The sequence below is a fragment of the Balaenoptera physalus genome (assembly GCF_965194825.1).
Source record: "Balaenoptera physalus genome assembly, chromosome: 4".
Lineage (NCBI taxonomy): Eukaryota > Metazoa > Chordata > Mammalia > Artiodactyla > Balaenopteridae > Balaenoptera > Balaenoptera physalus.
The window spans coordinates 98,116,732-99,114,571 of NC_138891.1; the positions used below are offsets into that span (position 1 = coordinate 98,116,732).

Below are 997,840 nucleotides of genomic sequence, written 5' to 3' on the forward strand. Positions count from 1 at the left end.
TCCAGCTTCCTGTGTTTTGTTAGGAGGCTCTAGCAGAGGTAGACCAGCAGGCACTCCAGGCTGTCCGCTGAGGTCGAACAGTGACGCCCACGCATGATTCCAGTACTTCCACGTCTTTAAGAAGCCCATACTTTGACAGCTACAGTTGGTGAGTGGGCATTACTGGCACATGAATTTTGAAAAGCACTGAAGCCAGCATTACGACCCATCTGTTATGGGCTGAACTGTGTTCCCCTAAAAATTCATATGGTGAAGTAGTACCTAGAATATGACCTTATTTGGAGACAGGGTCATTACAGGAGGTAATCAAGTCAAAGTGAGGTCACTAGAGTTGTCCCTAACCCAATATGACTGATGTCCTTATACAAAGAGGAAATTTGGACACAGACATGCATGGAGAGAAGAGGATGTGAAGAGACATGGGGAGAAGACAGCCGTCTACAACCCAAGGAAAGAGGATGCGAACAGATCCTTCCCTCCCAGGCCTCAGAAGGAACCAACGCTGCCAAATGCCTTGATTTTGGCCTTCTAATCTCCAGAACCGCTTAATAAGAGATTTCTGTTGTTTAAGCCACTCAGCTGTAGTACTTTGTTACAGCAGCTGTAGCAAACCAATCCACCATCTGAGTCACTGTCAGCTGGTGTCTCTGCAGCTGCAGCTCTGACCCTGTCCTGCCCAGAGACCCATGTTCTTCTTCCCTACCCCTTCTCCACTGTCAACTGAAAGAATGAATGAATGCATGCATATCCACCTCCTCAGTTAGAGTTCTGTTCCTGGTAGATTCAGATAGGTTTTACAAAAAAGGACACATTTAAGCTGAATTTTTTCAACCCCCAAACAACTATGTATTTTTCCCTATTCTCTACAACACTCGCTTCATCAAAGCAAAGCTTGCGGGGGACACACACATAGGCTCTAAACTTTACCTCACCCAGGGGTTTCAGAAAAACATACCGGAGTGTCCCAAAATGGAAGAACTTAGAGGCAATGCTGCCAAAACACAAAATAAATGAAGGTGAATCCATTATCTCATTTACTGTGAATAGATTAAAAAATCCCTGTTTCTGATATGTCTACATGTACATGCACAGAAAATGTCTGGAAGCGTACATAAAAAAATTCCTCTTGGGGCTTCCCCGGTGGCGCAGTGGTTGAGACTCTGCCTGCCAATGCAGGGGACACGGGTTCGAGCCCTGGTCTGGGAAGATCCCACATGCCACAGAGCAACTAGGCCCGTGAGCCACAATTACTGAGCCTGCGCGTCTGGAGCCTGTGCTCCGCAAGAAGAGAGGCCGCTATAGTGAGAGGCCCGCGCACCGCGATGAAGAGTGGCCCCCACTTGCCGCAGCTAGAGGGAGCCCTCGCACAGAAACAAAGACCCAACACAGCCATAAATAAATAAATAAATAAAATTTTTTTAAAAAAACAAAAAAAACAAAAACAAATAAAGTTATAAAAAAAAATTCCTCTTGGGAATCTGAGGGATATGATGAGAAATGTATTTTTCATTTTACACCCCTTTTATGATTTGAAGTTTTCACCTAATGAATTTATTATTTTTTCAATTATTACAATAATAAATAGATCTACTATTTCTTCAGTAATAAAGGGAATAATTTTCAATAAATAGCAAACGTAAGAAAAAGAATACCAAGCACTATGCTATGCACTTTACATATCTGTATCTCATTTATAAATATGTACAATAACTCCATGGAACAGATACTGTTACCCACTGCATGAATGAAGAAATGAGATTTGGGTGGTATTATTCTCAACAGGAGCTCTGTGGTTAAAGAAATCTGGGTGACACTAGGTGACATAAAGGTAACAGCTTTCTTCAATTCTAGGATTTCTCAGAGCCTTTCGTATGTTCGTATACCTTGTGAATTATCAAGTTGCCAGCATTATTTGACCACAGAATCCTCTTCTCGAGAAGAATCTCTCAGAAATAGCATTCTTAGGAATATGCTTTGGAAACACTGTCTTGCATGAACATCTGCAGAATGGTCGTAATTGAACTGTATGACTGTAGGCACTGATCGTGGGCTCATGTCTGCCATGTGGTAATAGTATTCATCTCGTTTAGGGTTCCAGATATTTTGAAGGGGTTGTACACTGGTGACTGAAAACTGACCTTGGTGGTGCTCAGACATTTTTTCTTCCACACCTGAGAGAAGTGCTGGAATTCTGGGACGTTACAATGGCCATAGATTTTTAGTGCTTTCATATCTTCATCTATAGGCCAACTATCCAGCTAGGAACTCTAGAAATTCATAAAACAGAAGAAATCCCTAGGCACAGAAATTTAGATGTTGACATTTATATAACAGCATGAATTTCAGTTGGTTATAGACAAATATACAAAGTCATCAATTTATATACACACACATATTAAGATGACAAAGGAGGAAAGGAAAAGAACTAAACAGGGAATAATTCATTTATTCATTCATTCTACTCATGCAGACATCCCACTACATGCTGGGGATAAAATAGTGAACAAGAGAGGCAAGGTCCCTGCTCTCACATAGCTTACACTCAGGGAGGCCTGGATTTGTACTGACTTTGTCTCATTTGCTCTGTGACCCAGGACAAGCTACCTAAGCTTTTGAATCTCTGTTTCTTCATATTTTAAACAACCTATTTGAGGCCTTTTGTTCCTGAAAATTTCAGTCCTAAAGTCATAGTTGAGGAAGCCCAGAGCAGAATCAGAATCCAGCGGGGTAAGGAGGGGATCCACAATGGGGGAGGGCAAAAGGCGGGGGAGAGCCTGGCATGAGATATCAGACCCCAAGCAGGGTGAATAAGGCATCCATGTGACGGGGAGAGGCAGCCTGGCATGAGGTTTCAGAAGCTAGGGGTGAGGAAGGTGTCCAGGTGAGAGATAGCCCCATGTGGGAAATCTAAGCTAGAGCAGAGAGAGGAGGGCAGTCCTTCAGAGACCGAGACGGGTCAGGAAGACACCTTCATGGGTGGGCTGACTGGTTGGTGTGGGAAGTCAGAGCCATAGTTAGTGAGAAGGGAATCCACATGGGGTAGCAGCCTGGAATAGGGAGTCATACCCCAGGCAGGAAGAGAAGGGTGTCCACACGTGGGTGGAGGTGGGGGTGAAGGGCCAAGATTGGTTACGTACTGGATGATCAAACGCTAAACATTTAAGAATAATCAGAGCCAAGTTCCTTACTCTAAAAGGGAGTTACAACTGTGGAAAGGGAGAAAACTTGACTTCCTTAAGAATTTCAAAACAAGTAATCAGAAATGTGGAGAAAGAAACAAAGTTACATGCAATTAATTCTGAAAGAAGCAATATCCTGCAGGGAAAGTGGCTGTCAGAAAAATGCATAAACACAGTCCTGAACTTCTTATCCAAAAGAGGAAAACTTTTGACTACAACAAAGACAAGTGTTTCAAAGAAGGTGTATGATATTACTTTTTATTTCTAATACTTGAACTAAATAATTTCCATTGTGTCTTAAAAAAAACTATAGCATTGAATTGGAATTGGATGTATATATCAATACGAACTCATGGGTTTTAAATATATTTTTAATAGTATATATTTCAATATATATTCCATAAATATATTTTATATATAAATAATATAGAAGTAAACATAGGTGCAAAGTGTGTTAATACACAAAAACCTAGAGCGCACAACAGCTGGCTGGGAGGGAGACCGGGAAAAAGTCTGCAGCTGCCGAAGAGGCAAGGGACTTTTTCTTGCCTCTTTGTTTCGCGGCGCGCAAGGAGAGGGGATTCAGAGTGCCGCCTAAACGAACTCCAGAGAAAGGCGTGAGCCGCGGCGATCAGCACGGACCCCAGAGACGGGCGTGAGACGCTGGGGCTGCTGCTGCCGCCTCCAAAAAGCCTGTGTGTGAGCACAGGTCACTCTCCACATCGCCCCTCCCGGGAGCCTGTGCAGCCCGCCACTGCCAGGGTCCCGTGATCCGGGGACAAGTTCCCTGGGAGAACGCACTGCCCGCCTCAGGCTGGTGCAACGTCACGCCGGCCTCGGCCGCCGCAGGCTCACCCCGCCTCCTCTGTACACCTCCCTCCCCGCGGCCTGAGGGAGCCAGAGCCCCCGAAGCAGCTGCTCCTTTAACCCCGTCCTGTCTGTGCGGGGAATAGACGCCCTCAGGCGACCTACATGCAGAGGCGGGTCCAAATCCAAAGCTGAACCCCAGGAGCTGTGCGAACAGGGAAGATAAGGGGAAATCTCTCCCAGCAACCTTAGAAGCAGCGGATTAAAACTCCACAAACAACTTGATGTGCCTGCATCTGGTGAATACCTGAATAGACAACGAATCATCCCAAATTCAGGAGGTGGACTTTGGGAGCAGGATATATTAATTTTTCCCCTTTTCCTTTATTTGTGAGTGTATATGTATATGCTTCTGGGTGCGATTTTGTCTGTATAGCTTTGCTTTACAATAGCTTTATTTTACTTCACTATATTATAGCCTCTTTCTTTCTTTCTTTCTTTCTTTCTATTTTTTCTCCCTTCTACTCTGAGCCGTGTGGACGAAAGGCTCTTGGTGCTCCAGCCAGGCATCAGGGCCGTGCCTCTGAGGTGGGAGAGCCAACTTCAGGACACTGGTCCACAAGAGACCTCCCAGCTTCACGTAATACCAAACGGCAAAAATCTCTCAGAGATCTCCATCTCAACATCAAGACCCAGCTTCACTTAACGACCAACAAGCTACAGTGCTGGACACCCTATGCCAAACAACTAGCAAGACAGGAACACAGCCCCATCCATTAGCAGAGAGGCTGCCTAAAATCATAATAAGGCCACAGACACCCCAAAATACACCACCAGACGTGGACGTGCCCACCAGAAAGACAAGAGCCAACCTCATCCACCAGAGCTCAGGCACTAGTTCCCTCCACCAGGAAGCCTACACAACCCACTGAACCAACCTTAGCCACTGGGGACAGATACCAAAAACAACAGGAACTACGAACCTGCAGCCTGTGAAAAGGAGACCCCAAACACAGTAAGATAAGCAAAATGAGACGACAGAAAAACACACAGCAGATGAAGGAGCAGGGTCAGAACATACCAGACTTAACAAATGAAGAGGAAATAGGTAGTCTACCTGAAAAAGAATTCAGAATAATGATAGTAAGGATGATCCAAAATCTTGGAAATAGAATAGACAAAATGCAAGAAACATTTAACAAGGACGTAGAAGAACTAAAGAGGAACCAAGCAATGATGAAAACCACAATAAATGAAATTAAAAATACTCTAGATGGGATCAATAGCAGAATAACTGAGGCAGAAGAAAGGATAAGTGACCTGGAAGATAAAATGGTGGAAATAACTACTGCAGAGCAGGATAAAGAAAAAAGAATGAAAAGAACTGAGGACAGTCTCAGAGACCTCTGGGACAACATTAAACGCGCCAACATTCGAATTATAGGGGTCCCAGAAGAAGAAGAGAAAAAGAAAGGGACTGAGAAGATATTTGAAGAGATTATAGTTGAAAACTTGCCTAATATGGGAAAGGAAATAGTTAATCAAGTCCTGGAAGCACAGAGAGTCCCATACAGGATAAACCCAAGGAGAAACACACCAAGACACATATTAATCAAACTGTCAAAAATTAAATATAAGGAAAACATATTAAAGGCAGCAAGGGAAAAAAAACAAATAACACACAAGGGAATCCCCATAAGGTTAACATCTGATCTTTCAGCAGAAACTCTGCAAGCCAGAAGGGAGTGGCAGGATATACTTAAAGTGATGAAGGAGAAAAACCTGCAACCAAGATTACACTACCCAGCAAGGATCTCATTCAGATTCGATGGAGAAATTAAAACCTTTACAGACAAGCAAAAGCTGAGAGAGTTCAGCACCACCAAACCAGCTTTACAACAAATGCTAAAGGAACTTCTCTAGGCAAGAAACACAAGAGAAGGAAAACACCTACAATAACAAACCCAAAACATTTAAGAAAATGGGAATAGGAACATACATATCGATAATTACCTTGAATGTAAATGGATTAAATGCTCCCACCAAAAGACACAGGCTGGCTGAATGGATACAAAAACAAGACCCATATATATGCTGTCTACAAGAGACCCACTTCAGACCTAGAGACACATATAGACTGAAAGTGAGGGGATGGAAAAAGATATTCCATGCAAATGGAAATCAAAATCAAAAGAAAGCTGGAGTAGCAATTCTCATATCAGACAAAATAGACTTTAAAATAAAGACTATTACAAGAGATAAAGAAGGACACTATATAATGATCAAGGGATCGATACAAGAGGAAGGTATAACAATTGTAAATATTTATGCACCCAACATAGGAGCACCTCAATACATAAGGCAAATACTAACAGCCATAAAAGGGGACATCGACAGCAACACAATCATAGTAGGGGACTTTAACACCCCACTCTCACCAATGGACAGATCATCCAAAATGAAAATAAATAAGGAAACACAAGCTTTAAATGATACATTAAACAAGATAGACTTAATTGATATTTATAGGACATTCCATCCAAAAACAACAGAATACACATTTTTCTCAAGTGCTCATGGAACATTCTCCAGGATAGATCATATCTTGGGTCACAAATCAAGCCTTGGTAAATTTAAGAAAATTGAAATAGTATCAAGTATCTTTTCCGACCACAACGCTATGAGACTAGATATCAATTACAGGAAAAGACCTGTAAAAAATACAAACACATGGAGGCTACACAATACATTACTTAATAACGAAGTGATCACTGAAGAAATCAAAGGGGAAATCAAAAAATACCTAGAAACAAATGACAATGGAGATACGACGACCCAAAACCTATGGGACGCAGCAAAAGCAGTGCTAAGAGGGAAGTTTATAGCAATACAAGCCTACCTCAAGAAACAGGAAACATCTCGAATAAACAACCTAACCTTGCACCTAAAGCAATTAGAGAAAGAAGAACAAAAAAACCCCAAAGCCAGCAGAAGGAAAGAAATTATAAAGATCAGGTCAGAAATAAATGAAAAAGAAATGAAGGAAACAATAGCAAAAATCAATGAAACTAAAAGCTGGTTCTTTGAGAAGATAAACAAAATTGATAAACCATTAGCCAGACTCATCAAGAGAAAAAGGGAGAAGACTCAGATCAATAGAATTAGAAATGAAAAAGGAGAAGTAACCACTGACACTGCAGAAATACAAAAGATCATGAGAGATTACTACAAGCAACTCTATGCCAATAAAATGGACAACCTGGAAGAAATGGACAGATTCTTAGAAAGGCACAAACTGCCGAGACTGAACCAGGAAGAAATAGAAAATATGAACAGACCAATCACAAGCACTGAAATTGAAACTGTGATTAAAAACCTTCCAACAAACAAAAGCCCAGGACCAGATGGCTTCACAGGTGAATTCTATCAAACATTTAGAGAAGAGCTAACACCTATCCTTCTCAAACTCTTCCAAAATATTGCAGAGGAAGGAACACTCCCAAACTCATTCTACGAGGCCACCATCACCCTGATACCAAAACCAGACAAAGATGTCACAAAGAAAGAAAACTACAGGCCAATATCACTGATGAACATAGATGCAAAAATCCTCAACAAAATACTAGCAAACAGAATCCAACAGCACATTAAAAGGATCATACACCATGATCAAGTGGGGTTTATCCCAGGAATGCAAGGATTCTTCAATATACGCAAATCAATCAATGTGATACATCATATTAACAAACTGAAGGAGAAAAACCATATGATCATCTCAATAGATGCAGAGAAAGCTTTCGACAAAATTCAACACCCATTTATGATAAAAGCCCTGCAGAAAGTAGGCATAGAGGGAACTTTCCTCAACATAATAAAGGCCATATATGACAAACCCACAGCCAACATTGTCCTCAATGGTGAAAAACTGAAACCATTTCCACTAAGATCAGGAACAAGACAAGGTTGCCCACTCTCACCACTATTATTCAACATAGTTTTGGAAGTGTTAGCCACAGCAATCAGAGAAGACAAAGAAATAAAAGGAATCCAAATCGGAAAAGAAGAAGTAAAGCTGTCACTATTTGCAGATGACATGATACTATACATAGAGAATCCTAAAGATGCTACCAGAAAACTCCTAGAGCTAATCAATGAATTTGGTAAAGTAGCAGGATACAAAATTAATGCACAGAAATCTCTTGCATTTCTATACACTAATGACGAAAAATCTGAAAGTGAAATTAAGAAAACACTCCCATTTACCATTGCAACAAAAAGAATAAAATATCTAGGAATAAACCTACCTAAGGAGACAAAAGACCTGTATGCAGAAAATTATAAGACACTGATGAAAGAAATTAAAGATGATACAAATAGATGGAGAGATATACCATGTTCCTGGATTGGAAGAATCAACATTGTGAAAATGACTCTACTACCCAAAGCAATCTACAGATTCAATGCAATCCCTATCAAACTACCACTGGCATTTTTCACAGAACTAGAACAAAAAATTTCACAATTTGTATGGAAACACAAAAGACCCCGAATAGCCAAAGCAATCTTGAGAACGAAAAATGGAGCTGGGGGAATCAGGCTCCCTGACTTCAGACTATATTACAAAGCTTCAGTAATCAAGACAGTTTGGTACTGGCACAAAAACAGAAATATAGATCAATGGAACAGGATAGAAAGCCCAGAGATAAACCCACACACATATGGGCACCTTATTTTTGATAAAGGAGGCAAGCATATACAGTGGAGAAAAGACAGCCTCTTCAATAAGTGGTGCTGGGAAAATTGGACAGGTACATGTAAAAGTATGAAAATAGAACACTCCCTGACACCATGCACAAAAATAAACTCAAAATGGATTAAAGACCTAAGTGTAAGGGCAGACACTATCAAACTCTTAGAGGAAAACATAGGCAGAACACTCTATGACATACATCACAGCAAGATTCTTTTTGACCCAGCTCCCAGAGAAATGGAAATAAGAACACAAATAAACAAATGGGACCTAATGAAACTTAAAAGCTTTTGCACAGCAAAGGAAACCATAAACAAGACCAAAAGACAACCATCAGAATGGGAGAAAATATTTGCAAATGAAGCAACTGACAAAGGATTAATCTCCAAGATTTACAAGCAGCTCATGCAGCTCAATAACAAAAAAACGAACAACCCAATCCAAAAATGGGCCGAAGACCTAAATAGACATTTCTCCAAAGAAGATATACAGATGGCCTACAGACACATGAAAGAATGCTCAACATCATTAATCATTAGAGAAATGCAAATCAAAACTACAATGAGATATCATCTCACACCGGTCAGAATGGCCATCATCAAAAAATCTAGAAACAATAAATGCTGGAGAGGGTGTGGAGGAAAGGGAACACTCTTGCACTGTTGGTGGGAATGTAAATTGATACAGCCACTATGGAGAACAGTATGGAGGTTCCTTAAAAAACTACAAATAGAACTACCATACGACCCAGCAATCCCACTACTGGGCATATACCCTGAGAAAACCATAGGTCAAAAAGAGTCATGTACCAAAATGTTCATTGCAGCTCTATTTACAATAGCCAGGACATGGAAGCAATCTAAATGTCCATCGACAGATGAATGGATAAAGAAGATGTGGCACATATATACAATGGAATATTACTCAGCCATAAAAAGAAATGAAATGGAGGTATTTGTAATGAGGTGGATGGAGTTAGAGTCTGTCATACAGAGTGAAGTAAGTCAGAAAGAGAAAAACAAATACAGTATGCTAACACATATATACGGAATCTAAGGGGAAAAAAAAAAAAAAAAAAAAAAAGGCCATGAAGAACCTAGTGGCAAGACGGGAATAAAGACACAGACCTACTAGAGAATGGACTTGAGGATATGGGGAGGGGGTGGGGTGAGATGTGACAGGGTAAGAGAGTGTCATGGACATATATACACTACCAAATGTAAAATAGATAACTAGTGGGAAGCAGCCGCATAGCACAGGGAGATCAGCTCGGTGCTTTGTGACCATCTAGAGGGATGGGATGGGGAGGGTGGGAGGGAGGGAGATGCAAGAGGGAAGAGAAATGGGAACATATTGTATATGTATAACTGATTCACTTTGTTATAAAGCAGAAGCTAACACACCATTGTAAGGCAATTATACTTCAATAAAGATGTTAAAAAAAAAAAAAAAAACCTATATGTTGCATATTTATGAAACAAATAACACATTTACATACATATATTATCTAGCTCCAGCCACTCATAGGGCCTGGAAGCATTTATACCATACCCCATTAGCAATAAGCACACCTAAAGCTCAGATTCTGATGTAAAAACAATTTTCCACTAAAAGGAATATGGCTTCTTGGGAAAATGGCTAATTCCAAGACTGGGGCAGGGAAACTCCAAGATAAGCCTAGAATATCCAATACCAGAAAGCAAAAAAGTATTTAAGGAATGATGGGTACATATTAAATGGACACAGACTCCAGCATGAAGTGACTCCCATTACCAAATGGGGGACAATTTGAGCATCAAAATAAATGATGATTATAAAATATTATAATCCATTAAATAAAACAGGAAACCTACTGAATCTGAAACTCTGTGGGTGGGGCCCCACAATCTGTGTTTTAATTAGTCTCCCAATGTGATGCCCACAGACATTTGGTAACCACCCTTTAGCGTAATTCTCCCAAAGGGAGTGAATCATTTGCAGTTAATTCGCAAATGGCAAGAGATTAAATGGCTTTTTCATGTAATAGGACATTCCTTTGTCAATGCTTATGGGAAATCTCATGGCTTTAAAGATTGCCAGATATTCAAATAAGTACACTAAAATTCATAAGGAGCCTGTATTTTTGTCACATATGAAACTACCATTCTGTTTTATCTTATTCATTTATTTAAACAGATTTTAATGAGTTTATACCCAGAAGGGTCAAGAAGTTCTGAAATCCTTTTTATTTCCCTACCATCTGGACTGTGACCCCCATCGGAGAGTTAAGTACACAGGCACCTGCTTACCTTACTTCCCATGGCATTGATGACCAAGTCCAGCCTCAACTCCCCCACCTGTTACACCTTAGAGATGAGCCTCTGAGTTTCTCCATTGGAAAACCTCCCAGTGGCATTAGCTACCCCTTAATTAGTGAAGAGTCTGAGCTACTGCTAACAGAGAAACCCTTGAACTCACCTGTTTGTATATCTACACAACCCTACCATCCTCTGTTTCTACCTGGCGGTCAATGGAGGACAGGAAGAAAGGTATCCAAAAAAGTTTTTCTGGGCCAAGAGGAAGTTACCAAGTCACTCACCTTTCTTCCTTGTGCCGTCTGGTTTTCCTCTGTTCTGTATGCCATTGTTCTTCAGGTGCCTCCTACACTGCCCAGAGCAAGATGTTCCAGATGGAATATCAAGGGCTGATGGATACATAGAAGGGAGTAACTGCTTAACACTAGTAGAAGTTTGTTGCCTACGAAATTCAGGTATATGTGGAAGATGCTGAACTCTGATTAATGTAACCCTGAGCTAATCTCTCCATGCCCCAGAAGATGAAAGAAAAGGAACCCTCAGATTCTTTCTTAGCTTTAAATTTACTTCTGCATCTGGCTCCAGAGAACCTCAATTTCTCTCTTCATCTATTCTGACTTGTTCCTTTTAAATTTCTTTTCCTGTTTTCTCCTCTTTTTCACCCCCCATATCTGAGCTAATGGGCACAGGTATGTGGTCAAGATTGAAAGAAGAGAGAAATGGTCCATTGTGGGTTAGGTTAAGAAGCATAGTGTGGGAAATAGTTTGATTTTATTCTTTCCCTTCTAGAAACCCTGATTCAGGTGAAAGGCAAATCCAGAATTTATAGCAACTAGACAAGAGCTTCAGCCAAGAAATACTAGTCCCATGTAACACTAGTCCTTCTGAAAATAGTAATATGAAATCTTAAGCTTAGCTGAGGCAAGATGAGTTGATATTTTCAATGTCTTGCATCAAAAAGCACTATGATTTATACCTTAACAAGAAAATATTCTAGATCCTAAATCTCTCCATTTAGTATAATTATTTTACAGAAATCATTGGCACAGACATCAGTTATCTATTTTTGTATAATAGGCCACTCCAAAACTTAGTGATTTAAAACACAACCACCATTTATTTGCTCATAACCAGGTAATTTGGGCAGGACTCAGCAGCGACGGCTTTGCTCCACATGAGCATTTAGCCAAGTCATCTGGAAGTTTGACAGGAGCTTTAAGGATCCAAGATGGCCTTTCTCACATGTCTGGGATCTCAGCTAAGGTGAGCAGAAAGGCCAAGTTGACTGGACCTCTCTCTACCTCATGGTCTTTTCTTCTCAATGGCCTCTTCCTCCTTGAAGATTTCCCAACAGAATAGCCTTGCCTCCTTCACATTCAGGCTGGGTTCTAAGACGGCAATGGTGTAAGCTGAAAGGCCTCTTAAAGTGTAAGACCATAATCTGCCACATTATGCCCTTAGCACATTCCACTGGTCAAAGAAAATCATAAGGCCTGTCCAGATTCAATGTTGGAGGGAGCTACAAAAAGGCACGAATTCAAGGAGGCAGAATTCACTGGGGGCTATGAAGTTTAATGTTATGTGTCAGCTAAGCTAGACCCTGGCACCCTGTTATTGGTCAAACATTATTCTAGATGTTTCTGTGAAGGTATTTTTGAGATGAGATTAATGTTTTCATCTGTAGACTTTGAGTAAAGCGGATTACCCTCATCCAACCAGTTGAAGGCCTTAGTATAAAAACACTGACCTCCACTAAGAGGGAATTCTGCCAGCAGACTGCCTTTGGACTCAAACTGCAGCATCAACTCTTTCCAGCCTGCCTTCCCAGCCAGCCTTCTGAAAAGCTTCGGAGCACACCCTGCAGATTTTGGGCTTGACAACCTCCACAATGAGTCAGTTCTTTAAAATATATAAATTACATATATATATATGGGATAAATTAGGAGTTTGGGATTAAAATGTACGCATTACTACATATAAAATAGATAACCAACAAGGACCTACTGTATAGCACAGGGAACTGTACTCAATATCTTGTAATAACCTATAATGGAAGAGAATGTAAAGAAATAATATATGTATGTATAACTGAATCACTTTGCTGTATACCTGAAACTAACACAACATTGTAAATCAACTCTCTCTCTCTCTCTCTCTCTCTCTCTCTCTCTCTCTCTCTCTATATATATATATATATATATATATATATATATATATCTTATTGGTTTTGTTTCTGGAGAACCTTGGCTAATACGGGGGGCATCTTGTAATAAACACCATACGTTTTCCAGATAAGGACCGTCATCCCCAGAAAGCTTAACAATATTATATGATACTCAAGGAGTTTGTTATCTAGTTAGAGAGCAAGCATATAAAAAGTTAGAGCACACCAAAAGTAACAATGCAGAAGTTTCTAGTTCATAAATGATTTACTGTATAAGTGTAAACTCTACCTTCCTGAGGAATGTTGGACAAAAAAACAGTTAAGGAAACCTGCCAACCTGAGCGGGGCCATAAAACCTCTGAAGTGGAAAGAGCATAAATGTATAACCAAACCAAGTTGTCAGCAGTTTCTCAATAAGGACAACACATTTTATGGTTGGTAATAAAACTTAGGAGAGATAATATCTTCGTCACTGGCATTGCCATAAAACTTTCAGCATGCCATTTTACAGGTCAAATACATGCCTTATTTTGAAGTCTAAAACATTAAACTTAAAGTTATTGTTAGAGTAATGAATGTATTAGTTTTCTATGGCTGCTGTAACAAAGTACCAATAAACTGAGTGGCTTAACTGAGAAATGTATTGTCTCACAGTTCTGGAAGCTTAGAAGTCCAAGATCAAGTTAATGGTGGGGTCATGCTCGCTCCCTCTGAAGGTGCTGGAGAAGAATCTGTTCTAACCCTCTCTCCTAGCTTCTGGTGGTTTGCTGGCATCTCTGGCATTTCTTGACTTGTAGACATATCACCCTGGTCTGTGCCTTCCTATTCACATGGCATTCTCTCTATGTGTGTATCTTTGTCCAAATTTCCTCTTTTTATTAAGGACGCAAGCCCTACTGGATCGGGGCCCACCCTACTCCAGTATGACCTCATCTTAACTAATTATGTCTACAACAACCCTATTTCCAAATAAGGTCACATTCTGAGGTATTGGAGGTTAGGACTACAACATATGAACTTGGGGAGACACAATTCAACCCATCATAATGGGTTAGAGTACTAATAAATTAAAATCTAAGATATTTTTAAATAACCCAAACTCTTCCTCTAACAATGCTTGTGGTCTGACTTTGGGTTAAGGAAGCTTCTTTTGAGATGTGAACCTGGTACTTCGGCTTATGAATTGTGTTTCCATGCTTTGCCACTAGAGGGTAGCATCATTACTATTGTTTTTTCTCCTGTTAAGCCTATTACACAGTAACTTCAGTACTCCGCCATTCACCCATAATGTGGGCATATCAGATACGAAGTAAATGTAGACACATTTCTCAGGGGGGTGGGGAGTGGCGAAGGTATCAGCTGGGAAGAATAGAGTGTCCTGGTCATCTCTGTCCTGGCGATTCCCCTCCTGGATTTTTACTATGGGCCAAATGTTTGTGTACCTCCAAAATTCATGTGTTGAAACTCTAATCTCCAGCGTGATGGTATATTTGGAGGTGAGGTCTTTGGGAGGCAATTAGGTCATCAGGGTGGAGCCTTCATGATGGGATTAACGCCTTTATAAAAAAGAGACTGGAGAGAGATAATCTGTTTCTCCCACCAGGACGTGGGCCTTTACCAGACACCAGATCTGCTGGCACCATGATCTTGGACTTCCCAGACTCCAGAATTGTGAGAAATAAACATTTGTCGTTTAAGCTACCCAGCTTATGGTGTTCTATTATGGCAGCCCAAACTGACTAAGACAATTTCTGACCGGAATCAAATCACCAGAGATATTCAAACAGAAGCCAAAGTCTTTTCCTCTGAATGGGACATTTGTGTGGAAAGCAGGGCTGGGGGACCGCGCAGTCATGTGGCCTCTGAAGTGGAAAGAGCCATCTCTCTCCCTCACCCACCCCCCGCTCCAGGGTCAGGAGATTTATTGATCTATCCCATCTTGGGCTTCACCACTAATTGACAGCAGGATCTTAGACAAGTCACAAACTCTGGTCTCAGAGTCTTCACCCACAGACAACCTTTGTGGACCTATTTTCTCTAAATGATATCTTCCTTTGAATTTTCTCTCCTTTCCACTCCTCTAGCTCACCTTTCAATGCTACAAGTTGAGAAGGATTCCTTAGGCATTACAATAGAGACAAAAAAAGTGTGGTTGCCTTTAGGAGATTATAGTATAGTAAGAAGGAAGCATTTATGTGCAGAGATAATTAGAGGACTGAATAGCATATGATCCGCTCTCTGGGCTCCATACTGTAGGAATTTCTAAACAGGAAAGTGTGGTATGAAGCAGTAGAAAAGAAAAGCTTTGAACTGGGCCTTAAAGAATCTCCAGAAGTTAGGCTGCGAGGAGGAGGAGGGAAGAGAGTGTGGTTAATACAACTTAGGCATGGGAATTAAAATAAACAAGTTTTAGGGAACAGGGAGCAAGTCAGCATGATTGGTACAGGGGTCGTGTTGGACACAATATGAGAGTATAACTCTATATTGAAATACACTCAAAGTGATTTTATTTTATTCAGGTGCTGTGCTAGTCAATTTAGAATTGATCTGAGAGGCCAAGGGAAACTGAGTCAGTTTCTGAGCAGATGAGAGAGTTCTTCCAACCTCAATTGCTAAGCCCCTTGATTACTTGGCTGGGCTTCTTTCTGCATTTTAGAGCCTGTATGTATTTTGGCTTCAGACACCAGTTATCAAGTGGGGGATTATATTGGGCTCCACCACCAGCTTCTTAGTAAAGATCTTTAACCCTCCCTTTAGGACACTTGAAAACAGGCAGAACAGCTCAAGATCATGAGAGGAAGCAGGTAAGAGGCACTTTCTTGCCTCCATTCTAACCTTTTGCATTAATCGTATCAATTCCTCCCAAAACTCACACAAGCACTAAACACAGCTGTGTTGTCCCTGCTTTAAAGAGTTAAAGGCTCAGAAATACTGACAGCCCAGCTCAGAGCGGTTGAATTATCTTTAAAAGAGAGTGACCTAGAATTCGTTAGGCTATCGTCTTAACATCTGTAAAGAGTGAGCAATCTCACCAGATAGGAAATATATGGGAAAAAATGGGCAGTATTACATCAAGTTCAGAAATTTTTACTCTTAGAAGGAAATATAGTTAATATCTTAAGAGCTAAAGAATAATGAAATCCCATCAAATGACATGACAGCCTGGGTGGGGATTGCAGGTTTTCATGAGTAGGCAGAAAAGACAGGCAATTTTAAGTATGACTCCAGCTGGGGAAGGCACCTTCCCTGTGCTGTGCAACACTGGGAGACCCGTGTGGAGGGTTTGATGTAGTGACTATAAGTAACTGCATTCAGCACATGCCATTAGGGTCACTGTCAAGAATCCTGTCCCATTCAATATCTGGGTCCAATATCTCAACAAGCAGACTAGGTGTTCCCTGACATTGTCTGTCATAAACAAATCATTTCCTTAACAATAAGCCTATTTTAACATGGAAAGACTCGAGCTAAGTGCAGAAATGTTTAAGAGCATCAAAATCATAATGTTGATACTTGTGCCTTGAGGAATTATGCATGTGTAGCATTTTAGGTATTTATAATTTTACAAATATTATAATTTCATCTATGCAGATTAGTCTTGTAAGTTCAATTTATAAGTGTGCAATTGACTAACAAATTTATGCTTCTGAGTTTCAGTTGAAATCTCACTAAGTTTATACAGTATTGGAATATTTAAGAAAACTTAAGTTTCACCACATTTATAAGTTTAATAAATTAGATTTGTAATAATAACACCCTGAGAAGATTTATTGGTTAATTGAAGTACTTCAGAATATAAAAAAATATTTAATTCATAAATACAGTGAAGAAGTTTAAAGGGAAATCTAATTAAGTTTAAAACTGTGCCCCAAACATTAAAGTCTCCTTAAAATTGAGTGTTAAAATTTGCTAGACTTAAAAATAGAATAATAATATTCATCAAATGAACTTAAAGGTATAAGAATGGCTTATATTTTTTCATTTTTACCAGTTTGGTCCAGAAACCCAATCACTCTATGCACTGCACATCTCTTGAAGCACCTCTCCAAGCTTAAAGCAAAAATCTCCCTTCACTGCCATTTATTTAGGGGAAATTCTTTTCTATTATTTCATGCATGTCCTCTATTCTCTCAATCTTCCCATCTGGAATTCACATTAGAAAGAATATAGAATTTCTGGATCTATTCTCCATGTATACAGACTTTTCTTTCATGCTTTTTAATCTATTGACTCCATGTATTGGGGAGAACTTGTCACTTCTCAGCTGTTATTTTCACTGTTCCTGTAGCCCCGGTGACTCCTAAACCACATTATTAATCCACATCCAACATACAATCAATACAACCTTGATTAATGAGCCCTAAAGTGACAAGATGATGAGGAGGACACCAAGACGGTCATAACCTGATCTTCCACTTCAACAATGAGCTGGTAGTGCCATCAGAGGCTGCAGTTTCCCAAGCAAAGGCAGTTAGAGATCACAGAAATCACTGAAGAGCTATTATCACATCAACAGCCATGTTGATATTGCGTTGAGTCTCTTTAAAGAGTCTCTTTACCTTGGTTATGGCAAATCAAGCATGGGATACCCATGAAGGGGTTTGGCAAAAGCTCAGGAATTGAGACCCCAGGTTTTTGGAAGAGTTGAGATAAAATACAAGCAAAAGTAAGGGAGGGCACCCTTCCTCCATCCCTCCCTTGGTGAAGTCTTCCATAAAATTATAATAATGGTGCTCAATTTATTGCTCATTTCAGGGACTAGAGGCAGATAGCCCCAAACTATGGACTTAGACCTGAACCAGAAACTCCTCCTCTGAGAACTCACTGTGTTGCATCTCACTTGTGTTCTCTCTGTGCAGAGACTGCAGGAATGGACATTTCTGCTCTCTCATAAAGACTGTAGTATATTTACACTTACAGTTTTCAAAATTCCAGTCTTAATCTGGTTCATGCTAATTATTCCTAGAGTTCCTGCTCAGGCCTAGATATCAGCAATGCCATTTTCATGTAACCTGCAGTTGACAGCTCACTCTTCTGAAATACAAACTTGCCAAAATCATAGAAACTTGCTGGGCTAAGGAAAAAAACCCTAAAATACAGGACACACATGGGGCAGAATGCCATGATCACCTGGGGACCACGGCATGTGGGTATTTCATATGCCAGAAATGTATTAAGGTCTATTGCATTGTTCAAGATAAACATGTAGGCACCCATATCTGCTCTTTGCAACCCTTACATTAAAAAAAAGAAATGTATCCAGTTCATTGGCCTAAAGAATCCACTCACCTCCCTCTTCAGTGTCATGTGATAAGACCAGACTGGGGCAGCTTTCTGGATTTGTCAGTGCTTCTGGAAAGCCAGGGAGCTTCAGGTTTTAATTGCCCATGTGACACCTCCAGCTACCCACTACACTGCCTCTTTTCCTTCATATTCAAGTCAACCGTCACAGACTCCTGCAGTACTCCTTTTCTTTTCTGTCACAGCAGAGACTGGCCTTTCTGACTAATATGGTACTAAATTAACTTCGATTTTGTCTCAGAGACTCTAGATTCATAAAATGTGACAGCCGGAAATTGATTCATGCAATTCAATTCCCTAACATCAGAGAGAAGGACATGGTAAATGTTAAAACCCTAGAGGCTGGTGAATAGTAAAGCCAGAATGAGAAAAGATTTCCCGACTCTCCATTGGAGGCTACTTAGTCCACTGATGAGGGAAGGGCTCTGACTTTTTACCTAGGTATTCCATTAAAGGATTTTCCTTGTTTTAACTCTTCAATTATTTCAGCAGAGCGGATGGCATGGTGGCCATACTATGCTGTGTGATGATTTTTTTACTCTTTGGATAACATCATGACTCTCCTTTCCCAAATTTTCATGGCTTTACCAACCATGTGCCCTTCTGTAACCGTGGATCAGCCTTTTTATCTTCTCTGAGAGAGCGCATCATAGGATGACTTCCAGCTTGCTTTTCCCAGGGGAGAACGCAGGTGCTACAGAAAGAGATTTCTCACAGAAAGGAATTTCAGTGTCACACAGCTTCTTCTTCATGACATAAAGGTGGGGTGCAGTTGAATAACAAACACAAAAATCTGAGGTATTTGAACGAAGGTCCATGCATTCATTTATTTCTCATTGCAGCAACAAGATAAACAAGTGAAATTCCATCTATAATGAGTTACAAATGGTAGTTAAGCCCAGGAACCCTGAGCATATATATCTATAAGGCAAATAAAACAATATTTTTCAGTGTGGGCATCACACTTTAGATGACCTGGGGAGAGCCACTCCAAGCCCCAAATACCATGACACCAAGAATCATTCTCAACCAGTTGTTCTCCAAACAAAAGGTGAAAAGGCAAAACTGTGATTAAAAATAATAAAAAAAAAAAAGAGAAATTTCAACTAGAAAGACTGGATGCCCAAAGTCACATCTCTTCTTCTGATTCTTGTTCTCGTTCAGCATTTTTCAGGAGTCCAACTTCTGAGGGGCAGAACCTCTTAAATCGAGATTTAACCAACCTGAGGAGAATGAAAGTCATCTCGTATTATGCTGTTTAAAATTAAAACCCAAAACTATATGTATCTATAATACAGCAAACTCGAAATTATCTGTGCAGATGGAAAAGGCACCCCCAAAAAGAAAATCACTTTTATTTGGCTTTGGAGCTGCCTGCAAATATTTTGTAGATTAAAGCAGCATATAAGCAAACAGATACAATAAAGCTCTTAAATGTGTAATATGAATGTTTGCATCATATTCAAAATTTATAACTTTAATAATTTCTAAAACAAACAAGAGAATCTCTGGGCTGTAGTAAGCCCAGATGAAACCGAGCTCAGCTGTGTGGTCCAAAAAGCAGCCCTCTCCTATGAAGGAAGTGCATGAAGGCATCTCCTGCCCCATGTTGGGCCCCACGTCAAGTCTGGGCTGTACTGCAGCCTCTATTCAAGTCTTCGGAGGGGTGCTTTTGTGCTGGCCACAGGCTGCTCAACTGCATGTGATGGTCCATGATGAATTAAGAAGTTGAAAGAAGTGACCTCCATTCTTGTAACTGTTTTCATAGATTAAGAGAATCTGTAGGTCAGAAGGAATTACAATTTTTGACATGGGAAGATGTGAAGCTTCTTAGTGGCAGGAACTCAGCAGGCTCTCCATTTTCTCTGATGTAATAAGAACTAGGCAAAGCTTTTCCTGTGCATGATATTTGTGAAGACATTGTGCTGTGACCATGTCAATAAAACATAGTTAACTTCCAGAAATACACAGGGATATGCAAACAAACTGATAAACCAAATGATCAAAATCATTCCCGTTTTATGAAAAACATCACCAGCCTATCTGTATCTTTATACTTGTTTTCTGCCTTTCTTCTTCCAGTGAAGGTCTGGCCCGCCCCTCTCAATATACAGTGCTTTTACTTGTGCTCTGGATCCCACTAGAGTATGAACTTCCTAAGAGCAGAGACTTCATCTTATTTACTGCCCTAACTCTGCCAGAGTCTAGAACAACGTCTGGTACACAATAGTGGCTCATGACACATTTGATGATTCAGGGGGCTGTGGAGCAACCTGCCAGGAGTTCATATCACTCACCTCCTCCAGGTAATTCTTCAGTCACTTCCAACTCAGCATTAATTCCTCCAACACACAGCAACTGAGCAGTATCAGTAACAACTATTGACTCGTCAAGAGTCAGGAAAAAGTACTCAAAATCATTTGCCTCGATAATTAGTTGACCATTGATATTGCTCCCAATGTCCTCAACTCTTCAAGACACTGTTCTCACGAAAGGCTAATAGTTTTAAGTAAGTTGATGACAGGGACAGTGTGTCATTTTAAAAAAATATTTATTTATTTATTTGTTTATTTATTTATTTATTTATTTGGCTGCACTGGGTCTCAGTTGCGGCACGTGGGGTCTTCATTGCAGCATGCGGGATCTTTAGTTGCAGCATGTGGGATCTTTAGTTGCAGCATGCGGGATCTTTAGTTGCAGCATGTGGGATCTTTAGTTGCAGCATGCAGGATCTAGTTCCCTGACCTGAGATCCAGCCTGGGCCCCCTGAATTGGGAGCATGGAGTCTTAGCCACTGGACAAACAGAGAAGTCCCGGTGTGTCGTTTTTTAAAGCCACACAGTTATCTCCACATTGCACAACCTGAATACGTGCTAACTGAAAGGGATTAATTAGTTAATTCATTCATTAGATTCATTCCTGATGACTCTTGTGGAAAATAAAGCAAAGAACTGGCTACTGATTACAAATTAACTGTTAACACAGACCCTAGTGACTCCTCCTGTTCCCCACTCCTCCTCTCTATCTGCTGTTGTTACAAACCACCAAGCTAAGGCAAATTCAGGCTCTATCTGCACCCTGAAGCCCTTGGTATTGGCACATGAAGAAATGGCTACTGGGGACAGATTGAGGGATGGAGTAATAAAGAGGAAGTGCAAATAACTGCTAGTTCCTGGAATGATGCAAGTCCAGAGAACTAAAGTCAGGGTGTGTCTGGGCTTTTGCTCCCATATGTTCTCTTCAGTTAATACAAGAGCAGAGCTGAGACTCTGGGTATACTTCCAGAGTCAATCTGGAAATCAAACATCCAGAAGGCAAACTACCATATGCCTGGAATTTGGTCATTTCTATTTTGTTCTTCAAAATGGCTCACAAGAATCATTTGCTTGGAAAACCAACCTGAAAATGGGTAATATTTCTCTGTCCATTCAGAGGGGCTTTTGAAATAGTTCTGTACCACAGTGGTGTTTAAATATGAAATACAGTAAAACACATAATAAGATTTCCCAACAGATAGGTCTCTCCTATGAGCTGTCATGATGAGAACTGCAGACATGGGACCAGGTGAAACAATCTTTAAACCGTTATTCTGGAAAGCTGGGAAGTACAGCTTCATTTTTCAGAGATTTTGGGGGCAGTAGTTCCATAACCCAGTTTTGGTTCCTTAGTGATCTTTGTGCTTTGTCAAATAAATTCAGATAGAATGTCCTCAAAACCCATCACCTATGACTGAATTACAGTCCACTACGATCCACTTGAATTATCCTGCATATGACCTCACTGAAAGTCAGTATTCAATCTTCGTGATATTCGTGATATTTAAGCTACTGCTTAAGTTTATATCAAAATATATCAGAACACAAGTTCTTGTTTTTATATTTCAAAAGCAATATGAGAGCAAAACTTAAAAGCATATAAAACATGATTTCCAAACAATTGAACCCTATTTCTGGGTATTTCTGAAACAGATCTGTTAAAACAGCAAATAAGTGTCTTGAGTACCTACTATATGTTTGACAGTATGCCAAGAGCTGTGAGAAATATGAAAAAGGTCTTTTCCTCCAGGTGACACAATCAAGTTAGCAGGTAAGACCAACATGAGCTAATAATAAATATCACAAGATAGATCACAATTGTTAAAATGTGTGGTAGAGACTAAAGTACCGTAAACACTCATGAAGGGAGATAAGCAAAGGCTAGAACAATCACAGAAGTTTTCATAGACGAGATGAGCATTTAATTTGGATATGCCAGGTAGAGGCAACTACATGGTCAAAAAGTTAAAGGTTCTGGGGAAGGAGAGGCAGTTGAAAAAGTAAACATGGAGTTTCTGGTTTCTAGAAAACTATAGGTGGATAAGAGATTCATTAGGGGGTCTGAAGGTTTTTGAAACAGGAAGAGACAATAGTCTTCTTTTGGCTCTGGAAGGGAGCTGACATGGGGTAGAGAGTCTCCTTGAATGCCGGCATTATTCTTAGAAGCTGCCCAGGCCCTAAGGAGATGAGGCCCAGAAGTCAGCCTAAAACAGCAGAGGAAGAAGCCAAGTTCAACTCAATGGCAGAGCGAGCCTTAACTACCAGCCCATGCACATGCTTTGAGGGAAATGAATAGGACTAATAGAAATCAATCAATGAGAAAGTAGAATTTCCCAGCACTCATAGCACTTAGACCTCTAGAAGGAGGTAACTACCTCCTTTGGGTCAGTGGGCTGACCCAAAGCCTACCAGAGACATTCTGGAGCTAGGCAAGGAAATGGTTTCCTTATGCAGAGACACAGCACCAAAGCTCCTATAGCAGTGAAGCTCAAAGAAGCACAGAGCAGGAGAGGTAACCTGGGCAAATGTCTACAGAGAGGACTAGAAAGCTAGCTGGGGCAGAAGCTGAGACCCCACTGGGCCTAGAACCAGCTACTGTAATTTAGGGATCTAGAGCACCTGCTAGATGTGTACTATCCAATATGGTAGTCACTATGCATATATGGAAATTTAAATTAATTAAAATTAGTGTGGCACTAGGCCCATGTCAAGCGCTCAATAACCACACATAGCTCATGGCTACATAATGAAGGCTGCATATATACAACATTTCAATCAGTGCTAAAGTCTGAAGGATTGGAGTCTGCATGATTAGTAGTTGGGATCAGCCAGGCCAACTGTGGTTTGGCATTAGCTATCATGCTAATGGAAATAATAAGGAACCATGTTCACTCCTTTCTACTCCTACTCATCCTTCAAGCTGCAGCTGAATTCTCAATTGTGAGGAGGTCTCCTCTGGGCTCCAATAGTGCTTTGTTCTTACACTATTTCCATTTATTGTACTGTATTTAAATTGTCTCTCTCTCTCCCCATAGGGTCTACACCTTATACATTTTTTGATACAGAAGAAGGAGGAGAACAAGAACGAGAAGAATAATAAAAAGAACAAGGGTGGGTGGGGGAGGTGGTTCAAGAGAGCAGCCTAGGAAGGTCCTGAATTCACCTCCTCCCATGGACACAGCAAATCTACAGGTACATAAGGAACAATTCCCTATAAAAAAAAAAAAGACCTGAAAACTAGCCAAACAGCTCCTCCACAACAAAGGACAAGAGGTCCACACTGAGATGGGTAAAAGAGGCAGAGACACAGTCTCACCGAAAACCCCACCCCTGGTGTGGAGACCCACAATCGGAAGGGATCTCAAAGATACAGAGCTTTTCCCTGAGGAGCAAGAATTTGTGCCCTACATCAGGGACCCCAACCCTTGGGACTTGCACTGGTGAGATGAGCCCCCAAAACATCTGACTTTGAAAACCAACAGGGCTGACGTCCAGAAAAACCAAAGGGCTGTAAGGAATGGAGATTCCACTCTTAAAGGACTTGCATGCAGACTCACCCACCTGGCAATCCAGCACAAAAGCCACAGTTTGAAAAGTGTCTAGACCATATGTGAATGTGATACATTTGTTAATTTTAAAGCATCTGCCAGCAAGGGAGAAATCTGTTAGGACTCTCTTCAGGAATGGAAGCACTGGCAGGTACCATTTTTGCTTTCTGCCCCATCTATTTTGTTAGCACCAGCACTAGCAGCCACCATTTTTGCACTCTCTTTCTAACCTGCTAGCACCAGTGTTAGAAATTAAAGGAGAAATTTAAAAATACCTGGAGAGAAGTGAAAATGGAAATACAACATACCAAAATCTATGCAATGCAGCAAAAGCAGTTCTAAGATGGAAGCTTATGGCAATACAGACCTACCTCAAGAAATAAGAAAAATCTCAAATAAACAACCTAACTTTTACACCTAAGGGAACTAAAAAAAGGAGAACAAACAAAGCCCAAAGTTACTATAAGGAAGGAAATAATAAAGAACAGAGCAGAAATAAATGAAATAGAGACTAAAAGACAAATAGAAAAGATCGATGAAACAAGGAGCTGGTTCTTTGAAAAGATAAACAAAATTGACAAAACTTTAGCTAGACTCACTAAGAGAAACAGAGAGAAGGCTCAAATAAATAAAATCAGAAATAAAAGAGGAGAAATTACAAGTATACCAACAGAGACTACTATGAACTATTATACACCAACAAATTGAATAACCTGGAAGTAATGGATAAATTCCTAGAAATATACAATCTTCCAAGACTGAATCATCAAGAAATAGAAAATCTGAATAGACTAATTACTAGTGAGGAGATTAAAACAGAATCAAAAAACTCCCAAAAAAGAAAAGTCCAGGACCAGATGGCTTCACTGGTAAATTGTACCAAATATTCAAAAAAGATTTAATACCTATCCTTCTCAAACTCTTCCAAAAAACTGAAGAGGAGGGAATGCTCCCAAACTCACTTCACAAGGCCAACATTACCCTGATACCAAAATCACACAAAGACATCACACACAAAAAAGAAAATTACAGGCCAATATCACTGATGAACATAGGTACAAAAATCTTCAACAAAATATTAGCAAACTGAACTCAAGAATACATTAAAAGGATCATACACCCAGATCAAGTGGGATTTATTCCAGGAATGAAAGGATGGTTCAACAACCACAAATCAATCAATGTGATATGTCACATTAACAAAAAGAAGGATTAAAATCATATGATTATCTCAATAGATGCATAAAAAGCATTTGACAAAATTCAACATCATTTATGATAAAAACTCTCAACAAGTGGATATAAAGAGAATGTACCTTAACATAATAATGGTCATATATTACATGCTTACAGGTAACATCATACTCAGTGATGAAATCATGAAAATTTTTTCCTTAAAATCAGGACCAAAACAATTATGTTCACTTTTGCCACTTTTAGTCAAAACAGTATTATAAGTCCTAGCCAGAGCATTTAGGCAAGAAAAAAAAAAAGGCATCCAAATTGAAAAGGAAGAAGTAAAACTGTCACTATTTGCAGATGACATGATACTATGTATAGAAAACCCTAAAGACTCCAACAAAAAACTGTTAGAACTAATAAATAAATTTAGTAAAGTTGCAGGGTACAAAATCAATATGCAAACATGTTGCACTTTTATACACTAATAATGAACTATCAGAAAGAGAAAGTAAGAAAAAAAATCCCATTTACAATTGCATCAAAAAGAATAAAATACTTATGAACAATTTTAACCAAGGAGATGAAAGACCTATACACTGAAAACTGTAAGACATTGATGAAAGTAACTGAAGAAGACACAAATAAATGGAAATATATTCCATGCTTATGAATTGGAAGAATTAATATTGTTAAAATGTCCATATTACCCAAAACAATCTGCAGATTCAATGCAATCCCTACCAAATTCCAAAAGCATTTCTCACAGAAATAGAACAAACAATCCTAAAATTTGTATGGAATCACAAAAGATCCTGAATAGCCAAAGCACTCGTGAAAAAGAAGAACAAAGCTGGAGGCATCATACGCTCTGATTTCAGACTATACTACAGAGCTGTAAAATAAAAGCAGTATGATACTGGCATAAAAACAGACCCATAGATCAATGGCACAGAATAAAGAGCCCAAAAATAACACACATATATGGTCAATTAATTTATGATAAAGGAAGCAAGAACACAAAATGGGGAAAGGCCAGTCTCTTCAAAAATGGTGCTGGGAAAACTGGACATCCACACACAAAAGAATGAAACTGGACCACTATCTTACACCATACACAAAAATTAACTCAAAATGGATTAAAGTCTTGACTGTAAGATTTAAAATAAAATAAAATAAGAATAAAAATTAAAATCTGAGAAGAAAACATGGGTGGTAAGCTCCTTGACATCACTCTTGGTGATATTTTGGGGATCTGACTCCAAAGGCAGTAGAAGCAAAACTAAACAAATAGGATTACACCAAACTAGAAAGCTTCTGCACAGTGAAGGAAAACATCAACAAAATAAAAAGGAAACTTACTGAATGGGAGAAGATATTCCTAAATCATATCTGATAAAAGGTTAATATCCAAAATATATAAAGAACTCAGACAACCCAATAACCACAACAACAAAAAATTTCCAATTTAAAAATAGGCAGAGAATTTGAATAGACATTTTTCCAAAGAAGACATACAGATAACTAAAAGGCACATGAAACGATGTTCAATATCACTAATCATTAGGGAAGTTCAAATCAAAACACCAGTGAGATATCACCTCACACCTGCAGAATGGCTATTATAAAAAGGACAAAAAATAACAAGTGTTGGCCAGGATATGAAGAAAAGAGAACCCTCATGCACTGTTGGTGGAAATGTAAATTGGTACAGCCACTGTGGAAAACAGCATGGAGCTTCCTCAAAAAATTAAAAATACAACTACCATATAAGCCAGCAATTCCACTTCTGGGTATTTATCTGAAGAAAATGAAAACACTAATTCAAAAAGATAAAGGCACCCCTAGGTTCACTGCAGCATATTTATAATAACCAGGATATGGAAACAACTTAAAGGTCTATCAATGGATGAATGGATAAAGGAGATGTTTTATATATATGTTTTTATATATATGTATACATATAATATAAATATTTTATATTTATATGTACATAATGGAATACTACTCAGCCATAAAAAAGAATGAAATGGACATTGAGGGTATTACATTAAGTGAAATAAGGCAGATAGAGAAAGACAAATACCATATGATTTCACTTACCTGTGAGATCTAACAAACAAATGAACAAACAAAACAAAACACATAGATACAGGGAACAGATTGATGGTTGCAAGAGTTGGGGGAGGTGGGCAAAAATGGGTGAAGGGGATCAAGAGGTACAAACCTCCATTTATAAAATAAATAAGTCTTATAGTTTTTGGAGTACAGGTCTTTTGTCTCTTTAGGTATGGTTATTCCTAGGTATTTTATTCTTTTTGATGTGATGGTAAATGGGGTTGTTTCTTGAATTTCTCTTTCTGATGTTTCATTGTTAGTGTATAGAAATGCAACAGATTTCTGTGTATTAATTTTGTAACCTGCAACTTCACCAAATTTGTTGATGAGCTCTAGTAGTTTTCTGGTAGCATCTTTAGGATTTTCTATGTATAGTATCATGTCATCTGCAAACAGTGACAGTTTAACTTCTTTTCCCATTTGGATTCCTTTTATTTCTTTTTCTTCTCTGATTGCTGTATCTAGGATTTCCAAAGCTATGTTGAATAAAAGTGACAAGAGTGAACATCCTTGTCTTGTTCCTGATCTTAGAGGAAATGTTTTTAGCTTTTCACCATTGAGTATGATGTTAGCTGTAGGTTTGTCACATATGGCCTTTATTATGTTGAGGTATGTTCCCTCTATGCCCACTTTCTGGAGAGTTTTTATCATAAATGGGTGTTGAATTTTGTCAAAAGCTTTTTCTGCAAATACTGAGATGATCATATCACCTCACACCAGTCAGAGTGGCTATCATCAAAAAATCCACAAACAATAAATGCTGGAGAGGGTGTGGAGAGAAGGGAACCCTCCTACACTGCTGGTGGGAATGTAAATTGGTGCAGCCACTATGGAGAACAGTATGGAGGTTCCTTAAAAAACTAAAAATAGAGCTACCATATGATCCTGCAATCCCACTCCTGGGCATATACCCAGAGAAAAACATGGTTTGAAAGAATACATGCACCCCAATGTTCATTGCAGCACTGTTTACAATAGCCAAGACATGGAAGCAACCTAAATGTCCATCGATAAAAGAATGGATAAAGAAGATGTGGTACATATATACAATGGAATATTACTCAGCCATTAAAAAGAATGAAATAATGCCATTTGCAGCAACATGGATGGACCTACAGATTGTCATACTGAGTGAAGTAAGTCAGACAGAGAAAGAGAAATATCATATGACTGCTTCTATGCAGAATCTAAAAAATGATACAAACGAACTTATATACAAAGTAGAAGCAGACTCACAGACTTAGAGAATGAACTTATGGTTACCAGGGGGGAAGGGTAGGAGGGAGGGATATTTAGGGAGTTTGGGATTGACACGTACACACTGCTATATTTAAAATGGATAACCAACAAGGACCTACTCTATAGCACAGGGAACTCTGCTCAATATTCTGTAACAAACTAAATGCAAAAAGAATTTGAAAGAGAATAGATACAGGTATATGTATAACTGAATCACTTTGTTGTACACCTGAAACTAATACAACATTGTCAATCAACTGTACTCCAATATAAAATTAAAAGTTTTTTTTAAAAATGAAAAAAATAAATAAAATTAAAAAGTCATGGGGATATTATATACAGCATGGTGACTATAATCAATAATATTGTATTGCAGATTTGAAAGTTGCTAAGAAAGTAAATCTTGAAAGTTCTCATCACAGAAAAAAATTTTTGTAACTTTGTATGGTAACAGATGGTATAACTAGACTTATTGTGGTGGTCATTTTGCAATGTATACAAAAGTTGAATCATTATGTTGTACACCTAAAACTAGTATAATGTATGTCAATTGCACTTCAATTTAAAAAGCAATCTATCACAGGAAACTGAAAACAAAAACACACAAGAAGAATCTTCCTTGAGCTCCTATTATGTTGTAGGCAGTTTAAATACATGATCTCATTTAGGTACTATTATTATCTCTATTTTGTAAATGACAAAACTGACATTTAATGTGGTTAAATCGTTTACCCAAAGTCATACAGCTGACAAGCAGCAGAGCTAGGAACATGGATTCTTAGCAATCTGTTATATTGCTCCTCACCCATCATGAAACATTGTATCAAAGTCCTTGTAAAAACATGTATAGTTCAACTGAATCTTACTGTTAGAAATATTACAGGAAATGTCAAATTAACCAGATACTCAAATTTAATGGGAGACATACATGTTGGTCAAAAATGACACCAAGCTTGGGAAGTGCTATAACTGAGGTAAACATGGGCAAATGGAGGGCTCACTGCAGGTGTGGGGAGGACCATTTGGATAAGAAAACAGCATATGCAAAGATATGGAGGCATAGAAGAGTGTGCTGAAGGGTAATGCATAGGTCAGGAGCACAGCAGAGACACTTTTTAGCTATTCCAACTTTAAACCAGCATTTATTCTTTTTTTTTTTTAGTTTTCTCATTCATTCCATTTTTTATTTTCTTTTTTTTTTAACATCTTTATTCGAGTATAATTGCTTTACAATGTTGTGTTAGTTTCTGCTGCATAACAAAGTGAATCAGCTATACGTATACAGATATCCCCATATCCCCTCCCTCTTGCATCTTCCTCCCACCCTCCCTACCCCTAGGGGTGCCTCTAGGTGGTCACAAAGCACTGAGCTGATCTCCCTGTGCTATGCCGCTGCTTCCCACTAGCTATCTGTTAGTTTGGTAACACTATACATTTGGTAGTATATATATGTCAATGTTACTCTCTCACTTTGTCCCAGCTTACCCTTCCCCCTCTCCATGTCCTCAAGTCCATTCTCTATGTCTGCGTCTTTATTCCTGTCCTGCCTCTAAAACCAGCATTTATTCTTTTTATTGGAAATGTTTGTGTTTGCAGATAATTTTCTGCTATATTACTCTGTTTTGTGGAATACTAAGGAATGAAATACCTCTTTGAACTTAAAGTTCAGTAATATCGAGTCTTGATGATCATATACCAAAAAATAGAACTTGCATGAACAAAAATCAGTAACTTACCAGGTGACAAAGGCATAAATTGCTCCAATGATGATAATGGCTATTGCATAATGCCAACAAAAGCATATAGTGAGAAACATAACGTTGTCATGATCCACTAAATCCCATGCAGGACCTCCACTGGGGGGATAAAGGACAAACCCAATCTGTAATTTAAAACAAAGAACACACATTAAAAAATACCAGCCATATTCCCAAAGATGATACATTTCAAAATGTTTCATTTCAAGATTCATGGTAACAGATAACTCCCATTACCTGAGATGCTATAGATAAGATATCTGCTGCCTGTTTTAGTAATATAGACAGTATCTACTAGATAATATTTTTGGAAAAAATGTTAAGGATATTTACAGATCAATTTTCAAAATATGAATAGTAATCATCTCTGGGGATTGGTGGACTTTCAGATGATGTGTTAGGTTTCTAAGCTGTGCAGTTTCACTCAGTTATTTCAAAATCAGAGTTAAAAAAAAAAGGTTTTAAAATAAAGCCCATGGGTAACATTATATTCAATGATAAAGACTGAAAGCTTGTCTCCTAAGATCAGGAACGAGACAAGGGTGTCTTATTTTACAAATTCTATTCAACATTGTACTAGAAATTCTAGCCAGAGCAATTAGTGAAGAAAAACAGACAAAGAGCATCCAGATTGCAAAGGAAGAAGTAAAACTATATTCACAAATGACATAATCTTATATATACAGAAAATTCTGAAGAATCCACAAAAAAACTATTAGAGCTAATAAATTAATTTAGCACACTTGCAGGATACAAAAGCAACACACAAAACATGCAATGAACAATCAAAAAAAATTAAGTTAGGAAAACAATTCCACTTACAATAGCATTGAAAAGAATGAAATACTTAGGAATAAATTTAGTCAAGGAGGTTCAAGACTTGTACCTTGCAAACTACAAAACACTGTTGAAAGTGATCAAAGAAGATCTAAATAAATGGAAGTATATCTCATGATCATGAACTGGAGCATTTAATATTGTTAAGATGGCAATAAAAAAACAGAACACGAATCTGATCAAACCTCTAGATCTAACAAGATCGGGCATGTTGAAAAGTGTTAAATGTGATAGTTAATTTCACATGTCAACTTGACTGGGTCATAGGACGTACAGATACTTGGTTAAACATGATTTGGGGGTGTTTTTGTGAGGGTACTTCCAGATGAGATTAGCACTTGAATCAGTAAAAATCTAAGTAAAGCAGATCCTCCTCCACAGTGCGGGTGGGCATCATACAATCCATTGAGGGCTGAAGAGAGCAAAAAGTAGAGGGAGGGAGAATTGGCTCTGCCCCACCGCTGAGCTGGAACTTTGGTCTTCTCCTGCCTCAAACTAGAACTTGTACCATCAGCTCTCCGCTTTCAGGACTGGACCTACAGCACCAGCTTTCCTTGGTCTGCAGCCTGCAGGTGGCAGATCATGGGACTTCTCAGCCTCCACAGTTATGGGAACCAATTCCTTAAAATAAATCTCTCTCTCTCTTTCCTCTCTCTAAATATAGATATATTATAGATATAGATACAATTATATATTATATATAAAATATATATGTATATATTTGGTTCTGTTTCTCTGGAGAACCCTGACCAAAACACTGGATGATAAATTGATAAATACCACTACTTTTGTATATATTTAAGATTTACCATAATAAAAGTTTTTTAAAAATCCTTTTTCATAGGCACATTAAAAAAATAAAGAGAGAGAGAGATGGCAATAACACCCAAAGCAATCTACAGATTCAGTATGATCCCTATCAAAATCCCAGGAGTTTTTTTGCAGAAATAGAAAGCTGATCCTAAAATTTATATGGAATTACAAGGGACCCAGAATAGCCAAAACAACCTTGAAAAAGAAAAGCAAAGTTGTAACACTTACACTTACTGATTTCAAAACTTACTACAAAAACTACAGTAATCAAAACACTGTGGTACTAACATGATGGTAGACATACAGATCAATGAAATAGAATTGAGAGTCCAGAAATAAGCCCATATACCTGTAGTAAATTGGTTTTTGAAAAGAGTGGCAAGGCCATTCAATGGGGAAACTAAAGTCTCTTCAACAAATGATGCTGGGAAAACTGGATATCCACATGCAAAAAAAAAAAAAAAAGAATTTGGACCCTTACATTACACCACATACAAAAATTAACACAAAATGGATCAAAAACCTAAATATGAGAACTAAAATCCTAACTCTTAGAAGAAAACTAAGGAAAAACCTTCATGACCTGGGATTTAGTGCTGATTTCTTATACATGACACCAAAAACACATCAAAATTAAAAGCTTTTGTGGGGGCTTCCCTGGTGGCGCAGTGGTTGAGAATCTGCCTGCCAATGCAGGGGACACGGGTTCGAGCCCTGGTCTGGGAAGATCCCACATGCCGCGGAGCAACTAGGCCCGTGAGCCACAACTACTGAGCCTGCGCGTCTGGAGCCTGTGCTCTGCAACAAGAGAGGCCGCGATAGTGAGAGGCCCGCGCATCGCGATGAAGAGTGGCCCCCGCTCGCCGCAACTAGAGAAAGCCCTCGCACAGAAACGAAGACCCAACACAGCCAAAAATAAATAATAAACAAATAATAAAAATAAATTAAAAAAAAAAAAAGAATCCGCCTGCCAATGCAGGGGACACGGGTTCGAGCCCTAGTCCCAGAAGATCCCACATGCCACGAAGCAACTAAGCCCGTGTGCCATAACTACTGAGCCTGTGCTCTAGAGCCTGCATGCCACAACTACTGAGCCCATGTGCCACAACTACTGAAGCCCTTGCACCTAGAGCCCGTGCTCCACAACAAGAGAAGCCACTGCAATGAGAAGCCCACGCACCACAATGAAGAGTAGCCCCTGCTCACCGCAACAAGAGAAAGCCCATGCGCAGCAAAGAAGACCCGACACAGCCAAAAATAAATAAATAAATAAAAACAAAGCCCAGCTATTAAAAAAAAAAGCTTTTGTGCATCAAAGGACACTATCAAGAAAATGAAAAGACAATCACAGCATAGGAGAAAATCCTTGCAAATCATATATCTGGTAAGGAATTGATATCAAGAATATATAAAGAACTCCTAAATCTCAACAAAAAGCCAAAAAAATGTTAATGGGCAAAAGAATAGAAGACTCATTTCCCAAAAGAAGGTGTACAAATGGTCGATAAGCTCAAGAAAAAATTATGAACATTGTTAGTTATTAGAGAAATGGAAATCAAAACCACTGTGAGATACCACTTCACACCTCCTAGGATGGTAATAATAATAATAAGTAACGAGTGTTGGTAAGGATATGGAGAAATTGGAATCGTTATACATTGCTGGTGAGAATGTAAAATGGTACAGCTATGTGGAAAACAATTTGACAGTGTCTCAAAAAGTTAAATATAGAATTATCACATGACTTGGCAATTTCATTCTAGGTACTATACACACCCAAAATAATTGAAAACAGGTAATCAAACAAAAACTTCTACACAAATGTTCATAGCAGCATTATTCACAAGAGCCAAAAGTTAAAAACAATCGAAATGTCCATCAGCTGTTGATGAATAAGCACAATGTGGTATTTCCATACAACCGAATATTATTCAGCCATAAAAAATGACATATTAATATATAATACAACATGGATGAACCTTGAAAACATTATGTTAGAGAAAGAAACTAGACACAAAAGGTAACATATTGCATGATTCTGTTTACATGAAATATCCAGAACAGGTAAATCCATAGCGACAGAAAGCAGAGTGGTAACCAGGGACTGGGAGGAGAGGAAAAGGAAATGACTGGTTAATGGATCCATGGTTTCCTTTTGGGGTGATGAAAATGTTTTAGAACTAAATAGAGGTGATAGTTGCACAACACTGTGAATGTACTAAACGCTGCTGAATTATACACTTCAAAATGCATAAAATGTTGCCAGAGAGGAGAGAGGTGGGGAGGATGAGAGAAATCGGTGAGGGAGATTAAGAGGTACAAACTTCCAGTCACAAAATAAATGAGTCACAGGTATGAAATGTACAGTGTTGGGAATAGTCAATAATTATGTAATATCTTTGTATGGTGACAGATGGCAACTAGAGTACTGTGGTGACCATTTTGAAATGTATAGAAAATCAAATCACTATGTTGTGCATGAGGAACTAACAACTAAAAATTTTATTTTTATTTTTCAATTATACTTCAAAACCAACCAAACAAACAAACTCTTAGAAAAAGAGATCAGATTTGTGGTTACCAGAAGTGGAAGGTGGGAGGAAGAGGAATTGGATAAAGGCACTCAAAAGGTACAAACTTGCAGTTATACAATAAATAAGTAATATAATATACAATATGATCAATAGAATTAATACTGCTGTATGTTGTATATGAAAGTTAGAGTAAATTCTAAGATTTCTTATCACAGGAAAAAGAATTTTTTTCTTTGTCTTTAATTTTGTTTCTACATGAGATGATGGATGCTCACTAACCTTATTTTGGTCATCATTTCATTAGGTAAGTGAAATCATTACGCTGTACACTGTAAATTTATACAGGGCTGTACATCAATTATTCCTTAATAAAACTGGAGGGGGGGAGGAGAGAAGATGGCGGAAGAGTAAGACGCGGAGATCACCTTCCTTCCCACAGATACAGTAGAAATACATCTACACGTGGAACTGCTCCTACAGAACACCCACTGAACGCTGGCAGAAAACGTCCGACCTCCAAAAAGGCAAGAAACTCCCCCCGTACTTGGGTAGGGCAAAAGAAAAAAGAAATAACAGAGACAAAAGAATAGGGGCGGCACCTGCACCAGTGGGAGGGAGCTGTGAAGGAGGAAAGATTTCCACGCACTACGAAGCCCCTTCGCGGGCAGAGACTGCGGGTGGCAGAGGGGGGACGCTTTGGAGCCACGGAGGACAGCGCAGCCACAGGGGTGCGGAGGGCAAAGCGGAGAGGTTCCCGCACGGAGGAGCGGTGCCGACCAGCACTCACCAGCCCGAGAGGCTTGTCTGCTCCCCCGCCAGGGCGGGCGGGGCTGGGAGCTGAGGCTCGGGCTTCGGTCGGATCGCAGGGAGAGGACTGGGGCTGGCGGCGTGAACACAGCCTGAAGGGGTTAGCGCACCACAGCTGGCTGGGAGGGAGACCGGGAAAAAGTCTGCAGCTGCCGAAGAGGCAAGAGACTTTTTCTTGCCTCTTTGTTTCGCGGCGCGCAAGGAGAGGGGATTCAGAGCGCCGCCTAAACAAACTCCAGAGACGGGCGCGAGCCGCGGCCGTCAGCGCGGACCCCAGAGACGGGCGTGAGACGCTGGAGCTGCTGCTGCCGCCTCCAAAAAGCCTGTGTGTGAGCACAGGTCACTCTCCACACCGCCCCTCCCAGGAGCCTGTGCAGCCCGCCACTGCCAGGGTCCCGTGATCCGGGGACAACTTCCCCGGGAGAACGCACTGCGCGCCTCAGGCTGGTGCAACGTCACGCCGGCCTCTGCCGCCGCAGGCTCGCCCCGCCCCCTCTGTACCCCTCCCTCCCCGTGGCCTGGGTGAGCCAGAGCCCCCGAAGCAGCTGCTCCTTTAACCCCGTCCTGTCTGGGCGGGGAATAGATGCCCTCAGGCGACCTACACGCAGAGGCGGGTCCAAATCCAAAGCTGAACCCCAGGAGCTGTGCAAACAGGGAAGAGAAGGGGAAATCTCTCCCAGCAGCCTCAGAAGCAGCGGATTAAAACTCCACAAAAAACTTGATGTGCCTGCATCTGTTGAATACCTGAATAGACAACGAATCATCCCAAATTCAGGAGGTGGACTTTGGGAGCAGGATACATTAATTTTTCCCCTTTTCCTGTTTTTTGTGAGTGTATATGTATATGCTTCTGGGTGAGATTTTGTCTGTATAGCTTTGCTTTATAATAGCTTTATTTTACTTCACTATATTATAGCCTCTTTCTTTCTTTCTTTCTATTTTTTCTCCCTTTTACTCTGAGCTGTGTGGACGAAAGGCTCTTGGTGCTCCAGCCAGGCATCAGGGCCGTGCCTCTGAGGTGGGAGAGCCAACTTCAGGACACTGGTCCACAAGAGACCTCCCAACTCCACGTAATACCAAACGGCAAAAATCTCTCAGAGATCTCCATCTCAACATCAAGACCCAGCTTCACTCAATGACCAGCAAGCTACAGTGCTGGACACCCTATGCCAAACAACTAGCAAGACAGGAACACAGCCCCATCCATTAGCAGAGAGGCTGCCTAAAATCATAATAAGGCCACAGACACCCCAAAATACACCACCAGACGTGGACGTGCCCACCAGAAAGACAAGATCCAGCCTCATCCACCAGAGCTCAGGCACTAGTTCCCTCCACCAGGAAGCCTACACAACCCACTGAACCAACCTTAGCCACTGGGGACAGATACCAAAAACAACGGGAACTACAAACCTGCAGCCTGTGAAAAGGAGACTCCAAACACAGTAAGATAAGCAAAATGAGACGACAGAAAAACACACAGCAGATGAAGGAGCAGGGTCAAAACACACTAGACTTAACAAATGAAGAGGAAATAGGTAGTCTACCTGAAAAAGAATTCAGAATAATGATAGTAAGGATGATCCAAAATCTTGGAAATAGAATAGACAAAATGCAAGAAACATTTAACAAGGACGTAGAAGAACTAAAGAGGAACCAAGCAATGATGAAAAACTCAATAAATGAAATTAAAAATACTCTAGATGGGATCAATAGCAGAATAACTGAGGCAGAAGAAAGGATAAGTGACCTGGAAGATAAAATGGTGGAAATAACTACTACAGAGCAGGATAAGAAAAAAGAATGAAAAGAACTGTGGACAGTCTCAGAGACCTCTGGGACAACATTAAACGCACCAACATTCGAATTATAGGGGTCCCAGAAGAAGAAGAGAAAAAGAAAGGGACTGAGAAAATATCTGAAGAGATTATAGTTGAAAGCTTCCCTAATATGGGAAAGGAAATAGTTAATCAAGTCCTGGAAGCACAGAGAGTCCCATACAGGATAAACCCAAGGAGAAACACGCCAAGACACATATTAATCAAACCGTCAAAAATTAAATATAAGGAAAACATATTAAAGGCAGCAAGGGAAAAACAACAAATAACACACAAGGGAATCCCCATAAGGTTAACATCTGATCTTTCAGCAGAAACTCTGCAAGCCAGAAGGGAGTGGCAGGATATACTTAAAGTGATGAAGGAGAAAAACCTACAACCAAGATTACTCTACCCAGCAAGGATCTCATTCAGATTCGATGGAGAAGTTAAAACCTTTACAGACAAGCAAAAGCTGAGAGAGTTCAGCACCACCAAACCAGCTTTACAACAAATGCTAAAGGAACTTCTCTAGGCAAGAAACACAAGAGAAGGAAAACACCTACAATAACAAACCCAAAACATTTAAGAAAATGGGAATAGGAACATACATATCGATAATTACCTTGAATGTAAATGGATTAAATGCTCCCACCAAAAGACACAGGCTGGCTGAATGGATACAAAAACAAGACCCATATATATGCTGTCTACAAGAGACCCACTTCAGACCTAGAGACACATACAGACTGAAAGTGAGGGGATGGAAAAAGATATTCCATGCAAATGGAAATCAAAAGAAAGCTGGAGTAGCAATTCTCATATCAGACAAAATAGACTTTAAAATAAAGACTATTACAAGAGATAAAGAAGGACACTATATAATGATCAAGGGATCGATCCAAGAGGAAGGTATAACAATTGTAAATATTTATGCACCCAACATAGGAGCACCTCAATACATAAGGCAAATACTAACAGCCATAAAAGGGGAAATCGACAGCAACACAATCATAGTAGGGGACTTTAACACCCCACTTTCACCAATGGACAGATCATCCAAAATGAAAATAAATAAGGAAACACAAGCTTTAAATGATACATTAAACAAGATGGACTTAATTGATATTTATAGGACATTCCACCCAAAAACAACAGAATACACATTTTTCTCAAGTGCTCATGGAACATTCTCCAAGATAGATCATATCTTGGGTCACAAATCAAGCCTTGGTAAATTTAAGAAAATTGAAATCGTATCAAGTATCTTTTCCGACCACAACACTATGAGACTAGATATCAATTACAGGAAAAGATCTGTAAAAAATACAAACACATGGAGGCTACACAATACATTACTTAATAACGAAGTGATTACTGAAGAAATCAAAAAATACCTAGAAACAAATGACAATGGAGATACGATGACCCAAAACCTATGGGACTCAGCAAAAGCAGTGCTAAGAGGGAAGTTTATAGCAATACAAGCCTACCTCAAGAAACAGGAAACATCTCGAATAAACAACCTAACCTTGCACCTAAAGCAATTAGAGAAAGAAGAACAAAAAAACCCCCAAAGCCAGCAAAAGGAAAGAAATTATAAAGATCAGGTCAGAAATAAATGAAAAAGAAATGAAGGAAACAATAGCAAAAATCAATGAAACTAAAAGCTGGTTCTTTGAGAAGATAAACAAAATTGATAAACCATTAGCCAGACTCATCAAGAGAAAAAGGGAGAAGACTCAGATCAATAGAATTAGAAATGAAAAAGGAGAAGTAACCACTGACACTGCAGAAATACAAAAGATCATGAGAGATTACTACAAGCAACTCTATGCCAATAAAATGGACAACCTGGAAGAAATGGACAAATTCTTAGAAATGCACAACCTGCCGAGACTGAACCAGGAAGAAATAGAAAATATGAACAGACCAATCACAAGCACTGAAATTGCAACTGTGATTAAAAACCTTCCAACAAACAAAAGCCCAGGACCAGATGGCTTCACAGGCAAATTCTATCAAACATTTAGAGAAGAGCTAACACCTATCCTTCTCAAACTCTTCCAAAATATTGCAGAGGGAGGAACACTCCCAAACTCATTCTACGAGGCCACCATCACCCTGATACCAAAACCAGACAAAGATGTCACAAAGAAAGAAAACTACAGGCCAATATCACTGATGAACATAGATGCAAAAATCCTCAACAAAATACTAGCAAACAGAATCCAACAGCACATTAAAAGGATCATACACCATGATCAAGTGGGGTTTATCCCAGGAATGCAAGGATTCTTCAATATACGCAAATCAATCAATGTGATACACCATATTAACAAATTGAAGGAGAAAAACCATATGATCATCTCAATAGATGCAGAGAAAGCTTTCGACAAAATTCAACACCCATTTATGGTAAAAGCCCTGCAGAAAGTAGGCATAGAGGGAACTTTCCTCAACATAATAAAGGCCATATATGACAAACCCACAGCCAACATTGTCCTCAATGGTGAAAAACTGAACCCATTTCCACTAAGATCAGGAACAAGACAAGGTTGCCCACTCTCACCACTATTATTCAACATAGTTTTGGAAGTGTTAGCCACAGCAATCAGAGAAGACAAAGAAATAAAAGGAATCCAAATCGGAAAAGAAGAAGTAAAGCTGTCACTATTTGCAGATGACATGATACTATACATAGAGAATCCTAAAGATGCTACCAGAAAACTCCTAGAGCTAATCAATGAATTTGGTAAAGTAGCAGGATACAAAATTAATGCACAGAAATCTCTTGCATTTCTATACACTAATGACAAAAAATTTGAAAGTGAAATTAAGAAAACACTCCCGTTTACCATTGCAACAAAAAGAATAAAATATCTAGGAATAAACCTACCTAAGGAGACAAAAGACCTGTATGCAGAAAATTATAAGACACTGATGAAAGAAATTAAAGATGATACAATTAGATGGAGAGATATACCATGTTCCTGGATTGGAAGAATCAACATTGTGAAAATGACTCTACTACCCAAAGCAATCTACAGATTCAATGCAATCCCTATCAAACTACCACTGCCATTTTTCACAGAACTAGAACAAAAAATTTCACAATTTGTATGGAAACACAAAAGACCCCGAATAGCCAAAGCAATCTTGAGAATGAAAAATGGAGCTGGGGGAATCAGGCTCCCTGACTTCAGACTATATTACAAAGCTACAGTAATCAAGACAGTTTGGTACTGGCACAAAAACAGAAATATAGATCAATGGAACAGGATAGAAAGCCCAGAGATAAACCCACACACATATGGTCACCTTATCTTTGATAAAGGAGGCAAGCATATACAGTGGAGAAAAGACAGCCTCTTCAATAAGTGGTGCTGGGAAAATTGGACAGATATATGTAAAAGTATGAAATTAGAACACTCCCTGACACCATGCACAAAAATAAACTCAAAATGGATTAAAGACCTAAGTGTAAGGCCAGACACTATCAAACTCTTAGAGGAAAACATAGGCAGAACACTCTATGACATACATCACAGCAAGATTCTTTTTGACCCAGCTCCCAGAGAAATGGAAATAAGAACACAAATAAACAAATGGGACCTAATGAAACTTAAAAGCTTTTGCACAGCAAAGGAAACCATAAACAAGACCAAAAGACAACCCTCAGAATGGGAGAAAATATTTGCAAATGAAGCAACTGACAAAGGATTAATCTCCAAGATCTACAAGCAGCTCATGCAGCTCAGTAACAAAAAAACGAACAACCCAATCCAAAAATGGGCAGAAGACCTAAATAGACATTTCTCCAAAGAAGATATACAGATGGCCAACAGACACATGAAAGAATGCTCAACATCATTAATCATTAGAGAAATGCAAATCAAAACTACAATGAGATATCATCTCACACCGATCAGAATGGCCATCATCAAAAAATCTAGAAACAATAAATGCTGGAGAGGGTGTGGAGGAAAGGGAACCCTCTTGCACTGTTGGTGGGAATGTAAATTGATACAGCCACTATGGAGAACGGTATGGAGGTTCCTTAAAAAACTACAAATAGAACTACCATACGACCCAGAAATCCCACTACTGGGCATATACCCTGAGAAAACCATAGTTCAAAAAGAGTCATGTACCAAAATGTTCATGGCAGCTCTATTTACAATAGCCAGGACATGGAAGCAACCTAAATGTCCATCAACAGATGAATGGATAAAGAAGATGTGGCACATATATACAATGGAATATTACTCAGCCATAAAAGGAAATGAAATGGAGGTATTTGTAATGAGGTGGATGGAGTTAGAGTCTGTCATACAGAGTGAAGTAAGTCAGAAAGAGAAAAACAAATACAGTATGCTAACACATATATACGGAATCTAAGGGGAAAAAAAAAGGCCATGAAGAACCTAGTGGCAAGACGGGAATAAAGACACAGACCTACTAGAGAATGGACTTGAGGATATGGGGAGGGGGTGGGGTGAGATGTGACAGGATAAGAGAGTGTCATGGACATATATACACTACCAAATGTAAAATAGATAGCTAGTGGGAAGCAGCCACATAGCACAGGGAGATCAGCTCGGTGCTTTGTGACCACCTAGAGGGGTGGGATGGGGAGGGTGGGAGGGAGGGAGATGCAAGAGGGAAGAGATATGGGAACATATTGTATGTGTATAACTGATTCACTTTGTTATAAAGCAGAAGCTAACACACCATTGTAAGGCAATTATACTTCAATAAAGGTGTTAAAAAAATAAAATAAAATAAAATAAAACTGGAAACGGGAGGGAGGGAGGGAGGAAGTAAGGCAGGAAGGAAGGTTGATTCTATGTTATATGAATTTTACTCCAATAAAAAATTAAGATACATAGATGATAGGTAGCTAGATAGATAGAGGAACAGATGTCAGGTTTCAAGATCTAAATGAAATACAAATCCAAGATAATTACATGGATAATTGTACAAATGTCTATCATATATTAGCTAACTGTCAGTTACAGTGCTTAGGAGGTTTCCTTACTATGGCCCTTCAATAATGTGGTCTTTTTTTTTTTTTTTTTTACGCTGCGTTGGGTCTTCATTGCTGCGTGCAGGCTTTCTCTAGTTGCGGTGAGCGGGGGTTACTCTTCGTTGTGGTGTGCCGGCTTCTCATTGTGGTGGCTTTTCTCGCTGTGGAGCATGGGCTCTAGGTGCACAGGCTTCAGTAGTTGTGCCTCGCCGGCTCTAGAGCACAGACTCAGTAGTTGTGGCGCACGGGCTTAGTTGCTCTGCGGCATGTGGGATCTTCCCGGACCAGGGCTCGAACCCATGTGCCCTGCATTGGCAGGCGGATTCTTAACCACTGTGCCACCGGGGAAGTCCCCAATAATGTGCTATTATCCCAAGTTAATGTATTGTTATCCTCTTTAACCAGACGAGAAAATTGGGTGGTTTAGTGATTTGCTCCTGATCATACATCTAATAAATGAAATCTTACAGGGGGAGAAAAAAAGCATTTACTTTATAATATTGAGTGAAACCATTTCTGTTTGAAATTTCAAGTAATGTGAATAAATCGGGGAAAGCTAAGATTTGTGCCTTAATCACTTGTTCCTGTCTCCCATTTTAAAGGATTCCCTTTAGTTGGAAGGAGAACTGCCATTTGTACCACTTGGTAGAGGTACTGCCATGTGTCAGGCACTTTAACCACACTCATGCACATAAACTTCACAGTAATTCTCATTCTCACAACAACCCCAGGAAGAAGGTATCATTATCCCCATATTACGGAGGGTAAAACTGGAACTCAGAGACTTCAGTAACTTCCCCAACATTGCAAAATGGCCAAATGACTAAGACAGGGTTCCGAACCAGGGGCGTCTGGCTCCCAAACTCTGTGTGTTCTTCCTTCTACCCCACACTCTCTTTCATCATTTAGCCTTTCTCAGTGGAGCAGTATGAAGGACAGTGGCCTGGACAACAGGGTCCATGTGAGTCATCTCAGCAGTTCTGATACGGTTTGAACAATCAGTACTGAGATGGTCCCATGAAGACACGGTACTGTCTTACCCTTAAAACACAGATTATAGACTGGCAGACCCTGGGCCACATCTGCATCACAGACATGCTTTGCCTGGCCTGCACACTTTTTAAAATAATTTGAATTAGTTTTCAACATTTAAAAAATTAGGGAACTTCACACAAAAGTCTGCAGTCTCAGCCTATTTCTAAAAATAGAAATATTTCTATTTTTTTTCCAAAGCATGAGCCACGAAATGTGCTCTCCATCGATTCATCATTCAGGTTGGTAGTTGCCTGACCAAGTGGAGCAATCCAGAGGTCTTTATTTTTACTCTGGTGCTATGCATTTTATTTATTAACCAATGTCACATTCATAAATTTTTCCAAAATATCATGAGTTGAAATTAGCAAGGTACTCTGTAATAACTCCTTCCTGCCCTTCTCTACATCCCAGGAGACAGAATCCCTTTGTTGTCTCTATTTTAGAGATAAGAAAACTAAGTAACGCAGGAGCCTGCCCTTGCATCTCCAAACAGTTACAAAAGTATTTGCGTCATTGCCGCTGTGCCTCACCCACCAAAGGCTGGGGATTCAGAATTAGGACATGGTAATGTTCTAAAGGGATGAGGAGTTAACACCACTGGCAAAAGATAGATCAGTCATCAGATTAGAGATCTGAACCTACAGTATCCAGAAACTCCAGGAGGAAAATGCCACCCAGCTAGTTTGCCTGCTGTTTGGACATATCCGTGTTTTGCAATACCCCTTTATATACTGTTAGGAAAGCTCACTGTGGAGACCACAGTGACCAGAGCCCAGGTCTCTGAAGGCCCTGGAAGAAAGTGAGACTTGCTGGCTCCTCTGTGCTCACTGTTTGGAAATGACAAGAAGGAAACTCAAGTCATGTAGTCAATTCTCAGTTCAAGGGGCCCAGCCATTTTAGCTAGGGTGTCAGGACCATGAGAATCTGCCTCTCATGTCCCCCTCTCTCATCAATTCAGGGAGGATGACAGAGAAATTCTGGGTCAAGAAATGGCCTTTTAGGGAGGTTGAGTTTAATGCACAATGGACTAGCTCTCCAGTTCCCACCTATCAGTGTCACCTATGTTCCTTCCATGCCATCCACACCACCCATCTACCCCTGCTTGGGGAGTGATTTGCTCCAGCTCCCAGAGGGAAGACTTAGCAGTTGTTGTGGGTTAAACGGTGCCCTCTAAAAGGGCATGCTGAAAGCCTAACCCCTGATACCTGTGAATGTGACCTCATTTGGAAATAAGTTATTTGTAGATGTCATCCAGATGAGATGAGGTCATATTGGATCAGAACTGGCCCTGAATCTAATGATTGGTGTCCTTATAAGAAGTCCATATGAAGACACAGGTGCACAGAAACACACAGGTGTGACTATGGAGGCAGAGATTGGAGTCATGCTGCCAAGTCAAGGATTGCTGGCAACTGACTAGGAGGGCAGCATGGGACAAATTCTCCCTTTGGGCCCCCAAGAAAGAATCAACCTGCTGACACCTTGATTCTTAGTTCCATCTCCCAGAACAGTGAAGCATAAATTTCCATTGTTTTAAGTCTTCCTGCTTGTGGGAATTTGTGACTGCAGCCCTAGGACACTAATACAGGAAGGAGCTAAGGCTGAAATAAGCAGAAGAGTATCAACTGTCCTAAAGCTCAAGCCTGGACACACTGGTGACTCTCATCCATCTTTCAAACCCCAACTCAAGTTTTCCTTCTTCTGGAAGCTTCCTCAACCCTCTTCCTATGGAATTAACAATATCTCCTCAAGGCATGAGGTATTTTCAGGTTGGAATATTTCATTCGAGCAACAGTCTCATGAGACATCATTTCTATTTTTTATTTGAGGAATCTTAAGCACACAGAATAGCTAGTCTATGGTCATGTGATTAATATGGTAGATCCAGAATTCAGACCCAGGTCTGCCTGACCTGGAGGCTCACAGACTTCTCCCTCCATGCCATAGTCACAACTCTTTTTTGGAGCTTCCAAAATGAAATCTCTCAGTCATCATCAATTTTACCGAAGTATTTACTGTTTTACACCAGGAAAAGAGAAACTTTGAGTACCCTTTACTGCTAATCTCACTGGGATCCTCAGAGCCTAATATATTGAAAGCTAAATATTTGACTGAAGGCCACTGTGAAGCCTGTGAACAGAGTTAACAGATGTGATTATACTGAAAGCCATAGAAACGTTTGGAAAGTCACTTCAGGCTAAACCCAAGTAAATTAGGAAAGCTGAAAATTAAGGCCAGATAATGCCACAACCCATTAAATCTTCCTTTAAATGTAAAAGTCAGTCACTATTCTTTCATCTGCTGTCCTAATTTCCTTCCTAATATAAAATTCCAAGAAAAAAAGGTCTGAAAAAGAATTTTTTTCTTGCTATATCTTGTATGTCACTCCTGAACATCTGTTTTTGACTAGTTTAAGCTTCATTAGTATCACATTTAAAATGTAAATAATTATCTTCTCTAATAGGCATCCAGCCAGGGCCCATTACCTATAGGTTAGTTGGACTTTCCTAGTGTTTTATTTCTTATTTTCCAGTCACTTATTTCAACACTATAAGCCTAAGCAAGTGTTTGATCTACCATATCAGACCTCAGACCACTGCTGCTTAGCTGGGTCTTTTTGTCATTTTCAAATGAATTTTTATCATTCTTAAAGGTAAGACAAGGCTGTGTTTCAGTTTGGGCTTAGAGATCTGGGGATCATGGGAGTTGCTGGTGCAATTAGTGGAGCTGGGAGGTACAGCTGAAGCAATTGTCCAAAGGCTTGAGCAGCAAAGGCAACAGGTGTGTCTTCCTCATTTCCTGATTCTCTCTGCGCCATGGCTCTGACAACGAAGGGTGGCAATTTGGGAATGACAAAGCGCAAAAGTGAGCTTTAGAAATACTGTCCCACGCACAGACTCAGAAAACACGATTCATGGAAGAAATGGACCCAAGGGATTTTTTTTTTCTTTTTTAAATTGCATCATGGTTAGGTTTTTGAGAAAATATATTTGGCTGTAATGTGGTTTAGGAAAGAAACCATTTTTATAGGTTGGGAGGGTTGGGAGGGGAATTCCCTCCAGGTTTGTCTATTACCTAATTATTTATAGATGAGTTATTTTAAAAATGGCCACTGTGAGCATTTGCCTCATTCAGTTCACCTCTCCATACTTATGGTTCCAAGAATCTAGGTGTACCTTTTCTCTAAACTGTCTATATATTGTTAAAGCACTAGTATTGTGCTTAATATTAACCATGTATGGAGAAGTAGTGAGAGAAAAAAATATGGTGAAAAGGAAATCACAATGTAATAGTATTAGCGTGAGATAGAGTTTTGGGCACAAACATTCATAGAAACAAAACATGGAAGCATAATAAATTCACCTAAGTCCCTGATACATTTTTGTTTCAGAGTAATCTAACAGGGAGGGTGTGGGGGAGGAGATGTACTATGGCTAAAGCTTCATTTCCTGCCAGTGTGTGTGTTTGCATTGGTATGAAATGTTCATTTTCCTTTAAGTCCCAAATGTTACTTAGTCTGGCTGCCAGGTAAAGAAAGATACTAGTCTAGACATAATGATGGCTGGAAATTTTTTAAATAATCTGATTTATGCCCCAAGACTTTAATCTCATATCTCTTCCTTAGAAAAGCTCCTGGGGAAATGTGAAAAGATTATTTCTCTGCCAAAAGGGACAAAATTAAGCCAACCTATTCTCAGTTGTGACAGCCCACAGCTTCCTCCCTCAGATATTTAATTAATAATTAATTATTAATGGAACTCAAATTAGTTTCATTAATTCTGCTCTTAACTTTATTGTTCCTTTCTTCAACTCTCTTTGGGTTTCCCCTTTTTTCTTTTTATAAATTTATTTATTAGTTATTCTTGGCTGCATTGGGTCTTTGTTGTTGCACATGGCTTTCTCTAGTTGCGGCACACGGGCTTCTCATTGCAGTGGCTTCTCTTGTTGCGGAACTCGGGCTCTAGGTGCGTGGGCTTCAGTAGTTGTGGCTCGTGGGCTCTAGAGCGCAGGCTCAGTAGTTGTGGCACACGGGCTTAGTTGCTCCACGGCATGTGGGATCCTCCCAGATCAGGGCTCGAATCCGTGTCCCCTGCATTGGCAGGCAGTTTCTTAACCACTGCACCACCGGGGAAGCCCTCCCCTTTTTTTCTTACTTTCTAACTTCTTTATTTGAATATTTAGCTCTTTAAGAAACTTGATTTAGTAAATATATGTAGAATCTTCAACACAGCAAAGACAGAATATACTTTCTTTTCAAATACATGGAACATTTACTACCACTGACATAGGGCTATGTCCCAAAGGAAGTCCCAACACATTTCAAAGAGAACACATACAAAGCAATTGAATTGAAAATAAATAATAAAAAGAAAAAGAATATTTTTGGAAACTAAAAAGTGCACTCCTAAATAACTCATAAATTAAAAAGGAATGCACATAGAAAATGCAACATTCAAAATTGCCCAAGAGTGAAAGCTACCACACACCAAATCTCATGGGAGGTAGCTACAGTAGTGTATAGAAGAAATTCTAAAGCCTTAGGTGTATTTATTTAAGAACAAGAAAAACTGAAAATAAGTGAACATTCAACTCAAAAAACTAGAAGGGGAGAAGCAGAATACAGCCTCATGACATTAAAGAAAAAATTGAAAATAAGGAGAAATTGACAAATCCATAACTATAAGATAAAATTTTAACAGACCTCTATCATAAAGTGAAAGATCAAATGGATGGAAAGCAATTAGGAGTAGAGAATATGTAAACATATAACTAAAAAGAGCTCCAAGAACCTGGTTTTATCCCCACATCAAGAGAAACCCTTCAATTTCCTTTTAGTTCCCCTGGAGCCAAAGAACCAACTGCCATGTCTACCCTAGACCTGGAGCCCACAGGCCTGCAGCCCAGCTCTACTCTGGCTATGCATTTCTATTCTGTGTCTGGCCCACAGGCGGCTTGCCCTATATTTGTGTTGTTTAATTGCAACTACTTATTTTTTACTCTCTTACTTTCATTTACTTTTCTCTTCTTTTGATTTCTTTTTTATTTTATAGGTATTTTTGATAGTTTATGTGTCATTGTTATACATTTGAAGCAGAGGAGATACACTGAAGCATAAACTCACTGTGTCATCTTGACCGGAAGTTATCACTTTTAAATTTTTTTAAATTTATTTTTAGTTTTGAATCGGCAATACATGTACATAGCAAAACATTCCAATCAAGAGATATAGAATGCATAATCATGTTTTACATGCCATTCTATTTCGCTTCCCAGCAGATGATAAATAATCTCACAGAACAACTTCTGTGTACCAGCTGGTTAAATTCACCGATTATCAATTTTATCACATGATAAGGTATTTGTTATTTTTTCTATATCATTTTTCCTTCAAAATAAGCCCTGGGCTTCCCTGGTGGCGCAGTGGTTGAGAATCTGCCTGCCAATGCAGGGGACACGGGTTCGAGCCCTGGTCTGGGAAGATCCCACATGCCGCAGAGCAACTAGGCCCGTGTGCCACAACTACTGAGCCTGCGCGTCTGGAGCCTGTGCTCCGCAACAAGAGAGGCCGCGACAGTGAGAGGCCCGCTCACCGCGATGAAGAGTGGCCCCCGCTCGCCGCAACTAGAGAGAGCCCTCGCACAGAAACGAAGAACCAACACAGCCATAAATAAATAAATAAATAAATAAATAAAATTTTTTTAAAAATAAAAATAAGCCCTGAATCTAGTCCCCTCTTTACTAGCCTCTGCTCCAACAGCCTTTCTAGTCCCCCATAAGCTTAAATATCACATGTTTCCTAGCCATGATGTTTTGAACATGATGTTTCTCTTCCTCTTGCCCACCAGTGCTTTCTTACCACTCCTCGCTGAAATGCAAATCCTTGGAATAACCTCCTCATCCCAAATCCCTGCACTTTAGTGACTAAAAATCTCTAAGAAATCTTCCCTGATTAAACCACATTCACCTTTCATCCCAGACTTTCTTTACATCTATATATGTATGTTGTATTATGATTTATCAGTCTCTATAAAGTATATGTTCACTGATTGGAATACATGTTTTCAACACTCCATTAGGGAGTCAACAGTAAAATGGAAAGTGCCTGGGATTTGGAGGCAGACAGACCCACATTTAGGTGCTAGCTCCATTACTGTGTGATCCTGGGAAAGTAACTTGGTCTCTCTGAGTCTTCTTTGTCAGTAAATTGCGGATGATAATACCTAACGCCCAAGTCATCATGAGGACAAAATGAAACAATGTGTGTGTAAAAGTCCCGTACAGTGGCCGGCACATAGTTGTTTCTCAATACATAATAATTTCCTCCCTTTCCTGCCTTCCATATGTTTCTTGAGCTTATTACCCATTAGGCTTTAAGCTGCTTTAGCATCAGGAACTGCTTCCAACTAAAAGCACTGGCTCAGAGTTCCTACAAAATGGATACTCAGGTGTGTGATGAAAATGTACACACCCAACCTCCTTCCCTGCTGCTCTATCACTGCTCCCACCAGGGCCGCCAGGCCACTCAAAGAAACATCACCTCTCAGAGGTCCACATTCTCACTACCAGCAGCACATCAGAAGGAAGTCTCTGGGTTCTAGAGCAAAGCACCCACCAATCAAAGAGAGAAGGTTATCAGTGGAGACACCAGGTACATTAATGGGAGGCCCAACTCACCTGCCAGAACCAGCTTCCCTGAAGTAGGAAAAAGCTTATCCGCAGAAGCTCCACAGTTATATTGGTCAGTATGAAGAGCTCCAAGAAGGCAATCAGGCCTGTCAAAAAGATGACCAAGACCAGAAGCTTGTGCACAAAGATGTCCAGCATTTCCCGACCATGAGTGTGATTGTAGAAGACAAAACCTGATACAGGGAGAAAAAATAGTTTGTCTTTTTCAATGAAACTACCTACTGTTTCTCTCTCCTTCTCTCCCTCTCCCTCTCTCTCTCTCTCTCTCTCTCGACACACAACTTTACAAACACACACATTTCTTTGTCCGAAATATCAGGTGCCCACTGCTTCCCACAATAATGGAAACCTCTACCATTTTTGGAGTCACCACTACCTCTTTAGGATGGAATCTTTGAAACCTCCTTTTCCCTTCCCCAACCTTTATTCTCTCCTCCAATATGTCATGACATTTTCAACCAACTATATTTCAAAGCACCTTTTATGCAAAAGGATGAATAATAAGCATGATGAGGGCAGGGCAGCAGGAGTTAGGGTGAAGAGGCAGAGGAATGAGACAAAGCCTCGCCTTAAGGAATTCAGTCCACTGGAGACAGCAGATATACACACAAATCATAAAAGCGCACTTTGATGGGTATGACAAGATTCTCTGGAAGCTCCCAAGAAGTAGTAGCTAGCTACATTTTTTAATCCCATGGACAGATTCCGGCTTCAGCTTCATTCTTTTCATTTGGATGAGGAGGAAAGAATGTTCATTCAAAATATGGTAACATCCTGAGATAATGAGAATCATGCTGTTAGTTGTTGGTGCCCAACTTTTATCTAGCTCTTGTTTTCAAAGAGCGTTTGGCAAAAGCTCTTACCTTTAGACGTGGGAGGCAAGGTGGACGTTAGGAAATGACTGCCTCCTGATAACTGGGGGCTTTTTTAGTTCTATGATCAATCTATCCCTTACATATGAAATAAATGAAAACAAGTCATTAAATACTTATTTTCAGTGTTTCCTTATACAGTAACAGGGAGGCCAACTGAACAAAAAAATGTTAGGACCTCATTTTTCTGTGACTGAATTTTTTGGACCCTGCTTATCATGTAATGGTGGAGTTTTACTATATCAATATTAAAAAGGCTAGTTTGTAGGTATGGAAGCTACTCTGTTGTGAGTGGTCTCCTCGTTTGAGGATATTTATGCTTCACTACTCTGAGCTCAGTGTCACATGTTAAAGATGGAAATAATGATAATCTCCAGGATGAACCAGAGATAAATAACCATGGTAGGTGGTTCTTTAAGACAGATGTGAAATGTGAATAAAACACATTGAATGACTGTGTTTGTCCAGCTGTACTAAATGAGTCAGTAGGGAAGGAAAAACTTGGGCATCCTGTCTAGGACATCTCAATAGCTCACCATGGCCCAAACAGATGGCCCTGTGGATCAAGGCTGCACCAGGATCCTAAAGGAGTATTATTGTAAAGGGCTAGACAAATGTCCAATAATAGTGAAAGGTATATGAAAATACTCATACTTACCCTCCACAAATAAGGCATTTGCTAACATTAACTTGGTAAAGGAGGCAGGAAGTGACCTGATGGTGGAACATAAGATGTTTGTCACACCCAGCAGCCCAAAGAAGAAGTACATGGTAAAATGATGCCAGCCCAGGAGTTGGACCCACTGGCCCTCTTTGTAGTCATATAAGGTCAGGTGCGGTCCTCCAGGAATAAACTGTTCTCCAAGCATGCCTACAGAGGGACATATCACACTTTAAGCAATCTTTCCATAACTTTATTGAGAAAACAGGAAGATGCAAAAGGATCAGCCTACTGCTTAGTCCAATATAGTGTCCTTTTATGACATTGATTCATCTTTCTGGGCTATTCCCTAACAGCTGAGCACTGGTTCTTTAGGCTGGTTTTAGAGCTTCAAATACTGGTTTGGATAATCACTTTTAGTCAAAGATAGCCAATTCAGTCAAACAGCTATTTCAGATCTTCAAAGCTTATGATCTTAGTTCCACTGAGTTCCCTGATCAGTTCCACTGACGGTCTTAGTTCCTATTTTAATTTAATGACAAGATAAATCCTGAGTAATTTTGGATTTAGATTTGTGAGATTAGTTCTATGGCATCTGATTACTTCCTTCTTACACACTATGTCTTTGGGTAGGGAGTTGTGCTTGGTTCAGGATTAAAATGCTAGAGTTCAGCTTCTCCCCAATTAAGGATAACCGAGAAAGCACAGACAGATACAGCATATAGTCTAGTCAGTTACACAAACATTTAAGCTTTCTTGAAGATGCTGCTTTATTTATAAATCTATAGAATTTGGCAAGGAAATTCCTCTCTTTGTAAATGGTTGCTCTGTAATTGGATGGCCATGGCGAAGACCTATCACCATGAACAAAGCATGAAGAAATCCAAAGGAAAATTAGGAAGTTTTTCCTTTCATAACGGAAAGGCTGAAGTGGAACTTTAAAAACACACAACATTTTTACAGAATCATAGAGCCAATGGAAAGGCCTTACAATCATCTGGCCCAACCTCCCTCTCTAATTTAGTAATCATACAAAAAGGATGAGCGCAGGAGATAAGGTTTTCTTCAGCCTGACCATCTGGACAGCCTATCAGCAATGATTTATTATTGAAGCCTTCCCATAATCATTTGATTATTTTGGTGTCATTTTGAAAAATGGTTTCCGATAGAGTTTACTCTTTCAGGCATCAGAATAATTGATATAAAATTATTTTAAAGGCTCCAACTAATTCTACAAAGGACATTCACCTTGAATGGGCAGGCAAGTTAATTGCTATGACTAACTCATTAAGGAATAGCCCTTTGTATAAACATGAAGTATCACCTTCTAGTAAATTATATCAGATAGAAATTACAATTAGAATATGTATTTGGGTATTTTTGAATAAAAATTTTATTCTAGCAATTTCTTGTTTTGGTATTGAATCTTCTCTTTTCATGTGAAAATACCCCAAAAAGCAAACAGAACACAGAAAAGCGTCACTCACCAGTTAAAGCCATTCCAGCTATTATGATTCCCTCCAAAATTTCTACTCGATGGAATAATACTTTGGAATCAAGGTAGGAAGTCTGCTTGTGCTTTTTGAAGGCATATTTCAGAATGCACTTTGTTGTCCACCAAATCCCCAAGATAAAGAAGAAGGTTCCAGGGAGAGCATGGCCTTTGAAATTCCCCATGACTACCAAAATAAGAACATATAGAAGATGAAGACATTTCATTTCCAGAATTTGGCCAAAGCATCGCTTATTCCTGTAAAGTACACTATCTTCTGATGATGATGGATACACCTCTGAGTCAGAGGATCCAGTATTACTGTCGACAGTGGTAGATCCATTACAATATCAACAATACGAAAAAGAGGAAAAATCTACATTTGTTGAACACTTACCTTGTTCCAGGCACTGTGTCAAGTGTTTTACATGTGATCTCTAATCTAATTTTCACAACATACCCATGAATGAGGGGTTAAGTCACATTTTCAACTGGGATACAGGTTTAGAGAAGTGAAATGACTTACCTAAATCTCACAACTATTTTTGAAACGTTTCATTGTTTTTAACAGGGAGCTCAAAAGATCTATTAAAAATGATAGTGTGTACTCAACCAACACTTACACTTTAAGCATATTTGAAAGGAAGTAACAGGAAAGTTTTACTTTTATGTTTAAGACTTGAAATGATATGAGATTGCCTACAAAAAATTTTAAGTAGGTAATTTCAAAGTATCAAGCATCAAGTGTGTGGAAGAGACCATTAGTGCTCGTCAAGTATCTGTGTACTCTTCCACGCACTTTTCCCAGCCTCTTCTCCATTTGAATCAGAACCACGTTTCTAGTTCTGGCCAATGGACTGTGGCATTTGTCAATTCCAGGCTGAGTCAGTTAAGAGACTATATGACTCCTTTAACTCTCTTTTCCCATGCTTTGGCAACCTTGGCATGGCATATCTGCAACACAGAAGACAGTCAACCAGCCTGCATCAGATTTTTGCAAGAAGCAACCCTTTATTGTGTTAAGTCATTAAAATGTTGAGGCTTAACAGCTTAACCCATTAAAATGTTGAGGTTTAACAGCTTAACCCAGCCTATCCAGAGGGATACCAAGCCAAATCAATTTGTAAATTCTGTTTACACTATTGCTACATGATCAAGCAATAAAAAACAGAAATATCCTCCTTCTTTTTTGGTGAGTGCTATAGAAAACCAGTCTTGAATTATATGAGTTTTGAATTATGTGAGCAGCCCTTTCTTCAAACATATTGCACCATCTCCAGAATAATGAAAAGAGAGTTCAGAATCATCCCTGTGGATCTGACAGTAGGCCAGATGCAGGAGAACTCATGAAAGGGGATTTCAGGGTTCCCCCTGGCCCAGAAGAGTTCTTTATCTCCTTGGGTGGGTACTGGACCTCTCAGTTCGGGGCAGATCCCTCTGAGTTACTTCCACATCCCTCTGACACAACTGTGAAGTTTCAAGGGGGAACTATGAAGCTGACTCAAACACTAAAAGTCTCTTAAATCTCCAGCTGAGACCCCAGATGGACGTTTCAGCACACCCCTGAATCATCCATACCATCCAAGAGACTCTGACTCAATGTATCACACAGTGCTAAGAGCAGCTTCTTATCCTAACTCTGACTCTGTTAGAGGTATGCTTTGGACTATGTCCCTTAAGCTCTCTGAGCCTTGGTTCTTAACTAATAAAGAAGGAGGTGGCCTAGATGACACCTGGAGTTCCGTCCTACTCTAACAGATTCTGTGATTCATTATCCTAACCACCATCTTTATCATAGTGTTACTGAGTCCTCTTATTTGTCTTGGCTTAGACAACCATGTGAAATTGAAAAATGCTTCTACATGGGATTGAAAAGTACATCTCGACTGTAAATTTTTTGAACTTTTCTGGAAAAGAATTTGATATGTTCTAAGGAAACTTAAAAACTTTACATTCCTTGGTACAGGAAATCCACTTCCAGGACTTTATCCTAAAGATCTAACCAGAAATACAGGCACCAAATTAGAAACAATATATATGTCTAAAATTAGGAGATAGGGGATATATTTAGTAAAAAAAAAAAAAAAAAAATAGGATTTTTTAAAAACTGAGGAGAGGGGACTTTGGATTCAGGTTGACTAGATCTGAATCCCAACTTTACCATTTACCAGCTACATGACTTTGGGAAAGTTATTTAACCTCTCATGCCTTAGTTTCCTCTTCTGTAAAATGAGACAAATTTAAAATTAAAATGAGTTATTCCAAAGCAAATAACCCACAGTATTATTAAACAAGCTCATGCTATCTGCAACCAATCTCAAACTATGAAAGTAAAACAAGAGTAAAACCAGATGAGCAATTCTACTTGGATACCAATTGCAGAAAAGCAAGAAGCACCTATACAATTCACTTAGCAATCATTTGTGTACTGCCTATAACATTTCTCCTGCTGTTGTCTTAGAGTGTTACTAGAATCTTCAGGGGTTATTTAACTCCTTGACTGCAATTAAAGAATAAGTTCCTTGAAAGCAGGGACCATAAATCTATTCTTCTATTCCCCACTGCACCTGTATAGTGCCTTATACACTGTGAAGTTCTAACTTAACAAGAGCAACTAAGCCCTTCTTATAATACAAGATCACATATTTATACAACACCTCCATTGAACTAATCATCTTATCTACCCATCCATTACCAGAAAATAATTTTTCCTCCAGTTACCACCATTCACCCACTTGCCCAAACCCAAAATGTGAAAGTCATCCTAAAGTCCACCTATGTCCCTGAAAACTAATTAGTTATTGAGGCTTACTGCCTCTGCTTCCTTACGTCAACCCTCTCCTGCCCCAAACTTGGCTGACTTCCCCTAGCCTCTTCAGTTTTATCTGCTTAGGGAAATCCTCCCTGATGGCCCAGACAGGAGAGGACTGCTCTTCTACCTTCTCAAAGCACCCAGTTCTTACTTTAATGAATTCTTTGTGTGATTAGTTACTGGAAGTCCGCCTTCTCCATTAGCCTGTGAAATTTCACTATATTGTGAAAGCCTGTGAAGCAGGTAATTGAGGTTTCTCAGAAGTTAGGAGCCTGGTCCTTTTTTTTAAGGCTTCTGGTATATGAAAAAAAGGAAGAAAATTCCAAAACAGAGTTACCAAAACTGTGGTTGCTTTTAAATGTTTACTTTTACCTAATAAATACTTTGAACACACACGTGAAACATATTACCTATCTTGGAGATAACATGAAAATTTCTGAATTGTGCAGCTCTAGGCCAAATCCACCTCTATGACCAGCTAACAGGTTCCTGCTGCCCCAAAGGCCGAATGGACCAATATATCTCAGCACAGCCCATTGGGATGTGATAGGGAAGCAATGGGGAATAGTTTTGAAAGATTTTGAGATGAGCAGAGTGGGATAAGAAACGACTCCTTGTTCTTATATCAGTTATAGAACTTCTGTATCTTTAGCCTTTGAATCTGAAACACTCTGATGCTTCCAATCTTTCTCTGTTTAAAAGACCCAAACAAAATGAAGTCAAAGCAGCTTGTTATATTTGCCTGGCAAAGGGACCAAGCAGACCCAGTTGCTTCTGGCAACAAAATGGCGTTCACTTGATTTCACTTCCACTGTGGAGAGAAAAAAATCACTCAAATCCTCAAACATCACTTCACTCAACTTCTAGAACACCACTATCTGTATATCTGTCTTTTGTTACCTGTTTTTCTATTGCCTACAGGTACAACTCACTGCTCATAAAAACATAGTAGTCCAGAGTTTAATTAGATCTCAAATTAGATCCAAAAAGCAGACACATTGCCCTTGGAAGGAGAACACAGGGCTTTCCTCTTCCACAAAGCAGAACATACCTGCCGGACAGCTAGCAGAAACCCCAGGGAAAATCACCAGGATAGCAAACCGAAAGGTCCTTCCTCAACATCCTCCCTACTTAATCGCACCATTTGTAATCTCGTGGGGAAAGAGGTTCAGGCAGGCCTAAAATGATCGGCTTCAAGATTCAATCACTGGCTTCCAGCTGCCATTCATCCTAAAAATGTTTACTCCTCCCCATCTAAAAACACCCTCTGCTCCTAATAATACCAACAATCACCCTCTGGGCTAAGACAAGAAGCAACTCCTAAAACCCTCATTGGCTCCTTTTTTCTGACCACCCCCGGACATACACATACACTCACTTACCACCGGAAAGGGAAATATTTTTAAACTCTAGCACTTGGGGATAATATTGGGCAAATCTCAAGATCTAAATCAGGTGTTAGGTGTTAATTCCCATTAACCAAAGCCACTTAAACCAAAAACCAGACCTGTGTACAGAAAGAGGAGAGAACTCAGAATAGCCCAGAGAAAGAAATCCTACAACTTACTTGTTGGAATCTCAACCAAATATCTAACTTCAATATAAAATAAATACCATGGAGAAAAACTTAAACTAAAAATTCATCTTAAGCCAGCACCAAAATAAAGTATTCCTAAATCTTAATTAGTGATTCATAGTTCAAGACATTTGTATATTCCAATACACTAAACCAATTTGAGCTATTTCTTGAGCTCACTTTACCATTCGCCTTAATTCTCAAAGCAAAGTGTATACAAGCATATATAGCTTTAAATTTTTTTTGATTCTCCATCATTCCATACCAGTTCTTTCTCTCCCAAATTTCAACTGTTTTGAAAGACTTTTCTTAGTTAAATTATCCTTACCTTCACACTTTCCTCAGTGTCAAGTCCAATGCAGTTCACTTCTCCCAGAAGAGAATCTACAATCGTTCCAGAAGGAAAAGCAGATACCAACTGGTCTAAATCTAAAACTGCCCACTCTTCCTCCTTGGAGACTTAACCTATGTGCTCATATCTTTCCAGTTTGAACTTGAGCAAATAAGTCTTCAGAATGTCACAATGCCTGCATAAATGTGAATCTAAGGACCACACCCTTTTGAACATCCTAACTTCCAGTCCAAACATTGTGCCGTAGAGTATTTCCCGAGACTCACGTTGACACCTCACCCACATGACCACAGTCATGTCCCACCTGCTGTGAAAACCAAAGCCAATGGAGCATGTCTGATCTTTGCTATCTCTCTTCCAGGCCATCAAGATGGATAGACGACAAAGGGAATGGTTATGGCAGCAGTAACATAATAAAGCATCATTGATAAGACAAACCATTTTGTAACATACAGTGCCTCAAGCAAGGTGCTAAGGTTGGAGTCACTGCTAAGGTGCTAAGGTTGGAGTCATTGCCAAAATCAAAGTTATAGGAATAGGAAAAGATGATGGAAAAAAATGCTTTAGGTCAACAGTGAAGCTCACTTGCCCTCAAGGAATACACAATCTGATAGAGAGAAAAGTGAATAAATAAGTTAGAAAAAATTATTCTAAACCAACGTGAGGCTTGCACAAAGTGAAATGTGAGCAAGAAAGAAACAACAGTCTGACTCTAACCTGGAGAGCAAGCAGCTGTTACCCTATCTGCATTCAAGTCTTATTTCCTCCTTCAATGTAAACTCTTGGTGAACAAGGGCCATATCCCCTATAATACTTCACACCTAGTAAGCACTCAATAAATAGCTAATGAATGATGAGCTCCTGCCTGGGACCCCACCTCCCTGAAACCCTAGCCTGGGTGGCAACCAGGATCAGAAATAGCTGGAGAGGCTAATTAAATGCAGATTCCTGGGCTCACTTCATATCTACTGAACCAATCAGCAGGGGGAGGCTCAGTATTTATTTTTATTATTTACTATTTTATTCTTGGCTGCGTTGGGTCTTCGTTGCTGCGCGCGGGCTTTCTCTAGTTGCGGCGAGCGGGGGCTACTCTTCGTTGAGGTGCGCGGGCTTCTCATTGCAGTGGCTTCTCTTGTTGTGGAGCATGGGCTCCAGGCGCATGGGTTTCAGTAGTTGTGGCTCGCGGGCTCCAGAGCGCAGGCTCAGTAGTGTGGCGCACGGGCCTAGATGCTCCGCGGCATGTGGGATCTTCCCAGACCAGGGCTCGAACCCGTGTCCCCTGCATTGGCAGGCAGATTTGTAATCACTGCGCCACCAGGGAAGCCCCAGAAGTCTGCATTTTTAACAAGCACTCACCAGTTGATTTTTATGTATTCTTGAGTTTTGAGAACCAAAGGCTTAGAGTATGTGGAGACAAGCAAAGGGGCACTAAGACGCTCAGATTTAAATGTGGCCTCCTCATGGATAAGGGCAGAGACTAGAAAAGGTTTCTGAATAGTCCCATCAAATAGTCTTCATCAAGTACATTTGAGGAGGTTAAACACTACAGGGAAAGGGCTCCTCCTTCTGTGACTGTCTATCACTGAGCTGTTAGCGCATGTAAAGGAGGTGAAGCTTTCCATGTAGCCAGAGTATTTATTTACTACTACTGTAGTCAAAGTCAGAATGCACAGGGCTGCCAATAAAGAAGAAAGCTGGCCTGAGTAGTCTGCAATGACTTCATCTGACAAAGGTCTAGTCATCTGTGAAAAATTAAAACTTTTATATGCAATTGGCAAAGAAGCACAGGAAAAGATGTTCAATATCATTATTGATTTGGGAAATGCTAATTAAAATAACAAATACCAATACGTATCCACTAGAACGGCCAAAGTTTAAAAGACAATACCACATGTTGGCAAGAATGTGGACAACTGGGCGTCATACACTGCAGGTGGGAACACAAAATGGTACACAAAATGGTTCATTTTTTTTTTTTTGTACCATTTTTGTTTGTCACTTTTTAACTTTTTATAAAGTTACACATACACTTACTATTCAGCTTAGCAATTCCACTTCTAGGTATTTACCCAAGAGAAATTAAAATTATGTCCACACAAAGATTTTTACATGGATGCTTATAGTAGCTTTATTTATAATAACCAAAACCTGGAAACAACCCAAATGCTCACCAACCAGTGAATATGTGAACAAACTGATACATCTCTAAATAAAAAGGAACAAACTACTGAAACTACTGGATAAATCTCAAAACCATTGTGCTAAGTGAAAGAAACCAGACACAAAAGAGTACAATTCCATTTATATGAAATTCTAGAAAAGACAAAACTGTCATGATAGAAAGCAGTTCAGTGGTTCCCTGGGGGGGAAGGGGAAGGGGATTGACTGCAAGGAGCATGAGGGAACTTTTCAAGATAAAAAGAACATATAGAAATATTCTTCATATTGAATGTGAAGATAATTACACAAGTGTATATATTTGTCAAAAACATTATCAAATTACACACAAAATTTAGGGATAAACTTTATTGCATGTAAATTATACTTCAATGGAGCTAATTGAAAAGGGAGAATGAACACTTCTGCCCTTCCTTCTCTCCTGGCAACCTGGAACATGATTTTGATGGCTGGAGCCTTAGCAGCTAATAATTAATTAATTAATTAATATAGTCTTCGTTTTATTTATTTATTTATTTTTTGGCCATGCCACATGGCATGTGGGATCTTAGTTCCCCGACCAGAAACTGAACCCACGTCCCCTGCATTGGAAGCACAGAGTCTTAACCACCGGACCACCAGGTTAGCAGCTATTTAAATTATAAGGCCCATATTGAAGAGAAGGAACAGTGAACCTGAAAGAAGCTTATTCCTGACAACTTTGTGGATCCACTCCATTCCTGAATACTCTATTTTCATGGGTATTTTATGTAGTATGGAAATGAAATTCTATCATGTGTAAAAACAAAAAATATTTAAATCTATTTTGTTATAGCAACAAAAAAAACTTAAAAATCATATGTGTCAAAATAATAGCTAACATTTATTGATTGCTTTCTGTTTACCAGTCTCCATTCAAGTAAGTGCTTTGCATTTTAACTCATTTAATACCCCTTAAACCCTTCCACAGTATAAGAATCTAATTTTTATTTAAAGATGTCCAGCAAAGGGGACTCCTCCAGCTCCTTCAATACCTCATTCTGGTGACATTCAAATCTCACTCTCCGTTAGCCCTGCCTCATAGCCAACCTGAATCTCTTGGATGTCCCAGGGAAGATCCAGAACATTCATCAGTCTTGACAAACTGCTTCCACAAAAACGTGACTTCCAAACTCGGTATTCTGCTACCCACTCCCTGCCTAGAAGAGAAAGCTATGTCACTCTGCTTCAGGGCAGAGGTGCAGGCACCCTGCAGCCTAGACTCACTTACTAAGCAATGTACAGCCAAAATGCAGTAACCACACCTGAATCAATAGTGTTGACATGTTCATTTGCATCACACCTTCTAAAGAAGGAGTTGCTGTTATCAAGAGCTCTATCCATAATGATATCTGGATGCCTATCTACAGAGAACACTCTGTAGCCCAGTTCTATCCTTTGGGGACATGAGGTCAAATCAGAATCATTTTAGCCAGATCCCCATGTAATTCATATGCACATTAAAAACTAGAAACACTAGTCTAGGGCAAAATTTCTCTACAGCGGCACTATTAACATTTCACGCCCATAATTCTTTGTTGTGTGAGGCTGGACTGTGCTTTCCAAAATGTTTAGCAACATCCCTGGCCTCTACATACTAGATTCTGGCAGCACTCTTCCGCCAGTTGTGACAGTCAAAGATATCTACATACATTGATAAATATCCCCTGAGGGGCTAAATCAGAGCCCCTTCCCAAATAAGAAGTACTGGTTTACAAGACCCTTGGTCAAAACCCCTTAACTTAAAAAGATTTTTTTTCTTTTCTCTTGGGAAAAAGAGAAATGTAACAAGTTTAGCTGTTAACTACTGTATCAAAACAAGTCCAAACAGATTATGTGCACCTACTCAAAATGGATTAAAGACCTAAATGCAAGGCCAGACACTATAAAACTCTTAGAGGAAAACAGAGGCAGAACACTCTAGGATATAAATCACAGCAAGATCCTTTCTGACCCACCTCCTAGAGAAATGGAAATAAAAACAAAAATAAACAAATGGGACCTAATGAAACTTAAAAGCTTTTGCACGGCAAAGGAAACCATAAACAAGACAAAAAGACAACCCTCAGAATGGGAGAAAATATTTGCAAACAAAGCAACTGACAAAGGATTAATCTCCAAAATATACAAGCAGCTCATGCAGCTCAATATCAAAAAAACAAACAACCCAATCCAGAAATGGGCAGAAGACCTAAATAGACACTTCTCCAAAGAAGATATACAGATTGCCAACAAACACATGAAAGGATGCTCAACATCACTAATGATTAGAGAAATGCAAATCAAAACTACAATGAGGTATCACCTCACACAGGTCAGAATGGCCATCATCAAAAAATCTACAAACAACGAATGCTGGAGAGGGTGTGGAGAAAAGGGAACCCTCTTGCACTGTTAGTGGGAATGTAAATTGATACAGCCACTCTGGAGAACAGTATGGAGGTTCCTTAAAAAACTAAAAGTAGAACTACCCTATGACCCAACAGTCCCACTACTGGGCATATACCCTGAGAAAACCATAATTCAAAAAGAGTCATGTACCAAAATGTTCATTGCAGCTCTATTTACAATAGCCAGGACATGGAAGCAACCTAAGTGTCCATCAACAGATGAATGGATAAAGAAGATGTGGTGCATATATACAATGGAATATTACTCAGCCAAAAAAAGAAACGAAACTGAGTTATTTGTAGTGAGGTGGATGGACCTAGAGTCTTTCATACAGAGTGAAGTAAGTCAGAAAGAGAAAAACAAATACCGTATGCTAACACATATATATGGAATCTAAAAAAAAAAAAAAAAAAAAGTGTTCACGAAGAACCTAGGGGCAGGACGGGAATAAAGACACAGACCTACTAGAGAATGGACTTCAGGACACGGGGAGGGGGAAGGGTCAGCTGGGACAAAGTGAGAGAGTGGCATGGACATATATACACTGCCAAATATAAAACCGATAGCTAGTGGGAAGCAGCAGCATAGCACAGGGAGATCAGCTCGGTGCTTTGTGATCACCTAGAGGAGTGGGATAGGGAGGGTGGGAGTGAGGGAGACGCAAGAGGGAAGAGATATGGGGATATATGTATATGTATAGTTGATTCACTTTGTTATAAAGCAGAAACAAACACACCATTGTAAAGCAATTATACTCCAATAAAGATGTTAAAAAATATATATTTTCTGTGCTTCATGTTGTCTTTATCAGATGTTTGATTACTGAAGAAAAACTGAGTCTTAATATTAAGAGAGCTAAGGTTTTTTTACAACATGTAACTTTCTGTATTTGCCTTTGAAATCTTTTTATTGTCACTGTGGTTAAATGGGTAACTATTATTTCACAATGACCTCTGATCCTATTAAATCAAGTGTTCTAAACCTCTTGACATTTTTTACAAACTTCTCAAAACCAAACTCTAAATGAAGTCTTTTTGATTTGGACCTAACTTTGGGATTTTCCAGAGGCCCCCTGTAAAATCTGGAAGGATTTGTTCTCTCAAAAGAGAAGGGTTAAACTAATTAGGCTTATTTGATATGTTAAATTACATGGAAATAAGAAGTGATACTAAACCTTCTTTAGATTATATTGTATAAAATATTATACAATATATACCTATAATATATTGTATGGGTGTATGTTACTATTATAAGTAGTCCAGAAATCATATAAAATCTGACATTCCTAGTATGTTATCAGTCGTAATTCCAGCTATCATCTTAAAATGTTGTATGTCTCATAAATAACCAAATTTCCTTATCAATTAAATTATAATGAATTCTTATCAGAACTTTAACCATGGCCATGTTTAAGTCTCCTGGCATTCACAGAAAGTTAGTGTATTATTCTGATGCTTTCCTGAAAGCTTTAACAAGCAGCTATGATCCAAAATTGCTGTGTCTTTAAAGAGATTTATGGAAAAGACCTTGACAAGTACTCTAGAATACAGGTTTCTGATAACTCTAAGATCATACCATTGAACTAAGTAAGAATTTCTAGAATTGTTATGGAGAAACTGATTGATTCATAAAACTGCTAACCCAACGTCAAGCAGAACAAGAATTAATTACATAGGACTGACTGAACTGATGAGGATGATTATAATTTTCTATTACTTTTTTCTTTGAAACATTGCCAGTTCATTAATGTTTTGTTTTTCCAGATTTAAGAAAAACTTTTTCTCTTTTCTATCAAGCTATTTATAACTTAACAGCAACTTGGTAAATTATATCTTTGTAAACAGAATTTTCTCCCTACCTGATCCCTCAAGAATTCAGAAGTTCTTATTGAGTATTCTTATTTTCATGGCAATATAGTTATTTGCATAGACTCAGTGAGAATCTGTTTTCCTTAGAACAGAACACAGTGGGAAATATTGGTTATATTACCAAGACTTTGACTGGACTGTTACATTTGAGAATGATGTTCATAGACTCAGACATAACCAGACAGTTTTAAGAAACTAAGGTTGACTTTATGGAGCCAATAAAACCTCCCTTCAGAAAACTACCTGGTAAATCTTGTTTATAGGGTTCCCAGCCTAACCAATGAGTATGGAAAGTCATTTCCTAGCAGATCCAGAACCTCATGATATTTTAGACCTCAGGAAGAGAGGAATTTACCTAAATCTATAGGCATTGCAAGTGAGTCCTTGGCTTGGCTTCCAGAATAATCTCATATTCTTTATCAAAAATTCTAGCAAAACAGACTGAAAAAAGCTTACATGATCAATCTCTACTCTTGCTGCATTTATGTAAATAATCAGACCAAGTTTAATGAAATTAGACTTATTTGGCAAACCAATTAGTCTTATTATGACTATCTTTGGTAAAAATGGGGGTGATTGTAGAGAGAAAAATGGTGTTTCAACGGAAAACTATAACACCCCTTTGTGGACATTAGATTCTAGCCCTGTTCACTGTCACTGAGGTTTTGTTATTTACCTGTGAACTGGAGTGGATCCCAAATTCTTTTAGTTTCCTCCAATATCTGGCCAGAACTCTCCAAACTAACACCTCCAAGTTTTCTCCCACCCTTCTGACTTGTAATCACTAAGAAATAAAACTGCCCTTTTCCCAAAACCATATAAGCTGAAGCTGGACAACTTGATATAAACAGAAATATCACAACAGCTCATGTATGGACAACGTTCATGCCTATTGCTGTGTGGGCCACTCAGAAAGTTTACTGGAACACACCTGATGACATCCCCAGAGACATTCAAACTGCAAAAGATGCTTTGAGCCCAATATCTAGAAAACTGCTCAGCTGACTGCCATCTGGACTCAACAAGCAGTTTTATAGTCTACTCCAACCATTAGACTTCATTTTTCTTTTGTTTTTAGAGAAATGCCTCTTACTAAATCCCTGGTTGCTTGGACCACATAGTGGCTTAACTTAGGTGGAAACTCACCCACAACAACACCTTCTGAAATGAGACACAATTGTTGAACTGAACTGACCTATTCCCAAATTAAGAAACTGATTCAATAAAATAGGAAACAATGTACTTAAATTCATCCTTTTCTGCTTGTTCCTATCTATGTTTTCCTCCCCCTTTGCTGATCTCTTATCTCACAACTTCTAACCAAACTCAGCTGCTAATATGTGACACTTTCTAAAAATAAAATTTCAAATTGGGAACTAAAGGAAACCAGAATACGTCACCCCAAAATATGCCTCTTTGACATAAAAATAATTTTGAGCTGAAGGCAATTAAGAAGCAGCAAATGGAGGAGAAGCTCTCTGCCCTCCTCATTACTTCCTAGAGGCAGGATATACATTCTTCTTTCACTGGAGACATATTCTTATCAGCCCAGAGGTGGCAAGAGGAATCTGTCAAACAAATCTTTGTCATTAGTTCTCAGATGTTTATCTTCCCACAGTTTGCCGCCCTTGGAAACCTAAACTGCTTTCCTTTGTCCTATCATTTCTCTACAAATTTATTGTTCTTTGTTGACGATGCTCTATAAGCCAGAATTCTAAGCTGCTGCTTTGAGTTATTTTTCATTGAGGTTTCTCCCACATGATGGGTGTTGCATGTGCTTAAAAAAAAAAAAGACTGTTAGTTTTTCCTCCTGTTAATCTGTCTTTTTGTTTAAAAATCCCAGCTGAAAACCTAAAATGGGTAGAAGTCTAGTTTTGCCTTCCCTACACATGTAGGGCAACACATTCTCAGTTTCCGGAGATTAGAACCTGGACATCTTTGGCGGGGGTGGCGTTATTCAGCCTGCCATACCGCCTTAGGAATGCCAGTCAGAAGGAGGGCCTCTAACAGTCATAAAAATAAAAACTTTAAAAATCAGCAACAGACGGTGGGGGGAGAAGGGAACAGGAGCAGATGGAGCCTCTTTAGACTCTCAGGTTCCGTCACTGAGGGAGACTCAATGGCTTGGTGTTGTTTACTTCTCAATCCTGGCTGCACCAGAGAACCCCTGAAGAGCTCATAAAAGAGCTCACTCCTTGGGGCTTCCCTGGTGGCGCAGTGGTTGAGAATCTGCCTCCAATGCAGGGGACACGGGTTCGAGCCCTGGTCTGGGAGGATCCCACGTGCTGCGGAGCAACTGGGCCCGTGAGCCACAACTACTGAGCCTGCGCGTCTGGAGCCTGTGCTCCGCGGCGGGAGAGGCAGCGACGGTGAGAGGCCCGCGCGCCGCGATGAAGAGTGGCCCCCACTCGCCGCAACTGGAGGAGGCCCTTGCACAGAAGCGAAGACCCAACACAGCCAAAAATAAATAAAATAAATTAAAAAAAAAAAAAAAGAGCTCACTCCTTAACAAGACAAATTACACTAGAGGTGGGATTAACTAATAGCCCTAGGAAAGCCAGAATGGGATAAAGCACTGTTTCTCAAACTGTCTGTAAGGTACAGACATTTTAAAAGGAAAAAAATTCTTTTAGAGCCAGTATGTTGGCAAATTGCTTTTATTATGAACTTTCTTAAATAGTAAAAATATGTACTTGGACAACTACAAAAATAAAACCAATTTACAAATTAAATAGAAGCAAAAACTACAAAACCAACACAAATCAAATAAATTAATGTAAATCAAATAGACAATTATATCTTTTAAAATAAGTGGCCTTTCACACGTAACTCTGAAACTGACAGCTACAGCACATACGCTTTTTGGTCCAGAAGATGTATATTACCGTGTCCCCCACCCCAAACTGACTCAGCTCTCTATTCAAACTAAAATCCACCGGAACGTTGTCTAGCATATTAAGCCCGTCTTCCTTATTCATCAGCCCTTGATAATTAAATCAGTGCTACATGCCCCTATCATGATCTTAAGTATTGTACAAAAATGTAAGCTTCAGCACTGAGATGTTTGGCTGAATTCTGATACAAGATGCTCACCCAGGTGATGTAGAATAGGCTTATAATATTTCTCAGTAATTGCTGAGATGAAAATGCAGTTAGATGATTATAATAGAAAGCTTGCAGACCTCCTTCCCCACCCCTCAAGAACATGTCAGCAGACACCTAGAAGTTTATTAACTCCACCTGGGGAAACACTGGGAAAAATAATTAGGAAGAACTGTACCCAAATAGTTCATGAGGGGAAATTCCTCTTTATATAAATATTTTAGCTAATAAATACAGAAGAAATGATAGAATTTAGAATTTTACAAGCCCTGATGAACTAATAAATGCAGGCAATGATGAACAAAGACGACTGATAACAAAGAAAGACAACGCGACAAGATGCACCTGAAGTATTCTTGCAAAAAAAGTGAACCTAGGTGTGATCCAACCTCTCTACGTAATTCTTAATTTACAGCAAACGTAGGGGCAGAGGAGCATGTTAAATGACATCATAGGGACGCAACCAGTAAAACCAAATAATGCAAAATCCTACAGGACAAACTGGCTTCTTCAACAAATAAACTGTAAGAAAAACAAACAAAGAGAGAACTTGTGTATTAACAAAGACTCTTGAGTCCTATCTATAATTGCAATGTATGAGCTTTATTTAGATCCTAATTCACACAAAAATAGTTCAAGACTTTTAATTTTATAGGGGTGAATCATATTGTATTTAAGGCTTTTTTCTTAATCTTTATTTTTAAAAGATATATACTAAAATATTATGGACCAAATAATATGATGACTTGGATTAGTTTCCAAATTGTGATGGTCAATTTTGTGTGTCAAATTGGCTAAGCTCATGCTACTCAGTTTTTGGTCAAACACCAGTCTAGATGTTGCTGTGAAGGTATTTTTTAGATGTGATCAACATTTAAATTAGTCGACATGGAGAAAAGCAGATTACCCTCCACAGGGCAGTGGGGGGAGCATGGGGCAGGGAGGTGGTGTGCTCAGTCAGTTGAGGGCCTCAAGAGAAAAGACTGAGTTTCTCCAAGGAAGAAGTAATTCTGCTTCCAGATTTTCTTCCCAATAGAAACTGCAACACCATCTCTTCCCTCAGTCTTTAGCTTGCTGGCTTGCCCTACAGATTTCAGACTTGCCAGCCCCCATAATCTCAAGAATCAACTCCTTAAACTAAATCAATCTCTCTCTCTTTCTCCATATATTCATACACACACACACACACACACACACACACACACACACACACATCCTTTCAGTTCTTTTTCTCTGGAGAATTCTAATACCAAAATTATCTGGGAGAGAGGAGAAATGAGTAAGGAAACAGATAAAACAAAATTGGCCATGAGTTAGTAACTGTTGAAACTGGCTAATAGGTATATTATACTATTTTGTGTCTTGATATTTTCTACTTAAAAATTGGGAAAGATAAAAAGAAATGAAAGAGACCTGTTTTTGATTTTGTTTTTTTTGTCACAGGTCTTGATGACAGCACAGCATATGGAAAATCAAGGCTATCCTGAGAAATCTGAGGCTGTGACCAATAAGGGAGAAGTTAAAGCTCAAAGGAGCTGGCCTTGGAGGTGACTCTTCCCTTGACCTTGAACTTCCAGTCTGATCTAGACTGAACCCTTTCTGGTCCCACTGCACCTGCACATCCCTTTACCACAGCACTTTTCTTATACTTTTACTCTCAATCTCTTCTCACTAGCCAGGAGCTCCATACTCATCCAAGCACCAAGACTGCACTCAGAAATGTTTGATTAATGAATTAAAGCAATGCCCAACTTTTAAGCCAACTCACGTGCTACTGCCTTCTAGTCCTTGGTTTCTTCTGTCAATTGTTAGAGCCTACCACTAACTTCTCTGTTTTTTTATTTTTTCCTACCCTCTGATTCCAAATATTTACCTCCTACCAACCAAACATCTGAGGTCTCACTTTATGGGTGGGGCAGACACTGGCATTCACCATCATAGAACTTTGTAAAATTAACCTTCAAAAGCCCATTTCTGGGCAGAAAACAAAATCCCATCCAACAAGTGGCCTGATTTGCAGAGCTTTCTTTCCAACCTCCTAGAAAGGAAAACCTCTCTGACCCTTAGGGTCTGTTGTGAAAGTCATTCTTTCCACAGGTCTGCCCTTAGATGACAGGATTTCAATGTGAATAACCATCAAATGAACTGTTTCTTTGCCTTTATCATAGTATTCTGCATGTTTTTGGAATAAATTCACTGATTTTACAATTGGAGTGAAGAAAAACCGTAGGCTATCCCATTTTATAAATTAAATTAATGAAAAGAAAAATGGTCCAATGCCAGTTTTTCTTTTCCATCTACTTTATAGAGGAAAAGAAAAATGGTGTGAGGGAAAAATGAGACCGAAATAGGCATCTAAACTCCAGCCTCCTGTAAATTCAAGTTCAGACAAGAAAAAGCAGAGTTTTGTAGCTCGCTATGCTCCATGGGAAATGCTGTGACTCTTGTACAGGAAAATGGGGGGGTCTGAGTGGCTGAAGTCGCCTGCCCTCCTGCCTCCTCCCCTGTCCCCTGATCTTACACTTAAAGCCATTATTTCAGGGGAAAAAAAAATCTCCATCTTTGCTTCTGCCCCCCCACCCCAAAAGGTCAGGTATGCAAGTTCATGACAAAATCTCAAGGTAAATGAGAATGAACAAAGGGAATAAAGAGGAATGAGCAACTGCTGCCTGGGCTGCCAGTGTCTGAGTTGGGTTGCGTGTCTCTGTAGTACAGTAAGCCTCCCTGAGAAAACCATACACGAGCCTTCCTTTGACAGAAATCTGAAAGGTCCCCAGAAAACATGTCAATAACCAGTGTTGACAGCTTTGCAAGACTGTCACCCAGGTTTTCATTTCCTGCCCTTCAGCACTTAGGTAGGCCTACTTGCCACAGTTATCAACAACAATAAAGTATAGGATACCAGTGAAATTTGAATTCCAGATGAACAATTTTTTTAGCCTAAGTATGTCCCATATATTGCATCCTTATTTGGAATTCAAATTTCACTGGGTATCCTGTGTTTTATCTGGCAACACATGAAGGTACTTCCATGGGGTAAAGAATATTGCAGCAGCTCAGTGTGGAGATTTCTCAAGGAATACCCATGAAGCTAATGAAGAAATGGTGAAGCACCACATGAAAATAAGAGGAAAAAACCCAAGATGAAATTTCTGGGTTTTTTGTCTCCCCAAGAATGAAATCCATTAGCATGCTTCTCTAAGTAAGAGATCCCAAGTTGACTCGGTTGTGACTTCTGATTATTTCCAGAACTCTATTTAAACATCCTATGCTTTTCCGAATTACACCCTTTCTATTTCTTAATCAAAAATGCCCTGTGTCTCATTTATACAATGAGAAATTTGGTCTAAAATGTTGGTGGTCCCATCAAGTAAGCTGAGGATCCCTGGGCCAAGGTTCCATTATAAGAGGCCACCTGAATTGGTATGGCTATGTCTTTTTTTCTCAATCAACAGACTGTAAAAGTATAGCCACAATCAAATTGTGGGATGCAGTTGGGAGGAATGCTAGAAATCCATGATGTTAAAAATGGATCAGTCTCATATGATAAGTTTGGAACCATTGGTCGAGGAGGATTTCCAGTGTTTCTCCCAACCACTTCATGATTCCCAGCATTCTGACATCAGAGCCACTGAATCACTGTTTCTTCACTGGTTCTTCTGTAAATTGGTTCTGAGCAAGTAGAATAAGAGAGGAAAGTCTTGGAACCCAAAGTAAAAACTGTCGTAAAAGCGGTCATATGTGATGGGCACTATATTATTCTTGTTGTTCCTTTCAACAGATTTGGCAAATATAGATTAAGGACCTAATATACAAGATATTTTCTGAATTTCTGATGGTGTTTTGTTTCTTTTCCTGTAGTCAAATACTACAGTAATTTAGATGGGGTAATTTATAGACATTTTGATCTCCATAAAGGCATTGTTGAAAACTTACTTTTTTATTAGCTTTCATGTATTCTCACTTTACAAATATTTATGGTGCACTAATTCTGGAATAGATATTATATTCCTTTCTTGTTGACAACCTGCTACCCACTACATACTACATCTTCCAAAGAGATAAATGAAAAGGAAGGTGAAGTCTCTGTTCAGTGATTCCTTGTGTGGATAATACCCCCAAAGGCATATATATATATATATATATATATATGCTTTTTGACTAACTCCTCTGGACCTACTTGGACACACTGGGGGGCCTCAGGGGTCCCACACTGGATGGTCTCTTGAGGTCCATCCATCTTCTTGACATCACTATTCACTGTCCCCATCCAGTGTTTCCAGCCCACATCACAGCTGCACAGAAGTCGGACCACAGCCCATCACCAGGTGAAAAGAGGCTGTTAACCGGCACTAGGGACACAGGATGAAAGGAGACATCACTGTTAATCAGCACATCCATGGCTTCAAATGGGGTACAAATTACTATTAGGTTCCTGGTACTAATAGGAGGAAAGTAAGGCTTAGAAAAGATTAATAGCTTATTGAAAGAGTTCTCACAGCAAGTTAAATGGCAGAGCTGGGATTTGAACCTGGTCTGGCTGACTCTGGAACCCATGCTCTTACTAATATGCTCCTGCCCTTCCACAGAGACAATGAAACTCAAGTGTGTGAAGGACAAAGAGGACTCCAGCATGCCTGGCCCAGAGGGCGAGGTGGGGCAGGAGTGGAATTATGGAAGATGGCCAGAGGTGAGGCGTCAAAATTTACTCAAGACCATCTGAAGAGGCTGCCCTTCCTGCTGTGGGCCCTGCTTCTCTGGGAACTGTCGTTACCCGGGGAAGGAAAGGTAAAGGGTGAAAAGTGAGAGAGAGGTGCCGCAGCTCTGGGCACGCTGCTCCTCTGCCAGTATCAGGAAGCTAGTAAAAGCTTTGAAGCAAGGAAGTTGCATAGTAAATAGTATTTCAGGAAGATTAATTTGGCACCAATGCACAGAAGATATTAAAGGTATTAAAGCAAGAGGTCGGAGGCAAGGAAACTGGTTAAGAGGTTATTGCAGACACTCATTTCTGAGATGAGTCTGAGTCAGGACAGGGCAGTGGGAACAAAGAAAAAGAGCCGAATGTGAGTGTTCCCCACCAAGAAGGAAGAACTGACCAGCCCTACGGACTTGCATAGCCAAGACTGTGGTCCACGATGGTCTGAGGCTGGCAGAGAGAGGAGGAAAGACATTACCAGAGCTGGTAGTTGTCCCAGCCCTGTACACTGAGGTACCTGCCTCTTCTGTCTCCTTTCCAGACCACAAGCTCAAAGGAGTCACGGAGTCACCCTGTGTCTGGCAGCCCGGCAGTTTTTCCCCATTGCCGACCACATGCTGGGGGGTTGGTAGACTCAGTAAATACTGACTGGCAGTCTGTTTCCTCTGGCTGGAATGCCGTGTTCCCACCTTTGCCTGGAAATGCCATGTAGGAAGGCTTCCCTGGAGGCCCAGCACAAACATCTCTCCCTCAGAGAGGCCTCCGTGACCAATATAAATTAGGTCCTTCAGTTTTCCTTGCATAGAAACTTTTCTTCACCGTATTTATTACAATGTGAAATTTTTTATTTGTTGTTTTTCCATTTAGTTTTTATTTCCTTTTATTGTTTTTGTTGTCGGTGGCAGTTTTCTACTTTCCCCCACTAGACTATAAGTACTGCAAAGTCAGTTTTTCTTTTCACCATTGAGTCCCCAAAAGCCCACACAGTGCTGTCCCATAGAAATAAAATGTAAGCCACATATGTAATTTTAAATTTCCTGTAGTCACATTTTTAAAAGTAAGAAGAAACTGGTGAAATTAATTTTAATAACATATTTATGTAACCACATATATCCAAAATGTTATCATTTAAACATATGATCTATAGAAAAAATTATTAATGAGATAGCTTACATTCCCTTTTTTGTACTAAAAGTCTTCAACTTCTGTATTTCACACTCACAGCACATCTCAGTTGGGACCAGCCACATGCCAAGTGTTCTGTAACCCCGTGTGACTAGTGGCTGCTGTAATGGACAATATAGATCCTTGCAGGATGCTTGACATGTACTCCTTACTTACTAAAAAGTCAATTCATGAAAAAGGAAGGGTGGGAAGGGCAGAAAGATGGAGAAAAGGGAGAGAGGAAAAGAAAGGGAAGAGAAACGAACCTTTGTCGGGTATTTACTACGTTAAGTTCTTTCATGTATCAATAAATTACGTAATTTAATTCTCATATCAACCCTGGTGAGGTAGGTATTATGAGAACAGTCTTTATAAATGAGGACATTGGTTTGGAGATGTCTTATAACTGTCCCAACATCATCTTCTCTTTTGAGTGAAAGAAGCAAGATTCAGAACCAATCTCCCTTACCCAACTGTGCTGCCTCACGCACAGAAGCCATACCTAACAAGTCTAGTCAGGCCACACTGTTGTCTAACCTCTCTCTCCTCCAAGTGAGACATCCCAGGGTTCCTATAAGACATTATTTTGAATCTCACAGACACTCTCATTTCAAAAGTATAGTCTGACCATTGCAGGCTAACGTGAGAGTGTCCACTTCCTCCTCCGGATGTATTTTAGAGGGATTCTTATCCCATTGTTGCCTTCCATTAAACCCTATGACCAAGCAAAATGGTGGCATTTAAAGTTCCCCAGATATGCCAAGCTCTCTAACATGCCTCCTTAACTCTGTACAGTTTTTCTGCTGCCTGGAACCCTTTATTCCTTCAACCAATAACACACATCCTGCATGACTCAATTCAAGAAAAAAGGAGGAAGAAAGAGATAGAAAAAAACTCAACTCAGCCGTCATCTCACCTCGGCCAAGGAATCTCCCTGACCCACTTTCCAAGTGTGAGGGTCCCCTTTTCTGTGTTCCCAAGGCACTCCCAGGGAGTTTTTCGTGTATACCATCATTACACATCTAGGGTCTCCCTCACTGGACTGTGAGCTTCTGGAAAGCAAGAATTATGTCTCTTATCTTTACATCCTCATTGCCCAGCATTTGTTGAATGGCTTGTTAAATAAGTAAATAAATGAACGGATGGCTTGATGAGCATGCTTATAGCCCTGTTTGAGCATAAGAAGAAATACCTGGTACCACGTAGTCCAAAGAACTAAAAGAGAACTAGTGTGCTCTTGCAATATCCGCATCCCATCAGACCAGTTGTCAGGATATGGGTCACGGTGACAGGAGCAGACAGCATCAGCAGAGCACCCTGGGATGCCTTCAACCACTTCATAAGAAGCAATGTTCTAAGCTGTGCAGAAGATGTAGCAAAGCTGGGACTAGCCTCCATGTTAGCTCCCAGGGGGGCAGGAATACGTGGAAATTGTGAAATACTTAAGAATGTAGTATAGGAAGAAGCATGCTAAACATCAGAATGTGGCCACAGAGCCAAGGAGCCCAGGCTCGCTGACCTGGAAGGGACAGGGGACGGGCAGCGTTGGTATCCATCTACCTCCCAGAAGGGCAGATGGTGGCAAACTTTACTGAGCAAAGGGCAGGACCACAGGAACTTAGTTCTCCCTAACTCACAACACCCTGGGCAAGAATGTTCACCCTCTGAGGATACCTTGAAAGATGTTTAGAGATGTTGACTGCACTGAGACTGTGGTCTATACTAGGTCTTGGGCCAGAGCCTCTAACCTTTGGTGCAACATGCTGGTGTGCCCCTGGTGGGTACAGCTGTGCCAGAGGAAAATATAAATGCACTCAGGCCCAGGAGCAGCCAGGTGAGTGTAAGAGGGGCCAAAGCCTATGGAAGCCAGACCTCCTCTGGCCTGTTGCCTAGGAATGAGCACTTTCACCTACATGGTGTCATGGTCTAGGTGTACTGCGGCATGATAAATGTTGAGAAGCATTGAGTTAGACTATGTGAGATGAATGAGCAACACCGGAGACTTAAGATGTTTAAAAACTATTTCATTTTGACAGGACCAAGTGGGTAGAGGGTTGAAGACACGACAGTAGCTAGGACAAGAATTGCAAGCTCTCAAACGTACAGACCAAGATCATCCTATTTGTGTGAGTGTTCCTGTGAGTTCAGATGGAAGACGAACACTAGGGTGTAGTACCATTAAAAATAACTAAATAACAATAACCAGTAAGAGTAAGGCCCAGGTTCTCAGCAAAGGCACACTCCTGAAAAACAAACAAATCAAGGCAAGTGACACTTTATCCCCCAAATAGCCCATATTTCCTGATCCTGAGAGGCAGGTCAGGGGCCAGAGTCAGCCCTACAACCACTGCCTAGCACCCACCCCCTCCCCTCTTAGCACGGTATGGCCCAGGGAGAAATTAGTTCTTAGGAATCAAAAATCTCATGGAATTTCTCATGCATACCATCATTATAGCATCATGGGCAAGCTGGAAAGTGAGGGGGAAGAGGGCATGATTGTCAGGGAGCTGGGCGCAATATCTCCATGCCCAACGTGTACTCACCTGCCACTGTTTGCCTTTTTTTTTTGGCTGCACCGCGCAGCCTGCAGGATCTCAGTTCCCCCACCAGGGGTTGAACCCGGGCCACAGCACTGAAAGCCCGGAATCCTAACCACTAGGCCACCAGGGAACTCCCGGCCTTTGTCTTTTCAAGGATAGATCTGAACACAAGGTTGAACATTGCTGGGCAGGTATATAACCAGAGAACCACAATGCTACCTGAGAGAGGACTAGAGGTGTTAGGAAAGCATGGCTTCTATTGAACTCCTACTCAACCAGAAACAATAAACAATCAACAACAAACACCTCTCCCCACATTACTAAGCTGGTCAGAAATACTCTTCATAGTCATGGTAAATGGGCTTAGGAGTATCCTGGAGCCAGAGTACAGGAGCAAGGCAGGAGCTAAATGTGGCAAGGAGGTTCTGGTCACTCTGAACAGGTGCTAGACCAGTCCTGCCTATCAGAGTGGCTCTGGCTGGCAGCACCTTGCTGTGGCCTGAGTGGGCAGGAGAAGGCCAGACCCAGCTGGCACAAAGTGATATGGAGTCAATAGCCCCAAGGGTCTGTGTGTACGTGCTGAAGTCAGCGTGGCATTCTAACAGCTCTAGCCAAGAAGTAGCTAACTCCGAAAACATAAATAAATAAATAAAATAGTGTGCCATTGAGAAGAAGAAGAAGCAGCAGCTAACATCTGAGATCCAAATAAATCATGCCAGGGTGGGGCTGATATCAAAAAGAGGAAACTAAAGCTAATCCCCCCACACCCAACCTCAGCCAGAGATGCAGATGTCACCTGTACTCCATCTGCCTAATATTGCCAGTAGAGAACTAAGCACATGCCAGAGAAATTTAAGCTCTTCTGAATCCCAAGTTAAAAGACATCCAAGCCCTTCACAGAGTTCCACTCTCTAAACTTTGCCCCCAGCTTCTAAAGGTGTTCTTCAACATTTGGAAATGACTAGAAAACAAATATCTTCCATCCTGAAAGCTAATAAAATGTTCACCCACTCATCATCCACCATGGGCCAAAGAAGAATCAGGAAATCTCCTTGATGTGAATCCCACCCTGATACTGCAAAAGTTGCTTCACATCCCAGCTTGGCAGTGCCACCATGAAGACCTTAATTTTTTTACTTCCACTTATCCCTCCACCTCTTAGAACAAGACAGGAAAAGTGAGAGATTTTTCTTAGTGATGATGTACTCTGCTCCCACTCTCTTAGAGACAGGGAATGATGAAGGCAGAAGCTGCAGTTATCCAGAAGGATGAAGCCAGGTTGGCAGCCTGTGTCTGCTTGCTTCTCCAATGGATGCAGGGAAAAAACTAGAACCAGAGGCCCCACAACAGCTCACATCAAGCTGCACAGAGTTGGAGGTTCCTTTGGAGTGTGTGTGCCACGGGGACGGAGTTGGGGGAGGAATACAGGTGGTTATGTAAAAAGGCATTACAGGTAAAACCACAAAAGGGAGAGAAAGAGAGAAAGACCAAAATAAGAACAGAGAACAAGGGCAATGAATGGAAAACAGTAACAAATACGGTGGATATTAATCCGACTATATCAATAATCACTTTAAATGTCAATGATCAAAATGCATCAATTAAAAGATAAAATTGTCAGAGTAGACCAGAAATTTTAAAAAGATGCAACTATGTGTTGTCTACAAGAAACTCGCTTTAAATATAAAGGTACATACAGAGTAAAAGTAAAAGGATGGAGAAAGTCATATTATGTTAACACTAATCAGAAGAGACCAGGAGAGTTTGATCCCTGGTCTGGGGGCTAAGATCCCACAAGCCACGTGGTGTGGCCAAAAAAAAGAGAGAGAGAGAGAGAGAGAAGGAGTAGTTATATTAATTTTAGACATAGCAGACTTCAGAGAAAGGAAAATTATCAGGAATAAGGAGGGGCATTGCATAATGATAAAGGGGTCAATTCTCCAAGAAGACATAAAAATGTTTAATGAATTTGCGCCTAGCAACAGAGCATCAAAATACACAAGCAAAAACTGATAGAACTGCAAAAAGAAATAGATGAATCCATTTGGAGACTTTAACACCCTCTACCAGAAATGGACAGATTCAGCAGGCAAAAAATCAGTAAGGACACAGTTGAACTCAACAGCACCATCAACCAACTGAATATAATTGACATCAATAAACTACTTCCTCCAACAACATTCTTCTCAAACTCAAATGAAACAGTAACCAAGATAGATCACATTCTGGGCCATAAAACACACCTTAACAAATTTAAAAGAATAGAAATCATGCAATATATCCTCTCGGACTACAATGAAATTTAACTAGAAATCAGTAAGATAAAGATAACTGGAAAACACCCAAATACATGAAGATTAAACAACATTCTTCTAAATAACACAAGGGACAAAGAAAAAAACTCATAAGAATTTTTTAATATTAAATTAAAATGAAATGAAAGTGAAAATACAACTTATGAAAATTTGTGAGATGCAGCAAAAGTAGTGCTTAGTGGGAAATTTCAAACATTAAACGCTTATATTTAAAAAGAAGAAAGATCTAAAATGAATAACCCAAGCTTCCACCTTAGGAAACTAGAAAAAAAAAAGAGCAAATTAAATCCAAAGTAAGCAGAAGAAAAGAAATAATAAGAATTAGGACAGAAATTAATAAAATTGAAAACAGAAAACCAATACAGAAAATCAATACAGAAAACCAATACAGAAAATCAACCAAAAACCTGTTCTTTGAAAAGATCAATAAAATTGATAAGCCTCTAGCCAAGCTAACTAAGGAGAAAAGAGAGAAGACACAAATTACTAATATCAGATATGAAAGAGGGGACATCATTACAGATCCCATGAACATTAAAAGGATAATAAAGGAACACTATGAACAACTCTATACCCACAGATTCTAGGATAACCTAGATGAAATGGACCAATTCCTTGAAAGACGCAATCTACCAAACTCACATAAGAAGATATAGACAATCTGAATAGCCCTAAATCTATTAAAGAAATTGAATAGAAAATTAGTCACCTTTCAAAACAGAAAGCACCAGGCCCACATGGGTTCACTGATGAATTCTATGAACTATATAAGGAAGAAATCATACCAATTCTCTATAATCTCTGCCAGGATATAGAAGCAAAGGGAGTACTCCTAACTTATTTTATGAGGCCAGCAGTATCCTAACATCAAAATGTGACAAAGACATTGCAGGGAAACAAAAATTACAGACCAATATATCTTATAAACATAGATGCAAAACTCCTCAGCAAAATATTAGCAAATCAAATCCAACAATGTATAAAAAATAATTATACATCACAAGCAAGTGGGATTTATCCCAGGTGTGAAAAGCTGTTTCAATATTTGAAAATCAATTAATGTGATCCATCACAAGAATAGGCTAAAGAAGAAAATTCACATGATCATATCAATAGATACAGAAATAGCATTTGACAAAATCCAACACTGATTCATGTTAAAAAACAAAAAAATCTCTCAGCAAATTAGGAATAGAGGTGACTTCCTCAACTAGACAAAGACTATTTACCAAAATCTATAGCTAACATCATACTTGATGATGAGAAACTAGAAGCTCTCTTGCTAAGATCAGGAAAAGGCAAAGGTACTCCCTCTACTTTTCAACACTACTGGAAATCTTAACTAATACAGTAAGATAAGAAAGGGAAATAAAAGAATATACATTGCAAAGGAAGAAACAAAACTGTCTTTGTTCACAGATGATATGATCATCTGTGTAGAAAATCCAAAAAGAATCAACAAAAACTGGAAGTAATAAGCATTTATAGCAAGATTTTAAGATACAAAGTTAATATGCAAAAGTAAATGGAACTACATTAAACTAAAAAACTTCTGGGGCTTTCCTGGTGGCGCAGTGGTTAAGAATCCGCCTGCCAATGCAGAGGACATGGGTTCAAGCCCTGGTCGAGGAAGATCCCACATGCCATGGAGCAACTAAGCCCGTGCATCACAACTACTGAGCCTGCGTGCTGCAACTACTGAAGCCTGCGTGCCTAGAGCCTGTGCTCCACAACAAGAGAAGCCACTGTGATGAGAAGCCCATGCACCGCAACGAAGAGTAGCCCCACTCTCCGCAACTAGAGAAAGCCCGCATGCAGCAACGAAGACCCAACACAGCCAAATAAATAAATAAATAAATAAATAAATAAAATAAAGAAATGGAAAAAAAAATTTAAAAAAACACTAAAAAACTTCTGTACAGCAAATGAAAACATCAACAGAATAAAAAGGCAACCTATGGAATGGGAGAAAATATATGCAAATCATATATCTGAAAAGGAGTTAACATCAAAAATATATAAAGAACTAAAAAAAAAAAAAAAATATACATATATATATAAAGAACTTATACAATTCAATAACAAAAAAATAGCAATCCAATTTAAAAATGGGCAGAGGAACTGAAATAGGCATTTCTCCAAAGAAAACATACAAATGGACAACAGGTACATGAAAAGGTACTCAACATCATTAGTCACTAGAAAATGCAAATCAAAACTGTAATGAGATAACACCTTACACCTGTTAGAATGGCTATTATCAAAAAGACAAGAAATAAGAAGCATTAGCAAGGATGTGAAGTACAGGAATTCTTGTGCACTGTTCTTGGGAATATAAATTGGTACAGCTACTATGGAAAACAGTATGGAGGTTCCTCAAAAATTTAGAAATAAAACTACCATATGATACAGCAATTCCACTTCTGGGTATTTATCCAAAGGAAACAAAATCACTATCTCAAAAAAATATATGCACTCCCACATTCACTGCAGTATTATTTACCGTAGCCAAGATGTGGAAACATCCTAAGTGTCAACTGACAGATGAATGGATAAAGAAAATGTGATACACACACACACACACACACACACACACACACACACAATGGAATATTATTCAACCATAAAAAAGAAGGAAATCCTGCCATTTGCGACAATATGGATGGACCATGAGGGCACTATACTAAGTGACATAAGTCAGAGAGAGAAAGACAAATACTGTATGATTTCAATTACATGTGCAATCTAAAAAACCCCACATTCATAGATACAGAGAACAGATTGGTGGTTGCCACAGGCTGGTGGGAGAGGAGGAATAAAATAAGTAAAGGTGGTCAAAAGGTACAAATTTCCAGTTATAAGATAAATAAAACCTGGAGATGTAATATTCTGCATGGTGACTATAGTTAATAATACTATAGCATGTATTTGAAAGTTGCTAAGAGAGTGGATCTTAAAAGTTCTCATTACACACACACACACAAATTGTAACAGAGTGTGATGATTCATGTTAACGAACCTTATTGTGGTAATCATTTCTCAATATATACATATATCGATATATATACATAATCATTATCTTGTACAACTTAAACTAATACAATGTTATATGTCAATTTTATCTCAATAAAAAAGAAAGGAAAACAAAACAAACACCAAATTTAAACGTGGGTGGGCAAAAGACCTGAACAGACACCTCACCAAAGAAGATATACAGATGGCAAATAAGCATATGAAAAGAAGCTCAATATCATGTCGTTAGGGAATTGTAAGTTAAAACAACAGTGAGGTACCACTACACACCTATTAGAATGGTTAATCTCTGGAACACTGACAATACCAAATGCTGGTGACAATGTGGAGCAACAGGAACTCCTATTCATTGCTGATGGGAAAGCACTATGGTACAGATACTTTGGAAGACCATCTGACAGCTTCTTTAAAAATGAATCATACTCTTGAGACCTCCCTGGTTGTCCAGTGGTTAAGACTCCATGCTCCCAATGCAGGGGACACGGGTTTGATCCCTAGTCAGGGAACTAAGATCCCGCATGCCACACAGCACAGTCAAAAAAAAAAAAATCCACAAAAATGAATTATACTTTCACCATATGATCCAGCAATCATGCTCCTTGGTATTTACCCAAAGGAGTTGAAAACATGTTCACACAAAAGCCTGCACATGAATGTTTAGAATAGCTTTACTCATAATTGTCAAAACTTGGAAACAACCAAGATGTCCTTCAGTAGATGAATGGATAATTAAGTGTAACACATCCATACAATGGAATATTATTCAGTGATAAAAAGAAATGAGCTATCAGGCCACAAAAAGACATGGAAGAAACTTAAATCCATATTACTAAGTGAAAGAAGTCAATCTGAAGAGGATACTTACTATATGATTCCAATTATGTGATATTCTAGAAAAGATAAAACCATGGAGACAGTACCAGGATCAGCAGTTGCCAGGGGTTAAAAAGGTGGAAAGGTTGAACAGGCAGAGCACCAAGGATTTTTAGGGCAGTGAAACTATTACATATGATACTATAATGGTAGATACACGTCATTATACATTTGCCAAAACCCATAGAATGTACACCACCAAGAGTGAACTGCAACGTAAACTAGGAACCCTGAGCAATAATAATGTGTCAGTGTAGGTTTGTCAAACTGCACCTCTCTGCAGCGGGAAGGCTGTGCATGTATGGAGGGCGGGGGTGTATGGGAACTCACTGGACTTTCCGCTCAATTTTGCTGTGAACCTAAAATTCCTCAAAAAAAAAAAAAAAATCTATCTTTAAAAAAGGCACTGCTGGTAGGTGCCCAATGTATAAGGTCACATAAACAGCAGAGCAGACAGTATCACTTCCCAGAACCCAGCAGGGGCAGCAAAGAGGGGGCCCCACCAATTTGTCCTGTGTCTGGCATCTACTGGCATCCTAACACAGTCCTAAAGGAAAACCCCAAAATCATATTCTGTGCTCCCAAAGCATTCTTGTTTTCATAAGCCAAAAATGGTGAAGCCTCAGCAAATCAACAGGGGGGAAGTGGAGGAGTCAACAGACACTCCTGTTTACTGGGAATTGTGTCCAGTACCCTGCAGGGGAGCTCTCCTGGTACCTCAACAAAAGCCAACTATGTCCAAGCCAGCTGAGTCCTCCTCTGGCCCTGGGCCGGAAAAGGAGCCTCCCTGAAACACCTGCCAAATTCCACAGTCACTTCTGAAATGTAGGCCTACAGGAATCTTCATAGCCACAGCTGAGAAGCTTTCTCATGTATACCGATTTTCTTTCCTCCTTTCACCATCATGTTGCTCACTCTGTTGTTCTCCTCTGAAATCCCTCTAGTTTATCCCAGATTCAAGAGTTCTATTTGCCTTTCTCTGAGCCTGTAACAAGACAGGTGCAAAAACACAGTTACTCCTGGGGCCTCACCAAGAGGCAATGAGAACAAGCTCCAACGTACCCCCCACCATCATGCCCCGGATGCACTTCCTAGAAGGGCCTGTGTAAGGCAGTGTGCACAGCTGTGCCTGGGGGCACCCCCTCTCTCAGGACCAGGCAGGTGGCCACATTTCTACCATCAGACGTGAAGGGAAGTAATAACAAGCCCTGTACCCCAACAGAGGCGGGAGACAAACCTATTTGGGGGAAGAATGCCATCTTGCTTGCTTTCCGGCCCATTCCAAAAGAATTCAAGGTCGCTTACGAAGATTAATAGAGGTGACAAAATAAATAAATAAAGATGAATGAGAAAAATGGGAAGTTGAGGGGTTTGGTTCTTCTGGATTGGGAGTGAGGAAGATTGGCAGCAATTTAATAGTCTCTAACTTCACCTTTCCCCACTTCAATCTGTCCCTTCTTTACTGGTCCTACCTGATTCTAGCTCTTTTGTCAAGGTCACAAAAGACCCCCAATAGCTTATTCTGCCCTCAACTTACTTGAGCCACTAGCAGAAATTCACAGAGGTATCAGTGCCTCTCTGCTGGAAAATATTCTTCCCTTGTTTTTCCTCTTCACTGGTCCCTCCTTCTTTTCTGCTTTCCCCTAATCTCACAGCTCCATAAAATTAGAATGTCCTAGGGCTCAGTTTTTAGAACTCTTTTCTTTTCTATATACCCTTAGTACTGGGGGATCACATTCTGCTTCATGGCGTTAAATATTATGTCACGTGTCCACCACTCCAAGATTTTTATCTTTAGCCCAGCCTTCCCACCTTCACTCTAGACTCCTATATCCAACTTCCCACTCAGCATCTTCACTCAGATGTCTAACATACACCTCAAATCCAAACCCTTCCAAAACAGATCTCTTAACATCCCTGAACATCTGCTCTAGTTTTCCCCACTCAATGACCACTTCATCTTTCTGGTTACTCACCCCCCAAAATGTAGAGTCTTCCTTGATTCCACTCTTTCTCTCACTTCTCACAACTAATCCCTTTGAAAATCCTGTTGGCTTTACCTCCAAAATATGCCCAGGACCTGTCCACTCCTCACCCCCTCCTCTGTGACCACTCTGGTACAGGTCTGGGTTATTACAGTGGTCTAACTGGACTCTGCTTCCACCTTTGCCCTTTCAGATGGTTCTCAACATAGGAGCCAGTGTTATTCTATTGAAATGTAGGTTGGGCCCAAGCCTTCACAAGAGCCTTCGTAGCCCTATGTGATTTAGCCCCTGTCATTCCTCCGGCCTCCTCTCATCATCTTCTCCTAATCCTCTCCTCCACCAGCCACACTGGCCTCCCTGCTTCTCCTTGTACACCAGGCTTACCTCCACCTTCCAGCCTTTGCACTTGCTGCTTCTCCTGTTTGAAATGCTCTTCCCCCTTATCTCCTCTAAGCCTTTGCTCAAAAACTTTCTCAATGAGGCCTTCCCTGATCACCCTATTGAAAACCCCGAAGTGCCTCAACACCCCATCCCCTTTTCTTGCTTTACTTTCGCATAATAATTCGCCATCTAAAATACTAAAGACTTTACTGACTTATTCTGTTGATTGCATCGCCCCTCACTAGAATAAAAGCTCCATGAATGCAGGATTTTTTTGTTTTTATTTACTGTTTAATCTCTGGCTCTTAGAACTGTGCTTGGCATATAGTGGTTTGGTACCTAAGTGTTAGATAGATAAATGAATGAATGGATGGAAGGATGAATGGCTAGATGGATGGATAGATGGATGGATGGATGGATGGAAAGAGTGGATACCAGGACCTATGCTTTAGCTGCCAGATTCCTATAGATCCCAAAAGGGGAAAATGTCACAAATCAAGTAAAGTAGAATTCAGCATTTAAGACACATTCCTTCACACATCTACTCTGCCTATCTAACTACAATGCTAGATCCTAACATAAAATGAAATGAAATGTCCATAGAATCATTAGAATTAGGCTAGTCTTAGCTTTGTCTCAATCAGCCACAACCTACAATAAGCAGGCTGTGGAAACACTATGACTACGGGAGTTGAGAACAGCAGGCCATGACTCCAATGCTAGGGAAGGAGGGTTAGAGGAAGAGTTGATAAACTAAAGGTAACTAACTATTACTGAGTTTCTACCGGGAGACAGATACTGCACTAGGCTCTTTGCTAACATTATTTCATTAAATCCTTACCACTCTGGGAAGCTGGTATTATTAACCCCATTTTACAAACAAGGAAACCAAAGTTCAGAAAGACTAAGTTATTTGCACAATATCACACATACACAGTAGAATCAAACTAGGTCAATATGAATGAAAAGATCTTGCTCTTTCACACTAAAGGTTACTCTAGAAATGGTGAACTAACCTTTGACTGTTTCAAACCAATTCTCCTTTCCTAGTCACCCATCATCTTTGATCTGAGTAGATGGAGCACCTTAGATTTGAGGCAGAAGGTTTAAGAAATAAGAAGCTAAAACGAAGCCTTCACGTCTTAGTTAATGCTGAAAATTTGCCAACAGAATAAAAAAATCAATAGGCTGTAATCTGACACTTTTCAGTCAGTTTTACACACATACACACATCCATGTGCACACCAAAAGCAACTAGTAGGAAAACACAATATTAAAATTTACCACACTTTTACCTTTATCAGCATTCCCCATGGCTCATGAGTATCAGAGACGTGCTGCTCAGTAGCGGATAATACTGGCAGATGCTGCTTTAATGCTCAAGAAAGATAAGCATCTTTCACCAGCATCAGCCTTGCAACAGCCCCAGAGAAATTCCTTTTCTTCCTCCCACTCACATGTTTCTCTCTGGGCATTGTGTACATTGCCAGTGGCCTCCACCTCCACCCAACTTACAGAAACTTGGCCCATAACACCCTGTAATTAATGTCATCAGACATGTAAGGCTGTCAGCCCACTAAGTATGCTCTCTGCTCAGCAGAAGACACTGTCTTTTGCAATCATGGAGGCACTCCCCAGGCACTGTCTGCAGGTGTTTCTCCAGTACCTGAGAAGGAGTCACATCCTTTTATTCCCATTTCACTGAGTCTACCTCCTGACTAATCATTTCTATGAAACTGTTCAACCATCTAGCTTAGGTGGCCAGGGTAGAAGCACAGTAAAAGTCGAAGGCTTCCTTGGGGATTAGGTTCACCCATGACTCTGCTTCTCTCTCCTGGGTCAACCTACCAAGACAACCCACTCACACCCATTCCCACCCAAGGGGATTAGATAAATGCTGCAGTGTGTACCCCTTACCTGTGCTTAGCTGCACCTATGAAGATTAAGAAAACTCAGGAATGAATATTTACAACCATTGCTCCTGGGTTCAGTATTTGGGCCCACCAGCCAATAAGAATGTTTCTTAGTTCTTACTTAAAAAAATAAGACATACTGGACTGTATGTAAAAAGCACCCATGAGGGGGCTTCCCTGGTGGCACGGTGGTTGAGAATCTGCCTGCCAATGCAGGGGACACGGGTTCGAGCCCTGGTCTGGGAGGATCCCGCATGCCGCGGAGCAACTAGGCCCGTGAGCCACAACTACTGAGCCTGCGCGTCTGGAGCCTGTGCTCCACAACAAGAGAGGCCGCGATAGTGAGAGGCCCGCGCACCGCAATGAAGAGTTCCCCCACTTGCCGCAACTAGAGAAAGCCCTCGCACAGAAACGGGGACCCAACACAGCCAAAAATAAATTAATTAATTAATTAATAGAATGTTTAAAAAAAAAAAGTCAATAGATGTTTAAAAAAAAAAAGCACCCATGAAATTGAGGTTGTGCTATTTAAATACCATAAAACAAAGTAAACCAAGGAGATATAGAAAATGCTTCTTTTCAAAGGACAAGAGTACCACATGTTGCAAAGACCTGAATCATTCTTTTAACTAGAGGTTCTAAATCAGCGTGGAAATGGTTCTAGAAGGTGAAAAGAGACCTCTGATAACCTCCTCTTAAAGGAGGTTAAATATGCAATCAATTAAGATCAAAGAATGGGCAGCAGTTTCATTAGGTGCTCGTCTGGATACATAAACTTGGAGGAAGGTGATGAAACAGGTCCTTGATTTTATTTTCTCACTCGTGTTACACTTGAGTGACCCTGGAGCATAGAGGCAGAACCAGCTGCACGATTTGTACGGCCAAGAGCAAAATGAAAATGTGGAGTCCATTGTTTACAAATTGCTGGGACTTCCACAACAGTGACAGTAGAGCATTAACCCAAGAATGAGGCCCTCCCATCTAAAACTGGGCCCTGGAGATTGGTTCAAGATGGCAGAGCAGAAGGACGTGCGCTCACTCCCTCTTGTGAGGGCACCGGAATCACAACTAACTGCTGAACAATCATCAGTAGGAAGACACTGGAACTCACCAAAAAAGATACCCCACATCCAAAGACAAAGGGGAAGCCACAATGAGACGGTAGGAGGGGCACAATCACAATAAAATCAAATCCCATAACTGCTGGGTGGGTGACTCACAAACTGGAGAACACTTATACCACAGAAGTCCACCTACGGGAGTGAAGGTTCTGAGCCCCACATCAGGCTTCCCAACTTGGGGGTCTGGCAACAGGAGGAGGAATTCCTAGAGAATCAGATTTTGAAGGCTAGTGGGATTTGATTGCAGGACTTCAACAGGACTGGGGGAAACAGAGACTCCACTCTTGGAGGGCACACACAAAGTACTGTGCACATCAGGACCCAGGGGGAGGATCACTGACCCCATAGGAGTCTGAACCAGACCTACCTGCCAGTGTTGGAGGGTCTCCTGCAGAGGTGGGGGATGGCTGTGGCTCACTGTGGGGACAAGGACACTGGCAGCATAAGTTCTCCTTGGCATGGGCTCTCAGACAGTCCGCCATTAGCCCCACCAAAGAGCCAGCTAGGCTCCAGTGTTGGGTGGCCTCAGGCCAAACAACAAACAGGGACGGAACCCAGCCCCACCTATAAGCAGACAAGCGGATTAAAGTTTTGCTGAGCTCTGCTCCCAGAGCAACATCGAGCTCTACCCACCACCAGTCACTCCCATCAGGAAACTTGCACAAACCTCTTAGATAGCACCATCTACCAGAGGGCAGACAGCAGAAGCAAGAAGAACTACAATCCTGCAGCCTGTGGAACAAAAACCAAATTCAGAGAAAGATAGACAAGATGAAAAGGCAGAGGGCTATGTACCAGATGAAGGAACAAGACAAAACTCCAGAAAGACAACTAAATGAAGTGGTGATAGGCAACCGTCCAGAAAAAGAATTCAGAATAATGATAGTGAAGATGATCCAGAACCTCGGAAAAAGAATGGAGGCAAAGATCAAAAAGAGGCAAGAAATGTTTAACAAAGACCTAGGAGAATTAAGTAACAAACACCTAGAAGAATTAAAGGGCAAACAAACAGAAATGAACAATACAATAGCTGAAACGAAAAATACACTACAAGAAATCAGTAGCAGAATGACTGACACAGAAGAACGGATAAGTGACCTGGAAGACAGAAAGGTGGAATTCACTGCCATGGAACAGAATAAAGAAAAAAGAATGAAAAGAAATGAAGACAGCCTAAGAGACCTCTGGGGCAACATTAAACACAACAACAACATTTGCATTATAAGGGTCTCAGAAGGTGAAGAGAGAGAGAAAGGACCAGAGAAAATATTTGAAGAGATTACAGTCGAAAACTTCACTAACGTGGGAAAGGAAATAGCCACCCAAGTCCAGGAAGCACAGAGAGTCCCAGGCAGGATAAACCCAAGGAGAAACACACCGAGACACATAGTAATCAAATTGACACAAATTAAAGACAAAGAAAAATTACTGAAAGCAACAAGGGAAAAATGACAAATAACATACAAGGGAACTCCCATAAGGTTAACAGCTGATTTCTCAGCAGAAACTCTACAAGACAGAAGGGAGTGACAGGACATATTTAAAGTGATGAAAGGGAAACACCTACAACTAAGATTCCTCTACCCAGCAAAGATCTCATTCAGATTCAACAGAGAAATCAAAAGCTTTACAGACAAGCAAAAGCTAAGAGAACACAGCAACACTAAACCAGCTCTACAACAAATGCCAAAGGAACTTCTCTAAGTGGGAAACACAAGAGAAGAAAAGGACCTACAAAAACAAACCCAAAACAATTAAGAAAATGTTAATAGGAACATACATATCGATAATTACCTTAAACGTGAATGGATTAAATGCTCCAACCAAAAGACACAGGCTCGCTGAATGGATACAAAAACAGGACCCATATATAAGCTGTCTACAAGAGACCCACTTCAGACCTAGGGACACTACAGACTGAGAGTGAGGGGACTGAAAAAGATATTCCATGCAAATGGAAATCAAAAGAAAGCTGGAGTAGCAATACTCGTATCAGATAAAATAGACTTTAAATTAAAGAATGTTACAAGAGACAGGAAGGACACTACATAATGATCAAGGGATCAATCCAAGAAGAAGATATAACAATTATAAATATATATGCACCCAAATAGGAGCACCTCAATACATAAGGCAACTGCTAACAGCTATAAAAGAGGAAATCAACACTAACACAAAAATAGTGGTGGACTTTAACACCACACTTACACCAATGGACAGATCATCCAAACAGAAAATTAATAAGGAAACACAAGCTTTAAATAACACAATAGACCAGATAGATTTAATTGATATTTATAGGACATTCCATCCAAAAACAGCACATTACACTTTCTTCTCAAGTGTACACAGAACATTCTCCAGGGTACATCACATCTTGGGTCACAAATCAAGCCTCAGTAAGTTTAAGATAACTGAAATCATATCAAGCATCTTTTCTGACCACACGCTATGAGATTAGAAATCAATTACAGGGAAAAAACGTAAAATACACAAACACATGGAGGCTAAACAATACTTTACTAAATAACCAAGAGATCACTAAAGAAATCAAATAGGAAATGAAAAAATTCCTAGAGACAAATTACAACGAAAACACGACAATCCAAAACCTATGGGATGCAGCAAAAGCAGTTCTAAGAGGGAAGTTTATAGCAATACAAGCCTACCTCAAGAAACAAGAAAAATCTCTATTAAACAATCTAACCTTACACCTAAAGGAAATAGAGAAAGAAGAACAAACAAAACCAAAAGTTAATAGAAGGAAACAAATCATAAAGATCAGAGCAGAAATAAATGAAATAGAAACAAAGAAAACAATAGCAAAGATCAATAAAACTAAAAGCTGGTTCTTTGAGAAGATAACCAAAATTGATAAACCATTAGCCAGGCTCATCAAGAAAAAGAGGGAGACGGCTCAAATCAATAAAATTAGAATTGAAAAAAGAAGTTACAACAGACACCGCTGAAATACAAAGCATCCTAAGAGACTACTACAAGCAACTTTATGCCAATAAAATGGACAACCTGGAAGAAATGGACAAATTCTTAAAAAGGTATAACCTTCCAAGAGTGAACCAGGAAGAAATAGAAAATATGAACAGACCAAGTAATGAAATTGAAACTGTGATTAAAAATCTTCCAACAAACAAAAGTCCAGGACCAGATGGCTTCACAAGCGAATTCTATCAAACATTTAGAGAAGAGCTAATACCTACCATTCTCAAACTCTTCCAAAAAATTACAGAGGGAGGAACACTCCCAAACTCATTCTATGAGGTCACCGTCACCCTGATACCAAAACCAGACAAAGATACTACAAAAAAAGAAAATTACAGACCAATATCACTCATGAATATAGATGCAAAAATCCTCAACAGTATACTAGCAAACAGAATCCAACAACACATTGAAAGGATCATATACCATGATCCAGTTGGGTTTGTCCCAGGGATGCATGGATTCTTCAATATACACAAATCAATCAATGTGATACACCATATTAACAAATTTAAGAATAAAAACCATATGATCATCTCAATAGATGCAGAAAAAGCTTTTGACAAAATTCAACACCTATTTATTATAAAAACTCTCCAGAAAGTGAGCATAGAGGGAACCAACCTCAACATAATAAAGGCCATATATGACAAACCCACAGCAAACATCATTCTCAATGGTGAGAAACTGAAAACATTTCCTCTAAGATCAGGAACAAGACAAGGATGTCCACGCTCACCACTATTATTCAACATAGTTTTGGAAGTCCTAGCCACAGCAATCAGAGAAGAAAAAGAAATAAAAGGAATACAAATGGGAAAAGAAGAAGTAAAGCTGTCACTGTTTGCAGATGACATGATACTATACTTAGAGAATCCTAAAGATGCCACCAGAAAACTACAGGAGCTAATCAATGAATTTGGTAAAGTAGCAGGATACAAAATTAATGCACAGAACTCTCTTGCATTACTATACACTAATGATGAAAAATCTGAAACAGAAATTAAGGAAACACTCCCATTTACCATTGCAACAAAATGAATAAAATACCTAGGGAGACAAAAGACATGTATGCAGAAAACTATAAGACACTGATGAAAGAAATTAAAGATGATACCAGGAGATGGAGAGATATACCATGTTCTTGGATTGGAAGAATCAATATTGTGAAAATGACTATACTACCCAAAGCAATCTACAGATTCAATGCAATCCCTATCAAATTAACAATGGCATTTTTTACGGAGCTAGAACAAATCATCTTAAAATTTGTATGGAGACACAAAAGACCCGGAATAGCCAAAGCAGTCTTGAGGGAAAAAAAAGGAGCTGGAGGAATCAGACTCCCTGACTTCAGACTATACTACAAAGCTATAGTAATCAAGACAATATAGTACTGGCACAAAAACAGAAACATAGATCAATGGAACAAGATAGAAAGCCCAGAGATAAACTTATGCACCTATGGTCGACTAATCTATGACAAAGGAGGCAAAGATATACAATGGAGAAAAGACAGTCTCTTCAATAAGTGGTGCTGGGAAAACTGGACAGCTACATGTAAAAGAATGAAATTAGAATACTCCCTAACACCATACACAAAAATAAACTCAAAATGGATTTGAGACCTAAATGTAAGACCAGACACTATAAAACTCTTAGAGGAAAACATAGGAAGAACACTCTTTGACATAAATCAGAGCAAGATCTTTTTTGATCCACCTCTTAGAGTAATGGAAATAAAAACAAAAATAAACAAATGGGACCTAATGAAACTTCAAAGCTTTTGCACAGCGAAGGAAACCATAAACAAGACGAAAAGACAACCCTCAGAATGGGAGAAAATATTTGCAAACGAATCAACGGACAAAGGATTAATCTCCAAAATATATAAACAGCTCATTCAGCTCAATATTAAAGAAACAAACACCCCAATCCAAAAATGGGCAGAAGACCTAAATAGACATTTCTCCAAAGAAGACATACAGATGGCCAAGAAGCACATGAAAAGCTGCTCAACGTCACTAATTATTAGAGAAATGCAAATCAAAACTACAATGAGGTATCACCTCACACCAGTTAGAATGGGCATCATCAGAAAATCTACAAACAACAAATGCTGGAGAGGGTGTGGAGAAAAGGGAACCCTCTTGCACTGTTGGTGGGAATGTAAATTGATACAGCCACTGTGGAGAACAATATGGAGGTTCCTTAAAAAACTAAAAATAGAATTACCATATGATCCAGCAATCCCACTACTGGACATATACCCAGAGAAAACCATAATTCAAAACGACACATGCACCCCAATGTTCATTGCAGCACTATTTACAATAGCCAGGTCATGGAAGCAACCTAAATGTCCATTGACAGATGAATGGATAAAGAAGATATGGTACATATATACAATGGAATATTACTCAGCCATAAAAAGGAACAAAATTGAGTCATTTGTTGAGACGTGGATGGATCTAGAGACTGTCATACAGAGTGAAGTAAGTCAGAAAGAGAAAAATAAATATTGTATATTAACGCATGTATGTGGAACCTAGAAAAATGGCACAGATGAACCGGTTTGCAAGGCACAAGTTGAGACACAGATGTAGAGAACAAACGTATGGACACCAAGGGGGGAAGTAGGGGGCGGGGGGTTGGGGTGGTGGTCGGATGAATTGGGAGATTGGGATTGACATATATACACTAATATGTATAAAATGGATAACGAATTAGAACCTGCTGCATAAAAAAATAAATTAAATAAAATTCAAAAAATAAAACCGGGCCCTGTGCAATTATACAAGGCACAACCATGAAGCTGGCCCTGAGATAAAGAATTTCTCTTCTGGTTGTTGAGAGACCTGGAGGGAAGCTACAGTGGAATTAGATGCTCTTGGGCATCATTCATCCTGGGCAGAATGCCCTGGAAAGCTCTATGACTCTATGAAGGGTCACTTTATGCTAGTATCACTTGGAGAGAAGAGTAATTCCTGCCATCTGATAAAATCCTGAACTGGACTCCCACAAAAGTGTCTGTTCCCCTGGGAGATTCAAAAGATTTCTGCCCCTGAGACTAAACAGACATTTCTCCAAAGAAGACATTCAGATGGCCAATAGGCACACGAAAAGATGCTCAACATCACTAATTATTAGAGAAATGCAAATCAAAACTACAATGAAGTACCACCTCATACTGGTCAGAATGGCTATCATTAAAAAGTCTACAAATAACTAATGCTGGAGAGGATATGAAGAAAAGGGAACCCTCCTACATTGTTGATGGGAATGTAAATTGGTGCAGCCACTATGGAGAATGGTATGAAGCTTCCATAAAAAGCTAAAAACAGAGTTACCACATGATCCTGCAATCCCATCCTGAGCATATATCTGGAAAAACCTATAGTTCAACAGGATACATGTACCCCAATGTTCATAGCAGCACTATTTACAATAGCTAAGTCACGGAAGCAGCCTAAATGTCCATCAGCAGATGAATGGATAAAGAAGATGTGGTATATATACACAATGGAATACTACTCAGCCATAAAAAAGAATGAAATAATGCCATTTGCAGCAACACGGGTGGACCTAGAAATTATCATACTAAAAGAAATGTCAGAAAAAGAAAGATAAGTACCATATGATATTACTTATATGTGGAATCTAAAATATGACACAAACAAACTTATTTACAAAACAGAAACAGACTCACAGACATAGAAAACAAACTTATGGTTACCAAAGGGGAAAGGGAGAGGAGGGATAAATTAGGAATTAGGGATTAGCAGATACAAACTACAAGCTACTATATATAAAATAGATAAACAGCAAGGTCCTACTGTATAGGTATATAGATAGAGATAGAGATAGAGATATACCTGTATAGGTGTATATATATATATATATATATATATATATATATATATATATATATATATATATATATATATATATATATATATATACACACATATATAACTGAATCACTTTGCTGTACACCAGAAACTAACACAACATTGTAAATCAACTTCAATTTAAAAAAAAAAAAAGCTTTCTGCCCCTGTAATTGTTATTTCCTTATTTAAGATTGACTGGGCCCCAATTAACCTAACCAACTGGATTGATCTGGAAAAATTGATCTTGCACGGGTGGACCCAGTAAGAAATCTGAGTGCTTGGTGGCAGAAGATTTTCTGTAATTTTGGTTAAAGAAGAGATCTCTCTACCCTAACAGGTTGGAAGAGAATTCTTTGGTCATCAGCTTGGAAATGGTTGGATTTTATAAGAACTAGTTACAAAAAATATGACTCAACCATATGACTGAGGGCAGTAAATTAGTCTTCAAGCAGATTTCCAACAAAGGTTTTTAGAAGATTGGCTCAGTTGCTTCTTTTTTCTCTTTCTGCTTCTTAACTGGCCTTCCCTCTTCATGTTGTTCAGGCCCTCAGTGGAATAATCATCAGGTCCTCCCCTTTCCATCTACCACCACCACCACCCCCAATCAAAATCCACTCGTCCTGTGAACCAAATGGTCCCTGTAATAAATTAATTTTAGAAATGTGGTTAATGATGAGATGGACTAGAGGTGGAAGTGAGCCCAAAGGAAGGCCAGTGGAGAAGCTCATTTAAACCAGAGTCTTTCTGCCAAGGCTGCCACTGCTTTCTGCAATCACTAGTCTAATGGTCCTTTCTACAAGAGTAAGATGCTCAATGATGTAAGCTAACTTGCTTATCATTTCTCCAATGACTTAGAACACCAGGAAAAAATAATCATTCACCTTTATTCTTGCTTTTTTATTCAACATAGACTCAGAATTGTCCCTGATGGATTGCTTCTCAAATCATACCCACAGGAAAAAGACAAAAGGATGGACTTTGGTTGGGAGATGGTGAAGGAGAAGATACTTCTCAATATCATTTGTTAACTAAAACATGGAAAAGTAAAGTGATGATGTGCCAAACAATGAAGGAGAGATGATACTCCTGCAGCTTTTCATGAAATTTTACTTTTTCAGGCCTAAGTTCCCTCATTAACAATACTCCATCCCCAAGTCTGGCCATGTGCTTCATGATTCAGCACCATCAGTGACTGATACTGCACCGAACGGAAAATCCGGAGGCTTCACTGTGCTCAGTGTAAGAGTCAACACTGTTTTCCATAAAACGTAGGACCACTGTACTGTCTGAGTATAGGAGCAGGTGTGTTTTCATGACAGCCCAAACCTTTTGTTTTCACAAGAACTGGTTTCATGACAGTGTCAGGATACTTCAAAATCCAAACATCCCCTCCGTTGACCTTTCTCCATTTCTAACTTTTTAAAAACTCCTTTCAAGACAGGAAAAAAAATGGGTTGTCTTCATTTCAAAACATAATCTTGAAGAAGGACCTCTAGAGTGGCATGTAAATTAGATTTCCAATCTAAAAACTAAGATCCACAGAAAAGAGGAGGGAAAATATCCCACCATAACCTCTTCTGAATCCTGTTGAATTTCTGGGAAAATGAGGTTCAGGAGAAAGTTGCCGACAGAAGGGCCATCGTGGGTTTGGGGGGAAGAGGAATGAGAGTAGAGGGCAGAGACAAAAGTGGGGAGAGGGAAGCGGGACTGAGACTGAGGCAAAGTCAAAGGCTCCTGCCCCCTTCAAGGGTTTCCCATTGTCAAGCTGATTCTCTTCTCATGCAAAAATAAACTTCCATCTGAGAACCAATCAGAATGTAATTGCTTTTCAGGGCTCAGTTGTTTCATCCACTCATTCCACCCTCTCTTACTCATTAGCACACAAGCAGAAATAATTAAAAATAATGCCAAAACAAAACCAGCACCGCCTACCACAATTAACAATCGTTAAATTATATCTAACTTTTCTGTGTACTTCTCTCCAGAAACCATAATCTTTGTCCTTGATTGCATCTTCCTGGTAGGCTGAAGGCCCCAGATACGTGCAGGAATACAGAATGTGGTCCTAAGCTCATCAGGTAAAGACAGAAAGCCTCAACCATACTCTCCTTTTTTTTTTTTTTTAAGATTTATTTACTTTATTTTTTTTTGGCTGCATCAGGTCTTAGTTGCGGCACATGGGATCTTCATTGAGGCATGCAGGATCTTTCGTTGTGGCGCGTGGGCTTCTCTCTAGTTGTGGTAGTGGGTTTTCTCTTCTCTAGCTGTGGTGCACAGGCTCCAGGGTGGGTGGGCTCTGTAGTTGTGGCACTCGGGTTCCAGAGCTCGTGGGCTCTGTAATTTGCAGTACGTGGGCTCAGCAGTTGTGGGGCGCAGGCTTAGCTGCCCCGCGGCATGTGGGATCTTAGTTCCCTGACCAGGGATCGAACCCGCATTCCCTGCATTGTAAGGCGGATTCTTTACCACTGGACCACCAGGGAAGTCCCATCACCCATGCTCTCTTAATCTCTTTCATACCTATCTCTCTCACTGGAAAACACCAGAGAGGAAAGAAGCTCCTCCAATCAATGTTGATTTGAAGGAAATGGAAGTGACAAACTTATTCCATCTACCATCTAGCACTGCTGCTGCTGTTGTTATTATCATTATTGAATACTGCAAGTGAATCGTTTCTGCCACAAGAACCATCATAGTGACCATGAGAATACTGACCAGTATGCATCCCTGCACCCCAGCGGCAGTAACCCAAGCCATAGTACAGTCGACATTAGGAATAAAAGTAAAGTTATTGAAGACCTCTGATCAAAAGCCTCTTTTCTAGGTGAAAACGTGACTTTAAGACCCCCCCTGCTTTAGGCTTCCTTGGTGGCGCAGTGGTTGAGAATCTGCCTGCCAATGTAGGGGACACGGGTTCGAGCCCTCCTCTGGGAAGATCCCACGTGCCGCGGAGCAACTAGGCCCATGAGCCACAACTACTGAGCCTGCGCACCTGGAGCCTGTGCTCCGCAACAAGAGAGGCCGCGACAGTGAGAGGCCCGCGCACCGCGATGAAGAGTGGCCCCCTCTCGCTGCAACTAGAGAAAGCCCTCGCACAGAAACGAAGACCCAACACAGCCAAAAATTAATTAATTAATTAATTAATTAAAAAAAAAGAAAAGACCCCTACTTTAAAAGACAAACTGACTTGGGACTTCCCTGGCGGTCCAGTGGTTGGGACTTCGCCTTCCAATGCAGGGGGCGTGGGTTCAATCCTTGGTCGGGGAGCTAAGGTCCCACAGGCCTTGTGGCCAAAAAACCAAAACAAAAAACAGAAGCAATATGGTGACAAATTCAATAAAGACTTTAAAAATGGTCCACGTCAAAAAAAAATCTAAAAAAAAAAAAAAAAGACAAACTGACTTCCAATTTTTTCAGACTGACCCTTTAGTCCCAATCCTTCAAAGAAAGTAACATTTCCATCAAATGATAGTAATGGTATCTTGTTGTCATCTTCAAGTAGGAGCTTTCCTACAAATTGATCTGAGATACAACATTTTAAGAAACATATACTTTTCCAGCATCCAAGAGATTTATAAGTTGTATGAAGAAAAGCCATATATCAGCACCAGAAGAATAGGAGAGGATTGCAAGGTGCTTAGCACCAGCCTAACTGAAGAAAACTTGTTTTTTCAAGCAGCAAAGCATCTAAGAAGAGATATCCAGAAGATACGGGGTCAGACTGAACTTCAGGGCAGTGATGAATCAGGGAAACACACCTGGTGACTAAATTTAAAACTATCTAATTCTCAGAGGAGAATAGACAGCCCAGGCTCAAAGCTTGGAGCTCAGTTATGGGCCCCCAGAGCATTAAGCTCATGCATGACCCCAGAGTAACCTCTCTGACCCAACCTCAAACTGCTGGTGGTGAAGTAGAGGTCTGAATCTTCAGCCTTGGTCACAGTCCTAACATGACACTGGTGACTTCAATCCCTGTACACTCCTCTTGAATTTCAAAGGCTTCTGGTTCTAGACCCTGGCTTAACCCACCCCTGAGACCGGTCAGCAGATCTTGGCCTCCCTGGTTTGGCCCTTACTGCTCTCTAATGCATTTGATTCCGAGTCATCCATTGGCCTCAGAGAATTAGCCCCACCTCACCCTCCATTCATTGCCCCCTACTCCCAGCTCCAACCCTTGGAATGGATACATGATGCACTTGGCTGAGTTTACCTTACCATAATCCAATGCGGAAGCTGGAGTTATCAAACACAGGAAAAGTATTTCAAAAAACAATCATAGACATCAAAGAGGAACTGCTATCTCAGAAGCCAAGGTAAATATCAACACAGACCATGGTTTGGCAGACTCCGGTTTGTTATGTACAAAATGTTACTCTGAAGGCCTCAACTATTTGACTTTTTAATGGTACAAAAATGTGTACGGAAATACACCTCTAGGACAGTCAAGGACAGTGTATTTCCATTTTAAACACAACTGCTTTACTATTTTATGGTGCCAAACATTGTGAATTTTGCCTTGTTGGGTGCTAGATATTTTTTAGTATCTGTAAGTATCCTTGAGCTCTGCTCTGGGATGAGTAAGTGACAGTTTGATCCTTTTAGGTACTGCTTTTTTATGATTTGTTAGGCACGTCTGGAGCAGTGCTCAGTGTAGGGTTAATTATTCCCCATTACTGAGGCCAGACCTTCCTGAATGTTCTGCCCAATACTTTGTGAACTATGAGTTTTCCAGTCTGGTTGGAGGGAATAAGCAATATTCCCGGACTTCTGTGACTGCAGGGCACTGCTCTCCACCCCCTCCCTGTCCCCTGCCCCATCTTTGCACCCCTTCCCCCTTCCCTCCAGCCTCCTGTAGTTGCCTCACTTGCTCTGATGAATCCTTGAGGGGCCTTTCTGCAGATCTCCAGTGCCCTCTCTCTGTGCAGCTCTCTTGGTTCTAGAGCTCTGTCCTGAGAACTCTAGCCACCTTGGTTTCCCTGGGCTCTTAGCACCACCTCCTCAACTCAAGGAGTACGAGTTCCACCTGCGGCTCAGCCTGGAGCCTCTCTCTGGCAGCCAGCTGGAGCAATCCGAGCACTCACCTCTTTTTTTTTTTTTTTTTTTAACATCTTTATTGGAGTATAATTGCTTTACAATGATGTGTTAGTTTCTGCTTTATAACAAAGTGAATCAGCTCTACATATACATATATCCCCATATCTCTTCCCTCTTGCGTCTCCCTCCCTCCCACCCTCCTTTATCCCACCCCTCTAGGTGGTCACAAAGCACTGAGCTGATCTCCCTGTGCTATGCAGCTGCTTCCCACTAGCTATCGGTTCATTCTCGAGCACTCACCTCTTTTGTTTGTGATTTCCTGTGGATCATTGCCTTCCCACTGCCAGATGGCCAGCGTTTCAAAAACCGTTTATTGTTTCATATATTTTATCTGATATTATTTCAGCTTATTTCAGGCAAAAGAATAAATCTGGCCCTATCACTCTATCTTGGGAAAAAACAGAACTTCTTTAAAATTCAGTCAACTTAGCACTCAATGCCAGTATTACACAGAAAAGATACTATCAATACTTTAACGTGTATTTTTCAAAATAAGGTCCTTGAGCCGCCTACCTGAGACTCTCCCGAGATGCTTGATAAAATGAACATGCCTACTTCACATCCCCAGATCTACTGAATATAAATTTCTTGCCACTAAAATTTGACAGTTGTTTTCATTACCATGACAATTCATTAACAAAAGCCAATAAAATTCCTCTTCTGAAAGTTGGGAGATCATTAGAATTGGCAATGGGTTAAAAAGGCAAGAAGAATATTGGGAGTTCAGCTTGAAATGATGTTCACACCAGCTTTTATAGCTTTCAGCTACAAAAGCATGCTCGGTATAAACCATGACTCTCCACGGCTACATGAGCAATTTTGGAGCTGCTTCCTTCTCATTCATTGCAACCGTAGTGCTCCATTTGGAGACTGGAAAGCAATGGTGAGATGGGGAGAGAATCTTGACTGCCTCCACACAGAGGGCCTCTGGATGGCAAATGTTCAGGGCCAAAGTCAAACCAACCAGGAAACTGTTTTGCCAGGATGCGTGCTTCCCCTCAGCTCACTGAATAAAGTCACGCTCCCCACCAATGAATTTTCATCAACAGTAACAACAATCACACTATCAGTCTTTTATTCTCCAATCTCAAGAGCAATTGGAATGACCCCTGTACCATCCTGACTCATATCAGTCCCATTTTCTGGGGAAGGAAACAAACAGCCTAACATGCTTGTATAAGGTGTGAACAGAATATGGATATCATGAGGCTGAGTCTATCAGGGGAGCAGTAGGTTATATTACTCGAGCAGAGTTCCTCACAAATCTTCTCTAGGACTTGGTTTTGGCCATCTCACTCATTTTGAAGCTAGTGGCGAAGTTCTCGCTCCTGGAGGAAGTGAGGCAAGCACCAGTGCAAGCTTGAGCTTGTAGACGAAAGAACAAAACAAAGTGTATCTCACATCTCAAATCATTATGTGTTCTCTACCTGAACCTACTTTTTTATCCAAAGACTGACTACATTTCATTAGCATTGGGGGAAGAGTGGGCAAGGCGGAGATAGAGACGGGAGAATGTAGGCAGAGCCGGATTACCTTTCAGCCCATGGTAAATATCTGGACTTTATGTTAAATGCAGTGGGAAGCCATTGGAGGGTTTAAGAGGGGAATGATGGGACCTTATGTGTATTTTTAAAGAATCATCCTGGTTGCTTTGTGGCACATCCTGGTTGCTTTACAGGGGGCAAGAGTGAAAGCAAGGAGAACCCTAGGACAATGCTAGTGACGCCATAGTCTGTGGACCAACGCTAGTAAGCAAACTGTTTACCATCTGCAACAAGATCAGCACAGAAACTGACAGTAAACGTTTAGAAACTTTAAAACATTTTAGAGTAATATGACATTGCTGCAACATCCAAATAGGAGTTTTTATATTTTTACAAAAATGTCAACTTCACTGGCCGAGGGAAAAAAATAAAACCAAAACCAAACTGATCCTTTACCATAGATAGTTTAATACACTGTGGCAGTAATTCAGGCCAGGGGTGATGGATGCTAGAACTAGGGCGTATCAGGCACAGAGGATACAAAGTGTTCACCCTCCCAGGATTACAAAGGATGGTAAGAGGAATCTGGCAGATCAGGACAAGGAACTTGGTGCACACAGCAAGACCTCTACCTCTGCTGACCAGCACTAGACTCGACTACTCACCAACCCTCTGAAAAGTTGCCATCAACAGCAGTTGCTTCACTCCTGAGTGTATTACACATGGCATAAATGTTAAGCATTCAGACACTGGAATGAGGTTATCCTATGTTTAAGTCCTGATTTCATCACTGTGTGATCTTGGAAGAGTTACTTAACCTCTCTGGGCCTCAGTTACCTCATCTATAAAATGGGAATAATAAGAGCCTCTACCCCATAAGGTGTCCATGAAGATAAAATGAGAAGAACCCCGAGAAGAGGTTGACACCTCATAAATGGTCACTCAGCCATTAGTTGTTTGTGTATTTTTCTGGGAAGAAAGAGCTTTAAAGCATGATGACGGTTACATAATCTCTATCCTCCGTGGAGCACATTAAAGTTCACAAAACCCTATCACATACAGTACTTCATGACTCCTCTCTTAGAAGTAGGGAGAGACAGGTCTGATTTTCTGATGAGGAAAATGAGGCTTAGTGTCCGTACGGAGGTTCCCAACTTGCCCCAGGAGGATGAGGTATTGATTCATCCCTCTTCTCCCCACAGTGGAAACAACCTGTCCGAAAAGTCACACAAGCAGCAAGAAAAAAAACAAGATCACCGTGCTCTTCCACAGTCTGTCTTCATGCCCTTAGTGCATACAAATCGAAGGCAGAGCAGGAGGAGGAAAAGCAACACCAGAGATGGAGAAGCTGGGTTCAGTTCTCCTTCCTGCCAGCTTGAAGGTAAGGAGCATCTAGGTCTCTGACCCCAATTCCCCCATTCTTCCTCAACACAACCTTCTCTCTCCCCCTTATTACTCTCTCTTCCCCGGACCTTTAGCCCCAAGGTTCAGCTGTGACATGATTTTGGTGTATTTTTCATGATTTTTTCTTCTTCACTAACATTTTTAACGTTATTAAATTTTCATTATCTATTAAACATACAGTGTCCCTAAAACTGTCCTATGTGCTCCTTACTACCATACCTCTCTCTATTTTGGCTTTTCTTCTCTTCCTTTAAGAGTTTTTGACAATCGTTAGTCTGAATTATTCCTGGCTTACAGAGAGAGGAAGCAAGAATCAAATAATTGGAGAAAAACTCTCTGAGCTAAAGAAAGACTTGGGTCTTCAAATGGAAAGGACACATCAAGAGAAAACAGGATGTTAAAAAAATTTTTTTTTTAAGATCCATACCTAGACGTATCAAAGTGAAATCCAGAACTTTATACTTTTTTAAAGTGTAAGGATAGTAATTTAATATAGGGCTACTTGGATATGAAGGATGCCATTTGAATTTTATGAGAGTAGTTATTAATCCCAATATTTTGATATTTTAATCTATAGTTTTGTCTGTAGAAGAATATTTTAGGAACTAATATATCTTTTTCTGAAGAAATACTTACCCAAAGTTCAAAAATCCCTTATATTTCACTTTGGTTTCTTTTTCTTCTATTAAATTTATGACAAATGAAATATAATACTATTTACTGAAAATGTATTTGGTGGTAGACTCTGGGCCAGAGATAAACACAGTGTCTCTACACAAGAAACTGGGTCTATTTGGCCACCTAGTTGTTGACTCAAGTCAGAAAACAGACTAAGTAGGATTTCAGGTCATTACGAGGGAATTCAAATGCCTCCTAAACACCTAAGTTCCTACCAGGAAATAACACAGCCATGAGGGAATTTTGGCTCTGAAAAAAGTGAAGTTAATGGGAGCTCTACATAATTTGGTGAGAAAGAGTTCACCTTTCAGCTTAAAGAAGTGAGTTTTCTTGGGAATAAGGCCACAAGGAACAGTGCAAACAGTCTGATTTGACAAGCTTAGCCCAATGTCGCTCTTACTTTAAGTGGCTTGCTCTTCTATAGAAAAAGAACATTCTTCCATTTGAGCTTCACCTACTGTTCTCCATGACAAAATATGCCACAAAAATCTATACATCTCAACTGACAGGTTGAGATTTGTATATTATACATGTATATGCTTATGTATGTGTGGAGCTAAAAAAACAAACAAACAAACAAAGGCAGAACAATGAATATAATATGGTCTCATTTATATTTTAAAATTATATTTATGTTTAGATCTATACCTGTGAGTGGATTCTTGGAGAAGGTCTAGAAGGATACAGGCCAAACTACTAACAAAGGTACCTCGGGAACAGTAGCGGGATGGGAAGAAAGCAGGTAAGAAAAGGGGAAAACATTACTTTTGACTCTATACACTGTTTCAATTTTTTCAGCTCATATAGATTACTTTTTTAATTCTAAAGCCAAAAAAAATTAGAAGGGTTAGGAAAAAAGAAAGAAAGAAAGAAAGAAAGAGAGAGAGAGAGAGAGAGAAAGAAAGAAAGAAAGAAAAAGGAAGGAAGTAAGGAAGATAGAAAGAGAGAGAGAAAGAGAGGGAGGGAGGAAGGAAGAAAGGGAGAAAGGTGGAAAGAGAGGAAGGAAAGCTATCAGCAATCAATGCCCTTTAACCACAGGAAAAATCTTTCTTTCTTGGAGAGAGTAAAAGTTATAAGGAGTAGAAATTTTGAGTAATTCTATGAGGAAAAAATTAGCACTTTAGACATAATTTTAAAAATAAGTCAAGAATGAATCAATATTTTAATACTATGTCTATATGTATTCTAATGGTGTTTATATAGAGAAGAACATTATAATGATTAATAGGTGAATTGCTTAGATATCCACATGCAAAAGAATAAAGTCAGACCCTTACCTCCATCATATACAAAAATTAATTCAAAATGTATCAAAGACCCAAACATCAGAACTAAAACTATAAATCTCTTAGAAGAAGACATAGAAGAAAATCTTCATGACATTTGATTTGTCAGTGATTCTTGGATATGGCACCAAAAGCACAGGCAACAAAAGACAAAATATATTAATTGGACTACATCAAAGGACAATACCAACAGAGTGAAAAGGCATCCCAGGGAATGGGAGAAAATATCTGCAAATCATATACCCAATAAATAGATAACATCAAGAATATATAAAGAACACCTACAACTCAATAACAAAACAAAACCTGACTTAAAAATGAGCAAAGAACTTAAATAGACGTTTCTCCAAAGAAGATATAAAAATGGTCAATAAGCACATGAAAGGGTGTTCAACAGCACTAATCAGAAACGCAAATCAAAAACACAATAAGATATCACTTCATATCCATGAGGATGGCTGTAATTAAAAAACAAAAACAAACAAACAAAAAAACCCAGAACAACAAGTGTTAGCAAGGATGTACAGATATCGGAATCCTTGTGCATTGCTAATAAGAATATAAAATGGTGCAGGCAGGGCTTCCCTGGTGGCGCAGTGGTTAAGAATCCGCCTGCCAATGCAGGGGACACGGGTTTGAGCACTGGTCCAGGAAGATCCCACGTGCCGTGGAGCAACTAAGCGGTGCGCCACAACTACTGAGCCTGCGCTATAGAGCCTGCGAGCCACAACTACTGAAGCCCGCATACCTAGAGCCCGTGCTCCGCAACAAGAGAAGCCACGACAATGAGAAGCCCACACATCGCAACGAAGAGTAGCCCCCACTAGCTGCAACTAGAGAAAGCCCACGCGCAGCAACAAAGACCCAACACAGCCAAAAATAAATAAATAAATAAATAAAATTTATTTTAAAAAATAAAATAAAATGGTGAAGCTGCTGTGGAAAACAGTATGGCAGGTCCTCAAAAAATTAAAAATTGAATTACTTTATGATCCAGAAGTAATTCCACTTCTGGGTTTATACCCAAAAGAATTTAAAGCAGGAACCCCAATAGATATTTCTACACCAATGTTCATAGCAGCATTATTCACAACAGGCGAAAGATGTCATATTAGTCAGGGTTCTCCAGAGAAATATAACCAATAGGATATAGATATATAGGTAAATATATATGAAGAAAGAGAGAGAGAGATTTATTTCAGGAATTGGCTCACATGACTGTGGAGGCTGGTAAATCCAAAATTGTCAGGATAAGCTAACAAACTGGTAACCCAGGGAAGAGTTGATGCTGCAGTTCAAGTCCTAAGGCAGTCTACTGGCAGAATTCCCTCTTCAAGGGAGATCAGTCTTGTTCTATGAAGGACTTCAAATGACTGGATGAGACCCACCTACATTATGGAAGCTAATCTGCTTTACTCAAGGTCTACTAATCTAAATGTTAATTTCATCTAAAAATACCTTTACAAAAATATCTAGACTAATGTTTGACCAAATATCTGGATACTGTGGCCTAGACAAATTGACACGAAACGTTAACTTCACAGACGGAAAAAACCCAAATGCCCATCAACATTTTGTTTGGGATAAACAAAATGTGGTATATACATACAATGGAAAATTATTCAGCCTTAAAAAGCAATTAAATTATGACACTTACTACAATATGGATGAACCTTGGAGACATTATGCTAAGTGAAATAAGCCAGTCATAAAAGGACAAATACTGTATAATTCCACTTATAAGAGGTAACTAGAGTAATCAAATTCATAAACACAGAATACAGAATGGTTGTTGCCAGAGGCTGGGGGGAGGGGAGAGGAAGGTAACAGAGAGTTATTGTTTAATGAATACAGAATTTCAGTTTGATGAAAAAGTTCTGGAGGGACTTCCCTGGTGGCACAGTGGTTAAGAATCCGCCTGCCAATGCAGGGGACATGGGTTCGAGCCCTGATCCGGGAAGATCCCACAGGCCGTGGAGCAACTAAGCCCATGCGCCACAGCTACTGAGCCTGCGCTCTAGAGCCCACGAGCCACAACTACTGAAGCCTGCGCTCCTAGAGCCCGAGCTCCGCAACAAGAGAAGCCACGGCAATGAGAAGCCCGCGCACCACAGCGAAGAGTAGCCCCCTTTCGCAGCAGCTAGAGAAAGCCCACGCACAGCAACGAAGACCCAAGGCAGCCAAACTAATTAATAAATTAATTAATTTTTAAAAAGTTCTGGTTGCACCATAATGTGAATGTACTTGATGTCACGGAACTATACACTTAAAAATGGTTATAATGCCAAATTTTATGTTTATTTTACCACAGTAAAAAAAATGAATTGCTTACATGTATAGGCTTTACTATGACGCAGACACCATGTTAAATGCCTTATATTGATTTTCTCATTTAATGCCTTTGATATTCCCATTTTATAAATAATAAAGCCTCCTAGAGAAAGTGACTTGCTCAAGGTACACTAGTAAGAAGCAGATCTAGGGTTGAAACCCTCCGTCTGACTCCAAAATCCAAGTGCTCAGTCAGTGTGCTATACTGAAAAGAGTGACTACATTAAGGTAGTGAGATAAAAAGCAAATTAAACTGTTTTTTAAGTAATATTTTAAAGTTGATTAAACATATTAAAATTTTTAAGAATGAATTCCCACAAAAATATCGAATCCAGACTGGGTATGACTAATAATAAGACACCTAAAATAGTCCTACGTTGACCTTCACCATGAGACATTCTTATCCCAAAACCACAGCATCTCCAGAAATAAGACAAAAAACCAGGCTGCCCAAGAAATAGGAATAGAAAGTGTACCTGGCGTCTGCCCCATTCTTCCATAAGCCTTGGAACATTTCATAGTTTCTCTATTTTTTTTAAATAAAACTACTGTGGTTCCATTTATATTTTTAAATTATATTTATGTTTAGATCTACACCTGTGAGTAGACTCTTGGAGAAGGACTGGAAGGATACAGACCAAAGTATTAGCAAAGGTTACCTCTGGAGAAAGTAGTAAAATGGAAAGAAAGCAGGTAAATAAAGGCGAAACCATTACTTTTGACACTTATACACTCTGTTCCAGTTTTTCAAAGGATACAGTCATTCAACTGACATTACTGAGTGTCTACCATAAGTCCAGGGTCTATGGTGGTTCTTTTCAATCAAGATGAAAAGACAGAATGATTATCTGTAATGAGCTCCATCTAATAAACAAGTAACACATCTCCTGTCTGCATGTGCAACGCATCCCATAGACAAGACTCATGTTGGTATTCTGGTCCCTGCAGGGAATTTTTACCAACCCCACTCCTCCAAATGGTCCCTCCCCCTCCAGTGATCCTCCTTCCATGGACCTCTTGACTACCACTGCCACAAACAAGAAGAGCAGCCCTGCTGTATTACACCCAAGGCAGCATAGACTAGTGGTGAAGGCTTGGGCTCTGGAGTTACACTGTCTGGGTCTGCATCTGTCATTTGTACAGTGTGACCTTGGGCAAGTTTCTTAATCCACCCGTGCCTCTGTCACCTCAACTAATAGGTACCAACCCTCACAGGATTACTGAGAGGCTTACATGAGTTAAGGCAGGTAAAGCACTCAGAACAATGTCTGTCATATATTAAGTGTTCAGAAAATGTTAGTCATAGAGGGATCAAATAGCCTTCTAGAAGCAACAGACTGTCCCAGGGAAAAGAATAAAAGATCATCCAACGGAAGAGGGATCGTAGAGATCATTTTACAGATGATGGCACAGAGAGGGCCATAATGGCTCAATGTCTTGCCCAAGGACACGCAGGTGGTCCACGGCAACATCAGGGCCAGACTCGGGCTCTCTCTGACGCAGCACAGTGCCCTCGAGGAAGAGAAAGCAGAGCTCTCCAAACTGACTTGTCACTTAGGTGCATATTACAGGTCTCATCTACTTTAATACTTGTGCATCCTAAAGTTATAAGTATTAGCACATGAATGCTCAATTCTTTGAACAGAATGAAAAAGGGTTTTTTGGCACACACTGTGTGTGTGTAGGGGTTGGGGAGGGGTGCAGGTGCAACAATCACATCCATGTCAAAGACTTTAGGGCATGACCTGTTTCTGAACTGTAGCCTGGGTAATAGTCCAGGATGCCAGACCACTTCAGCAGAGCCCCAAGACAGCCACCACAGAGTGAGTCCAAAAAGTGGAGCTGAGACTCACTGGTCAGTCCTGCAAGGCCCTGAGGTGGGGGTCACTGAAGCAGTGGAGCAGATCAGGAGGGGTATGCTGGGCAAGGGGGAGAAACTGAGAGATGGATCATTCCAGAAACACCTCCAACTATGTAACTGCTGCAAGTTCAGCTTGTGACCCCCTACCAATCTTACCTCCCAAGCCTCTCCTTCCCCACAGAGAAGCTCTCCATGACTCCCTCTCTTACCTCTCCCACTTTTCCAACCTTTCCACCTACTAAGCTCTCACAGATTACCCCGCATCAAAACCCAACGTCCCCCAGGAGAAATTCACACTTTCCAGCCTCAGTGCTTTTCTGCCCACGCTTTCCCTTCCTCCTGGAGTGCCTGCCACCTTCTCTTCTATGATCCCTTTCCCCTCAATCAAAGCCATTTGGCAAAATCCTTTTCCAGAAATGCCAACCCTTCCCTGAAACCATCCTACAAGAAGAAGTCCTCTTTCCCAGAACCCTCTAGGTCTTTCTAAGGCACTTGATAAATTCTACCTCACTCCCCTCTCCAGACTCTCTCTCCTTTACAGCCGTATACGATGCCCCACTAACAAGGGGTCTGCACTCAGTAAACACTAGTTGCTAGTGTAGAAGTCAAAATGGTGGCTGGGAAAACAGGTGCAGCAGAGGAAGCTGAAAAGGACAGCAATGAAGAGTGTGCACAACAGCAAAGATTAACTCTGTGCCAGAACCAAGGGTTTAACACGTGTTAACTCACCTAGTTTTCAAGACAATCCCATGAGATAGGTGCTATTATCGCCACGTACAAAGGAGGGAACTGAGGTATGATGGGCTGAGTAACTTGCCCAAGGTCAAACGGCAGGGTTTTGAATTGAACCAGGCCAGCTGGCTCTTTATATTGATTCTCTGCAACACTGTTCCTTCTAACCCTACATCCCTGAAAACCACTTCAAATCTTCCACTCACAGTGTGCAATGCCTTTCTGAATCAAAAACACACTTTGCAACTTGCAATTATGGCACCTACTGCTTTCTAAGTCAAAAATTAAAGATCGATTCTGGCCACAACTGCCACAACTGTAAATAACATACGATAAAGTCTCAAATCTAAAACATTGCTTAAACAGAGACAATTATAGATGTTTGGGATGGAATGAGCCTCTGGCCATTCACCTAACTCAATATTTGCCATCATTTCCATTTTAAAGTCCTGAAATATATACCAGAATTATGTGCAAGCACAAACATCTAACAGCACTCTGAATAATACTCTGATAGAATTATGGGAGTAATAATATAATTATAAGCTTATTGATGCACACAGTGATCTATCACGTTTAGTGTGTTTTTTAAAAATCATCAAGGAATTTGGGCCTACCACAATGGATAGAAGAATATAGAAAAGACATTGAGCTACATTCACATGTAAGTGAAACAGTAATTACCTATATAATTCAGGATTTAAATAATTTAATATTAAATATCCCATTAAAGGAAGCAAAAGTTTTGTTAATTCTGAATAAGCCAGATAACTTTTCAATCTTCTGACGAAACAGTGAGGGACTTCCGTGGTGGTGCAGTGGTTAAGACCCCGTGCTCCCAATGCAGGGGGCCCGGGTTCAATCCCTGCTCAGGGAACTAGATCCCACATGCATGCCATAACTAAAAGTTCGCATGCTGCAACTAAGAGTTTGCATGCCGCAACTAAGGAGCCAGCCTCCTGAAACGAAGACCCAGCGCAACCAAATAAATAAATAAATACTTTTTAAAAAACAGGGCGGGGGGATGGATAAAAATTCCGGCTTTACAAATGTATACTCTGTTCTCACAGAAAGAAAATAGAAAAATAAATGTATCAATAGATTCAACTTTGAAGTTAGGAGAGGCTTTTTACAGGATAACAGTTAAATTTCTGTTCCCAGGAAATTTTTAAATAGCATACAGATGACCCCAAAATTAAATTAAATTAAATTAAATTAAATTAAAATGTTAGCAAAGCAGAAGAAAAGGAAACGAGGTTCTGTGCAGTTTGTGGCAGCAAGCGATATTTTTCTCTCCCTGATGAAGAGAAGGCTTAGTGAGAACAGCAAAAAGACGCAGGGTAGAGATCACAGCAGGAGAAATAAGATATCCAGCACGTATTCAAAACTTACCCAACTCGGTCTTACTCAACACTATTTTTCCCACTTTGCCAGTTTTAAATCAGACAGCGGCTGGGCTTTTGCTGTTGCTGTTTCTGTCCTTTTGATCCCAGAGCCCCATGAAAATTAAACTGTGTGTTGGATGGGATCTGGCCCCGTCTCGCATTAGGGCGAAAAAAGTTTTAAACTTGGATTCCTGGTTGCTTCTTTGGGAAAGTGAATAAATAAGTGGTTGAAAGTAGAGGACGTGGGGGACGTGCTCAGCTGACGTCGGGCCCGCGAAGGGGCCGCACAGTTCCTCAGCGCAGCTGTCCAGATGTGCCTCATCTGGTTCCCCGGCGGGGCACGAGCCTCGGCGGCCACGGCTAGCGAAGCTCCATCTCATTGGTCTCCGGGGCTCCTCGCTTGCCGCCTATTGGCCGGCCGGCCCGCCACTCCCTCGGTCCTCAGGCCCGCCCCCCGCCCGCCGGGCCAGCTCGCTCCATCCTCAAGAGGAACCTGGAAGTGCAGCCCGGGCGCTGATGTGGCACTCGGCAGCCGCTGCGGGCGTGGGAGGGGCCCGGCCGGAGAGAGGTCCTCCGCACCCAGGGCTTGCCCCTGTCCTGGCCCCTGTTATACCGATCCTTTCCGACAGTTAGGCTGGTTTGTTTAAACAGGATGATTTCAATCTGTTCATGGGATGAAATTAATGCGCGCCCCGCGCTGGCTTAAATCCCCAGCATTTCCGAGTTAAAGGGACTGGGGCTCAGGGATGCCCACGCCCCCAAAGGGCCTTCAGGCCATGTCTCAGAACTTCAGTCTCCCCTCTTTATCCAGGGAGCGAATAATGAAATTCAAGAGCATGTTTCATGGGGACAGTATTCTTTTGTTGGAAGAAAAATCTTAATGAACCCTTCACCGAAGTCCTCATTAACTAGAAAAGTCGTTCTTTCTGCAGAGAAGCCCAGGGCTGATTACAGGAGTGACTTGGAAGACTTGGTTTGTTTGGAATTTTTGTTGGGTGGTGGCTGTAGGAAAACGAGAAATGTTGCTTTGTTCTGTGAGAATGTAGACCAAACGATGCTTTGATCCCGGGGAAACCTTTGAAAGATTGATTAGGTGGGAGAGTGTCTGCAAATCAATCACCATTATAATTTGAGGGTGTTGACAGAAATGTGAGCTCATTGAAACATTAAGACGGCAAGAGCTACCTTCATTGAGCCACACACCATGAACTGGGCCAGCCCCTATACTTACAACCACCTTATGAAGTACATTAAAATTATCTCCACTTTCAGATGAGGCTACCAAGACACAGAGCAGCCTATCCCAGCATGACACTGAGGTTTCCAATATTTGTTCACAACATGGGTACATAAATGTACCTGCCCTTTGCCAGGAATAGGTGAGTCAGAGTTTATTGTGAGTGCCTCTACCTTCTGATGTCCAAAGCTTTCACTTCATAGATAATGTCCCCTTGGTCGGTCTATTTGTTATCTATTGCTATGTAACAGATTACCACAAATGTAGTAGCTTGAAACACCACACATTTACTACTGCAGTTTCTAAGTGTCAGAAGTCCAGGCATGGCTTAACTGGATACTCTGCTCAGGGTCTCACAAGGCTGCACTCACAGTGTCTGTCAGGATGCATCCTCATCTGGAGGCTGGAAGGGGGAAGAATCTACTTCCAAGCTCCCTCAGGTTGTTGGCAGGATTCATTTCTTTGCAGCTGTAGGTCTGTGTCTCCAGTTTCTTTCTAGATGTCAGCTAGCAGCTGCCCTTGCCTCCTAGATTCTAGTCTCAGTCTCCTGCAGTTCCTGAAAACCAGGATGTGGAGGTCGTGGGGGTCTGCCTTACAGTCTGTCTGCCTGCCACAATGGGCTAGTCAGACACCTCACTCTCTATAGCCCTGAATGCCATGTCATCTCACCTCCACAATCCCTCCAAAAATTCAGAGCCCCACTCACCAAGTAAAAAGATACGTGAGTGGATTCACAACACTCAATCCCTCTGGCAGTCAAGGAAACCCACGAAGGAAGTTTGGCCCTTGAAATTAATCATGAGTTTGGCTTTCTGGAACATCCGTCATCTGATAATGGTACATTTTTAACCCAAAAGTTACTCAACAATGGGCTGATAGTCAAGGTACATGACCAACCTTCTACACTCTTTACCATTGACAAGTATCTGATATTGTTGACCATTGGAACTGCTTCCTCAAAAATCTACTAAAAAAAGATTCCTGGAGACTTCTGTTTTCAAGAATATGGAGTAGATATAATTTCCCCTGTTTCTCCTGCTAGTATAATACCACCAAAAATCCTGACTTTACATATAAACAAACATAAGAAGACTCTGAAAGGTTGAAAGAAGAGGCAGATTGGCTAGGAATCTAGGGACCCAAGGAATGCCATGATGGTGAGTTCCCTGGATTTTCTCTTTGTCTCATTGATCCAGACTTGGAGCCCAGCAAAAGCCTGTTGTCTTTTGTTGTTAGCCAAAAAACCAGGAAGCAGGAGCCTAGAAAGACAAAATAAGTTTAGACAATAATGGCTATGCTCCAGCCAAACACCCCAGAAGAAACTGTGGCTTCCCCCACATCCACATCAGCAAAGGCCAGATGGGGTCCTAGACTTCCACCCTTGCTATAATAAGGTGAAAACAAAGGGCTAGTTCTTTGAAAAGATCAATATAATAGACAAACTGCTAGCATGACTGGCAAAGAAAGTAAAGAGAGAAGACACCAATTACCAGTGTCAGGAACAAAACAAGGGATCTCATTATAGACCTTGCAGGCATCAAAAAGAAAGTAAGGGAATACTCCAAACAACTCTACACACATAAATTTGACTTAAATGAAAGGGACAAGTTCCTTGAAAACCACAAATTACCACAACTCACCCAATAGGAAATAAATAATTTGAATAGCCCTGTAACTATTAAGGAAATTGAATTCAAATTCAAATACTCCCAAAAAAGAAATCTCCAGGCCCAGATGGTTTCACTGGAGAGCTCTACCAAACATTTAAGGAAGAATTAACACCAATTCTACATAATCTCTTCCAGAAAATAGGACAGAACACTTTCCAATTGACTTTGTGAAGACAGTATTGCTGTGATGCAAAACCAGAGAAACACAGAATAAAAAAGAAAACTACAAACCAATATCCCTCATGAATATAGGTGCAAAAATATCAGCAAATAGAATTCAGCAATATATAAAAATCATTATACACCATGAGCAAGTGGGGTTTTTTCCCCAGAGATGCAGTCCTTGTTTAATATTTAAAAATCAATCAATATAATCCATGACATTAACAAACTAAAGAAAAAACACAAACATATCAATCAACATAGAATAAGCACACTCAACAATATTCAGCATCATAAAAATGCTTGGAAAAAGAAAAAAGAAAAGAGAACTTCCACAAGAGCAGGTACAAAAAACCCACAGCTAGCATTATACTTAATGTGAAAAACTAGATGCCTTTTGTACATACTTTGTGATTCTATTTATATAACATCCTTGAAATGACAAAATTATGGAAATGGAAAACAGATTAGTGATTGCCAGGGGTTAAGGAGATGGTGGGGTGGAAGGGAAATGAGTGTGACTATAAAAGGGCAAAACAGAGGATCCTTGTGGTGTTGGAAGAGTTCTGTAGTTTGACTGTATCCATGGGATAAAGTTGGGATATTGTACTATAATATATTTGCAAATAATAATGCAAAATGTTACCATTGGGGGAAACTGGTTAAAGAGTACAGGTCTCTCTGTATTATTTCTTACAGCTGTATATGCATCTATAACTATCTCAAAATAAAAATTTTAATTAAAAATGCAGACTCCCCTGAGCAGTCCCAACAGCTGTCAACAACCCTGATCTTTCCAAGGACACTATGTGCATCCCCAGGATTGTACTTCTTGAACAGGAAGCCAGGCATTAACTTGCCTCTGTCTCCAAAACACAGTGACTTGCATCTTAAGAATGCTCATAAGAGACGTACAAGTGTTTAACCAAACACCACCAAGCTGATCGTGTTACTTGTAGACCATGTACATCTCTCAAAAACAAGACTACCTATCCTACTTCGAGAAGCTTCCCCTAGGTATATATGACTCATTACTAACATTTTTCCCTAAAATAGAAGTTATCCAATTAGAAAAGATGGTGCAAATTTTACCCCTTACTTTAGAAGAAGTGATCAGTGACTCCACCTTGATCCTCAAAGGCATTCAAGTCAGCTTTAAATCAGTGGTCAGGAATAAAGATGGCCAATAGGCACATGAAAAGATGCTCATCATCGCTAATTATCAGAGAAATGCAAATCTAAACCACAATGAGGTACCACCTCACACCAGTAAGAATGGCCATCACTAAAAAGTCTACAGATAATAAATGCTGGAGAGGGTGTGGAAAAAGGGAACTCTCTCACACTGTTGGTGGGAATGTAAATTGGTGCATTCAGCCACTATGGAAAACAGGGAAATTCACTGGTAGTTAGTGGTTAGGACTTGGTGCTTTCACTGCTAGGGCCTGGGTTCAATCCCTGGTCAGGGAACCAGGATCCCACAAGCTGCATGGCATGGCCAAAAAAATTAAAAAAGTAAAAAAACAAAAACAAACAAACAAAAAAGAAACCAGTATGGAGATTCCTCAAAAAACTAAAGATAGAGTTGCCAAATGATCCAGCAACCCCACTCCTGGTTATAATTATAATTAAATTAAATATAATTATAATTGTAATTATAATTATATAATATAATAATTAAATTATTATATTATATAAGTATATATTATATTATATAAGTATATATAAATATAATTATAATTATATACTTACATGATATGATAATTATATAATATAATTATAATTAAACTATAATCTGAAAAGATACATGCACTCCTATGTTCAGAGCAGCACTATTTACAATACCCAAGACATGGAACCAATCTACATGTCCATTGACAGATGAATGGATAAAGAAGATGTGGTACATATATACAATGGAATATTACTCAGCCATTAAAAAGAATGAAATAATGCCATTTGCAGCTACATGAATGGACCAAGAGATTACATTACTAAGCGAAGTAAGTCCGGAAGAGAAAGACAAATACATATGATGTCACTTATATGTGGAATCTAAAATACAACACAAATAAACATAGCTACAAAACAGAAATAGACTCACAGACATAGAAAACAGACTTGTGGTTACTGGGGGTGGGGTTGGAGAGGGAAGGATCGGGAGTTTGGGATTAGCAGATGCAAGCTGTTATATACAGGATGGGTAAACAACAAGGTCCTACCGTACAACACAGGGAATTACATTTAATATCCTATGGAAATGGAATGGAAAAGAATATGAAAAAGAATATATATGTATAACTGAGTTACTTTGCTGTACAGCAAAAATTAACACAACATTGTAAATCAACTGTGCTTCAATAAAATTTTTAAAAACTGGAGAAATATGAATAAGAAAAAAAAAAATCAGTGGTCAGGATTGTTAGGGATGAAAGACTATCTCCTTACAGGCCAAGGCAAAGCCTGTACTATCACACATACATCCTGCTGAATCTAGAGTGATGCCTTGGGCCAAGTGGAAGGGTCAACATGGAAACTTAAAGAGAAAGCCACTTGATTTTCTAAGGTAGACCCTGATGGTTTATGGGGGTTGTTCGGCTGATTGGATCCAGGATGCTGTGTGGGGAGGATGGGGAATTTGAGGTCAGTACTGCAGGTTGGCTCATCCTGCTGCATAGAGTCCTGTCGATGTTAGCCTTAGTTAGATGCTGAGAAAAATTCAATGGATTTGGTCCCAGCCCCTATTGGTCAGATTAATTCGATTGGTTGATGGAGTGCACATTCAAGGGAAAATATGCTCCAAGTGAAGGTGGCATTGAAACAAGGAACAGATACTATTGGGAGGCAATTCTCCATGGATGTCTCAGGTTTCTGCAAGTTTTATGAGCAGAAGCGCTGACAGCCATTGTCCCAGACTACCTGAATGTTTATAGAGTAAACAACCTTGGAAAATATATATAATGTCACCTTCTAGAGCAGATGGCATTCTGTTCAATAATAAAGATAATGTCTTCTTCCAGGGCAGAGATGGGAAAAGTTTTCTTAAAACTCATGACAAAATATTGGGATTTTCTAAGCTCAGGAACCCACCGTATGTTCAGACATCAACTGGCTGTCATTCTGTAGAATTTGGGGTTCTGGGAACCAGCTCAAATGCTAATACCCTGGCTGCTGTTATTATTATGAGTAATAAACTGTCCTTTGTCTCTGACCCAGGAGTCCTATGTCCTTTGTCATCATCCATGACACTGCGGCAGACTAACTTGTTAGCTTACATGTGGGGTTACATCTCAGAACCTTCACAGTTCTTGACAGGAGCACCATGGTCTATGAGCCATCACCGCAGGTCCCTGTCAGTCAAGATTGCTACTCTGACCTTATTTCCCATTACAGTCATTAAATCCACCTTGCTTCTGAAGTTAGTGTCCCACCTGCACTCTCATATTCTGAAATCTTATCATTGCTTTTAGGGAGCCCAGCATTAAGACAGTATCTCTTACCATCAACCCTAGCCTACAGTGTATGGTCACCACTTCTCAAAGACACCAAGCGCCCCGTCCCCTTACTAGTGCATTTCTTATTACCTCAATGAACAGAGTATCCTCTGGGCCCTCCTGGGTAACATGATCAAGGGACGTGTTCTCTGGTCTTATATAATAAATCCACTTTAATATTCTTAAGTTCCGGAGCCCTCTGATCCCTTCCGCAGTGCTCCGCCAAGGCAGTTCTGGCATTTCCACCTCTTTTATTGTAAATCTTTATCATGCCCAGACTTTGAGGAGTCATCCCAGCAGGCTACTAAGGTAGACTCCATGTATCCTTGCCAGGTCACTCAATTCTAGGTCACGGGAGAGTACTGTCATGTCAACAAACTTTCCCTATCTGGTGTTATACATCACCCCATGTACTCCAAAGTTCACACATATTCTCCTGCTTCCTACTGGTTACTATTAGCCGGGTCCTGCAATTCTTTGGGGAAGCAAGGTATTTCATCTTGGTGACAGAAATGTATTTCTCTCCTAGGCTATTGGTATACAGGCAGTGAGGTATAGTGGTGCAAATCTTGAGAAGGTTGAACATCGCTCTGTGAATCAGCCCCCACAGGGAGTCTTTCATGGTTATCAGGCAAAGAGAGACTACTTTACTCAACAAAGAAAAGGCAACTGTTTCTGCCAACCCCAAGGGTTTAGGGAAATCTGGGAGCTCAAGATTCTCTGACATATCTACCCAAATACCTCCATTAGGTCTCAGAGTCCTACTTCTTGGTCAGGGCTCTGACTTTAGCATAGGAGAAACGTCAAGTCTACTTAGTTAGTCACCTCTGCAGCTCTGCTATTTTCAATCAAATGTTGGGCTTGATTCTCCTGATCCCTGCAACTGATGAAGGTCTCTATAAACACTGCCACTGAGGACCTCTGGTTTTCATAGCTTGGATTGAATTTATAGTTGGTTGAACTGAGCCTGTCATTCTCTTCAAGGTTTTTGAGGAGATTAAAAAAGCTCATCAGCTCTATAGTTCCTATCATCTCTTCTCCTAATACTGTTCAAGTGCTGGTCCTATTGTACAATCCAGTGTTTCCTCTTCCACTTATACCTCATCCCAGTGCATGAAAGAGGAGAATCTACGTATCATGATGTGGGAGATTATCCCTGCCCTTTTTCCACAGCAATGGAATCCTTGTTGTCATCTCAGCAGTAAGTGATCTGATTCTAGAAGTTCATCCTAACTATTGGTTTTCCACTAATGTTTCCAGTAACATGTCTTAGTTTGTGTCCCTCTCCACCACACCAAAAAAAAAAAAAAATTAGAGCCTGGGTAAGAACTCAAATTCGGGTAGTTCACTCAGTGGACAGTGTGTGTGTCTGTGCGTGTGTGTGTGTGTGTGTGTAAAATATCACCATTATACGTGGCAATGTTTTATATTATCATATATGGTAATATTTAATCAATGTTAATTTCCTAATGTTGATGGTTATACTATGGTTATGTAGAGAAATGTCCTAATTTTTATATACACACTCAATTACCCAGGGATAATAGGGCATCACGTCTGCAACTTACCCTCAAATGGATCAAAAAAAAGAAAATTACCAAAATGTAAATTACCTATAGATTGAAAGAAATTTATGCATGTATGCACTTATGCATATATATACACATACATATCTATTTATATACATTTAAAACCTCCAGTTTCAACACAGCAGGGCTTATTCAATGCCCCCTCCTCCACCTTTCTATATTTATACCTCTTTTCTCATCAGTGAGAAATGACTCCCATTAACCTTAATATATTTACTGTTGAGTCAGTTCCCCTGAATGTAACCTCTCTTCCAGCTGCACCCAGCTGAATTCTTAACTCAAAGACGTGCTTACCAGTACACACACACACACACACACACACATCCCTACACATACCTATACATGCACACAAACCAACTACAATAGCCCCGAGAAACGGAAGAAGGAAGGAGACGGAGGAAGAAGAATGAAAAGAAGGAAAGAGAAGGGAGAGAAAAGGAGGAATAAAGCCTAGCTAGTGGCTTTTTTTGCTAAATTATTTACCCATTATGGAAGGAGGGAAAGAAGGAAGGGAGAAAGTGGGGGGAGGAAGGAGGGAGGGAAGGAAGGAAGGAAGGAAAGAAGGAAGGAATATGAGAGTGTATTATATACGTTCCTGAAGGATTTAAGGCATCTTCCAATAATAAATACATACACACACACAAAAAAATGCCCAGAAAAGAAAGATTGAAAAAAACATTGCCAAAATATTGATCACACTTACGTCTAGGTAGTCGGGTTTGGGGTGATCTTTATCTGCTTCTCGTCTGTCTTTCAATTTTTCAACAATGTGTTGTATATTACACTTAAAAATAATTGTTTTAAGATAAAATAGGGGACTTCCCTGGTGGTGCACTGGTTAAGAATCCACCTGCCAATGCAGGGGACATGGGTTCAGCCCCTGGTCCGGGAAGATCCCACATGCCGCGGAGAAACTAAGCCCGTGCACCCCAACTACTGAAGCCCACGCACCTAGAGCCCGTTCTCCGCAACAGGTGAAGCCACCGCAGTGAGAAGCACGCACACCGCCACGAAGAGTAGCCCCCGCTCACCGCAACTAGAGAAAGCCTGCGCACAGCCAAAACTAAATAAATTTATAAAATAAAATAGTAGAATAGGTCAATGGAACAGAATAGAAATTAGAGAAAATGATTCACACGTATGTTTAATTGATGTTTGGCAAAGATGTAAGAAATTCAATGGAAAAAAGATAGAGTTTTCAACAAACCGTTGAAACAATTGAGGATTTATGTGCCAAAAAATGTTTTAATTCACCTCTTCATACTTCACAACATGTACAAATGTTAACTCAAAGTTGACCATAAATCTAAATGTAAAACCTAACATTATAAAATGTCTAGAATACACAGGAGAAAATCTTTTGTGACCTTGGGTTAGGTAAAAATTTCTTAAATACTCCAAAATCACAATCTATAAAATAAAAATTAATTTTAAAGTTGGACTTTTTGTAATTAAGAACTTCTGCTCTTTGAAAAACACTATTAACAGAATGAAAAGACAATCTACTGGGGAAAGAATACTTGCAAATCACATATATGATAAGGATTTTATCTGGAATATATAAGGAAATCTTACATATAAAATTTTTTATAACTACCTAGCTTTTTTTTTTAATTTTTTAATTTTTATTTTTCGGCTGTACCCCGCGGCATGCAGGATCTTAGTTCCCCGACCAGGGGTAGAACCTGCGCCCCCTGCAGTGGAAGCGTAGAGTATTAACCACTAGACCACCAGGAAATCCCCCCTAGCTTTTTTAAATGGGCAAAATACTTGAACAGAATTTATCAAAAAATGATATACTGATGGCATAAGCACCTGAAAAAGTGTTCAATATCATTAGTCATTTGGGAAATGGAAAATTTAAAACACAATGAGATACAACCACATACCTATTAGAATAGCTAAAATTAGAAAGATTGGCTGCACCATGTATTGTAAGGACGTGGAGCAACTAGAATTCTCATAAAATGCTGGTGGCTATGTAAAATAGTACAACCACTTTGGAAAAGAGTTTGACAGTTTCTTTAAAAGTTAAACATACACTTACCTGCGGGCCAGCCATTCCATCCATGAAAAAAAGAAAGACAAATATCATATGATATCATTTATATGTGGAATCTAAAAAAATGATACAAACTAACTTATTTACCGAACAGAAATAGACTTACAGACATAGAAAACTTATGGTTACCAAAAAGGAAAGGGTCAGGGAGATAAATTGGGAATTTGGGATTAACAGATACACACTACTATATATAAAATAGATAAACAAGAACCTACTGTATAGCACAGGGAACTATATTCAATATCTTGTAATAACTTATAATGGAAAAGAATCTGAAAAATTATATATATATATATATATATATATATATATATGTATAACTGAATCACTTTGCTATACACCTGAAACATTGTAAATCAACTATACTTCAATTAAAAATTTTTTTTAAAGCTTGGAAAAGACCCCCCCCCAAAAAGAAAGCATATATCCACATAAAGATTAATAATGTACATAGAAACTTTATTTGTAATAGCCAAAACCTGGTAACAACACAAATGTCCATCAAGATAAATGATTAAACAGATTGTGGTACCTCCATATAATGAAATACTGCTCAGCAATAATCAATACAGATGAATCCAAAATAATTGCACAGAGTGCAAGAAGTCAGACAAAAAAAATCATTCTGTATGATTCCATTAATATAAATGCTTAGAAAATGTGAATTAATCTATATAGTGACAGAAAGTAGAACAGAGGTTGTCTGGGACAGGGTGGGAAGGTTATGGGAAGGAGAAAGAAGGGGTTCTTACAAAGGGGCATGAGTGTATACATGTGTCAAAATTTATCTAACTGGTAAATTTTATGTTATGAATATTTAACTATAATAAAAAAGAAAAATTTATCAAACTGTACACTTTAAATATGGGCAGTTTATTAAACACCAATTATACCTTAATAAAGCTGTTTTACAATGGTGTTTTTAATAAAATAATGCTGTAAGAAAACCATCATGCAAAAATATTTTATCTCACAGTTATTATTTCTTAAGGATAGGTTCCTGTAAGTAAATTTACTGGGTCAAACAATAATAATAGTTTCATTGTTCTTGTGACACAAATGATTTCAAGAAAAATTGAACAATTTTTTACTTTTAATATGGTATCTCACCCTCCCCAAGCTCTGAGAATTAACTTTTTTAAACATTTTGCAAGTTTGAGTTTTAAATGACCTCTTATTTTCATTTACATTTGTATTACTATGGATACCATAATTTAAACAGAAAATTTACAACCTAGAGAGGTTCAAGTGAAGGCATTTAGGGTGAGGCGGCTGTGGAGCTCAGGTTCTGTGAGGAATAATGGATGACACAGAAAGTTCTCCTGAGGAACCCCACGGGATGGACCATGGGGCAGAGAAAGTCATGAGCGTTCTCCTCTAGGAACTGTAGTGACATCCTTCAGGAGAGGGACTAGACCTATGCTGCAGGGGACTAGAGTGAAAGAAAAAGACCAAGTTCCATGTGGAAGATTGCATCTCAGTATGAGAAAGGACCTTTTTTGCAGGGGAGGGGTGGCAGGCTAACAACATCAATCACGAGAGCTTTAACACAATGAAATCGGCTGCCTTCCCAGCCCTGGCAGTCATCTAGAAAAGACTGGCTTAAGAAGATGTGGTATGTACATATACAATGGAATATTAGTCATAAAAAAATGAAATATTGTCATTTGCAGCAATGTGGATGGACCTAGAGAATATTATGCTTAGTGAAATGTCAGACAGAGAAAGATAAATACTATATGATATCACTTATATGTGGAATCAAAAAATAATACAAATGAAAATATATACAAAACAGAAACAGACTCATAGACACAGAAAGCAAACTTATGGTTACCAAGGCGGGGTGGTGTGGAGGGACAAATTAGGGGTATGGGATTAACAGATACAAACTACTACACATCAAATAGATAAGCAACAAGGATTTACTGTATAGCACATGGACCTATATTCAATATCTTGTAATAACATGTAATGGAAAAGAATCTGAAAAAAATTCTGAACACTATGCTGTATAACTGAAATGAACACAATATTATATATCAACTATACATGAAAGAAAGAAAGAAAGGAGGGAGGGAGGGAGAGAGGAAGGAAGGAGGGAAGGAAGAAAAAGGAAAGGAAGGAGGGGGGAAGAAGGAGGGAAGGAAGGAAGGAGGGAAGGGAGGGGCAGGAGGAGGGAGGGAAGCAAGCCTGGAAGGCACCTGGCAGACCCATTGCAGAGGGAGTTCTTACATCAATTAGGAATTTGGATGAGACAGTCTTAAATCAGATGACCTTTCCCCGCCCCCAGTTTTATTGAGATATAAATGACATACATCATTGTTTGAGTTTCAGGTGTACAGCATAAAGTTTGACTTGCGTATATTGTGAAATGATTACCACAATAAGTTTCATTAACATCCATCATCTCATATAGATACAATAAAAAGAAACGGAAAAAAAAAAAAAGGAACAGAAGTTCTCCTTGTAATGAGAGCTCTTAGGATTTACTCTCTTAACAGCTATCATGTATAGCATACAGCAGTGGTTCCTATAGCCATCATGTTGTACATTACATCCCTAGAACTTATTTATCAGACGATCTTTAAAAGTCCTCATATTTTGTTTTTCTCATTCCCCCTCCTTAACATTTTTTTCCTCTTGTTCCTACACTTCCTTGGAAATGGTGACACCATTATAATACTATGTTTGCAAATCGAGGGGTGAGGGAAAAAAGCCACTTGTTTATAAGAACATAATGAACAACCTTTAAACATGCATTAGCTAGTCACAGGTGATAGACGTATGTCAGAGATAAGAAAGGAGAGTCCTGGGAAAGTACTTGGTTGGCTCCTTGTTCAGGTTAAAATGGCTCCTGGCCAGTACATTATTATTACCCCTTAATGAACAGCTAACCAGTGCCCATCCCAAATGGAAAATCTAAACAAAGAGACACAGTAGTCACTATGAAGATTTCATTTGTTTGCATTTATCCCTCCACCAAAACACTTGAAGGCGATTTACGCAATAGCAATGAAAACATCTGCTGTGAAGAAAGATGTATAGGACACAGAATACTGAGGAGGGAGGAGAAGAGAGGGAAGGAGGTAAGAAGAGTTTGAAATAATACCTTTGTCATTAAAGTTTGAAAACCAGCCACATGGGGTGTTTGATGCCATGCTGAAAGGTTTTGATTTAATTCTATAAATAATGAGGAGCTTGCCAAGGTCTTCAAGCTAGAGAGTGACACAATATTATTTTTTAATTAGTTATCTCTGAGGAAGTGATGAGTAGATTTTTGTTTACTATTTATCTTCCTCACTGGAATGTGAGCTCCTGGAAAACAGAGGCTTTTATCTCTTTTGCTCACTTTTGTATCCCTAGCACAGGACAGGAAGTCAAAAAATCTTTGTTGGATGAACAAGCAGATCCTGGCAATTAGTGAACAAGGTAGAGACTCAGAGATCATGAGCCAAGGCAAGAGGGGCTATGCTCTGGGGTGTAAGTCACTCAAGAGTTGCTAGGCACACATGCATGCACAAGTTGGGGAAAAGAAGCCAGCTTAAATTGAGGAGTTTCACAGTTCATTATTGTTTTCTGTTTGCTTGCTTTTTTTTTTTTTAATGGAGGTATAATTGACCTATAACATTACATACATTTCAGGGGACTTCCCTGGTGGCCCAGTGGATAAGACTCCATACTCCCAATGCAGGGAGCCAGGGTTCCAGCCCAGGTCAGGGAACTAGATCCCACATGCATGCTGCAACTAAGAGTTCGCATGCCACAACTAAGGATCAAGCCTGCCGCAACGAAGACCCAGCACAACCAAATAAATAAATAAATAAATATTTTTAAAAAAACACAGTATATTCTTTTCAGGTGTACAATATAATGATTCCATATTTGTATATATTGCGAAATGATGACTACAGTGTCTACAATATCCACTACCACACATAGTTCCAAAATTCTTTTCTTGTGATGAGAACTTTTAAGATCTACTCTCTTGGCAACTTTCAAATATGCAATATAGTATTGTTAACTATAGTCACCATGCTGTACATTACATCCCCAGGACTTATTTATTTTAAAACTGGAAGTTTGTACCTTTTGACCCCCTTCACCCATTTTGCACACAGCCTATCTACACCCCCTCCCCACCTCAGGCAACCACCAATCTGTTCTCTGTTCTTTTGTTTTTGTTTTCTGTTTTCTCTCTTTTTTTTTTTGAAGTATAATTGACATATAACATTATATTAGTTTTAGGTGTACAACATAATGATCTGATATTTGTATTTATTGTGAAATGATCACCACAACAAGTCTAGTTAACATCCGTCACCACACATGGTTACCAAATTTGTTTTTCTTGTGATGAGAACTTTTAAGATCTATTCTCTTAGCAACTTTCAAACATGCAGTACAGTAGTGTTAACTATAGTCACCATACTGTACATTGCATCCCCAAGACTTACTTTCTTTTATAACTGGGAGTTTGTACCTTTCGACTATCTTCACCCATTTCTCACCCCCCATCCTCGCCATCCCTCCACCCCCCACCTCTGCCAATCACCAGTTTGTTCTCTGTTATCAATGAGCCTGTTTTTTGTTTTGTTTTTTAAGATTCCACATATAAGTGACATCATACAGTGTTTGTCTTTCTCTGTTTGACTTATTTCACTTAGCATAATGCCCTCCATGTCCATCCAAGTTGTCGTGAATGGCAAGATTTCATTCTTTTTATGGCTGAATAATATTCCATTTGTATATATATATATATTATATATACACATACATACATATATATGTACCACATCTTCTTTATCCATTCACTCATCAATGGAGACTTAGATTGTTTCCACGTCTTGGCTGTTGTAAATAATGCTGCAATGAACATGGGAGTGCAGATATGTTTTTGAGCTACTGTTTTGTTTCCTTCACATCAATACTCAGAAGTGGAATTGCTGGATTATATGGTAGTTCTATTTTTAATTTTTTGAGGAACCTCCATACCCTTGTCCATAGCAGCTGCACCAATTTACGTTCCCATCAACAGTACACTAGGGTTCCCATTCACCGTTGTTTTTTTCCTCACATCTCCATACATGCAGATGGGGCAGAACTGTTCTCAGTCAACTACTATCATAACTGGCTCCAAAGTTGTAGCAGGAATTCAGCCAAAACAGAATTAGATAATCCAAGGTTACAGTAGGATGTTAAAAACTCCAAAGACAGAGATAATTAGAATTTATAATCCCTCCCTTTGCCAGTTTAAAATTTCCCATTGTGCGAATGTAAATCATCTGCACAAGTATTTTATGCCTCTTTCTCTTTTCATGCCCCATGAAGATGACCAGTTTGTCATCCTCCCTCATGTGTACCTTTAAATACATTAATACGTCATAAAAATTACTCAACATTTAATTAGTTTAAACCCACCTCCAAGAGTTTTGATAGGAAATGCTGCAGTTCTCCTTTCTGTCTGAAAGTAATGGTAGTGATTTTGTCATTGACCCAACAGGGAGACTTCTCTGTGTCCAGCATTATCATCCAAACGTCGGCTCAAGTCTGCCCCCTAGAGTAATCAGTGTGCCTTGACAATAGTGCTCAACTGTATTAATTTCATATTTCTGACATTGGTCTTTTCCAGAGGACAGTCACTTTCTATTTTATATGCGTCTGCGTTATTTGAAAGTATGTCAGATACTGTTTTTTTGGGTTTTTTTAAAATGTAGATTTTATTTATTTATTTATTTTTGGCTGCGTTGGGTCTTCGTTGCTGCACGCGGGCTTTCTCTAGTTGTGGCGAGCGGGGTCTACTCTTCATTGCGGTGCGTGGGCTTCTCATTCCGTTGGCTTTTCTTGTCGCAGAGCACGGGCTCTAGGCGCGCGGGCTTCCATAGTTGTGGCTCCTGGGCTCTAGAGCACAGGCTCAGTAGTTGTGGTGCACGGGCTTAGTTGCTCCACAGCATGTGGCATCTTCCTGGACCAGGGCTCCAACCTGCATCCCCTGCCTTGGCAGGCGGATTCTTAACCACTGCGCCACCAGGGAAGTCCGATACTGTTGTTTTTATAAGTAAAAAATGTTTCCATTGGGGGGGACACTATCTACAACACAATTTTTTATTTCAAGAGAGTATCATATGACAGTGTCTTGCCTAAAATAGGCAGGATTAATTCAAGTTCTAGAGCCCTGGTTGTTCAGAGTCACATTCTCAGACTATATCTATTACGTCACTACTATGTGATAGGCAAGGGTTCTGGGAATGCAAAGATGATTAAGATATGGTTCCTACTACTAAGAGTTCACAGTCTAGATGGGAAGATAGACGTAAGTAAATCATTACATGATAAAACCGACATGAGTCATACTATAGTAGAGAAGAGAATATGAATGAACAGAGATATTTTTATTTGGAGAGAATAGGAAGGAAGGAAGGAAGGAAGGAAGGAAGGAAGGGAGGGAGGAAAGAAAGAATCAGGTTAATAAACTTTAAAATGTTGTAACTAGTATTAGGCCAGTTAACCCAAAATAATACCATGGATTAATTAAATTCCAATTCTTTTTAAGCTTCCTAGAATTTAAAAAATAAAATTCAAGTAATATAAAAAGAGGCTTGAGAGTTCGAGTATAGATCATTGCTACCCAATAGAAATATGAGACATAGAGGTAATTTTAAATTTTCTAATAGTAGCGACATTAAAATAGGGAAAACACAGGAGAAATTAATTTTAATAATATATTTTATTTAACCAAACATATCCAAAATATTATCATTTTTGTTGGAATCAAGGCAAGATATAAAGGGCCTGATGTGGGATGCTGGCAATGAGAATGGAATTTGGTAGGTCCAAGTGATAGTTAGAGGCAAAATAAGCAGAAGTTGATAATTATTTGCATGGAGAACAAGAAGAGTATGTGATGGTTTCAAACCCAACCAGGTTCTTGGTTGACAACTGGTAAATGATGCTAACCATTCACTGAGGCAGGGAACACAGATCGGGGGCAGGCAGGGCAAGAAATAATTATTTACTTTAAAAAAATGGGTTTGCGGGAATTCCCTGGCAGTCCAGCGGTTAGGACTTAGCACTTACACTGCCGAGGGCCCAGGTTCAATCCCTGGTAGGGAAACTAAGAGCTCACAAGCCACGCGGTGTGGTCAAAAAAAAAAAAAAAAAGTGGTACCTATCGGTATATTATGAGGGAAGTTTTTGTTTTTGTTTTTTTTAATTTTTTAAATTCATTTATTTATTTATTTTTGGCTGTGTTGGGTCTTCGTTGCTTTGCGCGGGCTTTCTCTTGTTGCGGCGAGCGGGGGCTACTCCTCGCTGCGGTGCGCGGGCTTCTCATCGCAGTTGCTTCTCCTGTTGCGGAGCACGGGCTCTAGGCGCAGGCCTCAGTAGTTGTGGCTCGCGGGCTCCAGAGCTCAAGCTCAGTAGTTGTGGCACACGGGCCTAGTTGCTCCGCAGCATGTGGGATCTTCCCGGGCCAGGGCTCGAACCCGTGTCCCCTGCATTGGTAGGGAGATTCTTAACCACTGAGCCACCAGGGAAGCCCCTATGAGGGAAGTTTCAAAGATGGAAGAGACTTGAGAATGTTTTAAGCAAGGAACCATTAAAATTATGCACTTAACTATTTTAAAAGATGTAAATGATATAGTGTTAACTGAAATGAACTCATGTTTGGAAAAAAGTTTGTGTGTGTGTGTGTGTGTGTGTGTTTGTGTATACACATAGATAATATTCTGGAAGGACAGACAACAAAGTATTAACCATGTTTATCTCTGAGTAGGTACAATAAGAGTTTTTAATTTTCATTCTTTTTCTTGAGCTGTATTTTTATTATGATGACTATCATTTTGTGATATTTAAAAAAGGCAATAAGCTGTCAACTTCATATTCAGAGAGTCCCCCCCTCTTCCATTTACTATGGTCCTGAAAGCGTGCTGAAAACAGACTTTCCTCCAATTTGATAGAATATAGTATAAAAGTCTTAATCCTGATTTTCCCAGGTACTGCTATGCTTGAAGGGGAAGAAACTTCACAGATATCCTGGCTGGAGTGGAAGGTGGCTACTGTCTCAGCCAGCCAGCCAATGGGCCCTGGGAACTCCAGGCATCTCTCCTTTCCATGGGTGGGCCACCTCTCCCCAGACCTTTCTTTTGGGGCCACAGCAGATGAGTAGACCATCCCCAAATCTGAAAGTTGGTTAGCAAGACTGAAAAGTACCCAAAGCAAGGGTGGGGAAACCACACATAGTATAACACAGATCTCAAAGGCAGGTCGGTCCCATCCTCTCCCTTGGCGGTGGCAAATAACCGGCAACCACACCATGTAATAGCTGAAGTCATCTTTTACCTGTGTGAAAAATCACCATTAAAAAGCTGCATGAGGGCTTCCCTGGTGGCGCAGTGGTTGAGAGTCTGCCTGCTAATGCAGGGGACACGGGTTCGAGCCCTGGTCTGGGAAGATCCCACATGCCGCGGAGCAACTAGGCCCGTGAGGCACAACTACTGAGCCTGCGTGTCTGGAGCCTGTGCCCCGCAACTGGAGGGGCCGCGATAGTGAAAGGCCCGCGCACCGCGATGAAGAGCGGTCCCCGCACCGTGATGAAGAGTGGCCCCCGCTTGCCGCAACTAGAGAAAGCCCTCGCACAGAAACGAAGACCCAACACAGCCATAAATAAATAAATAAATGAAAAAAAAAAAAAAAAGCTGCATGAAAGTGTCAATTCAAAATGGTGAAGGTACAAGTTGTATGAATTGAAAGAATGCACATTAATGATCATCACTATTTTACTTTTCTTTCACTGTTTTCCTCTTCCCTTTTTCCTCTCCTTTTCCTTCTTTTTATTGTCTATGCCAAAGTTAGTTTGTTCTTACATAAGCAGTAAGTTGCGGTATTAGTAATGAGTAGTAGTTTTGGGAGATCTTCTTCTTCACAAGATAGAGATTCTAGCTGCCCTTGGGCATTTGATGATCCAAGACAGAGACAAAGAATAAATAGGGAGAATTCTACTATCTTTTCTTCTAGGGAAAAAAACAGAATATGGCCTCAATATGTCAATTAACCTGATTGTGGTGATGGTTTTACAAAATACGTCAAATACTCATACACATATCAATCATCATGCTGTGCAATGTAAATATATACAATTTTATTTGTCAATTATACTTCAACAGAGCTGGGGGGAAAAAAAGAAGTGCCTGCTTCAGCAGCACATACACTAAAACTGGAACTTCTCTGGATACAGAAAGAATTAGCACAGCTCCTGTGCAAAGATGACACTCAAATTTGTGAGGTGGTCCATATGTTTTAAATAAATCATGCTAGGAGACGGTATGGAGAAAAGGGAACGCTCTTGCACTGTTGGTGGGAATGCAAATTGATACAGCCACTATGGAGAACAGTATGGAGGTTCCTTAAAAAACTAAAAGTAGAACTACCATATGACCCAACAGTCCCACTACTGGGCATATACCCTGAGAAAACCATAATTCAAAAAGAGTCATGTCCCACAATGTTCATTGCAGCTCTATTTACAATAGCCAGGACATGGAAGCAACCTAAGTGTCCATCAACAGATGAATGGATAAAGAAGTTGTGGCACATATATACAATGGAATATCACTCAGCCATAAAAAGAAACGAAATTGAGTTATTTGTAGTGAGGTGGATGGACCTAGAGACTGTCATACAGAGTGAAGTAAGTCAGAAAGAGAAAAACAAATACCGTATGCTAACACATATATATGGAATCTAAGAAAAAAAAAAAATGGTCATGAAGAACCTAGGGTCAAGATGGGAATAAAGACACAGACCTACTAGAGAATGGACTTCAGGACACAGGGAGGGGGAAGGGTAAGCTGGGACAAAGTGAGAGAGTGGCATGGACATATATACACTATCAAACGTAAAATAGATAGCTAGTGGGAAGCAGCCGCATAGCACAGGGAGATCAGCTCGGTGGTTTGTGACCACCTAGAGGGGTGGGATAGGGAGGGTGGGAGGGAGGGAGACGCAAGAGGGAAGAGATATGGGAACATATGTATATGTATAACTGATTCACTTTGTTATAAAGCAGAAACTAACACACCCTTGTAAAGCAATTATACTCCAATAAAGATGTTAAAAAATAAATAAATAAATAAATAAATAAATAAATAAATAAAGCGATGTAATGTACAGCATGGTGACTATAGTTGACAATATTGTATATTTGAAAGTTGCTAAGAGAGTAGATCTTAAAAGTTCTCATCACAAGAAAAAAATGTGTAACTATGTATGGTGATGGACGTTAACTAGATTTACTGTGGCAATCATTTCACAATACATACAAATACTGAATCATTACGTTGGACACCTGAAACTAATATAATGTTACATGTCAGTTACACCTCAATAAAAAATAAATAGTCTCATAAAGTTAAAACCCAGAGCATAAAGCTGATCTCAGAGATTCAGTCTCCACCCACGTAATCAAAATTGTAACCCACTCCCAAGTCCTGCTTTTCTCATTCACATCTGCCCGTTCACAAGCAAATCACACACCTACTAAGTCAGGACCCACTGCAAAAGGGAAATGAAGGTCCTGCCTCAAGTTAGGAACAAGAGTCAGCATGAACTGGGCTCCGGCCCTAACTCTGCCACCTCCCCAGTGAGTGACTGAACTTTCCTAAACTCCAGTTTCCTCAGCCAGCAAGTGAGAAGAAGACTAGGTCCCACCTCAGAGTGGTGAGGACTATTAGGTAACGCATTCAAACTCTCAGCACAGTACTTGGCACCTTAACCATCAGCTCTCATTAAATGATGGCCTTTAGACATACTTATATAATTACTCCTAATAAGGAAGTAAACATTGAGTCACACCAATGACTTTTATTTAAGATTATTTGCGAGGTTGATGTGGAAGAAGGGTTGGTGAAGATGTGTGGGTAGCTCTTCAAATATCTCTCTTTACATTTTCAAGAATTACTTTATTCTATTAAAATACCTTTTATCCTTTTTATTCCCATAAAAGGGCAACAGAGCAGATCACACTCTGAAAAGCAGCTGGAGTATGATGCAAGCTGTCTCAGGGAGCAGCTGAATCAACCACCCACTTGAGTCACTCAGCATCTGCAGACTCTTTACAGCTACCACTCCTGGGCCTGGTGAATTGGGGCTCAAAAAACACAGTAGCATCAGTAGTCATGGTGTGGAAACAAAGTACTATTTGGGCCCCTTTTCAGACAGGGCGGGCAGGTATGCTTCTCCACGCTCTTCCTTCCTAGAGCTCCTTCTTTCCTCCACTTTCTTGCAAGACCTCATTTCCAGTGCCCGGCATTCTCTCTCATTTCTCTCCTTTCTGATCTCAGGTCCCTGAAAAAGAAGGGTCAGAAAAGGGTAGATGTGCTGACAGCTGACAACATTCCACATTTTTCCAAATTATCAGAAGTGAAGAAAACCCTAATCATTTAGCAGACTTTCACATCTTAGTTTCTAGTAATAAATTAGCATAATAAGCCTAAGGGTGTTGCTAAAGGTTTAGTCATAAATAAAGGAATAGGGGGCCTTGGGCATCAGCAGGTGGTCTATGGAGGAAACTCAACCTGCACACTACTCTGCCTCTAATGTACAGAGGGATGTGATTCCATGGCACAGTAAAATTAATAGTCTTCTGGTGCTTTTTGAAAAGGAATGTGGCAAGAGAATCATACACGGAATGATTCTAACCTCCTTATGTTCACTCCCTTAAATTACATTAATAGTAGGGTTTGCACTAAGTTTTCAGGTGAAGACTGGGTAAAGAAGAAAGTGTCAAGGAATGACATTCAACCACACAACATTCCCCAACAGGTTGCGCAGGGGTCTACATTCAGTGACTGAATGAACACACACTGTTGTTCTAGGATGGGGAGATTCGGCACTAACTAGAGAGACCCTACTTCCTAGATTCTACACCTAGAGAGAGGGAGACAATCAATCAATAAGCCTAAAAGGAAACAAGAAAATGAAAGGTAGTGATAAGTGCAATGATACCTATAAATAGGGTGATATGATAGGGAACGGGGATGCGGGGTGCTTCTTTGGTTTCCATGGTGAAAGTGACTTTCAAAGGAATTACTGACAAAAGAATGGTGTTGATAAATGTGGTGGTATCTATTTACACTTCAATTTTTTAAATAAACAAATAAGACCATTACTCCTCCCCTCCTCCATTCCAGTGAACTGGAGACACTGGAGAACCCCTGAGTGTCTATGAGGTGAACATATGCAGTGGTGAGTAACAGTCAGATGGGCAAGGTCATGACTCGGCCCTCCAGGGTGAGTTATGGCGATGTCTGGTTACTGTGGTGGTGTTAGCTACTGTACATTGTTAAACTGTTTTCATACCTAGATTATTTCATTTCTGTCTATAATGGTCCGTTAGTCAAAATCAGAAAGCAAAACAAATGATGAAGCTGAGATGCAAGTTAAGAGGAGCTTAAAAGTTGTACTAGCTCTGTAATTGTGCCTCCAGATTATTTTCATTAGCTCCAGTGCTTGTATTAAATCCATCAGTCTGATCATAATTCATATTTAGCAGCCATGAATGTCTCTAATCCTTATAAAAACAGTATGAAAAAGAAAATATAGTGATGATTATTTGCAGTTTGGCTTTTCCCTTATTGAGACCCAAGACTATCCAAAAATTGCTCATAAATAATGACGTGAAATATTTTTTCTTATCTCATCACTTAGAAACAAAATGTGAAAAATTATCAAAATAAGCCAGTTGAGTTTTTCAATGTCAAAATGAAAAAATTTAATGTTGTTTGTCATGAGCAGGTCACAAAAGCAGTTTCTGGCTCTTCTTGATGCTAAAGGATGTAAAATTTAAATCTATGTATTAGTATACATTTGGCCCCCAAATAAAAGGCAATATATATTATTTTTTAAATTGCTGAAAAATCACACTTTTTAATGTAGTTAGCTTTAGAAAAGTGTATCAATTGTTAAATAGAAAAAAGTTTTAAAGTATGCAATGTTCCAAATTTTTTATTTTGCATTAAGATAAACTTTATAATATACTCTTTAAAGACTGATATAAAATAAAATACTTAATTTAAAATTATTTATCATGTATATTTATCATATAATATGAAAAAATTTTTAATGATTTTGTAAATTCCTAGCAGGTTTCTACCTATTATACAGTTGTCCCTTGGTATCCGCAAAGGGATTGGTTCCAGGACCGCCGACAGGTACCAAAATCCAAGGATGCTCAAGTTCATGGGTGCAGAACCCAAAGACACAAAGGGCCGACTGTACATAACTATGAAAAGAGTTCTTGGGTCAAAAAAGTTGAAAATGCTGCCTTGGTTATCTTGGTACTCAAAAGGAAGAACTTGAGAAATGAATGAAACAAACATTTTTATATTTTAAGGATAATGTAATGAACACCTCTTTAAATAAGAAAACTGATTTCACATTTACACCCTTATGTAAATATGTGATATGAATGTTTTTCTGAAGCCATCAGAATCAACAAAGAATTGTTCAGATTAAAATTTTTTTCAAAATATATTTATACCCTCCCTTGTTCCAGAAAGAATTTAAAGCAGGTCAGTCCCCTAATTAATATAATTAATGATTTCAACACGTAGTTTTGAAGCAGGAATTTTTTCACGCCTGTTTTATTCCTGCCAAAAGTTCATAATGTGAATCTAATCATGAAGAAATATCAGATGAACTCAAACTGAGCTTCATTCTAAAAAATAACTGACCTGTACTCTTCAGATGCCAGTCCCATGAAAAAGACCGAGGCATTGCTCCAGAAATAAAATACCTTAAAGGGACATAAAAATCGGTTGCAATGCATGATCTGGAATCTTGTTCTAAAAAATATTATTGGAACAACTGACAAAATATGAATAAGGTCAATAGATTGGATATAAAAGTTTTGTATTGGTGTTAATTTCCTGAGTTTAATTATTGTACTGTATTTATGTCCTTGTGCCCTTGTTTGGGGGTGGAAAGGAGAGAGAGGGTATAGGAAAATGTGATAATATATTCACGTTTAGAGGAAGTCTAGATGAAGGGTGTAGTTTTGTACTATTCTTGCAACCTTGCTCTAAGTCTGAAACCATATCTTAAAAAAACAGTACAAAGAAAAGACAAAATAGAAACTCTTAATAAGGTTTAGATAGAGTAAGTGACAGCTGTTCACTACTCTTCCTTCCTTATTCCTTTTACGATCCAGTAGAGAGAGCAGCTTACTGAAGGGGAATCGTAGATACACAAGGTCACTGCGACAAAAGTGAGGTGCCACCTGTGAGGCAAAGATGCACAGGGACAATCCCAACAGCCATCACTGCTAGGCAGAAAGCACCGCACTCAGGTGGACAGTTAGGTAGGAAGCGCCTGAGTGTCTTCCCCTGGCCATTCACAAGGCACAGCTCAAGACCCAGGTGGCAATACGCCTAGGTTTACTTATTTGCTCTGCCTACGACATGGCAGAAACATATCATTATTCTTGTTTTGCGAAATAAAACCAAAACCAAAGACCCACACACACACAAAAAAAAGTATTTTGCTCAAGGCCACTCAGTGAGCACGTTGCAGAGTTGAAAAACTACCCCCCAATTAATTGGGTCTCTAGTTTATTACTTTATGTATCAAGTTTGGCATCATCAGTGGCGTTTCAATTCTTTCCCCCGTTTTGTGCCTTTGTCTCCCTTGGGCTTCACTTAGACTCTGACGAGGCCACTGTGAATGCCTGGACTGCTCCTCTGCTCCTGGATACTCACACCACTGTGTCCAGAGAGTTTCTTCTGTATACTTTTTAAAAGTACAGGGGAACACAACACCATCACAAACTATTTACTACCAGATTAAATATGAGAGAACAAGAGCAGTAGGGTCAGTTTTTTCTACTTCAGATAGTGAAAGGAGAATGAATCACAATTATTTATAACAAGGGTGATGAAAACAGAGGACCTTGGTAACAAAAACATTCCACATGTGCTCCTTTAGGAATCCTTCCTACACCACATGTCTTCACTAATAATAATTTTAAAATTTTATGTACACCTGGGCTATCTAAAACTGAGTGCCATTTTTCAAAGATCTCAACACCAAGCTGTAAATGAAGAAGTTAGATTTGTTCTCCTCAAACTAGGGGAAGATGAATCCTTTGGGTTTCCTTTTCTAAAATGGTTTAAATATTCAATAACTCTGTTACGTACCGAAGAGACAGAGCGTTTGGTTCTAAAGCAGAGTTGCTGTTCAAAGGACTCTGAAAATGCCTGAATTTTGGAATGGGATCTTATTTTTGATTCCAGTGGCTCCTTGAATGACCCATCCCCTGAGCATTTTCTGTAATCCCGCATGTGAGTATGGCATTGAAATCCCTGGTCCTCATAAGAATGCCTTCTAGGATGGCTGTCAGACGACATCACGCTGGGAAGCACAGGAAACTGGGAATACAGAATTTAAAAATTTACAATATAAAGAGACTGCACAATATTAGCACAGAGACAGAATGTCCATAAATTACTAACCAAACAAATCTCACGTTGAACTGAAATTTTATCTTCTTGATCAGTAGGAGCTTTCTCCTGCAATGAGGCAGTGGGGTCAACTGGTCAAAACATTAAGTAGAACATCCCAAGATTAGCTATGTTGCTCCTCTATCATTAGGGTGGTATAATAAAGTGTTCCAGCCTTAAATTCACATGTAAAGATAAATTTCAAAATGATCAAAATAAATTTTTAATGAAGCCATAAACATTTAAGAAATAATACAAAGGCAAATATTTGTGTGATTTCTGTATGGAGAAGGAATTTCTAAGCAAAAGAGCAATGGAAGAAGTCATAGGGAAAAAATTAATTTAACTATATAAAAATAAAGCTAATGTGCATAAAAAACAACATATAATATGGTAGACAAGAAAAACTTAAAATATTTGCTGCATGTTTAATAAATATTCTGAAAATAAGGATATTTCACATAATACACACAAACATAGAGGTCATGTACTACAATGACATCAGTGTTAAAATCACAATTGGAAAATGATGAAAAAAAAGATAGTTCAGATAAACCAAACTTCTTGAAAGAATTGTGACACTTGCTCTGTTAATTTGTCTCACTCCCCAACCCACTCCACTCCAGCTTTTTCACTCACACTTTTTCTTTTTTTTTTTTTGTTTTTGTTTTTGTTTTTTAAAAGGTATATTTAGTTCCTGTGCAAACTTTGCTGTAGCAGAGAATGCTGCAATGATACACATTTTGGATATGTATGAATGTATCTGTAAAAGTGAAACAGGTAGATTAATAAAGAATAAGTGCATTTTAAATTATGATATGTATTGTCAAATTATTCTCCAAAGAGGTGATACAAATTAATATTCCAAACCATGAGTGTGCCTGTTTCCCCAAACACTTTCCAACAAACAGGAAGAGTGAGATAGTGTTATTGTTTTAATATGTATTTTTCTTATAATGAATGATGCTGTATAAACTTCATATGATAGAAATTGATGGAGACTTTAGGATTTCTTGGCATCTCATGTGTTACAGAGGATTAGACCCATTTCACAAGTGTGTGGGCAAAGGGGCCCATACTCTGGGCTCCAAGACACCTGGGTTTGGAGTTTGAGATGAGGTCCCGTTGATGGAGCACCTACTATGTGCAGACACACTTGCCCCTCACAGCAAGCAGAAACTTGCTCTTCCACAGTGCTATTATTTATCTGAGAAAAGCTGATTAAATGGCTTTTCTAAAGCTACATGGCTGATAAAGGGAAGAGCTAGGATTGCAATCCAAGTCAGTTGTAACCACACTCTGTGCTCTTTCTGCGTCCTGGCATTACTAACTGCTAACTTGGAGCAACAAGGCCAGCAGATCTGAAATCAGAAAACCCAGGTATGTCAATCTGCTACTCACTAGCTGTGCGACCTTGGGTAAATGATAACCTCTTTAGGGGCGAGGGAGGTCCTCAGGTTTCTCAAAGAATTTGTCAAAAAGCTGGAGTTGTTACCTTCAAGTCCTTCCAGGCCTCAGTCTGTAGTACCTTGTAATATAGCAAAAAATAGCTGTTAGCAGTTGCCTTATGTATTGAGGTGCTCCTATGTTGGGTGCATATATATTTATAATTGTTATATCTTCTTCTTGGATTGATCCCTTGATCATTATGTAGTGTCCTTCCTTGTCTCTTGTAACATTCTTTATTTTAAAGTCTATTTTATCTGATATGAGTATAGCTACTCTGGCTTTCTTTTGATTTCCATTTGCATGGAATATCTTTTTCCGTCCCCTCTCTTTCAGTCTGTATGTGTCCCTAGGTCTGAAGTGGGTCTCCTGTAGACAGCATATATATGGGTCTTGCTTTTGTATCCATTCAGCAAGCCTGTGTCTTTTGGTTGGAGCATTTAATCCATTCACGTTTAAGGTAATTATCGATATGTATGTTCCTATGACCATTTTCTTAATTGTTTTCGGTTTGTTTTTGTAGATCCTTTTCTTCTCTTGTGTTTCCCACTTAGAGAAGTTCCTTTAGCATTTGTTGTAGAGCTGGTTTGGTGGTGCTGAATTCTCTTAGCTTTTGATTGTCTGTAAAGCTTTTGATTTCTCCATCAAATCTGAATGAGATCCTTGCCGGTAGAGTAATCTTGGTTGTAAGTTCTTCCCTTTCATCACTTTAAGTATATCATGCCACTCCCTTCTGGCTTGTGGAGTTTCTGCTGAGAAATCAGCTGTTAACCTTATGGGAGTTCCCTTGTATGTTATTTGTCATTTTTCCCTTGCTGCTTTCAATAATTTTTCTTTGTCTTTAATTTTTGCCAGTTTGATTACCATGTGTCTTGGTGTGTTTCTCCTTGGGTTTATCCTGTATGGGACTCTCTGCGCTTCCTGGACTTGGGTGGCTATTTCCTTTCCCATGTTAGGGAAGTTTTCGACTATAATCTCTTCAAATATTTTCTCTGGTCCTTTCTCTCTCTCTTCTCCTTCTGGGACCCCTATAATGCGAATGTTGTTGCATTTAATGTTGTCCCAGAGGTCTCTTAGTCTGTCTTCATTTCTTTTCATTCTTTTTTCTTTATTCTATTCCGCAACAGTGAATTCCACCATTCTGCCTTCCAGGTCACTTATCCGTTCTTCTGTCTCAGTTATTCTGCTATTGATTCCTTCTAGTGTAGTTTTCATTTCAGTTATTGTATTGTTCATCTCTGTTTGTTTGTTCTTTCATTCTTCTAGGTCTTTGTTAAACATTTCTTGCATCTTCTCGATATTTGCCTCCATTCTTTTTCTGAGGTCCTGGATCATCTTCACTATCATTATTCTGAATTCTTTTTCTGGAAGGTTGCCTATCTCCACTTCATTTAGTTGTTTTCCTGGGGTTTATCTTGTTCCTTCATCTGGTACATAGCTCTCTGCCTTTTCATGTTGTCTATCTTTCTGTGAATGTGGTTTTTGTTCCACAGGCTGCAGGATTGTAGTTCTTCTTGCTTGCGCTGTCTGCCCCCTGGTGGATGAGGCTATCTCACACTTTTTCATCTAACACTAATGTTAGTCAGGATATTGGTCTTCATGTTGCCAAATTCTGGGCACTTAATGGTCTTTAGTCGCTCTGTAGCATTCAACCCAGTTGCCTTTTGAACCCTTCTGGAAACAGTCTTTCCCTTGCCTTCTACCACTGCACCCTCTTGGTTTCCCTTTGATCTTTCTGCCACTGTGTTTTAGACATTTTTGCTCACTTCTCCCTTCTAACTACTCATAACTGTTGGAGTCCCCCGACACTCTAAACTAGTCTTCCTTCCCTTCCTTTGCTTTCTTACTTTACACTGTCTCCCTCAATGTCTCACCCCCAGGCTTCAATTTCCATCTATAACCTACTTTCTGATTTATTTGTTAGCCCAGACCTCTCTTCTGAGCTTCTGCCCACTGAACTTCTCCTCTTGGTATCCCATAGGCACCCCACCTGACTTGTCCAAATTTGAACTCATCATCTCTCCTTCCCAAGCCTGCTTCTCAAGTGTCCCAGAACTCAGAAACCGGCACCACCATTTGCCCGGTTACTCGGACCAGTAACTCAGAAGCCCCCCTCCACATCCAATTGCCAAGTCAGCAGATTCCACCTCTTAAATGTCTCTCAAAACCATCTACTTTTTTCCGGCACCACTGTTACTACCCTAATCCAAGTCATCATTACCTTTCACCCAGATTCCAGCAGCAGCCTCGTAGTAGTGGATATCCTGCATTCACCCTTACTCACTTTATTTCACTTTTCCCATAGCAGCCAGCATAGTTAAAACAACGTCAAACTCATACCTGATCACATTTCATTTTACGCCTCATCTTGCACCACCCTCACCTCTTCAGTGACATAGCCTCACTGGTCTTCTGTCAGTTCCTCCAGCTCACCTGCTCCTGCCCAGCACAGGCACTTTCACAAGTGGTCCTCTCTGGCTGTGACCCCGCCCACAACCCCATCGCTTCACCTCATCCCTGGCTAATCACCCTTCAGTCACCGTGGAAACTGCATTTCCCCAGAAAGCTTTTCCTACCACCCCAATTGGTTCAGGCCCCTGAACCACCATTAGACGCTCTCCTGAGATCTCACACTTCTTCATGACACTTATCACAACTGTCATCAATAATTTGGTTAATTTTGTTACACATCTCTCTTCTCTACTAGACTGTATGCTCCTTCATGTCAGGGGCTACATTTCATTCTCTGCTAGAATCTCAGTATGCAGCACTTTGCCTTCATCATAGCATGAGTTCATTAAATATATATTGAATGAATAAATGTATAAAGAATGAAAGAAAAAGAAATACCAAACATAAAAATTGTTTATGCTTATTAGTAGTCAAAAATTATGGTAAATGATATCACATACAATTTTGCCTTTCAGGTTAGCAAAAAAAATTTTTTAATAATACTAACACTAGTAAGAGTGCTGGGGGATAGGCACTGTCATTCCTTGCTGGTAGGACTATAAATGGACACAGCTTTCCTAGAAAGCTGTTGGCACTATGAGTGAGTCAAAAGGCTTAAAATAATTTCCCTCCTTGGGTCCATCCATCACACGTTATTATGGGCTGATTTGTGTCGTACCTCCCCCCGACTCCCGCCCCGCCAAATTCATATGTTGAAGCCCTACGTGAGTAGCTCAGAATGTGACTGTATTTGGGATAGGGTCTTTAAAGATTAAGTTAAAATGAGGCCATTAGGGTGGCCCTAATCCAATCTGACTAATGTTCTTACAAGAAGAGGAAATTTAGAGACACTAGGGATATACTCACGCAGAGGAAAGACCATGTGAGGACACAGCGAGAAGGTGCCATCTATCAATACAAGCCAAGGAGAGAGGACTCAGAAGAAACCAAACCTGCTGACACCTTGAACTTGGACTTCCAGCCTCCAGAGCTATGAGGAAAAAAATGGCTGTTGTTTAAGCCACCCAGTCTGTAGTATTTTGTTATGGCAGCCTGAGCAAACTAATACACATATATAGAAACTTACTCTCAAACAATAATCAGAAATATGGTTAAAGATTTATAAAGTTGGGGCTTCCCTGGTGGCGCAGTGGTTAAGAATCCGCCTGCCAATGCAGGGGACACAGGTTCGAGCCTTGGTCCGGGAGGATTCCCACATGCCGCAGAGCAACTAAGTCCGTGCACCACAACTACTGAGCCTGTGCTCTGGAGCCCGCATGCCACAACTACTGAAGCCCGCGCGCCTAGAGCCCATGCTCTGCAACAAGAGAAGCCACCGCAATGAGAAGCCCGCACACCACAACAAAGAGTAGCCCCCACTCGCTGCAACTAGAGAAAGCCCACGCACAGCAACGAAGACCCAATGCAGCCAAAAATAAATAAAATAAATTTTAAAAAAAAGATTTATAAAGTTGCTAAGATACATGAGGTAAGTCTGTATAAATTAGTCCACTTACTGTAGGTCAGACATGGTACTTGGTGCTATGGATAAACTGGGGAGCAAAACAGAGTGTCCCCTTTTTAGAACTTATGTCTGCAATGGAGATAAATAAATGGGCATATGCCTACATCCTTGGCCAAATGCTATTAAGGGAATGTTCAAGGTGCAACAACAGGGTATAGCAGAGTAAAACCACATATATTTGGGTGGGTGTTGAGGTCACTGGGAGGATCAGGGGAGACTTCTGTGAATGTGTGACAAGCTACAATCTGAAGGATGAGCGGGGTTAATTAGGAAACAGAGAACGCTTGTCCGCCTGAGGATGAGACCATACGTGCAGAAGCCCTGCCACGGAAGGAGCTTGCTGGCATAGAAGGAAGAGAAGTCTGGTAGGGCCGGGGAGCGCCTGAGAGGAGGGGGGAGGGCTGGGATGGGTAAGCTGTGGGGACATCATAAGATGGGCAATCTTAAAACATACCCAACTGTGATCAAAGCCTTTGTCTGCGATCTGGGGTTGTTTTCTTCCTACTCCGTTTTAGTATTTTTCATGTTTTCTACAGTGATCATGTATTATATTATCAGGAAAAAAATAATGCTTGAACATTTGAGACTGGGACACAGAAGGACAAATATTACGTAAGGTATCTGAAATGGTCGAGCTGATAGAAGCAAGGAATAGAATGGTGGTTGCCAAGGGCTGGGAGGAGGGGGATATGGGGAGTTGCTAATCAATGGGTATAAAATTTCAGTTATGCAAAATAAGTTCTAGAGATCTGCTGCACAACATTGTGCCTAAAGATGACAATACTGCATTGTACACTTAAAGATCTGCCAAAGACGGTAGAGCTCATGTTACATGTTCTCACCACACTAAGATTTGAAAAATAAAACTTAAAAATGTGAGACTGGGAGTGAAATGCAGATGTTTGTACAAATGTCCTCTTCCATTGAGAGACCTGAAAAAAATGCAAGGGTTTCCATCACAATATAAATAAACACTTAATATCTCCTTATAGCAGATGAAATTTCCAGTTAGTCTCTTTTGGTGTGGGACCTTGTGAGAAACAAGCTTAAAAGAGCTCTCTAATTGGTTACAGGGAGAAAGCTCCCACTTTTAAAAATGTTTACTTACTAAGCAAGCTCTACTTTTGGAATTTTATATCCCCTTCTAATGTAATTTCCCTCACAAAGACTTGAATCAACGCCCTAAATAGCTGACTTTTTCAAGGTCTGGACTTGTCACCTCCATGGTCATGGACCAACCTTATGGATCTATCGCCCATGCTGTGAAGCAGGCTCTAGCACGTGGAATGGGATCCCCACGCTCCGAGCTCAACACCTGGACTCCCCAGCTCCCAGGCTACATAGCCTGCAGCAGGCATGGATTTTCTGAGCAATAACTACCCAGTGCCCTGACTCTCACTGGAAAACAGTGCTCTGAAAAACAATGCTGTTTCCTACTGTGGTCCCAGAAAAGCATTTCTGTCAAAAAAAAAAATCCTATGCACTCTCTAACCCCAAGCCATAGGTCCTCACTTTAAAAAAAAAAAAAAGTTATGTAACATCTTCACTTCAAGAGCTTAACTACTTGATGTTTTTTATTCTGGGTTTAATTGCAATCACCCTTCAATTGTACACCTCCTGCCCTCTGAGTAAATGCAAGCACCTGAGCCACCCATCAACAGCAAGATGAGAAACAAGAGGGAGAAAGATCCAGGTGTTGAGACAGTAAGACCCATGTTGAATCTTAGCGCACCGTGTGTGTCAGGGACTCTGGGGACCATGCGCTTATCTCTAACCTCAGAACAAATCCTACAGGGGAGTCATTCTTCCCCTTTTACAGATGAAGCAAATGAATCTTAGTTTGGCTAAGTGACTTGCCTATGACATGTGACTAGTGACTTTACGGGAGAGGTAAAGTGCCATGCCTAAGCATAAGACATATCTTCCTTGGCTGAATAATCCCAAACTTCTGTCTTCAACAGCAGCAACAACTTCATTCTATTTCTATGTGAAACTTCCTGTAAACGTGACTTCTAGTAATGTACCAGTTGTAACAGAATTCGATTACGAAAGTAATAATAATTTGTAGGTCTTTAGGAATTAGTCTAAAAGAATTTTATGTGATGAATATTTTATAATGTAGACTAATTGCCTATCAACAGAGCCAAGAGGGTTATAAATTAGTCAACTAGCTATATATGGTAACAGCATCAGGAAAAAAAAAGATTCAAGTGTTCAACTGGTGAAACGGTAGGTCAGTACCATCCACTGGGCATCCTTTAGGGAAACTAAAAGACATTTTAAACTCTGACACATAAGAAGGAGGAGGAGGAGGACAGAGAGGCGAAGGTGCGGGGGAGGAGAGGAGGAGGAGGAGAAGAAGTACTTATTAGGTACCAGGCACTGTCCTAAGCACGCTGTATACATTACTCACTGGATCTTAACAACACCCATATGACGTATGTACTATTATCATCAATTCCATTTACATAGAGGGAATCTCAGACAGAGAGAGGTTAGGTAACTTGCTCAGAGTTATGCTGCCAGTAGTAGGCGCTGGGAGGCTACCTCCAGAGCCCTCACTCTTACCCATTCCACTCTGCTGCCTTCCCAGCAACTCCTCTATCTCAGCATCTAGTAGAAGAGAGGAAACAAGTCCATGGAAGTTTATGATAAAAGCTCCTCTGTAGAAACATCCCTGATGCCTGAAATTCTATTCGTAGTTTCATTTCTTTGGATTAAGGCATTGTCTCCTCTTAAAATTAAATACAAATTTAATCTGAAAAACAAGGAACCACTGTTAGTCATGAAACTTTAGGGCATCCCCTCTCTCTTCGGGTTCGAGAAATCCTCTAAGGGGGCCATGCCCCACCCCATCCCTGTAGTGAGCAACTACAGGAGAACCACCGCTGCAGTGAGATACTACAAGGACGAGAGTGTGTAGCTACCCTTGGGCCAATCAGGGATAAAAATTAAAATTAGATATATCTTCTGCAGCTTTAAATTGAGAATATGACGACAGAATATAAAATTGGTTAAAGGTGATTATTTTTAAAAATTTTTTTAACATCTTTATTGGAGTATAATTGCTTTACAGTGTTGTGTTAGTTTCTGCTCTATAACAAAATGAATCAGCTATATCCATACATATATCCCCATATCCCCTCCCTCTTGCATCTCTTTTATATTTTAAAAAAAATCCCTTGTGTGCAGATAGGTAGAGGTTTATTTTGTACCCCTCAAATGATATGATGTAGACCAGCACATGTGCTTATGTGAGCATCAAAGAAGCACTGAGAAAGTCCATGTAGAGTTAGCAAAGCCCCAGGTCAGGGAACTCAGTTCCTCCTTGAAGAGATCTTTCATTCAGCATAATCCTCCCTTCCACCAGGCCCTAACTGTATAGAACAGTGTTAAGAAAACCATGTTAAGCTGAAGGAGAAGATGACTAAAAAGTCGAATAGACTATTTAAAATTCACTTTCAATGAGTAGAATAAATAAAGGGATATGGAGATTGTTCTATTTCAAGTCTGTATTCATGTGACGATGCAGGGAGAAGGTAGATTAGTTCTGCCTTCATATGAGAGAGTAATAAGAGAGACTTCATATTACTTACCTTATTTTTTTTCACCAAGCACCTCAGGAGAGTAAAGTTAGATTTTTTAATTTGCTTTAAATCAGCAGTCACAGATTATAATGAGTCTTGTCAAAAAGTAGTGTTCTCTGAGAAGGACCAAGTTTTACCCCTTGTCTACCTCATTCTTCCTGCCAAATTTGTGTCTTACTCTAGATTAGAAGTGCCACAAGAACAAACACCATATGTCTTCTTTTTCCCTGTAATCCTATTGTGCCTTGCACAACACCTGGCACACAGTAGGTGTTCTATAAATATGTTTAATGATTTAATGTTCCATCACTATGGTTTTGCAAGAATCATGAGGCTGAAGAGCCATATTAGAAACCACATTCAAATAGGAAAGAAGAGGAAAATTCTTCTCTTCCTTTGCATGCAATACTGATGGATGTAGGTTACTAATAGGTTGCAAGAGGGAAGAGCCTTAGAGTGGAGCAGTGGGGAGAGAAGGAAAAAGATAAGGCTAAAAGTAAGCTCTTTTTTTTTTTAAGGTCTTTTATTGAGCTCAAAGCAAAACAGAAAACTTCAAAACCTAATTTTTCTCATATCTCTAAAGTAAGAAAACTTTGAGCGCATCTTAGAGTTAGGAAAAGTTAAGTATCCAACTACAGATTCACTTCACAAATACATGGCATTGTGTGAACAGAGATGAGAATCAGACCCCCCATTTTCTAGGTCTCTGCCCACATCACCCAAGGTTCCCTGATCTGTGATCTGTGATTTGTGTTTTCTCAACTCAGTCAGGTTGTCATGTTTATCCCATGCTTTGTCTCCTTAGATAAACACATGCTTTCTGCATGTTAGTCTGATAATTATGGAATTCATTGTCAACTCAGAGAATCTAAACAGGTTAATTCAGGCAAATGTCCAAAACCAGTACGAGCAGGAAAAGATATATGGACCCCATTGAGAAATGTTATACAAAACAAATTTTGCTATTCCCCAAGAGTTTAAGGCAAACAATATTACAACCTATAAGTGCATTCTTGAAATAGGGTAGATTTTCCCAGTTTTTAAAGTCTAACAGATACTAAAATTCAAATGAGAGTGTGATAAGCAGGTGTTTACTTTACAACAGAATCATGGAAAGCTAGAGCTAGAAGGGTTCTTGGAGATCAACCAATGCAACCTCTCTCCTTTTTTACTTAAAGAACCTGAAGTTCAATGAGGTGTTGAAATGCGCCCTTTGTCCCTGATTACGCATTTGGTAAGAGATCTATTTTCAAATATTTGTGTCTCAAAGAGGTCTTATTCCTCAAACTTGCTGATCATTGGGAGTAAAAGATTGCCTTACAAGTTTTAATATACTTCACATGCATTATGCTTCTGGGAACTCTGGAGCTAAAAATAAAATAACATTACCCCAAAACTTATTTGGTTCTGGAGTTAGCAGTAGCAGGGGGTTGGGGAAATATTCTCTGGTAGCTGGAATTCTAAGTGACATGTGTACCCGCTGCTGAGTCTACACCTGGTCAGGCCCACCCACTCCCCTCTTGGGAGCTTTCCTGCTCCCCTGACACCGGGTGCTCTGCCTAGCCATGGAAAAATAGTGCTGAGGGTGGTAGAATGTTGGCTTTGTCTCCCATCAGGAAACCAAATGAGAACCAGCAGAAAGAGTGTATCAAATTTATCAGAGGTAGTGATTTATTATGTGGAATCCCCAATTCCTTAGATGTCACCAAATAGTGGAGCTATTTTCAGTATTTCAAAAAGACTATTGGAAATCAAACAGTGATCCACAACAATGCTACACAGACTATAACATCAGGTTTCTTTCCTTTGGCTTGAATTATATTACCACCCAATAGGATTATGCCAGGCTTATCAGGAGCTCTGAATAGCGGTTAAATATATCTTAGGTTGCTAAAAACGAAGGAATCATTACTTAATAGATGGAAATCAGGTCCCTTGGAGGACAAGACAAAATGATAAAAGGGATTTTTGTGAGTATAAAAAAAGGTTTGGAAGTACTCATTTTCAACCAAAGAAAACTTTATACCAAAGGACTCTCAAAAAGATCTAAGAGAAATCCCCTTCCCCTAGTCTAGCTCTCACCCGGTTCCGTCATAATAACTCACTGGACAGGGCAGGGAGGTTTTCCTGTAACTTGAGTCTTGTGATCCACGGCGGTCCCGGAGTCCTCTCTCATCCTCCTCTATCCAGCTGTGACCCCAGAAGCTGCTCATCCATTTGGCAAAAGACACATCATCATCATCATCATCTTTGTGCTCCATGTAAAGGTGATTCAAAATATCGAAGGCCTGCTCCTAAATCTGGCAGAGAGAAATATTACCCAACAGGGCTGACTTGATGAAACCCAGGATCTCCCTCAAAAGGCAAAACGAAACTGATGTTCTCAAATGGCCTCTGATAATGGAATCCTTAAAGGAGAAAGATTTACTAAACAACCACTTCACCATCAGGCAGCCTCTGGTAATGTCTATTTATAAATTGTGCAGCCCACATTCCCCTCCCCTCCCCCTGTCTTTTTAAATTGAGATGCTTTTTAATCCTTCCATTGCTGGGGCTTGTGCCTGGCAGCCTAAGGGTGGGAAGCAGAGTCCACTGCCTGGTTTCCCCTGTGTTTTGTTGCTGATGGCATGTGATGGCATCTCCAGCTGTTAATGGTGTTGGAGCATGACCTTCATAATATGCCTGTCAGCTCCAGGCCAGCTCTGAAACGGGGCCACTTACAAGGGACAGACTCAGCCTGCAAGATAGCCAGCTATGGTGTGTCATATCTAGAGCCAGATATTCTCCTAATGAATAAATTTGATATTGTTATAAAATCTAGCTCCTGGGGCAAAAGAAACAGGAGGGATTTTTTGGGGGGGGATATATTATTTTTATATGTACAAAGGTAAATAATGTACATGTACAATGTACAAATCTTAAGTGTATAGTTTGATGAAGTTTTACATACGTATACCCTTCTAATGACCACAACTATGCAGGTGAAGACACAGACTCTTTCCAGTACCCCAGCAGTCTCCTTCTTTCCCCCTTCCAATCTAACCTCCCTCCAAAAGGTTAAGACTTCTGACCTCTGTCACTGTAGATTAATTTTGCCTGTTTTTGAACTTTCTTTCAATGGAATTATATAGTATGTATTATTTTGTGTCACTTAACATTATGTTAGTGAGATTTATCCATGCTTTTATAATAACAGTAGTTCATGCTGTATAGTATCGCATAGTATGATTATCTAACCTTTAAAAATTCAGTCTAATATTGATGGTCATTTCGGGCTATCATTTGGGTTGTTTACAGTTGGGACTATTATAAATAAAGATCCTATGAGCATTAGAGTCCCTGTCTTTCAGTGTTTTGTGTTTTTTTTCCAAGGTAAGGAGACTATTACATTTATTGAGCTCCTTACTTTGCACCAGGTATGGAGTCAAGTATTTTACGTATGCTACTTTCATTATTAACAACCCTGTGTCTGGGATATTTTCATCACATTTTATAGATGAGGAAGTTGAGATTCAAATAGATCATCACTTCCCGAAGGTGAAATTACTACTAAGCAGCACAGCCACATTTGAAGCAAGGAGTATAACAAAGTCCGGGTTCTCTCCACCATTCTGCCAGTATTCCAAGAAACTTTTGATAAATCTCGCTTTTTTTTTTTTTGAGTGGTTCAAACAAAATGAATTTTATTTATCTTCCATGAAACAATTCAGGTATAAACGGCTAGTCCACAAAACCATCCAGGACCCAGACTCCTTATATCTTTTCATTTGGCATCCCCTGAAGTGTTGTCTGGACAGATGGTCAAAACTGAGTCACCGGCAATTGAGCGTTCCAGCCAGCAAGAATGGGGAAAGACAGAAAGTAGAGGGCAAGCAACTTCCTTTTAAAGGAGCAACACTCAGTTTTGCTCACATCAATTTTGCTCACATTCTACTGGCAAAAAAAATCATTCACACAGCTGCAACCGGTTATAAAGAAGCTGGAAAATGTAGTGTTTACCTGGAAAGCTATGTGCCTAGCTACAATGCAGAGATTCTCTTACTAAAAGGAAAAAGAGAATGGATACAGGGGATAATTACAGCCTCTGCCAGAGGCAGTGTACCCTGAAGTGTGTTAAGGAAACACTAGTTCCATGAATTGTCAACGGACTTACCAAAAAACAAGTTCTTTATAGCTGGACTTATCAGAGCCTTTAATACACTAATGGTTAAACTCTGTGAGGGAGGAATAGCTTTGCTACATTACCTAGATTTATTTGACCATGGGATCCATTTTTCAAAGGTCAACTCTTAGACCTAATATGTGGTGGAATACCTTTTGGGAAACACTACTCTGGAATACTGCTCTCTCTTTTTTTTAATAGATTTTTATTGGAGTATAATTGCTTCACAACACTGTGTTAGTTTCTGTTGTACAACAAAGTGAATCAGGCATATGCATACACATGTCCCCATATCCCCTCCCTCTTGAGCCTCCCTCTCACCCTCCCTATCCCACCTCTAGGTCATCGTAAAGCACCGAGCTGATCTCCCTGTGCTATGCTGCTGCTTCCCACTAGCTAACTATTTAAAACTTGGTAGTGTATATATGTCGATGCTACTCTCACTTTGCCCCAGCTTCCCCCTGACCACCGTGTCCTCAAGTCCACTCTCTATGCCTGTGTCTTTATTCCTGTCCTGCAACTAGGTTCAGGGTTGAACCTAGTTCAACCTTTTTTTTTTTTTTTAGATTCCATATATATGTGTAGCATACGGCATTTGTTTTTCTCTTTCTGACTTACTTCACTCTGAATGATAGACTCTAGGTCCATCCACCTCATTACAGAGAACTCAATTTCGTTTCTTTTTATTGCTGAGTACTTTCCATTGTATATATGTGCCACATCTTCTTTATCCATTCATCTGTCGATGGACATTTAGGTTGGTTCCATGTCCTGGCTATTGTAAATAGTGCTGCAATGAACATTGTGGTGCATGTCTCTTTTTGAATTATGGTTTTCTCTCAGGGTATATGCCAAGTAGTGGGATTGCTGGGTCATATGGTAGTTCTATTTTTAGTCTTTTAAGGAACCTCCATACTGTTCTCCATAGTGGCTGTATCAATTTACATTCCCACCAAAAGTGCAGGAGGGTTCCCTTTTCACCACACCCTTTCCAGCATTTATTGCTTCTAGATTTTTTGATAATGGCCATTCTGACCAGTGTGAGGTGATACCTCATTGTAGTTTTGATTTGCGTTTCTCTAATAATTAGTGATGTTGAGCATCTTTTCATGTGCCTCTTGGCCATCTGGATGTCTTCTTGGTGAAATGTCTATTTAGGTCTTCTGCCCATTTTTTATTTTAATTGTTTTTTTGATATTGAGCTCCATTAGCTGTTTGTATATTTTGGAGATTAATCCTTTGTCCCTTGTTTCATTTGCAAATATTTTCTCCCATTCTGAGGGTTGTCTTTTTGTCTTGTTTATGTTTTCCTTTGCTGTGCAAAAGCTTTTAAGTTTAATTGGGTCCCATTTGTTTATTTTTGTTTTTATTTCCATTACTCTAGGAGGTGGGTCAAAAAAGATCTTGCTGTGGTTTATGTCAAAGAGTGTTCTTCCTATGTTTTCCTCTAAGGGTTTTATAGTGTCTGGTCTTATATTTAGGTCTTTAATCCATTTGGAGTTTATTTTTGTGTATGGTGTTAGGTAGTGTTCTAATTTCATTCTTTTACAGGTAGCTATCTAGTTAAATCTTGCATTTTTAAATAGAGGCATTCTTGGACATTTTCCATATAAAAATTCTCCCTTGAGCTGTAAAAATTGGCTTAACTGTAAGCAATGTACCTAGAGCACTATTCTACAATTTATGTTACTAAGGGAAAGTAACCAAAGCACGAAATGGCTTGCAACATTTTTATTTCTTGCTTTAAATAACAGGGTGCATGCTTGTTACTTTGTAATATTTTACTAAAGACTGGAAGAAGCCTGGCTTCTCAATGACCCAGATGAGAAAAGAAAATACATAATTCTATGTCATCCTTGTTGGTTGTCTCTGTTATTAAAGAAAGAAATCAGATAATTTTTCTTGGGGCAACAGGACCAGGTCTGTCCACAAAAGTTGACTATGGATGGACCTCTTCTTTTCTATTCCTCCTAAGACAGAAGTGTGTTTTCTTCCAATTTCTGAAACAAAAATAAATCTGTGGGCAGGGGATGGAGAAACCAGAGCAGATAATATCTAATTATTACTTCAAAGTATTTCGGGGAAAAGGAAATAGGACTTTATCTTAAAACCTCTTTGAGTAATATCTGTTTCTTGGACTTCTGTGCCCTCCCCTTAATGCCTTATACACAGAAACAATTTAGATAATGGAAAATGTGCAGAAAAAAAGGTATATATATATATATATATATATATATATATATATATATATATATATATATATGGAGAATTTATTACGAGGGATTGGCTCATACAGTTATGGAGACTGGGAAGCCCCACAGTCTGCCATCTGCTAGCTGGAGACCCAAGACAGCAAGTGGTGTAATTCAGTCTGAGTCCTAAGGCCTCCAGGGAAAGCAGTGATGTATTGATAAGTCCCAGTCCAAGAGCAGAAAAAGATGAGATGAGATGGCCCAGCTCAAGCAGTGAGGGAAGAAAAAAGGGTGAATTTCTCCTTCTTTTGCCTTCTGTTCTATTCCAGCCCTCAACTGATTGTATCATGACCACCCACATTGGCCTATTTACTTTACTGAGCCCACTGATTCAAATGTTAATCTTATCTAGAAACATCCTCACAGATACACCCAGAAATGTTTAATCTGGGCACCACATAGCTAGTCAAATAGACATTTAAACTAACCACACAGGCACTAATCCCATTCCTGACAGCTCCAGCCTCATGACCTATTTACCTTCCAAAGGTCCCATCTCCAAATACCACCACATTGGGGATTAGGCTTTAACATATGAACTTTGGAGGCCCACAGACATTCAGTTCACAGTAGGGTACCTACATGACCAGTACCCAGACAAAACCCTGAGCACTAAGTCTTTAATGAACATGTAGACAACATTTCACACGTGTTGCCACAACTCATTGCTGGTGGAATTAAGCACATCCTATGGGATTTACCTGGAAAAAGGAATTTTGGAAATTTATTCCTGGTATCCTTCAGACTTCACCCAATATGCCTTTCCCTTTTTGATTTTGCTTTGTATCCTTTCAGTGTAATAAACCTTATCCACAAATACAACTGTATGATGAGTCCTGTGGATTCTTCTAGCAAATCTCCAAACTGGGGGTGGCAGTTGGTATCAGAAATGGGATTCACTAAAACAAGCCCAACTCACTGAAATATGGCTAAAGCAGTATTTAGAAAAAGGATGAAGGGGACATAATGATAAACTTTCAATGCCAAGTGGTTACCTAGTCATCTGTGGTATGAAATGGCAGCAGAGATGATGTCTGCTATGAAAGGTGAAGATTACCTATGAAATTTTAAAATGATACATCCAACTCCAGAAGGATTGGCTCCTTGAATGTGCTGGCTGCTTTTGGCAATGGTAGCTGAAGTGAGGAGATTAAAAATTGCAAATGCAGCCTGGATGATGCCTTAGGGTTTTGTTCTCTCCTCCAGGTGGGAGGGGAAAAGATTATCAGTGCCAAGGCAAGCTTTAGATAAATCAGAAATAAAGGAGAAGGGAAAAACAACATTTTATCCACTGGTACGGTAGCCCCTTGCATTCCAGCTGGGACCTCTAAGCAGCTGTAATGTCAATCCTGAAAGCATTGAGTTTACTGCTAGGGGATTGTGTAAACTTGCAATGAAAAAGAGAGAGAGAGAGAGAAAGAGAGAGAGACTTTCAAAAAAATGGCTTTTTATTTTGTGGCTATTGCTTCTGGATGTATGATAAAAATAAATGTAAAATACGATATGCTTGTAATTTCATACATGTTAGAGGAATTATTGCAGTCAGGGAAAGCTGCCCAATAAAAGGTGTTAGTAGAACATAAATTCCTTGCTTTTTGCTGCTGGTGGATGGGTTAAAATTTAAACTCTTTGGGTATCGAAATCTCACAAGTGATTATTTTTGCTAAGATTTTTGCCTGTTGGAGTCTACGGGAAAAGGTAGACAACATAAAAGGAGAGAAAATCTCCACAGGAAAATCAACTTTTGCATTTTAAAAGGCAGGTTTTAGTTTGCTAATAAGTTCTTATAAAATCTGATGTCTACTAGAGTCTGTCATACAGAGTGAAGTAAGTCAGAAAGAGAAAAACAAATACCGTATGCTAACGCATATATATGGAATCAAAAAAAACGGTACTGATGAACCTAGTGGCAGGGCAGGAATAAAGATGCAGATGTAGAGAATGGACTTGAGGACACAGTGGGGGAAGGGGAAGCTGGGACAAAGTGAGAGAGTAGCACTGACATATATACTCTACCAGATGTAAAATGGATGGCTAGTGGGAAGCTGCTGCATAGCACAGGGAGATCACCTTGATGCTTTGTTATGACCTAGAGGGGTGGGATAAGGAGGGTAGGAGGGAGGCTCAAGAGGGAGGGGATGGGGATATATGTATGCATATAGCTGATTCACTCTGTTGTACAGCAGAAACTAATACAACAATGTAAAGCAATCATACTCCAATAAAGATATTTTTAAAAAATCAAATGTCTAACCCTTAGAGGCTGATGATTTTCCAGCCTAATGTGCGTGTTTTTGAGTGGGTCAATTTGGACTTTAAGTTTGACAAGATAAAAGGGGCTTATGGGCTTCCCTGGTGGCGCAGTGGTTAGGAATCCGCCTGCCAATGCAGGGGACACGGGTTCGAGCCCTGGTCTGGGAAGATCCCACATGCCGCGGAGCAACTAGGCCCGTGAGCCACAACTACTGAGCCTGCGCGTCTGGAGCCTGTGCTCCGCAACAAGAGAGGCCGCGATAGTGAGAGGCCCGCGCACCGCGATGAAGAGTGGCCCCCGCTTGCCACAACTAGAGAAAGCCCTCGCACAGAAACGAAGACCCAACACAGCCAAAAATAAATAAATAAATAAAATAAAAATAAAGGAATTCCTTTAAAAAAAAAAAAAGGGGGGGGCTTAGAAGGACTTGAAACCTCACTGTCTGGCCCAGTAGTCTCTTGGCTTTGCTGCTACTAAAGAAGAAAAGTCCTTTTTGGAATCCTGAATTCAGAAATCCTGTTTGCCTGGACCTAACAGTAGGATGAAACCTCATGATTGCGCTGGTCCATAAGGATTGTGACGGACCTCTAAAAGCAGACATAGGCTCAATGAACAGAACTCAGACTCTGGGACTATTGCAGATTTAAGGCCCTCCCCCCTTATGGGGCCATAAACTATAAAAAACATTATGGATGCTGACTGGACCACACAGGTCTCTTGCAGATGCCCATGGGAGAGTGCTTGTTCTCTGATGGGACCATATGAAACCAAGCTTCCAGTGGCTCTATCTGTATAATGCAGAAACTAATTGCATCTGAGATGATTAATCACAAGAAACCTAACTTGTGATTCTTGTCGAAAGCTCCAAGTTGGGAGAGAGCACATCACGGGGAGTGGGACCTCTGCACCCACTCGTAACAGATAGGGTTCTCATCCCCTTCCCAGGCATGTCTCACTGCTGCTGACTTGTGTCTGGATTTTAAGATTACTTGAAATTTACAATGGACTGATAACCTGATTCTACTTCACTCACATTTCTTCTTAGTTAGGAATTTTGATTATTAAACATAGCTGTCCCCAGACAGAGACTGGTCTTTTCTGGGCTATTTACTGAATAAATGATCAGGATGACAGGCGTCAGAGTTATGTAAACACATTCTGAAAACTCTTGAAAATTCAGGATTTTGTCCTACCAGTTCCTGAACATGATGTGTCTTTCTGGCTAAGTTTATTAAAATTGTTTTTCTATGTAAATTTTTCTATGACTCTGTTTGGATTTGTTAAATTAATACTTATTAAGTGGAGTGCAGGGTAGCAGATGGTGAGCTGCAGTTCAACAGTAGATCACAAGAGGAATTAAAATAGAGAAGTTTATTACTCACAGGTCCTGGAGGAAGTACCTGGCATGCCTTGAGGGACCACATGGGGAGGTCTGGGCAGAGTGCAGACAGAGAGAAGCAGGACCTGGGGAACATGTTTTTATTAGAGTCTATGGGTAGAGTGCTTTGTGGTTCCTGGGCTAAGGCCTGATTGGTCAATTCAAACCAAAAGAGCCAGGGTTCTGATAAATCCCACAAAGGTCTTACTGGTCTTATCTAAGGAGCATATAAGGGGAAGGCACTGGGAAGCAGGGGAGATTGTTGATCACAAGGGCTGTTGGGGAAGTCATATCAGGAACTTACATTTCCTTGTGACTCTGTGAGCTGCCATCTAGGGCATGGGTTTGCCTGAGGGGACTAGTGTCAGTTTAAGGTCACTGCTGGCTGCTTGGCCAAACAAAACAGATGCTGAGGCAGCAACAGCATGGAGGAGCTTAGCTAAATTCTCAACACTCTCTTTATACCAAACACTTCCTGCTGAAAGGTCTAGATGAGAATAAAAAATGATTGGGAAAAAAAAATGTAAAGTTAAGATTACTGTATGAGACACACTGATTTTGTAATAACACAGAAAAAACAAAAAGCCAGCACCTGGGAGATGCAGGGAAAGGTGGGCATTAATGATTTCTGTTTTTCATGACTGCTGTTTTTCAGAACTGATCCTGGGGGAATTCCCTGGCAGTCCAGTGTTTAGGACTCGGCGCTTTCATTTCCGGGGTCCCAGTTTCAATCCCTGGTCTGGAAGCTAAGATCCCGCAAGTTGCGCAGTACGGCCAAAAAAAAAAAAAAAAAAAGAACCACTCCTGAATGCCAATGTTGCCTTCCCAAGACGCTGTAAGGTCTTGAATTCAAACTGACTGCTGAGCCTATGAGCACACATGACAACACTGACTGTGACACAACAGGGAATGTCCCCAGCTCCGCAATTTCCATGAAGAACACCTGTAGATGTTGTCCCCACTCATGAGGCAAATGAACTGATGTCAAAGACAAGCAAAACTGATTGAAACTGACTGCCTTCTGGAAATCCTTCTAAAACTAGGGACTCAACTGAATTATTTGGACTGGACAGAGAGCCCCAAGGCAGAAGGATCCACAGTGGGAAGCCACACTGGAAGCCTCGTTAACCTGTATTGCCTGACTAATGTGTGTCCTCGTTGGGGTGACTTAACAGTTGCACACTTTTTGTTTCCAAGGGTACTCTCTGTGTGTACCTTGACTATCATGGACCGCCTCTGTCCTGGAAGGCACGCAGGTCAGCGTCAACTTACCAGTCAGAATTGTGTTGTGCTTGAATCGATGGCTCAGGCCAGGTTAAGAAAAGGTTAATACAAAAACTTAAGGAGAAAGCCACCTAGCTTTCTAAGAATGACCTTTATTTTTAATGGGATTTGTTTAAATTGGCTAAATCCAGGACCCCTAGAGGGCATAACAAAATTCAATATTACAGGATACTTTCACCTTGCTGCATGGGGTCCTACTGAAAATAATTTTGCTCTAAAAATGCCTTGGCCAAGAAGATGGACTCCACAGAAAAGAGGTAACACAGAAGCCTGAGACTGCCTATCCTTAGAAAGGCCTCCTTGTAAGGTTGGCCCTTAACTGGTATCTGGGAACTTGGCTGGTAACCAGTCCCCTGTAGTGATATAAAACTTTCCCTAACTGGAACCCTCCTACACTGTTGGTGGGAATGTAAATTGGTACAGCCACTATGGAAAACAGTATGGAAGTTCCTCAAAAAACTAAAAATAGAGTTGCCATATGATCCAGCAATCCCACTTCTGGGCATATATCCAGACAAAACTATAATTCAAAACGATACATGCACCCTTATGTTCACAGCAGCACTATTTACAACAGCCAAGACACGGAAACGACCTAAATGTCCATCGACAGTTGAATGGTTAAAGAAGATGTGGTTTATATATACAATGGAATATTACTCAGCCATAAAAAAGAACAAAATTATGCCATTTGCAGCTACACAGATGGATCTAGAGATTATCACACTAAGTGAAGTAAGTCAGAAAGAGAAAGACAAATACCATATGATATCACTTATGTGTGGAATCTAAAATATGACACAAATGAACCTATCTATAAAACAAAAACAGACTCACAGATATAGAGAACAGACTTGTGGTTGCCAAGGGGGAGAGGGGGCAGGGGAGAGTTGGACTGGGAGTTTGGGAGTAGCAGATGCAAACTATTACATATATATAGAACAGATAAACAACAAGGTCCTATTGTAAGCACAGGAAACTATAATCAATACCCTGTAATAAACCATAATGGAAAAAATGTATATATATATATATATATATATATATATAAATATGTATATATAACTGAGTCACTTTGCTGTATGTACAGTAGTAAATAACCCAACATTGTAATTCAACTATACTTCAATAAATGTATATATATAAAAAACTGAATCACTTTGCTGTATACCAGAAACTAACACAACATTGAATATTAACTGTACTTCAATAAAAAAAGAAAGATAAAAAAACTCCCTAACTGATAAGAGTGGCCTATACTGCTTGTACAACCAAGGTGATTTATGCTAAACAACTGCTTTCCTTCTGAAAGTCTGGAGTTTTGGTACCTGCCAGGCAGAGCATGCCTACATGACCAGCATCAAATAAAAGCTTAGGGTTCTGAGGCTCCAGTGAGCTTCCCTGGTAAACACTTGGCACGTGTTGTCACAAAACAACAATTGCTGGAGGAATTAAGCACGTCATGTGTGACTCCACTAGGAAAGGACTCTTGGAAGCTTGAGACAGGTTCCCTCTGGACTTCACCTAAGGGCTTTTTCAGTTTGCTGATTTTGCTTTGTATCTTTTCACTGTTATAAATCTTAGCTATGAGTACATGTTGAGCCCTGTGAGTTCTTTTAGTGAGCCACCAAACCTGGGGGTGGTCTCTGGGACCCCAATGCAGGAAGGAAAGGGAACTCTTCAAACCTTGGGCCAAAAATTTTCCCAAAGTAACAAGATATAAACTTACCACCAAAAGAAAAAGAATTTGGTCTACATTATGTAAAATTAGTCCACCTCCATTTGTTTCCCTAGTTAAGCCCATCTCTTTTAAAGTGTGAGAGAAAGATGGCTCTCCGCTTTGCCTGTCCTAAAGTTCTTATAACAAACCTAGCACGGCAAAGGAGCAGCAGCAGGTGTCAAGTCTTGGCAGCTGGGGAAGAACTGCTCTTCCGTCCTGTCTGGGAAGCCAGGGCGTGAGAGGAGGCCATGCCACACCCTGGGAGCCCAGCCGCCAGCTTTCCCTGGCAGGGGCTTGGACACCTGCCTTGAGGAGATGCTGCCAGGGGCATGGGACCAAAGGGAGCTGCCCTTTTGACCCTGCTCTAAGGCTCTGCCTTGCCAAGCCCAGTGTTTATGCAAAGTGTCGAGCGGCTAAGATAGCTACAGTTTTCTAGAGTTTGATTGTCCATTTTCTTATGGTACTTAATAGGAAAGGAATTACCTTCTCTTAGAGGGTGGGAAACTTGTGGTGTGTGTTCTCATAAGGTGATCAGACATCAAGGGTGCCCAGGTAATCAGTGACAATGATCCTTGGCCTGTGTAAAAATGAAGTGGCTTTGCAGGGCCCTCTTTTACATTTGCTGCTTCAGAAGACTGCAATAATGCATACACGATTTTGCCTTTATTTCACTCCCTTTCATTCATTTCCTTTTATTTCACTCTCTTTATTTATTTCATTCTCCACAGCCCCTATATGTTATAGTAATGTATTTTTTAGTTCATATTTTTTCTTAACAGTTAAAGGGAAGAATTATTCCTCACACTGCTTTCAAGCTTGCCCAAGCCAGTCTCACTCTGGGAAAGAAATGCTATGTACAGAACTATGCTGCTACATCTCTTTTTTTCCCTTTCTTTCTCTTTTTTTTTTGTAGTCAAAATACGTCAGTGGTTTTTAGACAGTTTTCACTTGCCAGAAAGCAGTGCTTGAAACCGTGTGCTATGTTCTATTTAACGTCTTGACTGTCAGAATGTTCTTTTGCAGGCAACATATCCTAATGTAATCATCCATCTCCATAATTGTTGTCCAGTTACACTGTGAAGTTTGCAAGCCTTCTGAGGTGATTATCAAGACACAGATTGCTTGTTGCTTAACCAAGTGTCCTAAAGCATGTACGTGAAGGTACATAATTATTATTTTTTATTCTAAAAAGCTATGTAGCTTATATTATGAAAACTATTTTAAAAATATACCACTGTTGATGTAAAAAATATGTGAGGGAAATAAGGTATGTTTTTCGAGGTTTGCCTACTGGAATATTTGTTGTATAAATATCCAGTTACTTTGGCATTAAGCATCACTGAGTTCTGCAGGATTCTGGCCAATGGTAGGCTTCATCAGAGTCAAAGTTTTTAGATACTGTAATAGGTTTTTATAAAACAATACCTCATCTCTTTCACAAGAGACCGTTAAACACAGCATTGATTCTCATCTGCCAGAGATGGACTCTGTGCAACTCTGACTCCAGGAGTGTTATTAATTGTATGACCTCTCAAGGTCTTTTTGATCCCTAAGCACCTATTATTCTATAACAGATTGAACACAGTTTGTTAAAATTTACCACTATGTAAAAAACTTTATCAGTTCAGCTCATCAGTGTGTTATACTTCAGAAAAGGCTTCCTCCCAGTTATTAATTTCACAGTGCAATTTCAGAGTCTAAGGGTAGTGCCTCAGTACTTTTTTTCAAATTTGAGTTGCAATTTTTTCCTGTATTCCCCCATTCAATCTGGGCTGCCACAGACAGACGGAAAGTGTGAGGGCACTTTTTTCTTGCATCTGTAGTGGAAACCTTAGCAAACAGGAACTGCTCCAGGCCCGTCAAATAGATGCATCTCAGCACTTTCTTTTAACTTGAGTCCATAAGCCTCCCCATGAGAAGTGCTCCAGAGAAGAACTGGGCTGGGGGAATTAGACTCTTGTGAGTCTCACTTCTAATAGGGGCAAAATTTTGCGACGTACAATAAAGGAGTGGATCACCAAACATTTAAAGGGAATTGTGACAAAATACTTATGACATTTAGAAAAATAAATTGGAAAAATTAAATTTTGAGTCAATAAACAATGGGAAATCTTCAGAGTACTAAAAAGAAAAACTTTAATGAAGCATATATATATAAAACAGTGGGAGTTACACAAATGGGTAGCGACTAGATCAAAATGCTATTGAACTACAGGTATTCCGGGAAGATAATAATGAAGATGGCATGGCTTTTCAATCTCTCTGAATCCCCACATAAAAACCAATAGCGCAACTGTAAATGAAAACACCCATGGGGCTTCCCTGGTGGCGCAGTGGTTGAGAATATGCCTGCCAATGCCCGGGACACGGGTTTGACCCCTGGTCGGGGAAGATCCCACATGCCACGGAGCAACTAGGCCTGTAAGCCACAACTACTGAGCCTGCGCGTCTGGAGCCTGTGCTCCGCCACAAGAGAGGCCGCGATAGTGAGAGGCCCGCGCACCGTGATGAAGAGTGGTCCCCGCTCACCACAACTAGAGAAAGCCCTGGCGCAGAAACGAAGACCCAATACAGCCAAAAATAAATAAATAAAAAACAAAACAAAACAAAACAAAAACCACCCATGGACAACTCTGCAACAAATATTGGCAACAAGATGTCCTCCACCCCCAAGTGGAAACTGTGAGGTCACACAACCAACAGCTAAGACCTGATATAGTTGTCCATGCTGAAGGAAGAATGAAGCAAAAGGGCATCCGTCAGACCTAAGAACAAGAGGATCACAAAATAGCCAATAGTTTAGAAAGCACAAGGGACCAATTTGAGAATCGTGTTATCCTTTTATCCACAATGTTGCTGAACTATTTTTTTAGACCTAGATTATAGATTTTCTTGGATTTTCTATGGAGACATACTGTCAATAAATGTTAAAAAGTTACTTGTTTCCACTATCCTTTAATTTCCCTTTTTGTCTTATTCACACTTCAGTAACATGCAATAAACCTGAAAAGCTTGACTGGTTCTTGACTTCAAAAAGAAAACTACTAATATTTCACTTTTAGATATGATGTTTATTTTATCAAGGTTCTATAATGAAAATGTTTTTCTAATTGCATCACAAGTAAATATGGCAAAATACAACTTTGGTTAAATCTTGGTAGAAGATCATGGTAGATTAAAAATAATTGCAACTTTTTGCTACTTCTTCCATTGAGAGTTGGAGTCTAATTCACTCCCCCATGAATCTGTCCTGTTCTTACTAACATGTTTGACCCACAGAACATGGTAGAAGTGAAGTTTTGGAAAGCTTTGCAGCTTCTGCCTGGGACTCTTAGGACACTCTAGCAGGGAACCCTGAGCTGTCACATAAGTCTGACTACCCTGACTGCTATGCTGGAAAGGCCACAAGAAGGTGCTCCACTTGATAGTCTCAAATGATTCCAGTCTCCAAGCTATCTTCACCAAGGTGTCAGACACTGAATGAAGCCATCTTGAACCCACCAGACCAGCCATCCACCAGGAGAGTAAACTCTGCTGACACCAGCAGAAGAGAAGAGTCAATCAAGCCTTGCCCAAATTCCTCAGCAACAAAATTGTGAGATGTAATAAAATAGTTGTTTTAAACCACTACCACTTGGGACAGTTTGTCAAGCAGCAATAGATAACTGGAAAATAGGTATAGAAACCACTTCTTACGGTTTTATATTTTTTCAAAATTTAACAAAATTGAGTCTCCTCCTCATTACTGGAGTTGAGGCAATTTTCCACTGGTTAGGAAAAACAACAAAAGGTAATAGGGAAGCATAGCATAGAGGATCTCAGGTTCAGTGCTAGACCAATGCAAAGATCAGGTCTGCATGACCAGGGTCACTTAATGATGGGCCAGCATCTTCATGCAAATCAGAAAAAGGAATACCTTTCTCCTGGCAGGCACTGCCTAACACTAGACTGTGATGAACGAAGTACAGGCTGAATCTCAGCCCCCACTTCTCCCAGCATCCTTGTGCAGGGCACAATTAGTATAACCTATATGCAATATCTTTATAAATTAAAGTGCAAAGCAATGTTTCTACATTTGCAAATGACATAGATTCTTGTGGGTGGCAATGAACTAAGCTGATGAGGATGGAAAGATCTTATGAATCTGTGTGAGTGGGCAGAAAGGTGGCAAGTGAGTGCATAAAGTATACATATGAGCTAACAGTCACAGCTAAGGAGAGGGATCTAGGGTTATTGTAGATTGTTCCCTGAAGATAATACAGAGGCTTCTTCTGACAGCAAAAAGAGCAACTACTTGATTGAATCATTAACGTGCCATTCCCCCTGAGAAGCAAAGCAGTACCACCCACTCAACTGATGCTCTGATGGAAGCTGAATAAGGCAGAAACCATTATGAGAAAGACTGGAGAAAAACTAACAGCATGAGGGCTCAGAAGAAACAAGTACTTCTATATATGAGTGGAATATGAAGGACAAACCAAGCAGGTCCTGGTGAAAGCAGCTGCAGTGGTGGAGATGGTAGCAGTGACTACCGCACGCTTAGGACTGGGAACAAGTAGCTATGATGATGGTGGTGATGCAAGCAGACTATTTCTGGTGATGGCAGCAGTAGCAGCAACTGAGTTGATTTCCCAGCTGATACCAGTGATATTGGACGGCAGTGGTGGCACCAGACCATTAATGCTGGCAACAGGAATGGAGATAAAGCAGTAGTCAGGAAACTGTCAAATACTTCATCAACTCTTTATTCAGCATTGACCACATTTCTGGTATCATGTTGGGTAGATAAATAAATGTTAACAAATACCCATTATATGCCCAGCCCCGTAATAGATGTGAGAGTACAAAGATGACTAGAACATGGTCCCTACCCTTCAGACGCTCAAAATTGAGTATGGGGAGCACACATGAGAACAAATAATTATGGCAATGTGGTAACTGTGAAAAAGAAATATAAACTTCTGTATAGTCCAATGAAAAGAGAGAAAATATACCCTTGTTTTGACATACAGCATTAGAGCAGGCACTGTGTTAGGCACTGTAGAAGACACAAGATAAATCAGACATAGATCCTGACCTGGGATGCTTATAGTCCAGTCGATGAGGTAGAACAAATGTAATTCTATAAAACAAGAGGAGAAGTGATATGTTTTAGAAAGTTCCAGAAAAAGTATTTTAGGTTTTTAAAGGAAAGCCTGCATATAGTAGACACTCAATATTGTTTTAAGGTGCATTCTACCTATTCAATCTTGAATGCCACTTTTTCCTTCTTTGATACCCTTTAATACAGTTTACTTTAAAAAATTTTTATTGAGTGCCTACTATATTGAGTGCCTGCTATACACTGAATATTTTTGATGAGGTCATGAGGGTAGGATCCTGGTCCACTGGGATTAGTGCCCTTATAAGAGGAGACCCTAAAGAGCTTGCAGCTCTCTCTCCCCTCTGGTGAGGGAAAAAAAAGAAAGAAAACCACCTGAGGACACAGTGAGAAGGCAGCCATCTGCAAGCCAGGAATAGAGCCCTCACCAGAAAGCTAACTGTCCAGAACCTTGATCTTGGACTTCCCACCTTACAGAACTGTAAGAAATAAATTTCTGTTAGTTAAGCCAACCAGTCTATGGTATTTGATTATAGTAGTCCTAGTAGACTAACACAAGTTTTGGTACAGGGAATGAGGCCCCCAGCCCCCCCAAATTGATGTCCTTCTCACCACAAATTCATGTACAACACAATTCAGTCAAGTTTTTTGACGCTCTATTACGAGGATTTCATTCCTCCAATTTCCAATAACCTCTCCCTCATTTCCATCTGAGTTGTCACTGGAATGGCCTTTATCATCCATATTTCTACCAACATTCTGTTCATGACTATTCATGTATTTCTGTAAGATGGAAGCTTTGTCTCCTGCTTGCCTCTTTTCTTTCTGAGCCCTCACCAGAATCATCTTTAATGTCCTTATACCTATCAACAGTTTCTTCACAGCAATCTCGGCTTTTTCTAGCGTGGGCTTCAAAACTCTTCCAGCCTCTACCCATCACACAATTCCAAAGCCACTTTCACATTTTTTGGTATTTGTTACAGCAGTACTCTATTCCTAGTACCAAAATGTATTGGTATTACTTAGGGTTCTCCAGAAAAACAGAACCAGAAATTTATATAGAAATGTATAAAAGGAACAGACTCATGCAATTATAGAGGCTGAGAAGTCCCAAGATCTGCAGTCTACAACCAGAGACCCAAGAGACCTGATGGTGTAAATACCAGTGTGAAAGCTGGCAAGCGCAAGACCCAAAAAGAGCCAATGCTTCAGTTCAGGTCCAAAGGCAGGAAAAGATCAATGTCCCAGCTCAAAGTAGTCAGACAGTTGAAGTTCCCTCTTACACAAGGAAGGGTCAATCTTTTTGTTCTATTCAGGCCTTCAACTGATTATGGCCACTCACTTTAGGGAAGGCAATCTGCTTCACTCAGTAGAATTGATTCAAATGTTAATCTTATCAGAAAAACATACAGGGGCTTCCCTGGTGGCGCAGTGGTCGAGAATCTGCCTGCCAATGCAGGGGACACGGGTTCGAGCCCTGGTCTGGGAAGATCCCACATGCCGCGGAGCAACTAGGCCCGTGAGCCACAACTACTGAGCCTGCGCGTCTGGAGCCTGTGCTCCGCAACAAGAGAGGCCGCGATAGTGAGAGGCCCGCGCACCGCGATGAAGAGTGGCCCCCGCTCGCCGCAACTAGAGAAAGCCCTCGCACAGAAACGAAGACCCAACACAGCCATAAATAAATAAATAAATAAATAAATAAATAAATAAAATTTAAAAAAAAAAAAAAAAACATACAAACAAAAAAACAAAACAAAAACAACAACCAACCCTCACAGACACACCCAGAATAATATTTGACCAAATACCTGGGTTCCTCGTGGCCAAGTTGACACATAAAATCAACCATTATACTGACTATCTTCTGGGCTCTGGGAGTACAAAGTGAACAAAGTTTCTATCCTCATGCAGCTTATGCCCTATTGCAGGGTCACATAAATAAATAATTTCAAACAATGCTAACTGCTAAGAATGTGGACCAAGGAAAAAGACAAAGTGTAAGAAAGGATGTGGGGGGTGGGCAGGGACGTTTATAGGAAGTAGAGTAAGTCTAAAAGTCTTTGAGCTCAAAAATGAAATTGGAGGGACTCTGGTGGCACAGTGGATAAGACTCTGTGCTCCCAATGCCAGGGGCCTGGGTTTGATCCCTGGTCCGCAGACTAGATCCCACATGCATGCCTCAACTAAGAGTTCGCATGCTACAACTAAGGAGCTGGTGAGCCACAACTAAGGAGCCCGCCTGCCGCAACTAAGACCTGGCGCAACCAAATAAAGAAAGAAAGAAAAAAGGAATGAAATTGGAGTTATGCTTTGGGAAGAATAATCTAGTATCAAGGTGCAAAGTGACACACAGAAGAGAGGCACTACAGGTGGGGAAGCTAATACAGCATTCAGGAAAGATGAAGGAAATGGAAAAAAGAGAGAAAAGGGAAGAAACTATTGAGCACCTACTATGTGTCAGACACGCTTTTAAGTGTTTTCACATATTTGAACTGGGAAGTGGCAGGGGGCATGAAAAGGAAGAAAAATATTAAAAAGATATTACAAAGAATCATCAAGACTTCACAGCTGATTTTGTGTTTATGTATGTGTACACTGGTACATTTACTTGTACTTGGGTAGATACAGTTGGAAAAAAGAAAGGTTCAAAAAGGTCTAAGGTTTCAAGTATGGGTAAGCAGCAAGGTAATACTGGTATCATGAGAAAAAAGGATTATACAAAGGAAGAGAATGAGGAGGGAGGACAATGTGTTATATTTTTTTAAAATGAGGCATCCAGGCAAAACTGCTCAATAAACAGTAGGAAATTACAGGGCTACAGGTGAAAAGATAAGTCATACCAGGAGATGTGAAGATAGAGATTATCTTCAGAGATATGGTACCTGAAACAATGAGATGTACTTTGGTTACAAATGAAGAGAATGAAGAGAAAGAAGAGGATATATTTTTATGGATTCTCATACTTGAGGAAGATCTAGAGGTGCGCTGTCCAGTATGGTAGCCATTAGCCACATGAAGGGACTTAAATCAATCTAAATTAAAATGAAAAATTTAGTTAGTAGTACTAGCTATATTTCAAGTGGCTACCATATTGAATATCAGAGTTATAAAACATTTCCAACATCACAGAAAGTTCTATTGGACAGTATGTACCTAGAGATTCATCAGAGTAGCAGAAAGAGGAGAATTTAGTCTCCTGAAAGCCATTCAAGTACAGAATGACCCATGGTATTAAGTGCTCCAATAAAAGCATATGAAAGCTAAAAACAAACAATAACTTGTGACTCTTAAAGCAGTTTCAGACTAGTAAAAAAGTTAGAAACTAGATTATAAGATATTTTGGATGAAATTGGTGATAAATAGGTAGAGGTAACAAGTATAAACAATTCTTTCAAGTAACTTTTCAGTGAAGAAAAACAGAAAGAATGTAAACCTAAGGAAGAACTGAAAGAGAATCAAGCTGTGTATGTATGTGCCTAAGATAAGCATGTTTGTGGGCTCATTGGAAGGCTTGGCTACCAATCAACCAACCAGCTATCCACTAACTCTATCAATCAAAAAAGGCTTTGATGTAGCGATGACAATTGAGGGGATAGAATCATACAATTTTAAAGCTATGAGAAGCTTTAGGAATCATCTAATCTACTGGTCACATTATATAGAAAGCAGGTGCCCAGTCACACCCACAGCTTAGTAGTATTAAAAGCTAGAATAAGAACTCAGGTGTTCTGCATCCTAGGCCATTAGATGTTCAGCCTCATTCAAATGCCTCCTAAGACACAGACCAGAGAAGTGAAGAAAGCTTCTTCTATTGAGTTCCATTAATCTAGCAAGAAAATATCTATGTTCACATATATAAAACTTCAATTTAAAAAAAAAAAGAGACAATTTTTTAACTTCTCTCCTTTAAAATTTAGAAAAACAGAACTAAGCATTGAGTGCCTACTATTTTGTAACAAACATTACACTAAAAAGACCTTAAATATCACCTAATTAAATCTTTAATATAACCTGTTTTCAGTAATTCACAGCTTAGAAATTTATGCATCAGGTCAGTGAGGTCACAGAGGTAGTGACACTTTTACTCAGTTCTATACTATAATCAATTAGGAAATGGTGGAGAAAATGGGAGAAAAAAGATGAATAGGCTAGGGAATGGAAATTAGATGTTTAACACAGTATAAAAGTAACAAGGACAAATTCATATGCATGCCAATCTTAAAAATAAAACCAAAGAAAACCAACCCTTTAGATAAATAATTGCTAATTAAACAAAATGTTTCAAGGAACTCTAACATTGCCTTTGGAGGGAACTGGGTGGCTGGGAACAGGGTTTTAAGGAGACTTTTCACAGTAACTTTTGAATTTTAACAATAACAATCTATTACCTCTTCCAATAAATAAAGTTTCTTTTAAAAACTTTGTATGTTTCAGTTCCTACCGGTAGTTTGTAATTACTAGCATTCTACAATCCCCTGAGGCTGCAGAAAAATTGAAATTTCAAGAAAGAAAAATCCTAACTCTGTTCTGAAAAGGCAAGGGAAAAATTACATTAAGAACAGAAGACTTGCCTTTGGGTGTTGGGAATCAGGAAGGGAGAGGTCATTGCCTGCAACAATCACTATTTGATCAAACCAATTCTATTGCTATTATTTTTAGCTCATCTTTTGAGCCTGTTGCTAAGGAACCCTACAGCCCGAAAGCAATTTACTCACAGGAACCCACATGAAGCAAGAGAAAAGCAATGATGCTGAAGCTTTCTAATTAGGCCATTAAGTCTATTTTAGTGCCGTTTAATAAATTATCTCCTCTCGATTTTTATGCATCGCTATAGTGATGTTGAAAATCCTCTGTTGTACCCAAAAGCAAAATCATCATAAATTTTTAATATGAGGGTCTGCAAATCAGTATATCTGAAATGGGGAGCCATAGTTCTGGATTCTGATTTTCTATTAATACTTGTCTTTTATTCTTGATAATACTAAACAATTTCTTGTTTAGTATTTTCTATCAAGAATTCTAAACAATTTCTTGCAAGGGAAATTTTTGTATTTTAAGAGGTCTGGTGCAGAACATGAGGAAAGGATTTGACAAAGCTATTAGATACATAAAAGCTATGAATTGAAATTTCTATTTGGGATGTGGCAAGAGGGCTGAGACATCTAGTGCAAAACGGCATGACAGTGGGTGGAACAGAGCACTGGCGAGGCCGCGTATATTCCAGGGAGCGAGGTGTCAAGCGAATCCGGTATGACACAAATACGTACAGGAAATGTGGGAACTCTAGGTCTTCGCATTTCTACCCACTCAGTTCGAGAACCTCATAACAACACACAGACGTCATCGCTTTCGTAATTGGTGTAGACGGTGAGTCGCAGGGACGCCGTTCAAGCCGTTTCAACTGGAGCCAACCTGTATTTGCCCGTTTCCACCGAGCCTGATTTGTGCCACCTGCTGTTGCCCCCAATAACCTCAAATTCGTCCAAACTAAAATCTGGCCATGGTAGAGCTAAGAAGATCGGTGATACAGCGCGCTATCTTCAGCTTTTGGCTCTTTCCTCCCATATTTTTAAACGTCCTTCCAACCCGTTGGTTTCCGAGGACACAGGGACAGACAACGGAGCTAAACACCGCCGGGCTCTAAGTAGCGTCAACGTGGCAGTAACGAGAAAACAAGGGGTCCAAATACCACCAATAAATGAGGCAGCTCGGCCTATGCCCCGCCCACCACTCCTGCCAGCCAATAATCTTCACAACTCTTCTGCTACTCCCGCCCATTCTTAGCGCAGTTTCAGAGCTTCTTCCCTTCTTGCTCTGCTCCCCCGAGCACCAAAAACCCGCTGTATGTGCGCCCCTCTTCCATTTCGCTATACCAGAGAGCCCTCTGCCCTTCTTTATTGAAGGCGTAGGGAACGGCATCGGCTACCACCCGAGGCCCAAGATCCCAGAAGCTAGTCTCACAAACAGCAGCGGAACGAAAGAAAACAAAAAGGGCTGCCTGGGACTTTCACCGCACGCCCAGTTTACCTTGACCCGGAAGTGATTCACCACTCCTCCTCCCTTCCCACTCCTCCCTCCCTGGTTGAGAAGGGAAGAGGACGGCCAGGTCTGGCCCGGCATGCCTTGGGCTTCCGGTGACCTCTGGCCTTTTTCTGTCGTCCGCTTTTGCTGCCCAGCGTGCTTGTTCGCTCACTGCTTTCCGTCCTTGCCTCCCTCCCGTTTTTCTTCGCACGCTGCCTGGTGACTGTGGCGCCCGTGAACAGCAAGGAGGAGGTGGCGGAGGACAGTCGTCATGGCCGCCTCTAAGCCTGTGGAGGCGGCGGTGGTCGCAGCCACTGTTCCCGGCTCCGGGAGTGGGGTGGGCGGCGGCAGTGCGACTGCGGGCCCGGGCACCGGGGGCCTGCCGCGATGGCAGCTGGCGCTGGCGGTCGGGGCGCCCCTGCTGCTGGGCGCGGGTGCCATGTACCTGTGGAGCCGGCAGCGGCGGCGCCGGGACACCGGGGGCCGAGGCGACGCCAGCGGCCTGAAGCGCAACAGTGAACGGAAGACCCCGGAGGGCAGGGCCAGTCCGGCCCCGGGCAGCGGACACCCCGAGGGCCCCGGTACTCACCTGGAAATGGTGAGAAGCAGCTCCGAGCCCTGGAGGTAGAACCCGGCGTGTGCAGCCTTTCCTTGACGGGTTGTGCCCGTCAGGGGGCTTCCCATCAGACGGAAGCTGCCAATAGGCAGCGTATGGGTTTAGGGAAACTCAGTTCTGGCTGCCTCTATAGGGAATGGAGTAGCCCGAGGGCACAGGTTAGCAACATTCGTTGAGAGCTTCCTTTTGGTTTCTGAAAAATACTTGCTTTTCTTCTCAGTGACACAGCATTTACCCTTAGCGTTGTGGGTACGGGGACATTTGCAAATGTGATGATTGTATTTAACTAACTAATGAAGGAGGCCAAATTCCCTTACCTATTGGTACGTTGTGATATGAATTGCCTTGGTCATGTCTAAGGCCTAGGATTTAATTAGTAATAATCTTTTAATAACAAGCGAATCCCCTTTTTTGAAGTATTTTAGGGTTGGGGATAGGTAAATACAGTGACTGTTGGTTGACAAGAGTAAAATGGTGTTCAGTGGCATTTATTTCATCTATGGGCATGAGTTCTTAAACTTTTGGGGTAGAAGCATCTTAAATTCATTTTTAAATTTTACCTGGAAATTTACATGACCAAGCCTGACATACGGTTAAGCCAGGCGTCGGAGTGTCTGATGAATTAACTGCTTTGTATGGCTTTATTGAACTATTAAATCCTTCTGGTATCTGACAGCTGTGGGGGGAATTGGCCTGGCTGCATTTAACAATACTGGGGTGAGATAACGTGAGGTGGAGGATTGTATCAGTCTGAGATTGTACAATGGCGGTTACGGAGTAAATCAGAGTTCACAGTAACCTATGGTCAAAAAATTCCCAATTATATACATTTGCAAGTTATTTCCACATTATACTATTCAGACTGAAGACATGTTTTTACTAAGTAGTCAAATTAATTTTAAAGGAAGTTCTGATGTGGAAGCAAACTACCTTAGTTTAGTGCATCCTATATATCTGGCGTTGTGCTAGGCCCTGAGAGAGCCAAATAGTCTTTCTAATAGAGTAAGATACTGCTTTAAAAAAAAAATACAAAAAAGATGCAGTACAAGTATGCTGGAAGCACCCAAGGACTGTGAGAACCAGGAGAAGTGTGCTTTATATTGGGCTGTCCAGCATGGTTACCTTGAGAAAGTCATTTTATCTCTTCGACGTTAGTGTCATCCCTGTAGAATAAGAGAATTAAAATATTGGATCTCTTATATTTCTTCCAGCCCTAAAAATTGGTGATTCTGAGTGCTGTTAATGAGAGTGGTAATCAAGGTGATTCTTTGAATTTGTCATCATTTGTCTTGTTTTCATATTTCTGAAATTCTCTGGTCATTTCCTATTTCATTAGCTTATTTTTTTTTTTTAAAGAAGAGAAAGGTAATTTTAAATTTATTTATTTATTTATTTATTTTTGGCTGTGTTGGGTCTTTGCTTCTGTGCGAGGGCTTTCTCTACTTGTGGCAAGCGGGGGCCACTCTTCATCGCTGTGCATGGGCCTCTCACTGTCACGGCCTCTCTTGTTGCGGAGCACAGGCTCCAGACGCGCAGGCTCAGTAGTTGTGGCTCACGGGCCCAGTTGCTCCGCGGCATGTGGGATCTTCCCAGACCAGGGCTCGAACCCGTGTCCCCCGCATTGGCAGGCGGATTCTCAACCACTGCACCACCAGGGAAGCCCTTCATTAGCTTATTTTAATCACAGAAGAATAGTAGGTGAATGAAAAATACATAAAAGTTCTCTGTTTTATAATAATCACCAAAAGTAAAGATAACTTCTATAAAAGAAACAAGGCTTTGATATTTCATTGCAGTTTCAAATACTACCCCACCTCACCTCTTTGGTATTTGATAGAATTCAGCAAACTTCAGATTTTAGATTTTCTTAAATCCCATTTTCAGCTTTTCAGCATTGTCTAGGTCAACACTGTGATAATTTTTAAATTTCATGGTGTATTGTAGTTTTATCAGAACATTTTTTTTTAAATTTATTTATTTATGGTTGTGTTGGGTCTTCGTTTCTGTGCGAGGGCTTTCTCTAGTTGCGGCAAGCGGGGGCCACTCTTCATCGCGGTGCGCGGCCCTTCTCACTATCGCGGCCTCTCTTGTTGCGGAGCACAGGCTCCAGACGCGCAGGCTCAGTAATTATGGCTCATGGGCCCAGTTGCTCCGCGGCACGTGGGATCTTCCCAGACCAGGGTTCGAACCCGTGTCCCCTACATTGGCAGGCAGACTCTCAACCACTGCGCCACCAGGGAAGCCCAGAACATTTTTTTTAATTCACCTGACTGCCGCTAAAAATTAGACTTTAACATTGACTTCTTTGTATAACTTGAACTGCTTTAAAATGATTCCTTTTGCCCCAAAATAAAACTGAGCAGAACACTTGCATATACTGTTCTTGTGGAATTTGTGGGGTGGTACCTGTAGTCTTGCTTTGAGTTACTAGATGATACTTGAGTAAAGCAACAGTAAGAATGTCTTTGCCGTTTTTTTAATGGAAATTTGTATTTTAGCTGATGGTGACCAAAAAATACTGAAAGACTGTTTTTTGTCTTTTTTATAGTCTAGCCCTCAGAGTTATTATTAGACTACCTAAATATAACTGACCACAAATTGTAATTTATTATTATCTGTGGTTGGAGAAATTGCTTTATATTTGAATAGCACCTTTAAATTGTCAACCTCAGTGGGTTTTGTAAACAAGAAAGCATTTGTTTGAACTGATGGAAAAACTGGCAGAATCCTGATGCTCTGACTGTTCTTTCTCCACCTGAGCAATAGCTGTAATTCTTAAGGCAATGAAGGAATGGACAAATATTGTCAGTTCAGGGTTCAATATCAGTGAATAAAGTGGAAAATCAGTGGTTATTGTCTGTTGGCTTATGTTTGCCTTAATGTAAAAATGAACTAATAAAATAACTGGGCTTCTGTCTGTTGGTTTTGAGATACTCACGTGCAAGCAGGCTATATCAAATTTTTTTTTTTTTTCTGGGATAGCATATACTTGTAAAGCAAAAGCAAAAATTCATATTTTTGTTTAATTAATGGGGATTTTAGGATTTCACCAGAGAAAGGCGTCTAATCACAGTTGATAGTGTGTGAGATAGAGGTAAAGTATTAAATCATATTCCACTTTGGGCCATTATAAAATCTACCATGATGTGCCATTTTGCTTCAGTAATTTATTTTGAAAACTTGAGAATTACAGATTTTACAAAGTTGGTAAGGTTCTTTGCCAATCATCTAATCCACAGGACTTCTCAGCTTTGGGCCAGAGTTATCACAGGGGAGCATCATGCCCATATATTCACCAAGCATGGTATCTGGTTGCACAAATGTCTTAGGTATTTCTTTTTTCAAGTAACCTGTGATTTTTTTATTCTAATACATTTATTTATTTTTGGCTGCATTGGGTCTTAGTTGCTGCGCGTGGGCTCTCTCCAGTTGCGGCGAGCGGGGGCTACTCTTCGTTGCGGTGCGCGGGCTTCTCACTGCGCTGGCTTCTCTTGTTACGGAGCACAGGTTCTAGGCACCTGGGCTTCAGTAGTTGTGGCACACGGGCTCAGCTGTGGCTCATGGGCTCTAGAGTGCAAGCTCAGTAGTTGTGGCACACGGGCTTAGTTGCTCCACGACATGTGGGATCTTCCCGGACCAGGGCTCGAACCCATGTCCCCTGCATTGACAGGCAGATTCTTAACCACTGCGCCACCAGGGAAGTCCCTGTGATTTTTTTTTCTAATGTGCATGTATTTATTATTGACTTTATAGTAGTGTTTTATCCAATTGTTTTTAATTTGATGATTTTAAAAAGCAGTTATTCTAGTGTTCAAGTTTTTTCAATGTTACGCAGGAGTTAACCCAACAGGAAATGTTTAGGAGCCACTAATCTAAGTCAGTCCTTTAGAATAGGAAGGGAGAGATGTACCTAAACATTTTAATAAAGGGGTCAAAAACTGAGTAACCTGCTATTATCAGTCATGGTTGAAATGAAATAATTCTTCCCCCTCAATGATCTGTTTCTAATCTTTTTTTTTTTTTTTTTAAATCAGGGTCACTAGTGACATTCTTATATAATTAAGTCTAGAGAACACCTTTCAGTCTTTATCTTACTTGATGCTTTGCAATATTTCACATTGTCTTCTCAATTTCATAATTTTTCCTTTGGCTTCTGAGACACTATGTTCTCCTGATTTTCTTTGCTTTTCTTAAAACTTCCTGATACCTCTCTTTGCTGATTCCTCTCAGTCTCCTTTCCAGGCTCTTTTCTCTGCCTCTTTTGGTGACCTTCATGGTTCTGTCATAGGCATTCTTATATTCCATACCTTCACTGGATGCTTGCTTGCCCTCCAGAAGCTTCACTTAACACATATACTGATGGCCCCCTAATTTCTTGTTTATAGCCCAGACCTCTCAAAAGGCCCAGATTTAAAGGAAATCTTCACCTCATTACCTTACAAGTGTTTCACACCAGACTCCTGTTTCTCCTGAGACTATTCCTTATCATTTAATGCGTGTCATCTAACTAGTTTCCCAAGCCAGAAACTTGGATATCATCCCTAACTTTCTATTCTTTCCATGTTCTCCACATCCAATCTAGAAACATGTCCAGAAAATTCTACTTCTTAAATATCTGACTACTCCTCCATTCCCACTGCTATTTCTTGACTGAATAACTGATATTCTCATTAGTGTCTTCCTCCAGTCCATTTTGTCAGTACTAGAGTAAATCTTAACAGTCCCATGCTTAGAACTGTTAAGTGGTCTGTTCATGGCTCACCAAGATAAAGTTCAAATTCATCATGATTTAAGACCCTCTGTGATCTTGATCCTGCTTACGTGCTGTCTTCATCTCTTGCCACTTCTTGTTTCTTGCCTTTGGATGTTCTGTAACAATGCCCAGTACCCCTACCTTCTCATCCTTCAAGTCACAACATGTAGGTCATTTCACCTTTTCTGAAACTCTTCTACCTAAGCATACCGTTATGTGATTACATAACACTGAATTTTTCTCTTCCACAGCACTTACCATGTGGTACTAGAGTCATTTATTCATGTCTTTCCTACTAAACTCTTGACTCTGTGAAGGCTGGGACTGGCTCTATCTTTCTCACCATTTTTCAGAACTTGGCACAGAGCAGGTGTTGAGTGAATGAACTGATGAAGCTTCATTATTTGACATTTTAAAAAAATTCCCACAAACTGAATATTTTTTCAAAATTTCCAGCTTTTCATTTGTATTCTACCAGTTTATCCTAGAAATTGGTTTACCAGTCGTAAACCTCATTTAGGCATTCCTTTTATAAATCACATGATTTTGTATGAACTACAACCATAATCCTGCAGAAGCAGCATTCTTTTTTTTTTTTTTATAAATTTATTTATTGTATTTATTTTTGGCTGCGTTGGCTCTTTGTTGTGGTGCGGTGGCTTCTCGTTGCGGAGCACGGGCTCTAGGCACACAAGCTTCAGTAGTTGTGGCGCACGGGCTCAGTAGTTGTGGCTCTCGGGCTCTAGAGCGCAGGCTCAACAGTTGTGGTGCACGGGCTTAGTTGCTCTGCGGCATGTGGGATCTTCCCGGACCAGGGCTTGAACCCGTGTCCCCTGCATTGGCAGGCGGATTCTAAACCACTGCGCCACCTGGGAAGCCCTGGAAGCAGCATTCTTACAAGTAGGTTCTTCTTAGGTAAAGAGTTCTCTGTGTTACAATTTAGTAGGTGGGGTTGTTGTAGATTTTTAAATTTCAGGATGTAATAGGGAAAGGACTTTCTTATTATCTTAGGTATGTTTTATCCTAGATTTGATTCTTATAAAAGTAACAATTGATTAATTAAGTACTGAAAGATTGTTTCTCATGAGGTAAGTGTTCCAGAGTTGATTGCTACTTCTATAAAGTTGGGGTCCAAATTTTAAAATATGCCTTTGGAATTTGATAAGTTTAAGGGAATAAAACCATTTAAGAGAAACATTATGGAACCACCTCATGTATATTTTAACTGGATGTAAATGTGTAATTATGGTGATAAGTAATATAGTAGTTCCCTCTTACCCACAGTTTCAGCTTTCTGTAGTTTCAGTTACCCACAGTAAACTGTGGTCTGAAAATATTAAATGGAAAATTCCAGAAATAAACAATTCATAAATTTTAAATTGTGCGCCATTCTGAGTAGCATTATGAAAACTCACACAGTCCCACTCCATCCTACCCTGGATGTGAATCATTCCTTTGTCCAGCATATCCTGCCCGTTAGTCACTTTGTAGCTATCAGATTGACTCTTGCACTAGTAACCCTTATTTTACTTAATAGCCCAAAGCACAAGAGTAGTGATGCTGGCAATTCAGATATGCTAGAGAGAAACCATTAAACTGCTTCTTTTCAGTGAAAAGGTGAATGTGCTCGACTTAAAGGGAAAAGAAAAATAATCGTATGGTGAGGTTGCTAAGATCTATGGTAAGAATAGATCTGTTTCTGAACTGTGAAGAAAGAAAGAGAAATCTGTGCTAGTTTTGCTGTCACATTCAAACTGTAAAAGTTACAGCCACAGTGTGTGTTTAGTTAAGATGGAAAAGGCATTAAATTTGTACAATAAGATATTTTGAGAAAGAGACCACATTCACATAATTTTATTACAGTATATTGTTATAATTGTTCGATTTTATTGTTACTGTTACGGATCTCTTATAGTGCCTAATGTATAAATTAAACTTTATCCTTGATACTTATATATAGGAAAAAATGTATATATAGGTTTCAGTACTATTCACAATTTCAGGCATTCACTGGGGGTCTTCGAATGTATCCCCTATAGATAAAGGGGAGATTACTGTACCTATTTTATTTGCTTACACATGGATTAATGTACCTGATTCTAGCTCATTTCCTTTTAGTGACTATATGTGTGTGATCATCAGAATAATATTTTATAAATACTTACTAAGAATTTACAGTGATTCCTTATTACCAAATTCATGTCATTGAAAGCCGTCTGTAACATAGTCATGTTACCATTGCAGGAATTGTTTTAGAGCTCCCTTTCTGGTCTCCTGAATTTCTTCTGTGTCTGTGTGCTGAATAACCCTTTTGGCGTTGTTTTTCCTCCTTGGAGTATTTTCCTGACTGTCCTTTGTTAGTCATTTTGGTTCCAGAGCAGATTGTTCTAAGTAACCTTCACTGAAGTAACCTTGACTGATGATTCAAACCCTGATTGTTTTCTTACTTTGTATTCTAATAAATTTCCGGGGATTGTATCAATACTTTGTTGCTTTGTGTTTAAATGTAACTTGTTTTCCATAGTAGATTTATTTACCTCTGCAGGAGGTGGGGGGCAGGTTCCTAGGTTTTGTCTCTTTGACAGGTTTCAGCAGTGTTTGTTGTAGAGAGAGAAGACATAGTATTTACTATGTTTCTCGTTGTTTCCTTTTAGATTTATTACTTGAGTTATTTGTTCCTAATCCTTATGGTTTACCCACGTAGTTTGTATGTAAGTGTGTGTATATATGCAGTTGCTACTCTTTGAACTAAAAATTTTCTAGTTATTAGCTATACAAGTTTCTAATCACCTAATGTACATTTTCTTAATGTGAATTGGGGTTTCAGTGTTTGATCAGCGGTAGTTCTTTTGAGAGGCTGCAGTTCACTTGTTTCTTGCACTGTCTCTGGAGTTCCTTCAGGATAAAGACTATCCTGTTGATCGTTGTACAGTGGAGTCACATCAAATGTGCTTTTAACTACGATGAAATCCATTACACTTACTTGGCAAAAAGCAAAAGACCTAATTATGCTGATGATTCTCTTTGTCCTTTTGCTCTGGGGTCAGTAGTGAGCAAGAGATACCTGAACTCTTTCCTTTGTTTCAGTTCCAGAGTGTGAGTGTGGATGTGATTCTGATGATACTCATTCTTCATAAAGTGTGGGTGACAATCCGTGCAGTACAGAAGTAAAGTTTAGGCAATGTGGAGTCAGATTGCTTGTTTGACTCTTACCTTGGGCAAGCTTCTTGATCTCTCTGGGCTTCAGTTGCTTTATGTGTAAGATGGGGATAATAATAGCACCTACCTTGCATTTCCTGTGTGTTACTCTTCTGAAGAATTTTCAAAAGTAATTTTGACAATTGATTTTTGCTTCATGCATTAATGTCAGGATTCTGTACAAGTTTCAGCTCCACATATTTTTTTGAATTCACTTAGCAGAATCACATGGAGTCATGGAGTTGACTCTGCTGGACAGTTATTCATTATGAAGAGATGAAACTTATTCAAATCCTGGATGGAAAAAAAGCTAAGTTATCTAATAGGTTGTTTTAAATAATACTTTGATTGTGTGGCATACTAGGCAGAAGTGAATGTCTTTCTTTTCTTTTTTATAATTTGTATTCTTACCAGTATTCACAAAGTTTAAATTTATGCCTGTGGAAATTGAATACATAGTACCTAATCTTTTCAAACTGTTTTCTTTTAGGAAGAGATTAGTACTTTTTTTTTTTTTTAAAGAATGTTTTGCTTATTTCTTTTAAATTTTATTTATTTATTTATTTATGGCTGTGTTGGGTCTTCGTTTCTGTGCGAGGGCTTTCTCCAGTTGTGGCAAGTGGGGGCCACTCTTCATCGCGGTGCGCGGGCCTCTCACCATCGCAGCCTCTCTCGTTGCGGAGCACAGGCTCCAGACGCGCAGGCTCAGTAATTGTGGCTCACGGGCCCAGCTGCTCCTCGGCATGTGGGATCTTCCAGGACCAGGGCTCAAACCCGTGTCCCCTGCATTGGCAAGCGGATTCTTAACCACTGCACCACCAGGGAAGCCCCGAGATTAGTACTTTTTGAATCCACCAAAGTTACATGTGGGAAGCGGGAGTGGCAGGAGTGGAGTAGCGGGAGTTTGGAGGCTTGTGTATAGGCAATAGCAGTGGGAAGTTACTGGAAGGTTTTAAGCAGGGAATGATATGGTCCAGCTTACTTAAGAAGAGCTTTCAGATCAATCAGAAACTAATTTGTTGTAAGAAAAGTAAGAGAAAGATGCATTTTCACAGAATTTTGCTGTAAAATATTATGGAATGTTCGGAACCTTAAAAAGGTTACCAAAACCAAGAGTGATTTCCAGTAACATAATGTCTTGATAGTCTTTTAAATCTCCTTAGTAGCTTTTAGATATGAAAATAGACCACATGAAAAGATAATAGCATTTCAGGGTGTTCCCATTACATTCTAGAGCTGTATGTCTTCATTTCTCATTTATAAAATATGCTTTCAAAACTGTCTTTGGGCTTATTTTCCAACTTCAACCTTTAATTCCAAAAGTTCTTATTATAACTTGAGAAGGTAGACTGAGTGGGGGAGAAAGTGACTGAAAAGCAGTGCAAAGGATTCCTGATTTGGAATTAAAATCCCTTATATTATAAAGAATTGGTAGTTGTATATTTTCTAATTTAAACTTTTTTCTCCAGTGCATTTATTTTGATTTCTACCTGGTATTGGCCTCAAAGCTTGTGAAAAAAATGTCTAATTCCTGACACAGCAGAATGCTGGTGTTGATTGATAAGCGGGCATTGTGCTAAGTAGCTTTTTGTCCTAAATTTTACCGGTGGGCCAAAATAATTAGCTTTTCTGTACTGTCCCTGTTATAATGCCATTCTTTCTCTGCATTTTTGTTAATGAAGGGAAGCAGTTGGACAGAAAGTAATGTGGTGGTGGGGGGGGGGTGCAATGAGCAGAAGGTGATAGGGAGGTTAACTGAGATATTGTTCTCCCCAAACATGGTTTGGTAGCGCTCTGGAGTGACAGTGGGAGAAAATTTGCAGTTTGGTGATTTGCCTATGTAATTTGATCCTTTTTCACTCAGTGTCATAGCATCTTTTTTTTTTTTCCAGTACAGTAAGGAAAGGAAATTAAGCAGGTTCTGATTTAGGCCTTAGGTGATAAGGAATTTATAATAATTTTTAAAAATTTATTTTATTTATTTATTTTTGGCTGTGTTGGGTCTTCGTTGCTGCACGCGGGCTTTCTCTAGTTGCGGCGAGCAGGGTCTATTCTTCGTTGCAGTGCATGGGCTTCTCATTGCAGTGTGTTACAGAGCATGGGCTCTAGGTGCGTGAGCTCAGTAGTTGTGGCTCGCGGGCTCAGTAGTTGTGGCTCACGGGCTCTAGAGCACAGGCTCAGTAGTTGTGGCCCATGGGCTTAGTTGCTCCGTGGCATGTGGGATCTTCCCAGACCAGGGCTCAAACCCGTGTCTCCTGCATTGGCAGGTGGATTCTTAACCACTGCGCCACCAGGGAAGCCCCTAGGAATTTATAATACTTTTTAAAGGGAATCTATTGTTAAACTTGACTGAATGGAGGGAAATGGGTAATTGAAAAATTCTCTTGGTTGGTTTTAGGTTGATTTAGACCTTGCTGAATAAAAATTGGAAGTATCCATCTTTCTAAGGAGAGGAAGCCTTGTATACCTATCCAGTTTTCTCTCTATTCTTTTAACTTGTCTGCCTTCACCATAACTGCTTTTCCTTGAATTCTGTGTGACATCCTGTAGCCTTAAACTTCCAGTAGACAGGAAAGAGTGCATTGCCTGTTTGTGTTAATGAAACAAGGTCATTACTCTGTCCAAAGAACGTTCTTTTTATTTAATCTGCAAATCTTTAGTAAAAATACTAAATAGAATTTCAATATGTTTGTAGCCGAACATACTTCTCACAGGCATTTGACACATTATTTTCTCTATCAACAGTCCCTAGTGTTGTTAGAATGTGTATTAGCTATGTTCTCAATGACTTAGAAACATTATAAACTTTTTACAAGAAATTGAAATAATGTTTTTCTTGCTTTTGTATTTAACAAAAGTAATTGTTTCACTATTTTGAAGTTTTATTAGGAACACAAAGGTTTGTGGTAATGATGTTTTCTTGGCAGATTGTATCTTTTATCAATAAAACTGCCCACAGAAGTGCTCCATCTGAGGCATGTGATGGTATTTTGTCTCATACTGCCTTTTTGTCTGACACTGCCTTCTCTTTTGCAAGTATTTGCATTCTGTAACTTTTTTTTTTTTTTTAATTTTTTTAAAACTTCGGGTTTATTTATTTATTTATTTTTATGGCTGTGTTGGGTCTTCGTTTCTGTGTGAGGGCTTTCTCTAGTTGCGGCAAGTGGGGGCCATTCTTCATCGCGGTGCGTGGGCCTCTCATTATCGTGGCCTCTCTTGTTGCGGAGCACAGGCTCCAGACGCGCAGGCTCAGTAGTTGTGGCTCATGGGCCCAGTTGCTCCGCGGCATATGGGATCTTCCCAGACCAGGGCTCGAACCCGTATCCTCTGCATTGGCAGGCAGATTCTCAACCACTGCGCCACCAGGGAAGGCCCTGTAACGTTTTTACATTGTTTTTTACATTCTGTAACTTTTACATTGTTTTTTTGACCTGTCATTTTGTTTTAGGTCATGCCTTATAGGTAGCATGTGGTTATTTTTTATTTTAAATAGTTTATTTGGGCTTCCCTGGTGGCTCAATGGTTGAGAATCCGCCTGCCAATGTAGGGGACGTGGGTTCGAGCCCTGGTCCAGGAAGATCCCATATGCCGTGGAGCAACTAAGCCCGCGAGCCACAACTACTGAGCCCGCGTGCCTAGAGCCCATGCTCTGCAACAAGAGAAGCCACTGCAGTGAGAGGCCCACTCACTGCAGCGAAGAGTAGCCCCCACTCGCCGCAACCAGAGAAAAGCCTGTGCGCAGCAACAAAGACCCAATGCAGCCAAAAATAATAAATAAATAGATAGATAGTTTATTTATAATAGGGAGATTTAACCTGTTCACATTTATTGTTATTATTGACATGTTTAATGATTCCTGCCATATGTACTCCACTTTTTTGTTTCTTCCTTTACCCTCTTCTTCCTGCTTTTTGTTTTATTGATCATCTCCCCTGCTTTGGGGTTTATTTTTAGTGGTAAGGAAGTTGTACACCCTCTTCTTCCTGCTTTTTGTTTTATTGATCATCTCCCCTGCTTTGGGGTTTATTTTTAGTGGTAAGGAAGTTGTACACCTCTGCTTCTGTTCTTGTGTTCAACCTTAAATGCTAATTTAGCTAGGCATAAGATTTTAAGTTCAAGATAATCTTTCTTCAGGACTTTAAAGTTGTTGCTTCATTGTTTTTAAATACCTAATGTTGGTGACAGTATGACCCCAGTTTGGTTCTTTTTTTCTTTGTAGGTAATCTGGTTTTTTTCTACCTAAAAACTTTAAGGATTTTTACTGTGAAATTTCACCATGATATGTCTAAAAATGTGTGTCATTTTTTTTCAACTCCAGGAATTTTTCTAATATTTTCTTAAAACACTCCTTTCTATGCCTTTCCTTCTAAAATTCAGATAGATAGATGTTGGAACTTTGGTATTTATACTCAATATCATCTAACTTTTCCTCCAGACTTCTCACCTCCCTGTCCTCTGTTCTTGTTGCATTCTGGCAGATTTCCTTGGCTCTGCCTTCTACTCGTTAATTTGCTCCTCTGTTATGTCCATTCTAATATACAATCCATCCATTGAGTTTATTGTAATAATCCTTTTTAATTTTCAAGATGTCTAATTGGTGCTCTTTAGAAGCAGCCTTTTTAAAAATGACTGTGGTAACCTCTTATTCCTCTGATGTTAAATTTTCTGTTTGCTTTGTTTATCCCGCTTTCTCAAATATTAGTTTTTTATTTGAATCAGGTGCCTCTCTTTTATGGTATTAATTTTCCTTTATGTTAGCAATTCTTGACAGTATGGTCTCTTGGAAGATAGGCAAGGTATGCTTGTCACTTGTCTCTTGGGTGGAGGGGATCCTCACTCCTTCTGAATGATACAACCCTACTCCAGTCTGACTTCTGTCTCTTAGTGGAGTGGGAGGACTGATGAGGTTGCTTCAAGTGCAGTTTTCCAGCAACTAGAATCCACAACTACATAAGAGAGCCCTAGTTGTCTTCTAGTATGAATGTTTGGTGCTGAGGATTTTTACCGTCAAAGTTTTTGGAAGGTGATTAGGCTATTTACAAGTGGAAGATTTCATATTTATCTGTTACTCTGTTTGTGTTCTAGTTGGCTCCTTTCATCCTCCCACATATTATTTTAAAATGAGCATGTTTCTTCTTGACAGTAGCAAACTTAAACTAGCTGTTTTATATTCTGAACTTAAAGTTTCCTACACATCCTTCTTTGCACACTATAAAAAAAAAACAAAAAACAAGAAAAACAAAAAATTATAGCTACATTCAGACTAAAGGAGAAGGGAAACAAAAGGTAAATGGAGGGGGACAGGTAGCAAAGAAGAATGAAGCAAGAGGAAGGGAGAAAAGAGCAGATACAGAAGTTTGCTATCCCATTGTCTCTTTGTGACTGAGATGCCCTGGGCCCCAAGCAACATAGCCTTCCCTGTAAGTTAGTTGTGGGGGTAGCTGCTTCTGCTTTTGCTTTGTCAATGCTTACCTGTTGGAGATATACGGGTTCTTTCGTAATCACGTATTTGTTAAAGTTGAATGATGTTGACAAACAAAGTTTGGGGTGAAGATGTGCCATGAAGCTCTTGGACCTAGTAGCTGGAACCTAGATAACTGGATTTGTCTACAAAGATGCTTCCCAAACGTTGACTGAAGCTTTTGCAACCGTCCTCAGTGGGTATTAACTACCAACTCATGAAGTATGTGAGATGGCTCCTCTAGGAAGCAGATTCTGAGACAAATATAGGAGTCCCCCAAATGTATTTGATTAGCAAACAGTAGATTTAGGATAACAATTGTAATGAAGATGGCAAAGTGTTTCTAGTATCTCTTCTACGCTGTTGACAAACAGCCTAATAGAAAAACAGCAATACGTGTGAGTAAGTGGTTTGCAGAATGAAAAAGTCCAGTGGCCAATAAAGAAACATGAACAGATTTTCAAATTCACTGATAGTGAGGAAAATGTGAATTACAATAATATGTAAACTAGAATTATGTTACACTGGGGTTTTTCAACCTAGGCACTGTTGACATTTTGGATCAAGGTGGTGGTGTGCGGGTTTTGTCCTGTGCATTGTAGAATGTTAGCAGCATTCCTGGTTTCTACCTACTAGATACCAGTCGCACCTCCTCCTGACCCTAGCTGTGATAATCAGAATGTCTCCAGACATTGTGAAAGGTACCCTAGAGGGAAAATCATCCCTGATTGAGAACCACTGTTTTATACTCATTAGACTGGCAAAAATTAAACACAGCTATCATATCTCTTGCTGACAGGAATGGCAGAAAAGTGGTACTTTCAAGCACTACAGCCTTTTCTTGGGAGAAGTCAGTGTTTTTCAAGTTAAAAATATATAAACCTTTTGGCTAAGCAATCCTGTTACTAAGACGCTATCCCATGACGATATTTATATGAGTGACTTGCATTGTGAACAGCCATTCTGCCCTCCCATTTTTTCTTCAGTGTGTCATTTAATCACTGTGATCCGAATCTATTACTGAGTATTGATAAGTTTTTCATAATTGTTTCCTCATATTTCAGAACTCTCTTGATAGAGCCCAAGCAGCCAAGAACAAAGGCAACAAATATTTTAAAGCAGGAAAATATGAACAAGCTATTCAGTGCTATACCGAGGCTATCAGTTTGTGCCCTACAGAGAAGAATGTTGACCTTTCCACGTTTTATCAAAACAGAGCTGCTGCCTTTGAGCAGTTGGTATGTATCCTAGGTTGGTTTTTCTGTTTGTTTTGTTTCTCTTTATTTGCATAATGTTTCAGTTAATGCCACTCAAATAAATCTAATAAACATTTTGAAGTTGTTTTGAAATTACAGGATTTTTGTTTGGTTTTTATATCCTTTAATTACATAGCTTTCTAAGAACAAATTTTAGTTTTGCTCATCACATACACAATCCAAAGTTGTATATATCAGATTTTATGAAATTAGATAATATAGAAAGTTAAAGTTTCTGGTGACCCCATCCTCCTCAACAGTTTGAGTTTATTTCTTCAGCTTTTGTCCCCATATATGTAATAGTAGCATATGTGGGGGAGGGGGGAGACCAAAAGATGAATTCCTATTACATTGTTTGCAACATATTTTTTCAGTTGCCACTGTATCTTGTACAGCTTCTCATAGCACACACAGATCTATTTCATTCTTTTTAAAGGCTATAAGTAGCTGTTACATGTTTGTATAGTGGAAAACATCTCCCTGTTGATGAACATTTGAATCGCTTCCTATTTTCCCTATTGCATTCAGTGTTGCAGTAAATATTTTTGTAAGTATTTTTTTGCATACTTTCAGGAGAATAAAATTCTAGAAATGGAAACATAAAGAGATAGTATCAATACCTATTCTAATAATAATATATGAACATGTTTGTTTTCCAGTATCTCACTGACTGTGTATTATCAGTCTTAATAATATTTGCCACTCTGGTAGGAGAAAATTTCTCATTGTTTTAATTTGCAATTTTTGAGATGTTGGTGAAGTGGACAATCTTTTTCTATGTTTTTTGGGCATTTATATTCTCTGCATTTTTTGTTCAACCAAATTTTATTGACTGTTTCATATATGAAAGTTTACTATAGTAGGAGCTGGGTCTATAAAAGCAAACAATTATGCATAGAACTCAAGGATCGCAAAACAACTATTAAATGACATTTTGATAAATGCTTTGATTCTATAATAGACGAATGAGTGGGGTTGGTGTAACACTCCATGAGTGTTACAAATGGAGGAACAGTGTATGTAATTGCTCTGAGGCAGGCGAGAGTTTGCCATGATTAAAGAAGTATGTATAAAGGATCCTGGGGTATAGAGAGATGAAACTGGAAAGGTAGCAGAGGCCAGATCAGGCAAAGCCTTGCAATGGTAAGAAGGTTGGATTTGATTCTGAGTGTATGGGAAATATTTAAGGGTTTTAAATAGGGCAGGAACATCATCTAAAATTGTTCTCACTGTTCTGTCAAGAATATATTGGAGGGAGGCAAGAGTGGAGGCAGGGAGACTAAGGAAGGATGTTGTTGTAGTTGCCTAGGTGAGACCTGAAGGAAAGCTGAAGACCAACAGAATTTGCTGTTGTATTGGATGTGAAGCGTGAAGAGAAGCAGGAGTTTTAATAATAGTGGAGTGAAGAAGGAGTGAGTCAGCTGACAGTCGAATTGAGAAATGTCTCTATTTTAGGAGCGTGGTTTGGGTTAAAGAGATAAAGTTTGGAGTCATCTAATTTTAGATGTTATATACTACCAGGACAATAGATGTGATCACCTAAGAGAGAGAAGGGATGAGTCCTTGAGCATTCCAGCATGTAGAAATCAGATAGAGGGCAAGAAGTCAGCTACAGAAATTGGGAAGGAGCAGCCGGTGAGGTAAATGGAAATCAAGTAGAGTGGCAACTCCTTGGAGGTTTGGCAATAAACAGGAGCTAAGAAATGGGATAATAACTGCAGGGAATTATGGAATCAAAGGAGTGTTTTTAAAAGATGGAAAATACTGAAGCAAGTGTTTTTATGCTAATAGGAATGATTCAGTAGAGAAGCAGGTTGATGCAGAGGCAGGATAGCTAACAGTGAAGTCCTTGACGTGGGGAGAATGGATCCATACCCCAAGTGGAAGGCTGGCCTTTGGTGAAGGGGGTGCTTCCTCAGGTTTAACAGGAGGGGAGGACGAGATGATGTGATCACATAGATGCAGGTAGGTTGTAGATTCGGTGGTAGAAAGATGGCTTAAGTATGTCTTTTACCTATTTTTAAAAATTAGGTTGCTAATCTTTATTACAGTTATTTATATGAGCTGTTATAATGTATTGTGGATATTAACTCTTTGTATGAATTGGGAATATTTTTTCTGTGTGGGATTCTTAACACTTGGCCTCCTGAGTTTAGAAAACTGATTTCTGTCAAACAGTGCTTCCTTTAGTGTGACTTTTTTTTAATACTTTCATTACAGCAAAAATGGAAGGAGGTGGCACAAGATTGTACAAAGGCTGTTGAACTTAATCCCAAATATGTGAAAGCTCTCTTTAGGCGTGCAAAAGCCCACGAGAAGCTAGACAATAAGAAGGAATGTTTAGAAGGTGAGGGTATTTTTGTGTTTATGTATGAAAATTACTAAAAGCTTCGTAGTCATTGGTAAATTTATATGAAACTCTGCCTATGAGTAGAGAAATCAATTGTGTTTAAAAGTTTTACTCTTCCCCAATTGAGACTTTGTTTTCTAGTTTAAATTGAGATTGCAGATACTTGAGTACTGTCTCGGTTCCCGACTATGGAATTAAATGATTTAGAGTTTATATACCACACATTTTAAACTTGGCAATTAATGAGCATCAGTGTAATTTCATGAATAAGAAATCAGAAGAGAGGTTTTAGTGAGCGATAGTGTTTCTAAGATTCTACGTATTTTTCAGTTAATATCCTATATAAATATGAAGTAATTTTGAGAGGAATCATTAAAGAAAACATTTGTTTTTTGCCCTTGCAATTTTCAAACATTATCTTATACTCAATTAGAAATTATGTAATTGATACAAAGCATCAAGTGAATTTGCCTATTCTCAGTAAATATTATAAATATTCTTTGGCCTGTAATTGGCCATATCTGCTGCCAAAACTTCAATTAGGGTTTCCGCCACTGGCCTATAAAGTACATTCTTCTGGGTGATGTAGAGCTAAACCAAAATGCAATTTCTGCAGTCAAAAAGTACTTTCCACTACATACTTAAATCTGCTTTAAAAGCATCAATAATCATAAATTTAGCCATATTTTTTTAAAAATAACATTATTATTTAAAAGGGAAAAGCTGTTTTATTTATTTATTTATTTAAAATCTGGATTACCAATTGAGAGTGGTTTAGAGAACATTTTAGAAAAACTTGAGGTTTTGTGGTATCATGTACTTTGGTGGTGGGTGGAAGGAGTGTTGCTTTGGAAAAGAGACTTCTGAGTTTTGAACCAGACTTTGAAGTTATTAAGCGATAATTGTAGAGAGGAGTTTAAATGGATTTTAGATGGAGAAATGGGATGGGGAAAAGACATTGACATTGGCACTAGCCAGATTATCAGGGGAACATACAGCAGATTGACTTGTTTGGAGGAGCAAGGATTTGGAATTGTGAGAAATTGAATTCAAAAAGAGAGAGACAGCCATTGTTCACTACTTCGAATGAAAAGTTGAGAGGTTAAGGAAACATTGATCTTTTAAACTTCAAACCACTGTGTGTTGAGCTGTAGCATAGCCAGGTTAAAATAGTATTTTGAAGCAGATTTAATTGAGAGCTGTGTGGCAAGATGGCTTTGGAGACGAGGAGTAACCCTGAGGCCTATAAAAAGACCAGACATGAGAGAGCCACATTATGTTGATTTGGCGTATACTTAACCGGCCAGAAAAGAATATTCCTGGATTACTTGTTTTATTTGCTATGTACAATGTTAGAGTGATGAGAAACATCACAAATGGTGTGGTATAGTCCCTTTCATTTCACAGGTGAGGAAAGTGAATTCTGGAGAAGTAGAGTGACTTTCTGAGCTTTGAGTTTGGTCATGAAGTATATAAAACTAAAGTGTTAATCAGTTTATTGGAAATGATAGGCACATAAAGCTATGCATTTAGTTTGGCTTTCTGTGGTAACATTGAGCCCATTTGATGCTGCTAATCATCTTTGCGATAATTTCATACTTACTCTCGTTTTTTGCATCATTTCTAGATGTCACTGCTGTGTGTATATTAGAAGGGTTCCAAAATCAGCAAAGCATGCTGTTAGCTGATAAAGTTCTTAAACTTCTTGGAAAAGAGAAAGCCAAAGAAAAATACAAGGTAAATTAATCTGAATTGGTTAATAGAGGAAGTATACATTGTGAAGGGTCATTTCTAACTTATACTGCTTAAACTTGGGCATGATGGTTACAATTGAAATTAGATCTGGATTATATTTATTTTTCCTGTAATCTTGGGCTTTTGTGGCTTACCTTTTTAAAATAAGAATGTAAACTATGTCCAATATTGCACCTGGAGGATATTGAAAGAATTCATGTATATTAGAAGTTGTCAAACAATGGCCTACAGGCCAAATCCAGCCTGCCACCTGTTTTTATAAATAATGTGCCAATAATGTTTTATTGGAACTCAGCCACTCACACATTGTTTTAGATGCTTTTAAGCTACAACAGCAGAGTTGAGTGGTTGTGACAGAGACTGTATGGCACATAAAGCCTAAAATATTTACTATCTGGCCTTTTACAGAAAAAAATTGCCAACTCCCATTCTTTAAAGTTTTTGAAGCTATGCTGTATAAATTGGCATTGGTTTTACACAGTTAGTAGATGGTTTAATTCAAGAAACATTTATTGAACAGAGGTCCATAATGGGCATTTTAGAAGGGTAGGTACAAAGACCTGGTCCTTGCCCTTACAAAGTCCTTAATGAGAGAGACCATAATAAGTATACAAGGCATGATATTGGTAAAGTGTCATGGAGGGATATAAGTAGAGGGCTGTGGGAGTACCACAGGTATCACTAAACATCGGTAGAGGTGTTCTGCTAAATTTCATAATATCGAGGTAGTTGTTTCTTTCTTCTTTAATAATAACTTGATTTTCTGTTAAGTTGATTTTAATAATCTCTCTGTATTTTTAACTTTACATCTCTGAATATTAGCTGAGTTAAACAGAGTTAAAACAGGTTTCTTCACTGCAGGACTTTCATGTGCTAATATGTGTTGTGAATCTCCAAATACAGCTATACTGGTTCTCAGTCTCTTTAAACTCTGGAACTTATTTCCTTCCCTTCAGCATCTGGTAGAACATGCTGTTTTGAGGAACTAGAACTGGTGCTCCTCAAAATGTTTTGCAAAATACCATGTTAGAGTCTCACAAATTGAACTTTGAAGGAACCTCGTTTCCTTGAGTATAATGCTATTGTTGAGTAATTATACTGGTTGGACTGCAGAGTAGTAAGAAAATATGATAATCTACATTTATATAGGTTCCAAATTAGTTTCCACATATATTTTCTAACCTGTTCGTATTCCACTTTGTAAATTCCACTTTGCAAAATACTTTTCATTTTATTATTTTTATTTTTATAATAACCCTATAAGATAAATAAGGATAGTATTTTTATTGCTATTTTAGAGATGAGAAAACTGAGAATGACATGTGTAAGATCACATAGCTAATAAGTAGCAGAGCTAGAATTTATATCTTGTTCCTTTGATACTTAAGGCCATTACTTATAAAATATTGTTCTCATTTTAAATTTGTAACTCTGTGAAAGACAGGGAAGTGGTAGCTTCATTTCTAAGCTGAAATAGGAAACTACAAGACATTAATGATTTATTCAGCTTCAGTAAGGGCTATTTAAATTTCTATTTAAGCTTTTTCCCTGAAGTGGTAGATGATTGCCACTTATATATTCCAACACAGGGTCTTCGGTGAAATACTTAAGTTAGGTGTATTTATCACTTGGTGGGTGACCATTTGATTTAAAATGGTAATTAAGACACACTGAATCTCTCCCCAGAGAGAGCACCAAAAAAAGAGTGTTTTTCCTTAGATTTTTCTATTCAGTTTTCTTATTTACCCCACTCTCATCTATCCTAGATTAGATCATATACTTACAAAGCCAGATTCATTTTTTTTCCCCTCCTTCAAATACAAAGACATTAAATCTACCAAAATAATAGAAATGATATTTGTTATACATACAATTTAGAATACCATATTTTCACTCTAAAATCTTTGGGTTGAATTTTGCAAAGGATCCAAAATATGTTATGAGAGCCCTTTGGTGACATTAGTCCCTTTTCCTTCTTCCTTTAAAACTTTATCATCTTAAGTATAATAAGGAGAAACAAAATACTTCTATGATTATGAATCAGGTTGCCATGGGAAAAAGTAATAATTAAAAGAGGAAATGAGATTTCATTCTGACTTTCAGTGGCACTTACTACAATGGAGATCTTCAGATGCAGAATAAGTAGGGGGCAAATGAAAGCCCATGGTAGATGGACTTAACATTTTAGCACCTGTGTAAGACATGGTCCTGAGTAGTAAATTGAGATGTTAATCTTCTAGGACAGGAAGATAATTTTAACTCAGAAGGAGATAATTTTAACTCAGCAGTTATTTACCACCTTTGTTCCAGATTTCACCTTCTTTTAGTGAGTGGTTCTAAGAGTTCTTGACTTTTTACATCTTTGGAGAAGGGAAAGGCTCTCATTTAAAACCTACTTTGAACAGCTGGGACTGGCAGCATTACCATTTCCACTGTCTATTGCGCTACGGTTTGGAGCCTGATATTCTTCAGTTATCTGAAAATGAGATGCCAGTTTTTATGACAGTGGTTCTCAGTGTTCTACAAAGGCATCTGCTTCTTTGGTTAGTGTTTTCTATTTTGATGTGTATAAATATGATTAAATTTCAGAATCGTGAACCTCTGATGCCATCTCCACAGTTTATCAAATCTTACTTCAGTTCTTTCACGGATGATATAATTTCTCAGCCAATGCTTAAAGGGGAGAAGTCTGATGAAGATAAAGACAAGGAAGGGGAGGCTTTAGAAGTAAAAGAAAAGTAAGTGTCTTGAGTATAGTATCTGCTTAATGTTCTGTTTTGTTTTGTTTTTTTGGCGGGGGCATGGTTGTGGGGTTTTTTGCTGCCATAGAGCCAAAGTGGAACTCTGAGTCATCTCCAAAAAATCTGTTTATAAATAGATATAAATATAATAAAATTATAATATATAATAATAATATAATAATAAAAATACTTCTCTTCTCACACATGTCTATTATGCCCTAAGAGTTACCTCTCTGGTGACTCAAGGTTTTACTGCCAGGAGTCTGCCCTGCATTTAAGGTCCTACATGATATTCTCAAGAGATCTCCTAGTGGAGATGAAGTGGTTGATTATATTTGAACAGGGGCACTAACTTAAAAAATGATTGTGTAGCTCAATATCCAGATGTTTTATTGCAAGGAAGTTTATAATATATAATTTAATTTTTAGGAGTGCCCAAAAGAGTGACTTTCTTCAAGGTTTTTTCTGCATGCCTAGGAAAATGCCATTTTTTGGGTTTGTGTTTGCTCCTGTAGACAGCTGAAACCAAAGTACAAGATACTGTGTTTACAACTGGAGGTCAAGTGATATAATGTAGTATATAAGCTATCTAGCCTGCTTATCCATTTATATTTATCAATACTTTTATCTTGCTGTGAGGCTAGCTCTCCTCTCTAAGAGAAGGTACAACATTATTACCAACATGACATTTTCTAATGAGTTTGGAAGAAAAGGGAATACTGTTCCCAAAGCAAAGCATAATTTTTCATCTATAGCATATTGGAAGGTTTAAAGGAAAAAGATTGCTTTTAATTTGTATCTCCCAATTTTTCTACCATTATTGGCCACCTTTTAAGGGAGGATACTATGCATAATTGTGCCAAGATGTTCAAGTTTGAGTTAGTTGGTGAGCAATCTCTTTGAGAAAATTGTAGATGGGAAGTAAATGTTTAAGGTGATGCCAATAATTGCCTCTTCTGATTAGGAAATAGTCCTTATCCCAGAAAAACTACAATGAAGTTAATACCATTATTCTGAAAACTATATTGAGAGGTGGCAGGACATAGCTATGTCTCACCAGAACACTAATTGGAATTGGTCCTAAGTTTTTGAATTCTATTTTACTCTGAGCCTTAGCTTCATCATTTTTTGAATGGGGAAGTAATAGGTACCTTTGAGGCTTATTATGAGGTTTAGAGGTCATGTTTGTAAGTATCTAGCACTTAGGTTCTCAATAAATAGGAACTGTTATTACTTCCAATCTGATTTAATAATTATTTTGTCTTACCCTGGTGACCTGAGGAATAAAACTAGAGTGCAGGGAATATTAGAATGTAATTATAGGAAAGGTTAGCACAGAGTTTGTAAGACTTTGACTGACATAACTTTTAAGTCACTTGCCAGTTTTCTCTATTTAGAATATGTAGCAAATGAAACAAGAAAATGTAATTTACAGTGCCCCTTAAAGGACATATAGTGTAAATTCCTTTTCAGTTCAAAAAATTCCTTCTACAAGCCTTTTCAATAAAAGCCACCATCTTAGAAGAATGATGATATTGTGGTCACTGCTTTTTAAAAAGTAGGGAAAGGGTGTTTTCTTTAAGTCCTATTTGATGGAAGAGTCTGCTTCTTTGATATTTCCACCTATTCATTCTAGGTCTGTTTTTTTAGGTGAAACAGCACAACTTCTGGGTGAGAGCCTTTTATCAATAGATATTTCCCTGCCTCCAGTTCTTGCTCCCTTACAGTCCATTTTCCACAACACAGCCGGAGTGATCTTTACAAAGTACAACTCAGGTCACACCTCTTCCCTTGGGTTCTGTGACCCTAAACTCACTTGATAATTTCTATTTCTCTGTTCTTTCTGTTAGTCATAAAATAACTGTTGAGTGCCATCAATGTGCCACAGATAAGAAGGTGAATAAGACAGGGTCCTTTCCTGTGTTGCAGATCAGTCTGTCATTAGCTCATCTTTTCGTGTGTCTAAATGTTGAAGCCTGGGCAATAACCCTAGGTTTCTGCCATTTTCTCTGTTGTTTCCTTTTTTAAAACTCTCTCCAAGGCAGCAAGGAAATCCCAGTCTGCCTCAAAAATCCTAATCTGTTACACACACTGCCCCGCATACCACCACCCACACTCCAGTCTCACATTGACTGGCTAACTTGTTAAGGGGAAGAGGACAATTGTTTAACTCAGGTATACTAAATGTGGCAAGTTTTAGCATTTGATGTTTTTTTAGTAATTTTTTATGCTCATTTTATTAGTAATAGTAATTTCTTATGCTCATTTTGTTTTCAGCTCTGGATACTTAAAGGCCAAACAGTATATGGAAGAAGAAAACTATGATAAAATCATAAGTGAATGCTCAAAAGAAATAGATGCCCAAGGCAAATACATGGCAGAAGCATTATTACTACGAGCTACTTTCTACTTGCTTATTGGCAATGCCAACGCGGCCAAACCAGATTTAGATAAGGTCATCAGCTTGAAAGAAGCTAATGTGAAGGTACATTTAAAACTCTGTGTGTGTGCATGTGAAAAAATTAATAATAAATAAAAATAAGACTTTTAGGTATGTTTTGCCAAAGTTTTGGCATTTCAATTGCCATTCTCCAAAAGATTATTTTTTGCTTTGGAAGGGACTATGCCAAATGATGATTGAGTTGGTGCAGTGAAACTGAATCATAAATATCAGTGATAGATATCTTTAACTAGGAAAGGATTTTTTTTTTTTCCCCTATAATATCTGGTAGCTTCAGCTTCCCCGTATAGCTTCTGCCTACTGCATTGGACTATATTTGGGTAGGGGTAAAGGTGATGTAGCAGTGCTATAGGTAGTATTGTAAATAACGTGCAATATGTAGTACAAGGCTATAAAATGCATTTAATAAAAAATAAACATTTAATATATTCTTTTTTTTTTTTTAACATCTTTACTGGAGTATAATTGCTTTACACTGGTGTGCTAGCTTCTGCTGTATAACAAAGTGAATCAGCTATACATATACATATATCCCCATATGTCCTCCCATTTGCGTCTCCCTCCAACCCTCCCTATCCCATCCGTCTAGGTGGTCACAAAGCACCAAGCTGATCTCCCTGTGCTATGTGGCTGCTTCCCACTAGCTATCTATTTTACATTTGGTAGTGTATACATGTCCATGCCACTCTCTCACTTCGTCCCAGCTTACCATTCCACCTCCCCACATCCTCAACTCCATTCTCTACGTCTGGTCTTTATTCCTGTCCTGCCCTTAGGTTCTTTAGAACCTTTTTTTTTTTTGAGATTCCATATATATGTGTTAGCATATGGTATTTGTTTTTCTCCTTATGACTTACTTTACTCTGTATGACAGACTCTAGGTCCATCCACCTCACTACAAATAACTCAATTTTGTTTCTTTTTATGGCTGAGTAATATTTCAGTGTATATATGTGCCACATCTTCTTTATCCATTCATCTGTCAATGAACACTTAGGTTGCTTCCATGTCCTGGCTATTGTAAATAGAGTTGCAATGAACATTGTGGTACATGACTCTTTTTGAATTATGGGTTTCTCAGGGTATATGCCCAGTAGTGGGATGGCTGGGTCATATGGTACTTCTATTATTTTTAGTTTTTTAAGGAACCTCCATATTGTTCTCCATAGAGGCTGTATCAATTTACATTCCCACCAACAGTGCAAGAGAGTTCCCTTTTCTCCACACCCTCTCCAGCATTTACTGTTTGTAGATTTTTCAATGATGGCCATTCTGACTAATGTGAGGTGATACCTCACTGTAGTTTTGATTTGCATTTCTCTAATGATTAGTGATGTTGACCATCCTTTCATGTGTTTGTTAGCAATCTGTATATCTTCTTTGGAGGAATGTCTATTTAGCTCTTCTGCCCATTTTTGGATTGGGTTGTTTGTTTTATTGATATTGAGCTGCAGGAGCTGCTTTTTTTTTTTTTTTTTTGGATTTTTTTTTTTTTAATTCAGACAGAAAGTCACAAAAATTATACTCATCCTCATCAGTTCACTCAGTCCCATGTAATTAATTTTTTTTTTCATCTTGATCTTTTGTTAGCACTTTTACGAGTTCATCAGTTTTTCATTAGAGTTCTGAAAATTCAGTTCTGCTTATTCATTCAGTTCAGCAGTACAGTCAGTTACCAGAAACCTGTACTTGTCAGAGTCTTTTCCATGAATTTCTTAAAGATGAAACCCTTTTATAGGAACATATTTGCAAAAGCATCAGAGTACACACAGAACTGTCTGTAAATGACAAAAGACTTAAAAGTGACCACAGTTAAAAATTTGGTGAAAGTTCATAATAATGCAGTTGACAAGAAAATTAGTTATTTCTGAGATATACATTTTAAGGTAATAACTAGGATTATGACTTATAACATTATACCAGAACATATAAGATTTTTAGAAATTTCATGTAATGTCTGAAACATTTATATTAACATATTTCCATACAAACAGGAGCTGCTTTTATATTTTGGAGATTAATCCTTTGTCAGTTGCTTCATTTGTAAATATTTTCTCCCATTCTGAGGGTTGTCTTTTCCTCTTGTTTATGTTTTCCTTTGCTGTGCAAAAGCTTTTAAGTTTATTAGGTCCCATTTGTTTATTTTTGTTTTTATTTCCATTTCTCTAGGAGGTGGGTCAAAAAGGATCTTGCTGTGATTTATGTTATAGAGTGTTCTGCCTATGTTTTCCTCTAAGAGTTTTATAGCATCTGGCCTTACACTTAAGTCTTTAATACATTGAGATCATTTTTGTGTATGTTGTTAGGGTGTATTCTAATTTCATTCTTTTCACGTAGCTGTCCAGGTTTCCCAGCACCACTTATTGAAGAGGCTATCGTTTCTCCATGGTATATTCTTGCCTCCTTTATCAAACGTAAGGTGACCAAATGTGTGTCGGTATACCTCTGGGCTTTCTATCCTATTCCATTGATCTATAGTTCTCTTTTCGTGCCAGGACCATACTGTCTTGATTACTGTAGCTTTGTAGTATAGTCTGAAGTCAGGGAGCCTGTTTCTTCCAGCTCCGTTTTTCTTTCTCAAGATTGCTTTGGTTATTCGGGATCTTTTGTGTTTCCATACAAATTGTGAAATTTTTTCTTCTAGTTATATGAAAAATGCCATTGGTAGTTTGATATCGATTGCATTGAATCTGTAGATTGAGTTGGGTAGTATAGTCATTTTCACAGTGCTGATTCTTCCAATCCAAGAACATGGTATATCTCTCCATATGTTTGTATCATCTTTAATTTCTTTCAGCAGTGTCTTATAGATTCCTGCATACAGGTCTTTTGTCTCCCTAGGTAGGTTTATTCCTAGGAACTATATTCTTTTTGTTGCGATGGTAAATGGGAGTGTTTCCTTAATTTCTCTTTCAGATTTTTCATCATTAGTGTATAGGAATGCAAGAGATTTCTGTGTGTTAATTTTGTATCCTGTTTACCAAATTTGTTGATTAGCTCTAGTATTTTTCTGGTAGCATCATTAGGATTCTCTATGTATAGTATTATGTCATCTGCAAACAGTGACAGTTTTACTTCTTTTCCAATTTGGATTCCTTTTCTTTCTTTTTCTTCTCTGATTGCTGTGGCTAAAACTTCCAAAAGTGTTGAATAACAGTGGTGAGAGTGGGCATCCTTGGCTTGTTCCTGATCTTAGTGGAAATGGTTTCAGTTTTTCAGCATTGAGAATGATGTTGGCTGTGGGTTTGTCATATATGGCCTTTATTATGTTGAGGTAAGTTCCTTCTATGCCTACTTTCTGGAGAGTTTTTATCATAAATGGGTGTTGAATTTTGTTGAGAGGTTTTTCTGCATCTATTATCATATGGTTTTCATCCTTCAATTTGTTAATATGGTGTATCACAATGATTGATTTGTGTATATTGAAGAATGCTTGCATCCCTGGGATAAACCCCACTTGATCACGGTGTATGACCCTTTTAATGTGCTGTTGGATTCTGTTTGCTAGTATTTTGTTGAGGATTTTTGCATCTATGTTCACCAGTGATATTGGCCTGTAGTTTTCTTTTTCTGTGACATCTTTGTCTGGTTTTGGTGTCAGGGTGATGGTGGCCTAGTAGAATGAGTTTGGGAGCACTCCTCCCTCTGCTATATTTTGGAAGAGTTTGAGAAGGATAAGTGTTAACTCTTCTCTAAATGTTTGATAGAATTCGCCTGTGAAGCCATCTGGTCCTGGGCTTTTGTTTGTTGGAAGATTTTTAATCACAGTTTCAGTTTCAGTGCTTGTGACTGGTCTGTTTATATTTTCTGTTTCTTCCTGGTTCAGTCTCGGAAGGTTGTGCTTTTCTAAGAATTTGTCCATTTCTTCCAGGTTGTCCATTTTATTTGCATATAGTTGCTTGTAGTAATCTCTCATGATCCTTCGTATTTCTGCAGTGTCAGTTGTTACTTCTTTTTCATTTCTAATTCTGTTGATTTGAGTCTTCTCCCTTTTTTTCTTGATGAGTCTGGCTAATGGTTTACCTTTTTTTAAAAATTTTCTCAAAGAACCAGCTTTTAGTTTTATTGATCTTTGCTATTGTTTCCTTCATTTCTTTTTCATTTATTTCTGATCTGATCTTTATGATTTCTTTCCTTCTGCTAACTTTGGGGTTTTTTTCTTCTTCTTTCTCTAATTGCTTTAGGTGTAAGGTTAGGTTGTTTATTTGAGAGTTTTCTTGTTTCTTGAGGTAAGATTGTACTGCTATAAACTTCCCTCTTAGAACTGCTTTTGCTGCATCCCATAGGTTTTGAGTCGTCGTGTTTTCATTGTCATTTTTTTCTAGGTATTTTTTTATTTCCTTTTATTTTATTTCCTCTTTTATTTCCTCTTCCTTTTATTTCCTCTTTTATTCCTCTTAATAAAAAAATATAATTTTTTTATTTCTTCAGTGATCTCTTGGTTATTTAGTAGTGGATTGTTTAGATTCCATGTGTCTGTATTTTTTACAGATTTTTTCCTGCAACTGATATCTAGTCTCATAGCGTTGTGGTCGGAAAAGATATTTGATACGATTTCAGTTTTCTTATATTTACTAAGGCTTGATTTGTGACCCAAGATATGATCTATCCTGGAGAATGTTCCATGAGCACTTCAGAAAGTGTACTCTGTTGTTTTTGGATGGAATGTCCTATAAATATCAATTAAGCCCATCTTGTTTAATGTGTCATTTAAAGCTTGTGTTTCCTTACTTTCATTTTGGATGATGTGTCCATTGGTGAAAGTGGGGTGTTAAAGTCCCCTACTATTATTGTGTTACTGTCAATTTCCCCTTTTATGGCTGTTAGCATTTGCCTTATGTATTGAGGTGCTCCTATGTTGAGTGCATAAATATTTACAATTGTTATATCTTTTTCTTGGAATGATCCCTTGATCATTATGTAGTGTCCTTCTTTGTCTCTTGTAATAGTCTTTATTTTAAAGTCTATTTTGTCTGATATGAGAATTGCTACTCCAGCTTTCTTTTGATTTCCATATGCATGGAACATCTTTTTCCAACCCCTCACTTTCAGTCTGTATGTGTCCCTAGGTCTGAAGGGGGTCTCTTGTAGACAGCATATATACAAGTCTTGTTTTCATATCCATTCGGCCAGTCTATGTCTTTTGGTTGGAGCATTTAATCCATTTACATTTAAGGTAATTATTGATATGTATGTTCCTATTACCATTTTCTTAATTGCTTTGGGTTTGTTATTGTAGGTCTTTTCCTTCTCTTGTGTTTCCTGCCTAGATAAGTTCCTTTAGCATTTGCTGTAGAGCTGGTTTGGTGGTGCTGAATTCTCTAACCTTCAGCTTGTCTGTAAAAATTTTAATTTCTCCGTCAAATCTGAATGAGATCCTTGCTGGGTAATCTTGGTTATAGGTTTTTCTCCTTCATCACTTTATATATGTCCTGCCACTCCCTTCTGGCTTGCAGAGTTTCTGCTGAAAGATCAGCTGTTAACTTTACAGGGATTCCCTTGTGTGTTATTTGTTGCTTTTCCCTTGCTGCTTTTAATATTTTTTCTTTGTATTTAATTTTTGATAGTTTGATTAATATGTGTCTTGGCATGTTTCTCCTTGGATTTATCCTGTATGGGACTCTCTGCACTTCCTGGACTTGATTATTTCCTTTCCCATATTAGGGAAGTTTTCAACTATAATCTCTTCAAATATTTTCTCAGTCCCTTTCTTTTTCTCTTCTTCTTCTGGGACCCCTATTACTTCAAATGTTGGTGCATTTTATGTTATCCCAGAGGTCTCTGAGACTGTCCTCAATTCTTTTCGTTCTTTTTCCTTTATTCTGCTCTGTGGTAGTTATTTCCACTATTTTATCTTCCAGGTCACTTATCCTTTCTTCTGCCTTCTGCTATTGATTCTTTTTAGAGAATTTTTAGTTTCATTTATTGTGTTGTTCATCATTGTTTGTTTGCTCTTTAGTTCTTCTAGGTCCCTGTTAAACGTTTCTTGTATTTTCTCCATTCTATTTCCAAGATTTTGGATCATCTTTACTATCATTACTCTGACTTCTTTTTCAGGTAGACTGCCTATTTCCTGTTCATTTGTTTGGTCTGGTGGGTTTTTACCTTGCTCCTTCATCTGCTACATATTTCTCTGTCTTCTCATTTTGCTTAACTTACTGTGTTTGGGGTCTCCGTTTTGCAGGCTGCAAGTTCATAGTTCCTGCTGTTTTTGGTGTCTGCCCCCAGTGGGTAAGGCTGGCTCAGTGGGGTGTGTAGGCTTCCTGGTGGAGGAGACTAGTGCCTGTTTTCTGGTGGATGAGGCTGGATCTTGTCTTTCTGGTGGGCAGAGCTGCGTCCAGTGGTGTGTTTTGGGGTGTCTGTGAACTTAGTGTGATTTGGGGCAGCCTCTCTGCTAATAGGTGGGGTTGTGTTCCTGTCTTGCTAGTTGTTTGGCATGGGGTGTTGAGCACTGTAGCTTGCTGGTCGTTTAGTGGAGCTGGGTCTTAGCATTGAGATGGAAATCTCTGAAGAGTTCTTGCCAATTGATATCACATGGGGCCAGGAGGTCTTTGGTGGAGCACTGTCCTAAAGTCAGCTCTCCCACCTCAGAGGCTCAGGCCTGACACCCGTCTGGAGCTCCAAGACCCTGTCAGCCACACAGCTTTGGTGTTGGAGCTCATCAGCTCGTCCAGATGCATCTTTCCATTCCACCAAGGAAAAGTGTTTACATTTAATATATTCTGAAAGATTTTATTTACATGAGGAAAAAACAAGATCTAAAAATATAATATAGAAATATACTGAGGGCTTCCCTGGTGGCGCAGTGGTTGGGAATCTGCCTGCTAATGCAGGGGACACGAGTTCGAGCCCTGGTCTGGGAAGATCCCACATGCCGCAGAGCAGCTGGGCCCCTGAGCCACAATTACTGAGCCTGCGCGTCTGGAGCCTGTGCTCCGCAACAAGAGAGGCCGCGATAGTGAGAGGCCCGCGCACCGTGATGAAGAGTGGCCCCCGCTTGCCACAACTAGAGAAAGCCCTCGCACAGAAACGAAGACCCAACACAGCCATAAATAAATAAATAAATAAATTTAAAAAAAAAAAAAAAAAAAAAAAAGAAATATACTGAAATATACCAAAAGTTTTTGCAGTTGTGTGGTTGGAACAGCTTTTCATTTTCTGAGTGTTCTTGTGTGTATGTAGTTATTTTTATAATTTAAGATTTGGTGGGGGGGTCTGTCGAATTATATGAGCCTTCTACTCAGTGTAACAGGAACAGCAGTTAGCTGCCAAAGTACTGTACTCCTTCTTAGATGGTTAACATCTCTTTTTCCTCATTGAATTAAGTGAACTCTGGCTTTATTCACCTCCAAATGATTCATTCATGTATTTTATGGAAAATGAGAGTTGTTTTCAAGGCCTAAGTATTTGTTAGCAAATTATCTTAACTTCTTGTAAACAAAAGTAATTTAAGTTAAGTATTTGTTAAAAGTCCTTTCAAAATAGATTTTCAAGTTGAAAATACCCTAGTAATAATTATCTTTAATTTTATTTCCTGCTGATTTTCCTGATGATTACAAATATGTTCTGTGTTTTTGTTATTGTTGTGAGGGCATTCTTATTTGTTTCATTGAGGAAGACATTTGTATGTATTGTTGCCTTGAAAAAAATTTTAGAGAAGAATCCTATTTCTTATTTCATGATCGTGATTTTTTGTTTTAATGGCAAGTAATGATGCCTGTCATATGCCATGTACAAAAATGAGCTCAAAACGGATCAGAGACCTGAATGTTAAGAGCCAAAACTATAAAACTCTTAGAAGAAAACATAGGAGGAAATCTTCTGGATTAAGCTGTGGTTCCTTAGGCATGACACCAAAAGCACAAGTGACCAAAAAAGGGAAAACACATTCTATAGGATGGGAGAAAATATTCACAAGTCATATGTCTGATAAGGGGCTTGTATCCAGAATATATTAAAGAAGTTTTCTTACAACTCAACAATAAAAAGATAGCCTAATTTAAAAACAGGAAAGGATCTGAATAAACATTTTCCCAAAGAATATGTACAAAAGGCCAATAAGAACAAGAAAAGCTGCTTAGCATCATTAGCCCTTAGGGAAATGCAAATCAAAATCACAGCGAGGAATCACTTTATACCCACTAGGATGGCTATAATCAGAAATTTGGACAATTAAAAGTATTGGTATAGATATGGAGAAGTTGGAACTCTCATACATTGCTGGTAGGAATGTAAAATGGTAAAATCCCTTTGGAAATTAGTTGGGGTTGGGAAGTTCCTCAAAATGTTAAACATAGAGTTACCATGTGACCCAGTAGTTCCTCTCCTAGTTATATATACCCACGAGAATTGAATTCATATATCAACACAAAAACTTGTACATGAATGTTCATAGCAGCATTATTCATAAGAGCCAAAAAGTGGAAGCAACTCAAATGTCCATCAGCTGGGGAATAGATAAATAAAATGTGATATAGCTATACAGTGGAATACTATTCAACCATTAAAAAAGAATGAGCTGGGATGAAGTGAGAGAGTAGCACTGACATATATACACCACCAAATGTAAAATGGATGGCTAGTGGGAAGCTGCACAGGGAGATCAGCTCGGTGCTTTGTGATGACCTAGAGGGGTGGGGTGGGGAGGATGGGAGGGAGGCTCAAGAGGGAGGGGATATGGGGATATATGTATACATATAGCTGATTCACTTTGTTCTACAGCAGAAACTTAACCATTGTAAAGCAATTATACTCCAATAAAGATATTTTTAAAAAAAAAGGATGAAGTGCTGATATATGTTACAACATAGACAAACCTTGAAAACATGCTACGTGAAAGAAGCCAGTCACAAAAAGACTGCATTATGTACGATTCCAGTTTGTATGAAATGTCCGGAATATACAAATCCATAGAAATAGAAAAAAAGACTGATGGTTTCCAGGGACTGAGAATTAGGGAGGAAATAGGGAGTGCCTGCTAATGTGTATGAGATTTCCTTTGGGAGTGGTGAAAACGTTCTAGAATTAGTGGTGACAGTTGCACAACTCAATATACTAAAAATGACTGGCTTATATACTTCTAAAGGGTGAGCTTTATGCTATGTGAATTACATCTCAATAAAGCTGTTATTTAAAAAAACTAAATTAGAATAAAAAGTAGTAATGATGAATCTTTCCTCGTTTGGGGTATATAGCTTCGAGCAAATGCTCTCATCAAAAGAGGCAGCATGTATATGCAACAGCAGCAGCCTTTGCTGTCTACTCAGGATTTTAACGTGGCTGCCGACATCGATCCTCAGAATGCAGATGTTTATCACCACCGAGGACAGGTAAATTAATTTTCTTAAAGAGTTCTGATCTTTGAATTGAGGAATTTGATACCATTTTGAGAATGTCTTTAAAGTTTTCTTACATCACTTGTGATAGCTGTGAACAAAGTATCAGAGTGGTTTACAGCTTGGGTTGGCATTTATTTAGTCCCATCTTGAACATTTGTCCTGATATTTACTTGTAAAAAAAAAAAAAAAAGGAAGAGGAAAGCTATAAATGTTGGCTTTTGCCAGTTCAGGTTTGTTTTTCAGATGTTTCTGCTTCATAGGTTTTCAATGAGTAAAACATTAAAAACATGTAGTGACAAATTAAAAAAAGAAAATGTAGTGAGCATTTTGAGTTAATACTAGAATCAACAGAATGATTTTTGTGGGCTTTTTGCTGTAAGGAAATATTAGCCTGAACTGTCCAGACAGTATCAAAAAAATCTCTTCTGAATGGAGTTTTATAACATGCATATTTGTTTTTTAGTAAAAATACATAGTGAAGAAAACAGTTCCCAATTTCAGCCTCATCTGGAGAAAACGCGGCTTTATAAATCTGCTTGTGCGATGTGGCTTCTTGGAATACATTAGAGTAGAAAGTATGGGCTAATCTATATAATAACAGAAAAGTCAGGTTCTTTCTAATGGAGAATTTTATCTAATATTTCTGTCTGAAGGGTCTTAAGTGTTGAGATAACCTTAAAATTCTTGGTATTTTGATCCTTACTGGCAGTGTCCTTTAAGATTAATTTGAAATGTAATTATCTAACGTCTGATCTACTTTGACGTTTGAAAGTACAGAGATACTTCATTTTCTAGAAGAAAAATCACTTAAGAGTGATCAAAAATGGTAGGTTTATAGGGCTTTTTAAAAAAATTGGACACTGGTTTTAAGTTTTAGAATCTTTCCTTTAAAATTATAAGATTTTCTAGTTCACTATTTCTAGAAAGTAATTCTATATTGAATAATTTCATGCGTAGCATTATGCTGAGCTGTACTAAGAGGCACGGTACATATTTAACTGGTGTAGTTGTTACTTTGAACTGCGTTTATCTATGTACTTTTTTTCTTTAGCTGAAAATACTGCTTGATCAAGTTGAAGAAGCAGTAGCAGATTTTGATGAATGTATTAGATTAAGACCTGAGTCTGCTCTGGCACAAGCTCAGAAATGTTTTGCATTGGTAGGTTCGACTTTCTTTTGTATTTTCCTGAACATCAGTATTTCCCATTGATAACAAAAATGAGTATCTCATTGTCTACGAAATCATCTACCGACAGGGAGAAAAACATGTCAGTTTAGGAAAATAGAAGTGTGTATTACTTGAGGTTCTGCTCCAGTATTTCCCTGGATGCTTTATTTGGTTCATCTTGATAGATGTTTGTCCCTGATTTTATGCCCCCTATACAGCACTTTTCTCTCTAATTCTCTACCATAAACCAGTATGAAGAACAAAAGCATTTAGAGGAAATACTCTGCAATCATGACACCATATAACTCATCTCTCATTTTGCCTTTGTAGAGCTATTAATATTCAGAAACAAAGTTGAAAATCAGGTAAAATAAGGCCATTTCTAATGAAATGAGATACTTCAGTTAACCCCATACCCTGAGTCCTAAAAGGATTTTCCTTTTAAAGAAAGAAATTGGGTCACAAACACATTTATGTTACAGATTAAAAATGTTATCAGATGAAGGAGCTTTATAATACTTTTATTATAAAGTAATAATAAATTTAAAATATTAAATAAATAATAAATAAAGTGATAATAAATTATATTGAATTTAAAATTCCCCTACTTATATGCAAAGTTAACCTGTTACAAGTTAGTTTGTCTTCTTCTAGAATACTGAACATCTTGAAATTGTTTAGTGGCAATGAAGTCCTAATTGTACATAGCCTTTGGATCCCTTCTCTGGAAATATTTATGTAATTTTGTGTGACTTTTATAATATGTTAACATTTCCTGAGTTTTTGAGTTCTTGATTTGACAGACCTGTTTTGATTTTTTTACACAGTATCGCCAAGCATATACAGGAAACAATTCTTCACAAATCCAAGCAGCTATGAAAGGTTTTGAAGACGTCATAAAGAAATTTCCAAGGTGTGCTGAAGGCTATGCATTATATGCCCAGGTAAATGTCATTTTTCATATTTTTTCTCTTGCCAGTTCTTTTTTAAAGAACTACATTCACATCTTGATTGCTAGCGTGGAAATCAGATAATAATGCTTCTCTTGTTGCAGCTTTTGTGGAAGCAGATGGCTTTGTTCCTACTTTGTTTCTCCTGGTCCCCAGGATGGTCCTGGATCACCTTAAGAGGGCTTCCTATGTTATACAATTTGAAAAACGTGGCACTAAACTTGTAACACATGGGGAAGCTTAAATAGAGCATTTCCCTCATGTTTTCATTTGGATTGGATTTGCAAAATTTAATTACCTTAGGAAAATCCACTGTATGCAATTGGTGAGAGAAATGTCCTTGGAAAGGGTTTTCTTTCTATTTGATCACTGTTCTTTTAAATGGTTAGATAGTCTGTAACAGCTCATTGTAATCTCTGGTTTGTTTAAAATTCTTGAAGCTTTCCTTGGTTTAGGATTAAAGCTATGGAAAGTAGGATTTAAATTTGGATTATTTCCACTTTTTTTTTTTTTTTGGCTGCGTTGGGTCTTCGTTGCTGCGCGTGGGCTTTCTCTAGTTGCGGCGAGCAGGGGCTACTCTTCGTTGCGGTGCACGGGCTTCTCATTGCAGTGGCTTCTCTTGTTGAGGAGCACGGGCTCTAAGCCTTCAGGAGTTGTGGTGTGTGGGCTCAGTAGTTGTGGCGCACGGGCTTTGTTGCTCCGTGGCATGTGGGATCTTGCCAGACTAGGGCTCGAACCTGTGTCTCCTGCATTGGCAGGCAGATTCTTAACCACTGCGCCACCAGGGAAGCCCCACTTTTTAAATTATAGTTTGAAGTCTTTGAAAACTTATTTATTAATTTTAAATCATCCATTTAAATGAAAATGATTAACTTCTTATAGCCACAGTTACGAGTTTTTCCTCTAATTAAATGATCTCTGAATGACTGTTTCTTTCTTAGTCTTAAAGTTGAAAGCTGCTTTTGGTATCTCAAAAACCAGCCATCTCAAAACTGTATATTTTCTCTTATTCTTCTTATTCCAAAGAAATGTTGTCCCTCTCCCTCCTTATCCCCCCAAACATCACAGAAATAGGAAGCATTTAAAAATGACCGTCTGTATTAGACTCCTAACTCCAGAGATTCTTAGGGTTGATTGTGTTGTTTTTAATTTCCTTCATGTTATCTTTAGTCCAGTTATAAGGAAAGTTCCACAGGATAAAACTTTCATTTTGAGGGTTTATTGAGAGGGACTATAGAAGATTGATTGATTGTGTTGGATCTATTATGTAAAAGTCCTATACCATCACTACATTATTAGGGGTTGAAATTCTGCAGTATGAAGTACAACCCAGGAATTCTTTTTTTGTTTGTTTGTTTTTAATATATTCTTTTCCATTATAGTTTATCACAGGATATTGAGTATAGTTCCCTGTGCTATACAGTAGGACCTTGTTCTTTATCCATTCTAAATGTAATAGTTTGCATCTACCAACCCCAAACTCCCGTCCGTTCCTCTCTCTCTCCCGCTCCTGCTTGGCAACCACAAGTCTGTTCTCTATGTCTCTGAGTCTGTTTCCTTTTTGTAGACAGGTTCATTTGTGCCATATTTTAGGTTCCACATATAAGTGATATCATGTGGTATTTGTCTTTCTCTTTCTGACTTACTTCACTTAGTATGATATTCTCTAGTTGCATCCATGTTGCTGCAAATGGCATTACTTTATTCTTTTTATGGCTGAGTAGTATTCCATTATATATATGTACCACATCTTCTTTATCCATTAATCTGTTGATGGACACTTAGGTTGTTTCCATGTTTCAGCAATTGTGAACAGTGCTGTTATGAACATAGGGGTACATGTATCTTTTTTTTTTTTTAACATCTTTACTGCAGTATAATTGCTTTACAATGTTGTGTTAGTTTCTCCTGTATAACAAAGTGAATCAGCTATATGCATATGTATATCTCCATATCCCCTCCCTCTTGTGTCTCCCTCCCACCCTCCTTATCCCACCCCTCTAGGTGCTCACAAAGCACCAAGCTGATCTCCCTGGGCTACGCAGCTCCTTCCCACTAGCTATCTATTTTACATTTGGTAGTGTATATATGTCAGTGCTACTCTCTCACTTCGTCCCAGCTTACCCTTCCCCCTCCCCATGTCCTGAAGTCCATTCTCTACATCTGCGTCTTTATTCCTGTCCTGCCCCTAGGTTCATTAGAACCGTTTTTTTTTTAGATTCCATATATATGTGTTAGCATATGGTATTTGTTTTCCTGACTTACTTCACTCTGTATGACAGACTCAAGGTCCATCCACCTCACTACAAATAACTCAGTTTCGTTTCTTTTTATGGCTGAGTAATATTCCATTGTATATATGTGCCACAACTTCTTATCCATTCATCTGTTGATGGACATTTAGGTTGCTTCCATGTCCTGGCTATTGTAAATAGTGCTGCAGTGAACACTGTGGTACATAACTCTTTTTGAATTATGGTTTTCTAAGGGTATATGCTCAGTAGTGAGATTGCTAAGTCATATGGTAGTGCTGTTTTTAGCTTTTTAAGGAACCTCCATACTGTTCTATAGTGGCTGTATCAATTTACATTCCCACCAACAGTGCAAGAGGGTTCCCTTTTCTCCACACCCTCTCCAGAATTTATTGTTTGTAGGTTTTTGGATGATGGCCATTCTGACCAGTGTGAGGTGACACCTCATTGTAGTTTTGATTTGCATTTCTCTAATGACTAGTGATGTTGAGCATCTTTTCATGTGTTTGTTGGCAATCTGTATATCTTCTTTGGAGAAATGTCTATTTACGTACTTTGCCCATTTTTGGATTGGGTTGTTTGTTTTTTTGATATTGAGCTGCATGAGCTGCTTGTAAATTTTGGAGATTAATCCTTTGTCAGTTGCTTCGTTTGCAAATATTTTATCCCATTCTGAGGGTTGTCTTTTTGTCTTGTTTGTGCTTTCCTTTGCTGTGCAAAAGCTTTTAAGTTTCATTAGGTCCCATTTGCTTATTTTTGTTTTTACTTCCATTTCTCTAGGAGGTGGGTCAAAAAGGATCTTGCTGTGATATATGTCATAGAGTCTTCTGCCTATATTTTCCTCTAAGAGTTTTATAGTGTCTGGCCTTACATTTAGGACTTTAATCCATTTTGAGTTTATTTTTGTGTATGGTGTTAGGAAGTGTTCTAATTTCATTCTTTTACATGTAGCTGTCCAGTTTTCCCAGCACCACTTATTGAAGAGGCTGTCTTTTCTCCACTGTATACTCTTGCCTCCTTTACCAAAGATAAGGTGACCATATGTGCGTGGGTTTATCTCTGGGCTTTCTATCCTGTTCCATTGATCTATATCTCTGTTTTTGTCCCAGTACCATACTGTCTTGATTACTGTAGCTTTGTAGTATAGTGTGAAGTCCAGGAGCCTGATTCCTCCAGCTCTGTTTTTCTTTCTCACTCTTGCTTTGGCTATTCGGGGTCTTTCGTGTTTCCATACAAATTGTAAAATTTTTTGTTCTAGTTCTCTGAAAAATGCCATGGGTAGTTTGATATGGATTGCACTGAATCTTTAGATTGCTTTTGGGTAGTATAGTCATTTTGACAATGTTGATTCTTCCAATCCAAGAACATAGTATATCTCTCCATCTGTTTGTATTGTCTTTAATTTCTTTCATCAGTGTCTTATAGTTTTTTGCCTCCAGGTCTTTTTTTCTCCTTAGGTAGGTTTATTCCTGGGTATTTTATTCTTTTTGTTGCAGTGGTAAATGGGAGTGTTTCCTTAATTTCCCTTTCAGATTTTTCATCCTTAGTGTATAGAAATGCAAGAGATTTCTGTGCACTAACTTTGTATCCTGCTACTCTACCATATTGATTGATTAGCTCTAGTAGTTTTCTGGTAGCATCTTTAGGATTCTCTGTATAGTATCATGTCACCTGCAAACAGTGACAGTTTTACTCCTTCTTTTCTGATTTGGATTCCTTTTATTTCTTTTTCTTCTCTGATTGCTGTGGCTAAAACTTCCAAAACTATGTTGAATAATAGTGGTGAGAGTGGACAACCTTGTCTGGTTCCTGATCTTAGAGGAAATGCTTTCAGTTTTTCACCATTGAGATGATATTGGCTGTGGGTTTGTCATATATGGCCTTTATTATGTTGAGGTTGGTTCCCTCTATGCCTACTTTCTGGAGGGTTTTTATCATAAATGGGTGTTGAATTTTCTCAAAAGCTTTTTCTGCATCTGTTGAGATGATCATATGGTTTTAATCCTTCAGTTTGTTAATATGGTGTATCACATTGATTGATTTGCATATATTGAAGAATCCTTGCATTCCTGGGATAAATCCCACTCGAGCATGGTGTATGATCCTTTTAATGTGCTGTTGGATTCTGTTTGCTAGTATTTTGTTGAGAATTTTTGCACCTATGTTCATCAGAGATATTGATCTGTAGTTTTCTTTTTTTTGTGACATCTTTGTCTGGTTTTGGTATCAGGGTAATGGTGGCCTCGTAGAATGAGTTTGGGAGTGTTCCTCCCTCTGCTATATTTTGGAAGAGTTTGAGAAGGATAGGTGTTAGCTCTTCTCTAAATGTTTGATAGCATTCTCCTGTGAAGCCATCTGGTCCTGGGCTTTTGTTTGTTGGAAGATTTTTAATCACAGTTTCAATTTCAGTGCTTGTGATTGGTCTGTTTATATTTTCTATTTCTTCCTGGTTCAGTCTTGGAAGGTTGTGCTTTTCTAAGAATCTGTCCATTTCTTCCAGGTTGTCCATTTTATTGGCATAGAGTTGCTTGTAGTAATCTCTCATGATCCTTTGTATTTCTGCAGTGTCAGTTGTTACTTCTCCTTTTTCATTTCTAATTCTGTTGATTTGAGTCTTCTTCCTTTTTTTCTTGATGAGTCTGGCTAATGGTTTATCAATTTTGTTTATCTTCTCAAAGAACCAGCTTTTAGATTTATTGATCTTTGCTATCTTTTCCTTCATTTCTTTTTCATTTATTTCTGATCTGATCTTTATGATTTCTTTCCTTCTGCTAACTTAGGGGGTTTTTTTGTTCTTCTTTCTCTAATTGCTTTAGGTGTAGGGTTAGGTTGTTTATTTGAGATGTTTCTTGTTTCTCGAGGTAGGCTTGTATTGCTATAAACTTCCCTCTTAGAACTGCTTTTGCTGCATCCTGTAGGTTTTGGGTTGTCGTGTTTTCATTGTCATTTGTTTCTAGTTATTTTTTGATTTCCTCTTTGATTTTGTCAGTGATCTCTTGGTTATTTAGTAACATATTGTTTAACCTCCATGTGTTTGTATTTTTTACAGTTTTTTTCCTGTAATTGATATCTAGTCTTATAGCTTTGTGGTCAGAAAAGATACTTGGTACGAATTCAATTTTCTTAAATTTACCAAGGCTTCATTTGTGACCCAAGATATGATCTATCCTGGAGGATGTTCCATGAGCACTTCAGAAGAAAGTGTATTCTGTTGTTTTTGGATGGAATGTCCTATAAATATCAATTAGGTCCATCTTGTTGAATGTGTCATTTAAAGCTTGTGTTCCCTTATTTATTTGCATTTTGGATGATCTGTCCATTGGTGAAAGTGGGGTGTTAAAGTCCCCTACTGTGATTGTGTTACTTTTGATTTCCCCTTTTATGGCTGTTAGCATTTGCCTTATGTATTGAGGTGCTCCTATGTTGGGTGCATAAATCTTTACAATTGTTATATCTTCTTCTTGGATTGATCCCTTGATCATTATGTAGTCTCCTTCTTTGTCTCTTGCAATAGTCTTTATTTTAAAGTCTGTTCTGTCTGATATAAGAATTGCTACTCCAGCTTTCTTTTGATTTCCATTTGCATGGAATATCTTTTTCCATCCCCTCACTTTCAGTCTGTATGTGTCCCTAGGTCTGAAGTGGGTCTCTTGTAGACAGCATATATATGGGACTTGTTTTTGTATCCATTCAGCCAGCCTACGTCTTTTTGTTGGAGCATTTAATCCATTCACGTTTAAGGTAATTATTGATATGTATGTTCCTATTACCATTTTCTTAATTGTTTTGGGTTTGTTATTGTAGGTCTTTTCCTTCTGTTGTGTTTCCTGCCTAGAGAAGTTCCTTTAGCATTTGTTGTAGAGCTGGTTTGGTGGTGCTGAATTCTCTTAACTTTTGCTTATCTGTAAAGGTTTTAATTTCTCCATCGAATCTGAATGAGATCCTTGCTGGGTAGAGTAATCTTGGTTGTAGGTTCTTCCCTTTCATCACTTTAAATATGTCCTGCCACTCCCTTCTGGCTTGCAGAGTTTCTGCTGAAAAATCAGCTGTTAACCTGATGGGGGGGATTCCCTTGTATGTTATTTGTTGCTTTTTCCTTGTTGCTTCTAATATTTTTTCTTTGTATTTAATTTTTGATAGTTTGATTGATATGTGTCTTGGCATGTTTCTCTTTGGGTTTATCCTTTATGGTACTTACTGTCTGTGCTTCCTGGACTTGATTGTCTATTTCCTTTCCCATGTTAGGGAAGTTTTCGACTATAATCTCTTTAAATATTTTCTCAGACCCTTTCTTTTTCCCTTCTTCTTCTGGGACCCCTGTAATTCGAATGTTGGTGCATTTAATGTTGTCCCAGAGGTCTCTAAGACTGTCCTCAATTCTTTTCGTTCTTTTTTCTTTATTCTGCTCCTTGACAGTTATTTCCAGCATTTTATCTTCCAGGTCACTTATCCGTTCTTCTGCCTCAGTTATTCTGTTATTGATTCCTTCTAGAGTATTTTTAATTTCAGTAATTGTGTTGTTCATCACTGTTTGTTTGCCCTTTAGTTCTTCTAGATCCTTGTTAAATGTTTCTTGTATTTTCTCCATTCTGTTTCCAAGATTTTGGATCATCTTTACTATCATTACTCTGAATTCTTTTTCAGGTAGGTTGCCTATTTCGTCTTCATCTATTTGGTCTTGTAGGTTTTTACCTTGCTCCTTTGTTTGTAATGTATTTTTTTGTCATTTCATTTTTTTTTTGATGGGTGGTGCTGTATTTGTGTCTTACTGGTTGTTTGGCCTGAGACGTCCAGCACTGGTGTTTGCAGGCAGTTGGATAGAGCTGGGTCTTGGTGCTGAGATGAGGACCTCTGGGAGGCCTCACTCCGAATGATATTCCCTGGGGTCTGAGGTTCTCTGTTAGTCCAGCGGTTTGGACTCGGAGTTCCCACCACAGGAGCTCGTTGCCCGACCTCCGGCCTGGGAACCAAGATTCCGCAAGCTTTGTGGTGCGGTAAGAAAAAAAACAGACAGAAAGAAAAAAACGTGCAGTACAGTATCAAAGAAAATAAAATTAGAAAGATAAAAAATATATTAGGAAAAATAACAGTATAATTGAACCAACTGCAACAATGTAAAATAAAACCACACCAGAAAAAAGAAAACAAAAAGGGGAGGGGGGAACAAGCCAAAAGGAGAGATCACTAACAAAGTATAAAGAATAAAATAAAATTAGAAAAATAAAAGATTTATTAGGAAACATAATAATATAAAACAATCAACAACAGTGAATCAACAAGGTAAAACAGAACCCCAATCTAAAAGAAGAAAAAAGAAAAATTGAAAAAAAAAAAGCCTTGGCTGTTGGGGCAGAGCTTAGGTGTGGTGGGACTTAGGCAGGGGCGGGGTTGAGGGTGGGGCAGGACCTAGGCAGGTTGGGGGGTTGTCATTTGAGCATGGGGCGGGGCCTCTGCTTAGGACCTGAGTGATCAAGGAAGGGGAGAGGCAGTATGTCCAAAGGAGGGCCTCCGGAGTGTGGAGTTCCAGAGTTTGGAGGTAGGGCCCTGAGTGAGGGTGTGTGGGTGGGCTTTAGGCCCAGCGTATTGGAGGGGGTCTCGGAGTGTAGAGGTAGGGCCGTGGGTGGGGTGTCGGGGCGGGGCTTGGGTTGTGCAGGGCAGGAGGGAGGCTCCGAGGGCAGAGTATTAGGCCTGGGAGCCCAACAAGCTCCCCGGTGCCTAAATGGACAGGAAAAGCACTGGCCGTGTTCCCTTCTGTTCCTTCGCACCCCTTTCCCAGGGTCTCCCCCGTCGCTGCTGGACTCCTAACCATGGGTAGGTCCTGCTGAGTGTAGGAACTCCTCCCCTCCCCCAGCTACCCCTCAGAGGTGCCAGTTCCATAGGTCTGGCCTTTCCTTTTTTTTTTTTCTTTTTATAAATTTATTTATTTATTTTTGGGTGTGTTGGGTCTTCATTTCTGTGCGAGGGCTTTCTCTAGTTGTGGCGAGTGGGGGCCCCTCTTCATCGCGGTGTGTGGGCCTCTCACTGTTGCGGCCTCTCTTGTTGTGGAGCACGGGCTCCAGACGCGCAGGCTCAGCAGTTGTGGCTCACGGGCCTAGTTGCTCTGTGGCATGTGGGATCTTCCCATACCAGGGCTCGAACCCGTGTCCCCTGCATTGGCCACTGCGCCACCAGGGAAGCCCCCGGCGTTTACTTTTGCTCCCCCTTCCCTGCCTCCCATTCCCTCAGGACCCGCTGGAGGGGGCCTAGGTGGGCAGAGGATCAGGCCCATATCTCAGTAGGTTTCTGGGGGCCCAAGGGGGCAGGGGAAACCTGGCCACACTCCCTTTTTATCCTCTGCCCTCCCATTGGTTCCCCAATTTCCCCTTCGGGTGTGGGATCCCTTCCCCTCCCCCAGCCGCGCCTCAGGGGCACCAGTCCTGTCCCACCTCCACTTCTCCTCCCCCTTCACTCCCCCCATGCCCCACATCCTACCTGGTCGCTGGGGGTTCCTCCCGTCCCCTTAGGTGTCCATGGTCCCCCACTGGTGCCTGGTAGGTACCCTAGTTGTGAGGAGATGCAAATTCTGCATCCTCCTAGTATGCAATCTTGACTCCACCCCCACATGTATCTTTTTGAATTATAGTTTTGTCCAGGTACATTTCCAGGAGTGGCATTGCTGGATTATATGGTAATTCTATTTTTAGTTTTCTGAGAACCTCCATACTGTTTTCTGTAGTGGCTGTACCAATTTACATTCCCACCAGCAGTGTAGGAGGGTTCCCTTTTCTCCACACCCTCTGCAGCATTAGTTATTTGTAGACCTTTTAATGATGGCCATTCTGACTGGTGTGAGGTGGTACCTTGTTGTAGGTTTGATTTTCATTTCTTTAATAATTAGTGATGTTGAGCGTATTTTCGTGTGCCTGCTGGCCATCTGTATGTCTTCTTTGGAGAAATGTCTATTAAGGTCTTCTGCCCATTTTTCAGTTGGGTTGTTTGTTTTTTTTGTTGTTGAGTTGTATGAGCTGTTTGTATATTTTGGAGATTAAGCCCTTGTCTGTCTCATCATTTACAAATATTTTCTCCCATTCTATAGGTTGTCTTTTCTTTTTGGTTATGGTTTCCTTTGCTGTGCAAAAGCTTGTAAGTTTGATTCAGTCCCATTTGTTTAGTTTTGTTTTTATTTCTATTGCCTTGGGAGACTGATCTAAGAAAACATTGGTATAATTTATGTCGGAGAATGTTTTGCCTACGCTCTCCTCTAGGAGTTTTATGGTGTCATGTCTTATGTTTTAAGTCTTTAAGGCATTTTGACTATTTTTGTGCATGGTATGAGGGTGTGTTCTAACTTCATTGACTTACATGCAGCTCTCCAACTTTCCCAGCACGACTTGCTGAAGAGACTCTTTTCCCATTTTATGTTCTTGCCTCCTTTGTCGAAGATTAATTGACCATAGGTGTGTGGGTTTACTTCTGCAACCCAGGAATTCATTAACCTCAGTTTGAAATCTTATCTGCTCAGTCTTTGTTCTTATAATTCCTAGATAGAAAAAAAAAATGATACATTGGTTGCTGACTACATGCTCTGTTAATTGTGAAAGCATGTACTATATAAAATTCTATAGAATATATAGAAGTTAAAATAGGACAAACACACATTATAATTGTATGATGTTTGTATTGAATAGGTACACTTGGATTTAGGGCTTATATTTAATTAGGAACAAGCCAGAAGGTGACAGGACCATCTTCATCACTGAAATGAAATTCAGAAGGGCTTTTTTGGTGCAGATTTCTATAAGCAGCTAAAAGAGCAAAGGCCACTGACTAGCTTTTAAAGAAACCAAATACTAGGAACAACTCTTTTGCAGAGGTTTCATGATTGTACATTTCTCTCTCATTATGTTACCTTCAAAACAGGTTTTGGCCTACTTGAGCATCATCTTTTTTTTTTTTAATAAATTTATTTACTTATTTTATTTTTGTCTGTGTTGGGTCTGTTGCTGCGCGGGCTTTCTCTAGTTGCGGTGAGCGGGAGCTACTCTTCATTGTGGTGTGAGGGTTTCTCATTGCGGTGGCTTCTCTTGTTGCAGAGCACCAGCTCTAGGCACATGGGCTTCAGTAGTTGTGGCACACGGGCTTAGTTAGTTGCTCCACGGCATGTGGGATCTTCCTGGACCAGGGCTCGAACCTGTGTCCCCTGCATTGGCAGGCAATTCTCAACCCCTGTGCCACCAGGGAAGCCCTACTTGAGCATCATCTTATCAGCACTAGCATTATTACAAGTCTGTTTGCACCAAAGTTTCTATCTTTTGGTCCCTCTTCTGATGTTTGCTTCACTATATATAGCAAATTTTATTTATACATAGAGAGAGTTATATATAGTTATATATAGTTACATAGTATGACTTTTTTCTTTGAACCCTGAAGCTTGAGCTTAAATGCCAGCTAACTCTCAGAGTTACAGTTTGATCAGCATGATCTGGTATCCACATAACCAAGCCTTCCATTTCTGCCATGGGATTTGCCTTCAAACAGTTGATTGTAGCTGCTTTCTTTCTTTGACCAATCATTTTTAAGGAATGACTCTGATAACAGTTAACATACCTATCTGAACTTACCCTTCCAAATGAGTATTGTTTTTAAAGTAATTCCCTTAGGATATATTATGATAAATTATGAATAAGTGACATGAATGTACCTGTGAGAATCTGATATTAGAACTTGCACCAGGAGTGGGATTTTCTGTATTCTAGAGTTTATTAGATCTTCTCCTTTGCAAATTACTAACAAACTTAATAAAGAGAGAGAACAGTTAAGATTTCATATTCATAATGCTGCTATGTAAAAACCCCAATAATTAAGATGTAACATTTTAAATGAGTTTAATCCCCAAAACAATAATTTGGTAATGAATGGTTACATGAAGTAAATTTTAATAATTAATAAGCAGTATACTTTTAATTGCTTAGGGTGACAGTTTAACTAAATTTAACTGAAGTATCTCTTCGCATAGGCATTAACAGATCAACAACAGTTTGGTAAAGCTGATGAAATGTATGATAAATGTATTAATTTGGAACCAGATAATGCCACAACATACGTTCATAAAGGGTATGTATTTTTGTGGGTCTGTTTGTTCCAGTAAGAAACTAAATTTCTTGCATAGTAGTAAGATGGATTTCTTTTGGTCGCTGAGAAAGGGGACTGTGGTAGAGAGTGTCAGTGTTAACTGAAAAATTTCTTAATGCTGTGGATGCTTCACTGTTACTTTTTCTTTTACTTATGTTTCATTATTATACAATAATTAGTAAATATGCTATTTTCACCCTAGCTTAAGGATTTCATTTCTGAACATCCTGTCAGGTGTTACTTGTATCAAAATAGGAAACACGCAAAATAAGTTTTTCCTGTCCTAGTATACTTGAATTGTCACTTTAAAACTTCAGTTAAATTTATACAGAGTAAAACATTAAGCTGTGCAATGTAAGTTAATAATAGAGCCTAGACCGTTGGACTGGACACTCTTTTCATACTACGGAATTTAGACTACAAAACCACTGTAAATTAAGGGAAAAAAACCAATTTGATGCTGATTCTATACTGTTTTAGATTTTGTTTTTCCTTGTAAATTAAATTATAAATTCATTGAGAGCCGAATTGATACTGGGCCATGGTCACATCTGACTGCTGTTTTGCATTTGCAGTTTACTTCAACTTCAGTGGAAGCAAGATCTGGATAGAGGTTTGGAGCTTATCAGCAAGGCTATTGAAATTGACAATAAATGTGATTTTGCATATGAAACCATGGGAACTATTGAAGTACAAAGGTAACTTCTAGAGTCTGTCCTTAGGAAAGTTAGGGCATCTCCATATTTATCTTTTCATTCTTCTCATTATAGACAGGTTATTGTCACTAATCATTAAATTTTTAAGTCTTAATGTGTTGTGCCTTTTGAGGCAATATTCCCTTGAAACTATACAACTTTGATTTGCCTTGTTTAATTATTCTTCCAGTTTAAAAGTCACACTTAAAAGTTGTTTAAGTCAGGCATATACATTAGAAAGGGAAACTTGATCTTTCTCCAATACCTGTTGTGTGTTTTTTCCTCCTTTCTCCTGTATTATTTCTGTTGGAGGGAAAAGAACATCTGCGGTGTACTTAGGCAGTGCAGTGCAGCATAAGGATTGGCGGCCACGTTGCCCGAAGACTTAGATCCTGCTACAGCCAAGTGGCTAGGCAAGTTGCACCATCACCTCTGAGCCCCTGAGTTTTCTTTAAAATCAGGGAGTTGGATAAGAATTTTTGCAATTCTGACTTTCTTGTAACTTCTTGTTTTCTGTAAATGTTTATCCCGAGTTGCACTTGAGATCCACCATTAATAGGTGATAACTGTTTATGCCATAGAATTTAGTGTAGTATACCATCTGGATACTGGCATTGCCATCCATTTGAGTAGCTACTCTAGGCCAGGTACTGAACTTTAGGTGCTTTCCAAATATTATTTCAATTGATTTTTACCCCAGTCTTTATGAAAGTTGAGGTTATATGATCCTCCATTTAATTGAAGAGTGTAGAAACTGATGCCCAGACTGGTTAAATTAACAAGGTTACATGGTGAGCAGGTAGTAGAAAGAGGACATGAGCCCATATTTCACTGATGCCAAAAGTAACAGATCTTGCTACCATCGCTTGTCAGGAACTAGTAGGAGTTGTCTTAATGACCTGTCATGCAGTCACTTCTGGGGTCCTCTGTCTTTCTGCGCCAGAGTAGGCAGAATATATGTAGGCTGATGAAAATTTTTGTGATCCTTTTGATCCATCTGTACTGACAGTTGCATATAAATATTATTTCTTAATTGCCAGTTTGTTAATGTGTATAAAATATTATCATACTAGAATATGATGGGGTAATAGTTCTTAATCTTTTGAGCAAAGCTGTGGATTTTTCCTAAAATAATGGACATACAAAAACTCTTCGCATATAAGTTGTTCATAGAGCCTGGGTTAAGGACCCCTGCCTGATTTATGGGGTTTGATGAATTTTGTGTGTTAATTGTACTTTAAGAAATCCATTCTGAATCCTGCTTTACAAATAGATGTGAATGTGAATGAATGAAATTGCTGATTATCCTAGGATTTAGCAAATCTGCTGTCTACCTAATATCTGAACATGAACTCTCAAAGTTATTTTCTTTTTAATTAAGTCTATTATGTACCGTATCAATATATGTAGTAGGAGATTGAGTACAGTCACCCCAGAGGTACATTGTACTTCTTAGATTCTAACTGGCATATATATAGAGGGGACTTAATACAGTATTTATTGTAAGATTACATGCATGTATGCATATATACATAGCCAGTACTAGTTACTTTAAAATAGCTCTTGGTTCTTGGCAAGTATATAAAGCCTAATCACAATTAGACTGTAAGAGGTAAATTATATATTTTTTGACCAAGCATATTCATCCATTTATTCAAAAAATGGATACTAGCTACCAAGTATTGTACTAGGTTCTGGGAATTGAAAGGTGTCCCATAAGGATCTGGTAAGACTGGTAACAAATATCAATATATATTCATCTGACTGTGCACAGAGTGACAACAGAATCACGGGAACAGTGGGGAGGGAGCAGCCAATTCCTCTAGCGAGGGAAGGGGAGAGTATTTTTCATGAGGACATTGTATTTGAACTGGGCCTTAAAAAGGTGAGGATTTGGCTAGAATCAGGCAGAGAAGCAATAAATCATCTGAGCATTATGAGCATGAGTGAACTCAGGGAGACCTGTGTGTATGGAGTAGTGTTGGGTAGGGATATGCTGGTAGGGCTCACACAGATCTGTGAAGGTAAGGCCCCTGAATACCTGTAATGTTCTCTGAGGCTATGTCACTGCTTTCTAAAGGAGCCTCATGATGGAGTAGAAACAAGCAGAATTTAGGAACCAGATATGATTATGATTTTAAATAAGTCATTTAATCTCTCTAGTCTCACTGTTCTTATCTGTAAACAAAGACCACAAGTAGCATAATATAAGCATATAAGCATTTGTAATAGTAGCTAACATTCATTGAGTATTTTCTATGTGCTAGGCATTATTTTGTTATAAAGAAGCATTTTATTAGAGTCATAGTTGAAACTTAAAGGTCAGGCTCCATGTAGCTTCACTTATAAACTTCAATGCATTCTGTGAAGTGCTTGTTAAATCTGAAACATTTAAAGTTTTTGTTGTTTTAGAGGAAACATGGAGAAAGCCATTGACATGTTCAACAAAGCTATTAACCTGGCCAAATCAGAAATGGAGATGGCTCATCTATACTCACTCTGTGATGCTGCCCATGCCCAGACAGAAGTTGCAAAGAAATACGGATTAAAACCACCGACATTATAAAATACGGGGGAAGGAAAATGACCCTCTTTTAGGAGTTTTACCCCCTCTTCAACTGAACCCTAAAGACACTGTTGTGAACTACGTTGAATGGTGGAGCTTAGTATTTCCGTTTGTGCTGTTGTCATTCGTTACATGTTTCATGTTTAGGTGTTGTGGGAGTGCCTGTTGAAGAAAGTTTGCAGTGTTGCAGCTTTTATTCCCTGTGCAACAAAGCTTAGAAACCTGTTAAAGGGATATTAAAATAAAGTTGCAAAGAGTACAAATGATAATTGGCCATGCAAATAAAAATTTTGATTTGTTGATTTGACTTTTTTTTTTGAGGGGGGTGGGAGGGTGTGTTCTGGATGATTTTGTCTTTGTGTGCGCGTGCGTGTGTGTGTGTGTATAATATATGAGTATTATACAGTTTTACAGCATGTTGGTTTTTAAATTAACATAGTAAGTGCTGTAAAATAAGATTCTTTTAGATTTGATTAATCCCTTTTAGTTAATTTTTTTTTTGAAGGAAACAGCTTAAGTGGGGATTTCGTTTTTACGACAGCAAAATTGAGACCCTTTTAACCACTGTCAGCATGCACAATGCCTCTGATTCTGCAGAACGTTAGATGCAGTGGCGACACTTAAACCTTTGACCCCCTTCAACTATAATGGATAATGTACATCGTTCTTAAAGTCTACAGCAGCTGGTTTTCATACAGTAAGTTATGCAGAAGCAAGATATTCTAATTGATGTATGTGCTAGAAGACTGAGAATTAATGGGAGAGCAGACCAGGCAAGAGGTAAGATGAAATGAAAATGTATTTATAATTGCCCATGGCTATTTTCTACAATAGGTATTACTATTTAACAGTGTACTTTTTAAAGAAAATGCAGGTTGGTTGTGTATGTAAAGACAAAGTAAGTGTGATAAGTAGTTAATTAGCTTAAAATTTCTAGTGAAGAAAATGTGGCCTAACAGTTCAAAAAGGATGAAAGTCTCAGATCCAGAACATAGTATTTCCTGAAGTGACAAGTTTAATGCTTCTTAACTATGGCTACATGTACTTAAGGGATTTTGAGCCAGTATCTTCAAAGATGCTGAGGACGCGTGGAGTGCATTTTAGTTTTGAACTAACCTTGGTCTCTAAGGCCTGGCTGACTGACCGTGTCCACACTACACTAAGGTTACTGACAGCAGATTTTTGTTTTGTTTTGTTCATTTTACCTTTACCTCACCCTCTTACTTAGAAATCACTTTGTGTTTTTTCCAATTGTTACTTTATAGATCATCCTTTTGCTAATATGCTGGATTTTTCTGGTGGGGTGGAGAGGTGTTCTTAAAGAGTCCCTTGTTTTGAGATATTCAGGGTGGGGAGAGGTTTACTTAAGTCTGAGTATAATAAAAAGAGCAAGCCTTCAGTTGTACTTTTCTGGAAATGGTATCTAATTAGAGTTTACATTGTTGGGGGTAAATGAGCATTTTACCCCTCTTTAAAAGGGTGCTTTATCCTATTGAAACCAAAAGGTTTTGTCAAAATGCTGTCTTTTTAGAAGCTACTAGAAATGACTCCCTTCCAAAGTCAGAGTCTGGAAAATATTGAAGGGGCAATAATTGGTGGGGGGCAGTTAACATAATTTAAGATGGTTTGGATAATGGAATGTTTGAGAGCTCTGCATTTTAGTTTTTAAATTATGCACCTACTATAATAAGCCCTGAATACAGAAATGTTCTGCATCTCTGAATAACCTCTGACTTTAAAAAGTTTTTATTTGCATGGCTGTATTTACATTAACACTGATATTTTCTTCTCTCTTCTCGCTTCCTACCCCTTGGGGTTCAGTAGAAAACACACAAAGGAAACTGAAGCATGTACCATTCAATACTAACATTCCAAATCCTCATGGACTATATTGCCTGTTCTGAAAAATATTTGAAACTGCACTGAAAGCTGCGTCTGTCTGTGTCTTTTCTATTGTAAATGACCTCACATGTAAATTCACCAAATAAATATTACATTCAAGCTTTTCAATCTATTCTTGAAATAGATAGGTAGCTTATTCATTTACCATAGTATTGGGTAAATTCATAATCATTCTTTGTGGGCTCAAACTAACTTTGAAAAAAGGGACATACTGGACACATTAGTATCTGAAGCACAATAAGTTTTGGGTATTAAAGATGGAGTTTCCCCATCCTTCCTCCTGGTGAAGCGAAGCTCTAAGAACTGCTAGTAGAGCCACTTACTTTATTCCTACGTATACCTTACCCATACTTGCGCAACAGCCTGGAAGGTTACCAATCAGACCTGAGGCCTGTGACTAAGTTTATACTCAAACTGGTTTCACCAGTGAGTTTAGATCAGTTTTCAACCACTTGGAGCCTTTAAGAGAGGATACCTGAAAATATCTACCACCCTTGAGTATTTGTGGTATGAATAGGGAACAGATCTCAAAGCAATAGTAAGCAGCTTTGGCTTTAAGACACAATTCAGATCGAACTTTCTGCCCTGTGGAGACTCAAATGGTAGTTTAAATAGTCCTTTTTCCCAGGAGAGCTCAACTAATTGTCATCTTCTTAAGGCTGTTTGTTTATAAACAGGAAGACTATATAATTTACATCTAAGGGACAAAGTTGGCAATGAAAAAGTGGTCAGAGAGGTAGTAAGACCAAGGTCACGTTGATGGTCTTGCATTTCAAGAGGCCAAATGGACAGGTCTGCAAATAGATCATTAGTAGTCTTTGCCAGAGAAGTGTAACTAGAATGGTGAGGGGGAGAATCTGTCTAAAAGGGTCTGTAAAGTAACTGAAAAACAAGAATTAACTGGTGAGTAAAAGAGACTCCTTTAAGAAACTGGGTGAAAAAAAAAGTTTTTTACAGGATGGCATGGTTTTTGTTTTGAGAGAGAAACTTTCAGAATGATCCTACAGACACAATAGTAGTTAGAATAGTTGCACACAAAGGAATACATTTGTAGGGTTTAAAATATTTCAAGAAATGCTAGGATCACAAACTGCACCTTGCCCACCATGCTCCATTCTTCCAGATTCTTATTCATTTGGTGAATTATGAACCAGCTACCAAGTAATCATTGAACAAGAGGTAATGTCCCTGTATGTATGTGTTTTTAGTAATTTGTAGATCAGGGGCTTAATTTTTTACTTCCTGATTTTAACAAGACCATTTTTTTTTCCTGAAGTGAAGTCTCTTCAACAGCTATTTTTTTTTACTTACCCTCCAATCTTCACTCAAGAAGAAATAGACCTGAATGAAGATAATAATTTGACAAGAAACTCTGACACAAAGGTGTTCATAAGGCATAAAGGAGAAAAGCCCATATTAAGCCTGCCATCCTGGCAGTATGTTTGGTGAGTGCAAACATCACAGAACACGTCTTTTCCCTTTCCATCCCCTGGCTTTATCAAACCCATTCACCACCAAAACCTATACAGCAGTGCTTAAGGAGCAGCATAAAAGACTTAAAACTAGTGCCAGTGGAGCAGAACATTTGCCCAGAAACCTAAACTTTTAAGAAACAGTAGCTGATAATGTTCTAAATTTGATGAGAACGTAAACCCAAGGACACAAGAATCTCATAGAACCCCAAGCATAAGACACATGAAGAAAACTACACTAAAGCACATCCTGTAATCAAATTCTGTAAAATCAGTGATGAGAAAATCTTAAGAGCAGAAAGAGAAAAGACATTACAAGAGGAACAACAGGTACAAATGACAGTACACTTCACCTCTGAGAAAGTAAGCCAGAAGACAGTAGAGCAAAATATTTTAATTATTCAAAGGAAAAAAAAAGGTGAACCTAGAATTCTATAATCAATAAAAATATTTTTTTTAAATGAAAGCAAAATACTTTTTTTCAGACATACAAAAGCTGAAAGAATTAAGCACCAGCAGATCTACACTACCAGAAATGTTAAAGGATGTCCCTCAAGCAGAAGGAAAATGAATCTACTCTAATGAAGAGTACTAGAGATGATAATGTGTTGGTAAACATAAAAGACACTTACCTACTTTTAAAATCTCTTTAGAAGATTACTGGCTGTTTAAAACAAAAACAGCAGTGTGTTGTGGGGTTTATATATATATGTTGAAGTACAAAATATGACAATAAAAAAGGAGTGAAATGAAGTATACTGCTATAAGATCCTTACATATCAAGTGTTATACTACTTGAAGGTAGACTGACATGTTAAGGATGCATACTACAAACCCTAATGGAACAATTAAAATAACACCACAAAGAATTATCATTTATAATCCAACAGAGGAGACAAAGTGAATCAAAGAATGATATTCAGTTAATCCAAGAAGAAGGAGAAGACAAGGAAAAAGGGAACAAAGAACAAATAAGATAAATACAAAATTTTAAAATGGTAGATTAAATGCAACCATATCAATCACATTAAATATAAATGGTCAAAAAAAACCCAATTAAGAAGCAGAGATTATCAAACTGGATTAAAAAAAATGTATGATCCACCTGTATGGTGCCTAAAAGAAACCCACTTTAAATATGAAGACACAAGTAAGTTAAAAGAATTGATGGAAAAAGATATATCGTGATTGATAACACTTATCAAAAGAAAGTTGGACTGGCATTATTACTATCAGACAAAGTCCCTGTAGAGCAAAAATAATAGAGAGATAAAGTGTTATTTCATAATGAAAAAAGGGCCAAGTCATCAAGATGACGTAACAGGCCTAAATATGCACTAATAAGAGAGCTTCAACATACCCGAAGCAAAAAATGAGAGAACTGTAATGAGAAACAGACAAATCCACAATTATACTCAGATATCAACACCCCTCTGATAATAACTGATAGAAAAATTAGAAAATGACTACAGATATAGAAGACTTAAAACACTATCACCCAATATGACTTAATTGACATTTACAGAACACTCCATCCATAATAACAGCAGAATACACATTCTTTTCAACTGCACATAGAACATTTACTAAGAGCATATTCTGGGCCATAAAACAAATCTCAAACAAATTTAAAAGTATTCAAATTATACAAGGTATGTTATCTGGCCACAATGGAATCAAATTATAAATCAACAGATTTGGAAAATCCCCAAATATTTTGAAATTAACATAAATAATAACCCTTGGATAAAGACAACGTTAAAAGGAAAATAAGACAATATTTTAAACTAAATGAAAATACATCAAAGATTGGGGATGCAATTAAAGCAATACTTAGAGGGAAATTTATAGCATTAAACAACTTTATTAGAAAGGAGGAAAGGTCTTCAATGACCCTAAGCACCCAGGTTAAGAAACTAGAAAAATAAGAGCAAATGAAACCCAAAGTAAACAGAAGAAAGAAAATAAGAGCAGAAATAAGCAAAATCAAATCCGAAAAACAGATAAAAGTCAATGGGACCAAAAGCTGGTTCTACTGAAAGATCAACAAAATTGATAAATGGCCAGAATAATCAAAATTAAGAGACGAGATACAAATTACCACATAATTCTCAGTCCATTGAAGAGAAGGAAATACATCCTAAGTCATTCTGAGGCCAGCAGACCCTGATTCCTAAACTAGACACAGGTATTACAAGGAAAGAAAATTCTTAAAATGTAAGCAAATCAAACCCAGCAATTTATTTTTTTAAATAAAGCAGAGGGTTTTTTGGGTTTTTTTTTTTTTAATTTATTTATTTTTGGCTGCGTTGGGTCTTCATTGCTGCTCTAGTTGCAGTGAGTGGGGGCCACTCCTCGTTGCAGTGCACAGGCTTCTCATTCAGGTGGCTTCCCCTGTTGCGGAGCATGGGCTCTAGGCGCATGGGCTTCAGTAGTTGTGGCACGCGGGCTTCAGAGTGCAGGCTCAGTAGCTGTGGCGCATGGGACCAGTTGCTCCGTGGCATGTGGGATCTTCCCAGATCAGGGCTCGAACCTGTGTCCCCTGCATCGGCAGGTGGATTCTTAACCACTGTGCTACCAGGGAAGCCCCAGCAATATATTTTAAAAGAAACAATATATTATGGTCAAGTAAAATTTATCCCAGGAATATAAGGTTGGTTTATCATTCCAAAGTCAATATAATTCACAATATATAAACATAGACTAAAGAAGAAAAAGGATAAGCTTGTCTCAATAAGGCAGAAAAGACATCTGAAAAAAAATCCAACATCCTTTGCAGATAAAAACTCTCAGCACACTAGGAATAGAAGGGAATTTCCTCAACCTCACAGAAGGCATCTTTGAAAGACTAAGTGCTTTCTTGTAAGATCAGGACCAACACAAATATGTTCACTCACTAGTCTATTCAGAACTGTACTAGAGGTTCTAGCCAATGCCATAGGCCAGAATAAATAAATAAATAAAAGAACCAGATTGGAAGGAAGAAGCTTATTTATTTTGTAAACTGTATTTGCAGACATGATCATCTATGTGAAAAATCATATGGAATACACACATATAAAAAGCTGCTAGAGTGAGTTTAGCAAGGTTTCAGGATAAAAGACCATATACAGAAATAAATATTTTATACACTAGCAATGAAAAACTAGAAATGTTTCCAAAGCAATACTGCAGCATCAAAACACCTGTAGTCTTCAGGGATAAAATGGACAAAAGATTTGCATTACTTTTATACTGGAACTAACAAATGCTGCTGAGAGAAATTAAGGAAGGCCTAAATAACTGAGGAGATATCTCATGTTCCTGAGTCAGTGATTCAGTATTGGTAAGACTTCAGCTTTACACCAAACTGTTCTATAGATTCAATGCAATCCCAGTGAAAACCCTGACATGCTTTTTTTCTGGGGAAATTTACAACCTGATTATGAAGTTTGTATGGAAATACAAAGGACTTAGTTTAAACCATTTTGAAAAATAAGTTGGAGGACTAATACTATCTGACTTAAAGACTTACTATAAATTTACAGGGCTTCCCTGGTGGCACAGTGGTTGGGAGTCCCCCTGCCAGTGCAGGGGACACGGGTTTCGGCCCTGGTCCAGGAAGATCCCACATACCATGGAGCAACTGGGCCCGTGAGCCACAACTACTGGGGCCCGTGCGCCTGGAGCTGGTGCTCTGCAGCGGGAGGGGCCGCCGCAGTGAGAAGCCCACGCACCGCAACTAGAGAAAGGCCCACCCGCAGCAGCGAAGACCCAGCACAGCCCAAAATAAATTAAAAAAATAAATTTAAAATAAAGAGGCAAACCATTTAAAGAAAAAGAAAAAAGTTACAGTAATCAACATAGTAAGTTACTGGTGTAAAGATAGATAAGTAGATCAATGAAAAAGAAGAGACAAGTCCAGAAACAGATGAAGATATATATGGCCAATTCATTTTAATAAAGATGCCAAGGCAATTCAGTGGAACAACTGGATAGCTATAAGCAAAAAAAAAAAAGCTTGACTCTTACCTCACACCATATACAAACAATTACCAATTCAAAATGGGTCATACCCTGAATAGCGAAAGCAATCTTGAGAAAGAAAAATGGAGCTGGAGGACTCAGGCTCCCTGACCTCAGGCTATCCTACAAAGCTACAGTAATCAAAACAGTGTATTACTGGCACAGAAACAGAAATACACAGATCAATGGAACAGGAGAGAAAGCCCAGAAATAAACCCATGCACCTATGGTCAATTAATCCATGACAAAGGAGGCAAGAATATACAATGGAGAAAAGACAGTCTTCAATAAGCGGTGCTGGGAAAACTGGACAGCCACATGTAAAAGGATGAAATTAGAACATTCTCCAACACCACGAACAAAAATAAACTCAAAATGGATTAAAGACCTAAATGTAAGACCAGATACTATAAAACTCTTATTAGAGGAAAATGTAGGCAGAACACTCTTTGACATAAATCACAGCAATATTTTTTTTGACTCTACCTCCTAGAGTAATGAAAATAAAAACAAAAATAAACAAATGGGACCTAATTAAACTTAAAACCTTTTGCACAGCAAAGGAAACCATAAACAAAATGAAAAGACAACTCACAGAATGGGAGAAAATATTTGCAAACAATGCAACCAACAAGGGATTAATCTCCAAAGTATATAAAGACCTCATATAACTCAATATCAAAAAACATACAAACAAAAACCAAACAACTCAATTAAAAAATGAGAAGACCTGAATAGACATTTTTCCAAAGAAGACATACAGATGGCCAAAAAGCACATGAAAAGATGCTCAACACTGCTAATTATTAGAGAAATGCAAATCAAACTACAATGAGTTGTCACCTCACATGGGTCAGAATGGCCACCATCAAAAAGTTTGTGAGAGAGTAGCACTGACATATATACACTACCAAATGTAACACAGATAGCTAGTGGGAAGCAGCTGTATAGCACAGGGAGATCAGCTCAGTGCTTTGTGACCACCTAGGAGGGTGGGATAGGGAGGGTGGGAGGGAGACACAAGAGGGAGGGGATATGCGGATACATGTATACATATAGCTGATTCACTTTGTTATACAGCAGAAACTAACACAACATTGTAAATCAATTATACTCCAATAAAGATGTTAAAAAAGATTAATAAAATAATATAGTTTAAAAAAAGTTTACAAATAGTAAATGCTGGAGAGGGTGTGGAGAAAAGGGAACCCTCTTGCACTGTTGGTGGGAATGTAAATTGGTACAGCCACTATGAGAACAGTATGGAGGTTCCTTAAAAAACTAAAAATAGAGCTACCATATGATCGAGCAATCGCAATCCTTAGGCATATATCTAGAAGAAACCATACTCTGAGAAGATACATGTACCCCAATGTTCACTGCAGCACTACTTACAACAGCCAAGAACATGGAAGCAACCTAAACGTCTACGGACAGATGAATGGATAAAGATGTAGTAAATATATACAATGCAATATTAGCCATAAAAAAGAATGAAGTAATGGCATTTGCAGCAACGTGGATGGACCTAGAAATTATCATACTAAGTGAAGTCAGCCAAAGACAAATATCATATGATATCACTTATATGTGGAATCTAAAAAATATGATACAAATGAACTTACTTACAAAACAGAAACAGACTCACAGACTTAGAAAACAAACTTACGGTTACCAAAGGGGAAAGGTGCGGGGGGAGGGATAAATTAGGAAGTTGGGATTAACATATACACACTGCCATATATAAAAGACAATCAACAAGGACCTACTATTTAGCACAAGGAACTCTACTCAATACTCTGTAATAATCTATGTGGGAAAAGAATCTGAAAAAGAATAGATATATGTATATGTATAACTGAATCACTTTGCTGTACACCTGAAACTAACACAACATTGTAAATCAACTATACTCCAATATAAAATAAAAACTAAGAAATAAATAAAATAAAATGGGTCATAGACCTAAATTCATGACAAACTATAAAAAACAAAGCAATTAACTGGCCTTCATGAAAATTTAAAACTTTTACTTTTTAAACAATACTTTTAAGAAAATGAAGACTTTTTTTCCTCAAACTTAGAGAATATATTTGTAAAAATTAAAACCTAACAAAGAACTTTTATCTAGAGTATATAAAGACCGCTTACTAATCAATAAGAGGATAAATAACCCCATAAAAATAGGGGAAAAAGATACGAACAGACACTTCACCAAAGAGGATATACAGACAGCAAAAGAGCACATGAAAAGATGCTTCAGCATCCTTAGTCATTAGGAAAATATAAATTAAAGCTATAATGAAATAACATTACATGCATATTAAAATCGTTAAAATTTAAACAGCTCATCATACCAAGTGCTGATGAGGATGGGGAGCACCTAGGACTCTGACAGACTGCTAAGTAAAATGGCACTGGCAGTGAGATACACGTAAGACCCCACCATTCCACTCCTAGACATTACTCAAGAGAAATGAACAACTTGTACAAAATGTAGCTAGCAGTTTTATTTGTAATAGCCCAAAACTGGAAACAATTCTAATGTCTATCGACAGGTGAATGGATAAATTACAGTACATCCATACAATAAAAAAGGAATGAATTACTGAAGCACACACATGGATGAATCTCCAAGTAATCATGGTGAGTGAAAGAAGACACAAAAAACTATAGTATGATTCCACTTTTGGGTAATTTTGGAAAATTCAAACTAATCTATAGTGACAAAGCTGATGAGTGATTGACTGAGGATGTGAGCAGTAGCCAGAGAGATTATAAAATAGCACAAAGAAGCTTTTAGGGGTGGTGGGTATATTCATTATCTTGATTGAAGTGGTTTCATGTATATACATGTCAAATTTTGCCAAATTGTACACTTATTTTTAAAAAGTCATTTGCCTTTTTCACTGTAGAACACTTTGGCATATACAGTGCTGGTTAAACCGCACATGATAATGCCATCATTCTTATAGATAATGGGATGCATGTTTGTGTATTCTTTTGTTTTAAAATTTTATTTTCCAGTATGGCAAATATCTATATATATGTAAACAGTGGTGTGCTAGAGTAGAATTGCACCAGCTCACAAGAGCCAATCGAACACATCTATTCCCAGCTTTGTGTTTAGAGGTGTTACACTGATAGCTTCAATTTGGCAGTAAGTACACCATGGAAACTGGCAAATGCTACTGCAAAATCGACTTTTTCTCAGACTGCTTGCTGGTCATCAAACATTTACCAACCCACCAATAGCTATAACATACATAAAGCTCAATGGAATTCTTAATTTTTAATTACGTAAAAGGATTCAGAAAACCACTAGGCTAAAAACTTACCTTTATCAAGCTAAAAGTGTTCCTAGGGAGAACAGCAAAAAGAAAAAGAGACACTCACCCCTATCAAGAAAATCTTTTGCAGAGACTCACACTTTAGTTGCCTTGACCAAATTATGCTACTGCCATTCTCCCAGGGGGGCTCATTATTGAAACAATGTTTCCCCTAAAACTAAGGGGATCTTAAATAGTTTGCTCCTTCCTGAATTTGAAGAGCCCAAAGGCTGCTAGGAAAGGTGCTGCCATCTCTAGCAAACACCAAGGATCCATCACCTTGCTTTCCATAGCTACTCACAGACCAAAAATGTAACTTTAAGGTACTGCTCAAAGAACAAGTTTTCTACATGATGGATTCCAGCTCCAACAATCAGATAAGAGGTTCATGACACAGATATATTCGTATCTGGTGAATCAACCATCAGGGATACCAAGATCTGATACTTTTACTAACTGCTTTGAGATAACTTGAACATGGAAGACTTACAGCCATCCCCTTGCCTTCTGCTCGTCTCCACCAGCCTGAGTCCTTTTTGACTATTTAATACGGTGTGGAGAATACCAGCATCAGTTGGTGCTCCACCATCTCAACAGAGCTTCCTATCCAGGAAGGGAAAAGGCTGAAGTTAAAAAAAAAAAAACAAAAAGAATCTCCATTAAAGAATTCAGAAGGGAGTTGATTATGTTGTAGAAACATATCTTCCTGTTTCATGACACGTTGGAAACATAAACATTAGGGCTTTTTCGCCTCCACTGCATAGAGGTCTGATCGCTTCTGGCTAAAAATGGGGATTTGCTGGCGTATTTCAGCCAACTTCTTCAGATCTGCAAAAACAGAAAAGTGCAGTATTAGTAAGATGTAATTCCTTACCGACCGACGGGAATTTCTTCCCCAAACACTATAAAAACAACCAGAGCCTCAGCAAGTAATTTGCTCACAGGCCTCGTCTGGAGGCACAGACAGCCTGGCACTGCCCCTGTAGTCATTTCAAACCAAACCAAGAAAACTCAGGCTGAGATACAGCCCCGGGGCTTGGCCAGAGAACCAAGGATAAATGAGGAGGGTGGGGCATAAAGGAGCCCCTCCAGGTGACAGGGTTTCACAGCTATGGAATCTGGCCTCAGAGAATGGGGACACCAGAGACCTAAACTGTGCCAGAGCTAACCTTACCTATGTCTGAATACACGATCATTTCTTCAGTGCCAGCTTTGACGAGGACCTCCCCCCTGAAAAAGATTCAGGGGAAGAATGAGTGGATTCTCTGATGTTTGCTGACATTCAAGGTCTCTGTTTTTCCTCCCCATCTCACAGGCCAAAGGGGAAGGAATCTGAGATTTAAAACAAGAAGGTAGGGGCATAAATTCCTGTTCTACCATTGAAGTAGCTGTGTGGCCTTGTGGCAAGTCATCTGGAATCTCCATTTCCTAATCTATAAAGTGGAAATATGAGCTCTGTGAGGACTTGGTGAGAAAATTATGGAGTATATTTTGTAACCTGCAAACTGCTAGGGAATGGTAATTATTCTAAGATGTGATGGAAGAAATTTTCACATAATGAGGTATGGGGAAGTCATTCTGGCGTATACATCATTTAACTTAAACTTTATGCTAACTAGAACAGCCTGTCTTGTGGCCTATCACACATACATTGTACATCTGCTTTAACCATTAAAGAAAAGGGTCCAGAAGTAAAGAATGTTCGTTCTGAAGATGGAAATAAATGCCTCCCTTCCTGAGACATCAATGCTAATACTCTTTCTATGTAAGGCTCCCTTCCCAAGCACCAAGGCCATACCACTTGCTGTATACATGCTGATCTTTTTTTTTTTTTTTTGAAATCTTGAAGGAATGTACACCTGTTGTGTTTGACATTCCTTGTTCTGACAAGATATAAAACTGTGCAGCAAACCATGCTTCTTCAGAACAGTTCCTCAGAGCTATCTGAGAGGCTGTCTCAAAGGCTACAGCCCTCAGTTTGGCTTGAATAAAACTCTTTTCTATTCCTATTATAGATTATTTATTATTTCTGTCGACAGATGTAAACATCTGGGAATAGAGACACCTATAACCAACAGGAAGCTCCATCTGTCCCCTCGTGAGTACATTCAAGACCCCTTTACCAGGGTAGTCTCGCTCTGTTTCTTCACACCTCCCAAGGCTGCTACCCAACCATGCGGATGGTGAGGCTGGCCCTGGGCAGGGCCCAGATCTGCCTGGATCTCTGGTCTCATGCCTGTGATCCCTGGATCCCTATGTTAATGGCTTTCAGGTTTCGAGGGAAAGGTTTCAACCTATGGGGCCTGGGTAGAAGTGGTAGAACCATGGCCTGGCAGGAACCCCATACTGGAAACAGCAACACTCCATAAATCTGAGGAAAAGCTGATTTGGAAAACTCTTTCCAGTGCTGAGGCTCTTGGCCCAAAACAGAGCTTCAAAAACATATCTGTGAAATGAAATTTCTCCAAAGCACAAAACAAAGTAATCTGATACAACAAACAAACTGACATAATAATTGGTTCCATCTACCAGATGGCCACAAATTTTTGGCACAATGAGCTACAAACACCATCATTAATGCCATTTAACTGAATCCTTTTCTAGTCTCTTCTGTTTCTTCCCCATTTGCCCTGGCATTCAAAGATCTCCATGTTAACCCCAGGCACCTATTCCAACGCTGATATAAGCCAGAGGGCTCCCAAACCGAATGGGGGGAATTCTGAAAAGGAAGAAATAAAGGTAAATCTTATACAACTACTTTGTGTCAGAGCAGCCAGCTTGATCAGTAACAGAGTTCGTTAGGAGAACCAGCTGGGGAGCAGAGCTGCCCAAAAGGTCAGGAAGCTGATCACTAACATCTGCAGAGGAATTTGAGTCAAGTTTAAGAAAATTCTGAAGCCAACTCAATCCTTCCAATCTTTCAATGCCTCCCAAATCCTAGTGTGCAAGAGGCTCACTGGGACTCTCTCGCTGGTCACATCTTCCAAGGCCTTCCCCACCACACACTTTAATCTGTGGGTCCTGTAAAGTCAGCAGAGAGAAACTTTAGGAACCCCACAGTGACATTTAAGCCTTTGCAGCCTTGTTACTGGTATATTTATCCTGAAATTGTAGAAAAACATATCTGTGTGTGTGTGCTTGTGTGTCTGTAATCATACAGACATATGAGAAGTAGTATGGAATAAATCTCAGTTCTGAATTCAAAAGTCTTGGATCCAAACACCAGTTCTAGCCACTTTATCCTGTAAACTTCAAGTCTACCATCTATAAACTGGGCTAAATAAAGATAAGTCCCTGAGAGTTCACGTTGAGATAATGTGTGTGAAACTACTATGTAAACTATACAAATGCCAGTAAGATATGTCTATTAACATAGGACTGTATATGTATCTGGGCAGACTTCCATGCTGGTTTCACTAAGTAATAAAATGCTTTTCCCTCTCACAGAGGACAAGTTCACAGCTCCCCTTAATTCATCCCATCCTCCACTCTCCTCTCATCATTATGCAGGGAGCAAAATCCTCAACCTGCAACTCATTCCTGCCCTAGGACCAGTAACCTAGACTAAATTTTAACCAAAAGCCAAGAGTTTGGGAGCCTCTTTTACTAAAACCACCCACCCGTGACTGCTGCCTTGTTTCCAAGTTTGGTTGACATTAAAAGTCACTTAGAAACTCAGAAGAGGGCTGAGGCCAAGCACTCAGTCAGGAGAGCAGGACCGTTTCTCTCTCACATGGTTTTCAAGTGGAAGCTTCTCTCACTGAGAGACCTGGAGACCTGGCAGGCATGTGGGGAGATGGGGGTGGAGGGAGGGGCAGGACCAGTCAGGAATCAGACAGCCCACTTGCCCAAGTGCCATCTCCCGAGCTCCTAGTGAGCCTGTCCCCGCATAGCCAACTCACCAAGGACTCACAACGGTGCTGTGTCCCCAGGCAACATAGGAGGCTTTGTCATCCCGGGCGGGAGATGCCGTGGCCACGTACACCTGATTATCAACAGCGCTGTAGTTAATGGACAGAAAAGAGGTAAATTATACAGTGATTATATAGATCTGTGACTTTTTATCCTAAGTGTACAGATCCTTCTTTCAAAAACTAGGACAGGACAGGCTGGCTCAGATGTGGAAGCCACAGAACCCTCTCTTCAAAAAAGATCTTATTGCATAAGCCAGTTCTCAACTAGAGCAATTTTGCCCACCAGGGGACATGTGCCAGTGTCTGGAGACATTTTTGACCGTCACGACTAAGGGACTGCTATTGGCATCTAGTGGGTAGAGGCCAGGGGTGCTGCTAAACACCCTGCAATGCACAGGGCAGCCCCTACACCAAGGAGTCATCCAGCCCACGATGTCAGTACTGCCGAAGCCGAGAAACCCCGGCCTGAGCCAACCTGTAACATGTAAAGAGCAGAGCTTCTCTGGTTAATGCAGTCAAGGTGGCCAAAGAGAGCGGACTGGCCTTGCTCTGGGACAACACACCTTGCAGGGCTGCAGGGCACTTCCATGCCAATGTGGCAGCCCCATCGTCTCAAATTAGGCAAGAATTTCGGGTGGCAGCCGGATGCACCAAAGCCACCTGACCCAGAGCCCTCTGGGCTCAATCAACAGATTCATGCCAGACCATCCTAGTCTCTCCCAAGCTTCTCTCGCTTTCAGCAAGGCAGCGCTTATTAATCCTCATGGGTATCAGGTACCCCTACCCCGCCTTCCGTCATGCAACCAGCCAGACACTTCTACATCCCCTTCCAATAAACATTACCACCATCTCCAGACATGAGCATAGCGGCTGCCCCTGGGCGGAGAGAAGGGAGTACTGACTGGCAAGGAGCAAAAGGGAGCATTGCAAGGCGCTAGAAATGTTCGAGACGTTGATCTTGGTCATAGGTGAATACATACGTAAAAACTCACTAACCTGTAAACTTAAAACTAGTACACTTTTCTGTAAGTATAGAACACCTCACTTTAAAAATCTTTTAATGAAAAAAACTGTCATCTCTGACCAGCATTTCTTGTTTTGCAGAGCACTTTACACAGTCACACTCCTGTTCCCTTCCATGTTACACACACCTCTGCCATCTGCCCTTCACCACTCCTCAGCCTCAGGGGACTAGGGAAACAGCAACTGTGACACGCACAACATAGCTGTGCAATGCTCAGGACTTAGAGGTTAGAAGAACGAGAACTTATGACGAGTTTCTTGGCACAGTGCCAAGACTAGCAGGCCACCACGGAGGATGGAGTAGGATAAACACCCAATCTGAGCAGCACAGGGTCCGCGGGGTGCAGACCACAAGTCTCTCCCTAGGGCTGTCAGGCTAAAATAACCCCTGCCTTTTCCTTGGCTTCGGACACATACATTCCATGGGTCTCCAATTCTCTGTAAAAGTTGCTGGCAACTGTATCAGAGACACCAATCCATGCCTGAACACAGAAAAATGAAATTGCTGCCCACCTGATGCAGTGAATGCTCTTGGAAATTCAAAAATCACAGTCCCCAGAATCCATGAGACTGGTGCTGTGGCTTCTGAGGAGACGGTGCCCTACACTAGAAGCCCTCCTTTGGGACTGGAAGATGAAAAGAGTCACCTTTTTGAACTGCATTTGGATGCCGGGGCATTCTGAGTCAGAGGCAGCATTCCATACGGGGAAGGTTGGTGCTTCCACCAAACTGGAAATGTTTCCACAAAGAAACACTGAGACGCCTGAAGGTATGCTTAAGATGCTTTCTTACCGGCCTCGCTGAAGCAACTCCCAGTGGGCTGGTCCGGTGGTCAAATTAAAAGCTGCAGGATATACCAACAGCTGGCAGCCTTGGGGAGAGAAAGGCCAAAGAAGAGCAGATGCAGGTAGACACCCAACCACACTAGCCCCTCCCTCTATTCCTTACCCAGCAGGGACCAAACTCAAACTTCCCCAGGCATAAAAAGATTCAGCCAAGTCAGACAGGGTCAGCAGCATTAAGTATGGCTCTAAATTCCTCTAGACACACAGACACAAAACACATACACGCAAGAAAAGTGGTATCGACAACCAAAACCACAACATGTGACTTTGCTTTAAAAAAGTGGAGAACCTGTCATTCGAATTCCTCTCAGCATCATGTGGTCAGCTCCCATGGCCAAGGACCATGTTTTGTGATGCTTGTCAAATGGAAACGAGGGGCAGAGTAGGGGCTCTACTGCTTACTGCTAAGACTCAGCTGAGACTGCCAACCCAGAGCCCTTGTGCCTCCACCTTCTGCTGAGCAGGGAGTCAAACTGTTTGCACCCACTTCGCTTTCACCGACAGATAAACTGGAATCAGAGTATCTTTGGCAGTCTAGTAGGGATGCTAATATTTGCTGAGTACCATATGAGGAATTCTGTAAGTCCTCTCTCCTTAATCTTCACACTGTTCCTGTGGAGATGCACATTTCTCCAGAGATAAAGTAATTTACCCAAAGTATTGTGCCCATTAAGGGGAAGAGTTGGAACCAGAACCCAAATCTTCTGATCTGACTTGGTGCTTCTCCAGGATGGTAGGACGCTCCTCTGGACCAAAATGTCACTGACTACATTTCAACTACCCAACATCTAGGACTAGTAAGTGGTGAAAGCCATGTGCACGTAGACCATTTCTACTGGGCCCCGAGTGACTCTTTCCAAACACAGTAGCAAGAAGGGCTCAAAGGGTAGAGCAGAGGTTTAGTTTAGGAGTATGGTTCCTCCCTCAGCTATGTGGCATGTTAAATTACAACCCCCAAAAAACCATACTGTCCATATGCAGGAGAAGTCTGAGAATTCATATGCAGGTAGAGAAATTAAGACCTCTCCTCCAGGTTTTCTGACCAAGGGTTCCCTCTACCCACAAAGACCAGCCCAAATTAAACCTCCAAGCATTTACACAACATAACTGTAGTGCTGCCTTACCTCTCTGTGCATAGATTTGTGCCAGCTCTGCAAAGCGGATGTCGTAGCAGATGCCCAGGCCCACTCTGCAGTAAGCTGTTTCCCAAACAGAAAATGTACAAACAAAAAGTTAAGCTCCTGCCTCATGGTGCAGCAGGGGAAAGCCTCCAAGATCTAATGATCACAAAACACTGACGGGAATACATTCACGCAGGGCCCATGGATGGAGAAAATATATAAGCTTATTCCTGCCTGGACTTCACCTCATGAAAACATCACTTACAACAGCAAAGCAGAGATGAGAAATTCGTTCTAACTGAATACTTCTTATCTAAGTGGGAGGTGTTCAATCGTGGCCTAATGGGTACAGGCTGGAAGCTATCATACTAATAAAAGGCTGTGACCAAATGGAAGAACAATATCATGTCAAACCCTTCGTTCTCCATTCAGCACCCCCTTTCTAGATCTCTGACCATTCTCTGCCCTTCTCACTTCTGGCCTTTCAGTCAGGTTTTGTAAAGAGGTTGGGAAGGGAGAGAAGTGAAAAACAGGACTACCTGATCCTCTTCTACAGGGACTGCTAAAAGAGGTGAACTTATCTGGTACGTACGAGTATCAAACGTGGAGAAACTATCACCAGGACTCAATGTTTTAGATTCTTGAAATGTGATTTTCCCAGGAACATCAATGTCAAACAGATGGAGCTGCATCACAAATAATGGATTCGGTTACCTCTTTTCTGCAGGGTTCATGGCAATAATAACAAACATCTTTCCATGGCCAGCAATGGGGGTGTTCTAAGATCAACTGTACAAACAGCACCCCCAATCTGCCCACAACCCACCCCACAAGCTGACTGACATCATATCAAAATAATTTCTAACACAGGGAACTGGAAAAATGATGCTGTAGGTTTTATGACCCTTGTTTCCTTAGTGGTGTGCAAATCAACATCTAGATTTCTTATGGAAAGCAATTAATGTGCAGCTTTTTTAACTCAATGTAAATGCTAAGTGAAGACTTCTCAGAATCAGAATCGAACTGATACATTGGCAGAAGAGGTGGAGAGTGGGTGAGCAATCAAAAACAGGTAAAATTTTGCAAACCCAATGCAGCAATATATTAAAAAGAAACACATCACTTCCAAATTGGATTTATTCAAGGAAAGCAAATGTGATTTAACACTAAAAAATCAATCAATGTGATTTACCACATGAACAAAATAAAGGGGAAAAGTCATGATCATCCTAAGAGGTGCATAATGAGCATTTGGTAAACTTCTCCATCCATTCTTATTTAAAAAACAGAACAGGTTCCCTTCTAGGAAGGGAACCTCCTTAATCTGATAAAGAGTATCTGCAAAAAAAAATCTAAGGAAACATCATATTTAATGGTGAAACATTAAAACCCTTCTCCTATTGAGATCAGGAACAAGGTAAGTACACCTGCTATTCAACACTGTACCAGAGGTCCTAACCAAAGCAACAAGGCAAAGGAAAGGAATAAAAAGGATAAAGATTAGAAGGAAAAAATTAAAAGCCATTATTCTCAGATGATATAATTGTATACCTAAGAAATGTCAAAGGAAATATACAGATGAATTATTAGAATGAATGAGTTTAAGCAAGGGTACTACATACAAGGTCAATATTTTAAAAATTAGTTCTACTTCTGTACACTAGCAAGAAACAGAAAATGAAAGGGCATCAAGAAATACCAATTAGGAATAAATCTAGTAAATGATATACAAGACTATACCCAAAAAACTATTAAAAAAATTTGAGAGAAATTAAAGAAAGACTAAGTAAATGGAGAGAGAGATATATATCATATTCATGGACTGGAAAACTCAATTCTGAAAACAAGCACTTTAAAGAGTTGGGTTAATAGCTCAATGCTGGGACTTCCCTGGTGGCTCAGTGGTTAAGAAGCCACCTGCCAATGCAGGGGACACGGGTTTGAGCCCTGGTCCAGGAAGATCCCAGGTGCTGCAGAGCAACTAAGCCCATGGGCCACAACTACTGAGCCCGCATGCCACAACTAATGAAACCCACACACCTAGAGCCCGTGCTCCGCAACAAGAGGAGCCACCGCAATGAGAAGCCTGCGCACCGCAACAAAGAGTAGGCCCCGCGCTCCACAACTAGAGAAAGACTGCACAGCAACTAAGACCCAACACGGCCAAAAAATTAATTAATTAATTAATTAAAAAGAAATACTTAACTTAAAAAAACAAAAACATAGCTCAATGCTGGGCCCTCTTCCACTAATGGCAGAGTGGCTCCTATCAGACCAGCTTTCTCACAGATAACTATGAACTCTGGACAAAATAAAAAACAACTACTTAAAAGCACTTGAGAATAATCAAAATCAGGCAGAAAGCGAAGAGAAGTCAACACTTGGAAGAAGGGACTAGTGTTGTGTGAGTTTCCCATTTGTTTACAGCTTTTAGTTGGAAGCAAGGCCCCAGCTGTTGCTAGGACTGGTGGTGACAACTACCCACAATCACACCAGCTGAGGAAGCAGAGAACAGAGTTCCATGGCAGGTGGAAAGTGAGGGGGAAATACTGAAAAGGAGAAAGCCAAAGAACAGCCCTAAATTTTACATATAAAATCTGTCCAAATCTCTGACTAGACTAACTAATGAACTAAAGATGTGTGGGGCAGACTCCAAGCAGCCCAGCTAAAGCTAAACAACTTTACAGTAGAACAGAGCAGCTGAAGTTGCTACCCACTTCACAAAGGAAAAAGAGTTTGGTGTTTGAGTATGCCCAAATTAACTACTTGCTAAAATAAAAAATTCAACACTTTTCAGGGGAATGTAATAGAAGTTAGAATCTCAACAACATACAATCCAATATACAATCCAAATTACTAGATACACAAAGATATGACCCAAAGTCTTAAAGAAAAAGCAGCAATGGAGCAGACCCCAGTAAGACCCAGATGTGATAATTATCAAAGACTTTAAAGCAGCCATTGAAACTATGCTCAAGAGAGTAAAGAAAAACAAGCTCTTAATGCATAAACGAACAGGAAATACAGTAGGGAATAAAAACTATGAAAAAGAATGAAATGAAAATTTTAGAACTGAAAAATTCAACATCTGAAATTTTAAAAAATTTCACTGGATTGATTTACAGGAGAGTGGAGATTAAAGAAGAAAGACTCAGTGAATCTGAAGAGGGTCAATGGAAAATGCCCAATCTGAAGAAGACAGAGATAAAGCGTTGAAAAACAAAAATAAAAAACAGAGCCTTGGTGACCTGGTTTGGTGAACAGTATCAAAACTGGAGTCCCATTAAGAGGAGAATGGGGGCTTCCCTGGTGGTGCAGTGGTTGAGAATCTGCCTGCTAATGCAGGGGAACACGGGTTCGAGCCCTGGTCTAGGAAGATCCCACATGCCACGGAGCAACGAAGCCTGTGCACCACGACTACTGAGCCTGTGCATCTGGAGCCTGTGCTCCACAGCAAAAGAAGCCGCGACAGTGAGAGGTCCGCGCACCGTGATGAAGAGTGGCCCCCGCTTGCCACAACTAGAGAAAGCCCTCGCACAGAAACGAAGACCCAACACAGCCAAAAATAAATTAATTAATTAATTAATTAAAAAAAAAAAAAAAAAAGAAGACAATGGGACAGAAAAATATTTAACAAAATAATGCCCCCAAGTTTCCCAAATACAGTGAAAGACTTAAATTTTACAGATTCAAGAAACACAAAGCAGGACAAATACAAAGAAAACCATATCTAGGAATATAGGAGTCAAAATAGTGAGAACTAAAGATTATGAAAAGACCTTGAAGGCAGGTAGAGAAAAACATGAATTGCATGCAGAAGAACAATACAAATTACCACTAACTTCATATCGGGGGTAAAAAAAGAGGCTAGAAGATAACTGAATAATAACATCTCTCAAACTTCTGAGGAAAAAAAGAAAACTGTCAACCCAGAATTCTATTCCACCAAAAATCTTTTTTTAAGAATAAAGGCGGGGACTTCCCTGGTGGCGCAGTGGTTGGGAATCCACCTGCCAAAGCAGGGGACATGGGTTCGAGCTCTGGTCCGGGAAGATCCCACATGCCGCAGAGCAACTAAGCCCGTGCGCCACAACTACTGAGCCTGCACTCTGGAGCCCGTGAGCCACAACTACTGAGCCCGTGTGCCACAACTACTGAGGCCACGTGCCACAACTACTGAAGCCCGCGTGCCTAGAGCCCATGCTCCACAAGGGAGGCCACTGCAATGAGAGGCCTGCGCACCACAGTGAGGAGCAGCCCCCGCTCACTGCAACTGGAGAAAGCCTGCGCGCAGCAACGAAGACCCAACACAGCCAAAAATAAATAAATAAAAGTTTAAAAAAAAAAAAAAAAGAAAAAAGGCAGGACTTCCCTGGTGGTCCAGTTGTTAAGAATCCACCTTCCAATGCAGGGGACGCGGGGTTGACCCCTGGTCGGGGAAATAAAATCCCACATGCCGTGGGGCAACTAAGCCCCGTGCACTCTAGAGCCTGCACGCCACAACTAGAGAGAAGCCCGCGCGCCACAACAAAAGATGCCGCAGTGAAGATCCCATGTGCCGCAACTACGACCCGACGCAGCCAAATAAATAAATATTTTAAAAAAAAAGAATAAAAGCAAAGTAAAGGTATATTCATAAATAAAACCTAAGATAATTCATAGCTAGCAGATCCTCACTACAAAAATGCTAAAGGAGGTCTTTTTGTTTGAAGATACACATACCAGACAGAACTAAGATCTTCAGGAAGAAAGTAAAAATACCAGAAATGGTAAGTATTTGGGTAAACACCAAATATTTCTCTCTTAATTTCTTTAAAATACACATGACTACTTAAATTAAAAATTAGTGTTTTGTGGGATTCATAATGTATATAAATGCAATATGTATGAAAACCATACCATAAAGAAAGGACCTATATGACTGCAAGGTTCTTAAATTTCACATGAAGGAATATATTATTAACTAAGTAGACTGTGACAATATAAGTGTGTATATTGTCACAGGGCAACAACTTAGGGAAAAAAAGGAAACTACTATTCAACCCAAAAGAATGCAGGAAAGAGGAACAAAGGGAAAAAATAATTAAATGTCTATATGCTTAAAATCCAACCATATCAATAACTACATTAAATATAAATAGAGTAATCACTCCAGTTAAAAGGCAAAGATTGTCAGAATGAAAAAAAAGCAAGACCCAACAACATGCTGTCTGCAAGAGAAGCATTTTAAATATAAAGAGACATATAGACCGAAAATAAAAGATTAGAAAAAGATGTACCATACAAGCAGTAAGTATAAGAAGGCTGGAGTGGCTACAGTAATATCAGAGCTAAATTTCAAGACAAAGAGTACTACAAGGAAAAAAAAAGAGACATATAATGATAAAAGAATCAACTTACCAAGAAGACTTAACAATCCTAAATGTATATGCATGCACTTCTACTGCAAAGATGTCAGCTCTCCCCAGAGTGATCACTATATGTTCAATACCATCCTAATCAAAATTCCTGTAGGTTTTTCCTTGGCTGAAATTGATAGGCTGAGTCTACAATTTATATCAAAATGCCAACAGCCAAGAATAGACACCTGTGCCAACTAATCAAATGCCTGATGTGTGTACCATATGATGAGAGTTACTGGGAACTTCAAAGGGAATTCTCAAGAGGCATTGAGACTTGCCACATTCTCTACCTACCTTTCTGTGCTTTACCAGTAAAGTTCCATCAGGCCCAAACACGGCACAGGTATTATATAATTTCCCAGCATCCTCTTCAGGAATGGAACCTTTCATTGAGAGGATAAACACACAGACACAGAAAATACTCTGAATAAACCATTCTTTTGTGATAACAGGACAAAGGCTTGATAAAGTTTACTGTCTTCTTGGGTCCAACAATAACCTTTACTATCTTCTACGGGTTATTTAATCATGCTTTTTTCTTCTTGAATATGATTTTTCAGAGACCAACTTCAGAGTGTAGGTGAAATATAATTAGGTTAGATGCCAAAGAAAAGTTTCAAAATTAACCAAACTGTTTCTGAATTCGGCTTTGATCTTGAGCAACACTTAATCTGAAGCATTGGTGCAACACGGGGAATTCACTGTTGCTCAACTTAAATTCACCAGGTCTTGCAACATAACTGTATCCAAAAAGGTCTTGAGGTGGGACTGTAAGCCAGTCTTACCATCACTGAATATGCTTCCTGCAGTTCTATCTCTTCTTGCTTTGCCTTTTCTCCACCTCTTATTCATTTCTAATTCTTACTATATGATAATACAGAAATAATTTTGTTTGCTATATTAAACAGAGTTTTATTGTATTTTTATTTAAACAAATAGAACACTTTATTTAAACAAAACCACATAAATAAAGCTACTTTTTTAAAATTGAAGTACAGTTGATTTACAATATTATACTAGTTTCAGGTGTACAACATTGTGATTCAATGTATTTTTTTAGATTTTACTCCATTTAAAGTTATTACAAAATAATGGCTCTATTTATCTGTGCTGCACAATATATCCTTGTTGCTTATTTATTTTATACATAGTAGTTTGTATCTCATAATCCTCCATCCTTATATTCCCGCTCCCCCCCTTCCCTCTCCCCACTGGTAACCACTAGTTTGTTCTCTCTGTGAGTCTATTTCCATTTTGTTATATACATTCCTTTGTTTTCTTTTTTTAGATTCCACATGTAATGATAGCATTCAGTATTTGTCTTTCTCTGTCTGACTTACTTCACTAAGCCTAATACTCTAAGCTAGCTTTGATGTATGCAGCCTCTTTATGGGGAAAAAAAAAAAATCTTAACACTGTATTAATGAAAGACATTCAGATATGGTTTCTCTTTCCACCTTTCCACCTGCCCCTGTACTTCCAACTCCTTCTCCAGAGAAAATCATCATCAGTTTGGTGTGTGTCCTTCTACAGTATTTACTATGTCTTACATACATAAATACATATAAAAACATACAACCTTCTTTTGTGTGGGGCATTAATCTGTATGGAAGTACCTGCTCATTTCATATTAAACTTGCTCTTTTTCCACTGAACAGTGTGTCTCGAAGATCCTTCCGCATTCCTAAATACAGATCTACCTCATTCTTTTTGATAGCTAATTTGTATTCCATGGTTTAAATGTAACAACAAATGTTACTCAGATGTTTTTAATGTTTAGGCCATTATACCTTGAGCGTAGGAAGTTACCTCCAATGACATATATGCCGCACTCCTTTGCTACTTCAGAAAGCTTGTGTGTGGAGTCACCAGGAATTTTCTCTGCATATTCAGGAAAATATTTCGTGCCATATGGAGAATTAAAGCATTCCTAGAATAATGTTGGAAGAGAAAAAGGGGAAAAAAAACACCAAAACACCCAACTCACTTTAAAGTTCTACTGTAAAAAGACATAGCTCTCAAAGGGGTAAAACACAGCCGAAAAGAAAAACATGGACACCTCAGGGCTAAAGAGCCTGTGGCCACAGACAGGACTCGGCCCCTGGCCCAGGTGGGGCTGGAGGAGACAAGTCAGCGTGCTCTCCCAGATCCTGGTCACCTTGGCAAAAGGCCGCACTTGCCTCTCCCTGAGTCCGCAGGAGAACTACGCCTTCCCAGCCTTGGGCACCCAGGCCCCACTACCACTGGGCTTACTCACAGGACTCTGGGTGTTAGGATGAATCCATAGTCTCAATACTATATTATTTACTATGTAAAGTAATAAAGCCTGTGTTTTTTAAAAATACAGAAGCTTTGAAAGCCACAGAGGTTAAGGTGTTTCCTCATGTATAAAATGATCTATTTCTAAGCTCCCTTCCAGCACTATCATTCCGATCCTGCAAAATCTCTCACTCCCCTGAATATGTCTCAACAGCTCTATGATAAAAGAAAAGCAAAACCACTAGATTTCGACTCTAGTTCATTCATTTCGCATTTACTGAGATTGCCTGTGCACCAGGCACTGTGCTAGGAAACTCAAGGCCGAGGATCACCAACTTGTACAAAACATGTGTTAGGTAGAGGGGAATTCAAGTGCTTTCACTCCTGGCCTTTAGACTCTTAACCCTAGCAACTTAAACCAACAAGAGACCATTATCAGGTGCAAGTACAGGTGAGTCCCATGGTGCAAAATTAAGATCTCGAGCTCCCTTGTTGAAGATTCCTACTCACTGGCCACACTTGTAATGGCCTGGAGCCTAAAATAAAAAACAAGTTAGCCCTGAAAATTCTCCAGGGTTTGCTAACGGCTGCCTCCTCCCCAGAGTGGGGTAGGGGGTGTTCGGGAATAGTTCTCCCACTGACCCCAGCAGGCCTCTGCGAGTAGATGCATGTCCTGACATGTGCAGGACCTTCTCTGGGGCTGACCCTGTACTTGCTGACAAACAAATGTGGCGCAATCTTCAGCTGATTCTGTTCTAAAAGAGATGACGTAGGAGACAGATGCAGAGTCCTACTGGCTTACCACACTTCGGAAGATACCACAGACTTCCTAAATGTCTCTAACAATTTTCAGTTTTCAACAACTTTCAACAATATTTTTAAATGTTGGAAGCTTAGTGCTAAAATCAATGTCCTGGTCCTGTAAAGACTTAAGTACACAAGGAAAGAAGGTAAATATCCGAGGCACTGAGTATTTTAGCGTTAGGTAAGCCCCTCAGCCTACTAGGCTTCTGAACCGAGTAAGTGACCTAAAGTTAAAAACCTGTAAGCATGCTGGCACATCCTATCACAAAGACTCTGGCTAGGGTCATCTTCCAGACAAACATGGAACAATCCTGGGGCCCCAAAGGACCTTGCTGGACCCCAGGACACGGAAGGACAACCAGAGCTAGCGGACGTTATTCTGCTGGGACAACAGTTCCCAGAAAGGGGTGGTTGCCTCCATACTTACTGGCAGAGAAACTATCTTGGCTCCCTGCTTTGCCGCCTCCCAGATAAGGCCACAGGCTCGAGTGAGGTTATCTGATTTGACGGGAGAAACGTGAAGCTGGATGAGGGCCAAGCGGAAAGCTGAGGATGAAGATAAAAGAAAACAGCTGTCAGAAGATCTGACTGCTGAATCACATAGAGCAGCATTTCTCAGTGGAAGGTAATTTTGCCCCCCAAGGCATCTGGCAATGTCTGGAGACATTGTTGATGGTCACAACTAATGCGGTACTACTGGCATCTAGTGGGCAGAGGTCAGGGACACTGCCAAACATGCCATAATGCATAGGACAGTCCCTGACAACAAAGAATTATCCAGTCCTAAATGTCAATAACGCTGAGGTTGAGCAACTTTGAGACACAGCCACATCCGTGGGCAAAGCCCATTCCAGGCACAAGAATCTGAAGTGAAGCAGGCAGGGCCAGCTTCTGCCTTACAAGTGAGAACGTGGCTTGAAGAAAGAAGACTGGGTCTGAGTACGCAACTATCCCTTATTATGTGACCTCGGGCCTCCAGTCTATCCCCAGTCCAGATGCTGAGCACCTCCCAGCATAGCAGGTGAAACCCCTTTGGAAGTCTCTGCTCCACCGTGAGTTGGGGCAGCAGGCCCGTGGGAAGCGGACATGCCCGTCTCGACGTCCCCGTCACCAGCTGGGACACACTGCACTGGTCCAGCTGCAGGTAGAGGGGGAGCCTGGCAACCAGTGGGCTGCACATGTGCCTAGTCACAGGGCAGGGCCCCTGGGCAGGTGTGCACTCACCCCATGAACATTCCCGCGCCCAAAGGAGCACAACATTAAGTAGCAAATGAAAAATACCATGAGAGGTTGAGAGAAACACTGTGGAAGGAAAACCGAACAGCGTTTTTTCCCGCTATCTGAACAAGGGGCTCCACATTTTCATTGGAGACTGAGTCCCACAAATTATGTGGCCAGCTCTGCCAACCAGACCTGCTGTCAGCCTTGGGGCTAGCAGGTCAGCGGCTCCTCCAGGCTTACTCCTTCCTTGAGGTAGTAGCCGCACCCTCCATTTGCTTTTCCTATACAGTTCTCTTTCAGCTCTTACAGTAATCACCTTTTACTGGTTAATAGTCCTCTATATGAATTCTTTTCCTGTTCAAGTGACTGGCGTGGTTTCCGAGTCCTGCCTGGACCCTGATGGACAGTTTTTTTGCTTATGGTCTGACGAAAGGCTACACTAAAGGTTCCAAGCCATGTCGTAACCCACAAAGCTTTGCAAAACTTAAGGAATTATCAGTAATGGCCTGGCCTCGCTTCCCTACCCCGCCTCTGCTGTGGAGTCTGAAATCCCACGATTAGTGACTTCTCTCTCTGGGTCTCTCCTGTAACTGTAAAAACATCCCCAGAGAGGCAACATCGACAAACCCTAGCCTTTGATGAAGGCCTGTTTGGCTCAGGGTTAACCCTAAAAGTAGGAAAACTCAGATGTTCCATTCCTTGGTTTCTCCTAAATATACTGAGAGGAACTAAATTTAACCTGGAATGCAGTCTGTCGAATAGTTTCAAAGACTGGATGAAAACCAAACAGGAAACAAAAGCTGGGATAACTACTTTGGGGCAAACAGCCTGAGCTGTCACTAAAACATCACAGACCAACTAAAGGTCTCCACTGTAACTTAGAAGGTGGGTTTGTCTCTGCTTCTGAAGGAGGGTAAGATGAAGTCCACCATGGTTCTGTTGATGGCTTCCTTTCTCGCCCATCACACCCAGAAAGGCAGCTGTCCTGCACCAGGCTTGGGACTGCCCGACATGCTGCAAAGCACCCGCTCCACAGGGGGGCTGAAGCAGGACAGTTCCACCACTGGGGAGTTCCTTGAGGCTGAGGATGAGATACTAGTCACTTCATCTCCTCAGCAGTAAAATGAAAATACTTTTCATTTTCAGGTCCCTGGCTATACTAATATACATTGTAATCTAAAAATTAAGGACTTACCAAGGGGAACAAAGGATAAAATATCTTAAGTGAAGGGACCAGCATGGAAACAGCAGAAGGAACATGGCAAGTCCTTTACACAAGGAAGCATCTGTGAGGTATCATTAACAGTATTTTGTAGATGAGGAAACAAGAGGCTTGCAGAGGGAAAGCTGCATGAAGGCAGTCAACAAAGTGAGTGGCACAGCCAGAAGCCAAAATCTGGACTGTAGACAGAATGAGTACCTTGTTTTTTTTTGGGTGGGTGGGGCTGAGGTCATGTAACTTGAAAACATTCCTCAAGGGAGTCAGATCAACACCACCCTCAACCCCACCAAGAACCACAGCTCTCAAGTCGATCAGCCTCTTCTGAAAGATACAGTCACACTCAGAGGGAGCTGTGTAAAAGGCCTTTTTTTGTTTGTTTGTTTGACTGCGTTGGGTTTTCTTTGCTGCACGCAGGTTTTCTCTAGTTGCAGCGAGCGGGGTCTTCTCTGATTGCGGAGCACAGGCTCTAGGCGAGGGGGCTTCAGTAGTTGTAGTGCACGGGCTTAGTTGCTCTGTGGCATGTGGGATCTTCCTGGACCAGGGATCGAATCTGTGTCCCCTGCATTGGCAGGCGTTTTCTTAACCACTGCGCCACCTGGAAGGTCCCTAAAAGGACTTCTATACCCTGATCCTGAGGGTTCATTCAGCCACCAACTTGCACTGCGCTCCAGGAGGTTGAAATGCAAAACAGAGAGCACTTCCACAAACCTTACCATCTTGAGGGAGCCTCACTAGCCCTTGGTAGGAACAGTTTATGTCCATTTTAAAGGACAGGAAACTGAGGTCCAGAGCGATCAAATGACTTGTTGACATGGGCTGAGCCAAGGCTGTAATAATCCCGGTCTCCAGACTTTGAGCCTAGAGCACTCCACTGCCTCATGTAAAAGAATCAGGCAAAGACCTGGGAACAAACACAGCTAGAAACTCATCCCTGGGGCTGATCCAGAATGGGGATGTGTAAGGAACATGTAATACCTAACCTGAAAGCTCAAAGTCCAGGTGCAGAAAAAACTTGCCCTGGTTTTTTGTTTGTTTGTTTGTTTGTTTTTTGTCAAGAGAAGAGGGCATTCTGCAGTGGGTGTGAGGGGGGCGCACTGTGGAGCAAATTAATCAGTCCTCTTACCACAAAAGCGCGAATCAAAGAAAACAGGTGCTCCATTTTCACCTGACAGGGCTCAAACTACAAATAATCAGGGTTGGTGCCTTTGCAAAACTCACGTTCAAAACTCAATCTAAAACCTAGCAACAGTCTCCAAGAATCCCACGGGACAAACTCTCACATTTGAAGAAGTATAATAATTACTTAAAGTGCACAGTCTTCGGGTCGCGGAGCGGGGGCAGCGGTGAGAAACAGGAAAGACCACAGGGAGGGTGCGGAAGTGGCATTTTAAATGAGCACCTGCCCACGCCCCTTCCCGCGCAGGTGAATCTGGAGTAGGTGGGCCCGGAACGCACCTGGAATCTCTGTCCGTTTCACACAAGCCCAGTGGGACGCAAGGCGCGGGCCCTTCCGGCACGCAGGCCCGACGCTCCCGCGGCCCCGCCAGCCCTCCCGGAAGCCCGGAAGCCCCGACGTGCGCCGCGCTGTGCTCCGCGGCCTCCCCCTCCCCGCCCCGCCCGCTCCCGCCGGCCTCGACGCTTGGGCCCCGAGCCCCGCGGCCACCGGAGCAAGGAAGGCCATGGGCGCGGCGGGGACACGAGGCGGAGGCGAGGGGCTGAGCCGGCGAGACCGCCCGCCGGCGCCGGACCCGAAGCCTCCCTCCGGCCCAAGCTCGGGCCGCGGCGCTGCTTACCTGCCATGGCTCTGCCGGGAACCACCACCGGCACCGGAGCCTGAGCGGAGGTTTGTGGGCCACCGCGCCGGCGCCGCGAGGGGCGGGGCCGCAGCGTCCGAGGATCCGCCCCCGCCCCGCCCCGCCTCCGGGCCCGCTGGCTCCGCGGAGAGGGTGTTTTCTTTCCAGCGCGCCTCAAACACCTATTAATCGCCCGCTGTTTATGTAACATCCTTGTAGTCAGATCCTCGGAAGGCAAGGGACGACCAAAATCCGGGTGGCGCGCTAGTCAGTGTTTAACAACTGGCCTCTTCGATTCTCAGAGAAAGAACTGAGCCTCTTGCTAGTTGCATCACCTCTGTGGCCAGGGGAAATACCAGAGGCTGATTGCCTTGGGCTATTTGAACAAGTGGCCGTGACGAGGATAGAATTATCTAGGTTGATTTAGGCACTCAAGACGACAGTAGGATTGGACTACAAGGCTGCTACGTGATTGGGGAGGGGAAAAGAGAAACTGGGTTCAGACAGAATATCCTCAACAATTCAGTCCTCTAATATGCTGAAATCTGCCAATAATGTTTCAGGATATTTGCATTTATTACTCAGGATTGCTTTTTGATTTTTGTGTTTTGTGTGTTTGTGCTTTTGTCAGGCTTGGGGATCAAAGATCATAAAACGAATAAAGTTTGCTATTCTTTTTAATGCTCTGGAATAAACTATATTGAAATGTACCTTAGTTTTTAAAAGGATACTATAGGGCTTCCCTGGTGGCGCAGTGGTTGAGAGTCTGCCTGCCGGTGCAGGGGACGCGGGTTCGAGCCCTGGTCTGGGAAGATCCCGCGTGCCGCGGAGCGGCTGGTCCCGTGAGCCACAGTTGCTGAGACTGCGCGTCTGGAGCCTGTGCTCCGCAACAAGAGAGGCCGCGATGGTGAGAGGCCCGCGCACCGCGATGAGGAGTGGCCCCCACTTGCCACGACTGGAGAAAGCCCTCGCACAGAGACTAAGACCCAACACAGCTATAAATAAATAAATAAATAAATAAATGAAACAAACAAACCCAAAGTTTAAAAAAAAAAAAGTAAGCTGAAATATTTTTTTAAAAAAAGGATACTATAAAAACATTCTGGGGACAATTAGGGACATTTAAATATGAACTGGATATTTGATGCTTTAATGAATTTTGTGTGATAACTGTGATTATGCCAGGCATTGTCTTCACTGAGGAGATGCATGCTGAAGTATTTAGGGGTGAAGTGTCAGAATGTCTGACTTGAAAATATGTGCTTATATAGAGATAAACCAAATATGGCAAAATGTTAATTATTAAATCTAGGAGGAGGATATATATCTGTTCATGGTACTATTTTAAGACTTTTTAAAAGTTTAAATTTTAACACTTTCATAATAAACTCAAGGGGAAATGCATAGCAATTATGGGGTTTTTGATTAACAGACTATCTGGACCTGGCTTTGCAGCAGGAAGATCTTCAGTAACCTTTTAAATTCTGCTATACTTATAGCCTTTTGAGGTTCCTTAGCCTCTTACAATCTGTAAAAAAAAAAAAAAAAAAAAGTCACCCTTCATTTAGACTTGGAAGTTTATTGGCATAAAGTTGTATCCAACAATGGTTCCAAACACGGCTGGACGTGCTATTGGAACATCCAGGTAGAGATGCCCAGTAGGCAGTTGGACATAAGCCTCAAGCTCAGATGCCCAGCCTGGAGACTGATTTAGGAGTCATCAGAAGTTTAGACCAAGATGGAGCTCTGAATGTGAATGACAACACTCAAGTGGACTGTGAAAGGCACAGGCAGAAGAGGGGCCTGTGAAGCCTGGGAAAGAGCCATCCAAGAGGCAGGAGAACCAGGAAAAGACCATCAAGCGCAAGAGCCGGTGGGTGCTGTGTTCCTTACATCCCATGCAGGGAAACTGCCAACCTGGATTCTAGAGAAGAGGAAAGTAAAAAAAATGAAAACTGTTTTTGAGCTTTCCCTTAGAACGTTCTGGGCATAATAGAAAAGCTAGATGCTGGGTTCCAGTTTTGGCTCTGCCACTTATTTTATGTTAATACCTAGGGCAAATCACCTCACTCTCAGGACCTTGTCATCATGTGTAATACAAAAGGATTTAGAGGCAGAAGGAGAGAGGCGGGTGAGCTGAGTTTGTGCAGCCCTTCCACCACTCCACTCCCTGCCCCTTCAACCGCAGCAGCTCTGCCTGCGTGTTTCCATATTCCCTTTCATCAGATATTTGAAAAGCAGCCAAAGAGTAAAATCACTACACTAGACGGATCTCTAAAACCTAGCTAAAATTCTGCTGTTGCCAACCATGTCTCACGGCTTTAATGACCATGTCCAGGCTGGTACTGATCAGATTTCCATTTTTACTCCAGAGGAGCTATTCCAGCATCTCCAGCCATCTCTATTTACATGTCTTGATACCAGTTCAAACGCAACTGTCTGAAACTAAATTTATCCCAAGAGCTTCTCCTCCCCGCTTTCCTCTTTCACTCACAGGCACCACCCTTTATACTGTTTTCCAGTTCTCTCTGCTCCCCATCCCCTCCTCCTAAAAATCTAAGTCCCTTCTGTGTCTTTCATGTCTTTTACCCCCAACCTCTGGCTAGCGACAGGGCGCTTCTTACTCTCCTGAAGCACCCCTTGATTGCTGCCCCTTTTTCTGTCCCCACGACCACCATCCACAGCAAGGTCTTCCTCATTTTGGGAAGACTACTACAGGCAACTCATACTGGTCTCCTTTCCACCAGCATCTTACCCTCCAGTCAGCCCTTCGTAGTATTAGGGAAATTAGTCTGGGGGAACATGAGTTCAATTTTGGGGGTGAGGTAGGTATACAAATGACTAAGAGAGATGAAGGACTGAAAATCAGGAGGAGGAATTGGAATCATCTGCACCAGAAAAAGAGCAGAAACTTTAAGAGTGGATGAGATCCTAGAAGAATGTTTGATACTACAAAAAACAAAAGACTCAAACTTGGGAATTATCATATTGGGTTTAGAGCTTTGCACAGGGTGAGAGTCGAAGGAGAGGGGTGGTGTGTGTGTGTAAACGTATGTATAACTGCTTCTAAATTTCTGATGCAATTGTCTACAAATCAGAAGACTAGAGTTCAAAACTTTGCTTCATCACCAGAAGGCCATGTAACTTTGGGCAAGTTATTAGCAGCACAGGGATAGCAACTTAAAATACCTACATGGGCTAGAAAGGTACCTATGGAGTGAAGCTGGTGACTTGAAGAGAGAAAAGTGAGCAGTGACCTGATAGACGACCCTGCTCTGGCCTACTGTTTCCAGACCCCAGCAAAGAAGTCAGGCATAGCCTATCAGTCATGAGCATGAACTCTGGAATTGGATGGTCTGGTTTTAAATCCTGGCTCTAACACTTATTTGCTATATATCTTAGAAATAGTTATCCTCTTTGTGCCTTTATTTCTTCATCCATAATATGGGGATAATATCACACACAGCCTAAGACTGTTGTGAGGATCACACTATGACCAACTGGGATTTACCCCAGGAATAGGAGGTTGGTTTAACATATGAAAACCAATTAATGGAATAAACCTTTAATAAAGAAGAAAAGCCACATGACTATCTCCACAGATGCAAACGACTTCTGACAAAAATCCAACACTGTTCATGATAAAAAATACTGTCAGAGGCAATGTTTGTGTACCCCTACAATTCATATGATGAAACCCTAATCACTAGTGTGATTTGGAGACAGGGCCTTGGGGAGGTAATTAAGGTTAGATGAAATCATGAGGATGGGGCCCTCATCATGGGATTAGCGTTCTTGTAGGAAGAAGAAAGAGCAAGAGAGCTCTCATTGAGAGCATAGAGGAAAAGACATACAAAGACACAGTGAGAAGGTGCCCATCTCCAAGTCACGAAGTCAGCTCTCTAGAACCTAACCATGCTGGTACCCTGATCTCGGACTTCAGCTTCCAGAACTGTGAGAAAATAAATTTGTTGTTCAGGCCACCCAGTCTATGGTATTTTGTTATGGCAGCCTGAGCTGACTAATACAAACACTCAATAGACTAGGAAACAGAATTTCCTCAGCCTGATAAAGGCCATCTATGGGAGATTCACACTTAATGGTGAAATTCTAGATGCTTTCCTTCTAAGATCAGGACAAGACAAGAATGTCCGCTTTTATCACTTCTATTCAACATTGCACTGGAAGCTTTAGCGAGGGCCATTATGTAAAAAAGGAAATAAAAGGCAGCCAGATTGGAAAGAAAAAAGTAAAACTATCTCTGTTCATAGATGATAGAAATGGAGAAAATCCTAATGAATCCACAAAATACTGTTAGAACTAATACAATATTCAGCAAAATTGGAAAATACAAGATCCATTAATAAAAATCAATTATATTTCTCCACATTAGCAATGAACAATCTGAAAATGAAATTAAGAAAACAATTCCATTTACAACAGCATCAAAAGGAATAAAATACTTAGGAATGTATTTAATAAAAGAAGTTTAAGACTTGTACACTGAAAAACTATAAAACATCATTGAAAGAAATTAAAGAAGACCTAAATAAATGGAAAGACATCCTATGTTCATAGATTAGAAGGCAGTATTGTTAAGATGCCAATAATCCCCAAATTGATTTACAGATTCAATACAGTACCTATCAAAATCCCAGCTACTTTTTTTTTTCAGAAACTGATAAGCTAATCTAAAAATTCATATGGAAGTGCAAAGGGCTAAGAATAATGAGAAACTAAGAAATAGTCTTGAAAAAGATCAAAGTTGGAGGACGCACACTTCCCAATTTCAAAAGTTACTACAAAGCTATAGTAATCAAGACAATGTGTTCCTGGCCTAAGAATATATTTACAGACCAATGGAATAGGAATGAGAGTACAGAAATAGAACCTCACAGTTATGGTCCACTGGTTTTCAACAAGGGTCCCAGACTGTTCAATGTGAAAAAAAAATAATTTTTTCAACAGCTAATGCTGGGACAACAGGATATCCACATGCAAAAGAAAAAGTTGGACCCCTACCTCATATTCATATACAAAAATTACTCAGAATGGATCAGTGACCTAATTAAAAGAATTAAAACTATAAAGCTTATAGAAGAAAACATAGGAGTAAATCTTCATTACCTCTGATTAGACAACTGATTACTTAGATATGACACCCAAAGCACCAAGTGACAAAAAGAAAAACAAAGAAACTGGACGTCACCAAAACTAAAAACTTTTATGGTTCAAAGGACACCATCAAGAATATGAAAAGAGAACCCAGAGAACGGGAGAAAATGTATCTGACAAGAGATGTGTACCCAGAATATGTAAAGAACACTTACAACTCAACAATAAAAACAAATAACCCAATTTAAAAATAGGCAAGGAATCCAAATCAACAGTTCTCCCAAGAAGTTATACAAATAGCCAATAAGCACAGGAAACTCAACCACCATTAGTCATTAGGGAAATGTAAATGAAAACCACGAGATACCACTTCACGTCCTAGGATGGCTATAACAAAAAAGACAGGAAGGCAAAAAAAGCAAGGAAGGAGAGAAACTGGAGCACTCATACACTGCCAGATGGAATGTAAAATGGTCAAGCTCCTCTGGGAAATAGTTTGGAAGTTCCTCAAAAGTTAAATGTAGAATTTAACATATGACAGAGTAACTCATAGATACCTAAGATAATTGAAAACATGTCAACACAAAAACTTGTATGTGAATATTCAAAGCAGTATTATTCTTAATAGCCAAAAAGGAGAAGCAATTCAAATGTCCATCAATTAATAAATGAATATAAAAAGTGTGATATATCCATACAATGGAATATTATTCAGCCATAAAAAGAAATGAAATTCCGACAGATGCTACAACATGGATGAAGCTTGAAAACATCAGGCTAGGTGAAAGAAGCCAGACACAAAAGCCACTTATTGTATGATTTCTTTTATCATAAAATGTCCAGAATAGGCAAATCCATAGAGACAGAAAGTAAATTAGCGGTTACTAAAGGCAGGAGGGAGTGGGGAAGAGGGGAGTGACTGCTAATGTGTGTGGGGTTTCTTTTTGGGGTGATGAAACGTCCTGGAATTTAACAGTGGTGATGGTTGCGCAACTCTGAATATACTAAAAACCACTGAATTGTAGACTTTTTAAAAAGGTAAACTTTATAGTATGTGGATTATATTTCAATGAAGTTTTTTAAGTTCAAGATGTTAATGGTAAAGTTGAGATATTACTTTCATCACACATTCAACCTATGGAGTTGGGTCTCCCCCAAGTCAAACTGCCAAATTTTAAGTAGAACAGAACTGTCAACCTATGGCAGTTAGTTTAGTATGTTAGAGTATCATGCTAAGGAGTTTTAATGGTCCTGTATGAAACATACCAGTGGCAAAATGGTTGAGTATATAACAGTAAAAATTTATCATCTCTACTAGAAAACATGTTTTATTAATGGTGGACAAGTGACATAAAATATTACATAGGGGATTAATTTTACACCTTAATAAGCAATAATAATTCCCAGGGATTGGGGAGAGATGAGGGGTACTTTTTCTTTTCACTCAATTTCTTCGAGCCTTGTTTTTCTCATCTTGAAAATACAGAAAATACCAACCTCATAATGCTGCAACCCCTGCAATCCTTAAGGGTCCACGAGAGGTAGATATCCCAGAGTGAATTCTAGTTCTCTGGTTATCGGGACAGTGAAGGGAGGATAAGCTACATAAGTATCTAATACAATCAACGAAATGTCTTTTCATTTGATATTCATGACTAATAACTGGGCTATTTCAGATGAGGAAACTGAAGTTCAGATGAGTAGTTCAAGGGAGGAATTTACTACATGTAGAAAGTAATGTAATTAGTTTTAAACTACCTCTTTCCTCCTCCCCATCTAGAAGAACAGAAATAGGAATCTAATACTTTAAAACCTAAAATCTGAACATTTAAATTCCACTGAAAGGATAGCCCTCAATTTCCTAATTTTGTTGTATCCATAGAGATTTACAAATGGGGGGAAAGGGAGAAAGAGAGAGGGAGAGACACACTGTCCTTAAGAACAAAGTTTTGAGCAAACTGTACTGATTTATTTACAATTGTAATTTATAAAGAGTAACACAAATATCTTTACACTAATATTATGAAAGAAGTCCCATGGCTGAAATGGGCAACAAATGAGACTTTAAGACATTTCTAAAAGGGGCACCAAAAGAAGGGAAAAAATGCAATACAACAGTTGTGGGGAGAGTTATAAATATCAAGTATTGCACCAGGTGCAATTTCATGCAAATGTCTTCAACCACTCAAACTTCATTATTTAGATATTAGAATAAAATATCTTGAACTATGTTGCCTTTTTTTCACTTGATTTCCATTAAGTAAATTAAAATAACTGGCTGTAAACAGAATACATCTAAATATTTCTCCTGTCAACCCCTTAGAGACAATCCATTACATTTTAGGACACAGCAGGTTGTGAGGATTTGCTACTTCCCAAACAGATTTTATAAGCAGTCATTCCATGGCCCCAAACGTGTTCCTGGATTTCTTTCACCAAATGTGTCTAATATGAACCTCAATGAATTAAACTGAGAAAGCTGCAAAATAAACCAGACCACTTTTCAGTTTTGTCATATTAAGAGACTAAAAATCATTTCAAACCACTGGAACTTTAGTAAGAGAACAAAAACCAAAGAAGAGAAAGAAATTTCAGAAAGTGATGATAAAAACTAGTTTAGACAGCTCTCTGATTATCTGGCTTTTCTTTAGGTGGATAATAGTGTGGTCACAGATATTATCTCACTGAGGATAAATCCATGTGTACTCAACACCTGTTTCGAAACATTCTAAACCAAATATTCCTCTTGTAATAAAGACCAATGACATTTTTAAAGATACAAGTCAGTCCCCCAAGTGTTAATTTTAATCTTAACATGCCTACCTACTTATTATAATGCTTTTAACTGCTCCTTAGAGACAATTAGGATGAAGTTTAGTATCTGAAGCACTAAGTGTTCAAACTATTAGCTAATGGTGCAAAGATGACCTAGAAACTGATGTTTCAACATTTCACTAGCTGGTCTGCATTTGAGTTGGCTGGAATCTTCATCCGTTGCATTAAAAAAGATTTCACTCTTTTTAAGAACAGAAACAGCAAGCTAATTATTAATCTATGTAATACTTTTTAGTTTCTGATACTGCTCAGTGGATAAACCTAAATGTAGCAATTAAAGGGGTCTCTTCAACGAATTCTATCTCTAATTTTCAGTGAAGACACTGCAAATATATATGTGTATGGTTGTTTTTAAATCTAAACTGATGCATGTTCCCTTAAAGCAGCTCTTCAAAACAGAACTGCATTCTGCACCCTTAGTTCTAAGGGCACAGGGTCAGTTACTTCAAAGTCATTTAATAACTGACCTTTATAAGAAATCATTTTATAAAACCAAAAATGCAAAAGAAAATTTTAAAAAAATTTAACTTTCCAGAGATTGATTATAATAATTTACACCTTCTTAGACTTGCTATTCAAGCACCCCCATAAGCAAATGAAAGTCTCCGGTTAGTATTCAGTCAGGAAAATATGTCCATATTTCTCTTGGTTGCCTTAATTTCTTTTGAAATAATTTTCTTTTATATTAACTTTCCAAAGCATCCAAAACTTTCATGATCTGTTGTTTTATGGCTTTGGTAGCATCTCCTGCATTTGGAATCAAATACCTATGAGGGAAAAATATATGTATTAATATAGAGCCTTCTGTTCAGGACTCAACTTAGATATCACTTCCAATTGGGAAGTAACCTACAAATCAAGCACAGATGCCCTCCTATGTACTCCCCATCACTTATTTCAACATATACTCAAAAGAGTTATTTTGAAAGAAAGAAAATCTAAATGCAAAAGCAAGGTGATTTTTCATATTGCACAGAGCAAGGTGGAATGAACTGGAGATCATGAGACAGGAGGGCTATATTTGGTTCTAACACAAGTGTGAAGATCTGGAAGTCATTCAACCCCTCTGGGCTTCACATTTTTACCTGTAAGATTAAAGATGGTTTAGCTTCGATAGCAGTGTGGTCTATGGCCCTTGTGCTGGTCCATGAACTGTTTGTCACTGGTCCACAATGAGATAAGGAAGAACTTGTACCAGACTTGTACAGGACTTGTAAATTAACTACATCATCCAGCACACTGCTTACTTCGTTGATACGTTTTTAAAACAAGAATTTTTTGATGAAGGAAAATAAAAGCTCCTTATTTAATTGCAAACCAGCATTTAGTGTAGCACTGGTGTAGATTATTCCTAAAGACCCTTCTGTCAAAAAGTTTGTGAAATTAGCTACTGCACTTAATGAAATCATGTGCTAATGGCTAAACCATATATTACTACAAATTTGTAAGAAAAAAGATAGCGAGAATACTAATAAAAATGGTTCAAGTATCCTGTTCCACCACCCATTCCCCAAAATAGAGAAACAAACCGTGTTTAATAATGAACTAATTCAGTAATTCAGATAACATCATCCTAAGAAAATCTTACCTTTCAATTGCCAAGATTTCTATTCCTGAAGTGCTGCTGTTTCCATACTTGAAGGTAATTAGCTCAGGATGTTTTTTTTTGGATGTTATTTTAACCACAGAATTTAGTGCTTGTCGAGACTGTATATAAGCCAATCCTTTCCGTGAAAGAATCTCCCTTAAACAGTACATATGTGTTGCAGTAACCAACAGATGACTTGAGAGGGACAAAAGCATTAAAAAAACAAAAAGAATTTAAAGAAATGTCATTTAAAACAGCTATTACTTCAACAGCTCCAATTATATAAAATGTTCAACTCCAGATGAAATTACTTTTGAGTTAAAAAGTGAAGGCAAAGGATCGTCTATAAACAAATAAGCTACCTAGTAACAGCTTTTAATTTTCCTTTAGTTGTATGCAAAATTAATGTTTTATTAACAGATAATCCTGTAACTGTTTAAGAGCAAAAATTATATTTAATATAATAAAAACTATAATACAATTAGAAATCATTAAAATAATAAATTTTTAGAATCTGCTCTATATGGTATTTGGAATATACTACCTTTCAGACTTTTAACAGTAAACTATCCTCATTCAACATACCATAACATATACTTTATGTCAAAGACCACTAAGCAATACCTGGGCTGCCTTACATATTTAATAATATTCTGTAACTGGATCCTAAAGGCAAAATAGGGATAGAATTATTAATACACACACCCTGCTTTGTGTCTCAGCTCACTTTTAGTATAGTGATAATACTCGCACACTTTTATGAAATACAACAGGACAAACATCAGATAGATATCCAGACTGTGGGACATTCTGCAGAACAGTTGGCCTAGACTCAAAAAGGATTCATTCATCATGAAGAAAAGGGGGACGTGTGGTGAGGGAAGCAGTATTGTTCTACACTGGGTGAGACTAAAGAGGGATAACAGGCAAATGCAACGTGTGAAACAGGACTGGATCCTGGACCAGGAAGAAAAAAACAAAGACTATAAAAGATACTTTAGAGACACTGAAAAATTTGAGTGTGTTCTGTATGTTGAATGATGTTCATTAATTTTAAAGCTTTTAAAGATGTGATAGTGCTACTGGAGCTGTGGAGGAGACTGTTGATATTCTTTGGAGATTTACGCTGAAGCATTTGGGGTAAAGTGTCATTTCTGTAAGCTTCTTCTGAATGGTCTGACAAAAAGAAAGTGTATGTGTATGTGTGTATGTATACACAAACATAAAAAGAGAGGTGGGGTAGTGTGAAAAAAAGTTAAAAGCTGGTGAGTCTGAGAGAGGCTTATAAAGCTATTCAATGTACTATTTCTTCAACTTTTCTGTTTAAATTTTTCAAAATAAAAAAATTACATAAGAAATATTTTTTAAAAATCAAGACATATAATACAAGTTGACAGAGGGAAATTATATCTCATTGTGTGTTTTTTTTTTTTTTTTTGCTGCACTGCACGGCATGCGGAATCTTAGTTCCCTGACCAGGGATTGAACCCGTGCCCCCTGCAGTGGGAGCTCAGAGTCTTAACCACTGGACCGCCAGGGAAATCCCCAGGAAATTATATCTTATTGTACTTGGATACATAAAATTTCTTCTGCAGCTACCTTTTATATCATTACTTCCCTAAATTCAATTTTACTTCTGAAGAAGGTATTTTAAAAAGTACCTAGGAAATATGTGTCCACTTTCTTTCACTTCTTTACAAGGAAAATGATGCTTGACATCTGGCTTGTTTATCCAAGTCTGAATGTTTACAACCTCTTTTCTGTCATCATCTGACATTGAAGAACTGTCAATTTCATCTATAAAGAATTATAAGATGTTAAAAGTGGGTATCAGCAACTTAAAAAATGATACATTTTTTAATAGCCTGAAAAAAATTTCAGTAGTATTTTAAACACACAGGTTGGAAAAAAAAAATCAATTCTAACCCAGCTACTATATTTCCTTATGCCACTGGTACTACTATAAAAGCATTATTATGAAACATCACTCTATATGGTAAGAAAATCAAGTGAAAATATTGAGAATATACTTTTAAAATATTAAACTATGAGGAATTTCAACTTTTTTGATTTATATAACATAACTCTAATCTATGACTAGTCTGTAGAGAGATGGCAGAATTGTCCAATAATAATATTAGCATCTATCTTGAGGGCAAAGATGGCAGAGTTCTTTTTCTCTTGCTGGTTTTTTTTTTTTTTTTAAGTATAGTAGATTTACAAAATTATATTAGTTTCAGGTGTACAACATAGTGATTCAATATTTTTATAGATCGCACTCCATCTGCAGAGTTGCTAGTTTCTGATTTTAAGGAAAATAACAACAACAACAAAATCCATGCTGGGATAGATAAGTAAAAATCTATTTAGTGGGATTTTTTGTGAGAGAAATAGAAGACATTCTAGTTATTTTGTTTTTCTAATTTAACAAAGGGGAATTACACTCCCTAGAGTTAATAACTGTAGATATTCTTCTCTTTGCTTTTTAAGAAATCAAAATATAAAAAGACATAATAAAAAAATGAAATCTCACATATCTATTCACTTCTAGCTTAAATAAAAAAGTGAAGCGCTCATGGATTTCTGCCCAGTCACATCCCCCTTTCTTCCCCAGTAAGAAACAGTGACTATGTGAATTTGGTATCTCATCTTTACTTTTAACCCAACATGAATATTCTTAAATAATATACAGTAGTGTTTTGCATTTTAAGTAAAATTTATATAAACAGTACACTGTTCAATTGTATTCTTCTGCAACTGTTACCCTACTCCCAACATTGTAAAATTTATCCATGTTGACACACATAGCTCTAGTTTTCTTATTTTTCATTACTGTGCAATTTTCCAGAGTGTAAATATATATGTGTATATATACATGTATGATATGTGAAATATACCATCATTTATTCATCCATTTCCCTCTTTCCTTTGTTAATGGAATAACAAATATTTAGAGAGAGATAGAGACTGACAGGTAACAGGAAAATGGCAAAAGAGGGGAGGAAAAAGGAGAAAAGGAATAGCACTCAGAAGTGCATGAAACAGAAGATAAAGAATAGCTAGAGAAGGTGTTGGGGAAAAATCTATATAGAAATAAAATACAATATACTGATTATTTTACTACAATATAAAATAAAAGAAGAAGTGTATTTTTAGATTTTATATACAGGAATATAAAAATTTTGTGTAGGAGAAAATAAAAACTGTGTATTTGCTTCAAAAAAAAGAAATAACATATAGAAAATTACATTTACCTCAATGCAGTTTTCAGGAAGTTGACTCTGTAATATCCATTAAAATGTCAAATGTGAGTCCCTCTAATCTGGCAATCTTACTGTTAAGAATTTACCCTCTGGATATACTCTTGCAAAAACTCTTGCCAAAGTTTACCTAGATATATGCATAAAGATAGCCATTGCTATTTGAAACAGAAATAAAACTGGAAAACTACCAGTGTCAATTGGGAGAAGAATGATTTAATTATGGTACGTTTGTATAATAGGAAGAGAATTGTGAAGGTATACAGGCTGAGGTGGAAAATGTGAAACATATATTCCTAAGTGGAAAAAGCAAGATGAGATTTGGGAGTATTTTTTTCTTATTTGTACTTTTACATACAACATATACTTTACATACCATACATATTTTTATATATTTTTTCTAACTCAATACACATTAATATTAATTATGATTACTTAAGCAGGGTAATCTGGGCAGTGGGATTATGAACCAAAGTAATAAATTATTTTTTGAAATATAAAGAAAGACAATCACAGAGGATGACAAACTTCCCTGGCATAATATCCCCATCTTGTGGCCCTTTAGGCTACTGCCTCCAGTTTCAAAAGGCTCTTTTCAGATGTCTCAATTTTGGAATTTCCCAAACTTCAGCCCCACAGCCCTCAATCTCCTACCTGGGTGGATCAGGGGGATTTAAATCCAATCCCATGGATTTAAATACTATTTATATATTGATAATTCCCAGATTATCACCAGCTTAGACTTCTCTCCTCAGCTAAAGACTCCTATAATCAACCGCCTACTCAGCATTTCTATGGCATAATTTAAGATGTCTAAAAACCAAACTCTTAATAGAAAAACCACAGACTCTCCAATCTCCTCTACAGAATCTCATTGTGTCTTTTTTTTTTTTTTAAAGCAGTGTTCAGCTACTCCCAGAATGATCTCTATAATCACTACTGGTGCCTGAAGAAAGCAGTCTATAAATAAGTGTATTGCTATACCTGTGTCATATTCTTCTTCATCCCCAATGCTGAAAACAGGCTTTACACCACGGTAAGGCTTGCCCACTCTGTCACTGCTGCTCACATGCCTATATTCAAAGAAGTTTAGGAGGGAAATCATCACTTAAGTTACCAAAGATTTTCACCAAGTATCGTTTGAATATTAAAACAAAATACAAATGTTCTGTGTGCCCACCATGTACCACCCAGTTCCAGGAGAGCTATGTTAAGGAAATTGAAACAAGATAAGGAAATTGTTAGCAAAAGTGGCATAAGGTCTTGGTATGCGGAATGTTTTCAAATCTGTAAAAATTAAATTTTAAACAATTTTAATGTTCATTTAAAACCAATGCATTGTGAAGTTCCTTAACCTCTCTGTGCTTCTGTGTCCTTATCTGTAAAATGGTGGTAACAATATCTACCCTTCCTGGTTACTGTGAAAATTAAATCAGTTAGGACTTCCCTGGTGCCACAGTGGTTAAGAATCTGCCTGCCAATGCAGGGGACACGGGTTCGAGCCCTGGTCTGGGAAGATCCCACATGCCGCAGAGCAGCTAAGCCCGTGCGCCACAACTACTGAGCCTGCGCTCTAGAGCCCGCGAGCCACAACTACTGAAGCCCGCGAGCCTAGAGCCCACACTCCGCAACAAGAGAAGCCACCGCAATGAGAAGCCCACGCACCGCAATGAAGAGTAGCCCCCGCTCAACGCAACTAGAGAAAGCCCACGTACAGCGACAAAAACCCAACACAGTCAAAAATAAATTAACAAAAAAATTAAATCAGTTAATATTTGGTAAAGCTCTTAGAACAATGCCTGGCATACAGCAAGTGCTACATAAATGTTTGTTAGACAAAATAGTTTACGAAACCAAATATTCAAATTCCAGTAGGAGTGCCTAATTCTCATATGGGTACAAATGTCTTAAGGTTTTTCCTCCCATTTTTTTTTTCATTACTGTTACTTTTGTTTTAATAGAAACGAAGATGCTACTTCTTTTACATAAATAAACCATGAAAATGAATTTGCCTTTCACTTTCAAGTGGCAGAAACATAAACGTAAACTCAAACTTAGTAAGTTCTGCAGGAAGTATGACCTCTTTTTTAATATAAAAATCAATACCTCATTACTTTTCAGGTAACCTCAAATAAACCAAGAAGTAAACTTAAAATATTTTGACAAAATACCACGTTTCTGGAGAAAGAGTATTGTATTATTTGTAGAATAAGGTTCAGCTAAGATAATCTATGATGAAGGAAAACTGTGGCTTTTTTTTTCCTTGTCATATATCGAGAGTTCAATGTGGAAAAAAATCAAGTCATGTGTCTTTACTTAGTCTTAGAATTCAATTTTTCCAGAAGACAGAGATCAAATCTGTATTTTAAATAATTTCTTAATACATATCATCAATAAAAATCAAGACCTAATTTTGTTAAAATACGCTTAAATCTTTATTTCTCCCAAAACAACATTCCTCAACAGAAAACCAATGAGAGTTGAGTGTATAACAGAATTATAAGTTAGATTAATCAATACACTGCTTACATTTTAAGTTATAAAATCATTTGATTTTTATGTTAAAGCACATCTAATGTAAAATTATCCAATAAATTATCAAACTATGCTCATTAAAGAAAATGAAAGAAATAATTCAAATACCTATGAAACTCAGATTCAGCTTTCTTACAAAAGGCAAAGATAATACAGCTTTGTGTAACAATACTTTAGTGCCATCTAGATTATAAAATTGTATGAGATTAAGTTATTGGTTTTCTCCTGATGTTGAAGTATAAACTGCTATAACATAGAAAGTAACAAAGAAAATGTTTACAGTACATGCTTGAACCAGAATATAAGTAACATCCAAAAAAAAAAGCTGGACTCTTTTTAAAAAGCAGTATATCTATGCTTTTTTAGCAGAAACAAAATCTACAAGAGTTTGACTAGATTTTAACCTGATTTACTGACCTCAAAAACCAACCCAATTTATTCTAACTTTTCACTAAACTCTATTTTCAAAATGGATATATCTGCCTGTGGACTAGAGAAGATAATCTGAATGTTTAAAAAATTATTTGCAATAAAACTTGGGAGTTAAAATTAGACTAATTCAATGGTCCTGTAACAAGAGAAAACAGAAAGATGATTCACAAATAGATTATAATTTTAAAAGAAGCAATCTCCTTTAAAATTATAAAATTATAATAGAAGCTCTGTAATTGGCATTGACATTCACAGTAAATAAAAACTCTTATCCGTAAGTTGAAAGTAAACGATTGTTAAAAATGCTACTTCTAATTCACTGAAAATATTGAAATGACCTGCTAAAAAAGTCAACTCCATTATTCCAAAGCTTAACTTACATTCAAAGTATGATTAGAATTTCTTTTTAAATGTTCATAGGGATTGCTATAATTGATATTCAAATTCAAACTGCAGAAAAATCATGAGTATAAAAACGGTAAAGCCATACAGTATAATGTTCTTTTGTTTATCCTAATTGAAGATCCAGTAGATTTCTAAACTTTAAACCTATGGAATCTAATGACAAGTACCCCATTTTATTGGGGTCAGAGAAGAGATGGATTACATTTTAACATGTCCACCATGGCCTAATTTCTTTCAAGGAAAAGCAAGGTAGAACCCTAGAACTATAGTTCGTTGAAACCAATTTATATAATGTTAACTCACCAACTTAAATACATACATCGTATTAAGAAAAACCTAGCAATATTATAAAACTACATAGTGTACATGAAATAACAAAAAATTTGAACAACAAACTGTGCCTTTTTTCAGATGCTATAATTTTCCCTACTGTTAGAGCACAAGACAGAAGTAAATGATCTCCAAAGCTAATACCCTCTTAACTCTGAGACTACATATTTTCTTTGTTTCACCTTCCTCTGTCTCAGAATAAAAACTGCAGATTTTATAAAGTTGTTGGGTTTGAATGTACTTGATTTTCATCTGAGGAATGGGAGATATAAAGAAGGCAAGGAAAAAAATTAAAATGATCGAGCAAAAAACCAAAAGGAAAACATATCAGCATCACACACTCCTAAAAGCAGAATGAGAAAAGTTTAGCACTTGAAACAGCTGCATGAAATTTTAGCCAAGACAACATGAGGCTTATAGACAGCATGAGGCATGCTAAAGGAAAAGGATGGTCCAGTAAAGCTGCTCTACTCATTGGCTTACCGCTCGGTACATGTTCTGTCTGGCCAAGGAAGATTGAAAGACATTCTATAGCAAATTGAGGCAGAGGACAGAACAATATGATTATTAAAAATGCAAAAGCTTTAAAACAAAAATATAGTATAATCAGTTTTTCTAACCCAGAGGGTATATTAAAAAAGAATGTTTTGATCATCCCAAGTACAAAGAAAAATGAAGAAAAGCCAGTTTCAAGTGATTCTTTAACGAAGAGAATAAATAGTCTTTTCAACTCGGAATTAACACTAGTTCATTTTAAAATAAAATTTTAAGTGTTCATGCTACAAAATGTACCAATAATAGTACCCTAATTGAGAATGCACTAACTAAAAGTAATTTTAAAAATAAGGCTTTTGAAAGCAGACATAATTTTAATGAGCAAAAAAAACCTTTCAGCCTTGATAAAACACTTTAACATTATCAGGTGTCCATTGTAGACAAGGTACAATTTTTTGGATTAGTGAAAATAATCTACATCTTTGCTATTTACTAAATGGGAAAAAAATATACCTCTGTATGCATATGTACTTTATTTAATAAAGTGAAAAATAGTAAATGCCTTATATTCAGTTCTTAAAATCAAATACTTCAACTTTCCTAGGATGCTGCAAGTAAGACATGAGAGTGAAATTAAATACTATAACACATTTCCAAGATCAGGCTTGCTTAGAAACAAATTTCACGCTGGGATTATTAGGTTAGCTTTGAACTGTAAGAACAAGAAAGATCAATGAGACCAACATGTGGAGGGAAAAAAAACATACTGTGCCCTCACAGTTCCAGTAAGAAACAATATAACAGACATTCTTAAACTTATCATTTGTTAGCTGGATATTTCATTTGTAATTGGGAAAATAGAGGTCACACATGCTGTGAACAAAATTCTATGAAGATCTGAATTCTTAAACTTTACAAAAACGGATTTCTGCTTTATTTAGTATGACCAAATTTTCTAGGTTTTAAATTCCTGAAGCGGAGAAAGAGATTCCTGCTATGAGATTACTGCACTTAGCAGATGATTCCCAACCATGTGACATGTGGGAAGCAGCTGCTATATGAAGTGTCATATACATAATAGCATTGGAATATTTTTTTTCTAATGGCGTGAAGGGGCAGAATTATTACTTGCCTCCTATTCTGAGCAGTGGGAGAAGAGAGAGTAATCTCTATAGTAAAATTTTATAGCAATAAAGAACATCTCTGTGATGATGACGAAAACTGGAATCATCTAATAAAAAAATGTAATTTACGATCCTTTTCTAGAACACATTCTACTCAACTAACATTTACTGTTAAGATACTTTTCTATAGTTTTAATTACTCATCACAAATTCATACTGTATAAGCAACTCACCGGTCCACAGGGGTTGATGTATTCTCAATAAAACTGATAACTTTTTCCCTGACATTAACGGATTTTGTCTTCAAAGCAACAGTCATTTTATTTACTAGTGATTTCATTCCTCTATCATTTGAGCCATTAGAAGATTCACCCTGAAAAAAAAAAAAAAACCAACTTACTGATGGATTAACTGCTCTCCAAATGATTAGCAAGATACACTACTGCTAAAGGTTATCTAGATGCTATGCCCTGAACTGGGTGCATCCCCCGACCATACATTCGTGTGTTAAAGTTCTAATCCCCATGATACCTCACAAAGTGACTGAATGTGGAGATAGGGCCTTTAAAGAGTAAACTAAGGTTAAATGAGGTGGGCCCTAGCCAATATGACTGATTTCTTACAGGACGAAGGGGATACATCAGGGATTCACATGCACAGCAAAAAGGCCATGTGCCAACATCACAGGAAGGTGGTACTCTGCAAGCCAAAGACAGAGGCCTTAGGAGAAATTAAACCTGCTAGCCCTTTGATCCCAGACCTCTAGCCTCCGGAACTATGAGAAAATACATTAAGCCACCTAGTTGGTTGTATTTTGTTATGGCAGCCCCAGCAGGCTGATATACCGGGTGAAACCATTTTAGGAATGGAAGGTAGAAATGAAAAATGAGGATATGTATTACACACATAAATGTGTGGAGGCTGAAATTACCTTATTTATTCAATAAGAAATAAAGTTATTGACCTTTTCTTAACTCAGCTTACTCTATAAAGATAAGCAAAATTATAATCAGAATATCATTCATATAGCTAAATTTTTAAACATTTATTCCTTGTAAATTTTTGCTGTTTAAAACATTATTACTTAGGCCTTTAATTTCTCAAGAAAAGTCACTCTTATGTACCTCGTGTAATAGATGTGAGTATAATTCTTGAGTTGTATATAATTGCTCCTTTATACCCTACAGGGGAAGCTGGTAGTAGATGTCAAAAGTTTTTAAATGTGCCTGTCTTCTGCTTATTAGTTCTTCTTCAGAATTTATGGGGAGGAAATAATCAGAAAATGCCCTAGGATTTAGGAACTATTTGATGGAAAACTATACTGATACTAAAAAAAAAAGCATTTAAAAATACTAGAAAATGCTCATAGGTTCAATGAGAAAGCAGAAAATAAAACTGTATGTACACTCTGATCACTACTTTTAAAATAAAATACTAAAAAAAATATGTATTATAAAAGATTCAAACTATGAATAGTTATTATCCATGGTTGGGTTATAAATAATTTTGATTTCTTTATATTTTTCATATTTATATATGATGCTACAATGAACATGTATTATTTTTATTTTTAAGAGAAGTCATTAACTAAATAACACAAAAATCATGTCCCCATTTCCATATCCAAATTCAAAACCAAATTAAACTGACTGTGGAAATTCTTTGGTACTTCTGAATGTAACACATCTTTAAGACAGTTATCTTTAATAGCCTCAATCATTGTTTTTCAAATCTGAAGATAAAAAGTTCAATACAAAGACTATCCAAAGCTGTGGACAGGAATATAAATTAGAGTAATGTTTTTTGAAGGGCAATTTGACAATAATGCAGAATTCTAAGGATTTTGACATGTAATCTTCTGATCATGTTATTTCACTTCTAGGACGAAATAATGTCATATGCAAATATATTACTACAAAACTTAATTGTAGTAGTGTATATAATAGAAGAAGACTAGAAACAATGTAAATATTCAACAATAAGGGGACTAACTGAACACATTATAATACATACATACTATTTAGATATTCAAAATGAAAACAGCAAATATTTATTAAATAAGTGGTGAGCTCCTAGATACCTATATCAAGCTGAAAACCTAATTCTCAGAGAAGACTTATCTGTTGATAATTTGACAATAATTTGCTTTGACTTACATGGCTGAAGATAAGCCTCAATTAATCATCTAATGAGTTACAATTTTATAATAACTACTGTAAGATATATAAGTGACAGGTACTACACTTTACATTCACTTGCACATTTAATCTTCATGTCATTATTGTGAAGAAAGCTGTGTTACTATCATCATCCCTATTTGCACAGACGGAGAAACCAGAGTGGAAAACATCTTGCTAGAGATCATGAAGAAAGTAAACTGTGAAGACAAAACCTGAATACCCAGGTGAGTCAGACTGGTAAGCCCAAGCTTGTAACCATCACCCTGTACTGGAGTTTTCCCTCTATTTCTGATTTAAAGAATGACCTTTAGGTAGATGAGGACCATTACTTGTTAAGAAAATGATCTAATGACACCTAGTTCAAATGACATGAAATACTGAAAACACAAAAGACTTATTGCCCAAATATTTCCAAAGTAGAACAGAACGGATTTACCCACTATTGCAAAACGCTGCAGTAATGTACATCTCAATAACTAAAAATCAAATATAATGGGATTGGCAACTGGTTCCTGTCTTCCTCTGCCTGGCCCATTCTCAAATATGGGTGGACTGAAGTTTTAATCATGTAGGTATGTGGTGGGGAGGAGAGCTACAGAGACAGTATGCTGGAGATGCAAACACGAGCCTCAGTATTCTCCTGGCCCAAACTAATTGGGAGATTCCTAGAACCAGCTCACTTTAGAGTCCTAGCTAGTCACGGGACTCAGAATTATCTCCACTGACATTTAAGCTGGAGTAGAAAATTTTCACTAGGTGATACCAAGCTGCAGCTGGAGAGGGAGAAATCTGAGTTCAGCAGGTAGACCACCAGAACTCCTGGCTAGTTTAGCTGTGCAGGCCTGCTCCCACCATTTCATTAACCTCACAATAATATGATTCCTCACTGCATGTGTTTGAAATATTTTTACTCCATTTGTTATGGTACCTGTTTAGTTGTTAATCACCTGGGCATTTATCCAAATCTGGTGACATATTCTACATATACACTTACATCAACAGAAGAATTGATACTGCTCCTTGAGCCTGAGGTACTAGCAATCCAATGGCCATATCCATTTTCTGGTCCATCCACATTAATGTCTGCTAGGTGCTGCTGCAGTGCTTAAAGATAAACAGGAAGAAGAAAAAAAAAAATCCTGACATATCAAACCCTCTGGAAAGATTCAATACCAGAGAAGTACAATAAACATGTCATAGCTGAATGAAAAGGATCCAAGGGCATAATCACAGGTATTTCTTTCAGCGCCTCTGTAAAGGAATAAGAGACCCCAGGCTACAGAAAGCCTTCCTTTTCTTCTTCCTTCCAAAGCCCTCTCTCTATACATATATAACTTTTCTTAATTGACCCTAAGGGTAACAGTAACTATATATATAGGCTTGATGTTTTCCTCTTTGGAAGGCAATCCTTCAAGTATTAATAAATAATCTTAGCAATGGTTTTATGACATAAAAGATTAATAGAAAACCTATGGTGGCTTTTGTTTACCATAAGGAGACATCAGTTAATCCTTCCCATAATAAAGAAGCAGTCTTAGGCATTAACTGCCATGGAAAGAGAGATTATTCTTGGAAAAGAAATAATTCATAGTTTAGAAAAAAGTTCCTAAAACCTAGGATATCTGTGCTATAAAAGAATACTTTTCAGACTCTCAAAAGTGTCTTGTATCACGACAAGTTTTGTATCATGTTGTCAGAACTTCCAATAAATAACACTGGGCCTTAGGCCAATACTTGCTTAACACTAGTACTTATTTAAATAAGCCCTTTTGTAGATCACTTTGGGTATGAGCCTCAAGGGTAGTTAGTTATCAGGCCATGATATACAGGAGAAATAATTCTTGCTAATATCAACAAAGACCAAGAAGAAATAGACCCTAACCTATCAAAACGTCTAAGTCATAACATAAGAAAATCATATTAAGTCAGCACTTAATCCTTATAAGACTCTTATGATTCAAACTCAGGATTTCTATTGCCTCCAACAAATATTAATTTGATTTTATCATTAATTTTCCTAGTAATTATAGTTCAATATTTTTATATCTCTTTTCCTAATGAAAGGCTCCTTATCTTTTAATTGAAATATATTTGACATATAACACTGTGTAAGTTTAAGGTATACAAAATGTTGATTTGATACATTTATATACTGTAATATGACTTCCACTGTAGCAACAGTTGCACCTCTATCATGTCACACAATTACCATTTCTTTTTTGTGGTGGGAATAATTAAGATCTAGTCTCTGCAAGTTTGGTGATTATAATACAATATTGTTTTCTATATTCACTATACTGTGCATTAGTATACTGTGCCTTAGTACTCCAGGACTTATTTATCTACTAGTTGTAAGTTTGTACCCTTAAATAACATAATTTGTAAAAAATAAAAAAAAAAGAAAAGAAAAAAAGATAGTCTTTTTTTAACCTTATTACCCTGACCTACTCCTTTATGTATTCTCAAATATTTGCTGGTAGGGATTCTGTCATTTTACTATCCTGAATTACCAGATATTATCTGCAGACTTGAAAATATCAACTTATTTGTTTTATTCTATTCAGTCAACATTTTTTCAGCAGCTAATACTCTCATGTAGTTCAAAAATAAAATGAAAACAGAGCAAACAAAAAAGCAAATAGCACAAAGAGTATACAGTGAAAATTATTCCTCCTACTCTTGTTTCCCAGTCCTATCTATCCTTCCTTCTCCATAGAAACAAATCATGTGGGGCAGTTTTTCACCCATCTTTACAAAAACATTTTCTACAAATACAAGCTAATTAATACACATCCACTTTAATAGTCTTCCACTATATATTCACTCATTGCAATTGTCTATTGTGTTTGTCTTTATCTATATGTCCTGCTGGCCTTGCCTTTTCTGAAAATAGTGAATGACTGAAGAGAAAGTGTACCCATTAACTAATTTGGTCATTCTAAATCAGCTCCAGTGATAGTATAATTTCCTCTGAAAAGTAGGGACAAAGGGATTAATAAATTAAAACCTTACCCATAAATCCTCCACTGGCAATGCTCACATATTCTTTGTTTTTCTGAAATGGAAAATAAAATTTAAAATTATTCCCAAATGCAATTTAATTAAAACTTCTGGGGGCTTCCCTGGTGGCTCAGTGGTTAAGAATCCGCCTGCCAGTGCAGGGGGCATGGGTTCCAGCCCTGGTCTGGGAAGATCCCACATGCCACGGAGCAACGAAGTCCGTGAGCCACAACTACTGAGCCTGCACTCTAGAGACTGTGCTCTGCAACAAGAGGAGCCACCGCAATGAGAAGCCCGCGAACCGCAACGAAGAGTAGCCCCCACTCGCCGCAACTAGAGAAAACCTGCGTGCAGCAATGAAGACCCAACGCAGTCAAAAATAAATTAATCAAATGAATAGATTTTTAAAAAATTCTATAAAACTTCTGATAGTTCTATAAGCATTGACAAATGTAATATAAGGTTATATACTAAATTTCTGGATTTTTTCTTTGACATTTTGGACTTCGGCACAGAGAAGTACATATATTTATCTTGTGTACTGTAAGGTCTGGTGCTTGAGTGGGAAGAAGGGGACAACTTCATGGCTACTAACGAGACTGTGATTTTACTTGTATTATAGTCCCAACAGTGCAATACAGAGTCAAACCAAAATCAGTTACACTGTATTTTCGGATGTTACTAGAATGGTTTTTAAAAGCTTGCAAAAATATTTTGGGTCTTTTATAAAAAGGAAATACAAAAGCAAATACTACAGCTAATTATGAAGAAATGACAGAATGTTGACATTTTACAAACTACTAACAATTAATGAATCTAAGCAATGATAAACAAACAAGGACACAAAAAAGAAAGATATCTGGGCAGTATTTACCTCCTGAGGAAGTACACACTACCCAAGACTTCCTATCCCTCCCACCCCCAAAAGTAATCTAACAAGTCCCTAGGTCTAATTACCAGTTTACAGGAAATACCAGGGATAGAACCTGATAAACAACACAGTGTGAATGCAATCAGCAAAATCCAGATTGTGGGAAAATATAAGACAAAGTAACCAGTTTTTCCAAACAAATATATACAAGGAAAAAAATTAGGAAAGGGAACCTATAAATTAAAAGAGACTTAAAAGATACCAACCAGAGTGCAATGTCTTGTTTTAGATCCTGAGAAAACCATGGAAACTTGAACACTCGTTACTTTTTTTTATAATAAAGTGTAATAGTGATAATGTGGTTATGTCTTTACAAAGAATTTATAGAGTTCAATTCGCCCTACTTGTGGATTTGTTTGAAATTTTCCACGATAAAAACTGGGGGGGCAAATTTCTAAAACCACATTAAGAACTCGAATTATTAAAAGAAGTCCACAATATTCCAAATTCTTGCCATCTGACACCCATCATAATATACACCCTATACCAGGCCATTTTTAGAATAGGTCAATTAAATTTATAAGTAAAATGAGTTTGAGAACCTATTTTTGTTATTCTGTATAAACTTCTAAAATCTTTCCCCCAGTAAAGCATAACTTTATCTTACAATCCCTCTCCCAAATACCTTGCTCCTTCTCTGATTTTTGTCTTTCAAGGATTGTCCTTTAGACCAGCGGTCCCCAGTCTTTCTTGGGACCAGTTTTGTGGAAGACAATTTTTCCACGGATGGGGGGTGGGGTGGGGGATGATTTCAGAATGACTCAAGCACATTATATTCATTGTGCACTTTATTTCTATTATTATTACATTGTAATATATAATGAAATAATTATATAACTCACCATAATGCAGAATCAGTGGGAGCCCTGAGCTTGTTTTCCTGCAACTAGATGGACCCATCTGGGGATGGTGGGACCGCCTCAGCTGCACCTCAGATCACCAGGCATTAGATTTTCATAAGGAGCACGCAACCTAGATCCCTCGCATGCGCAGTTCACAGTAGGGTTTGTGCTCCTATGAGAATCTAATGCTGCCGCTGATCTGACAGGAGGCGGAGCTCAGGCGGTAATGGGAGCGATGGGGAGCGGCTGTAAATACAGATGAAGCTTCACTGGCCCGCCCGCTGCTCACCTCCTGCTCTGCGGCCCAGTTCCTAACAGGCCACCGACTGGTATCCGTCCATTGCCCGGGAGTTGGGGACCCCTGCTTTAGACTAATTTTCTCAAACCAGATTCCCAGTAAAGTGGATGTAAATTGAGTGGCTTGTGTAACAGCATGCCTATCGTCTTCCTGATTCCATAGTTCAGGGCCACACAAAATGAGGACTTTAATGTATAAACTACCAAAGAATACCTAATAAACAACCATTTTTATAAAGAAAGAGCCATCACTGAGTGAGGCTTTGTAGAAAAGGTAGAGGGGACAGGTTGCATAAAATCGCTGATACAAATTAGTTGTGCTGAAGACAACATTTAAACACAAAAAGGAAAGGTGGCTAAGTGTCATGAATACATATACATGTACATTTATTCAATTTCAAAGTGAAGATATTAAAATGAATTATACAGCAACTGTAAAAAGTTCTGAGGCATGAATAGGCATACAGAACAATGCAAAAGAATAATCCAGAAATAGACCCTGATTCATTGAGGAATTCAGTATATTAAAAAGGTAGTATTTCAAATTGACAGCACAACTGGTTAGCTATTTGGGGAAAAAATTTTTTTTGATTCCTACCTCACTTCTTACACAAAAATAATTCCAGATGGGCCAAGATTTAAACATAAAAATATAACACATAAGCATGCAAGAAAAATTTGGGGGAGAAGACCTTTGTTGTCAAGACACAAAACCAATAATGTGTTAAAAAAAAAAAAATACAGATAAATTTGACAAGGTAGACAACAGCACAAAATTACCTAGGAGAATTTCTTGAAGATGATAGCAGTAACCAACGAAAACTGAAATAATCTGTTGGCATACCTGTAAAAAGTGTGCCAGGACCATGTTCATATACATGTCTTCTTCCTCTCTGCCACTGCCCATGAAACAGAGGTGCTCCCCACCAGCGATGGAGCCAGACTCAATGGACTGCTTCTGTGCTTCCAGCAGGGATTTTACTGACTGTGCAAACTCAGACGGATTCTGGAGCATCTAGACAATTAAAAATTTTTTTAATGTGGCAAGCCTGTGTTTCTTATACATTTGCAAACAAAATGTTTTCCCAGGGCGGGAAAACAAAACCAATATTTAAATTGCCACCATGAAAAAATAAAGCCTTTTTTTGTTTGTTTTGGTCACGCCACGCAGTTTGTGGGATCTTACTCCCCCCGCCAGGGATCAAACCCAGGCCCTCAGCAATGGAAGCGCAGAGTCTTAACCACTGGACTACCAGGGAATTCCCCAAACAAAGGTTCTTATAAATAAAATCCCTGAGATGAAAGAAATGTGTATAAATGTACCTATAATACATCAGAAAACAAAAGTTGAAAATTCACAGAAAGATTAAGTTATGCAAAGAAAACACTTTACTAGACAAAAAAAATTGTTTTTGTTGTTTGTTTTCTAAGCTTCAGTGTCTTTAGGTATCATGACAAGAAAAGTTTAACAATGAGCGGAAGGGTCCATGACAAAAACAATATATCGAAACAAGCTATATTTTTGTTTGCACTTACATGGCAAACCATGAATTTCTTAGAGGACAGTCAGAAATAGTAGAAGCCATTTATCCATCAGCACTACTCTAGATACTAGAGACACGAGGATGAAAAAATTAATTTCCTACCCTCAAGAAAACAAGCATGCCAATAAATACAAAAATTTGTTCAAAAAACTGTTCATAAAAAGCACAGTGAAAATCCAATAGAAAAATGGACAAACCACAGAAAAGCAATTTGCATTGATAAAAAAAATACAAATTAACAGCACACTTGAAAAAAGATGCACAACATCACTAGTAATGACCACAGGAATGACCATCATTCTTGTAAAATAAAAAATTGGTAATGTCCAATAATGCTGATGGTATGAAACAATCATTCTCACTTAGAGTTGTAAAGTATCAGTTGATTCAGCCTTTCTAAAGAGCAATACGGCAGATTCTAGTAATATTGTATATGCCCACAACTCTCAACCCAACAATTTTACTTTTAGGGGTCTATTTTACAGAAATATTTGCACAAGTCCACAAAATATATATAAGGATGTTAACTATAGCATTGTTTTATTACAAGAAAACTGAAAACATTGTAAATGTACCTCAATCAGGCAATAAATTATGGTATATCTGTACCATGGACCACTATACAGCCATTAAAAACAATGTACTAAAATGAAAAGATCTCCAAAAAACTGTTAAGTGAAAATGCGAGTGAACTGTTAAGTGAAAAATCAAGTGGAAAAAAAAAAGTGAATAAGAAATATGTAAATACATATTAAAGGTCTGGATGATTAAACAAACTGAGAGTAACTGTCAACTCTGGAGACATTCTTTGAGTTTTTTAAGAATAATCAAGTTATTAATGATGAATAAATTTTAAAAATAAGCATAAAAGAAGGACCATTTAGGTCTTCCTAGATGAATCAAGGAAGAGAAAGGCACAGAGTTCACTTTTAGGATGCAAACAAGCTAGGATTGCCTTCTTCACCTATAGCACCCCAAGCTCTCTGGGTTGTTCTACCTCCATTTTCCATGAGTTTCCTCTTGACACCACCTAGACCTTTCAACATGCCCTTTCAGCTTCAGCGTCAACTTTTTCAGACAAGTTGGGAAGAAGGGCAGATAGAATGGTCAGCAAAAGAAGTTATTCCTCTTTCTGCCTTCTCCATCCCTGAGGCTCTAATAACCCCAGAAAGGCTTAAATGATGTCAGTCCCAGTCCTACCAAATGCTCTAAGCATCTCTGACAATATTTAATTATCTACTTCATCTAGTCCTTCAATTCAAGTGACCCTAGGACAGCAATGTGAACAACTGAGCCCCTATACACCAGACACCACCCTTATTAAATATTACTTTATTATATGCATGAGTACTCATGATGGAAAAAAAGGCTTATAGACTAATTACCCAATCATAAGAAGAGCTAATATTCACAGAGCACTTACTAAGTGCAAGACACTATGCTGAGTGCTACATCAGGTAGCTCGCAGTAAGAAGTACAGAATTTACTGACATAACAATGGTGAGCAACAGTAAGCCATGGTTAACAGTGCTTTCATCCACCCTTTATGATGCCAAAAGGGTGTCCTAGGTGAAAAGGAAACCTGAGGCAACACTTTTATAAGGGCAGAGACTCCCTCCTTAAGCAGAAAGAAAAACATCCCCAATCTGGTACATGTATATTTATTTATGGGCTAAAGAAAAGAAATCCATTTCTTCTCTTACTTCTTAAAAATTTTTAATCAGCATTTATACTAACCAGATCTGAATCTAAGTGGAAAGCAGTTGATAAATGCCCAGCATTATACTGTTCTGCAGGACGGCAATCCACCACGAAGAACCGGACTCCTTCCTAAAAGGGAAACATTTGACAAAATAAAATTTGCCATGAGGGTCACATTTTACACAATATAATATTAACAATTAACCAAAGAAGGGGAAACAGATAGATTAGAAATGGATCTCACATAGGAGGACCCATACAGACTCAAGAAAATAACCTCAAGATCTTAAATAGTTTTATTCATTTTAAATAGTTAAAAAACTCTGTATATACTGTTCTTGACTAGAAAGTCTTAAAATATGTAGCAGAAGAATGTTAGTTTGAGCTATAAAACTAATTATACTGGAATTTAATAATTTAATGTATATCATGTTAAACACTTTTAAAAACACTATATAGTTATAAACACAGATGTAGATACAATTCCTGTTTCTGAAAATAAACACAGATGTAGATACAATTCCTGTTTCTGAAAATAAGCCCACACACTTATCAACAATGCAATTCACATAAGGATTAAATAAATGTCTTTTGGGGGTGAGAGGAGGTTCTCCAGTGCCAGTCTGAACTGAAGAAGTCCACATGGGTCTCTTTAAACTAGATTACATGTTTTGATTTGTTTTTAAGTAATAGTTCTAATAAGAAAAATATGTGAAATGCTTGTTTTAAAAAGATCTACTGTAAAAGGCCTGTCTTTCTACGTCCGTTCCTCTTCTCTCCATCTTCGAAATACATCCCACCTTCCAAACACACACACACGGTTAACTGTTGCACTATTAGTAAAAAGATTTTCATGAAGACAGCAATAGACAGAAAATCATGGTATACTCAGTTCTCCTTTGTAACATGCCTTTTGGCATTAAACCATGTAATTCAATTAGCTGTATAAGTACCCAGAATTTAACTGTTAAATGCTAAATCCACCCTTTTAAGTACTTTATATAACATTCAGTTGCTTTGCTAAAATATGAAAAAAGATTTGGCAACTTACAAAAATTGGTGTCAAAAATAATTAGTTGTTGACAAGTAAAATACCACGCAAGCTGGCAGTTTAAAAATGAGCATATGGACAGAAGATCTAACACATTAATCATTCAAAAAAAGCAAAATGACTACATTGTTATAGTAAATTAATTTTGTGAGAATCAACAAACAGGGAGGAAATGTTGATTCCTTGCATTTAAAGGGGACAGTCTTCTGATAAACAGTGGGGTTTTTTTTACTTACCCCTTGAAGCTGATTTGCTTGAAGGATCTCTGACACGGAGACAGCCAGACAAAGTGCCTGACTCAAATCTGCATCGTCACCCTTAATTCCCAACAAAGTACTACCAAAGAGATGGTGACTATCCTGTGTGAAGAGGAATGTGTGAAGCATCATGCAGAAAAAATAAAATCAAACTTTCTTCCTAAAACTATTCTCAGTAGACCAAGACAAAAGGTAAAATAATTGCATAACATCTTTGAGTCATGGGATTTAACATATCCTCTCATATCTTACAGGCTAAGAGCTACAAAAAGTCTACATACAAAGTCCCCATTAGATTTCACACAAAATGAAAGACTAAGAAAAAATAACACATTCTACACAGCTATTTTCTACACTATCACCTATATTTAAATAGTAAATTTTTAAATGGTTACTCGCAACTTTTTATATTTTAATAAAATAAAAACAAAAACATGGCATAAATTGTGTAATATGCTGCTAAAACCTGCTCTAATTAGCAACTGCTAGTGCAGATTATTTATGTCTGAAGAATAAAAGCTATTCTCTTAAAAGACTGGAAAGAAAAGGATAAGACTTCTTTTTCATCCAGTATCATAACCACTACCCCACCATCTAACTTAGTCAACACTGTTGGGAAATGAGGTGATCTACATAAGGCAATTATTAAAATAGCTGAAACTAGTCCCTAGAAATAGATCTCTTTTGTAATTAATTAGTTTTGAGGGAAATGTTCTTACAAGGTTTCCCTTATCTGCCTCCTGAACACACTATATTGAACATAATTTAATCTCATCTTAATGTTTCAGTGACACGATAACTTCCAACTAGCAATTATGATGGTAGAATGCCTTAAAAAAAAAAAAAAAAAGACAATAATGCTCTCATGAGCACCTGAGGTCACAAATTGTTTATAAATGGTACTCCTGTGCCTCCCCGTTACTAGCTTTTGCTTCTTAGAGTTTTACTTTCTAGGAGCTCACAGCACTTGGGCTTCTAATCTGGTGTCCTTTCTCTTGAAAGCACTTGTCTGATCTGAGAAAGGTTCTAGGTCTCTATGGAGCTAAGTGACCCTTTTTTGTTTAAAAGACAGCTCAGCAACATTAAAGTTGTGCAAAGCTAAACTCCAGATAAAGAAGGCATAATTATATATCCTCCATCAGATTTTTGTAATATTTACATTTCTTAAAGTCAAGGAAGCATTAATTTAAGAAATACCTTATAGTCAATAGTCTCATGATCAGAAATAATAATCAGAGTACAGGTGAAATGGTTCCTAGCATATTTGTATAGTATCTTTTTTAATGTCTGTTCCTCCATTAGGGAGAGTATTTACAGTGAAAAAAATCACACAAAACTGTAACACATAAAAAGAAAAGGACAACCTAGAGTACTTTAACTGAAGTGGATACAACATGAACACAAAACAATGCACAAAATGTGAAATACTGAAGTAGGTGATTTCTTGTCTGATACCTTCCTAAATGAAGCTGGTGTTTTACTGCAATAATACTGAGCCAGAGAGAAAAGGTCTTCTATATCTTCTAGATTCAAACTGGATGGAGTATTTTCCAAGAACTCTGAAATACGATTACAAATATATTATAATATTAAAAAGTTTTTTTGTTTGTGAAAAATACAGTAATGAACATTATTTACATATCAAAGTTGGTTTATCTTCAACATTTTAACTACATAAATGGAATCTCAACAGTGATGCACTGAAAACTGCTTGAGAAGTGGATTTTCCCCAAAGGAACTGAAACTGTTAATACAGTTCTGCTCTTAGTGAATGATGGTGTCTGGCAATCAAATCAAATTCATTAGCCTCGATTGGAATAGTGTGATTTATTCAATGAACACATAATAAATGTCAGGGCCCCTGGAAATAAAAAATGACCAAGAAATGGTTCCTGACTTAAGGAACTTTGCCTGGTTTGAGAAATGTGACGGTAAATCATTATAACATAGTGAGATAAACACTGTAACACAGACAGTACAAAGTGCCAGGCACTATAGAGAGGAAGTAACTAAATCTGTGTGGGAGCTAGAGTGGGGGAGAATCCGAACGAAGAACCAAGACTTCAACAATGGATATACTTGTAAGAGCTGAGTATTCAAAGGCAAACTAAGGAAGAAGGAAGGGAAGAGGAGAGTGAGAGGAGGGCAGTTTATCTGAACAATGAAACCAAAGAAAGAGTATATGGCAAAGAATTGAAAGAGTGAAAAATACATAGAAGGAATGAATGAGGGTGGCAAATCAGGGGCAAGAGTCTTTAAGGTCTGTACCTGGAGAGTGTGTAAGAGTTGAATGGAACCTCAGAGCTCTTCTAGAGTAATCTTCTAAATTTATAGATGAGGAAACTGAGTTTCAGAAAACTGACTTGAAATGCTTTCTCCACATTAAATAATACTTACGGCTAACTTCTTCTTTGCTGTCAGACTCCTGTGCTAAAATGACTTCTCTGTAAAAAGAGAATCAAATGAATTTGAGTTAAATATTAACAGAGCACCCTGAGAACAGAGAGGAAAAAATCTAGCCAACTTGATACTTACTTTGCATTAACAAGGATTATTAACATTAAGAAATAAATAAAAAATGGATCTGCTTGTTGTAGATATCCATCCCATATTGCCTGAGTGACTTCAATGGAACAGTAACAGGAAAAAAGACTTCCAAGCTGTAATCAGGAAATGAAATGAGAGATATAAACCACTGGCAACGACTTGTTCTTTTAAAAGTATTCAGGCAAATGCGTAACATTATATGAAACTGTCTGTACCTGATATTTAACTTGTACCTTAACTTTACTGTATGTAATCCAAAGGCAGAACATGTGGATTCAAGGCACAATGAAGCCACTTACTAGCTGTATGACTTAGGGTATGTCACTTAACCTCTAGAGCTTCCATTTCTACTTCTGTTCTTTAAAAAAAAAAAAAAAAAGGAATACTACTACCCATCCTCTACCACTGTTGTGGTAAAGAGGAAGACAACTAACCTAGGATATATACAGTAACTAGCACATATCTGCCACAGCATAATAACTAGCATAATTACCCACGAGCTCTGTAAGGGTAACTATTATAGTACTTAACTTGCAAGGTAACTGTGAGGATCAAGCATGGTAATTTGAGTTAAGAGCATCAAATGAAATTGTAAGGACAATTTAAAGGCAAATTGTTCCCCAATCTTAGTTGTACATCATTTGAAACAGATGAGACAACATTCATGTCCCTCAAAACGTTTCAGGAGCTCTATGGTTTTCTACTTCAAATAAAAGAATTGTTAATGTGTAAGCTCCTCTAGAGCCCAACTGTGTTTTAAATTGCATAACTTCAGTGATATTTTTAGATTATTCCATTTTTATTAGATATAGAAACAATTCCGTCTAGAAGTTAAATTTCATACATTCTTTTTTTTTTTGAAGATGAAACCCTTTTATAGGAACATATCTGCAAAATCATCAGAGCACACCCAGAACTGTCTGTAAATGACAAAAGACTTAAAAATGACCACGGTTAAAGATTTGATGAAAGTTCATAATAATGCAGTTGACAAGAAAATTAGTTATTTCTGAGATACACATTTTAAAGTAATAACTAGGATTGTTACTTATAACATTACACCAGAACATATAAGATTTTTAGAAATTTCATGTAATGTCTGAAACATTTATATTAACATATTTCCATACATATTTCCATACACATACAAATATAAGATTTTTAGAAATTTCATGTAATGTCTGAAACATTTATATTAACATATTTCCATACAAATAACCCAATGAAAGTTTAGTATTAGTTGTTTTGTTTGTTTTTTTATACTGCAGGTTCTTATTAGGCATCAATTTTATACACATCAGTGTATACATGTCAATCCCAATCGCCCAATTCAGCACACCACCATCCCCACCCCACCGCAGTTTTCCCCCCTTGGTGTCCATATGTCCATTCTCTACATCTGTGTCTCAACTTCTGCCCTGCAAACTGGCTCATCTGTACCATTTTTCTAGGTTCCACATACATGCATTAATATACGATATTTGTTTTTCTCTTTCTGACTTACTTCACTCTGTATGACAGTCTCTAGATCCATCCACGTCTCAACAAATGACTCAATTTCATTCCTTTTTATGGCTGAGTAATATTCCATTGTATATATGTACCACATCTTCTTTATCCATTCGTCTGTTGATGGGCATTTAGGTTGCTTCCATGACCTGGCTATTGTAAATAGTGCTGCAATGAACATTCGGGTGCATGTGTCCTTTTGAATTATGGTTTTCTCTGGGTATATGCCCAGTAGTGGGATTGCTGGGTCATATGGTAATTCTATTTTTAGTTTTTTAAGGAACCTCCATATTGTTCTCCATAGTGGCTGTATCAATTTACATTCCCACCAACAGTGCAAGAGGGTTCCCTTTTCTCCAAACCCTCTCCAGCATTTGTTGTTTGTAGATTTTCTGATGATGCCCATTCTAACAGGAGTGAGGTGATACCTCATTGTAGTTTTGATTTGCATTTCTCTAATAATTAGTGATGTTGAGCATCTTTTCATGTGCTTCGTGGCCGTCTGTGTGTCTTCTTTGGAGAAATGTCTATTTAGGTCTTCTGCCCATTTTTGGATTGGGGTGTTTGTTTCTTTGATATTGAGCTGAATGAGCTGTTTATATATTTTGGAGATTAATCCTTTGTCCGTTGATTCATTTGCAAATATTTTCTCCCATTCTGAGGGTTGTCTTTTCGTCTTGTTTATGGTTTCCTTTGCTGTGCAAAAGCTTTGAAGTTTCATTAGGTCCCACTTGTTTATTCTTGTTTTTATTTCCATTACTCTAGGAGGTGGATCAAAAAAGATCTTGCTGTGATTTATGTCAAAGAGTGTTCTTCCTATGTTTTCCTCTAAGAGTTTTATAGTGTCCCATCTTATATTTAGGTCTGTAATCCATTTTGAGTTTATTTTTGTGTATGGTGTTAGGGAGTGTTCTAATTTCATTCTTTTACATGTAGCTGTCCAGTTTTCCCAGCACCACTTATTGAAGAGACTGTCTTTTCTCCATTGTATATCTTTGCCTCCTTTGTCATAGATTAGTTGACCATAGGTGCATGGGTTAATCTCTGGGCTTTCTATCTTGTTCCATTGATCTATGTTTCTGTTTTTGTGCCAGTACCATATTGTCTTGATTACTGTAGCTTTGTAGTATAGTCTGAAGTCAGGGAGTCTGATTCCTCCAGCTCCATTTTTTTGCCTCAAGACTGCTTTGGCTATTCGGGGTCTTTTGTGTCTCCATACAAATTTTAAGATGATTTGTTCTAGCTCTGTAAAAAATGCCATTGGTAATTTGATAGGGATTGCATTGAATCTGTAGATTGCTTTGGGTAGTATACTCATTTTCACAATGTTGATTCTTCCAATCCAAGAACATGGTATATCTCTCCATCTGTTGGTATCATCTTTAATTTCTTTCATCAGTGTCTTATAGTTTTCTGCATACAGGTCTTTTGTCTCCCTAGGTAGGTTTATTCCTAGGTATTTTATTCTTTTTGTTGCAATGGTAAATGGGAGTGTTTCCTTAATTTCTCTTTCAGATTTTTCATCATTAGTGTATAGGAATGCAAGAGATTTCTGTGCATTAATTTTGTATCCTGCAACTTTACCATATTCATTAATTCGCTCTAGCAGTTTTCTGGTGGCAGTTTTAGGATTCTCTATGTATAGTATCATGTCATCCGCAAACAGTGACAGTTTTACTTCTTCTTTTCCAATTTGTATTCCTTTTATTTCTTTTTCTTCTCTGATTGCCGTGGCTAGGACTTCCAGAACTATGTTGAATAATAGTGGTGAGAGTGGACATCCTTGTCTCGTTCCTGATCTTAGAGGAAATGCTTTCAGTTTTTCACCATTGAGAATGATGTTTGCTGTGGGTTTGTCATATATGGCCTTTATTATGTTGAGGTAGGTTCCCTCTATGCCCACTTTCTGGAGAGTTTTTATCAGAAATGGGTGTTGAATTTTGTCAAAAGCTTTTTCTGCATCTATTGAGATGATCATATGGTTTTTATTCTTCAATTTGTTAATATGGTGTATCACATTGATTGATTTGCATATATTGAAGAATCCTTGCATCCCTGGGATAAATCCCACTTGATCGTGGTGTATGATCCTTTTAATGTGTTGTTGGATTCTGTTTGCTAGTATTTTGTTGAGGATTTTTGCATCTATATTCATCAGTGATATTGGTCTGTAATTTTCTTTTTTTGTAGTGTCTTTGTCTGGTTTTGGTATCAGGGTGATGGTGGCCTCATAGAATGAGTTTGGGAGTGTTCCTTCCTCTGCAATTTTTTGGAAGAGTTTGAGAAGGATGGGTGTTAGCTCTTCTCTAAATGTTTGATAGAATTCACCTGTGAAGCCATCTGGTCCTGGACTTTTGTTTGTTGGAAGATTTTTAATCACAGTTTCAATTTCATTACTTGTGATTGGTCTGTTCATATTTTCTGTTTCTTCCTGGTTCAGTCTTGGAAGGTTATACCTTTCTAAGAATTTGTCCATTTCTTCCAGGTTGTCCATTTTATTGGCATAAAGTTGCTTGTAGTAGTCTCTTAGGATGCTTTGTATTTCTGCGGTGTCTGTTGTAACTTCTCCTTTTTCATTTCTGATTTTATTGATTTGAGTCCTCTCCCTCTTTTTCTTGATGAGTCTGGCTAATGGCTTATCAATTTTGTTTATCTTCTCAAAGAACCAACTTTTAGTTTTATTGATCTTTACTATTGTTTTCTTTGTTTCTATTTCATTTATTTCTGCTCTGATCTTTATGATTTCTTTCCTTCTGCTAACTTTGGGTTTTGTTTGTTCTTCTTTCTCTAGTTTCTTTAGGTGTAAGGTTAGATTGTTTACTTGAGATTTTTCTTGTTTCTTTAGGTAGGCTTGTATAGCTATAAACTTCCCTCTTAGAACTGCTTTTGCTGCATCCCATAGGTTTTGGGTCGTCGTGTTTTCATTGTCATTTGTCTCTAGGTATTTTTTTATTTCCTTTGATTTCTTCAGTGATCTCTTGGTTATTTAGTAACGTATTGTTTAGCCTCCATGTGTTTGTCTTTTTTACGTTTTTTTCCCTGTAATTCATTTCTAATCTCATAGCGTTGTGGTCAGAAAAGATGCTTGATATGATTTCAATTTTCTTAAATTTACTGAGGCTTGATTTGTGACCCAAGATGTGATCTATCCTGGAGAATGTTCCGTGCGCACTTGAGAAGAACGTGTAATCTGCTGTTTTTGGATGGAATGTCCTATATATATCAATTAAATCTATCTGGTCTATTGTGTCATTTAAAGCTTCTGTTTCCTTATTTATTTTCATTTTGGATGATCTGTCCATTGGTGTAAGTGAGGTGTTAAAGTCCCCCACTATTATTGTGTTACTACCGATTTCCTCTTTTATAGCTGTTAGCAGTTGCCTTATGTATTAAGGTGCTCCTATGTTGGGTGCATATATATTTATAATTGTTATATCTTCTTCTTGGATTGATCCCTGGATCATTATGTAGTGTCCTTCCTTGTCTCTTGTAACATTCTTTATTTTAAAGTCTATTTTATCTGATATGAGTATAGCTACTCCAGCTTTCTTTTGATTTCCATTTGCATGGAACATCTTTTTCCATCCCCTCACTTTCAGTCTGTATGTGTCCCTAGGTCTAAAGTGGGTCTCTTGTAGACAGCATATATATGGGTCTTGTTTTTGTATCCATTCAGCCAGTCTATGTCTTTTGGTTGGGGCATTTAATCCATTCACGTTTAAGGTAATTATCGATATGTATGTTCCTATGACCATTTTCTTAATTGTTTTCGGTTTGTTTTTGTAGGTCCTTTTCTTCTCTTGTGTTTCCCACTTAGAGAAGTTCCTTTAGCATTTGTTGTAGAGCGGGTTTGGTGGTGCTGAATTCTCTTCGCTTTTGCTTGTCTGTAAAGCTTTTGATTTCTCCATCAAATCTAAATGAGATCCTTGCCGGGTAGAGTAATCTTGGTTGTAGGTTCTTCCCTTTCATCACTTTAAGTATATCATGCCACTCCCTTCTGGCTTGCAGAGTTTCTGCTGAGAAATCAGCTGTTAACCTTATGGGAGTTCCCTTGTATGTTGTTTGTCGTTTTTCCCTTGCTGCTTTCAATAATTTTTCTTTGTCTTTAATTTTTGCCACTTTGATTACTATGTGTCTCGGCGTGTTTCTCCTTGGGTTTATTCTGTATGGGACTCTCTGCGCTTCCTGGACTTGGGTGGCTATTTCCTTTCCCATGTTAGGGAAGTTTTCGACTATAATCTCTTCAAATATTTTCTCTGGTCCTTTCTCTCTCTCTTCTCCTTCTGGGACCCCTATAATGCGAATGTTGTTGCGTTTAATGTTGTCCCAGAGGTCTCTTGGGCTGTCTTCATTTCTTTTCATTCTTTTTTCTTTAGTCTGTTCCACAGCAGTGAATTCCACCATTCTGTCTTCCAGGTCACTTATCCGTTCTTCTGCCTCAGTTATTCTGCTATTGATTCCTTCTAGTGTAGTTTTCATTTCAGTTATTGTATTGGTCATCTCTGTTTGTTTGTTCTTTAATTCTTTTAGGTCTTTGTTAATCATTTCTTGCATCTTCTCAATCTTTGCCTCCATTCTTATTCCGAGGTCCTGGATCATCTTCATTATCATTATTCTGAATTCTTTTTCTGGAAGGTTGCCTATCTCCACTTCATTTAGTTGTTTTTCTGGGGTTTTTTTCTTGGTCCTTCATCTGGTACATAGCCCTCTGCCTTTTCATCTTCTCTATCTTTCTGTAACTGTCTCAAACATTCTTAATGGCTAAAGGGAGCTAACGAGAACACATACATTTAGTGAATACTTTGTGCCAAGTACTAAATTACTGCCACATATCTTTTACTAAATATCTCTTATTCTAAATATTCTCACAACAGTCCTTCAAAACAGACATTTTCCTCCCCATATTATAGGTAAGAAAACAGACGTCTATTAAATAACCTTCCTAACATCACAGAGCTAGTAAATGGTGATGTTTGGGCTAGAAAAAGCCTGACACTCCAAAGCTGATGTAACTGCTACTACAGTTGACCACAAAGCTTTTAAAGTACATAATGTTTCTAATGTTTTCTGTAACTGTTTAAAAATTACTATTACAAATACAGAAGATGCAAATACAAACAGAATAGCAAGATATGGTCATCGTTAAATTCAGTTAGCTAAACTAAAGCTACCACTGCATCATTCACAGTTATGAGTTCTCAAAGTTTAGGAATTCGTTTTGTTTCATCTCATGATTAAAAAAAAAAAAAAGACTCCATTCCATAGACATGATACTAGTAGCAAGAATGAACTACTTGGGGCATTGACAAAGTGAAACTGGTAGTTTCAGTAATCAGTTAAAATCTGCTAGCAGCACTGAGTACTACTTCAGAGTTCTGGTCACAGAAATGGCATTTCCCAGGCATGATGTGACGAGAGAGATCTCTATTAACGTATCAGAATGCTTAAAGAAAGTTTCTTACTTCAACACAAATAAGTAGATTTAATAGCAACATATGAATCTCAGAGAAACTACAATTTTATTATTTTTACTCAAAGTGAGAAGACTGCAGCCGAGAGGGAATGAAAGAATAGGCTGCTGCAGTATGAGATTTAGTATGCCAGGGCTGACACCAGTTGCGATTCTCTAGTCACAATTTCCTGATTACTCATCTCATCGCCTTCTGAGATAGGTACTATTATTAGTTCCATTTTACAGATGAAGAAATCGAAGCTCAGAGGCTAAGTGTATTAAATCACACGGTTAATAAGTGGCAGAAATGGAATCCTTCCTGAAGAAAAGCTAGGTAAGACATGATCAAGGAATACATTACAATTTTTGAATATACGTATATTCTTCTAGAACCCAATCACTGTTTTAGAAAGATCTTCAAGTAACCCTAGAAGAGCAGTTCTCAAAGTATGGTCTGAGGAGCCTTGGAAGTCCCCAAGAGTATTTACAGGGGATTTGTGATGTCAAAGCTATTTTCATAATAACACTTAGATTTTGCCTTTTTCACATTCATTCTCTCACAAATGAACAACAGAATTTTCCAAAGGCTACACGAAATATGGTATCATCACAGATTCAATAGAGAAGTAGATATGAGAATGTACCTGCCTGTGCTCTAACCAAATATTGAGATTTGCAAAAATATTAAAAAATGTCACTATTCTAAATTTCTTTTTGGAAAATAGTTAATTTTCATTTAAAAATAGGTTATTTATGTTAACATGTATTGGATTTATCACTACTTCTAAATGAAATAATAAATGGTTAAAACTTCTTAATTTCTAACCAACATAATCCACATAAATCGTGGCTCCTCAATAAATGTTGAGTGTAAGAGGTCCTGAGACCAAAAGGTTTGAGAACCACTAACCTAGAATAATAAAACTTCCCATTCAAGAATACAAATACAGGGCTTCCCTGGTGGTGCAGTGGTTAAGAATCCACCTGCCAATGCAGGGGACACGGGTTTGAGCCAGGTTTGAGTCCAGGAAGATCCCACATGCTGCAGAGCAACTAAGCCCGTGCGCCACAACTACTGAAGCCCGTGCGCCTAGAGCCAGTTCTCTACAATAAGAGAAGCCACCGAAATGAGAAGCCCGCACACCGCAAGGAAGAGTAGCCCCTGCTCACCGCAACTAGAGAAAGCTCGCGCGCAGCAATTAAGACCCAATGCAGCCAAAAATAAATAAAATTTAAAAAAATAAAAATACAAATATAGAATGACAGAGTACTGAGATGTACTTTTTAAAAAATTTTTTTAATTTTTTTTTTTTTTTTTTGGCTGTGTTGGGTCTTTATTGCTGCGCGCGGACTTTTCCTAGTTGCAGCGAGCGGGGGCTGCTCTTTGTTGCGGTGTGCAGGTTTCTCATTGCGGTGGTTTCTTTTGTCGTGGAGCATGGGCTCTAGGGCACGCGGGCTTCAGTAGTTGCGGTGTGTGGGATCAGTAGTTGTGCCTCGCGGCCTGTAGGGCGCAGGCTCAGTAGTTGTGGCGCACGGGCTTAGTCGCTCCGCGGCATGTGGGATCTTCCCAGCCCAGGGCTCGAACCCGTGTCCCCTGCGCTGGCAGGTGGATTCTTAACCACTGCGCCACCAGGAAAGTCCCTGAGATGTACTTTATATTCTTTTATATTAATCATTTGATAATCTTATTTTCCTTGTCATTGGATATCGTTTCTTATACATACTATCAACAATTTAATCACACAGTTTTAAAGTGAACTGATACATATCATATATTTATATATATTACATATATATATTATACATAAGTAAACGTATCACATATATTTACATATATTTGTAAAACAACAAAAGGCTAAACTTCATATTAAATAATTTAAACTAATGTAAGTGAAGAGCAAAAAAAATCATTTTTGAAGTGCCAATAATTTTACTCCTTTGGTTTAAATAGTAATAGTCTATAATTTAGTACTTTTCTTTCTCTTCCTTGGGGGGAAAAAAAAAAACCTAACTATAGTTTTATAGAAAGCTATTTTTCATTAAGTGTTCCTACTTTCACTTTATTACCCAGTTGAGTGCATAGGAGTCTGGAGTAATTTTCTTTGTATCAAGAACAGAACAAAGCTCTGGCTCATGGTACTGGATGAGTAATCGGAAAAGATGAAATGGTCTCCCCTTCAGGGAACAATCCCTAAAAAACAAAAGAAGCAAAGTTTCTTGCATTAATAGGTCAGAAATGATCATGTCAGTAACCGATCCTCCTGCAATACCCACCTCCCCTCCCTACCCCAGAACATCTGAACACCACAGCACTGACAACAGCAAGCTTGCCTGATACAACCGGGCAGACCTCTCTTGCTAATACCTAATATACCTGACCTGAAAGAAAGTCTGTAGAAACATCAGGTCTACAGCCAACTCTAGGCAGAGTCTTTCCAGGTGAACCCAGGCAGCACTCAGGAGAAAGGACTACAAGGACCAATGAAAACAGTGGGACCACTTAGGTTATTTTGATAAGTTTTGGATCCCAAAAGGATATCTGGAGAGTCCTGAGGAAGTCCAGCTCCCTTCTTCCCTGCCAAATAAGAAGAAACTCCTAGAAAGGCTTCAGGTTAGCTCCACAGTTAATGTACTCAATTAGGAATCCTTCAGCAAAGGTACAAGTCTGAAATGGCCACAGATGAACATTCCAAAATAGTGGACCCAGAGCCTTAGAAGCTGTTGAAGTGGCCTGGGTATCAGGTGTTCAGAGTGAATCCTGGGAGGTGCCAAACACTGATCTTATTGAGTAACTGTACTACTTCTTACCTTGTTCCCCTATGTCTCATAAATCATTAAAAATTTAAACAGCTCAAAGCACAGGCCATCATAATAAAAGTCAGTATTTATTGAGGAAATACCATGTGCCAGACACTATAATAGACACTTTACAAAGTTACCTCATTTTATCTTTACAGGCAACTCTATGAAAGATACTATTATCATCTTCACTTTACAGATGAGAAAAATGAGGCTTAGCTGCGGTCAAGCAGCCCACCCAAGGTCATGTAGCTAAGAAGTGATGGAGCTAAGACTTGTACACAGAAACTGGGCATTAAACCATTATGCATACTACCCTTCCACATATGTAATTTAATATTTCAACAAGTGGTAATCTGGTAGATGTACAGTCTAAAAAAAGCAAACTATAAAAAAACTGAAGGACTTCCCTGGCAGTCTAGTGGTTGAAACTCCACGCTTCCACTGCAGGGGGCGGGGGTTTGATCCCTGGCCGGGGAACTAGGATCCCGCATGCTGCAGGGCATGGCCAAAGGAAAAAAAAAAAACACTGAAACAAGGTAAAAGGCTTCATGTAAAAAAGTTAATGAAATGAATGTCAGTTTTAACATAAAAGCACTGATAAAGAATGTTTCAAAATGCTATTCCAATGGGAATAATGAAAAATAATTTCTACAAAACTAAGCTCTAAGGTCAATGCCAGGATTTGGTATGACCCTCTATCTACCATTTTCTAATACTGCAGATAACAGGGAAGTTTTGTAGAAAAAGCCCTAAATTGGTAATTCAGATGCCCAAAGACAGAAGTAGATTCATATTGGCAAGATTACCTCCTCCTTAGTCTGAATACTTTCCCCACTCTACGTATGCAAGGCAATAGACTGCTAAAACAAAACACATAAACACAGGTCGTAAGCAGAGTAGGGACACACACTCTAAGGACAATTGCCTCGTTTGCCTCAGAAAAAGTGGAACATCTCAGACAGTCAGCCATTGCAACAGCATCTATTCATTTAATAGCTGTGTATTACAAAGTTACTCTCCACTGCAAAGCACTGTGCTTGATAGAGTTCTACCCATGTTATATCTGAATCTGTAATAAGAAGATATATTATAGTGGAGCTGTTCTAGCAACATTTTGTGGGGCTGGGCCCTATGCAGGGGTATTAACACTGACCCTGGCTGGAGTATTGTGTTACATGTGGAACTCATGGAAACAGTAACCGGAGGAACCTGACCAGACGGTATGTTACACAGCTCAATGTAAACCCCAATCCCTCTACTAGTAACTACCACCGCCAACATTCTATAGAGATAAAGCTGGAACATCATGTCCCTTGCTATTACTAGCTCTGTTACACTGAGAGGTGGTAAAATATAAGCAGTTGAGAGACTTAGTATAACAGAATGACTCCCAAATATGAATTCCAGTCTCAGCTTTACCATGACCTTTAGCCCTGTATTCTGGCATCTCTGGGTCTGTTTTCCTAACACGAAGCACTATCGCTTCCAGGTAGCACAGAGGTTCTCCACTCTGGAGTACACTAGAATCACCTGGGAGTTAAAACAAAAACAAAAACAAATACAAAAAAAACCCTACATGGCTCTACATGGTCTATTTATATTTGAAACTTCAAGGACCAGTATGTTTTAAAAGTTCTTTGGCTGAACAGACATTTCTCCAAAGAAGATATACAAATTGTCACTTAGCACATGAAAAAATGCAGAAAATCATTAGCTGTCAGGGAAATGCAAATCAAAACCATAATGAGATACCACTTCACACTCAGTCTGGCTATAATTAAAAAAAAAAAAATGTTGACAAGGATGCATAGAAACTGGGATCTTCATTCATTGCTGGTGGGAATATTAAATGTTGCAGTTATTGTAGAAAAGTCTGGCAATTCCTCAAAAGGTTAAACACAGATTTACCATATGATTCAACATTTCCACTCCTAGGTATATACCCAAAAGAAATGAAATACATGTCCACGTAAAAATTTGTACACAAATGTTCACAAATGCATTATTCATAATAGCTAAAAAGTGAAAACAATCCAAATGTCCAGCAACTGTTGCATGAGTAAATAAAATGTGGTATTTTATTTATATTGTGCATACAATGAGATATTACTTGGCAATGAAAAGAAATAAGTAATGATATATGCCATAATATGGATGAATCCTTAAAAGACTATACTAAGTAAAAGAAGGTAGTCACAAAAGACCACATATTATATGATTCCATTTATATAAAATCTCCAGAATAGGCAAATCCATAGAGAAAGATTAGTGGTTGCCTAGGGCTGAGAGTGTTGGGGGAAAATGGAAAGTTGACTGCTAATGAGTATTGGGGTCTCTTTTGGGGGTGACAGAAACATTCTAAAAATGATTGTGGCTATGGCTGCACAACTCTGTGAGCATACTAAAAACCACTGAATTGTACATACTAAAAGGATGAATTTTGTAATATGTGAATGATACTTTAAGCTATAAAAGAAAAAGAAAAAAAAAGTTCTTCAGTTGATTCTAATAAGCAACGAGGGTGGAGAACCTTATTAGTTAAAGCACAGGTGTCCAATCAAACTTAGGTTCAAATCCTGACTCAGTCATACAGCATAAGTGTAATCCTGAATAAATCATTTAATGTCTTTCTTTGCCTCAGTTCCTACAGCTGTAAATCAGAGATACATACCTTACAGTGGTCACTGTTTAAATGAGAAAATACACAAAGGACCTACACCTAACACAGTGTGTTATCGCACAGAAAAGCAGAAAACAATGGTAGCCATTTAACTATCAAGCTCCAGAATAGCTGCACACTGCAATCAACCGAGAAGCTCTAAACCTCAACAAACATCAGCGCACCAATGTCCTCCTCAGAGATGTGAGTTAATTATTCAGGTATGTAAACGGGCATCAGAATTTTTAAGAACTCCCCCCAATGATTCCAATGTGCATCAAAGGTTCACTGTGCAGCCAAACCACTGGTCTAGATTATGTCAAAAGTTCCTTTTGGCTCTAAAATCCTGACTACCTGATCCACAGCACTGAGAACTATAAGAACTCTTTCTGGCCTCGTAAGTGCCACATCTGCTACTACCCACCCCCCTCCCCCTGCCCCCCACAACGACCTACACATCTGTCTAGACTCAACTTAAGTGTCACGTTCCCAGAGGAGACCTCCCTGACCTCCAGGACAAGTTAGGTCACCCCCATTATACATTCCCATAGCACTCTATATTTCACCTTCCTGACACTCAGCACACTTCTAATTACTTGTTCAACGCCTGTATTTCTAGGACTATATTCCAAGCTGTAACCCCAGCACCTCATTTAAAGTAGCAGCACTCCAAAAATTTTACTTTTTACTTAGAAACTATAATGTTACTTTTTTATAAGTAAAGAAATCAAAAAAGTATGAAGAGTTATACAGCATATATAAACCCTAGAAGCATAAATTACTTTTTTTAAAAATTGGAGTATAATTGCTTTACAATGTTGTGTTAGCGTCTGCTGTATGACGAAGTGAATCAGCTATATGTATACATATACCCCCTCCCTCTTGGACCTCTCTCCCTCCCACCCCCACTCCACCCACCTAGGTCATCACAGAGCACCGAGTTGAGCTCCCTGCGCTATACAGCAGGTTCCCTCTAGCTATCTATTTTACACGTTAATGTGTATATGTCAATCTAAAAGCACTGAGCTGAGCTCCCTGTGCTATATAGCAGGTGACCACTAGCTACCTATTTTACACGTGTTAGTGTATATATGTCAATCTAAATCTCCCAATTCATCCCACTCCCCCTTACCCCCCATTCTCTACATCTGTGTCTCTATTCCTGCCCTGCAAATAGGTTCATCTGTACCATTTTTCTAGATTCCACATATATGTGTTAATATATGATATTTGTTTTTCTCTTTCTGACTTACTTCACTCTGTATGACAGACTCTAGGTCCATCCACATCTCTACAAATGACCCAATTTCATTCCTTTTTATGGCTGAGTAATATTCCATTGCATAAATTCTTAACTAAAGAATCCTCTAAAAAATGTTTATAACCACAAAAATAAAGTCAAATAACAATTATGATTCAAACAACCTTAAAAATTATTTGAACCTTTTACTTTACCATAAAAATAAATCTAACAACTTTAGTTCAAAACAAACTAGACCTTTATTCATTTTTAAAAGTGTAATAACTAAATCATATTTTACCTGGGAATGTACTTATTCATGATAGCATAAAAGCAGTTGTATAAATCGCTGCGTGGCAGTTGAAGACGCACCAACGGTTTGAGTAGATGTATCCAGCTAAGGGACGTGCTATATTTAATGTTACGTGATTTACAATAAAAGGTAATTACAGATTCAATATCCAAAAGTAATTCTGCTGCCTTCTCTTCGGGCACTGAAGAAAGCTGGTCTAGAAAGTAAGTGTCAAAATAAAGTTACCAAGGGCCTGTTAGATGCTCAGTTATTGGACAAAATACTGGGTTACAAACATACAGTACTATCTTACTGTATTTAGAGCATGTCAAGGGCAAAATAGAACTGCATAAAAGCACATTTTTCCTTATACTTATTTATATTCACTAGCTATTCAGTATTTACTAACTTAATAATACTTGACCTATATATATGTTATATATATATATATATATATATATCTCATATATATGTCTATATAACATATAGATATATACAAGAATGGACAATCTGAAGCAGAAAAGGTAAGCATAACCCACATTCCTGGAAAGCAAAAAGTGTTTTCCAAATAACGGATTATCATCTACCCCATAATGGGCAGCTGCCACTATAGCTTTGTCAAGGGGAGGGAAAGTGATTCATTCTCCACCACCAAATTCCCTTTCCTTTGCCCACATCAGCAATAATGTTTCTGTTGAGGTTAGCACATAAAAGCCTATTTAGTCAATAATTTAACTAAAATATGACAGAGAGAGAAACAAAAAGACCAATGGACTACAGATGAATTAAAAAAGAAAAATATAAACCAAATTAATTGAATCTTCAAAAGACCTTGTGGGGTGATTGGAAACCTATTCACCCATGATTGACAATACTTTTTCTATAGCAGATCATGACTTACGACTTACAGATAAACTTTCGGAACACAGCCCCCTTAAATCTGAGGACTGTATACAATCATACCGATCTTCAATTATACAAAAAACAATTTTAAAACTGCCACAAAACTGTAAAGGTACTTGAAGAATTAAACATAATTATGTTAATGTTTAATCAAACATAATGCAAAAGAAACACTAAAAATCAGACTCTCTTAAAATATTAGACATTATTTCATAAGAATTTCAAAAGAGAAGTTCTAAAGCTATTTATTAGCCCTCTACAAATTCAACATATCCCAAATTATAACAAGTTAATTCTACTACAGAGCGACTCCTCCATCCAAAAATCATTATTTGAAAATTTTTTCACTGTTTGAAAACAATTATTAAACTTACCAATAAACTCCAGACAATCTTTGTGAATAGTGTTCTGTTCTGGCAGGTCTAAAATACCATCCCATGATGCCAAACTATCTCCTTTTCCTGCAACATTTAGAGCAATCTGGAAGAAAGATAAAAAAAGCAAATAGCTTCATATGTTATTTCTCATTCTTGGAAAATATGCTGTAATAATGGAGGCCTGAACTTAGGAATAATGCACACTTCAAAGATTACAAAGTAATGTATCTATATCAAATTTTACTACTTCATGTTAATCCAGTGAATAAAATGAATTACACAAAATATTTACATAATTATATATGTAAATTTATTTCAAGCAAACATCATTAATGCTATAGACTGAATGTTTGTGTCCCCTCACCCAAATTCATTTATGTTGAAACCTAACCCCGATGTTTTGGTATGTACAGGCAGGGCCTTTGAGAGGTGATTAGGACATGAGGGTGGAGCACTCATGAATGGGATTAGCCCCCTTATAAAAGAAACCCCAGTTAGCGCCCTTGTCCCTTCAGCCACGTGAGGACACACTAAGGAATTACTATTCTTTTCAATTTAGTAGTGTTATGGTTATTTTAAAAGTCTTTTATCTTTTAGACTTTCATACTAAAATATTTTAGTGTGCTACCAAGGATCTGCTTTAAAATAATCCAGTGGGCGGGGTGGGGCAGAAAGGATAGAATACTAATCAAATAAGACTGGCCAAACGTTGGTAACAGTTAAAGTTAAGTGATGGGTAAATGGGGGTTCACTAACAAGTCTCTCTACTTTTGTATGTGTTTTAAATTTCTATGACAAAACATTCAGAATGCTATATACAGTTGTAATTCCATTTCTGTTACATATATATGTGTAGAATGGAAAAAATAAGATGTGTCACCAAGGCATTATTATGTGTTTTACCTATAAGTGGTAGATAACAGATGGTTTTTTATCTTATCCTTTGCTTACACGTTTTAACAAAGGGAACTACTTCTTTTTTCATCATAAAAAAATCTTAATTTAAAATTTAAAAATGATAATACACATGTACTAGAGAACAGCTGAAGCGGAAAATAAAGCAAAGGAAAATCTCCTGTAATTCTAACACCCCAGAGACCTGTTTCTTCTCCCTCCCTTTTTTTTTTAAAACATAGCTGAGATCATTCCATATCTGCAATTATATATCCTATTTTACTCATTGGTTGCATTTTCCCATTTCACTGAACAGTCTTCATAAACATCATTTCTAATGGCTACAAAAGAAAGCACTGCCTTTCAAAATCTGAATTATTAAATATACCAAACACTACAGAAACACACATTTTAGCAAGCTGCTCTGTTTGATAAATTTTCTAAGTGTGGCATGTGCTTCTGCAACTAAGACAACTGAAAATAAAAATTCTAAAATATTATTCTTAAGTCATTACATTTTATTTGTTTCAGTTTCTAGTTACCTTCCAAACTTTAGCCCTCAGATCAGCAGGCAGTGGTCTCCCTTGAATTATATTTCTCAAAGTTTCAAGATCACAACCTCCTGCTTCCAAAGCTTCTTCAAGATCTTTTTCCCTGAAAAACAAGTCCCATTTATTAAGATAAATTTTATTTCTTGTTTTTCCTTCCTCAGTACTCATTTATAAGTATGACCTATTAAAGGTTATGTCTAAGAAAGAAAGGTTCTTGGCAGCCAAAATGTAATGCCAAGGCATACACCACATTCTGTTTTCTTGAAAGGAAATCTCAGGTTTCATACAGTCAACTTACTCTTATTTTACACTTAGTTCTAGCAAGCTTAGTTATCTGTTTTCTAAGATTAAAGAAATTTAAAAACAGGAAACAGGGCAAACAGTATTGAGAAGTCATAGTAATAGTAATATTCATAGTAGTGATAATGACTAATAACTTTCTATAGCACTAACTTTGTGCCAAGCACCGTTCAAACATTTCACATGCCTTTAAATTCTTGCAATTACCCTATGAAATAGGTTATATCACTGGCCCTAGCTTACAGACGTAAAAACTGAGGCAAAGGGGGGTTGTATAGCTTATAGTCACACAACTAGTAAGCAGTAGAACTAGGATTCAAATTTTAACAGTCTGGTTTCAGAATTTATGCTCTAACATTATGCCAGATAGTGGCAAGAAGGAGAAACCATAAAATTGGGCCAAGAATTCAAGGTATGGGAATACTAGTACAAAACTGTACAGATCTCATGCCTAGAAAAATACCTGTCTTACAGTGAAGATTCAATAACTGTTAGAGGAACGAAAAAAACTCTAATGGCATCACTGTATTTATTATATATTAAAGCAAAATAATACCACATCCTCAAGTAAATTATCAAGTAAATCATCAAGCAGTTATGTTTAGTCTACTATGTTTAAGGAGAAAACTAAGTATGAAATAAATTTTATTTTCATTTGTATATGGTTAAAATAATACTTAAAAAAAAAACTTTCACAAAGGTATGAATTGTTTTTTAGCCAGGAAATAACTACTTAAAATAGCTAATTCCCTCAGAATTCTCAAAAGCTAAGGTTCCAGTCATTGTTTACAATTTTAGTATACAATACATAAGAAATCTGTACAAATAAAAATCCCTAACTTAGCCAATTTCTAAAATTCTTTGGAGCAGGCTAAAAGGCAGAGCGTCCCACTAGGATCAGAAAACCAGGATTTTGTCATTTTTGTGGTTTTTGAGGAAAATAAATTACTCCCATTACATTCTCTCAATAAGATAATGTAAATCCCTTCCTCTACTCATAGGATTCCAAGAATATTAGTTTAACTGTATAAATTTCCCAGAGTGTTGCCCCCTTAAGGGAAAGGAATTAAACGAAAATGTAATCACTTGGGTTCATATTCAACAGAAAAGCAGTGATCAAATTTGAGAGATTTCTTAACAAAGCTACTACAAACTCATATGTTTAAGAATCTAACTAGTAACCACACAAGAAACATTTCGTTCTTTTGCTATATGGTCACCAAAGTGTTGGACCAGAAAGTGAAAGAAACGTCATGTCTGCTGTTGAGACAGTTAATTAAGCTTTATAGTTGATAAAGACTGGGGTTTATCTATTCTATTTGGCCAAAATGTACACGACAGCCTGTTAGAATTCGAAGGATTGTTTGTAATCATTACACAAAGAAAATATAATGGAATCTTTCTTAATAAATACCATACTTTTAAATGAGTAAATGTGTAAATGAACTGAAAACACCATTTAATGAGATAAAATTCTTTTTACCAAATTAATGAAGAACTAGAATTTTTCCATTTTTCTTTTTTTTTAATATTTATTTATCTATTTGGCTGCGTCATATCTTACTTACGGCACGTGGGATCTTCGTTGCAGCATGCGGGATCTTTCAGTTGCTGCATGCAGAATCTTTAGTTGTGACAGGCGGGATCTTTAGTTGTGGCATGTGGGTTTTAGTTCCCTGACCAGGGATTGAACCCGGGCCCCCTGCATTGGAAGCACGGAGTCTTAGCCACTGGACCACCATGGAAGTCCCTAGAATTTTTGCATTTTTCAGTGTAAAATCCTTGGTTTCTTTTTGAACTTTGCCAAATCCCTTACTATTCCAGACAACAAAGTCAGTACTTTGGGGCAAAATGTCCAATCCTCAGTGTACTTGATAATAATGGTAACAATGTACAAGCACATCTCTGTTGATACAGCTGCTACTGGATTATTTGATGCTGCCCCCAGGGAACCACAAATGTGGTTTCCAGGAACACAACCAAGAGACCAGAAAATGCTCCACCTTAAGTAGTCAAAGGCACTTCTCACAAACTAAACAATTAAAAGTAATGTTATCTTCTGAACAAGGTGTTCAAAGGTTTAGTTATCAGACCTTCAACATTACAAATGTGCATGTAAAAGTAGTAAAAGAGCTGAAAACAGTGAAGCTAATTCATAAAAGAGTCAATTTCCTATCAAGAGATAGGAACTCTATGGCATTTAGCTCTCAGACAGAACTTTCCTTCCCGGAAAGCAAATTTCTTTTTACTTTTGAACAAGCAATACCTAACATCCAAAAGAAAAACGCATGTCTGGTGGAGTATGACTGGGCGGGTTGTGATTTTTTAAGTCTTCTTTGATTATGGTGGCTTCTTACTATCCTTACAAGATAAAGTTAATAGAAATGTACTGGATATTCAGACAGGTCTTAAAAATAGAAAGTACAGGCCTTGTCCATTTATCCTAGTAAATATGAAAAATAAGTAATTGTCTTCTTTGCTCAAAGATTTAAGGCAAAACAAATCCAAAGTTTTAGGGTTGGAAAGAAGCAGAAAGGCATCTCTTCCTGACTCTGTACCTTGAAACTATAACATTTGTTTGCATAACAGTATAGGGCTTCCCTGGTGGTGCAGTGGTTAAGAATCCACCTGCCAATGCAGGGGACACGGGTTAGATCCCTGGCCTGGGAGAATCCCACATGCCAAAGAGCAGCTGGGCAGGCCGGCGCACTGCAGCTGCTGAGCCTGTGCTCTAGAGCTCATGCTCTGCAACAAGAGAAGCCACGACAATGAGAAGCCCGCTCACCGCAACGAGGAGTAGCTCCCGCTTGCCTCAACTAGAGAAAGCCCATGCACAGCAACGAAGACACAACACAGCCAAAAATAAAAACTAATTAATTAATTAATTAATTTAAAAAATAGTATAGGTTTCTGTCAATGATCTATCAATGACATATTTTCAAAACTTAAATAACACTTAACAGAATTTCCCCATACCTGATGTTCTGTGGCAAAATCACCTAAGCACTGTAACCCGATCTGCTAATCACAGCAAGGCAAACAATGTGACTAAATTTATATGAAATTATTTTAATGATTATATTTAAGTTAGCAACTGAATTAGATTTTTCTTCCTCAACCAAATGGTGAGTAATTTCTAGCACACTGAAGCATTTGCACAACCCAAGTTAAGGGGGTGAAGGGACATGAATTTTCAAACACTACCAAATTAAGCATTCATTTCTAAATGCTTCTAGGATTAATAAATTCAATTTGAAATTTTGTAATTATTTTCCAAATAAGCTGTACATTGAATCATATTTAAAGTTTTAATTTTTAAAAGCAACTAGATTATACTATACGTTGTGTTCCTAAAACTTAAAAAGTTACAGAAAATCTGCCGCTGGGAAAAACTAACTATATATTACGCTTTTTTCTAAATTCTGTTTTCTTCCTAATCATGTTCTAAACACTTCTCTTCCCTATAATTTCAAAATGTTTGCAAAGTTTAATTGTACACACTCCAAACAGGAGATGAAAACAAGACAGTCCATTGCCTAAAATTTTTTTACATATCTTTCTGCACTTAAAATCCATATTCATTATCAGCCATTCTGAACTCCCCTATACCCACCTCTCAGAGCCTGGCAACCACTGATTTACTCTCTGTCTCTATACGTCTACCTATTCTGGACATTTTATATATAGAACCATATATACATGGTCTTTATGTCTGGTTTCTCTCACTTAGCATAACGTTTTCAATGTTGTAGCATGTAGCACACGCTATTTATTGCCAAAAAATATTTCACTGAATGTACTATATTTTATCCATTCATCATTTAATGGACATTTGATTTGTTTCAACTTTGTGGCTATTGTGACTTTTTTGTTTTTAATTTTATTTTTTTAAATTTATGTTTGGCTCTGTTGGGTCTTCATTGCTGTGTGTGGGCTTTCTCTAGTTGTGGTAAGCGGGGGCTACTCTTTGTTGCAGTGCGCAACAGGCTTCTCATTGCAGGGGCTTCTTTTGTTGCCGAGCATGGGCCCTAGAGCACACGGCCTTCAGTAGCTGCGGCACACAGGCTTAGTTGCTCCACGGCATGTGGGATCTTCCAGGACCAGAGATCGAACCCGTGTCCCCTGCATTAGCATTGGCAGGCGGATTCTTAACCAGTGCACCACCAGGGAAGTCCATGACTGTCTCATAATTTTGCACATTAATATCAATAATTCAATTGGTTAAGTGTATGATGCATACATAATACTTATTAATTATTCATTCTTCCCAAGAAAGTCTGGAAGAATTTAAAAATCAAGTCTATTAAAACTTCACACCCATTAGAATGGCTATTATTTTTAAAAAGAATGAAAAAAACCCCAGAAAATAAATGATGGTGAGGATGTGGAGAAACTGCAACTCCATGCACTGCTGGTGGGAATGTAAAACGGTGTAGCCACTTTGGAAAACAGTATGGCTATTCCTCAAAAAAATTTAAAAGTAGAACTACCATATGCTCCAACAATTCCACTTCTGGATATATACCCAAGAGGAGTGAAAGCAGAAACTTAAACAGATATCTGTACACTCATGTTCATAACAGCATTATTCATAATAGCCAAAGGTGGATGCAACTTATATACCCTTTGATGGATGAACAGATAAATAAAATAGGGTGTGTGTGTATACATATACATGTATATATGCATGTATACATATACACACACACACACACACACACACACACACACACACACACACAAAATGGAATATTATACAGCCTTAGAAAAGGATATTCTGCCACGTGCTACAACATGGATGAATCTTGAGGACATTATGCGAAATGAAATAAGCCAGTCACAAAATGACAAATGATGTACAATTCCACTTATATGAGCACCTAGAATAGTCAAATTCATAGAGACAGAAAGCAGAATGGCGGCTGCCGGGGACTGGAGGCAGTGGGGGAATGAGGAGTTTGTGCTTGATGGGTACAGAGTTTCAGTTTTACAAGATGAGAAGTGCTCTGGAGATCAGTTGCACAACAATGGGAATATAGTTAACATTACTGAACTGTATACTTAAACGGTTAAGATGAGAAGTTTTATGTATCTATTCTACCATAATTTTAAAAATTCAACTATATTCAATATATCATAAAAGTTCATCATGGGACTTCCCTGGTGGTCCAGTGGTAAAGAATCCGCCTTGCAACGCAGGGGACACAGGTTCAGTCCCTGGTCAGGGAACTAAGATCTCACATGACACAGGGCAGCTAACCCCGCGCACCACAACTACAGAGCCCAAGCACCCTGGAGCTTGCACGCCACAACTAGAGAGAGAAAACCTGCACGCCACAACTAGAGAGAAGCCTGCGCACCACAACAAAGAGCCCACACGCCGCAACTAAGACCCAATGCATCCAAAAATAAAATAAATAAATCTTTTTAAAAAGTTCATGAATCCAGGCTTTAGAGTCAGATCGGAGATCCAGTATTGGCCCAACTCAATAGCCATGTAATCTTAAGCAAGTAACATATATAGAAACAGTGCCTATCTTAGATCAGTTAACACTTAAACAAATTTCTGAACACAAAGCATTCTGTGCAATACTTGGCACATAATAATTCTTCAATAAATAGAAGCCACGAATACTATTACTGTTGTTATTATTACTGAACAATAGCTGACTTTTAAAAACTGACTTTTTGGGACTTCCCTGGTGGTGCAGTGGTTAAGAATCCGCCTGCCATTGCAGGATACACAGGTTCAATCCCTGGTCCAGGAAGGTCCCACATGCCGCGGAGCAACTAAGCCCATGCACCACAACTGCTGAGCCTGCACTGTAGAGCCCGCGTGTCACAGCTACTGAGCCCGCGTGCCTAGAGCCTGTGCTCCACAACAAGAGAAGCCACTGCAATGAGAAGCCCGTACACCGCAACTAGAGAAAGCCTGTGTGCAGCAACAAAGACCCAATGCAGCCAAAAACTTTAAAAAAATAATAAAAATTTTTTAAAAAAGGTAGAACCAGCATTAGAAAACAAATAATTCATTTAAAAACATTGAAAAATAAAAATTGACTTTTTTTTATCGTAACAAAATCAAAGGGGATTTCCAATGTATTTTGACCTCCAGGAAGAAATGGGACAGGACTGGAACTCGGAGCCCCCAGAAAAGGCAATAGGAATATTCTGATCAGAAGGTGTGCAAAGCCAGAAACAGGCAGAAAAGGAAGTAAAGAACCAAATGGGAAGAGTGAGAAAGGATCTCAAATTAGCACAGACAAGAGGCAGGCACGGTGCAGGTCTTAGATCTGAAAGCAAGAACAACACTATAAAACTTTTAGAAAGAAAAACACAGGAGAAAATCTTTGTAACCTTAGTTACAAAGGAGTTCTTAGATGTGTACCAAAAGGATGATCCACAGAAGGAAAAACTGAAGAATTAGATTTCATTAAAATTAGAAACTTCTCTTGAAAAGAAAAACAAGGAAAGGACATGCCACAGATTGAGGGAAAAAAATGTAAAATTTCTGATAAAGGACTGTGTCCAAAAAACACACCAAATGCTTACAACTTAATGAAACGGAGCAGGACCTTATGGTCCTCGCCCCCATGTCCTCAGCCAGCCTTTTGTGTGTGGAAAACCTTCAGCCAAAGAATAAGTTTAATCAGAGAAGTGAGAAAATGCAGAAACAAAGGAAAACAGTCCAACAAACTAAATAATAATAGTTTAGTCATTAAGCATAGTCAAGGACCTTTAGTTCTTCCTTAAGGGCTACAGATAATATTCTGAGCCATATCCTGTGAGCTGTCTTATAGATACTAAAACCCCCACCAGGTGGGAGAAGTTAACTACTTGACAACCAGATTGCAGCCATGACATAAGCTGCCACAATTCTGAGAGCTGGCCTCAAAGAAATGGGAACAAACCAACCCTGGAACTGAAGATTAACTGTACTTAAAACAATCAAGATGACGCTGATCAGACCACCACACGTCCAATTTCAAGGTGACTGTCAGAGCTGCCTATGCTGTTTCTGCATGTAGTCCCCTCTTTTCACCTATAAAAGCTCTTGCCCACTGACTGTCAGTGGGTGGGAGTTGGCCTATGGGCAGGAGTCCACCCCCCACCCCCCTTCTGCTGGCCCCCAAAATAAAACAAACCTTCCGTTCCGCCATGCCTCTTTATTGGCTTCAGAGCAGGGGGCAGCCACACTCCCACTTTCAGTAACATTAATAGTAAGACAAAGCCTGATTAACAAAAAATGGGCAAGTAATTTGAACAGACACTTCACAAAAAAGACATATGAATGGCAAATAAGTACACGAAAAGAAGCTCAACATCATTAGTCATTAGGAAAGTAAAATAAAAATCAAACCCATAATGAGACAGTGCTACATTCCCACCAGAAAAACTAAAAGACTAACAGTAACAAATGTTATTTATTGTAGGGCAAAACTGCAACTCTCATACATAGTTGGTAGGCATGAAAAATGGAACTGAACTTGGTATCCAGTTCGGCAGTTTCTTATAAAGTTAAACATAATTTTTTCCATTCAACGCAGCCATTCAACTTCTAGACATTTACCTAAGAAAAACAAAAGCATATATTCACACAAAGACTTATATATGAATATTCATAGCAACTTTGTTTACAACAGCCCCCAAATGGAAAAATACATATGTCCATCACACTGATCATTGGAAAAACAAACTGTAGCATAAAGTGGAATACTACGCAGAATCTCAAAGGCAAAAACTATATGTAACAACATGGATGAATCTCAAAAGCATTATGTTTTTAGTGAAAAAAGCTAGAACAAAAGACTAGTATATACTGAATGGTTCCATTTAACTGAAATTTTACAAAAGGCTGAACTATAGGGATAGAAACAGATTAGTGGTTTCCAAGGCCGGGGGTAGGAAAAGGGGACTGACTACGAAGCAGTACAGGGAACTTTCTGGGGTGATGGAAGTGCAGTGCTGGCTACATGATTGTACACGCTGGGTAAAACTCATCAAACTGCACCCTTAAAATTGGTGCATTTTCTTGTATTTAAATTATATTATAAAAAAAGATAACTAAAAATATGTAAGGCACCTTAAGATTCTTACAAATATATTTCATCATTATAAAGTTAATGGTGTTACTATTAATAAAGAACTTGGGATAGCATATTACTATGGGATTTCTTTATATGGAATTTCAAAATAATTTAGGGATCACATAGTCAAATAATTTTTTTTTCCGCCCCCTCCCCCAAATAATTTATTTTTAAGTTTAAGTTAAACCAAGTAAATAAATGCATTAAAATATTGCCTCTCTTTAATATGTAAAAATGCTTCTGAGGATAAATTTTCTGCTTTCTTTACTATCTTGGTGAGATTTTTGTTCAGTCATTTTCATAGGAACGGCACGCCTTGTGACCAGTATTTATGAGTGAAGGAGTAAGGCTTGGAGGGAAGTATGTGGCTCTAAAATGGCTTTTTCTAATTCTGAACAGCTAACTGGTCTATATGGCACTTATATTTTCTGTTGTGGCCTTTTTCAGTAAAACAGTCAAACAAAAATTCAATACACTATCTTGATATTACTTTATTTTAATGATATTATCCCATTTTTAAAAGTCATTTTAGAGAATTTGGCTAATGTATAAAAAAATTTAAAAACCAACACAAGTCGGTGGGGGAGGGATAAATTGGGAGATTGGGATTAACATATACACACTACTATATATAAAATAGATAACTAAAACGGACCTACTGTATAGCACAGGGAACTCCACTCAATACTCTGTAATGGCCTATATGGGAAAAGAATCTAAAAATGAGTGGATATATGCATGTGCATAACTGATTCAGTTTGCTGTACACCTGAAACTAACAAAACATTGTAAATCAACCATACTCCAATTAAAAGTAAAAAAAAAAAACAAACAAAAAAACAAGAAACCACAATTTTATTACCATAAGATAAACACTGCTAACATTCCATAAATAACTTTTCAGTTCTTCATATATATGTGTGTAAGTGTATGTGTGTGTGTGTACAGAAACATATATGCACATAAAAACTGTATTATATTGAATATATGTATATTTTTAATAAGCGTATTTTTAAAAATATTTATTTATTTATCTATTATGGCTGCGCCAGGTCTTAGTTGTGGCACGCAGGATCTTTAGTTGCAGCATGCGGACTTCTTAGTTGCAGCATGTGTGAGGGATCTAGTTCCCCGACCAGGGATCGAACCTGAGCCCCCTGCATTGGGAGTTTGGAGTCTTACCCGCTGGACTACCAGGTAAGTCCCTATATTGAATATATAATTTTATGCTCTGCAGGATTCACTTATTTATATTTTTCAAAAATATCATACACATTTCTCTGAGTCATTCAATACTCTTAAAAAATAAGATTTTTAATGGCTGAGTAATTGATTTGGCTGTCCCCCTACTGCTTGGTATTTATGTACTTTCTAAATTTTCCTTGCATTAATCTTTTCCCACTTATCCTTAGCACAAATTCCCTCAAGAATTATTCAATAATCAATATTCTTTAATGTTAAAAGTTAGGTAATGCAGGCATCAAATATTATTTAGAATTATGACAGTATCCATTTGAACAAAAAACAAAATCGTGAAAGGTGGGTGCTTCAGAGAAATGAAATAGGAAGGAAACTTTCACTTCTCACATAGCATCAGTCAGTACAGCTTGAGTATACTTACAATACATATTATATTCGTATGCACTGCTTGAATAATTTAAATAACATTTATGGATTCCTTTTTAACATATATACCTTTCACCAAGCAATAATTAATAATGAGTAAAGTGAGTCAGCTACAGGCATGTTCAAAGCAGTGCTTATTTTAACTATGAAAAACTACAAACAATGTAAATTGTCCTAAAATGAGGAATTGATTTAAATCAGCAGATGGAATACTAAGCAACAGTTTAAAATGCTAAAAAACAATTAATAACATGGAAAATGTTTATGATATTAAGGACATGTATTAAGTTTTTAAGAAAAAAAGAGTTTTAAAGTTAACATCCAGGGAGGAACCAAGATGGCGGAGTAGAAGGTATAATGTTATATCATAATTCTAGTTATTACTTTAAAATGTATATCTCAGAAATAACTAAAAAAATAAAATAAAATAAACATCCAAGCATACATGTTTAAAAGAAAAAGTACATTATCCCCACTCCCCAGCCAGTCTTTCCCATACACATGGGGAAGGATATAAAAAAAGTTTATTTCTAGTGGTTTACTTACAGGGGAATTTTAATTTGTTTTGTTTTGTTTTGTTTTGTTTTAGGGGGATTATTATCTGAATCCTCAAAAATGAACAAATATTTGCAAGGAGAAAAAAGATGATAATTCTCACCTCAAACATACATGTCCTTGCTTAAAGTATTAAGTATCTACTACTTAAGAAAGACTATTTCACATAATCAGTAAGAAGAAAACAATCAGTAAGAAGAAAACAATGTGGCATGTGTAACATACATATATTAATTTATTTTAGCTCTCTCATTCTGAATACTGAAAGTGTAAAAAAAAATAAACAAGTGCAACCCATACTGACAACAAACTTTTCTAAAAGTTTAAATATATGATAAATTTGGAAGGAAGTTAAAAGATGTAAAAATATTTGTTTCTATTTTTGAGCATGGAAGAAAATTAATTTTGGAGAAGGGATGTCCTCCTCATGCTTCCTGTGTAAGGAGTTAAAAGTAGAGGGTGGAAGGGTGGCATAGATTTGCTATAAGAACTTTCATGTGGCTTCACTTTATGTCCTCAGTATTAATTCCATGGCCTAAGACTTCAAGAACATTCTTAACACCCTGAACTTCACTCCTTTGTCTTCCTGCCACATTCAGAAAGCTGCAAACTCCTAACACTGGGATAACCTAACCAGTTCTGCCTTCTTTGTTCCTATACTCTGCTCACTGAGGACTTCATGGGAAAAGAAATTAAGACAACTTCATGATGCTATCATAGATTCACCACCATCTATTTCTTCTAGGCATCAATACTACCTGAAAATCTTCCCCTATTTACTACTTTCTTCAGACTCCCTACCCAGCCACTTTACCTCAAGTGACATTACTTCTGACTCCAAAGAGAAAATATAGGACAGCAGGCTTCTCTTCCCTTTGATCTCAGCCACTCTCCAAAACCAAACATAAGTAACTTATTATCCCAGACATCATTTCCTTCTTCCCTATATGCACAGATGTCTAGGCATTCTTTCTCTAGTCCAAGACTGATAACTTCACCTGGGTCTTAACTCCCTCACCCCTCCCTCCCCCCACCCCCTCCGCCCCACCCCAACTCCTCTGGAGCCATGTGCCACCAATTATCCCCCTCTCTCCTATCTTCCACTTCTCTTTCTCCACTGGCTCTTTCCTCTGAGCCATATACTCAAGTATTGCTATTAGAAACAACATCAATAATGAAAACCACAAAAACTCCTCCAAACTTTCCTTTCACGTAGGTAACCAAACTCTTGGTTGTTCCTTTCCCAGCAAAGCTTTCTGAAAGTATTCTTGATAACATATGTCACCACTTCTCCCTCATCTTCCACTCAACTCCTCCTCTTACGCACCCAATCATTCCTCCTCCTTCTCTGACACCCACAACTCCAGAGGGACCACTCTCCCTATGCTCCTTCCTAATAATCAAATCTTTACCTTAATTTGACCTTTCCAAGGCACCTGACGACTCTCCTTTCTCCAAAAAAAAGATACACAGGGACTTCCCTGGTGGTGTAGTGGTTAAGAATCCGCCTGCCAATGCGGGGGACACGGGTTCAATCCCTGGTCCGGGAAGATCCCACATGCCGCAGAGCAACTAAGCCCGTGCACCAAAACTACTAAGCCTGCGCTATGGAGCCCACAAGCCACAACTACTGAGCCCGACTGCCACAACTACTGAAGCCCTTGCACCTAGAGCCCGCGCTCCACAACAAGAGAAGACACTGCAATGAGAAGCCCGGGCACCATAATGAAGAGTAGCCCCTGCTCGCTGCAACTAGAGAAAGCCCACACGCAGCAACAAAAACCCAACGCAGCCTAAGTGAATGAATGAATGAATAAATAAGAAAAACTACTCATGTTTCTTTAAAAAAAAAAAAAGATACTCAAATAGCCAATAAGTACATAAAAAGACACACATCATCATTAGCCATTAGGGAAACTCAAATAAAACCACAATGAGAAAAAAGAAAACCCACAAGGAGATGCCACTTCACACTCACAAGAATGGCTAATACCAAAAAGTCATAATAGAAACTGGAACCTTCATACATTGCTGGTAGGAATGTAAAATGGTTCAGCTATTTTTGAAATTGGTTTGACAGATCCTCAAAATGTTAAAGTTGCAATATGACACAGCAATTCTACTCCTAGGTATACATACACAGGAGAAAATACAATACATACACCACACAAAAACTTGTACATAAACCACAATGAGATACTATACAACACATCCATTAGGATGGCTAGTATCAAAAAGAAGAGGGGGGTGGAGGGGGCAAAAATATGGAGAAATTAGAATTCTTGTGCATTGCTAGCTAGTGGAAATGAAAAACGGTACAGTCAACTGTGGAAAAGTTTGGCAGTTCTTTAAAAAGTTAAACACAGAATTACCATATTACCTAGCAATTCCACTTCAGGGTATATACCCAAAAGAACTGAAAGCAAGGATTCAAACAGGTATTTGTACATTCATGTTCACAGCAGTATTATTCACAACAGCCAAAAAAGTGGAAACAACCCAAATATTCATTGATGTATGAATGGATAAACAAAATGTGGTACATATATATATATACAATGGAAGGTTAGCCTTAAAAAGGAAGGAAATTCTGACACATGCTACAACATGAATGAACTCTGAAGACAAATGTTAAGTGGGAAAAAAAAGTCACAAACGGGCAAACAGTGTATGATTCCACTTATATGAGGTACCTAAAATAGGCAAATTCATAGAGACAAAAAGTAGAATAGAGGTAACCAGAGGCTGGAGGTAGGGGGCAATGGGGAGCTATTGTTTATTAGGTAGAGAGTTTCTGTTTGGGACGATGAAAAATTCTGGACAGTGGTGATGGTTGCACAACACTGTGAATGTATTTAATGTCACTTAATTGTACATGTTAAAATGGCAAATTTTATGTTACGTATGTCTTATCACATTAAAAAATCAACAACAAAAATTTTCTAAAGAATATTTATAACAGTAGTATATTATTCATAACGGCCAAAAAAGAGGAAACAATCCAAATGTCCATCATCTGATGAATAAATAAAATGTGTTTTCATACACTGGAATACTAAGCAATAGAAAGGAATGAAGTGTTGATAACATGCAACACATGTGTGAACCTTGAAAATTATGCTCAGTGAAAGAAACCAGACACAAAGGCCACATATTATATGATTTCATTCACATGAAATGTCCAAAATATGCAAATGTATAGAAAGTAGATCATCAGGACCTGGGGTGACAGGGGAATAAGACGGATGCTAATGGGTATGGGGTTTCTTTGGGGGTAATGAAAACACTCTAAACTTAGATCATGGTGACGACTGCTTAACTCTGGGAATATACTAAAACCGGTGAACTGTACAATTTAAATGGATGTATTTTCATGATTCATAAATTACATCTCAATAAAAATGTTATGAAAAAGTAACTTCATTAGAAAAAGTTTAGAGACTCTTTAATTTAGGGCTTTAAGAGGAAGCTTTTGTGTCAACCCTCATTTACTATTTCAATGAAGGGAGTGTATCACTATGAAGGGTCCAAGCCACACCTTAGCGTTCTTAAGGGGATAACAGCTTGCCTTGCCTCTTTAACTTCTCAAATTGATACTACTTGTTAACTACCAGTGTGGGAAAGGAACAGACTCCTAAACAGTTGCCATGGCAGCTCAATAGCAAAAGCATCAAGAATTAAGAATATAAAGGCTTAGAAACAATGTGTTACAGCGAAAATAATATAAAATTTAAAATCAGAAAACATGACATCAGATTCTATACACTTTTAACAGCTGTGTGACCTAAGATACAAACTCAGTTTCTTCACCTGTAAAACAGGGATAGTATCAGATACCATCCAATCAAAAGAGGTGGAGAGTACTTATACAGCACATGAATTATCTTCTGTTCTACTAGACTATCACTCCCACTCCTCTTTCATTCCATCTTAATGACTACACTTTGCCTGAATTTGTCCTTTCCAACTTTCTTTTTCAAGGCGGTCTCCATACAAGACTCCACAGGCATTGAAGATTCACTGTTTCCCCAAAAAGAAGTGTGTCAGACAGTGAGTTGCTGTTCACATGAACCACTGCTGGGTACACGTGACACAAATCCTGAGGCACAAATGAGACAATAGCAAAGTGTGGAAAAAACTAAAATTAGAAGACAAGCGAAAACACGAGTGTAGGAATACTAAGTAACTCTTCATTTAGTCAAGATTAAATCTTTAAAGACAAAGTAAGCACTCAATAAGTTTTTTTAAATAGAAAGCATACATATGAAATAATGAAGTAGCCCTAGAATTAAGCAATTAGCAATCATTCCCAGCAACTTATTAGATGGCCTGTATGACTTCCCATAGCCTATTCAACTTCAGAATAGACTCTTGTCACCCAAAAGCATACTGAGATAAATTGCTAAAACACTTAAGACAGAATGTTTTCTGGGTTGGAAACAAATCGTTTTAATTCATCAAGCTTCTCAGTCTACCAAGTAAGCTAAGTCAACTTCACTAGTTTTCAAAATTCTTTAAAATCCAATCCTTTTCTGTAATTATTTTAAAAAATCAAAGATTATAGTAGTTCAAAAAGACCACTTAGGACCTAGAATATACATAATCACCTAAGCTTAAATGCAGAGTACAGAGAAACTAGAGAAAATCCAAATTACCAATTTTTAAAAAAATTAATTTTGTGTCTTAAAGTGGTCAGGATCTAAGATGCATTATTATGTGATTAAAAGAAAAATACAAAAGCCGCATTACAGGGGAAATCAATAAAAGCCCAACACCTGCTGTGTAAACATCTTAAATGTGTTATTTCTACTGCAAAGGATATTGTTCAAACCTCTGACTGCTAGCAGTAGTATAGTCATCCCTCTGTATCGGTTGGAGATTGATTCCAGGACCCGCTGCAGATACCAAAAACCCAAAGATGCTCAAATCCCTTATATAAAATGGCATAGTACAGCTGGCCCTCTGTATTCCCCAGTTCCAAAACTACAGGTTCTACACTCCTGTATATGGAACTCAAGGATACAGAGGGGCTACTGTATTAAACAGAGCCAAGAGGTAAAATGGACTCAGAACTCTTCACTGAAAGTATTCTTAGCATTCAAATATATAAAGAACAATATAGCCTATGATTATTCTCCTTTCCCCCAATATTTCCACATTTGCTTATTCAAAAGGTCCTACGTGTGACCTCCCTTTCAAAAAGTCATCTCTCTCTTTCCCTTTATGGTTCAACTCCCTGCAAACTGTAGTCTCCACACGCCTCCACGTCATCTCTCCTCATTCACTCAAACCCTCCATTGCTCTAATAAAACTGCTCCAAGGAGTCATTAGTCATCTTTCCTGGTCCTCATCTTCTTCACATACTCTGCAAAGTTAGATTCTCTCATTAAAACACTCTGCCTTCAGTTTGCAGTACTTCTCCTGTAACTCTCTCTAACCCATGCTCTGAATTCTTTCCTCCCTAACAAAAGTATTCTTTTTTCAAATCTTCAATAAATATGTATTGAAGCACCTACTACAAGCTAGCCACTGTGTTGAGGCACTGAAGATCTAGCTGTTAACAAAGCCGGTGCTCTCATGTAGCTTACAGTCTAGCTGGCTCCTCCAAGGTTTTAGCCCAGGTCCTATTATCCCCCAAGGTTTTAGCCCAGGTCCTATTATCTAATCCCACTGAACAGAGATGGGAGCGGCTCTTTTTGAGCTGTAGTTCATTCCAATTTGTTTAGAATGTAAACCGCTGATGAGCACAGATTAAACAATGACAGGCCAGCTTGCTCATGTATACACATTATACCCAGGCACAAGCTTCTGATCAATTATTTAAAACTCAAAAATAGCCAGCTAACTAGTCGTGAGCACCAGCAAATTGTGTAACAGTGACAAGTTGCACATGTTGAGCTGTGGTTTCATGACTTAATTTGTGTCATCAGACTTCTGGTTATTTCTTAACGCCCAGGTCATGAGACATCAGCACCAAAGCTTTGTCTGAACTTATTTTGCTACTATTGTTAGCACACTTGTTACAAATTACTACCAAACCAAAACTCCTTACTTTGTTCCTGAATATTTTGTGTGACATTTGCTCGAAATGGAAATAGCAGAACTTTGTTACAGATTCACTTGTAGACATGGATGGAGTTGACCATAATATGTATTATGCAACTTATTTTAAAATACCAATCTCAAATTATCAAAGCATTCTAACAGCAAATAGTATGATGGCACATTTGGAAATGACCATGACACCTTACAGTCCATGAGAGCACAATCTGTTAATTGTGAAATCTTGAAGTTATCTGGATTCTTGTCAGTCAGACACACTTACAGTATTTTAACAAACTGTATATTTGAATGCCAAGGGGAAAAACACCATACACCAGCTTGAAAAAACAAATAGTGAAACTGTGTATCAGATAGTTTCAGATCAGATCCACAAAAGCAGCTTTGGGAGATTCCCCTATCAAATACTGTAATCCTCTGCAGAATTTGTGTTTAACTAGGATCTTGGCCAAGTAAAGAAGGTGCTAAATCTAGTCCTCTTGGCTTGAAGGGACAAACAAACATGATAGCTACAATATTTCAGCACTCTGCAATAGGCAAAGGAGACAGTGATCACAGATGCTGCTCTGTAAACTACTAAAATTAACTACAGTACAAATGGACCAGATGCTTTAAATTTTCATAAACTTATTTTTGATCCATAATCCACGTAGATCAAATTGCACCAATGGTATACCTTCCTCCGCTAAGAAAAAACTCAGGAATTTTTGTGTAAGCACTAAAAAAAAAAGCTGCTTATAACTTTACCATATGTGTAATGTTGCAATGCATTCGCTGTAAGACTTGGCTTACAAAATGGAAGAATATCTCTCTACTAATGAGTAGCTAACTTTAGAGAGTGTTCTAAATCCTTTTCCTCTTCCATGCTTCCTCAAAATAAAAAGTCCCCAACACACTGTTCTTTTCTACACATATAAGGTGACTTCCTAGCACTTTTAAGGCACAAAGAAATGCATCAGGGTCTTTCCCCCCACCGCCCAACCAAAGCACTAGTTTATCTGGAAACTGAAAATAGTGTACACCTTTTGCCTCAAAGAAAGAATGGGATGAAAACAGCACAAGTCAACACAAAACAGCAAATTACCTGTTTCTATTACAAATTTCCACTTTACTCAAAATGTAATGAGAAAAGAAATACCCCCAATATTCCTTTTCTTGAAACCATCATTTTGGAAGATAAAGGAACAATTATTGCAAATGAGGTGACAATACTTTGCAACATTCGGGCAATTCTTTCCAAAGGTACTCTACCAATGGAGATCACAGTTTGGCAAAGAAATACATAACGGATTTATTTTTTAAACCTCAATTCCAACATTAGTGATAACTCATTCAATAAAATAGGGTCTCATTTATTTTCATGTCAGTGGTTAAATCTAAATGGAATCTACAAAATAAGCTCAAGAATGTTTGGTATTCAACTGCACACCCATGAGATGAATACATCCTTCTGTGTGTCACTTTTATACTTCAAAACAGAGACCAGAAGCTCTTTACAGAGGGACAATAACCACAAGGAAGCTACTTTAAAAGCAAGTTTCTTATTCCTCCAACGTCACTGAATAAAAACAGTGAAAAAATTACTGAGGTGAGTTATTAAAACTGTGTAACTGTTTACATGTTCTAATTAAATACCACTACTGTGCTCTCACAAACTAAATAAGTAAATCAAAAATTATAATTTTACTTCCATAAATGATACGTATACATATAATTGTGTTACTTATATATTTACATATATTTAATATATCTTATTACATAAATACACTTAAATATATAACATATTATATATATAATCTAGATAATATTTGTAACCATATCTTTTTAAAAATTTTTATTTATTTATTTATTTATTTATTTTTGGCTGGGTTGGATCTTCGTTGCTGCGCGCGGGCTTTCTCTAGTTGTGGCGAGCAGGGGCCACTCTTCGTTGCAGTGCATGGGCTTCTCCTTGCAGTGTCTTCTCTTGTTGCAGAGCACAGACTCTAGGGCATGCAGGCTCTAGAGTGCAGGCTCAGCAGTTGTGGTGCACGGGCTTAACTGCTCTGCGGCATGTGGGATCATCCCGGACCAGGGCTCGAACCCGTGTCCCCTGCATTGGCAGGCGGATTCTTAACCACTGTGCCACCAGGGAAGTCCCTGTAAGCATAATATCTTAAGATAAAAAACTAATCTATTTAAGTGATTTTTGGCAAGAGATATGAGGACACATTATGAAAACCATAGAGATATAAAGTTATAGTATATAATGCTCCGTATCATATCCCACCATATCAATCATGAATTGTCCCTTCCTGTGGATGCAAGAACAATAATGTGTTTCACAGCTTATGCATATCCTTAGAGCCTTGTAAAGTGCCACAGAAAATACACACCATATGTTCAACAAAGCACAACTTTGCATACTGTATGTTTCAAAACACATGGTTGACTGAGTATAGGATTAGCATATTTTTAACTGGGTTCTCTCTAGCTGTCTGTTAAAGTATTTGTGAGCTATACACTGTACACGCAATCAACTTTAGAAAGAGCACAGGGCTTAAAGAGCCATGAGTTGAAGTCCCAGATTTTCCGCTCACTGGGTCTATTGTCTAACCTCCCTATGCCTGTTCTCTCATCTCTAACAAGGGAAGGACAATAATTCATAATTTCCCTTCTTCATAGAATTGTTCTAAGAGCCAAAGTGAGATAGAATACAAAGGATAAAGCCCTACGTAAACATAGTATTTTCTTATATCTTCTTAGTGAAATTATTAAATACCACCATAGCAACTAGTTCTATGTAACAACTGCTTTAACGTAAGGAAAGCACACGCTACAGCATTCCCACCCAACTACAAAATGCTATGTCAGCTTAAGGATAAGAAAAAACTCCTTTAACCTTGGAGAAGGAGGAAGATGTGAAACAAATTATTTAATTAGTCATCATTTTCTCAACTTAGGTCAAAAGGTAAGACAGACCCTTAAAAACAAATATACATTAAATTTCAGGAAATAGGTTTGTTTTTTTCTTAATTGGCTCTTACTGCTCTTGCATTTCCACAAACAACAATTTGCTCTTATGAACCTAACATATGGGACTGATTTGTTTTCCATGTGTAATTCTCAATATCTAAATAAGTCACTTCAAGCACTGTCCCTTTTCAAGCTGTATAATCCTATTCTACTCTGCTAAAGCATGTAATTTCCAACAACACAAGTACTTAAGTATCTTCAGAAGATATCTTCATGTATCTATTCCTAGGGCTAAAATGATGAAAAACTGAAGTGCCCAAGAATGTCAGAACAATGCACAGTTCTGGTTTAAATGTTTCAAATTTTTTCTACAACACTACATAGCAGCTTGAATATAACCAGTATTTAGTTAATGTTTGCTGAATGAATTAGGAATGCTTTGCCTCTATTTTGCTTTTTGATACATGGGGCGGGGCGGGGGGGGCACTGTCTTTGGTTTATACCAAGTAGAATCCACATTTCACCATAAGCAGCAGAAAAGATTTGCCAAGCATACTTTATCAATTCTGTTCAGAAGACACCTACTCATGAGTTGGCCATGTATCGCAGTACACTTAACTAGTGCTCCAGAATTACCTGAATTGCCTCACTATACTCAGATAGGGAATGCACCTGTATTCTCAGCAGTGAGTACAAATAAATAGAAATAAATTAATTGAATACATTTCTTTAGCGTGCAAAAACCAATTACTAACTCTTACCTGTGGATATTAAAACATCCACAGGAACAAAATCCTAAAAGTGAATTACTATTTAGGAATTACCTCTAAAAACAGTAAAATCTGATTTATAATAATAACATTAATGTAAATACTATAAACAAAGTAAGTCTTCCTAATTTCTAATTTTTGTCTACCCTCTACTTACAGTTTACAAAATCAAACAGTTGTCACTTAAAAACTCCTAATTCCAGCCAGTAAGGATCATTTTCTCTTCATTTTTTGTAAGGTAATATCTAGTCTTCCTAGAACTACAAGCTACCAAGATTCTTCTTAAGCAACGGGTTACATTGTCTTTCATATTAAATGTATTTCTTTACTGATTTTATCATGTCTGAAATTGCAATCACCTGCTCCCTAAGTGACACTTTAAATCTCTATTTCAATGCTTATGAAATGGAAAGCACTGAGAGTACTACTCACAAAGTGCACAAAACTTTGAAAGAGACCCCATTATTCTCAAAACAATTCCTATTCACATTTCAAATTACAACAATAGAAGCTTCTTTATGGAACTGATATTTCTACAATTTTAATAGAAGTTTAGCAGCAATTTAAGAAAAGTTGTACAAAAAATTTTAACTAAGCAAACTCAGAATACCAACAGTTGTTGTACAACCAATGTGTACACCAAAAAAAATTTTTTTTAATCATGACTTTAGATCTTAAGGAGTTATTTCAGAAAGAAAGCCTCAGAAAATGAAAGCCTCAATTTCAAAGCTGGTTTCTTCAATACCAAGAAGAATAATGACCAATCTTTAGACTGTAATAATTTAACATTTCTTTTATTTTCAAACCTGTAGCTTATACTAAGTTTTTAATTAAACTTAAATCATTTCAAACTGTAAACATTTTTACAAGGATTTCTCCTTGCCCTCTGAGCTTACATGGCTGCAATTTCAGAAAGTTTGAGAGCTGAGGCAGTTTCTGATAACCCTGGTTTTCCATAAAAAATGAGCATTACACCAGCAGACAATTACACAGCTCACAAAAACAATGGAGTCAGAAAATTTATATCAATTGACAGCTTGGTATATTACTGCACATGATTTTACAAAAGTCTGTATTCATTCATGCACACATTCAGACAATAAACATTTACTGAGCCACCTGCTATCAGCACTGCCCATGAGAAGTTCACTAGCTAAAGAGCAATGATAAATCATGTAGTCAGATAAATTATAGTATAATTAGGTAATATATATACTATAATGTATTACGTGATACACTATAACATACAGAGAGATAAATTCCTCTGACCAACTCATTCGGAGATATACATCATCTAGAACCTTGATAACTAGAGTATGGTCCATGAACCAGAAATGCCATCACCCAGTAGCTGGTCAGTCAGAAATATGGAATCTCGGGTCCCAAGCAAACCTACTGAATCAGAATCTGCATTTTAACACGCTCTCCAGGTAACCCCAATGCACATTTAAGTTTTGAGAAACGCTGATCTAGAACATAATTGAAAAACAGTAAATAAGTAAAAGTGACATCTTGTACTTTTAAGCTCTCCGGGCCCCATCCTGAGCCTTTTTACAAATGAAGAGATAATTTAACAAGTTCAGCTACTTACCTTCACAGATCAGGAACAAACTGGGAGATACCACTGACAACAAAGAAAGAAAACAGGAAAAACTAATAAAAAGCAATCTCAAAAAGGGATGGCTATAGGGGACCATTTAAGCAGCAACAATCTACCCTTTCTGCCTAAACAGGCCCGAAAGGTGTCAGTGTGTTACAGAAGTATAACAGTTATTGATGTTCTTAAATGTGTCTCCTCTAACTAGACCACAAATTCCTTGAGGACAAGGACCTAGTTTTATTCTTATACACTTACGTTTGTAAACTGAACGACCCTAAATCATTAAGATGAGTTTGGTTTAGGCAATGAGATGTATAGTACATTTCAGAAAAATTTCTATCTAAAAAAATTACAATAAAAATGTCACAGCATTTTTTTTTAAAAAAAGAATAAAGTCTCTCCATTCTGTAACAACCCAATCAACAAGCACTCTAAGAACAGAGGCTTTACTGAACTTGTGGCTCCAAATCCGACTCTTTTCTGACTCTATTCAAACTCACTTCTAGGGGACCAGTGCGTGGAGGGAGTAGAGAGAAAGATTAGAAGAGAATGGAGGGAGAATAAAAATCAGAGAACACTCAGGGTTCCTCCACTCGTGAAAATAAAAAGAGAAAAATGGGAAGCCTCACCAAAGATACAGAAACGCCAGAAGAGAACAAATACTACCTCTAGCAACCGTTGACTCCATGGTCCTTGCCCCTGTGAACCAGACACCTGCTCACAATCCCCCTAACCTAAGAACTTAAAGACACCTTATCTCTAGAAACACTTCCCCTTGTGGCCTTCAATCAGCTATTACAGCCAGTTCATAATACAACAAATTCACTCCTCCAAAACAGCAAATTTCATGATGTCCTAGTCATTACTCTCCAAACAAATCATTAGTTTTCTTGCCTATGTCCTTGCTCATGCTATTACTTCATACAGAGACCTTTCTGCTCTGTTAATCTGACCCTGCATGTTAGCCACCAGCCATGTGTGACTATTTAACATTTGAAATGTGGCTAAACCAGACAGAGATGTATGGTAAACGTAAAATACACATCGAATTTTAAGACTTGGTACAGAAAAGATGTAACAGTATTGTTTTTTTAACAATGATTACATGTTGAAATAATATTTTGAATATATTCAATTAAATAAAATAATTAAAATTAAATAATTAAAATTAATTTCACCTGTTTCTTTTTAACGTGGCTACTAGAAAACTTAAATTACATATGTGGTACACATTACACTTCTATTGGACAGTGCTGGTCTAGACCCTACTCATTCTTTAAGGCCTAATTCAAACACCTCCAGCCCCGTAAAGCTTTCCCCAATGACTCCAAGTGGACATGGTTTCTGTCTCCCTGAACTTTCATATCACTTTTATTCACACTCCCAAAGAACCAGAGCAATTTTACCTTCTGAGTGTTCCTATTACAGCTCCCCAACTCCAAGATACGCAAATCGAGAAAAGAAACTACATCTAGGTCACATAAATTTTCATCCTACACCTTGGAGAGTGCATGTACTAAGGTGATGCTTGATGTCTGCTAATTGAGAGTTGAACTTCTCAATTACTATATTATCTATCCCTTTCACCGATTTCCATTTCTTTCTGAGGAATTAAACTCCATGTCTACAAGTGTCCTGGATTGTAATTAGACAAATAGAGTGCCAGTGAGCTGTACATGTATGATGAACAAGCAGATGTAAAACTATCTAATACCGGTGGTCAATACACTTACATCAATTGTAAACATTCGACAAGCCTCTAAAGGTTCCACTTTTTTTTTTTTATGATGCTGTCCCTAAAAGTGTATTGTGAAGATCAACTAATTCAGAAATAGGAGACTTTCCCAGAGATTAACGACACTGGGTGACTAAAGTCTACCAAAAATTGTCCGAGATCCTCCCACAACCCTGAGTATAAATCACGTAAGCATACAAAGACTTGAGTAAAGCAAGACCAGTGTCTTATATCGCACCCAAAGCTCTGAAATCGAGCTGTGAGGAAAGTGGTAGGAAGGGAAAAGACGACTTGTGTGCAAGACACGAAGGGTGTTAACTATTGGAACGCGAAACGACAAATAAAACCTAGCACAAAAAATGTCTGAATTATGTGGAAGGGATCCTCCCTGGGTGTATCTCTCAACCTCTGAACCCTCAGGCAAAGGTCGCGGTGGTCATTTCAAGTGGTCTTTTCTTCAAATGGTATTCCAGTGCCTGAGATCTGCATCCGCGAATCTTCCTTCCTCACCAGCCTATTCTGACTCCCCGGGCCAGGAATTCCGGCCAAACCCAACCCTGAAGCCACCCTTCTCCAGCACAGTTTGGAAACCGGCGGATGAACGGGGAGGGCCGAACTGAGACCCAGCAGCTGGACGACACCACTCTCCCTTCGAGTCCGGGCTTAGCCCCTTGGGCAGGACTGGGCTGGCAGAGGAGAGCCAGTAGGCAGAGGGGGCGGGGCAGGGCGCCGGACTTCGAGGACTGGGCTTCCCGTTCCATGCCGGCGCCTGCAGGTGCCGCGGGGACCCGCAGGGTGGTGACAAGGCAGAATAGAAAGGCAGTGCAAAGCAGCCCGGGGCTTTCACTCACCAGCCGTCGCCGCCCGGCGTTGGCAGTGGCAGGACCTCTTCGCCTTCCGCCATTGCTGTTGACGTCCACGTCACTTTGCCGAAAAGTGGACCCGGCGCCGAGACCGACTCAGACCCAACGTCGTAAAAGGTCCTCGGAAGTCTGGGACTGAGCTTCTGGAGAAGGAAAGGAGGAGGGAAGAGGCGACGACGCGAGGAACGCAACGTCACGACGTCCCGAGGGCGAAAGGTAACTTGGAGGAGGAAACGTGGAGAGCCGCTGCCCCTCCAAAGACTACATGTCCCAGGATGCCGCGGGGCCCGGGCCAGGCGCAGTGGGCGGGGCTTGGCGAGGGCGTGCGTCCCAGTAGGAGGCCCTTGAGAGCGTCGCTTCTTGGCGTCCAGTTAGCGTCTGCTTTGCGTCTTGGCGTCCTGCTTAAAGTCATATTTGATTGTCTTAAATAGTGGAGAGGCGAGGGGAGGTGGGAGTTCCACAGGGAAGGCGGAGATAGGAGCATAGCCACATTTGGGCCATTTCCTAGTGCAACAGCTGTGTTTGAGAAAAGAGTGGGATGTAAGGAAAACGCACGCTCACCCGTGTTTGTGGGGCGCGGTCAGAAGTACAAATGGAGGCCACGTACTTTGTTTGAATACTTTAAAAGTTTTTTTTTTTTTTTTTAAAGCTAAACAGTAAAGGAAATATGTTCTAGCCTCCCACCTTTATAAACATATCTTTCTAACAACATAGAAGGTCAAGTCCAAATTTAGAATTCTAGAACTCTGGACTTCCAAGCAAGGAGAGCTGCCACGTTCCTTCTCTTCCCACCCTACTTCCCCTTCACTCCACGTGGGTGGACTCCTCGGCCTCCACATCCAAGCTCGGTGTCTACCATCACCAGCAAAGCACCGGCTTTTTGTTTCCCCTTGACCATCCCTGGGCGTAGGGCTGAGCACAGGTGCAGGAAGATGGACCTAGGGAGATGCTTTTGTAAGCCCTGGACCTAATGCTGATGAAGTAGAGCCACATGTAACAATATGGATAAATATGGAAAATATGATGTTAAATGAACAAACATTGCGGAAGGGTAGGTAAAGTATGGTGTGATTTATATTTGGCTTTAAAAATAGGCAGCACATGGGCTTCCCTGGTGGCGCAGTAGTTAAGAATCCGCCTGCCAACGCAGGGGACACGGGTTCGAGCCCTGGCCCGGGAAGATCCCACATGCTGCGGAGCAACTAAGCCCGTGCGCCACACAACTACTGAGCCTGCTCTCTAGAGCCTGCGAGCCACAACTACTGAAGCCCGCACGCCTAGAGCCCATGCTCTGCAACAAGAGAAGCCACCGCAGTGAGAGGCCCGCGCACCGCAACGAAGAGTAGTCCCTGCTCTCCGCAACTAGAGAAAACCCGCGCACAGCAATGAAGAAACAATGCAGCCAAAAATAAATAAATTTTAAAAAATAATAATAATCCTAAAAATAGGCAGCACAATATACATTTTTATAGTATGTATGTGCTTTTAAAAAATGCACAAGATGATATATAGAAAAATTGGAATGGCAGTTCTCAAAGATAAACAAAACCAGACATTAGTTAAGTAGTGAAAACAGATGTTATTCAGAAACTACAGACAGTAGGGGAATGGGCTGAGCTCCATTCTGATTTGTGCAGAGGTGATTAGGGGTTTTAAAGGGAGAAAGAGGGAGCAGGGAGAGCGGGACTCAGAGTCAGACAAGTGAAAAATTACAAAGCATTGGTCAGTGTAATTGTGATTAGACCAGCTGTGTCTGCTAGCTGGCAATTTTCGAGGTTAGGATTCTTCCCTCCCACACAGCCTGAGAGACAGAGACCCTGCCCTTCTTGATGATTACATTTCAAAGGAATGGCTCTCAGGTCCTTGAGAAGGACACGTCTAAGTTGTAAGAGATACATATTCACAGATGTAAGCCCTTTGTAGTAAATGCTCCAAGAGATGTCAGTAACCTATCATCAGGTGTTGGCTAGATCAAACAGTAAACTCTCCTGGCAGCCATTGCACTTTCTCAATCAGGCATTTTAATGGGGTACATTGGAGGCCAGGGTCATCCTAGGGACACAGCCTTAAGTTGCTAAAAACCATGCTAGAGTTTGATCAAGTCTCTTAGTGCAAGGGTTTGGACAGCTGTTAGGTGCCAGGAGTTCTGCAATTCTCACAGTTACATTTGTGGGAGGAGAGGAAATGGCTTCAATTATATTTTTAATATTTTGTTTCTAAAGAGCTGAGAAATGGCTACATAGGTGTTCAGTATTCTTTATAGAGTCTATACTTTGGTATCTAAAATATTTCATAATTTTTAAAACTATTTGATTAAATAAGCACAAAGCATAGTACAGCTCTTGCATTTACAACCAAAACATGTTCATTCTCTTCCCAAAGGGGAGATAATACAGAGCCACATTATTGCACCTACTTCTAAGCCAAGGATCTCTGCATGATGTTCAGTCCTTCTATGGGGAAAATTTCTTTTAATATGGAGTGAGAGTTTAGATGACAGCTATCAAAAAGAATAAAAGACATGAATCTAGGTCAGATTACCATCCTGATATTCAGGACCTCTGCTGGGTCTCTTCAATTGCCGTCAGTGGATTTTCAGAAGTTTTCTAAAATGTTTTGTAAAACTGTTAATTCAGTGACATGACAAGCAGTTGTTCATTGATTAAGGTGATCATAACCCTCAATTGTAATTCATTCTCAGTGTAATTAAAACAGTGACTGCTTAATACTCCATGTGGTAAAAGTATTATTCCATTTAAAATATATCAAGTGTTTGCTTGTGTTTGATATCCAGGCTCCTGAGTTAGCGTAGACTCCGTGGTTGATGAGTTTTCTGATAAGTCCTTCCTCTTCATCTGGATCCAGTTTGTCCACATTTTCCCCAACATGCCTCACTTCCTGAGGTGACAAGGATATCACTATGCCCAAAGAACATTTTATAGCTGGCTACAAGTTTCTATGGGTGTAACTTTCTGAGTATTTTTGTGCTTTAAAAAAAAATCTCAAAGTCCTGCCTTTTACCTGGATTGTTACGAGCTTTAAAAAATATAAGCATGGGATTACAAGTAGAATTTGTTAAATTCTAGTAGTAAATCTCTGCTTAAAAAAAACAAAAAATTTTCAAGAGCTAGAGAAGATTTTATTATGAAATTATCTCCCTGTATTTTCTTTCTTTACTCTTTTCTCCTAATTATGAGAAGATTCCATCAATGACACTAGAAGCTCTCCCTGCTTTTATATATCTTTATATCTTTCTGGAACAGAGGAAGTTGGAATTTCTTTTTTCATAGACCTGGTGATGATAATAGTGGTGACCATCTGGATCTGTACACAATGCAGCCATTCCAAGATGTGTCTTCAAGAAAGGCACATCCTATCACCCACATAGGGTGTGTTATCTGCCTGCACTTCTGCAGCTATTTGTACTCCCATGCCCAAATAGAAAAGTATGGTATTATTCTATATTATCCTTGGATAAAATCAAATTGCATTTTTATAAAGGGAAAATTAAAGTTTCTTGGTTTTGAATGAAACTGTAAAAAAAAAGAATATTTTTCATCTATTATTTGGTGTTGTGTGCCATATAACTATGTAATTATGTAGTTCATATTGTATTATATGTACTTAAGTCATATTATGACACAGTCTATTCTCAATAAATATTTGTTAAATGAACTGAAGATTTTTTTTGAAGTATTTAGGAATAGATGAAGTCATTCACCTATATAGAAACAGCTGGTTGGGATTGGGGGCAAGTGTTAAGCAAACAGTGATAAAAAGAGCTGGAAGCTATAATATTTCTCCCTTATCCTTCTAGTAGTTGTCTTTGCTAATTGAAGTTGACTCTTAATAGGTTATATAGATGGACCCAAAGTAAACATTTGGACAGGGATTGACCCATTCTTGGGTTTGGGATAGTTATGCTTTAACGTGGGAGCCTGTTTCACTCTTTCCTCATTCCAGATTTGTTCCCAAATGTTCCAGACAAAAGGCTTTTATTAGGGTTGAGTCACTACTGGTTAGAAACAGAGATCGTAAACAATATGTTAGCTGGAACTAGCCTTCATTTTAAAAACTTAACTTCTTGCTTTTTGTGGGTTCACACACTCACAATATGTAAACAGTATCTTTAGACAATGGCTGTGCTATTCTTTACGTATAATCTGTCTCCATTCACCTCATACACTTATACTCACCCTTCCTTTTAGGCATATGTCTTTCCAAATAAAAGAGTTAGCAAGTAACCATCTAAGGTAATTGGATGAAATTGCATGATATATGCTTTTGATGATATGTGTAAAAAATACAGGTATGTATTACAATTTCTATGAATATGTTATTTACAGACTGGTTTCTCTAATACCCATGCTAAATTGTACAGCTTATCCCACTCCTGGGCATATACCTGGACAAAACTATAATTTGACAAGATACATGCACCCCTATGTTCATAGCAACACTATTCGCAATAGCTAAAACATGGAAACAACCTAAATGTCCATCAATAGGTGAATGGATAAAGAAGATGTGGTACATATATACAATGGAATACTACTCAGCCATAAAAAAGAATGAAATAATGCCATTTGCAGCAACATGGATGCAACTAGAGATTATCATACTGAAGTACGTCAGAAAGAGAAAGACAAATACATATGATATCACTTGTATGTGGGATCTAAAATATGGCACAAATGAACCTATCTACAAAACAGAGAGACTCACAGACATAGAGATCAGACTTGTGGTTGCCAAGGGGGAGGAGAGGAGGGAGAGAGATGGACTGGGAGACTCACAGACATAGAGATCAGACTTGTGGTTGCCAAGGGGGAGGAGAGGAGGGAGAGAGATGGACAAACTGGATCCAGATGTAGATGCAAACCATTACATTTAGAATGGATAAAGAACACGGTCCTACTGTACAGCACAGGGAACTATATCCAATCTCCTGGGATAAACCATAATGGAAAAGAGTATAAAAAAAAATGTCTATATGTGTATAACTCAGTCACTGCTGTACAGCAGAGATTGACACAACATTGTTAAGTCAACTACACTTCAGTTAAAAAAAAGGAAAAAAAAAGAAATTGTACAGCTTATCACTGTCATTTCTACATTCCAAATTCACATAAGAAGAATTAAAAAATTAAGTAAAAAGAATTCTTAGGATATAATGAATATGAAAATGACCACAGAAACAAAAGCATTTAAAACATTTAGATGAAGAATTTCTTCTCTATAATTTTGCTCACACTTTTTTCTAGACAATATCAACTACTACTGTGTTGTTAATTTCCATCTGTAACCTAACTCCTAAATCTGTATTTCCAACCCTGGCCTTTTATAGTTTGCATCTATGACTCTAGCCATCTGCTGGGAGCTTGCACTTGGATGACCCACAAACACTCCAAACTCAGTATTTCTAGAACCAAACTCATTATGTCTACCTGCTCCCCAGTCCATTCCATTTCTATAGAGGTAAATGGTTTTATTATATATCTAGTCATCTAAGCCAGAAACTTGGGAATTATTCTAGCTTTCTTTCCTTCTGATTTCCCATGGGTCATCATGGACCTATGCATATTTTCCTCCCTAGGCATTTTTCAAGTCAGGTCGTTCTTCACCACCCCTGCAGTTTTTCTCTTGCTTTTGCTCCTCATTTTGTTTTGCATGAAGGGATTCCTTAATTAGTCTCCAACCTCCTTCCACTCTCTTCCCCAAAGAGTCAACACAGGCTCTACACTAGGGGTTCAAACTGGCAGCCCTCAGGCTAGATTTACTTAGCAACTTTTATTCTCTTGTCATTTTTAATCACTTGAATATCTTTATACACTTTTCAGTTTGTCTCCTCCACCACTCCCCACCACTTTAGACCAGCCCCCAATTTACACATTTTTTATTTGCTTGATCCTCAGAGGTATTTGAATTTGTGCCTCTTGTTGCATATTTCTAAAATGGAAGTTTACCTAAAATCCTTCAATTGCCCATTATCCCCTATAAAGAATGTCTAAATTCTTTATCATGGATACAATACTCTCAGAATCTTGAGTACTTTCCCATCTTCCCTTTTAACATATGCTTCAGCCATTCTACATTTTTTAAGTCAGTTGCTTGATTTTTAAAAAATATTTATTTGGCTGTGCCGGGTCTTAGTTGCGGCACACGGGATCCTTAGTTGTGGCATGCGAAATCTTTCTTCTTTTAGCTGCGGCATGCGGGATTAGTTCCCTCACCAGGGATCGAACCCAGGCCCCCATGCATTGGGAGTGTGGAGTCTTAACTGCTGGGCCACCAGGGAAGTCCCTCAGCCATTCTCTATTTACAGGCCCCAGATATGCCCTGCTGCTCCATGACTTTATGTCTTTGTTAAAACCTGCTTCCTCTGCTTTGTTACATTCTAACTTCCTTCAACTGGTTACGCTTAGCCATATGGCTTGAGCAACATTTTCTTTGTAACCCTCTCTCTCAAGCAGAATTATTCATTCCTGCCTTTTGCTATCACTTCCCCTTAAATATTCCTCAAAATTGTATGCTTATATATTTGTTTTCTCTGCTAGACCTGATATCCTTGGGACCAGCTTAATATGTCTTCACATTTCTAGTGCCTAGCATAGTACTTGATACATAGCTGTAATCTGCTGTATGAGTAAATGGACGAATGGACTTTGTGCATGTGCGTGTGTGTGTGTGTGTGTGTGTGTGTGTGTGCGTGTGTACCATTATTACTGCAAACACTTATAGACCATTTACCATGTCCTAGGCATTGTTCTAAGCACTTCTGTTAACTCATTTAATCCTCCCAACAACCCTATGAATTAGTAATGAATAAATATGAAATCTGAAATCAAGTTAGATCAAATAGGCAAGTAGTTTCTATCATGATTTAAGAAGCATTTCTTTAGAAGTAGAAATGATTGTCATGTTTGTATTAAATTTAAAAAATAAGTTAATGAAGATACACAAAAGAAGAAGAAGAGAGACGGGGCTTCCCTGGTGGCGCAGTGGTTGAGAATCTGCCTGCCAATGCAGGGGACGCAGGTTCGAACCCTGGCCTGGGAAGATCCCACATGCCGTGGAGCAACTGGGCCCATGAGCCACAACTACTGAGCCTGCGCTCCGCAACAAGAGAGGCCACGATAGTGAGAGGCCCGCGCACCGCGATGAAGAGTGGCCCCCTCTTGCCGCAACTAGAGAAAGCCCTCGCACAGAAACGAAGACCCAACACAGCCAAAAATAAGTAAATAAATAAATAATTAATTAAAAAAAAAAAAAAGAAGACGAAGAAGAGGGAGGACATTACTTCAGGTAGGTGCAATTGCTCAATTGAGTGTGTCTGCTTCTGCTTAATGAAATCCTTCCTGGGAGAGGCAAAATCTTGTGTCATCCTTTCTAACCTGAAGCAAAATAATTTCTTCCTGCCATAAAAACATTATTATTTTTTAAATCTTTGATTTGTATAAAGCATTTGGTGATAATCTGTGAGCAGAGACAAAGCTTATATTCACAGATAATGATACTGCTTCAATTTCATCTAGCCACAGTTTTTACAATGTCCTATGAGGCTCTACATAATCTGCAACCCCAGTGTTCCCTCCATCTGGAAATCTCTTTGCCCAGATATATTTAGGCTCAGTGGGTAGATAGTGTTCAGGTAGGCAGAGATAAGGAAAAGAACTTCAGGGAGGGACTGACAAGATCAAATGCAGAAAAGCACCAGGCATGTTGGAGGTTCAGAGAGTAGGCCAGTGATGGGAGAGACAGTTCAGCCAGGGTCTGGCAGGGAATGGAGAGCAACTGAAGGTTCTCAAATGTTAGAGGACTCTATGGCCCGAGGACAGTTTTACAAAGATGAATGGGGGATTGAGTTCAGTTGGATTGAAGGTAGAAGAGATCAGAGACAGGGAGGTCAGCCAGGGGCAAGATCCTAAACTGGAATATTAGCCACAGAGCTAGAAAAAAGTAATAAAAATGAGAAAGATTGTGGGAAGAGAAAGATTATGAGAGACTGAGTTCCTGATCAGATATGAGACAAAAGAAGGGGGTGTGTGGTCCTGATGATAGTGGCCACAGCAGGAGCAGAACCCTCAGGGGGGGATCTGTTGCAGATAGAGGTTTGATGGAAATGGGATATATTAGGCAGTTGGAAATAGGGCCGTGGCCCAGAAAATGGACTAGGTCTAAGGATACAAATCCTGTAAAATTCGGATTCTTGTTCTTTCTGTAGGATGAGAGGTAACCAATCAGGAGACAGAGACTGGCAATGGGCACTCTCATATGCCACTATGGGAAGTGAATTTGTGCAAATGTTTTTGGATTAGAATTTGGAAATACTCATCAACATCTGAAGTATACGTACCTTTAGAAATATTCTCTGTAGAATTTATCTTACAGAGATATTTGCACAGTTGAGCAAGAGTATATACAAGGATGCTCATTGATGTACTGTTTGGCTTGTAATGGCAAAAAAAATTGGAGTCAACTTAATTGTCCATCATTGGATGGTACCTCTATATGATGAAATACTATGTTGCTGTTAAATATAACAGAATGAGGTAAAGCTATATATAATGACACAGAAAGGTGTCTACCATGTATTAAGCATAAAAACAAGTTGTAGATGTGTTAATTAACTAGATGGGAGGAATCTTTTCACAATGACTAAGTATATCAAATCATCACCATGTACACTTTCTTTCATGTACACTTTAAATATCTTTCCATTTTGTCAATTATACCTCAATAAAGCTGAAAATTTTTCAATTAAAAAAACCTCTTAAAATTCCGCTCCCACCCCATGACCACTAACAGAAGAGTTCAGTTGGTGCATGTTCTGGTTCTACCTAGCCTTGAAAAGCTGGGTCCAACAGCAAGTCACTTCTCCATCCCCCAGGAATTGTGTTAACCATTTTATTTATTTTTAAATAAAACAAAAGGGTGGGGAGAAAAGCAAGTTGCAAAATGGTGTGTCTAATATAATTCCACTTTTCAAAAAAAAGTGAGATATATATTTGGACATGCACACAGAAAGGTCTAAAAGAATATGTGGAATTGTTAACTGTGATAGTTTAGGTTGGGCACGACTTGAGGGGACATTGACCTTCTACAGCTATAAATTGTTAGACTTTTTTCCACTGAGCATGTATTATTTGTAATAAGAATAAAAGTTTGGAATTTTATAAAAAAAACACTTTCAGACTTTCTTAAGGAGGTCATTCAGTCACTGGTACTAAAGGTGAGATAAAAGTAGGTCAAAGCAAGGCAGGAAAACGTGCGGTGGACTGAGTATGTGAAAGCGGTACATGGTGTGTATGTATTGATATATGAAAATGAGCGGACGGGCCCTGCCTGGTTTGGCACCTCCTGAACATTCTAGCCCCCTTTCATAGCACCTTCCCCTCCCCCTTACACCGGCCTCCTGTCTGTTCCTTGAATAAGCCTTCCAACACATGGCCTCTGCGCATGCTGTCTCTGCCCTGAAAAAATCCCCACCCCAAACACACAGCCTGCGACATATACACACCTTGCTCTTACTTCACATCTCAGCTCTGTTGTCACTTCCTCAGAAAAGTGAGAGGGCAGCCTTTCAGAATACAGCAGGCCCCTTTGTTACATGTGTTTCTAAATACGCTACACGTGATTTGAATGGGAAAACAAATTTAAAACGGGAAGGTAGAAAGACGGCAGAGAGTGACTAATGCTTTAATGGTATTCATGTTTTGAAACCTTTCTTCTTGATCTATATTGTCTAGTCTACCTGCTTTACCTACTTTTAAGTTTACTTGTGGTTCTTCTTAGATGTTTCCTATGCAGGGCGGTTAAGAGAATCCTGAAATCATTAATAGACTGTGAATTCCTGCAGTATCATTGTAAAAGTTCCCTTTGGACAAATTCCTTTCTACACTCGTTTATTGAGCACTAAGTTCTGTTCGAGACCCTGGGTGGAATAACCTTATCTACTGCCCACCTTTCCTACTTTTTCCTCTTCTACTCTCTTATTCAGTGCAAGCTCAGCCCATCACTGTGATTTTCAATCTCATGAGCATTGGAATAACCTGAGGAGCTTTAAAAAAAAATGTGGGAATTCACCCTCAGGGATTCTGACTCTGCTGGTCTAAGGTCAGACCCAAGCACAGGGGTGTTCTGAAAGTTCCTTGGGTGACGCTAACATGCGGGCAGCATTAAGTACCACTGGCTGAGATTCATCTTGAAACAGAAACTACTTGGAGAACTGGAGAACACCTGACTTATGGAAATCAAAGCCTGGGTGGTTCCAATGGCATTAATCTCTTAGATGAGGTCAGACTTGCTTTGTTCACAAAGGTAGAGGCTGAAGGCAGAAAGCATAAAAGGTGACAGCTGAAGCATCACCCTGAATTAAGGCTGATGACTTTGGACCAGAGCACTTGCTTGTAGGAAATAGTTTGATCACTTGTACAGCTGGATGAGGGGCAGGCGTTCATGGAGGAGAAGAGCAGATTAAATGCCTGTGGGGACCCATACTAGCTTTCAGATTCTGTTCTCTGTTACTCATGTGTCTCAAAGACTTTCAGAACAAGCAAGCATTATTTTAGGAGTTTAATGCATGGGGCACCTGAGGCCCTGGAAGTTTTATGCCTCATTCTTCAGCACAGTCCATCTCCCAGGACTCCTGACTCCCAAACACCAGAGGTTATCACCAGGTGTCCTGTCTGAAGCAGGACATCTGATTCCTAGTCTTGGCTGAGCCACTAATCACCACAGATGTGGCCTGCTTAAGTCACCTCTGCTCTCAGGGCCTCGGTTCCTTCAGATAAGTTGAACTATATGGTCTATCCAAACCCCCTTCAGCAGTAGAAAGTGACACTAGGTGGCACTCATGTAACTCCAGTGGGGAACGGTTGGAACATGTTGGCTGCCAGGCTCCTTCTGTCCCTTAAAAGACCCAAGGACATGATAAATGCAACTTGAGAAATAATGCAGTTTTAGGAAGACTGCTTGGGCCTCCTTTCACCAAGAAGAGTTTTTGAATCTGTGGATGCCTGTTGTGTTTTACCAGCTACTTTTACAATGTATTTTTGATTTCATATTCCTCTCCTTTTTATCATCTCAAATTTTAAAATATTGTAGAGAAAGCTATTTCCTATGGCTTAGCTACGTTTGTAATCTTGTCCAGACACACAGGCTTGTGTGACATGAGAGCGTGTGGTATTACCTTAGCAAGTGCCAGGTTCTCCCAATCACAAGCCACTACACGAGCAACTTCTAGGAGAGAGACCCACTGTCCCAGTACTGAACCTCAAGCAAATGGGATTCTTCCCTGCGATGAGTCGCCCCCGAACAGGGTGACCCAGACGTGGCTTTTGTTCAGTCTTTCTCCCCACAGCTGGTTTATCCTGATGTTTCCAAGAGGTTCCTTCCGGTCTAGGTTCATTTCAAGAATGCAGTCTGGATCAACCTGGCTTCAGAACTTGACTTTCATGATCAGGATATTATCTCAAAGGTGATACTTTCTTCATCGGCAAAAATCACCCAAGACACCTTTCAGATGCTTCTCCCTCAATCAAGGACCACAGTAGTAGTACCCAAGGATTTAGCAACGAAAATAAAAGATAGAGGAACTAAGTTTGGCATCTAAATCTGTGAGATCTGAGAAGAGATTTAAGAAGTTTCATGTTGTTAATTCATGTTGGGAGTAATAGGTGGATCGCAGTGACTTCATCACCTGTCAATATAAGGGACCCTGGACTTGCGTGAACTTCCTGGGTGGAAGTATAGTCATGACTTCCAGACCTAGGGGTGGTGTTAGAGTCAGGGTAAGGGATTGAAGGTACATATGTGTATGCACTGGTAGACTACAAAGACCTGAAGCCAAAATACTAACAGCAGTGGCGTTATGGGTGACATTTATTGTCATCTGTATACTTTTCTGTATTTCTCAAATTTTATTTAATGATCATGAATTTGTTTTTGTGTTTTATTATTTCAAAATTCAAAATTCAAAAGAAGGAAAGAGAAAAGAATGATCAGCAGGTTTCAACAAAGAAACAGTTGTTTGTAAATTACCTTGTTTATGACTTGAAAAAAAGCTAGTATGATTTCAAAAGGGGATTGTACTATTTCCCTTGGATGTGGAAATTACTTGACTCTGGTCTGATCCACTGATGGTGAAGTAACACCTGAAAGACTCACATTAACATTACAATTGTCCTCAACATACACAAAAGGAACCTTTAAAATGAATACAAATAATTTTTTATAATTTATAATTCTCCTCTTGTTGAATCAAAACGTACTACTTTAAGTGTGAGATTGCTTTTTCGACTATGATGTTTTACTTTTCAACCTCATGTTAATTCTACAAAGCTTGGCAGATACCCAGTTGTGACTTCCTTTAGGACTTTTTGTTGCCACTCATTATTCTTCTTAACAATGCCCAAGGTAAAGAGCACCAAGCTTGGAAAAGGTTTGGAGAAAGTTTCTAATCCAGCTTTGGTACAACCTAGCAGTGTAAACATGGTCAGGTTACTTAAGTGTCCTGGGTTTCAGTTTTTCCATTTGTAAAGCAAAGCATGGCTGTTCTTACTATCTCTTCCACCTCAGTTATTATAAGGATAAAATAAGATAATGTATGTGACAGGACTCAAAATTCTATAGGTGGGTTCTTTTGGAAACTGATGGTGAGATAAAGTATGGAGTAAAAAAGGTTTTCTGAGGGAGTGACACCTGTAAAAGAAAAGGGGAGTAAGCAGGATTGAGCAGGTCAGAGGGCGATGCTTTCTCTGCCAGCCCAACAGGGAGCACAGAGCTATGATGGCCAGTTCCAGAAGTCCATGTTGGATGGGAATGGCCAGTTCAATAAGTCCATGTTGGATGGGAATGGCCAGTTCCTTATACCACTGCCTTGCTCAGTCATTGGCTGGGGGGCCACTCCATAAACAGAGTGACCTCAGCTCCAACACAGAGCAGGTCTTGAAGGAGCTAATAGCTGGAGGCTGTCAGCTAACCACACTTCTTGAAGCTGAATAGCAAGTCCTTTCTGGAAAGGAGGACATGAGTGGTATATCTTATGTCTGCCACACTGGCCCCTAATATGACTCTACTTGGGGCCACCACTTGAGATGGGTGTACACTATATCTCAAGATTATGAGTTCCCTTTCTCTGACCACAAACTTCTGTCCTTTGATATTGTCCACTCCCTCTCTGAGCACTGAGCAATGCTCTCCCCACCCTCCATGACCCCTATTCTTCTCTCCTTCCCTATCTTGACAGTCACCTCCTTCTGATTTCCCTGGCCTCTCTAGCAAGGTTCACTAGCTTGGACTCAAGCGTCTGGGATTTTATGTTGCCTTCTCTTGCTCCTCTCGACCCTTTGATTGTTTCTCATGCTTGTCAGACTGATTTCTGAGTCACCCCATGGTCTTCTTTCCTCTGAAACTTGAGTGATGAACCTTACTGGAAAAATTCATGTGGGGACTTCCCTGGCGGTCCAGTGGTTAGGACTCCTCGCTTCCACTCCCGGGGCCCCAGGTTCCATCCCTGGTTGGGGAACTAAGATCCCGCAAGCTGCACAGTGTGGCCAAAAAAAAAAAAATTCATTCAGTACCATCTACTGAATGGTAAACTACACTTCAATGACAGCCAATTTCATCAGCACATTTACTGCAGCAATCCTTTTACCCAGTTCTTATTGTCTCCCTGTTCCACTTACATTGTGTCTGACTTGTAAGAGATGATTGACATTTATCCAATTCTGCCTTATGCAGAAGGTATCTATGTACTTGATATATACTCCCTTCCACGCTTCTCCCTCCAGCTTTATTTTTTATTTTTTTAAATAAATTTATTTATTTTATTTATTTTTGTCTGTGTTGGGTCTTCGTTGCTGCACGTGGGCTTTCTCTAGTTGCAGTGAGCGGGGGCTACTCTTCATTGCGGTGTGCGGGCTTCTCATTGCGGTGGCTTCTCTCGTTGCAAAGCACAGGCTCTAGGCACGTGGGCTTCAGTAGTTGTGGCACTCAGGCTCAGTAGTTGTGGCTCACAGGCTCAGTAGTTGTGGCTCACAGGCTCTAGAGTGCAGGCTCAGTAGTTGTGATGCACAGGCTTAGTTGCTCCGCGGCATGAGGGGTCTTCCCGGACCAGGGATTGAACCTGTGTCCCCTGCATTGGCAGGCGGATTCTCAACCACTGCGCCACCAGGGAAGCCCCTCCCTCCAACTTTTATATGGTAACTCTCTAGGTTACCATAGGAGCTAGGACTTGCACTATCCTGACTCTTGTTCAATACCCAGAACAGTGCCATAAGCTTACCTGGCACTGAAAAAAATTGTTGAGTGAATGAAGAACAACTAAATTTGTTTTGTTATATGCCTATTACAGGCTAGAGACAATTTCAAGTACATTATATGTCATCTCAATCCTCATAGGACTCCCATTTTGTAGGTTTTAATCTTCCTATTTTATAGATTTATTTGTTGCCTGTCTCTTACCACTAAATATAAGTTCCTTGAGGGCAAATATCATGTCTGATTTGTTTCTGTAGCTTTGTAGCTCCACTTCCCAGGTGATGCCTGACACATAGATGATACTCAATGAAAGTTAGATGAAGGATCAGATAAGTGAGGGAACCACAAATGAAGGGTCAAGTTAAGACTGTGTCCAACACCAAAGCCTGTGAACTTTGTACCATGTCATGTGGCTCTGTCTGTATTGCGTTGTTAACTGCCCAAGGTTTCACAACAATTTAATGACCAAATTTGAATTAGAAGAAAATGATCCTCCATGCCATACTTCAATCAAAATGGTGACAGAAATTATAGTTGTCACTTGCTTTATTTACTTGTAAAGAATGTACCTAGGGCTTCCCTGGTGGCGCAGTGGTTGAGAATCTGCCTGCCAATGCAGGGGACACGGGTTCGAGCCCTGGTCTGGGAAGATCCCACATGCCGCGGAGCAACTGGGCCCGTGAGCCACAACTACTGAGCCTGCGCGACTGGAGCCTGTGCTCCACAACAAGAGAGGCCGCGATAGTGAGAGGCCCGCACACCGCAATGAAGAGTGGTCCCCGCTCGCCACAACTAGAGAAAGCCCTCGCACAGAAAAGACGACCCAACACAGCCATAAATAATAAATAAATAAATAAATAAAAATGTAAAATAATACATACACTTCATAAAAAAAAAAAAAAAAGAATGTACCTAATATCATAGGAAGGATAATTGGCCAGTTCATGAATTTTCAGTTTCTGCTTCGAACATCTGACTGTAATCATTTCTTTACCTTGTTCTGACGTCATCCATGACTCAGTATATGTTTGGGTATTATTTGGGACCCATCTGAATTCATAAGCCTTCTATTTCTTACCATGAGAATAAGATTAGCCAATATTTGCATATGCTAACACAAGTGACAAAATTATAAAGAATGAGTTAAACAAAATGTCACTTAGCAGAAAGTGATAATTAAGCTCTTAATTAATCTTTCTTTCTGCCAGAATTTGGCTTTTAGTCAACTGATACCATCTGATAATAGTGTACATAATGTGGCAAGCACCAGAAAGAAGCTTCTAGACAGCTCATGGATACTAAAAGTATGCAAATCTTTGAACCTATAGTTGGAAATTGAACAGCAATAGAGGTGGGATTCTAGAATTTCCATTCCCACCACTACTTATAATGGAACCAAACAACTGTGAATGCATTGCAGAGATTACTGAGGCCTTCATTCATAAAGCATTTTATGAACATTTTAATGTAAATGCCAACTATTTTTAAATCTTATGATTCCATGATGAAAATATTTTCCTAAACAATTTGGACCATTCCATATAGTTCTAACGGTTTCCCTATTAAGTACTTTTCAAAAATAGCCACAACGTATCTTTTTGAAATAGACGGGTATTAACCAAATGGAAGTGTGCATTGAAAGTTTCTGCTAAAGCAATGAAACCAAAATAGTCTATAAAATGAGGGATTTGAACTAAATGATCTCTAAGTTTGCTTTCAGTCATGGGGAAAAAAAAAATCTATGGCTGTAACCCTGAAAAAGTTTAGTCAATGCTAAAACCTGAATACAATTCAATGCCCTGTTATTCATGCCTTACATGATAAATTCTTGCCCATTAGTTTAACTCAAATCTGAAGGGAAATTAGCAATTCTATGTGAATTCATCCATTTGTTTTTATTAACTCATCATTCTATCTACATGTTTAATAAAATGTTCATAACGTAACAAGAGCTTCTAATTAAAGGAAGAGGCATTTCAGAAATTTTTTTTCCTTATTTTTCTGCAAAGGTGATGACAGAGTTTCAACACCCAGCTTTATGTTCCACGGTTATAATTTTGTGCCATATTTACATATAAAAAAGAGCTGCTATTGCAGCACCTCTCCCGATCATAATATCTTACATTCATACCACACTTTACAGTTTAACAAATTTATTTTTTTTATTTTTTATTTATTTATTTTTTTGGCCACACTGCACGGCCTGCAGAATCTCAGTTCCCTGACCAGGGATTGAACCCGGGCCTCTGTAGTGAAAGCCCGGAATCCTAACCACTAGACCACCAGGGAACTCCCCAAATTTATTTTTTCAGTTTTAAAATTTCCTATCACATTCACCTCATTGGCTCCTCTAAACCTTCTCATCACGCCTTAAGCACCTAGTCTCCTTGACCCCTCATTCTCCACCTTTGATCCCCTCAGTGGCCCTGAGGAGAGAGCTTGGCAGATATTCTCAGTCAGCAATGAGCAAACCAAAGCTCAGGGAAATTAAGAAGCTAGCTGGTGGGTGATGATGCCTCAGATTACAATTTATATTGCATCCGTAAAGTTAATTTGAATAAAATTTTGAAAGAAAAGGAATCAATCATTTGGGTAATTCAAAATGGCTGAAACCATTTTAGGAAAGTTGATAACTGATAGATCCATTTCAAGACAATTTGCCCACCCACAAGGATCTACAGTGACTTCTAAACAGAACTTAATGTCTCCTGATGTGTATTCTTCCTGCTACAATGTAGACAGATCACTCAGATGGGTTTGAATTTAAACACTGCTGACTCCCTAAATCTGTGACACATTGGATGGATTTATTGCCTGGCATATAACTGAACAAATATTTGTTGAATTAATAAATGGCTTAAGAATTTTAATTGGTGCTCATTTTTTATTAGCTGTTTCTTTGACACAATTCTTTTGGAAAACAATAAAGCAACATATAGCAAGAACCATAGGAATGTCTGTGTGATACTCTTTGATTCAGAAGTTCTACTCCAAAGAATTTTTCATAAAGAAAAAATCTGGTAGGAGTAACAACCTTGACGGTATTCTCAAGGTTATCAATCATAGGCAAAATACCAAAACAGTCTCAAAGCCCAGGATACAGTATCTACGAAGGGTATGATTTCTGGCTGCTAAGCATGTTTCTTCCCTATCACTTCCTTAAACATAAGGGTAGGCACATGACCTGAAGTGACCAATTAAATTGTCCCATCTCCATGGCCCACAGTGATTGGTTTAGGGATGAGCCAATAAAAATCCTTTCCTAGGAATTTTCCTTTAGAATTAGTTAGGAAGACATCCTCTTGCTTCTATGGTCAAGGACTGGAAACATAGAGCTCTATGTTGCCAGCCACAGGGAGAAAGCCTGGCTGCAGCAAAATCAAGTAAGGCCAATACACAAACAGACACAAGAGGTGAAGAGAGACAGAGACTCAGCTGGCACATGCCTGAAAACATAATTTGAGCCCTGTATCCTAACATCTCTTCCACTCATGTCTATTCCAGTTACACAGGCCGTTAAGTCTCTATTTTCATTAAGCTAGTTTAAGTTGGGTTTCTGTCACTTACAATTAAGAGCCCTGATTACTACATCCACACAAAGGAATGCTATGTAGCCTTTAAAACAGCAATTTTGCAGAAACATGGGAAAATGTTTACAACAAAATGTTAAGTGGTAGTAACAAAAGACAAAATAGTAGGTGTGTATGTATGAGTACACAAGGAAAAAGGTGTTAACAGTGCTTACTCCTGAGTGAGAGTGAAAAGGAATAGAACTTTTCCCTTTCCTTTATCTACTACCTGAAAATATTTCAGTGTGCGTGTATAATATTGCTCTTGTCATTTAAAAAGAAAAAAAGTGAGTCAGCTCTACCCACCACCAGAGCCTCCCATCAAGCCTCTTAGATAGCCTCAACCACCAGAGGGCAGACAACAGAAGCAAGAAAAACTACAATCCTGCAGCCTGTGGACCAAAAACCACAGTTACAGAAAGATAGAGAAGATGAAAAGGCAGAGGGCTATGTACCAGATGAAGGAACAAGAAAAAACCCCAGAAAAACAACTAAATGAAGTGGAGATAGGCAACCTTCCAGAAAAAGAATTCAGAATAATGATAGTGAAGATGATCCAGGACCTCGGAATAAGAATGGAGGCAAAGATTGAGAAGATGCAAGAAATGATTAACAAAGACCTAGAAGAATTAAAGAACAAACAAACAGAGATGACCAATACAATAAGTGAAATGAAAACTACACTAGAAGGAATCAATAGCAGAATAACTGAGGCAGAAGAACGGATAAGTGACCTGGAAGACAGAATGGTGGAATTCACTGCTGCGGAACAGACTAAAGAAAAAAGAATGAAAAGAAATGAAGACAGCCTAAGAGACCTCTGGGACAACATTAAACGCAATAACATTCGCATTATAGGGGTCCCAGAAGGAGAAGAGAGAGAGAAAGGACCAGAGAAAATATTTGAAGAGATTATAGTCGAAAACTTCCCTAACATGGGAAAGGAAATAGCCACCCAAGTCCAGGAAGCGCAGAGAGTCCCATACAGAATAAACCCAAGGAGAAACACGCCGAGACACATAGTAATCAAAGTGGCAAAAATTAAAGACAAAGAAAAATCATTGAAAGCAGCAAGGGAAAAACGACAAATAACATACAAGGGAACTCCCATAAGGTTAACAGCTGATTTCTCAGCAGAAACTCTGCAAGCCAGAAGGGAGTGGCATGATATACTTAAAGTGATGAAAGGGAAGAACCTACAACCAAGATTACTCTACCCGGCAAGGATCTCATTTAGATTTGATGGAGAAATCAAAAGCTTTACAGACAAGCAAAAGCTAAGAGAATTCAGCACCACCAAACCAGCTCTACAACAAATGCTAAAGGAACTTCTCTAAGTGTGAAACACAAGAGAAGAAAAGGACCTACAAAAACAAACCCAAAACAATTAAGAAAATGGTCATAGGAACATACATATCGATAATTACCTTAAACGTGAATGGATTAAATGCCCCAACCAAAAGACACAGACTGGCTGAATGGATACAAAAACAAGACCCATATATATGCTGTCTACAAGAGACCCACTTTAGACCTAGGGACACATACAGACTGAAAGTGAGGGGATGGAAAAAGATATTCCATGCAAATGGAAATCAAAAGAAAGCTGGAGTAGCTATACTCATATCAGATAAAATAGACTTTAAAATAAAGAATGTTACAAGAGACAAGGAAGGACACTACATAATGATCCAGGGATCAATCCAAGAAGAAGATATAACAATTATAAATATATATGCACCCAACATAGGAGCACCTCAATACATAAGGCAACTGCTAACAGCTATAAAAGAGGAAATCGACAGTAACACAATAATAGTGGGGGACTTTAACACTTCACTTACACCAATGGACAGATCATCCAAAATGAAAATAAATAAGGAAACGGAAGCTTTAAATGACACAATAGACCAGATAGATTTAATTGATATATATAGGACATTCCATCCAAAAACAGCAGATTACACGTTCTTCTCAAGTGCGCACGGAACATTCTCCAGGATAGATCACATCTTGGGTCACAAATCAAGCCTCAGTAAATTTAAGAAAATTGAAATCATACCAAGCATCTTTTCTGACCACAACGCTATGAGATTAGAAATGAATTACAGGGAAAAAAACGTAAAAAAGACAAACACATGGAGGCTAAACAATACGTTACTAAATAACCAAGAGATCACTGTAGAAATCAAAGAGGAAATAAAAAAATACCTAGAGACAAATGACAATAAAAACACGACGACCCAAAACCTATGGGATGCAGCAAAAGCGGTTCTAAGAGGGAAGTTTATAGCTATACAAGCCTACCTAAAGAAACAAGAAAAATCTCAAGTAAACAATCTAACCTTACACCTAAAGAAACTAGAGAAAGAAGAACAAACAAAACCCAAAGTTAGCAGAAGGAAAGAAATCATAAAGATCAGAGCAGAAATAAATGAAATAGAAACAAAGAAAACAATAGCAAAGATCAATAAAACTAAAAGTTGGTTCTTTGAGAAGATAAACAAAATTGATAAGCCATTAGCCAGACTCATCAAGAAAAAGAGGGCGAGGACTCAAATCAATAAAATCAGAAATGAAAAAGGAGAAGTTACAACAGACACCGCAGAAATACAAAACATCCTAAGAGACTACTATAAGCAACTTTATGCCAATAAAATGGACAACCTGGAAGAAATGGACAAATTCTTAGAAAGGTATAACCTTCCAAGACTGAATCAGGAAGAAACAGAAAATATGAACAGACCAATCACAAGTAATGAAATTGAAACTGTGATTAAAAATCTTCCAACAAACAAAAGTCCAGGACCAGATGGCTTCACAGGTGAATTCTATCAAACATTTAGAGAAGAGCTAACACCCATCCTTCTCAAACTCTTCCAAAAAATTGCAGAGGAAGGAACACTCCCAAACGCATTCTAGGAGGCCACCATCACCCTGATACCAAAACCAGACAAAGACACTACAAAAAAAGAAAATTACAGACCAATATCACTGCTGAATATAGATGCAAAAATCCTCAACAAAATACTAGCAAACAGAATCCAACAACACATTAAAAGGATCATACACCACGATCAAGTGGGATTTATCCCAGGGATGCAAGGATTCTTCAATATATGCAAATCAATCAATGTGATACACCATAGTAACAAATTGAAGAATAAAAACCATATGATCATCTCAATAGATGCAGAAAAAGCTTTTGACAAAATTCAACACCCATTCCTGATAAAAACTCTCCAGAAAGTGGGCATAGAGGGAACCTACCTCAACATAATAAAGGCCATATATGACAAACGCACAGCAAACATCATTCTCAATGGTGAAAAACTGAAAGCATTTCCTCTAAGATCAGGAACGAGACAAGGATGTCCACTCTCACCACTATTATTCAACATAGTTCTGGAAGTCCTAGCCACGGCAATCAGAGAAGAAAAAGAAATAAAAGGGATACAAATTGGCAAAGAGGAAGTAAAACTGTCACTGTTTGCGGATGACATGATACTATACATAGAGAATCCTAAAACTGCCACCAGAAAACTGCTAGAGCTAATTAATGATTATGGTAAAGTTGCAGGATACAAAATTAATGCACAGAAATCTCTTGCATTCCTATACACTAATGATGAAAAATCTGAAAGAGAAATTATGGAAACACTCCCATTTACCATTGCAACAAAAAGAATAAAATACCTAGGAATAAACCTACCTAGGGAGACAAAAGACCTGTATGCAGAAAACTATAAGACACTGATGAAAGAAATTAAAGATGATACCAACAGATGGAGAGATATACCATGTTCTTGGATTGGAAGAATCAACATTGTGAAAATGAGTATACTACCCAAAGCAATCTACAGATTCAATGCAATCCCTATCAAGTTACCAATGGCATTTTTTACAGAGCTAGAACAAATCATCTTAAAATTTGTATGGAGACACAAAAGACCCCGAATAGCCAAAGCAGTCTTGAGGCAAAAAAATGGAGCTGGAGGAATCAGACTCCCTGACTTCAGACTATACTACAAAGCTACAGTAATCAAGACAATATGGTACTGGCACAAAAACAGAAACATAGATCAATGGAACAAGATAGAAAGCCCAGAGATTAACCCATGCACCTATGGTCAACTAATCTATGACAAAGGAGGCAAAGATATACAATGGAGAAAAGACAGTCTCTTCAATAAGTGGTGCTGGGAAAACTGGACAGCTACATGTAAAAGAATGAAATTAGAACACTCCCTAACACCATACACAAAAATAAACTCAAAATGGATTACAGACCTAAATATAAGATGGGACACTATAAAACTCTTAGAGGAAAACATAGGAAGAACACTCTTTGACATAAATCACAGCAAGATCTTTTTTGATCCACCTCCTAGAGTAATGGAAATAAAAACAAAAATAAACAAGTGGGACCTAATGAAACTTCAAAGCTTTTGCACAGCAAAGGAAACCATAAACAAGTCGAAAAGACAACCCTCAGAATGGGAGAAAATATTTGCAAACGAATCAACGGACAAAGGATTAATCTCCAAAATATATAAACAGCTCATTCAGCTCAATATCAAAGAAACAAACACCCCAATCCAAAAATGGGCAGAAGACCTAAATAGACATTTCTCCAAAGAAGACGGCCACGAAGCACATGAAAAGATGCTCAACATCACTAATTATTAGAGAAATGCAAATCAAAACTACAATGAGGTATCACCTCACTCCTGTTAGAATGGGCATCATCAGAAAATCTACAAACAACAAATGCTGGAGAGGGTGTGGAGAAAAGGGAACCCTCTTGCACTGTTGGTGGGAATGTAAATTGATACAGCCACTATGGAGAACAATATGGAGGTTCCTTAAAAAACTAAAAATAGAATTACCTTTACTCCATTCTTTCTACCTGCATATTGGGACGTATAACATGTTGGTATATAATTAGTAACATATGATTCTAAAGCACTACTTCCTACAAAGAGGGAAAAACACACAATTAAGACAAGGCACAACATTTCTTCACCTTCAATACAATAAAGCACTATTTTAGCCCTGATCCACAATGTGAAAAGTAACTTAAGTACTTTAAAAAGGTCATTTATCTTCTCTTTACCTCATTTTTTTTCAGTTATAAAAGAGACATAATAATAGTTTCCTTGACAACTTCCTAGGTTTTGTGTATCTATTGAGATTAAAAACAAATATTATTAGAGGATACCAAAGAGAAAAGTACACACTTTAGAATTGTATAGCTTGATAAAATTTTACCAACTGAGCATGCTCATGTAATAAACATGCCAAGACAAGAAACTGAATGTCACCATACCCCAGAAATATCACTCACACCCCTTCAAGTCAAAAGAGTGTTCACTACCCTGATCTCTAATACTATAGATTTTGCTTGTGCTTGAACTTTATATAAAAGGACCCACATGGTATGTATTCTTTTACGCCTGACTTGTTTCACTCAGCACTATGTTTACGAGGTTCACCCATACTGTGCACAGTTTATGGATAACTCCTTTCCCTTGCTGTATAGTACTGTTTTATAAAAGTACCATGATTTATTTATACATTTCTCTGTTGATGGGCATTTGGATAGTGTTTGCTTCTGGATTTATGAATGGGAGAACAAGTATGTTCATTTCTGTTGGGTATATACCTAGAATTGGGATTTCTTGGTCATAGCTTGTATGTATATTGGGCTTTAGTAGACACTGCTAAACAATTGTTCAAAATAGTTGATGCAGTTAACACTCCCACAGGTAATGTATGAGACATCTGCTTGCTACACATCTTTGCCAACGCTTAGGATTTTCTCTGTTGAGATTTTAATATACATGAAATAATTTCATAAACCATAAATCTCCTTCAAATGCAAGACGTTTCCTAATTTTATTTTACTAGCTTGTCTTGTTCCAGAGTAATTTAAGGTGAGTTGAAGGTAAGACTGTGTATGCCATTTCACTACTCACAGCTTCTCTTCAGACGGTTACTGCCCTCTGGGGCAGCCTTAATTAAGCTATGCCTTTGTTAATCCAAGTAAAAGCAAGCTCATAAAAAACTAAAACTAGAACTACCATACGACCCAGCAATCCCACTAGTGGGCATATACCCTGAGTGAGAAAACCATAATTCAAGAAGAGTCATGTACCAAAATGTTCATTGCAGCTCTATTTACAATAGCCAGGACATGGAAGCAACCTAAGTGTCCATCAACAGATGAATGGATAAAGAAGATGTGGCACATATATACAATGGAATATTACTCAGCCATAAAAAGAAACGAAATTGAGTTATTTGTAGTGAGGTGGATGGACCAAGAGTCTGTCATACAGAGTGAAGTAAGTCAGAAAGAGAAAAATAAATATCGTATGCTAACACATATATATGGAATCTAAAAAAAAAAAAAATGGTCATGAAGAACCTAGGGGCAAGATGGGAATAAAGACACAGACCTACTAGAGAATGGACTTGAGGACATGGGGAGGGGGAAGGGTAAGCTGGGACAAAGTGAGAGAGTGGCATGGACATATATACACTACCAAACGTAAAACAGAGAGCTAGTGGGAAGCAGCAGCATAGCACAGGGAGATCAGCTCGGTGCTTTGTGACCACCTAGAGGGGTGCGATAGGGAGGGTGGGAGGGAGGGAGATGCAAGAGGGAAGAGATATAGGGACATATGTATTTATATAACGGATTCACTTTGTTATAAAGCAGAAACTAACACACCATTGTAAAGCAATTATACTCCAATAAAGATGTTAAAAAAACAAAAAGCAAGCCCAATAACCAAACTGAATTAAATTTTCCTAATTTTGCTAGAGTGTCTCTCAGAAATGCTAATTACGCCCTTCAGTTCTACAGGCAAGAGACTAATTCCTTCCAATTTGTAAAAACAAGGAGGAGCTCAACTCTATATCACAGGCTAGGAAAATTTAGTACACAGCAAATATACTCATTTAAAATGTAAATCTAATTTCCTATGCAAAGTTAGTAACCCAAACACTAGGACAGAATTCATCCCATTTCTTTAATGTCCGCTACCTGACTTCACTACATCTGACTTTATGGGCTCTTTTAAGTAGTTCTACCAAAGTTTCTTTTTGAGAATAAGAGCGATGTTGGATAGAGGAGAGGAAGGGAAAAGCCTGTACTTAAAAATGGCTATGGTTACCAGCAGACCAAGCTCAGTTGTGGGTTTATTCTGTGATCTGACAAAAATGCTCAAGCTCTGGGAAATCTAATGACCAACTGTCATCTTCCTCCTCACTCTTTTCAGTTGTTGACCCTAACCTTCCTTACTGCCGGTCTTCCCCTCCACTTGCTTTAAATAGATGGTTTTGCTCAGTTACTCTCGTTTATACAACGTGACTTCCAGTGGAGAGTGTGACTCTATCCTGAGCTGCTGTTTTAATTAGTTAATTAACAAAATATATACTTACGGACTAAATTCCATGTGCTTGACACTGAGAACCCAGAGGCAAATAAGAGCCTTTAAACAGTTCACAGCCTAGTGAAGGAGACAGATTGGTACACATCTGGCTACAAGTACTAAAATAGCAATAATAAACAAAGCAAATGTAAACATAAAAGGACCTTATTTTGTTACACAAGTGGATGTGGGACAAATGAGAAAGATATTTTATGATCCCTCCTACTGCACTTTCATTTACTTTGTTACCTCAGTCTCAGGTTACAATTACAGTAATTTATTCAAATAGAAAGAAAACCACAATCTGGCAAATATATGCATGTAACATCAATGATGGAAAATGCTCATCTTTCATATGCTTGTTTCTTTGTTTTGGTTTGGGGTTTTGTGTGTGTTTGTGTGTTTCCTTTTTTTTCTTTATAACAATCTTTTTTAAAAATAAATTTATTTATTTATTTATTTGTCTGTGTTGCGTCTTCGTTGCTGCGCACGGGCTTTCTCTAGTTGTGTCGAGTGGGGGCTACTCTTTGTTGCGGTGCGTGGGCTTCTCATTCTGGTGGCTTCTCTTGCTGTGGAGCATGGGCTCTAGGCACGCAGGCTTCAGTAGTTGTGGCATGTGGGCTCAGTAGTTGGGGCTCATGGGCTCTAGAGCGCAGGCTCAGTAGTTGTGGTGCACAGGCTCAGTAGTTGTGGCTTGTGGACTCTAGAGCACAGGCTCAGTAGTCGTGGCGCACAGGCTTTGTTGCTCCGCAATATGTGGGATCATCCCAGACCATGGCTCGAACCCATGGCTCGAACCCTGAATTGGTGGGCAGGTTCTTAACCACTGTGCCACCAGGGAAGTCCCAGTGTGTGTTTCTTTTTTGGTGTGCTTTCACAGTTCTTCCTGCAAACCACTTATTACTCCTTGACTCGAAGCTCATGAGCTATATTTCATTGGTCATTTCTGATTGATGCAGGCTCAGAAGCTTCTCCAAACAACTCGCTCATTGGCCTCAACTTTTATGTATCCATCCCACACTTTCTATCTCCATCCCCCGTGTTCACAGGCTTATTACATATATAAGAATTTAGTGGACAAAAATAAAATAAAATAGAAGACCAACAGATTGGTATAGTGTAGACTGATACAGTGTACACTAACAGGTCACACACCTTAAAGTGCATAGGAATCACTGGAGTGTTCTAAATGCAGATTTCCAGATCCCACTCCAAGAAACTTTTTTTTAAGATTTATTTATTTATTTATTTATTTTTGGCTGCATTGGGTCTTTGTTGCTGCGTGCGGGCTCTCTCTAGTTGCGGCGAGCAGGGGCTACTCTTCGTTGTGGTGTGTGGGCTTCTCATTGCGGTGGCTTCTCTTGTTGCAGAGCATGGGCTCTAGGTGCACAGGCTTCAGTAGTTGTGGCACGTGTAAGAAACTTTGATTCAATAGTTTTGGCCCAGGAGTCTGCATTTAATAATCAACCCAGTTGATTCTTATGAAGGGGTTCTCAAACCTCATTTTGAGAAACCCCACTTTGGTTTCCTTTTAACAAACACACAAATTCTCCACATGATTGAGAAGATGCAGATCTCTGCCTGGCCCTTTTTTTATGCATATAGGCATTACCAGCCCTCTAGTCAGCAGGGTTTTTTGGTTTTTGTTTTTGAATTAATACAATTTATTTTTTTAGAGAAGTTTCAGATTTACAGAAAAATTGAATAAAAAGTACATAGAATTCCCATAGGTCCCCTAAAAATCTTGTGTGCTCCACCTATTCATCCTTCCTTCCCTTCTCCAGACCCTTGGCAACCACTGATCTTTTCACTGTCAGCATTTGGTTTTGTCGATGCCTGGATTTTAGCCATTCTAAGAGGTACGTAGTGCCATCTCATTGTTGTTTTAATTTGCAGTTCCCTAATGACATACGATGTTGAGCATCCTTTCATATGCTTATTTGCCATCTGTATATGTAACTGCTAATACCATCTGACTCCCAGTCTGTTTAAATATCTCCACTGGGCTGATGTCTTTTAATTCTTTCTAATCCCAGGGTGTTGTCAGCTTCATGCTGTCCGTCCCCGATAGACATCTTGTTCCTTACATCCTCTTTATTCCTACACTTCATTGAAACTGAGGGCCCTGGATTTTTCAAACAATATACCAGTTCCTCTAGAGGCTTTGACTTGGGTTGCTGACAGAGAAATCTTTATTGTCTTTTTTTTTTTTCCCCTTTTAAAAGTTGAGATTTAGTTCATTTAATACAAAGGGTAAGAAGCTACAATAAGAATTCAATATTGGTAAGTAAATCATATAGGTCAGGGAGAAGCTTATGGATCACATATTCTCATGTCAGGCAACCATCTTCCAGATTACAGGAAAAAAATAGAGATCATAATAAGATGCATTGGGGATAACTGTCATATGTTTGTACACTCTTGCAATGCATTTTTCCTATACTAAATTTTTCAAAGAAATAAATATAAAGCTGCCACTCACATTTGTTCAACAATAATTAGTCATCAGTCATTTTGAATAGATGATAACATTGATTATTCAATAGGCAGTACGGAGAGATGCCTGCAAGAAATATGTCTCGTACAGGCTGTGAAATCTGGGTTGCTTCATAAGAGAAGATGGATGTAACTGGGAATTAAGATTTTATTTATCTTGTTTCTTGAGGTAGGCTTGTATTGCTATAAACTTCCCTCTTAGAACTGCTTTTGCTGCATCCCATAGGTTTTGGATCATCGTGTTTTCATTATCATTTGTCTCTAGGTATTTTCTGATTTTCTCTTTGATTTCTTCAGTGATGTCTTGGTTATTTAGTAACGTATTGTTTAGCCTCCATGTGTTTGTGGTTTTAATGGTTTTTTCCCTGTAATTGATTTCTAACCTCATAGCGTTATGGTCAGAAAAGATGCTTGATATGATTTCAATTTTCTTAAATTTACTGAGGCTTGATTTGTGACCCAAGATGTGATCTATCCTGGAGAATGTTCCATGTGCACTTGAGAAGAACGTGTAATCTGCTGTTTTTGGATGGAATGTCCTATAAATATCAATTAAATCTATCTGGTTTATTGTGTCATTTAAAGCTTGTGTTTCCTTATTAATTTTCAGTTTGGATGATCTGTCCATTGGTGTAAGTGAGGTGTTAAAGTCCCCCACTATTATTGTGTTACTGTCGATTTCCTCTTTTATAGCTGTTAGCAGCTGCCTTATGTATTGAGGTGATCCTATGTTGGGGGCATATATATATATAATTGTTATATCTTCTTCTTGGATTGATCCCTTGATCATTATGTAGTGTCCTTCTTTGTCTTTTGTAACATTCTTTAAAGTCTATTTTATCTGATATGAGCATTGCTACTCCAGCCTTCTTTTGATTTCCATTTGCATGGAATATCTTTTTCCATCCCCTCACTTTCAGTCTGTATGTGTCCCTAGGTCTGAAGTGGGTCTCTTGTAGACAGCATATATATGGGTCTTGTTTTTGTATCCATTCAGCAAGCCTGTGTCTTTTGCTTGGAGCATTTAATCCATTCACGTTTAAGGTAATTATCAATATGTATGTTCCTATGACCATTTTCTTAATTGTTTTTTGTTTGTTTTTGTAGATCCTTTTCTTCTCTTGTGTTTCCCACTTAGAGAAGTTCCTTTAGCATTTGTTGTAGAGCTGGTTTGGTGGTGCTGAATTCTCTTAGCTTTTGATTGTTTGTAAAGCTTTTGATTTCTCCGTTGAATCTGAATGAGATCTTTGCCGGGTAGAGTAATCTTGGTTGTAGGTTCTTCCCTTTCATCACTTTAAATATATCATGCCACTCCCTTCTGGCTTGTAGAGTTTCTGCTGAGAAATCAGCTGTTAACCTTATGGGAGTTCCCTTGTATGTTATTTGTCATTTTTCCCTTGCTGCTTTCAGTAATTTTTCTTTGTCTTTAATTTTTGCCACTTTGATTACTATGTGTCTCGGTGTGTTTCTCCTTGGGTTTATCCTGCCTGGGACTCTCTGTGCTTCCTGGACTTGGGTGGCTATTTCCTTTCCCATGTTAGGGAAGTTTTCAACTATAATCTCTTCAAATATTTTCTCCAGTCCTTTCTCTCTCTCTTCTCCTTCTGGGACCCCTATAATGCGAATGTTATTGTGTTTAATGTTGTCCCAGAGGTCTCTTAGGCTGTCTTCATTTCTTTTCATTCTTTTTTCTTTATTCTGTTCCGCAGCAGTGAATTCCACCATTCTGTCTTCCAGGTCACTTATCTGTTCTTCTGCCTCAGTTATTCTGCTATTGTGTCCTTCTAGTGTATTTTTCATTTCAGTTATTGTATTGTTCATCTCTGTTTGTTTGTTCTTTAATTCTTCTAGGTGTTTGCTCTTTAATTCTTTTAGGTCTTTGTTAAACATTTCTTGCATCTTCTCGATCTTTGCCTCCATTCTTTTTCCTATGTCCTGTATCATCTTTACTATCATTATTCTGAATTATTTTTCTGGAAGGTTGCCTATCTCCACTTCATTTAGTTGTTTTTCTGGGGTTTTATTTTGTTCCTTCATCTGCTACATAGCCCTCTGCCTTTTCATCTTGTCTTTCTGTGAATGTGGTTTTTTGTTCCACGGGCTGCAGGATTGTAGTTCTTCTTGCTTCTGCTCTTTATTAAGTCTTTAAAAATGATATTATTCAAGTGACACACAAGGGAAATGAGTGATGAGAAGAGGAGGTACTATTACAAAAGTGGTCCCAGGACATTAGATTTATCACAAAATCCTTTCCATGAGTCAGTTCATCTTTTCCATTTTAGTTTCAGGGAGGATATTTGACCCCTTGGAATTAGGAGTCTTCTTCTACTTTCACCAAATTACTAAAACCAATGAATATTCAAGTGAAACCTTATCCAAATTTGGGGCTTGCCTGACCGCAGAGGACCCTCTGCCTGAGTTATTGCTCCTGAAACTCACACAGCTATCTCTGGAGAGCACAGAATGGAGGCTAAGTTTCTTGGATGAGATGCAGTAAGTTTTCCAAGGATGTGGTTGATCCAAGAATATACACAGCTAATTTATAAAAAAGCAGCTACCTTGAGGATAACACATGAAGGATTCCAGAGGTCAAGAAATTAACCTCAGTCCATATGGGGAAATCTCACTGGTGTGAACTGAAAAAGCTTACATGAAGCTATAGGCTATCTAAAACCCCTGACAATGGTATTTTATGTTTCAGACAGAAAGAGGTCAAAGATGAAGATCTTGAAATACAGACTCTCTCTCTGCATTAGCAGGGAGACTGATGGTATCTGAGCTGGCTGGAAGGAGGCTGGGGAGTCGGAAATGCCTTCCTTATGCCGGTGCTAGTCCTGATCCTAGGATTTAAATGTTATTTTCAGTTTAAAAGAGTCCAATAGGTCTATATATTTTAATATATTTTTATAGAAGAGGAGAATTTTTCCACCGTCTTAGAGTCTCTCTAGAAGCCAACAAACCATGTTAAAAGAGGCCCAGATTATCTGTCTTCCTTCATCTTAATGCCTCTGCAACATCGTGCATTACCTCATAGGCTTGGTATGTGACAGATTCTATTTTGAGTCTTCCGATGATTCCTTCATTTAGTCTTTCTTGAGAAGCAGAGTTCAGAAAAATCTGTGCAACTGGAGGTCGTCCCCCAGTCCCCTGGTTCTTGCAGTCCTAGTTTCAAAGAGGTCAGTGTCTTCTTAAGGGCCATGTGGAGGCTCCAGTGTGATCCCAGGAAAATGCATTCCTTGTGCTAAGAAGTTATCTACAGAGCATCTTAGACGGAGTTCTGTTCGGTGCTGTAGTGACATAAGATGTCTGTGCCTGAAGAACTTTTTGAGTTGTTAAATAATGGGACTGTTTTAGTGAACCTAATAAACCCTAGTTAATAAAACTCTCCATTGATGTGGACAGTATTCATTTCCAATAAAACTAGCAAGACAGGAACCTCACACAACAAGCCATGCTGTCCTAACTTGTTGGAAGATACTGCAGCTGAAAGATACAGCCATTTTCACTCCATCTTCCTTACTGATATTTGGCTTGATCAAATGCTTAACACCTGTGCAAAAGCCACTCAAAAAAACTTTTTGGTATCTGTCATTCTAAATTCCAAGCATGGCACACTGACCCAGAGATTTTTGTTTTGGTGGTAAAATACACATAACATAAAACTGACCCTTTTAACCATTTTTCAGTGTATAGTTCAGAGCCATTAAGTACATTCATATTGTTGTGCAACCATCACCACCATCCATCTCCAGAACTACTTCATCTTCCCAAAATGAAACTCTGTACTAATTAAACAATAACTTCCCACTCCCCCCTACCCCCAGCCCCTGGCAACCACCATTCTACTTTCTGCCTCTATGAATTTGACACAGGTATATCATATAAGTGGAAACATACAATATTTGTCTTTTTGTGTCTGGCTTATTTCACTTAGCATAATGTCCTCTAGGTTCATCCATGTTGTAGCGTTTGTTAGAATTTTATTGCTTTTAAAGGCTCAAATATATACTGCTGTGTGTATATACATATAAATATATATATACACACACACATACATATACACACACAGTGGACCCTTGAACAACATGGGTTTGAACTGTGCAGGTCCACCCATATGCAGATTTTTTTCACTAAATATGTACTGCAATATTACATAATCCATGGTTGATTGTTCCTTGGATCCTGAACTGTGGATATGAGGGCAGGTGAAAAGTTATATGCAGGTTTTTGACCGTGCAGAGGGTCAGCGCCCATAACTCCTGAGACGTACAAGGATCAACTGTATGTACATATCTGTCTGTATATATGTATATATACATATATATATACACACACACCAATACCACATTTTGTTTATTCATTCATCTGTCAATGGACACTTGAGTTGCTGCCACCTTTCGGCTATTGTGAATAATGCTACTATGAACATGGGCATACAAATATCTGTTAAGAGTTCCTGCTTCTCTGGGTATATACCCAGAAGTGGAATAGCTGGATCGTATTGTAATTCTATTTTTTTTTTTTTTTTTGGAAAAATCACCATACCATGTTTTACAGCGGCTGCACCATTTTACATTCCTACCAGCAATGGGTTCCACTTTCTTCACATCCTTGTCCACGCTTGTAACTTTCTGGGTTTGTTTTTTTTTTTTTTTTTAATTTTTATTTATTTATTTATTTTTAATTTATGGCTATGTTGGGTCTTCGTTTCTGTGCGAGGGCTTTCACTAGTTGTGGCAAGTGGGGGTCACTCTTCATCGCTGTGCGCGGGCCTCTCACTATCGCGGCCTCTCTTGTTGCGGAGCACAGGCTCCAGACACGCAGGCTCAGTAATTGTGGCTCACGGGCCCAGCCGCTCCGCGGCATGTGGGATCCTCCCAGACCAGGGCTCGAACCCGTGTTCCCTGCATTAGCAGGCAGATTCTCAACCACTGCACCACCAGGGAAGCCCCCTGGGTTTGTTTTTTGTTTGTTTTGTTTTTTTGATAATAGCTATCTTAATGGGTGTGAAGTGATATCTCATTGTGGTTTTGACATGAATTTCCTAATGATTAGATACTGAGCGTCTTTTCATGTGCTTAGTAGCCACTTGTATACCTTTGGAGATGTGAAGTCTTTTGCCCATTTAAAATTGGACTTTTTGTTGTTGTTGTTGAGTTGTAGTTTAAAAATATATATTCTGGATATCAATCCCTTATAAGACATACAATTGGTGAATATTTTCTCCTATTCTGGAGGTTTCCTTTTCACTCTGTTGATAGTGCCTTTTGATGCACAAAAGTTCTTAATTTTGATGAAGTCCAATTTAACTATTTTTCTTTTCTTGACTGTGCTTTTGGTGTCAGAAAATCATTGCCAAATCCAACGTCCTAAAGCTTTCTTTTTTAAAGCTTTTTTACTATGTTTTCTTATAAGTTTTAGCTCTAACATTTACATCTTTGATCATTTTTTAATATTTATTTATTTATTTTAAAATATTTATTTATTTAATTAATTTATTTATTTGGCTGAGCCGGCTCTTAGTTGCAGCATGCAGGCTCTTAGCTCTGGCATGTGGGATCTAGTTCCCTGACCAGGGATCGAACCTGGGCCCCCTGCATTGGGAGCGTGGAGTCTTATCCACTGGACCACCAGGGAAGTCCCAAATCTTTGGTTGTTTTGAGTTAATTTTTGTACATAGTGTAAGGTAAGGGTCTAACTTAATTTTTTTTGCATTTGCATTTTTTTGCATTTGGAGATCCAGTTTTCCCAAACCATTTCTTAAAAAGACTGCCTTTTCCCCATTGAACGATTTTGGCACCCTTACTGAAAATCATTTGACCTTATATGTGAGGGTTCACTTCTGGGTTCTCTATTGTATTGCACTGGTGTATATATCTGTCTTTATGGCAGTACTGTGCTGTTTTAATTGTCAAAGAATTTTAGTAAGTTTTGAGATCAGGAATGTTAGACCTCCAACATTGTTCTTTATTTTCAAGATTGTTTTGACTATTTGGGGTTACTTGATAAAATTCCATAATAATTTTAGGATGAATTTTCTATTTCCGAAAAAAAGTGTTGAGATTTTGATGAAGATTGCATTGAATCTGTAGACCATGTTGGGTAGTATTGACATCTTAACAATATTAAACCTTCTAATCCGTGAACATGGGATGTGTTTCCATTTATTGATGTGTTTAATTTCTTTTAGGAATGTTTTGTAGTTTTCAAGTGTAATTAACCTCCTTGGTTAAGTTTATTGCCAAGTATTTCATTCTTTTTGATGCTACTGTAAATTGAATTGTTTTCTTAATCTCCTTTGGACTGTTCATTGTTAGGGTACAGAAGCACAACTGATTTAAAAAACACACACACACAACAGATTTTTGTGTGTTGATTTTGTATCCTGCAACTTTGCTGAATTTTCTTATTGGTTCTAACAGGGTGTGTGTGTGTGTGTGTGTGTGTGTGTGTGTGTGTGTGTGTGTGTGTGTGTGTGATCTTTAGGGTTTCCTACATATAGGATCTTGTTACTTGCAAGCAGAGATAATTGTACTTCTTCCTTTCCAATTTGGATGCCTTTTATTTCTTTTGTCTTGCCTAATTGCTCTGAATAGAGCTTCTAGTACCACATTGAATAGAAGTGATGAAAGTGAGCATTCTTACCTTATTCCTGGTCTTAGAGGAAAAGCTTTCAGTCTTTCACCATTGTATATGTTGGCTGTGGGTTTTTCATATATGGCCTTTATTATGTTGAAGTAACTTTTTTCTAATCCTAGCTTGTTGAGTTTTTTTATTATGAAAGGTGTTGAATTTTATCAAATGCTTGTTTCTATATCAATTGAGATCATGGACCCTGAGATTTTGTAATGAGAGAAATGGCTTTTATTCTTAGCCCCTAGCCCCTGCACACAAATTGGGGGAGGCCTCAGCAATTGAGAACTTACAGTTTTATTTCATGAAACTCTGTTCTCTTCCATACCTCTTAGTGAAGCCAACCACTGTTGTCAATTACAGCAATCAGATCTAGGTATTTCCTTTTCTTGACCTAGCTACTGCTTTTTTTTTTAAACGCAGCTATAGCTAACTATAGCATCCCCTCTTTCTTGCTAATAATTAGACGAAACAGTAAATCAATTTGGACTTACTGATGAATGACTGGCTAGAAACAATATTTAATGGGATGAATTTAATTTTTAAATGGTCACATAGTAAAATGAACTTTTTTGGGCATGTATAGTTCTAGGAATAAATGCATGTACAGATTCATGTAACTACCACCACAATCAGGATACAGCTCAGTTCCATTACCCTAAAAAGACTCCTGCATTCTATCCTTTTATTATCCTCCCCCTACCTTGAATTCCTGGCAACTAATAATCACTATTTTGTCTTTTTGAGAATGTCATACAGTGTATAACATATATCTGTGAGGGGAAGCTTAAGTGTGACTGATGGCTTTGCTAGCAGTCATTCTGAATAACAGAACTATTCTAAACCATGAACCTGGTATCATCACCATCACGGTAGGAGAGAATAATCATAGATTCATATGTTGTATCAGCCTCAGAACTTCTATCAGTCTGCTAGGAAGAGTGTTAGCCCAATTATAAGACTAATGGTTGAAGACTGGTGCCAATCTTTTAGCAACTGGATCATAAGACATAAGAAGTAACAGAATGTAAGGTTAACCTATTCTATAGGTTACCTGCGGTACATGGCCATTTCATGGACTATTACATGTTATCATCCACACATGAAGGACAGTGAGGAGGAAATGTATTAAGCTGAAAACTACAGAACTGCACAAGAGATGATTTCCAACAGCTTATAAAGCAACTATGCTTTGGGACTTCCCTGGTGGCACAGTGGTTAAGAATCTGCCTGCCAATGCAGGGGACATGGGTTCGAGCCCTGGTCCGGGAAGATCCCACATGCTGCGGAGCAACTAAGCCCGTGCGCCACAACTACTGAGCCTGTGCTCTAGAACCAACGAGCCACAACTACTAAAGCCCATGCGCCTAGAGCCAGTGCTCCGCAACAAGAAAAGACACTGCAATGAGAAGCCCGTGCACTGCAACGAAGAGTAACCCCTGCTCGCCGCAACTAGAGAAAGCCCACGCGCAGCAATGAAGACCCAACACAGCCAAAATTAACAAATTAATTAATTAATTTTTTAGAAAGGTGAATTATTTTGTTTAAAAAAAAAAAAAGCAACTATGCTTTGTTTCCAATGCAGTGATCAGCGATATAATTTTCTGGTCAGGTGAAACACATCTAGTGCAGTAAAATGAAAATAGTCATATTTCATCTATTAGGATGATTTTGGCTTCAAGTAACAGAATATCCAGCTGAAAGTAGATATCTCACATAAAAAATATCTCACATAAAAAAGTCTCTAGAGGTAGGTAGTTCCAGAACTGAATCAGTGGTCTCAACAATATCATGAAGAATCCAGCTCTTTCCAAAAACCACACGCTCATCTCAATAGACGCAAAAACGCATTTGACAAAATTCAGCACCCATTCATGATAAAATCTCTCACCAAAGTGGGTATAAAGGGAACAAATCTCTACATAATAAAAGCCATTTATGCCTAACCCACAGACAACATAATACTCAATGGTGAAAAACTGAAAGCCTTCCCACTAAATTCAGGAATGAGACAAGGACGCCCACTCCCACCACTTCCATTCAACATAGTATTAGAAGTCCTAGCCACAGCAATTATACATGAAAAAGAAATAAAAGGTATCCAAATTGGAAGGGAAGAGGTAAAACTGTCAGTATTTGCAGGTGACATGATACTCTATATAGAGAATCCTAAAGTCTCCACAAAGAAACTATTAGAACTAATAAATGAAGGTAGCAGGATACAAGATTAATATACAGAAATCTGTTACATTTCTTTACACTTACAATGAAATATCAAAAAAAGAAAGTAAAGAAAACACTTCCATTTAAAACTGTCAGGGAGTTCCCTGGTGGCCTAGTGGTTAGGATTCTGGGCTTTCACTACCATGGCCCCTTTTTTAATCCCTGGTTGGGGAACTGAGATCCTGCAAGTCGCATGGTGCAGCCAAAACCAAACCAAAACAAAACAAAAAACCAAAGAAACAAAAAGCACTGTGTCAAAAAAAATACCTTGGAATAAACTTAACCAAGGAGGTGAAAGACCTATACGCTGAAAACTATAAAACGTTGATAAAGGAAACTGAAAATGATTCAAGAAATGGAAAGATAGCTCATGCTCTTGGACTGGAAGAATTAATATTGTTAAAATAGCCATACTACCCAAAGAAATCTACAGAATTAATGCAATCCCTATCAAAATACCTATGACATTTTTCAAAGAACTAGAACAGATAATCCTAAAATTTATATGGAACCACAAAAGCCAAAGCAATCCTGAGGAAAAAGAACAAAGCTGGAGGCATAAACCTTCCAGACTTCAGACAATACTACAAAGCTATAGTAATCAAAACAGCACGGTATTGGCACAAAAACAGACATATAGATCAATGGAACAGAATAGAGAGCCCAGAAATAAACCCACACAACTATGGCCATTAATCTACAACAAAGGAGGTAAGAATACACAGTGGAGAAAAGACAGCAGTTTCTTCAACAAGTGGTGTTGGGAAATCTGGACAGTTACATTTAAATCAATGAAATTAGAACACTCCCTCACACCATATACAAAAATAAACTCAAAATGGTTTAAAGGCCTAAATATAAGGCATGACACCATAAAACTCCTAGAAGAGAACATAGGCAAAACATTCTTGGACATAAAATCATAGCAATATTTTCTTAGATCAGTCTCCCAAGGCAAAAGAAATAAAAGCAAAAATAAACAAATGGAAATCTAATCAAACTTAAAAGTTTTTGCACAGCAAAGGAAAACACCAACAAAAACCAAAAAGACAACCTACAGAATGGGAGAAAATATTTGCAAATGATGCAACTAACAAGGAGTTAATATCCAAAATGTACAAAGAACTCATACAGCTCAAAAAAAACCCCAAAAACAAAACAAAACAAACAATCCAATAAAAATTGGGCAGAAGAACCAAACAGATATTTCTTCAAAGAAAACATACAGATGGCCAACAGGCACACGAAAAGATGCTCAACATTGCTAATTATTAGAGAAATGCAAATCAAAACTATAATGAGGTATCACCTCACACCAGTCAGAATGGCTATTATCAACAAGTCTACAAATAATAAATGCTGGAGAGGGTATGGAGAAAAGGGAACCCTTCTACACTTTTGGTGGGAATGTAAATTGGTGCAGCCACTATGGAAAACAGTATGGAGGTTCCTTAAAAAACTAAAAACAGAGCTACCATACGATCCAGCAATCCCACTCCTGGACATATATTCAGAAAAGACAAAAACCCTGATTAGAAAAGATACATGCACCCCAATGTTCATCCAGCACTATTTACAATAGCCAAGACTTGGAAACAACCCAAGTGCCCATCAACAGATGACTGACTTAAGAAGATGTGGTATATATACAATGGAATATTAGTCAGCCATTAAAAAGAACGAAATATTGCCATTTGCAGCAACATGAATAGACTTAGAGAATACTACACTAAGCAAAGTAAGTCAGACAAAGACAAATATTATATGATATCACTTATACGTGGAATCTAAAAAACAATACAAATGAATCTATAAACAAAACAGAAACAGACTTACAGACTTAGAAGATTTACAGACATAGAAGATAACATATGGTTATCAAAGGGGGAGATAAATTAGGCGTGTGAGATTAACACATACAGACTACTATACATAAAATAGATAAGCAACAAGGATTTACTGTAAAGCACAGGGAACTATATTCAATGTCTTGTAATAACCTATAATGGAAAATAATCAAAAAACAACAACAACCACAAAATATATATATATATAACAATCACTTTTCTGTACACCTGAAACTAGCACAATATTGTAAATCAACTATACTTCAATTAAAAATAATTAAACAAAAAGAATCCAGCTCTTTCCATCCTCCATTCCACCATCCTCCATATGAAAACTTTTAGCCCTCAGATTTTTTGCCTCTTGGTTGCAAGATGGCTGCTACAGCTCCAGACACCATGTCTTCATACAATTGCATTCATATGTAGGAAGCAGGGGGCAGGCAGATGACAAGAGAGCTCTTCTTTTCCCAATTCTGCCAATAGACTTTCTCTTATTAACCATAGTCAGAACCGGGTCCTTTGGCCGCTCCTACCCAAAGGCAAAGTATGTATCTAGCATTTTAACATTTATCATGTGAAGTGGGCTTTGACAGGAGAGAAGAAGCGTAAAGGAAGTGACTCCTGGTAGGGTAACAGACCTGCCTCACCCCATTGTTGTGAAAGATTAAACACAGTAATGTGGGTAGGGCATGTCTAACTGGGCTGGGCACATCCTCATTTCTTTGTTCCATTTCTCTCTTTCTCTCCTTCAGGTTTCCTTCCTTATTTTTCAGCCTTAGAAGAAAGATGGAAATCCAAAAGATTTGCTTACCTTCCCTATACAAAGGCATTGCTTGTCTCTTCCACCCCAACTTACTTTTCGGATTTCTGCAGCTCTAGTTTCCACAAACCATTTTGGAATCTCCCTGACCTCTCAAGAAAGTTCCTGACCTCAAACTGAGGAATATATTTTTATGGCCAATTCATAGATGTTGATTATAAGAAACAGAGAAATCTTTATAAACAAAAAAGAAAAAAATCAACATTGTCAGTTATTTCTGCCATGTTAGCCTGCACTAAAAATCATCTGTTTCAGTGGAGTGCAGCGCTTTCCGTACAGAAAAGGGGCGAAAGGCACCCCGACGCCTGTCTGCACTGACTGCTGGCTCTGTGGGCGCCACAAGATGTTTCTTGCCATCAGAGCAATGACTTCAGTTTTTCCATTCCAACTGCGGTGAAAATGAATAAGAAAACTGGATCCTGCCTCTGGAAGCAGGATACAGGCTCCACACTAATCAAAAAAGGAAGATTCAGTATAAGACAATATTTCACTCCCCAGACTTTGTCAGAAGTGGCTCTGAGTCATCTCACTGACCGCCACAGGATTAGAATGGGGATATTGTACAAGCCCAACCCTTTGCAGGAAAGGTTTTTTTTTTCTTCCGTCTAAATGAGCTTCTCTTGCTACTGAGTCACTGCAATCCAAATCTCATAATTCTACATCCTCTCTTCTAATTGTTTACCAGATAGCTAGCTATTTTAAGGGGGCTGGCAGGGGGAGTGGAGACAAAAAGTGGCTCAGCCTAGAATTCATTTATTTAAGAAGTGTCAAAGAATACTGACACTGTAAACAGGTAAAAGGAGAAGGAAGGTTTTTGAAACCTGGTCAGTAGTGATAAAGACTTCAAAGGCCTGCGCTTATTTGCCAAACTAAGGCTGATTTAGCAACGGACTCATGAACCAGTCCTGAGGGGAGGGACCCTGGGCTGAGCGCCTGAGTGACTCCTGGCATCGAGAAAGGGGAATGGGCTTCCCTGTGTTGCACCCAGTGGAGAAGCCAGGAGAAATCTGCTCTGCAGTTCTATCACTTAGGAATATCCCGAACAAAAAAATGTTGACAACTGCAGGCTGTGGCGCTGTGGGATTCTGCTGGACGTCCTGTGAAGGAAAACCACCAGCAGCTGTCTGAAGCTGTTTTTCCTATATTAACATTTGGTTAATAAAGCCTCCACTATGAAACAAACCAGATGAAAAACCAGGCTTCATGAGGAAGGCCTAGGGCAGGCTGGGAAGGATTAGGGTTTTATCAACTTCAGAACACCTCTGCGTGCTCAGCAAGGGCTTGGGTGCTCTGGGATCTTACTCGGAGGTGGGGAGATGGTGCTGTCCTGAGGGAGCATACTCTCTCTTCCATCCTGGAGGCCAGACTGACATTTAAAGAAGCCAAGTGAAACCATGTAAGGCGAGTGTGGGATCCATGCTAAGCTGTGCAAGTGGGATTGGAAGGACACAAAGACCTGTGTGAGATGAGTCCCTTGAGGGCAGGACCTCAGCTGGCTCATTTTGGTATCCTTGGCATCGTGAATTTGTCACATAAGGTAGGGGTTTAATTAGTTAAATTTCAAATAAAGGTTAACTCTACTTTTATTTACCCATAATTTCATCCTACCCAATTTTTTACCTGCTGCCTCTGCGCATGTACTTAGAATATACACCTGAATAAAAGCACCTAAAAACCCCAATAGTGGAACTTCCCTGGTGGTCCAGTGGTTAAGAATCCACCTTCCAATGCAGGGGATGTGGGTTCGATCCCTGGTGGGGGAACAAAGATCCCACATGCTGCAGGGCAATTAAGCCCGCGTGCCAGAACTACTGAGCCTGTGCACCGCAACTAGAGAGAAGCCCCCACGCCGCAAAGAAAGATCCTGCGTGCTGCAACTAAGACCCGACACAGCCAAAAATAAATAAATAAATATTTTTTAAAAACCCCGATATTTTCCAGTCACACTCACACACACTCACACAAATGCCTGAACACACTCACACCTACTCACACACTCACAAGCTCTTATTTATTCACATTTTTGTTCTTTGTCTCTCTTGATCTCATGCTCACTTTTTCTTGCACCAGAACCGTTGCCAGGATTTGGAGAAAGAAAGGCTAGTTTCACCAACCTATTCACAAAAGCACAAGGATGAAGAGTTAGAAAAGTGGAGGAAGAAGACAGGAGCAAGATGATGGGAGAAGGAAGAAAAAGAACAGGAGAGAAAGAAAGCCAGAAAAGTTCCCCATCGTGGGTGGGGAGTTAATTGTGAATGATGAGGCTCTTTCCCTAACAAGGATTAGAAGGATGGTGCCCATCTTTTATAGCAAGGTAAGAAGGAGTCTTACAAAGATAAACTGCTTTGGGCTTGATGACTTGTGGAGAAGCAGAAAAAAGGAAAGACACCTCCATTCTGTCATAAATTCCAGTCACTTAACTTTTCTTAAGTAGTTTATTTTCTGGTGTGAATAGACTTGTTTTGTATAGGAGCTTTCCACGGAACCAACTCTAGTGCAAAGTGAAATGAGGAGTACTTTTTTGGAAAAGTCTTGACTACTTGGTGAATGCAGATGCCTTCTGTGATGGTTAATTTTATGGGTGAACTTGACTGGGCCATAGTGCCCAGATATTTGGTCAAACATTATTCTGGATGTTTCTGTAAGGCTGTTTTTGAATCAGATTTAAATCAGTAGACTGCGTAAAACAGACTGCCCTCCATATGTGAGTGGGTCTCATGCAATGAATGGAAAGCCTGAATAGTACAAAATGCTAACTTCCCCTGAACAAGAGGGAATTCTCCAGCTGACAGCCTTCGGGCTCCATCTGCAACATCAATTCTTTCAGGTGTTCCAGCAGACTGTCTTTTGGCCAAATTTTTTTTTTTATTGGAGTATAGGTGATTTACAGTGTTGTGTTAGCTTCAGGTGTACAGCAAAGTAAATTGGTTATACGTATGCATATATCCACTCTTTTTTTTAAGATTCTTTTTCCATATAGGTCATTACAGAGTATTGAGTAGCATTTCCTGTGCTATATAGTAGGTCCTTATTAGTTATTTATTTTATATATAGCACTGTGTATATGTTAATCACAATCTCCCAATTTATCCCTCCCTCCCCTTCCCCCCTGGTAACCATAAGTTTGTTTTCTACATCTGTGACTCTGTTTCTGTTTTGTAAATAAGTTCATTTGTACCCTTTTTTTTTTTAGATTCCACATATAAGCCATATCATAGGATATTTGCAACACAGTATTACTATTATATATTTTTAAAATAAATTTATTTATTTGTGTTGCGGTGCATGGGCTTCTCATTGCAGTGGTTTCTCTTGTCGTGGAGCACGGGTTCTAGGAGCGCAGACTTCAGTAGTTGTGGCTCGCGGGCTCTAGAGTGCAGGCTCAGTAGTTAGTGGCACACGGGCTTAGTTGCTCCGCGGCATGTGGGATCTTCCCAGACCAGGGCTTGAACCCGTGTCCCCTGCATTGGCAGGAGGATTCTTACCCACTGCGCCACCAGGGAAGTCTCTGCCTTTTGGCTTAAACTGCAACTCCTTCCTGAGCATCCAGTCTGCTAGCCTCCCCCGTCAGATTTTGCACTTGCCAAGCCTCCACAATCATGTGAGCCAATTACTGAAAATAAATCTCTTTACACACACTCACGCACACACACACACACACACACACACACCTCCTATTGCAATGTTCTGTTTCTCCGAGAGCCTTGACTAATACGGCATTTTATAAGCTGACAAACAGGATTGAAATGTAACAAATGTATTCTTGCCTTTTTCCAATCAGCACCATAACTGAGTGTGGACTGAAGGGGCAAGAGCCCAGCATCTGAAGTCACAGGGTTTGGTTCCTGTGTGAGCTCTGTTCCTTCCTACCTCTCTGCCCTAAGCTCAAGAAACCACAATTGTTCAGATGACTAGAGCATTGCCAAGTACATTAGTTTTTTATTGCTACTGTAACAAATTACCATACTCAGTGCTAAAAACAACATAAATTAATTTTCTTACTGTTCTAGAGGTCAGAATTCTCAAATCAAGGTGTCAGCAGGGCTTCTAGAGGCTTCAGGGGAGGATCTGTCTCTTGCTTTTTTCAGCCTATAGAGGAGGCTGCTTGCATTCTTTGGACCACGGCCTTCTTTGTATCATCGCAACCTCTTGCTTCCACTGCCACACCTCCACCTATTCTTCTGATCTCCTGCCTCTCTTTTATAAGGACCCTTAGGATTACATTGGGCCCACACAGATAATCCATATCAGTATCCTTAATTTAATCACAGCTGCAAAGTCTCTTTTGGCATACAAGGTAACATTCACAGGTTCCAGGGATTAGGATGTGGGTATCTTTGGGTGGAGGTGGGCTGGGGCGTTATTCAGCCTACCACACCTGGTCACCTGAGGTCAGTGGTTCGTACTTGAAACCATTTTGGTTTTTTTGGAAAAGTACTTGACCATTTGGTGAATGCAGAAAGTTGCAACAGAGAAATGCTTTCTTGCCTGCTAAAGAGACAACTATGTATTGGTACTATGTTTCTCTTTAACAATCAAAATTCTGCTGTTAGAGTCATCACAGAGTAAAGCTTTCCCCACCTCAAAAAATAAAATAATATAAACATGTTTTTTAAAGTATAATATTCTGGTTATGTAGTTATACAGATCTATGGAGTCACTTGCCCTGGCAGCTTTACCAAGTACAGTTGATCCTTGAACAACACGGGTTTGAACTGCGTCTACTTATACATGGATTTTCTTCAATAAATACTTACTACAGTACTACATGATCCACAGTTGGTTGAATCCGTGGATGTAGAACCACAGATACTAAGGGCCAACTGTAAAGTTATAGGTGGATTCTCGACTGCATGGGGGTCAGCGCCGCTAACCACTGTGCTGTTCAAGGGTCAACTGTATGCCATTCAGTCTCCTGCAAAGTGACCTTCAGCAGGAATTAAAACTTTTTAAGATGGACCCTAAGAAGCTTCCTCGACACGTATAATTCAAGTATCACAAATCCATGTCATCACCTGCATTCTAGAGTACATCATCCCAATGTAAGTTTTAGAATTGTGTTGTGCCCTCAAATGCTGAGTACAGTTTTCAAGAGAATCAGTTACTTTCAGTACTTCCCTCTTGGCTACATGGGTAACTTTAGGGAAATTCCTGGACTTTCTTTTTGGTGTATTGATGTATTGTGGGTGCTCACGGCACTGCCATAACCTTTGCTTGGCTTATTCTTAGTAGAGAAAACTTCATTTTGACTCATATATAATTGAATAAATCAATTTTCAAAAATCATCCTGATTGCTCAATTCAGTGCTCAAAAATCATTGGTGAGTCTGTAATTTCAACCAGCCAATGAGGACTCACGGTCTGAGCCTGATTGATGGTTAAAAGGATTCACCTAATCTTGGGGCCCCAGGTTTACTTACTCTTGTCTGGTGATGCCACCCTCCTAGGCATTCACCTACTTTCAGGCACAAGGGCTTCAAATAAATTCCCGAGACTTGGTTTAGAGCTCAAGGATGATTTATCTTCCCCATTCCAAGGACATTTTACTATACCTAATTATGCCTTCTCCTCCTCCTCCTCCTCTTCTTCTTTTTTTCTTCACTCTGAAACTCTCATTATTTATCTATCTGGGATTGAACTTGGTCAGTCAATCCAGTTCCCCTTGATGAAATATCCCAGTCATTTTGAGATCTTTGGCTGTATTACTTCACCGTCCATTTCTGTGTTTTCCGCTCTTCTTTTTTTTTTTTTTTTTTTAAATTTTTATTTATTTATTTATGGCTGTGTTGGGTCTTCGTTTCTGTGCAAGGGCTTTCTCTAGTTGAGGCAAGTGGGGGCCACTCTTCATCGCGGTGCGCGGGCCTCTCACTATCGTGGCCTCTCTTGTTGCGGAGCACAGGCTCCAGACGCGCAGGCTCAGTAATTGTGGCTCATGGGCCCAGCTGCTCCGCGGCATGTGGGATCTTCCCAGACCAGGGCTCGAACCCGTGTCCCCTGCATTAGCAGGCAGATTCTCAACCACTGCGCCACCAGGGAAGCCCTTCCGCTCTTCTTTTTAAAGTCTGACTTTACTGCTGGAGGAAGAACATTTTCCTTTCTTTCAGCCTCAAGTGAACTGCCAACATGGAAAAGAAGGCTAACCAGGTCACAGCTCCTGTCACCACGTAGGCGAGACCTAAGAAAAGGCTACTGCCTCCACTCCATGTCAGGGTGGAAAGAACAACTGCTTTTTCTCCTCGGAACCTGTTTACAGGAAAGTCTAAGAAAAGAAAACCTGTTAAGGATCTGTCTTAGCACTTCTCAGCTCTACCACTACATATCCTAAGTACATTAGGTTGAACTATATATACATATATATATATATATATATACACACACACACACACACACACACTTATTTATTTATTTATTTTGGCTGTGCTTTTCATCACATGGGATCTTAGTTCCCTGACCAGGGATCGAACGTGCAGTGAGAGCATGGAGGTCTAACCACTGGACTGCCAGGGAAGTCCTGAACCATATAATACTGCTAGTTTTGTTGGTAAAAAATGGTTGACTATTCAATTTCATATAGTCTAATCTTTACCAAGCAGTATGTTGTATTTTGCTGGAATGAAATTAAGTAAAAACAAGTCTTCCCTCTATATAGTTGTAATCTATGAAAGAAATTCTGACACAGATAGATCTGAAAGACTTACAGACAACTCACTAGTGAACAAATATAGTTAATTTCTAAACCCAAGGAAATGAAAAGACTACAGATAGGTTTTGCAGCAAACCTAAATTTGCATTTAAGGATCAGGATACCCAGGGTAGGCTAAAGTCCTTCATAGGCTAAGGTCTGAATTCCTACCTCATGGAAAATTCTTCAAGAGGAGTGAAGAGCAAAAAAAGTAGTGAGATAGATGGCAAAACGTTTTTGGTGGGAAAACTAAAGGTGGTGCATTCATTTGGGTTTTGAAATGGCCAGCATCCCTCACTGCTGGGGAGAAAGTGTTTGAAGTGGCTCTGCTATCGTTAGCATTTGAATGATGTCATTTTGATCATGCATGTGGCCTGAGGTTTTTAAACATCTGGTGCCTTTTGTAAACCAAACTAATAAACAAATAAAGGCTTCTCATAGCAACTGCATTTCCCAGCAAAGCTCTTAAAAGGCCTCAAATCACTTGGCAACATACTATTTAAAGGCACAAACTTGTTAGGAAAGCTAGTTCTCTTTCTTTTCCAACAGAATTCCTCACTGTCACCAGGTCCTTGGGCGCCATCTCAACTCGGCTGCCTGACTGTTCCTTTAAGAGGGTCTTTTCCTCACACAGCGGGTCTTTTCTCCCTTAGAAGTGGTAGCATTTTCTGCAGCTCAGGCTTAGTTCTCCTTGCATATTAGCCAGGCTGTGAGGCTGGATGGGTAATACTCACACTAGGGTTCAACACAGGTGGTGTAAGCACAGGACTCAAGCTCTGGACTGAGGTTTTTTGCTAAAGATTTAGATTTGAGAGTTATCAGCATTAAAATATGACTGTGAATGAAGATGCCCAAGGAAGGCATGTTGCAAGCAGAGAAATAGTGTCTCCTTTGTTCGGAGCATGGACTCTGTCTTCTCCTCAACCCTAAACTCACTGTAATGCATTATGAGGGCAGCAGTACACGATGGGCTTTTGTCCTGTGTCTTGATTGCTACCATAACTGCTTTACTTGTAAGGGCAATCACAGAAAAAGTTGATGGGAACAGAAGGTCCAACTTGAGAGACTATTGCCAAGCAACTTTCAAATTTTCTAGGAGGGAGAGAGAGGGGTTGAAATCCTATTCAGAAGGTAATATTCTATGGCTTACTCTTTGATCTGTACATACAATGCCGTACAAGACAGAGCAATTTCTGGTTTTCCTTTTCATAGACTAGAATTAGGGACCATGCTAAAGTAATGGCTGAAGGCAAACCATACTCCTGGTCAGTAAACAAAAGGAGGCAGTAATTTGAGAGGTAGAGATGGTGTCACATCAGTGGGGGTATCTCTGCCCAAGGAACGTCCCCACTCCCCTGTCAGAGTGGAGACATTTGCGCTTTGCTCCAGGACAGAAAAGAAGAAAAGATGGAGCGTTGAACTGAAACACACGTTGTTATTCACTGACCCAAGATCTCTCAGTCAAGCTCCCTGAGAGGTAAAGAAACAAAGGAGGTAGACAGTTTGGTGTTCAGATCCTCTAGCCTGCTGGGGGTCCCATGAAAAACTCCCAGCCGGTAGCCCTGAGATGCTACGGGGTTGCTGATGCCTAATCAGGCTGATGTCTCAAAGCTGTGCACAAGTCCTGGAAAGACCTGCCTCCGAGAGAATTCTGCCTCGGGGAGAATCAGAAAGGGACTTGAAAACTAAGTCTGAGGACCAGAGTTAGTATAAATTGTGTTTAGATATATAATTTTTAAAAGATAGTGTTTGGTGTCATTTTGAAGTTAAGTCCTTTTTGTTCTTAAGTCAAGAGTTACATTTATATTTTTAAATTAAGTGAAAACATTTCAGAATCTCATATTAAAGTATGTCTCCTGATGTGGACCGTATGTCCATAACCAAAGCACTGGCTCCTGCTAGCTGGCTTCGTACCTAATAGAGGAAGAACACAGCATCCTCACTGCAGAGCTTGTAGCATGGCTCATGTGGGTTGGATGAACGGAACCTGCCCTTGAATCCAGGGCTCCCTTGGTCTATGCTACTTTTGCCTAAAATAAAAGGTTCTACAATCTCTCTGTTTTCATTGTTTTTAGTCCATATTCCAAATTTACTTCTTAGTAAAACTCTCTCTCTTTATTTCCAGGGTCCTCCATGTCATCCCATCCTATATGGCAGGCTTCTCCTCATTGTTTTAGATCTCTAGGCCCAGTGTTACATCAGTGTTACATCTTTCTTCAGGGACAGAAATAGCGCTTCCCTCCGTATCCATACCTACTTAACTGATACTGCTATTGACTGTTGTTCCTTTAAAAAACCAACAACACACATTTAATTATATATAAAGTGGAGGCAAACTATATGGTGATGGAGTGACAGTACTGCCTATAAGATAAATATGTATTGGGCTTCCCTGGTGGCACAGTGGTTGAGAGTCTGCCTGCCAATGCAGGGGACACGGGTTCGAGCCCTGGTCTGGGAAGATCCCACATGCCGCGGAGCAACTGGGCCCGTGAGCCACAACTACTGAGCCTGCGCGTCTGGAGCCTGTGCTCTGCAACAAGAGAGGCCGCAATAGTGAGAGGCCCGTGCACCGCGATGAAGAGTGGCCCCCACTTGCCGCAACTAGAGAGAGCCCTCGCACAGAAATGAAGACTCAACACAGCCATAAATAAATAAATAAGTAAATAAAATTTAAAAAAATAATAATCTTTAAAAAAAAGATAAATATGTATTTCTTTTACACATATATAGATTCGATTGGTGAATAGAAAGGTATAGAATGAAATAGTTCAACAACTAGTATCCAGATGGACACTGATTTTCCTTCATCCCCAGAAAGAAAACTGGAATAAAAGGATACTGTAGGTTATGTTGAAACTATAACTACCAGCAGGCAAGCCTTCAGTAAAATGCTCTATTCGATGGAGTCGGCGGTACAGTTTTTTGAAAGTGGGAAATGCGGCTGTCCTCATCCACACAATGAAGTCGTCATTGATGAAGCCATTGTTTCCTGGATCCTCTTCATCTAGTTCATAGACAGGCTTAGGCCAGTTCGGAGGCTTTGTGGTTCCTGTGGAAAGTTAACAATGGATGTGGCTGAGTAAAATCATTTACCACCTTTAGTTTTTCTTAAAATGTAGAAATTGAAACAACTTCTGTATTCTTGAGGAAAGAGGAATCGAAATTACAAAATTTTTTTAAAAAGTATGTGTGTGTAAGCTACCTGAGTATACAACCATTAAAAATAATGGTTATGCCGCATAGCGCAGGGAGATCAGCTCTGTGCTTTGTGACCGCCTTGGGGGGGTGGGATGGGGAGGGTGGGAGGGAGGGAGATGCAGGAGGGAGGAGATGTGGGAACATATGTATATGTATGACTGATTCACTTTGTTATAGAACAGAAACTAACACACCATTGTAAAGCAATTATACTCCAATAAAGATGTTTAAAAAAAATAAAATAAAATAATGGTTATGCGCTACCCTGGTGGCGCAGTGGTTAAGAATCCGCCTGCCAATGCAGGGGACACGGGTTCAAGCCCTGGTCCGGGAAGATCCCACATGCTGCAGAGCAACTAAGCCCGTGCATCACAACTACTGAGCCTGCGCTCTAGAGCCGTGAGCCACAACTACTGAGCCTGCGTGCTGCAACTACTGAAGCCCGCACACCTAGAGCCCGTGCTCCACAAGAGAAGCCACTGCAACGAGAAGCCCACGCACCACAATGAAGAGTAGACCCTGCTCGCCACAGCTAGAGAAAGCCCATGTGCAGCAACGAAGACCCAAAGCAGCCAAAAATAAATAAATTAATAATAATAATAATAATAATGGTTATAAGGACTCTAAGGAAATGTGGGGGGAAATGCTGATGATACTGTCATAGGGTTAAAAAAAGCAGAATATCATATGTATATTATGTATTCAAATATATAAAATATATAATAAAGCATTGAAAAAATAGGTACAGCAGAATGATAATAGTGGTGGTATTCAGTGATAGCATCATAGGGAATGTCTATTTTCTATAACATCATTAGTAATGTAAAGAAAGCAAATTAAAACAAGATACCATTTCACCTAAAACTGGGTTTATATTTAAAGAAAAAAAGAATGACAACCATTGATGAGGCACTGGAAATGGGAACTCTTGTACAGAGCAGATAGATGTGTGGATTAACCACATTTTTGGCAATCTAGGAACATGCAGCAAAAGATTGAGGACTTCCCTGGTGGTCCAGTGGGTAAGACTCCGCCCTGCCAATGCAGGGGGCCTGGGTTCGATCCCTGGTCAGGGAACTAGATCTCTCATGCACGCCACAACTAAGAGTTCACATGCCACAACTAAGGAGTCCGCATGCTGCAATGAAGAGCCCGCATGCCACAATGAAGATCCTGCGTGCCACAACTAAGATCCGGCACAGCCAAAATAAATAAATAAATAAATATTAAAAGAAAAAAAGATTGAATATATTTTGCATCCATTTTGGCCCATAAATTCTCCTTCTAGGACTATATTCTAAGGAAATGATTATGGAAGTGCATGAAGATCGTGTTGCATGGATATTCCCTGCAGACCTGTACCTAAAAGCTCAAAGTTGGAAGCAAGGAAGAAGAACTTGTAGAAGGGAGAAGGTGGAGAACAGAGGTGTTGCAAACCTGTTCTAAAGCCAGGAAGCCTGGTAGGTCTGGGTGCTGTGCTGTAGGAATGCTGGGAACACCAGGTAAAGTCTGTTGAGTTTACTCTCATCCTCATACTTCCGACTTTACCGCCCTGGGCATGCCTGTCTCTCCCACTCAACAGCAGACTCTTGAGTTCAGTGTCTTCCTCATCGTTTTTTCACTGGCATTTAGTCCAGTGCCTGGCACATGGTAGGTGTTCAATCAATGCTTGATAAAGGGATGAGCGATTCCAGTGAAAGCTGACAGAAGCTGATAATAAACAGCATTTTGAATTTTAAAATAGTCAACAAGAGGAAGTTGTCCAGTGAACTTTTTACTTCCATAAAACTGGTTCTACTATTTGTAGGAAACCATTCTTTCTCACCTCTGACCACTGACTATTTTCTCCTAAAAGAAACCCAGTCTTATTTTCTAAGCATGGGCTGTAGTGCTTATAAAAGCATGTGCTAAGTTTGGTTGGATTAATCTGAAGTATGTTGGTATACTTATACTTCCTCTGGAAATAATCCTTTGCTGGAGAAACTTTCTCTCCAAAAACTGTGGCGATGTTGGCCCTTCCCAAGGATTCGATCGCTATTGCTAGAAGAATATTGATCGAAATCAAAATTGCCTTTGGTACCTGCATGTGGACCTTACCCTCTCTCTACTTCAGCCAGAGCTCGTGCCTCAAGTCAATGTGTCCTATAGGCCAGTGATATCCAAGTCACCCAGGGAGTGAAAAATGCAGGTTCAAGCATGCCTTTCCGTATCAACCCCTAATCCTACCCCATCTCATGTCTCCAGAGAGTATGAGAAGCACGGTGTAAGAAGCATCAACTTCTCTCATTTTCCAGGTTCAGCTGGGTCCTTGGTATTCATCCATTCACTCAACAATAAGTATTTCTTGATTGCTCACTTATATCAAGCACCAGGGATATAGCATGAGATCTAATCCCTTTCCTCAAGGAGTTCACATACTAACGTGGGGATGACAAGTATTCAAATAGATAATTAAAATAAAACATGGTAACTCTTACAATAGAAGTAAGAAAGAGTAGGAGTAGGAGATAAGAGAAAGCCAAGAATGCTTTGTGTTATATGCTTGTGGTTATGGTAAGACAAAACAATAGCATATTGCCAAGTTCCTTTCAAAAACTGGGAATTTAATTACAGATACAGTGACCATACATGCCAGTTTGCCTAAGACAGTCCCAGTTTATGTCTGTTGTCCATTATCTCATCTGATTTAGCACTTATCCCAAGCAAATAATGTACATATAATTTCATCCTTTCAGCCATGGCCTTAGCTAGTAGTGAGAGATACCCATGTACAGTGAACAGAGTGCTTACTTTAATTAATGAAAGGTAACCAGTGGCCCTTCATAGCAAAACATAACATATCCCTGTGACTCCTGCCACAGTTTGACAGTACAGCCCGTTAGGCCACAGACTCTGTTTTGGCCTGTGAGACATGTGGAGCTGCCAGGCTGCAAGTCAGTGGGGTTGGTGGGAAATGTGGGATATTACAGATTATGTTATAGGCACAAGACGTAGTGTGAAAAACAGATGCTGAGCAGTGTTGCTGAGAGTAGTTTGAACTCTCTTGCAACAGTGTTATTTATTATATGGTGTAAAAATATAACTACCTTATTGTTTGGTTTTTTATTTGCTAGTAAATCCTTTTGGCTGTGAAGAGCTAAAACAAGGAACATACATGTTTAATGAAAAATTAAGCACAGTTTTTTTAAGAAAGTTGATGAATGTGATACTTGCAGTGTTGGTTGACATATACCCCCCACCATGGGAACTGTCATGAGTCAATGACCATGGGAAAAATCAAAAGACATAAATCGCTGAAGAACATCAGAATCTACTTCAAAAGTTTGCACTTATTTCTAAAAGCAATTACACTCCAATAAAGATGTGGGAAAAAAAAAGAGTGTATTCAAAGACAGTGCTTTACCTCAAGGAGCTACAGAAAGTCCACTTCTATACCATTATGTGAGCATGACTTTTCATTTATATCAAATGAGTTTCCTTCTAGTTTCACTTTTTTACTAATTTTTTTTTTTTATAATCAAAGGAAAACTTTAATGTTTTGGCTCTATGAGCACAAAAAGAACCTTGTAAACAGTTAAATGAAAGCAGTTTTAAATCAATGTCTTCAGATGTATTCATCCATCTGAATACATTGGTTTGATTTTTTTTTTATTTGATTCTTCATGGAATCAAGGCAAAGCTCTTCAATATTCAATATTGGAAGATAAAATTGACATGATTATAAATATTACTATAAATTCAGTTAAAAAATTCAACAATCAAGTGCAAATATTTTGGATTTATAGTGATAACATAAATGCAAATTTGGTGGAGCACAACATCAGAGTAAAGATAATTTTCTTAGTAAATTGAGAAATTTATGGAGAAATGGGCTTAAAATTCATTGTGAAACATATATAATTAACAACTGTATCCAAACAAGCTACAATATTTTGTTAATCAAAAAAACAGCTGTAGTTGTGCAAATTTAAATATTTTCATATATTCACAGAGGAAATGAACTGCAAAATTTTTACAATGACAAAGATGTTAAAGAAATGCTTCAGCATGAGAATACATGTGGTCTGTCCTTGCTACACATCATCAATCAAAATTTTAGAAATGTTTGAGCCTTCAAAGAACTGTTTTCTATATCAAATGATATGTCCTACAATGATCCTGAACTTTTTCTTGGTAAATAAGCCCTCTAAGTTTTTGTGGAATTTTATTCAAAATAGTTGTAAAGTTTTAGACAAAGTATTCTACACATGGAATGCCACAAACCTTAGTTTTTGAGGATATAGTTAATTGTAATTATTGAAAATCAAGTTTGCAAACAAGAAGATATTGAAATTTACCCCTATAAAAGCAAGGGAACAATTGAACATATTATATAATGAGAGTTCAAAACGTGTACAAGATTTAATTTTTAAATTCTATAATTGTGTTTTGAAATATCTCAATTTATGTGAAAACTATTTTGATGGAGCTCCTATTTTAATTGGATAAAATTTTCTTCTCGATGAGAATTAAATGATATCCAGGGAATCTAAGATTTCATAGCATCTAAGTTTAGTAAAATATTCAAAAAAATCATAGATAGAAAAATTGTGAAGTCAAAAAAAGACCTTGCCTATAAAAATATTTGGGCTCCAGGCGTGTGGGCCTCAGCAGTTGCAGCACACGGGCTCAGTAGTTGTGGCTTGCGGGCTCTAGAGCGCAGGCTCAGTAGTTGTGGCGCATGGGCCTAGCCGCTCCGAGGCGAGTGGGATCCTCCCAGACCAGGGATAGAACCTGTGTCCCTTGCACTGGCAGGTGGATTCTTAACCACTGCACCACCAGGGAAGTCCTAGATATTTTCTCAGTTAAAAAAAAGTTATGGTCAAAAGAGAAGAATCAATTAAAGGTGCAACAATCTGAAACTGATTAACCACAAAATGCACTTCAAAAAAAGAGTGCAGACAATTTTGTGAAAAAATTTAAAATATTTTAACAAAATATTTTTAAAAATACAAAAACCCAAATTTTTCATTAGAAAAATCCAGGCACATGAAATGAAGACAGATATGGCCAAGAAACTGATTAAAGTGTGTGACTCTGTATCCAGAATAATTATTCTGTTTATATTATCTTTTAGCATTTACATAATACTTAAAGTATTTTTTAAGTTGGTTTAATGTACACAGATATATTTTAATCTTTGAAATAATTGCATTTTTAAAATAGTTTGTAATAGAATTCTTTTATATGCCCATCAATATGGTAATGCTAATTTATTGATCAATAAATAAAACTTTCAAATTAATATATAACTTTAGTTATTCTAGGGACCCCTTTCACTCTCAAAAGTACACCAGTTTGAACAGTAAATTAAAGATCACATAATTATAGATGAAGGAACAAGTTTCTTAAAACATTGCCTTTTCCTAATGGTAAACTAGAAGGAACTGGGGTACCAATCATTTCATGTTTCTGACAGGTATGTGATGGAGGTGCCCACAGGTAGGAAATATTATAACCAAAAGGTGGTCAGCAAAGAAGTAAACAAGGCGGAATCATAAACATGCCCCCACACATCAAAACCGAAGTTTCTATAAAGAGAGGAGAATATTGAGCTAATGTATGGATCTTACCTGCAAATGCGCTAGAAAGATTTTGGAAACTTGGATTCTGAAACTTGACATACTTGTCTGTCCACCATGTAATTCCACTCCTTATCATTGGTACTTTGATATGGATAGATGAATTAAGGTTGTAAGAAAGAATAATGGTGTCTGTAGGGAAATTAAAAACTGTGTTAGATTCAAGTAAGCATTTTGCCACACTTGGAAGTGCACAACCAGACACAGCTGAAAAAGCAGGGTTTGAGTAGACTCTCCACATGCCTACATGGCATAGATGCTGGAATCAGAAGACTATTCTTTTTCTTGCTAAGGCCCCAATTATTGAAAAATACTCTTAGACTCCATTTGACTCATGTTTCCTAACTACAAATCTCTGGTAAGGGAGAACTTATTTGCAAATGAAATATCATAAATCAGTGGATAATGTATACAAACAGTACTTTAAAAACTGCCACTCATCCTACACCCAGCGGGACCCACCCACGGTTAGGGGTCCAGCAGCGATGGGGGAGACCCTGGGGGAGACAGTGGGGGAGGAGCGCAAAGGAACGGAAAGGAATGTGGCCAGCACTTTCCCTGTCCACTTAGGCACCCGGGAGCCTACTGGGCTCCTGGGCCTAATCCTCTGCTCTTGGAGCCTCCCTCCTGCAGCGCAGAGCCAAAGCCTCACCTCTACACCCCCACCCAGGGCCCTACCTCCGAACTCCGGAACGCCACACTCCAGAGACCCTCCTTTCCATGTGCTGCAGCTGCCCCTTCCCGCAGGTCCTAAGCAGAGGCCCTGCCCCACGCTTGAACGTCACCCCCCCTCCCGCCTAGGTTCCGCCCCACCCTAAACTCCGCCCCTGCCTAAGTTCCACCCCGCCTAAGCTCCGCCCCCATAGCCAAGGCTTTTTTTTTTCTTTTCTTTTCTTTTTTCCTCTTTCAGATTGGGGTTCTGTTTTACCTTGGTGATTCACTGTTGTTGATCCTTTTATATTTTTATTTTTCCTAATAAATGTTTTACTTTTCTAATTTTATTTTATTCTTTATAATTTGTTAGTGATCTCTCCTTTTGGCTTGTCCCCCCCCCCCTTTTTTTTCTTTTTTCTGGTGTGGTTTTATTTTACCTTGTTGCAATTGTTTCAATTATAGTTTTATTTTTCCTAATATATTTTTTATCTTTCTAATTTTATTTTGTTTTCTATTCTTTGATATTGTACTGCTCTTTTTTTTCTTTCTTTCTTCCTTTTTTTTTTTTTTTTTTTTAACTGCACCACGAAGCTTGCGGGATCTTGGTTCCCAGGCCAGAGGTTGGACAACGAGCTCCTGTGGTGGGAGCTCCGAGTCCAAACTGCTGGACTAACAGAGAACCTCAGACCCCAGGGAATATCAATCGGAGTGAGACCTCCCAGAGGTCCTCATCTCAGCACCAAGACCCAGCTCTATCCAACTGCCTGCAGACTCCAGTGCTGGATGTCTCAGGCCAAACAACCAGTAAGACAGGAATACAGCACCACCCATCAAAAAAAAAAAAAAAAAAAAAAGAAAAGACAAAAAAATACGTTACAGACAAAGGAGCAAGGTAAAAACCTACAAGACCAAATAAATGAAGATGAAATAGGCAACCTACTTGAAAAAGAATTCAGAGCAATGATAGTAAGATGATCCAAAATCTTGGAAACAGAATGGAGAAAATACAAGAAACATTTAACAAGGATCTAGAGGAACTAAAGAGCAAACAAAGAGTGATGAACAACACAATTACTGAAATTAAAAATACTCTAGAAGGAATCAATAACAGAATAACTGAGGCAGAAGAACAGATAAGTGAGCTGGAAGATAAAATGGTGGAAAAGACTGCCAGGGAGCAGAATAAAGAAAAAAGAATGAAAAGAATTGAGGACAGTCTCAGAGACTTCTGAGACAACATTAAATGCACCAACATTCAAATTATAGGGGTCCCAGAAGAAGAGAAAAAGAAAGGGTCTGAAAAAATATTTGAAGAGATTATAGTCGAAAACCTCCCTAACCTGGGAAGGGAAATAGTCAGTCAAGTCCAGGAAGCACAGAGAGTACCATAAAGGATAACCCCAAAGAGAAACACACTGAGACACATACTAATCAAACTATCAAAAATTAAATACAGTGCTTCCCTGGTGGCGCAGTGGTTGGGAATCTGCCTGCTAATGCAGGGGACACGGGTTTGTGCCCTGGTCTGGGAAGATCCCGCATGCCGTGGAGCAACTAGGCCCGTGAGCCAAAACTGCTGAGCCTGCACGTTTGGAGCCTGTGCTCCACAACAAGAGAGGCCACGACAGTGAGAGGCCCGCGCACCGCGATGAAGAGTGGCCCCCGCTTGCCGCAACTAGAGAAGGCCCTAGCACAGAAACGAAGACCCAACATAGCAATCAATCAATCAATCAATCAATAAATAAATCTTTAAAAAAAATTAAATACAAAGAAAAAATATTAAAAGCAACAAGGGAAAAGCAACAGATAACATACAAGGGAATCCCCATAAGGTTAACAGCTGATCTTTCAGCAGAAACTCTGCAAGCCAGAAGGGAGTGGCAGGACATATTTAAAGTGATGAAAGGAAAAAACCTAAAACCAAGATTACTCTACCCAGCAAGGATCTCATTCAGAGTCGATGGAGAAATTAAAACCTTTACAGATAAGCAAAAGTTAAGAGAATTCAGCACCACAAAACCAGCTTTACAACAAATGCTAAAGGAACTTATCTAGGCAGGAAACACAAGAGAAGGAAAAGGGCTACAAGTACAAACCCAAAACAATTAATAAATGGTAATGGGAACATACATATTGATAATTACCTTAAATGTAAATGGATTAAATGCTCCAGCCAAAAAGACATAGATTGGCTGAATCGATACAAAAACAAGACCTGTACATATGCTGTTGACAAGAGACCCACTTCAGACCTAGCGACACATACAGACTGAAAGTGAGGGGATGGAAAAAGATATTCTATGCAAATGGAAATCAAAAGAAAGCTGGAGTAGCAATTCTCATATCAGACAAAATAGACTTTAAAATAAAGACTATTACAAGAGACAAAGAAGGACACTACATACTGATCAAGGGATCAATCCAAGAATATATAACAGTTGTAAATATTTATGCACCCAACATAGGAACACCTCAATACATAAGGCAAATGCTAATAGCCATAAACGGGAAATTGACAGTAACACAATAATAGTGGGGGACTTTAACACCCCACTTTCACCAATGGACAGATCATCCAAAATGAAAATATATAAGGAAACACAAGCTTTAAATGACACATTCAACAAGATGGATTTAATTGATATTTATAGGACATTCCATCCAAAAACAACAGAATACACTGTCTTCTCAAGTGCTCATGGAACATTCTCCAGGACAGACCACATCTTGGGTCACAAATGAAGCCTTGGTAAATTTAAGAAAACTGAAATTGTGTCAAGTATCTTTTCTGACCACAATGTTATGAGACTATATATCAATTACAGGAAAAAATCTGTGAAAAATACAAACACATGGAGGCTGAACAATCCACTACTAAATAACCAAGAGATCACTGAAGAAATCAAAGAGGAAATCAAAAAATACCTAGAAACAAATGGCAATGAAAACACTACGACCCAAAACCTATGGGATGCAGCAAAAGCAGTTCTAAGAGGGAAGTTTAGAGCAATACAAGCCTACCTCAAGAAACAAGAAACATCTCAAATAAACAACCTAACCTTACACCTAAAGCAATTAGAGAAAGAAGAACAAAAAAAAAACACACAACCCCAATGTTAGCATAAGGAAAGAAATCATAAAGATCAGATCAGAAATAAATGAAAAAGAAATGAAGGAAACAATAGCAAAGATCAATAAAACTAAAAGTTGGTTCTTTGAGAAGATAAACAAAATTGATAAACCATTAGCCAGACTCATCAAGAAAAAAAGGGAGAAGACTCACATCAACAGAATTAGAAATGAAAAAGGGGAAGTAACAAGTGACACTGCAGAAATACAAAGGATCATGAGAGATTACTACAAGCAACTGTATGCCAATTAAAATGGATAACCTGGAAGAAATGGACAAATTCTTTGAAAAGCACAACCTTCTTGGACTGAGCCAGGAAGAAATAGAAAATATAAACAGACCAATCACAAGCATTGAAATTGAAACTGTGATTAAAAATCTTCCAACAAACAAAAGCCCAGGACCAGATGGTTTCACAGGCGAATTCTATCAAACATTTAGAGAAGAGCTAACACCTATCCTTCTCAAACTCTTCCAAAATATAGCAGAGGGAGGAACACACCTAAACTCATTCTACGTGGCCACCATCACCCTGATACCAAAACCAGACAAAGATGTCACAAAAAAAGAAAACTACAGGCCAATATCTCTGATGAACATAGATGCAAAAATCCTCAAAAAAATACTAGGAAACAGAATCCAACAGCACATTGAAAGGATCATACACCATGATCAAGTGGGGTTTATCCCAGGAATGCAAGGATTCTTCAGTATACACAAATCAATCAATGTGATACACCATATTAACAAATTGAAGAAGGAAAACCATATGATCATCTCAATAGATGCAGGAAAAGCTTCTGACAAAATTCAACACCGATTTATGATAAAAACTCTCCAGAAAGTGGGCATAGAGGGAACCTACCTTAACATAATAAAGGCCATATATGACAAACCCACAGCCAACATCATTCTCAATGGTGAAAAACTGAAACCATTTCCACTAAGATCAGGAACAAGACAAGGTTGCCCACTCTCACCACTATTATTCAACATAGTTTTGGAAGTGTTAGCCACAGCAATCAGAGAAGAAAAAGAAATAAAAGGAATCCAAATCAGAAAAGAAGGAGTAAAACTGTCACTGTTTGCAGGTGACATGATACTATACATAGAGAATCCTAAAGAAGCTACCAGAAAACTACTAGAGCTAATCAATGAATTTGGTAGAGTAGCAGGATACAAAATTAGGGCACAGAAATCTCTTGCATTCCTATACACTAAGGATGGAAAATCTGTAAGGGAAATTAAGGAAACACTCCCATTTACCATTGCAACAAAACGAATAAAATACCTAGGAATAAACCTACCTAAGGAGACAAAAGACCTGTATGCAGAAAACTCTAAGACACTGATGAAAGAAATTAAAGATGATACAAATAGATGGAGAGATATACCATGTTCTTGGATTGGAAGAATCAACATTGTGAAAATGACTCTACTACCCAAAGCAATCTACAGATTCAATGCAATCCCTATCAAACTACCCATGGCATTTTCCACAGAACTAGAACAAAAAATTTCAAAATTTGTATGGAAACATAAAGGACCCCTAATAGCCAAAGCAATCTTGAGAAAGAAAAATGGACCTGGAGGAATCAGGCTCTCAGACTTCATTCTATACTACAAAGCTATAGTAATCAAGACAGTATGGTACTGGCACAAAAACAGAACTATAGATCAATGGAACAGGATAGAAAGCCCAGAGATAAACCCATGCACATAGGGTCACCTTATCTTTGATAAAGTAGGCAAGAATATACAATGGAGAAAAGACAGCCTCTTCAATAAGTGGTGCTGGGAAAACTGGACAGCTACATGTAAAAGAATGAAATTAGAACACTCCCTAACACCATACACAAAAATAAAGTCAAAATGGATTAAAGACCTAAATGTAAGGACAGGCACTATAAAACTCTTAGAGGAAAATATAGGCAGAAGACTCTATGACATAAATCACAGCAAGATCCTTTTTGACCCACCTCCTAGAGGAATGGAAATAAAAACAAACAAATGCAACCTATGAAACTTAAAAGCTTTTGAACAGCAAAGGAAACCATAAACAAGACCAAAAGACAACCCTCAGAATGGGAGAAAGTATTTGCAAACAAAGCAACTGACAAAGGATTAATCTCCAAAATATACAAGCAGCTCATGCAGCTTAATATCAAAAAAACCAAACAACCCAATCCAAAAATGGGCAGAAGACCTAAACAGACATTTCTCCAAAGAAGATATACAGATTGCCAACAAACACATGAAAGGATGCTTAACATCACTAATCATTAGAGAAATGCAAATCAAAACTACAATGAGGTATCACCTCACAACGGTCAGAATGGCCATCATCAAAAAATCTACAAACAATAAATGCTGGAGAGGGTGTGGAGAAAAGGGACCCTCTTGCACTGTTGGTGGGAATGTAAATCAGTACAGCCACTATGGAGAACAGTATGGAGGTTCCTTAAAAAACTAAAAATAGAAGTACCATATGACCCAGCACTCCCACTACTGGGCATATACCGTGAGAAAACCATAATTCAAAAAGAGTCACGTACCACAATGTTCATTGCAGCACTATTTACAATAGCCAGGACGTAGAAGCAACCTAAGTGTCCATTGAGATGAATGGATAAAGAAGATGTGCAACATATATACAATGGAATATTACTCAGCCATAAATAGAAATGAAATTGAGTTATTTGTAGTGAGTTGGATGGACCTAGAGTCTCATACAGAGTGAAGTAAGTCAGAAAGAGAAAAACAAATACCGTATGCTAACACATATATATGGAATCTAAAAAAAAAAAAAAAAAAAAAAATGGTCACGAAGAACCTAGGGGCAAGAAGGGAATAAAGACGCAGACCTACTAGAGAATGGACTTGAGGATACAGGGAGGGGGAAGGGTAAGCTGGGACAAAGTGAGAGAGTAGCATTGACATATATATACTACCAAATGTAAAATAGATAGCTAGTGGGAAGCAGCTGCGTGGCACAGGAGTTCAGCTCGGTGCTTTGCGACCACCTAGAGGGGTGGGATAGGGAGGTTGGGAGGGAGATGTAAGACGGAGGGGATGCATATAGCTGATTCACTTTGTTTTACAGCAGAAACTAACACAACACTGTAAAGCAATTATACTCCAGTAAAGATGTTAAAAAAAAAATAAACTGCCACTCAGCTGCAGGAGTAATCTTCTGGATATTTAGATTGTCACACACTCATGAAAGGGAAGATGATGGAGATAGGAAAAGACACCTACCATTGAACATGCTATTGGCAATAGCACCACAAGGAGCGATGGGGATCCCATTGTGGGAGGTTTTGAATGGAGCACAGTTTCTAACATCCTGGATGAGAAATGATACAGGAATAAGTGTTTTTTTGGTAAAATCTCTTAAAATGCTGGAAGTGAAAATACTGGCAGTGTAAATCAACCCATGATGATCCACTGGCACACATTGAGATTATGGGCTGCTACCTGCTGTTCCCAGGCTGCTGGCTCACCTAGACTAGAAAATTTTTGTGTTTTGGAGGTATGTATGTGTGTACGTGCACGTGTGTGTAGTTTCTTTCCTCATTAACAGTACATAGCATACCAAATATGTCTGCAGGAAGAAATTTTACTTTGCTTGCTGTGCTAAATACCACACTAAGCCCACAGTGGAATATATTTTTAAAAGGTTTTTCTTATTGGAGTGTAACTTATATTCTAAAAAGTATATAAATTGTGAGTCTACAGTTGGATGACTTATCACAGGGAAATCCACCCACCTAACTACAAGAATACATTTTAAAAAGAGCGGCTGCTAAAAACCATTTGGTTAACCCTGTTATATAATGCCAGTATAGAAAAGGTTTCCTTCTAGCTTTTCTTGCCAGCATGCTGAATATCATTTACCAAGAGTTAAGTTTTGTAATCTTAGGTCTGAAAGAATATTCATTAAACCAAAGGCTTTTATTCAATCAAGTAGAGCCCAGTTTCATTAAACTAGGCTGATTGAAGCCCCCAGTTATAAAAAAGGACAATGGTGGATATAGAGTGAGCTAGGCTGAGACCAGTCACTCAAGGTTACTATCAAAATGGTTGGTGCATCCATCAACTAAAATGGGCAACTTTAAAGATAACTACAGAAATTAAGTATGAGAAAATAATATTGAAATTTAATTGATGTGTCAGTCATTCAAAGAAGCAAAAAACTGTACTGTTTGAAGCAGCTCCATTATGCCATCAGCTTTATTAAGAGAAACATAAATCCTGAATTGTGGTTGAAAGGTACTTGAAGATTTGCCCTTCTGACACATTCATTATTACCAAGACTTGGGCAGTCCAATATGTATCTGGTTTTAATATAAAATGCTGTCAAATAAAAAAATGGTCGGTGCATGAAAGGATAAACATCTAATTGGACAAGATTCACATTCCTGCTCTGAAGAGGGCAAGTGCTCCTTCTCAATAGCAGTTATCCTGAATACTCAGCCCCTTCAGGTCACGCAAGAATGAAATGAGCATTTCTGTCTTGTAAATACTTAGCTTTTGAGTTTATTTTCCATACTGTCTTTTAGACTGAAAGATCCATCTGGCTTAAAAAAAAAAAAAAAGAGTATTATACCAAGTTAAATAAAGCCTTACCTTTACATCTGTACCCACCAGTTGGCTATTACTTCTGGATAGAATATATCGATAGAGGTTCTGATAGAAGCCATACAATTTGTAGTACATATAAACATTACCCTGTAGAGGAGAACAGCAAGATGTAAGAAGAGAGAAAAATAAACTGAAATATTAATAAACATGGACAAGAGTTTTAAAATATAAGAAGTAGTACCAGAAAATATTGATGTGAACTGAAAGTTTCTTTATAGCAGATAGAAACCCAAGAAATTATTTTTAAAAATCAGTATTGGAAAATCCTGGTCTATACAAAATTATTAAAATGACTACATAACTTATTTTTAATGTTTTTGTAAGGGCTACCACATTCTTGCCTTGAAAAAATTTTATAACTAGGCTTTGTATTCTCAATATATAAAATTTGATTTTACAAATATTTCCCAGCAATACTAGGAAAGATGCTTTGCCTAGGGGTTGTGGTAAGCATCAAATTCACATGGTCTCAAAGCAAATCCATGAAACATAATTTAAAGTTGGAGCCACTGAGCATGTTTAGGCGCATGTTCACGATCGCCCATGTGAAAGACATAAGCCCAGCTCCTTGGTGTCCAGCTCCGGTGTTGTCTTTTTATCACTAGGATCTAGCACAGTACTGTGGCATATTATACTTGGTTAAGAAATGGTGAACCATTTGTTATGGACAAAAAGATGGAATAGTTCACTGATCTAGAAGAAAGGTGGTTTTCACCTTAGCAATAAGCAGCCTTGTGGCCATGAGAGATGGGCCTTTTCATGGATTTTGCCGAATGAGGCTGCCCATTCACAGGCTACCATTGTGCTTCTACATTCATGGTGAAATACCAAGGCCCTAGAACTTCTCCTTTTTTTTTTTTTTTTTAAATTTTTATTTATTTATTTATTTTTGGCTGCATTGGGTCTTCATTACTGCACAAGGGCTTTTCTCTAGTTGCGGCGAGCGGGCGCTGCTCTTCGTTGCGGTGCGCAGCCTTCTCATTGCGGTGGCTTGTCTTGTTGCAGAGCATAGGCTCTAGGAGTCTGGGCTTCAGTAGTTGTGGCATGTGGGCTCTAGAGCGCAGGCTCAGTAGTTGTGGCGCACGGGCTTAGCTGCTCCGCGGCTTGTGAGATCTTCCCAGACCATGGCTCAAACCCGTGTCCCCTGCGTTGGCAGGTGGATTCTTAACCACTGCGCCACCAGGGAAGCCCCCTAGAACTTCTCCAAGTGGGCTTGATACAGATTTTACTAACAGCACATACGATGCAAATGTAAATGTCGAAGGTAGCTATTTATAATTAATATTCTACCTACCTCCAAAATAATGAAGGTATGCATCTAAAAATATGAAGGCCTAAATTTTATTAAGTGCCTCCCATATGTCAGGTGCTATGTTCAGTGCTAGAAATACAAAAGTATTCCTTTACAGTTCCCTGAGTCAACTGATTCTTTTATGCTATGCAAATTTGGTCTCACCCTAAGGACCTTTAAGAGGATGAGTATGGAAGATGGGAGCTGGTACCCAGGTTAGGCTGAAAATAAAGGTCATGGTAGGTGTGACCAGTTACAGAAAACAACAAAGGCTGAAGAGCTTAGTCCCTGGTAAGAGAAAAGCCTCTGGAACACTGAGAAAGGGAGATGCTGGGCCCTAAGAGGCGGGCTACAACATCGTAAACGGAGAGCGTGGATGTGAAGGTGAACAAGCCAGGCATAGCAGGAATGACAGATTATATTTCCTCACCAAAGGAGGGAACCTCTACTGATGACCCATAACTACAGAAAATATGAAATCCATGGAATGGAACTTACCATACATTTTCCTGGAAGCTAAAAAGAGCATTCTACTAACCCAAAGTTATATACTCATATAAACATGACAAAATAAATAGAGAACACTCACATGCTGGAGACAGAAGTGTTTTAATAAACTTTTTTCAATAATTCTTTGTCCAAGATCTTACAAGGCCTCCAAGACCATCATCTTTTTGATTAGTCCTGGAGGCACAATGCACTTTATAGTGTTTCTTTTCTTCCGTGGTACTTGGTGCAGGATTCCTAGTTTAAGGCAGAGAGCCGTGCGTGGATTTGTCATCTAGCGTGTGTAATGTGTGTGAACTTGTGGGCAGAAGGCTCTGTGCTTGCCCTGAGTAGTTTGGTTAGATTTTTATGAGAAAGCCTTTGCCTCAAAGGAATGGTTAGCAGCTGGTAACACTTATTTGCCTTTAGGATTTCAAAGAACACAGACAGATGGGAACTTGAAGCCCTTTAAGGTTTTATCTTTTGGATTTTTTTTCTTCAAAATTTTAAGCACCCTGTGCCCCCCAAGAAGGAACCAATCCTGCTGACACCTTGATTTCAGACTTCTGATTTCTAGAATTGTGAGAAAATAAATATTCAATGTTTAAAGAAAAAAAAAAAGCAACACTAACTTTTACTTTGTGGGGGCAGCATGGTGAGTTGTGGAAGGCAAGAAAGTACACAATTGTAGAGAACTAGAATTTTGACCTTTAACAAAAGAGCAGAGATATAAATCTTCCCTCCCGGGACTTTATATAGATATCACTTACAACTCAAGTACAACTCAGTAATTTTCTCATAATTTACATCAGACTTACTCACAAAAATGATTAGAGATACAGATGTATTCAGATTATTACTGATGCCAACATGCTTTCATCTGGGATCAAGGGGGAAATAGGAAAGGGACACATAAAACCAAAGCTTCCTAGAGCATAAAGCAATATAATTTATCACTTTATCTTTTTTTCCATTCATTTAAAATTTCAGCAAACATTTTCTAAGCATCTACCACGTAAAATATACTGTGCTATGCCCCTGTGAAGGAAGCAAAGATTCTTATGTTCATTCAATAAACATTAATTGGGCAACTACAGGGTGTCAGGCATAGTTATAGGTGCTTGGGATACAATAGTGAGAGACAGACAATAAACAATACATATAATAAACTGTTAATTTATATAGTAAGTTGGAAGGTGATAAGTACCATGGAAAAAATGGAAATTACAGTAAGGTAATAAGAATCAGGAGTGCAGGGCTGGGGTGAGCAGACAGGATGAAGTATGAAATAGGATGGCTAGTGTAGGCCTGATTAGGTGATGGCTGAGCCAAACAGGACCTGAAGGCAGCAGGGGAGTTAGCCGAGTGGATGTCAGGTACAGAGAAGAAGAGAATGCCTGACTTGTTTGAGGAATGAGGAGGCCGGTGTGGTCAGAGAGGGGGTGGGGAAGAGAATGGAGAGAGGAGGTTAGGAGGAAGTAAGAAGCCAGATCACATAGGCCTTGTAAGGACTTAGGCTTTTTCACTGAGTAGAGAGAGAAGCCATTGCAGGGATTTTTGAGCAAAGGAATAACATGATATGACTTATACTTTAAAACGTTCACTCTGGCTGCTCTATTGAGACATGGATACAACAGGGAGACCTGATAGGAGGCTACTGAAGAAATCCAGGTGAGATGTGAGGGTGGCATGGAGCTGGGTAGTAGCAGCAGAGGTGGGCAGAGGTGAGCAGACTCTGGATATATTTTGAAGGTAGAACCAATAGGATGGATTGGATGCAAGGTGTGAAAGAACGAAAGGAGTCAAGAATGATCCCTGGGCTTTTAGCCTGAGCACCAGAAGGACAGAGTTCTTTTCAACTGAGATTGTCTGTGGGTGGAATAGGGTTTTTTCGGGGATGGGCGTAGACTACGTAAGGGGAAGAAGTGGATATTAGTTCAGTTTTAGAAACATTGAGCTGAGATAGAAAACAGAGCATTGGTAATCGATAGCATTTAAACCTAGGAGGTAGATGCTGTTTCCAAGGAGGTGAGTGCATACGGAGAGGAGATGAAGACTGAAGGCCATGACTAAAGCCCTGCAGATCTCCACCTAAAGAGTTTGGGGAAAATAGGAGGAACAGCAAAGGAACCAAAGAAGGGCAGTCAGGGGACTTCCCAGGTGGCGTAGTGCTTAAGAATCCGCCTGCCAGTGCAGGGGACATGGGTTCGAGCCCTGGTCCGGGAAGATCCCACATGCCACGGAGCAACTAAGCCCATGTACCACAACTACTGAGCCTGTGCTCTAGAGCCCACGAGCCACAACTACTGAGCCCACGTGCCACAACTACTGAAGCACGCACGCCTAGAGCCCGTGCTCCGCAACAAGAGAAGCCCCCACTCGCCACAGCTAGAGAAAGCCCGTGAGCAACAACGAAGACCCAACGCAGCCAAAAATAAATTAATTAATTAAAAAAAAAAAAAAGAAGGGCAGCCAGAGAGCAAGGAGGAAAACCAAGAGAGTAAGGTCTCCTGGAAGCCAAGAGAAGAAAGCATGTCAAGGACGAGGGAGTGATTGCCTGTGTCCAGTGGGTGACAAAGCACTGAGGATGGAGCACTGGATTTATCCACAAGGAAGTCATTGGTAACCCCGCAATGTCACTGAGTGTTAGGGCCATGGGTGGGTCTTTGTGAATGAGAAGAGAGGAACTGGAAATACCCAAGAGAGATGACTCCTCTGAGGAGATTCCCTGCTAATGGGAGGAAAGAAATAGGCAGATAGCGGGCAGGGAAATTTGGGAGAATAGAAGAGTGTTTTGTTTTTGTTTTCTAAAAGATAGGTCAAATAATATGTTTGTGTGCTGATGGGAATGATCCAGTAGAGAGAAAATTTGATGATATAGAGAGGTGACAACTGCTGAGTTAAGCCCTTATAGAGGCAAGAAAGGCTGGCATCTATCACACAAGAGGAGAGGTGAGCCTTCAGATGGGAGCATGGGTGGTTCACCTGTGGTAACAGGGGGGAAGGTTGAGTATGTAGTGCAGATACGTCTGGATATGTAGTTGTGTGGTGTGGCATGTAAAGCATGGTCCCTTTCCTCAGGGAGGTTCCTGTGAATAGAGGAAATGAGTCTACAGGATATTATATGGGCGATTGTAAGTCCATAAGAAGAGCTGAAACAGCCTTCTCAGGATACAAATGTGGGCAAATTCTTGCTGGAGACATGAGTGGAAAGGAGGCTCAAGGAAGTGTTTGGATATTAGTGGCTTAAAACAAGTGAGATCTTACAGGTGGGAGTGAGAGGGGAGACTTTCTAGGCAAAAGAACAGCAGGAACATAAAGAGTTGCATCATGGAAAAGCAAGTTGGTCAGTTTGGCAGGAGTACAAGGTCTCCTGCAAGGATAAAGATGAAAAAAGGTGGCTGGGCCTCAGGTATTGAAAAGTAATCTGAAAGAGGGCACATTTTGGGGGATAGGGTGTGGTCTACTGATTTGGCAAATAACAACTGGCTAAAAGTAGGAGAAGCCAAAGGCTAGATGTGCAGTTAAGGTTGCTGTGATACTAGATCAGGAGGGACTGAACTGGGGTGACGCCAAGAAAATGGAGTGAGAAAGTGGTTGGGAGAGACAGGGATTGCAGAACAGTAGTCACACATCAGAGGTCTGGATGAGAAAGGAGTGGGCGGGGTAAAGTCAAGGAGGACAATTTTGAGTCTTGGTGATGGGATCTTTCCCAGAAAGGGAAGTAAGGAGGGTTTTTCAGGAGATGACGATGAGTCTGGTACAGGGAGGAAGCAGGGCCTTGAGGATGGGATGTTCAGTGACAAACTCAAGAGAAGGCCTGCCTGCACATGAAACATCCCATGCAGAGTCATCTATGCAGGGGAAGAAGGGGAGACGGGTCAGGTTAGGGAGGAGGTGCTACGGGAGGAGAGGTGCAGAGTCCAGAGGACAGGACAGGACCTTTGAAAAGTTTCAGGAAATACATTTTCTTTTTTTATTAATTTATTTATTTGGCTGCATTGTGACTTTGTTGCTGCACGGGCTTTCTCTAGTTGCAGCGAGCAGGGGCTACTCTTTGTTGTGGTGCGTGGGCTTCTCATTGCGGTGGCTTCTCTTGTTGCGGAGCACGGGCTCTAGGCTCGTGGGCTTCAGTAGTTGTGGCTCATGGTTCTACAGCACAGGCTCAGTAGTTGTGGCACACGGGCTTAGTTGCTCCGCGGCATGTGGGATCTTCCCGGACCAGGGCTCGAACCCGTGTCCCCTGCATTGGCAGGCGGATTCTTAACCACTGCGCCACCAGGGAAGTCCCGAAATACATTTTCATTTCATTAAGTCTTTGCTACCTAGTAAGACTGTGGTGGCCCTGAAAAGGTGCCTCTTGATCTCCTACTGCAGGGAGCGTAATCGAGGGGTGGACGCGGCTGCTGTGCTCTGAGGTCATCCTATGTTTGCACCAAGGCCATGCTTCCCATTGCTGCTCCCAGACAACGGCTCAGCAATAGGGATACTGAGGCAAGGACTCTCTGTTGGGCTTGCTGAAACTTTCTTAAGAATACTCTGCAGTCTAAGACCTGTCTTCCCTCCTCCCTCCTCTCCTCCCCATCTCTCTACCCTCCTCTCCCTCTGTCCCTCCTTCCTTCCTACTCTGCTTCCCTCTCCTTCCCAGGGGTCAGAGCTGTGTTGAGGTCTGACAGCTCTCCCAGCCTCCTCCAGCTTCCTCCATATTTTCCCTCGCAGGCAGTTCCCCCAGTAAATCTCTGGCATGTCTAATCCTGTCTTGGCATCTGCTTCTCAGAGGACCTGGACTAACATGAGACTTTAATCAGCCCAAAAGCAGGGATGTCTCTTAATATTTCTGTGGCATTTCTCACAGTGCCTGACAGCCAGGCCAAGAGTCGCCTTAGGGATTAGGCAACTGCACGTGTAGAATGACTAGGAGGGGAGGACGCAAGGAGAGTCCCAGGTGTGTGACCTTTGACACTAACTCACTGTGTGACCTTGGCCAAGTCACTTAACCTCTCAACCCATTAATCTTCTCACTGTAAAATGAGTGGTTAGATTCAGTGATTTCTATGGTCCCCTCCTGTGTTGACATTTGGCATAGAACCTGTTTGATTGATGTTAAGAATTGTTACAAAGTTGGGTGGGTAAAGAATCCAGAAATTTAGACACAAGGAGAAGAATGAAATTCCAAAGAAAAAAAAGGGGGTGGGGGGGGAGAGTCGCACATGAACTCAATACTTTATAAGATCTCTGCCCCCCCATTCCCACCCTGCGTTATTTCTTGTATTTTCAGTTTTGGAAAGCATTTGGTGGAGATCATGAATTTACTGCCACATGTTAAATAGGAGTAGAGCAGCGTATAGCCAATTGAAGGCTCTTGAATCTCACTTACCTTCATTGTCTCTGGAAGGAAAAAGGGAATAGAGCAGTTGCATTCTTTGTCAAAATTAGCAGCATTTTCCCGCAGTTTTGCACAATTTGCACATTTTTCTGTGTAATTAATCTGTCAGGCAGGGAAAATAATAATTATTAATTAAAAAGGGATGTGAGTACATATCTTAAAATTAAAGTCCTGAGTCCATCAAAGTCTCCAAGCTTTCTAGGTCAAGGGCGCGCTATCTGGGACATGAACCAAGGGCAGCTCTGCGGATGTGTGGGACGAGTGGGTCTCCTTACAGCCTTTCATTTGGGGACCCAGCTGCATTTTGCCACTTACCTGGAGTTCAGGGTTTCTACTACATATTTATGTAACCTGCTGTGATGAAGCCTTATGCCTCCATCATAAAAAGTTACCATTAGGAAAATATTAGTCAGTGACTCATGAGAACTGGGCCTGCAGCCTGAGTCTAATCAGCGTTATGGGAAAGTCACTTCACTGTTTTTCCATTTTATTGTATGGAAAATATTTATACTAGTGAATTATTCTACATGGTATCTAGAGGAAGTTATTAAAAATGACCAAACATAGAAAAAAGAAGTGTTTCCAAAATGTAGAGTTATCGATGTATGTGAAGCAATTGTTTTTAAAATGTTGTGATATTGTTTTTTAAAAGTTAAATTCTATGCAAAATGGTATAAGTGGACTCTTTAAAAAAGGATAGTGTGTCCCGAATGGGCAAATCCTGTGAGCTCTGGCTCAAGGACTCAGTTATGTGAAGATGGAACTGGAAGGAGAGTGGGGAAGGGGGGCTCAGAGAGAGGCCACGAGGCTGTGCGTTTCCCTTCCGCTCCAGGAAACGCTCATCCCAGGCTCCCAGGGCTGGCTGTGAGGTGCTGCTGGTCGCTTCTGCTTTTTCCTCACTGTGTTGAGCAGTCATTAGAAACGTCTGGGAATGGGAAAGGAACAGGGAAGCAAGGGACTGGCTATCTCTTCGGTAAACTGCCAATGAGATTTTAGATTCTTTGGGAGAGAAGAGTAACAAGAAAGAAAGAAGGAATTTTGAATGCTTGCAAAGCCACTGGGTGTTTGGAAGTCAAAGAGGTAAAGTGTGAATACTAAATTAAAGATTAGCCAAAAGGCTACTTAATTGTACTTAGATGCTTATATTTACTTAAATCATTCTTTAAGTATGCAGCAAGACTTGAACTATTATTTTTAAAAATACTGATGCCTTTCCTGTTAGTGACACTGCATTCTAATTTTTTAAAAGCATTAAAGAACAGGGCTGTATCTAACTGAGACCTATCAACAGCACACTGAACTGTGACTGAGGCAACGGGTGCTAGTTCAGCCAGTCTCTGATCCTGAGTCAAATACTTAACTTCCAGGGCCTACATTTTGTTCATCAGCATCATTTTGGCTAGCAATTAATTGATTTGTGAGGTCATTTTAGTCGTATACACACTACTCCATGGCTTCTTGAGAGAGCTCTATCAACGCCGAATTAGAAAATAATGTCTTTCATGATCAAGTAATTTTTGAGTAGATGATATCCAAGGTGCTTTCTAGCTCTCAACGTTTTACGAGGGAAAGATGTCTTTGATCTACTGTCTACTTTTGCTGCTCAAACCTATAGCTCTAAAATGACAGCAAAGATCATAGTCTGGTCCTCACAGAATTTTGGAAAGGCAGGAATTATCATTCTTGCTTAAAGTAAACTGCAAAAAGGGCACTCTCTCGTTGTGCCCCAGGGCTAAGTGAGAAGAGGAAAGCCAGCTCAGAGCTCTTCTACTAGGTGTGTGTTGACCATACTGGCCTGGGATACACACTTCATCTAACCACCCATTACAACAAAACACTTCCATGTGCAAAAGAGGATCACCCTCTGTGGGTGGTTTCTGATTTTCCTGTATAAAAGCAAAGTGTTACAAACAGTCCTATCTGAAGTGGCTTAAAAGAAAAGCCAATTGGAAAATCCCCTTAACATCATGATAAAATCATTCTGTTGAAAGTTGTTTGCAGAGTGGCCTTGGCCAACCGTGGAGTGAGGTTCTCCTCACATCGCTAAGGTGACACCATTCAGCAACTGCTGTCTCTTAATGGAGGCTGCACTTCATAGAGGGTGGGGATGGGTGCCCAGAAGGGAGGAAGCTGGAAGGACATGGGAAGGGGAGGGGAAGAACCAGAAAGGGGTTGGTGAAGGAGAAAATAGAACAGTAAACAGGATGAACTTTATGGAAATGAATATCAACCTTGTAAGCCAATTACTTTGCTATCGCCTTCAACAAGGCAAGTTTACTTCCCTCCTGCCATTTTGCCTTTGTCACTTGGTGGCGCCTGGTGGTTTACATTACCACACTGGAGGACTCAAGAGGACTTAGGGGCACCTGCCAGGAGCTGGGGGGTGGGGTACAGAAAATTTCCATGGAAAGGCAAGAGAGCAGTATGTGTTGGTAGGAGGAGTGGGACCTGAAATGCAATTTTCTTCTTTGAAGTCCTCGCTATTTGCCATAATCCGTTCTTTCAGTAAGTGTGTGCCTATTATGCACTGGCGACGTGCAAGGAAGGGGTTGTGGATATGGCAAACAAGCCAGCCGTGGCTGAGCTCTCCGTTCTTCGCACACACTACCTTACTTACTCTACCACTAGCTCATTGAGGATGGAGACTCTACCACTAGCTCATTGAGGATGGAGTTCAACTCTTACAAACCTTACTCATCTACACACCCAGAAGAACTCTGAGCACCTTCAGACACTCATGAACGTTAAATCCGGGTTGACAGACTTGGCCTTCATGGTAATTTTGCCACTAGCCTATGTGGGGAGAGGGAATAGATGAGCTTTCCATGGCTGCCTTCAGAGTGGAGGTCATACGGTCTGGGATGTCGTATAACCTGCTCAAAGCTGATTTGCATGAAACATTTACTTAATTTATTAGACCAAATGCAGGCATGGCCTCAGACCAGATCTGAGCTCCCCCTTCCCAGACCAGCTACTGGGCTTCTCATCCTCCAACAGCTTGTTGTCAAATCGGCAAAAGGCTTGTAACTGAGGGGTTCACTGCTCAACTTCCGCTTTTCTCACTCTGAGTAGAACTTGGTTTATTTTGCTAAGTATCCTTTAGAGGCCAGAAAGATTTGTGTTCTTGCTTTTCCTGGATTAAAGCAATGATCTCAGACGGAATTTATTTGCAAAGGGAAAGACACAATGCTTGAAAGTGGGGCAAAATTGAAGACCTATATCTTTGGCTCTTCGCTCTTTTTATCAATATGATTCACGGGTCCCTGAGAGTCATTTGGTCTTGCCTCTCCTCCCGCCTCCACCAGTCACTTGCTCGGTACTCTGCCAGCATAAAAAGCTCCTGACTTTGCCAGGCCCCTGTAAACAAATGTGGCTGAACTGATCAGTGTGAGAGTGATTGTCCTCCAGAGGGAGAAGGGATGAATAAAGCCACCACATAGAGGCTCTTTCACCATCTGCACCTGCCAGCTGAAAAAGGGATGCTCCAGTCTCATCTACTTCCCTGTCGAGGGGCTGGGTTCTCAAACTGACCACTCTTTACAGTCCCAAAGCTGAAAATTCTTAGAAATTGCAGCAAAAAAGTCAGATGGGACACACCTCTACTTCCTTGATGGTCTTTGCAGACAACAGAAGGATGACGCCCACTCCAAGGCAGAACACGCCTGTGGCAAAAAAGCCGGAGAGGATTTTGTTGGCTGAGAGCTGTAGCCGGTAGGCGGGCAACTGCTGCTGCTTCACGGCACTGTTGTCTGGCAATCTGGACTGGCAGTCCTGGGATATCCTCTTCATGGTGGTTCTGCGGGTGACCCAGATATACTTCTGAGACATTTATAACATTACTGCTCAGCGTAATACCACATAATGGTAATACTGAGAATTACGTGACTCTTCCTTTGCACTCGCGAAGTCTCTGTTCCTGGAATTATTTCTTAACCAGACCCGATATTCAGCAGCAGCACAGCTCCCTTCGATCAGCCATTGTTGGGTATATTTTACTTAGGCTCAAAAAGCTTGTTGTGCTAACTGCCATGCCTAGGAGGAACAGTCCCCAGCAGGTCTGTATAAACCAACATCTGGCAACACTGGGAAGCAGTTACAACGGGCTATTTCTGGGACGTGGTGGCTAATTCGAGGCAACCCTTCCTGAAAGGGGGAAAATGGATTTATCCTTGAGAACTTGCCCAAATCCTTCAAGATTAATACAAATAATAGAAGTGAGTGCTGTCAGCTTTTCCCAAATGTGGCTGTCCCTTAACGTGAATATAAACTAAGTTGGGAAAATGCTCTCAGATTACAGCTAACTTTGCTCTTTGTGATAATGAGGAAGGGAGAAGCAAACAGGGATTGCAGAACACAGGAGACTAATCTCAGTAGTTTCCAATTTTTTCATCCATAAGAAAGGCTCTGGCAGAAAGTGTAGATGAAAAACATCTCCTAACCTTTCCTCAAGCACGCGCTTTGAAGTAGCCCAAATGATGCAAGAGAAAGGGAGAGCAAAATAGATAATCATTTAAATGTTCAATATTGCAATATGGTATTATTGGGTTTTTTTTTCACTTATTCGAAATCCACTAACATCATTTTCATTACGCTATTAATAATTACTTCCTCTTCAAGATGCATTTAAGATGTAGAATTAGGATTTAAAAAAAATTAGGTAGCATGTGAGCTTCTAATTTTCCTTTTTTTATTAGCATTCGGCAGAGAAGCCATGTTGGACTATTTTTGTATTAAAGAAGACAATGACTTTGGCAAATCTACCTAGTTTAAAAGAATACAAAACAAATGCAATTACTTACACTGGGAGGTTTCCAATTCAGAGTCAAAGCTTTCCCTTGCAAAACTGGAAAAAAAGCAGAACACCAATGGGGACTTTTCAGCGAGCCATTTGAATCTGGCTTGGAGGTGGTGACGAGTATGGCTGTTGGTATCAGACAGATCTGTGTGAGAAGACGGCAGTGAACACTCCTAGTTCACATCTACTATTTGTTTTACTAAATAAACATGGTCAAGAACTTGAGTTTAAAAGGCAGTAACAGGCTGTGAGATTAGATTATGTGTGCAGAGTTGGCCTACAAAATATCAGGTATGTTTGCAATCTAGGTACTTGTTCCAACATTCGGTGTGATTATAGTACATATGTAACACCTACCAGAAGGGTCATGACAGTAACAAATCAAGAACAGTATTTCTTAGGCTTTTTATAAAACAACAAAACCAACCTAACCAAAATCCCAAACTAAAAGATGCTTCACAGGAGTATATTAGGGTTTTCCAGAGAAACAGAACCAATAGATCTAAATGTATATATAGATCTATCATAAAGAATTGGCTCACGTGATTACAGAGGAGGCTGGTAAGTCCAAAATCTGCAGAGCTGATGTTCCTCCAGTTTGAGTTTGAAGGCCAAAAGCTGCCACAGAACCAGGAAGAGCCGATGTCACAGTTTGAAGGTCATCAGGTAGGAAGAGCCGATGTTTCAGTTGGAAGGCGGAATTCTCTCTTACTTGGGGGAGGGTCAGCCCCCAAAGGGCTAAGTTTAGCTATAGCTTGAATGAATTCTCATGCTGTGGTGGCTTTCTTTCTTTTTCCTTTAACTTGCTGAGCTTGAGCCAGAGTCCTGCAGGATGGAACGTGTTCCCCTATCCTTTGAATCCCCCTGTGTGTGGCTTCTAGCCCACAGAGGTGCACAAACAGCAAGTCGCTGGTGTGTGGAAGCATGTGATTTGCCGGAGTGTGATGTGCTACGCTGCTGAACTCCTTTAACATTTCACAATATCTGAATGTGGAACTTCATATACCAGTAATGGCATCTGTTTGCTTTATTATCTCATTTGTTATATATGCCAGACTCCCCAGATAGATAGCCATGGTGTCCTGAAGTGAATATAGGAGATCTGGGTTTGACTTCTGCTTCTGCTACTTAAAGTAGTGTGTGTCCTTTCTGAGATTCAGTTTAATCATCTATAAAATATAAATAATAAGACGTTTCCTCCAGAACTATTTTAATGATTAACTGTGACAGACTATATATATTCTTCTTAGGAAACTAAGGAGAATGACAACTATATGCAATGTGGGATCCTTCACTGGATCCTGGAATAGAAAAAGGACATCAGTGGAAAAACTGGGATAATCCAAATAAAGTCTGTAGTTTAGTTAACTGTATTGTACCCATGTTGATTTCTCAGTTTTGATAACTGTACTATAGTTATACAAGACCTTAACATTGGGGGATGCTAGGGGAAGGGAATATGGAAATCCTTTATACTATTTTTGCAACTTTTCTGTAAGTGTGAAATTATCTCAAAACAAAGAATTAAATAAATGAATAAGAGTTGTAGTTACATTGTTGTCTTTTATTTGTTTACAAAGTGCCGCATATCCTTGCAGCTCCTGCCACCAGTAGTACCACCGCCACCCTTCACACTGGGACTAGGCGTCACAGTTTCAAATCTGTTCCACACATACCATCTCATGAAATCCTCAGCAATCCTGCAAGATAGTATTCCCATTTCACAGCTGATGAAACAGGCTCAGAGAGGGAAGGCGCTTGCCTGAGGCTGCCCAGATGCTCTTTCCCTCTCTTGCACAGTCACATCAGAAGCCAGTTGGTGAAAGAAAAACTCAGTCTGCTTAACAAAAATCACACACAAGCCAGTGATACTTTATTATACAAGGGAGTTGGCAAAGGACAGATTCATTTTTGTAAAAGAATCCCCACCTAAGATTCCCAGTGGTCCATCTGGTGATACAATCAACTTAATAAAACAATAGCTGATATTTACCAACTGCTTGCAATGGGCCAGAGCCATGCAAATCCCACCACGAAAACAGGAATTTTCATTAGGACCCAGACTTAGAAAAGGCCCAGCTTCAAAGATTCTGACTTGCATAGGCTGAGGACTCCCATTTCCAGAATTTCAAAAACCTCCTTTCTTATCTAAGTGAGAGAAAAGAAAAAAAAAGGTTAAGATCAAGAAAAGATGGTCTTGGTGAATAAATTCAACCATCTGGAGTCCCTGGTATTTATGCAGCTGTTATGGCCAGAATCAGGAAGAGCAAAACCTGCATTTTATTCAGAGTTGAAATATTTACGTAAGTAAAGGAAGCGGTACTATATAAGACATCAATTTCATTAAGATGTCCTTTTGTTTGTACAACATTCAACATAAAATCTCATAGAAAAATCTTTTTCAAGATATCCAAAGTGTGCGTATAGACTATACACAATACTTTAATGCAGGATAACTGTTAATAATGACATAATCACAATAAAAATAAGTATGGGTTAAAACGGTTTTTTTGAATACTATTTCTCCCTCATTATTATAATTAGAAAACCAGTGATGGTTTACTCAAGTTTAACATTATAACTGAAATAATCAAATATGACCTCACGTGCCTGACATCAAGTTGGTTAAACTAGTTTTAAAAAACCAGTCAGGGGACTTCCCTGGTGGCGCAGTGGTTAAGAATCCGCCTGCCAATGCAGGGGACATGGGTTCAAGCCCTGGTCCGGGAAGATCCCACATGCTGCGGAGCAACTGGGCCCATGTGCCACAACTATTGAGCCTGCACTCTAAAGCCCGCAAGCCACAACTACTGAGCACTTGTGCCACAACTACTGAAGCCCGTGTGCCTATAGCCCATGCTCCACAACAAGAGAAGCCACCGCAATAAGAAGCCCACGCATCGCGACAAAGAGTAGCCCCCGCTCGCCGCAACTAGAGAAAGCCCGCGGGCAGCAACAAAGACCCAATGCAGCCAAAAATAAATAAACTTATTAAAAAAAAAAAAAAAAAACCAGTCAGTTCAGGAGACTGTGTATATGTGTGTGTGTGTGTATGTGTGTGTGCTGGGAACTGAGAAAATGGTTTTTAGCTTAACTCGCCAATCAATTATAATCAGGTTTGGTCATTCTGAGGATATAGTTTTATATAGTAAATTAATTCATTCAACATGTTTGGAGGAATGATTGCAAGCTTCTTTGATAGGTACCGCCGTGATTTATTTCTGGTTGGTGACTGGCAGCCGTGTTTATTACTGCACAACCCTATTCTCTCCAATAGCTACTTCTAAGCATCAGGCTAGATTGAAAGATTAGTCACATGATAACATGGTGGGTGGCAAATCAATTTTTCTTTCTTTTTTTAAAATTTCAATTATTTTTTAAAATCTATTTTTGGCTGCGTTGGGTCTTTGTTGCTGCATGTGGGCTTTCTCCAGTTGCAGTGAGCGGGGGCTACTCTTCGTTGTGGTGTGCAGCCTTCTCATTGCAGTGGCTTCTCTTGTTGTGGAGAACGGGCTCTAGGCGCGCAGGTTTCCATAGTTGCAGCATGCGGGCTCAGTAGTTGCAGCACGCGGGCCCTAGAGCGCACAGCCTTCAGTAGTTGTGGTGCACGGGCTTGAGAGCGCAGGCTCAGTAGCTGTGGCGCACGGGCTTAGTTGCTCCGCGGCATGTGGGATCTTCCCGGACCAGGGCTCAAACCCGTGTCCCCTGAACTGGCAGGCAGATTCTCAACCACTGTGCCACCAGGGAAGTCCCTCAATTTTTCACATTATGATGATAATGGATTACTTTCATAAATATATAATGAGCTAATGCTGTTGCTATTCAGTATTCAGTCGGTTTTAATCCACTGAGACATCAAAAAAATTTCCCCACTCCCCAAAACCAAAATAGCCCTCTAATTTAAGTAAGTGGGTTTTTGGGTATGTGGAGATGCAGGTAATGAGGCAAGTTTGTGCTCCCCCACCTCCAAGTGCATTTATAAGGATGAAAAGGCAAAGATGATTGTGTCTCTAAAACAAGGCACAGGGAAATATGCCAAGTCCTCTAGATCTTCCTGTTTCTCAAAGATGCAGTATAGATGTGGTCCCCAGTGGGCCAGAGGACACTGGTCATTTAATGAAGAAAAAAAGCTGATTCCTATAAAACACATGGAAAGGATACAGTTATATGTAAGGGGTGAGATGGCCTGTATAATTGTAGTTACTTCAGAGTTAAAAGAAATCATTTCAAAGGCCAGAATGTGCTGGTTCCCCATGTCAAAGACTTTATTGCTGTGTTTGAACTCAAGTTCAGATTGAAAAAAAAAAAAAAAAAAGATTAAAGGCATTGCTGGATTGCTAGTTACACGGTACCTCGGGAATGTCCATCATCCTTCTCAACTTCTGATCTCTCCAATTCCAGTCAAAAACCAGAAACTTTAAGGGGTTCAAATTAAGGCCACCTGAAAGAGACAGGGAGAGAGTTGCTACATTAAAGAACTTATGACATAAGCTTATTAAAATGATTTTTTATTCCTCTGGTTGCTTTTTTGCCTCATTTGCTCTTTTCTCCCCCAGCAACTAATCTCTGCACATTAAGTGCTGTCCCTGTCTGATGGAAAACAAATGCAGCACTCAGAGACTTACTCTCCTTACAATCTTATCACTGATTCTCAGGGAAGCAGGGAAGCTGCTCTTGCTAAGCTCGTGAAATGCTCAAGTTCTGGCAAAGAATCAGTCCCAAGCCTCCATTTCATGAAGCCCCAGAGGGTAAAGTGTCATTCCCGACAGGGATTTGATAAGACATATCCTGCAATTTGGGACAGTGACCCTTCAGAGGAGTTGAGTCCAACCGAGTCTGCATGACTCTGAAGAGGTGAGTCGGCAGAAGGATGAGGACAGGGTTGGGAGGTTAATTTCAGGCAAAAAAGAAAGTTAAGATGAATGGGCTCTATTCAAAGCCTGCTATCCTTTGAGGAGACTGGTAAACCACTTAAGGACTCATTCCTGCTGTCTTCCTGTCTATCTAGAGACAATTATGGAGTGTGGGGCTGGAGGGGACCTCAGGGATTGTCTGTTCCTCAGGGGTCTCAGAGTTGGGCAGTTAGTTTTTCCCACTCCACACGTTCTGCCCACTGCCCCAAGCTATCACACCTGGAAACATAATGAAGCCTTCCTTTATCCTGCAGCACTTCCCCTCAATACTGGTTACTTCAATAATTTCCCCTCTGCCCTAAAGACTTTTTCATGCTTCTTATAACTACGATGCCTCTTATTTAAAACTCTCTCTGTAAATTAAAAATGATGGAAATTAAGAAAGACAATGGGTTGACAGTGTTCCCTTAAAAATAATTGACTGCTGATGGGACAGCAAACAGGTACAGCCTCTCTGGAAGGCAACTGGACATTATATAATAGGAGCTTTAAAATGCTTACTGTTTGATAAAATAATTCTCCTTCTCTGGCATAGCCCAATAAAACACCAGAAACTTAAGCATAGTTACTTATAAAGATGATCACTGTGTATTACTTATAATAGCAAAACAAATTAGAAACAACCCAAATATCCTACCATAATAGAATTGCTAAACACCAATATAACTTGGGGTCAATATCCAAAATATATAAAGAACTCGTACAACTCAAGGGAAAAAAACCAAATGATTTGATTTAAAAATGGGTGGAGGAACTGAATATACAGTTTTTCCAAAGGAGACATCCAAATGGCCAATAAGTACATGAAAAGGAGCTCAACATCACTAATCATCAGGGAAACACAAATCAAAACCACAACGAGCTATCACCTCATACCTGTTAGAATGACTGTTACCAAAAAGACAGGAGATAACAAGTACAGGCAAGGATGTGGCGAAAAAGGAACTTGTGTACTGCTGGTGGGATTGTAAATTTGTGCAGTCATTATGGAAAACAGTATAGAGGTTTCTCTAAAAATTAAAAATACAACTACCCTATGACCCAGCAACTCCACTTCTGGGTATATATCCAAAGGAAATGAAATCACTGTCTTGAAAAGATATCTGCACCTCCCATGTTCACTGCTACACTAATTCCAAAAGCCAAGATTTAGAAACAACCTAAGTGTCCATTGACAAATGAATGGATAAAGAATATGTCACACACACACACACACACACACACACACAGAGCAGTATTATTCAGCCATAAAAAAGAAGAAAATTCTGCCACTTGTGACAACATGGAGGGACCTTGACAGCATTATACTAAGTGAAATAAGTCAGATAAAGACAAATACTGTATGATCTTCCATATATGTGGAATCTAAAAAAAACCAAAAAACAAAAATGAACTCATAGGTACAGAGAATAGATTGGTGCTGGGTGCCAGAGGTAAGAGGTGGGAGAAATAGATGAAGGTGGTCAAAAGGTAAAAACTTTCAGTTATAAGATAAGTGCTGGGGATGTAAAGTACAGCATGGTGAGTATAGTTAACAATACTGTACTGTATATGTGAAAGCTGCTAAGACAGTAGATCCTAAAAGTTCTCATGACAAGAAAAAAAATTGTAACGATATGAAGTGACTGATGTTAACTAAACGTACTGTAGTAATCATTTTACACATCACATATACCAAATCATGTTGTACACCTTGGCCAATACAATGTTATATGTCAATTATATCTCAACAAAACTGGAAAAAAACTCAATAGAATATTATGCAGCCATTAAAAATGAAAGATTAAAACTATTTCTTGACAAGCAAAGTTCTCATGAGATATATTAAGTAGAGAAGACAGGTTATAAAGTTATGATATGCAGTATGATCTCCATTTATAAAAATATATAGATAAATGCATAGAAAAAAGACTGAAAGGAAATATATTTAATATTAACTAACAAGACATTACCTCTAAAGTGACTTATTTTCTTTTCTGTACCTTTTTGCATTTTACAAAGGCTCTTATAATTAGAAAATTCCTTTCCTTATTAAATAAAACAATACAATTCTGTCTGTAAGTGTACTGATCCCAATGTTATGGAATATCTTTTGATGTTTGGAAACTCTCCTTAATATATCATATATATAAACATCTTAAGTCATAAACAGCTACATAAAATGAGTTACGTGCCATTTGTCTTGCTTTGTTAGACTTTCAGTTTTTGGAGTGCTGGAATTGTTCTCTTTAAACACTTTGTATGTAGCCTAACATCTGTAGTCAATGAATATTAAGCCATTCATCCAATCAGAATCAGAAGAGTTATTTTCATTAGTATTATAAATAAATCAACAGCTCCTTAAATGATTTTTCCACTCCTTAGATGAAATAAGCTTTCATGGTGAGTTTTCACAACTCTGTAGACATATAATTTCAACAATCTGGACAACTTCGTTTTCTCACTCTCTCTCTCTTTTAAATATTAAATATGGAGAAGAGTGGCCCTGTTGCCTGGGGGACCTGGCAACACATACAAAACATGTGGAATCCAGGAAGGGGAGAGGTGAGTCTTTGGCTCAGAGCTGTGGGAGAGGGAGGGCGCATCCCTGGCCTCTCCAGCTGCCCAGCCGATCTCTCCCACCTCCGCGTCTCACAGATCGACTATGAGCACCTCTCATCTGCTCCTTCGCTTTCAACACCCTCCTAGGGCCACAGAACAAAAATCCAGCCAATCACCGTGCAAGGGCCTGCCTCCAAAATCGGACTTTCTTTCCAACTGAAGCACAGGCTACCACAGCCCACGAAGTCTCCAACCAAGAAAAGTGGTCTCTTTAATAAAAGTAATAACTAGTATTTGTTGAGTTCTTAAGGTGTAACACTCACTGTGTTTAGCTTTTTATTGGCATAACAATCCTTTGAGGTAGGTGCTATTACTATCTCTGTCTTTCAGATAAAGAAACAGTTTTAGAAAGGTTAAGAAACTTGCCAAGTCACAGAGCTGGTAAGCTGCTGGACCTGGGATTTGCAACCATAGATTTGAGTCTGCAATAGGGGCTCTTAACCTCAACACGTATTGACTACTTATTGTCTCCTTTGGATATACCCCATGTATCTGCCTGCCTGCTTTTGATTCAGCTGTTGTCCCATTCCTGAATGCTCTTCTCACATCTCCATACTTCGAAGATCCTATTTTAATCCTACCCATACTTCAAAGATCAGTTAAAGATCCTTTCCTCTGTAAAGCCTTCCCTGCAGATTCAGCCACCATAACAACCTCTTCCTCATTTCAACTCCTATAGGACTTAGAAGTGCTTGTTTGGACCTTGGCATTTACTGCCTCATGTTGTCAGTCTCATCCTATGCACATTTATCTCTTCAACTGGATCAGGAGCTCCTTGAGGGGGAAAGGCCCTGGAACCGGGAAGGCCTAGAATGAGAGATCTTGGGAGGGGCTACGTGACCCGCCAAGCTTCAGTTTTCTCTCATAAGAAATAAGAATGCTAGCCTGCAAGGATGCTATGAGTACTTCTACTCAGCACAGCACTGAGTACAAGTAGGAACTCAAAAAATATTTGTTTCCCTTCCTTGCCTGGGGCCACCAAGTTTGCTACTTCCTTGTAATTGCACAGACCTCTGCATGTAGTGGGTTCACTTACCCAAGGTTTTCATCTGGAGAGAAACACTAGTATTTTTAGCTCTTGTTTGCTTCCTTGCAAATGACCATCTCTATACTGAGATACTATATTGATGAACACATTACTATTAGATATGTAAAAATCCAGGAGTAGCTCCAGGCAGTTATAAAATAAAGTTGTTAAACAAGTAATTTGGAAATGAGTATTTAAAAGAAATCTTTAATCTGTCTGGCAGGTAGAACATGTACTAAGATCATCAGCAGGTCAGCAGGTTTTTAGGCTACTGGCTTTGAGAAAATCAACAAACTATAAAAACCCACCTGTGGATGCTGTCTGGAATACTTTCTGGGTAAAGCACTAAAAGAGAAACACATTCGCGAGAACTGTTCTAGAATGCTTGTATTTCATCCATAGAAACTGCATTTTTGTTTCAACATATCTTCTAAACCAGCCCTCAATTGGAATGGGAGTCTTGGGGAGCCAAGACTCAATTAAGTGAGAGGGAAATATTCAACACATTCAGCTATACAAATTCCAGAGGCTGCAAATTGGTGGAATAGATTGTGGACCCACTAACCTGCTTAAAGCAACTGGAATTTGAATGTATTTAGATGGGCATCAGTACCACAGATTGCCACAGTCCTTATCATTCCCTATTGTACTACACCTGCTGGCTGGCTTTAGAGACTAAAGGCTAAGTTTCGAACTCCTGAATTAACACAGAGGTCTGGTTTCACTACATCACACATGTGGTTTCCCAATCTCACAAACACTCAGCTCTGAGTAGGAGTGTCACTACGTCTTTTCATACCTTGTTTAATGAGTTCTTTAATCCTCCCTGGAGTTCCCACACCCAGGTGTACCACACGCTTCTCCAGCAATTTTACCTGTTCTTGGACCTATTCCAAAATGGAAGAGAACAAAGAAAAGAAGAGTCATTGGAAAGTTCAATCATAGTCAAATTTAGAGCATTTAATCTAAAAGCTAAGAAAGTAAAAAAGCAAATGGGGCTACTCTTGTTTAGGGTCAATTTCCAGGGCAAAGAAGGTTAACATCAAGACAGAAGAGCATCTTCCTGGAAAACTGGTTAAGTCTCTAAAGAGTCCAGGGCTCAAACCTCAGCTTCTGTACGGAAACCTCAGAGCACAGAGGAGTAGTGACTACTGTGGGAGCAGAGGCGGGGAACGCAAAGAAAATCGGAACGGTCGTTCAGTATGTTATAAAAGGAAGGCACCGAAGAACACGCTTGCTAAGGAGATAAGGAAAAGAGGCTGAAGTGAAACAACTGAGGTCTGGAAGTGGTCCTTAAGGATCACTTCCACCCCCCACTAGGAACCACAGGCCCTTGCTTACCTTTATGTGTTTTGCGAATAATTTCATGACTTTGCTGTCTCCTTTGAATGCGGTCATTGACCTGATGAAAAGCAATAGATTTACGCAGAAGAAAAATCACTCATTCAGGGCCATGTGGACCACTTATTACATCTTAAGTATTACATCATATTTATTCAAAATAATATGCACATTTATGTGTGTCTATATGTACATATGTATGTGGATAGATATGCACACACAATATTCTGATTTTCAGGTTAGTCCATCTCTGGAATGAAAGCGGGGTGGCCTTTAATCAGGCATGCATCTGGGTTGGCTTCTAAGTCTCAGGCACACGGTTAACTTTACTTAGGTTTCCTTGATTATTGAAACATGTGGATTTGCCCTTCACTTGTGTTAAAATGAAAACCACAGTCCCAAAATGGTGTCACTCATGCTAAAGGCCCATGATACCGAAACCCAGATTTAATACTTCATCTAATTGCAGTTTCAACTTTTCTGAGAAACGTAATCTTAATCAACCAGTCTGGAATCTCTGGCCAAGAACCAGTAAGGTAATCTGTCCTGTGGGCTCTTTCCATACCAGAGAGGAAGATAAAACCCTTGCCATTTCTGCACCCCCCACCTAAAAAGTAGTCTTTCTTTTCTTTTGTTAATGGCTCCATTGCTCCACCCTTTTTCCTTTTTTTCTGGCTGCGCTGTGCAGCAAGTGGGATCTTAGTTCCCGACCAGGGATCGAACCCGTGCCCCCTGCATTGGGAGCGCAGAGTCTTAACCACTGGACTGCCAGGGAAGTCCCTCCACCCTTTTTCCTATTAAAAACTTTCATTTTGCACAACCCCTCGAAGTGCCCTTTTAGTTGCTGGCTGGGTGCTGCCTGATTCACGAATCGTTGAGTTAAGCCAATGTGATCTTCAAATTTACTTGGTTGAATTTTGTTTTTTAACACCTGTAATACAAAAGTTCTGTATTTTAGGTCCCTGGCAGAGAATTTATCTTCAAACTCTGCAGTACAGTTCTCATAAAAAATTTGTTCGTGAGAAATATCTTAGCAGTGATGTCAGCCCGTGCTCTACAGAGCCCAAGGGCACGTACGAAGGTCTGTGTGTGGATGCCCTGAGGGGACAGGGGTAAGCTAGCAGGGAGGAGCAGGAGGGCTTATGTCCTTCATTCAGAGCAGCCCCCCTACTTTTATGGACTTTGCAGAGTGAGCTGATCTGTAAAAATTTATATGTGGAAATGCTTTGGGTATAAATGGATATAAATTGGGTATAAAAGAACAATCTTCTAGTTGATGTTTGGGAATAGAATATGGGAATACTGCTCGGAATATTACTTTCCTTTATATATCATTAATATACTTGAGAAATATTACTGACCAGTAGGAATAAATGAATTTACAAAATAGTGACTCATGCTACACATGTTCTGTTGCACTTGAGTCTGTACTTACACATGACCTTTCTCCATGGCGAGGTTAACTAAGAAGACAATTTAGGGGACATATTTAACATAACTCATGGTTCTCAAGAGAACAGATATTCTTACAAAAGTTAGCATTATTCAGTATTAGCCTTTATGAATAAGGTTTGTTATGCCTGCTCAGAAATCACCTTCTGCAAATCACCTAACCTTGAAATGGATCATAATATTACTGAAGACATAAAGAAACACTGAGAATTGGCAAATGAAGTATGACAACTTAGTGCTTCTATGCCCATCAGAAAGGCATTTATGTATGGTAAAAACTCAAATCAATGTGACAACTTGTTTTTAAGAGGCCACCTCCAGGCCAACTTCTTTGCCATTAGTGTTTGAATCTGAAATGAGTTCTGTGGTGGTAGTCTTTAAAACACTGAAATGTCAATGTGAACTCTTATGATTTCAGAACCAGCAAGTATGGCTGTCCAGAAGCAGTTGGAGTCTTGAAGATCAATTATGTTTGGAGCAGAAATAGTTAAAAGAAACACTTTCCTTTTACTGAAAGGGTGTGTGATACAATTTAACGTGTGTGCCTAGCAGAAAGGATCTGAAGGACTATTAACAAAGCTTAAAAAACTACTTTTCTAAATTCATGGTCAGATTAGCTCATTTAGAAAAACAGATGCTAAATAACTACCGAGAGTCTACTTTGCACATTAATCTATTTGATCAAGTTCCTTTTTCTTTAGGACTTGGATTTTCCTGTTTTGTCTCCAGTCAAAGCCTAGTGCAGAGCTTGGCCCTGGGAGAGGGTGAGTCCCAGGAAATCCCATTTTACTCTGACGTCTCTTCTCTGAAAGCTGAATGTTACTACAGATCCAGTGGAAGCCTTTTTGTTTATTCTACAAAAGCTACAGTAAATGAAAAGGTATGTGAAGGTACTTAGTAAAGCACCGACTGTCTTTTTTTTTTTTTTAATTTTAATTTTATTTATTTATTTATTTATGGCTGTGTTGGGTCTTCGTTTCTGTGCTAGGGCTCTCTCCAGTTGTGGCAAGTGGGGGCCACTCTTCATCGCGGTGCGCGGGCCTCTCACTATCGCGGCCTCTCTTGTAGCGGAGCACAGGCTCCAGACGCGCAGGCTCAGTAATTGTGGCTCACGGGCCCAGCTGCTCCGCGGCATGTGGGATCTTCTGGGACCAGGGCTCGAACCCGTGTCCCCTGCATTGGCAGGCGGATTCTTAACCACTGCGCCACCAGGGAAGCCCCCGACTGTCTTTAAAACATAGTTTTTACATATAAATTTTTGGTCCACTTGGCATTTATCTCAGTATAAGGAGTGAGATATGGAACCCAGCTTAATTTTTTTAGATGGCTACCCAGTTGTTCCAATACCAAGTAATAAATAATCCATTTTTCCATACTGATTTTTCACTTTTGCCATATCCTGTACTTTCATATGCATATGGGTCTATTTCTGAACTTTCAGTTCTGTTCCACTGTTCTGATCTGTCTGTCACACGTGTGCCAGTTCCATACTCTTTTAATTATTGAGACTTTGTAATATGTTTTCTTTAAAAAAACAATCTGATAGATACTTGAGAAACATGTGCCATTATAGGCATTATAGGCATAGTATCCTCACTAGCATTCTTTTTTAGAATTTCGCCAGCTATTTTTTCTTCTGTATTTTCTCATATGAACATAGAACTAGTTTATCTAGTTTAAAAAACAATTCTATAGGAGTTTCATTGGGAATCTGTGAAATTTGTAGATTATTCTAGGTAAAACAGACATCTTTACATTGAATCTTCCTATTCAACAATATGGTACTCCTTTCTGTTTAAGATCTTCTGCATCCCTTATGTAATATTTTCTTCATCTAAATTTTGGCTAGTTTTTTCCTTGGTGTTCTATTTTTTCTTGTTACTATTTTAAATTAGATCTTTTCTTTCATTTATTTCTCCAACTGGTTATTGCTTTTATGATCTCCCTGCTTTACCCTTGCGTGTTCTCCACACAGCAGCCAAAGTGATCCTTTAGAATGATTATTCAGATCATGTGACTACTCTGCTCAAAATCCTCCAATGGCACCCCATGTCAGGGCCTTTTGTACCTACTGTCCCCTCTGCCTGGAACACTTTTCTTCCAGATATCTGCTTGGCGTTCTCATTCACTTTGTTCAAGTCTCTGCTCATAGGTCAATCTCCTAAGAGGCTTTCTGTGACTACCCTTTTAAAAGTAGCCCCCATCTTTTTCTATCCATTTGCCATGCTTTATTTTTTTCCTACATAACTTATCACTACTTGACATTATAATGCATATTTATTTGTTTATTGTCTGCCTCCCTTACTGGAAAGTAGGTTCCATGAGAGAGGGGACTCTGTATATTTTGTTCTCCAGCATATAGAACTGCTGTTCTCCAGCATATAGAACTTGTCAGCTCGGCACATATCAGTTACTCAGAAAACAGCTACGAAATGGAACAGGTGAAGCTTCCAACCTAATGAGCTCCAGGGCTCGGATGGCAGAGCCACAGATAATCAGCATCAGGACCGATTTGTTCTCACTGTGGTTTTTCCGAAGTTTCACCCACTTAGGGCAGACTGAAAAAAGACCATGAGAAAAATATTACCCTAAATATAGCAAAATAAGGCCTCCAAAGTTGAATATCCCCCAATTACTTCTTTGTTATTGCTTAAGTAAAATAAAATATGAGCACTGTTTAGATTCTATTCTCTGGTTATTCTAGATATTAAACTAAAATGAAATATCATTAACTTACACCACAAAACATATAATATGCCAAGTAGCTAAATGTGACCAGCTTTAGGACTAAGTTTGTACAAAAAAAAAAAGAAAAGGAAAATTTAAAATGTTTGTAATAATACATTTTCTATATTTTAATTTATGTTTGATGCTTAAAGGCAGTGTTGACTAAACGGGAAAAGAACTGATTTAAAAATGCTACATTTTAGGGACCTCCCTGGTGGTACAGTGGTTAAGAATCCACCTGCCAATGCAGGGGACACAGGTTCGAGCCCTGGTCCGGGAAGATCCCACATGCCGCGGAGCAACTAAGCCCATGCGCCACAACTACTGAGCCTGCTCTATAGAGCCCGCGAGCCACAACTACTGAGCTCACGTGCCACAACTATGGAAGCCCACGTGTCTAGAGCCCGTGCTCCGCAACAAAGAGAAGCCATCACAATGAGAAGCCTGCGCACCGCAACGAAGAGTAGCCCCCGCTCGCTGCAGCTAGAGAAAGCCTGAGTGCAGCAACAAAGACCCAACGCAGCCAAAAATAAATACATATATAAATAAATAATGCTGCATTTTAAAGGGACACTCAGCATAAGATATAAAATGGAAATGATATTAAAATAGCAAACGTTTATTAAACACTGACACTGTGCTAAGCACTTTACATAACTTTTTTAGTTCTCATAATCCATTGAGATTGATTCCATTATTACCTACATTTACATTTGCTGAATTTGAGGCTAAGAAAGGTTTATGAACTCAAGCTGAGTGTCATCAGAATTGGTTAGAATTTTAAAAAAGAATGTTAAATCGCCATGTCTAAACTACTTCATTGTTGGTCACAATAAATGACTACCTAGCATGTATAATCTAGTTATTACTGCCTAAATTCAATCAAAAAGATCAAATTAGATTGTCTGTGCAATAGCCATGGTCTGAATTCTGAACATGGGAACAGAATTTCAGAACCTCAGAGATGGGTTCAAGATCACATAGTCCAACTTCCTTGTCTTTCAGATAACAAAATAGAGTCCTGGAGGAGTCCTCAGTGACTTGTGCCAAGTCAAATAGCAAATTGATGGGGTACCTGCAACTAGAACACTGAGAATTCTCTGGATTCCAGGAGCAATACTTCTAATGTGTTGTAAAACAAAGACAAGACCAAAACCCAAATCCCCAATACCAGAGAAAAACAAGAATAAATTTAAATAAATAAAAATTAATATCAAGATGGACCTAAAAAACCTTCATTTAAAATCCATTTAAGATGGAAACTTGATTTTAAATGAAGTTTTAAAAGTTTTTATTTTAAAGAGATAGGCCTAATGTTTTAATGGAAATAATGAAACTTGATGAATAATTTTTAAAAAAATGAGTTTACTTACTTTCTTTTAGATATGATGAAAGACTGTGAGTCAAATCATTGGCCTTGAGGAAGCAGAAGTCTAGAAATATGAGAAACATGCTTTGTAGAGGATTTTGCAAACACACACATACTCAAAATAGATTACATGTGAATAGTGTATTCTTGAACAGGTTGTACAACATTAATGAATTGGGGACTCATATATTTTAAAGTTGTCTAGCACTTAAAACAACAGCAGCAGCAACAATAAGTAAACTTTTAACTGTCCATCATTTCTTAGAGTAGTGAAATAGAAGCTTGTATCATTCAATGGACTAATGAAGCATCTTTATTTTCAAATCCACGGAATAGGCAATATACAAAGGCAAAGCTGAAATAGCTAACAAATCTATGTGGAGATGCTCAAACTCGTCATCATAGAAATGCAAATTAATACAAAATGAGATAACACTTTGCACACACTTTAGAATGGCAACTGTTAGAAAGATGTATAATACCAAGTGTTGCTGAGAATGTAGGATGATGGAAACTCTTTGTGAACTGTAGGTGGAGGTGTAAAGTGGTATCGCTATCCTGGATGGTAGTAAAATTAAGGTGTATATACCCTATGACCCCAGGATTACATTCCTGAGTAAATAATGGAAAGAAATTCTTGTGTAGTCTGTAAAGAGACATACTGAAGTATATTCATACTAGCATTATTTGTAATACTGGGGAACTAGAAGCAACCTAAAGGTCCATATAGGAGAAAATGGATGAGCAATATGTGGTCGATGAAATCAGTGGAATACTATGTAGCATTTTAGAAGCAATGAAGTAGATGTACTTAAAGCTATACAGGTATCTTGAAAAAGTGTTAAGTGAGGAAAGAAACAGAATGAGAGGTTCAGCACAACATCATTTAAATAAATTGTAAAATGTATCCACACGCAACAATATGATATATTTTACAAGAACGGATACATATTTAAAAATGTATAGTAACACATCATGCCTATGGAGAAAGGAATTTGGAGTGTGGATGGGGAAAAGCGGGAATAATGCATCAAAACACAACATTAACATAACACAGCACAACAACACCATGAAAGAATGGAACGGCTACAATAAAACATAGGAGCCTTGCTCAACCAACAATGATCATGGTCTAGCAATTATGTAGTATTATTAACTCTGTACCTAAGATGTATAAAAAAGCAACATCATGTTTAGCATCCTAATTCATTATAGCAGAAAAAGTCTGTCTATAAACATAGCAGAGTGTTAGGGAGTAAACTATTACTAAATTAAATGAAACTTACGCTGTGCCCCAGCATATATAACTCACAATATGTGAGTAACTAACTTCAAAGATGTTGCCCCCTATACCGTTGTAGAGCCTTTGATGGTCTTTAAAACTGTAATCTCCCAAGTCTGGATATGACCAGACTCACCTGGAGAATTTTGCAAAAAATACAGATTCCTGGAATGGACTCCCCCTTGCTCAGTGAGTCAGAATTCCTTGGGGCTGGGCCTGGGAATTTGCTTTTTAAGTTCCTGGGTGATTCAGCTGCGGCTAGCTTACAGGCATTTAGCACTGATCTAAACCACACTGCAGCTCTCAGGAGGACAGCTGACTTAGCTCTAAGTGATTCCTGCCTCAAAACTCTAATTAAGTTCCCATGTGTATGACATTAACAATGTACATGCACAGTATTAATTGAAAAGACATGTTGCTGCCCTACAGACACAAACAACTTCAAACCACAACCAAGTTAGACACTCAGCAAACTAAATAGGAACAATATTTTATTACTTATATCCATCTTGTATTTATGCCCCTTCCTGAGACTGTTCCAGATAGCCCATGGCGTGTCCCGCCTCTCAAATACCAGAGACCTCCTCTGTGTCCTTGGTCCTGACAGTGTAGTGATGGGCGTTTTCTCTAAAACCTTCCTATGATGCCTTTGTTCACTGTGGCTCAGAATGGCCTAATTTCTTAACTGAAAATGAAAACCTGTTCCTTTTGGCTATAGCAGTATTTTTAACATATTTTAAACATTTTCCCCTCAGCCAACCATGACCACACATTCTTGCCCAACTATATTACTGCACTCTAATGATGATATAATATAATGTAAACTCACTATGGAACTCAAATGACTCCTTAAAGGTTTTTTCTTCTGACTTTTGACTCTCTACAATTCTAGCAAATTACAATGTTCCATGAGGTTACAGAGTAGCGGTGGCCCCATTATCTTACAAGTCCTTCTTCAGGTGAAGGTAAACTCTAACAAAGAACTAGAAGGGAAAATTGACCACTGAGTCAGAGTAAAATCAAACTTCAGTTAAACATTGAAGAGGCTTTGTTATAATAGCTGGTTCCTGAGGATAGAAGAGCCAGGACCTAGCTCTCCTCCTGAGGAACTGCTGTGCTGAGAAGAGTGGTCTCTAACTGCTGCTGGGCTTTCTGATCTCAGTAAGTAGAAAACTCCAGAACGCGCTCATGTGGAAATGAGTTCCTTCAATTCCCTAAAGAGTATTCCTTTTGGAAAAGGAACAGACAGGGGTACTGATGTCTCCAACCCAATGTGCATTTAAAAAACACACACATCATTTTATAAAAGAATTATAAAAATTCAGGGTACGGGCTGTTTTTCAGCTTCTCAAGCCTCTAGAAAGCATAAAGTTGTAATGCAAAAAGGAAATCAAGCTACCCTTGACTTTTTCCAAAAGCAGTGTTAGAGATCTCTAGTAGTCTATATATAGAGAGCTCATCTGAAGCAGTGGTGCCCAAACCTTCTGCGGTTTGATTTTACGACATCTTTTCTTCAATCTCTGTGCAAAAGAGTTACAGGTTATATCATTATTTTGAAATTAATTAAAATCGGTTTTTAAAATAATTTTCCAGTATCTTTTAACTTAATTATAAATACTCTAAGGCAGTAGATCTCAGATGATAGTAGGCTTAAGAATCACACAGGGTGAGGTGTCAGCCTTGCTAAAAATGCAGAATTTTGTCCCTATCTTTAGATGGTTTACTTGAAAAAAGTCTTGACTGGGACCCAAAATACTACCCTAAAAGCAAAACCATGACTAGATATCCATGATAAGGGCAACAACAAAACTAAGATGCTATTAAAGCTAAAGTTCTTATCTATAAAGGATGAGTAAATTAATTATCTATCTATACTTTTGAATGTGTGCTTTATTGTTTTCTTATTTAACTTCTATCCTCATTAAAGATTCTTATTCATTGAAGAACCTGTCCAAAAAAATGCACACCCAATACCTTTTGAATAAAAATTACAAATCTTTCTATTAGGTTGAACAAATACCAGTTAGCATCTGAATGAAGAAATCATCCAACAGTTAAAACTATTAGGTTGAGGAAAGGAGTACTAGCACGTGGAAATATATTAATTAAAAGGAATAACAACAAGGAAGCCTGGCTGTACCTGGTAGGGTTAGTTCTTCTAATTCAATCACTGAGCGATTGCTGCTATAATAGTCCTTCATCAGCTTCTGTAGGTCTTCAGGTGTCCCTGGTTTTGGCTCTGATTTTGCAAGAACATCAGTGATTTTCTTCTGATGAGAAAGAAGTAAAAATTGGAAGACAGATTTTAGGATGGCTTTTGGCTTAGGATAGGTTGATTCCTCTGGCATTTAAACTGTAAGTAGGTTCTGGTGATAGCCAAGTGTGAATGGGAGTTCTAATAAACACACTCGAGAAAACTTAAAAGATACTTCTTGGACATAACTACTGCTTTGAAAAATGAATGGATGATCTAAAAGACTCCTTGTAACTCTTGGTCTCTGCTAGGAGAACCAAAAATTTTGCAGGAGTCTATAATAGGGTACTATTTTCTGTTAAAAGTCAATAAATCTTGTTGCTTGTGGAAACTTCCTTTTTTAAGCCTCAGAAAATGTGTATTCCTGGGAGAGTAGAATTTTGAGAATTTCTTGTGTAACCTGGTTCTTAAGGCACTATTTCAGTTTGGATTTCTGGGGTTAAAGTAAGAGTTGCAGGACTAATCTCAGCAAAGGAGGACACTAAATAGGGGCACTTGAGACCCTCAATTCTCAAGCCTTGGGAGAGACATCTTGAATTGGCCCTATGGAAAGCAGAACAGGAAATACTTTACAACATCTATTTTGATTTGACTTATTTGTGTAGCATGTACTGAATGCCTGCAATGTACTAGGAATGCACAATTGTTCATTTAACTTTCATCATAAACTTCCCTTCTTATTTCTTCCTAGTATTTCACCAAAAATCCAGAAAGAGCCCTTCCTTGCCTCCTACCCCTGCTTTCCCCCCCTCCTTCCATACTATCTTCCTTTTTATACCACTGCCAAGAACAGGCAAAGTTCTGTCAAATGAATTAACTTTAAAAGAACACGTCATCCGTGGGCACATTTTAGCATGACCTCAGCCAAGGCTAAACTAGCTAGCTGGAGTTCTGACCTTGAACCCCAAGAACTTAACACTCCTGAAGGCCATTAGTGTACAAACTATCAAAGAGAAGTTACAGTCGTTTCTTTAAGGACTTGCCAAAACTCAGCCAATTTGGCATTTCCCATCGTCCTATTTGGCCATGTGCAGGCAAGGAAAACATATGCACACACACTCTCAGTTTTCTAAAAGCTTGCTGTTAAGTAATTGGTCTGAGTCCATCTTCTTTCCTCTAATCCCAATCGCATTTCCTCTGCTAACTACAGCAGTAGACCCTTCTTGGCAGGGAGAGAATTACACTGCTGTTTTCACAACTGTGGAGGAAGGTCAAAGCTAACCACACTTTCGGGCTTCCCTGGTGGTGCAGTGGTTAAGAATCCACCTGCCAATGCAGGGGACACAGGTTCGAACCCTGGTCCGCGAAGATCCCACAGGCCGCGGAGCAACTAAGCCAGTGAGCCACAACTACTGAGCCTGCGCTCTAGAGCCCACGTGCCACAAATACTAAAGCCCACATGCCTAGAGCCCGTGCTTGAAAGCCCGCGCACAGCAACGAACACCCAACGCAGCCAAAAATAAATAAATAAATAAAATAAATTTATTAAAAAAAAAGCTAACCACACTTTCTTCAAGGCTGAGCCATAAGAAAGTTTGTATAGGAGCAACAGAGTTTTCCATATGTTCATAGGCAAGTCTTAAAATGCAAGGGGAGCCTTTTGCTTTAAATTATGGTTCGAAATTAGAGTCAGAAATGCCTTATACTTACACTACTTTCATCTGCTTATTACTTTCTTTTTATTAATACTTTAAGACATAAGGTTTTTAAAAAATTAAATGGGTAAGAAAAGAAGGTTGGTGAATTTCTTTTCTTGGACAGTCAGAGGGGCCAGAGGGCAGGATAGCTCTGGGCCCCTTATAGAATTAAAAACCCCTGTCCGACTTCTAACCACAGTGAAAACACAGGGTGGGTAACAAAGATGTTTGGTAATCCACAAGACTGAAATAGGAAATAGAAGAATTTATTTTTAGCTGCAACAGAAACACTTATTACTAGTGACCTTAGGAAAGTCACCAAACCTCAATGAATTTTACAATTTTTGCGTATCTAAAGTGGGGATTACAATAATTGCCTCATCAAAGTACACTATAAAACAATGTGATAGAAACCATGTGGGGCCGTACCATTGTAAAAAATTATTAATATTACCTTTTTCCTCTTCCTGGTCTTGGTGGCATCTTCATTTGTTTCCTTTGGTTGTATCAAGAAACATTCTTTAGGCTATAAAGAAATGTAAATGAGAAAACTTTCATCTTAGCATGATGAGGTGTCAACTAATGGTATGAATCCCAAAGTATCAATATCTACTGTCATGCATGTATTCTTCACAGTATCTTGGTAATATGGACAAAGAAATGTTGGAAAATCCACTGGAGGCTATTATGCAGGGGCCGAGCTGAGAGAATTTGTAAAAGTGAGAAAGTGCAGATGACTCAAGACTGGAAAATCTTTGAACAAAGGTCAAAATGTGTGAATAAGTGTATATATGTGTTTGAGGTGGTGGTACAGGGTATTAAAGATGGAAGACAGTGGCTAGGTTTGGAAAATACAGGCAGAAAGAGATGTGATTAAAATTAAGATGTAGTAAAGAAGCCTTTGACTAGAATGACTGGTGTTTCCAGGAACTAGCAATGTGTGAGTCTGTATTTCCAAGTCACTGATTTATCATTTTGTTATCCATTCCTTTCCTCTTCTCAAGAGGCACGGAAAATATGAAGTAGGATACATTTACTTATATTTTTATAAAACCAGCTGCACCAAAGGTCTTATCTATAGTGACTACAAAATGAATGTTTCTGCTTATGGTCTGACAAAAGCCTCAACACCATGGCATCCTGAGTAATTGATTTTGCCTGTTGCCTTGACCCCTGGAGTACCCTATATAGTTTAGTGCTATTTTTACCCTAAGGGTTTGTTTTGGGTTTTTTTAGTGTAGAAAAACAGGAAATTTGGACTAAGACCTTGATTTATAAAATAGAATGCTTCAGATTCCATATTTACTAATCATAAGCAGTTATATAAAATGTTTCCTGTATTAGATCTTTTATGCAACATTTTCAAACAAGTTGCCAAGTAAGACATAAAATATAAGTGAAAACTTATTCTGAGTTTTTTCTTGATTAAGTTTCCATTCCAACTAGAGAGTACTCAGTTTAAGCTGGTAAACTACTAACTAAAGCAATCTTGTCTCTACTGGCTCTGTTTAAAATGATTACAGATGAAGCTTTCTATTAAAGTTTCCAGATAGCCTGCAGATTAAGAATGCCTATGGCCTGAATCCAGAGAGATATAATGCTATGTAATTTCTTCAAGGCATGGGGCCAGGACCAGCAGTTTCTAGACTCTGTTTCAGTTACAGAGAAGTAGATTCAAAAGGCTCAGGATTAAAGTAATATGGGAATCTTGAAATTTCAGCTGCTTCTCAGTTAAAAGAAAAAACCTGCAAAGTACAATTGCGTCATAGCTAAAGAAAATAGATATTAGGACCTCTCTTATTTAGAAGTTAAGCTGTCTTGTGGATGCAGATACACGCTAATTTGATGCCAATTAGAAACGGGGCCAAGGCCACTAATATGTCACAGAAGCTGCCAGACAGTCATAAGAGTCCAATTACAGATCAAGCCAACATCAGCTCATGCTGCTATGGCAAAGGCCTGGATACAATTAGTATCTCCCTAGATCTCTCAAGGCATACTTCAGTGTCTTGTCCCCATTATGAAGGTTTTGGGGAAGCAGATGTAGAACCTGTTTCATTTTCTTATTTAGCAAATGGGGGTGCTCTCTAAGAGTATGTTCAATGCGCAGGGTTTGTATTTATGCCAGGTTTACAAAGCCAGTTAAACATGACACAAATTAAATGTGGAAATGAGCTCAGTTATAAGGATATGGACTCTCCAATTCTGGAAGAAAAAATAAAAACACAATTCTGAATCATGCAAAGGAAAAAAGAAACATGCCTGACAACTGCTTTTGTCAAGATCCTGTAACAGGTTTACATGCTAGGTTCAAATTCTTACATCATCTTAAAGGAAATGCAGTATGATATTTGTTTTCTGGGAGCAGCCACTTTAGCTGGTTGCAGTAGGGTGCTAATGAAGAAGCAAGTTTATGGGGTCAATTTCCATAGAAGTGAGACTACTTTATGAAGAAATACAAAGCCCATAGTATTGAAAATTCCTAAACTTTGCCAGCTGCCTTACAAATGCTGATGTTTACCCTCAGAGACACTAGGTAAGATGAGGAAGACTCAGGGTAGGCCAACTAACCATTTCTAGAAACTGATTCCAACAGTATCTGACTTTGGCAGTTAATAAGTAATGTCATTTCTTTATGCAGTGATTTTTAAATATGTACCCTGAGTATGAAGTTAAAGATTTAGAAGAATCACACTTGCCCAAAAATATACCAAAAAAAACTTATTAAGCTTTCAGTGAAGCAATTAATTGGGGAATGTTTTCAATTCCTTAAAGTGTCAATAATTATATCCTTTAAGAATGAGTCCCCTAACACCATACACAAAAATAAACTCAAAATGGATTCGAGACCTAAATGTAAGACCGCACACTATAAAACTCTTAGAGGAAAACATAGGAAGAACACTCTTTGACATAAATCACAACAAGATCTTTTTTGATCCACCTCCTAGAGAAATGGAAATAAAAACAAAAATAAACAAATGGGACCTAATGAAACTTCAAAGCTTTTGCACAGCAAAGGAAACCATAAACAAGACGAAAAGGCAACCCTCAGAATGGGAGAAAATATTTGCAAACGAATCAACGGACAAAGGATTAATCTCCAAAATATATAAACAGCTCATTCAGCTCAATATTAAAGAAACAAACAACCCAATTCAAAAATGGGCAGAAGACGTAAATAGACATTTCTCCAAAGAAGACATACAGATGGCCAAGAAGCACATGAAAAGCTGCTCAACATCACTAATTATTAGAGAAATGCAAATCAAAACTACAATGAGGTATCACCTCACACCAGTTAGAATGGGCATCATCAGAAAATCTACAAACAACAAATGCTGGAGAGGGTGTGGAGAAAAGGGAACCCTCTTGCACTGTTGGTGGGAATGTAAATTGATACAGCCACTATGGGGAACAATATGGAGGTTCCTTAAAAAACTAAAAATAGAATTACCATATGATCCAGCAATCCCACTACTGGGCATATACCCAGAGAAAACCGTAATTCAAAAAGACACATGCACCCCAATGTTCACTGCAGCACTATTTACAATAGCCAGGTCATGGAAGCAACCTAAATGCCCATCGACAGACGAATGGATAAAGAAGATGTGGTACATATATACAATGGAATATTACTCAGCCATAAAAAGGAACGAAATTGAATCATTTGTTGAGACATGGATGGACCTAGAGACTGTCATACAGAGTGAAGTAAGTCAGAAAGAGAAAAACAAATATCATATATTAATGCATGTATGTGGAACCTAGAAAAATGGTACAGATAAACTGGTTTGCAGGGCAGAAGTTGAGACACAGATGTAGAGAACAAACGTATGGACACCAAGGGGGGAAAACCACAGTGGGGTGGGGATGGTGGGGTGCTGAATTGGGCGACTGGGATTGACATGTATACACTGATGTGTATAAAATTGATGACTGATTAAAAAAAAATGAGTCTTCTGGTTTTAACCATGGCAAATCATTTTCAAAATGCTACTAAAATGAAAATAAAGGAGGGACTTCCCTGGTGGTGCAGTGGTTAAGACTCCACGCTCCCAATGCAGGGGGCCCGGGTTCGATCCCTGGTTGGGGAACTAGATCTCACATGCATGCTGCAACTAACAGTTCGCATGTCTCTACTAAGGAGCCCACGAGCCGCAAATAAGGAGTCCACCTGCTGCAACTGAGACCCGGCACAAACAAATAAATAAATAAATATTTTTTTTAAAAACCCAAAAAAATTGAAAATAAAGGAAACTGAAAAAGATATGTCTATAAGGACCAAGAAACCAGGAGAAAGGACAACAGTAGTGGAGAGATTTCAACAACTTTTTGGAAAATGAAAAGGGTTGAAACTGGATGGAAGCTATTTAGCATAGGGAGAGAGACATCTAGCACCTGGGTTTCTAGAGAGGCAGATGCTAACAATAAGTGTTCTGTTTCACCTGTTGGACTCTGAAAAGGTTCAGCAGTGGGTGGCACAAGGTACTACAGAGGGGAAAGGGTTTGAAAGAAAGAGACTGGTTGAAACTTTACGTTTAAAATGATTAGCTTCCCTCCTACACCCACCTGGCTATATCTTCTGCCCAGGCAGCCAAGCAACTATCCCATTACTGCTTCCTCTCATCTTGTTCTTCCTAACAGAAGACTGGAGATTTATGCTCTGGAGAGAATAAGAAGACCAAGAAGTCTAGCATAAGGGAGGCAGGGTAGAGGTTGAGGCTCATTTCCTTTTCCTGTCCCTGTTTCAGGATATTTCAAGAGAGGCTTATATAGTGTAGGCAGAACACTACTGAATTCTTCTCTGGAAAAATAAAATGGCCTAAGAGAAATGCCACAAGAGAGTGACATTTGGGGGTTCCATAGTAAATGTCCAGCTTTGTTATCATATCACCCTACCAAGAGGTCCACTAATTAACAAGCCCCACTTATGCACAAAAGTTTTCCATTAACTTTTTAGTGTGTCTGTCTTTAATATGAATAGACAGCTAAGGTTCATGAGACATCTAAGGAAAGTCTCCAACATCATAGCAAATAAACAAAAAAAAGAAAAAAGAACCCTGAGGAAACAGAGACTGTACTTCAGAACAATTACAATTAATATTCTCAGAGAGATGAGGGAAGAATTTTCAGCCATGAAACAAGATGCTATAAAACAAGGATGCTATAAAAAAGGGGAAAAAAGTCAAAAAACATTTAAACTTTAAAACAAATAAGAAAGTTGGGGGACTTCCTTGGTGGCACAGTGGTTAAGAATCTGCCTGCCAATGCAGAGGACATGGGTTCGATCCCTGGTCAGGGAAAATCCCACATGCTGCAGAGCAACTAAGCCCATGAGCCACAACTACTGAGCCTGCACACTGCAACTACTGAAGCCTGAGCACTCTAGGGCCCACGTGCCGCAACTACTGAGCCCACGTGCTGCAACTACTGAAGCCCGCATGCCTAGATCCTGTGCTCCGCAACAAGAGAAGCCACTGCAATGAGAAGCCTGTGCACTGCAACGAAGAGTAGCCCCCACTTGCCACAACTAGAGAAAGCCTGTGCGCACCAACGAAGACCCAATGCAGTAAAAAATAAAAAAAATTAAAATTAAAATTAAAGAAAGTTGGAATAAAAATGTAGGAGGAAGTCTTGAAGATAAAGTAGAAAAAAATCTCCCAGAAAGATGAAAAAATGATAAGAAAAAAATGGTAAGAAAATTAGAGAATCAGCCCAAGAGAATCAATATGCCAATAAAAGGTATTATAGAAAGTAAGAGTCACATAAAATGGTGGGAAAGAAGTAATAAAAAAAAATAATGTATGAAAACCTTTCCAGAACTGAAGGAAAATTTCTAGAACATGAAACTCCAAATTGAAGCCCATTAAGTATACAACACAATGGATAAGAAAAATAACCACGCTAAGGAAAATCACTGTGAAATTGCAGAACATCCTGGATAAACAAAAGATTCTAAAAACTTATGAAAAGAAAAACAGTAACATACAAAATACAAAAGGTCAAAGAAAAGAATGGTGGCAGACCTTGCAACAGCAGTAATCAATGCTTGAACTCAGTAGAACAAAGCCTTCAAAATTATGGGGAAAATTTATTTGCAAATTAGATATTTAAACCCAGCAAAATTATCAATCAACCTAAGAGGAATATTTTCAGATTTCAGTAAACATTCTCAGATATTTAAGATCTCAAAAAATTTACTTCCTACCCACAGATACTCAAGGCTCTATTCCAGCACAATCAAGGGCTAAATCAAGAAAGAGGATGACATAGGATTCAGTAAGTAGGGAGACCAATCTGGGAGACTACTGAAGGGGCAGTAAAGAGAAGTCTCAGTTGTTCAGCAGGCCTAGAGAATAACCAATTCAGAGTGGAATAAAAGTGTGGAGATCTGTAGGAAAGAACAATAACTGATCTATTTGAGCATATGGAAAATATTGTCCATGGGCATGTGGAAGAGATGTTGGAACATACAGGAGCAATTAACAGTAGGAACATAGCAAGCTAGGCAAGTGAAGAAATGAGGTGATTATTAATACGATAAAAATAAAGAGTTGTATAAGAAAGGAGGGATGATTATAGCTTCTCTTTTTCTCAGCACTGAACAGTGTTTCCATGGTCATAATAATGAAAGAGTGACAACTGTTTTAACCAAAATGTAACATTGTATTGGCAGAGGAAGTAGCAGTTGGAGAGGAAATAGGGCATAGGTGAGAGGACTATGTCCTCCTATGCTACCTCGGGAAGATAATGTCAGAAAGTGGTAAGTCAAGAAACTGCAGTATAAAATATAAGGTAGCAACTAAGAAAAACAGCTAAAGACTGATGGTGGTTGCCCCTGAGGAAAGACCTAGATAAGAGTAGGGAAGGGGACTGCTGCTTTTCCACTAAAAACTTTTAATAGTGTTTGATTATTACTTTGGTAAAAATAAAAAAATGTAAATTGTCATTTTATAACAAAAACAAGCATGTTCATTGTAAAAATAAAAACAACTTAGAACTGCCTTTTGGGTTTGGCCAAAAGTTATTCAATACACACTCACCGAAATGTCTAAAATTAAAAGACAGATTAACTCCAAAAGTTGACAAAAATACAAAGCAAGCAAAACTCTCATACACTGATATTGGGAGTGGAAAAAAGGCATAATCATTTTTGAAAAAAGTCTAGCAGTTTTTATAAAACTAAACATGATTCAGCAATTCTATTCCTATGTGTTTACTCAAGAGAAATAAAAATATATGCTAACAAAAAGGCTTGTATATGATTGTTGATTGTAGATTTATTCAGAATAGACCCTAACAGGAAATAGCCACAGGTATCCATCAACAGAAGAATGGATAAATAAACTATGATATATTCATCTAGTTGAATATCACTTAGTGTTACGGATTGAATTGTGTTCCCCATAATTCATATGCTGAAGCCCTAACCCCCAGTGTGACTATATTTGGAGATAGGGCCTTTGAAGAGGTAATTAAGGTTAAATGAGGTCATAAGGATGGGGTCCTGATCCAATAGGACTGGTGTCCTTATATGAGGAGGAAGAGACACTAGGAATGTGCACGCACAGAGAAAGACCATATGAGGACACAGTGAGAAGGCAACCATCTACAAACCAAGGAGAAAAGCATCAGGAGAAACTAAACCTGACAACACCCTGATTTTAGACTTCCAGCCTCCAGAACCGTGAGAAATAAATTGCTGATGTTTATACCACCCAGTCTGTGCTACTTTGTTATGGCAGCCCTAGCAGACTAATATACTCAGCAAAACCAAACAAAAAACAAAAAAACAAAGAAAAACAAAAAGAACCACTGTCATCAACATGGATGAATCTAAATAATATTGTGCTGAATAAAAGAAGCCTCGAACAAAAGAGCATACCCTGTATGATTTCATTTACATGAAATCCTAGAAAAAGCAAAACAAATTTTAGGGGAAAAAACATCAGAAAAATGGTTGCCTCAGGGGCAAGGAGTTTGGAATGGTGATTAACAGGGAGGTGGCATGAAAGGATTCTGGGGTGATGGTAATGTTCTGTATCCTGTAGGGGTTTGTGTTACAGAGATATATGAATTTGTCAAAACTCACTGAATGGTACGTTTGACATTTGTGTATTTTATTGTATGTTAACTTTACCTTACAAGGAAAAAAAAAAGAACTTTAAAGTAAATATTGAGCTTTAAAAATAATATGCATGCTGAAGCATCTGAGGGGAGTGTACTGATTTTGCAAATTACTTTGAAATGTGTCAAAAATAAGGTGATTGCTAGATGGATAGTGCCTGAACACACTGTTCAAAAATTTTGGACACAGTCACAGTTACATAAGAAATCCTTAAAGGGAATTCCCTGGCGGTCCAGTGGTTAGGACTCCATGCTTTCACTGCTGAGGGTCCGGGTTTGATACCTGGTCGGGGAACTAGGATCCCACAAGCCCCGCAGTGCAGCCAAATTAAAAAGAAAAAACAAAAGTCTTTAAAGAAATTAAAGGTGTGCCTCGCAGATTCTCTCAAATATGAGTCTAGGAAGCTTAAGGGGTCTTATCTTGTAATTGTCTCAGCTGAAGCCCAAGGTACAGAAGGATTTATTTGGAAAACACTGTGGGTGTGACTTCTGCCTAATAGAGTAAATCCCCAGAAGAATCATAGGAGACCCACACAATTCTTTTTTTTAAAAATTTATTTATTTAATTACTAATTTATTATTTTTGGCTGCGTTGGGTCTTCATGGCTGCATGCAGGTTTTCTCTAGTTGCGGTGAGCGGGGGCTACTCTTTGTTGCAGTGCGCAGGCTTCTCATTGCAGTGGCTTCTCTTGTTGCACAGCATGGGCTCTAGGCACGCGGGCTTCAGTAGTTGTGGCATGCGGGCTCAGCAGTGGTGGCTCACGGGCACTAGAGCGCAGGCTCAGTAGTTGTGGCGCATGGGCTTAGCTGCTCCGCGGCATGTGGGATCATCATGGACCAGGGCTTGAACCTGTGTTCTCGGCATTGGCAGGAGGATTCTTAACCACTGCGCCACAAGGGAAGCCCCCACACAACTCTTAAAGGAGTTATATATTCAGAAGCTGAGAGGGTCAGAGAGGAACCCTCAGAATTCTATCATCAAGAAGCAAGCTGAAAGAGCTGCTTAGCTGCAAACACATGTTACCTTTCATTTAAAAAAAAAGGGAGGATGACTCAGAGGACAGAACAAGAACCCAAACAGCAGTGCCAAGAACCATAAGACCCTGGGCCTTAAGACTTAATCAAGAAACTCCTAACACTTTCTGAATGTTGTGGACCAATGACTCTTTGTTACTCCTATTTGAATACAAATGCCTATAGAGGTTATCCAATGCTTGCCTCACTGCTTGGTGTTGGGTACTTAGGGGTGAGATAACTTGTCTCTTTAGTTTCATAGGTTGAGAAGAAATACACTCAAAGAGCTATACTTAAAGGTCTAAACCCGAGGAACCTCAACTGCACCTGGACATGATCTAGACAATGAAATTCTGGACACCGAGCTCATGCTGTAACGTCATGAGATTTTTGCAAGCCTTGGGAGGGGCAACTATATTCTGCATATGGGAGGGATGTAAATCACTGGGGGCCAGAGGGCAGACTGTGGGAGCCAGATTACAGGATAGCACCAGTGATCACTATCTCCTGGTATTCATCCCCTCCTCTTGAATGTGTACCAGATATACTGATCTGCTTCTAACAGAATACGGCAGAAGTGATGTGATATCAGTTCTGAGATTAGGTTGTAAAAAGACTGTCGTTTCTCTCTTAGAGGTAAACATAAGAAGAACACTCTTTGACATAAATCACAGCAAGATCCTTTTTGACCCACCTCCTAGAGAAATGGAAATAAAAACAAAAATAAACAAAGGGGACCTAATGAAACTTAAAAGCTTTTGAACAGCAAAGGAAACCATAAACAAGATGAAAAGACAACCCTCAGAATGGGAGAAAATATTTGCAAACAAAGCAACTGACAAAGGATTAATCTCCAAAATATACAAACAGCTCATGCAGCTCAATATCAAAAAAACAAACAACCCAATCCAAAAATGGGCAGAAGATCTAAATAGACATTTCTCCAAAGAAGATATACAGATTGCCACATGAAAGGATGCTCAACATCACTAATCATTAGAGAAATGCAAATCAAAACTACAGTGAGGTATCACCTCACACCAGTCAGAATGGCCATCATCAAAAAATCTACAAACAATAAATGCTGGAGAGGGGGTGGAGAAAAGGGAACTCTCTTGCACTCTTGGTGGGAATGTAAATTGATACAGCCACTATGGAGAACAGTATGGAGGCTCCTTAAAAAACTAAAAATAGAAGTACCATATGACCCAGCAATCCCACTACTGGGCATATACCTTGAGAAAACCGTAATTCAAAGAGTCATGTACCACAGTGTTCACTGCAGCACTATTTACAATAGCCAGGACATGGAAGCAACCTAAGTGTCCATCGACAGATGAATGGATAAAGAAGAAGTGGCACATATATACAATGGAATATTACTCAGCCAAAAAAAGAAATGAAATTAAACTATTTGTAGTGGGGTGGATAGACCTAGAGTCTGTCATACAGAGTGAAGTAAGTCAGAAAGAGAAAGACAAATACCATATGCTAACACATATATATGGAATCTAAAAGAAAAAAAAAGAAAGCGTTCTGATGAACCTAGCGGCAGGACAGGAATAAAGACGCAGACGTAGAGAATGGACTTGAGGACACGGGGAGGGGGAAGGGTAAGCTGGGACGAAGTGAGGGAGTAGCACTGACATATATACACTACCAAATGTAAAATAGATAGCTAGTGGAAAGCAGCCACATCACACGGGGAGATCAGCTTGGTGCTTTGTGACCACCTAGAGGGGTGGGATAGGGAAGGTGGGAAGGAGATGCAAGAGAGAGGGGATATGGGGATATATGTATACATATAGCTGATTTACTTTGTTATACAGCAGAAACTAACACACCATTGTAAAGCAATTATACTCTAATAAAGATGTTTAAAAAAAAAAAAAAAGACTGTGGTTTCGGTCTTGAGTGCTCTTGATAGTTCCCTCTTGGGTCACTCACATGGCCTGAAGGAAGCCATGGGCAATGTTGTGAGGCATCCCTGTGGAGAGGCTCACGTGATGAGGGACTGAGGCCTGCCAACAGCCACCTGAATGAGCTTCAAGAAGGGTTCCTCATGGTGGAGCCCCTAACGTCCAGCTTACAACTTGACTGACAACTGATGAGAGATGTAGAGCCAGAGAGACTGAACTTAGCCATGTCTGTGAGGTAACAGAAAATGAGATAAGGAATCTTTTCTGTTTTAAGCTACTAACTTTGGGGGTAATTTGTTATACAATAATAGATTAATACAAAGAGAAACAGAATTGAGACACCAGCGTGGAAAGGAGGAAGGTAAATCAGAAAGTAGACAGGACACAGTCCTCTTTTCTCTTAATCAAGAATAATCTTGAAGATAAAGAGTAGGAGAGATATGAAATGATCAATGTGAAAATAAAGAATTAGTAAGAAAATACAGTAGTGAGAGAGGTAAGTAAGGAGGGAAAGGGATAAGTACTCTTGCTGAAGATTCTTTTATGATCCAAGGAGATAAACAAAAGGCTAGCTTAAGAAAAAAAGAAGTCTAGTGTTGTCTCTGAGGGGGAGAGGATGGGTCATGGAACCATTAAAAGGCTACTGACATCATGGAGGCATCAATGAAAATTCACGAAATCCCTCATAAGGGATTATATTCTGGGAACCATAATTACAAAGTCACTAGGGCTGGCTCTGAAATGAGTGATGTTGAGGAGGGAAGAGGGTGATGCAATCTCTAGGAGTAGGGGAATTCATCATTTATTTTGGAAGCAGTATTTGGAAAAAAAAAAAAACTACTGGCAAATCTTTATACTCACATTATTAAGGAGGCCAAGGATGATTGTTTAGATGTGAAATGGTTGCTAGAGATGATGTAGTTGCAAGGGTAGAAAACTTGTATAAAGTTATAAACCTGCTGCTTGAAATACTGGACAGATGGGAGGTGTGGACTCAGTAATAAAAATGTGAGGCCCAGCTATGGCAAAGGAGGGAACACCATCTAACTGGACAGATACTCTCACCTGGTGATATGCAGATTACAGCTAGCAGCATAATGCCAGGCAGTTCCTATGCAAGCATTAAGAAACAAAACAAACAAGCAAACAAAAAGCCCCTTCGAGAACAGCAAACAACTAAGCAAATTTGAAAAAAATTCAAAACTTAAATATAGTAAACAGTAATTTCTTTTCTTTTTTTTTTTTAATCCAAGAAAAAAATATGATTACTATTAAAAAACAAATACTTGGTCACATGTGCCAAATGAATCATGTGCCTATGGCTGTGCTAGGTACCACAGTGAACACAAAAGAAACCCTGGCCCCTGAGGTGCTTATGGGCTAGTTGGAAATGCAACCTCTATGTGCATGAACAACTAGAGAAGGACTCAAGAAAGGACAGTCCACCTGACAAAAAGGCCATCCTTGGGGTGGTGAGATGAGTTCCAGAGGGAGAAGAGCAGCGGGAGACAGGATGAGGAGGCCACAGAAGAGCCCAAGGGACTGTGTGGTATTAGGGCTGGAGGAGAAGAGACTCCCAGGTCTAATGTCAAGGTGGGGGACCCTTCAAGGAGGGGATGAAGGAGGGACAATGGTCACGGGGCTCCAAAAGTCGTCTGCGGGCAGCACTGTCAGGGAGCCGATGGCTCACAGCTGGGACACAAAGGGTTGAGATGGAAAGAGGGGTAAGAAAGCTGGGATACCAGTCTAGTCATCCATTCTTCCTTTTCACAAATGAGTGCCAGTTCGGGGAAGGTTCTGTGTCAGATGCAGTGGAGATGCACAGATGTGTACAGCATGGGAGGGAGACCAGGGAGGTAGATGGATAACACTCAAATAAGGCAGAGGGGCACAAGGAGATTCCTGTGTGAATTCTCTGGCCAGGGCAATGAGGATAGGCTTGTAGAGAGTGATAAGGGCACTGTGTCTACCTAGGACTTTGATTCTTCTTTTTATTTATTTATTTATTTTTAACATCTTTATTGAAGTATAATTGCTTTACAATGGTGTGTTAGTTTCTGCTTTATAACAAAGTGAATCAGTTATACATATACATATGTTCCCATATCTCTTCCCTCTTGTATCTCCCTCCCCCCCACCCTCCCTATCCCACCCCTCTAGGTGGTCACAAAGCACCAAGCTGATCTCCCTGTGCTATGCGGCTGCTTCCCACTAGCTATCTATTTTACATTTGGTAGTGTATATATGTCCATGACACTCTCTCACCCTGTCACATCTCACCCTTCTCCCTCCCCATATCCTCAAGTCCATTCTTTAGTAGGTCTGTGTCTTTATTCCCATCTTGCCACTAGGTTCTTCATGACCTTTTTTTTCCCCCTTAGATTCCATATATATGTGTTAGCATACGGTATTTGTTTTTCTCTTTCTGACTTACTTCACTCTGTATGGCAGACTCTAACTCCATCCACCTCATTACAAATACCTCCATTTCATTTCTTTTTATGGCTGAGTAATATTCCATTGTATATATGTGCCACATCTTCTTTATCCATTCATCCGATGATGGACACTTAGGTTGCTTCCATGTCCTGGCTATTGTAAATAGAGCTGCAATGAACATTTTGGTACATGACTCTTTTTGAATTATGGTTTTCTCAGGGTATATGCCCAGTAGTGGGATTGCTGGGTCGTATGGTAGTTCTATTTTTAGTTTTTTAAGGAACCTCCATACTGTTCTCCATAGTGGCTGTATCAATTTACATTCCCACCAACAGTGCGAGAGTGTTCCCTTTTCTCCACACCCTCTCCAGCATTTATTGTTTCTAGATTTTTTGATGATGGCCATTCTGACCGGTGTGAGATGATACCTCATTGTAGTTTTGATTTGCATTTCTCTAATGATTAAGGATGTTGAGCATTCTTTCATGTTGGCCATCTGTATATCTTCTTTGGAGAAATGTCTATTTAGGTCTTCTGCCCATTTTTGGATTGGGTTGTTTGTTTATTTGTTATTGAGCTGCATGAGCTGCTTGTAAATCTTGGAGATTAATCCTTTGTCAGTTGCTTCATTTGCAAATATTTTCTCCCATTCTGAGGGTTGTCTTTTGGTCTTGTTTATGGTTTCTTTTGCTGTGCAAAAGCTTTTAAGTTTCATTAGGTCCCACTTGTTTACTTGTGTTTTTATTTCCATTTCTCTAGGGGCTGGGTTAAAGAGATTCCTGTGTGAATTCTCTGGCCAGGGCAATGAGGATAGGCTTGTAGAGAGTTATAAGGGCACTGTGTCTACCTAGGACTTTGATTCTTCTTTTTTTTTTTTTAATTTGTATTCATTTATTTATTTATTGGCCACTAGGCATGCAGGATCTTAGTTCCTGAACCAGGGGTTGAACCAGTGTCCCCTGCAGTGGAAGCGTGGAGCCCTAACCACTGGACCGCCAGGGAATTCCCAGGACTTTGTTTCCTTAAAGCAATTTGTTAGTGAAAGAAATTAGAGCAAGATGAAGGTGGTTAAAATAAGCAGTAAAATATCTGGTGATTTTTTTTTTTCCTTGGCAGAAAATAGCAATGGCATGCGACCAAGAAATTACTTGATGGCATGGTAAATCCAATTTTCCCAAGTTGAATGAGGAAGGACAGGTGGAAAGGGAAATGGAAGCAGTGTCATCCTCAGGGTGTGGCTTAAAGGCAGTCAAGTGGGTCACCACTCCCGGTACCCATCTCTCTGAGCTTCAGGTTCTTTGTAAAATGGGGTCCCCCCTACTTCACAGGGCAGCTGTGACGACTGTGAGGCATGGTACCTTACACAGTGCCTGTGGTGAGTGTTCAATAAATCCTCTTATTGTTGAAACCAGGGCTGCTGAAAGATAGGTGAATGCTCATGGAAATTAAGAATGCATTTAACTTTCTCTTCCTCGATCTTTTTCCTTTCTTCCTGTGGTTCCCTGCCATTTATCTAACTTGATGGTTGTGGGAAAAGAAGACTCAAGTTGGAAGGAGGTAAAAAATAGGTGGAAATTCAGCAAAGCGAACGCTCTGCCAATAAAAACACAGTAAAGATGCAGCCTTGGGTGAGTTTATTAATGCAAATTTATTCTTTCACCAACGAGCCCAGAAAAAGTGAGGGACAATCAAAAATAAAATCAAGGGAGAAAGTAATAAAAAAGAAAGCCAATGGGCTACAAAGAATACTTGGAGCAAGTGCAGTAGCGCACCTCGCTGCTATGGCGGCGGTGCCATCTAGTCGGCCGCTGGTGGTGGCGGCCACTTCCCCTCAGGAAGTCCGGTCTCCACCTCCCGCTCCCACCCCGCTTGCTCGGCGATGGCAGCGGTTGTACCTGCCTCTCCGCCTCCTCCACCTCGGCCTGTCCACTGGCGGGCGGCGTTGGCGCGGAGGGGGCCCCTGCCTCAGAGAAGATACCACGCTGAATGAGCAAAGACTGAACTTTTTACAGATACCTTTTGTAAAAGGCTTATAAGGAGTAGTGCCATAATTTGAATCACAATGGATTTCACTTTATGAGGTGAATGGGAGTGGAGTATTGGACAAAAATAGATTTTTTAATCTCTGCATCATGGTTTTTAGCTCCTCAGTTGTTGCACAGTCTCACTATTTGGGGAAAGTTCATGCTAAAAAACTGAAGCAATCAATGGGTGAATATGATCAAATTTCTCCACCAAGTTCTCAACCTGTTAAGGAGAACCCCTTGTCAACCTAATGAAGCATTCAAAGACATGTGACTCTTTTCAAGATGAACTTGAAGATTACATCAAAGTGCAGAAAGCCAGAGGCTTAGAGCCAAAGACTTGTTTCAGAAAGATGAGAGAGGATTATTTGGAAACCTGTGGGTGCAAAGAAGAGGTTGGAGGTCTGGGCAAGATGGCAGAAGAGTAAGATGCGGAGATCACCTTCCTTCCCACAGATACAGTAGAAATACATCTACACGTGGAACTGCTCCTACAGAACACCCACTGAACGCTGGCAGAAGACGTCAGACCTCCCAAAAGGCAAGAAAATCCCCACGTACTTGGGTAGGGCAAAAGAAAAAAGAAATAACAGAGACAAAAGAATAGGGATGGGACCTGCACCAGTGGGAGGGAGCTGTGAAGGAGGAAAGGTTTCCACACACTAGGAAGCCCCTTCGCGGGCAGAGACTGCGGGTGGCAGGGGGGGAAGCTTCGGAGCCACAGAGGAGAGCGCAGCCACAGGGGTGCGGAGGGCAAAGCGGAGAGACTCCCGCACAGAGGATCGGTGCCGAGTAGCACTCACCAGCCCGAGAGTCTTGTCTGCTCACCCGCCAGGGCGGGCGGGGGCTGGGAGCTGAGGCTCGGGCTTCGGTCGTGTCGCAGGGAGAAGACTGGGGCTGGCGGCGTGAACACAGCCTGAAGGGGGCTAGTGCGCCACGGCTAGCCGGGAGGGAGTCCGGGAAAAAGTCTGCAGCTGCCGAAGAGGCAAGAGACTTTTTCTTGCCTCTTTGTTTCGCGGCGCGCAAGGAGAGGGGATTCAGAGCACCGCCTAAACGACCTCCAGAGATGGGCGCGAGCCGCGGCTATCAGCGCGGACCCCAGAGACGGGCAAGAGACGCTAAGGCTGCTGCTGCCGCCACCAAGAAGCCTGTGTGCGAGCACAGGTCACTCTCCACACCGCCCCTCCCGGGAGCCGGTGCAGCCCGCCACTGCCAGGCTCCTGTGATCTGGGGACAACTTCCCCGGGAGAACGCACGGCACGCCTCAGGCAGGTGCAACGACACGCCGGCCTCTGCCGCCGCAGGTTCGCCCCACATCCATACCCCTCCCTCCCCGCCTGAGTGAGCCAGAGCCCCCGAAGCAGCTGCTCCTTTAACCCCGTTCTGTCTGGGCGGGGAACAGATGCCCTCAGGTGACCTACATGCAGAGGCGGGTCCAAATCCAAAGCTGAACCCTGGGAGCTGTACGAACAAAGAAGAGAAAGGGAAGTCTCTCCCAGCAGCCTCAGAAGCAGCGGATTAAAGCTCCACAAACAACTTGATGTGCCTGCATCTGTTGAATACCTGAATAGACAACGAATCATCCCAAATTCAGGAGGTGGACTTTGGGAGCAGGATATATTAATTTTTCCCCTTTTCCTTTTTTTGTGAGTGTATATGTATATGCTTCTGGGTGAGATTTTGTCTGTATAGCTTTGCTTTCACCATTAGTCCTAGGGTTAGGTCCGTCCGTTTTTGTTTTTTTTTACTTTTACTTAAAAAAATTTTTTTCCTAATAAATGTTTTCTTAATAATTTTTTCCTTATTTTCTATTTTTAGAAATTAAAAAAAATTTTTAATAAGTTTTTCCATATTTTTTATTTAAAAAAATTTTTTTCTTAATAAATTTTTTCTTAATTTTTTTCTTATTTTTTATTATAAAAAATTAATAAATCTATTTTTAAAAATTAAAAAAATTTTTTTTCTTAATAAATTTATTCTTAATAATTTTTTTCTTATTTTTTATTATAATAGCTTTATTTTATTTTATTTTATCCTCTTTCTTTCTTTCTTTCTATCTTTTTCTCCCTTTTATTCTGAGCCGTGTGGATGAAAGGCTCTTGGTGCTCCAGCCAGGCATCAGGGCTGTGCCTCTGAGGTGGAAGAGCCAACTTCAGGACACTGGTCCACAAGAGACCTCCCAGCCCCATGTAATACCAAACGGCGAAAATCTCTCAGAGATATCCATCTCAACATCAAGACCCAGCTTCACTCAACGACCAGCAAGCTACAGTGCTGGACACCCTATGCCAAACAACTAGCAAGACAGGAACACAGCCCCATCCATTAGCAGAGAGGCTGCCTAAAATCATAATAAGGCCACAAACACCCCAAAACACACCACCAGGTGTGGACGTGCCCACCAGAAAGACAAGATCCAACCTCATCCACCAGAACACAGGCACTAGTCCCCTCCACCAGGAAGCCTACACAACCCACTGAACCAACCTTAGCCACTGGCGACAGATACCAAAAACAACGGGAACTACGAACCTGCAGCCTGTGAAAAGGAGACCCCAAACATAGTAAAATAAGCAAAATGAGAAGACAAAAAAACACACAGCAGGTGAAGGAGCAGGGTCAAAACACACCAGACCTAACAAATGAAGAGGAAATAGGCAGTCTACCTGAAAAAGAATTCAGAATAATGATAGTAAAGATGATCCAACATCTTGGAAATAGAATAGACAAAATGCAAGAAACATTTAACAAGGACGTAGAAGAACTAAAGAGGAACCAAGCAACGATGAAAAACACAATAAATGAAATTAAAAATACTCTAGATGGGATCAATAGCAGAATAACTGAGGCAGAAGAACGGATAAGTGACCTGGAAGATAAAATAGTGGAAATAACTACTGCAGAGCAGAATAAAGAAAAAAGAATGAAAAGAATTGAGGACAGTCTCAGAGACCTCTGGGACAACATTAAACGCACCAACATTCGAATTATAGGGGTCCCAGAAGAAGAAGAGAAAAAGAAAGGGACTGAGAAAATATTTGAAGAGATTATAGTTGAAAACTTCCCTAATATGGGAAAGGAAATAGTTAATCAAGTCCTGGAAGCACAGAGAGTCCCATACAGGATAAATCCAAGGAGAAACACGCCAAGACACATATTAATCAAACTATCAAAAATTAAATATAAAGAAAACATATTAAAAGCAGCAAGGGAAAAACAACAAATAACACACAAGGGAAACCCCATAAGGTTAACAGCTGATCTTTCAGGAGAAACTCTGCAAGCCAGAAGGGAGTGGCAGGATATACTTAAAGTGATGAAGGAGAAAAACCTACAACCAAGGTTACTCTATCCAGCAAGGATCTCATTCAGATTTGATGGAGAAATTAAAACCTTTACAGACAAGCAAAAGCTGAGAGAGTTCAGCACCACCAAACCAGCTTTACAACAAATGCTAAAGGAACTTCTCTAGGCAAGAAACACAAGAGAAGGAAAACACCTACAATAACAAACCCAAAATATTTAAGAAAATGGGAATAGGAACATACATATTGATAATTACCTTAAATGTAAATGGATTAAATGCTCCCACCAAAAGACACAGACTGGCTGAATGGATACAAAAACAAGACCCATATATATGCTGTCTACAAGAGACCCACTTCAGACCTAGAGACACATACAGACTGAAAGTGAGGGGATGGAAAAAGATATTCCATGCAAATGGAAATCAAAAGAAAGCTGGAGTAGCAATTCTCATATCAGACAAAATAGACTTTAAAATAAAGACTATTACAAGAGACAAAGAAGGACACTATATAATGATCAAGGGATCGATCCAAGAGGAAGGTATAACAATTGTAAATATTTATGCACCCAACATAGGAGCACCTCAATACATAAGGCAAATACTAACAGCCAGAAAAGGGGAAATCGACAGTAACACAATCATAGTAGGGGACTTTAACACCCCACTTTCACCAATGGACAGATCATCCAAAATGAAAATAAATAAGGAAACACAAGCTTTAAATGATACATTAAACAAGATGGACTTAATTGATATTTATAGGACATTCCACCCCAAAACAACAGAATACACATTTTTCTCAAGTGCTCATGGAACATTCTCCAGGATAGATCATATCTTGGGTCACAAATCAAACCTTGGTAAATTTAAGAAAATTGAAATCGTATCAAGTATCTTTTCCGACCACAACGCCATGAGACTAGATATCAATTACAGGAAAAGATCTGTAAAAAATACAAACACATGGAGGCTACACAATACACTACTTAATAACGAAGTGATCACTGAAGAAATCAAAGGGGAAATCAAAAAATACCTAGAAACAAATGACAATGGAGACACGACGACCCAAAACCTATGGGATGCAGCAAAAGCAGTTCTAAGAGGGAAGTTTATAGCAATACAAGCCTACATCAAGAAACAGGAAACATCTCGAATAAACAACCTAACCTTACACCTAAAGCAATTAGAGAAAGAAGAACAAAGAAACCCCAAAGCTAGCAGAAGGAAAGAAATCATAAAGATCAGATCAGAAATAAATGAAAAAGAAATGAAGGAAACAATAGCAAAAATCAATGAAACTAAAAGCTGGTTCTTCGAGAAGATAAACAAAATTGATAAACCATTAGCCAGACTCATCAAGAGAAAAAGGGAGAAGACGCAAATCAATAGAATTAGAAATGAAAAAGGAGAAGTAACCACTGACACTGCAGAAATACAAACGATCATGAGAGATTACTACAAGCAACTCTATGCCAATAAAACTGACAACCTGGAGGAAATGGACAAATTCTTAGAAATGCACAACCTGCCGAGACTGAACCAGGAAGAAATAGAAAATATGAACAGAGCAATCACAAGCACTGAAATTGAAACTGTGATTAAAAATCTTCCAACAAACAAAAGCCCAGGACCAGATGGCTTCACAGGCGAATTCTATCAAACATTTAGAGAAGAGCTAACACCTATCCTTCTCAAACTCTTCCAAAATATTGCAGAAGGAGGAACACTCCCCAACTCATTCTACGAGGCCACCATCACCCTGATACCAAAACCAGACAAAGATGTCACAAAGAAAGAAAACTACAGGCCAATATCACTGATGAACATAGATGCAAAAATCCTCAACAAAATACTAGCAAACAGAATCCAACAGCACATTAAAAGGATTATACACCATGATCAAGTGGGGTTTATTCCAGGAATGCAAGGATTCTTCAGTATACGCAAATCAATCAACGTGATACATCATATTAACAAATTGAAGGAGAAAAACCATATGATCATCTCAATAGAGGCAGAGAAAGCTTTCGACAAAATTCAACATCCATTTATGATAGAAACTCTCCAGAAAGTGGGCATAGAGGGAACTTTCCTCAACATAATAAAGGCCATATATGACAAACCCACAGCCAACATTGTCCTCAATGGTGAAAAACTGAAACCATTTCCACTAAGATCAGGAACAAGACAAGGTTGCCTACTCTCACCACTATTATTCAACATAGTTTTGGAAGTGTTAGCCACAGCAATCAGAGAAGAAAAAGAAATAAAAGGAATCCAAATCAGAAAAGAAGAAGTAAAGCTGTCACTGTTTGCAGATGACATGATACTATACATAGAGAATTCTAAAGATGCTACCAGAAAACTACTAGAGCTAATCAGTGAATTTGGTAAAGTAGCAGGATACAAAATTAATGCACAGAAATCTCTTGCATTCCTATATACTAATGATAAAAAATCTGAAAGTGAAATTAAGAAAACACTCCCATTTACCACTGCAACAAAAAGAATAAAATATCTAGGAATAAACCTACCTAAGGAGACAAAAGACCTGTATGCAGAAAATTATAGGACACTGATGAAAGAAATTAAAGATGATACAAATAGATGGAGAGATATACCATGTTCTTGGATTGGAAGAATCAACATTGTGAAAATGACTCCACTACCCAAAGCAATCTACAGATTCAATGCAATCCCTATAAAACTACCACTGGCATTTTTCACAGAACTAGAACAAAAAACTTCACAATTTGTATGGAGACACAAAAGACCCCGAATAGCCAAAGCAATCTTGAGAATGAAAAATGGAGCTGGAGGAATCAGGCTCCCTGACTTCAGACTATATTATAAAGCTACAGTAATCAAGACAATTTGGTACTGGCACAGAAACGGAAATATAGATCAATGGAACAGGATAGAAAGCCCGGAGATAAACCCACACACATATGGTCACCTTATCTTTGATAAAGGAGGCAAGCATATACAGTGGAGAAAAGACAGCCTCTTCAATAAGTGGTGCTGGGAAAATTGGACAGGTACATGTAAAAGTATGAAATTAGAACACTCCGTGACACCATACACAAAAATAAACTCAAAATGGATTAAAGACCTAAGTGTAAGGCCATACACTATCAAACTCTTAGAGGAAAACATAGGCAAAACACTCTATGACATAAATCACAGCAAGATCCTTTTTGACCCAGCCCCTAGAGAAATGGAAATAAAAACACAAATAAACAAATGGGACCTAATGAAACTTAAAAGCTTTTGCACAGCAAAGGAAACCATAAACAAGACCAAAAGACAACCCTCAGAATGGGAGAAAATATTTGCAAATGAAGCAACTGACAAAGCATTAATCTCCAAGATTTACAAGCAGCTCGTGCAGCTCAATAACAAAAAAACAAACAACCCAATCCAAAAATGGGCAGAAGACCTAAATAGACATTTCTCCAAAGAAGATATACAGATGGCCAACAGACACATGAAAGAATGCTCAACATCATTAATCATTAGAGAAATGCAAATCAAAACTACAATGAGGTATCATCTCACACCGGTCAGAATGGCCATCATCAAAAAATCTAGAAACAATAAATGCTGGAGAGGGTGTGGAGAAAAGGGAACACTCTCGCACTGTTGGTGGGAATGTAAATTGATACAGCCACTATGGAGAACAGTATGGAGGTTCCTTAAAAAACTAAAAATAGAACTACCATACGACCCAGCAATCCCACTACTGGGCATATACCCTAAGAAAACCATAATTCAAAAAGAGTCATGTACCAAAATGTTCATTGCAGCTCTATTTACAATAGCCAGGACATGGAAGCAACCTAAGTGTCCATCATCGGATGAATGGATAAAGAAGATGTGGCACATATATACAATGGAATATTACTCAGCCATAAAAAGAAATGAAATGGAGGTATTTGTAATGAGGTGGATGGAGTTAGAGTCTGCCATACAGAGTGAAGTAAGTCAGAAAGAGAAAAACAAATACCGTATGCTAACACATATATATGGAATCTAAGGAAAAAAAAAAAAAAGGTCATGAAGAACCTAGTGGCAAGATGGGAATAAAGACACAGACCTACTAGAGAATGGACTTGAGGATATGGGGAGGGGGAAGGGTGTGATGTGACAGGGTGAGAGAGTGTCATGGACATATATACACTACCAAATGTAAAATAGATAGCTAGTGGGAAGCAGCCGCATAGCACAGGGAGATCAGCTTGGTGCTTTGTGACCACCTAGAGGGGTGGGATAGGGAGGGTGGGAGGGAGGGAGATGCAAGAGGGAAGAGATATGGGAACATATGTATATGTATAACTGATTCACTTTGTTATAAAGCAGAAACTAACACACCATTGTAAAGCAATTATACTTCAATAAAGATGTTTAAAAAAAAAAAAAAAGAAGAGGTTGATTCTAGACCCAGGTGTAGAATGTTTGATCAAAGTCTCCTTTGTGAAACCGTCCAGATCTACCAAAAACCATGCAGTATTTCGCAAACAGTGGAAAAGCGGTTACCTCAGTGGCTAGCAGCTCATGACAGCAGGCTGAGACGGGACTCCCTGAGCGGCTGTCAATTCACCAGGGACTGTTTCCCAGGAAAACCAGTAGCTCTGAACTTTAGTCAGCAAGAGTATAACTGTAGCTCATACAGTGTAGAATCTGGAGTTTACAGGCACCTCTCCTCAGAAAACAGTACCGGTGACCATCAAGCTAGTTATAAACAGATACATCAGAAGAGAAAAAGGCACCGAGAGGAAGGCCGGGAAAAATGAGAGGAGGAGCGGCCCAAGCATAAGAGGAAGAAAGCTTGTGAGGAAATAGATTTAGACACATACAGGTGCATCCAAAGAAACAAAACAGAGGTGGAAACAGTCAGTACAGAAAAGCTTAAGAACCGAAAGGAGAAAAAAAGCCGAGATGTAGTCTCTAAGAAAGAGGAACATAAGCGTAGTAAAGAGAAAAAGGAACAAGGCAAAGAAAGGAAGAAGAGGAGATGCTTTGGGACCAGTCTATCCTTGGATTTTGAAGCTCTTGCATTGGTTCTCCTGAGGTTAAACTGAAAAAATAGTTGAGGAGCTTGGTTTTATGATGTTCCTATCACTCTTTTCATGTGAACAGGTACAAAGGCTAAGTGAACAGAAAACATTTAGTGTGCTTGTTCTCCAGCATGGAAATTACTTTTCCTCTTTTCTAAAATCATTACTACATTTTTCTTATACATAATGTAATTTCCCTTAACGAGAGTGGCTCTGCTTTAATTCATCAAATTGTTATGATGGTGGAAGTATTTTTCCCTTGGGATGTCATTTATTTTAAATTGGAGGATTAATAGGCTTTACAGTATCTATTTCTTGACTGGGTTTTAGTTTGGGGTGGGTGTTTTTATATTCATTAGTTTTCTCTGTGAAGCAGTTTAGATTGATTTTTTTTCCTTTGTTAGATCTAACTTGCAGTATATTTTCTATATTGGAAAGTGGAAAATGACATACATTATAATATGCTTAAGTTACATACAGTTTTAAACGTTTCAAGGAGTCTTGATACAAAATCAGTTTATATTCTGGAAATGTTTATAATATAATAAAGTTCTAATTTCTACAAAAAAAAAGAATATTTGGAAACAAGTTCTGCAAGTAGGCACTGATTAGAGGCAAAGGTCAAAGAAGGCATGACTATGGTATGGTCAGTGGAGTTAAGTGAGGTAAAATCAAACCCCATCTTGGTGAAATAAATTGAAAAGCCACAGATGTTAACCTGTAGGTCTTAGAAAGAATGGTTCAAACTACAATTGATACACGGCCTTGGAGTTAAATATTTGGTGACTGTAGAGAAAACCAAGACTGATTAAACATTAAATATGTATATCTTTCTGCATTCCCCACCTCACAAAGAAAAAATAATGAATAAAATAAAAGACTTGAAGTATATTTTACTATAATAATTATCACTTCAGTGCTTACTCTTTGCCAACCACAGTTCAAAGAGCTTAACAAGTGTTAATCATTTAATCCTCACCATAACCCTGTGAAGAAAATACACGTATTATCACCACTTTACCAATATGGAGACTGAGGCACAGAGAGTTTAACTTGCCCAAGGAGTCACAGCTTGTAGGTAACCAAAATGCTAAACTGCTTCCCACAATTATCCTGAGCCTGGTCACAAACTTTGGGTCACAAAACTCTAGTGGAATGTGTTTAGGGCCACCTACAATAAGAATACGGCCACATATAGTTACTATGAAGAAGATGGTAACTTTGGACTGACAGACAGTCCTTTAAAAAATCACACATGGTTACCAATTAGGTCTCAGGGACAATAATGTAAGAAACGCGCAAATGGATGTGAGTGGCCAGCAAGAAGATTAAAAAGGCAATAAATGGTCCTAAGTCCAGGGAGCAAAGTTTATCAAATGGCCACTTGTGGTAATACGAAGGTAGCAAATCCTCAGTAAGAATTCACACAACAGACATGATGCTAGATAGACATGAGGCCCTGGGAGCCTGCTCACAGCATGTCTTGGTACTGTAACAATGCATTGGTGTGGGGGCAATCTTGCAAACCTATGCTATTTGTCTTCTCCTAGGAACTATACCCAAAAGAATAAAACTGGGTCTTTGGTAAAAATGTAATACAAGAATCTAAGATATCATTATTGTAAAATACATTTATATTGTAAAAAAAATATTAGGGGGAAAAATAGACCTTGCTGGTTTGTAATTAATGAAGCATGGCTCTTTCAAAGGCAGAGAAGGTAAAAGTTTCCCTCAAATCCCACCAATAAGTGGTATTGGAGCACACAGAATGCTGTAGAGGGGTAGAAGAGGCTGATTTCAGAGCCAACAGCTGTGACTCTCCCACAGTGACTGTCACCTGTTCGGTTTTCTTTGACAGGGCAGGAACTGGAGCTGTCTCCTGCTGCGTCATTGCTGTGTCTCCTCCTCCTTCACCATCTGATGCTTCTAGGAAACATAAAGTTTAAAAATGAGAAAAGCACCTCTCTCTTTCTTTCTCCCATTGCTAGTGTAATCTTGGTACCACCTTTTTAGAAGGTTCTATCCCTTGACTCATTAATTTCACCTCTAAGAAGCTGAATTTAAGAAAATCATCCAAAATGAAGACAGAGATTTAAGAACCAAGGTGGCAGTGTTATTTATAAAACTGCAAAAATGAAGATTATTCAGACGTCTAAATTTGAGAATGTTTAATTATGGAACACTCACGCTGATTTTACAGATATTAAACTCCCCATTTTCAGATAAGAAAGTTGCTGCTTAGAGGGATGAAGTAATTTGCCCCAGGTCATAATACACCTGGGAACCCTACTTGAGTCCAGAGTCTTCCCCACAAGTGATACTGCCTTGTGCACTGAGAACCAGCCAGCTCTTGACGCCTGTGTGCTGGCTCCAGGGGTAATGTTAAGAGAGTGTGACGGAAGGATTATAGATCATGAGAAATTCTTATTTTGAATTTATAAAATCTTTCAACACTGGAAAAAGTAAATTCTTACTCTAAGAACCAGGAAAAATAAAAGCTTTAATAATTTTTCTGTTAAAAAGCTCTTTAAAAGAAGCATGGCAACCATAAGTTTCTTACTTCCCATAATGCCATACTGTCTTCCAGATTTTAGTGGTTGTTCTCTTTGAACACATTTTTGAATCTTTGAAAGGCTTTACTCACTCCCTTTGAGTTTTTCCGTATATCTCAAAGCCCAAAATGTGAATTTGTGAGTAATATTGGTCAGAATTCATATTTGGGTACAAATTAACTAGTTTGGTAGTCCTGAGCTTTTAAATGTTTACATACTATGATGGTTAATTTTATGTGTCAACTTGATTGGCCCACAGGGTGCCCAGATATTTGGTCAAACATTATTCTGGATGTTTCTGTGTAGGTGTTTTTGGTTGAGATTAACATTTGAATGGTTAGACTGAATAAAGCAGATTTCCCTCCCTAATGTGGGTGGCACTCATGCAATCAGATATGGCTGGAATAGAACTAAAAGCATGAAAGAAGAAGTAACAACTGACACTGCAGAAATACAAAGGATCATGAGAGATTACTACAAGCAGCTACATGCCAATAAAATGGACAACCTGGAAGAAATGGACAAATTCTTAGAAAAGCACAGCATTCCAAGACTGAACCAGGAAGAAACAGAAACATGAACAGACCAATCACAAGCACTGAAATTGAAACTGTGATTAAAAATCTTCCAACAAACAAAAGCCCAGGGCCAGATGGCTTCACAGGCAAATTCTATGAAACATTTAGAGAAGAGCTAACACCTATCCTTCTCAAATTCTTCCAAAATATAGCAGAGGGAGGAACACTCCCAAACTCATTCTATGAGGCCACCATCACCCTGATACCAAAACAAGACAAAGATGTCACAAAAAAAGAAAACTACAGGCCAATATCACTAATGAACATAGACGCAAAAATCCTCAACAAAATACTAGCAATTCGAATCCAACAATACATTAAAAGGTTCATACACCATGATCAAGTGGGATTTATCCCAGGGATGCAAGGATTTTTCAATATCTGCAAATCAATCAGTGTGATTCACCACATCAAAAAATTGAAGGATAAAAACCATATGATCATCTCAATAGATGCAGAAAAAGCTTTTGACAAAATTCAACACCCGTTTATGATAGAAACTCTCCAGAAAGTGGGCATAGAGGGAACCTACCTCAACATAATAAAGGCCATATATGACAAACCCACAGCAAACATCATTCTCAATGGTGAAAAACTGAAAGCATTTCCTCTAAGATCAGGAATAAGACAAGGATGCCCACTCTCACCACTATTATTCAACATAGTTTTGGAAGTTTTAACCACAGCAAGCAGAGAAGAAAAAGAAATAAAAGGAATCCAAATCAGAAAAGAAGAAGTAAAATTGTCACTGTTTGCAGATGACATGATAGTATACATAGAGAATCCTAAAGAAGCTACCAGAAAACTACTAGAGCTAATCAATGAATTTGGTAGAGTAGCAGGATACAAAATTAATGCACAGAAATCCCTTGCATTCGTATACACTAACAACGAAAGATCAGAAAGAGAAATTAAGGAAACACTCCCATTTACTATTGTAACAAAAGAATAAAATACTTAGGGATAAACCTACCTAAGAGGCAAAAAACCTGTATGCGGAAAACTATAAGACACTGATTAAAGAAATCAAGGACGATACAAACAGATGGAAAGATATACCATGTTCTTGGATTGAAATAATCAACATCGTGAAAATGACTGTACTACCCAAAGCAATCTACAGAATCAATGCAATCCCTGTCAAATTACCAATGGCATTTTTCACAGAACTAGAACAAAAAATTTTACAATTTGTATGGAAACACAACAGACCACAAATAGCCAAAGCAATCTTGAGAAAGGAAAATGGAGTTGGAGGAATCAGGCTCCCAGACTTCAGACCATACTACAAAGCTACAGTAATCAAGACAGTATGGTACTGGCACAAAAAGAGAAATATAGATCAATGGAACAGGATAGAAAGCCCGGAGATAAACCCACGCACATATGGTCACCTTATCTTTGACAAAGGAGGCAAGAATATACAATGGAGAAAACAGTCTCTTCAATAAGTGGTGCTGGGAAAACTGGACAGCTACATGTAAAAGAATGAAATTAGAACACTCCCTAACACCATACACAAAAATAAAGTCAAAATGGGTCAAAGACCTAACTGTAAGGCCAGATACTATAAAACTCTTAGAGGAAAACATAGGCAGAACACTCTATGACATAAATCACAGCAAGATCCTTTTTGACCCACCTCCTAGAGTAATGGAAATAAAATCAAAAATAAACAAATGGGACCTAATGAAACTTAAAAGCTTTTGAACAGCAAAGGAAACCATAAATAAGATGAAAAGACAACCCTCAGAATGGGAGAAAGTATTTGTAAACAAAGCAACTGACAAAGGATTAATCTCCAAAATATACAAGCAGCTCATACAGCTTAATATAAAAAAAAAAAAACAAACAACCCAATCCAAAAATGGGCAGAAGACCTAAACAGACATTTCTCCAAAGAAGATATACAGATTGCCGTTCTTTAGCGCCATCTGCTCGCCGCGCCGCCTTCTGCTCCTCCTGCCACCGCCCTGAGTCACTGCCTGCGCAGCTCCGGCCGCCTGGCTCCCCGTGCGAGCCACTGATATTTGGCGCTCATACAACATGGCAGACATCGACAACAGAGAACAGTCTGAACTTGATCAAGATTTGGATGATGTTGAAGAAGTAGAAGAAGAAGAAACTGGTGAAGAAACAAAAATCAAAGCATGTCAGCTGACTGTTCAGATGATGCAAAATCCTCAGATTCTTGCAGCCCTTCAAGAAAGACTTGATGGTCTGGTAGAAACACCAACAGGATACATTGAAAGCTTGCCTAGGGTAGTTAAAAGACACGTGAATGCTCTCAAAAACCTTCAAGTTAAATGTGCACAGATAGAAGCCAAGTTCTATGAGGAAGTTCATGATCTTGAAAGAGAGTATGCTGTTCTCTATCAACCTCTATTTGATAAGCGATTTGAGATCATTAATGCCATTTATGAACCTACAGAAGAAGAATGTGAATGGAAACCAGATGAGGAAGATGAAATTTCGGAGGAGCTAAAAGAAAAGGCTAAGATTGAAGATGAGAAAAAGGATGAAGAAAAAGAAGACCCCAAAGGAATTCCTGAATTTTGGTTGACCGTTTTTAAGAATGTTGACTTGCTCAGTGATATGGTTCAGGAACATGATGAACCTATTCTGAAGCACTTGAAAGATATTAAAGTGAAATTCTCAGATGCTGGTCAGCCTATGAGTTTTGTCTTAGAATTTCACTTTGAACCCAATGAATATTTCACAAATGAAGTGTTGACAAAGACATATAGGATGAGGTCAGAACCAGATGATTCTGATCCTTTTTCTTTTGATGGACCAGAAATTATGGGTTGTACAGGGTGCCAGATAGATTGGAAAAAAGGGAAGAATGTCACTTTGAAAACCATTAAGAAGAAGCAGAAACACAAGGGACGTGGGACAGTTCGTACTGTGACCAAAACAGTTTCTAATGACTCTTTAATTTTTTTGCCCCTCCTGAAGTTCCTGAGAGTGGAGATCTGGATGATGCTGCTGAAGCTATCCTTGCTGCGGACTTTGAAATTGGTCACTTTTTACGTGAGCGCATAATCCCAAGATCACTGTTATACTTTACTGGAGAAGCTATTGAAGATGATGATGATGATTATGATGAAGAAGGTGAAGAAGCGGATGAGGTAATGTTTACCAAATGAGCAAATAATTCTGTTTAACACATTGAGAAGCAAATTGAGTGACTTATGTATTCCTTTGCTATAAATCATTACTCTGTGATATGGGATAAAAATGTTTTTGGGAAAAAATATGGTTTTAGAATTCTACAGCCAAACAATGTATGTATGAGGTTTCAATAAATAAATTGCAAAACTCAAAAAAAAAAAAGATATACAGATTGCCAACAAACACATGAAAAGATGCTCAACATCACTAATCATTAGAGAAATGCAAATCAAAACTACAATGAGGTATCACCTCACACCAGTCAGAATGGCCATCACCAAAAAATCTACAAACAATAAATGCTGGAGAGGGTGTGGACAAAAGGGAACCCTCCTGCACTGTTGGTGGGAATCTAAATTGATACAGCCACTATGGAGAACAGCATAGAGGCTCGTTAAAAAACTAAAAATAGAACTACCATATGACCCAGCAATCCCACTGCTGGGCATATACCCTGAGAAAACCATAATTCAAAAAGAGTCATGTACCCCAATGTTCATTGCAGCACTATTTACAATAGCCAGGAGATGGAAGCAACCTAAGTGTCCATCGACAGATGAATGGATAAAGAAGATGTGGCACATATATACCATGGAATATTACTCAGCCACAGAAAGGAACGAAATTGAGTTATTTCTAATGAGGTGGATGGACCTAGAGTCTGTCATACAGAGTGAAGTCAGAAAGAGAAAAACAAACACCGGATGCCAACACACATATATGGAGCCTAAAAAACGGTACTGATGAACCTAGTGGCAGGGCAGGAATAAAGACACAGACGTAGAGAATGGACTTGAGGACACAGGGGGGGAATGGGAAGCTGGGATGAAGTGAGAGAGTGGCATGGACATATATACACTACCAAATGTAAAATAGATAGCTAGTAGGAAGCAGCCGCATAGCACAGGGAGATCAGCTCGATACTTTGTGATGACCTAGAGGGCTGGGAAAGGGAGGGTGGGAGGGAGGCTCACGAGGGAGGGGATATGGGGATATATGTGTACATATAGCTGATTCACTTTGTTCTACAGCAGAAACTAACACAACATTGTAAAGCAATTATACTCCCATAAAGATATTAAAAAAAGAAAAGAAAAGAAGTAAAAGCATGACCTCCCCTGATTAAGATAATTTTTTCTGCCTTTGTACTTGAACTGAAACATTGGCTCTTCCTGGATCTGGAGCCTGCCAGCCTTCAAGCTGGAACTACACCACCAGCTCTCCTGGTTCTCAAGCCTTCTGACTAGGATAGGAACTAGACAACTGGCTCTTCTGGGTCTCCAGCTTGTCAGTCTATCCTGCAAATCTTGGGACTTGACAGTCTCCATAATTGCATGAGCCAATTCCTTTATATATACACACATAGATACACAGAGAGAGAGAGACAGAGAGAGAGAGAGAGAGAGAGACAGAGAGAGAGAGAGAGCGATAAATATAGATAGATATATAGATATCTACTCTGTTGCTTCTGTTTTTCTGGAGAATCCTGATTAATACCCCTACTTTTAACTGCGTAGCATGAAAAAAAGGACTCTACCCAATGAAGTAGTAGCAGGTAGAAGATTAACAGGGCTTTTTACTTATTTTTTATTTTTAAAATTTATTTATTTATTTATTTATTTTTGGCTGCGTTGGGTCTTCGTTGCTGCACATGGGCTTTCTCCAGTTGTGGCGAGCAGGCACTACTCTTCCTTGCGGTGTGCGGGCTTCTCGCTGCGGTGGCTTCTCTTGTTGCAGAGCATGGGCTCTAGGTATGCGGGCTTCAGTAGTTGTGGCTCACGGGCTCTAGAGCGTGGGCTCAGCAGTTGTGGTGCACAGGCTTAGTTGCTCCGCAGCATGTGGGATCTTCCCAGACCAGGGCTCGAACCTGTGTTCCCTGCATTGGCAGGCGGATTCTCAACCACTGCGCCACCAGCGAAGTCCCTAACAGGGATTTTTAAATGAAGGACTAAGTTGGCATTAAAAGTATTTATAGAGCTGCTTCTGGGAAGAGAGTAGTAGTAGTCATATTTTCCCTTATTCCTCCTGCTAAGTACAGCAAAAAATCCTGACCATTATATATAAAACAAACATAGGAGATCTCTGAAAGGTGGAGAGAAGAAGTCAGACATGCTAGGGACTTTGGGGCCCAAGGAACAACACAGCGGTGAGCTCCCTGGGTTTTCTTTTTGCCTTATTATCTCAGACTTGGAGCTAAAGAAGCTAGTAACTTGGAAATGCCAGTGACAGCAAACAAAAAAGCCCCAACAAATGTCTGCTCTGTTTAACAAAATGACCAGGAAAACGACAGCCTAGCAAGACTGAAAACCTTTAGATAATAACCACTTGACTTCAGCCAAACACAACAGAAAAACTGTTTTCTTTGCTGCCTACACCAGCAAAGGCTGAGTGGGGAACCTAGACTTCCACCTTTGTCAGGCTGTAATGAGGCACCCCAACTCCTCCTCCACCTTCCATCAGGGTGGTGTCAGAGGTGATCAAGTAGGGACTGAACGCCTGAAGAGATTTTCATCCCTGAAGGGTGGTAACAGACCCCTGTTCTCTACCACCACCACCAGTGCATTATCAATGGAGAATACACTGTGAGCCTGGACTTCCACCTCCTCCTGGTAGTAATGAAGGGCACCTTTCCTTCCCCACTAGGGTCGGAGGAACCCTAGTAGAGAATCAGGACTTTACATACTGCCCAGTGGTAATGAGGCCAACACCCACACTAGTGCTTTAGCAAGCACTGAAAGAGCTATGCAAAGAGATGCACTCAAAAATACTACAATAAATCAAAACAGAATTCTAAAAATGTTCAAGTAACCCACAGGAAGGCAGGAAAGATAAACAAGAACTAGCAAATAAACAGAAAAGACAAAATAAAATGGCATATTTGAATCCCAACATATCAACAATTACATTAATGTAAATGATCTAAACATACCAATTTAAAGACAGAGATTGGGACTTCCCTGGTGGCACAGTGGTTAAGAATCTGCCTGCCAATGCAGGGGACACGAGTTCGATCCCTGGTCTGGGAAGATCCCACATGCCGTGGAGCAACTAAGCCCGTGCGCCACAACTACTGAAACTGCGCTCTAGAGCCCGTGAGCCACAACTACTGAGCCCACGTGCCACAACTACTGAAGCCTGTGCGCCTAAAGCCCGTGCTCCGCAACAAGAGAAGCCACCACAATGAGAAGCCTGCGTATTGTGATGAAGAGTAGTCCCTGCTCGCCGCAACTAGAGAAAGCCCGTATGCAGCAACGAAGACCCAACGCAGCTAAACATAAATAAATAAACACATTTATAAAAAAAAAGACAGAGATTGACAAAGTGGATTAAAAAAATGAACTAACTATATGCTGTTTACAAGAAACTTAACCTCAAATATGATGATACAGCTAAAAGCAAAATGATGGCTGAAATATAACATGTAAATATTGATAAAAAAGTAGGAGTTATATTAATATATTATACTCTATTAATTATATTAATATAAGATTAATTATATTGTATTATATTATATTATATTTGATATTAATATCAGATAAAGGTTGAATAAATTAGTTGTTTCTTTAGTCTGTGTGTGATGTTATTTGGTTCCAAAAAAGAAAACTGCTTTTCTGAAGTAAGGATGCTAGTACTGTGATTTCCATTAAGACAGTAGTAAAAGAACAGTATGGGGACCCAACCTAACCAGCTTGGCTCCAGCATCTAGATTTCTCTAGAACTGCTGGCATTTGAGGAAGTTAAGCTAGGCCTGTGCCATTCAGTCCCAGTGGCTGATTCAGCCCGTGGAGTGGAGTCACCAAGATGGTGCCACCTTATTTTCAACTCCTTGAGGGTCTACTTTAAAAAAAAAAAAAAAAAGGATACCACCAGATGGGATTGGTTGAATTCTTCCAGGAGTGGAGTCAAGTACACTGTTCTTTTTCAACCCCAGGCAAAGAGAGCAAAAAGCTAAAATTAAAAGTTGCACATATCTTTCTCTTTCCTTCAATCCCTGACTTTGTTCTCTTTATGAAAAGTATCAGAAATCCAATTTCTCAGCAATTTCCTTAAGCTTCTAAGTATTTACTTGCATGAACTCCTTCTAGGCCCTAGGGAGAATACTGGCAATGGATCATACAGTTAATTTTTCTTAAAAAAATCTGCAAAAGAAAGACATATGGTGATTAATATAAATACAATAGACCACTGTCTATTTCTACCCAGAATTCACCTCTGTCCCTATCCCCTAGTGAGTAGTGTTGGAGCTGGAGTGAGCATTTTGGGGATCCAGTTAGAGGGAGCTGGTTGGACAGACATTGAGCTTGAGTTTAATGAGATATTATAAGGTTCATAATCATAAAGTCTATAGTTAAATTATTGCTAGCTCTCCTACTGTAGGAATACTTCCAGGAATATTCCTACCACCCGATGCCAACTCACCAGACATCTGACATAAAGTGTACAGGGCTAGAGGTTGTGGAGTGTGACACAAACACACCTGAAGCCTCCTTCCTTAGAACTATGTGGGAAGTGGAGGAGAAAGCAGGTTTGGGATGAATGAAACCAGAAATTAGTCAGTGGAAAATTCTTCCAATCATCAAAAATGTAAAACTGTAAGCAGAAAATTAGATTCACATTTTGTCTATTCAAAATGGAAAGCCTCTCCTATAGGAATACAGTAGATGCTGTACTTTACAGTTAAGAAAAAAAATTTTTTTTTCTTATCTGATAGGGATGAGTAAAATAAAACTTTTCAGAATTCCTGTGTTTATAACAGTACTGTTGTGATTCCTTATTTAAAATAATTTCTTTCATACCTAATTTTGTATCAGTAATTTTGTATTCTTTTTCTAAGAGAGGGTCCCCCAAATTACATAAGATTTAGGCCTCACAAAAACCTAGATCTGCCCTGGCTATAGACCTGCTTAACTCTCCCATAGTTCTCACAGTTTCTCAACAGAATAAACTACTGAAACTCATAACCTGGTAACTTTCAAAAGCACGATGCTAAGCAAAAGAAGCCAGAATCAAGAGGCTGTATAATGTGTGATTCCACTTATTTAACACCCTGGAGAAGGCAAAACTATAGGGATAAAAAAACAGATCAGTAGTTACTGGGGACTGGAGATGGGAAACTTCTGGGGATTGTTGGAAATGTTCTGTAACTTTATTGTGGTGGTGGTTACACAACTGTATGCTTTAGTAAAACTTCATAGAACCATACTCAAAAAGGGGTTAATTTTACTATGTAAATTATTTACTATATAAATTATTCCTCAGTAAGCCTGACTTTAAAAAAAACTGATAGAAGCTAACTTTCATCAAACAATTTGTAACACTTGCCCAATGTCACACAACTAATAGGCAGAGCTGGGATTTGAATCACAAATATTTTAATGTTGGAGTCCACCATCTTAACCTCCACACTACCCTTGCATGAGAAGATGCTGCTTATAGCTAAATGATGTTTCCTTCTATTCTGTTTGCTAAGAGGTTTGTTTATTGTTTTATTTTAAAATCACTAATAGGTGTTAAAATTTAATGCAATGCCTTTTGTTTTTGCATTTACTGAGATGATTATATGGGTTTCTCCTATAATCTGTTAATGTGGCCAACTGTGAAAATAGGTTGTCTAATGTTAAACCATTCTTGCTATTCCTAGGATAAATCCCAATTAATTGGTCATGACGTATTTCTTTTTTAATAATGTTGGTTTTTATTTTGGTTACCATTTTATTTAGATATTTATCTACATAATTTTCCTTTCTAGTATCCTCCTTGTCTGGTTTAGGTATTGAGGTTATATTAGCTTCATAAAAGAGTTGGGAAATGTCTCCTCATTTTCTATCCTCTGAAATAGTTGTATACGTATAGTTAAGATGATCTGTTTCTTGATATTTGGTAAAATCTGTTAGTAAAAGAAGCAGAGCGTAGTATTCTTTTTGTGGGTATGTTTTAACAAATGCTTCAATTTCTAACAGTTATATGATTATTCGGGTTTTTCTATTTTTAACTCAATTTTGGTAAGTATTATTTTTCTAGGTAATTGGCTGTTTTATTTAAATTTTTCAAATTTATTGGAGAGGTGTGATCATTATATGTAGCTATGTCTTCTTTTTCTTTTCTCCCATTTTATATTTGTACCTTTTTTTTTCTTGTTCTGTCTTGGAGAGGTCTTTCCTTAAAAAAACAACAACATCTAGGTTCTGTATTATAGATGCTTTCTATTGCTTCTTTGATTTCTAGTACACTAATTAACATTCTTTACTTTCTTTAGGTATACTCTATTGAGTTCTTAATTTTTGTAGTTGGATATTTAGCCCATTAAGTTTTTCTCTTTCTGATGTAAGCATTAAGGATATATATTTTCTTAACACTTTATAACAACTGAATACCATACATTTTAATATTATAGCAGTTTCATTATCATTTAATTCTAAATATTTTTAAAGACTCTATAATGACTTTTCTTTGACTGATGAGTTATTTAGAAGTGTACTGTTAAATTCTCAAATTCTCAGATTTTTTAAAGTTACCTTTTCTTATATTGTGGTTAGAAAAATGGCATGCAAATCAATTCTTTGATATTTGTTAAGACTTGCTTTATTTTCTAGCACAGGGATCAGCACACTTTTTAGGTTTTTAGGGCCACACAGTAAATAAGTGTAGCGTTTGCAGAGCAATAAGGTCTCTGTCAGTAATTACTGGATTCTGCTGTTGTGCAAAAGCAACCTTAGACAATATGTAAATGATTGGGTGTGGCTGCATTCTGATAAACTTTATCTACAGAAACACATCCTGGCTGGATTTGGTCCATGGGTCATAGTTTGCCAGCTCCTGACCTAGTACATAACTATTTATTGATTGACTGATTTTTATTGAAAATAGTTGACATAGAATATCATGTTAGTTTCAGGTGTACTACCTAGTAATTTGACATTTGGATACATTAGGAAATCATCACCACAGTTAGTCTAGTAACCATCTGTCCCCATACATAATCAATTTAAAAAAAAAAATTTTTTTTTTTGGACTAGAATATGCAGTATCTAATTGTTAGGTGCATAGTTCTATACATGATTACAGATAAACTTAATTATGTTTTTCAAATCTGCTATATGTTTATGAATTTTTATGTTTTATCTATCAATAATTGACATATATATTAACATCTTCCACTCTTAATTTGAATTTCTCCATGTTTTCCAGTAATTCTGTCAGTTTTTGTTTACACATCCCATAGGTATGTTAGGTGCATGCAAGTTTGGAACTGTTACAACTTCCTATTGGTGGATTGTTCCTTTTATCATTATGTGGTGACACAGTTTTAAAAATCCATCTTGTAGAGAACAAACGTATGGACACCAAGGGGGGAAAGTGGTGGGGGGAGGGGTGGTGGTGGGATGAATTGGGAGATTGGGATTGACATGTATACACTAATATGTATAAAATAGATAACTAATAAGAACCTGCTGTATAAAAAAATAAATAAAATAAAATTCAAAAATTAAAAAAAAATATCCATCTTGTTGGGACTTCCCTGGTGGTGCAGTGGTTGGGAATCCGTCTGCCAATGCAGGGGACACGGGTTCAATCCCTAGTCCGGGAAGATCCCACATGACGCGGAGCAACTAAGCCCGTGCGCCACAACTACTGAGCCTGCCCTCTAGAGCCCGCGAGCCACAACTACTGAAGCTTGTGCGCCTAGAGCCCTTGCTCCTCAACAAGAGAAGCCACCACAATGAACAGCCTGCGCACCGAAAGGAAGAGTAGCCCCCGCTCGCCGCAACTAGAGAAAGCCCACGCGCAGCAATGAAGACCCAACGCAGCCAAAAATAAATAAATAAAATAAATCTATAAAAAAAATTCATCTTGTTTAATTTAGTTCAATTTCACTTATTTGGGGAGGGGTATTCTATATTTCTAGAGGCGCTCAGCTGTTCTCTGGGAAATCTAACTATACACACTGAAAGCTAATGTTGGAGACACAGCTGTACTTCAACAGTCTAAAGTGTTTTGCTAAAATTACTCATCCCTAGAAACCAGAATGTTTTATTTGGCCAGGAGAAGCAGGGCTGGGAACTACTCTTCAAGAACCATGTTCCCAGCTCATTAAGGGACTCCTACCAGCATCACTGAGAAAGAACACAATTCCCACATCCACAGAACAGGACCCTGTGAAAAGTGAACTCAGTGAAGGCCCTAAGGCCATGCCAGCAAAACAACACAGGGCAGGGGGAGGGGAGAGCAGAGGAAGGGAGAGGAGGGGAGAAACAGTGAGAAGTATAGCCAGTAAAAGAAAAGGGCTCTCAATTCTGGCTCCACTTGTACTAACAGTGCGCATGCAGTGAAGGAAGCTCCATCCTTTACTGCTTCTGCACACTTTTCAAAATAATTACTACAGGTATGCCATGACCAAAAAATAAGGGCTTACAATCAATTAGACCACGCCAGAAAAGAATCATACATCTGTAAGTGTACCTCTCATTTATTCTTACTGTTCATAATGCCTGCTCTCCCTTTACCTTTGTCATCTCTCCTTTTCTATCAAAATCTTAGTCCCATCCTCCAAAATTCAGCACAAATTTCCCCCCCTGTAAAGATCTTCCAAAAGCAGAAACAAGACTATCTTAGGGCTATAATCTAGCAAATAGTTGCGACTTTCACTGAGAAAAGAAAATGCTGAGAAAAGGGGAACAGGATCTAGTGTACAAATGAAGAATTATGTGATCGGCAGCAGGAGGAACAGTAAACCCAAGGCCATGTCTATTGTGCCCAATCCAGGGCACCTGGTTGTATTGAGGGGGCTGCTCGGAGAAGCCTTGGCAGGCTCAACCTTTAGTCTCCTAGCCTTTTCTGGCCACACAGTCCCTGCTCTGGGTACAGGGACACTGGACCACTCAAAGTCTTCTGTAGCCTTGCGGTGGGTCATCAGGCTTTACATTAGCATGGCATATGCCTCTCTGATTTTGTTTCATTTTTCCTAGGTACCATCTTTTCCTTTTTGCTTTTTCACTCTCATAGGCAGCAAGAAACTGGGCATGATCTACCTTTTCCATCTCTCAGGCTCCTAAACATGTCCTCTCCCTCTCTCTCCAAAAGATTTGACAAAACAAATGTTTCTCAATGTAAGTCCCCTGTGAGTTAGTTCTTGCCATCAGAAGTCTTCCTGTCATTCTGAACTGGAATGGGGAATGGAGATGGGGTGGGGGTGGGGAACCCTTTTCCCATTGAGTTTTGCTGTTTCTAGTGGCAACTGCTACAGCCTGGTCTACATTCCAGTAATGCTCCTATTTTCATAGCTGAAGATGACCCTAGCAACAGATCCAGACTTTGTTTATAAAATATGTTTCCAGTTCCCACAGGAAACTTTAAAGTTAGAAAATTTGGAATAAGATGGCACAACTCTGAACTGTTGTCACTTTATGGGTCCTAAAACTCTGAAAGAAAGTAAAGCACTACGACCAATAACACTGTCTCAAAAATACATGAGTAAAGAAAAATGTTTCACCTTCTATCTGTGGGGATCTTAAATGCTACACAATTTGTTGCCAGTAACATGTCAGCAGTTGTAATGTATAGAAATATCTAATCACTGTGTTGTATACCAGGAACTAACATAGTGTTGTAGGTTAATTATACTTCAAAAGCAAACAAACTCATAGAAAAAGAGATCAGATTTGTGGTGACCTGAAGCAGGGCGTGGGTGGAGAGAGAATTGGATGAAGGTCCTCAAAAGGTACAAACCTCCAGTTATAATAAGCAAGTATTAGGGATGCAATGTACAGCACGAGTAATATAATGAACACTGCTGTATGTCATCTAGGAAAGTTGTTAAGTGAGTAAATCCTAAGAGCTCTCATCACACGGAAAAAATATTTTCTCCCTTTTTCTTTTAGTTTATATCTATATGAGATAATGGATGCTCACTAAACTTAATTGTGTTAATCATTTCATGATATATGTAAGTCAAATCAGTATGCTGTACACCTTAAACTTACACAGAGCTGTAATGGGGGTCCTCATTTCCTCCCCTCTGCCTAGAAGAGGTGTGGACGTGACCCATCTTTAGCCAAGAGGACCTGAGCTGTGTTCTGATAGCAGAAAAGGTTTACTATCTTCATGGACACTGTTGGTCTCACGTGATACTTGTGACAGATTTTTCCAGTCTCCAGGTCACCACCCTGGATAACTACTTGCCTCATGTTGCTCTGGTCTGCACGATAATAAAGACCTTATTACTAAAAAAAATTAGATCTCAATAAAACTGGAAGAAAGAAAAAACACAAATAGAGTAGCTAAATAGCAAAACAAACAAAAACATACACAGGACAGGCCCCTGAGGAACCACCACATTGGGTTAAAGCACCCAAAGCCACAGGAGTCTGACCTCTTCTGTGAACGCTCACACTTAAGCCTGGCTGCGGTGGCAGTAAAAAAAAGGACTTTTAATGCCAAAACTGAGGGTGCCAGAGGACCTGTCTTATCTTTAAGGTACAAAAATGTAGTGGAGATCATGCAAATATCAGAGGACAGCTCTGCAGGCAGAATAGTTGCCTGCCGGCTATCTGTCCTGAATAAGGCATTTTTTCCTTTTATCCTATTTTATTTTTAGCTTAAGGCAAAAAAAAAAAAAAGGTAACTCAGCTTGGGCAACAGGACCTCAACTTTAGTCTTGAGTGTTAAGAGCTTCACCCTTCTTCCTTTCTAGTTTATTTTAAATGTTGGAACATTTACATATTTCGGGGCAGTTTTCAAACCATGAGTAATTTCAATTTAACCTTTTCTGGTCAATCTTTGTAGTTGGAGTTAGGTGAATAGAGCCATGGACACTGGCAGTGGCATTTTGGGTCTTATTAGAATTGTTATGTTTATTGGATGAGCGTACTTGTTACATTTGGAAGCACTGCTATATAAATTCTCCATTCCTGGAACAGAAACTAATAATAATGTTAATAACTCTTACATAGTCCTTATTTTGAGTAAGGCAGTGTTCTAAATGCTCTACACATATTAACTCATTTAATTCGCATGTCAGTCTTATGAGATGGGTACTGTTACTACAAGCTCTGTTTTACAGAGGTGGACATGGAAGCACTTGCCCAAGGTTAATGAGAAAGTGCATCAGGATTTGGATCTAGGCGATTTTGATTCAGTTTGCTCTTAACCATTATGCAATACTGCCCCTCTAACTTAGAAAACTAGGTGGCTCTCAGGTGGTACTAATCATTAAGCTAGGTACTGGAATCCAAAGGGCTTGATATGTAAAGCCCAGTTTAACAATAATGTATGTTCTTACATTTGAATAACACTCATCTAACTGGGGCGGAAGCTGCTGCATGTGGTGAATAGCTCCCCTCCTCCAAAACAAACAAACAAGCAAACAAACATATCCAATTAGTCCAGATATCTGTTAGGAACTCTCCCCCACCACCCCTGTATCCATCCTATATTTTAGCTGGGGAGAAAATATATCCTGGTTTGCCTAGGCTAGTCCTGGTTTATGCTTGTCATTCCCACATCCCATCTGATTTAGTATCTGTCTTATTGCAGGGATCCTTTAATACATTAATATGCATTACTACTGTCCAAGTGTGAGAATGGAAATGAGATCACCCTCAGGTTTATCTGACCCCTGAACTCTGCTCTTTGCAGCACAACTGTTAACAGCTCCCAGAACAGCACTCTGTGCACACCTTTTGGGAAGTGCCAGTATAGAGGAGTGACAAAGGAAGTCCTAGAAGTCTTAGATTCCAGTTCCAACTTTTGTGATCTTGGGCAGATCATTTACTTTATGCCACAGTCTTCCCATTTGTGGAATGATGAAGTCAGACTTCTATGATTTATGATTTTTCTGGTTCAGGCCAATTTCTATTAAGAATGCTGTATACCCTGGACAAGTCAAAATTTCCAGAGTGAGGTGAAATGTTGAAGTACAGAGGTATAGGGTAACATTTAAAAAAATATAGGTGAACATGGCCCGTTATATGAGTATGTGAGTTACGTCATGTCCCCTGAACAGAAATTTCATAAGGAAAAGGCCTAGGAGGCTGCAGTTAGACCTGCTCCCCACTCACTCTTGTTATAAAGTGTGAGCCCAAGGAAGAGAAATGTTACAATGGAAAAGCACACTGTTTCTGTTGTGACTGCCCTATAGCCTTCACAGAGACTTCAACTACCTATTATATTACTTAATGTATGCCTTTAATGTGCATCCTGTGAATTGTTAAAGGTGGGTGTAATGTTCACATGCCCTGCTTCAGAATGCTTAACTTTCTTGCCCAGCTTGTCAATGGAAAACCCAGACCTTAACTGCCTTTTTGTGTAGCTTAGGAAAAGGTACTTTATTGCTTTATCCTTAAAGTTTCCTGCTGTTAAACTAGGCTTAAGGATATTAACCAATCAACTAATTACCAGCTACATAGGAAATATACAGAGAGGGGTTTGTGTTTGGAATGATCTTCAAGAACTGTAACTCTGAGGTCTTACATGATAGAGTGGGATAAAGCTGAGATCTAACAGTCTAAAGGGGTAAATAAATAAGAGACTGAAACAAAAATTTGGCACGACCATAAAAAGATGGTCCCACTATAATAAGAGATATATTCTTATAATTTTGATACAGTTACTTCTACCTTTTGTTCTGTCTCTCTGTGTATATGAGTATATGTATGTGTATATACGCATACATATCTGGAATTACATACAATATACAAATACTTTATCTTTTAATATTATATTATGAGTATTTTCCCATGTCAGTAGTCTTGAAAAACATTTTTAATGGCTATGTGACAAACTGGTGTTTGCCTACACTATATTTAATTTGTTCTTCTACCATTACTTAGATTACTTCTAAAAGTTGCCTTTGTATATTTATTGTCATAGACAGCTTTATAAATTTCATGCATTTCTGATTAGAACAGAATTCTAGAAGAGAAATTACGTTGTAAGAAGGTATGTGTGTTTTTTAAGGGTTTTAACAACTTCTAAACTGTTTTTCAGATGGTTTGGGGTCAATTTTAAAGTCATCAACATGTATAAAAACAACTGTTTCATCACACTACAGAAAATACTGAATTTTTAAACATTGCTAAGAGGTAAAAATGATACTGCATTTTAATTTGCATTCATTTGATATGACCAAGAGTAAATATTTTAGTTTTTATTAGCTTGTGTATTTCTTATATGAATAGAATGTCTTAACCTTTGTTTATTTGTCAAGAAGGGTTTTAATGTTTTCTTACCAATTTGTATAAATCTTTTAATGTTAAGGTTAATTTAAGAAGTTGTTTTATCTTTTAATTTTTAAAATTATTTTTGACCTAGAGATGTTTTAAATTGTAATGAGATCAAATATATCACTTTTTCATTGCAATTATGCTTTGCAAAGTTCACCCTACTCTTAAGTAGATACTTTTATCTAGTTCAAAAATTTTTTTCACCTTTTTTTTCAAAAACATTTAACTTAAATCCTATAGAGTAGATTTTGTTGTACGGTATAAAGTAAAGCTCTAACTTTATTATCTTTTCAAATATTTAATCAGTTGTCCTAACATCTTGCTGAAGGATTCTTTTCTCCCACATTATCTTATTATAGCACTTTCATTTAATCAAAACACAAATCATACATATGCTCGGGTCTGGTTCCATTGATCTGCCTGTGAGTCTTCTACGGGTACCATACCATCATTTATTTTAAAAAACATACTGAACTTCCTTTTTTATTTTCTAAATGGCTATCACATTGGGGTGCAGGGAGTAACAAAAGAAGGAATGCCAGATTCAGGCCAACATCTCTGAGAGAGGTAGAAAGGGCCAGGGATGGATGGAGGTCAGTAAGGATGCAGGGATAGAAGTTAAGCTGTTTCTCTCCAGAATCTCACATCACACCTTTGTCACTTAATAACTGTTTGGCTTTGGGTAAGTTAATTCACCTTTCTGTGCCATGATTTCCTTATATGTAAAATGAGGTTGTTAAGAGGTTAAGTGAGTTAGTGTAAAACTCTTAGAACAATGCACAGCTCATGGCAAACATTATTATCAGTTAGTTATTTGAAGCTATCTTCCACTTCCATCATGTCTCTGAAATTACTCTTCTAAGGACATCAATGATTCCTTAATTGTCAATTGGGACAGAGATTAAAATTACAGGCTCTCTAGAATCAGGCTGCCTGGATTAGAATAATACCTCTGCCATTTAATGCTGTGTGACCTTGGCAAAGTTACTTGGTCTTTCTGTGCCTTAATTTCTTCATCTATAAAATGGGAATATTAATAGTGCCAGCCTTATAGGGGTATTACATGGAGTCTTGACATAATAAATGTAAATTGCTTAGCACACTGTCTACCACATAAGTAAATTCTCAGGAAATGTTCATTATAACCATCATCTTACCTGACTGCCTTGGGGCACTTGACACTGATGACCCTCAACTTTTTGATACGCTCTCCTCCTTTGTGTTCTGGCATACTATGGTTCTCAACCCATCACTTCATGCACTCTCTTCTTCTACCTATCCTGTAAAATGCTGGCATTCTCCGAGGTGTCCTCCACTTACCCTTTTCTTTGGTGACCATACACTTTCCTAGTGTTCCTTCTTTTAAGCCAGGAGTTGGCAAAATTTTTATTAGAGGACCAGATAAATAATACTTTAGGCTTGTGCACCCTACAATCTCTGTCACAACTACACATTGAATCATGAAAGCATTCACTGAAAATATGTAAATGAGCGGGCATGGTTATGTTACAACAAAACTTTGTACACAAAAATAGGCAGTCAGAAAATGCACCATAGTTTTCCAGCTCTTCCTCTAGGTAGTTGTTACAGCTCAGGTATCCCTGGATTAGACTACTCATCACACTGCATCTGTCCTCCCTTCTGGACTGTGGGCTACCTGACAGCCTGGTGTCCTTCCACCCTTGCATGTTCTGCATGTAGCATAGAATCTTGCAGATATATTAAATCAACATTTGCAGAAACACTGAATGAGTTGAGCATATAATATCAATCTTAACAGTTAAAAACTTTGTTGTGCTGTAAGGAAGAAGGCATTTCTTCCATATGACCCCTTCAGTAGCTCCCAAAACAAACTATAGAGAAGACCTCATGGCCTGTATAAAACACTGAAATGCCTAGTAGAATTAATCTTTCTTTCCCAAATGTGAAAAGGAAATTCAGGTCCAGGAAATTCACAATTTCAAGGACCAAGTAATATTGCAGACATCAAAATAGAGCTGTCCAGCATGATCTATAAAACAGGACGCATTTTATAGGAATTGAGAAACAGCTGTTTCCCCATTTCTGTTTTAAAAAGGGGAATAGGCTACAGGGCTCAGAGGTATATGCTAAGCATATGGAAAAAATTTATTTGCTTAAAGAAATGTGACATGGAGCTGGCAAAGGCTCAGTTTGTAAGAGATAATGTCCTGGTGGGTGAAATTAATAGGCTAAGAAGGATATATACAGAGTCATTTCAGCATTGTGATTAATGAAAAAGGAAACCCCAATAAACACTGAAGGGAAAGAAAGAAAAGTAAAGTTGAAGCTGGAAAGAACTGAATATGCTCTAGGGAAGACACTAGCTTCAAGAACCAAATATCACTTGCAATAATAATGACTTTAGTAAAATAAATTTTAGATAAAGATGACACTAGTTTAGGGGAAAAGATGGAAACCAAAACTTGAGTCACAAGTAACAGTGTGAATATTGAGTTTCTCTAAAAACAGTTAGAGAATACTTATAGACCTAAGAATACCTGGAAAATATATTAAAGACTCTAGGGAAGAATCTTAGACTTCTGGAATATCTTTAGAATAGGTAATAGACAAAGAAGCATGTTTTAACTTTTTCCTTTTAATTTCCATGTTTAAACTTAACCAGTAATAATATTTTTAGTATAATTAAACATTTGCTGAACTCCTTTTATGGGAGATTACTCATTTTGTGTGACTCAACGTATTCTCTCAAGTGGCAATTACCAGGCAGCACTCTTTAGAATTTTGTAAAATTATAAAATCATTATTGCTGTGAAAAAAGGACCTAAGATTTTCTTAAAAAGAAACTCAGTCAATGTTGATTTTCTTCAGTTTTCTATATTCTCCTGCCTCTTAAGAATTATGAGAGGATTCATTATGTGGCTACATGGACATTAATTCATTCATCCTTCAAATATTTAATGAGCACCTACTATGTACCAGGTACTGTGGCAAGCACAGAGGAGGCAAGATGAATAAGATACGATCCTTACTCTGAAAAGCTGACAATATAGTGAGAACAACAGACATGTGTATAAGCAATTAAAATGCAATGTGATGCTATAGTGATAGAGAACAGACATAAAGTGGTCAGGGACTTGGGGTGGGGGGAGGGTGGGACTATAAAGGGCACACTAGGGAATTTTCTAAGGTGACAGGACTGTTTGCATATTGATTGTGGTAGTGGTCATACACATCTGTAAGTGTGTTAAAATTCATAGACCTGTATGTCAAAAGAAAAAAAAGGATAATTTTACTGTACAACAATTTAAAAAATAAAATGAAAAACAATGTGATGATGCCCAACAACAGGAGAACAGATAAATAAACTCTGGTATATTCATATGACAGAACACCACTGAGCAATGAAAGGAATGGACCGCTGATAAATGCAACAATATGGATGAGTCTCAGAAGCACGACGGAAAGCTGAGTGAAAGCAGCAGGATACAACGAAACACAGCCTGTATGATTCCATTCATATGAAATCTAGAGTAGGCAACATTAACATAGGACGACAGAAATCAGATCAGTGGTGGCTTCTGTATGGGAGGGTGAGGGTGGGGTAGGGATTGACTGGGAAGGGAACTCAGGGAACTTTCAGGTGTGATTGAAATGCTCTAGGTCAAAACTGATCGAACTTAAGATTTGAGTACCTCAATACATGTAAATTATATACTTCAATAAATAATATGCATTTAAGCTATCTTGGCTTGTCTTTCACAACACAGAATTTCTAATTGTGTTTAAAGTTGTAAAAAAAACATTAACCTCTCTACCATATGCTACCATTTTCTTTTTAAGTTAAATTAGAATTTCTTTTGATTTCTTAATGAAATAGACATAATATCCAATAATAAATCTCATGACAAACATAATTAAAATGCAAGTGCAGAGTATGCAGCAGTAGGGGGACAAGGAGGTCAGAGCTCTGCATTCTGTTGGGGTGAGGGTCTGTTACCAGGGAAGGCATTCAGAAAGAAGTGAATCTCATTGGGATGCTGAAGAAAGAGTAGGCGTTCAATGCAAAGACCAGGAAAGGAATGGGTTTCCAGAACAACATGTGCAAAGTCATGGATGTGAGAGGGCTGGGGCATGTCCTTCTGGGTGAGGTGCACACAGGGGAAATGAAGCTGTAAAGAAGGGCTGGGCCCAGACTGTAAAGATCACCCCCTTCCCTCCCCCACCCTCCAGTGCACCAGTGCTAAGGACTTTATGTGGACAGTTGAATTTAATCACAACCATCTCCATTTTTCAGAACTGGGGCTTGCAAGGTGCAGGGCCTCACCCAGGTCCCTTGCCCATTAAGCATTCCCACACAGATAGCTCAGGCTTTCACTCTCATCCTCAACAGTGTGCTGCCTCCTATTTGCCATGCTGAGGAGTCTGGCCTTGATTATGATGCTGACGGGACCTAATGGAAGCTTTTGCCTGTCCAGAATCTGCTTTAAAGAGATAACTGGGCTCTGACAAGAATGGATCAGTTGAATTGTGGTTCTCAGTCTTTTTTTCTTGCCTCAATTCCCTTGAGAACAATTTTTAATATCATTTGTAATGATGGCTAAGCAGTGATCATCAAAGGCTGTCTCCATGCCCGCCCCATCCCCATTCTACAATTACTCCCCTTGCCAAGAGGTTCTAATTTTGGGATTGGGTCAGCAACTAGGTGATCGTTCTATAAGTATCTAACTGGGAGATGGTATACCCTTGGGATCCCCAAATCTAAATGTGAACATGTATGGAGTGGAGGGGCTGGTACTGGGGAATTTTGTACAGCTGCCTGAGATCCTGAGGTAAGTGGATTTGCTGATCAGCTAGTTTCCAGGTCTTGGTGATGATCCAGATTTCCTGGCCCCTGGACCACCTGAGGTATGGAACTCTGTCAGGCCTGGAGGTTTTACAGACATCCTTGAAAAGAGGACATTGCCTCTGCGGTGCTCTAAGGATTATGGTTCTCTGCTAGAGGGGACCACAAGAAGGCTCTCAGAAGAACCCAGGCCCTGATCTCAGGACAGACACTTCCTAGGAAGTTCCATCTGTTGAACAGAGATGAAGATTGAGCAAAGGGCTTGGCACTGGCATTGGAGAGTTGCCTTAATTGATAATGGATTTAAAATAATCACAACAAAGCGGCGCAGAGCTCTGTAACCTATCAAGTGTATTCACATTCATTATCTAAAAATGATTTTGAGCCCCCCTAAAATGCTGGAGGCCAGATGAGGAAACTGAGGCTTAGGGAGGTTAAATTGTTGACACTTGCATAGTTTGCCCTCCTGCCTGTTTTTTTTCCTTATTTCTCTCGCTCCCTTTCTGCCCAACTTCATTCCTTCAGTTTTAAAAAATATCCAGCTGTTAGAGTTAACTATGGGCCATCTTATTCTAGAAAGGATTTAAGGCAGCTTACAAGGTGACACACACACAAAAAAGATAGTATAAATTAAAAGTGGGAGTGAATATGAAAGAAAAATAAGAATTAGAACTGAAATCAATCCAAGGGTTACACTAAAGATGTTATAATGACCTATATATTTGCTATTGATGGGGCACAAATTGGACTCCAAGTTTCTAGTTGCCAATGTGAAAAAAGGAAACCTTATCACTATTCAGAGTGGCCACTGGCTAAAAACAATAATAGCAACAACAACAAAACAATCAATTCCTCAGGAGAAGAATGATTTTGGGTTCTTAATAATTACAACACAAGTCAAAATGCACAGCAACTTCCTTTGATAACTTAACGGCTTTGAACTAGGCCTAAAAGGTAATTCTGGTTTTTACACAAGAGAAACTACCATGTCATGTTTTAAAGAACATGAAAAGTAGACCATCTCTCTGAACTCCTGTAGCAAATTCCATTTACAGAAACCAAAGCGGATGAGACCCAGTGAACTCATTAGTTGTTGAAACAGTTTCAGGACCAAGGGAGACAGGCACGGTAACTATTTCCGCATTTGCTACAGGGGAGACAAAAACCCACCTACCATGCTACAGGAATAAATAGGTCTTCATGGAGATATTTCATCTTATTTTGTAAATTGTTTTAACTTCATGATTAGGAGTTGGTGGCAAATATTACACAACCTTTTTACATCTTATGTTTCTAATGATGACTATTCCGGAGTGCCACTTTCTATGTTGTACATCTTGCTGCCTTCAGGCCCCAGGGCCAGGGTTTATTTATGTTGGCTATTTTATACTTTCTTCACTCAACCCTCCAGTTTCCCTTACTTTTATGCCAAGGAATGAGCACAGAGTTTTTCCTTTTTATAATTTATATATGCAGAAAATACATCCAAGTCAGGAATGCCCCTTTCATCCACAGGAAGAATCTGGGGCTACCTGACTCATCGACACGACAAGCCCAGAAACAGAAAAAGCAATCTGGCTGAAAGGCAAAAATGAGTGGAAACTTCTAAGCCGGCCTACAGCTAAGGTGCTATGTCATATGAAATTAATTCTCTGAGGTCAACAATTAGAATCGGGTTACAGCCCATACATAATTCTGCCTGCTAACTACGTGATCCAATATTTATTTCATTGAGCGAGATGCCCAGCCATGACTTCCAAGTGTGGGCTTGGGGGCAGAGGGAAGGGAGTAGCCAGCCAGAGAAATAGCCACCCCTTTCTTTTACAAGCAGACACGTATCCCAGGTCCCCAACTGAGACAATTTCCCTCCCATTCTGAGTGAGAGGTCAGATGTGTCATGCTCCCCCCTTTCCAGCAAAATGAGGCATTTGAGATCACGGAGCTCTTTAGCAAAGTGCATAAGATGCCTGAAGAAGCTGAGTCAGCTCTGTCATGAGAACCTGGAGGTGAGATGGTAACAAAACCACCTTTTGTATGGGAAAGAGGAGGAAGCCAGGCAGGAATGGAGGGGCTGGAATGGTGTAGGTATGCGTCTTTGGACTTCTGAAGACCTATATCCCCCCAATAAAGACATTCAGAGTGGCAATAAGAAGGAATGCCACTTGCCATATGGAAATGTTGGATGAATGAGAGTACCATGAACAGGAATCACTAAAATACAGGGAATAAATGAGGACAACAGCCCTCACTTAAATGAGGTGTCAAGCAGTGCCCGAGGGGTTGGTGGGGCTGCCGAACAGCAGACACTGGATCTGTAAGCTGGGACCTCCCACGTGAGACTCACCAGTAATAGAAATAACCGCGTCAGCAGATGCTATCACCCTACGGTGAGTGACTGCTCTGTGCCAGGCACCGCACCAAGAGCTTTATGTCTATGACCTCGCTGAGGAGTGCTGTCCCCTCCCTTCCCACACAGCTCCCAGGTGGTCCTTTGCCATTTGGGGACATTTTTCCCCTTATGGGATGTCCTTGATGTTCAAACAAGCTAATGCCACCTGAATAACAAAGCTGGGTGCTGAGGACTGTGAGGATGGGGAGGCATCTACCCCATGACTGGTTTGCTGCTGGCCCTGAATCACAAGGCTGCTGAGAGGGTCAGGGTCACCAGCTGTGTGACCTGGGGGCCGATGGGAAGGTGTGACCTCCCCAACCTCTTGCTTTCTCCCATCGTCCTTATTTCTGCCCCAAAATCGACACATGGTGAAAGAAAAGAAGGGAAAGACTGATGCCTATAGCTGAAGTGTGCAGTTTAATGGCCAGAAACCAGACTTGTCTCATGTAATCAAATCATCATAGTGTTGGTGACAGAGTAAAGACAGTTGAAAAAACAGTTACTATTCCAACTCCCAATTCTCAAGTTATTGTTGGGGCTGAAATTTCTCTCACCTCAAGAGTTTTTATTCTGGAAAATATCCAAAGCACACGTTTTAGCCATATTCGGGTAACTGAAACATGAAAAAAATAGCGATTTTTTCAGCCATATTAAACTGTAACCAGATGCTCTTAAAAAACTTTTTGCATGTACACAGCATCTTTTATTCTAGAGGAGAGTCATTTTATTTGCCCTGAATTATATCCACCGTAGACTGAAAATACTAACTCTTTAAGAGCCACAGCAACCCACTGATGCATACCATCTCCAGAGAGGAAGCAAAGAGGACCCCATCGGCCTTTCTAATTCTCCCTCTCTACTCACACCACTGGGAATCCAAGTCAGATCAATTTAACAAACATTTACTGAATACTTTCTGCATACCAGGAACAAAGCTGAAGAACGTGGAAAGTTGGCATGAATTTAACCAACTTGCAAAGTGAAAATGACATGTAGGATTCCTGTAAAAAGTATTAGGGCCAGGACCCTACATGAGTAGCTCACCTGACTGTTTGGCTCACCTAAAAGACAGTGCTTCTGGCAACTTTTCTTCTATTAACCAGTAGGCAAAGAGAGAAACAGCTTGGGAATTTGGAGGAAAAGCAGCGTGGAGAAAAGCTATGACAGATTGATCATGAATTCTCAGGTCACCACCCTCAGGAAAACCCCAGAGCATGACCCAGCAGTACCTTGCTTGATCCCCCACTAAGCACTTTGACTCCTTCCATTCTCTACATGAATGCCAGAAAGATCTTTTAAAAATGTAAATAAACTATATAAACTATATAAACTTCCAGGTTAAAACTCTATAGCAGTTTGCTTTTATACTTAGAATTACACCCGTACTCCCTACCACAAACCAAAGGCCCTGCCATGACTGGGCCTCCACTTACCCCTTCAGCCTCCCCTGTTCTCCTCCTTGGCCCACTATACCCCAGCCACACTGACCTCCTGCAGTTCCTAGAATATGCCACCCCGCTTCTTGCCTCAGAGCATTTATGTTTATTGTTCTCATACCTGGACTGCTCCTCCTGGTCTAGCTCCTTCACAATACTCAGGTCCAGCTTAAATGTCACCTCTTCAGAGGTCTCCTCTGACATCCAAAGTGGGCCCTCCCCTCCCTCTCCATTCTCTGCCATGATTTTCTCTTACTTCCTACCATAGCTATATCACAAGTTATAATTAACTGATTTGTTAACTTTTAATTTATTTGATCCCTCCCATAGATTTAAAATTCCAAGATGGCAGGAGCCAACAACATCTGTTTTTTGGTCATATCTTCAGTGTTCACGATAGTCTCTGGACACAGCAGAAAGGCAATAAATAATTGTTGGATGGATGAATAAAGTGAATATAATTGCAAAGAGTAAAAAAAAAAAACAATAGAAGTGGGTCAGCTTTTTATTTTATGTTTTTGCTACCATAAATACTATTATACTACTGTAAATCTTGGATTTCTCTTTGAGGTTTTTCATGTATTCATTTTAACCAGGACCACCCTGACTGAACTTAAGAGGCTAAAAGAATGGAGACCTAACTTATGGCTACAATTAGAAAGTTTCAAAATGATTGCTTTATAACACCAGGTTTGGCATATAATACATTTTAAATAAGGGAGGATTAGCCCTTTCTCATTTAAAGATATTTGTGGTTGAAAGCAGAGCTGCTATTATGTATGCAGCACAGTGTTTCTTAAGAAAAATTACAAAAGAACCTTAAAGTCAAGCACCAGAACACTAAGAATGGAGATTAAACGATGTATTCCTGGAAAGCTATTGTGAAGCTGGTCCGAGTGGAACATCCTTGTGACCCTGCCATTTGGCTCTGGCTTAGGATGCCGAACAATGGAGTTGCATGGAAACTCAGAAGTACCCTGGGTACCAGGCCTTCCTCCCCAACCCTGCCCAGTGGCTAAAAATTAAGATCTGGAGTCTTCAGACTGTGTTCTGTCTGGTTCTTTGGCCCGTAAGAACCATGACTGGTCTGGCCACACCAGAAAGGGAGGCCTAGAGCCATCTTCCTGCCTAGGGATGCTCTCTGGAGGGCCCGGAGTGGGCCCTGGCTACTGGTTTACTGGATGCAGAGCAGCCTTTCTCTGATCACCTCCTGACTTGCTCAGCCCTTAGGATCAATCTTTCTCCTTGGTTTCCTCAGTGTATTTAATTTTTCTGCTAGGACTACAGCTGCTCAGCACCTAGTTTATTTGGATGGGGTTCAGCTTCCTTGTATAATTCTTGTCTTTCCATGTCTCCTGCTCCACATTCCCTAACTGCTGCTTGGGTTCTGGCCCCAACTCAGGCAGCTCACTTGGAATCACGCTGTAGCCCCCTACCCAGATTCTCCCTGCAGGGTTGAAATACCCCCTTGCATTTGTAAGGTTGTAATGTATGCTGCTGGTCCCCATGCTGGGGCAGACTCACCCATTCCTCATCCCCACCCCACAGAGGTCCTAGCATCCTTCATCAGTAAAGTGCATAGAGGTGACACTAGTAGCCCCCTCAGGTCACAGGGATAGCCTTGCTTAAACCCAGGGATGACTTTGGGGAATCTGGGATATAGTGGCTTCCTTAAGGCTTTATGTCAAGTAGAGGGCACCTGGTGGTGTGAAATTTAAACCTGAGTTACACAATTTTCATGAATAAAACATGAGGCTAAAGTTAGATGAGCACTGAGTTTCTTTTCAGGAGAAACATACCAGAGTCCCACAAAGAGGTCTTCTGGTTCCAAATCCTGAAGGTTTCCCACTATACCTCCCTGACTATAATTTTTCTGCTAAAATGCCTCTGGTGGCTCCCCACTGTCTATGGAATACAGTTATAACATCTGGCATCAAAGCATCAAGGCTCTTAACATTTTTGGACCCAAATAAAAATTCCACTTTACCTAAGACAAAGCTGGACACCATACCCCTGTCCTTCGGGCATGGGAGCAGCTTGCCACTGCTGAGCCCATCATGTGCTCTCATGCCAGCGTGCCTGTGCTCACATGGTGCCCTCTGATGAGAATGCCCTCCTTCTTACCCTTCCCCTGGCAGAAAACTACTCCTCCTCCCCCAAGGCATCCAGTTCAACTATTTCCACGCCCACCTCCACCCCATGCAACCTCTCTGCCCTGCAGTTCACTTAGACTCAGACAGCACTATGTTTAGCCCTATGTTATAATGCACAGAGCATTACAATTAGAATTTTGATGTGTGCCTCTCCTACTAGATTCTGAGTTTTGCATGGTACGTTGTGGGCACTCAGTAAATATCTGTTGAAGTGAACTGAAAATTGTGTGCTTATACTTGTATACCTGTCCTTTAGGCTATTAAAGACAAAAGTTACTAAGGCAAGATTTGAGCTGAAAAATTAAACAAGCTTTCTGCTGATATAACATGTCTTTATAAGATGTGTCATTAGAAAGGAAAACAAGATTAGAATGAAACATTTTAAAGAGATGAAGGGCTGATAGGGGAGAAATACTTCTAACTCATGTATTTTCCTGTTCACAAAGGAACTTTCTAGCCAAGAAGAAAACATTGGTCCAATTTGAGATGCTGGAATTATTCCTTCTCTCCTTTTTTCTCTAGTTTTGGGAGAACTAGTACCCATTTGGAAAAGTAATGGAGATGGGAAAGTGAAGAGAGCTATGCAGTGATATATACCAACACGGCTACAGAGTGATGATACAGCTATGCCAAGAGAAAAGCATTACATAATGACATCAAAACAGGAGACTTGAGGAATGTCTTAGAGCTAAAACAGCTGTCACCTGGTATTTTGGCATTCTTGAAGTATATGAAGAAATAGCGCCTGGAAACCGAAAAGTACAAATTATTTCTAACAACAAGATTCCGAAGTCAAAAATATGTTTTCCTCATCTTTTTAAAAAAGTTAACCTGGCGACTTCCCTGGTGGTCCAGTGGTAAAGAATCTGCCTTCCAATGCAGGGGACATGGGTTCGATTCCTGCTCAGGGAATTAAGATCCCACATGCCACAGGGCAGCTAAGCCTGCGTGCCACAACTACTGAGCTTGCGTGCCTCAACCAGAGCCTGTGTGTCGCAAACTACAGAGCCCACGCACGCCACAACTACAGAGCCCATGTGCCCTAGAGCCTGTGCGCCACAACTAGAGAAGAGAAAACCCGTATGCCACAACTAGAGAGAAGGTTGCGTGCTGCAACAAAGAGCACGTGCACCACAACGAAAGATCCCGCATGCCTCAAAGAAGATCCCGCATGCTGCAACTGAGACCCGATGCAGCCAAAAATAAATAAATAAAATCTTAAAAAATAAATAAATAAAAAGTCAACCTGTTAGCATCATTTTCACTTTAGAAAAATGTGAAACCCTAAAATATGTATAATTCCAAAACATTGCCTACAGGTGGGTTTCAAAAGAAGAGAGAGTCACCCCTCATTATACCAGGTTTTCCTAAACAGACCTGTTTTACTGGGAGATACTTTTCTATTTTGTGGCTTAACCAGACCTCTTTTAAAAAAAATTTTTTTATTGGAGTATAGTGATTTACAGTGTTGTGTTAGTTTCAGGTGTACAGCAAAGTGAATCAGTTATACATATTATCCAGACCTCTTATTTTTATATATAAGTCACTAATCCCACCCTTAGGGAAGATGAAGGAGAGGATAATATGTGAAATTTAAATCTGTCAATTTTGCTGCTGGTAAATGTCTGTTAGGAAAAATTTTAAAAGCCTGGAATTTAAAAGTGACTGATAGGTTGAATATGTGTGCTTTCTTCTTTCTTGACCTTCCGGCTCACTGAGATGCTGTTTTAAAGTTGCTTTACTCTAGGGTTGCTTCTTTCCTTTGTCCACTTGGTCAAAGTGGTTGGTGACACTTCCTCCATACAATACATATTTATTGTGCTCTGACTGTGCGCTTGGGGCTGGGGCTACAGTGTTGGAAGGTGCACTCTGCTCTAGGAACTCCCAGTCTCCGGGGGGAGAGACAAGTATGTTGGCAGTTGCAATTAAAGTGGGATTGAGGGTAAGGTGCAGGTAGGCTCTGGGTGCCTTGGGAATACCAAGGAGGAACATAATCCACGTGGGGTGGGGAGAGGACAGTGGGAAGGATGGGTCTGGAATCTGAGTCAGGAAAAAGTGAGGCATGCTCAGGAACACTGTGTGTGATATCCTGTGATCCAGCTCTGCTACTGAGACCCCTGTATTTCTTTTCACAATTCACAGAAATAAACAAACAAAAAACGACAGTTTTAAATGAGTTTCAACCTCACTATATTTTTAAGAACTGATACTGATATATCTCTCAAAACCTTGCAGACATCTGCAATGATAACTATCAGTAAGAGCTGAGCAAAAAGGCTTAGAGTTAGGTTTACCTGGATCATTTTCAAGTCATCAATTGACAGACTCACAGAATATTAGTGCTTAAATAGAACCAAGATATCTTTCAGTGCAAAACCTTCACAGAGGAGGAAATTGAAGCTCAGGGTCAGTGAAAAAATAACCACTAGAAGATTAGGAATATTTTTTCCCTATTTTCCTTCTTTACTTGGTTGCTTGGTCACCTGTAAGTAGGTGGAAAATGACCCTTTAGAGAATCTGTTCTGCTTATGTACACGTACTCACAATTCCATCAGCTGTCTGTTCTACTACAGAACTACGATTCAGCCCAGCTTTCCTCTCTTTCCTCCCCTGCAGATATCCATTTGCAGTAGACCCTGTGACAGGAAGGCTATAGGAAGGGGAGAGAATGCTTGTCCTTGGGGCTCAGTTTTTGAGATTTAATTGACAGACTAATATTAATCCCATGGATCCAAAGAAAGTTTAATCATGATGAAATTTATGATAATTATATTTTAGGATATACACAAGCAGAGACAGTTACGTTAGTTCTGGAAAAGAGGTCCAGTGGATACCGTGCAAATGGAAAATTAAGAATTATTAAAACAACAAATGGTTATTATCTCATACAGTTGCTTATATTTCAAAAGTCTATATTATTAGTATAATTTTAAGCGAAAAGCTGTTCTTTAACCCATTCAAAGCTGACTGAACAAAAAGTGAGAAGTCTGATTTAGGCCCATTGTGGTATGTCAGAATCTCTTCAATATGCCATGTGAAAAGGGGAAGTTTGATAAGGAATTTACTTCTCTGTATTCATAAATACAATACTATAGCAATGCTGTCTAACAGAGATATAATACAAGGCACCTATGTAATGTTAAATTTTCTAGTAGTCTCATTAAAAAGTAAAAATAAATGGTAAAAATAATTTTTAAAAATTGTGGTAAAATATAAATAACATAAAACTTATCATCTTAGCCATTTTTGAGTGTATAATTCAGTAGAATTAAGTAAATACACTCACACTGTTGTGCAACCATCATCACTATCCATCTCCAGAATTTTCGTATCACCCCAAACATAAATTCTATACCCATGAAACAATAACTTCCTATTCTCCCTCCCCCCAGCCCTTGGTAACCTTATTCTACTTTCTGTCTCTATGAATCTCACTATTCTAGGTACCTTATACAAGTGGAATCAGACATTATTTATTCTTTTGTGACTGGCTTATTTCACTTAGCATTTGTCTTCAAGGTTCATCCACATTGCAGCATATATCAGATTTCCATTCCTTTTTAAAGGTTGAATAATATTCCATTGTAGGTATATACTACATTTTGCTTATCTACTCATCTGTTGTTGGACATTTGAGTTGTTTCCACCTTCTGGCTACTGTGAAGGTAAAAATAATTTTAATGTATTTTATTTAACTCAATATATCCAAAGTATTAATATTTCAATATGTAGTTAATATAAAAATAATTAATGAGATACCTTATTTTTGTTGTAAGTCCCTGAAATTCAATGTTTATTTCATAATTATAGCACATCTCAACTTGGATTAGCCAAATTTCTTGTACTAACTAGCCACATTTAGCTAGCAGTTAATATAGGAGGGTTTGCAGTCAAGATTCGGTAAATCATGACTCCTCCTGGAATATATCATAGTGGATAATTCTACTTTATTGGTTCTCATACAGCCCAAGTGTTTAGAACTGGGGCTCTGGAGTCAGACCAATCTAAATTCAAATTTCAGATCTCTCACTAATTAGCTCAATGATGTTAGAAAGGTTGCCTAGTATTTCCAGATGTCAGTTCCTTTATCTGTAAGGTGGAGAAAAAATACAATTTCTCCCATAGGGTTGTTGTGTGAATTAACATTAGTAACATGGGGCTTCCCTGGTGGTCCAGTGGTTTCGAATCCACCTTTCAATACAGGGGACGCGGGTTCGATCCCTGGTCAGGGACCTAAGATCCCACATGTGGCGGGGCAACTAAGCCCGTGAGCCATAACTACTGAGCCCGCATGCTCTGGAGCCCGCTTGCCACAACTAGAGAAGCCCACGTGCCTGCAACTAGAGAAGCCCGCACGCTGCAACAAAGAACAACCCAGGTGCCACAACGAAGACCAAGCACAGCCAAAAAAAAAGTAACACAAAGTGCTTAACATAGTGCTGCCACAAAGTGTTACTAACAAGTAGTAAGTTTAATAAAAATAATCCACTAGATAATATATTCACAAAGGCAAGTACCATGTCTGTCTTTTAATGTGCCTGACACATAGTGGGCACTCAGTTAACTAAGTGAATAAATATATGAACTCTTCCTTCAGTCGTTATAAACTTTAACTGGTTTCCATGACATCTTTGCAGAAGTAGCATAATGATTTGCCATGAAGATACAGATGGCCTGAGGTACAGAAAGAGTATGAGATTCTTATCTTCTTCTTTTTACCTTCCTTTGCATTAAAAAAACATTATTTCTTTTCCCTCTCCTTGAGGGAGTAGGGCTGATGAGGCTTAAAAGACTGTAAAGGTGGTGGAAGCAGCCGGCAAGGTGGGAAGACTGGTTACACACAGAGGCAATGAGCAAACTAGTAAATATCTTGAGGATAACAGAAACCAAGTTATCCTCACTGTTGGGGGAGGGAGTTACAAACATGGAAAGGGTAAAAGCTAGAATGCTCCATGGTGTTAGATCAGAACTGGAGCTATCAATTTGATCTCTCTGGTATTTGATAGAGATAGAGCAACAGATATGGCTGTGAGTGTGTGTCTATTTCCTAGCTCTTTTGGTGAGAGGGCCTAGAGGCAATGAATACACCCTTGTCCAGTGAGCACACCCAATGCCCAGATCTTGATTTCCATATACTATTTTCCACCATGGACCCAGGTCTCCTTGAAGATGTGGATAATTCCAGGGCTGGGTACAGAAAGTACAAGATGTACATGGAACATTTTCTTGTGCCAGAAAGTAAGAAAGTACTCAGAAAATGATGAGGACTTGTCAAAAGGACACAAGAGTCAGCTGGAGGAACTTCCACTTGACAAATCTGGGATCATTTGGGCATCAAAATAAATAATGATATTAACAGAGTATAAGCCTCTGAATAAAATACGAATCCATAACTGCATACTGATATAAATAAATACAAAAATAAATAGGGGAGAAGGGAAAGCTCTGCCCTACAGTAGAAAGTTTACTTAGGAACAATATATTTACATAGTCTCAAATTATCTTCCCAGAAAAATATTTATTAATTGCAAAGGGAAAAACTATAACTTTACAGTGGAAAAATCTGGCATATACCACCTTAACAAAGTGGGGCTGGTATGGACCAACTCCCTTTATGTGTCTCCTCATATGATTAACTAAGAATAATACAACATTGCTTCTGTGATATTCCTGCCAAAAAATGCACAAACTCAGTCTCATAATAAGGAAATACCACACCAACCTAAGGTGAGGAACATTTTACAAAATGTACCCTTCAAAAATGTCAAGTCACAAAAGACAAGGAAAGACTGAAGAACTGTTCGAGACTGAAGGAGAGCCATGACAACTAAATGCTCTACGTATAATCCTGGACCAGAAGAAAAAACAAATTTTCCCCCGACAAATGATATTATTGAGACATTTGGTGAAAAGTTGAATGGGAACTATGGATTAGAAAGTAATACTGTGTCAATATTAATTTGCTGAATTTGATAGTAATACTACAGTTATGCAGAAAAGTGTACTTGCTTTTAGGATAACAACACTGAAGCATATAAGTCGATTCAGAAAAATATATACACACACGCATATAAACAAAAGGCGGTGGCTGGGAAGAGGGAGGCTGGAGGAAAAAAGGTGGAGGGGAAAGGAAGGAGGGAGGGAGAAAGCAAATGTGGTAAAATGCTAAAAATTGGAGAACCTGGGTGAAGAGTATAAAGGAGTTCTTTATTATTCATGTATATTTTCTGTAAGTTTGAAATTATTTAATGATAATAGCTAAAAATAAAGAGCACAGGTTTCGGTGTGACTCAGATCCAAGTTTGAATTCCAAGTCTGATATTCATCATCCATGAGACTCTAGGGAAGTTATTTAATTATTCTGAGCTTTGGTTTTCTTATTTGATCACCAATACAGGACTAACTTAAAGGGATGCTGTGAGGATTAAATAAAATAATGCACAGATTGAGCACCTGGCTGGTGATGCGTTTGCCTGGTAGAGGACCTGATACCTAACTGGTGAGGCAGTACATAACTTGCTGAAGAAATGAACACGCTTCTTCCTCCTGCCCCTCCCCCTCCCCCTCCAATCAGAATAACTGATACCACTTAGAGAAAATTAGATTCTTCAAATTTTAGTAAACAATGAGATTTTTCTTAACACCTGAATAATATAAAACAAAAATGTTCAATAATCATAATAAATACCATCATACATTTGAATGTTGCTCTGAAGTTTCCTCAGCACTTTGCACTCATGTCTCATGTGACACTGAATGGAACAGGCAGGCATTCAAGTTAAAGTTCAACACAGCGTTAATAATAGCGAATTTCTGCAGTGCCTTGGGTTATGACTGTCAAAGAAGAGGGCATGCCCTTGTTACCTAAATCTTGAAGGAGGCCTGCATCAGTTCTTGGTTGCAGGGTACAAAATGAGGTGCAGTTTAATGTCCACCTGGGCATCTGTTCTTAAGATGCTGGCACTGCTGTCTGTTTGTGGTTCACCGTGTATCTGGGGCAGTGACAAGGCAGAGAAGGAGACCCAGGTTGTGCCTGGGAGGTTTCTTCTCTCAGCCAAGATGTGCACATGAATTTGAAATTATCCAAGAGGGTGGTTTCAGAGTTGCCTGCCAAAGAGTGCTGTCTCCTAATCTGGAGAGCAGCTGCTGGGCACAGGCATGCAAACATACACACAAACACATACACACAGACACACTCATGGAGCCTATACCTGCCTCTACTTGTCTGCTCTGGGCAGATGGCTTCTGGCTTTTGGGTCGCCTCATCCTGCAGCTCAGTACGGTTAGACCCTTTCTTCCGTGGAGACTGGCAAGCTGTGGGGTGAGGGATTCTGCAAGGTCGCCTGTCTTCAGAGTATGAAGGACACTGCCCGGAGAGGGAGGAGGGTTATATTTAGTGTTTGGGCCCAGTCAGTGTTGGGATCCCCACTGCCTCTCCTCTGCGGAACTGTCAGTGGCCCCTGGTAGCAAGTTCCCCGTGGCTTTGAAGCCCGCAAAACAAAAACTGAGAGAGTGTCCAAAAAAAAAAAGAAGAAAACGCTGTTGGTCCCTGGATGCCACTATTGGATTTTGGTGGGGATGAGAAGAGAGGACCACTGGGCGTGATCAAGCAAAGGCACCTGCACGGTAAGGTAAGTGTCCCCATTGCTACTGAGAAGAGGCTTTGGGGATGTTTCTGTGTTATCCAACATCCAGGAACTGCCAACACTGCTCTCCAGAAGCAGGAGCTTCTGGGCATTATGCAAAGGAATAGAGTAAATCTCAGGTGTGATTAAGGGCTTATGAAGGATGATGACTTTTAGACTAATATGAGTAACAGCTGCTTGCAAAATAGAGGAACTATTCTGACAGTAGGTATGTTTTGATAAACTGGTAGGTATGAAAGAAGACCAAAATAAAATCTTAAATTGTTATCCTCTTTAGAGTAAGACAACTGGTCAAAAATTTTAAAAAAATGGTTTGGGCAAATGACTTTTCTTGTTAATAGCTTGATTTTGTAAACTGATGTAAATGATTAATACATAATTTCAAAATCATCAAAAATGTGATAACAATGGAGAAGTATACTGGATAGGCTAGACGGGAGAGGAGGAATTCTCTTTTCATGGAAAGACAGAAGAAACCAGCATCTTAAAATGGCAACTAGAAGTATTCTTTTTTCTTTACTTTTGTTCATATTTCTTTGATGCTAAGATTTGATGAATGAGGGCCAGAAAACAGAAGCACATTTTTGAGGTAGGGTTTTGGAAGGTCTTGGAAGACACCTATAACCCCAAAGAACATGACTGGATATCTGTGGCACAACAAATCTCAGTGTCAATGGGAAATAATGCCAGATTGCTGCCAAATGTGATACCAGAGAAAGTTCTGCTCGCTGTACTTGCTCAGTGGGAGTATTAGTCAATGTTTAGGGTGAATGCATAGTTTTGAATACAGATCCCCATTCAAGAGAGATACGTGTTCAGCTAAATTTCTTGTGACATATTCAATCACATATCAACTGATGATCACATATCTTCAATATCTATGCAAGTCTCAGGAAGAACTGCAAGAAAAGCAATACAAATACTGCTTAGTTACATTCACCATGTTTCATGTGTGTATTAGGTTTGTAATAAGGGAGAGCAGGGGGTAGCGTACTACTGGAGAGAACTCTTCCAAACTATGGCAATGTTCCTCTAGACACAGCTAAAAATGCTTTTCCTATGATGACATGTTCCAATATATCAATCTTCTATCCCTCAAAACCAAATATTCCGGGTAAATATATCTCTACAGTTATCAGTTGATGCTATTATGAAACTCACATTTTACTTAATTAAAAATCAGCATAGGGCTTCCATGGTGGTGCAGTGGTTGAGAATCTGCCTGCCAATGCAGGGGACAGGGGTTCAAGCCCTGGTCTGGGAAGATCCCACATGCCGCGGAGCAACTACGCCCGTGAGCCACAACTACTGAGCCTGCGTGTCTGGAGCCTCTGCTCCGCAACAAGAGAGGCCATGATAGTGAGAGGCCCGCACACCGCGATGAAGAGTGGCCCCTGCTTGCCGCAACTAGAGAAAGCCCTCCCACAGAAACGAAGACCCAGCACAGCCAAAAATAAAAATAAATTAATTAATTAATTAAAAAAAATCAGCATAAACACTTCAAGAACTCTTTGCTATTGAAAAATAGCAGCAATAATATTCATGGGCTATTTCTACTTCTTTAAGACAAATATGTAGGGCAATTAAGACAGGTCTACTCTTGGAAGAGTTTTTCAGGTAATTTCCCAAAGCAATGTAGAGTTTGGGTTCTTATGATAACCAATGCAAAAATACTCTGTAAAAATTCTGCGATGAAGGAAAGTATTGATTATAAGCAAAGAAGTGCAAAAAATTTTTTAAAAAAGAGTTTAGCTTCTGTTAAAGTTCATATGTAGTTGTCTTTTTTGCTTAAACTTTTTTGTTATTGAAGTAAAAAATTTGTTAGCCAAGAATTGGTCTCAGGTAGTGGCATTGTCATTGGAGATGGAGATACTTTATTGTGGCTTCAAAATGATGATCCATTTGCCTATTGTATGAGACAGACGTTGTAATGTGCCAAGAGTTTGGCAGGTCCAGGAATAGGGAAAAACAAAAGTAAAGGGCCCTGTATTCTTCAGAATAGAGTCCATGTTATTCCTTGTCTTAACGTAAAGGAAAATTTTCATTACTACTGAAATACATGCCTCGCCTCTTCAGTATGTTACATTAAAAAATATTTAAAGAAAAAAAAGTTAGTTGCTTTTATTTGTCTTAGGACAGAACTAGTGGCCACCAGCATTTAATAGCCATTCATACTGAGCACAGAATAACTTTTTTTTGTTTCATTATAATTAGGTAGAACACTTCTATAGTAAAAGGGCTTAATTAGTTTGCTCATTTATTCATTCATTCAACAAATGCTTAGAGTGCCTACTACGTGCTGGGTTACCGGGCATACAGCAGTGAGTGGGGCAAACGTGGTTTCTACATGCTCTGAGTGTAGAAATCTTCACGGAGGGGCTGATTATTAGTGATTTGAACCTTTATATTGTTCATGTTGTTTACCATGGTATTTTCAACTTTATTTCTAATTAAAAGACCAGAAACATTTTTTTCCTACTTAAAAAAGTTTATTTAGTGTCTGCAAGATAGGGGGACAATTCCAGGGACCAAATAATCAAATAATTGGATTGGAATATACATTTTAGTGCAAATACTTGAGTCTTCTTTGAGGGACGTTGACATTTCTGTTCTAAATACAGATGTCAGACAATAGGCTCACATACTGATAGTTTGCTCCTTCAGAATTGGGTCGGACAAGAAGTCCCTAAGGAGGACATTAGAGCAAAATTTGTATTATAGCCTCATAGCTATCTGGGGCTCAAATCTGACGAAAGTTCAAGATGTTTCTGTCTAATCTGTCTGACCGGAGGCTACAACTAAAAGAGCGGAACACTGTGTTTCTCATCTTGGTTGAGGAAACTTTGTATAATGGCATCAATCTTAACAACAGTGTCATTTTACACCTAGGAGGTGTCCTACATTGTTTACAGAATTTGAATATCCGTCACTCACTTGATCCTAAGGTGACCCGGCGTGATAGGAAAGGCAGGTATTATTCCCTATTTAGCAGATGGAAAAACTAAGTTTTAGACCTTTATGGGACCAGCCCAGCTAATGTTCTAATGCACAGTCTCATTAAGTAATTTCTCAAATGAAGGACTAGAAAAATTCTGAGTTTTCAACATAAGCACTCACAGTTCGGACTACTGTTTGAAGGTGGGGGCAGCCAACTGGAAACTGATGATAGGAGAGTTTCAGGCCTCCCCAAACCCTATCCTCTTTCTGCCTCCGTTCCCTTCTACATACTCACCCTACAGTTCTTTCCTGTGGCCCTCAAAAATATCAGTTTAGTTTCTAAAAGAGATATAAGCTACTGCTTTTTTCTTCTTTTTAGGAAGGGAATGGGATAGTGTAATAGTATACTCACCTACATGTGAATGCCAATGGAATTTTAAACTGCTGGTTAGTACCAAAAGCCTGGCAACATAAAAAGCTGTCAAATCAGATTAGACCAATTGTCCACCCAGCCCAGATACTGCTGGGCTGGAAGCATAAGTGGGCCCTTGAGAGAAGCAGTTTGTCATGGGTAAGAGAAAATATCACAGGAAGAAAATTTATATGGGGGAAAATGGTAACCCGAGAGCTCTATCAACTGAGATATATCAGTTAACTGAGAACTATGTCAAGATAGGCAGAGCTGAACAGACCAGTCTTGAGTGAGTGAAGAAGGTCTTCCCGGTGGATTTTAAGAGAGTAAACTGATCTGCTGGCAACTGAGATGCTGAAGGTAACAGTGTGTAGGGCACCACTCATAGCTAGTACTGTCTGTTACTTCTAGCTATGATCAATCGAATGCACTCTATTTCTTCCTTACATTTTTTCCTGGAATTTGTTTTGTGCCTATTTAAGGTTTATGGTAATTGTTTGGAGGCTTTTAGCTACTTTTCTCTCAGGGCTTGGAAAGAATGTCTTAGATCTCCCTGACAGATCTAGGGACGATCCTTTGACTAGGAAAAGTAGAATTCAGGGGAGGATAGGAGTGTGGATAAAGCAGAGGCTGCTTCTGCGCTTCTTCTAGGAGCTGCTGCTCCAGGCCCTGAAACAGAAAGAGACAGAGGCAGCTGCCTCTGAGCCATGGTATTAAACTGCCAGGTTGGGCCTAGGGACACCAGCTCCTTAGTTTTCAGCTGCTCCAAACATCTTCACACGTAGCTATTTTAAGAACCTTTGCATTTGATCAGGGAGCATGTGGGGTTAAGCCTTGTGTTTTCCATTTCAGTTTTAGATCCTAAGCAGATGCAGTTAGTAGTTCAGAATTTAAAAACTGATTAGTGTATTTCCCCCCAACCAGTGCAAAAATAACTTCATATTGGGGAGAAAAATCATGGAATTGAGATGGAGACTTGTTTCTTAAATAAAATTAAAAGAATTTAGAACTTGGATTTTTAAAAAAATCACTAATATTTCCCATCATAATTCTTATTTGGCAAATTTCAGCTAAAAGTATGAAAGAATAAATAAAATCATTTGGCTAGAGTCAGGATAATACATAACTATTTGTGCTAGTGCCCATTAATCTAACCCTATATTCTACTTATTATGCTTGGAATATTGCTGACAAGGACACCTTTGTATATTAGGGACATTTAGGATTGTCTGATGATAGCAAATGGTGATTTACCACTTGAACTTTGACAATCAGAGAAAGGTATCCTCTAAGATACCTCACCACCCTCCCTGAAGAGACAGAGTTGAAACAAGAATGAAGGCAACATAAAACAAAAAATTCTTTCTTTTAAAAGTCTTTTAAGCTAAGTATCTGTAAATTCCTCTAAAATTTATACAGGTCTTCCTTGGTCTGTTGAAATTCTGTATCTCTAATGGTCCACCACACATCTATGAATCTGAACCAGAGCTGCCCAATCTCTTAGTTTAAAAGATACATTTGTACTCTTCAGGAGATTCAACAAAGCAGAAGTGCTGGAATCTGCTGCTTGGATCCAGTTCTGGAAAAATAAAGGAGGTATGGTAACCAATTGTCCAGGTGCACCTGGGACTGAGGGATTTCCCAGGCTTCAGGACTTTCAGTGCTAAAATCAGGACTGTCCTGGGAAAACCAGGGTAGTGGGTCACCCTAAATGGAGAACACATGCCTGAAATGATCAAATTATAGAGGCTTATTGCTGTAGAGGACTGGGGTATAGAAACCAACTGCCCCAATTCTCAGTCTGGCACGCTGTATACATGGCAGACTCCTTGTTTAGGGAGATGGGGGGAGAAGTTTGGTCACAAGATTCATCTGCTTATGGAGTTTCACCCTTCCTAACACAAGAGGAGACCTGAAGGCACAATAACAAAGTGTCATCTGGAAGCTTGGGAAGTTCAAGTTTCCCAATGAATTGGCCCAGTTTCCCAGGAAAACAACGAAAACGAAGACTCCAAGATTATTCAGGTATTCCATAGTTATATCTTTTGTTTAAGATTTTACAAGGGCAACATATATGTGCTCACACAAATTCAAAGGGAAATAGTGCACAAAGCATACAAGTCCGCTGAACCACTAGAACAGAGTAAGAACAGAATAAGGGCTGTCTGAACTGAATATACCAATATCAAACAAAATCCCAGTTAGAACTAAACCACTAAATGGGTGTATTCATTATCATAGATTTTCAGTGAAAAAAAATAAAGAAATTTTAGGGTACTAAAATAAACAAAGGAAAAAGAATCCTTAGAAAATAACTGATATGGTCTGCTCCTCTCATTTCACAGATGAAGAATTGAAGCCTGAGGAAGTTTTCCCAAGGTCTTAGAACTAGTTAGTGGCAGAGAAATATGCCTGTTTTTCTGAGATAGTTAAAAATGATCAACCTACAGAAATTCAACTCTCTACTCTTGTGTAACAATGCCTATCAAAATTGCACTGTCTAATGTAAAAAGCCACCAGGCCAAAAAACCAAGCAGAAAATTTCAAGTAGCTGCCTCCAAATATACATAGTTGCCTGATAAATATACAATTACAAGGGAATATCAGCTGATTTTAGTACCAGAGACATTATTGCATGTTCAATATCTGTCAAAACCAACAGGCACCACTGCCGCCCCACCACAGCCTATACTCAATATGGGAGGGTATCACAAAAGAACATGACTCAGGCCATATTTGGAAGGAGCATATACTTGTCCATTTGTTTACTTATTTTTGTAACAAGCAAATTTTGATCTCAGAATTATATAGCAACATCTAGATAAGGAGTCACGCCGAACCACTAGGACAGAGTGAGGGCTCTCTGAACTGAATATATCAATATCAAACAAAATCCCAGTTAGTACTAAACCAGTAAACGGATGTACTCATTATCATAATGCATAATGCTTAAGAGCATGGATTTTTCCAGATGGCATCATGGGTTTTAATTCTAATTCTGTGTGGTCTTCAAAAAGTTACTTAACCTCTCAAAGTTTGTTTCCTCAATCATAAAATGGAGATAATAATTGTACTTGCGTTTTGGGGAACAATAAATGAGAAATATAAAGGGTTAAGTACAGTTAGTGGCAAATAATAAGTGCTCAGTAATCAGGAGATATTATTATCATTATTAATAATACAGAAAACTCCCACCATGGTGTTATAGATTGGGTCTAACAAAATTCAGTCTTGAGAGTGTGGTATGTCAGGCCTTTCGGAGAAGCTGATAAATGTTACAAGACCCAGGATACACACAGACACAAAATTTGGATCCCTTGGACCAAATTAAGAAGTCTTGGGCTAGAAATGTCACCTAGAAACCAAGGGAACTGGCATTTGAATGATGTGTTTTCTTTGGGACCCTAAGAACCACTGCTTTAGACACTATATGCCCCCAGACAGGTGTGAGTTTAAAATGCCAAATCTTGTGGTTTTGGCATTAAAAAAAAATCCAGAAAGTTGATTATTAAAAGTAAACCACAAATTTCTTTGACCTATGTTAAATTAAGTAGGAATATCCTTTTCCCTTCCTTGAGATTCTCTAGCCATAAGCAAGTCACTATTATTATTTTTTTTTTTGCAATTCTTTTGCTCTCTCCTCCCATAAAATTTAGATCGTGTAATGGAAGTTCCATCAAAATGTGATAATTTATGGGCCCACAGCCCAGAGGATTTTGAGGAGACAATGAAATTCCTAATGTGTGCAAATTATTCCAGAATGGGAAATGACTCTTCCTGTGTACCAGTAATTATTTATGTAACAGTACCTTGGGAGAATGTTAATGGTAGAGCATTAAATTACTCCTTTTAAAACAAGGCATTTCCACAGGGTTTTATATCTTCTTTCCTAATTTGGAAAGACAGCATTTGTACACACAAAATAGCAAGTTTTACTATTTTACTGTTAAGTGGTTAGGTCAGGTTTCAGACAGACTGTCCTGATGCATTAATACCTGCCAATTGTGTGGAAGGAAAGCTCCAGTTCAAACCATGACAGAGTTGTGGATCCATCGCTCTTAAAGTAAGCAAAGTAACCAGCAAATTCCAATACCAAAAAAGTGCCAAAAGAGGCCATAATGCCTACTGAAGGGAGAAAAACTTTAGTTTACCTCAAATTCACATGCACTTAGTAATTTCCCCAGATGGCATCATAAAACTGCAATCATGACCAAAATAATCTAAGTTATTTCAGCACGTAATTCTATTATTATGTTCCCATCCACATCTGGATAGTTCATTTGTAAAAGGCAATTTCAGTTGAGAAAAGAACTCAAAAAGTTCAGCTAGGTCTAGTGGAACTAATCTGTATATAAACATGGAATTTTTTTTAAGCAGTATGGAAGAACATAAAGATTTTCACCTGTACTTGCAGCACTAAAACAGTAGTTCAGCGTGAACTGGTAACTACAAATTTACTTCTCTTGGCTCTGTCACAAAATCCATAAGAACTTAATGCTTTCAGGGTTAGATCAGATACACATTAGTGGAAAAATGCCCGTCACCATTATAGTGGGGCTTCTGCATTTCAATCCATTGCCCTAGTGACCAGAAAACATTTTCCTTAGTGTTTCCTTTAGCATATTTCTGCTATCTTACTAATTTTCAGCAGTTTTTTTAAACAGCAAAATAACCTCTGGTATTTTAAAATTTCCAGAAATGTGAAAACATACTATAGGGATCAGAGCCTGCGATTAGTGGAACAGCCAGTGAAACACCACTTGAGTGAATCAGATGGCATTTAACTCATCTAAAGGATTCCAAAGGGAGATCGCATTCCCAGCAGGAAGGTGAGCAACATGCCCTAACACAGGCTACGGTACAAGCTTCTGAATCTAAAACTCTCACAAGGACACATGGTTACAGAAGATGATGCCCATGCATGAAGGCAGAAGGCAGACCTTTTTTTTTTTTTTTTTTTAACTAAGAGATCATTCTCTAGGTCTCAACTGCTCTTTGGGTAAAAAGCCAAAGTAGGGCTTCTTGCAACAATCCTCCACCAGGTAGCTCCAGATCCTCTGCCACTGTTTCTCACTATCTCCACTAGAGTCCTTGCCCCAGAGGTCCTACTGTACCTTGCTTAATCCTGAGATTAATAAATCTGTCCAGATGGGAGGACTGTTGAAACAGATCCAGATTAGCAGACTTGCAGAATGGGTGCAGCCTAGACTGGCCTGGAGGAGGAATGAGATTCCACAAAGTCAGACATCATCAACAAGTGTACATCTCTGGTGGTATTCTGCAGTCTGGAAGCATGCACTTCTGCTTGTAATGGTATCCTGACTGTCCCGACTTGTTTCTGTGTCCTTATGATGAATCAATCTCTTCTGATTTACTGAGGTGTCTAGGTCTGATTGTTCCATTAACCCCAGCCTATCACTGACAGTAATTTCATATTTCCTGCATATCTTATGCCTAGCACACATAGATGTGTTATTTAATTGAAACCATAGGAAGTATATTCTGACTGCCTTGGTTTCTAGACTCCCAAGCACAACTCTGTTCACACCAATAAATGAGTCTGATGGCGAGAAGCTACGTGAAAACAAATGACTTCCAAGATAAGTTTTATGTGAGAAAGAGCAAGAAGAGGAAGCTCATTGATTAAAAAGGGTTTTGTTTGTGGAGAAGGGGGGGTGGTGAGAACAGTAGTTAAGTATGGGCTTCTGCAAAGGTAACTAATCTGAAACATCTCCTGGGATTGTATCATCTTGACCTAGCAGTTGTTTTTCTTTCCTACTTTCCAAACTACCTCTGTGTAAGGATTAATGACCTTCCCTCAGCCCATTAACTCAGACCATCATTAATCTCCAGGAAATACCTTGTCAGTATTGCTTAAAGGATACATAAGAAATGCTTTGTTTTACATTAAAAATGGTTAATCGTACAGCTCTTTAACTACCCTTTTCAACGATTACTGAGTCTTCTTGGAATTCCCTTTGCCCCAGAATTTGTTAATATTTTACTCACAGTCTTACTTGTAAGCTGTGAAGTTAAATAGAAATTGCAATTGATCCAAAAGAAATGCCTTCCTGGAGGGTAAACTGAGTTTTCAAAAACACATGTAAAAAAGGATGTTACTAAACTAAATTCCTGTAATTCATATGTGTTTTATGTACTTGGAAACTGAATGTTGCCAACCCCAAATCTACATTATTGGTCAGCTCCAATTATGGGCTATTTCAATTTTAATCTTTGGTTGGAGAATACATTATCTACTAAATCAGCTTTGTAAAAAGTCTAGAAAAATTGATACAGGCATAAATATCTGTGTACTTTTAGAGGAATGTTTATGAGACTTAAACAATACTTGTTAAATGTTCTTGTGGACATGCCAAGAAAAGGCTAAAAGAGTAATAGCTATAGCCAATTATAGCAGGAAAAAAACTCATAAATGAGGTTTCCTATAAACATAAATTATCTCATGAGGAAAAAGTTAGGTAAAGGCAGATATTTTAATAGAAATATTAGAGTGAAAGCACAGGTGAGGTTTTGGCTGTGACAGAGAGAAGTGATGACAGAAGCAGAAAACATGGAAGGGAAGAAACAAGGATGCCAGTGGCTGGGCAGTGAGCTAGCTATGCTAAAAACGGTGGCTCAGTCTCGGAGGTAAGGGAAAAATAACAGAAGTGACTGTTTTCATCCTCAGTTTTCCTGAATTTCTCTTCCACTTGAGGAGAGTCAGCAAGCTGAGGGCATTGATGTAAATCACCAAAGCAACAGGGCCAAACTCACTGCCATTCCTGAAAAGTGGGAAGAGGCCCTCAATGCAGGCCTTGGTCAGCCAGCTCTGCACTAGATTCTCCTCTGCCTTGGTCACTGTCCTCTGGGTCTTGAGAAGACTGGCCTCTGCTCCAAGCCATTGTTCTTTAAACAAAGCTGTGAACCGCTAACAGTTTTGTTTAAAAGTTTATAAAATGGAAACTACATTGCTACATCTCTCTGGAATATCTCAAACAAAATGTGGTTCAAATTTCTTGTTAAAAAAAGAAGTTCAGAGTTCCTGAATAAACAAAGACAGCCGATGTAGTTAACGGGCTTTGTGTGACCACAGCTATGTCATCTTGGTCTTCTGTCTCTTGCTTCGGGCAGAGGTCAGGGTCCATTCAGCGAAGGGGCCTCCAACCAGTCCAGAAGGTCAGAAGCTGCCTGATCAAGCTTCTGTGCAGTACCCCCCTGCAACTTGGCAGGACTGGCGGTGGGGTGGGTAGAGAGGCTACCTTCACTGGAGCCGGCCCTCTCCTACCCAGACACACACAGACAGCAGTGATCTTCATGGCAGGGAAGTGAGAAGCCAGCTCTTTGCAGGGGATGACTGGGAGCCCCAATTTGGTGACTTGGCCTCTGGGCCTATAAGCAAATAAGGGGTACAAATGGACATTTCTACTAATTGAAAACCTCTGTGTTAATGCAGCTGATTAAACAAACTATGGGAATCTTGGCAGGGCCCTGCTCATGGCTTTTATTAACAGGGGTTGATCTTTATGTAAAGATCATTGATAATGCCTTGAACACACAGGGTACAAAGATGCTTTTCTTTAGGGTAGACGAGACAGATCCATTTTAGTGCAACAATTTGTTATCTGGACAAACATGCTTATTGCAAAGCCAGGCAGGCCAAACCCAAATGTTTTCCTGTTTAAATTTTCTAGGGGGCATTTTGTAATAGCCACTGGACATGACCATTCTAGAACTCCTAAGAACAGTCCATGCCGGCAGCCAACATGCATCTCCCCATCCCAACTTTGGTCCTTCACTGCTTATGCCTCCTTTTTGCTTGACACTCAGAATGATTGCTGTTACCTGCCCGATCAGTACTTCCAACTTTCCAAGGAAGGTCAGATTCAAGATTTGAGGAAAAAACCCCTAAAGACTCTAGACCTTCAGTTACACAGAGGGACTCATGCTTAGAGTAGATTTTGCAAACATTAAAATGGCTATCCTGTCACTGATTTGGTTCCCTGTCAATACCTGCGTAGCAGTTCCCAAAGGAGAGACAGCAGCCTTCAGAAAGGAGCTGCTCTGCTCAGGACTCAGGGTTCCACATGTGTCTTTCTGGCTGGCTCTCCCTGTTCCCTCTGCTCTTGCCATTCTGAGCTTCTGCCATCTCCATGGTCTAAGTGGGCCCCTCTTAAAGGGCCACTTACTCTGCTTATACAGTGAGATTTCTAATCACCAGTTGCTTTTTGAAGACTCCTAGCCTGGGATCACAGAGTGCACAGGAATATAGAAAGGAATCTACAAAGGTCGGGGAAGGTATTTCACAAAATATAGATCTATGCACCCTGGTCAGTTGGTTGGCTCCATTTTTATAGCACTTAGCATCCCGAACCTCAACCACACACATTTTCCTCCTCCACTGGCACCTGCACCACCGTGAGCAGGAGGCATTACATTGCTTTTTCCTTTGAACTACCCTTGCCAATCAGCTCTGCCCTGACAGAGCTTGGACGTAGATGCAAAGGCTATTTTTGATGAGAGGGCTTAGCAACATTCCCTAAAGAGAAAGTATCTCTCCTACACACTCAAAGCATTATAGAACACTTCTTATATAATTTAGTCCCTGATCCCAGAAAAAGGAGAAAGCTGGCTTTGCGAAGTGTCATCTTTGGTGGCCAAGTAAAGAGCTAACAAATTCAGAGTAATCACAGTGTCCTGGGGTTCGTTCTTTCAGTCGAACACTGAGTAGCTACTGAATGCAAAGCACTGTGGGGGGTAGAATTACCAGGTTGGTAGAAGTAGGAAAAAACCTAAAAACTATAAAACAGTGTAGAATATGAAAAATGTCACAACAGAGGTACAGATAAAGTGCTGGCATGATTCAAGGGAAAAAGAAAACCTTCCACCTGTGAAGAAGCAGAAAGATCCAATCTCTTCTGCAAACATTCTATGCAAAGCGCAGGCTTTTAAGGCTACTTCCACTTCTCTTTCCTTATTATCCCCTTTCTGCGGGCATTCCTTTATTCTCTCACTGTCCCAACCCCTCCTGTGATGAACTGGATCAGATGGCACATGTGTTACTTTGAAGGGCATATTTATTTTTACCGCAATCAAGAATTCCAGCGGAAGCACTTAACTGAAAGCAAGGTTGTGAGAGTCATAACTTTTCTTCAGTTACTTACTCATCCTCTGCCTTTTCTTTGCTTCTTCTAACCTGATCTCCCTCACCTGAGGCCACTCTTACCTGGCTGCAGAGCTGGACTGCTACTGTCCTCAAGTATCAAAGATTGCTTCCAGAAAAGTCTCTGGTCCTGGCCTGTGCCCACAGTCAATGTACTACCTTTCTTCAAGGGGCATGGGGAACTGCTGTTTCAGATGTAGCATTAACTGTCCCCTAGTAAAGGAAAGTAGGACATTTAGCTGTGCCAGGATGGTGAGGAAGGAAGAAATATTTTCTTCCCCAGACTCTGTTAAAAAGCTGTCTTGGACAATAACTGGTAACTGCCGCCTGGGCGAGGCTGATACATGTGTTTGCTTTTCACCGTAGTCTAATGAGAATTCCAGCTTGCACCACACAGCTCCAGAGGTCCCCAAGTACAAAGTGGCCAAGGCACCCCAATATCTGATTGGCTCCCACCCTTCATGCAAGTGAGAGGTCATCCCACAGTTTCTTCTCTGCTCTTCATTATCTGGGCTAAAAGACTGACCACTGACACTCAGGAAGCTAAGCCTCTTCAGACTACCCCACCAGGAGCGGAAGAGTCAGGAAAGGCTGACCCTCTTCGCTAATAGCCTGGGAGAATTCTCCTCAAAGACATCAGAACAACTTCCAACAGCGCTCCCCGGGGACCTGCAGCAAGGCAACCACTAACCTCACTAGGCCTCAACTCTGCCAGAGGTCTCAGTGACTGCAGTCCTCAGAGCCCTGGTGTTTTCAGCCCCCAGCAAAAATGCAAGCATCTCTGGCCAATACTCCGCTCATCTGCTGTATTTTCATTCCCGTATGACTCTGGCCAATACTCTGCTCATCTGCTGTATTTTCATTCCCGTATGACTCTGATTCCTCCCTCGGATTCTTCCCTTATTCTCTGATTTCCCTCCAAATCCCTCCCATGGTGCTCTCTGAATCTTTCTGAAGACATGTGGAGTAGTACAAAAGCACAGCTTTGCAGTCAGGCAGATGTGGGTTCAGAGATTGTAATGTGGACTTGCTGTGTGACCCTAAATGATGCACGTGGCCTCTTTGTACCTTATGCCCTTACTTGTAAAATCCAGATGACAGTAATTAGATTGTAGCATCCTATGAGGACTAAATGTATAAAACAACCAAGTACAGTACCTGGCACATCCTAGGTGCTCAATAAATGACAGCTATTGCTATTATTGGAAGCCCCACATGCTTACCCTTCTCACATACTCTTCTTCTCTCCTCCTGTTCCACCTGTTGTCCAGCTCTTCCCCCAGGACTTACACCCTTTCAGCCCCTCAAGTGAAGTCTGTTCATACTCCCATAGCCCAAGCCCTAAGCCTGGCTCCACAGTGCTGCTTCCAGGCCATTCCTTGCCATTTTCATATCACCAGCCATCCCCCTCCCTGGAGGCTCATGTCATCTGCCCATGCCACACTTGTCCAATCCCCAGTTCTGCCACCTACTGACTTTTCGTCATCATTCCACCTATTTAATAAGGACTTTGGCAACTGGGTTAAACTTTTTTCCTCTTAATTCCCTCCCCATTGTGGGTAGCCTCAACTTGAACATAGATGATCTTTACAACAGTGTGTCTTCAGAGTTTCTCAACTCCAAAAGCAGTTTGCACATTCCATCTCAGCAATCCAGTTCCACAGCTATACCTGGAATGTTCTACCTCTGCACACCTATGATGCTTTACTGTACTTAAGTGGTTCCCATGTCTGTCTCTCCTTGGTGAACTGTTAGTTCCTCACCAATAGAGATCACATCTTATTTGATTATTTTATCCTTAGCCTTAGGACAGTGTCTGGTACACTGTAGGTGTTTAATAAATATTTATGGAATGAATAACATGGTATATTTGTACAGTTTTTTAGAGCTTATGATATGCTTCTCTATCCATTATCTTATTTGATTATAGCTTTAGGAAGGCAGAAACATTATACAATTCTCCTGTATAAATATGGAAATGAGGCTCAGAAGAACAAATGACTTACTCAAGGTTACATGGTTAGACCACAACAAATACCTCTATATCACCTAGAGGCCAGCTGGGGCTTTTCCTACTATCTCAGCAATAAGAATAGCCCTGTTCTTCCTTGCCTTCCTTACCCTGTGTATTTGTTTCTTTTGAAAACTTCAGAGAAAATTTTGAAAGATGATAGCTTATTCATCTTGTGTACATATGAATAGTTCTGAGAGGAATATGCATCTCTGTGCTCCCGACGGTCTCCTGCCTTCAAACTGTACATTAAACTCTCGGGATCTTCTTAAAAGAATTATGTAATGTTATATTTCATTGCCCCAGTGTGAACAATAACATGATAAATGTTCAGTCTATTACCAACATTATGTAGATTTCAAAACTAGAAAATACAGAAACCCAATCTTGCATTCTCTGATTAATTCAATCCTGGATTTAAGCTTCCCGATAAAGCCCACAAAATGACAACTCAAAACTCCTCTGGGTTACCAATGAAAAATGATCATTGGCAGAAATTTGAAAACTCTCTTTTAATATATAAAGATGAGCTCTGCAGTTGGCAAAGCAAAAACGGCTTCCTGAACCACTCTACTACGCCACATCCCATACACAGCTGAATCCAATAAATTCTTAACTGAAATCTGATTTACAATCCCAAACCGTGAAGTATCTAGTTTCAGGTAGTGAATGAAAAGTCTTTCTTATCTGGGTCATTTGCTATCTTTAAAGTGTTTCCTAGTTTAAGGAAGCCATTTTAAAAAAGGGATTATAGCTAACGGTTTCTTTTCACGGTAAGTTTCCACTCCTGTATACGGCAATGATTTTTACGAAATTCAACCTTCCTTAGGAAGGTACTGCTGTGCCAGACACTGAGAGGGATACAAAATATGTACAGTACTTGCACACTGAAAACTACAAAATGCTGATTAAAGACATCAAAGATCTAGATAAATAGAGATACATACTGTGTTCACAGATTGGGATGCTTAACACAGCAAACATGTCGATTTGCCCCCAGTTGATACACAGGTTTAATGCAATTCCGACCAAAATTTCTGCACATTTTTTTTTTGTAGATATAGACCAGATAATTCTAAAATTTACATGGGAAGGTAAAGAAAGTAGAAAGCTAAAACAATGTTGAATGAGAAGAAAAAGGTGGGAGGTATCAGTGTACCTAATTTCAAGATTTATATAGCTATAGTAATCAAGACTGTGTATTGGTGGAGGGATAGACACATAGATCAATGGAACAGAACAGGGAATCCAGAAATAGACTCATGTAAATATGCCTGACTGATTTTTGACAAAGGTGTAAAAGCAATTCAACAACAACAACAACAAAAAGATAAGCCTTTTCAACAAATGGTCTTGGAGCAATGGGACATCCAGAGGAAAAAAAATGAACCTCAACCTAAGTCTACCACCTTACACAAAAAATTAATCAAAATGGATCATGGACTTAAATATAAAACATACATCTGTAAAACTCTTAGGAAAAACAATAAGAGAAAATCTTTGGTATCTAGGACTAGGCAAAGAGTTCCTACACTTGATACCAAAAGCACAGTCCATAAAAGCAAACACGGATACATCAGATTTAATCAAAATGAAAAACTTCTGCTCTGTGAAAAACCCCTTTCAGAGGATGAAAAGAATCTTGAGATTGAAAAAAAAAAATTGCAAACCACACATATAACAAAGGACCACTGTCTAGAATATATAAAGAATCCTCAAAATTTAACAGTAAAAAATCATACAATCCAATTAGAAAATGGGCAAAAGACATGAACAGACATTTCATCAAAGTGGATAGACAGATGGCAAATAGGCACATGAAAAGATATTCTACATCATTAACCATTAGGGAAATGCAAATTAAAACCAGAATGAGGTATCGCTACACACCAATCAGAATGGCTAAAATTACAAAATAGTGACAACAACAAATGCTGGTGAGGAGTCAGAGAAACTAGATCACTCCCATTGCTGGTGTGAATGTAAATTGGTATAGCCACTCTGGAAAACAGTTTGGCAGTTTCTTAAAACTAAAATATGGCCCAGCAATTGTACTTCTGGGCATTTATCCCAGAGAAATGAAAACTTAGGTTCACACTACAAGTTATACACAAACGTTTATGGCAGCTTCATTTGCAACAGCCAAAAACTGGAAACTATGCAAATGTCCTTCAAAGGTGAGTATACCCGCGCCATAGAATATTACTCAGCAAATAAAAGGAACAAACTATCTAGACACAAAACAACCTAGATAAATCTCCAGAAGATTATGCTGGGTGGAAAAAGGCAATCTCAAAAGGTTATATACTATATGATTCCATTTATATAACATTCTTGAAATAATAAAATTATAGAAATGCAGAAGAGAATACTGGTTGCTAGGATTTAAGGAGGTGGTGAAGGTGGGAGGGAAATGGTTGTAGCTATAAAAGGTCATCATCATTGTAGTAAAAGAAATGTTCCGTATGTTGATTGCATCAATGTTAACATCCTGGTTGTGATGCTGTACTACAGTTTTGCAAGATACTACCATTGAGGGAAACCGAGTAGAGGACACATGGGATTTCTCCATATCACTCTTACAATTGCATGTGAATCTATAATTATCTCAGAGTCAGAAATTTAACTAAAAAAATCAGAAGTATATATTTTGTTTTTTACGTAAAAAAATGAGAAGATATGTATCAGAATCTTTACCCGTAGGTAGTAGTGAATCAGTGACTTTTATTTTCTTCTCTTGGATTATCTGACATTTTCTACAATGAACATTCATTGTTTTGATAATTAAAAAATTAAGGAAGACACTGGCTATAAGCACAGAACTCAGCTCTAATGACCTAAGCTGTCCAACTCGGAATACCTGGTAATATGTTAGGCCAGGGGTCCCTGTCTTGATTTTGAGATTTTAAAGGGTCTAAAATGAGCTATCTTTTCTTTTTTAAATTTCACATTTCAATTTTTTCAATTCAGTATTCTATTTCTTCAGTTATCCAGTCTAATCTATTAAGGTACTTATGAAATTGCACAGATTCCCAATTTATGGTATCTTTAGCATTAGGCTGGATCCATACATAGAGAAAATTATGTGTATCTAGGAGAATAAAACATTTATGGGTAGCCAAACTAAATGGAATTTGACCAGAAAGTTCCAGTAGTTATACTTGGAGTGAGTCTGTCTCAGGAGAGGAGTGACACTGTGATTCTAATACTGAGGTAACATTTTTCTAATACTTAGTAGATTAATTCTAAAAGATGCTGAATGCAGGCAGATAAGTCCTGGGGAGAAGGTAGGAACTCAAAGTAAGTAGGCATAATTCTTTCTGAAGGAGGAGCCTAAAAATAATAATAGTTATAATAACTTACTTTTGCTCAGGGCTTATTAGATACCAGGAAATGTTCTAAGAGCTTAACATTTTTTGACTCATTTAATCAACTAGTCATCTTCATACTGAGGTACTCGGCAAGCAAATATTTTACAAGATGTGCACATACAAGGGCATTTTAAGGAAATTAGTCTCCAGATCTTAACTTTCATTTGTACTTTATTTTTTAACTGCTTGAGAATCCACCTTGCATTCACATCAGTCCTTTCTCTTTACTAAAAGGCAACCTCCTCATCTAAGACAAATATTATCGTTCATTGCCTTGGACCCCACTGTCTTTGGAGTACATAAACTTCCTGGAATCTAAAACATGTTGTGATTAGCAAGAGTCCTGTCTTGCTCACACTCATTTTTATTAAGTGTAAAGCTTAGTCAATATTGAGATGTTCTGAATTCTTAACAACAGCCAGAGTAGAATAGGTGAAGGATGTGGATTCTTTCACATCTTATGTGTATGTTTTCTGAGAATGATAAATTACTCAAATACAGATCTAAAAACATATGAATACCTTTTTTCATTCCTTTCCATTTTTTTTTAGTTACTTGGCAAGGTAGGTCAAACTTATTTTTTCATATCGTGCTATTTCAGCCACACCAATTCTCATCTTATTTCATGTTATACTCCTTTCTACGTCTTACCAAAAACATGCTTTGAAACCTATGATGAAAAGTTTTAGATTTCAACTTGAAAATGTGTGGGGATGTATACAGTTTTTCTTAATTATTTTGGGAGTACATTTTTCAGAACCTCTATTCATAACAACCTTATGAGGTACATATTAATATCTTCATCCCCATTTTACAGATGTGGCCCAAATGAAGCCCAGAGACGTTGAGCAACTTGCCCTAGAATACACAGCTATTAAAGAGTTAAGATTCTAACTGGAGGAATCTGGCCCCAGAACCTGAGCTCTTAACCACCACACATACTATCTTCAGAGTTCCAATTAATATTTACTCAGGCCTGACATGGAACCAGAACTATGTACCTCTGATTCATGAGAGGAGATACTGAAAAAAGACTCTGTCTTAAGGAAATGTTGGAAAATGTCCACAAGGAGAAGTTTAGCTTGTACCTAATGATACTGGTAGAAAATTGTTAGTTTTCCAATATTACTTTTATTCTCTTCCAGAGACCGTAGAAACAGGAATTTGGGATACTCAAGTGAGTTCAAATACAAGGATTACCTGGAAAATTGAGGAGCCAGTATGTTTTTCAAACATGTCAGGCTCTTAAATCAGAACATGTTTATACTTCTAGTGACAGAATAACTCATGATGCTTACTACTTGGGAATATGGAAGAAGTTATACACTGCTAAGTATCTTTAAAACTGGATGCTCTTTCCTTGTTACGTAATTTTCCACACTGTGTTTCTTCCCTTACAAAACATGAGATCTTTCCAATCAAATTCCACAGAGTTCATTTATTAAAGCATTTTGTTTTAAGGCAAGCGGACACACATGGACACACGCACACACACACACCCCTCTTAAAGACAGGATTCTGAGAATGGCATTTTCTAAATGACCATGGGTTAAAATTACTTGTAAGCCCAAGTTGCTTTGCAAATGTTTAACCTCTACACTAAGTTCAAGTTTTCTTAAAATATACTTTAGACTACATGGGATGGAATGAAGCAGGCCAGTCTGGGGAGGGTTGGAGACACCACATTCCCAGGGTAAGGTTGACCTATCACACTGGCACACCTGCAAAGAGCCTCTCAGGGAGTGGCGGTGAGACAACTTGTGCGGTTCCTTTAGAGAAGTTTTCCTCAGCGTTCAGATGGGCTAATGATGTAGATCTCATTCTTTGCTTTGACAAAACTCATGCTCCTATTTATAATAGCCAGGACGTGGAAGCAACCTAAGTGTCCATCGACAGATGAATGGTTAAAGATGTGGCACATATATACAATGGACTATTACTCAGCCATAAAAGGAAATGAAATTGAGTTATTTGTAGTGAGGTGGACGGACCTAGAGTCTGTCATACAGAGTGAAGTAAGTCAGAAAGAGAAAAACAAATACCGTATGCTAACACGTATATATGGAATCTAAAAAAAAAATGGTTCTGAAGAACCTAGGGGCAGGACAGGAATAAAGACGCAGACGTAGAGAATGGACTTCAGGACACGGGGAGGGGGAAGGGTAAGCTGGGACAAAGTGAGAGAGTGGCATGGGCATATATACACTACCAAATGTAAAATAGATAGCTAGTGGGAAGCAGCTGCATAGCACAGGGAGATCAGCCTGGTGCTTTGTGACCACCTAGAGGGGTGGGATAGGGAGGGTGGGAGGGAGACACAAGAGGGAGGGGATATGGGGATATATATATACATATAGTTGATTCACTTTGTTATACAGCAGAAACTAACACAACATTGTAAAGCAATTATACTTCAGTAAAGATATTAAAAAAAAAAGAATAGAAAAAAACCCCCAAACCCCATGCTCAGGGTGAGGCAGGGAAGGAAATGGGAAATGCTAGAGAGAATATGACTGCAACCCCCAAATGGTCTGCTGTGGCTTTGGAAAGGCTGAGATTGGTAACACAGGGAAACGGGATCCTGGAACAGCTTTACAACCTACCGTCCCAGAGGCCCTGGGCAAGTCGCCTATCTGTAGGGCCTGTCTTGCTCTCAAAGTCTATGACTCAGAAAATCTGAGGTGGAACTCCTTCCTCTAAATGTATTAGAAAATGTTACAAGGTAGAGAAATAATCTCTTCCCTCAAAAACCACTATCAGCATGACAGAATCTCATGCTTGCATTCCCAGCAGCACTTTTCCAAAAGGTGTTTTCAATTATTTTCAGTGAGCTGATGTTCCCCTGACTATGTTAAAGTCTTAGAAGAGCAGGGCAATTATATTTGAATCTCGAAGAAAATGAGCGAACAGCTGCACAGTGGACCTAGGCGGACACAGACACCTGGGGCCGGACTGGAAGTGGCCCTCACAGACTGCTCCCCAGTCCTGGGAGCCAGCACTCTGGAGCAAGCCCTCCATGAAAGGAGCTCCAATGGGGCAACCACAACGACAAACCGGAGCAGAAAGAGCTTTGAGAAAACGCGAAGGTCTTCTGTGGCCACGTGCACCTGTAGTTCTATTATGAAACACTGGCTGGCTTTGGGGTGGGTGTGGGGTCGGGAAGACGGTGCGCGACTTCCAATCTCCTTGAACTTTGTTTAGAACCAGGAGACCTTAGAGATCATTGAATCTAATTCCTACTTTTCACAGTTGAGGAAATATACAATTAAGGACTAGCTGACTTGCTCTCGGTCAGCTAGCCAGTTAGTTTGTAGGTGGCAAAATGGAGGCTAGAATCCAGCTGTTTCTACTGCACGTGCCAGTTAAAAAGCCTGTCCAAATCTGCCTCAGTTATGCACTGAGCACCTTCTCCAGATTACTAAGGAACAACGAAATCTTACTTTACACGAATGAAACTGATATTTATACTCTACATATTACTTCTGTAGGGAGGTATTTTTCCCATCAAAGGTAAGATATCAAGAATATGATTCAGTCATGGAAAACCATATAAAGAATCATAATGGGGGCTTCCCTGGTGGCGCAGTGGTTGAGAATCTGCCTGCCAATGCAGGGGACACGGGTTCGAGCCCTGGTCTGGGACGATCCCACGTGCTGCGGAGCAACTAGTCCCGTGAGCCACAATTACTGAGCCTGCGCGTCTGGAGCCTGTGCTCCGCAACAAGAGAGGCCCGCGCACCGCGATGAAGAGTGGCCCCCGCTTGCCACAACTAGAGAAAGCCCTCGCACAGAAACGAAGACCCAACACAGCCAAAAATAAATAAATAAATTAAAAAAAAAAAAAAAAAAAAAAAAAGAATCATAATGAAGAATGCTTAATTCCACTCTGTTAAACTAAAGCATGATTATTTTAGAAATGTTTCCTGCTTCATATACTTTTTGGTTGACATAATGCTTTGGCCTACAGATGAATGCGGAAAAATCTTCATACCTCCATCTCCTCTTTAAGGCTTTTAATTAGGTTATTTTGTTTTTGTATAAAGTTAGTAAAACTAAAAAGATTTAATTTTTAAGAAATTAGCCATTATTAAGTAGGAAAGAATTGGAAAGTCATGTAAATTTCTTGGATGGTTTAGCTTGTGGACATGCATGCAGTAGTATGAGGAAAATGCAACTGAAGCCCAATAAGTAAAATAATTCCTGTAGGGCAAGTGTAGTCAGAATATTGGAAAGCAAATCAATAAAATGACTAAGTTTCTTCAAGCCATTGTAAACAACGGCTAGATATTGGAATGTATTAACAAAGTAACTATGTCTAGAGACTGTTAAAAAAAAAAAAAAGGAACAAAGAGTGTCCCTCATCATCCAGATATTCAAAGGGTTAAATCACAACCCACTGCAGTTGCCCACCAACAGGGTAGTGCACCCCAGAAGGGAATTTAGGATGGAAAAGACAGGATAAGGCATTCAGTGCTTTGAATAAATGGGCCACAGATAGTTAAGATGCATACCTCAGGAAGAACTTCAATGACCCCAGATTTTTGCATCTTCCCATACAAAGAAAAGCACTAAAATCATCAACCTGAGATAGCTCTTCTTTGTGAATAGCAGTAATCTTTTACCAAGATACGACTACATGTTTTTCCTAGCCAGAAAAACTCATATACATACTGGGGCTCCTCCCCTACTTCTTTGGAACAGTTTACTCTGAGCTACTGAGTGGCTATCTCTCCCAGGCTACAGTCCTCAGTAAGACCCTGAATAAAACTTAAACTCACAACTAGGATGCTGTGTGTTCTTCTTTAAGTTGACAACACATAATGTTAATTATATCAGACAAATTTTTAATCTGGGATGCTTTACTGGCAGAAAATGGATAAAATGGTTCTTGCTGTGCTTTCTAATACTGATGCTTTGCAGAGCAGAATGGCTACAAAACAAAAACAAAACCCAACCAACTCATCAAGCAAAATAAGGCCCCCCCAAAACACTGACAATACCAAGTGCTGGTGAGGATGTGGAGCAGTTGGAATTCTCATACACTGTGGGAATACAAAATAGTACAGTCCCTTTGGAAAACACTAGGAAGTTCCTTATAAAATGTTAAACGTACACTTACAATAAAATACAGTAATCTTACTCCTAGAGAAACAGCCCAGAGAAATAAAAGTTACATTTACTTAAAAACCTGTTCATGAACACTTACAGTGAGTTTGTTCATAATTACTCCAAACAGGAAACAACCCAAATGTCCTTCAGCTGGTGAGTGGGTAAGAAAACTGTGGTATGTCTATATAATGGAATATTACACAGTGGCAAAATGGAACAAACCATTGGTATACACAACAACCTGGGTGAATCTCAAATACGTTATGCTAGGTGAAAGAAATCAGATTAAAAATGTTATTATTCTATTCACATGACATCCAGGAAAAGGTGAAATTACAGGAAAAAACAAACTGGTTGCCAAGGGTTGAGAGTAGGGGTAGGGGTTGATTTAAAAAGCCAGCAAGAGGGAATTTCTTGGGGTGATGAAAGTGTTCTGCATTTTGTTTGTGGTGGTGGTTACATCACTGTATGCATTCGTCTGTGTCACAGAACTATACACAAGAAAGTGAAAAAATGGGTTACCCATTGCTCTCAACTCTCCGGTGATTTTTATTAAATATTTTAAGAGGCTCTACACTAAATGGTTGTAATGATCCATAGGAATAGACATCATATTTTAGACTGTAGCCTGCTGGGTAACACATCAAAATTTTTTTTGAAAATTTTTTTAAATTGAAAAAAAAGTACTGAGTGTGTCAACTAGGGGTCGGGTACTGTTATTAAGTGGTAAAAATACAGACATGAATAGGATTTGTTTTGGGCCTTGTACAGTGTACAAATGGGGAAGCTGAGTCAATGGTATTTCTCTGTAGCAGCACTTGCAATGCTACAATGTTGTTGGTATCCAAACAAGCACAGGCAACTTTGTGGCTTTTCCATTCCTTTCATCTGTGGTGCCTACCATGACTCTGAATCGTTCTGTTAATCAGCTCAACAGGTTAACTACGTGAGACTGAATAAAACAAAGCAGCCTGTGGCAGGTTAAAGATTTCCTATCACTGCCAGTAAAGAAATGCAACTATGCTAGGTGCTTTATGCAGGTTTGCTGCAGAAAGGTATACATGTTTATTTCATTAAGTTATTTTATTACCTGGGGGAACCAAACGTCAAGTTTAGCTCTCTAACACGAATCATATTTTATCCAAATGCAGGTGTACTTTTGAACTATGGCAGCCATTTAATTAACTCGTCTAATGACTGAACTCATGACCTTCTATATTAAATGTAGTGATCTTTATGCCAAAGAATCTAACGCGGAGCTAAGTTATCCATTAAAATTCAACTTGGGAGTATGTTACTCTTCACGAAAAAGTAACCTCCTCTGTTCCTGCTAGTGGAGGTCTCCAGAGAAACACAGAATGAATAAAAGACATATGTAATGTCTTTTATTTGGCCGCTTAGGAAGGGCGTCATCAACACGCATAGCTCTGATTCTCAGGTGACAGACAAAAATGACAGAACACTGAGGTGGCTGAAGAATACTTCAGAAACATTTCAGTTGGAGGAAAGGTACTTAATTTCCTCATGAGAGCTGGAAAGCCTATGTATGAGGATGTTATTTGCTTGCATCTTAGGGCTGTGCTGACACGCAGGATGGAAGAGGACCTTAGAGGGGCCTCGGTGATAAGAGAGGAAGGAATAGGAACATTTTTGCTTCTGAGACAAAAGGGGAAAGAAACTTTGGATTGACATACAGTTTTGAGAAATTATAAATGCCTAGAAAAAGTATAGCCCCTAATGGGCAACATATATATAAAAAAGACTGCAAAAATGACTGAGTAAAACTCAGTCATTTTTCCAAGTGAGGAAACGTAGTAAGAAATGAATTCTTAAAGAGAACTCATGACATCATCTGTCTTGGTGTGAAATACTCTCATTAATTTATAGTCACATCAAGTACTACAATAAGCTGTCCCCAAATATCAATGTTCTCTTCAGGCACACAGTTATCAACTCTGCCTGCACAGTACAATCACCCTAAACACTTAAAAAAATTCTGTGATTCTAATTCCATTGATCACAGTTGTGTCCAAGCAGCAACAGTTTTAAAAGTTCCTCTTGTGATTCAATTGAGTAGTCAGGACTATGAACCGCTTTAGGGGATACGGCTTGGTTATTAGGAGGATCAGCTGAGACTTTCAACCATACATACATATTTAAAAGGGTGCCATAATTCAACAAGCTTGATAGAAAAATCTGAAGCTAAAGAAATGGGCAGGGAATAAACTTCTACATCATGAAATAATTCCTGGATTCATTCTTTAAAAGTGGTCCTTCATATAGTGGCTATTTTATAATTCACTAACTTGATGCTAAGCTGGGGTTAATTGATGGGGATAGGTGTTTTAGCAGCCATATTCCAGCTAGGCTAGCAAAAGGGAAGATATAGCACCTACAAAATGATAATATCAGCCAACTGAAAACTATTATTTGATTTATAAATATTGTATTTTCATCTGACTTTTTAGGAATACAGCTAAGTGCAAAAAGTGAGGTCTACCTGTATATCCATATGCTTGTGCTTATATATAAGTGATGATTTCTCTGACTTATGATTTTTATAATCAAATCCCTTGCAAATATAGAGTAAAACCACAGCAGTTCTTGTTTATAAAGCTTTCCTGAATAGACACAGCCGCCATAAGGTTTTTATTTCCCATAATACCATATTGTCTTCCAGTTTTTAGTGGATGCCCCCTTTAAACAAACCTTTGAATCTTTGAAAAATCTTTACTAATTCTCTGAGTTTTCTCAGAGAATCCTATGTATATATCTCAAAGTGAACGCAAAATGTGAATTTGCAAGCAACCTTGATAAGAATTCATATTTAGGACCAAATTAACCAGGTAGGTTGACCTGAGCTTATCAATGCCAGCACACTTTAAAGAGTGTAGCATGAAAAAACAATCTCTACCCAATGGGATAGTGAGAAATAGTGGGTGGGAAAGTAACAGGGCCTTTTAAAAACGAGCCATTCAAAAGGTTGGCATTAAAAATATTTATGCAAGTGCCTAAGATAAAAATAAGGAGCTTTTGGTAGACATGCAGAATCTGGCAGCCCAGACATGAAGTGAATGAGGTGGATCTCACGGTCCAAAGTTTTCCTTTAAACCTGAGCACCTTTCTGTTGGCACGAGGTAACTATAATCTTCATGCAAGCATTATTATTATTACTTTATGAGAGGAAGGAGTAACACAAATTACCTATGACAGTGAAATGAACCTTGTAAACCAGCTGTCAACTTCACAATACATAATTTTTATAATTATGCTCATAACCTTAATACTTTTGTTCAAAAAGCTACTGTAGATCATCTATGGCAAGAATCAAAGACACGGTGATTAAAAACTTTTTTGTAAAGTTGAAAACAGAACTTAAGTTAAGGCCGATTATTCTAGCATCTTTTTAAAATGTGACAGTAAATGAAGACCTCATATTACAAAGGAGATAAAGAAGCATGCTTCTAAGCAAATAATATTTTCTTCTTGGTAAAAATCATCTCTTTTTTTATGGCATCAGAGACAACAACCATCAAAGCAGGCAGGAAAAAAAATGTCTCAATGATTATGACAGTCTAAAACAATGGTTAGCAAATTTTGGTGTGCACCAGAATCACCCAGAGCGCTTGCTAAAATACAGATTTCTGGGTCTCACCCCGAGTTTCTGGGGTTGGGCCCAGAAATTTTCATTTCTAACAAGCTCCCAGGTGATGCTAATGCTGCTGCTGCAGGCAACATACTTCGAGAACTGCTCAGCTACAATAATCCTTCTGCAATTAACTAGTTGGTAAAGATTAAAAAAAAAAAAAAGTAGCTACAGGTTCAAGAACTCCTGAGATTCAGTAAAAATCCTTTCCTCGGATCATTTTCTAGACAACTTTGACCCTGTCAGGCACTGACTGCCAGCATGTCTGACCCTGAACAATAAAACCCACACATAATTTTATTTAGAGATTTAAACTGCTGCTAAAGAATTGTGATTTCATAAATGTAGCCAGTCAAATGTATACATTCTAAATTACTAGATTAAACTTGAACTTTTCTAAACATTAAATAAAACCACAGGGCAAGAGTTCTCCATTTCTTCAAAACCACAGGCAAGCCAATTCTATAGATTGTGGGATGTACGATAGGTCATTCTCACAAAATAAACCCCAAGGGGTGAATTATCTCTTCAAACTAGGTGGTGTCTTAAGTCAACAAGGGTTAAGTCTTTGAATATCATGCTGACAAGCAGATTTTGTGACATTTATGGACCTCACAGAAATAGAAACATGTAACAATAAATTTAAGCAAGGGTATAAAAAAATGGGTGTGTTTGTGTGGTGTCTATAAAGAAAATTTGTTGGAGTTTGACTATAACTGAAAAGTGGCTACCCTAGGGGACTGTTTCCCAGAGCTGCATTCTTCTGACCAGAAACATGGATGCCATGTTGCTATTAAGGGCTCTCATAGCTGGCTCATGTTTCACCCAGATTTTACAGGCCATCTTCTCCAAGACGTTTCTGGAAATGAATAATGTTTTACTGACATTAACTAATTACCAGCCTTAAGCAGTATTAATGAATGAGTTTCCTCATCTATAATGATATAATTTTTTTTCCCTCCCTAACAGTACGGCAGAGCTCCTTTAAGTGTCTGCTTTATTGTATTTGTAAATTCTTGCCCATGAGTTACATAAGTACTAGGTAGTAGTAACTGTTTTACATGTGCAGTTTTGGTAGGTTAAACAGAATAAATACTAGTTTATGAACTTTATGTGGCATACTTTATTCTATGATACAGGGCTCCATAGTTTAACAATAATGTTCTTGGCTTGTTACAAACAACATAATGAAGAATCAAGAGGTTCTTGTATTTTGTAACCCCATTCTAAAGATTCAGTAGAACCAAAAAAGTCTAGAAGCATCCCATCTTTAGGTAATTATACTTTCAGAACATTATGTAGTACTTTTTTGAAGAAAGAGAGGAAATATCTTAAGCTCTTTCTCAGACAGCCTTAGGTCTAAATACGCCATGCCTCATACTCTTAAAAATAGTGGTTCTCAATTGGAGGTGATTTTGTCCCTGGCAGACATTTGGCAATATCTGGAGACATTTTTAATAGTCACAATGGGAGGGTACTACTTGCTTCTGGTGGGTAGAGGCCAGGGATGCAGCTAAACAGCCTCCAATGCACAGGACAGCCTCCCACAACTTAGATATATCCAGCACAAAATGTCAATAGTGCTGCTGCTGAGAAACCCTGCTCTAAAACAACTAAGAGAAGATATTAATAATAAAAATACATGATGTAACATACTATCAGAACCAGCTCGACCATCCTGTGAAACATTCTATTATTTTCTTGCGTTAATGTATATGAAAAGTTCACTTCCTAGAGAACTTTTGGTGACAGTCACACTAATAAAATCAAACTACACTGGCATGTAAGCTTTAAGGATGCAACAGTTAGGGTGCAGAGGCCAAGCTACAGGAAGATCTCAGTCCCGAACCAAGGAATCTTCATGAGCTGTTACTCCCTAAGCTACCCACAGAGAGATCTCGCTACACAAATATATATGGAAGATAAGGAGTGCCAAGTACTCTTTCAAGCGGTTGACATTGAGAGATAAGATTAGTCTGAGCAAGAGTATGACATTGGGCTTTCAAAGAATACTGTTAGGTTTACAAGGACATAAATTAACTATCAGTGTATCTGCTGGATGATAATAACTGGATGACCTGCTGGTGGTATGTAACTTGCTTTATATGAAAGGTGATCCACTGTTCTCCATTGTTATTGCTGAGAAAAAACAGCAAGTCTTCTTTAATTGCGCCAATGTGGATTAAGATTGGTAGAAGACAGGCAGATTGTGAAAAATGTTAGACCGTAAATTATTCTAAAGAATCTTCATGTCTTGAAAATGTTAAGAGCAGAAGAAGGACTCTTGGGTGGTTTAGGTAAGATTCATCTTAAGAGCAGATTATGGACCATGGAAGTGGTTTGAAGTCCTGCAACTTTTTTCTAAAATTAAGGAGCATCAAATGAGGGGCTAGAGTATCAGCAAGATTAATGAATAAAACACTGGCTGTTGACAGTGCCTAAACAATGCCTTCCACATGTAAGATGCTCAATAGACATTTCTTGAATAAATAAGTGAAGAATGACAGAAATATGTGAACCTGTATTCTAAACTCATATTTTAAGACAGCAATATGAGCCAGTTTCAAGCGGACTGGTTTGGTAACCATGGTAGGAATGCATACACATGCATCCCAAAATAGGACCAAGCAAGAAAATTCAGTCCGTGCTTTGTTCAGGTAATAAATTGTGAAAAATGATAGTGTTCCTTATCTATTCTCACAAGTCTTCCAGCTCCAATGCAAATAAATAATTAGCTGATTTTGCCTAAGAAATGACATAAATTGTAATTATTCATAAACCCATATACTGTCTTCCTGCCACCTTAACTACTTCTTGCCAGTGGGGGAACAGCACAAGGCATCTACCTTTCAAACCTCACCAGTTTCAGCCTTTCTAGGATTGGTAAGAGGAAATTTAAGAGGGATTTCTCAAAATGTGGCCCAGATTACCCCAATCTGCCTTACCCTCAGTACTAAATTCATATTCCTGGGCTCCACTTCTCACTATAGAATTGGAATTGTCCAGCGGGTCCTTCCAGGAATTTGAATTTTAACGTGTTCCCTGGTGATTTTGATGAAACCCCCTGTAAAAAGAGAGTCTGCTCAGGGACAGTTAGAACCCTAGAATTATAAAAATATTTTTTTCCCTCTAAGCTAGCTTATGAGAGCTTTAAGAATAGTGGCTAACTTATTTCAGCAGAAGGATGGAGTAAAGGTTAAAAGACTGTGGAAGACCCAAAGCTGAGACTATCAATTTTTTAACGCATTTAATTTCTCACATGGTTGCTTGATCCATCTGCTCCAAGCTTCTACTCTGTTTCTCAACATACCATGGGAATCTTTGATGGAGATTACATTACACCATATGGGAGTTTATTATACTTCAATAAAAGGAAAAAAAAAAAGAAAAAGAAAACCACATCCATGTCCATTTTATTCTGTGTAAGTTCTTTTTTAAATAATGGGGATATTGAACCTTGATTTTTTTTTTTTAAGGTTAACATAAGGGTAATGAGCCATAGAAGTTGTAAAACGGCAGTAACCACCCCAATCCAGGCTTCATCAGGGAATTAATTTTTGTTCTGAAACGTTAATATAAATATCTAATATTTTGGGAATTCACATAATCTCATTTAAAACAATTGAATGCACAAATGAAGAGAAAATCAGAAAAATTTGGAAGACTGTTCTCATTCCACACCCTTATAAAGAGTTTTAATAACTCAGAAGTGACATTGGCTGTATGTATCCAAAAATTTAAAAAATCTACTTTCTTGCTTATATGATAAAATATTTCTTCTGATTTTTCATGAACTACAAAATAAATGTTTCTACAAAGTGACAACATAAACATCACCTCAAATGCAACCAAGGACATAAAGAACTTCAAACACTATTATCATACAGTCAGTCAACAAATATTTACTAAGCAATCATATGGTAAATTAAAGATGGCCACAAATTCTTTGCCATTCATCCTGTCAAGAAGTGTAGGCTATTTCCTTTCCCCTTGGATCTAGGCTGGCCTTGTAACTGCTTTGACCAACTGAAAGCATAAAAAATTACCCTCAGCCATTTCTGGCTGTAAGTTAGCCTTAAAATGGCTTGGTGCTTTCACTCTCGCACTCTTGGAGGCCAGTCACCACACTGTGAAGAAGTCTGCTCCAGATTGCTGGATGCTGAGAAGACCGTGGAGAGAGACCTTGGAGGATGAGGGGCTATTTTGTATGTTTTTTTGTATGTATGTTTGTATGTTTTCAGCCTCAGCTAAATTCTCAGCTGAATACTGCTTCAAGAGACCATGGCCACACCATGTGGAGAAGAGCCACTTAGCGAAGCCCAGTCAATAAATAATAAACTGTTGTTCTATACCACTTGGAGTGGTTTGCTATGCAGCAATAGAGAACTAGAATAAGCTGCTCTAAGTCTTAGGACTAAAACAGAGAAAAGAGTAGATAAAGTTTCCTTAGTTGCTCTGGATTAATCAACTGTTAGCTAAAATAAAAATACATTAATATGAAAGGCTGTATTTCTGGTGAGCATTTAATTTCAGTAAAAACTGTTATTTTCTCTCCAATATACTGAGACTTTGAAAAGTTCATTTACTTTGTTTCTTAGTTGTTCCGACTGAGAAGTGGGACTAAATATATTAACACCAATATAATGTTTATATCCTAAAATGCTGAGATGAAATTGTTATCAAACCAGTATTTATTATTATCTTTTAAAAAAGCCCAATTCTGGGCTTCCCTGGTGGCGGGCGCAGTGGTTGAGAATCTGCCTGCCAATGCAGGGGACACAGGTTCGAGCCCTGGTCTGGGAAGATCCCGCGTGCCGCGGAGCGGCTGGGCCCGTGAGCCACAGTTGCTGAGCTTGCGTGTCTGGAGCCTGTGCTCTGCAACAAGAGAGGCCACGATAGTGAGAGGCCCGCGCACTGCGATGAAGAGTGGCCCCCACTTGCCGCAACTAGAGAAAGCCCTCGCACAGAAACGAAGACCCAACACAGCCATAAATAAATACATAAACAAATACTTTAAAGAAAAAAAAAAAAAGCCCAATTCTAAGTTATAAGTAGAATAATACTGCTAGTATAATTAATAATCTTTTAGCTGGCCATTATACTATTGACATTCTCTTTTAGAGTCTGAATAAATGAAACCAGGTTTCCCCAATCTCTATTTTAATAATTCCTTATTATTAAAAAAATCCATATTCTTCTTAATACACTTATTTCATTCTGTGTTATTTACATATCAAGTTAACTCTTGGGGATAAAGGTTATCTTGTAATTCCTCTACCTGGAATGTTATTCTCCCCTCTTCATTTGCCTAAATCCTTCTTATCTTAAATACACACTGCCTTGCATTAACTTGTTATACAATAAGTACCTTGAAGACAGAATCCAGCCATGGTCTAGTAGCTAAACACCTACATGTTTAACCACTTTCATTTTTTGAGTCTGGTTGCTGCCCTGAAACACTCTAGTGATGTGCGAACATTTCTGCTTCTCAGATTGTAACAGAGAGACAATTTTGGTACTTTCCTAGGGGTCTGCTTCTTAAAAATACCATGCATCACCGTGTGGAAGCTCACAGGATAACGGCAGAGTCTCTGCATGATGGCGTGTTGTCATTTGCTCCCATGAACCTATGAACAATGTGTGAATGTCTGGTTTTCCCAAGGTCTTTGCATGTCAAATAAGAGTTATTCCAGTATCCACTCTTCTTTCAAAGGGCCCAAATTTCAAAACACAGCTGTCTGTGATGTTGGGAGACCTAACCAGAATTTGCAAATAAGCTTATGTAAGCACACCCTGGCCAGCCTTGTACTGAAAGGCCTATGTGAATGAGAGTTTTGATTTCTCATGTGGACAGCGAAGGGTCTTCTGGGAAGAGGCATCTCCTGTCTGAATCATAATCTGAAGAGTACCCTCTGTATTTTATCCTTAACTGTACAGAACATAGTGCTGGGCAAGAAACAATAGCAGACTTGTAAAACACTAAGTCTGCTTAATGCCCAGGCTGCATAATGGTCTCATTAACAACATTATTAATGACCTGGAAGCTCGAGTGGACATTACATTAATAAGTTCCTCAGATGGCACTAAATGTGGAGATGGTAGGGGAGACAGAGGTGAGGCCAAATAATATTAATGGACCTGTGGAGATTATGGGCAGTAAAGTACAGCATGAGTTCAGTCTGGCAAAATACAATAAGTACGAGCATCCAGGAAAAAAATAACACAGAAGATTGACATTCATTGGGTAGCTGGAACCTCAGACACATGTCAAGAACAAATAGATAGATATTATTACCCAAAGAATAGATAGGATTTTGCTGTGTAACAGAAATAGCAAAGTATAAAGTTTATAACAAGCTGCCCGTCAGAGGGCTTCAGCAAATGCTGATGGTGGTTAAAAAAAAAAAAAAAAGTCAGTGAAAGAACTGTTCTTGGCTACAAGAGTGTGAGCACCTGGACTTCTGCTTTGGATTTAAACGGTCTTTCAGGAAGATGAAAAGCATCTGAGAGATTTGAGGGCATTTTTTTTTCTTTTTCTTTTTTTTTTACAGAAATAAGCTTATGATGAGAGACTAAAGAAATCAAACAGACAAAACTCTGCTGAGCAATGACAAAAAGAGGTACTTAACTCTGATCAAAATTACTGTTTATATTTTAAGGGTTTTCCAGATAAGATAATTAACAAATATATTGTTTAGTTATACATATGGCAGATGAAAAAGTGAATTTACAGGAAGCATCGGCCCTGCACAAAGCCATGTAATTGAAAGAAGACCCAGGATCACAGAATTTTAGAGAAAAAGGGATGTAAGAGATGATCTAGTTTGGTGTCTTCAAAGTGAGGTCTGAGGGCTCCCTAATTCAGAACTGCCTGGAGAACTTGTTAAAAATGATTTCTCAGCTCCTACTCAGCCCTCCTGGATCCTAATACTGAAGGGGGATTGGCTTGAGAAGCTTGAAGAGTTTAAGGGCCTCTTCCTATAAATAAGGAAACTGAGGCCCAGAGAGGTAAGCTGCCCAAGGTCAGGCACCAGTTAGTCCTGGTTCCTGGTCCAAGGTTGTTACCACCACTCTGGGATGAAACTTTCCCGAATCTATAAATTGCATTTATTATCATAGTATGTAATTTTCTGAGAATACAATTTGTAATTCACATTCTAGATGTTGCTTCAAATGATAAGGGAAGGGAGATGAGAGAAAATAGAGAACAAAGATTGGGGTAGGAGGTAGAAAGGAAAAACTCAGACAGCCAGGAGCAGGAGTCACAAATAACTAACTAGTCTCTGATTAAGATGGCATAATATCTACATGGGTGAAGATAAATCATAGTCTGAACAGAAAGGCCTTCCATCCACTCCATAGCTAACTCCCTCTTCCTGCTCCTTCCACAAAAACATACACTTAGAAGAAAAAAATCTGAGAGAAACTGGCCCTAAAAGGAACCTGAGGTTAATAAGTGGGTTTGGCTTAATGCCCTGGGCCTTGTCCAAGTTCATCTTGAAAGAGATGGACATGAGAAGGGTAAATGGAAATGTTCCCTCTGGGCCACCACACAGAGATGGCACTGTGATGACCTACTCTCCAAATCCTAAATTATTTCTAGATACAGAGTGCCATGTGAAACACGCAAAGACAGAACCATATGGTGTGCTGTATTCAAAGGCTTTTCTTATAGTTTCTCAACTCTCACAGACTTATTGTTTCCACAGCTAAAGAACTACTGGTCAAAGTTTAATGAAATTAAACCAAATCTCTCATCCTCCTATTCCCATAATCACATGACAGTTTTAGAATTCCACCACCTTTTAGATTCCCTGATTTATACTGGCATTTAACTTCTGTCTTCTTTTACTTTGACTAACAACAAACAAAAATTATGTTAAAAAGTATAATAAAGCTTCCTGGAAAGAGAACTTAGAAAGGGAAGAAAACCTAAACAAAAGTGAAATCTCTGCCTCATTATCATAAACCTTTTGCTCCTATGGAGTGAAGGTCATAGGGATAAGAAGCAGATTGTGGCTTGCCCTTGTAACTATTTCTGTGGCAGCGACTGGCATGTTCTGGATAGTTCTCCCATCTCATTAGGAGCCTGTTATTTGAAAAGCGATCATGTTGCATTGATATGGCATCTTTAAGCAAGAGTTGGCCAGGGAGTGTTTCCAGGCTGGCCATTTCCTGTTTGACAGCTTCTAATCCTATAAAGGTAATCTGGGTCTTCCCCCAAGGCAAACCAAAACAAAAGAGAACCAACACTGATCAATAAAATAAATCATGAAAAATATAATAGGTTAAAATGGCTTTAGGTAAATGTAGCTTTATAAAAAAAAATCATTATAAAAGAGACCCTATGTTTGACATGCATAGAAAATGAGATGATTAAAAAAAAAAAAAAAGATGGGCTTCCCTGGTGGCGCAGTGGTTGAGAATCTGCCTGCCAATGCAGGGGACATGGGTTCGAGCCCTGGTCTGGGAAGATCCCACATGCCGCGGAGCAACTGGGCCCGTGAGCCACAACTACTGAGCCTGCGTGTCTGGAGCCTGTGCTCCGCAACAAGAGAGGCCGCGATAGTGAGAGGCCCGTGCACCGCAATGAAGAGTGGCCCCTGCTCGCCGCAACTAGAGAAAGCCCTTGCACAGAAACGAAGACCCAACACAGCTAAAAATAAATTAATTAATTAATTAAAAATAAAAAAAGAAATTGGAAACTGAACTTTAAAAGAAAGATGTATTACCAAAGCACAGTTTTTATTAGTTTTCAGAAAAAAGAAAGCTCATTTTATTACAATTTGCCAAACTTACTGGCTATAAAATGACTTGCGAAAAGATTTCTGGAACATGATAAAAAGATCTATAGAGAAAATAGTGGAAGGAAGATTATGCATTCAAGTTATATTTTAGAGTGCAAAAGGACTCTGAAAAACAGATTTCAAAGAACATATTCATACAAAGGAAGAAGGCCCTTTGATTTCTCATGAAGGCTCAACTCTGACATCTTGTCTGTTCCCGGAGTGCAGGGAGCAGATTCAGTAGCAGAAATCTTTGCCTTACATTTTGGAGCAGCCTTGGGAGAGCAGCAGAGAGCTCTCACAGTCTGCCTGGAGGGCCCAGGGGGGCTTTCCAATTCAGAGCCCTGGTACTCTTCTGCAGGATAAACAGCTCCGGATTCTTCTTTAATGACAACAGCATATCAGCTCCTTTTGAGGTTACAGCATACATAAACAGGATCTGCCTCATATTTTCCAGTTGTGGAGGAGGGAAGGCCAAAAAAAAAAAAAAAAAAAAAAAAAAAAGTACCCACAAACCTTTTCCTGCAGTTAACTGTGGAAGATGACTTGCTTTGACCCATATGCAAGACTGAAAAAAGGAAAGAAAGAACCACAGAATGGAAAATGTTCCCAGAAAGGAAACAGGAAAAGCATTACTTCCTCTGTGTGTGAGAACATCAGTGGGCAATCAGAGGGGAGAAAGGTAATGCTGAACTCTAGGGTTTTAAAAGAAAAGGGATGCAAGCTCAAGAAGAATGAGTAGAAAGGGTTCTTAATAAAGTCTTCCAGGTGCCAAAACCCAGAGACATCAATTGAGAGGTCTTGCCGGGCCCACGCCCTGCTCTTCACTTTGAATGCTAGTTAACACTGGCTGTCAGGTTAGGTAGACAAGCAGGCTATTTCCCAGGATCCCCTGAAGGATCGGCTTGGCACTGAAAACTTCCTGGCCTTCAGGAAGCCCTAACAAAACGCTCCACATGAAGATATTTGCTCACAGAACTCACTTTCTTGCACCCTGAGCCCAAATTCCTTACTTGGTTTTGGACTGAAGGTCTAAAGGAAAAACCTCAAGATTTCTGTTTTATTGACCTAGGCCTACCAGTCTCCCCCCTCACCTCCCCTACCCCAATATTTTCCAGAAAGCTGCAGAGAAAACTACTTCATCTGTATTTAAATGTGTATTTTAGTGGTGGGTCAGCAAACTTTTCTGCATCATTCGAAACACTGAGCTGACAAAATGAGAGCCACAGAAAAAAATGAGAAACCAGTTAGTTAGGTTCAGAGGTAGAGGAGAAGCCAGCCAGAGACAACTCTGTTATCAGAAACCCAAGCTTGAGTCAAGGGGAGCTCTCAGAGCCATGGTCAAGTTTGAATCTGGATTTGGAAAGGCAGGGAATCATCTAGGACAGGTGGCCATTGAGAAAACCGTCTCCCATTTCTAGGCACATTCCATTCCCAGCTAAATAATCCATGGGTTTGGGGAAATAACAGTTGAAGAAACTTGGCACATGAGATCTGAAGTAGCTAAGATCGGTGGACCTTTAATTCACAGCTTACTGCCTAGTGCTTTTGTCCTAAAACATGGTTCATGCAACACTCAAGAGAGTGGTAAGTCCAACTTGCTCCTCTAAAAGAATGGCAGTCCTAAAACCATCAGGGATGACAGTTTTATCCTGACACGTGCTGATTAGCTTGCCACAGGACAGACTAGTCCTATGAATCTCTGCAGGTAAGAGTTCTCTGTATTTCACTTTCAGTCTATGGATCAAGATATCAAATTATAAAAATGCAATTAATTAGCTGATATGGCAAACCTCTCCTGAAGGCACCTGACTGATAGATCACACCTGGAAAATTATGCAGTTGGGTGCCCAATGAGTATGAATCTTGAGAACCTTAATCACCTCTCCAGATCAAAAGTTGTAACAGAGACTCTCTTGTGGAGGAAACCAAGAGCCAATGGCAGCTAAGAGAAAAAGAGACCAGGGCAGGAAGAAGAGGACAAGAGTTGAAATCAGGAGGGAAAACTAGACATGGATCATCTGGGGAGGAACAGTCTTGGCCAGGATAGGTGAAGCAGAGTGACAGAAAGGGCTGAGCATGGACCAAGAAAGATATGTTCAGGGTCAGCCTCCAGGGCGGGCCACCAGCCCCAGCACATCAAAGATGCGCTTGGCTCTGGCTGGAATCAGGAGTACGAAGACTCACACCCTTGGGCTTTTCTAAACTTCCTCTATGCCTTCTTCCAGGTAAGTTTTAGTGAATGCTTTGAAACTGGGGAAGGTTTAGGAAGAGGCTGAAACGATATCCACTCTGACTGCTTTGCTCAGGTGGGGGCCCGGCTACAGCAAGATGGGAGAGGTTGATAGTCTTAGCAGGGACTGCACACCTACTGAGGCAGTTCTCCCCCAGAGAACAGGAGGTCATGATCCCTATTTCTGACTTTTTTCTGGGCCTGTAAGTTCCTCCATTATATCCAGCTAGTTGTGTAGGAAGTGCAGGCTTTTTAGCAAGTGCATCCTTAATTAAAAGATGGAGTAGATGAGAGAAAATCAGGATAAAATCTATTTTTCCTCTACTTCCCCAACATAAATTGATAGTGATATGTCTGAAATAGGGGCAATTATAAGAACTTGACATAAAAAGGAAGCTTAGAAATGTTAGCCCAACTAGTCAAACCAATAGAACGAGTAGTTTCTCTTTAAAAACAAAAGTTTCTTAAGTCTAAAAAAGGGGCATTAGGGACTTCCCTGGCGGTCCAGTGGCTAAGACTCTGCACTCCCAATGCAGGGTCCGGGGTTTGATCCCTGGTCAGGGAACTGGATCCCACATGCCGCAACTAAGAGTTCTCATGCCGCAACTAAAAAAAGATCCCTCAAGCCGCAATTAAGACCCAGCACAGCCAAATAAATAATAAAGATAAATAAATAAATAAGTGGGCATTACACAGGAGAGAGTTAAATAAGCAAAATCACACAGAGAGAAAACCACAATATTAATGGTATAAAATCCTTTTTCATAGGCAACTTTCGATGGCTTTGGAGCATCATCTTATTACAACCCCATATATTCTCTTAAATCGGCACAGTTCATTTTTAGGTTATATACCTTGCAATGTAGTTAGGTTAAGCTTAAACAGATTAGGAGAGTAAAGCAACATTATTTAAAACTCTAGTCCTAAGAAGAAGCAGAGTATTCAAAACCAGTACTAGTGTTAGAAGAGAGCAGGCAATCTTTTCTGATGACTCTTATCGGTTTTACTCTTATCACATTCTTTTAGTATTATGGTGATCAACTTCCCTCAAAAACCTGCGAGGGAAAAGCAATGATGCCCCCCCCATCCCTACCCCAGCCAAAAACTAATTTCAATCAATGTCCTAGAGCAACATTCAATATTTCTTACATTAATGAGATTCAGATCTGTGCTCTGGCCATAACAGGAGTGAGCAAAGAGCATGTGGAGTTAGCCATTTGGTAATAATTATCCAAAGCTACGGCCTCTTTTATGCATACCTTATGGCAATGCCACGTGTGCATCCATAATCAAATGCTCTTAATTTTTAATGCGTGAGTTTTCCTTTTGAGGATCAAAAGGGTTCAGAATTGTGTTTGAAATGAGAAGGAAAAGAATGAGAAAAAAAATCTCCCAAAGTACCATAGACCTGAATTGCCATCTCACATCAGATTTTTTTTTTTTTTTAAGTTTGCCAAAATGAGCTGGAATTTCTTTATAGCTTTAGAGCCCTCTACAGCTCACGTCCAGGGCAGACATCACCTCTCAGTCCTCCAGCAATGCACGGTTTCTCTGTGCGCACCCACAGGTAGACTGGTTTGCCACTCTCCCCCCCCCCCCGCCACCAATTCGAAATTTCTAGCAAAAGAGAGATCTGTCAAAACAGGTTACTTGTATTTTTATTGGTTCCTCCAGACCATGACGACATTTCCTGAAAGGCAGTGCCAGGAAACTATTAATGTCTGTGAAGAAGAAATGAAAGTTCTTATGAGCATAAACTGTCTGGTGCCCCAGGAGACTACAGCCTGAAGGAACCCCTGGTCTTAGACTGCGACACTGATTCAATTGGCTGATACATTGGAACTCCAAACACCACCATCAGAGGAGAGCAGGAAAGTGTCTTTCCAAAAAGAGAAGTCTGGGAGACACAACAGGCTATTTCCTCCCTTTCTCTTAACCGCTTGCTTACCTAGAGTAGAGTATCTGAGCAGGCAGCTAATGACTGGCTCAGTCAAGGCTTTAACACCAATTAGTTAATCCATTCAAGTAGTTAATGAGTCCTTTCCCAAGCAGGAGGGATAATAAGGCCTACACCTGGAAGAGGAGCGTGTGGCCTTCTCCACAAACGGGAAGAATCCATTCTAACATCCAGGTGCAGAAACAGAATTGCACGTTTTTACAGGACCTCAGCAATTTTGCTAAGGCTAGAGTCACACTGTGTGAGCACTTCACATGGCTGATTTTAAAAGAAGCAGGAGCTTTACAGAAGACTGGAAACTAAATTAAAAAAAACTTGTTTGAGGCACCGGACCTTTAGGAGACTTCCAAGTATTTCAACTGATATATTATTAAGTGCCAAAATCATGTGGGTACTTGCTAAGGTTATAACTGGGTTTGTGGAGCAGAAAGGCAGCTCCCTGCACTGCCATATCCCTCTATTTCACAGCGCCACCTGCTGGGTGAGGGTGGAAAGAGCTGAACTTTGTTTCTTGGATTGATAGCCTATGAATTCAAAGAAAGAAGAAAAGTCCCCAAACACTGAGAAACAGTGCTCTTTATGCTGGCACGTTCATACAGAAGGGGACAGCTCTGCTCACCTTTGCTGCTGTCCTAGCCACCCACAGTCCAGGGATGAGTGTTTCCTTTGAAATGTCCGAACAGGAAATAGGAGCATTAAAACCAAGAACATAAAATATGGGCCTTGCATGTTGACTAGCTACATTCCCGTCTTAATAGCCAGGTCATTTGAATCATGACCTTTAAAAGCTGGAGGGTTTTCTCATTATCTTTAATAGAGCATTGTAAGTGTGCTTTACAGATGAAGTTTACTCTATTCTCATAATTAACCCTCTTCAGGAGAACATTTAATATCCGGCCTCAACATAGTAAACACCTAAACTCAGCGCAGCTAAGAAAAAACTGTAGCTAGAGAAACATTCACTGTCACATAAAGCACTAGGTTCCATACCTGGAATGTTAAAAAGAAATTAATCCATATCTTAAGCACTGTTCATTCAACCTTGAACAGATACGTCGATTTCTCCTTGCTGAGGAAGAAGCTATAGGCCCAAAATGCCTCATCAGAAACTTCCAGGCCAAAAGTATTTCAGAATTTTTCAGATTTTATAAAGGTAAAATGGTACATTATGTATTATATAACACTTCCAGTGGGTTCTTGGGCTGGATCCACTAATCAAACAATATTCCTGCAGTAAGATATATGAATATTCACAGCCAATGATTAAAGACTCTAAATAGACTTGTGACAGTTCAGATCAGGTTTTCTTTTCAAATGAGTTTGTATAAAACTTAACAAGTTGCACTTTGGGGGGCTTTTTGAATTTCAGAATTGAGGATAAAGGATTATGGACTTGCACAAGTCAGTCTTGATTTTAATGAAAAAGAGGCAAAGCAGTGGAATAGGATTCTTTAGAAGGCTGAAACCCAGGTGTTTATCTTGGTTATTTGACTTTGTGGACATTACTTAATATTTTTAGCCTTGGTTTTCTTATTGATTGCATTGTGGTGGGGATGGTGGTGGGAGTGGCAGTGGATGGGTGTTCCAAGATAGGCAGGAGGGAATCAGTATTCATCCAATGCCTACAGAGTTCCAGTCCTATGCTAACTGCTTCTAGTTCCTCAATATTATAAACAATAGTGTGATAAACAGTAGCTAAATCTTTATACATGTCCCTTATGATTTCTTTGGGATAAATGCCTTAAAATGTAATTACTGGATCAAAAGACAATCTATAACTGTCTGTCATCTGTTCGTCCATCCATCCATCCATCCATCTGGGTTTATGTTAACATTGCAAAATTGCCTTAAAGGTAATTTACACTCCCAACAGCAGTGTGCAAGAGCACCTATTTCCTGTACCCTTGTCAATGCCAGGTGTGACCATTAACAAAATTATGCCAATTTGAAACGTGAAAAATGGTATTTCTTCGATTAAACATGCATTTCTCTGATTGCCTTGCATTTTTACATAGGCTCCATGTAATCTTCCAAAATTTTATGAAGCAGTTATTCCTAAGTTTCTATCATTAGTGGTAGAACCAGGTCTGTTTGACTTCAGAGCTTATCCTCCTTCCAGAAGCCCCTGTGAGCTCTGAATTGCATTGTGTGGAGGGGCTTGAAAGGGACCTTGGAGGTGGACTGAGTCTTTGGAACACGAGGGCACAAATGAGTTGTGGTGGCAGCTTTGATTGTATCTGTTGACTATGTTGTGCTTCTACACAGCGCTTCTCTACTGTACTAAGCCTAGAGGCTTCCTAGGTGGCCAATGAAACCTCTTTGAAATAGCAGCCCTCATGGCTTAAGGCTTGGGGAGAGAACACAGGGAATGTATTTTAAATTACTATTCATCACCACTCAGAGCACGGTACAGTTTTTAGACTAGCTAATCATTAATCAATTTATTAACCAAAACCAATATACTATTGACTTGGATAGCCTAGATATTTTGTTAATTCTAGCTGTTCCTCCCTCCCCATATGGGCTTACATTGGTATTAAAATTTAAATAACACATCTGCAAAACTCAGATGATACGACAGCATTTTAGATAAAGTGACTTTAGGTCAGACTTTATCTGCAAATCACACACTGTTTTCCGTCATTTATACCCATGGAGGAATGGGATGAACCAGACCCAGGGATTCAACAGGCGTTCTAAAAGCTGTCGTCTTTCTTACATATAAAACCCTCACCAGGGTCTTAGTTACCAGCTTTCCAAGGTATGAGTGTCACATTCTTTCTATACTCCTACCTGCCCCCACAGGAGAGGCGCAAATAGCTTGTGAAAATGCTGAGAAAGAGCAACAAGGTAAAGGGTCAGTATAAATCAGTCTGAATAGAAATCCCCCACCTTCGGTCAACCGTCAGCACTGGAGATTTCTCTATTTCACAGATGCGGGCAGGGCTACCGAGGTGCCAGCTCCTGTATTTTATGGGACTGGGAATGTGCCTCTTGGTGACCCTGTGATGGCTAATCCGGTCACAGTCCAGGCTTGCTCTTCTGTATACAAAGCACACCTGAGCAGCAAATCTGTGACATACACGTTTTCAGGTGTCTCTCTGAAGGAGACGAACAGATTTCTCTCGAAACAGAATATCCTGAGAGAAAACAAAAAATGACTGGCCTTAAATATGTCAAACAAAAATCTTTAACTGTGACTCAGGATTTCAGGAGTTGGTCTGGTCTCAGGTTGTTTAAGGAGCACAGTCTTCTGTATTATCCTTGCTTTAATACCCACTGTCCATGACATCACCATCCAAACCATTTATTTAGTCTGTTTTCAAGCTCACCACATGGCAAATGACTGCCTGCATGAACAAAACAATTCAGTTCTACAAGAATTCTTTGCAATTGAGACCCCTGGAGAGAAAAAAAAAAAGTGTAACTGCCATCTAAAAACATACTGAAATTTCTGTAAGTGGTTATATAAATAAGTGACTGACTGTCATTAAAAGAGGAAGAAAAAAACCTACAAAGAGCTGCAGAAGGCATTTCTGAATCTTGCAGACATAGTAAAGCAAAATCATAATACCCCCATGAGCGCTTAGTTATCAGAAATCCCAGTTCGAATTTAGCCATTGACAGGAGGGCAAGGTAAGACAGATGATAATATCCTTCTGAGTAAAGACTAAGTCTCTAACATCTCATACCCCTTACAGTAGTGGTTTCCAAACTTTAGTATGCATCAGAATCATCTGGAAGAATTTAAAAAACAGGCTACTGGGCCCCACCCCCAGAGTTGCTGACTTAGAAGGCCCAGGTAGGGCCCAATAAATTTGCATATGTAACAAGTTCCCAGGTGATCCTGCTGGTCCAGGGACCACATTTTGAGCACCACTGCTGTATAGCGCAGAGCCCACCATTAGGCAAATGGTAGCTGGAAAATAAATGTATATTGATTAAATCGAATTCATCTTCAAAAATAATGTTTTCTTCCCCGCCCCAAATCTAATATGCTGGTGGATTGCTTTTTACAGGGCATAGTAATTACCTGAGAGTCTTGTTAAAACATCAAAGCTTCTTAAAACACAGATTACAGGGTCAAACCCCCGTCCCCCAGATTCAGAATCAGCAGATCTGGAGTCGGTCTGAGAACCTGCATTTCTGATGCTGATGCAGCCGGTTCTCAGATGACACTTTGAGTAGCACTGGGGCAGCAATCCACTTCCAGCTGCCACTAAACGTCACACCAAGCAGATTTCTCAACGTATATCTCAATTACATAACTTTCCATATTCTATTTTATCATTTGGGCTCATGGTTTTCAATCCTATCAGACTTACCCTAAAGCAAGAGCTGTGTCTTGTTTCTCCTTATATCGAACACGATGCCTATCACAGTGTTTTGCTATGAACACACAGGTGTGTGTGTGTGACATATGTTGGTAGATTGATATATACTACATACATGGGTAGCAACAGGAATACATATTTGTTTGTTTATTTAGGTTTCTTTTTGCTCAAATCTTCCCCCTACCAATCTATTTACTGCATGTAAATCTAATAACCGCTGAATTTCTTAAAAAATTAGTTGTTTGTTATAAAGCAGAAACTAACACACCACTGTGAAGCAATTATACTCCAATAAAAATGTTAAAAAAAACCCCTAAATTTTCATGAAGTATTTTATTGATATGCTAACTTCCATTTATCATCATTGTGGAATCAATGAGAAATTATGTGCAACTGAGAAGAGAAAAAAAAATTAGTTGTTTGGCAAAATCAGTCTTATGTGGTAGATGGCAACACAGAACTTATTAAAAGCATTCTTATGTATGAGTATCATTCGCCAACATGCCCTCAATGAATCTGAGGCTAAAGAAAACCAGCAAGTGGAAATCACAAGTTCCATTAGGACTGTAAGCATTTTCCAAGCCCTCTGCCAGAGTCTCCCTTCCTCCACTCCAGGGCCTTCTATCCCCTAGAGAACCAAGGGGTCTTTAAGTTCTCTGCATTTAATATTGGGCTGCATGTCAAAACATAAAGAATGAAAACTGGTTTATGCCATAAATTAAACCAATAACTTACAGCACACTTAATCCAGCATGGTGCTGGCAAGCACATACACCAGTCCCACATCTGATGAGTGGCTTTAATGTTAAAAAGAAGAAAGTGTGTGTGTGTTTGTGTGTGTGTGTTGGGGGGGTGGGTAGTTGAAAAGAGGCAGTGGGCTTGGGGAGCAGGTGACAGACTTGGCCCTTAGATATACAGGAGATAGTCTGAGGTTTTATCTACTTAGTAAGGTAAATTGCAAAGCAGAAGCTCATACAATGTTTACTTTGGTATGTCCTTCATCTTCCCAGTCCGCTACATCCCATATATTCTCAGAAGAAAATCCTGTAACTCTAGAAGAAAGGAGAGCCCTGGAAGGTTTAAAGCAGACTAAAACTCACTTTCAAAATCTCCATTCCAAGAAAAAAAAAATTCTATTCTTCTGGGATCTCTGAAATCAGAATAAAACAAAACCCAAACAAACAAAAAACAAGGGCTCTACCACCTGCTTCTAGAAGGTCCAAAAAGTTAAGGTATGAGAAGAGGACTAGCAGCAACTTTTCCAGCCTTTGGTGGGAGCGGCCAGTAATGGCAATGGTTATGTTCGACAGAATTGATTTGTGATGGTCTTGGGGGAAACATGTGGAGAGATTTTAACATTTGATTAGGTTTCATCTCCATACTTCAAATAACAGGACAAATCAGTTTATCTCTTCAACTGGAACCCTCTTTACAGATAGAAGAAATGAGATGCTTTCAAAAATTAGTTTTCCCACAGTTCCCAGAAGTCCAGAGTTTTGATGAGGTTTTATGCAGGTTTTGACTTCTTTTCTTATGACCTTGTAAACTAGAAAACAAAAAAACTAGCTAATTAAGTTTTTTAAAATGAAAAGTCAAGCCCCCAAATTAAAACGATCCTTAAAATAACTTCTAAAAGACTGTCAAACTCTGGACAAGAAAGTATTCATCTCTGCACATTACTTGTTAGTTGTTCAGGGTAGAGTAGAAGCTCAAGAGTCTTTAAAGTTGGTTTAGAAAGTTCCTTAAAAAAAAAAACTATATATATATGTCTGTACACATATATATATAAATTCACCTGGAGAAAACTAAAGCCATCATTCTTTGAATTACAGTAGTAACCTATTTGGATAATACAATAATAATAATAATAATACTGTAATAATAATTATACTCATAGTAATAATACAACTATTTGGATATACAGCAATTAAGCCATTCAGATCTTCATTGGTTGACTGAAATCATTATTAAGGATGAAGCCAATTTTAAAATTTTCTGTTAAAAAAATTTTCTTTTAAACTGGGAAGACAGGGAAAAAGGAGACGAAATACCAGGGGTTATTTGATAATAACCAGAACAGAGGTGGAATATTGGGGTAAAAAGGTTTTAGATGACCAACAAGCAGCAGGTGAGGGCGCTGGTATTTCGGCAGTAAAGAAAGCATGGTACTAAGTGGTAAAATAATGACAAAGAAACATTTAATATAGCTTGAAGTTCTTTTTGACTTTGGCAGCAATGCCCTCCAAATTCCATCTTGAAGATGGCTGAGAACTCCTAGAACCTTAGTCTCATGACTCAAAAGGAAACATCTATTTCTATGTTTCTCTCCTGTTGAACAAACTGCCTACTGGCTCAGAGAGATTAAACGAGGTGCTCAAGGTTATAGGACTAGAGCCAGGTTTTATGATGTCCAGTCTGTCCAAGCAACTGAGAATGGGGAGGCCAGTTATGACAGTAATTTAGGCTGGAGGGGATGAGGCTTGGATCAGAGTGGTGGTAGGGGGAATGCTTGAGGAACCAGGACAAAGCTACTTCAAGTGACATCTCAGCCTGGAAGAAGACTGGATTTCCTCAAGCCTAAGATACATGGCTTTTAAACTTCTTTCATAGTTTAAGAATTTTTGAGATCAAGATGCAGCCTACAGTCAATGTTAAAAGAGAGGTAGAAGAGGTGATGTAGCTGTCAATGCTTGTGCAGGTGCCAACAACACAAATGTCTAGGAAGAGATAGTAGCGTTTTGAAGCTTGGAGGGGCTGGGTGACTGTGTGAGGGGCTGACTGCAGCACATGCAGTGGCACAGAGGACAAGTGGGGAGGAATGGATGCTAAGACTGGAAAGGTATTAAATCTGTGTTAGAAGAAGACAGAATTACCACAGATAGTGGACAGTTCCAGACCTCTAAGTACTATTAGGGAGGCAACATAGATGGCTAAAGGGAAGTAAAGTAGAAAGAGTAAGAATAAGTAAAATAAGGGCCTCAGAAAATTAACACCATGCGTGATCAGGTCTGGAATAACCAAGAACTGCCTACATCAACCAAACATTTAGATTCTAATCTCTAAGCAAAATGGTGTAGGGTCCTGAACCAGCTAAGAAGGTGTTCAAAAGTCCACAAGCTTGGTCCTACCTGAGACGAACCAACTCCGAGTGTCTGAGGTGAGGCCCGGGGAACTGTTCAATGATGTACAGGGAGAGCCTGTTATCTCACAAACACACTGTGTACTTAGGGACAACTAATTTTTGGTACTTTAGGTTTACCTGCAAGACTGCTATATATTTTAATATCTAAAAATGTGTGCCCCCCCCGCTTTTATAACAGCACCTTTCTGCTTTCTATGTGCACATCTATTAGTCACTCAACCAAGAAAATTTTGCTAGTAAATGTTATGGCAAAGCGTGTAGTTTCCGACTGTGGCTATTACTGAGCTATTCCTGATCACCTCATGACTTCATGAGAATGTAGTTCTGCACCCTCCCATACCCATTTTAGAGCCACTTAGGCCTTGCTTTTTACATAGATCTGTATGGCTCAAAGAGATGCCCTATTTCTTTTTTAAACCGGGTTTTTTTTTTTTCCTCAGCGAGAGGTGGTGGCTAGAGGCTTTTTTTTTTTCTATTTTTCCTTGGTGAAGGTGCCATTCTAATTTGGTCTGATTTCATTTTCCTGTTCTGGTTTAGGGCATTGGCACAGTTTAAAGCTACCTTGCTAGAGGGAGGCTTCTTCTCTTAGAAGTGCATTAGGTGGAAGGTCCGGGGGTGTGTTGCAGAGAGGTGGAAGAGGAAGTGGAGTGGAAGATGGAAAAGCACTACAGCAGGAGTCTGCTGATTGTTTCTTCTTGCATGCTACTTTATCCCTTTACTCACCAACATCTTTCATTTTCTAAAACAGCAGATCAACAAATCCTCAGTGGCTCCCTATGACATAGAAAGTAAAGTCCAATCTCTTCAGCCTGGCGTTGGAGGCCTTCCACCACACGGCCTCAGTGGGTCTCCCAAATTCCTCACACACATCCTCCAGTTACCTCACATCCCCTCACATGCCTGGCATAGCTGAGGCCACAGCACTTGGAGCCCATCTTCCTCCCATCTCCTCAGTCCTCTCCTTTCTCTGAACTCCTCTAGCAGGAACTGTCTGTGTCACTCATTAGGGCTCTTAGTCATACTGGCCGCATTTTAAATTAATGATTTCATACATGTATGATTTACCTCACTAACCAGACCAGAACTCCCCAAATTGGAGCCCCATGGGTTGAATTCAGCCCACATACATGTTTTGCTTGGCGCACACAATGTTTTTAAAGAATTTGAATTAGTTGCCAGCATTTTTAAAAAATCAGGAGATGGCACATAATAAAAATCTGGATTTCTGACTTCTCCTGACAAGCTGGAAGCTCTGACAATTCTGGGCCAGCATTCCAGGATGGTTCCAATCAGCTGGAGCTGTGTAATGATGATCCCTTCAGAGTGATGTATCCTTTCCACTTCGGCAGAGCCCCAGTCACCCCTCTGTCCTGCGCCTGGCCCCTTCCTGCTCTCACAGACCTTCCTGTCTCCTGCAGTCGCTTAAACTTGCAACCTCTGAACTTCACCCTATGCCCTTGGAGGGTATGGTCTTTGTCTTCATCTCCTCACCTCCTCAGTGCTTAGCACACTGCTATTTACATAACAGGTGCTGAAAAAATACTTCCTGAATGGAAGCAAGAAAGGCCAGAATCGAAGAAGCAGATGAAAGTGATGGATCAGGGAGATGAGGATTAAAGGAGGCCAAGGGTAAGGACAAATGATGAAGTGTTTTCCAGTGCCTCAAAAAGGATGTGAAATGAAAGACCGTGTTCCTTTACGGCTTCAAATGGCAGTGATTTATAAAGCTCTTTTAGAAAATTAAAAGAGGTATTTCGCTTTCAAAATGATAATTTCCCAGAAGCGGGACAAGAGAAACGACGTAGGTTATCTAATGATGCTCTTCAACTCTGAGTATACTTTACTGTTGTCAATAGTGAAGTGAGTCAGTCTGTCCTTTTTTAAAGAAGAACCACAAAACTTTAAGGCTAACTTTGTACTGCTGACTAGGTAAAAGAGAAATTACCCTAAAGGCTGCCTTCATTTCACGTCTACCTACAAAATCTCAAAAGAAATACACTGTAAGAGATGCATGCTACCAAGGATGTTTTCCTGAACTTGCACTAAATCCCTTCTGGGTGTCTTCTAAGCTGCCCCTTTCCACTCAAATAAGAGGGAAGTTCAGAAGGTTAGGAAGAGCAGGGTTCCAGAATATTAAACACATGATTCAATGACTGAACTTGAAGTTAAACTTCACAGATGAAACTGTGGCTCCAGAGAAGTCAGGCCTTAACTCACAGTTCTAACACTGGAGGTTTTACAGAACCTCCCCCTTCTACCAAAAAGCCTCTGAATTTTACTGCTGAGGGAAAGGAGGGAAAAACTGGTCTTACTGATCTGTTGATACCTCTGGGTTTGAGGGTATGAAGTGAATTGAGTTGGCGCTAAGGTGCTGGGGAATTCAGAGAAGAGGTGGAGAGACTTCAACTTGTCCACTATGAAAGTTTGTGTTTGAACTAGAAGTTTGAGGAACTAAAGCTGAGCAAAGCTTTAGATTTGGGATGTGAGTATCTCAAGCTGCTGGGACAGAGAGGAGGTCACTAATGGGAAATTTGTAGAGGCATCCAAGAACAGACATCTGCCTCACTTAACTATTTGTCAAGTTTTTTCTGTCTGCCTGCAGAGTTGACCTCATTTTTCGTTTCAAGAAATTATAACTTAAAATCCATACCCACTTATAAGCACCAAATTATGGAATGTTTCATTCCGTAGGTAGTGGCTTATCACAGTTTCTAAAATCCCAAACTGCTCAGCGTCCCGTGCAGTATCCTGAGAGACAGTAGCATGTGGTAGGTAATAGCCTGGGTTCTGGGGTCAGACAAGACTTAGGCTGGAGTCCTAACTCTGCCGGTCAGTGGATCTGGAGCCCTAGGAAAGTTAGAAAACTTGTTCCAGCCACAGTTTTCTCACCCTCGAAAGGAGAATAAAAATGGTACAATTGCATGGGATTATTTTGAGGTGTGAGTGAAAGAGTGCGTGCAGACTACTTAGCACAGCACCCTGCAGGGAGTCAGCCCCCAATAACAAGTTATTTTCATCAGGGTCTCTCACAATGTAGGAAAATTTAGGTGGTCAGTTTGGTGATAGGTCATCAGGATCTTCGAGGAGTACATAAATCGGCTTGGCATTGTGCTCACAGTTCGTAATTCTAAACAAGGTTGAGGTCAGTAACTCCTGTCAGAAGAACTTGGGCTCTGAATGATTTTTCCAGCAGGAGGGATATTATGCTGAGCCAGCCCTGCTCACACCTCTGCCCTCTGTGATTAAATAAATGCATTTCTGAACCAGCCAGGCAAGCGAAGGCTGCTCTGCATGAAGCCTACTGTCCCATATGGGGCCTGATCCCATAGCCTTGAATTTTAACGAATTGAGCTAACTGGTAACAGATAACCAAAGGCATGCTCCCTACTTGCAGGAGGCCAGCAGACTTTTACGGGGACACATCACGAAAACTTTAATAAGATGCAGAACACAAAATGCATTTCAGTAATACCCAAGAACATGTAATGTTTCAGAGTTTGGAAAAACCACAGCCACTCTGTCCATTCCAATTTATAAGCAGATTCTATAGCCTGAGAGGTCTGGGCTTTTATTGGCCTTTTTCCCTGATGATGTAATGAGTATCTGAAACTGACAAACCTAAAGCTGGACGAGAAGCTCAGAACTAGAGATCACGTCATCTTTCCTTAAAGTAACATCTAACTCCCTGCTTGCTTTCCTGTAGAAAGACTGGATACTTGAGGAACATAGAATCACAGAATATTAGAACTAGAAGAGTCTTCAGTGTTTATCTAGTCCACTGGAGGAGCAAGGAAACCATGTGATACACAAAGATTATACAGCTAAACGCTGGCTCTGCCAGTACCAGAGTTTCCCTGACTCCAGGTCCAGAACTTTCCATTAAAGTTGCCACCCTGAGCCATCCAACCATCAGTTCCTCTCACAAAGTTATCCTGAAATTGGGGGACAAACCACTTGCTAATTTTTTTAATGGCCTAGTTGTATGGATGTCCAAAGCAAGGAGACAAAACAAATAGCTATAAGCAAAGCTATTTGTTTACAGCTGCCTATAAACTCAACATTAGCTGTGTTAATTATATTATGACACACTTGTTAATCTCTAGCATATAAACCAGCAAGTGCTAGAAGCACTTCTCACCTAGATGCTAAAATGTTAGAATGATATCTCTATTTAGCTCAAATAGAATATACTATGAACTTGCCTTATCTTTGTATCACCAGCTAGTAAGCATTCAGTAACTGCAATTTATTTATTTTAATATTGAGTTACTTTTGTTTAAAAGGGACATTTCTAGGTTATTAAACAAAAGTTCCTAAAAAGCCTTTCATAAAAATTTAAAGAGTAGATGTGAGGTCTAGAAAATTTATTAATATTTATGGAATAGTCAGTCGGTGATTTATCAGTTCATCAGCTAGAAATGTTGTGAGGAAATCCCAGAACTGAGATTCACCACAGTAACCAGAGTCTTGCCACACTCTCAGCCAGTAATAATTCTTGGTACCCTAACATTTTTCTATTTAAAATGCACCTAAATAGATTTCCTCTCTATTCCCTGCCTTTTTCTCTTTAAGCCCCAGCTTAAGATCTTGGTCCACCATAGTTGACATTCATGGCCTGCCATTCACCTGGTACCTACATACTACCTTGAGCAAGTATGAATCTTCTTATATTTGTGCCTTATATCCACAACCAGATCAGTCAGGATCTCCTTCCTTGAATACTGTCTTAGTTCAGGCTGCTGTGACAGAATACCATAGACTGAGTGGCTTATAAACAACAGAAATTTATTTCTCACAGTTCTGAAGGCTGGAAGTCCAAGATCAGGGCGTCAGCATGATCAAGTCCTGGTGAGGGTTCTCATCTGGATTGTACATTGCCGACTTCATATCCTCCCACAGTGAAGAGCAGAGAGAGGAAGCAATCTCTCTCATGATTCTTATAAGGGCACTAATTTCATTCATGAGGATGCTGCCCTCATAACCTCATCTAATCCTAATTACCTCCCAAAGGTCCTACCTCCTAATACCATCACATTGCAGGGAGGGAGTAGGGGTTCAACATACAAATTTGGGGTGGGGGAGCACACAATTCAGACTGTAACAAAGGTCTAAGACCAAGCTAGGGCTCTGCACACATGGGTTGTCCATGATACAATCTATCCTATCAGAAAAATGCGGGCACTGTACAGATAATCTTTAGACTCCTTAGGGGTAGTCATGAAAAACCTAATATAATGTTGCAGAAGGGTAAAATAATTTAACATAAAACAAGTGAGAATGTATACAATATTGAGAACATTCTGAAATGTTAAGGCTAGAATTTTCTTGAGTTACATAATTCTTTTTTCTAAATTTTTGGGATAATCACAAAAATTATCCTTCTCTCAAGAGTGAGGACTAAAGAAGTGGGAAAGAAAGATATTTCAGTGTAAAATAGATTAAAATTAAAGTGAAATTAAAGTGAAAACAAACATATCAAAATGCTAGCAGTGGTTATTTCTAGGTGCTACAGTTATGGGTAATTTTGATTTTTTTCTTTGCATCTTTGTGTATTTTCCACATTCTCTACAATGAACATGTGACTCTGATAAGCAGAAAGAAACTGCAAGAAGCTTTAAAATAAAGGTAAAGATGAGGTCAAATATTTCCAAATATTTGAGGAGAGACATATCAGGGTGTTTCTAGCATCAGTTGGTGATTGCCATAACATCATATTATATCCTGTGAATTCCCAAGAAGGGCATGTGGTCACACAAATCATATAATAAATACAGTTTTCCATGGGCTGAATGGATTGATTATGCCAATGGTGCTGGGGATAATGAATAACTAGGAGAATGTTTTAGTGTTATTGACAATTTTGGGGAATGTGAGAGAGGCATTGTTCAGGATCCCAAGGTCGGTGCTTGAGGTAATAGGCCTCTACTGAAAGGCTGTGAGTACAAGAAGAAACTGATGACAACAGGACAGGGAGAACCGGGAGACTCTAAACCCAGGATAGGGGCTGCCCAGACATGTTCTATAGGGCAAGACCAGTGTCTACAGGGAAGGCACTGGTAAGAGTCTGAGATAAAAGACTTCCAGAAAGAGAGTTCTAACCTAAACTCAAAATACTGTGGGACAAGGGGTAAAGGATGAAGCATGGAAGCAGCAAGGATGAGTAAGAAGGGCCAAAAGAGGCTCCACAGGCTAGGAAAGGGCATTCAGAAGTTTCTAGAAGGGCCTGGGCTGTGATTAATGAAGTCCAAGCTTAAGAGAGAAATATGAGGCTGAATTTGAAATTAACTCCCACTTGTGAAAATTTCAGTTCTTGCATATGAATTCAACTGTAACACCAGAGATGGTGAGAAAAAAAGGGTGGGAAGGCTATGGAGTCCAGAGGCACTGTGATTAAAGGTGTACATCTCACCCCCGAGCTTGAAGGATATTGGTGGAAATCTGCCAAAAGACAGTGCAAAACAGAGGGAAAGGAAACCAATGATCTGCCCTCCTTTGCCCCAGTGTGTTCAATGTAGTTTCTTTGAACCACATTAGGTAAAAAATTAAGGTTGAATTCCTAAGGCTTGGGCCAGGGCTGACAGGTCAAATGCCAACATGGGCCAGACAGGTAACATAAACAAATGAAGTGGTCCAGTCCAGAGAGGTCCACAGTGTAGGCAAGAGCCCGTCATGCTCTGTCTGAAGGGACAGCTGCAGAAATGTGGGCCTAGGGTTGCCAAATCTTCTGAGTTTTCAAGATATCTGGATTTCTCTGTGAAATCTGCTATTGTTAGTAACTAATTTAAATTTCTTTAAAAAAACATTAAGTAGATCAAAGAAAGCATATATGGGGAGGAATGTGGTGCCTGGGCTAGTTTGTGATCTTTTCTCTGCACCGCTTCTTCAGTACAATTGCAACTTCAGTTAAGGAATGGATTTAAACATGACATGATATCTTGAAGGCACGCAAATGTCTGATCTTTGGCCAGTCCTGAGAATACTGGGGACACTCGAGTGGCAAAAGAAACGTGTTAATGGAACTCTTCACAGCTAATACCTTGGGGAGAATATTACACAAGTTTAAGTAAGCCTAATGTCCAGATGTACAAAGAACAACATATAGAATTTGGGAAGAAGTTAAGTGTGGGCTGGAGTCAATGCCTGAAAACACTTGTATGCAATTTACTTTGATTCTAGTAGGAAGTTGCATTTGAATACTGCAGAACAAAACCTGGTCCTGAGGGGCAATTTTATAAAATGATACAGACTCAGCATGAGCTACAGCAGTGACCAGAGAATTGATTAGTTAGGGTTTCTGTGACTTTGGATACATTTCCAGGTAAGAGAGATATTATAGTGAAAACAAATATCCACGTCCCAAGTGGATGGAAAGCTCAAGATTGCTTTGTTTCAGATTAGACAAATAAAAGTGCTTAAGTGTAGACCCCTAAAATGCTCAGGGGAGTGAGAGAATTTAACAGGATTCTTACTATCTGTACCAGGTTGATTAGTGTGTCTCCCCTTCTCCCTCCATTCATGTTCACTGAGAACCTGTGAATACGACTTTATTTGGAAATACGGTTTTTGCAGATGTAAACAAGATGAGGTCATACTGGATGAGGGTGGGCCCTAATCCAATGATTGGTGTCCTTATAAGAAGAGGGAATTTGGACACAGACACACATTGAGGGAAGACCACCATGTGAAGACAGAAGCAGATTCTGGAGTTACCACTACCACCACCCAAAGAATGCTGAGGACTACTGGCATCCATCAGATGCTACAAGAGTCAAGGAAGGATTCTTCCCTAGAGCCTCTGGAGGAAGAGGCAAGGCCCTGCTGGCACCGTGATTTCAGCCTTCTAGCCTCCAGAACTGTGAGAGAATACATTTCTGTTGTTATAAACCACCCAGTTTGTGATAATATGTTACCGCAGCCCTAGAAAACTGGTTTTTTTTTCAAGCCACTTCTGGAATGGAAGGCATGCTGTGGTGAATTATACAATGACTTACAATTATGCCCCAAACTGGAGCAATATGTAGGGTATAAGAGATAAAGGCACAGGAAGCATTCTGTCAACAGAGCATGAAAACCCTCGTTTTTGGAGAGAATGGAAATAAAAAATAATGACCACTAACCAAATGGAGAGCAAGAGAACTTCCAGTTCCAGTGGTGTTATACATAGCATTTATCCCAGAGTTGAACTAAATTTAATTTCATTTAGGTGAAATTATACATTACAGATTTAAAAAATTCCAGTCATCTTTTCCTTGCCCAACTTAGTTTCCTTTCTGTGAAAAAAGACCAAGCCCTAGAAAATAACTACAAGATACTTTAGGTTCTTCATATATCTAAAGAACAATATTAAAAATTAAGTTATTTATAACTTTGTCCCACTCCATATGCAGAAAGTTTTCCTAATATACACTTACATGATTGTTGGGGGGTGGTGCCTTTCATTTTTGCCTTTGTAAAAATTTAAAATATAGTTATTTTAAAATCTGGTTATAGAAATAAACATAGCATTGATTTATCCACGGGTTCTCAGTGTTAATACTTTTTCTTTGGTTTTATGTCTTCATGTCTTAGACCTCTTTTCTCATACCAGCCTGTAATTGCTAGTCTAAGCCTAGAGAAAGGAAGGAGAGGCTTCATCTGTCTCACTTAGAGGTTCAATTAATAAAGCCACAACAACACAAACGATGCCGTAAGGCCTATCGTCCAGCTGGATGCACTCAGTTTTAGATGGATACATACACACATTCACATATCACCACCAACTATCATTACCACCACCACGCAGACCTTGGACCAAAAGCCTCCCCTACAATTCTGGTACATATAAATGAATTTCTTTTAAAAGTACTGTTCATTAGGAAGGGTACTGCTCTATATCATTTTGGGATGATTTCTAGACTACAGATGTCTGCTCATGCAAAACTCCAATGGAGTACATTACTACAGCACACGTGTGCCATACTCAGTTACATATCAAGAAAGTTTAAACACATCTGCTCAACACAAGTGTATATCATATGGTCCTGGTCAGCTCTGTGGGAGCTGAACTCTCAGACCACAAGTTATGCCCATTGGTAGCCTAAATAACATGACAGATAACACATATATCATGATAGCATTATAGATCATTTAAGGGTGTACACGTAAACTGCGTGTGCTTTCTGTGTGATATATTTTGTATTTATTATATATTTATAATATATACTTATGGATAAATACATAAAATATTTTATATTTCACATTATGAAAATGTCATTAAACAAAATTTATATTTATAAATACATGATATATAAAATGTTAAATTATACATATTTAATATAGAAAATGTATAATAAAATTATTTTTATTAGTCAATTTTGAAATAAAATTATTTACTGCTCTTGTTTTAAAAGATTCTGGATTAGTCTAATTGCATAGCATACACTGAGGTATAAAAATGAGCTTTAAAAATTTTTTTTAAAAATTCATTATCTTTTTTTAAAATTAATTTTTATAGGAGTATAGTTGCTTTATAATGTTGCCTTAGTTTCTGCTATATAGCAAAATGAATCAGCTATACATATACATATATCCCCTCCCTTTTGGATCTCCTTCCTATTCAGGTTACTGCAGTGCATTAAGTAGAGTTCCCTGTGCTATACAGTATGTTCTCATTAGTTATGTATTTTATACATAGTATCAATAGTGTATATATGTCAATTCCAATCTCCCAATTCCTCCCACCCCATCTCTTCCCCCTTGGTATCCATATATTTGTTCTCTGTGTCTGTGTCTCTATTTCTGCTTTGCAAATAGGATCATGTATACCATAAACGAGCTTTTAAAAAAGATTCTGGATTATTCTAATTGCATAGCATATACTGAGGTATAAAAATGAGCTTTAAAAAACTGCAACAAAACAGAAGGTGGGAAAAAAAATACTGGGGCTGACAGAGAATGATTATCCATTCAAATTTCTGATTTGTGGAAAGGGTTTCATTGGTCTCAACAACTATTTTGATAATATGTAGATACATGACAATTTAAAATTAAATTTACACTAATAAAATATCACTTATGTGTGTTGTCTATATTGAGGGTAGGCATAAGATTGTTTTCAAGAAAGGATCTTGCTGCCTAAAACATTTGAAAAGAGCGAGTTTTGTGGAGGGCATTCCAGAGCTGACTTTGGACCAAATTCTGACTTCTGAACACTTTTATCCACAAGGAACCACCTCTATGCTCCAAGAAACGAGTCTCACAGAGGCATCTTCCTGGGTCACAGGTGATAATTTAACAAGACCTGGGTGGGGATAGGTTTACAGAGACTTCTCTAAAAAAAAGAAAATCATGAAAACGTGCCTGATCTAATTTGGATTTATCCGTAAACAAATAAACATTCCACTTTAGCATTAAAACATGGTTAAAATCAGTTTTAAGAGATTTTACATTTTCATACAGAGCATTTCACACAAATCTAATAAAGATATGACTTTCTCTGAAATTGCCCAAGCTCTCTGTCACTATAAGCTCTTAATACATTAGAAGGTGCTCAAGAAATATTGGTAAATGAGTGAACAATTAAAAACCATTTGCTCCTGAACACTGCCCTATGATGCCCTTAATAAATTTATTCCACAGGATGAGTCTGGGTGATTAAAATAGCATGCTCTTTTTCACTTAGGCCAATAGGAAGCTTAGACCTAAATTTGTGATTTACTTCTAACAACCATAAAGGACCCGAAACTATATATTTCGGTTTCCCACTCTTATCTCTGGCTTTATATTCCAATTACTCCAATTCCCTCAACGAATTATTTTATTGTTCTGTATCTCGTGCGCTTTGGAAGTGAGCTAAAAATAGACTAATAAATGAAAAGAAGAATCTTTCTTAAAACCGTAACACCTCACTAACCTCTCCTATAACACTGGGTGATTTTTTAAAAAGCTCTCCCCAAATTAACCCTTCTATCTTTGGTAAATTCTGGAAAACCCTAGGGTTTCATGGGAAAGTTAGAAAAGCAACGGCCTAACCTCTGATCTTTGTTGGGTCTGCTTGTCCCTCAAAAGGGGGGCTATTCCTCTGAGGCAGTACTAAATGAAACAAGAGATTGGTCTGTTTGCTACTGTGGCTTATACTTGCCACTTTTCTATAGTGCAGAGAAGCTACATGTTACCAAAGGCTTAACTTTAAATACTAGGGTGAGAAGGTAAAAGAAACAAAAGAGGAAAGAGAATTGTCTGTGCCAGAGGCAAATTTCAATTTTTCAGAGGCAAAGTTCTTTCCCACTGGATTTAGACATCAACTTTATTTTGGCCTAATGAATTTATGCCTAATTTTTTTTTTCCTATGCTCTTTTATTCTCTTCAAGATGTAATCCATTTAGGTTTGAAAAGCATCTATTGTGTGTGTGGTAACTTTCATTCCAAGACACAAACAAAAGTGCTTTTCAACAACTGTCCATGTCTATATTTAAGCAATTAGTTTAGACCATCATGTCAAGCCTTATACAATTCTGCACAACAGATCTTCTTTAAAGAGTAAAATACAATTTAAGAAGCTGAAAGTAAGTTTAACTTTTTAGCAGAAAAACCTGGGGCTAGACAGGAAATTCTGGAATCCCAGTCTTTGCCCATGTACAGGAGTTAAGAAACATAAAACCCAACTGGACTTGAAGGCTTCCTTCAGCTGAGGTGTCAACAGAGTGAAATGGATTCCTGACTTGGGTTTTGTTTTCTCTCTCTAAATGGCAGTCCAAAAAAATAGTGTAAGAATCATCTGGCACCTCTTTTGCCATGCGTAGTTTCTCTCCTCACACCCCATGGTGGGATGTGTCACAATAACTTTGCGCCCACAGATATGGCTTCAGGGTGGCCCCTGAAATGGAGTGAGCTGGCTGTGTTGGCAGCTTGCTCTGGTTAGCTGCGGCTGCGGGGAAGAGTCAGCTCCACTCTCCCTTCCTCCTCTTCTCCCCCTCATCCCCTCCTCCCAAACAAATGCTTCACCTGGCTGCCACACTGGAGTGGTGGCAATGCCGAGGGTTCTGAGGGTGAGGGAAGGGGAGGAATCACAGGGGCTATGTGACTAAAGCATAACCAAACAGGGATGCATAAGTGAGCTGACTTTAACTCTGTTGCTAGTTTTCCTGGTAAAATCGAGACCATGGAAGAAGGTCTTGTCTGTCCCCTTCCGTGAGGGCTGTTTAGCAGAGCTTGGGATCCTGTCGTTTGAGAGGACAGGACAAGAATGGAGGAAGACAATGCAAACAAAAGTGGACTCGGACTGTGGCTAGGTGGTCCATACATCCCAGTTTGCCTGAGATAGTTCTGTATTATCATGTCCCCTTTTACTCTCAAAAGCTCTGACCCAGTGTCTCTTAAGAGGGCATACTTATGTTGTAGGGGGACAATTCTTCCTTTCAGGAGACTGCTTTGCTCACTGTAGAAAACTTAGCAGACCTACCTCTGTCCCCTAAATGGCAGCAGCATACCTCCCTCCACCCTATCATTTTTTGCCCACCCTGTCATTCTGACAAGCATAAACGTCCTCCCTCTTTTCAAGGGCCTTCTGGGGACAGTAGTAAAGCCTTGATGCAGAGCCACTGAATGTTCTCTCAGTGAAGACACGAGTAAGGTGAGGCTAAGAGAAGTGAAATGATTTGATTAAGGCCATTGTTAGAAAATGGCCCGGGAATGAATTGTTTCTTGGTTTTATATACTGTGCTCTTTCCAGGACAAAACTCTATTGTCCCATGACACACCTATAGTTGAATCACTGTCTGCAGAGGCCCAAACTGCAGGAAAAGAATATACATGTGGTAATACCAGTGTTTTACTTGTGACCACTTACTCATATGTAGTCAGTAGCTTCATAACCCTTGCTAGTTACAGAGGTGATCAATAATAATGGTATTTTTCAAGGAGGACTTGATACTTTAGATCTTTAAGCATATAATATTTGGAGCTAAGTCATAAAAGCTTTCCAGAAAAGGAGAGTAGTGTTGTCATTATATTTTAAATAAATGAAGCTTAAAGAGGGATTAACAGCTAACAACAGTGGCACCAATAAATATGCTTTTGAAGAATCTTTTCTTCAAGGAATTGAAAATCTTTTTTTTTCTTCTAAAAATGTTTAGGATATGGTATTCTCAAATGAAGCCAATAACAACACCTTGCCTCCTATAGTTCTTATTAGTTTCACTTGCTTAATAAGATTTAATCCTGAAAATAACCCTAGGAGGCAGGCAGAGAAAGTATTATTCCCATTCTACTGACTAAGAAATTTTAGTGTCTTGCTAGAGGGTTGGACCTCCAGTCCAGTATTCTTATGTTATGTCTTGGAAACTCAAGTCAGGAGCACTGTTGAGAGTCAACTATTACACTTACTTAAATAATTCTGCCTCTTTCTCCAGCATTTAGGAGAAAAATATTATTTTTTCCTCCACATAATTACTCATGGTCATTTGTAGTTGCTAACAGCAGGACTCCTGAACCATGGGGAACGGGCACACTGAGTCACTTGCACACTCACCACTCACTGAGCACTTACTTTGCGTCAGGCCCTGGCTGAGGCACTGAGGCTGCAAAGGCTCATCAGACCCGGCCTTGCCTTTGATGGGTTCAAAAATATCTTGAGAGCACCTTTAGTAATTTTGATCAGAGCTGACTCACTTCTATTACCTTGAGCAGATATGGCCAAACGGTTCACTGTGATTGACTGGCTGTGCCCAGGCCAGGATCCTTCCCTGGGATGCCAAAGTGACCCCTCTTTCACTAAGCCCTCCCCTTACAAAAACCCTCAACAACAACCAACTGTAACATCAACCCCAAACCCTGGGGACACAGCCTTTGCGTAGACAAGTTCTAGAAATAAACCAATGGCGCACCAGTTGGACTACTACTGCTACACTAAAAAAAAAGGTTGTTTACTTTGGTTTTTTTAGACACATTTGTGGCAGGAGGAGGAGTGGAGTGCCTAGAACTAGGCTTCTATACAACTCTAAAGTAGCTACCGGGATCTAAATTGCTGTAATATTCTCTTCAAGCAGTTTCAAATATTCTAGAGATTAGATTCATAGGCTTACCAGTACCCTGGAGATTTGATTAGCTTGTTACTGTGGATACAGATAGCTGTGCAGCTTTGGGGGGAAGCCCCCACGTCATAGCTCCTCACCATCCCCTAGCCTCTCCATTCCCTCTTCTTAATAAATAAACAAATAAAGCAAGCATGTGGCAAATACGTTTCTATTTTTCCACCAAGAACACAGATGTGACAGCTTCTTCCCCTTCTCTTCTCTCATCCTCCCCAGCTCCGTCTTCCCCCCTCCTTACCAAATGACCTCATCCCTGCGCAGAAAGGACACCAGCTGCAGGGAGGGTCTGCTCCACCAAGCGAGATCATTACCATCATTAGTAATGCCAAGAAGCCCAGACGGCCTTGTCCACATGTGCAGTGTGTTATAGCTCTGCGGTCTCCCCACATCCACAACCAGGCTGCTGTCTGGAAATGGAAAGGCTTTGCCTTCCTGAAAATAATGTTATCAAAAGACTGTTTAGATATTTCTTAACAAATCCATCAGTGACTGTAGCAACAATGAGAAGAATCTGCCAAGATGATGAATGTGGTGGCAGCCTCAAAAGTCATTTGAGTACAAAACTCCCATTTAAGAAAAATGAAGACACGTGATTTTTCAGGGTGAGAATTGTAAGAGCTAGTTTGCAAGAGGAGGGCTGCCTAGAAAATAAAAATTAGAAAAAAAAAATTCTAACATACTGGCAAAGTAAAAGCTAATGTTATGATCTCTATTTTAACAGGCGTATCCCTATAGATTCATGCTCATTTCTTCATGCACTCATTCACTCTTCTCCACTCTCCTGTCTGCCAGTTAGTGCCAACTCATTCCAGAGAACGAGGCTGTGAGGTTTTATCAGACATAGTAATAATAGCAATTACCATATACTGAGTGCCTACTATCAGCTGGACACAGGGCTATGTGCTAAATGCATGCCTCTCAACCACTTTGCACAGATAGATCATTACTTCCATGTTACAGATGAGACAACTGAGGCTCAGTCAGAGAGGCTTCCCGGGCCCTCTTCTAGAAGCATGCACTCTTCCTAGGTGGTCTCGTCCATACTAATAGCTTTAAATATCATCTATAAGCTGTTATCCAATTTATATCTCCAGCCTAGACATCTCTTCTGAGCTCTAAATATGTTCTTATAATTACCTGCATGACATCTTCATGTGGATGAATCACAAGCATCTTAGATCAAAAAAGCCCAAAACTGAACATGGGATCTACTCCTGCCCCCTACCCCCATCTCACCTCACCCTCAGGCTAGGCTCTTCTTCAAAAGTTTTCACGTCAGGAAGTAGCACCTCATGTCAGAAACTGGAAGTCATCAGTGACACCCTCTTCTTATGCAACGCCACCAATCCAGGGAGCCACCGAGTCTGGTAAACTCTACCTCCTAAATCTGTCTTGAATCCATCTATTTCTCCATTGACTGCTACCATCATCTCTCACCTGGAAAATGTCATTAGCCTCACTGGTTTCCTTCTTGCACTCCTCTAATCCACTGTGTGATGAGATAAAAAAATTAAAAGTCAAACCTGAATATAATCATGTTTATACCCCACCGCCCCCCCTGCAAAAAAACTTTCAATGGTTACTCATTGCTATTAGAAAAGACCAAAACTCTCGTCAGTGCCTACAAGGCCCTGCTTAATCTTGCTGCCCGCCGCCCCCGCCTACTTCTGTAATTTTCCACTTTCCTCTCATTCTCTGGGCTCTAGTTTAGCTTGCCTTCTCTCATTCCTCTTTTGCACCAAGTTCCTTCTTGACTCTGGTCTTGGAGGCCTGGCCTTCAGCCTGTGATGCTCTTATACTTCCTCTTCGTCTGGCTAACTCCTACCTATTCTTTGAGCCTCAGGTTAAATATTATTTAACAAAATAGTCTTCCCTGCTCCTTTGATTCAATTAAACTCCACATGTGTTTCTTCTTCCTTATATTTACTATGGTTGAAATATATATTTGAAGGCTTGTTTTTCTTTGGCTTCCCCAAGTGGAGTATAAACTCGATGAGGTAAAGAAAGGCCATGTCTGTCTTGTAAACAACTGTATTCATCATGCCTAGCATAATGCCTGGAACATAGAAGATGCTCAATCAATACCTGTTAAATGAATAAATGAGGCAAGTAACCTGCTCAAGGTCACAGGATTTGAACTCAAATCTGTCTGTCCTAAAGCACATTCTCTTTTAAAATCTTGCAAAGCAGAGAAGAGTACTTTATAAATTCAACATATCATAATCAGTTTTAGGGATGTAAATTTCCCCAGTCTCAAAGTTCTGATTGACTGAAATGGATGGATGGATGGATGGATGGTTAGATGGTTGAAAGGAATGGGGTCTGGGAGTATGGTGGGATTGGGAGGAATATATCTCCCATAGTACATGTGACATAAAAACATCTACTGGCCTGCATGAGTAGTTGTAATAGAGAAATGAGAGTATGGATGACAGAGAGTAGATATTAGAGATTGCTGAGCTGCTACAAGCCTGAACAAAATAAGATTTAAAAACCAAGGAAACAAATCTTTAATATGGCTGAAAAGAGTAAAGGCAAAGAGATTTTGAAAAGCCAAGATACCATCTTTTATGGGGGAAGAAAAATTACTGAAGGTGGTTTTTGCATATATCTTCTCTCCTTCCTCGTGTGTGTGTGTGTGTGTGTGTGTGTGTAGGGTGTGGTGTAGATAGTGAAGAACGGGGTGAAGGATGGACTACTGGGAATACCTGAAAAAAGCTTCTTTGAGCTTTGAGGACTGGGGAGTAATTTTTTTCCATCTGAGATCTAGGATATTTGCCTCCATCAGTACTACTCTAAAAATATTCTCTGCTGGGTAGTCTGTCATTGACCCTCAGATGGAGTGAGGAGAGGTGAGTACAGAAGAGTCTGATCAGCACAGGCTAAGTTAGGCCCTTATTCCTTGATTCTGTTCATGCCATCCAGTTTTCTTCTAAAAAAGTGCAGGACTTCACATTTTCCGACAATGAATGTGGACTCGTTACATTTGCCCTAGTTGTCAAGGTCTGGGAACTTTGGCTTTGTTCCTCTCCTTCAATCCATTTATTTTCTTGAACTGTCCCAGCTTCTCACAAGTTCTCAATTATTAGGAACTTTAAAAAGTTTATTTCTCATGTTTGTGTGGATGAAATGGTGATAACAATTAGGTGATCAGCTTTTCGGCAAAAGAAAAAAAAAAAAACAAAACCAAAAGCCACTTCTCCACTTCCCTCTCATGTTCTCCATAAAAGGCAACAAAACTCTTCAGTAAATTCAGTATCATGCAACATGGTTGGAATTGTTCTGATTAATTACATAATCTGGTTAATAGTGTCTGAACCACACACAGAGTACCAATTTTCAAAGAATTGAAATAAAATACACTTAGTAGTAAAATGATACAGGGCTCTAACATCTTTCTTTGATGAATCAGAAGGTGCACAAGGATCTTGCAGTTTTGAACATTTTGATCATTTGATTGCACGATGGTGCTTAGGGGCTGGCTAATGAAACATTAGATAACAGAGTTCACAGTATCTATTATTGGCGGGTCACAGAGCCAACTGTATTTTTTTACTAGCTGGTTTTCTATTAGAATACAAAAAAATGAAGCTTCACATTGAGTTTGACATTTATGGTGCTAAGTTCTGCGATCAGATAATTCTGTTTGTTTCAAAGCTTTTGGGGTGTTTTCTGATTTCAGTTACTAATTGTTTTCCTCCAGTGTCATAAGTTTTGCCCTTTTCAGCTCCTTTAATATTTAATAGTAACTTTAAAGACAAAGGTCTAGCATTTCTATTGATCTCACAACATTATAGGAAAGGATCAAGATCCTGAGCTTATGGCAAAAGAAAAAGGGACGCAGAGGAGACCTATGTTAGAGGAAGAGGAGTGACAAAGACAATGTAACCGAGAACAGAGGAAGGAACAGCTCATGCCCTCACAGTTCATGAGCCCAGGCTGTGCCTTTCTATTCAATCTTTCCACGGCCATTATTTTAAAAATCAAATTGTAGTGGGGCCAGCATATGAGCGACTATCATTTTGAAAGAAGAAAAAGCTGAGAGAAACCAAGGCACAAAGTGAATTATTCTTTCCCTGAATTTTACAGTTTAAAAAGATCCCCAGTAGACCTAAAGCCATGTCATGTAGCCATAAAATACTCCATTTCATCCCATAGCTGGGCTGTCTGCACTCATTCCCCACTCCCCAAAACGAATGCATACAACAAATTCTATTATTTTTTTTTTTGTAGGGCAATTGTTGATTAATGAATCATCTTTCCTGTAATTTTTATTTTTTGTAGACTTAGTTTGGCTAGGTTCCCTGGCATTCCTGTTGAGGTACGTAATGGAAAATTTGACCTCACACTCTTTGCTTTTTTGTAACATCACAAAACACTGATATAAGAGGGTTACAAAAAAGTAGCTTGGAAATGAAGGGATGCACAGAAAAAAAAAAAAAAAAGCTCAGTGTGGAAAGGAACAAAGATACATTAAATCATCTGGAAAGTAAATATTTAGCTTCATAGACATGAAGTTACATTTATCTTCAAGAACAGCTCATTTGTTACAGCTTAGGATGTCACAGTGTTTCCATCATAATTCTGCTTTTCTAAAGAGATTATAAACCAGACATTAAAAAGCCATTCTCAAAATTAATTTGGAACACAGGCAGACCATTTTGTAGATCCTATAACTTTTTCCCAAAATGGTGATTTACAGAGAGGCACACAGAATAAAGGTGTCAGTAAGTGATTTCTTGCATTTAGTCGTATCTGAGTTGAAATAAAAGCTTGGCAATCACCCTTCTGTGATCACATCCAAGAGTCTATGGAAAATGTAACAGGTCATACAGAGTCAACTTTAGTACTGTGAAACTTGGGGTTTGGCAGTAGAGACATGTTTTAGGACAGGTCTGTCAGCAGAATTCATAGTGGAATGAACAAAATGGTTGTTAAAACTGTCTTTTTACATTTTAAAATAATAAGACTATACTTTTTAAGATGAGACTATACTCTCTTCCCGAAGGCAAAAGAATCATTTCTTTAAATGCATAATCCAGACTCAAGAGGACACTGACCCAGCCACTGACTATGACCTGAGAAAGTTATCGACTTGACCCCAATGGGAAAAGAGTCCCATATAGCTCCAGCACCAACCTCTCAAAATGCCACAGTGCCCTGGTATAGGGTATCCAATGAGGTGTTTCATGATAACAACATAGGGTGATGTGTATATTGTCAACCCTCATAGTCCCATGGTTGTCAGAATGCATATACAGAGTGTTCAGCTTATTAATCATCTAGATGTGCTGAAAAAAGGAAGAGGGGAAAGAGCAGATGCAGGGAAGGCTGTACAAATCACTACTTCATTACTCAGGCTGCTGGAAAATGTGCAGATGTTTCTTGATGTTACCTAAGTTGTTTCCAAAACCACTGTCACATCTATGTACTCTTCCCTATAAAAATGCAGCATTATTAACTGGAACTATACAAATAATTCTCAGTGGAAAAAGCTTTAACATGCCACTTATGGGCTGGATGAGTAGTGTTTATTTGAATAATAATGTTTTGTTGTTTTTTTTTTTTTTTTTTTTTTAGAAGAGGGAGTTAAACAGGAGAACCATGAAGTCTGCAAATAAGCCACAAGAGAAGAGTTTCTCTTTGTTAAATTTTGTGTTGTAAGTGGTAACAGATGGTTACCTATTCCAGAGACTGTCTTAGGTTCCTACTTCTCACTGACTTTGGCAGTTACAGGAAAAAAACAAGAAGTATTCAGACAGCTTGGAGTAATTCTATTTATCCACTTATAAAATACAGGTGGACTGATAAAGAAAGCTTTTAACTACAAAGAGAACCATTAGGGAAAAAATTATTATGTGCCATTTAATATCCTGTTTAAGGGAAGTATGAAATCTTGGTCGAAAAAAATTGGTGATATATAAAAATATCACCTCCAGGGAGTATGTTCTTCTAGATTCTTTTGGATTCCTAAAAATTTTCTAGGTCTTATTTGGTTTCTGGCTTCCCCGATTTACTTACACTAATCTTACATGAATTTGAAATAAATTTTACCCTTCTACTTCCCATAGGGTATTAAACCATATTGGTATTTTGGTAGAACTCCACTTAAATCAGCTTTATACTTTTCAGCTCTTTAATATTCCTGTAGCAGGCGAGTCTTGTGTTCATTCATAGGATGTACTCCTGTGACTAATAACACTTAAGAAAAAAACGTTGATCAATTTTTTTGAAATCAAGTTCATAAGTGAATCAGAATAATTGAATCAGATAAAATGCATAATGGTTTTCATCATTACAGTGAAAGATCTGGGAGTGTCTCTGTTTTTGATAAACTTATCTTTTTAGGACAGCAATTTCTATAGCAATAAAACAGGGGTGAAAAGTACCATTTCTTACTTTCTTCTATAAGCATTACATTTAGGAGTTTTTCAACATCTGTCAATGCTGAAATTAATGAACCTGTGTCCCAACACCAAATTCTCATCTCCTTAGGCAAAAAATTTTGTGTGCATGTGTACCTTTTCAGAGACGTTTCATTCATATGCAGGCAAAAACATATACTGTATACATATATTCTTTCCTCCTTTTATTATATGTGAAAGGTAGCATTCAATATACACTGTTCTGTACTGTGCTTTTTGGACTTAACAGTATACCTTGGAGATCTTTCCATATCAATACATAGACTTTTCCAGTCTTTGTTTATGGAACCATTGTATTCCACCAGTATTAAATGTCCTTACGGAAGTACATTTAGGTTATTTCTGATCTTTTGCTGTTACAGACAATGTCTGTTAGTTTTTATTTTTTTGTTTTTTGAATTTTTGAATTTTATTTTTTTATACAGCAGGTTCTTATTAGTTATCTATTTTGTACATATTGGTGTATATATATCAATCCCAATCTCCTAATTCATCCCACCACCACCCCTCCCCCCACCACTTTTCCCCCTTGGTGTCCAAATGTTTGTTCTCTACATCTGTGTCTCTATTTCTGCCCTGCAAACCGGTTTATCCGTACCATTTTTCTAGGTTCCACACATATGCATTAATATTCGATATTTGTTTTCTCTTTCTGACTTACTACACTCTGTATGACAGTCTCTAGATCCATCCACATCTCTACAAATTACCCAATTTTGTTCCCTTTTATGGCTGAGTAATATTCCATTGTAGATATGTAACACATCTTCTTTAGCCATTCGTCTGTCGATGGGCATTTAGGTTGCTTCCGTGACCTGGCTATTGTAAATAGTGCTGCAGTGAACACTGGGGTGCATGTGTCTTTTTGAATTATGGCTTTCCCTGGGTATATGCCCAGTAGTGGGATTGCTGGGTCATATGGTAATTCTATTTTTAGTTTTTTAAGGACCCTCCACACTGTTCTCCATAGTGGCTGTATCAATTTACATTCCCACCAACAGTGCAAGAGGGTTCCCTTTTCTCCACACCCTCTCCAGCATTTGTTGTTTGCAGATTTTCTGATGATGCCCATTCTAACTGGTGTGAGATGATATTGCATTGTAGTTTTGATTTGTATTTCTCTAATAATTAGTGATGTTGAGCAACTTTTCATGTGCTTCTTGGCCATCTTTATGTCTTCTTTGGAGAAACGTCTATTTAGGTCTTCTGCCCATTTTTGGATTGGGTTGTTTGTCTGTTAGTTTTTAAATTAAACCAAACCACTTATAAGAAAATACATTTGACTGACTAGTTTTGCTTGTTTCTACTTCTTACCCCCATTCCCTATAAAATGGTAAAAAAGAAAAAAAAAAAAGAAAAGAAGAATTAGAAGAGGCAAGATGGGGTCTTGGCTAATCGGCTTTTGGATAATTGAAAATCTTACTCTTTTTCAAATTTTAAATTTTAATTTATTTATTTTGGCTGTGCTGTGTCTTAGTTGCGGCACATGGGATCTTCGTTGCACCATGCGGGATCTTTCAATTGCAGCATGCAGACTTTTTGGTTGTGGCAGGCATGCAGGATCTAGTTCCCCGACCAGGGATCAAACCTGGGCCCCCTGCATTGGGAGTGTGGAGTCTTAACCACTGGACCACCAGGGAAGTCCCCTTACTCTTTTTGTGTGTGTGTGATTAGTAGAGCAGTGTTTTTAGGATAGGCTCAAAATAATAGACTCATTATCTCATTACTATTCTTATTATTCCTGTAAAAGTTATATTTTAATGAGAGGAAGATAGAAAAACGGGAAAACTCAAGAAGTTCAGAGCCAGTTAGTGGAAAGAGCAGCTCTCCTAAAGCCTGACTTCACATGGCCTGAAAAGCTACTCAGGTAATTGGAAGAGAGAAATCTGAAGTAGAGCCTCAATTCTGCAAAGGCTTTAATCTGTATTATGGAGCAAGTTATCATCACCCTCATTTTCTTCAAAAACATTTAAGCACATACTCATAAACAGCTCTATGTGAGGAGCTTTGCAAAGCAAGCCAGCCAGGTACAGCAACTCTTGGCGTAACAGATAAAACAAATGCAGGTATGCCTCTCTTTACAGATGGGGGTTTGGGAAACTATTTTTATAAATTTTATAATTTTAACAGAAAAATTCTTATGGGATTTCTGTAGCAAATTTGTTGGGAGAAAAGTTTTTATATTTCTCAGTTCATCTTTGGGTATGACCTTCAGATTTCCATATTCTGAGTTGGCTTTATTTAAAGTGAAGACAACTAACTCTGTGTCTGTGTGTATGTGTATGCATATGTGTGTAGTTGCTTTGTTTTAGCATTTAAAATTTTTAAATTTTGAAATAACTGCAAACTTAAGAGAAAATTTGCAAAAATAACATAAAAACTCTTCCATGTTCCACCCAGATTCACCAAGTGGTAAAAATCTGCTACTTCTGTAATTTATTCTCTCCATATATATGTTATTTGTTTTTCTAAGCCATCTGAGTTGCAGACATCATGTCCTTTTGCCCCTAAATATTTCAATGTATATATTCAATGTATATTTTAAGAACAAAGGTAATCACTGAGTTTAAGACAGTACAATAAAAATTAGGAGACTTACATAGTCACATTATTATTATTTACTCCACAGACCTTATTTGAATTTTACCAACTGTCCCAATAATGTTCTTTCTGCAACTTTTTTCCTAGTCCAGGATCCAAACTGGGATCACACATACACATAAATTTTCATATCTCTTTGGTTTTCTTTAATCTGAAATAGCTCCTCAGCTTTTCTTTGTGTTTCAGGGCACTGACATTTTTGAAGAGTATCTTTTAGTTTGGGTTTGTCTGATATTTCCTTAACGTTAATTATGCATTTCGGGGGGCAAGAATATCACGGATGTCTTTCTCAACGCATAACATCAAGAGGCACATGATGTGGGACTTTCCTGGTGGTCCAGTGGGTGAGACTCCGTGCTCCCAGTGCAGGGGGCCTGGGTTTGATCCCTGGTTGGGGAACTAGATTCTGCATGCATGCCGCAAATAGGAATTTTTGCATGCCGTAACTAAGACCTGGTGCAACCAAAAAAAAAAAAAAAAAAGAGGTCTATTACTGGTGATTGTAATTTTGATCACTTGGTTAAGGTGTGACTACCAAGCCTCTCCACTCTAAAGCTAATATTCCCCTTGGCTATTAGTAAGTAATTTGTGGAGAGATTCTTTGAGATATGTAAGTATCCTGTTCCTCACTACCTTTTACTTTCTAGTTTTAGTATCCATTGACACTTCTTCTTCTTGCCTGAATCAATGAAACTATTGGTTGCAAAATGGTAATTTTCTAATCTACCATTCATTCCACATTTATTAATTGGCATTCTACTGTAAAAAAAAGCTTTTCCTTCTTATGTGTGTAGTATCTTTTAAATTTATTGTTGCTATGGACTCACTCACAGATTCTTTTTTTTAAAAAGTGAAGTATAGTTGATTTACAAGAGTGTGTTAGTTTCAGGTATACAGCAAAGTGATTCATACACACACACGCATACACGTATATATAATATATACATATATCACATTATTTTCCATTATAGGTTATTACAAGATATTGAATATAGTTCCCTGTGCTATGCAGTAGGTCCTTGTTGGTTATCTATTTTATATACAGTAGTTTGTATCTGTTAATCCCAAATTCCCAATTTATCCTCCCCCACCATTTCCCCTTTGGTAACCATAAGTTTTCTCTGTCTGCCACTCTATTTCTGTTTTGTAATTAAGTTCATTAGTATCATTTTTTTAGATTCCACATGTAAGTGATATCATATGATATTAGTTTTTGTCTGTCTGCCTTACTTCACTTAGCATGATAATCTCTAGGTCCATCCATGTTGCTGCAAATGGCATTATTTCATTCTTTTTTTATGGCTGAGTAATATTCCAGTGTGTGTGTGTGTGTGTGTGTGTGTGTGTGTGTGTGTGTGTGTGTATACACTACATCTTCTTTATCCATTCATCTGTTGATGGACACTTAGATTGCTTCCACGTCTTGGCTATTGTAAATAGTGCTGCTATGAACATTGGGGTGCATATATCCTTTGAATTAGAGTTTTTATCTTTTCTAGATATGTGCCCAGGAGTGGGATTGCTGGATCATATGGTAGCTCCAGGTTTAGTTTTTTTAAGGAACCTCCATATTGATTTCCATAGTGGCTGCACCAATTTACATTCCCACCAACAGTGTAGGAGGGTTCCCTTCTCTCCACACCTTCTCCACCATTTATTATTTGTAGATTTTTTGATGATAGCCATTCTGACTGGTGTGAGGTGATACCTCATCATGGTTTTAATTTGCATTTCTCTAATAATTTGAGCTGCTGGCCATCTGTATGTTTTCTTTGGAGAAATGTCTTTTTAGGTCTTCTGCCCCTTTTTTTTTTTTATTTGGTTGTTTGTGTGTTTTGATATTGAATTGTATGAGCTGTTCACTCATGGATTCTTATTTTATTCAATGGGTTGTATTCCATTATCAGTAGTAATTTTGTTGCTCAAGTTCTTCCAGATTTGGCTAGTAGGAGTTCTTTCAAGAGGTTCTTGTGTCCTTTTGACATGTCCCCATCATTTTTTGAGTACTCCCAAACTTCCTGGCATGAAAAGACGTTCCAAGGCTCATCCTGTTTTGTCTCCATCAACCATGCAGTCAGCCATTTATCCAAGGAGCACTGGTTCCTTTTAGTGGGAAAGGAGACTTAGAAGCCAAAAATCTAGGTTCTATGTGTGCTCATCGCTACTGGGTTTCATTGTTTCAAGGCCCTTGTACTGTGAATGGAACTAAGACAATTTTCATGCTTTAAAAAGGTCTTCATAAAATTAGTTCTAGGGGCTCATATTATAAAATTATATTAGGTTTTTGCTATGTTGAAAGCTGGTTCAGGAGTTTTATTTATGTTTGGGTCTATGTTACAGTGGACATACATTATAATTACAATACATTGACTACTAAACATTATTACCCCAGATGGATTTGATGAGCTCTCTGAGACAAGGACATGTCTCACTCATTTTTCAAATCTCAAAGCCCAACAAAGTTCCAATCACATAATAGATAATCGATAGAAATTACATGATGTCTGGGATTTGCTTCCTAAGAATCCAGTGTGGAGGAAAAAGTATAGATATAGCAAAGGTGACCATAAGTTGATGACTGCTGCAGCTGTCTTGGGGTTTTTTTCCCACTTTTCTCTATATTTAAAATTTTGCATAATAATGAAACAATTTAAATGGCCATTTGTGACAACATGGATGGACTTCGAGGGCATTATGCTAAGTGAAATAAGTCAGACAGAAAAAGACAAATACCATATGATCTCTCTTATATGTGAAATCTAAAAACAAACAAACAAAAAAGCCCCAAAACCCCAAGCTCAAATATACAAAGAACAGATTGGTGGTTGCCAGAGCTGGGGAGAGGGGAGTGGAAGAAATGGGTGAAGGGGGCCAGTAGGTAATAAATGAATGAAGTTCAAATCTGTAACTTAAACATAATAAGCACATAGAAATTTTAGCTGATGTTTGTATTTTTAAATTATTCCCACATACATGGCTTGAGAACACTGCCCTAGTTCTAGGTAGGGTTTTCCAAGATACCCTTGGCCTCGGGAAGAAAGGAGAACTAATGAGCATAATGTCGTGCTGTTCTAAAATCTCTGCTCATAGAAATTCCAGAATCATCCAGGCATTTTTTTTTGGAATCCCAACAGAGTGACCCCATATATAAGCTGGAATTCCAACCCCTGGAATTCTAAGTACATATGACAGGAATAGGGCAGGTTGTCATTCCAATGTCATTCCCAGAAATACATACCATAATTCCTTTCCATCTTGTGTTAGCTAATGGAGTGGGTAAGATGTGTAACCAATTCACATATATTCAGCATGGTCTTTTAATTAAAAGGTTAATAGATTTTTAGCTTTCAAGTAAAAGGGAGCTGTGCTTTTTGCAGGAAAGTTTTAATGTTTCCCTAAAATTTGGGGGCAAGCACTAAAAATTATTCTGAAGAATATGGCCACGATCTTCCCTTGGCATTTTATTTATCTGTTTTTGGTTACACAAAACTCAAGAAGTTCACTTTAATCCCATGAATATAATTGAGGCTTTACAAATGTTGATCACATCATAATACTGTAAGATTTATCCTCGATTTTATGGGTGTTAGAACAAATACTTTTCCAGTTTACTTAGATCTCTCTAAATTTATAAACATGTTTTTCTGAGAAAAGCTAGTAGCATTGAAGGTCCATTATCCTGCCACACAGCTCAGAATATAATGGTCTAGAGCTGCATCATCCATTAGAGTAGCCACTGGTCACATGTGGTACCAAGTACTGGAAATGTTGCTGGTTCACATTAAGATATCCTCTAGGTATAAAACACATAGTAGATTTCAAAGAATTAATAGAAAAAGATCATGTAAATACATCATTAATAGTTGTTTTGAACTGACTATATGTTGAAATTATATTTTGATATAACAGATTAAATAAATATAATATTAAAATGAAAAAAAGGGATGCTAAAAAAGTTTTCTCCAAAAGCATTACATGAGAGTGATAGGAAAAAAAATTAATGAAACAATTGAAATGCAATCAATAATACTCCCTTCTCTGAATGAAAAAAGTTTCTGCCTCTTCTACGGCTCAATTTCTTTATCACTTTGGTTTGGTTAAAAAAAAGTCAAGGCATTTGGATTACCAGGCACCAGAGGCAGTATAAGGTTCATGTGAATGCCTCTTCATTTAAAATTTAAGGAAAAAAATGTTTATGGAATGCTCATTCATTAAAGAATTTAATTTTTTCATTATATTTGGTCTAAAGGACTTGAAAATGCCCATGGTTTTTACTGTCAAATCACTAGTCTAATCATCTTGGAAAGCACTAACTTGAAACATAAATAATTTGGATAGGGCTTCCCTGGTGGTGCAGTGGTTGAGAATCTGCCTGCCAATGCAGAGGACACGGGTTCGAGCCCTGGTCTGGGAAGATCCCACATGCCGCGGAGCAATTAGGCCCGTGAGCCACAACTACTGAGCTTGCGCGTCTGGAGCCTGTGCTCCGCAACAAGAGAGGCCGCGACAGTGAGAGGCCCATGCACCACGATGAAGAGTGGCCCCCGCTTGCCGCAACTAGAGAAAGCCCTTGCACAGAAACTAAGACCCAACACAGCCAAAAATAAATAAATAAATTAAAAAAAATTAATAATAATTTGGATAGTCATTCTGAATATGCATTTATGATATCAGACCAACCTCTAAAAAAATAAAATAAAATAAATAGGCCTTAGAACTTTCTGGAGAAAGATAAACCCAAGTATTTTGCTGAAGAAATATATGAAGATGGCTTTTTCTTGACATCCCAAGTTGTTTTCTGATCCTTAAATAACTGATAGTCAAAACATTAAAACGGGAAAGTAGAAAATGACAATCACTGAGATATCCTACTCTAGGGGGAAAAAAATAAAATGTGTTTATACGTTTATACGTATATACTGCTCGCTGATGAGAAGGCTGCTTATTTAACAGAAAGTCTTGCCTTGTAAAGCATTCTGCTCCTTCCCATTAGGAAAACTGACACTGATATTCTTTATCAACATTACTTCAAGAAAGTCTCTTTTGAATTATGAGGGTTTCCCCACCATAAATCTGAACTCACTGAGTTATAGTCAATATTTTCTGTCAAATTAAAAAAAAATGTGTGTCTGCTTAGTTTTACTGACAAGGAAATATACTAAAGTGACCAAGAACAGTCAATTCAGATGGGATTTGAGGTCCCAAATAATTTTCTCCATTATTCAGGTAACAGAAAGAACCTTTTAGGGTTATTGAAACTAAATGACAACCTTTTAACCAATGGTGATTTAAAAGGTGCATTCCTTACAAAAGCTAGTGTGAAAATGCTAGTGAATTCTTTCCATTATGTCTGGGTACAATCAGAATGTTCACATTCTGTAGCCTGCACATTGCAAATAAATACAGACCAAATAACTTCGTATTGCTGCCATGAGCATAGATTTTCTCCAGACAGTTAAGTGGTACATTAGCACATATTTGTCTCCTGGCTGCAGCTTTTTTTCTCCCTGATTTCCTGGACATACTTGTGGGACAGTCTAGAAAAATCAATGTTGTGATACATACAGATCAGGAAATTATCTCTTGATGGAGTCTTGTGTCTGTAATCATCAGCATCCAGTCTTGCCAATGTCAGTGGATGATGATACAAAATTACTTTTTTTTCTTAAGTGTATTAATGGGTTATTAATGTAAGCAAAATAAAGCATGGCAGGGTGAATAATAGCAACCATATTTCTTCAATAAAATATCCATACTGTATGTCTGGTTGTGGTTTCAAAGAAATCTGGATTAAATAACATGATTCACATATGAAAAGGCTGCTAAAAACTGGATTTTGGTATCATTCAGGCATACATAAAACAGCCACTTTTGCAGTATATCTCCACATTTAGGAAAAATGAAATTGTTTCCTCTGAGACAGGTATACTGGATACTTGAATCATGAACACAATTCATGGAAAGAATAAAATTTAGAGGGACAAGAACAGGGCTAAGTCACCTCATATTCTCAATATACCAGGGGTTTTTATTTAATTCTGATCTGTCAAAGAGGCACTATCCGAAATTCATTAAACTTTCCAGTTTTCCTACTGAATATCTGAAACACTCTCATCATAATATGTGCTTTCCAAGTTCCTGGGTAAGAATTCCGGGTACTGCAGTAGAGGGGCAGTAAATGTCTTGGTGTAGATAAGTTAACACAGAGCTCAAGTTAAGGAATCCAGGCCTTGCAGACAGTGTTTGCAGTGGAAGTTTTACAATGTTACAAGCCTTAGTCATGACCTTCAAGAAGATAACAGCAAGCTCTAGGAACTGTGATTTTCAAAGGGGATGTGGGAATGAGGGTTTTGATGGAAGCTTTCCAGAGCTGCAGCTGCTGAGCTTGTGGGTTTTTCATTGGTTGCCACTTGACAGAGGTAGGGTGGGAGAAGAATTCTTTGAGGGCAAGTTCAGACAGTGAATAGTTCAAGGCAGCAGCCTGCCTAGGAACCGTGAGCAATGAATGGACACACAAACCACAAATGTTAAAAGACACAATGGGTTTGATTTTTCAAGGTTTTAAGGGGCTGAAATCATTCTATTACTGTATAATAGCCATGCAGAGAAAAATTAACATGAAGTAATTAATAATAGTCAGCAACAGAGTTGAGGATGGTTTTTCCAAATTCTGCTCTTTTTTGCCACCATTTCTCATCATGGTAATAGTATAGTGGAAACAGCATGAACTTTTGTGTCAGGGAGACATAGATTTGGCCCTGCTACTTTGTGTGTGTGTGGCTGGGCCTCAATTTTATCTTCAACAGGAGACTAATATGTACCTTGCAGGGTTGTGTTTTTTTTTTTTTTTTCAGGAATCGTTTTTTTTTTTTTTTTTAATGTTTATTGGAGTATGGTTGCTTTACACTGTTGTGTTAGCCTCCAGTGCACAACAAAATGAATCAGCCATACCCATACAGATCTCCCCTCCCTTTTGGACTTCGCTCCCATTTAGGTTACCACAGTGCATTAGGTAGAGTTCCCTGTGCTATACAGTATGTTCCCATCAGTTGTCTATTTTATACATAGTATCAATAATGTATATGGGTCAATCCCAGTCTCCCAATTCCTCCCACCCCACCCCTTTCCCCCTTGGTATCCATACATTTGTTTTCTATGTCTGTGTCTCTATTTCTGCTTTGCAAATAAGATCATCTATGCCATTTTTCTAGATTCCACATGTATGCGTTATTATATGATATTTGCTTTTCTCTTTCTGACTTACTTCACTCTGTATGACACTCTCTAGGTCCATCCATGTCTCTACAAATGACCCAGCTTCATTCCTTTCTATGGCTGAGTAATATTCCATTGTATATATGTACCACATCTTCTTTATCCATTCATCTGTCGATGGACACTTAGGTTGCTTCCATGTCCTGGCTATTGTAAATAGAGCTGCAATGAACATTGTGGTACGTGACTCTTTTTGAATTATGGTTTTCTCTGGGTATATGCCCAGTAGTGGGATTGCTGGGTCATATGGTAATTCTATTTTTAGTTTTTTAAGGAACCTCCATACTGTTTTCCATAGTGGCTGTATCAATTTACATTCCCACCAACAGTGTATGAGGGTTCCCTTTTCTCCACACCCTCTCCAGCATTTATTGTTTGTAGATTTTTTGATGATTGCCATTTTGACTGGTATGAGGTGATACCTCACTGTAGTTTTGATTTGCATTTCTCTAATAATTAGTGATGTTGAGCATCTTTTCATGTGTTTGTTGGCCACCTGTATGTCTTCTTTGGAGAAATGTCTATTTAGGTCTTCTGCCCATTTTTTGATTGGGTTGTTTGTTTGATATTGAGCTGTTTGCAGGGTTGTTGTGGGAATAAATGAGATAATGTATGTTAGGTGGCAGTAGATATAGCAGCAGCTCAAAAAATGGTAATTGCATTACTATTATCATAAAAATTGATGCTCCTTTGTTATAAATAACTACACTACCATCTATGCAATTGTTATAGGTGAGTTGACCTACAGAGCAAGAAAAGCTGTATTCAGCTGCACATAAATCATTCATACTATTTAAAAAAAAAAGGTCCTTTATGGTTTTGAGTTTATAGGATTTTTCAATTTAAATTTTATCAGTATAGCTTTTATGTCATTAAAATAGAGACTTTTATGGGTTCTTTCAGCAGAGTAGAAAACATACTCTATGAGAGCTTTACAATGTCATGAACTCATTTTTGCTAAAGAGGAATACAGTTAGCTGTTTCCTCCCTGCCTCAGACAGATTTCACAATGATTTACCAATAATGAAAACCACCAGCTGCCATTCCTAATAAAATAGTCTACTGGAACTGCATACCTTATGGCAAACTCTAAGTCACATGCCCTCTTCGTATCCCTGCCTTTCTTCTCTAAGGCCAGTTAAAACCTGCCTTTCATAAATCTTAAGAAAGTAAATCAAAATAACCAATCCTGGAATCTGACCAAATACCAACCAAGATTACCTAGAATAGAATCAAGCAAGGGTCAGGGTATACGTATACCCATCAGTCATTTCCCCTTCGACATTTAAATCATCTGTCCTCCAGGTATCATATTTTGTCTCCTCATGTTTTAACACCTATGATCTTCCTTGTATTTCATATATTCCCGTAGGGCAGGGGTTAGCAAACTGCGGCCAGTGGTTCAAAATCTGGTTCACTATCTGTTTTTGTACAGCCCACAAGAATGATTTTACATTTTTAAATAGTCGGGGGAAAAAATCAAAATTAGAATAATTTTTCATGACATGTGAGAAATATATAAAACTGAAATTTCAGTGACCATAAATAAAGTTTTATTGGAACACATCCATGCTCATTTGTTCACATATTATCTGTGGCCACTTTTGTGTTATAATTATAGGGTTGAGTAGTTGCTATAGAGATCATCTGGCTGGCAAAGCCTAAAATATTTACTATCTGACCTTTTACAGCAGAAGTTTGTTGACACTGCTGTAGGGGGTCTTTCTCTTGGGAGGAAGTGAGGCAAATAGACTTAAGCTTGACCTCCCTGCCCAGTCAGCCTTGGAAAGGAAATAGAACCTAGTCTGACTTTTCAGTAAGGGTGGAATGGAATAGTAAAAAAACGAATTGGCATAGGAGACAGGAGACATGGGTCTCAGATTTTGTTTTTATGGTGGTTCTGAACAATTATGTACTCAACTTTCCTAGTCCTATAAAATGGCTTCACCCTGGTTGCGTTCAGTTTCTTTCTTCTTTCTTCTTTTTTTTTAAAATAAGTTCTCTTTTCAAACAGGCTTTTATTTATTTATTTATTTAAATTAATTAATTACTTTTTTGGCTGCGTTGGGTCTTCCTTGCTGGGAGTGGGCTTTCTCTAGTTGCTGCGAGCGGGGGCTACTCTTCGTTGCGGTGCGTGGGCTTCTCATTGCGGTGGCTTCTCTTGTTGCGGAGCACGGGCTCTAGGTGCACGGGCTTCAGTAGTTGTGGCTCGCAGGCTCTAGAGCGCAGGCTCAGTACTTGTGGCGCAAGGGCTTAGTTGCTCCGTGGCACGTGGGATCTTCCTGGACCAGGGCTCAAACCCGTGTTCCCTGAACTGGCAGGCGGATTCTTAACCACTGTGCCACCAGGGAAGCCCTCTTTCTTCTTCTTTTTTTTTATACAGCAGGTCAGTTTCTTTTGTTTGAAAAAAAAAGTCTGTCCTTCACTGCCTTATTGGATTACCATAATAATATGTGAAATACTACCCGCATCTCCTCCCTTATTCCATTTCCCAAATCAATCCGGGGTCAGTGGAAGCGAAGGGAATAAGGTATTCCCAGAGGACTACAGGATGGAAGTTTAAAACCCAGTTTTAAACCTATAGAGATGAGCCCCCAATGTGACCACATATCTACAACAATGAATAATTCACCCTGGTCTCTATAATGGCAGTACTTAGGGCATATGAAACTGAATCACTTGTTTTCTGGAAATTCCCTATTATAAATATGACTGTTAACTACATAGTCTGAGAATGTCAATATTTGGGGAAATACCTTCTAAATTATAGCAGAAAAAAATAAGATCTAAAGCTGGACAAAGAGATGGTGATGGGATGGACAGAGACACTTTTATATTCAGAATTGAGCAGTATGCAGAGATCTGTATATTCACACAGATATTATCAGATGGCAAATACATTTCTAATCAGAGTTCCTATCTCATGCATTTTCTACTGCAAAGGGAAAATCTATACATTCTCATTCCTAAGCCAAGACTAGGCTATATAGTTGCACAGTAAAGAATTTTATCATAATCTATTTTAAAAATAATTTTTACCTTATTGGATTACGAAACAACTAAAACTTTTTACCATTCCAAGTCCTTGCTGTAGGGTAGGAAAGGTGATTGATTTCATTGCCATAGATCTCCATTTTGCTAACTATACAGATGATTTATATTTGTGTGGTAGAAAAAAATCAGCAGTTATTGGATACTGGCCTAATGTAGAAGGTTAAATTAGTTATGGGTACAATGATTACTCATCATTAAAAGTGGTGAACAGAGCTTGGAGTCTTGGCTAGCTTTTTGGTCACACTGCATTACTAAATCACTTTGGAACAGGTGCTCTCAAAGGGAAAGCAGGTTCTGAGAAAAGGCTAGAGTGAACGAGACATGCATGAATGAGAATGAACAATGATTTTTGTAAGTTGGGAGGACAAATAATTACTACAAATATGATTAAAATCACCTAAACTCATTAAAATAAGAGTTGGAAAAGCTCTTAGAGGACTTTGAGCCCAAGTTTCCTTCCTGGAAAGTCAACATACATATCAGGTAGCCATTGTCCAAGGTTCTGCCTCATCATTCATTTCTGGTGGCAGTCAACTTCCATTCCTCATCCATACCAACTCACTCCATTTTGGTACAACTCCAATGATTACACAGTCAAAAATGCACAAGAAAGTAGATAAAAGAATACTGAGATAGAAAACAGGAGTTCCAAATTCCAACTTCAGCCTACATTAACTCTAGTTGTGTGACACTGAGAAAGTCTTTGGTGCTCTCTGGGCCTCAGTTTCCTCACTGTAAAATAGGGTCTTTTCCAGTTCTGAATTTCTCTGTATCTATAATGTCCATCTCATGCTATGGAAATGAAAATCAGTTGTGAGAAAGCTACAAAGACCTGTAGATTTTCTTCTTACATGTCTTATTTATGTCACACCTGGGCTGCCTCTGTATATTCCAACACTTTCTAAACTTCATCCTAGCACTTGGTCTTTACCTCAGCTTTCCAGATTACAGAGCTTGATTTTGCTTTGACTGTTGATATCTCAACGTGACCAAGACTCAGAATTTGTCCTTTTATAGTCACTCAATACCAAAGACTGAGCTACAAAACCCACCTTGTGGCTCAGTTTGGCTTGCAGAATTCTGAAGTTAAAAAACAAAACAAAACAAAACAAAACCCAAAACAAACAAACGAAGAAAAAAACCCTGAGAAATATTTTACTGTTCTTACACATAACTAAAAAAATTCTTCGATCTTCAATAGAATGTTAGTAAGCTGCTCAATATTTGATTTGACTCTTTTTTATGATGAGAGCATATAGGCTGGAATAAACTTTGAGCTCAAGGAAATGCTATACCTTTTATAAAAATGACAATGTACATTTGGTACAGTCTAAGTGTATATAGAATTTTTTAGACGCAAAAATGCTATATATTTTAATGTAATAGTAACTTGGCAAAGGTTGCAAATGCAACAGAAAAATGAATGACTATTTAGCATTTTATTTATGTAACTAAAGTGGATACAGTTAAAAAGACTGAATGTGCCTGGGGAACCTTCCTTTACTAAGCAATCATTATAACCTAAATCTACAGTGTTACATAACTAAAACAAAGTTTATTTTTTGTACAAATAAATACATTTAGTTATTTAAGTAAGATATTTAAAAATTAACTTTAATATTTTAGTTATAAATGTGAAAATAAACATTTTTTTAAGCTAATTAAGTCTAAAGCCAAATTTTTTTTTTTTAAAACGAAAGGAATGGAGTCTAGGTGATAAAATGGCTGCTAACAATTGACTGACTTGTTTGAAAAACATCATCAGGATATAAATATGTCACACTTCAGTAAAAAGTTGCATTAAAGAAATTACCCTTATGAATAGTTCACCGTAATGTAATGAGTTCTGAGTCGTCCCACTGGGCCGAACAATAACATTGAAACTCCTTACCATGGCCTGCAAGATGTGGTCCTGCCTGCTTCTCCAACATCTTTTCCTATCACTTTTCTCCTTTACTTTGTACTCTAGTTTCACTTGATCTCTTCCAAAGCATCAAACTTTTTTCTGCCTAAGTGTCTTTATATATGATTTTCCCTCTGTTCATAGTGCTCTTCCTCTTAATCATTGCTTGTCGAACTCTAAACTCTGTGTTGTGAAAAAGCAAGTAAAATTGTTCAAATGCTTCCTGCCTTCAGAGGTTTGGAAGCTCACACAGGAAGCTGAACTAATTCACTTAACATTCTCTAGATTCTAAACAGCAGTGCATCAGGAAAGACAGTGTTGAGGCATGAAATGTAAACATGCATTAAAGTTCAGCAGGGTGGAGTAGGGGGACACCATGTGCAGGGGTGGAGTGGAAGAGCTCTTCTGCTGTTTCCTGAGCAGGGCAGGTGTCATGATGCAGTCATGAAGTCTGTCCCCAGGCTAATAGGTGCAGCTGAAGAAGTGCTCACTCTTCTTCTTGACCCTGGGTCAAAGGGGGTGTAGGCTGGGTTTGGCCCACTGAAGAGATTTGTTTGGCATGAAGTTGAAAAACATTTTTTGGTTTTTTTTTAAGAGTCATTTATTCATCAAACATTTATTGAGTATCTACTATGTGTGAGGTACATTTCTTAAATGCTAAGTATATAGCAGGGAATGAACACACAAAAACATACAAAGTCCCTACCCTTTTGGAACCCATATTCTAATGTGGAAGACAGGTAATAAACAAGAAAAAAATGTAGTATATTAGATCATGATATGTGCTAAAAAACAAATCCAAGAGGGAAGTGGAAGGGTGTGTGTATGTGTGTGTGTGGCTACAAGTTTAGATAGTGTGGCCAAGGAAGGCCTCATGGAGAAGGTGACATTTGAGAAAAGGGTTAGAAGGGATGAATGGGTCATGGAAATACCCAGGAAAGAGCATTCTAGGCAAGGGAACAGCAAGGGTGAAGGTCATGACAAGGTAATAAGCTGGTGTATTTGAGGAACAGGAGGCCACTGTGGCTGCACAGATGTGGTCAGAGAGCCTCATGGGGGCGCTGGGAGGCGTCTGGCTTTCACTCTGAGTGAGATGGGAAGCTGGAGGGTTGTGAGCAGAGGAGCAACATGATCTGACTTGTGTTTCAATAAATAGATCCCTCCAGCTGTAAGAGAGAAAGCATGGAAGGAAAACCAGTTGGGAGGCTTCTGCAGTAATCCTGGAGAAAGATATGGTGGTTGGGCTACAGTAGTGCAACAGGAAATCACTAACAAGTGATCAGATTCTGAATATATTTTGAGGGTAGAGCCAACAGGATTTCCAGATGGATTAGATGTGGGGTTTGAAAGGAAGAGAGGAGTCAAGGACAACTCCAAAATTTCTGGCTTGAGCAAGTGGAAGAAAGGAGTTGCCAACATTTAAAAATCAGAAGATTTAATAATCCACACTTCCATCTTCTCTCAAAACACTAGAAGATGTGGTCAATTATATATCTGCATTTTTCACAAGACAAAAATCAGCTGGAGCTGGGAAGCAGCCGTCCCCTGGAGAGAGGACACTGGCCCTTTGGTGCACTATAGGTCTCACTCCCTGTTGTCTTAAACCTGGCCTTTTGTATAAACAGCTGTTCGGACCTGCCTGACTGCTGCAGGCAGCTTGGGTTTGGGACCCCTGCCCAAAGTTCTATCATAACTCCACTGTCATAAAAACACAATATAAACTTGCCTGTAATTTTGACTGAAGAAAGTGAAGTTTTGACAAAGTATTTATTTAAAGACAGGGTATAAACAGGACATCTCTTATTCTAGTTTCCCCCTCCATAGTAATTTGACGGCAAGCTGGGACAGAGGTCTACCCTCTGTCACTCTTCTCAGTGAAAAGAGAAGCTCCTTGAAGAAAACCCTCTTCCGCATATTCCAACTTCAAGTCTAAATCCCACTCGCTTGAGAGTCTATGTCCCCAGTGCCCAGCAGTGAGGTGTAGTTCTGAACCATACCAGGTCGAGTGCCACATCTCACTATACCTGTGATTTCTAAATGAGGGTGCTCTGAGCCTAGGTTGGGTCAGAGGGTATTGGCTCCAGGCTGGTGCTATCACCAACAAGCCTAGCGACCGGCAAATTACTTATCTTCTCTGAGCTTCTTTTGCTCATCAACAAAGAACAGAGGTGGACCACAGCAGGGCTTCTCCAACTCTAACATATGTATGAATCCCCTGCTGCAGATGGTTATTCAGCTTCACTTACATGAGGGTCACTGGCTTAGAATAAAGTGCCTGGTAACAAAGTCTCTGTGGAAGACCTGATACGTTTCCCTTTAGCAAATAAAAATAATGTGAACCCAAATGTCTTGTTTTGGTTTGTTTATCAGGAAGCTCAGAGCTAAATGCAATGTTCAGTAATAACAAAAACAATAAACCTAACTCAGGGATTTGCGTACAACATTTTCCCCCTTCCTTCATATTCATCCTAATGGTTTTGATTTTATTTTTATCTGCTCAGTTGTAAATACATTTTGACTCTAGGCAACATCAAATCTTTCCAGATAGGGAGTGGGGCAGGAGGGAAGCACTGGAAGGAAGGGGCGGGGAAAAGGAAAGTGATTAAAAAAAATCTTTCCTACTTGATATTAGAAAAGTCAGCATATATGGTTTGTGAAAGAGATCAAATAATATAAACCTTATTGTCCTGCCTCAACCCCAAAGCAGTTTTGTCTCACAAAAGCAGCCATGAACAGTACAGGGCTGTAGACTGGTGAGCAGGATAAGTCCTACCAGGAAAATTCTTCAACGCAGCCTCTCTCTCTCTTACCTAATTATGGTCATTTAGACATAGAAATGATAAATCTCATGACCTGGATTAACTCCCTATAATAAAGAAGGATCATTTTTGATATCAAGGAGCATTTAAAGAAAAACATGTGCTAATCAATAACCCAAAAACCACGGGTAAAATAAGCATCAAGACAGATACTTTGTGGTAATAAATCAAAGCCCACTTTATAAACCTGCATTCAGCCAGCAGCCAGATAAGTACAATGAAAGGCTAGGATATCAGTCCTCCTCTGGTGTCACAGGAAAACCCTGGCTTGGGAGTCAGGACACCCAGCTTGGCTTCCACCTAGTTTCATGACCTTGGGTAAGTCCTGTAACCAGCCCTGGTCTCATCTGTAAAATGAAGAGAATATGGAGAGTACAGATTCAGAAGTTCTCATACCTTAGAGCTCCACTTACCCAATTTTGTCCCTTTGTTTAACTCAGGAGCAAGCCCACATATACTGAATGCTGGAGGCTAGAAGGCTATTCTCCAGTGAGCCCCCTGCAACTTCTTCCAACTGTTTAAGAGTTGTGTTTGCTCCCAAACCTGTTAATATCTTTTGGACTTGAAATTATAATTACATAAATTTAATCAAATATTACGTAAGTCAATGAAATATCGCAGTGACAGGCAGGAATTGTTTTCTACACAAAGTACACTGAATAGTTAGAGAAGACCTGATAAAGGCAAATCACTTAAAATGGCTATCAAGGCAGGTATAGGTCAGACAATTCTAAAAGAATGGAAAACAAATTGTAAAAATCTAGGATTCCTTCTAAAGTCTTTTTCTACTTTAACAAAATTGAAATAGGAAACCATAGAACATGCAATCATTAAGGTATAATTAATGCAAGAAAAATGTTAGGAAATTATAATCAGCAGATCTATTGATGTAATCAAAGAAAAGGCCTTGGCCCTACATCAAGGTTTCTATTACAATGGGAAAAGGAATAAGAGACATAGTGAAATGTTACAGAGGCTCCATGCTCTTATTTAAAACCAGATGCGGTAGGCAACAATGACACTGAAACAGCTTTCCAGGAAGTGGCTAGGGAGGGAGTGGGAAAGTGGAGGATGGGGTTAGGGTTATGGGAGGGAGGGGCAGACAGACACACAGACACTACTTTTGACAGTCTGGCATGTCCTTGAATCCACTTCTGCAGAGAGTCATAGGTTCATGTCGACTAAGTTCCCAAGTAAGGATTTTTTTAACTACTAGAGTTAGTAGCTAAACTCTGCCCCTGCCTTCTCAGTTTTTAAAAAATATATATATTTGATAAATTAATGGGTAATAATGTTTGTTGAATTTACCTGGGCAATGGGCATTGAGAACAAGAACCCAGGATGCTTTGGTTTTATCAGAGTAAGGCATGCAGAGTGTGAGTAGTCCTAGGTAGAAATAATAGTCTTCAAAAGCAAGACCAGCCTATAATTTTCTGCAGCACACCATGACATCATGGTTTATATGAGGCCAACTCCATAAATCAAGCTTTACCTAATTAGAGAGTCTTCTGCAGATCTACATTATTAGAGCAAATAATTAAAACTGCCTAGGCAATAATACAAGCCAGATCTGTTTACAAAAATGTTCTTTTCCCCAAAAAAACTTAGTCTCACTACCACTTACAGATCTTTCACATTTAGTAAATTATAGACTTAGAGCATTTCTTTTAGTCTGACTTCACTTTCAAGGAATTCTTCAATTAACTTTACGTTGCTTTAAGCTGTTCATCCAACGAGAAAACAATCTGTGGTTTCTGACTCCTTTGCATGCCAATGGCTGCCATCCATGTTTGACTTTCAGACACACTGTCTCTTGAGAACCAGGCTCTGTTTACATAAAACCAGCCAGTTGTCATAGCATTTTGACAAGCACTATAGAAAAACAAGGAACAATACTCCATAGTGGCTAAACTGGGAGAATTACCACTGCAATGGTGACTGCACTGGGGGCACACATGATATCCACACCCAACCACCTGGCCTGAGCCAGAAGGTAACACATACTCCACTTTCAACTGTGAACTTTCCATTTTCAGGCTCCATCTCTTTACCATCAATTCCTTCTTGTCCCTTCTCCTCTTCTTCCAAAATGGCTAAAACACCAGCCACACCATGGAAAGGTGTGGTTTTTCTAACAACAGACAAAAATGCCAGTGGAAATCTAGGAAGCAAGAGATTGCACTGCCATTCCAACGGTCACAATGCATCTAGTGTCAGATCTTTAGCCAAATACAGTGTAATTAAAAAAACATGAGCTCAGAGGTGGGACCTTAGTCTCAAACTTTGAACTTTCTCAGACTCTGGTATAGCACCTCAATTTTCTTTGCTTCTTAAGGCTCACTCACTGATGTTTTTAAAGAAGGACAAATAATAATTGGGCAGTGGAAAATAACCATGGGGACAAATGATGAAAACAAATGATTATCACTGAAGAAAAATGATCCTTTGGTTTTCTACCTGTTAGAGCTGAGTCAGGCAGAATGGAATCTCTCTCTTTCCTTTCCCCTGGGTTTGGCCAGTTTCTAGGTGTCCCTCACCTATGTCTGTCCTATGGAAACACCTGGGAAGCCAACAGAATAATAAACTGAGAGTGATGTTTTGAAGGACCCTTGAATATTCAGGCTCAATACAAGATGTACATGAGATTTTTTCCCCCAAAATCATGCTCAATGCTGTTCCAGTAACAGGATGTGCAATTGTTGAAACTGCAGGCCTTTCCAAAGCAATAGAATGAACACTCTGGCAAAGCCAGGCCATAACAAGCATGCAGGCAGAGGTGGAGGAACAAGAATGAATGCACAGCCCAGGTGAAGGCCAAGGGCTGAGAGTGGTCTTGGCACTAGTTCAACATGGGCTGGCAATGGATGGGAGGACCTATGGAAGGTCTACTCTTTTCTTCAGAATAGAACAGTACCTTGACCCCCTCTTAATGTTACTGCTTCTGCACCCGAATCAAAAGACCTGTAGGATTTCTGAGATACCCAAAGTTATTCTAATACCATTCTTTCCCCCTGGTTTTCCCTCACTATGTTTATTTAAAATTCCCATGTGAATTTTTAAGTGTTTTTTAAAATTAATTTTTATTGGAGTATAGTTGCTTTACAATGCTGTGTTAGTTCTTGCTGTACAGCAAAGTGAATCAGTCATACGTATACATATGTCCTCTCTTTTTTGGATTTCCTTCCCATTTAGGGCACCACGGAGCACTGAGTAGAGCTCCCTGTGCTATACAGTAGGTTCTTGTTAGTTATCTATTTTATACATAGCAGTGTATATATATCAGTCTCAATCTCCCAATTCATCCCACCCTCCCCGTCCCCCCCTTGGTAACCATAAGTTTGTTCTCTACATCTGTGTCTCTGTTTCTGCTTTGCAAATAAGTTGATCTCTACCATTTTTCTAGATTTGACATATAAGCAATATTATACGATACTGTTTTTCTCTTTCTGACTTACTTACTCTGTATGACAATCTCTAGGTCCATCCATGTCTCTGCAAATGGCACTATTTCGTTCCTTTTAATGGTGAGTAATATTCCATTGTATATATGTACCACATCTTCTTTATCCATTCCTCTGTCAATGGACATTTAGGTAAAAATCCCCATGTGAATTTTATTATGTTTTGTTTCCAAGCTATTACAGCTTCTTTATAGAAAAAGAGGATGGGTATAACTATGTCTGTCTCAGGTCTGCTCTCTTTCTCTCTCTCTCCCTCTGAAAAACAGACAAACACAGATACACACACACATACACACACACACACACACACACACACACACACAGCTAGCATCCAAGCTATTCTTCCTTCTCCATTGAAAAGATAAGAGTTTTCTGGACAGCTACATGTAAAAGAATGAAATTAGAACACTCCCTAACACCATACACAAAAATAAACTCAAAATGGATTAAAGACCTAAATGTAAGGCCAGACACTATAAAACTCTTAGAGGAAAACATAGGCAGAACACTCTATGACATAAATCATATGACAGCAAGATCCTTTTTGACCCACCTCCTAGAGAAATGGAAATAAAAACAAAAATAAACAAATGGGACCTAATGAAACTTAAAAGCTTTTGCCCAACAAAGGAAACCATAAACAAGATGAAAAGACAACCCTCAGAATGGGAGAAAATATTTGCAAATGAAGCAGCTGACAAAGGATTAATCTCCAAAATTTACAAGCAGCTCATGCAGCTCAATATCAAAAAAACAAACAACCCAATCCAAAAATGGGCAGGAGACCTAAATAGACATTTCTCCAAAGAAGATATACAGACTGCCAACAAACACATGAAAGAATGCTCAACATCATTAATCATTAGAGAAATGCAAATAAAAACTACAATGCGATATCATCTCACACCGGTCAGAATGGCCATCATCAAAAAATCTACAAACAATAAATGCTGGAGAGGGTGTAGAGAAAAGGGAACCCTCATACACTGTTGGTGGGAATGTAAATTGATACAGCCACTATAGAGAACAGTATGGAGGTCCTTAAAAAGCTAAAAATAGAACTACCATATGATCCAGCAATCCCGCTACTGGGCATATACCCTGAGAAAACCATAATTCAAAGAGAGTCATGTACCACAATGTTCATTGCAGCTCTATTTACAATAGCCAGGACATGGAAGCAACCTAAGTGTCCATCAACAGATGAATGGATAAAGAAGATGTGGCACATATATACAATGGAATATTACTCAGCGATAAAAAGAAATGAAATTGAGCTATTTGTAGTGAGGTGGATGGACCTAGAGTCTGTCATACAGAGTGAAGTAAGTCACAAAGAGAAAAACAAATACCGTATGCTAACACATCTAAAAAAAAAAAAAAAAAAAAGGTCACGAAGAACCTAGGGGCAGGATGGGAATAAAGACGCAGACCTACTAGAGAATAGACTTGAGGACATGGGGAGGGGGAAGGGTAAGCTGGGACAAAGTGAGAGAGTGGTAGTGTATATATGAACATATATACACTACCATATGTAAAATAGATAGCTAATGGGAAGCAGTCGCATAGCACAGGGAGATCAGCTCAGTGCTTTGTGACCAGCTAGAAGGGTGGGATAGGGAGGGTGGGATGGAGGGAGATGCAAGAGGGAAGAGATATGGGGATATATATATATGTATAACTGATTCACTTTGTTATAAAGCAGAAACTAACACACCATTGTAAAGCAATTATACTCTAAAAAAAATGTAAAAAAAACCCAAAAAGCCCCCCTCAAAAAACCCAATGCAGCCAAAATAAATAAATAAATTTATTAAAAAAAAAAAGATAAGAGTTTTGGGCACTTCCTGGCGGTCCAGTGGTTAAGATTCCACGCTCCCAATGCAGGGGGCACGGGTTCGATCCCTGGTCAGGGAACTAAGATCCCACATGCTGCATGAAAAGATAAGAGTTTTATAAAATATCAGAAACTTTTTCTTTAACTTGCAAATCATTGTTTCTATAGAATTATGTTCATGTCTGTTCTGAGATTTTAAAAACACAAACCAAAGATACCTGATATAAAATATACTAATTTGTCCAAAGCATTGCTTTATGGACTGCCAGCCCTTTCTAAAATGGGGTCATAATGCAGATCTTGTTTCAAAGAGCTCAAGATAACTCCTCTCCTGCCTCTTTGTTCTCTCTAATACTTAGATTCTCCAAATAAAACAAAATGTTATAAGAATTTTCTCTGCAGTGAGGTAGTCCTGAAATTTGGAAAAGGTTCCTTTTCTCTTGAAGCTTCTTGCCTAATCCTGTGCTCCATTAGCTTACTTCTTGAAGTAAAGGTGGTAAAGATGCCTAACTTGGAAGGAAAAAATGAACCAAGAGGGATACAGTTGAGGGTATAAAAACATTAAGTCTTACTTCTTAGAAACTCCAAAAGAAGAATGAACTTACTATGTATAAGGAGAACTCCAGGGTGTGTCACCAGAAACTCAAGTACTTTTAACAGTTTTGTTCGATTCCTAGAAAAGCCGTGGCAAAGGGATGACTGCGTTCTCAAGCTCTAGGTGAGAGAAGTGGGCTGGGGAATTCTGCATTGGGATCTGAGGTCTAGGTAATCAACAGGCCTTGAAAAGTAGAGCATACTGACACAAATAAAACCCTAAATTATTCACTACCTTCTAATAAAATATCTCTTAGAAAGTAAATAGCAACATGTTTAGTGGCTTGGTAAGTTTTAAATTAAATCATTAAAAGTAAACATGTTTAAAACACTTTAAAACTATGTGAAAAAAAATGTTATCAGTTACTATTCATTTTTAACCTGATGTTCCTTTTGGTGGGAGTCGGGTGAGAGGTTCCTTCCTTCTAAGTATACCTTTATGTGTTTTAGGCTTTGGCAAAAGATACCACCCCATCTGCAGCTCTCAAAAAAAGAATGGCCAAAATGTTGGGCCTCACGTACTCTATCTCAGGCCTTCAAAATACCCAGAACTTAATAAATCAATTCCGTTTCTCTGCTGATGGCATCTAACTTCCTTTGGAAATTCAGGGACTAAGGAGAAAATATTCTGGCTTTCTAGTGTAAACTTGTACAGATTTTGAACTTACAGCTTCTGGCTACAAACTTGTCTTCTACCAAGAAGCCACAGTACTGGACCGTAAGTGAGATAATCCAGCTTTTAGAAGATCTGCAAATGATTTACTTGAAGAATAGCAAAGTGAATTGCAAAGAGTTATCTGAAATAGAAAAGAAGGTCTAAGAGCAAATAAAATAAATGAAGATACACGGTTTTTAAAAGGTTGCATGGGGAAATGAAGACATCAAAGCCACATAATTTTAGAAAATAAAATTACAAGGTACATGATATGCTAGCAAAGTTCTCGATTATAGTAAGGCTTTCCAGGAAATAAGAAAACTTGTATGGCTATTACCCAGGGTGATTACTGAATCAAAGATATTACTCAGAAAGTAAAATTGCACATAATACATAGACATTTCAAGCCAGTTTCCTTGGGCCACATTCCCCCTGCCCTTAATCTCATACTAGCTGCTTCCTCTAACTGAAAAAAAAACCACTGTAGCTTTCTGGAATTCACCCATAAATTCCAAGTGAATAAAAAAATAAATAAATAAATGAAAATAAGCCATAAAGTCAGATGACAATATGATGAAAATTCTCTTACTCTTTAATGTTGCGATAACAGCTTGAAAGAAAGATTATACTCCTACAGAATGTAAATGACGCTCTTACACAAACACTCATCAGCTTACCTTTATATCATTTAAAAAGAGAAGACTTTTAAATAAAAAAGGGATGGAAAGATAGTCAAACGTTACACTTAAATCTAGAAATAATTTTAGAGAAAAAACTTTTCATCTTTAAGTAGACCAAAATACCACAAATTAACTTTAAATGGCAGATAATCCAATATTTCTCAGGTTTCTTTATTAACTAACTCTTCAGAAAAGATCTTAGTATACACGTTGCTGGTAACACAAAGTACATACGGAGGAATTTCATTCTTTGGTTACTATGGTGCTTCTTGCTCTCATATGGTAAGGTGGGTGCCAGGTAGATCTGAGCACATAAAGAGGACAGAGGGTTAAAGAGGATAAAAAGGTGCTGAAGGAATGAGATGAGCTAACAGTTACTAATAACGGGAGCGATAACTGCAGTACAGGTATGATTAACATATGTTAAAACCTCATCTAGCTTTACTGCTCCTATCTATATCAGAGCCTCAGAAACCTTTTGCTGATCTAACATGTTAGTTGTTTCAGCTCTGTATAATGTACAGACTTAGTTGTTCTTCTCTTCTTCTCTTAGTTGCACTTGCTTCATTTTCAGCTTAACTGGTAATCAGAGCCATAAAAATTTTTAAATATTTTGTAAATACTGCTTTTTAATGATAGACATTTTCAGGACACATCATTTTGACAAAGGAGAATATCAAAATGAACTTGCTATAGAAGCCTATTTTAAAAATTAAAGTATATTTGATTTATAATATTATGTTCATTTCAGGTGTACAGCATAGTAATTCAGTATTTTTGTATATTATACTCCATTATAAGTTATTATAAGATAATAGTTATAATTCCTTGTGCTATAAAGTATATCCTTGTTGCTTATCTATTTTATATACAGTAGTCTGTATCTGTTAATCCCCTGCCTCTAATTTGTCTCTCCTCCTATAAGTCTTTAAGAATACACACACACACACACACACACATACACACTCACAAACTGTGAATTTGAAAAATGAATACAAATTCATTTAAAGGTCTCCACTGTAGCTTAAAATTAAACCAAATCTCAGGTAAATATGAAATGGTTCATAAGGAAGCTGTGGACTATAATTAGATGAGGACACTCAGATTAATGTTTTAGACACAACTAATTCTCACTTGGTCATTGGATAACAAAGATCGAGGTGTTGTAAAACCTGAATCTGTTCCTAGAAGCACTGTTAAGAAAGGGAATAAAGGAAATGTGTGCTTCATAAATTTAGAGCAACATTTCACGTAGAACAACTCAAGAGATTCAAGAAATAAGTAAAAGGATAAAATGGAGCCTTGGGCAGCCACAGTCTACAAATTTCATGGACTTTACATATTAAAGAGCCTCTCAGTGTGCTCTTAATTTATATGCATACGTGCATGAATTATTTTAGCTTCACACTCACAGATTAGAAGTATCACATTAGGGAAGAAGGTTCAGAGAGGTACCCTCACAGGAGTCTGCCAGTCTTCACAGCCAGGAAATCAGAGAGCTACAAAAAGCTGGCCCCGTAGCCCCAAAACACAGCAATCAGAAGCCGTATAGTACAGTGGTAAAAAGACCTATGTATCCAAAAGAGCCTGAGAGGACCATCACACACAGGAGGTGCTAAATAAACACATGCTGAAAAGAAGTAAACTGAATGATGACCTTGAGTCATCAAAAAAAGTTTAAATATGGTTAGCATATGTTCTTTTAAGGCAAATAAATGGAAATATTTTAGAAAAAATTTTCATCTAAACCAGTTAAAATAATATATATATATATTTAAAGGTCTCTCAATGTGGTTGAGATTATTTTACATTTATGGCACCTCCCCTCATTTATCAGATACTTCGTGAGTGACTACTGTGTACCTGGCAGTATGACAATGGTCATAGGTACAAAATGAGCAAAAGCAGACAGTCCCTAAATTCATGGGGCTTCAGCCCAGTCAAGGCAAATAGATGGGAACACTGAGGCACAGGGCATTTAAGACCCAATTTCTCTTCTGTAATGTCAGTCATAGCTGTAGCAATTTTTACTTCAATAATCTCAGCATTCAGTTTCAAGGACCATGAGAATTCTAGAAGCAATGAACTTGACATTGAGAATATTTTAAAAATATTTTTTCAACTGTTTAGAAAGAGCTAATTTTAGAAAAGAAACAAAAAGAATATGGTCATTCCATTTTCTATTAAATTTAATTTTAAATATTTTCTATACTTTAATAAAATGTATTGACCTTGAAATAGGACTGCTGTCAGAATATGCTTAGTGGATACAGAAATCAATTTACCACTGGTGTCTTAGTCTTGATAGCAACTCATTTTGTAAATATCAGCCACATGTGTCTGCCTTTTGTGATGGCAGTTTAGCTGAGCTGAAACTGAACTGAGTAAAGAGATTTGGCATTGGGTGGGGAATCTGAATTACTCCTTAAGCATCAGAACTTCTCCCAGTCTTCACAGAATTAGGAAGGATTCTTATCTCCAGATGCTCCTACCTATTATTGAGTGACATATTCGTTCAAAGCCTTCTGATTTTCTCTAAAGTTACAAGATACTATACTAGAATTCTGGAATTTTCTCTGGATGACCAGTTTCTTTGGAGATACAAAGAATATTTTGTTTAGTTTTGGGCTTTTGATGTCATTAATGAGAAACTAGAAATTCTCAGGAAACAAAAAGGGAAAACAGCATTGAAATTAATTTATTTTTATACAAATCATACCTAGCAGACCTTGTGTATGGTTGACAAGAGAGTAATTCTACCAATCTCCTTTCTAATAAAAGGACCAGAAAGAATTTTTAGATATTTTATCCTTTTGGAATATGGAAAACAGATGAAGGTGTTAAAAATCCAACTCAGTATAGAATCAACCAATATTTTGGTTTTTTTAAATTGTTTTTTGAATACTTTGAGTTAAAGGATACTGTTCATTCCTGCTCCCCATCTACCATTCCCCTCACGAAGGTTTTCAAAAGAAATCTAATTTAGGTGAATGATTATTGGTATGGGAATAATCAGAATCTCTGTATGAGAAAGCATCTACACAATATCATATGTTACCAAACATAAGGTAGCTGTGACTAAAATGGAAAGTTCTCTTCATTAAAAAAAAAAACTCCAATATTAAAATATTCAAACTTGCATTTAAAAGTCTAATGTAAATATATATGTATCCATCCATTCATTCAACCAAAACATGGTGCTTTGCAGAGCATAAATGGTCATCACCCTACGTGCTCTGGGATCTGTGGGGTGAGACCTATCCCTGGGTAGAGATGGGGTAGCCTTCTGATCTAGAAGGAACTTTGCTTTGGCCACTAAACTTTTAAAATAGAATGTCAATGTCATCCTTTCGCTGTTTTATCCAGTATCAAAGGATTGTGACTTCTCTCAATCAGCAACAATATATGCCAATGTTCCATGGTCTCAAAAGGATTTATAACTACTAATCACCAGATATTAAGGTTAAAAAATTAAAACTGAGGAGAGGGAAGAAATAATAGACCAGTAGAGTGAAAGGAATATGGCACCCAACTAGTTCTCCGGGTATTTAAAGTTCTATCTTTTTATCAAGTTAATCTTTACAAGAAAACATACAAAAAATTCTCCGTCGAGAAGCACTGGGAAAGCCATAATGCTGGGAATGGGGTTTTTAGGCTCTGGTTGTTTGTTATTCAATAGATCAACATGTACCTAGTTCTACAGAAAGAAAAACCTTCCCCCAAGGGAAAAAGAACTGCTAGGATTCATGACCCACCTACCTTTGCAGAAGGTGTACCAAATACAGACATCCTTCTTATGAGTGAAAAGATCCAGAACATCAAGGAGAAGTCATTTGATATTATGACAGGCCCCTTTGTCCCTATCATTATGCTCACTTTTGGAGGCTTCAATCTTCTATTATTATGGACTATAAGCTCTGGTACCATCTCTGTGCCACAGACTCCTGGTTTTATACTTCTAAATTTATATATTTTGTTTCTTCTATTTAAAAACTATCTCTTAAAATGAACAAATTCTGAAGTCTTAAAACACTGATTCAAAAGAAAAGCTCTCTGATGATACAGAACTCTTTTCTCAAGATGTATTGTCGATCAACATTTTGAGGAATGTCAGATTTTCACCAAATACATCAGGAAGCCACTGCTCTAAACTTGGTTGGAGTTTCTGAAGTAAGCCCAATCCTTTCTAAAAACAACTAAATATAATAACTCTTCCCTACCAGAGGGCAGACAGCAGAAGCAAGAAGAACTACAATTCTGCAGCCTATGGAAGGAAAACCACATTCACAGAAAGACAGACAAAATGAAAAGGCAGAGGACTATGTACCAGATGAAGGAACAAGATAAAACCTCAGAAAAACAACTAAATGAGCAGAGATAGGCAACCTTCCAGAAAAAGAATTCAGAATAATAATAGTGAAGATGATCTAGGACCTCGGAAAAAGAATGGAGGCAAAGATCGACAAGGTGCAAGAAATGTTTAACAAAGACCTAGAAGAATTAAAGAACAAACACCTAGAAGAACTAAAGAAAAAACAAACAGATATGAACAATACAATAACTGAAATGAAAAATACACTAGAAGGAATCAGTAGCAGAATAACTGAGTCAGAAGAACGGATAAGTGACCTGGAAGACAGAATGGTGGAACTCACTGCCGTGGAACAGAATAAAGAAAAAAGAATGAAAAGAAATGAAGACAGCCTAAGAGACCTCTGGGACAACATTAAATGCAACAACATTTGCATTATAGGGGTCCCTGAAGGAGAAGAGAGAGAGAAAGGAACCGAGAAAATATTTGAAGAGATTATCGTCAAAAACTTCTTAACATGGGAAAGGAAATAGCCACCCAAGTCCAGAAAGCGCAGAGAGTCCTAGGCAGGATAAACCCAAGGAGAAACATGCCGAGACACATAATAATCAAATTGACAAAAATTAAAGACAAAGAAAAATTACTGAAAGCAACAAGGGGAAAATGACAAATAACATACAAGGGAACTCCCATAAGGTTAACAGCTGATTTCTCAACAGAAACTCTACAAGCCAGAAGGGAGTGGCATGATTTATTTAAAGTGATGAAAGGGAAGAACCTACAACCAAGATTACTCTTGGATCAAGATCTTGGATCAAGGATCTCATTCAGATTCAATGGAGAAATCAAAAGCTTTACAGACAAGCAAAAGCTGAGAGAATTCAGTACCATCAAACCAGCTCTACAACAAATGCTAAAGGAACTTCTCTAAGACAGAAACACAAGAGAAGAAAAGGACCTACAAAAACAAACCCATCACAATTAAGAAAATGGTAATAGGAACATACATATCAATAATTACCATAAACGTGAATGGATTAAATGCTCCAACCAAAAGACAACAGGCTTGCTGAATGGATGGAAAAACAAGACCCATATATATGCTGTCTAGAAGAGACGCACTTCAGACCTAAGGACACACACAGACTGAAAGTGAGGGGATGGAAAAAGATACTCCATGCAAATGGAAAACGAAAGAAAGCTGGAGTAGCAATACTCATATCAGCTAAAATAGACTTTAAAATAAAGAATGTTACAAGAGACAAAGAAGGACACTACATAATGATCAAGGGATCAATCCAAGAAGAAGATATAACAATTATAAATATATATGCACCCAACATAGGAGCACCTCAATACATAAGGCAACTGCTAACAGCTATAAAGGAGGAAATTGACAGTAACGCAATCATAGTGGGGGACTTTAACACCTCACTTACACCAATGGACAGATGATTCAGACATAAAATTAATAAGGAAACACAAGCTTTAAATGATAAAATAGACCAGGTAGATTTAATTGATATTTATAGGACATTCCATCCAAAAACAGCAGATTACACTTTCTTCTCAAGTGCTCACAGAACATTCTCCAGGATAGATCACATCTTGGGTGACAAATGAAGCCTCGGTAAATTTAAGAAAACTGAAAGCATATCCAGCATCTTTTCCGACTGCAATGCTATGAGATTAGAAATCAATTACAAGGAAAAAAACCGTAAAAATCACAAACACATGGAGGCTAAACAATACATTACTAAATAACCAAGAGATCACTGAAGAAACCAAAGAGGAAATAAAAAAATACCTAGAGACAAATGACAATGAAAACACGATGATCCAAAACCTATGGGATGCAGCAAAAGCAGTTCTAAGAGGGAAGTTTATAGCTATACAAGCCTACCTCAACAAACAAGAAAAATCTCAAACAACCTAAACTTACACCTAAAGCAATAAGAGAAAGAAGAAAAAACAAAACCCAAAGTTAGTAGAAGGAAAGAAATCATAAAGATCAGATCAGAAATAAAAACAAAGAAAACAATAGCAAAGGTCAATAAAACTAAAAGCTGGTTCTTTGAGATGATAAACAAGATTGATAAACCTTTAGCCAGACTCATCAAGAAAAAGAGGGAGAGGACTCAAATCAATAAAATTAGAAATGAAAAAGGAGAAGTTGCAACGGACACCACAGAAATACAAAGCATCCTAAGAGACTACTACAAGCAACTCTATGCCAATAAAATGGACAACCTGGAAGAAATAGACAAATTCTTAGAAAAGTATAACCTTCCAAGACTGAACCAGGAAGAAAGAGAAAATATGAATAGACCAATCACAAGTAATGAAACTGAAACTGATTAAAAATCTTCCAACAAACAAAAGTCCAGGACCAGATGGCTTCACAGGTGAATTCTATCAAACATTTAGAGAAGAGCTAACACCCATCCTTCTCAAACTCTTCCAAAAATTGCAAAGGAAGGAACACTCCCAAACTCATTCTATGAGGCCACCAACACCCTGATACCAAAACCAGACAGAGATACTACAAAAAACGAAAATTACCGACCAATATCAATGATGAATATGGATACAAAAATCCTCAAAAAATACTAGCAAACAGAATCCAACAACACATTAAAAGGATTATATACCATGATCAAGTGGGATTTATCCAGGGATGCAAGGATTCTTCAATATATGCAAATCAATCAATCTGATACACCATATTAACAGATTGAACAATAAAAACCATATGATCATCTCAATAGATGCAGAAAAAGCTTTTGACAAAATTCAACACCCATTTATGATAAAATCTCTCCAGAAAGTGGGCATAGAGGGAACCTACCTCAACATAATAAAGGCCATATATAACAAACCCACAGCAAACATCATTCTCAATGGGGAAAAACTGAAAGCATTTCCTCTAAGATCAGGGACAAGACAAGGATGTTCACTCTCACCACTATTATTCAACATAGTTTTGGAAGTCCTAGCCATGGCACTCAGAGAAGAAAAAGAAATAAAAGGAATACAAATTGGAAAAGAAGAAGTAAAACTGTCACTGTTTGCAGGTTACATGATACTATACACAGAGAATCCTAAAAACGCCACCAGAAAACTACTAGAGCTAATCAATGAATTTGGTAAAGTTGCAGGATACAAAATTAATGCACAGAAGTCTCCTGCATTCCTATACACTAATGACGAAAAATCTGAGAGAGAAATGAAGGAAACACTCCCATTTACCATTGCAACAAAAAGAATAAAATACCTAGGAATAAACCCACCTAGGGAGACAAAAGACCTGTATGCAGAAAAGCATAAGACACTGATGAAAAAGAAATCAAAGATGACACAAACAGATGGAGCGATATACCATGTTCTTGGATTGGAAGAATCAATATTGTGAAAATGACTATACTACCCAAAGCAATCTACAGATTCAATGCAATCCCTATCAAATTACCAGTGGCATTTTTTTACAGAACTAGAACAAAAAATCTTAAAATTTGTATGGAGACACAGAAGACCCTGAATAGCCAAAGCGCTCTTGAGGGAAAAAAATGGAGATGGAGGAATTAGTCTCTGACTTCAGACTATACTACAAAGCTACAGTAATCAAGACAATATGGTACTGGCACAAAAAACAGAAATATAGATCAATGGAACAGTATAGAAAGCCCAGAGATAAACCCATGCACCTATGGTCAACTAATCTATGAAAAAGGAGGCAAGGATATACAATGGAGAAAAGACAGTCTCTTCAATAAGTGGTGCTGGGAAAACTGGACAGCTACATGTAAAAGAATGAAATTAGAATACTCCCTAACACCATACACAAAAATAAGCTCAAAATGGATTAGAGACCTAAATGTAAGGCCAGATACTATAAAACTCTTAGAGGAAAACATAGGCAGAATGCTCTGTGACATAAAGCACAGCAAGATCCTTTTTGACCCACCTCCTAGAGAAATGGAAATAAAAACATAAATAAACAAATGGGACCTAATGAAACGTAAAAACTTTTGCAAAGCAAAGGAAACTACAAACAAGATGAAAAGACAATCCTCAGAATGGGAGAAAATATCTGCAAATGAATTAACGGACAAAGGATTAATCTCCAAAATACATAAACAGCTCATGCAGTTCAATATTAAAAAAACAAACAACCCAATCCAAAAATGAGCAGAAGACCTAAATAGACATTTCTCCAAAGAAAACATGCAGATGGCCAAGAAGCACATGAAAAGTTGCTCAACATCACTAATTATTAGAGAAATGCAAAACTACAATGAGGTATCACCTCACACCAGTTGGAATGGGCATCATCAGAAAATCTACGAACAGCAAATGCTGGAGAGGGTGTGGAGAAAAGGGAACCCTCTTGCACTGTTGGTGGGAATGTAAATTGATACAGCCACTATGGAGAATAGTATGGAGGTTCCTTAAAAAACGAAAAATAGAACTACCATATGACCCAGCAATCCCACTACTGGGCATATACTCAGAGAAAACCATAATATAAAAAGACACATGCACCCTAATGTTCATTGCAGCACTATTTACAATAGCCAGGGCATGGAAGCAACCTAAATGTCCACTGACAGATGATTGGATAAAGAAGATGTGGTACATATATACAATGGAATATTACTCAGCCATAAAAAGGAATGAAATTGGGTCATTTGTTGAGACATGGATGGATCTAGAGACTGTCATATAGAGTGAAGTACGTCAGAAAGAGAAAAACAAATATCGTATATTAACGCATATATGTGGAACCTAGAAAAATGGTACAGATGAACCGGTTTGCAGGGCAGAAATACAGACACAGATGCAGAGAACAAACGTATGGACACCAAGCGGGGGAAGTGGTGGGGTGGGTAGTGGTGTGATGAATTGGGAGATTGGGATTGACATATATACACTAATATGTATGAAACAGATAACTAATAAGAACCTGCTGTATAGAAAATAAATAAAATAAAATTCAAAACAAAACAAAACAAAAACCAAAAAAAACTCTTCCACTTCCTGAAGTTCTAATAAGCAAAATTGATGGAAATAGCTATAAAGAGGTAGGTTTCTTTCAATAGTTTTTTTTTTTTTTTTTGTACAGAGAAATATATTTAGTTATATGCCATTTCCCTTGTTTTCTAGACCTTCTCTCTCTCTCCCTCTCTCTCTCTGTCTCTCTTTGGCTCTGGCTCCCTCTCATATTTTTTGTCTTCAAGACAGAGCATACTCTGGAGGTCAATGTTGTGGGAAAATACAAACTGAGAAATCACAAAAACCAAAGTTTATATCACTGGATAAAAATAGTAATAATACTTTACCAAATGGAAAATTCCATCAAATGAAATGTCACTCCAATCAGATGACTTACCTAAAAACAAGAGTGTTAGAAGAAACTTAGAGAACTTAGTATTATATTCAACACTCAATAGACTAGATTTCAAAAGACATGGCAGGTATCTTAAACTGATGGACTATCCAAAACAAACAAACTATACCCAGGTCAGGAAACACCAATTTCTTCAGAAATGGTAATTAATGTTAGAAAGGAAATGGCAAACAGGGAGCAATGAAGAAAGGAAGTGGTATCTACTTTCAAATCACTTGACTCTCATATATATTTTAAGAGGCCAGTTTAGAAAATGTGGACACATATGCGTATAAGGGCCATGGCTAAACTGTGGCCATATATGCATGTTACTTTCTCTCCCAGACCTCTGGTTACTGTCTTAAAGAGAGACTGCCAAAGCTGCAAACTTTCAAATAATTTCACCTCATATGACTCAAGAAAAAGGTGCCACTGTATCAAGTGCTACTGTAATTTCCTCTGTTGATTTTCCTTCCCCCTTAATACTTAGATGTTTTGGCTGTTTGCTTTTTTTTTTTTCCCAAAGTGAACACTGATGTTCATGAAAGGTGCCAGATTAACAACCAGGGGAAATTAAAAGCTTGCTCTATCAAGAGAAAAGACTCAGTGTAGTGGAGGTGATGAAAGTTTCCCCTATACTGTGCTTGCCTATGTATGTTAGCTCTGACCCATGGTCACCCCAGCTCTCCAGTTTTCACGGTCCATTAATGCCTTTGATTACTCACACTGCTAACAGGGGCAGGCAATCTTGTTCCTGCTTTTAATGCTATCATTATAATTACCACTACTGTGAGCTCTAACTTCCTCAGAGAAATTATGTCGGAATTTATATTAGCCATCATTTTGTTTCAGGACAACAGGAAAATAAAATGAACTGAAGATAAATCTTATATTATTAAGTAATATTGCAGGTTTGGTTCAAATCCATTAATTTCTTCAAACAGGAGGCAAAATCTTGAGGGGTCAAATTGAAACAGGCCTTGCTACATTCAGTCACCTGCATTCAATCTGAATTCCCATTCAGGGACATTCTAATATTTAATGGCCACACATCTTTTATTTTTCTTTTGAGTCTACCATAAACCAGTCAACTTTATTATTCATTGGCAACTATGGTAAAGGTTTGGTGGATGTTGAGACTAAAACTATCATTATCTATGAGATCTGGAAATCACTGTCAGTCAAACAGAGAAAAAGATCTCTTTCTTGTATTTATAGGTAGGTGTTCCAGGTTTCTGAATTGTCTGAGTATTTCGTAAGTACTGATCATTAATTAATCTCTCCTATATCCAGGGATCTATGAAATCATTTTGCTTCATCTAGTCAGTTATCCAACAACTATTTCGTGTTGGCACTTTCCGTGCTATGCTGGTTCTTCATGCAAAATATAAGGGCCAGAGCAAGACAATAATGCTTTTCCTATCTAGAGTTTATAACAATAAGGGAAGAAAAGCCAATAAACACATGCAAAATATTAACGTAACAATGAAGTAATACACTGAATGCTGTTGACTAATAGACCAATAATGACTTGGTAATTATTTGAAATGATCACAGTATTAATCCCACAGTTTTTCCCTGTTTTTGCCTTTTTGTTAAAGACCAAATTCTCTGTAGCTAGAGTATCCATTTTGACATGGCTAGCACTTCCTATAATTTATAATCTCTAGAAGAGCTGTAGAATGAGAATTGCAGGGTACTAATGACTACGGCAAACACACAGTAACAATTAGATGAAGGGTGCCCTAACTGCATCTCATACGGAAGTCTTGGAAAATTTTTAGTTTGGGAACTTTGACTGTTTTTTCCTTTGCCATGCACAGACTTTATCAAGTGAGTCCTTATGGTATTAAAACATTTGGCACTAGCTCAAGTCTATGCTATTGCTGGCAAGGGATCTAACTGGGAAGGAGGGGTGGAGTAGTTACCTTTATCAGGAAAGACCTTAACTTTATGGAAAAGCTCTTTCCTCCCCACTGCTTAAGTAGCTTTACTGAAAGACTTAAACCCAGATGTGAGAAGAGAGATTATCTCCAAGAGCAGCAGCAATTTATTGTAATTATATTAGTACAAAGATTAGGAAGGTGGAAAATATTATGCTAACTTAGCAGATGAGAAGGGCAATGCCCTGTATATAGGTCCCATGGCAAGGTTGTGCTAGGAAAATCAACTCTAACCCCTAAGTCCCAAGGAGGCCTCAGTTTCCCAAATTGCAAGAAAATCAGAACCTAACTACTTATAAAGCCAATAAACCCATGGTATGTAATAACCAGTAGGTGGGAGGCCATGAGAATCTGCTCACCAACAGATATCAACCAATATCTGCCACTATTCCCCCAGTGACCACCTCTTGCCAACTTCCTGTTGCCACCAGACAACTAATACATCTATCCCAATGATTCCTGTCAGCCCTATATTACAAGTCATAACAGTGGCAGTCAAAGCAACAAGGTCCGTTATGCCTATACAACACTCTAGCTTCCCTCAGTGAAGCACTTGTCTGATTTAAAGCACTTTGGAGGTTGGCCTTGTAACTAGAGCAAAATCTGTATACATTCTGGGCCAATTCTAGGCCTCACTGTGCCTCAGCTACCCAACTGAGAATATATTTTGTCCCTAACTCCTTTCTGCATTGTATAATGGATCTCTTATCAGTTTCTCCTGACTGGACTTTTGCATCCTTCATAATTTGGTTTGTCTCATTGCACCATCTTTTTATGGTGGGAGATGTATAAGCATGAATTTTCAGAATTTGATATTTCATACAAAACGGATCAGTGAACCCAGCAAAAACTTTTTTGTGGACACATCACTCTGCTCTACATGGTCTTCTAGTCAAACGAAAATTTCAGGCAATAAGACATTTTGATCTCCGTAAGCAAAAGATAAAGAGGTTAAATCTGAGAGACTCAACTTATTGACTCTCATGGTCATGAAGAGAAAAATAGGAAAAGTAATAAAGCCTTTAGAGCAGAAAACAATAGGTGATTTCTTCTTTTCTTTCCATTACAGAGAGCTGACAGTAGCCTAATGAATGTCAAGGACACAAGAAACATAGCGAGTCAGGGAAAATTATAGGTCATAGATGGTATAAACCTCATATGAAAAATACTAGCTAAGGCGCTAAGAAAGCCAGTAAATACTGAAAAAGTTATGAAGATGAATATGCTCAGGTTCTGGACAAAGGGTACATAAAACAAGACCAGACAAAAATACTTTAAAAACAAATTTGTTTTTTGGTTTGTTTCTCACAATGCACATTAGACATAGCTCAATTTTGGGACTTCCCTGGTGGTCCAGTGGTTAAGAATCCATCTTGCAATGCAGGGGATGTTGGTTCGATCCCTGGTCAGGGAACTAAGATCCCACGTGTCACGGAGCAACTAAGCTCACGCACCACAACTAATGAGCCTGCGTGCCACAACTAGAGAGAAGCCCGCGCACTGCAACAAAGAGCCCATGCACCACACGAAAGATCCCACGTGCCACAACTAAGACCCGATGCAGCTAAAAAAAATAAATTAAAAAAAAAGATAACTCAATTTCAAGAGCTTGCAGTGGTTTAGTAATCAAATAGCTCAAGACAATGCATCATGGTTCTACCTATCAAGAATGCTTGCTTACTTTGGCTGACATGCTGCAATTATTAATTTGGTTATCTGATTCAAAACAGAGTCAGGAACATTTGCTCTTAGCTTTGATTTCTTCACTTAAGGAGCAAATTCTAGGAGTTACTATGCTAAGGGTTGAGTGAATCTCAAGTTGGAATTTTCTTACGGGAAGAGAAGTTATAAGATAAACAAGTTGAATTCTCATCGTTCCAAAGCTAAGTTTTAATAATATAAAATTAAAAGGGTAAAACTAAAACGTCTGGAATTTGAATGATGGATTCCATGACTGTGCAGAAGAAATATTTTTTTAAAGGAGGCTTTAGAGCAGAAAATTACAGATGATCACTTCCTGAAAAGGGGTGAAAGGAGGGACTCAAATTGATCAATCTGTGGGTAGTAGTGTTGATGATATGGGGAAGGAGGAAAGAAGTATGCCAATGAATGTTCTCAATGGAAGTACATAACTTGAAGAAATTTACAGATTATTTAGGGAAATGGGTTATACAAAGGTAACAATCAAAGACAACAAAAGCAAAATTTAAATAAGAGTCAAAGAACAGATGAGGGCTGAGCAAGAGATTAGTTCGGGTTAGTTCCTGAGCTTATCTCAATAGGGGCAGTGGAATTGGAGGCAGCCTCTTACTGCCCCTACCCCTAGCACTTCCTCAATACGCCTACATCCCACACAGTTTATAACCACACCAAATGGTTTTACCAAAAGAGCTATGGCTAAGGGCTTTCTGGTTTAAGATTTTAGGTCTTTTTAGAAACTAGGAAACTTGCTTCCCTCTTTTCTATACACTTCAATTCTATTTCCTATCAAATTGCTTTTTTCTTTTCTACTATTGTCCATTCTAGTTCTGGTGTATCAGGGTTGAAAAAGCAGTAGTGAAGGTGGGAATGAATGGAACACAGCTGGCCTGTGGAAAAAGGGCTGTGAGTAGGAAGCAGCTGCATTTTGGAGGCAAGAAGAACAAAGAATTAGGATCTTCAAAGCTAAGGAAAGCTTCTCCCTGTGTTCTTCCCTCCTTTCACCTCTTCCCCTTCCTGGGAAATGATAGAAATTTCACAAAACATACAGCCTTTCTGAATTCATAACAATCTCCTTTTCCTCATACCCAAGTGTGTTTAACTTATTACTACTGCTAACATTTTGCATGTACTTTGAATTAAAATTTTTCTCCTAGGAGTTTCAAAGAGGTTTATAAATTTTCATTAAAACAAATATGCCTGGGCATACTTTCATATTAATAAAATTTAACTTTAGAATAATGAGAATTCTGTTTGCTAAAATGTTACTTTTCTAGAATTTGGTTTATTATACCACACATACATTTCCTAGACCAGTGGTTCTTAAATTTTAGGCTTCATAAGAATCCTCAGGGGCACTTAATAATATGCATATTCTTGTGCAACATCTGATCATGGATTTATATTTGGTTGGTCTAGAGTGAGGCCCTGGAATCTACATTTTTAATAAGCACCCAAGGGGATTCTTATACACATACAGTGGGGGTAGAGGGGCCCCACTGAGACCCTGTCCTAATTGAGGCATCCCAGCCTCCCAGCTTCAACTTTCCCAAGGGAGCCTATTTCTTAGGGGCAGTAGTCAAGCATTCTCCTGTAGTCCACACTGAATAGTGAGTCAAAAATACAAAGTGAGCAATCTGAGAGAAAGAAAATGATCAACAAGATTTCACTTTTAACAATGCAAGGTGCTATTAGCTACACAAATACAGGAAAGAAAGGGAGGTGCCCTGGTTTTAACTTCACTTCCTTGAATATGATGAGGTTTGGTATTATGAATGAGTTGGTTTTCTATTCATGAGAGTTGAACCTTTACTGGCTCTCCAGTTATGTATGCTGCATTCTGGCACCCTTTTCCCTAACTCAATGAGAGTCTTGCAGAGCCAGCTTTGATTTCCCAAATTGCAAGCAAACTGGAACCTAACTACTTAGAAAAGCAATTGTGTGAAATCTATGCGCAATGGGTACGAGGCTATGAGAACCTGTTTGTCAATAGACACCAATGACTTCCTGCCTCTACTCCCTCAGATACTGTCTCTTGCCCACCAGCACCACAGGGGGACTCTCAGATAAGCTCAGAAGCCAGAATTCTTCTTGAGGACACTATGTACTTCTGCTTTTAACCTCCAAATCCTACCTTTTAGGTACTACTGTCACCCAGCCCTTGTCCTCAGACCTCAATTCTGTGACCCCATGCCCTGTCTTCCTGTTGAGCCATTCTTGGAATCGTGATATCCTGCTGACTACTCTGACCTAATATTAGATGATGTTTAACTCCTTGTATCTTGCTTCTGACCTTATGGTTTTGATCACAAGAATTCTCTCAAAGGTCACCAGTGGCTAAATTCAGTAGTGTTTTCTTAGTCCTCTCTCTCTCTCCACCACTCTGTTGAGTGACCCCATCACACTTTTCCTTCCATTGATTCTCCTCCCTTGGTGTCAGCGACAACACAATTCTCTTATAGACATAGAGAGCATCTGATCTGCTTGGTATTAATCCTCCCAACCTAGCACAACACACAGAAAATGAAAGATATGCTTAGCCACCAATATGTACAATGTTGTTGAGCCCAAGACAGTTTCAGTTCAACCTAAACAAAAATTCTCTGCCTAATTATACACAAGCCAATGTCAACCTAGAGGAGTTGCATTTTACTTGGGATTTAGGTTTTTTAAAGAATATGTAAGAAAAAAAAAAAACAAGTTGTGTCAAAATTACCTTGAAAATCCCCTAGGAAGGCCCCATGATGGAAGCCAACATACTGTCTCTCAGTAGGCCCAACCCAGGCAGGTTTCTCTTCCTGCATTGGTATACATTACTATGTCTTTGGAATAGCTGGCTTGTATTTGAGGTGCAGGTTATACAAAACAGGACACTGAGCATGGCAAGATACTCACCCTAAGGGACAACATGGGAACAGACGTGGACTGAGAAAAAACAATATACATTTCAGGTTCACTCCTGCACATAGACTCATTGACTATAACTTATAACCTGAGTGGACTTGTCTGCACAATGTAAATTATTATTTCTCCTCTTTTTATATTCATTTGCTGAGCAGGTGTAGTTGAATTCATGCAAATCTAGTGTTTGTACGATACAACTCCACCAAAGAATTTGAGTGGTTGTTTCAATAAATATACATAGGCCTATTCTCTTGACTTCTAGTATCCCAAGGATAAAGAACAGAGGCAGATACTAAATCAAGTAAGAATATCAACTAGAGAGAACTGGACTTTTTTCTTGCAAAAAACTTTTTGATTACATAAATCAAAGACATTTGTGATGTAGTGGAAAATGTACTGTACTTAGTGCCAAGAAACCAGGATTCCAATCCCAATTCCACCACATATTAGTTAGGTGAACTGGGCCAGTGTCCTCACCTCTAAAATGGGTACAAGTAGTAACTGCTTTGAGGTCTACAAGAAAAAGTGTAAAGTATGCATGTGTCACTGACACAGGTAGGCACTTGCTATAGGTTTGTTTGCTGTGAATTTGTTGAACTGAAGCTGAGAGACAAAATAACCATGTAAGGAAGAAAACTATCAGAATCGACATTATGGTGCACATAGTAAGTACTATGTCAGTATTTAATGAACCAAGTCGAGAGAGATATCAAGCTGATTTGACCAAGTCAATATATAATTTTCGTATTCTAACATTCTTTTATTTTCTCCACATGGTCATCGGTACCAAAGTCCACTTATGGCTTCATAAACATGGGCTCAAAACAAAAGTGCTTCTAATCAGATCTGGCAAGAAAAGGAGAGAAACATAGGGTGAGATAAGTGTGAGGCTACAGTGCTGAGTAACAAGGATGGTGGTGCCTCAGTACATGAGTCACACAGACACGGAACAGTACACAGCTAGAGATAATTCACAGGTAAATGCTGCATGAGCCATTACGTCATCCCTCCTTTGCCCTTTCTGCATCAATCATGCCGCCTGGACTCTGATGCAACCTAGCAAGAATGTCTGCTTTGCAGACAGCAGACAGAGCCTTAGAACACACACATACTCATCACAGAGAGCAATATGAACCCAAACTAAAGCTTCTGGCATTTCCTTTTGTTTAAGTCATGCTTTAAAGGGGAAGTCTTTTTTTTTTTAAATATTTATTTTTTTGGCCGTGCTGGGTCTTAGTTGCGGCACGCGGGATCTTCGTTGCCTCGTTCGGGATCTTCCTCACAGCATGCGGGAACTGTTTTTTTAGTTGTGGCATGCGAACTCTTAGTTGTGGCATATGGGCTCTTACATGCGGCATGTGGGATCTAGTTCCCTGACCAGGGATCGAACCCGGGCCCCTTGCATTGGGAGCGTGAAGCCTTAGCCACTGGACCACCAGGGAAGTCCCCAAGGGGAAGTCTTATGGGGGGGATGTATAACTATAGGTTAAGCCATCTGGTCTGAGGCCTCAAGGACTAGGCTTAATCATTTTGGACAAGTCACTCCAGGTCTATAGGCCACATCTGTACAAGTAAATGATCATCAAGGTCCCTCCCAGTTCTGTAATTTCATCATTAAAAATTCAGGCCAATCACACCCATACAATGGGCAGATAAACATTTAGTTGTATAAGTCAGCTTTATTTATTCTCAGCTGTACAGGTCATTCAAATATTTGGCTACCTCCATCCCCACACTGCATTACTGAAAGAGTGTGTAGCTATGTAGAAATCTTGTTAAAGCAGAAAAAAGTGGCAGGTAGGAACTGGTGGTTCTAGAAAATGTGAGTGTTCATAACTGAGGTTATAGGGACACTCTAGTCTAAATCACAGAAGCGTAAAAGCAAATGCTCATTAGGGGATATAATGCATTAACACCTATTTTTCTGTAGAGGCAATGATTTGAACAATAAAGAAGAGTCACAAGGGATGCAAACAAGAAAAATGGGTACAAAAAGGGCACTCTAGCCTCCAAATAATTCAAATTTAAGATGGATGTTGTAACCCTAACTTGAAACCAAATGCAGGGCCAGTATGTACATGATTTAGTCAAGAGCTATCAGTTTGTGAGTTCACATACCACCAGTCCAAAGGAGGCACTCATTAGAGACCAATCCAAGGCAAAGAGGAGGTGGCTGGCTCCTGGTAAGTCTGTCCTGCCATAATGCTTTCCACCTGTCATGGCACCATTTCCAAGCTGGCCAATGCAAACATTTAAAGACCTGTCACTGCAAGATTTTTGATGGCATCTCCAAAGAGGGGTATTTCCAACAAAACTTGGGATTGGGGAAAACAGACAAGTCCAGTGAAGATGAAAACCAAAGGCCCTGTAGTGCTTCCCTCACAGCTGACACTGTGCGGGGTCCCTTACCTTGCATGCTGAGTGGCTGGGGCAGGGGGTCACCCCATTGAACCTCTAGCAGCATTCAACAAAGCACCCAGCCCTTTAATTGTTCAGCCAAATGTTATGAAGCTTGGCTGCAAAGACAGGGCAGACTGGTTGAAATTCAAAGGATCCATCCTACAGGTATTCTGAAAATCCTGGCCACCTCTGTAACAAGTACTGTTCCCCTTGGTAAGGGAGAGAATAGAAAGGGAGAATATGCGACCTGCCTGACAGGAAGACGGGACCCAGCTAGATGGAACATGCCTCTCCACTCCTTTCCTATCCTATCGCTCACGAATGCTCTGGCAGACTTCCTTGCTAAAAAAGCAAACAGACATATACAGTCCACTCTTTCTTTAGCTAGAAATGTAAAACCCCAGAACAATCAACACTTTTTTTTTTTTTAAGATTTTTTTGATGTGGACCATTTTTAATGTCTTTATTGAATTTGTCACAACATTGCCTCCGTCCTATGTCTTTGTCCTCTGGCTCCAAGGTATGTGGCATCCCAGCTCCCCGACCAGGGATCGAACCTGCACCCCCTGCATTGGAAGGCGAAGTCTCAACAACTGGATGGCCAGGGAACTCCCATCATCAACACATTTTTATACACTGGGCTCATGTGGTTTATTCTGATTGCTTACTGATTGTATAATCTTTTTGATCAACTAGGGCAGAAGTCAGCCAACTTTTCCCCCCAAGAACCAGATAGTAAATATTTTAGATTTTGTGGGCTATATGTTTTCTGTTGCAACTGCTCGCCTCTACCGTTACAGCACAGAAGCAGCTATAGACAATAGGTAAATGAATGAGCATAGCTTGTTATTTATAAACACAGGTGAATGGTTAGATTTGGCCTGCATGGTTCACTGAGCCCTGAACTAGTATGTTTCCAAAGAGCTCAACTGTGATAAAGTGAGAAGGTACTACCAAACGTATCACCCCTTAAAACAATTTAAATCTAAGCCTCAATTTTGGGAGAACTAACTTCTAAAATAATCTTCATTAATAGTAGGTACAATAAGAACCCATTTTCAGGAAGTGTGTGTGTGTATGTGTGCGTGTGTGTAAAATACAGGGTGATTCAAAAGCAACTGAACACTTTCAGAAATTTATCACTCAGTAACTAGGTTTTTTTACGAAAATGTAGTTTGCACTAAATCGTCAAGTTACCCTTACAGGTGTCTTGCCAAAGGGCAACTCCAAGCTTTAACTGCAAGTTTATATACATCATAGTTACTGAGTTCAATTTTTGAAAGTGTTCAATTCTGTTTTATTCAGCCTGTATATTATCTGTGTACATACTGTAAAATACTTTAAATGATAAACACTAAACTATAAACAATGGTTATTCCTGGAAAATGGGGGTTAAAAGTTTCTTTTATCAGTGTTGCTTGAATTTTTAACAAGGATACAGTTAAGTCCCCTACATAAGAACAAGTTCCATTCCAAGAGGCGTTCATAAGTCCAATTTGTTCATAAGTCCAACAAAGTTAGCCTAGGTACCCAACTAACACAGTCAGCTATATAGTACTGTACTGTAATAGGTTTATAATACTTTTCACACAAATAATACATAAAAAACAAACACAAGAAATAAAGAAAACATTTTTAATTTACAGTATAGTACCTTGAAAAGTACAGTAGTATAGTACAACAGCTGGCATACAGGGGCTGGCATCAAGTGAACAGGCAAGAAGAGTTACTGACTGGAGGAGGGAGAGGAGGTGGGAGATGGTAAAGTTGAAGGATTGTCAGCAATAGGAGACCAAGGGCAAGCTGCAATTTCACTCACGTCTGATAGTGATGGCACAGGTTCTGGTCCCTTGCTGGAACCAGATGCACATTCACAACTTTGAAAGTTCGCAACTTGAAGGTTCGTATATAGGGGACTTACTGTATATTACTTAGTGAATAAAAAGGTGTTTCGTTTTTCTCTTGTAAAGAAGTGGTAAGGGTAGGCAGTCTTTGGCACTGCAACTTAAAACATCTACTGAAGGCCAGCTGTGACTCTCTTCTAATAGTAGATGCCAATAAATATCTCATGAAGTTCCTAACCCAGTAAGAAGGACAGATAATAAACAAAAAAATCCATAAATACAGAAGTTATTTTCAGATTATGGTGTAAATGCTCTGAGCCACAGGGTAATGGGGAAGGCCCACTGAAAAGCTGACATTTAGGTAGAGACCTGAAGGATAAGAAGGAGGCAGTCATGGGAAGTAAATTCCAGGCTAAGGGTAAGGTTTTCTGGCCTGAACTGTAGGTCAAATCCTGGTTAAACATTAAAATCAACTTGGGCACTTTCAAAAAATACTGATGACTGGGCCCTGCTGCAGGTCAGTAACTCTCTGGAGGTGGAGCTGGGTATTGCTCTCCCTTTTTTTAAAGCCAGGACTGAAAAACACTGTTATAGAGTCTAGACATTTTTATGTCGGCATGAACAGAGGCCTTCAGAGATTAGAGGGAAGAAGACTATGGGTGAAACCGAGCTATTAACTTTTAGAATGGTGTGGGACTTTTGTTTTACTCTAGTAAGATTAACTGGATGTATTGTTTAGTGATGCGATGAAGGCCTGGGGATTCTCCCCTCACCGTTGAGCAAGAGACCACAGAAACACACAGATCTTTTCATTGGGACATTTTGCCTGAGCTTCTGGCAAGCTGTAAAGCAAATGAACCATCAAGTGACAGACTTCTTGGATGTATTTAGCAAAGGGCTGACTGAAACGGCTAGACCCTGAGCTCCTCCCTGAAGGCTAACAGATTCAAAACTGGCTGAACCACAAAAAGAAGTTCCCATGGCAAGGATTTATACTCTACAGTGTAAGGATACACACATTCTCATATTCATACACCCCCATTCACCCAACTCTAAATAAAGTTGGTAACAGATGACAAAGAGAGTAAGGATCACTGGAATTTGTTGATCATCTTCTAAATAATTTTAGGCAGTTGTTGCAATTTTCTTTCATTCACCTATCCATCCATCCATCCAACATACCCCTACCACTGCACACCTACTCTGTACTTCCCACTGTGGTGCATGGGATATACATGTCTCCCATTCCAGTGGGAAACACAAGTAATAATCACAAAAGATCGTAATATGTGCTATGAGACAGTGTTCCTGTTCTTCCTCCCTGTTACTTCTGTACCTTGCTTCTCTTCTACAGTGCAGAACTTACCACGCTTTCTATAATTTGCTTAAATATGTTTTCTCAACTAGAGGTCCTTAAAAAACAAGGGCTGTCTTACTCTGTATTCTCAATACTAAATATAATTCATGGTATAAAGTGGCATTCAACAACTGTAAATTGAATCAAATGTATATATATTTGATCAAGTCATATTATTATACAATATAGATATATATTATACATTATACAGTGGAAGAAGGGCCTGTGGGAGCCAGGGAAGGCTTCACAGAGGAGTGATAACTGAGAAAAACCTTAAAGGATGAACCAAAAATCTTCTGGTGGAGGTTTCCTCTGGGTGTGTGTTTGGACTTTGTTCCAAGGGCAGTGGAGAACTACTGAAAGTTTCTAAGCTGACGGGAAAGGTTTTGTGATAGAATCAGATTTGATTTTAAGAATCATTTCTCTGAAAGCATTGTGGGAAGTGAATGGGAGGCTGGGAAAGCAGTAAGTCCGGGGGCAGGGAGGGTGAATAGGGAGGCTGTGATATTGCCTTGCTGGCAAAGAAGAATCCAGAGCAATTCAGGATGTTGAACTAACTGGCAGGATGTAGCTGGCTGGACTTCATGGCATGTGTTTTGTGTACCTATCTCACTTCTGAGTTCATCTATTTTTCTTGTGCTTATTTCTCTTTTGCCCAGATCCCCTCCTTTACTAACACTGTGGGAGAAATTATTCTGTCCTGCCCTACTATGTATATTGTTGAGCTAACTTAAATCTTTTGTGAAATATGGTGGAGACATACACATACCAATCAATTAGATGCGGTGGTTTAGGGAGAGAGAAGTTTTGGCTTTCTGCAAGGATGATAGGAGAATGGTGGGGCTGTTAGCCAAAGCATGGACTAGTGCAGGAGAGCGCTGGTTTGGGAGATAATGAGTTCCATTTGGGCATTCAAGAGGAGCTGGCCAGAAATCAGCTGGAAATAATGGCTGGAGCTGAGAAAGTGTGAGACACAGGTTTGGGAATTGGCAGCATATACATCATTGCTGAAGCCAGTGGTGTGCTATTAAACTAGGTCTCAGAAAATAAAACAAAAAATCCGCCCCCTCCCCGATTTGTACCATTTGCCTATTTCTGTGGCATACATACTCCCACCTTGGCCAATTTCAAGCTACCAAGATGATGGTCACTGAACAAAAAGTTGAGAAGAGATGTGCACAACTGGTTCTTAGGAACTGGCTCTAACATACCACTGGCTGAAGCCAAAGATGAACAAAATTGTCCAGGGACAAAATGAAGAGCAAGAGGGCTGGGAATAAAACCCTGGGAAGTATGGACATTTATGAGATGGACAGAAGATGAGCTATCAAAGGGGCTTGAGAAAAAGCAGACATAGGAGTAGGGAGAAAACAGGAGCAAAAGAAATCACAGAAGGCAAGGGAAGAATTAATTCAAGATGGATAGAGTGGTCTATAGTGTTAAATGTCCTTAAAAGGTGAAGTAAGATAAACAAGGGTAGAAAGTATCCACTGGGTTTGCCTACAAGGATATTGGAGGTGACCTGTGTGGTGAGAGCCCAAGTGTTGAGATGAAAAAGTCTTAGCAATGTTTTTAGGTTGAGTGGATGTTGGAGAGAAAAGGGGAGGCTGAAGATACATAGATGAGAAGGCGAACTTGAAGCTGTCTGTTCTAGAGTAAGTCAGCTGTTATGGAATTGAGAATACAGATTACAGATGAAATGAACTCACCTTCGGTAGGAGAGAGAACGCTTCTTTTTCTGGAAATGTGATACCAAGTGATTATTAGGAAGATTAACAACATTGAGTTTCATCTCTCTTTAATTAGCCCAAAGAGATCTCAATAAGTTATATGATCAAAAGGCATCATGGGGCTTCCCTGGTGGCACGCTGGTTAAGAATCCACCTGTCAATGCAGGGGACATGGGTTTGAGCCCTGGTCCAGGAAGATCCCATGTGCCGTGGAGCAACTAAGCCTGTGCGCCACAACTACTGAGCCTGTGCTCTAGAGCCGTGAGCCACAACTGTTGAGCCCGCGTGCCATAACTACTGAAGCCCGCGTGCCTAGAGCCCATGTTCTGCAACAAGAGAAGTCACCGCAATGAGAAGCCCATGCACCGCAATGAAGAGTAGCCCCCGCTCACCACAACTAGAGAAAGCCTGTACACAGCAACGAAGACCCAACACGGTCAAAAATAAATAAATAAATTTATTTTAAAAAAATAAAAGAAATAAAAGAAAAAATTAAATATTAAAAAAAAGGCATCATGAAAGGAATAAGAGGATAACAAAAGGTCTATACAAGCTACAAGAGAACTAAGCTCTACAAAACTGTAAATAGGCTGCACTTTTCCCCTAGAAAAGTAGTACCACCCACAAATCCTACTTCCCTTGGAAACTGTGGTTGGTAAGTGCCTAATTAAAAAAAGAACATTCTTTGGATAAGTACATAAATATAGCTCCTCTCTTCCATTTTGAGAATATATTTAAAGACTGTGTTGGTACACATACATTTAAACACGTGCAAAATGGATCTGATTTAAATCAGATTTAAATCATCTGATTTAAAGATGTTTTCAATGGGTTACCATGATAGAAAACATTATTAAAAAACCCCTTTCAGATCTAAAATAGGACTACCTAGGATAGATTTAAACTTTACAAACAGTATTATTTTATGGAATTAAGTAATTTTTCAGACAGAAACAGATCTTGCTTAGATTAAAAACTCTCACTCTTTTTTTGGATTAAATACTCTTTCAGTAATGTAGTATGACTCTGAATTTCCATACAAGACTAACTGGTTTCAACTCTATGGTCTAGCAAGAGCCTGGAGTGACTGGTCTGAAAAGTTTTATTCAATTTGATCTTTACTCGTGATGTGGAAAGTCTGAGCCTACATTTTCAAAGCAATTTTCGTCAGGATACATTATATTTAATTTACATTTTAACAAGGTTTGTGTAATAAGAGTGATTTATGAGTTAGGTTACCAGATATTTGGTATTTATGAGATATCAAAACTCTGTTACCTCATGCTATTTTTAAAAATTAATTAATTAATTAATTAGTTTATTTATTTATTTATTTTGGCTGCGTTGGGTCTTCATTGCTGCTCACAGGCTTTCTCTAGTTGCGGTGAGCGGGGGCTACTCTTCATTGCGGTGCGCAGTCTTCTCATTGTGGTGGCTTCTCTTGTTGCGGAGTACGGGCTCTAGGTGCGCAGGCTTCAGGAGCTGTGGCACTCGGGCTTCAGTAGTTGTGGCACGCAGGCTCTAGAGCGCAGGCTCAGTAGTTGTGGCGCACAGGCTTAGTTGCTCCACGGCATGTGGGATCTTCCTGGCCCAGGGCTCAAACCCATGTCCCCTGCATTGGCAGGCGGATTCTTAACCACTGCGCCACCAGGGAAGCCCCCCTCATGCTATTCTTATTTTATCTTTTCATAAAAATTGTCTAGTGTCATAGCTATGTACAAAGTTTTTAACTATTAACAAATCTATTCTAATATTCACTGCAGAGGAGGTAACCATAAGGATCACTGAAATGATGTATATTTTTGAAGCACCTATGTTATTTCCCTGTCACCCTCCCCATCTTCATCTCCCACTGCTCCCTCCACCTACTGTAAGAACTACTGGTGAAATCTTACACAAATTATTCCAAAGCACAGTTATTCCATAATCTCAGACTAACACACTGTTGACACCAAGCCTGACAAGAACATCATAAGAAATGTAGAGGCCGGTATCATTCATAAACATAGATGCAAAACTCCTAAACAATGGGGGAGGGAAGGACTGGGAGTTTGGGATTAGCAGATGCAAACTATTATATATAAGATGGATAAACAACAAGGTCCTACTGTACAGCACGGGGAACTATATTCAATATCCTGTGATAAACCATAATGGAAAAGAAAATGAAAAAGAATATATATATGTGTAACTAATCACTTTGCTGTATAGCAGAAATTAACACAACATTGTAAATCAACTGTACTTCAATAAAATTAAAAAAAAAAAAAATGAACTACTGGTGAGCTGGTCCCTGGCAATTTTGAAAAAGTTCCCTGAATATTCTGATGTGCGACTAAGACTGAGAACCACTGGGTATTTGAAAGAACAATGGACTTGGAAGTCTTAAGCTCAAAACCTAAATTTGTTACTTAATAGTGACATGTGATTCATTTTCTCAGTAATGTATATTTGTTGAGGATTAAATAAAGTAATATGTGAAATCACTTCATATATCTTCAACAATGGGAATATTTCTTGAAACAATTATTATTATATTCCTATTTATTATTATTATATTCTTCAATAATTCCTATTTACTCCTAAAAACCTCACTTGGGACATTCATTGACTGTTCTCAGCCTTTGGAGAGGCATGTGTCCCTGCAAGTAGATATCACAATTCACAAATTGATGGATCAGCCATTTGAAATGGTTACATTTATTTCTAATGAGAACATCCTCTATTTAAATAAGACATGGGCTACTTATTTGTAAATAGGAGGAGTTTTCTGCTGTAAAACTAACGTTTTATTGAGCATTAATGTGGGGGTGAATGATTTTCTTGGTTTTGCCTCAGAAAAGCTCTGAACTCTGGAGTGTCCTTTGTCCTTATGGGAACTCATAGACCAGATTATGTGTGCCTTTTGCCATTTGGAGATATTTCTTGAGCACTCTTACACTTTCAATTATCCAGACTTTCTGCCTTTTATTTCTAATCATAATTTAAGCTCCTTGAGGGAAAGGGCATGCTTTATAATTTTTCCAACTCCCCTCCACTCATAGAAGGAGTCAAATATTTATTTATTGGATAAAAATATGAAGGAAAAATAAGTGTTTGCTCCCCCCACCTTTATTATGGGATTCCAGAAAGGTACTATCTTTTACAAACATGGGTGGATTTTTCTAATTTTTTTCTTTTATTCTCCCTTTGGGCACCTGATGGGAAATGGGTTCTCAACTCTGGCTGTATAACAGAATCACACCAGGAAGCTTTGGAGAAATACTGATGCCAGGATATCATCCCCAAGATTCTGATTTAATTGGTTTTAAGTGGAGTATAAGCATTGTTATTTTTAAAAGGTTCTGCTGTAATTCTAATTGTAGCTAGGAGTGAAAACCTACAGGAGCACATAATAGGTGTTCACTAAATATTTGTTGATTTCATTTGAAGTTAAGAGGTATGGTCGGCATTAGGTGGGTAGAATACTCAGTGTTCACCTTGTTATCTCCCCAGCCCTGATGGTAACAGCTCTCAATGTAACTCTGGTGGGACAGTGAGCAGGTAGGTCAATGGATCAACGTTAAGTTCTCTGATATGCTATGGTTCAGCTGCGGTTGCGGTTTCAAGTCCTGATATGGAAACCCAGTGTCTATTTCTGTCTTTGCCTTTCTCTCTTCTTTGACCTCCTTCTCCCACCTCCCAGTGGAAATGTCATTAGGGCTGGAACTTTCTGTTTTGTTCATCACTGTATTTCTAGGGCTTAAAACAGTATCTGGCATATAACAGCTACTCAGAAAATATGAGTTCAATATATTTCTCTTTCTCACACAAAAACATACAAATGCAAATAAAGAATTGCAAAAATAATCATTTTATGAGATTTTAAGACCCAGCCTTCTTAATATTACATTCAGAAACAAAACACTGGCATTACTGCTCTTGTTGTGTATAATTCATTCTTCTACTAGCAAGAAGGTACCAGATGCTTGAGAACTAAGGGAAGAACTACTCCAGTTTCTTTATCTACCTGAAATCTTAACATTGACTATGAATAATGCGAGTTTTGCTAAAACCAATTTGAATAAGTAAAAGTTTATTTCCACTTTCCTTTCTATCACTTTAATGCCTAACTTTTAATATTAACATATCAATAACATATTGGTATATTAAAACATGATTACATTACTCTTTGCACCTTAGATGTTTTTCTGCAGGAAAAGTATTAAGGAGAATAAACTGATGAATATTTTTAAACAACTGCTTTGAATGTAACAATTCCACAATTAAAAAATTGTTTCATTATAAAGGCAGAGTGCCTTGCAGGAACAGGGAAATGCAGGAACAGGTGGAATAAGAGAACAGGGTCATAGCCTGGACCAAGGAATAGAGGTGAAAGCTGGAGTCAACTGGAGAAACTGGCCAAAACAGAAGTGCTGCAGTACCGGGGCTCCAGAAGAAATAGGTTATTAGATAGGAAGAGATGCTCTTCGTGTGTAGGGAATTTCCCTGTTTCTCCCCTCTGGCCCCTCTCCTACCCCGGTTAGTTGCCTACAGTCCTAGATACATGGCCAGGAGTCCCTGAGAAAGCAGAGCAGAACTCAGGACTGGAACCCATAAGGCAGGAACCAGAACACCTGGCTGTTAATTTCCAGAGGCTCACTTTGGACTTTGTGAGCTTCCGAGCCATAAGCCTCACTTAAATTGACAGTTCATTTATCTCCAAGAGTATAAATAATAATACTCACCTTCATATAGTTGTTGCTAGATCCGAACAAGATAATGTATATGAAAATGCTCTGTAAACTGTGAATCATTAGGTAAATGTTATTCTCACTGTTAGACTGAAGAATTTGTTGAGAAAAAAAATCACTGCTAATTTTTCCTTCATAGTCCATGAGAAAATGTACCTGTGCTAAAGGTATAATCACAGTTACACCACATTTCTAACAATCCATACAAAAATTTGGAAACACAGAAAGTTCCCAATTACTTCGTACTATGAGACAAGTTTTAATAGAAACCAAGATAGATGCTTTTAGCCAGGAAAATGAAGGCACCTGTCAGATTTAGGACCAAGGCACAAATTACTGACTGGAAGAACTGGTCTCAAGAACGAACAACTGGCCATTAGTGGGAGTTAAAGTGTATATGTAACAGGTGTTTCTGTAAAAAGTACAGCGCTAATCTAGACAATTCCACTTTTCCATGTTTCAAGGAAGCAAACAGAAAGGATTATTTTGTTTGTTTGTACCATCTAGCTACCAGGCAGAATTGAACTAAAAAATAGGAATGGCTTTTAAAACAGTTTTTCTTACAAGAGAAACTTGGAAGATTGAAATTTCAGACTTTCTAAAAAGAAAAAAAATTATGGTTTGGATTAAAATCAAAGACCTCATAACAATGCTTTTAGTTTTTATTCATTTATTATAGCTGTTGAAATAGAACAATAGTAAAAACAAGCTTATTATGAACATGTATTGACAAACAATGAAATTACCACTCATCTTTGCATTCTGGTGTACCAGCTCTTTTTTACTTTAATTTGATTAGCAGAATATAGATATTCCTCAGAAACAGAATAATGACCTGGAAGAATACGACCCTTAAAATCTTTTAAGAATCCAACAGGATGAGAGATTGGTGGCTATATTTTAAAACTATGTGCATTATTGTTTGCCAAATCAAGTTAATGAAATGTTTACTGCTAGAGTGTTATTTTTAAGTTGACAAAAGCATTTTTGCTGACTTGCTCACTGGTCATACGCATGCAATTTAAAATGGAATTTCAAAATACTTTTATCACACGTACCCATGAAGAGACTAACCGGGGTCTCAAGACTGTTAAATGAATTCTGACTTTCGGTTCACATTAATAACAGAATTGTTAGTCTTGTCAAACATGTGGCTTTCTGTTTTAATAAGATTAAGGCCATAGGGTTCAAGCTTCTTTAGTTTAAATCTCTTGCACCTAACATTTCTTTGCTCTCCCAGCCAGATCAGGGTTTTTCAACCTTGGCACTATAGACATCCTGGGCTGGATGACTCTTTGGTGCAGGGGCTGCCCTGTGCATTGTAGGATGCTTAGCAGCACCCCTGGCCTCTACCCACCACGTGCCACAGCACCACCCAATCCCAGCTGTGACTTGTCAGACACTGCCATATGTCCTGTGTAGGGCACAAGCGTCCTTCACTGAGAACCAGTGAAGTAGAGGAAGAACCATTCTCCTCCCTCTGCTTGAGTTCTCGGGTCCATACCCACCACTACTTCATTTTACTTTAGTCAGTCTCTCTCTCTCTCTCTGTGTCTCTCTCCCCATCTGCAATCTGTGATTTCTCTCTTTGACAAACTAACATCTCAATTCTCCCCATTAAAAAAAGGTAAACATACAAATCAGCCAACCTCAAGTAAATTCTACAACTCATGTATTTACCGTCCTCTTGTATTCTTTCACTAGGAATTTTTAGGAAGACTAACTTTCATTAGCACTTAAACTGAGTTGTTAAAAATAATCTATGCCAGTGATACACTTTTCCTTTATTTTTTTTTAAAGCTACAAACCCCACCAAGCACACATATATCTTTATTCTCTTTATTTTACAATGGTATATGTTTATGACCATGAAATGGAGGGCCATATATTTAGTGTACCAAGCTTCGTGAAAGACCACCTGATCCCAAGATATTTCACAATCAGTTTACATACTGATGCATGGGCACCATCCATCAAGCATCCTGTTGATGTAAGCTATCTTTATGTCTTATAATTTCAATATATTTGGCATATTTGGTTCTTATTAAAATAAAAATGATTAGCATTTTCTACCTTGTATCCTCTTATAAGACTAAAAAACAGCTATAAAAGAAAATGTAATACCTTATAGCAATTAATTCTTCTGTGACTTTTCTTGCTGTTGACTTTGGTCCACGTGCAATTGTATCTCCTGAGGTCCTATCAGAATCAAAGCATTGTGATACAGTGTGTTCTGGGGTCACAATGGCCTTAGCCTTCAATGTGCTTCATGGATATATGCAACAGGAATTCAGAAATGGCCTTTGAAACAAGCTTTTCTTATGATTATAAGAGACGCTCAGAAGGTTGAAGGGAAATTTCAGACTTATTTTTAAAAGTACGGTTTGGCTAGCTTACTTTCCTGGGACTTATTATCTTACTGGACAACAAATTCCATTTTGGGAGCTCTTTGAATGTTCTGAAACAGTGTTTCTCAACCTTTTTTTTTTAATAAACTATGGCCTCCAGTAGGATTTTTCACTCAATTCGCTCACTACTCCAATTAACCCAAGTCTTACTGAGCTTTAATTCTGGTAGTCCATGTTTTATAAAGAAAAAGACAATGTATTTAATATGCTATTTCTAACTACCTATCCTACACTCCCACCGCCTACACCTTCCTTGTGGCAAACCTTTAAACATTTATATTTAACAAGATTTATCTTGTTCCCACTAAATTTTTTCTTCCAAGATCAAACTCCTCAGTTTATTTAGCTCTGGAATCCCTGTTGCACAAATTCCTTATCATTGTGGTCATTTGTTTGTTAATATACCTTTTAAAATATGGCACCCAGATCTAAATGCATTATTTCATATGCACATTGAATTAAGGGACTACTTCAGTTTTTATTCTGTACACTGGGCCTTGGTGTTTGGCAACACAGAATGTCCTCAATAAATATTAGCTGTATATATGATTTTAACTTAGCTTCTCAATCAGGCAGGATTCTGAGTAAAAAAAAAAAAAGGTTTTTCTGTTACTACTACAGGAGTCTTTCCTTCCTACACACTGAGATCCCTCCTCCATAGTGGTTAAAGTGGTTGGCCAGAGACGAGGCTCATTCTTTCTAAAAGACACCCAAAGGGGGAAATTCTTGGCAAAGATCCTGAGAGTAGAAGCCCCTTGCAGTGACCAGGGATAGAGGACAACTGACCACATCAGAAATTTATAAGAAAGTTAATGCAAGTGATAGAATTTCACAAACCTTTAGAGTTCACAAAAATGTTATCCAGGGCTTATGAGCTAATGCAGACTAACTGGTGCCTTCTGTTTTTGCTCTGCCATTATCTATCAGTAATAAATGGTTTAATCCTAAAAATATATTATGTGGTTTTCATTCTTGGCTCTAGATTACTCATGGAGAAGACAAAATATAACCTTTAATTTGGTTTGACAAGACATCCTACATAATAAATAAATGAATTGCTACTAGTAAAATTGCACTCAAAGAATGCGTTTTTGGCTCCCAAACAATCACATTCCAATTTCACTAAAAAAAAAAAAAAAAATCTGCTTAAGCCAATATATGATGTACTTCCAGAAATATGGATCAATCATACCATACCTGAACATTTGGTAGAACTCAGTTTTATGTTACCCTGTACTTTATACCTGAACACACACACACGCACACACACACACACACACATATCCCTTTTTCATTCTGATTAACATATCACAGAAAACAAAACAATAAAAGAAAATCTATTAGGTAACTGATGTATATCATGTAGTATAGGATTTTTCTCCTCTTGGCCTTCCTTCAGCCTCTTCAGACAAAATCTATGTTCTTACTTCTTTTGGCAAGTTGTTCTACATTCTGAAATTATTCCATCAGATGGCCTATTCTCCTTTACTTTTACCCTCTGATTTTACTTTTCTCAGTAACTACTGTAGAGTCATACAGCATACTGGTTTGAACAGTTGGGAATGGAGATTCTAGGTGAACAATGGGATGCTTCAATTTCTCTTCATCAATACTTAGAGAAATCTTTCTTGGCTACTCCAATAATTCAGAGAAGTTAGAGAAAAATGTCCTTGAGAAATTATTTTCCAAAGGCTCTAAAGGCAAGTGAGATAATTGCTGTAAAAAGGTTTTGAACCATCTGAAAGGCATTTTTGATAAGTTCATTATTGTGTTTATCATTCCTCATGGACATAGAACAATGAATTCTCTCATATTTGTAGAGTGGATACAAAAGCTCAGCTAATATGGGGGTACTTCAAAGACGTCTGCCCTACACATTCTCATACAGCACTGTATGTATTACTTTGATGTAAGAGACTAAAAAACATGCTTAACACAGCTGCCTTCAGCTGCAAGCCAACATTACATGGATTTATTTATTTTTTATTGCTGCATAAATTACCATTTCATAGGGTTGGGCTGTTCAATTGTCATCACAAATTTTATAAGCACATTTTTGAAAAACGAGGAAGGAACTTTCTCTGAAATACTACATAAGGCATTAACAGTCATACAAATGAATGGTGGTCTGGATAGTTCCATGGTTAAACAATTTAATGCTTCAAAAATAGTTTTAAAAATCACCTGAACAAAAATGTGCACTCACTCATAAACACAAGGCTTCAGATTAAATTGGTGGATGCAAAATGTATAATAAGCATGGCTGACATAAGAAAAAAGATGGTACAACAAAGAAAAGGTAGTATTTTTACTTATATATAATATCATTAAAAAACATATACTAGGGACTTCCCTGGTGGCGCAGTGGTTAAGAATCTGCCTGCTAGTGCAGGGGACATGGGTTCAATCCCTGGTCCGGGAGGATCCCACATGCCACGGAGCAACTAAGCCCGTGTGCCACAACTACTGAGCCTGCGCTCTACAGCCCGCGAGCCACAACTACTGAAGCCCGCATGCCTAGAGCCCGTGCTCCGCAACAAGAGAAGCCACTGCAATGAGAAGCCCACGCACCGCAACAAAGAGTAGCCCCTACTCACCGCAACTAGAGAAAGCCCACGTGCAGCAACGAAGACCCAATGCAGCCAATAAAAAAAAAAAAAAAAAAAAGAACAAAGAACATATACTAAAGTACATATATCAAAATACTTCTACGGGGTACTACCCCAAATTTCTACATGTTTTCATAGGAACAGAAACTTTCCAACTTTCCAATTGACAAATATTATCAATTAGTACCAGAATAAAACATGGAGAATGAATTGCTCTTAAACACCACTGGCCTGAGCATTCATCTCTGAATTCTGATAAAGTGTTCTGGATTCTAGAAAGGATAAAATGTCCACAGAACAAAAGCCTCGATTATCTATGAGGCATTTTAGTGCAGGATATGTTCAGATATGAAATATATTTCATATATTCTCAGTCAAACTCTTCAGTTTCTATGTAGCAGTCTCCTAATAGTAGCAGATCCAGAAACATACAGGAATAGCCAGGGCTATTCAGTTGTCTTTTCAGTAAAAATTGAAGATATCTGCAGCTCTACTTACTGAGCTCTCTAAAGAATTTATTAGCTCACATAAATTTACTAAACAAGGAGATGAGAGAGCCTTGATTAACCAACTACAAAGCTGTATTCAGAACTCTTTGTTCTTGTAACATTTTCATTCTTTCAACAAGGATCTATTTGAATGCCTATGTATTGGGCACTACTCTAGGTGTTTCATGTACATCTTTGTACATCATGAACAACATGTACAAGAGACATAAGGGATAGGTCACTGAACAAAAGTGATAAAACCTCCACCTCTATGGAGCTGATATTCTAGTGGGAGAAACAGACAATAATATAATAGCAAGCAAATAATATTGTACGTAAGAAGGTAGTAAGTGTTGTGGGAAAAAAAGGAAGAGAAGAGCAGTCTAAGAAAGGATTGAAAGTGTACGGGTGGATTGATCAGGTAGACCTCACCAAAAAGCCCAGCTCTGAGCAAAGCTGGAAGGAGTCTAGAACATTAGTCGAGTGGTTTTGGGGGACAGCACTCTACAGAGTGGGGAGCAATTGGTCCAGAGGTGGGAATACACATGGCATGTCTGAGGTTTGTTAAGAGAACAGGATTCCAATAAAAATGTATTGAAGGTAAAAATCTCCCTATTTTATTTCTAGAAATACCATAATATCCAACTTCTGTAAATTATGAACATAGGTCTTTATGCATGGAGAACCATCTAGAATGGAGCTCATTAACATCTTATAGGAGGTTATTTCTGGGTAGTGGATCTTGGGTGGTTTTTACCAACTTCTTTCCATTTCTTTATATTGTTTTAAACTAATGATCATATTAGATTTACAGAAACAGGATTATTTAACAACTAATGCAGGGACTTCCCTGGCGGTCCAGTGGTTAAGACTCTGGCTTCCACTGCAGGGGGCATGGGTTCAATCCCTGGTCAGGGAACTAAGATCCTGCAAGCCATGTGGAGAGGCCAAAAAAAAAAAAAAAAAAAAAGAAAAACAAAACAACTATTGCAAAGCATAAACTTCTATTTATGTATATTTACAAATGACTAAAAGGGCATATTGTATTTGTCCAGAAAGTACAATGCAAAAAACATTATACTTGGCTTTGTAATATCCTGTCATGTACCTTCACTAGTATTTACACCTGTACATGCATAAATAAACATCTGTACACATTGTTTCCTCCTTTAGGTGAAGATGAGAAAATAACATTGACTTTAGAATCAGGCATACTTGGTTTAAACTCCAGTTCCAACCAAACTGCACAATGTTGGACAAGTTATTGAAATATTCTGACTTTTCCACTTGGAAAGTAGGGATTCAAACTTTCGTTAAATCTGTTTTTTTTTTTTTTAAATCTGTTTTAAATGACAGTTATGTATTATTGAGGGTGCTGGGATTACTACTGGGAATGACTGGGGAGACAGAACACACAGACGAGGAGCTAAGGCAACGTGCCAAATGCTGTGACAGGTAAGGGTGCCACAGAAGTCTGGATGGAGGAAGGAGGGTTTGACTCTTCCTAAATCATTTAAGGAAGGCTTCACTGAAAAGGTAACATTCAAGCTTAGTCCTAAGGATTAAGTAGGAGTAGGCCAGGAGGGTAGGGGCAGAGTTAGTGTTGGGGCAGCAGAGGCAACACGGTTAAATGTAAGGAGGTGTGAAAGGACTAGGGTCAGGTGTCAAAAAACTACAAGCACCACACGCCAGCACAGGGTGCTTGTGAGGCTCACCAAAGCAATGCACGGGACAGCACTCCGACAGGGTACCCACGCAAACACGAGAGGTCAATTGTTTCCCAAACCTGGGGGTCCCTTTTGCCTCCTCCCTCACCCTTATATCTCCTTAGCAAGCCCACTATTTTTTGTTCTCACTATTCTCCAAAGTTCATGCCTTCACTATGCTTCATTTGGCTGGAAGGGTTGCAACTGTCCAGCAAACACAGTATGTACTTCACCAGTGTCAAATGCTTTCAACTGCCTGACTCTAGCCTAGCTAGAGACCTTGGAAATGTCACTTACTCTCCCATGTCACTTGTAACTAGTAATGCAGAAAGAGTAACAATGATCACTTACCAAGTACCAGGTAGGGTGCCAAGCCCTACAGATACATTGTCTTATTTGAGTCTTACAACAATCTTAATAGAATGGTACTACTACAGGCCCCCAACCCCTTATCCATAATTTTGAGATCTAAAAAGCACTGAAAGCTAGTAGTTTTTCCTTAGTTTGTAAAAAATTCATTTGGATAAAACCTGAATTGAATGCATATAAGGCTATGTATCATTTTTATTCCACTTATAAATTCCTATATTGCCTGCTGTGAAAACACAAATGTGTTGGTTATGAGGCACTGCCTGAGACCTTGTTGGGGAAGTTATCTAACACATCTAATTACTATACAATATAATCTTTCTGAAAAATTCTGAATTTCAAAATATCTGATGTAAGAATTTCATCTCTTATCATGGATGAGCAAGCTGAGACACAGAGAGGTTAAGTAACTTGTCCAAAGTCACACAGCTAATATTTAGTAGACCCAGGTCTCAAACTCAGGCAATTTGTCTCTAGCTCCTAGACTCTTAACCTTTTAGTTAAACTTGCTCTGAGTGTCCAATAAATTCCAAAGGCTTCCAAAGACAGCTATAAGGTACTGTAAGTCTCACTTTATTATCCTTACTGCTTCATATGAAGTAGGCTTCTCATCGTTTCTAAGACATATTCTCTGCTTTCCAATTTCTAAGTAATCTTTGCTCAGAATTCCCTTTCCTCCAATGCTGCTTTAATACTTCCTTCCCATCCCTCCATCCCTTCAGTTTCAACTTCAATGCCAAGTTCTTCAAGATAATGTTCTGGTTTCCCTCAACCACAAATGAGTTTACTATTTCACCGTTTATAGTACTCTGTATTTCTTTTTTTTTCAGCCTCTAGACAAATTCAACCTTATATAATAGCTATCTGTGAGCCTGTCTCCCAACTAAATTGTGCCCTCCTTCAGGGCTGGCAGGAACCATGTCCCATTCACCTTTATGTCCCCATAGCACTAGACCAGTGCTATGGATATCATCATTGTTCCATAAATGTTGGCTGCAAGAATAAAAAGCTAACAATATTTTAATTAATGAGTTTTGTATTGATGTATATAGGTGATGTTTTAACACTCACACAATGACAGACTTAATCTTTCCCTTTTTAAAACATTACCATCTTCAAGTGGAATTTTCTGAAGAATTTTCTCTTGTTTCTCATGAGATTGAACTAACAAACAAAACAAAACAAAAAACAGGGAGAGAAAAATAAACCATTTCTACTTATGAACATCTAGACTCTAATGCTGGCTCATCACCTTGAACTTTAGTTCCCACAAAGAAATTATCCTATTAGAAAAGTGAACATGATATAATATCTTTAGAATCTTTCCATTCTGATGAATTTGGTTGGTAGAGGGAATTACTGAAGACAGCATTTCATATTTAGATTCTATTCTGAGTATGCAAATTCTAAATGCTTTACTATTAAGAATTTATTTCTAATATTTTCCAGAGGTAGGGCCTAAAAAAGTGTTTTCTTTTGAAATGTTTATTTCTTATTTTATGTAAAGGATGGCTGCAGGTGGAATTATGAGCAGCTTCAAAATGGAATATTAATTCTAAAGAGGACCAGCTGACATAATTTGCACATGGAAAATTTGGCCTATTTCCATTTTTCTTGCAGTTTTTTCTTTTAGGTTAATAATGTATATATGCATATTATGTGCTTTGAACTGGCTTTCTAGCAATGGTAATGGATTCCTCTTATTCCATCCACATTTGTAAATGACTGGCTAGGATTAGGCCATCAAACAAAGTAAGTTAACTGTTCCATAAAGAAACCCACCCAACAGTTCTGACCTCAGCAGTCTCATGCTCCATTCAAAAGATTTCATTCTATTATTTTTCTGATAAAATTTGGAAGTTAAATGAGCTTAGTTAAACTATACCATTTGTGACATACATTTTAGGGCCTCTATGCTAAAATCAATTATTTTTTGTTGTTGTTGAAATGTATTTCATGGAAACACCAAAAAAGAATTTTATTCCTTTTAAAGGCAAAATCCCATGAAAACAAATTATTTAGGTATATTTACTATCTTACTTAGCATCTCTCATATTTGATCCGTCCACCTCCTCTCTGACTCCACTTCTACTGCCTATAGGCTCTCATCATATCATGATGAGCCACCGGAATATACCTTTAATTTGCCTCCCCTGCCTTGGATCTCTCTACCCTCTAAGTTGTCCTCCACTTAGATGTTAGAATGACTTTTCTAAAATGTGAAGCCATTAATGTTATTTTCTGGTTTAAATCTCTTCCCTGGCTTCCCATTGCCTCTGGGATGGTCAGCTGCATTGTGTGACATACCTTCTTTCCATGCTATGCTGCCTACTGCTCATCTAGCCCTATGCTCCTTATAATGAAACTGTGTACACTTCATGCCAGGTTGCTTCATCCCTCCATGCCAGTGCCCATGCTGTTCTCTCTATCCAGAAAACAAGAAACAGCAGCAAATCTCAACATTTAACTAGCTCTCTTGACATTTGTTGACTGGGGTTGGTTGGTGTGGAGCTTCTGGTAAACATTTAATCTCAACTCAAGAGGTCCAATCTCTGGCTTCCCTGGATTCAGGTCGTCATCATCATGGCAACTTCTGTTGGTCCCTACCTCATATGAAACTTCATCAGGATAACTTTCATTAGTGCTCATAAGCCAGACATTTAATTAGAAATGACTTTCAGGAGAAGCCCACTAGAAGTAACAGATGCTATATACACTGCTCTTATCTAAAACTAACTGAGGTTTTAGTATTTAGCACAAGTAATTCTGAACTGCTCTACAGTAACAAATCACACTATCATAAAAATATTCAATTTTTTCATTCATTTAACAAGGTTTCACAATGTAGCTAGGTTTCTTTATCATTATTTGGGAAAAAATTTCAGCAAAATTTTTCTATGGAAAATGTTAGCCAACAAAGAGGCATGTTTTACAGCAGAAAGAAATTGTCAAATTATGAATGAAGTTTCTTAAAAACGTGTAGAGTGTCTTTAATTTATGCTGTATATAACAAATAATAAAGGCCAGTCTTTTGAAAGAAATGATTTTTCTAAGTATATATTTATTTTTATTATTACCATCTAAACCTTATGAACTTTAAGCTTACAAGTCCAGTCTCCTAAGATGAGAAGATTTCAAATGTGCTTTATGCAAAATATAGCTTTCTATGAAAGTGTCCATTTTTGACTACTTTGTGATGTTTTATATCAAGGACAAACCACCAGTTGACGTTCAGAATGAAGATGTCTAGAGCTACAAAGGAATACCTGACATCATGAGATGCAATGTGGCTTCCTCTCCTTTCCATTCTACCATGTTTAGCAAAAATAAAACCGATAGGCATATTTCAAAAGCAAAAAATTTTAAAGTCCTTTCAAGTCCCAGTCATCCACAGTTTGATTTAATATGATTCTCAATGATTTGGATTTACTGAAATGCTAATTTACTTTTAAAAAAAGCACTTTCCTTAATTTCTTCATCTTGGAAATATTATTTTTCCATTTAAAAAAGCCCAACCCCCAAACTATAACCCTTCAAATTAAATACTATTCCTTAGGGACTTTTCTTCTACAGCAAAGATTTTGACTGTCACTTAATAAGCACACCCAATGCCTCAACCGTGAGCACCAAGACCTGTGACCTGGGCAGGGAATGCCTACTAGTAAGGGAACATGTCTTAAGCTACTTAATTTTCCAGGCCTTGCTGCTCAGTGCCTCTGGCAACTAGTGAGTGTTCAGTGAGAATATGTTCAATGAAGAATGAATGGAAATGTCCACAGTAGCAAGTGGAGGTAGTGAAATGAATCAGACTGTTGATACATACAATATCTTAAATTTACTCAGAAAAGAAAATAGGAACAGACCAAAACAAACCTGCTTCCGACAATTATGTTACAGTCGTTTGGCCTTCACTTTCCAACCCCTAAAGCACTTTTAAAAATATTTAATGTATTAAGTCTCATTGCATCCTAAAGGGTAGTAAACACAATTATCACTTAATCTACAAGTGGAAAAATGGAAGTATAGCTAGAAAAAAGAGAGAGATCGAGAGACACACACACAGAGACATACATCGCATAGGAAAAGAAATAAAATTTCACAATGAATTCAGACTTCCACTCTTAACATTCTAACTACCAGTACAGTTCATGGTTCAAGGTTTGAATCCCACACTGGAACGCTGGAACTAGTCTGCCTAGGTTTGAATCCTGGGTTTGCTTTTATTAACTGTGTTATCTCACATATACCATGTGTCTGTTTCCCTCATCTGATTAATAGGGGTGATAACAGTACCTACTTCATAGGATTAATATAAGGATTAAATTAAATAATATATATGTAAAATGCTTAGAAAAGTATGTGACTCATTGTAAGTTCTATTTAAGTGTTTGCTAATAAATATTATTATTCTTTCCATTAAATCAGTGAAAATTAAATTTATTTTTGGGGGCAGGCATATTTTGGCAGTGGAATTATTTCTTGAAAACCAAATATTATGTAGAACTCCAATAAATAAACAGACAAAAGCAGTTTTGACTTAAAAAATTATCTCATACATTTAAATGTATGATGCAGTTTTAAGTTAATTGTGTTCATAATGAGGCTGTTTTGGTATAAAAATTTATAATTTGTAAGATGATAGTTACATACTTCAGTTATCCTAAACCTCCATCTTACTTATTTCTGTATTTCATTTTTGTTGCACAGTGTCAAGAAAAGTTTGATTTAAGTAGTTTCAAAGGTTTGTTTTTTTTTTTCTTTTAAGCCTTCAATGAAATTGATCCAAGGGCTTGAAACAGGAATAGCAAGAATTTTTTTCCAAGTAGAATTATTAGAAATATTTGAAAACTGCTTATACTCCTTATAATAAATCAAGAAAAGAACAATATGAGCTAATAACATAAAGTCATGATGCAGCATGCTAGCCATTCACTTGTTCCGGCATAACTAACTGGTGTACAGTGAAGACAGGTGTCATTGACACTGCCTGGCATTTAACTGACTGCTGCGTATATGTGCCTGCAATAGTGAGCCCTGCCTTTGCAATTTTACATGTGTAGACAGGAACAGGGCTGAATTTGGATACGTAAAGCCACACCCTCCCTAATCAATGCCATGGGTACCAGACGTTCAAAGATAGTGTGAAGTGGTGGCAGGAGATTTCATGAGGTCTGAAAAAAAAAGTTAACAGAGCAACATAGTTATTTAAGTTGATAGTTCTCCAATGTGACTTTGGTATATAAGACATTTTAGTGTAATTTATTTTATTACAATTTTTAGACAGTTAAAATATTTATAAAATAAAATTTGAATCACGTGTTTGTGGAACTCCAGAAGCGTATCTGTAGAATAATTTAAAAACCACTGGACTAAGATTCTAACTCCACCTAGCATACAGACAGCTGAAAAGAACGTCATACTCACCCTAAAAAGAAGAAAAAGTAGAATAAAACATAAAAACATTACTTGAGTCCAGAGAGCTCAGGTAACAGGGTAAACAGCCAGCCTGAAATCCAGGAAGGGACAGGTTCCTCCAAGGCAATTTGGAACCTGTGAACTGGCTCACTTGTGGCAGAACACAGAGCAAGAGACACCCACCAGGCACTATAAGCAGTTAAGAAGTCGGCTAAATATTTAAGAAATTGCTAAAGGACAAGTATAGGCTAGAGTGAGAGTACAGGACTCTTGGGAGCTACAATCACAAGGGCGTTCAAACCCACTCTCCGCCAGGTGCTCATGAGAAAGATGGGGGAAGGGTGGGAAACCGGAGAAAATTTCTGAACAGGAGAGAACAAGACAGAAGAAAATGGGCAGATTTTTCCTCCAAATAATTAAAGACATAAAACAACAGGTCCAAGAAACCCAGAGAACCCTGAGTAGGATAAACAACAACAATTACAAAATCATATATTCAAACTACTGAAAATTAAAAATAAAGAAGAGGGCTTCCCTGGTGGCGCAGTGGTTGAGAATCTGCCTGCCAATGCAGGGGACACGGGTTCGAGCCCTGGTCTGGGAAGATCCCACATGCCGCGGGGCAACTGGGCCCGTGAGCCACAACTACTGAGCCTGCGCGTCTGGAGCCTGTGCTCCGCAACAAGAGAGGCCGCGATAGTGAGAGGCCCGCACAGCGCGATGAAGAGTGGCCCCCGCTCGCGCAACTAGAGAAAGTCCTCGCGCAGAAACGAAGACCCAACACAGCCAAAATTAAATAAATAAAAATAAATAAATTAATAAAATAAAATAAAAAAAAATAAAGAAGGGATCATGAAGGCAGCCAGAAAAAGAAAAGACTATATATGGAGAGGAACAAACATAAGGATTGTACCAAACTTCTTGTCACAAACTATGCAAGCCAGAAGACAATCAAGTGACATCTTTAAAGTGCTGAAAGAAAATCACTGGGCAAAGACTGTTCTCGGAGGCAAGCTTAGGTCCAGCAAGGGTCCTACTAGTAATCTGGCTGCAGTTCCCTTGAGGAGTTACTTTTCCTAAGTTCTTGGTGTCTATATATTTGTCTTGGACATGGCTTAATAATTTACCTAAAACATCCAATAAACAGACAACACCACATTACCATCCAATTCTATTCTATATGTATGATTTCTGTATGACTGTTGTTTAGTTATAAGCAGAAATGAGTAGTGTATGTAGGTCACAGTATCTTTTTACTCTCCTCAAATAGACTAACAACAGCACAAACTTATATAGCCTCACTATGTTCTACTTTCTAAGTGCTTTATACTTATTAAAAGAGACACTGTATTACTGTTTGCATACTAGCCCAGAGAAAATATGCACTAACGTATGCTATTGATTTTTCTAACCTTTCTTTCTACAACTCACTGCATATTTGACTTCCACATCTGAGCAAGAATGTTACTTTTGGAATGACTCTGATACTCATGATTGCTGAAATGTCTCTTTCCCTAGATTATACTATTCAAAATAGAACTTTCTTCCTCCTCCATGCCTCCTGGTATTGCAATCACTTTCTATCTGCTTACTCTATTTTTTTTTTCATAGCGCTTATTACTACATGACATATAATATTTTAAATATATTTGCCTGTTCATTGTCAGTCTCCTGTGCTAGAATGTACAACAGTAGGGACTTTTGTTTCTCTTGGTCACTCACTGCTGTATCTCCAGCACTTAGAATAGTTCCTGGAACTAGATGGATTCATTATGTATTTGTTGAATAGATGCACAAACGAAGGGAGAATATATGAACAAATAAGCAAAATCCCTTTTGCCTAAGGAATCTGGTCAACTTGGGGTGGGGAAGAGCAGAAGTAGGTAGAAGTTGAATCCCTGCTATGTGAAAGGGGCTTCACTGGCTTCATCTTAGATGTCCAGCACAGTCCTTGGAGTATTAGCAGACACTCAATAATATTAATTTTAATTACTGATTGTTGTTCTTATCTCATGAACTCATCTTAACAAAGCAGTGAGTGTGCTACCATTTTCTGGTTTTGCAAATTCAAAAACATCCAACAACACGCCCATGTTACAGAGTTAGGAAGTGGCAGTGCCAAATCCACCCAGGTGTGGCAGGCACCAGAGCCCAAACCCAGAGGTGGGAAAGAGAACACTGAAATGTTCATTGTCCATTTCCTTGAAGCTCACTTCATGCACTCATTACTTCGTCTTGCTTCCTGAGGGGCTAAATTGTGATCTTTTGTTGAATAAAATTGAATGAATTTTTATTATATGTCATAAAATAATAGGCTCTTTCCTCCAAATTTGGGTTTTTATTCTTGTTTCTAACTTGTTTGACCTGACAGTGATTAACTTTAAAGTCAACAAGGTAAAAAAATGGACTTTATTAAAGTTACCAAAAAAATTCAGTTTAATAAAGCCCTCTAAAAACTGCAGGTCCACACCATAATAAATCAACCTGCGCTTGAAAGTGCAAACTGTATATACTGGCACCTGATTCAGCTAAGATAAAAACAACAAGTCCTTCAGTGATAAATTGTCCTCTCCATATTATCCAATGGAAATATTCATATTGTCCAATACCTACAAGCAATTAGAAGGACTGAGTTTAACTTTCAAATTAAAAGGCCATTAAGATGGAGCACAGTCCCCCAATTTGTCTCTGAAAAATATTCACAGAACCTTCTTGGTCTTAAAGCTTGGGAAGAATATAGTACATTTTCAGATTCCTTTCGTCACAGAGCAATTCAGCCAGCTATTGGAACTGTATGTAGACTACAAGAAACTGTGGGATAAAATAAAATGAGAAACTATGCAGGATCTCTTAAAAGTTATTTAACAATTATACATCATCAGTCAAGGAGAGCTAAACTTTGAGCTAATCTGCTCCCTACCTCCACCCAGACCACAAAACCAGGCCTAAGAAAAGAGGTATTGAACATCGGACAGGATACCTGCATCCCAAATCTCTGTCTCCCTCACTGCTACCAAAACTGGGAAAGATGTGTATTTAAAAAGAGGTTTAAGTATAAGTCCATTCATCTCTCATCAAGTGTGTAGTGTGTTCATTATCTCCCTTACCATGGTGGGGTTTTGCTTTTCAGTCTATTAGTTACCTACAGGATGCAAGTATGAATTCTATAAGGCCTGAGGGGAGATTCTGATAAGTTCCATATAATAAAGCAGATATTAGATGTCTACCAAGACCTGGCAATACAATTTAAAATGTCAAAATAAGCAAGACAAAAAAGAAGAATTTACATATGTATTTGTACTTATATATTTTAGATTTGTTTTTATGAATATATTATGGTTTAATATTTAGAAGGAGACTGAATTAGTAAGCATATTGAAATGGGATTTGCAGAATTAAGGCATTAAAGCAGACCAGTTTTTGAAATGTATAACTTTGCACACACATAAAAATGAGTGTCTACCCACTGACGTCTTATTAAAAAGGAATTCTCAAACGAGTATTTAAAATTTATTAACACACCCACTAATTCCTATAGAGACCACAGGAAGAGAGAGAGAGATAGAACATTTTTATTTCTTTCCTTTATGCTGTGTCTACATAATGCTCCTAAATTCTCATGAAATTCATTGAGTTCTAACACAGATCCCAAAATCCAAACTTCAGCTTTATCTTTCGGGGGGCCTCATTTTGCCCTTCAACTTTCTTAATAATTGTCATTCCATCCACTACTCCTATAGTTCTGCACCTAATTTTGTGAATAGATAAAAGGGAAGCGTTTAGTGGTCTCTGCCCCAAATTCTTTGGCCTGTTTCTGGCTCTCAGCTTTTATTGCCAAAGGCATGAAGATCAAAAGATGCTCTTTGCTGAAGTGTTTACTGCCTTGTAACATACCCTCTCACAACAAAGGAGTTCTTTATTTACATCTAACATGAAATAATAAGTTTCAAAGTAAAAGGCCTGCATCAGACAGATGCAAATAATAGAATTTTCTTGCCCCACACTCAAGAAAATTCACATAATTAACATTAACATCTAAATGTCCTCCAGAGCAAAAAATACCTCTTAGGGAGGGGGTGCAGCTCTGGCTTTCTTATGGATTTCCTTGGCTTCACCCATGCCTTCAATCTTCCCCAACAGGGTGGTGACATGGGCTCATTTCACTAGCACAGAAACGACTCGCGACTGCCCTGGAAACATGAACCATTATTTACACTGGAAAGAATGACTGGGAGCAGCTGTGCCCAGCAGCAGACAGCACTAGAGGCAGAAAATGGGGTTGTGTCTCCAATCTGTTATTATTGTCATAACTAATGGAGAGGAATAAAATGGATTACCAGTGCTAAATCAAACTGGGAGGTTTCTGATGCTGCTGCAGGACATTGGCTTCTCACAGTTTATGATATCATCAGGCTTCTTGATGAATTTACAGTCTGGTAATCCTGCCTTGGCATTAGTTTTCCACATGCAAATCCCTGGAATATAAGTCAAATCAGCAAATGAACAGGACTAGGGAACTCCATTGGGTCAAGTTTATTTCAACCTCAGGGAAAACTAAGACTGGTTGTCTTCCTATTCCTAACCACATTTGTTAAGCCAATTAAAAGACTTGTCTGAATGACATCTTTTCCCATGCTTGCCTATTCATCGATGCTTATTATGTCTCGGCAATATTATTCTGTTCCTGTCAGAACCAGGTCCCTTCTCATTAATAACATTTGCACTGATTCACTTACTGCTTAGCTGGACTGTATTATCTATATTTTACCATTTTACCCATTTGTCCACTATAGTCCTTGTTGGTGTGCTAGTTATATGCCTAATTCACAGTTTCCATCTAGTCTACATACACCTAGGCCAGAACTAGGTCTACATAATTAAACTTGTACAAGACCTACCAAAAGATTATACAGGTGGCTTTTTAGGATGACCTAAATTCAGTGACCCCAGTGTGATTATTCATCCATTCACTCATGCTAGTGTAAAAAAGGCAACAGTGTTGCTCATCATCCAGATATGCGAAGGGTTGAATCTCAACCCACTGCGCCCTGAGGGAAATTCAGGCTGGAGAAAACCAGATTGAGGCATTCTGTGCTATGGTAAAAGGCCCTTAGATAGTTAAGATGCATATCTCAGGAGGAATTTCAATGACCCAAGATTCTTGCATCTTCCCATAGAAAAGTACACAGAAAAGTATTAAAATCATTAACTTCAGATATCTGTTCTTTGTGATTAGCAGTAATCTGTCTCCTCCCCTACTTTTTGGGAGGAGTTCCTTAGAGCTATCTGAGAGGCTGTTTCCCAGGCTACCGTCCTCAGGAAGAACCTGAAGAAAACTTAAACTCACAACTTTCACGTTGTATGTTTTTCTTTCAGTGGACACTAGGAAGCTACTCTACCCTCTCGTACGGGAATGATGCTGCAGGGAGAGGGCTGCTCTCAGCAGCTGGAGAGTTACTGGGTGCCCTAGACCCTACCCCAGACCTTTCAATGATTCCACAGGTAAGGCCCTGATGAAGGCACCTAGCCCAAAGCTACAGCCTACTCAGGTTCCTGTCCCCACACGCTGGTACTAACTTAGATCAAGGAGTGGCCACAAGATAGATACTGATGGGGGAAGTGGCAAGTTTGGAAGTGAGTCTCAGAGAGATCAGGGGATGATAACATATTTTCATCTGCATCTTCTGTGAGACCTGGTTCCTGACCCCCAGACCTGTATTTCTACCTGGATTCTAAAGACATCTCGTACTCAACATACAGAAAAAGAGGATTCCTTACAAAGTGACTTCTTTTCTTGCATGGTGATCTTAGTTGCTGATTTCAGCAACCCACACTCTCTTAGACACCAAAATCTGCCAATTCTTGCCATTAAATATCTTGTGAATACACCCCTCCTCTTCAGTCACACAGCTAGGACCATTGCCAAGCCCTATTCCTTCACATGGATAATTACAGCCGCTTCCTAACTCATCTTCCTGCCTCTAGTCTTCCCCCCCTTTAATTGCATCCTTACATTTATCTACAGTTGACCCTTGAACAACATGGGGGTTAGGGGAACCGACCCTCCCCATAGTCAAAAATTTGCATTTAACTGATAGTCGACCCTTCATATTTGCATTTCCTCCATGTCCACATTTCTACGACTGTGGATTCAACCAACTGCAGATCATGTAGTACTGTAGCATTTACTACTGGAAAAAAAAATCCATGAATAAGTGGACTGGTGAAGTTCAAACCGTGTTGTTCAAGGGTCACCTGTATAATTTGTTCATGGCATTTTGCTGCTTAAAATCTTTCCAATGGTTGGCTACAACATGGAGGATAATGTTTTAAGTTCTTCAAAATGGTAAAAAGTCCTTCAAGACCCACCCCAGCTTCTGGCTTAACCTCTATCACTCTCTCTTACAAACTCTACCTCTCCCACTATCCTGACTGTTGTCTCATATACAGAATGTCCTGTCATTTCCTGAATGAACTGTGTTCATTGCTCTTTCTCAAACTCTAGTGACCCTATACATAAAATGTCTAGAATTCCCTTCCTCGCTTGTCTACTAGTAAACTCCTGCAAGAAAACCAGGGACACATTAGGTTTCAGTTAGGCAAGGAGATAGAGAAAGTATTCTGCCATTAAGAAGCCTGAGAGTGAAGGAGAACACAATAGAAAGGGTGGGGAAGCACAGAGCATGCTGGTATGAGACCTTGTGAATGACCAGAAAACCATGTTTGTTTCCTTTACGGCAGGGCACTTATCTCAGTTTATTATACACCTGAGAGGACTTCAGTCTCATATATCTCACACACTGTTAAGGCTTAAAGGGCAGTGGGGGAACAGTGGGCATTCCCTACTCAGAGATAGACTGCAAGCTCTGGGGCTAGACTGCCAAGGTCCGAAACTGGACTCTACTACTTATTAGATGACCTTGGGCAAGTTACTTATTATTCCTGTGGTTCTGCTAAATGTGTTTAGCTGCTAAATGGTAATCTACTTCAGAAGGTGGCTGTGAGAATAAATGAATTAATACATATACAGTATGAGGTTGAACAGTATGAAATTACCATTTTTATAGGTCAAAATGCTCAAATATCAGCAAGTGCATATGGTTCAACCAAACATTTAAAACAATGCCTAATGAATAGTACATACCCAAAAAGTGTTATTGTTTCTTCTCATAGATGCTTCTAAACCATTCGTTGAGGTTTATATCACCCAGTGGTCTTTTATCATTGATGTCCTCTTACTAATCTCCAGGTTCCTTTAAAACAAGACTAGGCCACTTGGGTACAATTTTTAACACAACCCTTGTCCTATCACCATCCTGGATGACTTCAGTATCCATCTTGTCAACCTATCCAACTCTTCACCTTCCTCACCTCCAGGGTCACCCACATCAAGGTCATACCCTGGAATAAATCATCAAGTGGTGCTGCTTCCCATCCCATATCCAAAGATGATGACAATCTCCAATATTTCCAGTCCTCTCCTGCCTGTGCTTTAACTATCTCTCTTCTTTAGTCCCAGGAGAACCATAGTTTCTTGACCCCTCTCCTGGCCTCACTGCTTTACCCAGCTGGTATACCATGGCTCATATCACCCTAACACTCTCCCACCAATAGCTTCAACTACATTGGACCTCTGTCCTTTTGCTTCACTTGTTTAACAAAACCTGAATACAGGATCAATTCAAAAATATACTTTCTATATTTCATGACCCAGCTGTTTAAACACAGTTGGAGAAAAATCAGCTTTCAGACTGATGCCACTATAAATCTGCTGCCCTCAATCTCTGCTCAATCTCTCACTCATCCTTGCTTAGCTTGCCTTTATTTTACTCAGCAACATTTCAAAACTGTCATTATGCTCAAGACTCCAACCAAAGCCACATCTCTCTCAGCAGATGACCTCATCTTCTACTTCAATGAGACAATTACACATACATTATCTCAGCATCCTCCCCTTCCTAGCTATCTCTGGACAAATTCTTACACTCTTTCTTCCTGTTCAGAAGATGATGCATCCCTACTCTGGTTCAAGGCTCTGCTCTCCACATATGGCCCCAACCTTCTTTCATCTCTCTGAGGATCTTGTTCTATCAATTATCCCCCCTTTTCCCTAAATATTCAACCTCTCACTGCCTATTTGCTTTTTCCCCTAAGCCCAGAAGCCAACTTAACTTTAGGCTTAATACGTTAATATTTTCCTCTTCTTGAACCTGGGTTGTCCTCTAGGAACTGTCCCCTTCCTTCTCTTCTAATCCAAGGGATTTGAAAGAGAGGTCTGTGCTCAGTATCTCAACTTTCTGACCCTTCCCATTTACCTTACAGCAAACCACAATCTGACTTCTGCCCTGGCCATTGCACTGAAAACTTCTTTCATGAGCCCACCAACGAACTCCATAATGCCATCCCGATGGACAAGGATCAAACCTCTGTTTTCTCTGCTTTTTCTTTCCAGTCTCCCTCATGGGTTCCTCTTCTTTTGTTTGCCCTTGAATGTTTGTATTCCTCAAGGCTTCTCCAGTGGTACTCTGCTCATTCTATGTACTCTACTTGTACAATTTCATTAGCTCTTGATTTATATCACTGATAAGGGGTGACTTCAAATCTGTATTTCTAGTCCAGATTCTCTTCCAATGCCTGTCACATTTATTTACTTGGATAGCCCACAGGGGCTTAAACCTAATGTATCATTCATTCAGTTTTTTAAAAAATATTTATTGATGACCCACACTTCATACTAGTATTCAGTAGTAAATAAGACAGCAAGGTAGGCCCTTTATCTTTAGCCTTGTTTCTCATTACCACCTCCAATTAACCTTTAGACCATAATAATACCAAATTTTCTGGCAGTAGTCTGCCATTGTCTACTGAAAGAAGACTAAACACTGGGGGCCTTTGGACATGCCAATCTTCCAGCCTAGAATTCCCTTTCCATGTTCTTTTCAATTTTAAGACTTTAAGAGAAGTCTTGCCCCCCCAAGGAGCTTTCTCTAAATTCCCAAACTGGGCTAAGTGCCTTTGATCACTGCATTGGCTACGATGTGCTAAAACTATGTATTTGCACATGTCTTCCCCACTGGCTCTCCAGGGCAGGAATTATGTCTCTCCAATGAACATGACTGGCACATAGGTGATAAATGTTTGGGATTACTCAGCTAAATGTAATCTTTTCCCTCTTCAAACACCTGAAATACTGTGATGCTTTTCTAACTCCCCCCAGTATGGCTGCATATATCTACTTGTAAATCTCATTCCCCTCTCCTTGTTAATGCCCGTTTAACTTTCTCAAGCATGCTGTGCCTCTTTCATTCTCTACACTTCTCAAAATCATGAAATGGGCACTCAAGAAACAATGGTTGAATTGAGCTGAGATGAACAGAGAAAATACTCCCGTATTATCATCTTCTATCTCTGGAACCCGTTAGTGGCATTGTGTAGTCCAGGGCTAAGATTTCCCAGGTGTCTTTCTGCCACAACCAAGGTCCAAGAGTGTTATCAAACATGTTTTGACTGCTCTTCAAGCTCTGGATAAGTTCCAAGAGACCACTCTGATCGCATATATGGAATCTCCCATCCATGTAAATGGACTCACCGTATTTTCTCAATTCACAAAAGAAGGAGGAAAGATGGAACTTTTAGTGGAATAGAAATTCAGTTGACCACTGGATCACTATGTACCATATGTCATCCTGCAATGCATTAAATTCATACTCTTATGACTTAAGTTCATTTCTAAAAAATGAATACCTACATTTATTTCTCACAAGAAGCTTCATTCTCAATATATAAAAAATGATTTGAGCTCTCTGTGAAAGGAATGATGTAAACACAAGATATTATTACCAACATTCTCCTTTAGATAACCTCATGAGGTAAGTATTAATGTCAGAGGGAATATTATTTTACAGGTGGATAAGTCAGCTGACTTGCTGAGAGTCAAAGGTAGTGGTAACAGCCAAGAACATACTCCAAGAGTCCTGTGCTTATTTTCATTGCCAGACCTAATCCAAGCTTTTCAGTAAGTGTTTCTAATGGTGTGAAGACAGTCTAAGAACTTTCTCCTTTCTTTTTTGGACTGTTTTTGCCCCATCCCTCTTTCTGTCTTATCAATGTTTCCTTCTCAAAAGGGAACCAAAAGAGAATGCAATGGTCACCTAGCAGCCATCCAATCCCCGACCTGTGCAGTATTTGGTGTAGTACAGAGGGTCTGTCAGGCATACTCCATTTAACTTCTTATCCAGGGCTCCCAATCAAGGCAGCTCTCAGAGCTCTGCCAGCTTCAGTTAGTTCAGTTCTAGTAAATCGTTTTGTTGTCCAAGTACGGCATGCTCCACTGAATTCACTCTTCAGTTACCTCTCATACAGGTGGCCTGTGTAACTTAATAGAGATCCCACTCTCCAAATAGTTTTTCGAATCTGACACACTACATTTATTAGGACAATTCTGACTGAGTCTCCAAACTATTTTGATGGGCCCTGCAGAATAGCAATCATTTATGGAGAAGTAGAAATCTGCTACACTGAATTATATCTAGTTCCATGTTCTAAAACTTTACATAGCCAAAAAAGTCACTGTTATCTGGAAGGATGCAGGCCTTAGGCTGAGAAAGAGAAAGAATAAGTGAAAAAAATAAAGAAGATGAGGGGAACAAGACTTTTCTTGGTAATAAACAGCAACAAAAACAACAAAAACTGATAACTTGTTTCCAATATTTAAGGAGAGGGGCAGAAATTTGTTAAAGTGCTATAGCTGATCAATGATATGTTTAGATTCTGGGAGAAGGGCATATACATCATTTATTTATAAATTATTAAGGACTGATTGTATACTATGCACTGGGGATACACAGATAAATAGAAATGTAAACTATCACAATTCACTGAGATAATAGCTTTAATGGCCATCAGGCACATGTGTACGCAATGGAAACTGAGAGGAAGGAACCTGGAATGTCATTATGCCTTCGTTTTGTTTTTTTTAACCTCAGTCCAGGTAGGCAGCACAGTCTAAGATTAAGATATGTAACCTAGAGATGACAGACTTGATTTCACTTGGATAAATACCAACCACATCCCTCCTGCCCACTGGTTGGCACATAATCATAACATCCACTGATGTGCTGGTAAATGGTTAACAACTGGCTCTCTGGGGAGAAAAGTCCTGATCTGTTGCATTTGCTGATTTCCATGGTGCAAATATTCCCATGATGGCTGATTTCAAGCTACCAACATGATATCACTGAATACGGAGCTGGGAAGAGAACAGGCATAAATAACCTCGAGAGCACAATGTAGTAAAATAATTAGGAAATGATGAGTTTTGAGCACTTGTTATCCCTCTTTTCAAGAACTTGTCTATTTACTTGCAATTAAAATAATTTAATTTTTAATAATGACTGCATTTAACAAACAGCTCACGTAGTTCTTAAAAATTTAATAGTCATGAGCCAGTAAGGACCAGCTGCAACATACCACTGGACTCACACCCTTGGCATGGCAGGGGGCAGGGGTACTGATCCAGATCCATGTTTATTAAAAAGCTGTGCCTCGCTTCACTCCCTGCTGTCCTCTCCCTGTCCTACCCCAGACGAAGATAAGAAACCACTATTCCAGGTTCACTGTGCCCCTCTCTTTGCCCTCTTCTCTGCCTCCAATAACCTTCAATAATTTACACCACTCTCCACCAGGAGGACAGACCTTGCATCCCAGTGCTGAAGTCTAACAGACTGGGTTTGCTGATCTCTATTAACTTTATAAACATTCGGCAAACAAGGCTGTTATTATTACTGCTATTCAATGCCCTTCCCTCTATATTTACAGTTTGATTCAAGGTGCTACCATATTTAAGTGGCATTTTCAAGCTTTAAAGTATTCTTAGTATCAGCAGATTTTCAGTCAAGGTGGGATGGGAGGTGCAGAAAGGAAGGGCCACTGGTGGGGGAGCCTACTTCACTCCAAGAGATCTGCCCAGAGTTGACCACTTCAACTCCCAGCCCCTTTCAAGCTCCTAAGCCCAGCCTCTGCAGCCTGCTTACATGCCCTCTCAGTCTACTTCTGAGCTAAGCAATAATTTCTCTAAGGACATATTTACCGATAAATTGTGAAAATTTTATTCAGCTGTTTTAAGAGATATTGTGACGAGGTTAACTCTATAAATAGCCCATTTCTCTGTTAAAATACAAAGGTATCCAGAAAATACCTGAGAGAAACTCAGAGCTACAAATTTATTACTTATCTCAATTCTAAAGGTCTGGAAAATCAGTCATGACCTTCAAGGAACATGGTGTTACATCCACAGAACACACACGATGCTGGAAGGAACATGTGCCACGCACCTGCCTGAGCAATACAGATAAATGCAACAGCCTGCACTGATAAAAACGTATTCCAACCTTGATAAAAAAAATTATAAAGTGTCCTCATATTTGAAGAACACAAGAAAGAAGGTCATGAACTACTTAGTCTCGAAAGAAAAATAACTGACTAATGTATTTGTTGTTTCACAATTTAAGCTTATATCCTGTATCTCACGGTGGGGACTAAGCAATGCATTTGGCTAGTAGGATTTAAATTTCTTCAGAAAACATATTCTCTGGGGCCAATGTAACCTTCTGAGGTATTTACCAGAAAAACTGGGCCCAAGTGATCTAATGTTAACTTAGGGAAGTGGTTTCCAACTGTTGCTAGAAACTCAGTGGATGAGAAGTGGATGATCCCCTGGGCAGCCTGGCAGTGCGGGGGCCAAGGGAGACTCCTCAGGGACTCCTCGCTTCAGCTGCCCTCCAAAAGCCTCCGTTGTTTACCCTAATGTCCTAAATAAACATCACCATTTTCTCTGTGAGCCATATTGGGAAATACAGGCTGGGAAGTACTAGCTTAGGGAACATCAACTTCCTACGGGTGCCTGACACAAACAAAGGTCACTGCAAGAACTTGACTCATTGAGCTGCGTCAGCCTGATAGGGTGCAAAGAGCAGAGGTGGGAATAAAACTGGGGTTGTGGTTCAGGCTTCCTCACTACCTAGCCCTGAACCCTCAGCAGATCACTTTACCTGTCAGGACCTTGACTGCTTCAGCTGTAACATAAGCTGCTTGGCCTAGATCCCTATGTGAGCACCATAAGCCTCATACTGGGCTAGGTGCTGTACATTGGCCCTAATCTCAAGGAAACTGTAATCCAGCTAGAGATAAGATCACTAATAAAGAAAAATAGTAACGAGTAAATACAAAATCTAACTGAATTGTAATGAGTTTGGAGGCCTAAGAATTATCATTGCATATAATATCTCAATGGCACTTCCTACTGGGCATATAAATCTATAGAGTAAATTTGCATCACAGACCAGTCTATGACCTCTGATTTTATTTAGTCATGCAACAGTCATGTTCAAATATTCAAACATGTGCTCCAAGATTATAAAGTCATGTGAACTTAAAAGTTCAGCTTCACCTTGGCTGTACCTAGGAGCTCTGGTCTGGCGTATTTAACATTTTCATTATGACACACTATAAGTTATTAACAAACTGATATATGTTCAGATAAAACCGACCAAGGCAAGGATGAGTGCTAAGAGTCCTCTTGAAACAAAATTTAAACATCCTGCTCATTCATCATTCTTTACTATTTTTCCAGTCCTTTCATGCAGTCGCACCCACCTCACTTCTTCTTGGACCCACAGAGACCCTAATCCCTTTACTCCTCCACTAGATCCTTATGCATCAGCCCACTTCTACTTCCACTTCTTTTCCTATCCAACATAGGCTCAATGGATCATCACTTCAACCTCTCTCTTACTTATCTTCCTCCCTCCTGTCCCCAGGAAGCACTTGTCTGCACATAGTCAACACCAGATCAATCAATTTAACAAAAAATCACATGTTTGAAAACTGGGGCAACTGTACATTTATGGTTACCAGCGTTGCCTGGTCTGGCAGTTCTGTTTCCTTAGAATTAAGGGTATTTCAAACCTTCTTTGGTTTACTATTACCCTAATTATCCTACCCTCCCTAGGCAGGCTAAACCCTCTTTGAAAGTGGCAGGAGGCAGGAAGATCAATTGAGGTTGCAGGCAGCCGTAACTGCTAGTAAAACGCAGGCCAACCCCTGAAAGCCATCAGGAAAGTGGTCTCCTCCATATAATAATGGCTGTGGGTAAGGTATGAAATGTGGAGTTATGAATACTTGCTTTATTTATTCTGGTCATGATCTCACCAGTGAGTGTGTGGCTGTGACCATCAACAGCGGGCAGGAGCCATTTCTAAAGATGTTTTTAATTTTGCAGGCTCAGTGCACTTCCTTTATCTAGAACTTAAATCTTTCCCCAGATGTTCTTAGGGCCTGGGATCAAATCCTAGCTCTGCCACTTAGCTTCCTAACCTCTGGTTAAGTTACTTAAACTCTCTGTATCTAGGGATAATACCTACCTCATAGAGTTAATGTGGGCATTAAATTTGTTAGTATTAACAAGGCCAAGCCCACAGTGCTATAGAAGTGCTTGCTATTGTTGTTGTCCTATGTATAAAAGTCACCCAAATTTTCTCACAGTCATAAGAATGTTAAAACTGTATTATCAGACTTCCGTGGTGGCACAGTGGTTAAGAATCCGCCTGCCAATGCAGCGGACATGGGTTCGATCCCTGGTCTGGGAAGATCCCACATGCCGTGGAGCAACTAAGCCTGTGCACCACAACTACTGAGCCTGCGTGCCACAACTACTGAAGCCCGTGCGCTCTAGGGCCCGCATGCCACAACTACCGAGCCCGCGTGCTGTAACTACTGAAGCCCACGTACCTAGAGCCTGTGTTCCGCAACAGAGAAGACACGGCAATGAGAAGCCCACACACCACAATGAAGAGTAGCCCCCGCTCGCCGCAACTAGAGAAAGCCCTCACAGCAAAGAAGACCCAACGCAGCCCAAAAAAACACAAAACTGTATTATCTCTTTCTTCTTCTTTTTTCTCCAAATATACTGATAAATGGTCTTGCTACTGAAGAGCCATATCTAATCCTAATGACTGACTACATTCTTTCTCTAACAACAAAACATAACATGCGAAATATTTCCAAACCTATATGACCTCATACAGAACCTGTTATGTTTCCCATAGTTATTGTGTAACCAAGAGAACAATAAATATTCTTCCTAATCAGGACTATTCATCATTCCCTTCTCTCCTATACTGTCTGACCCATCCCCCCACCCTACCAGCTGCCAGCCCTGCTTTCTGCTCCAGCACTTCTGCATCTTTATCCCTACTCACCACCTCCCCATTTAATGCCTTACCTGGACGGAACCACCCTCACTTCCCTGAACTCCCCATGCACTCTCTCACCTTCAGCCATTCCAACAAGCTGGTTCTTCTACCTGGAACACCCTCTTCACAGCATTCATCCTGCTCCCTTGAGTAACTCATAGTACTCTTTTGGACTTTAATTACATGGTGCTTCTCCAGAAAACTTTCCTTGACAACCTCAATATCCAATCACCAAGGCTGGAATTGGTGCCCCTCCTATAGCCCTATCACTTTATTATAAATTAGACCAGAAGTTCCCTGAGGGCAGGGATCACAGCCTACTTTATCCTCACTGCTTCCCTAGTTTCTAACTGTGTCTAACATATACATAGCTTGTACTCTACAAATGGACAAATGAACTGTAACGTAATAGTTTCACAGACCTAGGGATGCCTAAAAAGGGGATAGGGCAAGATCACTGTCACTGTCTTCAAACATCTACAAATATCACGGAAGGAGAAGAACGTTTCTTTTACGTAGCTTCAGAAAGAGATATCCAGGGACTTCCTTGGTGGTCCAGTGGTTAAGAATCTGCCTTCCAATGCAGGGGACTTGGGTTTGATTCCTGGTCGGGAAACTAAGACCCCACATACCATGGGGCAACTAAGCCTGCGCGCCACAGCTACTGAGCCCGCGTGCTCTGGAGCCTGCGTGCCACAACTAGAGAAAAGCCCGCACACTGCAACAAAGAGCCCATGTGTCGCAGCTAAGACCCGACACAGCCAAAAATAATATAAATAAATAAATAAATAAATAAATAAATAAATATTTTTTGAAAAAAAGAAGAAGAAGAAAGCGACATCCAGACCAACAGTGTAGGCTCTGGGGAGCCACATTTCAAATCAATACAACAAAGAACTTTCTAAAATGTAGAGCATGAGATACTTTGGTCAGTATTCAGTTGCATATAGCTGGACAGGTTTATACAGGAGCTGGCAAATGAACTGGGTGATACCTAGTCTCCTTGCAAAGTTGAGAATCTGACTCATAAAATTCTACTTTGGGCACCTGGGCATGCATGTGTAGGATAAGAGTCATCCTGAATACATAAAAGAGGAGATCAAAGGTTATATATTAACGCCACCATTAGGCCTGCCACACCATGGAGTACTGGGCAAAGGAATAGTCAGAGAAGTTTAAATAAAACAAACAAAGTAATCCAACCCAAACCCAGCATTCCAACACAGGGGACAAGACTGGCAAGGGGCAAAGCCAGGTCCCCTGGGGCATTCTCCACACTACCTCTGTCATCCTGGAGGAGGCAACTTAACTTTACAACTTTCAAGAAACTTCCCATTAGAAGTGGTTTCAACTTTAGATTTATTGCATTTTCCAAGGTTACATCATTTGGGCTGTGCATAATCCAGAGGGACAAGGGGCTACATTGTAAACTGTTACAATAGATATTAACGAATATTGTGCCTGATAAAACCTGCAGTCTGCACGCACGCACACACGCACCCACACAAAAAGGGACTTTTCACCTTATATGGTTACTTCAAAAAATCGACTCCTTTTACGTTCCACTTTGTTGGTCGGCCAAACACGCAGAGTACATCTACTTTAAAAACACCAATTAAAAATATTAACAACACAAAAAAATATAAACCGTGGTTCAGAGCCAAGGGCACATAAATTGACATGGATTCAGACAGTAAGTAAATATAAAATGAGTAACAGAAACTACTACATCATCCAAAAGGAAGCAGGAACAATAGCCCTTAAATGCAGAAGTGATCCTCCCCAACCCCCATCCCAGGAATCCAACTCTCCCACTCCAGAGGGCAAGGTAATGATTAGGAGGCAGGCAAAATGATTGAAAGAGGAAGGGATAGAGGGAGGGGCCCACGAATGATTTGGGCAAGACCTGCAGGAGATGGGGAGAAAAGGGGAGGCAATCTCATTTCACACTGTAACCTCGGACAGCCCCACAGGCTTTTTTATTCCTTACCAGAAACGCTGCATCCCAAGGGCTCAAAACCTCAAACCAGGGTGGCGTAATTGAGAAGCAGGTGTGGAAAGAGGGTGGGCTGGGAGTTACAGTCTTTGGATTGACATTACTATTATTATTATCATCTAGTTCCTGTAATCACTTAACTTTCCTAATCCTTAGTTTCCTCATCTTTAAAATGGGGATCCTAAAACCTACTTCAATACATCCTTGATAGGAATAACTAAAACCAGGTACGCAAAAGTGACGAATCTAGCTAGAAAAACACAGAATCCCTCAATGATTCTGTTTGTTCAAAGAGAAAAGAACTACCTTCCTCTCTGGTACCTGGCATGTTGAGCCAGCACTATTTTTCCAAAAATGAACTCAGCCCAGATCACGGTGAAGCTCATCAGTATAATACTGAGAGGCATGATGCTATACACACTGCAGACAATTAATGTATGAAGGAAGGAGGGAGCCAGGAAAAGATGAAAGGTGAAAGAAAGAACTAGGCATAATTCCAACATTTCTTTCTGCAAAAGGAATAGACATGCACCCTTAAGGCCATTCCCGTGTACTTCCTGGGGGTGGTCTGAGTCTTATTCCTACCACAACAATGAGCTTGAGGTCTCAGCCAGAGAACCGTGCTCATAATCCTACTGTTGGGTAATTCTAAAAGAAATTATATTAACACAATTCTTTCCTTTAATTGTTCTCTACACAATTATCCCATACCCTCTGGGAGCTAATTTGATAGCTCACTGGAGACTCACTATTACTCTATCTTTGGAGTCTGTTAGAAATAAAGTGTCTTTATTAAATCTAATTTTGTTTCTTCCATCTCTAAAGCCTCTTTATGGGCTGTAGCATTTTTTTTTTTTTTTAAACAGACAATATCAGTCTTTCTTTCTTTCTTTATTTGTTTTTCTTTTTTTTTTGGCTGTGTTGGGTCTTCGCCTCTGCGCGAGGGCTTCCTCCAGCTGCGGCAAGCAGGGGCCACTCTTCATCGCGGTGCGCGGGCCTCTCACCGCCACGGCCTCTCCCGCTGCGGGGCACAGGCTCCAGACGCGCAGGCTCAGCAGTTGTGGCTCACGGGCCCAGCCACTCCGCGGCACGCGGGACCCTCCCAGACCAGGGCTCGAACCCGCGTCCCCTGCACTGGCAGGCAGACTCCCAACCACTGCGCCACCAGGGAAGCCCGGGCTGTAGCATTTTGATCTACGGATTACTAAATTCAATTTATCAGTCTGGAAAAGAAATTTTACATGTGGAAAACCAAGGCCCAGGAAAGTGCAGAGAATTGATACAACCCCTATAATGAATAGGACTGCCTGAACATTTATACAATATATTTTTTAAAAATTATGATCATATCCTAATATGCTTTCTAATTCTAAAAGATTTATATTATTTTTTAAAAGCACTATTTCTCTCTCTTTTTTTATTGAAGTGTAGCTGATTTACAATGTTGTGTTAGTTTCAGGTGTACGGCAGTGGTATACACACATACATACATACATATCTATATCTATATATCTATATTCTTTTTCAGAATCTTTTCCATTGTAGGTTTTTATGAGATATTGAGTATAGTTCCCTGTGAATAACATATTTCAGTAATTTATCTGATGGAAAAAAATGAAGGATCAAATGTTTATTAAGGCATGACAATTTGCTATACTATTACTCATAAGATCTCAGTAATGCAGACTTCATTATCCCCATCTTACAGATAAAAAAGACTTGCTTGGGTACATCTCATGACTTCCCACTGCCTAAGCATAAAGTAACAACTCCTTAAGATGCTAGGTGAGTCCCACCCAGTATGGCTCTCTCTCCAGTTCATTCTGACATCTTCCCCCGTCCCTCCTCAGCCTCTTCTGCTTCCCTCCTCCACATCACAAGCCTCTCCATAACCTCTAGCCCCTGATCTGCTCCCCAGTTCCCTGAACAAGCTCAGCTGGTTCCTGCCTCTATGCCTCACTCTGCCCCCAGCTATCTTCTTCCACTGTATAGACACTGAGATTCAAATGAAGCTTCACTTCAAGTATTTTCTGAAATGCTATCTCAGTCTACTAATTGTAGATGCCCCACAACAACTTCCCTTAGGGACCCCTCCAACCCTTCTGTGGCACATACAGCGTGGCACAGTTCTTACTGGAAAACGTCTCCATTCTCTGTTAACTTCTATGAAAGGTAGGATGGAGTCCTTCGGAGGCACTCTTCTGCTGGGTCTCAGTAACACATGCTTCTTTATGTTCAGTGTGACAAGCCCTAATTCTATATATTCATGACTGCCCAAGTGGGGGCAGTGAAAACACACTCAAGATAGTGATTATTTTCCCCTTTTGTTATTATTCCCAAATTCAAATTAAACCCTCTTCATTCTATTTCAAACAAACAAACAAACAAAAAAACGCCAAACTCATAGAGTATAGAGGCAAATGAGAATGAAGGGGCAGATAACTCAGTTTTGTAAAAGGAAGAGGGAGAGTGACAGGCAGGCTGATTACTGTAGCTTCACTTTCAGGCCAAGGACTGAATAGGTTTGCAGAGGTTCATGGATGGCCCCAGAGGCGGTGTGTGTGTGTGTGTGTGTGTGTGTGTGTGTGTGTGTGTGTGTGTGTGTGTGTGTGTGTGTGTGTGTGTGTAATTCCAACTATATGGTATGAAAAAGTGATTAAAAGCACTGCTTTGTTCCTTAAAAGACTTCTGATGATACTACAGCACAGAAACATAATGAGGATTTTGTATACATATGTAACTATATAAATTTTGTGTTGGTATTTCAAAAAAATGTCATAACTATTTGTGAAAAACCAGTACATTCTGGCTCCAAGTCTTGGTTGGGTTGGCCTTTCTTCAACTAGATTCTTTTAGTTAGTGCTTACAATGTGTGGAAATCGGAACTTTTATGAATAGACTACCATGCATACAATGCATGTGGTTCATTCACTACTTTTACTACTTTCCATACTTTCTCACTGGCTTGGACTTTTCCTTGTATCAACATCTTACTGCCAAATGAGAATACCCTGATGAATATTTTCAAGTCACTCCTCTGCTTTATACATCTTTTATTGTATATCACCTAAAAAACAAACTTACATATATAAACACAAGTATTTTTATTCTTATAGAGGGGAGTATGTTAAGGGGAGAGGGGTGAGTGGAAAATGACACCAAGATTTCTAGCCTGGAAAGCTGGGAAAAAGGTAGCATAATTAAATCCAGCTAGAAGCTTGGGCTGGAACATGAAGACTAAGAGGAGGTTCCTGGATCTGGAAATTAGGAAGCCACTGGTGAGGACAGAAGCTGCATGACAAGTAGGGGGATGGGAAGTTAAGAGACTAACAGAATGAGGTCACACAAGGTGAAGACGGGAGATAAACTGGCAGTTAGCTGTGGGAGCAGTGAAAGCAAAGATATTAGAAAAAAGGACAATTGGATGTTATGAAGTTATAGAAAGATTATCAGCAGTGAGAAAAAATAATAGGTACACAAGGGAAAGGAGGTACCTGAGGGGGCAGGATTCCAGAGGCGATGCCTGTGATTCAAAGCTCAGATGAAGAGGAAAAGACTTGAAAACCAAGAGGCATATTCTTTTAAGACAGGAAGAGAAGAAAATGTGTAAAGAAGGGGAGAGGCTTTGGGAGCAGAGGAACAGGGCAAGAGCGGTGAGGGAATGAGCAGAAGGGAGCCAGTGAGAAGAGTGGAAAAGATTTGGATACATGGTTTAGGAATGAGACAGATTCTAGCAACAAGGAACTAATGAGCCTATTATTGATAGTTAGGGCCTATTGAAGCTGGAAGCTTAAAAACATGTTCTTTAAATCAGTCAGTCAGTCAGTCAATGAACATTTACTGAGCAACTCTGAAGGTCCAGGCACCGGGCAGCCCTAGCCAAGAAGAACTCCAGGGTCCAGTCAGGAAGTCAGGCAAGTAAACAAACCATAACACAATGTAGCAAGTTTTATGTTAGAGGTCTAGGTAGGATACATGGGAGAAGGGAGAAGGTGCATTTAATCCAGGGGTGTAGTCTCCTGGAGGGGGAGCTGCAAATTATTAAAATAGTCCTATCTGTAAACTGTGAGAATGAAGAATGGGCCATTGGGAACTCCATCTCATTACCCTCCTGGATATACTAATGAGGAAGGTATATAACCATACCCCATGTGAAATCAAGTAATTCCACACATCAGCACTGAGGGATCTTGAACATCAATGCTTGAGGATGTAATTTTCATGATCACCAATAAGTTAGACAGGCAAGACTAACGGAGTTCCTCAGGATTATAATCAAAACAAAAACTTTCACAGACCTTCCCAAGCAACAGAGTGTCTGGCTATGGTTGAATATCTTGTTAGAGTTCTCAAGCTTTGCTGGGAACTATTCTAGGGAACTGGCTTCCTGATTCAACTCGGGCTACTAAATTCCACTTTAATAATTACTCGTATTCTATTATCCCTTGGAGCCAAGCACGAAACAAATATTTTCTTAAATGCCTTTGCTAAGAAAATCAATTATCTAGGTTTTGTTTCCATCTTAAAATGCTGTAGGTATCTTATCTTTCCATGAGAAACAAATACTCCAAAGTCCTCACTGTTTATACTCCTTGTCATTTACAACTCTGAAAATCAGTCTTGCACTCAGCTTTGCTAATGGGCTCTGTTCCATCTTCTGTGGGAGCATACCACATCTTTACTGTGGAAAGGACTTGAGGGCTGACTTAAGATTTCTTAATAGAAAAAACAGCCCTCCATTGCTAGAATGGTACAGTTAGAGAACTGGAAGGCACCTCAAAGCCACTTGTGTAATCACTTAGGTGATGAAGGACAAATTACCCAGCGCTTGATCTAACTTTTTGTTTTAAATGAGAGAAGACACCCTTTCATTTACCATTAATATAATACAATCTTTGTAATAGTGAAATAGATAGTGGAATAGTAGGCTTTTTCTACTCAAAGTGATTCTGCCTTTGCCGTGCTAAACTAATTATAGTTAACATTCATTGAGGGCTTATTATGTGCTAGGCACTATGCTAAGCACTTTACAAGAATTATCTCATTTTGTCCTTACAATAATCCTAAGAGATTGGTGCCATTATTTTTCTTATTTTACAATGAGGAAATTAAGGCTTAGAGAAGCTGAGAGTTAGAGTTCCTGTTCTGATTTTGCCCTTTACTGATGTGTGACCATCACTAGGTCACCTAACCTCACGTCTGTGAGTAAACTGGGAATAATTACGATACCTACCTCACAGGGTAGATGGGAGGATTACATGAGATACTGACCCAAAGTACATCTGCCATGAATCCATTTTTCCTTCTTGGAGGTACTCTGCAGGTACTAGAAAGAACCAGGGCTGTGGAATCAGAAGATCTGGGCTCAAAGCCCAGTTCTGCTTCTTGTTAAGTTATGTGATATTGGGCATGCACTTCACTCCTCTGAGCCTCAGTTTCCTCACTTATGAAATATGAAGACCAATACCTCATGAAGTTATTGAAGGATTAAGTGAGATGATCCCTCATAAAGAGCTTACCTAGCCTAAGGCTGCTACAAACTGAGATGCCATCTCCTTTTTCTCTTTGAGGGTCACATAGTAACTCTCTTAAGAGTATAACAAAACTAAGGAATGCGACTTCTAAGAAGACGGCAGGGGAGGTTTAAGAGACCTACTATGTGGGAAAGGATGCACTGGTCAACCAAAGAGCAGGTCATGGAAGGTGTGCCTTGTTGCCCTCTTATTCCAGCATGAGTAGATTATTTGGGCATCAAGGAGGAGACAGGAGTCCCCATAAAAGGGTATAACTGAACAAGCTGGCTAACTGCTTACGTGGACTGCTTGAGGCAGTTCTCTATCAACATCAATGGAATTCCTATGAAGGCTCTCACTGTGATTTCACATCTACAAAAAACACATTCCAATAGAAATGATGAGTAAGAAGTGTTTCAAAGATATTTATAGCATCTTCCAATGAGCTGGACAATTGGGACAGTCCTTATAAAGACATGAATAAAGTCACCTTAGAAAAGACTGGTTGGATTTGATTTACTATTTTGAAATGTAGCAATTTTGGACCCTACTCAAAGGTAACATGGCCCACTGTGCCATGAAACAGACACAGATCAACTGCCACCTTTCTGGGACACAATTTTCTTTTCTTTTCTTTTTTTAAAAAACTTTTTATTTTATTTTATGTTTTTGAATTTTATATTATTCATTTTTTATACAGCAGGTTCTTATTAGTTTTCCATTTTATACATATTAGTGTATATATGTCAACCCCAATCTCCCAATTCATCCCACCACCACCCATCCCCCTGCCACTTTCCCGCCTTGGTGTCCATACGTTTGTTCTCTACATCTGTGTCTCTTTTTCGGCCCTGCAAACCAGTTCATCTGTACCATTTTTCTAGGTTCCACATATATGCATTAATATACGATATTTGTTTTTCTCTTTCTGACTTACTTCACTCTGTATGACAGTCTCTAGATCCATTCACCTCACTACAAATAACTCAATGTCGTTTCTTTTTATGGCTGAGTAATATTCCATTGTATATATGTACCACAACTTCTTTATCCATTCGCCTGTCGATGGGCATTTAGGGTGCTTCCATGCCCTGGCTATTGTAAACAGTGCTGCAATGAACACTGGGGTGCAAGTGTCTTTTTGAATTATGGTTTTCTCTGGGTATATGCCCAGGAGTGGGACTGCTGGGTCACATGGTAGTTCTATTTTTAGTTTTTTAAGGAACCTCCATACTGTTCTCCATAGTGGTTGTATCAATTTACATTCCCACCAACAGTACAAGAGGATTCCCTTTTCTCCACACCCTCTCCAGCATTTGTTGTTTGTAGATTTTCTGATGATGCCCATTCTAAGTGGTGTGAGGTGATACCTCACTGTAGTTTTGATTTGCATTTCTCTAATAATTAGTGATGTTGAGCATCTTTTCATGTGCTTCTTGGCCATCTGTATGTCTTCTTTGGAGAAATGTCTATTTAGGTCTTCTGCCCATTTTTGGATTGGGTTGTTTGTTTTTTTAATACTGAGCTGCATGAGCTGTTTATATATTTTGGAGATTAATCCTTTGTCTGTTGATTCATTTGCAAATATTTTCTCCCATTCTGAGGGTTGTCTTTTCGTCTTGTTAGTAGTTCCCTTTGCTGTGCAAAAGCTTTTAAGTTTTATTAGGTCCCATTTGTTTATTTTTGTTTTTATTTCCATTACTCTAGGAGGTGGATCAAAAAAGATCTTGCTGTGATTTATGTCAAAAAATGTTCTTCCTATGTTTTCCTCCAAGAGTTTTATAGTGTCTGGTCTTACATTTAGGTCTCTAATCCATTTTGAGTTTATTTTTGTGTATGGTGTTAGGGAGTGTTCTAATTTCATTCTTTTACATGTAGCTGTCCAGTTTTCCCAGCACCACTTATTGAAGACACTGTCTCTTCTCCATTGTATATCCTTGCCACCGTTGTCATAGATTAGTTGACCATAGGTGCGTGGGTTTATCTCTGGGCTTTCTATCCTGTTCCATTGATCTATATTTCTGTTTTTGTGCCAGTACCATACTGTCTTGATTACTGAAGCTTTGTAGTATAGTCTGAAGTCAGGGAGTCTGATTCCTTCAGCTCCATTTTCTTTCCCTCAAGACCGCTTTGGTTATTTGGGGTCTTCTGTGTCTCCATACAAATTTAAACATTTTTTTGTTCTAGTTCTGTAAAAAATGCCACTGGTAATTTGATAGGGATTGCATTGAATCTGTAGATTGTTTTGGGTAGTATAGTCATTTTCACAATATTGATTCTTCTAAGAACATGGTATATATTTCCATCTGTTTATATCATCTTTGACTTCTTTCATCAGTCTCTTATACTTTTCTGCATACAGGTCTTTCACATCCTTAGGTAGGTTTATTCCTAGGTATTTTGTTCTATTTGTTGCAATGGTAAATGGGAGTGTTTCCTTAATTTCTCTTTCAGATTTTTCATCATTAGTGTATAGGAATGCAAGAGATTTCTGTGCATTAATTTTGTATCCTGCAACTTTACCAAATTCATTGATTAGCTCTAGTAGTTTTCTGGTGGCATCTTTAGGATTCTCTATGTATAGTATCATGTCATCTGCAAACAGTGACAGTTTTACTTCTTTTCCAATTTGGATTCCTTTTATTTCTTTTTCTTCTCTGACTGCCATAGCTAGGACTTCCAAAACTATGTTGAATAATAGTGGTGAGAGTGGACATCGTTGTCCTGTTCCTGATCTTAGAGGAAATGCTTTCAGTTTTTCACCATTGAGAATGATGTTTGCTGTGGGTTTGTCATATATGGCCTTTATTATGTTGAGGTAGGTTCCCTCTATGCCCACTTTCTGGAGATATTTTATCATAAATGGGTGTTGAATTTTGTCAAAAGGTTTTTCTGCATCTATTGAGATGATCATATGGTTTTTATTCCTCAATTTATTAATATGGTGTATCAGACTGATTGATTTGCATGTATTGAAGAATCCTTGCATCCCTGGGATAAATCCCACTTGATCATGGTGTATGATTATTTTAATGTGTTGTTGGATTCTGTTTGCTAGTATTTTGTTGAGGATTTTTGCATCTATATTCGTGAGTGATATTGGTCTGTAATTTTCTTTTTTTGTAGTATCTTTGTCTGGTTTTGGTATCAGGGTGATGGTGGCCTCATAGAATGAGTTTGGGAGTGTTCCTTCCTCCACAATTTTTTGGAAGAGTTTGAGAAGGATGGGTGTTAGCTCTTCTCTATATGTTTGATAGAGTTCACCTGTGAAGCCATCTGGTCCTGGACTTTTGTTTGTTGGAAGATTTTTAATCACAGTTTCAGTTTCATTACTTGTTATTGGTCTATTCATATTTTCTCTTTCTTCCTGGTTCAGTCTTGGAAGCTTATACCTTTCTAAGAATTTGTCCATTTCTTCCAGGTTGTCCATTTTATTGGCAAAGAGTTGCCTGTAGTAGTCTCTTAGGATGCTTTGTATTTCCGCCATGTCTGTTGTAATTTCTCCTTTTTCATTTCTGATTTTATTGATTTGAGTCCTCTCCCTCTTTTTCTTGATGAGTCTGGCTAATGGCTTATCAATTTTGGCTATCTTCTCAAAGAACCAGCTTTTAGTTTTATTGATCTTTGCTATTGTTTTCTTTGTTTCTATTTCATTTATTTCTGCTCTGATCTTTATGATTTCTTTCCTTCTGCTAACTTTGGGTTTTGTTTGTTCTTCTTTCTCTAGTTCCTTTAGGTTTAAGGTTAGATTGTTTATTTGAGATTTTTCTTGTTTCTTGAGGCAGGCTTGTATTGCTATAAACTTCCCTCTTAAAACTGCTTTTGCTGCATCCCATATGTTTTGGATCGTCTTGTTTTCATTGTCATTTGTCTCGAGGTATTTTTTTATTTTCTCTTTGATTTCTTCAGTGATCTCTTGGTTATTTAGTAACGTACTGTTTAGCCTCCATGTGTTTGTGTTTTTATACGGTTTTTCCCCTGTAATTGATTTCTAATATCATAGTGTTGTGGTCAGAAAAGATGCTTGATATGATTTCAGTTTTCTTAAATTTACTGAGGCTTGATCTGTGACCCAGGATGTGATCTATCCTGGAGAATGTTCTGTGAGCACTTGAGAAGAAAGTGTAATCTGCTGTTTTTGGATGGAATATCCTATAAATATCAATTAAATCTATCTGGTCTATTGTGTCATTTAAAGCTTGTGTTTCCTTATTAATTTTCTGTGTGGATGATCTGTCCATTGGTGTTAAGTGAGGTGTTAAAGTCACCCACTATTATTGTGTTACTGTCGATTTCCTCTTTTATAGCTGTTAGCAGTTGCCTTATGTATTGAGGTGCTCCTATGTTGGGTGCATATATATTTATAATTGTTATATCTTCTTCTTGGATTGATCCCTTGATCATTATGTAGTGTCCTTCTTTGTCTCTTTTAACATTCTTTATTTTAAAGTGTATTTTATCTGATATGAGTATTGCTACTCCAGCTTTCTTTTGATTTCCATTTGCATGGAATATCTCTTTCCATCCCCTCACTTTCAGTCTGTATGTGGGACACAATTTTCATACAACTCCAATCTAGACAAAAGGATGTAAAGACATCTGTACCTCAAATGACTCTCAAAACCTCTACACCAAAAACACTACTCACACCTTAGAACCTTGCCGGTTACCTGATTTCTCAGTCCATGACAGATCTAAAAGCACAAACCAGATATAGGGTGCAAGGCAGAAGCAGGTGGGAGGAGCAAATAAATGACTAGTTATAATATGATACAGAGGAGGCAGAAAACAAAATTAAAAAAATATTAGTTAATACTTCAAAGCTGTTCATATAACTAACATTGAATTTCAAGTGCTTTTTTTTGCAATGAAAAAAATCACATCTACAGGAGACCATGCTCTATGTAACATCATGGCTCTCAGCCCGTGGTGGTGGTGCCTGTGCCACATCTATGTCTTCTATTTAACAGCTTCAAAGTCGACCCTAGTCTTATGCACAGTCACACATATCTCACAGGAATAAATAATGACTTTGTGAATAAATTTCATCTCATGGGGTGGAGAATCATTCTTTCAGATTGAGTTATTCAGAGGTTCCCTCATGATTGCTTCATAATATCATCTAAGGCAGGGGGCAGCAAAATATGGCTGTTTTGGTAAATAAAGTTTTACTGAAACACAGCCATGGCCACTCATTTGTACATTGTTCTATGGCTGTTTTCTGGCAAGACAGAACTGAGTAGCTGTGGCAGAAACTGTATGGTCTGCAAAGCCGAAAATATTTACTACTTGGTACTTTATAGAAAAAGTTTGCTGGCCGCTGGTCTAAGGGCACCTGTTGGACCAATTAGTGACTGAATGTCGTCAGGAAAGAGATGTCATGCAGCCAAGCTCAACATGGTGGGGTGTGTCTGTGGTGGGGGAAGTGGTCAGGAGGAAACAGTGCCACATAAGTACTGGCTTCATTGCTCTTTCCCATCTTTCTCCATTTTATATCCAACAGCTTTGTAAACACATGAACTCTGCTAGGTTAAGTCTATGTGAATTTTGCCAGACGGACTCGCTCAAAATCTGGTCATTTGATGATGAAACAAACTCATTCATTCATTCATTCAATAGACTGAGTACATACTATGTGCAAAGTACCAGGGACATAATGGTGAGTAAACAGACTATGTCTGTACTCATGGAACTCACAGTCCAGTGGGGGAGGCTGAAATTCTCTAGAGAATATAAATGTATATAAAATTGCTACTGTAATTGGTGTAAGAAAGAGGTCATGGTGACACTAAAGTGTCTAACAGGGTCATGACCTAGTCAAAAAGGTCAGGGAGGGTTTCCTCAGGAAGCGCTGACGGTTGAGGGCTGAATGGGAGGAGTTAACTGGGGGAAGAACAGAGGGAAGGTGGCCAAGCAGAGCACAATGCAGGCCTGGAGGTGGGAGAGAGAATGGTGAGTGTGAACTACTAAGAGGAGGCCAGCATATCCTATTCGGAGCAGAAAAAGTGAAGAAGGGAGGAGTATAAGGTGAAACTGTGGGCCAGATCAAGCTGGGCCTTGGAAGTCCTATTAACGAGTTTTGAGCTATTCCAAGGGCAGAGTTAAACCTAGCAATCCCTGGGTGACAGGGATTTCTTTCTCCCATGGGCCACTACTCTCTTCCTGACCAGTTAGTATTTTTCTCCTTTCCTTTCCCCTCTCCTTCTCTCACCTTTCTCCTTTCCTTTCTTTCTTTTTAAAATCCTGAGCCAAAAAACACTCTATTTTGAATATTCACTTAAGTCTTTATCATATTCAATGAGAAAAAAAAAAAGGCGGGGGAGGAACAAGATAATAAAGAATTTACTTGTACATCTTAAACTGATACAATACTATATATCAACTATACCTCAAAAAAACTGGGAAAAAAATAAGTTGAAAAGCAAAAACAAAAACAAGAATTTACTAAGCAGCTTTTTGTGAATGTATTAAACATGTATAAAGGGAATTATGTGGGCTGACTCCATCCCTCTTTCTGTCTGGCGAGTGAGTGGGTATTCACACAGCCATGGACTGTTTCCTGCTGGGAACAGCAAAATTTTTAACTTCAATTATACTATTTGATGAATAGTACTTTGTAGCTGAAAGGCAAGGAAAGGCACCAGGGGAGACTCCTGAAAATAGGAGGTAATACAGAGAAGTAAAAAAAATCCCAGAAACAAGACATGTGAACCATGGCTCAGCCACTTAATAATAACTGTGTGATCCTGGGCAAGTTACTTAACTTTTCTGACTTCTGGATTCCCCATGTGTAAATATGAGACAAATCAGGTGTCCATCACAGAGTTGTTACAAGGATTAAATAAGATAATGTAAAGGTTTCTAACACCTAGCAGGAGATCAGATATCATTTTCTTCCTTTCTTAATAGTAAAATCTATTTCTATTTCTGATATATATTATGGGAGAGAGAAAACAGGGTAAGTGGTAATAGAAGATATAAATAAGGAAGTAAAGGTGGAAAAAGCCTTATCTGTAGTTATAGTACGTGGCTTCCTTGTTGGTTTATAGTGCTTTGTAAACTTTACCGACTTTTGTTCTTTAATGTAGTAACTCAAAATGACTAACACCTTAAAATGACCTTATCCCCAATCCTCCTAAGCAGGTAAAAAAAAAAAAACAGAAAAAATACATGAAGTCAAAGGTAGAGAAGTACCTTTGACTATGGAATTAAAAGTTATTATGGATAATATATAATGACATATTTGAGAATATTTATAAATTAAAAAACAGCAACAACAAAACTCAGTCTGACACCTACTGCTCTTCTCAACATGTGTCCATATGCTGCACACCCGGCTGCTAAGAACATCACTGGTAATCACTGTGATTGGATTTAAGGTAGAGATTAGCAATATCAAAGGAAATAATTATTTCTACATATGAAATCAGTCTTACTCTGATTCTCAAAACTCAGAAGAACTAAAAAGCAAAAATTATGCTTTAGACATAGAATGGCTTAAAGAACCACTACAAATGTCTTATTGTGCAACTCTAACCATCTTTTAAGTGTTATACTTTTTGATTAGGAAATGCTAACGTAAGCACCATGCAGTTCTTTGTACCTTTTAGGGAAACATTAAGTACTTTGAAATGTAGCCAAGTTAGTGCTCTGAGAAGCAGCCCAATTGCTACTGGATTGTTTGTTTTTCATTCTTCCAACTAATTAAGGGCACAGAGAGTGCAGTGGCCTATTAAAGGTGGTATTATAGGTGGAAGCATGGACAGTCATGGATTTCTGGCTTCCCCAAATGAAGACCTGAACCGTGCTGTACAGCTGAGCATTTAGATAAAGCTTAAGGGCAAAAACCTAAAGCATATTTAAATATTTAAGCAAGAAGCTAGTTGTCAATTATGGAAGGTTTTATTTAAAGTTATCTTATTAAAAACAAATGAACTGAATAGTACTTATATGTCAAAATAGAGTTTGGGGAAACAGCCTAAGGTTTCTTTGTAGGCCTAGCCTCAGCATTTTTAGAACCAGAAGCTTACAAAGGCAAAATTTTCTTTAATTATACCCTTAATGATAAATCACTCTGGCCACTTGCTCAGTGCTGGGGAGACTTTTCCTTGCTTTCACGTTTAGGAAATCTTCCTTCCAACTCCTTGAAATTTACTCATAATTTATATTATCAGGTGGCGTTCAGCTAATAGCAGTGTCATGGGAAATAAAATGGCACAAGAATTCTGGACACATCTTGAAAGAATTGGCTACGTTTTTTAAGACCACAGAGTTACGAAAAATGAACGCTCATAGAGTGGATGAGTGCTTGTCAGAGAGGCTGTACAGCTAGGGTGCCCTCTCCCCAGTGCCTGTTGGGGAAGAGCTGGGCAAACCCATCTCCAAGCTCTTCCCACTCTAATGATGTTTTACGATTCTGAGACTCTTTTCTAGACCAATCTGGTCCTTCTCTGCACGTCCTAAGCCATGTAACAATTTAATTTTTGGTGCATTGCTTGGTAACCATGTTTTATGCACAAGTATTGTCTTTTGGTAACAAAGGAGTATTAAAATGAGGACACACTCACTCCAAAAATCAGAAAAAGAATGCTTCTGTTTTAAAAGGAAAAAATATTTCTTATCTTACCACCACCAGTGTCTAATTAGCTTTGCTTCTACTTTTGTTTGAAATATACTCCCCAAGTCTTATTCTCATCTTTTGAATTCAAGTCTACATAATGCAGTAAACTGTAAATAAAATAGCAGCCTTTTCCATGGAGAGAAAACATTTGCAAAAGTAAACGTCCTTCCACTGTTAAAGATGAATTACTTGGATACATATTCCAATTCTTATTTCATTTCCAAACTCTCAACTTTCAGGGTCTGAAAAGGTGGTACAGTGGTCTACTCTAACAGTATCTAATGACTTCTATATATTTTTTTACCTTCTTAAAAATATTCAAACATTTTTCATATTTTTAATTTGGTAAAGGGGAAAGAATTTAGAGGGGAGATAGAATAACAATTATGAGTTGTGATTAAATCCCACAGAGGCCAAAATCATGACTTTAAAACACAAACAGATATTTTTCTGAGCCAAAGACAGTTCTCATGGATTCCAGCCAGTTTAAGTCCAGACAGTGGTCAAGGATTCTTGTTAGCTCTGGATCCACAGGGTACATGCCTCTAAAGTGTAAGATGGGGAGGAGGAAAGGAAGGACTCAAACGAGGATGGTAAACTATCCAGCAATAGGAGAATGGTTATTAATAATGGCGCCTTCATATAATGAAATTCTATGCAACCATTAACAACTGTGGTATGGAAAAATGACAACAAATAACATTCCCCAAACAATATGCACATTATAATAGAGAAGAGAAGAAAGTGTGGAAGACACTACACAAAAAGATGAAGAACATGGTTGGATTAAGGATGAATTTTTTTATTCTTTATGATTGTTCCCCATTTTCAGTGCTTAACATATGCTGCTTTTTAATTAGGACTTTTTTTTTTTCTTATTAAGAAAAGGGAAATGTTGACAGAAAACGAGGAAGGAAGAAAAACAATACAACACTCACAGCAGAAGGCAGGCATTTGTTAGCGCCTGTGCAATGAACGTGCTACACAATTTGGTGTTTTATATTATACAGTCAGCAAACTTGTATTTTAAAAACTATAGGCAACATGCTGGAAGAAGCAGTCTGTACTAAAGGCAAAAATAAGAGTACTCTGGATCCAGGCTTCAGCATGTAGCCACCACCAAGTTAAACTGCAATAATTTCTCACCTGAAAGTAATTACAGCGTATGGTTACTTGTACTGAAGAGAGTGGGGTGGATGCATGGAGTCTCTTATGACACTACTAACAACAACAACACCAAAAAGCATCCTTTATAGTTTTTAAGATCAACAGTTTGAAAGACCAAATGTCTTCAGCCCACTCCTCAGCTGCAAACGCAAACAGGGAGTTCTGATCCAGACATGAAACCATGTAGATCAGGAAACAGCACTAAAAGGTTCAATAACAAGAAAACAGGAGCCTCCTGTTTAGTTACAAAAAAGAAGTTCAGACACTTTTTACTCATCCTTTCCAGGATAACCCTTTTTCTGTAACAAAAAAGTTTCCTAATTCCCCACTGATAGTAGTTGTAGCTTTTCCTATCCATGGACTGAAAAAAGATATAGCCACAAAAGCCTACAACAAATTCAGAAAACATTTAAATGGCTTGCATGCTATCAATCACAACAGTCTCCATTCTGGAGACACATCACGCTCAGTTTCTCACAATGTTTTTGGAAGATGACTGGGAGGTCCCTAGGACAACTATGAAAGTTCCTAGGGGTTCCAGGTTCACAGGTTGAGAACCACTACCACAAAGTATATATTACATAAGGGACCAAGGCCATAATCTCAAGAACTTTATCTTTCCGATGGTTATCACTAGAAATACAGCTATTAGCCATCTTCATGCACACATTCACAAAAGAAATACAGAATTTCACAGTGAGGTGCTAAGTACAGGAAATGAAAACAGCCGTGAATGAGTCACTCGCTGTGGGCCCCGAAGTGTGTATGGCACTTCTGAGCTCAAGGAGCTCTTCTGTTGGCTCTGTGACAGAGGTTTAGCAAAGGAGGTAGGGACTGAGAACCCTGACGGGGTTTCTTTTCTAAAAAGTAGAGGGTAAAGTTGCCTTCTTTTTCCTTATAAAGCCTTCCTGTGTCAACAGGCTACCCGCCTCCAACCCCCCCAGCAAAAACAGGGGCGGCCCCTAAATGCCAAAAGAATAATTGTCTGGGCTTTGCATGCTGAAATTGACTTGGCAAGCTTTCCATCTTACAAAGAACACAAAGAGCTTAGTTTAGTCTGTGTGTAAATGCTTTACAATCATTACCAAAATATCCAAAGCAACATGCTCAAGGGGGTGTAATGATTCTTTGTCTCTCCCCCAACCCCCCTTAATTGTAAGCTCTGACATCCATTTATTTACTTATAGCTCCTAGCAGAAGCCACCTTCCTTGGTCAACATGCACTCTTGGCTGCCATAGGTGCTTTCGAACAAATGGTATATATGGAACCACACACAGTGGGTAGAACCCCCAAGCTCAATCTATCCCAGTCCCATGTACTCTGGAGTGTCCAGATCTATTCAATAGGACTGGGAAGGGGTCTCCCTTAATTAAAAAGCACTGGAAATGCACACCTTCGTAAAGATTAATGGGGCTAGGGGCTTGGGAAAGGGCATGGTGGACCCTTCTTAGGGGACACAAGGAGAGCCCTGATACCAGTTAGAAGAACCCTGATAATTGGTCTGACCCAAACGCATAGGATCTAGCCCGGGCCACACTATCTAGGCCAAGTGTTCACCCTGCTGCATGTGGTTTTCTAGATGCTTTTGGATGCTCCTTGATGCTTTCTGACTTAAGCAGACCTCCTGCTGTATAATTCCCTTGCTACCACCCAGAATGAACTGAATAATGGAGAACAGTGAAGGAGCATGAACTTGATTCACACTGTGCCCTAATCTGAGATTTGACCAAGCCTAGGTATTTTTTCTTACTCCCTGGTGTTCTCTATGTTCTCTTCTCTCACTACCTCATGATGCAGGTCTTTGGTGAAAGGGCTCTGGCCTTCTTTGATTTTGCCAGTGTAGTCAAAGCTATACCATGACTGCTGCAGAGCATTCTCTCCCACCTTTAAACAGATCATTATTCTGAACGAGAAAGAACTCAGGCAGTAGAACATAAGCTTGCGAAGACTGGGTGGGCTCTAAAGGCAGCTGGAGTTCCCGCTCTGCCATAGTGTTCTGTGGCTTGGGGCAGACTGACTTTACCTCTTTCAATTTAACTTTCCAATAAAGCATAGGTTAGTAGTAGTATTTGCCTGATATATTATTGTTTTCAGTATCAAAGGGAACGGTATATTTAAAATGTTTTGGTAGAGTACCTGGCCAGGAAGACAGTAACTTTCATGTTGCTGTGGTATTAGAGAAGATTTTTAAAGTCCTGGTTGGTGAAAGAGGCACACCAGTAAGAGCTTGGGTGAGCCTAGCCCTTTGAATCAGCAGCCTTCATCCTCTTGTTTAGAACAGTTATGGCCCGTTTAGACCGAGAAGCCAGTCACTTCATGTTAAGTCCCTCCAAATTGGCAGGATCATAGTTCCCTATCACCTCTCTGCTAAATAACAGGCACCAGGTTCCTGGCCAAATTCCAATTTCTTCAGCTTGCCAATCTCCATCTTGGCAAGGAACAAAATAACACACACTCTGAAAATACAAGTTTAGCACTGACTAAAAGAACTCCCCTTGCCTTCAGTGATGTAAGGCTGAGTAATATATTCTCCTCATGATGCTAATAGGCAAAAATCCATTATTTATTTTCCTATCTCACTTGATGTCCCAAGAGGGAAGGTATGTTTGATGAATGAAGAGATAAAATTGTATCATTATGTCTCCACCAAGATAAGTTACGTGTTCCTGTCATATGTCAGGCACTGGGCACAGCATTTTATACATATGATCTCAAATCCTCCCAACAACCCTGCAAAGACACTGAGTCCCGAAGAAGTGAAGTAACTTGCCCCAAATTGGACAGCGTGTAGGGATGGAGATAGGACTGTAACTTGGCTGGCCAGCTCCAGAGCCTGCGCTCTTTCCCCTGCCATATACCATGCTCTCTCATACAAAAACCAATCTCATTATTTTAAGGTCACAATTGGTTCTTTGACCAAAAACAGTATTAGCTGACCCAAATCCTGACTTGATTCACTAGCTTTAGTTCCAAGGAACTTTTCCCTGTTGTCAGAAGTCAAATTCACCTTCAATAAACCAGATTTTGCCATGGCTGAGGGATATTCCAAAAACAAAAAATTCCAAAAGTAGAGTGCCAAAACTGTTCTGAGCAGCGGCAATGTTGTTAAAATGAAGTTACAGCAGCTCTCTGCCCCTTGAAATCATTTTCTCTCTTGGCTCTTTTTTTTTTTTAAATAAATTTATTTATTTTATTTATTTATTTTTGGCTGTGTTGGGTCTTCGTTGCTGCATGCGGGCTTTCTCTAGCTGCGGCGAGCGGGGGCTACTCTTCGTTGTGGTGCACGGGTCTCTCATTGTGCTGGCTTTTCTTGTTGCAGAGCACGGACTCTAGGCACACGGGCTCAGCAGTTGTGGCTTGCGGGCTCTAGAGTGCAGGCTCAGTAGTTTTGGTGCACAGGCTTAGTTGATCTGTGGCATGTGGGATCTTCCTGGACCAGGGCTCAAACCCGTGTCCCCTGCATTGGCAGGCGGATTCTTAACCACTGCGTCACCAGGGAAGCCCCTCTCTCTTGGCTCTTCAGACACAGCTCAGTTTTCTGCTTTTCTGTCTCTGCCGGACACCCAAAGGTTAGTGTCTTCTGTCTCTTTTCTCTACCTCACTCCTTTTGCACCTTTTGTCCCCCCTTTAAAGAAAACAACTTCTTAAAATGTTTATGTATCCAACACTATGTCTCTGGTGCTTTCTATTTAAATCTTTTATCATGGATATTTCCAAATATACAGAAATTAAAAAGAATATAACAAAGACCATGTACTCACCCACCTTTCAACAACCCTTAATAATTTGCCGTACTTATTTCTCCTCTACCCTCTGCCTTCATTTTTTCGGAAATATTTAAAAGTAAAGCCCAGGACATCATGTCATTTCACACTAAGATACTCCATTACGTATCTAGAAAAATAAAAAGGAAAGGACATTCTCTCACGTAAATACGATGTCATTAACACATTGACAAAATTAACAATAACTTTTTACTGTCATCTAATACATGGCATACACGTTCAAATTTCGCTGGTGGTCTTCTCCTTTACTTCAGCCATAAGGAACAACTCGATATTTGCCACATGCTGTTTTTCATCCACCTTCAACCTGTGCATATGAGCTGGATACTCTTAACCTCCATGGCCCAACTTACCTCTGAGGTGCTTTCACTAAGTCCCTTTGGCACAGTTAGACATTTCCTCTCAAACGCTCCCAAAACACTTTGTACATAGGACATTATTTATAGTATTTATTGGTATTTTGTATTTAGTCTTGAACCTATATTTCTACCACACTAAACTGTGAATTCCTCAATGTCTCAGTTTTTTTCATCTGTTAAATAAGGAGAATAATACCAACTCTATGTGTCTGAACTTTTTTAAAAAAGATATAAAGAATAGAAAGCATAAATCATATTATCAGGCAGATAACTGGAGCTTTCCTTCTTTTCCCCTAGTAAGTGTAAATGCATCAGACTAGACTCAAATACCTGGGAGGCCAGGAAGGAATCGTTCCCCAGTACAGGAAGATAGATTGAATAAGGGAAGATGTGGGAAAGGAGAAGCAAAATGGCTGCAAGGTCAAGTACTGCCCTGGGACTTTACCAGTTGCAACATTTTTTCTGTAACACACAATCTCTCTATTCCAGTCACAGGTCCTTAGATAAAAGAGAAAGGAAAGCTGTCATTTGGAAGTTATAGATGGTAACTCTTGATCTCTGAATCTCCTGTTCACCTCTGAGCTCTTTATTATGCTAGGTTGGTCTAGCCAAGAGGAGGCCTGAAGGCACTCAGGGTGACTTATCAATTAATGGGTGAAGAAGAGGTTGAGAAAGCCAACAAAAATTTGTGGGAGACTTCAGGTTCTCGAAAGATGCATTTTTCAAAAAATTAATTTATTTTTGGCTGCCTTGGGTCTTCGCTGCTGCACGCGGGCTTTCTCTAGTTGCGGCGAGCAGGGGCTACTCTTCGTTGGGGTGCGCGGGCTTCTCATTGCGGTGGCTTCTCTTGTTGTGGAGCACGGGTTTAGTTGCTCCGTGGCATGTGGGATCTTCCCGGACCAGGGCTCGAACCCATGTCCCCTGCATTGGCAGGCGGATTCTTAACCACTCTAAAGATGCATTTTTATCTTTTAAGATTCACATCTCTCTAGGGCTGGAAGAAGTAGGGGTTGGCCTATGAACATGTAGTGTTGCTATGGAAACAGCAACAGAGCTGTAGGCAAGAGATGTGGGTTCTGGTGCTGGCTCTGGGCATGACCACGGGCACATCAGTTAACTTCAACAGGCCTCAGTTGCAGAATAAGGGGATTGGAGGAAACTGGTTCCAAGAGCCAAAGAGACAAAAATTCAAAGAGAATAGAAAGGTTAAGTGACTGGCTCAATATCACCGTGCTTGTAAGAAAAAACAGAGAGCAGAGTTGGAAGAAATATGAAAAGTGATGTAGTTTGAAAACTGTTAAAAGAATCATATGATTTTCAAGAGCTCTGTTCTAGTGCTAGGACTGTGGCATTTTAAAATGCATTTAAAGCTAACTTGGACTATATGAAAATAATTTTCTTCTTCGGTTTTATTCCACAAAGATCTGGAAAACATTCCCAGCCCTGTGTCAACCTTAAATGAGAAAAGAATCTTTAAAGAGCCACTGATTTGTAATGGAAAACTCAGATAAATCAACTATTTATACTCTGAGATTTTTATATTTCTTTTTGTCCTTTCTTCAGAACACACAGCTAAGAAAAGCCATGATGTAAGTCTGTACTATTAGACCCCATTGGCAGGCTGTTTATTCTGTATCTACAGCCTAGCAGCTTCTCTGACTATAGCACTTCATGGACAAGCAACCAAAGAACACATTCAAGCTTAAAAAAAGTGCAAGTGTTGATTAATCTAGCATGAGCCTGGAGAGAAAGGGGTGTCAGAACGCCTAACTTTTCATTTCGGGTCCAAGGTTTATTAGTCAAAGTTATTTAAGCTTTCTGAAGCTCAAATTCCTCATCTTGAAAAACAGGGCGAATAATTACCTGTTTACTGATATAACAATCAATGTACACATGAAAGGTATTACAAGCACTTACCTGATAAGCGAAACTGGAATAAGTCTTCATTAAATGCCTACTATCAAATGTCTTGATCTATACTTAACATTCCAACTGAGATCCCATATCAGAAGACTTACTGAGCTCTTCCTTAAGTATATACTCTTACCATTTCACTGCTTTAGTTTTGTTTAATATCTGGGAAATCACGCCCAACTCCATGCATTTCTTTAAGAAACACCTGGCCTAATGAAGAGTAGGTCTAAAAGGGTATAATCAAAATGTGTGCATGAGATGGGGTGTCGGGTGAGGGCGACTAGACCACATAGTATGAAGAGTGGTGGTTAAAGAAACTGAGTATTACATCTGGAAAAAAGAATAGAGCCCTTCCCACTGAAGGACCACAGTGTGACAAGAGAGGTAGTCTTGCTTGACTTAGCTCTGGAGGTAGAAGAAGGATAAATGAATAAAGATCCTGGGAGCTGGATTTCAGCTCATAAGGAAGCACTTTCAGACACTTAGAGCTGTATAACAATGGAGTAGATGGGCACAGAAAATACTTAGTGCCTGGTACTATGGGGGATAGATGAGATGACTACACTGCCTTCTGAACCTCATACTTGATTTGAAAGAAACCCTGACTTTCTATCAGGACTCAGAATTCTTAAGAATATGGACCTGAATCACAGATCCCCAAGTTCTGTTCCCCTCTCTGAAGCCCTATCCATGCCCTCCCTACAAGTAAAAACACCAGTAAGGGTATGTTTCAATGATTTTTACTGAAAATGGAAGAAAAAGATAGAGGGTGCCATTGCTAAATTAGGTTATCTGGTTTTCAATGTGTCTTTTTTTAGCCATCAGATAGCTTTACTGCAGCTGGCTGAATTTAGTGTCTTCAAATGTGGGTGACTAGGGCAATACAAGGAAACGAACTTTTTATTTTTTCATTTTAAGAGAAACCAAATAAAATACTCAACAGGATTTTTTCCCCTAATGTGGCCATGCAAGCACAACATGGCTGATTTGCAACTGAGCACTATTAACATCTATTTACAGCAAGTATTTTCATAGACGAATCACATTTACTATGAGACAGTTAATATTAAGGGCTCAACCAGCTCTGCTGAGCACCCCATAACCTTACTACACCTCTTTCCATTCCCCTTCCAGGGAACTAAGTTATAGCTTTATGGTTCCATGCAGAGAGAGGGGGAAATCCAAGTGGAAATGTAAAGCTAGCCGGCAGCCTGCTCTCTAAATTCAGCAAGTGTGGGATGTTAAGCACGTTCAAACTTAAGGCACTGAATCACTTCCAAGTTTGTCCCTTGGTGAAGAGCATCCTACAGTTAGCACAGACTCACTCTGCATTATGCAGCCATCTTGCCATCAAAACAATTCATCCCTCAAATTTCCTACCAAACCAGTTTAAATGAGACCACTTTATAAAATGTCACATTCATAAAAACAGAACTAATGACTGTTCAAGGTGCTGTCAAATAAAAAGGAGGAGTGCAGCGGATGTTCACCTCATTTTATGCATGTGAGAGTGTACTCAGGTAGGTGGGGGTGAGAGAGAGCGAAAAGTCAGGGTATATATGATAAAAGTTTTCAAAATTCAGTGACATTAACAAGAATTTTCTAGTTAATCTTGGGGATCCAGTGTCCCTTCTCCACACACGTGTGTGCATGCATGTGTGCACACGCATGCGCGCACACACACACACTGAACTTTGTGTAGGTACCAGCACTACCCTGATTTTGATATTAATTTCCCTGTCTTTGATGTCTCCTACGAGAGTCTCCACGCTTAGCTTACCTTTACCAAGCCCTTTCCTACAATCTTTACTACAGGCTAAAAGTCTTTAAGATTAAATAATATACACAAAGCACTTAAAACAGGGTTGGGCATGTAGTAAGAGGTCCATACACATTAGCTACTTCTGTACACTCCAGCTACTTCTATTAGATTCTCAGTACCATTTTTCTGAATTTCTAGCCAGTGGTTCACAGATGAATCATTTTTACCATGAGGCAGCTCCTACTTACAGCCAGTCAGCTCTGTTGAGGACTGCATGATTCAGTCTTTCAAATGAATCCCTGATGAGGTACAACTCTGTTGAACACTGAGGAGACAGACATGAACAACAGGGGCCCTAAGCTCACAGAGCATGAACAATAAACCCATTACCAGGTACCATTATCTCCATTTTACATTCGAAGGGTCACAGAGGTGGAGTAGGTTGTCCAAGGCCACAGAGCTAACATATTAGAGCAGCAATTAAAGTCCAGATCCATCTGATCCCACAATCTCACAGTCTTTCTGTTATGCTATACCTCCTGCCTACCCCCAAGATGCCAGCAAAGTGGCTGAGAAAAGCCACTTTGTGGCTTTTGAAGTTTAAGAATAACAATGCATTCAGTTAAGTTTCTGCACATAAATAATGCGTGAAAACAAAACATCTTTACTGAATGGACCAATTGCTGAAAGGGCCAGGGAGCCGTGACTTCGTATTATTCAGATTTTTGCGTAATTCTGGGTAGCCAGAATTAACTGTACCCATATCAACAAAAGGGACATTAGTCCAGATACAAAAATAAGCTTGCACAAATTGGCTAATATGATAACTGACATAGTAGGTACTTCATAAATGTTTGTTGAATAACTTAATGTTGAACCAGGATTTTTTCCTTTACTATGTATGCCTTCTTATAAAACCCTAGGTGGATACAGCATAGTGATTTGCTGGACTCTGGAACCAGACTGCCCAAGTTAGGACTTGGCTCTGCCACTTTCTAGCAGTACGACCTTTGGCAAGTTACTTAACAGCTACAAGCCTCAGTTTCCTCTTTTGCAAAACGGAGATAAACAACAGTTTTTTGTTTGTTTGTTTGTTTTTTTAAAATTTTATTTATTTATGGCTGTGTTGGGTCTTCGTTTCTGTGCGAGGGCTTTCTCCAGTTGCGGCCAGCGGGGGCCACTCTTCATCGCGGTGCGCGGGCCTCTCACTATCGTGGCCTCTCTTGTTGCGGAGCACAGGCTCCAGACGCGCAGGCTCAGTAATTGTGGCTCACGGGCCCAGTTGCTCCGCGGCATGTGGGATCTTCCCAGACCAGGGCTCGAACCCGTGTCCCCTGCATTGGCAGGCAGATTCTCAACCACTGTGCCACGAGGGAAGCCCCAACAACAGATTTTAAGAAGACTAAATGAGTTAATTAAAAGAAAGCATTTAGAACAGACTTGTATTTGTAAGTACTGAACTTAATGTAAGCTACCATTATTATTACTTTCTTCTTTAAATTGGAGTAGTTTTGATTGGTTACCTCAACATCATAGTAAATGATCAAGACCAAAACCAATTTCTTTCACTGAGCCTTTTTGAAGTTCTTTTATACAAGGACAATATCCTCTTTCCACCATTCAAACATGAAAATAAACAGGTACACAGAGACTAAATTATGTTTACCTCTCAATTATATAGAATAAACAGTTTTTGCTATCTAAAGATTAATAAAGAATGATTAAGAAAATTCAACTTTTATAGTAAAGAGCTGGCTAGGGGCATGTATATTGGGGGGAGATGGTAGGTAGAATAGGCCTCAATTGACATTTGGTCATTTTCTGTAACTATATTAAGTAAATAATTGCAAATTCTCTACTAGTCCTTCTTCTGCATGAACACATCCTTACCAAGATACACCACGATTTTAACCAGCTTGAGCCAAAGAAAAACTGACCGAGGCCACCACATAGGAAAATAAAGTAGAATCCGCTTCTCAGGGCCAACTACACTGTATTTGTATCCATAGAAACAAGACAACAGAGAAGCAGAGAATTCTAAAGCGGGAAGTCCCGGGACCTCAGAGATCATCTAGTCTCAGGCGTAAATCCTGCAGTCAGGGGGACCCACTGGGGAGTAAGGAACAAGGTAGAGGTCAAGACAAAGAACCCCTGGTCCTTGTTTCATCCTGAATGACCTCATGGGGCCAACCTAGACTAATATCCTCATTTTACAAGTGACAACCAGAGCTTTGCTAATTAAAAGCAGAGTTGAGATCAGAAGCCATGTTTCCTGATTCCAAGTCTATCGCTCTCTTACAGTCCTCAAGGCTGCCATTCTATGGCTCTGAGAGTCACAGATAATCAACGCATTAGGCTGTGTTAAATTTGACAACTAAGCAGTTTTTCTCCCTGCAAAACCATCAGGCATTATGTCACTACCGACACTTTATGAAAAGAGTAAGGCATCATTATTTGGTATAAGCAAAAGCAACTTTCCATTCTGTTGGGTTTTTTTTTCTTTGTAACCTGAAAATCCCAAACCACTGTTGCCATTCCAAAATTTTTCTTTTCCTCAGTATGCAAGGCCAAGCACAGATGCATTAAAAATTTGCCAAGAGAAACAATGAAGTCACTGATAATACAAAGCATGAGAGTATCATGAAATTCATGTCTTTGTTTTCTTCCACTCGATACTTAATTACTTCTCATTACTGATCATTTTGTGGTTGTTGGCAGAAGGGCAAGGAAACTCCACCATTGTAAACATGACGAGACACACACTCCTCAGTAGACCAGAAGTCTGCACACGATGCGTCTGTTCACAAACCCAATGTGAGAGCCAGCAAGAATGTTGATGCTATTTTCCCTAGCCCTCAAAGAAGACTGGTGGTTTCAGAAAAACTCTAATCAATTTAAAAAGAATAAACATGGTATAAAAATGTTTCAGGTCATTCCTTTTTTATCACTGATAAATATCATCATTGGCAAATGATCTGTGCTCTCCTGGCAGATTTCACTCAACTCACTTTAAGAATGAGGTGAGAGGGAATATAGCCAATATTTTATAATAACTATAAATGGACTATAACCTTTAAAAATTATGAATCACTATATTGTACACCTGTAACATATAATATTGTACATCAACTTTAACTCAATTTAAAAAAAAAAAAGAATGAGGTGAGGGAAGATAGAACATATACAGAGATCCATTCAGTTTTCTGTAGCAGTTCAGGGCTGCCTTAAACTCGAAGAGCACTACTTATGAGCAATGCTTAGCAAGCTACCCTGCTGAATAGAAACTTACATTATCTTGGAATTCTGGAAGGCATACCTTGGATAAGATTAATGGTGGTAGAGGAATCTTTATTGATTAGTAGCAGAATACAAGTTGATTCTTATCAGTAGGCTATTGTTCCACATATGAATATGTGGGTAAGAGGAAAGCACAGGAATGCATCACAGAAATCATAAAAATAACCTTACGCTTCCAGGAAACTAAAAGAAGAACCAAATATATTTTACCCCTCTTTTAAACTAGATTTTTATTTGATTTTCACAGAAGTCTGAATCTGTAAGTGTGACAGACCTAGAGTTTTTCAAAGATGGCTGCAGTTAACTCTTCCCCATCCTCTGCAATGTGACTCTGCAGCTCCTTCCATCAAGAGGCGAATCTATTTCCCCACTTCCTGAATTTGGGCTAGCCTTGTGTCGTTCTTTCACCAATAAAAATAAGGCCTTGGAGTCTCACACTCTTGAGATGCTGACCTGAGACCGCCATAAGGGGAAGCCTGGTCTAGCCTACCAGAGGTTGAAAGCCCATGGGGAGCAGAGATGAGATGATCCAGCTGAGATCTAGCCCAACTAGCTGACAGTCAGATATGGGAGTGAGCCCATCTTAGACCATTCACACCCAGCTGAGCTGCAAGATGACTGAAAATGCAGAGTGACCCATACAATTTTGAGCCACTGTTATTTAGCAATGTTATCTAAGTTGTGGGATAGGCCACAAAATAGAAAGAGCAAACCATTCACTCTGTTGAACAGCCATTAGGTATGAAGCATCAGGTCAGAAACCCCATGAGACATATGAATGGAGACTATTAATATTTGGTGGAAGACATGGATGGCCCTGCCCTTCATGTGAGAACATATCTGTAAATAAAGTGGTATTTAATATTTATGTTTTAAACATATCTGGTCTACATTAACAACCTTCCATTACTCCTATAGGCCAGAGCAATGATCTTCCTGAGGTGTTTAAGACAATCCAGTGGGGTGGGAGAAAAATAATTAGATATCTTATTTTTTTATTAATATTTTTCCTTTTTGAATATGTTTTCATAAGGTACATAGCATATATTAATATGCTAGTATAGGAATATTATTTATAAATACATAAATACACACATAATGGGGTTTTCCACAGTCATAAATCTTATATGTCCTCAACCTTCTATCCCTACATAAAAATATACTCCTTCTATGTCTTTGCTTTTCTCAAATAAATAAATCCTTCCTTGGCTACGTAGGGGAGAGTCAGTGACAACTACTGCCACAGACCACTGTTCATCTGTACTGTAATTACTGATAAGTAATCTCTTCAGCAAGGCTATAAGCATTTTTCACACATGGTGTCTGTATCCATTTCAGACAGGGTGTCTATAGCCATCTGTCTTTGGCAGTACAGTATAATACCATGACACATGATTTTTAAGAGCACAGGTTCTGGAGCCAGGTTGCCTGGATTCACATCCCAGTTCTGCCTCTTATTAGCTGTGTAACCTTCATGTGTGCTTCCATTTCTTTACTGTAGATGGAGATAATAATATTCCCTACCTCATAGGGTTGTTATAAGAATTGAATGAGTTAATAAATGTAAAATGCTTAGAAGAATGCCTGGCATGTAGTAACTGCTCAGTAAGTATTAGCTGTCATCATCATTACCACCACCATCACCACCATCACTGTCTATCTCCAGCGTCTAATAGAGTAAATAAATGTGTGATGGAGGGAAGTAAGAAAGAACATGAGTTGTAGAGAAAACACATTATGTGACTTGTTAAAATTTTGAAAGTGAATGTTTTAAATTTCTCCAGATGGACACTGTAACTTCAAGGCAGGGTGTCCCACTAGTATCACTTGATAGTTGGTTTGTTACTGACAAATAAAATATGTAAGTAATAAACACGTAAGGCAGTAAACACCTTCAAGTTCTGCTTTTACATCCTGATTGTTATGATGAGGCTATTGAAAATTCTCAGTTGAAAATTATTGCTGGGATTATTTCCTTAAGCATTGTCTTTTAACTGTGATCTCTCCTCTGGTGAAAATCAAAAGTCACAGGTCCATATGTAGTCCATATGTAGCATTTAGATTTCTGTGGATTTCCTATAAGATGCAGACCCACAAACCCATGTCTTTTAAATATACTATTGATAATCTATGCTAAAAGAAAGGCACAGTGGCAAGAATCGTTATACATCCTAGGAGAAAGGGGGCCACAGAGATCACCTCCTCACCCCCCTCACTTCACAATTCAGGGCACTGTCCTCAGAGAGGGTCAGTGTCTTAACTAATCCCATAGCTGATTTGTGACAGAATTCTTTTCACGTGACTTCTGTCTAGTTCAGTGCACTTTTCATGATCCCAGATTTACGAACTATTTCCATAAACCTTACATTTGAAAATGTATCACTTGTATTAAGGGAAGTAAGGAAGCCACACCATAAATAACCAATTTAGTGCACGACACACAGTGGGTCTTCAATAAATGCTTGTTGAAGGGTGGGTGGAGAGATGAATGGAGGCTTAGCTGGTTGGCTGTGAAGTCCTCAAGGTTCCTAAACTGTTCTACACTCAGGTTTCTCAAGTGGTGCCAGCAAGCTGGGAGTGGTAAGAGTCACTTCTTAAACAGAGTACCCAAGAAAGACACAAAGCCATTCTTTCAATCTTCTTTTCTTTCCCCCTTTATTCACGGCCCACAACTCATTAGATGAAAGAGGTAATCAAATAAACTTGCTTCAATTCTTGAAATTTTTTTCTAACTATAAAGGTAATAGAGAAATGCTATAAAATTGGGGGGAATAAAAATAAAGTTAATAATAATGTTAATAATAAAAGCTAATGTTTATTGAGTGACAATTTTGTATGAGGTATGTTGCAAACATTTGACATGTGTTGACTCAGTTAATCCTCACACCAACTTTAGGTTATAAATATACTACTACTATCATTCTCATTTTACAGATGAGAAAGGCACAGAGGTATTAAGTAACTTGTCCAGAGTTTTATAGCCAATAAGTAATGGAGTAGAGATTTGAACTCAGGCAGAGTGGTTCCAGAGTCCATGGTCTTAGCCATTCTTTTATACTGCCACTGTTCAAATTCTGCTTTCCAATGCAAATTATAAAGAAAAGAACTGACTTAAAAATTGATAAACTTGACTAAATTAAAACGTAAAACTTCTATACCACAAAAGACATAAAGTGAAAATGTAAGCTACAGACCAGAAAAGATAACATCAAAACATATAATCAACAAAACAGTAATTTATAGAGTATGTAACGAATTCCTACAAATTCATAAGAAAAAGACAAATAATACAAAAGAAAAATGGGCAAAGACTATGAACAAGCAATTTATGAAGAAATTCAAAGGGCCTCTAAACACATAAAAGGATGCCTGCTCTCATTAATTATAGAATGCAAATTAAAAAGTCAGATACCATTTCACTTACCATATTGGTAAAAATTATAAATTCCCTAATAGCAAGCGTTGATGAAGATACAGAGCAATGAGAACTCTTACACTCTGCTACAAATTGGTACTCCATTTAGGAGAGCCAAAATCCCATTCCTATGCTGTAAAGAACACTACCTGAAGAAATGGATGTTCACAGGAAAAAAAAATGTACAAGAATGTTCACAGCTGCATTTTTTCTAATACTAAAAAAAGTAAACTATTTAAACATCCATCAACAGTAAAATGGATAAGTAAATGGTGGCCTATTCATATAATGCAATACTATATAGCAGTTAAATATGTAAAATAAGTAAAATGGAGCAAGAAAGAAACTCCAAAATATAGGATGAAAAAACATTTTCAGAATGATACATTCAATATGCTGTATTTACATTAGATTTGAAAATCTGCAAAGCAATACTATATACTGCTCAGCAATATATACACATGCATTAAAAGTATAAAGTAAAGTATAAAACATGTGTGGGAATAATAAATACCAAATTCAAGATGGTTACTTCTGGGGTAGGGCGGGTATAGAGTGGGTTAAGGAAGAGGTACATAGGGGCTTCTACTGTATCTATAATATCAATATATTACTTAAAAAACTGTTTTCTAATTTATATAGTACATTAGGATTTTACAAATCTGTGTGCTAGCATGTAGTGATTCATTATATTTCCATACTTTTCTGTATGCTTGACCTTTCCAGATTTTTTTTTTTTGGCCGCGCTGTGCGCGGCATGTGGGATCCTAGTTCCCAGACCAGGGATCGAATGCATGCCCCCTGCAGTAGAAGTGCAGAGTCCCAAGCGCTGGACCGTCAGGGAATTCCCTCCAGATTTTTAAAGAAATATTATCACAAATGAAAAGCAAGGTACCAATAATGATGAAAGGGACTTCCCTGGTGGTCCAGTGGTAAAGAATCCACCTTCCATTTCAGGGGACACGGGTTCCAACCCTGGTCGGGGAACTAAGATCCAACATACCACGGGGCAACTAAGCCTGAGTGCCGCCACTACAGAGCCCACGTGCCCTGGAGCCTGGGTGCCACAACTAGAGAGAAGCCCGTGCCACAACGAAGAGCCCGCACCACAACGAAGAGCCTGCGCCGCAATGAAAGATCCCCACATGCCATAACTAAGACCTGATGCAGCCAAAAAAACATAGAAAATAAATAAATAAAATAAATAAATATTAAACAAAAATAATGATGAAAGTTTCATGATTTGTAGGAATGCGTAAAATTAACAATCTGCTTCAACATCACTGAAGCAGACTATAAGTTCACTTGATATTTTCTCTTTCCATTACAAACCTCAAAGGTGGAAAAAATTATCTTGCTATTGTAAATTAATTTGGATAATTATACAATCAGATGTGGAGCTAATATGTCCCTCAAATATTAATTTATTTTATATTGTTTTCATAATGGTTAACTACTATAGGCACTAGTGTTCTTATTTTGGAGATAAGGGTCCTAAATATAAATCCTTGACTTATCTGAGGTCAGCTCTGGAATTTTAGCAGAATGTCAAGGATACAGCCAGGGACCAAGCCTTCATTCCTTTAATATTAGACTTTACTGTCATAACAAAGTAACCCAAAGTATTTTGTAATTCTGATGCTTCTCTCTTAAAGCACCAAAGGCTAAGAAATTTAAAAACTCTTTTTAAACTTCCACAAGGAAACACTATAGTGTGAATCTGAAGAAAGTTAGAACAATTAGCAAATTTACCATTTTACAATTATGTTAAGTACGTCTTATGTAAGCACTTAGGCCTAGGTTGGAGGTATGACCCAGGTCCCTGAGGTGGAATGCTTGGTGGATGAAGTTCAAATACACAGTCTGTTTACCCATGGACATAAGTGGCCTTAATCAAAGCAGAACACATTTTTTAAAATGTTGATTTTAAAAACAGAAGTGTAAATAAGACTGTGATTTATGAATCTGCTAATGCCCTTCTCTGCTGTAGACTTCAGAAAGATCGAGTCTTTGGCTGTGGTAAATATAACGAGAGTGCAGACTTGTCAAAGCAGTAATAGGAGCTCTTATTAAAACTCTACTTCCACTAAGAGTTACAAATTGTCTTCCTTCTTTCCAGCCCTTAAAGAATGCGTTCCAGAAGCAGTGACACGGAGGGCTCAGCCCAAAAGCAATTTCCAATACATAGTGAAGACTACAGTTTCCAAGGTCCTGAGGACATGAAGCAGAGACAGCAAGACAAAGACCCCACCAGTGAGTCGGATGCAATCCTTCCATATCCTAAGTCACACAGTGGTAATGGCCACCAAGGAGAAGACCTCTCAAGAGACGACCTATTATTTCTTCTCAGCATTCTGGAGGGAGAACTGCAGGTCAGCTGGGTTAGAATTATACCCCTCATGCTTCAAGGGGAAGGCTGCTTATGAATTTTGTGTGGTGGCTGCCACAGAAATAGATATTTGTGCTTCATACTTGTATATACATGAAAGCAAAGTGTAAGTACACATTCACAGAATTCTCTTCTGGCAGCATGAAGAGCAATTAATCACATCTAAAAGGGCTGTTGTTATGACATGCAATTGGCATGCACATTGTGAAAGGTCACATCCTCTGCCCATGCTGCTCACAAGCTTCAGTGCACAGGCACGTATGGGTAACAATAATAGCAGATGACTTCTGGACTGGTTTAAATAACAATAGGTGCTTTTGTACCTCACATGAACTGGCTCCTAGACTTGCCCTGGCATTATTAACCTACACAAAAAACTAAAAACAGCTGCTACATATATAGGAGAATCTTATTTCCTATCCCTGAAAATGAAAATGCCAGTCCATTGAGGCATATCATGTTATCTGCTTGTCAAACACAATAAAAAATGTAGAGTCTCCCCATGTTGTATAGTGATCACTTTTAAAAACATTATTAATGTGTAACTAGACTGTAAGAAGGATGAAGTAAAGGGACATAGTTTTGCTACCTTTTCTAAAAGGTGCTATAACCAAATATGATTTGTCTATATTTGAAGGAGAAGAGAAAAAATACTCAACTGTACAAGAAATCACTTGCAGAGACTGCTGGTAGATAAAGTGGGCTTTCTGAAATGCTTTTTGTTCCTGCAGGCTCGAGATGAAGTCATAGGCATTTTAAAGGCTGACAAAATGGACTTGGCTTTGCTGGAAGCTCAGTATGGGTTTGTCACTCCAAAAAAGGTGCTAGAAGCTCTCCAGCGAGATGCTTTTCAAGCAAAATCTGCCCCTTGGCAGGAGGACATCTATGAGAAACCAATGAATGAGGTATGTATCACATCAGGGGTGTGCACCGAGTAAGCTCACCAGCCAGTAAAGCACTAGGCCTGGCAGGTAAGCAGGACATGTAACTCCTTTTTCGATTATTTATAGTTGTATGTTTAAAATCTACCCCAGGTAGATAAATACTACATGTTCTACAGGAAAGAAAAGGAGAATAAATCATGGATGGGATGTTCCCACTGGGTTTGTTTCCTGACATCAGACTAAAACCTAACAAATGCAAGAGAATTCCTCTCTTTTTCTCTCTCCCCCTCTTCCCCCCTTGTATAAACACATAGACACACAGACACACACAGATACACACAGAGAGACACACACACTCAGACCCAGACATACACACACACACACACACACACACACACACACACACACACACACACAGAGGAATCTGCACTTCTTTTGGAGATCTGAAGGCAATAATAAAAAACAGATAAAGTTTAACCATAGAAGTTAATTTCTTTGAAAACACTTAAGTATTATGTCATAGAAATTTTGAGCATGAATGGAAATGATCTGAAGAATTATCCAGGAAACAGAGTTTTAGGAAGCATACATTTTAGATGAACACATATCCTCTTTTTCCTCCAAAAGTTTAATGACAGTAAAGACTTCTCCCCACCAAGTATGCCCAACAGGGACAACAGCAAAGATGAACAGTCTCAACACGGCCACCACTGCACAGAGATACAGCACTGCTTGCTCTTTTACTTGTTGACATTTCTGAAACTCCCTGGCATCCTTACTTTATTCTTCTATTTTCTTCTGAGACCTCAATGGAAAATTTCATAATTTTTCATTTTTATAAAAAGGAAACAACTAGGAGCATAAGTTAAGGCTAGAGAGAGTGAAAGCAAATTTTGGGTAAATTTCCCCCACATACGCTCTGGCAACCTACCTCAGGACTGACCTCTAATGTCCTTGCTATTCTTGTCTTGGGTGTCTCATGACAGAAGCCTACCATCTTGCCAAATTGTGAAGGAGTTTGGTCATATGGATCTGCTTCTCTGAGGGGTGAGGATGAGACCACCCAAAGTCTGTTGATTGCGCTTTAATCCAAATTTTAAACAAGAGGAGCCGAAGCCTCATTCAAGTCAATAGTGTTAAAACTGTATTCTGGCTCCCAACACAGTGACTGTGAAACAGCATTAAGCACAAATTCCCCAACCAGTATAAGTGCAAATGCAAGTTAATTATCACTGAACATATACTCACAAAACTCCACAAATGGTACAACCCCTCAACACTTCAGAGTAAAATGAAACAGAATAATTCCAAACTTATCCTGAAATCAGTAGGAAAAGTTTTAGTTACTTTTGTAACTAAATAATTCTATTGTACACGCGCAAAACTGGAAACACCCTCTCTGCAAATGCTTGCAATCCTAACTCTGCAAAGTGTCCCTAAAAGTTATCCATAATTTGGCCCTGCTTTATAAATCCAACCTTCCTTGATTACTCAACCAACAGATACCCCTACACACACACACACACACACACACACACACACACACACACACACACACACACACTTCTCACATTCCCATCTCCATGATTTGTCCGTTTTCTTCTCTTGCCTACTTCCCCCTGATAGATTTCTCTCCTCAGCTACCAGTCTCTCCCAGTTCCTTGAAGCCTCTATAATTCTATCTACCCAACAACCCAGTTGCCTACCTTTTTCCTCTATCTAGGAAGTAATGGGTGAGGGGGGATATCCAGAAAACAAACAACAAAGGGAAATTCTGACTAGGAGTCCCTAGATAGGGCTGAAGAAAAGAAAGAAAGTGGGGTGTTCCCACTAAGACCATACCGGGGGCACCCTAATTACATTAGGGTAAGGATGTGCATGCTAAAAATTTATTATTTTGTTTTCCTCCATCTTCCTCCTTTTATTTTCCTCATAACGTTCTTTTTAAAAAATGTGAAAAATCTCAACCATGTCTAGGGTAAACTAAAGGGGATTTATCTATTCATAAGGCAAAATACCTTAGAAAAACAAACTGTTCTCAGCTATGTCATATGTTAGGAACACTGACTTAAGGTGGAGGCCTGCAAGCTAGAACAAAGGATGTGGATGGGGAGAGAGGGAGGGAAAAACTCAGAGTCCAGAACAGTTTTAACCTCCTATTCCTTTCCAACCTAGGCTTCTATACTAAAAGTTACCTTAAAAAAGATACTTGAGTTAATGGCCTAACATATTCTTAGTTCTTCCAAAAAAGGTATCAAGAAAAATATAACAACAGTTTGGATTTATCAAGGTACTATAACAAAAGAATCTGCATACCTTATTAGCATTACCTTAGGGCAATTCTTAAAGTATTGATACTTATTTTAAGCAACTGTGTAGTTCAGCTTTTAAATTTCATTTCATAATTTTCATTGTATAAAAATAGTTGTGCTTACTGTCTTCAGGGTGCTTAATGTCTCTTTTAAGAGTGACAGACAACAAGTGATCACACAATAAGTATATAATACACACTATGTTAATTTTTGTGGTGAAAACCACAAAGCACTATGAGGGAGTATAATGGGGGATTGAATTTAGAAGAATCAGGAAAGCCAAGTTCCAGAGAATGAGTAGGGGTTACTCAAGTAGAACATAAAGAAATTCCATTTCCAGAAACATTGTGGATGACATATCATGAAATCATATCACTAAAAAATACATAAAAACATTAGATAAAATATCTAGCATACTCTTAAGTGCATGGATGAGCTTTACATGGAGCTAGAGAAATCCTGGAGCCAGGAACTAAAAAGGGAAATTTCCACAGACTAGCTTCTGGCTGCACATATTTTCAATCTTTCTCTTCTATAATCCACAAACTTCCAGTGCTAGGAACCAAAAGACATATTCATTTTGCAATATAGCCTCTGGCTTTTCACTTTTGACAATGGCTGGGTGAGCTGGCACAACCAGAATGCTACCAAGATTGACAGTAGAAAGGTAGATTGTGAGAGTGACCTGAAGCTCAGTAGATGACCAAATAAGAATGACAGAAGACTATCACCATTCAGGGTGACAATAAAACAAGGAAGGGCTTTCAGAAGAGTCCGGCAGGGGTCATGCAGAGACAAGAATCATGCCCCCATTTCCAGTATCTGAGATACTGAGGCAGTGTGAGAAAGAGCAGTCTCTATTTTAGGATTCTAGCATTATCCAGGAAAACCAGGTTTCAGTAAAGACAGGGAAGAAGATGGAACATTTTATGAACAGCATATTCGGTTACCTTTGATCTACTAAAACAGCCAAATAATTTCTCTACTGTCTGAACTAGCTTTATCTCTACTAGTATATTCAGGGTATCAAAGAAAAAGACAATCTTCAAAGAGCCAACGAAAAAGAACAAAGAGAACCAAAGTCATAGCTCAGAAAGAAGATAAAGCCCCAAATTAGGGTGGTCTGTGACTCAGGAGCTATTAAAACAAAGGTCATTATTCTTTCCTAAACATATATTAAGCAACCAAAAGCAAAAAGACTGACGATCTCTCTGTCCTTCATTCTCTTTGACCACGGGAGAATCCAACCTATTGGAACACATTGGACTTCCTTCATCCTAGGCAAGGAGTTGGATTGTATTAGCGGTTGTGGGTAGGATATGACATCAGGGAGGCTAAAATGATAAGCTTGTCATTGCATAGTAAACATTAACGAGTTATCTTTTTAATCTTTCTTCCTGACACTCCCTAAAGTGACTGAGTCTTCCTGTTTTCTTCCCCAGGCTTCATTCAATCCACAAGTGGGGCTAGATCAAAAAGGGGCAGTGGTTCTTTGATAGTCCCTTAGTGCTTAATGATACACCACCTTATACTGCTCCTAATTGTTTAGTGTGTATATCTTATCTGCCTAGTAAGAGTATAAGCATTGAGACTTTAAAATTCTCCCATGGCAACTATCATAGTACTAAATACATATAGCATAATAGACACTTAATAAATAGTTGTTGCCTTGAGAAAACTGTGGCAATAAAATTGATCTTAGAAATCAAGCCCAACCACTACATTTATAATCGAAAAACCTGAAGTACACAACGGTTAAGTGGCTTGGCCAAGCACACACACAATTGGTGGAAAATGAAATGAGTTCAGACAAGCTCAGGTCCATCATTTGATCTGTAGGAAAGAAGAAGAGACTGAATTGAGAACAACTGGCATATTTTCTAAGAGGTATTCTGGGTATGGAGAAACAAAGGCACAGAATAAAACTTCAAGCATAAGCTAAAACATATCTAGAATCACTTACACTTTCTTTGGGAACTTTCCCTCTGCAAGGTCACTATTTGACACCTTTCCAATTTCTGCTGTTGACAAACATGAGGTCCTTAGCACCAAACAGCATGCAGTAAATATAGGCCATTCTTCAAGAGTCATGGAAGGTGAGAGAAGGAAAACCCAGAGAATTAGACATTTCACTGATATGAAGGAGCAAATAATTCTACCCAGGAGTGACCAGAGAAAGCCATAAAGGAAGAACAGGAAAAGTTTTGGGTGGAAGCGGAAAAAGGTTTCTATGTCCTGGCACTGAAAAAAGCAGTCTTGAAGCACCACGGTGTGTTCTAAGAACTACCTGAAGTCTGGTGTGGCTAAAGGCTGGGTGAGAAAGACGGGAAGGTACAGAATGAGAATGGGGTGGAAGTGTCAGGAGGCCAGATGGTGAGAAACCTTTCAGCTCTGAATAGGGGAGTGGAGTAATCCCACTGGTGGAAGACTGCGCTGTCACTGATGAGGACAGGCTGGATGGGGGTGAGGCTGAAGGAAGGGAGAGCCCTTAGGAGATTATGTAACAACGGGCAGTGATTCTTTCCAACCTTCCTTCCTTGTCCCTACAAACAAACAAATGAGCAAACAAACAAAATAAGGAGGAAAAACACAATGGAAAGCAATAGTAGATTAACTAAACCTTCTCTTTTCTCTTTTTGGGCTGAACTAAGTTTAATATTCATGTCCATACAACTACAAGAAGCTATCTGAGGAAGTTTCCTTTATGAAGCCTCCCTTAGTCATTCATTTATGCTTTACTAAATACCTATTATAATTATTCATTTATTAATTCTAGGGCCAATCTTGTGATAAATTGAATGTTTCTCTAAGTCAAACGGCAAGCTCCCTAAATTAAGGCTGATTCTATTACTATTTCACTCTCAAATTCTAAAAGCAGTTGATTTGAATTTCCCTTATAGTGCAGTCTAATGTTTGGGCCACTGGAAGGAGTTTTCAGAGAACTGTTGTTGCTTGAGACCCAGGACAATAAACATTACAACCTCCCTCTCAGAGGATGGTCATTAGTTAAAAGTGACTCTGCCAGCAAGCAATACAACTTAGCAATTTCAGCTTCTACAAAAGGATTGGTCACATTAATTAAAAATCATCACCTATATGACATAATGAAGTATTTTGTGTGTGTTAAGGCACCATTATAAACCCATATTAGAAAACTAGACAACCAGCCTAAGCGTTTAGAGGTCAGTTGGGTTCTGTATGCTGGGACACCTTTATTCCCTTCTTTTTCTGAAATGATTTGGCCATTTTTGTGCTTTGGATTCCTAGTTAAGTATGTGCTTTTTAAGGATGTACGATTTAAACTGGCTTCAAATTCAGAGTCACAAATTTTCAGTCTTTTACAATAAAGGCAAAGGGCAAAACCAACCAATATTATCAGTTATAGTTTAGTATTTAACTAATCTAGACAGTCACATGCTTTCAAAACCATGTTCTTAAATGGATTTTAATTTATCACTGGTCAAAGATCCTGAAGCACTTTTGTTTTAATCAGTCTACTTCCCTCTTTTCTTTCTTGATTCCTTGCTTGCTTATTTTGTTTTCAATCTGTAAGCATATACTATATGCACCTACTATAAGCAAGGCAGTCTATTAGATGTTAAGAATTTAAGAAAAATAGAATGTAGGCCCTGCTTTCAGGGAGTTCACAGTCTAGTAGAGGAGACAGAAGTAAATAAGACACGGGGTAATTGTTTATAATAGAGATATAAGTAGGCCACGGAAACCAGAAAGGACTTGATGTTTACACCAGGTCTATACCAACACAGAATTGATTAACAAGAATTTGAAAAAAATACACAAACACCTTTATGAATAATGCACTGAGAAACAGACCATGGATCCAAGAGACGTACGTGGGCAGAGTACTTTAGGGAGGGCTGGGCAGCCAGGGAAGTGGCAGAATCAAACATTGTACAAGGATTCCTTTACTTTCCTTAATTCCTCTGATATGGTTTCCCTGGAGAGAAAAGGAAGTGGCAGAAAGGGGGTATGGAGAAATTGTTCAGATATTTACAGAGGAACCAATTTTTCTTTCTGGTTAAAAAAAAAAAAAATGATGACATGGGAACTAAGATCCCACAAGCCACGTGGTGCGGCCAAAAAAAAAAAAAAGATGACAGGAAGAAAGTTACATTTGTGTTGAAACATCAAAAAGTATCAATTAACAAGAGTAATGATAAAAAAACTAAACAAGGAAATCATAAACCCACTGTTGAATTAATTTGTTAAAACTTGGATATTTCTAAAAGAGGGAGAGATGGCAGTATTATGAATGATTTGTACTTAGACTATTAATGCATTTTCTTTTGTAGTTGGACAAAGTTGTGGAAAAACATAAAGAATCTCACAGACGAATCCTGGAACAGCTTTTAATGGTAGAAAAATCTCACAGGCAAACCATATTAGAGTTGGAGGAAGAAAAGAGAAAACATAAAGAATACATGGAGAAGAGTGATGAATTCATAAGCTTGCTAGAACAGGAATGTGAAAGGTAAGGCTACTTTGGACAAGGCAGTGACCTATCCTGCAAATTCTTACTAACCTTTCACTATGCGCTGGGCATTATACCAAGGGATACAGGGATACAAGGTAAATATGACAACCTTTGGTCTCAAAAATCTCATGGTCCAGAGTGAGGAAAAGGATATGTTTAAAAACAATATCAATACAATGCAAGAATAACCGGGTGTGATAGGACTGTGGAAACATAAATGTTGGGCACCTGATTCTTCAAGGGAGTGCCCTGTGAAAGCTGCAGAGAGGAGGTAACGGGTCTAGTCCCTATGCAAACAAGAATGGAGACCACATACAAGGCAGGGGCAGGAGTAAGTACCACAGCATAGAGGTAGGACAAGAGTATGGGTACTGAGGGAACTCAAGCTTTCCACATGGCTACAGCACAGGGTGTGAGAAAAGGAAAGGCTAGACACGAGCAGCTGGATTTTATACTGTTGGCAAGAAGGAGCAAATGACAAATTATGAGAAGGAGAATGAGTTATCAGGGATGCTTTCTTAAGGAACCATTAAGGAAAGACAGAAGAAAGGCAGGGGCAGGTATGTGTTCCAATGGCTATAGGGTTAGGGAGGATGGGGCATAACAAGAATTATTTATGACATATAGTCAATATGAATTAGTGACTAATGTGACTAGAGAGCAGAGCAAGGAAAACAGGAAGTTATACTCCTAGTTCTTCACCAAGGTACAGAAAGCAGGAATGGGGCACAGCTTTTTGTTGTTGCAGGATTTCTGGTTGGGGAGATTCAAAAGATGGAGGGGGTCTTGTTTTAGACAAGGGGGTCCTGTTTTAGACAAGTTGAGCATGAGGTACCTGGTGTATTCCAGTGTTCAGTGGGGAGAAGGATGTGTCTAAACAGACAACCCACCGTTAGAAATATAGGTCTGGAAAAGGTTGGGCTGGTGATGTGTATTTGCAGCCAGTGATAGCTGAAGCTATGGGTATTAGTGTGGTGAGGGGAGAGAATTTTGAGACAGGAACTCTAGAAAACAACACAACAACCCATCAAGTTAGGGTTTTCCTCCAGAAAAATGGGTCAAGAAAGGAAGCTGAGAAGGAATGAAGAATGGTGGAGGATTAGAAGAACTAGAAGAGAAAGCAAGGAACCAAGCAAGGAAAGACTTTCAAGAAAGAGGGAGCAAACAGCACCAGATAATACAGAAAAGGATGACCAAATGTCCCAAGGTGGCAAGAAGGAAGACACTGAAGAACTTAATGAGCCCTTTCAATAAAACAGTGAAGGCAGAAGCCAAATCGCAATACTTTGAAGAATAAATAAGAAATGAGAACACAGAAGCTTAAAATGTGAACTAGTATTTAGCGAAGCTTGGCTACAAAAAGGGAGAAAATGGTTGGTAAACATTTTATAACCATATGGAAAGCAGGTTATTTTGCTCAACTTTGACCCTGAATCACCTTAGAAAGTATGAACATCCATATTAAATTGAAAGAACAATGACTCTTCTCTATTAATACTGCAAAGATAGAAAATAACCAATCTTAGCAATGTCAAATTTTTACTGGACCTTCATGTCACTTTTGTTATTCCATGTATACTTCTCTTATGAGTTACAGAGCTAACGATGCTACATTCTAACAATCACAGAAAAATACAGAAAAAAAAATTACTGTGAGCTCCCTTTTCTAAAATACTAGTAGTCTCAACTGTTTTATTTGACTACTTACAATTCATATTTTAACTAGGTAATCAAAGTTACATAATAGCTACGCTAATGGCAAACTTTCATTTCTTTTCAGTGCACTTCATGGTAGTCGTCAGAGCACTAGAGATTCAATGGCCCTCACATCCAGTTTCTTTTTCTACATTCATCAGGGGTTTGTTTTCTACTCACTACATAGAGAGGGGGTCTTGTTACCTTGCCTCTCATGAACCTGAAATATCTTCAGAGGCAGATTAAAGGAGCAAAAGAAGTCTGGCACCAAGGGAAGGTTTGGCTCAGACCTTACAGTATAAGATTTGTTATTCAATGAGACAATGTCATATTAAATATTATTTCGAACCCTTGTGATTTGGCACCTGTGGCCTCATTTGGCCTCCAAAACTTATTTGGCACTAACTTGTTGAACACAGACACTTCCTTTCATCTCTCATTATTATGAACATTTATTGACCATGGTCAGAGTGCTGCCTGCCATAGAACAAAGAGGTACTGGAGGTCCCTGCCCCGGGGGCTTAACCACATTAATGGAGAAGGCAAGAGGATACAGATTTAGGGTGGAAATGTGAAAGGCTGTTGGTGGTATAGTTCTAATGTTCACCATTGTCTCTCTACTATCTTCTGGAGGAAGGCTGAGGAGGGCTATCCAGAAGTAACACTGTAAAGCTGGTAGGCAGATGGTGAAGATTATTTAAAGCAAGAGAGCAAAGAGGAACAACACTGAGAAATGAGAACAAAAGAGCACTAGGAATAAAGGCCACGGGCTAGAGGAAAAGGAAAATAGTGGGATGAATGTAAATTGTACACCAAGGAATCAGTATATTAAGAATGGTATTTCTACATGTATCAAAGTAGTTTAAGAGGCAGAATTTAAAAGATCACATTTTTTAGCCATATAGGACGCAAAGGTTTTTTGTCTTGAAGAATAATGAAAGTAAACAAACCATTACCAAAAAATAGGAAAAAATGACTGGACTGATTCTCATTCCCTGTTTAGCCACTCCAGAAGATATGGGAATATTCAGCTATTTCTGTTTGCCCAGGAACAGCTTCCAGATGGAACTCTTTGGGTGTGAGAATGCTAAGGCTATTCTTGACTCACATGATACACAGACAATTCTTCTGCTTCATCTGTACATCACAATTCCCATATCTTGGCACTGTTGGTGCACTGGCCCTTCCTGGCCCCCCGCTTGTAGCAGGGAGACTGTGGGCCTCATGAGGCATAATTGACTTCCACTTGCTTTAAGGCCATGTGCATAAAAATACTAAATGAACACCATCTAACAAAGAGGTGGGGGAAACTAATAATTTCAGGTAAATATATACAGAGGAGGTGCTTACACAAGAGAGTAAAATACCATTCATGTGTCTCATTCTGACAACAAATGACAGAACACAAACCTAACTTTAGTGAGAGTACTTCCTCTCAAACATGCAGCCACCCTTCACAAAAGCAAGACTTATTTATTCTAAGGAGTCAAAGAATAATGTTTACTTCCTTCCTCAAACAAAGTGATGTAAGCCACTCCGGAATCAGTCACCCTCAGTACAAAGAAACAAAGAAAGAATATCATAACCCCCATAAACGTGGTTTGAGTGAATATAACTATAAAGGACTATCTGATTGAAACTCTGAAAAATACTGTGAAAGTTTAGTGGTCGTATTTTTAGTGTTAGATAATATCTACTTGGAAAGAAAATAAAAATTAAGAAATACATGATTGAGATAGTTAATGAGACCTTAGAGGGTGTAATAATGGATTTCAAATTAAGCCTCAATTTCTGTGTTTTCTTCGGAGAATTCATTTTATGTGGAAAACCCTAAAGGAGACTGATGTCACACATTGACTTTAGGCCAAAATGTTTGCCAAGTGATGTCGCTGTCGTAATCAGTAAACAATTGGCTTTCCCACTGCCCGAGGGTGGGGGCAGGGAACAGCTCAGGAAACCCAGTTCCCAAGCGTGTTAATGCAAAGTTTCCTTCGCTGTAATCTGTGCAGTTTGGTCTGTCCATAAAATAATTATATCGACATTTCATGACAACCTTCTGTTCACTGACCAGCTCCAGTGTGTGGATGTGTGTGTCACTGATGACCTGAATTATGTACTTGGCTGAATTACAAGTGGCGTCTATGTGAAAGGTTTTATACAAAAGCAATGCCAGTAATTTTTGGCCTTTCTGGATGGCTTCACAGGAAAGCCAAAACAAAAATCACTTTTAGTCAGTGCAATTTTGCAAAATTTTCCCATAAGTGAAATGCCAATTTTGTCTGTACTTTCAAAAAAGCTTGCATAATTTTTTTCCTTTTTCAGTTTCAATGGGGGAAAAGGCTGTGAAGGGGAAAAAAAAAAAAAAAAGAGTTTCCTTTTTTTGAAACCATGCTTTCTTTTTTAGAACACTAAAACAAACCATGTATACGAACCATATATATTACTGAATTTCTGGCCTTGAAATCACTGAAGTGGGAAACAAATATTGTTATGGCGACTGTCTAAAAATGTGGCTTCAACTATGGATTTTTTTAAAGCCTTAAATTACTTTTCATAATATCTTGGCCAAGTAGGTTAGCACTGTTAATTCTGGTTTCATAAAGCAGGACTTCAAATGGTAGCTTCTCAAGAGCGACATAGGAAGGAAGGAGTCACAGGCAGAATTAATTTCTTGTTCCTGTGCTGAGCAGGTGTGACTAGATAGAATAGTGGCTCAGGGGGCAGAAGGGTCTTTGCAGGAAAGTCAGCAGGGACCCAGCTTCAAGGGTTGTTGCCTTGACCATACCTTGGACTAAGTCCTTAGTAAAGAACAAAGCATTTCCCCCGTCCCTTTGGCTGAAGCAACTTTATAAAGAAAGATTTCCATCATCAACTCTTTTCTACTATGATAGTCCTGTTTTCTAGATGGGCATCAGGAAAGGTGAGTGAAACACTGAGCTATATTTGACCCTCCTGTTAACTGAGTATATTGGATTACTTTCAAAGGCTTCTCTCAAAAAACATCAAATCTTCTTTCTAGAGGCTTTGGATACTCCCCTGAAATATAAATATATAAATTTAAATATATAAATGAATAAGTGTATTAATCTATCTAATATTTTAGTTAGTTTAACTAACTAGTTAGCTATTTAGTGCTGCTTGCCACTCATTCATTCACCAAAACAAAAAACAAAAAAACCCCAAACTAAAAACAAACAAAAAACCGCCCAATTAATTAAATGCCTGCTACATGCCAGGTCCTGTGCTAGATCCTAGGTGAAGTGGGTAGATGTGTTCATCACTGACATAAAACCCCGACTTATTTGTGCATGTGTGAAACAGAGACACCACTGTAGACTTTATGATTTGATACTAATGCTTCCAGGGCACTATGAGAACATGATAGGTAGGAAAAAAAAGCACCAGTATGGTACAAAAACATAATACATGAAATACTTATGAAAATAAAACATTCAGGAGAACTCAATAAACACATTAAACTAGAGTACTTTACTAGAGAATTCAATATCTTGCAACTATTGCCATTAGGATTTTCAATGTCTTTGGTCTTAAACCTCAGCTTTTAAGAATATCCCATGAAGCATAACACAGTGGGCATAAGATTTTTTAAAAATAAATAAACTAAGTCTACTTTTTAAAAATCATATTTGGAAAGCCAGCAGTTTTAAATTTCATGCACACTAAACTATTGTTGTAGAATGCATTGTACTCAAATGCAATCATTTCCTTTCAGTTTTCTGGCAAGGAGTTGTATGTATTACGTACTCTCAAGGCTATGTCTTGCAAGTTGTGAAATGGATGCCAGATCTCCATTTGACCTTTGTCATCGGTATCCAGTTCTTTGTTAGAACAAAATGGAGACCACCACAAACACATATTTTGATATTATAATTCTACAGAAAATCACAATGTGATCAGCCTAGTGTTCATATACCTCAGACCTAATAGGGTCTGGATAGGGATGCAGAGCGATTACCTCACAAGGATACCAAAAAACCCATTTAGGACTGTACATCATGACTTAACTTTCAACAGATGTCACAAAACCATACCCTTGTAACTGCACAATTCGGTGGTTTCTATACAAAACCATTTAATTATAGAGGTTAAAATTTGGATAGAGCGATGATGCTATTTTATTGCTATTCCTTCCCAGAAAGCTGAACTAAACTTTACAAATAATATTGGGTGTGTATGTGTATATACAATGATTAGTGAATTTACTGCTCACAAAAGAATACTACAAATGTTAAAAAGCAGTCTAAAAGGAAACATAACGAGCACAGGGAAGGATGAACTGGGAACTTGGGAGATAGGGGACTCTGGTCTGCAGACTGGATCTGCAGCTCGTGTGTAACCCTGGGCAAATTCCATTTCTCCAATCTTGTATGTAAAAAAAATAGGACAGGCTTACATCATTTGTGTGTCTCTTTCGGATCTAAAAATCTGTGATTATGTGATTGTTACGAATAAGCAACTTTTACTTCAAGCCTATGATTCTAACCCACACTATCAAAAGAGGTCAGTGAGAATGACAGCACCTCAACCACCAACTTTAAATCCAAGTCTGTAGTATTTCCATTCTTAAAGGATATCTAGATTTAGGTACATCCTATTGCTTCTTGAATGTCACATATTCAAACCTGAACTTATCATCTTTGCAAATCCAGGTCAATTTACAACTTTTCTATTCCTGTTTATTCCACCACAGTGAATCAATCCATCAGATAATCATACAGAGTTACGGACATCTCTGAATCCTAAATTTAAATCAGAAAAGACCTAGCAATCTAGACCAACCCTCTAATTTTTGAACTGTGAAAAGTGAGGCCCATCAAGACTCAGCTAGAAACCTCCAAATCTTGCTGCTAAACAGCAGCAGAGCCAGACTAGAAGCTAGCTCTCCTGATAACATACAATTGAAAAGATAAGACCCTCATAAAGTAATCTATAGATGATTCAGGTGTTCATTCTGTGGTACTGACACTGCCGTTGCAACATTATAAAAGGTCAGTCAAAAAGGATATTAAGGACTGTAATTATCCAACAGCCCGCATAGCCCTAGGAGAATGCAGGACATACAGTAAGACCTGGATAAATACATCTAACTGGCTCATAGCTACTAGCTTAACAGCCCTATAAAACAGGAAGCCAAAGACTGAATGCGGAAAGGCAACCTCAAACTTCTGTTCCATCTGACTATAAAATATAAAGAGGAAGAAGAGTCATTAAACCATATCAAAATAGAAAATTTTGCCTCATAAATGGAAATCAAGGGAACATTAGAATTAAGCTGTATCCTGAATTTGCAACTTGTAGGTAAACTTTCCTGGCAAATGTTTATTATTCCTCATGAGAAGATGAAGCCAAACGGCTTTGGCCAGCCATGACAATGGGAGATGCCTGGCACAAATGATGAGTAAATATCACTGCACAGAAAGGCCTTTCCTTGGAAGGGTGTAGAGTATTGGAGTTAAAAGCATAGACCCTGGAGTCAGAACCAACAAGAGTTTGAAGCATGGTCCCTTCCTCTCATCTGGTCCTACTAGCTATTTGACCTTGAACGAAGTACTTAGTTTCTGTAAGTCTCAGTTTCACTATCTGTTAAAAAAATGATATGGATCTCACAAGTTCTTACAATTACTAAATTATATAATGCATAAAAAAGTGCTAAGTATGGTGTCTGACACTCAGTAAGCATTAGCATCTTTCTTCAAATTTGCCTTTCTTCAAATTAGTTCATTTGCATACTCTGTGCCACACCACTGGGCATTTTATGGATTGCCAGGAAGGCACCTAACTGGACCCTATGCTGGGTGCTAAGGATGTGATGATGAATCAAAGCTTTCAAGGGACATACCCTTCAGTATGGGGAACAAAGACACAAAAACAAGTGCAATGTTGTGTTACAGATGCAATGACAACTGAGAATACAGAGCAGGCACAAATGAAGGATCATTCTCTAGGCCTGGTTGTATCTTATTTGCTTCAGAGTAGGGGTATTGGCTGAATGTCGTAATGATCTAACACTGTAACACCGAGCGGGACATTATAGTACTCAAAAACTTTTTTTCCCCCCTAAATCATGGAGACCTATTTCCCCCTTTTGGAAATCATAAACAGAAAGGTTAATGCAATGATATTATGAAAAGCACAGCCTACCACATACTCAAAGTTAAGACTCACTCAAAATGATGGTTTTTAAGTGCACCAAAAGACTCCACTGTTCCTTGGGCCTGCCAGTGTCACAAGATCCCCACACTAATCACATCTTCTTGCCTAAAGGGATTAAGTGGGCTTTTGATTTGTTTTTTTCACAGTTCCTTCCATAGGGCCAAGAGCATGGAAAAGTATAAAAAATATTTGTTGAATAAGTGACTAAAATGTAGAAAAAGTTGTTACATTTTAATTTATTATTTTCCATTAATATCTTCTCATAAATTAGCTTCTGGATTAGTTCTTTTCACTTAGCCCAGCTTTGGAGAATAGTATATAAAAGAAGTCAATTTTGATAGGGGAAGCAAAATAAGCTTGAGAGCTTTGGGATTATCCTAGAGAGAATAGATATAAAACAGGATGGGTCAAGGCACTGGAGGAGAGAATGATCCAAAAATGGGATTTTAAAGTTAAAAAACATAAGAAACATTAACTATTTAAAAAGCTAAAAATAACTCTCTCAATTCATACTTTGCATAGTTTTTGTACCCTACTTTTTCACTAATAAAAACATCATGAACATTTTCCAAAATCACCAACTACTCCTCAACACCGTAATTTTTAAGTACATGAATACTACTGTGTCATATAGATATAATTTATTTAACAAGTTCCCTATTGTGGGCATTTAGATTCCTTCTACTTTTTCACTTTTATAAAGTACACTATGATGAATAGCCTCATACTCCAGTTAATTTTTACACCTTTGTGATTGTTGCCTTAGAATAAATTTTTAGGTGTGGAATTGCTGGGTCAAAAGTTATAAAACTTTTAAGGATTTTGAAAACTGTAGCTAAATTGCATTCTATAAATAGACTATTTATACTATCACTAGCAATGAAGGAGAGTACCAATTTCTTACTTCATAACTTTGCCTGGGACTAATCTTGAATCTGACCTCATTTAAAACACGACGTTAAAAAGTATGTAAAGTGAATGTTCATAACATGAATCAGACTTTCCCAGTGACTTAGGCTTTGGTTTTAGAGATGTGTTATTTCTGACAAAAAAAATTCTAACATATCACCAAAAACATACTCAAACATAACATTTTCTTGAAAGAATATTTTGCCATTGTCAATATAATTTCAGTATATTTCCTCTTCCCCAACAAATTCAGATTCTGATGGCCTATCATCACTGATGTTCCAAAACACTGCTTCTGTTGCTTTTCTCTGAAAGGTCTGAAACCTCCTCTCTCTGTATAATCCCACACAAGACTTAGAGTCCAAATTCAGAATCCTGGCTCACCTTTCCCACCACATGACGAATTTGGCAATAGTTCATAATGCATATAGTATTGGCCTTACGTAGACAAGTTTGATTTGTTTAACACTGTGGAATCCAAAGTTCACTTTGTCAAATTCCCCTTTAATAATTTGGTTGGTTAGGAGTACGTGAGAATTCCATAACAATTTCTCCTATTCAACTCAATTTCTACTCGCCAATTCTCACTTCCTCATGTATCCTCCCTATTTATCATGCATAATACATTATGCCCATAGTATTTTCCCATTTATTTCCATGACTTTCCTGATGACAGCATGAAATATTTGAGATGCCTGGTGAACAGGTAATTTATATCTTCAGAAGATGTTTCAGAAGAAACATATTTGCAGGATTTATGAGGCTGAGTACGTGTTTTCTTCAAAATAATTAATTTCTACTTCACAGTTTGTCACTTTATATTATGCTTTTTTTTTTTTGTTCTGAGTACATATGACATTCAACGCATTTCATGCCATAACAAACACTGGAATATATATATATATATGTAAAGAAAAAAGTTGGGAAAAAAGAGAATCACGTGTGGCTGTCACAACACTGTTTAGTAAACATTTCCTTCAAAGATATCAGAGAGATCTCAAAATGCAATATTTATCAGTAATGCCGTTAGTGAGGACCAAATATAAGTGGCAATTAAAAAGACCATTTCCTGTGGGGCACATCTGTCATTTGCTTTATGTCAAATTACTTCTTAGTCTAAACAGATTTGTCGATTAATCAAATTCCAGCTAATAATCTACTCAAGAACACTCCAGCTGTTTTATACACATACTTCCAAACATGATAGCATTAAGCCATTAGGACAACACTTAGATTAAATGAATGGTCTTTTTATGTGTTTATTTGCAAAGACAAAGATGGAGAACCCCCGTGGCTTCTTCATGTAGAAGAATTCAGTGGCTTACTCTCACCATTCCTTTGAAAGATAAGATTTTTATCAATAAACAAAGAGGCACAAAATAACAAAAATGTTGGAAGGGGGAAAAAAATCACTCCTTAATTTTCACCTGTGTTGAAATCTAAGTGAGGCATGCCTCAATAACAAAGCAGAGCAAATCAGACAAAACTTCATCCTGAAAAAAACCTCTGGATGGCAAGAAATGAATTCTCTTCTAGACTGGAGGGGTTTAATCTTGAAACATACCTCCTTGTCTCCTCTGAATAAGCCTGTACTTTTCAAATTGATTTTATTTTGTTTGTTAGGGAACATGTGGGGCAGTCACTCAGTTTCCACTTCCAGTTCCAGAAAGAAGCCTCAGGAATCCAAAGAGGTTTGTAGCTTCGGAATGAACTTTTCTTGTACCATGACTGAACGCTCAGAACTCACCAAAGCATGCAAAGAACCCAAAGAAAGTTGGTTAGCTTCTTTGGACTTCAGATATACCATACAAGGGTGAGAGAGGGAAAAAAGGACAAACATACAATCATAGGCAATTCAGATGAACCCAAATTCCAAAATGTTTCAGAAACAATGTTCAAATTCTGCTTTTATTAAATGATGATAGCTAATTCACACTTTCTTGTAGATGCTGTATTTATTAACAATTATTTTCATTTAAAATATATCCAAAACATAAAAGGGCATGTGGCGGGGAGGGTGTTGCAGCCTCAAATGCCTTCAGGGGCCAGCAGGGTAAGGTAAATGACAGGAGCAGGCTGGGTGTATACCATAGGGAACGGTGAAGACCTCGAAAACCTGCAAAGCTCAAGCCCATCTGGTTAGCTATCTAAATAATTACTTCAGTATTATCAGTAAATAAGAAATAGGCCCTATGACACAGTTGATCCAGAAATGAAGAAGCAAGACTTCAGGAGTCCAGCTCTGAGAACAGGATATGTATGGTGAGGAAAGAGAACCAATGTTCTCTGGAACCTTACAACAGAAGATGTGTACTGAATCCGAAGGATAAGCACTGGGCACCCACACTAGGAAGTACAGGTGAGGTGGACAAGCCTGTTTATCATGGCTTCTTTTCTGCCTTCTCTTTCCCACTCGTGTATAAGCTCCTCAAGAGCTCAGACATGTTGTTTTGTTTATCTCTGTATCCCTAGCCCCTTGAAGAGAGTGCCCAATAGATATTTATAGAATAAATAAATGTATTACTCTCTCCAAACACAGTCACTAACATGAGCACTGTAACTGGTAGCAGCAGCTATGGGGACTTCAAAGGAGCTGTTGGTTTTAGTGGAGACTGCTGCCCAAAGGTCCCCTGCTTTTTTTTTTTTTTTTAACTTAAGTATAGTTGATTTATAATGTTGTGTTAGTTTTTGGTATACAACAAAATGATTCAGATTTTATATATGTGTGTGTGTGTGTGTATATAAACACGTATGTATTTTTTTTCAGATTCTTTTCCATTGCAGTTTATTATAAGATACTGAAGACAGTTCCCTATGCTATACAGTAGGACCTTGTTGTTTATCTATTATATATATAGTAATATGTATCTGCTAATCCTAAACTCCTAATTTATCCCTCCCCCACTTCCCCTTTGGTAACTATAAGTGTGTTTTCTGTCTGTGAGTTTGTTTTGTAAATAAGGTCCCCTGCTTTTTGATGGCAAGAATAAAAATGTGTTATTCTTTGTACTTCTAAATGTTTTTATACTGACATACATGTCACACTACTGAAATAATATAAAAACATTAAATTTCTTCAAGTTCTGTATATATATTTATATATCTCACACATTTGAAAACAAAACAAAATAATAAAATGACAACAGAGGTGCAACCAGCAAAATCAATATTGTGAAAATTCTGTATAACAAACAACTTGCTTTCATTAACGAACAATGTACAGGGGAAATTTTAAGTTAAAGAAATTTAAACATTTCCATAAAGTACAAAGCATGATCTTATTTGAATCTTGATTTGAAGACACTGTAAGAGACAAAAAGAGAGATAGACAGAAAATATGAAAATCAGGGAAATTTGAACACTGTGATATTTCACAATATGAAAAAATTATTCCTCATGTTTGGGTATGTTAACGGTATTGTGATGTATATTTAAAAACAAAACCTTATCTTTTAGAGATATATTCTGAAAATATTAAAAAATGAAATAATAGGATGTTTGGGATTTGCTTCAAAATAATCCAGATTGGGGAGCATAGTATAGGGAAGGAAAAATAATTCCCCCTCTACCCTTTTGAGTTCTTAGCTAAGACCCACTGAAATGAAAGACAGGTTAGAGGCGCCTTCAAGATGGCGGAGGAGTAAGACGTGGAGATCACCTTCCTCCCCACAAATACATCAAAATTACATCCACATGTGGAACAACTCCAACAGAACACCTACTGAACGCTGGCAGAAGACCTCAGATTTCCGAAGGAGTTTCTTCCCAAGGCAAGAAACTCCCCCCATACCTGGCCATGTGGCTGACAGGGTCTTGGTGCTCTGGCCGGGTGTCAGGCCTGAGCCTCTGAGGTGGGAGAGCCCAGTTCAGGACATTGTTCCACCAGAGACCTCCCAGCTCCACGTAATATCAAACGGCGAAAGCTCTCCCACAGATCTCCATCTTAATGCTACGACCCAGCTCCACTCAACAACCAGCAAGCTACAGTGCTGGACACCCTATGCCAAAAAACTAGCAAGATAGGAACACAACCCCACCCATTAGCAGAGAGGCTGCCTAAAATCATAATAAGGTCACAGACACCCCAAAACACAGCACCGGATGCGGTGCTGCCCACCAGAAAGACAAGATCCAGCCTCATCCACCAGAGCACAGGCACCAGTCACCTCCACCAGGAGGCCTATACAACCCACTGAACCAATCTTACCCACTGGGAGCAGACACCAAAAACAACGGGAACTATGAACCCGCAGCCTGAGAAAAGGAGACCCCAAACACAGTAAGTTAAGCAAAATGAGAAGACAGAGAAACACACAGCAGATGAAGGAGCAAGCTAAAAACCCACCAGACCAAACAAACGAAGAGGAAATAGGCAGTCTACCTGAAAAAGAATTCAGAGTAATGATAGTAAAGATGATCCAAAATCTTGGAAATAGAATGGAGAAAATACAAGAAATGTTTAACAAGGACCGAGAAGAACTAAAGAGCAAACAAACAATAATGAACAACACAATGAATGAAATTAAAAATTCTCTAGAAGGAATCAATAGCAGAATAACTGAGGCAGAATAACGGATAAGTGAACTGGAAGATAAAATAGTGGAAATAACTACCACAGAGCAGGATAAAGAAAAAAGAATGAAAAGAATTGAGGACAGTCTCAGAGACCTCTGGGACAATATTAAATACACCAACATTGGAGTTATAGGGGTCCCAGAAGAAGAGGAGAAAAAGAAGGGACTAAGAAAATATCTGAAGAGATTATAGTTGAAAAATTCCCTAATATGGGTAAGGAAATAGTCAAGTCCAGGAAGCCCAGAGAGTCCCATACAGGATAAATCCAAGGAGAAATACAACAAGACACATATTAATCAAACTATCAAAAATTAAATACAAAGAAAAAATTTAAAAGCAGAAAGGGAAAAGCAACAAATAACATACAAGGGAATCCCCATAAGGTTAACAGCTGATCTTTCAGCAGAAACTCTGCAAGCCAGAAGGGAATGGCAGGGAGTGGAAGGGAGTGACATATTTAAAGTGATGAAAGGGAAAAACCTACAACCAAGATTACTCTACCCAGCAAGGATCTCATTCAGATTTGACGGAGATATTAAAACCTTTACAGATGAGCAAAAGCTAAGAGAATTCAGCACCACCAAACCAGCTTTACAACAAATGCTAAAGGAACTTCTCTAAGCAGGAAACATAAGAGAAAAAAAAGACTTACAATAACAAACTCAAAACAATTAAGAAATTGGTAATAAGAACATACATATCGATAACTACCTTAAATGTAAATGGATTAAATGGTCCAACCAAAAGACATAGACTGGCTGAATGGATACAAAAATAAGACCCGTATATATGCTGTCTACAAGAGACCCACTTCAGACCTAGGGACACATACAGACTGAAACTGAGGGGATGGAAAAAAGCTATTCCATGCAAATGGAAATCAAAAGAAAGCTGGAGCAGCAATTCTCATATCAGACAAAATAGACTTTAAAATAAAGACTATTACAAGAGACAAAGAAGGACACTATATAATGATCAAGGGATCGATCCAAGAGGAAGGTTTAACAATTGTAAATATTTATGCACCCAACATAGGAGCACCTCAATACATAAGGCAAATACTAACAGCCATAAAAGGGGAAATCGACAGTAACACAATCATAGTAGGGGACTTTAACACCCCACTTTCACCAATGGACAGATCATCCAAAATGAAAATAAATAAGGAAACACAAGCTTTAAATCATACATTAAACAAGATGGACTTAACTGATATTTATAGGACATTCCATCCAAAAACCACAGAATACACTTTCTTCTCAAGTGCTCATGGAACATTCTCCAGGATAGATCATATCTTGGGTCACAAATCAAGCCTTGGCAAATTTAAGAAAATTGAAATCGTATCAAGTATCTTTTCTGACCACAATGCTATGAGACTAGATATCAATTACAGGAAAAAATCTGTAAAAAATACAAACACATGAAGGATAAACATTACACTACTAAATAACCAAGAGATCACTGAAGAAATCAAAGAGAAAATCAAAAAATATCTTGAAACAAATGACAATGAAAACATGACGATCCAAAGCCTATGGGATGCAGCAAAAGCATTTCTAAGAGGGAAGTTTATAGCAATACAATCCTACCTCAAGAAACAACAACTCAAATAAACAACCTAACCTTACACCTAAAACAATTAGAGAAAGAAGAACAAAAAACCCCCAAAGTTAGCAGAAGGAAAGAAATCATAAAGATCAGATTAGAAATAAATGAAAAAGAAATGAAGGAAATGATAGCAATGATCAATAAAACTAAAAGCTGGTTCTCTGAGAAGATAAACAAAATTGATAAACGATTAGCCAGACTCAACAAGAAAAAAAGGGAGAAGACTCAAATCAATAGAATTAGAAATGAAAAAGGAGAAGTAACAACTGACACTGCAGAAATACAAAGGATCATGAGAGATTAATATAAGCAACTCTATGCCAATAAAATGGACAACCTGGAAGAAATGGACAAATTCTTAGAAAAGCACAACCCTCCAAGACTGAACCAGGAAGAAACAGAAAATATAAACAGACCAATCACAAGCACTGAAATTGAAACTGTGATTAAATACCTTCCAAAAAACAAAAGCCCAGGACCAGATGGCTTCCCAGGCAAATTCTATCAAACATTTAGAGAAGAGCTAACACTTATCATTCTGAAACTCTTCCAAAATATAGCAGAGGGAGGAATACTCCCAAACTCATTCTACGAGGCCACCATCACCCTGATACCAAAACCAGACAAAGATGTCACAAAGAAACAATACTACAGGCCAATATCACTGATGAACATGGATGCAAAAATCCTTAACAAAATACTAGCAATTGGAATCCAACAGCACATTAAAAGGATCATACACTGTGACCAAGTGGGGTTTATCCCAGGAATGCAAGGATTCTTCAATATACGCAAATCAATCAACGTGATACACCATATTAACAAATTGAAGGAGAAAAACCATATGATCATCTCAATAGATGCAGAAAAAGCTTTCAACAAAATTCAACACTGATTTATGATAAAAAAACCCTCCAGAAAGAAGTAATAGAGGGAACTTACCTCAACATAATAAAGGCCATATATGACAAACCCACAGCCAACATCATTCTCAGTGGTGAAAAACTGAATCCATTTCCACTAAGATCAGGAATGAGACAAAGCTGTCCACTCTCACCACTATTATTCAACATAGTTTTGGAAGTTATAGCCACAGCAATCAGAGAAGAAAAAGAAATAAATGGAATCCATATAGGAAAAGAAGAAGTAAAACTGTCACTGTTTGCAGATGATATGACACTATACTTACAGAATCCTAAAGATGCTACCAGAAAACTACTAGAGCTAATCAATGAATTTGTTAAAGTAGCTGGACACAAAATTGATGCACAGAAATCTCTTGCATTCCTATACACTAATGATGAAAAATTTGAAAGAGAAATTAAGGAAACACTCCCATTTACCATTGCAACAAAAAGAATAAAATACCTAGGAATAAACCTTCCTAAGGAGGCAAAAGACCTGTATGCAGAAAACTATAAGACACTGATGAAATACAGATGATACAAACAAATGGAGAGATATACCATGTTCTTGGATTGGAAGAATAAATTGTGAAAATGACTATAAAACCCAAAGTAATCTACAGATTCAATGCAATCCCTATCAAACTACCAATGGCATTTTTCACAGAACTAGAACAAAAAATTTCACAATTTGTGTGGAAACACAAAAGACCCCGAATAACCAAAGCAATGTTGAGAAAGAAAAATGGAGCTGGAGGAATCAGGCTCCCGGACTTCAGACTATACTACAAAGCTACAGTAATCAAGACAGTATGGTACTGGCACAAAAACAGAAATACAGATCAATGGAACAGGATAGAAAGCACAGAGATAAACACACGCACATATGGTCACCTTATTTTTGATAAAGGAGGCAAGAATATACAATGGAGAAAAGACAGCCTCTTCAATAAGTGGTACTGGGAAAACTGGACAGCTACATGTAAAAGAATGAAATTAGAACACTCCCTATCAGCATACACAAAAATAAACTCAAAATGGATTAAAGACCTAAATGTAAGGCCTGATACTATAAAACTCTCAGAGGAAAACATAGGTAGGACACTCTATGACATAAAGCACAGCAAAATCCTTTTTGACCCACCTCCTAGAGAAATGGAAATAAAATCAAAAATTAACAAATGGTACGTAATGAAACTTAAAAGCTTTTGCACAGCAAAGGAAACCATAAACAAAACAAAAACACAACCCTCTGAATGGCAGAAAGTATTTGCAAACGAAGCAAGTGACTAAGGATTAATCTCCAAAATATACAAGCAACAAAATATACAAACAACCCAATCCAAAAATGGGCAGAAGACCTACATAGACATTTCTCCAAAGAAGATATACAGATTGCCAACAAACACATGAAAGGATGCTCAACATCACTAATCATTAGAGAAATGCAAATCAAAACCACAATGAGGAGGTATCACCTCACACCAGTCACAATGGCCATCATCAAAAAATCTACAAAATAAATGCTGGAGAGGATGTGGCGAAAAGGGAACCCTCTTGCACTGTTGGTGGGAATGTAAATTGATACAGCCACTATGGAGAACAGTATGGGGGTTCCTTAAAAAACTAAAAATAGAACTACCATACGATCCAGCAATCCCACTACTGGGCATATACCCTGAGAAAACCATAATTCAAAAGGAGACATGTACCACAATGTTCACTGCAGCTCTATTTACAATAGCCAGGACGTGGAAGCAATCTAAGTGTCCATCGACAGATGAATGGATAAAGAAGATGTGGCACATATATACAATGGCATATTACTCAGCCATAAAAAGAAATGAAATTGAGTTATTTGTAGTGAGGTGGATGGACCTAGAGTCTGTCATACAGAGTGAAGTAAGTCAGAAAGAGAAAGACAAATACCGTATGCTGACACATATATATGGAATCTAAAAAAAAAAAAAGGTTATGAAGAACCTAGGGGCAGGACAGGAATAAAGACGCAGACATAGAGAATGGACTTGAGGACACAGGGAGGGGGAAGGGTAAGCTGGGACGAAGTGAGAGAGTGGCATGGACATATGTACACTACCAAATGTAAAACCGATATCTAGTGGGAAGCAGCCACATAGCACAGGGAGATCAGCACGGTGCTGTGTCCACCTTGAGAGGTGGGATAGGGAGGGTGGGAGGGAGACGCAAGAGGGAGGAGATATGGGGATATATGTATATGTATAGCTGATTCACTTTCTTATACAGTGGAAACTAACACACCATTGTAGACCAATTATACTCCAATAAAGATGTTAAAAAACAAACAAAAAAAAAAGACAGGTTAACAAGAGAAAACCAAACAGAAGTTTATTAACATGTACAACTCATGTATATATGGGAGATACTCAGGGAAAATGAGTAACTCTATGAGATGACTTAAACCACAACCTTAAATATTGATACCATCTTCAACTAAAGACAAAAGAATGAAGAGGGGTGGGGAGTGGGGAAGGGAGTAGCCAGTTATGGGAAGTTACCAGGAAAAGCAAGGGTAAGATTGGTAGGCAGATTTAAGTTGGTGCCTTCTCTGCTGATAAGATTCCCTTGTGATTTAGTCATCCTTCTCTTTCTGGTACTGAGAGGGAGACACCCTTACAAATAGAGATTTCCTCCATAAAAGTAAATTTCCCTTACAAAAGAGTAACTCTACTCTTGTTTTCAGAACTTCTCCAGTATCTGCTGTTTACCAAAATAATCAGCTCAAAATAATTCTTATGCTAAAGAGACATTTTGGGGTGGCATAGTCTGCTACCCTTCAGTAGGGTGGTACAGAAGAAACAAGACTGGCCAAGAGTTGATAATTATTGAAGCTGTAAGAGGGACCCATAGGGGTTCATTATACTATCATCTCTACTTTTATATGTGTTTGAAATAACTAAAAAAACAAGTGAACAAATAATAACACAATAGTTAGAAAATTTAAATGAACAGAAAAGTATAAAATGAAAATTAACACCTTCCTTTGCCTTTACCTCACTTCCTACTCCCCAAAAGTAAACTGTAGTTAATAGTTTTCTGTGTATATCTCTAAAAATTTACTGTAAGCATATACCAGCAATCCGTAAAGGAGACCTTCCTACCTTATAAAAAAAAAAAGTGGCTGCATATTATTTCATTTTAGAGATGCAATTCATTTGGCCATGCTCCATGTATGGGTTTCAGATTGTATTCTTTTTTTATTGTATTTGCCACTAAACATTGTCCAGTGAATTGATGCTCAGTAACTTCAGATGCATGTTAATTCCAAATTTCTTTCAGAAACAAGTTACTCATTGGTAACTTTGTGTTTTTTGCATAATGAAGAACTAAAACCCACAAGAAAAGAAGCCTTTGTGTAGGACCCTAAAGACAACACAGAGACTGTAGTGGGGATGGAGGCAGGGGACAGCACTGAGATGACACTTCCAGAGTGAGGTCCACAGACCCCACTCATGTACTTGTTAGCACCTTCCCTGAGAGTTCTTCAGATCTCCTAGCAGGACAGAGCTGTAAAAGCTACAGAAGCAGGGATTTGATGCAATAGCAGCAGCTCTGGCAGTTCAAATGAAATTTGTACTTATCTGCAGTAGTCACCTGATGAAGTGAACAAAGTGACCACAGAAGAATCAAAGGTAACAGAATTCTAAAAGCAAAGTCCACATATACTTTCTTTATGCTGCCCCAAATACAAGGGATGCTACTTATTTGGATAGTGCACTGCCATTGAGGGGAATAGGACATGATTCATGAACTCCAAATTGTCCCTAGAAATTTTCTGGGGAATCAGAAATAAAGCAAAATGAGAGATAAAACTATTATGAACCTGTGACCCATTGCCATCTATGGCCACTTTTTTCTTTCAGAGAAAATGATACAGATAATTTTTTTCTTTTCTAAACTACTCTAAATTTTACAGTAAGACTATAAATCTCATTTCTTTGTGATTTTAATTCACGTATCCTGGATGACAAAATATTTAGCACTTTCTTTGATGAGATTAATGGTGTTTATAGATCATCCTTTGTGAAATGTGAAGTCTTTAACACTTTTTTTTTTTTTTGACAATTAGGTTGATTGTGTTTTTGGTATTGAATCATAGGAGTTATGTTTTCTTCTGGAAGTTTTACAGTTTTAACTTTTATGTTTTGGTCTCGAATAAATTTTTATTTCATGTGAGACAGGGTTTGAGGTTCACATCCTTTTCCTTATGGCCATCTAGTTACTGCAACATTTGTTGATATTTCCCCCACCGAATTGCTTTTAACTCTCCATTTAAAACCAATTAATTATATAAATGTTTGTCTATTTCTTTCCATTAAATGGATTTTTAAAAAAAGGGTATAAATCTTAACAGATAATAGTTTTAATATATGCTAATACAGCTTATAGGTCGAATAAAGTTTCTCTTCAAAATATAAAACTATGATAGATGATATATACATATAAAGTAGCACACAAGGTCATCATAAAAACTTAGATCTAGGCACAGATCAAATAAAATCAATGCTTTGCCTTTTAGGAAACATGAACAATCTCAGAACATTTTTACTTTGTAAGTTAAGCTAATACAATGATAATAATAGCAGTAACAAATCTTGAGAAATCCACTGAGAAAACTACTAGAACTAATAAGCTCAGCAAGGTTGCAGGATACAAGATAGATCAATATACAAAAATCAATTGTATTTCTACACAGTAGCAGTGAGCAAACCAAAAATGAAATTAAGAAAACCATTCAATTTATGACAGCATCAAAAAGAAATAAGATATTTGGGAATAAGTTAAACAAGAGAAGCATAAGATATACTCTGAAAACTACAAAACAATGTTGACAGAAGTTAAAGAAGACATAAATAAATGGCAAGACAGCCCATGTTCATGGATCAAAAGACTTAATATTGTTAAGCTGGTAATACTCCCCAAATTGATCTAGAGATTCAACACAATCCTTATTAAAATCTCAGATGACTTCTTTGCAGAAATTGATATGCTGATCCTAATTCACATGGAAATTCATTGTGCCCAGAATAGCCAAAACAGTCTTGAAAAAGTAGAACAAAGTTGAATGTTTGATACTTCCCAGTTTCAAAACTTGCTACAAAGCTACATTAATCAAGACAGTATGGTACTGGCAAAAGGATGTGGGAATAGATAAATGGGATAGAATTAAGAGTACAGAAATAAATTGTCATGTTGCTGGTCAACTGATTTTCACCAAGTGTGCCAAGACAATTCAATGGGGGAAAGAACAGTCTTTTCAAAAAGTAGTGCTAGGACGATGGAATATTCACAAGCAAAAAGAATAAAGTTGGATCCTACACCTTACACTACATCCAAAATTTAACTCAAAATGGATCAAAGACCTAACTAAATATAAGGCCTAAAATGATAAACCTGTTAGAAGAAAACAAAGGCATAAATCTTCATGACACTGATTAGGCAATGGTCTCTTAGATCCGACACCAAAAGCACAAGCAACAAAAAGAAATAAACTTGACAAACATCATCAAAATTAAAAATGTTTCATCGTCAAAGGACACCATCAAGAAAGTGAAAAGTCAGCCCACAGAATGATTGAAAATATCTACAAATCCTACATCTGGTAAAGGGTTTGTATCCAGAATACATAAAAGTCACAAATCAACAATAAAAAAGATAGAAAATCCAATTAAAAATTGGCAAAGGATCTAAAATGACAGTTCTCCAAAGAACATATACAAATGGGTGATAAGCACAGGAAAAGATGCTCAATATCATTAGCCATCAGGGAAATGGAAATCAAAACTATGAGATATTACTTTACACCCACTAGAATGACTATAATAAAAAAGACAGATCACAACAAGTGTTAGTGAGGATGTAGGGAAATTGGAACTCTCACACACTGCTGAGTAGGAATGTAAAATGGTGAAGTTGCTCTGGAAAACAGTCTGTCAGTTCCTCAAACAGTCAAATATAACATTAGCATAAGACCAGCAATTCCACTCCTAGGTATATATCCAAGAGAAAGGAAAACATATGTCCACACAATAACTTATACATGAATGTTCATAGCAGCATTATTCAAAATAGCCAAAACCAGAAACAACTCAAATGTCCATCAACTGATGAATGATCAACAAAACTGTGGTATATCCATGCAATGGACTACTATTTGGCAATAAAAAGAAACCCTATGTCCATTAGCGGTCATTCTCCATTTCCCCTCCCGGCCCCCTGGAAACCATTAATCTGCTTTCTGTCTCTGTGGATTGCCTATTCTGGACATTTCATAAAAATGGAATCATACAATATGTAGCCTTTTGTATCTGACTTCTTTCACTTAGCATAATGTTTTCAAGGTTCACCCATGTTGTAACACCTATCAGCACTTCATTCCTTTTTATGGCTCAACAAAACTGAAAGGGTCCATATGGATAAAACTTGACTGATCTAAGTGATCAATATGATAGTTACAAAACTATTAATGATAATGGATATTTCTCATGAGATATAGGTTAGCTATTTTCTTAAAATTTTACAAGGAAGACCTTTTAATGCCAGATCACACTCATGAACCAAAGGGCAAAGACTTGAAAATAAGCTAATGGGGATATCCCAAAGGGAAGTGACCAATGGCAAATGATTATTTGCTGGGAAAAAAAAAGGAGAAAGCACTTTTGTTTAATATGGAAGAAAAATAAAAGGGGGACAATGAGGATATTTATCATCCATCCATTCATTCATTTGACATTCATTTAACCTAACACTAAGCGTGGAACTAGGAACTAGGGAAAAAATAAAGAATAAGATATGGATGCTGTCTTTGAGGCCCCAGTAGAAAACATAAGTAGGATGAGGTAATTAATTGTGGGCTGCAATGAAAACATGTATAGAGTGCTCAGGGATCCCATTTGAGGGATGGATTACTTAGTTCTGCATGGAGGGAATGGGAAAGCATCCCAGCAGGGAGCAATTAGCTTAAAGGCTATGTCGACTCTTATCAGGCAGAGAAGAGGAGAAATGGTATTCCAGGCAGAAAACCACACCCACAGGTACAAAGGACTGAAGAAGAGGAGTTTGTGGAATTAAGTCTGTTGAAGATGAGTAGCTTAGGGCCAGGGTATACAGACCCTATGTGCCATTACCCTAGGATTCCCCTTTAACCTGAGCCCAAGAGAAATTAGTCATGCAGAAAAATCTCAACTTGCCATGGGTGATTCGTCAGAGAAGCTATGACATACACAAAGCACTGTGTTAGGTGTGTTCAGAGTGAAATTTGGAAAGAACATATGTAATAACAATATTAACAACACCCAGAAAACTACTATAAACAAAACACCAAAGAGCACAAGGCTCTTCAGAAATGGATTCCATGTTACCCACTGCTGTACAACTTCCTGATAAAGACTTACAGCAAAATGGATTTGGAGAAGTACATGCTCATTTGGCTACATTAAATGGAAAAATAAATCTCATTCCCACCTAAATCCCAAAAAGGAGATGTGGGTGTGTAATATGCTACTTAATCCCTTTTGCCTGGCCTAAAATTGGCTAATTACAGCAACATGTGAATAAATGGCACAAAGATATAACTAATTGGAACAGAGAAAGGAACAAGGGTGTCTATTTATTTTGACTGTACCCTGAGCTCTGCTAAGAAGACATTCCAATCTCCATCTCTTCATCCTTGAAAAGAGTTACTTAGCTAACCTTTCTTAGAGAATATCACTGTCTTTGGCCATCTTTTGAGTTTGGTCCCAATTTTCTTGAGCAAATTTGATAAAAAAAAAAATTAACTTGAGTTCTGGGCTGATGTTTCCATCTGCAAAATGGGCAGAAATAGTCTTCCTACCTACTACTTTCCTTGCACAAGGGCTAATTAAGAAAAATATGGGCAACTATTTGGGCAAAGAATTTGAGATCTATGGATCAAAAGTGAAATATAAACCAAGTGAAGTATTTATTTACATATGGGGATATTCTGAATTACAGAGCATTACTCTTTATCAATCCAAGGGCTAACTACTACTATTTCCCAGATAACCTTTAAAAATTACTTCCTTTAGAAACCATAACCAAAATGAAAAGACAACCCACAGCATGGGAGAAAATATTTGCAAATGAAGCAACTGACAAGCGATTAATTCCCAAAATATACAAATAGCTCATGCAGCTCAATATCAAAAAACAAATAACCCAATCAAAAAAATGGGTGGAAGATCTAAATAGACATTTCTCCAAAGAAGACATACAGATGGCCAAAAAGCACATGAAAAGATGCTCAACACTGCTAGTTATTAGAGAAATGCAAATCAAAACTACAATGAAGTATCACCTCACACTGGTCAGAATGGTCATCATCAAAAACTCTACAAACAATAAATGCTGGAGAGGGTGTGGAGAAAAGGGAACCTTCCTACACTGCTGGTGGAAATGTAAATTGGTACAGCCACTATGGAGAACAGTATGGAGGTTCCTTAAAAAACTAAAAATAGAATTACCATATGAATATGGCGATATACATATACATATAACTGATTCACTTTGTTGTACAGCAGAAGCTAACACAACATTGTAAAGCAGTTATACTCCAATAAAGACATAAAAAAATAAAAGAACTTTTTTAAAATGAAAAAAAAAAAAAAAGAATTACCATATGACCCAGCAATCCCACTACTGGGCATATACCCAGAGAAAACCATAATTCGAAAAGATACATACACCCCAATGTTCACTGCAGCACTATTTACAATAGCCAAGACATGGAAGCAACCTAAACGTCCATCAACAGAGGAATGCACAGAGAAGATGTGGTACATATATACAATGGAATATTACTCAGCCATAAAAAAGAACAAAATAATGCCATTTGCAGTGACGTGGATGGACCTAGAGATTATCATACTAAGTAAGTCAGACAGAGAAAGACAAGTATCATATGATACCACTTATATGTGGAATCTAAAAAGATGATACAAATGAACTTATTTACAAACAGACTCACAGACTTCAAAAACAAACGTACGGTTACCAAAGAGGAAAGGTGGGGGAGAGGGATAAATTAGGAGGTTGGGATTAACATATATACACTACTATATATAAAATGTATAATCAACAGGGACCTATTATATAGCACAGGGAACTCTACTCAGTATTCTGTAATAACCTATATGGGAAAGGAATCTGAAAAAGAATGGGTGTTTGTATATGTATAGCTGAACCACTTTGCTGTACACCTGAAACTAACACACTGTAAATAAACTATACCCCAATATAAAATAGAAATTAAACTAAAAAAATTACTTCCTTTAAGAGTGGCAAAGAGGTACTGGATACGGTAGTATGCCTATGCCACCTCACCCAGCACCTAACACCTGTAAAGACGTATTTGTTTATTTTGAAAGCTCTTAGTGATAGGAAGATTTATTAGAGAAATGAAACACTTGACCTCTAAAAGCTCAAAGAAGTCTGTTTTTATTGCATTAGTTTCGCCAGGAGAATTCTGAATGTGTTCGCATTCTATCAGTTGACAGTGTGCGTCAGCCTGTCCCAAACCAGTTTTCTAACCAGAAAATTGAGAAGTTTGATGACACATTTAGGTAAACACGCTCACTGGATGAAGTTATTTAAAATATTATAGCCTTTTTAATCTCTCTAAGCCTCTGAAATCCATATAGGTTTTTAGAAAAGATTTAAGTTCATATGAGTCAAGAGTAGAAATTACATATAAACCAACTCTATTAAGAATTACATGGATTTTGGATAACTAAGAATGTCTAATGCTTGAAAGAGCAATGAGGATAATCTGACCCCAAAATGAAGCCTTTACTAACTATTAACTAATCAACCTTATTTCTAATTAAAATTTCAGCTCTAAATACAGGTTTTACCCCAAGAACTGAAATTTCTCATCTCTTCTGGTCAGATGACGACAGCTCTTTGTTGACAGTGATAAATGAACTCTGACTGTGAAAGGTTTACTAAAGTGAGAGTTGTAGACCATGACTCTCATCACCTACTCTCCACGCAATCTGAGAATTCAACAGGCAGTTGAATGCAAATGGAATCAAAATGTGGCAAAATATGTCAAAGTTATCTAAATTAACTAGAACTGATAGCAACAGTGTTATTATAAGAGTTAACTAAAATTTTCAGTGTGATGGACTTTTTAATCCAGAGATCAAAGGCATATAACACATGAGCCATGTGTAGAAAGTGCTGACCATAAAACTATACAGGGATTTTTTTTTTTTTTTTTTTACTGTGTGGAGGGTTGGTGCCCCTAATGCTGTATTATTCAAGGGTCAACAGTATATTCCTCTTTTGACACCCTATTTTTAGCCATAATATTACTTCTTTATGCAAAGAAGACTCTTCAGGTGAATCCACCCATTCTCTTGTTCTGGAGAGTTTCTGCTTTACCTAAAAAGAAATCTTGCTCCTGCCATGAAAGAGTGTTTCTGTTCCAACATTTAACTTCTCATTATTCACTGTTACCCTAGGGAGTAAATTCATAACAAATAACTAAGGTACAAGGGAGTGGCTCTACAACCTTTTGATGCTGTGACTCTCACTACTCCTAGTCCCTCCCTCCTGCTCCAAGGGTTCCACAACACTCCTCCATTGATATATGAAACACACACACACATACCCCAGAACTCACTTTATCTTGAAGGCAGCACCACCAAACCCTAGGTCAGATTACCTCTGCTCCATTCTCTGATGTTGGACCAAATAGAGAATTTTATAAACAGAGACCAGAATTTGAAACAGGTGGCTCTCTGCATTTCTTTTACTGACAGCATCAACTTTGAGCTCCTAAATTTTGACACAGTAACTATCTACTTGTGTAAGAAATGCTTCAACAGAACATTCAGTTCTTAAACATTCCAGGAAATCATTTCTTTGTAATACTCCCTTACACACACACACACACACACACACACACGTGCGTGTGCACACACACACACATGCAGTAACAGTCCCTCAATAATTTAAAAAAAAGCACAGAATAGCTAATTGGTAAATTATTCATGAAGAGGAACTGGGGTCAGAGTGATCCACACAGACCTTTAATTAAATGCCTGAAACTAAGAACTCCATTAAGAGAGAACTCCATTAAGAGAAAGACCACACACATCCACATACAACATGAATCCTTTTTTTTTGTAGAGACAGTAGATTCTACTTTGTACATTCTATACAGAAACAATACAAAGAAAAATTCTTTATAAAGAACTTGATAATTAGTGATAATATTAATAGTAACAACAATACTTATATTTTACTGAATGTTTACCATCACTGTGCCAAGCATATGAGATGAATTATCTCATATAATCCTCATAACAATCTTTTAAAGTAGATACTGCTATTGTCCACATAATATTCAGATAATCAAACTAAAGCTTAAGGACATTACATAACTTTCCAAAAGTTACAATTGCAAGTAATTGTAGAGAAGAATTAGAACTCAGGTCTCGCTGACTCCTGAATCTGAGCTCTTAACCTTTCTCTGTCAGTGTCTCCCAAAATTAAGTAACTGATCATCAGAGTTACCAGGGGAACTATTTAAAAATACAGATTTCTGGGCCCAACCCAAAATATCCTGAATCAGAATCTCCCATTGGGGCATTTGGAAATAGGAATACAATGACATCTCAAACATGGTTTAAATGTTCTTTTAAGATGTCAAGAAAACCCGAGTGAAGCCAGTTGTCACATAGTTGTCTATGTCAATTCATCGGCTTTTAAAAGAAAATAGCATCTCTTTTACCATGTGAACCTCTTCTTACTATATAGCAGTCAGAAAGGTCTTGTTTGCTGAAAGGTCAAATGAGGTCATGGTCACACTATGTCAGCAATTAGTATCAGATAGCCAGCTGCACAGGCTGTGTTATGGAAGGTGAAAGTGAGACAGCACAGCAAATCTGCTGATTCAGAACGGCTGAGTGAGGGGATGAAAGGGAAAAACCTACAACCAAGATTACTCTACCCAGCAAGGATCTCATTCAGATTCGATGGAGAAATTAAAACCTTTACAGACGAGCAAAAGCTAAGAGAATTCAGCACCACCAAACCAGCTTTACAACAAATGCTAAAGGAACTTCTCTAGGCAAGAAACACAAGAGAAGGAAAAGACCTACAATAACAAACCCAAAACAATTAAGAAATTGGTAATAAGAACATACATATCGATAACTACCTTAAATGTAAATGGATTAAATGGTCCAACCAAAAGACATAGACTGGCTGAATGGACACAAAAACAAGACCCGTATATATGCTGTCTACAAGAGACCCACTTCAGACCTAGGGACACATATAGACTGAAACTGAGGGGATGGAAAAAAGCTATTCCATGCAAATGGAAATCAAAAGAAAGCTGGAGCAGCAATTCTCATATCAGACAAAATACACTTTAAAATAAAGACTATTACAAGAGACAAAGAAGGACACTACATAATGATCAAGGGATCAATCCAAGAAGATATAACAATTGTAAATATTTATGCACCCAACATAGGAGCACCTCAATACATAAGGCAAATGCTAACAGCCATAAAAGGGGAAATCAACAGTAACACAATCATAGTAGCGGACTTTAACACCCCACTTTCACCAATGGACAGATCATCCAAAATGAAAATAAATAAGGAAACACAAGCTTTAAATGATACATTAAACAAGATGGACTTAATTGATATTTATAGGACATTCCATCCAAAAACCACAGAATACACTTTCTTCTCAAGTGCTCATGGAACATTCTCCAGGATAGATCATATCTTGGGTCACAAATCAAGCCTTGGCAAATTTAAGAAAATTGAAATCGTATCAAGTATCTTTTCTGACCACAATGCTATGAGACTAGATATCAATTACAGGAAAAAGTCTGTAAAAAATATAAACACATGGAGGCTAAACAATACACTATTAAATAACCAAGAGATCACTGAAGAAATCAAAAAGGAAATCAAAAATTATCTAGAAACAAATGACAATGAAAACACGATGACCAAAAGCCTATGGGATGCAGCAAAAGCAGTTCTATGAGGGAAGTTTATAGCAATACAATCCTACCTCAAGAAACAACAAACATCTCAAATAAACAACCTAACCTTACACCTAAAGCAATTAGAGGAAGAAGAACAAAAAACCCCCAAAGTTAGCAGAAGGAAAGAAATCATAAAGATCAGGTTAGAAATAAATGAAAAAGAAATGAAGAAAACAATACCAAAGATCAATAAAACTAAAAGCTGGTTCTTTGAGAAGATAAACAAAATTGATAAGCCACTAGCCAGACTCATCAAGAAAAAAAGGGAGAAGACTCAAGTCAATAGAATTAGAAATGAAAAAGGAGAAGTAACAACTGACTCTGCAGAAATACAACGGATCATGAGAGACTACAAGCAACTCTATGCCAATAAAAAGGACAACCTGGAAGAAATGGACAAATTCTTAGAAAAGCACAACCTTCCGAGACTGAACCGGGAAGAAATAGAAAATATAAACAGACCAATCACAAGCACTGAAATTGAGACTGTGATTAAAAATCTTCCAACAAACAAAAGCCCAGGACTAGATGGCTTCACAGGTGAATTCTATCAAACATTTAGAGAGGTGTTTAGCTAACACCTATCCTTCTCAAAATCTTCCAAAATATAGCAGAGGGAGGAACACTTCAAAATCCATTCTACGAGGCCACCATCACCCTGATACCAAAACCAGACAAAGATGTCACAAAGAAAGAAAACTACAGGACAATATCACTGATGAACAGGGATGCAAAAATCCTCAACAAAATGCTAGCAAACAGAATCCAACAGCACATTAAAAGGATCATACACCATGATTAAGTGGGGTTTATCCCAGGAATGCAAGGATTCTTCAATATATGCAAATCAATCAATGTGATACACCATATTAACAAATTGAGGATAAAAACCATATGAATTTCTCAATAGATGCAGAAAAAGCTTTTGACAAAATTCAGCACCCCTTTATGATAAAAACCCTCCAGGAAAGTAGGCGTAGAGGGAACTTACCTCAACATAATAAAGGCCATATATGACAAACCCACAGCCAACATCGTTCTCAATGGTGAAAAACTGAAACCATTTCCTCTAAGATAAGGAACAAGACAAGGCTGTCCACTCTCACCACTATTATTCAACATAGTTTTGGAAGTTTTAGCCACAGCAATCAGAGAAGAAAAAGAAATAAAAGGAATCCAAATCCGAAAAGAAGAAGTAAAACTGTCACTGTTTGCAGATGATATGACACTATACTTACAGAATCCTAAAGATGCTACCAGAAAACTACTAGAGCTAATCAATGAATTTGGTAAAGTAGCAGGATACAAAATTAATGCACAGAAATCTCTTGTGTTCCTATACACTAAGAATGAAAAATCTGAAAGAGAAATTAAGGAAACACTCCCATTTACCATTGCAACAAAAAGAATAAAATACCTAGGAATAAACCTTCCTAAGGAGTCAAAAGATCTGTACGCAGAAAACTATAAGACACTGACGAAAGAAGTTAAAGATGATATAAACAGATGGAGACATATACTATGTTCTTGGATTGGAAGAATCAACAGTGTGAAAATGACTATACTACCCAAAGCAATCTACAGATTCAACGCAATCCCTATCAAACTACCAATGGCATTTTTCAGAGAACTAGAACAGAAAATTTCACAATTTGTATGGAAACACAAAAGACCTCCAATAGCCAAATCAATCTTGAGAAAGAGAAATGGAGCTGGAGGAATCAGGCTCCCGGACTTCAGACTATACTACAAAGCTACAGTAATCAAGACAATATCGTACTGGCACAAAAACAGAAATATAGATCAGTGGACCCAGAGATAAACCCACGCACATATGGTCACCTTATTTTTGATAAAGGAGGCAAGAATATATAATGGAGAAAATACAGCCTCTTCAATAAGTGGTGCTAGGAAAACTGGACAGCTACATGTAAAAGAATGAAATTAGAACACTCCCTACCACCATACACAAAAATAAACTCAAAATGGATTAAAGACCTAAATGTAAGGCCTGATACTATAAAACTCTGAGAGGAAAAGATAGGCAGGACACTCTATGACATTAAGCACAGCAAGATCCTTTTTGACCCACCTCCTAGAGATATGGAAATAAAAACAAAAATAAACAAATGGGACCTATGAAACTTAAAAGCTTTTGCACAGCAAAGGAAACCATAAACAAGACCAAAAGACAACCCTCAGAATGGGAGAAAATATTTGCAAATGAAGCAACTGACAAAGGATTAATCTCCAAAATATATAAGCAGCTCATGCAGCTCAGTATCAAAAAAACAAACAACCCAATCCAAAAATGGGCAGAAGACCTACATAGAGATTTCTCCAAAGATATACAGATTGCCAACAAACACATGAAAGGATGCTCAACATCACTAATCATGAGAGAAATGCAAATCAAAACTACAATGAGGTATCACCTCACACCAGTCAGAATGGCCATCATCAAAAAATCTACAAACAATAAATGCTGGAGAGGGTGTGGAGAAAAGGGAACCCTCTTGCATGTTGGTGGGAATGTAAATTGATACAGCCACTATGGAGAACAGTATGGAAGTTCCTTAAGGAACTAAAAATAGAACTACCATATGACCCAGCAATCCCACTACTGGGCATATACCCTGAGAAAACCATAATTCAAAAAGAGTCATGTACCATAATGTTCATTGCAGCTCTATTTACAATAGCCAGGACATGGAAGCAACCTAAGTGTCCATCGACAGATGAATGGATAAAGATGTGGCACATATATACAATGGAATATTACTCAGCGATAAAAAGAAATGAAATTGAGTTATTTGCAGTGAGGTGGATGGACCTAGAGTCTGTCATACAGAGTGAAGTAAGTCAGAAAGAGAAAAACAAACACCGTGTGCTAACACATATATATGGAATCTAAAAAAAAGAAAAAAAGGTCATGAAGAACCTAGGGGCAGGACAGGAATAAAGACGCAGACATAGAGAATGGACTTGAGGACACGGGGAGGGGGAAGCGTAAGCTGGGACGAAGTGAGAGAGTGGCATGGACATATGTACACTACCAAATGTAAAACCGATATCTAGTGGGAAGCAGCCGCATAGCACAGGGAGATCAGCTCGGTGCTCTGTGACCACCTAGAGGGGTGGGAGAGAGACGCAAGAGGGAAGAGATATGTGGATATATGTATATGTATGGCTGATTCACTTTGTTATAAAGCAGAAAGGAACACACCATTGTAGAGCAATTATACTCCAATAAAGATGTTAAAAAAAAAAGAACTGCTGAGTCAGAACCTCACCAAAGAAAAGGCACAGAACCAATGTGGAGAGAAAGCTTAAATTTCCAGCAAGGCTACACTCGTTACATGACCAGATCAACATTTCTTAATATTAAATATACAGTTTTAGCTCCTGAAAAATTCACTTATTGTCTAGTTTATTTATTCATTTATTTCAAAATACTTACTGAGTGCCTACCTTGTGCAAGGCACCAGACCAAAAAAATGACCCTTGCCCTCAGGAGCAGAAAAGCATTCAGGTGGTAGAAAAAGAGGTGAGTACTAATTAGGGGACAGAATTAGGCTTCATGGAAAAAGTAACATTTGAGCTACCTTTATTATTTAAATAATTTAAAATATTATTTAAATAAACTTAAATGAGCTCTACTCCATGAGATCATTCAGAGTGTTGTGCATGATCAAAGCTGTAACCCTACTATGTCTCTCTTAGAGATGACCATCTCTTCTATTCACATTCCATCAATCCAATCCAAACTCACATAGCCTCTTCTCAATACAGGGAAAGCTAGAAATACCTGGCTGGGCAGCCATATATGCCCAGGAGGAAAAAAAACCAATTGATGTTTTAAAGATAACTAACAATTCTGCCACAACCTTAGCACAAACCACTTAACCTCTCTGTGCCTCAGTTTATCTTTATGTTCTTGAAGACGGTAACAATTTCTTGAAAAGGACACAAGAGCACCAATCATAAAGGATTAATAATTAGACATTATTAAAATTAATAACTTCTGTTAATCAAAATATAACAATAATCAGATGAAAAAGCAAGCCACAGATTGGGAGAAGATACCTGCATATTTATAACCAACAAAAGACTAACATCCAGAATATATAGAGAACTCCTAAAAATCAATTAAAAAGAAAAAACTGGCAAACGAATAAGAAAAAGGAAAAGACTTAAGGACACTTACTTGGATATCCAAATAAGCATGTGAAAAGGGAGTTCAGCATTATTAATCATCAGGGATATGCAAATTAAAACTATAATGATACCACTGCAGCCCTACCAGAGGCTAAAATTAAAAGGACAACATCAAGTACTGATGAAGAAGTGAAGCAACTGGAACTTGTATATATTTCTGGTGGTAATATAAATTCCATTTATATGAAGCTGAATTTCCATTAATATGAGCATTCACTTGCATGAAGATCAAAATAGCAAACTTAACTATGGTAATAGAGGTCAAAATTGTGGTTAGTTCCTGGGAAGAAAGTGGATATCAACTGGAAGGTGGCACAAAGGAGGCTTGCTGCAGACTTGGACATAGTCTACATTTTGATCTGGATAGTGTTTAAACAGGTATATACATACGTAAAAACTCATCAATCTGCACATTTAATATTTGTGCACATTAATAAAATTATACCTCAATAAAAGAGAAAATGGAAAAACAGTGTTTATAAGTTGTGAAATGAGGTATGCTACACATTCTGAAGATGCAAGAGGTAGAAATGACTAGACTCTACAACTCTTATCAGCCTTGGTGACAAGAAGATTGGTTCTAATAACAATTCTAATAACAGCAACAGCAGAAAGATTGGGAGAGGCGGATGAGTTTGATTTTGGAATGATGTGCTTGAGAAACTGAGGAGACATCTAGGAGTAACTGCACACATGAGATCAGATAGAACTCAGGCAAGCAGTGGCTAAAGACAGAGATTTGGGAGTTCTGGCACAGAGAGGTAAGTTGAAACAGCAGGCATAGATTAGAATACCTAGGGGGAAGTAGTATAGAAAGCAAAGGGCTAAACTGTCCTAGCAAATGCCTACATTCAGAGGAAAAGAAAAGGCAAATAAGCTATCAAGGAAGGTAGAAAAGAAGCAGTCTATGATACAGAAAGAGAATTTAAAGAGCCCAGTGTCTTAGAAACCAAAGGGAGAATTTCAAGGAGTGGGTAGGTGGCTAACTGTATTAACTGGCCTAGAGAAGTAGCAGAGGATGAAGCTTGTTGGACCTGATGATGAAATCTCCAATGACCTCTGAGAGAATAATTTCATCAGAACAGCAGGTGCTGAAACCAGATCTGAAGGAAGCAAAGAGTGTGGTGAGGATGTAGACACATTGAGTGTAGTGATATTCTTTCAAGAAGTTCATCAGGGATGGGAACGGAAAAGAGAAACTGTTCACTTGTAGAAATAGTAAAATTGAAGGAAAAGGGCCAATTGAGACTGCAAGATGATGGAGCCAGAGAGGACGAATAGAGAGCCAAGTCCCAAAGAAGACAAGTGAGCATGGGAGGCAAGGAAGAGATAGTCACTACAGACACTGATGGGGAGTTAAAATAAGCATGAATCTTGGGTTGACTGAGAAGCCAGGAGCAGTCATAGAAGAATAGGAAAACAACTGCAAAAGAAACGTACGTAAACCTCTAAGCTTCCTAGGTTTGGAATAGAAGGATGTCAAACTAACAAAAATTAATGTTTGGAAGGTTCTTTGACCTCATTTTAATGGAACAGCCTATCTTAAAAGAGCATGTTAAAGATATTTTTAAAAGGTCCTATTTTAATTTGGTCATTGAAAAATACCAGTGCCAAAAAAACTGCCTTGACAGAAATGAAATAAATTTTTACGAGGCAGGTCCTACTATATACTTAAAGTGGTTATAAATACTTGATTGGAAAGCAATGTTTTTCTCTTCCTCCTGAAAGATCTATTCCAAGATTAGGAACAAAAATACCAGCAAATGATGGAAATAACAAAATAAGCATATTCTAATGGTTAAACAATCTGGTCTATGGTCCTTACAGACCTTTCTTTATAGTGAGAATAAAAACCACACACTTATCATGAAGAGCAACAATAACAAAAACTTTCATCACACTTACTGCTGCCAGAAATGCAAAGTGCTTCTCTGAAAACTGGGCAACTAAAGCCAGGTAAACAGATTAAAGCCCACTCAGACTCTGAAGTAGGAGCATTTGCTTGGAAAAACAAGATGCATATCTCAATAGTTACTTTTCCTGGCCAAAGATCTTGTTTAACTCAACTAGCTTGGGCTTGTTTCCATTACTTGAAGCCATACTTTTTAAATGACAAATTAGTACAAGCAAATGAAGCAGCAGGAACAAGAGCTTTATTTCATTATTTCAGCCTGGGAAATAGCTGTGTAGTTCTCTGTGTGAAGCACCTTAGTAAGAACAGAAGCAAATACTTTTTTTGGTCAGGTCACTGATCCAACCCGCCCAGGATCCCTGTCTCTTACGGTAGCTGTCAAGGAAGCCTTGTAGGGGCCTGTGAAGATGCAACCTTAAATGATGAATTACCCTTAATAACTATTTGCCAATTTTGGATTTTATCTGTAACTCTTCTAAACTTACTTCTTTTTTAACCCACCCAACCAATATGGCAAATGCTTTAAAACAAGCATAGGTACACACATACACAGTGCTTACTATATGCCAGCTATTGTTTTAAGTGCTTTTCACTTAATCCTTAATCCTCATAACAGCTGTACAAGATAGGTATTATTATTAGCAGCATTTATAGATGAAGAAACTGAAGACTGGGAAGATAAGGTGCCTAAGGACACAGAGTTAGAAATGGGCAGAGAGCTGAACTGAACCCAGCAGTTTGACCATTTGTCTGTATTCTTAACCATGAGGCCATATCGCCTCTAGTGCACTGCTCTTTGAGTAAACCCATTTCCTTCAAGACTCCAATTCTAACAATTCTAGGTATGGGTAAACAAGTGTGTCTGCCCTGCCACACTGCTTATGATTTTATACATTTTAGTCATACCCTTTTTTTCTTCCAGTGTTATTGAGATATAATTGACATACAGCACTGTGTAAATTTAAGGTGTACAGCATAATGATGTGACTTACATACATTATGAAATGATTATCACAGTAACTTCAGTGAACATCCATCATCTCATACAAATATGACATTAAATAAATAAAAAAAGTTTTTTCCTTGTAATGAGAACTCAGGATTTACTCTCAATAACTTTCATATATAACATACAGCAGTGTTAATTATACTTACAATGTTGTACATTACATCCTTAGTACTTATTTATCTTATAACTGAAAGTTTGTACCTTTTGACTACCTTCATCCAATTCCCCCTCCTCCTACCCCCACCTCTGGTAACCACAAATCTGCTCTCTTTTTCTGTAAGTGTGTTTGTTTGTTTTTGAAGTATGACTGACCTACAACTCTATGTTAGCTCCTGGTGCACAACATAGATCTGATATTTCTATATATTTTTAAATGATCACCATGATAAGTCTAGTTGTCATCTGTCACCTTACATAGATATTATGTAATTACTGACTATATTCCCACACTGTACATTTTATACCTGTGACTTTTATTTTGTAACTGACAGTTTGTATCTCTTAATCTCCCTCGCTTATCTCACCTATTTCTCTCCTCCCCCCACCTCCCTCCCCTCTGTTTGTTCTCTGTATCTGTAACTGTTTCTGTTTAGTTGTATTTGTTCATTTGTTTTTTTTTTAGATTCCTCATATAAGTGAAATCATACAGTATTTATCTTCCTCTGTTTGACTTATTTTACTTAGCATAATACCCTCTAGGTCCATCCACATTGTCGCAAATGGGAAGACTTCATTCTTTTTTATGGCTTAGTAATACTCCATTATGTATATATACCACATCTTCTTTATCCATTCATCTATTGATGGGCACTTAGGTTGCTTCCATATCTTGGCTATTGTAAATAATGCTGCAATGAACATATGTGAGTGCATATATTTTCTTGAATTAGTGCTTTCTTTTCCTTTGGATAAATAACCAGGAGTGGAATTGCTAGATCGAATGGTAGTTTACCACTCTGTTTGCACTTATGTGAAACCTCCAACGCTGGTTAAACCTTTTTTCAGGACAGGTAACTAGTATGGCAGAAAACATAACATTTGGATATGCTACATTTTAAATAAAAAATAAGATAATGCTATTAATTTAGTGTGAATCCCTTCCCATTCTGTTGACTTGCTAGCCCTTTCTGGCTGTCCAGTTTCTTCCCTGGATCAAAACTAGTTTTCAGATGTAGCTTGAATTACCACTCTTCACACCATTTTCCATCTTAGAATGGGCTAATAGCTAGATACCCTTATGCATCAGGATAATTTCCTTAGGAATGATAGTCTATCACCCTGTTATAGAATCACTCTGAAGGTACTTAATTTTCACTACCTTTTCCATGTCCTCTCATGGAACTGCACCTGAAAAATTGGCTCTTATCATGTATGAGTTCAACAAATACCTATTGAGCACCCACACTTTCCTAGGTGCTGGGTGTGCCACAAACTGTCACGAGTAACCCCATACTTTTGGCTGTCAGGAGACCATGCCCCCAAATGCCTACTCAAAAAATGCCACATACTGAGTGAATTATACTGATGAAAGTGTTTCCTAAAAATGTCTAATCTAACATTGTAAATATCCTCATTACTTAGGAGGTCGGTGAAAGCAAGCCAATCATTTAAATATTTTGCCCCTAAAAAATAAAATGTAGTTAGCTTAACACTGATTCTTAAAAGACCTCATACAGTATTGAGAGACAGACCATAGGAAATTAATGAAAATGTTTTGTTTTGTTTATTGGTATCATATATTATCAGCAATACATGTATATATACTACACGCAAAACACTACGCTGAGCTCTACTGGGGACAAGATATTTGGGATTACTTACACAGAAACAAATACATAAATCTTTAAAAAAGTATATATATGTATATATGTATACACACACACACATAAAACTATTCTTAAGCTTGTTGGAATCTGTGCTACTTACCAACAAGATAATGTACAGAAAAACACCTTATCCATTAGGTATATCCTGTCCAGAGTTTAACAAAGGAAAAAAATCACTTGGCTGAGAGTGGAGTTACACAAATTGTTTAAGCAAAAAGACTGAGCTTTGCTTGACTGTTTAGCTTTAGAATACACACCGCTGATATTTAAGCAGCGTAAACTGTGTAGTATCATTGTCAGCGCAAATCATAGATCTTTATGTGCAATAAGCTTTCCCAAAGAACATCTGGCTAATAGCCAAGCAAAAGTACATAATTTAAAACACTCAATCAGTTTCTTCTGGGGCATTTTTGTTTAGTGTTTAATAGCTTCTCCAGGGACAGGAAAATTACAAAAGTGAATTGTTTTGACATGAGCTAAAATGAGTCACCGCTCGTCACTACATTTTTGAGGATTTGGCATTAATCTTCTGAGACAATAAACCATAAACATTTGAAATAAATATCAATTTTCCTAAACAGTTTAGTAAAGTCAGCCTACTCTTCACATTGGAGCAATAAACTGGTAACCCTAAAGGAAGGCACAATCCTTTTCCCACTTGTAGCCATTTTGTTTTTTCCAAACGTTTCCTGAACATTTCAATGGCCATGTAAGGCCCCGTGGCTAAAGCAATGGTAAGGTAAAGCTTAGTTGATTTTTTTTTTTTTTTAATAGCAAGTTAAAAGGATAGTATACAATGCAATCCCTGGGTAACCTCTTCTTAATTCATTGTTACCTAGTATTTCCATGCTGTATCCCTTGCATGCAAAAGGAAGGAATTCTTAACAAGAAGCCACCCAAACTGGCTTGAGTTTAGATTTCTGGACGCTCCAAGGTCCAGATCCTACCTGCCCTGCCCCCTCAGACATGCTCTTGGGCCTAGACAAATTTCATTTTCCTTTAGATCAATGAACCTAAAATTTTCCTAGATATTAGAATCACCAGAGGAGCTTTAAAAAATTCCAATGCCCAGGGCACACCAATTAAGTTAGAATCTCTAAGACCTAAGCATCTATAATGCTGAAAGCTCTCCAGGTAATTCCAACGTGCAGCCCAGTTTGAGTATCAGTGCTTTTAGACTTGTGTGGGAGAGCAGAAAGAGGCAGGGTTAGGCAATGATCAACACCTTTGGTACTTAATGTTTGTTTTGATGAACATTAAATATGGAAAAAAAGGTTGGACTAAATAAATGTTATGAAATTATAGCTTATTAACAACAGAGTTAAGAACACCAATTCTGGAGCCAAACTTCCTGGGTTGAATCCTGGTTATCTGTAACCTCTCAGACACAGTTTCTTCAACTATTCAATGGGAATAATAGTAGCACCCACCTTATAGGTTGCTATAACAATTAAACGAGTTAACCTATGTAAATGTAAAGTCTTTAGAACAGTATTTTACACAGAGTAAGCACCAGGTATGTATCATTTGTTATTAATATTCTCATTATCACTATCTTTGTTATCTACCTCATTAACATAGATGAGAGTTGAATGATCTCTACTAAATCTAAAAGAGTTGAATGGCCTTGATTTCCAGAATTTAATCATTATGAATTTCAAGAATGACATCACCCTATGGAAAACAGTATGGAGGTTCCTTAAAAAACTAAAAATAGAACTATCATATGACCCAGCAATCCCACTACTGAGCATATACCCAGAGAAAACCATAATTCAAAAAAACACATGCACCCCAACGTTCATAGCAGCACTATTTACAATAGCCAGCACATGGAAGCAACCTACATGTCCATCGACAGAGGAATGGATAATGAAGATGTGGTACATATATACAATGGAATATTACTCAGCCATAAAAAGGAATGAAATTGGGTCATTTGTAGAGACGTGGATGGACCTAGAGAGTGTCATACAGAGTGAAGTAAGTCAGAAAGAGAAAAGCAAACATCGTATAATAATGCATATATGTGGAATCTAGAAAAATGGCATAGATGATCTTATTTGCAAAGCAGAAATAGAGACACAGACATAGAGAACAAATGTATGGATACCAAGGGGGAAAGGGGTGGGGTGGGAGGAATTGGGAGACTGGGATTGACACATATACATTATTGATACTATGTATAAAATAGACAACTGATGGGAACATACTGTATAGCACAGGGAACTGTACCTAATGCACTGTGGTATGGCCGATTCATTTTGTTGTGCAGTGGAGGCTACACAACATTGTAAAGCAACCATACTCCAATAAAAATTAGTAAAAAAAAAAAAAGAGTGACATCACCATTATATGTGTATAATATTTTCAATTTTAATTAATTCTTTAATTTTAATACATATTTACTGAGCATCTACTATGTGCCAAACACTGTTCTGGATGTCCGTTACTTTATAACTTTTCAAAAAGCTTTCATGCGTATTTATTTATATTCATTTCATCTTAAAATACTGTCAAGTTGATTCTGACTTTAGAATTTAATAGGATTTCAAAGATACAAAACAACCAGAACACCACAGATGGCATCTTAGGAATGTATAGTAAGAGCTAACTAGTTGAATACTTACTATGTATACGTGCTACTCTAAGCACTCATAGTCTGTAACTCATTTAATACTCATAACAACTCTATAAGGAAGGTACTCTCACTATCCCCCATTTTATAGAAGAGGAAACAGAGACACAGAGAGGTTACAAAACCAATAAATGAAGAACTTAAGAACTTAATGCAGCGAGTCTGGCTTCAGAGTCTTGCTCATCATCCTTGGGATGTTAATGTACGTTGAGGAAAAATGCCCTGAAGGTGAACTATGGTGGAGTCACAGTCAAGATGGAAATGGGAGTCCAAGATGTCCATCATAATAATCTTAGGAACAGTGCACCTTGTATGTTATTCTTCACACTTTATCTTGGAAATATTTTGTTGAAGAATGCAATAGAGGCTTAGAAAACGGCTAGAAGAAAAGCAACAACGGTAATCACAACAGCTACCACACAGATTTCACAAAAACCTAAAATCTTTATATACAATAAATTTTAATTATTTTAATTATATAGTCAATATAATTTACAGAGAACTTCTTTGTAGAAAGAATTACTTGGAATATTTCCTATATAACCTTAAAATATGTGATTTCCATTTTAAACTCTAGTGTGTTTGTAATGCTCATTAAGGCTAAAAGGATATATAGCACAGTAAGAAATCACCAAAACACCTGCAAAGGGTAATAACTTGGTATTGGAAACCAGCAATCTGCTTTTGAAAACTATAACCAAATGTTCTGTTCAAAATAAAACTGAACAGACTTTTTATATGATACAAAATAAACATAAACATCAATGAACACCAGAAATTACTTCCTCTAAAAAAGATATTTTTAGATGAGAAGAAATGAGTTCCTAGTTTAGGCCTTTAAATAAATGCACACATAACATCTCCATTTAACATAAACAAAGCATATCTATTGCAGCTGCCTCTAAGGCCCTAAATAAAAAGGAGTGTTTACATTTTTTCTTTACGTGTACTCAGCCTTTCTCAGGTGATTTGAAATACCAAGAGAAATCTGATTTGTATTAATGAAAATCATCTAATAACAGAATTGCTTGAAGTGTACCTAAACTTCTATGAAAGCTTCAGACTCAGTGTTCATGGAATATACCTCATTTAATTGTACCTTATTCTGACATTCTTGTGTAATAGTCCAAGTCATATTAAAACAAAACAAAACTACTAGGATGATGTGAAAAATGCATACGTGTTTATGTGTGAGTGTATGTATGCATGTCAAAAGTCGATCTGTGAGAAATCTGTCACTACAGAAGAAAAATTTTGTTTAGCTGATCTTCCTAGGTTTCTATTTTTAAAGGAAAAAATTTTGAAAAGGGTGAGATTCGAAGTAAAGAATCAGACAAACATAGCCCCCGGGCATTGTGTAATTCCATATAAAACAATTTATTTGAAATATCTTTCATTCCATATACCCACGACATACCTCTAAAAATAATGTGATATACAATATAGAAATGCAGTTTCTTTCTCTAACAACCTTTTTAAAATGTCAAAATATGCAACAAAAATAATGTATCACATCTAAACTCTCAAATAAGCAACCAAGAGTTCTTTTGAATGTTTCCTTCTTTTTTGAAAGTCTGATAAGTTAGATTAAGTCTATTTAGAAACACATTTTGATGGCTATTTCAAGGGATAAAAAACCCAATGTTAGAATAATAAATATAACATTAGTATGAGGAATCCAAACTGGAGTTAGGATATCTTTTATTAATACCATCAGTCCTCAATTATTCATGGTGATTAGACAACAAGGAAAACTTCATTTAGTCATGAGCACTGGATACTTCCATGGTGGTTTGTTTTGCCACATACACTTAAGCAGAAAGCTTTGACACACAATAGGGGTGTCTCTTACAGAATTCCCCTATAATCTCCATCTCTCATTCTAGACATCCCCTTTCTGGAAAAGGTAAAATAAGAGAAAGTGATCTGACCAGAAAATAGGAAACTAAACATAACCAGTTCAGAACCTCACTGCTTTCCATTAGTCTCAGAAACAAAACTTTGGTTTTCTACTTTCACTGTTCTAGATTTCTACTCAAATATACATCACCTCAGTACTCCACCAAAAGGCATCCATTATCTTGGCAATAATGGATTAATAAATCTTCAGTGAATATAAATGATCCAAGATCTAAAAAAGTACTAGTACAGAAAATTCAAAATTTGGTGTCAGGCAAATGAACACAAATTAGTTGAGATATAGAAAGCAAAACTTTCAGTTGCCCCTCACCCCTTTTTTTATTTTGTCTTGAACTATACTTATTGCCAAAGCTATAGAACGGTGGTCAGCAAACTTTTTTTTGTAAAGGACCAGGTAGTAAATATTTTAAGCTTTGTAGGCCACAGTCTTGTTGCCACTATTCAATTCTGCTGTTATAGCAGGAAAGCAGCCAATAATATGTAAACAAATGGGTGTGGCTGTGTTCCAATCAAACTTTATGGACATTAAAATTTGAATTTCATGTAATGTTCACATATCATGGAATATTATTCTTATTTTGGAATGTTATTCTTATTTTCCAATTATTTAAAAGTACAAAAAACATTAACTTGTAGACAGTACAAAAATTGATGGTGGGCAGGCTATAAAACTTAGTCATGTCTTCTCTCTGTCATGTTCTGCTTTATTATACATGTAAATGTATATAGAAATTTCTGAGTACAAACAAAACACTTTGTTTACATTACCTTCTTAGGTATCCATTTTTAAAGCATGAGATCAGACAAAAAAAAAAATGTACCATTGATGCCAATCATAATAAAGCAGCATACTGGGAGAGAAGGTGCAGAATAATTGGGTTCTATATCACTGACACATGTTTAAATCATATTTACAGATATATACATATTAGTAAGTTCTTTGTTCATGCTAATATTATTCATTGTCAAGGCCCAAATCAATAATAACATCAATGGATTTTTTTCCCCACGACCTGAACAACTAAAATTAAGTCTTATTAAGAAGTTAATTAAACTTAGACACATAAAGCCTGGTAATATCCTTTGCCATAACCATTTCTGAGCAAACAAAGCGAAAAAAAAAAATTGTTCTGAGAAACAAATTATGTTTCTCTCTAGTACTTTTCTCTAATATAACAATGGACCATAATTAAATTTTAGAGACTTAAAACACAGTTCTTGTTTATTAACCATGTATGATACACAATTGGAAATGGGCTTCAGTGCACTTCGTATATACTGATTTCTTTTTTGATTTAAGAAAATTATTTTTTCAAAGTAAATCATTGTGCTTTCAGTTTGTTAGAAGGTAAATATTGATTAATACATAGTTTGTGAAACCAAAACAACAAACACTTGCCCTTTAAGGTAATCTGTGAAATCTCAAACTACTGAGCAAAGGTTTAGTTGCTATGGCAACAAATACACCCTAAACATTGTCATTGCAGAATTATTTAAAAGAAGAGCATGCCTGAAGACAGTAATTTGGGTCCCATTCTTCTAGTCTGAGGCCTTCAAAGTGACTTTTTCTAAGTGCTTCCCTACGTTTTTTTGTTACTTTAATAAAAGGTCCTATTTCCTGACTAAATCCTGTCTTTCCCCTTTGGGAACCTTTGTCTCAAGACCTCTGTATGGAGTGAGAACGGCTTAAGGTGACTGCCATTCCTGAAAAAACAAAACAAAACCAAAAACAAAACCCCTAGAAAACGTAAACATTCCACACACAGAAATGCTGTACTAATGGGGCATGCAGACTTTTTAAAGTAAAACAGCCCCTCTATGGAAGAGCACACCAATCTTGCAGCTACCATTAGTGCAACAAATTCTCCCTTGCCTTCCTATTGCCATATGCCTGCCATTTTCTCCCTATAGTTTCCATTCACTGTTTCAAACATATGTTGCCACTTATTTGCCAGGAAAGGAATCTCTGAACTAACCCCTTTATGTATGATGAAATGGCAGACGGAACGGAGCCAGAGACAGCACCATTAGTAGTTATTCACACTTCTGTTTTCTCTTAACTTCCTTTTCTCTAAAGTTTATTCCTCATGTTAGGAGGGATGTGTAATCATAAAGATATCCTTGACTCATACTTTAGAATATGGAAGCACAGCAATTCCCTGTAGCAGAAAATGGTTCTCTCTTCCACCGAGCTGCATACCTCCGTACACTACAGAAAGCCTATCTTTACAGCTTAGAGCCTGACAAACACAGGTAAGAGGCTCCTTTGTCAAACCCTCACCAACTATCAACATTCTTTTCTAGTAATCACTGCTAGAGTTTAACCAACATTTAACCGCAGTCTTTTAAATAAGGCACCTGTTCCATGGGTTCAGGTTGCTAGGTGATTAATTGCCCTGAGTCAAGAGGAGAAAACACCATGGAGATTAGTTAAGAGGAAGGGGTTTTCCACTAAAGATGAAGGGAATTTATGGAGATAAAGCGGGGAAGTCTGGTGTTATAAGTACAGTAACAAGAAATGAATGGCATTTCAGTCTGTATTGATTATCCTCTTTTGGCTTACTGAAACCAATCTATAGGCCAAGAAACATCGCCATGGATTAATAGTTATGTCACTGTTGAACTAAGTTCCTTAAACTATATCTGGCAAACACTACCAGGAACTTGGCCTCTTCTGGAAAAGGAGGCAAAAAATAAGCTCTTGTCCATAGCAGAAAGGAAATACAGTACCGTGAAGAACCCACAAATACTACCATTCATGTGTTATGGGATATGGTAAAAAATAAAAAACAGTCCTGCTGAGCGACAGCCCACTAAATCTATGAAGCCAATTGCAAAGCTGGATGAAGTATGATTCATTCTTTAAAGGGGGATGTTTTCAGCTTTTCCAGTCATGAACATGGGTGACTGCAAGTTGCTTAAAAGAACATGTTGTCATGCTTAAACCTGGGAGAGCTAAGAATAAAATATACTAAGCTTAACCCTCCGGGCCACATAAAATACATACAAGCATTCTCTGGGTTATGAACACCTGACTCGTGAACGTTCCCTGTATATAAAAAGCCAATCTACATTCTGCTCAAAAGGATGACACCTGGAAGGCAAGAGTATTTCCAGAGCTACTTAATTTTCCTCAGGCTAGCTGGCCAGGGGCTGCCATGGATATGATAGGGAGGTATTCACCTGGAATCCAAAGTGGGAACCTGGAACACATTTACTAATAAATATCATGTGTTATGTAAAACATAGGCTCCCAGCTAGTCCACAAAAAGCTAGCTGACCCGAAATATAGTTTAAATTCTATACATTTGCAAGAATATTGTTTTCCACTACAGGCTGTAATAATCACATTATGTATAAATCTTGTGAGCTATGATATGATTGTGCTACAATATCACCATACTATCACAATTACCTAAATACAGGCTTTCAGCATTATTATGGGTTTAGTAAGTCTCCTTGTGCTAATCTGGGAACCAACTCTCTACTTAATAACTTAATAACATTGTTTCTATTGGGAAATATCTTACAAATGAACCTTTCAAATAATCTTTTTGCGAGATGGGGAAATTCCTACATTTTGAGGATTAAAGTATTCACTTTCCTTCTTGCTATAAGAATCCAAATTGCCCTAAAATCTATATAAATTCAGCATTATCCCATGTTTCTTCTATGAGCAAGAGAAACCATAAACAACACAGACTTTAAAAGCATAAAAAACAAAAAAACAAGAAATGGTTATTCATGGAAAGAAGAGACCAGCACACGAGCACACAAGAGTAATGTGGATAGTAAATCTGCCCTCCAGCCCCCTCTGGGGCCAGATCTGGCACCAGACCAGCTCCTCCTTAGTGACTGTACATTTTATGTTGCCCACAACAGAGGAGCAAATTGGGTGGAACTTTACCTGAACTCCTAAGTGCCACCTTGTCTCACACCTTTCTAGACGCATAACTTCTTCCTCTGCACGGAAAGGGCACTTCATTTATGCACGTTGTGTAATTCACTTAGTTTTTAACCAGTATATCTTTTTCTCCATATTTTTTAAACTAAATTTATTTATTTTATTTATTTTTTTATTTTTGGCTGCGTTGGGTCTTTGTTGCTGCGCACGGGCTTTCTCTAGTTGAGGCGAGCGGGGGCTACTCTGTTGCGGTGCATGGGCTTCTCATTGTGGTGGCTTCTCTTGTTGCAGAACGTGGGCTCTAGGCGTGAGGGCTTCAGTAGTTGTGGTGAGCAGGCTTTAGAGCGCAGGCTTAGTAGTTGTGGCGCACAGGCTTAGTTGCTCCGCGGCATGTGGGATCTTCCCAGGACCAGGGCTTGTACCCGTGTCCCTGCATTGGCAGGCAGATTCTTAACCACTGCACCACCAGGGAAGCCCTTTTCTTCCATATTAATACCTCCCTAACCAACTCTTAGCTGTAAATTCCCTAAAGCAAGGGATCTGTCTTATTTTTCACCATATAGCACTAAACTTTGGATATAATAGCACAGAGGACAGGAACTAAGTTTACTGGAGCCTAATATATGCTGGTACTATGTTAAATGGCTTTCTTCCCCTCAGATTTGTCTCACTTAACACAGTAGGTACTTAATAAATGAATGCTGAATGTTTAGTCACCCAGCTTCAATAAAAAGAAAACTGTAAAGAAATTGATAGAAACATTTGTGGATTCAGTAAAGAGGGAATCAGATTTTTTACCTTCAAAATGCCTTTGGAGTTGGTGGTAAAATCTAACTAAAATATCTATGTATTCTATGAGGGGTGTTGGTAAACAAAAACTGTTCTCAATTAGCATGGAACTCTATTTTACAGAGATAAGTATAAATCAATTATCTATAGAGCATAAAGACTCGTGGAGAGTCTCTACAAAATGGACAACAATATTTTGGGCCTTACCATCCAAAAATACCTAGATTCTAAAAATATTGTTACTGGAGATGGAGACACTTGAAGGCAGAAGGATGTGTCTTGAGAGTCCTCAGATTTCCTCATAGGAACACCGTGAGAGGACAGACACAGAGCGTGCTGCATTCATCTAAACAAGGCATTGCCATTCCTAGTCACCACTGCACACCCCACCCACTTGGTCTTCTTTGGGAACGGCCCATAGGCTTTGTTGTATGAAGGCTGACCAAGGCCACGAAACATGAAGACCTGACTTGGGATGAGGGCTGCAAACCTATTACCCAACTGTTATGGACTTTGAGTTGTTCCCTCCTGAAAATCATCTTCAGAATCTCATTCCCCCAATTCTTAGCTGAGGATAAAGCAAATGCAATAGAGTGATAAGGAAAACAGCACAGACACAAGCAGCTACTGAAACAAACACTTGCACACACATGCACGCACTCCCATCTATCTAACTAATGACATGCAAACAGAAATAATGGTTTCTATGATATTTAAAACAAATTTAGCCACTAAATATATCAAAAAAAGCAAGGATCTGGCAATAAAATATGGTAACATTCCAACAAATAGCCTTAGGCAGGTGACTTGTTTCTCCCAACTAGAAAGTTTAGGCTTTATCAAAATCAGAAAACACTGTCAGCAGAACCCTCAATAACATTTCTATCCATTGAACCTCTTCAGTTTTGTTACTACTTTGTTTCTATTCCAAAACTAGTTTCCATTTTTAAGGGTAAAACAATGATAGTGAATTAAGAGCAAGGGGAGATAGGGAATAAGTAAGCTTATTATATGAACTTTTTCTAAATTAGAAGTATAGTATAGAAGGTACACAAAGAACCCAAGCCGGCTTTTGCTTTGAGAACATTTTTTTTTTAAATTTATTTACTTATGGCTGTGTTGGGTCTTCGTTTCTGTGCGAGGGCTTTCCCTAGATGCGGCAAGTGGGGGCCACTCTTCATCGCCGTGCGCGGGCCTCTCATGCTCGTGGCCTCTCTTGTTGCGGAGCACAGGCTCCAGACGCGCAAGCTCAGTAATTGTGGCTCACGGGCCCAGCCGCTCCGCGGCATGCGGGATCTTCCCAGACCAGGGCTCGAACCCCTGTCCCCTGCATTGGCAGGCAGATTCTCAACCACTGTGCCACCAGGGAAGCCCTGAGAGCATTTTTTGAATGCTGTGAACTTAATTTTAGTTTTTATGGCACCATAGGGCACAGAGGACAAAGCCCAGGGTCTTCCCTGCCCCACATAAAGTTAGGATTACAAACAGCTAAGCCATCAGTGTAAAGGTGACTAAGAAACAAAACCAACCTCCAGGAACGATAAGGAAAACTACTTTCCTTGAACTATGGCATTGGAAGAAAGGGAAGAAATAAACTCCACTGAGAATTTATAATAACAAGCTACCCAACATGAGAATTTGCAGCCCAAATTCACACTACCTGGGTGGTCCAAAAACAAAACAAAAAAAGCCTAGAGATTCTGGGCTGACGATACTCCCTGGCACCTGGCAAAAACAAATGTAAATCCTCTCTAGAGGAAGCCACCTTCAACCCAGGGTTCAAAGAATTCCCACATATAAAGTCTAAGATGTATGAGTTCATATTAAAAAAAATCCAAAAACACACTAGAAAATAATGCATAATGATTGAAAGCCAGAGAAATCAGAATCAGAACTGTTGATAAAGACCTCAGATATTTAAATTATCAGACAGCATGTAAAACATACTTAATATATTAAAAATAAAAAAGGGGATTGAAATTTCTAGTTAAAAGAGTAACAGACTATAAAAGGCCAAACAAATTAGGAGAAAAAAAAAATTGGAAATGAAAAACTATAACTGTAGATCAGCAATGAGAATTAGTGAACTGGAAGAAAAATCTGAAGAAATAATAAAATGCAGCCTGAAGAGCTAGAGATGGAACAAGCGAAAGAATAGTTAAAGGATATGAAGAACAGAGTAAGAAGGTCTAACATGTGCCTAAGTTTTAAAAGGTAAGGAGACAAAAAATTATTCAGAAGCCATATTTGAGGAGTTAACATTGAGAATTTTCTAGAAGTGAGGAAAGAAACTGATTCACACATACAGGAATCTTAATGAAGCCCGGAAAATATAAAATAAAGAACTCTATACTTAAGAATATCATATTGAAATGGCAGAATATCAGAAGACAAAGGAAAAATCACAAAAGCAGCCAGAGAGAAAAGGAATGACAATTAGACTGATCATTGACTTTTCAACATTAACATAGGAAGCCAGAAGTCAGTGGAATATTACTTTCAATGTCCTGACAGAAATGGTGTCAACCTAGAAGTCTCTACACTGTAAAAATCTTCCTAAGAACAGGGTAAAATATAGACATGTTCAAATAAATAAAAAGAGAGAGTGTGCAAAAAACACACTTCCACTAAAGGAACTTCAAAAGTATGTATTTAGATTGAAGGAAAGTGATCCCAGATGGAAGTATGGAATAGAAGAAGGAATGATGAGCAGAGAAAGTGGTAAATATGTTGGTACATCTAAACCAACATTGACTAAAAGAACAATAATAGATAATGATAATATCTTGTGGAATTAAAACAAAGAACTAAAATATATTTCAACAGTAATATAAAAATTGGGAGGGTATGCTTAAAGTGTTCTGAAGTCCTTAAAAGTTTTTGGAGGATTAAAATAGTGATTAGCTTTAGACTTTGAGAATTTAACTTGTGAGGTAGAATGTATAGGCTAATTAATTCCTAATAGAATAGAAATAGTATATAACTTCCAAAGTAGAGAGGGTGAAAATGAATAAAAATAAAATCCAAAAGAAGCCAAGAAACGAGATAAAACAACAGCAAAAAAGGTGGTAAAAAACACAACCATCAAATAAGATGACAAAAGTAAAATCAAATACATCAATAATCACTGTAACATAGACTAAATATTCACATTAAAAGACAAAGATTGTCAGACTGGATTAAAACAATTCTAACAATAATAATAATTCCCAACTGTATGCTGTTCATAAGTGACTCAAACATAAGAATATAGCAAAACTGAAAGTAAAAGTTTGGAAAAGAGACATCATCAAGCAACCACTAACCAAAAGAAAGGTTATACAGCTATGTTAATATGAGACAAAAGGGACCTTAAGGTGGAAAGCATCTCTAAAGAGTCACTATATAATGTGAAGAGATTCCATTTTGTTGGAATAGTTTGAACTTACATGCACATAAAAGTATGGTCTCTAATAACTATAGCAAGAATTGACAGAAACACAAGGACAGACTAATCCACCACCACAGTGGAAGAGTCTAACACACCTCTTAAGACATTAATAAATCAAGCAGACAAAACTCAGCAAGTTTATAGAAGATTTTAACAACATAATAAGCAAGGTTTATTTGTAGTGAGGATGATGTTCTTAACTCCTACAGAATATACATTCTCTTTAAGCAGATAGGGAACTTGTACAAAAACTAAACACAGTGGGACCATAAAGCAAATCATAACAAACTTCGAAAGGCAGATAACAACTGACCATATTTTCTCACTGTAATGTCATCAGTGACAAAAAGATCTCTCCCTCCTGCTCCAAAATATATGCTTAAAAATTAAGAAGCACAACTTTAAATAACTCATGAGCCAAAGAGAGGGATCAAAGCCCAATAAAATCACGGGGAAAAAAGAAACAAACTAAAGTTCTTAGCAAAGCTACTTTTTGTGCTGAAATTTATGAAATCTCAGAACTGACCCAATGAAGACAATCACAGAATTTCTTTTCCCTGGAAGATGAAAAGTGAAGATAAAAGTGTCTGTCTCAACAAAAAGCATTCTGAGAAGATTCTCTTCTCAACCTCACCTTCCACAATCAGTAAATAAAATTGCCAATAGCTAAGTAGTTAAGAAGGTGAACCTAAAACATAAAGAAGCTCATTCCAGTGTCAGTAATGGATCAAACAGGTAGCTCTGCAAAGGACATCATCAAAACGAACAAACAAGCAAACAAACCAATTCATTCATTCATTCGGCAAGTCATTCATTCATATTCAGAGTTTGTGTGTATGATATAAGCAGCCTTGGGAGATCTTTACCCAGCTACCAACTTTTTCTCTGGGGAGAAGCTTTGATAAATCATAATTACTTATCAAGTAAATGGCTCAAGAGAGCCATTCTTTGAGCATTCTTTTAATAAAACTAAAAGAAATTCTCCTACTTAAGTAAAACATTATACATCTATTTTATTTTGATTCTCAGAAAAGACCTTTAAAGCTTTTCACTAGAGGCTACTCCACACCCTCACTTGTCCAAGGATTATACCTAAAAGAAGCATTAATATATGAATGTATAACAAGGCTGGAGTACTCCTAATTCTACTTTATGGATATTGCAGCTCAATATGCAATTGAAAAGAAACTTTCCAACAAAGCCACTTAAGACTGCTTTCAGTATATTACTCAACTGCTCAAAAGCCACCAATGGCATCCTACTGTCTACAACATTAAGTTAAAACCCAAACCCCACTGCTTGAATTTTAAGACCCATTTATAGTCTGGCCCCACCCTTTGCGACCACTCTCTCCTCCGGGGCTGCAATGTATACCACTTGTACAACTGTCTGCAGGGGCCCCATACTGCTCAACAAGAGCCAGTCAGTGACTACAGTCAATCCAGGGTCCCTCTGCTCTGCCATTCTCCTTCCTGGAATTACATACTCACCTTTCAAGGTCCAGATGAACCTTATCTTCTGTTATGAAGACCGCCCAGATATTTCTAAGTCTAATTGATCCTTTTGTAAAAATTCTTACTTCACCAAACTCAGCATCCCAATTTAATATTAATTGGTTTTTGGCTTTTGTTTGTTTCTTCTATCTACCCATCAAAATCTGGGCAGGGTCATGCTTTATACTCTCTACCCCCGTCACCATGAACTCAGCACAGTGATAAATACTCACAGAAGGTGCTCAACAAATATAGGTTGAGTGCTTCTTAAAAGAACATGGCCGATGCAGACTAGGCCTAACTTCTGTATGCCTATAAGTCATCACAAGAGCCCTCCCACCAACAGTATTCCCTTTGATATCCCACCTCCTTCAATTAAGAAGGGAAAATGTAATATCTTTTTCATTCGCTCAATTCCATTCCACTGAGCAAGTATCATGAACAAAGGTTAATTTTTTTCAAGAGTTTTCATCATATTTTCTCACTGGCACTACCTAATTGGAGAACACAGGCCCTTTCATCCCATCAGGAGCATAAAAATTCTTCAATGTTGTACATGCGAAAGCCATGCATCAGCTGCCGATCCCCCTCCCATCCATCTTGCTACTAACATATTGGCATAAATGACTGATGATAATCCTCATTCACAAAAAGTGCTATTACTTGTTGAAGGTCACAATGACTGGACAAAAAGATAACACATATAGCCTTTGGGAAGTAGATTTCCATTCCTGATCTAAAAATTTGAATCTTATTATTCTTCATTTCCCCTTGTAGTTGTTAGTGAGCATACATAAAAGCCTGAATGTGTACTTGTATAGCGTGTAGTGTGTGTGTGTGTGTGTGTGTGTGTGTGTGTGTGTGTGTGTGTGGTTATGAGCAAAGAGGAGGGAAGAAAGAGGAAGAGAGTTAGACATATGTTCCACAAGGTTTCAGCAAACAACAGCCATAGTTAGAGGATGGATGGATGGATGGATGGATGGATGGATGGATGGATGGATAGATGGAAAGAGTCTGATTTTAACCAAAAGTCAGTCAGCACCTATCAGAGGTGAAGCAACACCTTAGCCATTTTCATATTTTGAGTCTACTGATATACTAAAAAAAGGAAATGAAATGCCAATGTAAGTTTATGAACTCATGCTAATTTTATTTATTTACTTAAAAAATCATTTATTTATTTTATTTTTGTCTGCATTGGGTCTTCGTTACTGCACGCAGGCTTCCTCTAGTTGCGGTAAGCAGGGGCTACTCTTCATTGCGGTGTGCGGGCTTCTCATTGCAGTGGCTTCTCTTGTTGCGGAGCATGGGCTCTAGGTGTGCGGGCTTTAGTAGTTGTGGTGCACAGGCTCAGTAGTTGTGGCGCACGGGCTTAGTTGCTCCGTGGCATGTGGGATCTTCCTGGACCAGGGATCGAACCCGTGTCCCCTGCATTGGCAGGCAGATTCTTAACCACTGAGCCACCAGGGAAGTCCCGTGCTAATTTTAAATACTTGCATTTAGCAAAGAACTTTGAATTTCTGTATTGAAAGGTAAGGTAATGAAATATAATTGAGCTATTCATAGGTTTTGAAAATTAATTTATAGCACACTCTAAGTGGCATAGACTAGTAATGAGACAAATAAGCAATCTTATTATAAACTTATCATTTCTGTCAATCTTATCAGAGTATATCAGCACTTGGAGATAAATCTCACAGTCCAAATTTGAGGTCACTCAGAGTCGACACCAGTGACTCTCCAGATTCCCAGTGTGAATACGTGAGCTAGAACATGGACATTCTGGCATCACTAGGGCAGGAGCTATTCATGGTAACTGAAAATTGATTCTACGTGTTTCAAAACTAAACTGGATCAGTCTTCATTAGAATTGATTATATTTAAAAAGAAACCAGCTCTATTTTAAGTTATGTTTTGCCAAGAGGCAAGTGTTAGGAGGAAACTCTGCCCCTGCAGTTTTTACTCCTCAAGTCCTCAGGCTGTCAGAGCACTATCGTGACAGACTTTTCCCTACTTGCATGATTAAATACACCCCCATGGGGAATATTTCCTAGCAAATAATATTTGTGATCAAGGAAATTAAAGGAACTTGATTAAATGGAAGAAAGAATAGTTTCCACATCAAGACTTAATCAGTATCATGTTGATTTAAAAGTACAAGGCCAAAATCTATCACTGCAAATATGATCCCATAGTATCCTGCACACACACTTGCCTCCATGGATATGAAATAAATGGCACATAAAATGGACCAAAAGCTAACAGTCAATGAGTGGGAGTAGTGTGTACATGATCATCATCTCTTTTTCTTGCTGGATCCAAAGCACTTCTTTGCAGTCATTTCCTCATTCAGCAGGTTTGTGGAATGCCCACTCTGTGCAGGGCATTGTGCTTGTCCTCATATAGAATCTCATAGAAAGGGAAGGAGGTTTGAAAGATCAAGGTAGAGGGCTGCGCAGAATAATCACCACATATTAGGCTCTCAATAAATGACAGCAATTCTTTTCCCTTCCCTTCCCACTCCTTAAATCTTCTTTGAACCATGAAACTTAAGTCAGAGGGATTTTAAGAATATACTTGATAGGATTCTTAAATCTATGTCATAATCTGAAAAGATAAAGTTGAAGAACATACAGATTCAGAAGTTAGCAATAAATGAAAACAGTTTAAAACACAGTATGGTAGGATTTTTAAGTGATCCTTTCAATGTGATTTCTATTACTGTTACTGTTGTTTTGATGCTTATAGTTCCGTAAATAATTAGAGAGGGAGAGAAGACAAGAAGGAGGAAAGAGAAGAGGGAAGGGAGGGAGGAGAAGAGAAAAGAGAGAGAGAAGAAACTGTACAAAGCCGAAACACTTCAGAGTTCTGCAGCAGAAAAGGCACCACACACTGGCCTGAGCTCTGCCCCACCTGCGTGTCCCTGAACAGGCTACTGCACAGCTTGAGTTTCAGTTTCAGTTATTCAGTTATAAGATGAGGGAAGCTGACCAGGTGATCTCCAAGATCCATTCTCACTCTCCTATCCCATGGTGGAAGCATAATGAACTAGGTGGCAGATAGGAGAGATACAAAGTTCTATGACTCCAGGCTTAGTACTGTTTACCCCCAAGACCAAATTTTACTACAAGACATTGAGTGTGATTTCTACCAGAGGTTGCTGAAGTCAGTCTGCAATTCAAACCCTGGTGCCACTCTTCACTTCCTCTGTGATCTTGTACAGGTTACTTCACCTCTCTGTTCCTCAGTTATCTATCCCACAGGGTCATTATGTGGATCAAAGTTGATATTATATGTAAAGCATACAGTTCATGGCATCCATTAAACAATAAATGTGTTATATATTATTGTTGTTATTGTAACAAAGGTATAATATAAACAAAACCAACACAGGACAGAAGTGATTAACCCAGATTATCATGGGAGCAGTGCATGAGGAAAATACTTAGGTGTGTGGTTGTTCATTAGGAGGCTGGTTATCAGTAAGCTCAATGACACAGTAGTTTGATGTGGTTGCCTAAAATGCTAAGAAAATTTAGGTTTACACACGCACACGCACACACACACATACAGAGAGAGTCTATAATTCTATAAAGGGGAAGTAACTATACTCGGAAGTAACTTGTCCATTCTGAGCACCAAACCATTAGACACAGGGTGTGAAAGGACTCAAATTATATCAAATAGGAACAGCTGATGATTGAGGACAAACTGTCTTCAAATATTTAAAAAACTGTCATGTCAAAGCAATGTATTTGTTCAATATGGCTCCACAGAAAGATCAGGAATGTCAGTGGAAGTCAGAGGAAGCCAATTTTTAGTTCGGAATGGAATGGACTTGTTGAGGAAGTAACAAATCGCTGGAGCTCTTCGGCTCTGACTAATGACAACTTGACTGTGTATGCACCAACTCCCAGAAGGTTGAAATTCTCACTCGAGAGATTTCAATTTAAGGGTGAACACAAGACTTTTGACCTCCCTCCTGAACCTGTATTTTATGATGTAAATTGGATGCCTAGTGGCATAAATTATAAAAGGATTTCTCATATACAGAATAACCAATTGGCAAGCACGCAAGACAATGGTGTTAAATAACAGAATTAATATTAAAAGCTCAGATCTCTCCATTAAATTTTTGACCAGAGTTGTCAACCCATTACCAATCTTGGTGGCTTGAGTTGATTTCCAGCAATATACAGATCTTTAACTTAAAAGAAATGCAACAGGGCTTCCCTGGTGGTGCAGTGGTTAAGAATCCGCCTGCCAACACAGGGGACATGGGTTCAAGCCCTGGTCCAGGAAGATCCCACATGCCGCGGAGCAACTAAGCCTGTGCGCCATAACTACTGAGCCTGCGCTCTAGAGCCCGCGAGCCACAACTACTGAGACCATGTGCCACAACTACTGAAGCCCGCGCACCTAGAGCCCGTACTTCGCAACAAGAGAAGCCACCTTAATGAGAGGCCTGCGCACCGCAACGAAGAGTAGCCCGAGCTCGCTGCAACTAAAAAGAAAGCCTGCGCACAGCAACTAAGACCCAATGCAGCCAAAAAAATAAATAAATAAATAAATAAATAAATAAATCTTAAAAAATAAAAGAAATGCAACAAAAATATTGCATTTTTAATCCATAAAGTGGATAACTTGCTCATTAATGTTCCAAATTAGTTCCGTAGTTAGTATAAACCTAGGTACATTACACTAATATCAATTAGGATTTCAGACACATTCTTTTTGACAGTTCTAATCACATTGTTTAATTAGCCATTTTTGATTTTTCATGTTTCCCAGCAGAGACATGCAGACCCATAAAACATAGTGGCTGGATCAGCAATTTACTGTTTGACCTTGGGGCAAGTCCTTTTAACCTCTCCGAGATCCAATTATCTCATCTACTTAAAAAGGGAGAACAAAGAGTGGTAATAAGCAGAGTAGATGTTTTTTAAGGCCTTTTACACCATAAAATGTGATTTTATGAAATGATTATCCTTCATAATGAAACTCAAAGCACATTTCTTATTTCTTAATTTGTTCGTCATTTTTCCCAGTGGAGACATCTTTAGCCCTAATGTAGGGAAGTGAAGCATTTAGTCTATAACACCACCACTGACTGCTCTGTGAGATAGTTTTATTCTATCCTTCTGGGGTTTGGAAGAAGTTGCCTGACTGAGGGAAAGGATTTTACAACTAGAAGCCACCTTCACATCAAGTAATAATCAACTATAAATAATGGACAAAGCAGAATCAGGGACAGGAGGGAAGAGCATAAAATGTCTCTTTCATAAAAATAACCTTAGAATGAACCATTTTACTCTCACTTTTTTTTTTATTTCCTAAATGCTTTATTTCCTTAGGCCTTCTAGATCCTTTTCAATGAGTTTATATGATTAAAAGTTTATCCTCATGCATTGTTATATTTGAGTTTCCAATGATAAAAGAAAACATAAATTCAACTCACCCATCTGTTTCACCCTTAGTTGGCCAACTATTCCAATAACATCCTAAACTGTTCCAATGACTTCCAACTAAAAAACCCGTTCAACTGTACTTTATTTATTTATTTATTTTATTTTTGGCTGCGTTGGGTCTTTGTCGCTGTGTGCGGGCTTTCTCTAGTGGCAGCAAGCGGGGGCTACTCTTCGTTGTGGTGCGCAGGCTTCTCATTGCTGTGGTTTCTCTTGTTGCAGAGCACGGGCTCTAGGCATGCAGGCTTCAGTAGTTGTGACATGTGGGCTCAGCAGCTGTGGCTCGCGGGCTCTACAGCGCAGGCTCAGTAGTTGTGGCGCATGGGCTTAGTTGCTCCGCAGCTTGTGGGATCTTCCCGGACCAGGGATTGAACCCGTGTCGACTGCATTGGCAGGTGGATTCTTAACCACTGCGCCACCAGGGAAGTCCCCAATTGTACTTTGAAACCATAGGTCTTCCTCCAAAAATATTTAGCCTGAAATCAAGCTTCACAACTATACAGAAAAAGCTGTCAGAGTAGTTTCTTTTAAAACGCATTACTTAAAAAAGACATGGAGTACCAACTAGTTTACAAGGTCCCTTTAAAAAAATAGATTGAACAAAGTATTAAGAACAATCTGTACTGGCAAGGGACAAAGAAGATGACCTAATAGGTCTTTTCCATCTAATTTCTGTGATTCGAGGATTTTTTTTTACTCTTGCAGCAATACTTGTGAGTTCAACAATTTCACAAAACTATTATTAGTTACCAAGGAAACACAAAATGTTTGCAGGAATAAATAAGCAAATGGACTGGACCTAAATAGCAGGCTTTTCCTGCTTCCCATTTAATAATCTTATGGTGGCGTCATATTATCAATCCTTCATTCTCCCCAAGTCATTCTGCTCACCTACTGGCATGCTCACTAGAGTCCCATAGTCAACTCATAGCATCCCACGTAAACCAAGAATAGGAGGTCTCTGATCAACAGAAGAGTCTCCATTAAATATGGACTTCCTTGTTTCACTTGTTAAAGAAAAACCATGGTGATGTCAGTGGTTGGCTTTATGACCACCATTTCTAGGGAAAATATGCAAATATATGTTTTTAAATGACCCAATGTCTGTAGAAAAGCCAGGAACATAATTAAAATAATATAAAAAGGTAAAAAGTAAGAAACAATACACAATTATGGCCCAAAGTATGAAAATAATTATGCTTTACAAATGCTTAGAAAAAGACCAAAAGGAAACACAGTACATGGAATTGTTAATAGTTGGCAGTATTCATGTGGTAGAACTAGTTGTAAAATGTCTTTTTGACTTTTCTGCATTTTCCAAATTATGACATGGGCACTGAACTATTTTTAAGTTAATTTTTAAAGCCACAAAATAGCATTCATTTTAATGTTAATAAAGGGCTTCCCATTCCCTAACATTACCACTGACACTGCTGCTATCAGCCCAAGTTAACTCTCAAGGGGATTGGTACCTTTCTAAAATCAAAGTCAGCTAGCATAAGAATAGGAATAGTTGAGGAGCCTCTGGAAACGTCAAGGACTATGGAGGCCTGGGACAGGAGATCTGGGCTGCAGGTAAGAGTGAGACAGTCTGTATGTAAATTCAAATTCACTGCAGCCCATTAACTGCTGGTTAAGCTCTCGGTGCACAGTGTAAGTGCTGTGCTGCCTGGGGATGTGGTATATTTCATGCAGGCATTTATGTGTACAGAGCGAGGCAGATATCACCTGGGGAACAGAAAGAAGAGTGAAAGGAAGAGGTAGGTTAGAAAACTGATTGTCCCTGGCATGGAGAGAAGCTGCTTTCACCCTCAGACTTTCCTTTTGGTTCTACGTTCCACAGTTGCCCACCTGTGGTGCTCAGTCTCTTTAGCCTTCCTCCAAAATTGTGTAGAAGCAGAGAAGCGATCAGTACCACATCTACGGCAGGCTTGCCCAATGCTCAGAGGCAAAGCCGTTTTGCAAGAAGTCTGTGCGTGAGATGTTAGAATGTTCTGTCCGGAGGAATATCTTAGCACCAAAGGCTCACACTCTGGCCAATCCAACTGCAGGCTGATGCAATGCAGGACCACAGCATTCTGCCTCTCCCCATGCCATCCTGGATCTATATCCCCACTCTGTTCAGCTTCTCATAACAGCACCACGCCCATAATAAGAATTGCTGTTTTTCTTTGCATGTTATAGTGTTTCCACATATACTCTTTTAGAGGCGAAGGAGCAAAAATGTCACATGCAAAGTGAGTGTTACCATCCCAAAGCTTGCAGCAGAGCTTCCAGAGAGCAATGCACATTGCCACTTACCTGATGAAAGAACCAATAGAGAAAATTGTGGGCAGCTCTAGAAAAGGTTCAGCTAATTATGAATACTGCTTCTCTGGCACTTATTCAGATGACCAAAAGACTTTACCAGTCACAAGAAGAAACAAAGGCAGGGAGACAGGACAAGAAAGAAAATAAGAGCAGTCACTTCACAAAGAGAAACTGGCTCTGACATGTTTAGTAACACATTAATGTTATTTTAAAACAGTTAAATAATTGTGGACACTACTACTAACATTGGTTGATGTGGTCATTGTAATAACCTCCTGGCAACAGCTTGAACCATGGGAAACTGCTGATATTCAACTGTTTTTGGCTATCTAACAAAAGAGACATCATACCGTTCAATCAAATGGATACATCCTAGTTTCCAGCCTTGTCGCCTACAAACCCTTCTTCTGCATTAGAAAGCAATTAGCTTGGTAGAAAAATTCCTTTGTGCCATTTCCAAATGATAAAGCTACTGCTGATTTAGATCATAAATTCAGCTTACTAATTGTAGAAAGGACTTTTATTTGCAGGTATACTTATTTGTAGGAAATTCCTGATTATAAAATGAGAAGAGTCATATAGCAACTGGATAGCAAAATTTTCAGTAAAAAGGGAAGTAAAACCTTCTCAGCCAAGACTGAGACACAATGGTCATAACTCTATTCTTTTCATAATAAATATATATCAGAAGCTAAGAGAACAAAAATTGCATTGCAAAGAGAATGTTGATAGGAAAAGGAAAGGAGATAAAAATCTACTCATGTGCCCAGTGGAGCACAATGCCAATGGCTGGCTGGAGTGTGCAATACAAGCAAGACCCAGGGTGCCCTTGTGTCAGTTAGATAAAGATTCCCCTTCTTCAAGACCTCTGACTTTCATCTGTTGGAAAATTTTTATAATATTCTAACTTTATTAGAACATGTTGCCAACATCCTCAAGAAAACTATCTTAGTAAATATACAAATCCACAATGTCTCCAATGTAAACAACACTCCCTAGGGTTATTCAGCACACAGTCAGGGTGGCTCTGGTGTGTGGCCTACAAAGAGTGTGTTTTAGTTTTCCTAGTTCAACATCAGTCTGGAAAATAAAGACACAAACTTCTCAGTTAAATCAGAATATTTCTTTACTAGCAACACCTCTGAGAGATTCTGAGCAAATCCTTAAGAGAAGACAAGACTAAGGCTGTATATATAATAACACTGGTTCAAATTTTTGCTTTCATTACTTTACCAGCAGTGTGACCTTGGTCAAGCAATTTTACCCTTCCAAATGTGTTTCATCATCTGAAAAGTATGGATAAAACCACCTCAAAATGTGTTACGCAGATTAAATGATGGAGTGCATGTAGAGCATTAAGCACAGTGACTGGTATGAACTAAAAGCTCAACAAATGAGAGTTATTATTGATTCCTGAAGAGAGTGGCCACATACCATGACCTCAGCTGGAACGCTGAGTCATAGCTGTTTCAGAGGCCAGTGCTTCAGCGAGTAACAGCACAGGCAAGGAACTCGGAAGTGGGAGTACTAATCTTCTTTTCTCTTGCTTCAAGAACCCTAGACAAGTCTTGTAGCCATTTAACTTCTCTAGTCTTCAGTTACTTCAGCTAAAGAAAAGGAGGAAATAAGACTGACATATTTTACAGGGAAACTGGGAAGTCAAAAGCATGAACATAAATGCAAAGCATGAGTACAAAAGTATAAGAAAGAAATAAAACGTAGTGTCAAATGTTAGGAAGCCTCTGTATCCTTCAGAGGGGAAAGGAGGCAGAACAAGTTACAAAAATGCTAGCTTTGGGTAGAGGTACTTTATGTTACCAGTTTGGAGCTGAGATTCAGGTGTTTATGCTTCATGTAACTTTCATAACAGTCATTTTATCTCATTTGTAATAAATCAAAGCTAGTATAAAAATCTCAAAGGATATTTAATCAGTACAAGGCAAGCATAGGAGACTAAAAATACTTAAATGCACTTCATAAGTGTATTTAACAAACCAACATCTAAAATGTTAATACGAAACTGCAAATCAAATATTAAAACTTAAGTTCAGCTGAAGAGTATAATCATTCACTTCTCTTAAAACAGTATATACAAAAAGCAGGGGTTAGTTTAATACGCTTCTCAGTAGACAGGTAGAGTGATCTAGAAGAACTGTTAAAGTGAGCCCACAGTTTATTAAAGATGATACATGCCTATTTTTGTGCCCTGCATCTTTTCTCCATGCCATTTTTGCTAACTATAAATTCTCTGCAACCAGTCTTTCTCCACTCCACACTAAAGAAAAGAAACAGGCAGACTATTTTCATTATTTCTGTTTGACAAAACATATGGAAACAATAATTCTACAGACATGTACATTATAATAGGAAGCAATCCTATTTTAATGTAATTTAAAAAATTAAATAGACTCAAGTTATTTAAACTACTCAGTTTATCTGAAACTCACAAATGAGGCAGCCACGTCTCTAATTTACTTAGCAGATTCATATAGTTGGCTAGGACTTTAGAGATTACTTCTCTTATTGATGTGCAAAGCAATTAGGAGGCTAATTCTCATTTACAAGAAAAAGTATTTACACAAGTAAATCTGCCCCCCTAGTAAAGGGTAACAGGCTTAATTCAGTCATATTTGGTCAGTTTCTTTTTTCTTCTCAGGTCTTTTTTATTTTGTTTTATTTTGTGTGCTTGTAGAAAAGAACAGATGAATTAAACCTGGTTCTAAAGTTCTATTTTTATACTTTGTCTTGAAAGTACAGCACAGAACATTAAATTTCTTTAATAAATATTTTCCCCGCCATATAAACTGATTAGTTTTAACTACTTTCGTTAAAACACAGGCATGCAGAAATGAGGAACAAGGAGGTTCTCTCAGGAAAAACACTGAAAAAAATAAGATTTCATCTGGCCTTCCCATCACCACTTGAAGAATTGTTTGGTAGTTACATCATCAGGAAATAAAATACTATCCTCTGAGGACCCCTACTCTTTACAAAGAGGAAAGAGAAGGTTTGAAGTCTAAATCACTCCCGGAGATGTCTCCAAAAAAAAAAAGAGAGACTGAGACTTCTGGCTTCCCTCTGCCGCCTTCTTCCCCAGCAACCAAAAAACAAATGTAACAAAAACGTATTTACTAAAGTATAAATAAGAATAACATGATGTGTATTTAAGGATCCCAAGCAATAACAGAAGCTTTAGAGCCCCACAGGGAGAAAAGTTACAAGCGGATCAACCCTGACCCCCAATGACTCGATTAGCCCGGCAGGAGGGCGCCAGCGTCCCCGGCCCGCCGCCCATTCCCCTCCGCGGGGAGCCGGGACCGACGGTGCGTTCACACGGTCCGAGCGTCGGCGGAGCCGGGGCGCGATGCAGCGCCGCCGCCGCGGATCTGGCTGTCACCGGCGCCCCCGCCGCCCGCGCCGCACACGCGGAGCGCCTTATAAGGCAGCGCAGTGACGTAACGCCCATAGGCCGGGCGCGCTCGGCGCCCCGCTCGCATTGTTCGGGCGACTCCCGGAGCGCGCACAGCCCACTCGCAGCGCCGCGCGACTGCGGCCCCCGCCCGGCCCCCGCCCGGCCCCGGCGCAGGCGACTCAGGTAAGCCCGGGAGAGCCGCTCAGCTCCAGCAAGGGGATTGCTGTCTGAGAGCTAGGCAGTCTGTAGGTGGCTTTTAAAGTTATCAGCATCACGAACTGGACAGGTTTCGAAAAGCGCGTCCAATGAACTCTAGGTTCAAAACCTTTCCCAACTCACACAAAACTTGAAAAGTTTTCTCCGACAGAGGAAACAGATTTGGGATTTAATTTTAAATGTAGAGAGGTGAGGGATGACTATATATTACAGACGCCTTCCAAGTAAGCTATACATGGTATCCTGCCTGTATTGAGAAATCTTTGGGGAAAGGGTGGGGAGAGTATATTGTACTACAACAACTCTATCTCCTGATCTTATCTCTCCTAGGACTCAAACTCCTTTAAGTCTTACAAGAGCACACTGCGGAACACTACCACAAGGTAGTGGATTTCTAAACCCCCCCCCCCCAATGCCCTCCCTCTTTCGTAAATCTTCATATAAAAGACTAGAAAACCCCTGTTAGGAATACATCTTGTAATTAGGATGAATCTAACTTAAAAAGTAAAGCACTTTTTAAGCTTCAAAAAAATCCTACAAACGCTATTCTGTCTTAAAAGCAAATGTTAATGAGTACAAGAAAGTAACGCACAGTTTTGAGTTCTTTTTACTTCAACTCCAGTCAGTGGGTAAATGACAAACTGCAATGCAAATTAAAGATAAAGCTAGTTCCTCTACAGTAACATGTTGGACAATAGTTTATTATGTAGAAATACTAATTTAAAAGGTAAAGCCTATACAAGAATTCTGTTAATCAGTGGCGTTTTGAACCATAATTCGTTACGTCTAAACCCTGAATAGACTATTGCTATAAACGAACCCTTACAGTATGATAATTGAACCACTGGCAGATGCCGAAAATCTACATATTTTACTTTACTTTTCAGAATAAAAATCAGCAGAGGAATTAAAAACAAAATATGCTATGTCAAATTTAAAACACTGGAATAGGAGATGAAAAAATGATTTATCACTCAAACTTTATTTGGTCTGAACATATGTTGTAAAACAAACTTAAGAAAAAAAATGTGTGAAAGAATTATTTCCCTTTTAAAATAGTCTCTCTGTTTTACTTATCACTTGAAACATAGTTTTCTACTTGCTCAAAATTCGGGATATATCTGTATTTCTAGTAATTCCTGTGGTTGAGTTTTTTAAACTATATGACATTAGTGCCTGTCATTTTTGCTTCACAGGAGTTTTGTTTCATTTGCTAATTTTGTTTGAAGCAATGCAAGGCTTTGGTTTTAGTATTCTAAAAGAAAAATTATATGTTACTTGGCCTGGAGATAGGCTTTATAAACTGCAGGTTAGTACTGAGAAGTAGCATTTCCTCAAAACTATTATTTCAAATCTAAGGAAGCCTACCATAATGAGAAGAGAGGGGGCAACACCCAGGTTACTGTGGAGAAGTACAGACTATGCAATAGAAAAGTTGTTTATTTGATATAGGCTGTAATTGGAAACTGAAAAAATTCCTGTCTTGGGAAAAAGGTATTCCACTCTTTTGAATCTAATAGAGGAGGAGGGAAACAGAAACCATCAATTATTGTTTCAGCTATACCCAAAGTACCATCTGTACCATAAACTACAGCTCAACTGTTGAAAATCATAACCTCTATCAAAGCCCTAACAGCTGTTTCCCAGAGTCTGCATTTTATTTTTGTAAAACAGGCAAGCATCAATTTTAAAACAAAATTGTAAGTGACACACACTTCAACAGTCCACACTTTTTTCCATCTATTAACTTAAAGCATAGTTCAAAGAACAATCACCCATTAAAACCCCTTTTAAAATTGAAAGTTAAAAAAGATTTATCGTGGATACATTATCTCACAGTGGGCTTTCTTAGTGAGCATTTCTTAGTCCTTGGGATAATTTACATGATGGAAAAAATGTTTTGGATTGAATGAATGTGCATTTTTACATCTCCAGATAAAGCACATATTAATTTTATAATTAATAAATTCATTTACCTTTCTATGGTGATTAACCTTACCCGTTAAGCCCTGGTATTTCTGTGATATTTTCCTAATGTTGTGATGGAGTCTATAGTAACAGTCAATATGAAAATACAAATAAGCTTAGAGCTTCTCAATTTTCAAGTCCACTTGCAATTCCCATTAATCTGCTTTCTCAAAACGCTGCTACCTCCAAAAAAGTGCCTCTGGTAATAAATGGATTTTGAGGTAAAAAAAGTGAAAATGGGGGAGAAGAACAAAATTCCATTAATTGTTCTTAGGTCATGTTCTGTCTATATCTAGTGCTTCAGGGCAAAGTGAATGCTTTTACAAGGTGAATAGAGAAAAAAAAAAATACAGCCTCCTATTAAAGGGAAAAAGGAAGCGGGGCAGGAAGAGAACCGTTTATAAAAGACTGGATATTGTAAAGTAATAATCAAAGGATGTAAAGCAATATTGGTCTCAACCTGCTTCAAGAACTGAGATCTGTTACCCACACAGCCAGTCATACAGCCAGTCATTATCTTTGAAAAATCTAACACACCTTATCCTCTTGGGCATATCATTAATTTTAAATGATTTTTAGAGTTTAGTTAATTTGCATTTGACTGTGAATTTAGCTTCAATATAAACTGATTTAGTTTCGGTAAATTATGTTTAAATAAGGATTTAAAGATGAAGAGACTCTGCATATTCAGCAAGCATCACAAACTTTCAAAGAAATATCTCTATGGCTGCCTTTGCCATCACTAGGGCCACCAACTCAATCACTTATGTTTAATGTGTGCTGCAAAGACTTTTAGAAATTCCTCTGGCCAGTCAGTTTGTACTTCAAGTGTGAGGTACACTAATTCCTAGCAGATCATCACCAACACTGTTCTAAGCCCTCCTACATTCCTCTTCTTAAAAACAGAGTTGAGATTCTCTCTCCCTGGCCTTCTTCTGCACTAACATTACCTCTGACTGGGAAAGCTTTGGGCAAATAAAAGTGGGGAAGGCTCTCCAAGGAAAGTTGCTTGGTTCTTTTTCAGATATGGGAGAAGGACTCCCTTTTCATGCTTGTTCCATGAGATTCTAATTTAGCAGATTAGATAGGACAGCAGCAGTTTTCATTCTGAGCCCAAGAACAGAGGATAAAACATTAGCAGCATTTTTTCTCCAGTCTGACCATCCTCACATTCCTATGCCCTACTGGTTCCAAAATAAGATTAACTCTTAAAGATACAATTATAATTTTTTAATGACTAGCTTAGGAAATGATACATTTGTGTGTGGGGGGATGGGTGAGGAGGTACGTGCAGGAGTAAGTAGGTAAGTGTAGCCATCATTGGGACAGGTAGAGGTGCAAACAGCTTGTTTCTGTTTATGGTAACTACTGATTCTAGCCTAGAGCACAGTCATCATCAGTAAAAGAGTGTATATTATGTCAGAATAGCAAACACTCAGTCCCACAGATGTGAGTTTGAGAAGTGCCTTGGTAAGTTCTTTATGGACAGTGGGATGCCCCAGGCCCCAGAGAGTGTACACACACACACGGACACAGACCTGACAGGGAATGTCCACAGAACTTTATAGCTGGAAGAGGCCCTGGAGGCCATCTGATCCAAATGCCTCACCTTGCAGAAGAAACTGATGTCTACAGTGTGACTTACCTCAGTGACACAGAGCTACTCAAAGGCAGAGCCAGGGCCCCCTGCATTCTTAGGCTGTAGTCTTTGGTTTCTCCTTAAATTAATGGTAGGAAAAGATGAGAACAGAAGCCCCAGAAGAAGCCTTGGTACTGTAGGTGTTAATTTGGATATAAAACCCATTAAAAAAAAAAGAAAGTAGAAAGGTTCAAAGTTCTTGTTAATAAGTACAAGCAGTAAGAAGACAAAGGGAAAGGAGGGAGGTGAAAATCAATACAGTTCAACCAGGCTACAATGGAAGGGAGGTGATAATGGGAGGACAAAGAAAACAAATAATAAATGTACTTAAAGATCCTCTGGGCGGCAAAGCTCACTCTCTGTCTAAAAGCTGAGAGGTGCCCTGCAAAGAGTGTATGCTCTATAGTTATAGTTAAAGCCATTTACGTCTGATCCACTAACTTGACAAGTGACCTCTTCACAGCATCTTCCAACTATAAGCATTCTGCATTCCCTAGACCTCCCCAGCTAGTAGGTTCCCTTTCAAAACTCAGTGACTCAGTGCCTTTAAAACAACCCTCCCAAAAACTTTAGAGGAAGTCACTGTGGGCTATAAGCTCCTGGAGATACTTACCTGCTTTACTTTCCTTCATACCATGCATTGCTACATGACATTAAATTATACATTAACTGCTTGTTTATTGTCTGTCTCCTGGACTGTAAACTCCTTGAGGGTCAGTTTTGCTACCAACTTTATCCCTAGCACCTGGAAAAAGACCTAGCTATAGTTAGTAGGTATGTCACCAGGCCAGGAAGGGTACTGGATAAATATATGAACAAATTATACCCTGGAAGCTTCTTATTTGGTAAGAAAAGAGTATTTCTGGAAACAGTGGGTTAGGAAGGGCCCCTTCTTCTAGATTTTGTTCAGGAGCTCAAAACAAGTCTCTGCCACTATTTGAAGTAACCACATAGAATTGACATATAAAACACAAAAACCAGAAAACAAATTAGGCTCAGATGAAGTCGAGGCAGTGAAATCTGCTTTTACTATACAGTATGTGTTGTGTAGGCAGACTTCAAGTCAGATGCTTCTCTGTCTACCCACCTCCATCTACCTCACTTTAATGTCCTCCCAAAATAATGAGAATAAAGATGGTGAAGCAAAATATGAAAGAGCAGAGTGCAGTGTTTTTGTTCTGAATGGAAGTGTATTCCCCTGTTTTTCCCTAATTTCTGTGCCTCAGCTGAACGCCTGGGAATTGCACTCATGGGGTCCAAACAGTTTGTCCTTGCAATAACTAGAAATTAGCAGATTTCCCTTTCCCAAATATATACTTTGATTCCAAAGTTTCTGTGGGTAGTCAATTCATCTGCCAGGTTTTACAGAAAAGGAATAATTTTTCTATAGTTTCAAAGTTAGGTAACGCCAGTGTCAACCTGTGAAGCCAGCCTAGGGCTTGTAACTCCTTATCAGCACCAAACATTAACTGAGTGTCTACCAGACACTGTGCTATAAGTACAAGGCAGGACAACAAGCCCAGCAACTAAGTTCTCCACACACCACACCATGTCCCTAACACAGCTACACCTACTGTGTTGATGACAAGGGCTAAGATCATCAGCAGCTCTTGCACAGTGGTTTCAATCATTGATCACTGTCCTGTTCGGGCTCTTTTTTAATGAACTGATAAAGCAAGATAGATAATACAGGTCAGCTGTACATAAAAATAAAGATAAACAATGTGGGACTGTTTTTTTAAAAAAATACAACGCAAATGTAGTCAGTCTCCAAGCTTGTTTACTAGTGACACTAAATTGATATGGACAAATAGTGTTACCCCAAGCTAAGACTAAAGAGTAGGAATAATGGTTCGTAAATCAAGTTCTACTCTTCTTGGCTCTGCCATCCATTCTCTGCGTAAGCCTCCTATAGCCTTGGCTTCCATTAACCTAAAAAACGGGAACACTGTCATCCACTGTAAGTATCTCTCAATGTTGGGTAAGGGTAGAATAGTGCATAATAACCCCTGAGGGAACTCTGATCACGTAGAGTCAAAGACTATATAAAAATATAAGCTACTGATCCTATCATTAGAGAGACAAGTCAGCTAAAGAAAATGGGAAGAATGTGAGGAAAAAGTCCACTCTTAAGCCAGAGGCAAAATTCACATAACTATAGCCCTGGAGCCTGTGAGAGCTCCAAATCATCCTACCAAGAGCAGCCGCAAAGATGAGCTCAGAAAAAAAAAAAAAAAAAAAAAAGATGAGCTCAGACCTTCAAGATGGGTGACTCTGACAGGAGTAAATCTGCCAGATTTATCATATCTCATGGCCCACCAGTCTTGGAACAAAAGTTTAAAGGTGAACTAAATTTTCTCTCTCTTTTTAAAATTCTCTTTTAAGTGAATCAAAACAAAAACAAATCTCTGAGCAGAAATTATAAGAGGAATGTAAAATATTCATCACATTTGGTCTGACAAGACTTAAGTGACTGCTGTTGTTACATTTGAAGAAAAGGATGGAGCTGCTTAGCCTAAGAGCTTGGGGAGAGCATGGGAAAGTTCCTTCCTGCTGAAGACAAATGGCCTGCAGTGAGATACTGTGCAAGTCCCTTAGCCTTGGCTTGTTAGTCAGTTAATTGGGAATGGCAGAGGAGGTGAATCACTCTGTGGAGTTCTGTATAAAGTAATCCTTTGCTGCAAATGAGAAGATTATCTGTTCTTTAAAAATAATATCAATTCATTTATTATCAAGAGAATTAAACACTTTTTTTATTAAAAGAAACACATTATGTTTGAGGTTCAGTATTATCATACAACTGCCTATATGGGGCAGACTGAGGTCTTTTAGATAAAGATGAGAACAACTTTGTTAAATGACTGGGGTTCTACTCATCTCCCCTAAAATTATGCCTCACAAGAGTCTTCTCATAAAGTTCACTGGGCTGAGCAAAGATGCAAAGAATCACAGGGTAAGTTAAGATTCTCTGGCTAGTTTACCCCCATCTGGACTTATTTAAATTTGTCTCCAGGTGAATTCACTTCACTGAATGGTTCTCCCTCCTCAAAAGTGACAAGAACAGGAGGAACAAAACTCTACTTCTCCTTCTTCAGCTCTCATAATAATTAGAGTAAATTCTGAGAACTGTAGGCATCATTCAGCCTAAGAGGGAGTTATGTTCCCCTAAGAAATGGGTCTTCTCACCTCTCAAATCATTTGGTCATCAAGTATGTACCAAGTTCAGACCCATGTGGAGGATACAGAGGTATCAGATTCTTTAAGGAGGTTATAGTTAGTTCAAGAGCAAAACTGATATAACAAATTAGAAAGTGGTATAAAACAATAGAGAGTATTTGTGTCACAAAACTGTAAGGGCTGTGGGAACTTGAAAGGGGAACCAGCCGGGGTTAGACAAGTTAGGGAACAATCATGGAAAAGATGGAAAGTGAAATGTAAATGTAGCATTCCAAAAAATGATGGCAGATTTATCCCTTGGAAGTCTACTGTGAAAAGGGAATCTGAGGGAAAAAGAGAAAGAAGGCTTGATCCAGCATCAGAACACCCAAAGTCTGATTTTAAATTCCATTATTTGGCCTTTAGAACAACCTGGACTTCCACAGTTATTTCAGTCCTTAAAGTGAAGATTAAAAGTGATGATAAAGCAGTTGGCACAATGCAGGACCCACAGCAGACACTCAGTAAATGGAATCTACTGCTCTTCTAGATATTAAGCCAGTCTGCCCCTAAGAATGATGCTCCATCATCATCTGGTGCTATTGGGTTCCTCCAGGCTGAGGCACAAGGGGCTGTCTCAGGGCCAAAGAGGAGGTGCTTTGTAGGATGCAGTCCCAAAGAACTCATGTTTAAGCTTATTGGAGAGTTAAGAACTCAGGATTAAGCTTATTGGAGAAAATCCATGTCTCTAGTACTTAACTTCAGCCACTCTGAAAAGTGAGGTTATCCTTTATCCTGATTTCCCTGCTAGAAAGGAATCCCTCCTATGAGAAACCCACATGAGCTTTCCTAAAGAAGTCTTAGTCAACTGAAATAAAAAACAAGTTACTGAGTAAAGGACCAAGGAGAGCAAAAGGCTTAAAAGCTGGCCTGGAATCTCCCTGTTTTACCTGGAAAGTCCTACCATGCTGGAGAGGCACACATATAAAACAAATAGGTGAGACAAATCTTACAACATGGGCTAAATAGCTTATATTAGATCCTAGCCACAGACAATGAAGATTTCCTTTCAGAAACTACTAGTCAAATACTTCTTCCTAGGTGTTCATTTTTCAGTTTAATTATACTTTCAATTTAGCATAACATTTTAAGTGTCAGACACTCAAAAGATTTACTTCTGTACTTTTACAGCACACTTATAATCTTGAACTACAACAAATGCTTGACATATAAAGAACCAAAAATAAATCTGAATCCCATGAAATTCCAGTTAAGGTTCCTGTATAGTTATGAACCACTGAGACTTGACGAGTCATAAAATCTTTTCTGATAGAATGGAATATACATTTTTGACATGTGAATTTGTATACAGTGCTATATAGGAAAGAAGGGAGGGAAAGGACTTTAAAGGTTGGTAGTGGTTTTTATCCTCTGGAACTGAGATTTGAGGATCATTAAAGGCTTTGTAAACCTTAGAGACAAAATTATATTGCTTTCCCCATGTTGCAGCTGAGGTAACAGGTAGATGAGGCAAGGTCATAGAGTTAAGTCAACGGCAGATTTTGGTCCAACATTCCCTGTCCATTGAATACATGGCTCTTCTGAAAGTGGCTTTTCTGTTGCTTGAGAATCGGGGTTTTGCTTTTTTTCTTTGTTTTTAGCTGTGAATGAGTAAACTTTAAAAGTGAGGGAGACTGAAGCCAGTGCTTTTTTCAACAACGCTTTTTTCAACTACTGCAAACGTGAAATAGTTTGCCCTCTCTCAAAATTCAAATCTTAAAATTAATTAAAATTCAAAAGTAAGATATGGTCAGGGCAAAAATGGATGGGTATTCATATAGCACATACACAAGGTATACTATATAGCCTTTTCATCAATTTTTTTCCAAACAGAATTTCTAATACCGATAAACATAACTAAATGGGTAAAACTTCTGCGCAGGGACAAAATCAGCTGCAGACAGGCCCAGGGCCAAGGGAAGTAAAGTATTAAGTCACTGCTCTCACCACTAGCAGGACTGTTTTAGACCACTGTAACATCTTAAGATGGAATTGCACCTAACTACACAAGCTAAATATTCTCTAGGACACATTCATCTTAGAAGAACCCAACTTAGAGAGAGAAAATAGGATCAAACACTGTGTTCATGCTTTCTATCTTCTCAGTGCTCAGAAGTGGCAGAAAAGGAAAATGTAACCTAAATGCTCTAAACTGTTTGTTAGGGAAAATTAAACAAGGTTAGGTGACCAAAATAATTTTAATTTTTAAAATGTATGCAAGAGGACATGCAAAGACCACAAAAAAAATGGTCAGTTACATTCCAACAGATTTTAGAATAAAACTTTCCCGCCTATCTGTAATTAAATTTTACATATGGCCCAAACTCTAGTTCTCCAAAACATCATTTAGGAGACAGAAACCAATCACTCTCAGGAACTAGGAAATGTGAGTACGGGTGGATGGAGGATGTTCACTGCGGTTCAGGATCTCACTGTTTGCTCAGCAGGAAGTCAGGCCAAACATCAACCTTCATCTTCCAACTGCCTCGACCTCCAAATACTGTTTAATGGTATTAAATGTTCTACTTCCTTTGCCCTCCTTATTTACTGATTTGCTATAGCTGAAATGGAAGGGGAAAAAGAAGGAAGTTCTCTAGGGATCAAAATGTTTCACATTTTATGCTCTTTGGACTCCTATCTAGCCTGTTTCTCATGGCAAGTTGTGTGACTTCAGTAGTCACAATAAAACATAAAACATAAGCCTCTGTTGTTGTGGTTTCTAAGTTTCTGAAGTCTAAATTTCCCACTAACAAGTTAGGAAACGTTTGGTTTCCCAAGCATACCATGTTAGCCGCTGCCTCTGTGCAGGCAGCCAGACGACAGGGAGGTGAAAACCAGTGAACTCATCTACTCTGGCACATGACTGCTCCCTGCTTTGGCCTTTTATGTTAAATCTACAAACTGAACACCAGTGAATTAAAGTATGAAGGCCAAATAAAAGAGTTAAGCCTTTTTTAAAAAAAGACTTACAGGAACTAGGGGCTTAAAAAAATTTTTTTTTTCTTTTGGCTCAGAGTAAGATTTGGAAAAGGATATATTCTTTGTAACTTTTTAAAAAAGAAAGAATAAAAGAAAGAAAAACAACCTACCAAAGAATAAGTGTTAAGAGAAAGGAATTATACTAATCCTCCAAAATATCTATTTGCAATATCTGAATGAAAATAACCTGTGATCTGGGAAGAGAAAAAAAAGGATGAAAGGAGATAAAAAACAAAATTGTGTAGCTACATCAGAATGCTTTTCTAAAGAATCTATTTCTGTTTTCCTCAATCCACTAAGATACAAAAGGAACATCTAAATATAAATGGATTTTGCAATAAGAAATACATACAAATATTCTTAATAAAACACAAACAACACACACTTTTAAGGGTATACAGCACTATGCCCTTGAAGTCTGTCTGAGAAAAGGCTGCCTGCTAAAAATACTTTCCGAGAACTTTAAGTTCCTTGAAATGTTCTACGGAAATGGTATTTATGACAAACCCACCTCCTCTAGGGAACATGAGATGTTATTACTGGCAAAGTCACAATTTTTTAAACCATCCAAAAATAATCATGAATTTATGCCAAATGACTAAACTTGTTTTATTATTACAATGATTAAGAGAATATTTGCTAATATCTCATGATCAAGCTTAAAGTAGCCATGAACCTACAGAAAATACAGTGTCAAAACAGCAGATTGCAAGTGGTAGTGATTTTCTGTGCCTTTCACAGGCAGAATATTACAACACACAAATTCACTGGAGAGGATGGTATATGAGATATATGAGGTAGAAGGTGTGGATGTATGTCATGGTGGTGAGAAACTGCTTTTCTGTAAAAGGAGAATAATAATACAGTAAGTCCCCTACATACGAACGAGTTCTGTTCCGAGAGCTTGTTCATAAATCCAGTTGGTTCGTAAGTCCAACAAAGTTAGCCTAGGTAGCCAACTAACACAATCGGCTATATAGTACTGTACTGTAATAGATTGTAATACTTTTCACACAAATAATATGTACATAAAAAACATAAAAAATAAAGAAAACATTTTTAATCTTACAGTACAGTACCTTGAAAAGTACAGTAGTACAGCACAACAGCTGGCATGTAGGGGCTGGCATCGAGTGAACAGGCAAGAAGAGTTACTGACTGGAGGAGGGAGAGGAGGTGGGTGATGGTAGAGCTGAAGGATCATCAGCAATAGGAGAAAGAGGGCAAGCTGCAATTTCACTCATGTCTGACACTGATGGAATGCACATTCATGTCTTTGAAAGTTTGCAACTTGAAGGTTCATATGTCGGGGACTTGCTGTACTTGCTTCTTATGACTGTTTCCGGGACTAGCATGGTACATGGCATATAATAATTCCTCAATAAATGATAACTGTTATTCAACGACTATAGAGGAAAGGAACTATTGAATACTTACAGTCATCCTTCAGTATCCAAGGGGGATTGGTTCCAGGACTCCCACAGATACCAAAATCCACAGATGCTCAAGTCTCTCATATAAAATGATATAGTACAGTCAGCCCTCCCTATCTATGGGTTCTGCATCTGAAGATACAGAGGGTGACTGTACTATGTGTCTTTTGCTTACAGTCACACACTTATACCCTAACATGGTTACCTAGTTCAAAAGTAGAATAGGTATTTGTTCAAATATTTAACAAATACTTATTGACTACCAAGCAAATACTGGGCACTGTTCTTGAGCTAGAAATCTAGCACTGAATAAAACAGACAACTGCTTGACCCGTCACTGAATAAAACACACACACACACACACACACACAACACACCCACCCCTACCTCCCTACTCACATGAAGTTTACATTCTAGTAGGAGAGACAGCCAATGATCAAGTAAGTAAAATATAGTATGCCAGGTGGTACTACATGAACTAGGGGAGAGAGTCCAGTGGCTCCCTGGGAAGGCAGCCAGTACAAAAGCCACAGGCCCTGCTGTGTTCAAGGAGCAACAGGGAAACTGGTATGACTGGAGCAGACTGAGCAAAGGTAGGAGGGGTCAGGGAGTCAATGAGATAGGGACCTAGAGTGCAGGAATGAATGAACAAATTGATACTAAAAGCATGAGATGGGAGAAAGAGGAAACTCTTCTGAGGTCAGTACTCTGTCTGGGCTTTCTAGCATGTAGACTGGTTAAGCTAAAAGAACACATGCTTTGTAGACAGTGAATTTTTATTCTGGTTTGGTTATTTGTGCTATTTGGTAGTTATTTAACCTCTCTAAATTTTAGTTTTTTGGTCCTTACCCTCATCTGTAAAATAGGAATAATACTTACCTCATCAGGTTGTTTTAAGGATTAAGTAAGATCAAGTGGCACAGAGTAGACCCTCAGTATGCTTGTTTCTTTTTCACTATAAACTAAATCCCACACTGATAGCAACTGGGAATTGGAGTCTGTGTTCTGGTACCAGGGCTACCATAACAATGGTATTATTTAGTCTTCCTGGGCTTCAGTTTCTTAACTAAGAAAATGCAGATGCTACACACACACATTATAAAAACAGATATACATCAGTTAAGGTGTTGTTATAAAATTATAATCAAATAACATTACTATTACAATTTATCTTAATATTAAAAATTCAAAACAGCAAAAGTATATGACTCCTGTTTCTCTATGTTACTTCATCTCAAAAATCCTGTAAATTTTAATTATTTAAGCATGAAGTTCTAAAGATTTATTTAGCAGCCATGTTAACTTTTATTCCCTTTTCCTGTCCCTGCTTAAGAACACTGATCTAATAGAAAGATCTCTGGGACTTCCTTGGCGGTCCAGCGGTTAAGACTTCGCCTTCCAATGAAGGGGGTGTGGGTTCGATCCCTGGTCAGGGAGCTAAGATCCCACATGCCTTGGGGCCAAAAAACCAGAAAACATAAAACAGAACCAATATTGTAACAAATTCAATAAAGACTTTAAAAACGGTCCACATCAAAAAAATCTGAAAAAAAAAAAAATCTCCAAGAAAACGTTTCACTGCAAAAATCAAGGTGAAGGATAAAGAAAGTTTATAGTAAGCTATTTTTTGTATAAAAAAGGGAGAGACTAAGAATCTTTATTTGTATTTGCTTATTTACTCATAAAGACACTATAGAAGTACATGTAAGAAACTAGTATCAGTGGTTATAGGTTGGGGAAGAGGAACTGGCACATGAAGGATGAGGTAGGACCCTATACCTTTTAATATACATATTTGGAGACGTATATATTTAGGAATGCTAATCTGAAATCCAAGACTGAAATTCAGACTTTCTTGAAGAGTTAAAACTGAGCAAAGTAAACTTTGTATAATTAAAAAGTTAAGTATACAACAGTATGAAAACCTCAAATAACTTTCTCAGATAATTTGGGTATCCCTCAACCTGTTATTTGTATTTTTTTCTGAAATGTTCAAAAAACATTATAAAATATCCTCAATAGTCTTCTCCACATTTTCCACTATGGAAACTAAGCCCAGCAGTAGCACATACAGAAAGAGACTGCATCCGTCAGCCCACCCCATCTCTGAGTCCCCAGGCAGACAAGTCTAGGAGCATATTATCTCAGCAGAGAATGTTACTGCACGTTTACACGCAAGGAACAAAGAACAGGAGAAAGAGGAGCAGAACATCAAAGAGGCTTTGGGAGAATCAGCTATTAGTATCCGTTGTGATATGCTGGCATTTCACTGGATAATACACATTCAAAGCACGTTCTCTTCCAGGAAGGGAGAAGAGCTGTGGTGTAGATCTGTGAACAAAAGAGGAATGGGAAGTACTGATCCCAAATATATTTGAGCAGCAAACAGTGAAGAGTTATGAATGTCAGAGACAACTAACACAAAGAGAGCTAACAGAAGTTTTCCAAAAAATCAACTATGCCCTAAAGTGGTGGTTACAACCAGAGGCGACATTTCCCCCCCAGGTTTTCTGCAATGTTGGGAGACATTGTTTGATTGTCACAACACAGCTGGGGGTACTGAGTTACTTCTGGCATCTAGTGGGTAGAGGCCAGGGGTGCTGCTAAACACCCTGCAATGCACAGGCAGTCCACACACCAAGGAGTCATCCAGCCCAGGATGTCAGTACTGCCAAAGCCGAGAAACCCGGGCCTGCCAATGATAATCAGTATAGCAAACCACGTGCATGGCTGAAAAGATCCATGAATGGCCTGAAGATAGATCACAGTAAATAGATTATGGAGTAATATCTTTCATTCTAGTGTGAATTCGGACTCTGTCTCTCCCAGGTGACCATTACATGAGGCATCCCATTGTGGCTGAGATGTTCTTCTATACTGTCATCATCGGTACAGTTTCCTACTTCTAGTGGTAACTGATATGTATTGTGCCAGGCAGTATGCTAGGAGCTTTTGTATAGATTATGTTACTTGATCCTTGGAACAGCACTATTATGAGGGAGGTTCCAGTATTATCCCCATTCTACAGATGAAGAAAATGAGATTTGTAGAGGTTAAATTGCTTGCTCAGTCACACTAGGTAGAGTGGGGAAGCCAAGACTCAGGTCTGAAAATTGAACTCCAAAATCTGAATTTCTCCCCCAGCACTACCCTGCCCCCCACAGTATTCTATTGCCTCTTTCCCACTTGTGCCTCGGTGCTGGTGAGCGTACTTGCTCCCTGTCAGTCATCCTGCCTGGCCCTTGTCACCCAGTCACCTGCACTGTTTACTGCCATCTACTGCTGGGGCAGCAGGGAATAGGCAGTAGAGAGGACATCATTCCTATCCTAAAGAAGGCTACCATGGTGGAGCAAACAAATATGATACAGAAGAACACAGATCACAAAGAGTACCAAATCAACCACAGAGAGGGGGAGGAAGGAATGGAAAGAATGATAAACAGTCAAAATGTTAGGAACCTGGGAACAAGCCCAATATCATCATTACCATCAACTTAAACTTAAAGGCGGCTCTGCATGCCATGTACAAGGCAAGGTGCTCTCAGGAATATAGGCGCACACTCAATCTGTGACAATCCAAGGTACCACATGCTGGGTGGCTTTTTGAATACTTCTCCCAGGCAGCCAGGGAAGGCACCATGTCTGTGGGAGGCCTAGGTAGGCCTTGATGGATCAGGGAGATGAAACTTCCAGTCTGCCGAGGACCTGAAGTCTCAATCTGTTGAAAGACAGGCTAGTTTTTTTTCCTTTGTTTGTTTTTTTGGTGTAGTAGCAATCAAAATGGAAAGTCTGGAAAAGAAAAAAATGTTAAAACACTGATCTGAGGGGTCAGAGTGGGGAGGCGGGGAGAAGAACATGAAAAGAAAAGTGAGTAGGCTCTTTAGTGTAGTAGTATACTCACAGTAATTTTTTTTTTTTAAGTTTCTTCATGATAGCTATAATACATTCAAAGCAAGGAATCTATTTCAGTAAATGGCAAAAAGACAAATCGATCTGAGTAGATACTTTTTAATACAAAAAATTAAAATGGGGGATGAGGAAGCATAAGCTTAGTGGTATTCAATGAACATCCATCATCCAATAGTTCTTTCTAGAAAGTTCCTTAACTGACAATACAGCACTGAAGAAGTAACAACATATAATTCAGGCTCTAAGTAATTATCATGGTCCAAATTTACACATGCTGTCCTTATTGTCACTCCCTTGTTAGTTCTGATTTCCTCTCCTGGGCCTAGACTGAGCACCTTTTTAAGTCTCCACCTGGCCCTTTGATTGGAGTGTGCAGAGTCTCCTAGCCCAGATTCCATGGTCTCAAAATGAAAATATTCTCCTTGTAGCCTTACTCCCCAAGCTCGGTGCCTGTGAGCTCTTAGACTGACCTTTTTCTAGTTCTGAAACCTTGCCTTTCAGCAGTTTTTCTTTCTAGGAGACGCTTTGTCTCAGTTTCTTTGCTCTTTTTCCTTCTTTTTTTTTTTTTAAATTAATTAATTAATTTATTTTTGGCTGTGTTGGGTCTTTGTTTCTGTGCGAGGGCTTTCTCTAGTTGCGGCAAGCGGGGGCCACTCTTCATCGCGGTGCGCGGGCCTTCTCACTATCGTGGCCTCTCTTGTTGCGGAGCACAGGCTCCAGACGCGCAGGCTCAGTAGTTGTGGCTCACGGGCTTAGCTGCTCCGCGGCATGTGGGATCTTCCCAGACCAGGGCTCGAACCCGTGTCCCCTGCATTGGCAGGCAGATTCTCAACCGCTGCGCCACCAGGGAAGCCCTTCCTTCTTTTTAAAAAAAGATTTGTACCAATCCTGGTCCCTCTGCTCAATCTGAGAATTTCATAAGCTCCTCTTAGGATCCTTAGGTTTCTCTGCTAAAAGCTCCCAACCTCCTTATAATTAGTAGGTCATTGATGATCTGCATCTTATTAATTCACTTCCTCTGACCCCTGGGGAGCCAAACAAGATTGTTCAGATGTTGAAGAGTTCTGATTCACCCCCATTTTTACTGTATATTCCTCTGACACCAGCTAAAGCCTTCTCCATCACTTCATGCCCTAATTCTTGTTTCAAACAGTGAAGGAAAACAGCAACCCAGTTTTCTGGATCTGGACCCATTTATGGTGTCTCTAAATGATCTCAATGATGATGACAGTATCTTCAGTAACAAGGACATAAAGCAGACACAGATTTATACTCATACTCGGCTAGCAGATGCCAAAAAAAGTGTTACTGTTCTTCTAGATCTTGCTGACCAAGTCAAATGAATCAAGCATTACATTATGACTATGGTATGCTGTAGCTGTAATTTTTTAAAAAAAACCTTTAACTTGTGAGAGAAATAAAAGGAAGCAGCACACACAGAATAAAAAAGACTAGTCATAGCTATTTTTATGAGTGCTCCTAACAATTAGACTAAACAGTGAAAAGTCCCATTGAAAAAGCAGAGAGTGGAGCAAGGAAACATAAACTACAGGCCTGATTACCAAAAACCTATCTCAACCTAAGGAAGCTTTCTAACAAATTCCATGTAATTACTCTGCAAACTGCTTAGAATTCTGTGGTTATTTAACCATAAACATGGCTGCTATCAATGCAATGCAACAATTAAAATTACATATTAGATAAAAATTGCTTAAAGATATATAGTGGGATATCATTATAATCAGACTATCAAAGTCTAGCCATGAGAGCAGATATAAAAATGAATAAAGCATTGTATGTAGTTTTCTGCTTATTAATTAACATGTTAAATCAAGAAGAAAAAGTAATGTATTAAACTAGTGCTGGAAGAATGAAAGCAAATATAGGAATTGAGGCCCATCGAGGTGAAGTTACACAGTTAGGACTAGAATGAGAGATACACTATTTCATATATCTTAAGAAAAGACCAAACAGGACTTGGTATCATCACACTGTTTGGTTGTTGATGGGAAACTATTATAAGTTATGACCAGAGTAAGGTCTGCAAGTATACAGGCAGGTTTTAACAGAAAAAGGTAAACTGATAAATAACAGGCACAGTACTTTGCACATAGTAGGTGCTCACTGTAATTGCCTCATAAAAGTCTGAAATGAATTAAATGTCTGCCGACCTGCACAGCACTGTGAATGAACCCATTTAAGAACCAGGTCACTCAGTGGTTTCCATGCCCTTATTTCAAATTGTGGTTTCAAACAAAACACGATGTCTTATGGAGGCAGTTTTGTCACTTAGGATTTTTCTAAAAACTACGAAAGAGGTATTTGAAGGCAGGGAATCTTCCATCTATCTATGATGGGGAGCAACTAGTTTTATTAACAACGTAAACACTAAAGCAGTGAGTAGGCCAGTGAATCTGGGGACTTCATCAGTATGAAGTGAAGGGCTCACTCAGTAACAGCCTGAAGAAGGTGACAGCCTAAATCAGAGACTTTTCCAGAGAAAGACATATTTGCCATTTATGCTTCAACTGTCTATCCTCAAGATGAACAGTGATTCTCAAACTATGGCCCCTTTCAAGAGGTCTATGAGGTCAAAGCTATTTTCCTAATAACGCTATCTTTTTCATTCATTCCCTCACAAGCATAAAAGGAGTTTTCCAAAGGCTACATGACATATGGTGACGTCATTGCTCTTACAGCTGATGGAATGTGTGAAACAGATTTGAGAATCCAGCTGCCTTCAATTAAGCCAGGCATTAGAGTTTGCAGAAATATAAAACAACGCTTCCCACTAAGTTATTGGGTTAGAAAAAGTTATTTTTCATAAAAACATCTTATTTATGTTAACATATAGTGCGTTTATTATTTTTAATGAATAAACATATAAATACTTTAAAATATCTTGGTCTGAATCTCTAATACTATAAATACTGATAGACATAACCCACATCATCAAAAGCTCTTTAGAGTCCTCAATGATTTTTTTAAGAGCATAAAGGAATCATGAGACCAAAAAGTTTGAGAACCACTACTCTGGAGGCTTTACTGAGTTGCACTGAAATTATCTGCTCATTCTTTCCCAAAAGCCTACAAACTCTGGAGAACAGGAAACCTCCCTGTTCATCTCAGTATAGCCCCAGTATTATATTCTTTGTTGTTTGCAAATTAAATGAACAAAAGTGTTGCCATATTCATAACATCAGAAACTTTAAACTCAAGATCCACATAGTAAATACAGTGGGTATTTGTCCTCTAAAAGATGACAGGTGAGAAACTAAGCTGACTCTGAAGTTGTTCACTACTTATAGGTTGATTTCTATAGCTACCAGAAACAACACAATGCCATTAATGGCTTGTGGTTTTATTGTTTGATAATCATGCTAAGCTTATTTATATGGGCCGGTTGTATGAAAAACTGGGAACGGATCTGGAAAAGTAGAAACATAATTGATGTGTTAGGGTGGTCAGACCATAGGTGAATATTTCCTTTTCAGTTTCATTGTTGTTGATGTAATGTTGCTTGTGTAATAAACAAACATATTTGTCCAGCAGAGCTCTGGCTCTGAGGAAAAAATAAAAAGGACCACTCCTTTGTTTGCAGAGATGAAATAACCAAAGGAGAGTGGGGGGCTAGGATGTGGACATTTACCACCCATCTCCCTTCTCCTCAAACAAGCAAGCACATACAGTTCTAATGCAGGGATCCGAAGAAGGAAGAACAGTCTCAGTTCTTTCCAGAGGCCAGTGTACTTGGAGAACACCAACGGGAAAACCATTTACACCTAATTTTCTTAAATACCTAAAACCAGGCACATGGTAAACACCAGAGCACCTTCTTTTAAAAATGAATAAAATTAGTTAGGACAATACTACAGTATTTCCCACAGGAAAATGTTCATTCATTCATTCAAAAAGCCATTCATGTGGTACCTTCTACATGTAAGGGCTTTGTAGTAGACAATATAGAAGACACAAATGAATCAGACATGTGTCCTGTTCTTAAGAAGCTTATATTTTAGTAGTGTTGATTGTAATGTACATAAATAAAACACAAATCAAAAGTGAAGAGAATTATATATAAGTTATTATGGGTATGACTGGCATTATAGCATTTAGACACACCATCTGTTTCATTATGTGTGTTATATGATGCATATTACTAACAGTGTCTTACTTAGAGGAGATAAAATACAGTCACACATGTGTGCTGACGTGTGTGTAAATAAAAACTGAAAAGATGCTCTGAATGTATACTTTGTAATAAGGAACCAGCATTATGATTAGTACCAAAGAATGCTCAAGATGACATACGTGATTATTTTTGAAAAAACAAGGAGCTGGCATTGCATAGAATAATAGTGATAAACTACAGTAAGTTATGACAGTTCCGAGCCATAATAGAAACTTTAAAGAAGAGCTGTTATAAGCCACTGCTGTAAGCCAGTTTGGATTTAACTACCTCACATTTGTGTACATAAAACCAGCTTCTACAACCTGTTTTTATTGGACAGGATTCAGTGAATGTTCCTATAATCCTCTCATGTCAGTACTTGAACATGAATATGAGTACTCCAAGACAGTATTCTTCAAACTGGAGTACACATACTCTTGTGGGTACACAAAGAATTTCCAGAGGTATAAGCATGGAGAGCTTTAAGGGAATCAATGTCTACATCCGCAATTCACACACATGCTTTCTGCCAGAAGAAAAGTGCTTGTGCCCTACAAGTTTCCTTTTCTAACAACCCTTTCAAAAGAGTCTTCTTCTTACTTAACAAAGTCTTACCAAATTAATGTAAGATCTTCTTACATTGTGTCTTCCTGGGTTGGAAACCCCTCTGGGGCACAGACAAAGGGACAACTCTAGAAATACTCCTGATAGAGTCCCATGAGAGCAGAGCAGCAGCAGCTTCAGAACCAACCACTGGATGGATATAGGCAAATAACAGTGCCTGTTATTTCATCTGGGGACAACTCAGGGTAATAAGTTTTTTGTTTTTGTTTTTTTTAAGTTTTATTTATTTATTTGTTTTTTGGCTGCCTTGGGTCTTCGTTGCTGCGCGTGGGCTTTCTCTATGTTCGGTGAGCAGGGGCTACTTTTCCTTGCGATACACAGGCTTCTCATTGCAGTGGCTCCTCTTGTTGCAGAGCACGGCACAGGCTCTAGGTGCAGGGGCTTCAGTAGCTGTGGCACGTGGGCCATAGAGTGCAGGCTCAGTAGTCGTGGCGCACGGGCTTAGCTGCTCTGTGGCATGTGGGATCTTCCTGGACCAGGGATCAAACCCATGTCCCCTGCATTGGCAGGCGGATTCTTAACCACTGTGCCACCAGGGAAGTCCCGGGTAATAAGCTCTTGTTCCTCATCTCTTCTAGAAGTGAAATGGTTACCAGAGGGATGTGTATTTACACTTTTACTTGAGTTGAAAAATGAAGCCAGACTTTTCCTGAATGTCTGATTTGGTTGACTGGTTTGCCAGTGATGACTTTTAGATTATATGGCAGACGTTAATATATATCTTTTGCAATTATTTAAACCTTGAATAAAAAATTCTAGATGCCAGCTTTAAAATGTGTGAAGGCGTACTTAGTTAAAAAAAATTCTTTTAGAACAAATTACCGAAAGAGAATTAAGAAAACAATTCCATTTACAATAACATCAAAATGAATAAAATACTTAGGAATAAATTTAACCAAGGAAGTAAAAGATCTGTATAGTAAAACTATAAGACATTGATGAAATAAAATGAAGAAGACACAGATAAATGGACTGATGTTCCATGTTCATGGATTGGAAGAATTAATATTGTTAAAATGTCCATACTATCCAAATGATCTACAGATTCAATGTAATTCCTATCAAAATTCCAATGTAATTTTTCACAGAACTAGAAAATACAATCCTAAAATGGAAATGGAACCACAAAAGACCCTGAATAGCCAAAGCAATCTTGATAAAGAACAAAGCTGGAGGCATCACATGTCCTGATTTCAAACTATACTAGAAGCCTATAATAATCAAAACAGTTGGTATTGGCATAAAAAAAGACACAGAGACCAGTGAAACACAAAAGAGAGCCCAGACATAAACCCATCCATATATGGTCAATTAATTTTCAACAAAGGAGCCAAGAATATACAAGGGGGAAAGGATAGTCTCTTCAATAACTGGTGCTGGAAAAACAGGATATTCACATGCAAAAGAATGAAATTGGACTCCTGTCCTACATTATACACAAAAATCAACTCAAAATGGATTAAAGATTTGAACCTAAGACCTGAAACTAAAAGTCCTAGAAAAAAAATATAGGGGGAAGCTCCCTGACACTGGTCTTGGCAATGATGTTTTGAATTTGACACCAAAAGCAAAGGTAACAGAAGTAAAAATAAGCAGATAGGACTACATCAAACTAAAAAGAGCTTCTGCACAGCAGAGGAAACCACGAACAAAATGAAAAGGTATCCTATGGAATGGGAGACAATAATTGCAAACCACATATAACTGATAAGGGGTTATTATCCAAAATATAGAAAGAACTCATACAACTCAAAGCAGAAAATTCAAATAACCGAATTAAAAAATGGGCAAAGGACCTGAACAGACATTTTTCCAAAGAAGACATACAAATGGCCAACAGGTATATGAAAAGGCACTCCACATCACTAATCATCAGGGAAATGCAGATCAAAACCACAATGAGATATCATCTCACATCTGTGAGGATGTCTATTATCAAAAAGACAAGAGATAACAAATGCTAGGGAGGATGTGGAGAAAAGGGAACTGCTGCACACTGCAGATGGGAATGTAAACTGGTATAGCCACTATAGAAAACAGTGTAGAGGTTTCTCAAGAAATTAAAAATAGAACTACCATGTGATCCTTTGGTATATATCCCAAGGAAATGAAATCACTATCTTGAAGAGACATCTGTACTCCCATGTTCACTGCAGAATTATTCACAATAGCCAAGGTATGGAAACAGTCTGAGTGTCTGACAACGGATGAATGGGTAAAGAAAATGTGGCGTGTATGTGTGCATATATACAAATGTATTTTACATATATAAATATGTAAATGCATTACATATACAAATGCATATACGTAAATATATGTAAAGTATATTTTATACAATGTATGTAAAAGTATATTTATATATAATGTATACATATAAGTGTTATATATAATACATTATACATCTACAGTACATATATACATTTACATGTGTGTACACACACATACATGTGTGGGAATACACACACACACACGTATATATATGGTGGAATATTATTCAGCCTTTAAAAAGAAGGAAATCCTGCCATTTGCAATAACATGGATGAACCTAGAGGGCATTATGCAATTTGCAATAACATGGATGAACCTAGAGGGCATTATGCAAAGTGAAATAAGCCAGGCAGAGACAGACAAACAGTGCATGGTATTACTTAAATGTGGAATCTAAAAAAAAAGTTGAACTCAGAAAGAGAGTAGAATGGTGGTTGCCGGGGACTGGGGGAATGGGGGAAATAGGGAGGGGCTGGTAAAACTATAGTTATAAGATGAATACGGTCTGAGGTTATCATGTATAACACGGTGATTACAGTTGATAATACTGTATTTTATAATTGAAATTTGCTGAGAGAATAGAACATAAGTGTTCTTACACACACAAAAAAGGTGAACATGTGAGGTAATGGAACTATTAACTTGGTGGGAATCCTTTCATATTCATATATATGTATATCAAATCATCACACTGCATACTTTAAATATCTTATAATTTTATTTCTCAATTATACCTCAATAAGTAAAAAAGACAGCATTTGCTAAAAGAAAGTGCTATAATTACTCTTTACAGGAACAAATTAATTGTACATAATAGAAAATTATTTTAGGAGATAGGAGCAAACATTTGAAAACCACTGCTCTGTGAGATATGAACTAAAAAGAATGCAAGCACAATGATAAATGAGAATTTTTCTTTAGGCTGATAAGTTTCTCTAACACACAGAGTGTTCCTTGAGAAAGACACTTCAGATGTGGACCAGGTCCATGAACTAGTTTGTGTTCTTTGTTGGAGAGGCAATGTAGTATGGGGAAAGAGAACAGGCTCTGTCTGCCCCTTCCTGATCTTTCTGACCCTCAATTTTCATGGCTGTAAAATAGAGAATAATCTCAAACCCTATAGGCTCACCTGGGAATTAGAAGCAATAGCTGTACTACTGACTTAGATCAGTGCTTGGCAGCACATCACTGGCATTAAAAGAATGGTAGCTATTATATAGTCTCAAATAATTTTAGTCTTTGGGCTAGAACTAAAATTATTTACTGCCTTTTTTAAGGTGAAAATTTAGCTACTAATCGAACACCTATGATATGCATTTTAAGTCATTTTTTCCAGTAATGATGACAGATTTTAGATTAGTCCTACCTGATGTTCTCTGTGAGAAAAATGGATGGCCCTGTAGGTCAGGAATATATGCTATGCCGACAGTTTGGGGTATTATCAATGATGAACAATTGGCTGAGTTAATATTGAGCCAGAATACCATTTCCAGAAAACATCTGACACATACATAGTAAAGCTTTAGTCAGTCCTGGCATCACCTGGGAACATGCTGTAATGCAAACTTTGAGGCCCATCCCCTGCGTACAAAATTGGAATCTGCCATTTAACAAGATTCCCAGGTGATTCAAATGAACCTTAAACTGTGAGAAGCACTGGTAGAGAACAGGCTCTGAGCAGAGACGATACAATCACCAGGTGTGTATGTAACTCAGGTGGGAAAGATGAGTCAGGCAGGACCATAAAGAGTCTAACTTCTAATGACAGACTGGCATATACACGTGTATTAAACACACACACAACACGAACACAGGCGCAGATCAGTGGTTCTCAACTGGGGGTGATGCTGCACCCCCAGAAGATACTGGCCAATGTCTGGAGATATTTTTGGTTGTCACAACTGGGGAGATGTTACGAGCATCTCCTGAGTAGAGACCAAGGATGCTGCTAAACATCTTACAAGGCCCTCCACCATAAAGAATCAGTTGGCCCAAAATGTCAATAGTGCTGACGTTGAAAAAACCCTAGCATAGATTATACAAACATATTAATTGGAAAAGTCACAAACGCATATAAATTGGAACTATTCATGGGAAAAGGAGCAATAATTTGACCTCACAGTTCTGAGGGGAAGAATTTCATATCTGGACATCCCAAGGTCTATGCTGCTTTCAAGATTATGAGTACCCTGGTTAAAAGCTCTCAAAATCACTTATCTGCTGTTACTAGCAAAACCAGAGTCAATGATAACCTGTATTAGCATATAAAGTCAGTCAGCATCAATGCCTAGAGCCTGTTAATATGCAAAGAAAAATAATGGAGACAGAAAATTGTTACTGTTTGGTTTAAAACCCAATCCTACTGAAGAAGGAAGCTGCCTTAGGACCCTCAAACTCCACACCCTTCTTACCAAAAGATACCAAGTCTATACCCTCATTGTACATGTCCACAATCCCTTGTCTGCAATTTCAAAGATCTAAAAACTACATAAAGTTTTTGCTAAGTTGTGGCAGCAAAACTTCTTATCTGAACTCATTTGGCAGCAAAACCTGAATGGATGTGAGGTTATTTATTATCTTAATTATCCCACTTAGTGTAACTATTCACATGGTTCACTGTAGAAGTATTCAGAGGTTTACTTAGGAGGTGGTGCCACAGGCCTTACTGAAGCTGTTATGTAATATATGGTGAATGCTCCTTACTGCCCTTCTAAAATTTGAAAACTCTAGAATTTTGGAAACATTTGGCTTTGGAAATTCTAGATAAGTGATTGTGGACCTCAAATAACTAAAATGCAGTCAACACTCAGCAAACATTTGCTGAAAGCATTCAAATAAATATTTGAAAGAAAAAAAATAACATAGTCGACTATGTGTGTGTATATACACATAAACACACACACTTGTATTATATACTCACATAAATATATATATCCCTGCATTAGTAGTTAGCATTGTGGCAATTAGCTTCCTTGTTTAGGGCACTGTGCACAACAGGCCAGGCTTGCAGCTTCAAATCTTGTAAGACCAGCTAACTTTACAAAGAAACACCTTTCTTCAAGACTATAAATTAACCTCAAACTTTATCCTTCAAAATGCTTCTGGATATAAGGCAAGAAATAGTGAATGATTTAGGATAAACCCAGTCACCATACCAGAAGAAGTGCTGATTCCAATTCAGTAGCATAACCAGTGTCTCTGTCTCTCTCTTTTTTTTTCTCTCTCTCTCTCATACATACATCACAACCCTGCAATGTGTAATAGCATTACAAGCACCCTACGGGCTCTGGAAAGGTTCCATCAGGGCCTCCCTCCTATCCTGGATTCACACTGGTTGATGGTTGGGGGTATAACTCTTTCTGCATATAAATTCCTATTTTCCTCCCTGAAAGGCTTTACCTGACTAGCCTGTTGACTGTCCTAAGGTGTGCTCGTGGGACTGGTCCAGGGCAACAGCAGGTTGTTAGGAAACAAGTAGTAAGGAAATGCTGAGAGCAAATGTATTCGAATTGTCAGTTTCACGTGTCTAACTGTGTAAGATGGGGCTTGGAAACAGATGGGGATACCAGCCAATTTTCAGAAACCATGAAAAAGATAAATGAACTTGCACCATGCTGAAAAAGATGCATCATGCTTGCTGCTGAAAACACTGAACACAACGGAAACCGAAGCGTCTTCAAAATCTTTTTTGCCAGTTATGGCAATGCCAAGATTCACTGATGACCATTCAATTTTAATGTTCTTTTCATTATACTTCAAACAGTCTTCCCTCCTTCGTATCCTAAGAAAACATATCTTCTTCTCATGAAAATGAAACAGCACATGGTATTATTTAATAAGTTGAAAAATCCTGAAAAGTTTTTGTGAAACTGTTCTCTAATAAAATTCTAAGAACTGTGATGTAGAGAGGGGAAAATATTTCACTGCAGTACTGTTAAATACCATTCTAATGCTAAGGTGGGAGGAAGAAGCACTTTGCCAAAGTTTCTGTAACCACTTCACCACCAAAGCAGTTTACCCATGGATGCTGCCACTGGGTTGTGAAGTCCCACTACCTTTCAGGAGGGAGCCGCCGTGCTTCTCTTCTCAGGTTCCCATGTGTCTCAAATAGGGAGTGGGACAGAGCCAGAAGCCATGGGCAAGCCTCTTGCCAAGACTGTGGATGAGATCATCAACCACCCCACCCCGGCATCCAGACCAGCTTCTTCAGAATTTCACAGGCCACAGCCCTTGGGCCAGCCTGTCAGGTTCTCAAAACAGGAAAAACTAAAAGTGGATCCTCCCCATAAAAAAGTTTGAAAGTTCTTACATTATACAATTATTTTAAACACGTTCCTCTTGTGTAGTGTAATTACAGAAGAGTGGATTAGAATCTCAAAAAGGACTCTATTTCCAAGAAGAATACCCCAAGTTAACTTCCTAGTAAAATGTCCTCTCAAATCCTAAACAACTTTAAAAAGAAAGTTCTGTGGCAAGAATTAAAGACATGCATTGGATAGTTAACTCATTCCTAGTAGAAAAGATATATTAAACTATTATGAATTCTCTATGCTTGATCAGAAAACAAATATTTATAACTTTTCATCCATGACAAGTCCTTTAGTTCAATTCTTCAGGTATTCCATCCTATTTTAGCTTCTGTATAACAATACTGCAAAGCTGTAATTACATCCTCTATAATCAGCCCATTCCCAGTGTAATTAAGGAGTGCCACAAATTTAAAACTATGACTTCAATACTGAGGGAAAAAATGTGTGGAAGAGACAGTTTATATTGCAGGTAAAATGTCCTCCTGCTTTGTTGACAAACTTAAAACGTAAAGAAAAAAAATAACATGTTATCATAGAGTCATCATTCAAGAGGGACTCATTATGTTCCTGATAAGAGTTTTTCCTCCATCATTTCTAACATGTCACTCATCAAGCTCTTTTGTATCAAATCCCATGCTCTTCCCAAGTGTTATGAAAACTCTAAACCCCTTTAGGTGCCTGTCAATTACTCTCATTCAACTACCATCCACTGTGGGGATAGAGATATATGTGAATTGATTCCTGACACAATGTCAGGCTAGTGTAAACCAAATTTAAACTGGCAAACAGGTCCATCAGTAAAGTGCCTAACTTCTAAGCAATGTGAATAAATTTTATCTCAACTAAGAATCAGGAAGCTGATCACCAAACATTAATGTATCACATAATGGTTCAAGCCAACCATTTGATAAATATAATAATAACCACATTAATAAAATGGATCAACAGCAACAATTATCAAATGTTTATTGTGTGCCAGCACTGTGAGAATCTTAGACAAATTATCTCATTTAATTTTCACAGATGGCCCCTGAGATAATACAATTATTGCCTCCATTTTTCATAGAAGAAACTGAAGCCCTGGGGATGTTAAATAACTGCCCAGGTTAATTAGTTGGTAAGAGTAGGGCCAGTCTGGAAGTTTCCTCCAACTGAATCTCAAGCTTGTGTCTGTTTTTACAGCCTTCAGGCTACAATGTCTACTGATTATATGTTACACAAGCAATTTAAACCAAATATTCTTGCCCTCCTGGTGAACTGCAACTGTTACCAATCAATGAGGGGTGGGAGGAAAGCAGGTAGTGAAAACAAAAAAAGCAAGACATCTGTTTAATCAAGATTCTCCTCCCCCATCAAATTCAGGAACTCCTTTCCATATACTGTATCAGTCGATACTGTCTTACTAAATTACATAAATGTTTACTCACAGCTGACAAGTTACTAAAGCACCAGTTACAAAATAGAATGCGCTCTTGTATTTTTCAGATTAAAAAGGTTAATTGACCAAGAAACGGAGTCCCAGAAGAAGAAGGAGCAAGAAAAAGAGAAGAGGGTCACTGCCCTGAAAGAGGAGCTGACCAAACTGAAGTCTTTTGCTTTGATGGTGGTGGACGAACAACAAAGGCTGACGGCACAGCTTGCCCTTCAAAGACAGAAAATCCAAGACCTAACCACGAGTGCAAAGGAAACACATGCTAAACTAGCCCTTGCTGAAGCCAGAGTTCAGGAAGAAGAGCAGAAGGCAACCAGACTAGAGAACGATCTGCAAACGCAGACCACAAAGTTTCACCAGAACCAAGAAACAATTATGGCGAAGCTCACCAATGAGGACAGCCAAAATCGCCAGCTTCGACAAAAGCTGGCAGCACTCAGCCGGCAAATTGATGAGTTAGAAGAGACAAACAGGTCTTTACGAAAAGCAGAAGAGGAGCTGCAAGATATAAAAGAAAAAATTAACAAGGGAGAATATGGAAACTCCAGCATCATGGCTGAGGTTGAGGAGCTCAGGAAACGTGTGCTAGAAATGGAAGGGAAGGATGAAGAGCTCATAAAAATGGAGGAGCAGTGCAGAGATCTCAATAAGAGGCTGGAAAAGGAAACATCACTGAGTAAAGACTTTAAACTCGAGGTTGAAAAACTCAGTAAAAGAATTATGGCTCTGGAAAAATTAGAAGATGCTTTCAACAAAAGCAAACAAGAATGTTACTCTCTGAAATGTAATTTAGAAAAAGAAAGGATGACCACAAAGCAGTTATCTCAGGAACTGGAGAGTTTAAAGATAAGGATCAAAGAGCTAGAAGCCATTGAAAGTCGGCTGGAGAAGACAGAATTCACCCTAAAAGAGGATTTAACTAAACTGAAAACATTAACTGTGATGCTGGTAGATGAACGGAAAACAATGAGTGAAAAATTAAAGCAAACTGAAGATAAGTTACAAGCTACTGCTTCTCAGCTTCAAATGGAGCAAAATAAAGTGACAACGGTTACTGAGAAGTTAATTGAAGAAACTAAAAGGGCACTGAAGTCCAAAACTGATGTGGAAGAAAAAATGTACAGTGTAACGAAAGAGAGAGATGATCTAAAAAACAAACTGAAAGCAGAAGAAGAGAAAGGAAATGATCTCCTGTCCAAAGTTAACATGTTGAAAAACAGGCTTCAATCATTGGAAGCAATTGAGAAAGATTTCCTAAAAAACAAATTAAATCAAGATTCTGGTAAGTCCACAACAGCATTACACCAAGAGAACAATAGGATTAAAGAGCTCTCTCAAGAAGTGGAAAGACTGAAACTGAAGTTAAAGGATATGAAAGCCATTGAGGATGACCTCATGAAAACTGAAGATGAGTATGAGACTCTAGAACGAAGGTATGCTAATGAACGAGACAAAGCTCAATTTTTATCTGAAGAGCTGGAACATGTTAAAATGGAACTTGCCAAATACAAGTTAGCAGAAAAGACAGAGTCCAGCCATGAACAATGGCTTTTCAAAAGGCTTCAGGAAGAAGAAGCTAAATCAGGTCACCTCTCAAGAGAAGTGGATGCGCTGAAAGAGAAAATTCATGAATACATGGCAACTGAGGACCTGATATGTCACCTCCAGGGAGATCATTCAGTTCTGCAAAAGAAACTCAGTCAACAAGAAAACAGGAACAGAGATTTAGGAAGAGAGATTGAAAACCTCACTAAAGAGTTAGAGCGGTACCGTCATTTCAGTAAGAGCCTCCGGCCCAGTCTCAATGGAAGAAGAATCTCTGACCCTCAAGTATTTTCCAAAGAAGTTCAAACAGAAGCAGTGGACAATGAGCCACCTGATTACAAGAGTCTCATTCCTCTGGAACGAGCAGTCATCAACGGTCAGTTATATGAGGAGAGTGAGGACCAGAATGAGGACCCTCATGATGAGGAGTCCGTGCTGTCCTTCAAATGCAACTCATCTACTCCCTGTCCTGTTAACAGGAAGCTATGGATTCCTTGGATGAAGTCCAAGGAGGGCCACCCTCAGAATGGAAAAATACAAACTAAACCCAGTGGCAACTTCGTGCAACCTGGAGATCTAGTCCTAAGCCACACACCTGGGCAGCCACTTCATATAAAGGTTACTCCAGACCATGTCCAAAACACAGCCACTCTTGAAATCACAAGTCCGACCACAGAGAGTCCTCACTCTTACACAAGCACTGCAGTGATACCAAACTGTGGCACCCCAAAGCAAAGGATAACCATCCTCCAAAATGCTTCCATAACTCCAGTGAAATCAAAAACCTCTGCTGAAGGCCTTATGAATTTCGAGCAAGGCATGTCCCCAATTACCATGGCAACCTTTGCCAGGGCACAGACCCCAGAGTCTTGTGGTTCCATAACTCCAGAAAGGACAATGTCACCTATTCAGGTTTTGGCTGTTACTGGTTCAGCTAGCTCCCCTGAGCAGGGACGCTCTCCAGAGCCGATAGAAATCAGTGCCAAGCACACGATTTTCAGAGTCTCCCCTGATCGGCAGTCATCATGGCAGTTTCAGCGTTCAAACAGTAACAGTTCAAGTGTGATAACTACTGAGGATAATAAAATCCACATTCACTTAGGAAGTCCTTACATGCAAGCCGTAGCTAGCCCCGTGAGACCTGCCAGCCCTTCAGCATCACTGCAGGATAACCGAACTCAAAGCTTAACTAATGGGGCACTAAACAAAACCACCAATAAAGTCACCAGCAGTATTACTATCACACCAACAGCCACACCTCTTCCTCGACAATCACAAATTACAGTAAGTAATATATATAACTGACCACCTTCCCTTATTTGGTTTATACTGATATTATTGCAAGGAACTCAGTCCTTTTTAATTATCCCTCCACATCCCTCAAAAGACTGACTGAACTTGTACTTCGGGAAGGTTTATGCATGAACTATCCAAGAGTATCTGAAACTAACTAAGTGTTGCCTGCATAGTCATATCAAGCGTGCACTTACTGTATATTTTTTCATTTACATACCTGTATGGAAAATATTTAGTCTGCACTTGTATAAATACATCTTTATGTATTTCATTTTCCATAACTCACATTAATTTGACTGCAACTTGTCTTGGTGAAATACTTTAACATTATAAAGCAGTAAATAATTTGTTATTTTTACCATTGCTTGCTGAATTTTCTTTTGGTCATTTTGTGTTCTTTTTTTTGCATGTATAATAGAATTTTATTTCCTGTTCATAATGTCTATTAATTCTTCCTTAGAAACAAACAGGACCTACTTCCCATATACAGTCAACTTCTGATCACATATTAGAGGAGGAGGAGGAAGTCGTTGAAATAAATGAAATTTTATGGCTCTTTGATTTCAAAGTGAACTATAAGGTCTCTCAGGAGCAAACTTCATGCTTGAGATGTATCTCAATATCCCTGGTGCCCAGCACAGTGCTTAGCACTGTGTTAGGAATTTAGTTACTTAATAAATGTTTACTGATAATCACTGAATAAAATAATATTAAATAATTTGCTTTTGTGAGCACATATGAGCTGATGGTGAAAGTAAAAAGCTTTGAAATGTGATAGTAAGCCAGAAAAAGCACATTTGGAAATACAAGTTACCTTCACAATCAAGAGTTGACTGTATTTCTACCATAGATGAAAATCCCCTTAAAACATTTATGTCTACATCCAAACCTGGAATCAGCCACTAAGACATATGCTCTTGAACACTGCTTCAAAGCAAAAATGTCTTTCTTGTTCCTTTTTCCTATTAGGTTCCCAAAATAGTTTGAATTACTTAAGGTAGGTGCTTCCTACCTTGCTTGTTTGTTAGTGGGCTACATTCAGAAGCTTAAACTTAACTGTGTGTGTTCTGTTTTTTTTTTTAACCTCCCAACAAGCAAATAAAAACCAAAGATAATTACAATGTAAGTTATAGAAAAGGCATATTAAAAAAAAATATAGTATGTTAGTTGAGGGAAGTTTCTCCTGTGATTATTGTTACGCCATTTTCAAGATATGTGAGAAAAACTCAGTAATCCTTAAAAAAAAAAAAAAGCATCCTAGGAATTCTGATACTCTGCTAATGGGACTCAGCATAATCTGTACTTCTGTAGCAGAGAACAACAGCTTTCAGAGGAACATTTTAAATTACAAATCTGGTCCCCAAGCCACATTCAAAAAAGATGATTTCAGACAAAGTAGCTCATTGTCATTTTCCCTTTTCCAACCTCATAACTGTTAATTTAGTGTGGTCAATTTTATTGCCAGTTATTGATTTTAAACACAATTCATTTAGACACCCAGGCAAACTGTGAAGATCTTTAGAAGTAAAAGGAATCTTTCACAATTATCCTCCTTTCCCTGCAAAATCAATTTCATGATAGCAAAGCAAGGATTTGTTGACAGAAACACTTCCATGGTGATGAACTGCAACACCAACGCTGTGGGCTTGCATCATCATTAAATAAATTTGGATGAAAGCTGAGGCTAGTGATGAATGAGAAAGCTTCTGTTTAAACACATTTATCTTGGGAATTGGCAGTGACCCAACTGTATTACAAAATACATGATGGTCTAAATGTTTTCCAAAACTGTTTTTATTTTTAAGTCACCTTGGGTTAGAACTTTAGAAGAAACTACATACATCATTTTACATCTTTCAAAGTAGACATTGATAACATTGCTGCATGAGATGTCTTTCTAGATAATAAGAGAGTACATATAATGTTTTGGTGGGTAGCGATCAACTAATCATGAAATAATAAACAGAAACCAGAAAGAATTAAAGGACAAAGTCTTCCCAGCACTTCCCAACTTTTGTCACATAATGACACAAACAGAAAACACACTGGATACAATGGATAAAGAGGCAGAGATGATCAGGGACTCCTGTCATCCTCAGGTTCCTCCTGGCTGCCCCAAGTACTGAGGGAAAGATCCATTTTTGGCACCCCTGTAACTAATAGAGTTTGAGAGGCTCTGGGCTATTCATTAGTCGAACTGTTTTGTAAGGATTCAATTTCTTATCTTTTGTGAGCCAGAGCAATTTTATACAATAAAGTGAATACTACAAGTCCTGTGCTCCATGATTATGATGCACAAATTCTCATTTCATCATCTGCTCCAGATATTAACTATAAATAGGCTTCCCAAGTAATTAACGTTATTGGAAATTTACTGGACTTTCAAGGAACTGAACCTCTTTTAGAGGTTCCTCTACTAGGACTACTTCAGTGTAATGACTCATATCCACATCAAAATTTAGGAACACTGTCATATTAATAACATATATAGATTACTAAAAGTGCTACTAATTAAAGTTTATGGTAAAGAGAGCATCATCTCTGAAAAAAAGTATCTTCCCTTTTCCATAAAATCACACAAAGAATGACACATCCTAGATTTTTGGCCTTTAATTTCAAAAATAATTTTTTATAACTGCGTGTGTGCGCGCGTGTGTGCGCGCATGTTTGGGAGGTTACAGAATTTTCTTTTTCATTCACATAAAATCACAGAAGAACTTTGAAAACTAGGAAGGAGAGAGGAAGTGACACTGGAAAATCTTCATATGAGATATGTGAAAGTGGAGGGTTGTATTCTTGAAGAAAAGAAGGCCTTTGAGAGGCTCACAGAAGACAAGACTGTTTCTATAAACATCTGAAAAAATACCTTCCTTTCATTTCATTTCATCTGAAGTCCCAGCTTCAGAACCAAGATTCATTTTACTCAGTCCCCCTATCCCTTTAACTTTTTGAGCTGCAGCATTCTATCACAGATTTGAATGATTTTACCACATTCTTCTTCCCTTTTAAGAGCATTTGCAAAGCTTTCCCAAGGATGCCACTGCTCTCTGGGTCACCCCTTCCAGAAGGACAATGTGCATTACTATAGTTGGATCTTTACACACAAAGGAAAGTCTCTATAAGATGATGACAGGATTATATAAACTCTACCTAGAAGGCTTCTACAACTACATTTCACAATGCCAAGACATTAGGCATGGGGTCTTCATGACACCCAAAGTATAAATTAGGTTGCACTGTGAGATGGCCATAAAAGGGGTATTTAATTTAAAATTCTTAGACTTGTAGCCTAAGCATTCTGTGATCTTTATTGACTAAAATATAACTCCACACAAAAACATATTTTTAATAGCTTTTTTGATTCCGATTCTTTACAAAGTGAGTCTCCTTTGAAACTTGTTAGACAAAGGCAGGAAAAGAGATTTAATAACACTACAGTTTCCCTACATTTTGGTTTCTGTTGTTGTTTCCTCCTCCAAAATAATCATTTTACTTTGCAATCCTAAGAGAAAAGATAATCAGGCAATAATGCATGCCCGAAACATTAGGATCAATGTTTCTCAAAGTAAAATCCAAAACACATGTATGAGAATCCCCTGATGCCCCACCCAGAGCTATCAAGTCACAATCTCTGAGGGTAGAGCCCCGGAAGCTGCATTTTTTAACAAGTTCCTCTGCTGATTAGTACGTACCTAAAGAAGGAATTCCATTGTTTTAGAAATTTCTATACTGATAAACACTAGCAAATACGTTCTGACTCTAGTCTTGCTCTAGCAGAATGAATTACACCTGTCTCAGGAACTGTGACTATTCTACCCTCTAGTGGCTAGCATGACAAACAGAAGGCTTAGTCTCCAGGGTTTTTTTTTATTCAAGAGAAAAGCTCAATAAAAACTACCATTTTATAGGTGGGAAGGTTCCCAGTTTTATAACTGTAGCAAAGCATAGATGCCTGAATCTTTAACTGAGCAGTAGCAGGCTGTCTGACACCTACAAGCTCTGTTTCTCCCTCAGATCCCAGGCCCTCAACATAACCCTACAGCATTTCTTGGGAATGGTCCAGAACACACATTAAAGAGAGCAGTTTGGATGAGCCAAAACAAAGGACTCCATTCACCTTGGGCCACAGTGAAGCAAATGCAAGAACAAGGAAGATAAGCGGTTCAATAAAATCCCCAAACCTTAAACCCCCTTAAAATTCATTTTCATTTAGATTAAACTCCTTTCCTTTCCAACAGATGGATTCTTCCACTGTGCAGTCAAATATGTCAGAGCAGGCAGCCCCCAAAGGCAATGCTGTAGGGTAAGGAATCCTTAGGGAGCCCAGCAAGTTAACTGGCCAACACACTCCTAAGTACTTTATAATTTGATAATGAATTAACACTGTTCATATGGCAACACATACAAATCTGTCAATATTCTATCAGGACACCAGGTTTTACAACACTTAGAATGGTGCCATAAAAATGTAATCTGGGCTAACCTTTAGCACTGCAGTCAGCAATCCTAGAGATAATCCTCTTGTGGCCTCATTTTAAAATTTCACTTATTTTTTCACAAAATTATTGGTCAAGAGAAATAAAAGTTATCTAATTATTTGAGATACTTTTTGGAAGCCTGAAATTAGTTTTCTTATTTTAGTGAGTTCCTTTTTCCTGCATAGCCAAATGGTTCTGTATGATATTTTTGGAAGGTTACCTATAAAAGACCTTTTTTTTTTTTTTGCCTATTAGTTTAGTTTTGCTTTTTTAAAGGTTAGTCATCTTTGGATAACCAACAATAGGCCCTACAGACCTACAAAGGCTGTCTCACTCTCTGCCATTCTTTAGGTCCCTGGAAGGGTGGAGTGGGTTTACTAACTGACATAGCACTCCTGTCTCCGTGACATGCACAGTGTCTCAGCATGCAGTGTCTTCTCTTCAAAGCACATGGACACAACTGATCAATCCACTGATCATGACAAACTGAACTGGGCGGCTATTAAGGAGACAAAAGGTTCACTGTCCTTCAAGAGCTTCTGTCTGGTATGTAGAGATGAGAATCTTGAATCTGACTAAATATAAGCCTCAAAACAAATTTAAAAATCTGCACTGAAGAGTTTCATTGCATAAGGCTTGTTTCCACTAACTTGACAGATCAGCCCAGAGCACGTGCATATTTGAACATTTATATTTGTATTAATACCTTGTACCTTTGTCTCTTTCAAAGATACCGTACTATAAACCAGTATTTTCAGACGAGCTTTCCATTTCTCACATGCCTTTGGGAGAAATAAAGAGAAATCTAGACAACCAACCAATTTTGCCTTAATGGGGGAAAAATCGGTTTCACCAGGATTCCCAAGAACTTAAGAAATAACCCTTTACTGTTTCGACCTTTCAAAGAGTCCTCTCTGAGGAGTTTCAATCCCATTTGTATTAGCTTATAACCACCACAGGCACAAATGTCTATTAGGATACAAGCTCTATTCATTCCTTGACAAATCACCTACAAGAATGAATCCACAAATATTTATGAAGCACCTAATATTACTCATTGTTGTGCAGGACAGCTATGCAGGTGTTAAGATTTAGAATCTAAGGCGGGAGTTGAGGACTACCTTAAAAGGTAATTAAGAGCACAACACAGAAAAGGAATTCTATAGATAGCAAAGCACTTATAGGAGTTTGGAGGAGGAGCAGATTACTCTGGGCAGGGTTCAGGGGTCAGGTTTCAGAAACAGATAAGATTTGACTGGAGGAGGGGTGGTGGGCTGAGAGAGGAGGAAAACTTGGGATAGAGAGAAGACAAAAGGCTTTCCAGGAGGTGTTCAGCGCAGAGGTGTGGAGGCAGACAGGAGAGCAGAAAACCAGCATTCAGGGAACAGTGAGCAATGCAGTGTGGCTGATGTTGAGATGGCTGGGGCAGGGGAAAGGTGCAAAGGGCACGTACTGTCAGACCACGAAGGGCCTTTAATACCGTGCTAGGGGGCACTCTGTCCTCAAAGGTTTCTGGGCAGTGAGGTAAGAAAAAACTAATCCTTTATACACTGTTATTTTATTTCATAATAATCCTATAAAGTGGGTATCATCACAATTTTAAAGATTAAAAAAAATTAAATTGAGGTAAAGAAAACTGTTCCAGGTGGCTCTGTTTGTATGACGAAAAAGAGACATGAACATAGGTCTAATTCCATTGTCCCATGGCAACATACTGAGAAGCTACCTCAGTGCAAGGGGGGGGGAGCAAAATAAATTGCACCTAATGCTCTCCACTGCCCAGGGACACAGACAGGGCGCCTAACATTACCTGCCTGCGCTCTGCCTCAGAAGCCTGCCACTTTGGCCAGAACACTCGGAACACCCCTACGTATGCCTCCTCCCCATTGCTCTACCTGGACAGAATTCTCTTCTCTCATCAGGTGATCTACACTGAAAGGTCTGGCTCAAGCCTTACTTCTTCCGAAGCCTACCATGATCACCACAGACGAGAGTGGCAATCTGCCTCCCCTTTCAACTCCTCCCGTCTCCAGGCCACTGTTAGGTTAACAAGAGATAATGAACATGAAAGGCCAAGCCCCACACAAATAAGCAGGCATGGGGAAGATTCACCTGGGGATGGTGCAGTGGATAAGAGACGGGAGAAAGCAAGACCAAGGAGAGGTACAAGTCCTCATTGTCAGGGAGCACTAAAGCTGCAGTCCAAGTCCACTCTATCCTAAAGCAGGAGTCTATAAGCAAAGGCACAAATTCTAGGCATGAAGAATGAGTTTGGACAGGCTATCAACATGTGAAGAACAGAGGTACCTGATCGGCCTCAGAGATGGCTGGAGTGAAAAGCATCAGAAGTAAGTGAAAATGATCTATAGAAACAGCATCACAAGCATGCACATCAAAGCTTATAAGTAGGTGGCCACCTTGACAGTCCTGACAGTGACCAAAAACCTCCAGAAAAGGCAGTTTAGGAATCAAGGTCTAGCCATCAAAAAGACAAGCACCACCAGCTTAGCCCAGAGGTGGTGGAACTTTTGCCTTTGCAGAACCCTAGAAAATCTTCCTGGGATGGTATACCCTCATTCAGGGTTTCCATTTCTCAAGCAACATCATGACTTATAAGGAAAGACTTACAGTCCCAAAATCACTAAAAAAAAAAAAAAAAAAAAAAAGCATTGTGTATTTTTTGAGCTCAGAGGGAGAAGTGTTAGGGTTCATCCTTGTCAGTCTCTAAATTCTGCTTCCAATTTAGGATTAAATGACTGTAAACCAAGGGAGCATCACAAATAAAATTGCCATTTTAGAGGAAAATCTTCAAATTGGTCTCCAATTATCTCTCATAACAATTAAGTGTGTATAAAAACCGTCTTCAATGCGGCCACTCAAAGCAATTCCTCAAGAACAAACTACTATCCTTTACCATTAGTGAGTTGGCTGTTTTTTTCCCTTCTCTTTAAAAAAAAAGAGCTATTCCTTTTCTGTTCTTTGCCTTTTAATTGTGTTCTTGCCTGAATTCACTGATATCAGTCAGTTTTGAGACCTCAGAAATGTATCATTTTATAGAAAGAGGAGTTAACTAAAAACTGCAGTAGGTCCCCAAAGAGTCCATAACATAAGAAACATTTAAACACCTGACAGTCCCTTCAGGGCAGCAGGGCTTACTCTAAGAAGGATAATATCTCTCATAGTGACAGACATAAGCAACACAATTTTTTTATATAAAACTTTTTATTCTGATTATAACAATAGTACATATTTATTACAAAAATTTCAGAAAATATAAATGCTGCCAGAGCCACTGATTTTAGCTTCTAAGAAGGATAATACGAGGATTAGGGAAAACAATGGACAACTACTACTATTTTTTTAGGTCATCCTATCAACTATGGCCCTATTCCAGGCATTCTCAGACTACCAATGAGGAAGGAAATGCGCTATACGGGGACCATCCTGTAATTACTGATCACCCCTGTGCTAAGGAGTGCAAGATCCCCCCACAGAGTGTGAGTTTATGTAATCTGTCTGTTCAGCCCAGACACAATGGCCCAGGGGACAGCCTGGTCACTGCAGGAGAGGGGCAGGATTTCTCTCCCCCCAGCTAGCCAATCAGTGCCTGGAAAATGGTTCAATCACTGTGCATTGTTCAAGTACTGGAAAGAAATGTCTCCTCAGAGGGCTGCTCTCAGAACTAGTTACACTCTTATCAGTTATTAAGATAGGCAGCCTTGTAGAGGGAATGTGGGCACAGGATAGGGCCCAACAAAACTCACCTCTCAGGCTCTGGGAAAAGGATATAGAAGTACCCATGGTGGGAGAAGAAAAAAGGGGTAGATGAGGAGGAATTACATTTTCTCCCTGGGCTGTCTCAGCTACTTGAATGGTATCAACAATTTTTCTTTGATGATTCTCAAAGCAACAACTCCAAGTTTTCAGTGCCTACCAAACAGTTCCACATGGAAGGTCCAACTACACTTCACACTTGGCATGTGCCCCCACCCCAGTGCACTGTCACTCTTAGATTGCTCTTTGGATTGCTTTGTCTCACTTCTGGTGATGGTCCAGCACCTTCTCTGTCACCCAGGGTCAAAATCTGGGTCCCATTCTCCACTTCTCTGCTCATCCCCCAGATCCAGTCAGCCACTCTGCCCTGGTATTTCTTCCTCTGCCCTCCCCCTTTTATTTGTGCTAGTACTCCCCAAATCCACACCTCAGTACCGATGTTACTGTAAAATAGTAGCACCTCTAGTCCCTCACCTCTAATCCAACCTTCACTTGTATTGCTGGTGATCATTCTACAACACTGTCCTGATCATGGCAATTCTTCAGTCCCTCCCCTTAAAGCAGCACTTACTTAGCACTTACATTACCGAGTGCCCCAAATCCAAACCTTCTATCAGACCTCCACCTCCCACGTCATCTCCTTTTGAAACCCTGGACATAATCTGTACCCTCACCAGGACACAGTACTGACCACCATCCTCTCACACACTAGCAGGGCTTCTAACCCTATACCTTTACTCATGCTGTTCCTAGGGCAGTAATGCTCTTCTCTCTTTGTCCCTTGTATTGAAATCTTACTCCTACCTCAAGTGCCAATTCCTCTAGAAAACTCTTTATTTTTCTCAATCTTCCTCTGAGTTTCCAAAACACTTCTGTTTGTACTTTTATTATAGCACTTCATTTTGCCTCGTTATAATCGTTTGTTACCCCTCCTATACTATAATCTCTTGAGAGCAAGAATCAGCTGTCATTTAGTTTTGAAACTCTTATATCAATGATTCTCAAAATGCAGCCACTGATCACATTTATCAGAATTACCAAGGACTCCACAGATTTCTACATACCCACACCTATGAAATCCAGTTCAGGGAATCTGCATCTTAACAAGCTGCCTGGGTCATTCTTGGGCTTATAAAGTTTAAGAACTACTGTCCTACCTTATCCAGGACTTAAATACTGCTGGTAATAGGTGCTCAACAAAGGTGCGCAGGTCTAACAACACACCTGGTGGCCACAGTTGGCTCGCATTTGTTCTTTTCATAGAATCACTGAATGTCAAGATCAAAGGGCTTTATAGTTGGTATAACTGCCTCATTTTTTGAATAATTAAAAGATAGAAAAAGACAGGAAAGACTAGAAAAAAATATGTTTTCAAATGAACTCTAAAAAAGAAAGACAATGAATAGACTAAGTAGGATAAGGAGGGAAAAGGATGTGAAGGTTCTTTTCTGGGCCAGAGGTGGTTAGAAACACAGCCCAGTAATTGACATTGCTTGGTCAGCTGCTGCAACTGCTACGCTTAGCAACATGTCTCCAATAATTAATTGGAGAGATGGGAGAACAAGGGATAAAGCAGAAAAACAAGAAAGGTAAAATAAACAAGAAGATAAATTATGATTATGATCAAGAAATAGGCACCTTAAGAACAGATATAAGGAAAAAAACAAAGATAATAATGTTGACATTAGTAACAACTAACACAGACCTGACACTTCAGATGTGCCAGGGGCTTTCCTACACAATATCTCTACCCACTAAGGAACTTGCAAGTAGGCAGTCTAATCCCCAAATAAGGGTTACAGATGAGGAAACTAAGGTCTGGACAGGCTAACTGGCTTGCTCAAGGACACACAGCTGGGTGGTGCCAGAACCAGAATGGAGACCCACCCAGGTCTATCTGGCTCCATAGCCAGTGCTCTAGCCACTAATCCAAAGCTGTTGTAAAATATAAGCCGGCGAATGATTTTTTAAAATTACATGGGTGCAAATGAGGGAATGAGAAAGAGGGGAGTGGGTACCAAAACAGAAGAAGAAAAAAAGCTGAGGTGAAAAACCTGACAGATGAATAAAAAGAAAGGGAATAAACAAAACAGTTCAAGGTTAACATATTTTAACATTCTATTTCTACATGTGATGCTATGTGTCTGGGCACCAAATGGAAGCAACTAGGTTAGGAAGGATTTCTGAAAACTGTATTTCAATGCTTATTCTTGGATTGCCCTCACTGCCCATGGTGTTATTACTACAGAGAGATTGGGAGGTGACTAGGTACAACCACAAACCATGTTACATTATAAAATAAAGGCATCAAATTTCCTCTCACCTTCACCTCAGAAATGGGACAACTCTTAAACATAAATCATAGCACTGTAGCTCTATTTAAAACCAAATGTTCTCTCACAAGAGGTTAGTGGGAATGAACTAATGAAACTACAGTTTCCTTTTGAAGGACCCCCTGCCATATAAAACTGTAAAATCTTTAGTGATAAAGTTTTATTGTATAATGAGGAAGTTCTGAGAAGATCAAGAGAAAAAAGCCAAAGCAGCATATGAAACTGTAGGCTATCTGCCAGATTCATTACCTGTTGTTTCCTTTAAAAAAATAAATAAATAAATTAGCAGTGATTTACCAAACAATACAAAAGACAAAGGAGACAATAATATTTCAAAGATTTTTTTTCTCAGTTTAGCATTTCCTCCTTTTCATCACCATATCCATCATCATTACTTATGTACTTTCCCATTTAACAGAGAAAAACAAAAATACAAAGCACTGCTATTCTGATAACACACGGCCTTGACCAAGCATTACACAGCTGGGTCCCTAAGGGAGTCAGGCAGCCCTGAATCCGCCCCCTCCCTGCACCACCCCAATGACCACAAATGAAAATGACCCACCGTATTTGGGAGCCTTGAGCCTTTCCACCCCTAGAGCTAAAGGTGTAATGAGAGGCCCTGCAGTCCCTGGAGTCAGGAACATTCCTTAGGGAACACAGCTTTCTTACACAGTATGTTGCCAATACATCTCCAAAAAGTTCAAAGCACTTACAAAATCCATTTCATTTAGAGAAAAGGAAACATCCTGACTCCAACTGTATAACTAGGATCTGACAGCTTCCTCATAAATGCTGATTTTGTTCTGATGTTTGCCCTCCATGATAATGTGAAGGAGCACAAGGATCAAGTAGGAATTGAGTTATAGAATTAAGATTTTGAATAAAACATTTTCACCTCTCTATAATTCTTTTGGTCACTAAGGCTCACTGACATCTAATGCCTTGCTATAATCACAGAGTCTCATAGATAGCTCCGCTTCTTTTAAGAACCTATAGACCAAACAAGCCAACATTTAAAGAATTTAATGAACACTCCTTTTCTCTCTATTGTTCCCTAAATAAAAGCAAGGCCTCTGCCTCAATAAATTCAGCATCTTTCAGACCTGTAATCCATTCCAAATCCCAATCTCCATGTTGAACTGAGTTAAACATTAAAAAAAAAAAAAACCAAAAAACTTTTCTTCTATGAATGAGCTTTCCAACATGCTTAATCTCCTCCAAGACATCTGCTTTCTGATGAAACCCAGGAGCCTCCAACTCTTGAGTAGAACATTCACTGTGTGGTCTTAAAAGAGGCATATGCACGGATTCCTCTTGCAATATGCACTCCAAATTTGGATAAAACTTTCTTGGAGCTATTTGACATAATGTTCTAAAAAATGATCCAAGAGATGACACATTTTAAAGCTCTATACCTCATTTACTGAAACATGTCCAAGTATAAAATTCATACAAGAAAAAAAAAATAGCATCATTTTTTTTTCAAAGATTTGAGAATGACAGAGTTGTCCTAATAATATAACTAGCCTTTGCTGCCATCTAGAGGTAAAAACTATGTAGTGACATCAAGAGTTATCAAGAAAACCAAAATTAACTTGCAGCCATCAATAGTGTAGAAACAATGGGAGCCCAATAACTTTCAGGCAGCTGACCCTACCAATGACCACCATTCCAAGCCATATTGTCTTCACCAACACATATCAGTATAGCTTATAAGAAACAAGCCCCATCAATATTGTGTTCCATATCAATTAGTTTACTGGACAGATTTCAGTTCTGAATAACCTGTGGTACTCATACCACATTCCTAGACAATCTGAGTCAGTAGATTTTGAGATGGGATCTGGGCATCGCAGTGTTTTAAAAGCCCCACAGGTGGTTCTGATGAGCATCTAGGACCACTGGGCCATGAAACCCTGGCCTTCCACAGTGTTGAACCTCCCACACCCAGGCAGGTCAGAGTTCCAGGTTAGAAAAGACCTTAAAGCTTACATCTAAATGAGCTTCAACTATGGCAGTGTTTATCAAAGTATGTCAGGCTGACCACCTGCATCAGATAAATCACCCTGAGAGTTTATTAAAGATGTGGATTCCTGGGTGCATTCATAGACAAATGAATTACAGTTTCTAGAGGTAAGGCCCAGGAATCTACAATTTAAGCAGGATCCCATCATAGGTTTTTGTACACTAAATAGGACAATCAGTCTAAATCCTGACAAAGTTAAAGGACATCACTGAAACCTATCTTGTAAAGGCTATTATTAATGCTGTGGTTACAAGATCAGCTGACTTGAATTATGATTTCAAGTGCAGCTGCTACTTATTCACGGTTTGCACAATACGCAGAAGTTCATAGAAATGTCCTGATCTGTGAAGTATTTCCTTCCTTTTTTATGCCTTAATATAACTTAGTGTTGCTTTTTTAAATTGTATACTTATTTTAGAAAATGTGGAGAATACAGAAGATATAAGAAAAATAAAAAGCACTATTACTCCACTACCCAGAGTTAACCACTGATAGCACTGGTATATTTTCTCCTAGTATTTTCTCTTCAAATATACATAGTTAAAGTATGTATATAGTTTTAAATCCTGCTTTTAACATTTCTGAATAAATACTTTCCTATATCTTGAAAAGCATAATTGTTTAAAGATGGCATGATATTTTCATGTGATTACAGTGTAATTCATTTACTCTATCCTGACTGTTAGAGCCTTAAACTGTGTCCATTTTTTTTTTTTTTTTTGTAGTATTAACGTGGTGTCTTTATTTATTTATTTATTTATTTATTTATGGCTGTGTTGGGTCTTCGTTTCTGTGCGAGGGCTTTCTCCAGCTGCGGCAAGTGGGGGCCACTCCTCATCGCGGCGCGCGGGCCTCTCACCATCGCGGCCTCTCCCGTTGCGGAGCACAGGCTCCAGACGCGCAGGCTCAGCAGTTGTGGCTCACGGGCCCAGTCGCTCCGCGGCACGTGGGATCCTCCCAGGCCAGGGCTCGAACCCGTGTCCCCTGCATTGGCAGGCAGATTCTCAACCACTGCGCCACCAGAGAAGCCCTCCATTTTTCATTGTTATAAATAATGCTAAAACAAAGAGCCTTGCCTACATCTATGATTATTTCCTGGCAGGAGAATAATATCAGAGTATCAGTATCTCATTTGCCATGTTTAGGATCAAGTATAAAAAAAAAAAAATGTCAGTAAGAACACTAAAGCCTAAAACGCTCCTAGTGCCTAGGCATGGAGAAGACTGTACCAAAAGAAAGCATATTCCCCATATAGTTTTTTTTGGTTTTTTTTTTAAGTTTTATTTTATTTATTTATTTATTTATTTTATTTTTGGCTGTGTTGGGTCCTCGCTTCTGCGCGAGGGCCTTCCCTAGTTGCGGCAAGCGGGGGCCACTCCTCATCGCGGTGCGCGGGCCTCTCACCATCGCGGCCTCTCTTGTTGCGGAGCACAGGCTCCAGACGCGCAGGCTCAGTAGTTGTGGCTCATGAGCCTAGCCGCTCCGCGACATGTGGGATCTTTCCAGACCAGGGCTCGAACCCGTGTCCCCTGCAATGGCAGGCAGACTCTCAACCACCGCGCCACCAGGGAAGCCCCCCCCCCCCATATAGTTTATCCTTTATTGAAGGATTCATATTTTTTTAGCCAATTCTGTGTAGTGTTTATTTGAAAATCTAAATATGATTGCTATAATAGTTAGGGGGGCATTTAAAATAAGTGAATGTTTACATAAAGAGACCAAGGGACTTTACTGTACTTTATCAGTACAATAAAAATGTGGAAACAAATTTCTATAGAATGAAAAACAATATAAGAAGGGTTTCCACAAGAACAGTATTAGAATCTATGATGAAAACTACAATGCATTTTTAAAAGATTTCTATTTTTGAGCTCACAGCAAGGAAAGGACGATCCAACAAAAGAGGGGGAAATCATCATCATCATCATCATCACTGTAGATTATAATGGGAGAACTACAGTTAGCTGAGACCTTTTCCCATCTCTTTACCAACACGTATTCTTATCCAAGAATATTTTTCCTAAATAAATGAAAATAAGAGTATATTTCTAAGCAAATATGAACTAAATCAAGTCTTTACTCTTTCACACTCTACAACCCACTTTCCCACTCCAGATCATTCAACCTATCTGTGAGTCCTCTCTCAACGCTCATAGTCTAACTGTGTACAAATATTAATACAATTCTCCCTCTACAATGTGCCTCCCCCCAACCTAAGTCCTTACTATCCCCCTACTACACACACACTGTCTATAGAATCAGGTACAATTTTCCCTATCTAGCCCCAGTCTACATTCCCATTCTGCTTCTCAAATACAACCTAATTTAAAGTCATTCCATTTCTCAACTCTATCCAACTTCCTACCCCAGGGACATTGCCAAAAGTATTCCTTTACTCTGGAATGCTCTCTCATTCCTGCTGTTAAAACTCCTAATAGTCTTTGGAGGCCCAAGACAAATGTTACTTTCTCAGCGAAGCTCTCTTAGATCCCTCAGTTGAAATTAACCTTTCTCTGGCAATCTCATTACCCTTTGAGATGAATTTGGGACACTTCTGTTGTTTATCTCCCACTACGCTATGATTGCCAAAAAGCAAGAAACATAACCTATTTATCTTTGTATCTAACATTATCTACACTTGAGGGCCTTGCACACAGCACACACTTAACTCATGTTGGCAGAATTGTTTAACTGAATTTTCTTTCTTCAACCTGACAGTCTGATGTGTCCCTAGAACCCAGTGTTTTCAAAGAAGCCAAAATCTCCAAGCTGACTCTATGTCCTGAACATGTCTGTTTCTCCACCAACTGTACCATTAACCACCTTCTGTTTTTCTGTTTAATTCAAGATCAAGGAGGTATGCAAGCAGAGAATCCCAACACGGATCCCTAAACCAAAATCTACAGGCATTGCTAAGCTTTCCCCTAAAGCTCTCCCAGGGCCTATGGATAAGACTGGCTGTGGGAAGCTACACATCATAAGGACTGTCACCTCTAATACTTTCCTCCACATGGGAGGGAAAAGGTAAGTCATGCAAATGTACTGCCTGGATACATTCACCTACAGAAATATCTGGAAAGCTGGAGTTACTAGTATGGAAGGACAAAGATGAAGGGCCGTCTCTCCAGGAAATGGTGAAACAGCAAACAGACAGATGGTTCATTCACAGGTTGCTGGACCTGGTGAATATCATCCTGAAAGAGCAGGACATACGCAATTACTTTAACTATATATGTATATGCATATACACACAATCACAGGCCCAGACACACCCCCCAAATCCTCCCAACTCCTCATCCTACTTGTAATCCAACCCAAAGTTGGACTATCATTAGCCTGGAATAGGACTGAATTCATTAGAACAGATCAAAAGTTTTCTGGTGAACCCAGAAGCAATTCATTCCACAGAACTTTGCCAAGAAGATGTGGTATCAAGGATTCCTAATCTGCTTCAAGAAAGTCAGATTATTTCCATCAAAATGGCACGACAACTAAAATCATACTTTAAGTTCTAAAAATATGACTTCTTTATGACCAGGAGGAAAAAAACAAGTGGTACTTCTTAGTTACAAGGAAGAAAGGAACAACAAAAATGAGTAACAGCCGAACACGTCCTTTGTGTGGCCTACCTGATAACTGCTGGTGTAGTGTGCACACTTGGCTGCTGGCACTTAGTCTTCTGTCCCACTTTCCCTAGTAAGTTGCCCCTCCTGTATATATAGGCCATGGAATCTCATTGCTAGGCTTGTAAAGCAAACCATTTTAGATTGGTATCGTTGCTTTCTATAGTAATCAGGACATCTGAGAGTCAAAGGTCACTAATACTAAGATCTTTTAGGGAGATATGAATCACTGTCTTGGATGTTTAAAAAAAAAAGACAATTTATCATCTCAAAGGACATTCTTTAATCACATCTGAATCAACACTATTGAAAACTCAGTTGGTTCAAAAAAAAAGCTTGGGATCAGGAGACTCAAATTCCAATTCCAGTTTTTCACTCATTTGACACTGAGCTTGGCATTCATGAGTCTAAGCCTTGAGTTTCTAGTATGTAAAACAGAAAAGCTGAATAATTCTTCAGGTCCCTTCCAGTTCTCATCATCCGTGAGTATGGCAACTACGAAAACTGAATTCAACCAGTCATCTACAAGGCGGGGCTCAGTTCCCTGGCAGTAAACTACAGTGGTTCTTTTCTTCACACTAAAAACTCACTGAATCAAGGGAAACATGTGTCTGTAATTTAGTGTGGATAGAGTAACACAATGATATTTTAAGACAAATAAGGCATTTCTGACATGGGAGACAGTTATATCTCACAAAGCTTCAGTCAGAAAAAATAAATACATTCTACGAAGAGCATACCCAAGGTTTTCTGTGATTTGGCACTAAGAACTGGATGCATGATCCTGGAAGAAATCCTGCTGGTTAAGGACAGTGCTTTAGCTGGCTGTCCTGGGATGGAGTCAGCAGAGCAGGAGCAAAGGAACTGCCATTCTTCACATTCATCCAGCCAGTCCCAACTCAATGCACTGATGTCACTATACAAATGTCCCTGGGACCCACTTCAATTTCAAGGAGGAGGACAAGGCGCTGGAAGCCTGGGTAGCATTGAGCTGTACCAGCCAAAGAGAGGGATGATGTGCAGCAGTCAGCAGGCAAGCGGCATAGGGAGAAGGTGAGGAGGTTGGGTGAATTAAAAACCCGAAGTGGAAGAGTCTAAGTTAAATGAAAGCAGTAAGAGAATAATGGAAGGAGTGGACTACAAAAAAAGATGATGACCCTCTGACATGAAAATAATACAAGAGAGACAGTTCAGAAGGAAGTGCAGGGCAGTAACAGGTGGATGGTGCAGTGGGAAAATGTGTAGGGGGCTTAGGGCTGTGCCTGACATTAGCAGGTAATATTCAGCGAACAGAGAATGAGTGAATGAGGGCGAGAAGGGCCATTCAGTCACGACATAAGTGAGAAAAGGTGCTAAGAGATGGCACTGGTATATGATAGGGTCAGGAAAAGCAGATATGCTGGGTACCATTCAACACTGATAATTATGCTAATGCAAAGAAAAAACACTGAACCTCCTAGGGTGGAACCCAAATAGACTGAAGAAAACCATGAAACAAAACAGGAAAAACAAGCACCAACAGTACTCCTAGAAAAACTCAATACCCTGGGAATGTTTTACCTTGAAGATGAACACAAAATATATTTTACGTTAGAGATTTCAAACTTGTTTTCTGCTATGTTAAGAGACTCCCTAAAGTACATTTTCATGCCAAGCTGGCATAAGTTCAAGAGCAAGCAAGATAAGAAAGACAAGATATTGTACAAATAACTAAAAAAGGATAGGAAAATAGCTACACTTCTATGGCAAGCAGCAGAAACCTATCTTTAAATGGTAATACAGTTCTAATCCCATTAAGACAAAAGTCTTTAAAATAACACAATCTATCCTAACAAAAACTATGCTTATTTTAAAGCAATATGTAGTGCAATAAAAATGCATAAACAACTTAGACCTGGGATAAGTTCAACAAAATGGTGTTTGACCTATAACACAACCAAAATATAAAGAATTCTGCCTCCTGAGCATAATCCTGTTTCTGCAGAACTGTGATTCTTCCAAAGATAAAAATAAAAGAAGCTATCCTAATAATTCTATAGTGATTTTATTAAGTTAAATTTTTAAAAGGAAGCAGATAAAAATCCAAGTGAACAAAAACACGTTCAAATTGTAACAAAAATTTTAATTTTTGTATGATTTTGTATGCTGGAGTCTTCCCTCAGCTGTTCATTTATTTAGCTTCAGTGATTTCGGAACTAATCTCCTTGCAACTTTTTAGAATAAAGTATCTGATTGTAACAGGAAGGTGACTGATCTCACACATAACTGATAATTCTGGACTGAGTAATGGAGTAACTGACGTAATGGAGTAATTCTCTCTGGGACGCATTTCAAATTCCTGCTTTTGAGGACATGTGACATAACACTTGGGGTCTGACACTGAGTCTGGGGCAGGGGTCTATAAATGTAAAGACCCCACAGGCCAAATTCAGCCCACTGTCTTTTTGTATGTCCTGCAAGTTAAGAATAGTTTTTAATTTTATATAGAAAAAAAAATCAAAAGAAGAATATTTTGTGAGATGTGAAAATTACATGAAATTCAAATTTCATTGTCTATAGATAAAGTTCTATTGGAACACAGCCACATTCATTTGTTTACATATTTATTATCTGATCATTTTTTATGCTACAATAGCAGAGTTGAGCAGCTGTGACACTGGCCAACAAAGCCTAAAATATTTATAACCTGGCCTTTTACAAAAAAAGTTTCCTGACCTCTGGTCTAGTGTAAACTAGACTAACAAGGAACTCAAGAGCTTAAGAAGAGCTGAATCAACTAATTTTTAAAAGCAATGCTAGCAATTTAAGAATGCAATTAAGAATTCTATGAAAGCTGATGAAAATGGGAAAACTATATTTCAAGCTGTTTGTGATATATTTAGTAAAATGTATACTTCTATGAATGCCCTAAAGTGTTCAACTAAAGAACATCAGATGAGAAAGGATTTGTGCCACAAAATAATGTAATGTATTAATGTTGAATCTGAGGGGGAAATGGAACTATTTCTAGGCCTTCCAAATTCCCGGTATTTTCTAAGACAGCAGAGCTACTGTACATGTTATTTAGAGAAAGATGTGTAAATTTGTACCTTTAAACGTTCATAATTGTTGTCAAGAACCACTTGTTTAATCATTTGCAAGAATTATAGAAATTGTATATAGTAAAGTAAAACTTGGTCTTTGTTACACAGTCTTCAAGTACAGAACAAAAATGTTGCACCTATCCCTCTCCTCTTTCCTTCCTCTCACCTTTTAAAATTTATCCTACCCCTGTTTTTTGCCCTTAAGCATCTGTCTTAAAAGAATATCACTTGCATTTTGATTGAACCACATCAATGTATAAATCCCATAAAGAGATTATGTTTTTCCCTCTAACTCCATTACAGTGTCTAAAAGAGAGCCAAGCATGAGAGTTCAATAAATGACTTTGAAAAAAACATGCTCTGAAGTTGATCCTCTGTTGTATGTTATCAACATCTACTGTAAATATTCCAAGTCTGAATTTTATATGTACAATGCTTTACAACATCTACTATGCATGGCTGCCTACAGATGTGAGAAAGGAAACTCTGGTGTGAGAAAAGGAAAAAAAAAACCCCAAAACTTAAGTTATTCAGGTTTAAAAAATCCAAGGTGTCCCCCAACTTCACCGTTTCCAGAAGGAATTCAGCATAGATAAAGCGATGTGATTTTTAAGGATAAAATGATATTACAACAAAAATATTTACAATGCTTACGTCAGCAATCTCAAACAAAATGAACAATCACACTGATTCTAGGTGACAAAAGCTGTCACCAGTAGGAATTATCAGCTCATTTACAAAGCAAAAGTCTGCTGTCCTTTCAAATATGTAATTTCAAAACTAAACCCAAATATGGTTAGAATAAAATGATAGTAGACACAGTTATAAAACACAGACTTCTAATGTATTTTTAGAAAGAGAAAAGCAACATCTGCCAAGTCCGTCAAAAGCCTAAGTAGGATTTTGACAACTCTTCCAGTGGACCAAGTTTCTTTAGACGCAGAGGTCCTATGTTAAAGTCTCCAAGATGTGGCTGTGAAATATTAACAATTAATTACTTAATGAACAAATCCTTAATGAGTGCCTTCTAAGTACCCAGATACTACTATAGGCCCCAAGGATACGGCAAAGAACAAGATAAACAAATCTCTGCTCACATGGTGCTTACATAATAGTGTGCGAAGACTGTAATAATTTAATAAGGAAAATAATAGTTGGTGATAAGTGCTCTGATGAGAATTACTGTAACATGATAATGTAAGTAGATAGCTACTCTACACTTGCTGAACAGGAACTCAGGTGTGTTTGAACTTAGGTCTTAATGTCAAGAAAAGGCCAACCATTCAAAATTCAGAAGGACAGCCCAGAAAGGAAAAGGAACAGCTATTGCAAAGGGCTAAGACAGAATGAGCTTGGCCTGTTAAGGCACCCAATGAAGGCTGGTGTGGCTGGGACAGCATAAACTAGAGGGGAGTCAGTACATACCAGCAGATACCAACCATGGTAAGCGATCTAGGTTTTATTCTGTGTGTTGGAGGGAAGCCAGTGACAGGTTTAAGCAGGAATGTGATCTGATTGATCAATTTGTCTGCTGACTGAAGAACAGAGGAACAAGATGGAAATTGGGAGCCCTGTTAGAAGTTTACCGCAGAGGTGTAGGCAAGTGAGGATGGCAGCATGTACTCCGATGGTGTAAACAAACAAACAAACAAGCAAAAAAAAAAAAAAAGGAAAAAAGATTCAGGATATGTTTTGGAGGCAGAGACAAGACTTGATAGATCAGATGTAAAGGGTGAAGGAAGTAAATAAATGAATAAATAAGAATATGCCTAGGCCTTTGTGAAATTGGGCAGTTGGTGATTTAATTTACTGAGATAGGGAAGTCTGGAGAAAAAGCAGATTTGGGGAAAAATTCAGGAGTTGGGCCTCATTTTACATTTGACATTCTCATCAAATAAGTATAGACGTCAAGAAGACAGCCAGGTATGTGAGCCTTGAGCTCTAGGACCAAGTGTGAGTTCCTGGGAAGAGACTGTTCTCAAAGTCCAATGGTACAACCTGCTTATTGTATCTCAGAGTAATCAGCGTTCTTTAGAAGAGTACACTTTGGGAGACTAAGAGTTAATAGACAATTTGATAACAATGATGTATTTAAACAAAAGGTTTATAAACTATGAACCTCTTTAAACTGATAAAGGATTATTATTTTAGAGATGAGATTCTTATCACTGATAATTAAAATAATTAACTTTGAGAAATTTAAGTACACAGACTGGTTTCTGACTGCCTGTCTATGAATCTCAGCCTCTCTACCTACCAACTGAATAACACTGGGCAAATCACTTAACCACTTAGTGCCTCAATTTCCTCATCTAAAAAATGGAGATAACTGTACCTACATCATGGTATACTTATGAAGATTAAATGAACCAGTACATGTAAAGCAATCAAAAAAGTATCTGGCACAGAGTGACCACTTAACAAATGCAAATTAGTATTGTTACCTGCAATTTCCCTGCACTGCACACAGAAGTGTCTTCACACTTCAGTTTTCTAGTTAGATGCTTGGTAAGAGATGGCATCAAAGATTCAGAAGAAGCTAGGGGAGCATATGAAAAACCCTCCTCAAAAGAAGTGGAGGCAAAGAGTTTTGAAGATTGCTAAAAACATCCTCTTTAAAAGTAAGCTATAGGGACTTCCCTGGTGGCACAGTGTTTAAGAATCCGCCTGCCAATGCAAGGGACACGGGAAGATCCCACATGCCGCGGAGCAACTAAGTCCGTGCGCTGCAACTACTGAGCCTGTGCTCTAGAGCCCATGAGCCACAACTACTGAAGCCCGCGCGCCTAGAGCCCGTGCTCCGCAGCAAGAGAAGCCACCACAATGAGAAGCCTGTGCACCACAACGAAGATTAGCCCCTACTCACCGCATAGAGAAAGCCCATGTGCAGCAACGAAGACCCAACACAACCAAAAATAAATAAATAAAATAAATAAATTTATATTAAAAAAAAGTAAGCTATATATGTGCCAGTAATTCCTAAATTCGTTATCTCCAGCTCCAACCCTGGAGCTCCAGATTCATATACCCAGCTGCCTGCTGGACGCTTGACTTGGTAATTTAATAGGCATATTATTGGAATAAAAAGGGAAAACAATCAGTGTTCTCTTTAGCAAGTGAATGACCAATTGACCACTTCCAAGAGCAGAAACTCTCGGCTCTGCTCCATAAGTCACAAAAACCATGACGTGAATAAACATTCAGCTTCACACTGAGAAAGTGCCCAGTTTGGTCAACTACATGAAATCTCAGCCATTGCACCTGATGCATTAGCACTAATGTTTTGCAATTATGATTCTACTGCATATATTGTTTACTACAATACATGCAGTATTATATATTATTATCAAATAATTTCTTAAGGTAGGCAGGGAATAAGGAAATAAGTGAAATGAAGTGAAACGAAATATTAGATATCATTAGATGATTCCTAGGCTCTGTTGCCGGAGGCATACTGTGCTGTACACACCTCAGCAGAGGCAATTCTCAGTTGTCTTACCCTGGGCCATGACTCCAATCACCACCAATGATGATACCAACAGGGTGACCAGACACCTCAAGTGAACTGCCCCAGCAAAATTCTAAGAGCATGGCCTTCCGCTCTCAAAAGTGTCTAGATTGGATGAGAAATTACATATCTACCTGTGTATACTATCACCAAAAGTCCTGTAAAATGCATTCACTCATTCAGTTAATATCTACCAAACACCAACTAAGTGCCAGGTACCATGTTGGGCTCCAGTACAATGCAGGATTCTAATACAGGCATACCTCGGAGATATTTAGGTTCGGTTCCAGACCACAATAAAGTGAGTATCACAATAAAGCAAGTCATGAATTTTTTGGTTTCCCAGTGCATATGAAAGTTATGTTTCACTATACTGTACTCTATTAATTGTACAATAGCATGACATATAAAAAGAGTACATACCTTACTTAAAAAATAATTTATTGCTAAAAAATGCTAACCAATGCAGGGTCACCACAAACCTTCAATTGTTTAAAAAAAAATGCAGTATTGGCAAAGCACAATAAAGTGAAGTGCAATAAAATAAGGAATGCCTGTAGAATAACGACAGGTTTTGAAAAGCCATAAGATGTATGCAAAAAGGGTCATATGTAGATCGAGAGCTTTAGTAAGGGTCTCTGAGTTACATACCTCATCTAAGAAGTCATGAAAACCGCAAAAACATAGTTCAATTCCTTGACAATACATAGATAGCTGGATAAATATCATACACAGTGTGTGTCGGTGTTTGGGCATCCGTGTGTTTGTACAGTTTGCTCTTAGAAAATGTGCACAAGAATTCATAACCACAGATGTTAAGCCTTTGTTGTAGATAGATATAGACTGTTGAATAAATGACTAAGTGCTCCATCACCTCGCCACCGTAAGCACGAACTGGAAACAGGTGATAAGGAAAGATGTTTACTTTTATAGGCAAGTAGCGTTAACACACAACAGGAGTAAAGGCATTACTACAACTATCTTTCCTTTCTCTGACTTAAGGCACTATTTCTCCTCTGACTTTCAAAACAATATATAATTCACATATTTTAGGCTGATCTTTCTCTATTAATATAGGTAGGATCAGAAAACCTGACTTGGTGCAGCTGTGATTTCTTCTGAATTAGAAACATTATTCAGATTATTTAAACAAATCACTGGTAAATAATCAATCAAGCAGATCTCAAGGAAGCTTATACACTCACCTATCTTCAAAGCAGTTAACAAAGCAAAGGCCCTTGATAAATTTAATGTTAGCAATTTTCAAAGCTCAATCTTACAGCTAGAAGGAACCTAAGAAGTGGGGTGATCCTAGGGACTCCAACATATCTTGATGGGAATCCTGGCAACTTAGATGAAAGAGGCTGTAGCACCTTACAGTTCTAACTAGATTCAACGTTTAAAACGTCTTGGTTGGTAAAACCCTTAAAAAGATGATCTCTAAGGATCCCTCACTTCACAGACTATGACACTGAGGACCAGAGAAGCCACACAGTAATAGTGGGAAAAGTGTGACTTTGAAAGTCAGGTGCTCTTGACCTCTTCCCAGATGTCTCCCTTGCTGTGTGTTCCTAAGAACAATTAACTTTTCTGTTTCTCATTTAAATATGAAGGTAACGCTTACCTTTTAGGCATGTTATGAAGATTAAATTAAAACGCTTACCCTTTAAGAATGTTATGAAGATTAAATGAATTCATATTTATGAAAACATCTGGCACATAGTAGATACTCAATACATGTTAATTTCTTTGTTTCCAAAGGGTGACTAACTTGAGAGACACATAGCTGGTGAGGGCAAGAAACAGGACTAGAACCAAGAATTAAGATCCTCTTCACCACTCCAAAAAATTCTGACTGTTTCTTAATTGGCGTTTATCCTTGAATCATACCATAAAATATAGTTTTCAACACCTCAGTTATGGGGGGCAGGGGCTATTAAAGGAAACGTGAAATACCACAGCCTGCAAAAAAAGGTATTTGTGCCTTCAAGCACAAGCATACGTTTGCTAAAAACAAAGCCTCAAAAGAGTCAGGAAGTTTCATCAATGAAGTATTATACTGGCAACCTTTTAAAAAATGCCATTTGCTCTGTTTGTATCTGAAGCCTGCCCTTCTGGAAACAATGCTGTAGTAGAGCATGGAAACAATGTTCGTTGTTTTCAATGGCTATTTCTCAACTCACATTTCAATATTAATGATTGCAGCAAATATGTATCAACTGTCAATCATGTGCAGGGTCCTGTGGACTCTACAGACATGAATCAGGCTTTGGTTTTACCCTAAAATAATCTTAGAAAATCTAGTAAAGAGAGGCAGACTCTGAAGAATTATTTTAAAAAAACAATTGTATATTAAGCCATGAGACTTGAAAAGTTCAAGGCCAGCCTGTGGTGAGGAGTTATTTAACGCTATCTACTCAAGGATAAAATATTCACTGCATTGGCAGCAGGTACACGTAGCATAATAAACATTGTCTGAACTGTGTTAACTGAATTCTACTCTCGTTTCTGAGTAGCTATGTGAACTAATCATGTTATTTGATATCTTTAGGTTTCATGTTCCTCATCTGTCAAATGGGTGAGTCCAAGCAGATCTCCAAGTCTCCTTCAGGCTCTAAAAGTCCAAACGATATGATGATGATATGATGTTGCTGCTGCTGCTAACGATAGCAAGAACTAAAGCTTTTATTTACTGCTCACATATTATGTACCAAGCACTGTGCTAAAGTGCATCATTTGTATTACCTTCACGACAATCTTATGAAATTGGCATTATTACGCTCATTTTACAGATGAGGAAAAGGAGGCTAAACAGTATTAAAAGGCTGGAGTCGCGATTTGAACAGAAGCAGTCTGAACCTAACCCAGGAGTTAACCCTTAACCGCTACGCCCAAACTCCCTGTCTCCGCGAAAACTGTCTTATCCGTTAAGAAATAAGGACAAACAAAAAACAGCTTGAAAAAGGGTCCTTCCTGACTAGAGGGCAGGTATGAGTTACTGTCACACTCGTCTGTTTCACGTGTTAGTATATCTCTTGCTTCACTTGCTCCGCGACGCTCGCGTGCCCCCAAGGCGGTGTGCACCACCGCTGGGCAGAGCGCGGCGACCGCCAGAGGCAGCGCCGGCCCGGGCTGAGGCGCACGGAAGGCTGGGGGGTGGGGGAGGCCCCGCAAGAGCGCGGGCAGAGTGGGTACCTGGGCTGCTGGCTGCTCCTGCCGGCTGGTTCTCCCACCACTCGTCTCCAAGATCATCTGCCATCTCCACGCGGGACTCGACGTGGGCCGACCACCAGGGAGGAGCGGGCGCTGGCCGGAACTCGCGCTGCTTCAGAGCCGAGCTGCCGGCGTCGCAGCACGCTGAGCCTCTCCTCAGACACTGTCGCCTCCGCCCCGCGGCGATGACGTCATAACCTCCGCCCCGCCTCCCCGGCAGCCGCGTCCAACTGTTCGCAGTTTCTACACCAGTGCGGATGGGCAGGATCAGTCTGGAGACTTAAAGTAAACCCCCACAAAAGCCGAAAGAAATGAAGACACGTAAGCAGAAAGAGCGTATCATTTTTTTAAGTGCTGCCTTTAAAACTTTTTGTTTAGGTTTTATTTTTGCCGAATAGATATTGTCGAAAGTGGGAGACGGAATGCTAAGACAATTTTCCTCTGTTCCGTTTCAAAGGCCTTGAGTCGCGGGAGAAGATCTTAGCACGTGGGTGTGTTTTCGTCTGTGTGTTAAAGTGTTTGGGCGTCGGTGTGTTTTTACAGTTTGCTCTTTAAAAAAACGTGCACAAGTCATGACCATGAATTTTGGACCTTTCTTGTAGTTGAGGGTACTGCTCTTTTTATACGATATGAGGAAAGCGAATGTTGACCGGTCCAGAAGGGCTTGCCAACGGACAGACCCGAGAAGTACGGAGAGTTTATAGTCAACTTCCCCGCACTCTGTTCGATTGCGCCCCCCGCCCCCAACCCGGTTTTGTGAAACAAGGGAAGAAGAAGGGAGCCCGTTGCTGCCCAAGTATAGGTAAGAGACCTACGGTGCTTGTCTCACTTCCTCAAGTGACAGAGATGGGCAGGGAAAACCCGCTGGGCGCCGAGTGCTGGGCCAGCTGTAAACTAAGTGTGGACGATACTTTGAGGAGAGTCATGAGGTGAAAATCATACGAAAATGCATTAAATACACGTGATGTGCCTGTCACTGTAATTGGAATACTGGTTTAAAAATGAGTAGGATACGATCCCGCCTTCCAGATTTCACCAACTCAAGTAGAGGAGCTGCAACTTGTAAGGATGAAGGTCTAAACTAATGATGAGGATACATTCTCAGAAACAACCGGGACTCTTAATCTGGTGAGGATAGGATTAGCCAAATGTAAAAATTATCCAAAACCCACCCAACTAATAGGTGGCTTATAAATGAATTGCTGATTAGACTTATCAGTATGTCCTAAACGCCCTAAAAGGGAAGATATTAGCTATATAAATATGCCAAATGTAAAATAATCTGTAATCATCGAAACTAATGTGTCTTTCACGAGGAAATGGAGATGGCAGAAATTATGGTGGTTGATTGAAAAGTTAGATAAGAAATACCAATGTGGAGGAGGAAGTGCCATGACCAATAAGCATATGAAAAGATGTTCTGTCTCATTATTAATCTGAGAAATACAAAAAAGACTACAATGAGATACTGTTTTTCATTCAGTAAATTGACAAAATTAAGAAGTCTGGCAGTACCAAATTCTGGAGAATATGTGTGTCAGTGGGAACTCTTAAACATTATTGCTGTGAGTGTAAATTGGTATAACCACTTAGAAAAGCAATATGGCAAAATCTTGTAAAAGTCAACATACAAACCTTATGATCCAGCTATTTCCACTCCTAACTATATACATTTGGGAAACTCTTGCATATGTGTACCAGGAAATTATAAAAGAATATTCACAGCAGCACTGTTAATAATAGCAAAAATGTGGAAACAACCCAAATGTTTTATATAGGAAAATGGATAACTAAATTACAATATCACCACACAATTAAACAGAGTAAATGAATGAACATACATAATAACATGGATATACTTTGGAAATATAATGGTTAATTTAAAAAAGCCAAGTCTCAGATACCATTTCGTAAAGTTCAGATACAAAAAAAACTAAAAAAATTTCAGGCAAAAAAATTCATATGTGATTTTAAGGTAAGAGACTGGTAAGCACGAAATTCAGGATGGGGGAATTCCCTGGTGGTCCAGTGATTAGGTCTCCATGCTCTCACTGCTGAGGGCCCAGGTTCAACCCTGGTCGGGGAACTAGGGTCTCACAAGCCTCACAGCGTGGTGAGGCAAAAAAAAAAAAAAAGGATGTGGATTGGTGGGGGAGGGGAGTGGTCAGGGAGATGGGATTAGGAAGAACAAAGGTAAATGTAAATTATTGGCAAAGTTCTAATTCAGGTAGAGTGGATGTGCATTTAAGTATTATGCTTTATAACTTATAGGTATGTTACATATATTTTTGTGGTATCAAATAACACATTATCTGTATAATTTAAAATATAAGAGAAAAGATCCACTTACACAAAAGAGAAATTTTCATTAAAGTTAAGTGCTATTCATTAAGAACTCATTAAGAATTCCAAATAATGACCCTTTCTCTCAAATGACATTCAGGGCTGCCAGACAGTCTTACTACTTTCCCATGTGAATTCACTTTCCCACTGTCCCTGATCTTATCCCAGGATCAGTCTTCCTATTGGCCCTGGATTCCAACCACCTCAGATGCCGGTCACAAGTCCCCAGTTGTCACCTATGCTTCTGACCTACCAGCTATAAATCAGAGGTTCTCATGGACTCCCTCCTTGGGTTCAGTCATTTACTAGAGTAGTTTATAGAACTCAGAGAAATACTTATATTTACCAGTTTATTATATAAAGAATACAGATGAACAGCACGATGAAGAGATGCATAAAGTAAGGTACAGAAGGGTCCCAATCACAGGAACTTCTGTTTCCATGGAGTTGGAGTGTGGCATTCCTGGCATATGGATCTGTTCACCAACCTGGAAGCTCTCTGAACCCTATACTTTTGGAATTTTTGTGGAGGCTTCATTATGTAGGCATGATTCATCATTATCTGTCTCCAGCCCCTCTGCCCTTCCTGGAGGATGGGGAGTGGGGCTGAAAGTTCCAAGCTTTTAATCATGGCTTGGTCTTTCTGGTGACCAGCCCCTATCCAGGAGCCCACCAAGTGACACCTTATTAGAAAAAAATACTCCTACCACTCAGGAAATTCCGAGGAATTTAGGAGTTCTGTGTCAGGAGCCAGGGGGCAGAGAAAATGCCCTTTTAATCATACTGTCCTCTTCTTCCATTATGACTTTAAAGCAGTACTCTTGATGCCCTGCTCCATTTTCCGTTGGCCCATATCTGAGCTTCTTCGTAGCTGTGGTAGACTATTTCCATCATGCTGACAACTTCCCTCCCTGAGCATCCCTACCGTCTGCTTCTCTGGCACCATGGGAGCTTGCTCAGCCCAAGAATCAATGCAGTTAATGCTCCCGAGGGCAACCCTCAACCAAAAGGGAACAGGTGTTAGTAGATAATGCTCCAGATTCTTTGTCCTTTGGTGGCACAGTTCTGAAATATGTTTCACACAGTTTTTTAAAGGGTCCCCAGATGGACACTTTATTGCCTTTTCTGTTTTTCGTGTCTCCTTTCCCCAGTCTCTCACTTGTGCTTCCTGAGATCACCTCCCAAATAATATACCTGCACCCAAGTCCTAGTCTCAGGGTCTGCTTTAGAAGCAACCTAAATTAAGACAGTTGGTATTGGAAATACCCTAGAAAGCAGACCCTCAAGACAAAACTTGGGAATCAATTTACTCACTGATCAGATGGTAACAAGGACATAATTGGTAGTGGTAAGAAGAATGGTAAAAACTTCTGGTGTACTGTAGCATCACAATAACTAAAACACAATCACTCACCTGTGGTAGATTAGAATGACGTACAGGTGGAAGGGGAAATGCTGGCTTGTGCAATAGCTTTAACACTTGAAAGATATGGGGCAGTTGTAATTTTAAAGATTGTGGAGTTGGCTGGTTGTTATCAATTCTGAACATGCTGAGAAAACCAGAAGTCCTTCCTAGCAGTGCTTAAAAGAGGCCCTTCTGCAACCAGAGACCATACTGTGCTATAAATTCAGGTCAGAATTTGATCAAAAGGGTAGCAGAGCTACAAAGAGATTGACTGCACAGACTGATATGTTACCTATGGTCAAGTCAAGTCCTCAAAGGGAAGGAGAGAGACTCTGAGACTGAGATGGAGACATTTGGGTAGATGTCCTTGAGGTTCCTGAACTCCCAGATTCTTGAGCCTTCTGGGCTGACAGAACTGGCCCTTTCTCCCTTGCTGGAGGAAAATAGCCTCTTATTACCTGGAGACCATTCAAGGCCTCACTGTAGTCAGTTGCCTCACAAGATGATGTTTGAGCCCGCACCTCCTCTCATTGCTTCTACACCAATAACTAGAGTTAGTTCTCAGCATAGACAGAGTGGAAAGTACAGCCCCTACTATAGGAGAAAATTACTTATTTACAAGAAAGACTACAGGTATATATATATGTGTATATATGTGTGTGTATGTGTATATACACATATATATGTATGTGTGTGTATGTGTGTGTGTGTATATATATATATGTGTGTGTGTGTGTGTGTATATATATATATATATATATATATATATATATATATATATATATCAACAGGAACCACGAATTTCTTCAGGTAATGGAGCTTGAGAGTATTGGACCAGCAGTGTGTAAAGCTGGGTAGGAGAGAGGTTATTGATATGGAGACAGTCCCCAGTGGCTGATGATTTAATGTCCTGTGAAGTCCTAACATCCTGTGGGGATGGCATCTTAAAGCTTAGACACAATGGTAACCTATAGTAAATGAGATGGAGACATCGGGACTGCCTTGGCAGATTATTAAGGAAAGGGTCAGGAGACTCAGTGGTAGACTTTAGAATGGATTTATTATGTGAGACCAGAGAACCTACCAGCTGACTCTCTTCCCTGGGAGGGCCCAGAGGACAATTCTTTCACCATAAGATTGCAGTAGTGTGTGGGCACTGACTTAGTTGAGAGACTCAATGGTGACTGTCCTGTGTAGGCCAGAGGTGACAGTAGGAGATGCCCGAGTGTCCGTGAGTATGATAGAATTCCAGAATAGTGAAAGCAGTTGGCAGCACTGAACCATCAGAAGCAAAGTGAATTTAATCAGTGGTCAGGGATCCTTGAAATGTAGGGGATCTGTGGTGTTCCACAGACTATGAGTTCCTAGGGGCAAGATAGAAAGTTAATGAGGGTATTGATTGACTTATATAGCAACAACAACAAAATCAAGAGCTGGTAAGCAGAAGGCAGATTTTTAACTGCCAAAATGGAAAAGCATGATCTTTGGACATGTTTCCAGATATGAGCCAATTCTCAAACTCAAGAATCCATTGATTAAAGGGAATCTGGATCCCCCTGAGGAAGTTCTCTGCAACACAACCAGTATATACAATATGTACTCATACCTTTTCCAAAGGAAACTATGGCTATTTTTCAGAGTAATTGTCCACTGGAGAAATGGGAAATACCCAGCTTTTTCAGGGGCTGTTGGAGACAAGGTAACTACATTGACACAGGGAATCCAAACTGCCACCATAACCCCGTTAGAGTGGGGCATACAGGGGCCAGGTGACAGAGTCCTGGCCTAAATCTGTTTCATGGTGGCTTCAATGGGTTCATCAACTTACGGTCATATCTCCAGTTGCTGAGTGCATAGTTGACATGGATGTACTTAGCAGCTGGTAGGACCATCACATTGATCCTCTGACCAATAAAGTAAGAAACTTTAGGGTAGGAAGGGTCATGTGGAAGCCCCTGAAAGTGCCTTCCCTTTCCCCATTCCTTTCAAAGATAGTAAATTAGAAGCACTATCTCATTCTAGTGAAGTTGCAGAGATTAATGCCAACCTAAAACACTTAAAGGCTGCAGGGGGTTTGGTTTACTAGTATGGTCCTCCAAAGCCAGATGGACTATGGCAAATGATGGTGGACTGCTGTAAATTTAATCACATGGTATCTTCAAGCATAGGGGATGTACCAGGTGTTATATCTTTGGTTGAACCAATCAACACAGCCTCTAGCACTTGCTTTGGCAAATGTGTTGTATTCGATTCCTATCAGGAAAAAATATCAAAAGCAGTTTGCATTCACTTGGGAAAAATTGAGTTCATATTCACTCAAAGTTGTGAATATTTTCCTATGAACACTCTCAAGGCTGGTTAACTCTCCTTATCTTTGTCATAATATAGTTCATAAGGACTATGATTATTTGAACTCTTCCTCAAAACATCACTTTAATCCATTTTATTGGTGATATAGTATTAATTGGATCTGGGGAGCAGGAAATGGCCAGTACTGTGGATGCCCTAGGAAAATACATGCATGCCAAAGTGTGAGAGATAAATCATAAATATTCAGGGCCCTGCAACATTGATCACATTTTTAGAAGTCTGGATATATGAGGCATGCCTGGTATCCCCTTCAAGGGAAAGGAAAAGTTATTGCATCTTTCATCTCCTACCACCTACTACCTATGCAAGAAATAGAAAACAGTATTTGGTGCACCTGTTTAGATTTTACAGCTAGCCTATGCCACACTTGGAAATACTGCTCTAACTCACTTATCAGTTGAGTCAAAAGGCTGCCAGTTTTGAGTAGGGTCAAAAGAAGAGAAGCCTTGGCAGTGGGTCCAGGCTGTGTGTGACACAAGCTGCTCTTCCCCTTAGTTCATAATGACGTGGCAGATTCCAAGGTGCTAGGTGAGAGCTGATGACGCTGTGTGGAGTCTGGCAGGACCTGAAAGGAGAATCACAGCACAAACTCCTAGGGTTTTTAAAATTTATTTATTTATTTATTTTGCTTTTTGAAATGGCTCTTTTTTTTTTTTTTTAAATTTATTAATTTATTTATTTTTGGCTGTGTTGGGTCTTCGTTTCTGTGCGAGGGCTTTCTCTAGTTGCGGCAAGCGGGGGCCACTCTTCATCGCGGTGCTCGGGCCTCTCACTATCGCAGCCTCTCTTGTTGCGGAGCACAGGCTCCAGACGCGCAGGCTCAGCAATTGTGGCTCACGGGCCTAGTCGCTCCACGGCATGTGGGATCTTCCCAGACCAGGGCTGGAACCCGTGTCCCCTGCATTGGCAGGCAGATTCTCAACCACTGCGCCACCAGGGAAGCCCCTGAAATGGCTCTTTAATAAACCCAGGGAAAATGGTGTGGTGACGAGATTGCTTCTTGAAAAGTGTCAGGCCAGAAATTGTACTTTGAGAAGACTTCACAAATTTCCTTTGACCCAAGTCTTTTTGTTGCTTATTATTGTTCACCATGACCTTCAGAAATTCCTAGGGTTTTAGAGTAAGGCCATACCTTCAGTAGCCAAACCATTCAAAAAGCAGCTACTTTTTGAATGATACTAAGTTCTAGCAGAAACTGAGCATTTGACGATGGAGCATCAAATGATTATGTTATCAGAGCTGCCCTTTTAGACCTGGGTTTTGTAAGGTTGGGTGCCCACAGCAGCAACCCACTGAAAAATAGAAATGATATATATGGGATCACATCTAAGCAGGTCCAGAAGTCATAAGTAATTTACATGAACAGGTGGTAAAGATCTCTGTGTCTTGTAATCCTCACACCTGTGGCTTCATGAGATGTTCCCTGTGACCAGCTGATGATGTTGGAGGAAATATTCATGACTGGTTCAGGCTTGATATGTTAGTAGAGCTGAAAATGGACTGCTACTGCACTACAGTCCCACTCAGGGAGGGGCCCTAGAGGACAGTGTGAGGAGAATCCTTCTAGTGGGCAGAGCTTCAAGATGTACATTTAATTATCTCATTTGAATGGAGAGAGAAATAGTCTGAGCTAAGGATAAATACAGAGTCTTGAGCAATAGTGAATTGTGTGGTTGAGTGGGTCAAGGGCCTGGAAGATATAATATTTGGAGTTCAATAGCAAAGAGATCTGGGAAGAAGCATTTGCAGGAACTAGGGAGTGAGCAAAAGTGTGAGGATCTTCGTGTCCCATGTCCAGGTCCGCTAGTGAGTGTGCACTATGGATGAGACCCTGAATATCCAGGTAGACATATCGCAGGTTGTGTTTTTCAAAGATGGCCACAAATGTCTCCCATCCCACATACTCTTCTTACAATGTGACCTTGACACTCCTTCCATTGTGTGGTGGGGTCTGCTTCCCTCTCTGTGAATCTGGGCAAGCATTTGTCACCTCCACTGATAGAATATGGTAGGAAAGATATTCTGTGACCTCTGAGGCGCAATCTTAAGAATTCTATGCATTTCCACCTTGCTCCCTTGGGATGCTCACTTGGAATCCAGGTGTGATACAGTGAGAAAGCCCAAGGTAGGCCACACAGAGGAACCACATGAAAAGGACATATGTAGGTATTCTGGCCCACAGCTCAGCTGAGGTCCCTGCTGACAGCCAGCATCAACAGGCAGACCCGTAAATGAAGATGCTTCCAGATGATTACAGGCCCCAGGTGTTGATTCCCCTCCAGTTGTAGCCCCAGACATCGTGGAGCAGAGACAAACCATCCACACTCTATCCTCAGAAGTGAATTCCTGACCCACTTTTCTCATGTAAGAAAAAAACCTGCTTGTGAAGCTGTTGTTTCTCCTCTGGCCACAAGAGGGAGAACTTGTTCCTTGGGAACCTGCAAGTCTTGGAAGCCATGCTTACTTCCCGTCTCCTGCCTAGAGTTGCGGTGAATTTTCCATCTTTCTCCCCACAGGGCTTGGTGAGGTCAGGTGGCTAAAGTAAAACTTACTTTAAAAAAAAGTTCAAATCTTGAATATGTATGAGCTCTAAAGATCATTTAGAAGAAGAAACACCTGATCTTTAACTTCACCTTTGGAACCAAAAAATTGATATGGAGATTAATGTTTAGGCTTGAAGAAGAAAGGAAACTCATTCTAGTTTGTCCTTTGAAGTCACTGGGTGAAGGTGGACTGTCTGCCTCAAGCAGCTGGGTCTTAAGCTCCGTAGAAGGTCATATCCACTGAAGTAGAGGAGGTGCAGTAGGTGGCAGCCCCACAGTGGTCTGCATGCAGAGCTTCCCTGGGAGAGGCTGGGACTTGCAGTTTCTGGACCACCGCAGTGGTACTGCTTAGACTCCTTACCCATTTGGTGAACACTGGTGAACGTGGAGGTAAGGGAGGCTGCCGGAGGTCATTTTCAGTTACCTCCTACATCATGGGTTAGTCCTGTTAACAGATGTTTTCCCTCTATTTTTTTTATTTTTTAGATTATTTTTATAAATTACAGTAAAATACACATAACATAAAGTTTACCATCTTAACCATTTTTTTTTTAAACTTTTGGGTTTTATTTATTTTATTTATTTATTTATGGCTGTGTTGGGTCTTCGTTTGCGTGCGAGGGCTTTCTCTAGTTGCGGCAAGCGGGGGCCACTCTTCATCGCGGTGCGCGGGCCTCTCACTATCGCGGTCTCTCTTGTTGCGGAGCACAGGCTCCAGACGCGCAGGCTCAGTAATTGTGGCTCACGGGCCCAGTTGCTCCGTGGCATGTGGGATCTTCCCAGACCAGGGCTCGAACCCGTATCCCCTGCATTGGCAGGCAGATTCTCAACCACTGCACCACCAGGGAAGCCCCATCTTAACCATTTTTAAGTGTACAGTTCAATGGCATTAAGTACATCGCATTGCTTTGCAACCATCACCACCATCCATGTCCAGAACTCTTTTCATCTTGCAAATCAAACCCTATACCCATTAAGCAATAATTCCTCATTGCTTCCTCCCCCCATGCCCAGCACCTGGAAATCACCCTTCTGCTTTCTGTCTCTATGAATTAGACTTCTCTAGGTGTCTCATATAAGTGGAATCATGCAATATTTGTCCTTTTGTTATTGGCTTCTTTCTCTTAGCATAATGCCCTCCAGGATCATCCATGTTGTAGCATGTAGCAGAATTTCCTTCTTTTTTGAAGGTTGAATAATATTCCACTGTATGTATATACCACATTTTGTTTATCCATTCATCCATCAAAGGACATTTGGGTTGCTTCCACCTTTTAGATATTGTGAATAATGTTGCTGTGAACAGGAATGTACAAATAACTGTTTGCATCCCTGCTTTCAGTTTTTTTGGGTATATACTCAGAACTGGAGATGTTGGGTCACACAGTAATTTTATTTTTCATTTTTATAGGAACCTCCATACTGTTTTCCATAGCTGCTGCCCAACTTTACTTTCCCACCAGCAGTGCACAATGGTTCCAATTTCTCCATATCCTCACCAACACTTGTTATTTTTTGTATTGTATTGTTTTGTGTTGTTTCATAGTAGCCATCCTAATAGGTGTGAGGTGGTCCCTTCAGTTTTTAAAGCCAACTGCCTTCATATCTCCTAAGGGGTAAGGATGTCACCATGACATCTGTCAATATATAGTCTTTTGATAGCTGGCTGTTTCCTTGTCTCTGGTAAGGACAGTAACTAAGAAATAACTGAGGTCATCTCTCTCTATTTTGAGGCAAGCTAATATTCTAAACCTTCACTGGCAGTTGTTTGCTTCTTAGGCAGCGGAGAACTTTTATCTCCTGCCTTTAGGCAGTATAGTGTAATAGCTCAGAGCATGGACTATGGAGCCAGATGTGTGGGTTAAAATCTTGGCATTGTCATTTATTAGATCTTGGACAAGTTACTTTGCCTCAGTTTCTTCAGCTGTAATATGGAGCTAACAATAAGAGTCATTATAAGGAGTAACTAAGTTAATACATAAAAACAGTTAAAGCATTTTGGTACATGGTTGTCACTCAGTAAATAGTAGCAGTTGTTGCCCCTCCATAACACACTCTACAACTTCATCCACCCTCCCAAATGTAGAAGATAGTTACTATTATCACCTACTGTTTCACAGGTGCAAAAGCTGAAGTTTAGAGACGTTAAATAATTGACTCAAGATATCACAGCTGTTAAATAGAGGAGCTGAGATTTGTTCTCTGAGCCTGGCCTCAGAGCCCTCTCCTAGCATGTTCTATATTGGTGACTCTGGTTTGGAAGAACAAATGACAAGGACAGCATTGGCCTTGGTGAGGAAAGGCAGCTCTTACTAGCAGGCAGTTGGAACCTGGGAAGCGTGCCATCAGCTTTCCCCATTGTGTCTGTCACCCACAAATGAAGAGCAGATGTGAATATTGCTGCCAGCCACTCACTTGTTAGATGAGAACTGACTTGGCCATGCTCATTATAAAATTAATTTGTAGGTCTTGGTGGTTTTAACAAAGCATGTGAATTGTAGGTCTCCACAGGAATCATAAACTTTAATTTAGAAGTGCTTTTGAATCTAATAAAAATCTATTTTTACTTGCATTAAGATAGCAAAGGAAAAAACCTCTGGAAAGGTTCTGGATGCCTCAAAGGAAAATTCAGTTAGATGGTTCTGTGTTTCAGTAACACACATGAGAAACTTCTGAATAATTTGTTAAAATGGGGTGATGTGCCCTACTTTTTAAATTGAAATTCCAATGCACTTATCTCCAGGAATTAGCAAAAAATATTTTTCTAATAATAAAAATCATTAACAGCTATTTGACATCATAAAGAATAACTTATTTGAGCATTAAGTTGATCCTGATACAAACATTGGTTTTGAAAATGAAAGCATCAGAAATTCTGTGTAACTCTTTGCTAGAAGAAAGATAACCCTAAGGCTACTCCATAGGTATTTTTCTTTTTCATGATATGGAATGAGCATGATATTTTCATTTTAGAGTCACAAGGACCGTTAAGGAGAAAAACTTTTTTGAAATATAGGAGAACACGATTGATTTACACTTTTTATTAGCTCTGCATATTTGGAGTTCATTGTAATTCCATGCAGATTGGGATGACATTTCCCTTTGCTATATCTGTGATGAAAGGATCTGTTAAATAAATTCCTGCAGCAAGTAAGGGAGGAGATTTTAAAGCAGTCTAATCATTTTTGTCTGCAAATGGTGCCACTGATTTTGAGTGAGTCTTTTCTCTCCTTATTACAATAGGCCACCAGGTCTCTCTCCAGACTCATGGCTTTACCCTCATCTGCCTAGCAAATGCGCGTCTGGCGCACAGGCAGATCCCACAAGTCTATGTATAAACCAAGCGTCTCTTCTTTCCCTGCCTGGAGCAGGCTCCACTGGAGGACTGCCTGTTTCTATCAGTGGTACCGTCCCTGTTTTCCAAGCATATCAGTGAGGAAACCACCTTTGAGTCAAGCTTCCTTCTCCCTCATAAGACCATCCTGGGATTGTCTCCAGGGTCAGTTCTGTCTTTCAACTGTCTCTTCAGTTTTCAATTCTTCATTCCGTGTTCCTAGCCCTTGAGATAGCTCCATTGTTATGCAGTCCTTAAACCCTAACACCTGACCTGACATGTGACTCTCACTCTTTAGACTTGGTTAGGCTCCCTGAACCATCAACCCATCACCCCATTCCTGGATTAAAGCTGTTCTGATCTCCTCATTGGTTTTGCTACTTGTATCAGACATTCTCCATATAATCATCAAAGTAACTTTTCTAAAATACTTACGTTCATACCATTTTCCTGCTTAAGGACCTACAATGTCTTCTTATTGCATATTAGATAAAATATAAATGTATCTTCCCTATATATAAAGCCCTACATCACTTGATCCTTCTTTGGTTATTAAATGTTTCCTTTACTAGTTTTTGAGTAGTTCTTCTGAACCAGTCAGGTCATTTCCCTTATCTCTGCCCACCCCACTCCACCCCCGCCTCCCCTTCTGACTCTCTCTCTCTCTCTCTCTCATACACACACACACACACACACACACACACACACACACACACACTGCCCTATGCTCCATTCATCCAAATTCTGTCAAATTAAAGATGATTTCTTTAAAAGTCGTCTTCTCCAAAAAACTACCTGAGATTAGCTTTTATCCCACAGTAGACTTCTAAATAATCTTGGGACATATAATCTTCTGTATAATCTTGGAATCCCAGAGCTGGATTCAGTCACACCTCACATCGAGTTTAGCACTAGCTCCCACAGCAACCCTGCGAGATTCATTCTTCCCTCCACCCTGGAGCTGGACCAGTGCTCTGTGATGAGCTTTGGATGCAAAGATGAAGCAGTGAGGTGCCTGCTCTCAAGAGGCTTACACTCTATCAGTAGGGGAGACAGACAAACAGTTCAGTTATAAAGCAGGAAAAGTAAAGGGACAGAAGATTGTACAAGGCAGGGTGGTGACTAGATCTGGGCAGTAGGGAAGGAGAGGTGATGCTTGTGCTGTGTCCTGACGGGGTGAGGAGGGATTATCGAGCAGACAGGTCAGAGAAGGCATTCCCAGGACAGGAGCAGCATGGAATGGCCTTTCTCTTTCTGAATTTTGCTAGCACGTATGCATCCAGTTGGCTTCACACCACCCTTGTTTGTATATCACCTGGAAGTCAATTCGTTTAACAAACATCTTGATGTCCTCTAAACAAAAGATACTTTTTAAAAGAATGGTCATGTTTTCTGTTGCTTATGTGCCCCTCACATTGCCTAGTAATATCAGGTGCAAAGTAGGGGCTACTTTTTGTCTTGTTTTAATGTAAAGGGATACTATAGACCTACTGTAATGATGGATTTGCCCTGCTTGTCCGCATTCTAAATTCCAACCATTTATTCCTCCTTGCCTCTGTCTCTTGTATCTATCCTTCCATTTACTTTTGTGACCAACACTGTGTGCACATGAGATGACTGGTCCATGTTATGGAAGAGCCTTTGGCCGTGGAATGAAATAGAACTAGTTGGGCTATGTGGGAATGGAAGCTATGGTCTTGAATTTCCAGATTGATACATTTAAACAAGTGAGTTAACCAGCCACAGACTGGTGCTACATAGTTGCTTGTTGAATGATTTGAGTAATCCCTTTATGATAGTCTAGACATGATAAGCTGTGATCATTCTGATCTTGATAAGTCATCACAAAAGAATTCTCTCCTTATCAGTGATGCTTATTAAGACCCTTAGGTTCTTGAAACAGGTCTGCTTCTGCTCTGAAGCTCCACTCATCACTATCTCCCCTCAAAAATTTTGGCTCTGGTGTGGCAAACTGTAACAGAATTGAGTACATGAAGATTAGTTTTTTTGTGGGAGAAAAGAGATTTGTGGCAGTTTATCCTTTTAGGTTGGATGTGACAGATGCAGCAGCTAATTGTTCCCTAATATCTGTTCTCCTTTCTTCTGTATTAATAGAACCTGTGATTTTTAGCTGGACATATGCTTGCCCGCAGTAAATATTCCATTTCCCACACTCCCTTGCAGCTGGTTGTGCCAGTGTGACTAAATTCAGAGGATGGTATGTGGGAGGGTGATCTAAGCAACCACTAGGTTGAGTTTTTTAAGAAGGAAGCATGCTCTCCCCTTCCTGATTTTTCCTCCTTCCCACCGACTGGAATGTGCCTGTGGTGGTTAGCTCTCCTGGACCCTGGAGATGTGGGCCATGCCCTCACGGTGGAAGAGCAACAAGATAGAAGGAAGCTGGGGCCCTGACTGGGGCTGCCACATGAGCCCCAGCCTGTTTATGCTTGCAGCTGTTATGTCAAAGAGAAAGAATTGTCCCCGTTAAGCTAGGATTATGTTAGGTCTCTGTGTCAGCAGCTAATTAACACGTTGGGGGATAAACAGTTATGAAGTTCAAACAGTGTCAGCTGAGTGATATGAACAAGATGAGAAACATACTTTTAAAGGTATTTAATAAGACTTTTTTTTCAAATCAGTACAAAAATTTAAATACAAAAATGATTTGCTATTGACATGTCTCAAATCTATCATGGAAACTCAAAGTTACCAGTCTGTTCACCGTTCATGGTATTCTGGAAAATATTTGAGAACAGTCACCCACTACAGACATTCTTTTCCCCTGTGGGATGTCATCCTGCATTAAAACTCTGTATTTAAATAACAATATTGTCAGTTTGGTCCATTTCACATGGATAAGTTCTAGTTAATTTTGAATTAAATAGGGATTGTAGCACTATCCCTAGACTTTAGAACATGTGGTTGTTTCATCTGCTTTTACACTAAATGTGTTAACATGATGTGCAACATTCAAAAGGGAAACAGAGATACATAGATAATTATTTAAAACTCTTTTTAAATTAAATGGAGTAATTCATTTAGCTCTGAGATTAGCACCATTGTAGAATATACAGTATCTGGCATAGATTTTGCTCCTCCCCTGTCTAAAAGTTAGAAGCATATGCCTGATAATAAACACATGCGCGCATGCACGCGCACACACACGCACACACACACGCAATTGAGTAACAACCAATAAATAAGTTGGAAGGTATTTGAAAAGTGAAATTTGGTTTTGACTAAAGAGCTACTTTCTCTCTTGGTGGAAATAAAAAGCCCATACATGTACAGATAAATACAGTTTTATAAATCAGCTGATCTGACTTGCCTCCAAGCCATTTCAGTGCAGCTTTTCAGCAGACAGAGCCCAGTGGATCCATGTGGCTCTCATAGCCATCGGCCCAAAACCAGCATCCTCAAGACCAACCCAAAGAATATTTGGCCACATAAATGCTGTCTGCTTTGAAATTGAAGGTTGGGTGGGATATGTTTTTGATGGGAAAAGTTTGTCATATAATTAGCCATGAGTAAGAAACCACGTGGTAATGAACTCATTTCTCTTTTTAAGAAATTGAGAAGAAATGGTGCTTGTATACCATATAGGGAAAAGACACATATTAGGCTGAGGAGAATATTCTTGATGGTTAAAATGATTCAGATTTGACATAGACACAATTCCATGTGTGTTTATACCGTATTTATTTGTGTGTCTTCCCATCTGTACCTATCCCCTCATTTCATCACTCTTAACTTTGAGGTGTAGATACAAGACTCCACCACCATAGCCCCACATTATTACCCCCAGTGGCTTATAGTGTCGGCAGCAGACTCATAGCCAACTTGAAATGCTTTGTCTGTGTTTTGAGACCAGATCTGAATGTGCAAAGCAATTAGTATGTACCTAAATGAAAACCTGGAAAAAATTTACTTTTCTTTTTAAATTTGTATTGATTCCTGTACTTGTGGGGTGACATAAAAAGCATGGGCTGTCATTGCCCTCTGACATGTGGCTCTTCCACAGGTTGCTTCCTGCATTTTTAGTACCTACAGCAGGAAGTAATACATCTATTTTTTAATTTAAAACTTCAGAAATTATTTTTTCAAAAAAATTTATTTTCCTATGTAATTCTGAAACTGCCCCCTCTTTCCCCAAACAAAGGACAGCTTGGATTTAGGAAATTCACTTTGGAACTTCAGATGACACACCGATTTGTATGTATACTACACAGGGAAATTTCTTTGAAATTCAGTAGCTACTAAAAAGTACTGATATCCCCTTCGTGGGTGAAACCTCGTTGTAGTCATTTGTGTGTGTAGGCAAAGGAGGGGGATTATTATACGCATGTAAACACAATTAAGAACTGCTGTTTATAATGAACATTCCGCAAAACTGGAAAGTTATGAAGGGAGAGGGTTACTTTTTTTCTTATGACTTCCAGGTGTTTATATTAGTTGGGTCATAATGGAAATTACATGGAGACAACAAGAGAGAAAAAAAAAATCACAGGAAAAAAAAAACAAGCAAAAAGAACCCGTAAGGAATAAATGAGTTACTTCCTGCTCATGTCTCCCAGCTGGTTTGTTAGCTCCCTATGGGGCACTGTCTTAGGCCCCACAGAAGTGTCTCATCCAGTGCTAGGCACACAGAAGGCACGAGTAAATACACTACAGTTGTTCTTCTAGGGACACTAGACACACAATTCTGAGTAGAACTCTTGTTTTAAAAGACAGCCTCCGACAGGGGAGAAACATCCCTTGGAGTAAAGCTCTACCCTGGTTCTCTGTCCACGCCTCACTGGGGAAGAGCACTGCAGAGCTCTTCCACATCCCATGGCAAAGTGTCTGCACAAATACAGAGGAAATTATGCAAGTAAATACGGTATGTAATTGTTATCATTGACATTTCTTTAAGCCATATTTATAAATATTTTAAAGTAAACAGTATGAGCGAGTGACTTTCATTAGCTATGCTCTTTCATACTGGAACACTTTGATCTGAATAAGCAGGTTATCATGGAAGCACATAACATAAACAGCTAATACGATTCCAGTGGGTACAACACAAGTGTCAGTACTTGATACATAAATCTATCCCATCATTTTCAATCACAAGCTGCTGTGCAGAGCACTAAACATGCATCTTAGTTTTTATTTGTACACGATGGTTCAGACTTTCACTTAAATATAACTTTCCAACTATATAAATGTTTTGAAGCAATTATGTTTCCCATTTGGATTTTTTGGTGCATCCTTTTCTTTTCTTCTATTAAATTTCTCTCTTTTTTTCTTTCTCACATGGGATACAATAAATACCCTGAAAAAGAGGAATGGACGTACTGCCCGGCGTACAGTCCCGCAGCCTGTTCAGAGGGCATCTGGAGGAACACCCGGTCTCCGGGCCGGAGCAGCAGCACCGCGCTCCCGGATGCCTGGTCCAGGAAGCCCTTCTTGTACTCGTCATACGTGTACATCATGGGCTCGTTGTTCTTGAACAGAGCAACCCACACGTTGCCCCCCTTGCAGTGAACGTGGTATGCAAAGTAGTAGACCCCAGGGACCTCGCAGGTGAAGATGCCCGTCTGCGGGTTGTAGTTCTGTCTGCCGTTATAGAGCAGTTTGTCAAACTTCACTGGGGCCCCCACGGGTGGGAAAGGCGCAGTCAGCTCAGCGGTAAATGCAGGCATCTCGTAGGCTGGCCCTCCGTTCTTGCCTTTCTTAGCCCCATAGGCGTGGGGGGGTTTCACTCCGTCAATTCCCAGCCCCATATCTGGTAGATACTCTGCATGGGGTGGTGGTGTCGGGGGCATCACAGCTGGGAGTCCCGGGGGCCCTGGAGGGCCTGGGGGCCCTGGAAGGCCAGGCTGGCCTTGGGGACCAAGGGCACCAGGCTTCCCTGGGGCGCCATGAAGTCCTGCTACTCCGGGCTTCCCTACTCCAGGGAACCCAGGGGGCCCTGGGAGACCCGGTTCCCCTTTGGGGCCAGGAATTCCAGGTGGTCCAATGGGGCCACTCGGGCCTGAAATCCCTGGAATACCTGGGGGCCCCTGTAAGCCCTGGTCTCCTGGGATTCCTGGCTGTCCCTTTGGTCCAAGCAGCCCTGGGGCACCAGGGAGCCCTGGCAAACCTTTATGCCCAGCTTCCCCCTTGGGCCCTATGGGACCTGGCAAACCCCTCATGCCGGGGGGCCCCGCTTCACCAAGGAAACCTGGCTTTCCTGGGAAGCCTTGAAGCCCTGGCTCACCCTTGGGACCTAGTGGCCCCTGTGGCCCCACAGCCCCACCTTCTCCTTTGGGTCCGGGGAAACCGATAGCCCCTGGAGGGCCCATGGGACCTGGGATTCCAGGCAGGCCTGGCTCTCCTGGGGGGCCCCCCAGTCCAGGGGCACCTGTTGGTCCTTTCTCCCCTCTTGGTCCCAGAGCCCCAGGAAGACCCCCTATGCCCCTGTCGCCTTTGGGGCCTGGGAAGCCGGGTTTCCCGATCCCTGGAGGGCCTGGGGGTCCTGGCAGTCCTGGCAGTCCTTGCTCCCCTTTGCCACCTGGAAATCCTGGCTGCCCAGGGATCCCATCCTGGCCTGGTTTTCCAATTCCGGGCATCCCAGGAGGTCCTTGAAACCCTGGGACCCCTATAGGGCCTTGTGGCCCAGGTTCGCCTGGAGGGCCTGGCTTTCCCAGGGGGCCCTGGGGCCCAGGGAAGCCTGTCACTCCTGGTTTGCCCACTCCTGGAAGTCCTACAGGGCCGGGAGGGCCATGCATCCCTGGAGGACCCTTCAGGCCTGGCAGACCTGGCATCCCGAAGCCCTTCTCTCCTTTAGGACCCTGAAGGCCTGGAGGTCCTGGTGGTCCTCTGGGTCCTCGCTCACCTTTGGCACCTGGTTGCCCTGGTAACCCTGGCCCACCTGGCTTCCCAATGCCAGGAAGTCCGTGAGGCCCTGGAGGTCCTTGAGGTCCTGGGATCCCCATGCGTCCGATCTCCCCTTTGGGTCCAATTTCACCTTTGGCCCCGGGCATTCCCATGGCTCCTGGCTTTCCTGGCATTCCAGGCATACCTGGCTTTCCAATTCCTGGATATCCCTGTGGCCCTGGTTTTCCTTTGATTCCAGGTATCCCTTGACCTGGTAAACCAGGGGGCCCAGGTGGTCCTCTTGGGCCAGGCTCTCCACGGGGACCTTGCTCCCCCCGTAAACTGGCTAATGGTATTTCTGCTGGGAGAGGGGGGAGAGAGAGAGAAGGAGGGAGGGAGGGAGGGAGGGAGGGAGTGAGAGAGAGAGAGAGAGAGATTAATATTGATCATCCTTCACTTCAATCATTATTTAGTTCTGACACATTTGCCTATTACTTATCAAGAGGAAAGACTAGGAATAATGTGCTCGTGTTCCAGGACTGTATTATCAGTACTTAATGGACAAGCAGGCTGATAATTTCTTTGTCATATTTGAGATACTGTTTTGGGAACTGATATCTGTGGCTGCTTTTATCAGCATTAGTTAAGTAAAAAAGCTAAAAAGTAATGAAGAAACATTCTTCCTAGTACAAACTTGGAGATATTATGGTGTATTCACTATAAAGAGTTCAAAGAAGGACAAAGAAAAATCAAAGTTGCCTATAAGCCCACTACTCAGAGATAATCGCTTGACATTTATCTGTATTTCCATCTCATGTGTTCTATATATATGTACGTATGTATGTATATATATGTGTGTGTGTATATATATATATATGTGTGTGTGTGTGTGTATTTTAAACAATGTTGGAGTCATTTTTATTTTTTCTATTTTTTCCCTATTTAATGTTATACTCTATTTTTCTATGTCCTTGAATTTTAAATATAATATATGGAAAAATAATGTTTCTTCTTGTGCTGAAATATACTATGATGTACAGGATGACGGTCATTATCATGTAGACTCAGGGAAGAATAGAAGCATTTTAATTTTATTTTGTATGTGGTTTAATAACATCTTAAACATCTGTCCTCTAGAGTCAAATCGATGTGTTTAATTTCTTTAATATGCTGTAGGATTTCCTAAGCCTCAAATATTAATTCTTCAATTTAATAAGTTACTTCTCACTTGCAAATTTGGTTTTTAAACAGGAGTAGTTGAATAAGGTATTTTAGGATGATAAACAGTGCAGAAAAGGAGTTAAGCTGGGATTAGGAGCAGGAAGCTCAGCTTCTCTTTCTGGCCTTGAAATGAGATCTTGACTGGGTCACTTAAGCTATCAGCATCCCTGCTTGCCTGTCTGTACAGCAAGAATAATACACCCACACTACAAGATTAGAAAATAGATGTGAAAGGCGTTATGCTTTCTCGAATTGTTATCAAAATACAAAGCACATGTAATTATATTGATTATGCTATGCCTTTCAGAGAAACACAACTCTGGATCTCTCATGCTACTGGGAGTAAGGAATAACATAAAGAAAGGAAATTCATTGTCCCAACCATTAGTTGCATCTTAATCCTGACCATTGTATTTTTCACTGAGCTACTGTCAGGGAACAAAATAGAACCACAGAACTCATATATTTTCCAAATTCCTCAGTTGCAATCTGGTACCCATCTGAATAAGTACAGGAAGTTTCAAAATCCAGGCAGGCCATTCAAGAAAGGAAGGAAAACAAATGACTGAGATAATCCCCTAAGTGGAATATCAGCTCCTAAAGGGAAGAAAACTGGAAATAACTTCTTTTATGCTAATAGGATTACTACTGTACAATTAGGGTGTGCTCTTTCTAAGCAGGAACTGTGTAGCTCCTATATCAAGAGAGTGTCTGGGGCAGGGTCACATCACATTCATCAGGAATCCCTAATGTCTAGCACGTGCCTGGAGTATATTCTGTTCTTCCTTAGGTTTTGTTGAACTGTAGCAACTCAAAGTTTTTATGGTACTTTAGCATTTATTTAGTACTTACCTTACGTCATAGACTCTCTCAATAATCCTACTTTACAAACGAAGAAAAGTAGTTTCAAAGAGGTTAAACGACTAGGTTTCTCTCCTCTCTGGCCTCTAGGCACTCAGGCCTATTAGCACCAAATCCAGTAGTTCCCCAGAAGCAGAGCTTCCTGCTTTTGGAGGGACCATTGGGAATGGCCTCCACCGCCTCAAAGGGAATTGCTACTCTGATTGCAATTCCTTTCCTGCGAGTGCTAGGTTTCCTACGTTTCTTATAAACCAACTGAGTTTATAAGAAAATGTCTCTCGGGAATTCCCTGGTGGCCCAGTGGTTAAAACTCTGTGCTCTCACTGCCAAGGGCCCGGGTTCAATCCTTGGTCGGGGAACTAAGATTCCACAAGCCACGCGGTGTGGCCAAAAAAAAAAAAAAAAAAAAGACAAAACAATTTTAAAAAAAGAAAATGTCTCTCACAGTGATAGGCATTTTGCTGGTGTTGAATAACTAATGAATATGCCTAGAAAGTAATGGAGAGATTTTCAGGTATCATCATCTCTAGGTAGGTATATAGTCTGTACTCTTCAGGCTCCTTCTGTAGATTTATTGATTGACATGTGTAACAACTTAATTAGAGCAGTCTTAAAAACACATTCATCTGGCACCTAGTTTACAAAGTGCTTTCATATGATTTTTTTTTTTTTTAACACAGCAGGTTCTTATAACATTGCTCTCCTAGTTCTGAAGACTGACGTCACTTCTTTTTTTTTTTTCCACTGCTATATCCCTTAGCATTTTGGCTCAGAGCCTGACACAAAAAGAGATGCTCATTAGTTGCTGTATGTTTGAATAAAGAAATAATGAGTAAGGGACTAAACTTATTTGTTATTAAGTATGTTTTTTGTCGTTTGATGCTGTTGAAATAAGAAAGCACAACATACAATAATTTTGTCTTTCTTCAAGACCTGAACTTTTCAAGGATAGGGTTTAGAACACAGTAGGCAGTTAATGAATGTCAGTCACACATGCTAAAAGAAAAATGTCTAAAATTTAGCTCTCCCCACCCGCAGTGTATTGTTTAGGGTTTTGGAAAGCTGCTGTCTTACAGCAGAACCGAAGTATGTTACCTTTGCCTTTCTTGGGTGCTGCTTCCTTGCCCATTCTTGGTGCCGGCTGAATTTCCTTCATATATTGGGGTAGATGTGGATACTCTTTGCCATACTGCATGTGGGGCAGCTCCTTGCCCACGTTAAGGCCATCTTTACCCAAAGGCATGTGAGGTACTTGCTGGCCCAGGGGCTGGTATTGCGGAATTTGTGGTGGAATCTGAGGAGGAATTTGAGGTGGCAGCGGCTTGATGCCATAGTAGGCACCAGCTTGGATGAGCCGGACGGAACCCAGGGAAATGGTAAGCAGTACTCCCAGCAGCTGCAGAAGGGCAGGTGGACCAGCCATCACCTGTGGAGGAAGGTACGCACCAACATGGTGAAAACCAGCAGGCCAGGTGACCGGAGTTTACTTAGAGAAAGAAGGGAGAAAAAAAGAAAAGGAATCATGGTTTTTATTAGCAGAACTTCATGAGTGGAAGACAAATGGAAGGGAGGATGTCACCTTTCAATAGAAAACAAACAGACAGAACCCAGGAAAGAGTAGGATCTATCAAATGAAGGCAGCTGGTGGGATTGTAAGCTATGGGGAGACTGCTGGTTGTCCCTGAACATGAACTCTGCCCTCTTCCATAGTATTGGCACCCCTGACTTTCAGCTGGAACAGAGCAAGCCTAGAATGAAGACATTTCATTTAGATGTGGCCATGTGACAAAGTTCTGGTCTGTTGGGTGTAGTTGTAATGGGTGCAACTTCCAAGAATGCTCCTTAAGGGGAGTGAGCATGTTCTTCCTCTTGCTTCTTCCCACTGGCTGGAACGTGGATATATATTACCCGGAAACGGGCCAGACACCATGAACCATGGAGTGAAAGCTGTGCATTGAGGATGGTAGAGCAACAAGCTAGAAGAAACCTGAGCCTTGGTTGAACTTGGAGGCGCCATATATTGATATTAATCCTTAAGTTTGGAATTTGTTTACACAAGAGAGAAATAAAGATTTACCTTCTTTAAGCCATTGTTATTTTGGGTGCCATACATTTGCACTGAACTTAATCCTAACAGATAGAATAGATTCTCCAAAATGAAGTGGCAAGTCATACTTTGTTAGTAAGTGCTGAAATTCTATATTCTATTGTAAATGGAAACAGTTAATAATTTATAGGCTTTATGCAGGGGAGCAGTAGTTTTTCATATGTCAGATGTCCTTTGGCTGCTTTGGTGTGGTCATAAACGTATAAAGGTTAAAGAACAAACAACAACAACAATAAAAACCGAAGATATCTTCTGAATTGGAAAGAAGGTACTTCATGTGACAGCCCCAAAATGTCATTTAAAAAAAAATCATCATAATTATGTACATACAGGGATACCATTTCTTTCTTCTAATTATGTACTATGAAGTCATTTGTTCAGAATTAGGTTAATTGGACCTGGAGATCATTAAAGTTTATCTTTGTACTATTATCAAGAAAGGAGTTTACAAAGCAAATTTGTTGTATAAATAAGATAGAGATGTTTACTCACAAGAATAACCTGTTTTTAAGCCTTTTAATAGCACCCTTTGCAAGTTAGTAATTAGTAGAATAAATATAAATGAGGTCTATCTGTTTATAAAAAACAGCTTGAGATCTGTTTATAAAAAACAGCTTGTTTATAAAAAACAGCAGGGTTGAAGACCCAACAGCCCAGGGAACTGCAGTTTTCACAAATTCCCGCTAGAGGGCAAGTGTGGTACACATCGACGTCTGCTCAATTACCCGGAGGTCCTAAAACTACACATAAGGCTTTGCTCCCACATCTTATAGAGGGACTTAACGAAAATCTGAATCCTAAATGGAGTGTCATCATAATGCTGCAGAGAGAGAGATGGGACGTGGCGGGGTGGGGGGAGGGGGGGAATTGGGGGTATGGAGAAAGAAGTGGCAAGTTTCTCACAACTTTTAATGTAAATGTCTTCTGGAAAACTTTGAGTAAACTTGAGTAAATAATTTAATTCAGTAACTAACTGAGTAAATAATTTAAGTTCCATTCTCCTAAGAGTTTGTTTTCTTTGCTTCTGCCTTACTTAATTCTGGATCATAGTTTTCCACTTCTTAGAAAATGTGGGTTGACTTTGCAACATCGTATTCAAGAGTAATGCCAAGAGTATGAACAGGCTACAGAAGAATTGGTTAATAAAAAGCACCTAAGAAAATATTTAGTAAAAATCTCCACCATGAAATTCACTGCATTACAATTTTTCTAAATATACTAACTAATCATTTTTTCCCCTTTGGGGTGAAAATGAAGAAACATCTGTCAGCAAAATGATTTATAAAACTTTCTCTATTTCATAAATCAGAGTAGTCTTTGAGAACTATTTGTTTCAAGTGTACTCTAAATGGGAGAAGATAGAAAGCTGTTATTTTATGTCCTTATATGAATGATTAATTGTTATAAACCATTTGGAAAGAGCCACAAAATTAATATTGATTTATACTCAATAGTCAAATTTATTTTAGATGGAAAAAGAACATCTGTTGTAAGTACTCAACAGTAGTTTATTGAGTACTTACGAGACACAATGAGAGACCCACCCAGGGATTACAAAGATGACTATAATATGGTCAATAGGCCCTGCCCTCAAGGAGCTTACACTTCTTTAGTAGGAGTGACAGATGTGTAAACTATTAATGAGTAGCAAAGGATATCGGGGGAAAAAGTAAATTTTCCTCTCACTTCTGTTCTTTAGTATCTAAAATCCTTTCCCTTTGAAGTAACAACATTTCCCATTTTCCTTCATGTTTTCCCAGAGATATTCTCTGAATATGCACACCCATTTAAGACAAATTACAGCCTGTTCTACACACCACTGTTCCTTACTTTTTATACTCATAAGACCAGAACTTCATCTTAATTTTGTGTATCTGAACAGATCCCTTCAACTTCTTTATTTGTTAAAAATAAGACTCAGTTGTTCTCTAAGCCCCATCTGACTCTAACATTCAATGTCTAAGGCAGTCACGAGAGAGCTGACAGTGGTAATATCTGGTGATGTGTAGCCTGGGATTTAATTCTATCTTTGGGGGTTAATGAGTTTCACTATTAAACCCTGAACTTGGAGTGATAATAGACAGCATGCTTGGTCCTTCACCCTTCCTTCAATTCAGTGGCTGTGTTGGATTTACTTAATAATCTTCAAACCAGGACAGTCTAATGAAACACTGGAAAATTGGAAGGGGGCGAAATGCTTGGAAGAAGACCAGTTGAATACCAAAGGCTCACTGGGATTCTGCTCTACTACAATTATTTCCTCTCATAGGCTTGGCCTTTCTCTCCTGAAAACTACCTCTTTCAGTCTGCCATCTGCCGTTTCTCTGGATCTTTATTTAAATAAACTTCATTCAGTTTTAGCTTGAATATTTATGTAGGGGCCCTGGTTAGAATTTACCACTTGACTTATCCTTACTCATTTCCCTCTTGTCCCTGAGGACATTTTTGGTGATCAAAGTGGTGTGGAGATTCTCCCCAAATCACTCAAAAGAACATCAGATTTGTGTAACACTGTACAAACACCTGGTGGGAAGAAGGAGCCTCAGAATTCCTGCTGGGGAGAAATGGTGGTAGTGGGTTTTCTTGCCTCTTTTTTGTTTTTCTAAGGATGTAGAACACAATAATGCTGTGAGTTCTATTTGATGTGTTCTTGGATTTCTATTTGATAACCAGTATGTGGTGTGTGTGTGCTTGAGTACATGTGAACATAAACATACATACTGTGTGTGAACACTGGATCTTTGCCAGCCAGGCTAGCTTAGTGATGGGTGTCATGTCATACAGGAAGCGCACTGTAGAGGAAACCAAAAGGCAGGAGTTGCGTTGTAGCTCTGCCATTCACTATGTTTATGACTTTCTGCAAGTCCCTTATCTTCACTGAGCCTCAGTTTCCTTGCTTATAAAACAGAAATTATAATCTCTGACTCTCCCACAGTGCTGTTCAAGGGCACAAATGATACTATGAATTCTTTGTAAGCCGAAAAGCACTCCTCACATTTGTTATTATTAATGGAGTGTGACCAAAAAGACAAATCAAAACCAACTGAAATGTCAAAGACTTTTCAAAGAAGGATACTAGCCAAAGTAAATGTGAGGTTAACTGCAATAATGATAAACCTAACATGAATAAAACAATAATGGCCATTCAAATGTACTTGTTAAAAATGGCAAAAAAGAACAGCTGAACCAAGGCAGTTATTCATTCTGGGGTCAGAGTCACCAGTCCTAATAATTTTGAACAGCCCTAAATGGTTCCCTATATTTGGGCAGGGCTGCAGAGAGTTTGTTTCCTCATGTGATCTATAATGTATATAACAGAGTAATGTGATATATATTATTTTAGACGCTCCTCAGCATTTTATTTGTATGTTGATCCGCATGAGATTTTGGCTTACTGTCTGAAAGAATGTTTAAGTATTTAAACCTTCAATCCTTGCCCTAAATCCAACTTTCCCTTTCACATGGGACAGCTTTCCCTTTCCCTTTCCCAGCATGTCTGTATTTGTGTATGTGTGTGCATGTGTGTCCATGTTGTGTGTGGTGTGGACAAGCCTCTCTCATCTGCTGCCGGGTGGCCCTGCTCTGTGCCCCCTACTTGCCCCCTCACACAGAGTTTGTAGTTTCTCAAGGCTTCAGATTCACCACACCTAAAACAAGGGAAAGTCACTCAGTATCCTACTCCTCCAATATTCACCAGAATTGTTTTCTTGGCTTTTCCATGCCTCTCAAAGAAAATTCTCTCCCGATTGATTGCTTTTCTCAGGGAAATTCATTCACTAGATACAGATATTTATGGTATACCTGCTAACTGTTACAAACTGTTCTGGGGATTAGAGAAAGAGGTGAATTAGAGAGGTAAGTCCCTGATCTCATTGAACTCACATTCTAGTGTGGGAAGACATGTAATTAACAAAAATAAATTTTGTAATCTCAGATTTAAGTGCTGTGAAGAAAATAAAGCAGGGGAAAGGGCTTGAAAATGGCTTGGGGTGGCAGATGCTGTTTTGGAAGGATGGTGGGGGAAGACCTCTCTGAGGAAGTAAATTTTGGATAGAGGTGCGGAGGTTGAAAGGTTTATTTATCTCTCTTAAGACACAATACTGGAAAAAAGAGTCTTATTAATGACAACAGTAGCTGTATGTGCCATTCATTAATGTAAACCCCTGTTTCAAGACTCTATTCCTCATCTATGTCAGTCCTCATTTTGACCTCTTTTTTCATGGTATTCTTTTTTTTCTGGAGGATTCTTATTCTTTTTAAACCCCTCTCCATATTTCAACCCTACTGTATTGGTTTGCTGGGGCTGCAATAAAAAAGTACCCCCAGACTGAGTGGCTCAAACAACAGAAATTTATTTCCTCACAATTCTGGAGGCTAGAAGTCCAAGATAAATGTATTGGTAGGGTGGGTTTCTTCTGAGGCCTCTCTCCTTGGCTTGTAGATGGCCATCTACTCCCTGCGTCTTCACATGGTCTTTCCTCTGCATGTCTGTGTCCTAATCTCCCCTTCTTATAAGGACACCAGTCATATTAGATTAGGGCCTACCGTTAATTTCCTCCTTAAAGACCCTATCTCCAAATGCAGTCACATTCTGAAGTACGGGGAATTGGGACTTCAACATATGATTTGGGGGGACACAACTCAGCCCGTAACACCTACCATTCCTCCAGACCAACTCAATTCCTACTTCTTCTGTAAAGTCTTCACTACCTACCTCCTCAAACATCATTATTCTGCTAGTACTACTGAAAGTTTAACACAAAGTTAAATATAAAAAAAAAAAGTTTTGTATCAAACTTAGCATTATCTCAGCATACTTTTTTATCTGCTCATTACAATGAAAAACCCAGATTTTTAATATTTTATTTCAAATTGGCTTTGTCATCATTTAAAACTTTGACATGTTCACTTACAAATGAGAATTGTGTTTTTAACATTTTGAGGATTATGCTTTGATGGGGACACAAACTAAATAAAATCATAAATGTACGGTGTGCTGGATGATATGGAGAAAAACAAAGGAGAGGGTGGGTAAGGATGTTGAGGTGGTGCTCTTTGAAACACACTTTACTGTAGAAACTGAGCCTTCTGCGTTTGGATGGGCTGGCACCTGGGTTTTAAAGGAAGATAGAAACAACTCTAAATAATAGAGGGTATGGAAAGTTGGCCTTCTGGGGGATTCCGGAGGAGATTAAGTGTGATTGCCGCGTGGCAAAGAGTCAGAGAAAAGATCTCCAATGGAGGAGCAGTCAAGAAAGGAAAAAGTCTTTTCAATTGAACTTTTTGTGTTTATAATAGGATACATATTGTAAGTTCCCTCCTTCATTTCCTCAGAGATGAAGAAACTCTAATTCTTCTGATGATACCTTCAGAAAACCTAATTCTTTGGGGGGAATGGATTTTTTTGGGGTAGGTCGAAGAATGGTTTAGTGCTGTTCCATATTAGCATTGGGCAAAATCAGTGACTGTATTTAGAAAACCAGAACCAGAGGATGGCTAGGGGAGGAAAGGCAATAAACATCAAAGTTATAATAATATTAGCTACGTTTTTGAGTACTTACTTTCTGCCAGCACCATGAACATACTTCAAATACATATGATTAATCCTTTGTCCACTTACTAGGTCTTTTTTTTTTTTTTTTTTTTTTGACACTAAACTCTCAAATGATATCTCCCCATCCTGTATTTATACAGTTGATTATTTTACTGAAATTCAAGACTGTTACATTCCAAGTTAGAAAGTTTAAATTCTTATTTGAAAAGACAAAAATCATACGATATCACTTACTTGTGGAATCTAAAAACTGACACAAGTAAGCTTATTTACAAAACAGAAATGGACTCACAGACATAGAAATCAAACTTATGGTTGGTTACCAAAGGGGAAAGGGGGGGAGGGGATAAATTAGGAGTTTGGGATTAAAATATACATACTACTATACATAAAATAGATAACCAACAAGGACCTACTGTATAGCACAGGGAACTATACTAAATATCTTGTAATAACCTATAATGGAAAAGAATCTGAAAAAGAATATATATATAAATATATATATATAAGTTACATGTATAAATTTTATATATGTATATAAACTGAATCACTTTGCTCTATCCCTGAAACTAACACATTGTAAATCAACTATATTTCAATAAAAATTTTAAAAAAGTAATTCTCATTTGATTATTGTTAGGAGATATCATCAATACATTAGATAACAAGGTACAGATCTAATTATATGTCCACTTTTCTCCATCTTGTCCTCCAAATTCCAAGGCTGCCTTTTTCATTGAAATAAAGAATTTCCCTGTATATAGGAGAAGATCCTGGACTGGATCCCTTACTTTGTGCTTTGTGGACTAGGGACACAAGCTTGGAAGGTATTAAGGAAGTCAAGGTGAATATGCTGAGATGGATCCCAAAGAAATTAAACCATCAGATATTAGTCAATCAATCCAGTGAAGGCAGTTGGGCAAAAATATCCAATAAGCATTCATTAGTTTTAGTCAGTCTACCCAATTACACCTATTAGGACTGATACATGTATAAAACTGAACTTGACCATGTGCTTCACTGATGAATCCTGAATTTTGCTATAGTTAAGAGGAGCCAACAGCCCCACCACTTAGCTATGGGCAGAGCATGACCTCTTGGGACCTACAGAACTTGAGATGTCAATTAGGTTGTGTCCTCAGCTCTAGAAATGGGCCACCCACGTAACCCCTCTGAAATGGATGGCCAACTGCCACATTCCAAAAGTTCTCCAGAAGAGGAGATTTCACAACATTCCCTGGTAACCAACTGCAGGATTCACAGACTACATTTCCTAATATCTAATCTGAATCTTTCTTGCTGAAATTTAAGCTCATTTCCTCTTTTCTAGTCTCAAAGGAGGTGGGAAACATCTGGAGAATATTTTTCTTAAAATAATAGTTCACATACTTGAAGTCTGCAATTAACTCCTTTTGTTTCTCTAACTGGAATCATGTCAGCTGCCAAAGAGTTTATAAAACACTTGAGAGAACCCCTAAAAGGAAAGTTCTAAAGTGGAACCCTTTTTTCGTTTTTAGCTTTTCTTCCCATAATATGAAGGCATCATTGTTTGCAGAGCACAGAGCACCTAAGTGCTGGTTCTGACCTAAGCAAGTCACTTACTCTGAGTGGGCATCAGTTTCCTCATCTGCAGAACAGGGACATTGGCTAAATGACCTCAAGGTCCCCTCTAGTTCTAAAACTCTATGGTAGCTGTGAACATGAACAACAAATCCACACTTCATGGACAAATGATTTCATGAATGTACATGCTTAAGCCTTTTGGACGTCATCTCACACTTCCAGTTACTTTTCAGCATTTCACTCCCCCCACCTTCTACAGGTGGAGATGGAGGGAGAAGGGTCTGAACAGCCCCCCTGCAAGTATCCCTCTGATGAAAGAAGCTGTACCTGACAAGAAACCAAAGAAAGAACCTAAATAAGAAAAAATTTACAGACAAAAACATGATTTATAACCTCTTTTATACCATATTCGAAGATTGACTAAAAATTGAAGCTTATTGAGAAATCTTTAAAAAGTGGCTGCAAATGATAAAACCTCCCTACAATGTATAGGCTCAAAATGTCCCCCAGAGTCATTCAGCAAGTATCGATGCATGCCTCCGGTCATAGGAATGACAAATGAATACAAAGTATGCACCTTGGGAAGGCTAAGTAGGAAGTGAATAGGATGATGTAGTCGTTTTTTGGAGCTATAATGTGCATTTTTTAAGAAAAATGGAAGATTCAAAATTTAGAGGCAGCTCTATAGTAAAGCAGGCAAAGATGAGGGCTTCCCAAGAATAAGGCCCTCCCCATTCCATGGGCCCAGCGATGTGCAGCAAGGCAGATTCCTTCCTGGTGTGACTGAGAAGGGCTGGAGAGAACTCTACCATTCACATGAGCATCTTTCTGCCTTCTTGGCACTACTACAGCTTGTAAATGACACAATGTAAAATAACGGTGTTTTCAGGCCTTTGCAAGGGAGAGACGTGTGAGGAAGTCTCATCTAATGTAAATCACTGAACTGGACATTGTAAAAATATTTGTTTAGAGCAACTAACTATAATGTATTTTGTAAAATATAAATATCATGGACATGGAAATATAGACTTCCAGTTATAAGACAAATAAATGCTCGGGATGTAATGCACAACATGATAAATGCAATTAACACTGCTGTACAGTAACTATGAAAAGTCGTTAAGAGAGTAAATCCTAAGAGTTCTCATCACAAGGAAAACAATCTTTTCTCTTTCTTTTGTTTTGTGTCTATAGGAGAAGATGAATGTTCACTCAGCTTCTTGTGGTCATCATTTCATGATGCATGTAAGTCACATCATTACGCTGTACACCTTAAATTTATACAGTGCCATATGTCAGTTATATCTCGATAAAACTGGAAGGAAAAAATATATATAAATTTCATGGAACATTTGTTCACTGCAAACACTTTTATTTAATCTTGAACTCTGTGCAGACCAATGGGATTACAAGTGAATTTCAACCAAACAAAATTCAGCAATTTCCTTGTCATATGCATAGCTGAAATTTGGTAGTTGTGGTAGAAGTTGTTCTTAGTAAATAACATGAATGAATTGAATAAAGTAAAATGATAAAATCGCACTCATTCCCAAAATATCTAAGGTTGCAGAGACTAGAAAGTTTAAACCAAGTTAGGTAAAAAGACAAAAGCACATAACTTGTTTCCTGAATGACCTTTATCCAGGTCCTGAACTTGAAGAACTTGGGGTCCTAGGGTAGCCTCTAGATGTGGGAGGGAGTGATAAGGAGGAGGAGATGGCTTGCCTTTGGACTCCAACTTTTCCTGAGGAAGGCTGTCATATTAGAAGCTCTTGCCTTTTCTACTTTTCTGCAATTCTCTGTGTCTTCTAGATGCTTCACTATTGCTCAGCATCTTACGCAAGAAAAGTTGAGAGATTAGGTGACACTCAAATGAGTTAGTTCTGGTCAAAGTTTTGAAAATTGAGAAAGTTGAAATATAAAATACAGCAGGCGCAGTTCCCAGCCAGCCTGGGCACTTCCTGGAAGCAGGATGGAGAGCCCTTTGCCACCAGGGATGTTTCTCCCAATATTTTCCTAGGATGGTGGCAAGGAAGGACTGAAAAGCACAGGAAGGTCTCTTTTCTCTGTCCCATTCTGATTGGCACTTAGTATTTACTCTATCAGTATATCCAGAAGATTAAGCAAGCAAGCCAACTTCCTGAGCTAGCATTTTCTTCTAATTAGCTGGCTATTATGGCGGTAGACTCTTCATTTTGGTATTTTTATAGGAAACTGTGAAACAAACCAAAATTCCCTAAACCAAGCAAGAAATCCTAGCCTTTTCCATCTTCCATAATACTAAGATATTTATTAATGAAATTACTGTATGGATGCATATGTGTCTTTGTGGATTGAAAGGCAAGAGGTAGAGGACACGAGGCTGCCAACTGACTTTTTTTTCTCACTTTTGAACTGGTGACTTGGGGAATTCAGGTGTTGAAGTTTTATTTAGCTAAGATTACTTTGAGCCACATAACCTTGAATGATTTGATGTTAAAAGTCAAGCTCTAGAGTTACTATCACACATGGGCAAAATATTAAATCAACAGCACTTGGAAATAAAAATAATTAATAAATTTCCTCCATAATTGCTCTCCCCTCCGCCTGCCCACACACACTCATATGGCTAATCTCCAGTCAGAACAGCAATCCTACTAAAGTTACAATATGTACCCCTGAAAATTTCTGAATTATATAAGAACTAAAAAAAAAATCTCAACAATTTCTTGGTCAGTAAAAATGTGTATTTGTTCTTTCTCTGTTGCACGGTTTAAGAGTAGCAGAGATCATTCCACAGGACTGTTCCCAAAAATGAATTTAAATACAAAAAAACTTTAGCTCTTAAGCTGGGGCTAAGCCTAAAATGCCAAGTTGTGATAAACTGTCAGCCACAGAGAGGGCAGTCTCTAAATCCACCACTTTTCAACCACAGCTCCATATAGATAATTAGCCCGCGTGGTAACATCCTGCCCTTTGAACACAGGCAAAGCACTGAAAGCAACCACACCACAGCTATCTTGGTATTGGAAGTTCTGCTTCTTTCAGGGGTGGAATTTATTTTGAGGGAGAAAGAGATGGATGTGCTGTCTGGGAGGAAAATCATAAGGCTTTCACAGTTAATCCACTGAACATTTTTTAGAGAAAATGGAAGTGGAGAAAGGAAAGGACAAAGAATTATGTAATAAATGCCAGTTCTTGGAGATGCCTAAGTGAAGGAGGCTGGGAGTGTGGAAGAGACTTTCCTTTTTTTCAGCAAACCTTGCTACAGGGTACAAAGAATTCACAAAAATGAGGAATTGCACTGATAAGCATGCTTTATAAATGCTATTTCTTAGGACTTAGTGGGGATAGGAAACTGAATTGGAGATGAGAGACCTGGGGTGTATGTAGCCGCCTCTCTGTCATGATACACTCCTGTACTTTTCAGGGCCTCCTCTTCCTAAACTATAGGATGAGGGGAATGAATTAGAGGTGGAAAGAGCCTAAATACCTGGAGGAAGCAGGGAGACGGGGGAGTGAGTGGAGTTGGCTGGCCAGAGTTTGCAGTGAACTAGAGAGCGCTACCCTATCCAATGGGGCGGTAGTTGAACTACTCACTTGTTTGCCTGGTTTGGGCAGGTTTTCCAATTTTTCAAGAGAGGCCACACATTGGGACATTTTGTGAAACCTCTTCATCTTGACACTTGATGTTGATTTCTTTAAAAATAGTGTCTGGTAGAAAAAACAAATGCCTCCCTGCGGGCAGAATCCAACATTTAGGCTGCTGGGTGCCTTGGTATCAGATGGTTTCTAACATCTCTCTTGCGCTAAAACATTGTATGGGGGAATTCCCCTGCCTTTATTTGCTTAAATTTCTTGGGGGAATTCCCCTGCCTTTATTTGCTTAAATTTCTAACTCCTGGCATTGTTTCTCTCTACTGTGTCAGTTGATTCATTTAATTATTAAATTCAACAATCTTATATGGAATTTTTAGGCACTACTATGTTAGTGGCTGGCTATATATAAAAATAAGTGAAAAACAAGGACCTACTCTCAAGAAGTTTCCAGTCAACTATTGAAAGTTAGATCTTAATCTGGTGTAAGTGCTTCAATAAAGACAAAACAGACTTTAACCTGGACGGGGTGTGTGGGTGGCAGGTTGGTGAGACACAAGGTCCTCGAAGGACAGTGTTAGAACTAAGGTTTGAAGAATAAATGGTAATTGTTCAGCAGAGTAAGGAGGGAAGTGGAAGGTGTTATCTAGAAGCAGACATTGGCAGCTACAACAGTTAAAGGGCAGCTGTAGGGGGTGATGGTTAAGATCAGCAACTCTGAGCTAACCTGCCTGCATTAAATCCTGATTCTATCAGGTACTAGGTCTGTGATCTCAGACCTAGTTAGGGTTAAGTCACTTAACCTCTCTGTGCTTCCATTTCCTCAAGATAAGTCGGGGATGATGGTAACACTGTCTGTCTTACGAGGTTATGGAGGATATGAAGGGAATTAATACAGGTAAAATGCTGAGAACAGTGCTTAGATATAGTAAGGGCTGTATAGGTAGGTGTTAGCTATTATTTAAAGAGGGAGAAGGAGGATGAGGAGAAGCAGTAGCAGTGGAGGCGATTATGGGCACCTATTCCACCACACTTAACTGCAGTCCTGTTTTTGAAGAATTTGAAAGATAATGATTTTTTGTCTTCACTTTGCTCCAGACCTGTTATGAAAACTAGGCTGCCCAATTGTCCCCTTGCCTGAGATACCAAAGACAGGTCAGGTATAGATAGTTCCTACTAGGCAGATAACAAGTGTAGTGTCTGAGTTCCCACCCCTCAGCCCTTGCCCCACCTGCTTGTCACGCTCGAGCACTCGGTTCAAATGCTCCGTCTCTTCTCACTCCCCTTTCCGTAGAGAACTGGCCACTGCAGCCTGTCTTTGTATTGACTGCGAAGGGCTTTGGCTTTAACATTCAGAGAACCAAAGACATTTCTAGGCGTTGATGGCAGCAGGTTGGCCTTGTGGGAGCGGCTGCAGGACTTAGGCTATATTTTACTGTTGAAGGAAGTAAGATCCACGAGTAATAATAGCTATACGTTTAGGTCAGAAAAATAATCAGCTTAAGATCACATTTTTTAGAAGCTTGATCTTTTCGTACTATTTTCAGGAACTTGAGGAATAATGATAATATTGGATAGTTCACATTTATTTAGTGTTTACCATATTCCAAGACTTGTGTCTGAAAGATTCATGTCCCCCTCCCCCCCACCATAGATCCTTGCTTAATTCAAAACTACATTGAGGGGCTTCCCTGGTGGTGCAGTGGTTGAAAATCTGCCTGCCAATGCAGGGGACACGGGTTCAAGCCCTCATCTGGGAAGATCCCACATGCCGCGGAGCGACTAGGCCTGTGAGCCACAACTACTGAGCCTGCGCGTCTGGAGCCTGTGCTCCACAGCAAGAGAGGCCGCGATAGTGAGAGGCCCGCGCACCGCGATGAAGAGTGGCCCCCGCTTGCCGCAACTAGAGAAAGCCCTCGCACGAAACGAAGACCCAACACAGCCATAAATAAATAAATAAATAAATTTAAAAACAAACAAACAAAAACTACATTGAGTTTTGTATCTGAAAAAACACAGACTCAATTCAACATATGCTTCTTTTATAGTAAGTGCAAAGTAGTAACCTCAAATCCAAAATACCAAATAAATCCCAAATCTTTTTTAGCCACAAGCATTTATTTAAATAAAAAATATTAATTTTCCCCCAAGTGAAGCAAATTTGTAATGTATTTTATTTTGAACAATGGTCATAAAATCTACCAACTGGCTATGGGGGGGCAGGAAGCTCCATAGAAGAGCTCTCTCAAGTGTCTTGAGCCCTGAGGTCAGACCTTTATCTTTGGGAATTCTCTGCACCTGGTTCATAACTGTGTACAAAATAGGCTTTATAATTGCTTGTTGGACAAACATTGGGTTGGCCAAAAAGTTCGTTTGGGTTTTTCGTAACATCGCACAGAAAGACCCGAACGAACTTTTTGGCCAAGCCAATAAATGAATGGCACCGTATTTTTATCCCATCTTCTCCCGCCTTTTCTAAATGTGATCTTGGGTGGTGGGAAGGCTGAGAGAGCATTACGGTTTCTGAATACTGGATCAACGTGCCTCTTCTCTCTGTCCACTGTTCCCATTCTCACTCCTGATTTTGTGTTCCAGTGTCCCCTGCCAACTCACAAGAAGGAAAAATCCTACATATTAGCCTTGCTTCCTTAGAAATCGAGTGCTCTTTTTGCTTTAAAAATAACAAACTTTGTAAAGACAGGGAAGGCTTGATTGAAGGTAACATAATCTTGAGATTGGTGATAATTGTCATTCATCGCAGGATGCTTGTAGTAGTCTCTATGGCTGCTCTAAAGGTCTTAGACTTGGCCTGAGCTGAATGACAGTATCACGGAGGCATTTTTCTAAATCCCCAGTCTTAATATTCAATTTAGGACTCTAGACCTCAAGTGAAAAATCTCTGAAGTTCTCATCCTCCATAAAGGTAGCCTCTGAGACTCCATTTCCTTGTTTGTAAAACCAAGAGTGTCAGATTAAATGGTCCTCAATGTTCCTTTCAAGTCTAAAAACTCACCGTCCTTGGCTCTACCCAGTCTAGTCCTTTTTTGTTCTGTCCTAATTATGCCAGACACTGGAAAGAGTCAGGCAATAGGCTGTGGAATCAAGTATTAACATGAAATTGGATGGAGGGTGAGAAGGAGGAGGAGAGATGAACATGTGATGATTTCATACTCATGTGAACTCTTCAACAACACTTTGCAGAGTCCCACAATTCTTTTCTCTGTGATTGACTGTTTTGTGGGCCACATCCTTGCCATGAATTTCTGTCTCCTCACTGTGGAAACCAGCCAAGGACACACTACGGACCACCTGCTCACTTTCTTACACAAGATGACTCCCCAGACTTATTTTCTTTGCTTTCTCCTCCTGCTGGTTTATGGCTTTCCCTTATGTAGCAATAAAACTCTTGGAGAGTCCTCTTAGGGATGAATTAATGCCACTTAAGTATAGTTCCATTAGCTGCCCTTTGAAGGTTCTGCTTAAAAATAAAGGGGGAGTTGGGGCAGCTTGGTGCTTATTGAAATTTTCCTTCCCTTTGCTTTAACATTACCACTGCTCTGAAACTCTTAGTTACACTCCAAGGGAGCTTTGCTAACAATAAAAAAGTGTCTGGGAAATACTGTCAGAAGACAAACTCACCATCTTTCAGTATTTTTTTTCCCCATTGGAAAGGTATTTACATTATAAAGAGGCCCAGCCTGGCTTGTGTGAGTTTTCCTTGTATTCTTTTAAATATTCAAATTTATAAATAATAAATAGAAAGTATGTCTGAATTCCAGAAAGCAAAGCACTATCTTGTTCTCCACCCTAATAGCAAACAGATTAAGGATTGGGTGTCATGATCCCATTTCAGCTTTGTGTAGTCTACAATTTATTTTTACTTTCCCCACGTTTTGTTTTATATTTTATTAATTCACCTGAATCTTATACTTAATCTGTGTCTGCTCTGGAACAGAACATCCTATGGGGTTCAGTTTCCCCTTCTCACCGTCCTAGCCCTGAGAGTTGGAAAACAGGAGTGTCTGTCCTGAGCTCGACACTTGCCTCTGTGTGGCCTTGGGTAAGCCATTCAGCTTTTCTAGGCTTCTAGCTTCTCTGCTGTAAGAGTAATAGAATCTGGATATTGAGGGGAAAAAAATCTCCAAAGAGAGGGGGTTTCAGCTACTGTCATGGAAATTACCATTAAAATAAAACATTTTCATTTTTTTCCTTCTTTTGTTTGCTTGAGAAGCGAAGCTGACCAGACAACATGCAGTGAGGATTGGGGTAGTGTCACCATGACCCATGACCCATTTCACTGAGCTTATTACCACATACCACTTTAATTTTCTTATTTATCCCATTCAACAAACATTTTGTGAACCACCATGCTAGGAACCATGAAGGATTCAAGCACAACTAAGATGTCACTTCCACCTCAATGGCAACCCAAGGCAAAGACAAAGTCTGAAAAAAATGCAAAGAAACCGGTCTTGCTTCCTGTCTTGATCCCGCTTCCTGTTTATCCCCTTTTCTCTTATACTTGCTTCTTCCCTTTCCCTTGTCCTTTCCCAACTCTGTCCCTAATTCCTTTTCTCTTTTCCAGGTTTCTGATTCCTACCTGGTATTTACAACCTCATCAGCCCATTTCAAACCTGAGTCTGAATAAAAGCCAATGTCTTCAAGGGCCAGAGTGGGACACATGAATCAAATCATTTTCCCTCTTCACTGGATTCAAGGGCAGGGTCTTTATAAGCAAGGAGGAAGTGCCATGTGGGATGACTAGGGTGGTGTTGAAAAGCACCCATCCCTACCTGGAACCAAAATACCTCCTCCATAGGTCTGCTAAGTGCCCACAATTTCTGTTAAATTTCCAGAACCTGGGAAAGCTAATACATTCCAGAGGTTTTTATGACAAATGACTGATCTATAATGTAGAACAGGACCCAACGCACTGGGACTCAGGCAATTGAGAAGAATGGGGCCTGGGGCAGTTTAGGGGCTCTGGGTGGGTTGCCCTGGCTGGGAATCGGTAGATAGTAAGATGGAGGTACAAGGTAATAAGTATCTTAGGGAAGTCAGAGGCATGAGGTGGAGGCATGAAGCTTAGCCTTGCCACGAAGAATCTCTAGCAGCTCCTGGGGAGAAGGGCTGGTCATGATGGCATGATGAATTTTTGTCTGCCACATCCCCACTGAGAGGCAAGAGCTCATGTATTCAAGAAGGGTCCCCTCCAGTAAAGCTCCGTGGAGACTGACTATAACCAGCCCTAACGTGCTTGAGATGAACAATCTTGGTCATTTGCAAGACTCAGACCCCAGCCCTCCCTCGCCCCACCATGCCAGGGGAGGGACCGATGCTTCTCAAACATGCACATGGATGGGGCAAATCCTGCCACCAGCTCACTGCATTATTTATCTGGAGGTGCAAGGCTAGTACCCCATCTCCCAGATAGGAGAGGTGCTAGTGCTCCCCTCAGTCACAATTGATGAGTATCCAGGAAGGGGATTGGAGCCAACGTTCTGCCATGTTGTCGAGCTATTTGATCTCAGCCTCTGATCACACCAGAGGAAGGGCTGGTGCTTCCCTAGTCACACAGTTTAAAAGCCTCACAGGCAGCTTCCTCTCCTGGAGTCTGACTTCCAGGCCTGCTGGATCTTTGTGCATGACCCTTGCCTGGAACGTGCCAAGGACAAGGGGGAACCCTCACACCTGCTACTGCTCCTCCCTCTGTAAAATTTCCCTATAAACACTGCTTGGTCATTTGCCTTTGTTTGTACAACAACCAGCAGATCCTCCCCCAGTGCTCCACTTGGGGATTGGAATTCTAAGATATAAGGAAGGCAGAGAAATGCTTTCATCCATTAATTACTTAATTCATTGATCCATCCATTCAACATTGTTCAGTGCTCAGCAAGTGCCAGGTTCTGTAGACACAACACTGAGTGGAGAATGAGGTCCCTGTCCTGGAATGACTCATTGTCTAGAGGGGTTGGCCAGCTGAGCAGTTGACTGCTCAGACTTCTTCCCTGGGTCGGTTTCCATCTCGGTGGAATTAGTCACAGGGAAACGTTCAACTCCTGTTCATGTGTGTTGGGCTGACCAACTCACTTGGAGGATAATTGCCAGCATTTTTACAATCTCATGCTGGCTTCTCTCCATCTTCCAGTGTGTGATTGGGCTTTTTCTGCACTCCAGTCCTTGATGTGTATCCACAAAAAACAAACTTATTTTAATATCAGTCTCAACAAGACTTGCAAAGAATGCAAGTGGAAGACATTGCATAGCGAACATAACTTTTGAATTATCTCTATGAGCATCTGGCCTTATACAGAAGCATATTTAAAAAATGAGTTATCCATGAGAAGTCTGAGTCAGGCGAAGAATTCCTAAACCTACATATTATTTAGCATATAATAATATATTCTGAATTTTTTTAGAGTAATCTGATTCTCACTGCTGAACTCTACTTGTTCCAGCTGCTACCAAAATCAAATGATAAAACATTTTCACAAACATGTGAAGAAAATTCCTTTTTATATATGTTTATCCTCTACCCACCTACCTATTCATCTTCCAATCTATCATTTCTCTCTCCATCCACCTGTAGTTTTCGATGTGGACATAGTGGTACAGAGACACAAAGCCTGGCTATTTGCTTGGTTCTGAGTTCTGACTGGGTAGAGAAACGGGTATTTCCAGGACCTGTTAAAGGAACTTTTGGATTGAACATAAAAAATGTAATTATGTATTACAATTTACATGAGAATTTTCCTTCAAAGAGCTCAAGTTACTATAAAGTTAATTTAAAATAAAGATCCTCAAAATAAAGATCTTTTGTGACTAGAAATTATAATAGGTAGCCTGAATTTTAATTTACTTTGTGTCCTGTCAGATTCATGAAACATACAGGTATAGACAACAATCAGAGCAGAAACAATATACTAAAGCTCAGCAGAATCCTGTTAGAGGAGGGTTTGACTCACTCCTGGCTACCAGTGACCTTAACATCTGGAATAGTCTCACTGTGAAATGGAAACCAGACATTATTCTTTGTTCCGACACTGGCACTACCAGGGGTTAATTGAAGTCTTGTCATTAATTCATTGAACACATATTTTGTAATGGCTGAGAATGTTTTAGGCACTGCCAATTCTATTATTAATAAAAATATTAAGAGTAAAAAAACTTGAATAAATGTTTACCAAGTGCCAGACACTGTGCTAGGTGCTTTACATAAATTATCCCATTTAATACAATCCCAACAACTATGGGAGGTAGGTGCTATTATATTTATTTTGCAGGCATGGAAATGAGTGCCCAAAGAGGCAGAGTGTGTGTGTGTGTGTGTGTGTGTGTGTGTGTGTGTGTGTGTGTGATATATATATATATACACACACATATATATGTGTGTATACATATATATACACATATATATGTATATATATGTGTATATATATGTATACACACATATATATGTGTGTGTATATATATATATATATATATATATATATACACACACATATATATGTTATATATAATCTTTTGTATCTTGGCTTTTGTAAATAAGACTGGTAGTACATTTCTTTTTAACTGCTGAATACCACAGTTTATTTATCAATGTTCTCCTTTTAGAAAAAAGTTTTTATTTTATATTGGAATATACTTGATTTACAATGTTGTGCTAGTTTCAGATGTACAGCAATGTGATTTAATTATACATATACATATATCCATTCTTTTTCAGATTCTTTTCCCACATAGGTTGTTACAGAGTTCAGTGTGCTCCTTTTAAAACCACATTTGTGACTTTCCAAACTTCTCCCCTGACTTAAACTGCAACTGGACTCTGCTAGCAGCAATCAGGTAATTTAAGAAACCAGTGTCGGAGGGTATTCATGACTGACAGTGGTGTCATTGGGTTACTCTTCCTGGATAAGACATTTGTCTTTTAATAAAGTTCCCATCACCTCAAGGAGGACTCTGTGACGAGGAAGTCCAGGAGCGTGAGAATCACTAGGGAGATCTTTGGGGCAAGGTGGCCTCTGGATGCCTCTCGGATCACACCAGAAGGGCACCTCATCCCCAGAGAGGGGGCAAGCTAAGATTCCTTGAACACCAGCCTAATGCCACACTTTGGACCATTAGCACCTTCACAGTTAGCGTGCTGGGATTCACGACTGGAAAACACAGAAGAGGACCTGGCTCACTCTCCGCTGTGCAGGATTAACATAAATCACAAACCCAGCTTGACGAGCTAGGAAGGTTACAGCTCAAATATGCCTGTTTTGTAGAATGCACCCTAGGCTGGAGGAGTGTTAATTTCAAATAGCGTTTACTTTGCCTGGTATCTATTTGTTCAGAATTTATTAAAGGATACTTTTTTTTTTTTTTGCCTCACCTGGGTAATGACGGTCATTATGGACTCCTGAGCTACTGAATGTTTCTGAACGGCTGAATCATTACATTTAGCCTAGTGATGCTGAAACTATACTTCTAGTTAGAATTAGTGTATTATGTTATAATTATTTTAAAGTTGATGATCATTGTATGTATAATGTGAGAAAGGAATTCTTCTTCTGACTCCATTTAACATTATTAGAGTGTGATTCTATAAATATTATCATTGAAAAAGATGTAAATCAGAGCACAGTACTCTTCTGCTGAAATCCCTCCAATGTCTTCCTATTATTCTTTGCACAAAGTCCAAACTCCCTTCATTGCTTTCAGACCTTGATCTCATCTGGTCCCTGCCTGTCCCTCATTCCACCTCTACCTGTTGATTAAGGGCCAGACACGCTGACCTCCTCCATTCATTGAATTCACCAATTTGCTTCTGCCAGGGCCTATGCACAAGCTGTTCCTTCTGCCTGAATGGTCTTTTCCCAACTCTGTCATGGCTAGCTAGCATGGCTAGCTCCTTTTCGTGTCATGCAAGTCTCAGCTAAATGCCATCCCCCAGAAAAGCTTTCCTTGACCACTCTGGCCGAGGCAATGTTCAAATCTGGTCATTCTCTGTCACACTGCCACATTCATAACATTTCTCAATAGCTGAAATTATCTTGCTCATTTATTATATTCATTGTCTATTCCTCCTGCTATGTCTATAAAGTTTGTGAGAGAAGGAACCTGGCCTGTCTCATTCAACATGCTGTTTCCCAGTGGCTGGCACGTAGTTCGTGCTCAATAAAAATCTGGAGAATGACTAATTGAATGGATGATACCATGGATGGTAATCATTGTTCTCAGGGTATGGTTCTGTGTCTTGTGAGTGTGTGTTCCTGCATGTGTACACCTCTTGGGGGAAGCACTTTGCTGTTCTCTCTTTTGTTGTCACCTCTGCTACCAGGTAGCACGTGGCAGTACATTGGCTACTTTAAGTTCTTTATTCCCTAGGGCTTAGCGCAACGTTTGGCACCTAGTAGTTATTTCATGTTGTTGAGTGAATGGATAAGTTTGTAGGCAATGCTGATGAATCGCTTTAAAAAACAGCCTATGCCATGTTGGCATATAATCCAACCTCATGAGCATTGGTCTCTAGTGAAGCTGCAGTCTCACTAGCCTTCCAAATTCCCTGCTGACTCATTCTGCTTCTCCAGTGAGCCTAGGAATGGAGGGCAGCCTGCCAAGGAGGCAGATAGCAGGATGGCTGCCCTTACTGAGAAGCCTTGTCGATCCAGCTTCCCTGGCAAAATGATGGCAGTCTACATCAGGGGTTCGCCCCATGGTTCTACGTTCTGGGAAGTTTTGGAAGAATAGGATAAAGACTGACAGTTATTGAATGCCCACCATGTGCTAGGCAGTATGTTACGTGCTAGACATATATCATCTTAATCGTGACAACACTACTGTGAAGAGTTGCTTTTATTTTTTAAAATAGGTGAGGAGCCAGAGATTCAGAATATTGAGTTACTTGCCCAACTTTACATAGGCGATAGTGGCAGAACTAGGATTGCAACTTCTTTCTGACTCCAAATGCTGCGCCCTTTGTACCACAGGCACCGTAAAAACAACCAAATAGCAACAGAGTCCCCTCCTGCATGATTCATTTGGGTTAATAAAGCCCTCTTCTGAAATGCAAATGCTCTCGGATAGAGTTATCCGATTAAGTCATTCACATACTTGTGTTAATAATTTTGAGAAGATGAACTTTTACCTATCCTCTAACGGAAGTCATTATCCTATGAGAAGGTACAGGTTGGAATGGAGGGCTGGAGAATTTCTGAGAGGGTGACCCCTCAAGGAGGAGCAGACGTGGGTGGGGTGAGAGTCTCTGGGCGATGAGAAGGGAAAGGGTGGTGGTCTGAGGACTGTGTCACGCTGGGTCTACCTGACATTTTGTATCAGGTATTTGGAAGGCAGTTTACTGGGAGGTCTGACCGGAGGATGGTAAGTGTGAGACAAGGCATGGCAGGGTGGTTACATGTATGGGATCTAAACCAGATACTTAGGGTTAAATTCTCCCTCTGTCACTCACGGTCTGGGTGACCTTGGGCAAGTTACTTACCTCTCTGCACCTGCCACTCTTTACCTATAAAAAATGGTGATAACTAGTGTTATATATTACACTTGGGTGTTGTAAAGAGTAAGTGAAGTTTTCCCGTATACAGTGCTCTGAACAGTGCCTGGAGTTAGTGATTCATAAATGTCAGCCCTTGGTGTGCAACTGCCCATGCCACCTGAAGGCCTCACTCTGCCATCAGCTGATTATAAACTGTCAGTCTCATGTGGTCATTTTAGTACGTGTAGAATCAGACCAGATGGTTTGGTGCTTGATGGTGGGGACAACTGGGGTAAAAAAAAAAAGTCTCTTTTGGAGCTGCTTAGCTCTCTAGAGTTTGGGTTTGTGGGGTTCCTTATATCCAGGAATGTAGTACATTTCTGGCTAATATTTGCCCTTGCGACTCTACTATTAATTTACCTTAATGTCACCAGTTACTTTTTCAGTTTGAGAAAAGGAAAAATTTCAACTATTTGAAATACTTAATAATAATAGTTAATCTCATTTGAGATGAAACTAGTTATGTGCCAATTTCAATCAAATTTTAGTTATGTGCAGACGAGTTTCCATTGTATTTTACAAATTATGACAATCTCCTTATATCACAATCAAGAGGAGAATGGGGCAACATTCCTTTCACAGATCCTGGAATTTGAAATTATTCTAGTGTTGGTTTCTCACGCTGATTCTGAGATATATGTCTTATTATTATCGTTAATATTATCTTGCTTCTAGCTCCTTTATTTTGGGACATCTGCTTTGTCTTTTGTAGTAACTTGCACTTCCATACTTTGCACGTTGTGATTCGAGATGCAGTGGCAGGATGCATTATACATTGATCTGCTTTTTGATAATCAACTTAAATGGTGATGATGGGCTGCAATGTATTTGGGTTGGAGCAAAATGTTCATCCTAATGAAATGTAACTTTATGAAAGAAACGCTCCTAATCCTCTCAAGGACTGAGCCAGATCATCAAAGGTAAATGGGAGGTATTTGAGGTTTCTTTTCTTCTTTCTTTCTCTTCCCCCCCCCCAAAAAAAAACATGTTGGGTCCACCAACTGTTACCAAGAGCATTATTAAAAATCATGTCAGCTCAGAGTTATTGTTGTTTCTGAAGAAAATATAAATGTATTTATTTTTAAATCTGGACATATGAAGTTTTAAAAATATTGTTGTAAAGTTCTCCTGGCTACTTTTCCTTAGCTCTTTTCCAAGTTTTGGGCTGGAGAAACTTAAAAATGTCTCCGTGCCAAAGTTAAATATTAAATGAAAACCTTGTGTCTGAGGAGCTCCAGGATTTATAAACTGTGGCAAAATTGGTAAGATCTCAAATCACCAGAGAAAGAAATTTCTAAAGGGAATGGGGTTGCATTGTAAATGGTGTCAGTTCTGAGCTGTGGTATAAAACCCACAGGGAAAAGATGGACCATGGCTCATTTTAGGCTTGGAGGAGGCACCATCTCTTTGAAGTTATCAAGGTCCTTACTTATTGTTGAGCTAGTACACAAAAAATATTTGAAAGAGTTAAAGAAGTTAGTACTTTACACAAATGTGCAATGTGATATCACAAGAAAGTCTCCCTCCCTAAGAAGACATCATCTTTAACTATCAGTAGCACTGGCTTCCTAAAGTCAAATCCAGTTATTATGGTGAATATTAATTTTAGTAGTACCATATTTTTCCTCAAGATTTATTATCTTCTCTCTCAAGGAAAACACTAGGGGAAATTGAATTATCCATGAAAGATTATACAATGAACCAGGAATATAAAAGTTTAGTTTTCATTTCTTAGTTAATTCTAGTGATAATTTGCTTCCCAGCGATTGGTCGAGATGTTTGAGTTTCAGTTCTTCCTTCCGAAGTGTATTGCAGTGACTGGGGGCCATGTACTGAGAGGGGCCTTCAAGGCAGAGAGAGCCTGTGGGCTGGGGATTCTGAACCACCTGGATTTGGATCCTGGCTCTGCCACTTACCAGCTGTGTAACCGAGGAACCTCCATTTCTTAGCCTGGAAAGTGGGAATAATAATTCTTATTGAGATCATAGTAGATAATAAATGTCTTATAGTGACTTGGTAAGTAGCAGAAACTCAAAAGAGGGTAGCTATCATGATAAGCATTTATATAGCTTTGCATTCTTGCTATTGCCATAGTTCGTAATATCCAATAGGATATTAATATATCTTTTATCAACCAATTCTGGTATCTTAGGCACATCCATAAATAAAACCATCCTTAAAAGAAATAATCTGCCCTGGGTTTGTTGAGCTAGCATCTGATATTTACATATGCTTGCATTGAATTGTGTTTGAAACACCTTCCTGAAACAAAAATGTAATTTTGATGTTTCTGAGTAGGCGTCAGAAGAGAAATCTGTTGTGTTGGATTGAGGATATTAAGGTATTGAGGATCTCTAGAAGAAATAAAATGAGATATTAATAAATTAAGGAAAAACTATAACAGGCCAATGAGATTGTGTGGAGAAATATACAAAAGAAATAAGAGGAAACTATGAAATGTTAACATTCTTAGACTGGAAGCCAAGAACATGGATACAACCAAAAGGAGTTAACGGAACAACTGAACATCACTCTGGTTACTTTGCCAGCAGGAACCCCTGCCTTATGCTAATGATATTACAATGAGAAGCCCACATGCCGATGAAGTAAACAGTAACTAGAAGTAGTACCATGAGTGCTCCAAGCTTCACTGTGAAGAATGGCCTGGGGAGGAGTCCGGGAAGGGTTCCTACAGCAAAGGTTAAGATCATGAAGGAAGGAATTTAGACTCCAAAAAGGATTTAAACTGGTGTGTGTGCTTTGGAACATTTTGGATACGCAGTCCTGCTGTAATTTCCTCTGGCTTCATTGCATAAACAAAAAAACACATGCTTGAGGGTTCCCATTGAACTATCTGTCCCACTAGATACCCTTTGCTGAATGGATGTGATGTTGGTCTGGGACTTGTGCAGTTTATTCCCTTGGTGTTTGTTGGTGTGACTTTGATCAATTGTGGCAGACTACAGCTAAGATTGTGGTCCCTGCTCCTTAAATTCTTAGAAGGGTGAAGCCTGCTAAGAGTAGGGAGGAAGATAGTGAGTCAGCTGATTCTGTGATAGCCAAGACCTTGTCTCTAAACCATATTTTCATGACATAACTTATTATGTTGCTTACACTTGGTGGCTAATGCAGCAGGTATTACATTCTATTATTTCTGGTTTTATTTTGTTAACTAATATTATCAATAACTATTCTCTTAACCGTAAAGAAAAAATATGGTTAACTACTTTATCAATCCCTAAAAATACAACTATTTTATGTGCTGAAAGAAACCATATTTGTTCTTAAATTATGGGATGGTTTGGCATGACAGCTAACATTCATGGAGAATTTACTATTTGCCAGGCAGTACTGAAAACATTTTATATTAATTCATTTAACCACCTTGTGTTGATTAACTTATTTAATCCTCAGAAAATTCCCCCTGATACAGAAACTATTATCAAAATCATTCCTATTTACCTGTGAGGAAACTGGGGCATAAAGAGTTTAACAAGTGAAAAGCCCCACAGACAGTAAGTAGCTGGATTGGGATTTGAACTCAGGGAGGCTGCCTCCAGGGTCTAGGCACTTAACTATTATACCACATCACCTCTTTGAATAGGAATTTTGAATATAGAATAGACTTTGGAACATACATAAACTTTCCATGTGAATGCCCGCCCACAATGGTTGAATTTGGAATTTTTATGCAAATGTTATTCTGCTCTTTATATTCATTGAGCTTCCAGATTAAAACTGAGGGTTATTGAAGAATATGGCAAAACTTTATTTATTTAAAAACTTCTGAACACCTCTTATATGTAAGGTACTCTAATAAGAACTGAAAATAAAGAAAAGTAAGACAAAACCCCTAATCTTTTGTGAACCTTAAAGACAAGAGAATAAATAAATTTTCATTATACAAAGTTCCTCTTAAAAAAAAAAAAGTCCCAATAGCTGTTGAGAGAATTTGGGGCTGTTATGGTTTCCTTGAACTCCTTTTTTTTTTTTTTAATGATGCAGTATTCAACAATTTATCTTAAAAATGACTTTAATAATTTTAGCATCGGTAAAAAAACCACTGCTAATACACAAATTGAAAAGGACTTAATACCAAGTCCTTGGTTCCACATTGCACTTCATGGTGACAACTATTGGAAGCTTTTCTCATCCCACAGCAAACAGAAAGTCCCAGGTCAGCCAAAGAGACACTCACTCTTCCAGGTCAAACCTCCAACTACTAGGGGCAAATGCATGGTTGCTGGGTGAAGCAGGGCCGAGCAGATGGTGAGTAATAGCTGAGCTGGCCAGTCCCTGGGTGGTAGACCATCCCAAGAAGTAGTAGAATGTGTTGCTAGTGCACAGACTCTAGTGCCAGTGTTCAAATCCCAGCTCTGAATCTTATTACCTACATGACCTTGGGCAAGGCTTTTTTCCAAAATCTTTTTATGCCTCACTTTCCTCCTCTATAAAATGAAGATAATAATAATAGCTACTTTGTAGGGCTTTTGTGCAGATTAAATAAGTAAATATAGGTAAAGCTCTTAGAATAATGTCTAGCACAGAGTAAGTGCGATATAAGTAAGTATTAGCTGTTTTTATTGTTGTTATCATTACTGACAGAGGCAGAAGTGGATCCAGGGCACTAGACAGGAGGGAGAATCACAGTCTACCTCACTTGAAACAAATGTAAACCCAAGGAGCCCACTCTTCCCTCCCTCCCATCTCCCAGAGTACATTTCTCCAGGTCTTACTTGTTTCATCTTCTAAGGAAATTTATGACAACGAAATATGTACTTATACTCCCTCCTTTTAATTAAGTTATTTCCATGTTAGATAATAATCCATTGTTAATGATGTCTCCTTTTGAATATTTAACAGATTTTGTTTCTTCATTGGCTTTGGACCATGGAAACTGGAGCGGGAAATCAGATGACTGTACTTGCAATTCAAAGAGCAAACTGAATAATCCTCAGTCATACTGAGGTGGAGATGCCTTGCCTTATGAGAAACCATGGATCTTGAGCCTCTAGTTCTAAATATCCTTCTGAGATGTCTTTCCCTGTTACTTGGAAATGATGGATAAAACATGTCCAGTATAAGGTCAATTCTTACTTAGCCGTTACAATAAAGGGGACATTAAGTCCAAGTACTACCTGGATCAGGCCAAGAGGGGCCTCTGCTCTGACCTTCCTGAAGCTGTGCCTTCTCCACATGCCATGGGGTGAGGAGCCCAGGGATTGTGCTGTCCAGAGCCTACTTTCTTCTAGACCATGCTCGGGTACACATACCCTAGAATTCTCTAACCGGATGATCTTGAGTTCTTTCTAGTGACTTCACAGGCTTCTTCTCAGGGCTCAGTCTCATGAGATGGACTGTCCCCCTGGGGTGTACACCTCTGGGTCCAACATGGGGCCAGGGAGCAGCTGTTTGTTAGTGGTTGTGAATGGGGTTGGCTGTGCAGGTGGTGTCTTCACATGCCTGTTGTGAAACCTCTTGTGGTCCATGGCTGAGCTGGAGGTGGGAACAAATGAGCCAGGGGTAGGCTGGCCTCCCTGTGCCTCTGCATTCCTGTGCAGCACTTCAAGGAGTCTGAGAATTCCAAATCTGAATGTGGCCTTTCAGATTGCTATGAATGTATATTTGCCAAGGCAGAGGATAAAACATAAGCTATTTAACAGTTTGTTAGCTTGACCCACAACTTTATATATATATATATTTCTTTTTAATGTGGACCATTTTATTTATTTATTTATTTTTAAACATTATTTATTTATTTTAGGCTGCGTTGGGTCTTCGTTGCTGCGCGCGGGCTTTCTCTAGTTGTGGTGAGCGGGGGCTACTCTTCGATGCGGTGCGCAGGCTTCTCATTGTGGTGGCTTCTCTTGTTGCGGAGCACGGGCTCTAGGCGTGCGGGCTTCAGTAGTTGTGGCACACGGGCTCAGTAGTTGTGGCTCGCGGGCTCTAGAGCGCAGGCTTTGTTGCTCCGCGGCATGTGGGATCTTCCCGGACCAGGTCTTGAACCCGTGTCCCCTGCATTGGCAGGCGGATTCTTAACCACTGTGCCACCAGGGAAGCCTAATGTGGACCATTTCAAAAGTCTTTATTGAATTTGTTACAAAATTGCTTCTGTTTTATGTTTTGGTTTTTCCGCCGTGAGGCTCTTAGCTCCCTGACGGGATCAAAAGCGCACTCCCTGCATTGGAAGGCGAAGTCTTAACCACTGGACCGCCAGGGAAGTCCCGATCTGTAACTTTTAAATACTTAAATGTATGGTATGAGGGCCTCCACTTGTACTTTTGCCCAAAGCATCACAAATGTTAGGAGTGGGCCTGATTAACATGGATACACATAAAAAATTCCATGCTAAAATGTCCATGATTTTCTTTGCTGACACAGAAGCGCCCAAGAAACAGAGCAGGCTGTTCAAAAGCAGAAGCCGAGGAGGACTGACAAAATACCAGGGATGGCTATCCATTACCATTTTTCTTCTTTTTTTTTTTATCTTGCAAATGAGATCTCTGGAAAGGGAAATATGATTATAATTTATAAATCAAAACCAATAATGGGACAGTTTCACTGGAAGAAAAAGCAGAAGACAGCAGAGGGAAAATCCCCAGACATCAGTTGCACCAAACATGGTATGTATCTGCTCTCTGTCAGCCAAAGCTTGGTGTCAGAAAATTATTGCTGGAATATCTGGAATTCTTAATTCCAGGAAACCTGGGGGCTTCTGGGCAGCATATGCGAAGTTAAGAGGCAGGAAATAGTTCATCTTCTGTGAAAGTCACAAGAACAAAGAACAAGGTATTAGCAAGCTAGTGACTAGGCGTGGCCAAGTGAGTCTGTTTTCTTCTTTTCATGTTTCTTATGTTTTCTCTAAATGTCTGAAGCCAAAGCTTTTTGGAGAAGGAGAGTACATCTTCCTTCTCCCCTCTGAGTTCCTGGGGGAAGGTTGCCTGTGCCTACTTGGCGTGGTGCTGTTTCTGGCGTGCACACAGCTGCCAACCACTCCTGACTCATCTTCAACACAGGCTGCTCATTTATTCCTGGGCCACATGGAGGACTAGCAAAAGCTAGTGTAGAAGAAACTAAGTCTTAGATTCTTTCCATTTAGATTTCAATCCTGAGGACCACCTGGGGACTCCTTTGATGAACCTCTTCATTTACAGTCATTGTGGCCTCTGGCAAATCACTGAATCTCAAGAAGCCTCAGTTTCTTAGGTGTATCATGAGAATAATGACAACCTACCTTAGAGGATCATTGTGAAAACTGCCAACAAAGTGCCTAGTTTACAATAGATGCTTCCCAAAATGTTTTGGAGCCTCTTCCAAATAATGTAGTATTTTAAAATTGGTCTACATTTATATCAGACACATGTTGTTTCTTTTTGTATTTAAATACAACTCTTACGTAAATAAATTTTAAATTATTATCTAAATAAATTCAAATTATTATTTAAATACTCTTCTACGTGTACCCCTCCTGGAGTTTATTCCATCACTGTCTCTACATACATGTCTGGGGTATAGGTCTAGGAAAAGGGCCAAAATGAAACTAGAGGATGTCGTTTGATTATTTTCTGCCTGTCTTCCAAGGAACTCCTGAGTTTAAAATGCATCTGGCTCCCATTTCCTGCAGAATTTTGCTTATTTGAAATGTTCAAGAAATCAACTGATCCGACTTCAAACAGACTAGGTTCTGCTGGCCTTGGAAAAGCCCAAACCCCTGTTTGTGTCACTCCCAAGTCTGGACTTCACAAGCAGCCAGTTCCTTTCATACCTTAGTAAAGGACTTCTTTTTGGCTGTGTACTCTCTGTGCTGAGCCAAGTGTCAGGCTGGGAATTGAGGCAATAAATCTCTGTGAGTCTTCATATTTGGAATTTCTCCTGTTGCTTCTGATAAGGAAATGACAGAGTCTCTCAGCTCTATGCATGAACCTCAGAGAAATTTGTAATCCAAATCATGTTTTGCTCACGAAATGGAAACAAAAAGTGCTAAACCTGGCTTTGAGTTAACCCAGATGGTTTTGAAGGCCTGGGTAGTGGACAAGGAAATTATCTTTGTTGACTGAACTTGCAAAATTTAAAAATGAAAACAAATTTCTCTCTATCTTTTTAAAAATTCTGATTAAATCTTTCTTAATGGGTGGGGTGGATGGCAGCAAAATTCTTCCGAGGTGAAGGTCTTTGCAAAGAATCTTCGCCTTCCTGTAGTAAGAAGAGACCTCACTGTTGGTTGCATGCCCTCCTCTGCCCCTTCCCACATTTACTTTGGTACTTCCAAGTTTCGTACTAAGCCTCAAAGACTGGCTGAAGTGAATATGATTGGTGACCAGCAATTTCTCAGAAATGGAAAGATTTTCCCATAATCTATCCACATTCTCTGAGATGACTAATGAAGCCAGCCCAGGTCTGGCTAACTCCCTGAGTGATCATAGCAAAAAGATATTCTCAAAATAAAACAAGAAAAACTTTTTCTTAAATGTTTCTAGTTGATTTTGAGTATGTTCTATCCAACAGCATCCCTGACAACATTCATTTCTGGCATTTCAGTGCAAGTGGTAAAAATGACTTGGAACAAAAAGCTTCATTCAGCAGCAGTCCCTTGGCCCTAGCTATTGTTTGCCTGAGACCCACTACCATAAATGAAGAGGGGGAGGTTGATTTGATCATCCACGGTCAGAATCCTGCCAGAGTTTGGTTGGCATTGATATGACATCAACTAGCTAGTGGCCTTTTTCAAAGGACCCGTGGTTTTGAGCTATACCATGTGAGAAACCCATTTAAAAATGAGTTTCTTTCTCTCTCCTGAGACTACATTCAGTTCCTGATTTTGATTTTGTTGGCATAGTGTAAAATGGTCAATGATCCTGACACATTCACCATTTGGAGTGAACTGGTCTACCCATTCTTCTTACTACTGATAGGGATAGAATAGCATAGTTACACAGGTAGTTGTAGAAGTCCCAGTAGGGGACTATAGATAGAGAGGGAAACCTAGGAAACTTTGGGAGACCACTGTAAGTTAATGATCGCTCAAGAAAGCTATTGGAATGTCGTGGAACGAAGCAGGCTTGCTTAACTATAAAGCCATAAATAAAAGCACGAGATATGCCCCAGACCATTAGGTGGAAGAAAAATGTCACCACCCTTCTACTGATTTGAATAAGAGCTATGATAATCCTAGTTTGACCTCATAGGGTCAGACACTCTCCTGCCTGATGCGAAGGAGGAACTAGTGATGTAAGCCTCATGTCTACTCGAAGAAGGCAGTCTTTCTTTCCCTTTCCCCTTTCCTTTGACTATAAAATTGTAGCCCACTTAATCCTCAGGGCAGAGCTCCCTTGCCTGCCCGCTTGTGTCTCTTACAAGCATCCTATGTTAATGAATCTACTTCTTGCCTATCACGTTGCCTCTTGCTGAATTCCTTCTGTGCTGAGACAAAAATAACCTGAGCCTCAGTAAGTCCAGACACCAGATGAGTGATTCTAATTAAAGGACTGTGGGTTCGAGCCCCAATCTGGGTTTAGGCTGGGTTCGAGTCCCGTTACGGGGGTTCAAGTCCAAATCTGAGGTGCATGGTATCACTATTGAAGCAATCAGCTTGAGTTTCATTGATTTAACTAGCTCTTTTGGTGTCATGTAGGTACAGCTTTTTAAACTAGTAAAGCAGGCATTATGTGGCTAACAAAAACATTGGTTAATCTAAAAATCATGTACATTTAATCTTGGAATATGTTTTTTACTTATGTTTGAACATGGGTGTGTCTGATGTCCTAAGAATTCATTTCAAAGGAAATATTGATGCCCTAGAGTGAAAAATCTTCCAGACTTTCCATTTTAACTCTTACTTGGTTCTCCCTTTTTCTCCTGTCCAGTCTCTGACTTGGGACAAGGTAGATCAGGAAAGCAGCTTCAGGACATTTCTGGGTTAGAAGTCTTTCTTTCAGTTTTTTATACTTATCATAATAAATTTTGGAAGTTCTGAGAGAACGAAGAAATTATATAGCAAACACAACTTCTTTACTTTGCATTTACTATGCGTTTTTAACATACATTCAGTTAAATATTTAAATATTTCCTTGGTGTCTATTGTGAGTCAGGCATTAAAGATACAGTGACAAGTAAGACTTGCAAGATTTCTATTCTCATGGAGCTTAAATTTTAGTGAAGGGAGTCAGACACAAAAACCAAACCAGATAACTTTAGAGGCAAATACTGTAAAGAAAAGGAACAGGATCTGGTGATGGGATGGGTGTAAAACTGATGCTACTTTACATTTGAATGTAACAAAGGAACCAGTCAGGTGACACTTTGGACAGTGTGGGAGCAGAGTGCCCAGCAGGTGCCAAGGCTAATAATAGTCCTTTATTATGAGGATTAAATGAGTTAATATGTGTAGAGTGCTTACAACAGTCCCTGGCATCCATCAATGCTCACTGCTTTTCATTCTTTAAATAGTCCTTGAGTATCTACCAGGTTCCAGCCTTAGTGCTAGGTGCAGGGAATTAGGGCTGGAGACAGTCCTGACTTTAGGGACCTTGCTCCAGACTCCAGTGCAGTGATTCCCAATGTGTGGTGTGCAGAACATCTGCATCTTACTCATTGGCCTTCCTTGTTCCCAATCTCCTTCCCCACGGAGTCTGACTAGATAGGCTTGGGAAGTGGACCAAAAAACCAAATTTTCTATAAGCTTGCTCCAGTTGATGGTTAGGCCCTCTAAAGTTTGAGAACTATGACCCTACTGCATAGATTGTGACTAATTGGTTCTCTTCAATACGTTACATGTTATAGCATCAAATATGAGCAATTGCCCCAGTGTAAGGAGTACTTCATAGTGCTCGAGAGTAGCTCTGCCCAATCTCCGGAGCCATAAATATCATGGGATTATGTTTCACAGTTAACATCCTGTAATCCCTAGACCTAATTTTTTTTGTTGATCTTGAGCTGGCTGGGGATGTGTGTGTTTTGGATTAACCTGCTTTTGGCCATGGTTTGGAAGGTTTGCCTGACACTCTTAAGTGTCTTTTAAAACCTGCCAAAGGGAAAAAAAAAAGCCTTTTACCTTTTAGGAAGAATGTGCCAACCAATGTTTGCCAAAGGCTCTTGTATCCTGGAAGAAATTCTATTAGTAAGTAGATTAGCCTAACTGAAATTCCTCCCCTGGGCTCCTCCCCATACCTATTTTTAAAGTGTAATGTCACCAAAAAGGGAGATGGGAAAGATTTATTTTCTCTCCTCTTAGCTTTCTAATAGAATGTATCCTATTCATTTTCTCACTTTAGAATGACTTATACACATTTCTAAAAGGTCTTAGAGTCAAGGGTCTCAAAGAACACTGGATACAAGGACAGATTCATGCTGATCCACTTGAGGCTGAGTGATAACAGCCTCTAAAATCCAGAACAGATTCCAGGCAAGCCTATGCCTTAGATACGTGAGGCTTCTGTTTTCTCATCAAATACTTTCCTAAAAGGACGTTTCCTTTTTTGTTTCTTATTTTTCTCTCTTTACTAGCTTCAATCCATAGCAACTCAATAGCTACGGCCAGATAGAATGAGAGCAATGGAAAAAAGACTGCCCTTGAGCTTGAGGTCAGAACTGGTAAGGGTGAATGTATTAATGTAAAAAAAAAAATTTTTTTTTAAGAAGACGGAACAGATGTAAATTTAAGGCAAATTAGAATCATAGACTCTTAGAACTGAGTGGGTGGTCAAAAGAAATCAAATTTTGTGGTTGCCAGCCTGTCAATTATTCAATTTTTTGTTTAACTCTTCAGTTTGATGATGCCCCCTCGACAAAGACTATGAAGACTGGGTGAAATATGTAGGCTACGTAAAAACTGGTGAAACTCAAGATAAAGATCTGTTAATGCTCAGTCAGTGCCAATGAATGTTATAAATATGCAGGGCAATGAGAACCCAGTGCTGACACCAGAGAAAAAGAGTGCATTATACAAGAGCTGCTCCCCCTGAAAGAAAATTTTCTCTTGTAATTTTTATTAGATTTCAGCTGACAATGTGGCTTTTTACATAAAAACAATTAGAAAGAGAAGATTCGTTTCTACTTTCTATTTTTTCCTTTGACTTAGCAATTTATTCCAGCTTTTCTCCATTCATTCAACAAAGATTTGCTGAGAGCTAACTGTGTGCCAGGTACAGTTCTAATTGCTGGGGACACAGCAATAAAGAAGATGGAAAGGTCCCTGTCTTTATATGCCATTAGAATTTCATGTCTTCATCTATAAAAAATCGTAGCTAATTAGTATCCATCATACAAACTAAAATGTTGAAAAGGAGGCATTCTCTGAAAAAGGGGGACCTGGCAAAGGAACCACATTTCCTTGGAATTTGGTGTCCCTTCAGTTTTCTCTACATATAAGTAAAATAATTCCTGTATCCATTTTTAAAATACTGTTTACTTAGTTTTGGTTCTATCCAGATTTACGGTGATTTCGGCTAAGTCTCTGTACCCCCAAAGGGTTTTCTTGCTCTTAGCAATCATATATGGGTGATGTGATGGCACTGTCCCCAGATCTTTGCGGCCACACTCAGTACAACACAGCTGCCTGGAAGTTCAAGACTCTGGTTCCCACAAAAGAGCCACTGGCTCACAAACCAAGGACATTTCTTCCCTGTTTCCACTGCAACATTCTTTCCCAAGAGTATAAATCTCAGGCCAGTATTTAACATTCCTTTGAGCTGAACCATGGACTTTTACCTTACTTCTTGAAAGAGTGGAGAGCTAGGCTTCCATTATGCATATTTATAAACATGTCCTAGACAGAAAGCATGATTTTATAATTCTCCAGTCATGGGTCTTTGAAACTATTTTACAAAAGAATATTTTGAAACATCACACTGGATCAGGCTGATTGTCTGGTTCAGAATTCTGTCTCAGAGTGGGGGTCCACATGGTGGTGGAATATCACTGTTGCTAAACATGGCTCAACCTTAAAAAGCTGGTGACATATCCCATATCCTCTTTTTTTTTTTTTTATATTTTGAATGGTTAGTTTTTTTTTGTTTTTTTATTTTTATTTTTATTTTTATTTTTATTTATGGCTGTGTTGGGTCTTCGTTTCTGTGCGAGGGCTTTCTCTACTTGTGGCAAGCGGGGGCCACTCTTCATCGCGGTGCACGGGCCTCTCACTATCGCGGCCTCTCTTGTTGCGGAGCACAGGCTCCAGACGCGCAGGCTCAGTAATTGTGGCTCACGGGCCCAGCCGCTCCGCGGTATGTGGGATCTTCCCAGACCAGGGCTCGAACCCGTGTGCCCTGCATTGGCAGGCAGACTCTCAACCACTGCGCCACCAGGGAAGCCCCCATATCCTCTTGAATTAAAAATTCCTTTCACCTTAAAAAATTAATTCTGAAATGATTAACTAACATGATTAGAGGATTATAAGTTTTAAAAAACTAATTCTACCCCAGCCTTCCCTATTTTGGAAAATGGTATTACCACTTTTCTATCTGGTTGCTCAGGCTCAAAGTTTAGGATATGTTCCTTTTTTTTTTTTTGCATCAAAAATTCTGAGACCTTATATAGTCCTTTTAAAATTTAATATTTATTTTGACAAATGCATAATATTTTGAATTTAAGTTTTGAGGAAAGTTATGGTTATATGACATTGCATGGATCACAAAGAATAATGTTGAAAACTAATCCTATTTCCCTAAAAAATCGTTTCTCAAAGTTACTGCAGTTTTTAAAGTCTGACCTTACTTGGACAGCAACAGTCTTTCCTCCTTCCTCCCTCCCTCCCTTCTTTCATTGTAGGAACAGATAACGTAAGATCTACCCTCTTAAGTTTTTAAAGGTATAGTACAGTATCATTAACCATAAACAAAATGTCCTTCAGCAGATCTCTAGAACTTATTCATCTCGCGTAGCTGACACTTTTATACCCACTGAACAGCACGTCCCCATTTCCCCTGCCCCCAGCCCCTGACAACCACCATTCTATTCCTGTTTGTATGAGTTTGACTATTCTAAATACTGAGGAAACATTTTTCATATCAGCAAGTTTTAGGATCTCTCTATAAAAACGTATCCTGAGTCACTATTATTTAGGTACCATCACCTTATTTTGAGGATCTTTATTTTAAAAATAACTTTATAGAAACTTGAGCTCTTTGAAGGAAAATTCTCATGTAAATTGTAATACACAATTACATTCTATGTGTTCAATCCAAAAGATCCTTTAATAGGTGCTGGAAATACCCATTTTTCTACTCAGTCAGAACTCCAACCAAATAACCAACCTTTGTGTTTCTGTACCACTAGTATTTTGGTTTGATAACCATCCTGTAGTGTTTGGTTTATTGAGGTTAGAAATGGTTTGGTAACTGAGAAGTCTTCGATTAAGGAGTTAAAAGGCTTAGCAGTGAGCAGGTTTTTAAATCCAAGGAAATCTCTGATAAAAGAAGTCTGGAGTAAGGGGGGTTGGACCTCAATCCACCAGCAAAGATTCGACTTTTCTGCAGGAGTGCTTTGGTGAGGACTCTTGGAAGGCAGGGATACACAAGGGTGCGGAGTACAGGTGCACAAGCCAAGTGCAGCACTCAGGAAGAGAAGTGAAACACAGATCTCCCTGATTGAGCTCTTTACCTCTCTGCATTCACCATGAGTGTTATTATTACCACAAGCACGTCTGCATAATAGACCAGGAGATCTAACCTGCTGTTCTGTCTCCTTTCCCATGTGCAGGACAATTTGAGAACAGCAAGTATGGTTACTTTTCATTATCTCCCTATTTGCTCTTGTGACCACATTCACTGGATAACTTGAGCAGGTCTCAAAAATTTAATCTGGCTTTAAAGAACTTCAAACCACGTGAACTACATTTTAATTTTTTTTTTACTTTATAGATGAAGAAAGTGGGGCCCAGAGAGGTTAAGCAACCTGTCCAAAGTTGCACAGCAAGTTGGAAGTTAATTCCAAGTGGTGCTGTTTTCGTTGCATTGTGGTGTCTTTGTGTGGGTAGATACATTTCTTTAGTTATTATGCATGAGCTGATTTCATTTGGAAGAATCAGAAAAAATTAATTCTTCAGTATATATTTCATAAAAATTTTCAGACCCATATCTGGGAACTGGTAACTATTCACAGTAGTATCCCTTATCTGTGGGAGATATGGTCCAAGACCCCCAGTGGATGCCTGAAACCTTGGATAGTACCAAACCCTATGTATTATATTTTTTCCTATACCTACATACCTATGATAAAGTTTAATTTATAAATTAGTCACAGTAAGAGATTAACAACAATAACTAATAATAAAATAGAACAATTATATGGTTTAATGAAAGCTACGTGAATGTGGTTGCTCAAAATATCTTATTGTACAAAGTCAATGTCTTTTCCATCTTAATTAAGTACTTATAACACACTGTGGCCATAATTTTTGCAGTTTAAGGTGTGACAGCAAAACTAGCATGGATTTCTTTTTCCTTCTTCACAATTTCACAGATAGAAAATTTGTTCTTTCTGTAGATCTTAGCAACCTCAGCATATGATTTTTTTCTTTCCTTATTAAGTCAAGAACTTTTTCTTTTTCATTTAGAAGAAGCACTTCATGGCTTTTCTTCGGCATATCCGAGTTGCCAGCATCACTACTCTGGGGCTTTGAGGTCATTATTAGGTAAAATAAGGGTGACTTGAACGCAAGCACTGAGATACTGCCACGGTCGATCTGATAACTGAACCAGCTACTAAATGACTAACTGATGGGACAAAGGGATGATTAATATCCTGGGTGGGTCGGAGCGAGAGGGCATGAGATTTCATCATGCTACTCAGAACGGCATGCAATTTAAAACGTATGAATTGTTTATTTCTGGAATTTTCCATTTGATCTTTTCAGATGGTGGTTGACTGTAACAAACTGCAGAAAAGAAAACCATGGTAAAGGTGGGACTACTGCGCAGGTACCAATTGTTTCCATTACCTGTGTATTTAAATTGCTGATATAAGAGAATATCTCTCCAGGAGCTGTCTAGGTTCAATTCCAGCTCTACCACTCTACCTCAGGCAAGTTTCTTAATTTCTTTGTACATCTGTAGTTGTATTTCCTGTCTATGAAGTGGGCATAATAATTGTATCTGTCTTATTGGGTTGCTGCGAATAACTGAACATAGATACAGTATTAGAACAGTGCCTAGCACATAGTAAGTGATATACGCCTGTTTATTTCTACAGTGCCTAGGTACAAGTGTAGATAAGACCAACATACTTTAGAGCTTGTTCTCAGAAGTTCTCATCTTGAACAGTTTGGTAAAAAGTAGTAGTTTCCAAATTAAAGCATCATTTCATTCCGCAGTCTCTAGATGCAGTAATTCAAAGCCATCACTAGATGGCAGTTGTGATCCATTGTGACTTCAGAAGCAGGAGGTTTTAACAGATGGTTCAAACCCTAGAATTTGTTTTCTGTGCCCTGCAGCGTTGTGAACTCAGGCTGTCCCTTGCCCACAACGTGGGCCTTTAACAGAACTGTTAGGGTGAGCAAACTCTGCCTTCTGTGGCCACTCTTGGGACTCACCCAAAGGCACACAGTCTTCCTGATGGCAGCTTCACAGAAGCCTGGGTTTATTTGCCTCCACCCTACTGTGAATTTACTGTCTGCCAGGTGGCAAGAGGACAGTGTCAGGATACCCTGTGTTAAGAAGATTAATCACTGGTTCTCAAAGTCTGGTGCACCGCCCCCCCCATAGCAGCCTCAGCATCACCTGGGAAATTATACAAAATACAAATTCTTGGGCCACATCTCAGGCCCGCTGACCAGGAATCAGTTTTCACAAGCCCACCTGATGGTTCTGATCCCTGCTGAAGTTTGAGAACCACTGAGATGAACCAATGTTTAGCATCATATAAATGTTAGCACTGAGTGGGTCCTCAGAGAATATTTTGCCCAACTCATTCATTTTGCTAAGAAGGAGAGTGAGTCCAGGCAGTTAAATGACTCACTGAAGACCATAGGGTTAGTCTTGTGGCAGAGCCAGGGCCCAGGGCTGCCAAGTTGTGTCCCCCGGCTCTCCCACTATATCCTTCACCCCTTTTCCCCTTCAAAACTGAGGCCACTAGATACACATTCTAGCCTGATAACTACTTACGAAGAAAAAAATCACTTATTTTTTTATATAGGAGTTCATTCATTTCAAAAGGTGTTTCTATAGAGATAACAAAAATATGTGTGTGATGCATTGAGTGTGATGCGCTTTCAGTTCCATGTGTACATGCGTGCATGTGCGTGCGTGCGTGTGTGTGTTAGATGGGAGAGGGGGGAAATCAAGTAAAAAAAAGCCATGTCTCAGTTGCTAGAAGAGGCATATTGCAGGGCACCCTGGGAAATGGGTGAATGCAACTAAGTCAGGAGCAGGGATGAGGGAAGACAAGTAAGAGGAGGGAATTTCATAGCTGAACCCTGGCCGATGGGTTCACCAGGGGAAGTAGGAAAAGAACATTTGGAAAGAGGGGTCAGCATGTGCCATGAAACAGTGAGGGGAATCTCAAGAGTTTGGTTTGACTGAGGGGAAGGGTGTGTTTGGAGGAGTCATTGTGTTTTAAACAATAATATCACTACCAGGACTATCTGACACTTAGTGAATGTTAACTGTGTGCCAAGCACTGAACTAAGCACTTTACAACTGTTATTGATTTAATCCTTAAACAGCTTTGCGAGCATCTACTCTTCTTCCTATTTTATAGATGACGGTACAAGTACATGCATTGTCCTATTTTCCTTAAAATCAAGTGTTATTATTTCAGTTTCTTAGACAAACTTAGAAAAAGAGTCTTAATATTTACTTGTTCCAGGACAATCTCCATAACGTGTAGTATATATTTTGGGGGGGGGTGAGGAATATGTTTTTAATACATATAATTTTATTATAAGCATATTTTTCATAAATGCATAAAATCAGGAAGATTTTGACACCCTTTCTTTTTTAACTCAAGGAATGAATGTCCCATTATTCTTTGGTCTATCAGCAACTGTGGAAGTAGCCAGGATAATAGATGTTTTGTGTCTGAAAAGTGGCAAAGAAAGCTCCTTTCAATTATTTGACTCACTGAAGAAAGGAAGCTGAGTAATGAGTGAGTGATCTAGTCTGAAATCATTGGCTTTGTTATGCTTTTGGTTTTTACTTTATAGGCATTCACTGTGAATGTGTTTTTCATATATTATATGAATATTAGCCAATATTAGTATATTTTCTTCCTTGCCGAGGAGTACCCACAACCAAACTATCAAGTTCTGGTAGGATTTGAAATACCTACTCCTTCCTGTGAAAGCTTACAGGAATTCCTGGATACTTTGGGATATTTTTCAGTGGTTTCACTTTTTCCTGAGAAAATAATGTATCCTTCTTAGTTTTCTCATCTGTAAAATACTGTTATTGGATGAGATAGTCTAGAAGGCCCCTTTCAGCTCTAATGGTCTGTGGATTTATGATTTAATGATTAAATGGCACAAGGAACTCATTTCTGAGTTTTCTTTGTAGTAAAATTTTAGTGTTGTTGTCATAAAAGAAGTTAGCAGACTATTTCTCCATGAATATTTGAAAGAGATGCCTAAAACAGCTCTATATTTCACTTTTTAGCATCACTAAGACCCTATCCTGCTCAAAGATATGATTGTATAATATATTCTCACATGACATTTTACACATCTTAAGGTCTAAGGCCAGTTTTAAGTAGATACCATTAGAAATGATTTATGGTCAGTTTGTTTTATGGTGAAGAGGTACACTTTACATGATGCTCTGCTTTTCTGATTGCTGTCATAACAACTTTGCGCTTTAAGAGCTCATATTACAACCTTGATCTATCTTTATACTCATGTTCACAGCTGAGGGTAAATTGCTTTCTCAAGAGAATCTAGAAAACCCAATCTAGCTTTCACCCTCACTGTCTAGAGAAACTGAGTAGTCCACAGGTTGCTTTATCTTGAATCAAAGGAAGGGCAATAATGACTGGAAAGAAGAACCTATAAAATATATTATTATTTTAAAATTTTGTGATTGAGAACAAAATTTGCATTTTATGCTCCCCCCAAGATAACTTTTGCCTTTCTCATTTGCAATCAATTTTGGAATTGATTACAATAAATTTTCTATTCACTTATTATAAAAGCAATACCTGTTTATTCTGGAATTATTACAAAAAAGTATAAATAAGTAAAGAAATATCTAAAATTCTGCCACCTAGAGTTGGCTATTGTTAATATTTTTTTAAATTTCATTCCAGGTAAGCATGAACATTAAGAAACTGGCAATAAGTTATATATTTTGAAATCTTTAAAAATATTAATATGTAATTAGCTTACATACACAATTTTTAATGTCAACCTTCAAAGGTAATATATTATTTTTATTGTATAAAAAGTTATAAAACTCTTCAGTTTTCACTGTTTTGTGATTTTCAGTGCCATTTTGATTTAGATCCCCTTTTTGTTTATTTGGCTTCATTTCTTCTTTTTCCAGAAAATATTTAAGGTAATTTCAGCCTACTTTCCTCCAAGTGGGTATTATGCATAGAGGAAAACAAAGCTCTGAAACTCATATTATATAGTTTTGTTTTACATGAGACCTTTGCTTTACAAATAATGGGTAAGTTTTAACACACTGGAGAACATTGCTATAAAGATTTCTATCGTAACATAAAGAAACCTTTAGAAAGTGAAGAGTAACTCCTCCTTCATATAATCTTGTTTATAAGCATGTATTTTTCAAAAACATGCTCACAAGTCTACCAACTTGTGTCCTCTTTGAGGGCAGAGCTCTGCTCTTATTGCCCAATATTCCCTCATATTCTAATACTGTCTCCATAGCTCACATTGTGACTTCAAACAGCACTGACCTAAGAGGCAGTAATGGTTAAGAATTTTTAACCATTAAAAGTTGGTTCTGCTACCTGTTGCTAATTTTCAAATCCCTAAATGAGATAATCTTGGTCTAACTCTCAGTATAGTGCCTGAGACCACATAATAAATGCCAAATAGATCTTACTTTTCAGTAGTCTGGGCTAATTTTTTTTTTTTTTTACATCTTTATTTGAGTATAATTGCTTTACAATTGTGTGTTAGTTTCTGCTTTATAACAAAGTGAGTCAGCTATATGTATATATATATACCCATATCTCCTCCCTCTTGCGTCTCCCTCCCACCCTCCCTATCCCACCCCTCTAGGTGGTCACAAAGCACCAAGCTGATCTCCCTGTGCTATGCGGCTGCTTCCCACTAGCTATCTATTTTACATTTGGTAGTTTATATATGTCCATGCCACTCTCTCACTTCGTCCCAGCTTACCCTTCCCTCTCCCCATGTCCTCAATTCCATTCTCTAGATATGCGTCTTTATTCTTATCCTGCCCCTAGGTTCTTCATAACGTTTTTTTTTTTTAGATTCCATATATATGTGTTAGCATATGGTATTTGTTTTTCTCTTTCTGACTTATTTCACTCTGTATGACAGTCTCTAGGTCCATCCACCTCACTACAAATAACTCAATTTCGTTTCTTTTTATGGCTGAGTAATATTCCATTGTATATATGTGCCACATCTTCTTTAATCCATTCATTTGTCGATGGATACTTAGGTTGCTTCCATGTCCTGGCTATTGTAAATAGAGCTGCAATGAACACTGTGGTACATGACTCTTTTTGAAGTATGGTTTTCTCAGGGTATATGCCCAGTAGTGGGATTGCTGGGTCGTATGGTAGTTCTAGTTTTAGTTTTTTAAGGAACCTCCACACTGTTCTCCATAGTGGCTGTATCAATTTACATTCCCACCAACAGTGCAGGAGGGTTCCCTTTTCTCCACACCCTCTCCAGCATTTATTGTTTGTAGATTTTTTGATGATGGCCATTCTGACTTGTGTGAGGTGATACCTCATTGTAGTTTTGATTTACATTTCTTTAATCATTAGTGATGTTGAGCATCCTTTCATGTGTTTGTTGGCAATCTGTATATCTTCTTTGGAGAAATATCTATTTAGGTCTTCTGCCCATTTCTGGACTGGGTTGTTTGTTTTTTTGTTATTGAGCTGCATGAGCAGCTTGTATATTTTGGAGATTAATCCTTGGTCAGTTGCTTCATTTGCAAATATTTTCTCCCACTCTGAGGGTTGTCTTTTCGTCTTGTTTATGGTTTCTTTTGCTGTGCAAAAGGTTTTAAGTTTCATTAGGTCCCATTTGTTTATTTTTGTTTTTATTTCCATTTCTCTAGGAGGTGGGTCAAAAAGGATCTTGTTGTGATTTATGTCATAGAGTGTTCTTCCTATGTTTTCCTCTGAGAGTTTTATAGTGTCTGGCCTTATATGTAGGTCTTTGATCCATTTGGAGTTTATTTTTGTGTATGGTGTTAGGAAGTGTTCTAATTTCATTCTTTTATATGTAGCTGTCCAGTTTTCCCAGCACCAGTTATTGAAGAGGCTGTCTTTTCTCCATTGTATATTCTTGCCTCCTTTATCAAAGATAAGGTGACCATATGTGCGTGGGTTTATCTCTGGGCTTTCTATCCCGTTCCATTGATCTGTATTTCTGTTTTTATGCCAGTACCATACTGTCTTGATTACTGTAGCTGTAGTATAGTCTGAAGTCAGGGAGCCTGATTATTGTTTTTTACTATATATATTTTTTCTCCTAAATATGAACCCATTTCTCCTGAGGACTTTCACTTAAATTTTTCAAAGCAGAAATAAGCTACTTCTTTAGGGATTACATATAAAATATCTTAAAGAGTTGGTAGGGGGAATAAAATATACTCTATTTTATAATAAATTTATATATAGTTATTATGTTACATTGCCTATATCACCTAATAGTCCAATGTCTCATTCACTCATAATGTTTAATAGGAACACATTTTAAAATAAGGTGTGCTACAGAGTCATAAATATAATTTATAGTTCTTTCCAAGGTACTTTTACTCTAAACTTTTCAATCATTCTACAAGTATAAAATGAGACCTTTTAATGAATGAGCAATTTGAGGCATCAACTAACAAAGTCTGACTTTTCTCCTGCCTATAAAAGATGGGTAAGAATGACTGAATTATTGTTGCAAATCTACATTGCTCTATGTTTGACAGAGTCTTTGGAAATTGGTCTCAGCTACATCAGGACAGGTGTATAAAGAAGTCCAGGACTGTGAAATCTGTACTGTGGACTCTGAACAATGGGATTCTCTAGTCCAGCTCTGACCAATAGAAAAAATGTGGGCCATGTATGTGACTTTACATTTTCTGGTAGTCACATTAAAAAAGTTAAAGAAACAGGTGAGATAAATTTTAATAATATAGTTTAACTCAAGATATCAAAAATATTATCATTTTGATGTGGAATCAATATACAAATATTAATGAGATAGCTTACATTATTTTTTTTTTGTTCAAGATCTTAGAAATTCTGTGTGTAAATTTACAATCAAGTACATCTCAATTGGGACTAGCCACATTTCAAGTGCTATATCACCCCATGTGGCTCATGGCTACCATATTGGACAGCCCAGCTTTGGAGGTACCATAGCATGGCACTGTGGCGTAGAGAAAAGGAGACAAAGACCAGCTTGGAATCCTCATATATGTCTGTTCCTGGCTCTGACATTTGATATTGAGATGACTGTGAACAAGTGATTTAGTGTCTCTGGGTCTTAGGAGGCTGTGAGGAAGGTTAAATAATATATCATATCTGAAAGTGCTGTGTAAGATCATAAAGCACCATGCATGTGTAAGGCATTATAACCCCCTTTTATTGTAGATTTACTCTCATGACTTGTACAAGGCCACATTCCCAGTTGGTAGGAGAATCAAGGGTAGAATCTGGGGCTTCTGACTTCTAGCCATCTGCTTCAACTATCGGCTGTTCCTAACTTGCTGGCTTAAAAATAAAACCCAAACGTTTTTCTTTTTAAAAAATGAGGAAGGAAGAGAGTGGCAGCAAGAAGTAAATTCCATATTAAATGGTTAGGGTCTTCTTGGTCACTGTCATAATGTTCTGCAGTAAAATTATACATACAGGATATTTATAGACTTATATATCAGCATTACAACCATCAAGGATTGGACTTTATTGCTGTCATATAATACAAAACCCTACGTTCTTCAATGTTTCGAACAACTTCTAAATTGAAGTGTGGTTTCCCCACTCTATTTATCTCCAAAATGTAGTACAACCACAAGAAAGCCCTTCCACACTGGGCTTGATTAATAAAACAGATATGGATCAATTCAGCAGGTTTTCCATGGATATTTTTGGTTACAGATGTAGCTCATTAATCCACATGTGTGAGACACCATCTCTCTAGTGTGAATCCAAGAGACACATTAATCTCTGAACAGAAAGTGGAAATAATTCAGTTCAATTCACCATATTATTTAGTGCTTACTGTGCGTGAGACACATCAGGTATTTTAAGGAGCAAATGGAGCTTGTTTCTCTGATAAATGTCACTTAGAAATATGTTATTCAACTTGAGGAAAATATGGAGTCTAGCAAACTGTCTATGATATATGATTCAGGAATCTATATTTTCAGAAGGTATAAAGATGATCAGAAAGGAAATTCCAGATTATCCAAAAAATAACTTAAAAACTTACATTCTTTACTTTTGGAGGGCATACAGAGGATTACTTATTATGATCTATTTCCCTAAATGTAAGTCTATCATAGTTTTCATATTTAAATTTTTGGGTCATTTTCTACATTTGTTTCAAATGAATTTCTTCCTAGAACTTAACCACATGAAATATTTAGTTTTATACTATGTGAAATTAAGCATAAGCCAAGTTCATTTTCACTGAGAAGACATGCATTCAAGTTCTTTGTTCCCTTTCAGTCAAAATTCCTCCTTAAAAATGACTTTCATCTGGTTATTTTTTACTAGAAAACTATCAGAATATAAGCTTCAGTTCTGCCTGAATTGACTATGTTGAATAAATATAATTTTTATTTTCACTTGCTGAATCATTGCTGTTGACCATTGAATGAAATCATTTATTGAACAACCTTTACATTTTCTTGCTTTTGCACCCTAGTTTAAAAACAAAGTTTAATTTTTTAAAAATTCAATAAAATGTATTTTTGATATTTCCATTATAACTTTAAAAGCAATTCCTTTCCTCTGCCCTATAATAACCACCTTCTGCATTTTTATGATTTAGTTTAACATTATTATTGTAATTTTTCACTGGGTGAGCCCATCAGTGCCCTTGGCAGCAAGATTTTGTTACAAGAAATCCAGAAGCAGCTGAGCTTTAGTTGGCTGCAACAGTCATACAGTTTCTCTGGATTGAGTTCAGAACCTTACCCTGACATTATGAATGTAACACACGTCATGCCTCCTCCTTCAGCTTCTCCAAAATATGTGATTGGCTTGAGTTCTATAACCTGTTGCTTAAATGAGCATATATTTTTTTAATTCAGTGGTTTTGCATTATAAATATTTCATTTGGTTAACATCTGGCCTTGATGGAATTAGTGGTACCCGTAGTAAAATGTGATACATTAGGGAAATGAATAATGTATTTGCATTTCTCCAGGAACTCTGAATGGATTCATTCTAGACAGGATGTGGTCATGTGCATTAACTATAGGGCTAGATGCTGTGTTTTTCTTTTTGTTCAACTGCACCTCCAGCAAGAACACAAAAATCTGAGGAATCTTAACTATTCATTCTTTCAATTACTAAATAAAATTAAATAGACTATAAAAAGCCATTGTACTATTAAATATTAGGAAACATTGAATTGTGTGTCCAGAAGTCACACTTAAGACCAGGCAAGGGTAATATGCATAAGATGGCTGTGGATACTATGAGATAATGTCTACTCGTCAGAAATGGATGGTATTTTTTTCTGTCGAAGTTCAAAAGTTAATGATGTACTTTATATTTTAATTGCTTTTACTGAGAGATCTGTTAAGGATAAAAGAAATTCTGGCATGCTGTTACTATTTTTCACTGTTGATATATTCAATATTGTATATGAATAAAACCATATACGTTATATCATGCTCTGTTTCATACATCCTAGATTGTCTTTAGGAAAATTTAGTACATGGCACTTCAGTCATCTGAAAGGAATCATTTCTTTTTTTTTTTAACATCTTTATTGGAGTATAATTGCTTTACAATGGTGTGTTAGTTTCTGCTTTATAACAAAGTGAATCAGCTATATGTATACATATATCCCCATATGTCCTCCCTCTTGGCGTCTCCCTCCCACCCTCCCTATCCCACTCCTCTAGGTGGTCACAAAGCACCCAGCTGATCTCCCTGCGCTATGTGGCTGCTTCCCACTAGCTATCTACTTTACATTTGGTAGTATAGGAATCATTTCTTCATTACAACTCATAAAACTGTAAAGTATCAGCCAGAAAAAAAAATTGGCCCAATTAAGAGAAATTTGATAATGGTAGAAAAGCACATACAGACATGACTGGGAGATGATAAGATTATTTTAATTTTCCCACTTGCACTGGAATTATTTATTTTACAAATCTCCAGATCTTTTATTACTTAAAACCCTCTGCTGAATCATGAAAAGAAGCTTAAGTTAGCAATTTTCCTCTGCAAAACCTAGCTTCTAGCATCTGGTGAACACTTGGATATCTAGTCAGGTCCTATGGCAATGATTATTTTAAGACTCTATTCAACGTGCCTGGGCTTAAAAATCAGCTCGAATCACACTCTGCACATGTATTTTACTCTCAGGGATTTAAAAACCTGGCATTAGTAGCGATGGTCTCAAGGCTTTTGCAGTGGAGATGAAGGTGGGAGATAGGACCTGCAGGCAGGCCGGGTACCCCAGGGTCTGCCAACAGCCCCTGTCTTCCGAACAGCGACAGTGAGTTCCATTGCCGCAGCCGCCGCGCCTGTGGACCACCGGCCACCAGGCCACCGCGCCCTCCATGGCTTCTCACACTTACATATAGACTCGGCCCGCCTGCGGAATCGAGGACTACCGTCCTTGCTTGTGCTTTCCTGTGGCACGTCTGGGGCTGGTTTCTGTCTCTTCACCGGACGCTACTCCACTTCCGGAACAGCTTCTGAAGTAGAAAAAAAAAGAGGATACTTTTACTCAATTGGAAAGACAACAAGAAGCTGGATTATTATCAAAGTGTATTGTTTTGGGATCATAGGAGAAATTACATTACAGCAATGTATAAAGACACACTTCAATAAAAGTTGCTGTTATTGGCCGAAATGTAAGTGCACATTTAGTTGATATTAGAGATCTTTGTATGCTGATTAGGAGAGAGAATAATTTTTTGTATTTCTATGTATGCAAATATGCACTTATTTATTTTTACACATATACTATATATAGCTTTTGTCCAAATAAACCTTTTTTTCAGTATACAGTTATTGCTTTTCATGGTTATATTATGTGCTAGGTTCCCATTAATTTAATTTCCATTAATACAGGTTACAGATAATTTAGAAAGGATGTGGGCAGTTGCTACAGAGGAAGTAAATTTATGAGGAAGTAATACCTCAGGGAGAAAAGTTAGGTTTATTTAAGAGAAGTGATCTCTGCCATCAACACATTTCCATCCAATTTGCATACAGCAGTATTCGAGTTAGAAATTATTCTCTATTATGTATCAAATCAGGTCTGGTAGAGCTTTAATTCAGCAATACTTTCAGGTTTTCGTCTGAGCTTTTGATGTAATTTAGTTGAGTATGCTTTATAAACCATGTGTAATTTAGACTTTTTACGAGTCATATGGGACTTCTCCCCATTTAAACCGAATTTCAGAAATTTAACTCTGTGTTTTGCATAATAGATAGTCTCTATTTTGTTTTGGTATATTTCACAGAGACTTGTTTAGGAAATATTATTTATATTTGTTGTTCAAAAAAGATTTAAACAGTGAAGCTTTAGAAACTTAGATAAATAAAAAGATTTGAAAGCCAGGATTGGTCGATTAGGAAATAAGTGCAGAATTGGGTATCTAATTTAGAATTTCTGCAATGTGATATAAGTGATGTATTCTAGAACAGTACTATTCAGTAAAACTTTCTGTGATAAAGGAAATGTTCTCGTTTTGCACTGTTGAATATGGTAGCCGCTAGCCACAAATGGCTATTTAAGCACTTCAAATGTGGCTAGTACATTTGAGGAATTGAATTTTTAGTTTTTAATTTTAATTAATTTGGATTTAAATATCCACTTGTGGGTAATGGCTACTATATTGGAGAGTATAGTTCTGGACTTTACCTGTATTGTGTGTTCAACACAAAATGAAGAACTACTTGAATGGTTCTAGCTGCTGAATGTCTATAAAACACGAGTGTACTCAAAACACAAGGCCCAACCTCTGACATGTGTACTCGGGCCTAAAGGTTGGACCCAGCAGCATTCTGAACTTTGGCTCAACTTGTGGATATTCAGACATAAATAAAGTTTGGGCTAACCATAAGTGAGTTGAGAACCTTTTGTCTCTGGAAAGCCATGGAATCTCAAATGATCTCTTGTAATAAAGTTCAGATGGTAAATGGACTCAAGGGCTTGACTTTTCCAGTCCATTGCTTGTGTGGTATGAATAGCAGGTAGTGGAAACAGATACGGAGGAGATGCTCCACTCACATAGCTGCCTCCATGAAAAAGAAACTCTCCAGATTCAGACTAGATCACAGGAACAGGCTGGTAAATACTTTTGTGCCTCTACTCAAATCATTCTTCACTAAATATTCATTGAGCAGTACTATGTGCAAGGAACAATGCTTAGTGCTGGAGATAAAATGCTGAAAAAAACCAAAAAAGATACGACCCCCGCCCTCATGGTGATTAACTGCATTAGACAATAATAAGATTTTTTCCAATGTTTTCTTCCTCCAATTTTTTTTTTTTCTGGATATGGTGAAAATAAAATAGGAGAAAGATACACAGGATAAATAGAAACACTGAAGATCACGATTATGTGTGTGTCATACATCTTATTCAATTTAGTTCTTTCTGCACAGCTTTCACAGTTCCATAATCAGAAGACAAAACCAGTTTTTGAAATGCACTATTGGAAACAGAGAAAATAACTGAAAAGATCTCAACTTAAATTTTTAGAGCATGAGATGACCATCATCATTTAGCATTTATTGAGTTTTTACAATATATGTTTACAAGGAGTTCTTTCCTCTCTGTTAGCCAGAAGAATGTCCCTTAAAATAATTACTAATTAAATGCTGTTATAGGAGGACACCTTTTTGCTTTGTCATTCAGAACACTGTAAGAAAGAGTGCTACAATCACATTTATGAAATGAATCAAATTTTTCAATATTTGAGCACCATCGCAACACCTGATGGGAACTACTAGCTACACAGACCAAATGTAGCTCATTGCATTTCAGTTCATTTTGGAAGAATGAACCAGAAACGTGGCAAAGTACGAAGCAAGAACTATTTAGTCACACTTCTTTTTTTTCCCCTCCACACAGCAACTATATAATTAAATGTATGGTTAACCTGAATTTTTAGATGAGTTTTCCAATGTATCACTGATGGAAATTTAAGGATGAAAAGGATTAAGAATTATATTAAATGAATGCAGCCAGAATACACAGTACTTAAAGTATCTAAAGACCATAAAGTCATTTCTCCCAATATAGTAACTGATAATGTCCTTGAGTTTGTAGACACACCCTTTGAAAATAATTTTAAAAAATGAATTACAAAAAAAAAAAAAAAAAAAAAAAGAATTACAAAGCAGTGGAAGAAATCACAAAGAAGAAGAAAGAGATTAACGTAAGTACTTAAAAACCAGTTGCTTACTAAAAACATTATAAACAACTTAAAAGGTGAAGTGGAATTTGTTTTATTCTTTAAAATGTTTTGTACCCTATGGAAGTTTGAAAACATAGCCACAAATTCGTTGACCCTCCTCTGTGTTCCCTCCCATTGAATCTGGAAGGGCTTGTGACTGCTTTAACCCATAGAGCACAGCGGAGGTGACACTCTGTAACTTCTGAGGCTGAGTCATAAAAGGCCAGGAAGTTGCTGCCTTGTTTCTGGAATATTGTCTTTTGGAATTCTGAGCCTCCAATTAAGAAGTCTGAGTACCCTGAGGCCACATTTAGGTGCCCCAGCTGGCAATTCCAGCCGAGCTCAGCCTTCCTTCTATCCCTGCCATGGCACTAAGCATGCGAGTAAAGCCATTTGAGGCCCTTCAGGTCAGCCAATCTACCAGGTGAATAAGCCATGAGAGACAAAAAGCTCCCAGCTGAGACCCATAAAATGGTGAGATACAATCAAATGTTGGTTGTTTTAAAGCCACGACATTTTGATGTGGCTTGCTATGCAGCAATAGAAAACTGGACCATACCTGCTTGTACGTGTGATAGTTTTACAATAAAAATTTAGAAATTGAATGTAAAAGTCACTCTGGGAATTTGTCTGCAAAAATTGACAAAGACAGTCTTAATACCCTTCCTAGAGAAAGAGCTCTTACAGATCACCAAGAAAAAAATACTAACACCATATTAAAGAATGAGCACTTAAATGAACATAAAATTCACAAAAGAAAAAAAGGCCAAAAACCATGTAAAAAATGTTCAACCTCATTAGTAAGTAAAGGAAATGTGAATTAAACAATTGAATTAAAATTTTGGTTATCAAATTGGCAAAGATAAAAAAAATAATATTAAATGTTGGTTTGGGTAAAGTGGGAGTATACATTGCACAAACTTTCTGGAAAATAAATTAATATTACATGTCCAGAGTTTAATACAATAAAGTTGGTCATTCACTTAGGACCTGTTTTCACCCAGGGACAAGAAAAAAACAGAAACTTCTATCTCACCCTTTAAACTGGGACATTCCAACCCATACAATTAGCTGCAACATGTCTCAGCTCAAAACAGGCCTTAGCTTCTGCTAAGTTTGAAATACGGAAAACATATAATGCAGCTCTTCTCTTTTAGTCCAAGCTTTTGGCAAGACTGTTGCAGAAGATTTCTAATTGAGAGGCAGAAACATCTGCCGTGAGGAAGGCAGCTATTGAAGGAATTCCAGGAGCAAGAGACTGAGTTTGCAGAGCTCAGTGCCATCAGTTTCCTTTTCTACTGATATCTTCTTCCTTCAGAGTAAACTCAGAGATAAGGACGGCAGGGTCTTCCTCCTTCAATAAACTTGGGTTCAGATCTTGGCTCTGCTTCATCCGGTGAAAGTCCTTCAGGATACCCATCATGTCTGCAAAGCTTCTGGCCTGGGACAGACAGACACAGTAGCTTTGTGTTCTGGTTTGCAAATATCAGGGCTGGCAGAACAAGTCAGGAGGACTGATGGAAGCTCAGGGAGTCTACCTGGGTCTCCTCTGCGATGTCACTAACGGTGAAGGAAGTTGTGGAGTGCAATGAAGATCCAAAACAAGGTAAGCGGGGAGAGACCTTTGAACTTTCTGGAGATAAGAAATCTGTTGTTAATGAAGCCGAAACCGCATCAGCCGCCACGATTTTAGCAATCTGGCTGCGCAGGTGGCGCCGCTCATCGTGCAGCTCCATAGGCGGCTTAGGGTCGGCAGGCCTTCTTCGAGGGCAGGAGTCTCTCCTCCATCTCCTGCAGGCTGGGCCCTGAGGCATTGCGCTGCCTGACAATCAGAGGGCTGGGTTTCCAGGGGTTCCTCAGGGGCCGTGTATGCTCCTGACCCGGGCAGAAGGCTCTGCTTCATCTATAGCATCCAGGCGATGTGAGCCAGGGTAGGGACTCGGGGCACAGCCCTCAGACCCAGGTCAGAGATGTTGGGCAGTGCCTCCAAGGATTCCGGGGGACATGGCTTCAGCCACAGGTTGGTACCCGTCCTTCTCACTACGCTTTGAACGTCCCCCTGCGGCTTGTTTTGCCAGACTGAGACGGTCACATTGGCTTCCATTCCCCACATTTCAGCTGGCTCCTGCACTTGAAGGACAAGGCGGCCACGGGGCAGCTCTGGGGGCTCGGGTAGGCTGGAGGCTGACGCTTTCACCTCAGGCCGTCTCAAGGAACACCAGGCTTCTCCTCCTCAGAGCCCGGCTCTGGCCTCCCTCCCCTCACGGCCCCTCCTACCGCAGCGGTGCCCAGACTCAACCGCCCTCACTTCCCCTCCACATTTCCTTATTAACAACTCTTCCATGGTTCCAGTTGCATTAAAAATGTATCTACTCCTGCTCCACTCTCCTCACAGCAGATGCGGTGAACTTTGAAAGAGTCAGTCAGATCATGTCATTTACCCACTTAACAGCCCCGCTCTCACGTCCAATAGTGCCCCATAGCACTTAGATCGGACCTAGATTGCTTTCCCAGCTTCCAGGCCCCATACGATTCTCACTTTGCCTACCTCCCGATTTTGCCCCCTCTCCCCCTTGCCCTTTATTCTCCAGCCACGTTGGCCTTCTCCTTATGGGAAACATCGTGCTGGTCCCCGCTTTCAGGCCTCTGCCCTTGCTGTGCCTGGAATGCTCTTCCTCCAGAGCCCTGCATGGCTGGGCTCTTCACTATTTAAATCTCAACTTACATGTCACTTCGTCAGAGAGGTTTTCCTTGACCATCTGATCGAAAGTCAGCCACTCATTTTCATGTATCTCTAATCTAATTCTCTTTCATCTCACAGTAGCCCTTATACGTTCCCTACTTAATCATACATTTCATTCATTAGTACATTCATTCAACACCAACCCTTCCTATCTCCCCACTCCTCCTCGAGAGCAGGGAACTTGTTTGTTTTGTTCACCGTAACATCCCTTGCAATTGGAACAAGGACGGGCACGTGGTAGTTGATCCATAAATATTTGCTGGATGCCTTGCAAATACTTTTTGTACTTTTGAAACAAAACCAGACATTGTAAGTTATGTGGACATTTTTCAAAGCTTTGATGGTTCTGATTAAAGTACATTGCTTCAATTTCAAAAAAAGAAAAACCCACAAACAATCACAACAACGTAAAATTATTTCAGTAGTGTGATGAGAGCTCCCCTGTCAAATCAGATGCTTTCAAAACTAGACCACCAGTCAACAGGCTCTTTGCTTTGAATTGAAGAATGTGCACCTCCCACCAATATTTTTCGTGCTGCTGAACATGTGATTTATTTACTGGGTAAGGAGCAAACCTTAGTGAAAGACTCCCCTTTCAGCTCTGAAAGTGCTGAAAACAGGGTTTCATCTTTTGAGGCTGGTTTAAAACAAACCTCTGGAATGGGGAGATGTCTTAACTGCCCCACTGAGTAGATGAGAGTTAAAGCTGTTCCTCTTGGTGTCATTCACTCTGGAACTGCAGGAACCTTAGTGGCTGGGTCTCAGTGGCCAACTATGACCGCAAGATTCTACAGTAATGAGATCTGTTTCTATAAAATTCATGAGAAAAATCTGAATTGCTATTTATAGATATGCCACACCATTTCAGAAATGATATAACATTCAGACACTCAGGCTCAAGTTTTGATATGTTCCAACATAGCGTATCCCCACCAATTGTGAACTTCCTCCGCAGCCAGGCGGGCCACATTCTTATGATTCTTGAAGGGATGGGAAATACACATTTATTAAACACATCCTTTGGGCCAGTCTCTTTGCTAATTGTGTTATCTGTACAGTCTCGTTTAATCCTTACAACTGTGCAACAAGTGAGTAAAGGTCATCAGAAGACAGATCCTATTCTCTCACACAATATTAAAGAAGATTGGTCAATTAGGAATCAGCAAAACAAAGGAACTGCTTATTCTTATCCCACTGACATTATCCCAGGGTTTAGTTTCAAGTTTTTCAAAGGACACTGTATTTTACTGTACTGATTCATGGCAGTTGTCTGGACCATGGAAAATGTTCATTGATTTAACAATGTTGTTAAATTGGGCACAAGATTTCCACAGGAACTGTGCATTTGAGTTGTTTAGAAATGCCAGGGCTTTAGAAGGACAGTTAGGTGAGGTACCTTGAGGTTCCTGAAAGCTCTTCTTACAGTCCCATGCAGTGGTGCATCTGGTTTGGTTTCATTAATAATGTTTGGAGAGCCGGAGCAAGGGGTGGGCGGGCCATTTCCCTTTCTCCACCCATCCGAAGGAACGCCTTCATCCTTCAGATGATTTTTATAAAAACTTAAGGTTGTATGTCTCAGATAAAACTAGGATTGTGAAATTCCATATCTACTGAAACAGGGTTAATTCTGAATTAATGAGTAAATCCTGATAAACTAGGAGAGAGGAAAAAAATCTCCTAAAGTTGTACTAAGCCACTACTGAGGGTCTGGATTGTGGATAACTGGCCTACTTTTAAGTACATTGCAGTTAGAGAGACACTCATTTTCCTTTATTTTTTAATTTATTTAAAAAATTTTTTGGCTGTGTTGGGTCTTCGTTGCTGTGTATGGGCTTTTCTCTAGTTGCGGTGAGCAGGGGCTACTCTTCGTTGTGGTGTGCAGGCTTCTCGTTGCGGTGGCTTCTCTTGTTGTGGAGCACTGGCTCTGATCATGTGGGCTTCAGTAGTTGTAGCACGCGGGCTCAGTAGTTGTGGCTCGCGGGCTCTAGAGCGCAGGCTCAGTAGTTGTGGCACACGGGCTTAGTTGCTCCGCGGCATGTGGGATCTTCCTGGACCAAAGCTCGAACCCGTGTCCCCTGCATTGGCAGGCAGATTCTTAACCACTGCGCCATCAGGGAAGCCCTCATTTTTCTTTATTTTTCAGACCCATTATTATGGTCACACAGTTCAAAGAAGCCAAGTATAAATGAACTGGTAGAAGAAAGGATTGAAAAGATCTAAAGATCTAAAGTATATCTGAAATTCCTACCTGTTTGGAATAAGGAAGGATGAAGTGAGAAATTAATTAACACTTCAATATGCGTATAAATTTGAGAAATAGTGACTTTAGTTTAGAAAACTGGAGAGCAGAAGCTTCAATGGTTGGAATCTAAAATTAGGCCTTCATAATGCAAGTTAAGAAGAGATAATTGGGAGGAAGTAGTCAATGAGATTTTCATTCTAGGTACATCCTCCTGACACTTTTCCAATTGCTAGAAATATATCAAACGTTTCCTAGAAGTTCCTCATCCTTGCTGAGAAATTGTAGCCCTTTTCAAATGACACTGTTAGATAAACTTTCAGACAGGATAAAATAGTAAGAATATAATGGTGATTCAAGGTGTGGTCAGAGGTCTTCTAAACAACAGAGTTCAGGAAAAAGACTAAGGCTATGTTTTTATATCTATTCAAGGAGAATCTAGTATGGAGTCTCTTTTCAGTTATCCAGATATTTTGCATTATACAGCAATGTTTAAATTGAACAAACAAGTGCAAAGTAAGTGATTTCCTCTGTTTGGGCTGACTATATTTTGACATCCTTGCATTCAATCACCTTAGCATTTGCATTATGATCCATTAGTATATTCATCCATATAATTAAATAATTGAGTAATTGATTAATTAAACACTATACCTCATCTAAGATGACCTGTGAAGCAATTTGTTCTGGGCAAGTTTAAGAAAAACGCTTTGGGTGAGTAAAATTTGATTTGGTTTCACCTCCAGTTAAAAGTGGATTTATTCTTATTGAAGACTAATTGATGATTCTGATTCAGTAACAGCTAACTAATTAAAATGATGCCCCCAAATAATCATTTTATGTACCTTTGAAGTAAGTGTGAAAAACTTCAAGTGTATCTTAGTAGTCACTTGTCTGTGGAATAACTTTGATGCAGAACATGGTAGAAGGAAGCAGGAAGGATTTCCTGCTCTGTGTGTGCTCTGTGTGTTTGGGATATGGTCAGTGTTCTGAAATACTCCAGAATCTTCGCAGAGAAAGACTGCATCCAGACTCTCGGGACATCAGAACGTGGTTGAGCTCCATTTTTGATAGGAAAATATTGATTTCAATGTTTTTGATGATAGTTTTTTTTTTTTTTTTTTGCACCTGAATGTAATGCTTCCTCTTACCCCCATAACAATCAAACATATTGTCCATAATCCAAGGTCAAGTTGGATTTCCAGGGAGAGCCTTCACAAAAAAATTGCCCTAAATTAAGCCATAACCCAGTAGCAATAGTAATAGTTATTACTTATTGAGGATGTCTTACTTGACAAGTTCTGTGCTAAGTATATTTACATATATATTATATTATTTAATCCTTACCATGATTCTACAATAAAGCAATCTTCTTATACTTAAGATCCTTTAATAAAATTTTAAATTAACTCATACACACACATATATCCATTTTGAAGATAGAGTTTATGTTTTGCTCCCCTTTCTCTCCTCAGCACACAATGAGCGGCTCATAACTGGTACCTAGAAAATATTTGTTGAATTAAATGAAATGTCACTTCCTGTGCTTTTCCTGAGGGAAGGGTTTTTATCAATCATTTTGTCCTTCGATGTAACTCTGAAGACACTCAGGGATGAACAGGCACTGGAAAATTTTAACCCAGCTAAGAAACGTGGATCGACTTGTCTCTGTGCTCTTGGATCACTGAGGAAAGGCTGGCATAAAGTAAGGTTGAAGGGGGATTGTGGAGGGATTGGTGGGAAGGGAAAAATATTAATTCTGGTGAAAATATCTGGGTTGTAAACATAAAGAACTAAGAAAGTCGAGAGACTGTGAACTTGATAGTTTTCTGTGGAGTGTCTGAAATCTGACAGATGATGCTCTGAACTGAGAACATCTGCAAGAGAAAGGAGGGTCATGGTGGTGGGCAAACTCCCAGATGAATGCAGTCTTACTTTCTGTGCATTTCAGACCCTGGTTTATTAGATTTTCTAGTTGCTGATCAGACCCTTCTCCATACTGCTTGGTTCCTGATGGTCCCTGACAGTTCTTATGGCTTTGGTGTGCTGCATATAGGAGGATCATGGGATGACACAGAGTCTTAAGAACTGAGTCTTAGTCTTCTGCCTCCAGCTTTGATTAATCCATGGAGTCTATTGATCGAGCATCCAGTCATCCCAGGAACCATCACTGTCAAGCACAGTGTGCACGCGTGGTGTCATGCAAAGCAAACTAAACAGGCTCCATGCCTCGCCTCCAGGAGCTCACAATAAAAACCAGACAATAGATGGGGTGAACTCACTGGGGCAAACAGACACACAGCTGTATAAACAAGGAAGTACAACAAATTAGAGAATTTTGGTATGAACTGTGAGTGCAAGTGCTCTGTCTGTGCACTGGAAATGAGGGGAAATTCTGCAAGTTGCAGAGAACTTGCTGGAGTCTGTGTGAGGGTAAGGAGCGAGCAGGTGATGGCAGTGCTGGAATCATCCTCTTTCTTTCAATTAGGAGGGAAACACAGGTATTACTCTGAAGGGACATGTATTGATACTTAAGTCTAGATTCTTCTAAGAGATTTGGTTATAACCAGCCTAAAGAAGGAAAGTAAAAAGTATTAAGCAGGGCATAGCCTGCCAGACAGATTTCATAAGCCTTCCTTCCACTGGAAACCAGGCTAAAAAGAAAATAAAAACCAGAGTCTATTATAATTGTACATTCCACTTATAACCAGCTAGCATATGCCAATTGATTTTCCAAGGAAATGATTACTTTGGGTGAGTTTTTTTTTTTTTTTTTTAATAGGGGGCAACACTTTTCGCCATTGTCTAGCACTTGCTGTCTTTGACATCTCGAACATTGTCAGGAATTAATCTAGATTTACAGAATTCAGCTGAAAGCGAATTCCAGGCAGGGCTCTACCTCAACCATCCTAGGCTGATAGGTATCTCTCTTCCATTAAATATATCCAGATAGGGAATTTAAAAACCTCCCCAGGAATCTTTTCCAGGGTTTATAAAACCTTCACTGCCAATAAGATCTTTCGATCTAACTTAAATTCCTTTGGTTGTAATTTAAATTCATTTCCTCTTCTTTCCTCATTAGAGAGGATGGCACTGCCCCCAATAGCCGTTCTTCTGAATACAGCTGTTAAACACACACCTCAGGCTTATTTCTTTCCTGGACACAAAGGATTTCTATTTCAGATGTCATCTATTTATACTTTTTTTTTTCCCCCTTTGACTTCTGACTTTTTCTCAAGGTAAGATAATCTTCTTAGATCCCTTAAAATTGTGAATTTCCATAATTTATTTCATGACGTTTGTTCTACAAATATTGACATGTCAAGATGTCCCATTTCTCTAGTTCTAGTCAGGTCTTATTTATTAGGTCATAAAAATATAAAAGAAATTGGAATTTATATTTCATGTTTTCTTGGAATGGGTGAGATGATAGTCTCAATCTATTAATGGCCACTTCCTAGCTCTTAATCCCTTGGGAAAGAATTTACCTCTAGATATCGCAATGGGTGAGGGGGAATGTCTTGTTTTTCACAACTATAAAGTGAGAAGATGGACAAAATATTTTTAAGGCTTTATGTACCTTTAATGTTCAGCAATTCCATGACTAAGTTCTAAGTATTCTTTGGCCCAAAAGAGCAGCTATTTTCCCTTAACTACCACCATTCTTACAATAGTGGCAATCCTGTGTGTGTCACTGTGTGTCATCCTATGACTGATTTCTAAAGCAAGAATCTCTAAACTCTATTTAACATTTTTCTTTATTGAGGTATAACTTACATATTTTAATATAAGTCCTCTTGGGTACCTGCTTCTGCTTATATGATACCTTAATGCCAAAGGGTATGAGTTTTTGCATACACTAAATCATTTTTCAGTTTATTATTGCCTGAATGTTTTTGCAAGGCCACTGATATCATATATGACTGTTTTCATTAAATTGCTTTTAGCCCACTGGAAAGGAGCCTGTAATTCTCCATCTTCTCTATCCACATGAATATGCTTCCCATCTTTCATGCCCTGGGGTCTTTTAAAGCACATACTAAAACAAGCATATTGAGAAAATTATGACACATAGGGTTCTCTGTAAAAGACAATTCTTTCATTTCAAACACTTAAGTAGCATGGAATTTTGTTTTTTAATTTACATTATTGAAAGAATTTTCAAAAGTAGGGCACTGAAAAAAGTCCATGGCAAAAATATTTTTGGGGTGGATCTCTTTCTCCAAGTGATTATATATTGAGTAATCAGTTTGCACTTCATTTCCTTTTAAACTTCTGCTGAACTTTGAATTAAGCATCAAAAGGCATATCAGGGTTAGCCAGAGCACCGCCCTAACTTAAGAAACCCAGCGCCTGCTGAAATATTCTAAGGGATTTTATAAGAAAGGTGGATACTTTCTTCTGCCCTTTTGTACTTTCATGCATTAGCCTGGTTTTTCCTTGCTTGACTTGAAAAATATTCTTCATCAAACCTCATGGCTAATTAAACAAGGGAAGTCTGATTCATATGCTAGATATCAAAATAGGATGAATATTTGTATAAACTTGAGCCACTTTTCTTCTATTACTAGGTTGTCAGCAATTTATTTTCTGCCTCAGACGGCAAATCTACGTAGATTTGCAACATTTCCTTTGGCCTCCTGTGGGCATCATCAGGCCCCTTTCTTGTCCCTCTCAGCCCTCTCCATCTAGGCTGTGATGACAGCTTTTATACCAACTGAGCACAAAGCAAGTGCCCTGGGCTCACTGGCCGGCTGACTGGACAGCTTAGCAATAGGCTGACATTTTTAACAGTTCTTTTCATGTCTTTGTCCCATCTTGTACCACATAACTCACATTGCATGTCCCTGAGTAACATTTGCACTTTCCACCCAATAGGCGTACCTCCTGGCTTGGTGTTGGAGTTGGTGGTAAGCAAGGGGCATGGCGTGCCTGCACTCCCCTATCTTTAGTGCTACTCCCTAATTCTAAATGGCTCTGAGAATGCTCTCCACCACGCCTTTCATCTTTTCATCCCTTTCTTTTCGTCCATCTCCCCACTCCTCCTCTCCTGCCTCTTGTTTACCTGTCTTCCCCTCCCTCATCCCTCTCACTACACTGAAATCACAAACAAAGCAGTGCCGGAAAAGTAGGGCTAAGAGAATAATGATGGGGTCTTTCCCCCCATTTGTTTTGGTTCTCTGAAATTCCTCACCATCCTTCTAAGGTTTTGACTTAAATTATCTGCCTTCCTCACCGGTTTTAATTTCAAAAACAACGACTGCCTTTTCTTAGCTTATAGTCTAGTACTAGGTTCCAGTGTTTGGACACATAGCCTGTTTTTAAAATTTTCCTAATACCTTAACCACTAAGGAGTTCATTCTGCAATGATAAACCAATTCACACATGGCTCAGTGATGGAAAAGATTGTTTGAATTTAGGTTTTCTCAGGTAATTGTGCCAACTGACATGACACATTTATATAAAAGGCTGCTTTTTGGTGAATATAAAATTCCCTTGGGATCCCCTGCTGAAGATCTACATATCATTATTATCCTTACGTAATGTTATCACCTTGAATTCTAGAAAGAAAAATTCAGGTTAGCTGGGGGACCACCTAGGAAGTCCAGAGTAATATAGTATACATGCACAGTAAAAACTGGCGTTAAGAACATGTTAAATGGAAGGTCAGCAGGATTCTGAAACTTTTTTTGTTCCACATCTTGCCACTTATCTCCTTCACTGAAAATTCTCCACCTGTCATTTAATATTTGAAAATAATATAAGATACACTCATTCTGAGGTTGCGTCAGCCATGCACAAAAAGTTAACCTGCCTCTTTTGCTATAAGCTTAGCAGAGAGAGATTGACCGGGTTAATCATAGTACGGTACTGGGGAGGTAGCCAAATGAGAAGTTCTGGGGCAAAAATAACAGATCCTATTGGATCCATTCCTGATAACAACTGTCCGCCCACAGGCTTTGGGTTCAGAAGATTCAAGATAGCTTTGGTCTTAGAAACCACTGTCACAAAGATGGTCAAAAACAGTCCTGGATCTGAAAACCATAAGTGATTATAACTCTAGCAACGTGGACTTGCAAATAGGCAAATGAATACCAAAGTTAATGTAGTTCAAAGCCAATGGTAGAACTCTGAGAACCCAGCGGGATGGAGGAAGCATGGCCCCATTGCCATTAGGATGGCATCCACATCCCTGGTACTGCACTCAGAGCCCCGTCGACCTCTGTGGCTCCTCTCTCCCCGTCTCATTTCATCTGTGCTGAATTATACACAGAAAAAGGAACGACCACACTCTCTCGCCTGCTGGATTTGCCATATACTCTGACTTCTAATTTGCAGGTTAACAGATCCTTCACGTCTCAGTCTGGATGCCATTTCTTCCGGAAAGCCTTGTTGTTTCCTTGAGTTTGGATTAGGTGTTCCTCATACCTTCTCGCAAATGCCCTGTACTATCTTATCAGAGCAATCAGCCTGTATCAGAATTGCCTGTTGACTTGTCTGTCTTCTCTGCATGGCCCCTCTTCCTCCGCACCCAACCTGAAGGTTAGGACATCGTCTTGCTCACTGTGATATTCTGGGTGCCTGCTTCATTGTAAGGCTGTGGCGAAGAGTAAATTATTTATTCAGTGCCTATGTGGGCTAAGAACTCCTCTTGGCGTTTGAAACATATCAGTGAACAAACTCACACATTTTTACAAAATTTATACCTGCTAGAATATATATAAACTGCTTGACACAGTGCCTGACATATTATAAGTATTTAATAATGACAGTAATAGTAATGGTAAATAGCTAATCTTCGCTGAGTGTTTACTATGTGTTTAAAAACACATTTAAAGTGTTATTTTCATGTATTATCTTGTTTTAATCCTTACAACAAATCTCCAAATTAATACTATTATTCTTCCTACTTAGTGGATGAGGAAAGTGAGGCATAGACATGTTAAGTGACTTGCCCACATGGTTACCAAGTTGTGAACCTAGAATTCAAACCCAGACTGTTTGACTCTTGAATATGGTCTTTTAACTTTTTAATGTTTATTTAATATTTAATATTCTGTCAGTATTATCATCATCATTGTCATGATGCACTCAATATATACATGCTAAAAGAAAATAAGCGAGGATAAGAAATCTTTTCCTAAGATGTGCCTGTGTCACTTCATGTTTATATAATGAAGCTGTGGCATTCTGGTACAATTAAGTATGCAATTGATATTTTAAATGATTTTGGCTCATGGAGGTTCATATTATTCATCTTTCATCACATGGATTCAATAAAACTTTTCTTATCCCCCCAAAATGTTCACTTCTAAGGAGTGGACTTATTGCCAGAAATTGATGCTGCAGAAGTGGAAACCTCATTTAAAAACAGCTGTCAGTCACCTGGGAAGTCTCAAGTGGATTTTCTCCACATTTTAAAGAAAGGATTGTAGGATGGGGTTAGGAGCAGCCTATCTGCTCCCTAATTAGTTCTAATTAGTTCAAGACCTCAATCAAACTTGCTGGTTTGAAGTTTTTGTATTAGCTTTTGTGGATTCACAGAAGTTAATCAAGAATGGTTAAAGAAACAAGAAAATGTTTGTTCTCCTCTCTGCCCCCCCCCAAATCAACTGAGTGTTAACTGAATACTTTCTATGAGTTCATCAATCATAGTGTTCTGCTCCACTGCAACTAGATAAGCCTAAGTCATTGTACTTGTCTTCAAGGGGCCATAAGTCTATTTGGGAAGATAATATGTACACAAGAAACAGTGGGGAGAACATCATACCAGTAATAATTGTGTTCTCCACTGTGGGCTAGCCTTGGGGACTGTAGGAGTTCCAAAGAAAGGGAGATTCATGACACCAGACAAGTGAGGGATTACATCACGGAAGAGATGGAAAACTAGGTCTCGCAGAGTGAATAGGAATTGGATAAATAGAGAGGAAAAGGGAGATCATTGTGCATATGGGGAAAGATTTGGCAATGGAATAAATGTTTGTGGGATTGTAAAGAGACTGGTCTGGCTAGAAGAGAAGAAACATTTTGGAGACTGATGAACAATATGTGTCCATGTAGTTAAGGGTCTCCTTGAATAATACGCAGAACAATGATAAAATATTGAGAGCTAGATGAGCTTTTAGAGAATATTTGAATTGGGCAATTCCATCCACAAAAAGTGATCTCTCTCAAATTTATCACTGGTTTGTAATACTGGGCAAGTCAAGCTGTCTGAAAACCCACTGTTAGTTAAAAAGTATCAGAACCATCACTGGAGTAGGAGAGGTTTTAAGTTATAAACCTAATTGAGACTTTGTCCTCTTCTGATGTTAGCTCGTCACTAAGTTGCATGACCTTGTAAACGCTGCTTGTCTTAGTTGGGCCTCAGTTTTCACATCTGTAAAGAATGAGCTGAACCATTTCATTTCTAATGACACTTTGAGTGTCTAATGACACTTTATGATGCTTTTTGCATTTTTGCACCCATGTGATTTTTTATGATGGATAAACTCGGATGGATTTTTCAGACTAAACTCAAAACAGCCTGAATTTCTCTGAAATTGATTGTTCTAAGAGGTATCTTGGATGTGTCATACCTTTGTGTGGTCATGAACAGTCCAATCATAAGATCAAAGATTTTAAGCCTTGCCGGGCATAGGCTGAAATGGAAAATACTGTTCAGTCAGTTCCTACCTTTACGTAAATGGAATGACGTTGTCGATGATAATAATATATGCTGCTTACTGAATGCTTATTTTGTGCCAGGAATTTTATATGATACATGTGTCATTTATATAATAGCCCTTCATGTATCTTCCATTTATTGTGAAAAACACAGAGGTTTGATGACTTTCCCAAAGTCACCTAACTCACCAGTAGCAATGCTGAGATTCAGTTCCAGGGCTGTCCATGCACAAATCTATGCCTTTTTTTTTTTTTTAACTAGTAATGTCTTCTTGCTCAGTGAAGGATTCAGGGGCATATATTGCTAAAACTTAACATGGGTGCTGGTTCCATATACAGCTGGGAAAATTTGGAGCTCGTAGGAAAGATGAAAGAATTAGGCCCCTTAGAAATAATTAGGATTTTTGTATTCCCTATTATGTTTAGACCAGAGAGTCAAATACCAAGGCTGGAATTTAAAAGGGACTGAACAATCTTATGACTAGTAATAGCATTTGTAGTCATGAGGATTGAGACAAAAAGGGAGCAAACGGTAAGCTTTAAGGTCAAACATTCAGCACCAAGGGGTTAGCAAAATACTTTTCTTCCTAAGTTCAAATGTCACGCAAAGAAACGCTGAGGGTTGACTGCACCTGTGGCTTGTGCCATTGAGAGGGCTTCTGAGGGGAGGATGTGTCATCTGGTATGACAGGAAGACCACCTACTTACTATACATTTTCTCTCTGGTCTCTATTTTTTCCAGCATTGTTGACAAGGTGTGCTGACTGAAATTCTTATTATTTAATAAGCTTTCTTCTTGTGGCACCTTTTAGAGCACGCATAAAGAACTCCACTGTCATTATGATTAGAAGAATCTATGTGTTATTTTCACAGAGATAATGAATTTGCATTTTGGTCTAATCACTCTGACAGAATGTTTGTCTTAGAAGTAATTTTTTCCAGCGCAGCTCCCTGGGTGCTTATTCAAGAAGCTGGTCTGATGGATAAACTTTCACAGGCTGAAGGAATTCAGATAAACAGGGTGCTTCCCAACCAACATGAGAATTAGAATTCTCAGGGTAGTCTTTTGCATATGTTCATGCACCAATCAGTTGTAGTTAATAAGTCTACTTAGAGAATTATTACCCTGCTCTATACCAGGCTGCTTCTGGCCCTGTAATTCCCAACCTATGTATGCCAGGGTATGGTATACAGATGTGACACACCAGGTTTAATTTAGATTCTGAAGGGTATCACCTAATAAATAAGCAGTTTGCTGATTGCAAATTCTTCCACCTTTAGATGAAAGGGGTTATACTAGTATAAAGTGTTTTTATTTTACTAAAGGCAATTTGAGAAGTGCCCCAGAGTGAATGTATAAGACCTTTTAATTCTGTCTCATAGACTCCATGAAATATGGAAATACAATAGGCTGTTCAGAGAAGCAGTTTCTAGGAATCCACTAATCTTTGCAGGTTGTTCTAGAGAGTAGACAGTTTAGGTCCCCACCCTAACCCTACTTGTAGCATTCCCATTTGCTAATGACTTAATCAAGTTGCTCGTTTCAGGAGCAAAGGAGGAATGCAAAATCAGAATGTAAGCCTTTGTTTATTCTTTCATTTTCTCAGATACTGAGGAGAATTATTTTCTTTTTGCTGACAGTTTACGTATCTCTGGCTCCAACAAATTTTTGCTTGTTTTGAGATACACGCAGAAAAGATTTGCATTGAAAAGCTGTCATTACAGATGCCAAGGGCGAAAAGCATAAATAGCCTCTTGCATCTCAAGAAAACAAGGAATAAAATGAGTAACAGTCAACAGGACTCATTCTACCTACCTGAATTAGGATTATTCAGTCTCAGGAAATGGCTCTACCACCTACTTACCCAATGGTGTAAGCCCAGTACTTCAGAGTCATTCTTGATTCTCCTCTTTCCCTTATTTCCCATATCTAAACCATCATAAGACCTGTCAGCTGTCTCTTTAAAATGTATCACTGATATGTTCACCTCTCACTGTCTCCACTACTAGTCCAAGCCACCATCATTTCTCATTTGTTTACTGTAACAGTCTCTTAAATGTTCTCCGTGACCACTCTTGAACTTTGTCTGTCTTGATCTGAGCTGTACTCCCGAGCCTAAAATCATGCTCAAATATTTGTTGACTGGATGGATGGAAGGAGAGATGAATACTGGATAGATGGATGGAAAGAGATCCCTGGGACTACTGCCAACAAACATAAAGGGAGCTGCTTAACAGGTGGCCAGTAGGATGCAGATGTGCCTTTAAGTTGCAATAGCCCCAGAACAAAGGTCAGTTCCTCAGATAGATTCCATTTCCTCATTATGTCTATTGAAATTTTGGGAAGCACTGGACCCCTCCATCAAGAGCTCCATGAGTCATTTGTTTTCTTGAGAATCTGGAAAGTTCATGTGATTGGCTTTAGAAACTGCCTCCTTCTAGTCAGCTGGTCCTGATGCTTATGTTTTACTTTCATGGTGGAGGGTGCCCTTGGGGGAAAAAGAATGTCATTTTACTTTGAGGTGGGTCAGGTTTTAGGAAGTCCAGTAAAACACTAAGTCGAAAACAGATGGTCTGGATACAAAAAAAGACAGCGCCAGTTGCATTACAGCCATGACTGTGTAGTGACGGTCTCTGGCCCTCTAGTGGTGGATACATGTGTTTTCAGAAGTGTCCAGGGAGAGAGATGTCAGGGACGCCCAGTTAAAATGTGAACGTCTGAATTTGTCATCCAAATGTATCAGTGGTTAGACTCCCAGTTGGATGTGTTTTCCATTTGCCTGATTTTAAGTGTTAACCTGGAGCGACATCCAGACTGCCTTTTTCCCCTCCCCTCTCAGAGCCACAAGCTCCAGCATTCTGTTTTTCTACAGGAAACCAGCTTACGTAAAACAGCTTCTCTCCATAAGATAAATCCTCTAGTGACCAGTCTGGGGCAAGTTGTCTCCTCCTGCGCAACTATACACTTTGTATTTCAATAGAACACTGTTAACATTTCTTTTAATTGTAATTTTTTTTCCCACAAATCCACTCCCAGAGACTATAATACTCTTAAGTGGTAAGCCAAACAATTACAGTGGCAACTTTATTCAAACAACACCACTGCTCCTTGAGAGAAGGATTAAACAGGGCTCCTGGGCAGCTGTCTGGCAAGGTGCTTAGCTCACAAGAAGTTGCCCAGTGCCTAGGATCAATGACTGAAAGAATGCTTTAGAGAGAAGGCCCTGAAGGTCTTAACTCATGCAGGATGCAAGTAATTTTGCTGTAAGAGTTTATAGCTTTATTCCATAGAAGCTTATGGATTCTGTTTTAGGAGGTGCTAAACCAATTGCCATTTAACGAGCGTTAGCTTTACTGTTTTCTCTCTTCCTTAGTCCATTTCTTGAGGGAGCATCTGGCATCTAGCAAGTTCCTGGGATAGCAAACAAAGAAAAGATATGTCCTGCTCTAATTCCATCTTAAAGCTTAAAGAGGCTGTGCATGGGGCCTGAGAAGATTTTGAATGGTGGAAAGTGGAAGGGATCACTCTTGGTTAAATTCAGTGTACTTTGTGATATTCATTGTGGCTCTATCCTTACTGTTTGTGTGAACTTGGGCAAGTTACTTGAATTTCTCTGTTCCTCAGTTTCTTTATCTGTAAAATGGGGACTATAAGAAGTAACTTTCAAGGCTGTAATCGGGATTAACTGAAATCATGTTTGCAAAACACATAGCAGAGGCCTGGTGCAAAACAAGGGCTCTATGAAAGTCAGCTGCTATTATCAGGGGTTTTATTCCAATTTTCTCCCTTGCTCACATTGAGCAAATTGTTCTCAGTATTGCTAGGATTTTTCTTTCTCAACATTTGTGCCACGAAGGCATCCAAAGTCTCCTACTGGGGTGACCAACTGTCCCAGTTTGCATGGAAGGATGGGCTTCCAGAGATGCTGGATCTTCAGGGCCAAAACCAGGAAAGACCTGGGCAAACCAGGCTGGGGAATCACTCTACCTTTGGAAAGATCCCATGTCTGATTCCCAGTTCCATGAGGTCTTCCTTAGGCTAGGTAGTCCTTCAAAAAACAGTCAGTCCAATGCTCTTTGAAATCCACCTTATTTCTGGAAAATCTTTAGATCTTTTCCCTTACGTCATCTCTGCAGACATGGGGCAAAAGGCAGTGCCAAGGAGAATGGGGTTTTCTAGGCATCTTCAGCAGCTTGGTTTTCAAATCAAGACTTATAAATCATGGGCCTGGATGTCCAGCAGGCTGGGAGGTGGACCATGGAAAGGAATCAGGATAAACTGAAATGACTTTTGCCATTGACTTGGCCAGTACACCTTGCCAAGCGGTTTTTCCCTCAACTTCAAACAGATCAGTGTTATAAGGGGAAATGTACTACATATGTTACTCATGCCTTTACCCTCAGTTTGCAAAAATGCCATCTTCTCAGAGAAGTAGAGTTTCCATGAATTGTTTGGGATCTTTTCCCTCCAAGAAAGTACCAATTGAATCGTCACAAATAACTCAGTTTTCCTTCATGGTTTGTGGTGGGGATAATAAGATCTGATTCTGTTTTCAGCCCCAAATGGTCCTAAGTGCATTCTCTCCTAACCTTTCAAAATTTTTCATTCCAAAGTATAACTTTGTCCCTTTCCAAAGAGTATAGATTTTCTGTTTTGTTCACTTCCACATTTACATGAATTTAATAGAGGTTGACAAAAACCTGACAGGCTCAAGAATTTTTATTAGTGGAAAGAAAGTCACAAACTGAGAGCATTACTTCTATTTATTGATAGCATCAAAATGTTTTTTTTTTTAAACCAGCCTCAGTTTGGAGACATAAATCATCATTAAGAAGGTAGATGGGTAGAAAATATTCTCCCCACGTTGCTGATTTTTTCCTAAAAAACATTCTGTTAAAAGAGAACCATACTACTTAGTTTATTCTTACAATTCTCTCTATCCCATAGTCTCTCCCTCTACTCAAAAGTAAAATTCACCTGTTTTTCCATGACCTGATCAATTGCCTCTAAGCTCTGACGTGGTTTAGTTTGTCAGTGGTCTAAGACCAGACAGGCCTGAAATTCTCTGTCATTTATCAGTCAGGCCCCCCACCCCCACCCCATGTATTAGGTCACCTCAATTTGTTTGTCTGGTGAGAACTAGCTTCCTTTTCTGAGACTGGAAGCCAGATTGGTTCAAGACCAGAATAGGAACCTGGAACTGACATTGGTTTTGCAGATGTGCAAAAAAATCCCAGGAGTTTTGAAAAAAAGAAAGAAAAGAGGGAAAGGGTTTTGCAAGGAGAAGAGAAAGTGTTTTCAGAAGGCTGAAAACAAAGCAATTAATCATATGGTGACTATTACACTTGTTGCTATTAAAGTGACTCACTTTCCCTGCATTTTCAGACTGTTAATTCAATTTCGTTTTTATGTAACTACTGAATAACTGTCACAATTTCTTTTCTTTGGTTTCTCTTTTTTGTTGTTGTAGTTTCTCAAAGTCAGAAGGCTTTCAGATTGCTTCCTTGTCCTAAACCAGGAAAGGAAGTGATTTCATATGTGAGATAATGAAGTGAAAAATCAATGCTGGATCACTGTAAACATTTGAAATTGGAAAAAATAAGTCCAGAAGAGAGTCTTGTAATTGTCATAATACATTGCCCAGGGCAGCCAAACTTTCTTGAGACCCTCCCCTTTATCATTTCTGGTTTGAGGACAGATTTGCCTTTTGGTACCCAGGTAGAGTTCCAAAATGGTGAATTTCATCTCTTAGAAGTAAGGCCCTGGATTGGGGCCATAAATTACATAAGAAAATATAGTATATTTTTTCTACCTCACATTCACTCAGTTTATTAAGAAATTATGACTTAATAGCATAAGTTTCCAGGTTTTTAACAGTGTAGGCAGCTTGGGTCCTGGATGCATACAGCCCTGATGTTAACTTTACCACTTGCCATTTGTGATTTGTGTGACTGTGGGCTAGTTATTTAATGTCTCTAACTCTACCGTCTTACCTATAAAATAGGAATAATAATAATATCTGTGCTTGGTACAAATGTTATCATACCTGTGCCTGGCACAAACATTATTATTGAAAGTCAACAGACTGACCATTCCTTCTGACAGTAGCTGACCAAGTAGATTAAACTCTTGGAAAGTCAGTGAAATGCTTGCATTTCCTTGGCTTCAGTTCATTCAGTGCTTTTTGGAATTTTGTTTATGGGGCACTGAAAACTTAGTTTAACAATGTCCCTTTTATTTGAACATAACTGAATTCCTTACAAGAGTTATAATTTTATTATTTTTCTGTATTAAATCCTCCTACCGGTGCTTGGAGAACACACGGAGGTAACAGCTGTTTTATTTTATATGTACTGTGGCTTTCCCCTTCTCACAACCTGTTGCTCTCCCATGGATGCCACTGTTCTTTGGGTGGGGTAAGGAGAGAGAATATTTGGGGAGTAGCCCAGCTGAAGTCTGGGAAATATCCCAGTTTCATAGATAACAGTGTTTTACTCTGGGATTCCTAAGTCCTCTTTTTTTTTTTTAGTTTAACATATAACCCAGAATTTTCTTTCTGGATATAATGTTTTTAGTGAGTTAAATAACCAGGCTTTTCTCACACGAGAAGGGAGTTGAGTCTGTGATTAAAAGGGGTTTCCTTATGTATCACTGTCTCTCTTTGACTGAATTTTGACATAAAAATTCTTTGTGTTTTAAGCTTTGTTCTTGAAAATCTTTCAAAAAACATTGCAGAAAAGGGTCATCGTCTGGGCAATAATTAATTATTCATCACCAACAATGCCTCTGTTTTTATTCAGTTACATTCATGGAAATCACACAGGTCAAAGAGACCAAAGTGAGGTCAGATTCAATATGGAAAGACATGTGAACATTCTGTGGGTTCTGGTTTTTGACTAAATTCTTCATATAAACTTGTTTTAATTGATTTATCACTTTCTGCTAAAAGTGGAAACAGATTAATTCAAGAAATTGAGTATTCCTTACAAAAAAAAAGTTCTGAAAAATTGATTTGCTTCAATTCAGGTCAATAAATATTTAATGAGTGCCTACTATAAGCCAGAAAGTGCCAAGGTCTTAAAACTCAGTTATATCTCTGACCTGATGGAGCTTATGATCCGATGTAGAGGATAGATATTAAACAAGTCAGTCAGCACTACAATGAAGGGGTGGGCAGGGGCTATGGGAGGATAGAGCATGGAATTAACTCAGTATAGAGCAGAGGTTCTCAAACTTTCACATGCAGATGAATCTCCTGGGACTTTGTTACAATGCAGTTTTCTGGGCCCTGATCATTCCAATGCAAGTGGTCCATAGGTCACACTTTGAGAACACGTGTATAGTGGGTCAGGAAAGTCTGCCTTGAGAATCGAAGCTCAAACAAGGTCTAAAGGATGAAAGGGATTTGCCTTTCTATCTGGTGGTTGGAAGAAGAGCTGTCCAGGCAGAAAAGAGCAGAAAGAAATGTTTTAGAGATGGGACAAAAGGGACACAGAATGACGGGCCACGTTCCTCTGGGGGCCCTAAACCCAATGGGTGCAGGGAACGAGTCCTCTTTCTGTCACTTCCGGGTGTTGAGCGCAGAAAAATAGCATTTCTTTAGGGTTGCTTTCTCAGGTGAGCACGTAGAAAGCAAGGCACAGTTTTCTAGGCAACACTTCCTAATACCAAAAAGGAAAAAAAAATAGGGAGAAAGAAAAGGAAAGTATATACCCCATGTCTAATTTCACCCTCAGACTATTCTTACCACTGAAAATGGAGTGGTTGGAAAATGCCTTCCTAAGCAGAATTTGGTGGTATAATTTGAAAATTATCTCTTCCTAGAACATTTTGTGAAATTCTGCCGTGAGGTGTCAACAGGTCTTTGTGGCACTCTCTCCAGCAGAGATCAACTGACATGTAAAATACAGCAGAGTTCCAAAAAAGCCACTGTAAAATCTCAAGTATGTGGAAGGAGTTTTGTGTGCTTGCCAGTATGGTTTTTCCGAAAAAGAAAAATTCTGCAGAGATCGAAGATGGGCAGAGGAAGTAGGCTCTAGCTTCAGGAGGAAGGTTTTATCATCAGAATAATTCAAGCTGGTGATTTTCTGGCAAGGCAAGTCAATGGGCCAAGTGAGAGAAGTAAACATTTGAGCTTTGGATACGAGGCAGAGCAATGGAGACGCAGTGATGAAGGAGAAATGAGGAATTAGGGGCAAGCCGCTCCCCTGGAGTTAAGTTCCTGACCGCAGACTGTCTGTCGTTAAGGCATCTTTTTTAGTTTCCTGTCCTAGGACGGAACTTGCTCAGAACTTCCTCAGATGTCTGCTCACCACACATCACCAGCAACCATGTCTTTGAGAAAGAGGTTGGGGATGACGGACCGGCAGCACAAATAACACTCCAGGTTTTCCTTTAACATTTTTTTTTTTTTTCATGGAAAGGAAGTCAGGATAACCCAAGAATAGAACTTCAAAATGGTGCAGGATGAGGTGAGGTGGATGTTGGGGTTCATAGATGAGAGAATAGCTCTGGCGTGAGACCCTTAGGGTTCAAATCCTGACGGCACCACTTACTAGCTGTGTGGTTTGGGGAAATCACCTAACCTCTCTGTGCCTCAGTTTCTAGGTCTGCAAAACTGCAACAGTGTCTACCTCATAGGGTCTTGGGAGGATTAAATGAATGAAATTGTGAAGCTCTTGGAGCGGTATCTACACATAGGAAGTGCTTGATAAATGTTAACTATTATTTTATTAAACATGTATACATGAATGTAGACTATCAGGCTTTTAATTTAATTACTTGTGTGTTTTTATTTATTTTATATTTTTCTTACTTGATGACATTTTTCTCCAATTTTCTCTCTAGGAATAATGCCTCAAGTTAGGCAGGGCCTGGGCGGAATCACACAGATCCTTTGACTTTCCTACACCCCTGCCTAAGGCATCAGGACCAGAATAAAACAGAAGCAAGGGACAGCCCAGTGACCTCTTCCTGAGCATGCTTACTAGGGTCATCAAGGAGGTAGTTATGCACTTGCCTTCCCTGAAAAATGATGGGTTGTTACAGGCGGAAGAAAGGAGGAGAATGCCTAGCTCGCTGAAGTTTTGAAGCTTTTTGGTTTCACCACTAATATAAAGTGAAAAGCGCTCTCCAGTTGGATGTAAAATTGAACTAACACCTGGTGCTGTCTTGGGGCTTGAGGGCCTGCTTATTCTGCCCAGATTGCTGCGTTGTAACCCTTCTCCTCAGGCCTGCCCAGCTCTACCCCTCAGTGTCAACAAGGGTGTGAGCAGTGGGTTCATTTTGTGTGTGTGTGTGTGACTGATCATGTTTTCCTTTCCCCGTGGCATGATAGAAAGATCTGGGCCCTATCTGTGACATGCCCATAGCAACTATATAGCATGTCATGATGCATGTTTGGTGTACACCCTTTCTCCATATTCCATATCACCTTTTTACCCTTAGTTCCTCTTTGATTCATCTTTTTCACTTATTTTTAATCTATTTTTATCTTACTGCATTATCTGTGTCATTATAAGCTGACCCAAATCCTTTTGGAAAAAGGAAAGCTGAACATTTAAAAAACACATATTATATAAATCAGTCCAAGGCAGTGATCATTCAGCTAGATCGCTGCAGATCCTGGCAGCTCTCTTACTTAAATTTAGCTCTCCTCCTTGATACTTTATATAAGAATATCCCTTTGGCAGTGATCCCAAGAAAACCCAATATTACTTGTGAACAGCAAAATCTATATACCTTCCTTAAGTAGTTTCTGAATCTACCATTGCAGAAGTATAAAGGTTGGGTCTGAATTAATTATTTAGAAATGACATGAAAATATGCACATTAAGGTATGTGAATTGAGATAACCTGTGTTCTGTAGAAAAGGCAGCTGACAAACTCTAGATTTACCAAACCCAACCAGCCAAGGAGTCCGAACTGTTTATCATGGACAAATATAAATGTCATTTGGTAAGAATACAAGGCCATCCGTCTGAAAATGTGTTTAGAGTTTTGGAGTTCTAACCCTGGAATTCTAACAGGGAATTCTATCCAGGGTTCAGCAATTTTTCTCCATTTTTCCTTGGGAAAATGACCATATCACATATGGTTGAGCACGTTATGTTTTAGAAAATGACTCTCAACTTCAAAAAAAATAAAACCACTCTCGAAACAAAGCTGGTTTTCATTGAGACAATTTCCTCTGCTCTTTCACATAAGATCATGTTAGGAAAATGCAAGACCTGAACTGGAGATTAACATCCTTTCTGACTGTCAAGAGTTCACATGGCCGCTATTTTCCAGTGCTGAGGAGGGCAAGTGCAAACACAAACCTGTGTGATTTTTGAGGCAGGCGGGGTGGGGTTGTCGGGGGGATAAGGCTACGTTGCCCTTTGCTTTTCTGAAGCCAGTACATAATTTTCCTGACCTAACGCTGATTTTACTTGTCACTCAGTTCACTGTAGTTATGATTAAGGACCATACAATTTGGACTTTTTCCTAAAATGCCTAAGACAAAACGTGGAACAGAAAGAGATAAAAAATATAATGTGTGCTGACAAAAATATATTGACATTTAAAAACAGGTATTACTAATTATTTATCGCCATATTCTATGCTGGGAAGATGTTAAAATTGGGTGAATGGAATAAATACATATTCATTTTATTCATCTTTTACTTTGTTTATTATGCCCCCGAAAGGGTCATACCTGGGGGGCAGGAGTTTATTCATCCCGCAAATCAAAACAAAGTTTCCCTGCTTCTTAAAAAAAAGTGAGTTTTTGGCTTCTTCCAATTTTTGAAACATAAACCATGTTCTTCATTTGCAGACTGTTATGTAAATCAAGTGATCTGCCTTGTATTACAGTTTTCTCAACCACTACAGTGATAGATATCTCTTGGGACTTTTATAAAAATGCCATCGCATGAGCTTTTCCCAGCATGCAAATAATTCAAGTGCAAATAAAGGGAGAGAAGTAAATAAAATCGAGCAGTGCAGACCTTTCTTCTGAACTTTCATACTGTCCTTAAATTAAGGAAAAGGCAGCATGCAAATGGAATACAGAAAGAATACAAGAAACCCTCTATTTACTACCGGGAAGAGTTCCCAATGGCGAAAATCAGTAGTCAGGAACTCAGAACATAGATTGCCTATAGGAACAATGGAGGTTGGGCTCTGGGCTGGTCCTCAGAGGCCCACTTAATTCATAACAGAGGCTCCATAAACTTGTTAAATGAATAAATAAGCTCTTGCAGTGAGTCAGTACATCAGAACTACCTCGGGATTCTAATGGAAAACCAAGTTTTGGAATCAAATAACTTTACCATTAACTTGTCTTGTGGGGGAAAAGCAGAATAGCATGTAGATAAAGTTGTCCTCTATTGAGTCCTGCCTGTCAAATCTGAAAGATCGCATCCCTCCTACATGCCTTGCTGGGCAACTCTTCCACATTTGAATATCTTCTTTCCCAAACTCTTGGACGTCTAGTACCTTGTTGCTGTCCTAAGCTGCCTCTTGGGTCCCTTGCCTTGGACTGTCACCCTATTCATGGGATCCATGTTCAGAATTGCCTGGATCAACCTTTCTTCTCTCAAATCAATCGAAACTCCTGCTCTATGGGTGTAGGGGCCTTCCACCTGGATGAGAGGAGGAAAGCCCCTTCACACTCCTGAAAGTGTGTGTATGCACTTTACAAGATTCAAAAAGGGAGTGCAGAAGTGTAATACTATGCAGTAAAATGACCCAGGTTGTTGACAGTCTGGAGGGCTCCGAGAGAGAATAGAAGAACTCCGACTGGCCGGAGGGAGTGAGAGCTGAGGCAGGCCAAGTCTGCTCGGGAGCTGAGCCCAAGACTGCTCTCAGCTGCCCTGTGTATTCAGCACTGTTATTAACTACTATCTGCATTTTTTCTCCTTCCTGATATAAGATATATAAGCCTTGTCCTTCTGACGAGGTTGTAAATTCTTTGAGTGTAGGAATACCCTATATCTAGTTACTTCTTTACTTTTCCCTTCAAAATGTTAAGGCACTCAGCAGATTCTCTTTGAGCTAAATTGGGTTTTGGTTATTTGGTGGGATTCATTTAATTGATTTGACAATCTCTAAAAAAAATGAATGAGAAAAAACACCATGCCTGAAGTATAATTTTTATTACATAATTACTTATGTATATGCCACCACATTTTTACATAATTATTTATGTAAACATTTTACATAATTTTGTGAAAAGATGGCTTTTTACTAATATTACAAATTCTAATTGTGAAAGTTCTGAAACTCTGGCACATCACAGAAGAAGCTAATTTAGTTATGTTTCTTTGTGTTCAAAGATGGTGTTGAAAATATTTCATGGTGATAGCTTTCTCTTTGAAGGTTTGGCAACCAGGTGTTTAATTTTTAAAAGAATTGTAGAGGAGAATTGACATGATTATAATAACAATTTTGTGAAGGATTTCTTTACAAGTTTTAAATAATTGGAGAAACCCGAGTTGTCTGGGAATGAAGGTTGAGAATCACTGATGAGTAATATCAACAGAGTGGTTACAAAAGAGAATCTCAGTCCTTTTGATGTTCTCCTTGACTTTGCACTATTCGAGCAAATAAATGTGCAAGGCCCCCTTCCAGTATTGGAGTTGACAGTTTAGGCACCTGCTACAAATTTACTATTATGTTCTGCTAATAACTCCTATATTTCTGTAATATACTTTTCTTTTTTTTTTTAAACAATTGACATAGCTAGGTATTTCTGACTCATTGTCTACAAAGTGCAATCCAGTCCATGAAATAATAAAAATCGAATGAGGCAAAATGATGCTTCTTCCGCCAATTAGGACTACCCCTAGTGGTCTCCAGCCAATGATATTTGCATAACATTTTCTTGCCTCGGCCTTTGACATCTTTCTTGAGAAATGAGAGTGTAGACGTTAAAAGGATGACCTCTGGAGCCAGCTTGCCTGGGCTGTTATCCTGGTTCTGCTATTTACTCTCTGTATGACTTCTCTCAGTTTTGTCATGCAAAATGGAAAATTGTACAAATCTCATAACTCATGATGCATAACTGAATTAATACAAGCATCTGCTTTTGCCTCTTTAAAGTCTAATCTAAACAGAGCAGCCAGAATGATTTTTTTAAAAACATGAGTCAGGGGCTTCCCTGGTGGCACAGTGGTTGGGAATCCGCCTGCCAATGCAGGGGACACGGGTTTGAGCCCTGGTCTGGGAAGATCCCACATGCCGTGGAGCAAATAAGCCCATGCACCACAACTGCTGAGCTTGTGCTCTGGAGCCCGCGAGCCACAACGGCTGAAGCCTGCGCACCCTAGAGCCTGTGCTCCGCAACAAGAGGGGCCACTGCCATGAGAAGCCCGCGCACTGCAACTAAGAGTGGCCCCTGCTCGCCACAGCTAGAGAGGGCCCGCGTGCAGCAACGAAGACCCAACACAGCCAAAAATAAATAAATAAATAAATTAAGAAAACAAAAACAAAAAAAACATGAGTCAGATCCTATCACTCTTCTACTGAACACTTCCATAGAATCCCAATCTCCATTAGGGTGAAAGCCAAGGTCCTGATGATGGTTTACAAGGGTCTGCATGGAGCTCTGTGGTTTCAGCTTCTACCATTCTTCCTCTTGCTTACTAAAGTCTAGTCCCACTGGCTTTCTCACCGTTCTTCAAACACACCGATCATACTCCCTGTTTAGGACATTTGCACCCACTGTTCCTTCTGCTTGAAACACTCTTCCCTAGAAATCTTAATAGCTCACTTATTTGTTTCCTTTGGGTCTTTGTTTGAATGTGACTTTCACACTGGGACCTTCCTTGACCATGTCTATAAAAAAGCAACTTCATGTCTGGTTCAAGATGGCGGTATAAGAAGATCCTGAAATCACCTCCTCCCACAGACACACTGAGTCTACAGCTACAAATGGAAAAATTTCCTCTTAAAAAAAATCTAAATACTGGCTGAGTGACAACTACACACTGGGCGAACGAGAAGAAAACCACATCAAAGCAGATAGAAGAGGTTGGGACATATTTTGCCATAAACCCCACCCCTGGCATAGTGGCCCACAATTGGAAGGAAACTCAAAACCTGAAGCTTCTCCCTGAGGAGCAAAGTGTTCAGATCCCACATCAGGGACTCAACTTTTAAGACATGAACTTGCTAGACGATCCCCCCAAATACCTAATTTAAAAAACCAACAGGGCTTGTATCCCAAGACTCACAAGATGGTAGTGATCTGGGAGACAACTCTTAAAGGACGAGTGTACTTGGACTCACCTGTCCCAGGGCCCAGCTCAGAAGTAGCTGATCATACCCAGACTTAAAGTGAAGGAAGCTCATCTACTATATTAAAACCTCACATTTCTATGAGCCTGCTGGAACACTCTCTGTAGACAGAGTCTGGCAGATGCCATCTTCACACTCTCCCTTTGCCATGCTCTAGAGCACCAGTATCTCCCAGAAGGGAGCCTTTACATATGTCTGGTGCCTCAGTTTCTGTGGCTGCTGCGCAGGGGATGTCTCTGGATCACTTGGCTCTGGAGGCTAGGGGAGCTTGCGTTCCTGGTCACATGGGACTGTAATAATCAGTGTCACCCAGCAAGGAGCTCAGATCCCTGTCTGGCACCCTGAGTTTTGTGACTGCTGCCAGGGGACACCTTTATATCACCTGGCTCTGGTGGCTGGTGAGTCCCACAAGATTGTAACCTATGGTAGTTCTTAAATAGCTACCACCCACAGGGCACAGCAAGAGGCAACAGACCTAGGAGCTCAGTCTTTCTGTGAAGGAGGTCTATTAGCTAATCTTCATGACTGTGTTCAGAGGGGCAGGCTTCTAATAAAACATGTATCTAGGGGCTGACTGTAATCCTTTCTAGAGATCTTGGAGGGTGGGTGCTATCATCACTCTCACTCTCTGCTGTGCTCCAGAGGGCCAGTGTTTCCTGGAGGGGAGATTTATATGTGTCTGGTGCCTGGTTTTTGCAGCTGACACCCAGGGGACACCCGTTGATTGCCTGGTTCTGGTGGCTGGAGGAGCTTGTATTCTGGGGTCCCATGGGACTATGGCAATCAGAGGGATGGTTTCTGGCAGGCTTACGATCCCCGGGGCACAGCTCAGACAGCAGACTAAGGCTTACCTTTCAGTCTTTCTGTGAAGGACACCACTTTTCTTATCCTGGGGCTTCAGCCTGAGGGGTAGGGTTTAGATTTGGCACATAATTAGTGGCCGATGGAGCTGCTTTCAAGGAACATAGGCTGTGAATGCCATCTTGGCACTCTCCTTCTACCATGCTCCAGTTCACCAGTATCTCCCAGAAAGAAGCTTACACACTCATGTGGAGTGTGATTTTTGTGACTGCAGCCCAAGGAACACCTCCAGGTCACCTGACTCTGGTGGCCAGCAGGACTTAACGCTTGTTGTCCCTCAGAACTGCATATATTTGCATATTCTTAAAAGCAGCTGCCTGAGGGTCTGACTTCCTGTCAGCCTGATATAGATGTTGAGCTCTTTCCCTTTGGGACACCAAAAGGTCTTGGCATGTCTTCAACCACTGGGAGCTATTAAAAATATATTAGGCTGCTTGAGCATAGCACAGGGAGATCAGCTCAGTGCTTTGTGGCCACCTAGAGGGGTGGGATAGGGAGGGTGGGAGGGAGACACAAGAGGAAAGAGATATGGGGATATGTGTATATGTATAGCTGATTCACTTTGTTATAAAGCAGAAACTAACACACACATAATTGTAAAGCAATTATACTCCAATAAAGATGTTAAGAAAAAAAACCATATATATATATATATATATATATATATATATTAGGCTGCTTGAGAAGCACAGATGTTTGAGAGATGACCAGGAGCTGGGGCAGGGCTGAATAAAAAAACTCATTTTCAACACGAGGCTACTCTTTCAAGACTGGGAAAGGTGGTTGTTTTATCTACTGTATAGAAACCAACACAGAGAGTCAAACAGAGGAGTATCTTCCAAATGAAAGAACAAGATAAAACCTCAGAAAAAAACTTAATGAAATGGAGGTAAGTACCTGATAAGGAGTTAAAAGTAACGGTCATAAATATTCTCACCAAACTGGGGAAAAGAATGGATGAACACGGTGAGAACTTCAAGAGAGAGATGGAAAACATAAGAAAGTACCAAATAGAAGTCACAGAGCTGAAGAATACAATAACTGAATTGAAAATACACTAGAGGGGTTCAACATCAGACTAGATGAAGCAGAAGAAAGGATCAGTCAATTTGAACACAGGGCAGTGGAACTCACCCAGAACAACAAAAAGAAAAAGAATGAAAAAAGGTGAAGCTAGCTTAAGGGGCTCATGGGACAACATCAAATGAACTAACATTCGCATTACAGGGTTCCTAGAAAGAGAAGAGAGAGAGAAAGGGGCAGAAATCTTATTTGAAAAATTAATGGCTGAATTTTTCCTTCCTTGAATAATTTTATTCCCTAACTTGGAGAAGGAAACAGACATCCAGATCCAGGAAGCCCAGAAAGTGCTAAATAAAATGAACACAAAGAGACCCACAACAAGACACATTGTAATTATAATGTTAAAAGTTAAAGACAAGGAGAGAATATTAAACGCAGCAAGAGAAAAACAATTTTTATGTACAAGGGAACCCTCATAAGACTACCAACAGATTTATCAGCACAAAATTTGCAGGCCAGAAGCTAATTGCATAATATATTCAAAGTGCTTTAAAAACAACCCTTAAAATCAAGAATACTCTATGTGGAAAGGTTATCCTTCAGAATTGAAGGAGAGATAAAGAGTTTTCCAGATAAGCATAAGCTAAAGGAGTTCATCACCACTAAACTGTCCTTACAAAAACTATTAAAGGGACTTCTTCAAGCCAAAAACAAACGGTGCCAGTTAGTAACAAGAGCACATATGAAAGAATAAATCTCACTGGAAAAGTAAATATATAGCAAAGGCACTGAATTAGTTACTTATAAAAGCTAATATAATTATGGTAAAAAATGACTATGACTGTAATACAGGCATACCTTGTTTTGTTGTGTCTCACTTTATTGTGCTTCTCAGATACTGCATTTTTTTTTTTTTTTTTTTTTACAAATTAAAGGTTTGTGGCCCTGCATTGAACAAGTCTATTGGCACCATTCACTGCATGTCTGTGTGTCACATCTTGGTGATTCTTGTGATATTTCAAATGTTTTCATTTTTATAATACTTATGGTGATCTTTGATCAGTGATCTTTGATGTTACAATTGCAAAAAGATGACAACTTGCTAAGTCTTAGATGATGGTTAGCATTTTTTTTTTAGCAATAAGACATTTTTAAAGTACGGTATGTACATTGGTTTTTAAAGACATAATGCTATCGCACACTTTATAGACTATAGTATAGTGTAAGCATAACTTTTATATGCACTGGGAAGCCAAAAAATTCGTGTGACTCACTTTATTGTAATATTTGCTTTATTGTGGTGGTCTAGAACTGACCACAATATCTTCAAAGTATGTCTGAATTAGTTAAGGGATACACAAGATACAAAGATGTAAAATGTGACTTCAAAAACATGAAACATGGGGTGGGGGAGAGTAAAAATGTTGAACATTAGAATGGGATCAAACTTACATTGTTATCAACTTAAAATAGATTGCTATTTTATATGTAAGGATAAAACTTGTTATATGTAAAAATACAACTTGTTATAACTTGTTATATGTAAGCCTCATGATAACCACAAAACAAAAACCTATAGTAAATACACAAAGGATAAAGAGAAAGGAATATAAGCATACCACTAAAGAAAGTCATGAAACCACAAAGGCAGAGAGCAAGAGAAGAAGAAAGGAACAGAGAGGAACTACAAAAACAGCTAGAAAACAATTAGCAAAATGGCAATAAGCATATACTTATCAATAATTACTTTACATGTAAATGAACTAAATTCTCCAAAAGACATAGAGCAGCTGAATGGATAAGAAACAACACTCATCTACATGCTCCTACAAGAGACACAATTTAGATGTAAGGACACACACAGACTGAAAGTGAAGGGATGGAAAAAGATATTCCATGCAAATGGAAACCAAAAGAAAGCTGGAGTAGCTATACTTATATCAGACAAAAAGACTTTAAAACAAAAATAGTAATAAGAGACAAAAGTGATGTTACATAATGATAACGGGGTCAATCTAAAAAGAAGATAAAGCACTTGTAAAAATTTACACACCCAACATAGGAGCACCTAAATATATAAAGCAAATATTAATAGACTTAAATGGAGAAATAGATACCAGTACAATAATAGTAGAGGACTTTAATATCCCACTTACATCAATGGATAGATCATCCAGACAGAAAATCAATAAGGAAACTTTGACCTAATAACATGTTAGACCAGATGGACTTAACAGATATTTACAGACCATTCCATCCAAAAGCAACAGAATATATATACTTAAGGGCACATGGAACGTTTTCCAAGACAGATCATGTGTTAGGCCACAAAACAGCTCTGAATTAATTTCAGAGGATTGAAATCATGTTAAGCATCTTTTCCAATAACAATGGTATGAAACTAGAAAATTTTTTAGAATTTATTTATTTAAAAAATTTAATTATCCTTTAGTTGATTCTTTTTTTTACACAATTTTTAAAGGTTACACTCCATTTACAATTATTACAAAATATTGGCTCTGTTGAAACTGGAAATTAATTATGTGAAGAAAACTGGAAAATTCATAAATATATGGAGATTAACCAACATGTTACTGAACGACAAATGGGTCAAAGAAGAATTCAATGGGAAATCAGAAAATACCTTGAGACAAACAAAAATGGAAATGTAACATACCAAAAGTTATGGGATGCAGAAAAAGTAGTTCTAAGAGGGACATTCATAGCAATAAATGCCTATTTCAAGAAACAAAAATAGTATTAAATAGATGACCTAACTTTATGCTGCAAGGAACTAGAAAAAGAAAAACAAATGAAGCTCAAAGTTAGTATGTGGAAGGAGATAACAAACATTAGAGCAGACATAAATGAAATAGAGACTAAAAAGACAATAGCAAATATCAGTGAAACTAAGAGCTGGTTTTTCTAAAAAGATAAACACGATTGACAAACCTTTAGCTAGACTCACCAACAAAAAAAGTATCGTCCCTTTTAGAATGTTTGAATTTTAAGCTAGGACACTGGGAATAGAGTGGTGCCTCACGTGACACTCAGAATCCCTCATGGTGGAAGCTGTTGGTTTATGGTAGGGCTGGGGAGGCAGACAGAGAAGGTCTTTCCATCACACTTGAAATGACACTGTGGGGAAGACTTCCATGCATAGTTAGTGGCTTAGATCACCTCATCCTTCACTTACAGGCGCACTCCTTCTGAACAACAAAAGTATGAGAGGGCAGAGGACAATAATGGACCCCAGTAATACCAAAGTGCTTTCCAATTAGTGCTTTCATTCTTTCATGTAAAACTGGTATAATGAAAAGAGCATGGGATTGAGAGTTAGAAGTCCTGGCCCTGTCTCTAATTAAGAAATATTAATATTTCACTGTGAAGGACCTCAGTCGCGCATGCATGGGATATGATTTCTCACAGTCTTTCAGATCTGAAATGAATGATTTCTAGAGTTCTATAATTAAGTGGAAGTTGATAGCTGAATTTTTTTTTAAGGGAGGGAAGTTAGGGTGGGCATAAGTTTTTGTGAATGTTATTGGTTAACGGTGTGTGGGATTCAGATGTGGACTGTGAAAAGGATCTGGCAATTCAAGAATAATCATCAAACTTCTATTTAAAGAGGACAAAATTGAGAGGATAATGTGTATCACTTCTGCTTCCTCAATGTGTCCAATTTCCTTTTCTGTACTAGAGCAGGTGGGGTTCCCAAAAGTTAAGGAGAATGAAGATCCTTTGGGATATGTGTTGTATCCTACTGACAGCGAAATGCTCTACTGCCAGAGGATATGCTTCTCCTTTTCTGTTAAGAAGAAATCTCACCCATGAAGTCTACGGGTAAAACTTTCTAAGGGAAAGTTTGTACTGTGTCCACCCATATTATGCTTGGCTCTGGTTAGCACCATTATTTTTCTCCTTTTACGTTTTAAATGGGGTGAAATTTGCAAGCAGCAAGGAAAACACAAGCACAAGATCTTTCACTATATATGTGTTTTGTGAATGGTAAATTGAAACCAAATGAATTCAAGGCTGATATTTCGCTTAACAGACTAAACTAAAAATGAGTGCTGTCTCCCAGTTCCCTCAGCCAGGGCCTGGCTACGGTTTTAGATGCTCTCCAGTGAGCTTGTCCATTGGTCCTCACAGAGGAAAAGAAACTTACACTATTATCTGAATATTCCTCTTGTTTTGTCTTTCTTCTTATAAATGAGTTCCTTCTGAACTTCGGAACCTGATGCAAAATCATGAAGTTATGGGGAGAAGAGTGAGGAAGCCTCTACATGGGAAGCTACTAGAACTTTCTAAGTAGAAGACAACCCACACGTCTGTAGACATGGGATTTCCAGGTAAGCAGAATGTGGTCCAGATGCCCAGTCTGTTGAATGCTTACTGTAGATCCTCTTCTGTCATCAATTCTGGTATTTCCCTTAAATGAATGTTTGTATTCTGAGCTGGCCAGGTAGCAGTAGTGCTATCAGTATCGGAGGGGGGGGGACATACAGTTGGGTCTAAAGAGGGTTATGTGTTAGGAAGTAAAGAACAAATTGCGTAGACGTGTGTCCACAAATCCTCCCAAAGAAATTGGCCTCCCAAATGTAAGCAGCTGCAATGACTCTTGAGTATCTCAAATCTCCTTTGACTCTCTGTTGTCAGTGAGAATTTATAACCCTTATTGTTAGAATTGTGTATTTTTCAAGCTAGAGTCACTCCTAGGTGCTGAAAGATTCTCAAACCACCTCTCTCGTGCCAAAGCCTTTTCAGTTAACTCCCTAAAACATGCTTTCATCTTAGCTTCCCCATCTCTTTAGGGAATGCCAGCATTTAAAACAATTTGCTTGTTTTCCTTTTAACTTCCTAATCTGGCTAATTTAATTGAGTCATAAACCTATAAAGTTTATTATCAGATCTAATTATCCCAAAGGTTTCTTCTTCGCAGCTACTCCTTTAACATCTCCTGTAGTTAACAGGAAGCATTTCATACCTCAAAGAGGCACTCAGGCTTTTTGTGTGTGGTTTTAAAGTTTTGTCTATTTCAGGCAGAGATTATAGCAAACTGATTAAATTACTACACAGTACATTTTTTAAACGAAGAAAACTTAAAAAAAAAGTGGGATTGAGAGGAGGATGGGTAAAATATGACACAAAGATCTGAAGGAGTTATGCGTAAATCCATCACATGAATTCCAAAATAAATACCCCTATTTCTACCTTGGTTACCACCTTAAGGTCTAGTAGTCATAATCTGGTGTGAGCATGGCTGGTTTTAGTTTCTGTTATGATGGTGGGGTAACCACGTGACCCTGGGCCGGACGAAAGGCTGCTCAGGGTCTGTGCAGCGGGGCCCTCCAGGTCTAGTCTGTGAGTTGCTGGCCGCGTGCAAACAGGCCTCCAGCCCTTCAGGGTACTGTGCCCCCTGTTTGTAGACCTCAGAAGGATTTTTGGATATTCACTCAGTCTTGCTGTGGATTCCATGTTTAGTTTCCCTCTTTGATCCTGTTTCAGAGGTCCTCCCTGACTGAGCTGCTGTTGGCTACTCTGGGTGAAAATACCCCAACTCTCAGAATCTTTCTCCTTGGTCCAGGCTTCTTGTGGTAGGTGCCCCTACCTAGCACAGATCCTTCCTAACCTTGGGGTGGGACTCAGACAAGCTTTAAATCTTGCTAGTCTTGACATTTGGAGGAAGAAGTTATTCTTAAATGCCCAGGAATGTGCTACAGAAGTTGAAACTTTCGATATGTTTACTCTCTCTGCTTTGTTCAATTCAGATGTTAGGATAAACCATATTTAGAATTCTAGTGTATGTTATGAATGAAAAAAGACCCTTACTTTTATACTGACCTAGCCGATGTTCCTTAATTTGGTTTTTTTTTTTTTATTAATTAATTAATTTATTTATTTTTGGATGTGTTGGGTTTTCGTTTCTGTGCGAGGGCTTTCTCTAGTTGCGGCAAGCGGGGGCCCCTCTTCATCGCGGTGCGCGGGCCTCTCACTATCGCGGCCTCTCCTGTTGCGGAGCACAGGCTCCAGACGCGCAGGCTCAGTAGTTGTGGCTCACAGGCCCAGTTGCTCCGCGACATGTGGGATCTTCCCAGACCAGGGCTCGAACCCATGTCTCCTGCATTTGCAGGCAGATTCTCAACCACTGCGCCACCAGGGAAGCCCCCCTTAATTTGTTTTTTAATTCTTTTAACAAATATTGAGTGATTCTCATTGTTAGGCAGGAGGGCAGGTACTCTGGATATAAGAGTGAACATAACATGATCTATGGTTCCTACTCCAACAGAGCTTATATTCTGCTGAACACGTGTGAAAAGGAAGGAAACCAACAAATAAATGAAATGATTACAAATTGTGGTAGTGCTTTGATGGAAGCAAATACAAGTATAGGGGGAGGGAGGGAGAGAGGGAACAGCCAGCTGGTCTTATGATTTTAAATTATCTTTATTTTTAATTTTTTTTATGGAGAAACTTGACTACTAACTGCAAATCTCACTCATACAATAAGTAGTGAAGTAGAGAAACCTTCAGTTTTCTTTTGAGATTTATTGATACAAAAAGTAGGAGGTTATTATAATTCAATTATCTTAGGGCTTATGCTAGTTCATTATTGAGAATACTTTTTCAATAATTTTTCAACGCTTTTGCTTACAAACCATCCTATTTTCTTCTCCTAATCTTTTTAGATTAACATGGAGACTACTACAATTAATGTAAAATATCTCTTTAGTAAATTTTTACTTTGGTTATATGTTGAAATGATAATATTTTAAACACATTGGGTTAAATAAAATATATGACTAAAATTCATTTTACCTATTTAATTCTTAAATATGGCTGCCAGAAAATTTATAGTTACTTATGTGGCTCTCATATTTATATTGAAAAGACTGCTACAGAATCTTGGTGTGAAAATTTGTTTATTATTTTGGATGGATTGTGGTTCATGATGTGTGCCCTTAACAATTATTACTAAAAGAAGAAAATATAGAATTTGGTTGGGGAGCTTGTTAATTATATCCCCTAACACCTGTCTTTTATAAAGATCCAGAACAGTTTTTACTTCTGCCAACAGTCAAAAATTTCTTGAAAAGAGGGAGTATGCATTTTGATCTATTCTTTGCTTCCCATCCACAAGCTAGATAGTTGTATTATTTGGCTAAACTTTGTAAATCACCTAATGTTGTCACACTGAATGCTGCTATCTATCAAAAAAAGAAAAATCTTATAATTTTGTATAAGAAAAAGAAACTAAGAACAAGAATTCCCCCAATTTACAAAGATTTACAGACAGCAAGAAACTAAAGATTGAGGAAGATACTTGAGATTTATCAAGCATAAAAGAAATACTGAAATTAACTTTTGGTTTGATGCATTTGGATTGACAATTCTCAGATGATAATGCTATGAGGGAGAAGACAAAGAAAAGATCGTTTCCAAAGGGTAAACATGGCACCATGCAGTTATATTTTCCCCATTTTAAATATAATACCTGGGGCTTTGATTTGAGGCAAAACCCAGAGTAGTCTGGAGGCAAACCCGTTTGACAGTATTTCTACAGCCAAATACAGTGTGCTCGATTGTTCTGTCAGGTGGATTTGCTCTTCTTCTTGACTTTGGAGTCCTAATCTCCCTTGTTTCGAGGTCACCATTCAACGGGAATAGTGAAGAGAGGAGTGGGAACAAAATGGAAAGGAAAGATTGTCCCAAGGTGAAAAGAGACACTCATCACTGGGGAACATACAAATGTCCACTATACTCAATATTGAATTAGTGAAATTTGATTAATGTGACCATATATTATTTATTCTCTCCACCTATATATCTACCCATTTCTTTGTGGTTACTTGAGATAGATTTGGTTTTCAAGTGGCAGAAGGTTTCAGTTGTTTTAGACAAGGCACAATGCTGGTTGCTAAAGGGGTTACTAATTAAAACTGGACTTGTGAGCATCCTGGATCGTGGACTCGTGGTTTCTGCTGTCATTCGTAATGGAATTACACATTGTCGGCATTGGGTGTGTGCGTGTGTGTGCGTGCGTGCGTGTGCACTGACGGGGGTGTCAGTGGTGAGAGAGGGAGGAAATGGGAGAGTAAGCATCTGGTCTAAGTCTAGAGGTCTTCCTACCGCCTGGGAGAGGAATGAGACACCCTGTAACTCGATTCCTCTCTAAGAACCTCCAGAAATAACATAATTTCATTAAAAAGCAGTCATTTTTAAACTAAAAAAAAAGTCTTTTCCAAGAGAAGAAAAGCATCACTGTTCATTTGTTATAACATTAACACTTGGCAATTTAATCACATCATTTTGGTAACATTCTCGTGAAACAGTACAATCAACTGCACTGGGAAAACTAATAAAAAAATCTGTGTTCTGCTACTAATTAGCTGTGTGGTTTCAGAAAATCTGCTTTACCTCCCTGGGCCTCAGTTTCCTTCCCTGTCGAAAGAGAGGGTTTGGAATACCAGAACTGAAAAAAAAATTAGTCCTTACTGTTAATTCTGCCATGAGGGTGCTTGGGTGGTGGTGAGGATGGGTAGGATGGGCATGGTCTGAGGTGCTAGGAACTGAGTTAGAAAACCAGTGTATAACGTGAGTTCATCTAGGAATCTTGTTAAAATGCAGATTCTGACTCAGTAGTTCTGGCGGGAGGCCTAAGTTTCTACATTTCTAACAAGATCCAGGTGATACTGATGCCACTGATACCTACAAGGTGCTGGATGATAATTTTTCCCAACCTTCTCATTCTATAGATGAAAGCGGGTCATAAACAGGCAGAATGATTTGTCAAAGCTCACTCAACAATCGAGTAGTGCACCCCATCTGAGAATCCCGGGTGTCATGATTGTTGGTCTGATGACCATGTCACTTTCTACATCTCTTGTATCCCTTCCAAGGCTAAAACTCTGATAACATTTGGGCTTTACATTTCTTAGGAGTCACTCTGAGTTCAATGTTTTGGCTACACTATCTCATTACTTTCACAATTTCATGTCAAACCATATGTAGCAGTTGCTAGGAAAATCAAATTTGACAGATTAACTAATTTCTAATTCGTGGCCTTAGTCTCCATTTAGAGTGGCCCTTGCGTGTTTATGTTCTGTGCATGGAGAGGAAGTAAGAATCCACTAAGGAAAATATCCTGTTTGCTGTGACAGCTGTCCATTAATGCTCTTCAGGTGATACCAGCTTGAGCAAAGATTGGTTTTAGATTATCAGGGCCCACATGCTGTGGAGTTTCATGAGTAAGATAAAAAGCAGTTATTTACTTCTCAAAGCAAAGAAGTAGCCAGTATAAACCATGCTATAGCCCCTAAAAGAATTTCCACGTTGTCTTTTATGTTTATTTGTCATTTGCATCCAATAATGTTTTTTGAGTCTCTGGAAGTGCAAGGCAGGGATTAACAAAGTTAATCCAGAAAACACAGTCTTGCACCTCTAGATATTAAAAAAAAAATAAGATAGCATGCATTTAAAAATATCCATTATCCTAGAGTTTGTTCTTCATCTCAGGAAAATAAAATTTTCTCTAATCCAGAGGAAACAGCCTTTCCCAAAATATGATCCTTTGAACATCAGTTCCATGAAATGCTCTTAGGGAAAAAAAGGATTTCTGTCATTAAATAATTTTAGGACTGCGTGCTTAATGTATATTTCTCTTAAGTTTCACAAAGCACAGTAGAATATGAAAGTTTCTAAGAAGTCTTACGATAAAAAATTATTTTAATTTTGTTTAACAGCATTTCCTCCAATTATTTGACTATAGATCTCTGCCAGCCTCCCCCCCACTACATTTTTTCCATGTAATGTCTACTGAGATCCTATAGAATAATGTTCTGTGAAATAGACTTTGGGAAATCCTGGTCTGGATTATTTTCCCCAGAGTCTGCTTTTTCTGTGGTTAGCTGCCTGATGTCATGTATTAAACATATCAGTACAAACTACCTGGTAATGCCGTCTTTTAAGGGCATATATCTTAACTATGATCTATTTTAAAGGAAAATGAAAAGGAAGATGTTTAGGAAGGAGTGTGTAAATAGTAGCCTGAGGTTTTTCCTCCGATTGTGAGAGCTTTCAGCATCTGTGAGCAGTTTGGTTTGCTGTACTTTGGAGATGGTCCCTCACCTGTGAGGAACTTGAGTAGATGGGAAAAACCTCTTTAGATCTAGAAATAAATGTTAGGCTTTTGCTGATGCTGGTTGCCTCCAGGACAATGTTTCTAAAAGTCTTGTGTGTGTATCTAATGGTGAGATACTTTTAAACGGCATGTGGATAAACATGAAACTCTTTATAGTTACTTATTTAATTTAGTGCATTTTAGAAAAATTACAGCATTATAGCATTATAAAACATGATTTCACATATATTATTGTTAAAGTAGTATTTATGTTTGAAAACTGTAAGTTGATTTAAAGATAAATACTGAGTAATTAATGATAAAAAGAAATCGTGAAAGGGGTATACAAATGACTAAAGCTTGGGAATCAATGCCTGGGGGATTAGCCAAGAAGTGAGTTCTGGGGCCTGGCCTATATCCCTTCAGAAACACCATCACCCCTGTGTTTTGAGAACCATCATAGTATAATGGAAAGGTTATTATGCTCTGTGGAAAGAAAGATGATAAGATATGGGTCCCGCTGCTGAAGAGCTCACAGCTTTTGTAAGACACTGCGTACTAAGGCACCTCTCAGCCTGATAGCCAAAGCACTGAAAGCCTCATAACCCACACTGGACTCATCCCATAGATGAGTTACTGCCATTGAATAAGACAGCTCTGAGTTTTGTGTCTTTTGGACAAACACACTTAGCAGTAAATTTAGCCTACAATGCTGAGATATATGACTCACGTTTGCCCCCTTAAAATTAGCCATCAGTCTATACCTCCAAATCTTTTGCCTTCTATGAATTACTGCCTATAAAGAGGCAACTACCATAATTTGGCTGCTTTCTGTTAGGTGAGTGGCTCTCCACTGAGGGTAATTTTTTTCCACCCAGGGGACATTTGGCTATGTGTGGGCACACTCTTTGTTGTCACAACTACGGGGGCAGTGCTACTGGCATCTAGTGGGTAGAGGCCATGGATGTTTCTAAAATTCCCACAATGCTCAGGACAGCTCCCCACAACAAAGAAATATCTGGCCCAAAATGTTAGAAGGGCTGAGGGTGAGAAACCTTGTGTTAGAATGATGTAGGCAGGAAGAATTGGACATAATGACTGCAAAACTCAATCACAAAGTCTCAGTGGGGATATTTAAATGTGTGTGTGTTTTTTTTTAATGTGCCCAATGCATTTTTTTCCCAGAGAAAAAGTATTGATAAAACAGTAAACTAAAAAAAAAAAACAAAAAACAAAAAAAAAACCAGTAAACTATCTGTGGTATGCTGAATACTAGACCCCCCAAAAATGTCCAAGTCTTAATCTCTAGAACCTGTGAATATATTATTTTACTTAACAAAGAGAATTCTCCAGGTGTGATTAAGTTAAGGATCTTGAGATGGGGAGATTATCTTGGATTGGCTGAGTGGGCCCGATCTAATCGCAAGGGTTTTTATCTATAAAAAGGGGGGCAGGAGAGTCAGTGTCAGATAGGAGATATAATGATAAAAGCAGAGGTTGGAGTGATATGATTGAAAATTGAAGAAGGGGCCATGAGCCAAGGAATGCAGGCTGCCTCTGGAAGCTAAAAAGGCAAGGATATGGATTTTCCCCTCTAGTTTCAGAAGGAATGTAATCCTGCTGACACCTTGATTTTAGCCCTGTAAGACTTTTTTGGACTTCTGACTGCCAGAACTGTAAGATATTAAACTTGTGTTGTTTTATACCACTAAACTTGTGGTGATTTGTTACAGCAGCAATAGGAAACTAATACACTATCATGTGGTGTGCTTTGAGAGTGGATATGTATTTCCACATATAGTGTAAACAGATTTCAGATTTTTACTGTATTAGAACACAAAATATAGTTAGACCTATAGCTATTTGGAACTTGTTTTCTCTAAGAGTGTGGGAGGCCCTCTGGGGATTTGCGTGAGGGTAGATGATCATACTGGTGAAGAAGTGCTGGTGGTGTAACAGCTGGTTGATAAAACCTTAAATAAGCCGACTTTCTCTATGCTGCCTTCCTTCACAGGCAATTTATGGGTAAAATAATTCATCAGCTGGTTTGGAAGATGCAGAGTGTGAGGAACTATCGTGATAGTGGCTGTACAATTATTCATGAACTCTCCAAAATTATAAACATTTGTTATGCTCTCATGCGAATGGTTTTATTAATTTTTACAACCACCATATTAAATTAGTTGTTATAATAAGATTATGTTTCTCACGGAAGCCTGTCTAAAATATTGCTTTACAGTTTGAACCCTGAGTAAGAATGGTATTGGGTTTTTTTCTGGCCCATATCCGGTGTGTTTGTAAGCAATCAGGTGGCATCATCCAGGGTGCAGCGTGGAGTCCTGTAACTGTCAACACTTAGTGTGTGTATTCATTGGTGCGCCTGTGTTCACAGCTGCTGCCTCCAGCTCAGGCACAGCTCCCCACATCCACCCTCATCACGCTGAGTGCAGTTCCCTCATCTACCCTCTCCATCTGTGAAATGTGAACATTTTAGAATTATTTACTAGTACACACGTGCACACAGAGACACATGAACAGATAAGGGTAACTAACATTTGCAGAGCGCCTAATAGCTCACCACGTGCTCTTTACCTCCGTTGTCTTACAGTCCTTAGCACAGTAATTGTTATTATCAACATTCTGCAGGTTAGGAAATGGGAACTGAGGAGTTTTGGTGATTTGTTTAATGTCAGAAAGGCAGTAGAGGCAGGTGGGACTCAAATGGTCTTTCTCTGACTTGGCGACCACTGGTCCGCCTGCTGGTAGGTGGCTCCATGGTATCTGGACTTTCAGAGCTGGGCAGTTATAGAGCTGGGCCCAGGTCACTGTGGTGATCCTGCTGAGCACGTATATAGCAGGAGTGCCCTGCATGCGGCCCAGTCAGCTGGCACCCAACGTTCTCCTTTTAAGACTTTTTTTCTGCCTCTGGGCCTTGGGAGACCTCCTCTTGAAACTTCACTCTTCTTATTACTCTGGGGGAGGGAAGGTATTTCTCTGGCTCCTGGCTGTAGTATAACCCTCTCCCCAGGGTCCCCTGGTTCTTACTTCTTAGACCCTTTTATGGATTTACACTCTCTGAAATCTACTTTTTTAAATTGAAGTATAGTTGATTTACAAAGTTGTGTTAGTTTTAGGTGTATAGCAAAGTGATTCAGATATATATATAGTCTTCAGATTCTTTTCCTTTATAGGTTATTAGAAGATATTGAATATAATTCCCTGTGCTATACAGTAGGTTCTTGTTGGTTATCTATTTTATGTATGTACCTGTTAACCCCAAACTCCCAACTTATCCCTTTTGCCCCCCTTTCCTTTTTGGTAACCATAAGTTTGTTTTTGAAGTCTGTGAGTCTATTTCTGTTTTAAATAAGTTCATTTGTATCATTTTTTTAGATTCCACATATAAATGATATCATATGATATTTCTCTTTCTCTGTCTTACTTCACTTAATATTATCATCTCTAGGTCCATCTGAAATCTATTGAATAAACTAACATGAAGTGAAATGAATGATTAACTACTTCATTGTTCTCTTTTCTTAATTTTCACATATTGTAAAAAGGTTAGTACTAAATTGAATAAGGTGCACCACCAATATTACATAATATTGTGGTAAATTCTATTAAAAGTTGAGTGCAGGTCTTTGGTCAAAAACGTTAACCCTTGATTCTACTATTGTTTTGAGGATGCATTTAAACTATTGTTTAAATTTATTTTGCTTTGTTTGGGAAATTTTAGGCTCCATTTAGGGCTACATGGTTGTGAAATTTTCAAAAGTAACTACCTTTGGGAGATTTCTGTTCCAGGGTTTGATAAAGAATAGCAATAATATTAAAATATTTATTAGAGGCAAAATTATTTTCTGTAATATTGAAAACAAAAAGACAAAAATAAAAATGCTTGGGACTTCCCTGGTGGTGCAGTGGTTAAGAATCCGCCTGCCAATGCAGGGGACACAGGTTCGAGCCCTGGTCCAGGAAGATCCCATATGCCGCAGAGCAACTAAGCCCGTGTGCCACAACTACTGAGCCTGCGCTCTAGAGCGCGTGAGCCACAACTACTGAGCCCACACACCACAACTACTGAAATCTAAGGCCTGTGCTTCGCAACAAGAGAAGCCACTGCAATGAGAAGCACATGCACTGCAACAAAGAGTAGCCCACGTTCGCCACAACTAGAGAAAGCCCACGTGCAGCAATGAAGACCCAACGCAGCCAAAAATAAATAAATTAAATAAATAAATTTATATATAAAAAAAAATGCTTGTATGGTTGAAAAGGTTGCCATGTCCCCGGCTAAGTACATCACGTGGGTCAGGTAGCCTGACTATTTTATCCATATTTTTTTAATCACAGAAAATTGCCTTGGTGGATGAATTAGCACTCTCATTACGAACTTATTTATTACCATATTACAGACTTAAATAAGCAAAATCAACATGACCTGGCCATAGGCTTTTAGTATCCAGAGATAAATTCTACATGTTTGGATTGAAAATAAAATTTTTTACTCTATGTGGAAAGCCATCAGAAGAATTATAGATGGAAAACCAAGACAGGAGAGTTTTTTAAGACTTGAAAATTCTACAACATAGAGAAAAGGGGAGAAAAATGTATAGTGACATAGGGTATGGTATAGACGGTACAGGGAAGGGTTGGTCTCATTTCTTTTCTTCATACTGATACAGTTTTATTTTGCAGATTTTTAAGTTCATGAGGAAGCGAGAAAGAAAACTTAGCAAAGATGGAAATAATGTACTAATTTCTTATTCAGTAGAATATGACTAAGTATTATTTCATGGTTATGCATATAAAATACAATTCAAAATGAAAGATTGAAATGTGTGGCATTTGAAAGATATTCATAGTTTAGACACACCATGGGTATAAAAAATTCTTATTCTTTCTTCTTACCACTTTTGATGATAGTAAGACGGTGTTAAGGTGCATCCCTTTCCGTCAGCCTTTTATGCTGTATATTATATTATTTGCATTTGTCTTCTTACTGATTGAGCTTTCAGTGTAGTTGACTGACATCATTTTTTCCTTAGAGTTTTTATTACATTAAGAATAAATGTATTTATTCCTTAGAGTGAGACATTAAACTAGTATATTAACGTTTTTTCAAAGATGGTAAAATTTGCAAAATACTCAGAAATATTTTCTTTATGAATAGCATAATTCAGCTGTAGGTATTACTGGAGAAACTGGAAAAACAAATTATTGCCTTTTAGTCTTCCCTTCCTTTTGTAGCTACACCAAGAAATAGGATGACAATACAGTCCAAAAATATTTCCATTTCTTTTAAGAGTGAGACCTTGAGGTCCACTTGAATTCTTACACCGTCTCCCCTTCCCAGAACCTTTTTAAATTTTGGCAACTTTTTGCAATTAGGTAATGGAAGCGTAATTCCTGTGCAGAAGCTTATTCTACAAAGTGCCAAGTTCAGATATTATAAAGAAAATACCCTACTCTACCTTAGGAAATGATTCTATCATTAAAATAATACTGACAATTCACAGATAGCAATGGGAAGTGGGTTGTTGAGATCTGAAAACTCTCCATTTCAGTAGGAGAAAGATGTACAACTGGTTTAAACCAAATGACAAACTCTCATTAACAAAAAAAACCCCAAACAAACAACTACCCATTCAATAATGCTTTATGTCTACTGGTCTATCTTTTCACAGCTTTTGGGCTCAGATGCTTATAAATGATCAACCGTGTGCCACCCCACTCCTTTAGGAAGGCAAGCAGAGAGAGGCACTTGAATCTGAATCCTGACTCTAACTTAGTAGCTGGACAGTACTGGGCAGTTTGTATAACCTCTCTGAAGCCCTATTTCTACAGATATGAAATGGGAATAATGACCTTTGCCTTCCAGGATTGTTTTTAGGATTACAGATAGTGTATATAAAATGTCTAGTGCAATCGTATTCACCCAGAAGGTGCTCAATGCACAGTGATTAAACTTGAGAAGACAGCACTTCCTGTAAACTCATACTCTAAGTGTGGTCCCCATGGCATGTTTGGCTTACATCACCTGATACTGAAAGCCTGAGTGAATGCAGGACACTCTGAGATTTCAGACCTGACGACATCGTGGTAGGGTCCCAGAACCTGAACCTGACTATTCTGAAGAGGTTACTTAGTGAATCCACTTAAAAAATTTAGCTCATTTCAGGTCTCGGCCCCCAAACCTGGTTTCATGAAATGTTTGACTTTTCAGCCTACTCTTCTGATCATATAGAGGCAAAGTCACGGACTCTCCTAGTCAACATTCACAGCACTTTGGCTTGGCTGAGAGAACCCAATGATGTAAAAACAAAATGTTTGCAACATGACAATATTGGGTTAAATAGCTGGACTCTTCTTTTTACATGAGCTTATTTGAGGCACAGTCAGGGTAACTGGAATCATATGATTGGAAGGATTCCTGAGGGTTCGTTTGGAATCACTGCATCACTGAAGCTCAGGCTGGAAGAAATCATGTGGTCCTATCCACCTGCTTCCCAGCAGGACCACCCACACTCCCTTTCACAAACCAGAATTTGTCCTATCCCTTAAGAGCTGCTGAGAAGGGAGTTCTGGAGGTTTTAAACAATCACGAAAGACGCTTATGTATTGTGCCTAGTTATAGCTCTTCCCACATCTAAATAAAGCAAAAAAGAATTGCCGTTTTCAATGAATGTCTATCAATCTTAGTATATGAAGTAAGGTTAAATTTATATTTTCTCTCCTATGATTTTATTCTCCTTTTTCCGACCAGGAATATTTATTTATTTAACAAATATTTTATGAGTGCCTACAATATGCTAGGCTCAGGGCTTGGTATGATTTTGGTAAATATGGAAAGGAGCAAAGGATAAACTTTGTCTTCTAGAATCCAGAGTCTCACTGGGGAGAAAGACACGTGAAAGATAATTAAAATACGATAAGCACTATAATAGAGGTATGAAAAATTCTATGAAAGTACAAAGGAGAAAACAAATAATTTAAAAAGCTGGTGCTTTTTCTCTCTGGACTTTTTCTGGAAAACTCATCCTTCATTCAGAAGATAACAATTCTCTATTCTTTCTTTCTGCACTTAGAAGCATATTTCACAAAACATAACGTCAGAAAGTTCTTCCTCTGTAGCCTGAGTCCCTGGTGCAGAAGGGAGAGTGGGAGGGGAACTGGTGCTGACTGAGTGGTAACCACAGCCAGCAGGAGGTAGTTAGTATTTTTCTCATTTTCGAGATTTTATTCACCACTGAATTTCTGGTGTAATAGGTGCTTCAATGAATAGCGTTAAATAAGTGAAAGAGGAAACAGCATCAGAGAGGTTAAGTGACATGCCTGAAATCACAAAGCTGGTAAGTTCTTATATGTTCTGTGCCCTTTACACAACTCTAAGCCACTTAAACCTTTTCCAATGATTTCAGAGAGGATGGAGATGGAGAATATCAGATTATATTTCTTTGTATTAAGGGTCTTCCTACACTTGAAGGTCAAATCCAATAGCTTCCCTTTCTTGTTGCATAGCCATTGCATCAATCCTAATGGTGAAAAGAGCTGGCTCTGGAGTCCAACTCTTTGGGTTCAAATCCCAGCTCCTCTGCTTGCTAGCTACTTCACAAACGGTAGCCTTCCCATTGATGAAATGAGAACAACAATAACGTTTCTCTCATAGAGCTGCTGTACTGACGAAAGGAGATAACCAATATAAAGTGCTTAGTGTGGAGCCTGAATATAGAAGCCCTTAATACACATGGGCTAATATCTGTCTCAAGTGGCAAAATATCCTTGAGAGGCAGTGACAGTCTCCCTTAGTGACCTGTTTCAGAGACCCAACCAGGAAATTCTTCTTTGCATCTAACCCAAAGCGTCACTTTTTGCTGTAATTGAAGGCCATTTCCTCGGGTTCTAGTCTCTGAGGAAATTCAGAGCAGCTGGTCTTTCATATTCTTGATGACTTTTATTAAGCCAGCCACACTTTAGAGTTTTTGTTTCTAGACTAAATACACCCCCCAGTCAGAAAGTCTTTCTACATAAATCTTTTTTTTTTTTCTTCCGTCTAATATTTCAGTCTTCTTTGGACCCTTAAGGAACAAGGCCATTGGTGTAAAAGTTTTACAGATGGAAAATATAAGAGATTTTTCTTTGAAAATAGAGTCTACAATTGCTGACCTAGAGTTATTGGAAACTCTTAGCCAGGGATATGTGATGAAACAGTTGCTAATGAAATAACTCAGGGATGAAAATTTCCCTGGATATTAAAAATACACACCAATCCATGTTTATGTATATTTTATCTACAGTAATTCATCTTGTAAATGTGTAATGTGTTGGCCTATTTTTCTTACTGTGTCAAATAGAGATTCTGACTTGGCCATTGCCATGCCAGAAACAGACTGAACCTTTTCTACAAATATAAACTGATTTGCAAAAAGAATAGAATAATTCTGGAAAGACCTGTTGAGATAATTTATCTCACGTCTCATGACCATACACCAAGTTAGTGGGAGTGAAGTATTCTGACTTCAAGCCTCTTTATTTGATATCAAGAACTGCCTTTTATGTTGATTTCAATAAACAAATAGGCTACTATTGATATATGAAATGAAATTGCCTAATAATGACCTGAAACTATGTCATAGAAAGACAGAGGAAGACTTTCCGTAATGTTTTGAACAAATATAATTTTCCCATTTTCTGGGGTTATAAAGAGCAGATAGTAATAAAATCCTACAAAGAATATAAGTGGGAAGGTTGCTCTCTCATTCTCCTTTTCTTTGTTATTATACAAATGTCACTTCCTATGTGTCCAGCTTCTATCTGGATTGAACACAGAAAAGGGCAGTTGGTAGTAATATTATTTCATATTCTTAAACTGATCTCCCTTGGCTTTTACAATTACCTAATGTCTGTTTTTAAGCACGTTTTAGACTTAGAAGATTGCAACCTTGGCTCAGAAAGGAGCAGTCTTATTCCTCAGGCTATTTTCTTAAGCTCTGAAAGCTTTAGTGAAATAATGCATTATTATGTCACATATGGTGCTCATCTCAGATGACTGCTAGAAGCTGCTGAGTTCTATATCCGTAAGAGATATCCATATGTGGTTAGAGTGAGTTTGTGTGTCAACATTTATATGGAGATAGACTTCCTGTGCTTTTCATCCCTCAGTATTTGGAACACTTTATTTGTAGTGGGAGAAAGAAAAATCTAAACATATCTTTAAGTATAGGACACTCAAGTGAGTCCTAAGGAGCTGGTTTTTGAATAAATTATCCTGTGTTTCCTAATGTGAAAAACACTCTCCAGTGGATTTTTGTTATTAAAATGTTCTCTTTCCCAATGAGCGCTCCTCAAAATTATAATTACTAGTAACTGTTTTGATGGAGAATTTGAACAGTTCTGCTACTTTTTTTTTATATATAGATTTAATTAATTAATTAATTTATTTATTTATTGGCTGCGTTGGGTTTTCGTAGCTGCGCGCGGGCTTTCTCTAGTGCGGAGAGCGGGGGCTACTCTTCGTTGCAGTGCGCGGGCTTCTCATTGTGGTGGCTTCTCTTGCTGTGCAGCACAGGCTCTAGGTGCACAGGCTTCAGTAGTTGCGGCTCGCGGGCTCTAGAGCGCAGGCTCATTAGTTGTGGCGCATGGACTTATTTGCTCCGCGGCATGTGGGATCCTCCCGGACCAGGGCTCAAACCCGTGTCCCCTGCATTGGCAGGCGGATTCTTAGCCACTGCACCACCAGGGAAGCCCATGCTACATTATTTTTAAGCACACAAAGGGAGGAGTGAAAATAGTCTTGAGAGGCAATCTAGTTGCAAAAACAACAACAACAACAACAAGACACCCAGAACAATGGATAACTAGTTTACTGTATGAGAGAACTTCTGGATACTCAACGTTCTGACTTTACCTGGTGTCAAATCTTATATTCTAGATGAGCGTAGTGCTGGTAACATATCCTCCTATTGCAAAAGTGTAAAATGACTCCTCTTCCATATTTACCATAGTCTTCCCTTTCTTAAAAGCCTCCTCTAGGCCAATGAGAAAAATTTCATCACAGGCACTTATGTTACATGATGTATCGAGTCCAAGTCATAATGGCAAAATAATGATTGAAAAACAACCCAGCAGTTGTTTGAGAATATCACCGGCCAGTGACTCAGTCCCCAACATTTCAGACAAATTGTTTTGGGAATTATATGGCCTCAAGGAGAGAAAGGCAAACTTGTTCACCCACATGTTGCGGGGAAGCCAGGAAGTTGGTAATTTGTTCCCCTGTATAAAGGTGTTCCACCCACACCTACCCACAAGTGGGAGTGAGCAATGGGGCTTTTGGCCTAAAGGGTGGAGTCACACTTGTCCCCCTCATTTCCTTGTAAGGATGTTGGGGAGACCAATGAGATCATGTCTGTGAAGTAGATTGACTGGAATGTGCTCATGTTGTCCAATGTAAATTATGCCAATAAGAATTTTATTTTTTAATTTCCCATTTCTTTTCTCACAACTCTGACAAACCATTGGCAACCTGTGCAAATTGTCCCCTGTCCTTAAGTTCAAGTCCCTCTGCTAGCACACCCTGGGTAATTCATTTTTGGTCTGTGTGTAAGTGGCCAAATCTTAGCTCTTTGTCCTGCAGAACCTTCCCATAGACAGCTAGATCTGTTCTGAGTGAGGAACTGTACAGAAAAGTACAAAGGAAGACTTGTAGTCGGCCATGCTGTCTAGAAAATTTATCATAAAATCACATAATATTGAGTTCTCTAGACTTTGCCTGAGATGGTATTCAGAAATCCTCTATTCAAAACTGCTTCTTTAGACACCTTGTATATTTTCATGTGATATAAGATGTTCTGCATGAGGAAGCTATCTGATTACATGCTTTTAAGAGAGCCGGAAAGACCTTTGACCATTATATATTAATTTATTTCCTTTTGGTACTCTCCCTCTAAAACATAAAACCAATTTAAAACCAGTGATTTCAATGGAAATTTTCCTAAAGTCCATTTTTATTTTCTGATGTTATCAGGGAATCACTGGTGAATATTCAAATAGCTGTGATATCCTGCTTTTAAGAAATGTAGCAGCTAACAAAAGAGAGAAAGAGGAAGAAAGATTTGAGGATTGGTTTTAGAAAATTACTATCAATTTAGTTATATTTACATGGATTTTGGATCTATTTTTTTAGCACTTGTCCCATCAGATTATTACTCTTAAAACAGTAATTTCTTGATGTCTATTCTCTAAATTCCTTTGCACATACCTGATAAGCTAATGTTTTAAATACTATTGTAAATGATGTCTTTTTAAAAGTTTCATTTTCTATTTGTTTAATGTTTGCATATAGAAGTTAATCGTTTTTTGGATATTGGACCTTGTATCCAATGGGCTTGATATATGCATTTATTAATTCTAATAATGAAAAACAAAAATTGTATTTTTCCCTTTCCTATTCTTATGCCTTTTATTTCTGTTTCTTGTCTTGTGCATTCACTGGGACCTCCAGTATAATTAGAACAAAAATGGTGATAGAGGGCATCCTTGCCTTGTTCCAAAAGTCATGAGTAAGGAAAATGTTTGTTGTAGGACTTCTGTAAGTACACTATCAGATTTTAAAAGTCCCCTTGGTTTGCTAAGTACTTTTATTATCAATGGGTGTTGAATTTTATCAAATGCTTTTTGAAGCTATTACATTTATTATGCGATTTTCTCTTTTTTTCTGTAAATGTGGTGAATTCATTGATTGATTTTTGAATCATAAACCATCCTTGCATTCCTGAAAAAAGTCCATTTGGTCATGCTAAGGTTGTTTATGATTTTTGCATCTATGTGTCTGCTATTTTTCTTTCTTGTAATGTCCTTGTAAGGTTCTGCTGGGCTGTTAAATAATAGAAAAGTGTCTCTTGTCCCTTTTTTCTACTGTCTGGAAGTATTTGGTTTAGATTAATGTTATTTATTCTTTAAATTCTGAGATAATTCACTGGTGAAACTATCTGGAAAGTAGAGTTTTCTTTGTGGGAAGGTTTATAAAAATAGGTTTAATTTCTTTCATAATATCAGACAATTCAGGTTTTCTATTTTTTTTGTGTCAGCCTGGTAATAATTTCATATAAATAGTCATATTTACTGGCATAAAGTGTTTCATAATATCTTTTAATAATCTTTTAAATGTTAGCTGATAGTTTACAATGCTATTTCTACAACCAGTAATAATGCCAAATACAATGATCAATTCTTGAAGTTTGCCAAGCCATTTCCTATTATCACAAAAATTTACGCAATTAAATGAGGTGAAATAATACTGACATGAATCGCACACTCTTTTTTATCTCTGTGACATCAAATGTTTACATTAATATGAAAGTACTTCTTCAGCCACAGGGGGAATCAAATGCTAGTTATACTTGTTTTTGGAGACTTGTGGCTTGTATAACCTGAGGCATACTGCCAATAGCTCATAAATATCACCTTTCAGTTGCCTTTTGTTCTTGAGATTATTCCAAGGATGTGTTGGTAAATGCATAGATTCCCTAAATGAAAAGTGTGATGTTCAGTGGGGATGATAAGGAAAGTTTTTAACTAAAATATTTCTGGTGTCAGTTATTTCAACTTCAAGCAGCATAGGCTAGTAATTCTGTCACAAAATTAAGCAGGTTTAGCTTCATTAGTTACTGACTGGGTGACTTGGGTGAGTAACCTAAGTATCTTGTAGTACTCTTTTCCAGGATATGAATTGGAGTTGACATGATTTTCCCTTTGTGTATCACTGATGCTCACAGCAAATAATGAAATATTGTATGTAGTGCCTTATGCTCCAGGGAACATCCAGAAAGAAGATCTTAGCCTATGAAGTTGATGGGAGCAGTTCTGATCTTTGATAATTTTTCTCTGGGCCAAAACTAAAGCAGGAAAGGTAGCAATGGAAAAAGATCTCTGAGGAACTTCAAAATGTCACTTGACCTTGGCTATAGCTCTTTATGCCATTGTGAAGCATCAAATGGAACTGTTCCAGAAACTGATGGTGGAAGCACACTCTTCCTTAGACTGTGAATGGAATGATAAAATCAGAAAGAATAACCAAACAAAAAGATTTTCTCTAATTATTCCTAGACTGCCTTTGTAAGAAAGTGAATTTTGAGCTGGGAGGGACTGTAGAGGTCATTGAGTCTGATGCCCTAACATTCCCCTAAAAAAAAAAAACTGAGCCCTCAAAGATTAAGTGACACCTATTGTAGAGAAACTAGTGCTACAGATGTGTCTTGCTTTAAGGAAAACCAGATTCCAAAATTCTAAATGTGAAAACAGATAAACTAAAGGGTCATTATTACTTTACAAAGGACTTTTATTATTCAGTAAGTAACCCGCTGAGCATTTATTAAGCAGCAAATTCCCGGTGAATTCAAGAAGTGATTTAACTTGCAAACACTTGATTTTCATGCAGTTTCAGCAACACATTTGTTGAGGGAAGCAAGGTACGCTAATATTCTTTCTGTGACTGGCCAGTGTGAGTTCAGTCATTTACCTGGGTGTTTGCCAAGGCACACATGACTAGGGACAATTTATGGCATTTTCCCAGGTGGTGAGGTATGTGGATGTTGTTGCTTTTACTGAACAAAATGTGGAGCCTGTGCTGTACAAGCCAGAATAGAGAGGGTGGTCCATGAGCTAGGGATGGAGGGCCTTTCAAGTCTGAGGCATTGGCAGGATATTGCTTTCCTTCTTGTCAGCCACACCTTCAAGACTTTTTAAATGGATACAGCACATTTTATCACAAAGGTATATTAAAAATGGAACAGAAGTTGGGTGGAGTAGCAATACCACAGTTGAAAACCTTCACCTCCAAGTTGACAGGGTGGAGTGAGTAAGGCACCCCTTGCCATGCCTGTTTATCTTGGCTCACAGTACCAGCAGGGGAGTGTGAGGGCCCCCTCTGGCCACTAAACTGAAGTGTTCTTCTTTTGCCTCAACTCCCTCCATTCCCAAGGGGTTTCCTGTCAACAGTCTCAACAAAGGGTTTTGATAGAAAAAAGGAAGGGTTATGTGGGTTCATTACCTTTAAGGCATCCATTCATGAAAAAAAGCAAGTGATCATGAAAAGAGATAGCATTAAGGATAGATTGTTTTAAATATGCTTCAAGATATTGTGCCTTGAGACTTTTCCATAAAACTATGAAACCATTAGGCTAGGTTATGGTTAGAAACACTCTCTTAGAGATGCCTGTGCAAAAAGCCTCATGGAAATTTGAAATATAACAATAATAATTAACATACATCGAGGGCTGTTCTAAATGCTCTCTCTATATTAATTCATTTAATCTTTATAACACACTATGTAGTAGGCACTATTATCATCATCATCATCATCATCATCATCATCATCATCATCATCATCATCATCATCCCTATTGCCCAGACGTGGAAGGTGAGGTACACAGAGGTTAAAAAGCTTGCCCACAGTTGCACACTTAGTAGTAAGTGGTGGAGGCTGGATTCAAACTCAACCAGTCTGACTGGGAATCTTAACACCTATGCTCTGCTCTGCGACTTCTTTAAAACTGAACATAAGATAGATTTTAAAAGAAATACCTGAAAATCAACAGTTGTCTCAGAATCAGAATAAGAGTGAAACAAAGGCAGGAAAATAAAATTATAATGAAAAACAAAAAAATTTTTTTCTCCTCAGGTAGTGTTGTATAAAATTTACTTTCGTGTAAATGTTAAGGACAAATAATAGAGAAACTTTAATTTAATAAATAATAAACTCAAGTTATTTATACCAAAGGCAAAAAATTGTTTTAAAAACTGTTATAAAGAAATATAAAATGATTTAGGCAAATTCATGGGTGGTGGTAGTCTCATAATAGATTTTGAAGGCAACGAGGGTGTCTCTAATAACTGAATCTGAAAATTCACTCAGCCTTTTTTTCACTAGAAAATTCAAGGAATTTTACTCTTTAATCAAGGAGGGCAACCAAGCCCTTCTCCCTCAATTTTTGGTGCCAAAGTACGTGATACTAAACTATGTGTTGCCCATTCAATAACCAGATGTAGTAATTTTGATGGACTTATGACCTTGTACCATTTTTCACTATAAAGCGTTTCTTAAATGTTAAAAGAAAAAAAGTCCACCAGAAATGGAAGCGTCAACAGAAGTGAAAGTTTGATCGTTCAAAGAAGTGAATCTGTTTCTTACTTGTAAAGCACTACCTTTATAAGATATCTAGCTACAAAAATCCTCCGATTTATTTATTTCCGCATCAAAATTGATTTCTGGGAAGGTTGGCTGACTAAGCAGATGTAGGAAGCATATCTTCTAACTCGAAATATGTAGTAATGCCAGCTATAATATAAATTAAAAAATATTAGCTACAAAGCTAAGTTCAAAAGCCAGAAAGGGAAATCTTTTAAGTAGCAGGAAATAGAGGGAGCTTAAATCATTGTAATGAGTGGTGGTTGATGCCATGTGGGCCAAGGGTATTAGCATGGTTATATGCTTTAGAAGCTAATGTCTAAAGCACTTTGTACAATGGGGAAATATATTTGGGAATAGCCTGTCTAATTCATACAAGGAGGTAGAAGTCCAGAGTCAGGCTTGGGATATAGCATGGGGATATGGCTTGGAAACAGATCATCCTCCCTGGCCATGGTGGAAATTGGAAGTCCAAATCTAGGCTTCTTGTGGGACCTGAGTTTGAATAACCCAAGTAGTGCAGAAACACAACTAGAGTCTAACCCAAGAGATGGGTTAAACAAAACCTAGATAAACTGAAGGCATAAGGAAAGCACTCAGAATGAAGACCAGAGAGATAAAGAGATGGAAAATATCAGAGAAGTTAAGAAAATATGGAAGACAGGAAAGAGTAGTTCCAATACACATCTAATGGAAGTACAAAAATCTTCCCTATAAATCAAAGTAATAGTTATTTTTTATATAAAAGAAGAAGCAATGTCACCTACATATAAGAAATTTAGATATTGAAGCTAATTATTAGAAAAATGCAAATCAAAGCTACAATGAGGTACCACCTCACACTGGTCAGAATGGCCATCATTAAAAATCTACAAATAACATATGCTGGCGAGGGTGTGGAGAAAAGGGAACCCTCCTACACTGTTGGTGGGAATGTAAATTGGTACAGCCACTGAGGAAAACAGTATGGAGCTTCCTTAAAAAACTATAAATACAGTTGCCATATGATCCAGCAATCCCACTCCTGGGCATATACCAAGAGCAAACTCTAATTTGAAAAGATACATGCACCCCTATGTTCATCGCAGCACTATTTACAATAGCCACGATGTGGAAGCAACCTAAATGTCCATTGACAGATGAATGGATAAAGAAGACGTGGTATGTATACACAATGGAATACTATTCAGCCATAAGAAAGAATGAAATAACGCCATTTGCAGTAACACGGATGGACCTAGAGATTATCATATGAAGTGAAGTAAGTCAGAAAGAGAAAGACAAATACCATATGATATTACTTATGTGTGGAATCTAAACTATGACACAAATGAACTTATTTACAAAACAGAAACAGACTCACAGATATAGAAAAAAAATTTAATATATAAATTAAATATATAAATTTAAATTTTATAATATATATAATAGTATATCTGTACTGTAGCAGATACAGTAGTATATAAAATAGATGAACAATAAGGTCCTACTGTATAGCACAGGGAACTATATTCAATATCCTGTAATAAGCCATAATGGAAAAGAATACGAAAAAGAATATGTATATATATGTATAACTTAGTCACTTTGCTGTACACCTGCAATGAACATAACATTGTAAATCAACTATGCTTCAATTAAAAAAAAAGAAATTTAGATATTGAAATAGAGAATAGGTTTTCTACCTCTCTTTTCAATAGCTCTTCTGGAAATGTGGAAGTTTAATTAATTTTTCCTGCTCTGAGCTGTGGAGACTCCCTATGGATTAGTTTTCTGACTGCTTCTGTGGAGCCCTTCAGGTATCAACAGTTCCAGATTACTTGTGTCTTTTCTCTTTAAGAGATCTCAGGCTCTAAAGTGGATAACTCCATATAATTCAATTAGGATGTTCTATAGAGAAGACCATCAAATGAATAGCCAAAGTTCCCAAAGTCCTGCTTTTTACTTTTGTAGCAGATTTGGGAGAGATGGTCTAGATAATTGAGTACTTACTCCTCTTAAAACTTGGTGTACTTAATCAAGAGTTTTAACTTTTCTACTTTAAAACATCCTCTCATCAAAGAAATTAAAAAATGTTTCTGAACTGTAAAGCATCTGAAGAATTGTCTTTTCTATAATACTCTCAAAGAAGGTTTTGATATCACATACATCTTAATTATTACCTCTACTTTTTCATATTTAAAAAATAATTTTACTCCTATTCCTTTTAAATCATCTTCCTTCCCCCTGATTCATGCTCCATATTCTTTTTTATTTTTTCATTTTTTACTTTATATTGGAGTATAGTTGATTAACAATGTTCTGTTAGTTTCAGGTGTTCAGCAAAGTGATTCAGTTATACATATACATGTATCTATTCTTTTCCAGATTCTTTTCCCATTTAGGTTATTACACAATATTGAGCAGAGTTCCCTGTGCTATGCAGTAGGTCCTTGTTGGTTATCTATTTTCAATATATTAATACATGCTCCATATTCTTTAAAATGTTTTTCCTCAAGGATTTTGGTTGCAGATTTGTAGAGAATTGATAAAAAGGAATTACACATTTTAAACACCCCCTCCCCACCAGTCACACAGACTCAGACACACAGACACACACACACACTCACACACACACACACACAACAGGAGAGACTGGGTGTGCCACACTGAGAAGTAAAGAAGGCAAACAATCCAGCATCTCCAGAGGCATTGAAAAGAGGGTATCTTCACTGATAGATTTAACAGTCCCCTGCTTTCTCTCCAAAAGCTGGCTCCAAGTGGGTTTACCCATAAGCATGGGACAACAGGATGACTAAATCTGACTAACGTTAGGCTAACTTTATATGAATGAAAGAATCGTAAATGTGTAGTTCCATTCAACGCATTTCAGGCAATCATACCTGACATGCAACAAGAGATATGACGATTATTACTCAAATTCCTCTTTGGTTCAAAAACTTCCTAAAATGGTTATGACTTAAAATATATATATATATAATTTTAGGTAACTGCTGCTAATGTCAGAGTGATAGTACCTTGGCTTTTTTTTAACCTCATTTGGAAAATAACCTCTTCAGCTGAAATATAAAACGTGTATATTTCAGACCGAGGAAAAAAAATGCTAAGCCTGATATAAATATGTGAACTATAAGCCATCTCTTTTTTGGATCCTAGAGGTCATGTATTGTTTTTGAGTCAGAAATTGTATAGCAGTTTGGTAAGTTCAAGAAAAAGACTCTGGAAAACTTTTTTTCCTTTGGAATGAAGTGAAAGAATTAGTTGCAAAAATTCCATTATTACCTTATATGTCTGTAAAGCTTTTTTGTTTGTTTGTTTGTTTCCCCAAAGAGCTGGCTGGTATCACACCATAGCATTCCCCTTTTATTTTCACTTCTATGAATAGAAATTAGAATTGAAATCTAACTTTCTGTTTCTTTTCCAGTAGGTTCTGGCTGTCTCTAGAATTCTTTTTACTGTAAAACATACTTTTCTTCTATCTCTCTCCCAGCACTTCTAATTTTATCTTTCCTATTTTTCTTAAAGATATGGAGGTTGACTTATGTGGTTACTGTTTGGGGTATGAGAGTGGAAGCTCATTTCACGTGCTACAAAGACATTTCATTAATTTGTTCAACATTTATTGAATATCTACCATGTGCTAGGCTTAATGTCTCTGAGCCTTAGTTGTTCCATCTGGAGTCTTCAACTTTAAAATTTGCTGATCCTAAGCAAAAAGCATCCTTCCCAATTATTTAATATTGTGCCATTCCAACTTACCTACAAAGACATGAAAAATGTACTTTTTAATGCCTCTATGCATTTATAGGCCCTACTTCTGCCTGGAATGACCATCTTTCCTTCTTCATTGATCTGACGACCCCTCATCCTTTAAAGTTCAACTCAAATGATAGCCCAGCCTCCTTAGTCTGGTTTAGATCCTATCTCCTGTACTCGCACTGTCCCTGGGCCTTTCTCTTTCACAACATTTGTCATGTTTTACTGTAAAATTCTGTGGTGGATAAACTTTAAGATGGCCCCCAATTATCCCTGCCTCCATCCTGTTAGCAGATTCTCACTGTTGCCTTTTTGACTTACACACTTTGATAAAAGAAGCAACCATGTTGGGGAGGTGCACGTGGCAAGGTATCGAGGATGGCCTTCAGACAAAAGCCAGCAAGACACTGAGGACCTCAGTCTGACAGACCACAAGGAACTAAATCCTGCCAACAACCACATGGGCTTGAAAACATATCCTTCTCCAGTGGAGCTTTCAGATAAGACCTCAGCTCTGACTGATGCCTTGATTGAAACTTTGTAAGAGATCCTGAAGCAGAGGATCCAGCTAAAATACTCAATTTCTGACCCGCTGAAGTTGTGAGATAATAAATGTAAATTTGTTAAGCTACTAAGTGTGTAAGTTATTTTTTACACAAAAATTTACTTATCAATTTATTTACTTTACTCTCCCATTGGATTATAAGATTCTTCAGACTGAACACCCTGTCTTTTTCACTTTTGAATCATCAAAACCTAACACTACACCTGGCACAGAATAGCTAGTTAAATATTTTTTGAATAGTGTAGTAGTGAAGCAGGCTCATGTCAGCTTTCCACTACTAACTTTGCGATCCACATTTCATTCAAGTTCGAGACTCAGGTTTTCTATGTGAAAAATTAGACGGTCAGACTTAATATAGCTCGGTTCAACTCAAGCAGTTTCCATATCTCAGTTTTTCTCTTTAAAAGTAAGTGTCAATGATATGTGTGAGACCATATTATATTTTAGTAGATGACTTGATCTTCAGTGGATTTTTATATTCTGGTATATTTTTAACTGTGATGTGCAAAAAGTAATTATAGCAAGAATAGTGTATCTTTGACTTTTAGAAATGAAGACTCGCCTTAAAAAAAACCCCAAAGGATTAAATAGTGAGAACACAAAAACTGGATGAACCCATGAAAAATTGAAATCAGTTTTATAAAGGGCATTTGATGACATGTTGCATGACATTTAGCAGCTTTCTTAATTAAGTGGACTAAAAAACAGATAACACAATTTTAGACAGGAATTGCTTTTTCCATGCTGACAGGAAACCTTTGTTTTGTTTTAGCCAGATGTTTTGTTTTAGCTTTGCCAAAGTGAAAAAAAAGGTCTACAAATTCTCATTCATTTCTATCTTTTTTAAAATTTGCTGTATTATCTTCTCAAATGTTTCTTTCTTTCACTGAGTGTTTAGCTGATAGGAAAATGATGATTCAATTCTTCAAAGACTGATGGACAAGACATTTTTCATTTTCTAGGCCAGCACATATGGAGAAGATAATTCTTATTAAGCACATTAGATAATTCTTGATGAAATCAGTTAACTGTCAGTTGGACCTACCTTTCCTTCCTCTCCACCCTCTTCCTTAAGTGTTATTTCTCCAAGTCCAGAAAACCTAGGCACAGATGATATTGAAATTTTGTTATTTTAAAGAAGAGTAGAAGATGAATACTTTCCTTTTACATAAGACTTGTACTCTTCATCTGTCCATCTATTTTTACTCTGTACAGACACCCCTTAAAACACTGATTGCAAGAAGGAATTAACATTCCTTGTGGTGTCTCAATACAATATTTTTATATCTCCCCTTAAGCACATCCTGTCCTATTATTTCCCACCAGAAGAAAGGGATAAGAAACAATGATCAAATTCACTCTGAAGTACGGACAATAAATTAGAATTGAAGGGAGCCACACCAGACAGAGAAAAACTCTTTTTCCCAATATTAAGCAATAGGTGGTCTTCTAAGGAAGGCTGTATCATGTCTATTTGAGGGAGTCTTTAAAAAAAGAAAAAAACGTTTGTTTAGGTAGAATATTTTTGGAAGAAAAAGAAGATGAAGCTACCTGATAGTTCTTTTTTCTCCACCATTCACAATACAAAAGTAGTTACAAAATATTGAGGTATACTATTTTTTATTCTATATAAAGCCAGGAATAATAATTTACCAATAATGCCTCTTGCAATGACATGAAATAGTTCCATGGCTCAGAACATAGAACCTGAAGGAATAGTTTAGGGCTCTCAGAACTCACTTAGTTGATAGCATATTACAGCAATTAGAATTAGGGCTTTAGAACTAAAGAAATGAGGGTTTGGATTCAGGTTCTATCTTTGACTGGCCAAGCCACATGTTATGCAAATTACTTAACCTTCTGAATCTGTTTCTTCATCTACAAAATGCAGATTATAATTCCTTTTATATAGAGTTATTTTGAATACAAAATAAAATAGTAACATGACAAATGCTCTCCATAGAACCGGGTACAGAATAGACAATAAATGGACAATACATTAGCCTGGCCTTAAACTGACAGATGAGGAAAATGAAGATTAGAGGTTAAGACCTCCCAAAGGATGTATGGTTAATTACAGAACTTTTGCTGGAAGAAAGGAGATTTCTTCCATAAACTGCAAGTTTTGTTTTACATCTATTCTTCAATTAAATTGCCATAGTATTTGTTTGAGAAAAGTAGATGTCTCTTATTACTGAGAGAGCAAGGAAAGTACAGAGAGGGAAACTGGTTTATATAATGATGGGAAACAAGTTTCAATGGAAAGTTGAAACCAATAAAATTAGATTAATCCACCCTTCCCAATAACTTTCCACACTGATCTGAATTTTTGTTCCCTGAATGCATATATTACAGAGGGATGCAACTAATGTGTTAACTGAAGATCCAAGAAAGCTGGTGAAGCTGTGAATGTGAAAGCAAAACCATATAGACCACCCGACTTTTTCTGAGTTGTGGCAGAGAGAAAACTCAGTGTCAAGACGCACAATATGAATCGAATCTCAAGGAGGAGGATTCCTAAGCATCTGCGATTTGTGGCAAAATATATCTGTTTTGGCACTCTGGTGACATTAGGTTTCAGTAGCCAATGAGACATTTTGAAGCCCAAGATGCTTGCAGCAAACAGAGATAAAAGACTGTCTCATTATCAAATGTTTCTGTTTTAAATTTCTCCCTAAGCATGTATTTAATTAAAAAAATATTGTCCCTGCTCTTTCTTCATATGGGAGATTTTCTGATGATTGGAGCATCCGGGGAACCCCAGCCCTGAATCCTGTAAACGTTTGGAGCGGGGTTTAGAAATTCCTGCATGGGTCTGAAGTCTCTGTGGTTCCAACAGGATTTGTAACGTTGATACCCACAAGTTTTTTTCAGCAGCTTTCAGGTTGAAGTTTAGAATTTCTGGTCAACATCTCAAGTACCTCATCCTGTATTAAGAATTTAATAAATATCTATTGAATGTCTCCGTAACTGCTTACAGAACAAGGCGTATACCAGGCCTGGAGAGAGGTGTAAATGTAAAAGATAGACAGTCATTTTTGTAGCAGAAATAACAGGATGTTGATAGGACTTTTCTTGTTGCATTGAAGTCGATGTGTAGGGTCCCAGTTGGAAACAAAAAGGTGGTAAATCTAAAAAGACTCACCAGTTTCTCCTCACACCTCAATGTGGCTTTACTGAGAGAGACCCCCGAAGTGCCAGCCCCAAGGCAACCATACTTAACACTCCTTATTCCTCCCCCCCCACCCACCCAACTCTATCTGAGAAAGTATAAGAAGATGGGAAGTGTTGGGGACTGAGAACATCAGCCTGTGCGGTAGAGCGCATTCATGGCGAGAAGCTCTTCCTGGGGGAAGGAGGGAAATGGTGGGTGCTTTCCACTCCTCAAAGCCAAGTGAGAGGCTGGGGCCAGAAAGGTGGGGGGCTTCAAGAACCTCTCTTATAAAAGTTGAGAATTCCTGCAGGAAGGGAAGCCTGGCACCCTGGATTTCTAATCTGAGAGATGGGAATACCGAGGAGGACGAAAGGACATGGAATGGCTCCCATTTCCATTTTCGGTGGTGAGGATGTGTTAGTTTCTTGGGATTCAGGTGGACTTCATAGAAGGTACCTGTTACCCAGCAAAGATGCTTTAATCAATAGAAAAAGCACTTCAACTATAGGAGGTTAAGTTAAAAAAAGTTGGTCCATTTCTTCTCCCTCCTCCTACCCCAACACTTCAAAAGCTAGGCCTCCATAAAGGGGAGTGAGAAAAGGGTGTTAAAACCAGAGCTGGGTCATGCCAGCATCCATAGCTGGGAAGAAGAGTGGAAGAGCAGAGACAGAGAAAGAAAGATTTGCACTGGATTTGAGGTTGAAGTTTTAAACTGGATTGAGCCTTTCATTGCTGAAAGTGACCAGGAAGTTACAGAATCTAGCCAAGATGTCGTCAAAGGATAAAGATGATTCAGAAGAGCCAGTCTGAGAGCTGCCATTGGAGAAAAATAACCTTGTTACAGTCATTCATTCAATAATAGTAGTTGAGGGCCTATGTTGTGCCTGGCACCGCTCCAGGCCTTGGGGAGACACAAGGTAGGGAACAAAATAAAGACCCTGCTCTTTGGAGCTTACATTCAAGTGGGATAAAACAAATAATAAATAACAAACAGACAATAGTATAGTGGCACATTGGATTCTACATAACCACATCCTTTCTATGGTGGGAGGATGTACTTATTCATTCAGTGTGATAGAATTCTACATAGATCCCATGGATAGACTCAGGTCTGAGGTTGCTGCTATATGCAGTGAATATTTGGTAATTATAGGTAGGTCTTTTTATTTTGGAGCCTCCAAATCAATGAACTGTGATGAAATGTCCATTGTATGCAGAAAATCGCGGTACAGGAATTTATAGAATTGAGGCAGGATTAGGAAAAAAACTTAACCAATTGTTTTTTCTTAGATGCATGAGGAAATTTTAAAAAATTGTCTGTATTTTTAAAAATTCCAAAGAAGGGGCTTCCCTGGTGGTGCAGTGGTTGAGAATCTGCCTGCCAATGCAGGGGACACGGGTTCGAGGCCTGGTCTGGGAAGATCCCACATGCCGCGGAGCAATTAGGCCCGTGAGCCACAACTACTGAGCCTGAGCGTCTGGAGCCTGTGCTCCACAACTAGAGAGGCCACGATAGTGAGAGGCCCGCGCACAGCGATGAAGAGTGGCCCCCGCTTGCCACAACTAGAGAAAGCCCTCACACAGAAACGAAGACCCAGCACAACCAAAAAAAAAAAAAAAAAAAAAAATCCAAAGAAACCTGGCTTCAATAAGGGATACAGGTATATCCTTGTCTGTGGGAAAAAAGCCTCATCATCTCCATCCCTTTTTTATCAAGCTTGTTTCCTCTAGTGTAGATTTTCCATGGAAAAAAATGACAGAGGGCATTTCTGGAAAATAAGATGTCAAAGAGTCAGACATCAGCTTACATTGGGATTTAGTAAATTTGTAGAGCTTATTGCAGTGACAAGACAAAACAAAATATTACCACTACTACTTTGATCAGAATTCCTTTTAAAAAATGTTACAAAACACAACCGTATATTTGCTTGAGCTCTGCAGGTCAACGTAGAGAAGCCTTATGGGGACAGGAAACAAGAATTCTGAGGGGACTTAGAGAAACCAGAGCCCTATCGTCTTGTCATGTGCTGTGCCTGAGGAAACTAGCAAATGCGCCCTCCAAAGACTTTCAGAATGTCATATAGACTTTCAAAGGGAAACTTTGTGTTTGATGTACTGGTTCGTAACAGTGAGGAGTGCTGTAATGGATGTTGACTCTGATGAGAAAGGAATAAGTGTTTCTCATTATGTTCAGGCCTTGCGATCAAATATCTGACCCCTTTTACACCTGAACTTGGCAGAGCGGATTCTGCTACGTTGAGTGAAAACATGGCACCATCCAGGAAGTTGGAAGAATGCCTCCCAGTCAGAGATGCCATTGTTTCTCTTCATTGGGCAGCTGAACAACAGGGGCTTGGTTACTCGCTGCCTGAGCCTTGCCTCTCCCCAGCAACCACAGACCCAAATGAAAGACAGAATTCTTGGAAAGCCAGTAGTGGGCAAAATTACCTAACTCATGATTTCAAAGCTGAGCTGATGCAATTCTGTGAAAAGAAGTCTTTGGAAAACTTTAAGTCTGAGTTAGGGGCCCCTAATTCAGAGAACTGGAATCCCTTGAGCACACTGCAATTCCTTTACCAAAACACATTCCATATTGTCTTGTAATTACGTGTTTTCTTGCCCTCATTCAGCTGAATAGGGACCTTGTTTATTCTGCTGATCAATGAGTCCCCAGGGCCTGCTATAGTCCTGACTCACAGTGGGTACTTAATAATTACTTCCTGATTGAATGGAGGAATGAAGAAAAGCTCTGAAAGACTGACGTAGGTTTGTGGGGTTCAACTCTGTTATATGGGTCTGCAGTGGAAGCTGTCCTTCCCACAGTAATAGCAAAGGGTGGCATAGACATTTTGCAGAGGCAGAGTGGAAGAATCAGGCCACCTGATTATATAACAGATCATCTACATGCTATCCTTCAAGCACACAGTTCAGATCAATGGCCTCTGTGTTCAGATCTTTGTCTAGGAGAAGCGATGGTTGGCTATTTTTAGGCTCGGTCAAATTTTGTTGTGACATAAAACATGAATGTATAAGCCAGATAGGAATAAACATAGACCAAGGGACTGCATATCTGGAATTTACAGAAACATTTAAAGATGAAAATGCAAATGCCAGTACAGTTAAGAACCTAAGGACACATAGCCAGCTAGTGCCGGAAATGGAGCTCCTTCTGGCTCTCTGGACTCCAAGTACAGTGCTATTTCCACTCTGCCGCTGACTCATAAGCCCCTTTTGGGGGGAACATATGAAATATTACTGTTTCGCATTTTGATAGCTGAAAAGTATTCCAACAATTTTGGATCACCTAATTGTTGTAGTTCCCACTTCTCTTCAAGGCAACCTAACTATCTACCTTGATGATCACCTATAAGGTGCCTTAAAAGCTTATAAGTTGCTTGCTTAAATTTGCAGTAGTTACACATGCCTGTTGAACATTTTTCAATCAATTCAAAAGTGTGGAGATTAAAAGAATAAATACTGCCCACCCACCCTCCTCACTCCCCACCATTTTCCAGAGGGTAACCCCAGTTAGCAGTTTGATGTGTACCATTCACTCCTTTATATATTCATATATGCATCTACCCACTTACATACACATATGCATATGTACATGTGTATAGCTTTTCTAGTAAGAAAAAAACAAGGTCCTTGTTATGGGTTGAATTGTGTCCCCCAAAATTCATATATTGAACTCCTAACCCCCAATACCTTAGAATGTGACCGTATTTAGAAATAAGTTTGCTGCAGATGTAATTAGTTAAGGTGAGGTCATACAGGAGTAGGGTGGGCCCCTAATCCAATATGACTGGTGTCCTTATGAAAAAGGGAAATTTGGACATAGGGATAAACCTGCACACAGGGAGAATACTACATGAAGATGAAGGGAGAGATTCAGGTAATGCATTGTCTAAAAGAGAAGGAACACTAAAAATTGCCAGTAAACCGTCAGAAACTAGTAGAGAGGCATGAAACATATTCTTCCTCACAGTCCTCTGAAGGAGCTAACTTTTCTGACATCTTGGTCTTAGCCTTCTGGCCTCCAGAACTGTGAGACAATACATTTCTACTGTTCTAAGTCATCTAGTTTGTAGTACTTTGTTATGGCAACTCTAGCAAACTAATACAGTCAATATAAGCATGTGGCTCTGAAAATTGCTTTTTGACTCAAAACATAGATCCTGGACATCCTTCTAAGTTAATAACTTTATATATACAACATTTTTCAGTGGTTGCATGGAGTTCTATTCAATAGCTGTTTTCCATTTGAAGGATTTGCATGTTTTCTGTTTTTCATGATTACTGTAACACCATTATTCTTTTTAAAAAAAATTGTGGTAAAATACACATAACATAAAATTTACCATCTTAACCACTTTTAACTGTACAGGTCAGTAGTGTTAAGTACATTCATATTGTTGTGACAATCTCCAGAACTCTCTTCATCTTGCAAAACTCTCATTCTATACCCACTAAATAATAACTCACCATTCTGTCCTCCCCTCAGCCCCTGACAACCACCATTCTATTTTCTGTCTCTATGAATTTGACTACTTAGGTATCTATTTAGGTACATAAATGGAATCATACAATATTTGTCTTTTTGTGACTGACTTGTTTCACTTAGCATAATGTCCTCAAGTTTCATCTATGTTGTAGCATGTGTCAGAATTTCCTTCCTTTTTAAGACTGAATAATATTCCATTATATGTTTATACCACATTTTGTTTATCCATTCATCCTTCCATCAGTGGACATGGGTTGTTTTCACCTTTTGGCTATTGTGAATAAAGTGCTGCTATGTAACAAACATGAATGTAAACATATATATATTTGAGACTGTGCTTTCAATTATTTTGGGTATATACTCAGAGGTGGAATTTTCTGGGTCATATGGTAATTCTATTTTAAATTTTTTGAGGAACTGCCATACTGTTTTCCATAGTAGCGACACCATTTTTCATTCTCACCAACGGTTCACAGGGTTCCAATTTCTCCACATCCTCACCAACATTTCTTATTTTCTGTTTTTTTTTAATAGTTAGCCATGTTAATGAGTGTGAGATGGTATCTCACTGTGGTTTTGATTTGCATTTCCTTAATGATTAGTGGTGCTGAGCATCTTTGTCATGTATTTGTTGGCTATTTGGGCATCTTCTTTGGAGAAATGTCTATTCAATCCTATGCCCATTTTAAAATTGGGTTGTTTACTTTTTGTTGTTGAGTTGTAGGAGTTCTCTGGATATTAACCCCCTTATCAACCATATGATTTGCAAATACTCTCTCCCATTCCAAATGTTGCCTTGTCACTCTGTTGATTTTTGTCCTTTGATGAATATCATCATTCTTATATCTTAAAACAAACATGTGAGTATATCTGTAGGATAGATTCTTGGGGTGGAGTTACTAGTTCAACTTTGAAAAGTTGTACCAATTTAGACTCTTACCAATAGTGTATGATCATTTCCCCATTTCCATTCCCTTGTCAGCACTGCATAAGAGATCCATTTTTAAAAATTGACATAGACATAGGCAGTGAAAAGGATATTTTTTTACATAGCTATTCTGTTCTTCATAAAGTAAAAGCCTGTTACATCATGCTTAGCTATTAAACAAATTTGGGTCAAATCATGTCCCCTGGAACTTTAACACATACACACAGTAAAAACCTATAATTCAGAAATTGGTTCTGCCCCCAGCCCTAAGGTAAAAAGCTTTTACTTATTTTTACTAAAAGCTCTATAATTAGTTCTTTTACATCAAGTGATTTACTTTAATGAATCGTGCCATTTTATAAATTGAGTAAATAAATCTGCTCCAATTCATAGCTAGAGAAATTATAGGAAAAGCCAATGTGCCAGAATGATTCAGTGTGTGCCAATGATTCAGTCTCAGCATTCAGAATCCTTCCCAGTGCCAGCCCCACTGCACCAGCATAGGATTCCAGTTTCAGGGGCTGGAAAGACCAAGCAGAATATTTGACCTTAGGAAGAAAGATGATGATATCACACAGATTTAGTGGGAGTTGCGTCACTGCCACTGAGAAAGGGACCTGGCCCAGGAGGATATTTCCTTTGTGGTTATATTTAAAAAAATAATTATAGGAAGATAATCATGGTTTTAGATCTTGGGGTCATAGGGGCACAAAGGCAATGAGGTTCTCCCCCTTAATCTTACCACCTGTATAAAGGCATATCAGGTCCGCACACTGACAGGAGGGAGGTTATACAAAGCCTTGGGGCCCTGACATATTTCCTCTTCTTTCCCTGTTAGACTTTCTACCTAGAGCACTTGTGAGAGGTGAACCATGCTTGTGGATGAGCATTTGTCCTCCTGTGTGATTCCCTGTAGGGACACAATTGCCTCACTGTTCCTAGGGTCCTCTACTGCAGTTTATTAAAAACCAGAGAAGAGGAGCCTGGTGTTTCCATAGAGCTTTTCTAGTTTATTGGCTCTATTTGCTTACAAAAATATGTTTTCAATTACACTTAAAACAGTTGATTCAAATGACTTTGGGAAAGTCAAGATGCATTGTTTTTTCTGCCCACATCACATACATGTTGGTTTAATGGGGACTTAAGGTGCTTTGTACTGACGTCAAATGGCTGTGATAGAACAGAGTCTTGAGAGAAAGGTGAAGAGTAATATTAAGCTATAAATAATAGAATAGTAACAAAAATCAGTGTTTATCCTGAACTCATTGTGAGCATGACAGATTATAGGCATGACCATAAATGACAAAACTATATGTAAAACCCAAAGGAAAAAATGAGACTGCTTGGAGCACAAGATCAAAACAGGAAATTTTGGTTTGAGGTGAACCTCTTTTCCTCAGATAGAACTTTCTAGATGTTTTTTTCAGTCATCCATATCTAATTATTTTTCTTTGACAATAATGCAAAATTGGAAAGGGTTTTAAAACCACAGGCTTAGTGGGGCTAAAGGGGACATTTTTGTTTTCCTCAGAGGAGTGATAGCTTACAATGAATTCTTCATAGATATTATTATTATTAGCCCTTTGTCCAGATCATGGACAAAGCAATATTGTTTTATTGAATGTTGGTTAAATATTCATCTGTCCAGACAGAATGCAGAGATGGATTATGCTGGGCCATGTCCCAAATAGGAGAAGGGAGGCCACAGTGAGACGCTAAGTGGGAGTTATGACTAAAGTGCCGTGAAAGGACCACCCCCACCCAATGCACATGACCCTTGTTGGAACTTCAAGGGTCAACCATGGACCAGCTGTGCATTAGCTCATTATGGATGGACCAGGGCAAAGGTATCCTTATCCATGAGTCATATACCACATGGAGAGCAACTGGGGGCTCACGATGCTGAGCTAGACACCACCAGGGAAGGGCATTTGCTTCTCACTCTTGTTCTGTCTACTCAATCAGCTATTGTGATTATTCCCACTTCCAGCCTAGGACCTTAAGATGCATAAGTATCCCTTGGGATGCTGGTTGAAAGTGCAGATTTATGGCCCCAGCCCACGAGATTCTGAGTCAGTAAGGCTAGCTGGGGATGTAGACTCATGATGCACATAGTTCTTGTACCACACTCTAATACTCTGGGGAACTTTGCCCAGGATGAGCATGAGAGGGACTGGCTGGGCTTTGTGACTCTCAGATTTTTGCTTGCTGTTATTGGTAAGGGCCTGTCTTAGACCTTTTCTTCCCCACTTGCACTGTTGGTTGTTAAAGACTTCTTGATTTCTGACTTCTTTGACCAGACTTTTGACCACTCACTTTTTCTAGAACCCTGGTTGATTTTTGATCTGCTGCTTTGTCTCTGATATCTGTGCTTCTCTGATTATCATTTGTGTATCTTTCACTCATTCTTTCATTCAACAAATACTGAATATCTGTGCTTGGTTTTAGGCTCAGTGCTGGGAACACACTGCTTAGTAAGACAGACTCAATTCAGACCAACATGGGATTTATAATGGGGCCAGCAGGAGAGATAGTCAGTTAATTAAAAAGTTATGGTGAGAGTGTTAGATGCCATAGAGGGATGTTGGGGCAATGTCTGAGCATAGAGCAGGGCCACCGAATCCAGTTCTGGGGTTCAAGGAAGTCTTCTGGGAATGCTTAGGGAGTTGAGAGGTGATGAGAAGGCAGAGTGTTCCAGACAAAAAGACAGAACAGTGTGAATGAACGCCCTAAAAGACAAGAGCTATGGCACTCTCAGAGCAAACCGTGGTTGTGTGTAGAGTAGGGTTGGTGACAGCAGGTGGTGTGGAAAGGAGTGGAGCTGGAAAGATGGGTAGGCCAAGACCATGGAAAATAATCCTTGTAAATCCTGTGATGGAGTTTGGACTCTAATTTGAGGGTCATGAAATATCTCTGAAAGGTTTTAAACGGGGTGAGTCACAATTCAATCTGTGCTGAGAAAACACTACAGCTGCAATGGGCAGGTGGTGCAAATGGCTCAGAGTGAAGTTCCCAGAAGCCAGGAGAGGTGGGATGAGGAGCACTAGAGACTATGTTAGGGGAGAGACTTAGGAAGACAAATGTCTGTAACAGAAGGGAAGGCACAAAGGACAGAATGGCCTGCAGGTACAGTGAGCTGAGAGTGTTTCTATAGAAACTTCCTCCCAGGGGCATTTTTGAGATATCCTTAGAGCACTTTAGGCAATGAGATTTTAGTACTGAGATAAATTCTTCAACTGGGTGATATGGAAGAACAGCCAACTGCTCAATCTTATCAGCTAAAGAATGACACTAGCCATTTAAAAATGTACCAAAATGAATATGTATCTTTTTCAGATTGTGAGTGTCTTTAAGAATTAAAACAAGAAACAAAACACAGCTATAAAATACTGGGAAGTCAGAGGCATACCAAGTCTCACAAAGCCCTTCATATACTATGAAGTTGTATGTTAGATTGTGACAGACTTTAAGAAAGCAGCCTCTAAGAAAACGAAAAGCATGACATATGCTCAACGTTGGGATGTAATAACCAATTTCAATATCAGAAATCTCTAAGTGAAGACCCTCAGTGAATCTTCAGCTTTCTAAACCATGTAGAACTTTTTTTTTCCCCCTGAAGAAGGATGGAGCCAGCTTTTCTAGGCTGAAAGCTACACCATTTTCCCATTTGTCCTAAAGGCAAGTTCAAACTGAGAGACCATCTTAAGGCTTGAATGAGTAAGATATGAAAAAGAAACTCTCGACTCAAGATTTCATTGAAAGGCAAAGTTCAGCCCCTTCTTTTGTCAGAAAGTTCTAACAACAGAAAAGGGCTCCAATGGGGGCTGCATGCCCAAGTGGACTTTTCTCACAAACGCATAGCACTGGACAGATTTGGACAGATTTGGAATGTGCCCTTCTTTCTGCTAGACGTTTTCCCACTCTTGGCCTTCCAAAACCCAGAGTTCAAAGCTTCACGACTACTTTTTTATGGGGGAGCAAATTGCCCACAACACGATTAGAAAAAGGCGTGAGTCAGAGTGTTTGGCTCTTTGTTTCTTTGTTGTGTTCTTTGGAAAGATTGTGGGGAAAGAAAGACTGACTTCCTTTGCATCTTTTTTTTGAACGGTGTTTGCTTAAAAAATAATAACCCCAAACCAGGGTATTATTGGGATTTATATTAAACATTTCCAGGTTTTGAAATGGGAACAGTCCACCAGACCCTTGTGAGCTAAGCTTTTGTTTTTCTCATTATACAAATAGATAAATGGAGTCACTGAGCAGTGAGGTAATTTCCCCGATCTCAGCTGTATTACATGAAAAGAAAGCATGAACCCAAGGTTTTGGATTCCAGGTAACCACTTTGATCATGCTTTTATAGGAAGCTGACAACCAGAAAGTTAATAATCCATTATACTGCATGTTAGGAATTCTATCGTAACAGGAATTCCACTTCATATAATTTATATACATGTGTGCATATGTGCATGCATACACACTCATACGTAGTAGAATAACATCAACTTTCCTGAGTCTTTAGGGAATGGATAATTAAAATTTTCCTAATAGCTGATGTTTTACACCCATCAGGACCAAAATATTCTTGTTTTGATATTATATATTTGACATATAGAATTTCCTTAATTCTTAAAAGATACTACTCAATATGTCAATATTTATATTCAGCTGTGATTCAGTGGTTCCCCCAGGAACTTCCTGAGGCTATACAGCAATTTATCTCCTCAATGAATGCTATACACCTTAGAAATTCTTATCATTTTATAGCTTCTTTTCCTCCTCCTGTATTGCTAGGCTTCTACGATTCTATTTCTTCCTGCTGTTAGTGTACTTACTTATTGCATCTCCTTTCCCTTTTCAACTTCGGTACTTCAAGTTTGCTATGTTCTCAGGACTCAGAGAACTAAGTTTGTTAGAATTATTTGCAAAGTAGAAGTAAATAGGCTTGAAGCGAGGACTCCTTGTAATTGCTTATGAATATGAACCTTAATGACCACCATCTTTTCACTTCTGAGCACTTTTGACTTACTTTTTTGTCCTCAGTTGCGTTCTGTAGGGTTGAAGTTTTCAGAAATTGGAATGTTAGATAAATGAAAAGTTACCTTAAATATATTTTAATTCTGAAACTCAGCTTGGAATAACTTATTTTTTTCCCAGTGATTCAGATAGTATTCATCCAACCAGCATTTATTGGAAAGCAAAGTGCCTGACTCTGTTCCAGGGCCCTAGGATTTCTCAGTGTCTTGGGTTCATCCCTAGTACACTCACTATTCATTTTATCTTGTTGGCAACAAAATTAAGAAGATTTCATAACAATTTTAGTTGAAAGAATACCATAAAAAAGATAGTTTACTGTTTTGTACATTTTTATGTATGTGTGTTGAATGTCTGAAGTGTGTCTATTAAGGTACTGACTTGTTACATTTTTGGCACCTAGAAAGCGGGATGGGGCTTGAATCCTTGACAGCTGTTGAGTGAAAGCCTGTTGCTGAGTGAGGATGGGTGTGTTGTGAGAGGACACTGGCCCCTAGGAAGGCTCAGAACACATAACCAGCATGAAAAAGGCACAAAATGTGGCCTCTACTTTGAAGAAAAAGAAAAAAGGAGTTCTCACATTCCCTGTGCATTTATGCTCCAAGTGGCTTTTTATTGGTTTCTATGCCTTTCATCTGCTGACCATAAGTGCAGGTGAAACAGTCCTTGATGGTGTCTAGCATAGGACTCGGCACATAGTAGGTCCCCAAGAACTATATGTTGAGTGAATGAGTAAGTGAGGTTGAGATTGAAGTCCTAAACAAACAAAACTAGGGTAATTGAACTTGAGAGACAGTCTTTTAAAACTCTTATGGCCTCTTTTCCTTTGTCTTTATGAACTAAAATGCCTTCACTATAGCTGGCAGTTTTTCTTATTCTAACATTGGGCTTCTTAGAGCCATTTATTGAGGGGGACTGGATTGAAAGTTTTCTTGATAATTAAGGCACAGAGATAAAAAGGCTAGGGCTTTTTAAAATAGGAAAATGGGATTCACGTAAGACAGGATTCTGATGTGCTGACATTAAACATTGTAGGGAGAATGGGCATGGCTTAAGAAAGTATATTACTTCTGAAAAAGAATATTTACATTGAATATATATGTGAATCACTTTGCCATACACCAGAAACTAACACAACATTGTAAGTTAACTATACTTCAATAAAAAAAGGGTATATTACTGCATCAAAGTGAAGGGATCAAAATGCATTTGGGATGGCAGCAGCCTCAATGGGAGTGTACAGGGCATAGAAGCATAAAGCTCCAGAAGCCCATGGGATGAGCTAAGACCTTAGATGAGGCACCCAGGATGGCCATCTTTTTTCTGATGATACCACAACTGCCTATATATGATATACGTTGCCATGGTGAAGGGAGGGAGGTGGCCTTGAACTGGAACGGGATTATGCAATCACGGAAACCTCCATTGGGGAACTGGCGGGGACACTGATGTAGTGCCATTTATTGCAAACAAACAAATAACAACAATAGCAAAACAAAAACAACCTCTTACCTTCCAAAACCAAAAAAACCTCAGAAGACCAGAATTACAGATGAGCCTATAAATAGCCCATGCTGCCACCATGATGAGCTCAAAGAAGCACCCTGGAGTAGGAGTCCAGAGTTCATCAAATGAATTACAAGGCAAAGAGATCCTTAGTACCCTTATTTGCATTATGTAGAAAGCAATATTTAAGTAAGCCCTCAATAATTCGTAGTCATTATTATCAAATAACTTTTACTCAGTACCTAATGAGTGCCAAACACTTCTCATATGTTATCTTATTGAACATCGTAACAATCCTGAGAGGTAGACTTATTTTAGAGCAAAGAAAACGAACTCTGGATGAGACCCACTGTCTCACCCAGGGTGTCTGTGTTGCTAGGTGGCAGAGGCAGTACATGACCCGTGACTTCTTATGCAAAATTTAGTGCTTTTATTTATGACAGTGGCTTCTCATCGATGATTTAAGATGTTTCGTTTTTTTCTCCTGTAAATGGCATGCATTTTGGCATTAATTAAAAGGGGGATTTAAAAATACCCTTTACAAATTACAGGCGGGTTTAAAGTGAATTGGGTGTTCTTTAAAATCATAAGCTGTACAGAAAACAACCTACAAAACTATTCCTGCTGATTATTATTATTATTATTATTATTATTTTAAAAAATATTTATTTATTTATTTGGTTGCACCGGCTCCTTAGTTGCGGCATGCATGTGGGATCTAGTTCCCAGACCAGAGATCGAACCCGGGCCCCTGCATTGGGAGCACAGAGTCTTAACCACTGCGCCACCAAGGAAGTCTCCCTGCTGATTATTAATGGCATTTCTTATGTTGCTGGTCCTTCTACCACTGCAAATCTGTTTGTCCCCAGATTAGTAATAGGGTGTTGTGAATGTCACTGATGTCACAAAATGTCAATGATGTAGCAGTTAAAGAGGAGAGCTCAGGAATCTGATCTACTGTTTTCATATCCTGGTTAACTTTACTTCTAGCTATGTGACTTTGAGGAAGTTATTTCACCTCTCTCACATCATTTCCTGTCTCACAGGAAAGTGATCAGGATAAAATACAATAATACATAAGAAAAAAAGCTTTCAGCATTCTGACTGGCACAGAGTAAACTTTCAATACACATTAACTGCTATCATTGTTGGGAGTTTGGGTTCTAACTTCTTGAAAAGCACATTCTCTATCACTGAATCTGGTAAGTAACCCTTAAAGATCACTTTGCTTTCCTTTGCTGCAGTTTCTCATTTATGCTGCCAGGACCATTCCTGGATGTGACACCGTTAAGTCTCAGCCTAGGTTAGTAGAAAGAAGAGGACTTCAGGCTAATATTCCAGCTCCAACACTTAGTATCTAAATGATGTGAAATTTACTTAATCTTTCCAAGTCTCCACAGACTCATGGGTAAAATATAGATAAAAATCTCTAATTCAAATAAAGGAAAGTATATAGGATATATGTCATAAACTGTAAATTTCTCTACAAAGGTTAATTATTATTATCATATCACTATCTTCATGTTTAAAAGGCCCCAAATTAAGATACTCACTAACACTCTCTCGCTCATGTGGTGATAATGAATTCTAGTTTATAAAAATAAGATACTAAACCTCTCCAGAGTTCTTGCTCTGTTACAAAGGAGTCATGGATTCTTTCTTTAGCCACTGGCTTCTGTCTGCATATGAGAACTTTATTTATATGTATTCAAATGTGATTTAAACACATGGTGATTCTTTTATGGCTAAATATAAAAAAATTTACAATTGAAATGTTATTGCTATCTTTACCATACTCTAAGGCTTGCTTATCCTGCAATTTGTAAATATTTTACAAGGCAGAGGAAAATACACAGCCATAATTATTTCCTGACGTTATCTGGCTGATGATCACAGGGTAAATTCTTTTATTTTATTATTTTAAAAAAAGGTTGGGGGGGCACCTTCAAGATGGCGGAGCAGTGAGACATGGAGATCACCTTCCTCCCCACAAATACGTCAAAACTACATCTATTAAAAAAAAAAATGTATTCCCAATGACCAATATCTTACTATCTAATTATCAAGCTAGATAATATCTAACAATTAATATCTCCAAAGTGTTTATACCTATCTGAGTTTACACTGGAAATGTGTAAAAGGAGTATAAGGGTGAATATAGAGGATTATTTTACATCCTAACTAATATTTGGTATTGAAGACTGGATATTTTGCCAATCTGATGCTTATGAAATAGATGGTATTTTATAGATTTAATTAGCAATTCCTTCCTTACTAGTGAGGGTGACCATATTTTCATATGCTTATTGGCCATTTGGATGTCCTCTTTGGCAAATTGCTGTGTTTACTTTTCAATTAAGTTGTCTTTTCTGTATTGATTTGTAATTCTTTATATAGTCTGGATAAGTCCTTTGTCAATTATCTGCATTGCAAAATAATTTTTTGTATTGTGAGGTTTTTTGTGTTTTATTTGTACTTTGTTTATAGGGTCTTTTTTATTTGTATACATTCACATTTATGAATATTTTCATTTGTGGTTTATCAATACATGTTTCTTGTCTAAGAAATACTTCTGTCCCCTAAGATTATAAAAATATGCTTCTACATAAAAAAAAAAACAAACTACATCTACATGTGGAACAACTCATATAGAACACCTACTGAACGCTGGCAGAAGACTTCAGACCTCCCAAAAGGCAAGAAACTCCCCACGTACCTGGGTAGGGCAAAAGAAAAAAGGAAAAATAGAGACAAAAGAATAGGGACGGGACCTGCACCTCTGGGAGGGAGCTGTGAAGGAGGAAAGGTTTCCACACACTAGGAAGCCCCTTCACTGGCAGAGACGGGGGTGGCAGAGGGGGGCAGCTTCGGAGCCATGGAGGAGGGTGCAGCAATAGGGGTGCAGAGGGCAAAGCGGAGAGATTCCCGCACAGAGGATTGGTGCGGGCCAGCACTCACCAGCCCGAGAGGCTTGTCTGCTCACCCGCCGGGGCGGGCGGGGCTGGGAGCTGAGGCTCGGGCTTCGGAGGTCGGATCCCAGGGAGAGGACTAGGGTTGGCTCTATGAACACAGCCTGAAGGGGGCTAGTGCACCACGGCTAGCTGGGAGTGTGTCCAGGAAAAAGTCTGGACCTGCCTAAGAGGCAAGAGACCATGGTTTTGGGGTGCGCAAAGACAGCGGATTCAGAGCACCACCTAAACAACCTCCAGAGACGGGCGTGACCTGTGGCTATCAGCGCAGACCCCAGAGACGGGCATGAAACGCTAAGGCTGCTGCCGCAGCCACCAAGAAGCCTGTGTGCAAGCACAGGTCACTATCCACACCTCCCCTCCTGGGAATCTGTGCAGACTGCCACTGCCAGGGTCCCATGATCCAGGGAAAACTTCCCTGGGAGAACACACGGCACGCCTCAGGCTGGTGCAATGTCACGCTGGCCTCTGCCACCGCAGGCTCGCCCCGCATTCCATACCCCTCCTCCCCCCAGCCTGAGTGAGCCAGAGCCCCCTAGTGAGCTGCTCCTTGAAGCCCGTCCTGTCTGAGCGAAGAACAGAGGCCCTCAGGTGACCTACATGCAGAGGTGGGGCCAATTCCAAAGCTGAACCCCAGGAGCTGTGGGAACAAAGAAGAGAAAGGGAAATCTCTGCATGCAGTCTCAGGAGCTGCAGATTAAATCTCCACAATCAACTTGATGTACCCTGCATCTGTGGAATACCTGAATAGACAATGAGTCATCCCAAAATTGAGGCGGTAGACTTTGGGAACAACTATAGATTTGGCGTTTGCTTTCTTCATCTAATTTGTTTCTGGTTTTATGTTTATCTTAGTTTAGTATTTAGAGCTTATTATCACTGGTAGATTTGTTTATTGATTTGGTTGCCCTCGTCCCTTTTTATTTTATATATATATATATAATATATATATATATATATATACACATACATTTTTTTCTTTTTTTCCTTTTTCTCTTTTGTGAGTGTGTATGTGTATGCTTCTTTGTGTGATTTTGTCTATATAGCTTTACTTTTGCCATTTGTCCTAGGGTTCTGACTGTCCGTTTTTTTTTTTGTTTGTTTGTTATTTCTTAGTATAGTTTTTAGCACTTGTTATCATTAGAGGATATGTTTTTTTGGTTTGGCTGCTCTCTTTTTTCTTCCTCTTTCTTTTCTTTTATTACTTTTTCATTTTTTAATTTTTAATAATTCTTCTCTTTTTAATAACTTTAATTTTAAGATTTATTTATTTATTTTCTTTCTTTCTTTCTTTTTCTCCCTTTTCTTCTGAGCCATCTGGCAGAGAGGGTCTTGGTGCTCTGGCTGGGTGTCAGGCCTGAGCCTCTGAGGTGGGAGAGCAGAGTTCAGGACATTGGTCCATCAGAGAGCTCCCGGCCACACAAATATCAAATGGCAAAAGCTCTCCCAGAGATCTCCATCTCAATGCTAAGACCCAGCTCCACTCAATGACCAGCAAGCTACAGTGCTGGACACCCTTTGCCAAACAACTAGCAAGAAAGGAACACAACCCCACCCATTAGCAGAGAAGCTGCCTAAAATCATAATAGGGTCACAGACATCCCAAAACACAACACCGGACGTGGTCCTGCCCACCAGAAAGACAAGATCCAGCCTCATCCACCAGAACACAGGTACCAGTCCCCTCCACCAGGAAGCCTACACAACACACTGAACCAACCTTACCCACTGGGAGCAGACACCAAAAACAATGGGAACTGCAAACCTGCAGCCTGCGAAACGGAGACCCCAAACACAGTAAGTTAAGCAAAATGAGAAGACAGAGAAATACACAGCAGAGGAAGGAGCAAGGTAAAAACCCACCAGACCAAACAAGTGAAGAGGAAATAGGCAGTCTACCTGAAAAAGAATTCAGAGTAATGATAGTAAAGATGATCCAACATCTTGGAAATAAAATGGAGAAAATACAAGAAATATTTAACAAGGACCTAGAAGAACTAAAGAGCAAACAAACAATGATGAACAGCACAATAAATGAAATTAAAAATTCTCTAGAAGGAATCAATAGCAGAATAACTGAGGCAGAAGAATGGATAAGTGACCTGGAAGATAAAATAGTGGAAATAGCTACCGCAGAGCAGGATAAAGAAAAAAGAATGAAAAGAATTTAGGACAATATCAGAGACCTCTGGGACAACATTAAATGCACCAACATTCGAATTATAGGGGTCCCAGAAGAAGAAGAGAAAAAAAAAGGGACTGAGAAAATATTTGAAGAGATTATAGTTGAAAACTTCCCTAATATAGGTAAGGAAATAGTCAATCAAGTCCAGGAAGCACAGAGAGTCCCATACAGTATAAATCCAAGGAGAAACACTCCAAGACACATATTAATCAAACTATCAAAAATTAAATACAAGGAAAAAATATTAAAAGCAGCAAGGGAAAAACAACAAGTAACACATAAGGGAATCCCCATAAGGTTAACAGCTGATCTTTCAGCAGAAACTCTGCAAGCCAGAAGGGAGTGGTAGGACATATTTAAAGTGATGAAAGGGAAAAACCTACAACCAAGATTACTCTACTCAGCAAGGATCTCATTCAGATTTGATGGAGAAATTAAAACCTTTACAAATAAGCAAAAGCTAAGAGAATTCAGCACCATCAAACCGGCTCTACAACAAATGCTAAAGGAACTTCTCTAGGCAGGAAACACAAGAGAAGGAAAAGATTTACAAGAGCAAACCCAAAACAATTAAGAAAATGGTAATAGGAACATACATATAGATAATTACCTTAAATGTAAATGGATTAAATGCTCCAAACAAAAGACATAGACTGGCTGAATGGATACAAAAACAAGACCCACATATATGCTGTCTACAAGAGACCCACTTCAGACCTAGGGACACACACAAACTGAAAATGAGGGGATGCAAAAAGATATTCCATGCAAATAGAAATCAAAAGAAAGCTGGAGTAGCAATTCTCATATCAGACAAAATAGACTTTACAATAAAGACTATTACAAGAGACAAAGAAGGACACTACATAATGATCAAGGGATCAATCCAAGAAGAAGATATAACAATTGAAATATTTATGACCCAACACAGGAGTACCACAATACATAAGGCAAATGCTAACAGCTATAAAAGGGGAAATCAAGAGCAACACAGTCATAGTAGGGGTCTTTAACACCCCACTTTCACCAATGGACAGATCATCCAAAATGAAAATAAATAAGGAAACACAAGCTTTAAATGATACATTAAACAAGATGGACTTAATTGATATTTATAGGACATTCCATCCAAAAACAGCAGATTACACTTTCTTCTCAAGTGCTCATGGAACATTCTCCAGGATAGATCATATCTTGGGTCACAAATCAAGCCTTGGTAAATTTAAGAAAATTGAAATTGTATCAAGTATCTTTTCCGACCACGACGCTATGAGACTAGATATCAATTACAGAAAAAAATCTGTAAAAAATACAAACACATGGAGGCTAAACAATCCACTACTAAATAACCAAGAGATCACTGAAGAAATCAAAGAGGAAATCAAATAATACCTAGAAACAAATGATGATGAAAACACAACGACCAAAAACCTATGGGATGTAGCAAAAGCAGTTCTAAGAAGGAAGTTTATAGCAATGCAATCCTACCTCAAGAAACAGCAAACATCTCAAATAAACACCTAACCTTACACCTAAAGCAATTAGAGAAAGAAGAACAGAAAAACCCCAAAGTTAGCAGAAGGAAAGAAATCATAAACATCAGATCAGAAATAAATGAAAAAGTAATGAAGGAAACAATAGCAAAGATCAATAAAACCGAAAGGTGGTTCTTTCAGTTTATCAAAATTGATAAACCATTATCCAGACTCATCAAGAGAAAAAGGGAGAAGACTCAAATCAATAGATACAAAAATGGAAAAGGGGAAGTAACAACTAACACTGCAGAAATACAAAGAATCATGAGAGATTACTACCAGCAACTCTATGCTGATAAAATAGACAACCTGGAAGAAATGTACACGTTCTTAGAAAAGCACAACCTTCTAAGCCTGAACCAGGAAGAAAGAGAAAATATAAATAGACCAATCACAAGCACTGAAGTTGAAACTGTGACTAAAAGTCTTCCAACAAACAAAAGCCCAGGATCAGATGGCTTCACAGGCGAATTCTATCAAACATTTAGAGAAGAGCTAACAACTATCCTTCTCAAACTCTTCCAATATATAGCAGAGGGAGGAACACTCCCATACTCATTCTACAAGGCCACCATCACCCTGATACCAAAAGCAAAGATGCCCCAAAAAAAGAAAACTACAGACCAATATCACTGATGAACATAGAAACAAAAATCCTCAACAAAATACTAGCAAACAGAATCCAACAGCACATTAAAAGTATCATACACCATGATCAAGTGGGGATTATCCCAGGAATGCAAGGATTCTTCAATATATGCAAATCAATCAATGTGATGAACCATATTAACAAATTGAAGGAGAAAAACCATATGATCATCTCAATAGATGCAGAGAAAGCTTTTGACAAAATTCAACACCCATTTATGATAAAAACCCTCCAGAAAGTAGGCACAGAGGGAACCTACCTCTACATAATAAAGGCCATATATGACAAACCCACAGCCAACATCGTTCTCGATGGTGAAAAACTGAAACCATTTCCATTAAGATCAGGAACAAGAAAAGGTTGCTGACTCTCACCACTATTATTCAACATAGTTTTGGAAGTGTTAGCCACAGCAATCAGAGAAGAAAAAGAAATAAAAGGAATCCAAATCGGAAAAGAAGAAGTAAAGTTGTCACTGTTTGCAGAGGACATGATACTATACATAGAGAACCCTAAAGATGCTACTAGAAAACTACTAGAGCTAATCAATGAATCTGGTAAAGTAGCAACATAAAAATTATTGCATAGAAGTCTCTTGCATTCCTATACACTAATGATGAAATATCTGAAAGAGAAATTAAGGAAACACTTCCATTTACCATTGCAACAAAATGAATAAAATACCTAGGAATAAACCTACCTAAGGAGAGAAAAGACCTGTATGCAGAAAACTATAAGACACTGATGAAAGAAATTAAAGATGATACCAACAGATGGAGAGATATACCATGTTCTTGGATTGGAAGAATCAACATTGTGAAAATGACTCTACTACCCAAAGCAATCTACAGATTCAATGCAATCCCTATCAAACTACCAATGGCATTTTTCACAGAAATAGAACAAAAATTTTCACAATTTGTATGGAAATACAAAAGACCCCGAATAGCCAAAGCAATCTTGAGAATGAAAAATGGAGCTGGAGGAATCAGTCTCCCGGACTTCAGACTATACTACAAAGCTACAGTAATCAAGAAGGTATGGTGTTGGCACAAAAACAGAATATAGATCAATATGGAACAGGATAGAAAGCCCAGAGATAAACCCACTAACATATGGTCACCTTATCTTTGGTAAAGGAGGCAAGAACATTCAGTGGAGAAAAGACAGTCTCTTCAATAAGTGATGCTGGGAAAACTGGACAGCTACATGTAAAGGAATGAAATTAGAACACTCCCTAACACCATACACAAAAATAAACTCAAAATGGATTAAAGACCTAAATATAAGGCCAGACACTATCAAATTCTTAGAGGAGAACATAGGAAGAACACTCTATGACAAAAATCACAGCAAGATCCTTTTTGACCCACCTCCTAGAGAAATGGAAATAAAAACAAAAATAAACAAATGGGACCTAATGAAACTTAAAATCTTTTGCACAGCAAAGGAAACCATAAATAAGACGAAAAGACAACCCTCAGAATGGGAGAAAATATTTGCAAATGAAGCAACTGACTAAGGATTAATCTCCAAAATATACAAGCAGCTCATGCAGCTCAATTACAAAAAAACAAACAACCCAATCCAAAAATGGGCAGAAGACCTAAATAGACATTTCTCCAAAGAAGTTATAGAGATTGCCAACAAAGACATGAAAGAATGCTCAACATCATTAATCATTAGAGAAATGTAAATCAAAACTACACTGAGATATTGTCTCACACCGGTCAGAATGGTCATCATCAAAAAATCTACAAGCAATAAATGCTGGAGAGGGTGTGGAGAAAAGGGAACCCTCTTGCACTGTTGGTGGGAATGTAAACTGATACAGCCACTATGGAGAACAGTATGGAGGTTCCTTTAAAACTACAAATAGAACTACCATACAACCCAGCAATCCCACTACTGGGCATATACCCTGAGAAAACCATACTTCAAAAAGAGTCATGTACCACAGTGTTCATTGCAGCTCTATTTACAATAGCCAGGACATGGAAGCAACCTAAGTGTCCATGGACAGATGAATGGATAAAGAAGATGTGGCACATATATACAACGGAATATTACTCAGCCATAAAAAGAAACAAAATTGAGTTATTTGTAGCGAGGTGAATGGACCTAGAGTCTGTCATACAGAGTGAAGTAAGTCAGAAAGAGAAAAACAAATACCGTATGCTAACACATATATATGGAATCTAAAAAAAGAAAGAAAAAATGGATCTGAAGAACTCAGGGGCACGACAGGAATAAAGACACAGATGTAGAGAATGGACTTGAGGACACTGGGAGGGGAAAGGCTAAGCTGGGACAAAGTGAGAGAATGGCATGGACATATGTACACTACATATGTAAAACAGCTAGCTAGTGGGAAGCAGCTGCATAGCACAGGGAGATCAGCTCAGTGCTTTGTGTCCACCTAGAGGGTTGGGATATGGAGAGTGGGAGGGAGATGCAAGAGGGAGGAGATATGGGGATGTATGTATATGCATAGCTGATTCAGTTTGTTATACAGCAGAAACTAACACACCAATGTAAAGCAATTATACTCCAATAAAGACGTTAAAGAAAAAGAAGTTTTCATTGAAGGTTTTTCCAGTCAGTCCAAATAAACTTAGCTGTGAATGGAAAAGATACAGCGGATTGCCGTGGCTTCGTGCGTCTCTTCTGCCCTTGTCCTGCTCTTCACTGAGTCAGAAGGAAGGCATGTGGTGTGGCTGACCTCCAAAATCATTAAATATCTCCTGTAAACTGTTGCTGTTAGAGACACATTTTGGTTTATCTTCTGAAAGCTTATTAATAAGTCAGAATCTAATCTCAGCCAGACTGTTTGATCACTTTGCTCTTGGCTTTGCCAGGCATGGGATTTTATTGGGTGGTTGGTCTGTTGGCCTGATGATTCCTGAAGGGCCGTTGGTAAGCCAGCAAGTGCCAGGGGCACATCATTCAAATTCCAAAGACCTGTGACCTCCACTGACCTGCTGGTAGAGGTTTAGCCTTCTTCAAAGAGGCTCAGGTTGTTCACTAGACATAGAGACAAGAATACTCTGGGAAAATCTATGATGGAAAACCACCTTCCTTCAGAAAGTGATGGGGCTTCAGGGGGAGAGAAAAGCAAAAATCTGGTGGCTGAACTTGTTTCAGGTCCCCAGGGACAGTCTTTTTCTGTAGAAAAGGTCATATTGAAAATTGAAGCAATTCTATGTCTCAGCAGGTCTGAAACATGTTTAGAAAACATTTAAAACATGTTTCCCCCCAAAGGGGAAAAAAATGAGATAGTAATGAATAATTGAACTTTCTCTTTAGAGACTCAGTTCAAATCATTCTTCATCTCATTTCGTTTATAGAGCGCTAAAGGATCCAGGTAGTGATATAGTGCCATTCTAAGTGAGTTTAAACCATTAAAAAAAAAAGCCAATACAATCCGTGCTACTTTATTAAAATTATATATGTAGGGGAGAGGACTTCTTTAAGAGACTATAGCTATTAGAGATAGACCCAGTAGCCAGTACTGCATTGAACACAACATTTAATGAATACTACTGTGGTCATGGCATTCCCTGGGGAAACAAAAAAGCACCTTATTCAATTTTTTTCAATAGTTTATATGCTCATTGAGGATAGAAGACATAGCACATGAAAAGTTAAATATGCTGTGTTTTCCAGTACAGTAGCCACTAGCCACATGTGGCTATTTAATTTTAAATTTAAAGAGGTTACAAAAACATAAAATAAAAAGTCAGTACCTCAGTTGCACTAGCCACATGTCAAGTGCTTTGTTGCCATATATGGCTGGCGGCTACCTTAGATATAACACATTTCCATTATTGCAGAAAGTTCTAGTAGACAGCCCCGATTTCTTCAATACAGGGTATAGGCAACCCATAGGTGACATTTATAATAACTGCCTGTCAGTTGAGAATAGGGGAAGATCAATGCAGGTGGCTATGCTTAGGAGGACTTTAATAGGACCTTGAATTTATGGTTATTTTGACAAGTGTAAAGGACAGTAGGGGATATTCAGTAGAGAAACGAGAAAAGAATGTTTAGGGGAAGAATAGTCCATCTGGCTTAGGTCAAATTCCTGGTGTAGGCTGGGGAGGGATGCAGATGGAAAGCTGGATTGGGGTGAGAGAGACAGAGGGGCTGGCTGGCAAGCTAAGGTGTTCGTTCTGCTTCCTAATGCCGCTGGATGCTTTTGAGTAGGGTACTGACAGTCCTGGGACAGTGGCACAACCCAGGAAATAATGTTTCCTCATGTAATTTGGTACACAGGTGGCTCATAGTTAATATTAGCCTACCAATGGGAGTTCATCCTGTGCTTCACGGTTAGCTACAGAGTTGAGCCTAGTAACACCATGTGTGCGTGCGTGCACAGCAGTGTGAAAGAGAATGTATCTCTTGGAAAAATTTATGGGGATAGAGAAAAGCATATTTAGAGCCTTCTCATTTACCATCACTGCATTTTGTTCCCACATCCCTTTTTTTCTTTTTTCCTTTTAACATTTATTAAGCTCCTATCGTGTGCTAAGCATTGAAGGCGCCGAGATAAACAAGACATGAATCCTGCAAGGAGCTCACTGTCTCATACAAAAAATTAGCCAATGCCATTACAGCGTGGACATGGCCATGACACGGCTGTGCACAGAGTACTAGGATGACTGGGGAGGTTCACATGCAGACAAGACAGGCCCGGTATAGGCAGGTCTTTTCAGAGGGGGAGCTTCCTGATCTGAATCTTGGAGGAGGAGTACAAATAAATTCAGTAGATCAAATGGGGAATGCTCCAGGCAGAGAGGGAAGATCAAGTACAAAAGCAAAGAAGTACATCAGAATGTGACCACGTGGAAAGAGCTAGACCTTGTTTCCTCTTTTGTCTTTGGTACAGCACAAAGGAGGCGCTCGAAGTATATTATTTTCTATATACAAGCTTCCCCTGTTCTCCGAAATCAGAGCATTCCTATGAAACCTTTCGTAAGGCAAAATGGCGTAAAGCGAAGAAGCAAGTACCTTGGGACACATCTTGTTAATGGATGCAAAATATAAATACAGATGAAGCACAGGTGCTCCCAGATACAGTTCAAAGCCATGGTGGCTTGATGCTGAGTGTAGTTCCTGAGGAAGGAGCTTGGCGGTGCTGCAAAAGGGATGCTGGATGCTATTTTTGCTTTTCGCTTTTTTCCATAAAAGTGAAAATCCTCCTTGGGTTTCATTAGCGAAAACAGGAACTAATGTAGGTCTTTCGCAGGAGTGAAGTGGAATAAAGTGAACTTTCAGAAAGTGGGGGACACCTGTACAAGCTCAGACAGGTTAAGCAGCCGGTGTACACAGCACAGACTTTTGTCTAGGTGACTCACGTGGCTTGGGACCTCAGTTAAGTTGTCTTCACTCTCATCACCTGGGTATGGAATATAGTAAGAGTAACGCCAAAGAGAATGATATGGGGAGCTGGATTCAAGTTTGTTTAACACGCCATAGTGCCTTTGTTCTAGTCTGTTTCTTATATAATCATGGGAATTTCTCCTGCCTGAGGAATGACATGCTAGCTTGTCACTCTTTTCCCCAGACTCATGCCAGGTAACTTGGGATCAGTTGGGGAGAATTTATGGAGAAACCTTAGCCCTTATAAATCACCCTAGGGAGAATTGATAGCTTTTTTTGTTTATTTTTCTAGTCACACAGCCCTTACTTCTTTGGCTCTGAAATGGCAGCATGCTTTTAGGAAAAAATACAAAAAAAAAGAAATTAAAATCACAGTATTAAACAAAAAGCAGAGCCAGTTGGCAGTGTCTAGGAACAGAGCCACTGGAATTCTCTCACTTTCTTTATGAGTCAGAGGTAGTGACAGAGGGAGTCAATATTTTTTCTTCCTTTTATGATATGACAAGACCTCATGAGAGGCACCATGAAGAAGCAGTAAAACTATGAGCTTTGGAGCATGACCTGGATGGAAGTCCTGGCTCTGCCACTTCCAGCTGTGTGACCCTGGGCAAGTTGCTTGACCAAATAGAGGCTCCATTTTTCTCATCTTTAAATTGGGAATGTAATTCCACCCTTGTAGGGTTGATGTAAGGAACAGAGATAATGAGAGCAGTACATTACTAGATAGTATCTATTACTACAACTAGTAATGATGAGTTTGAGTTTCTCCCTTGGATGACTGTGGGCTACTTATTTTCTTAAAGCAGAGGGTGCTATACCGCACTGCCTTTGGGATACTGGCCTCCAGGCATTATCTTTGTAAAGGGAAAAGAGAAGTCCCAGAGTAGGGCCCTAAGAGAAATAGTCAATTTGATGGGGGCAGGAGGTCTGAGTGTCATAGGTAAACCAATAATCTCCGATGTAGCAAGATATACTAGAATATCAGTGTGTTCCTATTCCAGGAATTAGCTCCCTATTGATGGTGAAAAAGTAAATGCTCAAGAAAGATGTTTGGTTAATGATCTTGGTTAATTAGTGGTGGTTATGATGAAACAGAATTATCAGCTCAGAGATTGTTGAGCTAATTCATGAAATTATCTGGGCTTCTTGTTTACTGACTTATTGCTCATTCTTGGCCATTTCTCTATTTGTAACAATATCCAGACATGGGGAAAGATGAGGGAAGGAAGAGATCATTTCAATCTATCCAATATTCTCCATCCCTCCTTTCCTCCCTCCCTTCCTTCCTTCCTTTATTTTTCTTTCTTCCTATCACTCCCCACCCCCCTTTTTCTCTCTCACCTATTGTATGTAATGAACAAATTATTCTGACATTTCTGCGGTTATTATTATAAAGAACTGAGCCATGGGACCAAGACATAGTCATCTGTTTCTTTTGTTCCCTTTTCAGTTGGGGTTGGAAATCACACTGGGATTGTTTCTTATTTTATGGTTTGACATAGCACATAATATATACTGACACTCCATGTGTATTACATATTAACTAGCAACACTGAAAATACCATGTCCCAGTAGATCTTGAAATAATGAAGTAGGACAGTGATTCCCAAGCTGTTCCCAAGCTGTACCATAGAATACCAGGAAGATGCTCTCAAGTTGGGAAGATTTGTCATCAAACAAGTTGAGGGCACACTATTTACTGTAACTGTTTTGAAGAATGAAAATATACAGAGCATATTAAGCTCTTTGTGAAATCTTGCAGTGAATAAAATTGGTCATATTATTTCATTGAGTATTTCTAAAATTTATTTGACCACAGAACCTTTTTCTGCATAAACGCTTTAATATCCCAGGTATTACTGTTTTTGAAACACACTTTGGAGAATGTTGAAGAAGTGGCATTCAGAGATTTTATACAATGTAACAGTCATTATTAAAAATATCTTTCTCCAGTTAAAATAGAATTTTTAAATCACAAAACCTTTTTTTCTGTATGAGGAATTATCTGTTGACTGGTGTCAAATACGGATATGTGAACATATAGGCCTCTTGAGACTTTTTAACTCATAGTTTAATTATTGTTTCTTTTCCTTTTTCTACTTACCCTTGACCTTATCTGGCCCCTTGAGACATGCAGAATTGTTCTTGGTACTCTAAGAAATAAAAATGCCCTTGGTACATCTTGGCAAGTTACGTGCTTATTTGGAATTGTATTCCCTTTCCACTTGGTTCTAAATAAATACCAAGAGCCATTTCCAGGTATCGTGAGTACAATCCGTTTACTATGTATGTATGCTTAAGCAGCACCATTCTGTAAAATAATTGGCAAGACCTCTAGTGTCTCTAAACGGTAAAGAGAGTGGTTATTTGAGAATTGTTCTTCTATTTAAGATAAATAAATTAAGGCACACAGATGATCAAGGCCCCAGAATGAGTCACGGTGTTCTGGAAATTAAAACACTGAAGATTTTCTGAAACAGGGGCTTCTCAGGCCACATGCATACGAACTTCACAGCTTCATTTCTATTGAGATCAGTAATAGTCTTAGAGAGAGGACTGCTCTGTTTTCCTGTGAATGTCATAATTTTTACAAAGCAAGCAGCCCTTCCCTGGTGTGCCAAGGTTTTTTTTAATGGTCCTAATTGATCTCTATCCTCCGGAGGGTTCTGAATTACGCAATTGCCTCAAGTCTTAACAAGCCATCGCCACACCGCTGCGCAATGGAAACGTTCAACCTAAGGGTATTCACTTCGGTCTAGGCAACGCTCTGGCTGCTTCTGGAGAGACCAGGATCCTGGAGTGCAGGTTCTGGGCCATCTCGATTGGAGAAGCCTGTTTGGCCCATTTCCGCCTCCATCTTTCTTGCATTTCCCTTCCCCTGTCCTGGTGACCAGGGGTTGGTCCTGGCAGGACACTGGGGCTTCCCTTTGGAACCCATGAGATCTTCTCGGCTCTCTGCTCTCTCTGCACTTGTCTCTCACTGACTCCCAGCTGCTGTGGTTTATTTATTACTGAATTGAGCATTTAGTCTTGGCTGGTGGTGGCCTTGGAAGGAAGATTTTCTAAGATTGCCTTGGTTTTCTTTCAACTAAACTTCTACAAGCCTGGACATTTCTGGCATTGCTGAAATGCAGGTGATTTACCTGTAGAGGCTTAAATTGGGATTTTTGTTTTTAAAGAAAACCAACAATGTGATACACCCCTGTGGTACATTTTAGCCACTGGTTGAAAAGGACACCTTGTTCTACCTTTTATCAGAAAAATGCAAATCTAAAGGCTCCCTCTGGGAACGAGTCAGTTTTCTATTCTGAGACACTCAACCCCCTGGCTCCCTCTACTGGTCACAACCTCCCTCCCCACTCATTTGAACAGCAGGGGACTGGAATCAACTGGGAGCTAGATGGGGAACTAGACAAGATGTGAGACTAGGGATCGTGAATCCAATAGCATATTTTTACTGCAGATCCCTTTTCTTCCCTCATTGTTCCAACCTCAACAGTCTTGGCCACCTCAGCCACAAATTCTTAGCTCCAACTAGCGTCTCCCTTCATGTAGTCCTTGGCATTATCTTGTGTCTGCCCTTTAACAAGAGGCCACTTGTTTGGATTTATAGCACTGATGAACACCATGACCTTTGGACTCTAAGACAGGACGATTGTTAAGTACAGATCTTTAAAGAAATATAATCACGTGCAGCCATCACTTTGAATTTACGAACCAAATTTAGATTTATCTTTAGCGTGCACGTGACATGATAGAGGAACATACTAAATGGGGTGAGAGCTGACAAAACATCTCCCAGCTGTCCTGGACAATGCCCTTCAACCACCTCTGAAGGTCTGCTGTCCTCCTGTTGAACTGAGGGCAGCTGTGGCTTAGCCACCCGCTGCTGGGTAGTGGAATATCTGCATAAACAAGCCATAGTTGCCCTAATACATGAAACCTTAACGATGGTCCAGAATTTCAGCAAAACAGCTGTTTTATCTAGCTAACAGAGAGGACTGGAGAAGCTCCCCAACAGGCTGAGACATTTTATTTCCTGGAGAAGCAAACAGCTGACACCCACACCCAGGCCTAGAGTTGGAAAAGTAGTACATGAAGTGACTAGTTGTCTTTAATCTCAGCACATCAAATGATGCCAACGGCTAAATATCCTGAGATGTAAACACATCAAGAGCGCTTAAGAAAGACAGTCTTCAAGAAAGACTTACTTAAAAGTATGTTTTCACAATGATGCTTAGTCATAGACCATGTAAATTTTAACACACAATAAATCAATTTCAGAAACACAATGACTGTTTCAAAGATACACAATTGTCAGGCATGCTTTACAGGAAAGTGAACAAGCATCTGGGGTAACATCTATCCACAGGGTAAATTCTTTCTAGAAAAGATACAAGAATATTCTTTTCTACCTTTATCATTTTCCACATTGGGGTAACTTTATGTATTACTAAAAATTGTATTGCTATCTTAGCAGAGAACATTTTGATGACATGACATCCATGGAGTTAGTACTCTGGGTCAGAGTCAGGTCTACAGTGAGGTCTCTTTTCTTTCTTAACTGGAAGTCCAGTTAAGGGTTAAGAAGAGTTTTAATAGATGTAAAGCATATAAAGCTTTCACCCATGTGAGGCAGGTGTTACACTGAAAGAAGCCTGACCTAAATAGGATTTCACCTCCCAAACATTTGAGTAGGTCTTAGCTCAGACGATCGTATTAAAAATCTCTTTTCTAACACCTCAAAACTCTCCAGAGTTTCTCCCTCTTCTGTTTCAGAGGAATGGACCCTCTTAGCTGCACTATCCTCTCTCTATACTCTTGGCCCCTTGATGACCCCTCCCCTGTGTCATAACACTTCTCATGCCTACACCCCTCAACCAGTATGTCCCTCAAAGTTTCCTCTGATGGTCCATTATGAATATCTTGCCCTTTCTCTCATTAAAGACCTGGGGAGATGCTAGGTGGTTATATTGGCAACACACCGTCAATGTGGTAGGAGAGGAGGAAGGTTATGCTGTAAATCATCACATAAAAATAATACATTTGTTCTGCCACGTAGAAATTGGAACTCGATCTTAAGCCTGCTGCAAAAAATAGTACTATTTCTAGAACTCAGGCAAATGTAAGGACTAGTGAAAACACTGCAGGCAGGGAAATGGCTTAGCCATTGATAAGGCTAAATGAACTCTCCTACATTTCCTAAAGCAGAAGGGAATCTTAAATTTGATATACTTGAGATTTGAGTCTCTATAAGTCCCTGTAGACTCATAAGGATTTTTATGGAAGGAGTTAAGAAATATGGATATTTTATACTTAGGCTTTTTGTTTTTTTGTTTTTTTTCATTCATTCACCCACTCAACACAGATTTACCAAGCAGCTATTATGTATCAGACCCTGGAATGAAGAAAAACACACAAGGTCCCTGTGATGGTGACAGTGATTTCATTCTTCATAAGGGATTGTATCGACGCTTGCAAACATTCTGTAGTAGAGGTATAGTTGCAGCCCCAAACCTCTACCAGGTTATGGTTTCTGAGAACCCTATATTTTATGTTCCAACAGAATTCTCGGCATAGTTAGAAACATCTTAGATACACACTATGTGGGGAAGACACATTATAGTTATTCAAGATAGAGCGCTGATCAGAGAGTTTGGCTATATGAACTCCAGCCCTGCTTCCCCTACACACATCTGGGTGATCTTAGGCAAGACGTCAGCCTCTCCGACATTTCTCATCTGTAACATTAACTTTAGTTAAAATTAGCTCTGAGGATCCTTCCAGCATTTATACTGTGTGAGTCCCTAAATAAAATTTTAAACCCCAAGAAGTTAGAACAGGACCTAGATAAATAAAGTGCTTAGAAACTTCATTTCAGTTTGGAGGCATGTAGCAAGTTTAAATTACCTCTCTTCTAGGTATATAAATTATGGTTTAGAAAAACGTAAAGCCTTTTTATTTGTTGGAGTGAAAATTTACATCCTGTTTAAGAGAAGTATGAGACTTTTGATAATGAGAAATGACACAACTATGAGTGGTACTCCAGAAACTTGATCTATAAGAATTCAAAAGAGATTTCTTCCACTGAAAGAAAAAAAGGAGGTAGCACAGAGGGGCATGACCACATCTGCAAACCCTGTGCTGAAGGAGAGAAGGACAGCTTTTGTTTTCCAGGAAGGGCAATAGAAGTGAGCCCAAAATTAATAGAGGAGATTGAAAGTGGACCATCAGTGTGTCTTAATATTTTACATAGTCAGCTATGGGTGTCCTGAGGTGCTTTTGCTTTTTGTTACATTGAGAAGTTAGAATTCATTATTATTTTAGCTGATTACTCTATGATCAGTTCTTGGGAACATTTTTGTTTCAGTCGCTTCAGTCTGATTCCATGCAGTTTCAACGGCTTTGTGGATTTGTGTTCACAGGGCCCCCAGATTATAGACATTCCGACCTTGTGTGTGACTCTCTTTAGCCCTCTTGCTGCAAATCTATTTGCTTGAGGATAGACTGTAAAGAACCTCCTTCCTTAAACAGCAAACGTAGTTACCAAAGCGATAGTGGAATGTCTAATTAGTGGCTTCTCTTGGTGCTGAAATGTGGTTAATATTCTTTCCCAGTTTTCACTCCTTGGGTCTCTGCAAAGGGGAAGTCTAGCAGAGCTCTAATTTAGTACTGTGGGGCATAAACTGATGTCAATGACTGCCAGGTCATTGGAAGATCTTTTTCATTATATCCTTAGCATTTTGTAACAACCTGTAAATTGGCTTTTTTTTTTTCAATTTAAATTTCTAGATGCTTTGGGTAGTAAGGGGTTCTTTTTACACAATGTTAAAGTGAAAGATTCTCTAAATTCCATAGGGCGTTCATTCTTCTCTTAACTTCCCCTCTCTCTCTCTGTCTCTTTTTTTTTTTTTTTTCTTTTCACTCAACAGCTAGAACAATGAAACTCTCAGAAGAGTGCACTCTAGTCTGAAGATCTATACCTTCATTGAATTACACATATGTACGTTTATGGGGGCCTGGTGGAAGAGAAGAAAGCCAAGGCCTGAAGAAAGACCTGATTTTCAGAGGGTTACTTAGAGGACCAGAGGTTGGGAAATACGGCTGCATCTCAATAGCGCTGCAAGTTGCCATATCAAAGTGGAAGACCATGGATAGGAAGGAGTAAACTGCTGCCTGTAACTTCTAGCTTGTGAGTAGTTACTGAACATTGGACCCTTTGGGAGAGTTAGGGGTGGATTTGTTGATGTGAACCACCCATTAGTTAAAAATATGTTCTGAGGTTTTTATATTCATAATGTAGCTTTTAAAATTATAACTGGCAAAGTTCTATGGGTTTTAATGTGGGGCAGACCTGAAACATTTTGGTCTTTAGAACTGAGCTGTTCTCTTCTGTTAGAGAAGGGCATAGTAGAGATGGATCTTAACTTATTACTGGAAATACTCTCACTGATTTAAGAAAAAAAACAAGAGCAGATACGGATTTTTGCTCTTCAGTGTCTCCCCATATTCCGCATAAATAAGAGCAAAAAGCAGCTGCATTTGTAACAGAGATTCTGATCTTACTCTTCTGGGGTACTTCCTAGGAGTGATTCCGCCCAGCTTCTCTCTCAATTCTCTGCTCGTCCCCATCCTCCCTTCCTTGATTTTTGTTTCACAAATGGAATTAAGGTGGGATATACTTTCTGATCATTGAAAGAATATTGTTTTATAATTTTGGGAATAGCAGAAGATCTAAAATGTGTGTCTCCCTAAGTGTGGCAGGCCCTCAAAATCAACAGAGCACTCTCCCTGTGTCTCTAGTGAAACAGGCAGCTGCTTATCTTTTCTTTTATGAGAAACATTAAAAGAGTCATTCAAAGCCTGCTGGAATGGTACTGGGTAGGTATGGCCATGAATCCAATCCGGGGGCAGCTATATAATGGCATAGATGAGACTCATGCCTCCACATCCTGTGCAAAGGGAGAGACATTGGGGTAGCTCCATGAAACCCCACCACTGATTTTTCTATAAACTTAAGAAGGAAAGTGTGGAGAAAGCATCACTTTGAGCGTCTGGTAAAGACCCCTGGGAAAGTTAGATCATAAGCAGGCTAGGATGATCTCACCCAGTTATTTAGGGTGTTGAACGTGATGGCACATGGGGGAGGCAGTTATGGTTAAATGGTTCATAGCCGGTAGAGTGGATTAACTGCCAGGAAAAGCAGAAGCAAACCGTGGGAGAACACTTTTCATCCCCAAATTTAGGAATAACAGGGAGCTCTTTTACACTAGCAGCACTTTGTTTTTCCTCCCAGAAAAGATAACTTTCCTCAAGGGGATCTGGTGAATGAAGCAGTGTATTTTCACCCTTGTGATGATGGGTGTGAGTCCGGCACTAACATAAAAGAGGAATTAGCTTGGACATACCACACACTTGGTTTGGCCTGGTCCCATACCTGTGCTCTTGTCATGGTTGATTACCCACTTACTGCAAATATGAAGCAAGCAGTCTGCACTGTGGCTCAAGATAAAAGGTATTTTAATATGCTCAGGTCACATATTATCATGGCCAATAGTAATTTTATATCATTTTCTTAAAGGAAACCACACTCTTAGCAATAATTTTTTTCCAATGAAGCAAAATTTCACATGACAGAAAGTTTTACATATAATTCTTTCATTTGAATAATAGCATTGAATCCTCTCTGTGCCAAATAGGCATTTAAAATACCTTTATTATTTCTTTTGATATGCAAACAATAAGGAGGAAAGGTTTGGAAGACCCCCAGTTAGACTTCGAATGATTCTTTTTTCTTTAATAGTGAAGAATTTTTTACATCTTTGGAGTTTTCCCCTTTCAAGTGAAACAATATAAGCAAACCAAAAAAAAAAAAAAAGTAAAACTTTTCTTCTCTTACTTTAAGAACCTTGAGGGCTGAAATAGTGGTTTGGTTTCCTGACTGCCAGCTTTGGTTTGCTGTCTCTAAGCAGTCTTTTGCAATTCCCCAGAGGAAATATTTGAAGAGGGTTTTTCTCCCACATGAGAGAGTTTCATCCCACACAGCCCGCAGATTCTGATGGCAAACTTCATGGACCAAGTGTCTGGTTTTCCAGAGGTAGCTGCGGAAGACGTTTTTCCTTTCACAGGTGCACAACACTCATTCTCAGACTTCAGAAATCAGAAGGTAGAGACTGAAGTCTTTAAAAATGAGAGTAGCTTAAAGATTTGATATCTCTGCAAGAATCGGGTGCCAATCAGGTCAATTTTTACTAGATGAGGGAAAAGAGGGTGACAAGCAGGGATCAAACTTCCAAAGGCTTCTTAGCTAATCATTCTTTACAACCCTCTGGTGTAAACAGAAGTATTGGATAATCTGGCCTGTATTCTTCTCTGACTGTGAAACACATTGAAACGCTTTATGTTCAGGTGTGTGTTTAGAAATTCATGAAGTTCTTTTATACACTTTCTAATTCCAACACAATTCTCATTTTAGGACGTCTTGAAAATATAGCTATGTGCTCTCACATTGTGCCCCAGCTTGTCAATTTGGATTTGTTCTTTCCTATCTACCAGCCACCTGATTACCGTCTCTGTGCAAAGGGCACCCGTTCGCATCATTTTTTCCAAGCACTTAAACCTGGAAAGATATTTTTTTAAAGGACTCACAGAAGCTGTCTTGGGGGTTTGGAAAACATCGCAAAATTGTTAGCAGACCTTTGACTGTGCTATTTTTAGGAAACTCATTGTGTTCTTTTAAAGTACATTTTTGACAATGGGACAAAGTTTTCCTTGCCCCACTGATATGTGAAATATTTACAATGAAAATATTTACAAAAAAATGGGGTGCTTACAGGAAAGCACCTCAACAGATACACTTTAACCTCCGCAACAGCCGGCAAAAGGGGAAAAGTGATTTAGAAGGAGAAAAGGTTTTTGCAATATTTATGCTGCTGTTTCTGCCCCAGATGAACTTTTATTCTACCGTTCAAACAGAAGTTTGTTTTCAAACCAGTTGCTGGTTTAAAGGAGCAGCTGATCTGGAATCCGTAAGAGTCAGCTCTACCCAAACAGTAAGCATGTTGACCAGAGGAAACTTATTCCCCCCGAAGCAACCCCTAGTAGGTCAGATGCCTGCAGAAGTGTTATCTTACCTTGAGCGTGTAAGATCCAGAAGAGAGGCTGGGGGCTCCCACAGGAGAGGACCGGGAAAGTGCTCTGCTCCGCTGCTGGTGACATGCGCTTGGCTTTTATGGGCAGGTGGGAGGAGCTGCGCCCCATAGTAGGTGGGCAGAGAAGTAGCGGCGGGCGGCAGCCCCGGGAGGAGCTGGACGCTCTGCCCTGGGGAGGGGCGGGGAGGGCAGAGCAAGGAGCCCGAAGGAGGGAGGAGAGACGGGGAGGGAGGGAGAGAGGGGGGTGCAGGAGTGGAGGAAGCAGTGGAAACGGGAGAGGGAGGGAGAAAGAGAAAGAGAGAGAGGGAGGGAGATAGTGACACACAGAGAGAGACAGAGAGAGAGGACGAAGGGAAATAGATATAGACAAAGGGATGTAGCCCACAGACAGGGAGAGGGCTGGGGAGAAAATGAATAGGGGCAGAGCCAGTCAAACAAGCAAGATACAGAAGGAAAGGGGAAATGGATTATTTTCCATTTTGTATGACATTTTTGATGATGGGGTGGGGGAGTCGTGGGTGATCGTGATAGCAAAAGGTGTTTTCTGTGAGTTTGAAAAGCTAAATAACGGTTCAGGGCTACTGAAGAGTTCATAGGCGAGGGAAAGGCGGGGAAGCTGGCCGTCGGAGTAGCACATCCCAGGCGCTGGGGGACGCGGAGCAGGCGGGGCGCGGGGCAGAGGTCTCCCCAGCCGGCCGCGATCCCGCCGCCCGCTGCGCCCCCGAAGCCCCTGTCTCCCACCACCCTCTGGTAAAACCCGGCCTCCTGGCTGTGCTTTTTTTTTTTTTTTAACATCTTTATTGGAGTATAATTGCTTTACAATGGTGTGTTAGTTTCTGCTTTATAACAAAGTGAATCAGCTATACATATACATATATCCCCATATCTCCTCCCTCTTGCATCTCCCTCCCACCCTCCCTCTCCCACCCCTCTAGGTGGTCACGAAGCACCGAGCTGATCTCCCCGTGCTATGCGGCTGCTTCCCACTAGCTCTCTGATTTACGTTTGGTAGCGTGTGTATGTCCACGCCGCTCTCTCTGGCTGTGCTTTTTGACGAGCAAGTTCTCCTGGTGCCGCCGGTAGTGAGGAGCAACCAGAGGCCCCTCCTGAGACTTCTGTGCAGCATTAAGGTAAATCCAGCAAAGGTTGGAAAGGATCAGCGGAGACTGGCTTTTGGAGAAAGGAACCTCAAAACCAGCCCGGTCCTCCAACATCTGCTTATGTAACAGGATTTCAGGGCTCTCTGCCCTCTGGTTATTTTCGGTATTTTAAAAACTCTCATTCCTAGCCATTGGAAAACGTCTTGGTGCCATAGCTCTCTCTCTGTGTGTCTTAAACATTAAGAGAGGATTCAACCAACAGGAGGCTGAAGGAGCAGGCTGAAATTCTTAAGAAATACATTCAGAGAAAGAAAAACAAACTCCTTTAGCTGCTGAGTGGTGACTCACTTCCTAGCCCAAGCTTGATTTTTGCCACCAAAGGACTTAAGGCATTTTAAAAGAGAGAACCTGAGGGCTGAGAACCCTCGGAGAACCTGAGAACCCTAGGGGATGAGGGACACTGACAGGGGGAAGGGAGGGTCAGGGAGATGGATGGGTGGGGCTGAAAAGAATAAGGGAAATAACTTTTACTGAAAATATTAATATATAACTATATAATATGTATAGCTATATATATGCATATATAAAACTGGATTCAGTGTTCACCACAACCTTATGAGGTTAGGTATGATTCATACTGTGTAGATTTTTTATTTTTTCTCTTTTTTTAAGTAAGGAATTTCAAAGGGTTAAGCGACTAGCTCAGGCTAACAAGAGGGGGAGCCACAGCTGGTGAGCTTGCAAAGCACCTGCACTCTGCACCTCAGACCACCATATAGAACACCTAGCCTGGTCTCAGGTTAGGTCCTGATGTCTTTGTGTGTGTGGAGAGGGGGTTTGGGGGGAGGGGGTGTTGCCAGACTCCAAGAGAAGGAAAAATGATGGCCAAGAGTGGGATTTGTTGAACTGGGTACTGTTGACATCTTGGGCCAGATAATTCTTTCTTGTGGGAATCTTTCCTGTGCATTGGAGGATGTTGAGCAGCTCCTCTGGCCTCTGCCCACCAGATGCCAGTAGCACCCTCCTCCCTGAGTTATGAAAATTGAAAATGTCCCTACATGTAGCCAAATTGGGGGGGGGGGACAGGAGGCAAAAGTCCCCTCCTCCCTTTAAGAACCATTGGTTTTAAAAGGTCCACAACTATAAAAAAGGATTTTAAAGAAATCCATTAAGAAAACACCCAATAGTGGCATTTGGGTAATAGTAATATTAGCTGCCGTACGTGTTAAGGTTACACTGGACATAGTTTTTACATATTCATATTTCCATCTGTCTGCCTCTAGACTTAAAAGCCTCAATTGTTTTCTTTGTAACTAAGCTTATTCTCAATTGGATACACCTGGGAGTCGTAGAGTCCCATGTGCCCAGGGTCTGAGGGAGGATTAGTGATATATGAGATGAAAGTTTTAAGTTCTTTGTCATAAACACAAATTTGATGTTAGAACAATTATTCGAATGTTACTCATGATGTTTCATGTCATTAATTATTTGCCTTAATAGGTATAATTTTTCATCTCTAGACCCTCTTCAGAAATAGTATGTTTGTGTTTTGAGAATGTGGCTAAATCCACTATAGGAAGTCTATGAAATGAACAACCCTTGTAACTGGACCTAGAAGTAAAACTGCATTGACTATTCTGGGGCTGACCCCTGAAACCAAATGTGATTTTACAGAGAAGGTACCACTTCTGGGACTTTATAATTTAGCAAAGAAATGTTTTCTGGGCAAACTAAATAGGACCCAGTTAGAGGTACGTCTGGGTGATAAAAGTATTAATAGATAGCCTCATCAGGTTATAACAAATCATCTTTTCAGTTCTGATTTAATGCCTCCAAACATTCCAGTTCCATCACATAGTTGTGAAAAATAGAAACAGAGAAGGCAAGAAAAGCACGTTCAAAGGGAAGGCAATTGACGGCTGTATTTTCTTTTCCTTTGTTCCTCCATCACTTCCTCCTTTCAAACCTGAATATCCAGCCACTATAACAAAAGAGCTCCTTTCATTTTGTTTGGATGGTGCTAATGATTAGTTCGTTTCTCCAGTTCACACTTGCCTGAATCTGATTCACTAGCAGATCTGGACCACAAGTCAGGAATCCAGGAATGTGATCTCTTTGCTGACTCTTAGAGTGCCCTTCTAGAATCTCTTGAAAGTGACAGGTTTGAAATGACCTAGTTTGGTCTTCTGTGGAAAGAAAGGAATCCAATGACAACATATTAGATGGCTCTGAAGTTTCCATTGTGTGAATATAATAACAACTACAGATGATTACCTTATTTTAAAGAGCTTTGAAAATGGAAGCTTTTTTTTTATTTAGAATTATTCAATTAACAAATATTTATTAAGAATGGATACAGGCAGTGTGGGGTATTCAAAGCAGAGGAAAACAAGTATGTAGATTTACTCTCATGGAAGAAAAAAAGCATGAAATTCCTGAGAGTTGGGTAGCAAAGAGACTTCAGGGAGGAGCTGGCATTTGAGCTAACTGTGGAAAGTAACATTGGGATAGATGAATGATGAATAGTACAACAAGGGAAGAAATGTATACAACTAGGGAAGGCACAGGAATATTTGGGCGATGGTGAATGGTCGGCATGACTTAAGTGAAGGGTCTGTGTAGCAGAACAATGAAGCTAAGCAGCAGGAAAGGAGAGGTGGAGTCAGCCTGTGGACGGCATTAAATGTCACCTCGTAGTCTGAACTGTATACTGTAGGCAATGAGGAGTCATTGAAGACTTTTGAGCAGTAGAATGGCATGATGGAAATGGCATATTATTAAGAATTTACTTTTCTTTGAATAGGCTCTTTATAGTAGCTTTGCATATAAATGCTTGCCAGTATGTCCAGGGCCATTAGCATACTTAGAAACAGAGGAAACAGAGTGTCTGTGTCCTGCAGACTTGGAGGTCTGGGTGAGGTGGCAGAAACAATGGTGTCAGAAACAACAGAGTGTCCCTACAGTGTCCTGGGTGACTGTAAGAAGACTGGGAATGCAGAATTCTCCCAGGGTGTGGCCAGGATGATAGATGGGATTAATGTGAAGGGTGGTGCTGCTCTGTGTGTCAGAGGAGCCAGTCTCTTCTTCACCTGTTGTAGCTTTAATGTTGTCAAAAAGTATCGGTCCCGAGATAATAGGTCTGATGTAGAGATCCTTGCGTTTTCAGTGCTCCTGGTTTAGGAAACAATGGACCCTGGCATTAAAAACTATACCATCACATTTATGGGTTTTTTTTTTTAATACTTTGAATTATTTCCTATGTGTTACCCTTGGCAAATTTCAACGTCCAATTTTTCCTGCCACTCCTGAGTGCATCAAAATGCAAATGAACATGGCTTTGGGGCTAAACAAAAATCACTGATGATTTGAAGTTCGACGTACAGAAATGTGCTCACCATCTATCAAATGACCCATCAGTCAGCAGCCTAAGCTTCTGTTAAGTATCACCAAATATGATCTTGGACTGCAAGGCACTTACAACTGCCAGCTCTCCTAGGACATTTAAAGTAGGGTTTTATTTACAAAAATTGAAAAGGCTCACAGCACAGAAGAAAGGCACACCTCTCTTGCATTCCAAAGGAACTTTGGATTCTGTGAGTCACTGTTTCCCTGTTGGCCCAGATGGTGGAGAGCTGACTGACTCGGGTGATCCCACAGATGACTGCCTCACAGCTCCCGCTGGCTTTATGAAGAGCACTGGACACAGAGTCAGCAAATATGGGGTTTAGTCCCAGCTGGGCCACCAACTACCCATGAAAACTTGGGGCAGATGTTTTATCCTTTTTGGATTCAGGGTCTGTATGTAAAATAAGGAGGCTTAACTAGACATTCTCTAAAGTTCTTTTCACCTTTTAGATGCCTGCTCTGTACTAGTTGGTAGATGCTTCTCTTACTCAACATTCCCATGAAGCCAACCTGATGTTCAGTGATACACGTGCTCAATTTTAGGCACAGGAATAAGAACTCATAATACATTAGTCCAGTGTTTGCTACAAGGAGATCGCACCCCAACATTAAACCTTGTCTGTATTCTAGATAGAGAATCCCCAAAGGTGGAATATACCGTTGTCACTTAACAGTAACCATTGTCTCTCTAGGTCTAGGACTTGGCAGAAGTCTCTCAGATTTAGCCATCCGCCTCTAAACCTTGAGGCCTTTTAACTTTCTTCTTCTGAATCAAGTAGTAATTCTCCTTTTGATTGATGTAAATGTAACCACACTACATAGAGCCCCAGATTCTGAAAATTCTATTCCTTGTGCCAGATTTGCTTGATGTCCAAATACATTGATTTGATTTCCTAAGAAGCTCTCTACTCTTCTCCCACTGTGAATTCTTCCCTCTCCCTAGTGCTTCACCTCTTTATTTTTTAGTTAGGAAAAATTTGATTGCCCTTTTCAATATAGACTAAATTATTGTAGTTCTTTGTAGTTTCTCAAACTAATAGACTTTTACTAGGATCTCTGAACCTTTTTCCAGCTCTTACCCTCTCCATAACCAATGACACCTAAAGTCACTCCATTCTTTTTCTGTTTCTTGAAAAATTTCATTGTAGGAATTCTCTCATGGGGGCAGTGCAATGAAGAGGGAGAAATATAGTCCAGGGATTTTTTTTTTCTTACTCAAGAGTGGAAAAGTAAAAGCTTTCCAATGTACTAGAGAAATGTAGTTCACTCTTACCATGTGCCATCTTTGATCCTATCTAAAAAATGGGAATGTCTTGATCCTAGATCTTCCTTGCTGAATAATTCTTAATCCTGCTTTATTTTTTATCCTCCACTCTTTCTAATTGTGGTTTACTCTCTTATGCTCTTATTAATATTTACCTCATGTTCAATTTTAATAAATCCCATGTTTCCTGCTCAGAGTTATATCTTATACAACCTAAGATTTTCATGAAAAACTCCAATTTGACAGGCAAAAATGTTTGTCTGAGATAAGAGGGCTAACAGTTTTCCTGACCTTAGACTGGCACATCCTATCCCCAAATCACCTGCCTGTTGCTCCCACAGCAGTCACCCTAAACCCAGCAATGATTATGTCATGTCTTCATTCAGATACCTTTAGTGACACCACACTATTTATAAAGAAATCCATATATTATACAGCACAGGGACTATAGCTAATATTTTATGATAACTATAAGTGAAGTGTAACTTTTAAAAATTGTGAATCACTATGTTGTACATCTGAAACTTACATAATATTGTAAATCACCTATACCTCAATAAAAAAATTCAAACTCATCTTCTGGCATTTAAGACCCCACTCCAAGATTCAAGCCCAGTCTTCATTTCCAATTTCATTTATATACCCTGTGCTTCAGCTAGGGGAAAAAATTTGCTTTTCACAATATCTGTGCCCTCAGCTCTTCATCTTCTATGTTATGGTCGATGGAGCACCGGTTCCCAGATCAATATGGACAATTGCTCAAATCCTTTATTACTTCAAAACCACCTTCTTTAGGAAATGTTTTCTGATCCTTTTTCTGAACCTCCCAGGGAAATTGGTACTTAAGACATTTTCCACTGTTTACTGTTTTATTACATATACTCACTTATTTTCTCCTCAAATTCATTGCTCCCTCCCTGAAGGCTTAACCTTTTCTTCCCCTGAAAAGAAATATATATTGACTCCCTATGCTAGGCCTAGCATAGCATAGGGAGTCAATATATATTTGTGAATTGTGGGACATTTTTTGAAAATAAATCATTAAATCCTTTCCTATCTTTCTCTATTCCTAGCCCCTTTTACTCCATTTGACTCAAAAAAAATTTTAGAGCTGCTAGTATGTTTCCGGCAGGGTCATAGAAACTGGGGTTCAAAAGACCATTATAGCTTGGTTCCCATTTTTGAGGAATTTAAACAATCTTGTTGGGGAGACAGAGATAACTAGGCAATTTCCATGCAACATGGTCAATACTATGCGGGAGCTAAATTCTGGGCACTGCAGGAGCTCAGAGAAGGTCCTTGCTCATGAGGGGAAGCTTTGGTGGTTACTCTGAATGCTAGGATGGCATCAAGAAGCACACAAAAAAGGAAAGCTTGGTCCTTCTATGTGCCTGTTGGGGGGAAATACAATGATATGCTTTGTGGTTTTGGTGCGAGATCAGGAGGATTAGTCTGCATGTTGACCTGAACATTGAGTCTTCCTGCCTGGTAATTCAGTCAAGGTGCAGTGCTTATTTGAGTAGATGTGTTTCAATATTGCTTTGAAATAAAAGAAAAAGGGGACCTGAATACACTCTCCTGGTGTACAGCATCACACACTAAGAGTTTTGACTGGCTAAATGAAGGAATAATAGGCTGCACCTCATGCTGAATGCACTTAAGAATTGGTGCCACTTGTCTTTGGATGCTCTGTGATGGCTGGACACCACCTCAGGGTGTCTGGTTCCCATCTATTTCCTTTAAAGGCAAACATCTTCCAAGATACCCTTAGAGAGTCTCCATGACAACAAAGGCAACAATTTAGAGTTCTACCCTGGCTTCTGTATTATTCATGAATTTATTTCCTAAATGTGGACATATAATGGTTGGCCACTGTAATTTCTGCTTAGGGCCACAACCTGGTTTTGTGAGCACACTCAGTGTGCCAATATGAGATCTCTTCGTATCTGGTAGTCCACTCATTTTCCTAGAAGGAAAGTCACAATCTTGGAGTTTCACTCTATGTATAAGGAAATAGGCAAGTCTATTTGCAAGATAACATTAAAAACACCACAGCTAATGACATGTGGGTAAATGGGCTTTAGATCACTATGTAAGGGAATGGGAAGAGAAGTGGCCTGTTAAGAAGTGAGACTTAAATTCCTGTGCAAAAAGTGGCCAGGTCCCATGGAACGCTTGTAACTTGTTACTTATAGTTTTGGTCCTGTTGGATTTTGGAGAAGGTGTCTGTGTCATGCTATCTTGGTTTCATCTTATTTTTCATATCCTCATTTCTTCCATGTTCCAATTTCTTCATTTTCCTAGTTTTCAATTAAATTTAATTTTGTTGTATGTCTTTTGCATCCTTTCTGGAGCCTTCATTTTTTATTAGGCTTTCTGTGCTGGATTTCTTTCCAGAGAGTTTCAGGTAGGTACTCAGATCACATCTGGCCATCTGGCACAGGAGGAACACTGTTCAGGATCAGATAGACTTCCCCGATCCCCACTTTCTCTACGACTAGACCAAGAGGGTTTCCTACCGGACATTTCTGAAGATAAGTCATGTCTATATCAGCAGACATGGATATTACTTGTTATTTTAATTTGTGTAATCTTTTCTTCACTTCTGCCTTCTAGATTATAAATTTCTCAAATTGAGAAGTCAAAAAGTCTACGAGCTCCTTGAAAGCAGAAATCTGTGTTGCCAGATGTCTGCCAGGGCATGGGCAAGCACCCCTGGGATTCCTGGCGGTAGACCCCTGAGCAGTGCAGCTTAGACTCAGGGAAGCAAGGCGCCCATCCTGCAAGCATGGAAGCTGCCTTGGTTTACAGGCATCACTCCCTACAGGAGCTGATATCTCTTGTAACAACTTCATAGGCATAGCTTCCAGGTTTCTAATTACTAGAGTCACAGCATTCAGGGAAATCCAAAGATAGGACTCCCTGCTAGGGATTGAGAAGTTCTCTCACTCCAGATGTATTTTACCAAACAGGGGTCATTTATCCTATGTGCAGTGTTGCCTAGCAGCATGGTTGACACATTATCCTTATCAAGTTGCCTGAAAAACAGAACTAGAAAGTTAACCAAGGGTCTAATTGTCAAGCAGGAAGGGGAAAGGTTTTGTTAACCTTTTACCTATCTTCCCCAACGCCCAATCCAATTTCAGTTCTTCCCTCAAAAGTAACTCCTGTTAATAACCTTTCTAAAAATTTACATAAAATTGTGTACGTATCTGTAGGCATTTAGTTTACATCCAATTTTTCACTATCAAAAACAATGAATATCCTTATGTACACATGAGAGTATTTCCTAGCAGTGAAATTATTTGATTAAATGATAAACATAAAAAAAAAAAAAAAGAAATCTGTGTTGCTCAAAGTACCAGCATAGGGCTAATTGCAGTAATAAACACTTGTTGATTTATTGCCGTTTTGAGACTTTGAAGATGGCACATCTTTAAAATCCATGAATATCTTTGCATCTGACTATTTCTCTATGACAAAAGTATTTATAGGCATATTATTAAAAAATAATGAATTGTAGGTATTTGGGACCCTCTTCTTAGGTTCCAAGCTGGGTCATAATTTTTGAAGGAGAAACGGTATCACTGACTTTACTCATAAATAAAAAATCCTGCAGAGACCTTCAAGAGGGCAGAGGAGTAAGAAATGGAGATCCCCTTCCTCCCCACAAATACATCAGAAATACATCTACATGTGGAACAAATCCTACAGAACACCTACTGAACGCTGGAAGAAGACCTCAGACCTCCCAAAAAGCAAGAAACTCCCCACATACCTGGGTAGGGCAAAAGGAAAAAGGAAAAACAGAGACAAAAGAATAGGGACGGGACCTGCACCAGTGGGAGGGAGCTGTGAAGGAGGAAAGGTTTCCACACACTAGGAAGCCCCTTCGCGGGCGGAGACGGGGGTGGCGGAGGGAGGAAGCTTCGGAGCCATGGAGGAGAGCGCAGGAACAGGGGTGCGGAGGGCAAAGCAGAGAGATTCCCACACGGAGGAGCGGCGCCGAGCAGCACTCACCAGCCCGAGAGGCTTGTCTGCTCCCCCGCCGGGGTGGGCGGGGCTGGGAGCTGAGGCTCGGGCTTTGGTCGGATCGCAGGGAGAGGACTGGGATTGGCTGCGTGAACACAGCCTGAAGGGGGCTAGTGCACCACAGCTAGCCGGGAGGGAGTCTGGTAAAAAGTCTGGACCTGCCGAAGAGGCAAGAGACCATTGTTTCAGGGTGCGTGAGGAGAGGGGATTCAGAGCACCGCCTAAATGAGCTCCAGAGACAGGCGTGAGCCGCGGCTATCAGCGCGGACCCCAGACACGGGCGTGAGACGCTGGGGCTGCTGCTGCCGCCTCCAAAAAGCCTGTGTGCGAGCACAGGTCACTCTCCACACCGCCCCTCCCGGGAGCCTGTGCTGCCCACCACTGCCAGAGTCCCGTGATCCAGGGACAACTTCCCTGGGAGAACGCACTGCGCGCCTCAGGCTGGTGCAACGTCACACTGGCCTCTGCCGCTGCAGGCTCGCCCCGCATCCGTACCCCTCCCTCCGCCCCGCCTGAATGAGCCAGAGCCCCCGAATCAGCTGCTCCTTTAACCCCATCCTGTCTGAGCGAAGAACAGAGGCCCTCAGGCGACCTGCATGCAGAGGCGAATCCAAATCCAAAGCAGAACTCCAGGAGCTGTGGGAACAAAGAAGAGAAAGGGAAATCTCTCCCAGCAGCCTCAGGAGCAGCGGATTAAATCTCCACAATCAACTTGATGTACCCTGCATCTGTGGAATACCTGAATAGACAACGAATCATCCCAAAATTGAGGTGGTGGATTTTGGGAGCAGCTGTAGACCTTGGCCGTGTCATGGACAGGGTCTTGGTACTCCAGCTGGGTGTCACGCCTGTGCCTCTGAGGTGGGAGAGCAGAGTTCAGGACATTGGTCCACCAGAGACCTCGCAGCTCCATGTAATATCAAATGGCGAAAGCTCTCCCAGAGATCTCCATCTCAACGCTAGTACCCAGCTCCACTCAATGACCAGCAAGCTACAGTGCTGTACACCCTATGCCAACAACTAGCAAGACAAGAACACAACCCCACGCATTAGCAGAGAGGCTGCCTAGCCTCATAATAGGGTCACAGGCACCCCAAAACACACAACAGGATGAGGTCCTGCCCACCAGAAAGACAAGATCCAGCCTCATCCACCAGAGCACAGGCACCAGTCACCTCCACCAGGAAGACTACACAACCCACTGAACCAACCTTACCCACTTGGGACGGATACCAAAAACAACAGGAAATATGAACCTGGAGCCTGCGAAACGGAGACCCCAAACACAGTAAGTTAAGCAAAATGAGAAGACAGAGAAATACACAGCAGAGGAAGGAGCAAGGTAAAAACCCACCAGACCAAACAAATGAAGAGGAAATAGGCAGTCTACCTGAAAAAGAATTCAGAGTAATGATAGTAAAGATGATCCAACCTCTTGGAAATAAAATGGAGAAAATACAAGAAACATTTAACAAGGACCTAGAAGAACTAAAGAGCAAACAAACAATGATGAACAACAAAATAAATGAAATTAAAAATTCTCTAGAAGAAATCAATAGCAGAATAACTGAGGCAGAAAAACGGATAAGTGACCTGGAAGATAAAATAGTGGAAATAACTACCGCAGAGCAGAATAAAGAAAAAAGAATGAAAAGACTTGAGGACGGTCTCAGAGACCTCTGTGACAACATTAAACACAACAACATTCGAATTATAGGGGTCCCAGAAGAAGAGAAAAAGAAAGGGAGTGAGAAAATATTTGCAGAGATTATAGCTGAAAACTTCCCCAATATGGGAAAGGAAATAGTTAATCAAGTCCAGGAAGTGCAGAGAGTCCCATACAGTATAAATCCAAGGAGAAATACACCAAGACACATATTAATCAAACTATCAAAAATTAAATACAAAGAAAAAAATGTTAAAAGCAGCAAGGGAAAAACAACAAATAACATACAAGGGAATCCCCCTAAGTTAACAGCTGATCTTTCAGCAGAAACTCTGCAAGGTGGAAGGGAATGGCAGGACATATTTAAAGTGATGAAAGGGAAAAACCTACAACCAAGATTACTCTACCCAGCAAGGATCTCATTCAGATTCAACGGAGAAATTAAAATCTTTACAGACAAGCAAAAGCTAAGAGAATTCAGCACCACCAAACCAGCTTTAAAACAAATGCTAAAGGAACTTCTCTAGGCAGGAAACACAAGAGAAGGAAAAGACTTACAAGAACAAACCCAAAACAATTACGAAAATGGAACATAGATATTGATAACTACCTTAAATGTAAATGGATTAAATGTTCCAACCAAAAGACATAGACTGGCTAAAAACCCTACAGAAAGTAGGCATAGAGGGAACTTACCTCAACATAATAAAGGCCATATATGACAAACCCACAGCCAACATCGTTCTCAATGGTGAAAAACTGAAACCATTTCCTCTAAGATCAGGAACAAGACAAGGTTGTCTACTTTCACCACTATTATTCAACATAATTTTGGAAGTTTTAGCCACAACAATCAGAGAAGAAAAAGGAATAAAAGAATCCAAATCAGAAAAGAAGAAGTAAAGCTGTCACTGTTTGCAGATGACATGATACTATACATAGAGAATCCTAAAGATGCTACCAGAAAACTACTAGAGCTAATCAATGAATGTGGTAAAGTAGCAGGATACAAAATTAATGCACAGAAATCTCTTGCATTCCTATACACTAATGATGAAACATCTGAAAGAGAAATTAAGGAAACACTCTCATTTACAATTGCAACAGAAAGAATAAAATACCTAGGAATAAATCTACCTAAGGAGACAAAATACCTATATGCAGAAAGCTGTAAGACACTGATGAAAGAAATTAAAGATGATACAAACAGATGGAGAGATATACCATGTTCTTGGATTGGACGAATCAACATTGTGAAAGTGACTCTACTACCCAAAGCAATCTACAGATTCAATGCAATCCCTATCACACTACCAATGGCATTTTTCAGAGAACTAGAACAAAAAATTTCACAATTTGAATGGAAACACAGAAGACCGCGAATAGCAAAGCAATATTGAGAAAGAAAAATGGAGCTGGAGGAATCAGGCTCCTGGACTTCAGACTATAGTACAAAGCTACAGTAATCAAAAGAGTATGTTACTGGCACAAAAACAGAAACATAGACCAATGGAACAGGATAGAAAGCACAGAGATAAAACCACACATATATGGTCACCTATTTTTGATAAAAGAGGCAAGAATATACAGTGGAGAAAAGACAGCCTCTTCAATAAGTGGTGCTGGGAAAACTGGACAGCTACATGTAAAAGAATGTAGAACACTCCCTAACACCATACACAAAAATAAACTCAAAATGGATTAAATACCTAAATGTAAGGCCAGACACTATCAAACTCTTAGAGGAAAACATAGGCAGAACACTCCATGACATAAATCACAGCAAGGTCCTTTTGACTCACCTCCTAGAGAAATGGGAATAAAAACAAAAATAAACAAATGGGACCTAATGAAACTAAAAAACTTTTGCACAGCAAAGGAAACATAAATAAGATGAAAAGATAACCCTCAGAATGGGAGAAAATATTTGCAAATGAAGCAACTGACAAAGGATTAATCTCCAAAATTTACAAGCAGCTCATGCAGCTCAATATCAAAAAAACAAACAACCCAATCCAAAAATGGGCAGAAGACCTACATAGACATTTCTCCAAAGAAGACATACAGATGGCCAAGAAGCACATGAAAAACTGCTCAACATCACTAATTATTAGAGCAATGCAATATCACCTCACACCAGTCAGAATGGCCATCATCAAAAAAATCTACAAACAATAAGTGCTGGAAAGGGTGTGGAGAAAAGGGAACCCTCTTGCACTGTTGGTGGGAATGTAAATTGATACAGCCACTATGGAGAACAGTATGGAGGTTCCTTAAAAAACTAAAAATAGAACTACCATACGACCCTGCAATCCCACTACTGGGCATACACCCTGAGAGAACCATAATTCAAAAAGAGTCATGTACCACAATGTTCATTGCAGCTCTATTTACAATAGCCAGGACATGGAAGCAACCTAAGTGTCCATCGACAGATGAATGGATAAAGAAGATGTGGCACATATATACAATGGAATATTACTCTGCCATAAAAAGAAACGAAATTGAGTTATTTGTAGTGAGGTGAATGGACCTAGAGTCTGTCATACAGAGTGAAGTAAGTCAGAAAGAGAAAAACAAATACTGTATGCTAACACATATATATGGAACTGAAAAGAAAAAAAAAAGGTTATGAAGAACCTAGGGGCAGGACAGGAATAAAGACACAGGTGTAGAGAATGGACTTGAGGATACGGGGAGGGGGAAGGGTAAGCTGGGACGAAGTGAGAGAGTGGCATGGACATATATACACTACCAAATGTAAAATAGATAGCTAGTGGGAAGCAGCCACATAGCACAGGGAGATCAGCTCGGTGCTTTGTGACCACCTAGAGGGGTGGGATAGAGAGGGTGAGAGGGAGACGCAAGAGGGAGGAGGTATGGTGATATATGTATATGTATAGCTGATTCAGTTTGATATAAAGCAGACACTAACACACCAGTATAAAGCAATTATACTCCAATAAAGATGTTAAAATAAAAATATCCCTCCTTTCATGCTGTTAGCATACATTCTCATGAGGGGAAAGAGTTGGCCTGTTTTTCATTACCACTTATTTTTGGACCCACAGTGATGACTGGATACCGTAAGCATTTGGTCCAGGTGAGAATCTAATTTTCTTTTCCCTCTGAATAATACTAATGCTCTGTGGGACTCTGGTGCCTTGGAATATTAATAGGTGTTATATGTATGAAAAAATACTTCCAATCCATTTATGTTTCAGAAATTCTGGATTATTAAAATTAGATAGAGTTCTTTACAGCAGGGCTATTCCAAGCTTCCATGGCTAATGTGCTTTTTCAAATTCTAAAATGTAGATATTATACATACTGTTTTCTAAGACTATTTGACTACAGGACCAACCCACACTGAGCCACTCTTTCCCCACTCTTTCCAAGGGACTTCTCACAGAACTAGTGCTCTGTGGGCCCTAAATTGGGAAATCCTGTCAGAGAAATTGCCACACCTGCACCACCAGGACCAACACTCATCCCAACATCACCACTCCCTCTTAAGTACAGATAGCACTTGATGCTTTTCGGAGCATTTCCACATGTATTATCTCGCATCATTTTCATTAGCTGTGATTAGGGTAGGGCAAGTATGACTTTATCAACCTAGTAGATGAGAAAGGAGACACATTATCCCAATAGTTGCTGCCGTAGTGTGTCAGAGAATTCCTGAGTTGCTTAGGGGTAAAGAGAACACAGGTCCATGGCTAGAAAATCCTTGGAATTATAAAGAGTCGGATTTTTCTCTGTTTTTTTATTTTGCAAACATTTTGCTCCCTTTCAGCACCCTGCCCAGAGGAAACTCTTCTACTTCATGAGGTGATATCCACATGATTTCAGACACTGTCCCATGTGGAGGGTGATACACTTCAGATGGTTTGACTCACTGTCAGTGTGCCAAGTGCATTTGCCTATGTAAAACAGACCGTAATACAATTGGGAGAAAATTGGAGGAAATTTGAAAGGTTGAAAGGTTGAAAGCATTTCATTCATAGCAGAGAATTTTATACAGATTTGTTAGAAATTCTGAACAGAGACCACTCATTGGGATGCTCTAGAAACTTCCCTCTGTCCCCAATTTGTATTTGGAAATTCATATATTTTTGATGTGTGTAGTCTGCACTAAATTTCCATAACTGTTTAAGATTTTCTCCATTTGACACTAACATGAAGCTACTTTCACTGGGTGGGTATAAACAACATGTTGTGGGCAAGCAATAGTTAAATAGCAATTACCTAAGTCTATAGACTTAGTTTAGTAACCAGAGTTTTTTGTTTCTTGTTTTCCTTTGAGAGGACATTTGGAGAGAGACAGAGAGAAAAGGGCTTGTGAGTAATGGGAGTGAGTCTTCCAGACAGCATTTCTCTAAAAAGGCATTCCTCTCTATACCTAATCCATTTTTCCCATTTACATCCCTCTTCCTTTGAAGCAAAAGCCATTAATATTGTATAAAGGCAGTGAGTGGTATCAAAGAGACTCATTTCCTGATGTCCCTGAATGGCACAGATTTAAGCAAAGTCATTAACAGCAGAAATAAAAAAAATAACCAAAGTGAAAAAATACATAAGAGCAATAGAGTTCTTCCACCATAGTTTAGGCAATGACCTTTGAACACTTGCAGGCTGAGTGCCTACAAATCTTTGTAGAATCTGCCCTGACACCAAAAAGAGACAGTGCAGTGTGGGATGCTGAAGGGCCAATCTAGGGCAGGGGCCCTGACATTCTATAGATCTCCTCTATGTCCCTGCTGGAGGATCAGGGTCAGCTTGGCTATGATGCTTGCATCATAATCAGTGGCAGGGTAGTGGGCCAAGGGGCCCTCTTGAACCTTTCAAGACTGAGGGGGCATAGCTGGAGGAACCAGGCTAAAGCTTGATCTGTTAGGGAAAGCTGCGGGTCAAACATTGGTGTCTTGCTCTCCAATATATTTTCAGTGCCTACCATGGTTCAATAAATACTTGTGGGAAAATATGGATTGATGAATGAAAATGACAAGAGCACCAGGTAAGAATACCAAGTCTGATGGGGAAAGGCAAGTTGGAAATCAGGGTGTTGTGCTAAGAGTCTGAAAGGGCATTAAAGATGAAAAGACGAAACCTCATGGTGCCAGGTTTTGGATGGATTAAAAGTGACATAGCGTTAGAAACAGAAACAGGAGGAAACCAAGAGTGTGTTTAGAGTGTGGCTCTAGCCACCCTCATTAAAGGCTAAATGGATTGGTGGTAAACTCCAGATATACATTCTCATGGTTTTATGTTAGACGTATTGCGTGCCGGCATATACTTGTTAACTATTCCACAGTATGGGATCAGTTCTTCCTGACTGATGTTTATAAAATCCCCAATTATGCAAACCCCTTTAGATACTGATAAAAAAAGTAGCAAGATCCAATGGGAATTTCAAATCTTGTTTCATTTCCTGTGTAGATAGTGTTCCTAGGTAAGCAGCACTCTCATACACAGATCCACTGTCAGCAAGAATGTATTGCATGGCAGGGAAAACCAGCATAAATTTAAAATTTAACCAGAGACAATTTACATTAGTAGGATATTCATTGTGGATATCTGGAAGAACTCATAATTCAAGTGGCAGGCTGAATTGATTCTTTCTGGTGTTTGTTTATCGATGTTTGTCAAGTCCCTAGGGTAAGCTTCAAGAAACAGGAGGTTTAAGACTTGTGTCATTCTCATCAACTATCATATTGCATTATAGTGGTTATAGCTCTGGTTTCTATTTATACCATGGGACTGATTTTAGCAAATTCAACATGTGGCAGTTTGCCCATTATTTACATGTTGCTTTGAAGCACATTGGTAATGGAGAATGAATGGCTTGATTTTCTGGAGATGAGAATAGAAATGTCTGGGTTATCATGGGACTGACCATGTACACACTTCACTTGTCACCATCTTATTAAATCAATTTCCAAAACGGAATTGCCAAACTTTTTGGCGTGCACATCTATCGTCCTTATATGGGAATCATTAGACTATGTAAATTCTGCCTTTTTGTAGTCATCTGTGTTTTACGTTCATGCGTGGAGTTACTCAGTAATATAAATAAGTCACAGACAAAGTCTTAGACAAAAAGTTCTTTGGACTGGGGAATAATAAAAGTTTTTTTTTTTTTTTTTTTAATGTGTTTGTTGCTTCCATATGGCTTTTTGTTTATGTTCTGGATTACAGCCATTGCCACCACTGTGCAAAAGCCAGAAAGAAATTTAATCGGGTGTTGCCCACAGGGGGTGTGATTTATTATAGTTTTCAGTTTCCACCACATCTTACTAAGTCAATGGACCCAGATGCAGCATACCTCACTGGAGAGATCTAGGGCACACATGTTCGAAAACATCATTTCATAATTAAAACATGGTTCTATCTCTTTAGATCTCTTTGAATATAAAATCTCCTTTAAAAATGATCCTACTCTCCTAATTAGAAGTTTCCCCAATTCTTTTCCACAAATATTATGTCTAGTTTTTGGTTTCCTGAAAAATATCTGCCCAATAATCCTTTTCTAAACATATATTTAATATAGTTTCTTAAATTTCTCAAGCTTTACATCTATTTGCCAGTATGTTTATCCCTGCAGCTTTGTAACGGAAATTCTGAAAAACAATGAAATTTCAGAGCACAGTTGGGAAGAAATCCCATGTAATTCTCTTGCATGTTTTCCTCAATGTCTAGTCTTGCCCCTCTCCTGGCCGCTTCCTTGGTTGTCAACTTTTTTCATTCTTCTCCCTCTTTATCACCTTTTGCATCCAGACTGTTGTCAAGTCTTGTTTATTTGGTCAACATTTCATTCACCTACCCATTCATTCAGCTTGTATTTATTTATTTATTTATTATTATTATTTTTTTAAAATGCAACTTCTCCTGAACATTTTTTTCCTCTGGATCACTGTTACTTTTTATTTTTTATTTTTTAATTAATTAAGTAATTAATTTATTATTTTTCGCTGTGTTGGGTCTTCGTTTCTGTGCGAGGGCTTTCTCTAGTCGTGGCAAGCGGGGGCCACTCCTCATCGCGGTGCGCGGGCCTCTCACTATCGCGGCCCCTCCCGTTGCGGAGCACAGGCTCCAGACACGCAGGCTCAGTAATTGTGGCTCACGGGCCTAGTTGTTCCGTGGCATGTGGGATCTTCCCTGACCGGGGCACGAACCCGTGTCCCCTGCATTGGCAGGCGGATTCCCAACCACTGCGCCATCAGGGAAGCCCCAGCTTGTATTTATTGAGCCTCTACTTTGTGCATGCAAAGGGTTAATCTCAGGGCATCGTGGGCACTGCTGTCTACAACATCCCCTACCACAAGCAAAGTACAGGCCTAATCATTTCTCATTTAGACCACTGAACTTGCCCTTTAGGGGTCTCAGAACAAGAGCCACTGGACACAGGGCTGGCCTGCTATAGTTCAGAGTACATTAAAATGAAGTCATTGTCCTGCCCAGTCCCACACTCTTGTTTCTTGATACCTTGACTCTTCCTCATTCTTAATAGCTGGCTACTGTGGTAGGCAGAATAATGGCCTTCCAAATATGGCCATGCCTTAATCCCCAGATCCTGTGAACATGTTACCTTATGTGGCAAAAGAGATTTTACAGATGTGATGAAGTTAGGAAAGCTGAGATGGGGAGATCATTTTGGACTATCTGAATGAGCCCAGTATCATCACCTGAGTCTCTAAAAGCAGAGAACATTTCCTAGCTTGTTCAGAGAAAGAGATGTCACAAAAGAAGGGTCAGAGGGCAGCGACCTTGCTGACTTTGAAGATGGAGGGAGGGGGCCATGTGCCAGGTAATGCAGGTGGCCTCTGGAAGCTGGGAAACGCAAGGAAATGGATCATTCCCTTGAGCCCCCAGAAAGGACCTGCTGGTGCTTTGATTTTAGGCAGTGAGGTCCAGGTCAGACTTCTCATTTAAGGTCTGTAGGATAATAAATCTGGGTTGTTTCAAGCCACTAAATTTGGGGTAACTTGATATGGCGGCATTGAAAACTAATACAGCTCCCTTCACAGCCATGGGCTTTTGTACTTCTCAGATTGGCTTTTGGCATCTCCTGCCTACTGGCCCCTCTACACTGACCTCAGTTGACTGCCTTCAGCCCTTCTTGGATCTCAGAGTGAGGACATCAGCCATGCCGTGATATCTGCTACCAACTGTGCATTCCTCAGCTTTTAGTTTCCTTTCTGACAATAGTTTCTCTGGACTTAACTATTTTTCCCTCTTATAGTACTTTTCTCCTTCAGTAGACCTTCTACACTAGACTAGGTTTCAAAGCTTTGGATTATCTGACCCCAAACTATCTTTCTGATCCTATCTCCTCTGGTTCCTCATGGTCAAGCCTATTCCGGTTAAATTGTACTTCTCCCAATTTTTCGCATGTAATCTTGACTTTAGAGACTTGAACCAGTCAGGACAGGGAAGGTCATGCTATAGAAACAAAAAACCCTCAAAATTTTAGTGACTTATAAAATACCCACGTGCGTGTGTTGAGAGCTCTGCTCCACAGTTCCTCGTGTGCCTGATGGAACATCTCAGCACTTGCCGACCACTATGCAGCGGTAAGGAGCTGCACAAGGGGTCAGCAATTACGCCTAGATCAGAAGTAACGTCTGCCCCTTTGGCTTTCAGCCTAGCCATGTGGCCTCACCCAAGAGGGCTATAGAGTATAAGCCTATCATTTATGTGGAAAATGCCCATTGCCATCAGTCTATAATCCTCTACCAGAAGGATTCGGGAATAACTTCACATCTGTTAAGTCTGTCCACAGCTGTGTTCTCCTGCAGAAGAGGTTTCTTGGGTGCACCTGGCCATGGAATGGAAAAGTGCTTATTTTACTGTGTCCTCAGCTTACACCTCCAATGATTATAAGAACTTTAAGGGGAAGAAAATGTTTGTTCACTCAATCACCACAATCATGCCTTGAACCCCACTGAATGCAAAGTACAGTTGAGTGCTTGGGAACTATAATGATGAACTAGACTTCCCGCAGGGATACAGTGTCCACTGGCTATAGGCAGAAGCTCTGGGGTAAACTGCTCTCCCCAACTTTGGCAGTCATGCAGGAGGTGGTCAGGAAATCAGGTGGGACAAATCAGGGAGTGCATTGGGCTTATTAATTTTGTCCAACATTTGCATAGGCTTTTGAAGATAAGTCTGTTCTAGTTTACTTCACAACTTCTGAAGGAACTTACAAGTATGAATTTTATGGAATTTGAAAACCATCTAAGGAAGTTTTGTGCTAGAGTGAAAAAAATATGCTTTGGAATTAGGCTTCTAAACAGGATTCCCAGGTCTGTTCTCTATTACTGTGTGATCTTGGGAAAATTACTTAACTTCTCTGAGACTTGGTTTCTTCATCTGTATAATGAGTAATAGATTCCTCAAAAGATTAATGAGAAAACAGGAAATGCACTTATGCTGGTATCTGGCCCACTGAGGTTCTTAAACACTGGTTTTCTTCAATCTCCCTCATGAGACTCAATGGGTACTAATATTTCATTTCACTTTGTATTAGGTTATATACAGCACCATTAAAATTTGTTTTTATAAAGATTACTTTGCATAAGTTTGCCATTTTATGTGGTTTGCTTCCTTTTTGTACTTTTCATTGTGGTTTAATTCACATACCATAAAATTAGTGGTTTTAAAGTGTACAGTTCAGTGATAGTTACTGTATTAACAAAGTTGTGCAACCAATACCACTATTTAATTCTATAACACTTTATCACCTCCAAAAGAAAACACATACTCTTAACAGTCACTACCCATTTTATCCTTCTCCAGGTCCCTGAAAACCACTAATTTACTTTCTATCTCTGTGGACTTGCTTGTTCTGGACATTTCATATAAATGTAATCGTACATACGTGACCTTTTGTTTCTGGATCCTTTCACTTATCATAATGTTTTCAAGATTCATCCATGTTTTATCATATATCTGTACGTCATACTACCTTTTTATTGCCAAATAATATTCCATTGCATAGATGTACCACTTTTTGTTTACCACTTATCAGTTGATGAACATTTGGGTGGTTTTCCCTATTTGGATGTTATGAATAATGCTGTTATGAACATTGATGTACAAGTTTTGTGTAGTAACATGTTTTCATTTCTCTTGGGTATATCCTAGGAGTGGAGTTTCTGGGTCACTTTGTAACTCTATGTTAACTGTACGAGGGACTGCCAGACTGTTTTCCAAAGTGGTGGTCCTATTTTACATTCCCACTAACAATGGATGAAAGTTCCAATTTCTCCAAATCCTAGTCAACACTTGTTATTGCCTTTTTTTTATTATAACCTTATTGTCTGTCTTTCTGATTATAGCTATCCTAATGAGTATGAAGTGGTATCTCATTGTGGTTTTGATTTGAATTTCCATAATGACTAATAATGTAGAGCATCTTCTCACGTGCTTGTTAACTTTTGCATATCTTCTTTGGAAAAATGTCTAATTAAAGCAGTTTCCTTGCTTTTTACACCATTTCTTCTTGTTTTAAATTTTCTTTTTTTCTTTATACTGCTAGACTTTCTGATCCCAGTTGGACACAGAGGTGGTGTTTGAGTGAAGTACCAATTCCTTAGCTGCAAGCCATTGAAGGCAAGAACACAACTGTGAGCCTGACATCTGGGACCTAGCCCTGCTTTGCCGCACCTGTCTGTGAGACCTGGGACAAGTAGCTATAACCTCAGCCTCCTCATCCTGTTCAACCAGGTTAATTCTTCTCAATCTGCAACACACAGTAATGAGCACCAGCTATACATCAGATATGGTGCAAGGTCCTGGGAAACATAACTGAATAAGGCTTGGTTTCTCTGCATGGTACCCCTTGACATCTAGATATATTTAAATGTATATTACAATATAACAGGATGCAGTCACAGGGAAGATAATCAAATACTGTGGAAGCTCCAACAAGGGGGCAGCTGACTGACCCCGAAGCCATCTGAAGATGCTTCAGGGAAGAGGGTCTCTGAAGTATCTTCCCACATTAAAATTCCCTGAATCTAGGACATCCTTCCCTTTCAGTGTACATGTTTTATTGTATTAAATGGAGGGGTTATATTGCTTATCAAAATTTACAGAACTATAGTAATTAATGTTTATTGAGTTTATTAGAAAAATTAATAGAGTGCTTGCCAGTTCTTGGTACACTGGGGTGGAACCAGGCTTTATTTGTCTTTGCATCTCAGTTCCCAGTGTATGTTGGATGAACGAATCATTTTAGAAAGAAGGGGAATTTACAAACTACATTTTAGATGCCTCAACTATAATTTTTCCTTTTATACTTGAGCCCCCCAATAATAAAAAGATTTGTTTTTAAGATACTTTAATCCTTAGTGGGGAAAATTCAGCTTCCTAATGGAGAGTTCTGTAACGCTCTTTGTTAACAAGTAGTTATCACTCCCTCTTACCTGGTTCCAAAGTTCTTTACACTTTTAGCCCAACTGACTACAGGTCTGTTCCTTTGCCTCCAGTGTTACAAGGTCCCTTTAGATTTAAAGACTTAGGGAGTCTGTAGATGGAGGGAAGCTTTAGGATCTTTTAAAATTCCAACCCTTAATTTTATAGAAGAGGAACCGAGCATGGGTTATGTCAAATGATCTTGGCAAGTCCGAGTCCAGGATCCAGGCATTCAGTCTCCCCCTCAGTAGGTTTCCTTTCTCTTTCACATCTTCTTTATCTCTTTCAAAAAAATCAACAAGTTAAAATTAAATAAGTGGTCTGAACAAAAATGAATCTGTAATATATTTTAAATTGATTGGAGGTGTGCAAGAAAGTATTCTGAGCTCCTAAATTCCTTGATAGACTTCAAAATAGTCTTCCTTAGACTAATTGTATTAGTCAGCTAGGGCTACTGCAACAAACTATCATAGAATTGGTGGCTTTAACAATAGAAACTTATTTTCTTGCATTTCTGGAGACTGGAAGTCTGAGATCAGGGTGCCAGCATGGTCAGGTTCTGGTGAGGGCTCTCTTTCTGGTTTGCAGATGGCTGCCTTCTTGCTGTGTCCGCACATGATGCAGCGAGAGATCTCTTTCTTCTTCCTCTTCTTGTAAGGCCACTAATCTTATTGGATTAGGAACCCTCCCTTATGATATCATTTAACCTTAGTTACCTCCCCAAAGCCTTATCTCCAGATACAGTCGCCTGGGGGGTTGGAGCTTCAATATATGATTGGGGGAGGCAGGGGGACACAATTCAGTCCATAGCACTAATGGATTCATTCTTTAACATTTCCCTCCCTCTGAACCTCTCTCTCTCTCACCCTTTCTCCCTGACTCGTAGGGAATATTGGGGGTGAGGTAATTATAATATTTTGGAAGAATTTTTTTGACTGAGAAATATTTTGTGTGTGTATGAGTAATAAGTAAAAAACATGTTACTATTCCCTAACCAAAGATTAAATATTGTTTCCAATCACCCTTTGAATTGCTAACATGGAAAAGAGTTAAAACAGGGACCATAAAATTTATTATTGGAGTAACTGAACATTGGCTCTATTATTCAAATTATTGAAACAAGATCTGGCTTGGATGAATATCTGTCAGGGATAGGCCAGAGGAGATTCCAACACTGGGTGGGAATTGGGAAAGATAAATTTGGAGATTACTTCCAATTTTAAGATTTTATGATTCTCAGTAGAATATTAGTTTTACCTCCTCTTTCCTACTGAACACCCTTGATGCAGGTGCTAACAAATAGTGAAATGCCCCCACATGCAAGTAGCAGGAGAGTGCAAGGACCAAAGCGAGGCTTCTGGTAAATCCACTATCAAAATTGAGAGCTGGCTCTATCAATGTTGGTTGATGAGTAATGTTGATTATGGAATATTAATACACTAGCGTTGGAAAGGGAAGTTACTATTGCCACCCAAAGAGCAATGGTTAACAAAGTGAGAGTAGCAGAGAAACAGCTGCTGATGAAAGAGGGCTTTATGTCAAAGGGATTGCTAACATCTTTTATTGTATTTATTCAATATTTTGATATAAAGTAAATGTAAGGAACATTAAAGACCATCTTTAAAACAAATAGCAATGGCCATCTTCCACATAAATGATAGGCTTATACATTTCCAAAATGGTAGGTATATATTATTTCACAAATCTATGAAGTCCTTGGGAAGAGGTGTCATGTTCTAGGAATATTTCCACTCCCAGCATGTAGCACAATGCCTAGCACATAGGAGCCATATGGTAACCACTGAATGAATTATTTAATGACTATATCTAAATAATATGGGTTACTTTATTTCCTATATTTATTTCAAAAATTTCCTTTTCTTGAGTGTATTTTTGAGAGCTTTACTTAGTTATAATTGACTACAATAGCCTGCACATATTTATAGTGTATAATTTGATAAGCTTAGACATGTACACCCTTGAAACCATCATCATGATCAAGAGAGTGAACATACACATCACCCCAAAACGTTTCCTCGTGCTCCTTTGTAATCCCTTTCTCCTGCCTCTGTCCACATACTGTCTCCCCAGACAACCACAAATCCTTCTGTTACTATCAATTCAATTTCATTTTCTAGAGTTTCATATGAGAGGAATCATACAATATATACTCTTTTTGTATGGCTTTTTTCACTTGGCATAATTATTTTGAGATTCATCCATGTTGACGTGTTGTTGCATGTGTCAATAGTTCATTTCTTTTCTTTTTTAATTCACTAGTTTTTATTGCTGAGTAGTACTTGGTTATATGGATATACCAAAATTTGTGTGTTTATTCACCTATTGATGATTTGGGTTGCTCCTAGCTTTTGGCTATTACAAATAAAGATACTATGAACAATGTATCTTGTTCACAGTGTACATGGTTCAATGAGACTTGAACTACATACAAGTCTCTGTATGGGTCAGTATGCTTTCTTTTCTCTTGGGTAAATTCCTAGGGGTAGAATGGCTATATTTTATGGTATGATGTTTAAATATGGTATACTTTTGAATTTTTAAGAAATTTCCAAACTATTTTCTAAAGTGATTGCACCATTTTACATTCTCATCAGCAACAGTTTATGGGTGTTGCATTTTCTCAGTATCTTTACCAACATTTGGTATGGACAATCTTTCTAATTTTAACCATTGTAATAGGTGTGTAGTGGTATCTCATTGTGGTTATTTTTCACTTCCCTAATGTTTAATTATGGCAAACATCTTTTTATGTGCTTATTTGCCATCCATATATCTCCTTGGTGAAGTATCTGTTCAAATCTTTTGCCTACTTTAAAAAATTTGGTTGTTTTATAAATTGGATCAGAGATCTTTCTATATTCTGGATACAAGTTCTTTAACAGATATATGCTTTATCAATGTGCTGTGCAATTTGATTTGTAAAGTTATGAATATAGTCCTAAGCACTTTATAAATACATAAAACAGTACTTAATTAATAATACTTCAAACTAAGCTTATAAAAATAATTCTGAAGACAAATGAAGATTAGTGCTATCTTAAGCAGATAGAGAATCAGTAGGGGGTCAAGTTAGGCTTTCAGGTTCTCATTTGATTACCTTTGGTTTTTCTACTTGCTAAACTTTGCTCATATGTTCCTTCTTAGCATGTTGAGAATTACCTGTATTACCTATACAGGGCAGTTATAAATGTAAAACATATTTTTTGTTATCACAGATTATCTCATTTTCTTAATATAATATTTAAATTTTTATCATGGTAATGCATACACATGGTTAGATAAGGCAATATTTATAGACAAGGCTTATAAAGATCATCAACAATTCTCTGATCTATCCCTCAATCATCACCACTCTCTGAGACAACACTTTCAACTCTTAAAAAGATACTTCTTCTGGTAGTTGCTTCTGTATTCCTAAATAATGGTCCTTATATAGGGTTATCTATTTTAGCCTCTATCCATTGATTTTCTTTTATGATAAAGGAAGATTTAGATCTTTTACATGCCTGCAATTTTAGTTAAATCAGTAGACAGTGGTCATACCAATAATAACACAAAATAACAATAACAGAAAATAATGCAAATATTTCCACTGTACTTTTACAATGTATTATAGGTTCATTTACTTTCTTGTGCATCTTTCTATTTTTCCTTAAGTTAATTATGTATCTTTATTTTATACTACACAGTCTTCTTGTACCTATTCTTTCTATTTCTCATTTGTTCTATCAGATTGTTCATATACCCATCAGTATATTTTCTTGAATGATGAAACATTTTGATTAACATGTAATTTTTTTTTCTCTTTTGGGAACTTTCTTCTTGAGGTCTCTGTACTTCTGTTCCATTCTAGACTGATTATTCTTCAAGCCTTCTGCATAGCTGTTATGCTGGGTTTTACCTCCGTATTAGTTTTTCTATGTTCAATGTCCATGTCCTGCACCTTGCTTTTTCCTTGGCTGGAGCACGTCCTCTAGCAGCTTCCCAAAGAAGGATGCAGGGAAGGCAGAATTTACTTTTCCTCATCCTTAATTGACAGTTCAGCTAGATGTGGAATTCTGGGTTGAAAGTAATCTTCCCTCAGGACTCTGAAGGCATTTTCTCACTGTCTTTCAGCATCTGATGTATAGCTTGAGAATTTGAATACAATTCTAATTCTTTTGCATGTACTGCACCTCCCCCACCCCCTTTTCTTCTCTGGAAGTTTCTGCACTCTTTATCCTGGATGCTTGTGGATATTTGTGATGATATGTGCCCTATACATCTTTTCAATGTGTGAGCATTTAGTGAATTTCCTTAATCTGTGGACACATGTCCTGCTGGGGAAGTTTTCTTGAATTATTTCAGTGATAAATTTTCCCCTAATCTGTTCTGTGTTTCTGGAACTCTCATTTATCAAGTATTAGAATATTCTGAACTTGTCATTCTATCTATTCTATTTTTCATTCTTCAATCATTTCATTCTTTTTTATTGAGGTATAATTGACCTGCAACATTATTTTAGTTTCAGGTGTACAACACAATGATTCAATATTTGTGTATATTCCAAAATGATCATTACAATAAGTCTAGTTAACATCTGTCACCATACATAGTCACAAAAATTTTTTCTTGTGATGAGAAAAAATATTTTAAGATTTACTCTTAGCAACTTTCAGCCCATTTAATGTTTTTCATTTTATTTTTGAGAGATATCCTTGATTTATCTTCTAATCCTTCCACTGAATTTAAAATTTTGTCTATCACATTTTTACTTTCTCAGAGTTCTTTATTATTTTTGGATTGTTTCTTTTTTAATGCTCCCTTTCTGGTTGAATTAATGCCATTTCTTTCTTACCTTTTTGAGAATTTAAACTTTGTGATGATTCTTTTTTTTTGTTCCCTGTGTTACTTGTTTCCTTGGAGTCCTTAGCCTTTTGGGGTTTTTGAAACATGAATCCGCTCAATTTTCAATTCTTATTGACCTTCCCGTAGCAGATGTTGTAGGTGCCATGCCAGATTCCCTTTAATAGATTGGTGCTTGCATCCCCCAGCTTCAGGGGGTGTTATTTTGTTAATGGCTTACATCTGCAGTCTTCTTTAGATGCTGCTGGCCTGATAGAGCACTGTAATGACCTATTTTATTTTATTTTAATTTTTATTTTTTGGCTGCATCAGGTCTTAGTTGTGGCACGTGGGATCTTCATTGTGGCACGTGGGATCTTCGTTTTGGCATGCAGGATCTTTTGTTGTGGTGCGTGGGTTTTTCGTCATGGCGCTCAGTCTCTCTAGTTGAGGCACGTGGGCTCAGTAGTTGTGGCGCATGGGCTTAGTTGCTCCATGGCATGTGGGATCTTAGTTCCCTGACCAGGGATCAAACCCACATCCCCTGCATTGGGAGATGGATTCTTAACCACTGGACCGCCAGGAAAGTCCCTGGAATGACCTCTTGATGGTACAATTTAGGGACCTGTTGACAACTGCATATGGTGGACACTGTCCTTCAGGATCCAGTATTTGTCCTAAACCAGTGACCTTTATATGTTGCATTGTCCCTAGCAGGTAGCCTATAAGCATCTGGGACCTACAGGATGTATGGAAAATCCAGCTCACCGTCACTATGCAACTCTTGGTTCTGTGGGTCTAGCGATCCTGGTTCCTGGAAGGGGAATTCTTCCACCTGGGAATATAATAAGAATCTAACTTAATTTAAAACTACAGAGGCCACATTATGGCATTCTGGGATCCCCATTCCAGTAGACCAGCAGGCAAAGGAAGGAACTGCCATGCTGGCAGTGGTAATACCTCTACTGATATTTTAGCACATTTTTGGAGAGAAGAGTTATATGCATGTGGCCAACCTTATAAGGAAATTTAAGCTCTTGGTATATAGAAATTCAGGTTTATTCCTTATTTTCTGTTTAGTGTGCTATTTCCACTAAAGATATTAAAGATTTCGTTAAAAACTATTTAGATGAAAAAACAAAATTAGAAATTTTAATCCTCTAAGTTTTAAACAAGATTGTCAGAAATTCCAAGGAACAGTGTGTTGGTGTGGAGTCATCAATTTTGCTCTTTGTTTAGTGTTTCCAAGAAATAGTTTATTTAATAGAAGGATACGTATGAAATGATTTGAACAGGTTTACTAATCTCTGCTAAAATAAGTGCCAACACTTTTATTAATGAGATAAAACAAAGTCATTAGGGTTATAATTATATGCCTCACTGAATTTTCACCAAGTTTATCCAGTTCATTATTGTTTTCTTAAAATGTTTAATTACCATGGTCATACTTCTTGACTTGTAACATGTGTGTGTGTGTATGCGTGTGTATACGTATCATTTATATCTATGTGGTATATGTATCTATTTGTGTATGTCTCATCTCCCCTACAGAGTTGAAGGCGAGAGCTGTTTTCTTTTTCTTTCTCTGCAGAGCCTGGTACTTGGTAGATGCTCAAGTGGATATTGGTTTAAAACAAAATAAAACAAAACAGAAAACCTAGCAAATATTTCTGTTTGAGAAATTTCCTATAGTCACCAATGACTTTCAAGTTAGTTGTGGTATCTCTCAATCTCTAATCTCCTGCAGGTAAATAAATTGTCTCCCTCGCATCTCCTAACACTTTCTTGTTGCAAATAAAATTGTATCTGAGATTGTGCATAGTTGGTTTGAGTACCAGGTACAAAAGCCCAACTCAAGTGAAGCCATTCTTGGTGCAGCTGTCTGGTTCACAGTCATTCAGTTTCACTTCACAGAGGCACAGTATTTATGTTCTTCCTTCCACATCTGCAGAACTCCTTTTAGAGTCAATGAGAATTACAGGCTTTTATTTAGCACACTGGAGACACCGTATGAGATTTTATTTTGTGCTTATGTTTTTTTTTTCCTTTTATTGCCAGAGGACAGGATTAATATTTTGGTGATATTTATGATATGACACAAACAGTGTTACAGAATTCACATAATCAAATAACTTTACAGTTGGAAGGAATTTAAAGTGTCATTTTGTTGAACACCTACCAGCCTATTTTACACATGAGAGAATTGAGGCTTAAAGACCTTAAATTACTTAATTAAGTATAGTTACTGGTCAATGCAAGATGAGTGATGTCATCCCAGTGCAGGTATATTTTAGGGAACTGACATTCAGCTCTCAGACACAAAAGTCATTTAACAAATTAGGTTATACTAGATTTCCACTGTATTCAATATCTTAAAATATTTAAAATATTTTAATATTTAATCAATGTTCACGTTAAATATTTAAATATTTTAAAATTTCAGTTAATTGAAATATTAGAAGTTAGTGTTGTCCATTTAATTAGTTTTTGCTGAAAAATTAAGGGGCCAAACTTTTTTTTTTAAACTTTATGGGTTCGTTCCTATTGAGTCATAGTTTATTTTTTATTTATTTATTTATTTATTTGGCCGCGTTGGGTCTTCATTGCGGTGCGCGGGCTTCTCATTGTGGTGGCTTCTCTTGTTGTGGAGCACGGGCTTCAGTAGTTGTGGCACGTGGGCTCAGTAGTTGTGGTGCACGGGCTTAGTTGCTCCACAGCATATGGGATATTCTTGGACCAGGCCTCGAACCCGTGTCCCTTGTATTGGCAGGCAGATTCCCCACCACTGTGCCACCAGGGAAGTCCAAGGGGCCAAACTTTTGATATTAAAAATTATTCCAACACTCATCAATGTCTGCTACTACTTTATGTCACAAGGTCATGTGACCATTTTAATCTTAAATCAATGAATAAAAGACTATCGTTGCTCTAGGACCGTTGGTGTGAGATTCTGGAATTGAATATATAGAATGCAAGAGCTCATTCTGAATATATACTGAACCCAGGACATACATTTAGGGAGAAAATTTTTAGACCAATTCCTTATGTAAGTTTGTTAACTTTTCTAACAAAAAGCTGAACATGTTAAAAAAATGTTTGGATTATTTGAAAGTAAGAGTTAAGCAGGTTCTGCTAATTTACTAGCTGTTCTAAATCTTAATAAATGACTTTTAATCATGCTTGTGCCCCAGAGGGTTTTATCCACAGCCTGATATTCTTTAAGACCTCACTCACATCTTCTGTTTGTCAATATTAATCTCTTTCTCAAACATCAGAAATAGAAGATACTGGAAAGTCAGACAGGCACTAGCAATTACTGTATCAAGAGCACACTATGTCAAATTCAAAGCGAGCAAGAAGGTGTCTTGTGTTAAAGTCAGTAAGAAACGGGGGCTACAGAGACAGGGAACCCAGGCCAGGAAAATGAGAGACCTTTAAGGGCTCAAGGGTCCAGGCAGTATCAGAAGATACAGTATTAGCAATACAAGCCAAAGGTTTGTACAAGAGGTTAAGGATCTGACTCAATAGATCTGAAAAAGTGGGACCACACATACCAGAAGCAAGAATGAACTTCAACATAGAATAAGTATTGAAAGGAGACATTTGAAGTAGAGGCTGCTCTTCATGTGTTTCCTTCTCAGCACCTGGGATATATCTAGTCCAAGTCAAATGATGAGACACCTGGATGAAGGCAGGTGTGTTTGAGGGCTGAGCAAGATGGCTTCAAACACGGGGACTGTGCTCTCATTTCTTCTCTAAGTCCCTCTATTCTGCACATTGTAGTTGTTCTACAAATTCTCAGTAAGTGAAAGTTGTGTGGATGAAACACACACACACACATATGTATGCACACACACATGTGCATGCTTGCTTTGAAGGGACCTTGGACCAGACTTAAGGCACATGTGTTTAGCAGTGAATAGATTAGCTTGGATTTGACTGCATGCTTTATTTGCCTAATTTACCAGAACTGTTACTGATCAGAATAAGGGTTACCATCTTTCAGTTCTTGTAAACAATTCTGAGGCTTCCTCATCACAGACTTCCTGTACAATGCAGCTCTGCATTCACTGAGGTCCCTGCTGACTTGTGTGTTACTTTATGACTCTTTTGGGACTGTTGATAGGGAAGATTTCCCAGGACCTATGGGGTGAGTGAGAATTTGAACAATGAAAAGAATATAAGAATTCATTAACTTTCTCTTTAGAGTTTGCTTTTGTGGAAAATATTAGGAAGATGAGGCATCAATAAGCATTTTCAAACAGCATAGAATTTTTTAACTAAAGGGGACTATGTAAGTTCACATGGAAATGTTTTGGGGCTATGACGTTATAGAATTTAAGTTGTCATTGCAACTTAGTTGGAAGCCCCATGAACATGTGAAAGCTCAGCAGTTGTGATAAGAACTGTTTTCATGTCCTAGTCCTACCACAATATTGTAGGATGACTTGAAAAAATTATTTTACCTCTCTAGATCTCCATTTCTTTGTATGAGACAGGACACTTTTAGACTAAACCTGTAGTGTCTTTTTTAGCTCTGTTCATGATATATATTTTGTTTATCTAAAGTTTTGGTAAATAAAGGTAAATACTTACTGACTGATCCTGGCCCTCACAAAGCCATGTGGTTCTAAGAGACAGAAGTGGTCTCATGGGTCGGATAAACAAGAGGAGAAGGATATGGGTGAATAAATCTACAAGTTGAGCATCTTGCTGAAGTGTATCGTAAAGATGATCTGCTGGGCTCTGGACATCTGATTGCATACACAATTGCTTTTTACAAGTAGAATTGCAGGTGACAAAAAGTTATGTCAACATCTGAGTGAGGTGTAGATTTGCAGTACCTAATTTCTTAGGGAGAGCTGATAAATGATACACAATGGAAATAAGGCCAATAGGAAGGGCATCCAAGTAAATTGGAGTAAAGTCCAACCTACAGATTGTTCCCAGCAGAGGTGTAAGAGATTCAATTGTAATTGGCAGAGAAAGTATTTGCTCTCTACATGAGAAGAGCCGGCAAGAACAATGGAAGGGGGCTGACAAAAGAAATGAGACACTCCCAAAGGATGGAAATACTGCTATGGTCATGCAGCACAAACCTACCCCCTCCTATTATGTTTTATATTATCTCACCTCTTTTTTTCTCAGAAACAGTTTTCTTCTTTTTTTTTTCTCTCTTCCTTTTGTCTTCCTTTCACCTCTTGAAAGACTTGAGATTTAGTCTATAGCCTCTGTATACCAATGAAAACTGGTACTTGAACCCTTAAGTTGGAAGATTCTTACTCAGAGGCCCCTGAGAGATTCTCACAACAGAGCTGCTTCTGGGGACTTGGGAAATGACCAGTCTCTTTGATTTCCTGGGGAAAGCCACCACAACAAAGTCCTCAAGGTCAAAGCTCAGCTTTACACTGCACAAGAAATTGCAAATTTTGACTTTTAGGTGGGTTCACAGAGAGGTCACCAAGACTAGTTCCTGCACACATTGCCAGTAACAACAGACTTGTCCACAATGAAAAAAAAAGAAAAAAAGAAAAAAATTGGAATAATGTTGCAAAGTCTCTGTGGATGAATTTAAAAGATTGATCGAGTGGCTATACAATTTGATCAAATGGATCAAAGAGTGGCTTGGAGTGTAACAGCAAACACATAAACTTAGGTGCAGCAAGGCAAGATTTCTCATTTCTGTTACTTTTGCAACGTTCAACTCATAGGCTTGTTGTTTACCAAGGCGATGCACAGTTGTCTGAAGCCTCTCCCTGTGTCCCCTTTGCCCCCAAATGTGATTTGATGTTCTTCTGCTCTCTTGAATCTCTTTTCACTCTTCCCCTCTATTTCAGGCAATAGTCTCAGTGAACCTTAGAAACCAGGTCCAAGCCTGCAGAGACAGACTGTCTGCAAAGCTCATAACGTTGCAACAGCCAGTGCAGGTCGTCACCGTGAAACACGGGCTCTCTCTAGATCTGGCAAAGCATCACAGCTATCTCTGTGTTTGGAGAACCAAGGTTGTCTGAAAGGAAGCATTGTTCATCGACAGCACTCTGTCCAAAGCATCCTTACTTGGGAAGGCTGTACCAGGGGTCACTAGACCCTTTCCAACTACAACTCTTGGGCAGGAGGGTAGAAGTTTCCTAGGTAAGAAGGTTAACGTTTCACCCTAGAAGAAATTCTTTATCTTCTAAAAATAAGGGGACACGTTGGAAACAAAAGAGACTTTTAATTCAAATACAGCTGGTAAATATAGTTTTATAGTAGTGAGGAGAACTTAACAACGCAAAACTAAGTCGAAAACTCTTCTTGGATTGGAAAGCGAGCTACCTATGAAAAAGAGCCTGTGTTCTTTCAGGTGGCCTGATCCCCACTGGATAAAAAACCCTTCTTGCCTCCCAGTCACTTTAATGTAAGTTATGGGGGGAAAAAAGTCTTTGCATTTGATCTCAGTTTTCAGCCTTGGTGTTTAACATGTCACTGTTCTTAATGCAAACATTTCAAAAAA

At 39.0% G+C, this 997,840-nt stretch overlaps 10 protein-coding genes, 1 long non-coding RNA gene and 3 pseudogenes across 48 annotated transcripts; 6 read left to right on the plus strand and 8 right to left on the minus strand.

Annotated features, from left to right (window-relative positions):
• Positions 1 to 19,289: 19,289 nt before the first annotated feature.
• TMEM45A (transmembrane protein 45A) lies at positions 19,290 to 111,067 on the minus strand. 3 transcript variants are annotated; one of them, XM_082460590.1, is made up of 6 exons: positions 110,706 to 111,067; positions 53,231 to 53,422; positions 51,741 to 51,953; positions 50,199 to 50,383; positions 30,631 to 30,776; positions 19,290 to 19,718 (listed from the first exon to the last, which is right to left on the minus strand). In XM_082460590.1, the coding sequence occupies exons 2-6, from the start codon at positions 53,418 to 53,420 to the stop codon at positions 19,625 to 19,627; spliced, it is 828 nt and encodes a 275-aa protein (XP_082316716.1). In that variant the 5' UTR covers positions 53,421 to 53,422; positions 110,706 to 111,067; the 3' UTR covers positions 19,290 to 19,624. The 3 variants fall into 3 exon arrangements, with proteins under 3 accessions (XP_082316716.1, XP_082316715.1, XP_082316717.1); XM_082460589.1 differs by having other exon boundaries at positions 19,290 to 20,420; positions 110,706 to 111,052; XM_082460591.1 differs by having other exon boundaries at positions 19,290 to 20,274; positions 110,706 to 111,050.
• An 18,544-nt stretch (positions 111,068 to 129,611) lies between these two features.
• Positions 129,612 to 169,689, minus strand: LNP1 (leukemia NUP98 fusion partner 1; the record flags this gene model as incomplete). 11 transcript variants are annotated; one of them, XM_082460635.1, is made up of 7 exons in its annotated part: positions 129,612 to 132,258; positions 136,107 to 136,337; positions 136,422 to 136,478; positions 147,524 to 147,718; positions 155,469 to 155,550; positions 163,546 to 163,590; positions 163,945 to 164,974. In XM_082460635.1, 4 exons carry the CDS (start codon positions 147,677 to 147,679, stop codon positions 132,109 to 132,111), a joined length of 594 nt encoding a protein of 197 aa, XP_082316761.1. In that variant the 3' UTR covers positions 129,612 to 132,108. The 11 variants fall into 11 exon arrangements, with proteins under 11 accessions (XP_082316761.1, XP_082316762.1, XP_082316759.1 ...); XM_082460636.1 differs by lacking the exon at positions 155,469 to 155,550 and adding an exon at positions 162,947 to 163,151; XM_082460633.1 differs by lacking the exon at positions 155,469 to 155,550 and adding an exon at positions 169,597 to 169,612 and having other exon boundaries at positions 147,524 to 151,580; positions 163,546 to 164,048.
• An 18-nt stretch (positions 169,690 to 169,707) lies between these two features.
• TOMM70 (translocase of outer mitochondrial membrane 70) lies at positions 169,708 to 220,561 on the plus strand. 3 transcript variants are annotated; one of them, XM_082460438.1, is made up of 12 exons: positions 169,708 to 170,188; positions 184,683 to 184,856; positions 187,095 to 187,221; positions 188,852 to 188,961; positions 191,569 to 191,717; positions 193,998 to 194,205; positions 203,376 to 203,510; positions 204,571 to 204,678; positions 205,515 to 205,631; positions 216,885 to 216,982; positions 217,576 to 217,698; positions 220,108 to 220,561. In XM_082460438.1, exons 1-12 carry the CDS (start codon positions 169,862 to 169,864, stop codon positions 220,259 to 220,261), a joined length of 1,830 nt encoding a protein of 609 aa, XP_082316564.1. In that variant the 5' UTR covers positions 169,708 to 169,861; the 3' UTR covers positions 220,262 to 220,561. The 3 variants fall into 3 exon arrangements, 2 of the variants coding, with proteins under 2 accessions (XP_082316564.1, XP_082316565.1); XR_014263089.1 differs by lacking the exon at positions 216,885 to 216,982 and having other exon boundaries at positions 220,108 to 220,299; XM_082460439.1 differs by lacking the exons at positions 216,885 to 216,982; positions 217,576 to 217,698.
• Positions 220,562 to 222,862: 2,301 nt separating this feature from the next.
• LOC309660178 lies at positions 222,863 to 226,099 on the plus strand. The gene is made up of 2 exons (XR_014263239.1): positions 222,863 to 223,612; positions 224,121 to 226,099. It is a non-coding gene; the product is annotated as an uncharacterized lncRNA (long non-coding RNA).
• A 4,036-nt stretch (positions 226,100 to 230,135) lies between these two features.
• On the minus strand, positions 230,136 to 250,907 carry NIT2 (nitrilase family member 2). Of its 2 annotated transcripts, XM_082460529.1 has the most exons (10): positions 250,574 to 250,907; positions 246,765 to 246,883; positions 245,084 to 245,204; positions 243,569 to 243,657; positions 238,465 to 238,558; positions 237,876 to 237,950; positions 236,699 to 236,777; positions 234,872 to 234,970; positions 232,144 to 232,199; positions 230,136 to 231,797 (listed from the first exon to the last, which is right to left on the minus strand). In XM_082460529.1, exons 1-10 carry the CDS (start codon positions 250,782 to 250,784, stop codon positions 231,706 to 231,708), a joined length of 1,035 nt encoding a protein of 344 aa, XP_082316655.1. In that variant the 5' UTR covers positions 250,785 to 250,907; the 3' UTR covers positions 230,136 to 231,705. The 2 variants fall into 2 exon arrangements, with proteins under 2 accessions (XP_082316655.1, XP_082316656.1); XM_082460530.1 differs by lacking the exon at positions 230,136 to 231,797 and having other exon boundaries at positions 232,190 to 232,301.
• Positions 250,908 to 252,139: 1,232 nt separating this feature from the next.
• TBC1D23 (TBC1 domain family member 23) lies at positions 252,140 to 324,534 on the minus strand. 4 transcript variants are annotated; one of them, XM_082460436.1, is made up of 20 exons: positions 324,261 to 324,378; positions 321,666 to 321,698; positions 299,713 to 299,824; positions 298,274 to 298,379; positions 297,006 to 297,213; positions 292,071 to 292,194; positions 283,031 to 283,155; positions 282,893 to 282,939; positions 281,951 to 282,054; positions 280,475 to 280,597; positions 279,224 to 279,316; positions 276,787 to 276,957; positions 273,885 to 273,927; positions 271,867 to 271,976; positions 268,926 to 269,065; positions 267,557 to 267,601; positions 264,356 to 264,444; positions 261,773 to 261,908; positions 260,112 to 260,306; positions 257,636 to 259,290 (listed from the first exon to the last, which is right to left on the minus strand). In XM_082460436.1, exons 5-20 carry the CDS (start codon positions 297,023 to 297,025, stop codon positions 259,209 to 259,211), a joined length of 1,647 nt encoding a protein of 548 aa, XP_082316562.1. In that variant the 5' UTR covers positions 297,026 to 297,213; positions 298,274 to 298,379; positions 299,713 to 299,824; positions 321,666 to 321,698; positions 324,261 to 324,378; the 3' UTR covers positions 257,636 to 259,208. The 4 variants fall into 4 exon arrangements, with proteins under 4 accessions (XP_082316559.1, XP_082316562.1, XP_082316561.1 ...); XM_082460433.1 differs by lacking the exons at positions 257,636 to 259,290; positions 321,666 to 321,698 and adding an exon at positions 252,140 to 252,497 and having other exon boundaries at positions 324,261 to 324,438; XM_082460435.1 differs by lacking the exon at positions 321,666 to 321,698 and having other exon boundaries at positions 324,261 to 324,534.
• A 45,095-nt stretch (positions 324,535 to 369,629) lies between these two features.
• On the minus strand, positions 369,630 to 401,148 carry LOC309660028 (cell cycle control protein 50C-like; the record flags this gene model as incomplete). Its single annotated transcript, XM_082460524.1, has 9 exons — positions 399,994 to 401,148; positions 399,456 to 399,499; positions 398,254 to 398,452; positions 394,648 to 394,758; positions 387,479 to 387,580; positions 386,108 to 386,195; positions 379,057 to 379,197; positions 373,086 to 373,295; positions 369,630 to 369,820 (listed from the first exon to the last, which is right to left on the minus strand). Exons 3-9 carry the CDS (start codon positions 398,443 to 398,445, stop codon positions 369,630 to 369,632), a joined length of 1,035 nt encoding a protein of 344 aa, XP_082316650.1. The 5' UTR covers positions 398,446 to 398,452; positions 399,456 to 399,499; positions 399,994 to 401,148.
• A 141-nt stretch (positions 401,149 to 401,289) lies between these two features.
• Positions 401,290 to 793,363, minus strand: CMSS1 (cms1 ribosomal small subunit homolog). Of its 10 annotated transcripts, none has more exons than XM_082460547.1 (11): positions 793,165 to 793,350; positions 481,499 to 481,649; positions 445,791 to 445,879; positions 420,509 to 420,580; positions 418,304 to 418,433; positions 414,886 to 414,945; positions 413,241 to 413,343; positions 409,334 to 409,394; positions 408,792 to 408,879; positions 403,804 to 403,892; positions 401,290 to 401,599 (listed from the first exon to the last, which is right to left on the minus strand). In XM_082460547.1, exons 1-11 carry the CDS (start codon positions 793,219 to 793,221, stop codon positions 401,516 to 401,518), a joined length of 984 nt encoding a protein of 327 aa, XP_082316673.1. In that variant the 5' UTR covers positions 793,222 to 793,350; the 3' UTR covers positions 401,290 to 401,515. The 10 variants fall into 10 exon arrangements, with proteins under 10 accessions (XP_082316673.1, XP_082316681.1, XP_082316677.1 ...); XM_082460555.1 differs by lacking the exon at positions 481,499 to 481,649 and adding an exon at positions 584,052 to 584,101 and having other exon boundaries at positions 793,165 to 793,280; XM_082460551.1 differs by lacking the exon at positions 481,499 to 481,649 and having other exon boundaries at positions 445,791 to 445,876; positions 793,165 to 793,363.
• On the plus strand, positions 435,507 to 445,784 carry LOC309660067 (lysine-rich coiled-coil protein 1-like; annotated as a pseudogene). Its single transcript, XR_014268369.1, has 2 exons — positions 435,507 to 435,978; positions 443,324 to 445,784. The product of XR_014268369.1 is annotated as a lysine-rich coiled-coil protein 1-like (transcript).
• LOC309660025 (nucleosome assembly protein 1-like 1 pseudogene) lies at positions 448,991 to 461,626 on the plus strand (annotated as a pseudogene). Its single transcript has one exon. The product of its transcript is annotated as a nucleosome assembly protein 1-like 1 pseudogene (transcript).
• Positions 481,656 to 786,110, plus strand: FILIP1L (filamin A interacting protein 1 like). 4 transcript variants are annotated; one of them, XM_082460321.1, is made up of 7 exons: positions 481,656 to 481,914; positions 621,079 to 621,204; positions 664,902 to 665,154; positions 665,903 to 666,076; positions 672,681 to 672,859; positions 764,354 to 767,129; positions 782,604 to 786,110. In XM_082460321.1, exons 3-7 carry the CDS (start codon positions 664,912 to 664,914, stop codon positions 782,781 to 782,783), a joined length of 3,552 nt encoding a protein of 1,183 aa, XP_082316447.1. In that variant the 5' UTR covers positions 481,656 to 481,914; positions 621,079 to 621,204; positions 664,902 to 664,911; the 3' UTR covers positions 782,784 to 786,110. The 4 variants fall into 4 exon arrangements, with proteins under 4 accessions (XP_082316447.1, XP_082316449.1, XP_082316448.1 ...); XM_082460323.1 differs by lacking the exon at positions 782,604 to 786,110 and adding an exon at positions 771,971 to 772,436; XM_082460322.1 differs by lacking the exon at positions 782,604 to 786,110 and adding an exon at positions 771,156 to 771,411.
• Positions 793,364 to 793,470: 107 nt separating the features above from the next.
• On the plus strand, positions 793,471 to 863,340 carry LOC309660108 (uncharacterized protein). 2 transcript variants are annotated; one of them, XM_082460659.1, is made up of 5 exons: positions 793,471 to 793,669; positions 793,785 to 793,984; positions 824,518 to 824,568; positions 842,303 to 844,062; positions 863,132 to 863,340. In XM_082460659.1, exons 2-4 carry the CDS (start codon positions 793,825 to 793,827, stop codon positions 842,404 to 842,406), a joined length of 315 nt encoding a protein of 104 aa, XP_082316785.1. In that variant the 5' UTR covers positions 793,471 to 793,669; positions 793,785 to 793,824; the 3' UTR covers positions 842,407 to 844,062; positions 863,132 to 863,340. The 2 variants fall into 2 exon arrangements, 1 of the variants encoding a protein (XP_082316785.1); XR_014263138.1 differs by having other exon boundaries at positions 793,471 to 793,984; positions 838,152 to 844,062.
• On the minus strand, positions 807,776 to 963,836 carry COL8A1 (collagen type VIII alpha 1 chain). Of its 4 annotated transcripts, none has more exons than XM_082460415.1 (5): positions 963,600 to 963,734; positions 926,669 to 926,723; positions 863,347 to 863,466; positions 815,195 to 815,525; positions 807,776 to 812,378 (listed from the first exon to the last, which is right to left on the minus strand). In XM_082460415.1, exons 4-5 carry the CDS (start codon positions 815,520 to 815,522, stop codon positions 810,469 to 810,471), a joined length of 2,238 nt encoding a protein of 745 aa, XP_082316541.1. In that variant the 5' UTR covers positions 815,523 to 815,525; positions 863,347 to 863,466; positions 926,669 to 926,723; positions 963,600 to 963,734; the 3' UTR covers positions 807,776 to 810,468. The 4 variants fall into 4 exon arrangements, with proteins under 4 accessions (XP_082316541.1, XP_082316543.1, XP_082316544.1 ...); XM_082460417.1 differs by having other exon boundaries at positions 807,776 to 812,375; positions 963,600 to 963,730; XM_082460418.1 differs by lacking the exon at positions 926,669 to 926,723 and having other exon boundaries at positions 807,776 to 812,375; positions 963,600 to 963,836.
• LOC309660061 (mitochondrial fission regulator 1-like pseudogene) lies at positions 866,343 to 870,394 on the minus strand (annotated as a pseudogene). The gene has a single exon. The product of its transcript is annotated as a mitochondrial fission regulator 1-like pseudogene (transcript).
• Positions 963,837 to 997,840: the final 34,004 nt, after the last annotated feature.

Bases quoted from the DNA above. Each gene is read 5' to 3' on its own strand.
- FILIP1L (XM_082460321.1), top strand. From the start codon at position 664,912: ATGCGTTCCAGAAGCAGTGACACGGAGGGCTCAGCCCAAAAGCAATTT. The intron at 666,077-672,680 runs GTATGTATCACA...TTTCTTTTGTAG, and splicing joins ATGAGAAACCAATGAATGAG to TTGGACAAAGTTGTGGAAAA. The intron at 767,130-782,603 runs GTAAGTAATATA...GTTTAATTCAAG, and splicing joins CTCGACAATCACAAATTACA to ATCAAGGAGGTATGCAAGCA.
- TBC1D23 (XM_082460435.1), bottom strand. From the start codon at position 324,313: ATGGCGGAAGGCGAAGAGGTCCTGCCACTGCCAACGCCGGGCGGCGAC. The intron at 279,317-280,474 runs GTAAGTAAAAAA...TTTCCCTTTTAG, and splicing joins AAGCAAATCAGCTTCAAGGG to GAAGGAGTCCGGTTCTTCGT. The intron at 264,445-267,556 runs GTAAGCCAATGA...CTTTGAATATAG, and splicing joins GACAGAACATGTACCGAGCG to GCATGTGAGCAGCAGTGACA.
- TOMM70 (XM_082460438.1), top strand. From the start codon at position 169,862: ATGGCCGCCTCTAAGCCTGTGGAGGCGGCGGTGGTCGCAGCCACTGTT. The intron at 191,718-193,997 runs GTAAGTGTCTTG...TTTTGTTTTCAG, and splicing joins GCTTTAGAAGTAAAAGAAAA to CTCTGGATACTTAAAGGCCA. The intron at 194,206-203,375 runs GTACATTTAAAA...TGGGGTATATAG, and splicing joins TGAAAGAAGCTAATGTGAAG to CTTCGAGCAAATGCTCTCAT.
- CMSS1 (XM_082460547.1), bottom strand. From the start codon at position 793,221: ATGATCTTGGAGACGAGTGGTGGGAGAACCAGCCGGCAGGAGCAGCCA. The intron at 481,650-793,164 runs GTACCCACTCTG...CTCTCCGGGCAG, and splicing joins AGGAGCAGCCAGCAGCCCAG to TGTCCTTCATACTCTGAAGA. The intron at 445,880-481,498 runs GCAGGTATAGGC...TATGTTTCCTAG, and splicing joins CCCAGAGCAGACAAGTAGAG to AAGCATCAGATGGTGAAGGA.
- COL8A1 (XM_082460416.1), bottom strand. From the start codon at position 815,522: ATGGCTGGTCCACCTGCCCTTCTGCAGCTGCTGGGAGTACTGCTTACC. The intron at 812,379-815,194 runs GTAACATACTTC...CCCCTCTCCCAG, and splicing joins AGCACCCAAGAAAGGCAAAG to CAGAAATACCATTAGCCAGT.
- LOC309660108 (XM_082460659.1), top strand. From the start codon at position 793,825: ATGTTGACCGGTCCAGAAGGGCTTGCCAACGGACAGACCCGAGAAGTA. The intron at 793,985-824,517 runs GTAAGAGACCTA...TTGTGTCTATAG, and splicing joins CCGTTGCTGCCCAAGTATAG to GAGAAGATGAATGTTCACTC. The intron at 824,569-842,302 runs GTAAGTCACATC...AATATTTAACAG, and splicing joins GTCATCATTTCATGATGCAT to ATTTTGTTTCTTCATTGGCT.
- NIT2 (XM_082460529.1), bottom strand. From the start codon at position 250,784: ATGTTACATAAACAGCGGGCGATTAATAGGTGTTTGAGGCGCGCTGGA. The intron at 245,205-246,764 runs GTAAGTATGGAG...ACATTATTCTAG, and splicing joins CCAAGATAGTTTCTCTGCCA to GAATGCTTTAATTCTCCATA. The intron at 237,951-238,464 runs GTACGTACCAGA...TTTGGGAAACAG, and splicing joins TTTCTCCACGTTTGATACTC to CTTACTGCAGAGTGGGCCTG.
- TMEM45A (XM_082460589.1), bottom strand. From the start codon at position 53,420: ATGGGGAATTTCAAAGGCCATGCTCTCCCTGGAACCTTCTTCTTTATC. The intron at 51,954-53,230 runs GTGAGTGACGCT...GTCCCTCTGTAG, and splicing joins AGCTGGAATGGCTTTAACTG to GCATGCTTGGAGAACAGTTT. The intron at 30,777-50,198 runs GTGAGTTGGGCC...TTTAAATTACAG, and splicing joins AGGGAAGCTGGTTCTGGCAG to ATTGGGTTTGTCCTTTATCC.